General features: G+C 43.9%; 8 protein-coding genes and 1 non-coding gene across 13 annotated transcripts in view; 6 read left to right on the forward strand and 3 right to left on the reverse strand.

The window, feature by feature from the left end:
* The first annotated feature begins 66,685 nt into the window (after positions 1–66,685).
* Positions 66,686–545,178, forward strand: MEGF11 (multiple EGF like domains 11). The gene is made up of 19 exons (XM_070953314.1): positions 66,686–66,761; positions 115,982–116,074; positions 297,254–297,500; positions 304,407–304,527; positions 320,687–320,823; positions 336,065–336,277; positions 345,058–345,232; positions 412,076–412,196; positions 413,756–413,919; positions 417,925–418,027; positions 476,283–476,429; positions 481,853–481,987; positions 498,908–499,036; positions 508,235–508,363; positions 509,238–509,366; positions 511,969–512,097; positions 514,154–514,384; positions 540,018–540,224; positions 544,792–545,178. Exons 1-19 carry the CDS (start codon positions 66,701–66,703, stop codon positions 544,950–544,952), a joined length of 2,832 nt encoding a protein of 943 aa, XP_070809415.1. The 5' UTR covers positions 66,686–66,700; the 3' UTR covers positions 544,953–545,178.
* Positions 545,179–550,757: 5,579 nt separating this feature from the next.
* On the reverse strand, positions 550,758–594,347 carry RAB11A (RAB11A, member RAS oncogene family). Its single transcript, XM_070953943.1, has 5 exons — positions 594,201–594,347; positions 576,870–577,065; positions 573,736–573,929; positions 560,366–560,446; positions 550,758–552,822 (listed from the first exon to the last, which is right to left on the reverse strand). The coding sequence occupies exons 1-5, from the start codon at positions 594,241–594,243 to the stop codon at positions 552,683–552,685; spliced, it is 654 nt and encodes a 217-aa protein (XP_070810044.1). The 5' UTR covers positions 594,244–594,347; the 3' UTR covers positions 550,758–552,682.
* An 872-nt stretch (positions 594,348–595,219) lies between these two features.
* Positions 595,220–595,291, forward strand: TRNAQ-CUG (transfer RNA glutamine (anticodon CUG)). Its single transcript has one exon. It is a non-coding gene; the product is annotated as a tRNA-Gln (tRNA).
* A 48,952-nt stretch (positions 595,292–644,243) lies between these two features.
* Positions 644,244–726,218, forward strand: DENND4A (DENN domain containing 4A). 2 transcript variants are annotated; one of them, XM_070953790.1, is made up of 31 exons: positions 644,244–644,551; positions 651,037–651,286; positions 654,681–654,750; positions 662,295–662,464; positions 665,684–665,910; positions 668,028–668,094; positions 669,186–669,244; positions 672,011–672,155; positions 674,584–674,759; positions 677,815–677,915; positions 679,168–679,386; positions 681,472–681,617; positions 688,586–688,719; positions 691,718–691,853; positions 694,777–694,983; positions 695,506–695,634; positions 696,025–696,169; positions 699,237–699,353; positions 701,382–701,531; positions 702,339–703,432; positions 704,668–704,881; positions 705,940–706,016; positions 712,216–712,391; positions 712,484–712,630; positions 715,173–715,389; positions 716,075–716,329; positions 716,997–717,114; positions 717,224–717,250; positions 717,725–717,887; positions 723,412–723,476; positions 725,503–726,218. In XM_070953790.1, the coding sequence occupies exons 1-31, from the start codon at positions 644,244–644,246 to the stop codon at positions 725,637–725,639; spliced, it is 5,646 nt and encodes a 1,881-aa protein (XP_070809891.1). In that variant the 3' UTR covers positions 725,640–726,218. The 2 variants fall into 2 exon arrangements, with proteins under 2 accessions (XP_070809891.1, XP_070809892.1); XM_070953791.1 differs by lacking the exon at positions 717,224–717,250.
* Positions 726,219–736,465: 10,247 nt separating this feature from the next.
* Positions 736,466–754,815, forward strand: INTS14 (integrator complex subunit 14). 2 transcript variants are annotated; one of them, XM_070953792.1, is made up of 11 exons: positions 736,466–736,550; positions 738,956–739,224; positions 740,278–740,541; positions 741,308–741,426; positions 742,581–742,723; positions 744,407–744,499; positions 744,600–744,744; positions 746,881–747,014; positions 748,263–748,381; positions 751,286–751,351; positions 754,123–754,815. In XM_070953792.1, the coding sequence occupies exons 2-11, from the start codon at positions 739,003–739,005 to the stop codon at positions 754,372–754,374; spliced, it is 1,557 nt and encodes a 518-aa protein (XP_070809893.1). In that variant the 5' UTR covers positions 736,466–736,550; positions 738,956–739,002; the 3' UTR covers positions 754,375–754,815. The 2 variants fall into 2 exon arrangements, with proteins under 2 accessions (XP_070809893.1, XP_070809894.1); XM_070953793.1 differs by lacking the exon at positions 754,123–754,815 and adding an exon at positions 754,016–754,101.
* Positions 754,816–757,104: 2,289 nt separating this feature from the next.
* On the reverse strand, positions 757,105–788,713 carry HACD3 (3-hydroxyacyl-CoA dehydratase 3). Its single transcript, XM_070953803.1, has 11 exons — positions 788,590–788,713; positions 784,929–784,971; positions 782,145–782,218; positions 773,766–773,930; positions 771,222–771,273; positions 771,027–771,137; positions 766,501–766,628; positions 765,185–765,297; positions 763,385–763,491; positions 760,399–760,530; positions 757,105–758,322 (listed from the first exon to the last, which is right to left on the reverse strand). The coding sequence occupies exons 1-11, from the start codon at positions 788,668–788,670 to the stop codon at positions 758,246–758,248; spliced, it is 1,083 nt and encodes a 360-aa protein (XP_070809904.1). The 5' UTR covers positions 788,671–788,713; the 3' UTR covers positions 757,105–758,245.
* A 2,242-nt stretch (positions 788,714–790,955) lies between these two features.
* Positions 790,956–833,606, forward strand: DPP8 (dipeptidyl peptidase 8). 3 transcript variants are annotated; one of them, XM_070953800.1, is made up of 20 exons: positions 790,956–790,985; positions 795,507–795,783; positions 800,152–800,264; positions 801,965–802,138; positions 805,271–805,439; positions 808,543–808,653; positions 809,051–809,179; positions 809,460–809,521; positions 811,181–811,281; positions 812,315–812,492; positions 814,699–814,858; positions 816,505–816,584; positions 820,503–820,655; positions 823,447–823,582; positions 824,322–824,467; positions 827,177–827,323; positions 829,078–829,230; positions 831,285–831,427; positions 832,402–832,513; positions 833,236–833,606. In XM_070953800.1, exons 2-20 carry the CDS (start codon positions 795,522–795,524, stop codon positions 833,359–833,361), a joined length of 2,655 nt encoding a protein of 884 aa, XP_070809901.1. In that variant the 5' UTR covers positions 790,956–790,985; positions 795,507–795,521; the 3' UTR covers positions 833,362–833,606. The 3 variants fall into 3 exon arrangements, with proteins under 3 accessions (XP_070809901.1, XP_070809902.1, XP_070809903.1); XM_070953801.1 differs by lacking the exons at positions 790,956–790,985; positions 827,177–827,323 and having other exon boundaries at positions 795,452–795,783; XM_070953802.1 differs by lacking the exons at positions 790,956–790,985; positions 814,699–814,858; positions 816,505–816,584 and having other exon boundaries at positions 795,452–795,783.
* Positions 833,607–858,558: 24,952 nt separating this feature from the next.
* On the reverse strand, positions 858,559–891,611 carry SYNM (synemin). Its single transcript, XM_070953827.1, has 4 exons — positions 890,767–891,611; positions 879,422–879,546; positions 868,637–868,710; positions 858,559–866,172 (listed from the first exon to the last, which is right to left on the reverse strand). Exons 1-4 carry the CDS (start codon positions 891,535–891,537, stop codon positions 862,376–862,378), a joined length of 4,767 nt encoding a protein of 1,588 aa, XP_070809928.1. The 5' UTR covers positions 891,538–891,611; the 3' UTR covers positions 858,559–862,375.
* Positions 891,612–996,712: 105,101 nt separating this feature from the next.
* IGF1R (insulin like growth factor 1 receptor) overlaps positions 996,713–1,076,214 on the forward strand; it is a 211,533-nt gene continuing 132,031 nt past the window's right edge. The window contains exon 1 of the mRNA XM_070953829.1: positions 996,713–997,184. Coding sequence (XP_070809930.1) covers positions 996,782–997,184 — 403 coding nt within the window. The 5' untranslated portion in view covers positions 996,713–996,781. The remainder of the gene's footprint in view (positions 997,185–1,076,214) is intronic.

Below are 1,076,214 nucleotides of genomic sequence, written 5' to 3' on the forward strand. Positions count from 1 at the left end.
ATCTTGTCCATTTTGCTGCTCAAGGGAGGAGACCATCCTGGTCAAGTGGCTGTCCAGTCTATTTTGGAAAACGTCCTGTGATGGAGCCACCCACAACTTCTCACACTCGGGAAATTTCTCTGTAGTTTTAGGGGTGAAATCCTTCTAAAACAGGGGTCAGCAACCTGTGGCTCTGGAGCCGCATGTGGCTCTTTCACCCCTCTGCTGCGGCTCTCTGTCACTCAAAATATGCATCACAACCGCCAATGTGTGACACCTGCCGGCATGTGATTTATTGAACTTTTCAACCCCTGGTTGCCAACCATGGATAAATCCAAGAAAAGAAAAATTTCAGAAGAAAACAGAATGTTTAATTCAACTACATAGGCTAGTTTTGTGGCTGCTCAAGAAATAGTCAGGCACGGGAAGGGTTTTGTGGCTCCCAGTGTTTTCTTTTCTGTGGGAAACGGGTCCAAATGGCTCTTTGAGTGTTTAAGGTTGCAGACACCCCTGTTCTAGAAGCACCCTTTCCCTTTCCACAAATTGGGTTATTTGTGTGGGTGCTTGAGAGAATGAGAAAGAACAAGGTCAGGCAAATAATGGACAGATTGTCTCCCCACCCCCACCCCCAGGCCTCCCCACTCCCAAAAATCATAGGATGCTCTGGAGCAGAACATGTAGGCAACAACGAATCATTTGCTTGCAAAAAAAAAAAAAAATGCCACTCGAGTGCTTGAGTACTGATGTGAAAAATTGCTCCGACGGTTGTGATATTGCGCTTCCCTTTATTAAGGCTTAAAAGTGTGTTTAGCTTCAAAGGTGTTGCTTGTTCCAACCTGTGCTTGGCGTAGTCTGGGTTTATAATTGGCTAATTATCATTGAATCCCGGCATGGTTAGGTTGGAAGGGTCCTGTGAGGTCACAGAGTCCGAACCTCTTCTTGGAGCACGGATCTGAATGAAAGCCTTCGCGACAGATGGCCATCCCACCTGTGCTTCAACCCCTCCCAGGGAAGAGGAGCACCATCTCTCCGTGTGTAATTGGCTCACAACTGAACTGCCCTGTCAGTCCTGGAGGCCATCTTTTACTTTGGATCTTCAGGGCTGCCACATTTAGTGCTGTGGGAAACTGGGAAGGGGGGGGGATTATATGGAGTTGGAGAGATATCTAGCCATAATAGCATTCTTTTCTTTGAGAGTCAAGGACAGCGTGCCCTGCACCTGGAGTGGCGTGACTGGGAGGCATCTCCAGTTGGGAAGGTGCATTGATTGGACCAGGGCTGGCCTTCAAAAATGTTAGCAAGGGGTTCTCTGCCCGGTTGCTGGATGGGTATGGCCATGGTGGGTGTGGCCTAGTTGGTCTCCTGCACCACGGTGGGGGAGGGGGCTTTTTGCCCTCCCCGGACTCCAGAGGCTTTTTTCGAGCGTCTGGGAGGGCGAAAACAGCCTCCTCAGGCTCCGGAGGCCCTCTGGAGGCAGGAAATGGGCCTACTGGAAGTTCAGGAAGGGGCATTTCCGGCCTTCCCGAACATCCAGTAGGCCCATTTTTCTCCATCCCCGAGCCTCCATGTGCGCCCTGCACTTACTTGCATCCAAAATGGGTCGTGTGGGGACTCCTGGGAGGGGTGGGGCGGGGTGGGGTGGGGCGGGGTGGGGCCAGCCAGGAGTGGCATTTGTGGGTTCTCCAAACTGCATAGAATCTTAGCTAGAGTTTCTCCCAAACCCCTGCGAACCCCCAGCAGCCCACCCCTGGATTGGACCACATGATGGACATGTGGGTGCAGGGGGAAGGGACTTGAATTTTCCTTTGGGTGGGGAAAACCTGGAAGCTTTCAGATTCGGATTTTCCGAGATGTGCCAATATGACATCTCTAGTAAAATGGAACTTTGAGGAACTTCGAGCCTCGGAGTCTTCTTTCATTGGGGGTGTTTCTTGGAACCAGGACATTCCTTTCACTTCAGGATATTTCTCTTATTATTCAGCTGGAATCCGCTTTCCTGTCATTATTCTGCCTTGCAGAAAGAAGAGATCTGGGCTGCTTTTGGTGTGATGTCCTTTCAGGATTTTAAGTGGTGTGATCATAACACTTCTCACACTTTTCAAGGAAAAATGTTCTGGGATCTTTCATTTTCTCCTGATTGGAGTCTGATCATCCTCAAGTTGTCCAAAGTGTTATTCAAATTTGAGGTCTCCAGAATGAACAATGCAGAATAAAATCGGACCTATCACTTTTAAGTAATTCTAAAACTAGTATATATATATTAATGTTATCTCTACTTTTTAATTTTCACGGCTACAGCATGCTGTTCACTCATTTAATTTGCTATTAACTATTATTCCAGAATCTTTTCCAGAAGAATTATTGCCAAGCCAGGTGTCCCCGATTCTGGGAACATTTGATATTTCTTTTATCCAAATCAGGGGTGAAATGCCCCCTGTTCGGACCGGAATCGCCTGATCCGGTAGCGATGGAGGTGGGTGGTTTGGAGAACCGGTAGCAAAAATCCCTGCCCCCCCCCCCCATGCCCAGCTGAGCCATGCGATCAACAGAGGCTTTTTTTCTTTTAAATACCTCTGACGATCCCAGCTGAGTTGCCTGATTGGCAGAGGTTTTTTTTCTTTTAAAAGCCTCTGCCGATCAGGCAACTCAGCTTGGATCGTCAGAGGCATTTAAAAGAAAAAAAGCCTCTGCTGATCAGGCAACTCAGCTGGGATCGTCAGAGCCTTTTGAAAGCATTTTTTTACAACCTCTTCGCCGAAGAGGTTATAGAAAAAATGGTTTAAAAAAAAAATGGCCACGCCCACCCAGTCACATTACACCCCCCCCACCAAGCCACGCCCACAGAACCGATAGTAACAAATTTTAGATTTCACCACTCATCCAAATACAGATAGTCCTCGGGTTGTGACCACAATTGAGACCAAAATTGCTAAGTGAGCCAGTAGTTAAGTGAGTTTTCCCCCATTTTACGACTTTTCTTGCCACAGTTATTAAGTGAATCACTGCAGTTGTGCACTTAGTAACGTAGTTGTTAAGCAAATCTAGCTTCCCCATTGACTTTGCTTGTCAGAAGGTCACAAAAGGGGATCGCTGGGAACCTGCAATCGTCGTAAATACGAATCAGTTGCCAAGCATCTGGATTTTGTTCACGTGACTGTGGGGAATTTGTGAAAGTCGTAAGTGTGAAAAACAGTCATAAGTCACTTTTTTCAATGCCGTTGTAACTTTGAATGGTCACTAAATGAACTGTTGTAAGTCAAGGACTACAACAGTTCATGTCTGTATAGAACAGTTGGGAGGGAGCTAAGAGGTCATCAGGCTCAACCCCCCTGGACAAGTAAATATGAGTCAGTTGCCAAGAGTACAAATTTTGATCACGTGACCACGGGGATGCTGTAAAGGTCAACAGTTGTAAGTCATCTTTTTCAGTGCCGCTGTAACTTTGAATGGTCACTAAATGAACTGTTGTAAGTCGAGGACTAACCTGTACAGGTACCTGTACCTACCTGTACCTGTACCTGTATTTCTGCTGTCATGAGCATTAGCTTTTAATCATTCAGAAATATCTGTCAGTGTATAAGAGGTCATGAATTGGAATAGACATGGCAACAGGTCAGCCAATGGGGACTGTTTGGTGACTCAGACAGTTTGGAGCCTGGGCGTGGCTTAGCTTGACTGTTATGTATAAAAGAGTTGGTTGTCTTGCATTATAGCTTCTGTGATTATTGATTATGTACTTCTGGATTCTTGAGTTCTGGTTCTGGCTTCTGCTACATGGTATTGTATATAAAGAAGTTTCTTATATAAATGAATCCTGCTGAATTATTTACTTGTGTGCTGGTTGAAATGCTGCAAACTCTAACAATATCCTCTGTGATTTATCTAGCTAAGTTGTGCCTACATACACTAAATAGTAACTTCCTGGGACAAAGCTTGCTGGCCAGTAGCCACCAGCATTTCCCCAAAGCATTGAAGCAGCTGCTAAAAACTTCAACAACTGGTGATACAGCTGTTATGGAAAAGACAAATTACATACAGGTAGACCTCGACTTATGACCACAATTGAGACTAGTATTTCCGTTGCTGAGCAAGATGGTTGTTATGTCAGTTGCTTCTGATTTTGCCATGGTTGTTAAATGAATCACTACAGTTGTTAAGTGAATTATGGGGTTGTGAAGTGAATCTGGTTTTCTTTGTTGACTCTGCTTGTCAGAAGCCAGTTGGGAAGATTGCAGATGGAGATCACATGACCCTGGGATGCTAGTCCTCAAGCAGGAGACTTTATCCCCTTCCAGACAAGTGGCTGTCCAGTCCCTTCTTGAAAGCCTTTGGGGATAAAAGCCCCTTCAACTTCTGAAGGCAAATCACTCCACCGATTAATTGTTCTCACTGTCAGGAAATATTTCCTTAGTTCTAGGTTGCTTCTCTCCTTGATTAGAGATTAGAAGTTTGGGCATTCTTGCTAGGGATCTTCATGGAAAATTATACAAAGGAAATAAAATATTTAATACTACACATTTTAACAGCTGCCCGCCTAGTCTATGCACAAAATTGGAAAAAGGAAAATGCACCAACAGAAGAGGAGTTAATTAAAAAAATCTTAGAATGCAGAGATGGACAGACTGACAAAAGAACTCAAGGAAAAAGAGGATACAGAATACTATAAAATTTGGCATAGATGGTATGAGTGGTTGGAGGAAAGGAAAAATGAGGAAGAAGAATAAAGGGCAGAAAAAGAAATGTTAAAACTAATGGGGAAAATTGGTAAATTACAACATAGCGATTGAAATGTAAAGGAGAATTAAAAGGCAGATGAAATGAAGAGGACAGATAGTAATATGGAATAAGATAAAGTTAAAAATTGTATAAATAGTAAATAATAAGTAAGGATCACTATGAAAGAGCTGTAAAAAGAGTTTATATATATATATATAAATGTTGTGTGTTTTGTATTGTTTTAATGTGTCATAATAAAATAATAATAATAAAAAATTTTAAAAAGAAATTTGGACGGTTATTTATCTGGAATGGTGTAGGGTCTTCTGTTTGAGCAGGGGGCTAGACTAGAAGACCTCCAAGGTCCCTTCCAACGCTGTTCTATGTTCTAAATGTAAGTAAAATTGTATCTTGTCTACTCAATGCAGCCCTTGGCAAGTCATGTGAGATGACATCCACAGTCCTGTTTTAAAACAGCCCTGCATTAAAATTTCAGACTTTGGGACCCTTAATTGAAGTGTGAGAAGCCTCTGTTGGGTTATAGGCCAGTGAATCTACTGAGTACTTTATAAAGTACTTTATAAGGGGTTGTGGTGTTTTGTTTTGTTTTTTTGCTTTTATGGTTTTAACTGTGCACTGCACATCTGTGAGTGAGATGGGCTGTGTTTAAATTTGACAAATGAATGAATAGATAGCATAGATAGATTAACAGAGTTGGAAGGGCCCTTGTAGGTCATCTAGTCCCAAGCAGGAGACCCTACACCATTTCTGACAGATGGCAGTGCAGTCTCGTCTTGAAAGCTTCCAGTGATGAAGCTCCCACAATTTCTGAAGGCAACTTCTGTTCCACTAGTTCAGTGTTTCTCAACCTTGGTAGCTTGAAGATGGGTGGACTTCAACTCCCAGATTCTGGGAGTTGAAGTCCACCCATCTTCAAGCTTCCAAGGTTGAGAAACACTGCACTAGTTGATTGTTCTCACTGTCAGAAAATGTCTCCTTATTTCCAGATTGAATTGCTCCCTGTTTAGTTTCCATCCATTATTCCTTGCTTGGCCTTCAGGTGATATGGAAAATAGCTTGACCCCTTCCTCTCTGTGGCAGCCCCTCAAATATTGGAAGACTGCTCTCATGTCTCCCCTGGTCCTTCTCTTCACTAGACTAGCCAGGCCCAGATCCTTAATTGTTCTTCATATATTTTAGTCTAGTTTTAGAATAAGCAAAGTTGTAGAAAATCAACATCAGGATTGGAAGCCATTTGTTGAAACCCAGAAGTAGACTGTCAGGCTCCAAAAACCCAAGATAGACTGACTGAGGTTTTACCAAGCAGTTTTCTTTATTGTTCTTCACCAATAGACAAAAGTCTGGCTAAACTAAAGGAGCTACGGGCACCATAAAACATATACCCTGGGAACTCTTAGGGAGGACTTGTCTTCACCCTATTTGTTCCACAGAACTGTGATGTCCCCCTCTGGAATGCAGCCCCTCCCTCCTGGGAATCCAGACTAAATTCCACCCCACAGACTAGAAAAAGATGCTTAGTTCTATAGCATTTGAAAGCTAGTCTGTCTGGACTGTGCAGTTTTCAAATGCTACAATCAGCATCAGGCAATATTATTCTGACCCTCAAAACTTTATAAAATAAAGTCCTAGTCCATAAAAAACTAAGCCAGGTGTTAACAATGGAGCTCAAAGATAAAGATGAATCGGAATTCTATGTAACCTGGAATACATTTTATAAATGGCTAGAGAAAAGGAGGAATGTAGCGATCCCATCTGGACTACTGTAATGGTCTCTACATGGGGCTCCCCTTGAGGAGCACCCGGAGGCTCCAGCTGGTCCAGAATGTGGCCGCTCTGGTGGTTATGGGAGCGACATGGCGCTCCCATGTAACATCTCTCCTGCGCAAGCTGCACTGGCTCCCGGTGGTCTTCCGGGTGCGCTTCAAGGTATTGGTTACCACCTTTAGAGCGCTCCATGGTGTAGGACCTGGGTACTTACAAGACCGCCTTCTGCCACCAGTAGCCTCTCGCCGGCCAGTACGCTCCCACAGAGAGGGGCTCCTCAGGGTGCCGTCAGTCAAACAATGTCGACTGGCGGCCCCCAGGGGGAGAGCCTTCTCTGTGGGGGCACCTGCCATCTGGAATGAGCTCCCCCCGGAGATACGGAGGATCCCGGATTTACGCACTTTCCGCCGTGCCCTCAAGACTTTTTTATTCCAACAGGCTGGGCTGGCCTAACTCCTTTTAATTGTTTAATTTTAATTTGTTTTTAAAAAAGGGTTAGGTTAATTAGTATGGGCCAAATTTATCTAATATGTTTTTAAATTGTTTTTTAAATTTTATATTGTATGTGTTTTATCTTTGGCTGTTCACCGCCCTGAGTCCTTTGGGAAAAGGGCGGTATATAAATCTAAATAAACTGAAACTGAAACTAGAGAATTAGAAGCAGAGTGAAGGAAAGGGGAGAAAAATAAATAAAATAAAATTAAGAAATATTAGATAGGAATAAATTGGATTTGAATAGGTACGAAGGGAATATGTATGTAACTGAAGTGTGATTGAATGTACAAAAAGTATATATGGAATATGCATGATATTATATTGTAATATATACGAAAGAAAAAGTGCTAGAAAAGTATGTACCAGACAAGTCGCACCAAGTCTAAAGTTTTTAAATTGTATATTTAATAAAATTAATTAAAGAAAAAAACCTAAACCAGGTGAATAGAAGAATAAGCTAGTCCCTTTTCCACCAAAAGTTATATATTCTCTGAATGGGAAGACATTATTATTATTCTAGTGGAATAGCCACGGACATCCTTCCCTGCCTTCTGAAAGTAATCAAGTCCACGGTGAATTAAGCTGGGCAGTTATGTGGATTTTTCCAAACAGTGGGAAATGGTAAAGGATATTATTTAATGAGGCTCTAAGACTTTCAGTTTTCGGGCTCGGGGAAAAACTTCAACCTGTAATTAATCTGGACTTGAAGACTTGGCAAGAAGAACTGGCTAAGTGGGTTAAAAGAAGCATCACCAAATTAGTAAGGAAACCAGAGCAACTTTCTTAAGAAGAAAGGCTTGGATGAAGGAAACTACAGATGACATCGTAGAATATATATAAAACCATGTATGGAATAGAAAATGTGAATAGAGAGAACACTTCTCACAGTGGGACATGTCCCATCCCTGCTTGAAAGCTTCTGAATGATGTGGTTGATGCCTACCCGTGTTTTCCCGAAAATAAGACATTCCCTGATAATAAGCCCAATCAGGCTTTTGAGCGCATGTGCTAAAATAAGCCCTCCCTGAAAATAAACCCTGCCTGAAAATAAGCCCTCCTCAAAAATATTTAAACACAAGTGCAGCCGGTCCCTGCCATTTCCTCTGGTTAGGGTTAGGGAGACAGAGCTGGAAATCAGGTAAGACGGCAAAAGGAGCACCGTCTTGTTCCACGCGCCCCAAAATAATAAGACCTCCCTGAAAATAAGGCCAAGCACTTATTTTGGTGTTCAAAAAAAATATAAGACAGGGTCTTATTTTTGGGGAAACACGGTACTTGAGAGCTTCTGAATGGGTTGTTGGCTTGATCCAGTGGGGCCGTTTTTATGTAAAGAGATGTCCTTCTTTTTTGACAAAAGTGTTAGGAAATGATTATTACTAACTTGTTGGGTTGGCAATATATAAACCATCAATATAGCTTTAAGAGTGCTGTATTGCATCATACTGTGTCCTGATTAGTTAGCTCTGTAGCCAATGTCCTTAAGAGGGAGCTAGAAACCTGATTTGTTTCCCTTTTACTGACTCTTTGCTGTTAGCTGTGTGCTCTTTACTGCTCTTTGCAACTGTTTATTGTGTATGACTACAACAACTGGTAAGAAGACTTTAGTCTTTGGGGCAAATTTTCACTTTGGTCTCTAAGAATATCTACGGGTTGCCACAATGTAAAGATGTTGAGAGTCTAGGAAGAATGCAGAGAAGAGTAACAAAGAAGATTAAAGGCCTGGAGGCTAAAACATATGAAGAATGGTTGCAGGAACTGGGTATGTCTAGTTTAATGAAAAGAAGGACTAGGGGGGACATGATAGCAGTCTTCCAATATCTCAGGGGCTGCCACAAAGTAGAGGGGGTCAACCTATTCACTAAAGCAGCTGAAAACAGGACAAGAAGCAATGGTTAGAAACTAAGCAAGAAGAGAAGCAACCTGGAACTAAGGAGAAATTTCAGATTTAACAGATTAACAGAGTTGGAAGTGACTATAGCGTCTCCTGCTTGAGCAGGGGCTGGATTAGAAGACGTCCAAGGTCCCTTCCAACTCTGTTCTGTTATTCTGACTTCTGGATAGGACTGGTGAAGGTCCCAACTAAGATTTTGAGGGAAATTATTAATGGAAACCTGACAACCCATGGCCCATTGGGCTATCCTTTGAGTCCTCAATGCCTTTCTGTTATGGAATGATGAGACCAAACAACATTCCTGGTCAGCCAGAGACAGTTTATTGCGCAGTTTCAGAATCAGATTTGTACCTGCAATTCTGAACCCAGAAGAGCTCTGATACAACTGTTTTTTTTTTTATTGCAAAAGTTTTACAATTACATTTTCACCCCCTTTTTCACCCCCCACCTCCCGCCCCAAACTTCCCATCCTCCCTAACCCTCCCTAACCCTCCCCCCCCAGACTTCCCTATTACATACTCATAACTAATGACACTAATATATAAGCCTGAACCCGTCCCTCCCCCTATATAATTTTTCCTCTTTATCTCTTTACATTAAAATATTTCTAATACATTATTTTCAAATAAAAGCTATTTGATACTTTCTAGTTTGGTATTTGTTCTGAACATATTCTATCCACCTTTTCCATTCCCATTCATAAGTCTCTTGTGAACAATCTTTTAAATACGCTGAAATCTTCGCCATCTCTGCAAAACTAGCCATCTTCAAAGTCCATTCCTCGATAGTAGGCAAAACTTCATTCTTCCAATATTTACCTATCAACAATCTTGCTGCTGTTATCATATACAATATTAGTTTTATTTCACCCCGTGTAAAACCCTTAACTATACCCAATAAGAACAATTGTGGAGAAAATTGAATTTTTTTCTTTAAAACATTCTGCATGACCCACCAAATTTTTATCCAAAAAGCCTTAACTTTCCTACAGGTCCACCAAACATGATAATACGTAGCATCCAAACATTCGCATCTCCAACATTTTGGCTGAACATTAGGGTACATACATGACAACTTTTTGGGATCTAAATGCCATCTATAAAACATTTTATAGAAATTTTCCCTCAAGTTCTGGGACTGTGTAAATTTAACATTCTGAACCCAAATATTTTCCCATGTTTCCAACATCACTGGTTCATCAAAATTTTGTGCCCACTTAATCATACAATCTTTAACTAATTCAGTTTCTGAATCCCTTTCTAGCAAAACATTATAAAGCCTTTTAATATGCATTGGGCCTTTCTCTCTTATATGTCTAACCAATTCTTCCTCATGCAACATAATACCAGTTTTTTGGTCCTCTTTCCATCTCAGTTGTAATTGATTATATTGTAACCAAGTTAGATTAAGCCCTTCATCCAACAGTGTCTGTAATGTCTTCAGCTGCCATCTGCCCGCATCTGTAAAAAGAACCTCTTTGTATAAAAACCCCCCGAGTGACATTATATTTGTATTCCACAAAGTATGACCAAGATCCAGCCATAGCGGTATTTTGTAATCCCATTTGAGTCGGTGCTTCTTCCAAACTCTCATCAAGGAGTCTCTAAGTATATGACTTTTAAAGACTTTATCTACTTTGTCGTCATAAAATAAATAAGCATGCCATCCAAATTCGAGATCAAAACTTTCTGCGTTCAATATTCCAGTCTTTTTACTTCCAAACCAATCACTTGTTAAAGTTAAAGCTGCAGCATCATAATATAACTGTAGGTTTGGGAGTTTAAGGCCTCCTCTTTCTGGAACATCTTGCATAATTTTCAGTTTCACTCTCGGCTTCTTCTCGTTCCAGACAAACTTATTCACACCAGACTGCCAAACTTTCAATTGTTTATCACTTTTAAGCACCGGAATCATTTGAAACAAAAACAGAAGTCTTGGCAAAATGTTCATCTTAACTGCTGCTATTCTTCCAAGTAAAGACAGTTGCAGCTTTTTCCAGGTCTCCATATCTTTCTGGACCTCTCGCCACAACACCTCATAATTATTTTGAAACAATTTCAAATTTGATTCTGCAACCTGAACTCCAAGATATTTTACCTTAGGTACAATTTCAAAACCTGCCCTCCTTTCAAGCTCATATTTACGATCTTGTGTCATATTTTTAACTATCATTTTAGTCTTTTTTGAATTCAATCTAAAACCTGAAACTCTACCATAGTCTTGTATAATGTCATTCATCAAGATTATTGATTCCATTGGTTGTGATAGGGTAACCACCAGATCATCTGCAAATGCCTTTATTCTATAATCCTCTTGCCTTATCATTATGCCTTTCAAAATTTTAGAATCCCGTATTGTGTTTAACAAGACTTCCAATGTTAAAATAAATAAAAGTGGGGACAACGGACATCCCTGTCTTGTTCCTTTTTCAATTTTAAACTCTGTCGTCAAACTTCCATTAATAATAATCTGTGCCTTTTGCTCTTGATAAATTGCTGAGATTGCCTGTATAAATTGGTCCCCAAAGTCCATCTTTTTTAAAGTCTTTAATAGAAAATTCCAATCCACTCTATCAAAGGCCTTCTCTGCGTCCAAAAAAGCCAGCACTGCAGGAATCTGTTTATTCTTATCAAGATATTCCAATAAGTCTATTACTTGCCTTACATTGTCCTTCATATATCTGCCTTCAATAAATCCCGCTTGGTCCTCATGAATCACCTTTTGAATTACTGGCATCAACCTGTTGGCTAATACCTTCGCATAAATTTTATAGTCTGTATTCAAAAGAGATATTGGTCTATAATTCTCTGGTTTTTTAGGACCAACTTGTTCTTTTGGTATCAAAGATATATAAGCAATTGTCCAAGATGGGGGTATTTTACCCCCTTGTTGAATGTTACAAAATAAATCTCTAAGTTGTCCCACCATTTCAGCTTGCAAAGTTTTATAATACACTGCAGTCAAACCATCCGTGCCAGGAGCTTTGGCTGTTTTTAACTGTTTAATTGCTGCTGTTATCTCCTCCTCTGTTATGGGATAGTTCATTCTTTCCTTTTGTTGATCAGTAATTTTTGTAACTCTCTTATCATTTAAATATTTTTCTATAAGTCCATTCTGCACCTCTTCTTTAGCATATAATTTAGTATAATAGTCCACAAAAGCTTCTTTAATTAATTTTTGTTGAAAGATTTCTTTCCCGCCAATATCAATACTATCAATAGTCCGTATACTTTGTTTTTTCCTCAATGTGTAAGCCAACCATCTGCCCGGTTTGTTAGCGTTGCAAAATGTATTATGCTTCGCATATTGTAGGCTTGTTGCAACTTGTTCCGCCATAAGCATTTGAAATTGGTCTTTCAAAAGTTTTATAGCACTTCGAATTCTTTCATCTGTTGGATTTTTAATAAGTAGCTGTTCTTTATTCTTTATTTCCATTTCCAACTCAATTCTTTTCTTTTGTCGGAACTGTCTATGTTTAGAGTTCATATAGATAAGTACCCCTCTCATATAAGCTTTACTTGCATCCCAAACAATTTCAATTGGAGTACCTTTATTCAAATTTATTTCAAAAAATTCTTTCAAATGCTTTTTAAGTTCTATTGTATTTTTTTCATATCTAAACAAGTTCTCATTTAATCTCCAGGAACGTCTCTCAACCTTATCCATCTCAATTTCTATCCATACAGGGCTATGGTCAGTCAAAGTTCTTGGAAAAATCTTTGTTCTTTTGGTCTTAACAAGTAGATCATTTGACAACAGGATAAAATCAATCCTAGAGAAAGATCTATGTCTATCAGAAAAAAAAGTGTAATCCAATACGTTTGAATTATGTATTCTCCAAACATCTTTTAATTCCATATCTTCTTTCATATCAAAAAAAGTCTGTGGTAGTCTAATTCTAGACTTTGCCAAGCTCTTTTTATCTAGTTTAGAATCAATTACTCCATTCCAGTCTCCCATAATTAAAATAGATCTATAGTCCCATTGCAATATTTTAGTATGTAATATCTTATAAAAATAATCCTGTTGTTGGTTGGGAGCATAAATTCCAATCAGAAGAATTGGTCCATTTGCTGTTAACAATTCAATTGCTACAAACCTACCATCTTGATCTGCTTCTATAACTTTCGCTGTTAATTTTTTATTTACATAAATAACCACACCATTCTTTTTCTGCGAAGTCGAAGATATAAAATGTGCTCCTAATTTTGAGTTTATCAAATATTTTTGATCTTGAGTAGTTATATGCGTTTCTTGTAAACATATTATATCATTATTAAATTGTTTCAAATATGTAAATAATTTCTTCCTTTTCTGTGCTGAATTCAACCCATTGACATTCCAAGATAGACACTTAAAGGTCATCAGCCTCTTTCTGGAGCGCGGAGCAATATCTTTGAAGTTCATCCGAAAGCTTCGATCTCGCTCCTCCCATAGCGCCACTCTCTTGTACGGTACTCTTAACTGCCTTCTTGTCTTGTCTTTCCTGTTGTTGTTGTTGCTGTTGTTTAAATAGCTTAGATTGAGCTCTAGTTATACGTTGATCTTTCACTTCAGCCAACTGAATCAAATCCAAAATTGGAGAAGAATCCAGCAAGGGCTCACTCAGAAAGCCTCCTTCTGCACCTTGCACTGTTTCTAATTCCTGCTTAGACTGTTCTTCCAATTGCCTCTCTTCACTCTCCTTAATCTCCAAAACTGTAGATGTACGTGGAGATGGAGTTCTTTCCTTAAGTATAGTACTATAAAAATGTTGTGCCTTCTCCACGGTATTCAACCGATATCCTTCTCCCTTGTATCTAAAAATTATCCCAGCTGGTGCGTCCCACCGGAAGGGTATCTGTAAATTTTTCAATTCCTTAACAAGAAAACCAAATTCTTTTCTAGCTTTCAGCATTTTAGGAGGTAATTCTTTAAAAATTTCAAGTCGTGAACCCCCCACTTGTACAGAGGTGTGAAAAGATTTTTGCAGGATGTGATTTCTAATTTCTCTATCAGTGAAATATATCACCACATCTCTAGGCAGTTGTCTTTGTCTGGCCACCCAAGAGTTGACTCTGTAAATTTTATCTATTTTATGAAATACCAAATCAGGATTAGCTTGTAAAATCTTGGCCAAGGCTTCAGAGCAAACTTGTCTCAAGTCCTGTCTCTCCTCCTCTCGAATTCCCCGAAGCCGTATAGCAAATTCCATCGCCCGGAATTGTATCATAACAATCTCATCTTCAATTCTCTGCATTTTATTGTCAACTTCCTCAATTTTATAATCATTGTCTTTCATCTTAACATTAACTTCTGATTTAAATTCTTCAACTTTAAAATCAACTTTCCCAATAAATTCTACCAGGCCAGACGCCACTTCTGATATTTTTTTGGTCACCTTTTTTTGATTCTGATTCACCATGTCTTTAACTTCATTAATTTCCTGCATAAATTCCTGATGTGATTTTTGAAGTTTATCATCTATCTCCTGTTGGGATTTTTGAAATTTATCATCCAAAGTTTTAGAAATAAATTCTTTTAAATCTCCCACATCAAATTCTTTTTTTCTGAGTTTGTAACTGTTGAGCAGGGGGAGGTTGCTTTTCATGTTTGTGTGTGGGGGATCCCCCCCCTGATGCCTTCCCTTCCTGCTTCTTTGAAGCCATCCTGGCTCGTGATCTAGTTTTTCTAAAGAGGGAGGTTCCTTTTCCTTTCCCTCCTGCACAAAAACTTCTAAAAAAGTCCCCCAGATTTAATCAAATAAAGACTAGAATAAAGCAAAGTCCAGTATTAAAAGGGGAGAAATTGTTGTTTCTCTTATAACAAGCAAGGCAACTTTGTAGCAACTTGGAAACTTTGTAACAAAACAAGATAACTTCACCAATCCACATTCACTGGCTCGTTAACTCTGAGGCTAGGCGCCATGTTTTTTTCTTTTCAAAGCACTTTCACTCACTCGCATTTCTCAAATTGAAAGTCAATAAAGTGTTGATACTTGCGTTTCCAAATTTCAGGATTCAGGTAGTTTCGCTGTTTATTAAAGCCGGTTCTTTCGCTTTAAGTTTCCTGCAGCCGGCTTGTTCTGCAAAAGCAGAATCGTCCCACGTCGCCCGGAGTTTCAGCAGGCTGGAAGGGAGCCACGCCTGTTCTCTCCCCAGAAACTTCCCTGGGGGGTCACAGGGGCTCAACCAGTGCCCTGCGGTCTCTCTTCTTCAATCCTTTAGGATTTAGAAGTTTTCGAGCCGCTTCTTCGTTTCGAAGCGGCTCTACAGGCGGCGGGGCTGGCGGAGCTTCAAAGAGCACCGCCGACGCCGAAGACAGGGAAACCGGAAGTCACAACTGTTTTTATACATATCCAAGACAAAGGATTTTGTGAGCACAGCAGTTTTCCATATATGGTTAACATACATTTGTTACATGATAATTGATACTTTCTAAATTACTAAATTCCTACATTATTTTCTAGTTCATAAGATTATCTTAGCTAAACAACCTTCCTCAGTTCTGTGATTACTGATGCGTAGATTCATGGCTGCTTTGGATAATAAGTAACTTTTGTTTCATATGGATGTCCTTGCATCCTTGACAACTAGGCCCCTCAGAAGATATATATTACCAAGAATGGAATTTAGCTGACTTAGTGTAATCTCTAAACAAGCACATTTCTTTCTTATAATAATGTGAATAAAGAGGGTCCTTCAGTGTTCATATAGCTGACCCTGTACTATTCCTACATCATTCACATTATTTCAGTGGCAGAACTTCTAAAAAAAGTTCTTAAAAATTCAGGGAGATTTTTCTGAGATGCATCTGCCTTGAAAGTAACCCATGTCGAACTGTATAGCACAGTCACATTTCAGGGGTTGACCGCAGGAAACGTTTTATGATATTTTGTATTATATATAAAATGTTCTGTGATAATGTTTATGTCCTAAAAGTTTTTATAAAATTTGCCAGATTTCAATTCCGTGAGAGTCCTGGATCCTGGATTTTGGACACCTTCTGTAAATTAGTCCATTTGAAGATACCTTGGTCCAAACATTAGTACCCTACGCTGCACCATTTTGCTGAGTAAACAGTTGCACACAGGCAAAGAAAGAGAGTTTTAGCAGCGTATAAATATATTTGGGAGTGGATTCTATAAAGCGTGTTTTCCAGAATTTAATAAGCCCTGTGGATTTCAAGTAGAATAACACTTTCTTTAGGGAATGCAAACTTTTATTTCTTCTTTTGGGTGGTGTCCAAGACACTTTTTGGCACTATTTAAGTGCTGACAGTCACAGATTTCATCAAGACTTGTAAAGAGCAAAAATGTATTTTGCCAATCCCTCCATGAGATATACAAACAAAAATAGCGCACTTAAGGCCTTCCATGTATGTAAAACTAAAACCATTACGCACTGCAAAAGCGGAAACATTTTTGGAAGCTAAAACAGTAGCAAGCACAAAGAAAAATTATTTTAGTGTGCGAAATGATAGGAATAATAGCCTAATAATCAGGCGTTTCCCTAATTTGCCAGAGTTGAGATGCCTTAATGTCAAAACATTGTCTCCATCCTAAAATTGGACTTCCTATCCTCTCAAGAGTGAAAAAACTTTTTTAAAAATAAATCATTTCGAGCAAGCTTTTATTTATTTTTCTGAAGGAAATCTGCATTTGTAAAAAAAAAAAAATACAATCCAAATGTATAAATACAAGCAATTACTGTTGCCTCTCTCTAGTATTTATGGAAACAACTTTTAAATTACAAATGCTTTTTTTTTTAAAAAAAAAGCCTTAATTAGCTTAATATCAATAGACATTTTTGTCATGTGGGTTGTCATTGGATGTCATTAATGATCTCGTCAATTTACGCAGATCAAAGTTAATATTTGTTGAAACAGAAATGGAGGAATAAGCATTTGCTTGCTAATTATGATGTTGGGTTTTTTTTAACGGTTTGGAAAACCTTAATTATAAATGATCAGAACCGATCTTCATAGAGTCGATTGGGGAAGGAAGGGCTTTGAAAAACGAATAGGGTTTTTTTTCCCCCGCCACTTTTACATAAATCACTCCTGGGATCGAATCTCTCCTTTCAAAAGGTGATGTTTTTAATGAACTTTGAAACTCGGGAGGGGGGGAAGTGAATTCTGTCTGGCATTACTTGAAAGAAGAGAAAGATTTAGGATTTTACATTTTTTCCCCCGTTTTTTTTTTTTTTTTAACAGCTCTGCAGGTGAATAAAAAACTGTTTCCCAACTGTAGGGGGGCATACATTTGAACAATATGAATTGGTAATGCAGTCTCTAGGTTTTAATTAGGGATCTATTCTAAGATACCCTTTTTTTTCCAAAGCTGCCTCCAATTCTAAAAGCTACATTTCTGAAAGCCAGCAATACTTTTTTCAGATTCTGGAAATTGTTCTCGTTGGGGTGGCCAGATCTGAAAAGGAAACAAAAGGCCAAAGGCTGAATAAAACTTACGACCATAACTGAGCCCCAAAATTCTGTTGCTAAGCGAGAGAATTGTTAAATGAGTTTTGCTCCGTTTTAATCACCTTTCCTGCCACCGTTGTTAAGTGAATCATTGCGGTTGTTTAGTTGGTAACATGGTTGTTAAGTGAATCTGGCTTCCCCATTGCTTTTACTTGTCAGAAGGTCCTACAAGGGGATCACATCAGAGGTGGGTTTCAGCAGGTTCTGACCAGTTCTGGAGAACCGGTAGTGGAAATTTTGAGTAGTTTGGATAACCGGTAGCGGAAATATTGAGTAATTTGGAGAACCGGTAGCAGAAATTTTGAGTACTTTGGAGAACTGGTAGCAGAAATTTTGAGTAGTTCAGAGAACCGGTAGCGGAAATTTTGAGTAGTTCAGAGAACTGGTAGCGGAAATTTTGAGTAGTTTGGATAACCGGTAGCGGAAATTTTGAGTAATTCGGAGAACCGGTAGTTAAAATTCTGACTGGCCCTGCTCCCATCTATTCTCTGCCTCCCAAGTCCCAGCTGATTGGGAGGAAATGGGTATTTTGCAGTATCCTTCCTCTGGAGTGGGGAGGGAATGGAGATTTTACAGTATCCTTCCCCTGCCACGCCCACCAAGCCACACCCACCAAGCCACACTCACAGAACCGGTAGTAAAAAAATTTGAAACCCACCACTGGATCACATGACCCCAGGAGACTGCGACCGTCATAAATACGAGTCAGTTGGCAAGCGTTTGAATTTTGATCACGTGACCAAAAGGGGAGGCTGCGATTTTCATAACTGTGATAAATGGTCATATGACCCTTTTTTCGGTGCTGTTGTAACTTTGAGTGGTTACTAAATGAACGGTTGTAAGTCGAGGACTATTTGTAAAACCAAAACCACCGCACCACCAAAATGCAGTGGCATTTTCAGATCCCTGGGAAAATGATGTAGGAATGTGAAGGATATTTTCTTTGCCAAGTGGAAAGGGCTATAAAGATCAGATGCTGGGTCCTTGTCTCTCCCCGTCTTAATTGCTCGGCTTAAAAAATTTAAAAAAGTGCTGCTTTTGAACCCATGCAACTCCTGACACTCCATTTGCATTTTGTTGTCCACAGTAATAATGTTAATGGTAAGAAATGAGCGAAACTGTGAAGATCCGGGGCGTGGCACGAAAGCAACAGCGCCAGAGAACAGGTCTAACTCCCCTTTATTGCTCCAACTTTGTTCCCAAACGTCCCCCACGTTTACTACAAGTCCAAAGCTCTCACACGCACCTTCAACAACCTCTGGCTGAGAATAGTCCAGTAAACCAGGTTAGCCAAACAGTAACCAAGGCCAGCAGCCCAGTAAGCCAGGTTTAGCCACAGTAACCAGGGCCAGCAGTCCAATAAGCCAGGTTTACCCAAACAGTAACCTCCAGGTGTCGGCAAGTGCTCACAAGGCTCCACAGATTCAATGCTTGTTCCCGACAAACCACCAGCACCTCCTTACATCTCAGTCCCCAGGTATGCCTTGTGAAGTGGGGCGGCGTACTCTCCTCCCTCGTAGCTGGCTCATTCTGTGTTGTTCTCACCTTCTCTCTTCTCTCCATGCTCTAGGATCAGGATGGGGCGGTCCTTGCTCTTCGCCTGAGCTCTGCCTCTCCTGCTCCTCCCTGTTTGCAAGACTTTCTAATCTTGAAAAGCCTTGCCCGGACTGACTCTGCCCTCCCCCAGTTTCCTCCAAGGCCAACAGAGCCGCCCTCTGCATCTCTGTCAGCTCTTGTTCCAGCTCATCTTTCCCCGCAGATTCAGACTCTGGCCGGGGCATGACAGAAACATTTATTTAAACTGCAAAGCAGTAGTTCAGTTCCTGTTTATTTGCTCTCGAATTTTGACTCCGTCGCCGATAGACTTTTCTGCTTGGTTTCATCCTGGTAGAGAAGGGGGATTCATCATGCACCCCTGAAAGGTATTGAAATAAGTTGAGAGGTGGGGGCACTGGCAATATTCAACAAAGAATGCCTCTTAGACAAATACCCTGTTTCCCTGAAAATAAGACCCAACCGGAAAATAAGGCCTAGCATGATTTTTCAGGATGCTTGTAATATAAGCCTTATCCCAAAAATAAGCCCCAGTTAAGATCGTCAGCAGATGGAGGCATTTAGTACTGTATTTCCCCCCAAAGAAGACCCAACTGGAAAATAAGCCCTAGCATGATTTTTCCAGATGCTCGTAATATAAGCCCCAAAAATAAGCCCCAGTTAAGATTGTCAACCAGACGGAGGTGTTTAGTACTGTATTTCCCCCAAAATAAGACCTAACCGGAAAATAAGCCATAATGCATCTTTTTTTTGTCTCAAATTGTATAGGGTCTCCTGCTTTTTTTTTTAAAAAAAAAAGTTTTTATTTTTATTTCTCATAAACATATTTAAATGTACAGTCTCTTGTTCATTGTTAATCATCTTTTAACTATTTTTAATTATTAATTGTTCGGGGCTGCTCTTTTACCACTTCCTGTCTTGTATTTTGCCTCAACTTTTCCTCTTCTTCTTCCCTTCTCTTCCTTCTTCTGACCCTTTCTACTTTCTTCATTTCTCTTCTCCTTCCCTTTCCGCCTTCCCCTTCCTTTCCCCCCCCAATCCTCTCTTCTTCTTCCTTTTCTAACCCTCTCTCCTACTCTTCTTTCCTCTCTCCTTTCTTCCTCTCCTTTTCCCTCTTTTCTATCTGTCTCTCTCCTTTCCTCTCTTCTCCCCTCCTACCCTTTCTCTACTCCTCTCTCTTTTCCCACTCCCTTGTTGTTTCCATTTTCAATTCAATCTAGAATGGTATTCGAGCAGCCCCAATTTTCTATTTATATACATCTTCATTTCAATTTCTTTGTTGTTTAATAATTACAACTATTTCATCATTCATGTACACTTTTTATAGCAACACTTTTTCCTTCCCCCCTCCCCCTTTTTCATTTAGCTAGGCATCATCTGGGTTTCTATTCTTTTCATTATCTTTTCTAGCCATAATGCATCTTTTGGAGAAAAAATGAATATAAGACCCGGTCTTATTTTGGGGGAAACATGGTAGATGCAGGTAATGCTCACCTTAACGACCACAGTTGAGCCCAAAATTTCTGATGCTAAGCGAAACAGTTGCTAAGTTGCACCATTGTGCAACTTTTCCTGCCACTGCAGTTGTTAAGTTAATAACACAGTTGTTATGTGACTCTGGCTTCCCCCTTGACTTGGCTTGGCAGAAGGCCACAACAGGGGATCACATGACCCCGGGACACTGCAACCGTCGTAAATACGAGTCAGTTGCAAAGCATCCGAATTCTGATCATGTGACCCTGGGGATGCTGCAATGATGGTAAATCCATCATGAAGAGCCTGTAATACAGTGGACTAAACACTGTTATTAACATCTGCTGCTTGCAATTACTGCAAGTTCAAATCTCACCAGGCTCAAGGTTGACTCAGCCTTCCATCCTTTCAAAAGTAGGTGAAATGAGGACCCGGATTGTGGGGGCAATAAGCTGACTTTGTATAAATATACAAAAGTATGAAGGCTATTGCTTAACGCATTGTAAGCCGCCCTGAGTCTCCTTGGTGGCGCAGCAGACTAAAGCACTGTTAAGTAACACCAGCTGCCTGCAATTACTGCAAGTTCAAATCTCACCAGGCTCAAGGTTGACTCAGCCTTCCATCCTTCTGAGGTAGATAAAATGAGGACCAGGATTGTGGGGGCAATAAACTGACTTTGTATAAAAAAGAACACCGCTTAGGGGGGCCCGAAAGCCCTACTAAGCAGGTATATACAAAAGTATGAAGGTTATTGCTTAACACATTGTAAGCCGCCCTGAGTCTCCGGAAAAGGGCGGCATATATAAATCGAACCAATAAATAAATAAATAAATATAAATTAAAGCAAAAAAAAAATTGTGAAAAATAATCACGAGTCACTTTTTTCAGTGCCGTGGTCACTTCGAACAGTCACTAAACGAATGGCTGTAAGTCAAGGACTAGCTGTAGAGACAAACTGAAGCAAAATGTCTTCAAAGACAAACCAGAAGGTCCAGTTGCCTCTTGAAAAAGCACCTTTGGGACAACCATGACCTGGATGACGGAGAATCTCCATAGACATAAAGATAAAAATAAATCTTTATTTTCTGCTGTATGTTAAAGCAAAATATATATGAGAGTGGGAAGCCTGGGGGTCAGTTCGAGTTGTCCTAGGGACCTTACTTTGAATTGAATTTGGTTTTTCCATTTGCCCAATGCTTTGAATTTTTATTTCACCACATATTCCAGTTATGGTTTATTTTGATTTAAAGAGCCTATAGAAATGTAACAGTGTAGAGATCACTTAAGAAAATCTCAGATCTCTGGTTTCTCCCAGAACACATTTTTCCTCTACTTCAGTCAATTCGCCGAGCCTTGCTGATACATTTTGCATCCGCAATGTAATATTAAAAATCGTATAAATAAAATAAAACAGGGATTTTTGAGTTCTGCAGCAGTTTCAGAAGCTGAGCTTCTGCACTAGTAGAACTCTTAAGAGCTCAACTGCGCCCTGTGTGGAGAACAACAGTGGCCTTTACCCCTGAAAGATTAATTTAATCTCTACCCCACACTGAAGGTTGTCATCAATATGCAATTAAATAGAGGACCCTGCATTCTGATCAAAGTTATTTCTATATACAATAAAAAACTGTAACTTTTTATGACCCTGTAGCCCCTATTCGGGGTAGCGTTGGGGGACGGGATGGGACTGGATGGAGCTGAGCATTTACTGGCCAGATGCCCTTCCTGACACCTACATGGAGTTCACAGCAGATATTTTCTCTTTGCACCCTGATAGAAAAACATCTGCTGCTACCTAGGATTGAACTCTCAACCTTCCAAGCAGAGGCAAGCTTCTTGACCACTAGGCCACCATGCCAATCACTGTTTGTGTATACAATAAAGTAATAAAAATATATTAATTTTCATTTAAATGTACACCAAGAAGGGTTCGGAGTTTGCCAATCACACACGGCAACCAATGAATTCTAGTTCGAAAAAATTAAATCACAATCAGCATCACATCATATTAAAGCTGTTTTTCTTTTTTAAAAGCAGGGTCTTCAGCCCTCCCCTCCCCCGCACTACCAAAGATCAGCTGAAAGCACCTGATTTTGACCAAGACTTATTCCAACTTGTCATTTCTCTTGAGATGACAGCTTTAGCAAGTCTCTATACGGATAGTCCTTGACTTAACGACTATAATTGAGCCCAAAGTTTCTGTTGTTAAGTGAGACACTTGTTAAGTGAATTTTGAGCCATTTTATGACCTTTCTTGTCATAGTTGTTTTTTTTAAATAAGTTTTTTTTATTTTTAAACAAACAATTCATCATTAATCAACCAGTGTAACATCTGGGTACAAAAATTTTTGTGTCCTCATATTCAACATTTATCATCATTTTCTTAGTACATATTTATCATTCTTCTTACATGTAAATTTAATGTATTACAACATATTTTCCCCATGTTTCTTATTTTTACATTGTCTATTGTCCATATTCAATCTCTATCCATTGATAAAATTGCCCACATATGTTGTAATACTCCGATTCTTCCTTCCCTCTAATTGCTAATGTTAATCTACTCATTTCTGCACATATTTTCTTAATTAGCTCTCCCTTTGTAGGAATTTTTCCTGCTTTCCAATTTTGTGCAAATACCATTCTTGCTGCCGTTATTACATGCATAATCAAATATGTATTTTCTTTACTAAATTTCTCTGGTAAGATACCCAACAGGTCACAGTTGTTAAGTGAATCACTGCAGATGATACGTTAGTAATCCTGTTGTTAAGTGAATCTGGCTTCCCCATTGACTTGGCTTGTCAGAAGGTCCCAAAAGAGGATCACGTGACCTTGGGACACTGCAACCGTCATAAGTACATGTCAGTTGCCAACCGTCTGAATTTTGATCACGTGACTATGGGGATGCAGCAAAGGTCATAACTATGAAAAACGTCCATAAGTCATTTTTTTCGGTGCCGTTGTAACTTTGAATGATCAATAAACCAACTATTTTAAGTAGAGGATTACCTGTATTTTCTAAATGGGCAATTTGTGAAATATTCTGGGGCAAAAAAGGAATGTCCATCCATCCATCGTTCCATCTATCCATCTCTCTAATTTCTCTGTCTCTTATCTCTATCTCTGTTGTCTTTCCTATCTCTCTATCAGTCCTCCCTCCCCCCTCTCTTTCTCTCTCCCTCCCCCCCCCCCATCTCATTTTTTCTTTCTGCATTTATTGGTCGAATCAAGTTCACGCCTCAAACTTTCAAGCCAAATCTGCCGTTTAATTGAGGACTTGCAGAACTCCAGAGAAAACCAAGATGGAGTTTTATTTCGAACACATTTTGTTGTAAAGCATGTTTATTCTTGGCCTCCTGCGTATTCTTCCTGGAAGTCATTCCAGCGATACTTGGATTATATATCAGCTCACATATTCAGCCTGTGCTTGTTCTCTTGCAAAAATGGGTTTCTTTGACAAAAAATTCGATCGAAGCTGCATCTCCTTGCCGATGAGACTTTTCATCATCCAGTTTTACGTTATTCCACCCTATGGACTCTTTCATGAGTCAACAAGATAGCATCCCAGTCTGCATTCGTCAAATCCCCCTCAGCTCAACGATGGGACTGGGGAGTTGTGTTTTCTCTGCTGTTTTAATGTGAGACACATTAATGACAGTAATTGCTGGTTTCCCCTGGTTCCTTCAATCCTGTGTCACCAGCCAGTGACCATCAATTTTAAAAATACCTTTTTGTGACCCTGTAATCCCTGTAAAGTTCCAGGGCTCCTAGGAAAGGAAGACCCTCAATTCCATTTATGTGAAAGATATCTACTATTTTTATTTTATTAGTTTGATTTATATGCCGCCCTTCTCCGGAGACTCCGGGCGGCTTACAATGCTTTTAAGCAATAGCCTTCATACTTTTGTATATACCTGCTTAGAAGGGCTTTCGGGCCCCCCTAAGTGGTGTTCTTTTTTATACAAAGTCAGTTTATTGCCCCCACAAACCGGGTCCTCATTTTACCTACCTCAGAAGGATGGAAGGCTGAGTCAACCTTGAGCCTGGTGAGAATTGAACTTGAAGTAATTGCAGGCAGCTGGCAGCTAAATACTACTTTAACAGTAGTTTAGTCCACTGCACCACCAGGTTCCTACTAAAAGCCAATTGGTTACGGTATAGTAAAGCCAGAACTCAACGTTTGCGTAGGAAGATTCCCCAGCTCATCTTCCGTTTTCCATTCCTCTGCACCCCCTCCCACCCCTGTTATCTCTCTATTGCCCAGTTACATCCAAAGGAATTCTTCAGAGCTGAAGAAGCTTCTTGGATGAGAAGCGAAACGTCTTCAAAGAAAAACCAGAAAGTCCAATTGCCTCTTGAAAAAACACCCTTGGGACATCCAAAGGAATTGTTTGGGTAGCAGGTCCTGCATCAGCGGGCTAGATTAGAAGGGGCCGTTGCATCTCACTCCCACTCCCAGGGTTTTGGTCTTTGAATGGTGAGCCGATATCTTGAGATGGCACAATGATTTCTGTTTCTGTTTCCTCCTCCCAGCAGCTCTCTCCTCCCCCCATAGTCCATGGCAGGCTGACATCTACCAAAGCAAGGCTGGAGCTCAGGGTGGCAATTCTGACATCTTCCGGTCTTACTGTTCAATGTTCTATGTTCTAGATCAGTGTTTCTCAACCTTGGTAGCTTGAAGTCCACCCATCTTCAAGCTACCAAGGTTGAGAAACACTGTTCTAGATTAATCATGCACGTCGTAAGATACAAATCTGCTTCCTTTTTTTAAACCACTTGATAAGTTAGCGAGGTTCCTTTCTCGGTTCCTTCCTCTAGGAGAAGGAAGGAGTACAGCTAAGTCCTCTTTCAGTGGTGGGTTTCAAAACTTTTCGCTACTGGTTCAGTGGGCATGACTAGGTGGGGGGGCATGTGATTGAGTGGGTGTGGCCAACTTGACATCACGCATGCCCACGCCCACTCAGACACATGACCCCCCCACCTAACCACGCCCACAGGAAAAGGTAGGATTTTTTTGGAATTTCCACCTATCTACCCCCTCCCTTCGCCGGACGCCCCCGTTTCCCCTCCTTTAGCGGCCCCGTTTTCTCCCCAACCACCGCCTCTTTGTTCGGGCTGCTTACCTTCTGCGGCAGCTGGTCCAGAGTCCAGAAGGCAGCTGACCGGAGTTTTCGGCAGCCCTCAGCCAGCCGCCACTGCTGGAAAGCGGCTGGCGAAGAAGTACTGGAGGTTACGGAAAAAAATGCTTCCATCGCCACCATGTTCTTCATGCAAGCACATCCCATTGGACTTCAAGGCAATGGGATGTGCGTGCATGAACATGGCGGTGACGAGCATGGCGGGTGGGGTGTGTGAACGGTGACCGGGGGACAGGTTTGGGGGCGTGGTCAGCCGGCCGTCGCTATAGGTTTGGCAACCTTGGCCAAATTTCCACCAACAGTTTGCACAAACTGGTGCGAAAAAGGTATTAAGAATTGTTAACCTAATTTTGCGTAGCTTCTTTTCTGGTAATGTTGTACTAGAGCATACAAAACATTTGCTAGACCAATTCTTGAATACAGCTCATCTGTCTGGAACCCGCACTGCATATTGGACATTAATACAATCGAACGAGTCCAGAGATATTTCACGAGAAGAGTCCTCCATTCCTCTAACCGCAAAAAAATACCTTATGCCACCAGACTCCAAATTTTGGGCTTAGACAACTTAGAACTACGCCGACTTCAGTCTGACCTAAGCATAGTACATAAAATTATCTGCCACAATGTCCTTCCTGTCAACGACTACCTCAGTTTCAACCACAACAATACACAAGCAAATAATAGATACAAAGCCAAGGTAAACTGCTCCAAACTCGATTGCAGAAAATATGACTTCAGTAACAGAGTGGTCAATGCCTGGAATGCACTACCTGACTCTGTAGTTTCTTCCCCAAACCCCCAAAACTTTAACCTTAAACTGTCTACTGTTGACCTCACCCCATTCCTAAGAGGTCTCTAAGGGGTGTGCATAAGCGCACCAGCCTGCCTTCCGTCCCTGTCCTAATATTCCTTTTTACTTACTCTTTTCATGTATTCAAATTATGTTTATACTTTTACCTGTTATCTTATATATGATTGTCAAATAAACTTATGATTATTATTATGAAGCACCTGAATACCACTCTGTCCTCTTTCCTTCATTTCGTAACAACAGAGAGAATGAATGAAAAAGGACAGAGAGATTCTACAGAATATGAAGTCTTCAGGAAGGAAAAAAGAAACATCATTTGGAAGGCAAGACAGGCAAAAGGAGAGGATCAGGTGGCCCAAAGGGAGAAGAAATGAAACTTCTGCATCCATTGCAGAGCCAAATCTTTGCCTTCTGGGTGATGTTGTCGCATATGAAGTATAGGCAGTCCACAACTTACTACAGTTTGTTTAGTGAGTGTTCAAAGTTACTTTGGCACTGAAAAAGGTGACTTATAACTGTTTTCACACTTATGACCATTGCAGCATCCCTGTGATCACACAACTCTTAGGGACTGACTCGTATTTATGACGGTTGCAGAGTCCCAGGGTCATGTGATTCCCTTTTGCGCCCTTCTAACGAGCAAAGTCAATGAGGAAATTAGATTCACTTAACCACTGTGTTACTGACTTAACAAGTGCAGTATATCCCTTAACAACAAGTTAAGCAAGGAAGGTCGTAAAATGGGGCAAAGCTTATTAAACAGCTGCCTTGTTTAGTGGCAGAAATTTTGGGTTCAATTGTGGTCGGAAGTTTAGGGCTACCTCTGTGTTCTGTCCTCACTAAACGTTGGTCTGTGTGCAGCTCGACATGTAGCTAAACCCACCTATCTTCCAATAAAACAGACCATTTGCGTAGATCTGGATACTTTATTGAAAGACCAGGATATGGTGAAACTGGGGAAAATAGGGATACATACATGCCATCTCCAAATGCTAAAGGAAATGGAGTCTGGCTTCCCAGCGTGCACATGTTTTGAGAGTGCGGGCTGATGGGTAAAATGGGTTGGGTCAGCTTCAAACAATATAATTGTTAATTGTTCTTCCGGCCACTGGATGGGGCTAGAGAGCAACAACAGTATATAAAAGTTATATGCTGGGGCATGACACTCTGTTAAGTGTGTTCGACACCTTAGGGCAGTGATGGCGAACCTTTTTGGCACCGAGTGCCCAAACCAGAACATGCATGCATGTGCGTGTGCTGGAGTGCCGGAAACCCGAAGACCAGCTGGTTGGTGTGCACATGCCTGTTTTTTGGCCGTTTTTTTGGCTGTTTTCAGGCTGTTTTTTGGGCTGTTTTCAGGCCATTTTCTGGTGCTCTAGTGCCCGCGAAGACCAGCTGGCATGGAGGAAACCAGAGAGCTGCTGGCAATGGTGTGCGTGCCCACAGAGAGGGCTCTGTGTGCCACCTCTGGCACGCATGCCATCGGTTCACCATCATGGCCTTAGGGTATTTATAAATATAATAAAGAGGGAACATAAATAAATAAACATTAATTAATAAATAAATCACTATCAAAAGTACACCACCACCTGAAACCTTGAAAGTAGACAATCTATAAAGTGCTGCCTGCGACTGAGCCGGAAACCCTGAGCTCCGTTTCCTGATTTTCATCAACTGGAAGACCAGTCTTTTTAAGTGATCTATTTCAGCCTTAAGACCTCATCATAAAAATGGGGAAACTGCAACAATTTATCTTGGAGAAAAGGCAGGAACAAGAACCAGACAAGCCTCTTGGATATTGAGAAGAAAACAGCGCAGTAAATTATTAGTGATTCTTTTAAAATAGACTGATATTAAACATGGGCCAGGAAAAAAAAAACATTGCAAAATTTCTTGATCGCTGCCAGATATTTACTTTCTGAGCAGGCATAAATTTCAATGCACAATGCATATAACAAAACTTCGACAGCCAATCCTGAACTGGCACACCTCTGTATCATTAGAATGGGGTCATGATGGTACCAAATGATGATTTTTTATGTGTGAATGAATTACAATAAAACTAAGGGAATGCTTGACAATGTGCTATCAGTGCTTGCAAGAGGATGCATATCACCCCACCCCCAGTGTGGGATCTGCAGCCTCCTTCCAATTAAATCAGAATAAAGATGACTTTAATAATTGAAATGGGGGGAAAAATGGCTGCAATCACCCAAGTCTGCCCATTTTTGAAGCTCTTCCTACCAGGCTGAAATGTCTTATGAGATCTTGGAGTAAGATCACTTAGTCTCCCCTCTCGTCTTCCAAAAACATGTCGAATGGACTGAGATTAAGCTGACTTTACCACCAAAAAACATTTAAAACCAAGTTTTGGCTTGGTTCTGCTTCTCTTTTATTTATTTGTTTTATTGTATATAATTGTGAAGACGCTCGCCTCGCCTTGGAAGGTTGAGAGTTCAATTTTAGGCAGCGGCAGATGTTTCTCTCCTAGGGCAGAAAGAAAAAAATATCTGCTGTGAACTCCGTGTAGGTGTCAGGAAGGGCATCTGGCTAGTAAACATGCAACTCCATTCATTCGCCCTGACTCTATCCCAAATTAAGGGATTACAGGGTCATAAAAAGAGAATGTTATTATATATAATTTATAAACTGCCCAACTCCCAATGACTTCCCTTCCTTTCTTTCTCCTTTTCCTTTTCCTTTTCCTTTCCTCTCCTCTCCTCTCTTCCCCTTCCTTTCCTCTCTGCTTCCCTTCCCTTCTTTCTCCTTTTCCTTTTCCTCTCCTCTCCTCTTTTTCCCTTCCCCTTCCTTTCCTCCTTGCTTCCCTTCCCTTCTTTCTCCTTTTCCTTCCCTTCCTTCCCCCTTCCCCCTTCCCTTCCCTTCCTTTCCCTTCTTTTACCTTCCCTCCCCTCCCCTTCCAACCTCAAGCCACAGCACTCAACTTCCCAATCCTCCCATATCTCTGCCCTACATGCCATCTCAGAAGAGACTGCTGGCCCATTCAGCTGCTTGCCAGCCATCCGGTTAAGATTCAGCCGGGTGCTTGCACACCCCGGAGGGGACGACTGACCTAGAATGCCAGGGGGGAGCCTGCAACATAACTTTTCTTCTTGGCGGGCAGCGATTCTGTGTGCGGGAAGCCTTCGCTGATGGAGGCAGAAAACTCAGGGAGAACATTTTCATACGTCACAACAGGATGCGGTCTCGCTTTGTGTGCCATCCAGATTGTTTTGTTGTTGTTTTTTAAATTGAGCCTTGCGTATCTGCTAATAATCTACTGATTAACCGATTTATATTTGGGCACAAACGTTGCTATCCCAGCAGGGGAAGTAATTGGCTGCATTTACAAGCCCTTGACCCTCTCAACGCAGATGGCATTGCAACGATGCCAAGCAGATGCTGCAAGTGGTCTCTGGGGAGCCCAGCAACAGCTCCTCCGTGGGGCTCCGTAATTAAATTTGAACACCCCTGCCGAGAATTGGAAAGTACCTGGAATAATTTTCGGCGCTGCTCGGCTTGCTTTGCAGGGCTGTCTTGGAGGCATTAAAAATGAAGGTTCTGCTCCGACATTTGGGGACAGGGCCATGCCAGGAGCAGCAGAGGAAGACAAACAGCTAATCCTTTGGGAGAGGAGGAAAGCTTTGGGGAGCCCGTGCGACTGCAAAGCCAGTCGAAGGGCTGAGGTCATAGATTCAGATATAATAACAGATTAACAGAGTTGGAAGGGACCTTGTAGGTCATCTAGTCCAACCCCCCCCCGCCCAAGCAGGAGACCCTACACCATTTCTGACAGATGGCAGTCCAGTCTCTTCTTGAAAGCCTCCAGTGATGAAGCTCCCACAACTTCCAAAGGCAACTTCTGTTCCATGGGTTGATTGTTCTCACTGTCAGGAAATTTCTCCTTATTTCTAGGTTGAATCTCTCCTTGTTCAGTTTCCACCCATTGTTCCTTGTCTGGCTTTTGGGTGCCTTGGAAAATAGTTTGACCCCCTCCTCTCTGTGGCAGCCCCTCAAATATTGGAAGATGCTATCGTGTCTCCCCTGGTCCTTCTCTTCACTAGACCAGCCAGGCCCAGTTCCTGCAACCGTTCATCGTATGTTTCAGCTTCCAGTCTCCTATCATCCAGGTTGATCTTCTCTGCACTCTTTCTAGAGTCTCAACATCTTTTTTTATAGTGTGGTGACCAAAACTGGATAATAAAAACAAACAGGATGAGGGCCTCTCTGGCTTTAAACTGAACTGGTCTGATTTTATGCCACAGCTGCTAACTATTCTGATTTATATTTAGATACAAACTGTTTTCTTTGGACATAGGAAGGCATTTTATAAGAATTAGTAGCCAGGTAACCGTCAACGTATGACCACAATCGAGAGCAGAATTTCCACTGCTAAGGTGGTTCTTAAGTGTGCCGTGCCTTTTTTACGATCTTCTTTCCAGAGTTGTTAAGTGAATCATTTGATTATTAAGTGAATCCAGCTTCCCCAATGATTCTTCCCTGTCAGAAACTGGGTGGAAATAGCGATCACGTGACCCCGGGACTTTGCAACCATCATAAATACATTGATACATGTTTGGCTTTTGTTCTTTTGACTTATTCTATGTAGGAAATTTAAAACCAAACAGTTTTATCCTCAATAAGAATAGAATAGAATGGAATGGAATGTGATCTGTCCCCGTCCCCACACACACACACACAGCCAGTCGAGGGTTAAGGAAACACTTTGGAATGCACCCAGTTCTTATCTCCAACTTGGCAGCGATAGACACACCGTCTGCCAAGTTACTTTATTTTCACAAATAGACAGATAAGATACGAACGTTCAAGAAAGTCCAAACAGAAATAATATTCCTCCCAGCAGTTCCGGACGAGGCTTTAGTGACTCCAAGGTTTTGCTTTGTTCGTCACAAGGATCCTTTGACCACTACCCTCTATTATATAGTCTCTGGGGTGTGGTCCAGTGACTCAGTTCTAATCCCTAGCACGCCTCCCAAGCTGCTGCAAACGTTTATCACGCCTTCGGAGGCGTGCGTCCAGGAATGATGTTTCATTATCACTTTGACTCGAATCAGCTGTTTCCTCTCCCTCAGCCGGCACTTGAAACAATGCCAGAGGGGAGGGGCCTGGAGAGGGAGGCCTGGCTGACTCCTCTTCCTCATGCTCGGAGCTTTCTTCCTCCGATGGGACAGGCTCAGAGGGCGGGGCCACAACAGAATGGAATGGAATGGAATGGAATGGAATAGAATAGAATAGAATAGAATAGAATAGAATAGAATAGAATAGAATAGAATAGAATAGAATAACAGGGTTGGAAGGGACCTTGGAGGTCTTCTAGTCCAACCCCCTGCTCAGGCGGAAACCCCTAAACCATTTCAGACAAATAGTAGTCCAATCTCTTCTTAAAAACGTCCGGTGTTGGAGAATTCACAACTTCTGGAGGCAAGTTGTTCCACTGGTCAATTACTCTCAGTGTCAGGAAATTTCTTCTTAGTTCTAAGTTGCGTCTGTCCTTGATTAGTTTCCACCCGTTGCTTCTTGATGCCGATTGCCGATTGTCCAAATTTTGATCACGTGACTGGGGAGGCTGTGAGAGTTGTAAGTGCAAGGATTGATCATCAGTCACCTTTTTCAGTGCTGTTGTTAACTTTGAATGGTCATTAAACAAGTGGTTGTGAGACAAGGACTACCTGAAGAGGTATTGTATTTATTCTAGTAGAAGGCTACTCTACTAGGATTGGGGTAGGGAAAAGGAGACTTTTTCTTGGGAACGTCACAAATGGAGCTCACAGGACCCCAGAATGCTGCAGCCATTGTAAATACTTGTCAGTTACAAAGTGCTTAAATTTGGATGATATGACCGTGGGGATACAGCAATGGTCATAAGTGCAAGGATTGGTTGCAAGTCACACTTTTTTAGTGCTGTTGTGTGCTGTCCTGCTCACTCTCACACACACATAATGGCGATTTAGGGGTTTTATTAATATTCCCCAGCAATTCCCTTCACCAAAAACCAGGGTGGATTTGATTTAAATCACTAGTAAAAAGGCTTGATTTAAATCAACTCGATTTAAATCATAATTTTTAAAGAGCAACTGTCATCTCTGCTACTCCTTTGACCCACTGTTGACTCACCGATAGTCCCAGTGTTGCAGAATATACAGCCTCATGCTACATAACTAAGCTCCATTTCATGCTGAATAAACTAAATTATTTATGTATCTTAAAGAGAAAACTATCTTACGATAGATTTTTACCCCAAAAGTTTTTTATTAAAATAAATTCAATAAAAATCAAAAAAATCCGATTTAAATAAAAAAAAATCCAATTTAAATAAAAAAAATCTTATTTTTTTATTTTTTTAAAAAAAATCATTGATTTTTATCCACCCTGCCAAAAACCCAGAACTGTCTTAATTAAGTCCAGCCACAAGCAGACCAATGCTAGTCCACAGAGCAATGGCCAAAGAGTCCACAAGGCACTTGAAAGGTTCCTAAACGATAAATAAAATTCAATCCACAATACAAGAGGGTTTGCGAGGTAAGAAAAGTCCAGAGTTTCCAAGGCACGATCCAGGTCAAGGTATGATGTCAATCCAAAGGGAGGCAGGAATCACAACGACCAGGAAACACACAGCTAAAAAATGAACACGTTGTTCTCAGCATCATGTCCATCTGTCTGCAGTGCTAAATAGCCAGCTTCTGGTGCAGCCCATCAAGAGGGGCGAGGCTGCCTCCTCATGAGTAATCAGGCTGACCTTCTCTGCGCCTGGCTTTTCTCTGCCCTACGTGTTCTTGGATCAGGTGCAGAAGGCAATTCCTGTTGTGGTCCGCCAGCAGCCTGTGAGGAGGCTGGGGAGGAACATGGGCCAGTCCTGGAGTCTGGGGAAGGCCCGGAGGAAGGCTCTGCATCGGAGGCAGAGATGGGGCCAGGGCCATCTGGGAGTTATGCATGGACTCTGGAGCCTCCAGAGTCGGACATCAGAGAGGCAGAGGAACAGGAGGAGCCTGTTCATAGTGCACACATGCGCAGAGCTGCCAGAGGGCAAGAACAGTTAAAACAAAGGGGACCACTCCGGAGTAAGGCCTGGAGATGATTGGCTCCTCCCATAAGGCTTAAAAGAGGAGCAAAGGCACGTGGGCCCTTTGCAGGAAAGCAGTGTTGTTAATTCTGTTCCCAGTCGGCATCTCTGTTTGATTCTGGACTCCGTGTGGCTTTGCCAAGTAGGTCTTTGGCAGTGTGTCAAGGGAGATAAAGGTGGGTGATTATCCCAAAGGACTTCTCCTGAATGACTTTTTGCAACTAATTGGGACTCAGCTGTGAATGAACGTAATTCACAGCTGTTGCAATAAAAGAGGTTTTTGGGATTACTCCTGTGTTTTACTGACTCAGGAAGCCCTAGAGCAGTGTTTCTCAACCTTGGTAGCTTGAAGATGGGTGGACTTCAACTCCCAGAATCCCCCAGCCAGCCCTCCTGACGTGCCTGGGACTGGTTCATCCTCTTCCGAACTGACATCTGGAAAGGTATCTGGGGAAGCATCCAGGGGAGTCACCACAGGTTGTAACTTTGAACGGTTGCTAAACAAATGATTGTAAGTTGTCGACCACCTGTATAGTCAGGAGTGCTTTTATTGTAATAGCTACAGCAACAGACCTCTGAACATGCTTGTGTGAGATGTTTTCTCAACGTATTGGGTTTTTTTTTTTTTGGCCCTGGATCAATCCACGTTTATCTGAATGGTGCCTTGGTAGCAGCTCTTCTTCTGGTCCTGTGCTCTCTTCACAAATCCTATTGTTGCACTTATCTATTTGTTACTTTCTTGCTGATCTCCTCCTCCTCCTCCTCCTCCTCCTCCTCCTCCTCCGCATAATATTTTTCACTTTCTTTTGCCTGTACTTACTGCTGAAAATATATAAGCTTCTCTTTATTGAGAATCGCTTTAAGCCTTTTCTTGAACGGTTAATTCTTCTTGCATATTTGATTGCCATTTTTGAAATGTTACACAGAGTCTTCAAAGAGTAATTGTACTCTAAAAGAAAGTAAACATCAGGTAATAAAAAAGTGAATTTAACTAACAGATTGACAGAGAGAAAAATAGGCAATGTTGCCATTGAAAGTTGTGCAGTGAGTTGCCGTATAAAATTCATCCAATTTACGCAAGATTTCTTCTTTTTTTTCTCCTACTCCGCAGTGGTGGTGGGGAGTGGTTTGATTTGATTTATATGAGGTTGGATGTCTGGAGTAATTTTACACAACATTGTGGCTTGGTTGGTTGTTATTTTTCCAATTTTGCTTTGCTTTTAATATTTCCTCATCTCTGCAGATGTCCCTTAGCCCCTTTGTCTCTGAAAACAGGAGGGGGGAATTGTGCGCCTCGCTCTGACTGTGAAATAATCTCGGTTCCCATATTTCATTAAATGGTTTAACATCAGATATTATGATCTGATTTAAATTACAGGCTTGGGAATACTTGAGTCTCGTGAATTAATTAGCATTAAAAGTCAGAGTCGAAAATAAAGCATTATACCTCTTATCCCCCTTCAGGCTTTGCTCGTGCCCAGAGTCTCCCATGGTGTTTGGGGACAGGAAAAACCCACGTCACTGGTAGCTGAACCGCTCAGGAGTAGTTGCTTCAAGTATTTAGCCGTTGATCTGAGTGGTGTAGATTAATAATAATAATAAAAAATCTTTTCTTTGTGTGCGCTTTGGAGACTTAAAAACCAAAACTTTGATTTATCATGCAAATCCCCTCTTTAAAGATCGGAAGATTTTCATCCTGACGTTAATCAGAGGCCACTCTGTTCATTCTAATAGCATTAGAGATACTCCAGCAAGTATGCCCGCCCATCCAAGGGTCTGGAGAATGTGGGCGCGCTCACAAAATATTGTTAGAGATAATATGGTACCAATAAAGGAGGATATTTTTTTTTAATTTGATTTATATGCCGCCCTTCTCCGGAGACTCAGGGCGACTTACAATGTGCTAAGCAATGCGCTAAGCAATATTTGTAGCTCAGGGTTGAAATGAGGGGTTCTTGGTGGGCTCTCAGCTTGGTTGTTTTCTTACAGATGTTTCATTACCCAACTAGGTAACATCATCAGTATTAGAAGGTGTGTGGGGAGAGGAAGAGGAGGAGGAGGAGGAAGAGGAGGAGGAGGACAATGACTGTGGACTGGACAACCCAACGACTGGGTTGAAACGTGGAGTCCTTAGTGCTCTCTGACCTTGGTTGTTTTCATGGAGACATTTCATTACCCAAATAAATAACACCATCAGTACTACAAGGGAATGGGATATGCAGAGATTAGGAGGAGGAGGAGGAGGAGGAGGAGGAGGAGGAGGAGGAGGAGGAGGAGGAGGAGGAGGAGGAGGAGGAGGAGGAGGAGGGGGACGACAACTATGGGGTCCTTGGTGCTGTCTAAGCTTAGTTGTTTTCAGGTAATGGAATTTTAGGTAATTCCATCAGCTCAAATCCCACTCCCTTCTGGCATTGATGATCTTACCTAGTTTGGGTAATGAAACATTTGCAAGAAAACAACCAAACTCAGAGAGCACCACGGGCCCCATAGTCCCCCTCCTCTTCCTCTCTGCACAACCGGCCTAGCCTAAATGGTTTTTAATTGGGATTTTAAATTTTATGGATTTGGGGTTTTAAATTGGGTAGCCAGTGATTTAATTCTTTTAATTATCTTAACTTTTGCATTTGTATGTTTTTTAATTTTGGCTGTTCACCGCCCTGAGTCCCTTCTGGGAGAAGGGCGGTATACAAATTAAATAAATAAATAAATAAATAAATAAATAAATAAATAAATAAATAAATAAATAAATAAATAAACCAAGCTCAGAGAGCACCAGGGACCCCTCAGATAATATGATGACCTCCATCAACTCAATTTGATTCTGCTTTATTTTCTTCTGGGCAAATGGACCCACTTCCAAAGTGAGTGCGGTCACATAACCTCACTGTTGTGGTGGACCTTTCCTCATTGTTCTTTTTTCATTAAAATTAAGGTGTCATGGCAATAGCACTTAGACTTACATACCGCTTCACGGTGCTTTACAGACCCTCTCTAAGCGGTTTACAGAGTCAGCCTCTTGCCCCCAACAATCCGGGTCCTCAGTTTACCCACCTCGGAAGGATGGAAGGCTGAGTCAACCTTGAGCCTGGTGAGATTCGAACTGGCAAATTGCAGGCAGCCAGCAGTCAGCAGAAGTAGCCTGCAGTACTGCCCTTTGACCACTGCGCCACCACAGCTCACTACGGCATCATCCCATGAACTCAGTGGTATCTTTAAAGGGTCTTCTAATTTTGCTAATGCCAACAACTCCAGGTAGCCCTCAACTTACAAATGACCCCCCCCCAAAGATACTTATGACCTTATTCTGAAGGCCCATAGCTGCCCACCCACTTCTCTGAGATCATGTGAACTGCATTTTGGGTGCTCAGCAAGCGGCTTGCATTTACGTTTTCAGCAGAAACTAGAGTTTATTTCCAGTTTCTGACAAAAACTATGGAGAACAGGGGGTTTGTTTAAAAGACATCCTCCCCCAAAAAATCGTAAAATTGGGTTGGTCACTTGATGACTTGCTTTACGACCATCGTGACTTAGGACTGTCATTGCCAGGGTCAATTAGGGTTGTAAATCAAGGATTACTGGTCCCTTCCTGCTTTGGAAATTCTTTTGGTTTTCTCTTTTGCATCTCTTCTGTTCCTGAGGTAATGCCGGTTGTGGGATTTGAAGAAGATCAACACGGTCTCTTCGCTGACATTTAAGCAAGGGAATCAAATTAACTTTGATCTCAAAACTCAAAGTGGATTGTACCCAGGTTGCCGTAATACTACAGCAGATCGAAAGCCTGTCGATTGCCTTTGGCTGGACTATTTATTTCTTTGTTTTCTTTAAAAGCTCAGATTCGGAGCTCGCATCTGACCCGCCTCCCTTCAGTTCCCCTTTCCTCTGGAACATAATCTAAAAACAAGCCCAAGTATAGAATTAGTAGTTTTTTGTGCCGTGACTGGCAGTTCAAATACCCAAACAATAGGAGCGCTGAATTGCAGAGATTGTTGAAAAGAAAGATGGTGTTGAAATAATACGGCGTTTGAAAGTAATACAAAGTTGAGCTGCTTTGTATTTATTTGTACAATTTTTTTCTTGAATTCTTGACAAGAAACATGATTTTTGAAACCAGTGTTCATTCGATATACCTGTCTTTCTCCCTGTCTGTATCTATCTGTCTATCCATCCATCTACCCATCTATCATCTACCATCTAGATCCATCTATCTAGTCTGTCTGTCTGTCTAGCTAGGTAGCTATCCCATTAACCCATCCATCATCCATCATCAATTTTCTTTCTTTCTTTCTTTCCTTCTTTCTTTCTTTCTTTCTTTCTTTCTTTCTTTCTTTCTTTCTTTCTTTCTTTCTTTCTTTTTTTCTACCTACCTACCTACCTACCTACCTACCTACCTACCTATGTATTATCTATATCTATCTATCTATTTATCTATCTCTATTATCTATCTCTATCTCTATCTATCTTATCTATCTTATCTATCTTATCTATCTATCTATCTATCTATCTATCTATCTATCTATCTATCTATCTATCTATCCTCTCTATCAAGCATTATTTATCTATCCATCCATCCATCCATCCATCCATCCATCACTGCTCTCTCTATCATTTACACCAGTGGTCCCCAACCCCCGGTCCGCGGACCGGTGCCGGGCCGTGGAGTACCTGGCACCGGGCCGCGCAGCGGCCGGGGGACATGAACGCTGCAGCGCAAAGGCTCCTGGGCCGTGCGCAATGGGCCGTGCGCAAAAGCTCCTGGGCCGTGCCCCCACCCCTGCGCGCGCTCAGCGGGCCGCGGCGATAAAAAGGTTGGGGACCACTGATTTACACTACTGTCAATCATGTCCATCCATCCATCTATCCAGTTAGAGTGGGAGCAATGCCAAGCTAAGAGAGAGGTTGTTGGGTACATGATGGCTGCATGAGGCATCCAGGTACTACAACATCCCAAACTGGTTACTGTTTCCACCATAGCCCTCCCACCCTCTTTTTAGCTCTTACGAATCCCAGATGGAACCTGAGCAAGCTACATTAACAGCATTTAAGGTTAAACTTCTGAATGAACGCACCCGGGAGGTTTTGAGCAGCTCACGCACCTTATGAATTTGGGTTGCTGCTTCCTACAGTGGGGTACCTTCAGTTGTGGAGGTTGTGGGATGCCCTGGTTGAGGGAGCCTCTTCTGCTGCCTCTGGACAGGTAGTGGTGGGTGACAGGTCCCAGAGTCTATTTGACAGAGAGCAACTCCCCCAGTTAAACCTGCCTGCCTGCCACATGTAGCAGGAATGGGAGACCAGAAGGAGCAAAAGAAGGGAGCAAAACTCATCTATGTACTCCAATTATGGAGAAGGAAGGCATTTTAAGAAGGATTGGGTCAAAGCTAATGGCCAGGTTTACCAAATCTGTTCATCTGAGGAATGAACGTCCAGTAATAACTTTCAAACCCCCAATAGATGCTGCACATCCTTCACCCAATGTGGGGGTTGTCACTATTGGATTCTGAAGAGTAGCCAATGTCAGGGTTCCAAGTAACATACCCACAGCAAACAAAACTCCGAGGCAGGTAGATTCCTCACAGAATAGTTTTATTGGATATGGCATATTGGCACAGGCTGGTGAAAACCGACTCTGAATGGTCCAATCCAAAAGTCACATGGTCCAATCAAGGTGCTGTCTGGTTGCCTGGTGACATCACTCCTCCTTCCTCTGACCAGGTGTGAGAATGTCCTTGGTTCCCAAGAAAAAGTATTTTATTTTGGCTACAAAACCCCAGCTATCTCTAATCCCCCCTCCCTGACCCTCAGCTCCAGTGTGGCAATACTGAAGCTCCAAGATGGCTTCGGTCAGGTCAGCTTCAGGGTTGACAGAGATTCCACCACAGATCAACAGGGAGGCCGCCCTGTTGATCTCTGTTGAATTGTTGAATGTCCACAAACCGTCTTTCCCTTGGAAAAGGCCATGTCCAGTGAAGTACAGCTTGTTGCCTTACGTATTCCCCTCTTCCACCACACTCTGAACCAGCTCCTTCTGATCTCGAGATAGTGGTAGTAGCCCCATTGTGGCTGCTCCTCAGTTTGAAACAGTCAGAATGAGGGGAAATGCTCCTCAGATCAGGGGTGAAATTCAGCCGGTTCTATCTGGATCGCGCGGTCCGGTAGGGCCAACTGCACGAAGCCCCGCCCACCCACGTGACGTCCCTTTTTTGCGATGATTTTCAGCCTCTGTGCATGCGCAGAAGGCTTTGCACATGTGCAGACGACGGCACACGCACAGTTACGAACCGGTAGGGAAGGTAAGTGAATTTCACCCCTGATAGAGATGATGGTAAGCGTAGACTTAGCAGTAGATGCAGGCGAAGGGAGATACATGTAGTCCTTGACTTGCAACCTCAATTGAGCCCCAAATTTCTATTTTTAAGTTGTTAAATGAATTTGGCTCCATTTTACGAACTCTCTTGCCACAGTTGTTAAATGAATCATTTCAGTTCTTAAGTGAGTAATATGGTTGTTAAGTGAATCTGGCTTCCCCATTAACTTTCATTTCCCGATTTGACTACTGCAATGCTCTCTACATGGGGCTCCCCTTGAAGTGCACCCGGAAGCTCCAACTGGTCCAGAATGCGGCCGCGCGAGTAATTATGGGAGCAACATGGCGCTCACATGTAACACCTCTTCTACGCGAGCTGCACTGGCTTCCGGTGGCCTTCTGAGTGCGCTTCAAGGTGTTGGTTCTTACCTTTAAAGTGCTCCATGGCTTAGGACCTGAGTACTTACGAGACCACCTGCTGCAACCGATAACCTCCCACCAACCAATACGCTCTCACAGAGTAGGCCTACTCATAGTACCATCATTAAAACAATGTCGTCTAGTAGTTCCAAGGGAGAGAGCCTTCTCTGTGGGGGCACCTACTCTTTGGAACAAAATACCCCCTGGAATACGAATAATCCCAGATCTTCGCACTCTCCGACATGCCCTGAAGACCTTTCTGTTTCAACAAGCAGGGCTAGCATAAACATCTAAATTCTATGCCAAGGTCTTAGCAGATACACCAAGTTCACTCAATTTATTATTTACTGTTTATAAAAAAAATAAAAATAAAAAATTATATGTATATGAAATCTTAATCTGTTCACCGCCCTGAGTCCTTCGGGAGAAGGGCGGTATAGAATTCAAATAATAATAATAATAATAATAATAATAATAATAATAATAATAATAACAACAACAACAACAACAACAACAACAACAACAACAACAACAACAACAACAACTTTGCTGGTCAGAAGGTCACAAAAGGTGATTGCGTGACCCAGAGACACTGCAACCGTCATAAATACATGTCAGTTGACAGGAGTCTGAATTTTGATCATGTAACCAATGGGGCTGCTGCAACAGTCTTAACTGTGAAAAACGATCATAAGCCACTTTTTTCAGCGTTGTTCGTTTAGAGTCCCCTCTGGGGCCAAATTGCCACACAGAATGACTTGCTGGTAACAGATAATATATTTAACAGATTATATCAGAGTTGGAAGGGGCCTTGTAGATCATCTAGTCCAACACCCACCCACCCTGCCCAAGCAGGAGACCCTAAACCCATGATGGCGAACTTATGGCACGCGTGCCACATGTGGCACGTGGAGCCATATATGTGGGCACACGAGCGTTGCCCTAGCTCAACTCCAGCGCGCATGCGTGTGCTGGCCATCTGATTTTCGGGCCTTCCGGGCCCATCGGAAGTTGGGAAATGGACCGTTTCTGGCCTCCAGAGGGCCTCCAGGGTGGTGGGGAAGGCCGTTTTCGCCCTCCCCAGGCTCCTAGAAAGCCTCTGGAGCCTGGGGAGGGCAAAAAATGGGCCTACCAGGCCCAACGTGCCATCACATGTCAAAAGCAGGGGAAGCACGGGGGGGTCACGCATGCATGTGGGGGAGGTGGGGCGCATTGAATTATGGGTGTGGGCACGCACGCTCACGACCCCTCCACGTGACCCCCACTTTTGGCACGCGACGGCAAAAAGGTTAGCCTTCACTGCCCTAGACCATTTCTGACAGATGGCAGTCCAGTCTCTTTTTGAAAGCTTCCAGTGATGAAGCTCCCACAACTTCTGAAGGCAACTTCTGTTCCTCTGGTTGATTGTTCTCACTTGTCAGAAAATTCCTCTTTATTTCCAGGTTGAATCTCTCCTTGGTCAGTTTCTGTCCATTATTCCTTGTCTGGCCTTCAGGTGCCTTGACCCCCTTTCTCCTCTCTGTGGAAGCCCCTCAAATATTGAGGGTTAGAAATATCTCTGCCATTAATGTGGCCTGGTCCTGGGTAGAACGATAGAAATTTATGGTATATTTTTAAAGATTTAAACATTTAAAAATATTAAATTAATAATTTCCCCTTTTCTACTTCCTACATTTCTGACACGAGACGAGACAAGTGCTGCTGTAACTTAGAATGGTCATTAAATGAATGGTTTTAAGTCAAGGATCGCCTGTATGATCCAGAACAACCATAGAGTTTTTGTTGCAAGTAAGCCCTGCTTTGCAAATTCTGTTGGCTCTGGTCTTTCTTCTGGGGTCATTTTTTTTCATCTCCAGATGAGCACGGAGATCAAACTTTCATTCCTTCATTTTGCCCACCTGCTCAGGTTTTTATGAAAACAATCCAGTTCTTTTTTTTTTTTTGTTAAAAAAAAACATTTTATTAATTTTAAAAGTAAAACAATGGACATTGCTCAACGTCTCTGGTTTCTAACATTTGCGCCAAATTCAAGTTAATAATATATTCCTTAATCTATATACAAATTTACATATCTCCTATTTCATTATATATCAAGTATATAGTATTTTACTTCCTAAACAGCTATACATATATTTAGTAAACCTATATTACACTCACAAATTCAATACACCTTGATATATTGATATACATTGATACATACATTTCCAGACATTCATTATCCCTTGGAAAACAATCCAGTTCTTTTCTGCCGATGGGGATTTTGGATAGATTGGGCCCTCTGGGGTGTTCTCACTTCTTGATGCTTTGCCGGTTCTCCAGCAAATTTCATAACTGTGTCAAGAGGAACCCAAGCAGTTCATTGAATTAATTTCTTGGAGGCAGTTCCACGGGGCTCGTAGAAAAACACAGTGGTTTTTCCTGCTTTTTAAAGCACTGTGTACTTCCTTTCCCTTGTGACATCCTGCAAGTAAAAACTAATATTACTACAACGTTGAGACATTGTATTTGGCAGCGCTCGAAAGAGGTGTCATAAAAGCAATCAGGGAAAAATGGATTTCCGAGGGAAAAGGCTGTCAGGAGAACATGGGGAGCATATGTTGTGCATTCGGCGAGCGAGGCCGTCCGCACCCCGACGGAATGAGAATTCCTCCTAAGTTCTCGTGAAGTCCACCACATGAAAAGGAAATAAGGCGTACGTGCTTTGAAATAAATGATCAGAAACATAATTTGGGGATACATTGCAAAAAAAAAAATCACCCTTGAAAATAGGATTTGTTCAACTGAACGAATTTCACTCTTCCCTTATGCGCTGGTCTGTTTCCATTACATTCAGCAAGGAATGCTGAACAGTTTTCTTGCATTTGGAATCTGTTGTTTAAAGTCTTAAAAGTCTGATCCTTGGGTCTCAAAGGTACTTTTTCCAAAGGGAACTGGGCTGGGTTTTTTTTTTCCCTTAAGGAAGAAGATGTTTTGCTTCTTATCCGAGAAGCTTCATTGATTCTGGCAGGATGGTGGGGGTGATGGAAGGATTAATTAGCCTCTGATGATCGTGTGGCTCAGCTGGGCATGGGTGGGGGAGAGCAGGGATTTTGGCTACTGGTTCTCTGAATCACCCGCCACCATTGATACTGGATCAGGCAATCCAGTCCGAACCGGGAGCGTTTCACCCCTGGTCTGGAGGCTGATTACAGTTGACCATTTAAGACGCATCTTCCCCAACTCTGCCCTTCCCCAAATGGTTGGTCTGGTACCCTGGAATTCCGAAACACTAAGCATATCTGATTCAGACAGGTGTGTTTTCCTAGAACTTTTGTTTCTTAATCCCTCTGACTCTTCCTCATTTGTTGAGCTATACCTGCAATTATCTCATTGCAGCTTCCAATGAACATCTTTTGGATCATGGTTCTTCCTTCTGCCTATCCATGAAGACGCTGAAGTTGGCCAATCCGTAGCTACGAGGGATTCAGAGCATACCAGAGGTGAGAGAGCTGAAATTCAAGTTTGATTCAACTTTAGTTCTTTCTTTAGTTGGATGAAGTCTCTCTGGTATTAAATAGGGGTTACTATAGAAAATTAAGGAATATTGATTTCTTCCTTGATGTGTTACCAAGCGAAGGGAAATATTGGTTCTGCTGTTCTGTTTAAGGTTAATATGAATGCTAACCAGTGGTGAAATCTAAATTTTTTTATTACTGGTTCTGCAAGTGTGGCTTGGTGGGCGTGGCTTGGTGGGCATGGCAGGGGAAGGATACTGCAAAATCCCCATTTCCTCCCCACTCCTGGGGGAAGGATATTGCAAAATCTCCATTCCCACCCCACTCCAGGGGATGGATACTACAAAATCCCCATTCCTTCCCCACTCCTGGGGGAAGGATATTGCAAAATCTCCATTCCCACCCCACTCTGGGGCCAGCCAGAGGTGGCATTTGCCGGTTATCTGAACTACTCAAAATTTCCTCTACCGGTTCTCCAGAACCTGTCAGAACCTGCTGGATTTCACCCCTGATGCCAATTGAGTGATATTTCTGTGAATGCCAGAAATTCTGTCAGAACCTGCTGGATTTCACCCCTGATGCTAATTGAGTGATATTTCTGTGAATGCCAGTTTACATTTGAAAGGAAGTGACTTATGGGTTATATTTATGGGCTGACAAGATTGTCAATCCCCTGAGTACAGGTAGTCCTCAATTTACAACCATAATTGAGCCCAAAATTTCTGTTCCCAAGCAAGGCAGTTATTAAGTGAGTTTGCCCCATTTTACAACCTTTATTGCCACTGTTGTTAAGTGAATCACTGCAGTTATTCAATTAGTACATGGTTGCTAAGTCTCCTTGACTTTGCTTGTCAAAAGGTCATAAAAAGGGGATTGTATGACTCTGGGACACTGCAACCGTCATAAATATGAGTCAGGTGCCAAGCGTCTGAATTTTGATCATGTGACCAGGGAGATGCGGCAACAGTTGAAGTGTAAAAACATTTATAAGTCACTTTTTTCAATGCCATTGTAACTTTGAAGATGTAATAAAACAGTGTTTCTCAACCTTGGTAGCTTGAAGATGGGTGGACTTCAATTCCCAGAATCCCCCAGCCAGCAGCGCTGGCTGGGGGATTCTGGGAGTTGAAGTCCACCCATCTTCAAGCTTCCAAGGTTGAGAAACACTGCAATAAAAGAATTGTTGTAAGTCAAGCATTCGCTGTAACTGAAGACATAAGTTTCTCTTCCTATTGTTCAAACACAACTCTTTTAGCAGTCAATAGGGTGTGGAGAATAGGTTTCCATTGTTCTGATGTTAATTTCCATAGAATAAGTATATAGTTCTAAAGAATACGGATGTCCAGAAATATTCCACTTCCTCTCAAACTTCAAAGCTTGTCTCTGGATGACTATATGCTAATATTGGTCCCTTGGCAGCAATGAAGAATTGGCTTGCCTATGGGGCTGCTTCTTTCCAACTTCTTAAGGTAGCTTAGAGTCCTCGGACTTCTGCTTGGCTTCCCATCCTTATAGTAGCCAAGTTCATCCTTGTTTAGTTTCAGCTTTTCGAAGTCAGGCAAGCTTGATCTGGTCCAGCCTACTAACTGGAGCCAAGAATCATAATAGATTCCTAAAATTAATTTAATTTTAATTCTGTGTAAATGGAAGTAAAAGAGTTGAAATTTAATTAATTTTAAATGCATTTTAAATCAAATTTAGGTTTTGTCTTCTCTTTGTCTACTTTGTTGCTTCCATCGTTTTGTTTCGTTTCATTTCATTTCATTTCGTTTCATTTCATTTCATTTCATTTCATTTTATTATTTATAACGGTTTCTGCATCTCATTTATGACCCACTTTCATAAAGCTGGCATAGTTAAATAGCTTATGTTCCAATTATCGTTTGTTACTTGATAGTATGAAAACGCTAGTGGCTTCCTTGGGGCCTCCAGTCCACAAGCAATGCTGGCCTGCGCTAGCTGGACCTTCAGCAAAACAATATTATGGGATGCAGGTTTCACATCAGGAATCAGCGCAAGGACAAAATCATAGCAGAGATTTCAACTTCTCAAGATGCTCAACAGCAGATCTCTGAGTACAGGCAGTCCTCACTTAAACGACCACGGTTGAGCCCAAAATTTCCTTTGCTAAGCAAAATGGTTATTAAGTGATTTTTACCCCATTTTATGACCTCCCTTGCTAAGGTTGTTCAGTGGATCACTGCAGTTGTTAAGTTAGTCACATGGTTGTTAAGAGAATCTGGCTTCCCCATTAACTGTCAGAATTTTGCAAAAGATAATCATGGGACCCAGGACACTGCAACGGACATAAATACATGTCTGGAATGTGTATGCGCCGGAAGCCAAAAAAGCAGCTGGCGACACCGCACATGCCCACAGAGGCCCTATAGCATTCCCAAACAAATGGCTGTCCAATTTCTTTTTGGAAACCTCCAGTGTTGGGAGTGCCCACAACTTCTGGAGTTCCACTGATTAATTGTTCTCACTGTCTACGGAGAAATTTCTCCTTAGTTCTAAGTTAGATAAACTTTCACCCAGGGGTGAAATGTAAAATGGGTTACTACCGGTTCTGTGGGCATGGCTTGGTGGTGGTGGGGTAATGTGACTGGGTGGGCGTGGCCAACTTTTTTTTTTTAACTTTTCAAAGCATTTTTTCTAATGCTTTGAAAAGCCTCTGACGATCAGGCAACTCAGCTGCGATCGTCAGAGACTTTTCAAAGCATTTTTTTTAACCACCTCTTTGGCTAAGAGGTTGCAGAAAAAAATGCTTTGAAAAGCCTCTGACAATCCCAGCTGAGCCGTGCAGTCATCAGAGGCTTTTTTTTTTATTTCTAAAAGCATTTTTTCGTCGGAAGAGGTTGTAGAAAAAATGCTTTTAAAGTAAAAAAAAAAGCCTCTGATGATTGTGTGGCTCAGCTGGGCATGGTGAGGGGTGGAGGGCGCAGGGATTTTTGCTACTGGTTCTCCGAACCACCCGCTGCCATCGCTACCGGATCGGGTGATCCGGTCCAAACCAAGAGCATTTCACCCCTGCTTCCACCCCTTGCAATGTTTTGTCCTGTAAAGCACCATCTGTGCATGACCTGGGACCTCCAAAACTGTTATCAAATCAAAAAATGTAATGTTTCACAGAGGAAAGTTACTAAATATGATGGGTGGTGGTAATTGTGATCATATGAATTAATTAAAATTGTTCAAACCTTGTAAGTTGATATGGCCTATAGGCTAATCTAATACTAATACTAATACTAATACTAATACTAATACTAATACTAATACTAATACTAATAGTACTACTACTATTACTACTACTACTACTAATAATAATAATAATAGTGATACCCATTGTCATTGGGGCACTTGGTACTATGTCCAAGAATTTTATAAGAAACATCAAGAAATTGCAGCTTCCTGCAATAACACCAGCAGAATTGTAAAAAACTGTGCTACTTGGAACATCCTACATTTTAAGAAGGTACTTGGTCAATATCTAGGATAGGTATTGGCAAGCAACCCGTATCAATCATTAGCACCAGTCAGTGGTATTTGTGAAGCATTTTTGAATGTTCAGGTGACTGAGTTTCATGTTTAATGAATAAAGTAAATAATAATAATAATTTTACTTAATAATTTTAAGCCATGGGCATGGCTTGAGATGGGAACCATCAAGAAAGAAATGGAAGGCTTAATACTGGCTGCTTAAGAACAAGCACTACAAACTAATGCCATGAAAGCAAAGATACAAAAATCCACCGACAATCCAAACTGCCAACTTTCCAACAACAAGGTCGAAACTGTTTCACATTTAATATGTGAATGCAGCAAAATCGCACAAACTGCTTACAAAGCTAGACACGACCGAGTTGCTAAATTAATCCACTGGTCATTATGTAAAAAATACGACCTACTTGCATCCAAAAAGTCATGGGAATATAAAGTGTAAAAAATTATAGAAAATGAGAAGGTGAAGATCTTGTGGGACTTTCGAATACAGACGGATCATCATTTGGAACACAACAGGCCAGATATCACAGTTGTCGAAAACTGAAACGTACAATTTATTGATATTGTGGTACTAGGAGATATCAGAGTCGAAGAAAAAGAACTGTAAAAAAATCACGAAATATTGCAACCTGGCCATCAAAACTATGCGATTATGGATGAAACATGTAAGTGATACCCATTGTCATTGGGGCACTTGGTACTATGTCCAAGAATTTTATAAGATACATCAAGAAATTGCAGCTTCTTGCAATAACACCAGCGGAATTGCAAAAAACTGTGCTACTTGGAACATCGTACATCTTAAGAAGGTACTTGGTTGATAGCTAGGATGCTGGCAGCAACCCGTATCAACCATTAGCACCAATCAATGGTATTTGTGATGCGTTTTTGAATGTTCAGTTGACTGAGCTTCATGTTTAATGAATAAAGTAAATATAAAATTACATTAAAAGTGGAATAGAAATGAAATGTAGTTTTGGTCCTGGATCAGCATACTAATGTCAACTCACAAAGCATCCCTGGCCGACATGAAGCTCCTAATAACTAGACAACTCGATTGGTAGAATAGTCTACAGCAAGCATGTCCGGTCTTGGCAACTTTAAGACCTGTGGACTTAAACTCATAAAATTTCTCCTTAGTTCTAGGTTGGATCTCTCTTTAATGAGCTTCCACCCACTGCTTCTTGTCCTGTCCTCTGGTGCTTTGGAAAATAGGTTGACTCTTCTTCTCTGTGACAGCCGCTGAAGTACTGGAAGACCGTTATCATGCCCCTCCCCCCCATGCTTCTCTTCACACCAGAGACATACAAACAACACAGACATGCAGCATTCTAGAGAGCTGTATAAACTCATTTTGTCACCTCATCTCAGGGATGTCCACAGGGTACTAGTAAAAAAAAAAAAAGTCAAAATGTCAGCTACAATGGTGAGATCAAAGCTTCATTTTATTTTCATGTGCGATGCACATAAAAATCAAGTGAGGCTTTGACTTCACCATTGTGGCGGCCATTTTGTCTCTTTTGACGGTATCTTGCAGACACCCTTGCCTGATTCCCTGGAGAAGGGCTCTCTTTCATGAGGAATCCACCCTCAGAGATTCTGTCAAGTCGGAACAAATTAAAAATCAAATGATAAAAGGGATGCAGAATTTCAACAAAGTAATTGCAATAGACCGGTATTTCTCAACCTGAGCAATTTTACGACGTGTGGATTTTAACTCCTAGAATTTCCTATCCAACATGTTGAGAAATATTTTAGTAGACCAATAAGATGGGCCATGGAAAAAAATCAGCGACAATTTACCATAAGAAAAAAATGGTACAAAATACTTTATAGAGATGGTATGCAGATAATCCTTGATTTATGACTGCAATTGAGACATGATATAAAAATTAGATTAAATAAATAAATTAAATAAATAAATGATGGGATGACCTCACAGCAGTGTTCCAATATTTGAGGGGCTGCCACAAAGAAGAGGGGATCAATCTGTTCTCCAAATCACCAAAAGGTAGGAGAAGAAGAAATGGAGGGAAACTAATCAAGGAAAGAAGCAACCTAGAACTAAGGAGAAATTTCCTGAAGTGAGGACAATTAACCAGTGGAACAGCTTGCCACCAGAAGTTCTGGGTGCTCTTATCACAGGAGGCTTTCAAAAAGAGACTGGACAGCCATTTGTCTGAAACAGTATAGGGCCTTCTGTTTGAGCAGGGGGTTGGACTAATAATAATCAATTAGTGGACCACTAATAATTAATTAGTGGAATGGCTTACCTTCATAAGTTATGGCTGCTCCATCACTGGAGGCTTTCAAGAAGTCACTTGTCTGGAATGATATAAGGTCTCTTCCTGCTTCAATATGGGGTTGAACTAGATAACTTCCAAGATCCCTTCCATTTCTGTTATTCTGTTACTAAGGTACAAGTTGACTGCAGCAAGAGTAAACTTAATACCACGTAGGAAGAGATACTTTGCTTACAATATCTATATATATATAAATGAAAACCACTCACACCGTAATCATGAAATCTCCAGAATCGTAACGCCTACAAACTTGAAATTTGCCTTGTACGTTCCTCTTCTTCTAGATGCTCAGTAAGAAAGGATTTTTCAAAATGACCATCAGAGCATTAGTATTTCCTATATTATTATAACACGTTATGATGCTAATTAGTTAGACGTTCTACTCCCCCTCTCAACTTGAAAATCACTCTGGAGAGAAGAGGATAGGATAGGGGAGGCTTCTGTGGGGCAAGGCTATGAGAGGGAAGGGGAGAGGAGAGGCTGATCGTAATTACTCATTAATTTTCAAGCTTTAACTGTCAATTTATCAAGCCCCATCACATGGTTTCATAGCGAAGCACGGGTATCCAGCTAGTTGAATATAAGACTAAAATTGGAGAACATTCAAATAGCAAAAGATCCAAATAGCAAAATTAACACTATATATCCGCAATACTGTAGAAATTTACCAAATTTAAGCAGGAATGGTTGCCTTATATACAACATATCACGGAGCAAAGCAGTTTAAACATTTGGAGTATGTTTTCAGTTTTTAGAACTTAAACAGAAACTAACAACAATTATGAATGTTTGATGCAAAGTTCAAATATCACTTTCAAAGTGGTTTATTTTTTTTTCTTTTTGCTGTTTCTAAATATAGCATTCTTTTTTGTTTTATCTTTCTTTGTATTTCAATAATTTAACAATAAAACATATGGATTATTAAAAATACAAGAGAAAATCTTATCCAGGGAACAGAACGAGCAAGCAATTGTAACTCTAACAGCGCAGAGACAAAATCAGCAATCTTTTAGAGCCTCGGTTAAATCAAAACGTTTTTGCCTTCTCTGACTCTTAATAAGACCTGAACCTTCAATTGATTGACTCTTGGTTATATAATAGCCATGAGATGTAACAGCTTAGCTCAGTGTTTCTTCATCTCAGCAACTTTAAGGTATGTGGACTTCAACTCCCAGAATTCCCCAGCCAGTTTGTGAGGGACCACTGTGTAAGAAGGATACTGAGGTGATTTGCTCAGCATTGGAAGAATGAAGAAATACCACTAGATGAAGAGATAATTATGAAGATACTGGACTGTGCAAAAATGGACAGACTTACATTGAAGATCAAACAGAAAGAAGATACATAATACTATCAAACATGGAATTTATTTTATCAATGGCTGGAAAAAAGGGGCAAAGATTAGGACAATTAACAATTTGTATTGTTAAGCAAACAAAATAACCCAGACAACACAATGTTTATTAAACACCAATTAAACGTAATAGCAAAAAATTAATACAATTTTATTTTTTTTAAAAAGGCGCTGAGGTGATTTGTTCATACGGAGAGGAGAAATAAGGACTTAGTCTCTAAATCAGTGTTTCTCAACAGTGGTAGCTTTAAGATGTGTGGATCAAGCCATGGGGAATTCTGGGAGTTGAAGTCCACACATCTTAAAAGAGCTGAGGATGAATTCAAAAGTAAAGATAATTGTCGATCCGGAAAGTTGTAAAATATTATATAATGTTGTTATTTATGTTTTGTTATTTACTTATTTATTTATTTATTTATTTATTTATTTATTCAATTTGTATGCTGCCCCACTCCGAAGACTCAGGGCGGCTCACAATGCATTTAAAATCATTATAAAAAACATTTAAGAATTAAAAACATTAAAAACATTAAAACCCATTCACACCATTCATGGCTGGATCTCGCCGGATCGCAAGAATGAGATCAGCGGCCCCAGGCCTGCCGGAAAAGCCAGGTCTTCACCACTTTTCGGAAGTCCAATAGCGTGGGGATGGTCCAGACCTTATCCCATTTGGTGTATGTGTATGTTCCTTTTTTTCCTTTTTTTCTTTTTCTTTTTTCTTTTTTTTTTTTTGTCTTTTTCAATTATGTTTTTGGTTTTAAAAATGTAAAATATTCAATAAAATCTATTTTAAGAAAACAGCTGAGGATGAGGAACACTGGTTTAACTAATAAGACACCACCCCTACCAAAATGAAGCAGAGCCTTTTGTATCAGGAAAAAAAAAAGTGGGGGAGAAGTGTTTTATTTTAAAAACTGAGGGTAGAACTTCCCCAAAAATCAAGGGGTTTGCGAATTTGTAGCTTTATTAATAGTTGATTCCTGGAGAAGAGAGGATTAAATATATTGAATATATGGGCTGAAAGGGTTTGGTCATGGATCCTCCTTTCCTTAAGTATGTGTAGAATTGAAGATGAATGGAGTCGTTTTTTTTTTTTTTTTTTGTGCTTTTCCTGTATCCTTTCAGATGCTAAAAGAGTCATGAGCTTGAAATACAACCGGTTGATTTAGTAACAAACAGTGACCTGTTTGTCCAAAGTGGTTTTTTTTCTTCCCTTTATTCAGATACCGCAAAGATGGTCTTCCTTCTCTTGTGGTGGAATTTCAGAGTCTTTGTGCTCTCTCTCCTTCTGAAAAAAAGCCTCTCCTTAAACCCAGATGATCCAAATGTTTGCAGCCACTGGGAAAGGTAAGAAATGTTAACTTTATCTCCTTTTCTTTAAGTAGAGCATCAGCAAATATATACATACATACATACATGCATACACATATATGCAGACGTACACATTCATGCACACAAATATTTGTGTGTGTATGTATATGTATATATGTGTTGTGACCTCAGCTTCCTGAGTCATTAAAATAGTAGTCCCAAAAACCTCTTTTATTGCAACAGCTGTGAATTACGTTCATTCACAGCTGAATCTCAAATTAGTTGCAAAAAGTCCTTCGGGATAATCACCCACCTTTATCTCCCTTGACACGCTGCCAAAGACCTACTTGGCAAAGCCACACTGAGTCCAGAATCAAACAGAGATGCCAACTGGGAACAGAATTAACAACGTTGCTTTCCTGCAAAGGGCCCACATGCCTTTGCTCCTCTTTTAAGCCTTATGGGAGGGGCCAATCATCTCCAGGCCTTACTCCCGAGTCATCCCTTTTGTTTTAACTGTTCTTGCCTTCTGGCAGCTCTGTGCATGCGCACACCAGGAACAGGCTCCTCCTGTTCCTCTGCCTCTCTGATGTCCAACTCTGGAGGCTCCAGAGTCCATGCATAACTCCCAGATGGCCCTGGCCCCATCTCTGCCTCCAATGCAGAGACCTCCTCCGAGCCTTCCCCAGACTCCAGGACCTGCCCATGTTCCTCCCCAGCCTCCTCACTATCCGACTCTGCTGCCAGCTCCGCAGGCTGCTGGCGGACCACAACAATATGTGTATGTATGTAGTTCTCAACTTATGACCTCAGTTGAGGGCAAAATTTTGGTCCTTAAGCGAGACATTTGTTATGTGAATTTTGCCCCATTTTATGACCTTCCTTGCCACAGTTGTTAAGTGAGTCACTGCAGTTGTTAAGTTAGTAACATGGTTGTTAAGTGAATCTGGCTTCCCCATTGACTTGGCCTGTCAGAAGGTTGCTAAAGGGGATCATGTGAACCCAGGACACTGCAATCGTCATAAATATGAGTCAGTTGCCAAGCACCTGAATTTTGATGACATCCACGGGGATGCTGCAACGGTCGTAACTGTGAAAAACGGAAATAAGTCACTTGTTTCAGTGCTGTCATAACTTCGAACGGTCACTAAACGAACACATACATACAGTACAATATATGAGATAAAATATTATGTTAAGGTAAATCCATGATAAAATCAGCATGATATGGCACCATCCCTTAACTACATATTTGTGTTTATAAGTATAATGTGTTTTATTAGCGTTGCATAATAATTGCATGACCTCTGTAGATGCCGTATGCTAAATAAATAATTTTTTAAGGTAAGTGTGCATCGTTTTCGTATTTAAAAATAAATCTTGGTGTAGCTTTAGAATATAAAACATAATATTACAAAATGCAATCTAATTCTGTATGACCGTTGAATGCATCTCAGTCACAGTCTTCTTGATTTTGTGGGGGGAAGGCCTTGGTTCCTGGGGTGCACAGCAGGGGTGAAATGCTCCCAGTTCAGACCGGATCACCCGATCCGGTAGCCATGGCGGCGGGTGGTTCGGAGAACCGGTAGCAAAAATCCCTGCGCCCCCACCCCCTCATGCCCAGCTGAGCCGCACGATCATCAGAGGCTTTTTTTTTTTTACTTTTAAAAGCATTTTTTCTGCAACTTCTTCCGCCGAAAAAATGCTTTTAAAAGTAAAAAAAAAAGCCTCTGATGATCGCACGGCTCAGCTGGGATCGTCAGAGGCTTTTCAAAGCATTTTTTTCTGCAACCTCTTAAGAGGTGGTAAAAAAATGCTTTGAAAAGTCAGAGAGGTGTTTTTTAAAAAGCCTCTCTGATGATCCCAGCTGAGTTACCTGATTGGCAGAGGCTTTTCAAAGCATTAGAAAAAATGCTTTGAAAAGTTACAAAAAAAAATGGCCACGCCCACCCAGTCACATTACCCCCCCAAGCCATGCCCACAGAACCAGTATTAACAAATTTTACATTTCACCCCTGGTGCACAGGTAGAGAGATCTTGCTTTTATGCGGGCCCCAATTCCCCAGCAGTGTCCTTGTATGAGGCTCTGGCCTGCATTTGTTGTTTGATTTATTAGAATTATATACTAGCTTTCCTCAAAAGTCCAAAGCAACATTTGTGTCATATAGGTAGTCCTCTATCCTCTGTACAGGTTAAGACCACAATTGATCCCAAAACTTCTGTTGCTGAGCAGGGCACTTGTTCAGTGAGTTTTGCCCCATTTTGTGACCTTCCTTACCACGGTTCTTAAGTGAATCGATGCAGTTGATAAATTAGTCACCTGGTTGTTAACTGAATCTGACTTCAGCATTGATTTTGCTTTTCGGAAGGTCGCAAAGTGGGATCACATAACCCAGGGACACTGTGACCGTCATAAATATGAGCCTGTTGCAAAGGGATGCTGCAACGGGCATAAGTGTGAAAAACGGTCGTAAGTCACATTTTTCAGTGCCGTTATAACTTTGGTCCCTAAATGAACTGTTGTAAGTTGAGGACAACCTGTAATTGAGCACGGAACTGTGGTCATAAGTAATGGCGGTCATTAAGCAGATGACCACATGTCTGGGCCCAATGTTATGACCTTTCTTGCGTTGCTCAGTGAGCCAACATCGCAGTTCTTAAGAGAGTACATTTTCCAGATTTTTTTTTTTGGGTCAGAAACCAGAAGTAAAAGCTGGAAACTGGCCAACAACCACTGAAAATCATGGTCGCATGATTGTGATATGCTGCAGATGGCCTTAAATGCCATTATGTGGCCATGGGGTGGGGGAGGAGGGGCTGTGGCCGTCAGAACCTTGAAAACGGGTGATACTGTAAGTAGCTCTGGGGAGGTCAGCCATAATTTCAAACAGTGACTAAGGGATCCGTTCTTAAGCAAGGATCATCTGTATGGAGGGTGTTTGGAGGATGGGGTGAAACAGATCAATGGTTGTCAGCCCCCCCCCCCCCAAAAAAAAAAAAACAAAAAAAAAAAAACCAAGGCTGGCACATGGTGTTTCTCCCAAGCTGAGTTTACCCTCTTGGGAATCCATGCTGGATCTAAGCAAGATTATGTATGTATGTATGTGTGTATGTATGTATGTATGTATGTACCGGGACAGTATGTATTTATATTATTATTTATAAAATAGAGATGGAGTGATTGTCAGTATAAAAAATCTTTTGCTCAGGATGGAAGACTGCAGTCTTGGAAAGCAGTGAAACACAATTTAGGGGTCTCCTGGACCCGTTACATCTGCTGTAATAGTAGATAGAAGCTATGGGTAGAAAGCCTTTGCCAACTTAAATGGATGTGTCAGGCCCAGTTGTCTGTCTGTCTGTCCTCTCTCCCTCCCTCTCTCCCTTCCTTTCTTCCTTCCTTCCTCCCACCTCTTTCCCTTCCCTCCCTCCCTCCTTCCTCATCCCTCCCACCTCCTTCCCCTTCCTTCCTTCTCTCTTCCATCCTACCTCCTTCCCCTTCCCCTTCCTTCCTTATCCCTCCCATCTCCTTGCCCTTCCTTTCTTCCTTCCTTCCTTCCTTCCTTCCTTCCTTCCTTCCTTCCTTCCTTCCTTCCTTCCTTCCTTCCTTCTTTCCTTCTTTCCTTTCCTTCCTGTTGATCACATAACACAGAGTTTTCAAGAACAAATGAGAGTGGAAATGAAACCTGTAATTTTGTATTGTTTTGCAGTTCCGTAGCACAGTACATTTTGAGTCCAAGAATACAATATTGATTTTGTGTGAAAGAAGTCAGCAACCCGGGGATCCAATCAAGGAAAAACAAAAATTAAATACTAGAATTGATTGGCTGCCCGGGCCAAGATGACTGTGATACTTAGATGGTAATAAATCAAGCCAAAAGATTGAGTTAGGGCGAGGTCAAGAGGAGCACATGGGATCATAAAATAATAATCAAGCTGATTGGGTTTTCTATGTTAATGAAGGATACTCTAAACAGATTCTGCTTTGGTGTTTCTTGCTGGTAGCTGATGCATGGAGGTGAGAAGGTTTCCCTTGTGACCCTGAGAAATTAGGGTCTCGAAACAAAAATTTGAAGGTTACCACCCTATTTATGGTGAAATTCTGCAGGCACTTTTGGACATAAAAATGATTTCTCAGCAAGCAAGACAGATTTGTCTCAATCAGACCATTGAACCCAGGCCCTTCTGAGGAACCAAGAACATCCTTGGTGCTCTCAGAGCTTGCTTGTTTTGTGCCAAGACATTTCATTAGCCATCAGCACTGATCCTGTTACCTAGTTGGGTAATGAAATGCCTGCAAGAAAACAACGGAGCTCAGAGAGCACCAAGAAGCATCCCAGCCATGAGCTACAAATGTTCTCTTCTATTGGACCAAGAGACAATTTGATCTTCAGCATCCCAATTGTGTAATTCTGGCCCAGGTTGGTTTTCCTAATGCCGGGAAGATCAGGACCTTGATGAAAATAATCCTGAGCCTTGACTGCAGAGCATTTGATAAAAACATCCCAACATGAACTAGTATTAATTATTGTATTAAGTCCAGCCCTGTATCAACCCCTTTGTGCACTTCAGCAAGTAAGTCTATTCTTTAGCACAGCTAGTTCTTAGCTCACCAGAATCAAGCTACAAGTCTACACCGCTTAGGACCTAATAAAGTTATAGCCTTAAGCTGACAGTATTTTTAGAAGGCTTGTACGTGATTTTTAAGATGCTGCATGTTAGATCGGCGCTGTCCTTATAAGGACATAACACTGCAGTCTAATTCACTTCAGTTTTTTGTTGATTAGCTAAAGGGCCGTATCAAATAAACAGAATAAATTGTGCCTTGTGTTTAATGCACTGTTCATTCACCAGTCAGTGTGGTGACAATTGGAAGACAAATAGGATGAAATTATAATGAATGATGACCATATGCCTTTATTTAGGACTCGTATTGATGCAACACCGTTGGCTATTGACAGCCAACACCGTTGGATAATATTGATAGCAACAAATATCAGGGCTTAAAGGGTTAAAACGTTTCTCGTGCGACCATCAGTAAACTTTGCAACGTCTCTCTGGCTTTCGGCCTCCTTCCATGCTGTTCAGGACAGCTGCATGCAATCAGCAGCCTTCCAGGGAGCAGGCAGAATTTTCATTTTTAAAAAAAATTTGCTTGGAGATTAAACCTGAAGCATTCTGCAGGAAAAATATGAGTTTACTGTTTTTCTCGTTCGTCTCAGGTGGGGCCCCTCTGAGGCCACCCAATTAATTTGGGCTCAAGGTTTGAATCGGTTGCGGTCCTGACTCAATGCAATATCTTGGGGGTGCCAAGTGCCCTTCCTGGGACAAACAAGAATGCTGGATATTTTTCATTGAATTCTTATTAAAGAAAATGGTCTCCTTGAGTAGCTTTGGTTATGTTTATTTTTACTGATTTAATTTATTGTTGGCTTTCTTTCTTCCTTCCTTCCTTTCTCTCCCTCTCTCCTTTTCTTTCTTTCTCTTTCTTTTGTTCTCTTTCTCTCTCTCTCTCTTTTTCTTTTGTTCTCTTTCTCTTTCTTTCTTTTTCTCTTTCCCTTTCTCGCTTTCTCTTTCTTTTGTTCTCTCTCTCTCTCTTTCTCTCTCCCTTTCTCTTTTTTCTTTCTGTCTTTCATTTTCTTTCTCTTTCTTTCATTGTCTCTTTCATGCTCTTTCTTTCTCTCTCTCTCTCTCTCTCTCTCTCTCTCCTTTTCTCTCCTTCTTTACAGCTAAATGCATAAGGGAATGTCAGCCTTGTATCCATACATCTTCAAGCTGCTAAGGTTGACAAATACTTGCATAAGGCATCTCTTCTAATGTTATACCTGCAACTGCAGCCCCGTTAGACAAACTGGGTCTGAGTTTGACCAGTTATTATGCATTGTGTTTTGTGGTCACCTAGCAGGGCAGGAATTAAGGAGTCCAAATCCAATCTTTTTTTTTTTTTTTTTTGCTTTAATTTATATGCCGCCCTTCTCCGGAGACTCAGGGCGGCTTACAATGCGTTAAGCAATAGCCTTCATCCTTTTGTATATTTATACAAAGTCAGCTTATTGCCCCCACAATCTGGGTCCTCATTTTACCTACCTTTGAAAGGATGGAAGGCTGAGTCAACCTTGAGCCTGGTGAGATTTGAACTTGCAGTAATTGCAAGCAGCAGATGTTAATAACAGTGCTTTAGTCCACTGTACTACAGGCTCTTACAACCATACTGTACAGGCTCTTATAACCATACAGGCTCTTTAACCATACTGTAATCCTGGCTTTCTCAGAAAATGTCCTGCTCTGCCTATCTGTTTTGCACCCAGCTGGTAACAGAAGATGAGGAGTGTTTTCAGTTGGGAGAGAGCGAACACCCACTGCTTAGCTCACAATTTATGGTTTTCAATTACCAGCTAATTTCTACTACAAATTATCAGGTCTTCAAACTTGGCAGCTTTAAGACTTGTGGACTTCAACTCCCAGAATTCTCCAGCCAGCATAGCTTCCAACTTTCTTATTCTGTAATATCCTTTTCCTGTTAATTCACATTCTTTAATAAATTAGAAGTAGATTGTCCCTGATAAAGCTAGAAGGTCCCTGAAGTGTCTAGACCTCTTAGTCCAGAGGTCTTCAAACTTGGTAGCTTTAAGACTTGTGGACTTCCACTCCAAGAATTCTTCAGCCAGCTATGCTATGCTGCAGTGGTGGGTTTCAAATTTTTTTACTACTGGTTCTGTGGGTGTGGCTTGGTGGGCATGGCTTGGTGGGCATGGCATGGGAAAGATACTGTAAAATGTCCATTCCCAACCCACTCCAGGGGAAGGTTAGTGCAAAATCCCCATTTCCTCCCGATCAGCTGGGACATGGGAGGCAGAGAATATATGGGGGCAGGGCCAGTCAGAATTTTTACTACTGGTTCTCCGAACTACTCAAAATTTCCGCTGCCGGTTCTCCAGAACTGGTCAGAACCTGCTGAAACCCATCTCTGCTATGCTGGCTGGAAAATTCTGGGAGTTGAAGTCCACAAGTCTTAAAGCCGCTAAGTTTGAAGACCTCTGTTTTAGATTAAAATAGCTTCTTCTGTGTATAAATGAGGCAAAGCAAAATAGATATATATTAAACCCCAGAGACTGATTTTATGCGTATGTGTATATATGGATATATATTTCTGTGTGCGTGAGTGGGTGTTACATACAGGTATACACATACAGCTACAGCTACACACTGCTATTGCTTGCTTCTATGTCATAAAAAAAATGAAGTGGTTGAAAAATCTGACTGGACTGGGAAATTATATTTAATATTGGGCGATAATACATGCTTTTAATTAGCTCTTTTGTTTTGTATCCAAGAAAAACTGAAGAGACCCCGGAGAACACATATCCAATGTGTTTTTATTTTTAGGGTGTGCAAAAAAATACATATTTTGATGGCATTTAATTTCATTTGTATTTTTTTCTACCTTTTAATTTTTTTCTCCAAAGTTCCTTTCCTGTATCTTCTGACCTCTTTTTTTGTTCCATATTGCGGAGACATTTGCTCCAGATTCACTACACAGGAGGAGCAAATCTGTGTCTGGGTTTTTTAAAAAAAGTTCTCCTAGTTTCTCATATTTTGAGACATTGTACATTTAGTTTTTCTGTTTCACTTTTTTGGCAAAAGTATTGTTTTCAGCTTCTTTCTGTTTACTGTTTATTTCTTGAAATTACTTGTATGTTGCTTCTTACAAGAAAGAATCTTTAAGGGACTTAGAAATTAAAAACAAACAAGAATGAAATTGTCCATTCAAAATATGGCTATTGTTTTATTTTTTATTTTTACCCTCTAAGTTTTATTCACCTACTTTGCATGCCTGTTAAACATCACTTTAAAATGCAAGTGTATTTTTGTACATTTTTGACACATTTGCATTTTGGTTTACATATTTGCCTAAGGTACATAGTTTTGCAAGTAATTCTGCCCAATATAAATTACATGTTTGGAATTATTTTTTTGCAAATATATGCACTTTAATGCAGACCTTTCTTTTCTCAACATTTTTTTTTTGCATTGAAGTGTAATTTGGAAGAATTAATTTTAATTCATTAATTGGCTCAAAACTGGAACATGAGAATCTCATACTAAAATCTGAAATCTACCATTTGGGAAGCCTGTAGAAATGTGTTTTAGGAAGGAAAACCCTCAGATGTTTAATTTCTGATCACTAATCCCAATTTGTGTGGCAATTAGTTAAGAACATAGCTTGTTTTATAGTTTTGAATGTATGTATTTTTGTGTATTAACGTAAGAGATAGGGATTTATCAAAGTATTTGTAACAATGAGAGGTACTCAAATTACTCATAATTTTATAATTATCTGTTTGGGGATATTTAATGAACAGCAATTCCATTTGTATTACTGTGGCTCTACTTTTAGAGGTGATTTTTGAAACGAACTAGTTTTCCCTAGCATTGATCATAGAACATGAAACATGGAAGGGACTTTGGAGTCTTCTAGTTGACCCCCTACTCAAGCAGGATACCATCTACCATGTCAGACAAATGGTTGTCCAGACTCTTCTTAAAAACCTCCAACAATGAAACAGCCACAATTCCAAGAAGCAAACTGTTCCACTGATATAGAGTAGAGTAGAGCAGAGTAGGGTAGGGTAGGGTAGGGTAGGGTAGGGTAGAGTAGAATAGGACAGGACAGGACAGGACAGGACAGAATTCTTTATTGGCCAAGTGTGATTAGACATACAAGGAATTTGTCTCCGGTACATAAGCTCTCAGTGTACATACAACAATAGTGACAGATCATTGTAAACTACTAAATGTATTTGCAAATTACTGACCTGTCTTCTATAAGTTACATTAGTAACAAAGTAGTTAACAGGAAGAATAATAATACTAAATCAAAACAAATTTAAAGTTTCAAAACTCTCTGTTAACACTTACTGTAATCCACTCGTAGAAAACTTACCACGGCGCCTTATCTATCCCAAGTCATCCCAAAAAGTCCATCCTGGATCAAATATCCGTTATTGTTTCTTGATACCATCTCATCAATTGTTGTTTAATTAACTGTAATAGATTCAGTCTCCGGAATAAGTCTTATCTTCTGATCAAAATCCATTAGCAATTTTGAACCAATACAAAATTGTTAAAAAATCAGAAAAAGTGTGGGGGTATCTTTTCCAACTAACACATTTTATTAATTTTCATTTAGGATGATTAAAATGGGTTGGTTAGAAAATGTGCTACCCAAATCATTTTGAGTTTTGGTGCTAAAGACTTAACACAGCTGTTCACATGCAATGACATAAAACAACTATAAAAAAATGTTCCCACTTTCCAAAGTTTATACTGCAATTTACTAATTTAAAAAAAAATCATTAGGAACTAATCTGCACAGAAAGAGACATATTCATGAAGATGTAGGACAAAATATGTTCTATTTAGGTGAAGCGGTTTGCAAATGTGTATGGTGTTTAATTAAGCCTGGACACATTTTGGAGTAAAGTGACATGGAAATACTTGTAATAAATCTATCAACAAATTTAGAAAGAAAAGGGCATGTTTGCAGAAAAGTACTGAAATGCATACCGATAGTGCAGTTGTTGCTTTTTAATCTGAGAAGCCAAGCTCAGCACTCCTGCAAAAGTGGGAAACACTGAATTTGAAAGATTCATAGAAGCGGGAAACAGAGAAACTAAAATTGACATTTTCATCTGCCCCTAATTAAATTATAAAGCAGAAGCTTTGTAGCTCAGGGTTGCCATGAAATGAAATTTTGTTTGCAGCGTGAAGTCTAAAGTTGATATAAGGTATGTATATATTTCAAAGATTCTAATACAGGAGAATATTTGTAGCTCACGGTTGAAATGAGGGGTCCTTGGTGCTCTCTGAGCTTGGTGATTTTCTTGTAGACATTTCATTACCCAACTACGTAATGTCATCAGTGCTGGTAAGGAATGGGGTTTGCTATCAGTTTATGTTCTAGTGTCTTGCCCTGCCAGTGTTGGTGTGGTGGTTTTAGAGATTCTTTGGCTTCTTTGGCAATTTCTTGGGGCAAGATATTAGACAGGACAAGACACTAGAATAGTGATGGCTAACCTTTTTGCCGTTGCGTGCCAAAAGCAGGGGGGGCATAGGGGGTTTGTGCACCTGTGTGCCCACACCCATAATTCAATGCGCCCTGCCCCCTGCACATGCACGTGTGACACCTCCCCCCGCACTCCCCCCCACTTTCAGCACATGATGGCATGGTAGGCCCATTTTTCACCCTCCCCAGGCTCCAGAGGCTTTCTTGGAGTCTAGGGAGGGCAAAAACGGTCCCTCCCCGAGGCCCTCTGGAGGCCAGAAACGGCCCATTTCCCAACTTCTAGCGGGCTCAGAAGGCCCATTTTTTGCCCTCCCCAGGCTCCAGAGGCTTTTTAGGAGCCTGGCTAGGGCAAAACTGCCTTCCCCACACCCCCGGAGGCTGGAAACAGCCTGTTTCCTGACTTCCGGTGGGCCTGGAAGGGCCGAAAATCAGGTGGCCAGCGCACACATACGTGCTAGAGCTGAGGTACAGCAACGCTCGCGTGCCCACAGATACAGCTCGGTGGCACGCGTGCCATAGGTTCGCCATCATGGCACTAGAATATAAACTGAAAGCAAACCCCACTCCCTACCAACACTGATGGTGTTACTTCGTTTGAGGATTGAAACGCCTGCAAGAAAATAAGCAAGCTCAGAGAGCACCAAGGACCATTTAAAGGTTCTATCACTCCAGGTGGAAAAGATGTGGAATCCCAAACAATATACACCAAAGGTCCCCAACCCCCAGGCTGTAGCCCACTACTGTGTTTCCCCGAAAATAAGACCCTGTCTTATATTGTTTTGAACCCCGAAATAAGCTCTTGGCCTTATTTTCGGGGAGGTCTTATTATTTTGGGGCGTGTGGAGCAAGATGGGGCTCCATTGGCTGTCTTCCCTGATTTCCAGCTCTGCGTTTAAATATTTTTGGGGAGGGCTTATTTTCAGGGTGGGGGGGAGGCTTATTTTGGCACATGCGCTCAAAAGCCCGATTGTGCTTATTATCAGGGGAGGTCTTATTTTTGGGGAAACAGGGTACCAAGCTTTGAGCTGTTCAGAATTGTGTTGGGCTGTGGAAGTGGCAGGCGTGTGCACATTCCCACTTGCGTGAGTAGCGGACGAACAGTAGGTGAGCAGTGGGCGAGCACGTGCGCATGTGCTCCATTTGCACAAACGGTGTGGTTGCGTGCATGGCGCTTCCACAAATAGATCTGTGTACATACGCTTGCCTGTCACTCGCATCCTTGCCCGTAACCCCCCCACCCTGCAACTGGCATGTATTTCTGATGGTTGCAATGTTCCGGGGGTCACATATCCCCCTTTTGCGACCTTCTGAGAGGCAAAAGTCAATGGAGGAAGCCAGATTCACTTTTTTTTTTAAATTTGTAATTTTATTATAACACATATATGACATTTACACAACATACAACATATAGATATCTTCTCATTTTTAAGCATTGTTTCATCGTGGTCTTCCATCTGTTACTTTGTTTTTCTTCCTCTATGTCTTCATTTCTTACTTCTTCTTCTTTTTCCCCCCATTATCCTTTTTTTCCTCCCCTCTATAGAGATCTATATATTTCAATTATATCTTTAATATTATACATTTCTACATTCATGTTATATCTGATAGATATATATATTGTACTTCTAATCTTCTCTCCTTATAGTTATTATTCTTTATTTCGAATCTTAAACCAATTATACCATTTATTCCATATTCTATAATAGTCTGTCTCTTCTTTTTCCTTAATTTCCTTTATTAATCTGTCCATCTCAGCGCATTCTAAAATCTTATCTATCAATTCTTCCTCCGTTGGAGTTCTTTCCTGGTTCCAATTTTTTTGCATATGCTATTCGTGCTGCTGTTAAGATGTGTAGCATCAAATATTTTATTTCTTTGGAATATGGTTTTGTAAAAATTCCTAACAAGAATCTTGCAAAGCCAGATTCACTTAACAACCACGTGACTAACTTAACAATTGTAGCAATTTGCTCCATTGCGATTGTAAGCCATTGATTACCTGTATTCTCTTTTTATTGACTTAAGTATTTGTTTATCAAACTTGGCCCAAGGATTTGTGTTTGGATCTGGGCTTTGAACGGCTAAATAAAGAGGGGCCCAGTTCAACGTTTTTGCTGTCTCTTCCCTTCTAGCTACGCCGTGACTGTTCAGGAATCATACGCACATCCCTTCGATCAGATCTATTATACAAGATGCACAGATATTCTCAACTGGTTTAAATGCACTCGACACAGGTAAGCGATAATTGGAAGGTATTTTCAAACCTCATCTTCCCTTTCATCTCCTCTGGATAGCTCCCTTTTCTTCGGAGCCTGGGAGAAGCTCTTCACCTACAGAGGATAACGATAGCTTCTTTTGTGCAGAATAGTCCGGCAGCACTAAATTGATTTTCCTTTTTTTTTTTCCTGGAGAAAATAGCCATAGCTTTTGTAAAAGGATGACTAACCAGCCCTGCCCATTTGCGATACATTTGCTTTCAGGGTTGCGTTTGCAGTCAAGTTGGAAGCAACAAGGAAGGGGCGAGGGACTGTCATTTTGCTTGTTGCTTCCTTCTTTTGTCTTCTTGCTGTTGAAAACAAACTAGCTAAACCTGTTTTTCTCAGCCATAGCAACTTAAAGGATCTGTGTGGACTTCGACTCCCAGAATTCTCCAGCCACACTTCAAGAATGGAAGTTCATTTACCTTGAATTTCACATGTCAAGTTTGAGACACGTTTGAAAAATGCATCATGGTTGAGAAATACCTGGAAACACCTGGAAAAGTTCTAGAAGCAGATTTAAATTAGGCCAGATTTTCTCCAAAGCAAGTATGAACAAATTCTTGGTGTGTGTTGTTGATTCTGCGGATCATGAAGTCCAATCGTTTCTCTGTAGAGATGATGCCCCAACAAGTTCATGGTGGTCATTATATTTGTGTATACAAATTGCCCCAGTCCACTGCAGGAGACTGTCAGCTGAATGAGGAAGAGGGGGTGAAAATGTTTTGCCCATTTCTGAAATAGTTTTGGAGAGTTTGACAACTTTTTACCGCAGAGTCTTGTGCTCCAATTACTATTCGGATTTCCCCGCTTTTAAATCAAAGCTGCTATACTTGGATTACTAGTCTAAGCTAGTCTTGGGTTACTTTTCAAGAGCTCCAGAGGTGAGAATGGGCCTTAGTCACCACTTGGAGACCTTCCTTCCTTCCTTCCTTCCTTCCTTCCTTCCTTCCTTCCTTCCTTCCTTCCTTCGTTCCTTCCTTCTTTCCTCTCTTCCTCCCCCCTCCCTCCCCTTCTTCTCACTCCTTCCTTCCTTCCTCTCTTCCCTCCCTCCCTCCCCCTCCCTCCATCTCCTTCTTCCCTCTCCTTCCTTCCTTCCTTCCTTCTTCCTTCCTTCCTTCCTTCCTTCCTCCCTCCCTCCCTCCCTCCCTCCCTCTTCATGGACATAACCTCAGTCTGAAGCAATAGCAATACCATTTAGACTTATATACCGCTTCACAGTGCTTTTACAGCCCTCTCCAAGTGGTGTTTTGGTATTTTTCCCTTCAGTAACGTCTGTTGGGAAGGCATTGAATCTGGATAAGGATCAGGTCCTTCTGAATTTTGGAATTGGTGGGGGAGACACTGCTCTTGGAACTGGAAATACCTGAGAAATGGGCCCTATCTAGCAAAATGAAATTCAGTGGTGAGAAAAATAAGTTTTTAACACTTAGGCAAGAAAAACCAAAAGTACTTACTTACGGTCACTTAAATATGAGCCAGCAGTGTGCGGCAGCATTCAAAAAAGCCAATACAATCCCAGGTTGTATTAAAAAAGGGAATAGAATCACATGAAGAGTTAATACCACTTTGCAAAGCCTTAGTAAGACCACACTTAGTATACTGCATCCAGTTTTGGTCAACATATTATATTGTAAAAAAAGAACATATTATAAAAAAGATGTTGAGACTCTGGAAAGAGTGCATAAATGCCCAACCTAGATATTCATATGTGTGGTGGTTGTATGAAACATATCCGCTTCTCAGTGGGTGGGGAATAAGGGAACAGGGAACAGTCTAATAAGTGCCATGTTTGGGCCAGGTAGCCAAAAGAAAATGTATTAGTGCAAAGAATTGTATTTTCTGCAATATTTTTTTTATTTATTAATTAAATTTATATGCTGCCTATCTCACTATTGAGTAACTCTGCATGTTTAATATCTCAAACTGCTGTTTATTACTGAGAACTGGTTGTTTATAAGAACTATAACCAGGGATAAGCAAAAGATTTACACAGACACACACAATTTCCCTTTTCTTGCCCTTTCTGTATCTTGCTTGCCCAAATCTTCTTTTGGACCTAGCATGAAAATGGCTTAGGATATAGTCAAATGAGTAGGAGTTGGAATTTGTATCGATCTTTTTAAATATCAAAAATCTTTGCACATTCTGAAGCAAATATTGAACATAAGAACCTTGCAGTAATGTAACGCAAATAGAATTATAACTATGGGCATTGATTTCCAGGGTTTCCCCCCCCCCCCCTTCCTCTCTCACCATTTAGAATCAGTTATAAAACGGCCTATCGGAGGGGATTGAGGACGATGTATCGGCGACGGTCTCAGTGCTGCCCGGGATATTACGAGAGCGGGGACTTCTGTATCCGTACGTAGAGGCTATTTGCTATTTTTCTGCTGAACTATCTCTGGCATTGCATCCTGCATGCAGCTGTGGTGGGGCTGGCAAATGTTGAGATTAGAATTTAGGCAAGCAGGAAAAACAGGCTGGCCAGTGGCAAAACCTGAGAGAATTATAGGATATTGATTGATCAGTTATGCTCTTCTGTCACATTCTCATCATTTGATAATGATGATGATGATGATGATGAAGAAGAAGAAACATGTAACAGTGATACCCATTGTCATTGGGGCGCTTGGTATCATGTCTAAGAATTTTATAAGATACATCAACGAATTCCTGCAATAACACCAGCGGAACTGCAAAAAACTGCGCTACTTGGAACATTCTACATCTTAAGAAGGTACTTGGTTGATACCTAGGAGGCTGGCAGCAATCCGTATCAACCATTAGCACCAGTCAATGGTATTTGTGATGCATTTGTGAATGTTCAGTTGACTGAGTTTCATATTTAATGAATAAAGATAATAATAATAATAATAATAATAATAATAATAATAATAATAATAATAACAACAACAACAACAACACAGCCCGTATCCACTATCAGCGCCAGTCAATGGTATTTATGATGCATTTTTAAATGTTCAGTTGACTGAGTTTCATGTTTAATGAATAAAGATAATAATAATAATAATAATAATAATAATAATAATAATAATAATAATAATAATAATAATACAGCCCGTATCCACTATCAGCGCCAGTCAATGGTATTTATGATGCATTTTTAAATGTTCAGTTGACTGAGTTTCATGTTTAATGAATAAAGATAATAATAATAATAATAATAATAATAATAATAATAATAATAATAATAATAATAATAATAATAGTACAGCCCGTATCCACTATCAGCGCCAGTCAATGGTATTTATGATGCATTTTTAAATGTTCAGTTGACTTGAGTTTCATGTTTAATGAATAAAAGAAGTAATAGTAATAATAATAATAATAATAATAATAATAATAATAATAATAATAATGAAACATGTAACAGTGATACCCATTGTCATCGGTGCACTTGGTACTATGTCCAAGAATTTTATAAGATACATCAGCAAATTGCAGCTTCCTGCAATGACACCAGCGGAATTGCAAAAAACTGTGCTACTCGGAACATCATACATTTTAAGAAGGTACTTGGTTGATACCTAGGATGCTGGCAGCAACCTGTATCAACCATTAGCACCAGTCAATGGTATCTGTGATGCATTTTTGAATGTTCAGTTGACTTGAGTTTCATATTTAATGAATAAAGATAATAATAATAATAATAATAATAATAATAATAATAATAATAATAATAATAATAATAATAATAATAATTGTGTTGTCCCGATTGTAATTGGAGCCCTCGGAGCAATACCCAAAGGGCTACCCCGCTATTTAGAAATTCTAAATTTGCCGGACTTGAACATTTTGACTCTAAAAAAAACCACCTTACTCGGAACAGCTTACATCCTCCGACGATACCTTAACAGCTCCTAGGTCCTTGGTTAGGACTCGAGCTGCTGAGCTATTAACCAGCCTCAAAGGCTGTGAATCTCACTAAAGATTAACCAATAAATAATAATAATAATAATAATAATAATAATAATAATAATAATAATAATAATTAGTAGTAGTAGTAGTAGTAGTAGTAGTAGTAGTAGTAGTAGTGTTTTGATTCTGCCCAATAACATTATAGGAGGAGAGCTGGGTTAGTCCTCAGTTAGCCAATCAGGAATCTAGTAACACCATTTCCAATTTTCACCAAATCTGTCTGCATGTCTATTTGTCTGTCTGTCTGTCTGTCTGTCTGTCTGTCTGTCTGTCTGTCTAATCTATCTTTATCTAATCATCTATCTATCTATCTATCTATCTATCTATCTATCTATCTATCATCTATCCCTATCTAATCTATTTATCATCTATCTCCATTCCTCCCTCCCTCCCTCCCTCCCTCCCTCCCTCCCATTTCTACAACTGCCTATTTCAATAAATGGTTCTGGGCATTTTACAATTCAAAAAATATATACCACAATTAAAACAATAAGAAATATTTTAAAACAATTTTAAAAATCCCCAATAAGTATACACAGCGGCGAAGATATTTGTCAAGAAAGCCAGGCAAGGGGCCCATTCAGTACCCATTCAGGCCTGGGAACACAGCCAGGTTTTTAAAGCTTTACGAAAGGCTAAGAGGGTTGGGGTCATTCTGCTCTCCTGGAGGGGGGAGGGATATTCCCCAGAGGAGGGGCTACTGCAGAATAAAGCAGAGTTGAAAGTGCAATGAAAGTCTTTTAGTCCTGCTCAAGCAGGAGAACCTCTACCATTTCAGATAAGTGACTGTCTAGTCCAGTGGTGGTGAACCTCTGGCACGCGTGCCAGAGGTGGCACTCAGAGGTGGCCTCTCTATGGGCAGGTGCGCTGTCGCCCCAGCCCAGCTCCATCGTGTTTCTCCCGCAAGGGGGAAAGAGGAAGAGAGAGAGGGAAAGAGAGAGAGGGAGGGAAAGAGAGAAATGATATTGTTGCTAATCGTAATATTTCAAAAGCAGAAAAAAAAATGAAGGGGCATAAAAGTGCATTTATCACATTTTTCTTAGAACAATTAGCTGAACTCTGCCTTGCTTATCATTATTTTAGGTAGTAAAACCTCATTATTCAGGTTAAATTGTGGGCACTTTGCGATAAATAAGTGGGTTTTGGGTTGCAGTTTGGGCACTAGGTCTCTAAAAGGTTTGCCATCACAGCCCTATACATTCTTCCTGTGCAGTTTCTTCAGAAATAAATTTTATTCAAAGCAAAAGCTTTCAAAAAGGTGGTACCTGACTTTTGATTTATTTTTTTTTTGCCTGAGAGCAACAGGCATCTATGGCTGATCTACGGTCAATCCAAATAAAATATTTTAGGGTGAAATATTTTAACATTCATCGATATAAAATGAAAAGTGGTCATTTGTGAAAACAGACGTTGAAAACATAACAACAGACCTGAGTAAAAACAGGAGGAGCCGTAATAATGGCGGTTGAGCCAGAGAAAACTTATAAAGTCGCAGCTGCAGTTGTAAAGAAAAACCCAGTTGCCTTTTGAAAAAGCATCTTTGAGACAACTGTAACCTGGCTGACTGAGAATCTCCACAGAGAGGTTGGGGGCAGATCATGGAGAAAATCTATGTGGTCACTAAGAGTCAACACCCCCTACTTCTCAAATGCTTATTTATTTATTTATTTATTTATTTATTTATTTATTTATTTATTTATTTATTTATTTATTTATTTATTTATTTATTTATATGCCGCCCTTTTCCAGAGACTCCGGGCGGCTTACAATGCTTTTAAGCAATAGCCTTCATACTTTTGTATATACCTGCTTAGTAGGGCTTTCGGCCCCCCCAAGCGGTGTTCTTTTTTATACAAAGTCAGCTTATTGCCCCCACAATCCGGGTCCTCATTTTACCTACCTTGGAAGGATGGAAGTCGAGTCAACCTTGAGACTGGTGAGATTTGAACAGCTGGTGTTACTTTAACAGTGCATTAGTCTGCTGCGCCACCAAGGCTTAGGTGAAACTCCAGTGCCATCAGATGCAGATCCTGATAGCCTGGAACCTCATTGGGCTCAATGTAAACTGATCTGGAGTGATGCGCTCTGATTCAGGGGGCCATGAGGGCACAGATAAACCCCCAAGTGGCTTCAAGAGCTCTCAGAGAGAGTACTAACGACCAGATGACTGCAAAGAAATATCCCACACCATGGTGGGTTTCAAAACTTTTTACTACCGGTTCTGTGGGTGTGGCTTGGTGGGCGTGGCATGGCATGGCTTGGTGGGTGTGGCTTGGTGGGCGTGGCATGGCTTGGTGGGCGTGGCAGGGGAAGGTTACTGCAAAATCCCCATTTCCTCCCAATCAGCTGGGACTTGGGAGGCAGAGAATAGATGGGGGCGGAGCCAGTCAGAATTTTTACTGCCGGTTCTCCGAACTACCCAAAACTTCCGCTACCGGTTCTCCAGAACTGGTCAGAACCTGCTGAAACCCACCTCTGTCCCACACCCCACCCCCATCCTGTCAGAACTAATCCTTCCATCATCCCCATCATCCTGCCAGAACTGACGAAGCTTTTTGGATGAGAAGTGAAACGGAAAAAACAGTTCAGTTGCTTTTTTTTTTAGAAAAAGCACCTTTGAGGAAATGCTCCCCCCCCCACCTTTGGGTGAACCAAGGAGGAATTATTTGGGACTTTCACACTGCACATTTAGACTGTTTCAGGGAGTTGTTTGTTCCTGCCACTCAGTTGACGATGTCCCATTTCTGGTACACCTGCACCGTTGATTTCAAAGCTATCTTGTACGACTGGGAGTTGATTTCCATATTTTTGGGCCTCGCATGAAGTAACGAGCAGAAGGTTTGCAACCCTGGGGTTCATCAAGTGTTACGGAGGGAACCTTCTGTAAATAGCACATTAAAATGTGGTTTGAAAATTGCTTTTCAAAGAATTAATAGTTAGTTCTGCTGCTGCAATTCCCAAGCCTGTTTTCCTGATAAGGGATGATAGATGTCTTACGCCCGAAACGTTTCGCTTAAGTGTAGCAAAGTCAGTCGGACAAGGGTTGCACGCTTGAGTTATGTGGCTAATTATACAGCTAACTACATGCAGACAGTCATTTAAAATTCTCTGGGTTGCCTACTCCTGTGACTCTCTCTTGTTGCTTCTTAATGGCACGGTCTTAAATCTTCAGGCTTCAGATAAATTAATAAATAAAAGATTTAAGCCCCTACGATTTTTGCAAATGAAGTTTCTAAAACTGTGCAATTGTACGCAGTGGAATTCTACTCTGAAATTATGAGGCAGCCGCCCTCTCTTGGGTCTGACTTGAGGAAATATGACTGTCACACCTTTTAAAAAAATAATAATCTCCATCTTTTGAGTTAAAGTCGATCCCTAGTAATGTCATGGCAGCAGTATGGATTTTTTTTTTTTTTTGTAAAAAAAAAAATTCTACTTCCCAACTTAATCTGCTGTACATGATCCTGGGATTTCCTTAAAGTCTTCTCAATGAGGGTTATCTAAAACAGGGGTCTCCAACCTTGGCAACTTTAAGACTTGTGGACTTCAACTCCCAGAATTCCTCAGCCAGTTTTGTCTTAAAGTTGCCAAGGTTGGAGACCCCTGATCTAAAATGACTTTGCTTACTAGCTCCTTAGCCCAGATGCTTCTTACTGGGAGAAGCTAAACTAAAGGAAATGCAATGGTTAATTTAGCGTTAGGTTGGCATGTGTAGTCAATCCTTTCTTGTGGTCTATTAAAACATGACTTAGCTTGTTGTGTGAATATGATTTATTATGTGCCATTGAGTTGATTTTTTCCTCCTAATGACTGCATAGAGTATCTGTCCTTAATCTTGTTAACCTATCCTCCAAAGCACGAGAAGGCAGGACAAGAAACAACGGATGGAAACTAATCGAGGAGAGAAGCAATCTGGAAGTAAGGAGAAATCTCTTGAGAGTGAGAACAATTAACTAATGGAATGGCTTGCCTCTCAGAAGTTGTGGGTGCTCCATCACTGGAGGATTTTAAGAAGAGACTGGACAGCCACTTGTCTGGAATGGTGTGGGGTCTCTTGCTTGAGCTGGGGGCTGAACTAGAGGATGTATTGAGTCAAGCACAATAGAACTGGAAGGGACCTTAGGGGTCTTCAACACCCATGCAAGCAGGAGAGCCTATACCGTTTCAGATAAATGACTGTCCAGTCTCTTCTTAAAAACCGCCAGTGATGGAGCGCCCACGATTTTGGAAAGCAAGCAGTTCCACTGGTTAATGATCCTCACTGTTAGGAAGCTTCTCCTTAATTCCAGGGTGATTCTCTCCTTGGTTAGTTTCCACTAGGGGTGAAATCCAGCAGGTTCTGACAGGTTCTGGAGAACCGGTAGCAGAAATTCTGAGTAGTTCGGAGAACCAGCAAATGCCACCTCTGGCTGGCCCCAGCGTGGGGAGGGAATGGAGATTTTGCAATATCCTTCCTCTGGAGTGGGATGGGAATGGAGATTTTACAGTATCCTTCCTTTGCCATGCCCACCAAGCCACACCCACAGAACCGGTAGTAAAAAAAGTTGGATTTCACCATTGGTTTCCACCCATTGCTTCTTGTCCTGTCCTCTGATGCTTTGGAGAATAATTTGACCCCCACTTCTTTGGGGCAGTCCCTCAAATACTGGAACCTGCTGTGGTGCCACTCCTAGTCCTTCTTTTTTCTAGACTAAAATCCTGTCTTGTCAACTTCTCTTGATTCCACTTCCTGGCTCTGCCTCTTCTTCTCCTACAGCTAGAGGGAAATGAGGAAGTGACTTGGGTTCTTCAACAGAAGCCAAAGGAGCAAAGAAAGAAGGAGCACATTACCTTAAAAAGAAAATAACTGCACTTCCTTCCGTCTAGAAACAGCAGCTTCCACGAGGAGGAGGAGATGCGTTTGAAGCTGCAGTTTCTCTTTTCAGAGAACATTTTCCATTGGCACTAATGAACATTTCCCAATTAGTCCAAATAGCTTCAGAGAGTATTGTTTAGGGTGGGATGTCATTTGTCGCTTCTTCAAATACAATCTTAGACATGTTACTTAGGTGAAAAAAAAACCCTGAACATCACATCTGTTTTATCTTGCAAGCTACTTTCCACAGAAGCCTTCTAGATATGTAGGACCCATTCCCATAATACTATGTTTCCCCAAAAATAAGACCCTGTCTTATATTTTTTTTGAATCCTGAAATAAGCGCTTGGCCTTATTGCCATGTGCTCAAAAGCCCGATTGGGCTTATTATCAGGGGATGTCTTATTTTGGGGGAAACAGGGTACTCAGGCTGAAGTTAATGGGAGTTAAAGTCCACACCCCTGGAGAGCATCTCTGGTGTAGTGTTTCTCAACTTTGGCAACTTGAAGAGTTGGGCTGTCCCAAAGAAGAGGGAGTCAAGCTATTCTCCAAAGCACCTGAGGGTAGAACAAGAAGCAATGGATGGGAACTAATCAAGGAGAGAAGCAACTTAGAACTAAGGAGAAACTTCCTGACAGTGAGAACAATTAATCAGTGGAACAACTTGCCTCCAGAAGTTGTGAATGCTCCAAAACTGGAAATTTTTAAGAAGAAATTGGACAACCATTTGTCTGAAGTGGTGTAGGGTTTCCTGCCTAAGCAGGGGGTTGGACTAGAAGACCTCCAAGATCCCTTCCAACTCTGTTATTCTATTCTATTCTATTCTATTCTATTCTATTCTATTCTATTCTATTCTATTAAGTGTGGACTTCAGCTCTCAGATCTGTGGAGGTTCTCAGTCATCTAGGTTATGGTTGCCTTAAAGGTGCTTTTTTCTTCAAAAGGCAACAGGATTTTTTTTTTCCCTTGAGGAAGAAGAAGAAAATATTTTGCTTCTCATTCAAGGAGCTTCATCAGTTCCTTGGATGTTGGGGGTGGGGTGTTGGAAGGATAGGTACTAGTGACAGTTGAAGCTGGATGATAGGGGAGAAGGAAGGATAGGTTCTGATAGTTTGGGGGGTGAGGGGTGATGGAAGGATGTTTTTTTTGCAGTCACCTGGTTATTAGTACTCTCTCTGAGAGCTCTTGAAGCCATTTGGAGGTTTATTTGTGCACTCAGCGTCATCTGAATCAGGGTGCAAATAGGACTGGAACCTTCTTGGAACTGCTGAATGGACTGTATTGTAGGCAGGAGATAGGAGGTGTCCTATTCCTCCCCCTTTATTGAGGAAGGGGTGTTCAATCCTAATATAGATGGATTCATCTATATTAGATCATTCATCTATTCCCCCTTTCCAACCAATCGTCTTTTCTATCCAAAATGTGGACTTTGCTGTCCATATTTTGGATAGAGAAGAGAGACATCCAACTCTCAGGATTCCCCAACCAGCATGCCTTTGCTCTAGATAACAGTTCTTCTGCACTTTTCCAGGAAGGAGCTGGATTTCATGCCAGAAAAATCGTTAAAGGAGTTATGGGTTGGAATCATCTGACCTTGTAAAGCTATTTTGTTGGGTGCCAACGAGTTAATAGTGTGCGGTGAGGGAAGTCCAAATCTCAAGGAGCGCATAATGATCAAAAGCCCCTCGCATAAAAGAGGCTTTGTTAAAAAGTCATAGATTAAAGGCTAATTGGACCTCCTTCTATTAATTGTAGCTTCACTTTCTTGCAAATTTTCTGAAACAGCTTTCTAATCAAGCGTGACACATTTGGAATCACAAGGAGCATGTTTTTAAATCTCTATTAGCAGCATTCGCTCCTGACCTTAATGGAATGGAGACTCAACTCCTTTTCGCTTCTGATTCTCATTCTTTATGCTTTTTCTTTCGATCTTTTTTTCTTCTCTCTTCCTCTCTCTCTCTCTCTCTTCCTGCGCACCTGCACTCCTAGCAAGCTAATCCAGATTCGATCAGTTACGACTTTAGCAAATTGGCGTGCGGTTGCGATTGTTTCAAGCTTCTTCTGGATTTCCTCCCTAACGCAGGGGTGGTGGTATGTGGAATGAGAATTTTTGCGGTCCAATCTCTGCCTTGAAAATCTACGTTGGTGCCCTCAGCCCCTCCCCCCCATCTAAAATTTTGCAGTCATTGAATTTTTTAAAAGTATGTCTTCATTAGCAGCTCTCCTGCCTCGTGCAATACGTCATGGCTAAATCAAAAATTTCATTTTGCTTTCAGAACTTTGTGTCTTAGCAAGCGTCCCGATCTGACCAGTTTTTTCCTCTGTTCCCTATCTGTGCATTTCTTCCTTTCTCCTCCTTCTCTCCCCGGCGTAGACCTTCCTCTTGCCCCCTCCATGCTAGCTGATTGCCCACTGCCAGCACCCCCATTCTCACTCCCACCGCCTCATTCCCCTTTCCTTGCTGGGTAATTTTTCAGCCCCGTCTTGCAAGCCAAGGAGGACGAACGGATTCCTCCTGGGACAGCGTCCTGCATTATGGATGAGTGTTTTTCCCTCTCTTGCAGGGAGAACATCAATCTTATTTTACCCACGGACGTGATGGATGGGCGTTGGGGGTCGGAGACAGAGGGAGTTCAGTGAATTGAAATCCTTTGGCAAGCGAGCCACGAAAAACTGGACACCAGGAATGGTGGAAGCCCAGGCAGGACCCCTCCCCCACCCCCTTTGCAAGGCCTCAAGTAATCACTTGGCATGGAAGAGCAGGCCTGTCAGCTGCACCACAGAGGCAAAAAAATCTTGGCTCCCTATTGCGTTATTCCAGTGCGTCTATCGGAGAAAAATCAATATCGAAATTATTTCAAAGTGGGCAAGCGCTTGGATGTCATTTCCCTTGATTAATAAAATTCATTAACCGGTGTTAATGCAAGCATCCAGTAGAAGCCGTCGTGACATCATATACAATATCATCCAAACGGTAGGATGATATCATTATATACAGTGGCATCGGAGCCCTTCATCCCTTGTGGGAGTATTGTAAATCGAACTGATGGGAAAAAAAGACTGGATGATCAGTCCCAAAAGTGCTTTTTTTCAAAAGACAACTGGACTTCCTTTGTTTTTGCTTGAAGACGTTTTGCTTCTCATCCAAGAAGCTTCTTCGGTTCTGACTGAATGGTGGAGGCTGGAAGGATTTATTTATTTATTTATTTATTAATAAAATTTATATGCCGCCCTATCTCCGAAGACTCAGGGCGGCTCACAACAATAAAAGAATCAATTAAAATTATAAAATACATAATGTATGTATATAAGTTATATTTATATTGCATCTGGTCATTTGCGCTCTTTCCGACAACCAGATATAAATTCCAGGAATATAAATCCTTCCATTCTCCATCATTCAGTCAGAACCGAAGAAGCTTCTTGAAGGAGAAGTGAAATGTCTTCAAGGAAAAATAAAGCAAGTCCAGTTGCCTTTTGAATAAAAGCACCTTTGGTAAAGAGGTTAAATAGTTTAGAGACACCAATGCAGAAAAGTTGTTATTAGTTTTGAAATTTTGATATGTTTGTTTTTGGTTGTTTATATTTTTTGGTTTGTCTCTGTGTGTGTGTTTTCTTGCTTTTTTTTGTGTATTATGTTTCTTTTTGTACTGTGTATTTTAATCTTTGGAAATTTAATAAATATTATTTAAAAAGAAAAAAACCTTTGGGACAACCAGGACCAGGATGACGGAGAATCTCCATAGATCAGAGTTTCTCAACCTTGGAAGCTTGAAGATGGGTGGACTTCAACTCCCAGAATCCCCCAGCCAGCAGCGCTGGCTGGGGGATTCTAGGAGTTGAAGTCCACCCATCTTCAAGCTACCAAGGTTGAGAAACACTGCCATAGACACTTAATTATCAGGGTTTCCTAACCTCAACAACTTTAAGATGCGTGAGACTTCAACTTCAAATTTAAATAAACTGAAACTGAAAACTCACAGAATTCCCCAACTGTGCGGACTTCAACTCTCAGACTTTCCAAGCAGATTACAGATTATCAGAGTTGGAAGGGTCATCTAGTCCAACCCCATCCCCCATCCCACCCAAGCAGGAGACACTACACCATTTCTGACAGATGGCAGCCCAGCCTCTTCTTGAAAGCCTCCAGTGATGAAGCTCCCACAACTTCCGAAGACAACTTCTGTTCCACTGGTTGATTGTTCTCAGTGTCAGAAAATTTCTCCTTATTTCCAAGTTGAATCTCTCCTTGTTCAGTTTCCATCCATTATTCCTTGTGTGCAGTGGTGAAATCCAAATTTTTTTACTACTGGTTCTGTGGGCGTGTCTTGGTGGGCGTGTCTTGGTGGGCGTGGCAGAGGAAGGATACTGCAAAATCCCCATTCCCTCCCCATTCCTTGGGGAAGGATATTGCAAAAGCTCCATTCCCACCCCACTCTGGGGCCGGCCAGAGGTGGCATTTGCCGGTTCTCCGAACTACTCAGAATTTCCGCTGCCGGTTCTCCAGAACCTGCTGGATTTCACCCCTGCTTGTGTGGCCTTCGGGTGCCCTGGAAAACAGCTTGACCCCCTCCTCTCTGTGTGGACTTCAAATTCCCAAATTCCCCAGCCAGCATGTTGGGGAAGCATGCAAAAGCCAGCTGCCTCTGCCAGCGTGCAGAATTCTGGGAGTCGAAGTCCATGCATCTTAAAGTTTCTGAAGCTGAGAGACACTGAGTAGATGTCAGCAAGGGCCCCTCTTAAATGGCTGGCATTTTTCCTAGCAAGATGAAAACCTACTGTTTCACACACCCCTCCCCACCCCACTTAATTCTTTCCCTCCCAAGGCTGCCCAAAAGAGGGGTGTCTTTCGTTCTGGAGGTCTCTTCTCCTCTATTTCAGTTGCCTCCTTCAGTTGCAGAGTTTTGCTCTAGAGCTGCTTCAAAAACAGATGCACTGAGAGAACAGCATATTGGCTTTATTAAGATTAGCCTGTTGATAAAAAGAGCGCATAAAAAGTAAAAAAAAACCAAATCAGACTGTTCTTCCTCCCCCAATCTCTCTATGTGTCCCTTTCTCTCCCTCCCTCCCTCTCCCTCCCTCCCTCTTTCTCTCCCTCCCTCCCTCTCTGTCTCCCTCCCTCCCTCTGTCTCTCTGTCTCTCTCTCCCTCCCTCCCTCCCTCTCTGTCTCTGTCTCTCTCTCTCCCTCCCTCTCTGTCTCTGTCTCTCTCCCTCCCTCTCCCTCCCTCCCTGTTTGTCTCTCTCCCTCCTCCCTCTCTCTATCTCTGTCTCTCTGTCTCTTTCCCTCTGTCCCTCTCTGTCTCTGTTTCTCTGTCCCTCCCTCTCTCCCTGTCTCTTTGTCTCTCCCTCCCTCTGTCTCTCTCTCGTTCCCTCTCTCCCTCCCTCTCTCCCTCCACCTCTCTTTTTCTCTCTGTCTCTCCCTCCCTCCCTCTATGTCTCTCTCTCCCTTTCTCTGTCTCTGTCTCCCTCCCTCCTTGTCGTGGTCTGTCTCTCCCCCCTCTCCGTCTGTCTCTCCCTCCCTCCCACCCTCCTTCTCTCTCTCTCTCTCTCTCTCTCTCTCTCCCTCCCTCCCTCTCCCTCCTCTCTCCCCCTCCCTCCCTCGCTCCCCTCCTCCGCTCTCTTCCTCTCCTTTTAAAATTAGACTAGATTAGAAGATTAGAGCCTGGGGTAGCTTTTTGATTTTCTTTCCTTGATGCTTTAAAAAAAAAAAAACCTTGAAGGTCTGAGCAAAGACACTAATTGAAGATCTTTCTTCTTCTTTCTTCTTCTTCTTTTTTTTTAATAATAATAAAAAACAGGAGCAAAGGAGTTTCCAATTTATTAAATGGATCTCTTTTTGTGCCCAGGGCCAAGTCTTCATTCAGGCTGTCCTTTTAAATCTTTGTACTTGTAAGAAGCACAAGGCAGCTCCAGGGCAGGATAGGATGCCAGGGGTGGCAGAGATCCATCTGCTGAAAAAAAAAGAAGAAGAAGTAGGTAAAAGACCTAGAAATAGATCTGTGGCTATTTCAACAAAAAGAGGGGGTCTATGAAAGAGGGAAAGGACCAGAACCGGCTGAGTGAGAATATTTTATTTTGTTTATTAGAATCAGAATCAGAATAGAGCTGGAAGGGACCTTGGAGGTCTTCTAGTCCAGCCCCCTGCTCAAGCAGGAGAATCCTATGCCATTTCAGACAAAGTGACTGTCCAGTCTTTTCTTAAAAACCTCCAGTGGTGGAGCATCCACAATTTCTGAAGGCAACTTCTGTTCCACTGGTTGACTGTTCTTACTGTTAGGAAATTTCTCCTTAATTCCAGGTTGCTTCTCTCCTTGATGAGTTTCCATCCATTGTTTCTTGTCCTGCCTTCAGGTGCTTTGGAGAATAAGTTGACCCCCTCTTCTTTGTGGCAGCTCCTCAAATACCCTGGAATATTGCTCTCATGTCTCCCCTAGTCCTTTTTTTCTCTAAGACTAAGCAAACCTGAATCCTGCAACCGTTCTTCATATGTTTTAGTCTCCAGGCCTTTAATCAAGGATTAATTTATTAGATTTTTTTTTATCCTGCTTTCATTATTTTTATAAATAACTCAGGGCAGCAAACATACTTAAAGTGGGACTGCAGTGAGGAAGAAACTCAGCTCCTTGTTGTGCTCACACATGCACACATCACAAGGGTTTGAAGCAGGGGTGAAATCTACTTTCCTTCCTTACCGGTTCGGAAGTGCACGCACTGCGCGCATCATGTGCGCACACAGACCTTCTGCCCATGCAAAAAACCTGTGCATGCGCAAAACCTCCTGCGCATGCTCAGAAGGTAAAAAAAACACATTACTTTCTGGTTAAAACCAGGAATTAATAACACCCAGGCGGGTGGGCAGAGCTTTGCTCTGCCATCGCTACCGGATCACCGAACCAACAGCCAAGATCGCTACCGAACTAGGCGATCCAGTCCGATCCGGGAGCATTTCACCCCTGGTTTGAAGTCTTTGTTAAGGCTTCACCAGCCCCAAGTAGTATTCCCAAGGATTTCCCATACAGGGACCAGAGCAAGAACTAATGAGTCCAATTTTTCCAAGTCAGGAAAAACACAGAGCTAGTCCAGCAAAGAATAGTCCATGGTCCAAAACACAAATCCCATTTGCCAAAATCCAATTCCGAGGTCCACAAGGCAGATCCAAACTCTAGAAACAGAGTGAAGGAGAGGTTCTAAGGCAAGGTACACGGTGGCTGAACAAATACGCAATCCAAATGGAAGAATCACTCTGCTCTGCATGCAGAGATAAATAGCTGATGGCCAGTCCAACTTACTATAAGCTGCCTGCTCATGAGTAGCCTCGCTGACCTCCTCCGTTGAGCCTCTCAGGTCAGGTCCTAATGAAAAGAAGGACCATGATAGCACTTTCCCAATATTTGAGGAGCTCCTACAAAGATGAGGGGGTCAATCTATTTTCCAAAGCACCAAAAGGCAAGGCAAGAAACAATGGATGTAAATCAAGGAAAGAAGCAACCTAGAACTCAGGAGAAATTTCCTAATGGTGAGAGCAATTAACTAATGAAATAGCTTGCCTTCAAAAGTTGTGAGTGCTCCATCACAGGAGGCTTTCAAAAAGAGGTTGGACAGTGGAATGGAAAAAATGGATAGATTATGTGCAGAACAAATATCAAGTTAGGAAGTACCAAATAGTTTTTCATTGAAAGTATTATATAAAAATAGAAATGTATGAATATTGTGAAGATAAAAAAATTTTAAGGGGGTTTGAGGGGTTCAAGTTTTATAAAAAGGGGATTTTGATGGGATTATATTTTGTGGAAGTCAGGGGGGGAGGGTTAGGGGGGGTTAGGAGGGGTTAGAGGGGTGTGGGGGGTGGGATGGGGGGGAAATGGGGTGAAAATGTAATTGTAAAACTTTTGCAATATAAAAAAACAAAAAGAGGTTGGACAGCTATTTGTCTGAAATGATACAGAGTCTCCTGCTCGAACAGAGGGTTGGACTGGAAGACCTTGGAGGTCGCTTCCAATTCTATTATTCTATGTTATATCAGCCCTGCACATCCTAAGACCCTGCTCATCGGTTGCAGCTGCACTCCTTCTCTACCCTCTGCTTCTGCAAACCTCTTGGTTGCAGCTGTGTTCTTCTGTCCTGTTTTCAGCCAGCCGCCCGTCCGATTGCTCCTCAAGAGCTTCTGAAGTTCTTGATCTCTCCTCCTCTTCTTGCCCATCATCCCCTTGGTTCAGGGCCCCCTGTGTCTTCCAGACGCTCCTCTCACAAGTTCCTCAAGCAGGCTCTTTCTCATCATCTGAGCCCACATCAGGGGCATCCATGACACTCAAGACAGTCCCATCTTGATGCTCTTTACTATCATAGGATAGGAGGTGATCTTGGAGGTCATTCAACCAGGGGTGGGATTCTACCGGTTCGGACCGGTTCGCGCAAACTGGTAGCTCCAATGATCAGCTGGGAGCGAACCAGTTCGCTCCGATGATCAGCTGGGCCCCTGCGCTTTACTTACCGCTTTACTTACCTTTATCTTTGCAGCTGATTAACACGGCAGAGCGGATTGCGATGCCCCAGCTGTTTTAATTCCCTAGCAGTAACGCGGAAGGTGATTTTTAGTTGAACTGCACACACGGGAGCAGCAAACCGGTTGTTAAGCTGAAAGGATCCTACCACTGCATTCAACCTTCCAGCCTGGTGCAGCAATCCTCCTGCTATCCCAGGCAAATGGCTATCCAATTTTGTCTTAAAAGAGAAAAGAGGGACACAGAAAATCTCTTGACAAGATTTCAAGATTCTGCAGCCTATAAGAGTATAGCTCCTCTTGTTTATGAAGTGAAGCTTGTTTTCTGACTGGCCGACACTTCCGCCGGATAAATTACCCCACCACGTATCTCTACTTGCAAACTGGGAATAGCGGGAAGAAAGGTTTTGAAGACATTTATGTTCAGCCTTGCACATCCAGGTCTGGTCTGGCAGTTTGGTTTAGCAAGGTTCCAGCCCACAATCCTAAAGTGCCACCACCAGACAGAATAAATGAGCCCATCAGCATTTTTTTTTTTTTTTTTTTTTGGTCTTTGTGTGTGGAGTAGTCATTGTGGTGAAATCTGTGGGCTTTCCATGGTTGTTTGGAGAAGCCCTGGTTCCTCTTTGAAGGGAAGAACTGTAAACTGGGGACAGGCGCATTTATTGGAGAGGAAAGGATTTCAAGAGAGTAAGCAAGCATATAATGGAGAATACACATTGAATGCAATGTGATGGCACCGATAGCCACAAGCTTAAAATGCAAACAGCCTGGTGTATTCTCCATTGCTAGTCCTAGTGCATTGCTTTTGATGGGAGTACCCCATTGTTTGGCTGCTTACTCTCTTATAATCCTTTCCTCTCCAATCTCTCCTCTTTGTGAGGGGGAGAGGAAGGAAGAAAAAAGGCCAGTCACAGGACGAGTTCCGAGTGTAATGGCAAACACTTGATAGAGGGACATATAGGTGGGATATGGGTTGTAATTCTTTTCCCACATCGTTAAAACTACGAATGCTTGCTGAATGAGGCAGTCGCTAAGAGGGCGTCCTGTAAAGCCACGTGTCCTGACTGCTAAATCTCTGCCCTGCTCAAGAAACCATCCGGCATCCTTCCCAGCCACTGTCAGAATTGAATTTCCCTGCCCTTAGGGAATAGCATGCTGTAATGTGATGGCAGAGCCGTCAAGGGTATTTTTGACTTGCGGAAGCAAAAGAAGTTTATGGGTAGCATAAAAAAATTGCATTCAGACGGGAACTGCCGAGTCAGCAGTTCTGCGCTCCTCGTACCCCTCCCTCCACGTGCTCCTTTGGCAAATCCTGGACAAGGGGGGTGCGTGGGTGTGTCTCTGCTGCGATGGGAGGGAAGCCCAGTGATTGATCCTAGAATAACTGTCTTTCTTTCTTTTTTGCTGTGGAATGCATTTAAAAGGTTCCTTTTCTTTTTCTTTTTCTTTTTGACTTTGTTTAGGCTTTATAATTGGAAGATTTTGCTAATTAAAAGCTTTTGGAATTGCTTTTCGTGCAGAGGAGGCTGTAAGTGTTAGTCAGCACGGCGTGTAACAACAATGCTGCTTAAACCAAGAGAAACATTAATTTAATGCTATCTGGAGCCATCGATTCCAGATAATCTCCGCTCGTCAAACCGGAGTGAGGTATTGAGTGAGGTGTCATAAGGTTCAGTCCTGGGTCTTCGACTCATCAACATTTTTATAAATGGCTTGGAGGAGGCGGTGAAGGGAACCTGTATCGAAGATCTGCAGGTGTCAGGGTATTAGGTGAGGAAGTTAAAGCCCTCCGAGGCAGGAAATAACATTCAAATGATCTGACAGATTAGGGAGGGATACGAGCTGAAAGAACAGAATGGAAGTAAGCAATGACATAGATAATCCTCGACTTACGAACATATTAGAGCAGAATTACAGACATTATTTATTAAATTGCTATGCCGCCAGTTCCCCTACCGATAAGGTGATTCTGCCATCGGTCATGGCAGTTGTTAAGCAGGTCATTGCTTGATTTTACGACCTTCTTTGCAGCGGTCATTAAGCAAATCCATTATATCCAACAGGCGCTTCCTGTTGGAAACCAGGAGTAAATGGTGGTTTCTGGCAAAAAAAAATCTAGAAAATTGTGGTCTGTGAGACACTGCAAACAGCCATAAATAAAGGGCAGATGCAGGGGTGAAATCCAGCAGGTTCTGACAGGTTCTGGAGAACCAGTAGCGGAAATTTTGAGTAGTTTGGAGAACCGACAAATGCCACCTCTGGCTGGCCCCAGAGTGGGGTGGGAATGGAGGTTTTGCAATATCCTTCCCCCAGGACTGGGAAGGGAATGGGGATTTTGCAGTATCCTTCCCCTGGAGTTGGATGGGAATGGAGATTTTGCAGTATTCTTCCCCTGCTACACCCACCAAGCCACGGCCGCACAACCGGTAGTAAAAAAATTTGGATTTCACCAGTGGACAGGTGCCAACTGCCCCGAATCCAATTACATGGCCCACTTGAATGAAGTACATTGGAACTTTGAACTTGAAAACAGGGTTGTAAGTAGCTGTGTGGAGGTTTATTGTCACTTTGAACGGTTGCTAAGTGACCAGGTTATATGTCAAGGACTTCCTGTAAATGCAGAGTTCTTCACTGGAGAAACAAACCTTATGTGGGAGATGCTTGTGAGAAAAGGAACTTAGAGTAGGTGTCAGCGGTACAACATAGCTCTGGAGGAAAAAGCCAAATGTAATTTTAGGTTGCGTGAAGAAAAGTCTACCTTCTAAATTATAGGTAGTTCTTCCACTTCATTCTGGGTTGGTCTGTCTTCCCCTCCACTACACAGCTCGAGTGTCCAGTGGCAGAACAATTCAGACGGTGGAGATGTTTTAGAGAAGAACAGCAGGGATAGAAACAATACCCACGAAGGAGTATGGACGATCTAGTAGTATTAATCTATGGGAGGATGGAACCCTGCCAGGAAGAGTAGCTAGATCAGTGATGGCGAACTTTTTTGCCATCACGTGCCAAAAGCAGGGGGGGTGTCGCACGCATGCCCACACCCATAATTCTATGCGCCCTGCCCCCCACGCATGTGACACCCCCTGCGCTCCCCCCCGCTTTTTGCACGGTGGTCCCACTGGCCTGTTTTTTGCTCTCACCAGGGTTCAGAGCCTTTCTAGGAACCTGGGGGGGGGGAACGGCTAATCCCACTAATCCCAACTAGTGCTCCAATTACTTCCTGCTCAGATGCCTCCAAGCATCAACATGTCATCAAAAAGTTTTGCTCTTCCTCCGGTGGCCAAGACAACTTAAAATGATACAATCATAGGGTTGGAAAGAACCTTGGAGATTAACAGAGTTGGAAGGTACCTTGTAGGTCATCTAGTCCAACCAACCACCCAAGCAGGAGGCCCTACACCATTTCTGACAGATGGCAGTCCAGTCTATGGATACAACCTCATAGACGACCCTCACTCTGTCAAGGACCTTGGAGTACTCATCTCAAACGATCTAAGCACCAGAGCTCACTGTAACAGCATTGCCAAAAAGGCATTAAGAGTTGTAAACCTAATTTTGCAAAGCTTCTTCTCCGGTAACATTGTACTGCAAACTAGGGCATACAAAAGCTTTGCTAGACCAATTCTCGAATACAGCTCGTCTGCCTGGAATCCGCACTGTATATCAGACATTAACACAATTGAGCGAGTCCAGAGGCATTTCATGAGAAGAGTTGCATCCTCTGCTTGCAAAAAAATACCTTATGCCACCAGGCTTGAAATTTTGGGCTTGGACAACCTAGAACTACCCTAACCCTAACCTAAGTGTAGTACACAAAATGTGATGAAGCTCCCACAACTTCTGAAGGCAACTTCTGTTCCATGGGTTGATTGTTCTCACTGTCAGAAAATTTCTCCTTATTTCCGGGTTGAATCTCTCCTTGTTCAGTTTCCATCCATTATTCCTTGTCTGGCCTTTGGGGGCTTTAGAGAATATCTTGACCCTCTCCTCTCTGTGGCAGCCCCTCAGATATTGGAAGACTGTTACTATCGTGTCTCTCCTGGTCCTTCTCTTCTCTTCACTAGACTAGCCATGCCCAGTTCCTGCAACCGTTCATCATATGTTTTAGCCTCCAGTCCCCTAATCATCCTGGTTGCTCTTCTCTGCACTCTTTCTAGAGTCTCAACATCTTTTTTATAGTGTGGTGACCAAAACTGGATGCAGTATTCTAGGTACTACTACTGGTCTTACTAAGGCTTATGAGATCTTCTAGTCCAATCCCATGGCCAAGGCAGGAGACCTTTTTGCATGTTGGACAAATGGCTGCCCAATCTTTTGTTGAAGACCACCAGCAATGGAGCACCTAAACTCAGGGAGACAAGAGTTTTTTGTCCATATTTGTCTGATGCTCCTACTCTTCTCTGGTCACGTTGATGAAAACAGCAGGCACCCTGTGGCTGCTTCAACTCAATCAGCAGCCATGACTTCAGATGAGAGCATATTGACTGCCATCTTTTCCTTGCTGCCTCCAAAGCTTTCCCCCCAAATCAAGGCCATGTAAGGTCAGCTTTAGAGCTCAGTAATTCCCTCCCTCTGTCCTTTCTTTGTCTGCAACTCTTCCTTTATCTACAATTATTTCTCCTCTGATTTCCTCACATCCTCCAGTTCCTTCAGCTCACTCCCTGTTCTAGTGTAAAATTCAAGTTCTCTCCAAGCTCCCTTATTCTACATCACCAGCATGCTCAGTACAATACTAAAAATACCACCAAGGGGCATTGGTGACCCTCCTAGCTGAGAGTCATCCTTAAAAAAAAAATCAAAGAAAGAGCTGAAATCTCAAAAGATCTCAATGCCACACAATTTCATGATTAAAATTTTGTAAGTTCAAATTAGTCTTCAAAGAAAGGCAGTGGGCTGAATCTTGAGGGACAAAGGAAGCGATAGTTGCCTTCCAGGAGCCCTGAGGTCCACTCCATCCCCCAGGACTGGCCATGTGCCTTAGAGTGATCGTAAGCAGCAACATGAAAAGACGATAGTCTTCCTTTTAACAAGGACAGTTAGTGATTTTACCAAGTGTGCTAAGTTTGAGGACAATGAAGCCTGATCATGCAGTTGTGAGAGATCATTACTGTGAATGCTTCACAGCCTTTTAGGGTGTAGTATTTTATTGACAATTGGTTGATGGATTGGTTGATGCAAAAGCTGAATAGCCAAGCAGATTTCTCTATTATCTCTTCTCTTATGTTACTTCTGGTCTCTGGCCTCGGTTGTCCACCAAGAATGACCAGTAAGGATCAACCTGTAAATTCCCCGATATAACATACTGGAGTTGTGATGGCGCAGTGATTAGAGTGCAGTATTGCAGGCTAACTCCGCTCACAGCCAGGAGTTCAATCCTGACTGGCTCAAGGTTGACTCAGCCTTCCATCCTACCTAAGTCAGTAAAATGTGGCCCTGGATTGTTGGGGGCAATATGCAAATTATTACCTTTCATCATGTAAGCCATTCATTTGAGGGGCTGCCACAGAGAGGAGGGGGTCAAGCTATTTTCCAATGCACCTGAAGGCCAGACAAGGAAGAATGGATGGAAACTGATCAAGGAGAGATTCAACCTGGAAATAAGGAGAAATTTCCTGACAGTGAGAACAATCAACCCATGGAATAGAAGTTGCCCTCGGAAGTTGTGGGAGCTTCATTACTGGAGGTTTTCAAGAAGAGACTTATTTTTATTTAGTTAGTTAGTTTGTCAAACATGTACGAGATAACAGAAATAAGTATAAACATGGATATGAATACAGGAAATGGGTACGAATAAATGGGGACAGTAGGACAGGGATAGTAGGCACGCTGGTATGCTTATGCATGCCCCTTACAGATCTCTTAGGAATGGGGTGAAGTCAACAGTAGACAGTTTAAGGTTAAAGCTGTCAGGGTTTGAAGATGTAACAACAGAGTCAGGAATAGACCACTCTATTGCTGAAGTCGTATTTTCTGCAATCAAATTTGGAGCAGTTTACATTGAGTTTGTATCTATTGTGTGCTTGTGTATTATTGCGGTTGAAGCTGAAGTAGTCATTGACAGGTAGTATGTCGTAGCGGATAATTTTGTGTACTACGCTTAGGTTAGGGTTAGGGTTAGGGTAGTTCGAGATCAGGGGTGGGCAATTGTGGCTCTTTTACAAGCTTGGCTGTCTCAGGAATTCTGGGAGTTGAAGTCCACAGGTTGTAAAAGAGCCACAATTGCCCACCCCTGTTCTAGATTGTCCAAGCCCAAAATTTCAAGCCTGGTGGCATAAGGTATTTTTTTGTGAGCAGAGGAGTGGAGTACTCTTCTCGTGAAATACCTCTGGATTCACTCAATTGTGTTAATGTCTGATATACAGTGCGGATTCCAGGCAGACGAGCTGTATTCAAGAATTGGTCTAGCAAAGGTTTTGTATGCCCTAGTTTGCAGTACAATGTTACCAGAGAAGAAGCTTTGCAAAATTAGGTTAACAACTCTTGATGCCTTTTTGGCAATGCTGTTACAGTGAGCTCTGGTGCTTAGATCGTTTGAGATGAGTACTCCAAGGCCCTTGACAGAGTGAGGGTTGTCTATGAGGTCGTATCCATAGACTGGACTGCCATCTGTCAGAAATGGTGTAGGGCCTCCTGCTTGGGTGGTTGGTTGGACTAGATGACCTACAAGGTACCTTCCAACTCTGTTAATCTCCAAGGTTCTTTCCAACCCTATGATTGTATCATTCTAAGTTGTCTTGGCCACCAGAGGAAGAGCAAAGCTCTTTGATGACATGTTGATGCCTGGAGGCATCTGAGCAGGAAGTAATTGGAGCACTAGTTGGGATTATTGCCCCAAATTAGGTCCTGGCAGCTGGGAGGGTGGGAATTCAGGCTGACCACCTGGGAGTGAAGGAGGCTTTTGGAGTGAGTAAGGACACTATCTAGCTACTCCTCTTCCTGGCAGGGTTCCATCTAGATACCACTTGATCATCCATACTGCTTCGTGGGTATTGTTTCTATCCTTGCTGTTCTTCTCTAAAACATCTCCTCCATCTGAATTGTCCTGCCATTGGACACTAGAGCTGTGTAGTGACCTACAAGGTCCCTTCCAACCTGTTAATCTGTTAAATCTGTTAAATCCAGAGAATACTTGTAAAGCACTACAGGATTGTACATAAGTCTAAACGCTGTTGCTCTAGCTAAGCTAGGGTTGACCTCTGGAGAGGCTCAAATGACCTCCGTTCAGGCTTTTTCCAGATCCTCTGCTCTCAAGGAACTTCATTGCTAGTCTGCAGGTGTGGGCAACGGTGTTTACAATGTTGGATCGATAAAGCCATTCAAAGTGAAAAGGACAGGGTGGAAAACGAAAAAAAAGCATTCTTAAAATTAAACTTCTCCTCCCTCCCCCCTTTTTTTTGCTCTTTTTTTCCTATGGCTAAAATTCTGGCCAACGGGATAGACTTCCTTTAAAGGAAAAGAAGAATTTAGTCCCACGGTTGAGTTGACCTCTGAAAAGGACTCGAAATTGCCATGGTCAAATCCTGGGACAGCATCTCTTCCACGTTGTGCTATTGTTCTCTTCTCCAGCTGTGCCCATTTCTGGCCAGCCCTCTGGCTTGTTCATTTTCTCCGCCATAAAAGAAGCCGACCATCAGGGACCCTAAGAAAGGAGAATCAATCTCCCCCAGAGGTTTTCTCTTGCCGAGTGGAACGAGCAGGTGCTCCGAGCACTTCCCTTCTTCTTTTCTTCCCTTTCTCTTTCCTGTCCACCCCCACCCTGCCGCATCCTGCAGGTTGAATCAATAGCTCAACCGGGGGGCGGAACTGCCTTTCAAGCATTCTGATAAATAAAAGCCAACGACCTGCTGCGCTGGCTCATTGGCCACAACCTAATTAAAGTCCCAGATGTTAATTGAGTCTTTTGGAGCTTGGTTGGTTTTAACGGTGGCAAAGAAGTGAGCTGGATCGTTCTTGCGATTCCATTTCCAGAGTACAAAAGGTTTGTTTCTCGGCTAAATAATCTGTTGTTAATCAGGACTGGCCAGAAGATGCATTTTGCACTGTACGTACCCTGACTGAAGGATCCTGGTTGATTTCTGGGACGAATTTGTTAAACACTGGAGAAAGCTTAGACTAAAAGCAGGAGACCTTATACCTGTGATGGCGAACCTATGGCATGCGTGCCATAGGTGGCACATGGAGCCATATTGGTGGGCATGCGAGCATTGCCCTACCTAAACTGCAGCGTGCATGCGCGTGCCAGCCAGCTGATTTTTGGGCCTTCCGGGGGCCCCAGAAGTCATGAAACAGGCTGTTTCCGGCCTCCAGGGGGTGGGGAAGGCCGTTTTCGTCCTCCCCAGACTCCTAGAAAGCCTCTGGAGCCTGGGAAGAGCGAAAAACGGGCCTACCGGGCCCATCGTGCCATCACATGCCAAAAGCAGGAGGAGCGCATGGGGGTCGCAGGCGCATGCACGGGGGGACACATTGAATTATGCGTATGGGCACGCGCACACACAACCCCCACGCGCTTTTGGCACGCAATGGCAAAAAGATTAGCCATCTCTGCCTCATACCATTTCAGACAAATAGTTGTCCAATCTCCTCTTAAAAAACCTCCAGTGGTGGAGCACCCACAACTTCTGGAGGCAAGCTGTTCCACTGATTAATTGTTCTCACTATCGGGAAATTTCTTCTTAGGCCTAGGTTGGTCGTGTCCTTGATTAGTTTCCATCCATTGCTTCTTCTCCTGCCCTCAGGTGTTTTGGAGAATAGGTTGGCCCCCTCGTCTTTGTGGCAGCCCCTGAGATAGTGGAAGACTGCTATCATATCTCTCCTAGTTCTTCTTTTCACTAGAGTAGACATACCCAATTCCTGCAACTGTTCTTCATATGTTTTAGCCTCCAGACCCCTCATCATCCTTGTTGCTCTTCTCTGTACTCTTTCTAGAGCAGAGGTCTTCAAACTTGGCAGGTTTAAGACTTGTGGACTTCAACTCCCAGAATTCTCCAGCCAGCAAAGCAAAGCTGGCTGGAGAATTCTGGGAGTTGAAGTCCACAAGTCTTAAACCTGCCAAGTTTGAAGACCTCTGTTCTAGAGTCTCAACATCTTTTTTATATCGTGGCAACCAAAACGGAATGCAGTATTCCAAGTGTGGCCTTACCAAGGTATTATAAAATTGTTCTATTTATGGTCTTATCCTGATTTCCCTCCATTTAGGGGGAAATTACATTTACAAGTATCAATAACCCAATTAAAAATAGATGCACAAGCTTCTTAATTTAGGTTAACATAGTTTAGTTTAAAGAATTCCAGTACAGATCCCATTGGCAATGGATTTGGGGAAATTCCGCTTTCATCACATTTTGTTTTGATACAGAGGAGAGCACTGAAGGGATTGAGCATTAACCTTTTGCAGATTAAACTGTAACATAAAAATGCACCTAAAATGAAGATATGCTGCTGAAAATTCCCTACTAACTGTAGCATTTAGATGTGTTTAAAAGAGCTGACAAGCAATCTTCCGCTAACAACCATTCATTTAGCAATAGCACTTAGACTTATATACCGCTTCACGGTGCTTTCCAGCCCTCTCTAAGCTGTTTACAGAGTCAGCCCCTTGCCCCCAACAATCTGGGTCCTCATTTTACCCACCTTGGAAGGATGGAAGGCTGAGTCAACCTTGAGCCACTCAGGATCGAACTGCTGGCAGTGGGCAGAGTCAGCCTGCCTTATAGCCACTGCGCCACCATGGCAATAGAATAGAATAGAATAGAATAGAATAGAATAGAATAGAATAGAATAGAATAGAATAGAATAGAATAGAATAGAATAGAATAGAATAGAATAGCAATAGCAATAGCAATAGCACTTAGATTTATATACCGCTTCACAGTGCTTTATAGCCCTCTATAAGAAGTTTAGAGTCAGCATATGATCCCCAACAATCTGGCTCCTCATTTTACCAACCTTAGAAGGATGGGAGGCTGAATCATCCTTGAGCCTGTGAAGATTGAAATGCTGGTAGTGAAAATGCAGATTTAACCTGCAACGCTGCATTTTAACCACTGCGAAGAAGGAAGGAAGGAAGGAAGGGGAAAAGGGCAATAGCACTTAGACTTATATACTACTTAATAGTGCTTTACAGCCCTTTCTAAGCAGTTTACAGAGTCAGCATATTGTCCCCCAACAATCTGGGTCCTCCTTTTACTGACCTCAGAAGGATGGAAGGTTGAGCCAACCTTGAACCGGTGAGAATTGAACTCCTTGCTGTGGGCAGAATTAGTCTGCAGTGCTGCATTCTAACCACTGTGCCACCACCGCTCTAATTTAGTGGCTTTTAAAGTTGTAAAGGCACAGAAAAAAAATGACTTATAATGGGTCCTTGGATTTATAACTGTTGCAGCCTCCCTATGGTCATGTGATCAAAATTGGGGAACTTGGCAACCAGCGTATATTTATGATGGTTGCAGCATGATTTTAGACCACACCTGGAATCCTGCATCCAGTTTTGGTCACCACATTACATAAAAGATGTTGAGACTTTGGAAAAAGCGCAGAGAAGAGCAACTAAGATGATCAAAGGCCTGGAGACAAGAACATACGAAGAACAGCTGCAGGATTTGGGTTTGGCTAGTCTATAGAGAAAAGAAGGACTAGGGGTAACATGATAGCAATATTCCAGTATTTGAGAGGCTGCCACAAAGAGGAGGGGGTCAATTTATTTTCCGCAGCACCAGAAGGCAGGAGAAGAAACAATGGATGGAAACTAATGAAGGAGAGAAGCAACCTGGAATTGAAGAGAAACTTCCTAACAGTGAGAACAATCAACCAGTGGATCGGCTTGCCTTCAGAAGTTGTAGTAGATGCTTCATCACTGGAGGTTTTTAAGAAGAGTCTGGACAGTCACTTGCCTGAAATGGTATAGGGCAGGTGTCAGCAACCTCCGGAGCCAAATGCAGCTCTTTGGGCCTTCTGCTGTGGCTCCCTGTTGGGTGATCCCACCACTGGCTGGCCCTGCCCCTTGCCCTCTCCTCCCAGTCACTCCTCGCCTGGCCTGAGAAGGTAAGGGTGACTGCGGGGGATGGAGAAGCTGTCGGGGCAGAGACAGAGAGATACAGAGAGATGAGGAGAGAGAGAGAGAGACATAGAGAGATACAGAGAGATGAGGGGAGAGAGAGAGAGACAGAGAGATACAGAGGGATGAGGAGAGAGAGACATAGAGAGATACAGAGAGATGAGGAGAAAGAGAGAGACAGAGATACAGAGAGATGAGGAGAGAGAGAGAGACATAGAGAGATACAGAGAGATGAGGAGAGAGAGAGAGAGACAGAGAGATACAGAGGGATGAGGAGAGAGAGACATAGAGAGATACAGAGAGATGAGGAGAAAGAGAGAGACAGAGAGATACAGAGAGATGAGGAGAGAGAGAGAGAGACATAGAGAGATACAGAGAGATGAGGGGAGAGAGAGAGAGACAGAGAGATACAGAGGGATGAGGAGAGAGAGACATAGAGAGATACAGAGAGATGAGGAGAAAGAGAGAGACAGAGATACAGAGAGATGAGGAGAGAGCGAGAGAGACATAGAGAGATACAGAGAGATGAGGGGAGAGAGAGAGAGACATAGAGAGATACAGAGATGAGGGGAGAGAGAGAGAGAGACATAGAGAGATACAGAGAGATGAGAGAGAGAGAGAGAGACATAGAGAGATACAGAGAGATGAGGGGAGAGAGAGAGAGACATAGAGAGATACAGAGAGATGAAGGGAGAGAGAGAGAGACATAGAGAGATACAGAGAGATGAGGGGAGAGAGAGAGAGACAGAGAGATACAGAGAGATGAAGGGAGAGAGAGAGAGACAGAGAGATACAGAGAGATGAGGGGAGAGAGAGAGAGACAGAGAGATACAGAGGGATGAGGAGAGAGAGACATAGAGAGATACAGAGAGATGAGGAGAAAGAGAGAGACAGAGATACAGAGAGATGAGGAGAGAGAGAGAGACATAGAGAGATACAGAGAGATGAGGGGAGAGAGAGAGAGAGACAGAGAGATACAGAGATGAGGGGAGAGAGAGAGAGACATAGAGAGATACAGAGAGATGAGAGAGAGAGAGAGAGACATAGAGAGATACAGAGAGAGGGGAGAGAGAGAGAGACATAGAGAGATACAGAGAGATGAGGGGAGAGAGAGAGAGACAGAGAGATACAGAGAGATGAGGGGAGAGAGAGAGAGACAGAGAGATACAGAGAGATGAGGAGAGAGAGAGAGACATAGAGAGATACAGAGAGATGGGAGAGAGAGAGAGACATAGAGAGATACAGAGAGATGAGGGGAGAGAGAGAGACATAGAGAGATACAGAGAGATGAGGGGAGAGAGAGAGAGACATAGAGAGATACAGAGATGAGGGGAGAGAGAGAGACATAGAGAGATACAGAGAGATGAGAGAGAGAGAGAGACAGAGAGAGATACAGAGAGATGAGGGGAGAGAGAGAGAGACAGAGAAATACAGAGAGATGAGGGGAGAGAGAGAGAGAGAGATACAGAGAGATGAGGGGAGAGAGAGAGAGACATAGAGAGATACAGAGAGATGAGGAGAGAGAGAGAGAGACATAGAGAGATACAGAGAGATGAGGGGAGAGAGAGAGAGACATAGAGAGATACAGAGAGATGAGGGGAGAGAGAGAGACATAGAGAGATACAGAGAGATGAGAGAGAGAGAGACATAGAGAGATACAGAGAGATGAGGAGAAAGAGAGAGACAGAGAGAGATACAGAGAGATGAGGGGAGAGAGAGAGACATAGAGAGATACAGAGAGATGAGAGAGAGAGAGAGACATAGAGAGATACAGAGAGATGAGGAGAAAGAGAGAGAGACATAGAGAGATACAGAGGGATGAGGAGAGAGAGACATAGAGAGATACAGAGAGATGAGAAAGAGAGACAGAGATACAGAGAGATGAGGAGAGAGAGAGAGACATAGAGAGATACAGAGAGATGAGGGGAGAGAGAGAGAGACATAGAGAGATACAGAGAGATGAGGGGAGAGAGAGAGAGACATAGAGAGATACAGAGAGATGAGGGGAGAGAGAGAGAGACAGAGAGATACAGAGAGATGAAGGGAGAGAGAGAGAGACATAGAGAGATACAGAGAGATGAGGAGAGAGAGAGAGAGACATAGAGAGATACAGAGAGATGAGGGGAGAGAGAGAGAGACATAGAGAGATACAGAGAGATGAGGGGAGAGAGAGACATAGAGAGATACAGAGAGATGAGGGGAGAGAGAGAGACATAGAGAGATACAGAGAGATGAGGGGAGAGAGAGAGACATAGAGAGATACAGAGATGAGGGGAGAGAGAGAGAGACATAGAGAGATACAGAGAGATGAGAGAGAGAGAGAGAGACAGAGAGAGATACAGAGAGATGAGGGGAGAGAGAGAGAGACATAGAGAGATACAGAGAGATGAGGGGAGAGAGAGAGAGACAGAGAGATACAGAGAGATGAGGAGAGAGAGAGAGAGACATAGAGAGATACAGAGAGATGAGGGGAGAGAGAGAGAGACATAGAGAGATACAGAGAGATGGGAGAGAGAGAGAGACATAGAGAGATACAGAGAGATGAGAGAGAGAGAGAGACATAGAGAGATACAGAGAGATGAGGAGAAAGAGAGAGACAGAGAGAGATACAGAGAGATGAGGGGAGAGAGAGACATAGAGAGATACAGAGAGATGAGAGAGAGAGAGAGACATAGAGAGATACAGAGAGATGAGGAGAAAGAGAGAGACAGAGAGAGATACAGAGAGATGAGGAGAGAGAGAGAGAGAGACATAGAGAGATACAGAGATGAGAGAGAGAGAGACATAGAGAGATACAGAGAGGGTGGGGGGAAGGAGGGAGGGAGGGAGGAAGAGAGAGAAATGTCAAAAAGGTTTTGTGGTTCCCGGTGTTTTTTAACAACCGGCTCTCTGCCCTAATGATCGGCTGGGTAGGCGTGGCTTGGGGTCATGTGACTGGTGGAAGTAAGTGATGTTGAGTTGGCCACACCCACCCAGGTTTTGTGGCTCCCGGTGTTTTCTTTTCGGGGAGACGGGTCCAAATGGCTCTTTCAGTGTTTAAGGTTGCAGACCCCTGGTATAGGGTTTCCTGCTTGAGCAGGGGGCTGGACTAGAAGACCTCCAAAGTCCCTTCTAGCTCTATTCTGATTGCTCCTGGGGTCATTTGATCTCCATTTCCAACCTTCCTAGCTGGCTTCTAACAAGAAAAGTCAAGGGGAAGACATAATTCCTAGGGAGGAGATGTTCTTACTCTTTTTTTAAAACAACTTGTTTTGTCCTCTTACTATCTGAAGTTTGTCATTTTTTGCTCCCACCTTAGGCATGAATGCCAGTTGGGTGACTTTGGGCCAGCCATTCTCTCAGCACAACCCAACTCACAGAATGGTTGTTGTGGGGAAAAATAGATAGCTCAAGATGGCGGACATGCCTAATGCTCCTTCCTCAGTGCATTAGGTATGTTTGCCATCTTGAGTTATTTATGAAAATGACAAAGCCAGGATTAAAAAAAGAAAACCTAATAAATTGTCCATGATGAAAGTGCTTGGCTACCTCTCTATCCTTAGTACATAATTGTTTTTATCTCTTTTTCTTTGAAGAAGTGATTTCTGTTTGATGTATTTTTTCATGGTCACTTTTAATTTGCTGTGTTACTCCCTTTCCCTTTTCCCCTTTGGGTTAGTTTGCAGTTTAATGTTTGACTTTGAAATTTAATGAAGATATTATATAAAAAAAGAAGTGCTGCAGCTATCAGTATCAAGAATTGTTTGCCATTTTTATGATACGTCCAGCAGAAAGGATGCAAAACAATTTTGCATCCGTAAGCTGGGTCTCCAGATCTATACGAGAGCACCCAGAGAGAGGCCTGGTTGGGTGTTAGAATGCTTCATTTGATAATAGCCCACTCTACTTTGGCACAATCTCACTTCATTCCACTTATCACTGTTTAAATCAAGCCTGTGCCAGATTACTAAATGGTCCTCGTGCTATTCCAATGATACATTGCAGCCAGGAGAACCCCTTGGCACATGCTTGCGAGAGTTTCATTGGGGGGGCGGTAGGTTTAAAAATAGTTTTCCCTGGGGATTGCTGTCAGCAACAACTTCTCCAGCTCTGCTGTGCTCTATTTTAAAAACAGCTGTTGCTTAAGCCTTGCATCCCAAAACACCATTTCCTGTATTCTGGAACAAGTTGCTGGCCATCATCAGCCTACCTAAAGAGCCTTGTTGAATTTGCAACTCCCAGAATTCCTTGCCAATCTGGCCAGAAGCTGGGGAATTCTGGGAAATGCAGTCCCTACAGATCTAAAGGCTGCTAGGAGAGATTGCAGGGAGGTTGGGAAAGAAAAGGGAGAAGGGTCAAGAGATAGAAGGAGTGGGGGTTGTATTGTTTGCTTATTTTTTAAACAGCAATTCAGCTCAGGTGGTAAGAACCCTGGGGGGGAAAATATATATTTTAAGTCATTCAAAGAGAGTCCATCTTAAGGAACTTTAAAAGAATGTAGGAATAATCCTGAGGAACAGGAAGAAGAACCACAGCCAAGACAGTGGTCAGGTAAGAAATATCTGAGTATAAATGTAATTTGAGAAAGCATTTCATGCTCGGCCTGTAGGAGGAGTGTGTTGTGACTCCGACCCCGTCTTATCGGAGGGAGAAGACTCCGAAAGTGAAGGAGAGGAGTTGGCAAGGCCTCCCTCTCCAGGACCCTCCTCTCTGGCAATGCCTCAGGTGTCTTCCGAAGGAGAAGAGATAGGCCAGGAGCCAGGCATTTCCGAGCAGCCGCAGTTAGACAGCGACAGAGATAAGTCTTGGCTGGATCCCCGACAGCGTCAGAAAGATAAGCGCACGCAGCAGAGAAAGAGGGGTGCCAGAGATTAAGCTGAGCCAGTGGACCACACCCCACAGGGGATAAAAGGGGGTGTGGTGGCCATTCAGGCTTTGTGATGGACAAAACTGAAAGCTAGCAAGTCATTCTGCATTTCTGGAACTTTGTTATATGCTCTGCTTGGATGGATTCTTGGACTGGACTTGACTATTCTTTGGCTTTTGTGGACTTACTTTGATGTTTTTGGAGGAGATAACCCTCCCTTTGTAAGTAAAAACTATTGGCAAGCAGCCACTGGGTTGCTGCCAATTCTGTTATCAAAGGAAATTGCCTTGATAGTACAGTGGTCTACACACCCTGTTATTAACACAGCTGCCTGCAATTTACTGCTGGTTCGAATCTCTCCAAGGCTCAAGGTTGACTCAGCCTTCCATCCTTTCTAAGGTAGGTGAAATGAGGACCCAGTTTGTGGGGGCAATAAGCTGACTTTGTATAAATATACAAAAGGATGAAGGCTATTGCTTAACGCATTGTAAGCCGCCCTGAGTCTCCGGAGAAGGGCGGCATATAAATCAAATTTAAAAAAAAATAATAATTCTTGTCTGCTGGTTTATTTTAACTCTTGGTCGACTGCTGGTGTGCGTGTGTGAGACGGGGACAGAACAGAGTGACAGAATCTGGGGTGGAGTCAAAAGAGGGGTCAGCCTAGAATCCCTATATAGCCACAAGTGAGTTAAGTCAAACCACCGCCCTCAAATTCCATGGACTCTTATCTAACTCCAAGCAGATGCTAACCTAGTTATTTGAGAAGATTCCTGCTCGTAGGCATAATTTGCAATAAATCAGTTGATGATCAGTTTATTTGCAATAAATTGCAAGATTGATGTCAGCCCTTCAAGCTAAACCGTACTAGGAAGCCAGAGTTACAAATGCTAATACTAATTTTATTACTATTAAAGTAACAGACTCTTGCAAGCAAATGCACTTCCTCCCTTCCTTCCTATATCTTTATAAGATATGGGGAGAATCATGTCTGAAGCACTTTCTCATATTACATTTCTGCCCTGTATTCAGGTTTCTTTTATTAGTTATTTTGGCAGGAGCTCTTCACCCTGTTCCTCAAGGTATGCTTATTGCCATTACAAGAAGCCATGATAAACCGGTTTCCAATTTTCCAAGATTCTGTATTTATCCCGGATGAGCATTACAGACACTGCACAAGAGGCTGGGTTGTTATTCTGAATTCCTTGTTCATGCCCAGGTGCTTGAGGTTTGGCAGCAGTGGTGGATTTCAAAACTTTTTACTACCGGTTCTGTGAGTGTGGATGGGTGGGTGTGGCATGGCTTTTTTTTTTTTTTTTGATTTATATGCCCCCCTTCTCTGGAGACTCAGGGCGGCTTACAGTGTGTTAAGCAATAGCCTTCATACTTTTTGTATATTTATACAAAGTCAGCTTATTGCCCCCACAACTGGGTCCTCAATTTACCTACCTTAGAAAGGATGGAAGGCTGAGTCAACCTTGAGCCTTGGCGAGATTCAAACTTACAGTAATTGCAGGCAGCTGGTGTTAAATTACAGTGCTTCTGTCTGTTGAGCTAAACCAGGCTTGATGGATGTGGCTTGGTGGGCATGGCAGGGGAAGGATACTGTAAAATCTCCATTCCCTCCCCACTCCAGGGAAAGGTTACTACAAAATCCCCATTTCCTCCCTATTAGCTGGGACTTGGGAGGCAGAGAATAGATGGGGGCAGGGCCAGTCAGAATTTTTACGACCGGTTCTCCAAACTACTCAAAATTTCCGCTACCGGTTCTCCAAAACTGGTCAGAACCTGCTGAAACCCACCTCTGCTTGGCAGCTGCTAGATTTAGAGACAGGGGGCAGACATTATGTGGGGAAATGACCCCCCCTCCAGGTTAGAGAATGCTGTTCTTGAGAATCCATGGGTTAAGTGGCCTGCATCTGTAATGGTGTCGTCAGGCCCAAATAGCACAACTTGACAACACCCAAGTTAGGAGGGAGATTTGGAGGTGGATCCGAAAAAATTACATGTTTGTAGCAATAGAAGAGAATGAGAGCTGGAAGGGACCTTGGAGGTCTTCTAGTCCAGCCCCCTGCTCAAGCAGGAGAACCTCTACCATTTCAGATAAGTGACTGTCTAGTCCAGTGGTAGCGAACCTATGGCATGCGGGCCAGAGGTGGCACTCAGAGGTGGCCTCTCTATGGGCAGGTGCGCTGTCGCCCCAGCCCAGCTCCATCGCGTTTCTCCTGCAAGGGGGAAAGAGGAAGAGAGAGAGGGAGGGGAAGAGACAGAGAGAAAGAGGGGGGGGAGGGAAAGAGAGGGGGAAAGAGAGAGAGGGAGGGAAAGAGAAAGAGAGAGGGGGAAAGAGAGAGAGGGAGGGAAAGAGAGAAATGATATTGTTGCTAATCGTAATATTTCAAAAGCAGAAAAAAAATGAAGGGGCATAAAAATGCATTTATCACATTTTTCTTAGAACAATTAGCTGAACTCTGCCTTGCTTATCATTATTTTAGGTAGTAAAACCTCATTATTCAGGTTAAATTGTTGGCACTTTGCGATAAATAAGTGAGTTTTAGGTTGCAGTTTGGGCACTAGGTCTCTAAAAGGTTTGCCATCACTGGTCTAGTCTCTTCTTAAAAACCTCCAGTGATGGAGCGTCCATGATTTCTGAAGGCAACTTCTGTTCCACTGGTTAATTGTCGTCACTGTTAGGAAGTTTCTCCTGAATTCCAGGTTGCTCCTCTCCTTGATTAGTTTCCATCCATTGTTTCTTGTCCTGCCTTCTGGTGCTTTGGAGAATAATTTGACCCCCTCTTCTTTGTGGCCGCCCCTCAAATACTGGGATACTGCTATCATGTCACCCCTAATTCTTCTTTTCCTTACACTAGCCAAACCTAAATCCTGCAACAGTTCTTCATACGGTGTATTCTCCAGGCCTTTGATCATCTTAGTTACTCTTCTCTGAACATTTTTCAAAGTCTCAACATCTTTTTTGTAGTAGAATAGAATAGAATAGATTTTTTTTTATTGGACAAGTGTGATTGGACACAAGGAATTTGTCTTGGTGCATATGCTCTCAGTGTACATAAAAGAAAAGATAGGTTCAACAAGAATCATAAGGTACAACACTTAATGATAGTCATAGGGTACAAATAAGTATATAAATATAATAGTGTGGTGCCCAGAATGCGAAGTGATATTAATACAGCTGTGTCATCGATTGAATTCTATCAAAACAACCGATGGGACCAGAAAATGTACGGTTTAATGTGTGTGGTGGAATGTGGTCTGGATTCCCAGGAGGGAGGGAGGGAGGGAGGGGCTACATTCCAGAGGACCAAGAGATGGCAAAGGTTAGATAGTTTGGTTGGGAGGAAGAAAGTTAAGGCAGCTCCTACTTAGCAATTATCAGAGGATATCTTTAAAGTTGCAAGTAGCTTGTTTCTTTAGTTTGGCAAGATTCTGTCTATAGGTAAAGAACAATAAGGGAAAATGCCCCGAAACTCTGTATGGCAGTTAAGAAGCCATACAGCCATGCTGGCAGTTCTCCTTGCTTCCCTGTCTCTGGCACCACCAGTTTCACTTTAATTGAAAAGGGGGGGGGATAGGTGCACTCACCATCGGGTCTTCATCTTTGCTAGCTTCGCCGGAGGTGTTGTGGCCCGCCAGCAGCCTACACGGATTGTGGCTGATCCCGATGACGAGGAGGCTGGTGTGGTGTCGTGCCAGCAGCCTGCGCAGCCGGGGCTCGCATCGGATAGTGAGGAGGCTGAAGAGGATGTGGTGCCAGAGGCAGAGACTCAGCCAGGGCCTTCAGAACCTCCGGAGGCTCCTTCAAGTGGAGAGAGCGAAGTGGAGGAGCATCTCCTCAATGCTCGAGCACGCAGGGCTGCCAAAAGGCAGGAGTGGCTACTCAGGAGGAGGAGGTCTCCTCGAGAGTAAGGCTTGAGGATAATTGGCCACTCCCTTAGCCTATTTAAGTCACAGCGGTTAGTAAGTTTCTTGCTGGAAACAACTTGTAATTATCATCAGAGCATTTTTGGAAAAGTCTTATCGTATCTTGTTTTGTGGGCTGGTTGCCAACCTTTGCCGGACTTTGGTTTATTCTTGCTACTTAATAAATTTGATAAGGACCGTTGGTGTGTGTCAATATCCTCGGGAATCCGGAGCTGGGGCAGAACAGGAGGGGCTTCTGTAGCCAGAGGATCCTCGCTCTCTTCAGTAGGGAGGGGAACCTCTGGCGAATCGGCTGGTGTCTGGGGCTTTTCTTGGAGCCCTCCTGCCTCTTGCAGCTGTGGCAGGACATTGTTGTGGAACTGGGGCAGGGGCCGGGCACTCAGAAGCTCGATGTCCCAGTTGTCCACACCAATAGCATTTAATCGCCCTTGCCGGTTGACTGGGGGGGGGGGGCTGATTTCAGTAGCCTTTGAAATGAACCCTGACACTGTACGTCCTTTTTGTATTTGGTATATGAGTTTGCAAGACATGCTAACCCCACGTATAGATATGCAGAGCTGCCATGTTTACACAACACACTGTGCCCTCATATTGTGGGTTAAGGCGACGGCCTGATTCGCACAATGTGTTTAAACACTGGTACGTTGTGCGAAGTCAAAGCATGTTGTGGGTAGATAAGCTGCGGCTTACATAGTTCGATATTGCAAGCAGAAAGTCCCACATTTGGTGACTGATAGCAGTTCCTTGTCAAAGCTGTAAACCTTTATGTCTGAATCCTTGGCTAATTGCTGCAAGGTGTGAACAAAGGCAAACCTTTTGAAATATTGTGCCCCATCGCCCCCCACCCTCCAAGCTGGGTGGAACTGCAACTACCACTTACGACCACAAAAGTCTCCGGAGAAGGGCGGCATATAAATCGAACCAATAAATAAATAAATAAACCCTGACACTTTGGTGCTGTCGGAGCTTGGTTGTCTGCTTGCATAGAATAGAGAATATAGAATCATAGGACTGGAAGGGACCTTGGAGGTCTTCTAGTCTAACTCTCTGCTCAAGGCAGGAGACCTTATACCATCCCGGGAAAATGGTTTGTCCAGTCTATTTTTGAAACCTTCCAGTGATGGAGGACTGTTTCATGGCCCAATGTAGGTAACAGCAACAGTGCCCTGATTATGGTGGTGTTGATGGTGATGGAGCACTGATGACGTTACCTATTTGGGTCACGAAATGTCTGCAGGCGAACAACCCAGCACAGAGTGGAGTCGATGGTGCACTTTGCTCTGGGTTGTCTGTTTACACACATTCCACACTTCAGCCCTGAGCTACAGATGTTGTCTTCATTTGGATTTCTAGTTTTCTTGCACAGCATGGCAAGGGTAACAGAATAACAGAGTTGGAAGGCACCAGTGGTGGGTTTCAAAAAGTTTTACTACTAGTTCTGTGGGTGTGGCTTGGTGGGCGTGGCTTGGTGGGTGTGGCAGGGGAAGGATACTGTAAAATCTCCATTCCCACCCCACTCCAGGGGAAGGTTACTGCAAAATCCCCATTTCCTCCTGATCAGTTGGGACTCGGGAGGCAGAGAATAGATGGAGGCAGGACCAGTCAGAGGTGGCATTTACCGGTTCTCCAAACTACTCAAAATTTCCACTACCGGTTCTCCAGAACTGGTCAGAACCTGCTGAAACCCACCTCTGGAAGGCACCTTGGAGCAGGGGTGAAATGTAAAATTTGTTACTACCGGTTCTGTGGGTGTGGCTTGGTGGGGGGGTAATGTGACTGGGTGGGCGTGGCCAACTTTTTTTTTTAAACTTTTCAAAGCATTTTTTCTAATGCTTTGAAAAGCCTCTGCCGATCAGGCAACTCAGCTGGGATCGTCAGAGACTTTTCAAAGCATTTTTTTATCACCTCTTCGGCCAAGAGGTTGCAGAAAAAAATGCTTTGAAAAGCCTCTGACAATCCCAGCTGAGCCGCACGATCATCAGAGGCTTTTTTTTTTTACTTTTAAAAGCATTTTTTCATCGGAAGAGGTTGTAGAAAAAATGCTTTTAAAAGTTAAAAAAAAGCCTCTGATGATCATGCAGCTCAGCTGGGCATGGTAGGGGGGGGGGCGCAGGGATTTTTGCTACCATTTCTCCGAACCACCAGGCGCTATTGCTACCGGATTGGGCGATCCGGTCTGAACCGGGAGCATTTCACCCCTGCCTTGGAGGTCTTCTACTCCAACCCCCTGCTCAGGCAGGAAACCCTATACAATTTCAGACAAATGCTTGTCCAATCTCTTCTTAAAAACTTCCAGTGTTGGAGCATCCACAACCTCTGAAGGCTTAATCCCACTGCATAATTGTTCTTTCTAACTGTCTGGAAATTTCTCCTTAATTCCAAGTTGCTTCTCTCCTTGATTAGTTTCCATCCATTGCTTCTTGTCCTATCCCCAGGTGCTTTGGGAAATACCATAGGTTGACCCCCTCTATTTTGCGGCAATCTCTTAGATATTGGAACACAGCTATTGTGTCACCCCTAGCCCTTCTTTCCATTAAACCATGAGACTAAACATAGGGAAGGTGTTGCAAAGCCAGATTGAATTTATGCCCCGGGAAATGTAAACCTTTCTTCCTACAGAAAGTGTAATGTATGGAAAAACTTTCCTGGGAAGTCTAAAAGAGTGGTAGGAAAGAAAGCGTGTTGAACTAGCTCCCAGAATACAAATTCATGGGTCACGTCCTGTGCTGAGTCAGCTGATATTTGAACTTCATTACTCAGTTCTAAGAGATTTGTAATTCCTTTCTGAGAAGAATAATGGCAGTCTGGAGTTGCGGGGTTTGGTAAGTTGGCCATCGAGTGGTGCAGAGTAAAAGCTGGGAATAATACAGGGAAATATTGCAGCATTAACATTATTGATTTAGTAAGATTGATTGAGCCTCTGTGGTTTTTGCCCTGCTTTTTGCCTGGATGCTGAAGAGGAAAAAAAATGTTGTTTTTAATAAGAATGCATTGCAAAACTCCTCCTTCTCCTCCTGTGATAGGCAGAGCTGCCTACATCTAAATATTCCCATCAGGTTTATATACAACGCATGCCCATTGGTGCAGAATGGTGAACATGCACACAATTCTCCTCCGTGTGTGATGGAGACTTGTGGACTCCTTAAAAAATCTCTTATATCTCTCAGGTCAGGAACCCAGCGAGGGCTCAGATTTGAATCAGCTACAGCCACCCCAATGTTGGAGAAGTCCTTAAACATCTCCATAGGCACCTTCAGAGCTATTGATGTAGTTCTTCTGTTATTGGACAGCTCCGATGTAGAAGCTGAGTCTTCCACAGCCTTAGGAACAGCCATTCTGGACAGACAGACAGTCAGACGGACAGACAGAACTTTATCTCGGTCATTGGGCAATACAAACGCAATCAATCAAATGAGCGACAGGAAGCTAGCTTCCAACAGCAAGACCTGTTAGCAACAATTTGTGGGCGAAGCTGGCGCATAAAGTAGAAAAATGGTGCTCCTTTTAAAGAAATAGATTTGTCTTGATTATTTAAACAGAGAGTGCAGATAAAAGCTATCAGTGTGTGCTGGAAATTTAAATGAAAAGAGGGATGCTCTACTGGTGGCGGATGTCCCTGTAGAATCGGTAATACAGAAGAACTTGGGTTGTGGATTCTATCATAGGGGCAGTATTGGGATTTTTCCTGCATTTCTCTTCCAGGACAGCTATGGGAGCCAGTCTGGAAATTATTTCAATTACAAGCAAAGGACAAATGCCGTTTTTGGTCTTAGTTGAGAAATGAAGCAATCTGGTTTCTAATTTTTTTTTTTTTTGTAAAAATTTTTTATTTTTCCAACATAAACATAAAAAAAAAGTTTTTTTTTCAAAAACGAAGTCTTGGTCCGGTCACAAATGAGTATATTAGTTTAACAAATGAGAACAAACAATTTTAACATAAATTCCAACATCTTAATTTAAATCTTTTTATTATCTCATCATACATCTTAATCTCCTACTAAAGCAAAGCTCATTTTTATATTCAATTAGAAGTTCAATTATAAATCAAAATTCAATACTGCTCTATCTAAATTTTTTTTCCATTGCTCCTTTTAACATCAACATTAAACACAAAAACAATCTAATGTATTAATCTATATATTTACCTTACAATTTTATCACCATGAATCTTAATTTCCAAATGTATACAACTCAATTTTTATTTCAATTTATTAATCAAATTTTTTTCTATTTTTCTCATTTTCTAGACCCAATTTGTCCTATCATGATCTTAAACTTTTACACAGACATCTCAAAATTTTCCATTTCATTTTAATTATTGCCCAACATTTTCTTTTTCACCCCTTATTAATAATTATTCTTCAATGTATTCTCCTCATTAGATGGTTTCTAATTTTCAGCAGGGAGCTCTCCAGGGTACTGACAAAAGTTGTGTCCTTGCCTCTTACACAGTCTAGGACAGGGTCATCCTAGACCCTCCAAGAGCCACAATGGTTCTAACTGGAAGCCCCCCCACCATTCAATTCTGGAGCTGACCGGAAGTCCGGTTCCCCCACCATAGAGTCTCTTCCTAGTGCGGTGTCCTTTTCCCTCTACTTGTCCTAACCAAAAGCCCTATCAATTGTGGAGCTGACCAGACTACCTGCCCCTTGCTATAGAGCAGTGTTTCTCAACCTTGGAAGCTTGAAGATGGGTGGACTTCAACTCCCAGAATCCCCCAGCCATCTTCAAGCTACCAAGATTGAAAAACACTGTTATAGAGTATCCTCCTGGCACGCCATGCTTCCCCCCCCCCCCCACAATTGGAAACTCCTCTCAAAATTGTGGCACCGACCAGCAACAGGGAGCCGCAGTAGATGGATGAAAGAGCCATATGCGGCTCCAGAGCTGTGGGTTGCTGACCTCTAGTCTAGGATACAGGTGGGCCACTATGGCAACTTTACAAACCGTGGACTTCAACTCCCAGAATTCCTGTGCTAAGAAATGCATATCAATACTATTTTTATTAAAATGTTAAGCAACAGAATCTTATAAGTTTGAATGTACTTCCCCTCGTCCTCCCTTTATCTTCATGAGAACTAAGAAAAGGTCTTGCTTTTTAGATGCTTTCCCAGGTTACAGTTTGGGCCCAGACTCACATTTCTTTTATCTGGCTGGTATCTTTCTTGTGGCTCTTTCTCCTGTTCCTCAAGGTTATTCCTTCTAGCCATTACAGTACAGGTAGTTCTCCACTTACAACCATTCATTTAGTGACCGTTTGAAGTTACAACAGCACTGGAAAAAAGGACTTATGACCGATTTTCACACTTACAACCGTTATAGCATCCCAATGGTCACATGATCAAAATTCAGACCCTGGGCAACTGGAATGTATTTATGATGCTTGCAAGGTTCTGGGGTCATGTGATCACCAGTTGTAATCTTCCCAGCCGGCTTCCAACAAAGTCAACCGGGGAAGCCAGATTTGCTTAATGACCACACGATTCACTTAACAACTGCAGCAATTTGCTTAACTGTGGCAAAAAGGTTGTAAAGTGGGACAAAACTTACATAATAACTGTCTCATTTAGCAACAGAATTTTGGGGCTGAGTTATGGGTGTAAGTTGAGGACTACCTGTATAGCGGTTAAGGCCGCGGTGGCGAACCTATGGCACACGTGGCAGAGGTGGCACACAGAGCCCTCTCTGCTGGCACATGTGCCGTCTCCCTAGGTCAGATCTCTGTGGTGTTTCTTTCATGAACTTCTGTTTCCCTGCAAATGACGAAACAGAAGCTCATGAAAGAAAAAGATCTTACTTCTTGTCGCTCTGCCAGTATTGGGATGCTCCATCTCCCGCCGGCCAGCTGGTCTTTGGGTCTCTGCTGCATATGCACACATTCATGCATATCCGCATGTGTACGTGTTCGCATATGTCTCCATGCACGCATTTGCACACACGCGCACCTTTCAGCTTGAGCATGCATGCGTGTAGTTTGGCCACTCGGTGTCTGAAAGGTTTGCCATCCCTGGGTTAAGGTGTTGAGCTGGCCTGGGACCAGACAGGTTCGCCCTAGAAACTGTTCAAGGTAGAGCCACTCCAGTTTTTCAGCCCAATCTACACACAGTTGCAGCTGCTGGGATAAAATAAAGGGACCCCTTCTCCCCCACAACAGTGGTGGGTTGCTTCCGGTTCACACCGGTTCGCAAGAACTGGTAGTAAAAAAATTTAGTAGTTCGGAGAACTGGTAATAACATTGGCTGGCCACGCCCCCGAACCGGTCCCCGTCACAGTCGCCGCTCGCTTACCCCGCCCACCTCATCAGAGGCTTTTTTTTAGTTTTAAAAGCATTTTTTTTACAACCTCTTCAGCTGAAAAAATGCTTTTAAAAGTTAAAAAAAAATCCTCTGATGATCGCGCAGCTCATTGTGGCTGGGATCTTCAGAGGCTTCTGAAAACATTTTTTCTGCAAAGGGAAAAAAAATCCCTTTAAAAGCCTCTGGCGATCCCAGCAGATTTGCCTGATCGTCAGAAGCTTCTAAAACCATTTTTTTCTGCAACCTCTTAAGGTTGTAAAAATAATGCTTCTAAAAGTTAAAAAAAAAAAAAGTTGGCCACGCCTACCCATTCACATTACCCCCAAGCCACGCCCACAAAATAAGCCACTCCCACAGAACCAGTAGTAAAAAAATTTAGAACCCACCCCTGCCCCACAAGTTTAAGCTGTCTCAAACTTTCGTGTGATGGAAAGATGGAATCGAAATATAAATAAGAAAACTAAGTGACGTATCCGTTTGGAGCAAAAAACACCCCCACCCCACCCTCCCACGGGAAAAAAAAAATCTGCCAGTGTTTGGAATGGATTTCAGCTCTCATTACAGTCAGCATCGGAAGCCCTTTAAAATCGTATCAGCCATCTGTACCATCCCAGCCGTCTGCAGTTGGATGGCCTCCTGAAGCATTGGACAATCACTCTTGGAATTCCCAGCGAGGCCTGCCAGCTGAGGGCGATGGAAATTATAGCCCACCGTGCATGGAGGCTGCTAATTTGCAGAAGGTGTACCGAGCATATGCTTAATGGCTAATTTCTATCCTCGTAATAAGTAGCAGTTAATAATAATTACAGTTGCCTGTCCTCCGTTTAGAGACTTCCATGCAATCCTGCAGAACCGGCTTTATTTTAAGTAGCTGCTTTAATGGTCTTTGGAGCTGAAAGGACTCCGATGGGGCTGGGGGTGGCCGTGGTAGAAAGTAAAGGGTGGAACTGGATTAGAACGTCAGGACATCAGAATAATAGATCTGGAAGGGACCTTGGAGGTCTTCTAGTCTAACCCCCTAGTCGAGCAGGAGATCCCATACATGTAGTCCTCCACTTATGATCACAATTGAGCCTAACATTTCTGTTGCTAAGCAAGACTAAGTGAGTTTTGCCCCATTTTACAGCCTTTCTTGCCACAGTTGTTAAGCGAATCATTCAGTTGTTAAATTAGTAACACGGCTGTTAAGGGAATCTGGCTTCTCCATTGACTTGGCTTGTTAGAAGGTCGCAAAAGCTGATCACATGACCCTGGGACATTGCAACCGTCATAAATATGAGTCAGTTACCAAGCATCCGAATTTTGATCACATGATCATGGGGATCCTGAAATGGTCGTAAGTGTGAAAATGCTCATAAGTCACTTTTTTTTCAGTGCTGTTGCAACTTTGAACAGTCACTAAATGAATTGTTGTAAGTCGAGGACTACCTGTATCATTCTGGAGAATTTCTAGCAAGATTTTTTTTTTCTGTAGTCATACATTAGATTAATTATGTAGTCATACATAATCTAGTTATGACTAGATTAGTAATCGTACATTGGATTAATTCTAATTTGTTGTTGTTAGTTGCAAAGTCGTGTCCGACCCATCGCTACCCCATAGACAACGTTCCTCCAGGCCTTCCTGTCCTCTATCATCCTCTGGAGTCCATTTACGCTCACGCCGACTGCTTCAATGACTCCATCCAGCCACCTCGTTCTCTGCCGTCCCCTTCTTCTTTTGCCCTCAATCGTTCCCAGCATTAGGCTCTTCTCCAGGGAGTCGTTCCTTCTTATTAGGTGGCCAAAGGATTTGAGTTTCCTCTTCAGGATCTGGCCTTCTAAAGAGCAGTCAGGGTTGATCTCCTCTAGGACTGACCGGTTGGATCGCCTTGCAGTCCAAGGTACTAGCAGGAGTCTTCTCCAGCACCAGAGTTCAAAGGCCTCCATTCTTTGGCCTTCTCAGCCTTTCTTATGGTTTAATTCTAATAGGTCAAAGGTGCTTTTTTCAAGAGGCAACTGGCCTTTCTGTTTTTTCTTGGAAGACGTTTCGCTTGTCATCCAAGAAGCTTCTTCAGCTCTGACTGGATGGTGGGGAATGGAATACAACTTCCCCACCATCCAGTCAGAGCTGAAGAAGCTTCTTGGATGAGAAGCGAAACATCTTCGAAGAAAAACGAAGTCCAGTTCCCTCTTGAAAAAGCTCCTTTAGGACAACCATGACTTGGATGCCTGAGAATCTCCATGGACCCTTCCAGTAGAGTGTTTCTCTAGGAAAATGTGTTTGCACTTATAGCAGAGGGAACAAAAAAGAAGCATTGAAGGACCCCATTCCTTGATATCAGTGGCGGATTAAGGCTCACGGGTGCCCTAAGCACTGACAAATCTTGGTGCCCCCCTCCTTTATTACATACTGTACAAACGAAGCTAAGCTGCTACAAATCTTCATTGGTTTTTTTTTCCTTTCTCAACGATGTGGTGCCCCCTTTGGACCGGGTGCCCTAAGTATGTGTTTAGTCTGCTTAATGGTTAATATACCACTGCTCGATATTCCCCCAATTCCTTTAAACTCCCCATGGAGGAACGAGGGGCCTCATGGCCTTCAACGCAGCCCAACATCTCCTGGGAAAAGCATCTGCTTCCCAACTTTTGGCATTTTGGCAGGAGTTTGATGTAAGTCCTTTTATTACCCGGCTCCAACCAACTCCGGATGCCAAGAATGCTAATAATATACTAATCAGTGAAGTTCTGGATTGTTCAGGAGAAGTGACCCCATGCGTGATGAGGGGCAAGTGGGGAGCCGGCAGTTGGCACAGGCAGGGCCGGTTTTGCTAGGCAACGCCACAGCTCCTTGCCTGCATGTGGGAGGGGGAGTTTTATTTACTCCTCTGGGGCAGAAGGGGGTGGGGGGAGGTGGCGGATGGCCTGCAGAAGAGGGCAGGGGCCGAGAGTAAAGAGTGACGCGTCTTTATTTGGGGTTGGGCTGTTTTGAGGCGAGCAATTTTTACGGTTCCATTAACTGGTGAGATCGTTTGCGAAAGAACATTAGGAGAAGCGCCTTGGGGATCAGCCCTGTATCCTATTATGTGGAATGCTAATAGAATGAAAAATTAATTAAAGGAAAGCTTACAGCAGGACAGGCTCCCCATCTTTTGCGGATGGACCTAGAAATGTGTGCTAACGGGGAAAAAAACAATGACCTACAATGGAATTGTTGATATTGACAACTTTCTGGACAAGTTGGAGCTGATCTATCAGGCCTCCAACTGCTACATTTAATCAGTTAAATAGCGAATACGTCTTTATGGCCGTCTCTTGTTCTGTAGCTCATTCCCTTCCAGAAAAAATGGGGAAAACACTGTTTTACTAATAGGGAAGTTGAGGTCAATTGAACAATGGCAATTCATCCAGCCAAGGTCACCACACAGAGGTACTGTATAACTTCTTGTAAATTTAACTTCTGATTTATCTTTTGCCTGCTTCACGTCTGCGTATACCTTAACAGGGATATGTTTCTTTTATTTTCACAATCCTCCAGTCCCTGCAAGAGATCCTTAGGATTACAGAGGCCTGGGAACCTTCCCAAATGCTCAGGGGAGAAAAAAACCCAGTAATTAAATACTCAAAAGAGTTACAGACCACAGGGGATTTGACAGCAGAATTCAAGCTGCTGTTGTCTGGCATATTCCAGCCATTAAATGTACACACGGGATAACTGTCTTTTCTCACTGATTTGAATTTGCATTTCGTCCTTCTTCCATTAAAAGAGGGGGGAGGGAGTGCCCAAGAAATGGATATTTTGTCAGCCTTTGCAAATTTCGCCCTCAACAGTTGCCTTCTAAGGAATCCAATTTACCCCTACAATTTTCTTTCTTGTCTGGTCATCAAAGTAGACATGGAAAGAATAACTTTTCAAACCTTATTCAGATTAATATCCTGATAGATGAATGTAGAATATAGAACAATAAATTTGGAAGGAACCTTGGAGGTCTTCTAGTCCAACCCCCTGCTCAGGCAGGAAATCTTACTGCATCCTGGACAAGTAGCTTTTCTTGAAGACCTCTAGTGATGGACCACTCACAACTCCTGGAGGGAAGCTGTTTCTCTGATTTAATTGTTCTCACTATTCTCCTTAGTTATACCTTGCATCTCTCTCCGTTCATCATACTTTTTATCCTCCAGTCCCCTAAGCATCTTCGTGGCGCTTCTCTGTACTCTTTTTAGGATCTCAGCAACTTTTTTGTAGTGGGGTGATGAGAACTGGATGCCGTTTCCAAATGTAGCCTTACCAAAACGTTATAAAGTGGTACTAACACTTCATGCGATTTTGATACTGTTCCCCTGTTGATGCAGCCTAGGACTGCATCAGTCTTAAGTACATAAGTTTTAATCCTTCCTTTACAGCCATCCTGATGTCAAAGAGCCTCCCACCCCTCCTGAAATTTGCATTGGAAGCTCTGGGACCATGAACTTGTGGGGGGTAGGGGGAGATTTGCAGGAAAAGGCCAAGAGTTAACTTCCTCCAGCTCTGTCCCAATCAGAAGAAAACTTTCTGCCTTTCTGGTGCTGTTTTCCGAAGCTGTTCTTGCAACTTGCTAATTTCGTGAGTTGTGCCTGACTTAGCTTGGCTGGGAGGCAGTCATCAATCAAAGTAGCATAGATTTTTTTTTTAAAGCTGGGTTTTTAATGATTTTTATTGTATATGAAAATTTGTAGGCTGCCTACAGCCCGAGGAGGAATGGGTGGCATATAAATTTTTCAAATGAATAAGCATCATTCTTCCTGGTTCTGCACAGCTTTTGCTTTGATTTTGCCACTGGGCTTATGTCAGCAACATGCTATACCAGTGTTTCTCAACTTGGCAATTTTAAGAGGGATGGACTTCAACTCCCAGAATTTCCCGGCCAGCATTGCCCAGGTTGAGAAACACTGTGCTAAACTGTAATTGGGCAACCTTAGAACTTTCCATGTTACACCTGCACAAGCTCACAATTCAAGGATCTAGTTATTGCTCTTAATGTTCTATATCCATGATGGTGAATTTATGGCACGCGTGCCCAAAGTGGCACACAAAGCCATGTTGCCCGGCACATACGGCCTTGCCTGTTTCTCTTCTGGGTTTCTGACAAGCATGTGTGCGTGATGATCAGGTGTCCTTCACGCACGCGGCAGTGCCAAAAACCGGTGTGTGCATGCGATCCGGCCAGCTGATTGTCGGGTGTGCATGTGCACCAGAACCCGAAAGTTCGGCTTTTCTGGAGTGTGATCCCTTTGTGCGCACAGCAGTGCTGAAAACCGGCCTGCGAATGCGTGCCAGCCAGCTGATCATTGGGCGCGCATGCGCACTAGAACCTGGAAGTTCAGCTTTTCTGGAGCTCGGCCCCGATAAGCGTGTGGACACGCGTGTGACATTTCCATGTGACCTTTTTGGCACTCGGTGCCGAAAAGGTTCACCATCACTGTTCTATATGGTAGAGGAGCAGATTATTTGTGGGGCCACCTCTCCCTGAGGGTTTCTGGAGTCACCTTATAGGGGAAGTGGGTGGCATAAAAATTTAAATAAATGAATGAATAAATTTGCCTCTCCCACTAGATTGAGAAGGGTGAGCAATGCTCCGGACCCCTTCTCTGAAATTTTACTATCTAATTGATCTTGGATGTGAATCTTTTCCATGGCTCCTCCCACCTTGTAGAACAGTGGCTCCCAACTTTTGGGGCACCAGGGACCGGTTCTGTGGAGAGAGGTTTTTCCGTGGACCGAAGAGGGCATGGTTTCGTGTGTTGCCTGCATCCCGTGGATGGGGCTTTGCTTGTTTGGTAGTCCGGTTGCTGGCATGCCATGGCCCAGTGCCAGTCCATGGACCAGAGGGGTGGTTAGGGACTCCTGTTGTACACAGAAATACACACACACACACAAACACACACATATATACACCAGTGATCAGGCAGACACCCCTCTCCCCATCCCTTCTAGTCTTCCGGGCCATCAAGACCTGGTTTTTGTTTAAATCTGAGGCTAGGGAGGTGGGGGCCTGTGAGTGGTGGTTGGGGCATCCAGGGAGCATAATTGAGGTGCTGGATTTTCAGTTTCTGTTTTGTGGCTCTCGTACTCCTGGTGTGAGCTGCCCAGAGTTGTGCTCAGAGATGGAGAGCTATACAGGGGAATCCACAACGTGCGACCACAATTCAGTCCAAAATTTCCATTTCTAAGCAAGATGGTTGTTAAGTTTAATTTTGCCCCATTTTGCGACCTTTCTTGCCACAGTTGTTAAGGGAATCACTGCCATTAGTCACATGATTGTTCACTGAATTTGGCTTCCCCATTGATTTTGCTTGTCAGAAGGTCACAAAAAGGGATAATCCTGAGACACTGAAATCGTCAGAAATACGAGCCAGTTGCCAAGTATCTAGATTTTGATCACGTGACTATGGGGATGCTGCAACCGTCATAAGTGTGAAAAATGGTCGAGACCAAAATATTAATTTCAAGCAGAGTGTCCCCAAGTGCCTTGGCTCAGAATATTCTGCATGTCAGATCAAGTTGCATGTCTGCGTGTTTTACATTTTTCTGGGAATGTATTTATTTAGCGTATGGCATATCATACATGGACTTGCAATATACTGTATATATCAACATTTCACCTAGATTAATAAAACACAATAAAATATAAATGTCAAAAAGAACTATGTTCAGATACCAATGTCTAGGCCAGGGGTGTCAAACTCGATTTCATTGAGGGCTGCATCAGGGTTGCGTTTGACCTCGAGGACCCGGGGGGGGGGCATGGCCAGCTTGACGTCCCTCGTTTCAGGGGCACCTATGGTGACTCGAGTGCTCGGCCAGAATAAACAGGCTCCTGAGCTCCGTTTTTGGCTGTGATGGCCTCCTGCAAACCTCTGCCAGCAAAAATGGACAATGTGACCCTCCCGAGCTCTGTTTTTACCGGCAGAAGCACTGCAGGCCAGTCCTTCACTGTTTCCAGGATGTCCCCATGGGCCAGACCTAAGCACCCTGTGTAAGCACCCCGTGGGCCACATCCGGCCCCCGGGACTTGAGTTTGACACCCCTGGTCTAGGCCATCTAACCATTGAAGCACAACATGGTCTATATATCAGTGTTTCTCAACCTGGGCAATTTGAAGATGTGTGGACTTCAACTCCCAGAATTCCCCAGCCAGCTATGCCGTTGAAGCCCACACAGCTTCAAACTGCCAAGGCTGAGAAATGCTGGTTTATATTAAAAAAATAATAATCAGATCTTGGACCACTAAATGCCCTCAGTTTACAGCCGGTCACGATGTGATCTACACTTCGATGTGGAGCCTTGCAGTCACATTGAGGGGAGGATGCTATGCCCCATTTATACAGAGACACCGTGTGAGGGGAGAATCCTATCCAGGATTGTCCATTGCTGACGTGGTAGTTCAAAGCTTGTCACCATTTTTGTGGGCTCATTGCAGTGGTGGGATTCAGCCAGATTTGCACCACTTCGGGAGAACCGGTTGTTAACTTTCTGAGCAGTTTGGTGAACTGGTTGTTGGAAGAAATGATTAGGGCAGAGAACCGGTTGTTAAATTATTTGAATCCCACCACTGGCTCATTGATGTGTCTTCCTATAACTGGATGCTAAGCGACCCGTTTGGCTTTCCAATGGGAATCGGTGTTATAGTTGTTGAGCAGAATTGACAGTGAGGGCTTACAGGATTTTTAGCCTTCCAGCTAAAATTTGAATTTAAATTCTGGGAATTTTTTTTTTTTTAAAAGAGCAAATGAGGTTGCTTGAAATTTTATTAACAGCATACACATACCCTGTTTCCCTGAAAATAACCCCCCGATAATAAGCCCATTTGGGCTTTTGAGCGCATGTGCTAAAATAAGCCCCCCCCTGAAAATAAGCTCTGCCTGAAAATATTTAAGCCCATGTGCAGCCAGTCCCCCTCCATTTCCTCTGGTTAGGGTTAGGGAGACAGAGCTGGAAATCAGGTAAGACAGCAAGAGGAGCCCCATCTTGCTCCACGTGCCCCAAAATAATAAGACCTCCCCGAAAATAAGGCCAAGCGCTTATTTCAGGGTTCAAAAGAATATAAGACAGAGTCTTATTTTTGGGGAAACATGGTATTATGCCAGCATTTCTGGCCTGTGACACTGAGGTAACACATCTCTCTTTCTGTCCCTAGCTCTCTGCACTGAAGAATGCGTTCACGGACGGTGTGTGTCTCCAGACACCTGTCACTGCGAACCCGGATGGGGAGGTCCAGACTGCTCCAGCGGTGAGTCGAAGAGCGGAGTTGCCTCGGCATCCCATAATTATGAAATAACCTGCCTTCCCCAAGCGTTTGTCTTATGCTTCAAACCGGGGAAGCGCTGCCTTCGAAGTGGACGCTCTCTGTGATAAATCCCTTCCTTAAAATGCCGCGTTTCTATTTTGAGATAAGGATCGTTCCAAGAAAGCTGTGGTTCTCTTACGGTTTTATTCTTAGATACTTTTTTTTCTGCAAAGTCGTTTTTTAAAAATGTCATCCCTCCGCTATTAGTCATTCATTGCTCGGTGTCCAAACCACTTTGCTCGCGGCTGAGCCGCTGCAGAGAAAGCCTGACTCTCTTTCCTGCTCGGGGATCCGTTCTGCTTTCTAGGTGGGATATATGGAATTCTTTCTGGTGGTCGGTATGATTGTGAAATGCAGCGTGGCTGGGCAAAGAGGCTACAGGTGCTCATTAGCTCGTATCTGTGCCAAGATCCTGGGTGACCCACACAGAGACACTTATTCTTCTCCTCTCCCCGTCAGCCTGAATTATCCCTTTTTCCAGGAACTCTCTCACAAGCCTCTAAAACACCTTCTACCTGGGCCGAGTCCAATTCTGTGACAGCCACGGTGAAGCACTGACCTATTTAAGGTCTCTGAACTGTGCAGGAGCTATTTTGAAGTTTCGCTTCTTGTGATATGTGGCCTTATGGCGAAAAGGTTTGCATGCGTGTGTGTGTTTGTGTGTGTCTCCGTGTGTAAAATTGTCTGATTCACAGCCAGCCATTTGGCTGTTTCCTATGGAAGGAATCAGGTTTGTCTGCTGCGTTCAAATCCTTCTTTTTTTTTGCAAAAGCCCTAATTCATGTAACACGTTTCTAATTGGCAAGTGAGTTGTATATTGGCTGGCTCTGTGACTTTTTTTTGTTTTTTGCTAAAGCAGAAGTCTAGAGCGGCATCCAAAGTCAACAGTGGTGTGTTATGCAAACTGCGACGGTTTATCTGTCACTGTTATAATGAAACAAAGCTTGTTAACGCTGCTAGAAGAGCTCGGTTCCATGGGAGGGGGAAAAAAAGAGTTATTAAATTCACTACCTCCTATTTGCACTATTGATCAGAAATTTTGACAAGTACCTCCAACAAGGATGAGGATAATAGAGTAATTCTTCTGGGACGTTCTCCCCAGATGCTGCTCTGACCTTTGGTGGTGATTTGTTGTTTGAAGTCATGGCTCCAGTTCAACGTGCTGACCAAAACTGGATGCAGGATTCTAGGTGTGGCCTTACTAAGGCTTTATAGAGTGGTATCAGTACCTCCCTTGATCTTGATTGTATCCCTCTGTTAATTCAATTTAGGATTACATTGGCTTTTTTGGCTGCCGCTGCACATTGCTGGCTCATATTTAATTGGTTGTCCACTAAAACTCCAAGATCCCTTTCACAGTTACTGCAGGGGTGAAATGTAAAATTTGTTACTACCAGTTCTGTGGGCGTGGATTGGGGGGGTAATGTGACTGGGTGGGCGTAGCCAACTCTTCTTTTTTTTACACTTTTCAAAGCATTTTTTCTAATGCTTTGAAAAGCCTCTGCCGATCAGGCAACTCAGCTGGGATCGTCAGAGACTTTTCAAAGCACTTTTTTTACCATCTCTTCGGCCAAGAGGTTGCAGAAAAAAATGCTTTGAAAAGCCTCTGACGATCCCAGCTGAGCCACACGATCACCAGAGGCTTTTTTTTTTATTTTTTAACTTTTAAAAGCATTTTTTTGTCAGAAGAGGTTGTAGAAAAAATGCTTTTAAAAGTAAAAAAATAAAAAAAAAGCCTCTGGTGATCGTGTGGCTCAGCTGGGCATGGGGGGGGGCGCACAGGGATTTTTGCTACCAGTTTTCCGAACCACCCGCTGCCATCGCTACCGGATTGGGCGATCCGGTCTGAACCGGGAACATTTCACCCCTGAGTTACTACCATTAAGCCTGGTTTCACCCAGTCTATATGTATTTTTGTTTTTGTTTTTCTTGCCTAAGTGTAAGACTTTACTTTTCTCTATGTTGAATTTCATTTTGTTAGATAGGGCCCAGGGTTCAAGTCTGTCAAGATCCACGTGGATCTTGAGCCTACGTGACTCATCTCCTCTCCACGTCCAGTGTGGTCATGCAGGTGGACTAAAACAGAGATGACAGAGGAGGCAGAAAAGAGAATTGCCAGTGGAGGCTCTTTCTGGGAGAATCCAAAATGGCCATAAGGAAAAAAGAAATCCAAAGTACGGAATAAAGTGGTACCTCGGTACTCATCCTAAATTGGTTCTGGGAGGTGCGATGAATACCACAAACGATGAGTCCCAAATACATTTTTTCCCATAAGGAATAATGTACAAATAGTCCTCGACTTACAATAGTTCATTTAGTGACCATTTGAAGTTACAACGGCACTGGAAAAAGTGACTTACGATCATTTTTCACACTTATGACCATTGTAGCAAACCCATCGTCACGTGATTTACATTCAGATGCTTGACAACTGACTCATATTTATGACGATTGCAGCGTCCTGGGGGGGCCACGTGATTCCCCCTTTTGAGACCTTCGGACAAGCAGAGTCAATAAGGAAGCCAGGTTTGCTTAACAACAGTGTTACTAACTTAACAAATGGAGTGATTCACTTAAGAAACGTGGCAAGGAAAGTCGTAAAACGGGGCAAAACTCACTTAAGAAATTTTTCACTTAGCAACATAAATTCTGGGCTCCATTGTGGTTGTAAGTCGAGGCCTACCTATGCACCAACGAGGCAGGAAAGACAACAGACTTCTGGGTAATGCTCTGCTGCCTTTCCAGGCATGGCTCAAATCTGGGAACTTTGGCGAGAAAGGCGCATGGTTTTTGCTACAGAGCAGTACCTGAATTCTCCCTGCCTCCCTGCCTGCATAACAAAAACCAAAGCAGACAACACCTTAAGGTTATTACATTTTCTGATTTTAAGAAAAGAACCGCCCTCCCCCCCAAAATAAAGAGGCATGCTCAAAAGAAGGCTGGAAAGAACAAGGACGTTTGCATGAAATACTGAGTCGCTATTATTAGAGAGCTTTTAAAAAGCCTCCTGTAAAAACGATTATGAAATATTGCCCAGAAGTCTTGTTCTTCTGAATTACCCTTTTCATCACCATCTCTTCTGTTTGTGATCCTTTATTTTATTTTATTTTTGCCCGTGAAGGAAATGGGTCTTTACCTCGTGTATAAGATTTTAAGGTTTTTAGCCTAGCAGGGGGGAAAAAAACCTGGAGTTAGTATAGTAAGGAATTGAGGAGACAGAATTGACTGGTGCAACTCTTCAGCCTTCTTCCTTGTGGTGCAAAGGTGGGGATTGTAAAATGGCCGCAAACCCAGGACTAAGATAGAGGGGAAATCCAGGAGTCCCTTTTGGTGATGAACCAGTCCAGGCAGGAACTCAAGGAGAAGCTGTCATCTTCTCTGTGTCAGGGTTCCAAGTAACACCCTGTTGTGGCTCCGTCCTCCAAGCCTATCTTATCGGAGGAAGAAGGCTCTGAACATAAAGGAGAGGAGACGGCCAGGCCTCCCTCTCCAGGCCCCTCCTCTCTGGCAATGCCTCAGGTGTCTGCTGAGGGAGAGGAGATTGACCAGGAGCCAGATGTCTCCGATGACAGCGATGAGGGTGATAAGTCATTCCTGGATCCACGCCAACGAAGGCGAGATAAACGCTTGCAGCAGATGAGGAGGCATGCCAGGGATTAAGCTGAGTCACTGGACCACACCCCACAGGCTATATAAGAGAGTGTGGTGGCCATTTAGACTCTGTGACGGACAAAGCTAATCTCTGGTGAAGCACTTTGCACCTTCGGACACAACACCTATTTTGCTGTGGATTCAATTATGAACTGTGTGTATTTTTTGTCTGGGTTATCGGAGTAAAAGCCCTTGGCAGGCAGCCACAGAGTTGCTACCAAGTTCCTTATCACTGACATTGTGTGTTTGAAAAGTTTATTTAACCCTCGGCTGGCTGGTTGGGTGTGTGCTTGGTACAGGGACAGAACACACCCCCAACAAATTCAAACTCCGAGGCTTGAGTTTCCTCAAAGCTAATTTTTATTAGAGATGCTATATTGGCACATCTGGGAAAACATCTGAATCTGAGAGCTTCTGGGTTTTTCTCACCCAAAAGAAAGTTCAAGTCCTTGCCCTTCACCCACATGTCCATCACACAAACCAATCAGGTACCCTCCGGAACAGAAGATACCTCCTCATTCTTCTCAACATAGCTGCAGGGCACAACGGCCTTGACTTTCTGGGAAGAATGTTATTTTGACTACATATCGTCTTCACTCCATACACCCCACCTCCCATTTTCCCACAGTAGAATTTGTAGCAGGCCTGAAGGCTCAAAGTTAAAAGATGGCTTCCAGGTATGACACTCTGCATTAATTCAATCGGCTTGGCCATCTGAGTAAGCTTTGGCCTGAAGGTTTCTCCGAATGGCCCATTGGGCATGAGATATGGGGTCCACCTGCTCAGAGTGGTTAATGATGGTGCTATGGTCCTGGGGAAAGGATGTAGAAAGGAGCCACGAGAAGAGCCAAGGATCCTTTGACAGTTAAAGGCAGCTTTGGCAATGCCTTCTTCTCCAGTAGATCCCACATCGCTAGAGCTTCCGCACATGGTTAAAAAAAAAAGAACCAGAGAGCCAATGAAGGATGATGGTGAAGGTATTGAAGGAGGGAGACTTAAATTCTAGACTCTCCTCAACCATAGAGATTCGCTTGGGGGAGCAACTTGCTCTCAACCCAGGAGCCATTATGGCTAATGATGAAGTTCCTGGACCAGGAACGGGAAGATCCAAATTCTAGTTCCTCCTTACCTACAGAACCTCATTGGTTGATTTTGTACTGGTCCCTCTCAGCCAAAGAGTCAATCAAGTGTAGTGTGGATGGTGCTGGAATAGCAGCAGGGAGACCCCAGTATTAGTCAGATAAATTCACTGGAGGGTTTAGGCACTCTTACTCAGTTCAGCCTTTCTTACAAGAGGTATGGCCAGGAAGACTAAGGCAGGGGTGTAATTCAAAATTTTCCCCTACCAGTTCTGTGGGCGTGGCCTGGTGGGCGTGGCAGGGGAAGGATACTGCAAAATCCCCATTCCCACCCCACTCCAGGGGAAGGATATTGCAAAATCTCCATTCCTACCACACTCCTGGAAAAAGGATACTGCAAAATCCCCATTCCCACTCCACTCCTGGAAGAAGGATACTGCAAAATCCCCATTCCCACCCCACTCCTGGGGGAAGGATATTGCAAAATCTCCATTCCCACCCCACTCTGGGGCCAGCCTGAGGTGGTATTTGCCGGTTCTCCGAACTACTCAAAATTTCCGCTACTGGTTCTCCAGAACTGGTTAGAACCTGCTGAATTTCATCCCTGGACTAATGTCTTTTCTAAATTGCCTTGAGCTCCTGAAATGTACAGTAGGATATAAATAATATATAAAATAAATATATAAATCCAATCAATCAATATATAAATAAAATCTGAATAGAGCTAGAAATGCAAGTCATGTCTGCTACTTCTGCACAGCTACTGGTGAACGGCATCAAATGATTTAGAAAAAGGATAATTGTGGGATCCTTTTTTTTTTTTTTTAAGATTTAAAGCTAGAGGATTTTCCTACCTTAAATATCATAGCTTTTATAAGTAATTAGGAATATTAAAACACTGACAATGATGGAGGTAGAAACATTATTCATAACTGATATTTCCTTACTGGGCAACAATCCAATATATATCATTTATGAAAGGTTTGGTTTCTTTGGGTTTTTTTTTTTAAAAGGACGTTCAGGAGAAGAACATTAGCCAGCTAGTAAATTAACTGTTCCCTGGTAGCCTTTACAGACGAGACCTCTCATTAGTCTTGAAATCTCAGCATACTCGTTCTTATTAAGCAGAATTCCTACATTTGTTGGTCTTGGAGTGTCGAAGGCCATTTATTAGCTATACCAGAATGTTTGGGTGGGCGAAATTGGCAAGCAGAAGGTCTCTCTGCCCAGGAGTGGTAGTAGTGCTGCTATTGAAAAAAACAGACCATGGTATCAGAGAATCTGTGGGATGGAAGGAGGCCTTCTAGTCCAGCTTTCTATTCAGGGCAGGAATACCTAAAGTATTCTAGAACAGGGGTCGGCAACCTTAAACACTTAAAAGAGCCACAAAGGTCCTAACCAGAAGCCCCCGTTCAATTCTGGAGCCAACCGGAAGTCCGGTTCCCCCACCATCGAGTCTCCTCCTAGCATGGCGTCCTTTTTCCTCTACCTGTCCTAATCGAAAGCCCTATCGATTGTGGAGCCGACCGGCAACAAGGAGCCACAGCAGAGGGATGAAAGAGCCACATGCGGCTCCAGAGCCACAGGTTGCTGACCCCTGTTCTAGACAAATGGCTATCCAGCATTTTCTTGGAAACCTTTAGTGATGAAGACATCAGGAAGAATCATTTCTCCTGCTTCGATATAGAACATATTGGCCTGGTGTGGCTCGTGATTCTTTGGGCAAGACTTGGGTGTGGACAACTTTTTTTCCTTGCTTCCTTGTATATCTCATGAGGAAAACACTTAAGAGTGTTGGAAGGGACCTTTGAGGTCTTCAAACCAACTCCTGCTCCAGCAAGAGACCCTATGATATTCTGGGCAGTCTTTTCTTAAAAACCTCCAGTGATGGAGCTCCCACAACTTCTGGAGGAAAGCTGTTCCACTGGTTAATTGTTCTCCCTGTCAGGAATTTTCTTCTTAGTTCTAGGTTGGATCTCCCCTTGATTGGTTTCCATAGCTTCTTGTTCTGCTTTCAGGAGCTATGGAGACCAATGCCTTGATGGCCTCTCCTTAGCCTTCCACCTTCTCTATAAAATCTTGGCTCAAAGATGGTCATCCAAATGTTGTTTCTTCCATGTTGGCTCAACCCCACCATTTATTTCTTCTCCGGTTTGTTTCCCTTAGCTACATTTCTAAATGTTAATTATGTTAGAGAAGGAACTTCTTCCTCTTGTATTTTATAATGGCAATAATACAATCAACAGTATAATATTATATCTCGTTTGCATCCGAACATTCACCGAGCAGATTGCTATGTTTGTAGACTTCATCAGTTCTGGATGCAGCCTATCCTGCTTTTTTCCTTCTTCTAAATATTAATCAGTGACTTAAAAGACATGAAAATTCATGTTTCAGAATATTTTAGCAAACTATACATAACATACATCAACGATCTATTTATACTAAAATAAGTATTTAATCTTTCTGATGCTTCTTTTTAAAAATCAGCTTTGCCTCAATTGCAACTTGAGGGAAAGTGAACACCTTAATACAGGTAATTCTCGACAAAGTTGTAATTTTGGTTACAACTGCACCAGAGGTGGGTTTCAGCAGGTTCTGACCAGTTCTGGAGAACCGGTAGCAGAAATTTTGAGTAGTATGGAGAACCGGTAAATACCAACTCTGACTGGCCCCACCCCCATCTATTCTCTGCCTCCCAAGTTCCAGCTGATCAGGAGGAAATGGAGATTTTGCAGTAACCTTCCCCTGGAGTGGGGTGGGAATGGATATTTTACAGTATCCTGCCCCTGCCATGGCCACCAAGCAACGCCCACCAAGCCATGCCACACCCACCAAGCCACACCCACAGAACCGGTAGTAAAAAATTTTGAAACCCACCACTGAACTGCACTGAAAGTAACAACTTATGATCACTCCTCACACTTTGGACCATCACAGCTTCTCCACAGTCATCAGATCAAAATTTGGCAACCATCATTTGTACAGGTAGCCCTTGACTTACATCATTTAGTGACCGTTCAAAGTTAAAACAGCACTGAAAAAAGTGACTTATGACCGTTTTTCACACTTAAGACCGTTGCGGCTTCCTCATAGTCACATGATCAGAATTCAGGCACCTGGCAACTGACTCATATTTATGACCGTCGCAGTGTCCCAGGGTCACGTGATCACCTTTTGCGACCTTCTAACAAGCAAAGTCAATGCAGAAGCCAGATTCGTTTACCGACTGTGTCACTAACTTAACAACTGCAGTGATTCCCTTAACAACTGTGGCAAGAATAGGTCGTAAAAGGGGGCAAAATTCACTTAACAAATGTTTCACTTAGCAACAATTTTTTTTGGCTCAATTGTGGTTGTAAGTTGAGGACTGCCTGTATTTACGATGGTTGTAGCATCCTAGGGTCATGTGATGGTTATTTGCAGCTTTCCAAGCTGACATCCGACAAGCAACATTACTGGAGGAAGCTGGATTCTCTCAACAGCCATGTCATTGATTTAACAACTGTGGTGATTCTTTTAAGAACCATGGGAAAAAGATTGTAAAATCGGGATGTCTCAGTTAATGATCATGTTGCTTAGCAACAGAACATTCTAGTCCCAATTGTGGTTGTAAATTGAGGACTGCCGATACCACAGTTGTCAAACCCCTAACATCAGAGCGCCATCAAAACTCACACAAGGTCCCATTGAATCAGGGTTTAGGATACCAATAAAGCCCACGTTCCATCTTCATGGATGAATGAATTGATGAAGTGGGTGGGCTCTGGGAGTTACTTGAACCTCTTTTTTTCCAAAATGCGAAACCTAATTGTCCTTTCCCCTCATAAACCTGACTCTGAAACATCCCTCCAGGAAGTGTCCCCTAGGTGTGGGAAGAAATATCCATCTGATTCACTTCCAAGCTGGGAGAAAGTCACGGGAAACATGGATGCTGTTTGGAAAGATTGGTTTATTGGGTTTGAGGTCCTGGCCAGCTGACAAACTGGAGTTGAGAATGAGGGGGTTTTATACCTTCTCTGGGATTTGTATTTGAGCTTCCTGTTCCTGTGCAAGAACATGCATTCTATTGGCTGTTGTCAGATTTCTGTGGGGTCATGTAGGGGTCATAACTGGCTCTATAGGCAAAAGAGGAAATGCAAATCCTAGATGCTTGTCTGAGCTAATTTGGTCCACCTTTTGTTTGATGCTTATCTGGAGTTTCTGTCTTGACCCAGTCTTTCTGAATGGATTACCAAATCTGCATTTCTAAAAGCTGGCCTCTTCAGTTTCTGCTTGGGGGCAGGGAGACTGAGTCTGCTTTCTGTCTTTTAAGAGCGTGTTTCTCCTTTTCTCATGTAGGGAAATATAATATTTTGCCTTTTCTTAAAAATGTTCCTCAAATATTTCATTCTTTTAGGAGTGGGTGCTAACTTTCTACATATGTAAGGTCAAAAAACTCAAGAATGCAATGGCAATGATATGATCCAAGCTCTGCTAGATTTTTATAAGCATCAAATTAAAACAAACAAACAAATGGAGCCACCATTTTACTGATGCCGTTTTGACCCCTCAGTCATCTCTTCTTTCTGAGTGATATTTTGACAGCCTGTCTTTTGTTTCACGGCCTCAAATTGTTACCCTAATTTATGACCTGTGTTTGTCAAAGTATTTTCTTTCTGTAAATTATTAAACATGTTTTAATCTAAAGTGTATATTCTCAGGTGCCTTTTGGCACGTTTTGAGTTAAAGGCTCCAGTGGAGAAGAAGCATGTCTGAAAGTGACTTCTCTCCTAGTCAGGGGTGGGCTTCAAAAATTTCAGCAACGGGTTATCTGCCCAGTTTCTTGGTGGGTGTGGCCATGGTGGGCATGGCCTAGTCAACCTCCTGCATCATGGTGGGGGGGGCATTTTCGCCTCCCCCAGGCTCCAGAGGCTTTCCTTGAGCCTCTGGGAGGAGAAAACTGCCTCCCCTGGGCTCCGGAGGCCCGTTTCCAGCGGCCCTTCCGGAACTTCTGGGAGGTCCGTTTCCCCCCTCCCCACTTACCTTGCATCCAAAACGGGTCACGAGGAGACTCCTGGGATGGGCAGGATGAGCAGGGCCAGCCAGGGGTGGGATTTGGAGGTTCTCCGAACCGGTCATAACGTTAGCTACAGGTTCTCACGAACCCGTAGCAGCCCACCCCTGCTCCTAGTCCATTCAGATGTGTTCATTTGAGGCTTCTCAGAGGAGAAATCCCATCTTCGCTATCTAGCCCTTGTTTCAAACAGGCAGAAATCCGTGCCCTTAAATGCCTAGTTATGCAATGGATATTAGAAAGGCTTCAGTATCTGGTCTTATTAGGTGAAATCAAATTGCCAGCTTACAGCAGTATCGTTATATAAACCCATGGTTCATGAACATATTAAAAAAAATGTGAAGTGATCTGGTTGCTACGTTTCAACCAAGATGTCAAACAGTTGGGAAGAAATGCAGATCCAGGAGTTAAACTGATTTCCCCACAATCAAAAAACTGGAGCTTTTTATTCTTTGTGGAATTGTGCCTCTATTTTTATTTTATTTTATTTTTTGGTGACTTTTTAGGACCTCCAAGGCATGTGGCTGGCGAACCACTGATATCATCACAAGAGATGAATTGGAATTTTCAGCCTGATTTTTAAAATATAAATTTGGGGTTTTCAAACTGAAAATAATGCACTTCCTTAGCAGTTTGAGTCATTTTAAATAAGGCACAATTGGAAAGCTCTAGTTTGTTTCCAGAATCTATCAAAACCTTTGCGGGCTACATGAGAATTTATAGCATAAAATGTGTGATGCTACTTGGTGTAGAAAAGGGATTTATTTCTTAATATGGATATTTATGAATATTTTAGAGCAATATTTCTCAGTTGTATGTATTTTAAGATCTGTGGGCTTAACGCTGGCTGGGGAATTCTGGGAACTGAAGAAGTACACACTTCTTCAAACTGTCAAAGTTGAGAAACACTACTCAACATGTAGATATTGTATGACTACTGACTACTGGGTTTAAGTCCATAGATCAGCAGTTCTCAACCTGGGGGTTGCGACCCCTTTGGGGGTTGAACGGCCATTTCACAGGGGTCGCCAAAGCTCTCTCTCGCCCCTCCACGCCTTCACTCACCGTCTGCCTCTGTTGGATCGCCAGTCGCTGTTTGCTTACCCCGCCCACTCCCAATCTATTGCTGCCTCCTGAGTCCCAGCTGATGGCTAGAGGGGAAAAAAAACCTGTTTAAATTCTTGCTGCGGGGCTTCAAAGGGCCGCCCTGCAGCTGATCAGTGTTAAAAGAAAACAAATGAGTAGACCGGTGCCTGCAAAAATAGAAAAAAACAGCCCCTTTCATCTTAAGCATAGGTTAATTACCATAAGTTGATTTGATCAGCCTCCCGACTCTCAGCTGATTTGCTCTCAGCTGTTTTGCAGAGGGCTCTGTTGCTAGCTAGCTGCAAAGAGGTAAATTCCTGGAGCAGATTTTTTTTCCCCTAGCTATGCTGAAAAAGCAAAACTGAAAGTAAAGCAGGGTCTTTGCTGCAACGTGACAAAATGAGGCAGAGAGAGATTTCTTTTTCTTTTTCCTCACCAAAAAAGGTAGGTGCAAAACTGCAAACAATGGGAAATTTAGGGCAAAAGAGGAGGTTCAAGATTTTAAAACACAAAAGAAAAAAAGCTCTATTTAACTAGGGAATTGTAATAATTGAGATACTATTAATTGTATATTGTGTTGAAAGCAGAAATGGTTAAGTTGTGGTTTGGAGGAATATATGGGGAAATTATTTGGTTTATTATTATTGGTAAATATAATTAATTGATTTGTAAGAAATTGGCTTGCATGGAAATAATTGGAATATTCATGTTCATATTGATTAATATACAAAAAAGATAGTTATATAACTAATTGATTTATATTAAAATGTTGAATTTGTATTAAACAACTGTAATATTACATAATTACATAATTAACCAATGTGAGGATGGATATAAAAATAGATGACAATGCGAAGGGGTATAATATAGAATAGAAGGGAAAAATTGAATTTGATTAAGATTAGAGATGAGGATGAAGGGTAATATTGTTTTTTTTAAAAAATAGATGAGGAATAAATATGGTAAAAAGGAAATATAGAAATTGTAAATTTAATTGAAATGACTAAACACTGTTTAAATTTGTGAACTGGCCAAATACTCTGTTCAAAGAAAATACATTGTATGTTTGTATGTGTGTTTCTAATTATTGTTATTTATTCATATTTGTTCTCTTTTATTCTTTAAAGTTTAACAATTCATTCTTTATCTTAATATCTTTATATTTGTTTGGGGTTGGCTTTCTTCCCTTTCATCTTTTTTATTGTACAGCAATCTTTCTCCTCAAACTTACCACCTCTGTCTTTTCTTTCATTCTTACTTTCTCTTTCCCCCCCTCTTCTTCTCCTCCCTACTTCCTCTTCCTTTCTCCTTCTCCTCTTCTCTTCCTCCCTCTCTTACCCTCACTCCTACTCTAATTTCCCTTCCCTTCCTTCATCCCTCTCTATTGCTGTATCCTTTTATGCATATGGACTACTCAGAGGGCTGAAAAAGTTTTTTGTGACTGGTCCTCACACTTTTGACCAGTCCTCGAACTTACGACTGTCCTCACATTTTACATTTTTGCCCTATCTTGTCACCATGGTGAAGAGAAGCAGTTGTGAAATGAGTGACACGGTTGTTAAGAATGCTACAATGGGCATAAATGATGATCAGTCATAAGTGCGAAGACCGGTCAAAAGTGCGAGGACCTGTCAGAAATGACTTTTTTCAGCCCTCTGAGTAGTCCCTATACACATAACCATGGCCACCCGGTCACATGACCAGCTAGCCACACCCACCCAGTCACATGACTTCCAAGCCACGCCCACAAAATAAGCCACACCCACAGAACCGGTAGTAAAAAAATTTAGAACCCACCCCTGGTTGGGGGTCACCACAACACGAGGAACTGTATTAAAGGGTCGCAGCATTAGGAAGGTTGAGAACTACTGCCATAGATACTAAGTTGCTGAGATTGGGAAAGCCGTATGAAGATAATGAATGAAATGCATATGTCGTCTTAGCCCCTCCAGTTCTCTTGGGATGACCACTGAAGGCTTGGGAGGCTCCATTCCCTTCACTCAGAGGCCTATATGGCAACACCTTGTCCAGATTAAAACCATCTAATATAAATTGTAAACCATGTTTTATTAAAGTATCTGTGGATCCAGCCATGATTTGGACATTAAACCATGACTGATCTGAACCAGGGTTTAGTGAGGTGCCTAATCCTATCCAGTACAGATTTACAGGGAAAGGTATTGCAGGGGGGATGTCAAGGGGTTGATGACCAGGTGAGCAGCTACCTGCCTCTCAGGTCTACTGACATCTCTGGGGTAACCGTTGGAAACATTGGAAGAGGGAGACTGATGGTTCTCCCATGAGGAGGAGATGTAGGCTACATATTTAACTGAATAAAGGTGGCTTCCGGTAATTTTGTCTTAATTTTTTTTTCTGTTCAATCATGTCTGATTCTCAGAGACTACCTGTAGAAGTCCATGCAGTTTTCTTGGCAAGGTTTTGCAGAAGTGGTTTGCCATTGCCTCCTTCCTAGGGCTGAGAGAAAGTGACTGGCCCAAAGTCACCCAGTTGGCTTTGTGCCCAAGGCAGAACTAGAACTCACCGTCTCCCAGTTCCCAGGCTTTAACTTTGTCACCAGGGGTGGGCAACTTTGGCATCTTTATAATTTATGGACATGCTGGCTCAGGGATTCTGGGAGTTGAAGTCCACAGGTTTTAAAGGTGCCATACTTGTCATCTCTGTTCTGCACCAACTTGTCTCCTTGTATTAAACCTACCAGGGTTCTTTCTTCATTTGTAACTATTTTTTTTTCCCTCGGTTCTTCTCCTTTTTCCCATTAATGCAAATGATAAAATCTTAAATGGCAATTTCATTGAGACACGGTGACCTAGCTTACCTGTGAAAATGCCATGATCCAAGACATTTGTGGTCCGGCTTCTGCCTGACACAATTCCTCTGGGAGAATTAATACCTGTCAAGGTCAAAATGACTTTTAGACAAACTGTTTTATCAATAATGGGAGGAAATCTGTGCTGGATTTAACTCGGTCTGACCCAACACACACACACCTCTTTATTTTACTGCACACTAATCGCCAGTTTTGCCTGCAGGTTTTTCTTACGTTGTGTACCAACAACCACTCATATCTTAAGGAGTCATTATCATAACAATCAAACGAGAAGTTTTAACAAAAGCATCTGTGGCATAGAAAGTGCTTTCAAAGCTTACATGAAAAATATTTGTGAGGTAAAATTGATAGTGAGTTCCTCTTTTCAAAATCACATTTTTTTAATTTTTTTTTATTTTTTTTTAACTTGATTTATATGCCGCCTTTCTCCGGAGACTCAGGGCGGCATATAAATCAATATGCATTAAGCAATAGCCTTCATACTTTTTGTATATTTTATACAAAGTCAGCTTATTGCCCCCACAATCTGGGTCCTCATTTTACCTACCTTAGAAAGGATGGAAGGCTGAGTCAACCTTGAGCCTTGGCGAGATTCGAACCAGCAGTAATTGCAGGAAGCTGTGTTAATAACAGAGTGCTTAGATCACTATACTATCAAGGCTCTTGATAGTACATTTATCTCTTTCCCCTCACCCTTTTCATGTTTTGTTCATTTGGATTGTGTTGTGCGGGGTCCTTGGTGCTCTCTGAGCTTGGTTATTTTCTTGCAGATGTTTCATTACCAAAACTATCTGTATTTCCCCAAAAATAAGACCAGGTCTTATATTAATTTTTGCCCCAAAAGATGCATTAGGGCTTATTTTTGGTTTGGTCTTGTTTTCAGGGAAATATGGTACTAAATGCGTCCGTCTGGCTGATGATCTTAACTGGGGCTTATTTTTGGGGTAGGGCTTATATTACAAGCATCCTGAAAAATTATGCTAGGGGGTATTTTCAGACTGGGTCTTATTTTAGGGGAAACAGGGTAGGTAACATCATTAGGACTAGTAAGGAGTGCTCTGCTTTCAATTTACATTCTGGTGACTTGCCTGTTTGTGTGGGTGGAGGCCCTCTTAGAGATTCTTGGGTTGGGCTATTTAATGATGGCTCTTGGGAAGTTGACTGGGGTATTGTTCACTTGACTGTTGGTCTGAGGTTAACCTTGGAATTAATTTATGCTGATCTGGATACTGATCGCTGGTGGAGAAGTGCTGGAGTCTTTTTGATCTGTTTGAGCTGGGTGATTGTCTCGTTTGCATAGTCCATAGATGTTCTTAATGTCTATGTTTCTATTGATGGCTGATTTGTCAAGAGTGCCAGGCTCCTAGAAATTCCCTGGCGTTTTTTGGACTTGGCTTGGTCTAGGATGGCCACATTTTCCCTATGGAAACTATGGTTAAATCTGTCTACATATTGCGATTGTGTTGTCTGGTTCATTTGGGTTGTTCAGAAGCGGAAGGGAAGCAGGGAAATCTCGGCGTGAAAGTTTTGCGCTCACCTGCTCAATTATTCCAAAGCAATTAGCTTTTAACAGACCAGCAGACTGGTTTCTGGCTTTCTGCAGAGATGAGGCAGACCCAGTGGGAATATTCCTGTTGTAAGCAGAGGGAACTTGTGGTTAGGAATGAAAGACAGGCATTGACCACTCTCAGCAAAACACGTACAGACATATGTCATTGAGCACAATCTTCTGCCAGGCTCCCATAGGTAGACTTTGCTATGTGAAAAATTGTGCTGCCAGGCTTCTTCCTAAGCACTGTATAGTGATGGTTGAACTTGATGGGGCATCTAGGATTTGAAGGTAATTAGCTGGTTTGCATAATTAGCCAGCTGGGTTCATGCAACACGCTACACATTCAACCTTAAACAACCTGGATTAACAAAATGCAGTAACAGCATAACATAGAATAATAGAGTTGGAAGGGACTTTGGAGATCTTCTAGTCCAACCACCTGCTCAAACAGGAGACTATATCATTCTGGACAAATGGTTGGCCAATCTCTTGAAAACCTCCAGTGATGGAGCACCTCTAGAGCAAGCCATTCCACTGGTTAATTATTCTCACTGTCAGGAAATTTCCCCTTTGTTCTAGGTTGGTTCTCTCCTTGATTAGTTTCTATCCATTGCTTCTGGTTCTGTCCTCGGGTGCTTTGGAAAATAAATTGACCCCCTCTTGTCTGTGACAGAACCTCAAATATTGGAAGACTGCTGTCATGTGGATGTATTCACACAAGTATTGGATGGACCACAAGTATTCCATGTATGGTCTTACCAAAGCAGTATAAAGCGGTTGTCAACCCTGAAGTTGATCTGGCAGAAGCCATCTTGGAGCTTCAGTGCTGCCACACTGCAGCGAGGGATGGTGGGGTGTGTGTGTTTGAGATAGCTGGGACCTTGTAGTCAAAACAAAATACTTTCTCGTGGGAACCAAGGACGTTCTCACACCAGGTCAGAGGAAGGAGGAGTCATGTCACCAGACCAGTGGATGCTGCTTTGATTGGGCCCTGTGACTGATTGTTTGGGGGTTGAAGGAAAAACTTTCACTTTTAATTAGGTGAAAACCAAGGGGCCCCTAAAAGTTGGTTTTCACCTATGATATTTCCAATAAAGCTATTCTTTGAGGAATCCACCTGCCTCAATTTTTTTTTTGAGATGGACCTATTACTTGGAACCCTGACAGCGGTACTAACACTTCATGTGACCTTGATACTACCATCTGTTGATACAGCCTAGGTCTGTGTTCTTGTTTTATTTTTCTTGACCCCAAAACAATTTAACCAAATCCATGGCCTACCAAGATTTATTTTTCGCACTATTCCTTCTCTGTTTTTGCATTTGAATGAGCTTAGGCACTAACTGATATTCTTTGATCCTGTCTACACTCAACTATTGAGTTGGCCTTCAGCAACTTACACAATGCCCAGCCCAACACTCAACTGATGGAGTTGCATTGTAATTGACATCGTGTAACGTGACATGATGTTTTGATTCATACTACTTGCTATAAGGTAATAGAATAGAATAACAGAGTTGGAAGGGACCTTGAAGGTCTTGTAGTAACAACCCCCTGCTTAGGCAGGTAACTCTACACCACTTCAGACAAATGGTTATCCAACATCTTCTTAAAAATTTCCAGTATTGGAGCATTCACAACTTCTGCAGGCAAGTTGTTCCACTGATTGATTGTTCTCACTGTCAGGAAATTTCTCCTTAGTTCTAAGTTGCTTCTCTCCTTGATTAGTTTCCACCCGTTGCTTCTTGTCCTGCCTTCAGGTGCTTTGGAGAATAGCTTGGCTCCCTCTTCTTGTGGCAGCCCCTGAGCTATTGGAACAGTGCTATCATGTCTCTCCTAATCCTTTTCATTAAACTAGACATACCCAGTTCCTGCAACCGTTCTCTGCATATTTTAGCCTCGAGTCTCCAAACCATTTTAGTGGAGTCCAGTTCTGTTGTATGAACACAGCCATTAGGTCATACTGTGGATAGACTTTGTATGGGATTCGAAGTCACACTATAGCTTATTTTAAGTTGACGTATCTTAGCCATATCTTTGTGTTTTGTATAAACCGGGGTGAGAGGTTACAGTGGTTATCTCTTCCTAGTAGATTGCAGTCACTGAGATGGATTATAACTGAAGAAGTCTTTGTGTAGTTCCCATCCTCCTGTTGTGGTTCTCTTTTCCATTTCTTGCAAGCATGTGAGGATTTCAATTTAGGGACTAAGAGGCTACATATAATGGCTTTGACCCTGGTCAAGCTACTGTGCACTTTTAATTTTCTTTGACATGCATATTTAAGAAATCACAGCTGGCCAGCAATTCTAAAGGTGGTTGGGAAAAAGAGTGGGATTTGCAAACAATTGCTAGGAACAATTTTGTCAATTTTATGTATCATCTTTAGTTTCTACCAATTTAATAATGTCTGACAATATGGTGCATTCTTCCTAGAGGTAATATGACTAATCCTGTTATAGCAGTGAGGTGTTCTGAAGTTCACACGTCTTGGCTTTGTGAGCAAGCAAATTAACTTCCAACAGGGTGGTCCATAAATTTTGGCAAAGGAAGGAAGAGTTTGGGGTGCATCCACAGGGGTGGAGGATTGGTATAAAATAATTCAAAATGGCAACCATGATAGTACACTTTCCCCCAGTGTCAGTGGTGGGTTGCTCCCTGTTCAGCCTGGTTTGGGCGAGCTGGTAGTGGTGCTGATGTGACGTCAGCGAACTGGTTCTCTATGACTGTGAGCTGGGCCCTCCCGCCCACTGTTGTGGCTCCGTTACCGGAGCCTGTGTCATCGTCAGGAGAGGACTCCGAGAGTGAAGGGGAGGAGTTGGCAAGGCCTCCCTCTCCAGGACCCTCCTCTCTGGCAATGCCTTCGGTGTCCGCTGAAGGGCAAGAGATAGGGCCAGGGCCAAGCACGTCCACACCGCCACAGATGGACAATGATGAGGGTAATGAGTCTTGGCTGGATCCACGCCAGCGTCGCAGAGATAAGCGCGCACAACAGAAGAAAAGGCGTGCCCGAGATTAGGCTGAGTCACTGGACCACACCCCACAGGACATAAAAGGGAGCGTGGTGGCCAGTCAAACCTTGTGACGAACAAAGCTGAAAGCTTCCACACCATTCTGCATTGCTGGACTTTTGCTTTAAGACTTTGCTGGAGTATCTCTGAACTTGATTAATTCCGTAATTATTGAGCTGCTTTCCTTTGATGTATCAGAAGTGGGGAGAAGTTATCTCTCCTCTTTGTAAATAATAAAGTCTTGGCAGGCAGCCACTAGGTTGTTGCCAAGTTCTGTTATCATAAGGAAAAGGATTTTGCCGGCTGGTTTGGTCTTTAACTCCTGAACGTCTGTTGGTGGGTGTGCGTGGGGTTGGGGACAGAACACCCACCCCCACGTTATACTTACCTTTATTTGTCATTTTTTAGCCCAGCTGATAGGTGCGGCAGAGTGGATTGCTGCACCTCAGCTGGGCAGAAATTTAATGCGCTTGCATGGAGTGCAGGTTTGGCGCGCATGCAAGCGAAGCAAGCATATGTGTAACAATTGCGCGCAAAGCATGTGAGTGAAGAGAACCGGTCGTAACACCAGTTGGAACCCACCACTGCCCAGTATGTATGAAAAAGATACAGGGCTTCTATTATTATGTTTGGCCGCAGAATCAGCCACATATTTAGAATGGATTTGGCATTTTAATCCACCTACCGAGTTCTTCCCAAGGACCTGGGATAAGCAGATGTTAACGTTCAATGGTGTTACAGATATCATTGCAGGATATAAGCTGTTCCTAGTAAAGTTGCCTTTTGCAATTGACTGATGGTGATTTTGTCAATGCCAAAAACATTCAAATGGTGCTTCAGACATTATTGTTATTAATTTATTTGTCAAGTACGTATTAGATAATATATATAAGTACAAGCATGAATTGAATACATAAAATGAATACAAATAAAAGGGACGTTAGGACAGGGACAGTAGGCACGCTGGTGCTCTTTTGCACACCCCTTACAGACCTCTTAGGAATGGGGTGAGGTCAACAGTAGACAGTCTAAGTTTAATGTTTTGGGGGCTTTGGGATGAAACCACAAGGTCAGGTAGTGCATTCCAGGCATTGACCACTCTGTTACTGAAGTTGTATTTTCTGCAATCGAGTTTGGAGAGGTTTACCTTGAGTTTGTATCTATTGTTTGCTCATGTATTGTTGTGGTTGAAGCTGAAGTAGTCATTGACAGGAAGGACATTGTGGCAGATAATTTTATGAGCTTCACGTACTTTTGCTTTCTTTTGCCACTCTATTGGCAAAAGAAAATCATTCTATTTCCATTTGCAAATTCCCCCCCCCAACATCTTCTCCAGTTCCTGCTCTTCTATTCTGCTATCTCCAGCTACTGCCACATCCACTATCCAGACTTTTTGTCTTTCTTATCAACAATGGTTAAGTCTGGGGTGTCTTGTGGCAGGTGCCTATCTGTTGGAATGCTAAAGTCCCAGAGCAATTTATTTTCTTCAGTTTCTATTATTTTGTTTTGTGGTCCCACCAATTCTTACTTGCAGGTGAATGCTAATTCTTGAAAATAATTATTTCCCACTTTTTAAAATATTTTGGTCAACTCAAGGTGGTGAACATACCTAATAAACCTGCCTCCTATTTTCCCCCACAGTAACAAGTTGTCCATGTTCCCCCCAATAACATCCAATAACCAATAACACCCAATAACCAATAACATCCAGTAACCAATAACATACAATAACTATAACCAATAATATCTAATAACCAATAACATCCAATAACCAATAACATCCAGTAACCAATAACATCCAGTAACCAATAACATCCAATAACCAATAACACCCAATAACCAATAACATCCAGTAACCAATAACATACAATAACCAATAACATACAATAACAATAACCAATAATATCTAATAACCAATAATATCCAATAACCAATAACACCCAATAACCAATAACATCCAGTAACCAATAACATACAATAACCAATAACATACAATAACAATAACCAATAATATCTAATAACCAATAACATCCAATAACCAATAACACCCAATAACCAATAACATCCAGTAACCAATAACATACAATAACCAATAACATACAATAACAATAACCAATAATATCTAATAACCAATAACATCCAATAACCAATAACACCCAATAACCAATAACATCCAGTAACCAATAACATACAATAACCAATAACATACAATAACAATAACCAATAATATCTAATAACCAATAATATCCAATAACCAATAACACCCAATAACCAATAACATCCAGTAACCAATAACATACAATAACCAATAACATACAATAACAATAACCAATAATATCTAATAACCAATAACATCCAATAACCAATAACACCCAATAACCAATAACATCCAGTAACCAATAACATACAATAACCAATAACATACAATAACAATAACCAATAATATCTAATAACCAATAACATCCAATAACCAATAACACCCAATAACCAATAACATCCAGTAACCAATAACATACAATAACCAATAACATACAATAACAATAACCAATAATATCTAATAACCAATAACATCCAATAACCAATAACACCCAATAACCAATAACATCCAGTAACCAATAACATACAATAACTAATAACATCCAATAACCAATTGGATTGAGCTGAGAGAGAAGGGCTGGCCTAGAGTCATCCAACCAACCTTCTTGCCGAAGGGAGGCCTCAACTCCTCGTCTTAGGCTTTCTAGGCCAGCATCTTAAGCACTACACCAAACGGACTCTGCAATTGTCTGATTATGGCCACCATCTTGATTTTTGTGACACAATCACATGTGGAACCCCATGGTTGGGAAATAAGATGAATACCATTGGATATCTTCCCTTTGCCTGATCAAGTAGCTTTCAGCAAGCCACTTACCTGAGTGGTTTTGCATAACAGAGAAGGCGAAAATAGGGTTATTGTGGGAGATGACCAGACTGAGCCTGAGGGTGGGGTTAAATGCATCATTAGTCTGGAGCGCCCCACCCCAACCCCGGAGGTCTGTTGACTATTATCTGATGCTAAATAGCATTGACTGTTAATGGATCAGATTGTTGTGTACAGGAGTTCTACGGAATAAATTTACAGTGCTTTTGAACTCTATCCTGGCTCCTGGTTTCTTGTGCCTGACATTAATGTCATCTTCTGGGAACCCATAGTGTGTCATATAAACTAAGCCATCATGTGGTTTATTTAACAGATTTAAGAGATTAACAGAGTTGGAAGGGACCTTGGAGGTCCTCTAGTCCAACCCCCCGTCCAAGCAGGAGACCCTATACCATTTCTGACAAATGGCAGCCCAGTCTCTTCTTGAAAGCTTCCAGTCATGAAGCTCCCACAACTTCCGAAGGCAACTTCTGTTCCATGGGTTGATTGCTGGTCTTACTGTCCGAAAATTCCTCCTTATTTCCAGGTTGAATCTCTCCTTGATCAGTTTCCATCCATTGTTCCTTGCCTGGCCTTCAGGTGCCTTGGAAAATACCGTGACCCTCTCCTCTCTGTGGCAGCCCCTCAAATATTGGAAGACTGCTCTCATGTCTCCTCGGTCCTTCTCTTCCCTAGACTAGCCATGCCCAGTTCCTGCAACCGTTCTTCATATGTTTTAGCCTCCGGTCCCGTGATCATCCTGGTTGCTCTTCTCTGCACTCTTTCTAGAGTCTCAACATCTTTTTTATAGTGTGGTGACCAAGACTGGATGCAGGACTCTAGGTGTGGCCTTACTAAGGCTTTATAGAGTGGTATTAGTACCTCCCTTGATCTTGATTGTATTCCTCTGTTAATGTAATTTAGGATTGCATTGGCTTTTTTGGCTGCCGCCGCACACTGTTCTTTCCGTGTGTATTATTGCACGTTAAGGAAACACACAGCGATGTTAACTTGAGCTTAGAATTTACTGGGAACCATAGAGTCTGCCTGATACAAAGGACGTTATATAAGCCACCCTAATGCATAGAAGAATAAAAGATTGCTTAGGTAAGTGCGGCTCAAGCTTTATTGTGTTGCCTTGGTTGAAATGCTCCGGGTGGTATTTAAGGACAGCATCTGTTTACATCATCTGGGTTTGAGGCCATCAGCAGCTCTCATCATTTGGCATTTCAGTGCAACGATGGGTCTTGCTGTTTGCAGCCTTTTGCAATCTTTCAGCCCAGCCACTTCAGCTTTTGAAATGACTTTAACTCGGAAGGCAAGAAATGAAAAATAAAATAGATTTTCCAGCCAGTCGCCTTGGTGTCATCTTGGGCTGCCAATTCAGTCAGGGTCCCAAAGTATATTAATTTGGGGATTATTTGCTTGTTCATGATAGCTCATGATGAGAAACAAGTAACCACAAAGATCCTTCAGCAAAAAGAGAGGGGGGGAGAGAGAGAGGGAGAGAGGGAGGGAGATGCAGAGAGACGGAGAGAGAGATATGGAGAAAGAGGGGAGAGAGAAAGAAGATGTGAGAGAGAGATGGAGAGAGAAAGAGAGATGGCGAGAGAGAGAGAGAGAGAGACGGAGAGAGAGAGGGAGAGAGAGAGGGAGAGAGAGGGAGAGAAAGAAAGAAGGAGAGAGAGAGGGAGAGAGAGGGAGAGAAAGAAGAAGGAGAGAGAGGCGGAGAGAGAAAGAGATGGAGAGAGAGACAGAGGCGGAGACAGAGATAGAGAGACAGAAAGAGAGAGATGGAGAGAAAGAGAGAGAAAAGGAGAGAGAGGGAGAGAAAGGGAGAGAGAGAGAAAGATCGGTGGGTAGGTAGGTAGGTAGATGATAGATAGATAGATAATAGATGAGAGAGAGAGAGAGAGAGAGAGAGAGAGAGAGAGAGAGAGAGAGAACAGAAATAGAAATAGAAATAGAAATAGAAATAGAAATAGAAATAGAAATAGAAATAATAGAAATAGAAATAGAAATAGAAATAGAAATAGAAACAGAAACAGAGAGAGGGTAGGGGGAGAGGGAGAATTTAGGACCTGCCTAGCTTGGCCAGTAATCTAAACAGATAGGAGAGTTTCCATCTGACTTCTTGGAAGAAGCTGTCATTGAAATAAGAGCCCATTTCATCTTTATCTTTGCTGTGCACACGCAGCATCAAAGGTCAAAACAACCAGTATTAAAAGGTCTCTCCGTGGACATTGAGAAGCTGGATCACTTTGGGTTTTGATGCTAGAAACGGCAAAGAGACCGAAAATAAAACCTGTTATGCGACTTTGCTTCCATTTGGTATAAAGAGGGGAAGAGGCAAACTCTGGAAGTTATCATACCTTGCGATAATAAAGCAGAGTTTTAGTCATTGTTGTGTGTTCATTGTTCACTGACCTGGCATATCTGATAGGGCTGCCTGGGAAAAATTATCTAAAATTCTTTTCTCCACTCAAAGCAAAAAAGCAAAAGCAGTAGCACTTAGACTTATATACCGCTTCACGGTGCTTTACAGCCCTCTCTAAGCTGTTTACAGAGTCAGCCTCTTGTCCCCAGCAATCTGGGTCCTCATTTTACCGGCCTCGGAAGGACAGAAGGCTGAGTCAACCTTGAGCCGGTCAGGATCGAACTGCTGGCAGTGGAGTCCTATTCTAACTAATGCACCATCATGGCTCCTTTCTTATCAATGAGAAGAAGAGAAAATTGGAAAATGTTTCTAACCGAATAGATGTTGATTAACAACTGCTATATATGGTGATAGGAGACATCAGGGCATAGGGCTGGAGGGGACCTTGGAGGTCTTCTAGTCCAACCTCCTGCCCAAAGCAGGAGTCTTTATATCATCACAAATGTATGGAAAACTTTTTTTTTTTAAACCCTGCACAAATGGATCACCCACAACTCTGGCAGGCAAGCTGCTCCATTGATTCATTGTTCTCAACATCAGGAAATTTCTCCTTCGTTCCAGATTGAAAGTCTTACTGTTTTTATTGCTCTTTTCTGCACTCTTTCTATGGTCTGAACCATAGAAAGTGGTTTTTTTAGTATCATGGTGATCAGAATTGGACGCAGAATTGCAAGCGTGCCCTTACTAGTGCAAAATAAAGCAGTATTAGCACTTCTTGTGATCTTGAAACTTTCCCTCTGTTGATGCATCCTCGGATAGTGTTGGCCTTTTTGGCAGCTGCAGCACACTGCTGGCTCATACTTAAGGGATGATCTACTAGGTCACCTAGATCCCTCTAACAAGTACTACTTGTTGAGCCAGGCGTTGCCTATTCTATATCTGTTTATGTAGACCTTCCTACGTAAGTGCAGGACCTTAGTTTTCTCACCACTATGCTGCATCTTGTTGGGTAGGACCCAAAGTCAAGTCTATGAAGATCCTTCTGGAGTTCTGGAGCAGAACATCAGTAAGCAGAAAGCATAACAAATGGGTAGGATGTTTAGCTTTTTTGACGGGGGTGGAAGATTATCGACTTTGGAGGGGAGTTTGAAAGATATTGTTTTTATTTTATTTTATTTATTATTTATTTTGTTGTTGTTGTTGTTAGTTGCGAAGTCGTGTTCAACCCATCGCGACCCCATGGACAACATTCCTCCAGGCCTTCCTGTCCTCTACCATCCTCTGGAGTCCATTAAAGCTCACGCCGACTGCTTCATTGACTCCATCCAGCCACCTCGTTCTCTGCTGTCCCCTTCTTCTTTTGCCCTCCATCATTCCCAGCATTGGGCTCTTCTCCATAGAGTCCTTCCTTCTCCTTAGGTGGCCAAAGTCTTTGAGTTTCCTCTTCAGGATCCGGCCTTCTAAAGAGCAGCCAGGGTTGATCTCCTCTAGGACTGACCGGTTTGATCGCCTTGCAGTCCAAGGGACTCGCAGGAGTCTTCTCCAGCACCAGAGTTCAAAGGCCTCAATTCAATTTCATTAAAAGATCCTTCCAACATTTTGCAAAGATCAAGCCAGATGGGGAAAGATAACCCAGTCAAGAATCTGGGTGTGCTGTCCATTATCGGTTCCAAAATAAGACTTGAAGGACCACTTCACAAGTGGCAGGTGTATTCAGCCAAGAGGGTGGAAATAGCAATAGCAATATCACTTAGACTTGTATACTGCTTCACAGTGCTTTAACAGCCCTCTCTAAGCGGTTTACAGAGTCAGCATATTGCTGCCCCAACAACCTGGGTCCTCGGAAGGATGGAAGGCTAAGTCAACCTTCAGCCAGTCAGGATCGAACTGCCAAACTGCTGGCAATAGGCAGTCAGCAGAATTAACCTACAATATTTCATTCTCACCACTGCGCCACCACAGCAACAAAGATTAACTGGAGGTTAAACCAAACGATGAACGATTGAAAGAATTGGGCATGTCTCACCTTTCGAAGGGAAGGACTAGGGATAGATAGATTAGATAGATAAATAGATAGATAGATAGATAGATAGATAGATAGATAGATAGATAGATGATAGACAGACAAACAGAAACAGTGAGAGACAGAGAGATAAGACATAGAGAGCAATAGCACTTAGACTTATATACCACTTCACAGTGCTTTTACAGCCCTGTCTAAGCGGTTTACAGAGTCAGCCTCTTGCCCCCTACAATCTGGGTCCTTATTTTACCGACCTTGGAAGGACGGAAGGCTGAGTCAACTTTGAGCCTGGTGAGAGTCGAACTGCCAGATTGCAGGCAGCCAGCAGTCGGCAGAAGTAGCCTGCAGTACTGCACTCTGACCACTGTGCCACCACAGCTTCTTGTTTCAAGAAGTGTTGGAGATCACAGGTTGTCCATTCATGATGTGTTCTGATCATCTGATCCACCTGCAGGGCTTTATGACAGGATTCCACCAGTGATGGAATCTCCACTGATGGTGTGAAGAAGGGAGACCGTGATCAAGCCAGTGATGGCTTGTTTTTAGTGGTGACATGTCTCCTCATCAGAGTGAAGCCCTTTCATCTTTGCTCTGAGGTGGGTGGCCTTTATGGCAGCAGAAAGTCTGACTAAAGGAACGTTTTGCGTACATTTCTTTGGATATAGGGTTGATTTCAGCAACATCCTATTGTGCACGAGGTCTTCTGTGGTTGGTGTGCAGCCTTTCCAATCTGGCACACAGCAGGTGTGTTAGGAGTGCAATTTCTAGTTTGGAATAGCCGCTAAGCTAAAATGGGAAGAAAATCTACGCCTTTTTTTTTTCTGGGGGGGAAAAAAAACCTTTGCATTTCCATGAGTTTATTAGTAAGGAGGAAGGATTGCTCATTGCAGACAGTATTAGCAACCATGGCCAGTTTCAACGTTTAATTAATCTTTTGCAGGGAGCCATCCTTGTGGGGTGGAGGAGGCATAAAAATGACAAACACATCATTTTACAACAGTTCAACAAAAACTATTAGGTGCATTATTAGTTTTTAATTACTGTACCAGATTTTAATGTTTGCAATTATATTTATTCACTAACGGTTGTCTCTAAGACGTTAGCTGAGACTTTTGTTTTGGCCATTCTCTAGGGCTGGCCAACCTAGTTTGGTCTCAACATTTTGGGGTTCCCTACCAAATTGGGGGGGGGAGTTTTTTTTTTAAAGAAAAATTAAGCTGCAAATTAGTACCCTGTTTCCCCCAAAATAAGACATCCCCTGATAATAAGCCTAATTGGGCTTTTGAGCGCATGGCAATAAGGCCAAGCACTTATATCAGGGTTCAAAAAAATATAAGACAGGGTCTTATTTTTGGGGAAACACGGTATCTATCTATCTGTCTGTCTGTCTATCTATCTATCTATCTATCTATCTATCTATCTATCTATCCATCTATCTATCTATCTATCCATCTATCCATCTATCTATCTATTTATCTATCTATCTCTCTATCTATCTATCCATCCATTCATTTCTCTCTCTCTCTCTCTCATCTATCTATGTTCAGTATCTATCCACTATATCTATCTATCCATCCATATCTATCTATCTATCTATCTATCTATCTATCTATCTATCTATCTATCTATCATCTATCTATCTGTCTGTCTATCTATCATCTGTCTATCTATCCATCCATCCATCCATCCATCCATCCATCCATCCATCCATCCATCTATCATCTATCTATCTATCTATCTATCTATCTATCTATCTATCTATCTATCTTCTATCCTGTTTCCCCCAAAATAAGACATCCCCTGATAATAAGCCTAATCGGGCTTTTGAGCGCATGGCAATAAGGCCAAGCACTTATTTCAGGGTTCAAAAAAATATAAGACAGGGTCTTATTTTCGGGGAAACACCATATTTTCTGGAAAGCCCACTGCATCAATTCCAACACATAGGCAGGGCAACAAGTTGTGAGTGGCTTGAAAGAATCCATTAGCCCAAGCCAAGAAGATCTGAATTCAGATCCTGGCTGAGGACTGATATTTCCTGAGTTTCCTTGGGTGCATCTTAATTTTCTTCAGAGGTTTGCTAAAGGTTAAAAAAAAGGGGGGAGGGGGGGAAATCCCATGTTTGCCAGCCTGCCCATAACTGATTTGGTTGGATTTTTCAGAAGATAAGATGGATCTTGGTTGGTAAATGGATGGGAGACAACAAGGAAATACTACATCAGTAGGAAAAACTGGGATGAAAAAAAAAATCCAGAAGAGGGCAGCGGTAAATTATTTTGGTATTGTTGCCAAGAAAACCATAGGAATAGTTTTGTGTATAGTTAACCAGGAGGTGAGTTCAACTTTACGGTCACACCTAAAGAGGTTCACTAACGGCTTCCCTTCAGTTTGGTAGTAAATAAACGTAACTACAAACATTAAAATCTGGTACAAGTCCTAGGCTCGGTGCTAGTCAGTGACTTGGCCAAGGGAGATGGGAGGACAAGTTTCAAGGCTGCAGATGAGATAAGCCTGGAGGGGTGGCTGATCCTGTAGAAGAGAGGAGATTCTAAAAGATCTGGACTGACTTGAGTAGAGGGCAGAAGCCAATAGAAGCCAGATTGATGGAAGGGGGGATGGGGGAACCTTTGGAAGACCAGATTACATCATTGTGGAGGAAAGTCTTTGAGTTTGCTAGGAGTCAAACAGGACTGGATAGCACTTGATCCTTTCTCCCACCCTCTCTTGTCTTTCCTTCCTTCCTTCCTTCCTTCCTTCCTTCCTTCCTTCCTTCCTTCTTGTCTGCCTGCCTACCTGCCTGCCTATCTTCTTTTCTCCATCCCTCTTCCTTCTTTCCATCCCTCTATTTCCTCCAACACTTCATCTGTCCCTTTCTTCCTCCCTTCCTTTCCTTCCCTCCTTCCTGCCTGCCTTCTTTTCTCCTTCCCTCTTCCTTCTTTCCATCTCTATTTCCACCAACACTCCATCTGTCCCTCCATCCCTCCATCGCCTGCCTTCCTTCTTCCTTCCTTCCTGTCTGCCTGCCTTCTTTTCTCCATCCCGCTTCCTTCTTTCCATCCCTCTATTTCCACCAACATTCCATCTGTCCCTTTCTTTTTTCCTCCCTCCCTCCCTCCCTCTCCTTCCTTTCTTCCCTCCCTCCCTCCTCCCCTCCCTCCCTCCCTCCCTCCCTCCCTCCTTCCTTCCTTCCTTCCTTCCTTCCTTCCTTCCTTCCTTCCTTCCTTCCTTCCTTCCTTCCCCATATCTATCTCCTGTGTCAGTATATCCAGACCTGTAAAACAACACTGGCATGCATATTTTATTTCCACTCTCTCTTTCTCTCTCTCTGTATTTTTAGACAGCATTTACCAAATTAAGATATAACAGGACGTTGGAGAGCGACCAATTTTCTTTGTATATACTGTAAACACTGACTAAATGACTCAACTTAGTTTTAATTCATTTACCATTTATTCTGTCATAAATGGTTCCAAGCATTAGTGGCTTCTTCTCTGAGGAGTGAAAAACATTTTCGCTTGAAAGCTTTATCCTGTATTTTTAAAATGCGAATGTGTGCAAGTCACTTTATCTGTTGGGTCCTCTGGCAGGGTCAGCCTTGCGAGGCAATGCAGAGAATCAACACACCCAGAGGAACTAGGTCTATTTTATTAAAGGTTACATTAATAGAATCTTGTAGGTCTGAAAATACATTTCTCCCCTGTTGCCTTTGAAGCCCAAGAAACTTTAGAGCAGAGGCCTTCAAACTTGGCAGCTTTAAGACTTGTAGACTTCAACTCCCAGAATTCTCCAGCCAGCTATGCCACAAGTCCACAAGTCTTAAAGCTACCAAGTTTGAAGACCTCTGCTTTAGAGGGTCTCTTCTGACCCTTCTACCCCACCCACTATCTAGCTGCAGGCTCCTCTGTCTCTTATCTTACTTCAGAATAACAGAACAGCAGAGCTGGAAGGGACCTTGGAGGTCATCTAGACCAACCCTCTCCTCAAGCAGGAGACCCTATACTATTTCTGACAAATGTCTCTTCTTAAAAGGCTCTTCTTAAAAACCTCCAGTGTTGGAGTACCCACAATCTCTGGAGGGAAGCCATTCCACTGCATAATTGTCCTTACTGTCAGGAAATTTCTCCTTCATTCCAGGTTGGCTTCTCCTTTTTTTTTTTATTTGATTTATATGCCGCGCTTCTCCGGAGACTCAGGGCGGCTTAAATGTGCTAAGCAATAGCCTTCATTCTTTTGTATATTTATACAAAGTCAGCTTATTGCCCCCACAACTGGGTCCTTGATTAGTTTCCATCCATTGCTTCTTGTCCTGCCTTCTGGTGCTTTGGAGAGTTGGTTGACCCCCTCTTCTTTGTGGCTGCCCCTCAAATACTGGAAGACTGCTATCAAGTCACCCCTAGTCCTTCTTTTCACTAGACTAGCCATACCTCATTCTCTGACGGTTGCCTAACTGCAGTTGTGAAATCCAAATTTTTTTACTACTGGTTCTGTGGGCGTGGTATGGTGGGCATGGCAGGGGAAGGATACTGCAATTTCCACCCCACTCTAGGGGAAGGATATTGCAAAATCTCCATTCCCACCCCACTGTGGGGCCAGCCAGAGGTGGTATTTGCCGGTTCTTTGAACTGCACAAAATTTCCACTACCGGTTCTCCAGAACCTGTCAGAACCTGCTGGATTTCACCCCTGTCTACCTGGCAACTACTTCTCTTATCTCCCAAGGTAATTCGCACACATCGTTACAGGCAGGCAGGGAGTATCAGCATTCTGTCCTGGTGCTTAGGAAGCTGTTGTGTGCAAGGAAAGTGTTGCTATGCACAAGGAGCTCAGTCATCCTCTTTGTGCATGAAGGCTGCAGCAGCCAGTGGACTATGAGACCAGAAGAAAAAAAGGCAGGTTTAATCAGTTCCTTTAGAATGAATGAGTGGATGAAAGGATGGATCGATGGATGAATCTATATAGATTACAGAGTAACAGAGTTGGAAGAGATCTTGGAGGAGCCAAACCAAAGCCCGGGATGTAGCATCACAGCCATCTGCTCAGGACATTACATCAAAAAACTCAGGATATCACAACACTAGAACTCAGGATGTTAACACACAGCCCATTATTCAGGTCGTTAAAACACAAAAGACTAATGGGCACATATCAAGGACCTCACCCACACAGGATGTTACGAAACAGCTGGGAAACAGTGGGACCTCGTCGAAACGTCACCAAGATACTCTCAATTTTACACGGGAAAAGACCTGAATATACCAAAACTTGCATACCTCTACCCGCGAAAATCTACAAAAACAACTATCTATCTATCTATCTATCTATCTATCTATCTATCTATCTATCTATCTATCTATAGTATATGAGTATACATGAGTATCTGTAGTGTAAAACGTGTGAAGCTACTTGTTGTGACCCAGGCCCAAGTAGGTAATATTAGATGCAAACTGTTCGAAAACAAATAGACTTTATTAGAACAGCTGAGAATTAACTCATTCTCAGCATAGTCCAAACTAAATTAAAACAAATTCTTCTTAACACAAATTCTTCAGTCTAATCACCAACCTTGGTATAATTAGGCAAACTGCCAAAGGCTTCTCTTGGCAAAAGTTAAGAAGCATAAGACCCCGACCAGAGATAAGTGCAGCAAGACAAGGACAAGTCTATCAACGTTGTTTTCCGGCAAAGAGGCCAAGAGCCATTGCTGGTCTTTTAAGCCTTATGGGAGGGGCCAATCATCTCCTGGCCCTACTCCCGAGTTGTCCTCTCTGCTTCAACTGCTCTTGCCTTCTGGCAGCTCTTCTCATATGTGCACTAGGAACAGGCTCCTCCTGTTCCTCTGCCTCTCTACTGTCAGCCTCTGGAGGCTCTGAAGTCCACACATCACTCCCCGATGGTCCTGGCCCCATCTCTGCCTCCAACACAGAGCTGTCATCCAGGCCTTCTCCAGCCTCATCGCTGTCCGACTCCGCTGCCAGCTCCGCAGGCTGCTGGCAGACCACAACACTACTCGGTGTAGGAAAGGGATTTCTTAATATGGATATTTATGAATCATTTAGAGCAATATTTCTCAAGTTTAAGATCTGTGGACTTCAAGTCCCAGAATTCCCCAGCCAGCACAAATTCTGGGAGTTCAAGTCCACAGATCTTAAAGTTGCTGAGGTTGAGAAACAGTATGTGTAATGAATGAAATGCCCACGTCTTCTTAGATCATAGATAACAAACAATATAGATAACGTAGAATAACAGAGTTGGAAGGGACTTTAGAGGTCTTCTACCTGAACCCCCTGCACCCTGTACCATTCCGGACAACGGACTGTCCAGTCCCTTCATTATTAATGAGCCCTTAATTAGCGAGTGCTTCACAATCTCTTTTTTCCTGACTTTTATAGCTGTTGGCTTGCTTTCCCACAAATACACAGCGTAAATAATCATTAATTATTTTTTAATTAAATCGGTTTAATTATTTACAGATCATTTTGAGTACAACCCTCCATCCCCAACATGGGAAAGATTAAATTAAATCTCTATTTATAGTCCATATCCAAATTGCGTTGTTTCCAGAAGATACGCTTTTAGTCATATTTCTGGCAGCGGATATGTTTTATACTGCCTGTTTTATACTGCAAAGGCTAACTTGGACTGTAAGCAATTGAAGTGGTGTTTTTTTTTTTCAATTTAAAAACAAACTTTATTGAATTTAAAAATATTAACAAACAAAAACGAAAAGAGAGAATATACAAATTTTCTCTCTCTTAAAATTTACATTTTCAATCCATAATTACACTAACAAACTAAGTACATATGATTATATAAAACACATATATACAAATCTACAGACAGTGACTTATTTACCTTTTCTATCTATCTGACGGTGCATTTTTTTATTTTATTTTTTTGCATTTCCTCTAATTTCAGGATTTACATCTGGGTACATTTTGGCTAGTCTTGAGAGAGCCAGATATCACCTATACCACATCTTATAATGATTCTCCTTGTATGCTGCCAATTTTGTCATACTATAATTATTTTCCCATACCCTCTCCCAATCTTCTAACTGTATATTGTGCCCGATATTCTGTGCCCAAGCTATCACCTGTCCTTTTACCAGTTCTTCTGCCAGATCAACTTCTAATAAGTATTTGTAAGTTTTTGAAATTGAAGTGTTCTAATTCTCCAAGACGGGCTGAATTTGGCATCGCTCATCTCCTGCCCCCCACCCCCTTTTTTTCTTTTAAAGTTAGGATACTAATACATTGACTCAGCAAAATTAAAATTAAATTATGGTGTGGCCAATCCATAATAAACTTTAATGGCTGCTTAATGTTTACTCATTCAGAAACGAGCAAAGAGAGTCCCTATGATGGGCAGAGCTTGCTACAATAGCATCAGGGATGATATTCCTTATATTTCCTTTTCACAATCAAATACAGAGTATAGAACAGTGATGGCGAACCTTTTTGGCACCTAGTGCCCAAACTGGAACGCGTGTGCATGCACCGGAAACCCGAAGACCACCTGGGCAGCACGCACATGCCTGTTTTTTGGCAGTTTTTTTCGCAGTTTTCATGCCTTTTTTGGCCCTGAAAAACGGCCCTGAAAACAGCCTGAAAAATGGCCGATTTCGGGTGTTTTTTGGGCCGTTTTCCAGTGCTCCACGGCCCGCGAAACCAGAAGAACAGCTGGCGATGGCACACGTGCCCACAGAGAGGGCTCTGCGTGCCAGCTCTGGCATGCATGCCATAGGTTCCCCATCACAGTGATAGGACGTAGACATCCGTGGTGGGTTGCTACCGGTTCACCCCGGTTCAGGCAAACTGGTAGCAGCGGCGGTGGGAGGCTCCACCCGTACCCACCCAGACATCATCAAATACACTCTGTGCATGCACAGAAGCTTCTGCGCAATCATAGAAGTGGTGCGCACGCGAGCGAACCGGTAGCAAAGGTAAGCGAAACCTACCACTGGTAGACATGGAATATAGAATCATCAGGCTGGAAGTGAAAGAACTTCGGAGTTCTTTTAATCATGGGCGGAAGCTTAACATCCAACTTAGAACTAAGGAGAAATTTCCTGTCCATGAGAACACTCAACCAGTGGAATGACTTCCCTCCAGAAGTTGTGGGTTCTCCATCATTGGAGGTTTTCAAGAAGAGACTGGACAGCCATTTGTCTGGAATGGTGTAGGGCCGTGATGGCGAACCTATGGCACGCATGCCACCTGACTCCTAGAGAGGCTCTGGAGGCTGGGGACAGCAAAAAACACAACTTCCTGTCCAACTGGAAGTTGGGAAATGGGCCATTTCGGGCCTCCAGAGAGCCTCCAAGGGTGGGGAAGGCTGTTTTCGCCCTCCCCAGATGCATAGAGAGGATCTGGAGCCAGGTGAGAAAGAAAAATGGGCCTACCGGGCCATCACGTGCCAGGAGTGGGGGGGGGGAAGGGGGGGTCACACATAGAATTATGGTTGTGGGCATGCACGCACGAACCTCCCCCACCCCCCCCCTCCTGGCACGTGATGGCAAAAAGGTTAGCCGTCACTGTCCTATCATTTAGAAATTGTCAGCTTCCTCGAAGAGAGACTGTTCACAAAGTTGATTGAATGCCACTTTGACCAGAAGACACCCCGTGACTGTGGGGACGGCAGCTGTTGTTTGCCACACTGGAGATCTTCAGCTCCACACGTGTGATTATGTTTCTGCTCAGCAGTGGAGAAGGTTTTCGAATTCTGCTCTTCCTTTCCCTGCTTTTTTTGTGTTGTTGGTTTTTTTTTTTTTTTTTTTTTTTGGCTCGGTGGTGAATTAATGGTGCAAAGGTGAATGGATTTAATTTTGCTGGACGACGAAGTTTGCCAACTGCGGGATTTATTTATTTATTTTGCCCAGCTGTGCCTTGTTTGGGATGGCAATTGCAAAGGTTACAGTTGAAAGGGAATCGTTAATGGAATGGCTTAGCTCAAAGCAAAGGGTTTTTTGAAGTTTCTCGAATGATCTGATTGTCCTTCTCCTCGTGAGGAGATGTTTTGCCTGCTGGAGGCATCTGCATTCATCACCCAAAGGCTGAGGTTGGGGGGGTAACAGATGGCTTCTCAAAACTCCGAAACCTGATAGGGAAGTTCTTTGAAGTGGGGCCCCTTTTCTGTCTCCCGTCCTCTAAATCAAACTGGTTGGAGTGACCTTTCTCATTTCAGCAAGGTGGCTGCCAAATAGGTTTGCGTCAACCTGTTGCACATTGGCGGAGGTAGAATTGTGGGTCCAATCCAACTCTTGTCAAGTTGGCAGATAAGAGAATGAGGGAGGAATGGAAAGCAATGCCAGTTAGGTGTTCAGAACCCAGCAGTCTTATTTTTTTTCTGGCTCAGTTGCGATAATGGAAAAGGGCAGAAGCTTTCCCGTGTGTGTTTGTGAGTTATTGGAATTGTCAGTCCCGCTAGGGCCGTGATGGTGAACTTATGGTACGGGTGCCACAGGTGGCACACGGAGCGTATCTGTGGGCACGCTAGTGTTGCCCTAGCTCAGCTCTAGCACACATGCGCACGCTGGCCACCTGATTTTCGGCCCTTCCGGGCCCACCGGAAATCAGGAAAGAGGCTGTTTCCAGTCTCCAGAGGGCCTTCGGAGGGATGGGGAAGGCAGTTTTCACCCTCCCCAGGCTCCTAGAAAGCCTCTGGAGCCTGGGGAGGGTGAAAAACGGGCCTACCGGTCCCAGCGTGCCAAAAGCGGGGGAGCGCAGGGAGTGGGTCACACATGTGCGGGGAGACAGGGCGCATTGAATTATGGTTGTGGGCACACACGTGCACAAACCCCCTGCGCTCCCCCCACTTTTGGCACGCGACGGCAAAAAGGTTAGCCATCCCTGCTCTAGGTAGACCAGGTTAGAAAATCAACTCCACAGAAAGACCAGAACTACGCTTTATTGAGATAGATTTATAAGAACAGAATCTTGCAAGTCTGATTCTGCTGAACCTGATGTAGAAGAAAGAGTGGCGGAGTTAAAAGAGGGATCAGCCTGGAATCTCTATGTAGCCACAAGCGAATTAAGCCCAATCTCCCTTGAATTCTGTTGATCTTTATCTGACTCCAAGGAGGTGCTGCTAGTTAAGAAGATTCCTATGTGTAGTTTAACTGGATTTTCATTGGTGGACCTGGTCTTTCAGGCCTGACACCTCCCCTCTTTCTTATGCTACAGTCCAGCAGTCCCTAACTTTTATGGCTTGGTGGCCAGATGGGGAGGGGGAGAGGGGAACCAGGCCACGCAAGTGATGGTCTGACATGCAGGTATGTGTTCTAATCCAGTCTTCACAAGTAGGGATAAGACATTTTACTCACGAGTAAAACAACCCCCTTTTTATAACAGGGCAGTTACAGTCTTTTATTCCTCTCGATAAACAAAAAATCAAGTGTAATTAGTCCCGACAAACCTGAGTTTAGCCAAGAAATCCAAATTGCTTGCTATATACTAGAAACGAACAGTTGTCTGTGACTACAAGACACTCCTAAACCCCTCCTATTTATTTCCCAGCCAGGGAGGGACTGGCTATCGTCTGTGTCTGCCTCTCCCCGAGAGCCGGCTTATAGCTTTCCTTTGCTCTCCTCTCCTTTTTGCGCATCTGGAATGGGTCCCATCTGTTATTCCCCCTCACTCAGCTCAGGCCCCAAAGATTGCTGACTTTCCATCTGGGGGCGGAAGGGAACGGAAGGCCCCGGCTCTGCCTCTGTCTCTGATGCTATTTCCTTATCAGAGCCTTCCAAAGGTTCTGAAGCCGGCCCAGGCTCTCCCTCAACCTCCCTGTCATCCGATTCTGCAGCTAGCTCTGCTGGCAACTGACAGGCCACAACATTACGTGTGTGTTGTCCTGCCACTCACACAAGTCGAGCTGCACCGGCCAGCCACTCAGGCAGCCCGATTCCAGATGGGCCACAGCCTGGGGGTTGGAGACCCCTGTTATAATCAGCCAAGGAGGCAGTTGCTTAAACACCTTCCATATATTATTTTGTTGCCTAGGATCTAAATAATGTTTTATTCCCCCTTTGCTGAGATATTCTTGCATATTTCTGTCAAGGTGAGCTCCCCCATACTTTCTACAGAAATGTAGCTGGCTGACCACAGTAGTGTTCACAAATACACTGGTTTATCCAGCATCGATAAACTCGTCCAATCCAGCAATGGTTTGCTGATTTTCTTCTGTCCTTTGCTTAATTTAATTTGCGAGATTTGTTTCCACGTTTGTGCGTTAACCCAAAGAGCATACCAATAGAATGAAAAAAAGCATCGAAGTGCATCTTTATAAAACCTTAAACATATGAACAAATATTTTAACATAGGGAGTTGACAGCCTTCTCAAGTACCATGTGGATTAGGTGATTGTGAAGGCATATTTTAAATTTCAACTTGTTACTACAAAAATTCAGTATTCTTACTCCAAACTCCTGGGTTGGTTGGTTTGTTTTGCCATTTTGCTACGGAAACCCATGAGATTGTGGCGTTTTTAATCTCAAACTCTCCTATTTCAGGCAAGTGCTTTAAAATCCGATGGGATCTGGGGAGGGGGAGTCTCATGATGTTCTTCTCATTTTTTTAAAGGTTCTTAAAATGTACATTAAAAAGAAAAAAGACTGGAATTCTGTGTCTGCCTCCAGAGAATGGCATAGCTAAGGTAGCATGGATAGACTTTGCACTGCCAGCCTTGCATTGAAATTATAAAATTACAACATTGCTAGCCATTAACTGAGTACATTAACCAAAGAACTAGGAGTAATGGTGGGTTTCCAAATGAATTAACAACCTGTTCTCTGCCCTAATGACTGGCTGTGTAGGCATGGCCATGGTGGGCGTGGCCAGGAGGTGTGACAGGCAGCACTCGGCCTCCTGCACCCCCCCGGGAGCAAAAATGGGCTGCAGGGGGGGCTGCCCCCCTGCCCCCCGTTGTAGGCCTAGTAGGCCTCCCTGCAGCCTCCTAGGAGCAAAAACGGGCTGTGGAGGGCCCTTTTTCCACCTCCCCGGGCTCCACACGCCCCCTGCATTTACCTGGGATCCATAACAGGCCACGTGGGGATTCCTGGGAGGGGCAGAGAGGGGTCAGCCGGTCACCGGAACTATTGGTTCACCGAACTGGACATAAAATTAACATCCGGTTTGCCTGAATCAATCCAAACCGGCTGAATCTCACCTCTGGCTAGGAGCGATACAATAGCGGTCTTCCAGTACTTGAGGGGCTGACACAGAGAAGAGAGGGGTCGACCTATTCTCTAAAGCACCTGAAAGCAGGACAAGAAGTAATAGAAGCTTGTTAAGGAGGCGTTTAGTACTGTATTTTCCCCAAAATAAGACCCAACTGGAAAATAAGCCCTAGCATGATTTTTCAGGATGCTCGTAATATAAGCCCTACCCCAAAAATAAGCCCCAGTTAAGATCATCAGCAAACAAAGGCGTTTAATACTGTATTTCCCCTAAAATAAGACCTAGCCAGAAAATAAGCCCTAGCATGATTTTTCAGGATGCTTGTACTATAAGCCCTACCCCCCAAATAAGCCCCAGTTAAGATCGTCAGCAGACGGAGGCGTTTAGTACTGTATTTCCTCCAAAATAAGACCTAACCATAAAATAAGCCATAATGCGTCTTTTGGAGCAAAAATTAATATAAAACCCGGTCTTATTTTGGGGGAAACATGGTAACTTAACAATTGCAGTGATTTACTTAATAATTGTAGCAAGAACTGTCGTAAAATGGTGCAAAATTCACTTAACAACTGTCTCGCTTAGCAACAGAAATTCTGGGCTCAATTGTGTTTGTACGTTTAAGACTACCTGTCAAAGGAAATCTTAAAGGGGTCTGAGGATGGTTAATGCCCACCCCCAGGTTCTTGTTTATGTCCCCCTTAGGAGGGCTACTCAAGAGACACCAGGAGGAAGCCCTTGTGGGAGATGCAGAATAACAGAGTTGGAAGGGACCTTGGAGGTCTTCTAGTCCAACCCCTTGCTCAGGCAGGACACCCTATACCAGTGATGGCTAACCGTTTTGCCATCGCGTGCCAAAAGCGGGGGTGGGGAGCGTGCAGATGTGCCCACACCCATAATTCAATACCCCCCCACTCCCCGCTGCCCTGCACATGTGCACATGACCCTCCCACACATGAGCGCACGACCCCCCTGTGCCCTGTTTTGGGCCTAGCAGGCCTCCCTGAAGCCTCCAGAGGCCGGAAACGGCTCGTTTCCTGACTTCCGGTGCGCCTGGAAGGCCTGTTTTTCGCACTCCCCAGGTTTCAGAGGCTTTCTTGGAACCTGGGGAGGGCGAAAACAGCCTCCCCCACCCCCCAGAAGCCCTCCAGAGGCCCTCCGGAGGCCCGAAAACATCCTCCAGAGCCTCTGCGCGAGTCCTGTACTTACCTGGCATCCAAAACGGGCTGCGTGGACACTCCTAGGAGGGGAGGGGCAGCCGAAAATTAGCTGGCTGGCGTGCTGAAGCTGAGCGTGCCCACAGATATGGCTCCGCGAGCCACCTGTGGCAAGTGTGCCATAGGTTCGCCATCACGGCCCTATATCATTCCAGACCAATCTCCTCTTAAAAACCTCCAGAGATGGAATACCCACGGATGACGATGGGGATATTGCATCCAACATTGGAGACAGCAAAGGGTGAAGGATGCGGTGAAGAGCTTTGCCCATGCTTGAGCCAGCTGCTGGAAACAGATGTTGCTATTTTCTGATTCTTCTCCCCCCCCCACTCCCCAAATACCAGACAGACAGCAGAAGGAGACCTTTAAAGGAGAAACAACAGACTCAACAGGGAATCCAGGCAAATGAGTCCTCCTTTTTTTGGGTGGCTTTGAAAGAAGAAAAGCCCCTCTGAGCAAGGAAGAATGGCTCAGTTGGGTGGGGGGGTGCGAGCCAAAAAGCCTCTTTATCAGCCTCATCAGTTCTCATGAAGGGAGGGAGGGTCCCCAATTGTAAAGCAGCTGTCATCATCTTGACAGCAGAAGGGAGACCCAAGAGGGGGACTTCTCCAGAGGCATTCATCTGCTCTCACTGCCTCGCAAAGTCTTTATGAACGATGTAAAGATCTGTTTTACGGTCTCGTTTGCTCAATATGCTCCATAAACGTTCTTTTATGTTGAAAGATAATGCACTGAATGAGATCCCCGGCCAGAGGTGCTTCTTTCTGTGAAGGAAAATGAAGGAAGCTGTGTAGGGAGAAAAAACAAAATAATGAGAAAGGGAAAATAAAGTTGGGGTTACCTCCTGGTTCCTAGTTTTGTCCATTTGGGATAAAGGAGTAGAAATTTGCTTGCCCAGGGCATGGGATAGGAAGTTGATTCTGGCTTTGTAGAGGTAGGTCTTCCCTTTTCTCCGATGCCTTTCAGCTACTCTTTCTCTCTCTCTCTCTCTCTCTCTCTCTCTCTCTCTCTCTCTCTCTCTCCCTCCCTCCCTCCCTCCCTCCCTCCCTCACTTTTAAATTTTTTATTAGTTACATTTAATAGATTTAACAGATTAACAGAGTTGGAAGGGACCTTATACGTCATCTCGTCCAACCCCCCACCCAAGCAGGAGACCCTACAGCATTTCTGACAAATGGCAGTCCAATCTCTTCTTGAAAGCCTCCAGTGATGAAGCTTCCATAACGTCAGAAGGCAACTTCTGTTCCATGGGTTGATTGTTCTCAGTGTCAGAAAATTTCTCCTTATTTCCAGGTTGAATCTCTCCTTGGTCAGTTTCCATCCATTACTCCTTGTCTGGCCTTCAAGTGCTTTGGATAACAGCTTGACCCCCTCCTCTCTGTGCCAGCTCCTCAAATATTGGAACTTACTTCTGGTTTTCAGCAAATTTGTGCCATAGAAAGCAATGAGTAAGCTTCATAAACTGAAGAAGCTTCTTGGATGAGAAGCGAAATGTTTGATCCAAACTCCAAACCCTTCTGAATTCCATTGACTCTTATCTGGCACCAATTTCATACAGGTAGTCCTCGATTTACAACAGTTCATTTAGTGACCGTTCAAAGTTACGACGACACTGAAAAAAGTGACCTATGGCCGTTTTTCACACTTACAACTGTTGTAGCCTCCCCGTGGTCACATGATCAAAATTCAGATGCTCGGCAACTGACTCATACTTATGACCATTGCTGTGTGTCCCAAGGTCATGTGATCAGCTTTTGCAGTCTTCTGACAAACAAAATCATAGAGGGAAGACAGATTCACTCCACCATGTTACTAACTTATCAACTTCAGTGATTTAATTGCGGCAAGAAAAGTTGTAAAATGGGACAAAACTCACTTAACCAAGGTCTCACTTAACCAGAGAAATTTTGGGCTCCCTTGTGATCCTAAGTCGAGGACTACTTGTATTGAACTTCAGTTGACTAGATTCCTGTGTATAAATCTATGCTGCAACCTAACAGATAATACTGTTCCTTTAAAGGTAAAGGTTCCCCTCGCACATATGTGCTAGTCATTCCTGACTCTAGGGGGTGGTGCTCATCTCCGTTTCAAAGCTGAAGAGCCAGCGCTGTCCGAAGACGTCTCCGTGGTCATGTGGCCAGCATGACTCAACGCCAAAGGTGCATGGAACACTGTTCCCTTCCCACCAAAGGTGGTCCCTATTTTTCTACTTGCATTTTTTACGTGCTTTTGAACTGCTAAGTTGGCAGAGGCTGGGACAAGTCATGGGAGCTCACCCCGTTACGGGCCACTAGGGATTCGAACCGCTGAACTGCCCACCTTTCGATCGACAAGCTCAGCATCTTAGTCACTGAGCCGCCGCATCCTGATCCTTTGCATTTGACAAAAAGCCATCAAACGGGGGAGATTTCTGCTGGCATCTAGGTTTGCACACTTCTTAATTTCAGAAAGGGAATGTTGGAAATGAATTAACATTTTATGGTTTCTGGACTCGGGGGTGGGGCTTCCTTGCCAGCTCCAGGGACCACCTCCTGGAGGCATCTGAAGTTGATTATGTTTTTCCTCACTCTGGGATCCTGAGCATTTGTGTGGGGGGTTGGAAAGTAATTGCTTTTTAAATAGGGGACCAAAATGACTTTCTACTCTGGAGTTGTTTGTTTGTTTGTTTGTTTGTTTGCACTAATTAGGTAAATTAATCACTGCTAGGGTTTTTTGTTTTTTTTTAATTTGGAGGCTAGATGTCTACTAAGAATCAGTAAAAATTTCTCATTTGGGATTCTTTTGCAATGTGAATATTTCTCTCAACAGGTCCAATCCAATCAGTCAAACACAAGTCGTCCTGAACGTATAGCCCACATTTGAGCCCGAAATTTTCTGTTGTTAAGCAAAACATTTGTGGAGTGAGTTTTGCCCCATTTTACGACCTTCCTTGCCACGGCTGTTATGTGAATCACACTGCAGTTGGTAAGTCAGTAACACGGTGGTTAGGTGAATCTGGCTTCCCTATTGACGTTACTTGTCAGGAGGTCATCACAAAAGGGGATCATGTGGCCCTGGGTGAAATGCTCCCGGTTTGGACCGGATCACTTGATCCGGTAGGGATGGAGGCGGGTGGTTCGGAGAACTGGTAGCAAAAATCCCTGCCCCACCCCCATGCCCAACTGAGCCGCACAATCATCAGAGGCTTTTTTTTAAACTTTTAAAAGCATTTTTTTTACAACCTCTTCAGCCGAAAAAATGCTTTTAAAAGTAAAAAAAAAAAGCCTCTGATGATTGCGCGGCTCAGCTGGGATCCTCAAAGGCTTTTAAAAGAAAAAAACCCTTTTTTTCTTTTAAATGCCTCTGACGATCCCAGCTGAGTTGCCTGATCATCAGAGGCATTTAAAAGAAAAAAAGTCTCTGCCAATCAGGCAACTCAGCTGGGATCGTCAGAGCCTTTTGAAAGCATTTTTTTACAACCTCTTAGAGGTTGTAGAAAAAATGGTTTTAAAAGTAAAAAAAAAAAATGGCCACGCCCACCCAGTCACATTACCACCACCACCACCAAGCCACGCCCACAGAACCGGTAGTAACAAATTTTAGATTTCACCCCTGACTACAATCCTCATAAATGTGTAGCAGTTGCCAAATTTTTTTTGATCGCATGACCACGGGGGTGCTGCATACTTGCAGTGGTTGCAAGTATGAAAAAAAAGTAGTAAGTCACTTTTTTCGGGGCCTTTATAACTTCGAACAGTCACTAAATGAATGCTTGTAAGGTGTAGATTACCCACAAATGACCACAAGGGATAGGATGGCAGGATATTGTATCATCAAATTAATAAGAGCTAAAATCTCCTTCGGGAGTTTGGCACCTGTTGACTTCATGGTTTTTCAGCAAGAGCGCAGAACTGGTTTGCAATTGTTGCCTTCTACCATTTCTTAACATACGTTTCCCAGTTTACCCCACAATTGTGGGTTTTCTTATATATTTTCAAAGTCAGCAGTTAACTGCTCTCATTTGTCTGTAAAGATCCTCAGTCATCCAGGTCCTGCTTGTCCCAAAGGTGCTTTTTTCAGGAGGCAACTGGACTTTCTTGTTTTTTCTTTGAAGACATTTCACTTCTCATCCAAGAAGCTTCTTCAGCTCTGACTTGGATGGTGGGGAAGGGAAGGATTTATATTCCTTGCAGACAGTTGGTCCTTTGCATCCTTTTAGAGAGTCCTTGAGGCCACCTGGAGGTTTGCCTGTGTGCTCAGGGTCACCTGAGAGGAGCTCCTGGTTACTGTAGTCTGCAATTTTTTCCCCTCTGGAAATCCATTCCTCCTCCCACACCATTCCAAGGTTGTTCATCCCAAATTGTATAGATAAAAATCTGTAGAGATTCTCAGTCATCCAGGTCATGGTTGTCCCAAAGGTGCTTTTTCAGGAGGCAACTGGATTTCCTTGTTGTTGTTTTTTTTGAAGACATTTCACTTCTCATCCAAGGAGCTTCTTTGGCTCTGACAAGGTCTCACTTGTCCTCAATCTACGATTGCAATTGATTCCCAAATTTCCATTGCTAAGCAAGTTGTTAAGAGAGTTTCCCCCCATTTTTATGACTTTTTCTTGCCATAGGCGTTAAGTGAATCACTGCAGCTGTTAGGTTAGTAACACAGATGTTAAGTGAAACTTGCTTCCCCATTGGCTCTGCTTGGCAGAAGTTCGCAAAAATCTGATCACATGACTCAGGTCACTGCAATCATCATAAATATGAACCAGTTGCCAAGTGCCCAAATTTTGATCATGTGACCATGGGGAGGCTGCAATGGTCATAAGTTGAAAAATGGTCATAAGCTTTTGATACCATCGACCATGGTATCATGCTGCACCGGTTGGAAGGGTTGGAGGTGGGAGGCACCATGTTGCAGTGGTTCTCCTCCTTTCTCTCCGACCGGTCGCAGTCTGTGTTGACAGGGGGGCAGAGGTCGACCCCAAAGCCCCTTGTATGTGGGGTGCCACAAGGATCGGTCCTCTCGCCCCTTCTGTTCAACATTTATGTGAAGCCGCTGGGCGAGATCATCCGTGGTTTTGGGGTGAAGTACCACCAGTACGCTGATGACACTCAGCTGTACATCTCCACCCCAGACCACCCCAACGATGCCCTTGAAGTAATGTCCCAGTGCCTGGAGGCCGTGTGGATCTGGATGGGGAGGAACAGACTCAGGCTCAACCCATCCAAGAGCGAGTGGCTGTGGTTTCCGACGTCCCGATATAGTCAGTTGGTGCCATCACTGACTATTGGGGGCGAGTTGTTGGTCCCCACGGAGAGGGCTCGCAACTTGGGTGTCCTCCTGGATTCACGGCTGTCTTTAGAAGAGCACTTGACAGCTGTGGCCAGGAGGACTTATCAGGTCCGCCTGATTCGCCAGTTGCGACCCTTTCTGGATCGGGACTCGTTATGTACGGTCATTCATGCCCTCGTCACCTCACGCCTGGACTACTGTAATGCTCTCTACATGGGGCTTCCCTTGAGGAGCACCCGGAGGCTCCAGCTGGTCCAGAATGCGGCCATGCGGGTGGTTATGGGAGCGACGTGGCGCTCCCATGTGACTCCCCTCCTATGCGAGCTGCACTGGCTCCCGGTGGTCTTCCAGGTGTGCTTCAAGGTTTTGGTCACCACCTTTAGAGCGCTCCATGGCTTAGGATGGGGGGTACTTACGAGACCGCCTTCTGCCACCAGTAGCCTCTCACCAACCAGTACCCTCCCATAGAGAGGGGCTCCTCAGGGTGCCGTCGGCCAAACAGTGTCGACTGGCGGTCCCCAGGGGGAGTTTTGTATGATGTACTTTTATTTAATTTATATACCGCCCTGAGTCCTTCGGGAGTAGGGCGGTATATAAATAAAATAAAATAAAATAAAAAATAAAAATAAGTCATTTTTTTCAGTGCCGTTGTAACTTTGGTTGGCAGTCAAAGTTCCAGTGGACCTCTCTGGGGGCTTCCTGTGACCTGTGATTCTGGAATGGAATGGAATGGAATGGAATGGAATGGAATGGAATAGAATAGAATAGAATAGAATAGAATAGAATAGAATAGAATAGAATAGAATAGAATAGAATAGAAAATATGGAATGGAATGGAATGGAATGGAATGGAATGGAATGGAATGGAATGGAATAGAATAGAATAGAATAGAATAGAATAGAATAGAATAGAATAGAATAGAATAGAATAGAATAGAATAGAATAGAATAGAATAGAATAGAATAGAATAACAGAGTTGGAAGGGACCTTGGAGGTCTTCTAGTCCAACCCCCTGCTTAGGCAGGATACCCTATACCACTTCAGACAAAAGGTTATCCAACCTCTTCTTTAAAACTTCCAGTGTTGGAGCATTCACAACTTCTGGAGGCAAGTTGTGCCACTGATTAATTGTTCTGTCATGAATTTTCTCCGAATCCCTAGTGTAGGTCTTCTGTGTGAGCAGGGGGTTGGACTAGATGACCTCCAAGGTCCCTTCCAACTCTGTTACTTATTAAGCTGCTTCTTTCCTTGGTTAATTTCCACCCATTGCTTCTTGTCCTGCCTTCAGGTGCTTTGGAGAATAGCTTTGATTCCCTCTTTGGGGCAGCCCCTGAGATATCGGAACACTGCTATCATGTCTCCCCTAGTCCTTCTTTTCATCCAAGTAGACACACCCAATTCCAGTAACCGGTCTTTATATATTTTAGCCTCCAGTCCCCTAATCCTCTTTGTTGCTCTTCTCTGCACTCTTTCTAGAGTCTCCACATCTTTTTTTACATCGTGGCGACCAAAACTGGATACAGGATTCCACGTGTGGCCTTACCAAGGCCTTATAAAGTGGTATTAACAGTTCACGTGATCTTGATTCTATCCCTGTTAATGCAGCCTAGGATTGTGTTGGCTTTTTTGGCATCTGCAGCACATATGAAGTTCCAACAGTTGACATTCCCCCCCCCCCCAATTATGTGACCCCACTTCAGGCACTCAATAACCAGGTCACATTTACAGCTGTTTGCAGCATCCTACGTTCATGTGACTGTGATTTACAATGGTTTTGTTGAAAACCAGCAGTTACTTTCAGTTTTTGGCCAAACCAGCCCCAGAGTAATAAACCTTTGGTTCAGTTAATGACTGTGCTGTTCACTTAACAACTATGTCTGTTGATTTACGACTGCAGCGTTTCCTGAACCACTGCTGCAAAAGCTGTAAAATCACCAAAAGTCGACCATTTTTTGACCATCATGACTTACGACTGTGAATGGTGCGGTGGCATAGAGGTGGAGCTCTCACCTCACAATCAGGAGGTTGTGAGTTCAATCCTAGGTAGAGGGAGATATTTCTCCCTCTGAGCACGTTGAGAATATATCTGCTGCATATAACTCCACATTGGCGACAGGAAGGGCATCCGGCCAGTAAACACTGAGCTCCATTCAGTTGCCCAGACTCCATCCTGCAAGGGATTATGGGGTCGTTAAAAGATGATAACGATTTATTTAAATTTTTATGCCACCCACCTCTCCTATAAGGTGACTCCAGAAACCCTCAGGGAGAGGTAGCCTCACAAATAACCTGGTCCTCTACCATATAGAGCATTAAGAGCAATAACTAGTTCCTTGAATTGCACCTGGAAGGAAATTGTGAGCTTGTACAGGTGTAACATGGGTGAATATCTGCTGCATATAACTCCGCACTGGTGACAGGAAGGGCATCTGGCCAGTAAACACTCAGTTCCATTCAGTTGCCCAGATTCCACCTGCAAGGGATTATGGGGTCGTTAAAAGAAGAAAAAGATGATGACGACTTATGACTGTATAATGGCCAGGCTCCTTTATGGTCCTAACTCAAGAACTCCTATACTTTTGATCAGAATGAAAGGAGCTCCAAACAACCAATATGTTTTTTTTTTTCATGCATGACTCCCAAATATGCTGGAATCCATTTCTTGTCTTCAACCAGCATGGGGATCATAGATGTTCCAGGGGTTTGGGAGGCCCCTAAGTGGAGAACAAACTGCCCCTTATAAATAAAAAGGAAGCTGCCCCTCTTCCGAATAATCTGGAAAATTTGCATCTATGGAGTGACTTCTATCAGCAAAGAGACCGCATGGTAGGCATTTGCAGAACCTGGATCACAACCCGCAATTTAGAGATTGTGTTCGCTCACCATGTGAAATCTTAGTGTGATCTGAGGCCAGCTTTTGTGTTAGTCACTCTCTTATTTGCTAATCAGACTGATTAAAGGTTGCCAATCTCATTAACTGCTGGCATTTGAGCAGGAATTATTGTTCTTCAGCAAATTGGGTATCATGTTGCATATCTAGGATTTTGTGATCTTAATAGTTCATAGCTTGGTATTTCTGGAGCTAGGAAATTTGCATTATGAATGATGCAGACTTAGCACAGAATGGAAACAGATAATGTCAGGTGCAAGAAATCAGGAACCGGGATTGTTCAAATGAGTACAAGTTTCTTCCATGCTATCCCTCTACAAGAATCAAGGTTGACTCAGCCTTCCATCCTTTCTAAGGTAGGTAAAATGAGGACCCAGTTGTGGGGGCAATAAGCTGACTGTATAAATATACAAAAGGATGAAGGCTATTGCTTATTGCTTAGCGCATTGTAAGCCGCCCTGAGTCTCCGGGGAAGGGCGGCATATAAATAAATAAAAAAAAAAAGAATCTGAACTACTAACAGTCAAGGAAAATTGGTGGTAGATAAGAGTCAGTGGAATTCAGGGTGGGCTCAACTTAGATTTATTTATTTATTTATTATTATTCATATTTCTATGCCGCCCACTCTCCGAGGACTCTTTGGTGGCTTACACCAAAGACAGTATACTAAATAGCATATTGCCCCCTAACAATCTGGGTCCTCATTTTACCCACCTCGGAAGGATGGAAGGCTGAGTCAACCTTGAGCCGGTGAGATTTGATCCGCTGATCTGCTGAACTTTGTGGGCACAAAGGGACTCAAGACTAATGACGCATTTGACCCCTCCTTCCGGCTCAGCCTGGGCATCTCCTACAGGAATGGTCAGATAAGAGATAGCATAGCCCTCAGATGGATAATGGGTGAGGCAAGAGTCTCCGAAGAGACGTTCCCTAATGTCAGGTGCAAGAAATCAGGAACCGGGGTTGTTCAAAAAAGTACAAGTTTATTGCATGCTAATGCTCTCTACAAGAATCTGAACTACTAACAGACAAGGCAAAATGGCGGTTGGTAAGAGTCAATGGAATTCAAGGAAGGCTGGAAGGCTGGACTTAAATCTCTTGTGGGCACAAAGGGATTCAAGACTGATGACGTGCTTGACCTCTCCTTCAAGCTCAGTCTAGTCATCTCCTACAGATAGTAACTTTTCACCTTGATTTAGAAGGCATTATATACAGGTAGTCCTCATCCTACAACTATTTGTTTATAAACCATTTAAAGTTATAACAATGCTGAAAAGGTGACTTATGACTGGTCCTCACACTAATGACCAACACATGGTCAAACATTCACATGGTCAAAATTTGGGTGCTTGGCAACCCACATGAATTTTATGAAAGTTACAGCATCTTGGGGTGTGTGGGGGAGGGGACATGTGATGACCATTTGCGACCTTCCCAGCCGGCTTCCGACAACCAAAGTCAACATGTTAAGTCAATTCACTTAACAACTGGTGGGATCCTTTTGGCAACTGTGGCCAAACAGGTTGCAAAATCAGGCACAATTCACTTAACAACCCCCTTGCTTAGTAATGGAAATTATTGTCCCATTTGTGGTCATAAATCACTGTTTATATATCCTTGTAAATAAACAGGGATCGATCACGTTTGGAGATAAAGTGCAATGTGAGCTTCAAAGCTTCCCTAGAGAAATTTTGGCACACCTGACCTGATGTGTATATGCTAAGAGCGAGGAAGATTGGACTGTCCCTTAAGATTTCTACCAGTTTTAACATTTTCATTTAATGTTGGGGTATTGCTTAGGGATGTTGCAAATGCCAGGGCTTCTCCAGGTATCATATTGCTGACTCTTAACATAGATAAATGAAACTGCCTTACAGTGTGTGCATCTGGTTTGATAGCCTTATCCCAACTGACAGGTGTATTTCCCAGGCTGGTTCTCAGGAATCCTTCAACAAGATGGGAGGAACTGAAGTGACACCGTCCCTGTGAAAAACATGGGGTTCATTTTCTTGGTTTAATAAGATTTTGTCTCTGAGCCACAGCTCTTCTTTCAGAATAGAATACAGAATAACAGAGTTGGAAGGGGCCCTGGAGATCTAGTCCAACACTCTGCTCTGGCAGGAGACCCTATTCCTGTCCAATTTCTTCTTGAAAACCTCCAGTGATGGAGCACCCACAACTTCTGGAAACAAGCCATTCCACCGATGAATTGTTCTCACTGTCAGGAAATTTCTCCTTAGTTCTAGGTTGAACCTCTCCTTGATATGTTTCCATACATTACTTCTTGTCCTACCTTCAGATGCTTTGGAGAATAGGTTGTTTCCCTCTTCTGTGTGACAGACCTTCAAGCTCTTGAAGGTGTTGTGGCCTGCTAGCGGCCTGCGTGGATTGTGGCTGATCCCGACGAGGAGGAGGCTGGTATGGTGTTGCGCCAGCAGCCGGCGCAGCCGGTGCTCGCATCGGACAGCGAGGAGGCCAAAGAGGATGTGATGCCAGAGGCAGAGACCCAGCCAGGGCCTTCAGAACCTCCAGAGGCTCCTTCCAGTGGAGAGAGTGAAGTGGAGCAGCCTCTTCTCAATGCTCGGGCATGCAGGGCTGCCAAAATGCAGGAGTGGCTACTCAGGAGGAGGAGGTCTCCTCGAGAGTAAGGCTTGAGGATAATTGGCCACTCACTTAGCCTATTTAAGTCACACTCAGCTAGTGCTTTCTTGCTAGAAACAACGTCTCATTACTACAGAGCAACTTGGAGAGCGAGCAACTTCTCATATCTGGTTTTCTGGGCTGGTTGCCAACCTTTGTTGGACTTTGTTCTTAATAACTTTGATAAGGACCCTTTGCACGGGAAGCCTGCATTCTTGAAAGGGGTTTGTTTGGAATTAAACAGTGTTTGCGAAGCTTGGTGTGTGTTACATTCTCTGGGAATCCGAAGCTGGGGCAGAACAGAAGGCTGCTATCGTGTCACCCCTAATCATTTTCTTTGTTACATTGGACGTACCCAGTTCTTGCAACCATTCATCTTATTTTTTTAGCCACCAGTCCTCTGATCACCTTTGTTGCTCTTCTCCGCACACTTCCTAATATCTGAATATCTTTTACACCTGATAGTAGTATCTCTACTCATTCCTCTTTCTGGATGAGCTTCTGGATTCCAAGCCCTGTTCTGCCACCTGTTTCCCAAACCGTTAACAAAATCAAAACCTAATTCTGAATTTCTTGAATCAGTTAGTTCTTGAAGAACACAAGAAAGAACATGGGTAAGAATTCAGAACTAGAAGACTTCTGATATTAGTTGAATCTTGTTAAAAAAATCTATATGGCACCAACCCCTTTTTGAGCTTCCATACAAGGTGTCAGTTTTGGAAGACAATTTTCTTTTTTGCTTCTTAACTGCCACATATTTTAGCTGGGGAAGTTGGGAGGGGGTTGTTGTTGGAGCAGTAGAAAGTTATTCATAACAACATTCTGTATTCAAGGATTTTTGCCTGCGTCTGATGGAGACTGCCTGAAGATTGTAACCAGTTCAGTATGAAGAGTTGATTGGACAATGTGATGAACTTGTTGGGTGTGGGGCAGGGATGTGAACTGTCAGCTGGGTGTGGAAAACCTGGAAGCTTTCAGATTCGGGTTTTCCCAAATGTGTCAACATGACATCTCTATAAATTGGAATTTTGAGGAATCTCAAGCCTCAGAGCTTTATTTCGTTGGGGGTGTTCCTTGGAACCCTGACATTAACCCGAATCTTGACACAAGGTCTTTAAACCTGGGGAACTTTCAAATGCGTGGACTTTTAACTCCCAGAATCCCCTACAGGCATATTGAGAAGTGTAGGAGTTGAAGGATTTACAACTAGAACTTGTCCAGGTTGAGAAACACTGTCCTTGTGCCTTCCTATCCATTCTCCAATTGTGTTGATTTCCTTGGTTTATTGTTTTCTTTTACGGTTTTTGATGCTTTCTGAGCTTGGTTGTTTTCTTACATAGGTGTCATTATCAAACTAGGTAACATTATGACTTTGAGTTCTGCTGCTTGGATAGATTTGTTGTTGTAAAAATGACTAGTGCATATTAAGTATGTAAAAGTAAAAAGTTGAGGCTGTAATGTTATTATTTTATTCTACCATGCTAAAAAGAGTTGGAATTCATTGCTTTTCTTTCTTTTTTCCTCCTTTACCAGATTTCTTCCTTTCCCCTTTTCCTTCCCTCCTTTTCCTACTATTTTCATTTTCATTTCATTCATTTCACTTTGATAAGCTTAATAAAATTATTTTTAAAAGCTTTAATAGAAGCCAAGTTACATCGTCCGTGCGAGAAGATAGTGCTTCGTAATTTGATAATGAAGTGTCTACAACAGAGGTCTCCAAACTTGGCAACTCTAAGACTTGTGGACTTCAACTCCCAGAATTCCCCAGCCACAAGTCTTAAAGTCTGGAGGCCCTTAGTCTACGAGAAAACCACCAAATTAAGAGAGCACCAAGGACCTCACAGTTCATCCATGAACTACAAATATTCTCTTCTATCAGTACATTTTCTTTTAATTGTTGTTCTTCAAGTCAAGCATGTGGCATTCTCTTGGTCTTTCACAAAGCTTCACCACATCCAATCCCTCTGACATCACCTGTCCAAATAGAATAGAATGGGGAGGCTGCAATGGTCATAAGTTGAAAAATGGTCATAAGTCATTTTTTTCAGTGCCATTGTAACTTTGGTTGGCAGTCAAAGTTCCAATGGACCTCTCGGGGGGCTTCTTGTGACCTGTGATCCTGGAATGGAATGGAATGGAGTGGAGTGGAGTGGAGTGGAGTGGAGGGAGTGGAGTGGAGTGGAGTGGAGTGGAGTGGAGTGGAGTGGAGTGGAGTAGAGTAGAGTAGAGTAGAGTAGAGTAGAGTAGAGTAGAGTAGAGTAGAGTAGAGTAGAGTAGAGTAGAGTAGAACAGAACAGAACAGAACAGAACAGAACAGAACAGAACAGAACAGAACAGAATAGAATAGAAATCTTTATTGGCCAAGTGTGATTGGACACACAAGGAATTTGTCTTGGTACCTATGCTCTGGGTGTACATAAAAGAAAAGATACATTCGTCAAGAATCATAAGGTACAACACTTAATGATAGTCATAGGGAACAAGTAAGCAATCAAATCATACTAGGAAACATTCAATATAAATCTTAAGGATACCAGCAAAAAGGTTAGAGTCATACAGTCAGAAGTGGGAGGAGATGGGTGATAGGAACGATGAGAAGATTAATAGTAGTGCAGACTTAGTAAATAGTTTGACAGTGTTGAGGGAATTATTTGTTTAGCAGAGTGATGGCGTTCGGGAAAAAACTGTCCTTGTGTCTAGTTGTTCTGGTGTGCAGTGCTCTATAGCGTCGTTTTGAGGGTAGGAGTTGAAACAGTTTATGTCCAGGATGCGAGGGGTCTGTAAATATTTTCACAGCCCTCTTTTTGACTCGTGCAGTATACAGGTCCTCCATGGAAGGCAGGTTGGTAGCCATTGTTTTTTCTGCAGTTCTAATTATCCTTTGAAGTCTCTGTCTGTCTTGTTGGGTTGCAGAACCAAACCAGACAGTTATGGAGGTGCAGATGACAGATAGTGTGGTTGTCTCTCAGAGATGTGCCTATCAATTCCCAGAATTTCTTAGCCAGCATGGCTATTATGGGAGTGGTCTAGACTGGCAGATCTTTTCTTATAAGTTTGTTGTTGTCTGAGCTTCAGATTGTTAGATCTTTGAGAAAAGGAGCCCTGGTAGCACAGCAGACTAAAGCACTGTTATTAACATCCACTTACATCTGCTGCCTGCAATTACTGCAAGTTCGAATCTCGCCAAGGCTCAAGGTTGACTCAGCCTTCCATCCTTTCTAAGGTAGGTAAAATGAGGACCCGGATTGTGGGGGCAATAAGCTGACTTTGTATAAAAAAGAACACCGCTTGGGGGGTGGGGGGGCGAAAGCCCTACTAAGCTAGTATATACAAAAGTATGAAGGCTATTGCTTAATGCATTGTAAGCCGCCCTGAGTCTCTGGAGAAGGGCGGCATATAAATCAAATTTTAAAAAAAAGGGAAGGAAAAGAAAGCCCACTCGTTTTCGTGGCAAATGTGTCCAGACAGATTAAGTGGGAAACTTTTGTTTAATGGCCACCATTAAAATGCCATTAGTGGAATTACCGTTGTTTCTTGACTCTTCCATATTGAACTACCGAAAATAGTGTCTGCTAGTGTAGCAGTTTGGATGAGAAAGAATGGGAAGGAAAGAGAAGAAGAAGTTTATTTATTTTATTTAAAACATTTATATAGGCACCCATCTTATAACTGACTCTGGGTAGCTCTCAATCAGAAGTAAAACAACATAAAAAAATCACAACAAAACTAAGCACATTTAAAACAACCAAACCAGGAGCCAAAACTAGGGTCTTCCATTACTTGAGGGCTGTCACAGAGAGGAGGGGGTCAACCTATTCTCCCAAACCACCAGAGGGCAAAAGAAGAAGTAATGGATGGAAACTTATCAAAGAGAGACCCAACCTAGAACTAAGGAGAAATTTCCTGACAGTGAGAACAATTTATCAGTGGAATGGCTTGCCTTCAGAAGTTGTGGCTGCTCCATCACTGGAGGTATTCAAGAAGAGACTGGACAGCCAGTTGCCCAGAATGATATAAGGTCTCCTGCTTGAGCAGAGGATTGGACTAAAAGCATAGTCTATAGTCCATAGCTGGCTGGGGGATTCTGGGAATTGAAGTCCACAATTGAAGTTGAAGTTGCCAAGGCTGGACACCCCAATGTAGATGTTAAGGGAGAATGAGGAAAGGCTCAAACCCTGGGGAACCCCCCATTGCAGGGTTCAGAACTTGACCTCTCCTTTCCTATCAACATCAAACGGCCATCGAAGGAAGAGAGCCACCATAACAGTGTCTCCCATTCCCAACCTCAGAAGCCAATCCAGAAGGCTGCCATAGTTGATGGTATCGAAAGCTTTTGGGAGGTTGGGTGAAAAACCCTGCAGATCATAGAATATTTGCAATTTGTTTACTGTGAATTATTGAGTTATTTTCTTTGCGCCAAGCCAGATTTAAACAAGCTGGCAGAAGAGGCTAAAATTTTTCAGGATCTGGGCAACTTGTTACCATTTTGACGTTGACATCGGAAGAATGGCAGTCTCTGTAGAACAGCCCCCCAATTGTATTCACTGGCTGAAAGCAAGCATCTTACTAACCCAGGTCAGTTTTGAAAATGATCCTTGACTAAACTACGATCAGCTGCATTCCTACAGTATGCTAGGCCAGAGAAGCTGGATTGACACAACATGCAGAGCCAAAACTGAACATTTAATCCAGTGAATGTGTCCAGCTAAAGCATGGCACCATACCTTAATCCATGGGGAATGACTTTTAGACAGGCAATGGATGGATGTGAGATTCTTGGAGCAGAGGTTGCTGTCTTCTATGAATTTCAATGGCCACCAAGAGTCATGACAATTTAATGCAATCCTTAAATTGCAAAGCCAGTCATCTTGAACTAACAACCATTCGCTAATGGTCTCTCATGAATGATCTTTCAAAGTTACAACAAGTCTGAAAAAAGGAAGGACCGTTTTTCACATTTACGAATCTTGCAACATCCCCTTGGTCATGTGATCAAAATTTAGGTGCTTGGCAACTGGCATGTCTTTATGACAGTGGCAGTGTCCTGGGATCATGTGGTCACCATTTGCAACCTTATGACAAGCAAAGCCAGATTCATTTAACAACCTGTTAGTAATTTAACAACTGCAGTGAATCATGCAACAACTCTGGCAAGGAAGGTCCAAGAATGGAGCAAAATTCACTTAACAACAGGGGTGAAATCCAGCAGGTTCTGACAGGTTCTGGAGAACCGGTAGCGGAAATTTTGAGTAGTTCAGAGAACCGGCAAATACCACCTCTGGCTGGTCCCAGAGTGGGGTGGGAATGGAGATTTTGCAATATCCTTCCCCTGCCATGCCTACCAAGCCACTCCCACAGAACCGATAATAAAAAAATTTGGATTTCACCACTGCTTAACAACTGTCTTAACATCAGAAATATTGAGCTCGATTGTGGTCATACGTCGAGAACTGCCTGTAAAGATTTTTGTGGTTGGTTGTCCCTCTCTACTTTTCTGAATATTAAATTGCAAAATTAAGTATATTTATGTTTGCATTTACATTTGCCAGAAATTACTCAGGTGGCATTCACTTCGAAGCTGAGTTGATTAGTTTTATTTATTTATTCTATTTATATGCCACCCATTTCACTTTGAGAGACTCTGGGTGGCATTCAGTATTTACCAAAGAAATGAAGATTGGACACAGATTGTTGAGATTTTCCAGGACTATTTTTCTGACATTGTTCAAAATTTTAAAAAGAAATCAGCTCAAACAGTTCTTTTGTTTACATTCATTAACTAAAACTTGAACAAAGGGAGTTATACAAATACAATTTTAAAGCGTATGGAAACCTGAATTATATTGGAGTCTGACATTATTTCTATTCCCCTCTTTTATCAAGCAATTAGTGCTTAACTCCTTGGAAGTAAACCTGCCATCCGATATCACCTTTAACAAAATAGACTTAAAATACCAACCTTTTCTTCTACACAATATAATATAGCTTCATTGTGGTTATTACTGAATGGCACCTTAATTTGCTTTTTATTAATTTAGATACTGGCTAGGTTTTAAGAATCCCTTTTATTCCGTTCCATTTAATTTTCTGTCTTGCCAGAAACGAACTTTTAAAATAGAGGATACAAAGGGGAGATGATTATTAAATAGATCCCTCGCTGTCCCTCTTAAAACGTTTTGTAGGCTACGCAGCGATGTACCTCCGCTTTAATTCTCTCGCTTACAAGCAATTTACAATTTGAGCCATCATCTTCCTAACCTTTGCTAGCCTGCTACGTCCTTGAGGTAATGCGGAAGGTTAGAGTAACACATTAGTACTCGTTTATCGAGCTCTGGCGGTACCTGAGATCTAATGATATTTAACTCGGCACCTAATATGAGCTTTACGAGTGATTACAAGCTGTCCTTTGGGACTGGGGTGTGGGACAATTTCCAAATGAGTCGCCAAACACTGACGGATTGACTTCTAGGCCTGTCAAAACCAATTACCTCCCTTGACAACTCAACTTGGTGTTTTTTTTCAGTGCATAATTTTTGCTGCTTTAACATTACAGAACAGCAAAAAAAAATTTATCTGCAATTCATGAAGATCTCTCAAAGGCTTTTCTTTCCCCCTCCCCTTTTTTTTCTTCCACCCTCTTCCTGTTATCTGTTTTGTGAGAAATAGAAGGTTTGCATAAACAAGGCGTCCCGTGGAGCCTGGGAATTTGAAGGCTGGGTAGATAATCTATCGTCACGTCTAATCAAACACCCTGCCTCTGATGGACCTCTGGGTTATATATTCCGAATTAATTTATGGGTGCTGCTTCTAGCTGTTGTAATTAAAGGCCACTTTTAATTAAGCCTTTAGGATAGAGACTATAATCAAAAGTGGAGTAATCAGCCCACCTCCTTGCTATCTTATTGGGGTGTCTTTTGGGGTGAATTGCTGGAGCTGGCATGTTACTTTTTACTTGGGTAAAAATTCAGTAAGCACTGCGTCTCCGAGGATGCTTTCAGAATGGATCAGTCCAGATTTCTCTTAGTTCTGTAACTATTCCAAGACTTTTAAAAATGCGTTTTCAGTTTTCATAATATTCAGTATCAATCTTCACACCTCTCAGGCTTAGAAGAAACATGGGTTTGTTCTAGCTTGATATGACCCCGTTATAATGAAGGTCTTTTGCATTTCTCCTCTTGTGACTGTTTCCTCCTCCTCCTCCTCCTCCTCCTCCTCCTCCTCCTCCTCCTCCTCCTCCTCCTCCTCCTCCTCCTCCTCCTCCTCCTCCTCGCCAATACAGTCCTAGTCTGTATCAACACAGGGACAGTATCAAGGTCACCTAGAGTGTTAGTACCATTTTATACTGCACTGGTAAGACCACACTTGGAATACTGCATCCAGTTTTGGTCACCACGATACAAAGCAGGTGGTGAGACTTTAGAAAGGATGTAGAGAAGAGTAGCAAGGATGATTAGAGAGCTGGAGGCTAAAACATACGAAGAAAGTTTGAAAGTTTGAAAGTTTATTAGATTTCTATACCGCCCTTCTCCCGAAGGACTCAGGGTGGTGTACAGTCATATTAAAACACATAGATTTATAAAATTTAAAACCAATTAAAATCAAATATAAAATTTGGCCCACGAATTAAAACACACATACACCCATTTTAAAATTCATACTAGGCCAGTCCAGCTTGCTGGAACAGAAGGGTCTTAAGGGCGCGGCAAAAAGTACGCAGGTTGGGGCTAAGACGAAGCTCTAGGGGCAGCTCATTCCAGACGGCTGGTGCCCCCACAGAGAAGGCTCTCCCCCTGGGTGTCGCCAGTCGGCATTATTTGGCCGACGGCACCCTGAGGAGTCCCTCTCTGTGGGAGCATATTGGCCGATGGGAGGTTATTGATGGCAGAAGGCGGTTCTAAGCCAAAGAACAGTTGAAGGAATTGGGTATGTCTAGTTTGATGAAAAGAAGACATGATAGCAGTCTTCCAATGTTTGAGGGTCTGCCACAAAGAAGAGGGGGGTCAATCTGTTCCCCCACCCCCCCAGCACCTGAGGGCAGGACAAGAAGCAATAGGTGGAAGATCATTAAGGAGAAATCCTGCCTAGAATTAAGGAGAAAATTCCTCTCAGTGAGAATAATTAATCAGTGGAACACGTTGCTTCCAGAAGTTGTGGGTGCTCCATCATTGGAGGGTTTTCAAGAAGATATTGGACAGCTATTTGTCCAGAATGATGTAGGGTCTCCTGCTTTTGCAGGGGTTTGGACTAGAAGACCTCCAAGGCAGTGGCGAAATCGAATTTTTTTTTACTACCGGTTCTGTGGGTGTGGCTTGGTGGGCGTGGTGTAGTTTGGTAGGCATGGCAGGGGAAGGATACTGCAAAATCTCCATTCCCACCCCACTCTGGGACCAGCCAGAGGTGGTATTTGCCAGTTCTCTGAACTACTCAAAATTTCCGCTACCGGTTCTCCAGAACCTGTCAGAACCTGCTGGATTTCACCCCTGCTCCAACGTCCCTTCCAACTCATGTTACTCTCTGTATCCCTCTTCTTCTGTCCTCTTCCCTCTTCCCTCTTCCCCTTCCCCTTCCCTAGTATTGGTGATTTACATCTCCTTAGAATAGGACACCACCCTACTGAAGGTCTCAGTCCATCTCCAGAAGATCATGGAGCTAATGAAATCGAAGACTCTTTATAACCTTCTCCTTCTTATGTTTTCCCTTAGCTGCTAAGCATTCTGGTCAATAAGGCTTGGGAAGTCGACAACCTCCCAAATACCTTTCTCAGTTGTGTCCAGTGATTCTCCATGGAAGCTATTTAGATGTTTCCCTCGTTGGTTCCAGCTTTCAAAACAACTTTGCTCCGGGTCAGCTAGAAGGAATCACAGTCATTTTCCATTTTTTTCTGCTCTAGCTGCAGACAAGCATAAATTATGGAACACACAAAGATGTGGTATTAATCTTTGAAAGGGGAAGAGGAAGAGGGAGAAAGAGATGGACAGAGTTGGGAGAGGAACTCTTCTGATGAGTGGAAACTCTGGGGGCAATGCCGCCCTCCGTTTGCTGAAACGAGATGGCAGTGTGCCTTTCGTCCTTTCTGTCTCAAGACAGACAACACAGGGATAAATACAAGCCATGCTCAGCTACCTGGCTGCAATGTTCCCTGCATCCCTCATTCCAAATATCTGCTTGCGCATGACATTTACCGAGGAACAACATTTGCAAATTACTTGTTTGATTAACACCCGTGTCTCTCACACTTTCGAAAGGGTAAAGTAATTGAACACCGAATCGAGTTTAAAAAAAAAAAAAGAAAGTGAACTTTTATGGAAGATGCTGTCCTAGACTACAAATTTCCCTCGACTTTATTTATTTATTTATTTATTTAATGCTCTCTGTCTGTCAGGGGCATAGAAAGGATTTGTGCTTTCCAACGATATATTGAGTTGGAGCCTCAACTGTCACCGCTGCTGAACTGCCGAATATTATTCCGCCATTCTGCTGTACTAACTCGCAACAGGTTTAAATTAGTCTGGAGCCTGGTTTGAAGTGTTCGCATTAATATTTAAGGCGCTAAACAAATAACTTGCCTCCTCCCATTGATGCCACCATACTTTAATGCTTTCAGAGCTGTTGCCTGATGTGCCCCCTGCCTAATTAATAAGGCACTGATGACAAAAATGGGGATTCAGATGGTGGAAGCTGCCAATTGTAGCTGTTTCATTTTTTTTTATTTCTCAAACCTCAGAACACACACACACACATATATATAGGCTCCTCTTGCCGTCTTACCTGATTTCCAGCTCTGTCTCCCTAACCCTAACCAGAGGAAATGGTGGGGATTGGCTGCGCATACGCTTAAATATTTTCAGGGGAGGGCTTATTTTCAGGAAAAACATGGTATCTATCCATGTCTGTCTGTCTGTCTGTCTGTCTCTCTCTCTCTCTCTCTCTCTCTTTCTCTATTTATCTATCTATCTATCATCTATCTACCGTGTTTCCCTGAAAATACGACCCTGTCTTATATTCTTTTGAACCCTGAAATAAGCGCTTGGCCTTATTTTCGGGGAGGTCTTATTATTTTGGGGCACGTGGAGCAAGATGGGGCTCCTCTTGCTGTCTTACCTGATTTCCAGCTGTGTCTCCCTAACCCTAAACAGAGGAAATGGCGAGGCCCTGCTGCACATGGGCTTAAATATTTTCAGGGAGGGCTTATTTTCGGGGGGGGGGTATTTTAGCGCATGTGCTCAAAAGCCCAATTGGGCTTATTATCAGGGGATGTCTTATTTTAGGGGAAACAGGATATATACCGTGTTTCCCTGAAAATAAGATCCTGTCTTATATTTTTTTGAACCCTGAAATAAGCGCTCGGCCTTATTTTTGGGGAGGTCTTATTATTTTGGGGCGCGTGGAACAAGACGGGGCTCCTCTTGCTGTCTTACCTGATTTCCAGCTCTGTCTCCCCAACCCTAACCAGAGAAAATGATGGGGACCAGCTGCGTATGCACTTAAATGTTTTCAGGGAGGGCTTATTTTCAGGGGGGCTTATTTTAGTGCATGCGCTCAAATGCCTGATTGGGCTATTTATCCGGGGAGGTTTTATTTTCGGGGAAACAGAGTATGCATCAGTGGTGGATTGCTACCGGTGCTCCCTGGTTCGGGAGAGCGCATTCACAAAGCGCGTTTGCGATGCGAACCGGTGGTAAAACTGATTAGAACCAACCACTGGTATGTATGTATGTATGTATGTATGACAAACTATTCTAAAAATACGAGTTCCAGGTATATTAATAAAAAAAGAAGCAGACATACTGCGAACTCTGGAACTTAAGATTTTAAAATCTTAAAAGTTCACAGTATGTATGTGTGTATGTTTGTATCTGTATGTATCTATATCTATATCTATATCTATATAGTGGACCTTTAGCTTTTCCTACATAGATTCCAAATCCAACAGTGCTTCAGAATAAATTGGATGGGGGGCGTAACAGGAAGAAGGCTTCAAAACTTCTTTGAGTAGATGCATTTCTTCTTGAGGAAATGCCTTGAGGGCCTACAAATGTTGATAGAATAACAGGAGCAAAGATTTCATGGCTCGCTGGTTCTGCTGTGGAGCTGCTCAGAAGATTTTTTTTCTAAAGATGGCCGTCCGCCGTCTTGCGCCCTGGGATGGGAAAAAGTCCGTCTTCTTTATTTCAGGGCTTTAAAACTCTTATCAAATCTCCTTTCAATTTTCTCTTACATACAGTAAATGTTCAAAATTACAGCGGCATTGGAAAAAGTGACTTTTGATTGACTGGTCCGCCGTCTTTTGATTGACAGTATCTGCACGATCACCTGACCGGAATCCGGGCCCTTGGGAGCTGGGATGGATGCGTCGTGGTTCTCCCATCCCAGGGTTACATGACCCTCATTTGCAACCTCCCAACAAAGTCAACTCAATTTAACAATTTTTTTTTTTTAATTTTGATTCATATGCCGCCCTTCTCCGGAGACTCAGGGTGGCTTACAGTGCGTTAAGTAATAGCCTTCATACTTTTGTATATTTTATACAAAGTCAGCTTATTGCCCCCACAAACTGGGTCCTCATTTCACCTACCTTAGAAAGGATGGAAGGCTGAGTCAACCTTGAGCCTTGGAGAGATTCGAACCAGCAGAAATTGCAGACAGCTGGTCTTAATAACAGGGTGCATTAAACCACTATACTACCAAGGCTCTGTACTATCATTGACTCTTAATAAAGTCAATGGGAGAACTAGATTCATTTAATAACTGTGTGTGTGATTCGGTTAGCAATTGCAGTGATTCACAACGATGGCCAAAACAAGGGTCATAAAACCAGGCAGGACTCACTTAACAATAGTCTAGCAATGGAAATTCTGATCCGAATACTGGCCGTAAGTCGAGGATGATCTGTGTTCATTTTGTAAGTTGACTTACGGCGAAAGGAAATCTCCTCCGAGAAGCTAAGTGGAAGGAGCTGGGCGATCTGTCCTTTCGTCCTGACCATTGCCAAGCCAGGTCGGAACACATGGAGGCTTTTGTAATAAAATACATGGAGTCCTTGACTTACAACAGTTCATTTAGTGACCGTTCAAAGTACAATGACACTGAAAAAAGTGACTTATGATCGCTTTTCACACGTATGGCCTTTATAGCGTCCCCATCAGAGGTGGGTTTCACCGGTTTGCCGCGCACCGAAAATGTGAGCGCGGGTGGGGGGGGGCAGGCCCACCAGCAGGTTGCCACTATCGGTTTGTGCGAACCGGCTGAATACCACTGATCCCCATGATCATGTGATCAAAATTCAGATGCTTGGCAACTGGTTCATATTTACGACGGCGGCAGTGTCCCGGGGTTACGTGATCCCCTTTTTGCGATCTTCTGAGAAGAAATGGGGAAGCCAATATTCACTTAACAACCGTATTATCAACTTATAACCAACTGCGGTGATTGACTTAACAACTGTGGCAAGAAAGGTCGTAAAATGGGGCAAAGCCCACTTAACAAATCTCTCACTTATCCACAGAAATTTTGGGGCTCAATTGTGGTCGTAAATTAAGGACTACCTGTAGTTTTCTGAGCTGATATTTTTTTTCCCAGCCTCGTTTGCAAGCCTTGGGCCGCGTCTGTACGGGAGGAAAAGCTGAGGAGACTTAAATATTGGATTTGTTTGTTTGTTTGTTCGGGAGTATAGATGAGGAACAGATATCAAAATGGAAACATGTATATCCGCTTTATTAAGTTTAAGAACAAGATTGGATTAAATGTCAAAGGAAGTTTTGGTGTAATGGATGACTACCCCGGCTCGGAGTTGTTTAGGGATTCTGTGCTTTTCGAGGACGAGAAGAAAGCTATGACGGATGTCATTGTAAACGATTAATGCGGTTCAGTTCTCTGGGCGGCCACTTTTAAAAACCAGCTGACAGCTCTTCGTTTTCCCCTGGAATAAATCTGCGCTCTGAAGGGCCCACCAAAACCTTTGCTTTGTTTTAACCCAGATGGGCAAAAATACAAGTAAGAGTTTCTGCTTCTTTTCGCCTGATCATCTTCACACGATAACACGTGTGGGGTGTGCCAGGAGCATAGAAAACCAAGGAGATCTACACTGAGAATATAGGTAGACTTACAACAGTTCATTTAGTCGTCTTCTTCTTCTTCTTCTTCTTCTTCTTCTTCTTCTTCTTCTTCTTCTTCTTCTTCTTCTTCTTCTTCTTCCTCCTCCTCCTCCTCCCCCTCCCCCTCCCCCTCCCCCTCCCCCTCCCCCTCCCCCTCCCCCTCCCCCTCCCCCTCCCTCTTCCTCTTCCTCTTCCTCTTCCTCTTCTTCTTCTTCTTCTTCTTCTTCTTCTTCTTCTCCCCCCCCCCCACATAATCCCTTGCGGGGTGGAGTCTGGGCAACTGAATGAAGCTGAGTGTTTACTGGCCGGATGCCTTTCCTGTCACCAATGCGGAGGTTTTTTGTTTCAGCAGATGTATTCTCATTGTGCCCAGAAAAAGAAATATCTGCCCCTACCTAGGATCGAACTCACAGCCTCCTGATTGTGAGGTGAGAACACCTCTAGACCATCGCACCACTCACAACAGTTCATTTAGTGACTATTTGAAATTACAATGGCTTTGAAAAACGTTTTTCACACTTACAACTGTTGTAGAATCCCCATGGTCACGTGGATCAAAATTCGGACACTTGGCAACCAGTTCATACTTATGACGGTTGCAGTGTCCTGGGGTCATGTGATTCTCTTTTGTGACCTTCTGACAAGCAAAATCAATGGGGAAGGCAGATTCACTTAACAACTGTGTTGCTAACTTAATAACTGCAGTGATTCACTTAACAACTGTGGCAGGAAAAGTCATAAAATGGGGCCAAAGTTATCTAACAACTCTCTCACTTAGCAACATAAATTTTGAGTTCAGTTGTGGTTCTAAATTGAGGACTCTCTGTGCAAATAGTTCTTGACTTATGGCCATTTGTTTAGCAATTGTTTGAAGTCCCAATGCACCTACCATGATGGTGCAGTGGTTAGAATGCAGCATTGCAGGCTGATTCTGCTGACTGCCAGCAGTTCGATTCTCACCAGCTCAAGGTTTCCTTCCTTCCTTCCTTCCTTCCTTCCTTCCTTCCTTCCTTCCTTCCTTCCTTCCTTCCTTCCTTCCTTCCCTCCCTCCCTCCCTCCCTCCCTCCCTCTGGTTAGAATGCAATATTGCAGGCTAACTCTGCCCATAGCCAGCAGTTCGATTCTCACTGGCTCAAGGTTGACTCAGCCTTCCATCCTTCCAAGGTCGGTAAAATGAGGACCCAGATTGTTGGGAGCCATGTGCTGATTCTGTAAACCGCTTAGAGAGGGCTGTAAAAGCACTGTGAAGCGGTATACAAGTCTGCTATTGCTATTTAAGAAGGAAGGAAGGAAGGAAGGAGCTGTGGTGGCATAGTGGTTAGAATGCAGTACTGGAGGCTAATTCAGCTCACTACCAGGAGTTCAATCCTGATTGGCTCAATGTTGACTCATCCTTCCGAGGTGGGTAAAATGAAGACCCAGATTGTTGGGGGCAAGAGGCTGACACTGCAAACTGTATATATGTCTAAGTGCGGTTGCTATTGCATTGTTACCTAGTGGGTACTTGTGATTTGTGAAGGTCACTAAATAAGTGGTTGCAAGTAGAGACTACCTATAGACAACATTGCTTTTTTTAGAAGGGGAGCCACAGTTCAGCACACAAATTGTGTTTCAGAGAAGGAATGCAATGAGCGTTAAGCAGTTTCCAAATAACTCTAAATGACCAGGGCAAAATTAACATTCTCTAATGTTGCTTATCGGTGTAAAATGTAAGGGGGGAAAAAATCAGTATCCAGCTTTTTTAAAAAAAAAACCTCCATTCTGCAAAATTTAATTTGGTTCTGCATCAATTCTACAGTTCTGGAAAGAGTAAATTAAAACTTCCTTCTAAACTATAGGATGCAATTTTTTTAAAAAAAATAGATTTATGGACTACAGGATGGGCATGTTTGGGGTTTCTTTTTATTCCCCCATAAACAGTGCCATTATATCTGCTATTATTCTTGTTTACTTGACTTCCAGGCTGCTGGCAATAGTGCAATAATAGATTTGGAGAATTTATACATTGTATGCAACACTGGAGCAAGTGCAAGATTGATTTGAGCTAACATTGATCATATCTGCCTTCGTGGCAATATTGCCTCCCCAGGGGAGGTTAAAATGGGGAGGGGGGGAGAAGAATAATTGGGTAGTACACAAGTCCTCTGGGTACCAGCTGCATCACCCTAGTTGATGAAAGAGAGTGGAATAAATTACCATCCAAGGCTAAGTTAATTTATTGGTCCCAAGAGTTAGCTCTCTTATGCATAGGCTTACATCCACTTGAGCACACAACCCTGCCTTGTCTCTGCAGTGAAACGGGGCGTCTGCATGTGAGCCAGGAGGAGGACAACCAAAATTTGAAGGGTATCTTCTCCAGAACTTGAGATTCTCTACCTGGGTTGCAGTCAGGGGTGAAATGCTCCCAGTTCGGACCGGATCACCCAATCCGGTAGCAATGGCGGCGGGTTTGTTCGGAGAGCCGGGAGCAAAAATCCCTGCCCCCCCCCCACCATGCCCAGCTGAGCCACGCGATCATCAGAGGCTTTTTTTTTTTTACTTTTAAAAGCATTTTTTCTACAACCTCTTCGGCCGAAAAAATGCTTTTAAAAGTAAAAAAAAAAAAGCCTCTGATGATCGCACGGCTCAGCTGGGATCGTCAGAGGCTTTAAAAAGCATTTTTTCTACAACCTCTTTGGCCGAAGAGGTTGTAGGAAAAAAATGCCTTTAAAAGCCTCTGGCGATCCCAGCTGAGTTGCCTGATCGTCAGAGGCTTCTAAAAACATTTTTTTCTGCAACCTCTTAAGGATGTAGAAAAAATGCTTTTAAAAGTAAAAAAAAAAAAAGTTGGCCACCCCCACCCAGTCTCATTACCACCCCCACCAAGCCACGGCCACAGAACCAGTAGTAACAAATTTTAGATTTCACCCCTGGTTGCAGTGACCCCTGGGACACCTGCATCAACCCACAGGTAGTCCTTGACTTTACAACAGTATGCATAGTGACCATTTGAAGTTAAAACGGCACTGAAAAAAGTGACTTATGACCAAGTTTTACACTTATGACCATTGCAGCATCCCCATGGTCACATGATTTACATTGGCAACTGGCATGTACTTATGACAGTTGCTGTATCCCGGGGTCACATGTTCCCCTTTTGCAACCTTCTGACAAGCAAAGTCAATGGGGAACCCAGATTCACTTAACAACCCTGTTACTCACTTAACAAATGCAGAGATTCTCTTAACAATTGTGTCAAGAAAGACCATAAAATGGGGCAAAATTCACTTAACAAATGTCTCACTTAGCAATTTTGGCCACAATCTGGACATTTAGCAGAAGACAGGTAATATTGTAACCCACAAGCCATCTAACTTCCCAGGGTGCTGTTTTCCAATGGGGGGGGTTGGGGGTGCGTGTGCGCATACATGTGTGTGTGTGTGTGTGTGTAGCAGATGGACAGACCTCTAAACCAAAATCCCAGGCTGCAATCATGCTACTAATTTAAGAACTGCGGTGATTCACTTAAGAAAGAAAGAGCCTTGGTGGCGCAGCCGACTAAAGTACTGTTAAAGTAGCACTTAGCTGCCAGCTGCCTGCAATTACTGCAAGTTCAAATCTCACCAGGCTCAAGGTTGACTCAGCCTTCCATCCTTTCGAGGTAAGTAAAATGAGGAGCCGGATTGTGGGGGCAATAAGCTGACTTTGTATAAAATAGAACACCACTTAGGGGGGGCCAAAAGCCCTACTAAGCAGGTATATACAAAAGTATGAAGGCTATTGCTTAACACATTGTAAGCCCCCCTGAGTCTCCAGAGAAGGGAGGCATATAAATTGAACCAATAAATAAATAAATGTGGCAAGAAAAATCGTAAAATGAGGCAAAACTCACTTAAGAAATTTCTCGCTTAGCAACATAAATGTTGGGCTCAGTTGTGGTTGTAAGTTGAGGACTATCTATATTTCAGTCTCTCATTTTTTTCATATTCATCCGTTTCAGGCTCTCTAGCTTTCTCATTCCAGGACCCATAAATCTGGTTCACCTTATTGTCTGATTAGTTTTAAAAATTCTTTGAAAGCTCCCACTAAAATGTGCCTGGTTTTTTTTTTTTAAAAGGATTCATTTTTGTTCGCGATGTAATGTATACATTTCCTCCAACATGTTCCTTAATGCATTACATTGTGTATAGTTTCATGAATATATGTATTTTTGTGCAGACCTTCCCCTAATGTGCATTTATTTTGTAAGAACTTAAGAAAAGGCAACTCAATTTCAGTTCACTTAGTGATTCAAAAAATAGGCAAGTTTATGTTCACTTTTTTTTCTTTTAGCATTCTCCAACCTGACACTCTAGAAATGATTTATAGGACCCATTTCTAGACCAACTGAAGGGTGCCAAATTGGGGAAGGTTATTGCAAAAGAAAAAAAAAAAGAAAAAAATGCTGCCAAACTCTGTATCAACACGGACACTGTTGATGCTATGCCAGTGAAACTGGAGAAATCTCCTACAGGTAGTCAGATTAACAGAATAACAGAGTTGGAAGGGACCTTTGGAGGACTTCTAGTCCAACCCCCTGCTCAAGTAGGAAACCCTGGCCTACACAATTAGAGACAAGTGACTGTCCAGTCCAGTCTCTTCCTAACAACCTCCAGTGTTGAAGCACCCACAAGTTCTGGAGGCAAGCTGTTCCACTGGTTAATTGTGACTGATTTCAGATTAACAGAGTTGGAAGGGACCTTGTAGGTCATCTAGTCCAACCCCCTGCCCAAGCAGGAGACCCTACACCATTTCTGACAGATGGCAGTCCAGACTTGGTTGAGAACAATCAACCCATGGAACAGAAGTTGCCTTCAGAAGTTGTGGGAGCTTCATCACTGGAAACTTTCAAGAAGAGATTGGATTGCCATCTGTCAGAAGTGGTGTAGGGTCTCCTGCTTGGGCAGGGGGTTGGACTAGATGACCTACAAGGTCCCTTCCAATTCTGTTATTCTATTATTATTCTGTTTGGCCTCAGAATAGAATAGAATAGAGTAGAGTAGAATAGAATAGAATAGAGTAGAGTAGAGTAGAGTAGAGTAGAGTAGAATAGAATAGAATAGAATAGAATAGAATAGAATAGAATAGAAATAGAATAGAATAGAATAGAATAGAATAGAATAGAATAGAATAGAATAGAATAGAATAGAATAGAATAGAATAGAACAGTACAGTAGAATAATTAATGTAGAATAGGAGTAGAGTAGAGTAGAGTAGAGTAGAATAGAGTAGAGTAGAGTAGAGTAGAGTAGAGTAGAGTAGAGTAGAGTAGAATAGAATAGAATAGAATAGAATAGAATAGAATAGAATAGAATAGAATAGAATAGGACCTTGGAGGTTGTCTAGTCCATCCCCTGCTCAAACAGGAGATCCTATACCATATCAGACAAATGGCTGTCCAGTCTCTTCTTAAAAACCTCCAGTGATAGAGCCCCCACAACCTGGATTGTCCCACTGGTTAATAGTTCTCGCTGTTAGGAAGTTTCTCCTTAATTCCAGGTTGCTTCTCTCCTTGATTAGTTTCCATCCGTTGTTTTCTTGTCCTGCCCTCCGGTGGTTTGGCAAATAAATTGAAATAAATCAGTTTCACATTCCATTCTCAGGCTTTCCGTCGGCCACTTTATTCCAGCTTGACACCTCTGGTTCCTGTCTCCTTGTCCTCCCCCCTCCCTTTACCTACCCACCCAATCCCTCCCTCCCTAATTGCTTTCCCTCCCTCCCCTGCACTTTATGGCCGGATGCTAGCAAGGCGAAGCAAAGGTGGCAGGCCTGACAGCTACCCTACAGTAGGTTATTGTGATACGGAGGACATGATTCCAATTAGGGTGCTGCTTCATTTATTCATTTAAACTTATTGGGCGCCCCATGAAAGGCATATGAGTCACGCATTTAAATACTGCTGGGCATATACACCCAGCCTGAGGTTGGAGAGCTCTCTTGCTGGCTCGCTCTCCAAGCACCCCATGCACAGCCCATATTCCTTTCTTTCTTTCTTTCTTTCTTTCTTTCTTTCTTTCTTTCTTTCTTTCTTTCTTTCTTTCTTTATTTATTTATTTATTTATTTATTTATTTATTTATTTTTATATGTCGCCCTTCTCCGGAGACTCAGGGCGGCTTACAATGCGTTAAGCAATAGCCTTCATACTTTTGTATATTTTATACAAAGTCAGCTTATTGCCCCCACAAACCAGGTCCTCATTTTACCCACCTTAGAAAGGATGGAAGGCTGAGTCGACCTTGAGCCTGGTGAGAATTGAACTCGCAGTAATTGCAGGCAGCTGGATGTTAAATGCTGCCTTAGTAGGAGGCATTAGCCTCCTACGCCACTCAGGCGTAGGCGTTGAGGGAAGGGCACGGACGGCTGGGCACATTTGGCTGCAGAAGGAGGCACAACGCAATGGGCTTGTTTTGTTCATCGAGGTGGTGCTTCGGGAGGGGAGGCGGATGTCTGCAGCTGACAACCATAATGAATATGTCCACCTGCCCTCCCAAAGCACCACCGCGGTGAACAAAACAACCCCATTGCTATGGATGCATAGCTTGTTGGGGCTGAGCAGGGAAGCCACTGCTTGGGGGGGGGGGGTGTGCAGTAAGCCGCTAGCTCCTTCCCTGCAGCCCTGCCATGCTTGCCTGCCTTCCACGTGGGCTTCTGCTTGCCTTCCTTCACAAGCTGGTCACTGGGACGCCAGGAAGGCAGCATGGAAGGCAGGCAAGCATGGCAGGACTGTGGGCCATGGATCGGTTCCGGGGGCATGGCCAGCCAGCCATTGCTCCCAGTTCGGCGAACTAGCCTCAATCTCCGCTACCTACTCGCCCAAGCCGGTCCGAACTGGGAGCATTTCACCCCTGCACCCAGGGGTATCTACTGTAAATGCCACAGTATTGGTCTTGGTCTCATTTTTGGCGAAGTGCTGTTTTAAAGGAGGAGACCAGCATTGCTGGTATCCCTCCCTCAGCGGTCAACTTGAGTAAGTCTTTTACTTCTAACGAATTATTTATTTCTTTATATTGATTAGATTTGTTAAGGCCATTGAGCTCCAAAAAGACTCTGGGAGACTTATAACATATCCAATACATTCAGTTAAAAAACGCACACAGTGAAAACAATATAGCGGATTTCCCCCCCCCCTCTCCTGGATCCCAGGAATACTTTTCTTGATTGTCCGAGCAAAGGTCTCCCATTGTCACTTCTGCTCCAGCGGATTGAGAAAAATCCTGATTTTTCTACACAGAAGTAAATTTGATTCTTGGCAAAACGCAAGCAGAAAAAGACAAGTTTTTACTTAAAAGGCGGACGCTGCTTAGCTCCCACCTTTCCTCATTTTAATTAATGTGATTGTGGTTTGTCGTTAAATATCCGTTACTTACAATTCCTTCTGTAGAGAAGAAGGGGAAATGGTGATAAGTGATGATTCTTCCCAGAGATCTGGGATTCTCTCAAGAATCCACTAGTAATCTGAGAAAGGACGAGATAGGACGGGAAAGATAACTGATTCATGTAGGATTAGTGGACATATCTTAATTTCCGGTGGCAAGAAAGCACTAAAACGAAGCCTCCTGACTTGTGCAGTATTCTAGATTCTGTATCTTAACTGTAGATTTGGAGATACTAATATTTTCTTGACAATTAAAAACAGGATTAGTACATGTTTCCTAATTTGCCGATGGCAATTAACTTCTAAAATCTGCTAACCTTTCAGCAGTCTTCCTGTTATCATGGGGGGAAAAAACTGACATTTAAATTCCACATACAAAGACTGAATGTGTAAGGATGGCCCTGGTTTTATTTTTAAAAGAAGAGGATGTCGTGGGTTTTCATATTTTTAAATTCAATATAATTACAGTCGGTGAGCAGCGATATAAAATACGGAAAGGATGACCAAAAGAACAAAAGCAACGAAGCAATATAATCTGAAGAATAATGACTTTAAAAAGCCCCAAATTGGGCCACCTTATTATTTTTTAAAGGAAACTGCTAAAAATAAAAACTTAGCAACATGATAATGGGATTCCAGTCTTATGGTAGGAAACCAGTTGCTTTTCTGATTGGATTTTTTTTATAGAAGAAACATCATCAGAATGGAAGGGACCTTGGAGGTCTTCTAGTCCACCCCCCTACTCAAGCAGGAGACCCTATACCATTTCAGACAAAGTGACTGTCCAGTCTCTTCTTAAAAGCCTCCACTGATGGAGCACCCACAACTTCTGAAGGCAACTTCTGTCCCACTGGTTAATTGTTCTCGCTGTTAGGAAGTTTCTCCACAATTCCAGGTTGCTTCTCTCCTTGATTAGTTTCCATCCATTGCTTCTTGTCCTGCCCTCAGGTGCTTTGGAGAATAAATTGACACCCCCACCCCTCATCTTTGGTGCAGCCCCTCAAATACTGGAATACTGCTATCATGTCTCCCCTAGTCCTTCTTTTCTCTATAGACTAGCCAAACTCAAATCCTGCAGCTGTTCTTCGTATGTTTTAGTCTCCAGGCCTTTAATCATCTTAGTTGCTCTTCTCTGCACTTTTTCCAAAGTCTCAACATCTTTTTTGCAATCTGGTGACCAAAACTGAATACAGGATTCCAGGTGTGGTCTCTTACCATTATCATAGACGCAACATAGAAAAAAAAAACACCTCCCCAATTTATGATCACCATTGCTTAAGCAATGAGGTCATTAAGTGAGTCTTGCCTGATGCTATGAGCTTTTTTGCCACAGTTGTTAAGCCATATATAATGGTTGAAGCATCCTGGGGTCATGTGATCACCATTTGCAACCTTCCCTGTTGGCTTCTGATATACAAAGTCAATAGGGAAAGCCATATTCGCTTAATGACTGCATGGTTCACTTAACAACCGTGGCAAAAAAAAAGGTCATAATGTAGGGCGCGACTCAATTTGCAATGGCCTTGCTGAGCAGTGAAAATTCTGGTCTCGATTGTGGTCGTAAGTAGTCTCTGTAATGACTTTTCTTGATTTGAAATCAGACTATGAGTCTATTCCAAGGGACAGACTCCAGGGAAAATAGCTCACCATATTTTTTGGTGTATAAGACGCACTTCTGCCCCCCCCCAAAGTGGGTGGAAATGTCTGTGTGTCTTATAGAGAGAATGTTGCCGAAGCCCTGCCCACCTGCCGGCCCCCATCCTTCAGCCTCTGCCTCCCAGCAATTTGCCTCCTTGCCTATCGCCGCCTCTGCACGCCCCATTTTTGGCCTCCGCAGCAGTGGTGGGTTGCTACCGTTCACCCCGGATTGGGCAAACCGGTAGCGGTGGCAGCGGGAGGCTCCGCCCACCTGCCGGGATGCTTCTGCTCATGCACAGAAGCAGCGCTCGCACACCCACAAGCAAACCAGTAGAGATGGGTTTTGAAACCCGCCCCTGCTCTGCGCGTCCCATTTTCAGCCTGTTCCAGGCGGTGGGGATAGGCGCCTGGTATGGGCCAAAATTGGGACACACAGAGGCTGAAAAATGGGGCCCGCAGCAGCGGCGATAGGTGGCAGCGGCGATGGGCAGGGGTGATCCCCGCAGCCTTTAAGAGCTGATAGGTGGTATTCCAGGAGGCCAATCCAAGTGTCAATCAGCTGCTAAATCAGGCTGTGCTGAAGTTGACCGGGATGTTTGGTGTTTGCTGCAAGGAGGCAAATTGCTGGGAGGCAGAATCTTATAGTCCGGGGCATCTTATCATCCATAAAATGCGGTATATTGGAGCTCCCACTGGTTTGGAATTTATCTGAACTTTGTATTTCTCTGAGCTCCAACCCAGAAGGAATTCCACTTTCTTAAAAATGGTGACAAGCATTTGGCAGGGTTGCCGTACGGCCCTGATGCAGCAATTCTTCCTCCTACTCAGGTGGGTCTCAGGAGAAATCTGCGACGTCAGCAGAAGGTTATAAAGAGGGACGCTGATCAGGAACTCCTCCAAGTCCAAACCAAAATTACGGTCTTCTCTGGAAGACCAAGCTGCCATAAACATCAGTGGCAAATTGGAAATCATAACATTGAACGCATTCCAGCTTTTCAATACCTTGGCATCATGTTCAAGCTTTCGGAAACTAGAGGGAAGCAAATCAATCTATCATTGGCAAAAGTTAATACTAGTGTCAAGGCAATTCTGTGGGTTTTTCCCTCCCTCCTAAAAGGGGGCATTTGTTTGTTCTGTTAAATTTCAAGGTCACTCCACCCCAGGTGACTCTGGGCAGCTTGCAACTACCATTAAGGAAGGACCAAAAGAAGCTAGCAGAAAAACCACCATAGGGCCTGGTGGCTCAGCAGACTGATAGCATTGTGATTAACACCAGCTGTCTGCAATTACTGTAAGTTCGAATCTCACCAGGCTCAAGGTTGACTCAGCCTTCCATCCTTTCTAAGGAGGTAAATTGAGGAGCCAGTTTGTGGGGGCAATAAGCTGACTTTGTACAAATATACAAAAGTATGAAGGCTATTGCTTAACGCACTGTAAGCCGCCCTGAGTCTCCGGAGAAGGGCGGCATATAAATCAAATTTTTTAAAAAAACAAACTCATGAATGTCTTTTTTTAAAAAAAGGCACAGTATAACAAAGCAACTCTCAATACTCCAAAACTTGGAAAACTTGGAGAAAGTCTTCAGAGACATTTGGAAAATCATCAGAGTGTTGAAGCCTTACAAATCTCTGGTGTTCCAGAGGACAACAGTCTGATAGAGAAGGCATACATAGGTTACGCTGTTTAAGCAATCTTAATGGACAGGTAGAAATTATCAGAGATACAGGTAGATCTTGACTTACGACTGGTCGCAACTGTTTGATGGTACAACAAGCCGCCTTCTTCTTCTTCTTCTTCTTCTTCTTCTTCTTCTTCTTCTTCTTCTTCTTCTTCTTCTTCTCTCCTCCTCCTCCTCCTCCCCCTCCCCCTCCCCCTCCCCCCTCCCCCCTCCCCCCTCCCCCCTCCCCCCCCCCCTCCTCCTCCTCCTCCTCCTCCTCCTTCTCCTTCTCCTTCTTATCATCTTTTAACGACCCCATAATCCCTTACGGGGTGGAGTCTGGGCAACTGAATGGAGCTAGCAGTGTTTTATTGGCTGGATGCCCTTCTTGTCGCCGATGCAGAGTTTTGTTCAGCAATATATTCTCATTGTGCCCAGAGAGAGAAATATCAGCCTCTACCAAGGATCAAACTCACAGCCTCCTGATTGTGAGGTGAGAGCTCCATCTCTACTTTGTGGTATGTAGAATGGATGGAAACTGGTCAAGGAGAGATTCAACCTAGAAATAAGGAGGAATTTTCTGACACTGAGAACAATCAACCCATGGAACAGAAGTTGTGGGAGCTTCATCACTGGAGGCTTTCAAGAAGAGACTGGACTGTCATCTGTCAAAAATGGATGCTTTGTGTGCTTTCCTTAGAGTTCTCCATCCATCTTCTCAGAGGGTTGCTTGGTTAAGGACTTCCTTCTGGTGGTCTTCTACTCAGACCTCTGAGGAGAGAAATCCTCCCATTTTTGTTTAGGTCACTTTGAGTTGGGTGAGCTCTTATGATCCCCTTTGAAAACTCAGTCTCAAAATGTGTTGAGCAGAATTCCTTTACCTTTAACTGATGTCTAATTAGTCTCTGGTGATCTAGTCAATTAGTCACTTTGGCTACTTTGAATTTGTGTTCTCTTCCCTCTCCTGGATCCCTTCAGTGAGAGCTGAAGACTCTTTAGCCCTCAGCAGTCTCTGACATTCAGACTTTATTACGGCGTATTTTTATGGGTCGATCTAACTGGGATTCCCTTGTTGCAATTAATGAGTACCTTACGGTGTCCCTCTTCTTTATTAAGCCTTCTAATATGAGCTACTTGATCTTTTCTTGGATTATTTGGTTATAGAAGAAGAGGTGGGAAACAGCACTTACTTCTGGTTTCTAGCAAACAAAATGCCCATTGCGGACAATGGGTTTACTTAATGACCACCACAAAAAAAGTCATAAAATCAGATCAGTCAAATGATGACTGCTTAACGCCTAGCATGACTTATGAATGTAATTCCAGGCTCAATTCTGGTTGTAAGTCAGCAGCTGTACTGAGAAAATGTCCTTGCTGTCAGAATGCCTGTTTTGCATGAAAAGGGATCCGGAGCTTCCTAAAAATTATCCTGAAAAACATGGAACTAGATCGACCACGTTCTTTCCATATCTAAACAGCTTCCTGAATCCAAAGGCACGCCCAAGTACCATGGACAGCACCAGATAGTAGGGGAGAGAAACTGTTGGGCTTGCCATCTTCTAGGGCAGGGGTCTCCAAACTTGGCAACTTTAATACTTAGATACAGATTAACAGAATTGGTCATCTAGTCCAACCTTGTGAAGAAGCTATGCTGGCTGAGGAATTCTGGGAGTTGAAGTCCACAAGTCTTAAAAGTTGCCAAGTTTGGAAACCCCTGTTCTAAAGAAATGTGTACGAGAAGGACAGGCAGAGCCTAGGGATGGAGTCATGAGAGGAATTAGCCTAGAGTTGTTAAGTTCCCACAAGCAGAGGTCTTCAAACGTGGCAACTTTAAGACTTGTGGACTTCAACTACCAGCTACGCAGGCTGGAGAATTCTGGGAGTTAAATGTTCTGTCCCCGTCCCACACACGCACCCCCACAGACGGCCCAGAGTTAATAAGCCACACGACAAAGTCTTTGAAGATAAAGCTGGCAGCAACCCAGTGGCTAGCTGCCAATTCAGACTTTAATCACACAAAACAAAGATTAGACTGCAAGCATTCCGATAAAGCAGGCAGTTTTGGCAATACAAGGATTAGTCCAAATGCAGTCTGACAAGGCAGGCAGAAGTCCAGTAACGCAGAGATCATGGATTATTTCTAGTTTTTGCTCATCACAAACTGAACCGGCCACCACATCCACATTTATACCCTGTGGGGTGTGGTCCAGTGACTCAGCTAATCTCTGGCATGCCTTCCCCTCTGCTGCGCACGCTTCTCCCTGTGCCACTGTCAAGGATCCAGCCAGCACTTATCTCCTTCGTCGCTGTCCACCTGTGGCTGCAGGGACGTGCTTGGCTCTGGGCCTATCTCTTGGCCTTCGGTGCCCTTGGAGGCATTGCCAGAGAGGAGGGTCCTGGAGAGGGAGGCCTTGCCAACTCCTCTCCCTCACTCTCAGAGTCTGCATCTGCCGATAGCCCAGGCTCAGGCAACGGAGCCACAAGATTGAAGTCCACAAGTCTTAAAGTTGCCAAGTTTGAGGACCCCTGCCCACAAGGAATCTACACCCATCCCCTCTTGAATTCAGTTTACTCTTATCTGACACTAATTTAGTGCTGACTGTTAGATGACTAGATTCTTGTGTATAGGCATGAGGAATAAAGCAGCATAACTGGAAGTTGAGGTGTTTTCCTGATTTTTTGCACCTTACAATAAGAGGGCATGAGCCTTCTACCCCCTGACCAAAATATTTGAAGGCCAAACGGATGCTGTGTCTTTAAGTGTGGTCATACTTCCTGGCACTGGATGCAGAGAAGACAAAGATGCAAAGTCATCTCCTTGCTTCAGCCTTCCACTCAGATTTAGTGGGCGCAGAAATGATTCCCTTCTTGTACTTCCATCTGTCTGGAGCCTGACAGCTCTAATAATGATGCATCTGATGCACTGAAAGAGAAGAGAAGAGTTTAGGAGAGCTAAATTCCATTCCAGTGGCTCTCTTCTGTAAAACTCAAAGTTTCTTCAAAGGAGAGCAATGGATCTAGAGCAAATTCAAATTCAGAATAGAGCTGGAAGGGACCTTGGAGGTCTTCTAGTCCAACCCCCTGCTCAAGCAGGAGACCTTATATCATTCCAGGCAAATAGCTGTCCAGTCTCTTCTTAAAAACCTCTAGTGATGAAGCACCCACAACTTCCAGAGGCATCATTCCACTGGTTAATTGTCCTCACTGTTGGGAAGTTTCTCCTTATTTCCAGGTTGCTCCTCTCCTTGATTAGTTTCCATCCATTGCTTCTTGTCTTGCCTACAGGTGCTTTGGAGAATAATTTGACCCCATCTTCTTTGTGGCAGCCCCTCAAATACCGGAAGACTGCTATCATGTCTCCCCTAGTCCTTCTTTTCTCTAGACTAGCCAAACCCAAATCCTGCAACTGTTCTTCATATGTTTTAACCTCCAGGCCTTTAATCATCTTAGTTGTTCTTCATTGCACTTTTTCCAAAGTCTCAGCATCTTTTTTGCAATCTGGTGACCAAAACCGGATGCAGAATTCCAGGTGTAGCCTTACTAAGGTTTTATAAAGCGGTACGAATGTTTCACGTGACTTTAATTCTATGCCTCTGTTTATACAGCTAGGGATTGTATTAGCTTTTCTGGCCACACACAGCTGACTCGCATTTTAGTGATTGTCCATTAGCCCTCCCAACTCTCCCTCAATCTCCCCCAAGATGAACCTCCGATAGATGTGCAGATCCCTGCCTTTGCTGGATGGAGAGTTCTAGATTAGGATTAAAATCTACATATCTGGGAAGATTTTTGGAAAGATTTGTTCAATTGGATGCTGAGAATGGAAGAGTTGCTGAAGATGAAGCTGTCCATTTTCTCCCTTTGCCCTCTCAGTGGCAAAAAGAAGAAGAAGAAGAAGAAGAGAAACTATTAAGAGTTTAATGTCCCCATCTTGGAGGGGTTGGGAAGGGGGCGGCTGCAATTGGGATGCTGAGTGAGTTGCATCAGGGTCCTGGGTCATAATTTCCCCACCTGTTCTTCCAAATTTTAATTTAATTTAATTTAATTTCGAATTTATATACCGCCCTTCTCCCTGAGGACTCAGGGCGGTGTACAGCCAAGATAAAAAACATAGAATACAAATATTAAAACATTTAAAAATATATATAAAATTTGGCCCAAAAAATTAAAAATCACAGACTAATTAAAAGAATTTAAAAATTTTAAAAATTTCTTCTTAAGCCAACCCGGCTTGCTGAAAAAGATAGGTTTTCAGGGAACGACGGAAGGCATTGAGGTCCTGGATTCTTCTTATCTCCGGGGGCAACTGATTCCAGAGGGTGGGAGCCCCCACAGAGAAAGCCCTCCCCCTGGGGGCCACCAGCCTACATTGTTTGGCTGATGGCACCCTGAGGAGGCCCTCTCTGTGGGAGCGCACGGGTCGATGGGAGGTCATCGGTAGCAGCAGGCGGTCTCAGAGATAGCTAGGCCCTATGCCATGGAGCGCTTTAAAGGTGATAACCAACACCTTGAAGCGCACCCGGAAGACCACCGGGAGCCAGTGCAGCTCGCGCAGGAGTGGTGTTACATGGGAGCGCCATGTTGCTCCCATCACTACCCGCGCTGCTGCATTCTGGACCAGCTGGAGCCTCCGGGTGTTCTTCAAGGGGAGCCCCATGTAGAGAGCGTTACAGTAGTCAAGGCGAGAGGTGACGAGGGCGTGAGTGACTGTGCACAGGGAATCCCGATCAAGAAAGGGCCGCAACTGGCGAATCAGGCGAACCTGATAAAAGGTCCCCCTGGTAACAGCCGTCAGATGTTCCTCCAAAGACAGCTGCCTATCCAGGAGGACTCCCAGATTGCGAGCCCTTTCAGTGGGGGCCAAAGACTCGCCCCCAATAGTCAGTGATGGAGTCAACTGACTATATCGGGATGCCGGGAGCCACAGCCACTCAGTCTTGGAAGGGTTGAGCCTGAGCCTGTTCCTCCCCATCCAGATCCGCACAGCCTCCAGGCACTGGGACATCACTTCAAGGGCATCGTTGGGGTGGCCTGGGGTGGAGATGTACAGCTGGGTGTCATCAGCGTACTGGTGGTATCTCACCCCAAAGCCACGGATGATCTCGCCCAGTGGCTTCACATAAATGTTGAACAGAAGGGGCGAGAGGACCGATCCCTGCGGCACTCCACAAATGAGAGGCCTCGAGGTCGACCTCTGCCCCCCTGCCAACACAAACTGCGACCGGTCGGAGAGAAAGGAGGAGAACCACCGTAACAAATGGAATTGCTAAGTCCTAAACCAGGGGTCCCCAAACTTGGCAGCTTTAAGACTTGTGGACTTCAACTCCCAGAATTCTGGGAGTCCATAGCTGGCTGGAGAATTCTGGGAGTCCATAGCTGGCTGGAGGATTCTGGGAGTTGAAGTCCACAAGTCTTAAAGCTGCCAAGTTTGAAGACCTCTGTCCTAAACAGAGGACATAGCAAAATCCCTGCATATTTGGCTGGTTGAAAAAAATGCCGTGAAAGTGGGGGTGGGCAGTTTTGGTCTGAGGAAAAATAAGTAGCTGTGAAAAGCTGAAGTGCCCCTCTACCCCCGGGTTCCTCTCCTGCTGCTCTGATTAAATTTAGAAAGCCTCGCTTTGGATCGAAGCAGCCGAAGCGTTGCCTTCGGAGATCTACCAGGTCACATCTAATTTAGCCCTTAAAAAGAAGCTTCATTGGACAAAGTGGGGCTCGTGCCTGGTAAATACACAATGGGAAGTGGGGGGTGGCAGCTCTCTCTCTCTCTGCATGACTGCATTGCAGCAAACATCAAAGATTGAAAATGATATTGAGGAACCCTAAGGGGAAGTCAGGAATCTTACCGTCAGTCGGTTGCTTTTCCTGAATTTTGTAGCTTGTGGATTTGAAAACGTGCCCTGGCCCATCGGTTCCATCAGTGGTCCCAGTTGAGTGCTGGGTACAGGTTGTAAGCAGAAGGGAAGGAGATCTTTAGCTTAGAATCATAAAATCTCTTCATAGAATCATAGGGACCTTGGAGGTCTTCTAGTCCAACCCTCTGCCCAGGAGAGGAGTCCTATACCATTCTATATCAATCTTTTCTTGAAAACTTCCAGCGATGGAGCACCCACAACTTCAGAAGGCAAGCTGTTCCATTGATTAATTTTTCTCACTCTCGGGAAATTTCTCCTTACATCTAGGTTGGATCTCTCTTTAATGATCTTCCACTAGTTGCTTCTTGTCCTGCCCTCAGGTCTTTGCAGTATAGGTGTGCAGAGAAGAGGGGACTGGAGGCTAAAACATACGATGAACGGTTGGAGGAACTGGGCATGGCTAGTCTAGGGAAGAGAAGGACCAGGGGAGACAGGATAGCAGTCTTCCAATATTTGAGGGGCTGCCACTGAGAGGAAGGGGGTCAACCTGTTTTTCAAGGCACCCAAAGGCCAGACAAGGAATAATGGATGGAAACTGATCAAGGAGAGATTCAACCTGGAAATAAGGAGGAATTTCCTGACAGTGAGAACAATCAACCCATGGAACAGAAGTTGCCTTCGGAAGTTGCGGGAGCTTCATCACTGGAGGCTTTCAAGAAGAGACTGGACTGCCATCTTCAGAAATGGTGTAGGGTCTCCTGCTTAGGTGAGGGGTTGGACTAGATGACCCACAAGGTCCCTTCAAACTCTGTTAATGGTGAATTCTCTCTTTTCTGTGACAGCCCCTCAAGTACTGGAAGACAGCTATCATGTCCCCCCCCACAATCCGTCAACAGGCTAAACATACCCAGTTCCCTCAACTGTTCATTGTACAATTTATCCCGCAGACTCTTTTATCATCTTTTTTGCTCTTCTTTGTACTCTTTCTAGGGTCTCAAACATCTTTTTTTTTGCATTGTGGTGACCAGAACTAGATGCAGCATTCTAAGGATGGTCTGACCAGTGCAGTATAAAGCGAACCTATCACTTCTCGTGAACTTGAAGCTGTTGATGCAGCCCAGGACTGCATTGGCATTTTTGGCAGCTGCAACACACTCCTGGCTCTTACTTACGTGGTGGTCCTAGATCCCGCTCACAGTTATAGGTGATGGTGTAGCCAGGTGCCACTGATTCTGTACCTGTGCATTTGGTTTATCCTGCCCGTGTGCAGAACCTTACTTTTCTCGCCTCAAATCTGCATCTTATTAGTTAGGGCCTGGTCTTCAAGTTTGTGAAGATCCTTGAACTCACAGCCTCCTGATTTCTAGCCAAGTTCCTTTACTACTATAGCAAGCTGGCGCTCTCTAAGTCAGTTTAAAGTCCCTGTTGTGATGGATAGCATGATTGTTTGTTGTTCCCTAAAGAACAACCACTTTCACCCAATTTTGAGTAATTTACTCAGATTTGAAGAATACTACTCTAGTTGAATAGCTTTCTGTTCTTCAGACTGTGACCAAATCCAGCTCAACAACCACACAAGTATCCTTCTGAAAGTAAGATTGGGATTACCGAATTGGTTTATAACTTGCAGCTTCTCTAATCTTAGCATGGAAGCCCTTGGTGAGAAACTTTAGCTTCGTTTTTCAGGATGACCAGACCCCGAAGCTAGTAGATTAACTCATTCCGCCTTTCGAATGATAGATATTCTGGGGAAGTTATGGTGGATGCCACAGAGTTTGACTGAAATGTAAATTAGCTGGCACTACGGGAAAAGTAATTTTCTGCTTAGATTTGAGTCTCTCATCTAGTTGGTTCCAACAGTCATAATTAGTGTGTGTACTTTTGAGCAACTGAGCTCCCAAGGAGGATGAAACTTTGCTAATGGGAAAGGAGGAGGGGCAAAGAGGATCAGATCGGCGTGATTAATGAACCATAAATCCATGTTTAATCAAAGGTGAAGCAACAAACTAATTTGACATGATTTTTCAGCCCCATAAAAGGACTCCGGGTTGGGTCCAGGGTGTGATTTCGCAGCAGCCATTTTCCCCTGTCCGATCGGGGAGCTTCCTCTTGAAACCCACCAACGCACAAGAGTTTGACTTTAAGCTGCTTCAGGAAAGGTTACCTGGAGAGAGCGTCTCCCATTCGTTGCGAAATTTATTTCCTGATGAATCCAATTTACATTAATGCGGGCTCATTAAAAGATAATTATTGTGCCACAGAGAGAAACGCTGCATCCATCAATGGAATGCCTCTAATTGTTTTAGTCGTATGATAAAGAGATAATCTTGCACCGAGCTTTTTCATTAATGCCACTCATATAAATGTCAAAACTGATTTTTTTTTTAAAAAAAAAATGTACCAGGCTGCCAAAACATAATTGTCTCATTATTCTTGTTGCTATTGTTATCGAAATCTGGACACCTGGTACCTGGAACCCTTTGCACAGCCTTGCTCACCGCTGGCATTTTCTATTTGATAGATTTCTTAGAGTCTTTATACAAAAATGCAAATATCGGTGAACATGTTTAGCTTGTCAAGTAAAGATCAGAGCAGAATGTGCTTGGCGCAGTCTTCTGCACGCATAATTGAGAATAAACTGCCCTGAACAGCAGTGACTGGGACACTCCTCCAAAAATATTAATGGAAGAAGAAAATGCATTTATTTTGCTGGGGGCAGTAAATATTTGGGGAAGGGGAGGATGATTTTTGGCAAAGTACTGCAAAGTGTAGCTTCAAGGTTAAGATTCACAGGCCAACCGCACCTATCATGCTGTACCACATTGGGTTTATTTTATGCTTTAATTGCACAGCTTGTTGGTCTAGGGTCCAAGATCTCTTACACCCTTTCCACCTTTCTGTTTCTGTTCTGAATTGTGCAAAATACACTTTTATGTGTGTGTGTATATATGTGTGTGTATGTGTATTGTTTTTTATTTTGTGTATATTATATATCCTGTTTTCCCAAAAATAAGACCCAACCGGAAAATATGCCCAGCATGACAGGATGGTCGTAATATAAGCCAAAATAAGCCCCAGTTAAGATTGTTAGCCAGATAGACACATTTAGTACCGGATTTCCCCGAAGATAAGACCTAACAGGAAAATAAACCCTGATGCTTCTTTTGGAGCAAAAATTAGGAGATAGATAGATATATACCATATTTTCTGGCGTATAAAACGACTTTTTAACACATGAACATCTTCTCAAAAGTCGGGGGTCGTCTTATACACTGGGTGTCGTTCTCCTGTAACCAGGCAGACCAGCCCGAAAGGCTCTGACGAGCCAAGCTCTGACCATCCCAGCTGAGTTGCCTGCTACTCAGCTGGGATGGTCAGAGCTTGGCTCATCAGATTAGCAGGCAACGCAGCTGGGATCGCCAGAGCCATGGAGAAGGAAAAAAGTTTTCCCCCTCCAGCTTGCTTCCCTTAGCTGCTAGTCACAACGCTTGCCTTGCTTCGCTTGCCTGAATCCATTCCATCAGCAAGCCACTCCCTGCCTGCAATCAAGCAGGCAGGGAGTTGTGGACTTCAACTCCCAGAAGTCCTCAGCCAGCAAAACAAAGCTGGCTGAGGAATTCTGGGAGTTGAAGCCTACAAGTCTTAAAGTTGCCAAGGTTGGAGACCCCTGGTCTATTGGGTAAGTTTTTTTCCCCTTTGGGAGCTTTAAAAAAGATAGTTAATTGGGGGGTTTTTTTTAGTTGTTCTTTTTTAGACCTAGCCATTTAAAATTTAGGAAGTTTTAAATTTAGCTTTCATATAAAAATAAAATAAAATAATATTTATGCAGCTTTCTGAGATTTAGTGTGTTTCTGTAGTGTTTCACTCTAATTACACAAACACACAAAATCTCACAAAGCTGTATGTGGAATTTTGTGTGTGTGAAGTGTGAAAGTTGTTTTTTTGGGCTTTTTGTGGCTGTGTGAGGTTCCCGCTTGTTGCAGGGGCCATTTTGGGTCTAGCACAGCTGCTTTTACATTGTGGGTGAGCCAGTCGTGTTGTGTTGTGTGTGTGTAAAGTGTGAAAGTTGTTTTTTTGGGCTTTTTGTGGCTGTGTGAGGTTCCTGCTTGTTGCAGGGGCCCTTTTGGGTCTAGCACAGCTGCTTTTACATTGTGGGTGAGCCAGTTGATGTTTTTTAATTTTTATTTGGTGTGTGTTGGAAGAGGGGTAGTCTTATTAGGCGAGGATAGCCCAAACCCTATATTTTAACAGGAAAAGTCGGGGGTCGTCTTATATGCCCAGTCGTCTTATACGCCGGAAAATACGGTATCTGCTAAATGGGCGGTGCTAAAAGCACTGAATGAGGATTATCTCTGATGATTTGTCATGTTATAACCAGTTGAATGTACTTGTGTGTGTGTGTCTTTAAGAATATAGGTAGGTGTGAGGTTGCCAGACAATTAGAAATGAAGAGAAGCGCTTCTAGATCAGTGGGTTTTACAGGCAGTCCTCAACTTACAACCATTTGTGTAATGACCGTTCAAAGTTACAATGGCACTGAAACAAGTGACTTATGACCGTCCTTTACCCTTACGACCGTTGAAGCATCCCCATGGTCATGATCAAAATTCGGATGTTTGGCCACTGGCTCATATTTATGACAGTTGTTGCATGTGACCCCCTTTTTTCCACCTTCTGACAAGCAGAGTCAATGGGGAAGCCAGATTCACTTAACAACCCTGTTACTAACTTAACAACTGCAGTGATTCACATAACAACTGTCATAAAATGTGGGAAAGCAACAACTGTCTTCTTTATCAATGGAAATTTCGGGGTCAACTATGGTCGTAAGTCAAGGACTTCCTGTGTTAACATGCCTGACCACAGCTGCCTCCCAGACAATGTGGGACGAAGACCCAGAGCCAGAGGCTTGGGTTGTGTGTACAGATGCTCAGAGCCCCCTTTCTGATTAGCTGTGCGTCTCCTTGAGTGACCTTGCAGTCTCCGGGCAGTCCCCTATAGTTGTGAAGACAAAGCAGGAACCTTTTCACACATGGCATCCCGAGCCTTATTTATACCCCAATAAATACCCATAAGGGTAAGCTTAGGAAACGAATATGAAAAACACGATAAAATACAGCAGCAGATCTGTAAAAGCGGCATTAAAATAACATGGATGTGGAATAGTGTAAATAATAGAATCGGACTGCTCGCGCCGAGCCCATTGATTAAAATTGGGCCCCAAGTGGCCATCTATCAGCTCGTGCTTATTCCACTCATAACTCCTGGTGCGGCCCTCCTTGCAAGTGTGCGGAGGGAGAAGGAGAGCCTGCAGCAAACACCCAGGCTGGCACTAAGAATTACGACGCCGCTGATGTATGGTCATCATCTGGTTTGTTTAGCTGACCCTCTGCTTGCTCAGCCTTGCATAACGAAGAGACGGGGGCTTAAAAGCAGGTTGTTGTTGGGGCTTACAGCAGTGGGTTAAAGCCAAGGGAGCTCGCTTTGGTGATCTAACCAAGGTCACGTATAAAGCAGGCTTGATCATTTAGCACAGGGGTTTTTGAACTTGGGAACTTTTAAGACTTGTGGATTTCAACTCCCAGAATTCCCCAGATAGTCCACAAGCCTTAACGTTGCCATGTTTGGAGACCTCCCCCAATTTAGTGCAACGGTCTGTTGCATTTTTCTATCGGCAGACAGATTTTTGAGAATTTTGAGAACATGTCATGGGGCCACTCATAACCAAGCTCTTCGAAGGACCTTACGTAGTCATATCTACTCCACCTGCCAGAGAGGCTAGGCAGGGAATGCTATGGGTTCCCACTACTAAGGAGGCCCATCTAGCAGGACCAAGAAGAAGAGCCTTCTCCGTGGTGGCTCCCTCCCTGTGAAACATCATTCCTACAGAGATTAGATTGTCCTCCACTTTGACCCTTTTTCACAAGACCTCGAAGATGTGATTCTGCCAATGGGCCTGGGGTCCCCAGAATGGGATGGAGCCCATCAAGTGGCTTGTCTGATTGTTGTCGTCAGGAGGTGGGGAGGTTTTCGGTTATTGTATTGGGGTTTTATCTGCTGGGAGTCACCAAGAATGGGTTGGGTGGTCATATAAGTTTTCTAAAATAAATAAAGTTGATAAGGCTAAACTGTACAATGAACCATTGAGGGAACTAGATGTGTAGGTATGATGCAATGGCTCAGCCGTTAAAGACACTGAGCTTGTCAGCTGGAAAGCTGACAGTTCGAGACCTGAGCGCTGCATGACTGGATGAGCTCCTGTTAGTTGCCCCAGCTCCTGCCCACCTAGCAGTTTCAAAGCATGCAAAAGTGAGTAGATAAATAGGTACCACTTCAGTGGGGAAGTAACAGTGTTCTGTGCGCCTTTGGCATTTAATCATGCTGGCCACACACCCACGGAAGTGTCTTCAGACAACACTGGTTCCTTCAACCAAGAAACAGAGATGAGACCATCCCCTAGTGTAGAGGTGTCAAACTGGCAGCCCGCAGGCCGGATATGTCACTCACAGGCCACGCCCAGCCCAGCTCCGCAAATGGGAAAAACATCGTGAAACATGATGCTGTGAGGTTGACACCCGTGTCCTAGAATCAAACAACTTTACCTTTATCTTTAGCTATGTCTAACCTATTGAAGAGAAGAAAGTAGGGGTGATAGGGTAGCAGTCTTCCAATATGTGAGGGGCTGTCACAGAGGAGAGACTCTTCACCTGTTTTATTATTTATTATTTTATTTATTGGTTTGATTTATATGCCGCCCTTCTCCGGAGACTCAGGGCGGCTTACAATGCGTTAAGCAATAGCCTTCATTACTTTTGTATATACCTGCTTAGAAGGGCTTTCGGCCCCCCCAAGCGGTGTTCTTTTTTATACAAAGTCAGCTTATTGCCCCCACAATCCGGGTCCTCATTTTACCTACCTCGGGAGGATGGAAGGCTGAGTCAACCTTGAGCCTGGTGAGATTTGAACTTGTAGTAATTTCAGGCAGCTGGCAGCTAAGTGCTACTTAACAGCACTTTAGTCCGCTGCGCCACCAAGGCTCTTTTTCCAAAGCACGTGAGAAGTAAGGGGTGAAGATCATTAAAGGAAGATCCAAGCTAGAACTCGGGAAAAATTTCCAGCCAGTGACAACAATTTATTAGTCGAACACTTTCCTTCAGAAGTTGTGGGTGCTCCATCACTGGAGGTTTTCAAGGAGAGTCTGAAATGGTATAGGGATGGACTAGAAGACCTCCAAGGTCCCTTCCAGCCTAATATTCTGTGTTCTAAATGAAATGGCTGCAAGGAGAGACAAATGCCTTTCATCGGAAGGCAAATTGGCAAAGGTGTTTCCTAATATCCCTTCTGGGTTTAATTGAATTGAAAACATTCAGGGAGGCAGTAAATGAGTCTCCCCCACCCAAAGATCTGGAGAGACCCTTAGATGAGGATCCAGGGCAATAAGGGAGACCAGCCCATAATTTCTTCAGTTCTTGTCAGTTGTCTCTGCTGCCTAATTGCAGGAGGATGAGGGGAGGCTGGAAAGCGGCCTGTTGAAAAATGATCTGATATGGCAACTCAAGGAAAGAGCCTTTCAGGGAGATTTTGCCTTCCTGCCTTAGCCTATTAGTGAGTTAATTGACGTTGAGAAATTCCGCATTTACCCCAGACAAGCATTAAAGAGGCCTTACTGAAATGCATGTCATTCTTGCTTCTTTGGTCTTGCCAGCTACGTGAGGCTTGATGCTGCCGAAGATAGATGGGAAAAGTTATAAGCCAAAAGTCGAGCTGCAGGACATTCGTTTCTCCTAGAACAGTTTACAAAGCATTATCAACAACAATAACAATATATGGTGTTTAAAAAAAAAAAACTTGAATGATGGGAACAGCCTTCCATCAATGCAATTCCATGATACTAAAAAGCTTGGGAGGTGGGGTTTTTTTGTTTTTTGTTTTTTTAAAGGCATTTCTTGGCACCAGAAATATATTAAAGGACCAGGTGGGTATTGCAGGCTTGGGAAGGTGCCAAGCAAGAAGTCTTCCTCCTTGAACATCTGTAAGAAAAACGTGCAGAGTAGAGTCTCTGATGACAGCCTTAAAGTATGGGAAAGAACCCAGGAGGACAGATGTTCTTGTCCCAAAAATATACAGATTAATAGAAGCATCTTAAATCTGGATTGATCATAATTTGGCAATGGCTGAAAATCATACAGAACTGATGTGATTCACTCAAATGCCCTTCCAAGCAATGAGCTTGATCTTTAGATAAGCATTCTTCTGCAAAGATTAAATGTTACTTACTTGGATTCAGGTTGCTATCTGTGAGCTTTTGTGGCACGACCCACTTCATTGGGTTCTCCTAGAATGGTGCCTTTGAGCAAAGCACCTGAGACCAAAGGCAGAAAAGTCCACATAGAATAGAATAGAATGGAATGGAATGGAATAGAATTCTTTATTGGCCAAGTGTGATTGGACACATAAGGAATTCGTCTTGGTGCATATGCTCTCAGTGTACATAAAAGAAAAGATACGTGCATCAAGAATCATAAGGTAAAACACTTAATGATAGTCATAGGATACAAATAAGCAATCAAATCATATTAGGAAACAGTCAATATAAATCGTAAGGATACCAGCAATGTTGCAGTCATACAGTCATATGTGGGAGGAGATGGGTGATAGGAACGATGAGAAGATTAATAGTAATGCAGACTTAGTAAATAGTTTGACAGTGTTGAGGGAATTATTTGTTTAGCAGAGTGATGGCGTTCGGGAAAAATCTGTCCTTGTGTCTAGTTGTTCTGGGGTGCAGTGCTCTATAGCGTCGTTTTGAGGGTAGGAGTTGAAACAGTTGATGTCCACATAAACCATAACATTCTGGATAGAGAGGACCATTGGTTTGAAAAAGGGGTAAAAGAGGCCATTTGTGTTAAAATTGAGCATCCCTCTCTCAACAGAAGGGGAGAAATAAGAGGCCATCTATCTCTGGTCTACAACAAAGTCTGTTCAGCAGTGCCAAGAAAGTTCCACCCCCATTTGCACCCTGATTCAGGTGACCCTGAGGGCACAGATAAACCCCCAAGGGGCTTCAAGAGCTCTCAGGGAGAGTGCTAATGACCAGATGACTGCAAAGAATTAAGATCCTTCCAACCCCACCCTCATCCTGTCAGAACTAATCCTTCCATTGCCCTCACCATCCTGCCTGAACCGATGAAGCTTCTTGGATGAGAAGCAAAACTACTACCCCTCTTCTCCTTCTCCCTCTCCTTCTCCTTCTCCTTCTCCTTCTCCTTCTCCTTCTCCTTCTCCTTCTCCTTCTCCTTCTTCTTCTTCTTCTTCTTCTTCTTCTTCTTCTTCCTCCTCCTCTTCCTCCTCCTCCTCCTCCTCCTCTTCCTCTTCCTCTTCCTCTTCTTCTTCTTCCTCCTTCCTCCTTCCTCCTTCCTCCTTCCTCCTCCTCGAAAAAACAGTTGCCTTTTGAAAAAGCAAAATTAAGGAAAAATTGAGAACAATTAATCAGCGGAAGGGCTTGTGGGTGTTTCATCACTGGAGGTTTTTAAGAAGAGATTAGACAGCCATTTGTCCAGAACATTATAGGGTTGGACTCTAAGGCCCCTCCCAGCCTTATGATTCTATGATTTAGCTTAACTGTTCCAAAGAACGACCTCATTGGTTCTTTTCTACAGCTAGATTCCTCTGCTTCTCTTCTGCTTTATTAGACAGATATTTTAATGAATGTTCTTTACACTTTGATAAATGTGTAATGAACAGGGAGAATGTTCTTGACATTTATTCCTAACGATACAAATAGAACATCCTGCAAAAACACGACGGGGCCCCACATTTTGAGAAGTCTTGGATAATTGAGGAGGAAAAGAGAATACGAAAAGAGAAGGGCGGCACAGACATGCGACAAATACATAAATAAAAGGCCACGCTGCTTTGCAGCTCACTGGCCCTTTCCCCCTTATTAAGCAAGTAAAGCCTTATTTACCCCTCTTTTGGCATCCGGCTCCCTCGGATATGCTTGCAAATATGCATTCCGAGGGAAGTGAAGACGTTCCAAACAATCAATAAAGAGGTTTTCATTTGCAAGGCTGCCCATTTTGAAATATCATCAGCCCGTCCCATTGATTTTCGAAATAAAACTTAACCGGAGACTCTCCCCCAGGAATTGGGGAGATTGATTTGCTCACAAAGTTACCCACTGGAAAGAAAACTGATGTCCAAAGTCAATAGAGATGCAAATATGGGGTCGGATTTTTTTTTAAAAAAATAATCTCTCCACGAAGATTATCTTCCAGGTTTTTATTGCTTTTATTGCTTTTAATGTGTTTAGTTTTATAGTTTTGACATGGCTTTGTATGTTGTTTGGACTTTTGCTTGGGAGCTGGCCAGAACTGGCCATGGGATGTAGATTAAACACAGGCAGTCCTCGACTTACGACCACAATTGAGCCCAACATTTATGTCGCTTAGACATTTGTTAAGTGAATTTCGCCCCTTTTCTTGCCAGAGTTGTTAAGTGAATCATTGCTGGCGTTGAGTGAATCTGGCTTCCCCCGTTGGCTTTGCTTGTCGGAAGGTCACAAAAGGAGACTCACATGACCCTGGGACATTGCAACCATCATAAATATGGGTCAGTTGCCAAGCACCTGAATTTGAATCACGTGACCACCGAGATGCTGCAACGGGCATAAGAGTGAAAAAGAGTCATAATAAATCATTTTTTCCAGGGCTGTTGTAATTTTGAATGGTCACTAAACGAACTGTTGTAAGTCAAAGACTTCTTCTCCTTCTTCTTATCATATTCCCGCAGGTGCAGGATCTGCTTTTCGGATCGTTGAATGCCATTTTGCACGGTCAGCTGCGTTTCCAGGGCACAGGCCCACAGCTTGCATATCTTTGTTGATGATGTCTTGCCATCTCTGTTTTGGGCACCCATGAGGTCACTGGCCATTAACTTCTAGTTGATAGGCAGTCTTGGCAAGGGTGGAAGGTGCTGCTCTCTGGACGTGTCCATACCAGCGGAATCAGCCTTCTCTCATCTTCTCTAGAATTGGTGCCACACCAAAATGCTGTCAAATGGTGTCATTTGTGATGTGGTCAAGAAAGGAGATGCCCAATATCCAATGGAGCCTTCGCATTTCCATGGCATGGAGAGAGCTTTCGGTCCCTGTTGTTGCTGGCTCAGCATTCAGTGCCATACAGTGCAAGAGGGCGGATGGTTTATTTATTTATTTATTTATTTATTATTTAGACTTATATACCGCCCTATCTCTGAAAGGACTCAGGGCGGCTCACAACAATAAAACACACAAAGTTCAATTTGTTAAAAATACCCAATAAAACTATAAAAACCATTAAAATCCCCTCTAAAACCCCTTCAGTCCAAGCCGGCCAGGCGAAATAGCCATGTTTTAAGGTTACGGCGGAAAGAGCGAAGGTCAGGGGCCACCCGGAGCCCTAGGGGGAGCTGATTCCACAGGGTAGCTGTGCCCACAGAGAAGGCCCGCTCCCTAGGGGTCGCCAGCCGACATTGTCTGGCCGACGGCACCCCAAGGAGGCCCTCCCTGTGGGAAAGCACCGGGCGATGGGAAGCAGTCGCTGGCCGCAGATGGTCCGCCAAATACCCCGGGCCTAAGCCATGTAGGGCTTTATAGGTGATTACCAGCACCTTGAATTTGTCTTGTAAATTTGTCTTGTAAATCTTAGATTTAAGACGGGTTGGCATTCGCCTGTCACGTAACACACCAGTGAGTTCTCGCCAACGCATCCAGGCTACCTTCACCTTTGCTTGCACCTCACCATTGATGTCGCTGTTGCCTTGGAGGTGGGATCCCAGATACCGAAAAATGTCCCCCTTCTTTAGGTTTTCTCCATTGATTTGAAGCGTTCCAGGGGTGGTAACAGTCTTAAGTCAGAGGTCTTCAAACTTGGCAGCTTTAAGACTTGTGGACTTCAACTCCCAGAATTCTCCAGAATTCTGGGAGTTGAAGTCCACAAAGCTGCCAAGTTTGAAGACCTCTGGTCTACGTACTCAGTTTTCTTGATGTTGAGGCAAAGTCCAAAATGGTTGAGGCGATCATTCCATGTTTGAACTTGCTGCTGTAGTCCGCCTGTGGTGGTGGAAGCGAGCATAACATCGTCAGCATAGAACATAGTCCAAGGTGCGTCTGCTGCAGGTCATGCGTGATGGTATCCATGACCAACATAAACAGAAGTGGTGACAGTGCAGAGCCCAACCGTCACGGGAAATATTGTAAGTCAAAGACTACCTGTAGTTTAATAAAGGAGAATATTTGTAGCTCAGTGTTGACACGAGGAGTCCTTGCTGCTCTCTTAACCTTGGTTGTTTTCTTACAAATGTTTCATTACCCAAACTGGGTAACATCATCAGTTCTAGTCGGCAGGTAGAATGATGATGGTCTGGTCCTATTTTAGGTTTCTGAGGGCTGCTTTGTCTTCTCTTGTAAGCTGATTCTGTCCTTGTCTTCTTCTGGTCCGTGGAATGATGCCTAATGTTTTCTTGGGCTTCTGTGGTGAGTTTAGTGGTTTTAAATGCCACTTCTAGGACTGTACATCAACCCCACACTACCTGTGGTTTTGATGTGGTTTTGTATGTTGATTGAACTTTGGAAAATGATGGTGATGATATAATGATGTTCAATTCCCCTTCATTTTTTTTTTTTTTTGAGAAAATTAATGTCGGATGTTCAGCGCTCAAAGCAAAGCAAATATATAAAACAGCCCCATTTTGATAAAACAGTTCTGACATGGACAAGGACAGTAGAAAATCAGACAGTCTGGGACTGTTGTGGTCTGACAGCGATGAGGCTGAGGAAGAACATGGGGCAGTCCTGGAGGCTGGGGAAGGCCCGGATGAGGGCTCTGTGTCGGAGGCAGAGATGGGGCCAGGGCCATCAGGGAGTGAGGTGTAGACTTTGGAGCCTCCAGAGGCTGACAATAGAGAGGAAGAGGAACAGGAGGAGCCTGTTCCTAGTGCACGTATGAGAAGAGCTGCCAGAAGGCAAGAGCAGCTAAAGCAAAGAGGATGACTCGGGAGTAAGGCCAGGAGATGATTGGCCCCTCCCATAAGGCTTAAAAGACCAGCAACGGCTCTTGGGCTCTTTGCCGGAAAACAACATTGATAGACTTGTTCTTGTTTTGCTGCACTTATCTCTGGTCGGCGTCTTCTGCTTTTGAACTTTTGCCAAGAGAAGCCTTTGGCAGTTTGCCTAATTATACCAAGGTTGGTGATTAGACTGAAGAAGTTGTGTTAAGAAGAATTTGTTTTAATTTAGTTTGGACTATGCTGAGAATGAGTTAATTCTCAGCTGTTCTAATAAAGTCTGTTTGTTTTGGAACTGTTTGCGTCTAATACTACCTACTTGGGCCTGGGTCACAACAGGGACATGGTACACACAGATTAACAGAGTTGGAAGGGACCTTGTAGGTCATCTAGTCCAACCCCCAATATATATCAGCCCATCTCAGATCTTCTTTCTTTCTCAGATTCAGGAGATATATTGCTGAGGTCCCAAACTTTGGGGAAACTGGTGGCTCTACGGGTAGTCCTTGACTTACAACAGTTCATTTAGTGACGATTCAAAGTTATAACAGCTCTGGAAAAAATGACTTACAACTAGGGGTGGGTTCTACTTACCTTTACTACTGGTTCGCAATGGGACTGCACACGCACTGAAGCTTCTGCACATGCGCAGATCACCCATGATGATGTTGTGGCAGGTGGGCAGAGCCTCCCACCAGTTTTATTACCGGTTCTATAGAACCGGACCAAACCGGGAGCAACCCACCACTGCTTACGACCCTTTTCCAAACCTATGACTATCGTAGCGTCTCCATGGTCACGTGATCAAAATCCAGACGCTTGGCAACTGACTCATATTTATGACGGTTGCTGTGTCCCGGGGGCCACCTGATCCCCTTTTCCGACTTTGTGACAAGCAAAGTCAATGAGGAAGCCACATTCGCTTAACAACCGTATTACTAACTTAACCACTGCAGTGATTCGCTTAACAACTGTGGTGGGAAAGGTCGTAAAATGGGGCAAAGTTCACTAAACATCTGTTTTGCTTAGCAACGTAAATTTTGGGCTCAGTTTTGGTCGCAAGTAGAAGACTGGCTGTAATGGGAATGGTAACTGCTGCACTGAAGTTATATTCAGATGTAATTTTGAATGGTCACTAAACTAATGGTTGTAAGTCTGTACTTCATATGCAACAATATCACCCAGAAGGCAAAGATTTGGTTGCTGCAATGGATGCAGAAGTTTCATTTCTTCTTCCTTTGGGCCACCTGATCCTCTCCTTTTGCCATGCTCCCTTCCAACTGATGTTTCTTTTTTCCTCCTACATGTTTCATATTCTATAGAATCTCTCTGTCCTTTTTCATTCATTCTCTCTGTTGTTATGAAACGATGGAAGGAGGCACACAGAGCCTTGGAGAGCCTAATTCAAAAGGGCTCCTGGGGCGGGAAGGATTCAGAGACCAGGTGGTGCCTCCTCTTCCTCCAGTGATGGCATCTTCTTCGTTCTCTGGCTCTGATTCCTGAGCCCTTGACTGACCTCCTTCCTGCTGCCCTTGTTCTGGCTCTGTGTGGTAGCTGGACGAGATGAAACAGGCAATTGAGTCAGTTTAGCCCCAGAGTTCACCTCTCTTCTCCCGACTGCCTGAGCAGGAGAGAAGTTGAATCACTCAATCCACTCTCCTGATGACTTGTCACTTTTGGATGCAGATCTTCCAAGTGACTTTGGCAGACCTTGAATGAGCCAAGCTGCTGCACTTGATGGGTGCTTTGCTTTTCAAGGTGTAGCGATGAAGCCGTCTGCTGCTGGGCAGCTCCTTGTCATTGACAGGACAAAAGGAGCAGATGGGTGGCAGCCACGGGCTCTGATGATGGAGATGGAGAAAGAGAAAAAAGAAGGAAGGGTGGGAGGGAGGAAGGAAAGAGATGGGACTGAGAAGGAGGGAGGGAGGGAGGAAGGTGAAAGAAAAAAAAGGAAGGAAGGAACAAAAGAAAAAAGGAAAAAAGGAAGGAGAAAGAGAAATGAAAAAAGGAAGGAGATGGGAATGAGAAGGAGAGAGGCAGGGAAGGAGGGAGGAAGGAAGAAAGAAGGAAGGTGAAAGAAAAGGAAAAGGAAGGAAGGAAAGAAAAGGAAGGAAGGAAGGAAAGAAAGAAAGAAAGAAAGAAAGAAAGAAAGAAAGAAAGAAAGATGGGAATGAGAAGGAGGGAGGCAAAGAAGGAGGGAGGGAGGAAGAAGGAAGGTGAAAGAAAAAGAAAAGGAAGGAAGGAAAGAAAGAAGGAAAAAGGAAAGAAAGAAGGAAAAAGGAAAGAAAGAAATGAAAGAAGGAAAGAAGGAAAGAAAAAAGGTAAAAAGGAAGGAGAAAGAAAGAAATGAAAGAAAGCTGGAAGGAAGGAGATGGGAATAAGAAGGAGGAAGACAGAGAAGAAGGGAGGGTGAAAAAGGAAGGAAGGAAGGAAGGAAGGAAGGAAGGAAGGAAGGAAGGAAGGAAGGAAGGAAGGAAGGCAACATTCTGAAATATTCCCTTCCACTTCCAGTTCAGAACTTGGGGAGGAGAATTTTGACCAAAACTATTACACTTTCCATTACTCCCATGCCTCTGGGGTGGGATGGAGAAGGCCCCTCCAGACAGGTCCTCATAATAACAAGGACTTAATGTAACATATTCACTCCAGTAATAACATGCTAATCTAGTATGGGCAAAAGGGAGAAGTGGACATTCCCCTCATCAGAAGCAGACCATATGTGTGCCTGTCAAAATAGGCATAACAGCATTGCACGCATGACACGCGCACATTCAAAAAAAGGAGGGGCCTGCCTTCTCCAACTGCCACCTTTTTCAGAGCCATCATATTTTGAACCATCATTAAATGGTGGTAAGGTGAGGACTACCTACACGAGGAGTGCCTGTTAAGAGGGAGAGGGGCTTCAATGCCATGATCCCACCCACTATCTTGACTCTTTTGAAAACTAATGATGCCCCTACAGATCAGAACAAGAAGGTGTTATACTCCAAAATCATGGTTCAGTTGGGATTTTTTTTTAAAAAAAAAATCCTGATTTGTAAGTCATTTGCTCATTAACATCTTCTGAAAAAAAGTGGGAAACCATGTGTTTCTGCCTTAATTACTTTACCTCTTGTTCCCCTGCCTGCCTCTTTCTCTCTCTCTCTCTCTCATTTTCCCACTCTCTGAGAAAAAAAAAAGCTGATAATAAAGTCATTTTACTACACATTAAATTTGTGTCCGTAAGTGTGATAATTAACTAGACCATAAAAAGCAGTATCCTGCAAAAGAGTGTTTTAAAATTAAAAGATAATTGCATAAGGGCACTGACATCGCTTCCCTGTTTCTGAGGTGTGCCACATTTCGATGGTTTGCCAGATGGTTTCTCTTTCTTGAGATTCGAAGTGGTTCAGAATTGGAAGCCCTGGACTCCGTTGTGGGTGTTCCTGTCCATTTTGTCTTAAATTGCCCCAACTTGGAATGAGTTTGAAGGCGTACGAAGCTCCTTTAAGAAGCAGTTGCTTGTCTTCTCAAGAAGATCCTTGGAAGTCACTTAACTGTCAGGGTTCCAAGTAATACACCCATAGCAAGCAAAACTTCGAGGCAGGTAGATTCCTCAAAGAATAGTTTTATTGAGTATATCATATTGGCACGGTTCTGGTGAAAACCGACTCTGAAGGTTCCTGCGGTTTTCACCTAATTAAAAGTAAAAGTTTTTCCCTTTCCCAAAACACTCAGTCACGTGGTCCAATCAGGGTGCTGTCCGGTTGCCCGCTAACGTCGCTCCTCCTCTCTCCGACCAGGTGTGAGAATGTCCTTGGTTCCCAAGAGTTTAAACAGTTTTTTTTCCTTATAGCCCATCAGCTGGGACTCAGGAAGCAGCAATAGATTGGGGGTGGGGCCAAATAAAAGGTAAGAATAACGCGGGGGGGCGGGGTGGTGATGATGGGGGGCGGGGGGGGGCAGGGAGGGCAGAACCGGTTCGGTGATGTCATATCGTCACCGCTACCAGCTCGGCGGAACCGGGAGGAACCCATCACTGGGTAACACCATGTCAGAATATTCATGACGGGAAAGACATGGTAATAAGGTCAGCCAATTGGGAGCTGACTGGAGCCAGGGCGTGTCTTAGACTGCAGCTTCTGATTCTGTGCAGAGAATTAAAACTGAAACTATTCAGAGTGAGTGGGTGTTGGTCTCTCTGCTGTACTCTGTGTGTGAACATTGATCTGAGCTGAAGAATCCACCGTTGGTATTGTAAATATACTTTATGTGTCATTACGAATATAAAGAAGTTAATGAATCCAGCTGATTCAGTTATCTGTGTGTGCTTCTGGATTTGATTTTTGCAAGAAACTCTGACCCACCATTTGAGAACTCATTATAATTATACCTTTTGCCGTTGTTAGTGAGGATGTAGGACAACTTTCTGGCAGCGATAGTTGAAGTACACCTCCCATAATTCCATCGAAACAGTGGTTGATTGAGGATCCTGGATATTGGAGACACAATGGCTAGGTTGAAAAAGCATAATTTACGAAAGTTGATTGTGGGTAAAGATATTTGATATCTTTAAATCAGGGGTGTCAAACTCAATTTCATTGAGGGCCACATCAGGGCTGTGGTTGACCTCCTGAGGGGGGGGCTGGGTGGGTGTGGCCAACTGGGTGGGTGTGGTCAACTGGTTCAGCATGGCCACCTTGATGCCACTCACTGGGTGTGGCTGACTGGGTGGGCGTGGCCAGTTTGACGCCACTCCCCAAACTGCTGGCATGTTTCCTCTTCCCACTGGGTAGACCAGGTCGAAGTCACATGGGCCGACATCCCTGCTTTAAATAGTTTGGGTGATGTAGTGCAGTAGTCCTGGACTAACAACAATTCATTTAATGACAGTTGGAAGTGTTTTTCCAACAACACTGAAAAAAGGGATATATGACCGTTTTTTACATTTATGACCATTGCAACATCCCCATGGTCACATGATCAAAATTCAGATGCTCAGTTGTGATTGTAACTGGAGGACTAGGTAACTGGTGTTCACCTTTGTCTCTGCGTCACTTTCCCAGAATCCTTTTCACCGTCTTATTTGTCCTGTTTTGCTTTCCCCTTCAATTCTTCCATGGAGTTTTCACCTTCAGTTCCTGAGACTGCTGGGCAACAGAAGAGGGACTATGAATGCACAGGTAGTCTTCAACATACGACCACAATGGGGTCCAAAATTTCTGTTGCTAAGTGCCCCGTTTTACGACCTTTCTTGCCCCCGTTTTTAAGTAAAGCGCTGCACTTGTTAAGTTAGTGACACAGGTGTTAATGTGGCTTCCCCATCGACTTTGCTTGCCAAATGGTCACAAAAGGGGATCACGTGACCCCAGGATACTGCAACCATCCTGAGTCAGTTTCCAGGGGTCTGAATTTTGATCGTGTGACTATTGGGATGCTGCAACAGTCATATGTGTGAAAAACGGTCATAAGTCACTTTTTTCAGTGTCATTGTAACTTCGAATGGTCATTAAATGAATTATTGTAAGACAAGGACTACCTGTATAACTGCATCCCTAATTCTGCTCCTCTCCTCTTCGTTATCTGTTATTGTTTGTCAGCCTCTCTGTCTTTCTCTGTGTCGAAATCTAGATTTTAGCTCTTTGAAACTAGCGCTGAGCGGAAAAAAGCTGCCATGTGTTTTTCTGCCCGGTTTCCATTCAGTTTGATTAAAGCGAAACGATGTTCACAACTGTGATTGAAAAGAAGAGCTCTTCTCTCAGATGAAGTGTGGCAGTCTTGCACACATTTACTGATAAAGGAGATAAAGGGTGCCTGTGAATTCATCTGTCTCTCCATGCACTCTCATTACTTCAGAGAGCTTCAGCATCCCAGCTTGTCTCTTTTCCCTTCAGTCCCAAGGATCAGACCATCTCAGTAGACCAAAGGTCTTTAAGAAGACAGTGGACAACCATTTGTGTGAAACGGTATACGGTCTCCTGCTTGAGCAACGGGTTGGATTAGAACAGGGGTTTCAAACTCAAGGCCCATGGGCCTCTTAGATCTGGTCCACGGCGCCACCCTGGAAACAGGGAGGGATTGGCCCGCAGTGCCTCTGCCAGTGAAATAGAGCTTCGTTTTCGTTGGCAGAGAGTTGCAGGAGGCCGTTGCAGCCAGAAACGGAGCTCGGGAGCCAGTGGTGGGTTTCAACTGGTGTTACCACCAGTTCGCTTCATGCATGCGTTTTGCGCACGCTTTGCTCGTGCGCACGCCAAACTTGCACTATGCGCAAGCGCATTGAATTTCAGAAGAGCTGAGGCACGGCAATCCGCTCTGCCGCGCCTATCAGCTGGGCTAAAAATGAATCAATATAGGTAGGTATAGCGCAGGGGCGGGCAGGAGGGCCCAGCTGACGGTCGCAGTGAACCGGTTCGCTATCAACTCACCATCACCACTACTGGATCGCCCGAACCGTGGAGAACCGGTAGCAACCCACTACTGTCGGGAGCCCATTTTCGTGTGCAGAGTGCTCAGGCTGCCACAGGCACCCCTGACACGAGTGACGTCGAGCTGGCCATGCCGACCCTGGTCACATCCACCCCATCCCCACAAGGTCAAACACAACCCTGATGCAGCCCTCAATGAAATCGAATTTGACACCCCTGGATTAGAAGATCTCTGAGGTCCCTTCCAAATCTGTTATTCTGTTATACTAGGAGTGTCAAACTCAAGGCCTGGGGGCCAGATCAGGTTTGTGGGGTGCTTAGATGTGGCCTGCGGGGCCACCCTCGAAACAGCAAAGGATTGGCCCGCAGGGCCTCTGCCAGCAAAAACAGAGCTTGGGAGGGCTGCGCGCAGGTCCTTCCGAGCTCCGTTTTTAGTGGTAGAGGGTTGCAGGAGGCCGTTGCAGCCGAAAACAGAGCTCAGGAGCCTGTTTTCTCTGGCAGAGTGCTCAGTCCACCACAGGCACCCCTGTCACAAGTGACGTTGAGCTGGCCACACCCACCCTGGCCATTCCCACTCCAGGCCCCCCCACCCCGAGGTCAAACAAAACCCTGATGAGGCCCTCAATGAAATCGAGTTTGACACCCCTGTATTATATTGTCTTCAGATCCACCATTACTATCACCACTAAGGGAGAGTCCTGTCCTTGAAATTTCCCTCTTGTCCTCTTCCTAGGTGTATGTTGCACCAGAATCTCTGATCATCCTGTTCGAGGCCTGGGTGATTGATTATACCTATTAGCTTAAGCAAAGTCTTCAGGCACTGCTGGAAGAAGTCTATGAATTACGGGCATTGCTCCTCTGTGAACTGAAGCTTAACAGAGCAGGCGTCTCCAGCGTGGTGCTGTCCAGGGTACTGAAAGTCCCAGGGTAATACAGTAGATGGGAAAATACAAAAATACAAAATACAGCAAAATACAGTAGATGGGAATCTGGCAGGAATGGAATGGAGCTGGAAGGGACCTTGAAGGTCTTCTAGTCCAGCCCCCTGTTCAAGCAGGAGAACCTATACCATCTCAGACAAGTGACTGTCCAGTCTCTTCTTAAAAGCCTCCAGTGATGGAGTGCCTACAATTTCTGAAGGCAAGCAATTCCACTGGTTAATTGTCCTTACTGTTAGGAAGTTTCTCCTTAATTCCAGGTTGCTTCTCTCCTTGATTAGTTTTCAACCATTTTTTTTTTGTCCTGCCCTCTGGTGCTTTGGAAAATAATTTGACTCCCTTGTCTTTGTGGCAGCCTCTCAAATACTGAAATACTGCTATCATGTCACCCCTAGTCCTTATTTTCTTTAGACTGGCCAGACCCAATTCCTGCAGCCATTCTTCATATGTTTTAGTCTCCAGGCCTTTGATCATCTTAGTTGCTCTTCTCTGAACTTTTTCCAAAGTCTCAACATCTTTTAAATATGATGGTGACCAAAATTAGTTTCAGTATTCCAGTATTCTAGGTGTGGTCTTACTAGAATCCTGGGAACGGTTGTCTCAGCACATCTGGAGAATATCAGGGCACAGGGAGGTATGGAGGCAGGCCTGGTGACTGCCCCCCTCACACTTCACATGAGTTGTGCTTTGAAAGATCTGTGGGTCCTTCCCGATCTGGGTGGGCTTGAGTTTCTCTCAGCTGTCTAAAGTCGGAATTTATAGAAGGAAAACACCGAGAAGGTTTTAAAAGAGAAAAGTGACTAATAAGCTGAATAATAGTTCTGGAAACAGTTCTGGGGCTTATCTCAACTGCAAATTAAGTCTTACTAAAAATCACAAATGGAGCTAGAATTTATAACCACTGAAAAATCCATGAATACAGATTAGATCTTGCTCTCTTTCCCCCACCGCCCCTTTCTCTTCTCTTGTCCTGGAAATCTGCCTAGACTTTGTATTTCGGAGATGGAGAAAGTCTCTGACTTGGCAGTTTTAAATACAGATTTTGCAGCTGCTCAGTAGGCTTCCTTGGACCTGTAAAGCCTCTCTGGCTGCTATTAGAATTGCCTTTGTTCTTTATTAGACAGATCCAGTGAGCAGGAAGTTGGATGTAACTTCAGGTATCTGGCTTCTCTTCTTCCCCCTTGCATTATGAGGCTTTAGAAACTGGCGCCTGAGTTTGCCTCCCTTCCAAAGCAAGCCAAAATGAAGCAGATTGCCTGTAAAAAAAAATTGGGGAAGCTGCAAGACAGTGCCAGTCTCTTAGCTCGGGAAGTTCAAAAGATGCTTATCATGGCTGCTAACAAGAAATGTATGAGGAACAATTACAGGTGGGTGGTGAAGCAATTGGACCAACCGCCAGATGGTTTCAGGAGCTCAGCAGGTAGCTTTTGAAAAAGCCCTGTCAGGTAATAAACATTTTACTGTATTATTAGGCTTCACAATTCCTTTGCTTTCTTTCTGATTTTAAAAAGCAAAGGTTCAGAAAGCCCATATTTGAAAGAGTGTCTTGTTAGGTTCATTTTCCTGCCTTAGGAAAAAAACAAAAAACACACCACTCTTTTTGGCTTGATGCCACTAGCTGCACCATGGCTGCCTGGAAGGAGAGGTGGTTGGGACAAAGGGAAATCAAGGACTTCTCTTGGGCCTGTTCAGTTCTGCCTCAACACAAAGCATCCTATTTACATTCCTGAGCATCTTTGTTTTCTCTTTATCCTTTATCTCAGGTATGCATTTAGCTGGAATCTTCCTTCTTACAAGCAAATGTTTCCCATACAATATTCTTTATCTAAACCAGATAAAGATTGTCCTGCTTCCACAACATCTGAGGTGGACGTTGTTAAATCTGAGTGAAATCGGACACTCCTAAGTTCACGTCACTGTCATATTTTGAGGTAAGCAGGTGAAGTACAAGAGCCTTGGTAGTACAGTGGTCTAAAGCACCCTGTTATTAAGACCAGCTGCCTGCAATTACTGCAGGTTCGAATCTTACCAGGCTCAAGGTTGACTCAGCCTTCCATCCTTTCTAAGGTAGGTAAAATGAGGACCCGGATTGTGGGGGCAATAAGCTGACTTTGTATAAATATACAAAAGTATGAAGGCTATTGCTTAGCGCATTGTAAGCCTCCCTGAGTCTCCGGAGAAGGGCGGCATATAAATCAAATTAAAAAAAAAAAAGTGTTGCGGGATACTTGCCCAAGGACCTCTGCTACTAAGGTAGATACCAGCCATGCTTTGAACCCTGGTTCTCCCATTCCCAAGCCCTAGGCTATCCAGATGTCATTGAACACCGCAAGCAAATAGCTAGTCCAGGGATGTCATTGAGGGCCTCATCAGGGTTGTGTTTGACCTGGGGGGGGGCAGGGTGGATCTAGCCAGGGTGGGCATGGCCAGCTCAAGGTCACTCATGTCGGGGTCGCCTGTGGGGGCCTGAGCGCTCTGCCAGCGAAAATCGGTTCCTGAGCTCCGTTTCTGGCTGCAACGGCCTCCTGCAACACTCTGCCAGCAAAAACAGAGCTCGGGAGGACTGCATGCAGCCCTCCTGAGATCCGTTTTCACTGGCAGAGGTACCATAGGCTGGTCCCTCGCTGTTTCCAGGATGGCCACATCTGGCATGTGTGCCATAGGTTCGCCATCTCGGGTTTATACCATTTCAGACAAATGGCCGTGCAGACTCTTATTAAAAGCCTCCAGTGATGGAGTTTTTAATCACTGCAAAGCATGGCCTATGGCTTAATGTGTTGTGTGACTAGAGCCAGTTGTGATTTGTTCCATGTTTAATCTGGTATTCTAACCGCTGCAGCAGACTTTCTCTCTTCATTAAGGCTCAGGAGCTTTACTAGGATGGTATGAAAGCTGTGAGCATATAACTTTGATGTTCCCTTGCGCTGTAGATGCTAGTCAAGACTGCCTATGCTTTGCGTGTAAGATTTCTGGATTTTTATACAGCTACCTGATTCTCATTATGTTGCTTTGAGTTCACTCCTCTCTAACCTTCCAGATATTTTTAGATGTCATAATATTTGCACAGATTAGCGACGTGGTGGCTCGTTTTAAATGCTGGTCCCAGTTGCAAAGTTGGTTTAGATTGGATTCCCCCAAGTTCCTCTTTTGTTTAGACGGGCAGGTAAAACAGCTCTAACATTTATGCAACAAACAGTCCATTAAGAAAAGCAGGAGATGACTTGGAAGCTCGGAATAAATTATGCAAATGAAGGGTTTATTTGCATACTTGGTACAGCTGGCAGAATGTCGACGGCGTGCAGATGTTTTTGCAACAAAGTGAGACGTTGCCCAAAGCGCTTCCATCAAGCCAACGCCACGCACCACATCTCAGTGAGTCAAGCCATCGATAGCTGTGGTTTGCATTCCCTCTCTCACCTTTTGTAATCAACTTGCACTGCTCCTTCCAACCTGCAGATTTATGGGATACTTCTGGTTCTGAATACCAATGGGGGGGAACAGAACTGCAGCCAAGAAACCCAGGGAAAAAAAGAAACCACCCCAGCTGTTTATTCTTGCAAAAGAACATTGAAGTGCCCAACACATTCTGCAGCGTAATGTCCGTGGCATTTATTCTCCTGCTCACCTTGTGATTAATTTGTCTTTCAGCCAGGCTTTCGTGCGTGTGGCTGAAGTTGGGCTGGCGATGCACCTGCACCGCGGTGGATTGGGCTTCTTCCCCGTGGCTTGCCGATTAGCCTCAAATTACTTCCTTGGAGAAGTCCACGTAACGTGGCAGCACGTCCATCGCTGTGCTCTGGGCATGAGACTCCGGAGTTGATGATGGCAGATTATTGTTTCCAGATGCCCATTTAATCAATGAGCAGATCAGATGGGGGGTTCGTTCCCATAGGAGGAGTTGGCCAGGTGTGGCTGTTATTCCTTTGCTCCTGTCTGTCTGAGATTTTTGGCGGGGGGGCGGGGAATCTTTGTTTATGGGGAAAGAATTCCTCTAATGAACTGAGCTTGATTTTCGGAAGGGTAGTGGAGTAAGCGCTCTCCACCGCAGGCAAGATGTTTTCCTCACCTGAACGATTCTTTATACTGACAGAGCGAAACAAAGAAGCTTTCATTTACCCAGAGACTATTTTTCACTTTCTGTTCCTATGAATTTAGGACTAAAGAATAAGATGAACGCCGGTCACCCCATCAATTCAGGAGCAAGATAGGGCCTGCAGCTGCCACAGCATCTGTTGGTGCCCTGTTCAGCTTGCAGATGTCCTGAATGGAAAGCTATATTATTCTCTCCCGTTTGTGTGTTTGTAACTTTCAATGGGGAGGATAGAGGGAAACGGTTATCAAACCAAGGTAACCCAAATGAACTAATTTACAGAATGCCCTCTGTAAAGACCCATAACTCCCCTGGGAAAGAAATTTGGAGAAGTTGTGGCTGCTTCGGCATCACCACACCTTCCAACTATATTTCCCAAAAACCTGTACGTTGCATGGTGCAAGGGAAGATGGGAAGGGCCACATGCCTGCCCTCATTCCCACCTCCCTCTGGCCCCGGCACCCAATTGGCTGCAGCAAGGGATTGACAGGCAGTGATGGGATTCAAAAAATTTTACTACCGATTCTGTTGGCATTGCTTGGTGGGCGTGGCATGGCTTGGTGGGTGTTGTTTGGTGGGGATGTCACGGGAAGATTACTGCAAAATCCCCATTTCCTCCTGATCAGCCTGGACTCGGGAGGCAGAGAATAGATGGGGGTGGGGCCAGTGGTGGGTTCCTCCCGGTTTGGTCTGGTTTGGCCGAGCCGATAGCGGTGACGATATGACGTCACCGAACCGATTCTACCCCCCCGCCCTCCCCCCACCACGTTATTCTTACCTTTTATTTGGTCTCACCCCCAATCTATTGCTGCCTCCTGAGTCCCAGCTGATGACTAGAGGGAAAAAAACTGTTTAAACTCTTGCCGTGGGGCTTCAAAGGACCATCCTACAGCTGATCAGTGTTAAAAACAAACAAATGAGTCGGGTCGTAAGTGCGAGGACTGGTCGTAAGTGCGAGGACCTTCCAGAAATGACTGACCAGCTAGCCATGCCCACCTAGTCACATGACCTCCAAGCCATACCCACAAAATAAGCCACGCCCACAGAACCGGTAGTAAAAAAAATTAGAACCCACCCCTGGGCGGGGCCAGTCAGAGGTGGTATTTACCGGTTCTCCAAACTACTCAAAATTTCCGCTACTGGTTCTCCAGAACTGGTCAGAACCTGCTGAATACCACCTCTGCTGACAGATGAGCAGCGATTGGCTGCTTTGGAAATTTCTTCATGGGAGTGGGTGGTGAGCGAAGGTGGAAGGAGTAACTCAGATGCCTGCTGGCAAGGTAGGGCTGGCTGGGGGGACTCTGGTGGTTGACAGGTGAGCCTTCTTCCTCACTAGAGGGAGGGAGGGGGCCCATGGAGAGATGCCAGGTTGAGCAGCAGGGATGCAGTTTTCCTTGTGGTCCATATCTCCCTTTCTCCCTGCCCCCCCCCCCCCCGCAAAGTGGCAGGTACTTCTACAGGTCAGCTGACAAGGAGAAGAACTTCTAAGACCTTCTAACTTCCTGCCAGCTTCCCACAAGCAACATCCATGGGGAAGCCGACAGGAAATCGGAAGACATTCCCACGCACACTGATTTTTTGCAAGTCTGTCTCTAGGTAAGGAAATATCTCTTGAAACCAAGACCCAACCGGTCACGGGTAGTCTAGGAAGAAATAAAAATGATAGCCTAACTTTTAAAAAAAAAAATCTGGAAAAAAACCCTGTATCATCAGCAGTCGCATCAGCTATCTCATTTCCAGCAGCTCTGGAAAATTTACAAATTGTTTTTTTTTTTTTAAACAAGAAAACCACACAAAGCAAAAAATAAAACCCAAGAACAACAACAGTAAAGATGGCAGAGAGAACAACAAACCCAGATGGGAACAAAGAAAAGAAAGAATATCGAGGCCTTCAATTATGCTCCCCAAAGGCCTGGGCGAAGATCCAGGCCTTCAAGCCACGTGAAACACGAGATTTTTGGTAGATATTGAAATATTTAGGATGTGGGGAGGAGGGGAAACAGTCCTAGACCGTTACAAAATGGTGACCCCCTAAGACAAAAGGAAAATGTTGTTAATCCCTTTGTTCACTTATTTAAAAATCTTCCTGGCCTGTCCTTTAAAGACGAGAAAAAGTAATAAAAGGTCAGTTGGCTAAGTAACTTTTTAAAAACAACAGTCCATTAACAATATATTTTATGCCTGTGGTTGAAATAGAGTTCCTCTGCTTGGTAATTTGGGGATTGTGTTGAGAGTGTTTTGTTGCCTTTTCCTCTTAAATCAATACAAATCTATTGGTTTAAATGTGGTTGTAAGAATTGCTTCTTCTGTTAGCTATGTATTTATCTGTCTGCCTACCAACTTACCAACCCATCTACCATCCTGGATGTCTTCTGGAGAGGTAAAACCAGGACAAAACCAAGAAAATTGTGACCAAGATTCCTATGAACTCATCTAGGAGCTGGGCAGATGCTAGTGGGGAAATGAATATTTATTATTTATATTCTTTCTTTCTATCCTGCCTTTATTATTCTTAAAAATAACTCAAGGAGGGGCGAACATATCTAATACTCCTTCCTCCTCCTATTTTCCCCACCACAATAACTTGGCATTTTATTTATTAAATAATTACATATTTAATTCTTTATTAGATTTTTATCACATCCTTATTACTTTAGAAGGAATTCCAAGCAGTGAATATATGTGATAACATGGGACTAGAACTCACTGTCTTCTGGTCTCTAACTTGGTGCCTTAACCACGAGACATCTCGTGTCGAGGTTGTCAAATGAACAGTGTGGCTTGCCATTTATAGGCACACCATCTGGTTTCTCTGTAAAAGTGAACAGAGAAACTGCCTTGATGTCAGACCTGCCCCGGTCTGATCTCTTAGGGAAGTAAAACTCTCGATTCCATTTGATTGAAGTGAAAAGACATTTTTACTAAAAGATAGTGATTGCAGGAAAGTCAAGTAGAATCTAAAATTCCCGCGTGCCAGAATCAAAACCCCTGGTTTTCCCCAGCCCTCCCCCTGTGGTCCATCCAAGCATAATTAAAACTCGGACCACACTTTTTCTGAATAGTTTTTATCCCAGAGCTATAATTGCACTCAACAATGAACTAAAGGGCCACCATCAGTGAGGTGTTGGACAGTATTACTTGGTCTGTTGTTTGGATGTTTGGTGGTTTAGGGGTGGGGAATTGTGGTGGGTGGGAGTGTGTTTGGGGATTGTTATGTGTGTTGGATCTGGTCTTTGGGTGTTAAGTGAATTTCATTGTATGGGTATACTGTGTATACACGTAAAATGACAATAAAGTTATTTATAAACAATCCAGCACCCCTGAGATATTTTGGGAAATGCTGAGGTGTTTGGGCTGGTGAAATTCCACTCTCAGGGCAAATGGCCTTGAAGATGTCAGTGCACCAACACAAACCGGATTCAGCCGGTTCGGATCAGTTCGGGTGAACCAGTAGTGACGACCTGTGTGTGGGCCCGCGCACACCCATCCTGGTGCTATGCCATCCTATTTAGCCATGTTTTCTAAGCCGTGTGCATGCATGCAAACTGCGCACATGTGTGCAAGTTGCGCGCATGCGTGGAAGGCTGCACACATGTGCAGGGCACGCATGCACATTTTCGGTGCGCGGTGAACTGGTGGTAAAAATTATGTAAAACCCACCTCTGTTTATTGGCCATTTGTTCCCCCCCCCTTCCCAGATTGTTGGCAAAATGTCGGCAAAGCACCAAGCCAAAGCTGGTGGATCTGACACTTGAATTCAGCTAACTTTAGTTGACTGTGTGGGCAAGACGGTGTCACTTTTTTTTTTTTTTGCCTCCAGCTCTGGGATTTTCCAGGTGGCCTCTCCTCCAGGCTTAGCTTTTGAGCCCAGATTTGCCCTAATCTTTTAAAGAGTTGCCCTTCATATGCCCTTTATATGCTACCCACCCTAGGGAGATGGGTAGCATCAGTGGTGAAATCCAATTTTTTTTACTACCGGTTCTGTGGGCGTGGCTTGGTGGGCGTGGTGTGGCTTGGTGGGCGTGGCTTCATGGGCATGGCAGGAGAAGGATACTGCAAAATCCCCATTCCCTCCCCACTCCAGGGGAAGGATACTGCAAAATCCCCATTCCCTCCCCACTCCAGGGGAAGGATACTGCAAAATCCCCATTCCCTCCCCAGTCCTGGGGGAAGGATACTGCAAAATCCCCATTCCCTCTCCAGTCCTGGGGGAAGGATACTGCAAAATCCCCATTCCCTCCCCACTCCAGGGGAAGGATACTGCAAAATCCCCATTCCCTCCCCACTCCAGGGGAAGGATACTGCAAAATCCCCATTCCCTCCCCAGTCCTGGGGGAAGGATACTGCAAAATCCCCATTCCCTTCCCACTTCTGGGGGAAGGATATTGCAAAATCCCCATTCCCTCCCCACTCCTGGGGCCAGCCAGAGGTGGCATTTGCTGTTCTCCAAACTGCTCAAAATTTCTGCTACCGGCTCTTCAGAACCTGTCAGAACCTGCTGGATTTCACCCCTGGGTGGCATATAACAGAGAGACAGAGACAGAAAGACAGATATGGATGGATGGATGGATGGATGGATGGATGGATGGATGGATGGATAGATAGATAGATAGATAGATAGATAGATAGATAGATACCTTGTGAAACAGTTTCCGTCATAATAATAATAATAATAATAATAATAATAATAATAATAATAATAATTTTATTTCTATACCATGTGATCTAGATCTAAAAAAATCACAGCAGACTCTCTTTCCTGGCACGGTGGGAAGTGGGCATGACAAGGAAGGACTTTAAGATGCTGCTTATAATAGAACAAAAAAAGAAACCTCAGACTTTTCGTGCCATGGGCATCATTATGGGTTCGATAGCACCCTACCATGTCAGGGCCCACGAAGGGCTTGGCTGTTTTCTTGCAGATGTTTTATTGCCCAACTAGGTAACATCATCAGTGCTAGAAGGGAGTGGGATTTGGTCTCATTTTATATGCTAGTGGCTTGGCCTATCAGTGTTGATGGAGTGGACTTTATGGTTCCTCGATTGGGCTTTGTTTGCTGTTAGCTTGTTTGTCTGAGTTGGTTGTTTCTTGTTTGGGGGTATCGTCTGCTTCTTGATTGTTCATCTGATGTGAAACTTGGTGTTCTAAAAACCTTTGGGCTTAGCTCCTACAGAGGGAACTTGTACTGATATACTCTTTTATATTTTTTGGAATCCATCAACTGTCATTGTTAACCCAAAGGTTGCAAAATTGACACAGTATGCTCCTAATTGTAGTATAGAATAGGGTAGAGCCAAATCCAAATAATAATAATAAAGTAGATAAGGAAAAGACCTGGTTATGGCTGACCAACAGAACACTGAAGAAAGAGACAGAAGGCCTGATTCTTGCAGCCCAGGAACAAGCCATCAGAGCGAATGTAATCAAAGCCAGAATAGAAAAATCTGCTGATGACCCCAAATGCAGACTGCAGAGAAGCGGATGAAACCATTGATCATATACTGAGTGGTTGCAAGTCAATAGCTGAGACTGACTGCAAACAACATCATAACACAGTCACTCAGATGGTCCACTGGAACTTGTGTCACAACTACCATCTGCCTGTAGCAAAGAACTGGTGGGATCATAAACTTGAAAAACTGGTCAAAAATGAGCATGCAAAACTACTGTGGGACTTCCGAATACAGACTGACAAAGTTTTGGAAGACAATACCCCGGATATCACGATTATGGAGAAGAAAAAAGTGTGGATTGTTGACATTGCCATACCTGGTGACAGCAGAATCGATGAGAAACAACTTGAAAAAGTCACCAGATATCAGGACTTGAGAATCGAACTGCAGAGACTCTGGCATAAACCAGTGCAGGTGGTCCCAGTGGTACTCGGCACACTGGGTGCTGTGCCTGAAGAGACCTGGGAAAGCACTTAAAGACAATTGGCGCTGACAAGCTCACCATTGGTCAGCTGCAGAAGGCCACCTTACTGGGATCTGCTCGCATAATCCGCCAATACATCACGCAGTCCTAAACGCTTGGGAAGAGCCTGGTGGCGCAGCAGACTAAAGCACTGTTATTAACATCAAGCTGCCTGAAATTACTGCAGGTTCGAATCTCGCCAGGCTCAAGGTTGACTCAGCCTTCCATCCTTTCTAAGGTAGGAAAAATGAGGACCCAGTTTGTGGGGGCAATAAGCTGACTTTGTATAAATATACAAAAGGATGAAGGCTATTGCTTAACGCACTGTAAGCCGCCCTGAGTCTCCGGAGAAGGGCGGCATATAAATCAAATTTAAAAAAAAAAAAAGTGTTCGACTAGGGATTTGTGATACGAAGTCCAGCATGGTTATCTCGTTTGCTGTGTAAACTGTCATACTGTCGTCATCATCATCATCATAGCAACAACAATAACAATAACAGCAATAGCAACAACATGTCTATGGAGAATCTCAGTCATCCAGGTCATGGTTTATTTATTTAGGGAATTTATATTGCCACCTATTCACACATGGCAACTCAAGGCGGCTTACAAAATATGTAAAGACGTTTCGCTTCAAAAAACAACAACCAGAAAGTCCAGTTCCCTCTTGAAAAAGCACCTTTGGGACAATAACACTTAGAGTTATATACTGCTTCATCGGTGCTTTACAGCGCTTTCTTTAGAGCAGGGGTGTCAAACTCAATTTCATTGGGGGCCGGGCGGGTGTGGCCGACTGGGTAGGCATGGCCAGCTTGATGCCACTCCCCAAACTGCTGGCATGTTTCCTCTTCACACTGGGTAGATGCGGGCCGGCTCCTTAACATTTTCCAGGATGGCCCCGCGGTCCGGATCCGACCACATCACGGGCCGCATCTGGCCCACAGGCCTTGCCCCCCAACAATCTGGGTCCTCATTTTACTGACCTTGGAAGGATGGAAGACTAAGTCAACCTTGAGCCAGTGAGAATCGAACTGCTGGCAGTTGGCAGAATCAGAATCTTGGATTCTAACCACCGCATCACCCCGCAGTGGCCTTTTAGGATAGTTTGGTGATTATAAGGCTGTTTCCTCCATCTTGACTTTTTTGACCCCTCGCCGGCCCTCGCCACCAACTCCTACTATAGGTTATCAGCTACCACAGCTCGGTTCCCTTGTCCTGCAATGCCAAAATGAAGTAAATCACACTATGGCTTTGTGTGGGTATCTGTGAGCTGTTTTTTGAACCACCATTAGCTACTTTTATGGCCATTAGCAACCTCCATTGAATTTTCCAAATTAGAGTAATGAAAGTGTAGTTTGTTATATGTTCCTGGTTAAAGTGGAAATTTTAATTTGCATTAGCTATTCAGTGAATGCACTTGGCTGAAGCACCCAGAAAAACTGCCTGCTCCAGTACAGCAATGCTGGCCGTACTGCAACCCAAAATCTGCGAAGCATAATTTTTCCTAGAGTATTATGTGAACTGGGTCCACACAAGCTTTTAACCTATGCTTTATGCTTTTCAGACCCAGGAGACGTGGCCTGGGTTAATCATGGGTGAATTTATTGTGAGAACAAAGTTTTGATTGTTTTGTGCAGGGGTGAAATCCAGCAGGTTCTGACAGGTTCTGGAGAACCGGTAGCAGAAATTTTGAGTAAGTTCAGAGAACCAGTAGCGGAAATTTTGAGTAGTTCGGAGAACCAGTAGTGGAAATTTTGAGTAGTTCGGAGAACCAGTAGCGGAAATTTTGAGTTGTTCGGAGAACCAGTAGCGGAAATTTTGAGTTGTTTTTTGAGATTTTGCAGTATCCTTCCCTTGCCATGCCTACCAAGCCACACCCACCAAGCCACACCCCACCTACCAAGCCACGCCCACAGAACCGGTAGTAAAAAAATTTGGATTTCACCACTGGCTTTGTGTCATGTAGGGTACAGTAAGAAAGCTTGTAGTCCCAATTTTTTAAAAAAAGCCTGTAGAAATCCCAACCCAGAGCAGAATATTTGCTGAACGTCATACAGACATCCTAGACTTGCGACCACAATAGAGCCCCAAATTTTTGTTGCTACGTGGGACATTTGTTAAGTGAATTTTGCCCCATTTTACGACCTTTCCTGCCAAAGTTGTTAAGCGAATCACTGCAGCGGTTAACTTAGTGACATGGTTGTTAAGTGAATCTGGCTCCCCCATTGACTTTGTTTGTCAGAAGGTCACAAAAGGTGATCGCATGAGCTCAGGACAGCGCAACGGTCGTAAATATGAGTCAATGGCCAAGCATCTGAATTTTAACCATGGGGTTGCTGCAACGGTCATAAATGTGAAAAAAGGTCATAACTCACCCTTTTCAGTGCCTTTGTAGTTGTGAATGGTCACTAAATGAACCGTTGTAAGTTGAGGACTACTTGAATATGATTTCCTTCTGTTTTGAGGCATGGAACACACAAAGTTGTGGGTGCTCCATCACTGGAGCTTTTCAAGAAGAGACTGGACAGTCACTTGTCTGGAATGGGACAGGTCAGTGATGGCTAACCTTTTTGCCATCGCGTGCCAAAAGGGGGGGAGTGCGGGGGTGTCGCTCGTGCACATGCCCACACCCATAATTCTATGCCCCCCACCCCCCTGCGCATGTGCACAAGACCCCCCTTCCCGCACTCCCCCACTTTTGGCATGCGATGGCAAGGTAGGCCCATTTTTTGCTCTCCCCAGGCTCCAGAGCCTTTCTAGGAGGCTGGGGAGGGCGTAAACAGCCTTCCCCACCTCCCCGGAGGCCCTCTGGAGGCCGGAAACAGCCTTTTTCCTGACTTCCAGTAGGCCCAAAAGGCCCAAAAATCAGCTGGCCAGCGTGTGCATGCACGCCAGAGCTGAACTCGCGTGCCCACTGATATGGCTCCGCGTGCCACCTGTGGCACGCATGCCATAGGTTCGCCATCCCGGGGATAGGTTCTCCTGCTTGAGCATGGGGTTGGACTAGAAGACCTCCAAGGTCCCTTCCAAGCCTATTATTCTTTGTTCTACATTCTTTCTAAGTATTTCTTAGAATAATATTTATTCTGTATAAATAAACAGGCCATAAAGTAGGCTCACCAAATTCTGGAAAATAGGAGGTGCACTTACATTCATCATAGAATAGAGAATAGAATAGAATAGAATAGAAGAGAAGAGAAGAGAAGAGAAGAGAAGAGAAGACAAGAGAAGAGAAGAGAAGAGAAGAGAAGAGAAGAGAAGAGAAGAGAAGAGAAGAGAAGAGAAGAGAATTTTTTTTTATTTTTTTATTTATTTTTTTTATTTTATATGCCACCCTTCTCCGGAGACTCAGGGTGGCTTACAATGCGTTAAGCAATAGCCTTCATACTTTTGTATATTTATACAAAGTCAGCTTATTGCCCCCACAACTGGGTCCTCAATTTACCTACCTTAGAAAGGATGGAAGGCTGAGTCAACCTTGAGCCTGGTGAGATTTGAACTTGCAGTAATTGCAAGCAGCAGATGTTAATAACAGGCTATTAGTCTGCTGCGCCACCAGGCTCTTCACTTATTGGCCAAGTGTGATTGGACACACAAGGAACTTGTCTTGGTGCATATGCTCTCAGTGGTAGCTTCACCTATGTCCATCAGTGCCTTTACCTACTGCAAGTTTCAACCATACAAAGTAACTTAAGTGTTGCTCTCAGCCACCAAGATGGCATCCACCATGTGGTAGCAAAAATTAAAACATCCCATTCAGGGTCGCCAAGGACTGTTGAGGTCTTTGGACAGCATCCTTGAAGAGTTGAGTTTTAGTAGAAGAGAAGATTTGTAGCTCCAGGTTGAGCTGTGGAGTCCTTGGGGCTCTCTGAACTAGATTGTTGGGTTTTAGACCTTTGAACGAAATGTCTGCAAGCAAACAACCAAACCCAGAGCGCACCAAGGCCTCCAGAGTTGGGTTTTCTCAAATCTCCATGAAAGGTTACAGCACATCCAGTAATTTAAGGCCAAAAGGGATACTGATTCAGCTTCCTACAGGCACCGTGGCTGTTTCTCCACTAACACTCTGATAAGATGGCAAAGAAGTCATCTTCAGAACAAGATGAAGGAGTCTGAAGAGGAAGAAGGGAACACTGAAGATTATACTTGAAGCAGGACATCCTGAGAGATTGAGGGTTTTCTCAGGACACCGAGTTACCAAAAGAAGGCTTTTTATGAAGAGAAAAGTAAATGCCACAAACCATAAGTGTATTTTGACCTTTTCCACCAAACTCAGGAGAAGAAAAACGATCTTTCTGAATTTATCTAGAAGTAGAAGAAGTCGTTCTCCATTGATTTCTCAGGGGCAAGGCATTATTTGGCTGAAAAATCCCCATGGCAGGAATTTTCTCTTGTTAAATTACTCTGGGATTGAATGGGAGTGTGGGAAGCCGAGAAAGCTGCAGAGCTTTGGAGGGAAAATAATACAATGAAAGGTCCAAAGATTGCTAGATTTTATATTTCCAAAATATAATGTGGAGAATAGAAACCCGGTGGGTTTCTCTGTTTCAGTCTTTTCTGTGTGACAAAATAATTCTGCACCCAACAGAGTTGAGCCCAGCGCAGGCTGCCTAACACTTCCTGCATTTCATCTCCAGATTCAATAGGCTGCAGGCTTTGAGGATCCTCGTTATTTTCTTCTGTACCCCACTCAAATAGAAAGGCTGCGGATGCTGGCTTATTCTTTGCGGCCATGTTAATTCATCCTAATGTTGATACTCCCTTGCTCCATTTTTGTCTCCATCTGAATGGAGCCAGCATGAGTCGTTTTAAAATATCAAGCAAAGGAAGGAAAACGCTAACTGTTATTTTAGCGATGGCTTTGAAATGTAATCTGGTCATTACATTTCAACATGCATAAGATTATTTGCAGTAGGTCCATGCTTCGTATGCTAGAAATCGCCCCCCCCCCCCCGGTGACCAGTTGGGTCATTCTTTCAGAGAAATTTCCTTACCTAAAAAAAAGAAATAGAATGACCACTGGCAGGCAAAAAAAAAATCAATGGGAATGGGAGCAACTTCTGACTTCCTGCTGGTTTCCCCATTGATTTTCCATGCAGGAAGCTATTATTATTATTATTATTATTATTATTATTATTATTATTATTATTATTATTTAATCTTTAGTGAGATTCACAGCCTTTGAGGCTGGTTAACAGCTCAGCAGCTCAAGTCCTAACCAAGGACCTAGGAACTGTTAAGGTATCGTCGGAGGATGTAAGCTGTTCCGAGTAAGGTGGTTTTTTGTAGAGTCAAAATGTTCAAGTCCGGCAAATTTAGAATTTCTAAATAGTGGGGTAGCCCTTTGGGTATTGCTCCAAGGGCTCCAATTACACTCAGGACAACACATGATTTCTTTTTCCACAGTCGCTCAGCTTCAATTTGTAAGTCCCGGTACTTTGTGATTTTTTCTTGCTGCTTATCTTCAATTCGTGCATCACCAGGTATTGCAATGTCAATGAACCATACTTTTTTCTTTTCAACTATTGTTATGTCAGGTGTGTTGTGGACCAAGTGCCTGTCAGTCTGAATCCTAAAGTCCCACAAGATCTTGAGTTTCTCATTCTCTAAAACTTTCTCAACCTGATGTTCCCAGTGGTTTTTGCTGTACTCAAATCCAAACTTCTGGCACAATTTCCAGTGAATGATCTTAGCAACACGGTCATGGCGTTGTAGGTAGTCAGTTTGTGAAATTTTGCTGCACCCACTGATCAGGTGGTCGACTGTCTCATCTTTCTCATTGCAGAGGCGGCATTTGCTGTTGGTGGTAACATGTTGAATTTTTGCCTTCATGCAGTTTGTGGCTAGGGCTTGTTCTTGAGTTGCCAAAATAAAGCTTTCTGTTTCTTTTTTCAGTACTCCTGATCTTAACCAGTTCCAAGTTAGTTTCTGGTCAGCTTTGCCTATTATTATTATTATTATTATTATTATTATTATTATTATTATTATTATTATTATTATTCATATTTCTATGCTGCCCACTCTCCGAGGACTCTGGGCAGCTTACACCAAAGACAGTATACTAAATAGCATATTGCCCCCTAAACAATCTGGGTCCCCATTTTACTCACCTCGGAAGGATGGAAGGCTGAGTCAACCTTGATCCACTGATCCACTGATCTGCTGAACTAGCAGTCAGCTGAAGTAGCTGCAGTACTGCACTCTAACCACTGCGCCACCTTGGCTCCTGGAGTGTTGGCAGATGAATATCACATAACTACAGCTGGCCACAACAGTGCAGCTGCAACAGGATGGCAGCACATTTCTAAATTGCCAAATTGCCAAGTTTCAGTACTACAGGAGTCATGGGTGGGTCCCAGATTTCGAACATATTCCGCAAGTTGGTCCATTTGAGGTATGTTGATCGAAAATTCATTGCCCTACGGATGCACCATTTTGCCCAGTTAATGATTACACAGAGACAGACATATTTGTAGTTTTAGAGAGTTTTAGAAATACACAGATATATATCTGCAATTTAAGAAATTCTCGTTGGAGAATCCCGAGGGTCTTCTAACATCTTGAGAAGAGGAAAAAAGCGTATCCATTTTTAGGCTTCTCTTTTTTTATTTATTTAAAAGGTTTGCATGGTCGCCCACTCACTCTCAGAGACTTTGGGCAGCTTACAAACAGTAAAAAAACTAATATAATTACAATAAAAATGCTGTAAGCCTCTCCCCTCCCTCCCTTTGGTGACAAGAATCAAACACGCCACTTGATGGGCTTCATCCCACTCTGGGTTCCCCAGGCCTGTTGGCAAAACCAAGTCTTCAGGGCCTTGCGGAGAACTGTCAACATGGAAGCCAATCTTCTCTCCATGGAAATGATGTTCTACAAGGAAGGAGCCACCACAGAGAAGGCCCTTCTTCTGGGTCCTGCCAGATGTACTTCCCGAGGAGATGGGGCCCTCAACATTCCTTGGCTCTCTACTCTTGAGGTTGGGGAGATATGACTGGGAAGAGATGGTCCTTCAAATAACACAGTCCCAAGCCATGAAAGACTTTCAAGGTGACAACCAGCTCCTTGAATTGTACCTGGAAGCAAATTGACAGCCAATGCAAATCCTGCAAGACAGGTAACACATGTGCACCCCTAGGTGTGCATAAAATCATGCGGGCCACCACATTTTGAATCATTGTATTCTCACTACTAGTACCACTTTATAAAACCTTAGTAAGGCCACAACTGCAACCTTGCAGCCAATTTTGGTCACTATACTATAAAAAAGATGTTGAGACAGTGGTAAAATCCAATTTTTTTTACTACCAGTTCTGTGGGCGTAGCTTGGTGGGCGTGGTGTGGCTTGGTGGGTGTGGCAGGAGAAGGATATTGCAAAATCCCCATTCCCACCCCACTTCAGGGGAAGAATAATGTAAAATCTCCATTCCCACCCCACTCTTGGGCCAGCCAGAGATGGTATTTGCCGGTTCTCAGAACTGCTCAAAACTTCCGCTACCAGTTCTCCAGAACCTGCTGGATTTCACCCCTGTGTTGAGACCTTGGAACAAGTTCAGAGAAGAGCAACTAAGATGATCAAAGGCCTGGAAGTCTAAACCATAGGAAGAACGTCTGCAGGATTTGGGTTTGGCTAGTCTAGAGAAAATAAGAATTAGAGGGGACATGATAGCAGTGTTCCAGTATTTGAGAGGCTGCCACAAAGAAGAGGGGGTCAAATTCTTCTCCAAAGCACCTGAGGGCAGGACAAGAAGCAACGGATGGAAACGAATCAAGGAGAGAAGCAACCTGGAATTAAGGAGAAACTTCCTAACAGTGAGGACAATTAACCAGTGGAAGAGCTTGCCTTCAGAAGTTATGGGCGCTCCATCACTGGAGGTTTTTAAGAAGAGACTAAGGAGTCACTTGTCTGAAATGGTATAGTTTCTCCTGCTTGAGCAGGGGGCTGGACTAGAAGACCTCCAAGGTCCCTTCCAGCTCTAGTCTAATTCTAACTCCCTTCTCTTTCAACTATCCTTTGAAAGCGCAGCATTGAAATCAGCTTCTCCAAAATATGCACATTGATGTGAGCTTGTTTAATAAACCAGATATAGATGGAGACATATCCTTAACTTGGTACGCATTAAAAAAAAAGAGGCATAAATTCCATCTCTCCAACCCCTGAAAAGATGCCACCAGAGGCCAGTTGGAATGTTTTAATGGCCTGTCTCACTGGTGTCGAGTATGAATCAAACGGAAGGCCGGACTTGGAAATCTAAAGGGCCTAACAAATAATACGTCTGCCCCATAGTTTAATCACCGCTAGTCCAACGGAGAACAGAAAAACCAGTTTTGCTCAGTTTACACATACAGCTTGTAATATTAAGGGTCTTGGAATGTCCCCAGTCCCGGAGTGTTGAGGGGTGTCTTTGCATTTTAAAAAGGTAGCTTTGAGAAAACCGAGAAGGATTTAAAAGAAGAGCTGCTTTCTTCGCCAGACTTCAGGTCTGGCGAAGAGCTGCAGAGCTAATGGTGCGAAACTCTTGATTATTGCCTCAGTGTTGAGATCAAGACAGCTCAGTATAAAGATATTTACAATACAGAATGAACTTATACCGTGCCTCTCGGATGCTGCACTACCCTCGGTTGTTCAGGTGACAGAAAGATGGTTTATCCACCAATTTTAAATAACGCTGAAAAAGACGATCTGTTGCAAGAGCAAAATCCATGGGCTGTTGGCTGTCAGTTCTTCTGGCATGGAGAGAAGTGGGGAGGGGAGGTAAAATTCACATTTTCATCCTTATTGGCAAGAAGGATAAACAGCTGCAGTGTGCTCTGCCTTGTGCAACGGAGTTGTTTGTGTTGCAGTTTCACAAATTCATGGAATAGGCTTTTTCCTCCTTTATGTGTAAATGTGCTGCACACCACCCAGAGCCACATTATTGGAGTTAGGTGGCTTTATAAATCTAGTGGAACATAGAATAATCGGTGGGAAGGGATAGTCCAATCTCTGCCCATGGCAGGTGATCCTATACTATTCCAGACTTCCTTTGGGTTTGATGTGATGGATACACATGAACATAGTATAATAGAATAACAGAGTTGGAAGGGACCTTGGAGGTCTTTTAGTCCAACCCCATGCTCAAGCAGGAGACCCTATACCAGTGATGGCTAACCTTTTTGCCATCGCGTGCCAAAAGTGGGGGGAGTGCGCGGGGTGGTGGTGTCGCTCGCGCGTGTGCCCAAACCCATAATTCTATGCGCCCCGCACATGTGTGTGCGACCCCCCACGCGCTCCCCCCACTTTATGCATGCGATGGCAAGCTAGGCCCACTTTTCGCTCTCCCCAGGCTCCAGGGCCTTTCTAGGAGGCTGGGGAGGGCAAAAATGGCCTTCCCCACTCCCCTGGAGGCCCTCCGGAGGCTGGGAACAGCCTTTTTCCTGACTTCCGGTGGGCCCAAAAGGCCTGAAAATCAGTTGGCCGGCGCGTGCATGCACGGTGGAGCTGACCTGCCCACTGATATGGCTCCGCATGCCATAGGTTCGCCATCATGGCCCTATACCAATGTGGCAGTGGGGAAATGTAAAATTTGTTACTACTGGTTCTGTGGGCGTGGCTTGGTGTGTGTGGGAGGGGGTAATGTGACTGGGTAGGCGTGGCCAACTTCTTTTTTTCTTTTAAAAGCATTTTTTCTACAACCTCTTCCGCCGAAGAAGTTGCAGGAAAAAAATGCTTTTAAAAGCCTCTGACGATCAGGCAACTCAGCTGGGATCGTCAGAGGCTTTTAAAAGCATTTTTTTCTACAACCTCTTCAGCCAAAGAGATTGTAGAAAAAATGCTTTTAGAAGCCTCTGATGATCCCAGCTGAGCTGTGCGATCATCAGGCTTTTTTTTTTTTTTTTTTTTTTACTTTTAAAAGCAATTTTTCGGTGGAAGAGGTTGTAGAAAAAATGCTTTTAAAAGTAAAAAAAAAAACAGCCTCTGATGATCACATGGCTCAGCTGGGCATGGTGGGGGGAGCAGGGATTTTTGCTACTGGTTCTCCGAACCACCCGCCGCCATCGCTACTGGAGCGGGCGATCCGGTCCGAAGCAGCAGCATTTCAACCCTGCATTGTGGTCACATGGTTGTGCAGTTTCTTCTTAAAAGCCTCCAGTGATGGAGCACCCACAGCTTCTGGGGGGAAGTCGTTCCACTGATTCATTGTTCTCACCGTCAGGAAATTTCTCCTTAGTTCCAGGTTGCTACTCTCCTTGATTAGATTCCATCCATTGCTTCTTGTTCTGTCTTCAGGTGCAGAACAAGAAAATAAATAAGAATCGGCAAGTAAATAAGAATAGGGATAGGTGGTTGTTGCTTTATTATTTTTTTTTTTTACAAATGCACTCATATTGACTAAGGAGAAATTTCCTAATGGTGAGAACAATCAACCAATGGAACAGAAGTTGCCTTCAGAAGTTGTGGGTGCTCCATCACTGGAGGCTTTCAAGAAGAGGCTGGACAACCCCCTGTCTGATATGGTATACTATAGACTCTCCTGCTCATGCAGGGAGTTGGACTAGATGACCTCTAAAGTCCCTTCCAACTCTGTTATTCTATGCTCTAAAGGGAAACTTCCATATCTAGGTAGTCCAGGGAAAAAGCACCTCTAAGAGTTCTGTGTCTCTACTGTACAGTTACATTAACAAAATCTTGGAAGTCTGAAAGTATTTCTACCCTCCTTTTTTTTTACTCCCCAGAAAACTAGAGAGGGACTTTTTCTGAAATGTTTCCCACACCACCTATTCTTTTGCATGACCATTGCCTAGTCTGTGTGGCTTTTTCTCCTGTCTCTCAAGGTCATTTACGCAGATCCTTTCTGAGGAATCCCTCTGGGAAACACTCGGGGGGGGGGGTTCTGCCTAGGACAGGGGTCTGCAACCTTAAACACGCAAAGAGCCATTTGGACCCGTTTCCCACAGAAAAGAATACACCGGGAGCCACAAAACCCTTCCCGTGCCTGACTACTTCTTGAGCGGCCACAAAACTAGCCTATGTAGTTGAATTAAGCGTTCTGTTTTCTTCTGAAACTTTTCTTTTCTTGGATTTATCCATGGTTGGCCTACCGGGGGTTGAAAAGCTCAATATATCGCATGCTGGCAGGTGTCGCACATTGGCGGTTGTGACACATATTTTGAGTGACAGGGAGCCACAGCAGAGGGGTGAAAGAGCCACATGCGGCTTCAGAGCTGCAGGCTGCTGACCCGTGGCCTAAGAGAAGAGGATCACAGGATCCCAGAACACTGCAACCATCGTAAATATGAACCAGCTGCCAAGCGTCCAAATTTTGATCAGGTGACCATGAAGATACTACAGTGATTGTAAGTGTCAAAAACGGTCGTAAGTCACTTTTTTTCAGTGCCGTTGTAACTTCAAATGGTCACTAAATAATGATTGAAAATCGAGGGCTCCTTGTATTATTATTATTAGCCTGGCTAGGTGGCTCACTGGCTAAGACGCTGAGCTTGCCGATCCGAAAGGTCGGCAGTTCGGCGGTTCGAATCCCTGGTGTAGGTCTCCTGCGTGAGCAGGGGGTTGGACTAGATGACCTCCAAGAACCCTTCCAACTCTGTTACTGTTACTGTATTAAGTGGACAGTTGTCAGGGGCTGACCCGTAAAGAAAGGATTGCAGTAAACCAGCCTTGAAGTTAACGGACCTGCATGGGACTTTTAAATGCTACACTGAAATAACTTCACGTCTTCACAAATCAATACAAAAGGAGAAGCCTTCCTCCATCTCTTATTCCATGTTTAATGAACCTTCCAGAGGGGTAGCTCTGTTAGTCTTTTGCGGGGAATTTATAGCGCTGAAAAATTTATTATTGGATAAGCATTTTGCTGATCACGGACTATTCTACCAGGTCCCCACACACTGGAGAGGGCCGTTCTCGTAAAGGCAGCATTGCACAGACCAATTTCACGATGACAGAATTCAGAGGCAGTTCGCTAGAAGTTTTTAAGACCTTTCCTCGTGTTTTCTGTGCTAACTAGCCATTCAGTGCAAGAACAGGAGAGTCACAACTAACTGCGGATTTACATTTGGTCTCTTCTAAAATAATTCAGCCGCTTTAGCACGCATCAAATAATATCATACACGGAACTGTATTTTGTAGTCCCAAAGAATCAAAGCAAATTTAGGTTACAGATTAACAGAGTTTATTTATTTATTTATTTATTTATTTATTTATTTATTTATTTATTTGTCGTATTTCTATGCCGCCCACTCTCCGAGGACTCTGGGCGGCTTACATCAAAGACAGTATACTAAATAGCATATTGCCCCCAACAATCTGGGTCCTCATTTTACCCACCTCGGAAGGATGGAAGGCCGAGTCAACCTTGAGCCGGTGAGATTTGATCCACTGATCTGCTGAACTAGCAGTCAGCTGAAGTAGCTGCAGTACTGCACTCTAACCACTGCGCCACCTTGTTGGAAGGGACCTTGTATCTTATCTAATCCAACCCCCCATCCAAGCAGGAGACCCTACACCATTTCCAACAAATGGCAGTCCAGTCTCTTCTTGAAAGCCTCCAGTGATGAAGCTCCCACAACTTCTGAAGGCAACTTCTGTTCCATGGGTTGATTGTTCTCACTGTCAGACAAGTTTTCCTTATTTCTAGGTTGAATCTCTCCTTAATACGGAGGTGATACAGGATAGTCCGTAAAATCCTACCAAGATTCTTTGACAGAGAAGATTGCCGAGCATTTCATCATTCAGAACACTGAACATAGAATAATAGAGTTGGAAGGGACCTTGGAGGTCTTCTAGTCCAACCCCCTGCTGAAGCAGGAGCTCCTGTCCCATTCCAGGAAATACTTGTCCAGTCTATTTTTGGAAACCTCCTATGATGGAGCATCCACAACTCAGAGAAGCAAACTATTCCATTGATTAATTGTTCTCGCTGTCAGGAAGTTTCTTCTCAGTTCCAGGTTGGATCTCCCTTTAACAAACTTCCACCAGTTGCTTCTTGTCCTGTCCTCGTGTGCTTTAGAGAATAAGTCAACCCCATCTTTTCTTATTTTTTTTTTTAATTTGACTTATATGCCACCCTTCTCTGGAGACTCAGGGCGGCTTACAATGTGCTCAGCAATAGCCTTCATCCTTTTGTATATTTATACAAAGTCAACTTATTGCCCCCACAACTGGGTCCTCAATTTACCCACCTTAGAAAGGATGGAAGGCTGAGTCAACCTTGAGCCTTGGCGAGATTCGAACCTGCAGTAATTGCAGGCAGCTGGTCTTAATAACCAGCTTAATAACAGGGTGCCTTAGACCACTGTATACCAAGGCTCTTATTGAAGGTAAAGGTAAAGGTAAAGATTCCCCTCGTACATGCGTGCGAGGTCACCACACTATAAAGAAGATGTTGAGACTCTTAAAAAAGTGCAGAGAAGAGCAACCAGGATGATGAGGGGACTGGAGGCTTAAACATACGAAGAACAGTTGCAGGAACTGGGCATGGCTAGTCTAGTGAAGAGAAGGACCAAGGGAGACAGGATAGTAGCAGTCTTCCAAGATTTGAGGGGCTGCCACAGAGAGGAGGGGATCAAGCTATTTTCCTGAAGGCCAGACAAGGAATAATGGATGGAAACTGAACAAGGAGAAATTCAACCTAGAAATAAGGAGGAATTTTCTGACAGAGCAATCAACCAACAGAACAGAAGCTGCCTTTGGAAGTTGTGGGAGCTTCATCACTGGGAGCTTTCAAGAAGAGACTGGACTGCCATTTGTCAGAAATGGTGTAGGGTCTCCTGCTTGGGTGGGGGGTTGGACTAGATGACCTACAAGGTCCCTTCCAACTCTGTTAATCTGTATCTGTACCCTAAACGTCATTTTCCCTATGGGCATCCCTTGGCATTTTATGCCCAAATGTACAAATATATTCTCCTGTTCTCCTAAGAAGCCTTTTCTTTTTCCAGTCAATAAATTAATTCCTGCTGCAAGCAAGATCATCTCCAGATCATCTTCAGTGGGCACCACGCACGTTTTTCTCTTGTTCCTGAATTTCTTCTCAAATGAAATGCTGAGCCTGTTTTCTTAATTAAAAGTATTTCTTTCTCACAGAGAAGAATCTCAACATGATACCTTTTGATTGCTACTAATTAGGTCTGAATAGAAGGCTGGGAAAACATCCTGTCCAAAACTCAGAATTAAGTTAGATGCAGGCTGAGGAACGGATCCCTATGAAGGATTTTCTCTCTCTCTTGTGTAACCCATCCCTACTTCCAGGGGTGAAATGCTCCTGGTTTGGACTGGATCGCCTGATCCGGTAGCGATGGCGGTGGGTCGTTCGGAGAACCGGTAGCAAAAATCCCTGCCCCCCCCCCCATGCCCAGCTGAGCCGCACAATCATCAGAGGCCTTTTTTTTAATTTTTAAAAGCATTTTTTCTACAACCTCTTCGGACGAAAAAATGCTTTTAAAAGTAAAAAAAAAAAGCCTCTGATGATCGCGCGGCTCAGCTGGGATCGTCAGAGGCTTTTAAAGGCATTTTTTTTACAAGCTCTTCGCCGAAGAGGTTGTAGAAAAAATAGTTTTAAAAGTAAAAAAAAAAAAAAAAAGGTTGGCCATGCCCACTCAGTCACATTACCCCCCCACACCAAGCCATGCCAACAGAACCATAGAAATTTTAGATTTCACCACTGCCTACTTCTCTCCTAAAGTTCAGCTCCTACAACCCTTTGGCCTCATAGAGAGGAAGGTCCTTCCCTAGGAGGTGCTGATCTTTCCTAGACTTTCCTTGCAATTTGATAATTGATCCCCCTTCCTCAAGAGGCCATTGGTGCTATTGGACATTGACAGGTAAAGGTAAAGGTAAAGGTTCCCCTCGCACATATCTACCAGTCGTTCCCGACTCTAGGGGGCGGTGCTCATCTCCGTTTCAAAGCCAAAGAGCCAGCGCTGTCCAAAGACGTCTCCGTGGTCCTGTGGCCGGCATGATTCAATGCCAAAGGCGCACAGAACGCTGTTCCCTTCCCACCAACGGTGGTCCCTATTTTTCTACTTGCAGCTTTCGAACTGCTAGGTTGGCAGAAGCTGGGACAAGTCACGGGAGCTCACCCCGTTATGCGGCACTCGGGATTCGAACCGCTTGAACTGCCGACCTTTCAATCGACAAGCTCAGCGTCTTAGCCACTGAGTCACCACATCCCTGTTATTGACGGTTACTGGACAATTTTTGTCGTTTCCAAAAACCCAAGGTGGTTGGGCAGCAGCTTCAGACAACTCTTGAAGAAGTAGATTATTTGAACCTCTTTCGGTCAGGGTTCATCCAGAGTAATTTATTTAGTTATTTAGCATATGGCAGTGGTACATTAGCCAGGACACTACAGTGCTAATACAGAATAGTTGTTTTATTGCCTAAGACACGCTAACCAGAAGTGCACTGAGGTGAACTAGTTCTGCAGTCCTTGTATTTAGGCAGTACATTCAGGCAGGTCTGGCACTGGTTGGGTTTATACTTCTGCATGAAGCATGGTTATTTTGGTACCTATTTATCTACTCACATGAAGCATGCTTTCGAGGGGTGCAGTGGCCTAGAGGTGGAGCCCTTGCCTCACAATCAGGAGGCTGTGAGTTTGATCCTAGGTAGAGGCAGATATTTCTCTTTCTGGGCACACTGGGAATATATCTGCTGAAAAGAACTCCGCATTGGCGACAGGAAGGGCATCCGGCCAGTAAATACTCAGCTCCCTTCTGTTGCCCAGACTCTATCCCACAAGGGATTATGGAGTCGTTAAAAGAGGATGATGATGGTGATGATGATGATGATGTAGTATGCTTTCAAACTGCTAGGTGAGCAAAAGCTGAGGCAAGTTCATCTCGTCACACAATTGTAGGACTCAAATCTTTGCAGCACAAACCTTCTCCAGGGCCTTTAAACCATTGAGCCATCATGGGATAGGATGGGACCGAGACAGTATTGATCTTGGATGATCTCTGGTGTGTCCATCCGTAGCAACAGCCGAAGCACTCAGACTTCTATTCCGCTTCCCAGTGCTTTACACCCCTCTCTAAGCGGTTTACAGTGTCAACATATAGCCCCCAACAATCTGGGTCCTCATTTTATCGACCTTGGAAGGATGGAAGTTAACCCCACACTGGTCGGGATCAAACTGCTGGCAGTGGGCAGAGTTAGGCTGCAGCACTGCATTCTAACCACTGCGCCATCTCTTCAAGTCCAGGGTAAGGAGCTGCTCTTCCTAACTTCTCAGCTGCTTTCTGTACCATTGATCATGGTATTCTGATCTGATATGGGGAGTTGGGGGCCGGTAGCACCGTGTCGGTTTACTTCTGAGACCAGTTCAATTGGTGTTGATAGAGGAGGAGAAGTTCAACTTGGGACCCCTGCTCTGTGGGGTGCTATGTAGCTTGTAGATAATGTTCTTCCCTGTTTAACATCTGCATGAAATCAGTGGTTGAGATTATCCAATGGCACAGAGCGAGAGATCATCAGTATGTGGTATCTTTAAGCGAATGCCATGGTTGCTAAGTGGGTAGATGCAATTCCTATGGGGGTTCTTTGCCAGAAACCACCCAAAAAAATGGGTCATAAATCACATTTGTCAGCAGAAGACTGCAGCTGGCTGATTGTCAAATGCCTGAAATTTATTTATTTATTTATTTATTTATTGGTTCGATTTATATGCCGCCCTTTTCTAGAATCTCAGGGCGGCTTACAATGCGTTAAGCAATAGCCTTCATACTTTTGTATATACCTGCTTAGTAGGGCTTTGGCCCCCCCCCAGCGGTGTTCTTTTTTATACAAAGTCAGCTTATTGCCCCCACAAACCGGGTCCTCATTTTACCTACCTCGGAAGGATGGAAGGCTGAGTCAACCTTGAGCCTGGTGAGATTTGAACTTGCGGTAATTGCGGGCAGTTGGTGTTACCATCATGTGCCATCATGTGACCACAGGGTGGGCAGGCATATGCCACCATTGGAAGTCTGGAACCAGGTCGCAAGTGTCAGCACTCCAAACTACATTCGTTCCAGTGCTGACATAAGGAGGAGAAGAGGGGGCAGCTGGCAAGAGGACGCTTGACTTTTCACCTACTTATTTTCCCTGAAGATAATGTCCCCTAGGAGATGGGATGGGAGGGGGGACATTCTTGGGAGCTGAAGTAGTAGATATGGGGAGAGTGATTTGGAAGATGGCCAATGAGACGTAGAGAATTGGGGAACGGAAAGGGAAGGTTTGGGGTCAGGAAGTCAGTGTTGGCTACGACGCAGTTGGGGACAGATTGTTGTGCTTAATAAATGACAGAAAGTACTTTTAGAAGGGGTCCATTGTAACTTCAAATAGTGACTCAGCCACCGGTTGTTAAGTGAGGACTACCTTTTAAAACATTGTCTTAGAAACCCTAATGTGTCTTTGTTGGTATTGGCTCAGCACAAAGTATGACTCCATCCCTTCTCATTCATAAACCACGGTTCGTGGCTTAGTGAAGCCATTCTACCTTACCCAATAAACCATTGTTTAAACAAGTCTTGGTTTTTATCACACTGTGTGAATCTTGCCAGTTCTGTCTGGTTCAACAAATCACCCTTTAAAAAGCTGTAGCTTAGTGCTGAATGAACTGAGTCAGTGTGTTGTAAAAAAAATAAAATCCAAAAAAGTTAAACACCAGTAAATCCCACAAATGAAAGTTGTACAATGTTCAACATTCTCGTCAGGGTTCCCTGGGAAAGTGTTTGAGGTTGTGTTCTCCATCTGTTCTCTTGGATGCTTTAATTTCAGAAAATAACCATGTGAAGCGTTTGTACTAATACTGCCAGGACCACTTATAGCAAAGATTAAAGCTCTGCCGTTTTGAATTCTGTTGATCTTCTGCTTCCCTGAAAAAAAATTAAGTTCCCTTTTGGAAAGAATGAAAGAAAAAGAAAAAATGGATGGGAGGGGAGGAGGAGAGGAAGGGAAAAAGAGAAAAAAAATTGTTCTTCACTCCAGAAAAGGAGGAAATACTAAAATAGAGAAGAACAGTTTTGGTCACCACACAATAAAAAAGATGTTGAGACTCTAGAAAGAGTGCAGAGAAGAGCAACCAGGATGATGAGGTGACTGGAGGCTAAAATATATGATGAACTGTTGCAGGAACTGGGCATGGCTAGTCTAGTGAAGAGAAGGACCAGGGGAGACATGATAGCATCTTCCAATATCTGAGGGGCTGCCCCAGAGAGTGTCACTGCGTTAAGAGAGAGGGTGCGTAACTTGGGTGTCCTCCTGGACGCACGGCTGTCCTTAGAAGAGCATATGACGGCCGTGGCCAGGGGGGCTTTCTATCAGGTCCGCCTGATACGCCAGTTGCGCCCCTTTCTGGATCGGGACTCCCTATGCACGGTCACTCATGCCCTCGTTACTTCCCGCCTTGACTACTGTAACGCTCTCTACATGGGGCTCCCCTTGAGGAGCACTCGGAGGCTCCAACTGGTGCAGAATGCGGCCGCGCGGGTACTTATGGGGGCGGCATGGCGCTCCCACGTGACACCTCTCCTGCGCAAGCTGCATTGGCTTCCAGTGGTCTTCCGAGTGCGCTTCAAGGTGTTGGTTCTCATCTTCAAAGCGCTCCATGGCTTAGGACCCAGTTATTTACGAGACCACCTTCTGCCTCCGATAACCTCCCACCGGCCAACACGCTCCCACAGAGAGGGTCTCCTCAGGGTGCCGTCTGTCAGGCAATGTCGGCTGGCGACCCCCCGGGGAAGAGCCTTCTCTGTGGGGGCACCCGCCCTCTGGAATGAGCTGCCCCCAGGGATACGACTAATCCCGGATCTCCGGACCTTCCGCCGGGCCCTGAAGACGTTTTTATTTCAGCAAGCCGGGCTGGGTTAAAAATTTTTAATTGGTGAATTTTATGGGTAACGGGGTTTTAAATTGGAGAAGCCTAAGATAATTTAATTCTGTTTTAATGCATTTTAATATTTGTATTGTGTGTTTTTAATTTTGGCTGTTCACCGCCCCGAGTCCTTCGGGAGAGGGGGCGGTATAAAAATTTAATAAATAAATAAATAAATAAATAAAGTGTTTGCCAGCTGAGCTTCCATCCTAAGACTTATGGTAGCCTGGCTAAGAACCTCATCACGTCTCTATGGCAATAGAGATAAGACTGGTCTTGTGAGACATTGGACTACTGCGCATGTCTACATTCTTTCTTTTCTAACTTCCTGACTCTTCTTTTGTCCGGTAAGATGTAGTTAGCTAGTTTTGTACTTTTATAATAAAATATTTCTTAGAATATATACTTCGGGTTTTCTTTCTTTGAGAGTATACACCATGGAAAACAAGATCCATTCACCTCTAATTAATTACAGTTTCCCCAGGGGGGTGGGGGGAACGAGGATGATTCACGCTTCGACAGAGAGAAGGAAGGGGGTCAAGCTATTCTCCAAAGCACCAAACGCCAGACAAGGAATAATGGATGGAAATTGAACATGGAGAGATTCAACCTGGAAATAAGGGAGAAATTTTCTGACAGTGAGAACTATCAACCAATGGAACAGAAGTTGCCTTTGGAAGTTGTGGGAGCTTCATCACTTGAGACTTTCAAGAAAAGATTGGACTGCTATGTAAGAAATGGTGTCGGGTCTCCTGCTTGAGTGGGAGGTTGGACTAGATAACCTATAAGGTCCCTTCCAACTCTGTTAATCTGTTTATGGACTAGTCACATTGTATAAAGCCTTCTGCTGTGGGGTCCTTGGTGCTCTACTGTGCTTGGTGCTTGTTCTTGGTGATTTTCTTGCAGACGTTTCATGACCCAACTATGTAACATCATCAGTGCTAGAAGAGAGTGGGTTTTGCTCTCATTTTTATACACTAGTGGCTTGCCCTGTCAGTGTTGGTGGGGATGGTAAGCAACAGCGTAATCAAGGAACCTCCCAGAACAAGAAATCTCCAACCTTGGCAACTTTAAGACTTCAACTCCCAGAAGCTTTGCTGGCTGAGGAATTCTGGGTGTTGAAGTCCACAAGTCTTAAAGTTGCCAAGGTTGGAGACCCCTGACCCACAACGATTCCCACCCATCTTCCTTACAATCTCTGCCTTGGCAGATACTCATTCAAATAACAGTTTTGAGGAACTGATTGCTGAAGGCAGAAGAAATGGGCCATTTTTTTGGGACCATTGAATTGTGGCGGCTGCCCCAGATGTGCAAATCTTAAAATCAGTTTGGGTGTGTCTATTTCTGTGTTTTTCAAACTTGGCCATTTTAAAATGTGTGTCCTCCAACTCCCAGAATTCCCCAGCCAGCATGCCGAGGGTTGAAGGACACACATCTTAAAACAAGCTGGCTGGGGAATTGTGGGAGTTAAAGGCCACACATCTTAAAAAGTTTGAAAAACACAGGTCTGCTCCTTTTCTTCCACCATCTAAAGAATTACCCTGGGGCCTTAGTAGCTGTCTTTATTAGCTTCAATTGTGGTTTTATTAAAAGGCCTCTGCTAAGTGGAAACCCGGAGGAAGTCTTGGTTGCCCTTGAAAAAAAATCGAAGCAGTGTTGGACCTGGTTAACACTTAGATGGGAGGCTACCAAGGAAATCCCGGGGTTAAGCAGCAAAGCTGGAAAATATTCCCAAAGAAAGCAACAGCCAGCTTTCTTCCATATTGCTCAAAGAAAACTACACGGACATGTCCAGTCACCAGGAATTGACCTCAACTCAAAGGCGCCTTTGATCTTTTCAAGAAGGAATTCTTCTCAGTTGTCCGTTAATGTCTCTTCTGCCTTTCAGAGAAAGAGGCTATTTTAAGAGATGCAGAAACAGCCCAGCTACATTTACAGTAAGCCCAGAGAGGAGTGCTTTCCCCAAGTGTTTTATTATGGGACTGCGGGGACCCTTCAACTCAAATTCACGTTGAATTCTGGGAGTTACTTGTCTGAAATGGTATAGGGCCGCAATGGCGAACCTATGGCACGCGTGCCACAGGTGGCACGGGAAGCCATATCTGCAGGCACACGAGCCGTTGCCCTAGCTCAGTTCCAGTGTGCATGCACATGCGCATGCCGGCCAGCTGGCCCTGCCCACACCGCCCCTCCCCTCCCAGGAGTCTCCACGCAGCCCGTTTTGGATGCCGGGTAAATACAGGGCTCATGTGGAGGTTCTAGGAGGGCGTTTCCAGCCTCCAGAGGGCCTCTGGGGGGCGGGGGAGGCCATTTTCACCCTCCCCAGGCTCCAGGAAAGCTTCTGGAGCCTGGGGAGGGCAAAAATGGGCCTCCCGGGCCTACCGGAAGTCTGGAAACGGGCCGTTTCTGGCCTCTGGAGGCTTCAGGTAGTCCTGCTAGGCCCAAAACGGGGTGGGGAGGGTCGTGCGTGCATGCGTGGGGGTCGAGGGGCAGGGGGGCATTGAAATATAGTAGTGGGCACACTTGCACACGACCCCCCCCGCTCCCCCCGCTTTTGGCATGCAATGGCAAAAAGGTTAGCCATCACTACTAGGGTCTCCTGCTTGAGCAGGGGGTTGGACTAGATGACCTATAAGGTCCCTTCCAACTCTGTTAATCTGTTAAAGAACCATTATTTTTAGCCTTAGTTTCTGTCCTAATGGAGAATAGTTCTTGATGTCGTCTGTGTAGCTTCTCTTTATGTTCTGAACATGGCTATCACATCTTCCCTAATTCTTTTTTTTTCATATATTGCTCCATATTCTCTTATATTTAATTGGTAACAATTTCCTGATTGGCTCTGGAAGATTTTACACACACACACACACGAAACTAAGGAGAAATTTTCTGACAGTGAGAACAATGAATCAGTGGGTGCCCCATCGCTGGAGGTTTTCAAGAAAAGATTGGACACCCAATTTGTCTGGAATGGTATAAAGTCTTCTGCCTCAGATAGTGGGTTGAACTAGATCAGGGGCCCCCAACCAGCACCAGGCCACACAAACAAGCCAAGCCTCATTGGCAGGATCAGAGGTGGGTTTCAGTAGGTTCTGACCAGTTCTGGAGAACCGGTAGCGGAAATTTTGAGTAGTTCGGAGAACGGGTAGTAAAAATTCTGACTGGCCCCGCCCCCATCTATTCCCTGCCTCCCAAGTCCCAGCTGATCGGGAGGAAATGGGGATTTTGCAGTAACCTTCCCCTGCCACGCCCACCAAGCCATGCCACGCCCACCCAGCCACACCCACAGAACTGACAGTAAAAAATTTTGAAACCCACCACTGGGCGGGATTGCAGGTAGCACACGAAATCATGCCCCTTCCGGTCCACAGAAAAACCTCTCTCCATGGAACCGGTCCCTGGTGCCCCAAAATTTGGGAGGCTGCTGGACTAGAAGACCTCCAAGGTCCCTTCCTGCCTTATGAGTCTATGACACATAGCCCAGACACTTTGGTGGTGTCCCTTGGAAAAACAGCCGACAATCGCAGCCTTTGAATCTTGCATACATGGAAAACTTTGCACCTGTACAAAAAATATTTCCGAGTCTGGTCCATCCCACCTCAAGCGTGGTAGATGTTTCTGCCCTTACATTTGGGGCTGAGGACTTTCCTTTTGCCCCGTCTGATCCACAGCAGAAATATTCTAAATGAAAAAGGGAGTCTGCTAATTGGAGAGCCGCGCGATTTGTATCTGCAGCCTGTTGCTTCTTTGTGGGAATGTACTCTCGTTATTGGGAAACCTCGGAGAGTACATTTAATTTTACAGTATTTATGGCAAGATCAATCACCCAATTAAAATGTAAGTGCTCCTGCGGACTGACCTTGGTGAATGTCAGCTCAGAATTCTCTGAAACCCAGAAATGTCTGCTGGAAGATTGTTCTGGCTTTAACTCGCTCGCCTGCTCTATGATGGCCTATTGATTGAGATAACCTTATGTGCCGATGAGTCTATCGCCGTTGGTTGCCTTGCTTTTCGCTGCTGATGTTTATTTGATGCCCTTCATTGTTGATGAGAAGGAGCTTTTGGGGATGGAACGTAGCCAACGGCAAAGTCCCATCTCGTGTGAAGAATTTCACCATCAATACTTGTGGGGAAATGAACCGTTGCTGAAAAATTCCCTTCACTCGGCAGGAAAGATGCAGCAATAATCACGCCACTGCTGGTGGATGCGCTCCACCCCGGAGATCTCATATCCCCCTAATGGGTTCTTTGGGCTTATTGGCAGATCAGTTTTCTGGGGAGGGTGGACAGGTTGGCCCAGCATCCTTTATCCGTGGAAGAGATAACCGATGGGGGTAGAGCAGCCCAGATTTTCTTCGAACCAAAGAAACGAGCGGGCTCTGCTTTTTCTCCTCCAAGGCATAGCAGTTAATAAATAGGGCAATTCTTTCTGGACGATGATGAGCAGAAACTGTATTCCGCACTCTTACCTTGGACTTGGAAGATCAAAAACTTTTTTAAACTTTTAAAAACTTTTTTAAATGTTTTAAATTGTTTTGTTATTGTTTTTAAATTACGGGGCCAAATTTATATATATCCTTTTAATACTATTTTAATGTTTGTAACTTATGTTTTTATTTGGCTGTACACCGCCCTGAGTCCTCAGGGAGAAGGGCGGTATATAAATTGGATATAAAATAAAAATAAAAATAAAAAAAGGAAGAGTAACCAAGTAGGAATGGCTACCTCCAGCTCTTCTCCTGTTGTTGAACACAGAGCTGTCCAACCTTGGCAGTGGTAAAATTCAATTTTTTTTTTTTACTACCGGTTCTGTAGGCGTGGCTTGGTGGGCGTGGCAGGTGAAAGATACTGCAAAATCCCCATTCCCTCCCCGCTCTCCACCTCATTCCCACCCCATTCTGGGGCCAGCCAGAGGTGGTATTTACCGGTTCTCCGAACTGCTCAAAATTTCTGCTACTGGTTCTCCAGAACCTGCTGGATTTCACCCCTGAACCTTGGCAACTTTAAGACTTATGGACTTCAATTCCCATGCTAGGCAAGGAATTCTGGGAGTTGAAGTCCACAAGTCTTAAAGTTGCCAAGGTTGGACAGCTTTGGTTTAACAGAACAGAACTTAACAGAATAACAGAGGCGAAAGAGACTTTGGAGGTCTTCTAGTCCAACCCTCTGCTCAAGCAGGAGACCCTATACCATTCCAGAGAAATGGACGTTCAGTCTCTTCTTAAAAGTCTCCAATGATGGAGCCCCCACAACTTCTGAAGGCAAACCGTTGCATTGGTTGATTGTTCTCTGTCGGGAAAATTTCTCCTTTGTTCTAGGTTGCTTCTCTCCTTGATTAGTTTCCATCCATTGTTTCCTGTCTTGTCTTCTGGTGCTTTGGAAAATAGGTTAACCCCCTCCTCTTCTTCGTGGCAGCCCCTCAGATATTGGAAGACTGCTATCATGTCTCCCCCAGTCCTTCTTTTCACTAGACTAGACATACCCAATTCCTGCAACTGTTCTTCATATGTTTTAGCCTCCAGGCCCCTCATCATCCTTGTTGCTCTTCTCTGCACTCTTTCTAGCGTTTCAACATCTTGAGATGTTGTGGTAATCAAAACTGGATGCTGTATTCCAAGTGTGGTATTACCCTACTTTTGAATCTCTCAAAATCTTATTAGGAGATTTTGGCTGTTGGCTGGGAGGTTTCACTGTTAGCTGAATTTCCGAGTTCTTACAAAGTGAAATCTTCTTGCCCGTGTTTTAATAGAGCTGCACTCGCTGTATATTCTAAGAGACAGCTAAAAAGTTTCAGCGTGACTTGTGGGCCCCTGCACCACATTACGATGAATTACTGGTTCGCTAACTAAATTACATTTCAGAGTGCGAAAATGTAAATGCCATTTTGCAGTATTACATCCGGATGTATAGTAATGATTAGCTGGTTTACATCACTTATTTTTCATTACTCGCTTGTAGATTAATTTATTTATTTGATTTGACGCCACCCAACTCCAGAGCAGCTGGCACTTCCAATTACAGAACCCTGTTCTCGAAACAAAGATTTGTTTGCTATCAAACTGCAGCTTTACATTGTCCTGTGCAGCACACTAATTCTGCCACTGGAAATCTCTCATTAGCTTCAGAAATGAATGTTCCATGGTTGGGTGGGTGGGTAGGCACCTTAAATTTTCTGTTACAAAGAGATAATATTTTAGGCAGGAATGCAACAACTTCAGCAAAAGAGAAGTATCCTTGTTTGTCATCGGGAGTTGCGGCAAGATTTGTACGCACCAAGCCACATAAATAATGTGAACTAATGTTTTCCCGCTTGCCTGATTGATAACGGTGCAATTTAAGGTAGCACTAGTAGGGTAATGACTATTTAAGTAAAAACAGCCGAGATCTTGTCTCATCCGGATGGCTAAATACATTTTCGATCACCTCTGATTTCCTGGATTGCAATTTTACAGCTTCTGTAAAAGCAAATTTGTTACTTGTTAAGGTGCCAGAAAGAATATGGCTAGCTAGCCATCTGAGGGGCATTTCGCACCGTCTCGGGGGCTGGAGGAGTTTCATGAGTTTCTACTATAACGTCATACATGGACCCTGAGCAAAAATTTTAGCAAGGGGTTCTCTGCCCCGTTGCTGGGTGGGCATAACCATGGTGGACATGGCTTAGTTGGCCTCCTGCACCACAGCTGGGGGAGTCATTTTTGCCCTCCCCAGGCTCCGGAGGCTTTTCTCGAGCTTCTGGGAGGGCAAAAACAGCATCCCCAGGCTCTGGAGGCCCTCTGGAGGCCAGAAACCAAACTTCCAATAGGCCTGTTTTTCGCCCTTCCTGAGCCTCCGTGCGTGCCCTGCACTTACCTGCATCCAAAATGGGCCGTGTGGGGATTCCTGGGAGGGGCGGGGTGGGGTAGGCGGGGCCAGCCAGGAATGGGATTTTGGGGTTCTCCAAACTGCACAGAATCATAGATAGAGGTTCTCCCGAACCCCTACAAACCCCCAGCAGCCGACCCCTGATCCTGAGTAGTGCTACCTGTTTTTGCTTCAATCAATCAGAATAGAGCTGGAAGGGACCTTGGAGGTCTTCTAGTCCAACCCCTGCTCAAGCAGGAAACCCTATATCCGTGATGGCGAACCTATGGCACGCGTGCCACAGGTGGCATGTGGAGCCATATTAGTGGGCACGCCAGCTCAGCTCTGGGGCGCATGCGCGTGCCGGCCAACTGATTTTCGGGCCTTCTAGGCCCACCAGAAGTAGGGAAACAGGCTGTTTCCTGCCTCTGGAGGGCCTGGGGGCGGGGTGGGGAAGGCCTGTTTTTCTTTCTTACCTGGCTCCAGATCCTCTCTGTGTATCTGGGAACGGCGAAAACAGCCTTTCCCACTCCCTTGGAGGCCCTACGGAGGCTGAATGGGCCCATTTCCCCACTCCCGGTGGGACAGGAAGTGATGTTTTTTCCTGTCCCCAGCCTCCAGAGACTCCTAGAGAGGCTCCTACAGACTCCTAGAGAGGCTCCTAGAAACTCCTAGAGAGGTTCTGGAGGCTGGGGATAGCAAAAAATGTCACTTCCTGTCCCACCGGGAGTTGGGAAATGGGCCCTTTCAGCCTCTATAGGGCCTCCAAGGGAGTGGGAAAGGCTGTTTTTGCTGTTCCCAGATACACAGAGAGGATCTGGAACCAGGTAAGAAAGAAAAACGAGCCTACCAGGCCATCATGTGCCAGGAGCAGGGGGGGGAAGGGGGAGCGCACACATGCGCGTGGGCACGTGCACGCATGCCCCTCCCCCTCCCCCCTCTCCTGGCACGCGATGGCAAAAAGGTTAGCCATCACTGCTCTATACCATTCCAGACAAATGGCTGGTCCAATCTCTCCTTAAAAACCTCCAGTGAGCTTCACTGAGTAGCCTTATTTTCTGATATCTTGAGAGGGCAATGCTGCTCTTCTGTTCTTGCACACTGTGCATAACTCGTAGTCCATCTTCCCCCTTCCATGTCTTTTATTTCTAGGCTAAAAATGCCCAAATGATGATTCCCCCCCCCACTCTTCCTTCAGCCCTGATATTTGTCCATGTCTGCAGTTGTTCCAGTTTGGCAGTAGCTGTAGCAATCAGAGCTTCTATGTTAATATAAATGTTCTCATAGCTTGTACGGACATATTCCAAATGAGCAGATTGGTGTTTTATTCCTGTCTTAATGAGTCTCATCATGGAATCCACTTTTATTGAATAGGATTTGATGTATTTAATGACTTGTCCTGCTCTCTACCTCATAATACCGTCTTTCGTAATGCTTCCTACACATTTGTCCAGCAGAGAGGTTACCGGTATTACAGTAACTTTTTCCTTGAACTGTCAGATTCATTTAAAACTGGATACAGCCTCGGCCATGTTCCATTCCTTTGGAAACTTTAGGAAAGGGTCCCTGTGGATTTTACCATGACAGTCATTGCTCACTCTAGGAAGTTGTGTGTTGTGGCCCACTGGCGGAGCTGGCAGTAGAGCCGAACAGTGAGGAAGTTGGGGAGGAACATGGGCCAGTCCTGGGAGCTGGGGAAAGCTCAGACGAGGGCTCTGCGTCGGAGGCAGAGAGGGAGCTAGGCAGCAGTGAGGCAGAGAAACAGCTGGAGCCTGTTCCCAGTGTGTACATGTGCAGAGCTGCTAGAAGACAAGAATAACTCAGAAAGCAGGGTCAACTTGGGAGTAAAGCCACACCTTGGAGGTGATTGGCCCCTCCCATAGGAAACAAAAGAGGAGCGAATGGGGAGGGAGCTTTTGCAGGAAACAATTCATTCGTTCGGTCATTTCAAGAGTGGGAAGATCTGTCCGTGACTCTGTGCCAAGTTTTGCCTTGCACTGTATTTGGAAACTAGTTACCTGACAGCTTTCCAAGCGAGATAAGGTCTGTGTTGATAAATATTCCTCTGAAAGACTGTTTGCCAGTCCTTGCTGACTGTGAATGAAAGGAATTCACAGTCGTGTAAATAAAAGGGGTTTTGCCGGGACCAAGACTCTGCTTCCTGCTTTTTAAGGGAGCCTAGGTCAGAGCACCCTTCCCATCTCTGTTTCAAGGCCTTTGAGCCAGCCTTGCCAGAAGACATTTCCGTGATCATGTGGCCAGCATGGCTATATGCCAAAGGTCCACAGAACACTATTACTTTCCCACTGAAGTAGTACCTGTTTATCTACTCACATGCTTTCGAACTGCTAGGTTGGCAGGAGCTGGGCAAGGACGGGAGCTCACCCTGTCCTGTGGAGCTCAGGTCTCGAACCTTGGCTGCCAGATTTCCAACCAACAAGCCCCATGTTGCCCTTCAACTTTTGCAACACATCACCATTAGAAGAATTTATTTTTAGTTCATGTAGCAATCTTGAATGGAGAACATCAGGATCTGGTGACTTCTTAGTCTCATCCATCATTACACTTTAAAACAAACGCATCAATAATTTCCCTAATAGCTCAATTTTGGCACTGGTTTCTACTCAGTTTCCTACTTTTGATATTTTATATTTTAAAACCTTGTTTGTATGTCTTGTTTTGAAGCATAAACATTGTTTTTGCACCTCTTTTGGGCAGATAGGTGTGCTAGGGAACAAGGCTTTTATTTTCTGAAACATTTCTGATAAATTATTTTGCCTTTTTTAAAAAAATCACGTTGGTGACTTTTTAGTCTTGGTGGAATCTTTCCTAAATATCCTAGCTGAGCTTCTACTGCTATGATTTTGAGTATTAGGATTTTCCTTTAAATATGAATTGATTAATCCAATTTGTATAGACACCCAAAAGCATCTCTGAGTAGTGTGCAACAATAGAATAAAACAAGAAATATTTAAAAAGCAGATATAAAAATATAAAAATCAATATTAAAAAAACAAATACTATAATAACAAATATTTTCCCTTCCTCTTGAAAAGTTTCCATTGTGAATTTAGATGTCGCTATGTTGACTTCCTTGGTCATTTTCCACTGATATATAAATCATTGTTTCATTGTGGTGTGTTTTTGTTTAAACTTGCATTTTCACCACCTGTTAGGGGTAATTGATTGCACCTCATCTCTTGGCCTAAGACTATGCTAACCAAACATTTTTCTGCCTTTGAGCTTAGATCAAAATATAGCAAAGTCGCCGAAATGCTAGCATTAAATTTTTATTTCTGACTCTTGCATGAATTATGGGTGAATGGATTGTAAGCTCTATTCTTTTCTGCCCCAGAGATGACAAGATCTTTGAAAGAAGAGGCCCACCATCGATTCCCCAAAAGTGACAATTTAAACAAGTAATAGAAATTGATTGGGAGAATTGATGGTAACAGTCCAATTTGAGTCTTCTTGCTGTCCTGGATGGGCCAGAGTTAGGGTAGAGCTAAGCCAACTGGTGATGTTGGACATAAGCCAGCATCATTCAACAACCCCCTTTTTTTTTTCTTGAGCAGGAATTGCGTTGCTCCACACACTAATAGAATAACAGAGTTTGAAGGGAACTTGGAGGTCTTCTAGTCCAATCTCCTACTCAAGCTGTAGACCCTATAGTATAGGGTCTACATAGTGTAGTATAGGGCCTATACCATTCCAGACAAGTGGCTATTCAATCAAAAGTCTCCAGTGATGGAGCATCCACAGCTTCTGGAGGAAAGCCCTTCCACTAATTAATTGTTCTCACAGTTAGGAAATTTCTCCTAGTTCTAGGTTGCTTCTCTCCTTGATTAGTTTCCATCCATTGCTTCTTGTCCTGCCCTCAGGTGCTTTGGAGAATAGGTTGACTCCCTCTTCTTTGTGGCAACCCTTGAGATATTGGAAGACTGCTATCATGTCACTCCTAATCCTTCTCTTCACTAGACTAGACATACCCAATTCCTGCAAATGTTCTTCATAGGTTTTAGCCTCCAGATCCCTAATCATCTTTGTTGCTCTTCTCCGCACTCTTTCCAGAGGCTCTACATTTTTTGTTTGTTTGTTTTTAACCCTGAAGCTTCTTCTGGCTCCAAGAGCACTTGGCCATACTATAAACTGTTGAGGAAATATGGATCCTACTTGGATGGAAGGTTCAATTCTGATTTTTTTTTTGTGCCTCAAGGTCCATGTCTACTTCATCACCCCTTCTTTTGTGTAAATTGAACGAGACAGCTCCACCTCTCTCTTCTGCTAGGCTGTCTTTCCTCCCTCTGCCCCCGTCGCCTTGCTAGAAACTCGCTAATTTATCTCATAGCAAGATCCCGAGATTCAATTTGCCAAGCATCCCAGCCACAGATAACACTTTTTGCCTTTCCTTTGTTAAGGTCAGTGGCGCCAGGCCGCAGCGCTCGGCTCGGTGGGCACCAATGGCCGCCAAGAGTGTCGGCCCTGTTATTGTTTTCTTCTCCTTGCAACAGGAAATCGATCGTGTCAGGCGCACACGGATCATTCTGTGCGTTGCAATCAATGCCCCCTGATTAAAGCAGTTGTGTCTGCTGGGTAAATGCGCTGCATCATAATTAGAATTATTAATTAAAAATAGGAAATCAATTGACACAAATTAAGCCACAAAGAAATTTTGTTTTATGGCTTTGACATTGTTGTCTCTGGAGTCTGGATAACTGTGACAACCGAGGGCAGTGCTATTGAAGATGTCGGGTTTTTTTTGTTTTTTTTTTTAAAGGAAGAAGAAGAGAGCAGGGTGTTCTTTTGATTTTAATGGCTTGGCACAGAGGAGCCGGTCCGACACGGGCAGAGTTGTTGCTGATTCAGTCCTGCGTCTGCCAGCTCGTCTTAAAAGTTCAACGCTCCCAGATTCAGAACCTGGGCTTTAATTGATTTATCTTTACTTGATTGATCAGCGCTGTGAGCCAATTTGAGCAGAAGAGAATAAATTTGAAACTGTAGGAATTCAGTGAAGGGCTTCACCTTCTAAATATTAAAAATTATTTGGCTTTTCAGCCGGTCACTTAAATAGGAAAAGCAAGAAAAGAACGGATCGTATAGGATGATGTTCCCTTCTGTTTGTGACTTGCAATTTTGGGTCAGTAAATCATTAGATATTTAAGAACAAGCTTTCCCAATGCAGAACCCTCCAGCTACTTTAGAGTTCAATCATGCTCTAAAGCACGCCAAATTATAGAAGGCTGCTTTGGAAATGATGGCTGATTGATTAATGCCGTCAAATTCAGTGTTGACTTTTAGCAACCATATGGACAGCTTCTCTCCAGAATGATGTCCCTTTAACTTGACCTTATAAATCCCTTAGTGGTACATTCATTGTTCTCATCTTCAAATCTATCCACCTTGCTCTTCTTCTTTCTACTTCAGCTTTTCCGAGTAACATGGGTTTCTCAAGGGTACATGATGGGTGATGTATTAAGGGGCCCTTGGTGCCCTGAACTACCTAGTTCAGAGAGCACCAGGAACCCCAGAACTCAACCTTGAGATACAAATATTCTCTTCTATTGAGTAAGATTTTTTTTTTAAAAAAAGATTGGTTTTTAAAACTAGGCTGCATAAACAGAGGGATAGAATCAAGATCCCCTGAAGTGTTAATACCACTTTTTAATGCCTTGGTAAGGCCACACTTGGAATACTGCATCCAGTTTTGGTCATCACAACATCTAGAGTTGAGACTCTAGAAAGAGTGCAGAGAAGAGCAACAAAGATGATTAGGGGACTGGAGGCTAAAACAGATGAAGAACAGTTGCAGGAACTGGGTATGTCTAGTTTGATGAAAAGAAGGACCAGGGGAGACATGATAGCAATCTTCCAATATTTCAGGGGTTGCCACAAAGAAGAAGGAGTCAAGCTATTCTCCAAAGCACCTGAGGGCAGGACAAGAAGCAATGGGTGGAAACTAATCAAGAAGAGAAGCAACAAGAGCCTTGGTAGTACAGTGGTCTAAAGCACCCTGTTATTAAGACCAGCTGCCTACAATTACTGCAGGTTCGAATCTAGCCAGGCTCAAGGTTGACTCAGCCTTGAGAACCCAGATTGTGGGGGCAATAAGATGACTTTGTATAAATATACAAAAGGATGAAGGCTATTGCTTAGCGCATTGTAAGCCGCCCTGAGTCTCCGGAGAAGGGCGGCATATAAATCAAATTAAAAAAAAAAAAGATGATTAGGGGACTGGAGGCTAAAAAAGATGAAGAACGGTTGCAGGAACTGGGTATGTCTAGTTTAATGAAAAGAAGGACCAGGGGAGACATGATGGCAGTGTTCCAATATCTCAGGGGCTGCCACAAAGAAGAGGGAGTCAAGCTATCCTCCAAAGCACCTGAGGGTAGAACAAGAAGCAATGGATGGGAACTAATCAAGGAGAGAAGCAACCTAGAACTAAGGAGAAATTTCCTGACACTTAGAACAATTAATCAGCGGAACAACTTGCCTCCAGATGTTGTGAATGCTCCAACACTGGAAGTTTTTAAGAAGATGTTGGATAACCATTTGTCTGAAGTGGTGTAGGGTTTCCTGCCTGGGCAGGGGGTTGGACTAGAAGACCTCCCTTTCAACCTTGTATCCTGTGTCCTGTATTCTGTAATAAGATGCACCTCCATATAAATGAACGGATGTTCAGGCCGTCACTCACAACACGCATAAAAAGGAAAGAGTCTTTCGTTTGATGAGGGTCTTGAATAATGGGCCCAGGACAAGGATAGGGCAGACATAATCATAAGAGAGAGAATGAATGGCCTCCCCGTCAAAGAAGCGGCCTTCAGACTTCTCCTTGACCCAGAAATTACGCTGACTTTAGCACCTTTCCTGGCCATGTTCTTCTCTCTCCCGTTGTTCTAATTGATGCATATGCTGTCATTCATAATCCCAGGTCTCAGAGTCACATTTCTGATGAATGAACATCCGCTCCCTTGTAAATGTGGGCGATGTGATTTAAAGGTTCACTAGTCCACCGGGAGATACTTTATGGCTCTTTTACTATATTAAAATACTATGACGATTGCTATGAGATTGGAGGCTTTCCAATTTTAGCTCTGCAACTCCATTATCTTCCTTTCTTGCTCAATGTTTTTTTTTTTCCTTCCCTTTTTCCACTGCCATGGCTGGGGGTGGGAGGTTGTACCTGCGGATAGCTATATTTCAATCAGCGATTTTTTTAAAAAAAAAATAACACTCCCCCAAATCCTGCCTTGACATTTTCCCAAGAAAAATCTGCCTATTTTATTCTGCCGTTTTAATTGGGGCTTCAGAATTTTGAGATATTTTAAATCCTGGTGCTGTTTAGCCGCTTAGAGAGGGCTGTAAAAGCACTATGAAGTGGTATATAAGTCTAAGTGCCATTGCTGCTGCTATTTATCAAATCACCCTGAGCATTTTATTTTGGAAAGAGTTACAAAAATTCAGCACCAACAAGAGCGGATGTTTATTTCTTGATTGATTGATTGATTTTATTTATTTTTATTAATCATATTTCTATGCCGCCCACTCTCCGAGGACTCTGGGCAGCTTACAACAATTGACAGTATACTAAATAGCATATTGCCCCCAACAATCTGGGTCCTCATTTTACCCACCTCGGAAGGATGGAAGGCTGAGTCAACCTTGAGCCGGTGAGATTTGATCCGCTGATCTGCTGAACTAGCAGTCAGCTGAAGCAGCTGCAGTACTGCACTCTAACCACCGCGCCACCTCGGCTCAGTTTTATTTGTTATGCATATAATACAGGTAACAGTAACAGAGTTGGAAGGGACCTTGGAGCTCATCCAGTCCAACCCCCTGCTCACGCATGGGATTCGAACCACCGACCTTTCTGATCGACAAGCTCAGCGTCTTAGCCACTGAGCCACCTAGGGAGCCGCTTGTAAGTCCTCGACTTACAGCAGTTCATTTAGTGACCATTCTAAGTTTCAACGGCACTGAAAAAAGTCACTTAGGACCATTTTTCACACTTAAGACCGTTGCAGCATCCCCATGATCACGTGATGAAAATTCAGGGGCTTGGCAACTGACATGTACTTATGACGGTTGCAATGTCCCGGGGTCATATGATCCCCTTTTGTGACCTTGTGACAAGTAAAGTCAATGGGGAAGCCAAATCCACTTAATAACTGTGTTACTGTCTTAGCACTGCAGTGTTTCACTTAACAACCGTGGCAAAAAAGGTCGTAAAATTGGGTAAAATTTAATGAGCAACTGTCTCACTTAACAACAGAATTTTGGGGCTCAATTGTAGTCGTAAGTCGAGGACTACCTGTAAACCTCTGGGAAAAGGGGGAATGGTATTCCATGTAGTTACCCTGTTTCCCCCAAAATAAGACATCCCTGATAATAACCCCAATCGGGCTTTTGAGTGCATGGCAATAAGGCCAAGCACTTACTGTATTTCAGGGTTCAAAAAAAAATATAAGACAGGGTCTTATTTTGGGGGAAACACGGTATATCTGAACTCATTTTTCAGAGCCTTGGTGGTGCAGCGGACTAAAGTGCTGTTAAGTAGCACTTAGCTGCCAGCTGCCTGCAATTACTGCGAGTTCAAATCTCACCAGGCTCAAGGTTGACTCAGCCTTCCATCCTTTCGAGGTAGGTAGGATTGTGGGGGCAATAAGCTGACTTTGTATAAAAAAGAACACCGCTTTGGGGGGGCCCGAAAGCCCTACTAAGCAGGTATATACAAAAGTATGAAGGCTATTGCTTAACGCATTGTAAGCCGCCCTGAGTCTCCAGAGAAGGGCAGCATATAAATTGAACTAATAAAATAAAATAAATAAATTTCTTCTTAAAAACTTCTAGTGTTGGAGCATTCACAACTTCTGGAGGCAAGTTGTTCCATTGATTAATTGTTCTGACTGTCAGGAAATTTCTCCTTAGTTTTAGGTTGCTTCTCTCCTTAATCAGTTTCCATCCATTGTTTCTTGTTTTGCCTTCTGGTGCTTTGGAGAATAGCTTGATTCCCTCTTCTTTGGGGCAGCCCTTCAAATATTGAAACACTACTATTACGTCACCCCTTGTCCGACATATAGGTAGTCTTCGACTTACGACCATAATGGAGCCTACCCATCATGGTCATAAGTTGTAAAGTGGGTCAGTTGGATTTTATGAATTTTGTTTTGTGGACGTAAATGGCCACCACAATAGTTAAGTGAATCAGTTTTGGGTCACTTTTGCTGAAAACCAGAAGTAAAAACTTTGGCAAAAGCATTGTAAATCGTGATCGTGTGACTGTGGGACTCTGCAAATGGCCATAAATACAGGCTGGCTACCAAGTGTCTGATATGTGCTTCATGTGACCAGGTGGAACTTTGGCGCCGGATATAAGTAAGTTCAAGATTGTAAATTGAGAGTTACTTGCATTGCTTTGCTTGTCCAATCTAGCTAGCTCTGGAACGTTATCCAAGAAAGATGAATACTCCCCTGGGACATCAGAAGTTTGTTTGTTTATTTATTTATTTATTTATTTATTTATTTATTTATTTATTTATTTAATTTAATTTTTATACCGCCCTTCTCTCGAAGGACTCAGGGCGGTGAACAGTTAAAATAACATACATATAAAATGTGAATATAAGATGATTAAGCCAATTTGGTTCATCGGTTAAGAATCTTCAGCATAAAGATTTAGAACAATTAGAAGAGATTTATGCCAGCCCGGCTTGGTGAAATAGAAAGGTCTTAAGTGCACGACGGAAAGTACGAAGATCTGGGATCATTCGTATCCCTGGGGGTAACCTGTTCCAAAGGGTAGGTGCCCCCACAGAAAAGGCTCTTTCTCTGGGAACCACCAGTCGACATTGCTTTAGTGACGGCACCCTGAGGAGGCCCACCCCGTGGGAGCGTGCTGGTTGGTGGAAGGTTATTGGTTGCAGAAGGTGGTCTCGTAGGTACCCAGGTCCTAAGCCCTGGAGCACTTTAAAGGTAAGAAGGTAAGGTAAGGTAAGAACCAACACCTTGAAGCACACTCGGAAGACCACCGGGAGCCAGTGCAGCTCGCGAAGGAGAGGTGTTACATGTCGCTCCCAATAATGATTTAATGATTGTTTAATGATTGCGCAAATGCGCAAATGCGGTCTCATCAGTTCTCCCATACTTTTGTCTTTTTAAGCCCTTCAAAAGTTGAGGAAGAAATGCCAGATCTTGGTGATGGCTTTGCTTTCTGCAGCCTAGTTTGGATGGAAGTTTTCAGTGATGTGCAGGCAATTCTCGACTTATGACCAAAATTGAGCTCAAGATTTCTGAGATGTTTGTTAAGTGAGCTTTGTCCCACTTTCTTGGCTCAGTTGCTAAGTGAATCACTGCAGTTGATAAGTTAGTAACCCGGTTGTTAAGTGAATCTGACTTCCCCATTGACTTTGAGGTCGCAAAATGTGATCGCATGATCCTGGGACGCTGCAACCATCATAAATAGGAACCGGTTGCCAGGCGTCTGAATTTTGAACATGTGACCATGGGGACGCTATAACAGCCATAACTGTGAAAAACGGTCATAAGTCACTTTTTTCAGTGCAGTTGTCGCTTTGAATCATCACTAAATGAACTGTTGTAAGTCAAGGATTACCTGTATTCTGGTTGCAAAACCTACAGTGGCAATCAGAGGTGTTTGCAGGGTGTGGTCCAGCAAGTCAAGATGTCAGCCAGATGTTTCCATCGAAGTTCTCCATCTTTTATATATGAATCATCAGGAAAAGCTTCAATTGATGTTTTAGAGGCACCATTTTGACTCGTTGACTATCCCCTGTGATCATCCGTGAACCAGGAGTTGTGTTTGGATTACCTGCTAGGTTGCCTGCAGAGTTTTGTCACTGTTAACCTGTCAACCCTGAAGTGAACCTGTCTGAGCCCATCTTGGAGGGTTCAGGGTTGCCACACAATGGAGGGAGGGGGGGAAATAGTTAGATGGGGTTTTGTAGCCAAAACAATAAACTTTTCCCGTGGGAACCAAGGGCATTCTCACAGGCGGCTGGCAGGAGGAGGAGTAAAGTAACCAAGCAACCAGCCAGCACCCTGATTGGACAGCATGACCAGTGACTTGAGGGGTGAAAGAGGAAAAAATTACTTTTAATTAGGTGAAAGCCGCGGGAAACTTCAGAGTTGGCTTTCTGCAGTTGTGCCAATAGGATGTATCCAATAAAACTGTTCTTTGAGGAATTTGCCTGCCTCGGAGTTCTGCTTTCTGTGGATGCATTACTTGAATAACCTTTATCAAGAAGAGGCTGGAAAGTCATTTTGTTTGGAATAGTATGGGGTCTCCTGATTGAGCAGGGGGTTGGTGCAAGATCCCTTCCGGCCCTGTTTCTATCTTCTATGGTCTAACCTTTTAAATTTGATCCTGGCTGTTGTCCATGTAGCCAGTCACTGGTTGGAAACATGCCGTGAAAAGGAAATTAAGATATTTTGAGTTGAAATCCCAAGGCAGACCGGAGTTGGCATGCAAACTGAGATTTTAAAATGTGTATTTTGGCAGGTTGTAATGGCGAGGAGAGGCTGGCTGAATCAGTGCTCCCAGTTCTCTTAATGGCCATTGAAAAAATATGTAGCCTGGACACAGGGGGCCCTCCTGGACTGAGTGCCTTAAATTAAAATTAATCTGTTGTGCCCTGGCAGAACTTAAGGATTTTATAAATGATCCAGGTAAATAGAATAAAATGTGGCAGATCAGTTGAAGCCAACAGAGGGTCAACGACGTTGTGGTCCAATGGTTCCTCAAGAGACATCATTTGGAGGAGGAAAGTTCCTACAAGGATGAAAGTTGCAAACAAAATTTGTTGAACCTGGATAGAATCAGGACATTTATTGCCCTAAACGATTGGTACTTAGTAAAAATTGGCTTTTAATGTACTTCATGATGGTTGGGAACTTTGTGTTCCTAGTGGAAAGTGGAAAGAGAGAGTTTTGTAATCATGGACTTGGAAAGCACTGAAATCTGCAAGAAAAAAAAATCAGTGGAAACCCTTCTTCTTGCTTGAAGAAATAGAGTAGAGTAGAATAGAATAGAATAGAATAGAATAGAATAGAATAGAATAGAATAGAATAGAATAGAACAGTACAGTAGAATAATTAATGTAGAATAGGAATAGGAGTAGAGTAGAGTAGAATAGAGTAGAATAGAATAGAATAGAATAGAATAGAATAGAATAGAATAGAATAGAATAGAATAGAACAGTACAGTAGAATAATTAATGTAGAATAGGAATAGGAGTAGAGTAGAATAGAATAGAATAGAATAGAATAGAATAGAATAGAATAGAATAGAATAGAATAGAATAGAATAGAATAGAATAGAATAGAATAGAATAGTACAGTACAGTACAGTACAGTAGAATAATTAATGTAGAATAGGAATAGGAGTAGAGTAGAGTAGAGTAGAGTAGAGTAGAGTAGAGTAGAGTAGAATAGAATAGAATAGAATAGAATAGAATAGAATAGAATAGAATAGAATAGAATAGAATAGAATAGGACCATGGAGGTCTTCTAGTCCAGCCCCCTGCTCAAGAAGGAGAACCTATACCATTTGAGATAAGTGTCTAATCTCTTCTTAAAAGCCTCCAGTGATGGAGCACCCACGATTTCTGGAGGCAACTTCTGTTCCACTGGTTAATTGTCCTCACAGTTAGGAAGTTTCTCCTTAATTCCAGGTTGCTTCTCTCCTTGGTTAGTTTCCATCCATTGTTTCTTGTCCTGCCCTCAGGTGCTTTTGAAAATAAGTAGACCACCTCCTCTTTGTGGCCGCCCCTCAAATATTGGAATACTGCTATCATGTTACCTTTAATTCTTCTTTTCTTTAGACTAGCCAAACCCCAATCCTGCAGCCGTTCTTCATATGTTTTAGTCTCCAGCCTTTGATCGTCTTAGTTGCTCTTCTCTGCACTTTTTCCAAAGTCTCAACATCTTTTTTGTAGTATGGGGACCAAAATTGGTTGCAGTATTCCAGGTGTGGCCTTACTAGGGTTTTGTAAAAGATGCTTTGTAAACATCAGTTTTTTGAAGAGGAAAAAAAACACATGTATTCTGTGTAGGCTTGGTTGTCTTGACAAAATTTTCTTTCTAGAAAAATCAGATTTTGGCCTCAGTAATATATTTCCTGACTAAATCAAGATTTAACTGTTACAACACTCCCTTGTAAGTCTCAATCTTCAAAAACTTCAGATGGTCCAGAATAGTGTTTCTCAACCTTGGCTGCTGGACGATGTGTGGACTTCAACTCCCAGAATTCCCCAGCCAGCGGCTGGGGAATTCTGGGAGTTGAAGTCCACACATCGTCCAGCAGCCAAGGTTGAGAAACACTTGTCCAGAATATGGCAACATATCGGTTCCCTTTTAGGCCATCTCGTCTTGTTAGCAGTATGCTAACTGATTGAATTTAAGATGCTAATTAATACGTAACGAACCTGTCAATCAGGTAAGTTCTTAGTACAGGTAGTCCTCGACTTACGACAGTTCATTTAGTGACCATTTGGCGTTACAGCGGCACTGAAAAAGGGGACTTATGGCCGTTTTTCACACCTACAACCTTTGCAGCATCCCCACAGTCACGTGATCAAAATTTGGACACTTGGCAACTGATTCATAGTTATGACGGTTGGAGTGTTCCAGGGTCTTGTGTGTCCCTTTTTGCGACCGTCTAACAAGCAAAGCCAATGGGGAAGCCAGATTCACTTAACAAGCGTTGCCACTGAGCTTAACAACTGCAGTGATTCACTTAAGAGCAGTGGCAAGAAAGGTTGTAAAATGGGGCAAATCTCACTTAACAACTATCTGGCTTAGCAATGGTAATGTTGGGCTCAATTGTTGTCATAAGACAAGGACTACTGGACTAGCATAGCTCCTGCTCTGCAAACACCGTGCTTTATACTTTTCTTTGCCGTGAGGGAGGATTTAATATTATTCCTCTGACTTGTATGTTATGCTTTTTGCGGGAAATATGGTATAACATTTGCATATTTGAATTTACGAGTAGACCACAGTCCTAAGCAGAATCGGAGGATATTCTTTCCAAATATGTTTTTCAGTCTCCCCAATTTTGTCTTCCAGCATTTAATGCAAATTTAAAAATAAAATCCATTTTTTTGTCCATTACTTGGACACTGATTGGATATCCTGACAGGGGGTGGACATTAACCTCTTTAGCTTTATCAGAAGTATTATAACAGTTGTGGCAAATGGGAATGATGTATGAATAAACAGCCAGCAATGTGATATTTCTCCTTCCGTAAAAATCCAATATATTGAATTTCACTCAATAGCCAAAAGGCAACAGCTTTCTATTAATATGAGTTATGGATCCTAAAATAAATGTTCAGAGCTCTAAGGAGAAGATAACGCAGGAGGCTCTCCTATAACTCATCCACCAAGATCAGCATAATATGATGGGAGGCGATTTAATCTGTTTATTTAAGCAATTTTTCTACCATTCCGTAGCTTTCAATTTTCAGAATGTTTTACAGATCAAATGGTAAAAAAAAAACAAAAAAAAAAAAAACAACCCACATCAATAAACAAAGACAAAACAGGAAAAAAACAACAGCAATTTAAAGGCTGGATTACCAAACTCCTTTTTGATAGTCAGGAAAAATACAAGAAACCAAAAATGGCAGCATATATTAATAGCGATAGCAACAGCACTTAGACTTACATACTGCTTCAAATCATAGTGCTTTTACAGCCCTTTCTAAGCGGTTTACAGAGTCAGCATATTACCCCCAACCATCTGGGTTCTCATTTTACCCACCTCGGAAGGATTGGAAGGCTGAGTCAACCTTGAGCCTGGTGAGATTCGAACTGCCAAATTGCAGGCAGCCTGCAGTACTGCATTCTAACCACTGCGCCACGGCTGCTCTTACTCTTATCTTGTGAAAGTCCCATTTCATAGCTATGTACCAGAAGGTCCATGAAAGAAGTATTGGGACAAAACCCACCACCAGAAGAGGGGCTAAGGTTCCATGGAAGGGGGCTCTCCTTGAGAAAGACAACTCGCCACTGCCAACTGGAGCCTGGTGGTGCAGTGGACTAAACTACTGTTAAAGTAGTATTTAGTATTTAGCTGCCAGCTGCCTGCAATTACTGCGAGTTCAAATCTCACCAGGCTCAAGGTTGACTCAGCCTTCCATCCTTTCGAGGTAGGCAAAGAGGGGGTTGCGGGGTTTTTTAAAATTGTCTATGTCTAACCTTTTAAGGGGTTTGGGGAGGGGGGAGGGGGGTGGTATTGGAATTAGGGGCGTGGGTTTGGGGGATAACCCACCAAGGGGAGGGTCGGGCCCGGCCACGACGCGCGGCGGGGCGGGTGGGGGACCCGGGGGCAATGGAGGGGGTCGAGCTTGTTCGGACTGTGTTTTTACCATCAGTACTGTGAGTGGGAGGGGTAGATATGGCGGGAGCAGGGGGCCATATCATGTTAAGGGAGCACGCACCCGCTGTCTCCAAGCGGTAGGGTGCTCCGGCCCCCAAGGCTCCACCCGTTTGCCAGGTTGCACAGATCCTCACGGCCCGGGCCTTCGTCTGATGTTGTGCAACGCCAGGTCCGTAGTAAATAAAGCCCCCCTCATCTGTGATCTTGTTCAGGAGGGGGGAGCGGACCTGGCGGGTATTACGGAGACCTGGTTGGGCCCGGAGGGAGGGGTCCCTCTGGTAGAAATGTGCCCACCAGGCTTCCGCGCATTCCATCAGCCGAGGTCACAAGGGAGGGGCGGGGGAGTGGCGGTTATTATTAGAGAAGGCCTTAGGCCCAGGGAGACCACTGTACCTCAGACAGCTGGCTGTGAGTCCCTCCTTGTGAAGTGGGGCCATGGGGTTTCAGATGGGCTTGCTGATCACGTACCTGGCTCCCTGCCGCGTGGCAGCAACCCTGCCTGAGCTACTCAACGTTATTGCTGCGGTGGCGGTTGATACCCCCAGACTTATGGTCATGGGGGATTTCAATCTGCCGTCCGTGGGCGAGACGTCTGAGGTGGCTCGGGAGTTCATGGCTTCCATGACGGCCATGGATCTGACCCAACTAATTCATGGCCCTACGCACACTGGGGGAAACACACTGGACTTGCTTTTTGTCTCTGGACAGTGGTTGAGTGATCTTGAGATAGGGGATGTAGTCATCGAGCCCTTGTCATGGTCGGATCACTCTCTCCTTCGCCTTGACCTTCGTACCGCGGCACCCCGCTGCAGGGAGGCGGAACCGATAAGATGGTACCGCCCCAGGCGCCTGATGGAACCCGATAGGTTCCAGACGGAGCTTGGGCCAATTCCTGAGGTTCTGGCTCACGCCTCGACTGGAGACCTAGTGGCCGCCTGGGATAGGGCGGCCGCTGGGGCCCTGGATCGAGTCGTGCCTTTGCGGCCTCTGACCCGGCGTGGATCTCGCCTTGCTCCTTGGTTTACCGAGGAGCTGAGGGAGATGAAGCGCCGGAAAAGACGCCTAGAGAGTAGTTGGAGAGCTAGTCTTTCTGAATCGGACCGGACACTGGTTAGATCCCATATTAGGACTTACCTAGTGGCGATAAAAGCAGCAAAATGTACGCATTTTGCTGCTCTTATTGCGTCATCAGATAATCGCCCGGCCGCCCTGTTTAGGGTGACCCGCTCCCTGCTCCACCAGGAAGCGCGGGAGGACCCCTTGGAGGGAAGAGCCGAGGACTTTGTTCAGTATCTGTATGACAAAATCACTCAGATTCGGGAAGGTCTGGACTCCGACTGGGTAGATCCAGCGGGAGTGACGGAGGCAGGTCTTGAGACTGTTATCTGGGATGAGTTTGATCCTGTGACCCCAGATGACGTGGACAGGATTCTGGGTAGATTGAACGCGACCACATGTTTGTTGGACCCGTGTCCCTCCTGGTTAGTGCTGGCTTCCCGGGAGGTGACGCGAGGCTGGCTCCAGGGGATTATAAATGCTTCATTGGGTGAGGGTGTCTTCCCCGCCGCCCTTAAGGAGGCGGTGGTGAGACCCCTCCTCAAGAAGCCTTCCCTGGACCCGGCAATATTGGCTAATTATCGTCCAGTCTCCAACCTTCGTTTTGTGGCGAAGGTTGTTGAGAGTGTGGTTGCGGGACAGCTTCCCCAGTACCTGGATGAAGCGTCGTATCTGGATCCGTTCCAGTCGGGTTTCAGGCCTGGATACAGCACGGAAACGGCATTGGTCGCGTTGGTTGATGATCTCTGGAGGGCTCGGGACAGGGGCTGCTCCTCTGTCCTGGTCCTGTTAGATCTCTCAGCGGCTTTTGATACCATCGACCATGGTATCATGCTGCACCGGTTGGAAGAGTTGGGGGTGGGAGGCACCGTATTAAGGTGGTTCTCCTCCTTTCTCTCCGACCGGTCACAGTCTGTGTTGACAGGGGGGCAGAGGTCGACCCCGAGGCCCCTCATATGTGGGGTGCCGCAGGGATCGGTCCTCTCGCCCCTTTTGTTCAACATTTATGTAAAGCCACTGGGCGAGATCATCCGTGGTTTTGGGGTGGAGTACCATCAGTACGCTGACGACACCCAGCTGTACATCTCCACCCCGGATCACCCCAACGATGCCCTTGAAGTGATGTCCCAGTGCCTGGAGGCCGTACGGATCTGGATGGGGAGGAACAGGCTCAGGCTCAACCCATCCAAGACCGAGTGGCTGTGGTTTCCAACGTCCCGATATAGTCAGCTAATGCCATCGCTGACTATTGGGGGTGAATCATTGGCCCCCACGGATAGGGTTCGCAACTTGGGTGTCCTCCTGGATTCACGGCTGTCGTTAGAAGAGCATGTGACGGCCGTGTCCGGGAGGATTTTTCATCAGGTTCGCCTGATCCGCCAGTTGCGTCCCTATCTAGATCGGGACTCCCTACACACAGTCACTCATGCCCTCGTTACTTCTCGTCTGGATTACTGCAACGCTCTCTACATGGGGCTCCCCTTGAGGTGCACTCGGAGGCTCCAACTGGCGCAGAGTGCGGCCGCGCGGGTGGTGATGGGAGCGACATGGAGTTCCCATGTGACACCTCTCCTGCGCGAGCTGCACTGGCTCCCGGTGGTCTTCCGAGTGCGCTTCAAGGTTCTGGTTATCACCTTTAAAGCGCTCCATGGCTTAGGACCTGGTTATTTACGGGACCGCCTGCTACCACCAATAGCCTCCCACCGGCCAGTACGCTCCCATAGAGAGGGGCTCCTCCGGGTGCCGTCGGCCAAACAATGTCAGCTGTCGGCCCCTAGGGGGAGAGCCTTCTCTGTGGGGGCACCTACGATTTGGAACGAGCTCCCCCCGGAGATACGTAGGATCCCGGATCTGCGCACCTTCCGCCGCGCGCTTAAGACTTTTCTATTTTATCAAGCTGGCCTGGCCTAAATCTTCCCCCTTTTTAAATGTGGGAATTTTAAATTTTTAAATTTTAAATTCGTCTTTTTTATAGGGGTATGGGTAAGGCATTTTAAATTGGGGAGCCATTGTAGATTTAATTTTGTTTTAAACGTATTTTAATAGTTTATATTGTATGTTTTTAACCTTTGGCTGTGCACCGCCCCGAGTCCTTCGGGAGAGGGGGCGGTATAAAAATCTAATAAATAAATAAATAATAAATAAATAGGTAAAATGAGGACCCGGTTTGTGGGGGCAATAAGCTGACTTTGTATAAAAAAGAACACCGCTTGGGGGGGGCCAAAAGCCCTACTAAGCAGGTATATACAAAAGTATGAAGGCTATTGCTTAAAAGCATTGTAAGACGCCCTGATTCTCCGGAGAAGGGCGGCATATAAATCAAACTAATAAATAAATAAACTTGCCCTGGCTAACTCGCCACGGGACAATTTGGCCATGGCTGGCTCACTGTGCGACAACTTGCTGTGGGACAAAAGTAACTTAACAGCGAAGAAATGGTGAAATAGAATCCTTGAAGAAAGGATGCGAAAGGAGGGAGAGACAACATAAAATGTGAGTGGCAAAAATTAAAATATTGTTTAAAATTATTTTAAATAATGAAATAAAATTGTTGAATTGGCCACGGCAAGCTGGCCAAGGTGAGTTGGCCATGGAGAATTGGCAGCAGTGATTTGGCCACAGTTGGCCATGGTGAATTGGAGGCAGTGATTTCACTATGGCAAGTTGGCCAAGGCGATGTTATGGTCCGCTGGCAGTCTGTGGAGCTGGCAGCAGAGTTAGACAGTGAGGAGGCTGGGGAGCAACATGGGCCAGTCCTGGAGTCAGGGGAAAGCCCAGACGAGGGCCCTGTGTCGGAGACAGAGATGGGGCCAAGGCCATCTAGGAGCGATGCGTGAACTCCGGAGCCTCTAGCAGAGGCAGAGGAGCAGAGAGGCAGAGGAACAGGAGGAGCCTGTTCCTAGTGCATGCATGGCATGCGAAGAGCTGCCAGAAGGCAAGAGCAGCTGAAGCAAAAAGGACGACTCAGGAGTAAGGCCAGAAGATGATTGGCCCCTCCCATAAGGCTCAAAAGAGCAGCAACGAGCCTGTTGGGTTCTTTGTAGAAAAGCGACATTGATTCCAGTGCTTCTTGTCAGCGTCTCTTGAACTTTGTGGGGGGTTTGCCAAGAAAAGCCTTTGGCAGGTTGCCAAAGACATCAAAGATTGGTGATGAGGCCGTAGGACTGGTTATGAAGAATTTGTTTTGGACTAAGCTGAGAATGAATTCATTCTCAGCTGTTTTAATAAAATAAGTTTGTTCAGGACTGAATTGTGTTTGGTAATCACTACGTGGGCCTCGGTCACAACAGTGGAGTTGTCCCATTCCGCCTTGAGAAGGCTTAAATGCCTAGGCTGCACCACCTGCCTCTCACATGGGATGGGGCTTTCAGCTTCTGTAGAGCCTTGGCTCGAACCAGCAGAGCTGTGATGCTCTTAGGGCCTGAGCAGAATTCCAGTCTTCAGCTTGCAATTCCACTGGGCTTCGAGGCCTCTGATTTCCCTCCAGCAACTGGTGCAGAATTTGCAATGTGTGAGCTCTGTTTGCATTCAGGTCTCTAATCAGATTTGCTATCCTGTTACTTGCATCGCGATTCCACCTGGCGCTCCGCAGCCTCCATGTTCAACTGCCTGTTAATTAAATACCACGAGGTCTGCTGGGACCGACTTATTAATGTTAACAACCTGCTGTGTTATGGAAGATGCCCCTGAAAAATAAAATCTAAACGGATTGTTGTCCTTACTTACTCAACCTCAAAATGGACCGTTTCCCCCTTTTTAAAAGGTTGGATGAGAGAATAAAAGATGTGGCGGCAGGCATAATACAAAGACTGCTTGATTCCTAACATTGGAAGCCTATAATGAAGATTTGGTTCCTTTAAATTTAGACTCCGGTTTCTATTTAACATTAATGGAACATTGAAAATGAATTTTCTTCATGAAAGCAACATGACCAGAAGCAGTCTTGGTTTATAAGGATGGTTTTCAGACAGTGGGGGTGTTCAACCGGTTCAGACCGGTTCAGGCAAACCGTGGGGGTGCAGTGATTAGAATGCAGTATTGCAGGCTAACTCTGCCCACTGCCAGGAGTTCAATCCTAACCGGCTCAAGGTTGACTCAGCCTTCCATCCTTTCGAGGTCGGTAAAATTAGGATTCAGATTGTTGGGGGCAAGAGGCTGACTCTGTAAACCACTTAGAGAGGGCTGTGTAGGGAGGGAGGAAAGGAAGGGGAGAGGAGGGGAGGGAGGGAGGGAGGGAGGAAGGAAGGAAGGAAGGAAGGAAGGAAGGAAGGAAGGAAGGAAGGAAGGAAGGAAGGGACTGTGGTGGCACAGTGGTGACAATGTAGTATTGCAGGGTGATTCTGTTGACTGCCAGGAGTTTGATCCTGACCGGCTCAAAGTTGACTCAACCTTCCATCCTTCTGAGGTTGGTAAAATGAGGACCCAGATGGTTGGGGGCAAGAGGCTGACTTTGTAAACCACTTAGAGAGGGCTGGAAAGCACTGTGAAGCCCCAACAGGATCAAACGTTCCTCAGATAACTGAGGCAGACCCAATAACCTCAGAACCTACACCAAGGTCAGAGTTTACGTTAGACATAGAATCCTAAGGATGGAAAGAACCTTGGAGATCTTCTAGTCTAACCCCCTGCCCAAGGCAGGACAGGACAGGACAGAGCTGGAAGGGATCTTGGACGTCTTCTAGTCCAGCCCCCTGCTCAAGCAGGAGAGTGTATACTATTTCAGATAAGTGATTGTCCAGTCTCTTAAAAACCTCCAGTGATGGAGCACCCATAATTTCTGGAGGCAACTTCTGTTCCACTGGTTAATTGTTCTCACTGTCAGGAAGTTTCTCCTTAATTCCAGGTTGCTTCTCTCCTTGATTAGTTTCCATCCATTGTTTCTTGTCCTGCCCTCTGGTGCTTTGGAGAATATTTTGACCCCTTCTTCTTTATGGCAGCCCCCCCAAATACTGGAATACTGCTATCATGTCCCCCCTGATTCTTCTTTTCTTTAGACTAGACAAACCCAGATCCTGCAGCTGTTCTTCCTATGTTTTAGTCTCCAGGCCTTTGATCATCACCTTACAGCATCCGGGACAAATGGATGTCCAGCCTTTTCTTGGTGTTTCAGCAATAGAGCATCAACAACTACTGGAGGGGAGTTGACATTCTGACTGTCAGAAAATTTCTCCTTAGTTCTAGGCTGGATCTCTCTTCAGAATAGGTTGAGCCCCTTTCTCTGCGAATATTTCTCAAATATTGGGAAATGCTATCATGCCACTCCTAATCCTTCTCTTCATTAGACTAGAGACATACCTATTTCCTGCACGTGTTCATCCTACAATTTAGTCTTTAAGACCCCTGATCATCTTTGTTGCTCTTCTGTGCACTCTTTCTTGGATCTCAACGTCTTTTTTTGTATTCTGGTTAAGTGTAGAGTCCAGGGGCATCAAACTCAATTTCATTGAGCGCCTCGTCAGGGTTGGGTGGGTGTGGCCATCAGTGGGCATGGTCAGGGTAGGCGTGACCATGGTAGGACTCGTGTCAGGAGCACCTGAGGTGGCCAAGTGCTAAGGCAGGACTTCCCTCAGACCCTCCCTCACTCTCATTATAATCTTCCTTCCTTCCTTCCTTCCTTCCTTCCTTCCTTCCTTCCTTCCTTCCTTCCTTCCTTCCCTTCTTTTTCTGTCCCTCTTCGTTCTCCTTTCTTCTTCCTTCCCCACTCCTTTTTTTCCCTTCCTTGCTCTCTTCCCATCTTCCCTTCTTTTTCTTTGTCTTTCTTCTTTCCCTTTCTCCTTTCCTGCCCCTTCTTGCATGCTCAAATGCAAAATGGGAAACATTTCTCCTTTTGTTTTGTTTTTAGTTTCTTTTGCTAGCCCTCTGCCAGCAAAAACTGAGCTGGGAGGGTCCAATCACCTAGATTGAAATCCAAGTATCACCCCAAGTGAAAACTCCCAGCCAAGTGGAGGCCACCACTGTCTTAAGCACAGTGTCTGTTGCTTAACAGCTCCTACACACAGGAAATTTAAAGAGAAAATGTACATAATTAGTAGACATTGTTTTAAATTACCATCATAATTATCTGACCTGAATGAAAAACATTTTAGAAATGATTTGCACCGAAGTGTGTGTCTTCTTGTGGAAGAAACTAGCGGCCTTGATGCTATTAAAAAACGGGTCATTTTCCCTGGCAATTGAATTTTAAGGGTGATGTCGAGCCTTGTGAGTATTTCATTTTTCTTTTTCTTTTTTTGCTGAGAACAAATTTCCTGGGTTCCTGGAATATCTGTCAGAGTATATCTTTTTTTAAAAAAAAAAAAACAAAGCCATTTGAAAAGAAATCAACATGTCAATTATCTCATAATTAAGTACCTTTGAAGCAATTTAGCAAATGAAAAGTAGCAGCTGAATTCAATAGGATGCATTTAAGAAAATTGCTGGAGCTCTTTCGCGAAATAATGAAGATAAGACACTTGACCAGACCGCTAAGTTTGTGGTTTTAGCAATCTCTTTTTGGAACGAGAAACAAAAAAAGAATACTTCGGCAGCCGTTTACCCTGGTTACTGTTAAATAAAATCCATTAGTTCCTGGATTTAATAGATGGGACTTCCAGAAAAAATAATATCAAAATAATATCTGGTTTTACTAGTGTTGGAAGCAATGTCCATCTGGTTCAGTTCCAAGTCGGGAAGAAGACCCTGAAAACGTGGGGGCTGCTTGGAAGGATGGTTTAATGGTGGACAGGACCACATAGGTTTGAAGTCCTGGGTAGAGGACCACATGGAGTGGAGAGTGAGTGTTATTTATACTCTCTCTTGGGCTTTGAACTTGAGCTTCCTGTTCCTGTGGCAAGGGCAAGTATCCTATTGGCTGTCAGACTCCCAGGGGGCAGGGGTCTTAGCTAACTTTATAGACTGTCTGTGACCTAGGCTTGGTTGAATCTTGCTGGGTGATGTAATGAAGGGGCTTTGGGCAATTCCTATTATGGCTGAGGGTTAATCCTACCTTTGTTGGATCTTGTGTGAGGGTATTTGCTCACTCAAAGAAGAGGAGGGGGTCAACTTATTTTCCAAAGTACCTGAAGGCAGGAAAGATGCAGTGGATGAAAACCAATCAAGGAGAGGACCAACGTAGAAATAAGGAGAAATTTCTTGTCAGGGAAAACAATTAATCAGTGGAAGCGCTTGCCTTCAGAAGTTGTAGGTGCTCCATCACTAAAGGTTTTAAAGAAAAGATTGGAGGACCATTTGTCTAAACTAGTATAGGATCTTCTGCTTGAACAGGGAGTTGGACTAGAAGACTCCAAGGTCCTTTCCAACTCTGTTATTCTGTTCAATGATGTCAACACAGGTTGGGTATCTTCCAAAGTCAACAAAAGAACAGCCAAGTATCTGTTGACTTATACAGGTAGCAAAGGAGGAAATGACTTAGAAGTTGATCTCCAGACCATGAATTAAGATAAGGACTTTGATTTCTGTGTGCTAGACAGGGGAGATGTCCTTTCTTCAATAAAGAGGCTAATCAAGCCAAGTTATGCCTGAGAGCTTCTGCTAAGTAAGCCATTTTCAGAATAAGGAATCCAATGTTGGCAATTCCTGGATTTAGAGCTGATCCTGATAGCAAATGAAGCCAGAAGCCATATTTCCAATGCACTAAATGTTACCTATTTTGGGCCAAGCAATTGCTCATCCCCTGCTAAGCAAATACTGCATTCAACACATCATTTTTTTCCCCATTTAAAGAACTTAGAGACTTTAACTGTATCAATCATGGCATCTCAGTTGCCCTTCTTTTGTCCCAGTGGGTAGTGGGTTGCACTAGAGAATCCTGCCTTTCAATCCATACTCAACCATGCCACTTTTCTCTCTGCCCACCTCACCGAGGTTTGCTTATGGAGATAAAATTGAAAGAGGGATGATTGTCTTTGTTGCCTTGAGCCCTGAGAAGAAAGGTGGGTTTTAAAAATCTGAGAAATAAATGTATTTCTGAGTCAGCCACCTGGCAGACTATTTCTCCACAATCCTTGTGAGCAAGAAGGGAAGCCAGAGTGATGTTCTCATCCAATAATCAACGTGAAACTTGTCTTCACAATATGATGTCAAAAAGAAAAAGGAAACGAAAAGATGCTGAGACTCTAGAAAGAGTGCAGAGAAGAGCAACAAAGATGATTAGGGATCTAGAAGCAAAATCATACGATGCACAGTTGAGGGAATTAGGTATGTCTAGCCTAACAAAGAGAAGGACTAGGGGCGACATGATAGCAGGCTTCCAGTACTTGATATACTGTCCCTGAGATGAGGGGATTGACCCCCTCCTCCAAAGCAGGGTCCCCAACCTTGGCAACTTGAAGCCTGGTGGACTTCAACTCTCAGAATTCCCCAGCCAGCTTTGGTGGCTGGGGAATTCTGGGAGTTGAAGTCCGCCAGGCTTCAAGTTGCCAAGGTTGGAGACCAGTGATGGGTTGCCCCCAGTTCACACTGGTTCTATAGAACCGGTAGTAAAACCGGCGGGAGGCTCCGCCCACCGATCCTGACATCATCAGAACATTTCTGCGCATGGCACGCGGCCCTGTTGCAAACCAGTAGTCAAGGTAAGTAGAACCCACCCCTGTTGGGAGACCCCTGCTCCAAAGCACCTGAAGCAGGACAAGAAGTAATGGATGGAAACTTATCATACAGAGATCCAATCAAGAACTAGGGAGAAATTTCCTGACAGTGGGAACAATTAATCAGTGGAACGACTTGCTTCCAGGATTTTTGGGTGCTCCAACCCTAACCCTAACCCGGAGGTTTTCAAGAAGATATTGGAAAGCCATATGTTGAAAATGGTGTAAGAACTCCTGCCTTGGGTAGAGGGTTGGACTAGAAGACCTCCAAGGTCCCTTCCAGTCCTATGATTCTATCTCTTCAACATCTTGCATGGAACATCTTGTGGCCAACAATCATGCCTGTTTTACAACCAACGTAAAAAACACATTTAACCAAATTATGCAGACACAATTTTGCTGCTTTTTCACAAATTTTGTTTCCGGCACTAGCTGATTTTTTTTTCCCATGCCCTGATATATTGGGCTTCAATATAGAGAAGGACTTAAAGGTCATTCAAGCGAGTGCTAAGAATATAACTTTTTGAGTTGATGTCCTATCTTGGAATCAATAGAGAAAAGAGAGGGAAAAATGAGTTTATCATAAAATTCTCATTTTCAGCCTTTTGGGGAGTAAGGACCTCCCCCCCCCCCCCCCCCGTATGAACAAAAAGATCAAAGGCATTGTGAGATACTGATCTATTTAGACATCTTAGAAGATTTAGCACAAAGAGTTGAAGGTTAACTGAGTGTGCTTGCAAAGATATTAGCATTTAGGAATTCTGTGGCACTTCAAAAACCTTTCAAGACCTTCTTGGCAAGCTTTCTAAAGAATCCACCTGATAATCAGATACAGAAGCTTCTGGCTTCTTCTTTTGGGTGTCTGGATTGTCAGCCCTGAGTTTTCAGATCCTGAGTTCAGAAAACCTTAATTTCCCTCTGTATGTCATTGTGAGCTTGGACTATTGAATTTATTTTGGTTCTTAGGACATTAAAAGGTAAAATTGATTAATTGTTCTCGCTGTCAGGAAGTTTCTCCTCAGTTCCAGGTTGGATCTCCCTTTAACAAACTTCCATCTGTTGCTTCTTGTCCTGTCCTCGTGTGCTTTAGAGAATAAGTCAACCCCATCTTTTCTTATTAAAGGTAAAGGTAAAGATTCCCCTCATACATGCGTGCTAGTCGTTCCCGACTCTAGGGGGCGGTGCTCATCTCCGTTTGAAAACCGAAGAGCCAGCGCTGTCCGAAGACGTCTCTGTGGTCATGTGGCCAGCATGACTCAACGCCAAAGGTGCACGAAACGCTGTTACCTTCCCACCAAAGGTGGTCCCTGTTTTTCTACTTGCATTTTTGACGTACTTTCGAACTGCTAGGTTGGTAGAAGCTGGGACAAGTAAAACAGGAGCTCACCGCGTTATGCAGCACTAGGGATTCGAACCGCTGAACTGCCGACCTTTCGATCAACAAGCTCAGTGTCTTAGCCATTGAGCCACTGCATCCCTTCTAAGGACACACACTTTGCAAAAAATAAGTTCTCTTGCATTTACCCCTTTCAAATTCTCATTCTTTTTGATAAAAGTGAACGGGCTGGATTTAAAAAACATAGAATAGTAGGGTTGGAAAGGTCCTTGGAGGTCTTCTAGTCCTACCCTCTCCTCAAGCAGGAGGCCCAATCCCATTCCAGACAAATGGCTGTCCAGTCTCTTCTTGAAAGCCTCCAGTGATGAAGCAGCCACAACTTCTGGAGGCAAGTTGTTCCACTGGTTAATTGCTTTTGCCGTTCAGAAATTTCTCCTTAGTTCTTCTAGGTTGGGTCTCATTTCAAATGAGAAGAGAAGGTTAGTGAGATTGTCCTGGATGGATTGGGATGTTCCCATAGATGTAGCCAAGAGGCTTAGTATTTGCAGGTCCCCCCCCCTCTGTTCTCCAGTCTCATCCAAACGGCAATGTACTTTCCACCCTTCTGTTCAATCCCAAGGACAGACAGAGATTTCAGAAAGCAACCTCACCAGGGAGCTCCTTCCAGCTAGACAGTGTGTGCAGTCAGACAGATGTCAGAGCGATGAGTTAGTTGTATTCTTTATATTGCCTCTATATCAGTAAGGGCAACTAAAAACTACACCAAGAGAAATTAGCAGAAGCCCTTTCTTTCTTTCTTTCTTTCTTTCTTTCTTTCTTTCTTTCTTTCTTTCTTTCTTTCTTTCTTTCTTTCTTTCTTTCTTTCTTTCTTCCCTTTCCTTTCCTTTCCTTTCCTTTCCTTTCCTTTCCTTTCCTTTCCTTTCCTTCCCTTCCCTTCCCTTCCCTTCCCTTCCCTTCCCTTCCCTTCCCTTCCATCTTCCCTTCCTTCCCTTCCCTTCCCTTCCTTTTCCTTTTCCCTCTCCTCTCCTCTCTTTTTCTCTTCAGAGAAGAGACATTTGAAAAATTGCTGCTTAGATTTTGACACAGCGTTAGATGGGATTAACCTTCTTTCTGGCCCTGTTTCTTAAACAAGGAGAAAAGGTTGTTTAAAAGACAATGATCTAGGGGCCATCCACAGGACCTGGCTGCTTCCATTGAAATGATTAAAGCAGCATTGTCGTGTTGAGCTGTGAACCCCTCCTTTTGAATACACAGACAATATCACAACATCTGTACCAAGGAGTGGGGCTCTCATCGTGATAATTTCTTCATGCTGTCACCCTTGTCAGTCCCCCATGGATGTCACCGGTGATCCAACTGAATAAAATTTGTATTAAATTCCCAGAAGACAGAACTGCAGGGCCAACAAATTCTGACCTTCTGAAACATTTCATAACTAATTATGGACTCTAGAATAAATTTCTCAGTCCATTAAATCTTGAAGACACCAGAGGTCAATTACGTTCTTACTTTGGTGATATTCCAGGGTCAGAAATACAATTGAGACCCAGACACGCCAGATGTGGCCCTGAGCTTTCTGTAGCCTTGTTTGAAGATCTGGGGAGACCTTTTAGACCTTCCTGAGTTTTTTGCACGGTGCAGGGGGAACCTTGTTGGCCCCCTGATCAGAAACATTGGAAGGTGTGACACCTTGCTTGGGTTTCCTTCATGGTTTAGAATTCGCTAGAACTAATTAGGAATCCAATTTGGGTGGATTGAACAGCTGGACAGCTGGAAAGTCCAGCTCCTAAACTCTTCATGCGTCTTCTGCAAAGATTCAGTAAACAGTAACAGGGTTGGAAGGAACCTTGGAGGTCATCTAGTCCAACCCCCTGCTCACACAGAAGACCTGTACTATTTCTGACAAATGACTGTCCATTCTCTTCTTAAAAGCCTCAGTGATGGGGCACAACTTTCAAAGTCAATTTGTTCCACTGGTTGATTGTTCTTGGTTGCTTCTCTCTTTGGTTAGTTTCCATCCATTGTTTCTCGTCCTGATGTTTTGGAAAATAAGTTTCTGACGTTTTGGAAAATAAGTTGACCCCGTCTCCTTTGTGGTAGCCCCTCAAACACTGGAACACTGCTATCAAAAGTCCTACTTTTCATTAAACTAGACATACCCAGTTCCTCCAACCATTCTTCACATGTTTTAGCTTCTAGGCCCCTAATCACCTTTTTTTTAATTAAATTTTTATTAATTACATTTATTAGTGCTTAATACACATCGTGTTGCCTGGGTATTTAATTTGCTTAATAATACATACGTTCTTAATCAATACATACACACGTTCTTAATCCCCACTTCTTTTTTCCAACCACTGATAAAATAGATTCCATGTTTGATAATATTCTGTATCTTCCTTCTGTTTCATTTTTAATGTCAGTCTGTCCATTTCTGCACACTCTAGTATCTTCTTAATTGTTTCTTCATTTTTTCAGCATTGTGCAAATACAATCCTTGGTACTGTCAAGACGTGCATATTAAATACCTACTTTTCTTATCAAGGTTATCTGATATTATACCTAATAAAAATAGTTCAGGTTTAAAATCTACATGCTTTCCAATCATCTTTTCTAGCCATTTATGTATTTTCCCCAAAATTTGTTTTGCTTTGCCACAAATCCACCATAGGTATAATAGGTAAAGGTAAAGGTTCCCCTTGCACATATGTGCCAGTCGTTCCCAACTCTAGGGGGCGGTACTCATCTCCGTTTCAAAACTGAAGAGCCAGTGCTGTCCGAAGACGTCTCCGTGGTCATGTGGTCGGCATGACTCAACGCCAAAGGCGCACGGAACGTGCTTACCTTCCCACCAAAGGTGGTCCCTATTTTTCTACTTGCATTTTTTTACGTGTTTTCGAACTGCTAGGTTGGCAGAAGCTGGGACAAATAACGGGAGCTCACCCTGTTATGCGGCACCAGGGATTCAAACCGCTGAACTGCCAACCTTTTGATCGACAAGTTCAGCGTCTTAGCCATTGAGCCACCGCGTCCCTTCTACATGTATAATATGTGCTCCTAATTATCTTTGTTGCTCTTCTCTAAACTCTCAACATCTTTTTTTGTACTGAAGTCACCAAAACTGGATGCAGTATTCCAAGCGTGGTCTTACTAGGACTTTGTAAAGTGGTAGTATTATCTCATGCGAGCAGAATATAGCAGCAGAACAAAAGAGGGAAATGGTGTGGCTCGAGTCTGCTTGCCAGGCGGGCTGGGGATGCTATGAATTGGTGCCTTTGTTTTGAAAAGGGCATACTAATATACTAATGGCATAGAGCATAGAAAAAGAACGGTGCGCCTCAGTTCCCCCCCCCCCCCACACACACACACTAAACGTTAAAAGGATGTTCGAATCTTTTCAGACCTCTTGGAAAGAAAAGAGAACAGCAAGGGACGGCATGTAGATAGGAAGAAGCATTTCTGACATTTTTCAAATATGAAAAGAAGCCGTTTGGAAAAATTTCAAACAGGCCAATTGCTTTCCTCTTCTGAATTTTTTTTAGAGAACGGAATTGTTTTATATTTTCGGCGAGGAGGAAGAAATAAGTTGTTATTAAGCTACTGTACACCCCAGAAAGAAGAGAAAAGAAAAGCAAATTCCAACCGAGAGTTGATGTTGCTGTTTTGCTAAAGAGGTTGCAAAATAAATCGCTAAGGGATAGTGGCAATATTCCAATCCATCTTTTTCATGGCCTGTGATGGCAGGCGGGGACTGGAATGCCTGAAGTGTTACGGGTCACTCTTCATTACACAAATGAGATGGTGACTTTCAGGCAACTCTTTTGCTGCTGTGTGTTTGCAGTGGAGAAATGCGAAGCAGAGAAGCGAACTTCCTTTGGGACAGCCCCTATCACAGCCAGGGGTTTACATGTATGCCATGGGTCGTTTCAACCGCATGCCATTCCAATTCAGTTGGAAAATGATGACCCTGGAAACAGGGGTGAAATCCAGCAGGTTCTGACAGGTTCTGGAGAACCGGTAGCGGAAATTTTGAGCAGTTCGGAGAACCGGCAAATACTGCCTCTGGCTGGCCCCAGGAGTGGGGAGGGAATGGGGATTTTGCAGTATCCTTCCCACTGGAGTGCGAAGGGAATGGGGATTTTGCAATATCCTTCCCCTGGAGTGGGGTTAGAATGGAGATTTTGCAATATCCTTCCCCTGGACTGGGGAGGGAATGGGGATTTTGCAGTAAACTTCCCCTGCCATGCCTACCAAGCCACACCTCGCCCACCAAGCCACGCCCACAGAACCGGTAGTAAAAAAATTTGGATTTCACCACTGCCCTAGAACCTCAGCCAGTGGAAAGGCAGACCAGTTCTCCAAGGCAGACCTTCAAAAAGTGAAGCCATTTATTCCCCGAAACATCTGAACATAGAACAGCAGAGTTGGAAGGGACTTTGGAGGTCATCTAGTCCAACCCCCCTGCATGTGTAGGAGATTCTACTGTCTTTCATTCTTTTATTTTTCTCTTTCATGGATGCCATCTTCTTTGGAACCTTGTTTAAACCAAGTTAATGGCCTTTTTTTAAAAAAAAAATTGATTTATATGCACCCACAGCTTCTGAAGGCAAGCAGTTCCACTGGCTGATTGTTCTCACTGTTAGGAAGTTTCTCCTTAATTCCAGGTTGCTTCTCTCCTTGGTTAGTTTCCATCCATTGTCTCATGTCTTGCCTTCAGGTGCTTTGGAGAAGAGGTTGATCCCCCTTTCTTTGTGGCAGCCCCTCAAATATTGAATCACTGCTAGATTATTCTCACCACTAGGAAATTTCTCCTTAGTTAATAGGAGTGCATTACTTACTTAATAATAGTGCATTTGTAGAGAAAACAACAGCTTATCCCTATTCTTATTTACTTACTTATTCTTATTTATTTACTTGATCTGCACCTGAAGGCAGGACAAGAAGCAACGGATGGAAACTCATCAAGGAGAGAAGCAACCTGGAACTAAGGAGAAAAATCCTGACAGTGAGAACAATTAAGCAGTGTAATGGCTAGCCTTCAAAAGCTGTGGGTGCTCCATCACTGGAGGCTTTCAAGAAGAGGCTGGACAGCCACTTGTCTGAAATGGCATAGGGTCTCCTGCTCGAGCAGTGGGCTGGACTAGAAGACCTCCAAGGTCCCTTCCAGCTGTCTTCTGGTTGATCATTTATACATGGAGGGGTTAGTTTTAATAAAACATAGGAGAATTGCGTTGGAAGGAACCTTGGAGGAAGTCCCCAGGTTGAGCTTCTGCAGCTTTGATAAGTTTTGGGGGGCTTCCTCAGATGGGGAAAGGCCAAAAAAAGTTAAGATGGTGGCCACAATCACATGACTCAAGCCCCACCCACTCAAGCCGGGCTAGGTGGCTCAGTGGCTAAGACGCTGAGCTTGTCGATCAGAAAGATTGGCAGTTCGGGGGTTCGAATCCCTAGTACAGGTCTCCTGCGTGAGCTGGGGGTTGGACTAGATGACCTCCAAAGTCCCTTCCTTCCAACTGTGTTATTGTTATTACCTATTAAGGTGTTGATCATGGAATTGCAGCTGCCATTTTGACTTTTTGGACTGTGTAGGCAGGATCTTTGTATCCAGCGTTCTGCTCCTTTTGCTGACTTTAAAGAACAGCTTTCGAGATTCTCTTTTCTTTTCACGAGGGAGCCGTACCATGTACCTTTTTAATTTGACCACTGGATGTGACTGGCTGTGTTTCTTTTCCTGCCTAGGCTTTGGCACAGCGGTTTCTTTTGAAAATAATAAAAAATATATCGCCGCAGCATCCACAAAAGGCCCGTCCGACTGCAGATAGCTGCATTTGTCTAAGCAAACAACAGGACATTTGTTGGGTTGGGGACTCGGCCTTACAAATGCACAAAGCAAAGATCGGGGAACTGCACACCCCACGCGTGTTTCTTTTTGGAATGAGCTGAGGAGCCCCTTCCCCTCCCTTTCTCTCAGGCCACCGCGTCCTCCTCCATTCGGAGTTAAGCCACAAATCTTCCCTGCCTTTTCCAGTCCTAGCCTGAAAGAGCCATAATAACTGCACGCTTCCTGAGCATTGCATTGATTTGGCCAAATGTGGGGCCTCGCTTATTTGTTAATACATGTAAGGTCATGAGGACAAAATCAGATGTGGAACCCTTGAGTCCGGGGCTCCCTGTTTTCACTGTCTGTTCGTTGATTGCAAAAGGGACATCCATTTGTTTCCCCAATTTCTGAATGATTAGGGGGCTGGAGGCTAAAATACACGATGAACGGTTGCAGGAATTGGGTATGTCTGGTCTAATGAAAAGAAGGACTAGGGCAGACACGAGAGCAGTCTTCCAATATTTGAGGGGCTCCTACAAAGACGAGGGGGTCAAACTATTTTCCAAAGCACCCAAAAGGCAAGATGAGAAATAATGGATGGAAACTAACCAAGGAGAGAAGCAACCTGGATGTCAGCCTCCGACTTTCTGCTTTGGCTGCCATAAGAAACGGGGGAGGGAAGAGCGTGGGGGAGGGAAGCAAGCTGGTGGATTTTGAAGAAACGAAACCTAAGCACCAAAGTGGCTATCCGGTCAACCGTCATCGCGTTCCTGATTGATGACGATGCCAGACGTGCTTCCACCTGACCTCTGAGAGACCTTTGGATTGGGTGGTTGATGATGGACAGTGGGAGGGGAGGCTTTCTATATGCAACTTTTGCACCTATTGCTTTAGTTTCAGTTTTCCTTCGGTTGCGTTCATTTCATCTTCCAGTAAAAGTACATTACTCTATAAAATATGGAGTTTGGCTCATTCTTTCCTGGACTTTGAAGGAAGCAAGCCGGACACTGGAACTAAGGAGAAAATTCCTAACAATGAGAGCAATCAACCAATGGAACAGAAGTTGCCTTCAGAAATTGTGGATGCTCCATCACTGGAGGCTTTCAAAAAGAGACTGTCAGAAATGGTGTAGAGTCTGGCTCAGGGATGGTATTACCTCCGCTTACCTCCACTACCAGTTCGCAAATGTGAGCGCACGCGCATAGCATCAAAAACGGGACGTGATGACGTCTGGGCAGGTGGGCGGAGCCTCCTGCCATTGCTACCGATTCGCCCGAACCGGCTATAACCAGCTGAATGCCATCACCGGTCTGGCTTCTCCATTGACTTCCCTTGTCGGAAGATGGTAGAGGGGATCACGTGACTTATGGACACAGCAACGGTCATAAGTATGAACCTGTTCCCAAGCATCTGAATTTTGATCACGTGACCATAGGAATGCTGCAACAGTTGTTAAGTCTGAAAGACGGTCATAAGTCAGCTTTCTCAAGGCGGTTGTGACCTTGAATGGTTACTAAATGAACTGTCGTAAGTCCAGGACTACCCATATATGCTCCACGTAGCAATCTCGCAAACAGGAGCAGCAACTTCTGCATTTTAGTACAGTCCTATCGAGAAATGACCATCCCAACATTGCACAGTTGTCTATGCCACGTGCACATTCCTGATGCGCAGCTTTGCTTTCAAGAGTGACAATCAAATCTTTCTCCCCATAGGAGACCCGCAGAAGCTCTTGTCTACCGAGCTGCCAGGAATCTTTCTTGGCTTGAGGGCCCGCTTTGAGCAAAACATCTGGAGAAGTAACCGGAACCTCATTTAAACAAGACGGCAATATCTAGGGATGCAGTAAAAATCTTTCCAGGGAGAAGCATCGTTTTAAAATATTCTTTCCTCCTGCATAGTTCAAAGCAGTCATTAATTAAATATTACTTTAAACATCCACCCCATTTGAAGTTCCTGTCCTGAATTCCTTGCCTACCTTCTACCCCCTTCCTCTTCCGAAATGCAGCCAACAGAGTCAGAATAGAGCTGGAAGGGACCTTGGAGGTCTTCTAGTCCAGCCCCCTGCCCAAGCAGGAGAGTCTATACCATTTCAGACAAGTGACTGTCCACTTTCTTCTTTAAAACCTCCAGTGATGAAGTCCCTACAATGTCTGGTGGCAAGCAGTTCCACTGGTTAATTGTCCTCACTGTTAGGAAGTTTCTCCTTAATTCCAGGTTCCTTCTCTCTTTGATTAGCTTCCAACCATGGCTTCCTGGAGAATCTCTCTCTTTTTTGTGGCAGCCCCTCAAATACTGGAATACAGGTTGTTTAGTGACCAATCAAAGTTCCAAAGGCACTGAAAAAAGTTATTTATGATCATTTTTCACACTTATGACCATTGCAGCATCCCCATGGTCAGGTGATCAAAATTTGGACACTTGGCAACTTGTTCACATTTATGATGGTTGCAGTGTCCTGGGATCAGGTGATCCCCTTTTGTAATCTTCTGACAAGCAAACTCAAGGGGGAAGCCAGATTCACTTAACAACCCTGTTGTAGGATCTATCACCATGGTATAAAATCTCCTGCTTGAGCGGAGTAGACCTCCAAGGTCCCTTCCATCTCTGTTCCAGTTGAAATATTAATTTAACAACTGCAGTGATTCACTTAACATATGTGGCAAGAAAAGTTGTAAAATGGGGCAAAACCAGGGTTGAAATGCTTCCGGTTCGGACCAGATCGCCCGATCCGGTAGCAATGGAGGAAGGTGGTTCAGAGAACCGGTAGCAAAAATCCCTGCCCCCCCCCCCCCACAATTCTATTCTACCTCACTCTACTCTACTCTACTCTACTCTACTCTACTCTACTCTACTCTACTCTACTCTACCCTACCCTACCCTACCCTACCCTACCCTACCCTACCCTACCCTACTCTATTCTATTCTATTCTATTCTATTCTATTCTATTCTATTCTATTCTATTCTATTCTATTCTATTCTACCTTACTCTACTCTACTCTACTCTACGGGCAGCAACCCGTATCAACCATTAGCACCAGTCAATGGTATTTGTGATGCATTTTTTAATGTTCAGTTGACTGAGTTTCATATTTAGTGAATAAAGATAATAATAATAATAATAATAATAATAATAATAATAATAATAATAATAATAATAACCTACAACGCCATGATTGTGTTGCTAAAATCATTCACTGGAAATTGTGCCAGAAGTTTGGATTTGAGTACTGCAAAAACTACTGGAAACATCAGGTTGAGATCTTGTGGGACTTTAGGATTCAGACTGACAGGCACTTGGTCCACAACACACCTGACATAACAATAGTTGAAAAGAAAAAAGTATGGTTCATTGACATTGCAATACCTGGTGATGCATGGATTGAAGATAAGCAGCAAGAAAAAATCACAAAGTACCGGGACTTGCAAATTGAAGTTGAGCAACTGTGGAAAAAGAAATCATGTGTTGTCCCGAGTGTAATTGGAGCCCTTGGAGCAATACCCAAAGGGCTACCCTGCTATTTAGAAATTCTAAATTTGTCGGACTTGAACATTTTGACTCTACAAAAAACCACCTTACTTGGAACATCTTACATCCTCCGACGATACCTTAACAGTTCCTAGGTCCTTGGTTAGGACTCGAGCTGCTGAGCTATTAACCAGCCTCAAAGGCTGTGAATCTCACTAAAGATTAAATAATAATAATAATAATAATAATAATAATAATAATAATAATAATAATAGCCTTTATTGTCATTGTACATCATGTATATAACGAAATTGGTTTAGCCTCTCTGGTGCAATCCGTAACAACCCTAACTCTTTTGAAAAAGCACCTTTGGGACAATTTGGGTTCAATTGTGGTCTTTTGTTGGTGTTACGCCATCTGTATTGGAATGACAGTTCCAGAATCTCTAGCCAAAATGACCAGTGGCCAAGTTGACCAAGAATCTTGTGAGTTCTAGTGTCATCATGGAACTCACCAAGCAAAGATCAACAGGTTGCACAGAGAGAAACAGGACCCTGGCTCTTTCTTGTAAATGTGCAAGTTGAAAAGAGGGCAGATCAGTTTGCATCCAATTTAGACTGGTAGGTAGCAGGAGAAAATTATATATTACGCTTATATACTTTCTCCCATTTGGTGTTAGATATGTCTGCCTGATGAAGACATTCTTATGGAAATGACTTCCAACAGCACAATTATACCTTTTAGAAATAACATTTGGCAAAGGGCCCCTTAGGACTGTGGATTTTTTTTTTTTACCTGACTAATAGCTTCACATTCATTAAGATAGAAAAATAATATTTGATTTTTGTAGTAGGATTGAACGTTTCCTTGCGTTTAGCTTGATTGGCTGATTCTTTGATTTATCGATTTACTTGGAGTAAATTGCTGTCTGGAATTCTGCTTGTTTTAGAGGTAATTCATCCAGTTTGCTGCCTTTCTTGCAAAATTAATGTTTTTAAATTGTACAAAATGCAGGGTAGAACAGTTCTAGAAGAGTTTATTCTACTCTTTCTGTCTCTTGCTTATTCAGATTTAAATTAGAACAAATTAGGCAATTTGAAGCTGGTGTGTGCTATGAAATGAGCATGAAATTTCAGCCTTCTGATTGTGGTCGACCATGAAGTTTCACTTTCTCCTCACCTTTGATGGAACTTTTGCAAAGTTTTTTAAATATATATTTTGTGCAAAGTCCTTTACATAAGCTCAAAGAAATGCACAAAGAGGTACTGAAATAAAGCCAAATTAAGTTAGATCTTTTAAGGACACTACCTGTCCAGAGAAGATGTTGATTCCTTTATTAATGTTCTCTCTGGAGAACAATTCGGATAATGTGATATTTTTTTAAAGGAACTAATGCTGTTTGTCTTTGAAACCAAGAACAGTCTTGGTGTTTGAGAACCAGCCAAAATGCTGACATTTCCGTTCTAAAAGCAAAGATGCTACAATTCAGGATTAAAGTTTTGGCCTGGATATCCTTTACTTCAGTAATGGTTCTTCATTCCTGGTCAAGAGTTCTGGGAAGACATCTTCATGCATGCTCAAAGGCAGACTCCTTCTCCTCCTCCTTCCCTACTTCTCCTCCACCTTCTCCTCCTTTCTCTTGTCTTCGGGGAATGTGGCTTTGAGACTGGTTCATTCTGGACTCTGGCCAAGGCCTAGCCAAAATTCATGTCCATTGCTTGACTGTGGAAATCATGTCAGGAAAAAGATTTGGTTTTAGGTAGAGATATCTAGAAGGATCCCTCTGGATGTCTTCCAAAGTGAAGTCCTCCTGTAGCCTTTCTTCAAAACTGAAATGTGATAGCAACAGAATAATAGAGTTGGAAGGGACCTTGGAGGTCTTCTAGTCTAACCCCCGATCAATCAAGACATCCGATGCTATTTCAGACAAGTGGCTGTTGAATCTCATCTTAAAAGCCTCCAGAACTTTTAAGTCTATCCACAACTTCCAGAAGTGAGCCATTCCACTGGTTAATTGTTCTCACTGTCAGGAAATTTCTCCTAAATTCTAGTTTGCGTCTCTCCTTGGTTAGTTTCCATCTGTTGCTTCTTGACTTGACTTCTAGTGCTTTGGAGAATAGATTGTCCTAGGGAGCTAGGGAGGCTTCGGACGGATAGGAAAAGAGGTCATGTAAGATCATCTTCTATCATGAGCACCTATTTAGAGAATCTTCTGGCCAAAGACTTCCCTGCTCCTGCTTCTTTTCAATCCCAAGGGGATTGGGATCTCCTCTTGTTGAGCTTTTCACTAACAGTGCTACTGCCATCACTAATTGGGAGCTCAGCCTTGGGAAGCCACAGGCAAGTGTCCTTTCCTTAGAAAATGTTTTCCCCAGCAATAACGTAGGGCTGTCAGAGTTGGACTATAAGGAAGGCTGAGAGCTGAAGAATTGATGCTTTTGAATTGTGGTCTCGGAGAAGACTCTTCAGAGTCCCTTGGACTGCAAGGAGACCCAGTCACTAAATCCTAAAGGAAATCAACCCTGACTGTTCTTTGGAAAGAGTGATCCTGAAGCTGAAGCTCAAATGTTTTGGCCACCAAATCAGAAGAGAGGACTCCTTGGAGAAGATCCTGATGTTGGGAAAGATGGAAAGCAAAAGGATTAGGGGACGGCAGAGAATGAGATGGTTAGATAGTGTCTTTGACGCAAAGAACATGAATTTGGGTAAACTCTGGGAGATAGTGGAGAGGGGGAGGGGTTGGGCTGTTGTTGTCCATAGGGTTGTGAAAAGTCAGACACAACTTAGCTACTGAACAACAACAATGTATGGCTAGGAGAGTTGGAGCCTAAGGAAGACTGAGCATCGAAGAATTGATGCTTTTGAATTGTAGTCTTGGAGGAGATCTTGAGAGTCCCTTGGACTGCAAGGAGATCCAATCTATCGATCCTAAAGGAAATCAACCCTGACTGTTCTTTGGAAAGAGTGATCCTGAAGCTGAAGTTCAAATGCTTTGGCCACCAAATCAGAAGAAGGGACTCCTTGGAGAAGACCCTGATGTTGGGAAAGATGGAAGGCAAAAGGATTAGGGGACAGCAGAGAATGAGATGGTTAGATGGTGGAGACAGTGGAGGTGTGCTATGGTCCATGTGGGTCACAAAGAGTTGAACACAACTTAGCAACTGAAGAACAATAAATAGAAAATGTGGAGAGGTCTTTTATGTCCAGTATCCTTCAGAAGTTTATCTCGGTGGTTTGGCTTTAGTGAAGCAGAAACCCAAATCCTGTGTTGTCCTACAAGTGTTGTTGGAAAGGTCCCCTGCCGGAAAACCTGTTGCCAGAACAGATGTACACGAGACACGAACAATCTTTAAACTTCGTTTTCTAGCTGGAATCCTGAAGTCTTTATTTTACCTTTAGGCAGTTGCAAACTGGATCCTCAGGGGGTAAAAGGAATAGATGCAGTATACCCTAAGAATAAAATAACGGGAGAGAGGACTAGATGCTTAAGCCAGGGATCTGCAAGCATTAGAATCAAATTCATGAGTCCTTCAGCACAAAAGTTCTATTCACGTTTTCCTTTTTGAATATCATTCTTTCCAGAAATCTGGTTTAAGAAGAAAAGTTTTATTTATTGCTGTTGTTGAACAAATGGTTTTTGGAAATCACTGCAAGATTTAGAGCATATCCCCCTCCTCCCTCCCAAAAGTGTTAGCAAAAGTGTGAGCATATCCCAACATAAATCACCTTCTTGAATCTTCTATATGATTGGATGGCAGCTCTGGGAGCATAAGCCCGAATAGTTTTTTGCACATCTGTAAATATAAATTTTCTTTTGGGAGACCCCAGTTTCTCCTAGAGTTCAACAACGGTTTCTGTATTACTTGGAGTGCACACTTGTGAACACCCTCAAAAGCTTTCGTGTCCAAATGTTCTTGGTGTTGAGAAGACCAGATGTTGAGATATGATATGATTTTGTACTTGACCTATCAGATAGGATGCCTAGCTAACACTTACAGATTGAAGATCCTTCAAGAACCTTGCACGAACTGGTTTGGCCAAAGCTTTGTTGCTAGCTGTTTGTTTGTTTGTTTGTTTATTATTATTTTTTATTAATCATATTTCTATGCCGCCCACTCTCCGAGGACTCTGGGCAGCTTACAACAATCAACAGTATACTAAATAGCATATTGCCCCCAACAATCTGGGTCCTCATTTTACCCTCCTCGGAAGGATGGAAGGCTGAGTCAACCATGAGCTGGTGAGATTTGATCTGCTGATCTGCTGAACTAGCAGTCAGCTGAAGTAGCTGCAGTACTGCACTCTAACCACTGCGCCACTTTGGCTCTTGTTTGTTTGTTTGTTTGTTTGTTTGTTTGTTTATTCAAACATGTACAAGATAGCAGGTATAGGTATAAACATAAACGTGAACAAAGGCATTGATCACTCTGTTGTTGTTGAAGTCGTATTTTCTGCAATCGAGTTTGGAGCAGTTTACCTTGAGTTTGTATTGATTGTTTGCCTGTGTATTATTGTGGTCGCTGACAGGTAGGACATTGTAGCAGACAATTTTGTGTACTATGCTTAGATCGGACTGTAGGCAGTGCAGTTCCAGATTGTCCAAGCCCAGAATTTCAAGTCTGGTGGCATAAGAGATTCTATTGTGAGCAGAGGAATGGAGGACTCGTCTCGTGAAATACCTCTGGACCCGGTCAATCGTGTTAATGTCCAATATACAGTGTGGATTCCAGGTGGATGAGTTGTATTCAAGAATTGGTCAGGCAAAGGTTTTGTATGCCCTAGTTAGCAGTACAGTGTTCCCGGAGAAGAAGCTTCGCAAGATTAGGTTAACAACTCTTAATGTCCTTTTGGCAATGCTGTTACAACGAGCTCTGGGGCTTAGATCGTTTGAGATGAGTACTCTGAGGACCTTGACAGAGTGAGGGTCGTCTATGAGATCGTGTCCACCCAACTTGTATTTGGTGTTCTGAATTTTTTTTGCCAATGTGCAAGACAGAGCATTTATTAGTTGATGTATCAATTGTACCAATTGTATCATCATGCCTTCTTCTGTATTGTACATTGATATTTGGTGGTTCATTCCTTGTGGTCATCCAGGAAAAGATTATGTGAGATTAAGTTTTTCAAAAAGGGAGGTTAAGTTGATATTGAAGGCCTTTTCAGAATTATAAACATTAGGAGTGGCATCTAAATATTGATACATTGATAGATGAACATCAATCACTATTCCACCTCTTGTGATTCCAACACAAAAGCTGCTTCCAACTCATGAAAGCTACAATCTCCCTCCAGTTCTTATTTCTTTTCTTTTCTTTTGTTGTTATTGTTTGGAGGCTGGTTTTTTTTCGGTTTGGGTTTAAAGTTTCAGATATGTGGAACTTTCCATCTGCTTGTTTTATAGCAATTTATCCATTCTAGGGCAAAAAACTCCCTCAATTCATTTGTAAATTCAGTGACTAAATTTTGAAAAATCCTAAATGCATTTTAAAAATTTGTTAAAATGTTTTATATAAATAGCCCAAAAATATAACTGTGAATGTAATTTCCATCCATTCCTTTTCTTGTTAATATGCATTGAGTAAACAGACCTAAAATCAGAAGTTTCCTGGCAGTGGGAACAATTAACCAGTGGAATGACTTGCTTCCTTGAGTTATGGGTGCTCCATCACTGGAGGTCTTCAAGAAGACATTGGAGAATCATTTGTCTGGAATAGCATAGGATCTCCTGCTCGAGCAGCGTGGTCAGACTAGAAGACCTCCAAAGTCCCGTCCAACTGTTATTCTGTTAATCATTGGAATGATTTGCCTTCTAGAGTTGTGGGTGCTCCATCACTGGGGGTCTTCAAGAAGAGATTATTATTGTTGTTAGTTGCAAAGTCTTGTCCAACCCATCACGACCCCATGGAACACATTCCTCCAAGCCTTCCTGTCCTCTACCATCCTCCGGAGTCCATTTAAGCTCATGCCTACTGCTTCAGTGACTCCACCCAGCCACATCATTCTCTGCTGTCCCCTTCTTCTTTTGCCCTCAATCGTTCCCAGCATTAGGCTCTTCTCCAGGGAGTCTTTCCTTCTCCTTAGGTGGCCAAAGCATTTGAGTTTCATCTCCAGGATCTGGGCTTCTAAAGAGCAGCCAGGGTTGATCTCCTCTAGGACTGACCGGTTGGATCGCCTTGCAGTCCAAGGCAGTGGTGAAATCTAAAATTTGTTACTACCGGTTCTGTGAGCGTGGCTTGGTGGTGGTGGGGTAATGTGACTGGATGGGCGTGGCCAATTTTTTTTTTAACTTTTAAAACCATTTTTTCTACAACCTCTTGGATGAAGAGGTTGTAAAAAAATGCTTTCAAAAGGCTCTGACGATCCCAGCTGAGTTGCCTGATCGGCAGAAACTTTTTTTCTTTCAAATGCCTCTGATGATCCAAGCTGAGCCACGCAATCATCAGAGGCTTTTTTTTTTACTTTTAAAAGCATTTTTTCTGCCAAAGAGGTTGTAGAAAAAATGCTTTTAAAAGTAAAAAAAAAGTCTCTGATGATCGTGTGGCTCAGCTGGGCATGGGGGGGGGGGGCGGCAGGCAGGGATTTTTGCTACCGGTTCTCTGAACCACCCGCCTGCATCGCTACTGGATCGGGCGATCCGATCCGAACCAGGAGCATTTCACCCCTGCTCCAAGGGACTCACAGAAGTCTTCTCCAACACCATGGTTCAAAGGCCTCAATTAGAAGAGATTAGACAACCATTTGTCCAGGATGGAATAAAGTTTCTTACCTTGAGCCTGGGGTTGGATTGGAAGACCTCCAAGGTCCCTTCCAGCGCTATCATTCTATGACTCCGTGTTTTATTAAAGCCGGTAGTATGAGAAGATGCCACTAGACTTTCGATTTTGGGCTAATGTAGACTAACATGTCTCTCCTCCTAATGGGAATAGACTTAGTAATTGGCTGTCTGTAGAAGTCATAAATCCAGAAGGGTCAGTGGATAAAGACTGTGAGGTTGATGGGACAGCAGTCTGGGTATTAATGGAGTCTGGATTAGTGCAAAGGACAGGAGAGAAGAAGGGGAAAAAAATGAAACAAAACATGAACAAAACACATCCCTGCCATCTTGAAGTGTTATGGAGGGTTGTGAATTACAGCATCTGCTGCCTGAAATCGAATAATGATAGGAGACTATAAAAGAGACTGATTCACATTTTAATGGAATTCCTCAAGAGTTCATGAGTGTATATCTGTTTACTTAGTACTAAAATCCTCGTTCCAATTTTGGCTGAAAATTAATCTGAAAAAATTCTGACAAAAGGGGTGATTTATAGGGGCTCAAACGGAATTCTACATCCTCTCCAGTACCTGTTCAGATTATATCTGCCAACAAGAATACATTGTTATTAGAAATAGACGATAGAACCTAAAAGAAAGAAGAAACTTCCTGACTTACGGCGATTAATCAGTGGAACAACCTGCCTCCAGAAGTTGTGGATGCTCCATCACTGGAGGTTTTGAAGAAGAGATGGGTGGGCATTTGTCTGGAATGGAATAAGGTAGGGATGTCCAACCTTGGCAATTTTAAGACTTGTGAACTTTGACTCTAGAATTCCCCAGCCGGTCATATTGGCTGGGGAATTCTGGGAGTTGATGTCCACAAGTCTTAAAGTTGCCAAGATTGGACACCCCTGGTATATAGTTTCCTGCTTCAGGAGAGGGTTGGACTAGAAGACCTCTGAAATCCCTTCCAGCCAGGGATGAAATCCAGCAGGTTCTGACAGGTTCTGGAGAACCTGTAGCAGAAATTTTGAGCAGTTCGGAGAACCGGTAGCGGAAATTTTGAGTAGTTCAGAGAATGGCAAATATCACCTCTGGCTGGTCCCAGAGTGAGGTGGGAATGGAGATTTTGCAATATCCTTCCCCTGCCATGCCCATCAAGCCACGCCCACCAAGCCATAACTACAGAACCGGTAGTAAAAAAAAAAACTGGATTTCACCACTGCTTCCAGCCCTATCATTCTATGATTCTAAGCCTGTGTTTTATTGAAGTTGGTAGTATGACAAGAAGACGCCATTAGACTTCTGATTTTTGGCTAATATAGACTAACGTGGCTCTCCTCCCAATGGGAATAGACTTAGTGATTGGCTGTCTCTAGAAGTCATAAATCCAGAAGGGTCAGTGGATAAAGACTGAGTTGATGGGACGGCACTTTGGATATTCCCCATATTGACTGGTGAATTCTGAGAGTTGAAGTCTCCAAGTTGCCAAGGTTGGACACCACTGGTATAGAGTCTCCTGCTGGAGCAGGGGTTGGACTAGAAGACCTCCAAGGTCCCTTCAGCCCTTTGATTCTATGTTCTATCTTACAAACAAATGAATTAATAGCCTTTTGAATCATGAAATCAGTCCTTCCTGAGCACACATTCCCTGATCTCTTCAGATCCTCTCGATATCCCTGAGAAAGCTTGTAGCAAACCTTGGGTCACCTCCTCCACCTCCAAGAGAGTCAATGAAATGTGAAATGTTGCAATGAAAACTCTGGGATAGAAACTATAAATTAACAATGGCAACTACATACGAAGAAAACCTGTATAAAATGCCACTGGCAAGATTAGCAAAGATGTTTAAAAATATGTCCGCCAAATGTTGGAAATGCAAGCAGATACCCGGTTCGTACTATCATAGAACAGAACAGAACAGAATAGAATTTTATTGGCCAAGTGTGATTGGACACACAAGGAATTTGTCTTCGTGCATACACTCTCAATGTACATAAAAGAAAAGATACGTTCAACAAGAATCATAAGGTACAACCAGTGGTGGAATTCAAATAAATTAACAATCGGTTCTCTGTCCTAATGATTTCTTCCAACAACCAGTTCACCAAACTGCTCAGAAAGTTAACAACCGGTTCTCCTGAAGTGGTGCGAACTGGCTGAATCCCACCACTGGTACAACACTTAATGATAGTCATAGGGTACAAATAAGCAATCAGAAAACAATATCAATATAAATTCTAAGGATACAAGCAACAAAATTATAGCCATACAGTCATAAGTGGAAGAAGATGGGTGGTGGGAACGATAAGAAGAGGTGGACATGTCTAAAGGCAAAAAAAAATTGGACAAAAATACATATATGGTTACTTTAAATGATAAAGCAACATATAGATATGTTGATATAGATCAAAAAAATATTAGATTGTGCAGAAATGGATAGGTTAACATTAAAGATAAAGGACAAAGAAGATACAGAATATTTTTTTAACTTGGGATTTGTTTTACCAATGGTTAGATAATAAAGGCAGAAATTAGAAGTTGGAAGGATACCATTATATCTAAGTAAAGAATATTATTATTACTATTATTATGTATATGTAAATTGACTCAGACAATACACTGTTTATTAAGCAGTCATATCAGAGGTGGGTTTCAGCAGGTTCTGACCAGTTCTGGAGAACCGGTAGTGGAAATTTTGGGTAGTTCGGAGAACTGGTAGAAAAAATTCTGACTGGCCCCTCCCCCATCTATTCTCTACCTCCTGAGTCTCAGCTGATCGGGAGGAAATGGGGATTTTGCAGTATCCTTCCCCCAGAGTGGGGAGGGAATGGAGATTTTACAGTATCCTTCCCCTGCCACGCCCACCAAGCAATGTCACGCCCACCAAGCCACGCCCACAGAACCGGTAGAAAAAATTCTGACTGGCCCCGCCCCCATCTATTCTCTGCCTCCCAAGTCCCAGCTGATCAGGAGGAAATGGGGATTTTGCAGTAACCTTCCCCTGGAGTGGGGAGGGAATGGAGATTTTACAGTATCCTTCCCCTGTCACGCCCACCAAGCCACGCCCACAGAACTGGTAGTAAAAAATTTTGAAACCCACCACTGACTCATATATGCTAAAGAAAAATGTATAAATATTTTTTTAAAAAAGGCAATATGGTGTTATGCTTGACAGTTCTCCTAAAAGGATCTTCCTGTTGTTGTTGTTGTTGTTCCAGGTTGTGATCAGGACCACTGGGGCCCTCACTGTAGTAACCCTTGCCAGTGCCGGAATGGAGCTCTGTGCAACCCCATCACTGGCGCCTGCGTGTGTGCCCCAGGATACAAAGGATGGCGCTGCGAGGACTTGTGCGAGCCGGGAACTTACGGGAAAGCTTGCCTGCTCAAGTGCCAGTGTCATAATGGGGCGACCTGTGACCACAACACAGGAGAATGTCATTGTGCACCTGGCTACACGGGAGTTTTGTAAGTCAAGGGGCTGTGTGGGCTTTACGTTCAGGGGATGTAATAGCCAGTTTTGTGCAGAGGTGAAGGTCTCGGGTTAACCAGAAACCAGAAAATTGTGAGTTCAGGTCCTGCTGTAGGCATGAAGCCAACTGGGCCAGTCATTTTCTCTCAGCCCTAATAGAAATAGAAATAGCACTTAAGACTTATATGCCACTTCACAGTGCTTTACAGCCCTCTCTAAGCAGTTTACAGAGTCAGCATTTTGCCCCCAACAATCTGAATCCTCATTTTACTCACATCGGAAGGAGGGAAGGCTGAGTCAACCTTGAGCCTGGTGAGATTTGAACTGCCAAATTGCAGGCAGCCGGCAGGCAGCAGAAGTAGCCTGCAGTACTGCATTCTAACCACTGTGCCACTGTGGCTCTTTAAAGAAGAAGACAAGGGCAAACCATGATTAGAAATGAGTTTAGAAATTGCCTAGAAATGCCAAGAAAATTGCAGGGACTTGTCCCAGCTACGTTAGTTGCCAGGAGTCAAACCTGATCCAAACGCACAAAATAATACTCAGGACAGCTTATCCTTACCTCTAACATCATTGAACAACAGCATCTGCCTATCTGCATGATCTATGGCACGCGTGCTAGATGTGGCATGCAGAGCCCTCTCTGTGGGCACATGCGCTATAGGCAGCTGCTCTTCTGGTTTCCAGCATGCGCATATGCGCTGGCCAGGTGGTTTTCACGAGCACTGGAAACCTGAAGATCAGCAGGCCAGCGCACATGCACACACCGGAAACCCAAACACAAGATGGCTGGTGTGTGGCTCACACGCATGCATGTACATGTTCTGGTTTCGGTACTCAATGCCAAAAAAATTGCCATCACTGGCCTATCCCATGTCCTTAAGAAGAACTTGATAGGTGGACAAAAATTGCAAATCTAGTCTGAACATCTGGCTGACTGTGCAACAACTCATAATAGCAGTTACTTAGAGTTCAGGATGCAGTGGCTCAGTGGCTAAGACGCTGAGCTTGTCGATTGAAAGGTCGGCAGTTCAGCGGTTCGAATCCCTAGTGCCGCCTAACGGGGTGAGCTCCTGTGACTTGTCCCAGCTTCTGCCAACCTAGCAGTTCGAAAGCATGTCAAAAAATGCAAGTAGAAAAATAGGAACCACCTTTGGTGGGAAGGGAACAGTGTTCCGTGCGCCTTTGGCGTTGAGTCATGCCGGCCACATGACCACAGAGACGTCTTCGGACAGCGCTGGCTCTTCGGCTTTGAAACAGAGATGAGCACTGCCCCCTAGAGTCAGGAACGACTAGCACATATGTGCGAGGGGAACCTTTGCTTTTACCTAGAATTCAGGGGGAGGTCTGTTAATGACCTGGTTGTTCCCAATGTACCACTTCCCATCGTTGAAGTGGTACATTGGGTATACCAATGTGTATATAATCTGTATCATTACGTTCAGTGATACAGATTAACAGAGTTGGAAGGGACCTTGTAGGTCATCTAGTCCAACCTCCCGCCCAAGCAGGAGACCCTACACCATTTTTGATAGATGGCAGTCCAGTTTCTTCTTGAAAATGGTTTGAAATTTTGAGAGATCAGAATTCCGATGCTGAAAGATTTCAACAACCTCATTCATAAGAGCCTGCAAGATTTCACTGCTCCTGTCCCAAAGTTCAGAGGAATATAGTTGGTCCTCAGCTTACGACCATAGCACAGGTAGTCCTCGACTTACAACAGTTCATTTAGTGATCATTCAAAGTTACAAGGGCATTGAAAAAAAGAGACTTACGATCATTTTTCACACTTACGACCGTTGCAGCAGCCCCATGGTCACGTGACTTACCTTATGCGACTTTCTGACGAGCAAAGTCAATGGAGAAGCCAGATTCACTTAACAACCATGTTCCTAATTTAACAACCGCAGTGATTCACTTAACAACGGTGGCAAGAAAAGCCGTAAAATGGGGCAAAGCTCACTTAACAAATTTCTCACTTTGCAACATAAATTCTGGGCTCAATTGTGGTCATAATTCGAGGGCTACCTATAGGTCAATTTCCATGCAACAGAAGGGCAGGCAGCGCCAAGGGCTACTGAAGCCCCCATTTCTCTCTCAGATCAACGGAACCCCAGAATTAAATTTAAAAAACCCCATTAGCTAAATCTTACAAGATCTGAAATTTGAGAGCACGGCTGGTTCTTGCCTGAGAGTATGGTTCCTATACAGAGGTGGGTTTCACCAGGTTCTGACCAATTCTGGAGAACCAGTAGCAGAAATTTTGAGTTCCATATTTTTCAGAGTATAAGACGCACCTTTTTCCCAAAAAAAAGAGGGTGAAAATCTGGGTGCGTCTTATACTCAGAATGTAGCCCCGCCCAGCCTTGCAAACAGAGAGTTCAGAGGCTGAAAGAAGCTTCAGAAAGAAAGCCTCTGAAAGGCTTTTATCTAAAATCGTATAGCAAGCAACAAAGGAAGAATCAGTATAGGTTCTAACCAAACTATGCTAATAAATCTGGAGAATGACACCATAACCAACAGATCGGAAGAGGTTAATCTACATACCAATACCAAAGAAAGGAGATTGAACAGAGTACAGATAGTCCTTCAGAAAAAAAGCCTCTAAAAAAAGCTTCAGAAAAGTCTTTTTTTTCTGAAGCTCTGTTTCGGAGGCTTTCAGAGGCAGAAAAAAAAGTTTTTTCTGAAATGGAGTTTCAGAAGTTTCAGAGGCAGAAAAAAAAGCAAAAAAGAAGCAAGGCACAGAGCTCACAACCAACGAATCTGTTGCTAAAATTCACCTCTGGAAACAACTGATTGGGGGTATTCCACCCGCCAATCAGCTTTTTTCTTATTTTCCTCCCCAAAAACTAAGGTGCGTCTTATACTCCGAAAAATATGGTAGTTTGGAGAACTGGTAAATGCCACCTCTGACTGGCCGCATCCCCATCTATTCTCTACCTCCCATCTGATCAGTAGGAAATGGGGCTTTTGCAGTAACCTTCCCCTGCCACGCCCACCAAGCCACGCCCACCAAGCCATGCCCACAGAACCAGTAGTAAAAAAATTTGAATCCCACCACTGTTTCTATCCATGCGTGTTTGTGGAGCACGGGGCAGAAGTGACATCACACACGTCACAACAAGCATTGTAATGCCACAGTGACTTCCCAACAGACCCCCATGCTTATAGGTCTTAATAGACCTATCATTCCCTGTGAATTGATCTGGCAGTAGAAAGCATTTATTTTTGTCCCTTCAAAACTGCCTCCCTGAGACACTGGCTATTGATTTTGTTTTCCTCGTAAATTTTTATAAATGTTGTTGTTTATTGTGAACATTAGGGATCTAGGACAGATTAGAAATTCATAAAACATCAGCTTCCGCGTGTGTGCTTGTGTCTGTGCGCGCCAACTCCTTCACGAGTCCATCCATCTCGATTTTCAATATGTCTGTTTGAATTGATCCTGCCTGACTTCTCCAAGTTTTATTTAGTTTCCCAACCTTGGACTTAGATGTGAGGTTTTCTCGAGGGGTTCGCAGACCGCAGTAAATCCCCTCTGTTTGTGGTCTGCTCTTAGGGACAGATTTAAAATTTCGGGTCTGTTTTTGTTAATGTTTAAAGGTAAAGGTTCCCCTCGCACGTATGTGCTAGTCGTTCCCGACTCTAGGGGGCGGTGCTCATCTCCGTTTCAAAGCCGAAGAGCCAGCGCTGTCCGAAGACGTCTCCGTGGTCATGTGGCCGGCATGACTCAACGCCAAAGGCGCACGGAACGCTGTTCCCTTCCCACCAAAGGTGGTCCCTATTTTTCTACTTGCATTTTCTATGTGCTTTCGAACTGCTAGGTTGGCAGAAGTTAATGTTAATATTTAAAAACATGGAAATCCACCAGCTTAGATTCAGAAATAGACACGGGTTGCAGTTACCCCATAGCAGGGGTGTCAAACTGGATTTCTTGAAGGGCTGGATCAGCATTGTAGTTGTCCTCCGCAGGCCAGCCGAGGAGACGGGATGGATGCCCTCCTGCAGCACCCTGCCGGCCAAAACAGGGCCCAGGGGGCTGTGGGCAGTCCGTGCGTGCCCTGTTTTCACTAGCAGAGGCACCGCAGGCCAGTTGTCAGGTTTCGATGTCATCTCAAATAAATTGCACTCCCAAACAATTAATGTTTGCTGAAATATTCCATTTATTGAGTACGACAGATCTGGCCCTGACTTCGTCGTAGCCGATACTAACCCTCTGACCCCCAAACCCTTCCCTTTCCGTTCCCCAATTCTCATCTTCTCATTGGCCGTCTTCCAAGTCAGTCTCCCCAGCTTCTGACCTCACCCCACAGGAATGTTTCCCCTCCCATCCCATCTCCTAGGGGATATTATCTACAGAGAAAATAAGTAGGTGAAAAGTCAAGCCTCATCTTTTTATGGCAGCATCAGAATGCTGACACCAGTCCTTTGCTATTTCCAGGCCAGGCCTGCAGGCCGGATTTAAGCACCGGATCTGGCCCCTGGGCCTTGAGTTTGAGACCCCTGCCCCGTAACATTCAAGGTTACAATGGCCCCTGAACGAAGTGACTTCTGACCATTTTTCACACGGTTGTAACCTCCCTGCGGTCAGGTAATCAAAATTCAGACGCATGGCAACTATTCACATTTATGACAGTTACATTATCCCAGGATCATGTGATCGCCTTTTGGTGATCTTCGGAGAAGCAAAGTCGATGGAGAAGCCAGATTCACGTTAACAGCCGTGTGACTAACTTAACCACTGCAATGATTCACTTAACAAATGTGGCAAGCAACATCGTAAAACGGGGCAAAACTCAATAACTGTCTGGCTGAGCAATGGAAATTTTGGACTCCATTGTGGTCGTAATTCAAGGCTTTTATAAAATAACAGAGGGATCTCTTTTCTTTGTTCAAATTTTTGAAAAGTTGTTTCAATCAACCCATGGAACAGAAGTTGCCTTTGGAAGTTGTGGGAGCTTCATCCCTCGAAGCTTTCAAGAAGAGACCGGACTGCCATCTGTCAGAAATGGTGTAGGGTCTCCTGCTTGGGCGGGGGATTGGACTAGATGACCTACAAGGTCCCTTCCAACTCTGTTAATCTGTTAAGTACTCGGCATGGCTAGTCTAGTGAAGAGAAGGACCAGGGGAGACAGGGATAGCATCTTCCGGTATTTGAGGGGCTGCCACAGAGAGGAAGGGATCAAGCTATTTTCCAAAGCATCTGACAAGGAATAATGGATGGAAACTGATCAAGGAAAGATTCAAGCTGGAAATAAGGAGGAATTTTCTGACAGTGAGAGCAATCAACCAATGGAACAGAAGTTGCCTTCGGAAGTTGTGGGAGCTTCATCACTGGAGGCTTTCAAGAAGAGATTGGATTGCCATCTGTCAGAAACAGTGTAGGGTCTCCTGCTTGGGCACGGGGTTGGACTAGATGACCTACAAGGTCCCTTCCAACTCAGTTAGTCTGTTAAAATATTAAAACAAAATTAAAAAACACAAATAGAAGGAATAATTATTAAAAAGCTTAAAATATTAACACAAAATTAAAAAAAAAACCAATATGTTAAATCTGATTTATAAGGAATCTGCCAAATGATTTGAAATGTTTTCCTTCTGGTTTTTGGGAATGTTGTGGATTCTTTCAATTGGAGGAGAAAGTTATGCACTCACCTTTAAAACTGACCCTGGCCAGAACTGGTTCTTCTGCGGACCTCCTGGGTGAAGAATTTGCATGTCTGGCTCATCATGATTCAGTGGAATTTGTGTTAACCCGAACTCACATCCCACACATAAAGATATTTGTATTCATACTATATCTGGTAGGCTATACAGGTAGTCCTTAACTTACGATTGCAATTGAGCCCAAAATTTCTGTTGTTAAGGGAATCACTGCATTTGTTAAGTGAGTAACCCGGTCGTTAAGTGAATCTGGCCTCCCCATTGACTTTGTTGTCAGAAGGTTGCAAAAGGGGATCACATGACCCCTGAACACCTGCAACCGTCATAAGTATGAGCCAAGCATCTGAATTCTGATCACGTGACCAGGGGGAATGCTGCAATGGTCATAAGGTTGACCTCAAGGTTGTCTCAGCCTTCCATCCTTTCGAGGTAGGTAAAATGAGGACCCGGTTTGTGGGGGCAATAAGCTGACTTTGTATAAAAAAAGAACACCGCTTTGGGGGGGGGGGGGCGAAAGCCCTACTAAGCAGGTATATACAAAAGTATGAAGGCTATTGCTTAACGCATTGTAAGCCACCCTGAGTCTCCGGAGAAGGGCGGCATATAAATCGAACCAATAAATAAATAAATAAATAAATAAATAAATAAATAAATAAATAAATAAATAAGTGTGAACAACACTTGTTTGTTGTTCATTGTTATGAACAATGGTCATAAGTCATTGACCATTTTTTTTAAGGTGCCATTGTAACTTGGAATGGTCACTAAATGAAGTGTTGTAAGTCGAGGACTTACTACTACCTGTATCTCACATACCTTGCTGGTCGAGGACCGTAATAAAGTTTCATTCATTCATTCATTCATTCACATACCTTTGAAAGCCACAGCTGGGATTTGGGAGGCTTCAACTTGTGACTGTCCATTTTCTGAAACAGGGAAATCTTTTTAAAAAAAAAAAAAAAAATAGTCCTTCCGTGAGCCGGAGTTTCTTTGGGAATAAAGATCTGTTAACGTAAACAAAAGGTTTTGAAAGAAAACCTGTCTCTTTCTGAGCGATAAATATTGGCTACCTACATTTTGCCCTCAACACTGTCGATGGGATCCGGCTGCATGATGGATGATTTGTGTATATACCGTGGAGCAATGGTGCTGTAACTTACAAAATTGCTTTGTGTCTCTTTCTATTCCGTCTGGGTTGCTGGCTGCCCTTCTCCTTTCCTCGCAACCAACCCGAGCAGCTGCGAAGAGCCGTGTCCTCCGGGCAGCCACGGAGTCCAGTGCGAACAGCGATGCCCCTGCCAGAATGGAGGAACCTGTCACCACATCACGGGAGAATGCACCTGTCCCCCAGGATGGATGGTGGGTAACATTGGAGCACCCCTACAACCGAGACGAGAGAAGAATTGGAGCTCAGTCAGGGGTCCTTGGCGCTCTCTGAGATGGTGGCTTTTTGCAGAGGTTCCATTCGCAAACTAGGTGACATCAGTAGCACTGATGATGTTACCGAGTAGGGTAAGGAAATGTCTGCAAGAAACTACCAAGCTCAGAGAGCACCGTGGACCCCACGACTACAAAATCACGAGCCTTATAATGTTTTTCTGAGAATGGAATGGAATGGAATGGAATGGAATGGAATGGAATAGAATAGAATAGAATAGAATAGAATAGAATAGAATAGAATAGAATAGAATAGAATAGAATAGAATAGAATAGAATTACAAAATGAATAGAAAAGAATAGAATAGAATAGAATAGAATAGAATAGAATAGAATAGAATAGAATAGAATAGAATTACAAAATGAATAGAAAAGAATAGAATAGAATAGAATAGAATAGAATAGAATAGAATAGAATAGAATAGAATAGAATAGAATTACAAAATGAATAGGATAGGATAGGATAGGATAGGATAGGATAGGATAGGATAGGATAGGATAGGATAGGATAGGATAGGATAGGAGCTGGAAGGGACCTTGGAGGTCTTCTAGTCCAGCCCCCTGCTCAAGCTGGCTGGAGAATTCTGGGAGTTGAAGTCCACAAGTCTTAAAGCTGCCAAGTTTGAAGACCTCTGCCCTATACCATACCATGCCAGACAAATGGCTGTCCAGTCTAGTCTTAAAAACTTCCAATGATGGAGCATCCAGAATTCCAGGAGGCGATTCGCCTATTTATAAGAATCTCACCAAACTAACTGCACTCTTTTGGGAACAACAAGATTAGGATTTCACGAATGGTGAGGGGAGGTCTCCCAACTCTACCTTCCCCCCCCTACACACACACACAAACTAACTAGAGCAGGGGTCAGCAACCTGCGGCTCTGGAGCCGCATGTGGCTCTTTCATCCCTCTGCTGCGGCTCCTTGTCGCTGGTCGGCTCCACAATTGATAGGGCTTTCAGTTAGGACAGGTAGGGGAAAAAGGATGCCGTGCTAGGAAGAGACTCTATGGTGGGGGAACCGGACTTCCGGTCAGCAGAGGAAAAAGGATGCTGTGCTAGGAGGAGACTCTATGGTGGGGGAACTGGACTTCCGGTCGGCTCCAGAATTAAACGGGGGGCTTCCAGTTAGGACCAATGTGGCTCTTTGAGTGTTTAAGCTTGCCGACTCCTGAACTAAAGACTCCAGCACATCCTAGGATTTATTTTTCTTTTCTTTCCTCCCGGGTGTAGTTTCCCCATTTCCTTGACTCATCTTCATCTAGTTTATTCGTTCCCCTTTTCTCTTTCTGCCTTCCCCTCCGCATTTTTTTTAAATCTGTTTTTGCTGCAAAGAGAAAAAGAGTTTCTACAAGTGAGGGAAAAAAGACCACGCCAAGGGGAAAATCCATTAGTTTTATAAATTGAGCTCTTTATTTTATAGGCAATTAATTTTAATTAGTAGTTATTAGTCCAATTAAAATACATTTATTTTATTTTTTTTTTTGTCTTGGCCCTGCCTGTTTTATTTTAACCTGGCTTCTGGCAGGTTTACTTATGTGCATAGATATATTCAAATACATGTACAAACCTGTCAAGATACCCATTTATCGGGATGGTGGGTCAGAAGGCATCTCTACGAAATCTGGTTTAAATTTTGAGACTGTAGTCTATTGGGATAAACAGGGTCTCTAGGCTGGATTCAAATATTGAGCTAGACTGAAGGGTGATCTATTGAATGAATATAACAATTGTGAGTTGTAAACCATATTTTAACGTACTCCCTGGACTCTCACTGTACTGCCACAAACAGCTAGGTATCTATGGTAACCATTTAGTTACCTGTGCATTTTTTTAAAAAAAAAATGCTTCTGTTTTTTTTTTCCCCAAAGGGAGAAAACTGCCAAATGCCAGCCTGTTGCATTATATTTATTTCTAAAATATTTGTGGGCTTTGCACAAATCCACAGATTGAGGTGGCTTTAATAAATACTGATTACGCCTTCTGTTTTTTTTTATACCGTGTCTATACTGCCTTGACCTCAAAACTCAAGGCAGAGAAAATATGCCTCTCGTCCTCCACCCTCTTAATCTCACGTGGGGTGGAGGCCTAAAGCAGAACAAGAGAGGTCTTGGTGTTTGAGAAGAGGCCAAAATGCTGACATTTCAAACTAATTAACTAAATTAAAGTAAGATAACTAACTAACTGACATTTCCGTTCTAAAGCAGAGATGCTAAAATCCAGGATTAAAATGTTGGCCCTTTACTTCTGTAGATGGTTCTTCATTCCAGGTCAGAGTTCTGGGAAGACATTGTAAGGTCCCAAAATATACTTGAGTTACCAGAATGCCAAAGAGAGACTCAAGACAAGGTTTGCAAAAAGAAGCAAATTTTATTTATGGCCAAAAATAAAAATACTGAGTGGGACTATATCCAGAACATACAGATACAATGCATGCAAGGAGATAGCCACCCCTTGGGGAAGATATGGCATCCTTTTTATACCCTCAGAGGCATCAGCTTAGTACCCAATTCTGGCCTCCTACTTTAGGTTTGTATATTCCTTGTTGCCCTGCAAAGGAATAGAAGCCTCCCAATTAGTGTTATCTCTTCCTTGAGCATTCCTTTGTTCCCCCAATTGCTCATTTGGCCCCCTGGTTCTGCAAGGAACGAGTTTATACAGATCAAAGGTGTAAGTTAGGGCTGAAGTGTAAATTTTCCCTCCAATGATGTCTGCAGTTCCAACTGAGATACGTATCATGCTCTTAGATGGCACAAGATTGATATGGGTTCAGATCAAATGGCAGGAACATATGTTTGACAAATACCAGATACATTACAGAGGCCTAATAACAGAATAGGTTTGTTACAGGAGATATAAATATAAAGGCATAATATATGTGATACAAATACAAAGGCATATTTGTGTTACAGGAACCTAATGATCACAGAATAACAAGTTTCTACTAATTCTAGTATACCAGTATATCATATTCTAGTATTATTTATTATATCCTTATTACTTTTTCTCTTCAACATCTCCATGCATGTTCAATGTCAGACTTTTCTTCTTCTTCTTCTTCTTCTTCTTCTTCTTCTTCTTCTTCTTCTTCTTCTTCTTCTTCTTCTTCTTCTTCTTCTTCTTCTTCTTCTTCTCCTCCTCCTCCTCCTCCTCCTCCTCCTCCTCCTCCTCCTCCTCCTCCTCCTCCTCCTCCTCCTCCTCCTCCTCCTCCTCCTCCTCCTCCTCCTCTCTTGTCTTGGGGAAAAGGGGCTTTGAGACTGGTTCATTCTGGACTCAGGCCAAGGCCTAGCCAAGGTTCATGTCCATTGCATGACTGTGTGGAAATCATATCTGGAAAAGGATTTACTTTTGGATTTAGGTAGAGGCATCCAGAAGGATCCCTCTGGATATCTTCCAAAATGAAGTCCATTTTTCAAAACCGAAAAATGGCAGTAACAGAATAACAGAGTTGCAAGGGACCTTGGAGGTCTTCTAATTTTACCCCCTCCTCAAACAGGAGACCCTATATCATTCCAGACAAATAGTTATCCAGTCTCTTCTTAAAAATTTCCAGTGTTGGAGCATTCACAACTTCTGGAGGCAAATTGTTCCACTTATTAATTGTTCTAAGTGTCAGGAAATTTCTCCTTAGTTCTAGGTTGCTTCTCTCCTTGATTAGTTCCCATCCATTGCTTCTTGTCCTGCCCTCAGGTGCTTTGGAGAAGAGCTTGACTCCCTCTTCTTTGTGGCAGCCCCTGAGATATTGGAACATGCTATCATGTCTCCCCTGGTCCTTCTTTTCATCAAACTAAACATACTCAATTCCAGCAACCGTTCTCCATTGTTTTAGCCTCCAGTCCCCTAACTCAATCTCATCAGAATTGGTGCACAGAGGATAAAGCATCTGATGTCCAAATCTCTGTTTGAAATCCCACAACATCTTACAAATCAGTTCAGCAGAATCAAACTTGGAGAGGCCAACGAGTCAAGAAGTATGAGCAAGCCATCAAAACTGGTTGATGTGATCTGCACAGGGGATATTTATGAGAAAGATATGCTAATCCTGCTTGTGTTCCTACATGAATCTCAGAGGGAGCCTGTTTGTCATTGTGGACAGGTCAAATCTGAGACTGAGAAGGAAATCTGAGTTAAAACTGAGACTCAGTTGTGAACCTCACTGGGCAGTCCAGACCCCAAACCTGTTGCTTGACTTAATTCAAAAAAATGTGAAACACGGGAAGGCTACAGGGTACAGAGTAGTCCCTGACTTAGAAATAGAATAGAATGAGCTGGAAGAGATTTTGGAGGTCTTCTAGTCCAACCCCCATTACAAGAGTTCATTTAGTGACCATTTGAAGTTGTTACAACAGCACTGAGAAAAATGACTTATGACTGATTTATGCCTGTTGCAGCATCCCTATGGACACATGACCAAAATTAAAATGCTTAGCAACTGACTCATATTTATGACAGTTGCAGTGTCCCAAGGTCACATGATCAGCTTTTGCAATTTCTGACAAGGAAAATCAATGGGAAAGCCTGATTCACTTAAACAATCGTGTTTATTTATTTATTGGTTCAATTTATATGCCGCCCTTCTCCAGGGCAGCTTACAATGCGTTAAGCAATAGCCTTCATACTTTTATATATACCTGCTTAGTAGGGCTTTCGGGCCCCCCTAAGCGGTGTTCTTTTTTATACAAAGTCAGCTTATTGCCCCCACAAACCGGGTCCTCATTTTACCTACCTCGGAAGGATGGAAGGCTGAGTCAACCTTGAGCCTGGTGAGATTTGAACTTGCAGTAATTGCCAGAAAGTTAGTGTTCCTAACTTAACAGCTACAGTGATTCACTTAACAGCTATAGAAGAAAGGTCGTAAAATGGGGCAAAATTCACTTAACAAATATTTCACTTAGCAACAGAAATGTTGGGCTCAATGACCGTCATAAGCCAAGGACTCTCTGTATCTATCCTTCCTTAAACTCGCTGGAGAAAATGCAGAATTTATGTAAAGTAACAAAACTTGGAGGTATAAATCCTTCCATTCCCCACCATCCTGTCAGAGCTGAAGAAGCTTCTTGGATGAGAAGTGAAACATCTTCAAAGAAAAACCAGAAAGTCCAGTTGCCTCTTGCAAAAATCACCTTTGGGACAACCAGGACCTGGATGTCTGAGAAGCTCTATAGACTTTTTAGCTATACAATTTGGGATGAACAACCTTCGAATGGTGTGGGAGGAGGAATGGATTTCCAGGGGAAAAAATGCAAAATGCAGACTACAGGAACCATTTGCACTACTCAGGTGACCCTGAGGACACAGATAAACCTACAAGTGTTTCAGGGGTGGGTTCTAATGTTTTTTACTACTGGTTCTGTGGGCGTGGCTTATTTTGTGGGTGTGGCTTGATGGTCATGTGACAATTCTTTAGGATTTAGCAGAGGTACTGGTCTACCAGGCTTTTAACTGCTTGCAGAGCTGTACCAGTCTACCCATTTGTTTTTGGAGGCACCGGTCTACTCATTCGTTTTTGGATGCACCAGTCTACTCATTTGTTTTTGGAGGCATCGGTCTACCCATTTGTTTTTGGAGGCACCAGTCTACTCATTCGTTTTTGGAGGCATTGGTCTACCCATTTGTTTTTGGAGGCACCAGTCTACTCATTCGTTTTTGGAGGCACCAGTCTACTCATTCGTTTTTGGAGGCATCGGTCTACCCATTTGTTTTTGGAGGCACCAGTCTACTCATTCGTTTTTGGAGGCACCAGTCTACTCATTTGTTTTTGGAGGCATCGGTCTACCTATTTGTTTTTGGAGGCACCAGTCTACTCATTCGTTTTTGGAGGCATCGGTCTACCCATTTGTTTTTGGAGGCACCGGTCTACTCATTCGTTTTTGGAGGCATCAGTCTACTCATTCGTTTTTGGAGGCATCGGTCTACCTATTTGTTTTTGGAGGCATCAGTCTACTCATTCGTTTTTGGAGGCATCGGTCTACTCATTCGTTTTTGGAGGCATCGGTCTACCTATTTGTTATTCGAGCGCTCTGGTCTACCACCACACTGCCTTTTAACACTGATCAGCTGTAGGGCAGCCCTTTGAAGCCCCACGGCAAGAGTTTAAACAGTTTTTTTTCCTTCTAGCCGATCAGCTGGGACTCGGGAGGCAGCAATAGATTGGGGGTCGGGCCAAATAAAAGATAAGAATAACGCGGGGTGTGTGTGTGTGGAGGTGGGCGGGAGGGCCCAGCTCCCGAATAAAGAGAACCGGTTTGGTGACGTCATACCGTCACCGCTACCGGCTCGGCTGAATCGGGCCGAACCGGGAGGAACCCACCATTGAAGTGCTTCAACAACCTCTAAAAGGATGCAAATGACCAGCTGTTTGCAAGGAATATAAATCCTTCCATTCCACACCATCCAGCTAGAGCCGAAGAACCTTCTTAGACGATAAGAGAAATATCTTCAAAGAAAAAACAAGAAAGTCCAGTTGCCTCCTGAAAAAGCACCTTTGGGACAAAACTTGGAAGTGCCCTTTTTTAACTAAAGGGAAAATATAAAATGCTCCCCCTTGGACAGAGATTTAAGCATACAGTGTTTGTCGTGCATATCGTCTCACCGATTGCCAGAAGCATTTTTCTGCTGTTAAGAAGTGGCTGAGGGTTCTTTCCAAACAACGCATTTATTCCTCACCTTTCATTCTACGTGTCAAGAAGAAAAGCTGACTCCCTCCTTTTATTTTATTTTTTTAAAAGAAAAGCATCTAAATCTGTATCAATAACGTGATAATTAACTCCTTCTGGGTTTGCCAAAGGCTTCGTTCAGTTCTGCGATGCCCCCTGGCATTATTCCACCATTTGACAATTAGACCCTTGGCGAATGCTGCTGTTGGAAATGAGAAAGAAAAGCAAAAATCAGAGGCTTGCGAGAGGCTTTATCTGCTTATCCCTGGGAAGACCACAAAAATGATGCGGAAGCTATGAATTAGGGGAGGAAATGGAGGAACGGTTGGTCTTGTCAGACATCAGTCAGATGGGCCTAGGAGGCTTAGAGCTAGGACATAGAACCCATAGGCCTGGAAGGGACCTTGAAGGTCTTCTAGTCCAAGGGTCTTCAACCTTGGCAACTTTAAGACTTGTGGACTTCAACTCCCAGAATTCGTCAGCCAGCTTTGGGAGTTGAAGTCCTCAAGTCTTAAAGTCTTCTGGAAGTTGAAGTCCACAAGTCTTAAACTCTTCATTGGAGTTGAAGTCCACAAGTCTTAAAGTCTTCATTGGAGTTGAAGTCCACAAGTCTTAAAGTCTTCATTGGAGTTGAAGTCCACAAGTCTTAAAGTCTTCTTTGGAGTTGAAGTCCACAAGTCTTAAAGTCTTCTTTGGAGTTGAAGTCCACAAGTCTTAAAGTTTTGTGGGAGTTGAAGTTCACAAGCCTTAAAGTCTTCTAGGAGTTGAAGTCCACAAGTCTTAAAGTCTTCTTTGGAGTTGAAGTCCACAAGTCTTAAAGTTTTCTTTGGAGTTGAAGTCCACAAGTCTTAACGTCTTCTGGGAGTTGAAGTTCACAAGTCTTAAAGTCTTCTGGGAGTTGAAGTCCACAAGTCTTAAAGTCTTCTTTGGAGTTGAAGTCCACAAGTCTTAAAGTTTTATGGGAGTTGAAGTTCACAAGCCTTAAAGTCTTCTAGGAGTTGAAGTCCACAAGTCTTAAAGTCTTCATTGGAGTTGAAGTCCACAAGTCTTAAAGTTTTCTTTGGAGTTGAAGTCCACAAGTCTTAATGTCTTCTGGGAGTTGAAGTTCACAAGTCTTAAAGTCTTCTGGGAGTTGAAGTCCACAAGTCTTAAAGTCTTCTTTGGAGTTGAAGTCCACAAGTCTTAAAGTCTTCTGGGAGTTGAAATCCACAAGTCTTAAAGTCCACAAGTCTTAAAGTCTTAAAGTTGCCGAGGTTGGAGACCCCTGTTCTAGTCCAACCCCTTCCAGACAAGTCTCCAGTAATGGAGCACCCACCACTTCTGAAGGCAAGGTGTTTCACTGGTTAATTATTTTCATTACTAGGAAATTTCTCCTTAGTTCTAGGTTGTTTTTTTTCTTAATTAATTTCCATCCATTGCTAAGGGATCTTAGAGGTCTTCCAGCCCAACCCACTGCTCAAGCAGGAGACCCTATACCAGGGGTATCAAACTCGATTTCATTGAGGGCCACATCAGGGTTGTGTTTGACCTTGGGGAGGGGCCAGGGGCGTGGCCAGCTCGACGTCACTTGTATCGGGGGTGCCTATGATGGCCCGAGTGCTCGGCCAGCAAAAACGGGCTCCCAAGCTCTGTTTTTGGCTGTGACGCCTCCTGCAACCCTCTGCCAGCGAAAATGGACCTCGGGAGGGACACCCGCGACCGTCCTGAGCTCCGTTTTTGCTGGCAGAGGCCGGTCCTTTCCTTTTTCCAGAGTGGCCCCGCAGGTCAGATCTAAGCACCCCGTGCGCCAGATCTGGCCCCTAGGCCTTGAGTTTGACACCCCTGCCCTATACCATTCTGGTCTCTTCTTGAAAAATTCCAGTGATGGAGCACTCACATCTTCTGGAGGCAAGTTGTTCCACTGGTTAATTTTTCTCACTGACCAAAAACTTCTCCTTAGTTCTAGATTGGTTCTCTCTTTGATTAGTTTCCATTCATTGCTTCTTGCCTTGCCTTCTGCTGCTTTAGAGAATAGGTTGACCCCCCCTTTCTCTGTGGCAGCCCCTCAAATATTGGAACACCATTATCAAGTCACCCCAGTCCTTCTTTTCAGTAGACTAGACATACGCAATTCCTGCAGCCGTTCTTCGTAACAGAGGTGGGTTTCAACAGGTTCTGACCAGTTCTGGAGAACCGGTAGTGGAAATTTTGAGTAGTTCAGAGAGCCGGTAGTAAAAATTCTGACTGGCCCCGCCCCCATCTATTCTCTGCCTCCCAAGTCCCAGCTGATCGGGAGGAAATGGGGATTTTGCACTAACCTTCCTCTGGAGTGGGGTGGGAATGGAGATTTTACAGTATCCTTCCCTTGCCATGCCCACCAAGCCACACCCACCAAGCCACACCCACAGAACCGGTAGTAAAAAAATTTGAAACCCACCACTGCTTCCTATGTTTTATCCTCCAGCCAGGGCCAGGGCCAGTCAGAATTTTTAGTACCAGTTCTCCGAACTACTCAAAATTTCCACTACCAGTTCTCCAGAACTGGTCAGAACCTGCTGAAACCCACCTCTGCCTCCAGACCCCTAATCATCTTTGTTGCTCTTCTCTGCACTCTTTTTTAACATTGTGGTGACCAAAACTGGATGCAAGTAAATCAAGCAGGTTTTCTTTTTTTACTCTTCACGATCTTCCTTGGTGAGAAGTAATAAAAATATTATGCAATCTTATTAACTGCAGTGAATACATTATTGTTTTGCAGAAGTGTCATAACCCACACTGCTTGGGGAAGTGCATCACCCGGAGAGCATCCAAAACAGCTCAATGCAATAAGTAAACAAAACTAAAAAGCTGAATACAGAAGCCAGCATGAATGGAATTGCTCGAGCCTCCGGCCTATTTCTAGTGGCACGACCCGAACGTTGGTGCCAAGCTGATGTGCGATACATCTGTGGCACAACACTGTTATTTGCACTAGTTGTACTTCACACCGAAACAGAGACTACAACATAACCTGCAGGCTTGAATCAATACAACATAATTGCTTCAGGGTTAAAGATACCCTGCAGAAAATAGGAAAACCAAAATTAATAAGGTAACTGCAAAAATTCTCTTCTGCCAACAAGCCCTGGCAAGCCATAAGTATTTCACCTACATCGATAGAGAGTAGATCCTTCGAAGGATGCCGGGAAGTTTCTTATAAATCATATTTGAGGTTCTTTTTTCCCCTGGGACAAAGCCGAAGTTTGGAGTGTCTGCTTGGGGAAGGAGTTGAATTTCTAAGTAAAAGTACTGTGCTTACAAATACTGAGATTGTGAGTTTAAGAGAGCCTCTCTGGGGCTTTCATAAAAAAAAAAAGAAAAAGAGAAAAGAGAAAACTTCAGCACAGCTATAACACAAGTGAAACCTTTTCTTCTTTTACTGGATTTTGAAAGTCTTGGAATTTGGCTTCTGGCTGCAGCCAACTGGAATGTACAAGCAGGAAAGACCTGGAGACTGGGAGTTTGTGCTCCCCAGAATATCGATCTTGGACTTCAGAGATTTTGCTTTCTTGTTTAGGGTCTTTTGAGGAGAAAGATGCGATATACAATTTCATAGCTTAAAATAAACTTTATAGCAATAGAACTTAGACCTATATACCGCTTCATAGCGCTTCACAGCCCTCTCTAAGCGGTTTACAGAGTCAACCTGTTGCCACCGACAATCTGGGTCCTCGTTTTACCGACCTCGGAAGGATGGAAGTCTGAGCCAATCTTGAGCCTGTCAGGATCAAACTCTTGACAGTGGGCAGAGTTAGCCTGCAATACTGCATTTTCACCACTGCATCCCCACGGCTCAATGGTTTATTTGAAGAAACATTCCTGCAAGTCAAACATAACTTTATGTTATTAATCAACATCAGGTTCATTTTTATTTTACTTGGGAGCCAAAATTATAGATGTCTTATGATTATTATTTATTATTTATTTAAATTTTTATATCGCCCTTCTCCCGAAGGACTCAGGGCGGTGCACAGCCAAAACTAAAACACATATATACAAAAAATTTAAAAACAATTTTAAAATATATTAAATAATTTGGCCCCAGTCTTATTAAAAACTAAAACAACCATTATGATGATCTTAGAGAACATCCAAAATACAATAATTTAAGGCTGGTCATTTATACCTCAAATAAAAACTTTGGATTAATTTGGGGATTCATTTCATTAATTTCCTAGTGGCGTTTGGTATTCTCAGGAGTCTTCTCCAATACCAAAGTTTAAAAGCATCAATAATATTTCTCTCCTGCTTCTTCAAAGTCCACCTAATGGACTGGGTTTTTAAAATTCTGATTTATTTCTCCCTACCACCTAGAGGCTAAAACATACAAAGAATGGTTGCAGGGATTGGGTACATCTAGTCTAATGAAAAGAAGGATTAGGGGTGACTTGATAGCAGTCTTCCAGTATTTGAGGGGCTGCCACAAAGAAGAGGGGGTCAAACTATTCTCCAAAGCACCCGAAGGCAGGACAAGAAGCAATGGATGATGGAAACTAATCAAGGGGAAACCCAACCTGGAATTAAGGAGAAATTTTCTGGAATGGCTTGCCTCCGGAAGTTGTGAGTGGAGGTTTTCAAGATGAGACCGGAGAGCAATTTGTCTGGAATGGTATAGGCAGTGTTTCTCAACCTTGGTAGCTTAAAGATGGGTGGACTTCAACTCCCAGAATCCCCCAGCCAGCAGCGCTGGCTGGGGGATTCTGGGAGTTGAAGTCCACCCATCTTCAAGCTTCCAAGGTTGAGAAACACTGGTATAGAGTCTCCTGCTTGAGTGGAGAGTTGGACTAGAAGACCTTCAAGGTCCCTTCCAACTATGTTATTCTGTATCTGTGCCTAAACATTCCCCTGAGGGATGAACTTTGGAATGTGGCTTTCTCAATATTTAAGAAAATTTGTATGGCCACCCACTCCTCTCAGTGAGTTACAAAAATAGGAATCTTGTCTTCTTTGAAACAGAATGACGAAGTGTGTTTATTAGCAGGTTAAATAAAGGGCTTGCATTTCTGGACATGAGCAAATTAATCCAAAATGAGCTTCTGTACTGCAGGTCACCATCGCAAAATCCAGATGCTTGTGAGATGAGCAGCGGTGTCTCTAAGATGGGCCACCATCTTAGGACCAAGGGAAGATTTTGGTGTCCCGCATAGTGTAGTTTAACAATAAAAGCCACATTCTCTTGTTGACAACTGACTTTCTGAAGGATCTTGAAGAATAAGATCTAGTCATTGATCGGGTTCAGGCAACAGACTTAACTTGGTTATTTAATAATCCATTTTCTCGACTTGTAGGGTTACATCGACGGTTGAGTATTGAATGAAGCTAATCCATGTTCTGGATTCATGCTGTACATTGATGCATAAATTAGAAGGTCTGAGTTTGCATTCTACACTAAATCAGGAGTCTTCAACATTGGCAACTTAAAAACCTGTGGATTTCGACTCCCAGAATTCCCCAGTCAGCATAGGTAGCTGGGGAATTCTGGGAGTTGAAGTTCACAAGTGTTAAAAGTTACCAAGGTTGGCTACCCTGCACTAAATCATAGAAAAACTAAATTAGGTTAATATATGTTGCATGCTATGATGTCCTTAACTGTCCTGATTAAACATATTAAATAACTCCAAATTTCTGGAATTTTTTTCACTTTTATCAGCCCAGAGATTAGTCAATATGTCCTTTCTCTTCTTTTCTAAGCTCATTTGTCTAAGGGAAGAAACAGGATGGAGAAATGAGGTGACATGGCTTATTGCCATTCAATCTATTGCAATAAAGCTACAAATAGGCAAATTGTTTTATAGGCTTTTATAGGTTTTATATTTCCGGCAGCAGAAGAGTGAGAGCTAAGTCAAAATCATTCAGTAATACGAGCTTTCTCTGAAGTGGTCATGAGGGATTTCTCCCGAGCTACCACTTTCTCTGAGAAGTGTGTTTGCTGTTGTTTAATATTCAGGAAATAAAGTACCTGGAACATTTGAAGATATAATCAGGTGGATTAAAAAAAATACCTGCTTAGGTGCAAAATCTCTGATCCTGGGGATACGAACTTGGAAGAAATGCCAGTATGATTTGCTTAACACAGGAACAAATAATTGTCTATAGAAGTAGTCCTCACTTACCAGCGGGCAACTCTATTGCTAAGCAATGTGGTCCTAAAGTAAAGTATCATATGACCACATTGAAATATGATGCTTGTTTTGTTGCAGTCATTAAGCAAATGCCACACAGGGAAGTTTAATGTGACAGGACCGTGATTTGAGACTTCTTGCTGGCTTCCCCAGTGACTTTTCTTGTTGGAAGTCAGTTGTGCAGGTTGTCCATAGGATGCTGTTGTAGCCCGCCAGCGGCCTGCGCGGATCGTGGCTGATCCCGACGAGGAGGAGGCTGGTGTGGTGTCGCGCCAGCAGCCTGCGCAGCTGGTGCTCGCGTTGGACAGCGAGGAGGTTGAAGAGGATGTGGTGCCAGAGGCAGAGACTCAGCCAGGGCCTTCAGAACCTCCAGAGGCTCCTTCAAGTGGAGAGAGCGAAGTGGAGGAGCCTCTTCTCAATGCTTGAGCACACAGGGCTGCCAAAAGGCAGGAGTGGCTACTCAGGAGGAGGAGGTCTCCTCGAGAGTAAGGCTTGAGGATAATTGGCCACTCCCTTAGCCTATTTAAGTCACACCCGGTTAGTAAGTTTCTTGCTAGAAACAACTTGTAATTATCATCAGAGCATTTTTGGAAAAGTCTTATCGTATCTTGCTTTCTGGGCTGGTTGCCAACCTTTGCCGGACTTTGGTTTATTCTTGCTACTTAATAAACTTGATAAGGACCGTTGGTGTGTGTCAATATCCTTGGGAATCCGGAGCTGGAGCAGAACAGATGCTATGACTGTCATAAATGTGCAACAGTGGCAGCAAGGATGCTCTATGCACAAAAATGGGAAGATACTTTTATTCCCACCATGGATGACTGGCTGGAAAATTATTAGCAGAGATGGCTAAATTGACTGCTAATTGACTGATTAAAGAAAAGAACACAACTAACTTTGTTTTTACTTGGTAACTGCTTCTGGACTTTGTGCTTGAAGTGAAAAAAAATTAAAAGTTTGATTTTGGGTATTGCTGACTAGATAGATTTGTTGTTATAGGAATGGTTCGTATATATTATTAAGTGAAAGCAAAATTTGTGGCTGTAGGTTATTATCTTATTCTACTGCACTAAAAAGAGCCAAAAATCAATGTTTTTCTTTCTTTTTCCCCTTTTCGGCTATATTTTTTTTCCTCTTTCCTTTTTCCTCCACTACTTTCCCACTATTTTCATTTTTCTTTGTATATTTTGATAAACTAAGAAAATTTGGAACTTGGGGAAAAAATTAAATAAAATGTAAAAAGTAACAAAAAATAATAAATAGGCAACAATTGTCAAGTTTCCAAACCACCAGATTGTGACTGTAAGGATGCTGTCAAGCTACAAGTTTGAGAATCAGTTGTAAATCTCCTTTTATCAATGCCATTGTAACTGCCAATTGTCACTAAACAAGCAGTTTAATAGAGTTGGAAGGGACTTTGGAGATCTTCTAGTCCAACCCCCTGGTCAAGAGCAGGTGTCCAGTCTTTTCTTAAAAACCTCCAGTGATGGAGGTTCTGGAAGCAAGCTGTTCCACTGATTAATTGTTAATTGTTCTGACTATCAAGAAATTTCTACTTAGTTCTAGGTTGCTTCTCTCTTTGATGGTAAGGGAGGATTATTTGTCTGGAATTTTATGTTTGAAATCTTGCAAATTACCCATTCTCAAACCGGAGTTGACAATCTTCCATGAGGTTTTAGGTACTTTCAGGCAGGACTGCTAAAGCCCATGAAATGTGACATTCACATGATGTATCTATTTATCACAGTTCTATCACTCAGTCTATCACTGCTCTCAGCTAGTAGATAGATAGGTAGAATCTGATATTTTAAAACCCAACTAAGGAAAAAGAAAAAGAAGAGAAAGAAATAGCAGTTTACAAGCTGTGCGAAACGTAACAGGGATTTCTGAAGCTATGTTAGATCAGTACTATCAATAAAATAAACTTAATGTTTCTGGAGATCAATTCAGTGATCAATATTTGGCAAAGGTAACCCATATTGTAAGAACCATTAATCAGAACAGACAGTTAATAAAAATTTCTATCAAATTTAAGAAGGTCCATTCTTTTAAAAACCAAACAGGTAAGAAGATGTTTTAAAGTTTTATGTTTGCAGAAATCCAAATTTCTGATGTGATACAACTCCATTGCAGAATGACTATCCATAAATGGTTTCTGGGGTAAATTAAATTCTATATCAGATTTGTTTTTAAATATGAAAATATTTTTGACATTGATGGACACTCTCACAGATATACTGCCATTCATCTGAAGAATATGTTGTTAATGATACTTAGCAGAGAAACAGCAGGTCGGAAAGGAAAGACAATATCTTTCATATATTTAGTACATCGTGTTTCAGAATTGTTGAACTTTATGAGATTGCTAACATACACACACACACAATACCTACACACACACTCACACTCATTGTTCTATTCTCCATCCACTTACTCAGGAATCTTTGTTTTGATCCTGAATTGAATCTTAATAACAACTTTAACAAATGTTCTACCCTTTGTATTCTAAGTTTGTCAAATTTGGTCCAAATTCCACCTTTTTAAATTCCTTTTGGAACAAGACTTTTATTTGAAGATATTGAAAACAACTTGGCATTTGGTTCTTGAGGTTGCAGAAGGTACAGAATAAGAAAGGGACCTTGGAGATCTTCTATTCCAACCCTCTACTCAGGCTGGAGACCCAATACCCGTGATGGGGAACCTATGGTACACGTGCCAGAAGTGGCACACAGAGCCATCTCTCCGGGCACACGAGCCGTCTCCCGTTGCTCTTTCAGTTTCCAGCGCGCCGGTCAGCTGATCTTCACATGCACGCCAGCACCGGAAACCGGAAGGGAAGCTGTCTGGGGCACATGCACATGCCGGGAAGATGACCTTCCAGTTTCCAGCATGCGCATGGGTACCGGCTACCTGGGCTTCTGGTTTCTGGTGCGCATGCATGCATGAAGACCAGTTGGCCATGTGCACAACATAAACTAGAAGATGATCTTCCCGGTGAGCTCATATGCACTGGGCGGCTGCCCTTCCGGTCTCTCGTGTGCACATGTGCACCAGCCAGCTGGTCTTTGCGCATGCATGCACACCAGAAACCAGAAGATCAGGTGGCTGGCATGCATGCGTGCTTCCGAAACCGGAAGATCATCTTCCCTGTGCACACGTGCCAAGAAGGTTTGCCAACACTGCCCTATACCATTCCAGACAAATGATATTCCAGTCTCTTGAAACCTCCAGTATTAATCTGATAATACCTTTGTCTCTCTCTCTCTCTTTCTCTTTCTCGTTCTTAGGGTTCTGTGTGCGCGCAGCCTTGCCCATCAGGGACCTATGGGGTTAACTGCAGCCAAGAATGCCCCTGCCACAATGGAGGACAATGCGACCACGTGACAGGGGTCTGCCTGTGTACTGCAGGGTATATGGGAGACAGGTAGGCCTTGGAGTCAGATAAGGGGAACCCATTTTTCCATTCTTAACCCCCCCCCCCCCAAATCTGCTAATGTTTTATGTGATACTTACAGCCTTTCTGTACACCAAGAAAAATCGTCTTGCATGCACAATCCTTCTGGGATGCTAACTACTTTCAGATGCTGGGATGAGACCAGTGGTGAAATCTAAAATTTGTTACTACCGGTTCTGTGGGCGTAGCTTGGTGGGGGGGTAATGTAACTGGGTGGGCATGGCCAATTTTTTTTTACTTTTAAAACCATTTTTTCTACAACCTCTTCATCAAAGGCAACTCAGCTTGGATCATCAGAGGCATTTAAAAGAAAAAAAGCCTCTGCCGATCAGGCAACTCAGCTGGGATCATCAGAGGCTTTTTTTTTTACTTTTAAAAGCATTTTTTCAGCCAAAGAGGTTGTAGAAAAAATGCTTTTAAAAATTAAAAAAAAAAAGCCTCTGATGATTGTGCGGCTCAGCTGGGCATGGGGGGGGGCAGGGATTTTTGCTACCAGTTCTCCGAACCACCAACCTCCATCACTACCGGATCGGGTGATCAGGTCCGAACCGGGAGCATTTCACCCCTGGATGAGACTGAACGGCTGAATGGCCTGCCATATGAAGATCAGCTTGGGCTTCATAGATCAACATCTCAGGGAGATGTTTTAACAGTTTTCAAACAGGCAATTTCAATCAGTCCATCAGAATAGAGCCGGAAGGGACCTTGGAGGTCTTCTAGTACAGAGTCCGTGACAATTTGCCACGGTTAACTCGCTACAGCCAACTTGCCACGGCCACCAACTTGCTGCAGGACATTTATTTATTTAGCATATGGCTGGTCACACAATATTAAAACACTTCATTTTTACAGGTTAAAAACAATTAAAACAATTAGAAAAAGAGCAGTAAGAATGCCTAAGAGGAAAACAGAAATAACATTTCAGAGTTTAATGTTGAGTTTGGAGATCCAGTCAGTAGCTGTCGTTGTTACGCAGAGGAAGTCCCTAAAATCTCCTGGATACCTTCTGTTAGGGCATTCCCTCACTATATGTTGGATAGTCTGTCGAGGGGCCCCGCAATTGCATTGTGCTGAAGGTGTCTTTCCCCATTTATACAAGGAGTCGACACACACCCCATGAGTCATTCTAATTCTATTGTATGTCACCCATATGTGTCGGGGTAGATTAAATCCTGCAGGTATACTATTAGGATTAATATGCTCAGAAATATCAGGACAACTTTTTTTTTTTTTACTTTAATTTCTATGCCGCCCTTCTCTGGAGACTCAGGGCGGCTTACAATGCGCTAAGCAATAGCCTTCATCCTTTTGTATATTTATACAAAGTCAGCTTATTGCCCCCACAATCTGGGTCCTCATTTTACCTACCTTTGAAAGGATGGAAGGCTGAGTCAACCTTGAGCCTGGTGAGATTCGAACTTGCAGTAATTGCAAGCAGCAGATGTTAATAAAAGTGCTTTAGTCTACTGTACTACAGGCTCTTTGACACAGGACAAGAGCTACCCTAACATCAAAGAAATGGTGGAATAGAGTCATTAAAGAAAGGATGCAAAAGGAGAGGCAGAATGAAATGTGAATGGCAAAAATTAAAATGCTTTTTAAAAATTTATTTTAAATAATTAAATAGAATCATTAAATTGCCCAGTGGTGAGTTGGTCATGGCAAGTTCTCCCATTCTGTCTAGTCCAACCCCCTGCTCAAACAGGAGCCCCTATACCTGTGATAGTGAACCTATGGCACGCGTGCCAGAGGTGGCAAGCAGAGCTCTCTATGTGGGCACGTGCGCCAGCTGCTCTTCTGGTTTCCATTACACACATGCATTCCGACCAGCTGATCTTCGTGCACACCGTAGCGCCGGAAATCCGAAGACCAGCATGTGCACTGGCCACCTGGTCTTCAGGATTCCGGTGCTCTGGCGCATGCACGTGCATGCACACACACATGTTCTGGTTTGGGCACTCGGTGTCGAAAATGTTTGCCATCACTGCCCTATACCATTGCAGGCATTTCTGTGGCATTTCTATTTCTGCATCTGTTCTGCCCCAGCTACGGACCCCAAAGAACGCAGCACACACAAAGTCTGTACAAACCTTAATTTACTAAATTAAATAATTTTTTTTTTTCCAAACAAAGGCTGTTAATTAACTTTCTTTACAGCCTACAAGAATGCAAAGAATAAATAATCTTAATCTTACTATGGTTGGCAGAAAGCCCAGAAGCAATTTGCAAAGAACTAAGATCAAGACGCGAAGGAGAGTGAACGAAGTTGTTCCCTGCAAATTGCTTCAGTCAATGTTCCTCCTTAAATAGGCTAAGGGAGTGGCCAATTAGCCCCAAGCCTTACTCTCGAGGAGACCTCCTTCTGAGGAGCCACTCCTGCCTTTTGGCCACTCTGCGTGCCCGTGCATCGAGAAGAGGCTCCTCCTCTTCGTCCTCTTCACTTATGGGAGCTTCTGGAGGTTCTGAAGGCCCTGACTGAATCCTCACCTCTGGCACCACATCTTCTCCAGCCTCCTCGTTGTCTGACTCGAGTGCCAGCTGCACAGGCTGCTGGCACAGCACCACACCAGCCTCCTCGCTGTCAGAATCAGCCACCAGCTGCACAGGCCGCGTACGGGCCACAGCAGCATCACAAATGAACAGTAGGATTGGTTCAGTGACAAAATATGTACATTGGTAGATTGTTGCACAGGTGGTGCTCAACTTGCGACTGCAATTGAGCCCAAACTTTATGTTGCTGAGCGAGACATTTGTTAAGTGAGTTTTGCCCCATTTTATGACTTTTCTTGCCAGAGTTGTTAAGTGAATCACTGCAGTTGGTAAGTTAGTAACCTGGTTCTTAGGTGAACCTGGTTTCCCCCCTTGGCTTGGCTTGCAAGAAGGTCGCAAAAAGGGATCACGTGACCCCCAGGTGACTGCAACCGTCATAAATATGAACCAATTTAAATATATTTTATGATGAATTGTATTTTACAATGCCTATGTTAATGATATCACAATTGCTTGTCTGTACATTGAGAGCTTACACACCGGAAACAAATCCCTTGTGTATCTAATCACACTTGGCCAATAAAGAATTCAATTCTAATCAGTTGCCAGGAGTCTGAATTTTGATCACATGACCATGGGGAGGCTGCAACGGTCGTAAGTGTGAAAAATGGTCATAAGTAACTTTGAACGGTCACTAAATGAACTGTCGTAAGTAGAGGACTATCTGTACTGTTGTCTCGGATGAAATGACTTAAGGATCCCACAAGGCTTTAGAAAACAGTCCTTGGGCAGTTAAGCTGTCAACTCTGGTCCACCAATGTCAATAAATTTATGTCCTAATAAAAACATTAATTTTTAATTGATCACCAGACCCTAAATTGTTTATGAGAAACGTTGTCAGTATAGTAAGGCAATTGTTACTCAATCCGAGATTCTTATTTTATTTCTTTGAATGATTTATCTGTCATCCCCAGCTAACAAATTCTCAGGGCAGCCCACATATCTTAGAGAGATATAGAAGTATAAATAAACAATCACATCAAATGGAAAATTGTGCCGTTGGGAGATAGGAGGCAACAAGCAAAAACACAGATTGGATGGAAATCAAACGAAAGGCTCAGAAACATTTTCCCCAACCCCTAATTTACAAAATATAAAAGGATTTCTGATTTTTTTTTCTCCAGGAAGCAGGTAACAGAGGAAGAATATTTAGTAGTTGATGCAAATCTTCCCGAAATTTGTATTCTTGAACCAATATATCAATGGAAATTAGTTATTTTTTTTAAAAAAAATTAATCTCAAATTCTCTGATTTTTCAGAGCAGCTGTTCAACAGTAATTAAAAATTATATACAGGCAGTCTCAACTTACAACACTTACAAGAGTTCATTTAGTGACCATTCAAAGTTACAACTGCACCGAAAACAGTGATTTATGACCATTTTTCACACATATGACCATTGCAGCATTCCCATGGTCACATGATCAAAATTCGGACTCATATTTATGACGGCTGCAGTGTCCAAGGGTCATGTGATCAGCTTTTGTGAACTTCTGACCAGCAAACCAGGGGTGAAATGTAAAATCTGTTACTACCGGTTCTGTGGGCGTGGCTTGGTGGGGGGGGTAATGTGACTGGGTGGCGATGGCCAACTTTTTTTAAAAAAAACTTTTCAAAGCATTTTTTCTAATGGGATCGTCAGCTGGGATCGTCAGAGAGGCTTTTTAAAAAATACCTCTCTGCCATCAGGCAACTCAGCTGGGATCGTCAGAGACTTTTCTGCCTCCTCTTCGGCCAAGAGGTTGCAGAAAAAAATGCTTTGAAAAGCCTCTGAGATCCCAGCTGAGCCGCACGATCATCAGAGGCTTTTTTTTACTTTTAAAAGCATTTTTTCGGCGGAAGAGGTTGTAGAAAAAATGCTTTTAAAAGTAAAAAAAAAGCCTCTGATGATCGTGTGACTCAGCTGGGCATGGGGGGGCTGCAGGGATTTTTGCTACCAGTTCTCTGAACCACCCACCACCATCGCTACCAGATCGGGTGATCCGGTCCAAACTGGGAGCATTTCACCCCTGCAGCAAACTCATAGGGAAGCCAGATTCACTTAACAGCCATGTTATTAACCTAACAACTGACATAATTCACTTAACAACTATGGCAAGAAAAGTTGTAAAATGAGGCAAAACTCATTAAACAAATGTCTCACTTAGCAACAGAAATGTTTGGCTCAACTGTGGTCGTAAGTAGAGAATTACCTGTATTACAGAACATTCACACAACCGTCCATTTCCATGTGTGGAAATGCTTTCAAGAAAATTGTGTACAAAAACAACCATTTAAACGAAAAGCACATTCAGAGCAGTGTACTCCAAAACACAAATTTTAGGATTTTTGTTTGTTTGTTTTTGTTTTTTCGGACTGGAAAATAAATTGATAAATCTGGCACGCTTACAAAAACTGCAAATAAATCAACAGCCTTTTTTCACGCTTGCTTAAAAGCAATAATCTGAAATGATCAGTGAGATTTCTGGTGGTGGCATTAGAAACATCTGGATTCATTGTTCTTGGCTCTCCGGAGTTAAGAAAAGTTGTGATCTTGAAATGTATTCAAAAATTCCTATTTAGACAAGGTTTTTTTTTATTTGTTCGTTATTTATTTATTTATTTGTATCCTGCCTTTATTATTTTTGCAAATAACTCAAGGTGGTGAATATAATCAATACTTTTTCTTTCTCCTATTTTTCCCCACAACAACCCTGTGAGGTAGGTTAGGCTGAGAGAGAGGGATTGGCCCAAGGTCACCCAGTCAGCCTTCATGCCTAAGGCGGGACTAGAACTCACCGTCTCCTAGTGATTGGCTAAAAGTCACCCTGTCAACCTTCATGCCTAAGGCGGGACTAGAACTCAATGTCTCCTGGTGATTGGCCCAAAGTTATCCCGTCAGCCTTCATGCCTAAGGCGGGACTAGAATTCAATGTCACCTGTTGATTGGCCCAAAGTCACCCAGCCAGCTCTACACCTAGACATATATTCACCCCCCCCCCAAAATAACTATTGTGGTCATTAACCAGCAGATACACAAAAATACAGACAAACACACATCTGCCACCATATACTATATAATGTTCAGTTTACCTGTCTATATTTTATATTTATTATTTATATTTTTGGATGCCCAAATTGGAAGTCAAGAAACTGTGCGCCCTTGAAGTGGGAAATTCGCCGTTTGAAGGAGAGCAAAAGCAAAAACAAGCAGCCTTTTTCCTAAATGCTTCATAGCTCTCCTGGAAATGAGTCGCATTTTTCCAGAGAGATATTATCGCTTCTAACATTTTCATTGGCAACAATCCCCATTTTTATTATTAGTTAGGTTGCTGAGGGTTTTTTTTTTTAATGTCCCTTATAAAGTATAATGGATTAAATTTAATTTAATTTAGATATTTGCAGCCATAAATTTAACAGGGAACACTCCGTGTTTACAGGATATGCAAATGCATTGCCGATGCATCAATTAATTCCCTCAAGAGTAAGCCATGAATTTTAGCTTTTTTTCCCCTCTATCCTGCAGAGTTCTTAGTCTGTCCCCTGTTTGCCGAAAGAACATGGCTCCCTATTCATGAGATAAAGTTTTAAAGCCAAAACTCTCGCTGTTGTTAAATTTTTAACCAAAACTTTCAATTAAATTTAGTTAACAGACACTCTTTGTTTTTAGATCTCTTCGTGCTTTTATTTTACCTTTAAAACAAAACCAATGAACCAATTGATCTTTTTAAAAAATGAGACTTCTTGGGTTTTTTTTTATATAATACAATCTCTTTTCTCTTTTACCATTCTAAACCAAAACTCACTTCTGAGTGACCTTTAAATAATTTAAAAATATTCCTTCGAATAGATTTTTTTTTTTAGTAGCACCCCAGCTGGGAGCTCTGTCTTATGCTCCTTTAAAGATAGCTTGTAAATTTCTGCCTAGTAAATGAAGACAATAAAGCATGAACGAACGTTGAGGTAAATATTTGATTAAAACAGTCACTAAAATGTGGGAAGCGAACTGTGGTTTTGTTTCTGGTCAGTTGGGGACAGTTGTGTATTTTGAATAATTTCACAGTTTAGATACAGATTAACGGAGTTGTAGGTCATTGTAGACCTTGTAGGTCATCTAGCAACCCCCCATCCAAGCAGACCCGACACCATTTCTGACAAATGACAGTCCAGTCTCTTCTTGAAGGCTTCCAGTGATGAAGCTCCCACAACGTCGGAAGGCAATTTCTGTTCCATGGGTTGATTGTTCTCACTGTCAGAAAATTCCTCCTTATTTCCAAGTTGAATCTCTCCTTGTTCAGTTTCCATCCATTATCCCTTGTCGGGCCTTCAGGTGCTTTGGAAAACAGTTTGACCCCCTCCTCTCTGGGGCAGCCCCTCAAATATTGGAACATTGCTATCATGTCTCCCCTGGTCCTTCTCTTCACTAGACTAGCCATGCCAGTTCCTGCAACCGTTCATAGCATGTTTGAGCCTCCAGTCCCCTCATCATCCTGGTTGCTCTTCTCTGCACTCTTTCTAGAGTCTCCACATCTTTTTGTGTATGATGGTGACCAAAACTGTATGCATTAGGAGAGGAGCAACTTAGAACTAAGGAGAAATTTCCTGACAGTGAGAACAATTAACCAGTGGAACAACTTGCCTCCAGAAGTTGTGAATGCTCCAACACTGGAAGTTAGTAAGATGATGTTGGATAACCGTTTGTCTGAAGTGCTGTAGGGTTTCCTGCCTGGATAGGGGGTTGGACTAGAAGACCTCCAAGGTCCCTTCCAACTCTGTTATTCTATTCTATTCTATTCTATTCTATTCTATTCTATTCTATTCTATTCTATTCTATTCTATTCTATTCTATTCTGACCTTCTGACAAGCAAAGTCAATGGGGAAGCCAGATTCACTTAGCAACCATGTTCCTAACTTATCCATTGCAGTGGATCCACTTAATTACTGTGGCACAGTAAAATGGAGGAAAATTCACTTAATAAATGTTTCAGTTAGCAACATAAATTTTGTGCTCAGTTGTGGTCGTAACTTGAGAGCTACCTTTGTTTCCCTTGTTCGTACACAAGGTAACAATCATCTTTGTAGTGGGTGCCCACATGGAGGAATCACCCCAGGCAAGATGTCTGTGTCACATGACTATAGAAAAGGGAGAGGCTGCCCTCCTTCACTACTCCTCGATCTTAATTTCTTTACAAATTCTCTAAGTGTCGTAAAAAAAAAACAAATTAGCATTAAACAAAACTCTTAAAAGCATCCACGGAAAAACAACACAATGGAAAACAATGCACATTCGAATAAAAAGCTTAACGATACGCACCGGGTGCAAAGCCAACTTGCTAAAAAGCAATAAAAGTTAGGAAATATTGCACTACCCAAGCTATAAAGCCAAAGGTAGGCTAATAATAATAATAATAATTTTTAAAAAAACAGTCGCTTTGCAAGCACTTATAATGAACCAGTGTGTGGTTTCTTTTTTTTTTCTTTTGTTTGTTTTTGTTTTCCTACATATTTTTTTTACTGGTGTGTATGAAATCGGGACCCGAAGCGTTTAAAATGTGTCGAGATGCGACATCCTTTATTTCCCTGTAAGATAGAAAGATATCATTTTTATACGAATGGGCCGGCCGCCACTCTTACCAACGTTCGTAAAAGGAAGCAATATTTGTTACATGTATATAATGTGTTAAACAAAGCCTGGTAGTGTTTAATATTTTGTGAAATTGTGGCCATTAATTCCACTGCTGACAAGTATATTAACCCAAGCCGAAATAATTATGCACTTATTATTAAAGCCCCCAAAGAATGGCTGTAACGTAGCTCTCTCCAGATAAGGAGGATGAAATGGAAAACTGAACGAGAATCCGGGCAAGGGGGTGCATTCGGTCGTGGTATAATTTAACTGAGCAGTGCGTTTCACCCCTAATGGTCTTTCGGGATTGATAAGATAGGAAGTCAGACATTTCCACTGTGTGAAATTCATTGATGGAGTGTATTTGATCTTTCCCAAGGTAGCAAAGGGATAAACCACAGAGAAGTGAGGCCTGGGAGAGCAAAGGGCTACTAATTATGTAAATGGATGAAGGCACCGAGGTTTGATTTTTTAAAGAGACTAGATAGTGCCTATAAATACAGGATGATATAGTGAGGTGTCAGCAGCCCATTCATCTAGATGAGCATTGTGTTTTTCTGCTTAAACAAGCAAAGTGCGCTTGGAACAGGTAACAGCGGGGTGGGCGTCTTTCTCCATCAGCCAGGAAAAGTTGCCAACTGCCGGATCCAATCCGAGTCTTGTCACTGGCACCAACGATTTATTCTTCCAAGCTTTCAGGCTTGTGCTGGAGCCTATCCTCTGCTCGATGGACTTCGGTACGAGCTTGAAAAAAGAGGAGACAAGATGGCTCAGGGGTTAAGACGCTGAGCTTGTCGGCTGGAAAGCCAGCAGCCCAGGTTCGAGACCCGAGTGCCATGTGAGGGGTGAGCTCCCGTCCTCTCCTCACCTCCTGCCCACCTAGCAGTTTGAATGCATGCAAATGCGAGTAGATAAATAGATACCACTTCTGTGGAAAAGTAACGGTGCTGCATGACATCATGCTGGCCACATGACCGCGGAAATGCCTTCAGACAGCGCTTGCTCAGTGGCCTTGAAATGGAGATGAGCGCCACCCTCTATGGTCACCAAGGACTAGCAGAGTAAAATCCGCAGGGATGCCTTTTTTGCTCAGGAACAGACTCCGATTGGATCCTGCAACATTATCCTGGGACACGTATATTTGCCTTCGTTCGTGCAAGTTTTCAACTTGCATTGGTGCTGTAGTCAGGACCTTCGAGGGCTGTTCAGATCCAAGGGCCAGAAGGTTAGGTGTGAAAGCACACACACACACACGTGTGTGCACACACACAACAGAGCTCCAGAAAGGAAGCAACCTGCAAGTGCTAACTTCGAAGGGCAAGTCACAGAATTGACTGATATTCAATTCTCAGAAATGATGAAAAAAGATGGCAGGGCTGCCGGCTCAGTGGTAGCCTAAGACGGGGTCCCCAATCCTTGGGCCACTTGCACAAGCTCCACTTGTGCGAGTGGCATGTGTGTGTGCCTGCCGCTTGTGCAAATGGAGCTGTGGTGTGCACGCACGCTTCTTACACAGAGACATCCTCTCTCCCCCCCACCCCCGCCGCCACTACCACCGGCCCACCAAGCCACAAAGATTGGTGACCGCTGGCCTAAGAGATATTTGCAGTAAGATGCTACTTTGATATAATTTGAATCAGAGGAATCGAAAAGTTCATTTCGAGAGGAAATGGGCCTTTTAAAGATGATAGATATTCAGGACATACCTGTAAGGTTTTCCCGCATTCCATAAAACACACCCAAAATTTCCTCCCGGTAGAAAAACTGCATCCCATAAAGCCTAGAATTCTGGATCTTAATAAAGTAGCTTTCCAGAGGTGGATCTGTTTTGATCCATTTACTTTGATCCATTTACTCCTTCGGCAGTGACGTTCCATGTTTAATTATCTAAATATGTAAACCAATTTTTAATTAACTTCGGCCCAAACAGTAAAAGGTTTTAAAAGGTAGCAGAAGACTGTTCTACCAACTAAAATGCCTTAAAATCTCTATCACAGATGATAAACTCAGGCAGAACTATGTAGTATATAGCAGCTAAAGTAGTTGATGTTTTTCACAGCCTGTTTGCTTCTGGTCAAAATTATATTAAATTAAATCAGCCGCTGTATATTCTTTTTCCTATTAAGCAATTTTATGGCTGCATTTTTTTTCCCAGGCAAGCAATATCTGCTAAAATATTTTCTCTCTTATTGTCATATTTTAACGCTTTGTATTCTGTGCAAAATGACTGACAAAAAAAGGCTTAACAGTTATCTTCTCTGCAAGGCAATTGCAGTAAACATTTTAATCAGTGGTGGTATGACTTGCTTGCCTTCAGACGTTGTGGCTGCTCCGTCCCTGGAAGGTTTTTAAGAAGAGATTGGACAGCCACTTGTCTAGAATGGTATAAGGTCTCCTGCTTGAGCCAGCAGGTTGGACTAGAAAACCTCCAAGGGCCCTTCTAACTCTGATATTTTGTAACCTGAGCTGTAGCGGCGCAGTGGTTAGAATGCAATATTGCAGGCTAATTCTGCCAACTGCCAGCAGTTCGATCCTGAGTGGCTCAAGGTTGACTCAGCCATCCATCCTTCCGAGGTCGGTAAAATGAGGAGCCAGATTGTTAGGGGCAAGAGGCTGACTCTGTAAACCACTTAGAGAGGGCTAGGGAGGGAGGGAGGGAAGGGAGGGAGGGAGGGAAGGAGGAAGGAAGGAAGGAAGGAAGCAACTGGGTCCTCATTTTACCCACCTCGGAAGGATGGAAGGCTGAGTCAACCTTGAACCAGTTGGGATCGAACTCCTGGCAGTGGAAATGCAGAATTAGCCTGCAACGCTGCATTCTAACCACTGTGCGGAAGGAGGGAGGGAAGGAAGGAAGGAAGGAAGGAAGGAAGGAAGGAAGGAAGGAAGGAAGGAAGGAAGGAAGGAAGGAAGGAAGGAAGGGGCAATATCACGTCACAGTGCTTTCCAGCCCTCTCTAAGCGGTTTACAGAGTCAGCCTCTTGCTCTCATTTTACCCACCTCAGAAGGATGGAAGGCTGAGTCAACCTTGAGCCTGGTGGGATTGGAACTGCCAAATTGCAGGCAGGCTGGCAGGCAGCAGAAATAGCCTGCAGTACTGCACTCTGACCACTGTGCCACCACGGCTCTTCCGCATTCCATTCCAAAAATGGTCTTCCGCATTGCTATGATGAAGATCCAAGTCTTTTGCAGGGCCTTGCAGGTTTCAAAACACTGAGGCGCTTCAGTCATGGATTTATATGGTCTAGGGGAGGCTATGTCATTACTCAGGGGGCTGCGCTGAAGAACGAAGGAAATTCTACAGTAATAGCCTTTGTAAAGATTACTGTCATTTATGGTCAGACAAGCATGGCCTGTCCCCATTTACTGTGGCTGATGGTCATAGCCTTATGTTAATTTGCACATTTCCATGTTAATTAAACCCAGCAACTTCTAAAACACATATTTAAATGTTTATCTTGGGCCACCAAAGAGCCAAGGGTTGTATTGCCACCCTGGGAGAAATGCAAATCTGGTTAGGTTCCAATGAGCCTGTTGGTACATAAGATGCAATTTAGGCCAACAGAAAGAGGAATTTAAAGAGATCACCATCAGGTTTCAGCTAGGAGTGGTGCGGTGGCCTAGAGGTGGAGCACTCATCTCACGATCAGGAGGCTGTGAGTTCGATCCTAGGTAGAGGCAGATGTTTCTCTCTCTGGGCACAATGATAATTTATCTGCCGAGAGAGGAGAGGAGAAAGAAGAAAGGAAAAAGGAGAGGAAGAAAAGGGAGGGGAAAGAGGAGTAGAAGAGAAGGTTAGAAGGGGGGGAGAAGAGAGGAGTGGGGGAAGGGAAGGAGAAGTAGGAAAGAGAAGGAGAGGAAGAACAAAGAAAGTAGGAGGAGAAAGAGGAAGGAAAAGAAAGGGAGGAGAAGAAGAAAGGTTGGAGTAAAGGTAAATGGTAAAAGAGCAGCCCCGAAAAAGTAAAAATGAAAAATGAAAGTTAAAAGATAAGATGAATGAAAAATGATGGATAAATGACTGTGCATGTAAATGTGTTTATGAGAAATAAAAATAAATATATTTTGGAAAAAAAGAGAGAATATATCTGCCGAACAAAAATTCCTCATCGGCGACAGGAAGGGCATCCGGCCATGAAAACATTCTACTAGCTCCATTCAGTTGCCCAGACTCCACCCCGCAAGGGATTATGGGGGGGTCATTAAAAGACGATGATGACCATCAGTTTTCAACTAAGGGCAGAAACTCAATCATTCCAGAAGCTTCACCTCTCCCTTGGGAGAAGGGGCGTGAAGGAGAACCTTGGTTTAGGACAAGGGTCTCCAACCTTGTTCGTTTAAAGGTTATTTCTCAGTGAGGGGAAAATAAAATGATTTTCATCGGAAACCAAGGAATGTTGCTAACGCAACACACTCAGTTTCTTTGTACATTGGCAGGCCAGATCCAATCAAGTCCATTTCTCTTGGACAGAGTGTCCCATATCATCCTGTAAAAAAAAAAAATGCTTGTCCAAACTTGATAACTTTAAGTCTTGTGGACTTCAACTCCCATGCTGGCTGGGGAATTCTGGGAGTTAAAGTCCACAAGTCTTAAAGTTCCCAAGTTTGGAGACCCTTGGTTTAGAGGACATTCAAAGTCCCTTGAGCAGGGGTGAAATGCTCTCGGTTCGGACGGATTGCCTGATCCGGTAGCGATGGTGGCGGGTGGTTCAGAGAATCGGTAGCAAAAATCCCTGCCCCCCCCCCATGCCCAGCTGAGCCGCGTGATCATCAGAGGCTTTTTTTTTTTAGTTTTAAAAGCATTTTTTCTACAACCTCTTCGGCCGAAAAAATGCTTTTAAAAGTTAAAAAAAAGCCTCTGATGATCACACGGCTCAGTTGGGATCGTCAGAGGCTTTTAAAAGCATTTCTTTTACAACCTCTTGGTTGTAGAAAAAATGCTTTTAAAAGTAAAAAAAAAAAAAAGTTGGCCATGCCCACCCAGTCACATTAACACCCCCCCCCACCAAGCCACGCCCACAGAACCGGTAGTAACAAATCTTACATTTCCCCACTGCCCTTGAGCAACGGGTGCACCTCCACACTATTCTCAACTTCGTGCCAGAAACAGCATGCTGGGTTAATCTAACAACCTACTATACCATGTCTGAGAACATCAGAAATGGTTTCATGCTGGTCAAATCCCATGCAACATGGACAGAGTATAGTTGATTGGGGATTTGGGTTAGATGTTGTATGGAGCCAACTCTTGTGGCTTCTGATTGATGTCTGGTTTAGCCCCGTGTTTCTCAACCTTGACCATTTAAAAATGGGTGGACCTCCCCTCCTCTGGACACCCCCTGACTACAGAGTCATGGATATTCTACCAGCCCAGACTTGGAAGTCTTTTGCAAATCCTGGACCAACAATCCCTACTCACAGTCACTCATGCCTTAGTCACTTCCCATCTTAACTATTGCGACGCGCTCTACATGGGGTTGCCCTTAAAAAACATCTGGAAGCTTCAGCGGGTGCAAAATGCAGTGGCCCGCATGGTTTTGTGCAGACCTCAGTGTGCATATGTATCACCTTTCCTGCGGGAGCTGCGCTGGCTGCTGATTTGCTTCTGGGTGCAATTCAAGGTGCTGGTTGTCATCTTTAAAGCCCTTCGTGGCTTGGGACCAGGTGATCTGAGGGACCATCTTTTGCTGGTCACATATGACCCACCAGAGTGGGGAGGATAGGAATGTTGCAGGTCTCATCTGCTAGGGCTGTGATGGCGAACCTATAGCATGCGTGCCAGAGGTGGCATGCAGAGTAGTGGTGGGTTGCCCCCGGTTTAAATCGGTTCGTAAGAACTGGTAGTAAAACCGGCAGGAAGCCCCATCCACTGCCCCGGATGTTGTCAACGGCAATCTGCACATGCGCGATCCCATTGCAAACTGGTAATAAAGGTAAGTAGAACCCACCCCTGAGGCAGAGCCCTCTCTGCTGGCACGCACACCGTCGCCCCAAGTCAGATCTCTGTGGCGTTACTTTCATGAGCATCTGTTTCCCTGCAAACGACGAAACAGAAGCTCACGAAAGAAAAAGATCTTACCTCTTGCAGCGCTGCCAGTGTTGGGATGCCCCACCTCCTGCCGGCCAGCTGGTCTTTGGGTCTCTGCTGCACATGCACGCATGTCTGTGCATGCGTCTGAATGTCCTCACATTCGCACGCACGTGTGCACCTTTCCGTTTGGGCATGCACACACAGTTTGGGCACTTGGTGTCTAAAAGGTTTGCCATCACTGCCTTAGGGGGTGAAATCCAGCAGGTTTGGACAGGTTCTGGAGAACTGGTAGCGGAAATTTTGAGTAGTTCGGAGAACCAGCAAATGCGACCTCTGGCTGGTCCCAGAGTGGGGAGGGAATGTGGATTTTGCAGTATCCTTCACTTAGAGTGTGGTGGGAATGGAGATTTTGCAGTATCCACGCCTACCAAGCCACGCCCACCAAGCCACGCCCACTAAGCCACATCATGCCCACTAAGCCACACCCACAGAACCGGTAGTAAAAAAAATTGAATTTCACCACTGGAGATATACCTGGTGGACCCAGAAGAAGGGCCTTCCCCGTAATGACTCCATCTCTCTGGAACATCATCCCCCCAGAGATTAGAATGCCCCCCCTGTCGAGCCCGGCTGGGACTCGCCATCGATGGGGGGGCGTGGAAGGTTGGAGCCCCGTCGTCCAGGCATCTAACCGGATGAGAGACGGAGCTGAGACCCCCCTTCTGACACTCTTCCGGAAGGCGCTGAAGACCTGTTCTGCCAGTGGGCCTGGAGAACGCAGAGCATTCAATGGCTCATGTGATGTGTTGTCGCCAGGGCGCGGGGTGGCTGATCTTAGCATATTAATTTCTTATATGACTCTTCTTTTATTAGCTTTATTGTTTTTATATGAGGTTTTATATTCTGTAAAGCGCCTTGAGTCGCCATGTGCGAATAGGCGCTAATATAAATTCAATCCATCCATCCATCAATCAATGAGTCGTCCTCCAGAGTGACTACCTGATCCTGAGTCCCTGATGTTTCTTCGTAGGTGTCAGGAGGAGTGTCCGGTGGGGACCTTTGGCTTCCAGTGTATGGAGAAGTGCAACTGCGAGAACAGAGCCAAGTGCTACCACGTCAACGGAGCATGTCTGTGTGATCCGGGCTTTAAGGGCATCCATTGTCAGGAGCGGATCTGTCCCGAGGGATACTACGGGCTGAAATGCAACAAACAGTGTCCGTGTCATGCTACTAACACAGTCAGGTAGGTGTTTGGTACTTCTGCAAAAGGGGAAGATGTAGCAGAGGTCTTCAAACTTGGCCGCCTTCCTTCCTTCCTTCCTTCCTTCCTTCCTTCCTTCCTTCCTTCCTTCCTTCCTTCCTTCCTTCCTTCCCTCCTTCCCTCCCTCCCCCTTCTTTCCTTGTTCCTCTCCCTCCCTCCCTTCCTTCCTTCCTCCTTCCTTCCTTCCTTCCCTCCCTCCTTCTTTTCTTGTTCCTCTCCCTTCCTCCCTCCCTCCCTCCCTCCTTCCTCTTCTTCCTCCCTCCCTCCCTCCTTTCTTCTTTCCTTCCTCTTCTTCCTCCCTTCCTTCCTTCCTCTTCTTCCTTCCTTCCTTCCCTCTATCTTTTTTCCTTCCTTCCTTCCTTCCCTCCCTCCTTCTTTTCTTGTTCCTCTCCCTTCCTCCCTCCCTCCCTCCCTCCCTTCCTCTTCTTCCTTCCTTCCTTCCTTCCTTCCTTCCTTCCTTCCTTCCTTCCTTCCTTCCTTCCTTCCTTCCCTCCCTCCCTCCCTCCTTTCTTCTTTCCTTCCTCTTCTCCCTTCCTCCCTCCCTCCCTCCTTCCTCTTCTTCCTTCCTTCCTTCCTTCCCTCTATCTTTTTTCCTTCCTTCCTTCCTTCCTTCCTTCCTTCCTTCCTTCCTTCCTTCCTTCCCTCCCTCCTTTCCTTGTTCCTCTCCCTCCCTCCCTCCCTCCCTTCCTCCCTCCCTCTTTCAGAATCTGCTTCCCCCCCCCATGCTTCTTCTGAGAAATCCTCCTTTGCATGTAGAGCTGTTACAGAAAAAAGAGCGTGGATTTATTCTCGGTAGAGTCTAAGGGCAGAACAAGAATCACTGGGTGGAGGGTCGACAGAGGGTGAACCTTCTGATGATTCAGCATCTCTTCAGGTACCCTGAACCTTCTGGACTCTTGTCCAGCCTTCTTCTTGGAGATGTGGGGGCTCCATCATTTTCAAGACAAAGACAGCCATTTGTCTGGGATGGCCTGAGGATTTTCACACTGCGTATGGGGGCTGGAGAAGAAGACCTCAATGGTCCCTTCCTATCCTACCTCCCTGGGAACTTTCTCTTTTCCTGCTTGCTTGCCTTTCTTTTCTCTGACTGAGAAAGCTCACGGTAAATGCAAATCAGTCCATGATGGTTTTTTTGACTTTGACCCTTTGCTTCATCTCATTTCTTTTCCACATCAGATGATCTGCATTGAATGGATGCACCACCTGGTCAACAGGTAGAGGGGGATTTCAACAGACGGGCATTCTCGACATCTGATGGATGTCTGAGCTCAACGGAGCTTTGTTGTTGTTCTTTTACTTTGCACTAGGCAGTTTTGTACATTCATAAAAGTTGGTGAACTCTTTCCGATCTTCTGCAAGTGATCATTCTTGTGTTGAGCCTCTTTTCCATTTCTGCCATATTTGATTATTTCAGAATAGCTCGACTCTCTCAACCCCAATTCAGACAAGCATTTATAATTTATCTGACCTTTTCTGCCGTTCCAGACTTACATTCCAAAGTGACCCCTTTCAACCAGGAGACAAACAGCAAGGTAGAAGTTTTAACAGAAATCACTCAACTCTGTTTGGAATTAAGCTCCTGTCTCAAAGATTATAGAGTTGAAATTCCCTTTAAGATGGTGGTATGATTGGTGCCTTAGTTATATGCCTTTGGCTCCACAAATCAAATAAAATCAAGTTCTTTTGCTAAAGCCAGATCATCTGACACAGGCAATAAGTTTTCTCCATCAGAGAGGAGAAGGTTAGCTAGGAAAGGGAAGGGAAGGGAAGGAAAGGAAAAAGAGATGAAGGGAAGGGAAAAAAGGAAGAAGGGGAAGGGAAGGAAAAAAAGATGAAGGGAAGGGAAGGGGAAAAAAGAAAAAGGAAAGGAAATGAAAAAGAATTGAAGGAAAGGAAAGGGAAAAGAGATGAAGGAAAGGGAAAAAAGGAAGAAGGGAAGGAAAGGAAAGGAAAGGAGGAGAGGAAAGGAAAGGAAAGGAAAGGAAAGGAAAGGAAAGGAAAGGAAAGGAAAGGAAAGGGCGTTAGTAGAAAAATAATCCCAGTTCTTCAATGACACATTTCTCCCTCTCAGTTTTGCACTTATGCATGCTAATTTTCTGTTGGAGAAGTCTTAACAACTGTTAGATGCATGTTCATTTCGAAGGAGCCAACCTCTGCCACACATCCTGATGCTATGAACTGCTTATCTTCATAATCTCAACTTTATTTTTAGGGACATGAGCCTTTATGTCCATTTACTGTAGCTTCACCTGATAAAACTGATTTTTGCGCTCTCATTGTGTTCATTCATGTAAGAAAAAGTACGCGCTGCCCCACTCTCGTTTCGCAGCTCAAAGCACCGAGAGAATTAGCGTTCAAGCTAAAATCCAATATAACAATTAAAATGATTCAAACTAACAGGTAAAAGGAACCCTCTCGACTGAAAAAGCCTGGATAAAAAGACAGATTTTCAGACTGTTCTTTAACAAAGAGCCAAGCTCAACTTCAGTGGGAAAATCGTTTCATTATGTAGTCGCTGCAAAGGGGAAAGGGGAAATCTATCCGTGTAGAATATATTCATGGAGGGACCTACAATATGCCTTCTTGAAGATCTAAGCAAGTAAGATCAACAGTCTCTATTGGAATAGCAGTCCAAAAGATATTTGCTTCAGATGTCCCAGGCTTTATATACTAACTAGTATCTTGAATACTGGTCCCAGGAAGCAGCATATAAAATTCTCTGCATTACGGACAGAATTCAGAATAACAGAGTTGGAAAGAACCATGGAAGTCTTCTAGTCCAACCCTCTGCTCAAGCAGAAGACTCTATACCCGTGATGGCGAACCTATGGCACGCATGTCTGAAGTGGCACACGGAGCCATGTCGCCTGGCACGCATGGCGTCATCTGTTCCTCTTCTGGGTTTCTGGCGCGTGACAATCAGTTGGCCTTTTTGCACGTGGCAGTGCCGGAAACTAGATTAGCTGGTCTTCCATTTTCCTGTGTGAGCATGCGCGCCGGCCAGCTGATTGTCATGTGTGCATGCATGCCAGAAACCCGGAAGAGCAGCTGGTTGAAACCGGAAGTTCAGTAGCTAAAACCAGAAGTTCATTTTTGGGCGCACGCATGAGCCCTGGGCAGCTCCTCTTCTGGGTTGTGGCCCAGGTGCACACACTCCCTTTTTGGCACTCAGTGCTGAAAAGGTTCGCCATCACTGCTCTATACCATTCTGGACACATGCCTGTCTAGTCTCTTCTTAAAAGCCTCCAGTGATGGAGCACCCACAAATTTTGGAGACAAGCCACTTATTAATTGTTCCCAGTGTCAGGAAATTCCTCCGTAGCAGGGGTGGGTTCTACTTACCTTTACTACCGGTTTGCAATGGGAGCGCGCACGCTTCAGTGTACATTAGAACTATAAAAATAAAAACATACATCCCTTACATTCTATATAATTGAAATTGAAAACCCGATATTGCACCATACCATAGAATTCAATATGATTACTGCCCTGGGATAGAAGTTGTTTTTCAGCCTATTTGTCCTTCTTTTTATTATCCTGTACCGTCTGCCAGATGGTAATAGTTCAAAAAAAAAGGGTGCCCAGGATGAGATGGATCTTTAAGAATGTTTTGAACTTTCTTAAGGCAGCGGGAGCTATAAAGCTCTTCCAAAGAGGGAAGAGGGCAGCCAATGATCCTCTGGGCAATGACGTTGACCCTCTGGAGCGCTGTCCTCTCTGCCACTGTGCAATTGGCAAACCATACACAGGTGCAGTAAGTTAAAATACTCTCTATAGTGCAGCGGTAGAAGGTCACCAGCAGTTTTCCATTCAGTTGTTTCTAAAACCTTTCCAGAGGTTTTCACCAGACATGCCTTTCTTGACAGTTTGCCTGGTGTACTTAAGGGATAACAGAGTTTCCCTACCCTCATTTCATGAATTGTTGCATCCGTTAAGGAAACCTGAAGTTTGGATTGCATTCTTAACGAAGGCTAGGTAGGGCTTTCAAATTTGATATAGGAATAAACGACCTTCTTAGCATTTATTCCCCCAGTATAATATTTGCATTGTATGCTTCAGATCTAGCCAGATTTCTATTCAAGGCTGGCTTCTTTTGAACTTCCTATCTGTTTGTACCTGCTTTCTTGCCTTGAAACAGTCTTGTCTCCAGATGGTATCTGCAGCTCTTAATAAATGAGTCTAGTCACTCAACTGATAAAATCTGTCATTCCGCTCAGCCTTATCTTGGTCCTCGGGGGACAGAAGAGACAGTGGCAGCCATGGATCCATAGATGTATTTTTCATGCCTTGTCTTGGCATTTCAGGGTTTAACTTTCCAAGGAACTCTGCTTCAGCTCGTTAAGTTTCAAGACAAGGAGGTACCAAAAGATGAAGGACCTATGACCTTCTCAAAGGACATCTGTCTGTAAGGATTTGGGTTCCAGTCTAACCGTGGCATTATCATTTGTCAGAAATGGTGTAGGGTCTCCTGCTTGAGCGGGGGGTTGGACTAAATGACCTATAAGGTCCCTTCCAACTCTGTTAATCTGTTAATCATCATAGGCAAGGCACATAATACCAGTGTCCAAAATTGGATCCGATTTCTTGTACAGTGTGTACCTTGGTATTCAACTGCTTTGAAACTCATCAAATTTGGTACCGGTAGTCCTTGACTTACAACAGTTCTTTTTGTGACCGTTCGAAGTTACAACAGCACTGAAAAAAGTGACTTATGACCATTTTTCACACTTATGACCTTTGCAGCATCCCCATGGTCACGTGATCAAAATTCAGAGACTTGGCATCTCATTCATATTTATGACGGTTGCACTGTCCCTTTTGTGACCTTCTGACAAGCAAAGTCAGTGGGGAAGCCAGATTCACTTAACAACCATGTTACTAACTTAACCACTGCAGTGACTCACTTAACAACAGTGGCAAGAAAGGTTGTGAAATGGAGCGCAGTTCACTTAACAAATGTCTTGCTTAGCAACATAAATGTTGGGCTCAATTGTGGTCATAAGTCGAAGGACAACCTGTGCTCAATGCATTTTGACACGAAAATCTTGTCCCATTACTCGTTGTTTGGTACTCGACACTCAAGCTAGAACTTGTCGACTGCCTTGTGACTTACTACAGTATTCCTTATGGGAAAAAGTTGTTTGGTACTCATCGTGCCTCCCAGAACCAATTATCAATGAGTAACGAGTTTCCACTTAGATTAATTCCAAGCTAAAGTCTTCAGTCGACACCTAGGATGGGATGGGATGGGATGGGATGGGATGGGATGGGATGGGATGGGATGGGATGGGATGGGATGGGATAGGATAGGATAGGATAGGATAGGATAGGATAGGATAGGATAGGATAGGATAGGATAGAATTCAATTCTTTATTGGCCAAGTGTGATTGGACACACAAGGAATTTGTCTTTGGTGCATATACTCTCAGGGTAAATAAAGACAAAATAAAATACATTCATCAAGAATCATAAGATACAACACTTAGTGATAGTCATAGGATACTAATAAGCAATCAAATCATACTAGGAAACAATAAAAACAATATAAGTTGTAAAGATACAAGCAACATGGATATAGCCACAAACGGGAAGAGATAGGTAGTAGTAAGGATGAGAAGAAGAATAGTAATACAGTCTTAGTAGTTAACCTTGTATCAGGAGTGGATGCTTTGCTGGAGCTGAATTAAAAAGAAAAATAGAGACCGAGGGAGACACAACTTGTTTTGAATCAATTTCACTTTCCTCAGTGAATCTCATAAGTGGGATTTGCACAGAGAAGGATAAGATTCAGAGTCAGGAGATATGAGCTGAGACAGAATATTACCGAAGGCCAGAAATATAGATTTTAAGAGACAGAGAGAGTGAGATTAAAAAATACCCTTTAGGTTTTCCTGAATGGCGTATTGGCTCTTAATTCTGTTCTTCTTGCTGTTTGTCTCTTGCATGCTTATTATTTAGGGGAATAAAACTTTGTGCCACTCATAAAATAGCCGTATTTCATGTTGGTAATTTGTTTTTAAAAGGCCTAACCTTTTATATTCTGATGAAAGGCTCCGCCTTGCAGGAGAAATGCTTACTAGGTGAAGTGGTGTTTGGTTGAATTGTAATATACGGATTCTGACTGCAAGAAACATCTATTACTTTTGAAAGATTTAATTTAGCTATTGCGGAGCCAAGTTGCTTGAAAACGTAGCGTTGTATGTGCCACAAGGAAGAAACGCAAAACCAGAGAAACTAAACTATTACTTTGCCTTTTTCATTTTCTGTTTTCATTCCACGGAGATTAATAGAAGCGGAGGTGGGAGGAGGCACTGGCTGTTTTTATGAGTTTTCATCTAAATGTTAAGAGGTGTGAACCGAGGAACATATAATTCAAAGAGTGTGTCAGTTGGAAACTTTTCTTATTTTTTTTTATTAAGCTGATTAATTGTTTTAATTAGTTACTCGAGGAAGCATGAGACAGCTACAGAACTTGGTAATTTTTAGGCACAACATTATGTGCTAGCTCTTCCGTTGATAGCTTAAGTAGGGGGTGTGGGGGTAGAAACTAGGCCAGCCAAGTAAAACTTTTCCTGAGGACTTTATAATTCTGGCTTGCATTTCCAAAGTAAAGCCAATGCAATCCTAGGCTGCATTAACAGAGGGATAGCATCAAGATCACATGAAATATTAGTATTTATTTATTTATTTATTTATTTATTTATTTATTTATTTATTTATTCAATTTATATGCCGCCCCTCTCCAAAGACCCAGGGCGGCTCACAATACACTCAAAAAATCACTGTAAAAACACTTAAAAATTAAAAACATTAAAAACATTAAAACCCATTCACACCAATCATGGCCGGATCTCGTAAGATCACAAAGCGAGAGCAACAGCCCCAGGCCTGCCGGAAGAGCCAGGTCTTCACCGCTTTCCGGAAGGCCAATAGGGTGGGGATGGTCCGGACCTCAGGAGGTAACTGGTTCCAGAGAGCTGGGGCAGCCACAGAGAAGGCTCTCCCTTGCGGACCCACCAGCCGGCATTGTTTAGCTGACGGGACCCGGAGGAGACCAACTCTGTGGGATCTTACCGGTCGCTGGGAGCTATGCGGCAGAAGGCGGTCTCGAAGATAACCTGGCCCTGAGCCATGTAGGGCTTTAAAGGTAATAACCAACACCTTGAATTGGCTTAAGATGAAATTTTTAATTGTTTTTAAATGTTTTAAACGTTTTAATTGGTAATGAGTTTTAATTGGGCCAAATTTATATATCTTTTAATTGTTTTTTAATATTTGTCCTGCATGTTTTTTAATTTTGGCTGTACACTGCCCTGAGTCCTCAGGGAGAAGGGCGGTATAGAAATTCAAAAATAAATAAATAAATAAATAAATAAATAAATAAATAAATAAATAAATAAATAAATAAATAAATAAATAAATAAATTGTGCCCGGAGACCAATAGGGAGCCAGTGCAGCTCGTGGAGAATTGGTGTAATGTGGGTGTACCTAGGTGCACCCACGACAGCTCACGCAGCTGCGTTCTGGACCAACTGTAGTCTCCAAACACTTTTCAAGGGTAGCCCCATGTAGAGCGCGTTGCAAGTAGTACCGCTTTATAAAGCCTTATAGGTTAACCAAGATAACAAATTCCAAAGATGATCTTGCCAGATGTTGCTCATCCTGAATAGGGGAAGCCTTCTCTGTCCAAAACAATGCTTTGGGTCCTAGAGGTGGACCACAAAGAGACTTGGTTTCCTTATAATTAATCCCAGCATCCTATCTCCAGGATTTTTGGACAAATAACCATGATCCCGTAGACTTTTCCTCCTGAACCTTTCTCCACCGACATTGGACCTGACTATTTATTCTGATTCTGGGTTCTTTGCAGATTTCTCTTCATTGCCCTTCCTATCCACTCAGCATGGTGATGTTCTTCCTTATTTTATTTATTTATTTATTGGCTCGATTTATATGCCGCCCTTCCCCAGAGAGTCAGGGCAGCTAACAATGCATTAAGCAATAGCCTTCATACTTTTGTATATACCTGCTTAGTAGGGCTTTCGGCCCCCCCAAGCGATGTTCTTTTTTATACAAAGTCAGCTTATTGCCCCCACAATCCGGGTCCTCATTTTACCTACCTCGGAAGGATGGAAGGCTGAGTCAACCTTGAGACTGGTGAGATTTGAACTCACAGTAATTGCAAGCAGCTGGCAGCTAAGTGCTAATTAACAGCACTTTAGTCCGCTAGGCCACCAAGGCTCTTCTTCACAAGAAGCCTGTCTCACTCCCAGCTCCTGGTTAATTTTTCTCATGAGCTTTTGGTGCCACAGAAACACCGGCCGTCTTCTTATTTCTGACAGATTGCACGTTTCTTTAGCTGGAACGTTTGTAAACGTTTGTAAGAGCCTGTAGTACAGTGGACTAATGCACTTTTATTAACATCTGCTGCTTGCAATTACTGCAAGTTCAAATCTCACCAGGCTCAAGGTTGACTCAGCCTTCCATCCTTTCTAAGGTAGGTAAAATGAGGATCCAGATTGTGGGGGCAATAAGCTGACTTTGTATAAAAATATACAAAAGTATGAAGGCTATTGCTTAATGCATTGTAAGCCGCCCTGAGTCTCCGGAGAAGGACAGCATATAAATTAAAGCAAAAAAAAAAAAAAAAACCCTGTGCGACATTTAATTGGGTCAGATGTTGGCTTCTGAGGACCTGCTGGGGTTGCTTTTCTTCCTGGCGGAATAGCTGATTAATCCCGGATCTCTTTTTTTTGACAGTTGCCATCCTCTGTCTGGCGAATGCAATTGCAAAGCTGGTTGGGCAGGCCTTTACTGCAATGAAACGTGTGCGCCAGGGTTCTACGGTGAAAGTTGTCGTCTTGTTTGCCATTGTCAAAATGGAGCAGATTGTGACAGCATCACAGGGAAATGCACCTGTGGACCAGGATACATGGTAAGTCCTGACCTCCTTCTATTATTATTATTGTTTTTATTCATTGAAAACTCAGTCAACTGAACATTCAAAAATGCATCACAGATACCATTGACTGGTGCTAATGGTTGATACGGGTTGCTGCCAGCCTCCTAGGTATCAACCAAGTACCTTCTTAAGATGTACGATGTTCCAAGTATCACAGTTTTCTGCAGTTCCGCTGGTGTTATTGCAGGAAGCTGCAATTCACTGATGTATCTTATAAAATTCTTGGACATGGTACCAAGTGCCCCAATGACAATGGGTATCATTGTTACATGTTTCATCCTGTTCTGTCCCCGTTCCACGCACACATCCCCACAGACGGCCCGGAGTTAATAAGCCACACGACAAAACTCTTTGATAATAAAGCTGGCAGCAACCCAGTGGCTAGCTGCCAATTCAGACTTTACTCACACAAAACAAAGATTGGACTGCAGCATTCCGATAAAACAGGCAGAGTGTCAATAATACAAGGATTAGTCCAAATGCAGTCTGATAAAGCAGGCAAAGTCCAGTAACACAGAGATCATGGAGTATTTCCAGTTTTTGCTCGTCACAAACTGAACCGGCCACCACACCCACATTTATACCCTGTGGGGTGTGGTCCAGTGACTCAGCTAATCTCTGGCACGCCTTCCCTTCTGCTGTGCACGCTTCTCCCTGCGCCTCTGTCGCGGGTCCAGCCAGCACTTATCTTCTTCATCGCTGTCCACCTGTGGCTGCAGGGATGTGCTTGGCTCTGAGCCTATCGTTTGGCCTTCTGTGTCCTCCGGAGGCATTGCCAGAGAGGAGGGTCCTGGAGAGGGAGGCCTTGCCAACTCCTCCCCCTCACTCTCAGAGTCTGCATCTGTCGATAGCCCAGGCTCAGGCAACGGAGCCACAACACATCCATAGCCATGTAGTTTCGATGGCCAGGTCGCGATTATTATTATTGTTGTTGTTGTTGTTGTTGTTTGTTGCACAGTCAGCTAGATGTTGTTCAAACTGGATTTGGCATTTTTGCCTGCCTGTTGAGTTCTTCCCAAGGACTTAGGACAGGCAGATGCAGATGTTTGAAGGTGTTACAGATAACATCACAGGATGGAAGCTGTTCTGAGAGACACGAAGCCCAGCCCATCTACTGGTATCTCAACTACTACCAGAAACATGTACCAATAATGATTTATTTTTGGCCAGTGACAAAGCCAAGAAAGTAGCTTCATTCTGGCAGTTTAAAGTTTGATCTAGACATGGAAGAAGAAGAAGAAGAAGCTGTTCTTGCATTCACAACATTAATTGTTTTATCAATATATAAAATACACAGAAAAATAAAAGTAGGAAATTAAGGGAAGGAAAAAGAGAGGGGGAAAGAAAATATGAAGTACAAGGGAAAGAAGAAAAAAGAGTTGACTTCCAACTCTTTTTAGCACAGTACAAGATAACATTCCCACCTCAACTTATTACTTTTATACATTAGTACATAACTCACCATTTCTATAACAACGGATCTATCAAATCGGCAAAACTAAAGTCAAAGTTTTATTTTTTTTTTCCATCACAAGCACAAAATCCAGAAGTGATATCCAAATGAAAAACATAATTAAATATATTGTCCTGTTTGAATAAAGCAATCAGTTGAAGAAGAATGATTTTTTTAAAATGTTATCTAATTCTGGGTTTTATTTAATTGACCAAACTAAGTAATAATTTTAATTAGCAATTTTATGATGTTTGTGTGTCTATATTTTTCTTGACTGTACACCTCCTTGAGTCCTATGGGAGAAAGGCGGTATAGAAATATAATTAATAAATAAATAAATAAATAAATAAATAAATAAATAAATAAATAAATAAATAAACAAACAAACAAATAAATAAATAAATAAATAAATAAATAAGAAGCTGTTCTGAGTAAAAGCCACCTTTTGCAGTTGACTGATGGTGAATTTGTCAATGTTGTGGTGCTCCAGATGTTTTGGGGTTTCACTCAAGGCCCCTTTTACTATTGGTCCTTCCTTGGCTTGCTTTTGCCACAGTCGTCCTATTTCTATTTGCAGGTCTTTGAATTTTATTATCTTCTCGAGTTCTTTCTCTTCTCTTCTGCTGTCTCCAGGTACTGCCACATCCACTATCCAAAGTCTTTTGCCTATCTTATCAACAATTTATTAAGCCTGGGCTATTATTTTTTATTGTAGTGTTTATATGCTCTCTTTTGAACAGTGTTCTCAGCAAATGCTGGTAATTTAGGGTCACTCCAAGCTTTAGAACTGCCAGAAATATGCAGATGATTCCAAGCAAAGTTGTTTTCTGGGAATGAAATGCTCTGAGGTCAGAATTAATTTTTCAGCTATTTTGACTATTGTACTTTTGCTTTTTTTAAATGTTTATTGTCATTTGTCATAATATAAAATACAAATAAAATAAAGATAATGGGGAAACAGGGAAGGGGGAAAGAGGAAGAAAGCAATGACTTCCAACATTTTTGACGCAGTAAAATGCAAAATAAAGTGACAACCTTTAGCTTTTTACTTTCATATATTTAGTGAATTCATTTGCATAACAGCAAACTAACCTAATTGGCAAAACCCCAAGTCAAAAATTTCATTTTTGCTTTGTTTTTTTTTGAGCAGAAACTCCAGAAGCAGTTCCCAACTAGATACAAAACTGAATACATTCTTTTCTTTCATTAAAATGGTTAATTTTGCCAACTCCATCACTTTTTCCATCCATCCATCCTTCCACTGTGAGAATTGATGTATCTTTCCATTTTTTGCACATATGACAACTACATTGTTCAGGCTTGTTACACTCCAGTAATAATGATGGGAAATAGAATTAAGGAATCCTGTTTCTCAGGATTCAGGAATTCAGTGTCCAGGGATTCAATTCTTAATTTAATAAGCAGGAATTTGAAAAATCTTCCAAATTTTGTCAGTAATGTTATTTTCAGCACTTTTTAATTTCTCTGTAAGCTTGACAGAGTGAAGGTCCAAAATTTTGATGAAGGCGAAGCAAATTGTGAAAAGAGCAGCTGTCTTTTTCTGATTGCTCTTATAACAATATCAGCAAGGATCAAGCAGGACAGTGATACTTAATTTGGAGAGACTTGGGGGGTCAAGACTTAGAACAGTGATGGCTAACCTTTTTGCCATCGCGTGCCAAAAGCGGGGGAGTACGGGGTGGTCGCACGTGTGCGTGGCCACACCCATAATTCTATGTGTCCTGCCCCCCCGCGCATGCACACACAACCCCCCCATGCTTCTCCCGCTTTTGGCATCTGATGGCATGGTGGACCCGGTAGGCCTGTTTTTTCGCCCTCCCCAGGCTCCAGAGGCTTTCTAGGAGCCTGGGGAGGGCAAAAACAGCCTTCCCCACCCCACCGGAGGCCAGAAACAGCCCGTTTGCCAACTTCTGGTGGGTCCAGAAGGCCCGAAAATCAGCTGGCCAGTGCATGCATATATGCTGGAGCTGAGCTAGGGCAACGCTTCGCGTGCCCACCAATATGGCTCCATGTGCCACCTGTGGCACACATGCCACAGGTTCGCCATCACGGATTTAGAAGCTCTAAAAATACAACAAATTTCTCAGCCTTTGGGTTATTATAAAATTATGAGAAGGGAAATAGACATTCAAAAATTAGATATGTTATGTGGAAGCCAAATAGTTAACATTTTACATTCTAACTCTTGTTTCTAAAAGAATGAGGCAGGGGGAAAAAAGGAAAATATGAAGTGGTGAGCCATCTGTGAATGTACCATCAGAAATAAAGAGTCAGTTTATTAGGTCAAAGTAATTTCTCTTGCAGAATGAAAAAAAAACTGTTGTAGTCAAATGTCAGGGCTGCCATGTGCCATTAAATCTATGCTAGGCATCCCTTCGTTTGTAGTATTTGTACATGTCAGCCCCTTTGAAAAATATATTTGTATCTTCCGTTTTCTGTTCCCTTCCTTCCTTCCTCGCTCCCATCCTTCCTTTCTTTCCTGTCCTCCCTCCTTTCCTTTCTTCCTTCTTTCCTTCCTCTTCTTCCTTTCCTCCCTCCCTTCTGTCCTCTTTCTCTCCTCCCTCCTTCTCTTCCTCCCTCCTCTTCCCTCCTCCCTCCCTCCCTTCCTCTTTCTCCCTCTTTCTCTTCTCCCTCCCTCCCTTCCTCTTTCTCTTCTCGCTCCTTTTCCTTCCTTTCTCTTTTCCTTCCTTTCCTCCCTCCCTTCTTTCCTTTCTCTCCTCCCTCCTTCTCTTCCTTCCTCCTAACTTCCTCCCTCCCTGCTTCCTTTTCTCCCTCCCTCCCTCACTTCCTCTTTCTCTTCTCCCTCCTTTTCTTTCTCTCTGTCTCTGTATATATATATGTATATACTGTATGTATGTTTATATGTATGCCTCTCTTTCTGTGTGTATATATACAGACTGACACATATGCACACACCGACCCAAAAACACATCTTTGTATCCTTGTAGGTTTTTTTCCCCTTTTTCATTAAGCATTCTCTTTAAGTACCGAGGTAAATCTCACTGCGTCAAATGAATCCACAGGTAGAAGTGACCCTTCTCCGTTTGCTCTGAAATGCTTAGCTTACTCTTGGCAGTTATCCCAAAAGCATCCAGGTCCGCTTTCTTCTGGTTCCAACAAATGTAGTTCTAACCGAACACATAACCAGGTTAGCAAACATAATTAGATAAGGATGGATTATATCCCTAATGAAGTAGCTGAGAACAACTAGTAGAAGACAATTTACAATTTACCGTTTATCACCCTCCCCAAGCTCCAGAGGCTTTCTAGGCGCCTGGGGAGGGCAAAAACAGCCTTCCCCACCGCCCCAGAGGCCCTCCGGAGGCCGGAAACAGCCCATTTGCCAACTCCTGGGTGAGCCCAGAAGGCCCGAAAATCAGCTGACCAGCACATGCGTGCGTGCTGGAGCTGAGCTAGGGCAACTCTCCCGTGCCCACCAATATGGCTCCATGTGCCACCTGTGGCACACGTGCCATAGGTTCGCCATCACGGACTTAGAAGCTCTAAAATACAACAAATTTCTCAGCCTTTGGGTTATTATAAAATTATGACAAGGGAAATAGATATTCGAAAATTAGATATGTTATGTGGAAGTCAATTTATTTGAGAATCTTGATCAAGTAAATTGATTCTCTCCTACTTGGGCGGGGGGTTGGACTAGATGACCTGCAAGGTCCCTTCCAGCTCTGTTAATCTGTTAATCTGATTCTCTCAAATTGCACTTGAGTCTGAGGGAGTGGTAAAATCCAATTTTTTTTTCCTACCAGTTCTGTGGGCGTAGCTTGGTGTGTGTGGTGTGGCTTGGTGGGCGTGGCTCGGTGGGCATGGCATGGGAAGGATACTGCAAAATCTCCATTCCCACCCCACTCTGGGGCCAGCCAAAGATGGCATTTGCCGGTTCTCCGAACTACTCAAAATTTCTGCTACTGGTTCTCCAGAACCTGTCAGAACCTGCTGGATTTCACCCCTGGTCTGAGGGGGAAAAACAGTCCTTCCAGTTTACTCAGGGTCAAGTGGAGAACAGACCACAAGTCATAAAAGCCCACTTCTTAACAACACAAACACTTTCTCTTTTATTTATCACATTTATATCCCACGGCAATAAAAAACAACTCTCGGCAGTTTTACACAATATAAGAGAGCACTAAAACGTCCAGAGTACTTGAAAAGGTCTAAAACTATCATATTATTTAAAAAAAAATATTCAACATAGATCAATACAAAGAAAGGGAGGACAAGAACTCATGTAGAACGATGTATGGAATGATCTCTCTCTGACGAAGATAGGAAATTTCCAAATGTGGTAAATAAATATCTCTGGTTTTTGCATCTTAACAGAATAACCGAATAGAGTTGGAAGGGACATTGGAGTTCTTCTAGTCTAACTCCTTACTCAAGCAAGAGACCATATACCCGTGATGGCGAACCTATGGCACGCATGCCCAAAGTGGCACGCAAAGCCATTTTGCCCAGCACGCACCACCTTGCCTGTTTGACTTCCAGGTTTCCGGCACGCATGCGCATGTGACGATCAGCTGTCCTTCACGCGTGCGACAGTGCCAAAAACCGGTGCATGCATGCACGCCGGCCAGCTGATCATCTGGTGCGCATGCATGCTAGGACCTGGAAGTTCAGCTTTTCTGGAGTGCAGCTGTGACGAGGGCACGTGTGTGCAACAGGGTGAAATCCAGCAGGTTCTAACAGGTTCTGGAGAACCGGTAGTGGAAATTTTGAGTAGTTCAGAGAATAGGCAAAAACCACCTCTGGCTGGCCCCAGAGTGGGGTGGGAATGGAGATTTTGCAATATCTTTCCCCTGCCCCGCGCACTAAGCCATGGCCACAGAACCGGCAGGGAAAAATTTTGGATTTCACCCCTGGTGTGCACGTCACATTTTCGAGCGACCTTTTCAGCACTTGGTGCTGAAAAGTTTCACCATCACTGCCATATACTATTCCAGACAAACGACTGTTCCATCTCTTCTTAAAAACTTCCAGTGTTGGAGCATTTACAACTTCTGGAGGCAAGTTGTTCCACTGGTGGATTGTTCTCACTGTTAGGAAATTTTCTCCTTAGTTCTAGGTTGCTTCTCTCCTTGATTACTGTAGAGAGAAGAGGGGGGGTTTGTGAAAAGATGACTTCCAGATCTGACAGGTTGACCCATTCTCCAAAGCACCTGAGGGCAGGACAAGGAGCAACAGATGGAAGCTTGTTAAAGAGAGATCCAACCTAAGAGCCTTGGTGGCGCAGCAGACTAAAGTGCTGTTAAATAGCACCAGCTGCCTGCAATTACTGCAAGTTCGAATCTCACCAGGCTCAAGGTTGACTCAGCCTTCCATCCTTCTGAGGTAGGTAAAATGAGGACCCGGATTGTGGGGGCAGTAAGCTGACTTTGTATAAAAAAGAACACCGCTTAGGGGGGGGCCGAAAGCCCTACTAAACAGGTATATACAAAATTATGAAGGCTATTGCTTAATGCATTGTAAGCCGCCCTGAGTCTCTGGAGAAGGGCGGCATATAAATCAAATTAAAAAAAAAAATCTGGGGATAAGAAGAGAAGGCATGGGGAGATTAAACTGTGTGATGAATGGTTGAGGAAACTAGGTATGTCTAGTCTAACGAAGAGAAGTGCTAGGAGTGACATGATAACTGTTTTCAAGATCCTTCCTTGAGCATCCGTAGAGAGAAGAGTGGGGGGTTTGTGAAAAGATGACTTCCAGGTCTGACAGGTTGACCCATTCTCCAAAGCACCTGAGGGCAGGACAAGGAGCAACAGATGGAAGCTTGTTAAAGAGAGATCCAACCTAAGAGCCTTGGTGGCGCAGCAGACTAAAGTGCTGTTAAATAGCACCAGCTGCCTGCAATTACTGCAAGTTCAATTCTCACCAGGCTCAAGGTTGACTCAGCCTTCCATCCTTCCGAGGTCGGTAAAATGAGGATCCGGATTGTGGGGGCAATAAGCTGACTTTGTATAAAAGAAAAGAACACCGCTTGGGGGGGCCGAAAGCCCTACTAAGCAGGTATATACAAAAGTATGAAGGCTATTGCTTAACGCATTGTAAGCCGCCCTGAGTCTCCGGAGAAGGGCGGCATATAAATCGAACCAATAAAATAAATTGAACCAACAAATTAAGGAGAAATTTATTTATTTATTTACCGTATGGCATGTAACTAAGAAGAAGTCTGGGCACACTGAGAATATATCTGCCGAACAAAACTCCGCATTGGAGACAGGAAGGGCATCCGGCCATGAAAACACTCTGCTAGCTCCATTTAGTTGCCCAGACTCCACCCTGCAGGGGATGATGGGGCTGTTAAATGAAGATGATGATGATGTAACTAAGGAGAAACTTCCTAACAGTGAGAACAATTAACCAGTGAAACAACTTGCCTCCAGATGTTGTGGGTGCTTCATCACTGGACGTTTTCAAGAAGAGACCGGACAGCCATTTGTCCAGAATCAGTGGTGAAATCCTACCGGTTTGCACCAGTTCGGGCAAACCGATAGTGATAAAAGCTACCAGTTTGGCAAACCGGTAGTAAAAAAAAGCTAACAGTTGGTCCGAACCGGTATTTCCAACAATCAGCTGTGCTGCGCAATTTAAAATCGCTAGAAAGCAGGAAATCCTGCGTGAATCTAAATTACGCGGCACAACTGTCCCCCCCCCTTGCTGTTCTACTTACCTTCCCAAGCCTCCTTTTTCCGCGCACAGCGTGTGTTGGGCACATACTGGGTATGCACGTGCATAGTATGAGTTTGGCAGCACCACGCATGTACAGGTAGCAAACTGATGGCAAACTGGGGAGGATTTCACCACTGTCCAGAATGGAATATGCTTGAGCCAGAGTCTTCACTAGAAGACCTCAAAGGTCCCTTCTAACTCTATTATTTTATATTCTAAACTAAAAACTAACAAACCAATAAACAAAAAAGATAATATCTACATAGACAGTTTTCTGTCACTAGCGATGTGTCTTTCGATCTGAAATTCTAGAACATTTTCTTAACAAACAAGTCTCAAACTCTGCAAAATTTTGAAAATCATTGTTTTGGGTCAGGCTGGTTCTGGTTGAAGCCCAAGTTACTTAGTCATAAATAAATAAGTTCTTCACTTTATTTTGGTAATAACTGGCACACAATAATAATAACAAGACAATAATAAATAACAGCAACTACAGTAGAACAAATGCAAAGAGGAGAATGGCAGCTCCATATGGGTTCTGGAACAACATCTGGATATAATGCAGTATAGATATAGCACATTGCTTAGGCAAAGAGTGAAATTCAGAGCTGAAGTTAAGATTTTGATTTTAGGAATGAAGAAGGGAAGAATTATTGCTGCATTATTGGGCTGAGAAATTGATTAGAGCAGCTTTAATTAGAGAAAGAAAGTACACGGTAAACCACCACTGATGAAAGTAATAGTGTGAACAGAGAAAAGAGGATTTTTTTAGATTATTTGTCTATATCCCCACCCACTCTGTTGTGAACGTTGATTGCCAACACATAAAATTTAGCCACAGGAAGTTTTTGGCCTGCAACTATTTGTTCAATGACCAAAGTTCAAAGTTATAATGGTTATGACGGTCCTCAGTGTTGTGGCCCTCGCAGCCACCCTGTTGTCACATCTGGACAACTTCTTGAGAGTCAGCTCACATTTATTTAGTTAGTTAGCTAGTTAGTTTATTTTTGTTAGTTGCGAAGTCGTGTCCGACCCATTGTAACTCCATGGACCACATTCCTCCAGGCCTTCCTGTCCTCTACCATCCCCCGGAGTCCAAGCAGGAGACCCTACTACACCATCTCTGACAGATGGCAGTCCAGTCTCTTCTTGAAGGCTTCCAGTGATGAAGCTCCCACAACTTCTGAAGGCAACTTCAGTTCCATTGGTTGATTGTTCTCACTGTCAGGAAATTTCTCCTTATTTCTAGGTTGAATCTCTCCTTGTTCAGTTTCCATCCATTATTTTTTGTCTGGCCTACAGGTCCTTTGGAGAATAGCTTGACCCCCTCCTCTCTGTGGCGGCCCCTCAAATATTGGAAGACTACTCTGGGTTTTTTTTAACCCCTTCCAACTGTTCAATATTAGCTGCGGAGCTTGTAACTGAGGCTTCCCTCACATTTTCTTCCATTAAGAACGGAAATAATAACCCCGAGTTTCGAAATGGAACTCCCCCAAAGGTCGATTAGGTTCTGCTGGCCCACTCTGGAAATAACATTTCATCTCCCACTAAAGAGCTATTTCCACAATGACATTTAAACAACTCGGTTATTGGAGATGGCACCATAATCACTGAAGCATATTTAGGTATTAGTCGCGTTGCACTCCCATAATGTACAATAGTCTCTGGCAATTAGTCCAGGAAGAGTCGTTAAGCTGGGAATCGCTAATTTATGGCAGCGGAAGTGTCTTTGTTATCCTCAGGTTAAGCCGGTTTCGGAGACATTGTCTCAGGACAATGAGGGTTATTGAATTCTGGGAGGCCTGCTGGAATGGAGGAGGCTCCATCAGGAGAAGACTGTCCCATAAGCCAGGGCATAGTCACAAACTGGAGAAAGTGATTAGAATAGAATAGCTGGAAGTGACCTTGGAGGTCTTCTAGTCCATCCCCCTGCTCAAGTAGGAGAACCTATACCTTCTCAGACAAGTGACTGTCCAGTCTCTTCTTAAAGACCTCCAGTGATGAAGCACCCACAACTTCTTGTGGCAAACCGCTCCACCAGTTAATCGTCCTCACTGTTAGGAAGTTTCTCCTTAATTCTAGATTGCTTCGCCAACCATTTTCTCTTGTCCTGCCTTCAAGTGCTTTGGAGAATAAATTGTTTGTTTGTTTGTTTGTTTGTTTGTTTGTTTGTTTGTTTGTTCGATTTATATGCCGCTCTTCTCCGGAGACTCAGGGCGTCTTACAATGCTTTTAAGCAATAGCCTTCATACTTTTGTATATACCTGCTTAGTAGGGCTTTCGGCCCTCCCTAAGCGGGGTTCTTTTTTATACAAAGTCAGCTTATTGCCCCCACAATCCGGGTCCTCATTTTACCTACCTCGAAAGGATGGAAGGCTGAGTCAACCTTGAGCCTGGTGAGATTCAAACTTGCAATAATTGCAGGCAGCTGGTGTTACTTAACAGCACTTTAGTCTGCTGCGCCACCAAGGCTCATTCCAGCCTTTCTGGGATTGCTGGAAAATCCACAATTGGGATAATGGACATATTAGATGCACCGATTCTGCAATTTCCCTAAGTGGATGTGACAATCTGTGGGAATGAGCCTGGTGAGATTTAAACTTGCAGTAATTGCAGGCAGCTGGTGTTATCTTAACAGCACTTTAGTCTGCTGCGCCACCAAGGCTCTTTGACCCCCTCCTGTTTGTGGCAGGCCCTCAAATACTGGAATGCTGCCATTGTGTCACCTCTAATTCTTCTTCTCTCCAGAGTAGCCAAACCCAAAGTAACATACCCCAAATCCATCTCAAGGCTCTTATCTAGGGTAATGGTGTGTGGGGATGACCTTGGAAGAGATGCTGCCTAGGAAATGGTCAGAAAAAAAGAGAAGGCATAGCCCAGAGCTTCATAATGGGCAGATAGAGAGGCTTGGAAAAGACACCCCACCACTTAAATTCTCAGAATGTAAAGGAGACGGTGGAAGTTTTGTACGTTCAGAACTGCAAGATTAATGACAGCCTTCCAGGGAGAACAGAATAACACCTTTCTGGTTTGGTGAACCAGCGGGGGGGTTGGATAGGGGATGGTCCACAAGACATTATACCAGTGATGGCTAAACTTTTTGCCATCGCATGCCAGGAGGGGGGATGGGGGGATCTATGCGCCCTGCCCCTGTGCATGCATGTGTGACCCCCCCCCCGCTCCTGACACACGATGGCCCGGTAGGCCCATTTTTCTTTCTCCCCAGGCTCCAGAGCCTTTCTAGAAGTCTGGGGAGGGTGAAAACAGCCTTCCTCACACACACCCCGGAGGTCCTCTGGAATTCGAAAAAAGCTCATTTGCCAACTTCCGGTGGGACCGGAAGGCCCGTTTTTTGCTGTCCCCAGCCTCCAGTGCCTCTCAAGGCATCTGGGGAGGGTGAAAACTGCCTTCCCCATCCCCATTCGGGGACCAGAAGTTGGCAAACAGGCTGTTTTCAGCCTCCGGAGGACTTCCGGGGGGTGGGGAAGGCCGTTTTTGCCCGCCTAGAGATGTTCTGGAGCCAGGTGAGAGAGAAAAATGGGCCTTCCCCATCATCCCACGAGGCCCTCTGAAGGCAGGAAACAGCCTGTTTCCCTACTTCTGGTGGGCCCAGAAGGCCCGAAAATCAGCTGGCCGGCGCTCGCATGCGCGCCGGAGCTGAGCTCGCGTGCCCACTGATATGGCTACACTAAGGTGACCAGACGTCCCGCTTTTGGCGGGACAGTCCCGCTTTTGAGCAATTTGTCCCGCGTCCCGCGGCGTTTCAAAAAAGTCCCGATTTTTCTTGAGCCCCAGCTGATGGCTAGAAGAAAAAAAAAACTGTTTAAACTCTTGCCCGGGGCTTCAAAGGGCCGCCCTACAGGCAATCAGTGTAAAGCAGTTTTTTTTTCCCCTAGCTAAGCTTCAGAACCGAAACCGAAACCAGGGTCTTTGGTGCAGCGTGACAAAATGAGGCAGAGAGAGATTTATTTTTATTTTTATTTTTCCTCCCCAAAAAAGGTAGGTGAAAAACTGCAAACAATGGGAAATTTAGGAGGAGACTTCAAGATTTTAAAACACAAAGGAAAAAAAGCTGTATTTAACTAGGGAATTGTAATAATTGAGATACTATTAATTGTATATTGTGTTGAAAGCAGAAATGGTTAAGTTGTGGTTCGGAGGAATATATGGGAGAAATTATTTGGTTTATTATTATTGGTAAATATAATTAATTGATTTGTAAGAAATTGGATTGCATGGAAATAATTGGAATATTCATGTTCATATTGATTAATATACAAAAAAGATAGTTTTATAACTAATTGATTTATATTAAAATGTTGAATTTGTATTAAACAACTGTATTACATAATTACATAATTAAACAATGTGAGGATGGATATAAAAATAGATGATAATGGGAAGGGGTATAATATAGAATAGAAGGGAAAAATTGAATTTGATTAAGATTAGAGATGAGGATGAAGAGTAATATTGGTTTTTTAAAAAAATAGATGAGGAATAAATATGGCAAAAAGGAAATATAGAAATTGTAAATTTAATTGAAATGACTAAACGCTGTTTAAATTTGTGAACCAGCCAAATATTCTGTTCAAAGAAAATACATTGTATGTTTGTATGTGTGTTTCTAATTATTGCTATTTATTCATATTTGTTCTCTTTTATTCTTTAAAGTTTAACAATTCATTCTTTATCTTAATATCTTTATATTTGCTTGGGGTTGGCTTTCTTCCCTTTCATCTTTTTTATTGTACAGCAATCTTTCTCCTCAAACCTACCACCTCTCTCTTTTCTTTCCTTCTTACTTTCTCTTCCCCCCACCCTCTTTTTCTCCTCCCTACTTCCTCTTTCTTTCTCCTTCTCCTCCTCTCTTCCTCCCTCTCTTACCCTCACTCCTACTCTAATTTCCATTCCTTCATCCCTCTCTATTGCTGTAATCCTTTAATGCATATGGACTACTCAGAGGGCTGAAAAAGTTATTTTTGACTGGTCCTCGCACTTTTGACCAGTCCTCGAACTTACGACTGCCCTCACATTTTACATTTTTGCCCTATCTTGTCATCATGGTGAAGAGAAGCAGTTGTGAAATGAGTGACGTGGTTGTTAAGAATACTGCACGGGCATAAATGTGAGGATGGTCATAAGTGTGAGGACCAGTCAAAAGTGCGAGGACCTGTCAGAAATGACTTTTTTCAGCCCTCTGGTTAGTCCTTTTGTGCATATGGACTACTCAGAGGGCTGAAAAAGTTATTTTTGACTGGTCCTCGCACTTTTGACCAGTCCTCGAACTTACGACTGTCCTCACATTTTACATTTTTGCCCTATCTTGTCATCATGGTGAAGAGAAGCAGTTGTGAAATGAGTGACATGGTTGTTAAGAATGCTGCATGGGCATAAATGTGAGGATGGTCATAAGTGTGAGGACCAGTCAAAAGTGTGAGGACCTGTCAGAAATGACTTTTTTCAGCTCTCTGGTTAGTCCTTTTGTGCATATGGACTACTCAGAGGGCTGAAAAAGTTATTTTTGACTGGTCCTCGCACTTTTGACCAATCCTCGAACTTACGACTGTCCTCACATTTTACGTTTTTTTCCCTATCTTATCACCATGGTGAAGAGAAGCAGTTGTGAAATGAGTGACATGGTTGTTAAGAATGCTGCACGGGCATAAATGTGAGGATGGTCATAAGTATGAGGACCAGTCAAAAGTGTGAGGACCTGTCAGAAATGACTTTCCAGCCCTCTGAGTAGTCCCTATACACATAGCCATGGCCACCCGGTCACATGACCAGGTAGCCACGCCCACCCAGTCACATGGCCTCCAAGCCACGCCCACACAATAAGCCACGCCCACAATGGTGTCCCTCTTACCAATGTTAAAATCTGTTCACCTTACCCTATACACATAGCCATGGCCACCCGGTCACATGACCAGCTAGCCACGCCCACCCAGTCACATGACCAGCTAGCCACGCCCACAAAATAAGCCACGCCCACAATGTCCCTCTTTACCAATGTTAAAATCTGGTCACCTTAGGCTACACGTGCCATCTGTTCACCATCACGGCCCTATACCATGTTAGACAAATCCAATCTCTTCTTGAAAACTTCCAGTGAGGGAGCACCCACAACTTCTGGAGGCAAGCTGTTCCACTAGTTAATTCTTCTCACCATTAGGAAATTCCACCATATTTCCAGGTAAAATCTCTCTTTGATAGGTTTCCACCCATTGCTTCTTGTCCTGCCTTCAGGTGCTTTGGAGAATAATTTGACCCCCTCTTCTTTGTGGCAGCCCCTGAGATATTGGAAGACTGCTATTGTATCATTAAACCAGACAGCAACCTCTAATCAGATAATCATTCAATCAGTTTATTACAGTCTTAGACCAGGGACCAGAACAAATAAAAACTCTTAGTAAATATACGATTAAATTTTCTAGTATAAAATAATAAATAACAACTTAAAATCTATAATAACATCCAGTCTATCAATTATACATGGTCCATATACTAAAATTACAATCCATAAACTGTGCGGCCCATTGTCGGTTCAACGCTAAAAGGGAAAGGACTTGAGCAGTGCAAAGGGTTTGCCACATATGTTATATAACATAACTATGATGGAGAAGACATGGGTTTGCGACGAATCCCCAGTGCGGCTGTGCAGAATCTGGCCACCTGTGCTGTAGTTATGGACTTTTCTTCCTTAAGCAGCCACTGAAGATAGGTAGTATCGGAGCGGCCAGAATACCTATTGGCAGAAAATGTTTTTTTTCCAGTGGTGAAATCTAAAATTTGTTACTACCGGTTCTGTGGGTGTGGCTTGTCGGGGGGGGGGGTTAATGTGACTGGGTGGGCGTGGCCAATTTTTTTTTTAACTTTTAAAACCATTTTTTCTACAACCTCTTCGGTGAAGAGGTTGTAGAAAAAATGCTTTCAAAAGGCTCTGACGATCCCAGCTGAGTTGCCTGATCGTCAGAGGCATTTAAAAGAAAAAAGCCTCTGCTGATCAGGCAACTCAGCTGGGATCGTCAGAGCCTTTTGAAAGCATTTGATAATCAGAGGCTTTTTTTTTCACTTTTAAAAAGCATTTTTTTGGCCAAAGAGGTTGTAGAAAAAATGCTTTTAAAAGTAAAAATAAAGCCTCTGATGATCGTGTGCCTCAGCTGGGCATGGGGGGGGGATTTTTGCTACCGGTTCTCCGAACCACCCGCCTCCATCGCTACCGGATTGGGTGATCCAGTCCAAACCGGGAGCATTTCACCCCTATTTTTTTCCCCTAATCTCTGTGTAAAAGGAACATCTAAGGAGGATGTGACCCACACTCTCCACCTCTCCTGAGCTGCCAGAACAGAGTCTTTCCGTCAATGGTATCCTTTTGTACTTGCCATACAGGACGGCTGATGGAAGCGCATGGCACTGTGTGAGCAAAAACGCTTTCCATGGTTTGCTGACTCCAACTGACTAAGATAGCTGGTAGGAATAACAACACGTCTAATGGCATCTGGAGCCAGAAACAGCGGAGCTTTCCTTAAGTCCGCCTGCCTCTCGATGTCCTCCTCCCTTTGTCCCCAGGTTTGTCTTGCTAGGATTGACGCTCTCTTCTTTGTGGCAGCCCTTTAGATACTGGAAGACTGCTATCATTTGACTAGGCGGCTCAGTGGCTAAGACACTGAGCTTGTCGATCAGAAAGGTTGGAGGTTCAGCAGTTCGAATCCCTAGTACAGGTCTCCTGCGTGAACAGGGGGTTGGACTAGATGACCTCCAAAGTCCCTTCCAACTCTGTTACTCTGTTACTGGCATTGCAGTGGAGCTGCTCGGAAGGCAGCCGGATTGCAGAGTCCCTTTAAGGTACTCTGATGCGGGGGAGGGGGAGGGGGGACCATAAAGGGACAGGCCTCAGGAGCTGCCTTTTCTGCCGGTTCCTTGGGTGTGGCTTGGTGGGGTCATGTGACTGAGTGGGCATGGCCAATTCGATGTCACCCTGCCTTGCCGTGAGTGATGTCAAGTTGGCCATGCCCACTCAGTCACATGACACCACCAAGCCACGCCCACCAAGCCACGCCCACAGAACCGGTAGTAGAAAAATTTAAATCCCACCACTGATGTCACCCCCAGTCCTTCTTTTTATTAAATCAGACAGCAATCTCTAATCAGAGAAGCTAATTCTACTTTATTGTGAGGTTACATTAACAGACCCTTGCAAGTCTAAAAGTACAAATTGCCCTCTGTCTCTTTTACAGCTTGAGAAGCTAGGGAGGGTCTCTCCTGAGCCTCTTTCTCCACCCATTATGCAGCTGTGGGTTAGGCTGCCTCTTATCTGATTGTTCCCTAGAAACATCTCTTCTCTCACACACAAGGTCATTCCCACAGATTGTCACATCCACTTAGGGAAATCGCAGAATCGGTGCATCTAATATGTCCATTATCCCAATTGTGGGTTTTCCAGCAATCCCAGAAAGGCTGGAATGAGCCTTGGTGGCCAGCAGACTAAAGTGCTGTTAAGTAACACCAACTGCCTGCAATTATTGCAAGTTTGAATCTCACCAGGCTCAAGGTTGACTCAGCCTTCCATCCTTTTGAAGTAGGTAAAATGAGGACCTGGATTGTGGGGGCAATAAACTGACTTTGTATAAAACAAAGAACACCGCTTAGGGGGGGCCGAAAGCCCTACTAAGCAAGTATATACAAAAGTATGAAGGCTATTGCTTAACGCATTGTAAGCTGCCCTGAGTCTCCGGAGAAGGGCGGCATATAAATCGAACCAATGAATGAATGAATGAATGAATGAATGAATGAATGAATGAATGAATGAATGATAATTTGACTATTGGGACTCACAGCCTTGATTCCAACACATGAGAATGCAAAAAATTGTGCAGCCCAGAGGCATATTTGGGATGGTAGATTTAAGTCTAGTGAGGAGTCAGCAGGACGGTTGATGAAGCTTGGTAGAAACTGAACACGTCCCCGTTGCCACAATTTTCCACTGCTCCTCATTTTTAGAGAAGCCAAGCTGACAAGGAAGGGGGGAAGGGGGGGTTCTCAGCAGAAAGACCCATCTATGTGCTTTATTTTGGTGGACCGAAGCACATCTTCATTCTGCCTGCTTGCAAGGAGTAGTCAATGATTGCCAGTTGTTTTAATGCTACTCTTTAAATTCTTGGGTTGAGTTTTTTGTTTTTGTTTTTTAAAAATCCTCTTTTTTATTATATTCAAATGCACAAGGCTATAAATAACTTTTGAAGGCCTTTTAAACTCCAAAAGGCATCATTGTAGACAGATTTTTTTTAATGCTGTCAGATGTTTGAGTATCTCTAAATCCAGGTTGCCTGCTCTCGGCCCACCCATCTGGACAGCTGCAAATGCTTTGAATAGAATGAATGAGCTGTAAGGAACCTTGGAGGTCTTCTAGTCCAGCCCCCTGCTTAGGCAGGAAACCACATACCATTCCAGACAAATGGTTATCCAATCTCTTCTTAAAAGCTTCCAGTGTTGGAGCATCCACAACTTCTAGAGGCAAGTTGTTCCACTGATTAATTGTTCTCACTGAAGAGAAGAGAAGAGAAGAGAAGAGAAGAGAAGAGAAGAGAAGAGAAGAGAAGAGAAGAGAAGAGAAGAGAAGAGAAGAGAAGAGAAGAGAAGAGAAGAGAAGAGAAGAGAATAACAGAGTTGGAAGGGACCTTGGAGGTCTTCTAGTCCAACCCTCAGCTTTGGCAGGAAACCCTACACCACTTCAGACAAATGGTTACCCAATATCTTCTTAAAAACTTCCAGTGTTCCAGAATTCACAACTTCAGGAGGCAAGTTGTTCCACTAATTAATTGTTCTAACTGTCAGGAAATTTCTCCTTAGTTCTAACTTGCTTCTCTCCTTGATTAGTTTCCACCCATTGCTTCTTGTCTAAGTGATTAGAATAGAATAGAGCTGGAAGGACCTTGGAGATCTTCTAGTCCAGCCCCCTGCTGAAGCAGGAGAACCTATACCATGTCAGACAAGTGACTGTCCAGTCTCTTCTGAAAAATCTCCAGTGATGGAGCGGCCACGATTTCTGGAGGCAACTTCTGTTCCACTGGTTAATTTGTTAATTTGTTAGGAAGTTTCTCCTTAAAGAATGAGGATTGAGTGCCGGATAGTTCTTGGCTGGAAAAACAAAGAATATCCCAAGTCTTCGTTTGCTTTTCTGCCATTTGGACTGCTGCTTTAAATGCTGATAGACTTGCTGATTTTTTAAAACCCACTAATAACTATAATCCAGCCTGTGAGTGACTTTGCATGTACCTTAAACAGCATCATCCTGATAAAAGTAAAAAGAGAGAGATCAGCATGTCTGGGATTAGCAGTTTCAGGAAAGGTAGAAAGAGGACAAGCAAGGCTGTCTGGGGAATTCTGAGAGTTGAAGTCCACCTGTCTTTAAAGTGGCCAAGGTCGAGAAACACTGTGCAAGACGATAGTGCGTGGATCAGATAAAGGAGGGGTTGCAATTGCAAGATGCTTTTCAAAGAGTCACAACCGTAAGCCTTGCAAATGAAGGATGCAGCAGCATCTATTGTGAGGTAGTCACAGTTACTTTGACATGTGGGAAGTCAATGTAAGTTAACTGGCTGGGGAATTCTGGGAGTTGAAGTCCACTCATGTTAAAGGATGCTGGCTGGGGAATTCTGGGAATTGATCCACATATCCAAGGTTGGTCTCCAACCTTGGCAACTTTAAGACTTGTGGACTTCAACTCCCAGAGTTCCTCAGCCAGCTTTGCTTCAATTTATATTGGTTCAATTTATATGCCGCCCGTCTCCAGAGACTCAGGGCGGCTTACACTGCGTTAAGCAATAGCCTTCATACTTTTGTATATACCTGCTTAATAGGGCTTTTGGCCCCCCCTAAGCGGTGTTCTTTTTTATACAAAGTCACCTTATTGCCCCCACAATCCAGGTCCTCATTTTACCTACCTCGGAAGGATGGAAGGCTGAGTCAACCTTGAGCCTGGTGAAATTCGAATTTGCAGTAATTGCAGGCAGCTGATGTTACTTAACAGCACTTAGTCTGCTGCGCCACCAAGGCTCTTAAAGGATGCTGGCTGGGGAATTCTGGGAGTTGGTGTACATATCTTGAAGGATGCTGGCTGGGAATTCTGGAAGTCCACCCATCTGAAAGTCACCAAGGTTGAGAAAAACTGTCCAAGACGATAGTGCATGGATCAGATAAAGGAGGGGTTGCAATTGCACGATGCTTTTCAAAGAGTCACAACCGTAATTAAATTAAGGACACAGTAGCAGCACCAATTGTGAAATAGTCACAGCTACGTTGGAAAGTAGCAAAGCTGGCTGAGGAACTCTGGGAGTTGAAGTCCACAACTCTTAAAGTTACCAAGGTTGGAGACCCCTGTTTTAAAGGATGCTGGCTGGGGAATTCTGGGAGTTGGTGCACATATCTAGCTAAGGTTGAGAAAAACTGCCCAAGACGATAGTGCGTGGATCAGATAAAGGAGAGGTTGCAATTCCAAGATGCTTTTTAAAGAGTCAGCAAATGAAGGACACGGCAACATCACCAATGGTGAGCTAGTCACAGCTACATTGACAGGTGGGAAGTAACTCCAGCAGGATTTTGCACCTTGGAAAGGACATTTTTTTTCTCCTCTGAGCAAACTCATTTTTAATTCTTAGCCGCAGTCCTCTGCACGAAAGAAGTTGGCTGCGTGTGCATAAATACATTTTGATTAGTGACATCTAAGCAGCATCTATGAAGTTGCGGGGGGGGGGGGGAGGCAGGAAGGAAGGAGTGAAATCCAGATCAATCTGTATTCCTAAATGTGCCTGCGTTGAGGTCAGCAATGAAAGATTAGGAGTTCAAATGCTTCCCGTCTTTAATTTTGCTTCTGCCTGATGGAGCTCTGTTGATCGCTTGCCTTTCTCTTGAAATACATTCCAGTTGCTTTCAAAGGAGGGACGGAAAGGAGAAAGAGCAAGGCGTCCATCGATAATTTAATTCAAAAATAAAATTTAAGAAACAGCCATTTTCATTCAAGGAGAGGAGGGAGAAGAGCCAAATCCCATACAGGTATAGTCCTCGATTTACAACCACAGTTGAGCCTGTTGCTAAGCGAGAGATTTGTTAAGTGAATTTTGCCCCGTTTTATGACCTTTCTTGCCACTGTTGCAGAGGTGGGTTTCAGCAGGTTCTGACCAGTTTTGGAGAACCGGTAGCAGAAATTCTGAGTAGTTCAGAGAACCAGGTAAATACCACCTCTGACTGGCCCCGCCCCCATCTATTCTCTGCCTCCCGAGTCTCAGCTGATCGGGAGGAAATGGGGATTTTGCAGTAACCTTCCCCTGCCATGCCCACCAAGCCACGCCCACCAAGCCACACCCACAGAACCGGTAGTAAAAATATTTGAAACCCACCACTGCACTGTTGCTAAGTGAATCACTGCAGTTGCTAAATTAGTAGCATGGTTGTTAAGTGACTCTGGCTTACCCCACTGACTTTGTTGGTTCGATGGTCACAAAAAGGGATCATGTGACCCCTGAGACACTGCGCCCGTCATTAATACGAGTCCGTTGCCAAGCATCTGAATTTTGATCACGTGACCGTAGGGATGCTGCAGAAGTCATAACTATGAAAAATGGTCATAAGTCACTTTTTTCAATGCCGCTGTAACTTCGAACAGTCACTAAACAAATTATTGTAAGTCGAGGATTTACCTGTATGGTCGTTTTTTGCTAAATTTTTTAGGATCTGTTTCCTGTTGTGGGGATAATTGTGCAGAGAACCATTCTGCCTTTTTGCTTAAGAATTAAAAACAGAGTTTTGTGAAAGCTTTGGCAGACGTTGTTTTTTTAAATTGTTTTCTATTATTTGCATATCCACTTCCTGTCTCTTATACAGGTCAGAGCAGAAGTTATAAAAGGATTCTTGTATAAAGTCATTATCTGTTAATACTGTCTCACCTTCCTGAATTTACTCTTGTCTTTTTCTTTTCTGCTTCTTTTCTCAGTTTGTATGCCAGCCAGCTTCCTAATCTGTTTGCAAACTGAAAATGTCTTTGTTTTGAATTGTTCAGTTTTGTTTCTATTTCCCAGGCAGTTAACATAGACAGTTGCTAGGGTAGCGATTGAATTTGGTATGAAAATTTTGAGTCTGTTAGCGTCTTCTTGCAACTCAATTTCATCCAATATCCTTAGAATCTTTTCGTGAAATAACTATACATCAAAAAATCTCTATATCATGCAGATTTAGTAGGGCTAACCATTCCTCAGGAATGCTTGTGAATTGTGAATTTGCATCATTCTTGTCCATTCGTGACATGTTATCTCATTTATGAAATGACATTTTATGAACAACAAGTGGACACCAAGTTGACACTAGTGGTGCAAATCATTTTGCTTGCACGCTTACTTCGGTGTCAAATCAAATCTTTATCATGGTCACAAACCAGAATAAGAGGGACAAAATGCAAGCAATAAAGACTAACAAGGAGACGGACGAGGGAAGACATGATAACTATGTCACCGGTCCGACTAACGAACCCAACAAACATGGACACCAGGGGTGGGTTCTACTTACCTTTACTACCGGTTCGCATCACGCCCGCGTACGCTCTTCTGCGCATGTGCAGACCACCTATGATGACGTCTGGGTCAGTGGGCAGAGCCTCCCGCCTGTTTTACTACTGGTTCTTGCGAACCAGTCCAAACCGGGGGCAACCCATCACTGACACACTCAGGAACTTTGAAATCCCAAAAGCAAAACTTTATTGAGTACATCATTTCGACCCTGAAGAAAGCAAAACCAACTCTAAATTTTCCCGCACAAGCCTGCATAGTTAAGAAATAAATATAAGAGCCTTGGTGGCGCAGCAGACTAAAGTGCTGTTAAATAGCACCAGCTGCCTGCAATTACTGCAAGTTCAAATCTCACCAGGCTCAAGGTTGACTCAGCCTTCCATCCTTTCGAGGTAGGTAAAATGAGGACCCGGATTGTGGGGGCAATAAGCTGACTTTGTATAAAAAAGAACACCGCTTGGGGGGGCCCCCGAAAGCCCTACTAAGCAGGTATATACAAAAGTATGAAGGCTATTGCTTAACGCATTGTAAGCCGCCCTGAGTCTCCGGAAAAAGGCGGCATATAAATTGAACCAATAAATAAATAAATAGGTATCATCCCTTTCTCCCACGGAATCGATCACCTTATCCAGTTAGGAAGCCTTCTTTTGTTTTGATAACAGTCCATGTCTTGGCTGCCACCTGCAGAAGTGTCCTTGGCTCTCACAGTTGCAGTCTGGAGCCTCTGAATTCCATTTCATCCTTCCCTCCCCCCAGTTCTTTGGCAAGTCAAAAAGCAATAATAGTCACAAGAAGCTGAAGCGTTTTTCAATTTTGACAAACTGCCTTCCAGTACTTGGGGCAGACAGAAGAGGAAATTCACCTATACTCCAAAACAGGGGTCTCCAACCTTGGCAACTTGAAGTCCACAAGTCTTAAAGTTGCCAAGGTTGGAGACCCCTGCTCCAAAGACCCGAGAGCAGGACAAGAAGTAACGGGTAGAAGATCATTAAAAAGAGAGCCAACCTAGAACTAAGGAGAAAGTTCCTGGCAGTGAGAACAATTAGTCAGTGGAACGGCTTGCCACTTGAAGTTGGTTTTCAAGAAGAGACTGGACAACCATTTGTCCAGGGTGGAATAAGATCTGCTTGAGCAGGGAGTTGGTCTAGAAGACCTCCAAGGTCCCCATGACCCCTGTGTTTCTATGATCATTTTAAAAGTGTGTGTTTTGTGTGTGTGTAAGTTTGTGAGTGTGTATCACAAAGTTAAAAAACATGTTTAAAAGCTATAAAACTAATTAAAAAGGGATTCAAATAGAAATAAATCAGTAGAAAAATAAACATAAATGCTAATGTATGGCTAACTGAAACTATCATAATGCAAAAGGCTTTCAACTAATAAGTCAAATACTCATTAAAGCTGGTTTGAGGCACAGGTCACCTTCTGATGGAGTTTAATCACAGTTGTGCAAAATCTGGCAATCTTGCATATGATATTCTGTCAGTATGCAAATGAAGCAAATAAGCCGAGAGGAAAATATAAATGTGAACCGTCTTCTAATTTATTCTGTTGTGTTAAGAGGCTGGCTGGGGAATTCTGGGAGTTGAAGTTCACCCATCTTCAAGTTGCCAGGATTTGAGAGGCTGCCCTAAAGAAGGGGGGGGGGTGTCAGCTTATTTTCCAAAGCACCGGAAGGCAAGGCGAGAAGCAATGGATGGAAACTAATCAAGGAATTAAAGAGAAACTTCCTAACAGTGAGCACAATTAAGCAGTGGAACAGCTTGCCTTCAGTTCAAGTGCTTAATCACGGGCTTTTTTTAAGAAGAGACCGGACAGCCACCTGTGTGAAATGGTATAGAGCCGTGATGGCGAACCTATAGCACTCGTGCCACAGGTGGCGCGCAGCGCTCTCTCGGTGGGCACACGAGCCGTCACCCTAGTTCAGCTCTGCTACGCATGTGCACATGCCTGTTGTGGCCCGCCAGCTGCCTGCGCGGATTGTTGCTGATCCCGACGAGGAGGAGGCTGGTGTGGTGCTGCGCCAGCAGCCTGTGCAGCCGGCGCTCGAGTCGGACAGCGAGGAGGCTGAAGAAGATGTGGTGCCAGAGGCAGAGACTCAGCCAGGGCCTTCAGAACCTCCAGAAGCTGCCATAAGTGAAGAGGAAGAAGAGCAGGAGCCTCTTCTCAATGCATGGGCACGCAGAGCTGCCAAAAGACAGGAGTGGCTCCTCAGGAGGAGGTCTCCTCGAGAGTAAGGCTTGGGGCTAATTGGCCACTCCCTTAGCCTATTTAAGAAAGAACGCAGCTTGCAACAAGCTGCAGGAAACAACTTTAGTTCGCTAATCATCACAATAATTGCAGACTACAGGAACCTTTTGCATCACTCAGGTGACCCTGAGGACACAGATGAACCTCCAAGTGGCCTCAACGACCCTCTAAAAGGATGCAAAGGACCAGCAGTCTGTAAGGAGTGTCAATCCTTCCATTCCCCACCATCCAAGTCAGAGCTGAAGAAGCGAAACGTCTTCAAAGAAAAAATAAGAAAGTCCAGTTGCCTCCTGAAAAAAAAGCATCTTTGGGATAATGTGGATGTACTTTCAGTTTTTGCCTGGGGGCTTTATATTCGTTTATTGATCTGACTTGTTTGAGCGGCTTGGTATTTGTTTTATGGACTAATTAGCCGTTGCCTGGGGGATTAATCTGGGCTTGCTTGTGGCTAGCTTCGTTTGAGACAGTTAAAAAACTGGGTGAAGAGAATTGCTGGCGAATACCAATATGTTGTGGCCCGCCAGTGGCCTGCACAGATTGCGGCTGATCCCGACGAAGAGGAGGCTGGTGTGGGGTCGTGCCAGCAGCCTGCGCAGCCGGCGCTCGCGTTGGACAGCGAGGAGGCTGAAGAGGATGTGGTGTCAGAGGCAGAGACTCAGCCAGGGCCTTCAGAACCTCCAGAGGCTCCTTCAAGTGGAGAGAGCGAAGTGGAGGAGCCTCTCCTCAATGCTCGAGCACGTTACAGAATTTGGGTTTGGCTAGTCTAGCCCAGGGGTCGGCAACCTTAAACACTCAAAAGAGCCACAAAGGTCCTAACCGGAAGCCCCCCATTCAATTCTGGAGCCAACTGGAAGTCCGGTTCTCCCCCACCATAGAGTCTCCTCCTAGCACGGCATCCTTTTTCCTCTACCTGTCCTAACCGAAAGCCCTATCAATTGTGGAGCTGACAGGTGACAGGGAGCCGCAGCAGAGGGATGAAAGAGCCACATGCGGCTCCAGAGCCGCAGGTTGCTGACCCCTGGTCTAGAGAAAAGAAGGACTGGGGGGGGTGACATGATAGCAGAGTTCCAATATTTGAGGGGCTGCCACAAAGAAGAGGAGGTCAAATTATTCTCCAAAGTACCTGAAGGCAGGACAAGAAACAATGGATGGGAATTAATCAAGCGGAGAAGCAATCTAGAACTAAGGAGAAATTTCCTGACAGTGAGAACAATTAAGCAGTGGAACAGATTGTCTCCTGGGGTTGTGGGGGCTCCATCAGTGGAGGTTTTTAAGAAGTGACTGGACAGCCACTTGTCTGAGATGCTATTGGGTCTCCTGTTTGAGCAGGGGTTGGACTAGAAGACCTCCAGGGTCTCTTCCAGCTCTATTCTGATTCTGATTCCTGACAGTTGCAGTATTGCCAGGATCTCACGATCCCCGTTTGCAACCCTCCCAAGCGAAGTCAATGGGAGAAGATGGATTTGCTTAATGACCTCATGATTCACTTAACAACTGCAGCGATATGCTTGGCAATTGAAGTTGGCAAAAAAAAAAGTTGTAAAATTGTGTGCGATTCACTTAACAACCGCCTTGCTCAGCAACTGAAATTCTGGTCCCAATTGTGGTTGTAAGTCAAAGACTACCTGTATAACCAAAATGAATAAAAGTAGTAATCTCGGAAATCATTAAGAGCCATTTTTCTTGCCTTTGAAGCTGATCTTTGCCTACATAAGACCTCAAACCTTGCCTTCTTCATGGATGATAGGTTCTGTAGTTCCATAGGGCAGAGGCCCCTGGAAAATCAAAAACATTAAAAATTCTGGGGGGGGGGAATGTTTTTTCTTAAAATATCAGGGATGATCTCACTCGTTTGAGGCTGGGATGTTTCGCGGCAAGTGTAAAAGAATTTGATCCGTTTAAGCTTATTTTGTCCCTTGATGTAATTGCAAATATACTCATAGCGGAAATCTGCACTCATCAAAAGAAAACACAGTTGGATCCTAGAAAATGGGCACTTTCAACAGCGCTTGAGCATTTTTATTCTAAAGTTAATAAGATTTTCCCCCGACACATACTCACAGAGGGAGGAATGGAGGGAGAGAAGAGAGAGGGAGGGAGGGAGAGAAGGAGGGAGGAAAAGAGGGAAAGAGAGAAATGGAGAGAGAGGGAGGGAGGGAGGGAGGAAAAGAGAGAAAGGGAGGGAGAGGGAGGGAAAGAGAGAGAGAGAAAAGGGAAGAGAGAGAAAGGGAGGGAGGGAGGGCGAGGGGGAGTGAGGAAGAATGAGAATCTTTTTGGGTTCTTTTTTGTAAAATAAATTTGTCTATTTTATTGGGCTATTTTTGCTAGCAATTACTAGCATAAATTTTATTCCCTATAAATTTGGGATTGGTATTACAGCACAGCAGTCGTCCAATTAAGTTGAGCATTGCTTGCAAAAAGATACACAAAAAGGAAGCTTCTAAAAACAGTCTGCTTTTCACTTTGTGTATTATCTAAGGACACCCGAGAATGATTAAAACAAAAACAAAAACAGGGCAGGATGTTGGTGCATTGTGTGTTTCAGCCAGGAACATGTCCTTTCCCCGTTGCTATTTAACCAGCCGCCCGAACTTTTGGACTTCTGATGATGCTTGCAAATAAAAGCCACTTTGGGCCACCAAAGGGAGGAAGTGGGTTAACACCAAAATTGCACAAAGCAAAAGATTTCTCTGTGCTTTTCAGAAAACGAGTGGCACGGAAAAGCTTCATAGAGAAAACAATGCAATTGTTGCCGAGGTGGCGGCTGATACCCCCAGACTTGTGGTCATGGGGGATTTCAACCTGCCATCCATCGGTGAAACATCTGAGGTAGCTCGGGAGTTCATGGCTTCCATGACGGCCATGGACCTGACCCAAGTAATTCACGGCCCTACTCATATGGGGGGACACACTCTGGACTAAGTTTTTATCTCTGGTCAGTGGTTGAGTGGCCTTGATATAGGGGATGTAGATATCGAACCCTTGTCATGGTCTGACCACTCGCTCCTTCGACTTGACTTTCTGACCGCCGTACCCCGTCGCAGGGAGGCGGAACCGACCAGGTGGTTCCGCCCCAGGCGCCTGATGGACCCTGATAGGTTCCAGATGGAGCTTGGGCCATTTCCTGAGACTCTAGCTCATGACTCGGCTGATGACCTGGTGGCCGCCTGGGATAGGGCGGCTGCCGGGGCTTTGGACCGGGTCGTGCCTTTGCGGCCTCTGACCCGGCACCGAACTCACTTAGCTCCTTGGTTTTCCGAGGAGCTGAGGGAGATGAAGCGCCGGAAAAGACGCCTAGAGAGCAGTTGGAGGGCCAGTCGTTCCGAGTCTGACTTGACACTGGTAAGGTCTCATATTAAGACCTACCTAGTGGCGATAAAAGCGGCGAAATCTAGCTATTTTGCCGCTCTTATTGCGTCATCAGATAACCGCCCAGCCACCCTGTTTAGGGTGACCCGCTCCCTCCTCCATCTGGGAGCGCGGGAGGACCCCTTGCAGGGCCGAGCTGAGGATTTTGTACAGTATCTGGATGATAAAATAACTCAGATTCGGGAAGACTTGGCCGCCGACTGGGTTAGTTCAGACGAGATGACTGAGGCAGGCCTTGAGAGTGTTATCTGGGGGGAGTTCGATCCTGTGGCTCCCGAGGACGTGGACAGGATCTTGGGACGACTGAACGCAACCACATGTTTATTGTACCCGTGTCCCTCCTGGTTGGTGCTGGCTTCCCGGGAGGTTACACGAGGCTGGCTCCAGGGGATTATTAACGCTTCTTTGAGCGAGGGTGTCCTGCCGGCCGCCTTGAAAGAGGCGGTGGTGAAGCCTCTCCTCAAGAAGCCATCCCTGGATCCGGCTATTTTGGCTAACTATCGTCCAGTCTCCAACCTTCGCTTTATTGCGAAGGTTGTTGAGAGTGTGGTGGCACGACAGCTCCCCCAGTACCTGGATGAAGCTGTCTATCTGGATCCGCTCCAGTCCGGCTTCAGACCTGGGTACAGCACAGAAACGGCATTGGTCGCGTTGGTGGATGATCTCTGGAGGGCCCGGGATAGGGGTTATTCCTCTATCCTGGTCCTATTAGACCTCTCAGCGGCTTTTGATACCATCGACCATGGTATCATGTTGCGCCGGCTGGAGGGACTGGGAGTGGGGGGCACTGTTTTGCGGTGGTTCTCCTCCTATCTCTCCGACCGGTCGCAATCTGTGTTGACAGGGGGGCAGCGGTTGACCCCAAGGCGCCTTGTTTGTGGGGTGCCGCAAGGGTCGGTCCTCTCGCCCCTCCTGTTCAACATTTATGTGAAGCCGCTGGGTGAGATCATCCGTGGTTTTGGGGTGGAGTTCCATCAGTACGCTGATGATACTCAGCTGTACATTTCCACCCCAGACCATCCCAATGATGCCTTGGAAGTGATGTCCCAGTGCCTGGAGGCCGTGCGGGTCTGGATGGGGAGAAACAGGCTTCGACTCAACCCTTCCAAGACCGAGTGGCTGTGGCTGCCGGCGTCCCGGTATAGCCAGCTGACGCCATCGCTGGTTATTGGGGGCGAATCATTGGCCCCCACAGAGAGGGCCCGCAACTTGGGTGTCCTCCTGGATGTGCGGCTGTCCTTAGAAGGGCATATGACAGCCGTGGCCAGGGGGGCTTTTTGTCAGGTTCGCCTGATACGCCAGTTGCGCCCCTTTCTGGACCGGGACTCCCTACGCACGGTCACTCAAGCACTCGTCACTTCTCGTCTGGACTATTGTAACGCTCTCTACATGGGGCTCCCCTTGGGGTGCACCCGGAGGCTCCAACTGGTGCAGAATGCGGCTGCGCGGGGGATTATGGGAGCTATGGGGCGCTCCCATGTGACTCCTCTCCTGCGCGAGCTGCATTGGCTTCCGGTGGACTTCCGGGTGCGCTTCAAGGTGTTGGTGATCACCTTTAAAGCGCTCCATGGCTTAGGGCCAGGGTACTTACAGGACCGCCTTCTGCCACCAATAGCCTCCCACCGGCCGGTTCGCTCCCACAGAGAGGGCCTCCTCAGGGTGCCGTCGGCCAGACAATGCCGGCTGACGACCCCCAGGAGGAGAGCCTTCTCTGTGGTGGCACCTACCCTATGGAACAATCTACCCCCAGAGATACGAGTGATCTCCGACCTCCGGATTTTTCGTCGGGCCCTAAAAACTCATTTTTTTCAGCTAGCCGGTCTGTCCTGATTTTAGGGTTAGTTTTAAAATTTTAATATTTATTTTAATTGACAAGTTTTAAATTATGGGCCAAATTTATAAATTATTTTAACTTTATTTTTAACTGTGATGTTTGTATAGATGTTTTTTATCTGGCTGTTCACCGCCCTGAGTCCGAAAGGAGAAGGGCGGTATAGAAATTCGAATAAATGAAATGAAATGAAATGAAAATCAGGAAAAACATACATAATTTTAGCGAACCCGTTTCCCCGTCCATTACGAATGTAACATCTCTCATTGCAGGAGTTGTGGAGGACAGCTGGGATGGTCTAGATCAGCAGTCACCAACTGGTGGTCCGTGGACCACTGGTGGTCCGTGAGAAAATTATGGTGGTCCACAGAAAAATTATTTGCATTTTTTATATTGCACTAAATCAGGAGTCCTCAAACATCGGCCCCTGGGCCAGATGCGTGCAATGAACATTTGTGTTGCTGCAGAGAGTCTCCCCCTTCGGGGTCTTTTTGTGTGGGTCGGTGGGGGGCAGAAATTCTGACTTGGGGTCTGCTTCAGCCTGCTGGTGCGGGGCTTTGTGCGAGGGCTGGAGGGAAGTGCTGCTGGTGGTAAAGAGCCGGAGGGCCTCGTTCCAGTGGGACTGAATCATGGCCTGGAACTGGCTATCTCAGCCCATTGAGCCTTCAGCGCCGATACCTGGTCTTGCACTGCCACAGGTCTTCCCTCTGCTTGGAAAGCCTATGCTCGTAGTCCTCAGTGAGGTGCTTCTGCTGAGCCTCCTTCTCGGTCAGATCCAATTTGAACTGAGCTGTTTTGCCAACTCTTTCTCGTGGTGGCTGCTTAGCTCCAGCAACTGCTTCCTGTTGGGGCCCTAAGGAGCCCAGGTGGGCAGGCGAGGAGTGGCTGGGAGGGGAGGTGCGAGTAGAGGCTGGCGAGGCATCTGTCGACGTGAGTGACATCGAGTTGGCCACACCCACCCAATCACATGACCACTTAGCCACGCCCACCCAGCTGGTCATTACACAGATCATATTAGTGGTCCATGGGATTTAAAATTATGAATTTAGTGGTCCCTGAGATCTGAAAGGTTGGTGACTCCTGGTCTAGATAGCCAGAACTTTTCACAAGAATAGATTCATGTTCATCAAATTTGTTAATCTGAAAAGCTGCTACTAGTCCTAGTGGACAACCAGCTAAATATGAGCCAACAGTGTGCGGTGGCAACCAAAAAAGCCAACGCAATCCTAAATTGCATTAACAGAGGGATACAATCAAGATCAAGGGAGGTACTAATACCACTCTATAAAGCCCCAGTAAGACCACACCTAGAATCCTGCATCCAGTTTTGGTCACCACACTATAAAAAAATGTTGAGACTCTAGAAAGAGTGCAGAGAAGAGCAACCAGGATGATTAGGGGACTGGAGGCTAAAAGATACGATGAACGGTTGCACAAACTGGGCATGGCTAGTCTAGTGAAGAGAAGGACCAGGTGAGGCAGGATAGCATCTTCCAATATTTAAGGGGCTGCCACAGAGGGGAGGGGGGGTCAAGCTATTCTCCAAAGTACCTGAAGGCCAGACAAGGAAGAATGGATGGAAACTGACCAAGGAGAGATTCAACCTGGAAATGAGGAGAAATTTTCTGACAGTGAGAACAACCAACCAATGGAACAGAAGTTGCCTTTGGAAGTTGTGGGAGCTTCATCACTGGAGGCTTTCAAGAGGAGACTGGACTGCCATCTGTCAGAAATGGTGTAGGGTCTCCTGCTTGGGTGGGGGGTTGGACTAGATGACCTACAAGGTCCCTTCCAACTCTGTTAATCTATCTATCTATTTCAGGAGTTTAGACAGATCCTCACTGTCCTAAAACTTATATACTGGTAGCCCTTGACTTAACATTCATTTAGTAAAACCATTTGAGGTTACAACGGCACTGAAAAAAAATTCTTACAACTAAGTTTTACACTTATGACCATTTCACACTTATGGCCATGATCACGTGATCAAAATTTAGGCACTTGGCAACTAGCATGTAGTTATGACTATTGCAATGTCCTGGGATCGTATGAGCATGATTTGTAACCTTCCCAACCAGCTACCAGCAAGCAGAGACAATGGGGAAGGCCAGGTTCGTTTAACAACCGCATGATTCACTTAATTACGGCAAAAAAAGATCCAAAATGGGGCACAACAACTGCATTGCTTAGCAATGGAAATTATGGTCTTAGTTGTCATCATAAATTGGGGGCTATCTGTATGAGTTTCATCAGAGGTCAAACTATTGTTTTCTGGAAAGACATCTCCCAGATATTTTAGTGTGGGAGTAATTTCAGTATATCATGTTCAAGCTAATAAAAAAAGGAATACTAATTGGAAGATACTGCAATACTAAGCATATTGCCCATATGCTTAAAAGATGGAGGTTATTAAATATAATTTTCCCAGCAGCTGTAGGTTTGAATATACTGTATACAGTAGCTGTTCATCATTGGTGTAATCATTTTAACCATACATTCACCTGAGTAGTGGGTTTCAATTTTGGTTGCTACTGGTTTGCGTGTGGGCGCACACGAGTGATGCTTCTGCGCATGCGCAGAGACGTCCAGCCAGGTGGGCGGAGCCTCCTGCTGCCGCTGCTATAGGTTTGCCTGATCTGGGGCGAACTGGTAGCAACCCACCACTAATTCACTACTCATCCCTGTGTATATTATAACCAAGGACTTTAGCCCGTTTTATGATATTTTCTTTCATTTGTTTTTCTTCTCTTTCATACTCCAATCACAATGTATACATTTTAGCAATAACGTGATGTCATTAGAACCCAGTTCCGTTTGAAATTCACTCATACACCGACTGAATTTCAAACCAAATGCTCTTTTATCTACTTGAAATCCTTCTAATAATTGTACATGTGAAAACCATTGATATGAATATCTTTCTACTGCCAGTTCTTTTGTTTTTAATTCTACATTCTCCTCCACAAAATTCTAATGTACCAACGTTAAGCCAGCCGTTTATGTTTAATAATCATTTCTCTTCTATAAAATGCTTCCTGGGCTGAGAGCCACTAAAGGGATTTTCTGGCGCAGGCTAAGTTTATATCAGTTCCACAATCTTGGTACTGCACATCTAACAAAATGATTTTTAAAATCTACTTAGCTTTATCGTACCATAGATATTAGCTTGGTGTGATTCAAATAATTTAACAACCGGTTCTCTGCCCTAATGACCATCTGAGTAGGCGTGGCTCGGTGGTTATGGGACCGTGTGGGCATGGCCAACTCAATGTCACGTCGATGGGCACTTCGCCTTAGCTGTTACAATGTAATAAGGGTTAACCAGAGAGGCAGTTTCTGTAAGCAGGGCAATAAAGATTAGTCTAGAAACAACACCAGTATGTTTCAGTTCCTTACAGGATTAGCCCTGTAAAGTGGAAAATAAGATTATTTCCAACAACCAGTTCTCCAAACTGCTTAGAAGGTTAACAACCGGTTCTCCCGAATAGGTGTGAACTGACTGAATCCCACCACTGGCTTTATCGTACCAGTGATATCCATACCACCCCAATCTTAAATCATGCTGTTTCTTAGCAACATCCATTCTTTCATCCAGACCAAACAACAGGCCGCAAACTATTGTTTCAAATCAAGGAAGTCCAACTCTCTTCTTATTTTGCATCTGACAAACACCTTATATTTAATTCGCTTTTTTTCTCTTCCACATAAATTTAGATATATATTATTTCTGCCATTATTTAAATAGCACATCAGATGTCACAACTCCTCCACCTCGCTGCTCTCCACTCATTCATCTGTTTGGTTATCATATTGATGTATTCTCAGTGTGTTCCTTTTTATTGCTTATTTTATTGTCCTGTTATTTTACTTCTGTTTAAACTCCTTCCATTTTTTTTTTCCTTTTTATTATTGTAACCCGCCTTGAGCAACCCCCTGGCAAGATAGGCGGCAAGTAAATCTTACAAATAGATAAAAAATTCATGTCTGAAATAAAAATAACATTCCACGCAAGACATTCATCTTAATCACAGAAATTCACCCCAGTAATGCCAATTTTCTCTCATCTTAACATGTCTTTTTAAATTTCTTTGCATGTCTTCATATTGTATGGTCCCAAATGTACTTGGGTCACCAGAATGCCAAAGAGAGAGACCCAAGAAGAGGCTTGGAAAAATATCAGCTTTAATTTGTACAAAGAAGAGCTGGATAAACCATTCCACGCATACACAAAAGACACATGTAAGGAAGGCCACACCTTGGGGAAGGTATGGCGTCCTTTTATACCTTCAGAGACATCAGCTTAGTTCCCAATTCTGGCCCCCTGGCCCATGCCTTCCTTGTAGCCCTCTATTGGCAGTGCAGCAAGGAATAGGGGGGTTGAGTGCTTAGCAACAGAGGGGCTGGGTGCTTAGCAACACAGGTATTTGCCCGATGTAACCCTGCCAAACCATGACATACCCCGCTTCTTGAGATATCCACCAGGCATGGAGTTGTACAGAAAAACAAGATAATACAGAGGTGAGATCACTGATAGAAGCAAATGGCAGAGGCAATTCCAATTCTTAGCAAAGCAATTCTTACAGAAGCAAAATAGCAAGTCAAACCAATTCTACTGACTCTACTATTATGTCTCACTAATTCTACCTATTCTATTATTATTATGTCCCTTCAATATAATTATTTTGAAAAAAACAAAGAATTCATATTTGTCATATTAATATCCAAATATGTTCTTTTCTTTTCAACCTTAAAACCCTTATAATTCATCAGTTCTGTTTAACTTTTGTGTCTTAGTATTTGGTATATCTTGGTCTCTTGTTTATTAATCTTAAAACCTGCAAGTGCATTTAACATGTGTCTCTCATAGGCAAATTATATCTTGTTTTAATTTTTTTTTGAAATTGTCATTTTTTTTCTCTTTTGAAAAGTGTTTGCTCCAATGGTACAACTGGCTGGACATTAGGAAAAGTGGACAAAAATTATTGGGAAAAAATTTCAAACAGAAAGTGTTTGTAGGATAATGTATAAAATTAATATTATGTGCGAAGGAAGTTATAGAGTACTAAAGGATAATGGGACAGGGAGGATATATATATTATAAGGAGAATTAGGGGGAAATGTAAACAATAGAAGATAACCGTTACGAAACTGTTGTAAAAAGGGAATATATGTTTTGTGTTTTGTGTTTGTCATATTGTGTTGTTTTATAAATAAGTAAATAAAAAATTTTAAAAAGAAAGAAAAGTGTTTGTTCCATTTATATTACACATTAAGCATTTGTTATCCATAATCAAACAAAAAATTTAGAAAAATCAATATTTGTAATACTTAGTTCAATCTCATCCTTTTCAGTTTCTTGCATTTGTTTGTGTAGTCTCCCCTAATAAATTCATTTGAATTTCCTCCATTTATTTTTCTAAATCTTTCTAAAAATTCTGTTACTGCTGGACAGAATCTAATGAAACATCTGTTGTTTAAAACTAAAGATTACATCTTCCAATTTGTCTCATTGAGGTGGGATCTTTTTCTGTTTTAATCTGTCTGTTTAATCTCTTTTAATCTAAACATATTTTTTCTGTTATGTAAAATTCTGAAGGAATCTCTTTAAGGATAATTATATCTGTATTATCTATCTTCAGTTTTGTATTACAGAGCTAGTGCAAAACATGATCCCTTGTTTTCTTCCTCATAAAGTGCACCCAAACATCCCTTGGAACGTTTCTTGTCACAGCAAATCTTGAATTTATTCTATAAACTTTATCAATTTCTTTGTCTGTATCCAATTTGTCCAAATTTTTAAAAATTATCCAAGATTTTAATAAACTTTCTCGAATATCATTACCTGAAACCTCTGGGGTAGCTTTAAGCCTCAACAAAATTCCTTCTCTCTCAATTTTAATAGAGACAGATTATCTAGGTCTCTTTCCATCTCTCTGTGAATAACTTCTTACACTCCAAAATTTCCACTTTGTCATTAATTTATTTTACATCTCCAGTCACTTGTTTTACAAAGCTTTCCATCTTCTTAACCTCTTCTTTCATCTCCTCTTTCATCTTTACAAGACTTTCATCCATTCTTTTTTCAGAAGCAGTCAATCTAGTATCAAGTGATTCAGCTAACTTACTGCCAAACTGTTTAAACATTTTCTGAAGAAAATCTGGTGTAATTCCTCGCTCTGTGGGTTACTTTAATCATTCTCTCCTCCCTTCCTCCCCATTCTTGCTGCCTTTCAAGTAGTTGCCATTATGATGTTATAATCAAAAATGAAAGTGTTTCAAACATGGGAAAAGGAATGGAATGGAATGGAATATTCTTTTTGGCCAAATGTGATTAGACACACAAATAATTTGTCTCTGGTGCAGAAGCTCTCATTGTACATTCAAAGCAACAGAGTAATAATAATCATAATATAATACCAAAAAGGAAAAAGCATACCTCCCCATTTGTTCTCCTCTTTGTCTTCCTGTGCATTAATACTTATGTATTAATGATACATCATAGTAACAGTCAGCATTACAATTCACATTCTACATCGTTATGGTCAAAATCTCAATCTGGCTTATTATTGTAGTCACCGTTTTGACAATTTTGTACTCTTTTGTAGATGCCCCTGAATAAATAAATACCAAATAAATACCCAACTGTGCAATCAATTAAAGTTTCAAAGAAAAGGTAGTGAAGATTTAAGACATTTTTAATTATCTTAATTTCAATTTTTTAACCAGCGCCATGGCTCATGAGTTAAAGATGCTGAGCTTGTCAGCTGGAAAGCTGTGACAGCTGGGTTCGAGACCCGAGCATCTCATGACAGGCTGAGCTCCTGTTACTTGCTCCAATTGCTGCCCATCCAGCAGTTTGAAAGCATGCAAATGTGAGCAGATAAGTAGGTACCACTTCAGTGGGGAGGAAACAGCGCCCTGTGACATTCTGTTGGTCACATGACCCCAGAAACGTCTTCAAACAGTGCTGGCTCATGGCCTCAAGATGGAGATGAATGCCACCCCCTAGAGCCATGATGGTGAACCTATGGCACTCGTGCTGGAAATACCACACAGAGCCATCTCTCAGGGCACGCGATCCGTCACCCATTGTTCTTCCAGGCAGGGGTGGATTCTACTTACCCTTACTACCAGTTCCCAATGGGATTGCGCTTCTGCACATGCACAGATCACCGATGACGACATCCGGGGCAGTGGGCGGGGCCTCCCACCATTTTTACTACCAGTTCTTGCAAACCAGTCCAAATCGGGGGCAACCCATCACTGCTTCCGCGTTCCGGCACCCTGGCCAGCTGGTCTTCATGTGCTCGGGAGCACTGGAAACTGGAAGAGCAGCCACCTGGCGTGCATGCATGTGCTGGGGATATGATCATGCGCACCGGCCAGCTGGTATTTGCACACGCATGCACGCCAGAAACTGGAAAGCCAGGTGGCTGGTGTGCATGTGTGCGCCGGAAACCAGAAGATCATCTTCCCGGGGCGCGCATGCACACCAGGCGGCTGCTCTTCTGGTTTCCAGCACGCGCACCAGTGGTGGGTTCCTCCCGGTTCGGCCCGGTTCTCCTGAGCCGGTAGCGGTGACGATATGACGTCACCGAACCGGTTCTGCCCCCCCCCCCCCCATTTCTGTGTGCACATTGTTGGAATGAAATATTTATCTATCTATCTATCTAACTTATATATCTGCCCATCTCAGCAAAAGTGACTCTGGGCAGAGTACAACAAAGCTAAAACAGTAACAATATATTTAAAACCACTTATGATGAATTATGAAAAAAATATTTAAAAATTATAAAAAACAGAACAGAACAAATAAATATGCAGACAATATATTTGCATGAATGAATTAATCAGAATGGAGCTGGAAGGGACCTTGGAGGTCTTCTAGTCCAACCCCCTGCTCAATCAAGAGACCCTACACCAGGGGTCTGCAACCTTAAACACTCAAAGAGCCATTTGGACCCGTTTCCCACAGAAAAGAAAACACCGGGAGCCACAAAACCCTTCCTGTGCCTGACTACTTCTTGAGCGGTTACAAAACTTAGCCTATGTAGTTGAATTAAATGTTCTGTTTTCTTCTGAAACTTTTCTTTTCTTGGATTTATCCATGGTTGGCCTACCAGAGGTTGAAAAGCTCAATAAACCGCGTGTCGGTGAGTCTCGCACATTGGCGGTTGTGACGCATATTTTGAGTGCCAGGGAGCCGCAGCAGAGGGGTGAAAGAGCCACATGCGGCTCCAGAGCCGCAGGTTGCTGACCCCTGCCCTATACCATTCTGGACAAATGGCTGTCCAGTTTTTTCTTAAAACCCTGCAGTGTTGAAGCACCCCTAACTTCTGGTGGCAAGCTGTTCCACTGGTTAACTGTTCTCACGGTCAGGAAATTTCTCCTTAATTCCAGGTTGCTTCTCTCCTTGATTACTTTCTGTCCATTGTTTCTTGTCCTGCCTTCAGGTGCTTTGGAGAATAAGTTGTCCCCCTTAACTACTTGGAGTTTGCATTTGATTTTCTGAGCTTGGAGGAAATAGATTTCATTTTCTTGCAGATAGGGTACTAAATGTGGCTTGTTTTGAGGTCTGTTGCATGTTTTTGTTTTTTGCTAAAGCCAGAAAAATAATTTGCTGTTATTTCTTCTATCAAAGTGGAAAAACAACTCATATATCATCATTACATAGAATGGCTTCTACATACTAGTCAACCCATAGGCTCTCAAATTAGCCTATTACTTTAAGCCCTGTTATCATTGGTAAATAAACTGGGATGCCAACAATTCATTTCTTCAAGGACAAAATTAGTTCCTCTTGCTGAATGAGCTAATAAATTAAGAGGAAATATGATACAATATCTTGAGTTCTGGTTTATGGTTTATGAAATGAATTAGGATCTCAAACCAGATCCAGGTCTTTCTTCTTTCAAACTGATTAGAAACCGTGACTTAAGATGTCCAAATAATAAATGTGTATTCTTGAATGACATATCCCACAAAAGATCTTTTTGCTGGGGGAAGAGAAAATATAAAGTTGAAGCAAATGCTTTGTGAGAGTGTGTGAGAGAGAGAAAGAGGGAGAGAGGGAGAGAAACAGAGAGAGAAAGAGGGAGAAAGAGAGAGAGAGAGAGAGAGAGAGAGAGAGGGAGGGAGGGAGAAAGAGAGAGAGAGATTTATACCCTCTGTTGGGCTTTGAATTTGAGCTTATATTCTGATTGGTTGTCAGACTCCCATGGGGCCATGCAGGGTTAACTTTGTAGGTTGTCTTTTGAGTCCCAGGCTTGGTTGAGCCTTGCTGGGTGATGCAATCTCCCCAGGTGCCATGTGGTGAGTTCTGTTGCTAGATGGGTAGAGGGCTAATCCTACCTTTGTTGGGTCTTGGGTGAGGGCATTTGCTTATGAATAGACCTAGCTATCTCTTTATCTCTTCAGTGCTGACATCTGCTGTGGGCTATTGAGGAGGGTGGGGGACTATTAAAAGTGAGCCTGCTTCCTACCTAAAAAACTCGTTTCTCCATTTCTCATCCAGAGACGTATAATGTCCTGCCTTTTTAATATTTCTTAGAATATTTCATTCTTCTAGGAGAGGGGTGGGTGCTAACTTCCTACACACCAGAGGTGAAATGCAGCCAGCTCCATCGTGCTCATGGAAGTACTTACCTTTCCTACCAGCTCTATCCAGTGCACATTAGTGAGCCGGTAGGAAAGGTAAGTACATTTTACCCCTGCTACACACCTTTGTCTTCAGAGTGACCCTTACAAACAATTCCCTTCGTTTAACAGGGCCCCCCCATGTTTGAGCCGCTGCCCGAATGCTGCAGCTGGAAAAGCCCTTTTCCTGTATGCAGAAAAGGTCCGTTTGCGCTCACGAGGGCCGTCCCCTTTGCCTATTAGCTATTCATGGCATAAACCAAGTCCCCGATTTTCTGTTTGAACAATGCAATGAGTTTATTTTACTCCTTTGACCTTAAATAACCAACTGATCTTGCAAGAAGAGAAGCCGGAATAACAATACGGTTTAATCAAAAACTTGACTTCCCGCTGCCTCCGTCAGCTTCTTGCCTGTTCTTTATAAATGTTTCCGTTGGTGAAATATTTAATTCACCTTGTTCTTCTCACTGGGAGGTCTCCGAAGCAGGGACTTAAATTGTGAGAACAAATTTTTCAGGACACTTTCTTTGCCTTCAGGATCTCCGTTGGAGAAAAGGTCTTTTGCGGTGCTTTGGGAATTCTGCTGAATTCCAACACGTTCCCCATATATCCACAGTAGAGATGTTGTTTCTTAATCCCTAGGCAGCAGAAGGTGTTGTTGTGTGAAAGCCAGTGATCATTGCACAGCAAAGATCCTTGTCCCGTGTGGAATATTTGCAAGGGGAAATATTTGCAAAAAAAAAAAGAAAGCAAAACAAATTGCAAAAAGGAAAAAGGAAAAAAGAATGCATCCGTGAACAACCAACTAGTGGTCAGAAGAACAATCAAAACTTCTTAATTTCACAACACATGGACAGACTTAACAAGGGTTTCAACTGGGAAACTGAGTACCCTAGACCAGGGATGGCTAACTTTTTTGCCGTCATGTGCCAAAAGCGGGGGGAGCATGGGGGGGTCACACACATGCGTGTCCATAATTCAATGCCCCCCACCCCGCACATGCACATGTGACCCCCCCCATGCTCCCCACACTTTTGGTATGTGATGGCACAGTGGGCCCAGTAGGCCTATTTTCCGTCCTCCCCAGGCTTCAGAAGCTTTCTAGGAGTCTGGGGAGGGCAAAACGGCCTTCCCTTCTCCCCGGGAGGCTGGAAGCGGCCCATTTCCCGATTTCCGATGGGACCGGAAGGCCCGAAAATCAGCTGGTCGGCACACACATGTGTGCTGGAGCTGAGCTAGGGCAAGGCTTGTGTGCCCACAGATACGGCTCCACGTGTCACCTGTGGCACGCGTGCCATAGGTTCGCCATCATGGCCCTAGACCAAGCCAAGTCCAAAAAACGCTAGGGAATTTCTAGAAGCCTGGCACTCTGACAAATTAAAAGAGGTAAAGGTTCCCCGCACATATGTGCTAGTCGTTCCCGATTCTAGGGGGCAGTGCTCATCTCCATTTCAAAGCCAAAGAGCCAGCGCTGTCCAAAGATGTTTCCATGGTCATGTGACTGGCATGATTCAGCGCCAAAGGCGCACGGAACACTGTTACCTTCCCACCAAAGGTGGTCCCTATTTTTCTACTTGCATTTTTTTACAGGCTTTTGAACTGCTAGGTTGGCAGAAGCTGGGACAAGTCACGGGAGCTCACCCTGTTACGCGGCACCAGGGATTCGAACCGCTGAACTGCCGATCTTTCGATCGACAAGCTCAGCCTCTTAGCCACTGAGACACCAATAAATACATAAGACATAACAAATAAATGTAGAGAAAAGTAAGATTTTACACTTAGGCAAGAGAAACCAAATGTACAAGTACAGATTAGGTGAAACCTGGCTCAAAAGCAGGAACTGTTGAGAGGGACCTTGGAGTCCTAGTGGACAGTCACTCCAACATGAGGTAGTCATGTGCGGCGGCAGCCAAAAAGCCAGTGCAATCCTAGGTTGCATAAACAGAAAGACAGAATCAAGGTCACATGAAGTGTTAGTACTGCTTTATAAAACATAAACAATATCTACATGCCAGGCAAAAGAGACAAATCAATAAGTCAAAAAGGGAAGAAGAAGACCAAAACCCTTTCCCATTAGCAATCAGCAATCAGATCAGGGGTGGGCTGCTGGGGGTTTGCAAGGGTTCGGGAGAACCTCTAGCTAAGATTCTGTGCAGTTCGGAGAACCCCCAAATCCCACTCCTGGCTGGCTCCACCCCATCCTGCCCCTCCCAGGAGTCCCCATGCAGCCTGTTTTAGACGCAGAGAAGCGCAGGGTGCACACCGAGACTCGGGGTGGGCGAAAAACGAGCCTACCGGAAGTTTGGGAAGGCCGGAAACAAGCCCGTTTCCAGCCTCCAGAGGGCCTCCAGAGCCTGGGGAGGCCGTTTTCGCCCTCCTGGAGGCTCGAGGAAAGCCTCCGGAGCCCAGGGAGGGCAAAAATTCCCTCCCCTCCGCTGTGGTGCAGGAAGCCAACTAGACCACGCCCACCCAGCAACCGGGCAGAAAACCCCTTGCTAAAATTTTTGAAGCCCACCCGTGACCCAGATGAACATAGGTTAACTCCAAGACTAACATCAGACCAACAATCCAGTAAACAATACCACGATCAAGAAACTGCCAAAGAAGCCAACGGTAAACAGCCCCGCCAAAGAAATTCTCCCAGCAACAGTGCCAGGGCAAGCCACCAGAATGAAAACTGAGAGCAAACCCCATTCCTTCCCTGCACTGATGATGTCACCTGGTTTGGTTAATGAGATGTCTGCAAGAAAATCACCAAGCTCAGGACCTCTCAATTAGTCCCAGAGCCAAACATGGGATTAATAAATGCCCTGACATACTCAAATGACCTGACACTCTCAAAGGGAAATTGGCAGGATAAATGATGGCTCCGATTTTTTCTCAATGGTCGGGTTCACACCACAAATAAGCCATAATGGAATTTGAGTTTTTCTTAGCAAAACGTGACACGGCTGGCTCTTGAAATGGGCAAACATGGGTTTATGGCTTAATCGTGTGTTGTTGTGTCTGTTGTCGAGTATGACATATTCGTTGAATCACTGTTTAAATCAGGGGTCACCAACCTTTTGGACCTCAGGGACCACTAAATTCATTATTTTAAATCCCGCGGACCACTAATATAATCTGCCTAATGACCGGCTGGGTGGGCGTGGCTAGATGATCATGTGACTTGGTGGGCGTGGCCTCTGCTCACCCCTCCTCACCTGCCCACCCGGGCTCCTTAGTGCCCCACCAGGAAGCAGTTGTTGGAGCTAAGCAGCCACCCCGAGAAAGAGTTGGCAAAACAGCTCAGTTCAAATTGGATCTGACCAAGAAGGAGGCTCAGCAGAAGCACCTCACTGAGGACTAGGATCATAGGCTTTCCAAGCAGAGGGAAGACCTGCGGGAGTGCAAGGCCAGGTACCCAGTCTGTGTTTAGTCTTTTTTTTTTTTTTTTTGGAGCTGAGTTGGGGAAAGAAAGGATTCCAGCAGAAAAGAGGATTTGGGAGAAATTCTTTTGAGTGGACCATGGAGTTCTTACACTTGCTCAATGCTTAAGGGCAGTGTGAATATTCCATCATTCCAGGTAGCATCTGGTCTTACACAGTGGAGAAAAGAGGTATACCACGCAACCTACATCATAAAAATGATGTATGGTAAAAATGTAGGAAGCTGCCGAAGAATGATGCAAGCATTGCCTTCACATCATGGGTGTGATGAAATCAATGAGCATCTTCTTGACATTATTCTAGATCAGATGCCTTCCTTGGTGGCCTCCTCACATTTTCCCAGGGCTGAGGAAGGACATCAAAAGTGGACTTCTTGTAGGAGAAGAGCCAGAAAGATTTGGAGCAGCCACGGAGGGTCAGAACAGACTCAGAAATGTTCCGAGTGACAGCTGCTTCCCGCAAAACATTGATGCCAAAACACCAACGGGAAAGACATTCTCAAGTTCTTAGAAGAACAGGAGAAAAACAGAAACGTCTTTCTCAGAGGAAGAACACTTTGAGAAGTTGCAAAACTGATTTCAGTACTCTAGTACTTTGTTGACCTCACCTCACCTCTCATCCTTTCCTCTAAAAACCTGCTGTCCTGCACCCTCCTACGCACCATCCTGAGGTTGTTTTCCTCCACATCCTAACCTTTCTTCTCTCAGTTTGGTCATTAGCGCCCGTAATAACCCAGGCAGAGAGCAATTAGCATCCCTGGAAGAAAAGAAAAATCACACCAGAAGCCCTCGTTGGTAATGTTAAAAGCATCCTCTTTAATATCATTATAAATTAGATTCCCCCCAACTCCACTCCACTCTAGCCCTGAGGTGTTTTGTGAACGTGCCTGAGAAATACAGTATCCATGGACTCCTGTAGATTTCCATATACAGGACATGCCTATCAAATCTACATATATATATACAGTGTGTGTGTGTGTGTGTGTGTGTGTACACACACACACACACACATATATATATATATAAGCAGGGTCTCCTGCTTGAGCAGGGAGTTGGACTAGAAGATTTCCAGGATCCTTTCCAATCCAAGGTAAGAGCCTTGGTGGCGCAGCAGACTAAAGTGCTGTTAAGTAGCACCAACTGCCTGCAATTACTGCAAGTTCAAATCTCACCAGGCTCAAGGTTGACTCAGCCTTCCATCCTTCCGAGGTCGGTAAAATGAGGACCCGGATTGTGGGTGCAATAAACTGACTTTGTATAAAACAAAGAACACCGCTTAGGGGGGGGCGAAAGTCCTACTAAGCAGGTATATACAAAAGTATGAAGGCTATTGCTTAACGCGTTGTAAGCTGCCCTGAGTCTCCGGAAAAAGGCGGCATATAAATTGAACCAATAATAAATAAATAAACAAACAAACAAACAAACAAACAAATCTTACAATGCGACGATTCAGGACAAAATAAATATACATGGCATCAAGTAATAGTGGTACTATGGATATTAATATCCTGAATCCTTAACATATCACCAGTCCAGACATGTCTTCACAGCCTTATGAAAGGATAAAAGAGTTGAGGACAGAGGTGGGTTGCAGCAGGTTCTTACCAGTTCTGGAGAACCGGTAGTGGAAATTTTGAGTACCGGTAGTAAAAATTCTGACTGTCCCCACCCCATCTATTCTCTGTCTCCCGAGTCCCAGCTGATCGGGAGGAAATGGGGATTTTGCAGTATCTTTCCCCTGGAGTGGGTGGGAATGGAGATTTTACAGTGTCCTTCCCCTGGAGTGAGGTAGGAATGGAGATTTTACAATATCCTTTCCCTGGACTGGGGTGGGAATGGAGATTTTGCAGTATCCTTCCCCTGGAGTGGGGTGGGAATGAAGACTTTACAGTATCCTTCCCCTGGAGTGAGGTGGACATGGAGATTTTACAATATTCTTCCCCTGGAGTGGGGTGGGAATGGAGATTTTACAGTATCTTTCCCCTGGAGTGGGGTAGGAATGGAGATTTTGCAGTATATCCTTCCCCTGGAGTGGGGTGAGAATGGAGATTTTACAGTATCCTTCCCCTGGAGTGGGGTGGGAATGGAGACTTTACAGTATCCTTCCCCTGGAGTGGGGTGGGAATGGAGATTTTACAGTATCCTTCCCCTGGAGTGAGGTGGGAATGGAGATTTTACAATATCCTTTCCCTGGAGTGGGGTGGGAATGGAGATTTTACAGTATCCTTCCCCTGCCACGCCCACCAAGCCACACTCACAGAACTGGTAGTAAAACAATTTGAAACCCACCACTAGTTGGGGACCACCTGAAGGGAGAATATTTCAGCAGGCGGGGGCTGCAGTAGAGAAAGCACATCTCCAGGTTCCTGCCAGCCGACATTCCTTGGAATGGACTGTTTCCCCCCCCCCCCCCATTTTATGTTCTCCTGCACCAGATGTTTAGATCGCGGGTGAATGCCTATAGCGAGTGACGGTGGATTAATTGCAAGCGTTGCCCTTACATTGGTGAATACGCAGCTTCGTATCCAGGATCCACCTGAGCGGTTAGAAATGTTTTACTGAAATCCTGGTGTATTTTGAGCGAGAGATGAATACGTGCTGTTTGCAGAGTGAACCGTCTTCTCTGAAATTGATAATCAGGCATTCAAACCTAGAGACTGAAAGATATGCATGTTATATGCCTTGTTATTGTTCTTGTCAATTTTATCGCCTTTTGTCTCCCTCATCTTAAACCAGAGGTCTGCAACCTTAAACACTCAAAGAGCCATTTGGACCCGTTTCCCACAGAAAAGAAAACACCGGGAGCCACAAAACCCTTTCCCTGCCTGACTATTTCTTGAGCGGCCACAAAACTAGCATATATAGTTGAATTAAACGTTCCGTTTTCTTCTGAAACTTTTCTTTTCTTGGATTTCTCCATATTTGGCCTATTGGGGGTTGAAAAGCTCAATAAATCGCTTGCCAGCGGGTGTCGCACATTGGCAGTTGTGACGCATATTTTGAGTGCCAGGGAGCCGCAGCAGAGGGGTGAAAGAGCCACATGCGGCTCCAGAACCGCAGGTTGCTGACCCCTGTCCTAAATCTTACCTCTCCATACTTGATAGCAATCGGAGGATTGGTTGTTGGTTTTTTTCCTTAAAAAAACATTACCCCCCGGCAAAACAAATTTTGCTATGTGCTTTTAGGAAAGAACAATACGCAAAAAAAAACCCAAAGGAGAATCTTTCCTGCAAAACAGTCCTCGGCTTTTCTGTTTCGTTTATGAATCTCTCTGAGTGTTGAAAAATAAAACAAAACACACAAAAAATACAGTGATGTCTCTTGTAATTCCCAAGCAAGGAAAGCTTTGAGAGTTGTGGTTATAAACCTGAAAGTCTAATGCAGAGGTCTTCAAACTTGGCAGCTTTAAGACTTGTGGATTTCAACTCCCAGAATTCTCCAGCCAGCATAGCTTCCAACTTTGTTATTCTGTAATATCCGTTTCCTGTTAATTCACATTGTTTAATAAATTCTGGGAGTTGGAGTCCACAAGACTTAAAGCTGCCAAGTTTGAAGACCTCTGGTCTAATGAAAACTTTTGGGGATGGTTCATCCTGGGTCAAAAAAGTCAAGATGGCAGCCTGAACTGCACAATCAAAATCCTATCCCATTTTTATATGTGGTAAAATAATTGTTGCCTTCCTGTGGAGTTAGAACATAGAATAACAAGGTTGGAAGGGGGACCTTAGAGGTCTTCTAGTCCTTCTCCTTGCTCAAGCAGGAGACCTTCTACCATTCTGGGCAAATGGTTGTCCAGTGTATTTTTGAAAACCTCCAATGATGGAGCACCCACAACTTTGGGAGGCAAGCTGTTCCATGAATGAATAGTTGTTACTGTCAGGAAATTTCTCCTTAGTTCCAGGTAGGATCTCTCTTTAAAGAGCTTATTGCTTATTATCTTGCCCTCGGGTGCTTTGGAGATTAGGTCAGTTCCCTCTTCTCTATGACAGCCTGTCATGTACTGGGAGATACGATAGCTGTAATAATGTCACCCTTAATCCTTCTCTTCGTTAAACTAGACAATCAATGAGAATAGAGTTTGAATGGACCTTGGAGGTCTTCTAGTCCACCCCACTGCTCAAGCAGGAGACCTTATTCCATTCCAGACAAGTGACTGTCCAGTCTCTTCTTAAAAGCTTCCCGTGATGGAGCAGCCACAACTTCTGAAAGCTGCTCCACTGGCTGATTGTTCTCAGGATCAGGAAATTTCTCCTTAGGTCTAGGTTGCTTCTCTCCTTGATTAGTTTCCATCCGTTCAGTGGTGGGTTCCTCCCGGTTCAGCCCAGTTTGGCCAAGCTGGTAGCGGTGACAATATGACATCACCGAACCAGTTCTCTTTGTTCGGGAGCTGGGGGGGCCCCCGCCCCCCGCGTTATTCTTACCTTTTATTTGGCCCCACCCCCAATCTATTGCTGCCTCCCGAGTCCCAGCTGATCAGCTAGAAGGAAAAAAACTGTTTAAACTCTTGCCCAGGGGCTTCAAAGGGCCGCCCTACAGCTGATCAGTGTTAAAAGAAAACAAATGAGTAGACCAGTGCCTGCAAAAATACATGAGTCGATCAGTGCCTGCAAAAATAAATGGGTAGATCAGTACGGCTCTGCAAGCAGTTAAAATCCTGGTACACCAGTACCTCTGCTAAATCCTAAAGAATTGTCACATGACCATCAAGCCACGCCCACAAAATAAGCCACACCCACAGAACCGGTAGTAAAAAAATTTAGAACCCACCCCTGCATCCGTTGCTTCTTGTCCTGTCTTCTAAGTGCTTTGGAGAATAAATTGACCCCCCCTCCTCTTTAGGGCAGCCCCTCAAATATTGGAAGACTGCTATCATGTCACCCCCTACTCCTTCTTTTCACTAGACTAGAAAAACCCAGTTCCTGCAATTGCTCTTCCCTCAACCGTTCAGCTCCTAGACCCCTAATCGTCTCTTCTCTGCACATTTTCCAGAATCTCAACATCTTTTTGGTATCATGGTGACCAGATTTGGACACAGTATTCCAAGAGTAGTCTCAACAGTGCAGTATAAAGCGGTGCTATCACTTCTCATGATCTTGATGCTTTCCCTCCGTTGATGCAACCCAGAACAAGAGCCTTGGTAGTACAGGGGTTTAAGGCACCCTGTTATTAAGCTTATTAAGACCAGCTGTCTGCAATTAAAGTAAGATTGAATCCCGCCAGGCTCAAGGTTGACTCAGCCTTCCATCCTTTCTAAGGTAGGTGAAATGAGGACCCAGTTTGTGGGGGCAATAAGCTGACTTTGTATAAATATACAAAAGGATGAAGGCTATTGCTGAGCACATTGTAAGCCGCCCTGAGTCTCCGGAGAAGGGCGGCATATAAATCAAATAAAAAAAAAAAAAACTGCTTTGATTTCCTGGTTTGGTCTACCTAGAAAATGTGAGACTGTGTGTTTCCTCTCTTACCAGTTTTGCTCAAATCTGATTGTTGGCCTTATGGCTGTTGTATAAGTTGATTTGATCGCCATTTTTTTTTTCACCTGTCTAAGCCAGTCCAACGTTTTCATCAAACCTGTTAGTTCCTTTCCAACCGATTCCTTCCAATTCTGTATCATTCTCAGGCATTTTGTCCACATTATTAATGACTGTAAGCTACGGTTACAAAGTCAACATACTTAGCCTCCTTCTTTACTTTAAAAGAGATTCCCTCGGTGGGGAAAATATCTTTTTCTCAAAAAATCCTATGAAATCTTTATGTGTGTTTTCATTGTCGTTTCTCTGGATAAGAAACATTTAGGAATTTTTAATATTAAAAATGTCTGAGCTTATTGTAGCAATCTTGCATTTTTTCAAAGAGAACTAAAGATTTTATTTTATTTTATTTTTGCACAAAAAAGCACATTTTTATTTGGGAGTCTGAAGAAAGGACTGAGGTCAAAAATTGGAAGGAACCTGATAGTACCTTTTCCAACTAATACACCTTATTAAAAGGCAGAAATTTGTAAAGGTGCCTGATATATGGAGTTACAACTCAGAAAAGCTTCTGACTTTTAATAAAATGTGTTAGCTATGAAAAATGCTACCAACTTCCTTTGGACTTTCTTGCTATCATAGACTTTTGCTAGATTGAGTTGTCATTTGTAATAGCAGCCCCAGAAGAAACAAATGAGTGGGAAATTTAATAACGAATTTCTAAAAAAGGAATTTCAATAGGATCCAAATCCTTCAGGTCAAGGGCATTCATTCCACGTATGTTTTTGCTGAGAATTGGTAAGGAGTACATAAAATAAAAGGGATGCGGTGGCTCAGTGGCTAAGACACTGAGCTTGCCGATCGAAAGGTCAGCAGTTCAGCTGTTCGAATCCCTAATGCCGCATAACGGGTGAGCTCCGTGCGCCTTTGGCATTGAGTCATGCCGGCCATATGACCACGGAGACGTCTTCGGACAGCGCTGGCTCTTCGGTTTTGTAATGGAGATGAGCACCGCCCCCTAGACCTGGGAACGACTAGCACATATGTGCATGGGGAACCTTAACCTTTACCTTACATAAAAGAATCGAAGAGGTTAAAAATAATTAATTTTGGAATTCTGCATTTCTGTGTGAAATTTAGTTTTACAGGCTTTAAAAAGGGAGAGAATAGGAAGGCCTGCACAAATACAACCAAATCATTACTTTATTCATAAAAAAACAAATAAAATAAAGTGAGCTATCATAGTGTAAAAGATGGAGTATTTATTTAATTGAGTGATTTCCCCACTTTCTGAATGTTAGAGTTCAGAACTGAAAATTGGAAAAGATTGAGAGCTGCGATGGCACAGTGGTCAGAGTGCAGTACTGCAGGCTACTTCTGCTGACTGCCGGCTGCCCGCAATGTGGCAGTTCGAATCTCACCAGGCTCAAGGTTGACTCAGCCTTCCATCCTTTCAAGGTGGGTAAAAGGAAGACCCAGATTGTTGGGGGCAAGAGGCTGACTCTGTAAACCGCTTTGAGAGAGCTGTAGAGCACTGTGAAGCGGTATATAAATCTAAGTGCTATTGCTATCTAATGCAGGGGTGTCAAACTTGATTTCATTGAGGGCCAGATCAGGGCTGTGTTTGACCTTGGGGGGGCCAGGGCAGACATGGGCATGGTCAGATTGACGATACTCGTGTCGGGTGTACCTGTAGTGGCCTGAGCACTCTGCCAGTGAAAACAGACTCCTGAGCTCCGTTTTTGGCTGCGACGGCCTCCTGCAATCCACTGCCAGCGAAAACAGCACTCAGGAGGGCTGCACACAGACCTCCCAAGCTCAGTTTTCACTGGCAGAGGAACTGTGGTCCGGTCCTTCACTGCTTCCAGGGCAACCCCATGGGCCAGATCTAAGCAACCTGCAGGCTGCAGGCTAGATCTGGCCCCCGGGCCTTGAGTTTGACCCCCCTGATCTAATGGTGCCAAATTAAGACTGAAAAATTAAAAATGTCCACTAGAAGACCTCAAAGTTTTCAAACTTTTTATAACTCATTGCTGACCCTTTGTGGTCATCTGAATTTTGGCAGTACAGATGCAGCTGCCCAAACAAATCTGCTAACTGAACAAATCATTGCAGAGGATTGGATTTTAAATTTGATTCCTGGATCAGTTTTGATTCATTTTGTAATGGATTTAGGGAGTGACCTTAGGAAGAGACACGGCCAAGGAAATGGTCAACCAAGAGGCAGCTGAGTTTTCAGAAGGAGTGTGGGTTATCAAGCAGCAGGATAATCGGGGAGATCCAGGCCGTTCAAATGTGTATCAAGATTTATTGCAAGCTTAAGTTTGCTACAAGAATCTGAACTACTAACAGTCAAGGAAAATTAGCGGGAGATAAGAATAGAAGGAATTCCAGGTGGGCTGGACTTAGATCTCTTCTTGGCGTGAAGGGATTCATGACGCATTTAACCCCTCCTTCAAGCTCAGCCTGATCATCTCCTATTATGGGCATGGCAAACATCTCAGAAGGGACCCTCCCTAGTTTCTTGGGCTGTAAAGGTGAGGGAGAAGAGACGTATTTTCAGATTTACAAGGTTGATGTTAACCTTGTGAAGTAGTCCAGACAGGAAGCACAGATGAACTAATTCTACTTTATTGTAAGGTTACAATAACACAATCTTGTTCTCATCTTCAAAACCTGCAGCGTTCCAGAACGACCCCATTCCAATTAAAAACTCCGAGACAATCTTCATCTCAAAACCTTCATTTATTGGAATAGGTATACTGGCACATCTGGGAAAACCCTTATCTGAGAGTTCTAGGTTTTCCCTCAATAAATCAAATGCCATATCCAGCCCCTGCACCCATCATTCCATCACATATCCCAATCATCATCTGTCCCAACTTGAGGCCCCACTGCAACCACTCCTCCTCCAGATGCAGGAGCAGTGGTGGATTGCTCCCGGTTCAGACCGGTTTGCAAGAACCGGTAGTAAAACCAGTGGGAAGCTCTACCCACCGACCAGAGATAAGTGCAGCAAGACAAGAACAAATCTATCAACGTTGTTGTCCGACAAAGAGGCCAAGAGCCATTCCTGGTCTTTTAAGCCTTATGGGAGGGGCCAATCATCTCCTGGCCCTACTCCCGAGTCGTCCTCTTTGCTTTAGCTGCTCCTGCCTTCTGGCAGCTCTTCTCATACGTGCAGTAGGAACAGGCTCCTCCTGTTCCTCTGCCTCTCTGCTGTCAGCCTCTGGAGGCTCCGGAGTCCGCACATCACTCCCCGATGGCCCTGGCCCCATCTCTGCCTCTGATGCAGAGGCCTCGTCCGGGCCTTCCCCAGCCTCCAGGAGTGACCCATGTTCTTCCTCAGCCTCATCGCTGTCCGACTCCGCTGCCAGCTCTGCAGGCTGTTGGCGAACCACAACAGCTAGGGAATTCTGGGAGTTGGAGTCCACTCTTCTTAAAATTGCCAAGGTTAAGAAACACTGCTCTAAGGGAAATCCAATGCAAACTTCAGGTAGCCCTTAACTTACCACCCGTTGTTTAGTAAGTGTTCAAAGTTACCAACAGCACTGAAAAGGGGCCTGGTGGCTCAGCAGACTGATAGCATTGCGATTAACACCAGCTGTCTGCAATTACTGTAAGTTCGAATCTCACCAGGCTCAAGGTTGACTCAGCCTTCCATCCTTTCTAAGGTAGGTAAAATGAGGACCCAGTTTAAGCTGACTTTGTATAAATATACAAAAGTATGAAGGCTATTGCTTAATGCATTGTAAGCCACCCTGAGTCTCCGGAGAAGGGCGGCATATAAATCAATTTTTTTTTTTAAAAAGTGACCATTTTTCACACTTAACAATCCTTGTAGCATCTCCCTGGTCATGTGATCAAAATTTGGGCCCTTGGCAATCAGCATGTATTTACAATGGTTGCACTGTCCCGGGGTCACGTGATCACTCTTTGCCAGTGGGCATCCGACAAGCAAAGCCCATTCAGAAGGCCAGATTCGCTTAATGACCCCATGAGTCACTTGACTGCAGTAATTTGCTTAACAACTGTGGCAAAAAAAAATAGATGGATGGATGGATGGATGGATAGATAGATAGATAGATAGATAGATAGATAGATAGATAGATGATATAGATAGACAGACAGACAGACAGACAGACAGACAGATGGATAGAAGGATGATAGATGATAGATGCAGTCAAGGGCACGACCTTTTGACCATGGACACCACATAAAGTAGCAGACCATCAATCATGCAACCGCAGCTGAGATTTCCCCTCCCCCCCCTTTTTTTTGACACTCTTGTTTAGCAACCTGGCGCAGTAGAGGTAGACCTGTTTGTGGTTTGGATTGTCCTTTGATGCCAAAGAATTTGCAGATCGGGGAGGGGAGCCGAGCCCCAGTGGAAAAAGTCTCTTTCAGATCAATGCAGTCAGCTAAAATCCCAGAGAAAACAATTAACTTCGATCAAGCCTTCATTGGCTCAGATGGAACCCTCAACTGCTGGGGAAAATAAAAAAAAAAGCATTACATATCAGTCTATTTATGGCAAGAGCCTTAAAATAGCTGTAACATTTCTCTGGCTCTTTCCCTTGGGCTTTACGCATCTTCGCCTGAATTATGTATAGCTCCTGTTTTGTTCCGTCCCCAAAGCCAACCCTTTTCTCTCAAACACGCAGCACTGATTGAGCTGCTAAACTTCCCAGGAGGGGAAAAAAAAAAAAGGAAAGGAAAGAAAAGGGAGAGAGATGAAAGAGAGCAAAATAATCACCATATGCAACCCAGCTGTTGATTAATTCGGGCAAATGGAAGAGGAATCCAAAATGTTTTATTGCCGGAGAGAAGCTAATCTGGGTAATGCCGGAGGCCTATCCAAGTGGAATACAATCAATCAGAATAGAGCCGGAAAGGACCTTGGAAGTCGTCTAGTTCAGGGGTCACTAACCTTTCGGACCTCAGGGGCTACTAAATTCATAATTTTAAATCCCGTGGACTGCTAATATGATCTGCTTAATGACCGGCTGGGTGGGCATGGCTACGTGGTCATGTTGGACTACTGTTACTGTTACTAGTTAAGAACCAGAGAGGGAGAGAAAGCATTAAGATGTCTTAAACTGGGAATGGCTGTCTCTGTGGGTCATTCGTGGAAGGCGGCCCCGATGCCGTGTAATTTTATAAGTCGCCTTCGCCAAATTGAGGTTAAAATGTTAATGACATATATTTATTTTTTTTTTTGCACCCGGGATTAAATATTCTCTCAGAGGCGCTGCAGTCGGTGCCTCTTTTCATGCACTCTCCGAGACTTTGCAAGGGGCACCAAATCCGCAGCCGTGTTTCTGGAAGGGCGAGCATCGTGGCAGGAGGGTTGTTCCAACATCTTCACAGGGAGGATAATATGGGACAAATGGACGGAGAGAGGGAATAGCGATCCGGAAGACAAAGAGCCTGTTTGGAGAACTGTGGGATTAGGCCAGAGGCCTCTGGGTAGGTCAAAAAAGTCAAAACGGGGCCCCACATCTGTGCAATGAATGCCCTGCCCTTTCAGTGTGCTTATTTTAAAAGACAGGGTGGATGGGGGAGTCAGTTCAATACATATTTGTTTTGGCCTCTCGCCAGTCAAAGGGCAGGGTTTTTGATGGCATAGTTGCCCGCCCGCCATCTTGATTTCTTGCCCTTTTCGAGACATCTACAGCTTAGACACTTATTTTCCATTAAAATGAAAGCAATCCTTCTAAACCTTTTAGCTTATTTTTCCCCCCACAACGGAGGTTGAGTTTAGGCAATATCTGAATTCCCCTTCTGAGTGTGCAAGTGATATTTTGAACCGCAAACCAACGGAAGGAGCTGGCGTTTGAGCTTTTTTTTCTTTAAAGAAAAATTTAAATCTTTTTGATCGATGCTATTCTTCCTATGAGAGGTAGCTGTAATTTTTTCCAAATTTCCAAATCTTTCTTTATCTGTGATATTAGTTTGTTGTAGTTATCCTCTTTAATCGACAAACTTTTAGCTGATAGCCAGATTCCTAGATATTTTACTTTTTGGGTCGTTTGAATGCCCATTTTGTCTTCCAGTTCATTTTCCTGTTTTTTAGTGATGTTTTTCGTTAATGCCTTTGTTTTGAATGTATTGATTTTGAGTCCCGCTACTCTACCGTATTCTTCTATTTGTTGTATTTGCTATATTGAATTTCTCAGTAGTTGTAAAATTTTCTTTTCTTTTTTTTTTTTTAAAAAAAAGCTGTTTAATTTTTGGAGGAAAAGAAAAACGAGGAAGAAAAATAGGGGGAAAGGATAGAAACATTAAAAAGTAAAGAAAGAATTTGTTTAAGCATAAAAATTAAGAAATTGTTATGAATGACGAGAAATATATGGTAAATAAAATGAAGGGGACAAGTAGTAAATTGGAATAATACAAAGAGAAATAAGGGGAAATTGTGAGTAACAAAGAAAGGCCATCACGAAATAGCTGTAAAAATAGTATTCATATATATGTGGTATGTCCTGTATTGTTATATTATGTTATAAAAATAATAATTAAAAAAAAAGAGGGGGGAAAAAATCTCAAAAAAAATTTTTTTAATTATTTTTTTTTTAAATTATTTTTTTAAAAAATAAAAAAAATATTTTTTTTAAAAAAATATTTTTTTAAAAAAAAGTATTGTTTTAAAAAAATTAAATCCAGCCAAACCAAACATAGCAAATTGCACATATGCAGACTTCGGATCTTTTCGCTGCCCTGAGTAGGCAGGTTGTGTGAATTTGCGCCGCCCGCTAGGCAGGGCAAACATGTGATTGGGTAGTTGTGATGAAGGGTGGGAGAAGTAGGGCACGTCTAGGCAACCACAAGCAGAGAGAGGCTGAAATGATGAAGCATGCATTACCCACAGAACATAGTCACGTTTGCATCACAATCTTACAATTCATGTTTCATTGCATGCTGTTCCCCCATCACAACCACTCATATGGGCAATCTTTGTGTGTGTGTGTGACAGTATCTGTGAATGTGTGGGTGGGTGGGGTTGTGCACACACCTATAATACTGCATCCAGTTTTGGTTACCTCACTTTAAAAAAGATATTGAGATTCTAGATTAGAAAAAGTGCAGAGAAGAGCAACCAGGACGATGAGGGGACTTGTTTTGCCCCAGCTCCGGATTCCCGAGGATATTGACACACATCAACGGTCCTTATCAAATTTATTAAGTAGCAAGAATAAACCAAAATCCGGCAAAGGTTGGCAACCAGCCCAGAAAGCAAGATACGATAAGACTTTTCCAAAAATGCTCTGATGATAATTACAAGTTGTTTCTAGCAAGAAACTTACTAATGCATGTGACTTAAATAGGCTAAGGGAGTGGCCAGTTATCCTCAAGCCTTACTCTCGAGGAGACCTCCTCCTCCTGAGTAGCCACTTCTGCCTTTTGGCAGCCCTGCGTGCCCGAGTATTGAGGAGATGCTCTTCCACTTTGCTCTCTCCACTTGAAGGAGCCTCTGGAGGTTCTGAAGGCCCTGGGTGAGTCTCTGCCTCTGGCACCACATCCTCTTCAGCCTCCTCGCTGTCCGACGTGAGTGCCGGCTGTGCAGGCTGGTGGCGCGACACGATCTGCACAAGCTGCTGGCGGGCCACAATATGACTGGAGGTTAAAACATACGGTTGCAGGAACTGGGCCTGGCTAGTCTAGTGAAGAGAAGGACCAGGGGAGACATGATAGCATCTTCCAATGTTTGAGGGGCTGCCACAGAGAGGAGGCGGTCAAGCTATTTTCCAAAGCACCTGAAGGCCAGATAAGGAATATGGATGGAAACGGAACAAGGAGAGATTCAACCTGGAAATAAGGAGAAATTTTCTGACAGTGAGAACAATCAACCAACAGAACAGAATTTACCTTCGGAAGTTGTGGGAGCTTCACCACTGGAGTCTTTCAAGAAGAGATTGGACTGCCATCTGTCAAAAATGGTGTAGGGTCTCCTGCTTGGGTGGGGGGTTGGACTAGAATTCTCACTAGATGACCTACAAGGTCTCTTCCAACTCTGATAATCTGATCCAACCTTCAAATCAGTGTTGAGTCCTAACAACTGCTTGTACTGGTCCCTCAACTTTCTCAGTAAAGTTTTTCAGAAGTTGTTTGCCATTGCCTCCTTCCTAGGGTTGAGAGAAAGTGGCTGGCCCAAGGTCATCCGGTTGGCTTCACATGTAAAGTGGGATTAGAACTCATAACCTCTGGTGTCTGGCTTGGAGTCTTGAAGTACTACACCAAACTGACTTTCTAGTGGACATATTTCTGTAAAAAGATTGAAGTTAAAAAAGAAGAGGTAACCAACTCCGGTCAGGTTACGGTGTTAAAATTTTGCTATTTATAAGAAATCCTCGATTATGACAACTCACTTAACAACTCATGAAAATTATGACGGATTAAAAAAAAAGTTATGACTGATCCTCAAAGTTACAACTGCTGTACCATCCCCACAGTCACATGATTGCATTTTGTGTATTTGGCAATTGGCTTGCATTAACAACCATGGTGACTTATTTAATGACCATTGTAAAAACTGTCATGAAATTAAAACTGGTCATGTGGTACAACGACTTACAACTGAAATTCTGATCACAATTCAAGGACTACTTGTAAGTCTGATAGATCTTATTTCTCCAGATAAGCAGTTTCTTCTCTTCTCTTCATTTTCCTTTTCTTCTCTGTTTTCTCATCTCCATTTTTCTTCTCTTCATTCTTCTTCTTTTCATTTTCCCTTTCTTCTCTTTTTTCTCATCTCCATTCTCCTCTCCTCTTCCCTTCCCTCCCTTTCTCTTCTCTTCATTCTTTTTCTTCTTTTCATTCTCCCTTTCTTCTCTTTTTTCTCATTTCCATTCTTCTCTCCTCTCCCCTCCCCTCCCTTCCTTTCTCTTCCCTTCATTCTTTTTCTTCTTTTCATTCTCCCTTTCTTCTCTTTTTTCTCATCTCCATTCTTCTCTCCTCTCCTCTCCTCTCCCCTCCCTTCCCTCCCTTTCTCTTACCTTCATTCTTTTTCTTCTTTTCATTCTCCCTTTCTTCTCTTTTTTCTCATCTCCATTCTTCTCTCCTCTCCTCTCCCCTCCCCTCCCTTCCTTTCTCTTCCCTTCATTCTTTTTCTTCTTTTCATTCTCCCTTTCTTCTCTTTTTTCTCATCTCCATTCTTCTCTCCTCTCCTCTCCTCTCCTCTCCTCTCCTCTCCACTCCCTCCTCCTCCCCTCCCCTCTCTTCCCTTCCCTTCATTCTTTTTCTTCTTTGCATTCTCCCTTTCTTCTCGTCTTCCTTCTTCTTCCCTTCCCCTCCCTCTTAATTCCAGAGAGCTTCTTCTCCTTTTTAGCTCTGTGATTCCTCCTGAATCGAACAACTCCAGCTTTTGTATTTTTCTCACCTCAATATGGCCAGAAATCTAATTGCTGGTGATCTTTACTCATACCGCCAGCAATTTTAGACACACTTTTTGGAACGCACAAAAAGGAAAGGATTGGGTGGCACTATGCCTCCTGCCTCCAACCCACCTCAAAGCAGAGAGATCAAGGCACCCATCAGCCTCTCCACTCCTCACAAACATCCCATGGTTTCAAAAAGCCATTGATGACACCTATTCTCCGAGTATATCCTGTTGCCACCTGACACAGTAAAATCTGGATTAAGGGGATGCCCTTAAATCTGCCACCTATAACTGTCAGCCGTTAAAAAGATGAAAGTTCTTGTTAATGTCAAACAAATTCTTTCTGTCCCCCCTTCTCTGCGGTGTTTCTCCACCTCACCCTTGATCTTAATCGTCTTGTTTAGTCGTCCCAATTCTTCCCTGCTAAAAAGCCTCATCTGCATACTGGGGTTTTCATGGCATTTATTAAAAATCTATTGTGGCAACGTTCCCACGATCAGCTTAATAAGGCAGTGCAATGCTGAGACTTGGTGCCCAAAGGTGCTCTGAAGCAGGGCTCTCCAACCTTGGCAACTTTAAGACTTGTGGACTTCAACTCCCAGAATTGCTCAGCCAGCAAAGCAAAGCTGGCTGAGGAATTCTGGGAGTTGAAGTCCACAAGTCTTAAAGTTGCCAAGGGTGGAGACCCCTGCTCTGAAGCATTCAGAAACGAGTCTAGGACAACCCCCCATGGCCAACTCGCTACGGCCAACTTGCAATGGGACAAGCCATTGTGGGACAAGAGCAGGTGTGAAATCCAGCAGGTTCTGACAGGTTCTGGAGAACCGGTAGCGGAAATTTTGAGCAGTTTGGAGAACTGTCAAATACCACCTCTGGCTGCCCTCAGAGTGGGGTGGGAATGGAGATTTTGCAATATCCTTCCCCCGGAGTGGGGAGGGAATGGGGATTTTGCAGTATCCTTCCCCTGCCACAGTCAGCAAGCCATACCACGCCCACCAAGCCACACCCACAGAACCGGTAGTAAAAAAATTTGGATTTCACCACTGGACAAGAGTTACAATGGTATCGAAGAAAGGATGGAATAGAATCATTAGAAAAAGGATACAAAAGCAGGGACCAAATGAAATCTGAATGACAAGAATTGTGTGTGTCTTTCTCTCTCTCTGCATGTGGGATTCAGTGTGTTGTATGCCGCCGGCCCTTTTTCTTTCTTGATAAAGAAAGGGAGTTCCGGAGGAAATGGAGGGGGTCGAGCTTGTCCAGATTGTGTTTTTACCATCGGTACTGTGAGGGGGAGGGGTAGATATGGCGGGAGCAGGGGGCCATATCATGTTAAGGGAGCGCGCACCCGCTGTCTCCATGCGGTAGCGTGCTCCGGCCCCCAAGGCTCCACTCGTTCTCCAGGTTGCACAGACCCTCAGGGCCCGGGCCTTCGGCTGATGTTGTGCAATGCCAGGTCCGCAGTAAATAAAGCCCCCCTCATTTGTGATCTTGTTCTGGAGGGGGGAGTGGACCTGGCAGGGCTTACGGAGACCTGGTTGGGCCTGGAGGGAGGGGTCCCTCTGGTAGAAATGTGCCCACCAGGTTTCCACGCATTCCATCAACCGAGGTCTCAGGGGAGGGGCGGGGGAGTAGCGGTTATTATTAGAGAAGGTTTTAGGCCGAGGGAGGCCACTGTTCCTCAGACGGCCGGTTGTGAGACCCTCCTTGTGAAGTGGGGTCACGGGGTTCAGATGGGTTTGCTGATCACGTACCTGGCTCCCTGCCACGTGGCAGCAGCCCTGCCCGAGCTACTCAACGTTATCGCCGCGGTGGCGGTTGATACCCCCAGACTTATGGTCATGGGGGATTTCAACCTGCCGTCCGTGGGTGAGACGTCTGAGGTGGCTCGGGAGTTCATGGCTTCCATGACGGCTATGGATCTGACCCAGCTAATTCATGGCCCTACGCACATGGGGGGAAACACACTGGACTTGATTTTTGTCTCTGGACAGTGGCTGAGTGATCTCGAGATAGGGGACATAGCCATCGAGCCCTTGTCATGGTCGGATCACTCTCTCCTTCGCCTTGATCTTCGAACCGCTGCTCCCCGCCGCAGGGAGGCGGAACCGATAAGATGGTACCGCCCCAGGCGCCTGATGGAACCTGATAGGTTCCAGACGGAGCTTGGGCCAATGCCTGAGGTCCTGGCTCACGCCTCGACTGGAGACTTAGTGGCCGCCTGGGATAGGGCGGCCGCTGGAGCTCTGGATCGAGTCGTGCCTTTGCGGCCTCTGACCCGGCGCCAATCTCACCTGGCTCCTTGGTTTACCGAGGAGCTGAGGGAGATGAAGCGCCGGAAAAGACGCCTAGAGAGTAGTTGGAGGGCCAGTCGCACTGAATCTGACCGGACACTGGTAAGATCTCATATTAAGAATTACCTAGTGGCGATAAAAGCAGCGAAACGTACTCATCTTGCTGCTCTTATTGCGTCATCAGATAACCGCCCGGCCGCCCTGTTTAGGGTGACCCGCTCCCTGCTCCACCAGGAAGCGAGGGAGGACCCCTTGGAGGGAAGAGCCGAGGACTTTGTTCAGTATCTGTATGACAAAATCACTCAGATTCGGGAAGATCTGGACTCCGACTGGGTAGATCCAGTGGGGGTGACGGAGGCAGGTCCTGAGAATGTTATCTGGGATGAGTTTGACTCTGTGACCCCTGAGGACGTGGACAGGATTCTGGGTAGACTGAATGCGACCACATGTTTGTTGGACCCGTGCCCCTCCTGGTTAGTGCTGGCTTCCCGGGAGGTGACGCGAGGCTGGCTCCAGGGGATTATAAATGCTTCATTGAGTGAGGGTGTCTTTCCCGCCGCCTTGAAAGAGGCGGTGGTGAGACCTCTCCTCAAGAAGCCTTCCCTGGATCCGGCAATATTGGCTAATTATCGTCCAGTCTCCAACCTTCGCTTTGTTGCGAAGGTTGTCGAGAGTGTGGTGGCACGACAGTTTCCCCGGTACCTGGATGAAACGACGTATCTAGATCCGTTCCAGTCGGGCTTCAGGCCTGGGTACAGCACGGAAACGGCATTGGTCGCGTTGGTGGATGATCTCTGGAGGGCTCGGGACAGAGGTTGTTCCTCTGTCCTGGTCCTATTAGATCTCTCAGCGGCTTTTGATACCATCGACCATGGTATCATGCTGCACCGGTTGGAAGGGTTGGGGGTGGGAGGCACCGTACTACGGTGGTTCTCCTCCTTTCTCTCTGACCGGTCGCAGTCTGTGTTGACAGGGGGGCAGAGGTCGACCCCGAGGCCCCTTATATGTGGGGTGCCACAAGGATCGGTCCTCTCGCCCCTTTTGTTCAACATTTATGTGAAGCCGCTGGGCGAGATCATCCGTGGTTTCGGGGTGGAGTACCATCAGTACGCTGACGACACCCAGCTGTACATCTCCACCCCAGACCACCCCAACGATGCCCTTGAAGTAATGTCCCGGTGCCTGGAGGCCGTACGGATCTGGATGGGGAGAAACAGGCTCAGACTCAACCCATCCAAGACCGAGTGGCTGTGGTTTCCGACGTCCCGATATAGTCAGCTGGTGCCATCGCTGACTATTGGGGGCGAAGCATTGGCCCCCACGGAGAGGGCTCGCAACTTGGGTGTCCTCCTGGATTCACGGCTGTCTTTAGAAGAGCACTTGACGGCCGTGACCGGGAGGATTTTTCATCAGGTTCGCCTGATCCGCCAGTTGCGTCCCTTTCTGGATCGGGACTCGTTACGCACGGTCACTCATGCCCTCGTCACCTCCCGTCTGGACTACTGTAACGCTCTCTACATGGGGCTCCCCTTGAGGAGCACTCGGAGGCTCCAACTGGCGCAGAGTGCAGCTGCGCGGGTGGTGATGGGAGCGACGTGGCGCTCCCATGTAACGCCCCTCCTGCGCGAGCTGCACTGGCTCCCGGTGGTCTTCCGAGTGCGCTTCAAGGTTTTGGTTATCACCTTTAGAGCGCTCCATGGCTTAGGACCTGGTTATCTACGGGACCGCCTGCTACCACCAATAGCCTCCCACCGACCAGTACGCTCCCATAGAGAGGGGCTCCTCCGGGTGCCGTCGGCCAAACAATGTCGACTGGCGGCCCCCAGGGGGAGAGCCTTCTCTGTGGGGGCACCTACTATCTGGAACGAGCTCCCCCCCGAGATACGGAGGATTCCGGATCTGCGTACCTTCCGTCGCACGCTTAAGACGTTCCTATTCCAGCAAGCCGGCCTGACCTAAACTTCTCCGCTTTTAAATGGGAATTTTAAATTTGGTTTTAAATTATTGGGGTTTTAAATATGGTTCAGCCAAATTTATTTAATTTGTTTTATCTCTATTTTAAATTTTGTATTTCCATGTTTTATTTTTATGGCTGTTCACCGCCCTGAGTCCTTCGGGAGTAGGGCGGTATATAAATTTAATAAATAAATAAATAAATAAATAAATAATTCAAACTATTTTGCAACTCACCCACACCCACACCAGGGGTGAAATACTCCCGGTTCGGATTGGATCACCTGATCCGGTAGCGATGGCGGCAGGTGGTTCGGGGAACCGGTAGCAAAAAATCCCTGCCTCCCCCCCCCCATGCCCAGCTGAGCCGCACATTCTTCAGAGGCTTTTTTTTTTTCCTTTTAAAAGCATTTTTTCTACAACCTCTTTGGCCGGAGAGATTGTAGAAAGTAAAAAAAAAAAAAAGCCTCTGATGATCGCATGGCTCAACTAGAATCGTCAGAGCCTTTTAAAAGCATTTTTTCTACAACCTCTTCGAAGAGGTTGTAGAAAAAATGCTTTTAAAAGGTAAAAAAAAAGCCTCTGACGATCCCAGCTGAGCAACACGATCGTCAGAGGCCTTTAGAAAAAAAATTACAGCCAGCTGATCACCCCGCCCCCCGCACACTGTTCTACTTACCACATGCCTCCTTTTGGCGTGCACTGCATGCACGCACCTCGCATTGGTGCGTGGCACGCACTGAGCATGCATAGCCAGCGAACCAGTAGTAAACCGGTTCAGATTTCACCACTGACCCACACCCAAAAAACGAGCTAATTCAGAGACCAGCCGAGATGTCCTGCACAAACCCATCTGCAAGTTAACACTTAAATTTAAGCACAAATTAAAACTCACAGCCATTGGCAGCTTCGCCCAGAAAACGGAATCCCGGCTTTTGATGTTAATTTGCAATGCGTTATGTATATATTGATGTTCCCAGGGGGGAAAAAAACCTGCATAATTTTGTGTAAAGCTCAGCAGTTTATCTGTACTTCTGCAAGATCAGAACCTTGTACGTTGCATTTGTGTGTGTGTTTGTTTGTGGGTGGGTGGGTATGTGTGGCTTGCTTGGCTCAGCGGCTGAGCTCTGCATGCCATTAAACCCTTGTCGGATTTTGTGATTAGTGGTTTGCTCAGGATGTTTTCCTTAATGAGCAAACAGCTGTTCCAGGAGATTTGCCATCCTACCTTTCCACCTCCTGCTGGGTCGCTGTTGTCTTGCTTTTCTTTCCACCTTTAAGGCGGCCGATGGAGCTCTTCTTACTTCAGAGGACAATGCAGGTCCTGCAGAAGGACGTCATCCGGGCGACAGTTGGCCTGTCCAAGACCAGCTGCTTCTTTAGAAATGCCAAGAATTTATTTCGTTCCTCTGTTTTGATGTCTTCGTTTCACTTGATGCACCACTTCGACGATGGAAATTTTGTGTGAGAAAAGCCATGTTAACATCTAGGCGTTAAAGCAATTTAACTAAAATAGCAATTAAAATAAACAAGGAATACCAATAGAATTAATAATTAAAATTTGGAATCGGCCTGTAGAAAAAGATGTGCTTTCAAGACCTAACAAACAAAGAGGCAACTCGGCAGGGAGTGTCTTCCAAAGAGCTGGATTGAGACAGGGAAAGCTTGGTCTGGATTGGGCACCAAGCAAGCGTGCCGCAATTATGGGCATACCTTTTCCTAGTTACCTAGTTGGGTAATGAAACATCCACAAGAGACCAACCAAGCTCAGAGAGCACCAAGGACCCCGCAGTCGTCCTCCTCCTCCTCCACTTCACAAAGCGCATTCCCTTCTAGCACTGATGATGTTCCCTTGACTGCTAATGAAACCTTTGCAAGAAAACAACCAAGCTCAGAGAGCACTAAGGACCTCACAATCATCCTATTCCTCTTCCCCTTCTCCTTCCTCCTCCTCCTCCTCTTCCCCCTCTCTCCTCCTCCTCCTCCTCCTCCTCCTCCTCCTCTTCTTCACAAACCTCACTTCCTTCTAGCACTGATGATGTTGCCTTGTTTGGTAATGAAATGTCTACAAGAAAGCAGCCAAGCTCGGAGAGCACCGAAGATCTGACAGTCCAATCCTAACCTACAGATATTCTCCTCTCTAGACACCTTCTCTAATAGGGCATTCCCCGTGGCAATGGTGATAGCATGATGGATGAAATAGCATCACATTGTGGTGACACAAGCTTCACTCCTTTAGTACTCATGTTATGCTGGGTCTTATTTCCCCGGTTGCACAGACAGGTTTTGGATATTATGGAAAACACCGAGGAGATTGCAACAAAAGGCTTACGTGCGTTGTGTTTTCTCCACTTCTGGGTGGTTCTGCCAAGCCATTTTTGGCTTGACTAATGTGGTGTCACAAAATCAAGACTGGGCACTTGTTTGCTGGGAAGGCCCTGGAACACAGCCTCAGCTTGGCTTCTGCAGGATCACATTTGTGACTTCCTTTGGAGAAACGTGCACACACACAACAACGGCTACTCAATAGTTGGGACAGTTACATTCTAGATAAAATTTCCTTCCTCCCTCCCTCCCTTTCATCCTTCCAATCTACCCAGATTGTTGAGGGCAATAGGCTGACTCTGTAAACCGCTTAGAGAGGGCTGTAAAGGACTGTGAAGCGGTATATAAATCTACGGGCTATTGCTATCTTCCTCCCTTCCTCCCTTCCTCCCTCTGTTCCTTCCTTCCCTCCCAATGGTTAGAATGCAATATTGCAGGCTAATTCTGCCCACAGCCAGCAGTTCGATTCTCACCAGCTCAAGGTTGATTCAGCCTTCCATCCTTCCAAGGTCAGTAAAATGAGGACCCATATTGTTGGGGGAAGATGCTGATTATGTAAACCGCTTAGAGTGGTCTGTAAAGGACTATGAAGCAGTATATAAGTCTATGTGCTATTGCTAAGTGCTATTGCTACCTACTCAAACACCTAGCGGTTGGCCTAAGTGGCCTACATGGAAGGAAGGAAGGAAGCAGTAGGGTATCCTAAGGTTTTGTTTTAGGCCAGTACTCTTTAATATCTTCATAAACAATTTAAGTGAAGGGACAGAAGGGGAACTCTTCAAATTTTCAGACAACATCAAGCTAGCAGGAATAGCCGACACCCAGAAGATTGATCTTAACCAGGGGTGAAATCCAGCAGGTTCTGACAGGTTCTGGAGAACCGGTAGCGGAAATTTTAAGTAGTTCGGAGAACCGGCAAATACCACATCTGGCTGGCCCCAGAGTGGGGTGGGAATGGAGATTTTGCAATATCCTTCCCCCAAGAGTCGGGAGGGAATGGGGATTTTGCAGTATCCTTCCCCTGGAGTGGGGTGGGAATGGATATTTTGCAGTATCCTTCCCCTGCCATAGTCACCAAGCCATACCATGCCCACCAAGCCACACGCACAGAACCGGTAGTAAAAAAAATTTGAATTCCCCCACTGAACTTGACAGACTTGAACATTGGGCCCTATCTAACAAAATGAAATTCATTGGAGAGAAAAGTAAGGTTTTACACTTAGGCAAGAGAAACCAAATGTACTGGTCAGATTAGGTGAAACCTGGCTCAATAGCAGCAACTACGAGAGGGATCTCAGAGTCCTACTGGATAATCATTTACATATGAGCTAGCCATGTGCTGCAGCCACCGAATAAGCCAATGCAATCCTAAACTGCATAAACAGAGGGATAGAATCAAGATCACGTGAAGTGTTAATACCGCTTTATAAGGCCTTGGTAAGACCATACTTGGAATATTGCATCCAGTTTTGGTCGTCACAATGTAAAAAAGATGTGGAAACTCTGGAAAGAGTGCAGAGAAGAGCAACCAAGATGATTAGGGGACTGGAGGCTAAAAGATATGAAGAACGGTTGCAGGAACTGGGTATGGTTAGTCTAGTGAAAAGAAGGATTAGATGTGACTTGATAGCAATGTTCCAATATTTGAGGGGTTGCCACAAAGAAGAGGGAGTCAAGCTATTCTCCAAAGCACCAGAAGGCAGGACAAGAAGCAACGGGTAGAAACTGATCAAGGAAAGAAGCACCTAGAACTAAGGAGAAAAATCCTGACAGTGAGAACAATTAAGCAGTGTAATGGCTTGCCTCCAGAAGTTGTGGGTGCTCCATCACTGGAGGCTTTTAAGAAGAGACTGGACAGCCACTTGTCTGGAATGGTACAGGGATTCCTGCTTGAACAGGGGGTTGGACTAGAAGACCTCCAAGGTCCCCTCCAACTTTGTTATTTTGTTATTCCGTTATGATGAAGCCCTCCCATTCTGTGTTCGTTATTGAACAATTCAGGGAGAAAGTGAGTAATTATTCAGTTGTAAATTTTATCTTTCCTGAATGTTTAATTCTTCCATTTCAGAGTCAGTAAGAGTTTATTGTGACTTTTATTTATTTTTCCTTTCTTGGATTACATTTAATCAGGGACTGCTCTTATTAGCTGAACAAGTGCTCAAAAAATGTTTGGGCAAATAATAAAACAAATCTTTAAATACTAAAATGCCTGGCAACTATATTTTGTTTTTTAGCTGTGGACCATCAACCATCCTTTAAACCAGATTAGCATTACTTCCCAGCAGTTAGTTAGTTAGTTAGTTAGTTAGTTAGTTAGTTAGTTAGTTAGTTATCTTATTGGCTGCCCATCTTACCACAGGATAACTCTGGGCAGCTTTCAATGTTAAAAAAATAAAACTGTATAAATAAAATACTTCTTCCGTGCCCAGATCAAACTTTAAACTCTCAGAATGAAGCAACAAATAAGTCATTATTGGTACATGTTTCTGGTAGTAGCAGATGGGTCAGGCTCTGTGTATCTCCATTTTTACACCGCGTGTTGTTATCCGCTCACAGCTTCCACTTGAGGATGTTGGTTTTACACTTAGGCACTCCAACTCTCAATCTATTCAGGGTCCTCCTAGTAGTATAAGGGAGGTCAGATCCTTCAGCCAAATCCTCCTCTAATGTTATTCCTTAAATGATGTTATTCCTTAAATAAATAAAATGCTACAAAGATATTTCTTTTTACAACCCTGTAATCCCTTCATTTGGGGTAGAGTCGGGGTGACTGAGTGAAGCTGAGCATTTACTGGCCAGATGCCCTCCCTGATGCCTATGCAGAGTTCACAGCAGATTTTTTTTTCCTTTGAGCTCTGAGAGAGAAACGTCTGCTAGGATTGAACTCTGAACCTTCCGAGTGGGAGGCGAGCGTCTTCACTTCTAGGCCATCGCTCCGCTCTACAAAGATACTATATATTTACAAAGATATAACTCTACAAAGTATGTTTGGGAATTTAGGGTTCCCAGCTCTTGCTAAAGGACAATTCCCAGCATCAGCCACCCACCGCTTCTCACACCGTCTGGTCTGTGACTGATGGGAGTTGTAATTCAGTAACATCTGAATTACAATCAGTTTCCCCAAAGATCCAAATTTCAAACACTCAGCCTAGATCGGTTTTGTTTTCCAGGGAGAGATCTGCTCGGTTACGTGTCCTCCTGGGAGCTATGGAATCAATTGCTCTTTGGCCTGCAATTGCAAGAATGATGGCATGTGTTCCCCAGGAGATGGCTCCTGCTTCTGCAGAGAAGGTAAAATTTCCAGTTTCAATGGCTATTCTGAATTGGTCTCCATCATGCTTTCACTCAGAGTGATCCAGATCTCCAAAGCTTTTCCTATTGTTTGAGACTTGTGCCCCATATTGTATCTGGCTGCTAATTAAGATTGTTTTCAATTTGTGGTTTTATTTTTCTTTCTTTCTTTTTTTTTGCCATGGCTTAATCCTTCCTCTCTGACTTGCTGCACACTTGTGATTTGGTCCATGTCAACAACATAGAATAGAATAGAATAGAATAGAATAGAATAGAATAGAATAGAATAGAATAGAATAGAATAGAATAGAATAGAATTCTTTATTGGCCAAGTGTGATTAGACACACAAGGAATTTGTTTCCATTGTGTAATCTCTCAATGTACATACAATAGTGATAGATTATGCTCTGAACGTGCCCTCCCTGTTGTTGGGACTTACAACTATGCCCTCAAACTGACTGTTTTACCCTGCAAGTAGTCCTTGACTTAAATCATTCATTTAGCGATCATTAGCAGGGGGTTGGACTAGAAGACCTCCCGGGGTCCCTTCCGACTGTATTATTCTATGTTCATTCCAAGTTACAATAGCACTGAAATAAGTGACTTTCACCTGCTCCTTACATTTACAACCATTGTAGCATCCCCACACTCTTGGCAACTGGCATATATTTACAACAGTTGCAGAACCAATCCTTGGGTCACGTGATCGCCATTCGCGACCTTCCCAGCTGGCATCTGAAAAGCAAAGTCAGTGAGAGAAGTTGGATTCACTCAACAACTGCAGCGAACAACCATGATTTAAAAAAAAAGGCGCCAAATAAGGCTCAATTCACTTAACAACCACTTTGCCTAGCAATTCTAGTCCCAATTGTGATTGTAAATCAAGGACTATCTGTCAGGGATGAACCTTTGGCAACTACATGCCTCTTCATTTCAACTTGCCATTAGAGTAAGGGTGTGTGTGTGGCTTTCAAGTGGGTTAGATGGAGAAATGAAATTTCTACCATTCTGCTGAAGACCGTGAGAGCCTGAAACCTTTTCAAGGACATCATAACAGGTGTGGAGTTGAAGCAGACGGTTCCCATAACAAAGTGAACTTCTTTATATGGACTACGTGAGAGGTTGGAGAGGTTGGCTGGGAAAAGTATTGTTAAATTCTATGAAGTGATATTTGGGAACCTTGGAGTTAGTTTTACTTCGACATTACCATGCAGTGTATTCAATAAACAGTATGTTTTTCGGAAATGGAATGAACCTGGAGTTTTATTGGGATTCTCGAGCTGGATAGCTGACACTATCTGTATTTATGTGAACTCTCTGTCCTCCAACTCCAACCTACCTCCTTGTCTTCAACTGAATTTATGTGATCTGGGTATGGACTGTTTGATTTGTTCCTTTCCCTGATTTTGCTGACTGGGATGAAAACTTATGTGAAAGATAATTCTGTAATCTACGCACCCTGCTACTCCCCTCAAAAATGCCTTTATTTTCAAAGAGAGAGGACATGCAACCATGGTTGATAGTTGACCTAACGTTCCTTGGCTCTTTGGTTTTGCAGGGTGGCAGGGAACCGACTGTTCCATTCCATGTCCGAGCAACACGTGGGGTCTTAACTGCAACCAGACGTGTTATTGTGCCAACGGAGCTGCGTGTGACCCCGTGGATGGATCTTGTCTTTGTGGTCCTGGGTGGCAAGGAGAAATCTGTGACCAGCCCTGCCCTGTAAGTTTCCTCGGGTTGGAGAGATTTGCTTTTTTCGTGGGTGATCCAGTCTTCGATCAGGGAGATCCATGTAATATTTTCACTACACATATCCTGAAATCAGTCCGAATAACGGGGTTGGAAGGGACCTTGAAGGTCTTCTAGTCCTACCCGCTGCTCTTCTTTACTCTAACCATTCTGACACAAGAATCTAGTCAAAAGGGAAACTCAAAAGAAGCCACAAAAGTGCCCAGAGTTGTTGTTAACATCTAGGCTAGGTGAGAATTCCAGAGATCAGGGACCAAGTAGCTTATGACCGTCCCATCTTTAAAGTTGGCAAGAGCGAACGGTGCTCAGCATCCCTCCATTGGTGGGAAGAAGAAGCGATGCACTGAACGAATGAAAAGAACAGAACAACCGAGTTGGAAGGGATCTTGGAGGTCTTCTTAGTCCAACCCTCTGCTCAAGCAGGAGACCCTATGCCAGTGATGGCGAACCTTTTCGGGACTGAATGCCCAAACCGGAACATGCATGCATGTGTTGTGACCCAGGCCCAAGTAAGTAGTAGGAAAATCAGTCAGTGAAAAACCAAACAAACTTTATTCGAACAGCTGAGAATTACTTCATTCCCAGCGTCGTTCAACTAAATTAAAGCAAATTCCTCCCAACACAAATTCCTCAGTCCTATTGCAAATCTTGGTCCCATTAGGCAAACTGCCAAAGGCCTTTCTTGGCAAATGTTCACAAGTCATAGATACAAAAATAAATACAAGACGTAGATGAAGAAGAAGACGAAGCTATCAACGTTTTCCGGCAAAGCCGGAACGCCGTTGCTGGTCTGTTTTAAGCCTTATGGGGCCATTTTCAGGCCGTTTTCAGGGTTGTTTTCAGGCTGTTTTCAGGGTTGTTTTCAGTGCCTTTTTTCGGGCCTTTTTCAGGCCGTTTTCAGGGTTGTTTTCAGTGCCTTTTTTCGGGCCTTTTTCAGACTGTTTTCAGTGCCTTTTTTCGGGCCTTTTTCAGGCCGTTTTCAGGGTTGTTTTCAGTGCCTTTTTTCGGGCCTTTTTCAGACTGTTTTCAGTGCCTTTTTTTGGGCCCTTTTCAGGCCGTTTTCGGGCCTTTTTCAGGCCGTTTTCAGGTTTGTTTTCAGTGCCTTTTTTCAGGCCTTTTTCAGACCATTTTCAGGGTTGTTTTCAGTGCCTTTTTTCGGGCCTTTTTCAGACTGTTTTCAGGCCGTTTTCACGGTTGTTTTCAGTGCCTTTTTTCGGGCCTTTTTCAGGCCATTTTCAGGGTTGTTTTCAGTGCCTTTTTTCGGGCCTTTTTCAGGCCGTTTTCAGTGCCTTTTTTCGGGCCCTTTTCAGGCCGTTTTCAGGCCGTTTTCAGGGTTGTTTTCAATGCCTTTTTTCGGGCCTTTTTCAGGCCGTTTTCAGGTTTGTTTTCAGTGCCTTTTTTCAGGCCTTTTTCAGACCATTTTCAGGGTTGTTTTCAGTGCCTTTTTTCGGGCCTTTTTCAGACTGTTTTCAGGCCGTTTTCACGGTTGTTTTCAGTGCCTTTTTTCGGGCCTTTTTCAGGCCGTTTTCAGGGTTGTTTTCAGTGCCTTTTTTCGGGCCTTTTTCAAGCCCGAAAAAAGGCCTGAGAATACTCTGAAAACAGCTTGAAAAATGGCCTGGTTTTGGGCCATTTTCCAGCACTCCGGCACTTGCGAAGAGCAGCTGGTGATAGCGTGCGTGCCCACAGAGAGGGCTCTGCGTGCCACCTCTGGCACGTGTGCCATAAGTTTGCCATCATGGCCCAAACCATTCAGGAAAAATGGCTGCCCAATTTCTTCTTAAAAGCCTCCCACCACTTCTGGGGCAAGCTGTACCACTAATGAATTGTTCTCCCTGCCGAAATTCCTCCTTAATTCCAGATTGCTTCTCTCTTTGATTAGTTTGATTGTTTCTTGTCTTGCCTTCTGGTGCTTTGGAAAATAGTCTGACCCCCTCTTCTCTGTGGCAGCCCCTGAAATATAGGAACACTGATGTGTAGGCTCCAGAGAGCTATTACAGCAGAAGGCTTTCGATAGACTAGATATGTATGTATGTATGTATGTATGTATGTATGTATGTATGTATGTGCTTATTTATTAAATTTGTTTGCCGCCCATCTCGCAGCAGGGACTGTGGGCAACTTACAACACTAAAAGCAATAAAACGATAGAGACACATATATCCAACTATAATAAAAATGCAAATTACAATTTATCACTAAAAGATAGGGAGGGAAGGGGGAGGGTGAGCTGGAGGGGGGAGGGGGGATCTGCTATTGGTCCATCAACCACCCCCAGTGTGATACCCCCCCCCAATTGGGACCCCAAGCCATCTGGCAGAGTCTTAATTAAGATCCTAATTAAATTAAGATCTTAATTTGTTTTTCTTTTTCCAAGTTAGCTAAACTGGTAACAATCACCACTTCTTGTATGACAGAATTGTGCCAATTAGCTGCAGACAGATTAAGCAAAGAAACTAGGCATCAAGATTTTCTGGGCTTCACCCAGAAATATTACACCTGATTTACACACATAAATTTAAATCTGTAACTGTAATTGCAGATAGTCCTCGAATTACAACAGCTCATTTAGTGACCGTTCGAAGTTACGACGACACTGAAAAAAAGTGACATTGTGTGACCATTTTTCACACTTACGACCATTGCAGCGTCCCCATGGTCACGTGTTTTACATTTGGCTGCTTGACTACTGTCTCACATTTATGACGGTTGCAGAGTCCTGTGGTCTCGTGATCCCCTTTTGCGACCTTCTGACAAGGAAAGTCAATTGGGAAGTCAGATTCACTTAACAACCTTGTTGCTAACTTAACAACTGCAGTGATCCACTCAACACATGTGGCAAGAAAAGTTGTAAAATGGAACAAACTCCCTGAACAAATTTCTCACTTAGCAACATAAACGTTGGGCTCGATTGTGGTTTTAAATTGAGGAATAAGTTAAGGAATGTAAGAGATTGGACTGCCATTTGTCTCCTACTTGGGAAGGGAGTTGGACTAGATGACCTAGGACAGTGACAGTTCACCTTTTTGCCATCACGTGCCAAAAGCGGGGGAGCACAAGGGGGTTGTGTGCCCACACCCATAATTCTATGCGCCTCGCCCTGCGCATGTGTGCGTGAACGCCCCGCGCTTCCCTCGCTTTTGGCATGTGATGGCACGGCGGGACCGGTAGGCCTATTTTTCACCCTCCCCAGGCTCCAGAGCCTTTCTAGGAGCCTGGGGAGGGTGAAAATGGCCTTCCCCACCCCCCTGGAGACCCTCTGGAGGCTGGAAATGGCCTGTTTGTTGACTTCCGGTGGGCCCAGAAGGCCCAAAAAATCAGCTGGCTGGTGCGCGCATGTGTGCCAGAGCTGAGCTCGCGTGCCCACCGATATGGCTCCATGTACCACCTGTGGCATGCGTGCCATAGGTTTGCCATCACTGACCTAGGAGGTTCCTTCCAACTCTATTAGAATACCTGTATATCAGTGGTGAAATGTAAAATTTGTTACTACCAGTTCTGTGGGCATTGCTTGGGGGGGAGGGGGGTAATGTGACTGGGTGGGTGTGGCCAACTTTATTTTTTTCTTTTAAAAGCATTTTTTCTACAACCTTAAGAAGTTGCAGAAAAAAATGCTTTTAAAAGCCTCTGATGATCAGGCAATTCAGCTGGGATCATCAGAGCTTTTTAAAGGCATTTTTTTCCTACAACCTCTTCGGCCGAAGGGGTTGTAGAAAAAATGCTTTTTAAAGTAAAAAAAAAGTCTCTGATGATCGCATGGCTCAGCTGGGCATGGGGGGTGGGCAGGGATTTTTGCTACCAGTTCTCCAAACCACCACCCACCATCGCTACCGGATCGGGTGATCCGGTCTGAACCTGGAGCATTTCACCCCTGCTGTATGTTATATAGTTAGAATAAGTTTGTCTCAGTAGATTCCTGCATCCACCTATCCTCATTTGTTCTTTTTTCCCTTCTTCTTCTTTTTTTTTGGTTAATGGAAGGATGGGACGTACGGCCTGAACTGCAGCGAACGCTGTGATTGTGACCACGCAGATGGGTGTGATCCTTTGACTGGCTATTGCTGCTGTCTTGCTGGCTGGACAGGTAACATGAAATGCTTCACCTTGTAGCTCAGTTAGCTGCTACCATCTCTTCATCCTTTACTTTAAATCAGGTGTGACCAACCTGCAGCCTGCAGGCCCTGGATTCATTTAGTGACCCGTTGCAATATCCCCAGGGTCATGTGATCAAAATTCAGATGCTTGGCAACTGACTCATATTTATGACGGTTGCAGTGTCCTGGGGTCATGTGATCCCCTTTTGCGACCTTCTGTCAAGCAAAGACATTGGAGTGGTCAGATTCATTTAACAAGTGCAGTTCTTCACTTAGCAACTGTGGCAAGAAAGGGCATAATGTGGCTCAAAACTCACTTAACAACTGTCTTGCTTAGCAACAGAAAGGTTGGGCTCAGTTCAGGGGTAAAATGTTCCCAGTTTGGACCAGTTCGGCGGCCGGTGGTTCAGAGAACTGGTAGCGATGGCAGCTGGTGGTTCAGAGAACTGGTAGCGATGGCAGCTGGTGGTCCAGAGAACCGGTAGTGATGGTGGCCGGTGGTTTGGAGAACCGGTAGTGATGGCGGCCGGTGGTTCAGAGAACTGGTAGCGATTGCAGCTGGTGGTTCGGAGAACCGGTAGCGATGGCGGCCGGTGGTTCAGAGAACTGGTAGTGATGGCCGGTGGCTCGGAGAACTGTTAGTGATGGTGGCCGGTGGTTCAGAGAACCGGTAGCGATGGCGGCCGGTGGTTCAGAGAACCGGTACCGATGGCGGCCGGTGGTTCGGAGAACCGGTACCAATGGTGGCCGGTGGTTCAGAGAACCGGTACCGATGGCGGCCGGTGGTTCAGAGAACCGGTACCGATGGCAGCCGGTGGTTCGGAGAACCGGTACTGATGGTGGCCGGTGGTTCGGAGAACCGGTAGCGATGGCGGCCGGTGGTTCGGAGAACCGGTAGCGATGGCGGCCGGTGGTTCGGAGAACCGGTAGCGATGGCAGCCGGTGGTTCAGAGAACCGGTACTGATGGTGGCCGGTGGTTCGGAGAGCCGGTAGCAATGGCGGCCGGTGGTTCGGAGAACCGGTAGAAATGGCAACACGAGGCTGTTCCCACCCGCCCGGTCGTCATTACTTTCTGGTTTTAACCAGGAAGTAACCCTTTTTTACCCAATGCGCATGTGCAGAAGGGTTTGCGCATGTGCAGAGGGTCCATGCGGCGCATGCACTTCCGAACTGGTTGGGAAGGTTAGTAGATTTTACCCCGGCTCAATTGTGATTGTAAGTCTAGGAGGAATGTCCCTGAACAGTTTCTGATAGCAGAATTTTGTTGCCTGGCTTACTTATTTACTTTTTTTAATAAACAAAGGGCTGCATAAAATTTCCAGAAGTCTTTAGAGTCCCAAATGCTGAGCAATGCCCAGCCAGTCAGGGAGGAGGACTCATGTGGGAAATTAGCCTTGAGTTGTTGCTGAACCACAAGAAATTCAGGTCTCTCTCTCTCTCTCTCTCTCTCTCTCTCTCTCTCTCACACACACACACACACACACACACACACACTCCAGAGAACCTTATCTGTCTGCTCCCATGGGGAACAAACAGTCTCTGAAGATTCCTCTATTATAGGCAGAATATAATAAAGCAGTTAGCCTGGAGTCTACATTTGTGGATCTGGTTGTTTGCACCTGACATGCATCATTAGAGCTGTGGTGGCACAGTGGTTAGAATGCAGTATTGCAGGCTAACTCTGCCTACTGTCAGGAGTTCGATCCTGACCAACTCAAGGTTGTCTCAGCCTTCCATCCATCCAAGGTCTGTAAAATGAGGAACCAGATTGTTGGGGGACAATAGGCCGACTCTGTAAACCACTTAGAGAGGGCTGTAAAAGCACTGTGAAGCGGTATATAAGTCTAAGTGCTTTTCTATTCTATTCTATTCTATTCTATTCTATTCTATTCTATTCTATTCTATTCTATTCTATTCCTATGGTGGCACAGTAGTTAAAATGCAGTATTGCAGGTTAATTCTGTCCACAGTCTGGAGTTTGATCCTGACCGGCTCAAGGTTGACTCAGCCTTCCATCCTTCCAAGAGCTGTAAAATGAGGACCCAGATTGCTGGGGGTGGGGGCAAACTGCAAACTGCTTAGAGAGGGCTGTAAATCACTATGAAGCGGTATATAAGTCTAAGTGCTGTTCCTATTTTGGGGCACTCCTCCCCCCTTCCCCCTAAATCATTGCCAGAACAAATTGCACCACTGACCAACTGTGCTGATTTGCTCAGTCCACTTTCAGCTCCTCCAATCTGTTCTGCCACCCAGACCGGAGTGTTACCTCCAGCTGTAAATTTTCCCTTTTCAGCCACGCTAATGAACCGAGAATCCTCTTGTTTGGGCCGTCACACTCTGGCGGGCTTGAGAAAGGGGGCGTCTGCTCTCTTATTCACATTTTAGAGGCCAAGATGGAGAGGAAGATCATGACTGAGGCGGGAAGCATTTGACGGCCAAGGGCCTCTTTATTTCGAGAGGCCGGCAGTTTCTGCCGTTCCCAGTCTTTATTTTTAGAAAGGGCACTGCGGCTTCATTGCCGCGATTAGAGAATCACGCTGAGTAACAGCTGTGCAAGCCGAGATGAAAAAATCTTGTGCTGGGGAAGAACTGGGCCACTTTTCTTGAAGCTCACGGTAGGATGCCATCTGGCTTGTGCATCTAAAGTCTGGAGGTGGCGGCTGACCTCAGTTACGGACAATGTACAGCAGGGGTGTCCAATTCAAAGCCTGCGGGACAGATCTGGGCCATGGGGTGCTTAGATCCGGCCCGCGGGCCCCCCTGGAAACAGCGAAGAACCGGCCCACGGTGCCTCTGCCAGCGAAAACGGAGCTCGGGAGGGCCGCATGCATGGCCCCCTGCCCCCTGCTCCATTTTTGCTAGCAGAGGGCTAGCAAAACAAACTAACAACAAAACAAAAGGAGAAATGTTTCCCCTTTTGCATTTGAGCGTCCAAGAAGGGACAGGAAAGGAGAAAGGGAAAGAGGAAAGACAAAGAAAAAGAAGGAACGATGGGAAGAAAGAAAGAAAGAAAGAAAGAAAGAAAGAAAGAAAGAAAGAAAGAAAGAAAGAAAGAAAGAAAGAAAGAAAGAAAGAAAGGGAAGGAAGGAAGAAAGAGAAGGAAGGAAGGAAGGAAGAGAGAAGGAAGAGAGAAGGAAAAAGAAGAATAGGAAGGAAGGAAGGAGGAAGGGAGGGAGGGAGGGAGGAAGGAAGGAAGGAAGGAAGGAAGGAAGGAAGGAAGGAAGGAAGGAAGGAAGGGACAGGAAAGGAGAAAGGGAAAGAGGAGGGAAAAAGAAGGGAAGATGGGAAGAGAGAAAGGAAGGAAGAATAAGTTATCTCCTGAGGTCCGGACCATCCCCACCCTATTGGCCTTCCGAAAAGCAGTGAAGACCTAGCTTTTCCAGCAGGCCTGGGGCCGTTGATCTCGCTCTTGTGATCTGGCGAGATCCAGCCATGAATGGTGTGAATGAGTTTTTAATGTTTTTAATTTTTCAATGTTTTTTTATAATGATTTTTTAAAATGTATTGTGAGCCGCCCTGAGTCTTCGGAGAGGGGCGGCATATAAATTTAATTAATTAAATTAAATTAAATTAAATTAATAAGAAAAGAGGGGAAGGAAGAAGAAAGGAGAATGAAGAGGGAAGGAAAAAAGGAAGGGAAGGGAAGGGAAGGGAAGGGAAGGGAAGGAAGGAAGGAAGGAAGGAAGGAAGGAAGGAAGGAAGGAAGGAAGGAAGGAAGGAAGGAAGGAAGGAAGGAAGGAAGGAAGATTATAATGAGAAGGAGGAAGGGTCTGAGAGAAGTCCTAGCTTAGCACTGGGCCCCACAGGTGCCCCTGACACTAGTGATGTCGAGCTGGCCATGCCCCCCACCCCCCAGGTAAAAGACAACCCTGATGTGGCCCTCAGTGAAACTGAGTTTGACACTTCTGCTGTACAGCCTTCTCTGCCTTCTCCCTTTGGTTGATAAGCGTCAAACTGGGACAGGAGGTCTTCTGAAGAACCGGCAGGGTTGCCAAATAAATGGTTGAAATTTTTGTGACCCCCGACTCCCAAGCCTGTCCTAACAGAGGAAGAGGACTCCGAAGGTGATGGGGAGGAACTGATAAGGCCTCCCTCTCCAGGACCCTCCTCTCTGGAAATGCCTCAGGTTCCATCCGAAGGCCAAGAGGAACAGCCTGGGATATGGCAGGAGGAAAGCATATCGGAACAACAACAGATAGGGAGCGAGGTTGATGAATCCTGGCTTGATCCCAGGCAGCGTCGGAGGGAGAAGCGTGCGCAGCAACGAAAGAGGCGTGGGAGGGCCAGAGATTGAGCTGAGTCACTGAGCCACATCCCACAAGGAATAAAAGTGAGTGTGATTGCTCTTCAGGCTTTGTGACGGTCAAAGTTAAAAACCTGAGAGTCACATCGCGTTACCTGAAATCTGGCTTGGGCATATTTGGATTGGACCTTGGCTAACTCTTGCTTCATGGATTACTTTTTGCTACTGAACTGGACTGAGGATAAACTCTCTCTTGCTTACTGTGAGTGAAAACTGGCAGGCATTTCGCAGTTTACTGCCAAAACTCTTATCTGCAAGGGTTTCTAGTCTGATTGCTTAATAAAATCTTGGCAGGCGTGCCTGGTTGTGTGTTTGCCTGTGTGGGGAAGGGGGACAGAACATCAATCTTTCCAAATCAGAAGGCAACTATGACCAATAAAACACAGAAAGAAGAGGAAGGAAAAATAGAGGAACGAACAATATTACTCTGTTTAGAAACGGGGTGGATCTAAAACTGTCAGAAATATAGCCTGGGCAATATAAAGTTTGTTAGGCCAGCCAAATTTCGCTGTGACCCTCTTGGTTGTTGGCTTAACTGGCAATCGTATGCTAGGCTAGATAATCACCAGTTAAGAATCGTGGTTTCTGAAAGAATAATAATAACATCTGCAAGAAATATCATCTGCCTGCAAAGCAAAGAACTAATTGGACCAGGGTAGGCAAAGTGATAGAAAAAAATGAAGATGCTAAAGTGCACTGGGACTTTAGAATTCAAACAGACAACACAACATTGCAACTGGCAACACAACATTGCAAATGTAACAATCCTTAATAAGAAAGACAGAAAAAGAAAAAGGACATGGCAGTAGCTGGAGACAGCAGAACAGAAGAGAAAGAACTGGAGAAAATGGCAAAACATAAAGACCTGCAAATAGAAGTAGATTGACTCTTGCAAAACATTCCCAAGGGTCCATTTTCAAGAGGCAGCTGGACTTTCTGGTTTTTCTTCTGAAGACGTTTCGCTTCTCATCCAAGAAGTTCTTCAGCTCTGACTGGATGGTGGGAAACGGATGGATTTATACGCCTTGCCGACAGCTGGTCATTTGCATCCTTTTTAGAAGAGCCGCTGAGGCCACTTGGGGGTTTATCTGTGTCCTCAGGGTCACCTGAGTGGTGCCAATGGGCGTGGAGCCTTCTTGGAACTGCTGAAAGGACTGTGTTGTGGAGCTGGGCTTTTTTCTGCCCAGGGCAGGATGTTTTCTGCCCTGTTTCCTGTAGCGTCCTCAGCCGCGACGTAGCCCAGCAACCCGAGAGCATTTCCTATTGGCTACGAGAGTGACAGCTCTGTCAGCGGGAAACAGACTCCCGCTATTGGTTTTTCCCTGTTGACAGCTGCTATATAAATAGCAGCCTCGTTGAAGTTATGTTGCCGGTTCTAGTAGTTCTGTTAGCATGTTGGCTGTCAACCCAATAAAGGGAGTTGTTTAAATCCATCTCGCCTCAGTCCCTATTCACTCTCGTTCCCGAACCTAATGCTGGCGACGAAGGTGGGATTTTGAGGGACGCTACATTTCCCTTCACTGTTGAGGACAGTGCAGGCTGTTGGGGATGAGTCTGTGTTGCCTGCATCTCAAACTGAAGCACAAATGGCTCCTGTAGTCTGCATTTTTTCCTGGAAATCCGTTCATATTCCCACACCATTTGAAGATTTTTTGTCCCAAAGTGCACAGCTAAACGTCTATGGAGGTTCTCAGTCATCCAGGTCATGGTTGTCCCAAAGGTGCATTTTCAAGAGGCAACTGGACTTCCTTTCTTTAAAGCATCTTTCTTTAAAGATGTTTCACTTCTCATCCAAGAAACTTCTTCAGCTCTGGCAAAAGACAACAAAAGTAGTACCAATAGTGCAGTGGTGGGTTCCTCCCGGTTCGGTCCGGTTCGGCCGAGCTGGTAGCGGTGATGATATGATGTCACTGAACCGGTTTCCCCCCTGCCCTCCCCCCCCCACCCCCCCACGTTATTCTTACCTTTTATTTGGTCCCACCCCCAATCTATTGCTGCCTCCTGAGTCCCAGCTGATGACTAGAGGGAAAAAAACTGTTTAAACTCTTGCCGCGGGGCTTCAAAGGGCCGTCCCATGGCTGATCAGTGTTAAAAGCAAACAAATGAGTTGGGTCATAAGTGTGAGGACTGGTCATAAGTGCGAGGACCTTCTAGAAATGACTCTGACCAGCTAGCCATGCCCACCTAGTCACATGACCTCCAAGCCACACCCACCAAATAAGCCACGCCCACAGAACCGGTAATAAAAAAATTTAGAACCCACCCCTGCAATAGTGATAGGTGCCTTGGGTGCAATCCCAAAACATCTAGATCACCATTTGAACACCATCGGCATTGACAAAATGCCCATCAGTCAATTGCAAAAGGCAGTTTACTCAGGGAAGGACTCAGTGGGTAAATTAAAATGCCATATCCAGTCTCAACATTAAAACGGCTAAGCAACCAACCATAATTTCTATCAGGTTCGCCTGATTCGCCAGTTGTGACCCTTTCTAGATCGGGACTTCTTACGCACAGTCACTCATGCCCTCATCACTTCCCGTCTGGACTACTGTAATGCTCTCTACATGGGGCTCCCCTTGAAGAGCACTCGGAGGCTCCAACTGGTCCAGAATGCGGCCGCGCGGGTGATATTGGGAGAGACATGGCGCTCACATATAACACCCCTCCTACGCGAGCTGCACTGGTTCCCGGTGGTCTTCCGGGTGCGCTTCAAGGTGTTGGTTCTTACCTTTAAAGTGCTCCATGGCTTAGGACCTGGATACCTACGAGACCACCTTCTGCAACCAATAACCTTCCACCAACCAGCACGCTCCCACAGGGTGGGCCTCCTCAGGTGCCGTCATTAAAACAATGTCGACTGGTGGTTCCCAGAGAAAGAGCCTTTTCTGTGGGGGCACCTACCCTTTGGAACAGGTTACCCCCAGGGATACGAATGATCCCAGATCTTCATACTTTCCGTCGCGCACTTAAGACCTTTCTCTTTCACCAAGCTGGGCTGGCATAAATCTCTTCATTGTTCTAAATCTTTATGCTGAAAATTCTTAACCGATGAGCCAAATTGGCTTAATCATCTTATATTCACATTTTATATGTATGTTATGTTAACTGTTTACCGCCCTGAGTCCCTCAGGAGAAGGGCGGTATAAAAATTAAATAAATAAATAAATAAATAAATAAATAAATAAATAAATAAATAAATAAATAAATAAAAATATACCATTGGTGTTGATAAAAACACCATTGGTCAATTGCAAAAGGCAGCTTTACTTGGAATAGCTTTCATCCTGCGATGATACCTCTGTCACCATCCAACATCCACATCTGCCTATTCCAGGTCCTTGGGAAGGACTTAATATGCCAAAATGCCAAATCCAGTCTAAACATCTGGCTGGCTGTGCAATGGATGATGATGATGATGATGATGATTACTGACTTAACTGCCAGTTCATGTAAAACTTTGCTCCTGTGGCTCCATCACCAGATTTTGTTGGATAAACTGGGCTGTCATAAAAACAGACCCTGGAAAAAGCCACCAGGAAATATAACTTCTCCAACAGCTTCTTGTGCTTGAAAAAAAGTGGGGTAGCTTCTCTCTTTCTTTCTCTGAGTACAAAAAGCAAGTTATAGCTACCTACTTTTGGTGATGAAGAGAACGGTCATTTCCAGGTGAGAAACTTAGAGCAACTTGATAGCGTCACCCCAAACATCTCCACATTACTGTTATGAAACGCCATGATGGTTTAGATAATTCCAGGAGATGCTGTAGTTTTCTCATTCAGGAATGACCAAGGACAAGAACGTTCTCAGAAGACAGTTCCATAGATAAAAGCTTATCTTTGTTGTTCTTTGTAAATTCTGAATTTCATTGGAAGTGCTATCAAGTTGGCATCCTTATATCTTAGTGGCCACCCGGAGCCATATGGGAATTGGGCAGCTTCCAAATTGAACCTAATTAACTAAATGAACAATACCTCTTCTCCAATAGGTGATACAGGTGATAAAGCACAATCTAGAAGATGGGGTGTTTTTTTTTTAAAAAAAACTTGTTTTAGAAAAAGGACTAAATTGTAAGTCTATGAAAATTGAAGGTACCCATTTTAGGTAATTTGTGATAACATTTCTGAGGAGGTCATCATTCCTGGAGATAGGTGATAACTCAGAGATGCAGAAGTTACTTTACATGTTGAACATTTCAGGTTAAGTCAGCAAGGTCTGCAGTGGGACACTGAGTTGAAGAAAGACCTGTCTTCAGGCAGATGGATGGTCCTGGGTTTTTTTTTTTTTTAAATTTGATTTATATGCCGCCCTTCTCCGGAGACTCAGGGCGGCTTACAATGTGCTAAGCTATAGCCTTCATCCTTTTGTATATTTATACAAAGTCATCTTATTGCCCCCACAATCTGGGTTCTCAGTTTACCTACCTTAGAAAGGATGGAAGGCTGAGTCAACCTTGAGCCTTGGCGAGATTCGAACCCTGCAGTAATTGCAGGCAGCTGGTCTTAATAATAGGGTGCTTTAGACCACTGTACTACCAAGGCTCCTAGTCAGTCAGGGTTGACTGACACAAGTCAGTCAGGGTTGACTGACACAAGTCAGTCAGGGTTGACTGACACAAGCACATGACTGATATCTATCTATCTATCATCTCTCTCTCTCTCTCTCTCTCTTTCCCTCTCTCTCTCTCACACACACATACCACATATGTACACTAAGGATGTGCATTGATTTAAATGCAACAATAACAAGAGGCTTCAGTGCACACTAACCATAAAGAGCCTTGGTGGCGCAGTGGACTAAAGTGCTGTTAATTAGCATTTAGCTGCCAGCTGTCTGCAATTACTGCGAGTTCAAATCTCACCAGGCTCAAGGTTGACTCAGCCTTCCATCCTTCCGAGGTAGGTAAAATGAGGACCCGGATTGTGGGGGCAATAAGCTGACTTTGTATAAAAAAAGAACACCGCTTAGTGGGGGCCAAAAGCCCCTACTAAGCAGGTATATACAAAAGAATGAAGGCTATTGCTTAATGTATTGTAAGCTGCCCTGAGTCTCCGGAGAAGGGCGGCATATAAATCAAACCAATAAATAAATAAATAAATTTATCTGCATCCCCTTAAGCCAGTGTTTCTCAACCTTGGAAGCTTGAAGATGGGTGGACTTCAACTCCCAGAATCCCCCAGCCAGCGCTGCTGGCTGGGGGATTCTGGGAGTTGAAGTCCACCCATCTTCAAGCTACCAAGGTTGAGAAACACTGCCTTAAGCCAAATATTTCTCTTCTCCAAACTGGGCTGCATCTGCAGAAGGCAGGTATCGGACCAACAAAGTAGATCAGACCAAGAAACCAATGCCATGTAGTCAACACTACTTTTATTATAAACCTTTAGTAACAGAATCCTGTAATTCTGAATAGGCTGTGCCCTCCCTCCCTCCCTCCTTTTACCTTTGTGTGAACGAGGGAAGGGCTTGTCTGAGCTGTTTTCTCAACTTAACTTTCCTGGTCCAGACTCCAGGCCCTCTTATCTGACTGCTGCCTTGATGGCAGCTCTTCCTCCTGTCTCCCCAAGGCCATTCCCTCTTCCCTCTACAGCACTGGGAAAATCCTGGGGAAAATGTAGCAGCTTGAAGAAGTTCCAGGTGGGCACTCAGCTTCCATGCTCCAAAGTGTGTCCTGTGTAAAGTGTTGCACAGGTGTAATATACCACAAAGGCAGTGGTGAAATCCAAATGTTTTTACTACTGGTTCTGTGGGTGTGGCTTGGTGGGCATGGCAGGGGAAGGATACTGCAAAATCCCCATTCCCTCCCCATGCTTTGGAGAATAAGCTGATTCCCTCTTTTCTGTGACACCCCCTCAAATATTGGAAGACTGCTATCATGTCACTCCTAAACCTTCTCTTTGTTAGGCTAGACATACCCAGTTCCCTCAATTGTTCATTATACATACTGAGTCTTCGGACTCCTGATTATCTTTGTTACTCTCCTCTACACTCTTTCTAGGCAAGATCTAGCTTTGTGATGGTGAACCTATGGCACACGTGCCACAGGTGGCATAAGGGGTGAAATGTGAAATTTGTTACTACCGGTTCTGTGGGCGGGGCTTGGTGGGGAGGGTAATGTGACTGGGTGGGCGTGGCCAACTTTTCTTTTTTTTTAAACTTTTCAAAGCATTTTTTCTAATGCTTTGAAAAGCCTCTGCCGATCAGGCAACTCAGCTGGGATTGTCAGAGAGGCTTTTTAAAAAATACCTCTCTGCCGATCAGGCAACTCTGCTGGGATCGTCAGAGACTTTTCAAAGCATTCTTTTACCACCTCTTCGGCCAAGAGGTTGCAGAAAAAAATGCTTTGAAAAGCCTCTCATGATCCCAGCTGAGCCGCGCGATCATCAGAGGCTTTTTTTTTACTTTTAAAAGCATTTTTTCATCGGAAGAGGTTGTAGAAAAAATGCTTTTAAAAGTAAAAAAAAAAAAAAAGCCTCTGATGATCATGCGACTCAGCTGGGCATGGGGGGGGGTGTTGCAGGAATTTTTGCTACCGGTTCTCTGAACCACCAGCCGTCATCACTACCGGATCGGGAGATCCAGTCCGAACCGGGAGCATTTCACCTCTGGGTGGCACCCATAGCCCGTTTTTTGCTGTCCCCAGGCTCCAGAGCCTTTCTTGGAGTCTGGGGAGGGCGAAAACAGCCTCCCCCCCTCCAAGGCCCTCCAGAGGCCGGAAATGGCCCGTTTGCCAACTTCCGGTGGGACACACACACACACACACACACACACACACACACACACACACACATCACTCCTGTCACGCGATGGCAAAAAGGTTAGCCATCCCTGATCTAGCTCATTTTTCCTCAACTTTAAGATGGATGGACTTCAACTCCCAGAATTCCCCAGCTGGCTTAAAGTTGTCAAAGTTGAGAAACACTGACCTAGATGATCCCTTATGATCTTTTTAGGGCCTCAGCATCTTTTTTGAATTGTAGTGACAATTCACTAGTTCAGCTTTCCTTTAACAAACATGTTCACTTTTTACAAACAAGGTTTATTTCCTAAACACGGAGAAGCATTCAAGCTTACATTTCCTATTTCCTTCTTTCTGAAATGGCGCAGCACGAACAACTCATAATATTGTTCAACAAATATTTAGTTTGATTCTAAAATTTGCCAGCCTGTGGGTTTTTTTGGGGGGGGGGAGGAATAAATCAAATAGCTTAAAAAGCCAGATGCAAATGATTTCTCATTTAGCTTCTCCGGTTTGCAAAGTTTACAATCAAAGAACTTTCTGGTGTGTGGCTGCTAATCACATGGATTAAAAAAATCAGAGTTGGATATTTGAATTTAGTATTACTGTTTGAACTTGAAGGCTCGGTCCTCCTGTCCGTTTCACAAATTAGGCCTCATAAATTTTGAGGCACGAATTTCTCGGAGGGAAAAAGTGGAAGGTGTTGAAACAGTCCTGAATTTCGAAACTAATTAGACCGACGTGGCCTAGAAAAGATCAGAAAAAGTCTTGGACTTTGGAGGCCCTCACTTGTGGGATGAGGACAATTTGAGCATTCTCTTGATCGTAGAGACTGATGAAAAATCTGATCTAAAAAAGTTATCTGTATGTTCATCTTCACACATGGGACTCCCATTGATGTCAGTCCTGCGCCGCAGATCAAGGCAAAGAGAAATAACTGCAGGGTTTGAAATGCAGGTTCTCAAGATGTTGCTCATTAAAAAAAAACACCCTCAGAGGGGAAATAATATGAATGAAGTGAGCAGGGGGGAAAAAAGATAGAAAGCAGGAAGAAGGCTGGAAGAAGAATTGTGGACTTGTATCTCGTGGGCCCGTGATGGCGAACCTATGGCACGCGTGCCACAGGTGGCACGCAGAGCCATATTAGTGGGCACGCCAGCTCAGCTCTGGGGTGCATGCGCGCTCCGGCCAGCTGACTTTTGGGCCTTCTGGGCCCACCAGAAGTAGGGAAACAGGCCATTTCCAGCCTCCAGAGGGCCTGGGGGGGTGGGGAAGGCCCGTTTTTTTTTTCTTACCTGGCTCCAGATCCTCTCTGTGTATCTGGGAACGGCGAAAACAGCCTTTCCCACTCCCTTGGAGGCCCTACGGAGGCTGAAAGGGCCCATTTCCCAACTCCCGGTGGGACAGGAAGTGATGTTTTTCCTGTCCCCAGCCTCCAGAGACTCCTAGAGACGCTCCTACAGACTCCTAGAGAGGCTCCTACAGACTCCTAGAGAGGTTCTGGAGGCTGGGGACAGCAAAAAAACGTCACTTCCTGTCGCACCGGGAGTTGGGAAATGGGCCCTTTCAGCCTCCGTAGGGCCTCCAAGGGAGTGGGAAAGGCTGTTTTCGCCGTTCCCAGATACACAGAGAGGATCTGGAACCAGGTAAGAAAGAAAAACGGGCCTACCAGGCCATCATGTGCCAGGAGCGGGGGGGGGAGGGGGAGGGGGTTGCGCACACATGCGAGTGGGCACGTGCGCGCACGACCCTCCCCCGCCCCCCCCCTCTCCTGGCACGCGATGGCAAAAATGTTAACCATCACTGTCGTAGGCTGTTTCCATGTTCGGCTTTTCGGTGAAGTCCACCGCATCCCTCACTATTGTTGAGCCAAGTCACGAGAGATTGTAATCACAGGTGTGGGCAAAGGCGAGGATTGGCAGCTGCTTTACACAACATGCTTCACGTAAGCCAAGGGTGTCAAACTCAATTTCATTGAGGGCCGCATCAGGGCATGGGTTGACCTCGGGCTGGGTGGGCGTGGCCAACTGGGTGGGCGTGGCCAACTGGGTGGGCGTGGCTGGGGTGAAATTCAAAATTTTTCCCTACCGGTTCTGTGGACGTGGCTTGGTGGGCATGGCAGGGAAAGGATACTGCAAAATCTCCATTCCCTCCCCACTCTAGGGAAAGGATACTACAAACCCCCCCATTCCCTCCCCACTCCAGGGGGAAGGATACTGCAAAATCTCCATTCTCACCCCACTCTGGGGCCAGCCAGAGGTGATATTTGCCAGTTCCGCTACCGGTTCTTCAGAACCTGTCAGAACCTCTCTGAATTTCACCCCTGGGTGTGGCCAACTGAGTGGGCCAGCGTGACGCCATTCCCCAAACTGCTGACATGTTTCCTCTTCCCATTGGGCAGACCGGTCTGAAGCCATGCTGGCCCGATCTTTCCTCTTCGCATTGGGTAGACCAGGATGGCCCCGCGGGCTGGATCTGACCACATTGTGGGCCGGATTTGGCCCGCGGGCCTTGAGTTTGACAACCCTGACGTAAGGACTGAGTAAACCCAGTTTGGAGGGTTGGAAAAGATGTCTAGTAATCAAGTAACAGATGTTTGCATTGAACAACCCACCGAAGCACATGCAAAAAACTCCAAATCCCAGTTAAAATGAATGAAAGATAGTAGGTTTATGGTGCAGTTGTTTGGACTTTAAGTATGATATGCCTTGTGTAACAGCCTGGTGGCGCAGCAGACTAAAGCACTGTTATTAACATTCAGCTGCCTGCAATTACTGCAAGTTCGAATCTCACCAGGCTCAAGGTTGATTCAGCCTTCCATCCTTTCTAAGGTAGGTAAAATGAGGACCCAGATTATGGGGGCAATAAGCTGACTTCGTATAAATATACAAAAGGATGAAGGCTATTGCTTAACGCATTGTAAGCCGCCCTGAGTCTCCGGAGAAGGGCGGCATATAAATCAAATTTAAAAAAAAAAAAAAAATTCCAGCCAATGTGTGGCTTCAGGGATATCCACAGGGAGGGGGGAGTCAAAAAAAACCCCTCAAGCTGGACTCTTCAGCCCTTCGTCCAGTAGCTTTAGCTATAACATATAATCCCAGATTGAGCTGCAACGATGGCTGTGAAGTTGAGAAAGATGATTGGAGATGCTCGTCTGTAACCAGATAAGACTAGCTTTGAGGGCTGAAGGTGGACCAGCCCAAAGCGAGATCTGTGCTGTCACTCAGACACCAAAACAGGCTTCTTCTCTCTTGTGGCCACATTAATTCAGAAGGACCTGGTAAGAGGAGAACTTTCTGCTTTTGTTACTCGGGGGAGGCCTCTTTGAATTTTGAGAGAAGCAGCGGCTTTGACAATCAGCTGGGGGGTATTTTAACTAGGTTTCTGAGCAGTTGATCCCAGAGTGAACAGAAACGCTTTGTGGAAGAAATAAGTTACGGGATGGCGTCATTGTTTTACTAATGTGGATGGCTTCTTCTCAGCTGCTGTAGCCATTGGCTATAGACCTCATGTAGCTATCCCTGAATTAATGTGAAATTGCTGGAGTCGGTTTTACTGAAGAATTTGTGTAAAATTCTGCAGGTGGTATAAATCAGGGGTCCCCAACCAGGGGTGAAATCCAGCAGGTTCTGATAGGTTCTGGAGAACCGGTAGGGGAAATTTTAAGTAGTTCGGAGAACTGGCAAACACCACCTCTGGCTGGTCCCAGAGTGGGATAAGAATGGAGATTTTGCAACATCCTTTCCCCAGGAATGGGGAGGGAATGGGTATTTTGCAGTATCCTTCCCCTGGAGTGGGTTGGAAATGGAGATTTTGCAGTATCCTTCCCCTGCCACGCCCACCAAGCCACACCCACAGAACCGGTAGTAAAAAAATTTGAATTTCACCACTGTCCCCAACCCACAGGCCATGGATGGTACTGGTCTATGGCCTGTTAAAAACCGTGTGTCAGGATTCCAAGTAATACACCCATAGCAAAAAAAACCTCCGAGGCAGGTAGATTCCTCAAAGAATAGTTTGACTGGATATATCATATTGACACAGTTCTGGTGAAAACCAACTCTGGAGGTTCTCGCAGTTTTCACCTAATTAAAAGTTTTTCTCCTTTCCCAAACAATCAGTCACATGGTCCAATCAAGGTGCTGTTCGGTTGCCTGGTAACGTCACTCCTCGTCTCTCCAACCAGGTGTGAGAATGTCCTTGGTACCCAGGAGAAAATATTTTGTTTTGGCTACAAAACCCCAGCCATCTCTATCCCCCCCTCCCTATCCCTCAGCTCCAATGTGGCAACACTGAAGCCACAAAATGGCTTCGGTAAGGTCAGTTTCAGGGTTGACTCCGGGCTGCACAAGTGAGGGAAGCTTCATCAGTGCATGGACAAGATACAGGTAGCATGCAAAACCCTGCCCCCTTGGTCTGTGGAAATTGTTTTTTTCACAGAACTGGCCCTTGGTGCCCAAATGAGTTGCCATAGGCAAGGGGGATGGGGAAACGGCGAAGCAGCACGGTAGCCAAAAACAAAGCACATTCCCAACAGGAGTGAAATTCAGCAGGTTCTGACAGGTTCTAGAGAACCGGTAGTGGAAATTTTAAGCAGTTCAGAGAACCGGTAGTGGAAATTTTGAGTAGTTTGGAGAACCACCAAATAGCACCTCTGGCTGGCCCCAGAATGGAGTGGGAATGAAGATTTTGCAATATCCTTCCCCCAGGAGTGGTGAAGGAATGGGGATTTTTCAGTATCCTTCCCCTGCCATGCCCACCAAGCCACGCCCACAGAACCGGTAGTAAAAACATTTGGATTTCACCACTGATTCCCAACGTATTTCTCACAAGGCTGTCTCCCAGGGTTACTCAAAGTGGCTGGAGGGGAGTGATCTCTACAATCTGTTCTTCTTTGCACTCTTTCCAGAGTCTCAACATCTTTTTTATATCATGACAACCAAAACTGGCTGCAGTATTCCAAGTGTGGTCTTTATAAAGTGATACTAACACGTCACATGATCTTGATTCTATCCCTCTGTTTGTGAAGCCTAGGATTGTGTTGGCTTTTAGGCAGTTTAGTCTTGAGGCCAAAAGATTTGAGAACTGCTGTTCTAGTGCAGGGCTCCCCAAACTTGGCAACTTTAAGACTTGTGGACTTCACCTCCCAGAACACATAATATAACCGCCATAATATTTGTTAAAAATTCTGGGTGTTGAAGTCCACAAGTCTTAAAATTGTTAAGTTTGGAGAGCCCTATCCTAGGGGCGTAATAACAGAAATCTAAAAGCTTGTCAGAGTTTCCTTCTACCTTTTTCTTCTAACCTAAAGTAATCCAAGGTCAGTTATTTTGAGCCTTCCCCCCCCCCCCACTTCTCCGTTTCCCGGACTGAGCTGGCATTTATTTTCTCTGAAGAGCTCCTGTGTATCTTCTTCATCAAGTTATTTCCAGGATTCTGTCCACAGATCTCCGCTCTCTGAAACCCTTTGGGTCCTCACGCGGTTGCTGCCAAAAGATGGCTCAGCAAAAGCAACCCCATCGCTTTGAAGATGCAACACAGAGTTATTAAGCATGCAAACAGCCACAGCCTGCAGTGCAAAGCTTTGGCAGCCTGCTGAGCAAAGGCAGAACCGCACTTTCTATAGGCTTGGCCTGCTAGATTTCAAAGACAAAACAGAGAAGAAAGCAGACAAATGTAAAATCCAGCATGAGATTAGATTTGACAGAGCCACCTGAGTGACCTTCTCATTGTTTATCCCTTTCTATTAGATCAGCATGCTGGCTGTCCTATCTTTAGGATACGGAAGAGCCAGCGCTGTCCAAAGACGTCTCCGTGGTCACGTGGCCGGCATGACTCAATGCCAAAGGCACACAGAACGCTGTTCCCTTCCCACCAAAGGCGGTCCCTATTTTTCTACTTGCATTTTTTACGTCCTTTCGAACTGCTAGGTTGCCAGAAGCTGGAACAAAGAACAGGAGCTCACCCTGTTACGCGGCACTAGGGATTCAAACCGCTGAACTTCCGACCTTCTGATCGACAAGCTCAGCATCTTAGCCACTGAACCACCGTGTCCCTATTAGAACATTAGCACTGCCTTAAAATACATGGTTTTTTTCTGTCTCAGTAATTTAGACACCCCTCAGATGCCTGGCAAATTCAATCTTTAATCTGAAGCTGTATGGGTCAATCTTAGTCTAAGGCTGTTCCCAGTTTCTTACCTCCTTTCTTTATTTAAAAATAATTCCAGCAAAAAGGGAGGGAGTAAGCTTCAGTGGTGGGTTGCCCCCGGTTCGGACTGGTTTACAAAAACCGGTAGTAAAACCGGCGAGAGGCTTCATCCACCAACCTGGACATCATCAGGAAGCTTCTGCGCAAGCGCAGAAGCATGCACACCCAAGCAAAGCAAGCGCACGTGGTCCCTTTGCGAACTGGTAGTAAAGGTAAGTAGATCTGGTAAGATTGTTCTCTGGGACACCTGAGGGCAAGATGGTAATGATGGGTGGAGGATCATTGGGGTGAGATCCAGTCTGAAACTTGGAGGAAGATTTCCTGATGGTGAGATTTGTTGATCAGTAGAGCAGCTTGCCTTCAGGAGCTGTGGGTGCTCCATCCTTGGAGATTTTCAAGAATAGATTAGACAACCATTTGACTGGGATGGTATAAGGCCTTCTGCCTTGAGCAGGGGGTTGGACTAGAACAGGGGTCTCCAAACTTGGCAACTTTAAGCCTGGCAGACATCAACTCCCAGAATTCCCTAGCCAGTTTTGCTGGCTGGGGAATTCTGGGAGTTGACTTCTGACAAGCTTAAAGTTGCCAAGATTGGAGACCCCTGGACTAAAAGACCTCCAAGGTCCTTCCCACCTCTGTTATTCTGTATTAATATAATCTACATGTGGCCCAGAGCCTTGCTCAAAATGACTCTTGAGGGACCTTTGGCCACAAAGCTCTGTGCTTACAACAGGTGATTAACTGAATAGTTCCCTTGAGCTGGCTTCCCACACCACGGCTCAACCATAAATCTTGGTTTACCAATCACAGTGTCTGGATTTGCACAACATTAAAAGCCGAAACCACACCACCGCGGTTATTTTAGAGTGCACTTTGTGAAAGAAGGCAGAGTGTTTCAGTGGGACCATTTTGTGTGTTCCTCAGTGAATAATCCAATGTTGATTAAGCTTGATGATGGGACTCTTCGCCATCGTGGAGAGAAGCTGCAGTTTGCTCAGCAGTCGGGAAAGAGGAATGAAGGAATGTTCACGCACCAATAAAGCAGCTCTGAGAAGCAGTGAGTTTAAATGCCTGCGTGCAGATCTACTTGTTAAGTCCGGACACAAAAAGAGAGGCAGGACGATCATATGAAGTAAACAGCCATTAATTTCAGGCAACAGGGAACAACAAGAAAATAACTACGAACTGAGAACTGCCCGAGGCTGCAGCTCCTTTTACAGGGAGCTGTCCAGCCTGTCAGCCACTGATGCTTGTTCATTTTTCCACCAGGGGAAATGCACCAATGAGTGAAAGGCTGATATATAACTCACTCCTACTTGCATATTCAACACCCCTCCCAATGAGTGAAGACTCACTCCTACTTGCTGAGTGTGTGTTAAAGGAGCAAGTTAAACCCACACTCATTTTATAGTCTGCTCCTAGGAATATGATTTATTTGAGTCCACTTTTTTTTTTAAAAAAAAAAGAAAAAACTCTGTTATAAGTTAGCCAAATTGGAGGTTTGATTGGGCATGTTTTCATAGAGGAGCTTTTCAAGGCAGCTCAAGGGTGTCGTGTTGCTTTTTTTAGACACATTAAAAGTGCTTAGTGTATCTATTGCAAAGCTAAGTACTTGGAGGAACAAAGGCTTAGGGTTTGTTTGTTTTTTTAATTTGATTTATATGTCGCTCTTCTCCGGAGACTCAGGGTGGCTTACAATGCGTTAAGCAATAGCCTTCATACTTTTGTATATTTATACAAAGTCAGCTTATTGCCCCCACAATCCGGGTCCTCATTTTACCCACCTTAGAAAGGATGGAAGACTGAGTCAACCTTGAGCCTGGTGAGATTTGAACTTGCAGTAATTGCAGGCAGCTGATGTTAATAACAGTGCTTTAGTCTGCTGCGCCACCAGGGTTTTCTGCACTTCCTGGAATTACCATGCAACACTGAACAAAAGAAGTGCATTTTTCTTCACTTCCTGGAATGACCATCAAGCCACACTTACCAGTACCATATTTTCCGGCGTATAAGACGACTTTTTAACACATGAAAATCTTCTCAAAAGTCGGGGGTCGCCTTATACGCCGGGTGTCGTTCTCCTGTAACCAGGCAGACCAGCCCGAAAGGCTCGATCGATGGCTCTGGCGATCCCAGCTTTGCCAGGCAACTCAGCTGGGATCGCCAGAGCCCAGAGCCCTGTAAAAGGAAAAAAGTTTTCCCCCTCCAGCTTGCTTCCCTTAGCTGCTAGTCCCAACGCTTGCCTTGCTTCGCTTGCCTGAATCCATTCCATCAGCAAGCAATCATGCAGGCAGGAGTTGTGGACTTCAACTCCCAGAATTCCTCAGCCAGCAAAACAAAGCTGGCTGAGGAATTCTGGGAGTTGAAGTCTACAAGTCTTAAAGTTGCCAAGGTTGGAGACCCCTGTTCTATTGGGTAAGTTTTTTCCCCCTTTGGGAGCTTTAAAAAAAATAGTCAATTGGGGTTTTTTTAGTTCTTCTTTTTTAGACCTAGCCATTTAAAGTTTAGGAAGTTTTAAATTTAGCTTTCATATAAAAATAAAAATAAAATAAAATAAAGTAATATTTGTGCAGCTTTCTGAGATTTAGTGTGTTTCTGTAGTGTTTCACTCTAACTACACAAACACACAAAATCTCACAAAGCTGTATGTGGAATTTTGTGTATGTGAAGTGTGAAAGTTAATTTTTTGGCTGTGTGAGGTTCCCGCTTGTTGCAGGGGCCATTTTGGGTCTAGCACAGCTGCTTTTACATTGTGGGTGAGCCAGTTGATGTTTTTTAATTTTTATTTGGTGTGTGTTGGAAGAGGGGTAGTCTTATATGGCGAGTATAGCTCAAACCCTATATTTTAACAGGAAAATTTGGGGGTCGTCTTATACGCGGAAAATACGGTAGTTATCTACAAGAGCAGTGACACAGTTTTCTGCACTTTCTGGAATTACCATGCGATAACATCCACAAGAGCAGTGATTGAGTTTTTTCTGCATTTCCTGGAAATAAAACTGTTCCTGAATAGTTCATAAGAGCAGTTTTGGAATTACTAAAAAAAAGAAACAGCATTCTTTTGAAGAGGCTGACATTGCTAGAAGTCTATCAAGGTCTTCAAAAGAAGGGATAGGGACATTTCAACTTTTATAACGCTTCATTGGAAGTATACTTTTATTCTCATTTGTTGGCCAAATCCGGCCCTAGGTTCTGCCTCGGTTTACCTTTTCCAATAAGCAACCGAGTCAGAAGATCATTTAAAAGCAATTTATTAGAGTGCTCTGATAAAGTGGGGTTTCCCTATGATATGAAAAGGGGGAACCTGTAGAAATGGATTACATTTACTTTTATAGTTTAATCCAGGGGTCTGCACCTTAAACACTCAAAGAGCCATTTGGACCCGTTTCCCACAGAAAAGAAAATACTGGGAGCCACAAAACCCTTCCCATGCCTAACTGCTTAACGCATTGTAAGCCACCCTGAGTCTCTGGAGAAGGGCGGCATATAAATCAAATTAAAAAAAAAAAACTATTTGTTGAGCGGCCACAAAACTAGCATATGCAGTTGAATTAAACATTCTGTTTTCTTCTGAAATTTTTCTTTCCTTGGATTTATCCATGGTTGGCCTGCCAGGGGTTGAAATGCGCAATAAATTGCGTGCCGGCAGGTGTCACACATTGGCTGTTGTGACACATATTTTGAGTGACAGGGAGCTGCAGCAGAGGGGTGAAAGAGCCACATGCGGCTCCAGAGCCGTAGGTTGCTGACCCCTGGTTTAGCAGAACAAAGAACTTCAAACCAAAAGTTGATTGGTTTAGAAATGGTCATCTGTTCAGTTACGTCACAAGAATTACAGCATCCAATAATGTGTGATCATAGCCATAGAAAAGAGCATTGTATTCGCTGAGTTAAAGTAAAAGAAACATTTGCAAAGTAAAGCATCAAAAAGGCATGGGTAAGATAACCCATGATAAGATTCTCAGCGGTTTCCAAGGTTGATTATTTTTTTTTGTTCACGGAGGCTTGAGAACAACTAAAATTGAAACTGTTATCAAATGCTCTCCTGCCAGTCCAGGTTTCTGAAAGAGATTCTTTTTCTTGAAGGTTAAGTCTTATGGCAAATTATTAGCAGTTCAACTGAAAAAGCAAATATAAAATACAAGAGAAAAGCCACGTTAGTTAGCCAGTGCAACGGTACTACAAAAATCATGTTTCAAGTATTACAAAGCCCATCCTGTGTGGCCCTCACTTCCCAACCGGTTTATTCTCCCTTAAGGAAGGAGGCACTAAGCAGAATTCATTCTAGCTAACCCCTCTCTATCCTATCCTAAAGCTACTGAAAAGGAAAGATTTGAGCCCATCACGATTCGCGCCTTAAACCCACTTCAATCCCTAGAACGAAACAGGGCTAAATTCAGTTTATTACCGAGCCTATAATTCATCTATTTCTTTCTTTAATATTCATAACTGCCTGATTCCAAAACAGATTTTCCTGGAATGGAAATATGGAAATGTTGATAGTTTATGCCCCGCGTAATTGTTGGAGAAATGGTTAAGTCAATGTGTAAATTGCCTTCCAGGGTTTTCCTTTCCAAAGCAAAACCCACATAGATCATCTCTTTTTTTTTTTTTTTTTTTACCCAGCACTAAGTAAATATATTGTGCAACGTATAAAATCAGCATTTGTATCTTGGCTGGTTGTATCTGAAAATCAGATGATTCAAAAGCCGTGTCTGTTGTGTAAGATCCGAATGTAAACAAAAGAACCTCATACCTCAGGAAACTCCTTTCATGTTTTGTGAGATGAGGATTTATAAGGTGAAATGCTTTCTAACTGCATCTGTCAAGCCGTTAAACAAGATTCTTACTCTGCGTTTCAATGTATATTAACAGAATGTTTTAAAAGGTCTTTATTCTTGTCGCCTTTATGGTCTCTTATAAAACAGGAGACGTAAAATATACAGCTGAGTCAGGGGTGAAATGCTCCCGGTTCGGACCGGGTTGCCTGATCTGGCAGCAATGGCGGTGGGTGGTTCAGAGAATCGGTAGCAAAAATCCCTGCGCCGCCCCCGCCCCCCACCATGCCCAGCTGAGCCGCACGATCATCAGAAGCTTTTTTTTTTTTTTTACTTTTAAAAGCATTTTTTCTACAACCTCTTCCAATGAAAAAGTGCTTTTAAAAGTAAAAAAAAAAAAAAAAAGCCTCTGATGATCCCAGGGCTCAGCTGGGATCGTCAGAGGCTTTTCAAAGCATTTTTTTCTGCAACCTCTTGGCCGAAGAGATGGTTAAAAAAATGCTTTGAAAAGTCTCTGATGATCCCAGCAGAGTTGCCTGATCGGCAGAGAGGCTTTTCAAAGCATTTTTTAAAAAACCTCTCTGATGATCCCAGCTGAGTCGCCTGATCGGCAGAGGCTTTTCAAAGCATTAGAAAAAAATGCTTTGAAAAGTAAAAAAAAAAAAAAGTTGGCCACGCCCACCCAGTCACATTACCCCACCACCACCAAGCCACGCCCACAGAACCAGTAGTAACAAATTTTACATTTCACCCCTGAGCTGAGCTAACCGTCCACCTACGATCACAATTGAGCCCATAATTTACCCCGCTAAGTTGTTAAATGAGTTTTGTCCCATTTTACGAGTTGTTAAGTGAATCGATGGCGATTGTTATGTTACTTGCATAGTTGCTCAGTGAATCTGGCTTCCTCCATTGACTTTGCTTGTCAGAAGGTTGCAAAAGGTAGATCCATGACCCTTGGACACGGCAACGGTATTAATACAAGCTAAGGGTCCAAATTTTGATCATGTTGCAATTATCATAGATGTGAAAAATGATCTCCGTTGCAACTTCGAATGGTCCCTGAATGTATAATTGTAAGTCGAGAATTAACTGTATCCAGTTCCCATCATTTCTCATTTTTGTTCCAAGTTTTGTCTGTTGATATTTGCATTTAAATGCTTTTAATAATTGCATTCAGGGTTTTTGGGTGTTTAAGAATTTAAAAATCTATTTTTTTTAAGATCATCATTCCTATATCTTTACATGACTTTTTCTTTTTAAAGGGTTACGGCAGTAATGAGCAGGAGATGTTAGTTGATAGTTTTACTGGCAAAAGTTTACCTTTTTCTGTTGAAGCTTTTTTAAACAGGGAAATATCTTTTCCGTTTGAAATGGAAATGCTTAACATCCTTGCCTTTTGCAAGCGTCTTCAAAACCTTTAAATATAACGTAACCCCATTAGAAATTAGCTTTAATTTTTCACTGGCTTCATTTCAAGTGAGTTAATAAGGTTTTAAATATCCCCGTCTTGCTTTAAAATGCTGCCTTTGAGAAATTGGAAAGATGGCTGCTAACGATACCGCTTCTTTTAAAAATGTAATCAATATTTCTGAAGTTATCAAAAGCCTCAGTGGTGCCCTCTCATTAACTGTATTTCTGGAAGTATTTGATGAAGAGCATAAGCTGAGTCAGGTCACGATTTTGTTCAAATTTAGTTTTCTTTTTCTCTAAAGACAGTCTTCAAATTCAGAATAGAACTGGAAGGGACCTTGGAGGTCTTTTAGTCCAACCCCCTGCTCAAGAAGAAGACCCTGTACCATTTCAGACAGCTGACTGTGCAGTCTCTTCTTTAAAGCCTCCATTGATGGAGTACCCACAACTTCTGAAGTCAAGCCATTCCATTGATTAACTGTTCTTACTGTTAGAAGTTTCTCCTTAATTCCAGGTTGCTTCTCTCCTTGATTAGTTTCCATCCATTGTTTCTTGTCCTGCCCTCTGGTGCTTTGGAGAATAATTTGACCCCCTCTTCTTTGTGGCAGCTTTGTGGCAACTTCTCAAATACTGGAATACATATACATTCTTCATATGTTTTAGTCTCCAGGCGCTTAATTATCTTAGTTGCTCTTCTCTGGACTTTTTCGAAAGTCTCTTTTTTGTGATGTGGTGACCAAAACGGGATGCAATATTTCAAATGTGGTCTTACCAAGGTGGTACCAATACTTCAGGCATGGATCTAGATTATACCACAGAGAAGTTTTTTAAAAAGGTATGGAAGGCAACAGGGAAAAAAGATAAGAATATCTTACATTGAAAGGAGAATTCTTGTCGTTATCTTTCTGCATCGTAGAATTAGTTCAATTTCTATTTTCATCTGCTCTTCATTGCAGTCCAATTTGTTTGCTTTTAATTGGAGGAAAAAATCTACATTATCGCATAAATGCTGAATAATTAACTGAAGATTAATTAAGCACTTTTCCTTTCCTACTAAATATCCTGCAGAATTTAATTAATTAATTAATTAATTAATTACATTTATTTGCTTCCCACTCCAACTGGACTCATTAGCAATATATGAAACTTCCGTGGCATAACATAATGATCAAGAGAGAAAAGTTCCGTGCTTCAAGAATGACCAAACATCTGCAATAAATATCATTTATACAACGTCTGTACATATAATGCCATATCCATAGCATCAAAATCAATAACACTGAATACATACACTCAGCCAATTATTAAATTAATAATCCTAACAAATATGTACACGCAGACTCCTAATTACATACTGGAAGATGTTTCATCAACCATCTCTGGAAAATATAAGTCTTCCCTGCATTCTGGTTGGGTATTCATCATTGGGGTGGATTTAATAAGGTGGTCCTTCACTTACAATCATTTATTTAGTGACTCTTCAAAATTACAACAGCACTGAAAAAAAGTGACACGAGCATTTTTCAGACTTACAACCGTTGCAGCATTCCCTGGTCAGGTGATCAAAATTCGAATACTTGGCAACTGGTTCATATTTATGACAATTGTAGTGTCCCAGGGGGCCATGGGATCGATTGCCTTTTGCAACCTTCTGACAAGCAATGTCAACAGGGAAGCCAGATTCACTTAACAACCGTGTTGCTAATTTAACAAGTACGGTGATTCACTTAACAGCTGTGGCAAGAAAGGTTTTAAAATGGGGCAAAACTCACTTAACTGTTCTGCCCCAGCTACGGACCCCAAAGAACGCAGCACATACAAAGTCTGTACGAAACTTAATTTACTAAAATAACTCAGTATTTTTCAAACAAAGGCTGTTAATAAACTTTCTTAACAGCCTACAAGAATCCTAAGACAAGGTAATCACAATCTTACTAGAGTTGGCAGAAAGCCCAGAAGCAATTTTGCAGAGAATCCAAACATGAAGGAGAGTGAACTAAAGTTGTTCCCTACAGCTTGCTGCAATCAGCGTTTCTTCTTAAATAGGCTAAGGGAGTGGCCAATTAGCCCCAAGCCTTACTCTCAAGGAGACCTCCTCCTGAGGAGCCACTCCTGCCTTTTGGCAGCTCTGCGCGCCCGTGCATCGAGAAGAGGCTCCTCCTCTTCATCCTCTTCACTTAAGGGAGCTTCTGGAGGTTCTGAAGGCCCTGGCTGAATCCCTGCCTCTGGCACCACATCTTCTCCAGCCTCCTCACTGTCCGACTCGAGCGCCAGCTGCACAGGCTGCTGGCGCAGCACCACACCAGCCTCCTCGCTGTCGGAATCAGCTACAATCTGCACAGGCCGCTGACAGGCCACAACACTTAACAACTGTCTGACTTAGCAATAAAAAGTTTGGGCTCACGTTTGGGTTGTAAGTCAAGGACTACTTGTATCCACGAAAAGGCTGGTTCAACGTGGCAGAACCACAACAGCAAAACATCACTCCTGGCATGACAACCTCAAGAGAAGTCAAAACGGGCAGGATGGTGAAGACTAATATGGCGTTAGAAGACCTGTTTCTTGTCTATGTACAGCACACCCCATTTAAAAGGATGGAACTTCTTAACAGATTAACAGAATAACTGAGTTTGAAGGACCCTTGTACGTCATCTAGTCCAACATCTCCCCACCCCCACCCCCCCGCCGCCAAAGCAGGAGACCCTACACCATTTCTGACAAAGGGCAGTCTCTTCTTGAAAGCTTCCGGTGATGAAGCTCCCACAACTTCTGAAGGCAACTCTGTTCCATTGGTTGATTGTTCTAACTGTCAGAACATTTCTCCTTATTTTGTTGGTTTTATCACACACAAGTTGGCACAGTAGATATCCCAAGCTTCTTGGTCTCAGCCTCCCTCCCCCATCATTTCATGATAATGTGAGTTACTATCAAAACATTTCTCCTGCAACGATGGGCTCATTCCAGTTGGAGGTACAGGTAGTTCTTGATTTATCACTATAAAGGAGCCTACCCAAAAAAGGTTGACCTGTTTTACGACCATCATTATGTATGACCGTAATGGAGCCTGCCCATTACGGTCACTCCATTTTATGCCCTTTTTTGTGGTGATTGTTAAGTGCCACAGTCATTAAGCGAACCAGTGGGTGGTTTTGCTGAAAACCAGAAGTAAATGATACGGGGGCAACCATCAGAAATTAGAACTGGAATATAATTACCCCGGGGAGATTCCTCAGAACTTCTAAATGTCATTGCTAAATCGACTGGTTGTCAATCAAAGATTATTTGTAGTCCTGAAGATTCCAATCAGAAGAAAATTAAGATTAGAATTGTGACTTCTGCAAGGAGTCATTGTAGCAGGGGTGAAATCCAGCAGGTTCTGACAGGTTCTGGAGAACCGGTAGCGGAAAATTTGAGTAGTTCGGAGAACCGGCAAATACCACCTCTGGCTGGTCCCAGAGTAGGGTGGGAATGGAGATTTTGCAGTATCCTTCCCCTGGAGTGGGATAGAAATAGAGATTTTGCAGTATCCTTCCCCTGCCACACCCACCAAGCCACGCCCACAGAACTGATAGTAAAAAAAAATTGAATTTCACCACTGCATTGTAGGGAATGGTGTTGAAGGTAGGAGGAAGAGCTGTTCTCAAGACAATAAGAGGCCCAGAAAGTATCATGAGAAAACATCTTAGACAAGCCCTCCCTTGTTCACGTGAAGTTAAAGTGCAGGAGGAAGGAAGCACATTCACACTTGCAAATGCCTATCAAGGAGAGATCCAATCTAGAACTAAGGAGGAATTTCCCAACAATGAGAAGAATCAATCAATGGAACAGTTGGCATTCAGAAGTTGTGGGTGCTCCATCAGTGGAGGTTTTTAAGAAGAGACTGGGCAGACTGAGCAGAGAGTTGAACTAGAACAGAGGTCCCTAGGCTGCAGCCCACTACCAGGTTGTGGTCTATTTCAGTGGTGAAATCCAAATATTTTTACTACCGGTTCTGTGGGCATGGCTTGGTGGGCATGGTAGGGGAAGGATATTCAAAATCCACATTCCCTCCCCACTCCTGGGGGAAGGATATTGCACTCGGGCCAGCCAGAGATGGTATTTGTGGGTTCTCCGAACTACTCAAAATTTCCACTACCGGTTCTCCAGAACCTGTCAGAACCTGCTGGATTTCACCCCTGATCTATTCAGAATTGGGCTGCACACAAGTGGCTGGCTGTAACACGCGCACAACTCAATTTGTGCATGTGCGTGCCAGCCCTCCATTTGCGGAAGTCCAGCTGTGCACATGTGTACTGGCCCACCACTTGTGTGTCCCAATTCCTCTCTCACCGTGCAGCCAGGTCACCAAGCTGCAAAGGTTGGGGACCACTGGACTAGAAGACCGCCAAAGTCCCTTCCAATTTGTTGTTCTGCATTTCTGTGACATTCATTTATCCATCCAGTTTACTCTCGTTGGGCTGACAACTGTGAAGGCAAGTCCTCTGAAGCTCATGGATTCTGTTGCATTTCCACTTTTCCCAGGCATCTGCGCCCAGTTCAAAACCCCAACCAAGTCAATTTCACCTTTCAGATGCAAGGCTGGTTAGAGAACTCTGTCTAGAAAAGTAAATCGCTCAGAGATACCCTCAGCGACCCCATTTGTGAGTGGGACGGATGGGCTTTCTGGGCCTTTAATTACCTTCTCATGCCCCCCTCGCACGCACCAGTGCACAGAATTACCGTCCTCTCCTCTGCGATAACTCTGTGCAGTTATCCTAATGCCTCCAGGACTGCTCGATGGTCATATTGAATTTCATTTCTCCATCACGTAACAGATGGGACAGCATCCTTGGTATGCACACAGCCCCAGAAATTTCTGCAATCATTTAGGAGCAGATTTACGATGGATATAAGCTGTTTTGCACAAAGGCAGAAGTGTAACATGAGAAACAAAACAGGACATTCACTGGGAAAGATACCGTGTTTTCCCGAAAATAAGACCCTCTCTTATATTTTTTTGAACTGTGAAATAAGCGCTTGGCCTTATTGCCATGCTCTCAAAAGCCCGATTGGGCTTATTATCAGGGGGTGTCTTATTTTGGGGGAAACAGGGTACTATAAGTAGCCCTAATTAGAAGGAATTGGTGTTTCTGGGTTGTTGTGTAGGCTTCTCAATGGGAAGGGGTAAAGGGATCTGGGCTATTATTGGGTCAACGTTTATAGAATCACAGAGTTGGAAGGGCTCCGAGAGGGCATCTAATCCAGCCCCTGCTCAATGCAGGCACCACTAGAACTTTAACACAATTGCTTTCAGCAACCAATCTGGCTACCACTGAATCGAAGTTTGATAGTCACGAGTCTTCTATTGATTGTCTCTGAAGAGCACATAGCTTATTGTTTTTAATTTTAAAAAAAATAAAATAAAAAAATAACTCACTTTTTAAAAATGTAATTTTCCCTATCCCCCAAAGCTCCTGCAGAAGTTATTATAAAATAATTTCAGTCCTGACCTTCTGGCAGGGTTGCCCCATCAGAATCCTCTCAAACTCTCCAAAGTTAATGTTTCTTTAATCTTGAAATCTAGTAGCCTCCGGTTCAAACCTCCTATAGTTAGTTCTACAATCAGCTAAGATTAGATTTCGCCCATCTTGAATCTGATGAGAAGAGAGAGATAAATTGCAGATTGCATTCCTGGCACAGGCTAATCTCCAAATCCAGATTTTTTTTTTGCCCCAAAGGTTGGGAAGTTGGAGTAGATTATTTGATGTTCTTTGAATATTAAGAGACTACAACTCCAGAATGACTAGACAGGCAAGGAAGTTGCCAACAGATCAGGGTGGGGGGAGGGCTGGGGGTGAGGTTGAGGTTGAGGGAGGCCAGAGCTGACAATTCAGAGACCAAATGGACTGACTCTAGATAGCAATAGCCGATAGATTTATATACTGCTTCATAGTGCTTTACAGCCCTCTCTAAGCAGTTTACAGAGTCAGCCTCTTGCCCCTGACAATTTGGGTCCTCATTTTACTCACCTCGGAAGGATGAAAGGCTGAGTCAACTTTGAGCCTGCTGAGATTTGAACTGCCAGATTGAGGCAGCTGGCAGTCAGCAGAAGTAGCCTGAAGTACTGCACTCTAACCACTGTGCCACCGCAGCTCATAGATAACAAAGTTGCGTGGCCTTTTTCAGCCTGGTGTTGTGGCCCACCAGTGGCCAGCAGAACTGGCAGCAGATTCGGACAGTGAGGAGGTTGGGGAGGAACGTGGGCCAGTCCTGGAGTCTGGGGAAGGCTCGGACGAGGGCTCTGAGTTGGAGGCAGAGAGGGGGCCAAGGCCATCTGGTAGTTGCACTGGCTCCCAGTGGTCTTCCGGGTGCGCTTCAAGGTTTTGGTTACTATCTTTAGAGCGCTCCATGGCTCAGGACCAGGGTACTTACGAGACCGCCTCCTGCCACCAATAGCCTCTCACCGACCAGTTCGCTCCCATAGAGAGGGACTCCTCAGGGTGCCGTCGGCCAAACAATGTCGACTGACGGCCCCCAGGGGGAGAGCCTTTTCTGTGGGGGCACCTACCATCTGGAACGGGCTTCCCCCGGAGTTACGAAACATCCAAGATTTACGCATATTCCGCCGAGCCCTGAAAACATTTCTATTCCAACAAGCTGGTCTGGCCTAACTCTCCCTTTTTAATTGGCTTTTAAACTGTCTTTTAAATTGGGTTTTAAACCTCTTTAGATAAATTTGGATGTTTTTTTAATCTTTGAGCCTAAATTACTTAATCTGTTTCTTAATAGTTTTTAACTTCTATATGTATTTGTATTTATTATGGCTGTTCACCGCCCTGAGTCCTTCGGGAGTAGGGCGGTATACAAATATGAAAAATAAAAATAATAATAATAATAATAGTTCTTTGCTGCCTCCAGAGACTCAGGAGTCTGACATCAGTGAGGCAGAAGAACAGCAGGAGCCTGTTCCCAGTGTGCGCATGTGCAGAGCTGCCAGGAGAGAGGAACAATTAAGAAAACAGGGTCGATTTGGGAGTAAGGCTTGGAGATGATTGGCCCCTCCCATAAGACGTAAAAGAGAAGCGAATGGGACGTGAGCTTTTGCAGGAAGCAATTAGTTCATCTAGTCGGTAAAAGCTCTGGAAAAGTTCTGTTTGACTCTTGCCCTGCGTTTGGCAATTAGTCCTCTGGCAGCATTCCAAGGGAGATAAGGTGGGTGTTTGTAAACACTCCCCTGATAGACTGTTTGATAAGCCTGTCGGACTGGGAATGACAATAATTCACAGCCATTTGAATTAAAGAGATTTGTCGGGACTAAGATTGTGCTGTATATTTTCTAAGGAAGCCTAGGGCAAAATACCTGAAGGCCTCACTTGGTCTCAGATTAACATCCCTGTTTCTTTTCCCAATGTGGCCAAGACCAGGGTCAATATTAAAAACGAAATTGATTCATTCAAGTGATGATAACAATTTTCCAGTACTTGAGGGGCTGTCACAGAGAAGAAGGGGTCTGCCTATTCTTCAAAGCACCTGAGGGCAAGACAAGAAGAAATGTATGGAAGATCATTCAAGAAGGATCCAGCCTAGAACTAAGGAGAAATGTTCTGCCAGTGAGAACAATCAATCAGTGGAAAAGCTTCCGTCCATTAATTGTGGGGTCTCCATTACTGGAGGTTTTCAAGAAGAGACTGGACAGCCATTTGTTCAGAATGGTATAAGGCCGTGATGGTGAACCTATGGCACGCTCTGTGTGCACGTGCCCCAGCTGGTGTTCGGGCCTCCGGTGTGCATGCACGCAATTCAGGGACACAGCTGGTCTTCATAGCTCTCAAGTGCATGCGTGCCATTTGCACATGAGTGCGAGAGTATATTGTGGCCCGCCAGCAGCCTGTGCGGATCGTGGTTGATCCCGATGACGAGGAGGCTGGTGTGGTGTCGCGCCAGCAGCCTGCGCAGCCGGCGCTCGCGTTGGACAGCGAGGAGGCTGAAGAGGATGTGGTGCCAGAGGCAGAGACTCAGCCAGGGCCTTCAGAACCTCCAGAGGCTTCTTCCAGTGGAGAGAGTGAAGTGGAGGAGCATCTCCTCAATGCTTGAGCACGCAGGGCTGCCAAAAGGCAGGCGTGGCTACTCAGGAGGAGGAGGTCTCCTCGAGAGTAAGGCTTGAGGATAATTGGCCACTCCCTTAGCCTATTTAAGTCACACACTGTTAGTAAGTTTCTTGCTGGAAACAACTTGTAATTATCATCAGAGCATTTTTTTTTTTAATTTGATTTATATGCCGCCCTTCTCCGGAGACTCAGGGCGGCTTACAATACGTTAAGCAATAGCCTTCATTTTTGGAAAAGTCTTATCGTATCTTGTTTTCTGGGCTGGTTGCCAACCTTTGCCGGATATTGGTTTATTCTTGCTACTTAATAAATTTGATAAGGACCGTTGGTGTGTGTCAATATCCTTGGGAATCCGGAGCTGGGGCAGAACTGAGTATTTGCACTTGTATTTGTACTTTTGTATTTCCAGTTTAGCTCCATTATCTGTTGTAAAAATACCTATATTAGCCTAACTTTGTTTATTGCTACAACAAAACATTTTCAAGTAGTGGTAAAAAGAGGGGAAAAATAGTAATGAGTGATTTTAAAAGGGGAGGAGGTAAAGAGACATGCAGAGAGAGAAAGGAAATAATTTCCACCTCACAAGGAGCTACCATTCTCCCCATGGAGCTCCTCTCCTCGCTGGTGTACCAGAGGAATGGAAGGAACACTGCAATTTCTCCAGATCTTACAATCCTAAGAAATAATTAGATTTGCTTTCAGTAGCAGAAACTCTCCCTTGCCGAGACCCTGGTGCAGTCAAGAAGATGGAAATAATGAAATGCATCGAAGCCTCTGGCATTCATTTATTCTGGCCACCCCCTCTCTTCTCCCAGCTTGAAAGAACCTGTCGGAATGGTCTATATGCCATGTGCAACCAGACGCATTAATAGGGGGAATCGGAGTTCATCCAAGGTGGTGCCAGCCTCTACGATGCTTGCTTGCTATCGGCTGCCATAGTAACAGGGAGGGGGGAAGATTGGCATTTGGGTGGGGGATGTGAGCTGGAGAGAGATGTCCTGTGTGAACGAAAAGGGAGGATTGCTCCCATGATCCACTGCGCAGCTGAATGGACTTCTTTACGCCCAGTCAAGGTCAACCGTCCCGGAATACCAGATGGGCGAAAATGAGGGGTGGGTTTCAGCAGGTTCTGACCAATTCTGGAGAACTGGTAGCGGAAACGTTGACTAGTTCGGAGAACCGGTAGTAAAAATTCTGACTGGCCCCGCCCTCATCTGTTCTCTGCCTCCCAAGTCCCAGCTGATCGGGAGGGAATGGGGATTTTACAGTATCCTTCCCCTGTAAGGATTGGACATTTAGCCGGGGTCCTTGTGGTGGGGGAGGGATTTAGGGAAACTTTCAATGTGTAACTTTTGCACCTTTTGGCTCAGATCTTGCTTTTCTTTCGTTGCTATCATTTCAAACTCAGTAAAAGTACCTCTTCTCTACTTCAACGGAGTCGGGGGTTTTCTTTCTTGGGTTTTGAACGGAGGTACACCTGACAGGTGGTTTGCAACAGCATCGGATAAAAAGTTCTCTTAGGTAGTCCTCAAGATACAACCATTCGTTCAGTGACCCTTTGAAGTTACAATTTAGCAGTTAATCACTATTGAGGATCTGAGCCATCTTTCACCCACCTCGAAGGTGGGCTGTGTTTGAAAAAGCTGCTTTAATTCATTCGGAGAATTAGAATTTCCCATAAGAAAAAGATACGAGAGTTGAGATAACTTTACTGTCAGGCACGCCTGCGTTCAAAACTCAAGAAAGGAAAACCCCGACTCCATGTTGGTAGAGAAAGTTACTTTTACTGAATATGAACTGAATGCACCGAAAGAAAAGCAAAGTCTGAGGCAATAGGTGTGAAAATTACATATTGAAAGCATCTCCCAAATCCCTTCCCCCCACAGTCCCAATGTCAGGTATGCTTCCTTCAGTATCCAGGAAAGAAAACCCCAAACACCCAGGTTGAGTGTCCAATCCACATCTCCCCAAGGTTTACACCTTGTACCCATGTGGGGTACCCATGTGGGGTACTTTTTCAGACGGCCCCATCTATCTATATGCCGGAACCAGTGGTGGGTTTCAAAAATGTTTACTACCAGTTCTGTGGGCGTGGCTTGGTGGGCGTGGTAGGGGAAGGATACTGTAAAATCTCCATTCCCACCGCATTCCAGGGGAAGGATACTGCAAAATCCCCATTCCCTCCCCACTTCAGAAGAAGGATACTGCAAACTCTCCATTCCCACCCCACTCCAGGGGAAGGATACTGCAAAATCCCCATTTCCTCCCCCATCAGCTGGGATTTGGGAGGCAGAGAATAGATGGGGGCGGGGCCAGTCAGAATTTTTATTACCGGTTCTCCGAACTACTCAAAATTTCCGCTACCGGTTCTCCAGAACTGGTCAGAACCTGCTGAAACCCACCTCTGGCCAGAACGGTTGACCTTGACTGGCTATCAGCTCTCTCTGCAACTGCTATGAAGACAGTGAGAATTTTCCTCCTTTTTCGAGACATCTCCACCAGCTCACTTCCCCCCCTCCCAAATACCTACAATGCCTCCCCCCTCGCGTTACAATGGCAGCCGAAAGCAAGCAAGCATCATAGAGGCTGACATTTACTGTTCATACTGTGAATGCAGAATTCCATCTTTTATGTGTGTCCCCAGCTGTTTGCACCACCCAAATTCTTTTAACTCGATGCCAAAACTTAACTTTCAGTTTCTCAAAAATCTTCCTTTGCAGAAAGAGGTTTTTGTTTTTCTGCCTTATGTGCAGGTGCTGAGGAATTCCTTCCGATTTCTCTAGGTGATATTTTGGACCCAACTTGGATTTGGTAAAGCAGAGCAAGTTTCTGCTGGAAATATTTTTGTGTGCTGCAGCGTTCTATCTTTCTGAAACTCTTACGATGGCCCTCGGGATTAATAAAAGTTCAAGGAAGCCACAGAAAGGTATGTGGCATGAAAGAAAGGCCATCCACACATACAAACACACAGACACAGAAAGAGATGCCCTAGCCAACTTATTATTAGTTAAAGAACTCCAGCAATACTCAGGAGAATTTTCTGAAATTCTCTTTTCCTTTGGAGGAAAAAAAAAGTCAGAAGCAAAATCTTTCTCAATAAATTGAAAGAGAACTTTTCAATCTTTGACTTGGTACTGAAATTGCAAGAGGTGCATTTTTAAAAATTGAAATATTCCTTCAGTTGCACTTAAATAAAACAGCATCACAGGGTTATTTTATGTATTTTTTTTTTAAGGAGAATGCTGTTCTTCCTTTGGCTTCCATTTTGGATTTTCACATTAGGCTTTTTTTTTTTTTTTTTGCCTAGTATAATAATCTAGTATAATTTATACAGGACGTTTAGTGTGATTAAGTATTGGCTTAAACAATAAAAATATGAAGAAATGTTGATTTTAAAGCATTGCTTGGAGTGTCAAAAGCAGTTGAGCTGGCAAAGCTGCCCCCAACCATCTGGGTCCTCATTTTACGAACCTTGGAAGGATGGACGGCTGAGTCAATCTGGAGTCGGTCAGGATCAAACTGCTGACTGCAGGCAGAGTTTGCCTACAGTGCTGCATTCTCGCCCAGAACCACCAGGCTCTGGGATGACTCAGTCTTGAGCAAAGTGCCCTAGCAACCATTTTAAGATGGCTTGTGCGTGATGCTACAACCACCTCCTCTTGGTTTACTTAAAGATATCTCCGCGCATCAACAGAAATATTTGCTGAGATGTCCCAGGCAGGTGTATCTAAGATGGCTGGTTTGTTTGCAGGTGGCCACTTAGGCCAGTGTTACAAACCTCCCTTTATTGTTTCACCAAATGATGACTTCACTTTCAGAACAGATTAGATTGCAAGCCATTAATGTCAAGAGCCTTGATAGTACAGGGGTTTAGTGCACCCTGTTATTAACACAGCTGCCTGCAATTTCTGCTGGTTCGAATCTCTCCAAGGCTCAAGGTTGACTCAGCCTTCCATCCTTTCTAAGGTAGGTGAAATGAGGACCCGGTTTGTGGGGGCAATAAGCTGACTTTGTATAAAATATACAAAAGTATGAAGGCTATTGCTTAACGCATTGTAAGCCGCCCTGAGTCTCCGGAGAAGGGCAGCATATAAATCAAATTAAAAAAAAAAAATTAATGTTATGTGCAACGATATAATGCTGATTGGGAGAATTGACTGTGGAATAGAATATAATAGAGCAGAGCAGAGCAGAACAGAATAGAATTCTTTATTGTCCAAGTGTGATTGGACAAACAAGGAATTTGTCTTTGGTGTATATGCTTTCAGTGTACATAAAAAGACAAGATACACTTGTCAAGAATCACAGGGCACAACACCCAGAGACAGTCATATGGTACAATAAGCAATCAAATCATACTAGGAAACAATTAATATCAATATAAATCGTAAGGATACAAGCAACAAAATTACAGTCATACGGTCATAAGTGGAAGGAGATGGGTGGTGGGAACGATGAGAAGATTTATAGTAGTGCAGTTTAGTAAATAGTTTAGTAAATAGTTTGACAGTGTTGAGGGAATTATTTGTTTAGCAGAGTGATGGCGTTTGGGAAAAACCTGTCCTTGTGTCTAGTTGTTCTGGGGTGCAGTGCCCTCATTTTGAGGGTAGGAGTTGAAACAGTTTAGGTCCAGGATGTGAGGGGTCTGTAAATACTTTCACAGCCCTCTTTTTGACTCGTGCAGTATACAGGTCCTCAATGGAAGGCAGGTGGGTAGCCATGGTATTTTCTGCAGTTCTAATGATCCTCTGAAGTCTATGTCTGTCTTCTTGTGTTGCAGAACCAAACCAGACAGTTATGGAGGTGCAGATGACAGACTCAATAATTCCTCTGTAGAACTGGACCAGTAGCTCTTTGGGCAGTTTGAGCTTCCTGAGTTGGTGCAGAAAGAACATTCTTTGTTGTGCTTTTTTGATGACGTTTTTGATGTTGGGTATCCATTTTAGGTCTTGAGATATGATAGAACCTAGAAATTTGAAGGTCTCTACTGTTGATACTGTGTTGTCTACTATTGTAAGAGGTGGTAGTATGGGAGGTTTTCTCCTAAAATCCACCACCATTTCTATGGTTTTGAGTGTGTTCAGTTCCAGATTGTCGCACTACGAGGCTAGTTGTATGGGGTAGACCAGTGTTTCTCAATCTTAGCAACTTTAAGATGTGTGGACTTCAACTCCCAGAATTCCCCAGCCAGATTCCCTCCCTCCCTCCCTTCCACCCATCCACCCTTCCTCCCTCTCTTTCTTCTTTCCTTCCTTCCCTTTCTCCCTCTGCTTCCTTCCTTCCAGCCTCCCTCCCTCCCCTCCCCTCCTTCCACCCCTCCCACCCTCCCTTTTTTTCTCCTTTCCCTCCTTGCTCCCTTCCCTCCCTCCTTCTCCTCCTTCCTTCCTTCCTTCCTTCGTTCCTCCCTCCCTCCTTCCCTCCCTCTTAACAAACAGCAGCACAATACTATACAAAGAAAGTTTGACTTCTTAAGAGACAATGAATGAGAGCAGGCTGATACAATTTTCTTGGCTTTAAAGGAAAATGCCCCCCCCTTTTTTTTCCCCCTCTCCTCTCACTTTCCCCCTCCTTTGCTCCCCAGATCTCCCTCCTGATGGCCTCCTGTTTTAGCCCATGGGATTGAGGCTGATTATTTTTCTGGCCACAAAAGGCTCTTCCTTACCCTTCTTGCAACATGGAGCCCCTAGGGATTCAAAGGTTGCAGATTTCATATGGAAGTCTGTCCCTTGGGGGAGAGAGGGAGAAAAAATAAGTAAATGGATGAGAAGGGGTCGCAGCTGCCACCTTTCTTTCTGTACAAAAGTATTTCTCGGAACTCTTTCCGTACAAGCATCTTTTGAATAACTGGGCCAAATCCTGTGTGTCTTCCTCTGTGAAAACCCGTGCTTGGAATTTCTCAGCCAAAAGCTGTTGTTTTTCTTTGTGGTTGCAAAAAGAGACACAAATAATCCTGGGTTTTTGGTGCAGAGACTTTGGGCCCCATCAACAGCAACATTTCCCATCTCCTTAATTAGACAGGGTCCCCCCTTGGTACCCATTTCATTTGTGGCTTTGGAGTCATCTTCAGTGTCTTGGGCTCGAATTCCTGATTAATTCAACTTCATGATGAAAGGGAAGGTCAGCTTTTCATTTCAGGGGGCTTCTGTTCTTTGTTTTTCTTTAAAAAATAAATCTTGCTGATGTTGCAAATCATCTGAAGAGGGCAGAGGGAATGGCCTGGAAGCACAGGAGGCAGAACTTCTACCAAGACAGCAGTTAGAAAAGAGGGGCTTGAGCCCAGGCCAAGAAAGTAAGGTGAGAAAACATCTTAGACAATCCCTTCCCTCATTCACCCAAAGATAAAGTGCAGGAGGAGGGAAGCACATTCAAATTTGCGGGATTCTGTTACTATAGCAATTACAGGAAATATTACTCCTAAACTATATGATGCTGATGAATGAAAGTGAATATATATGCCCTAGGATAATGTTGCAGGATCCCAATCTGGGTCAAGCACCGGGACCAGAGATTTGGTCTTTTGAACTTTTGGATTTGTGCTGAAACCCATCCTCAGGGAACTTCTGTCTAGCAAAGTGTATGTTGTTATGTGTATGGTATTTATACATTCAAATTTGCAACTACTAAGATTGTTGGACGGGCAGACACAAAAACAGCCAGGGAAGTGATTGAAGCCTGGGAAATGGGCCCCTCGTCAGTCAACAGAGCCATTCCCTTGGTTGCACATCACACTTTTCAGCTTCTCAAGTGTGTAGGAAAGTAAAGAGAGACCACAAGCCCACTGGTGCTCTATCCTGTGGATGCAATCCAGAGCTGGGAGACGTTGAACAAAGTTTTTTTAAAAATGTTTATAACAAATTATATAAGGGGCTGCCACAAAGAAGAGAGGGTCAACCTCTTCTCCAAAGCACCTGAAGGCAGGATGGAAACCAATCAAGGAGAGAAGCAACCTAGGACTAAGGAGGAATTTCCTGACAAGGAGAACAATTATCCACTGGAACGGCTTGCATTAAGAAACTGTGGGTGCTCCATCACTGGAAGTTTTTAAGAAGAAAACTGGACAGCCATTTGTCTGAAAAGGTATAGCGATTCCTGCTTGAGCAGAGGATTGGATTAGAAGACCTCCAAAGTCCCTTCCAACTCTCTTAATCTGTAGGCTGATGCTGAATTAGTAAATAAGACTCTAATTACTATTATCAGCCTCATTAGTAGACCTGATGAGAACACCCAACTCCACAAAAGAAATAAAAAGTGCAGAGAAGAGCAACTCAGCTGTACATCTCCACCCCAGGCCACCCCAACGATGCCCTTGAAGTGATGTCCCAGTGCCTGGAGGTCGTGCGGGCCTGGATGGGGAGAAACAGGCTCCAACTCAACCCTTCCAAGACCGAGTGGCTGTGGCTTCCGGCGTCCCAATATAGCCAGCTGGTGCCATCGCTGGCTATTGGGGGCGAATCATTGGCCCCCACGGAGAGGGCTCGCAACTTAGGCGTCCTCCTGGATGCACGGCTGTCTTTAGAAGAGCATATGACGGCCGTGGCCAGGGGGGCTTTCTATCAGGTTCGCCTGATACGCCAGTTGCGTCCCTTTCTGGATCGGGACTCCCTAAGCACGGTCACTCAAGCACTCGTCACTTCCCCCCTGGACTACTGCAATGCTCTCTACATGGGGCTCCCCTTGGGGTGCACCCGGAGGCTGCACTTGGTCCAGAATGCGGCCGCGCGGGGGATTATGGGAGCGACGGGGCGCTCCCACGTGTCACCTCTCCTGCGCGAGCTGCACTGGCTTCCTGTGGTCTTCCGGGTGCGCTTCAAGGTATTGGTGATCATCTTTAAAGCGCTCCATGGCTTAGGGCCGGGGTATTTGCGAGACCGCCTTCTGCCGCCAATAGCCTCCCACCGGCCAGTTCGCTCGCACAGAGAGGGCCTCCTCGGGGTGCCGTCGGCCAGACAGTGCCGGCTGGCGACCCCCAGGGGGAGAGCCTTCTCTGTGGCGGCACCAGCCCTCTGGAACGACCTACCCCCTGAGTTACGCACAATACCAGACCTCCGGACTTCTCGTCAGGCCCTAAAAACACACTTATTCCATCTAGCTGGGCTGGCTTGATCCCGTCCTCTCAGTTTTAATTGATTTGGTTTTAATTTGGGTTGTTTTAAATTATTTGGGGCACAATTATTTAATTGTTTTTAAATTGTTTTTTAAATTTTGTATACAATGTTTTATTTTGGCTGTGCACCGCCCTGAGTCCTGCGGGAGAAGGGCGGTATAGAAATAAAATAAAATAAATAAAAAACTAAGACAATTAAAGTCAAAGTCAAAAGCCTTTATTGTCATTGTACATCATGTATACAACGAAATTGGTTAAAGGCCTGAAGACTAAAACTTACGAAGATTGGGTGCAGGATTTGGGTATTGATATTCTAGGCCAGAGGTCTCCAATCTTGGCAACTTTAAGCCTGGCAGGCTCCAACTCCCAGAAAAGCTGGCTGGGGAATTCTGGGAGTTGAAGTCTGCCAGGCTTAAAGTTGCCAAGGTTGGAGACCTCTGGCCTAGACTAGTGAAAAGAAGGACTAAGGGTGACATGATGGCAGTGTTCTAGTATGTGAGGGGCTGCCCCAAAGAAGAGGGGGTCAACCTCTTCTCCAAAACACCTGAAGGCAGGAGAAGAAGCAATGGATGGAAACTAATCAAGGAGACAAGTAACCTGGAACTAAGGAGAAATTTCCTGACAAGGAGAACAATTATCCACTGGAACGGCTTGCATTAAGAAACTGTGGGTGCTCCATCACTGGAAGTTTTTAAGAAGAAAACTGGACAGTCATTTGTCTGAAAAGGTATAGCGATTCCTGCTTGAGCAGAGGATTGGATTAGAAGACCTCCAAAGTCCCTTCCAACCCTGTTATTCTATGTTATTCTGTTGTTATGTATATATAATTATATATATATATATATATATATATATATATATATATATATATATATATATATATATATATATATATATAATTGCCCTATGAATCAGATGCAGACAAATGCAGCTTTTAACTCACTAAATCTCAGCAAGGGCATCAGGTATTTGAAAAACTTCTAAAAAGGGCCATTTAAGATATTTGTAGCGTCTCTGTGCTTCTGAATATCAACACAGTTAAAAGGTGTGATTTCACTCTTGTCTGTTTAGGTGCAATTAAGGACTTCCTGCCATCATTTCTTTCTCTCTCGCCGTTGTGTTCGAACAATATCCTCATTAGAAATCATTTTGTCTTTATTTAGTCCTGAGAAGTTTGGGCTCATTAGTCTTCCGCTAGAGGTGACTTTTTTCTTGGGAAGAAGAGAATGCATTTTAAAGCATCTTTTTTTTAAAAAAGAAGAAGAAGAAGAAGGGATCACTGTCACTCTCCTCAAAGCTAACATAAGGAATAATGTTCCATAATTGTCTCCGTTTATAAATAACCTATCTCACAGTAAAATAATTCTCCTCCAAATATTACTGTCAAAGCTGGGGAGGAAACGTGACAGTCATTCCTTTAAACTCTGTTTGGGCTTAATTGCAGAAGCCTGCTCTCCTGTCTTGAAGATGATGGGGGACAATCCATCACAGGATTAAACAACTCAAAGACACAAACAGCTTGTGGGCAGGTTAATGCAATTACTTTCATCAACCTTCCATCTGTAGGAGAGAAGCAGGCTGGGGGTGAAGTTAAGCAAGTTATCAGCTTAGCATTGTTACGTAGCCACAAATGGCCCAAGGCTTGCCCCTCTTGATAACAGATAACAGGTTAACAGAGTTTGAAGGGACCTTGTGGGTCATCTAGTCCAACCCCTCACCTAAGCAGGAGACCCTACACCATTTCTGACAAATGGCAGTCCAGCCTCTTCTTGAAAGCTTCCAGGGATGAAGCTCCCACAACGTCCGAAGGCAACTTCTGTTCCATGGGTTGATTGCTGACCCTCTCCTCTCTGTGGCAGCCCCTCAGATATTGGAAGCCTGCTATCTTGTCTCCCTTGGTCCTTCTCTTCACTAGACTAGCCAGGCCCAGTTCCTGCAACCGTTCATCGTATGTTTGAGCCTCCAGTCCCCTAATCATCCTGGTTGCTCTTCTCTGCACTCTTTCTAGAGTCTCAACATCTTTTTTATAGTGTGGTGACCAAAACTGGATGCAGTACTCTAGGTGTGGCATTACTAAGGCTTTATAGAGTGGTATTAGTACCTCACTGGATCTTGACTGTATCCCTCTGTTAATGCAATTTAGGATTGTGTTGACGTATTTGGCTGCTGCTGCTGGCTCATATTTAACTGGTTGTCCACTAAGACTCCAAGATCCCTCTCACAGTCACTGCCATTAAGCCTGGTTTCACCCAGTCTATATGTATTTTTCTTTTGTTTTTTCTTGCCTAAGGGTAAGACTTTACCTTTCTCTATGTTGCATTTCATTTTGTTAGATAGGGCCCAGTGTTCAAGTCTGTCAAGATCCATCTGGATCTTGAATTCCATTGGCCCTTATCTGATGCCCATTTAGCATTGAACTTTAGTTGCCCAGATTCTTGTGTACATTAAATCTTTGAACTGCTATTTAAAATTTGGCCTTGATCCTTTATACCTCAACACCATTCCACCAGAGAACAGGTCATGCAGACAATGTTCCTATGGCCCACCCTAAACTCATTTTTCAGACCAATTTGATTGATTGATTAATTGGTTGGTTGGTTAATTAATATTCTGCCTTTCCTCCAGTTGCTCAGGCTTAGTACACAGCAATCCTTTCTTTTCTTTTTTTTCTCTCTCTCCACAATAACAACCTTGTGAAATTGCTTGGAGGGAGAGAGCGAGAGGGAGGGGGAGGGAGGGGGGGAGAGAGAGAGAGAGATTGTCTACTTCAAAGTCATCCTCCATAACTGAGGGTGGATTTTAACTTGGTCACTTGGGGTCCACTCTACATGATGAAGACATATGCCTGATGGTCTCACTGGAAAACTAATGTAAGGGTACTAACAGTGCAGAGTGAAATGGGAAGAAAAAAAAAATCAGTTCTCAGTTACTATTATGGGATGGGGATAGGAAAAAAATGGAGCTATTCAAAAGAAAGAGACCTCCAATTAGTCTTTGCAGGAGATCCATTGTAGGAGATAGCAGTCTTGCGAATTTGCTCCCAGGACCTTCATATCCATCTGTAAAAAAAGATTGTTATTATGGATGGCCCTATCTGTTTGCAAGCACCCCAAGAGAATCTTGATTGAAATTTGATCATAATAATGCTAGGTTTGGCAATATCATATTTCCAGGGTTAGGAATTTGGCAAGGTTCTAAAGAGTATGAAGTTTATCAAAACTTCAAAAACAGATCATGCCGAACAAACCTTATTGCATTTTTTGACAAAGTGATTAAATTAGTGGAGCATTAAAATGCTGCAGACATATTCTACTTGGACTATAGCAGTCATGGCTAACCTTTGTTGCCATCGCGTGCCAAAAGTGTGGGGAGCGTGGGGGGGGTCGCACACACGCGTGCCCACACCCATAATACAGAGGCTTTCTAGGAGCCTGGGGAGGGAGAAAATGGCCTTCCCCACCACCCCCGAGGCCCTCCAGAGGCCGAAACAGCCCATTTCCCGACTTCTAGTGGGCCCAGAAGACCCAAAAATCAGCTGGTTGGCACGCGCATGGACACTGGAGCTGAGCTAGGGCAATGCTCATGTGCTCACAGATATGGCTCCGTGTGCCACCTGTGGCACGTGTGCCATTGGTTGGCCATCATGGGACTATAGCAAGGCATTGGACAGGATAGACCACAACTTACTTCTTGGTAAGAGAGAAGAATGTGGGATGGACAGTATCAGCACCAGTTGTATTCATAACTGGTTGACAAATCACACTCAATGTGCAGTCCCCAGTGCAACTACATCTACATGGAGGGAAGTATGCATTGGAGTACCACAAGGTTCTGTCTTAGGCCAATTAATGATTTAGATGATGGGATGGAGAACTTTTCAAATTTGCAGATGGCACAAAACTAGGGGGAATAGCCAACACTTTAGAAGATAGATTCAAGATTGCAGAAAGGTCATGACAGACTTGGACACTGGACCCTATCCAACAAAATTCAATCCAGTGGTAAGAAAAATAAGGTTTTACACTCAGGCAATAAAAATTAAATGCACATAGAATAGAGGGTACCTGTGTAATAGCAGTAACTGTGGAGAGGGATCTAGGAGTTTTAGTGGACAATCACTTCCATATGAGCCAGCCGTGTGGTCAGCTGCCAAAAAAGCCAATGCAAGTCCTAGGCTGCTTCAACAGAGGAATAATATCAAAATCAAGTATTAGTGCCACTATATCCTGCCTTACAGTATACTGCCTATATTGTAAGACCACCCCTGGAATACTATTTGTCCATAATGGCATATGGCGTCCTGCTTGAGCAGAGGGTTAGACTAGAAGACCTCTAAGGTCCCTTGTAAATCTGTTACTCTCTATTCTGTAAGAACAAGCAGTCAGCTACATTCAAAGACAGCCATCAACCTCCCTCAGTCTCTTTCCAGTTTCAGATTGGCCAGTGGTATGAGGCCTCCTGTAGCTGTCCTATAATCTCTGCCACCTTTTGACTATATAAAAAGGTAAAGGTTCCCCTCGCACATATGTGCTAGTCGTTCCCGACTCTAGGGGGCGGTGCTCATCTCCGTTTCAAAGCCGAAGAGCCAGCGCTGTCTTTAAGATCTCGCTTGAGCTGGGATAAATCCTAGACCAACAGCTGCAGAGAGCTCTCCAGGGTCCTGACTTGGACCTAAATTTCTTGTTTCTCAACAACTCTGAGTAATCAATTTGTAGGAACTTCCTCGGAGTTCATTTTTTTTGTCCAGGAAGGTTATTCCATTGTCCTTTGATTACAGCCTTTTCTGTTTTAATATCAACTGGAAGATAATCATATAATGAGCAATTGAGGGAACCAGCTGTGTTTAATCGAATGAAGGGAAGGATTGGGGGAAGGGGACACATAATAGCAGTCTTCCAATTTTTGAGGTGCTGTCACAGAGGATTGTCTTACTTTCCAAAGGACCTGAGGGCAGGTCCAGAAGTAATAGATGGAAGATCATTAAAGACAGATCCAGCCTAGAACTAAGGAGGAATTTCCAGACAGTGAGAACAATTAATCAGTGGAACAGCTTTCCTCTTGGAATTGTGGGTGCTCCTCTTGGAGATTGGATTACCATATACCATCCAGGATGGTATAAAGCAGTGTTTCTCAACCTTGGAAGCTTGAAGATAGGTGGACTTCAACTCCCAGAATCCCCCAGCCAGCAGCACTGGCTGGGGGATTCTGGGAGTTGAAGTCCACCCATCTTCAAGCTTCCAAGGTTGAGAAACACTGGTATAAGGTATCTTGCCTTGAGCAATGGGTTAGAGCTCCCTTCCAGCCCCATGATTCTATATTCTAAATGTACCATAGATTAAACGGAGTTGGAAGGGACCTTGTAGGTCATCTAGTCCAACCCCCTGCATGCACAGAGAATTGTGTGATCTTCTATCGTTTCCTTTTGACTGTCTATAAAATCTTCCATAGGAGTTGTCGTATTGTTCCACCACAGCAAGAGACTTCTCAAAGACTAACAGATTCTGGCAAGGTGTTGTGGGTAAGAGGCTGCTATCAGTGGGATGGCCAGCCCGTGATGGAGTCCCTGTTAGGCTGTGGTCCTTTTTTTCCCCCATTCCTTTTCCAATGTTTTTTTTTTCACAATGCCCTATGCTCAGAAAACATCTTGTCTCAGGTTTACTGTTAGATCTGAAACGGATTGATGGGATAAGTTGCAAATGAGAAGTGACTTAAAACGTAAGATCCAAAACTTGCATGGTAAATACTGTGTGTGAATAATTCTGTCATTTTAATAGCATAGCAAAAAATAATTTGCTTGATTGGATGGCAGCTCTACCATTGTTGAGGCATCCTAATGCAGTGTTTCTCAACCGTAGCAACTTTTAAGGCATGGGGACTTCACCTCGTAAAAGCCATGCTGGTTGGGGAATTCTAGGCATTACACAATCTTAAAGCTGCTGTGGTAGAGAATCCCTGTCCTAAAAATAAATATTGGTAGGCAGAGAATAGTCTTTAAAAAATTGATCCGTGATAGTTCATAGAATCATAGGACTGGAAGGCACCTTGGAGGTCTTCAAATCCAACCTCCTGTCCAAGGCAGGAGATCTTACTCCATTCCAGACAAATGGCTGTCCAATTTTTTCTTGAAGTCCTCCAGGAATGGAGCACCCACATCTTAAGGAGGCAAACTATTCCATTAATTAATTCTTCCTGCTGTTAGGAAATTTCTTCTAAGTTCCAGGTTGGATCTCTCTTTAATGAACTTCCACCCACTGCTTCTTCACCCTCAGGTGTTTTGGAGAATAAGTTGACTTCTTCTTTGTGACAGCTCCTGAAGTACTGGTAGACAGTTATCCTGTAAGCCCTAATTTTCTGTTTGTTAGGCTAGACCAGGAGTCAGCAACCTGCGGCTCTGGAGCCGCATGTGGCTCTTTCACCCCTCTGCTGCGGCTCCCTGGCACTCAAAATATGCGTCACAACTGCCAATGTGCGAGACCCACCGACATGTGGTTTATTGAGCTTTTCAACCTCCGGTAGGCCAACCATGGATAAATCCAAGAAAAGAGAAGTTTCAGAAGAAAACAGAACATTTAATTCAACTAAATAGGCTAATTTTGTGGCCGCTCAAGGAATAGTCAGGCACAGGAAGGGTTTTGTGGCTCCCGGTGTTTTCTTTTCTGTGGGAAACGGGTCCAAATGGCTCTTTGAGTGTTTAAGGTTGCAGACCCCTGGGCTAGACCCAGGATGGCGAATTTATGGCATGCGTGCCCGAGATGGCACACAGAGCCATCTTTCCAGGCATGTGAGCTGTCACCCAACTCACCTGCAGCTGCGCATGCGCATGTGCCCCAGCTGATGTTCGGGCCTCCAGTGCGCATGCACACAATTCCAGAGACCCAGCTGGTCTTCGGAGCTCTCCTGTGCATGCGTGCGTGTTTCAGCATGCGTGTGCGAGTACCTGCGTGCAGCATGGGCATGCACAGATGACATTTGTGTGTATGCATTGCACGCACAAAATTTGTGTGCATGCGCAGATCGTGCAGTTGTGCGTGCAGCATACGGGGGAGCCACGCAAAAGCCACGTACATGCACAGATGGTGCAGTTGCACGCACAGTGCACGGGGGTGCGTGAAAGCCATGCGCATGTGCAGATGGTGTGGTTGCATGCGCAGCGCATGGGGGAACTGTGCATAAGCGCAGCACATACCTGTTTGGTATTCGGTGAGTAAAAGGTTCGCCACCACTGGGCTAGACATATCTAGTTCGCTTAACCCTTCATCTTTATATGTTCTTTATCCCAATGCAACATGTATCTGGAAAATAAATAATATCAGGATAGTACAAGAATTGCTAGCTGAAATAAAGGCATCTTGGCAGCTGATCTGCATGCTGAGCTTGTACAGTACCTCATGTTGTGGCTCCGTTGCCTGAGCCTGGGCTATTGACAGATGCAGACTCTGAGAGTGAGGGAGAGGAGTTGGCAAGGCCTCCCTCTCCAGGACCCTCCTCTCTGGCAATGCCTCCGGAGGACACCGAAGGCCAAATGATAGGCTCAGAGCCAAGCACGTCCCCGCAGCCACAGGTAGACAGCGAAGAAGTAGATAAGTGCTGGCTGGATCCTCGGCAGAGGCGCAGGGAGAAGCGTGCGCAGCAGAAGGGAAGGCGTGCCAGAGATTAGCTGAGTCACTGGACCACACCCCACATGGTATAAATGTGGGTGTGGTGGCCGGTTCAGTTTGTGATGAGCAAAAACTAGAAATAATCCATGATCTCTGCGTTACTGGACTTCTGCCTGCCTTGTCGGACTGCATTTGGACTAATCCTTGTATTGCTGAAACTTTGCCTGCTTTATCGGAATGCTTGCAGTCTAATCTTTGTTTTGTGTGAGTAAAGTCTGAATTGGCAGCTAGCCACTGGGTTGCTGCCAGCTTTATCTTCAAAGATTTTGTCGTGTGGCTTATTAACTCTGGGCCGTCTGTGGGGGTGCGTGTGTGGGACGGGAACAGAACACCTCAGCCCTGACAATGCCAGCTTAGGACTTCTAGAAGGGACTTCTAGTTCACACATCTGGAAGTTGCCAAAGTTGGCAATATCTTTGACAGTCCCTCTTGTTTTCGGGTTCAAGTTGGAGGTTTACCAACTTCTGGACAGGTGGCTTGTGAATGGCAGTCTGCCAAGCGGGTCACAGCAGTGTCTCTAGTGCTGCCATCCATGAAAAGATCCAAAAATATATGGGGAAAAGTTTGCGCTATTTGAAAAGCTCGAAAATGAAGAATATGTCAGTAAAATCAAATATTAGATGCATCCAAACACGAGCAATATTGGATTAGAATTTACTGTACGGAACTAAAATTGCCGTATTGATTCACTGTCTTCCTAAATAGATTGTTTCTAGAATTCACAGGAAGTGTTTAGAGTAGACCAAGCTCCTTTTGAAATGGTTGGGATTCATCTTATTCATTAGAACTAATTGTCTCAAATGTTACATCTTGTGAGGAACGTCAGCAATGAACAGCTTTGAACAATAGCAGGTCTGAAATAACAACATTAAAAGAAAATAATAGTGTTGCATTATAGTAACATTTCAAGCAGCTTTGACTGTTGGCTGGACAAATGCATGTTGCTTTTTGCAGTTGTAGGATACCTAAAATGATCAAAAAGGAAGAATAACGCTTGGAAAAAAATGCCATCTTTAATTCTACTGTAAATATGGAACAGGTGCCAAATCTGTTTGAAACCCCTTCGATTTTTTAAATAATTTATTTATGCTGGTTGTGTTTTTCTTTCTCAGCCCTTTTGTAGGCAAAGTTAATTTAATGTGGAAACTTAAGATGAATTTACTTTCCTTCAAACCAAATAATTCTAAAAAAGGAGCAAGGGACAGATATTCCCCCGCCAGTCCTTATGTGACTCTGTGCAGTCATTAAAACAACACTGGGTATTTTTTATGCCACTTAAACCCATTTGCATTAAAACTTTCATTTCCTTCATGCTGATTCAGACAAGGTTGAAGTCAAAATCATTTACTGTACATGGAAAAAGATTCAGGGAGTGAATTGTATTTGTAAATAGGAAGACGAGAATTAATTCAGAATCCCGTATTGTTTCATTAAACCATGTATTTCATGTCAAGGTCTCTTTTATATAATTTTCTATTATTTGTTTTGAATCAGGAGAGGGGTGGAATCATCAATTATTTATTCATTTTCTAAACGCCCCCTTGTGATTCATGCCAAATTTCCAAAACAAAAACTTACTTTTCTATCTCTTAATATAGAATAGAATAGAATAGAATTTTTTATTGGCCGAGTATAATTTTTATTATATAATAATAATATTTTAAATTGTATGCTACACAACTCTCTGTGCCTTTAAGCATTAATAAAAACATAAACAAAATCATTATTAATAAAATAATAAAGTAATACATTGCATTCTTAATTTCATTGACAAAATCCTGGAATGCACTTTCTTTTCTTCCCTGAGTCTCTCTTTTGAGCAAAGCAACTTCCCAAATTTAACAGAATAACAGAGTTGAAAGGGACTTTGGAGGTCTTCTAGTCCAACCCCATGCACAAGCAGGAGACCCTATACCGTTTTAGACAAATGACTGTCCAATCTGTTCATAAAATGCCCAGTGTTGGAACTTTTAAAGGCAACTCGTTCCACTGTGTAATTGTTCTCACTGTTAGGAAATTTCTCCTTAATTCCAGGTTGCTTCTCTTCTTGATTAGTTTCCATCCATTGTTGCCCTTTGATCATCTTCTTTTAAAGACCCCGTAATCCCTTGCGGGGTGGAGTCTTGGGCAACTGAATGGAGCTGAGTGTTTACTGGCCGGATGCCCTTCTTGTCGCCAATGCGGAGTTTTGTTCAGCAGATATAGTCTCATCATGCCCAGAGAGAGAGAGGTATCTGCCTCTACCTAGGATCGAACTCACAGCCTCCTGATTATGAGGCGAGAGCTCCACCTCTAGGCCGCCGTATCACTCTGTCCTGCCCTCTGATGCTTTATGGCAGCCCCTCAAATACTGGAATACAGCTATCATGTCCCCCCAACCACTAGACTAGACAGGAGTCTCCATTGCAGAGAAATTTATGCTGCGTGTTAAGGATATTGTTGTGTTACCAACCAGCAGAGTAGAGCACAGAGAAACGTTGCTGAGAGCAATGAATAAGAGATGTGCAAACTGGTTTATCAAAAGTTTACTTTATAGTGAAAAAACAATCTCATAGTCTTTAAATCAATCCAAGTCTTTGCCAGTAAAATCAGTCCAGTGATACAAAATCTTCTTACCACACAAACAGTAGTTGGTTAGAATAACAAACTCACTCTGGTAACAAACCACGATGGTAGCAGATCCATCCAACCGATGATAGCACAATGGTTGCAACTCCACACACAATGGTAGCTTATCATCAACTGAATACGTTACAGTACCTTCCTTAAATACGTTCACAACCAGTGATTATCTAATTACAGCATGACTCAGCATTACAATGAATCAGGAGTAAAGCCTTAAAGTCACACAATACATATTCATATTAAAGTCACAGAACACATATATTGCCTGGACAACTTGTTAGGCTCAAACCATATCCTAACATTGCGTTTCTCAAACACCCTTGTTATCAAGCCGCAGAGATACTCTGCTATTTTACTGCTAGCAAAGAATTCTGTTAACATCTCAGACCACAAAACTGGACCACAGAACCCACAATTCATTGTGGTTTCTCGAATTAATTCTGCCACAGAGACCTTTAAATTCAGTCTGTTTAGATCAGGGGTCGGCAACCTTAAACATTTAAAGAGCCACAAAGGGCCTAACCGGAAGCCCCCTCCCCCGACCCCTTCAATTCTGGAGCCGACTGGAAGTCTGGTTCCCCCACCATAGAGTCTCCTCCTAGCACAGCGTCCTTTTTCCTCTACCTGTCCTAACGGAAAGCCTTATCAATTGTGGAGGCAACTGGCAACCGGGAGCCGCAGCAGAGGGATGAAAGAGCCACATGCGGCTCCAGAGCCGCAGGTTGCTGACCCCTGGTTTAGATCTATACTTGGTTAGGATATTGTTGAAACGTTTGGAGGCCTGATGGATGTGCCTACCACTTATATGTCTGTATATATATATAACCTGTAGATAAACCACTGTTTATAAGACAAACCTTTGTGTCCTGTATTTTGCTCCTGGGTTGTCTCAAACTAGCAAACTCTGACAGGTTATGGGCCCAGCCCAGAGAGAAGGCCAGAGTGACTAGGGACACTAGAGAAAAGAGAAACCCAGTGTGAGTATAGCTGTAGTTAGGTTTGAGAGCAGAAGAATGTATATCATTTTAGTTTCATTGTTAGATTAAAATCCTACCTTTTTCCCGTGTGGGATGATGGCTTCGTTGCACTTGCCATCTTTATCTTTTGTGGAATTTATTGGGATTCCTTTGATTGTTGTGAGTCAATCCGTAGTCCTTGAGAGTGAGGAGGCGTGCAAGTTTAATAAATTATCATTATTGTTGTTGTGAAGCAGACTCAGAACAGAAATATGAATTGAGAAATCACTCGTGCCCTACACACCTCGCAAATGAAATATTGTATTTTCGTTTCGAGCCTTGGTGGCGCAGTGGACTAAAGTGCTGTTAAAGTAGCACTTAGTTGCCAGCTGCCTGCAATTACTGCAAGTTCAAATCTCACCAGGCTCAAGGTTGACTCAGCCTTCCATCCTTTCGAGGTTGGTAAAACGAGGAGCCGGATTGTGGGGGCAATAAGCTGACTTTGTATAAAAAAGAACACCGCTTAGGGGGGGCCAAAAGCCCTACTAAGCAGGTATATACAAAAAGTATGAAGGCTATTGCTTAACGCATTGTAAGCCGCCCTGAGTCTCCGGAGAAGGGCAGCATATAAATCAAACAAACAAACAAACAAACAAACAAACAAATAAATAAATAAATAAAGCAAGCGTTCCATGGGACTGCCCTTGAAACCATCCAGAAGGGTGGAATCGAACTCAGGACCCAAAGACCAATAATCAAGGCTCAATGGTGTACAGATAATCCTTGACTTACACCAGTTCATTTAGTGACTGTTCAAAATTACAACAGCACTGAAAAAGTGACTTAGGACCATTTTTCACACTTATGACTGTTGCAGCATCCCTATGATCACGGGATCAAAATTCAGGTGCTTGGCAACTGCTTCGTATTTATGACGGATGCAGAGTCCCGGGATCATGCAATCCCTTCTTGGGACCTTCTGACAAGCAAAGTCAATGGGGGAGCCAGATTCACTCAGCAACCATGTCACTAACTTAACCATTGCAGCGATTTGCGTAAAAGCCGTGGCAAGAAAAGTCATAAAATGGAGCAAAAACTCATTTAACAAATCTTCCACTTAGCAACATAAATTTTGGGCTAAATAAAGGACCATCTGTATTTATTTGTTTAATAGTGCACACTGGAGGAACCCCAGTTATGTTGCCATAGAGGTTTTGATAAAGCTGCTGAGAACTGGGGACGCAATGGTTCAGTGGCTAAGACACTGAGCTTGTCAATCGAAAGGTTGGCAGTTCAGTGGTTTGAATCCCTAGCGCCGCGTAACGGGGTGAGCTCCCATTCCTTGTCCCGGCTTCTGCCAACCTAGCAGTTCGAAAGCACGTAACAAATTCAAGTAGAAAAATAGGGACCACCTTTGGTGGAAAGGTAACAGCGTTCCATGCGCCTTTGGCGTTGAGTCATGCTGGCCACATGACCACGGAGACGTCTTCGGACAGCACTGGCTCTTTGGCTTTAAAACGGAGAGGAGCACCGTCCCCTAGAGTCAGGAACGACTAGCACCTATGTGCGAGGGGAACCTTTACCTTTACCTTAATGAGAACTGAGCACTTCAAGGGTGCCCCAATTAGTGCCCCATGTTCCTCCTATCTTACTAATATTCTGCCGTTCGCCTAAGAACTTAAACCTTTCCACAGAAGATGCAGCCAATCCAGAACGCAGTGGCACAGGCAGTAATAGTAATAGCAATGGCACTTAAAGTCAGGATCAAACTGCTGGCAGTGGAAATGCAGAATTATCACTGCGACATTGCATTCTAACCACTGTGCACAAGGAAGGAAGGAAGGAAGGAAGGAAGGAAGGAAGGAAGGAAGGAAGGAAGGAAGGAAGGAAGGAAGGAAGGAAGGAAATGGATCGGAACGGAACAGAATAGAATTCTTTATTGGCCAAGTATGATTGGACACACAAGGAATTTGTCTTGGTGCATACACTCTCAGTGTACATAAAAGAAAAGATACGTTCGTCAAGAATCATAAGGTACAACACTTAATGATAGTTATAGGGTACAATTGATACAAGCAACCAAATTACAGTCATACAGTCATAAGTGGAAGGAGATTACAAGTGTGAAAAATGGCCATAAGTCACTTTTTTCAGTGCCGTTGTAACTTTGAACGGTCACTAAATGAACTGCTGTCAGTGGAGGACTACTTGTACTATCCACCCCAGAGACCCTTCCTCCACAATGTTCTGAAGAAGCTGAAAAGTGGGCTATTTTCCTTTACAAGAGGATGGCAGATGAGCCTTAGTAAGGTTTTGTTTGATATGATTTAGTTATGTTGTACGTGATCTTTTCATTTGTTTCTCTTTTATTGATCTGTTTTTGTTTTATGTAGGATGCTTACCATTGTTGGGAGTTAGCTTTATGTTTTGTTTTGTTTTTAAATCGGTGCACATAAATAAATGAGCATTTTCTCACCAGGATCACTGCTGAAGCTGCACTAGCCTTCTTCCTTTCCCATCTCACATTGGGTAGGCTGGCATTGTTCTCCGTGGAAATCCCCCGTGTTTTAAGTCAAATAATCAACGGGTTTTCTTCATAAGCCTCCACCCACAAATAATTGCTTCTCAGGCGACGGCGAATTTGCAGAGATCCTCTGAGAACATTTCAATTCATAAGATGATGATAAAAAGGTTAGAGGCCTTTATTTAAATGTCACTAATTAAATAAATAGCAGCCGACCAGGGCATCTGGGTAGATTTGAGTGGCATTTAAAAAAAATGCCAAATTGTAGCCCTTTGCAACCTGAATTTGCATGTTTGCAGAATGTCTCTCTGTCTGTCTATCATCCATCTATTTTTGTACATAGAGACTGGATCATGTTGAGTAGGGCCTAATTTCCTGTTAAGTAAAATGGTTCCTAAGTCTATCATCATTATCTAAGGAAACGTATTTATCTGTTTGTAAGCTGCCCACCCATAAGGAAGTCTCGGAGTACCATTGAAAAATAAACACAATAGAAACTTAAAAATCAAAGAACTTCCAGAATACCCAGGAGAAATAATTCTGCCCTGTTATTTCATCCAGCCATTTTTTAATCTGATATACAATATATCATATTACACATACTAATGGCAAGTAGAATTGTGATAGCACAAAATTGGAAACAATCAGACACCCCTCCAGATCAAATCATAATAAAAAAATATATATGAATGTGCAGAGATGGACAGATTATCTATGGAAATGAAGGAGAGGGAGGACACCGAGTACTATTTAATATGGAATAAGTGGTATTCCTGGTTGGAGAGTAAACATTAAGGGATGTTTTTGTTACGAGATCGAATTGTAAATAGAAGTCAGGATAATTTAGATAAAGATGTAAGTTTAAGATACAGTTATTTAGAAGTAGAATTTATGTAAAGAGGTTAAATAGGAGGTACCGATGCAGAAAAGTTGTTATTAGTATTGAAATTTTGATATGTTTGTTTTTGGTTGTTTATACTTTGTGTGTGTGTGTTTTTCTTGCTTTTTTGTGTATTATGTTCCTTTTTGTATTGTGTATTTTAATCTTTGGAAACTTAATAAATAGTAGACCGCCTGCTACCACAAACAGCCTCCCACCGGCTGGTACGCTCTCATAGAGAGGGGCTCCTCCGGGTGCTGTCGGCCAAACAGTGTCGACTGGCGGCCCCTAGGGGGAGAGCCTTCTCTGTGGGGGCACCTACTATCTGGAACGAGCTCCCCCCGGAGATACAGAGGATCCCGGATCTGCGCACTTTCCGTCGTGCTCTCAAGTCCTTTTTATTCCACCAAGCTGGCCTAGCCTAATTTTTCCCCTTTTTTCTTTGTTCTTTTTACAATATACATTTTAATCTGTTTTTAAATTATTGGGGTGTTTTAAATTTGTCTTGGGCCAAATTGTTTAATTCGGTTTTATTCTGCTTTTAAATTTTGTATTTATGTGTTTTAATTTGTGGCTGTTCACCGCCCTGAGTCCTTCGGGAGTAGGGCGGTATATAAATCTAATAAAACATAAACAAACATAAACATTATTTTAAATCTAAAAATCAAAAGAACTTCATCAGTAGTAGAAGGGAGTGTGCAAACCTTCTAACACTGATGATGATACCTAGTTGAAACGTCTGCATGAAAACAACCAAGCTCAGAGAGCATCCACGATCCTTCAGATCAGGGTCATTCAGTAAAAGGACTTGGCTGTCCTATTTGGCCTTCAGAGCTTTGCAATGTTGAGTGTTTGGGAATGGCTGAATGAGATGAAGGTTACAAAGAGGTTGGTACATCCCTAACATATGTCTCCCCTATTCTGTCATGAGAATTAAAAAGAACAAAAACCTATAAACGTATAATTGCATCTTTAACCATAATGGACAAGCACCTTGCTGCTAATTGAAATGGAATTTGGATGGAGAATTCAGGGCATGATCAAGGAGAAGTGTGACATTTGTAGAAGAACAGTGGGGGTGGGATTAAATCCCAGGTGAGACCTATCCAGATCTGAATCTGTAGATGTAATAATGTAGTAGAGAGGGAGTTTTTTCCATTTCAGTTCACCCTTGTGGAATTCAACCGGTGGAGTTTCAGGAGCATCTGCAGGCTGAAGGAGGAAATTGCATCACACTCAGCATGATCTCAGCATGGAATGACTGAGTGATGCCATGTGGGTCATGTGTACAGGTAGACATTGTCATGGGCCTGCAAGGATATTAGATTCCCTGGGAGTTTGAAATACAAAATGAGTTCCATTGTTTTCTTACCCAAAAAGAATTAACCTTGAGTAAATACTGATTTTTCTTCTCTCTTCTTGTCCACCCCTTGATCATGATATCATAGTGTAGATCTGCTGTTCCTCCTAGCTCAGAGGTTTTCAAACGTGGCCGCTTTAAGACTTGTGGACTTCAATTCCCAGAATTCTCCAGCCAGCGAGTTGAAGTCCACAAGTCTTAAAGCGGCCAAGTTTGAAGACCTCTGTCCTTCAGGGGTGTTGGCATTGTCAAAGCCATGAAGATGGTGGCTGTGAACACATTGAAACCTCTCTTTCACACGTGTTGTGTATGTAATACACAGAAAAGCACAGGAGGATCAATTGTGCAGCCAGCAACTTCAAGATGTGTGGCCTTCAACTTCCAGAATTCCACAGCCAGCACGGTGGGATAGGACACAGTGAGGAGGTGGATTCCCTGATGGGAGGAGGCGCATTACAGAGGAGTAAGAGGCAACTCCACCTTGATATCATGTGTGTTGTGGTCCGCCGGTGGCCTGCGGAGCTGGCAGCAGAGTCGGACAGTGAGGAGGCTGGGGAGGACCATGGGCCAGTCCTGGAGTCTGGGGAAAGCTTGGATGAGGGCTCTGCATCGGAGGCAGTGAAGGGGCAATCTGGGAGGTACATGCTGCCTCCGGAGCCTCCAGAGTCAGATCTCAGCGAGGCAGAGGAACAGGGGGAGCCTGTTCCTAATGTGCACCTGCATAGAGCTGCCAGAAGGCACAAACAGTTAAAACAAAAGGGACGACTCGAGAGTAGGGCTTGGAGATGATTGGCCCCTCCCATAAGACTTAAAAGAGGAGCAAAGGCACGTGGGCCTTTGCAGGAAGCAACGTTTATTTATTCGGTTCAGCTTAAAGTCTGAAGCTCTGTTTGATTCTGGACTCCGTGTGGCTTTGCCAAGTAGGTCTTTGGCAGCGTGTCAAGGGAGATAAAGGTGGGTGATTATCAGCCTTATCCTGAAGGACTCTTTACAACTATTGGGGACTCATCTGTGAATGAACAGAATTCACAGCTGTTGCAATAAAAGAGCTTTTTAGGACTACTCGTGTGTTTCACTGACTCAGGAAGCCTAGGTCAGAACAATGTGTGAGAGAAAGAGGGTGAAGACTGACCCTCCCTAATAGTTCTCAGAGTGTATGGTAGATGCAGAGTGCTTTAGTCTGGCAAAACCAAGAACGACACATGGTGAACCTTCCAAGCTGAGTCCTTCATTGTTCACACCTATAGACAGAATCTTGCCAGACTAAAGCACTCTACTCTCTGCATCTACCGTATACTCTGAGAACTATTAGGGAAGGGCTATCTTCACCCCCTTTCTCTCACACATGGTATCTGGGCTGAGTTGCCTCTTACTCCTCTGTAATGCGACCCCTCTCCTCTGGGGATCTATCTCCTCACTACATTCCATCACAAATGTCTAGACTTGAACTCCTAGAATTCCCCAGCAAGCATCTTAGAACATAGAATAACAGAGTTGGAAGGGGCCGTGGAGGTCTTCTACTCCAACCCCTTGCTCGAGTAGGAGACTCTATATCAGTGATGGCTAACCTTTTTGCCGTCCTGTGCCAAAAGCAGGGGGAGCATGGCGGGGTCATGCGCGTGTGTGCCCACATCCATAATTCAATGCGCCCCGCCCTAATGCACGTGACCCTCCCATGCGCCCCACGCTTTTGGCATGTGGTGGCACAGTGGGCCTGGTAGGCCTGTTTTTCGCCCTCCCCAGGCTTCAGAGGCTTTCTTGGAGCCTGGGGAGGGTGAAAAACAGGCTCCCCCACCCCGCTGGAGGCCATCCGGAGGCCGGAAACAGCCTGTTTTCCGATTTCTGGTGAGTCCGGAAGGCCTGAAAATATGGAGCTGTGCTAGGGCAATGCTCACATGCCCACTGATATGGCTCTGTGTGCCACCTGTGGCACGCGTGCCATAGGTTCACCATCACGGCTCTATATCATTTCAGGCAAATGATTGTCCAATTTCTTCTGAAAGACCTCCAGTGATGGAGCTCCCACAATTTCTGAAGGCAAAGCCGTTCCATTAGTTAATTGTTCTAACTGTCAGGAAATTTCTCCTTAGTTCTAGGTTGCTTCTCTCCTTGATGAGTTTCCATCCGTTGCTTCTTGTCCTGCCTTCAGGTGCTTTGGAGAATAGGTTGATCCCCCTTATATTTGTGGCAACCCCTCAAATATCTGTGGACTTCAACTCCCAGGATTCCTCTTCCAGCATGCTAGCAGGGGAATTCTGGGAGTTTAAGGCCATGCATCTTAAAGTTGCTAGGTTGATAAATATTTCAGTAAACAATAGCAATAACAAACAAACAAAAAAAGGGTGATAGCTTATTCCTTAAAAAAAAACAAGGGAAGATTAAAAATTAAGGAAGAGACTAACTTCACATCAGATTCCAAAATGAACTTGCTTGGCTTTTCCTTCAAACCCCATGTGGGGTCTGGAACACATACCTTCTATGCTGAAGACACAGCCCTCCGCGTTTGAAACCCAAGTGTGCCTCAAGGAGAGTGCAAACCTCCTTTCCACCAAGATATCAGCGAGTCCTCCTTTTCTGCACAATTCATCCCCATCTTTGCTTTCCCCCCAGGCATCCACTGCGATAGCGTGTGCTCGCCTGGCCGCTGGGGACCCAACTGTTCCATTGCCTGCAACTGTGAAAATGGAGGTTCCTGCTCTCCGGAAGATGGTATCTGTGAGTGCGCCCCAGGCTATCGTGGACCCATGTGCCAGAGAAGTAAGAATCTCATGCTTTGCCTTAGAAATCCCACACGGCAGTTCCTCCTTTTGATCCAGGTTTCTCTTCCTGAATCCCTCCCGAACTTGCTGACAAATTGTACTTTTGCATTTTGATGGTAGGAAAACTGGAGCACTGAAAGGACATTTCACAGGTGGACAGGAAGCATATTAGCAGTTTTCATTGTACTGTATTTTATGTTAATCTTCAGCCAGTGTGTAAGATAGGGTCCCAAATCTGTGAGTGTTAATTGTGACCGTCGTGGCCGGTATCTAACTTGCTGTTTTGGCCATACTCAACAGTAGGGATGTCCAAATTTGGCAACTTTAAGACTTGTGGACTTCAACTCCCATGTGGAATTGTGGAATTCCCTTCCCATGACTGGCTGGGGAATTCTGGGAGTTGAAGTCCACAAGACTTAAAGTTGCCAATTTTGGAGACTCCCGGACTATGTTAAGGAATAACCCTTGAGTAGCAAGGGTGTGCACATGAAAGCGGTTGAGAGTAGTTATGAATAAGCACAGTCACCACACAGATACACTGAGTCGTGTTATAGTTTACACAGTCCAATAAACCAAGTCTTCATACCAGTCGTATTAATCATACACAGTAAACAGTTCTTCTAGAGTTGCAAACAGTAAGACAGTAAGTCAGATAGAGATATCAGAGAGCAAGAACAACAAAGAGAACAAGCCATGTTTCTAGCTCCCTCTTAAGGACATTGGCAATAGAGCTAACCAATCAGGACACAGTATGATGCAATACAGCAGTCTTAAAGCTATGCAATACAATACAAACATACATTGATGGTTTATATATTGCCAACCCAACAAGTTAGGCAATAGTCATATTCCTAACATCCTACAGCAGTGTTTCCAAAATCATTTTGCTCCCAAGACCCCTGTAACACTTCTAACAATTATGGAAGGACCCCAAACAGTTTTTGGTTGGATTAAAATTTTAAATTCAGGCCAGGTGTCCCCAAATTCTTCAGAACCTTTACCCCTTTATGAAGTTCCATGGACTCTCAGATATTTTTATATGAAAATAATTCACTAAATGCAAGTAGACCTCAATTTACGACCACAATTCAGCCTAAAATTTCTGTTGCTAAGCAAGGCAATTGTTAAATGAATTTTTACAACTTTTACTTTTTCATTTTACAACTTTTCTTGCCACCGTTGTTAAGTAAATCACTGTGACTGTTAAGTTAACAACACGGTTGTTAAATGAATCTGGATTCCCCATTGACTTCGCTCGTCAGAGGTCGCTTGTCAGAATTACCCCAGAACACTGGAACCGTCATAAATATGAGTCAGTTGCCAAGCATCTGAATTTTGATCACCTGACCATGGGGATCTGCTGCAACGGTCATAGATTCTGTTGGTCATAGGTTGCTTTTTTTCAGGACCGTTGCAACTTCGAATGGTCACTAAATGAACTGTTGTAAATTGAGGACTATCTGTATTACTGTAACCAACACCACTATGAATAAGAACAACAGCAACAAAAATGATATCAACTCAGAGGGGTTGATACTAACCATTTTGGAGAACCTTGCTGTAGGCCCAAAACTGGTGGCCCCCTTCTGATCCAGTCTGTTACATTACTCTTCCCTTCTGCAATTCTCCAGTTTGATTCTCATTGCCTCGAGCTTGACTCAGCCTTCCATCCTTCAGAGGTGGGTAAAATGAGGACCCAGATTGTTGGGAGCAATAGGCTGACTCTGTAAACCGCTTAGAGAGGGCTGGAAAGCACTGTGAAGCGGTATGTCTAAGTGCTATTGCTATTGCTATTGCCCTTCCTTCCTCCCTCCCTCCCTCCTTCCTTCCCTCCCTCCCTCTCAGTGGTTAGAATGCAGTATTGTAGGCTAATTCTACTGACTGCCAGGAGTTTGATTCTAATTGACTGAAGGTTGACTCAGCCTTCTACCCTTCCAAGGTGGGTAAAATGAGGACCCAGATTGTTGGGAGCAATAGGCTGACTCTGTAAACCGCTTAGAGAGGGCTGGAAAGCATTGTAAAGTGGTATATAAGTCTTAAGTGCTATTTCTATTATTTCTAATTCCTATTCCTATTCCTATTCTATTCTATTCTATTCTATTCTATTCTATTCTATTCTATTCATAATTTCATTATATTCTATTCATTTTGTAATTCTATTCTATTCTACATAATTTCATTATATTCTATTCATTTTGTAATTCTAGTCTAGTCTAGTCTAGTCTAGTCTAGTCTAGTCTAGTCTACTGCCATGGTGGCACAGTGGTTAGAATACAGCACTGCAGGCTAACTCTGATGACTGCCAGCCAGTGGTGGGTTGCCCCCGGTTCGCACCGGTTCTATAGAACCGGTAGTAAAATCGGCGGCCGGCCCCACCCACCAACCCTGACATCACCAAAACGCTTCTGTGCATGCGCAGAAGAGTGAGCGCGCGCGGCCCCACTACAAACCAGTAGTAAAGGTAAGTAGAACCCACCCATACTGCCAGCAGTTTGATCCTGACAGGCTCAAGGTTGACTCAGCCTTCCATCCTTCGGAGGTCAGTTGTGGGGACTGTTGGGGGACAATATGCTGACTCTGTAAACCCCTTAGAGAAGACTGTAAAGCACTGGGAAGCGATATATAAGTCTAAGTGCTAGGGCTATTGCTATTTCTTGTCCCTATTTGTTGCCCAAGACAGTCCTGGGAGGGAAAGAAAGCGCGTGGCCAAGAGAACCCCAAAGCAAAATCAGTTAACCCACAGGCTGTTTCAAATGGTCATAAACTGAGGACTACCTATAACTGACTTCAATGTTTCATCTTCTCATATTTATAAGGGAAAGCTGCTGAGACTCTGCCGAAATGGAGCAGCATATAAATTGTAAAGGGGTGGAAGGGGGAAATAATTGGCTTAATCATTATTTCCTCACCAACCCCCACCCCCCCTACATACTGCAGGCGGACATCTGTGAAAAGAGCCTCCTAATCCTTATTCATAATTTGATAACGGACCTCCCTACATGTGGAAATCACCCAAAGTAGCTGGGAGACCTACTCGGAGTTTAATAATCGTGTCCCGGAGGTCTCTTTTCCACGCCAGGATCTTCATCATTACAAATAACTCTCGTAATGTTGAGCAGAAGTCCTCTCCTGCTCCTCCAGCTGTTCTTGCCACAAGGCATCTGCTCTGCCTTCCAAAATAATTGGCTGCTGTTCTTCTTCTATTTCAAGCGGCTACCGTCTCGACCTCGGGGCTCCGGCCAGCTCCCTTAATGACCTCGCAGGGCTGCGGCTGGCCGGGTTTCTGTGATGTTGCAGCAAGACCAAGCCTAAAAGAGTCAGGGAAGCAAAGTGGGGCGGGGGACAATTTTTTTTCTTTTTTTGGCCACAGTGAAGTCCTGGGGGTTTCAAATTGTAACTCCAGGAACTCTAGAGAGAGGAAAGAAAGTGGAGCTTAATTTGACCAGGCAATGGGGTTTCAACTTAAAGGTGATTTCTCTTCCCTTCTCTCCTTCTCTCTTCTCTCTTCTCTGTATTCTGTTCTTCTCTGCTCTATTCTATATTCTATATTCTATCCTATCCTATCTTGTCCTATCCTATTCAGTATTCCTATTCCTATTCCACTCTACTCTACTCTACATTAATTATTCTATTCTACTCTACTAATTATTCTATTCTATTCTATTCTATTCTATTCTATTCTATTCTATTCTATTCTATTCTACTCTACTCTACTCTACTCTACTCTACTCTACTCTACTCTACTCTATTCTATTCTACTCTACTCTACTCTACTCTACTCTACCCTACCCTACCCTACCCTACCCTACCCTATCCTATCCTATCCTATTCTGTATTCCATTCCATTCCCCAAAAGATCATAAAAAAGCAGATCTGCCAACAGCTAGAAACGAGTAAAGTAATAACTAGCAGTCAGCACGGGTTTGTTAAAATTGCCGTTGTCACCCGAGAAGTGTCTGTGCTGGTTAAAACATCACAACCGGAAGTACGTGCTGAAGTACCGCTAAAAATATAACAGGGCTAATAAATCAGACGAGAATATTATAGAGAATCGTGATTAAATGAGTGACATTTGAAGAGGCTATAATTTATGCATGAAGTGTTAAAATAGAACGGGCTCAGTACTTTTTATATAATGTTATTTCAGTGCAATGATGTTTGTACAGCATGCTTAGGTTCATCATATTCTGCTCTTTAGGTGCCATACAGTATTGAATATAAATCAGAGAAAGAAAAGACAAATATTCTATCAATGTTAAATACAATTTTGGATATTCCTGTTACAAGTAATAGGATTATTTCACTTTTTCGTCTCCATTTCCTAGTTTATCTTCCATTCAGGGGAGTCCAAAAATCCAGGATTGTGATTGTCACCATGCAATTGAAGCCCTGCCTGATTTATATGTCCATCAATGTCGCACACATGTGCAAAGGGTGGGGGCATAGATATGACCCCCTTCTTGGTTTTTGCTTCAGTTCCTACAATTAATCCACCTCCCAAAGTAGCTCTAAGAAGAAAGGTTATTTCTGTATATATTTTTTTCTTCACATCCTCATATAGTGGCCACAATTGGAACTGCCAACTTAATTGTTCAGGGAAGCAGTTGCTTAACTGTATTTCTGATCTGATTTCAGTTTCCAAGACCTGCAAAGATTCAAAGTGCAAAGATTGCTCATAAAGTTACTTTTCATCCCCGTTGCAACTGACCAGTCACTAAACGAGGCACTCGCTAAATAAGGACTTCTCTATACAGGGGCGGGATTCAGAAATTTTAGCAACCAGTTCTCTGCCTGGTTGGTGGGTGAGCATGGCCAGTGGGTGTGGCCTACTTGGCCTTCTGCACCATGGGGAAGGGGGTGTTTCCACCTTCCCCAGACTCTGGAGGCTTTAATCAAGCCTCCAGGAGGGCGAAAATGGCCTCCCCCGTACTCCAGAGGCCCTCCGGAGGCCGGAAACAGGCCCGTTTTCGGACTTCTGGTACTTCCGGTAGGCCCATTTTTCGCCCTCCCCAGGTTCCGGAGGCTTTCCTCAAGCCTCTGGGAGGGTGAAAACAGGGCCGTTTCTGGACTTCCAGAACTTCCGGTTGGCCCGTTTTTTGCCCTCCCAGAGCCTCCGCACGGGCCCTGTACTTACTTGGCATCCAAAATGGGCTGTGTGGAGACTCCTGGGAGGAGCGGGACAGGTTGGGCGGGGTCAGCCAGTCCTTGCAATTACCGGTTCGGCAAACCAGATTAAAATTAACATCCGGTTTGCCTGAACCGGCTGAATTCCACCCCTGTCCTTATATAACCTTTCTTATATCCCATCAATTGGAAAAAGTCTTCGGAAGTACATTGCAATGGATGGAGATTAATATTTTTAAGCTGTCGCCCACAGTTTTGTTTATTCCTTTTTCTGCTTTATGTGCTTCTCTCTCTTAGTTTGTCCCCCTGGTTTCTACGGGCTTCACTGCAACCAGATTTGTCCCCAATGTCTCCACAGCACACTTCCCTGCCATCATGTCACGGGCCAATGCGATTGCCTGCCAGGCTTTTTCGGCCCCCTCTGCAACCAAGGTAAGGTGGCATTTTGCTGATTCCCTAAGTCTATAAGTACAGGTGGTCCTCGGCTTACGACCCACAAGTGAGCCCACAACTTCTTTTGCTAAGTGAGATATTTCGTCAAGTGAATTTTTCCCCGTTTTACCACCTTTCTTGCCATAGTTGTTAAGTGAAGCGGTACAGTTGACACGGTTGTTAAGTGAATCTGGCTTCCCCATTGGGTTTGCTTGTCAGAAGGTCGCAAAAGCGGATCACGTGACCCCGGGACATTGCAACCGTCATAACTAGGAGCCAGTTGCCGAGCATCCGAATGTAAATCACGCGGCCATGGGGAGGCTGCAATGGCCGTAAGGATGAAAAGGGTTTTTTTCTTTTAAAAGCCTTTGATGATCCCAGCTGAGCCGCGCAATCATCAGAGGCTTTTTTTACTTTTAAAAGCATTTTTTCGGCTGAAGAGGTTGTAGAAAAAATGCTTTTAAAAGTAAAAAAAAAAGCCTTTGATGATTGTGCAGCTCAGCTGGGCATGTGGGGGGGGGGGGCAGGGATTTTTGCTACCGGTTGTCCGAACCACCCACCTCCATCGCTACTGGGCGATCCGGTCCGAACCGGGAGCATTTCATCCCTGATTCAGAGGTGGGTTTCAGCAGGTTCTGACCAGTTCTGGAGAACTGGTAGCAGAAATTTTGAGTAGTTTGGAGAACCGGTAGTAAAAATTCTGACTGGCCCTGCCCCCATCTATTCTCTGCCTCCCAAGTCCCAGCTGATCAGGAGGAAATGGGGATTTTGCAGTAACTTTCCCCTGGAGTGTGGGGTGGGAATGGAGATTTTACAGTATCTTTCCCCTGCCATGCCCACCAAGCCACACCCACCAAGCCATGCCACGCCCACAGAACCGGTAGTAAAAATTTTTGAAACCCACCACTGCACACATCCCACAAATGCCACTACTTCTATGTGCCAAATATTGATGACATCACCGTGGTTCATTGCTGTAGAGAATATGTCAATGAAGACTCAATCATCCAGTCCAAACTGTCCCAAAGGTGCTTTTTCAAGAGGCCACTGGACCTTCTGGTTTTTCTTTGAAGACGTTTCGCTTCTCATTCAAGGAGCTTCTCCAACCAGAAAGTCCAATGGCCTCTTGAAAAAGCACCTTTGGGACAACTCTGACCTGGATGACTGAGAATTTCCATAGACATCCAGGTCAAAGGTATCTGAAGGTTGAATCGAGGCAACCCGTCCAAACTTCCTTAATCTGAGATGTTACATTGCTCATCCAAGCGACTTCATCAATCAGAGCAAAAAATAATTAGGCAGGCAGGCAGAGAGTCAAGATTCAATTTTAGACGCCTTTGACCTGGACGATTGAAACTTGATTGACATATTGCAAGCCATTTTGGGGAGAAATCCCTGCAGTTGGTGTGGCAAGAATTGGTACATTCCAACAATTATCTGATTCTCTGCCTATCTGATTTTGCTCTGACTGATGAATTTGCATAGATGTGCAATGAAACGTCTCAGATGAACAAAATTTGGTCCAGTTGCCATGATTCAGCCTTTAGACATGCTGTAAAGCAGGGGTCTCCAACCTTGGCAACTTTAAGACTCGTGGACTGCAACTCCCAGAATTCCTCAGCCAGCAAAGCAAAGCTGGCTGAGGAATTCTGGGAGTTGCAGTCCACGAGTCTTAAAGTTGCCAAGGTTGGAGACCCCTGCTGTAAAGGATGTGCCCAGATATACCCATTATTTAACAACATCAATACCTTATTTATATATTACAGTTATTACCAGTCAACAACTCTACATTTCTTATAAGCAACCCAGCTCTTTCCATATCAGACTATGCCAAGCAGAGGATTCTTTGATGTCATTAATTTGGTTAATGAAAGATTTTAATCTTGCCTGAAGACAAAATGAAAAAAAAAAAATGAGTTAGACTGTCTCATGAATCGAAGGATAGATTATACTTCCAGTTTTCAGATGTCACCATTTTTGCTGCTGCCTGCTGGCATCTATTTTTTTTTTCATTAATAATTTTACCTACTTATATAAGTACTTGCCTCAGTCATTTCCAAGGTTTGGACAAATTCATAGCTAAAAGTATGTATTTTTCCAAAACAGCATAGATAGACTTTTAATTAAGATATCCCAATTCCCCTGAGTCACATACCAAGTCCATTCAGCAGAAGATCTCTCCATATATGTATATATTTGTTTTGGGAATGTTTATGTTGTTTTAAATGCTTCTTTATTGTTTTAATTGCTTTTATAGGTTTAGAACTGTAAGCCATCCATTATCTCTTGATTGAGATGGGTGGCTATAGAAAATGATTGATTGAATGAATCAATCAATTGTTGCTGAGAGTCAATCACAAATTAATGGCACATAGTCAGATCAAACCATAATAAACTTATCCCCTAGATGAAAAAATACCGTATTTTCCAGCGTATAAGATGACTTTTTAACACATGAACATCTTCTCAAAAGTCGGGGGTCATCTTATACGCCGGGTATCGTTCTCCTGTAACCAGGCAGACCAGCCCGAAAGGCTCTGACGAGCCTTAAATAGCTCTGACGATCCAAGCTCTGACAATCTGCTAATCAGGCAACTCAGCTGGGATCGCCAGAGCCATGGAGAAGGAAAAAAAGTTTTCCCCCTCCAGCTTGCTTACCTTAGCTGCTAGTCGCAACGCTTGCCTTGCTTCGCTTGCCTGAATCCATTCCATCAGCAAGCCACTCCCTGCCTGCAATCAAGCAGGCAGGGAGTTGTGGACTTCAACTCCCAGAATTCCTCAGCCAGCAAAACAAAGCTGGCTGAGGAATTCTGGGAGTTGAAGTCTACAAGTCTTAAAGTTGCCAAGGTTGGAGACCCCTGTTCTATTGGGTAAGTTTCCCCCCCCCTTTGGGAGCTTTAAAAAAAATAGTTAATTGGGGTTTTTTTTTAGTTGTTCTTTTTTAGACCTAGCCATTTAAAATTTAGGAAGTTTTAAATTTAGCTTTCATATAAAAATAAAATAAAATAATATTTGTGCAGCTTTCTGAGATTTAGTGTGTTTCTGTAGTGTTTCACTCTAATTACACAAACACACAAAATCTCACAAAGCTGTATGTGGAATTTTGTGTGTGTAAAGTGTGAAAGTTGTTTTTTGTGGCTTTTTGTGGCTGTGTGAGGTTCCCGCTTGTTGCAGGGGCCATTTTGGGTCTAGCACAGCTGCTTTTACATTGTGGGTGAGCCAGTTGATGTTTTTTAATTTTTATTTGGTGTGCGTTGGAAGAGGGGTAGTCTTATACGGCGAGTATAGCTCAAACCCTATATTTTAACAGGAAAAGTCAGGTGTCGTCTTATACGCCCAGTCGTCTTATACACCGAAAAATATGGTACTCTGTTTTGGAAGGCAGGAAGGAATTTGTCATGTATCTTCTTCAAGTCCATGTCATTAAAATTTTTGGTACATGGATCCCCACCGAATTTTTGCATCCTGTGTCTGATTATGTCACTTCCGCCTCTCTTTTTCCAAGGTAAAGAGACTCAAACATTCCACATCATGGTAGTCAGAATAGACCTGAAAGGGACCTTAGAGGTCTTCTAGTCGAACCCCCTGCTCAAGCAGGAGACCCTACACCATTTCAGGCAAATGGCTGTCCAGTCCCTTCTTAAAAACCTCCAAGGGTGAAGCATCCATATCTTTTGAAGGCAAGGTGTCCACTGGTTAATTGTTCTATCAGGAAATTTCTCCTTAATTCCAGGTTGCTTCCCTCCTTGATTAGCTTCCATCCATTGTTTCTTGTCCTGCCTTTTTATCCAGCCTTTTGGTTTGTCTGGGCCGCATTGAGTGAAGAGGAATTAAGTCAGTCAAGAAAGAGTGCAGAGAAGAGCAATAAAGATGATAAGAGATTTAGAGGCTAAAGCATACAATGAACAGTTGCAGGAACTGTTTTGTTTGTTTGTTTTGTTTGTTTATTGGATTTATATACCGCCCTACTCCCGAAGGACTCAGGGTGGTGAACAGCCACAGAATAAAACACATAAATACAAAAATTTAAAATAGAATAGAACTGGGTATGTCTAGTCTAACAAAGAGAAGGACTGGGGTGACATGAGAGCAGTGTTCCAATATTTGAGTGGCTGTCACAAAGAAGAAGGGATCAACTTATTTTCCAAAGCACCTGAAGGCAAAACAAGAAGTAATGAATGGAAACTTATCAAAGAGAGATCCAATCTAGAATTAAGGAGAAATTTCCTGTCAGGGAGAACAATTAACCAGTGGAACAGTTTGCCTTTAGAAATTATGGGTGCACCATCACTGGAGGTTTTTAAGAAGAGCCCAGACAACCATTTGTCCAGAATAATATTGTTGTGACCCAGGCCCACGTAGTTAATATTAAATGCAAAACAGTTCCAAAAAACAAACCGATTTTATTAAAACAGCTGAGAATTAACTCATTCCTAATTAAATGAAAGCAAAGTTCTCAAAACACCTTCAGTTTATCTCTGACCTTGGGATAATTAGGCAAACTGCCAAAGGCTTTTCTTGGCGACAGTTCAGGAACAGAAGACGCTGACAAGAAAGAAATACATCCAAACACGAAGCAAATCTCTCAACGGTTGTTTTCCGGCAAAGAGGCCAAGAGACATTGCTTGTCTTTTAAGCCTTATGGGAGGGGCCAATCATCTCTTGGCCTTACTCCCGAGTTGTCCTCTTTGCTTTAGCTGCCCCTGCCTTCTGGCAGCTCTTCTCATACGTGCACTAGGAACAGGCTCCTCCTGTTCCTCTGCCTCTCTATTGTCAGCCTCTGGAGGCTCCAAAGTCTACACCTCACTCCCTGATGGCCCTGGCCCCATCTCTGCCTCTGACACAGAGCCCTCGTCCGGGCCTTCCCAGCCTCCAGGACTGGCCCATGTTCTTCCTCAGCCTCATCGCTGTCCGACTCCGCTGCCAGCTCCGCAGGCTGCTGGTGGACCACAACAAATATCATGTTTCCTGCTTGAGCATTGGACTAGAAGACCTCCAAGGTCCTTCCCAGCCCTATTATTCTATATTCTATGCCTTGGCCCCATATAAACTTATAATACAGTTAATGTATATTTTCTTATATTTATTATCTTCTGGGGCTGCATTACTTGCTGTCCAGGGCTGCATGCAATCTGTGGGCCACCGATTGGGCATGTCTCTTCTACGCCTTTCCCAAGTTAGAAATGTGAGCCCCTCCATTATCTTGGTTGACCCTCCTGCCTATTATTTTCAGCTCTGCTGGATCTTTTTGCAAAGACTGTTATCTAGGCATACCAACCATGCTTAACAAATTGTAGAACCCAACTGTTTATTTTTCTAGATTTCTAAAAAAAACAACCCCCAGTGACTGTTTTACAGCTCTTTCCATAATAACACGGCGGGGTGTTCCGAATATTCTGAATGTTTTTTGCGTGTTTTATTAAAGAAACAAATAAAAAAGAAATCACATAATAATGTTACGAAACCCCAAACAAAACCCGACACCAGGCTCATCTTCTGTTATTATATAAATATTGACAAACCATATTGTCTAAACTAGCAATTAACGCTGTAAACAATCTGCGTAGGACATGAAATTATAAAATGGGAGAAAAAGGAAGAAAAACACGTGGGGGAATGTACCGTATATCATAAACAAAAGAGCTTCAGGAAATACAGTCAAATCACTTTGGTGTCCTCTACTTCGCCCTTCTGTAGAAAGGAGACTAATTAAAATGTTGACAAACAATAATCCATGGCCGTAAATCAGGGGTAGATTTATATAATAATTCTTTGGTTACCAGCATCCCCAGCATATGAAAAAAAACATCGTTCTCCAGGTTTCAGGAGTTGTGGCCATGATTGATGGCTTGTTGTCCTCGAGCATTTTCTGCGCCAGGTTCATCTGAGAGTGTAGCCGCGTTCGGACATAAAGCTCAGCCTTGATTTAGCACTGTGAGAAGAAAACCGGAGATTAGGTTTGCTCTGCTCCTGTTCCCTGGCCTTCTGCAGGGACACTGGGGGAATACAAATGGCCATTTCAGGTTATCTGCAGCTTATTGGGGGGAAGGGCCTTGCCCTTTGGCTTTGCAACTACGGTTTGAAGTTGGCTTGTTGACAGCAAGTTTACTTCAATTTAAACATCCTTTCAAAAACAGAGCCAGACTTAGTCAAATGCATAGAAAAACACAAACAGTATTTTTGTGGTTGGACCAGAGAAGGGATAAGAGTGTGCAAAGAGAGAAGTGGTTTGTACCAGGGGTGAAATGCTCCCGGTTCAGGCCAGATCGCTTGATCCGGTAGCGATGGAGGCGGGTGGTTCGGAGAACCGGTAGCAAAAATCCCTGCCCCCCCCCCCCCCCCCGCCCCCATGCCCAGCTGAGCCGCACGATCACCAGAGGCTTTTTTAAATTATTTTTAAAAGCATTTTTTCTACAACCTCTTCGGCCGAAAAAATGCTTTTAAAAGTAAAAAAAAAAAGCCACTGATGATCGCGCGGTTCAGCTGGGATCATCAGAGGCTTTTAAAAACATTTTTTCTGCAACCTCTCGAAGAGGTTGTAGAAAAAATGGTTTTAAAAGTAAAAAAAAAAAAAAAGTTGGCCACGCCCACTCAGTCACATTACCCCCCCACCAAGCCACACCCACAGAACCAGTAGTAACAAATTTTACATTTCACCACTGGTTTGTACTTATAATAAACTATGGCCAGTTTGGTCTAATGGTTAAGGTATCAGGCCAGAAACCAGGAGTCTGAGTACTGCCATGAAGGAGGTTGAGTGATTTTGAGCCACGATTACAACTGCCAGTTGTAAAATCAAATCGGCCCCATAACCAACCCATTTTATGACCTTCGTGGGTTGATTTTTACGACCGTCGTAAGATTGACCCATGATGGGCAGGAGCCATTATACGGTCGTAACTTGAAGACTACCCGTATTTCTGCATTTTTCTGTCCCTCCTGTAACACCATACATTTGTCTTCCTCGCACTGTGGTGTCCTTTGCCAGCCAAAATAATTATAAATGAATTATAAATATAAATCCCTTGCGTTAAAATGACTGTCATCCACTCCTGAAATTAGTGTGACACCTGAATCAGCCCTCTGTTTAATGGCATACCTGATGAGGTCAGAATAAGAGAATTGCAGAGTTGGAAGGGACCTTGGAGGTCTTCTAGTCCAACTTCTGCTCAAGCAGGAGACCCTATGCCATTCTGGACAAATGAATCTCTTCTTAAAAACTTCCAGTGTTGGAGCATTCACAACTTCTGAAGGCAAATCATTCCATTAGTTAATTGTCCTCACTGTTAGGAAGTTTCTCCTTAATTTCAGGTTGTTTCTCTCCTTGGTCAGTTTCCATCCATGTTTCTTGTCCTGCCCTCAGGTGCTTTGGAGAATAGGTTGACCCCCTCTTCTTTGTGGTAGCCCCTCAGATATTGGAATCCTGCTTTCATGTCTTCAATACAGATCATGCTTACAAGATCAAATACTTATGGCCAGACCAAATGCAGGCGTCCATTTTCTTTTCTCCTTGCAATGGACATCGCCATGATGTGAAACATTTAGTAGGAGACCAAACACTTAATTTTCTCTTTTCAGGAAATGAAGTCTGATTCCTTAGAAGAATCTAGCTTATTTTTCAAAGTCTGGAGCGGGGCTAATTATCTCATTAAGTCAAATTCTCTTTTCTTGATTTCAATCTGTTGAGCGTCCCTGCTTTCCCTTTGAAATGTTGATCCAGCCAGCAGGATTTCCATCAAATATTCATGTTCTAATTAAAGACAATTGGTGTTGCAATTTATCATAATGGGCAAGCATACAAAATGATACATATTTTTCTGAAGAAAAAAATATGAGAAAAGGAAGAGACGGAGGAGGAGGCAGTTCAATATTTTATTTGGGATTAACATAAAGTACTTTTTTTTTTTTTCCTCCCAAGTTGAAATTAAGATGGTATATTTCTCTCGCCATCTCTTTTAATCGCGTTTCTTCAGCCCGGTTTTTTTTCAGATGTAAATTGGCTTCCAAGTTTACAAAACTGCCTCCCTCTTTGATCATTCCTCTGAATAAGGTAAAGGATTTTTGGAAAAATAACTAAATAAAGTAGAAATGATATATTGTAGAAAAGGTGGGTTTTGTGCAGTGGTGGGTTTAATCTTTACTACCGGTTCGCTCTTATGCGCGCCACTTCTGCACATGCGCAGAGCGTATTTGATGATGTCCAGGTGGGTGGGCGGAGCCTCCCACCACCGCTACTACCAGTTCTACCGGGGCGAACTGGTAGCAACCCATCACTGGTCTTGTGTTGAAGGCTGGGCAAAATAATTTTCAGGTCTGGAGTCCTCCTGATCACTCTTTCATAGCAAGAGTAGATAGAAGGTAGAACATAATCTCCTGGTGAAGACCCAAAGGTGCTTTTTCAGGAGGCAACTGGATTTTCTTGTTTTTTCTTTTGAAAACGTTTCGCTTCTCATCCAAGAAGCTTCCTCGGCTCTGGCTTGGATGGTGGGGAAGGGAAGGATTTATATTCCTTGCAGACAGCTGGTCATTTGCATCCTTTTAGAGGGTCCTTGAAGCACTTGGAGGTTTATCTGTGTCCTCAGGGTCACCTGAGTGGGGCTCCTGGTTCCTGTAGTCTGCAATTTTTTCCCCTCTGGAAATCCATTCCTCCTCCCACACCATTCCAAGGGTCTTCATCCAAAATTGTATAGCTAAAAGTCTATAGAGATTCTCAGACATCCAGGTCATGGTTGTCCCAAAGGTGATTTTTCAAGAGGCAGCTGGACTTTCTGGTTTTTCTTTGAAGATGTTTCACTTCTCATCCAAGAAGCTTCTTCAGCTCTGAGCCTGTCTTCAATAGAGAAGGGAAACAGGACAGAAAGCATCCTGCAGAAAGCACAGCTCCATAACACAGTCCTTTCAGCAGTTTCAAGAAGGCTCCACTGTACCCATTTCAGTGGTGGGTTCCTCCCGGTTCGGCCCGATTCTCCCCAGCCAGTAGCAGTGACGTCACCGAACCAGTTCTGCCCCCCCACCCCCCGCATTATTCTTACCTTTTATTTGGCCCCACCCCCAATCTATTGCTGCCTCCTGAGTCCCAGCTGATGCCTAGAGGGAAAAAAACTGTTTAAACTCTTGCCCAGGGGCTTCAAAGGGCCGCCCTATAGCTGATCAGTGTTAAAAGAAAACAAATGAGTAGACCGGTGCCTGCAAAAATACATGAGTAGATCAGTGCCTGCAAAAATAAATGGGTAGACAGCTCTGCAAGCAGTTAAAAGCCTGGTAAACCAGTACCTCTGCTAAATCCTAAATAATTGTCACATGACCATCAAGCCACGCCCACAAAATAAGCCACGCCCATAGAACCGGTAGTAAAAAAAATTTAGAACCCATCCCTAACCCATTTGCACTAACTCAGGTGACCCTGAGGACACAGATGAACCTCCAAGTGGCCTCAATAACTCTCTAAAAGGATGCAAAAGACCAGCTGTCTGCAAGGAATATAAATCCTTCCATTCCCCACCATCCAAGTCAGAACTGAAGACGCTTCTTGGATGAGAAGCAAAATGTCTTCAAAGAAAAACAAGGAAGTCCAGTTTCCTTTGGGACAACCGTGACCTGGATGGCTGAGAATCTCCACAGACTCCTGGTGAAGAATTGTCCAATTTCAGATAGATTAAAAACAATAGTTGCTGATTGCTATAATTCTATCAGGATAACTATCAGGTCGTCCTTTACAAACTGAATTTAAAATATTTGTATTATCTCAAGATGGGCAGTTAAAAACAAATTATTTCTAACAATACAGGTAGTCCTTGATTTACAACGGTTCATTCAGCGACTGTTCAAAGTTAGAAGGGCACTGAAAAAAAATGACTTATGACCAGTTTTCATACTTACGACCGTTGTAGCATCCCCATGGTCATGTGATCAAAATTCAGACATTTGGCACTTTATGACAATATTTGCGACCTTCTGACAAGCAGAGCCAATGGGAAAACCAGATTCATTTAACAGCAATTTGACTCATTTAACAACTGCGGTGATTCACTTTACAACTGTGGCAAGGAAGGTCATAAAATGTGGCAAACTCACTTAATAAGTGTTTCACTCACTGTGTTTCCCCGAAAATAAGACCCTGTCTTATATTTTTTTGAACCCTGAAACAAGCGCTTGGCCTTATTTTCGGGGAGGTCTTATTATTTTGGGGCGCGTGGAGCAAGATGGGGCTCCTCTTGCCGTCTTACCTGATTTCTAGCTCTTCGTTTAAATATTTTCAGGGAGGGCTTATTTTGAGGGAGGGGCTTATTTTAGTGCATGCGCTCAAAAGCCCAGTTGGGCTTATTATCAGGGGAGATCTTATTTTCGGGGAAACAGGATAGTAACAGAAATTTCAGGCTCAATTGTAAGATGACCTGTAACAAAAATCGAACAAGTAAAACCCAGAAGAACTAGAGTTTTGGTATTTAATTGATTCGCCAGAAAAAGTAGTCAATTAAAACATTTTAACTTACCATGTTGGAATTTAGTCTGGAGATTCAGGAGGGAGGGGTTGCTTACCCAGAGGACAAAGAGACAACGGAGCTTGGGATGTCTGGTGGGCAGGAAGAGGGCAGTTCACAGAGTACATCTCTACTTACACAGATACCATGTTCCCTCGAAAATAAGACCGAGTCTTATATTAATTTTTGCTCCAAAAGACAGATTAGGACTTATTTTCCATCTGATCTTGAATTGAAAATGTTGTTTAAACCAGGGGTCTCCAACCTTGGCAACTTTAAGCCTGGAGGACTTCAACTCCCAGAATTCAAAGTTGGCTGGGGAATTGTGGGAGTTGAAGTCTTCCAGGCTTAAAGTTGCCAAGGTTGGAGACCCCTGGTTTAAAATGTTCTTATTCATCTTTAAGGAGCTTGCTCCTAAATAAGCCCTCTTAGATCAAGTCAATCATCACTTTTTTTTTTAAATTTGATTTATATGTCGCCCTTCTCCAGAGACTCAGGGCGGCTTACAGTGCGTTAAGCAATAGCCTTCATACTTTTGTATATTTATACAAAGTCAGCTTATTGCCCCCACAAACTGGGTCCTCATTTCACCTACCTTAGAAAGGATGGAAGGCTGAGTCAACCTTGAGCCTGGTGAGATTCGAACTTACAGTAATTGCAGACAGCTGGTGTTAATCACAATGCTTTTTTAGTCTGCTGAGCCACCAGGCCCTTCAATTACCCTGTAATCCCTGTAATCACTTCATTACAGATTCCTCTGAGAAAAAAAAATATTTGAGAGAATGTTAGTCACATTAACTGTTTGAACCACATCAAATTGAAGTTGGACCAGGGGTGAAATCCAGCAGGTTCTGACAGGTTCTGGAGAACCGGTAGCGGAAATTTTGAGTAGTTCGGAGAACCAGCAAATACCACCTCTGGCTGGCCCCAGAGTGGGGTGGGAATGGAGATTTTGCACTGTCCTTCCCCTAGAGTGGGGTGGGAATGGAGATATTGCAGTATCTTTCCTCTGCCACGCCCACCAAGCCACGCCCGTAGAAGCGATAATAAAAAAAAATTGAATTTCACCACTGAGTTGGACCTACGGAAATAAATCTGGCACAGCATCCATTTGTCACGGATGGATTTGTGGTGGGTTTTTTTCCCAAGATCACTTGACATAATACTTCTGCTACCCTCCCAAAGTTGATCACTCATGTTTAGGACAGAAAAGATCTCCAGACCGGCCCAGTGTAAGCAGCTACTGTTTGTCTTGCTCTCCGGCAAAGTAACAATCTACTTTTCAAGTGGCTCTTTCAGCTTGACGATCAGGATGGAAGGATCTATCTTAACTTAGAACCTAGGAAGTCATTTTTGTCCAGGTTGTTTATTTGAATCAGATCGCCCTCCTGAAAGAAGTGTGTCTCATCAGAACAGTGTTTCTTAACTTGGACAAGATTTAAGATGGGTGAACATCTGCTCCCAGAATTCCCCAGCCAGTATGTCCTTAGTCTAATGAAGAGAAAGGCTAGGGATGACATGATAGCAGTCTTCCAATATTTGAGGGGCTCTCACAGGTATGATAGGGTCTCCAAAGCACCTGAGAGCAGGACAAGAAGTAAGGATGGAAACTAATCAAGGAGAGAAGCAACCTAGAACTCGGGAGAAATTTCCTGACAGTGAGAACAATGAATCAGTGGAATCGCTTGCCTCCAGAAGTTGTGGATGCTCCATCACTGGAGATTTTCAAGAAGAGACTGGAAAGCCAGTTGTCCAGAATGGTATAGGGCAGTGATGGTTAACCTTTTTGCCATCGCGTGCCAAAAGTGGGAGGAGCACGAGGGGTGGTTGCACGCACGTGCATACACCCATAATTCTATGCGCCCTGCCCCCCACACTCCCCGTGCTTTTGGCACACAATGGCACGGTGGGCCCAGTAGGCCCATTTTTCACCTTCTCCAGGCTCCAGAGGCATTCTAGGAGCCTGGGGAGGGCGAAAGCAGCCTTCCCCCCCCCCCTCCGGAGGCCCTCCGGAGGCCAGAAATGGCCCATTTGCCGACTTCCAGTGGAACTGAAAGTTGGCAAATGGTCCGTTTCCAGCCTCTGGAGGGCCTCTAGTGGGGCAGAGGCCGTTTTTGCCTTCCCCGGGCTCCTAGAAAGGCTCTGGAGCCTGGGGGAGAGCGAAAAACGGGCCTTTCCCACCAACCTGGAGACCCTCCGGAGGCCAGAAACAGCCTGTTTCCTGACTTCTGGTGGGCCCAGGGCCTGAAAATCAATTGGCCAGTGCACACATGCATGCCGGAGCTGAGCTCACATGCCCACCAATATGGCTTCGTGTGCCACCTGTGGCACGCGTGCCATAGGATCGCCATCACAGTTATAGATTCTCCTACTTTTGCTGGGGTTGGACTAGAAGACCTCCAAGTTCCCTTCCAACTCTGTTATTCTGTAATTCTATCATATGTAGGGGTTAGAAGAGACCTGGAGGATTATCTCAATTTAATCCTCTACCCAGTGCAGGAATCCGCTTCTACAATCTCCTAAACAGGTAGCCATTCAGCCTGTTTGAACACATCTAGTGAAAGCGAGTTCACATTTGCATTTAAATCCAGTGAAAATGAAATACACTGACTAGGATGACTCTCCAGAAAATGTAACATTTTCCATCTTTTGTCATGCTAAAAATTACAGCCTGGTAGTAAATTTTGGAGCTCTGGAAGCCACATCTAAAGCTTTCAGGGGCTAACTGTGGCCCTCAGATTATGCATGTCTGATCGGCGATAGGTAGTAAAAGGGGCCACTTTAGCTAGGAATAATATATTTCCAAGTATTTTTAATAGCCATGTAAGGAATCTGAGCCATAAATCATGATAGTTGCAAGAACGCTTCTGAAATTTTAATAGCACTGGAACGCAGTCCTTTTTCAGAACTTTAATAACAAATTAGCATTGCGATTGTATCTGCCCATTCCTACTTAAACAGAATATTTTGTCCTTCTCTCAAAATTCTTAGATCCATCAATTACGGACGTGCTCGAGATTCACAAGTTTGGTAGAGTTTAATGGTTTGTGAGAAGTATGAACTTTTTTGAAGGCTTCTACTTCAGCTTTACAGCATCTTGGAGAATGAAGATTTATTAGATAGAAGCCTACCACGATATGGAACTCATTTCCCAAGACAGTGGGGCTTTGCATAATATTTGCTGTATTTTGATGAAGCGGTTTTGCATCCGGACAGCAGAGTTGCTTTGCTGAAATGTCTGATATATCACAAAGCTGCTCTTTGACCAATCATAGAACGTTGTAAATTATATTTAGAAACAGAGAGATAAAAGAGGCAGAGATCATAAATAAAAGCACCAAGCCATTAAATTACTCTTTAATGTTAACATTGCAGAGATGAAAAGACCGAGTACAAGGAAAAGCATCATGAAATAAGTAATATTAGTTTAAACACAGGCAAAGTTGAAGCCATACATAACTCATTAGTATGGAGTGTGCAAATGTAGAGACCATCACTGAAATGGCTCTGGGTCCTTTTTGCACAGACAAATCAATCTTGTAGAACAGTCCATGAAAACAACCTGCTGAGTCTTGACACATTGGTATACATGAGTGCGTATTCAAATAATAAATCCTATAACATCTGGGAGTCTTTTTTTTTTTTAACCCAAGCTAACATGAATCCAACGTAGAAAACATAGAACATAGAATCATAGGGCTGGAAGGAACTTGTCTTGAAGATCTTCTAGTCCAATCTCCTGTTCAAGACAGGAGACCTTGCACCAGGGGTGAAATGCTCCCGGTTCGGACCGGATCGTCCGATCCAGTAGTGATGGCTGCGGGTGGTTCGGAGAACCGGTAGCAAAAATCCCTACGCGCACCCCCCACACCATTCCCAGCTGAGCCGCGCGATCATCAGAGGCTTTTTTTTTTTTTTACTTTTAAAAGCATTTTTTCTACAATCTCTTCCGACAAAAAAAAAAATGCTTTTAAAAGTAAAAAAAAAAAAGCCTCTGATGATCGTGGAGGTGAGCTGGGATCGTCAGAGGCTTTTCAAAGCATTTTTTTCTGCAACCTCTTGGCTGAAAAGGTGGTAAAAAAAATGCTTTGAAAAGCATTTTTGTTGTATTGTTTTTTTGTGTGTCATTTTATGCTGTGTTGTTTTTTTTCTTTTTAACTGAAATGTAAATAAAGATTATTTTTTTTTTTAAAAAAAAAGAAAAGTCTCTGACGATCCCGGCTGAGTTGCCTGATCGTCAGAGGCTTTTCAAAGCATTAGAAAAAATGCTTTGAAAAGTTAAAAAAAAATAAAAAGTTGGCCACGCCCACCCATCACATTACCCCCCACCACCAAGCCACGCCCACAGAACCGGTAATAACAAATTTCACATTTCACCCCTGCCTTGCACCATCCCAGTCAAATGGTTATGCAATCTCTTCTTGAAAACCCCCAGTGATGGAGCCCCCATAACCCCAGGGAGACAATCTGTTCCACTGGTTAATTGTTCTCATAGTCAGGAAATTCCTGCTTAGTTCCAGGTTGCTTCTCTCCTTGATTAGTTTCCATCCGTTGCTTCTTGTCCTGCCTTCAGGTGCTTTGGAGAAGAGGCTGATCCCCTCTTGTCTGTGAAAGCCTCAGTCAGGGGCGTCAAACTCAAGGCCTGGATCAAGCCCACGGGTTGCTTAGATCTGGCCCATGGGGTTGGCCTGGAAACAGCAAAGACCAGGCCTTGGGGCCCCTGCCAGCGATAATGGAGCTCCATTTTCGCTGGCAGAGAGCTATCAAAACGAACTAAAAGCAAAACGAAAGGAGAAATGTTTCCCCCTTTTGCATTTGAGCATGCAACAAAGGGACAGGGAAAGAGAAAGGGAAAGAGGAAAGAAAAAGGAGGGAAGATGGGAAGAGAGCAAGGAAGGAAAAATAAGAAAAGAGGGGAAGGAAGAAGAAAGGCGAATGAAGAGGGAAGGGAAAAGAAGGAAAGGGAAGGAGGGAGGGAGGGAGGGAGGGAGGGAGGGAAGGAAGGAAGGAAGGAAGGAAGGAAGGAAGGAAGGAAGGAAGGAAGGAAGGAAGGAAGGAAGGAAGGAAGGAAGGAAGATTATAATGAGAGTGAGTGAGGGAAGTCCTGCCTTTTTTTTTTTTAATTTGATTTATATGCCGCCCTTCTCCGGAGACTCAGGGCGGCTTACAATGCGCTAAGCAATAGCCTTCATTCTTTTGTATATTTATACAAAGTCAGCTTATTGCCCCCACAAACTGGGTCCTCATTTCACCTACCTTAGAAAGGATGGAAGGCTGAGTCAACCTTGAGCCTTGGAGAGATTCGAACTTACAGTAATTGCAGACAGCTGTTGTTAATCACAATGCTATCAGTCTGCAGAGCCACCAGGCCCAAGTGCCTTAGCACTTGGCCACCACAGTTGCCCCTGACATGAGTCCTGTATCACACCCACCATGGCCACGAACACCACACCACAGCCACGGCCCTCCGAGGTCAAACGCAACTTTGATGCGGCCCTCAATGAAATCGAGTTAGACACTCCTGGCCTAAGTACTGGAAGACAACAATGTCTGCCCTTTCTCTTTGATAGGCTAGACATAACCTAGCTAATAAAACTGACACAGAATTAGTAACATGTGTTCCAGTGGTTTTTATCCTGCCAACATCTGGACAGCCCTTTCTTGAACATCTTCCAGAGGCAGCTGTACTTAAGACTGCATTGCAACAGTATAAGCAGAGATCACGAAGTTTGAAAAAAAGATAAATCTGATTTTAGACAGTATCACAGCTGGCGTAGCAGTCCAAGCTGGTGAGAGCTGGTGGACTGTCCACCTGCACTTTTGCAAAGTGAGTTGAGTTTATATTACAAGAGTCTTGGTGGAGCAGCAGACTAAAGCACTGTTAAGTAACACCAGCTGCCTGCAATTACTGCGAGTTCAAATCTCACCAGGCTCAAGGTTGACTCAGCCTTCCATCCTTCCGAGGTAGATAAAATGAGGACCTGGTTTGTGGGAGCAATAAGCTGACTTTGTATAAAAAAGAACACCGCTTAGGGGGGACCGAAAGCCCTACTAAGCAGGTATATACAAAAGTATGAAGGCTATTGCTTAACGCATTGTAAGCCGCCCTGAGTCTCCGGAGGAGGGCGGCATATAAATCGAACCAATAAATAAAATAAATAAATATGAATTTGGTTCCTCATGGACAGGACAACCCCAATCAACACAAGCTTCAGTCCCTTATACAGAACATCCAAGTGAAATCTTGTCTGGATTAAACTTCAGTTTCTTTCCCTTTACCCATTATACAAAAACAGGAACTGGTGGAAAGTCAACCAAAGTCAACATGCAACTCCTCGGAGAGCCACTTCTTCTTCTTCAACACTTACGCAAAGGTGGTGAGCTTCAAGAGGAGATTCAACACAAGGCCACCCTGATCAGCTTGCTTTTGTTTCCACAGTGTGTCCAAGTGGACGATACGGGAAGGACTGTGCTGAGTTGTGTTTGTGTACAAACAATGGGACCTGCAATCCTACAGATGGCTCTTGCCAGTGTTTCCCAGGATGGATCGGCAAAGATTGCTCACAAAGTAAGAGAAACCCATCATCTTTTTCATTTGCATACCGTTGCAGCAGTGGTGGGTTTCAAAATTTTTTACTACCGGTTCTGTGGACATGGCATGGTGGGTGTGGCAGGGGAAGGATACTGTAAAATCTCCATTCCCTCCCCAATCCAGGGGAAGGTTACTGCAAAATCCCCTTTTCCTCCTAATCAGCTGGGACTCGGGAGGCAGAGAATAGATGAGGGCGGGGCCAGTCAGAATTTTTACTACCGGTTCTCCGAACTACTCAAAATTTCCGCTACCGGTTCTCCAGAACTGGTCAGAACCTGCTGAAACCCACCAAAATTGCATTGCAGCAATTTTCTTTTAAGGTTACCGATGTATATCTAGGTAGGTTTTAATTTAAAGTATTTTGCTAGCAGAAGCCACTTATTTAGGTTCACTTTCTGGAATGTTAGTTCTCTGATTCTTAATTCACGCGTTCTCTGGACCGGCTTAAACTGATTGTGAGTTAACCCAGTGGTGGGATTCAAATAATTTAACAACAGGTTCTCTGCCCTAATGACCCGCTGGGTGGGCGTGGCCATGGTGGGTGTGGCCAGGGGGTGTGACAGGCAGCACTTGGCCTCCTGCACCCCTCTGGAAGCAAAAACAGTCCGTGGGGGGGAATGTGCTCCCCCCCCACCTCCGTCACTCCGTTTTGGGCCTAGTAGGCCTCCCTGCACTTGCCTGAGAGCCAAAATGGAGTGCATGGGGACTCCTGGAAGGAGCAGCGAGGGGAGGGGCCAGACAGCAATTTAACTACCGGTTTGGCTGAACCGGCTGAATCCCACTACTGAGTTAACCCATCTTCAACATCTGCATACTATATGGCTGCATAATTTTTTTCAGATGAGCAGGATTCAGACCAAAACAACCATTAACCATATTTGCTGCAATCCAAGCTTAGTATGTTAGAATCATAGTCCGGGAAGGGACCTTAGAGGTCTTCTAGTCCAACCCCCTGCCCAAGGCAAAAGATCAAGAAAACTCATCAAGGAGAGAAGCAATTTAGAACTAAGGAGAAATTTCCTGACAGTGAGAACAATTAATCAGTGGAACCACTTGCCTCCAGAAGTTGTGAATGCTCCAACATTGGAAATTTTTAAGAAGATGTTGGATAACCATTTGTCTGAAGTGGTGTAGGGATTCCTGCCTGGGCAGGGGGTTGGACTAGAAGACCTCCAAGGTCCCTTCCAACTCTGTTATTCTATTTCTATTTCTATCTTATACAATGTCAATGTTCAATGAATGCATCTGGTAGCAACCATGGAGAAGATAAATAAATTCTTGAAGTGTCTTGAAACTGTTGAGGGATAACAATATATTTGTAAGTAATCCTCAACTTACAACGGCTCGTTTAGTGACCATTCAAAGTTACAGCAGCACTGGGAAAAAGCGACGTCTGTTTTTCACACTTACGACCGTTTGCAGCAACCCTACGGTCACGTGATCAAAATTCAAACGCTCGGCAACTGGTTCATACTTATGACGGTTGCAGGGTCATGTGATCCCCAATTGGGACTTTCTGATCAGCAAAGTCAACGGGGAAGCCAGATTCACTTAACAACGGGGTTACTAACGTGACAACTGCAGTGATTCAACTTAACAACTGTGGCAAGAAAGGGGGGGGCAAAACTCACTTAACAACAGAAATGTTGGGCTCAATTGTGGTCGTAAGTCGAGGACTACCTGTATTCACAACACTGCAGATTAGGTTAAGGCAAATCTCTAAATGGACAGAGGATGAATAAGCATCCTCTATTTCTGATCCCGAGATGATGTTTATTGATGCCATCTGGTTCCCGTCCGAATCTTCCCTATGAAAATTGCCCTTCGTTCATGTATCTTATTGGAAATGCATGATTGGTTATTTCATGTCAATGCTTGTTTAATCAAAAGCTTCCTGTCGGGACACGCAGCCCAATTTATTGGTTCTTGAGGAACATCATTGCTAGAATTACTTGTGAATAGTCTATTAATTGCCCCCAAAGAGTTTCTCCTAATTACTGCTTAATGGCAATTTGTAGGGGAGGGGAGACATTTAATTACAAAATCCTTCCTATACCCCCCTCTATAGGATATTATTTCACTTCATAAATATGGAAGCCATAAAAATGGAGGGGAGGACAGGAAGACCCTTTAATACGATTTTCCCACCATGCCAGGAACAGAAATAAGGGACAATTAAGAGGACCATCGGAAAAAAATAATAATTATCTAGTTGTTCATTGTTAATTTCCCAGCTGTGCTCAACAGGAAGCAACAGAAGGGCACGACCGGAAGGCAGGAAGCCTTTAATTAAGGTTGGAAGGGAGCTTAGTTGGAGAATTATTTCTGAATAAACATCATAGGAAACTCTCCAAACTCTCCTGCATGAAGAGCAGGGCAGGGACAGGACTTCGGATTTAATTTCCACTGTGAGCTGATGCGGGGAACAGTGCCTTGGCCACATTTTTTGGAGAGAAAACCAATGTTTCAAATGCACATTCGCACTCCACTCTACACAATAAGATTATTTGTATTGTCTCCATTAGAGAGTGGTGTGGTGGCCTCATAATCAGAAAGCAGTGGTGGGTTTCAAAATTTTTTACTACCGGTTCTGTGGGTGTGGCTTGGTGGGCGTGGCTTGGTGGGCGTGGCATGGGAAGGATACTGTAAAATCTCCATTCCCTCCCTACTCCAGGGGAAGGATACTGCAAAGTCCCTATTTCCTCCCCCATCAGCTGGGACTCGGGAGGCAGAGAATAGATGGGGCTGGGCCAGTCAGAATTTTTACTACCGGTTCTCTGAACTACTCAAAATTCCTGCTTCCCCTTCTCCAGAACTGCTCAGAACCTGCTGAAACCCACCTCTGTCAGGAGGCTGTGAGTTCGATCCTAGGTAGAGGCAGATATCTCTCTCTCTGGGCACGTTGAGAATATATCTCAAGAGCCTTGGTGGTGCAGCGGACTAAGTGCTGTTATGTAGCACTTAGCTGCCAGATGCCTGCAATTAGTGCGAGTTCAAATCTCACCAGGCTCAAGGTTGACTCAGCCTTCCATCCTTCTGGGGTAGGTGAATTGAGGATCCGGATTGTGGGGGCAATAAACTGACTTTGTAGAAACACCGCTTATGGGGGGCCAAAAGCCCTAATAAGCAGGTATATACGAAAGAATGAAGGCTATTGCTATAAGTGCATTGTAAGCTGCCCTGAGTCTCCAGAGGAGGGCGGCATATAAATTGAACTAATAAAATAAAAATAAATAAATAAATATCTGCTGAATATAACTCTGCATTGGTGACAGGAAAGGCATCCGGCCAGTAAACAGTCAGCTCCGTTGAGTTGCCCAGACTTTACCCCGCAAGGGATTATGGGATTGCTAAAAGGAAATGATATTGTCTCCATTACAGCAGCGGTTCCCAATCTTTCTGGAATGGTGGGGGAGGGGGAAAGGGGATGGTTCTGTGTGAGTGGCATTTGCACGTGCTTGCGCATGCAACTCCATTTGTGGGAGCAGTGGGTGCGCCAACATCAGCTACTCGCCCAAATGGAGCTTCGTGTGCTACCATGAGCACTCATTGCTCGCACAAGTGGAGTTGCACACACATTCGCCCCACTGCTTGCACAACTCAGTTCCAAATAGGCCAGAGCCTGATAGTGAGCTGTGGCCCAGGGTTGGGGACCCCGTCTTTATTTATTTATTTATTTATTTTTTATTATTATTATTATTTTAAACATAAACATAAAATACATCTTTTCAAAATGAATAATTGATCTGGTCATAAATTGATACAAATCACTAACAAATCTTAATTTTCAATTAACACAACTTAATATTTTACGCAATTATTTCCCTAAATTCTGTCTATTTAACAATGCCATTATCCCAAAAACCTGTTACTTAAATCTTTAAATCCTAACCAAATATCATTTCATTTTTCTTTTTCTTTTTGCTTAGTTGAATGTATTTTAAAAATATAAATCATTACAATTATTTTCAGCATTTAAACAATATTTTAACTGTTGCTCCCAATATAATCATCCATTGCTGTTTATCCCAACATAATCATCCTAATTATAATTATTAATCTCAACATAATCATCTTATTTTTATCGCTAATCCTAGCACAATCATCTTTATTTTAACTGTTTATCCCAACACATCATCTTCATCATCATCTTTTACTGTTAATCCCAGCATAATCATCTTTATTTTTACTGTAGGGACCCCTGTCTTTAGAGGACTATTGCTAAAATTGCAAAGGTCCTTTTTTCGTCTGATACCTCTGCAACTAAATTTACACAAAGACCCCAATAAATAATAAAGAGGGATCTTGGAGTCTTAGTGGATCACTTGAATATGAGCCAGCAGTGTGCAACAGCAGCAGCCAAAAAAGCCAATACAATCCTGGCTTGTATAAACAAGAAGCATAGAATCAAGATCACATGAAGTATTAGTACCGCTTTATAAAGCCCTCATAAGGCAACACCTGGAATACTGCATCCAGTTTTGGTCACCACATTACAAAAAAAGATGTTGAAACTTTGGAAAAAGTGCAGATAAGAGCAACTAAGATGATTAAAGGCCTGGAGACTAAAACATTCGAAGAACGGCTGCAGGATTTGGGTTTGGCCAGTCTAGAGAAAAGAAGAACTGGGAGGGGGACATGATAGCAGTATTCCAGTATTTGAGGGGCTGCCACAAAGAGCCGAGGTGGCGCAGTGGTTAGAGTGCAGTAGTGCAGCTACTTCAGCTGAACTGCTAGTTCAGCAGATCAGCGGATCAAATCTCACCGGCTCAAGGTTGACTCAGCCTTCCATCCTTCCGAGGTGGGTAAAATGAGGACCCAGATTGTTGGGGACAATATGCTATTTAGTATACTGTCTTTGGTGTAAGCCGCCCAGAGTCCTCGGAGAGTGGGCGGCATAGAAATATGACTAATAATAATAATAACAACAACAACAACAACAACAACTTATTCTCCAAAGCACCTGAGGGCAGGACAAGAAACAATGGTTCGAAACTAGTCAAAGAGAGAAGCAACCTGGAATTAAGGAGAAACTTCCTAACAATGAAGACAATTGACCAGTGGAACAGAAGTTGCCTCCAGAAATCGTGGGCACTTCACTGGAGGTTTTTAAGAAGAAATTAAACAGTCACTTATCTGAAATGGTATAGATTCTCCTGCTTGATCCTGGGGCTGGACTAAAAAACCTTCAAGGTCCCTTCCAGTTCTATTCCATTCCATTCCATCTATTCTATTCTATTCTATTCTATTCTATTCTATTCTATTCTATTCTATTCTATTCTATTCCATTCCATTCCATTCCATTCCATTCCATTCCATTCCATTCCATCTTTTCTATTCTATTCTATTCTATATGAAAAGGGTGCCTTTCAACCAAGGAACTATACCTATTTTACCAAATTTTAAAGTTGGTCAAGAGTTCTACTTGAAACTTTCACCCATAAGAGGTTTTCCACTTAATACGCTGCCTTAATCCATCCAAAAGACCAGGATTTTTTTTTTAATTGTTTTAAAGGAAAGGCGATTCTTTTCAAACCTTTCCTGAATAAAATAATTAAGCTACTGCCATTCTGTACGGTGCAGTCCATGTTTTTTTTTTTAATTTGATTTATATGCCGCCCTTCTCCAGAGACTCAGGGCGGCTTACAATGCGTTAAGCAATAGCCTTCATACTTTTGTATATTTTTACAAAGTCAGCTTATTGCCCCCACAATCTGGGTCCTCAATTTACCTACCTTAGAAAGGATGGAAGGCTGAGTCAACCTTGAGCCTGGTGAGATTCGATCTTACTAATCGCAGACAGCTGGAGTTAAATTACAATGCATTAGTCTGCTGAGCTATCCAGGCTCAGATAGCTATAGTTGCTATAGATAGAAGGGAAATTCTTTTACAGTTCCCTTTACGTGTAATGTACTTGTTAGCGTCTGAGAAACGCAGGTAGTCATTTTTTCTAAATTGCCCAGACAGAAGATTGACATCTGCGGATCCTAAAAGGGGCATTTTCAAAACAAGACCTTCACCAGAGAAGAGACATTGCAGGGAACACCAGCATGTCCCCAGAATTGTTTTTTTTTTTCCCTCCCATATTCACTCTGCAGCAGAGGATATTAAACAGCATTTGTTGCAAAATACATAAAACCTCCAGTGATACAGTAGGGATTGGATAAAAACAGACAGCTGCAATTTTGCTTTTATTGTAGGTCTTCCATGAGTTCAATACGGCTGTCAATCAAAATAAAAATTAGGCAGGCTATCAATTTCGTGGGTGGTTACTTTCCGAAAAGGCTTGAGAAATTCCTCTGCATTCCTGCTAAATTGGGCCAGTGGCAAATATATATATATATATATACATATATATATAAAACGGGGGTGAAATCCAGCAGGTTCTGACAGATTCTGGAGAACCGGTAGCGGAAATTTTGAGCAGTTTGGAGAATCAGCAAATACCACCAAGAATGGGGTGGGAATGGAGATTTTGCAATATCCTTCCCCCAGGAGTGGGGAGGGAATGAGGATTTTGCAGTATCCTTCCCTTGGAGTGGGGTGGGAATGGAGATTTTGCAGTATCCTTCCCTTGGAGTGAGATGGGAATGGAGATTTTGCAGTATCCTTCCCCTGCCATGCCCACCAAGCCACACCCACAGAACCGGTAATAAAAAAATTCGGATTTCACCACTGATATAAAGGGATTGTGAAACACCAGAATGTTTGGGTCGCTTGAAGCCAGGATGATTGGTTAAACAAGCCATCATATGTGTTTATTTGTGTACTTTGTCCATCTTCTCAATCTTAGCAGGATCTAGGCAGCTTCACGTAATGTGGGAACCTGCTTAATACTTGGTGTAGTTCAGGACAGCATTTTCATGCCCTAAAAATGCTGCATCAATTTCAGAATAGCCAATAAGCTTCATTTTCATTCCATTCTTAAGCCTGCCAGCTTTGAAATCTTATTTCTCCCATTTCTGCATCAATTTTTACACATAATTGTGCGCGTTCTTTCCTTGCAATTTATTTTGTTAACACAATGTGGCCTAATACCACACAGGTTCATGGCTTTTCTCCAGTGGTGAAATGCTACCGGTTCTCACCGGTTCGGGCAAACCGGTAGTGATAAAATCTACAGGTTCATTCGAAACGGTATTTCTGACGATCAGCTGTGCCATGTGATTTATATTCGCTAGAACACAGGAAATCCTGCTTTCTAACGAATCTAAATCGCGCAGGACAGCTGTCCCCCCCCCCTCACTGTTCTACTAACCATATTTTTCGGAGTATAAGACGCACCTTTTTCCCCCAAAAAAGAGAATGAAAATCTGGGTGCTCTTATACTCCTAATGTAGCCCCACCCCGCTTCTCAAACAGAGGCTGAAAAAAGCATCAGAAAAGAAGCTTCAGAAAAGAAGCCCCCAAACAGAACTTCAGAGGCTTTTTTTCTGAAGCTCTGTTTTGGAGGCTTTCAGAGGCAGGAAAAAAGTTTTTTCTGAAACAGAGTTTCAGCAAAGCAAAAAAAAAAGCAAGGCACAGAGCTCACAACCAAGGAACCTTTTGCTAAAATTCACCTCTGGGAACAGCTGATTGGGGGTATTCTGGGAGGCTGATCCACCTGCCAATCAGCTTTTTTCTTATTTTCCTCCCCAAAAACTAAGGTGCTTCTTATATGCTAAAAAATACGGTACCTTGTTAAGCCTCCTTTTTCCGCGTGAAGCCTCCTTTTTCCGCGTGAAGCACGTGTTTGGCATGCACTGCACGTGTGCACCCAGTGTGCTTTTGGCGCGCGCCACGCATTAGCTGGCAGCAAACCGGTGGCAATCCACGGAGGATTTCACCACTGCTTTTCCCCTAATATAACAAGTTTTCACAGATTATTCAGAAATCCTTTTGCAGGTCTTCCTGTTCTCCCGTTTATATTTTTGGGTAGGTTTTGTGGTTTGGAGAACTGTCAGGTATGAAGCAGGGCTGATCTTTCAATACGCGGCTGTTTGGCTTCTGGTATTGCTCTGAAAAGGAATGAAATGGGTGAATGTTAAATGCAAGATTCCTTTTGTATCTTGGCCCTGCCATCCTAAGGGGAGAGATTTCAGTGCATCAGTGGTGGGTTCCTCCTGGTTCGGACCGGTTCTATCTAGCCAGTAGCAGTGACGATATGATGTCACTGAACCGGTTCTGCCCCCCTGCATTATTTTTACCTTTTATTTGGCCCCACCCCCACTCTATTGCTGCCTCCTGAGTCCCAGCTGATTGGCTAGAAGGAAAAAAACAGTTTAAACTCTTGCCACGGGGCTTCAAAGGGCCGCCCTACAGCTGATCAGTGGTAAAAGGCAGTTTGGTGGTAGACCAGTGCCTCCAAAAACAAATGAGTAGACCGGTACAGTTCTGCAAGCAGTTAAAAGCCTGGTAGACCAGTACCTCTGCTAAAGAGCCTTGATAGTACAGTGGTCTACGCACCCTGTTATTAACACAGCTGCCTGCAATTTCTGCTGGTTCGAATCTCTCCAAGGCTCAAGGTTGACTCAGCCTTCCATCCTTTCTAAGGTAGGTGAAATGAGGACCCAGTTTGTGGGGGCAATAAGCTGACTTTGTATAAAATATACAAAAGAATGAAGGCTATTGCTTAACACATTGTAAGCCGCCCTGAGTCTCCGGAGAAGGGCGGCATATAAATCAAATTAAAAAAAAAAATCCTAAAGAATTGTCACATGCCCACAAAATAAGCCACGCCCACAGAACCAGTAGTAAAAAAATTTAGAACCCACCCCTGCAGTGCATGTACAGAGTGTATTTATCTCTGCGGAAGAAGCTGCTGAACTACAGCTGTTTGATGAAAATAGTTAAAATAGTTAAAAGTGTCCAGTTCTGGTCATCACAACACAAAAAAAAAAAAGATGGCAAGACATTCAGCCTAGAATTAAGGAGAAATTTCCTGACAGTGAGAACCTCTAATCAATGCAACAGCTTAATTCCAGAAGTTGTGGATGCTCCATCACTGGAGGTTTTCAAGAAGAGACTGGACAGTTATTTGTCTGAAAAGTTATAGGGTCTCCTGCTTGAGCAGGGGTTGGTCTAGAAGACCTCCAAGGTCCCTTCCAACCTTATTATTCTACTTTCTAAATACTTTTCGGTTTCAAGGATGGAAATACATATTCTCTTGTTTTCTCTCTTTCTCTCTGTCACCAGCTTGTCCAGTGGGCTTTTGGGGAAGCGACTGTTTTCATTCATGCAGTTGTCACAATGGTGGGACGTGCAGCCCCCACAACGGAGAATGCCGATGTACCCCTGGCTGGACGGGTCCCTACTGTTCGCAGAGTAAGACTTTGAGAGGTTCCTGCTGGGAAGATTTCTGCAAGAAGTGTGCACTGCCCCCTAGTGTCTTCTCTGAGCATTTTTGGAGTTGCTACAAGTCGAACTGCAGCCAAAACAAGCCACTTTCTCCAAACCAGAGCAAATAAAACCCAGAAAACATAAATCAATCCTAACAAGTGAACAACAAAAAAAAGAGAGAGAGAGTGGCGCATAGCATTTTCATTTCCCCAGTACAGATTCTTGGTGTTCTTTGAAGCCAATCCTGAGAAACTCCTCAAAGTTGCGATTAAGAAACGGCAGGGCTGTTGGGTTTAAGAGAAATCTCAAAATCCTATTTGGGCTTGTTAACAGTCCAAACCAAGGTTTCCCAACCTTGGACATGTAGACTTCAACTCCCAGAATTTAAGACATGTGGACTTCAACTCCCAGAATTCCCCAGGCAGCTTTGCTGGGAGTTGAAGTCCACATATCTTAAAGGATGCTGGCTAAGGAATTCTGGGAGTTGAAGTCCGTCCATCTTAAAAGATGCTGGCTGGGGAATTCTGGGAGTTGAAGTACACATACCTTAAAGGATGCTGGCTGGGGAATTCTGGGAATTGAAGTCCACATACCTTAAAGGATGCTGGCTGGGGAATTCTGGGAATTGAAGTCCACATACCTTAAAGTTGCCAAGGTTGAGAAACACTGGCCCAAACCATTTTCCCAACCTTGCGGAGATGTTGGGTTACAAATCCCATCATCCTCTGCTATACCTTAAGAGTTGAATCTGGTTACTGGTCTAAGCTCCCCCAGCAAAGGCCATGGTTAAGGGGAACCTGGAGACTAATTTCAATTGCTTGACTTCTTGCTGTGTCCTTTCTGGATCCCAACCCACCAGGATGTCCAGCTGCCTTTTATGGAAAGAACTGTGCCAACGTCTGCCAGTGCCAGAATGGGGCCGACTGCGACCACATCACCGGGCAGTGCACCTGCAGAACTGGCTTCACCGGAAAACAGTGCGAGCAAAGTAAGTTTGGGGGGATGGACAGCCTCTGATCTAGTAGACCTGACTTGCTAGGGGATTTTAGGGTGCATTCAGTAACCCCAAAGAAAAAAACAGACAGTTCTGTGCTGTGGAAGACAGAGCATCTGTGTGGCTGAATTCATACAACCATCTCATCATCCTCAGAAATGGGCATTTTGTATTCTGGGCTGCAGTCATTCCCTCCCTCCCTCCCTCCCTCCTTCCTTCCTTCCTTCCTTCTTTGCTTCCTTCCTTCTTTGCTTCCTCCCTCCCTCCCTTTTCCTTCCTCCCTCCCTCCTTCTCTCCCTCCTCCCTCCCTCCCTTCTATCCATCCATCCATCCTTCTTTCCTCCCTCTCTCTCCCTTCCTTCCTTCCTCCCTCCCTATCTTGATGTATCTGCAAAGCCTTGGGTCGAAGAGGAATGCGGAGAGCTTGGCTGGTGTCCCCAAAATTTTCCCACTCGCGTAGCAGAGTCACCAGCTGGTTTACAGCCGGCCCCTTCATTTCTTATTGAATATCGCCCAAAGAAATACAATAAGCTGTCGCCAGATTTATTGTCACCATCACGGTAATTGTATGAATAAATTTTGTCACTGGCCATTCAATCATGTTCCCTCTGATAGAATTATGGGGAACCAAATGTTGGCAGTCTGGAGAGAGAACAAGGGGGAAACGGAAACATAAAAATTTTGATGGCCTCAGGGCCAGCTTTGGTTCGGAGGGTCCCTGGAGAAGACACTCCTTTAGCAGGGACCGTGCCTGGCTTGTCTTGCTCAAGGCTGCAGGACCTCAAACCCTGAAGAAATACATTTCTCCTAGAGACTTGAGAGCGACCTTCAGAATTTTCCAAAAATTCTTTCAAATTTTTCATGCTTAGCGTTACAGAAGGGAAAACATTGACTCTATTAAGAGCGACACTTTAAACTGCATTTAAGTTGCTTGTGGAAATTAAATTACAGTCCGTCAAATGCAATTGTGCAGGTTGCAGTTGGGGGATTTTCCTGTGTGCCCTGAAGGGATACTTCCTAGGGGCACAATGGGAAATCCATTGAGAAACCGGATCTGGCAGCCTGATGCTGTTAAGGGTAGCCAGTGTTGAAGGGGAAGGCAAAAGATGGTTTAAGAAAGTGGTGGCCTCTTTTATTGAGAAGGTACACCATCATCTCAGTGGACTCCAGTAAACCCAGACATGTCTCTATGCTCAAAAACTCTCTTACACATTTTTCCTTGTTAATTCTCATTGAATTTGATGAACAAGCATTTGCTTTTGAAAAGGTTTTGGAGGAGAAAATGTGGAACATCATCATTTTTTAACGATCCCCATAATCCCTTGTGGACCGGAGTCTGAATGGAGCTAGCAGAGCGTTGAATAGCCGGATGCCCTTCCTGTCACCAATGAGGAGTTTTGTTCAGCAGATATATTCCCAATGTGCCCAGAGAGAGAAATATCTGCCTCTACCTAGGATAGAACTCACAGCCTCCTGACTGTGAGGTGAGAGCTCCACCTCTAGGCCATCACACCACTCCCTTGTTCTTCGCCTTTATTTAGTGGTCAGGGAGAGGAGGACAGCCCTCTGCAGCCTCTCTGGGTCTCACAAAATCTCAGGGGGATATTGAGGCTTCAGCGTTATGGAAAACGTATCAGAAAGAACGTCACCAACTGTAGCCCCCCTAATGAGAACAGTCACTCAAAACCAAAAATGGAAATACGGCTGGCTGGGAATTCTGGGAAATGAAATCCACCCATCTTAAAAGTGGCCAAGATTGGAAAAATATTGTCCCTACAGGAGGGAAGGCTGTGTGGTTTACCTGAGTTTTTTTCCTAACTAGCATCTTCCATTGCAAAAAGAATAACTAGATTGGCAAAATGCTGGGCTGTTTTTCCCAGACTTTTTTTTTATTTTTATTTTATTTAGTTTGTCAAACGTGTACAAGATAACAGGTATAAGTATAAACATGGACATGAGTACATGAAATGAATACAGATAAATGGGGACAGTAGGACAGGGACGGTAGGCACGCTGGTGCGCTTATGCACGCCCCCTTTACGGACCTCTTAGGAATGGGGTGAGGTCCACGGTAGACAGTTTGAGGTTGAAGCTGTGAGGGTTTGAGGAAGTAACAACGGAGTCAGGTAGAGCATTCCAGGCATTGACCACTCTGTTGCTGAAGTCGTACTTTCTGCAATCAAATTTGGAGCGGTTTACCTTGAGTTTGTATCTATTGTTTGCCCGTGTATTGTTGTGGTTGAAGCTGAAGAAGTTGTTGATAGGTAGGACGTTGTAGCAGACAATTTTGTGTACGATGCTTAAGCCATACCACAGGCGCCATAGTTCCAGGTTGTCCAAGCCAAAAATTTCGAGCCTGGTGGCATCAGGGATTCTGTTGTGAGTAGAAGAGTGGAGGACTCTTCTCGTGAAATATGTCTGGACCTGCTCGATTGTAATAATGTCCAATATGCAGTGTGGATTCCAGGCAGACGAGCTGTATTCGAGAATTGGTCTGGCAAAGGTTTTTTATGCCCTAGTTAGCAGTACAGTGCTACTGGAGAAGAAGCTTCGCAAAATTAGGTTAACAACTCTTTTTTTCACTTTGCATTTTCAGAGTGTCCGCAAGGAACGTTTGGTTACGGCTGCCAGCAACTCTGCGAATGCATGAATAACGCCACCTGTGACTATGTTACAGGGACCTGTTACTGCAGCCCCGGGTTCAAAGGGATCAGGTGCGATCAAGGTGAGGCAACTCCTTCTCTCTCTCTTCCCCTGCTTTTTTCCTTTTCAACGGAGCCTTCAACTCGGGCCATTCTTCCAGAACAGTTCAAAAACACACACACACCCAAAAAATGTTTTATACCCTGGAAGAAATTCACACAGGAGGGGGAAAAAGGCAGGGTTGGTAGACTATCTGGCTTTGGCTCGACTTTTTTTCCATGAGGACTAGAAACTGGAAACTGAAGGAAAGCTGAAATGCTGAGGTTTAACAGATGTGGCACAATATGGAGGTAGAGACCCAGTCATGCATCAAGGGAAGGCATTTACTTCCTTAGAATAAAACTGTCCGAATTCAGAGGCCATTGTATATCATTGTGCAGGCCAGAAGTGGGATTCACTTACCTTCCCTACCGGTTCACAAATGTGAGCTCTGGGCATGCGCACCACCTTCTGTGCATGTGCAGTGCTCATACATTACATCCAGCCAGATGGGCGGAGCCTCCCACGGTCATCATTACCGATTCACCCGAACCGGACAGAACTGGCTGAATCCCACCACTGGTGCAGGCCCAGGTGTGCACATTCGTGACCTCTCCCATGGGAGCTGCATTGGCTGCCAATTTACTTCCGGGTGCAATTCAAGGTGCTTTCAAGCTCTCCATGGTTTAAAGACCAGGTTATCTGAGGGACCATCTCTTCCCACTCACCTCTACTCAACCCAACAGAGTGGGGAGGCAAGGAATTTTGTAAGTCCCCACTCCTGGGCAGCTACATCTAGCAAGACCCAGAAGGGCCTTCTCGGTGGTGGCTCCCTCCCTCCCTTCCTTTGTAACATCATCCCCCCACCCCACACTTTGAAACGCTTTCACAAGGCCCTGAAAGGCTCTGGTTTTAGCAACAGGCCTGGGGAACCCAACGTGGGATAAAGCCCATTAAATGGCTTGCTTGATTGCGTGTTGTCACCAGATTGTGTGTTGTCACCCCCCACATGGGGGAGGGGGTATTGTTTTTTATTCTTTTTATATTGGGTTTTTGACTTTTTGTAAGCCGCCTAGAGCAGAGGTCACCAACCTTGGCAACTTTAAGCCTGGGGGACTTCAACTCCCAGAATTCTTACACTCCTGTAAGAATTCTGGGAGTTGAAGTCCCCCAGGCTTAAAGTTGCCAAGGTTGGAGACCCCTGGCCTAGAGTCAGTGTGAGTGAGTGGGCGGCCATATAAATCTTCTAAATAAATAAAATAAAATAAATTGTCCTGTTTGGGACATTCCTTCCCTCCCAAATATCTCCCAGAAGGATGTCTAAAGGCGGCTCAAAATAAGTCAACATGGGTGCCACGACTAGGCGCCATGGCTAGGCGCAGTGCAAGGAGAAAAAGTTGGAGCTTTGCTGCCACTTTTGTGGGCTCTCGTCTTGACTTTCTGACTGCCCCTTTGCAGATCCTCCTGTCCCTTGCATTTCATTAAGGCAGATTTGCCTAGAACCACTGGGAGAAGTCATCTGCGTAGGACTGGTTTCCCCCCCCCCTCCTCAATAAGGCACAGTGGCTACAATGCAGTATTGCAGGCTAATTCTGCCCACTGTCAGCAGTTCAATCATGACCGGCTCAAGTTTGACTCAGCCTCCCATCTTTCTGAGGTCTGTAAAATGAGGATCCAGATCGTTGGGGGCAACAGGCTGACTCTAAATCTCTTAGCGAGAGCTGCGAAGCACTGTGAAGCGGTATATAAGTCTAAATTGCTATTGAAGTGAATCAAAAGTTGGCACGTGGGGCAGAGATTCACCTTGTAAAATCATGAAATGGGAGGAAAGCCATTTCTTTGGGCTAGCTGAGGTTTCCTTCCAACTGGCATGGGGGCCCAAAGAGTAGCTCTTGCAGATATTGCCAGACCACATCTCCCAGCATCCCTTGCTCTTGGCCCCGCGGGCTGGCGCTGCTGGGAGTTGTAGTCCGCCGACCCGTTTCAGACAAGCTGATGGAAAAGCTTTAAGAACTGTAATCCCCGTAATAGCTGGCCCTTTCTTGCAACCTGGCCTCCGCCACTTAATTTAATGGTGCATTGTGAATTATTTTTAACAGCGGCTCTCATGATGGAAGAATTAAATCCCTATACTAAAATTAGCCCAGCTCTTGGATCTGAGAGGCATTCAGTGGGAGCAATCTCTGGAATTATTATCCTCCTGCTAATTATTATGGTTTTGCTGGCACTGTTTGTGTGGTATCGACGTAAGCAGAAGAAAGGGCACGACATGCCAAGCGTCTCGTACACTCCGGCCATGAGGATGACCAACACCGATTACTCACTCTCCGGTAAGGAGTTTGGGGGTGAGGGCCGCTTCGGCTAAAAGGGAGGGGAAGTTTTATCTGTCGGATACGGGGGCTGCTTTTCCCTGTGGCTAGCTAAATTCTTTTTTTATTTTATTTTATTCAGAAAAATAAAGTACAATGGGGGGGAATTTACAAAGACAAAACAAAACTAGTCAAAAAAGGTGTGAGTTAAAAAGACAAAAATAAAAACACATATTATCCCCCCCCCCCAGTTGGACATTAGCAAATATATTGCAACAATAATAGCTTCAACCCTTACGAAACAGGACCAAGGTTTATAAATTTTTTGCATGTATTTAAAATCCAGTTTGACCTGTCATACATTATACATACATACAGTATATACCCATACATATACATGTATGTATGTATTTGAAGAAAAAATAGTTAACAGGTTAATCAACAGCAAAGTTGGATAAAAAAGTTGTATGCTGCAAACAATAAAGATGTATAAATGTGACTATTTAAACATAATTGTACCCAGAACACACAGTTTGATGAAAATTGAATATTATATAAATAAAACAAATAAAACTTGGGGAGGGGGAATCAACAGCAAACTTCAAAGCCCTCTGCTAACAATCTGTTATTGTAATTAACTCGTATAAAGTCTACAATAGTATCTTAGCTACCACAGATCATTCTGACAGCACTGGCTAATTTCATAGAATCCTGGTGGCACCATGGTTAGAATGCAGGATTGCAGGCTAACTCACTGCCCACTGCCAGGAGTTTGATCCTGACCGGCTCAAGGTTGACTCAGCCTTCCATCCTTCCGAGGTGGGTAAAATGAGGATCCAGATTGTTGGGGGCAAGAGGCTGACTCTGTAAACTGCTTTACAGGGTGAAGTGGTATATAAATCTTTTTTTTAAAAAAAAAAATTTTAATTTTTCTAATTTGAACATTTCATCTTCCATTAAACTGTGTTGTCTGGGTACAAATATCTCTGTGCAATCAGGATTTACGGTGTTCATGACATTGATATTAATTCTCTAATCTTACAATAATAGTAAGCATAATAAATCTATTCATTTCTCCCTCTTAACGTATCTTCTAATAAGAATATAATAGTAACATTAAACACAATAGTCTTAACAATCATATTTGTAAGAATCATCATATTGTTTACATCTCTGTCTTAACATATTTTCTATATTTCACTGATCTCCATTTATTTCTAACTTCCGTTTTTGTTCTCCATCCATCCATAAAATAGGTCCCAGTGGTATATAAATCTGAAGTGCTGTTGCTATTACTATTCATTCCCCCCAATCTTTGTTTGGAAATGGGGATGAACTGGGAAAGCAGGGAGAAGGCAGAGGAGCAAAATGAATAACCGTCAACATGTTTCTAGTGGTTTGCAGTGACAGTTTTCCAAGGTTTGGTCTTGTCTAAGCAAGTGGCTTGGAGTTCTCCATGGCAGATCAATGCTCCTTTTTCAAATTCAGGTTTTCTAGAACAGGGGTCTCCAACCTTGGCAACTTTAAGCCTGGAGGACTTCAACTCCCAGAATTCCCCAGCCAGCAAAATTGGGAATTCTGGGAGTTGAAGTCCACTAGGCTTAAAGTTGCCAAGGTTGGAGACCACTGCTCTAGAAGGGATTCCCATCATCCCTAACTTAACATTGGTGGTTTAGAGGTGATCTTGAAGCAATTTTCAGTTCCTTGAGTGGAGGTTGTCCTCTTGAAACGGGGGCACTACCTCACCTCCAGCATCTCTGCCCTGGTTACTTCCAGTTTGGTTGTCTCCAAACTTAAAACTTGTGGACTTCAACTCCCAGAATGCTAGCTGGGGAATTCTGGGAGTTGAAGTCCACAGGTCTTAAAAGTTGCCACTTCTGATCTAATGGGAGCTAAGTTGGAGAAAACAACATATGCACTTTTATAGGTTTCCAACCTTGGCAACTTTAAGATTTGTGGACTTCAACTTATTTTCCAAAGCACCAGAAGGCAAGACAAGAAGCTATGGATGGAAACTAAGTAAGGAGAGAAGCAACCTGGAATTAAGGAGAAACTTCCTAACAGTGAGGACAATTAACCAGTGGAACAGCTGGCCTCCAGAAGTTGTGGGTGCTCCATTATGCTCCATTTTGGATGTGGGCACACATGTGTGTGACCTCCCCCTCGCTCCCCCCGCTTTTGGCACGCGATAGCAAAAAGGTTAACCATCACTGGGTTAGAACATTCTCTGACATTCTTAAATGCGTAATGCGTAAAGGCTTAGCGAAGAAATAGCACTGTGCCTTATACCAGTTCTCCCTGCCCATCCCTCCGGTTAAAATTCTTCACATAAAGCAGAGTAACTCCTTAGTACAAGTCAGGCCCCACTTACCTTTTGCAACGTTGACCTTGGCCCAGATTAACGTGACGGATTTGTGCATCCTGCAGTCTGAAAAGGTTACTCACTCCTGAATAGGAAAATCATAGGCTTCAGGACAAAATATAGCCTTCACATCCTGGGCAATCTTTTTTTGCCCTGTTCATTGCAGTTTTCACCTTCATACCCTATGCATACCCTGCAAGAATATAGGATAACAAGAGTTGGAAGGGACCTAGGAGGTCTTCTAGTCCAACCCCCTACCCAAGCAACAGACCCTATACCCATGATGGCGAACCTATGGCACAGGTGCCACAGGTGGCACGCGGAGCCATATTGGTGGGCACACAAGTGTTGCCCTAGCTCAGCTCCAGATCGCATGCGCGTACCGGCCAACTGATTTTCAGGCCTTCCAGTCTCACCGGAAGTCGGGAAACTGGCCATTTCTGGCCTCTGGAAGGCTTCCGGGGGGATGGGGAAGGCTGTTTTTGCCCTCCCCAGGCTCCTTGAAAGCCTCTGGAGCCTGGGGAGGGGGGAAAACTGGCCTACTGGGCCCACCGTGCCATCACGTGCCAAAAGCAGGGGAAAGTGTGGGGAGGTCATGTGCGCATGGGCGGGAGGGCAGGGCACATTGAATTATGGATGTGGGCACACACACACCCCACGACCCCCACGCTTTTGGCACGCGACGGCAAAAAGGTTAGCCATCACTGCCCTATACCACTCTGGACAAATGGCTGTCCAGTCCCTTCTTAAAAGCCTCCAGTGATGGAGCACCCACAACTTCTGGAGGCAAGTTGTTCCACTGGTTGATTGTTCTCACTTTCATTAAATTTCTCCTTAGTTGTAGGTTGCTTCTCTCCTTGATTAGTGTCCACCCATTGCTTCTTGTCCATTACTCCTTCCTCTCTGTGACAACCCTTGGAAAACCTCTATCATGTCATCCCTAATCCTTCTAGGTCTAGGACCAGGAATTGATACGTAGCTCACCTGTTATGTCCTGCAGATTAACAGAGTTGGAAGGGACCTTGTAGGTCATCTAGTCCAACCCCTTGCTCAAGCAAGAGCCTTGGTAGCACAGTGGACTAATGCACTGTTATTAACTTCTGATGGTTGCAATTACTGCAAGTTCAATTCTCACCAGGCTCAAGGTCGACTCATCCTTTCTAAGGTGGGTAAAATGAGGACCCGGATTGTGGGGGCAATAAGCTGACTTTGTATAAATATACAAAAGTATGAAGGCTATTGCTTAACGCCTTGTAAGCCGCCCTGAGTCTCTGGAGAAGGGCGGCATATAAATTAAAGCAAAAAAAAAAAAAAAGCAGGAGACCCTACACCATTTCTGACAGATGGCAGTCTAGTATCTTCTTTTTCTTTTTATTGAAAGTTATTAAAAAATACAGAAAAAAAAGTATAACAATATGGATAGAATTGCAGAGAGTAATATAATACATATAGAGTTTTAAAACCATTTCTGACAGATGGCAGTCCAGTCTCTCCTTGAAAGCCTCCAGTGATGAAGCTCCCACAACTTCCAAAGGCAACTTCTGTTCCACTGGTTGATTGCTCTCACTGTCAGAAAATTTCTCCTTATTTCGAGGTTGAATCTCTCCTTGGTCAGTTTCCATCCATTATTCCTTGTCTGGTCTTCGGGTGCTTTGGTGCTTTGCCTCTCTGTGGCAGCCCCTCAAATATTGGAAGACTGCTCTCATGTCTCCCCTGTCCTATAAGAAACACGTCAACGGTTTCTGTTAACGGGCTCTTCCAGGCCAAAGAGATAACCCATCAAATTAGGGAAAAGAGCACAGGTGCCGAGCAGGAAATTAAACCATCTCAGCCATCTTGGTGTGTCTCAGGAATCGGCCTCAAATAAAACCTCTTTTCCTTGCGCCAAGTTAGAAGTTCCTTCCTCAGGAAGGCATCAGGATTTGGCCCAGTGGTGGAGTTCACATTTTTTTACTACCGGTTCTCTGGGTGTGGCTTGGTGGGCATGGTTTGGTGGGTGTGGCAGGAGAAGGATACTGCAAAATCCCCATTCTCTCCCCACTCCTGGGGGAAGGATATTGCAAAATCTCCAATCCCACCCCACTCTGGGGTCAGCCAGAGGTGGTATTTGCCGGTTCTCTGAACTACTCAAAATTTCCACTACCGGTTCTCCAGAACCTGTCAGAACCTGCTGGATTTCACCCCTGGTTTGGCCCATTTTTAAGGATACTTGCTGATGCTCCAGGAAATTTCTCCTCTTTATGGACGAAGGCCACGGACCTTTGCAACAGAAACGGCTCTTGGGGTTGTATTTAATTTCTGTTGGCAACCAGAAGAGAGCTGGCCAGCCGGAATATTTTTTTAAAAACCCAGCCATGCTCTGCCGAGCAGAGTAAATCTTCCTTAATTATTTGCCACGCAGGGACTGGTTCGTGAAGAGAAAAACCTGAGTCCCCAAAGTGAGAAGAGATTTCTAGGTAAGCAGAATAAATGCGCAATGCCAATTCGGCTGTAAATAGGTTTCTTCCCAGCTGCCAGTTTGGCTCTCTAAAGGTCATTGGGATATTAGAAGAGAGGCTCCTCCATGGTAGAAAGAGATGTGGAAACATTGTCCCTGAAACAAATCTCTATCAGCAACCGACAAACGTTGGATGTTCTGACAAGCAGAGTGTGCAATATTGCAAGAAGCTCGGCGAGACTCGTGTGCACTGCAGAGCTTTCCTTCTGCAAAAATCAGGAAGTTGAGTCTTTAGAGTGGCCCTCGTGCAGCCATTTTTCTTCCAAATGTCCATCCTTAACTTAGATCAGTGTTTCTCAAACTCAGCCACAGTTAAGTCCAAGAGGGGTGGATTTAAACCCCCAGAATTCCCCAGCCAACATTCGCTCAGAGCATCAATTTCATGCACCATAGCAATAGCACTTAGATTTATATCCCGCTTCACAGTGCTTTTACAGCCTTCTCTAAGTGGTTTACAGAGTCATCCTATTGCTGCCCCCACAGTCTGGGTCCTCATTTTACTGACCTCGGAAGGAGGGAATTGGCATGTCTTGCCTATCGAAGTGAAGGACTAGGGATAGATAGATGATAGATAGATAGATAGATAGATAGATAGATAGATAGATAGATAATCACAAAATGTGATCTCATGTCCTCGGGATGCTGCAACTGTCATCAATACATGTCAGTCTCCAAGCATCTGGATTTTGGTCACCTGACCACAGGAATGCTTCAACAGTGATACATTACTTTTTTTGGTGCTGTTGTAACTCTGAACAGTCACTAAATGAATGTAGGTCAAGGACTACCTGCATAGATGTCTGTAAAATAATTGTACTACCCCCTGTCCCCTGCTAGGTGGCAGCATCTACCAATTTTAATGGGTCTTGGAAAAACTAAGCTGGGTCAGATTCGTTAATACTTGGATGGGAGACCACAAGGAAAAGCCACCACTTGCAGTCTAGATGGAAATGTCATTTTCAAAAGTCCCAGAAGAAGAGCGCAGCAAACCACCTCTGATCTGGAGCCAAAAAAGTTTTGTGAAGTTGCCAGAATGTGAGCAGGCACTGTTTCTGTGGTGTCCTGCTGCCTGATGCATGATTCAGGGCCTTGGCTGTGACAAGACAGAAACCAAATTGAGGCTCTGGGGAGGGGAAGCCAAAGATATACTCGGAGTTTTTAAAACTCTCCAATTCCCTGCACGAAAAAATTCCTCTTAAGCAGGTTGTGCAACGCCTTCTCATTCCATCCTGTCTTTCCATTACCATTTGTTTATGGTCATATGAGGATGATGGACATTAGCACAGCTGGGAGGAGAGAACATTGTACAGGTAGTCCTCGACTTACGACCACAACTGAGCTCAACATTTCTATTGCTATGCGAGACAGTTGTTAAGTGAGTTTTGCTCCAGAACTAGATGTATGGCACACCTATTGTTGCTGTTTTTCAGGAAGTGGGTACGTCTAGTCTAAAGAAGAGAAGGACTTATATTTGATAGTGTTCTTATATTTGAGGGGCTGCCATAAAGAAGAGGGGGGGCAAGCTATTCTCCGAAGCACCTGAAGGCAGGACAAGAAGCAATGGGTGGAAACTAATCAAGGAGAGAAGCAACCTGGAACTAAGCAGAAATTTCCTGACAGTTAGAAGAATTAATCAGTGGAACAACTTGCCTGCAGAAGTTGTGGATGCTGGAAGTTTTGAAGAAGATGTTGGATAACCATTTGTCTGAAGTGGTGTAGGGTTTCCTGCCTAAGAAGGGGGTTGGACTAGAAGACCTCCAAGGTCTCTTCCTGCTTTTGGCTGCTTGATGTGAGCCATTGGTACCCAGCATGAGGAACACGTGGAGTGTTTTGACTGCAGGGTAAGGAGGCTGCGTGTAGGTTACATTTGAGTTACAAAAGCTACAAGCAATAAGAAACTACCCCACTGTGTTTTAGGGGTGCTTGTCCCTGGCAGGCCCTGCTTTTTCACACCTAAGGCAGGGGTGAAATGCTCCCGGTTCGGACCAGATTGCCCAATCCGGTAGCGATGGCAGCGGGTGGTTCAGAGAACCGGTAGCAAACATCCCTGCTCCCCCCCCCATGCCCAGCTGAGCCACGCGATCATCAGAGGCTTTTTTTCCTTACTTTTAAAAGCATTTTTTCTACAACCTCTTTGGATGAAAAAATGCTTTTAAAAGTTAAAAAAAAAAAAAAAGCCCCTGATGATCGTGCGGCTCAGCTGGGATCGTCAGAGCCTTTTAAAAGCATTTTTTCTACAACCTCTTCGGCCAGCGAACCGGTAGTAAACCGTTTCAGGTTTCCCCACTGACCTAAGATATTTATTCCTTTCTTTCATTCCGAAGTTTGCACTGACCAAAGGACGTGCCAAACTGCCTCTGAATTCAGGCGGCGACAAACATTTCATCAGTGAAGGCTTCTAAATTAAGCCTTTAATTATTGCAAGATAAACAAGGGTCTGCTTCATTTCCTGTCTTTTAAAAGATTCCTGGTTTTGCTTTTTTTTATTTTTTTATTTTTTTATTTTTTTGTAGCTGAACCAGTCAAGTCTACAAGTACCTTAATTGCTAAATTGAGACGGCTTTATTCTTTCCAACAAAGTGTGGCTATTTCGATCTGGCTTGATTGACAGCAAATGATCATTAACGTAGAGCCCCCCTCCGGCATGCTTTGAATGGCTGACCTTGTTATCCGCAAAGGGATGGAGTTTGGCAAGGAAGGGGGAAACACTTGGCTGATTAACAGCGCCTTTCTGTAGGAACTCTGCCCCGGAGAGATTGGCTTTTCTTGTGCTCTTCATTGGGTTTTTTTCCTCCGGGGTCCCTGGAGGGATGGGGGAAATGTCTTTCTCCCCTTACTTCACTTTGCCAAAGATTTCTGTGCCAAGAAAAAGCTATCTTCCGTAACTCAAGATTTAGAGTAATGTCCCTCTCGGGCACGGTTCATTTTGGAAGGGGTGATGGTGCCAATGTTGGTGCTGTTAATGTGGATTCTTCTGGAAGGTACAGCAAGCCAACCATACCACGCCTTATTCAGCCTCTGCCATTTTATTGACAATTTCAGAAGTTCCAAGCATGTCTTAATATCCCAATCTATGAAAAATCTATGGATGGAAACTGTTCAAGGAGAGATTCAACCTAGAAATAAGGAGGAATTTTCTGACCATGAGAACGATCAACCCATGGAACAGAAGTTGCCTTTGGAAGTTGTGGGAGCTTCATCACTGGAGGCTTTCAAGAAGAGACTGGGCTGCTATCTGTCAGAAATGGTGTAGGGTCTCCTGCTTTGGTAGGGGGTTGGACTTGATGACCTACAATTTCTCATTAGTGGAAACTAATCAAGGAGAGAAGCAACTTAGAACTAAGGAGAAATTTCCTGACAGTTAGAAAGATTAATCAGTGGAACAACTTGCCTCCTGAAGTTGTGAATGCTCCAACACTGGAAGTTTTTAAGAAGATGTTGGATAGCCAACATCTGAAGTGGTGTAGGGTTTCCTGCCTAAGCAGGGGGTTGGACTAGAAGACCTCCCAGGTCCCTTCCAACTCTGTTATTCTACAAGGTCCCTTCCAACTCTTGTTAATCTTTAATCTGTAAAAAATATCTTATGGGTCTGAAGGCTAAATTATATGATGAGCAGCTAAGAAAACTAGGTATCTTTAGTTTAATAATGTCACAGAGAAGTGGAGATCAACCTATTCTCCAAATCACCTAAAGACAGGATAAGAAGTAATGGATGGAAGCTTATTAAAGAGAGATCCAACCTAGAAATAAGGAGAAATTTCCTGACAGTGAGAACAATGAACAATGAACAATTAAAGGCTTGCCTCTAGAAGTTGTGGATGCTCCACAACCATTGGGACCAGGATGATATAATGTCTCCTGTCTTGATCAGGGGTGGACTAGGAGACCTCCAAGGTCCCTTCCAACCCTACAATTCTTTGATATTATATCTTTTCCATAAGGACCAGATGCTTGCTTTTTTTGGACCTCTTTCCCAACAAATAAAAAGAGAGAGGAGATGATCAGGAAGCTGAAGTCTACATTTAGTTTTCATTTGAGAAAAGGATGGCTTTGTGAGTTGGGAGATCTAGATGCCTCCAGCATCCAGAAGAACCTTTGCCAGGTGCAGCCTGGTTGAGTTAGCCTTACCTGAGTGACCCTGAGTCCTAATCATCTCATTATTGGATTCTGAAGTGCAACTTGAAGTTGAGATATCTTAGAAGATCAGTTCAGGTGCCCATCCCTGAAAACACAACACAGATTCCTCTGTGCCCAATTGTTGGAGTTAAAGTTAAGCTCCCTGATGCTGTCTGGGGAATTCTGGGAATTGAAATCTACTTATCTTAAAATGAGAAATTTGTTTGAGAAGTTTGAGAAATGTTGAGCTGTGGTTTCCCATGGCCTGTCATCAGGGGTGAAATGCTCCCGGTTCGGACCGGATCACCCAATCTGGTAGCGAAGGAGGCGGGTGGTTCGGAGAACCGGTAGCAAAAATCCCTGCCCCCCCCCCCCCATGCCCAGCTGAGCCGCACAATCATCAGAGGCTTTTTTTTAACTTTTAAAAGCATTTTTTCTACAACCTCTTCCGACGAAAAAATGCTTTTAAAAGTAAAAAAAAAAGCCTCTGATGATCGCGTGGCTCAGCTGGGATCGTCAGAGGCTTTTCAAAGCATTTTTTTCTGCAACCTCTTGTCTGAAGAGGTGGTAAAAAAATGCTTTGAAAAGTCTCTGACGATCCCAGCTGAGTTGCCTGATCACCAAAAAGCATTTAGAAAAAATTAAGTTTTTTTTTTAAAAAAGTTGGCCATGCCCAACCAGTCACATTACATCACCACCACCAAGCCATGCCCACAGAACCGGTAGTAACACGTTTTACATTTCACCCCTGCCTGACATCCTTTGTACTATTCAATCCAGAGACTAAGATTAGATGTGAAAATCTTGCTGAGGATCTGATTTGGTTCAACTCACCTTGGGTTTGGCAACCAAGACTCTTCCTAGGAACCAAACCCCAATGATTGAACCCTACAATACTGCTTCCAGTTTTGGTCACCACACTAGATGTTGAGACTCTAGAAAGAGTGCAGAGAAGAGCAACCAGGATGATTAGGGGACTGGAGGCTAAAACATATGATGAACAGTTGCAGGAACTGGACATGGCTTGTCTAGTGAAGAGAAGGACCAGGGGAGACAGGATAGCAGTCTTCCAATATTTGAGGGGCTGCCACAGAGAGGAGGAAGGGGGTCAAGCTATTTTCCAAAGCACCTGAAGGCCAGACAAGGAATAATGGATGGAAACTGATCAAGGAGAAATTCAACCTAGAAATAAGGAGAAATTTCCTGACAGTGAGAACAATCAACCCATGGAACAGAAGTTGCCTTTGGAAATTGTGGAGGCTTTCAAGAAAAGACTGGATTGCCATCTGTCAGAAATGGTGTAGGGTCTCCTGCTTGGGCGGGGGGGGTTGGACTAGATGACCTACAAGGTCCCTTCCAACTCTGTTAAACTGTAAATCAGATTAAGGGGAGTTCTGCTAACTCCCTGTCCCAGGCCCCTTCCATTAAATGATGGAAGTCATGCCAGTTGAGCATCACAATTGGCGAGACAATCCTAGTCTCACGAAGTCCAGAAGTTCTCCTCTAGATTGCTGTTGTATTAAGCTTCTTTGCTGAAATCCTATAAAAGTGTTTTATTTCTTGTTGATTTTGATAGATTGTACATTTATATGATGGATTGTGGGCATGCCGTCGAGGTGCTGTTGATTCTTAGCAACCACGTAGCTAGATTTTTCTCCCTGAGTTGATTTTATTACAATAGTTTTATTTAAGATTTTATATATAGGCTGTGTTCTTGTAGACCAGAGGTCTTCAAACTTGGCAGCTTGAAGACTTGTGGACTTCAACTCCCAGAATTCTCCAGCCAGCATAGCTATGCTGGCTGGAGAATTCTGGGAGTTGAAGTCCACAAGTCTTCAAGCTGCCAAGTTTGAAGACCTCTGTTGTAGACAATCAATCTCACAGACTTCAGGAGGAAGAACGAATATAGAAATAAAACAATAAGAATAATATCTTGATAACAATTGACACATTATTATTATAAATAGTACACCACAATTGGATAGGAAGTTTAAAAGTTCTCAAATAGGTGGCGGTTGTATTATGTTTCTTTGTTCAAAATAAATCTTTATCCTGATTTATTTGAATCTTGCTGATTCCGATGGATTGATTAATTTGATTTTTTGAATGATGGATTGATTATGTGCCATCAGGTTGGTTTTGACTCTTAGTGACCACATAAATAGATTTTTTTTCATGAGTTAATTTTATTACAATGGTTTTATTTAAAATTACCCGTGTTATGTTCCTTTAGACAATAAATCTTGGCTCCCTCAGAAGGGAGAACAATAAAGAAATAACCCAATAATAATGAGAGCAATATAATTAATATTGTATTAGGTATTTATAATAACAATATGCAAAATATGTAATTAAAAAGATTTACAGTTAATATCAATAATAATTTGACCATTATTATTGATATTAATTATACATCTTTTTAATTATATATCTTACACCATCTTATTAATTATATGTCATTAATATTATTATAAATCTTAACATTTTTCTATTTATTTATGTAATCTATCTCTGTGGTCCCCGAGAATCAATACTGACTTAATGGCACACAATCAATCTCATTTACCTATGAGTTGCTCCCGATATCTGGTTCTAGTCAAATTCAACATTTATTCATTATTTTTGCCATTATTAACTTTAGAAATACCCTAACATTTATCAAGTGCAGTAAAGATAATAAAGCAAAATAAACTTGTCTCCAGTTTTTACAGGTAATTTTCGATGTACAACTATTCATTTAGCAACTGCTCAAAGTTACTTAAGTGAGTCACAATCACTCCTCGCCTACAAGGGCCGCAACAATCCCCAGGATCACAGGATCAAAACCAGGCGCTTGGAAAACAGCTTGTATTTATGATGGTTGCAAGATTCTGGGATCAGGTGATCCCCAGTTGCCACCTTCCCAGCCAGCTTCTGACAAGCAACGTCAATGGGGGAAGCCAGATTTGCTTAATGTCTTTAGTGATTTGTTTAACAACCATCTCAAAAAAGATCGTAAAATCGGGACCGACTCATTTAGCAACTGAAATTCTGATCCCCATTGTGGTCTCAAGTTAAGGACTACCTGTAATCTAGTAGACATAATAAAAGGGGGTGGGGAGAGAAGAGAGAAAGAGAAAGAGATTAAAGCTAATTCAGGTACCAGTTACAGATAGTTCTCAATTTACGTTTACGACCACAATTGAGCCTAAAATTTATGTTGCCAAGTGAGACATTTGTTAAGTGAGCTTTGCCCCATTTTACGATCTTTCTTGCCACAGTTGTTGAGTGAATCACTGCCGTTGTTAAATTAGTCACATAGTTGTTAAGTGAATCTGATTTCCCCCATGGGCTTTGCTTGTCAGAAGGTCGCGAAAGCGGATCACGTGACCCCGGGACACTGCGACCGTCATAAATATGAGCCAGTTGCCAAGCGTCTGATTTGTGATCATGTGACCATGGGGATGCTGCAATGGTCATAAGGGTGAAAAAGGCCCTAAGTCACTTTTTTCAGTGCCATTGTAACTTCCAACGGTCACTAAGCAAACTATTATAAGTCGAGGACTACCTGTATTAAATTGACACCACTGTGTACTTCTAGGTAAACCTGTATCTTAGTTTGGTCTCAACTCTTCACCCACGTGAAGAGTTAGGACCAACTCTTGACGGAATGCACAACCCCCCTTTTGGGGGCCCTTGCCAGCCTGCCTTCGCGCTACCTCCTGCTGAGAGTATACCGCCAGAATGGGGGTTTTATCCCCATCCAGAGATGGGTCCAGTGCCAGTGGTATCCCGTGCCGTCTGTTCCAAGCTTCCAGGGATCCCCATGGCCCCCCTATGGCCCAACGATCCTGGCAGCCGGCTGGAGTGCCCCCCTCCCTCCCCCACAGCAAGCAGCTCAACAGCCGGGCCCCCTCCCCCAGCAGCCAATGAGGTTGCCCCCCATCACTCCAGCCCAGCAAGTCTCCCAGCAGCCAGTTGGAATGCAGCAACCAGGAGCAGCCCTGCAGCAAGTTCTATCCCAGCCAGCCGCAGCCGGGGCCCCTCCACCCGGCCGCAGGTTCATTGTAGATGAACCATCCACAATGGGAAAAGTTGTGGTTAGAAAAGCAACCAAGGCATTCAACCTACCGTGTTTCCCCCAAAATAAGACCGGGTCTTATATTAATTTTTGCTCCAAAAGACGCATTATGGCTTATTTTCCGGTTAGGTCTTATTTTGGGGAAAATACAGTACTAAACGCCTCCGTTTGCTGACAATCTTAACTGGAGCTTATTTTTGGGGTAGGGCTTATATTACGAGCATCCTGAAAAATCATGCTAGGGCTTATTTTCCGGTTGAGTCTTATTTTGGGGGAAATACAGTACTAAACGCCTCCATTTGCTGACAAGCTTAACTGGGGCTTATTTTGGGGGTAGGGCTTATATTACGAGCATCTTGAAAAATCATGCTAGGGCTTATTTTCCGGTTGGGTCTTATTTTCAGGGAAATGGGGTACATTTCATTGGAAATCTGATGATTTTTCAGGAGAAGGTACTTTGGCGTGAGTGAGCCTGTTGCTTCCCCCTTTCAGATCCATTCATCTCCTTCATCCTGAGCAAAATTATGCATCTGTCTCCTTGTTACGTTTTCTTTCATCTTCGGAACATCAGAAAGGTTCGTTTCATTTACGAGGTCCTGCTAATTAGCCTGAAATCTTTGCTTTTGATTTAAAGGTATTATAGCGGAGGGGTGTTTGGGTCCTCTCTCATCATACACTAATACCCGCATTTTATTTTATTTTCGTCCTGCTTTCCATTTTAATTGCCTGTCAGCTAGGAGGGTCCCGTTATTGGCTGGAATCTCGGGGACTTCTGAATACGATTGATTAGGTGTTTGTTTGTCAAAGGCATAGATATCAAAAGGGGGAATTTAGGAGGCTGCGTGGCTGAGTGCATAGAACAGGATGGACTACAAAGGTAACTGCTGGGTATGGTTAAACAAAACTCAAAGTAATGGCTGCGACAATATGATCAAAGCTTTATGTACTTTTATGTGCATCACACACCAAATGGCCAGAGCTTCAGCGACACTAACAAGGCCACCATCTTGTCCTTTTTTTAAAAAAAAAAGTTACATCCAATGGATGCCTTGGCTAAAATGGATTTGTGTGCTGTCCTTAGATCTCAACACCGTCTTAGCAAAGCTGTACAAAGCCATGATATATCCTTTATTTGCTTAGCTCTATCAAACTGCATTCAGAGTTGTGGATGCTGGAGTTTTCCAAGGAAAGATTGGATAGCCATTTCTCCAGGGTGGTATAAGGTCTCCTGTCTCGGGCATAGGGTTGGACTACAAAAAGATCTCCAAGTTCCTTCCCAGCCCTATGAGGACAGACAAGGATTAATGGATGGAAACTGGACAAGGAGAGATTCAACCTGGAAATAAGAAGAGACTGGACCACCATCTGTCAGAAATGGTGTAGGGTCTCCTGCTTGGGCGGAGGGTTGGATTAGAAGATCTCCAAGTTCCTTCCAGCCCTATGATTCTGTGTTTCTATCACATGGTCCATGAAGATAGATAACTAATGTGTTTTACAGATTAACAGAGTTGGAAGGGACCTGGGAAGGCATCTAGTCCAACCCCCCACCCAAGCAGGAGACCCTACAACACTTCTGACCAATGGCAGTCCAGTCTCTCCTTGAAAGCTTGGGATGAAGCTCCTTGGAAGCTAGGGATGAAGCTCCCACAACTTTTAAAAAAAATCCGCTTAGCGACTGACATAACGACATCACTGAAAAAAGTGACTGTTGACCGTTTTTTACAGGTACAACTTTTGCAGCCTCCCCATGATCATGGGATCCACATTCAGACCCTCGACAGCTGGTTTGTATTTATGACCGTTGCTGTGTCCCAAAGTCACGCGATCAACTTTTTGCTACCTTCTGACAAGCAAAGTCAATGGGAGAGCCAGATTCACTTAACAACCTTGTTACTAACTTCACAACTGCAGTGATTCGGTGATGGAACAGAAGTTGCCTTCAGAAGTTGTGGGAGCTTCATCCCTGGAGGCTTTCAAGAAGGGACCGGACTGCCATCTGTCGGAAATGGTGTAAGGTCTTCTGCTTGGAGAGGGGGTTGGACTAGATGACCTACAAGGTCCCTTCCAACTCTGATAACCTGTTAGAATCTGTTAGAATCAGTATTTCTCAACCTTGGAAGCTTGAAGATGGGTGGACTTCAACTCCCAGAATCCCCCAGCCAGCGTTGCTGGCTGGGGGATTCTGGGAGTTGAAGTCCACCCATCTTCAAGCTACCAAGGTTGAGAAACACTGTGTTAGATTCACTTGACAAATGTGGCGTAAAATGGGACAAAACTCACTTAACAACCTAAATTACTTAGCAACCTAAATTTTGGGCTCAATCATTGTCGTGAGTTGACGAATACCTGTAAATTTAACCAATAAATAAGGAGAATACCAGGCTCTAGCCTGAAATGCAGGAATCCCTTGGCACGCATCATGTCTCTCTTGCTAATTCCAAGTTGGAGCTCCTGACCAGAGGCCATCGCCATGGAAACCGCTAGAAGGCCGCACTGATTTCCAGATTTGCAAAGGGAACAAATATCTCTCTGTGTGGGAGGGTGGGAGCTATTTGGATGGACGGACGAGGCCTCCAATTCAGTCTTACGCTTGAATCACTAAATGTCAGGGAATGGATGCATCCGTTGTTCAAAGATGTTGGCATCGCTGCTGCAATTATGTCCTCGACCACAATTGAGCATTCACAACATTCGTTAACTGAGGTTTTGCCCCATTTTATTATCTTTCTTGCTGAGTTCTTGAGCAAAAAGGGCCTGGTGGCTCAGCAGACTAAAAGCATTGTGATTAACATCTGCTGCTTGCAATTACTGCAAGTTCAAATCTCGCCAAGGCTCAAGGTTGACTCAGCCTTCCATCCTTTCTAAGGTAGGTAAATTGAGGACCCAGTTTGTGGGGGCAATAAGCTGACTTTGTATAAATATACAAAAGAATGAAGGCTATTGCTTAAAAAGGAAGAGCCTGTAGTACAGTGGACTAAAGCACTGTTATTAACAGATTAACATCTGCTGCTTGCAATTTCTGCTGGTTCGAATCTTGCCAGGCTCAAGGTCGACTCAGCCTTCCATCCTTTCTAAGGTAGGTAAAATGAGGACCCGGATTGTGAGGGCAATAAGCTGACTTTGTATAAATATACAAAAGTATGACAGCTATTGCTTAGCATATTGTAAGCCGGTCTGAGTCTCCGGAGAAGGGCAGCATATAAATCAAATTTTTTTTAAAAAAAAAATCACTGCCGTCAATAAGTTAGTAACCCGGTTGTTAAGTGAATCTGACTTCCCCATTGACTTTGCTTGTCAGAAGGTTGCAAAAGCGGATCACGGCAACCGTCGTAAGTATGAACCACTTGACAAGCATCTGAATTTCGATCATCTGACCGTGGGGATGCTTCAATGGTTGTAAGTGTGAAAAACGATCATAGGCAACTTTTTTCAGCCCTGTGGTAACTTTGAGTGGTCACTAAATGAACTGTTGTAAGCCGAGGACTACCTGTATACGTTGTTGGTCTTCAAACAACAAAGCATGGATAACGTAGGTGGATCAGCTGGTCAACATGGAGGATGCAACCTCTCCACACAACCCATAGTTGATATTTGGGAGAGGTGTGCATCAGCCCGTCTGCAACCATCTGCCACCTACACTTACACACCAATCAGGGGTGAAATCCAGCAGGTTCTGACAGGTTCTGGAGAACCGGTAGCGGAAATTTTGAGTAGTTTGGAGAACCAGCAAATACCACCTCTGGCTGGCCCCAGAGTGGGGTGGGAATGGGGATTTTGCAGTATCCTTCCCCTGTAGTGGGGAGGGAATGGAGATTTTGCAATATCCTTTCCCTGGAGTGGGAAGGGAATGGGGATTTTGCAGTATTTGTCCCTTGGAGTGGGGAGGGAATGGAGATTTTGCAGTATCCTTTCCCTGGAGTGGGGAGGGAATGGGGATTTTGCAGTATCCTTCCCCTGGTAGCGGAAATTTTGAGTAGTTTGGAGAACCAGCAAATACCACCTCTGGCTGGCCCCAAAGTGGGGTGGGAATGGGGATTTTGCAGTATCCTTCCCCTGGAGTGGGGTGGGAATGGAGATTTTACAGTATCCTTCCCCTAGAGTGGGGAGGGAATGGGGATTTTGCAGTATCCTTCCCCTGGAATGGGGAGGGAATGGAGATGTTGCTATATCCTTCCCCTGTAGTGGGGAGGGAATGGAGATTTTGCAATATCCTTTCCCTGGAGTGGGAAGGGAATGGAGATGTTGCTATATCCTTCCCCTGTAGTGGGGAGGGAATGGAGATTTTGCAATATCCTTTCCCTGGAGTGGGGTGGGAATGGGGATTTTGCAGTATCCTTTCCCTGGAGTGGGGAGGGAATGGGGATTTTGCAGTATCCTTCCCCCAGGAGTGGGGAGGGAATGGGGATTTTGCAGTATCCTTCCTCCAGGAGTGGAGTGGGAATGGAGCTTTTGCAGTATCCTTTCCCTGGAGTGGGGAGGGAATGGAGATTTTGCAGTATCCTTCCTCCAGGAGTGGAGTGGGAATGGAGATTTTGCAGTATCCTTTCCCTGGAGTGGGGAGGGAATGGAGATTTTGCAGTATCCTTCCCCCAGGAGTGGGGAGGGAATGGGGATTTTGCAGTATCCTTCCTCCAGGAGTGGAGTGGGAATGGAGATTTTGCAGTATCCTTTCCCTGGAGTGGGGAGGGAATGGAGATTTTGCAGTATCCTTCCCCCAGGAGTGGAGTGGGAATGGAGATTTTGCAGTATCCTTTCCCTGGAGTGGGGAGGGAATGGAGATTTTGCAGTATCCTTCCCCCAGGAGTGGGGTGGGAATGGAGATTTTGCAGTAACCTTCCCCTGCCACGCCCACCAAGCCACGTCCACAGAACCAGTAGTAAAAAAAAATTGGATTTCACCCCTGACACCAACCCTTTTGCAATGTAGGTATGCATAGTTGTGGACAAGTCTAAACCAAACTCTAGGCTGCCCCCATCCATGCAAGCCTTCTCTTGCAGGCCTCAGTGCTTAACAGAATCTGAAAGAATAACAGCCTTGGAAGGACCTTGGAGAGCTCCTAGTCCAACCTCCACACAATTCCATCCAAACGGCAGTCCAATCTCTTCTTAAAGACCTCCAGAGATGGAGCACCCACAACTTCCAGAAGCAAGCAGTTCCACTGGTTAATTGTTCTCACTGACAGGGAATTACTCCTTAGTTGGAGGCATGGACTTCAGAAGAGATGCACCAACTTTAATCTGCTGGGTTTCAAATCCCAGGGCATACAATTAACCATAAGCACCATGTCTGGAGCAGCCTCTGCCCGCATGTTAGCAAATTGCCTTCGTAGCAAATGTTGCAGGACGCAAAATGAAGCCACTGCAAAACCAGCTCTCAGGACACTCTGTGGGGTTTGCAGAGCTGTGATGAAACGCTGAGGAGGCTGCGGCTTTCTGATCCCCAACCACAGAAATCCGAGTCAGTTGGAAAATAAAAACCAAGGTGTGGGAAGATGAGGTGCCATTTCTGGAATGGCTGGCTGGATCAGGAACATCTCTGTGAAACAGTATTTCTCAACCTTGCCGGCTTTAAGATTGGTGGACTTCAACTCCCAGAATTCCCCAGCCCCAGTAATGCTTAGCACAGGGGTGAACTGTAAAATGTGTTACTACCGGTTCTGTGGGCGTGGCTTGGGGGGTTAATGTGATGGGGGCGTGACCAACTTTTTTTTTTTAACTTTTCAAAGCATTTTTTCTAATGCTTTGAAAAGCCTCTGCAGATCAGGCAACTCAGCTGGGATCGTCAGAGACTTTTCAAAGCATTTTTTTTTACCACCTCTTCGGTCAAGAGGTTGCATAAAAAAATGCTTTGAAAAGCCTCTGAGGATCCCAGCTGAGCCACGCGATCATCAGAGGCTTTTTTTTTTTACTTTTAAAAGCATTTTTTCGTCGGAAGAGGTTGTAGAAAAAATGCTTTTAAAAGTAAAAAAAAATAAAAAGCCTCTGATGATTGTGTGATTCAGCTGGGCATTGGGGGGGGGGGGTGCAGGGATTTTTGCTATCGGTTCTCCAAACCACCCGCCACCATCGCTACCGGATCAGGCAATCTGGTCCGAACCAGGAGCATTTCACCCCTGCCTTAGCACCCCGTTGACTTTCTGCCACACCTTGACAAGTGAGCTTTCTTCTCACTTGCCTGCTCTTTGCTTTGGCTGAAAAACAGCAACATGGCATTTCTTCTCCTATCCCTTGAGCAGGTAGGGCTTGACCTTCATCCCAGCATCTTCTCCCAGCTCAAGATCAGAGGGAGCAAGGGTTTTGTTGTTGTTCTTGAGTTGCTAAGTTGCATCCTACTCTTCGCAACCCATGGACCATAGCGCACCAATAATAATAGCCTTTATTGTCATTGTACATCACGTATACAAGGAAACCAAGCCTTCTTGTCTTCTACTGTCTCCCTGAGTTTGCCCAAATTCATGTTTAACAGAATAACAGAGTTGGAGGAGACCTCGTAGGTCATTTAGTCCAACCCCCCTCGTCCAAGCAGGAGACCCTACACCATTTCTGAAGATGGCAGTCCAGTCTCTTCTTGGAAACTTCCAGGGATGAAGCTCCCACAACTTCTGAAGGCAACTTGGTTGATTGTTCTCACTGTCAGAAAATTCCTTCTTATTTCCAGGTTGAATCTCTCCTTGATCAGTTTCCATCCATTATTCCTTGTCTGGCCTTCGGGTGCTTTGGAGAATAGCTTGACCCCTTCTTCTCTGTGGCAGCCCCTCAAATATAGGAAGCCTGCTACTATCGTGTCTCCCCTGGTCCTTCTCTTCACTAGACTAGCCATGCCCAGTTCCTGAATACCACCTCTGGCTGGCCCCAGAGTGGGGTGGGAATGGGGATTTTGCAGTATCCTTCCCCTGCCATGCCCACCAAGCCACACCCACAGAACCGGTAGTAAAAAAAATTGGATTTCACCACTGATCTAGATCATCGCATCCGTAATACAAGGAAGAGTTCTACCTCCTCTTTGAGCAGTGGGTTGGACTAGAACAGGGGTCTCCAACCTTGTCAACTTTAAGACTTGTGGACTTCAACTCCCTTTTGCTGGCTATGGAATTCTGGGAGTTGAAGTCCACAAGTCTTAAAGTTAACAAGGTTGGAGACTCCTGGACTAGAAGACCTCCAAGATCCCTTCCATCCCTATGATTCTAAGTTCTACATTGAATGGGAGCCAGGAATGAAAATGAGCAGAATTCCTCAGGCCAAGCTTTTTGTAGAGTGTGCAAGGAGACCCACAAACACACACACACACACGAACACAATATTTTGCCCACAGAAAGACAGAATTTCTGATATTGCTTCTGATAGAAAGCTTTGACGTTCCAAGCTACGGTGCCTTCAGGATATGGTTAAAAACAATTCAAGATGGCAATCAAAAAGCTCTCTTTTTTTTTTTAAACGTGTGTTTTGTGACACCCCCGATTCCAAACTTGACAAGAGTGGAGGAAGTGCATCTCCTGTAGCTTGGATGTAGACTTGAGTTCAGTGGTGGATGTTCATAATTAGTTGAAGCCGCTTCTGATGTTCCTGGTGGGGCAATTAATTCCTTCATCCAGCAATACCCTTTCAAGAGTTGGGAGCAGCCTGTAAGAGACACCAGGGACCATCAATGAGATTCCTCAGTTCACACAGACATTGGCTTGCTTTTAATTATAAAGATCTGTACTTTCATTTTCTTCAGGCTTCTTTTTGAACTATTACAAGAAGAAGTGTATTGGGAGAACTTTGAAAACGATTCAGCCGAAGGATGTGCTCCAGCCCTTGCGTGACCCCTGCCTATTCTTGCAGTTTCTTGCCGGTAGCTTCCGCCGCCTTCTCTCTATTCCTTCTCATCCCATTACTTGGATGAGCTTTCAACCTAACCAAGAGAATTGTTGGTATGGCCGTTGGGTCAAGCTCAGTTTCTGGGGACAAAAAAAAAAAGACAACTCTGTGTAGGAGAGCTTTCATAAAATATCGTCTTCCAGGATTGTCTTCAATTTCTCAATCTAGGCATTTATTTCTATTTTTTTTTTTTTTTTTGTCCACTTCTGGAATGTTTTTCTTCTTCTCGGTTTTAGAAGTTTTTCATCTTCTCAGCCAAGGGCAAAAGGACTGAGAAGGGCTGGTTCAAAGTCGCACAGCTGGCTTCCAGCCCTAAGAGAGGACCAGAACGTGGGTCTCCTTGTGTAGCAGATTTACCGTGTTTCCCCGAAAATAAGACCCTGTCTTATATATATATATTTTTTTTAATTTGATTTATATGCCGCCCTTCTCCGGAGACTCAGGGCGGCTTACAGTGCGTTAAGCAATAGCCTTCGTACTTTTGTATATTTATACAAAGTCAGCTTATTGCCCCCACAAACTGGGTCCTCATTTAACCTACCTTAGAAAGGATGGAAGGCTGAGTCAACCTTGAGCCTTGGAGAGATTCGAACCAGCAGTAAATTGCAGGCAGCTGTGTTAATAACAGGGTGCTTTAAACCACTGTAGTACCAAGGCTCTTTCCTTGGTAAGAGGGTTCCTTTTTGAACCCTGAAATAAGTGCTTGGCCTTATTTTCGGGGAGGTCTTATTATTTTGGGGCACATGGAGCAAGACGGGGCTCCTCTTGCCGTCTTACCTGATTTCCAGCTCTGTCTCCCTAACCCTAACCAGAGGAAATGGCAGGGACCGGTTGCGCATGCATTTAAATATTTTTGGAGAGGACTTATTTTTGGGGAGGGCTTATTTTCGGGGAGGGCTTATTTTAGTGCATGCACTCAAAAGCCCAAGTGGGCTTATTATCAGGGGATGTCTTATTTTCGGGGAAACACGGTAACTACTACCCCAAACTGACTGAAGAGGCCAAGGGAGGGATGTTCCTTAAAACAGATTATCTGGGTCGTCATGGGTTCTTTTAGAGACCTGCTAGTTTTGGAGAAACTAATGAATGGAAGTATGAATGAATGTACGCGATGGAAATTTGTAATGGTTGATTTTCTATTGTGACCAAAAGAAAATGCACCAATCCTCCGTTTCGCTTTTCATCTGGTCAAACCGTAGGAATCCTATGTAGGTATAGATCATAAAATATAGAACATAGAATAACAGAGTTGGATGGGATCTTGGAGGTCTTCTAGTCCAACCCCCTGCTCGAGCAGGAGAACCTTCCATTCCGGACATGGTGGAGCACCCACAACTTCTGAAGTCAACCTTGTTCTCACTGTCAGGAAATTTCTCCTTATTCCAGGTTGATTCTCTCCTTGGTTAGTGTTTGTATGCATGTAACTCTGTGTGTGTGTGTGTGTGTGTGTGTGTGTGTGTGTGTGTGTGTGTATTTATATATGTGTGTGTGTGTATAGAGAGAGAGAGAGAGAGAGAGAGAGACTATATACAGTATAATTATATATTATTGTATTGTATTGTAAATATAGTTATACAATCATAGCGAATAAGGAAGGTTCATTTCTGCAAATCTCCAGCACAGGCCTTCAATTTGAAAAGGGTTGGAGGGGGCAGAGGAATTAGAAAATACTCCCCTCCTTCCCCCCCCCCCTGCATTTTCTGCTTTACCGAAATGATGAATCTGAAATGCTTTTGAAGGATGATATGTACCTGTTGGTACAGCTTTTCCTCCATGGTTCAAATTGTCTTGCACAAAAAGAAAAGAAAAAATACTCTGAAAGCAAAATTAAAACTTCCAAGTAATATGCCAGAAGAATGCCAATCCTCCTCGCCCAGATGTTCTCTTTGGGGAGGGTTAGGAGATGTCCGTGTTTAGCATTCTCTTCCTTTGGCATCCCTGGGATTAGTGTGTCAAGGTGAATCAAAGCTCAAAGAACCTGAATTCATTTCATCTGCATCTACATTGAATTAATTTGAATAGAGTTGACACGATTACGATCCAGCCACAAATTTAATGATTTCCCCCTTGTGCCATACAGATAGTCCTTGGCTTATGACCACAAATGACCCCAAAATTTCTTTTGCTAAGCGAAACATTTGTTAAGTGAACTTGGCCCCGTTTGCCAGAGTTGTTCAGTGAATCACTGCAGTTATTAAGTTAGCAACCAGGTTGTTATAAGTCCGTGATGGCGAACCTATGGCACGGGTGCCACAGCTCAGCTCTAGCGCGCATGCGTGCACCGGCCAGTTGATTTTTGGGCCTTCCGGTCCCACCGGAAGTTGGGAAATGGGCTGTTTCCAGCCTCTGGAGGGCCTTCGGGGGGGGAAGGCCGTTTTCACCCTCCCCAGGCTTCTAGAAAGACTCTGGAGCCTGGGGAGGGTGAAAAACGGGCCTACCAGGCCCAATGTGCCATCATGTGCTAAAAGAGGGGAGGCGGGGGCAGGGGGCATTGAATTATGGGTGTGGGCATTGGCCCGCTTTTGGCCCGCGATGGCAAAAAGGTTAGCCATCACTGCCCTATACCATTTCAGATAAGTGGCTTTCCAGTTTCTTCTTAAATACCTCCAGTGATGGCAAAACCCACAACTTCTGAAGGCAACTTCCGTCCCACTGGTTAATTGTCCTCGCTGTTAGGAAGTTTCTCCTTAGTTCCAGGTTGCTTCTCTCTTTGGTTAGTTTCCATCCATTGTTTCTTGTCTTGCCTTTTGCTGCTTTGGAGAATAATTTGATCCCATCTTCTTTGTGGCAGCCTCTCAAATCCTGGAATACTGCTATCAGGTCCCCCCTAGTCCTTCTTTTCCCTAGACTGGCCATACCCAGTTCCTGCAACCGTTTTTCATATGTATACCAGACCCTGATGGTGCAAAAATGTATCCCAACCCATCACAAAAATATTTGCTTCTCAACCAAATATAAAATGACGACGTCTGCTGCATTCTGGCCATTCTGGTGTTAGTCATGGAGGCAGTGGAAGAGGGCTAATTCAGGTGAGCTTTCAGGAGCAAGTAGGGTGGCCTGTCTCTTGGATGCCCCCCCCTTAAAAATCAGGCACATGCCAAGCAATGCTCTGAACATTGCAAGTAAGACATATGAGCCGAGGTGGCACAGTGGTTAGAGTGCAGTACTGCAGCTACTTCAGCTGACTGCTAGTTCAGCAGATCAGCGGATCAAATCTCACCGGCTCAAGGTTGACTCAGCCTTCCATCCTTCCGAGGTGGGTAAAATGAGGACCCAGATTGTTGGGGGCAATATGCTATTTAGTATACTGTCTTTGGTGTAAGCCGCCCAGAGTCCTCGGAGAGTGGGCGGCATAGAAATATGAATAATAAATAAATAAATAAATAAATAAATTTCAGAAGCTTGAAAGCCCCAGGATGACCGATCTCTTGCAGGTTCTCCTACGAGTCTAATGTTTGCAATTTTTACATGATGAAACTGTCAGTGGATGCTAAATTGCTCTATGATGTCTTGATCTAATCCAGGCAGTCCTCGATTTACGACCACAACGGGAACCCAAAATTTCTGTTGCTAAGCCAGACAGGTGTTAAGTGAGTTTTGCCCCATTTTACAATCTTCTTTGCCTCAGTTTTAACAACTTTAACAACTGCAGAATCAATGCAGCTGTTACACATTAGTAACACGGTTGTTAAGTGAATCTGGTTTCCCCATCGACTTTGCTTGTCGCAAAAAAGGGATTGTGTGACCCCTGGGACACTGCAATGGTCATAAATATGAGACAGTGGCCAAGCCTCTGAATTTTGATCCCGTGACCACAGGGATGCAGCAATGGTCGTAAATGTGAAAAACAGTCATGAGTCACTTTTTTCGATGTCATCATAAGGTCACTAAACGAACTGTCGTAAGTCGAGGATCAACTGTCAGAATAAGGCTTAAACACTGTGCTTGACAAAATAAAGCAAGCTTCTGGAGATACATGCGTACCAGCCTTTGTTGGAAGCATCATTTGTTGGTCAAATATTGTGGAAAGAGGAAAATACGGGGAGGATGGGGTCTCCTTGCTGAGGAATAGAGGAAATAAAAGTAAAAAATAGGATTTTATCCTCCTGCGGAGATCACTAGCAAGGAATCCTCCTTCTGCACATGTTTTTGTGCTACAAAGGAACCGAAGGAAAGAACCGGCAGCTATCAGGAGAAGAGCTGCTTTAGCGGCAGCGCTGATTCTGACAGCCCCACGAGAGATAAATCAGTTCCCCAAAGTGCTGAATCTGAAGTCCAGGTTGAGCTCCCCAGAAGGGGGGGCCTCCTCCATGGCTGAGGCCCCTCCACCAGGTGTTCCGCTACCTGGCCGTGGTCTCCGAGGAGATCCAAGGGAGACGGCCGTGCATGCTCCTTGAGGGCCTTGAGTGGCACCTTCCTCCTCCACGGGTGGCGGGAGGTGGGCCAGTGCACCGTGGGCGCAATAAACGTAACGTAACCGTCACGACGAGACCCTTTTGTAACCGTGAGAGCTGTGGAACTGAAGGGTTGTTTTTCTTCCCACCAAATGTTCAGGACATGACTTGCACATGAGTTTGGATGAGCAGATGGTTTGGCGAGACATTGGTGGTTCGGACATTCCCGAGGCGTAACTGGTGGGTTCCCGTGCTGGTGTGCGTTGAGGGCTAGGTCTCTAACCTCTCCCACCCCCCCTCACCCCCTCCCTTGAGGCTCGGTGGCTCCCGCCCGCTAAGAGACCGAGCCGGCCTCTTGTCTTGCAGACTACGTGAAGGAATCCGCCCACAGCTCCAGCTCCGCTTCCCTCAACAGCAGCGAAAACCCCTACGCCACCATCAGAGACCCCCCCATCCTGACCCGCAAAACGCCCGAGAACAGCTATGTGGAAATGAAGTCTCCTGCCCACCGGGACGCGTCGTATTTGGACATGCCAACCTCTTCGCCGGCTCACAAAAACATCTACGACGTTGGTAAGTCCCCGGAGAAGAGCAGCTGGAGAAGTTAGGGCAGGTAGTCCTCGACTTAACGACCACAATTGAGCCCACATTTCCGTTGCTCAGCGAGACATATTAAATGAGGTTGTTTGTTTGTTTTTTAATTTGATCTATATGCAGCCCTCCTCCGGAGACTCAGGGCGGCTTACAGTGCGTTAAGCAATAGCCTTCATACTTTTGTATATTTATACAAAGTCAGCTTATTGCCCCCACAATATGGGTCCTCAATTTACCTACCTTAGGAAGGATGGAAGGCTGAGTCAACCTTGAGCCTGGTGAGATTTGAACTTGCAGTAATTGCAGGCAGCTAATGTTAATAACAGTGCTTTAGTCTGCTGCGCTACCAGGGCTACCAAAATGGAGTTTTGCTCTATTTTTAAACTTTTCTTCCCATGGTAGCTAAGCAAAATGCTGCAGTTGTTATATTAGTAACATTGTTAAGTGAATCTGGATTCCCCATGGACTTTGCTTGTCAGACGGTCGCAAAAGGGGATCACATGATCCCCGGGACACTACGACCGTCATAAATATGAACCGGTTGTCAAGCTCTGAATGCAAATCACGTGACCATGTGGATGATGCAACGGTCATAAGTGTGAAAAAGAAGTCAGTTTTTTCAGTGCTGCTGTAATTTCAGTCACTAAATGAATTGTAAGTCAAGGAGTACCTGTATTTAGTTTATTTCAGCTTAGACATGTCAGGGGTTGGGTATCTCTTGCCCCAGCAGACAAAATCTTGAATAAATGATGCTTCCTCTCTTTGGCGAGGAGACACAAATCAAATCGTATTCTTACAGTCATAGACCGACAACAGAAGGAAGGTGGGATACAAACAATATTTTTTTTTAAAAAAAACCTAAAAAATAGTAAAACAAAAGTTACACAAAATGAAGAAAACCTACCGTATTTTTCAGAGTATAAGATGCACCTTTTTCCCCCCTAAAAGGGGGTGAAAATTTGGGTGCGTCTTATACACCGAATGTAGCCCCTCCCATCCACTGCGCCCCACCCTTTGGCCTCTGCCTCCCAGCAATTTACCTCCTTGCAGCAAGCAGCAAGAAGAAACAGCCCATTTCAGCTTCAGCACAGCCTAATTAGTTTATTGTCCCTTGGATCGGCCTCCCGACTCACAGCTGTTTCAGGCTGCAGGGATTGCCATGGCCTATTGCTGCGAGGGTCTCTGCTGCTTGCTGCAAGGAGGTAAATTGCTGGAGCAGATTTTTTTTCCCCCTTGTGCTAATCAAGCTATGCTGAAAATGAAAATGAAAGTAAAGCAGGCTGTGTGCTGTTTGCTGGAAGGAGGCAAAATTGCTCAGGGGCAGAGGGAGATTTCTTTTTCTTCTTTTCCTCACCAAAAAAGGTAGGAGCGTCTTATACTCTGAAAAATACAGTATGTGCAAAGCTGGTTTAATAAGCCTTCAGCTACTTAACACAGTATATAACACAGTCCTTATGGGAATAAAATGGAATATGTCGATGAAAACTCAATCATGCAGGCCAAAAGCATCTTTAAAAAGGTTTAAATCATGGCGACTGGACCAAAGTTTGTTAATTTGAGACGTTTTGTTACTCATCCAAGTAACTTCATCAGTCAAAATTAAAAAAATAAATAGGCAGAGAGTCATTGGAATGTACCAACACTTGCCACACCAACTGCAGGTGTTTCTCCCCAAAATGTATTGAAATATGTCAGTGAAAACTCAATCAGTTTTTAGATGTCATTAATGACCTCTGGTCTGCCGATGCTGAGTCCAGGGTTGGGTTCTAAGTGGCTTTACTACCGGTTCTCTTTGTGTGCGCGCTTTGCGCGCGATCGCCGTGCGCATGCTCAGTTTGCTCGCCTGCGCACCAAACTTGCACTTTGCGCAAGTGCGTTGCGAATCTGCCCAGCTGAGGTGCGGCAATCCGCTCTGCCGCACCTCTCAGCTAGGCGAAAAAAGAAGAAATTTAAGGTCGGCATAACACCGGGGTGGGCAGGAGAGCCCAGCTCCCGAAGACAGAGAACTGGTTCGGTGACATCATATCGTCACTGCTACCGGCTCTCGCGAACCGGGCCGAACTGAGAGCAACCCACCACTGGCTGAGTCCCTGAGTTTTTATAATCAACCCCCTCCATGGCAGAAACAACACAATCAAAGCAACCAATTGACCGACTCTGGCTCCATTCATGGTCTCCAGCCCCAGGGACATATCTTGAGGGTCTTTCAGAAAAACAAGGTGGGGGCTGATCATACACCTCCCCCCACCAAGGAATGATGTTCCATAGAGAAGGGGCCACCGCTGAGAAGGTCCTTTTTCATGGTCCAACCCAACAGGTGTATATGCCTAATTGATGGGACCCACAACATAACTCGCCTTCCCATCTTGGTGTAACAATCATGACTCTACAAGTTATCCAAATCCAGGTGGGCAACTTGTAGTTGTCACTCAGAGGTGTCTGAAGGGAGGAGGAAATGATAGGGGAATCTGTAGGGTGTGGGTAGGGATGGGGGTTTGTCAAAAAGCCAAGATGGCTGCCACAACACCCCTTATTGCAAAAAATATGCTGTCAAGGTTTGACGGATGCCCTAATTAAATCATGAATCTTGAGCCAAGGTTCAAAAGACATCCAGTTATTTATTAGGAGCTTCACATCGGCACGTTTCAAGTGAAGACAACTCTGACCCCATGTAATTTACGCCCCAATCATGACTCTCCCCCCAGGATGTGTCATCAATCACATTCGCCAAAGGAGCAATTTTGCAGATTGTAGAGATCCCTCTCCTCTGGCCGCTGTGGGTAACCCTGGGAGACAGCCTTGAGAGAGATGTGTCTGGAATGTGCTTCTGTATTTGGCTGCTGTGCTGCTTCGTTGATTTCCCATCCCCCTTGCCTATGGCAACTCGAGAGCAGGCCAGGGATGCTTAGCAAATTACATATGCATTGCAATACATGTAAAACACTCTCATGTTTGTGAGTCCATCTTGACTTTTGAGTCCTTTTCCTGTAAACTGCCCTATTGTCATCTCTTGTCCACCCGCTGGACATAAATGAAGGAATGATGCAAAATGGGGTCCTTCCACTAAAACATCTCCAGGTCTCCTGCTGGCTTGGAAGGAAGATCTGAAATGGGAATCTCAAGTGGTCCATCTTCTCTTTGGAAGTCAAACCATTCTTGAACTCCTGCTTCCTCATTCAATTCCTTCATAATGGTTATTGATACAGGCAGTCCTCAACTTACGACAGTGTGTTTAGCGATCGTTCGAAGTCACAAGGGCACTGGAAAAAGCGACTTATGACCATTTTTCACACTTATGACCGTTGCAGCATCCCCATGGTTCCGTGATCAAACTTCAGATGCTTGGCAACTGGTTCATATTTATGACGGTCGCAGTGTCCCGGGGTCACGTGATCCCCTTTTGTGACCTTCTGACCAGCAAACTCAATGGGGAAGCCAGATTCACTTAACAACCAGGTTACTAAATCAACAATTGCCGTGATTCACTTAACAACAGTAGCAAGAAAGATCATAACACGGGGCAAAGGTCACTTAACAACTCTCTCAATTTCTTAGCAACAGAAATTGTGGCCGTAAGTCGAGGACTACCTATATAGAAGGACCAAAAGGTTGGGGATTCTTGAAATGGATTGTCTGCTATGTCATTTGAGAAGTGAGTCTCTGAGTCAGGGGTGTCAAACTCAAGGCCCGGGGGGCGCATCTGGCCCACGGGGTGCTTAGATCTGGTCCGGGGGGCCACCCTGGAAACAGCGAAGCTCCTGAGCTCTGTTTTCGCTGGCAGAGGGTTGTAGGAGGCCGTCGCACCTGAAAATGGAGCTTGGGAGCCCGTTTTCGCTGGCAGAGCGCTCAGGCCACCACAGGCACCCCAACATGAGTGACATTGAACTGGCCACGCCCGCCCTGGCCACGCCCCTCTATGGTCAAACACAACCCTGATGCTGCCCTCAATGAAATCAAGTTCGACACCCCTGCTCTGAGTTGTGTGAATGCTCTTCCAAAGATGCTTGACGATGGCCCAAATAACATCCAGTTATTTATTAGGAGCTTCATGTCGGCACGTTCCAAGTGAAGCCAACTCTGACCCCACATAATTTACGCCCCAATCATGACCCTCCCCCCAGGATGTGTCATCAATCACATTCGCCAAGGAGCAATTTCACGGATTGTAGAGATCACTCTCCTCCGGCCGCTGTGGGTAACCCTGGGAGACAGCCTTGAGAGAGATGTGTCTGGAATGTGCTCCTGTATTTGGCTTCTGTGTTGCTTCATCAGTTTCCCACCCATCCCTTGCCTAGGGCAACTCGAGCTTGGGAGCCTGTTTTCGCTGGCAGAGTGCTCAGGCCACCACAGGCACCCCAACATGAGTGACGTTGAGCTGGCCACACCCACCCTGGCCATGCCCCCCTATGGTCAAACACAACCCTGATGCGGCCCTCAATGAAATCAAGTTCGACACCCCTGCTCTGAGTTGTGTGAATGCTCTTCCAAAGATGCTTGACGATGGCCCCCCAAAAAAACCCTTGTCTCTTTGTTGTTCTTTCCACAGAGCCCACGGTCAGCGTGGTACAAGAGATCCGTCTCCGCAATGCTGGTTACATCCAAAATCCATACGATCTTCCCAGAAACAGCCACATCCCCAGCCACTATGACATTGTCCCACTAAGACACAGCCCGACTCACGGGACACTCTGGGATAAGCCATCTTAAAGGGCCAGGCCACCCGGACATCCCAACTCAACCCAACCTCCCCCAACCATGTGCCATGCGAGCATTGTTCTCGGACACAACAAAGACGACAATCTTTTTTCCGTTTTATCCTGCTGTATATGCGAGGAAAAGGAAGAGCACCCAAAGACAATTGTTGGGGCCCACTTGCTTCTGCATGAAAACTCTTTTATTATTTGACAAAAATAATTTTATACACGTTGCAGGAAAAGAAAAGAAAAAAAACCCAAGAAAGCTCCTTTGAGTTCAACAGCAGAAAGACGACATCGGAAAGCCATTTATCTCCAAGGTCAACTCTGGATCATTTGTGCGATTTGATTTTTGGGTTTTTTTTTGGCTTTAAAAAAAATGGAGGGGGACAGAGGTCAGAAAATACCCTTTTGCTGCAAGTTCTTATAGCTGTATCTATACTATATTATCATCTGCTTAAAGAATTCTTCTTTTCTAAAAAAAAAAAAAATAAGAGAGAGAGAGAGAGAGACATGACCTTCAGATTTTGGGATAAGTTATGAAGCCTCCTGGGTAGTCCAGAAAGTACTTCTTCAAGGAACTCAAGAGACAAGGTGCTTTAGAAAATCACTGCCGCCATAACTTGGTACTCTTTCATTCTATACGGAGTGAAGGATTCAGTTCTTTTATGGCTGCAGAACTTCAGAAATTCTTCTTGGTCTACAGAGTTTATGGAAGGTTAAGTTCATAAGCGCTTTACTCTACTGAGCATGACGTCTTCTGCTCCTCGCCCACCCCGTGCATCCATTGATTGTTCCACCTTTAGGAGCTGGTCTCCATCCATCCATCTTCACGAGATGGGATTGAACGATGCTAATCTGCAACCGAATCCGTGCCAGCCTGTTCTCAGGTGGCATCGGCAGTGTGTGGATTGGGACAAATCTCGAGATGCTTGTTTTCTCTGGCAATGGAATGAATAGGAGATGGGCTGGACGAAGCTAAAGCACAGGAGTCAAAAAGCAGCCAGGGACTCCTAATTACACTTTTGGGTCCTTCTGCTGATAAAGATGGCATGCTTGCGATGCACCAAGGATTAAGTCCATAAAAGATGTCCATCGATGGCCTTATCCAAACAAGCATGACAACTGTCTAAACCTGAATTGGACGCTGGTGGCATCCTTCATCAACGTGGTTTACTCTAGTAGAGATGGACTACAAGAACTTTCCTTGATCTTGGTGTTCTCCAGATGTGTAGACTTCCGTTCCCAGAACTCTTCAGCAATAGTCGTTGGCCAAAGAATTACGGAGATTCAATCCCTACATAAGAAGAGCTACCAAGTAAGAGAAGGCTGTATTTCATCATCCTCCTTCCCAGTCTCACGATGACTGATGTCCGTGCTAAATGGAAGTGATGGAACCCAAAATTCGACACAGCTGGAAAACACAGACGAGGAATGTCTACAGACCAACCAGTTCAGGGCTTCAAGCAGAGATCCTTCCCAACCTTTCCTGAAGATGCATGCATAGAACTTGAGAACTTGTGCATGCCAAGCAGATTTCAGCTGTGGAGCTATGCCTTTCCCTCAAATCATTCTATTATAACAAGATCAACTACACACCATTTCAAGATTGTTTCTGCATCATAGATACCTTCTATCTGTTCGATTGCAGTCAAATTTCAGCTTGGTTATATGCTGGTGATTTGCGTGTAGATCTTCTTGGATATGATCTAATGTTGATAATTGTATAATCTTTTCATCCAACAAATGTTAATATAGTGAAAAAGATGCCTTTCACCAAGAAATGTCCATATACCATTAAGGCACAATTGAGTGGAATTTGTAAGAAAAAAGGAAATGAAAAAAAAAAAGGCTTACTCAGACATGACAAAAGGTATCAGACCCGCTGTTCAGAAGCGTTTGCATCTGATCAGGATTCATTCGGGTGGATGAATCCAATTTATTTAATCAGAAATAAATTGGATAACAGAACGCAGCTACTGAACGTATTATCAGCATCGCGAAGGAGGGGGGTCAATGAACCTTTTCAGGTGGGAGGTATTGCTTCTCATGTGATAATATGCAATTAGAAACAAAATATCGCTTACTGGATCTTCTCCATTCATGTCTGAAATCTCATGAGATCTTATGTAGGGATATAAGGATCTTGCTAGGTTTGGTGACTGTGTAAAATAAAGAAGATAGAGTTCAAGGGGTCAGTGGATCTGTTGCAGACCCCAGATGGATAATCCATTGTATATATACACTAGTAGCAAGGTAACAGTTGTGAAGGCCACAAACTTGAATATTTTGTCAGCCAGATTTGCTGCCGATAGCATAGACTAGACTGTCATCTCCAGATGTGGGATTAAAAACCCCTAGATTTGGGTATAACACCTGGGATGGCTGAGCATTGAAAATTCTTGGCTCGATGACCCCGAGATCTCTGACCCATTTGAAGGTGGCTTCCGCAACTCCTGAAAAAGTTAGGGTCAGAATTGCGGAGTAGGAAGAGACCACAAGGAACGTGTAGTCCAACCTTGTTCCCTGTTTTCATGGAAACAACTGCTGTGGACTTTCTTGAACATGATGCCAAGCCAGTTCATTCAACGAGAGGCATAGATGCCAGTTTGTCAACCATATCAACTTGCGGGGGATCTAAGAGGGCCACGTTTGCAGACAAAGAGATGCTCTCACATTAGCTGGAAGAGCTAGGGAACCGGCAAGGCTATAGAGGGGAAAGAATGGGGCAACACTTCTCATCAAACGGATGCAGAGATGGACCCATCTTCCCACACTCCATGTCCATCTGGAGAACCAAGAGCCCAGCATTGGAGTTCTGCTGTGGTTAGTAACAGGTATTGGAATATTGTAGGAGAGCCAAGTTAGTTTATGGTAAACTAATCAAGAGTCCGGATCACCAATTTTATTCCAAAGCATAAGCTTGGAGTTTCAGCCAAAAGTTAGGTTTGCTAGTAATGTTAGGGTAATTGTATTGATAGGACAGGTAGGGAATCGAGGAGCTAAGAGCAGAAAACACCTTCCGCAGATGGCTCGCCTTGGACTGGCAGTAGAAGAGTTTTAATCCAAACCATCTTCAGAACTAACACTGGTGTCACCTCCACTAGGTAGACCAGACCAGGAAACCCACTCTGTGGGAAGGCTAAAAGTAATTTTTTTGAGGTTGGCTTTTAAGAACAGAAGTATTGCAAGTCTGATTGTGCTGCGCCTTCTCCTCCTTACAACTGCGGGGAATTAGGGAGGTGTCTGCTTGAGCGGTTTCTAAATATTATCTTGTTCCGGACTTTAAAACAAATGATTCAACCCCTTTTGCCTATGCAAGAATTCCTGCGTGGGTCTATCAAGCTCACCTCGTTTCTGTCTACCATGGCAGAAGGAATGCTTGGAAACTGAGTAGTTTAGTGAAATTCAACGAAAGCCAAGTGGGGAGGACTTTTTGGGGAGGGATTGGTGGGAAAGGAAAGCCTAATTCCAAAGCGAAGCAAAGGTGGATTTCTGCACTGGTCAGCGGATGGAGCAAAAATGCACCCCGGTGAGATTTTTAGGAGAATGACTTTTTTTTTTTCCACAGCAGTGGGGAAAAAAATGTAATTATTTACACGAATGCTGCATGTGTGCATGGGGAAAACTATGATCTATTGGCAATAGCTGTTTTACTTTCCAAGAGAGCCTTATCCAAAAATATATTTAAAAAGTAGAACTTTATTTTGTAGGACCTGTAGGGATATATATTTTAAATACATGTATAGGGGGAGGAGGGGAAATAAAAGTCTTACCTCAGTAATTAACAAAGGGGGGAAAAAATCCTCCATGAAGGCTTTTTTTTAGTTTCAATTGGGCAAATTCACAATTAAGTTGACTTGGAAATTTAACGTAACGACCTAGATAAAAGTCAGGAATATGGACTGCTGCACTTTTCAAGGAAGACATACCTGCAAGATACAAGAATGCCCAGGACCAATCTGGTTCTGATGGGAGGTATGGATGCAAAATATGGGTAATCTATAGAAGCTTATCCGGTTCGTAAAACGTATGCAAGTTTTCAGGTGAACATTTTCTCCAGCAGGAGAAATGACGGCTGCAGATCCAGGGAATGTTTATGCTGCATTCGAGACTGCTGTACTATGTAACGGAGTGTCCTATGGCCAAAATAAAGGGGTAGAGAATACGTAGGAGGAAAAAAAAAAAAGGCACATTACATCCAGCAGGAGGCACTGAAAAGCAGACCCATTCCTTTAAAGGAGAATACAAACGTTGTAATGGCAATACTTTTTTTAAAGCAAGACGTATTTGTAATATTTGTTGACCAAACAAAAGGTAATACACCTTGTTAAAAAAATAAACTGAATTTCTCTCTGTTGCATCTTTTTTTCCCCCCTACGGTTATTTCCAAGCCTTGGGTACGCTGATCAGTGTAAAGTGCTAATTGTTTTAAAATAAAAATGTGGCAAGTCAGAATAACAGAGTTGGAAGGGACATTGGAGGTATTCTACTCCAGGGGTCTCCAACCTTGGCAACTTTACGACTTGTGGACTTCAACTCCCAGAATTCCTCAGCCAGCATATGCTGGCTGAGGAATTCTGGGAGTTGAAGTCCACAAGTCGTAAAGTTGCCAAGGATGGAGACCTCTGTTCTAGTCTCAAGCAGGATACCCTAAACCAGAGAGGTGGCTGTCCGGTTTCTTAAAAGCCTCCAGCGATGAAGTACCCACAACTTGGAGGCAAGTCATAATTGTTCTGTTAGGAAAGTTCTTAGTTCTAGGTTGCTTCTCTCCTTGATTAGTTTCCACCCATTGCTTCGTGTCTTGCCTTCTGGTGCTTTGGAAAGGTTTGTTCCCCTCTTCTTTATGACAGCCCCTCAAATACTGGAAGACCGTTATCGTATCATCGCTAGTCCTTTTCTCTAAACTAGACATGCCCAATTCCCACAACCGTTCATGTTTGACCCTCGAGCCCCCTAATCATTTTAGTTGCTCTTCTCTGCACTCCTTCCAGGGTCTCATCTTTTTTTATATAATATGGAAACGACACAGTATTCCAAGTGTGGTTTTACCAAGGCCTTAGAAAGGGGTAGTAGCACTTCACATGATTCCTCTGTTAATGCAGCCTAGGATTGCAGTGGCTTTTTTTGGCTCATATTTAAGCGATTATCTACTAGAACGCCAAGATCCCTCTCTCTGTTATTGCTATTGAGCCAGTACCTGCTAATTTGGCTTTTCTTGCCTAAGAGTAGACCCTTATTTTTCTCCACGCTGAATTTCATCGGTTGGGATCTCAATACCAAGTGTTATGTAGTCCATGATGACTTATTCCCAAGTGGACACAACCAGCATTTTGTGTAACTTTTATTCTGCATTACTGCCGGTGGTCATCAGGTTTTGCTTCTGGAAAAATTTGGAAGCCAAAAAGGGGAGTTTGTGACCATGTAATTTTTGGGGCTCCAACTCCCCTGAATCTGCTTTTAACCCTCTCGGCATGCTATGAGATAAAGGAAGTGGCTGATGGAGTTCTCCTGTTCATCCAGAATGCTTCGTCCATGAAAAGCATCCAGGAAAATAAAAAAAATTATTTGGAGAACTGCTTTCTTTTCCCACGATGACAAAACACCCAAAGTTTAAAGCTCTGCAAAGAGAACACAATAAACTCTGCAAAGTGGAACCGTAAATGAGTCAGATTTGCATGTCAAGTTGATCCGCGTAATTTATTCACATGTTAATTCCAATCATCTTCCCGCAGGCTCAAGGGCAGTCTTCCCTTTTTTTAAGTATCAAAGGCCCCTCAGAGTCTAAATTCCAAGTAAGTTCACTCCACAACCTCTGAACAATCCCCTGTGATTCTTTTATTAGAATTCCAAAAATGAATAATTTTAAATCAATCTTAAAAAATATTCAAAGTACAGAATGTGCATAACAGTATAAAGCAATTTACAAAAAAAAAAAAAAAAAAAGTGGGGGCTGGAAGGGAAAGAGCAAAAAAAAAAAAAAAAGTGTGCAGAGAAATAATACTCCAGAGAAGGGGAAAAAAAACCAAAGGATGACCGGACTACAGCAATGCCCTCGGTGCGCCTTACACGTCATGAGCACTGCAAGACTGGCAGACGAACTGAGTGGAGTAGCTTTCAACGCAGCAGGAAGAACAGATCTGCGAGAAACTTCCTTCCTTCCTTCCTTCCCTTCCTTTCCTTCCCTTCATCCCTCCCTTCCCCCAATAAACCAGGGACTCTTTCCTCTTCAGTTGGGCTTCCCAAAGACTGCATAATTCTGTATGTGCTGGTGTGCACACCCCACCCCTCTTTTGAACAGTGCTGCCGACGAGCAGGCGGTGTGGGCTGCAAACCGAAACGGGAATGCCTAGGGGAATGAGATAAAGGAATGTCCTCCAGAAACCCAGAAGTGCTCAACCACTTGAGGAAGGCCTCCGGGGCTTCTTAGTGCGCAACTGAAGAGGTCCGAGGGCTTCCAGGCCAGGAACTGGGAGCCCCTGAGAAATTAAACCAGCTTAAGTTAAGTCTTGGGCGGGTGATGGCGGTGTGTGTGTGAATGCACCAGTGCCAGTTTTGCTGACAATTCTCATTAAAATGCCTGGGTTTCTTAGGAGTTGCAACACCCACCTCCAAGCCCTCTCCATCACCTGTACATGTGCAACATGCAAAATGATCCCCCCGGGGCCCATACTAGATCATGCGACACACTAACTACTGCCATAACGAGCTACAGGGGCTAGCCAGAAGAACCAGATGGCTCTTCCCTCTTAGGGTCAACTATGTGGCATCCAACATCCGGCAACAGATGTTGGGCCTGAGCCAGGTGGACTGCCATAATTTAATTCGCACAGTGGTGTCGTCACCCAGATGATTGATCCCCTCCTTGCTTGCAAGGGGAGACGTCATCCATCTGTTCAGACTGAATAAAAACCCATCGAAAGGCTACGCATGTGTGGCCTCCACAAATTCCAAACGTGAGACCACAGGACCAAGCTGCCCAGGGAGGGACCGGAGGCCCTGCTCATGATGCTAATCCATTAGGCCATTAGATGTTCACAGAGGTGATCCCTGATCCAAACAGGATCACAACTCTGGTCAGAAAGAAAGTCAACCCAACAAACAATTTGCATTTGACCTTGGGGAAACTGCCAAGGGCCCAGGTCATCAACTGCCCACTAAATGAAAGAATGGCTTTCTCAACCTGGCTTTTTCCAGACCCATTTTTCTACACCTCCCATTATCTCGGGCCAACGGTGGGGCCAAAAGGGATGATGGGAGCTGTAGTGTGCAGGGCACCGGGATGCAAAAAGCCGAGAGAGACGGCATCTAACACTGAGGCCAGAGTGGACACAAGGGAGTTTATCAAATCATGCCATGGTTTTGATAGGAGTGTCTGAATGGTGAACGTTGGACAGAACCCATCTCTGCTGCTTCCTGAGGGGAGCCAGACAGGCAGGCAGGCAGGCGATCCACTGTGATGGTTAACCAGGTTTGCCTTGCAGGACACTAGCATTCCGATGCTGCTGCAGCCTCGTGTGAAAAAGAGATGAGTCACAGAACTGAGGTTGAAGACAAGGAGAAACGGTGACGAAATGAGGGAACGGAGAGAGGAGGAGAATTAAAAACTAAAGACAAAATGTAATTGAAAGGAAAAGGGGGAGAGAGAGTGGAGAACAAGAGAAAAAAAAGTAATGTCAGCTCGAGCTCTACTTCCATTCAGATCTGGGGGGAATATACACAGCTTTCCAGGAGTTGAACGTGTTATATATTTTGACAACACTGCATCTTTGGTTTGTTTTCCGTGGTTGGAGGAACGTGGATCGGGACCACGTTGTTGCTTGGAGACATGTCGTTCTCGCGTCTGTCTGACATCTGTTTCTGCGACACAATGCGGTAAATCTCTGAAAGAGAGAAGCTGTTGGTGAGCAGGGAGGAAGAAGAGGGCCCTGGGCTGATGCCTCCATTCCGGAATTCACCCTCCTCCTTTCTTGCACCAGCCATCCAGTAAAGTCACACTTACAGGCAGAATGGGATAACTCGCCACGGCCAACTTGCCACGGGGACAATTCAACAATTCAAGTGAATTATCTAAAATAATTTTAAGTTTTGTCATTCATATTTTGGCATCCTTTCTTTAATGACTCTATTTAACTATTCGTTCGATATTATTGTATCTCTTGTTTTGCTGTGAGTTGTTCCACAGCGAGTTGGCCACAGCATGGTGAGTTATCCTAGACCCCTTACAGGAGGGGTTAGCTTGTGAACATCTACTGAGTTTCGTCCTTCCTAAGCTTCACAGCTTCTCTTGCTAGGTAAATTCTGGTAGTCTTCAATTCACAGCCATTTCTTTAGTGACTGTTCAAAGTTACAATGGCACTGAAAAAAACTGACTGGCAATTACACTTATCATCGTTGCAGCATTCCCAACAGTCACCCCATTCAAATCCCGGCCCTTGGCAACTGACGTGCATTTATGGCCATTGCAACCTTCCCATAATCGCTATCTGCCACCTTCCAAGTTAGCTTCTGGCAAGCAAAGTCAATGGCAGAACCCGAATTTGCTCAACAATCTCATGAATCACTTAACAACCACAGAATTCACTGCAGTGATCTGCTTGACAACAGGGGCAAAAAAAGGTAATAAAGCAAGTCCCTTAATTTGGCTTTGCTTTGGTCCCAATTGCAGTCATAAGTAGAGGACTATCTATATACATGTTCTCGTTTGGAGAATTTGAGGTCATCAGGAGTCTCTGATACTTTTTTTAAAAAAAATTGAGAACGTCAGGTCGCTATCCCTCTCGCAAATCATATTTCCGCTAGCTAGCTACGTTTTGAGCAGGTTCTTGTAAGGCACATAGATAACCTCAAAGAAAAATCAACCCATCAATAGATCAGCCAATCCATCTTCTGCCATTTTCCCTCTGGTTGTTAGTTTAAGTCTGCTTTCCCCAACCTGGTGCTCTTAGATGGGCCAACACCAACCCTTGTGAGCCGTTGGACTTGAGTTGAAGGATCCGACATCTGGGTTTTAAGGATAGGCCTATTCCAGTTATCATTTTGATAGTTAACAATATTGAGCTCGGGGAGCTATTTGAACGGACAATTAAATAGTTAAGAATAGTGTGTTCTGCCAGCTGGAATCAGAAGTACACCATTAAGAAGTTGGCAAAGCCCGCCTGTTACTGACCTCCAAGGCCAAGATGGAGACACTTACCGCTTTGGCCCACAAAGGTTCTGACTTCCAACCCAGAACAACCAACATGAAATGACTCTTCCCAACTTGCAGGTCTTAGCAGTGCCACCTCCTAGGTCAGGGGTCTGCAACCTTAAATACTCAAAGAGCCGTTTGGACCCGTTTCTCACAGAAAAGAAAACACCGGGAGCCACAAAACCTGGGTGGGTGTGGCCAACTCGATGTCACTCCCACCAGTCACATGACACCCCCCCAGCCACGCCTAGCCAGCCGGTCATTAGGGCAGAGAACCAGTTGTTAAAAAACACCGGGAACCACAAAATCCTTTTGACATATCTCTCTCACCCCTCCCTCCCTCCCTCTCTCCCCCCTCCCTCTCTCTCTGTAGCTCTCTATGTCTCTCTCTCTCTCTCTCTCCCCCTCTCTCTGTATCTCTCTGTCTCTGCCCGGGCCGCTTCTCCATCCCCTGCCATTGCCCTTACCTTCTCAGGCCAGGCGAGGAGTGACTGGGAGGGGAGGGAGAGGGGATGGGCCAGCCAATAGTGGGATCACCTGACAGGGAGCCACAGCAGAGGGCCCAAAGAACCGCATTTGGCTCCGGAGCCGCAGGTTGCTGACCTCTGTCCTAGGTCAACCTAGGGAGGTGCTCCAGACAAAAATACAACCAGATGGACTAATTCTGTTTTAAATCCAAGATTAACTCTAAGATTAAGATCAGATCATCCAATCAAGAAGCAAACAATACCCCAGTCAAGAACTCTCAAACCAGGTAAGAATAAACAGTCCAACCAACTGCCATTGAAGCAGTAGACCCGAGAACAAGGCCACGCCCATTAACAAGCACTACCGCTGATGATGTTACCTAATTGGGTAATGAAATGTCTGCACAAAAATAATCAAGCTCAGAGAGCACCCAGGAGCCCTAATTCTATTTTATTCTTTACTTTCACAGAATTTTGAAAGTACATTTCTCCTTCCTTGCCTCTACAATTGATCGAATTAGGGAGGGACAGTGTGCCATGCCCCCTCCCCTTCTATGGCTAGGGCAGCCCTTATCCAACCTTGACTGGTTCTTGAGCTGTGGCTCTTCCTTCTGTCTCCCAAGGTCTTTTCCACATAACATCACAGTCTAAGAGCTTCGGTCACTTGGTCTTCCTAGATGTTTTGGGATTGTAGCGCTGAGAATTTGGGGATTTACTGGCCTCAGCAGATCTGGAGGGCAGCATTTGGAACAGGAGCTGAATCAAGAGCTGGGCGTTACGCTCCAATCAAGGGCATGGAGAGCATTCGAGAGGGAGGATTGGCAAGGGGGCGGAATGGGGCCAGGCCACAAATTTATTTATTATTTAGCGTATGGCATATCACACATGAACTAGCAATATATATTAACCTTTCTTACCTAAATTAGTAAAACACATTAAAAATAATGTTAAGAAGATCTGTGTTTAACTACCAATGTCTAGGCCATCTAACCATTAAAGCACAGCATCGTTTATATTTTTTTTAAATCAGATACTAGACCAGTATATGCCCTCAGTTTATACAGGTAGTCCTCAATTTACAACCACAATTGAGCCCAAAATTTATGTTACTAAGAGTTCTGACCTAGGCTTCCTGGGACAGTAAAATGCACACGATTAGTCCCCAAAACCCTCTTTTTATTTCAACGGCTGTGAATTCTGTTCATTCACAGCCCGTCATGAGTCACAAAGAGTTTGTAAAGAGTCCGACAGAAGTCTGCCACAGTCCTTTGGGGTAAGGCTGATAAGCACCACCTTGATCTCCCTTGACACGCTGCCAAAGACCTCATTGGCAATTAGCTTTGCAAGGCCACACGGAGCACAGAGTCAAAACGGAGCTTCAGAATTTAAGCCAACCAGAACGAACAAAGTTGCTTCCTGCAAAGGCTCACGTGCCTTTGCTCCTCTTTTATGTCTTATGGCAGGGGCCAATTATCTCCAAGCCCTCCTCCCAAGTTGTCCCTTTTGTCTTAACTGTTCTTGCCTTCTGGCAGCTCTGCGCATGCACACACTGGGAACAGGCTCCTACTGTTCCTCTGCCTTGCTGATGTCCGGCTCTGGAGGCACCACATAACTCCCAAATGGCCCTGGCCCCCTCTCTGCCTCCGATGCAGAGCCCTCATCCGAGCCTTCCCCAGACTCCAGGACTGGTCCATGTTCCTCCTCACTGTCCGACTCTGCTGCCAGCTCCACAGGTTGCCAGCGGACCACAACACTGAGAAATTTCTTAAGTGAGTTTTGCCCTATTTTACGACTTTACTTGCCACCTTTGTTAAGTGAATCACTGCAGCTGTTAAGTTAGTAACACAGTTGTTAAGTGAACTTGGTTTCCCCATTGACTTTGCTGGAGACTGCAACCGTCATAAATGTGAGTCAGTTGCCAAGCGTCTTGAATTTTGATCACGTGACCACGGGGATGTTGCAGTGGTCATGTGGGAAAGGGACTCATAAGTCCCTTTTTTCAGTGCCGTTGTAACTTCAAACGGTCAGTAAAAACTGTTGCATGTAGGCCAGAAATGATTTCATACATATAATTTTTTTTTAAAAAAAAATCCCAGCGTCTTGATTATTCTGGTAATCTTCCATCCCCTTGACAATTACAATTTGATGGTAACCTCTACTGGTACTTTGCATGAGGTACTCCCAAGATTTCCGTGGGGCCTGTGCACCCTGGAACCACATCCTGCCCACTCTCAGGCTAGTCACGTGCCAGCCTGAAGACCTCAAATCAGCTCATGGGATTGGTATGCCTGGAATTTCAGGAGTGTAAACCCCAGATGAAAGCTGGTCTGGACTGAATCCATTTCCTGGAATGCATAAGCCCTTCCTTGCTGAGCCCTGGCTTCCGTTGACCCAATGCCCTGGCAGAGAGTTCTTCCTGCTCATGGGGATTAAAACCTGTCCTGGGATGACTGGTTTTCACCTGAACTTAAATCCACTCCAAGCAGCGCTTCCAAATTCCAGAAGACCAGGTCCTTATCTCCTCTAAGCTGTTGTTTTATCAAGCAGAGATCCAGAGGCACTTCCTACCTCTTCTGACACGTAGTATTGCAAATGCTACCTTTGAGACTTGCTCTAATCCCCCTGGGGTTAATTAGGATATCTGGTCTCTGGATTTTCAGGACATGCATTCCTGAAATAAATCAATCTTGTTGTTTCCTTTAAAGGGGGGTGAGGAGCAAAATGAGGCTCCAAGAGGGTACAAGCCTTCTTTTTTCTCAACCAGAAGGAAGGAAAACTTTTACCCTTAATCCAGAAGACCATTTCCCTAACCACTTAGCAACCAATTTGACAGCTGCAGCGATTCTCTTAACGAATGTGGCAAGAAAAGTCATAAAATGGGTGAAAATTCACTTAATTAGCAACAGAAATTTTGGGATCAATTATGGTCGTTAACCCCTTCGTGGAGCTCTGCCTTGTCGTGGCGAAGGGGCTTGCGTAGCTCAATGAAGCTATGAGCTATGCCATCCAGGGCCACCCAAGACGGACAGATCAAAGCAGAGAGTTCTGACAAAACGTGATCCACTGGAGAAGGAAATGGCAACCCACTCCAGTATCTTTGCCATGAAAACCCCATGAACAGTGCCAAAAGGCGAAAAGATACGACGCTGGAAAATGAGCCCCTCAGGTCAGAAGGTGTCCAATATGTTTTGAGAAGGAAGGACTCACTGGAGAAGAGCCTAATGCTGGGAAAGACTGAGGGCAAAGAATGGAGGCCTTTGAACTCTGGTGCTGGAGAAGCCTCCTGCGAGTCCCTTGGACTGCAAGGCGATCAAACCAGTCAGTCCTAGAGGAGATCAACCCTGGCTGCTCTTCAGAAGGCCAGATCCTGAAGATGAAACTCAAATCCTTTGGCCACCTAATGAGAAGGAAGGACTCACTGGAGAAGAGCCTGATGCTGGGAAAGATTGAGGGCAAAAGAAGGAGGGGATGGCAGAGAACAAGGTGGCTGGATGGACTCACTGAAGCAGTCGGCAGGAGCTTAAATGGACTCCAGAGGACAGGAAGGCCTGGAAGAACATGGTCCATGGGGTTGTGATGAGTCGGACACGACTTCACAACTAACAACAACAAATGGTCATTAACTAAGGGCTACCTGTATTCTTCCAAAATAGATAGGCCACAATTCAGCAGAAACAAAATCCAGAACATGTCTGTCCTTTCACTTGCCAACATCTGGAGGGATCCCAGAGTGTAGGGCCACCACCCTGCCTGCTATCCCTTCTCTGCATGGCCAAGCTTTGACAATCCCCCTGTCCCCAAAGGACTGCACCCAGGGTCACAGGAAAGCCTCCCATCCCTGGTTTTTTTTCCCCACTACTTCCTTCCACTGCTGTTCAGAATCGTCATGTTCGTCCCTGCCTGGCTCAATTCAGGCCCATCTTCTCCCAGGCCCAGCTGTTCCATTATTTATTGTTTTTTATTTAGAGAATTGATATGGCCACCCACTCGCTCTCAGTTATTCTGGGGGGATTTACAAAAAAAAAAAAGAAATAATAATTTAACCATTTCTTGGAATGGGTGTAGGTGGAATATTCAGGACTGGTGAATGGCGTGTCTTCAACCAGCCTGGCATTCCAGAGGCAAAGATTAACTCTGCTTTCCAAGCTGAAACGAAGAAAGAAATACAGCATTGCCCTGCTTTTGAGGGTAGGAATAAAAGGAATAAAAGGAAGATATCCCTGGGTTCTTGGAGCACGCCAAGGCTATGAGACAGCTGGGGAAAGGAAGAAAGGAAGAAGAGCAGTTTACCAACAAAATATTCAACTCGGGGAGTAGGATGCGTCATTAAGATTTAAAACTTGCAAAACTGAGATTTTTCTTTTTATTTTGCACACCTCTTTTCTATTTGTTGCGTTTTTCCTTCTTTTTGTCCTCTTTTCCTAGAGTAGGGCAATATTTTTTTAAAAACAAAGACTGAGGTATGCACTTGAAATGCCGCTGTCAGCAAATTCTTTAGTGTCTTTTCTGCAGATCATTTACTGGTGGCATTAACTGCTCAAAAACGAAAGGCCCAGTTCAGTTCCAAAGAATTTCAAAAGAAAGGGAAGTCGTTTCTACCACGCTGCACGTATGAAGAGCAAAAGGCAGTGGAGCCTTCAGGCATAAGCCAGCTGTGCACCGAAAGGACTTTAAACATCACTTCCACGCCCGTTTTTCCTGGGACACAAATTCAACTTGCAGGATTCTCAAAACTTCATCAAACTACAAACACGTCAGGCGTGAAAGCTAGTCTCTCTGTTGTTTGCTTGCTTTGGGTGTGTGCCTGATGGAACTGACAGACCTTCCTCCTTGCTGCTGAGATGGGTAACCAGGGTATTAGTAATAGCAATTTTAAAAAATTGGGGACCTTCAGGTGGGACCACCTGCTTTTCTGTACATAGATTGTAACAGAACATATACAATACTGTACGTGCATCGTGCCCCCTTTTTATAAACTTTTCTGGCCATCCAGATGAATTCCATTTAGTTTGTTGATTTGCAGATGCACACATCCCCCCCCCGTTATTACCCATGATGCACTAGCATTTTGCCAGGGGGCAGATGGAACGCTTCGAGAGGCAATGATGGGATAGGATAGGTAAAATGGTTTACCTATTTCTTTCTTTAAGTTCATAATCTTCTATTGTTTGGGCACTACATTTTCATGGAGAAGCCTGGTGGCTCACGAGGTTAGAATGCTGGGCTGATGATCAGCAGGCTCGGGTTTGAGTCCTGTTACTGCTGCAGGACAGGGTGAGCTCCTGTCACACGCTCCAGCTCCTGCCAACCCAGCAGTTCGAAAGCGGGAGACCGTGAGTAGATTAATAGGTACCCCTTCAGTGGGAAACTTCACGGGGACATGAAAGAAGCCCTTGAATAGGTGTCCCCCAGGCGACAGTGATGTCACCAGCAAATTCTTTTGCCACAAAAGCACTTTGGTGCGTCTGACATGGGGAAAAAATTAGTTTTATGACATAAAATATTACCCATTATCTGGACATTTTGGTTTTGTCGCAATTTCATTCCTTCTTTCAGAGGGAACCACAGCAGCAATAAGTGATGGAGAGTGGCAAGAGGAAGAGGAAACCAGAATTTTTCCCAAATTCAGGAAGGGTCCTTCAATCCTGAGGCTGGTCCTTCAACCCAAGCGCTATAGCCACTTTTGAAGGCCCAAGTCAGCCACTCAGACCCTTTTTAAGAGCTTGAGGGACAAGGGCAACTCTACGTGGCCTCTAAGGCCCCACTCACCAGTCAAGATGGTCTGGAAAGCAGCTTCCACGTTTGTCGAGTCCAAAGCAGAGGTTTCGATAAACGACAGGCCGTTCTTTTCTGTGGGAAAGAAGACAGGCTGGTCAGGGGGTTGGCCTGGGAGAGCTTCGTGACCTCGGGAAGCGGCAAGTATGTGAATTTAGTAAAATGAAAAAGTAATTGAAAAGAAAGTAAAAATTGGGATTGCTCGAATATCACTTTGGAAAATACAAAACTGAAAATGAATACAACAATAGAGAGAGAATGGAGAGGGATGGAAGAGAGGAGAGATGGAGAGAGAGAGAAGGAAAGAAGAAAGGGAAAAGGAGAGGAAGAGAGAGAGAGCAGGGAAACAAGAGTAGGAGAGAAGGTTAGAAGGGAGGAAGAAAGGTGTGGGGGAAAGGAAGGAGAGAAGGAGAAGGAGAGGAGGAAAGAAGAAAGTAGAAGAGCAGATAGAAAAAGGGAGGGAAAGGAAAGAGAGGAGAGGGAGAAGGAGGATTGTTGTAAAACAAGGGAGATGAATATACTTAATATATTAAGTATCTTCATCTATATTCAGCAACCCTGAATATACTTAAATTGTTTAGGATGAAGATTGTATTAGTATAAAAGCTAAAAGAAAATATAGTATGTTAGATAAGAAACCGTACATTTAAGATATATTTATGAGAAAAAAAATAAAAAACTTTTTCCAAAAAAAAAAAAAGGGCAGGACAAAACGGACACCTGGCTTTCTCAGTTGTCCATCACAGCTGGAGAACCAAAACACTTCGGCTTCTGCATTTACCAGCTATTGTGTCTCACTGGAAATCGTGTCATTGGAGTTGAGATCTGACTCCACTACCTGTCAGCACTCCAAACTACATTCGTTCCAGTGCTGACATAAGGAGGAGAAGAGGGGGCAGCTGGCAAGAGGACGCTTGACTTTTCACCTACTTATTTTCCCTGAAGATAATATCCCCTAGGAGATGGGATGGGAGGGGGGACATTCTTGGGAGCTGAAGTAGTAGATATGGGGAGAGTGATTTGGAAGATGGCCAATGAGACGCAGAGAATTGGGGAACGGAAAGGGAAGGTTTGGGGTCAGGAAATCAGTGTTGGCTACGATGTAGTCGGGGACAGATTGTTGTGCTTAATAAATGAAAGATTTCATCAAAGACTATTTGTTTGGAAATGCAATTTATTTGAGACGACACCGAAACCTGACACCACCCTTCTGGCTTTATGGAAGGGCCTTGGGGACCCGATGAGGGCACGCTATGCTGGAGGTAGCTGACTGAGTGAGAGACAAAAAGCCCAGCCCTGCATTCTTGATTTTAACCTTCTTTTTAATTGTTAATCTTAATAGCAATATCACTTAGGCTTCTATACCGCTTCACAGTGCTTCACAGCCCTCTCTAAGCAGTTTAGAGTCAGCCTATGGCCCCCAACAATCTGGGTCCTCATTTAACCGACCTTGGAAGGCTGAGTCGACCTTGAGCCGGTCAGATTCGAACTGCTGGCAGTCAGCAGTTAGCCTGTAATATTGCATTCTAACTACTACTGCTATAGAATAGAATAGAATAGAATAGAATAGAATAGAATAGAATAGAATAGAATAGAATAGAATAGAATAGAATAGAATAGGAAAAGGAATAGGAAAAGGAATAGGAAAAGGAATAGGAATAGGAATTAGAAATAATAGAAATAGCACTTAAGACTTTTATAGCGCTTCACAATGCTTTTACAGCCTTCTCTAAGCGGTTTACAGAGTCAGCCTCTTGCCCCCAACAATCTGGGTCCTCATTTTATCGACCTCGGAAGGATGGAAGGCTGAGTCAACCTTGAGCCTGTGAGATTCGAACTGCCAAACTGCAGGCAGCCGGCAGTCAGCAGAAGTAACCACTGCACCATCACGGCTCTTGATGCTTTTAATGTTTTTATATTTATGCTTTTATACTACTGCAACCCACTCAAGAGTCCTTTGGAATAGTGAGATGGGCAGCATATTTAACATAGATATACGGATGGTCCTCGACTTACAACTGCTCATTTAGTGACCATTCAAAACTACAACAGCACTGAAAAAGTGATTTATGACTTCTTCACAGTTACGACCCTTGTCGCATCCCCATGGTCACGGGATCAAAGTTCAGACGCTTGGCAACTGATTCATACTTATGACGATTGCAGTGTCTTGGGGTCAAGTGATCCCCTTTTGTGACTTCCTGAGAAGCAAAGTCAACAGGGAAGGCAGATTCACTTGACAACTGTGTTATTCACTTAAGAACTGCAGGGACTCACTTAACAACCATGGCAAGGAAGGTTGTAAAATGGGGCAAAACTCACTTAACATCTGTCTCACTCAGCAACAGAAATTTTTTGGTCAATTGTGGCTGTAAGTTGAGGACTACCTGTATATAGATATAAATAGATATAAAGTTGATATATATCGAGATGGAGGTAGATAGACATAAGGGCAGTCTTCCGAAATTTGAGGGGCTGTCACAGAGAAGAAAGGGTTGACTTGTTCTCCAAAGCACCAACATGCAGGAGAAGTAATGAGAAAGTTGTTCAACAGAGACCCCATCTAGAATTAAGGAGAAATTTCCTGACAGTAGGAACAATTAACCAACAGAACAGTTTTCCTCCTGGAGGTGTGGATGATGCGCCATCACTGGAGGTTTTCAAAACAAGATTGGACAACCATTTGTCCAGCATGGTATAAGGCAGGGGTGTCAAACTCAAGGCCCAGGGGCCGGATCTGGCCCACGGGGTGCTTAGATGTTGTTCTGTCCCCGTCTCACACACGCACACCAGCAGTCGACCAAGAGTTAAAATAAACCAGCAGACAAGAATTTCCTTTGATAACAGAATTGGCAGCAACCCAGTGGCTGCTTGCCAAAAGTTTTTTACTTACAAAGGGAGGTTTATCTCCTCCGACCAAAACATCAAAGAAAGTCCACAAAAGCCAAAGAATAGTCAAGTCCAGTCCAAAAAATCAATCCAAGCAGAGCATATAACAAAGTTCCAGAAATGCAGAATGACTTGCTAGCTTTCAGTTTTGTCCATCACAAAGCCTGAATGGCCACTACACCCCCTTTTATCCCTTGTGGGGTGTGGTCCAGTGACTCAGCTTAATCTCTGGCACGCCTCCTTCTCTGCTGCGTGCGCTTGTCTTTCTGACGCTGTCGGGGATCCAGCCAAGACTTATCTCCATTGCTGTCTAACTGCGGCTGCTCGGAAATGCCTGGCTCCTGGCCTATCTCTTCTCCTTCAGAAGACACCTGAGGCCAATCTGCAAACAGGGAAGGACCAGCCCATGGTACCTCTGCCAGTGAAAACGGAGCACGCAGCCCTCCCAAGTTCCATTTGTGCTGGCAGAGGGTTGGAGGAGGCCATCACGGCTGAAAACAGAGCTCATGAGGGCCATGTGGGGCTCTCCTGAGCTCCATTTTCACTGGCACAGGGTTGCAGGAGGCTGTCGCAGTCGTAAAGAGAGCTTGGGAGCCCATTTTCACTGGCAGAGCACTCAGGCCGCCAAGGGCGCCCCTGACATGAGTGAGTTCGAGCTGGCCATGCCCCCTCCCCCCCAGCCCTCCCAAGGTCAAACACAACCCTGATGTGGCCCTCAATGAAATTGAGTTTGACACCCCTGGTATAAGGTCTCCTGCTTTGGGCAAGGAGTTAATACTAGGAGACCTTTAAGGTCCCATCCAACCCTATGAGTCTATAAGCCTGTAGAGATTCTCAGCCATCCAGGTCATGGTTGTCACAAAGGTGCTTTTTCAGGGGGCAACTGGACCTCTCTTTTTTTTTTTCTTTTGAAGATGTTTCGTTTCTCATCCAAGAAGCTTCTTCAGCTCTGACTTGGATGGTGGGGAATGGAAGGATTTATATTCCTTGCAGACAGCTGGTCATTTGCATCCTTTTAGAGGTCCTTGAGGCCACTTGGAGGTTTGTCTGTGTCCTCAGGGTCACCTGAGTAGTGCAAATGGTTCCTGTAGTCTGCAATTATTTTCCCGCTGGAAATCCATTCCTACTCCCACATCATTCAAAGGGTCTTCATCCCAAATTGTATACTAAAAGCCTGTAGAGCAGTGCTTCTCAACCTTGGTAGCTTGAAGATGGGTGGACTTCAACTCCCAGAATCCCCCAGCCAGCAACCAAGGTTGAGAAACACTGCTGTAGAGATTCTCAGTCATCCAGGTCATGGTTGTCCCAAAGGTGCTTTTTTCAGAAGGCAACTGGACCTCTTCTTTTTTTTTCTTTTGAAGACCATTCCCCATTATCCTGTCAGAGCTGAAGAAGCTTCTTGGATGAGAAGCGGAACATCTTCAAAAGGGGAAAAAAAAACCCTTATGAGTCGAAGTTTCTATTCTTCTCCACGCCCTTCTTAACCAACCGGTCCGTGCCAGCATATTTTTATAGTGCTGTGTTTGCATAAGGAGACATACGAACAGTTTCCCTTTGTTGAACCAAGAACCAGGTGACTTCACCTCTTCTCTTTTTCCTTTCCAACAACCAGATTGGGGGATTGTGGCATTATGCAATCTAAACTAGAAACTATTAACACTAGGGTGGGGTTCCGATAAGGGAAACATTTAAAGATCAGGCGAAACGAGGTTATATCAATGCTAACGAGCCACGGTGGAGCAGTGGTTAGAGCGCAGTACTGCAGGCTACTGTAGGCTGCCTGCAGTTTGGCAGTTCGAATCTCACCAGGCTCCAGTTTGACTCAGCCTTCCGTCCTTCCGAGGTGGGTAAAATGAGGACCCAGATTGTTGGGGGCAAGAGGCTGACTCTGTAAACTGCTTAGAGGGCTGAATAGCACTGTGAAGTAGTATTGCCCTTTTCTCTCTCCTTCCTTCCTTCCTTCCTTCCTTCCTTCCTTCCTTCCTTCCTTCCTTCCTTCCTTCCTTCCTTCCTTCCTTCCACGCAGTGGTTAGAATGCAGCGTTGCAGGCTAATGCTGTATTTCCATTGCCAGGAGTTCGATCCTGACTGGCTCAAGGTTGACTCAGCCTTCCATCCTTCTGAGGTTGGTAAAATGAGGACCCAGATTGTTGGGGGAAAATATGCTGACTCTGTAAACCGCTTAGAGAGGGCTGGAAAGCACTGGAAAGCAGTATATAAATGCTATTGCTAAAAGGATAATTTTGAAAAAAGGTATGAAATGTAAACTGTTCGAATTGTATAATTAAAGCTAAGTATCATATTGAGAGACAATGGCAGAATGCATTCAATTATTTTATAGTATAAAAAAGGTTTCTGTCTCAGAGCTTAATGGCTAACATTAAGATCTCCAGTGCATTGCTATTTATTATTTAATAACTGTTAAAAAAAAGAAAATAAAACCAAATCCCGGGGGGGGGGGGGGGGGAGAAACTACCGTACTTGGAAAAGTAGGTAGGCTTTTTTGATTTCTAACTTCCTCCTTTTTATTCAACTAATTTGCAGTTATGTGTAAACTTTTAGGAACCACACTGCGTTTGGATATTTCTTTTTTTCAAGGGATTTATGGAACAAATTTGGGAGAGGAGAACAGTAACCCTTTCCTTCTGGCTGGCCCAAGGCTTAGAATGAGGAGGTGTTGCTTGAAAACCATACAGGTAGTCCTTGACTTACGACAATGGAACCCAACGTTTCTGTTGCTAAGCAAGACAGTTGTTAAGTGAGCTTTGCCCCATTTTACAACCTTTCTTGCCAGTGAAACACTTCAGTTGTTAATGGTTATAAGAGTGGAAAACGGTCATAAGTCACTTTTTTCAGTGCCAGATAGTAAGTATAGTTCATGCCTTTAAAAAAAAAAAAAAAAAAAGCTTCTTTCATCAAAAGGGCAAGGATGTTATTAAAATTATGGGGAAAAAATAGGAGTGAACGTCAAACTGGTTTAAAGGCAACCTTTTTTCACTGTACAACTTCTCGTTTTCCCTTCCTGAACGATTAGCAAAGTATCCTGTGCACAGACAGGATGGGATTTTGCAATCCCCCGAAAACAACATTTTTGGTGCAAGAGGCTGTGTGGGGAATTGAGGAAGGGGGAGGCAGCCCATTTCTCTAACACAAAATCCAATTGCCAGCATTTTCCTCCTTCTCTCTCTCCCCCCCCTCCCCTAATCAGAAATCTTCTCTTGACTGCAAGGGGGATATAAATCAAGCCTTTTTAATCATGATTAGTGCAAAGGACCCAATGCCGCATTCCAGAGTGAAATAAACCCAAGTCTGAAACTCAGATTTATTCCCATGAGGTCAGGACACACGGCTCCATAGTTTAATTGCTCCTGCCCTTCAGGGTGGAGGGAAAAGTGCAGACTCTTGTTTAATTTTTTTTAAAAAGCGTAGCCACTGTTTAGTTGATCGGCACTCCCGTTGATGGGATTGATAGGTCACTAAAATATAATTCTCGTTGACAAATATGCAGAGGAAAGCAGTTCCAGGCACCAGCAATTTTGCTGGATAGACTATCAGGAAAGTCAGGAGAAGATAAGAGGGATGGGGGGGGGGGGAGTGAAAGATGTGCTGAAGTATTTGAGGGGGTGCCACAAAGAGGAGGAAGGAGTCAACCTATTTTCCATAGCATCTGAAGGCCGGAGAAGTGGTGACGGATGGAAACTAATCAAGGAGAGAAGCTACCTAGAACTAAGGATACATTTCCCGACAGTGAGAATAATTAACCAGTGGAACAGCTTGCCACAAGAAGTTGTGGGTGGCTCCATCACTAGAGGCTTTTAAGAAGAGACTGGACAGCCATTTCTCCGCAATGGTTTAGGGCAGAGGTCAGCAACCCACAGCTCTGGAGCCGCATGTGGCTCTTTCATCCCTCTGCTGCAGCTCCCTGTTGCTGGTCGGCTCCACAATTGATAGGGCTTTTGGTTAGGACAGGTAGAGAAAAAAGGATGCCGCGCTAGGAAGAGACTCTATGGTGGGGGAACTGGACTTCTGGTCGGCTCCAGAATTGAGTGGGGGGCTTCCAGTTAGGAACTTTGTGGCTCTTTGAGTGTTTAAGGTTGCCGGCCCCTGGTTTAGGGTCTCCTGCATAAGCAGAGGGTTCGGCTAGAAGACCTCCAAGGACCCTTCCAACTCTGTTATTCTGTTGTTAACCAAAGCAAGCTGGAAAGAGGGAGACGAATCAAGGCTAAATACTGCTAAATACAGAGCAAGACCACTGACTATTTCGACAGGGAGTCCTCATTTTATGAACGGTCACTTAGTGACAATTCAAAGTTACAACTCCCCCCCCCCCCAAAAAAAAAACTATTTACGACTTGGTTCCAGAGTTGTGACGACTGGACACATCCTTGCAGTCACATGATTGCATTTTGGGCACTTGGCAATCAGCTCACTTGTACAGCCAGTTGTAGCATTGCATGGTCGTATGACTGGGATTGACGTTTTTTGCCAGTTTCCTGCATTTTAGTAGGTTTATGGCAAAAAACACAGTACATGGATTAATTTAAGTATCACGGCGTTTGCTTAATGGCTGCCATGTTCACTTAACAACTGCTGCACAAAAAGTCATAAAATCAGATCTGGTCCCATGGGCGCCTCGATGTACGACCATCCTGACTTAAGTCATAAAATCAGATCTGGTCCCATGGGCGCCTCGATGTACGACCATCCTGAACTTACGGAAACTCCGGGCTCCATTATGGCGGTAAATGCAGGACTATTTCTACCAGCAGTTCTCCTATTTTTGAGCCCTGAAAACAGTTTCGGCCATGAACATGCCACAAATTAAACACACAGAACAGGACTCCAAGGATCACCTTCACCACTGAGCCATGACCTCTCCCGTCCTCGTAAAGGAAAGGACTACAAACAACTTTTTAAAAAGAATAAACAAGGAAACAGAGGAAGGAAATGTCCTTTCGGCTGAACAGGATTCAGAGAGAAGCCGAGATGGGGAATCAGTAACTAAACAGAGATTTAGAAATAAGGGCACTGAGATGCCTTAAGCACATCTAAGAATAATGTGCAATAAAACAAACAAATAAAAAAAGATTTCGCAGCCTTTTTTTGTTGCGTCAGGCTGACCCAGGAGTGAGTGAAAAATCTCAGTCAGGTCTTAATGTCAGCAAGCACAAAGTGAATTAAATTTCAGCTTAGGAGAGCCTTCACAGGAAACTGAAAAGGAATGATATCAAGCAAGGCACTACGGCTATTGATTTTTCTAAAGTTTTTATGGATTATGGATTACAAATGCTCAAGATGGAATAATAAATGAAGCAAGCGCTCCTCAAGAGAGGAAAAATTTTAAAAATTAAAACAAGATATAATTTGCCTATATTTCTTTTCTTATTAAAAAAGGGACATAAGTAATTTATACAAATATGGGGAAAGAATCTATTTCAGCAGGAGCAAAGAAAAAAATAAACTGTATATTAATTAATTAAAATTAATTGTATATTCATCCCCAGCTAAAACCAGAACTTGTACTGACTGACACTCATAATAGATTTGTTGGTGGTGGACATTAATTTGGCTGGTGCCGAGACTTTTGGGTCCTGGGAATTTATGCCCCAAATGAGGATAAAGTACTGTTCTGTAAATGATTTATGGGGAGATTATAAGTTTTTCTTGAGAAAATTGTGTTTGTTTCTCCCCACAACTGGACAGAGCTTTTGAGAAAAAAAGGTTAAAAATCGCTCAAGATAAATCACCCCTTTTTAAAAAAAATTTAATGGACAATTTAGGGCTATTTGATATATGGAGAGAGAGAAATGACTTGAATTGCCTGTGAGTACACACATTCTTAAGAAAGGCCTAGTTCTTGTTTAAGAATAGATACGATTGGATTTCAAAGAACTTGGCTTCTGAGGTTTCCAAAGTAGAGAGATTACAAAAGACTTTTTCAGATCATAATCCTGTGAGCCTGGTTTATAAAAGGAAAACTAGTTCTTTCACATGAAATGCAACAGAAAGAAGTAACAGTGGAGGACTGTAAAAAGAAATTTAAAAGAATTTCTTTGAATAAAAATTTAGATAAAAGCCCTGGTTTAAGTGTCATTGGGAATGGGTATGTGAAGTGTTTATTAGAGATTGTTTTATACAATATAACAATGTGCTCCAAAAGAAGAGACAAGAGAAAACCCAAGCTATTTCGGAGGAGATAAAAGGGGAAAAAAAGAAATTCACAGATAAGCATTTCTTAACAGATTAAGCTATTACAATGACAGTTATCTATAACACAAAGAAAAATAGAAGTAAAAATGAAGTATGTGAAACAAAGGATTTTGAGTTTTCAAATAAACAAGGGAAGTGGCTGGCATTTAAATTTACAAAAGGAAAAAAGATACTCTATTAAAGGACAATGAGGCCATGAGAAAAGCATTTTATCAATATTATTTTAACTTGCACAAAGGAAGTGACATCACTTTAGAAAATATAGATGAATATCTAAAGAAACACAAGTTCCTGGGAATTCTGAGACAAATTATGAATGGACTTATAAAAATAAAGGAAGTTTCTGAAACTATATAAAAGTTTAAACTGGGAAAGCTCCTGGACCAGATAGATTATTAGGTTTTATTACAAATGGTTTGAGGGTGAACTTTTACAAATAGAAATTACCGCGAACCAAGATATAAAGCCTCCAGAGAGTTGAAGAGAGGCCAATATAGCACTAATACCTAAAAAGGGTCAAGATTTGACCTTAACAAGAAATTATAGACCAATATTGTTATTTACTATATTAATGAAGTGGTATGTAAGTCTAAGTGCTATCACTAATAATTACAAGTTATTCGCCACAATTCTAATTGATAAACTGAACATTTCTATTTCAAAAATGTATTCATGAGGATCAATATGGATTTTTACCTAAAGGACACCAATAGAAATGTGTTGGCCTTTTTGGAATATTTGAAGCAACATCACAGTGGAAAAACAAGCTGCATTGATTTTCTTAGATGCAGAGAAGGCCTTTGACCATTCGAACGGGGCTTTGCTGTTCAAGATTTTGGAAGATATGAATTTTGGAGAATATTTTATAAAATGGGTAAAACTGATTTATGCTTCACAGAAACCACAAATAATTGTTAATGGAAGTCTAACAAAACCATGTCAGATACAAAAAGGAACGAGACAAGGCTGCCCATTTGCCACTCTCGTTCATTCAATATTTCAAGAACCAGAATAGAAATATAAGGGAAGAACTATAAAAGAATGTGCAAGTAATTCTCAATTTATTACATATATGGAGCCTGCCCATCATGGTCATAAGCTGTAACAGTCATAAAGCAAGTGATTAATCTGATTTTACAACCTTATCTGTAGTGGTCATCGAGAAATGCCATGGTTGTTAGCAATCTAATAGTTCTCAGTGGGCTGGTTTTGCTAAAAACTAGAAATAAATGCCAATTTTTGGCAAAACTGTCATAAAACACAGTCATGTTACCATGGGATGCTGCATCCTGGCCACTAAGTGCCTCACCTGTGGTCACACGACTATGGATGGGGAACATCAGAACTTGTACCCCTAGGAATGGCCATTGTAACTGTGAGCCACCTCTAGGATGAGAAGGCTAAAATTTTTGGTTATAAATATATAAATAGGAAAATATATGATTGAAATTTACACTATACTGTAGTCTTAAAGAGAAGTTTTATAAAACAATGTATTGTTGGCACATGTCACCAGAGAAATTGTCTAGAGTAGACATGTCAAACATGCAGCCTGCGGGCTGGATACACCCCGCTATAGGCCGCGGAATTGGCCTGTGGGGCTGTTCCGGAGAGGGCAGGGGGCTGGCCCTTGCTGCCCTGGGCCAGCCGACACCCAACCAGTCAGCCACGATGACCAGGCCACACCCTCCCTAACTCACCAAGGGCAAACAAACTCCTGATGCGGCTAGGGACAGAATCCAGTTTGACATCCCTGGTCTAGAGCATGGGTCTCCGACGTCCCGATATAGTCAGTTGACGCCATCGCTGACTATTGGGGGCGAATCGCTGGCCCCCACGGAGAGGGCTCGCAACTTGAGTGTCCTCCTGGATTCACGGCTGTCTTTAGAAGAGCACTTGACGGCCGTGACCGGGAGGATTTTTCATCAGGTTCGCCTGATTCGCCAGTTGCGTCCCTTTCTGGATCGCGACTCCCTACACACAGTCACTCATGCCCTCGTCACTTCCCGCCTGGACTACTGCAACGGTCTCTACATGGGGCTCCCCTTGAGGAGCACCCGGAGGCTCCAACTGGCACAGAGTGCGGCCGCGCGGGTGGTTATGGGAGCAACATGGCGCTCCCGTGTGACACCTCTCCTGCGCGAGCTGCACTGGCTCCCGGTGGTCTTCCGGGTGCGCTTCAAGGTTTTGGTCACCACCTTTAGAGCGCTCCATGGCTTAGGACCTGGTTATTTACGGGATCGCCTACTACCACAAGCAGCCTCCCACCGACCGGTACGCTCTCATAAGAGAGGGGCTCCTCCGGGTGCCGTCAGCTAAACAATGTCGACTGGTGGCCCCCCGAGGGAGGGCCTTCTCTGTGGGGGCACCCACTATCTGGAACGAGCTCCCCCCAGAGATACGGAGGATCCCGGATCTACACACTTTCCGCCGTGCTCTTAAGATTATCCTATTCCAGCAAGCCGGCCTGGCCTAATTTTCTCCCCTGTTTTAAAATTCTTTTAAATCGAAATTTTAATCTGTTTTAAATTATTGGGATTTTTTAATTGTCTCGGGCTAAATTATTTAATCTGGTTTTAATTATGTCTTTTAACTTTTGTATTTATGTATTTTATTTTGTGCCTGTTCACCGCCCTGAGTCCTTCGGGAGTAGGGTGGTATATAAATCTAATAAAACTAAACTAAACTAAACTAAACTAAACTAAACTAAACTAAACTAAACTAAACTAAACTAAACTAAACTAAACTAAACTAAACTAAACTAAACTAAACTAAACTAAACTAAACTCCAACCTTGGCAACTTTAAGACTTGTGGACTTCAGCTCCCAGAGTTCCTCAGCCAGCTAAGTCCACAAGTCTTAAAGTTGCCAAGGTTGGAGACCCATGCTCTAGAGTGTATAAAGGTCCTTCAAACATACACTGGAAATGGAAATGGAAATGGAAAAGAGAGGAGGTTTTATCATGGTTGGTGGAAGTGTTAAAAAAAAAAGAAAGTTCAAATATGTACATTAATGCAGAGGATTTTAAAGATTAATATACAATTGAAATCAGGGGCTTTTCTCAGGGGACTGATGGACAAACACTTGGAAAAAAAAGTCATGGGACGATACCTGCAGTGAGATTAAAGATGGAAAGATTCAGCATTATCCACAACGGAGGAATGCTTGATGAAAACGATATGAATAATTGATTTATTGTTTTTTACTCAGAGAAAAGGCAATATCAGCATTCATTGTTGACTGGAAACCCTTTTCAAATAGTACAGAGTTTTGGGCTTTTTAAGGAAATATAATTTAAAAAAATTAATTATAAGACTTTTTCCCATGGGAAAATGCCGTTGTTTTGAATTCTTTTAAAGCAAAACATAAAACGATGGGAAAGAACCAGAAGATTACAATTAAAGGAAAAGAACATTTAATTTGACTTACTAATACAGAATGGAGCAAAATAATTCAACATTAAATAATATTTGTAAATCATGGACCCAGAAGCTAATTTTAAGAAGGCCTGACATTATACATACACTGTCTTTAAAAGATGTTACACTGGACCAGCTAATGTCTTAATAATTGAAAGAGATACACAAATAAAAAACCTGGATAATTCTCCTACTGGATTTACAACACAGGCTGTTAAAACTCTGAAGAATTTATGAGAACAAAGAAAAAATGAAAGGAATTCTAGGATATTATTCAAAGGGATTAAAGAGCAAGATTGTTAAAAGAAAAGGAAGACATATAAAGTTGGTTTATTTGATCAAGGTTAAAACAGACATTTGGTTACCTCTTAATGGACTTTTGCTGACCAGACTTTAAGGATTTGTTTATAGATAAGAGATAAGATATGAGAAGAAATCATTTGTTGAATCTTAAAAGCCAATGAAATTATTTATACTCGTTATGATGAAGGAGAAGTCATTTTTTGTATATTTCTTTTCTTTACTATATCATTTTCTTCTTTTCTATTTTCCTTCCTATTTTTTCTTTCCAGCAACTTCTGTAATTTTTCTAATTCTTTTCTGTTTGTTTCTTTTTAATTGTAATAAAATTTAAAATTTTTAAATTTAATAAAATTACTGCAAAACATCCTGCCGCTGCCCGATGTTGGGCTTGACAGAGTTCATCTCGCGTCTATTTTAGCTCCAGCTTTGCAGCCAGACAAGCAGCATCAGGAACAATTAAAGCAACCTGCAATATATGTCGCTCTACAGGCGAAGACATCCCAGGGACGCGGTGACCATCGGAGGGGGTCCCAAACCCACTGACCTGCAAATGCTCGGGCCTCATCTGTTGGAACGGCTCGCAGGTGACGCAGGTCGCTTTTGTTCCCCACGAGCATAATGACAATGTTGCTGTCTGCATGATCCCGCAGCTCCTTCAACCACCGTTCCACATTTTCATAGGTCAGGTGCTTGGCAATGTCGTAAACCAGTAAGGCCCCCACGGCACCACGGTAATAGCTGGAGGCAAAAAACACAACATTGATTATCCGTTGTTTACGTTTCTAGGTCCGCCCGCTCATTGACAAATCTGGGTGCCTTACAAGGATGGAAACAAATGCTATATTAGAGCCGCAGTAGGGCAGTGGTTAGAATGCAGTAGTGCAGGCTACTTCTGCTGACTGCCGGCTGCCGGCAGTTTGGCATTCGATCCTGACCAGCTCAAAGTTGACTCAGCCTTCCATCCTTTCATGGTGGGTAAACGGAAGACCCAGATTGTTGGGGGCAAGCAGCTAACTCTGTAAACCGCATAGAGAGGGCTGTAAAAGCACTGTGAAGCGGTATTTACGTCTAAGCGCTATTGGGAAAGGAAGGAAGGAAGGAAGGAAGGAAGGAAGGAAGGAAGGAAGGAAGGAAGGAAGGAGCTGTGATGGCGCATTGGTTAGAATTCAGTATTGCAGGCTAATTCTGCTGACTGCCAGGAGTTCGATCCTGACTGGCTCAAGGTTGACTCAGCCTTCCATCCTTCCGAGGTCGGTAAAAGGAGGACCCAGAGAGTTAGGGGCAAGAGGCTGACTCTGTAAACTGAGGGCTGTAAAAGCACTGTGAAGCGGTATATAACTTTTAAGTGCTATTGCTATTGCTATAGTGGTAGTCCTTGATTTTCGACCACAATTGGAACCAAAATTTCCATGGCTAAATAAGGTGATTGTTAAATGAGGAATGTCTGATTTTATAACCTTTTTTTGCCAAGGTTAAGAGAATGGCTGCAGTCATTAAGTGAATCCCACGGTCGTTAAACAAATCTGGCTTTCCCCATTGACTGCTTGTCAGAAGCCAGCTGGGAAGGTTTCAAATGGTGATCAGGTGACCAGGGGGATGCAACCGTTAACCTATGGTGCTTGATAAGCACCCAAATTTTTATGACATGACCACTGGGACACTGAGATAGTCATAAGTGCAAAGATCGGTCGCAATTCACTTGTTATAGTGCCGTTGGAACTTCAAACGGTTGTTAAACAAATGGTTCTAAGTCGAGGAGTACCTGGATATTAAAATGAGGAGAGGAAAAAAAAAACCTCACCCTATGCACCTTCCATAGTGGAAATCTGTAGACTACAAATTCAATCTCAACAGCTAAAGGGCCAAGAGCTCATTCTTTGATAAACATTTGGTCCTGACTTGCCCATTACTGGATTCACACATTACACTGGGACAGGGAGCCAGAGAAGGTCGTCTCAAAGTAGATAGCAATAGCATTTAGACTTATATACCGCTTTACACTGTTTTACAGCCCTCTCTAAGCGGTTTTAGAGTCAGCATATTCTCCCCAACAATCTGGGTCATTTTACCGACCTCGGAAGGATGGAAGGCTGAGTCAACGATATAGCCCCCACCTTTAAAAAAAAAATGGTTGAGGTTGAAGAATTTCAAGAATAAAATTCATACCCAAAGCCTTACTGATGCACCTGCTCTTTCACTTAAGAGAGTCAGCCTGGTGCGGTGATCATGGTGAGGAACTACAAACCAGGAGACTGTGAGTTCTAGTACTCCCTTGGACCGGAAAACTGGCCATGTAATTTTGGGCCAGAAACTTTCTCTCTCTCTCTCAGTCCAATCCACCTCACAGGGCAATAGTTGTGTGGAGACAATATGAGGTGGCAACGGTACATTGAATGCCTAGTTGTGCAAAATAAAGGTGAGACATATATTAAACGAATAAATAAATCCCCCGTGTCCTTCCTTCTGAAGTAATCCTTGGTCCCACTCACAAAGGGCAGGTAATCTTCCACATGTGAAAGAAAACCTGAGGGCCCTTTCAAATCAATGAGATGCTGAACAGTGTTACGTGCAACCATCGTTTATTTTAACCGTGATCTGTTAAATTACAACAAGCTGAACTTATGCCGATGAAACCACACTGCACCTGAGTGTAATGAAGAAACTTAATAGGTAAGATGCAACTGATCCTCAGCAGACGAAAACCCACTAACTAGTACAGAGTTTAATATCTGGGAGCCTCAAGCTAGTTCTGTCATGATGTGCTTTTCGTTAACCTAATTAACAAGGATTCAGGACTTCAATGGCATGAACTGTATCACATCATTCCTGATTTCTTTACAAATAGAGTCTTAAAAAGCTTTTCTAAAAAGCACTTAACGAGGGTCCAGGAGCAGAGAGTTTCACACCCATGGAAAGGGAAGCCGACATTGTGTGATTTAGTTTTAAATTAAGGCTGCACAATTTTTTGCAATGACCAAGAAAGTAAACAGGAAGAACTAAATTTGATTTCATGTTATATTTAAATTTACCTTGCATTTAAACCACCGTTCCCCAGCCTTTCTGGTTTGGTGGGCTGGCGGAAGCAGTGGCAACAGAGGAAGAGGGGATGATTTTGCAGGTGCGCACATCTTTCACAAATGCAACTTTGTGCATGCGCGCACTTGCCCACCACTTCCCATGGGCTGGTTTCAAAATATATTAATCATATTAACCAAGTTAATATAGCTAATATGACTGTTCCCACTACATAATTTTCTTCCTCTTCTTCTTTTAACAACCCCATAATCCCTTGTGGGGTGGAGTCTGGGCAACTGAATGGAGCTAGCAGAGTGTTTTAATGGCCGGATGCCCTTCCTGTCGCCAATGCGGAGTTTCATTCAGCGGATATATTCTCATTGTGCCCAGAGAGAGAAATATCTGCCTCTACCTAGGATCGAACTCACAGCCTCCTGATTGTGAGGTGAGAGCTCCACCTCTAGGCCACCGCTGCACCACTCCACATAATTTTCTTCCTCTGCCATATTAAAAATAGATTTAGAAATTAAAAGTATTATTGTACAATTTCGGTTTTAATTAATCCAGAGGAAACTGTATAGAAAACAGGGTGGAAACATAATAAATACCAAGACAGAGACATTTGGATGCTCAGTCTGGGCAGGGAGGGAAGGGAACACTTACGCAGATGTGATGGCTCGGTATCGTTCCTGCCCAGCCGTGTCCCAGATCTGAGCTTTGATGGTCTTGCCATCCACCTGGATGCTCCGGGTGGCAAACTCTACACCGATGGTGCTTTTGCTCTCCAGGTTGAACTCGTTACGCGTGAAGCGAGATAGGAGGTTGCTTTTTCCAACTCCGGAGTCCCCAATGAGAACCACTGGAAAGGTGAAACCGGAAGATTATTGGAGAAAGAAAACTTGGAACAAAAAATAGAACATTGTTATTCTACATGTCCGTGATGATGAGCCTATGGCACACATGCCAGAAGTGGCACCCAAAGCCATCTCTCTGGGCACGTGAGCTGTCAGCCGTTGCTCTTTTGGTCTTTGCGCACTGGGCAGCGCCAGAAACTTGAAGAGCAACTCCCCGGCGCGCATGCGCCTGCCGGAAAGTTGAGCTTCCTGTTTCTGGTGTATACATGTGTGCCGGCCAGCTGGTCTTCGTGTGTGCATGCGTGCCAGAAACTGGAAGGCCATGTGACCTGCGCACATGCACACTATGGAAACCGGAAGCTCAGCTGCTCTTCCGTTTCCGGCACTCCCACACGCTCACACTTGGTGCCGAAAAGGTTCACCAACACTGCTATATGTCAACTACGGCAAGAATTCTTGGGGAGGGTGGAATGGGAGATAAAAAGGCCCATCAATTCCCCCAATGGAAGAAGGGGTGGAAAAAGTGATGGAGTTGGCCGAGATGGCAAAAGTAATTGTTTTAATGAAAGAAAAATAAATATATGCCACTGTAACTTTGAACGGTAACTAAATGAACTGTTGCAAGTCAAGGATTACCTGTACTTATAAAGTAATAAATAAGTTCAGAAACGTATAAGCCTGGCCGAGGAAGAAGGCTGGCCTTTTGAAGCCAACTGCTGCTGTGAACCTACGGTTCACAGGGGGTAGGGGCATAGTTACGGGAGATCCAAAATAATAAATCACAATCCACCAACAAGCCCTTCCTGAGAAAGTGAGCCTCTCACACATAAAAAGGGATCCATCATGATAAGCAGCCCCAGCAGGAAAACAGCTTTTCGAGAGAGAGAGAGAGAATAAAAACACCAAAGGTTATGAACATTCCCAGGCGGCCAAGCTAAAGCTGCACACAATTCGAATGCCAGGTTAATTAAGTTTTTGTGGTTCCTCTGGAAAGCAATAAATCTGGGGAGCCATAGAAAGCGCCCAGCACGGGGGTCCTCCCAAAGCCAACCAGCCTGCCGAACATTCCCCACCGCCCTTCCAGCAGCCGGCAGGGCACAATTAGCTGGCCTCAGCAACTCACAAGGACACAAGCCAGGGAGGAAATCCATTACCTCATTGGGTAATCAGCTGACTCATATTTACAGATCCAAACAGCTTAAAACCACTGCATAGACGGAGGTTCTGCAAACACTTGGCAGACAAAGGATTGGGTGGGAAATGAAACTGGCCTCCGCAGGCTGGAAAGGTATTTTTTTCAGGGGCAGAAAAGACGGAATATTTTAAAAGGCTCTGCAACAAATGCATTTGGGGAGGGGGGGGGGAGGAATTCAGGTAGTCCTCGACTTACGACCATTCGTTCAGCGACCATTCAAAGGTGCTTTTTCAGGAGGCAATTGGACTTTCTTGTTTTTTTCTTTTGAAGACATTTCAAAAGCCTGGATGACGGAGAATCTCTACAGACTTTTAGCTGTTCAATTTGGGACCTTTTGAATGGTGTGGGAGGAGGAATGGATTTCCAGGGAGAAAAACTGCAGACTACAGGAACCAGGAGCACCACTCAGGTGACCCTGAGGACAACAGACAAACCTCCAAGTGGCCTCAACGACCCTCTAAAAGGATGCAAAGGACCAGCTGTCTGCAAGGAGTATCAATCCTTCCATTCCCCACCATCCAAGTCAGAGCTGAAGAAGCTTCTCGGATGAGAAGCGAAATGTCTTCAAAAGAAAAAAGTCCAGTTGCCTCCTGAAAAAGCACCTTTGGGACAACCATGACCTGGATGACTGAGAATCTCTACAGACATTTAAAGTTACAACACCGAAACAATGACTTATGGCAGCTTTTTCATACTTAAGACCCCTGCAGCATCCCCATGGTCGGGCGATCAAAATTCAGACAAAATTGGCAACTGATTCATATTTATGAGTTGCAGTGTCCCCGGGGTCATGTAATCCCCTTTTGCGACCTTCTGACAAGCAAAGTCAAGGGGGGGGCGCCAGATTCACTTAACGACTGCAGTGATTCACTTAACAATTGTGGCAAGATCACAAAATAGGGCAATTTTTTTCCCCCCTTGCTTGGGAACAGAAATGTTGGACTCAATTGTGGCCTTAAGTTGAGGACTACTTGGGTGGATTGAGGAGAATGACAGGTCCGCTTTGTCCATCATACAACTTTCCAAACTCTGAATGTGGCCTTCAAAGCAAGCTCAAACAGAACACGAAGTGGTGACTGGAAGGCCAGAATAGGAAGCAGAAGTGATGCAAAGGCCTCCTGTCGGTGCCGTAATTCCCAGACCTGTCAACTCCCATCAGCCTGGGCCAAGAATGACGGAAGCCAGCGAGACAAGTTCAGCCAAGGGTAAAAGTAGCAAGAAGGTCAAACTGAAGTGCCTCCAAACTCCTTCTGTAAAATAGTCCCTTCTCTGAATGATATCCACAATATGCACAATTTTTTAATTATTATTATTTATTTATATCCCGCCTTTACTATTTTGACAAATAACTCAAAGCGGCGAACGTATCCCACACACCTTCCTCCTCCTATTTTCCCCACAACAACAAACTTGTGAGATGGGGCGGGCTTAGAGAAAGAGACTGGCTTTTATGCCTAAGGCGGAACTAGAACTCACCGTCTCCTGGTGATTGGCCCAAAGATACCCAGCTGGCTTTCATGCCTAAGGCGGAACTAGAACTCACCGTCTTCTGGTGATTGGCCCAAAGATACCCAGCTGGCTTTTATGCCTAAAGCAGAACTAGAACTCACTGTCTCCTGGTGATTGGCCCAAAGACTCCCAGCTGGCTTTTATGTCTAAGGCAGGACTAGAACTCAGGGTCTCCCACTTTCCAACCTGGTGCCTTAACTAGATGGGGAATTCGCTTCTGGAAAAGTTCCGGATGGATTTGAGTGATTACAGGGAGAAACAGGATTTGCCCCTCACCCCTGGAATCCAACTTTGTGCATTAGAATGCCAACTATGCCATGAAACTTAACTTGGACAATAGAATCCCAGGGAGTCAAATTCACAATAAAAAAGGATAGCTAATCTATTCTACAAGGACCATTCAGTTACTCCTAATGTAAGAATAAAAACTGCCAGCCCAGTCTCCGTTCTCTGCAAAAATTAGTGTTCAGTAAAATCAGATGAGTGACCCCCAATCAGTCTCAAATAGGAAATCAAGCTCATAAAGAAAATCTTGATCCTTTTAATTAGGATTTGTCAAAAAAAATTGCCAAGAAAACTGCAGGGACCTGTCCAGAAAGTTTCAGAGAATTGAACATGATTGAAGAGGAAAAAGGTGTATAATTTCAAAGATGAAAAAAGAAACATACATGAATAAGAATAAAAAGAAAAAAATTAAAAGTGCAGAAAATAAAAAGAGAAAAAGAAAAGATAATACAATAAAAAAGAAAAGAAATATATAAAGAAGTAACTTCTCCCTTCATCACAGCATGTACAAACAATTTCAGAAGCTTATCGTTTTCTCTGAAAATACAATAAAACATCTCTGCTTCCCATACATTCAGGTCAGGTCAGCAAAAGTCCATTGGTGGTTACCGGAAATAACATTTATATTTTAAACTTGATCAAATAAGCCAACTTTATATTCTTTCCCTTTGGTTTTAACAATGTTAATCTTTAGTCTATTTAAATAATCTCTCAGTAGTTTATTTCTTTTCATGATGTCTTTGTCCCTTCTCAGAAAATCCTTCAAAATTTCAACAAGTCTCTTCCAAATCCAAAATAAGAAAAAATATCCAAGTCACCCTTCTGGTTTCTTATTTGTATATCCCTTATAATTGCTAAGACATCACTTGGTTTCATTTGTATATCCAGTATAACATCTTTTTCTTTACCAGTCTTGTAACCTGTCATTTTAAAATCCATATTCAAATCTGTCTGTCTTGTCCAGTAAAACTTGTTTCTATTTTATAATCTCTTTTAAAACCAGTTAGTCTATGATAGCAGACAATTTTAAGATTAACTTGAGTTTATTGTTCAGAAATGCCTTTTGGTTCATCCAAAATTAAAGTATTATGCTCCATTTTGTGTTATTGAGGCAAATAAAAGTATTTTGAATTATAAACTTCAGTTTATTTCACGTTCCCTCTAGTGTCTAACCTTCTAAATTCAATCTTATGTCTCCCCCCCCACACACACACACACTAAATAACAGCATTTTCCCATGGGAAGGTTTCTTCTAATTATTTGAAATCCCTCTGGACCCTTAACCCTTTTATAACTTTCTAAAATAAAGATCCTAATCATGTTTTTGATGTTTATTCTCCCTCCTCATTTTTTTAAGTCCTTAATCTTGCACTTGCAACTTTTCTTTCTTCAAGAATTGAAGGAGACCTACTCAAGGAATGTTGTAAAACGTATCGATCCAAAAGTTCTCAATAAATAAAAAGCAATTCAAAGGCAATTCAAAAAAGTGAGACTCAGCTGAGCTTTTTTGTCTATACAGACAACATTGGGGCTGCAAGATTAGAAGGGATCCCTTGACTCCAAGCCACTCGTGAGTTGATTGCAAAAATCTCAGATCCTGCAGCATACTCATGAGGAGCGCATGTGGGCAACCTCATCATCTCTCCTTTTTCTGGAGAGATGAGGCAGCCAGAAGTCGCCTTCTGGTTGCCCATCTCTGCTGCTCCTTTGAGGATGTCCTGCTCATCCTGTCATCATCTAAAGCAGGGGTGTCAAACTCCATTTCATTGAGGGCCACATCAGGTTTGTGTTTGACCTCAGGGGGCCGGGGTGGGCATGACCAGTGGGTGTGGCCAGCATGTCACTTGTGTTTGGGGGGCACTATGGTGGCCCGAGTGCTCTGCCAGCGAAAATGGAGCTCGGGAGGGGGCACACGTGGACCTTGCGAGCTCCATTTTCTACTGGGACAGCCTCCTGCAACCCTCTGCCAACGAAAATGGACCACCAACCGCGGTCTGGTTCTTCACAATTTCCAGCGCCCCCCCCCCCCCGACACACACAGGCCAGATCTAAGCACCCCGCAGGCCAGATCCAGCCCACGGGCCTTGAGTTTAACACCCCTGATCTAAAGCGTCTCCCCAAAATCTTACCCTTTCTCTATCAGGGCAAACATCATGCACCAGCCCTTCAGAAAGGCGAAGACTTGGATTTGAGACTAAACTGGTAGAACTTTGGATGTTCGCTTCTACCTTCTCTCAAGGCTCTACATTTCCAGAAGAGGTCTCAGGCAGATGAAATGATATGTCTCAAAAGGAAACTAACACGAAGGGCTTCTCAGCCACAGATCAGTGATTTTCTTTCAACAATAACTGATTGTGCAAATAAAATTAGCATCGTTGGACAGTGACCTGTAAAGTTCGATTGAGGGACAGGCAGATGGTGATCTGAGAGGGTTTGGACTGCACCTCACAATCCTTCGCCATTCAAGCTTCTGATTGGGGCAACTACTAAAAGAACGCAAAGTCAAAACAAATCAAATATTCCCAACATTAATCAGGGAAAATCCAGTCTCAAAGAATAGCATGGCTGCAATATGTTCTTAAAAATGCTACTAGCGTATTCAGGTCAAAGCTAATTAAACTGTCCTGAAATAAATGGTTTTCTGGGCGAGAGGGACAAACACGCAAGACCTAAATGTCTGCAAGCTATTTTTCTTAAGTGGATGGACATAAAGCCTCCCCTACTTAGCAAGGTAAATGTTCGACCCACAATACTTTGGGGCAGAAAATGCAGCCATTCGCTCAGACTACAAGGGATTTGTAGCACACTGAACAGAAGGACTAGGAGCGACATGATGCCAGTGTTCCAATATCTAAGGGGTTTTTGTAAAGAAGGAGGGGTCAACCTGTCCTCCAAAGCAATGGTCACCAACTGGTGGTCCGTGGACCACTGGTGGTCCTTGAGAAAATTTTGGTGGTCCACAGAAAAATTATTTGCATTTTTTATATTGCACTAAATCAGGGGTCCTCAAACTACGGCCCCTGGGCTGGATACATGCACTGAACGTTTGGGTTGCTGCAGAGAGTCTCCCCCATCAGGCTCTTTTTGTGCAGGCTGGAGGGGAGGAGAAATTCTGACTTGGGATCTGCTCAGCCTCCTGGTGCGGGGCTTTGGGCAAAGGCTGGAGGGAAGTGCTGCTGGTGGCAAAGAGCAGGAGGGCCTTGTTCCAGTGGGACTGCATCATGGCCTGGAACTGGCTGACCATCTCAGCCCCCTGAGCCTCCAGGTGCCGGTACCTGGCCTTGCACTCCCGCAGGTCTTCCCTCTGCTTGGAAAGCCTATGCTCATAGTCCTCAATGAGGTACTTCTGCTGAGCCTCCTTCTCGGTCAGATCCAATTTGAATTGAACCAGCTGTTTTGCCAACTCTTTCTCGTGGCTGCGTAACTCCAATAACTGCTTCCTGTTGGGGACCTAAGAAGCCCGGGCGGGCGGGCAGGCAAGGAGTGGCCGGGAGGGGAGGGGCGAATAGAGGCTGGCAAGGTGCCCCTTGATATGAGTGACATTGAGTTGGCCATATCCACACAGTCACATGACTACCTAGCTACGCCCACCCAGCCGGTCATTAGGCAGATCATATTAGTGGTCCACGGGATTTAAAATTATGAATTTAGTGGTCCCTGAGGCCCGAAAGGTTGGTGACCCCTGCTCCAAAGCACCTGAAGGCAGGATAAGAAGCAATGGGTGGAAATTAATCAAGGAGAGAACCAACCTAGAACTAAGGAGAAATTTGCTGACAGTGAAAACAATTAACCAGTGGAACAACTACTTGCCTCCAGAGGTTGTGAGTGCGCCATCACTGGAGGCTTTTAAGAAGAGGTTGGACAGCCAATAGGCTGGGGGGTTGGACTAGAAGACCTCCAAGGCCCCTTCCAACTCTTGTTATTTTATGTTCTAAGTCAGATGTGGTTTAATGTGCAGGTGAAGGAGAAGCATTGGGGTCAGAAATGGTGGCGGTGGCACTGTAGAAGAGGCAGCACATTCCAGAGAAGGTCCCAAGACCTTGCGCAGTCCTGAGCTGGATGGGAGAGAGAGGAAGGGTAACCATGCCCTAGAACAGTGTTTCTCAACCTTGGAAGCTTGAAGATGGGTGGACTTCAACTCCCAGAATCCCCCAGCCAGCGCTGCTGGCTGGGGGATTCTGGGAGTTGAAGTCCACCCATCTTCAAGCTTCCAAGGTTGGGAAACACTGCCCTTGAATCTCCCTGTTTTAGGGTAGAAGGATATAGCTTTATGTGTCTTTATATCCCAAAGGTGCTTTTTCAAGAGGCAACTGGACTTTCTGGTTTTTCTTTGAAGATGTTTCGCTTCTCATCCAAGAAGCTTCTTCAGAGCTGAAGGAAGTCCAGTTGCCTCTTGAAAAATGCACCTTTGGGACAAACACGACCTGGATGACTGAGAATCTCCAGATGTGTGTCTTTATGCTTTATGTAAACGTATCATCATCATTTTGGTTGTCAAATTACTACAATGAGCGATAATACAATGAAGGCTGTTCAACCCCCAACTCCTCTACAAAATCGGATGTTGCAAGTTTCTTTTGGTGTTAAACTCTTAATTCCCTGCTGCTCAGATATTAACACGTTTTTAATTTCTCGATGCTAAACTTTCGCCTTACATAAGATGCTGTATTATTACAAATAAAAACAACTCATTTCTTACAGGGGGAAAAAAAGAATCCTGCTTCTGTTACTCACCAAACAGATCTTGTTCGAGCAGAACTTTCAATCACCAACTGCACTCTAGGGAAGGTTTTTAAAAAACATTAAACCAACATGTTACGAGTTAAAATCGTCGGTGTAAAGAACGTGGGGGGAAGACCCTGCATGATTCAACTGCCTTGTTCCTACAAAGTTCTTGATGACAGTTTCTAAAATGAATTCAAGTCTCCAAGCTGCCATTAAAAAAAAAAAAAGTCCGATTTGCAAAAGTGTGCGCTTTGGATTTGCTTCCAATGCAAATATCAGCAAAGCAAGATTAATGCAGAAGGACTCAACCAGCAGCCCAATTGAAGCTGACAAGCAGCACTTCTGACCACTAATAGCCTGATCAAAGGGACCTCCCAAACTATGCTGTGTAATTTACTCCTAATGAAAAATAAAGGCAGAATTAAGTTTCAAGTGACTTGCCTCTAATTCTAATATCGCCTCCTTGATGCTATCTGGCAATCTTGGTGGTGACAAGGCTGTTTTTCTGTTGAACTAGATGTAGATAACTGATGGTGTCACTTGGACCTACCTGCAATACAAGATTCAGTCCTTTGCCAAAAATCCCTTACAAGAAAATCACTACGATGTAATGTGTTCTTTTTTTTCTTCTGTTCAATTACTCTCTTTCTGACAGGCTGCCTAAACGGCCGTTTTCTTGGCAAGCTTTTTCAGAAGTGATTTGCCATTGCCTCCTTCCTAGGGCTGAGAGAAAATGACTGGCCCAAGATTCCTCGGTTGGCTTTGTGATTAAGGTGGGATTTGAACTCATGGCCTCTCCGTTTCTAGTCTGATGCCTTCCCCACTGCAGCAAACTGACTCTGTGATGTACCTACAGTTTTTAAAACTGTATCTGCGGCCCAACTAGAAAATAGATTTGAATGCTGCCTCAAAGAGCCTGGTGGCGCAGCAGACTAATAGCCTGTTATTATCATTCAGCTGCCTGCAATTACTGCTAGTTCGAATCTTCCCAGGCTCAAGGTTGACTCAGCCTTCCATCCTTTCTAAGGTAGGCAAATTGAGGACCTAGTTTGTGGGGGCAATAAACTGACTTTGTATAAATATACAAAAGTATGAAGGCTATTGCTTAACGCATTGTAAGCCGCCCTGAGTCTCCGGAGAAGGGCGGCATATAAATCAAATAAAAAAGAAAAAGACTCAAATAATTAAATTATTAGGCAATTAAAGGGTCCTGAATTGTCAAGGTCAGGGGAAATATGTGCAAGGCTGAGCAGATCTTTTAGGGGCTACAGACTAGCATGGGGAAGCAAATCTATTTGTGAAATGACTGTCCCAAAGCAAGAAAGGCTATTCTCCGGCTTGTGGAAAATATATTTTAAAGAGAACTTCAAAATGTATACTTCAAAAATGTATTTGAAAATGTCGTTGAGAACTAAACTACAGGAGAATTTGCCTAGAAAATGTGTGTCGTGTGATAACTAAAAGGTCAGTTTTTTTCATCCAATGGTTCTTTTGAGACAAGAGGGGCAGCAAATACATCTAATAAGTAAATAAAAATAAATACTAAATAAATATTATCTGCCATATAGTCTTTCCCATTCAATACGGTTTGGATAACAAGAGAAGCCAGAATTCGCTCATGCTGGACTCTGCTTGCCAAGAAGCAAAGCTAAGCAAATTAGAGATCTATGGCCAGGTTCTGCTCTATCTGGCTGGTTTAAGATCCTGGCTTATTAAATGAGCAACAAACCATAGCTTCTGATCCAGAGGCGACACTGCAACAATATCCTAGCCAGCAGGATATGCCACGACTTTGAGTGTCAGTGGAAGAAAAGGAGGAGGAAAAGACTACCTTCTGAACGACCAAAAAGAACTTCTGAAAGAAAAGCTCTATCAGACACATCTGTCCTTTGAGCTGGGGGGAGTGCGGGGGGGGGTGTCTCCTAGACTCACGACTCCTGCTTGAAGTAGGAGAGTCTCTGCACAATTTTGGGTGGTGGGCCAGGTCATCTCCTGGATGGATTGCGGCAATGCATCTACCCTTGAAGACTATTTGGAAGCTACAACTGGTACAGAACTCCAGTTGGTTCTGTGCCCTCGGGTGGCACATGTGATACCAATGTTACGTCAGTGCATTGGCTGTCAGTTTGCTTCTGGGTCCAAGGTGTTGGTCATCACCATTAAAACCCCTTATGGCATGGGTCTCTAGGGCAGGGGTCTCCAGCCTTGGCAACTTTAAGCCTTGGCGGACTTCCAACTCCCAGAATTCCCCAGCCAGCGTTGCAAGTTGGAAGTCCGCCAAGGCTTAAAGTTGCCAAGGCTGGAGACCCTTACTCTAGGGTATCTAAGGAACTGCCTCACCCCAATGGAGCTAAACTAGCCCACTTATTCTAGCAGAAAGGGCCTGCTTCAGATCCCATCTAGAAGATCTAGAAGAAGAGTCTTCTCTGCCGTGACCCTTGCCCTCTAGAATGTTCTGCCATCAGAGGAGATGAGTAAAATTGGGGGGTCCTTGGTGCTCTGAGCCTACCCAAACTAGGTAACGTTATCAGTGCACCTTGCTCCTTTCCGGCACTGATGATGTTACTTAGTTGGGTAATGAAACATCTGCAAGAAAACAACCAAGCTCAGAGAGCACCAAGGATCCCTGGCTTTTCCGGCAGGCCTGGGGCTGTTGATCTCGCTGTTGCGATCTTGTGAGATCCGGCCATGAATGGTGTGAATGGGTTTTAATTTTTAAATGTTTTTATAATGGTTTTTTAAATGCATTGTAGGCCGCCCTGAGTCTCCGGAGACTCCGGAGAAAGACGGCATATAAATTGAACTAATAATAAAATTGAACTAATAATTTGAATCCTGAGCTGCAAGTATTCTCCTTTACAGGTAAGATCCTCCTCCATCTTCCTGGCCTTCTGGGAGAGTCTAAAAACATGCCTCTGATTCTTGGCCTGGGGCCCCAATAGGGGCCTGCTATATTGGGGGTGACTAATACTGGTAGAGTAAAAAGAATTACCACCTCCTGACTGCCCACGATCTTGGTGATTAACCGTTCATCCTTTTATTCTAATTTTGTTTTTAGCACTTTTTATCTTTTTATTATATTGTAATTCACCCTGAGTCACTGTATTAGTGAGATGGGCAGTACAGAAATTTAACAAATAAATTATACGCAGATAGTTGCTTCAACCCAGCCGGTTTCAATATCTGTGCAACTGATCCTTAGCTTTGGATCGGAATAACAAAATAATAGACTCGGAAGGGACCTTGGAGGTCTTCTAGTCCAACCCAACCCCCTGCTCAATTCCATTCCATTCCAGACACATGACTTTCCTGTCTCTTCTTAAAAGCCTCCTGTGATGGAATCCCCACAACTTCTAAAGGCAACTCGCTTCCCTGGTTGTTAGGAAATTTCTCCTTCGTTCCAGGTTGGTTCTCTCCTTGTTTAGGGTCCATCCATTGACAGTCATTATGGATGAACCAGTAGGCAGCTTTTTCCACATCCCAGCTCCAATGCTTACCCTTCCAAGTCATGTGTTGAGATTATAAGACCGTATTGAACATAAGCCACTTTAGCTTTTTGGTCTAAAGCAGGGGTCAGCAACCTGCAGCTCTGGAGCTGCATGTGGCTCTTTCACCCCTCTGCTGCGGCTCCCTGTCACTCAAAATATGCGCCACCACCACCACCAATGTGCGACACCCACTGGCATGCGATTTATTGAGCCCCAGTAGGCCAACCATGGCTAAATCCAAGAAAAGAAAAGTTTCAGAGGAAAACAGAACATTTAATTCAACTACATAGGCTAGTTTTGTGGCCGCTCAAGAAACAGTCAGGCAGGGGAAGGGTTTTGTGGCTCCCGGTGTTTTCTTTTCTGTGGGAAACGGGACCAAATGGCTCTTTGAGTGTTTAAGGTTGCAGACCCCTGGTCTAAAGCAATGTTTCTCAACATGCCCACCTTAAGATGGGCAAACATGATGGCTGTGGAATTTTGGGCGTTGGTCCATACATCCTAAAGTGGCCAAGCTTGACAAATGCTGATCTAAAGAGAAGTTCTAAATCAGGTTTTTCCCAAATTGGGCAACTTTTAAGACAGGGAATCTGTGGTTCGTTTTAATCGCTTGTAGGAGGAAATGCCAATACGAGCAACCTAACAAGCTCCAGCACATTTGCTGAACCAAAATCCTGCCATTATTATGGCAACTGAGGGATATTATTTCTCTTCCCAATTTGCATTATGGAAATAAAGCCACCTTCCCAGAAGGCAACATTTCATGGTACATGAGCAATGCTTTCATCGTTGGAGCGTACTATGTAAACTCATTATTTTATTAAAAGTACTCCTTGGGTTTCGACCACAATTGAGCCCAAAATTTCCATTGCTAAGTAAGATAAGTTTCTTGCCACAGTTGTTAAGTGAATGAATCACTGTGGTTGTTAAGTTAGTAACACAGTTGTTAAGTGAACCTGGCTTCCCCATTAGTCTGTAGAGATTCTCAGTCATCCAGGTCATGGTTGTCCCAAAGGTGCTTTTTGCGAGAGGCAACTGGACTTTGTTTTTTCTTTGAAGATGTTTCGCTTCTCATCCAAGAAGCTTCTTCAGCTCTGACAGGATGGTGGGGAAAGGAAGGATTTCTACTCCTTGCAGACAATGGCTTCCCCATTGATTTTACTTGTTAGAAAGTCACAAAAGCTGATCACATGACCCTGGGACACTGCAGCCGTCATAAATATAAATATAAAAGTTGCCAAGCATCTGATTCTGATCACATGACCACGGGGATGCTACTGCCAAGGTCATAAGTGTGAAAAACAGCCATTTTTTTTCCAGTGCCGTTGTAAGTTTGAATAGCCACTAAAGGAATGGTTTGTAAGTCAAGGATTACCTGTATTTGATTAGTATCACACTGTTCAAATTCTATTTTATGTTTGTAATTCTTACATTGGTTAAGATTGTTACGTTATTGTAAGCATGGATGTTTTAAATGTTGATTGATGATTTTTAAAATTTATGATATTGGTAAAGCATCACGAGGCACCAGGCTAGGAAGGAAGAGACCACGAGTTCAAGTCTTGCCTTAGCCATGAAAGCCAGCTGGGAGACTTTGGGCCAGTCACTCTTTCTCAGCCCAACCCACATGGTGGTGGTTGTTACGGAGAAAATAGAAGGAGGAAAGTATATAGTGTATGTTTGCTGATTTGTATGATTGTATGATTTGTAATAAATAAATAAAGGCGGAGTGTAAATGAATAACACTCAAGAGGTCATGGATATAAATAGACTGAATGAATAAACACCAGTATTACCATGGAGTTGTTTGAAATTCAGTTTATATTCATGCCATGCAGGCCAAAATGATCTAAGAAATAATATAGGAAAGCCCTTAAGAGGCATGTCCAATATCTGAGTCGGTATGAGAATAATATGACAAGGCTAATTATTTTTTTCCTGGTCTTGGAAGATGTTAACTATAATTGGCATCATTGGGCAGATGTTCTACATCTGACCTGGGACTGAAAAGGAACTTCAATTTACTGCATAGGTTCTCCAGCTGGGAAGGCCTCATGAAAAGGAAACCTGGTTCTGAAGCCTAGGAAATAAGACCTGTGTGTGTCTCCACTTTCATCACTTTTACTTCTAAAAAAGCTGGCTGCAAAGCTCTGTGCAATACTTCCTTTTCATAATGTAACACCCGTTATCTAAGCAGACAAGTATGGTACTTCCCAGCATATCCTGTCCGCTATCAGAAAGCTGAGTAAGCAACCTGGGAGGAATGTATACCGATCCCAAAGGAAGACAGCTCACTCAAATGAATTTAGGCAGAAACAACAGGAAGGGAAATGAGGTCAGTTGCAGAACCAGGCAACCCACGGCACCTTCCTCTGTTGTCCACACAGATCAGGGTTTGGCATTCCAAAGGTCCTGAATTTTGTGGGTCAGTGGGAGCATCTGCGATCCGGAGCATAACTTCCGGCGGCTATGACTATCACTAAAGGGAAGCTAATCTATTCACGAAATGGCTCTCCCAAAACAAGGATACAGTTAACAGTAACAGAGTTGGAAGGGACCTTGGAGGTCATCTAGTCCAACCCCCTGCTCACGCAGGAGACCTGTGCTAGGGATTCGAACCACCGAACTGCCAACCTTTCTGATCGACAAGCTCAGTTGTCTTAGCCACTGAGCTACCTAGTCAGACTGTAATAATCAGGATGGAAGGGGCCAAGGGAGGATATATGTCTATTGCAGGGGTGTCAAACTCGATTTCATTGAGGGCCACATCAGGGTTCTGTTACACCCCGGGGGGGGCGGGCTGGCCAACTCAACGCCACTCATCGAGGCTGTTTTCGGCTGCGATGGCTTCCTGCAGCCCTCTGCCAGTGAAAACGGAGCTCGGAAGGTCCACATACAGCCTCCCCAAACTCCGTTTTCGCTGGCAGAGGGTTGCAGGAGGCCATCATTGCGGCCAAAAACGGAGCCCGGAAGGACCGCACACTGCCCTCCCGAGCTCCCATTTTCACGAGCCGGTCCATCACTGTTTCCAGGGTGGGCCAGTGGGCCAGATCTAAGCACCCTGCGGGCCTTGAGTTTGACACCCTTGGTCTACTGCTACTTGGGAAGAATATATTTTAAAGAGAATCCAATTTACCCTTAAAAATAAAGGATAAATGCACATTAACTGTAAAAGGTGTGCAATACTTTTTTTAAAAAAATCTCAGATTCAAAAACTGGCTCTCTTTTTCCAGCCGCCCCTCTCAGAGATACAAAATGAACCTGCAAGTTCATGCATTTAAAACAAACCTCATTAATATATTAAATCACTAACCTCCAGACTGAATAGTTTTACCATTTTGGCAACCACTTCCTCTATTTCAAAGGGCCACAAAAATTGGGGAAGCAGAAAAAATATAGATAGGAAAGACCCAAAGAGGAGTGAAAATTATAATTTTTCAAACCCAAAGCCTTATTCTCAGACTGTAAATGTACTTTTTTTTAAAAAAAATGGTTTGAAAATTAAATTTTTTTAAAAAAAAAACAGGTCGAGAAAACTTTTATTTGTCCGAATCAGGAAACTACCCTACCCAACACATTTGGAACAAAAGTCAAACCTCAACCCTGCCAATATTTCTTAAAAACAATTGCAGCAAACATTTGGATAAAAACTGTAACAAAGTTAATAGTTTAGATCCTCACATCAAAGGTGTGCTTAGAAGAGCTGGCAACCAAGAAAAAGCTTACTAAGAATTTGATCTTTGCTGTACCCACAAAACTCTAAAAAACAAATTAAGTACTGAGGCAATAACAACAAAACACCCTTTGGAGCACTGAAAAACAATACAGATAAAAAGCAAAAAAAAATTCTAAATGATTCTATAATAACAAGACATTCCTGTTACACCTGATAACCTCCTTCCCTGCCAATGCTTTGTGCCACCCTGCCCATCCCTGAGCTACCTAATAACTGGCCCTTATTTAAACATTCAACTATGATGCCTAAGAAATTTCTTAGGCATTCAGCTATGATGCCTAAGAAAGACAATTCTGGAGAAAAGGCAATAATCTGGCATATTCTGAATGCAGAACCTTATTCTAGGAGGGGGGGAAGGAAATGAGAATGGGGGGAAACTAAAAGGGGTTTTAGAATTTATTAATTTGACTGGTTTACTCCCATCTTTCTTTTCTCCACCTGAATCAAATACCTTCTTTTTAAACAAGTTTGGCTTAGAATTAAGCGAATTGTCTGTCTGCATATCAGTAGAAATAAATGGGGTAGGATGCTAAAAAAAACAAGATTTCTGTTCCTAACCATTTTTACACCCCGTACTGGATAATAAATTGCTCAAGAATTCAACCCTTTCTCAGAGGTCTTTGCTCTTTCATTAAAATGAGGTCATTTTTTTTTTTTTGCATTGCAGAAGAGAAAAGTTGGTCTTGAGTTCAAGGTTCATTTCCAAGTACCTCAGTCTAAGTTGTCTACAAGGCAAAGTTGTTCCCCCCCCAAAGGCTGGAAATGAGAAAGATGCTGAAATTTTGATTATTACACCCTGGGCTCATTGGGGGCAAAAAAAAGGGGGGGGGTGAGGGGGTTGAAGGGTGAACCCCCCCCTCCATCCTATTGGTCACCTGACAAGGAGGGGATCTCAAAGGATCCTCGGGTGGAGGAGAGACCAAGGACCACCCGAATCCAGCCCCCTCCCAAAACCTCTGCGGGAAGAGGGGGGCCTACAGCCTCTGCAGCCCCTCCCACCTGCATCTCTCCCCCTTTCTCCAGAAAAGCTAGAGAAAGCAAATATGAACGAATAAAGGTAGAAATCAGATTTTTTGCCTAGATTGACTGGCCAAGTGGCCAAGTAGATGCCCAGTGAGAGAGAGAGAGAGAGAAATAGAGAGGAAAAAGAAGTGGGGGCTGCCCTGGGGGGTTCCCATCAGGGCTGTGTTTCTCAACCTTGGAAGCTTGAAGATGGGTGGACTTCAACTCCCAGAAACCCCCAGCCAGCGTTGCTGGCTGGGGGATTCTGGGAGTTGAAGTCCACCCATCTTCAAGCTTCCAAGGTTGAGAAACACTGCATCAGCTGCCTGCAATTACTGCAAGTTCAAATCTCCCCAGGCTCAAGGTTGACTCAGCCTTCCATCCTTCCGAGGTAGGTAAAATGAGGACCCGGATTGTGGGGGCAATAAGCTGACTTTGTATAAAAAATAGAACACCGCTGGGGGGGGGCAAAAAAAGCCCTACTAAGCAGGTATATACAAAAGTATGAAGGCTATTGCTTAACGCATTGTAAGCCGCCCTGAGTCTCCGGAGAAAGGGCGGCATATAAATCGAACTAAGAAAGGAAGGAAGGAAGGAAGGAAGGAAGGAAGGAAGGAAGGAAGGAAGGAAGGAAGGAAGGAAGGAAGGAAGGAAAGAAAGAAAGAAAGAAAGAAAGAAAGAAAGAAAGAAAGACATAAATACATAAATACATAAATACATAAATAAATAAATACATACATAAATACATACATACATAAATACATAAATACATAAATAAATAAATAAGGGGTTCAAGGCAAAGGAGACCCTCCTCCTCCTCCTGCCCCCCCCAATTTGGATTGCGTCTAGCAGGGAAACTGAGGCTCCTTTCATCGCTCATTTCAAACCCCCCCCCCCCAATACAGAGGCTCGGGAAGGGCGAGTTCCCCCCCCCACAGCCTTCTGCACAACAGCCCTGCGAGGCAGGACGGGCGGGAAGGTCAAGGTCACGAGGGGGCGCCCCCTCCCCTTGGAGACCCCCTGAGGAGAAAAAGGGTGGGGCCAAGGAGGAGGGGGGTGTTCCCCGAGACCCTCGTTCTGCCCTCCCCCCTCTTTTTTTTTTCCCCCCGTCAAGGAAGCCTCTCCGCCCGGCTCCGGCCATCCTGAGGGTCCGGCGGTTTTTTTTTTTTTTTCCCCTCAGAGCGGACGGTCGAGGCAGCCCACCTTTGAAGAGATAGTCGTACTCGTCGTCGCGGGAGCCCCCCATGGCGGCGATGGCGGCCTGTGAGCGAAGAAGGAAGCGCAGGCAGAGCCAAGGGGCCGCTCCCTCCTGCAGTAGCCGCCGCTCCCTCCGCCTTCGGACCAGTGACGCTCCGGTTCCGCCCCCTGACCGGCCTCAGCTCGCTCGCTGCTCTCCGCCCACCTGAGGACAACTTCCGGGGGCGTCTGCGCCAAACGCTTCCGGGGTTACACCCCTCTTCCGTCGGGGGAACGGCTCTTCCGGTGCCGAAGAAGGGCGCCGCAGAGAGAGAGGATCACGGGGTAGCGCGTCTCCTCCGGGAGTTTCCGGCTAAGGAGGACGTGCCGGAAGTGTCCCCTGGGAGTCGGAGACGGAAGTGGGATGGCCCGGCAGGACTCTCTGGTTTTGATCTGTAAAGGGTGGGGCGGGGGTGGGGAGGGAGAGGAGCCTTCCCGGCAGCCGGCTCGGCAATGAGCAGGGCGGCCACTGGGAGGCGCCCGCGAGAGTCGGAACTGCACTTTGCTGCCCCCGGCCGGTGGTCCAACTCGTTGCAGCCTTGAATGAGAAAATCGGGGAACTGCAAAAATAAATAAATAAATAAATAAATAAATAAATAAATAAATAAATAAATAAATAGGAAGAGGGAGGAAAGAGAGAGAGAGGCCGGATTGGCAAAAGGTTATGCCTCTGAGCATGCACAGAGTGCCGCCTTCGGGCTTGCCTTTTTTTTTTTTCCCTTTGCAGAAGTTCGAGTCTGGTTGCAATTTTCCCCTTGGTGCCACAAAGCATGTGCAGAATTCCTTTTTCTACCCAAAGGCAGCAGCGGGTCCCCCCCCCCCTTTCCTTTTCCTCCCCACCCCCACCCTCTGTGCATGCTCGGTGGCCCTTTAAATCCCCCCTTCCCCCAAAAAACCCATGCCGCTGTCTTTCCGGGCAGGGAAGGGAAGGAAGCCTCTGCCGAGGCAGCTTTTCTGCGGGCGCCTGACAACCCAGGTGGCGCTGCGGTTCCATGGTGTAATGGTTAGCACTCTGGACTCTGAATCCAGCGATCCGAGTTCAAATCTCGGTGGAACCTGCTCAGCTGTTACTTTTTTTTCTATCTCTTTTTCATCTTTGGCTGCTTCTTCCCCCTGGGAGCTTCCTCCGGAGCTTCTCCTGCCGCTGAGGCTGGTTTTTCTTTTTTCTTTTTTCTTTTTTTCCCCATTTCAAATTCGGATGCTTTAACAAGGGAGGACTTTAACTCCCAGAATTCCCCATCCAGCCTTTCCAGCTGCCCAGGGTGAGCCTGGCCATGCAAGGACCTAACATCAGCCCCTCCCATTGGGGAATAGAATTAGAATAGAATTACAAAAGAATAATGAATAAGAATAAAAGAATAAGGATAGAAGGATAGAAGGATAGAAGAATAAGAATAAAAAGGAAGAATAAGAATAAAAGAATAAGAATAAAAGAATAAGGATAAGGATAAGAATATAAGGATAAGGACAAAGGAATAAAAAGGATGAATAAGAATATAAAAAATAAAAATAAAAAATGAATAAGGATATAAGGATAAGGATATAAGAATAAGAAATAAGAATAAGAATAAAAGAATAAGGATAAAGGATAAGGATAAAAGAATGTAAGAATAAGAATAATAAGAATAAAAAAATAAGAATAAAAAGTAAGAATAAGACTGAAAGAATAAGAATATAAGGATAAGGATAAAAGAATAAGAATGAAAGAATAAGAATAAAAGAATATGGATGAGAATATATGGATAAGGACAAAAGAATAAAAAGGATGAATAAGAATATAAATAAAAATAAAAAATTAATAAGAATATAAGGATAAGGATAAAAGAATAAGAATGTAAGAATAAGAATAAAAGAATAAGGATAAAGGATAAGGATAAAAGAATATAAGAATAAGAATAATAAGAATAAAAAATAAGAATAAAAAGTAAGAATAAGAATGAAAGAATAAGAATATAAGGATAAGGATAAAAGAATAAGAATAAAAGAATAAGGATAAAAGAATAAGGATAAGAATATAAGGATAAGGACAAAGGAATAAAAAGGATGAATAAGAATATAAAAAATAAAAATAAAAAATGAATAAGGATATAAGGATAAGGATATAAGAATAAGAAATAAGAATAAGAATAAAAGAATAAGGATAAAGGATAAGGATAAAAGAATGTAAGAATAAGAATAATAAGAATAAAAAAATAAGAATAAAAAGTAAGAATAAGACTGAAAGAATAAGAATATAAGGATAAGGATAAAAGAATAAGAATGAAAGAATAAGAATAAAAGAATATGGATGAGAATATATGGATAAGGACAAAAGAATAAAAAGGATGAATAAGAATATAAATAAAAATAAAAAATTAATAAGAATATAAGGATAAGGATAAAAGAATAAGAATGTAAGAATAAGAATAAAAGAATAAGGATAAAGGATAAGGATAAAAGAATATAAGAATAAGAATAATAAGAATAAAAAATAAGAATAAAAAGTAAGAATAAGAATGAAAGAATAAGAATATAAGGATAAGGATAAAAGAATAAGAATAAAAGAATAAGGATAAAAGAATAAGGATAAGAATATAAGGATAAGGACAAAAGAATAAAAAGGATGAATAAGAATATAAGAATAAAAATAAAAATAAAAAATGAATAAGAATATAAGGATAAGGACAAAAGAATAAGAATAAGAATGTAAGAATAAGAATAAAATAATAAGAATAAAGGATAAAGATTAAGGATAAAAGAATGTAAGAATAAGAATAATAAGAATAAAAAATAAGAATAAAAAGTAAGAATAAGAATGAAAGAATAAGAATATAAGGATAAGGATAAAACAATAATAATGAAAGAATAAGAATAAAAGAATAAGGATAAGAATAAGAATATAAGGATAAGGACAAAAGAATAAAAAGGATGAATAAGAATATAAGAATAAAAATAAAAATAAAAATGAATAAGAATATAAGGATAAGGACAAAAGAATAAGAATAAGAATGCAAGAATAAGAATAAAAGAATAAAAATATAAGATAAGAATAAAAGAATAAGAATAAAGGATAAGGATAAAAGAATGTAATAATAAGAATAAAAAATAATAAAAAGTAGGAATAAGAATATAAGGATAAGGATAAAAGAATAAGAATGTAAGAATAAGAATAAAAGAATAAGGATATAAGGATATAATAAGGATATAATATAATAAGGATATAAGGACAAAAGAATAAGAATAAAAGAATAAGAATAAAGATTAAAAGAATAAGAATAAAAAGGACGAAAGATTAAGAATATAAGAATAAAAGAATAAGTATAGAATTCTTTATTGGCCAAGTGTGATTAAACACACAAGGAATTTGTCTCTGGTACAGAAGCTCTCAGTGTACATGCAAAACAACAGAGTAATAATAATTATAATAATGATATCAGAAATAGAAGGTAGCAGAAAAATTGAGAAGGATAATAGCAATACAGAAGCTCTGCTACGTGGGTAAATATCCTTAGGACACTGTGGGAATTAAGTGTTCAGCAGAGTGATGGCACGAGGGGAAAAACTGTGCTTGTGTCTAGTTGTCTTGGCATGCCATGCCCTATAGTAACCTCCCAAAGGGAGGAGTTCAAACTCCTTGTCTCCAGGATATGGGGGGGGGGTGTCTGTAGATATTTTCTCAGCCCTCTTTCTGACCCGTACAGTATACAGGTCCTCAATGGAAAGCAGGTTGATTGTGTAAGGTCCAGCTGTACACTTAAGCCCTCAGTGAACCAAAAAGAAGGACTTAAACGGAGGCTTGAATAAGAATCAACATTTAATCTTTGATCAAAGACAAAAGGTTGGGTAAAACCATTCCAAACACATACAAAGAGATACGTATATGGGAGGGCTCACACCTTCAGAGAAGACGCAACCTCTTTTTATACCTTTAAAACACCAGTTAAATCCCCAACTCTGGCCCCCTAATTTATGTTTGTGTATTCTTTGTTGCCCTGCAAGGGAATAGAAACTTCCCAATTAGTCTTATCTGGTCCTTGAGCATTCCTTTGTTTACTTAATTGGTCATTTGGCCCCCTGGTTCTGCAAAGCAGGAGCTTATCCAGATCAAACATAAATTAGGGCTGAGGTGTAAATTATCCCTTAGTTGATGGCTGTAGTTCCAACTGAGATACGTACCATGCTTTTAGATAGCAGAAGAAAAACAGAAAGAAGATTGATATGAGTTCAGGTCAAATGGCAGGGACATACGTTTGACAAATACCAGATACATTATAGAGGCCTAATAACAATATATTTGTAACAGGAGATACAAATAGAAAGGAATAATATATGTGATACGAATACAAAGGCACAATATATATGTTACAGGAACCTAATGGTTACAGAATAACAAGCTTTTACTAAATCTAGTATATCAGTATTTTATATTCTATCTTTATTATTGTTTCCCTACAATTGCAGTTGGTATTTTTTTCCCTGCAGTCTTAATTATCCGTTGATAATTATCCCTGTCCTGTTTGGTTGCTCTCCTCTAATCTTGACAAACCCATTTGCAAAAATCTCAGCTCCCCCCCCTCCAGGTAGGACATCTGGAGGGGATGGAGGAGGACAACTCCTGGGATGGGAAGTGTTGTGGCTCCGTTGCCTGAGCCTGGGCTATCGACAGATGCAGACTCTGAGAGTGAGGGAGAGGAGCTGGCAAGGCCTCCCTCTCCAGGACCCTCCTCTCTGGCAATGCCTCCGGAGGACACCGAAGGCCAAGAGATAGGCCCAGAGCCAAGCACGTCCACGCAGCCACAGGTGGACAGTGACGAAGGAGATAAGTGCTGGATGGACCCTCGGCAGAGGTGCAGGGAGAAGCGTGCGCAGCAGAGGGGAAGGCATGCCAGAGATTAGCTGAGTCACTGGACCACACCCCACAGGGTATAAATGTGGGTGTGGTGGCCGGTTCAGTTTGTGACGAGCAAAAACTAGAAATAATCCATGATCTCTGCGTTACTGGACTTCTGCCTGCCTTGTCAGACTGCATTTGGACTAATCCTTGTATTGTTGAAACATTGCCTGCTTTATTGGAATGCTTGCAGTCTAATCTTTGTTTTGTGTGAGTAAAGTCTGAATTGGCAGCTAGCCACTGGGTTGCTGCCAGCTTTATCTTCAAAGATTTTGTCGTGTGGCTTATTAACTCCGGGCCGTCTGTGGGGGTGCGTATGTGGGACGGGGACAGAACAGGAAGGTGGGGTGACCCAAGGTTTCCTTGCCCCCTTTCTGCATAAATGATGACAATGGCTCACAAAATCCACACTCACACACACACAACCAGTTACTTTGGCTTATTCCCTGCAAAGATTCCCAGCATTTCTCAGGAGGAGGAGGGCCCAATTTGCATCAGGAAAGCCTCCAAAGCAGAACAAAGGACAGATGTTGCTAAAGACTTTTAAAGAAATAATTATTGCATCAGCGGGATGACTCAAAAATAACCCCGGGATGCCTGGGATTTTAATTTCAGTGCCTGCTTCCCAAGAGAGGCAACGGCAAAGGAAAAAAGAGATGACGAAGGTACAAATATTAAACTGAGGTCTAGGTGGCAGTAGGTAGCCAGATTTGGCTGATCTTAAAATGCCAGCAGAATCAGGTCTGGCAAGGATTGTATTTGCAGAAGGATCAACCCCGGATTGAAAAGTCGGAGAAACGTCCCGTGTGGTGGATCACTTTGCTGGGACAGCTCCCCGGAGATCTCCTCTGCCCAACAATGTAGTTCATAACTTAAAGTTGTTAAGCTTCTAAGCATTTTAATGAGGGGTCCTTGGTGCTCCCTGAGCTTGCTTGCTTGTTCTGTTTTGTTTTTGTTTTGCTTTGGGTTTTTTTCCAGAGGTTTTATTAACAGAACAACAAAATTGGAAGGGACCTTGGAGGTCTTCTATTCCAACCCCCTTCTCAAGCAGGAGACCCAGGGGTGAAATCCAGCAGGTTCTGACAGGTTCTGGAGAACCGGTAGCGGAAATTTTGAGCAGTTCGGAGAACTGGCAAATACCACCTCTGGCTGGCCTCAGAGTGGGGTGGGAATGGAGATTTTGCAATATCCTTCCCCCAGGAGTGGGGAAGGGAATGGGGATTTTGCAGTATCCTTCCCCTGCCACGCCCACCAAGCCACGCCCACAGAACCGGTAGTAAAAAAAATTGGATTTCACCATTGAGGAGACCCTACACCGCTTCAGACCAATGACTGTCCAGTCCCTTCTTAAAAACTTCCAGTGTTCACAACTTCTGCAGGCAAGTTGTTCTACTTATTAATTGTTCTCACTGTCAGGAAATTTCTCCTTAGTTCTAGGTTGCTTCTCTCCTTGATTAGTTCCCATCCTTACTTCTTGTTCTACCCTCAGGTGCTTTGGAGAATAGCTTGACTCCCTCTTCTTTGTGGCAGCCCATGTCTCCCCAAGTCCTTCTCTTCACTGGACTAGACAGACCCAGTTCCTGCAACTAGATAACACCATATTTGCTAGTGATAGGACTAGCACTGATGATGTTACCAGGATGGGTAATGAACCATCTGCAAGAAAACAACCAAGCTCAGAGAGTGGCAAGAATTCCTCATTTAACCCTGAGCTACCAATATTCTCCTTTATTGGAAGCACTTTCATCTTTCCTCTGTTTTTTCCAAAAATCTCAAAACATATATCTCTCTCTTTTTATGTCCCTCCGTCCCTCCGTCTCTCCCTCTCTCTCTTTATCTCCCTCCCTCCATCCCTCTCTCTCCCTCCCTCTCTCTTTCCCACTCTCTCTCCCTCCCTCCCTCTCCCTTACTCCCTCCCTCTCTCTCCCTCCCTCCCTCTCTACCTCTCCCTCTCCCTCCCTCCCTCTCTTTCCCACTCTCTCTCTCCCTCCCTCTCCCTCTCCCTCTCTCTCCCTCCCTCTCTCTTTCCCATTCTCTCTCTCCGTCTTTCCCTCTCTCTCTCCCTCCCTCTCTCTCTTTTTCCCACTCTCTCTCTCTCCATCCCTCCCTCGCTCCCTCCCTCCCTCTCTCTCTCGCTCCCTCCCTCTCTCTCATATTCTGCTCTTATCTTGCCCAACCCTGGTTATCAACGTGTCCAATTAGATGCTAACAAATGTTTGGGTAACAGTCGCTGTCTTTGCCAGCTGAGTGGTTTTGTATTCCTTAGTGTGACCTTGTTATGGCCGGCAGCTCACACAGGACATAATACCTCTCACGCTAACCACCACCCCCTTATCTCTCCCCACAATTGTCCCTCCCCGTTAAACATGGCCGGCTAACAGCCCGCAGTACAGGGGTGAAATGCTACCAGTTCGCTCCGGTTTGGGCAAACCGGTAGTAAAAAAATGCTTTAAAAAGTAAAAAAAAAAAAAGGTTGACAATCGCAACTGTGCCTTTTTAAAAACTTTTTTAAAGCATATTTTTTTACTACCAGTTCAGGTGAATAGGTAGTAAAAAATGCTTAAAAAGTTTTTTTTTACTGGCCATGCCCACATAGTCACATGATCCCCACCACCCAGCCACGCCCACAGAACTGGTAGCCAAAAAAATTTGCATTTCACCACTGCCGCAATACCTGCTGTAACATAGCAGGTTGGCAGTCCTGACAATCCATCTTAGGAAACATCTGGATGAATTTGTAGAACCCACTAAAAACCGCTGAACCACCAGTGATGCGTAAGGTTGCTATTCAGAAGATGCCAAACAGGTGACATGATGAAGCATGCTTAGGTGTTCTCTCCCCTGTGGTCACACATCCCTGACACTTTGAAAACCATGGCCAGGTAGAATTTCCTGTTTTTCTAAACGCTACAGATTTTTTTTAAAAAAAGATTGCACGTTGCTTTGATAAGCATTGGGCTTCCATGCACGGAGGTGGAAGTAGAACCTCACCCAATTCCTCCTGGCTTTTCTCCGTCTGCCACTAAGCCGCTAAAACAAAAACAAAAACAAAAAATCAAAGAACAGAGGAAGCTGCTAACTTCATCAGACTTTAAAGGACACACCAAATCAGGTGGAGAGTGGAGGAGGAACAATGTGAGGAAGGGTTTGAAGTGTTGGAGGTTAAGAAGTCACAAGGCCCTAGTCCTGTGTTGGAGAACCTTTTCGGCACCGAGTGCCAAAATGGGAGCGCATGGCATGCGCGCCGCAGAACCAGAAGAGCAGCCGCCCAGCGTGCATCCAGGAAGATGATCTTCTGGTTTCCGGTGCGTGCATGCGCACCGGCCACCTGATGTTCCACTTTCTGGTGTGCATGCATGCACAAAGACCAGCTTACATGCGCACCGAGGCAGCTGCTCTTCCAGTTTCCGGCACTCCCACACACGTGAAGACCAGCTGGCCAGAGCGCCGGAATCCAGAAGAGCACAGTGAGAGCAATCAACCCATGGAACAGAAGTTGCCTTCAGAAGTTGTGGGAGCTTCATCACTGGAGGCTTTCAAGAACAGAGGCTAAAACATACGATGAACGGTTGCAGGAACTGGGCATGGCTAGTCTAGTGAAGAGAAGGACCAGGGGAGACAGGATAGCAGTCTTCCAATATTTGAGGGGCTGCCCCAGAGAGGAGGGGGTCAAGCTATTTTCCATGGCACCCAAAGGCCAGACAAGGAATAATGGATGGAAACTGACCAAGGAGAGATTCAACCTGGAAATGAGGTGGAACTTTCTGACAGTGAGAGCAATCAACCCATGGAACAGAAGTTGCCTTCAGAAGTTGTGGGAGCTTCATCACTGCAGGCTTTAAAGAAGAGACTGGACTGCCATCTGTCAGAAATGGTGTATGCAGGGTCTCCCTCTTGGGCGGGAGGTTGGACTAGATGATTTACAAAGTCCCTTCCAACTCTGTTAATCTGTAATCTACTTTGCTGGGACAACTCCCCAGAGATCTCATCTGTCCAACAATGTAGTTGATAACTTAAAGCTGTGAAGCTTCCAAGCATTTTAATGAGGGGTCCTGGGTGCTCTCTGAGTTTGGTTCTTTTTGTTTGTTTGGTTGGTTGTTGTTGTTGTTTTTTGCAGAGGTTTTATTAACAGAACAGCAGAGTTGGAAGGGACCTTGGAGGTCTTCTACTCCAACCACCTGGTCAAGCAGGAGACCCTGTAGTATCCCAGATCAACGGCTGTCCAATCTTTTCTTGAAAACCTCCAGTGATGGAGCATCCTCAGCTTCTGGTGGCCAGCCGTTCCACTTGTTAGATGAGATGGCAGCCTATCAAGCTACCTTCATTTAACAAGCCTTGAGTTTAAAGCAATGGTGAAATCTAAAATTTGTTACTACTGGTTCTGTGGGCGTGGCTTGGTGGTGGTGGGGGTAATGTGACTGGGTGGGAGTGGCCAATTTTTTTTTTTTTTTACTTTTAAAACCATTTTTTCTACAACCTCTTTGGCGAAGAGGTTGTAAAAAATGCTTTCAAAAGGCTCTGACGATCCCAGCTGAGTTGCCTGATCGGCAGAGACTTTTTTTTAAAAAGCCTCTGCCAATCAGGCGACTCAGCTGGGATCATCAGAGGCATTTAAAAGAAAAAAAAGGTTTTTTTTCTTTTAAAAGCCTTTGACGATCCCAGCTGAGCTGCACAATCATCAGAGGCTTTTTTTTTTTACTTTTAAAAGCATTTTTTTGGCAGCAGAAGTTGTAAAAAAAATGCTTTTAAAAGTAAAAAAAAAAGCCTCTGATGATTGTGAGGCTCAGCTGGGCATGTGGGGGGGCCAGGGATTTTTGCTACCAGTTCTCCGAACCACCCGCCTCCATCACTACCAGATCAGGCGATCCGGTCTGAACCGGGAGCATTTCACCCCTGGTTTAAAGTGACCTGAAAGAAGAAGTTCCCTCTTCTGTTGTCAGTTATGGAAAACTTTATTATCTATGGATGCAGCGGCAAAAGTAGCATAACCTCCTCACAATACTTCTTCTGGATATACCTAAATGAAGTATGAGTACCACTTTACAAAGCCTTAGTAAGACCATACCTAGAATAATACTGCATCCAGTTCTGGTCACCACGGCATAAAAAAAGATGTTGAGACTCTGGAAAGAGTGCAGAGAAGAGCAACCAAGATGATTAAGTGGCTGGAGGCTAAAACATATGAAGAAAGATTGCTGGGATTGGGTAGGTCTAGTTTAGAGAAAAGTGGGACTAGGGGAGACATGACAGCAGTCTTCCAATATTTGAGGGACTCTTACAAAGACCAGGGGGTCGCACTATTTTCCAAAGCACCAGAAGGCAAGATAAGAAACAATGGATGGAAACTGACCAAGGAGAGATCCAACCTAGAAATGAGGAGGAACTTTCTGACAGTGAGAGCAATCAACCAATGGAAGAATTTGCTTCCAGAAGTTGTGGGTGCTCCAACACTGGAGGCTTGTAAGAAGAGAAGACACAACCATGTGTCTGAAATGGTGTAGGGCAAGGGTGTCAAACTCGATTTCATTGAGGGCCGCATCAGGGTTGTTGTTCTGCCCCAGCTATGGACCCCAAAGAACGCAGCACACACAAAGTCTGTACAAACCTTAATTTACTAAATTAAATAAGTTTTTTTTCCCAAACAAAGGCTGTTAATTAACTTTCTTAACAGCCTACAAGAATCCAAAGAATAAATAATCGTAATCTTACTATGGTTGGCGGAAAGCCCAGAAGCAATTTGCAAGAAACTGATAAGAGAACTAAGATCAAGATGCAAAGGAGAGTGAACGAAGTTGTTCCCTGAAAATTGCCTCAGTCGGCGTTCCTCCTTAAATAGGCTAAGGGAGTGGCCAATTAGCCCCAAGCCTTACTCTCGAGGAGACCTCCTCCTGAGGAGCCACTCCTGCCTTTTGGCAGCTCTGCGCGCCCGTGCATCGAGAAGAGGCTCCTCCTCTTCGTCCTCTTCACTTATGGGAGCTTCTGGAGGTTCTGAAGGTCCTGGCTGAATCCCCGCCTCTGGCACCACATCTTCTCCAGCCTCCTCACTGTCCAACTCGAGCGCCAGCTGCACAGGCTGCTGGTGCAGCACCACACCAGCCTCCTTGCTGTCGGAATCAGCTACTAGCTGCACAGGCCGCTGACGGGCCACAACAGTTGTGTTTGATCTCGGAGAGGGGGGAGCTTGATGTCACTCATGTCGGGGGCATCTGTGGTGACCAAGTGCTAAGGCAGGTCTTCCCTCAGACCCTCCCTCACTCTCATTATAATCTTCCTTCCTTCCTTCCTTTCTTCCTTCCTTCCTTCCTTCCTTCCTTCCTTCCTTCCTTCCTTCCTTCCTTCCTTCCTTTTCTTTTTTTCCCTTCCCTCGTCATTCTCCTTTCTTCTTCCTTCCTCTCTTTCCTTCTTTTTCCTTCCTTGCTCTCTTCCCATCTTCCCTTCTTTTTCTTTGTCTTTATTCTTTCCCTTTCTCCTTTCCTGTCCCTTCTTGCATGCTCAAATGCAAAAGGGGAAACATTTCTCCTTTTGTTTTGCTTTTAGTTTGTATTGCTAGCCCTCTGCCAGCAAAAACGGAGCTCGGGAGGACCCTCCCAAGCTCCATTTTCACTGGCAGAGGCACCGTGTGCCAATCCTTTGTTGTTTCCAGGGTGGCCCCACGGGCCAGATCTAAGCACCCCGTGGGGCAGATCATGCCCGCAAGCTTTCATTTTGACATCTCTGGTATTGTTCTCACCTAGGCTTCCTTAGAAAGAAAGTATACAGCACAAACTTCGTCCCGGCAAACCTCTTTAATTCATACAGCTGTGAATTATTGTCATTCCCAGTCCGACAGGCTTATCAAACAGTCTATCAGGGGAGTGTTTACAAACACCCACCTTATCTCCCTTGGAATGCTGCCAGAGGACTAACTGCCAAACGCAGGGCAAGGCCAAACTTAGCACAGAGTCAAATGGAGCTTTTCCAGAGCTTTTACCGACCAGATGAACTAATTGCTTCCTGGAAAAGCTCACCTCCCGTTTGCTTCTCTTTTATGTCTTACGGGAGGGGCCAATCATCTCCAAGCTTTACTCCCAAGTTGACCCTGTTTTCTTAATTGTTCCTGTCTCCTGGCAGCTCTGTGCATGTGCACACTGGGAACAGGCTCACGCTGTTCTTCTGCCTCGCTGATGTCAGACTCCGGAGGCAGCAAAGAACTGCCAGATGGCCCTGGTCCCCTCTCTGCCTCTGACTCAGAGCCCTCGTTCAAGCCTTCCCCAGACTCCAGGACTGGCCCACGTTCCTCTCCAACCTCCTCACTGTCCGAATCTGCTGCCAGATCTGCTGGCCGCTGGTGGGCCACAACAAGTAGAAGGTTGGACTAGAAGACCTCCAAGGTCCTTTTCCACTCTATCATTCTATGTCCTATGAATTTTTCCATTCTGCATTCACCAAGAAACCATCCATTTTAGGCAGCACAGATGGGGAAATGAACTTTTCCCCTTCTGTGTTTTTAAGCCCTGGGAGAAGAAGGCCTTCCAAGGCACAATTGATATTTTGGGAAAGGCTCCCGTTGGTGTGGTTGAAGTTTTGGAAAGAAGTGTTGTCTTCTAGCAGAAACACAGCCAAAAAAGGCTTCCTTCACACAACGTGGCATCGAATCCCTGAGCTCTGTTCTGCCTCCTTGGATTTCTGCTTCTTCCCTGATCTAAAAATACGCAGATGTGTTGTCCAAAGACAAAATTGGAGCATTCTTATTAATATGGAAATCTGCTCTGATGTTCCAATGATTTTCACAGGCAGATTTTCTCCTAGCAGAAATCCTGGGGTGCCCGCTGAGAATACACCCGAGTACAGGTCCTTGACTTACAAGAGTTTGTTTAGTGACCGTTTGAAGTTACAACGGCACTGAAAAAAAGTGACTTACGACCGTTTTTCCCACTTACCACTATTGCAGTATCCCCCGTGATTTACATTCGGATGTTTGACAAGTGATTCGTATTTATGACGGTCGCAGTGTCCTGGGGATACGTGATCCCCTTTTACGACCTTCTGACAAGCAAAGTCAATGGGGAAGCCGGATTCACTTAACAACCATGTGACTAACTTAACAACCGGAGTGATTCACTTAACAACTGTGGCGAGAAAGGTCGCAAAACAGGGCGAAAATAAACTCAACAACTATCTCGCTTAGCCACAGAAACCATGGGCTCAATTGTGGTCATAAGTCGAGGACCACCTGTATTCCAAGGACTTGTTTTCGCCCTGAACCACAGCCGAAAGATATCCCACCAAGGACTGTTTTGTGAGGCAGCCCTCGTCTTCTCCTCACGACAACACCTCACCGGCAGCTTTGATTTATTTTTAGCTGCTCTCAAGGCAATTTCCCCAGTTCTCTAGCTCGCTGTTGCCACGCAAACAGATCTGGGACAATCTGCACAAGGTTGGCAGTAACTCAAGCAGGGCCTGGGGTCTTCCCAGCTCCCACGGGAGACACGCTTGGCTGCCCTGGGCCACGCCACTCCTCGGTGGCCATTGGACGTTTCCATCCATGGCAGTTGGTCGCAGCAGAAAGCAGGTTTTTTTACTTCCAGAGAATCCTAAAGGTGCTTTTTCCAAGAAGCAACTTCAGTTAGAACTGAAGAAGCTTCTTGGGTGAGAAGCAGGAGGGAGGGAGAGAGGAAGGAAGGAAGGGAGGAGAGAAGGGAGGGAGGGAGGAAAGGAAGGAAGGAAGGAGAGGGAAGGGAGGAAAGAAAGGAGGAAGGAAGGAAAGAAGGGGAAAGAAGGAAGGAAGGAGAGAGCAGGAAAGAAGGAAAGAAGGAAGGAAGGAGAAGGAGGGAGGGAAGGAAGGAAGGAAAGAAGGGGAGGGAGGGAAGAAGGAGGGAGGGAAGAGAGAGAGCGGGAAGGAGGGAAGGAAGGAAAGAAGGGGAGGGAGGGAAGGAAGGAAGGAGAGGGAGGGAAGGAAGGAAAGAAAGAAGGAAAGAAGGAGAGAGAAGGAAGGAAGGAAAGAAGGGGAGGGAGGGAAGAAGGAGGGAGGGAAGGGAGAGAGCGGGAAGGAGGGAAGGAAGGAAGAAGGGGAGGGAGGGAAGGAAGGAAAGAGAGGGAGGGAAGGAAGGAAAGAAGGAAGGAAGGAAAAAAGGAGAGGGAAGGAAGGAAGGAAAGAAGGGGAGAGAGGGAGGGAAGGAAGGAGAGGGAGGAAGGGAGGGAGGAAGGAACCAGGAATGTCCAGTTGCCTTCTGGAAAAATCACCTTTGGGACTGATCTGGATGATTGAGAATCTCCACAGAAGATCATAAAAAGTCATAAAATCAGTTGGACTCATTTAATGACTGCAGTCATCAACAGATGACCGCAGAACATCTGTTGATAAGCAGATGTTCTGCTCTCAATTGTGGTCATAAGCCGAGCACCACCTGTATAACTATCACTGCACCCAAACAACAGAATGCACCACTCGCGTTTTATAATACGTAATATATTAAAATAATATACAGATAGTCCTCGACTTTCAACAGTTCATTTAGTGATCATTCCAAGTTAGAACAGCACTGGAAACAATGTCTTATGACGGTTGTTTACACTCATTACGACCATTGCAGCATCCTCCAGGGTCATCGGATCAAACTTCAGACGCTTGGCCATTGTCTCATTTTATGACGATTGCAGCATGCCAGGGTCACTTGATTCGACACTTTTGCGACCTTCTGATGAGCAAAGTCCAAGGGGAAGCCGAATTCACTTAACAACCACGTTGCTAACTTAACAGCTGCAGTGGTTCACTTAACAACAGTAGCAAGAAAGGTTGTATAAAATGGGGCAAAGTTCCCTTAAGAAATGTTTCGCTTCGCGACGGAAATGTGGGGCTCAATTATGGTCGTAAGCAGTGGTGGGATTCAAAAATTTTTACTACCGGTTCTGTGGGTGTGCCTTGGTGAGCTTGGCGTGGCTTGGTGGGTGAGGCAGGGGAAGGATACTGTAAAATCTCCATTCCCACCCTACTCCAGGGGAAGATTACTGCATAATCCCCATTTCCTCCCGATCAGCTGGGACTTGGGAGGCAGAGAATAGATGGGGGTGGGGCCAGTCAGAGGTGGTATTTACCGGTTCTCCGAACTACTCAAAATTTCCGCTACTGGTTCTCCAGAATCGGTCAGAACCTGCTGAAACCCACCTCTGGTCGTAAATCAAGGACTACCTGTAATTTCGGAGAGGCATTTCTCTGCAAAATGCCAGAGCAGGGCATTGCCAGGCTTCAGACGTCCATGGGCTTGGTGCTTTTCTGGAAGAGCATTAGCCCCATGAGTGGGCTGCTGGGGGTTCGGGAGAACCTCTAGCTAAGATTCTGTGCAGTTTGGAGAACCCCCAAATCCCACTCCTCGCTGGCCCCGCCCACCCCTCCCCTCCCAGGAGTCCCCATTTTGGATGCAGGTAAGTGCAGAATGTGCGTGGAGGCTCGGGGAGGGCGAAAAACGGGCCTACCGGAAATTCAAGAAGGCCAGAAACGGGCCTATTTCTGGTCTCCAGAGGGCCTCCAGAGCCTGGGGAGGCCATTTTCGCCCTCCCGGAGGCTCAAGAAAAGCCTCCGGAGCCTGGGGAGGGCAAAAACGCCCCCCTCCCCCCACTGTGGTGCAGGAAGCCGACTAGGCCATGCCCAAAATGGCTACGCCCACCCAACAACCAGGCAGAGAACCCCTTGGTAAAATTTTTGAAGCCCACCCCTGATTAGCCCTGCTCCTAAACATGTTTTTAGCAGTCTTTGGAAAGTGTGGTAGACACACTCAGTAAGAGAGGAAATGAAGGCCACGGAATCCACCAAACCCTGTCCTTAAATCACCCCTCATTAAAGGACAGCATCACCCATCAGCCTTGCTCCTGAGGCAGAAGAGGGCTCCGTCATCAAAGCCACCTTAATTATTCTGGCATCTTTTTCTGCCCAGTCGAGGGCGTGAAGAATATAGATGATTGCAGCCAGTAATGTGCTCTTGATGGAAATTAAAATGATCCCATCGGGCACAATAAAAAAAAAAAATGCAAGAAATATATTGAATGTCTGCGTGGGCTACCCTGATGTTGTTACCTAGCTGGGTAATGAAACGTCTGCAAGAAAACAACCAGATTCAGAGAGCACCGAGGACCCTACATTCCTCCTTCTCCACTCCACAACCATCACTCCCTTCTATAACTGATTATGTTACCTAGTTGGGTAATGAAATGTCTGCGAGAAAACAAGCAAGCTCAGGGAGCACCAAGGACTCCACATTATTATTATTATTCCTCCTCCTCCTCCTCCTCCTCCTCCTTCTCCTCCTCCTCCTCCTCCTCCTCTTCCTCCTCCTCCTCCCAAACCCCACACTCTTCCAGAACTGATGATGTTACCTACTTTGGTAATAAAACGTCTACAAGAAAACAACCAAGCTCAGAGAGCACCACGGATCCCTCATTTCAACCCTGAACTACAAATATTCTCCTCCATAAATATTTTATACCTATTTCGTTAAAACGTGATACAACAACCGTGCCCCCTAACTTAACAACTGCAAGGATTCCCTTAACCCCAGTGGCAAGAAAGGTCGTAAAATGGGGCAAAACTCACTTAACGGCGTTGCCTAGCAACAGGAATATTTGGCTCCGTTGTGGTCCTAAGCCAAGGGCCACCTGTAAATGTTTTTGGCCTTCGGTGTTTACGGAAAGGAAAAAAACTCAGTTCCTCTGGTTGGTTTTGATCCCTGCGTCAGAAAATGACGAAAGGGGTTTGCCTGGATCCTCCACCGAATAACTGCGATTGTGGAATCTGAAGCCCGCAGAACGGACGAAGGAAGCCGCAACATCCTCTTTCCGAAGCCCACATTTGCAAAACTTCTTCCTGTGCAAAAGGCATCCTTCTTCTCCGATGGAGCGACACAGACAGTCGCCATGGAGACGGAAAATCTCTGAAGCACCACCGGCAAAGGATTTCCAAGGATTCCCACTGAAGACGACGGGCGGTCTTTGCAGCAGAGGGAACTACTGCAGGGTCTGACGCAGGGGTGAAATCAGGGGTGAAATGCTCCTGGTTCGGATCGGATCCCCCGATCTGGTAGCGATGGAGGCGGGTGGTTCAGAGAACTGGTAGCAAAAATCCCTGCCCCCCCCCCCCATGCCCAGCTGAGCCGCACGATCATCAGAGGCTTTTTTTTTTTTTACTTTTAAAAGCATTTTTTCTACCACCTCCTCCGACGACAAAATGTTTTTAAAAGTAAAAAAAAAAAAGCCGCTGATGATCGCGTGGCTCAGCTGGGATCGTCAGAGGCTTTTCAAAGCATTTTTTTCCTGCAACCTCTTGGCCGAAGAGGTGGTAAAAAAAATGCTTTGAAAAGTCTCTGACGATCCCAGCTGAGTTGCCTGATCGTCAAAGAGGCTTTTTAAAAAATACCTCTCTGCCGATCAGGCAACTCAGCTGGGATCGTCAGAGAGGTATTTTTTTTAAAAAAAAGCTTCTCTGAAGATCCCAGCTGAGTTGCCTGATCGGCAGAGGCTTTTCAAAGCATTAGAAAAAATGCTTTGAAAAGTTGTTGTTTTTTTTTAAAGTTGGCCATGCCCACCCAGTCACATTAAACCCCCCCACCAAGCCACACCCACAGAACTGGTAGTAACAAATTTTACATTTCACCCCGGGTGAAATCTACTTACCTTCCTTACCCGTTCGGAAGTGCATGTGCCGTAGACCCTCTGCACATGCGCAAAACTTTCTGCGCATGCACAAAGGGTAAAAAACACATTACTTCCTGGTTAAAACCAGGAAGTAACGACACCCAGATGGGTAAGCGGAGCCTTGCGCTGCCATCGCTACCGGTTCTCCGAACCACCTGCCACAATCACTACTGGATCGCCTGATCCGGTCCGAACCGGGAGGATTTCGCCCCTGCTCTGACGTGACGTGCTCTGACGTGAATTCAAAAGATTCCTTTATTATGAGTGCTGGCAGCCTGGGCAAAAAGTTTCTCTCGCAAGCTAACAAGTCTGTCCAGCAGGGAGATGAATAGTTGTCTGCCAATCTATTCATCTCCGCCCCCTGCCTTTTATCCCCAGAGCTAGGGTGGGGCTTCGCTAGTAGCAGTGGCTCTTCCTTCCCAAGGGCCAGCCCATAGATTTCCACTGCTCTCCTTTCCTCTGCCTTCTGCACATCGGCATGTCAGGCACTGGACCCAGCTGTTCTTCCTCTTCCTCATCAGCTACCTCCAGACCTGGGGGCTGTTGACTCTCCATCTGAGGGCTGACGGACAGCCCAGGCTCCGCCCCTGTCTCTCTCTCTCTCTCTCTCTCTCTCTGCCAGCTCCATTCCCTCTTCCCCCTCGGAGCTCTCAGGTTGCCCTGATGCTGACCCCGACTCCCACCCTCCTCCTCCTCTGAGTCGGCTGCTGGAGGGACCAATGGCCGATAGGCCACAACTGTCTGGTCCAAAAAGCCAGATGGTGGCCACCACCGTGCAATCCAAGTGGTGCCTTTTCCTCCCTCCCTTTGCCAGGTAGTCCTCAGTGTACGACCACAATTTTGAGCCCAAAATGTATGTCGTTAAGTGAGAAATTTGTTAAGTGAGTTTTGCCCCCCTTTTTTTTGTTAAGTGAATGACTGCAGTTATTAAATTAGTCACACAATTGTTCAGTGAATCTGGTTTCCCCATTGATTTTGCTTGTGAGAAGGTTGCAAAAGGAGATCCCATGACCCCAGGACACTGCGGCCATCATAAATGTGAGCCGAATATAAATCAGGTGCTACTAGGTGGGGATGCTACTACAGTCATAAGTGTGAAAAATAGTCATAAGTCCCCATTTTCAGCGACGTTGTATCTTGTAAAGGCACATGAATGTGCATATACACACACAAATATATATACAGGTAGTCCTTAAATTACAACCGTTCATTTGGTGACAATTCAAAGTTACAACAGCACTGAAAAAAGTGACTTATGACTGTTTTTCACACTTACGACCTTTGCAGCATCCCCATGTTCCCATGATCAAAATTCAGATGCTTGGCAATTGGTTCATAGTTATGACGGCTGCTGTGATCCCGTTTTTGGGACCTTCTGACAAGCAAACTCAATGGGGAAGCCTTGGTAGTACAGTGGTTTAATGCACCCTGTAATTAACACAGCTGCCTGCAATTTCTGCAGGTTCGAATCTCACCAGGCTCAAGGTTGACTCAGCCTTCCATCCTTTCTAAGGTAGGTAAATTGAGGACCCAGTTTGTGGGGGCAATAAGCTGACTTTGTATAAATATACAAAAGTATGAAGGCTATTGCTTAACGCATTGTAAGCCGCCCTGAGTCTCCGGAGAAGGGCGGCATATAAATCAAATTTAAATAATAATAATAATAATAATAATAATAATAATAATAATAATAATAATAATAATAATAATAATAATAATAAATAAGATTCACTTGGCAAACAGGTTACTAACTGAACAACTGCAGTGATTCACTTAACAACTGGGCTAAGAAAGGTTGTAAAATGGGGCAAAACTCGCTTAGTGAATGTCTCACTTAACAACAAAAAATTTGGTCATAAGTTGAGGACTACCTGTTTAACAGCCATTTGTTTAGTGAGCATTCAAAGTGACCGTGGCACTGAAAAAAAAGTGACTTCTGACCATTTTTCACACATCTGTTGCAGCACCTCGGTGGTCACACAATCAAAAGTCAGACCCTTGGCAACTCAACTGACTCGCACTTATGACGGTCGCAGTGTCCCAGGGTCATGCGATCCCCTTTTGCAATCTTCTGAACAAGCAAAGTCAATGCGGAAGCTGGACTCACTTAACCACTGTGTTACGTGAATCCAGCTTAACTTAATAACTTAAATTATTAATTTAATAAGGCAGTGATCCACTTAATGAAACTGCACAGGAAAGATCGTAAAATGAGGCCAAACTCTCTTCATGTCTTGATTAGCAATGGAAATGTGGGGCTCAATTGTGGTTGGAAGGTAAGGTGTACACGCACACACCAGGGATGGGCTCTACTTACCTTTACTACCGGTTCGTAGCAGGAGCGCACGTGCGCTTATGCACATGCGCAGAAGCTTATGCGCATGCACAGATCACTCATGATGACGTTGTAGCGGGTGGGCGGAGCCTTCTGCTGGTTTTACTACCGGTTCTATAGACGGACTGAACCGGGATCAACCCACCACTGGCACACACTCACACTCTCCATGCAACTGAAAGTGGAACATTCTGCTTAACTCAGGGGTGAGCAAATGTGGCCCTTTTACAACATGTGGACTTCAACTCCCAGAATTCCTGAGACAGCCAAGCTGTCTCCTGCACCCCCAAAATAATAAGGACCCCCCTCCAATAATAAGGCCAAGCCCTTATTTCGGGGTTCAAAAAAATATAAGACAGGGTCTTATTTTTGGGGAAACACGGTAGATAGGGGGTAGATGTGATCTTCCGGTCTGTATTATTGTGGCAAGCTGTCTCAGGAATTCTGGGAGTTGAAGTCCACAGCCAGCTTGGCTGTCTCAGGAATTCTGTTGCCCACTCCTGGCTTAACGGATTCTTAGCCAAAAAAAGGGAGGGGGGAGGAAATTGATAATTGCCCTAATTTCTCCTGCATGGCACATTTTTGCAACTTAAGTCAAATAAAAGTATATTGTTGTTGGAGACACTGCAGTTCTCCAGGAGTTTTGACATTTTTCTAATGTCAAAGAGGTTTCATAATGAATTCCTGATTTTCACATTCTTCGCTCTCTATGTTCCCGTTTCCAAAAAGCGGCTGTTCCTTGCCTTCCTGCTTTTGTGTTTTAGCAGCTGGTTCCTATTATTTTTTTTTTCAGACGTGCCAGAAACATTTCCTAAGTGATGATTTAGTCAAAAATGTAGGACAGACTGGGATTCGGTAGAGGCTGACCGCTTGCAAACCGTCCCTGGAGCCTTTTGCGGCTCAGAATCTAAAACTTGTTTCCTTTTGCGATAATCTCATGATTTTAAAATGTTGCAACTACACAAGCAGACAAAAACTGTGCCCTGTTGGATTTTATTACAGATTCACAGATTACAGATTAACAGAGTTGGATGGGACCTTGTAGGTCATCTAGTCCAACCCCCAACCCAAGCAGGAGACCCTACACCATTTCTGACAGATGGCAGTCCAGTCTCTTCTTGAAAGCTTCCAAGGATGAAGCTCCCACAACTTCTGAAGGCAACTTCTGTTCCATCGGTGGATTGTTCTCATTGTCAGGAAATTTCTCCTTATTTCCAGGTTGAATCTCTCCTTGGTCAGTTTCCATCCATTCTTCTTTGTCTGGCCTTCAGGTGCCTTGGAAAATAGCTTGACCCCCTCCTCTCTGTGGCAGCCCCTCAAATATTGGAAGACGGCTATCCTGTCTCCCCTGGTCCTTCTCTTCACTAGACTAGACATGCCCAGTTCCTGAAACCATTCTTCGTATGTTTTAGCCTCCGGTCCCCTAATCCTCCTGGTTGCTCTTCTCTGCACTCTTTCTAGAGTCTCAACTTCTTTTTTATAGTGTGGTGACCAAAACTGGATGCAGTATTCTAGATGTGGTCTTACTAAGGTTTTATAGAGTGGTATTAATACCTCCCTTGATCTTGATTGTATCCCTCTGGATTTTCAGGAATCCTGCAATGAGAATGTGTAAGAAGTAGAGAAGCTACTCACTGTGGTCCTGCGTGAGATCAGAAATGCCTTCTGTTAGTAGCACTCACTAATACAAGCAGGTTTATAAAGCTTGTGGAGATTCTAAATCATCCAGGTCATAGTTGTCTCAAAGGTGCTTTTTTTAAAAAACGCAACTGGACTGTTTTTTCCTTGAGAAAGAAGAAGAAAACATTTCCCTTCTCGTTCAAGAAGCTTCATCAGTTCTGTTGGTGGGGGTGTTGGAAGGAGAGGTACTGACAGTTGAGGGTGGGAGGGGGTGGTGGAAGGATAGGATATTGCCAGAGGTAGTTTATTCTGGCACAGATCTGTGTGCAAATGTTGTGTGTTTCTTTTTAGCTAGCAGCCAAGGGCTGGAGAAAGAACGGCTGTCTCTTGAAAAGGACTTCAAATCCCAAATATGTGGCCAGGGTCACACCCATTTCCTCCGTGCCATTGTAAAAGAAGACAACTCGGCCAAACATTTCCTTTGGCTTTTTACGGTCCTGGGAAATCTGTGCTGCAAATGTCATCAGCCGGTTTGCCGGCGTGCTTCTGAAATGTCACTCCATCCACAGGAATGTTGCAAGCTTTTTCTTCCTTCAGATAGGGCATGTGTCAAAGACGTATCTTTGGAACTTCCCCAGAGCATGGGTCAATAGACTATCTGCTGTTTTCTCCAACAAAGAAAGTTGGAGGTTTTGTTTTTCCCCTCCTGAGACCTGATTTGAACGGAATATGGTTTACTATTTCACCGGGGAATCCTGATTATACTTGTTGAAGGGATAAAATAAAACCTCCAATTTCCCTCTGGGGACAAGTGCAAACTGATAACTCACACCAACTTGAGTTGCTTCTTCTTCAGATTAAGAGTTGGAAGGGACCTTGTAGGTCATCTAGTCCAACCCCTCGCCCAAGCAGGAGACCCTACACCATTTCTGGCATATAGCAGTCCAGTCTCTTCTTGAAAGCCTCTGGTGATGAAGCTCCCTCAACTTCTGAAGGCAACTTCAGTTCCATGACTTGATTGCTCTCACTGTCAGAAGATTTCTCCTTATTTCTAGGTTGAATCTCTCCTTGTTCAGTTTCCATCCATTAATCCTTGTCTGGCCTTCAGGGGCTTTGGAAAATAGCTTGTCCCCCTCCTCTCTGGGGCAGCCCCTCAACTGTTCTGATGGGCTGTCTGCTAAAATAAAGCCAGGTCATGGCACACACTTGAAAGTAAATCAAGAAGCCTGTAATTGCGGAGTCCATCTGGCAAGAACAAAGAATGCTTATCCACAGGAAATATGCACGTGTAAAGCTTGTAACAATTCTGGGTAGTTAGAAAGCGGATAAAAGTAACGAAGAGTTAGGCAACTTGAGGAACTCAGCTAAAAGTTAGGAATAAAGATGGCCTGCAGCAAATAAAATGTGTATTAGATAACTCAAAGGCTTAGGAATAGGGACAGCTAGAGATCAAGAGAACAAATTGTAGAATTATTACTAAAATGTTTATTAGATGATATTTCTTATTATCCCGCCTTGTCCTGCCTTCTCCTTTAGTGAAAATGTATAAAGCTTTCTTAATCCTTTGTTCTTGGCTCTCTTGGCATTTTGGCCAGGAGCCCTTTTCTTTGGGGTACCCCAATAAAAAGCAATCTGCACCTCGTGTCTGGCATCCTTCATTGGCCTCGACACTAGGCTCAGACCCGAATTGGGGACAACAATTCCACAATTGTTCCACAACTGCGCTGATGGCAGATTGCTCAATTTTTCTTCTGCATATTGGACAATTTCGGCATTTTAACTTTTCTCCCCTCCTGATTAGCAACGATCAGGTTTCTGCCTTGGTGGGGCAGAATATTCATTAGCGGCTTTTGCAGAAGTGGATTAATCAAAACCAGCTGTTGACGTGGGTGGGCCCGTTTGGCATCAGCCACTATGCTGCCTTTCGAGGTCTGAATTATCCTTAATGTGCCTTCTTCCACTCCTGGAGATTATTAGAATGATGGCAGGCAAAATGTGTAAATGTATTAATCGTGGCAGGACGTGAGCATCCCGTAAATCCTAGGAAACAGTTAACCTGGAAGGAAGGCAGAAGAAGGCAGATGGATTTGGGATGCCAGACACTGTGAAATCATCTTTTAAAAAAAAAAACTGTACCGCAGTAACTGCTCTTCCTTTCGAATTTAAAACAGAAAGTCTGGGAAGGAACAGGAATGTCTACAACAGCTGTCCATAAAATACCTTCGTCTTGAATCCATAAACATGGGACATTATCCACTGGGAATGTCCTTTGCAAACAAAATGTGTTAAAGAAAGGAGATTAAGACTTGCCACTCAAGGGCTCGGTTACAAAATTCTAAAATTTTTCAGCCTGTCACAATGACTTGGCAGCCCAGAATTATTGCTGCATTCACAACGATATTTGCCTGTTACGGCTTAATTCCAGGAGGAAAAAGCAAGCTATGTAGATATAAGTAGTCCTCAATTTACAACTATTGGTTTAATGATATTTGAATAGAATAGAAATAGAAATAGAATAGGAGTTGGAAGGGACCTTGGAGATCTTCTAGTCCAGCCCCTTACTCAAGCAAGAGATCATACACCATTCTAGACACGTGACTGTCTAGTCTCTTCTTAAAAGCCTCCAGTGATGGGAGCACCCACGATTTCTGCAGGCAAGCTATTCTACTAGCAGCCCCTCAAATACTCTCCTCACTGTTAGGAAGTTTCTCCTTAATTCCAGGTTGCTTCTCTCATTGATTAGTTTACATCCATTGCTTCTTGTCCTGCCCTCCGGTGCTTTGTAGAATAATTTGACCCCCTCTTCTTTGTGGCAGCCCCTCAAATACTGGAACTCTGCTATCATGTCACCCCCTAGTCCTCCTTTTCTCTAGACTAGACATACCCAGTTCCTACAATCCTCCTTCGTATGTTTTTGCCTCCAGGCTTTTGATCGTCTTAGTTGCTCTTCTCTGGACTTTTTCCAAAGTCTCAACATCTTTTTTGTAGTATGGTGACCAAAATTGGTTGCAGGATTCCAAGTGTGGTCTTATTAGGGTTTTATAAAGTGGTACTAATACTTTATGTGATTTTGATTTGGGACTTGGCAGCCCAGAATTATTGGTGCATTCACAACAATATTTGCCTTAATTCCAGGAGGAAAAAGCTGACACCATGTAGATATAAGTAGTCCTCAACTTACAACTCCTGGTTTAGTAATATTCAAACTAACAACTGCACTGAAAAAAAATGTGACTTAATGCCTTTTTTCACACTTAATGACCATTGCAGCATCCCCGTGGTCAGAAGATAAAAATTTGGAACCTTGGCAGCTGACTAATATTTATGAAAGTTGCAGTGATCTGGGATCAGGTGATCTTTTTTTGTGAAGTCAAAGGGGGAGCCAGATTCACTTAACAACCGGGTTACTAACTTAACAATTGCAGTGACTCACTTAAGACTCTGTCTGGCTTAGCGTCAGAAATTTTGGCCCCAATTGTGATCATATGTTGAGGACTAACCTGTACCCAAGAGGGACTGGGGATGGTGATGGTGTGTGTGGTTGTGTGTATGTGTGTGTAAAAATCACGATTGTGGCTGTCACCTTGATTTTTTGATCTCTACCAGACCTTCCTGACTGTCTGGATATTTCTACACTGGATCTATTTTTCATATCATTTGTTCAGAATTTCTCTTGTTTTCTTAGGGTGATTGTCTTTCTCCAGGAATTCTTGCTGGTTGATTTTTTTTTTCTCTCTCTCTCTATAATAACACTGAACGTCTCTAGTTCCACCCTGACCTTATTTGCCTCTCATCCCACTTAAAGTTGCTTTTTCTGGCAAGATGGGGGTTAATTCCTTTCTACGCATTCTTCTCAAAAGTTTTCTTCAACTTCGGAGTGCTCTCCCCATACTTTTTGCTCTGCTCTTATAGGGACCCTGTGGGCCTTTAGACTTCATCTGGATCTCTCAAGTATCGTATCCAAAGTCAGCATTTTCAAATAAGGAGGCCTGAAAGCCAGACAAGGAGTAATGGATGGAAACTGATCAAGGAGAGATTCCACCTGCAAATAAGGAGGAACTTCCTGATAGTGAGAACAATCAACCAACTGAACAGACGTTGCCTTTGGAAGTTATGGGAGCTTCATCACTGGAGGCTTTCAAGAAGAGGCTGGACTGCCATCTGTCAGAAATGGTGTAGGTCTCCTGCTTGGGCAGGGGGTTGGACTAGATGACCCACAAGGTCCCTTCAAACTCTGTTATTGTGTTACGTTGAGACTTTGGAAAGAGTGCAAAGAAGAGCACAAAGAGCTAAAATATATGAAGAATGGTTGCAGGAACTGGGGGCCTGGCTAGTCTAGTGAAGAGAAGGACCAGGGGAGACAGGGGAGCATCTTCCAATATTTGAGGGGCTGCCACAGAGAGGAGGAAGGGGGTCAAGCTATTTTCCAAAGCACCTGAAGGCCAGACAAGGAATAATGGATGGAAACTGATCAAGGAGAGATTCAACCTGGAAATAAGGAGAAATTTTCTGACAATGATAACAATCAATGGAACAGAAGTTGCCTTCGGACATTGTGGGAGCTTCATCACTGAAGGCTTTCAAGAAGAGACTGGACTGCCATCGGTCAGAAATGGTGTAGGGTTTCCTGCTTGGGCAAGGGGGTTGGACTAGATGACCTACAGGGTCCCTTCCAATTCTGTTAACCTATTAATCTGTTAAAGGATAGATGATAGAGTATTTTCTCTATTGCAATGAAAATACACTATGACTTTATTCAGCATATGGTGTAAAAAAAATAGAAAATGGAATACTTGCACGCTTATTTAACAGAACAGAGAAATACAAACCTGAAGTTAAAATACAGGCAATCCTTGACTTACAACAGTTCATTTAGTGACTATTCAAAGTTACAACACCATGAAAAAAAGTGATTTATGACCATTTTTCACACTTATGGCCATTGCAACATTCCCATGGTCACGTGATCAAACACTTGACAACTGGCTCATACCTATGACAGTGTGCCGGGGTCATCTAATCCCCTTTTGTGACCTTTTGACAAGCAAAGTCAACGGGGAAGGCAAATTCGGGGAAGGCAGATTTATTAAGTTCCATTAATAAATAGATTCACTTAACAGCTGTGCTACCCACTTGACCTCTGTGGTGATTCACTTAACAACCATGGCAAGAAAGGTTGCAAAATTCACTTAACAAATGTCTCACTTAGCAACAGAAATGCTGGGCTCCATTGCGGTCGTAAATCAAGGACTACCTGTACTTTGGAAAGAGAGAATCAATAACAGGTTTCAGGGTAGCCCCCTTTTCCAATCTGTGTCTTTTTGTTGATAAACAGAATGAAGATCCAAATTTATATAAGCAATGCTGTTCAGCTGCCATGATTGATTATCAACAAAAAGACACAGATTGGAAAAGGGGGCTACCCTGAAACCTGTTATTGATTCTCTCTTTCCAAAGTACAGGTAGTCCTTGATTTACGACCGCAACAGAATGAAGATCCAAATTTATATAAGCAATGCTGTTCAGCTGCCATGATTGATTGATTGATTGATTGATTGATTGATTGGCTGGCTGGCTGGCTTGCTTAGTTCCCTCCTTTATTATATTCAACACATCGTTCTCCTCCTATTTGCCTCATAATGACTGCCAAGGCACATTCTGCAGTTTCCTTGGCAAGATTTCAGAAGCGGTATGCCATTGCCATCTTCCTAGGGCTAAAAGGGAATGGCTGGCACAAGGTCGCCCAGCAGTCTGGGTGGAGCAAAATTCAAGATCCTGGGTTTCAGCCTGATGCTTTAACTACCACACCAAACTGGCTCAGTATTGAATATCCATTAATTAATCCAGAGCCCAGTAACAAAACATTTATATCATTAAAACAGTAAAAAAAAAAAAAACTACCCATTTTTCATATCGATTTTACATCCCATTTATATCTCGACTTTTCTTCCGTAAGATCAGCTAACTCAACAGCCCTTCAAAATCCAACAGCAGCTTCGAGATGGCAATTATGCAGATGAACATAAATAAATGTTGCTTTCTAGCACTTAATGACTGCATTGCAATAAAGATGGATTTGATTTGATAAATATGATAAACTTACAATAGTTTGTTTAGTGACGTTTAAAGTTACAACGGCACTGAAACAAGTGACTTATGACCGTTTTTCACAGTTATGACCTTTGCAGCATCCCCATGGCCATGTGATCAAAATTTGCTTATGAACAGAAATTGTGGGCTTAATTGCAGTTATAAGTTGAGTATCTTTGGTCCCCACACGTCCCCAATACCTGCTTTCCCAAACTTGCTTTTGTAGAAACAAAACAAACAAAACATTTTTGTAGAAACAAAGATATTTAAAGCTGCTGTTTTAAGCCTTGCCCCATCATTACTCCTGCACTCAAATATACTATTTCTTTGCTTGGTTTAAAGTTAATCAATTCCCGTCAAATATAAGCTCTAAGGGATCAATGTTAAATTTCCTGACAAACAGACCAAGAGCTTTTCTTGGCATTATAGTCTGAATTTTAATAGGCAGATCGCAAGCCAAAAGTCTCATTTTGTATAACCTTTAAGCATCCTAAGAGAACGAGAGGAAAGGAATGAGCCAATTAGCTGTTTGAAATAAGAAATATTACATTTGCTCACTGTTTACGTTAGAAATGTTTGCTTCTTTTGTTCTTCTCCACCCAGGATCAATGCCATACCAAACAGACACACAGACATAGATATAACCCCTGTGCATAATGCGGTTAGAACGTCAACTTTAAAAAATGGTTTTATTAACTGAATTGAAAGTTTAAAAAAAAATATAAACATTACACAAAATTGTTTTTAAAAGGAAACAAAAAGCTATAAAGAAAGAAAAACAGAGAGGGAATATATTAATGGATGCACATACATCTATGAAAATTCTACATGAATATTTCAATAAATGGTGGCCGTCTTCCATTATGAATATCCATCGCTGTTCTGTGCCAATAAGCCATTTGTGTTGCTAATAACATCAGTCTGCAAGACAGGACTGCTGCAATTAATATTTTGAAGAGAGACAATAATGTTGAGACTCGTCACGCAGATTTTTAAGTACATTTCAGTAAGCATACTGAGTTCCTTTCTGGAACAAAATAAGCCAAAGACAAAACAATAACCATGTACTTGGCTTCTGACACTTCATCTGGGAGAAATTCGATGCAGAAACCCTTTTTTTGTAAACATTGCAGCCTTCAGAATGACAGGAAGGGACCTTGGAGGTCTTCTAGTCCAACCCCCTGCTCAAGCAGGAGACTCTACACCCGTGATGGCGAACATATGGCACGCATGCCACAGGTGGCATGCAGCGCCCACTCCGCCGTCACCCCAGTTCAGCTCTGCCGCGCATGTGCATGTGCCTCCTGCCAGCCAACTGGTTATCAGGTCTCTGCCTTACGCCACCAGACTCCAAATTTTGGGCTTAGACAACTTAGAACTACGCCGACTTCAGTCTGACCTAAGCATAGTACATAAAATTATCTGCCACAATGTCCTTCCTGTCAACGACTACTTCAGCTTCAACCACAACAATACACGAGCAAATAATAGATACAAACTCAAGGTAAACCGCTCCAAACTCGATTGCAGAAAATATGTCCTCAGTAACAGAGTGGTCAATGCCTGGAATGCACTTCCTGACTCTGTGGTTTCATCCCCAAACCCCCAAAACTTTAACCTTAGACTGTCTACTGTGGACCTCACCCCATTCCTAAGAGGCCTATAAGGGGCGTGCATAAGAGCACCAGCGTGCCTTCCGTCCCTGTCCTAATGTTCCCTTTAATTGTACTCATTTTATGTATTCAAATTATGTTTATACTTTTACCTGTTATCTTATATATGATTGACAAAATAAATAAATAAATATTACCATATGTGGTGGACATGTGTAGAAGCTAAAAGATACTGGACTAAAATCCACACATGGTTGGAAAAAATGACAAAAAAACATATAGACTTTAAGACAGAGATTTTTTTATTAGGGATTGTGCCAGAAACATACAATAGAGAATTGAGATTATTATTATTATTTATTGAATTTATATCCCGCCCTTCTCCCCGAAGGGACTCAGGGCGGTGAACAGCCTAAAATTAAAATAACGTACAATATAAAAGTTAAGATAACTAAAAATAAATTAAATTAATCGGCCTCCCAATTTAAAAGCCCAAGCTATACAATTAAAAAACTAACCCATAAAACCTATTCAGGCCAGGTATTTGATATTTGATTGAGATATTTGATTGTGAATGTTTTAACAGCTGCTAGAATTGTGTTTGCTAAAAATTGGAAAAATGAGAAAATACCAACGCAAGATGAAATTATGAAGAAAATCATGGAATGTGCTGAAATGAATAAATTGACATTTGAAATTAGAGAACAAGAAGATAAACAGTACTACAAGATATGGGATTTGTTTTATCAATGGCTAGATAATAAAACATGGAAATGAAATATGAAATCTGAAATGAATGTTATAAATATAATATTTGAAAATAAATTTTTTGAAGCGACAAAGCCATAGATAAATAAATGATAAATGAGGATGTTGATTTGTTTGACAATATGAGAAATTAGATAATTAGTAAATTTTGAATATGGGGATGAAGCACAAAGGATTTGTAACCGACTGACACACTGTTTGCATTTGTAATGGATGATGGATTTGTTTTATGTTTTGTTTAAAAAATAATTTTTTTTAATAAATAAATAAACAAACAAACAAACAAATAAATAAATAAAAAACATGTGTGGGGGCATGGCATGTGGGGGGGGCATGCACGCATGCATGAGGGGGCCATGTGGGGGGCGTACACATGCGGGGGTCACATGCATGCATAGGGGCTGTATGCGCATTGCATTTGGGGGGTTTGGGCGTGCGTGCTATGGGCACTCGGGCCGGAAAAAGTTAGTCATCACTGCTCTAGACCATTTCAGACAAATGGCTATTCAAATCTCTTCTTCCAGTAATGAAGCACCCACAATTTCTGAAGGCAAGCTGTTCCACTGGTTAAGGTTATTCTTATCGTCAGGTAAGTTTCTCCTTAGTTCTAGGTTCTTTCTCTTTGTTCAGTTTCCATCCATTGTGTCTTGCCTTGCTTTCAGGTGCTTTGGAGAATGACCTGATCCCCTCTTCTTCGTGGCAGCCTCTCAAATATTGGAAGACTGCTATCCTGTCACCCCTAGTCCTTCTTTTCCCTAGACTAGGCATAACCAGTTCCTGCAACTGTTCTTCATGTTTTAGCCTTCAGCTCCCCAGTCATCTTTGTGGCTCTTCAAACATCATGAGGCCTCTGGAGTCAGGTCCACCTCCTACCATTGACCTGCTCTCTATCTTCCCACTGAATTAATAATCAAAGTTGATTAGATCTATTCTTCACTGATATCAGCTAATCTAGTTACATCTTGAACATCTGAATAATGATGGAAACTGATCTAGGAGAGATTCAACCTGGAAATAAAGAGGAATTTTCTGACAGTGAGAACAATCAACCCATGGAACAGAAGTTGCCCTCAGAAGTTGTGGGAGCTTTGTCACTTGAGACTTTCAAGAAGAGTCTGGACTGCCATCTTCCAGAAATGGTGTAGGGTCTGCTTGGCCGGAGAATTGATGACCTACAAGATCCCTTCCAACTCTGTTAATCTGTAATCTGTCATCTAATCTAATAGGACTCTCATTGGGATGAGTGGACCTAAATGGATCCCAATAATAGACTTAAACCCTGAAACATTTCTTTCTTTTTCCCTGTGCTCTGAAAGCTAAAACCACATCCTTTTCACTAGAGGATGTCATATATCAGTACTCTTCTCCTTAAATCTGTTTTTCTTTTCAAATTTATATGGCATTCACTTAGTTTCCAAAGGTTTGCAGGTTGTTATGGTTGCTACTGAATTAAAACAAGCCGTATGTGATACTTCTTGAATCTCACAGAGATTCCTTCCAGCTAAGCTCTCTTTTCTTTACAATATTTACAGTATATATAGTATTTATATTGGGTATTATAGAGATCCAATTTAGAAGAAAGGAGAACTTTTCCACCATTGAGAACAATTAATCAGGGGAACAGTTCCCTGCCAGAGTTATGGGTGCTCCATTGAATTGAATTGAATTCTTTATTGGCCAAGTGTGATTGGACACACAAGGAATTTGTCTTTGGTGCCTATGCTCTCAGTGTACATAAAGAAAAAATAAAATATATTTGTTAAGAATCATAAGATACAACACTTAGTGATAGTCATAGGATACAAATCATACTAGGAAACAATAAAAACAGTATAAATTGTAAAGATACAAGCAACATGGATATAGCCATAAGTGGGAAGAGATAGGTACTAGTAAGGATGAAAAGAATAGTAATACAGTCTTAGTTGATAATTTGACAGTGTTGAGGGAATTATTTGTTTAGCACAGAGTGATGGCGTTCGGGAAAAAGCTGTCCTTGTGTCTAGTTGTTCTGGTATGCAGTGCTCTATAGCGTCTTTTTGAGGGTAAAACTTGAAACAATTTATGTCCAGGATGTGAGGGGTCTGTAGATATTTGCACAGCCCTCTTTTTGACTCATGCAGTAGACAGGTCCTCTTCTGTAGGTTTTCAAGAGTACACATGACAACCATTTAACCAAGATAATATAAGGTTTCTTTCCTTGAGTAGGGGGTTAGACTAGAAGACCTCTGGGGTCTCTTCCAGCCCTGTGATTCTATGTTCTATTTAACTAATATCTGAGGATAACTTGGCCAGGCATTCAACAAAATCTTGAGGTCCTTGTTGAAAAAAAGGGGACACAAATGAAACAAAGACCTTTATTCAGTTCTCTGCAAAATATTTTTAGAAGCCCGAGACAGCTTTTCTTTATCCTAACAATTCTCCAAAGTGAACAAGATGAACAAGACCTAAAGTCTGATTTTCAAAATTCATGGCAGTACTAACTAGATAGACAGATAGATACTATTACCCTTCCGGTATTTTCAGGATGTTTTGGACGTCAATGCAGGTAGTCCACAACTTAACAGTTCGTTTAGTGACTGTTTAAAGTTCCAATGGCACTTTAAAATATGACATGTGACCATTTTTCACAGCTTTGCAGCATCCCCAGGGTCACGTGATCAAAATTAGGGCAACTTGGCAACTGGCATGTATTTATGACGGTTGCAGTGTATTGGGGTCATGTGGTCACCTTTGGTAAACAAAGTCAGTGGTGGAGCCAGATTCACACAATAGCCAAGTTACTAACTATAATTAACAGATTAACAGAGTTGGAAGGGACCTTGCGGGTCATCTAATCCAACCCTCCGCCCAAGCAGGAGACCCTACACCATTTCTGACAAATGGCTGTCCAGTCTCTTCTTGAAAGCTTCCAAGCTCCCACAATTTCTGAAGGCAACTTCTGTTCCATGGGTTGATTGTTCTCACTGTCAGAAAATTTCTCCTTTATTTCTAGATTGAATCTCTCCTTGATCAGTTTCCATCCATTATTCCTTGTCTGACCTTCAGGTGCCAGACAAGGAATAGCTTGACCCCCTCCTCTCTGTGGCAGCCCCTCAAATATTGGAAGAAGCTATCATGTCTCCCCTGGTCCTTCTCTTCACTAGACTAGCCAGGCCCAGTTCCTGCAACCGTTCATTGTATGTTTTGGCCTCCAGTCCCCTCATTATCCTGGTTGCTCTTCTCTGCACTTTTTCTAGAGTGTCAACATCTTTTTAATAGTGTGGTGACCAAAGCTGGATGCAATATTATTCTAGGTGTGGTCTTACTAGGGCTTTATAGAGTGGTATTAGTACCTCCCTTGAACTTACGAACAAGTGTGACAAAAAAGGTCGTAGAAAGGGAGGAAATGCACTTAACTACTGTCTTGCTTCACAAGAGAAATTTTGTTCGTAAGTCGAGAACGACCTGTACTATGCAATCCCTATGCAAGCTGGCAACTAACTGCAGCCCCAAACATCTGGAGGGCATAGGAGAGAGTAAGGGGCTGAATGTTTAATCCAATTTCCCCTTTATAACTTCTCCAGGACTTTCCTCTCTGCATCTGTTCCTTCCGGGATGAAAGCATGCCATTGTTCTTCCAGCTGCACACAGATCCCCCCCCCATTTATAAACACATCTTTATCCCTTTTGCCCAGAGGTCTCCATGTAATTATTAATTTTTATTGACAAAAATCTGCACTGTTTCAATCTAACAAGATCAGTTATTAAATAATATGGATTCTCTCCCTTAATTGGGAGTGCCTGAAGGAAGAATCCTTGCTTGTGGTATCTGACCCCCTTTGGCACAAGAAGCTCAACATAATTTAGGGGTCCTGAATGTAAAGCCCCCCTCTACTCCTCAGGGACCAAGGACTGGGAACCCCACATCTCTCTCTCTCTCACTCCTGTGGAGCCCCCTCCATAATTCAGGGCATCAGAAGGAATAGAATAGAATTCTTTATTGGCCAAGTGTGATTAGACACCCAAGGAATTTGTCTTTGGTGCATACGCTCTCAGAGTACATAAAAGAAAAGATACATTCATCAAGAATCATAAGGTACAACACTTAATGATAGTCATGGGGAAACAGTCAATATAAATCTTAAGGATACCAGCAACAAAGTTACAGTCATACAGTCATAAGTGGGAGGAGATGGGTGAGAAGATTAATAATAATAGTAATGCAGATTTAGTGAATAGTTTGACAGTGTTGAGCGAATTATTTGTTTAGCAGTGATGGCATTCGGGAAAAAACTATTCTTGTGTCTAGTTGTTCTGGTGTGCAGTGCAGAAGTGGGTTTCAGCAGGTTCTGACCAGTTCTGGAGAACTGGTAGCGGAAATTTTGAGTAGTTCAGAGAATCGGTAGTAAAAATTCTGACTGGCCCCGCCCCCATCTATTCTCTGCCTCCCAAGTCCCAGCTGATCGGGAGGAAATGGGGATTTTGCAGTATCTTTCCTTTGGAGTGGGTGGGAATGGAGATTTTACAGTATCTTTCCCCTGCCACGTCCACCAAGCCACGCCCACCAAGCCATGCCACACCCACCCAGCCACACCCACAGAACCGGTAGTAAAAAATTTTGAAACCTACCGCTGGTGCATGCTCTATAGCATCGTTTTGAGGGTAGGAGTTGAAACAGTTTATGTCCAGGATGAAGGAGTCTGTAAATAAGGAGTGTCTCCTATTACAATACATTCAGCCTTCATCCTGTGAAAAGGGCCCCTTATTTTGGGGTGCTGAAGCTAAGCTCTTTCCTTGAATGTCCCTTCTGGACTGCTGCCATTATAAGCCCCCCCATTTTTCAGAGGTTTCAGTTGTCGACAAAGCCATTATTTTGGGGGGGGGTTAATAATATGATTTCCCCCCTTATTTCTGGGTGCTGAAGTTTAGATCTCTCCTTGGGTGCTTCCTCCTGCCTACTGCCATTGTATGGGGTGCTCAGTGATATGGGGGGGGTGCCGGTGCCCCATTATTTAGGTCTGTTTCACACTATGAACCCCTTGAGCACTCCCTCCTGCCTGCACCCGAGCACACCTCCATTATTCAGGGGTGCTTCATAAGCTGATCTGCTCCGGCCCCCTGCCTGACCCCAAGACCCCTCCTCCCTTACTCAAGAGGTTGCTACATGGAAAAACACCTTAGGGTGTCTATGAGCCTTTATTCAGCTTGAACTGCCCACCCCCTAGGATTTTCTCATTATTCGAGGCGATTAATACTGTGAGGGGTCCTTGATGCTCTCTGAGCTTTTTTTTTTTTTTTTTTTTAATTTGATTTATATGCCGTCCTTCTCCGGAGACTCAGGGCGGCTTACAATGCGTTAAGCTTGCCGGTTTTCTTGCAGGTAACATCATCAGTACACTCCAATCCTTTGCAGAACTGATGATGTTACGTAGCTGGGTTATGAAACACCTGCATGAAAACCACCAAGCTCAGAGAGCACCAAGGACACCTTACTCCTCCTCTCTGCATACCCCACCCCATTCTAGCACTGATGGTGTTGTCTAGTTGGGTCATGAAACATCTGCAACAAAACAAGTAAGCTCAGAGAGCACCAAGGACCCCGTTCTTCTTCTTCTTCTTCTTCTTCTTCTTCTTCTTCTTCTTCTTCTTCTTCTTCTTCTTCTTCTTCTTCTCCTTCTTCTCCTCCTCCTCCTCTTCCTCCTCTTCCTCCTATTTCTTCTTCTTCCTTTTCCTTCTCCTCCTCCTATTTCTCCTCCTCCTCCTCCTATTTCTTCTTCTTCTTCTTTCTTTTCCTTCTCCTCCTCCTCCTATTTCTTCTCCTCCTCCTCCTCCTATTTCTTCTTCCTTTTCCTTCTCTTCCTCCTTTCTTCTTCTTCTTTTTTCTTCTTCTTTCTTTTTCTCCTCCTCCTCCTCTTCCTCCTCTTTCTTCTTCTTTCTTTTCCTTCTTCTCCTCCTATTTCTCCTCCTCCTATTTCTTCTTCTTCTTTCTTTTCCTTCTCCTCCTCCTATTTCTTCTTCTTCTTTACTTCTCCTCCTCCCTCTTTCTTCTTTCTTCTTCTTCTCCTCCTGCTTCTCCTCCTCCTCCTCCTCTCCCCACTCACAATTCCCTTCTAGCACGGATGACGTTGTCTAGTTGGGTCATGAAAGGTCTGCAAGGAAACCACCAAGCTCAGAGAGCACCAAGGACCCCACAGTTGTTGTTGTTAGTCCTTCTCCTTCTCCACAACTCCCCTCTTGCACTGATGGCGTCGTCTAGTTGGGTCATGAAACGTCTGCAAGAAAACAAGCAAGAGACCCATTCTCCTGCGTTAGTGATTAGTACCGTATCTCCCCTTCCTCTGGGGCTGGGGGGGGATTCTATAAACCCCCTCCTTCTGAGGGGGGAGGGGGCTCTGCTCAGACCCCCCCACCCCCATCATAACTGAGGGGCGCCCGCGAGGCCCCTCCCCCCTCCCCCTCCTCAGGCGGGCCGGTTTCCAGGGCGCCCGTGGCTCCGCCCCCCTCCCCCGCGCGCCCCTCCCCTCGGCCAAGATGGCGGCGGGCGCGCGTCTCCTCGGCGGGGCGCGAGGCGCGGTGGTGGCGGCTGCTGGTGCTGCTGGTGGCGGAGCCGTGTGTGACGGGATGCCGGCGCCGTGACTGGCCTCCTCCGCCACAGGTGAGCGGGGGAGGGACAAGGGAGGGCAGCCGGCCGCCCCGTGGTGGTGGGGGTCCCCGGGGGAGGGGGCGCTGAAGCCCCCCCAAGGTCTCTTGGGGGTCGGGGGTCGGCGACCCTCACCATTTTCTGGAGTGGGGGGGTTCATGGGGGGGGCACCAGAACTGGTGGTGCAGAGCCTTCCTGGCTTTAGGGATGCTGCTGCTACTCCTATTAATGGACCTAGCAATAATAAGCTGCTATTATTATTGTTGTTATTGTTGTTGCTATTATTGCTATTATTATTATTATTATTGCTCTTATCTTTGTTCATGAAATATGAAACTCAGTCAACTGAACATTCAAAAATGCATCACAAATACCATTGACTGGGATGTATGGATGTATGGATGTATGGATTGATTGATTGATTGATTGATTGATTGACTGGTAATTATTGCTATTATTATTATTGCTATTATTATTATTACTGCTATTGCTATTATTGCTATTGCTATTATTACTATTCTTATTGTTATTATTGCTATTATTATTATTATTATTATTATTATTATTATTATTATTATTATTATTACTATTGTTATTTGCTGTTGATGTCACCGGGACTGGGATGACGATTGTTAGGATGATCCGTGGGGGGGGGGGGGGAGCAGGTTTCTCAGCCTCCCCCTGCATCCCTGCCATGCTGGAGCCTTGGCACTGCCTCCCCCCACCCCAATCTCTTAGGGCACACAAGGACCTGGAGGTGCCCGATCCAGAGCCATGGGCATTTACCAGGGTAGCTCAGCAGGAGAAGCTGGAGGATAGGTGTGGATGATGGGGCAGGTTTCATTCATTCGGGGTTCCCCCTAGGAGGGCAACGAGGGGAAATCCCTGGGAAAGAGTGGGGGGCATTGGGAAAAGGGGAGGGGGTTTCCCTTTTTGGAGATGCCCACAAAAGGAAAGCCATATGGACCCCCCCCTCCTGATGTGCTGGTGAGACATAGAATCAAAGCACTGGAAGAGACCTTGGAGGTCTTCTAGTCCAACCTCTTGCCCAAGGCAAGAGACCTTATTCCATTCTGGACAAATGGCTGTCCAGTCTCTTCTTGAAAACCCTACAAAATGCAAGCATACGCTACTTGGTGGTGGGAGATGTTATGATCTTCCGACTCCCCCCCACTCTCCATCAACAGAGTTGTTTCTTCCAGCTTTTTTCATCTCAATATACCTATCCTAAATTCTCATTTTGTCAGGCATTTTAAATCAGGCACAGGGCAGTTGTACGAGTCGATGCCCGTCCGCCCGCGCGGAGTTTCCCCGGGGGCGGGGGGGAACTCAACCTGCATTTTAGACCCTTCCTCCCCTCCTCTCTCCCCACCACATCCAGGAAAGCTGGTTTGCCTCTTTTATTTTATTGTCATCGAATCTTAAGAGCCGTCTTGCTCCTTCCAAAGAAAAATGATTTGGGTGAAAATGCCAGCTTTGCTTTTTTGCTAAATGCAGTCCGTGTTCCTATTTCATGTAAACATAACAGCTCCGGTATATATCCGGTTCCATTTATGTAGAATTATAATTATAGGTTGGCTGCAACTATCCCATTCCTTGTATGTAGAATGATAATTAAATGTTGACTGTGTATATCCTATTTCATTTATATTGAAGGGCGTGAGTCTTCTGTTCCGTACAGTAAAGAAGCAGAAGATTCACATGCTTCAGTAAAGGAAGATAAAAACAGTTTAGAATATTGGCATTTTGCTGTGTACAAGAAGAAATCCTTAACTTTCTTGGGATGTATAACATAAATGCTTAAATTACTCCCGCTTCAGACCTGAAAATTAGGTAAGCAGTTCTTGCTTTGCGTTGAAACAGGAATAAATACGCTTGATTTTTATTACCCGAGACTGAAGCAGAGGTTGAAGAAGATTTTCTTTGATAGTATTTTTAGTACAGGATTATTACTGGTTGTAAGTAGTAGCGGTGGTATTTTCAGATTGCCTTTTAGGACGATTTTTTTTTTTTTTGGAAAAAAAGGTTCTTTCTTTGTCTTTGAGATAACTTACATAGGATTAGTAATTCGACACGTGGAAGTTTGCTATTGGAAAATAGAGCTGGGAGTTTAACTGCTAGAGTTGTTATGATTGTATGAACAGCTTAGGCATTTGGGAATGGCTGTATTTATAGCGATAGGTAATTCTGTTGGTCTTTTATAAACACGTCCACAGGAGAAACTGAATTCTAATTCTGTAAGATCAACTGTCGCATGTGGATTTTCAGGTCCAAAAAGATTTTCTTCTTCGGAGAATATATTTAAATGTGAGAAATATGTAGTGGGGGAAGCTATTTGCTCCAAATTGAATTTACAGTACATTGGAAGGAAGGATACTATTTGGTGAAGATGGGGAGAGTGAGATACACAAGGTAAAGTTCTGGGATAGAAAAACGCTTTTATTGGGGACTGGAAAATTGGGAGGAAGCAGGTTAATAACACTACCTTTTGCGAACACCTTTCAAAATTATCAAGTGGTTATGCTGATCTACGACGGTAGTAAAGATTTGAACATGAAGTGTCAGTATTAGAAGGCATGTTAGGAATGGCCAATGTAATCAGGGTGGATTTGATTTAAATCAAGTTGATTTAAATCACAATTTAAATCATGATTTAAATCACTAGTAAAAAGGCTTGATTTAAATCAACTTGATTTAAATCATAATTTTTAAAGAGCAACTGTCATCTCTGCTACTCCTTTGACCCACTGTTGACTCACTGATAGTCCCAGTGTTGCAGAATATACAGCTTCATGCTACATAACTAAGCTCCATTTCATGCTGAATAAATTAAATTATTTATGTATCTTAAATAGAAAACTATCTTACGATAGATTTTTACCCCAAAAGTTTTTTATTAAAATAAATTCGATAAAAATAAAAAAAATCCGATTTTTTTGATTTTTTTAAAAAAAAATCATTGATTTTTATCCACCCTGAATGTAATAAAGGAATGGGAATTGTCCAGAGCTCTGGAACAATTTGGGGGTTCCAGTGAGACCCCAGCAGTCCATCTTTTTCACCAGTCTCCCAGGAAATGCAAAACTGATTGGTTCGGTTTAACTCCCTCATTTACTCTTCTCTGTGAGTGAGGATGGTATATATGCTGTAATTTAATGTGTGTTGAGTAAAGGAGAGGATTAAACTATCTAAAATTAGACGCCTCAGTTTTGTTTGGAAGAGTCGTGATGTGATTTCCACCCCCCCTCCCCTTCATTTTCTGGTTTCCAATGGATACAGTAGCTTTCCTTTAGATTTTTTTTTTTTTTTAGTGTTTGACATTAGAGGAAATAGACTAGATAAATAACTTCCAAATTCATGTTAGAAATGGTTAGGTGCTTTAGTGCTTGTTATTCGTCCATGATCTGGAACTATATCAATGTCTTTTTGCATTATTAAATGGCATGATAAATGGATTTTTGGAGTGTAGGAATAAATTTGAGTTTGGGTTTAGCTTTGTTTTAGGAAGCTTTCGTTGTTGTTTTTTTCTTTTTAAGATATCGCTATATCATCGGAGTCTCAAAGATCAGGAAGAACCGAGGTAGTGATTATCTACAGCTACAAATCATTTGTTGACATTGACTTTGATCTGCACTCTTGCAGCATCATAAATGTGGTGAAAAGTTTCACTGCATAGAGTGAAGAAAGAAATGTTTTGAAGTTTTTGCTCAGTAGGCCTGCAAATTCAGTTGAACCGCATAAAACTGATAGCTAGAGTGGATTGGATAAACATCATTCACAGCGGCTCAATCCAGTTTGCTAGCAGAGATGAAAAATCAAATGCTACCCACCCTTTTAATGAATCCTTAATTTATCAGAACGTTCCTCTTGCAGTTGAGAGGACTGAAAAGATAGGAAAAGGTACATGCATAAATTGGCCCATTTTCCACTTTGCTGCCTTTAATAGTACCCAGAATGTGCCCACTGAGGCCATTATCTGTGCCAACTCTTGATGATGCTTTCCCTTGTCTACATAATATACATAATAATATCGGTTACTTCAAAAACAAGAGTGATTAGTATTTTTCCTCTAACAGAGCAGCAGTGTAAAGTGTAAAGGCTATGGGATTTTTTATGGTTATCCCTTCTTTAATAACCAGAAAAATCAGCAGGCCAGATACTAATAACACTTAACAGCTTGTTAATTATGGCAGCGGCTTTTGGAACCCTGCTAATCTCATGTTCTATTTTTTAAAAATGCACAAATGTTTCTTGGACACAACCCCAATCAAGATTTATGTTTCATATGTATTCTGGAAATGTTGAGTGGGTGGGAGGTATGGATTTCGCTCTTGAATTTAATGTTTGAAGAGAGCCAATTAGTGAAATGATACATTAGATAGTTTAAAAAAACATTACAGTTCACATCTAGTCCCACCTTTTGCTATCCAATATTTTCTTATTTTTCATTTTCTCAGTTATTAAATGCAGAACAGCAAGGATCTAATCCTGGAGGGATTGATTTTGGTAGTGGACATGGACTTTTGTGCTTGTTATGGCTGTCCAGTCTCTTCTTAAAATTCTCCAATGTTGGAGTACCCACAACATGTGGAGGCAAGTCGTTCCACTGGTTGATTGTTCTTACTGTTAAGAAATTTGGTTGCTTCTCTCTTTGTTCAGTTTCCATCCATTGCTTCTTGTCTTGCCTTCTGGAAAATAAGTTGACCCCCTCTTCTTTGTGGCAGCCCCTCAAGATCAGGAGCCTGAGTGGCATAGGAGGCTAATGCCTCCTACTAAGGCAGCATTTAACATCCAGCTGCCTGCAATTACTGCGAGTTCAATTCTCACCAGGCTCAAGGTCGACTCAGCCTTCCATCCTTTCTAAGGTGGGTAAAATGAGAACCCGGTTTGTGGGGGCAATAAGCTGACTTTGTATAAAATATACAAAAGTCTGAAGGCTATTGCTTAACGCATTGTAAGCTGCCCTGAGTTTCTGGAGAAGGGTGGCATATAAAAATAAATAAAATAAAATAAAATACTGGAACACTGCTATCATGACACCCCTCCTCTTCCTTTTCCCTAGACTAGACATACTCAATTTCTGCAAGCATTCTTCATATGTTTTCGCCTTCAGCCCCTCCAGTCATCTTGGTTGCTCTTCTCTGCGTTCTTTCCAGAGTCTCAAGATCTTTTTTAATATTGTGGTGACCAAAATTGGATGCAGTATTCTAGGTGTGGTCTTACTAAGGAATTATAAAGTGGCAGTATCTAAGTATCTTGTGATGACTCTTAAAAATAAAGACTTAGGACAGAGGTCCCCAAATTTGGCAGCTTTAAGACGGGTGGACTCCAGCTATGCTGGCTGGAGAATTCTGGGAGTTGGTTCACCAGTTTGGGGACCCCTAACTTAGGATCTTGTGGCTCAATCATCTAGGGCCGGGGTCAGCAACCTGCAGCTCTGGAGCCGCATGTGGCTCTTTCACGCCTCTGCTGCGGCTCCCTGTCACTCAAAATTTGCGTCACAACCGCCAATGTGCGACACCCACAGGCACACAATTTATTGAGCGTTTCAACCCACAGTAGGCCAACCATGGATAAATCCAAGAAAAGAAAAGTTTCAGACGAAAACAGAACGTTTAATTCAACTACAGAGGCTAGTTTTGTGGCCGCTCAAGAAATAGTCAGGCATGGGAAGGGTTTTGTGGCTCCCGGTGTTTTCTTTTCTGTGGGAAACGGGTCCAAATGGCTCTTTGAGTGTTTAAGGTTGCAGACCCCTGGGCTAGGGGAAATATTTTAATTTTTGCTCCGGAGTAAATACTGGCAAGTGGCACCTTTGATTTCAGTTCCTCTTGGGGATGAACTGAAGCAACTAAGGGGAGCAACTAAGCTATTCAGTTGCAAGGCAGGGCTACAAGAGAGTACAGTTGTGATAACAGGTTTTGGGAGGGAAGTCATATAAGGCTGTAACTTGACATCTGGTCTTGTTCCTTGGGGCTTCTGCGCTGAAATGTAGTACCAGATTTATTTATAGGGAAAAATGCAACCTTCCCAGAAGGCAACACGAAAAAATGTCAAGGGCAGCAAAGATTTCCTTTCTTGTAATTTACTTTCCACGTTGATGAAATTCATTCTTGCGCTTCGTAACATTTAAATCTTCTGAAGATGTAAGATTTGTTGGCCAGTCAGTTCATCTGGCATCGGTTGACAGATGGGTTGGGTGTGCTTCGCTGAATGAGATGGTTGTGGCGCAAAGGAAGGTGATTTTGTAGCCCAGGCTTGTTGCAATCGGATAAACATTATGGTTGTATGTTTTGTTTTGTTTTGTTTTGAATAAGAAACAAAAATTGTTTTATTTATTTATTTATTTATTATTTATTTATTTTTATATGCCGCCCTTCTCTGGAGACTCAGGGCGGCTTACAATGCGTTAAGCAATAGCCTTCATACTTTTGTATATTTTATACAAAGTCAGCTTATTGCCCCCACAAACCGGGTCCTCATTTTACCCACCTTAGAAAGGATGGAAGGCTGAGTCAATCTTGAGCCTGGGGAGAATTGAACTCACAATAATTGCAGGCAGCTGGATGTTAAATGCTGCCTTAGTAGGAGGCATTAGCCTCCTACGCCACTCAGGCTCCTTTTTGTTGGTGCGTGTAGTTGTATTCTGCTTGTCAACCGGAAGGGAAAGAAATTAGAATTTAAATTTGGACTGCCCCCCATCCCATGGAAGTTAGGATATGTTCCTTTTAATTCATGTTGACCAAATAAAAAGAGGGAAAAAAATGGGGTAAATCAGATGAAATATCTGCTCTTCTGTCTTAAATAATCCTATTACTTTGTGTCTGATCATCAAGACAGGATTGAACAGAAGGGAAAAAAACAGCGTTGGGGTTTAGGGCCAGTTGATACAATAACCAACAATGTATTTTGAAGTGTTTCTAAATTACATTGTTGGCATGCTAATACTATTCATTCATCTATGTAATTCCATATGTGTGAATATTAGGTGGCTGTCTACTTCCTGAACCAGGCAGCTATGTAGGTTGCTACTGTATGTGTAAATGAAATAGAAATAGAATCATAAAGCTGAAAGGAACCTCGGCAGTCTTCTAGTCTAACCCCCTGCCAAGGCAGGAATCCTCATTCCGTCCTGGATAAATGGTGGTTCAATCTTTTCTTGAAGACCTCCAGTGATGGAGCACGCACAACTTCTTGTGGCAAGCTGTTCCACTGGTTAATTATCCTCGCTGTCAGGAAATTTCGCCTTAGTTCTAGGTTGCTTCTCTCCTTGATTAGTTTCCATCCGTTGCTTATTATTTTGCCTTCAGGTGCTTTGGAGAACAGCTTGATCCCCTCTTCTCTGTGACACCTCCTCAAATATTGGAAGGTCTTCCCTAAACCTTCTCCGCCTTCGGCAAAACATATCTTTCTCCCCAGGAATAAAAGTAGGGGGAACTCCTTTAATTTCCTGAGGGTCTTCAAAAAAGGCATAGGACACAGAAAGCTAGTGAACAAATGAACTTGGAAAGAAATTCTGATTAGTTAAAATGCATTGCACCTAGGATAACAAATGGAACATGGATTTTTGTTAAAGTGTTGGAAATATGCTTTTCAGAAGAAGAGAGCCGAAAGGAATTGCACAACCAAATAAATGATCATAAAAAGCTATAATTGATGTAATCATCATTTTACATATACCGCTTTAATTTCTCAGAAGTGAAATGTGCAGTTATTAGGCAATTGTTGTCTGACATAGCAGGAGGCTGTGATGTAACCATTACTGGGTTTTATTTTTTTCCCAAACTTTCAATCTTCTGCTTGAGAACGGGCTCTCTTTTTTGCAGGGTGACTCTGATCTTCTGCTGAGAGGTAAGAAAACATTTCTTTCTCTGTTTAAAAGTGTAAAATTGCTAGGATTAGAGAAAATGGTAATTTTGAAGAAACAAGAATGATGTGCTTTCTTCTTTTTAATAATTACAATAATCAGCCCACGAGGTTAAAGGGAGATCATTAGGTTCGTTTAAGGAGGGAGATTCGTTAAATAAGGTTTACAAAATCTGCAGTTCGGTGAAATCCTTGTTGTTGTTGTTTTGAGAATTAACCATTTCGATGGAGGATTTGCTTGTTTTATACAGATCGGATGGGAAAAAGCTTCTCTGTTGAACTCGGATGAGTCATCCCTGTTTTTTTTTTTTTCTGCCAGAGAGCCTGGCTGGCTTTAAACAAACGCTCCCCCTCCATTGCAACAGGAGCCACGTTTTCGAAGGGGAGTAATTGCATCTGGAGAAAGAATCTGAGATCTCGTCCCTCTGTTTCAATTTTTTTAAAAAAAACAACCACCCATCCGTCTCCTCTTTTAAATCAATTAGATCAGCGTGTTTGATAAAATAGCATCAGCTTCCAAGGGATTAAGGAAGGTGAAACCAGTTCTCCCCTGTGAACAAACAGGTCATCCTTAGATGGAAACGGCTTCGTCTTCCTTGAGAAATGATCTGTTATTTGTGTTGTTTGGATCACCCCGTAAATATTTTATGTCTTCCTCTTACTTTATCAGTGCAATTGAGCTGGCAATTCTGAGTATTTTTTACCAGAGTTTTGGGGGGGAGGAGAAGTGCCACATTAGTGGGGCTGAAGCAACATAGCCACCTTTCAGTCGTCATGGAGAGAGATGATGTAGGCGTGATGGGATGTCATCTTTGGAAGTCCTGTTGGAATCTCTCCCTTCCCACACACTGAGGAATTATCTTTATGGCTAATCCCACCCTTTTTTTTTTATTATTAAATCAAAGCTGTGACTGCACCGATGCAGCTGAAAGAACCAATAATAGAAGCTTTCTGTGCTTATCCCTATTTTGAATCAGAATAACAGAATTACAGAATAACAGAGTTGAAAGGGGACTTGGAAGTCTTATAGTCCAATGCTCAACTCAAGCAGGAGACCCTAGATATCATTCTGGACAAACGACTGTTCAGTCTCTTCTTAAAAGCTTCCAGTGATGGAGCGCCCACAACTTCTGAGGACAAGCTGTTCTACTGATTCATTGTTCTCAGTGTCAGGAAACTTCTCCTTATTTCTAGGTTGGGTCTCTCCTTGATTTAGTTTCCATCTGTTGTTTCTTGTCCTGCTTTCTCTGTATGGAGGACAAGAAGTAACGCGATCCAAGCAGTGAATCTTATTTATTGATAAATGTGGGCTCGAACGGTAGATGTCTCCTTGCTTTCTTTGTGAAGGCATTCTCAGTCTAGCCTTAGAAGTGGAATATGTTCTTCCAGCAGGCTTGACTTAAGGAATGATTGACTGTTAAAGAATGTCACTTAACTGCTCTGACAGAGCAAATCAGTGGCCCTTCTTGGTATTTAGTGATGAATAGGAAGTCCAAAAAGGGAAGGAAGTGTCCTTCAAGAAGACACAGAGGTTCTTCAGCATTGCCCAACCGAGTGACGGAAACGTTTCCCCCTTGGACCCTTTTAGTCATTAGGCAACCTTGGGTCTTCACTTAGTCCTTGTCCTTTCTTTATATCCTTTGAGAACAAGCGGGAACTGAAAGCGGTGAGTGATGGCTACGCATGTCACCCTGACTTCCCTCGAAGGTTGGCACGCCATAATTTAAAAATACGCTTGATTGTATCGAGGCTTAGTTCTTGTGGAACCTATGAAACAGATCCAGCAGGTTCAGCGTCAATTGTACTGGTTTATTGCTGGTTTGGAGGTCCGGTTGCAAGAATCGCGGTTCCAATAACATCTGGAGATTGAAGAGTTGAAGAACAAGGAACCAATTTGTGGATCCAGGTGATGGGACAATTGACAATAGAAGCCAAAGGAAAACTCAAATGCTGAAGAGCCAATCGGGAGCTGGGAGTTTTCTGCTCTCCAATAAGCTTTGAGAAGAGGAGGGGAGCTGCCTTTGGCTTTCATCTTTCTTCTTCCTTACCAGTTGGAGGTCCCCCCCACCCCCAGGGATAGCTGAGCCTCAGGTAAGAGAAGAATCCCTAGTGATAAGGGATTGGCTTTAAACTCAGAACTGCCGGCTCAATTGTGCTGATAAAGGTAGAAGCGAACGAGAGACTAAAGAAAGCTAAATGCTGGTTTGAAGTTTATTTTCTTTTATAGGCTGTGATATCAGCTGTGGGGCTTCCACAGTCAAGGAGCAATGATTGAAAAGTCATTGGTCCACCTTTTTTTGTCTGTTTGCTTCCGTTCTCCTTTTGTGCCTTCTCTCTCTAATTCTTTATCCTTAATGTAGGATTAAAGACTTCAATACTTAGTGAATCAGCAATGCTCAGTCTGGGAAAAGCCTTTAGCCATGTTTTCTCCCTTTGCTTAAGCTGTGGATAAAAAGAAGATTTCTCTCTTTCTAAATAAAGAAGACAGAGAGGGATTTTTCTGGGGGGAAATAGTGGATAGCAGCAGGATGGAGGGATATGCAATAAGAATGTGGGTGTGGGGTTTAGAGGCTCTCGTGGAAATTAGTGACTACACTCTGTGTGTGTCTGTGTGTCTGTACACATGTGCTTATATGTATCCCCTAGAATTATTTGGTAGCAGCTGTGGGATGAACTGTCAACAGAAATCGGACATTAACTGCAAAGTGGAATGAATGAATGAATACAATATGATAAGGAGGATTTTTAAGAAGCGATTGGACAGCCGTTTGTCTGGAATAGTGTAAGGTCTCCTGCTCAAGTAGGGAGTTGGACTAGATGACCTCCAAGGTCCCTTCCAACTCTGTTAATCTGTAGGTTGATGCTGAATTAGTAAGTAAGACTCTAATTAGTATTATCAGCCTCACTAGTAGACCTGATGAGAACACCAACTCCATAAAAGCTGGGCTGGCTTAACTCATTTTAATTGTCTAATTTTAATTTGTTTTTAAAAACAGGGGTATTTTAATTAGTATGGGCCAAATTTATTTAATATGTTTTAAATTGTTTTTTAAATTTTGTACTGTATGTGTTTTATCTTGACTGTTCACCGCCCTGAGTCCTTCGGGAGTAGGGCGGTATATAAATCTAAATAAACTGAAACTGAAACTGAAACTAAAAGAAATAAAAAGTGCAGAGAAGAGCAACTAAGACAATTAAAGTCAAAGTCAAAAGCCTTTATTGTCATTGTACATCATGTATACAACGAAATTGGTTAAAGACCTGGAGACTAAAACTTACGAAGATCAGTTGCAGGATTGGGGTATTGATATTTTAGGCCAGGGGTCTCCAACTTTGCTGGCTGGGGAATTTTGGGAGTTGAAGCCTGCCAGACTTAAAGTTGCCAAGGTTGGAGACCCCTGGTCTAGACTAGTGAAAAGAAGGACTAGGGGTGACATGATGGCAGTGTTCCAGTAGGTGAGGGGCTGCCCCAAAGAAGAGGGAGCCAAGCTATTCTCCAAACCACCTGAAGGCAGGACAAGAAGCAACAGATGGAAAACTAATCAAGGAGAGATTTAACCTGGAACTAAGGAGAAATTTCCTAACAGTTAAAACAATTAACCAATGGAACAGCTTATATCTTGAAGTTGGGGGTTTCCATCGATGGAGGTTTATAAGAAAAGATTTGTCCAGAATGGTATAAGATCTTCTATTTCAGCAAGGTTTTGGACTAGAAGATCTCCAGGGTCCCTTTGAATTATGTTATTCTGTTTTATTCTTTTTATTGAATAGAATATAATTTTTTATTGGCCAAGTGTGATTGGACACACAAGGAATTTGTCTTGGTGCAAATGCTCTCAGTGTACATAAAAGAAAAGATACGTTCGTCAAGAATCATAAGGTACAACACTTAATGATAGTCATAGGGAACAAATAAGCAATCTTTTTATTGTTTATAGGGATTAGTGGGATCCAATCCGTTTTATCCCTTGTGTGTGTGTGCAAGCCCCATTAAATTCAAGTTCATTTCCCCCACCCCCACCCCTCAAAACTCACTGGGCTAGTCATCCTTTTTCAGTGTAAGCTGCCCCACAGGATTGCTATTAACAGAGAAATATTGTGAAGGGAAATCTCCAGGTAAGGTGCTTTGAAAAAAATAATAGAATATATATTTAGCATATCCCTTCTTTTCTTTTTAAATTATTAGTTACGATTTGTCATTCTGCACTTGATATTTCTGCAGTGCATACAGTTATTTTCTTAATTCCTCTTTTACCCACTGGTACAGAATAACGCTTGGGGGTCAGGGAGAGTAGGAAGGAGGGCTAATCTGGATTGCATTATATTTAAACTGTTACAAGCATTTGCTTACCCAGCCCATATTGTGTTTGAAAAAATATTGAAGTTCCATTATATCGGCACAAATTGCTTTTGAGGGTTGAGGCTATAATTTCACTTAAAGTTCCCAGTACAATATGTTATTTAAAACGATGTTGGTGGTGTGTTTTATATGGCATCTAACGCAACATGGTGATTTAACATACGTTTCTCAATCGTTTCTAAAACCACGTGGGCTTTAGTTCCTCTATGCTGGCTAGGGAATTCTGGGAGTTGAAGTTCACACATGCTAAAGTCGACCAGGTTGAGAAACACCAGTGTTGTTGTTGTTGTTGTTAGTTGCGAAGTCGTGCCTGACCCATCACAGCCCCATGGGCAAAGTTCCTCCAGGCCTTCCTGTCCTCTAGAGTCCATTAAAGCTCACCTCGACTGCTTCAGTGACTCCATCCAGCCACCTCGTTCTCTGCCGTCCCCTTCTTCTCCTTTTGCCCTCTATCATTCCCAGCATTCGGCTCTTCTCCAGGGAGTCCTTCCTTCTCCTTAGGTGGCCAAAGGATTTGAGTTTCCTCTTCAGGATCTGGCCTTCTAAAGAGCAGTCAGGGTTGATCTCCTCTAGGACTGACTGGTTGGATCAGCTTGCAGTCCAAGGGACTCGCAGGAGTCTTCTCTAGCACCAGAGTTCAAAGGCCTCAATTCTTTGGCGCTCAGCCTTCCTTATGGTCCAACTTTCACAGCCCTACATTGCATCTGGGAAAACCATCGCCTTCACTATGCGCACTTTTACACCGGTGTACACTATGATTAATCTTAGGCAAAAGGCTGAAAAGTGAATATCTTGATAAGTAATTCTGTTGTTATTGCAAAAAAGAACTGTCCGTGTGCAGTATGTGAGGGTTTTGAGTTCACAGCTAGATAAGCCCTTTATACTTCTAGTCTGTTGATAAATTGACATATCTGGGCTTTATATACTGTAATGGAGCTGGAACCTGAGTGTATAACCAAATCCTGAAATCCTGAAGTGTATTTTTATTCCATGATGAGGGGAGGGGAAAAAAGTCTCTTTTACATTAAACTGAACATGGCCGAGTCATCCCTCAAACATGTAATAGTTCTCGAAAGTTGCTGGTTTTAAGGGATACTTCCATATGGTCAACTTGACTATGTTATTTATTTATTTATTTATTTATTTATTTATTTATTTATTTGTTGTTTTTAATCCTTCACCAGATAGAACTTTCTGGAATGGAAGATGGAAGACAGAGGATCTCGGGTTGCTGACTATTTTGTGGTGGCGGGATTAACCGATATTTCTAAACCACTTGAGGAAGAAATTCACTTCAACGATGCTTGTCATAAGCTCGCAAAGCCCAAAGAACCAATCACAGATGTGGCGGTAATAATTAAATCTCTTGGGGAAGAGGTCCCTCCTGGATACAAATGCATCGATGTCACTCCGTCAGGACTGTCTGCTGATCTCAACAATGGCAGCCTCATGGGACCCCAAATATATATGTGCTACAGGAGAGGAAGGGACAAACCCCCACTTACAGATCTGGGGTAAGTCAGTTTTTCCTTACTAGTTTATTATTCTGGGGAAGCCTGGCAGGAATTGGAGGAGGATTTAATATGGCAGATAGCGTCCGTAGGGAATGAAATAGAAGGTGTTTTGAATAGGTTGGGCAAAGAATTTGAAATAAAGCTTTCGTAACGTATGTCAGGAGAATAAAACACCTGCATTTGGAGCTTTAAAGCAGCTGCATCCTTCAGGAGGATAAATGCGGCCGTGTTGATGGCTTTCTCGCATTTGGTGTATATCCATACTCGCTTCTACTGAGATCACTATTCAAACGAAGCAACCGGAGAAAGTCTTTGAAACAGTTACTCTGAGCTTTTTCATGGAATCACAAAATCATAGGGTTGGAAGGGAGCTTGGAGGTCTTCTAGTCCAACCTCCTACCGAAGGCTGGAGCTCTTATACCAACCCAGACAAACAGCTGTCCAATTTCATTTTTTAAAAACCTCCGGTGATGGAGCACCCTCAACCTCAGGAGGCAAGTGGCTCCATTGATCGATCATTCTCATGGTCAGGAAATCTCCTTAGTTGCAAGTTGGATCTCTCCTTGATGAGCTTCCATCCATTACTTCTTGACCTGCCCTCAGTTGCTTTGGAGAATAGGTCGACCCCGTCTTTTTTTTGACCGTCCCTCAAGAAGAGAGCCTTGGTACTACAGTGGTTTAAAGCACCCTGTTATTAACACAGCTGCCTGCAATTTACTGCTGGTTCGAATCTCTCCAAGGCTCAAGGTTGACTCAGCCTTCCATCCTTTCTAAGGTAGGTTAAATGAGGACCCAGTTTGTGGGGGCAATAAGCTGACTTTGTATAAATATACAAAAGTATGAAGGCTATTGCTTAACGCACTGTAAGCCGCCCTGAGTCTCCGGAGAAGGGCGGCATATAAATCAAATTAAAAAAAAAAAAAAAAGAAGGGGTGCTATTCAGCAGGTTCTGACAGGTTCTGGAGAACCAGTAGCGGAAATTTTGAGTAGTTTGGAGAACCGGCAAATACCACCTCTGGCTGACCAGAGGAGTGAGGAGGGAATGGAGATTTTGCAATATTCTTCCCCCAGGAGTGGGGAGGGAATGGAGATTTTGCAATATTCTTCCCCCAGGAGTGGGGAGGGAATGGAGATTTTGCAGTATCCTTCCCCTGCCACGCCCACCAAACCACACCCACCAAGCCACGCCGGTAGTAAACAAGTTGGAATTCCGCCACTGCCCTCAAGTACTGGTATTTGAATATATTTTTGAAGGAGGTAGTATTAAACACTTTAGGAGGGAGGCCCTGCTTTCATAGTCCTAGTTTTTAAATGGGGAGGGGAGGAAATAAGCGATGAGCCAAAAGGAGAAAAATACAATATAATGATTTTTCTATTTAAGTGGTAGCTGACTTAAAGCCACTATGGAGAGATGCTTGATTTTAAAATGAAACACAGCTATTTCAGAAAAGTGATAGGACATCTATTGATCTGTTCATCTCTTGCATTTTTAAACTGCCCAGTTATCATAATTTCATTGTGTGTGTGTGTGTGTGTGTGTGTGTGTGTGTGTGTGTGTGTAAAACGTATGTATAAAATAAACCAACTGAAACCAACAAAAAAAGCAGCGTTATGGACATAAAATGTTCAGCAGCAGCGATAAGAGCTGATAAATTGATTACAAAACAAGCAGCAAAATCACAGTCTATCACTATGAGACCTGAGAAAATTGCAGAAGATTTTTTACCATGATGCTGGAATGATCATAATGTAGGTGTCAGGTTGGCCTCTCTTGGGAGAGTCTCAGATGAAGATTACACAGTTTGGATGAGCAAATGTAAAATGGAATTATCCTTTGGATAGGCAGATTTCAAGATACCTAAGACTTCTTAGTTAAATCACCATTGTGAATTGTTTCCACCTATGCAGAGGTAGGTCAAAGATCATTGTGCCAGGCTGAGAGCAGCACACTGCCTTAGCTCATGCGCTGTGGATCTTGCCTGCTTGTATGATCTCATTTTGGCTCTGATCTGCATTATCTCACCTTGCCTTCAGAGGATGGCATCTTCAGAGGGGGGTGAATAGTTTCTACCAATTAGGATGCTGTTGCTTGCCTGCCTTTTTGTCTGCCTGTAAAAACTGTATAAAAAATAAAGCTCTCTGCAAGAGCGAGAGAGACATCTTTGATCAGAGCAAAAGCCTGGACCTTTGATTTACAACACACCTATGCATATGTATGTATAGCTTTGCCCAATCTGAGTTAGCAGTCTACCTGTTTTGTTTTAAACGAACTGAAGTTTAGTTTGTAAAGTTTGCCCATGTATAAATTTTATATTCTCATGTAATTTGTAGTGTGATATAATCAAGCATAAAATAAAATAAAATCCAGGGTGGTACGATGGCTCAGCAGATGAAGATGCTGAGCTTGTCAGCTGGAAAGCTTGGCCCGGGTTTGTCACCCGAGTGCCTCATAATGGGGTGAACTCCCATTCCTGCCTCAGCTCCTGCTGTCAAGGTTCCGACTGACGAACCCAACCAAGCCAGCAAATTGAGACAATCCGATCTCTTTAAGCACAACTTTATTGAGTATGTTAAGGAATTCGCAGAGTGACCCTTGAGTAGCAAGGGTGTGTACATGAAAGCGATTGAGAATAGTTACGAATAAACACAGCCAACACACAGATACACTGAGTTGTGTTTACTTTTAGGAAATAGTAAGGCACAATCCAATAAACAGTCCAGGTCATACCCATATAAAGCAGGAGATATCAAAACGACAGTCCAGGGATAATCCAATAACAAAGTCTTCTTACCAGTCGTCGTAGTCTGATCTGTCCCCGTCCCCACACACACACAACACAGCCAGCCGAGGGTTAAGGAAACACTTTGGAACGCACCCAGTTCTTATCTCCCTCTTGGCAGCGATAGACACACCGTCTGCCAAGGGACTTTATTTTCACAAACAGACAGATAAGATACGAACGTTCAAGAAAGTCCAAACAGAAATAATATTCCTCCCAGCAGTTCTGGACGAGGCTTTAGTGACTGTCCAAGGTTTACTTTGTTCGTCACAAGGATCCTTTGACCACTACCCTCTATTATATAGTCTCTGGGGTGTGGTCCAGTGACTCAGTTCTAATCCCTAGCACGCCTCCTAAGCTGCTGCAAACGTTTATCACGCCTTCGGAGGCGTGCGTCCAGGAATGATGTTTCATTATCACTTTGATTCGAATCAGCTGTCTCCTCTCCCTCGACCGGCACTTGAGACAATGCCAGAGGGGAGGGGCCTGGAGAGGGAGGCCTGGCTGACTCCTCTTCCTCATGCTCGGAGCTTTCTTCCTCCGATGGGACAGGCTCAGAGGGCGGGGCCACAACAGTAGTCATTCACAATTTGCAAACAGTAGCATACAGAGATATTCAGAGAGTAAGAACAGCAAAGAGAAACAAACCATGTTTCTAGTTCCCCTTTAAGGAGATTGGCTACAGAGCTAACCAATCAGGACACAGTCTGATGCAATACAGAAGTCTTAAAGCTACATTGATGGTTTATATATTGCCAACCCAACAAGTTAGGTAATAGTCATTTCCTAACAGAGTACATCATTTCGGCACGCATGAAGCAAAACCAACTCTAGCTATTTCTCGCAGTTTTCACCTAATTAAAGAATAGATTCTTCTCTTCCCCTCCTTCGGCCAGGTCACATTGTCCAGTTAGGTGCTGTGGTGTCTCTATGGCAACTCTTTCAAGTCCTTGCCAAACATCTGTTGGGATGACATTGATTCCCACAGGCTCAGGAGTCGGGGTCTGTGTGACCCCGACTCCCGAGCCTGTCCTAACAGAGGAGGAGGGCTCAGAAGGTGATGGGGAGGAACTGACAAGGCCTCCCTCTCCAGGACCCTCCTTTCTGGCAATGCCTCAGGTTCCATCCGAAGGCCAGGAGGAACAGCCTGGGATGTGCCAGGAGGAAGGCATATCAGAGCACCAATTGATAGGGAGCGAGGATGATGAATCCTGGCTTGATCCCAGGCAGCGTCGGAGGGAGAAGCGTGTGCAGCAACGGAAGAGGCATGGGAGGGCCAGAGATTGAGCTGAGTCACGGAGCCACGCCCCACCAGGAATAAAAGTGGGTGGGATTGCTCTTCAGGTTTTGTGACGGACAAAGTTAAACCCTGAAAGTCACATTGTGATCTCTGAAATTCGGCTTGGATATATTTTGGACTGAACATTGACTAAACTCTTGTCTCATGGATAATTTGTTGCTCCTGGAACAGACTGAAGATAAGTCCTCTTCTGCTTTATGGGAGTGAAAACGGTCTTGGCAGGCATTCGGCAGTTTGCTGCCAAAACCTTGGTCTGCCAGGAATTCTAATCTGAATACCTAATAAAATATTGGCAGGTGTGCTTGGTATTACGTTTGCCTGTGTGAGGAAGGGAGACAGAACAATTTCTCGTTGCCGTCTGGGACTAGCATTCCAAACCTCTCCCTCACCCCATAGTCTGTGGCAAGATGAGAAACGAAAACATGGTTGCAATAGCATAGGTACGTTTTGAAGTTGACACCTCCCCATTGAGCAGTTCGAAAGCATGCAAATGTGAGTAGATAAATAGGTACCACTTTGGTGAGAAGGTAACAGCGCTCTGTGCACCTCGGTGTTTAGTCATGCTGGCCTCATGACCATGGAATTGTCTTTGGACAATATTGGCTCCCTTGGCTAAGAAAGGGAGATGACCACTGTCCTCTAGAGTTGGACACAACTGGACAGGGAAAACCTTTACCTTGACAAAGTAATGCACATTAGGGAGGTGGGGAAGTCTAACGTAAAAGCAAGAGATCTGAGCAAGAATCGATTGGCTTGACATGATGATGAATAACTCCGTGAAAAACTGACTCAGGATTTGATTGCTATGAAAAATGTAAATTCTCTCCGGGAGGTTGTTGAGAAAGGCATAAAAAATTAAACTGTCAATATTAATAATATCCTAATCGAATTTATGGTGCAGATGATGATTTAGAATATTAGGTGTAATTCAAATACCACATATCATAAAAGATACTAAAAGCATAAAATGGCTGTCAAAAAGATTCGGTCATAAGGAGAAGAGTTTCTTCCTTTCTCAAAAACATGACAATCTGTGGTTGTCCCAGAACACCCATTAGTGGGAAAATCAGGATAAGCAAAAGGACTTGGTTACATAGATATGTAGCTCAAGATGTAAGGATAGCCATCAATTTGGAGACTTGACAACACCAAAGAGAAACCATCAGCAGCTAATATATATTTCTCTTGGTTTGGGGTCAGCAAGTTTCCCACTATTTACCTGTACTTGTAGCTGAGAAACCTAAGAGGAAGGTTGAGGGCCCTGTTTATGGACTTCCCTTTGGCCTCTCGTTGGCCACAGTGAGGACATTATGGTATAAGAGTCTGCATTTAGTGTGATCCTGCTCTTTTGGTTTTCCCTTCTTCAGATGATAATAGTAATGTGTAAATTATAAACCTGATGGGCCATTAGATACTGCTTGGTGGCAAAACTAGAAAACATAAAGGTTCCCCTCGCACATAGGTGCTAGTCGTTCCCAACTCTAGGGGGCGGTGCTCATCTCCATTTCAAAGCCGAAGAGCCAGCGCTGCCCGAAGATGTCTCTGTGGTCATGTGGCTGGCATGACTCAACACCAAAGGCGCACGGAACGCTGTTACCTTCCCACCAAAGTAGTCTCTGTTTTTCTACTTGCATTTTTTTTATGTGCTTTCGAATTGCTAGGTTGGCAGAAGCTGGGACAAGTAATGGGAGCTCACCACATTATGTGTCACTGGGGATTTGAACCGCTGAACTTTCCACCTTTTGATGGACAAGCTCAGCGTCTTCGCCACTGAGCCACCACGTCCCTAGAAAACATATTTATTTGCAAAAATGCCTATATTCGGCATTTGAGTTTGAGTATGTTACAGATTCTGACTGAAATGGTGTACAGGTAATCCTCAAGTTACAATTTTTTTAAGCGACTATTTGGAGGTGCAATGGAACTGAAAAAACTTAACTCACAGTCGCTCCTCGCACTTCCGACCGTCTCAAAATCCCCACGGTCACATGATCAAAATTCAGGCACTCGGTATTTATGACGGTCGCAGCATCCCCGAGTCATGGGATCGCCCTTTGCAACATTCCCAACCGGCTTCCGACAAGCCAAGTTTATGGGGGAAGTGGAATCGGCTTAACGATTGCGTGGTTCGCTTCATGACAGCATCCCAATTTGCTTTTTTGCCACCGTGGCGAGAAATCATAAATCTGGGCACAACTCATTTAACAACTGGTCGCTCAGCAAAGGAAATTCTGATCGCAATCGGGGTCATAACTGGAGGACTACCTGATGTGGCCCTCAATGAAATCGAGTTTGACACCCTTGCTGTAGGGGAGATCTGGGATTGTGCTGGTTCTATCGGGGCTGAATTTGCTCCGTGCCACAGCAGTGCTTACGTACTTGCTTTTCATTTGTCTCCCGCCTAGGGTTTTATACGACGGGAAAGAGAGGTTGAAACAGGGATGCGAAATCATCCAGACCACTCCGTCTGGCCGCCCTGCAAATATCAGCAGCGGTGCCTCGTCCCAGAAAGTGTACCTAACGTATCGGAGAGCTTTGGAGAACATGACCCAAAACACCTTGGCGGTCACAGACATCTGCATCATTATCCCAAGCAAGGGGGAAACCCCGCCACACACCTTCTGCAAAGTTGACAAGAATCTGAACAATAGCATGGTAAGGTGATTTCTGAATTTGAGGGGGTTTTTTTCTCTCCCCCCCCCAGTGGATTTATAATACTTGTCATAATGTATAGCATAGATGAGGGTCCGTTAATTCATCTTTAAGGAGCCTTGGTGGTGCAGTGGACTAAAGTGCTGTTAAGTAGCACTTAGCTGCCAGCTGCCTGCAATTACTGCAAGTTCAAATCTCACCAGGCTCAAGGTTGACTCAGCCTTCCATCCTTCCGAGGTAGGTAAAATGAGGACCCGGATTATGGGGGCAATAAGATGACTTTGTATAAAAAGAACACTGTTTAGGGGGGCCCCGAAAGCCCTACTAAGCAGGCATATACAAAAGTATGAAGGCTATTGCTTAATGCATTGTAAGCCGCCCTGAGTCTCCGGAGAAGGGCGGCATATAAATTGAACCAATAAATAAATAAACAATAAATCTTAATATTCTGAATTATTATAGGGATTTTAGCTAGGTGGGGCTGGGTTTTCCTGTGCTTCTCTTGATGAGTGAGCAACTATTGTTCTACTCTTGGTTACTTGGTTGTGTTATAATGTTGTCTGTTCTTGAATGCCATAAAGCAGTGTTTCTCAAACTGGGTAAGTTTAAGACTTCAGTTCCCAGAATTCTCCAAACAGCCATGGGGGTCCTGGCTAGGGAATTCTGGGAATTGAAGTCCACCCCTCTTAAACTTACTCAGGTTGAGAAGCACTGACATATCCTGCTGTATTCATACTGATTTCTCCTGATTTGCATTTAGCATCTGATACTAAGAGATTTTTCATGAATATTGCCCTTAATGGCTAATATTTCAAGTGCAAATATTATTTTTTAAATCAGCGTCCGGCAATTACCAATTCCTAGCTTCAAGCAATGGGACAGAAGGTTTTCATTATCTTCTTTGTATTAACTATTAACGGTTCTGAAATGATTCACTGGTTTAAAGGCATGAATTAAACTATCAGATGTTACTTATTTTCTGATTTTCTGGGTTGTAGAAAATGAAAACCTGTTTCAACAGTCAGTTGCGTCAAAAGGACTTCTTCAAAAGAATGGAAGCTAATAGTTTATTTTTGAAAATAAACATTTTCATAGAGCGTTGCTAGTCTTCCTATGTGTTAATCTGCAGGATTTCCTTATCTCCCTATTCTTTAGGGCTGCTTTTAAATGATAAAATGTGGTTTTAGGTCATTTCTTAGAAAAAAGGCAAAACCCGTGCATTTTGACAGCTGAAAGAGAAGCATGATCAACACATTTGAGTTTTAAATTTTATTTCTAATTACTAAGAGCTTACTTATTGTTCCAATCACAGTGATCAGAACAAATTATGGTGACAGAGTAAAACAGCAACCTTATTCATTTTAAAATTACAAAAAAATTAAGCAGGCATAACTTCTTCCCATGTAATAAATGTTTCTGTTAAATGGATACTTGTACAAGAAGTAATGCAAAGTGTGATTATAGGTCCTCCTGCCCATATTTATATCTTGCAAATATCTTGTTATTTGAACTTTTCATATATATATGAAATTTAAAATATTGAATCCAACTGCATAGATATAATACTAATAAATTCATTAGTATGATTCATTTCTTACAGGTTTAAATTATATGGGTCTTTTATGATTATAGTCTCTTCATTGAACTCATTTTACTGCTGGTCCTGAGGTCCGTACTGAGCTTCATTAGCAAGTTAATCTTTGGGAATGAAATGTCTTCAAAGCCTATTTTATTTTATTTTTGTTTGTATCCTCTAGATTCCAGATAGCCTTTGCTACTAAACCTTACAACAACACCATAGATTTCCAGCCTTTATATTGTATAGTATATCGTGTTTTGGCAGTGGTTTCTATTATTTCAAAGTTTATCATGCTATTCTGTGATAAGAATGGCTAGGACTCCCCTGATACTCTGCATTTCGAAATACAGAAATTTAATATTTGCAGTGATTCACTTAACAACTGTGGCAAGAAAAGTTGTAAAATGGCGCAAAACTCACTTAACAAATGTTTTGCTTAGCAATGGAAAATTTGGGCTCAGTTGTGGCCATAAGTCAAGGACTACCTGTAGGCTGTTTTAGATGACAGAAAAGAAAAGAAGCCAGTCTTTTAGACACTTTGTCGAAAGCACAATACTGAGAAAGGCTAACTTAGACAACAGCTCTTTAAAAAATGAAATAGTGGTATCAGTTCATGAGATGTTAGAACTGGGGGAACTTAGATAAAATGTGTTGAGTATAAGTGGTTGATTATGAAGATGCCTCTTCATGATTATTTTTACAGGTTTGGATGTTGTACAATTTCATATTCACCATAGTTATCTTACTATGCCCTTGCAGTTAATGGAAATTTTGTTTGTTGCCTGTTCTCGATGTCCTTAGCTAGTTTATAATTTAGTTCTGACTGCTAAATCAAAGGTACATTTTATCATGCACATAATACATGAAAACATGCCTTTTGCCACCCAAAATGTCTCTGTCCAAAATGCTTTTGTTGGCATCCCTTTCCCCTTTACTTCTGGTCTGCCCTGGAATTTAAATGTGTGGCAACATTTAGTGGGCTACCGTAAATGTTTTGTTTGCATAGACATGTTGCTAGCAGCAGAAATAAGTTAGTATTGCACATAAATCATTGAATTGCATAATATTTTTTTTGCTAAAAGTGGATCCTAGAGTGAGTAATTGCAAGTTAGGAGAACTAAGCATTGCCCCAAAAGATTTAAATCAGCATGAATCCAATAAAAAGAAGGGAGGGGGGGGAAAGGTTGCTATCTTTTACCTATATGAAAAAATAAATTATTTCATATGATCGTTGAACACTTTCCATTTGTAATTAGAAAAGTTGGTTTAAAGAAACAGCATTTTATGGAACATAGCTTGTGTTATCAAATTTGTTTAACATTTTGCGATCCAACATTTTGTTTCTACCAGGGTGGATAAAAATCAATGATTTTTTAAAAAAAATTAAAAAAAATCAGATTTTTTTTATTTAAATCGGATTTTTTTTATTTTTATCGAATTTATTTTAATAAAAAACTTTTGGGGTAAAAATCTATCGCAAGATAGTTTTCTATTTAAGATACATAAATAATTTAGTTTATTCAGCATGAAATGGACCTTAGTTATGTAGCACCAGGCTGTATATTCTGCAACACTGGGACTATCGGTGAGTCAACAGCGGGTCAAAGGAGTAGCAGAGATGACAGCTGCTCTTTAAAAATTTTGATTTAAATCGAGTTGGTTTAAATCAAGCCTTTTTACTAGTGATTTAAATTGTGATTTAAATCAACTCGATTTAAATCAAATCCACCCTGGTTTCTACGTTACCTAGAATGGAACATTGTTTTTCTACATGGCCTAGAATGCTAATCTGCCCTTTCCAATGTTATGTTTCCACAGTGGGGATTATCTGCCTACTTGTGTTATAAGAAATCTGTGGCAAAAACAAACACCATATCATACAAAGCAGGTAAGCATGGTCGATTCATTTCAAAAAAGGTTTCTGGGTCTGGGATTACATGTTATGGTTTCATGTCAACCTAGGGGGTCAACCTCCAAAGTACCTGAAGGCAGGACAAGAAGCAATTGATGGAAATTAATCAAGGAGAGAAGCAACCTAGAACTAAGGAGAAATTACCTGACAGTGAGAACAATAAACCAGTGGAACCGCTTGCCTTCAGAAGTTGTGGGTGCTCCATCACTGGAGGCTTTTAAGAAGAGACTGGACAGCCACTTTTCTGGAATGGTATAAGGTCTCCTGCTTGAGCAGGGAGTTGGACTAGAAGACCTTCAAAGCCCCTTCCCACTCTGTTATTATGTTCTGTTAATCTAACATGTTTAGAATATAGAACATAGAATAACAAGAATGGGAAGGGACCTTGAAGGTCTACTGGTCTAACCCCCTGCTCAAGCAGAAGACCCTGTATCATTCTGGCCAAAAACCTCCAGTGATGGAGCACTCACAACTTCTGGTGAAAGCCGTTCCACTGATTTTTGTTGTCAATGTCAAGGAATTCCTCCTTAGTTCTAAGTTGGGTCTCTCTTTAATGATCTTCCACCCATTGCTTCTTGTCCTGCCCTCAGGCACTTTAGGGAATAGGTCGACCCTTCTTCTCTGTGAGAGGCCCTCAAATATTGGAAGAGTGCTGTCAAGTCAGCCCTTGCCTTCATTAGATTAGATCTACCTAATTCCCCAATAGTTCATCGTATGCTTTAGCCTCCAGACCCCTTATTATCTCTGTTGCTCTTCTCTGCAGTCTTTCTAGGGCAGTGTTTCTCAACCTTGGAAGCTTGAAGATGGGTGGACTTCAACTCCCAGAATCCCCCAGCCAGCAGCGCTGGCTGGGGGATTCTGGGAGTTGAAGTCCACCCATCTTCAAGCTACCAAGGTTGAGAAACACTGTTCTAGGGTTTCAGAATCTTGTTTATATCGTGGTGACCAGAACTGTATGAAGCATTCCATACAGTGGAATTTAGATTTAGGCAGTCCCAAACAGCCACTCTTCCCCCAGCATACCTACAAGGGAATTCTAGTAGTGATACTTCAGTGTCAAGGGTCTCTATAGCTGTTCTTAAGTTTGAGAAGAAAACAAAAGAAAACTTAATTGTGGAACTCTGGAGGCATACAAGTATAAACAGCCAAGCACAGAAATAGCCCTATTTTTTTTCCTACAGAGCCTGCCTGGACAAGTCTGTTGAAATACTTCAGAGATTTAAAGTATAGTATGTAATCCACTGAGCAAAATGTCAAACTGAATTTTCTGACCGTGCTCCTGTAGAGTAGCACAGCTGAAGTAGTAGAGTTGAACTCATGGGAAAAGTTAGGAGCATCGTAAAAGTAGCCGTGCTATCTGATACAACCAGTATTTAAAAATTGCTACCTGAAGTTAGGGCATGGAATTTGTCAACTGGCTTCTCAAAATATTTTGGATAATGAAATAATGCAACCGCAGCTCCTCTGAGCTCTACAAATTCACGTGACACAGATTCATTACGTGCATTTGGAGACAGGGCAGCATCCAAAATTCCACTGATTGCAGTTTTCAAGGATTTTATTTAATTGCTATTTTCATTTATTCCATTGATATCCCACCTTTCGGTTCAGTCAATTGTTTGAGGCAGTCAACTGCAATAAGAAGTAAACAAACATATATTTTAAAAGATACTTTTAAAAAAAAGAATACCATTGAAAAAGATACAGAACATAGAATGATAAGGTTGGATGGGACCTTGGTCATGTGAGGTCTAACCTTAATCTTAATCTAATCCAGGGATCTCTAAATTTGTCAGTTTTTAAGTCTTGTGGACTTCAAGACTTCAAGCTCTGCTGGCTGAGGTATTCTGGGAGTTGAAGTCCACAAGTCTAAAAGCTGACAAGTTTGGAGACCTCTGATCTAATTATATGCCAGGTCTAATCTTCTAATGGGAAGTTTTTTGGGGCGAGTCTTCCTTAGAGGTAAGGCCAGGAAAAGGCTTTGAACGTCTTACAGAGCTGAATGTCCTGACAAATTCAAAAAGATTCCCTCTATACATAACTATACCCTGTTTCCCCAAAAATAAGACATCCCCTGATAATAAGCCCAATCAAGCTTTTGAGCGCATGCGCTAAAATAAGCCCCCCCCCCCCCGGAAAATAAGTCGTCCCTGAAAATATTTAAACGCAAGCGCAGCCGGTCCCTGCGATTTCCTCTGGTTAGGGTTAGGGAGGCAGAGCTGGAAATCAGGTAAGACGGCAAGAGGAGCCCCATCTTGCTCCACGCGCCCCAAAATAATAAGACCTCCCCGAAAATAAGGCCAAGCACTTATTTCGGGGTTCAAAAAAATATATAAGACAGGGTCTTATTTTCGGGGAAACACAGTATATAATTCTTTGTTAAACTATTCTAATAGCATTTCCCCCTTTTTATTTTGAATTTCTAGTAATCTGATAGCTGCATAAGCCACAGTCTTTATTTATTTATTTTTATTAGTCATATTTCTATGCCGCCCGCTCTCTGAGGACTCTGGACAGCTTTCACCAAAGACAGTATACTAAATAGCATATTGCCCCCAACAATCTGGGTCCTCATTTTACCCACCTCGGAAGGATGGAAGGCTGAGTCAACCTTGAGCCGGTGAGATTTGATCTGCTGATTTGCTGAATTAGCAGTCAGCTGAAGTAGCTGCGGTACTGCACTCTAACCACTGCGCCACCTCGACTCTTACAGCTGGGTGGCCCTGTTTGGTTGCCAAATAGATACACATCTTACCACCCACACTTGTTATTAAGATAATAATGATAGCAGTGTGAAAAATAATGCTAGTCAAAACAATGGAGATTGAGTAGCAGCCATGAAATGAGTACACAGACATCCAGATATAAAATTCTTAAATCACCAAACTTGAATCAAATTCAACGTCTTGAGTAAAAACAAATTATTTTATACTCCTTTTCTGTGGATATATTACTGACAACTTAAGAAGTTACTCCTGCATTTATTGGTCAGTTCATCAGTAAATAACTCAAATAAACTAACCCTTGATTTATATCTGTTTGGTTCCACAGGGGAAATTGGGCTCAATTAATATAACATAAGCAAGGATTTGAAAGCCTGCAGGAGTTCTAGAATAAATTATTCAAAGATCAGCCTTCTAAAGAGATAAACGAACATGACATCTACCCCGGTCATAGTTGTGATGTCCACAATAATTTAAAAAATGTTATTCCTTTTTTGAAAGAGTTAGTGGGGTTTTTTTTAGGCCTTTGAATGCCATGAATGTAGGCTAAACAGATTCCGAAACAAAAGGAATAAATAAATTGGAGGACATCAAAGGGATGGAAGAAACTCAGCTTGCCAGAAGGATATTTGTCTTGACATGTAAAAAAAAAAACAAAAAACCCACATTTAGGAGTCCTGGATAATTACACTGAACATAAGCCAGCGGTGTGATGCAGATGCCAACAAAGCTCATGAAATCTTAGGCTGCTCAGCATAATCTCCAATTAATGAGAAAGAACCACGAAGCATTATATCTCCAGTTCATGAGAAATGGTTCCAGTCGGATGATAACAATAGCACTTAGACTTCTACACTGTTCCATAGTATTTTATAGCAGAGTTCCCCAACATTTCTGGCTTTATGGAGTGGCGGAGGGTTAGGAGAGAAGAGGGGAGGGATCTGCACGAGCGGCACACGCAACTCCATTTGCGCAAGCGGTGTGCATGCGTGTCTGCTGTGCATTTAAAATGGAGCATGCATGTGCGTGCTCACACACTGCTCGCGCAAGTGCCTGTGAGCTCACCAGCTGTTTCTGCGGCCCGTTTGCAAGCCCCTCACGGCCCACTAGTGGGCCGTGGCCCACAGGTTGGGGACCCCTGATTTATAGCTCTATCTGAGCCATTTACAAGATCAGCATATGGCCCCCAACCTGGGGTCCTCATTTTGCCAACCTCGGAAGGAAGGAAGGCTGAGTCAACCTTGAGCTGGTCAGGATCAAACTCCTGACAGTGGGCAGAGTCAGCCTGTAATCCTGCATTCTGATCACTGCGCTACCATGGGTCACGTTTCTCTGGTTAGGGTCTTAACCTCTAGAACAGGGCTGTCAAACTCCCGGCCCACGGGCCAGATGCGTCACGCGCTGGCCACGCCCATGCCCGTTTTAGCAAAGGGGGGGGAAGTCCCGATATGTCACATGACGCCGCCATGACACTCCTGCTCTAGAAGAACCTCTAGAAACCGAAATGTAGCCAAGATTTATTTATTTATTTATTTATTTATTTATTTATTTATTTATTTATTTATTTATTTATTTATTTATTTATTTATTATATTTCTATACCGCCTTTCTCCCGTAGGACTCAAGGCGGTGTACAGTCAAGAAAAACATAGACACACAAACATCATAAAATTGCTAATTAAAATTGCCACTTAGTTTAGTCAATTAAATAAAACCCAGAATTAGATAACATTTAAAAAATCATTCGCATGTTTGTATGTTTAGCCCCGCCTGTTGGAACATCAGGGTCTTGAGGGCATGGCGGAAAGCACGGAGATCAGGGATATTCCGTATCTTCGGGGGCAGTTCATTCCAAAGGGTTGGAGCCCGCACAGAGAAGGCTCTCCCCCTGGGAGTCGCCAGTCGACATAATTTGGCTGAAGATGATGATGATGCAGCCAGTCAGAAAAATTAGTGTTTGTAAACCAACACAAAGAATAGGTGACAGATTTGAGTATATCACAATCTAGAGTTGAGGTGGCGCAGTGGTTAGAGTGCAGTACTGCAGCTACTTCAGCTGACTGCTAGTTCAGCAGATCAGCGGATCAAATCTCACCGGCTCAAGGTTGACTCGGCCTTCCATCCTTCCGAGGTGGGTAAAATGAGGACCCAGATTGTTGGGGGCAATATGCTATTTGGTATACTGTCTTTGGTGTAAGCCACCCAGAGTCCTCGGAGAGTGGGCGGCAGAGAAATATGACTAATAAAAAAAAAAAGATCAGAAAAACCAAAGGGGAGACATTATGACTGTCTTCATGCATCTGAAGTGATGTCATGCAGAAGCTGGAACAGACTCATCTACTGGTTATTCAGAGGACAGGATGAGACGTAGTGGATAGCAATGGCATTATTAAACTAAACTTCCAGTTATAGCTTAGCAGAGGCATCGTCTTTGCTCAGATATTTAAGACTGGATCAGAATGCCTTAGGACCACCTTCAACACAGGAAGTGCAGAGACAAATGCTAGAGTGTCATTTGCCAAGGATGCTCTAATTACATCCTGTACCAGTGAATCAGGTGGCATACATATTTGTGTCATAAGATAAATATGGCACATTTTCTTTTGCATGGTGAATTCGGCTAAAGATCTGTACTGGTACTGAAGATTACATAATTTAAAAGACTGCCTTGAGAACTATAAAGGTAAAGGTTCCCCTCACACATCTGTGCTAGTCGTTCCCGACTCTAGGGGGCGGTGCTCATTTCCGTTTCAAAGCCGAAGAGCCAGCGCTGTCCGAAGACCTCTCCGTGGTCATGTGGCCGGCATGGCTCAACGCCAAAGACGCATGGAACGCTGTTCCCTTCCCACCAAAGGTGGTCCCTATTTTTCTACTTGCATTTTTTTACGTGCTTTCAAACTGCTAGGTTGGCAGAAGCTGGGACAAATAACGGGAGCTCACCCCATTATGCGGCACTAGGGATTCGAACTGCCAACCTTTCTGATTGACAAGCTCAGCGTCTTAGCCACTCAGCCATTGCGTCCCACCTTGAAAACTATAAATACAGGCAATTCTCGACTTGCAACTGTTTGTTTAGTGACTGTTCAAAGTTACAAAGTCACTGAAAAAAGCAACTTGCGAGCCTTTTTTTCACACTTCTGACCATTGCAGCATCCCTGTGGTCAAGTGATCAAAATTTGGACGCTTGGCCACTGGTTCATATTCATGCCAGTAGCAGTGTCACATGAACAGTTTTTGCCACCTGACAAGCAAAGTCAATGGGGAAAGCCCGATTCACTTAACAGCCGTTTTACTAACTTAATGACTGCAGCGATTCACTTAACAAGCGTGGTTAGAAAAGTTGTAAAACGGGGCAAAACCCACTTAAACAAATGTCTCGCTTCACAACATAAATTTTGGGCTCAATCATAGTCGTAAGTCGAGGACTACCTGTAGTGAATAAATAAGCAATGGGAAATTAAGCCACATCGGACTTTGAATTTTCCTCATTTGCTCTAGTTGAAGATGTTTTCAAACATCTACAAGGGGTTTGATTTTAAATATTATAAACACAAATGAATATTCCTGGCACAGTAATTAGGCTACCTGTTGGGTTTGAGCTTACCTGTTCAGTTTTTCGTGAATTTCATTCTCACAGTGGTCAGAAGAAGCAGGCTTAAACTATAGCTTGTGCGGAACAGGTACGATGTTATTTTGTGGCTGTGTTTGCACATAGGAAGCTTGGTTAATTTTAAGGTTACTTGTATTGATTAATCCTGCCACCTGAATTTGCACAACACGCTGAATCACAAAGCAACCAACTGTCTTGAGATTGCACAACAATGAACTCATCCACAGAAGTTACAACCAGTGTTAAAACTAATCAAATTTAGCTAAATTAAGAGTCAGCTGGATTGACAAGGGCAGCTATAGAAAAATGAATAAACAAAAGAAATTAGGCAAATTCAGGCAAATATTCAAATTCAGGCCTCTGATCTATTCATTGGGTCTTAATTTTGAATCAGAATGAATTCAAATGATTACTATTTTCTACAGAGAAGTAGAAGGAGCGGGTGACTCATGAGGTTAGAACACTCAGACTTGCATTCGAGACCCGTTCTGCTGTGGGACGGGGTGAGCTCCTGGTGCATGCTCCAGCTTCCGCCGACCCAGCAGTTTGAAAGTGGGTCGATGGACAGTAGATAAATATGTACCACGAAGGTGGGCAACTTTGCAGGGACACAAAAGGAGCCCCCAACTGGGCATCCCCTGGGCAACGATGATGTCACCAACAGATCCTTTTACCACTTCAGTGCTTCTGACACGGAAGTATTAGTACAGAAGAAGTAGAGAAATTGAAAACTGTTTATTTCTATAGGCATTAGAACGGAGGTTTCCAACCTTGGCAACTTTAAGACTTGTGGACTTCAACTCCTAGAATTCCTCAGCCAGGAATTCTAGGAGTTGAAGTCCACAAGTCTTAAAAGGTTGGAGACCCCTGCATTAGAGTTCATATATGGTGCGGTGGCCTAGAGGTGGAGCTCTCGCCTCACAATCAGGAGACTGTGAGTTCGATCCTAGTTAGAGGCAGATATTTCTCTCTGGGCACACAGAGAATATATCTGCTGAACAAAACTCTGCATTGGCGACGGGAAGGGCATCCGGCCATTAAAACACTCTGCTAGCTCCATTCAGTTGCCATCTCGCAAGGGATTATGGGGTCGTTAAATTAAGATGATGATTAGAGTTCATATATATTTTAGGTTTTTTTCCTTATGTATATAAACTTTGAGTGACACGGAAAATTGCTTCCTCTAGGTCTCATATGCAGATATCCAGAAAAAGACTACGATTCATTTTCTCTACCAGAGTCAGTCCCTCTCTTTTGTCTGCCAATGGGGGCAACAATTGAATGCTGGCCCTCCAACAGCAAATATCCCCTCCCAGTGTTTTCTACGTTTGTGCTCACTGGAGCCTCAGCTGAAAAGGTACGATCCATTTATCCTCAACTGTCATTTTGCTGTCCATGGAGATACTCCGTCATCCAGGTCATGGTTGTCCCAAAGGTGCTTTTTTTCAGGAGGCAACTGGACTTTCTTGGTTTTTCTTTGAAGACGTTTCACTTCTCATCCAAGAAGCTTCTTCAGCTCTGACTGAATGGTGGGGAATGGAAGGATTGATACTCCTTGCAGACAGCTGGTCATTTGCATCCTTTTAGAGAGTCGTTGAGGCCACTTGGAGGTTTATCTGTGTCCTCAGGGTCACCTGAGTATGCAAATGGTTCCTGTAGCCTGCAATTTTTCTCTGAAAAATAAGAAAGGCTGAGCGTCAAAGAATGGAGGCCTTTGAACTCTGGTGCTGGAGAAGACTCCTGTGAGTCCCTTGGACTGCAAGGCGATCCAACCGGTCAGTCCTAGAGGAGATCAACCCTGACTGCTCTTTAGAAGGCCAGATCCTGAAGAGGAAACTCAAATACTTTGGCCACCTAAGGAGAAGGAAGGACTCCCTGGAGAAGAGCCGAATGCTGGGAATGATAGAGGGCAAAAGGAGAAGAAGGGGACGGCAGAGAACGAGGTGGCTGGATGGAGTCACTGAAGCAGTCGGGGTGAGCTTAAATGGACTCTAGAGGACAGGAAGGCCTGGAGGAATGTTGCCCATGGGGTTGCGATGGGTCGGACATGACTTCACAACTAACAACAACAACAACAACAAAAGAGGGTTGTTGAGGCCACTTGGAGGTTTATCTGTGTCCTCAAGCTCACTTGAGTAGTGCCAATGGATGTGGAGCCTTCTTGGAATTGCTGAAAGGACTGTGTTGTGGAGTTTCTCCTTTCTGCAGGATGTTTTCTGCCCTCTGTCCCTTCCCTGTTGAATGCAGGCTGCTGGGGATGAATCTTTGCCTCGCAAACTGAAGCACAAATGTCTCCTGCCGTCTGCAATTTTTTCTGCAAATCCACTTCGGTGTTTGTTGTTTCTCTTTTTTTCTGCGTTTGGTCAGTTAGTCAAAAGAGCTGGAAGGCTGGATGCTTTTTCTAAAGTGACCATTTGTTCACTTTTTCCCTTGTTATGCAGCCATTCATTCTTTTTTTTTTCTTTTCTTGTCTCTTTGCTACATTCAGTGCATCTGTCCAGCCATCTATTTTCTTTTTGGCTCATACAAATACAGCTGGTCCTCGACTTACAACCATCTGTTTAGTGACTGTTCAAAATTACAGTGGCACTGAAAAAAGTGACTTACGATAAATTTTTCACACTTAACGACAGTTGCAGCATCCCCCGTGGATTCATCCCCACGTGATTCAGACGCTTAGCAATCAACTCATATTTATAATGGGATCATGTGATCCCCTTCTTGACAAACAAAGTTAAGGAGGAAGCCAGATTCACTTAATAACCGTGTTATTACGTTGACAACTGCAGCAATTTACATAACAACCGTGGCAAAAAAAAGGTCGTAAAATGGGCCAAAACTCACTTAACAACTGTCTGGTTTAAGAACAGAAATTTTGGGCTCGTTGTGGACGTACGTCGAGGACTACCTGTATACAGAAACATCCTTACACATTTTGAGTTTGTCAGTCTGTCCGAATCCTTGTCAAAACAATTTGCTGCTTCAGTTTGGGTGACAAGAGGATCGCTCTCTGCTGTCCGTTTGAGCAGGAGCAACTTTACAAAGTGTAGAATGAAATGTGATTATAGCATTTTGCTGTTAGAATTGCTTTTCAACCTGGAAATTCAAACTGGAAATAAGGAGAAATTTCCTGACAGTGAGAACAATCAACCAACAGAACAGAAGTTGCCTTCGGAAGTTGTGGGAGCTTCATCACTGGAGGCTTTCAAGGAGAGACTGGACTGCCATCTGTCAGAAATGGTGTAGTAGGGTCTCCTGCTTGGGCGGGAGGTTGGACTAGATGACCTACAAGGTCCCTTCCAACTCTGTTATTGTGTTATGTTGAGACTTTGGAAAGAGTGCAAAGAAGAGCACAAAGAGCTAAAATATATGAAGAATGGTTGCAGGAACTGGGCCTGGCTAGTCTAGTGAAGAGAAGGACCAGGGGAGACAGGATAGCATCTTCCAATAATTGAGGGGCTGCCACAGAGAGGAGGAGGTCAAGCTATTTTCCAAGGCACTTGAAGGCCAGACAAGGAATAATGGATGGAAACTGATCAAGGAGAGATTCCACCTGGAAATAAGGAGAAATTTTCTGAGAACAATCAATGGAACAGAAGTTGCCTTTGGAAGTTGTGGGAGCTTCATCACTGGAGGCTTTCAAGAAGAGACCGGACTGCCATCTGTCAGAAATGGTGTAGGATCTCCTGCTTAGGTGAGGGGGGGGGTTGGACTAGATGACCTACAGTATAAGGTCATCCAACTCTGTTAATCTGAATCTATCTAAGATGATTAAAGCCTGGAGACTAAAACATATGATGAACGGTTGCAGGAACTGGGCCTGGCTAGTCTAGTGAAGAGAAGGACCAGGGGAGACATGATAGCAGTCTTCCAATATTTGAGGGGCTGCCACTGAGAGGAAGGGGGTCAATCTGTTTTTCAAGGCACCCAAAGGCCAGACAAGGAATAATGGATGGAAACTGACCAAGGAGAGATTCAACTTGGAAATGAGGAGAAATTTCCTGATAGTAAAAACAATCAACCGATGGAACAGAAGTTGCCTTTGGAAGTTGTGGGAGCTTCATCACTGGAGGCTTTCAAGAAGAGACTGGACTGCCATCTGTCAGAAATGGTGTAGGGTCTACTGGGCGGGTTGGACTAGATGACCTACAAGGTCCTTTCCAACTCTGTTAATCTGTAAGTTTTCTTCCTGGAAACGAGGAGGTCCTATTTCCTCCATTCCCCCCCCCCCCAAATTTCTTCCAAATTATTTTTTGATGGATTCTATCCAAAGTCTTTGAAAAAAGAAAAAAAGGAGAGGCTCATTGGGATCCATTCTTAGGTTGCAATTACTCTTTGAAAAGTGATGCATTAGCCGGCTGCTATACCACTACATGTGTGCGAGTAGAACTTGGCTAGAACTTATTTTTATTTTTCCAGGTTCCTAAAAGCTACATTTGCCATGTCTACAGCAGACATGCCTTACATTTGAGTGTCTCCCGTGGCAGATATATTTGAATGTCTTAGGCCTGAAAGAAATACTTGGCAGATGCAGACTGCCCATGTCACTTAAATTTCAATGTACTGTCACTTGCAGGTCTACGGTGCTGCCATTCAGTTCTACGAAACATACTCTGAGGAAAACCTGACAGAAAAACAGAAGTCTCAGCTGGGCTTCATGACCATACCCAGCTCCAAAACCGTTCAGACAAACAAGTGCATTTGCCTGCTGTCCCGCTGGCCATTCTTCGACGCGTTCAAGAAATTTCTCACTTTTCTTTACCGCTATTCAATATCGGGTCCACACGTCCTTCCTATTGAGAAGTAAGTTGGAGGGGTATTTTGGGTTCCACACATCATCATTAACTGTCATTGTAATACATAATTTTGATCGTTTCAATGGGAAGGGCATTTGAGCCAGCCTATGCCCTTGGTAACTGGGGCAAGCCTGCCTGGGGTCGCCCCAAATCCTGTCCCCTCCTCAAATTTGATTATTCTTTTTTCCCTTTCCTGGTCTGCATCAACGCAAACTTGATAGTGTGCGGCCCTCCAGAGCTCCGCTTTCGCTGGCAGAGAAAATGGGGCCCGGGGAGCTGCGCGTGGCTCTCCCGAGTTCCGTTTTTGCTGGCAGAGGGACAGCGTGCAAGCTGTCCCTTTGCCAGCATGAAAGAAACATGCAAGAAGGGACAGGAAAGAAGAAAGGGAAAGACAAAGAAAAAGAAGGGAAGAGAGCAAGGAAAGAAAAATAAGGAAAGAGGGGAAGGAAGAAGAAAGAATGAAGAGGGAAGGAAAAAGAAGGAAGGAAGGAAAGGAAAAAAGGAAGGAAGGAAGGAAGGAGATTATAGTGAGAGTGAAGGTGGGTCTGAGGGAAGTCCTGCTTTACCACTTGGCCACCTCAGGTGCCCCCAACATGAATGATGTCAAGCTGGTCATGCCCCCCCCTCGAGGTCAAACACAACCCTGATGAGGCCCTCAATGAAATCGAGTTTGACACCCCTGCTCTAGGGATAGCTTTCATGGTAGCGGTGGGGAGACAGAACTCAACAATGATACGGTGACATCTCTGTTGGGGTTAGGAAAGGAAATATTTGGCTTTTTTGCCATTGCCTTTTAGAGTTTGGGGCCAAGCAGAGGTTTAATCCATCCATTTTATATTTAACTGCTGTTATAAAAAGCCAACATCTAGAAGCAAGATCTCGTGTGTGTATTTCAGCTGCAAATATTGACGGAATGCATACTGGTCATAGCCGAGTCCTCCTGTTTTTCTTTTCACGTGATCGATGATACTATAATGTGTTTGTGCAAACCGTTCAACCAAAATTCTTCAGAATACTTTTTATGACTCATCAAAAGTACACTGGGGATGTTTGTTCCCCAGTTTGTCTCCTCAGCTCTGCCTGCAACTGAGATCTTACTAAACTGGCCAGAGTCTAGTTTTCTGTATGATTCTGAGCCTAGATGATAGATAGATAGATAGATAGAGATGGATGATATGTAGAGATAGATGATAGATAGATGGATATAGATAGATAGATAGATAGAGATGGATGATATGTAGAGATAGATAGATAGATAGATAGATAGATAGATAGATAGATAGATAGATGAGATAGATGAGAGAGACATGATAGATAGATGAGAGAGACATGATAGATAGATGAGAGAGAGATAAGAGAGATGAGAGAGACAGAAGATAGATAGATGAGAGAGAGAGAGATGATAGATAGATAGATGAGAGATAGATAGATGAGAGACATGATAGATGAGAGAGAGATGAGAGAGAGAGATGATAGATGAGAGAGAGATGATAGGTGAGAGAGATGAGCGAGATGAGAGAGACAGAAGATAGATAGATGATAGATAGATAGATGATAGATAGATAGATAGATAGATGAGATAGATGAGAGAGACAGATGATAGATAGATAGATAGATAGATAGATAGATAGATAGATAGATGAGATAGATGAGAGATAGATGAGAGATAGATGAGAGACATGATAGATGAGAGATAGATGAGAGAGACAGATGAGAGAGAGATGAGAGAGATGAGAGAGACAGAAGATAGATGAGAGAGATAGATAGATGATAGATAGATAGATGAGATAGATGAGAGATAGAAGAGAGACAGATGAGAGACAGAAGATAGATAGATGAGAGATAGATAGATGAGAGATAGATAAAAGATAGATGAGAGATAGATATAGATAGATAGATAGATAGATAGATAGATAGATAGATAGATAGATCTCTTCTTAGTTTCAAATGGGTTTAATCTTCGCAAGCTATAAACCTGCACCTCTTTGCAAGCAATAAACCAAGACTCTGAAGAATATTCTCTTAGCTTGTTGAATATGATATCTTAAAAGTCTAGCATGCGTTCTATAAAAAAATGCTGATTTATTTATTTTCCTTAAGACAAAGTGATTATTCCCTCCTTAGGCATATTTCCCATTTTATGCACAAGGTTCCTTTTCCATCTCCACAAAGACCAAGGATTTTAGTTCAGGTAAGTGTAAATTTATTCCATTCTGTTCATACGTTTATTCAGATGACTAGGTTCCACTAAAATTTTAATTTTACTTTAATTCCACTTACTGATTTTAATTTGGTATTGTATTGTGATTTGTATTGAAGTTGTCATTTTGTAAGCCGCCTTGAGTCCCTAGGGAGAAAGGCGGCATATAAATCGCAATAAATAAATAAATAAATAAAAAATAAAAATAAAAGGCACTGTAAAAATGTTACAGACTTGGAACCACAAATTTGCTACTCAATGCTGGAAGTCATCAAGAAATGTGTATGAGTCACACTTTTTATGTTACAAGGCTGCTTATTTGTCAGATTATCTACTTTTTAAATATATCTAGGCCTGGGAGCAGCTGGTAAATGAAAATGATTGGCTTTTTCTCAATGTCATCATTATAAAACAAAGAGTATCAGATACTAATTTTTAAAAATCCCATTGTCTAGAAATTTGGCATGTTAAATCTGTCCACTGATAAATATTTCTGGATCACTTTTTGAAAAACAAACCCCAGACACATTTTGATATAGAATTCAATTCTATTTTCAAACTTTCTTGGATCCTACCCAAAAATATATACCTTTTTTTTGCTATTTTAAATCATTTCACAATTCAGTCTGATTGGTGGAAGCTTTCCCATTATGAAAATCAATTCTGTATTAAAGTTTAAAAGCTGCAATGAATGTGATGTGGGAGGTGAATTACAAAAAAGATATCTGGCAGTTTTTAAAATATTCAGCTTGCATATTTTTTCTGGGCACGCCCTGGGATTTTTTTGGGGGAAAGGACATCTGTAATAAATTATTTAACCAGTTTTATAGAATTTGCGAGCTAATAGAACAGCGCTTGAAGCTGCTTGAGATTCTGGAGTCAAATCATAATATCTATTTCACGTTAATATATCTTTATACTTTTTTTTTAACATTAGAGATCTGCATATTTAACCATTAAGTTTTTCAAGCCTACAGCAATGGTATTAATTCTGTGACAGCAATATGTTTTCTATACAAACAAATTGCTTTATATTTAAATCTTCAGGTAAATATAAAAACCATGCTTTTATTGTTTTATAGCTATCACCCCATGATAATCTGATTCTTAGTCAGCCCATATCATCACCTCTACCGCTGAGGCAAGTAAAATATATGTGTGTGTGTGTATATATTTGTGTGCTGTTATGTGAGGGATGAACAAACCAATTTAGAAATTAGTGAAGAAGACAACAATAAAAATGTATAAATATGTCAAGAAAGAAGAATTAATTTACTCTCTAACTCTGCGATGGCGAACCTATGGCACGCGTGCCACAGGTGGCATGCAGAGCCATATCTGTGGGCACACGAGTATTGCCCTAGCTCAGCTCCAGTGCGCATGTGCGCGCTGGCCAGCTGATTTTTGGGCCTACCGGAAGTCGAGAAACGGGCTGTTTCCGGCCTCTGGAGGGGCTCCGGGAGGGGGGGCGTTTTTATATTCCCCAGGCTCCAAGAAAGGCTCTGGAGCTTGGGGAGGGCAAAAAACGGGGCCTACTGGGCCCACCGTGCCATTGTATGCCAAAAGTGGGGGTCGCGCGGAGGGGTTCGCGTGGGGCATATTGAATTATGGGTGTGGGCATGTGCACACACAACCCTCCCATGCGACCCCCGCTTTTGGCACGCGACGGCAAAAAGGTTAGCCATCACTGCTCTAACTCTTAAAGGTTGCGATGAGGCAAACAAGACAGAAAAATAATATCTATAAAAATTACCCATTTAAAAGCAGAAACTTTACACTACAGAGTTTCCTTTCAGTTGCATCTGGATTTATCTTGCTTTTCTTTTCCTGCTTATTCAGGCAGATTAGTCCTCAACCTACGACCACAGTCAGCCCAACATTTCCATTGCTAAGTGAGACAGTTTTGTTAAGTGAGTTTCGCCTCAGTTTACGACCTTTCTTGCCACCGTTGTTAAATTGAATCACTGCAGTTGTTAAGTCAGTCACACGGTTGTTAAGTGAATCTGGCTTCCCCGTTGACTACTATACTTGTCAGAAAGTCACAAAAGGTGATCACATGACCCCAGGACACTGCGATCATCATAAATACATGTCAGTCGCCATGTTTATTTTGATCACGTGACAGTGGGAATACTGCAACAGTCGTAATTGTCCTACAGGTAGTCCTTGACTTAACAATCATTCATTTAGTGACCGTTGAAAGTTACAGCAGCCCTGAACAAAGTGACACGATCGTTTTTGACATTTAGGACCGTTGCAACCATGATCAAAATTCAGTCCCGTGATCAAAATTCAGATGCTTGGCAACCGGTTCCTATTTATGACGATTGCAGTCATGCGATCCCCTTTTGCGACCTTCCGACAAGCCAAGTCAATGGGGAACCCAGATTCACTTAACAGCTACATTACTCACTTAACAACTGCAGTGATTCACTTAACAACTGTTGGAAGAAAGGTTGTAAAATGGGGCAAAGTTCAATTAAAGTCTCACCAAGCAACAGAAATTTTGGGCTCAATTGTTGTAAGTCAAGGACTTTGTTGTTGTTAGTTGTGAAGTTGTGTCCGACCCATCGCGACCCCATGGACAACGTTCCTCCAGGCCTTCCTGACCTCTACCATCCTCTGGAGTCCATTTAAACTCACGCCAACTGCTTCAGTGACTCCATCCAGCCACCTCGTTCTCTGCCGTCCCCTTCTTCTTTTGCCCTCAATCTTTCCCAGCATTAGGCTCTTCTCTAGGGAGTCCTTCCTGCTCATTAGGTGGCCAAAGTATTTGAGTTTCATCTTCAGGATCTGGCCTTCTAAAGAGCAGTCAGGGTTGATCTCCTCCAAGGCAGGGGTGAAATGCTCCGGGTTCGGACCGGATCACTCGATCCGGTAGCGATGGCGGTGGGTGGTTCAGAGAACCGGTAGCAAAAATCCCTGCTGAGAGATACCTCTCTGCCAATCAGGCAACTCAGCTGGGATCGTCAGAGAGGTATTTTTTAAAAAGCCTCTCTGACAATCCCAGCTCAGTTGCCTGATTGGCAGAGGCTTTTCAAAGCATTAGAAAAAATGCTTTGAAAAGTTAAAAAAAAAAAAAATTGGGCACGCCCACCAAGCCAGCCCACAGAACCGGTAATAACAAATTTTACATTTCACCCCTGCTCCAAGGACTATATGATCCTTACTTCATTGCAGTGTTTCCCAACATTGGCCATTTCCAGAGGTAGGGACTTCAATTGTCAGTGGAATTCTGGGAACTGAAGTCCACCATCCCAAAATGGCCAACGATGGGAAACGCTGCTTTTATCGTTTCCGGTTTGTTTCATTTAGTGGTAGATTACTCAGAGCTGTAAGATTGGGGCAGTTGACAGATGTATTAAGAAAGCAAATAAATAAATAAACGTTATGAAAAACAGTTTCCGGTTTGTGGTTTTTCTCTAGGCGAGGAGGTCAAACGCACTAAAAATGGGAAGTGTCACTTTCCAGTCAAGCTGAGGAAACCAGTCTAAGCTAGATGACAATTTGTTCTTGGTTTGTGAACCCTAAAGTTATTGAAAGCAGGGAAGAATGAAACCAGGTTCAGAGAGTGTGAGAAGGGTTCCATGTCTGGTTTGTTTGATCTCGAATGACTTGTTTGCAGTGAACTAAGTCCGTTTCTCGCTGTACTGTGTGCACATGTTAATTTACAAACTCCACTCCGCAACTTTATTTAAAAGTTAATGGAGCGCCAAATGGAAAACTGCTTTTTAATCTATTCTGTGCTGTGTAATTTTAGTGTTACTCAGACTAGTAATTGAATACCCTTATGCTGAGTCATTCGATGCTGGGCTAACTCTGGGGAGAAACGTGGTTCAATTCCTGGAGAAAAAAAGATGCCGTTTGTAAAATCTATTCCTGTTCCTTTTTTTATTATTATTAGTAGCGGAGGGAAGTTTTCTGCTCTTCTGCAGAATCTGGGACCTGAGAATGCTGTAAATCTCCTCGTCTTCGCGGTGACTGAACATAAAATCCTCATCCACTCTTTACGCCCTTCGGTCCTCACCAGCGTAACTGAAGCCCTGGTCTCTGTAAGTTGTGAGAATTTCTCAAACAAGTATTTTCAAATTAAGATAAATGGAAAACACCCCCCACCCCCCACCCCCCACCCCCAGCTAACTGACTGTAAAATATCTTTTAAAGCTCAGGGCCCTAAAAATAATTATTACAATTTGTAACAGGTAGTCCTTGACCTGCAAGCATTTGTTTAGTGACTGTTTGAAGTTACAAGGGCACTGGAAAAAAAAAAAGTTTTCACACTTACAATTGTTTCAGCCTCCTCATGTTCACATGATCAAAATCAGGCCCCCGATTCATATTTATGATGGTTGCAATGTTCCAGTATCACCTGATCTCCTTTTGCGACATTCTCACAAGCGTGGGGTAAGCCAGATTCATTTAAAAAAAAACCACACGATTGACTTACCAATTACAGTAATACACTTTAAAACTGTGGCAAAAAGGTTGTAAAATGACACACAGCCCCCTTACAACTGCCTCGCTTAGCAGTGGAAATTTTGGTCGTAGCTCCAGGACTACCTGTTCTATTTTATTTAAATTTAAAATGGGCTACAGTGGATGTGGGCATATAAATCAAATTAAAAAAAAAATAGAAGGGATTTGTGGATCTGGTAACGATGAATGATTGTGTGAACTAGGCATGTCTAGTCTAAGGACTGGGGGGGCGATATGATAGCAGATTCCAATATTTGAGGGGCTGACACAAAGAAGAGGAGGAGGACAACCTATTCTCCAAAGCACCAGAGGGCAGGACAGGAAGCAAAAGATGGAAGATTAAAGAGAGATCCAACTTAGAAGTAAGGAGAAATTTCCTGATGGTGAGAACAATTAAACAGTGGAACGACTTGCCACCTGAAGTTGTGGGTGCTCCCTCACTGGAGGCTTTTCAAAAGAGACTGGACAGCCATTTATCCGGAATTGTATAGGGTCTCCTACTTGATCAGGGGGCTGGACCAGAAGACCTCCAAGGTTCCTTCCAACTCTATCATTCTGATGTTGTGGTTCTGATGGGGCTTTGCTCCCTTGTCTAGGATCCACAGCCGTTTGCAAAATTTTTCAGCTCGTGGATTTTAGAGTGTTTTGCTCAATACCAGCTGCAGATCAAACTGAGCAGGAGGTTCGAACCCCATTTGTGGAGTGGGTAGGAAGGCCAGTTGTTGTTCAAAGAAATGAAGTCAAAAATTCCACTGAGCTAGCACAAGCCCCTCCTGCCCTCCACTTCACGCTGAGTGTCATGTTTTAAACATTTTGTTTGTTCTGCTTTCACCTCCTGAGGATGTTTGTACAGATGGCTGCGGAGCCGTATTATTCATCTCGTTCAGATCATTAGCACAGTGCTTGTCAAAGGTTCTCCATTTCGTACAAATTAACAGAGATAAATAAAACATCCTTTGTTGATGGAAAAGGCAGGTATAAATCTAATATATCAATCAATAATCATGGGTTGTTATTATTAATACTGTTATTTCAAGCTGTTTATTGATGAGAACTTCCCAATTGTATCTATCCATTGGCCTAAATTAATATTTTAAAAGAAAGAAATGGCTACTTTCCATAATGATGTACCAGTATTGAAAGTAGAACATGGTTGGTGAATGTTCCCTTTTCTTCAGAGGTAGACAGCCTTTCCTTTGTCAAGAAACAACTTTTTTCCAGGTATAATATGCTAGTCCTCATGAAGGGTTGAGCAGAATCAGACAGATTCTGCTTTATTTCGGTCATGGACCAAGAAATACAATCAATAAAACGAGTAACTCAAGACTATCTCCTAATAACAAGAATGTAGAGATACTTTGAGATGCTTGTAGTCCGAGACCCTCTTTTTCTTCAGCAGAACATCCCAAAGGTGCTTTTTCAAAAGGCCACTGGACTTTGTTTTTCTTTGAAGACCTTTCACTTCTCATTCAAGAAGCTTCTTCTGTTCTGACTGAAGGTCAGGTCAGAACTGAAGAAGCTTCTTGGAAGAGAAGTGAAACATCTTCATGGAAAAACTAAGAAAGTCTGATTCCCTTTTGAAAAAGCACCTTTGGGGCAACCATGACTTGGATGACTGAGAATCTCCATAGACATTGATTAGAACAGGGGTCTCCAACCTTGGCCACTTTAAGCCTTGGAGGACTTCAACTCCCAGAATTAACCTTGGTAACTGGCAGACTCCAGCCTTGGTAACTGGTGGACTTCAACTCTTAGAATTCCCCAGCCAGATTTGCTGGCTGGGGAATTCTGGGAGTTGAAGTCCTCCAGGCTCAAAGTGGCCAAGGTTGGAGACCTCTGAATTAGAACATGTTCTTTTGGGAACACAGAGCTCTTGCTCGGGATCTAAATGATCTCTTTGGATGGGTTGAAATGAGTTCAAGAGTTACTAGGTTGTCCACCCTGTTTTCCTTGAAGCACATTTGGCTATCTGCATTCAACATGTTTGTTCTTCTCTTTTGAAAGATGATATTTCCTTTCCACTGGCCGTGCCCGTACATTCCTCTCTGCCCTCTAGCCCTGGCTGATGTCCTGAGTGCACCGTGTCCATTCATAGTGGGAATTGATTCCAGATATTTCGATCTTTATGACCCTCCACCAGATGTTAGCTGTGTTGACCTAGATACAAACACCATTTCACAGTAAGTATTTGGAGAGCTTTGTTTGCTTGGCTTGCTTTTTTGATAAGACGCAATTCAGGGGGCAGACTTTTAAATTAATTTTCCTAGGTTTGCTAAATTATTTATCAGTGGAGGGAATTGAGGGTCCGTTCATATTTTTGCACGTATGTCCCTTGTTTACTCAGCAGTGGGAAAACGTACAGTGGAATCTGTAAATTGATTCCACTAAAAAGCATTGTTTTGAAAATTAGCATTTAATCCTTGGATATTAGATCTCTTTCACAGAGGCAAATTGCATTTAGTAAATATAATTATTTAGCATGTGCTTGTAATCCATTGCATGTTGTTGCAATAACCTTGTAAAATAAACTGGCATTAGCTTTAAACTGGGAAGCGAGATTAAGAGAATAATTGGCCCTTTACCTAATAAGTTCCATGCTGAACTAGAATCAGAGGATAAATGTTCGTGTAAGGACTATTATCTGTTTGTTTTCTTTTATTGCCTTGCTTTACAGGAACAGTGTATTAGTGAATGACAAAGACATATTCGTTGCCTCAGCAATTTGTTTTTGCCAGTCCGTGTACCAATTAATCTTTTAAACGCTTAGCAGATAGTCTTTCATTATTCTTAGTACTTCGGAAAAAGCTTTATTACCACAAAAAGTTGAAATCCTTGGGGTGAAAGAATATTTCTTAAAATGAAACACAACTTGATGATCTAGATTTAAGCAGCTCCAGCAAAAGGAAAAATTGCAGGGGAAAATGTTTCTGTAAAGTGAAGGAAATTATCTTCATGAACAAATTCCAATTTATTCATAGTTTAACTGCTTCTGAACTTGGAAATCTGTTTTGTGTATGGTTACACTTGGTATTCGTGCTTACTCTTGGTACAGTACATCTAGTCCTCATTTAATGACCCTAATTGGGACTCGAAAATCCATTGTTAAGCATCAAGGTTGTAAGTGGAAAAGCCATCTGACCATGCCACTTAGGCAGGATGTCATTGTTAACAAGGACTATGCAGATCGTTAAACGAGGACCTCATGTGATGGTGACTCCCGATTTCCTGCAGGTTTCCCCATTGACTTTGCTTGTGGGATACTAGCGGGGAAGGTTGAAGATCATGGTCATGTACTGGTAAAACCACAATATCACTGGAACGGCATTTTCCTATCGTTTGTAGCCTTTTAGGGTGGGGATGGACAGGTTGGGCTTTAGTAGGAAGCTATAACCAACTCTTAAAAATGCCCCAAACACACCTAAAGGTAAAGGTTCCCCTCGCACATATGTGCTAGTCATTCCCAACTCTAGGGGCGGTGCTCATCTCTGTTTCAAAGCCGAAGAGCCAGCGCTATCCGAAGACATCTCCGTGGTCATGTGGCCAGCATGACTCAATGCCAAAGGCGCACGGAACGCTGTTCCCTTCCCACCAAAGATGGTCCCTATTTTTCTACTTGCATTTTTTACGTGCTTTCGAACTGCTAGAAAACACACTAAAACACACCTAGAAGACCTAAAATTTGAGCATTTTGCCATTGAATGACAGAGCTAGAGAATTTCAAATAGGGTGTTGCAATACCCCATGAATTGTCGCTCAACTAAAGAATCTGTCATTTGCACCACGCAATAGTCACGTGCTCCAGGAAAACTGAACTTCCTTTTATGAATCTGCCAAGCCAACAAGCAAATTTTTCTGCAGGAGCTGAGAATATAAATATCTTCACCCAGAAAGTGCATGCATCCAGGAAGGAAAAGAATAAATATTCATATTTGGTTCTTCTGTTTATATTTGCTGGGTCATACTGGGTTGGGAGGGAACCTTCCTGCTGCAATTTGTCATCCCGTCTACATTGCCATTGGAAAATTAATTGGTGAAATAATGATGCCAGGAAAGGAAAAGCAGAATCATCTCAAACTACGAGATAGGCAGCAAATAAATTTAATAATAATAATTTAACAATAACCGCTCTGACTCTTCATTCCCTGCTTACCTCTGAAGCACCAGGTTTTTCTCCCAACCAGCCCTACCTGCGGCACAAATTAGGTCCCCTTCTAGATTATAGAAATGATTCTTTGCAGATAAGAAGGCAGAATTGTATCATACAGGTAGTCCAGAAGTGGGTTTCAGGTTCTGACCAGTTCTGGAGAACCAGTAATGGAAATTTTGAGTAGTTCGGAGAACTGGTAGTAAAAATTCTGACTGGCCCCACCCCCACCTATTCTCTGCCTCCCAAGTCTCAGCTGATCAGGAGGAAATGAAGATTTTGCAGTAACCTTCCCCTGGATTGGGGAGGGAATGGAGATTTTACAGTATCCTTCTCCTGCCATGCCCACCAAGCCATGCCACGTCCACCAATCCACACCCACAGAACCGGTAGAAAAATTTTTTGAAACCCACCACTGAGGTAGTCCTCAACTTAGGACCCCAGTTGAGCCCAGCATTTCTGTTACTAAGCAAGACGGTCTTAAAGTGTCTTTTTTTCGGTGCTGTTGAAACTTCAGATGGTTACTAAACAAATAGTTGTAAGTCAAAGACGAAAGGTATAGATTTCAGGAATCAAATAACGATGACACATTTATACATTTAATAAATAAAATAATAAGCAAAACATGTTTCCTGTCTGGGCAGGGGGTTAGACTAGAAGACCTCGGTGGTACCTTCCAGTTTTATGATTTTATGATTCCTTGAAATTCTGTTTCAAGATTCCCATTCCACTGAATTAAGTTCAGCTGACAATACTGAAGCAGAAATCACTTCTGGGAATTCGGATGCTCAGATTTGACCAAATATTTGAGTCAATATTTGGTCTCAATGAATAGTAATAGCATTTAGACTTATATACCGCTTCACAGTGCTTTACAGCGATTTACAGAGTGAGCATCTTGCTCCCAACAATCTGGCTCCTCGTTTTACCAACCTCAGAAGGATGGAAGGCTGAGTCAACCTTGAGCCTGATGAGAATCGAACTGCCGAACTGTTGGCAGCCAGCAGTCAGCAGAAGTAGCCTGCAGTACAGCCTTCTAACCACTGCGCCACTCCGGCTCTTAATCCCTAACATTTCCCTTTGCATTCCAGGCCAGGAGATAAGCGAACGATCGCATGGAAGATCTTGCCGAAGAAGTCTTGTAAGAAACTGATGAACACTCTAAATCACTTGTATCAGCAGCTGGCAGCATGTAAGTGGAGGAGGGCCCACTTCTGTGATTGTGGTTGTGGTACACTATGATAGTGAAACCCTTTTTCATATGAAGGAGGAGCAGAGGGAAATTAGATTCAGGTTATACAGAGGGAAATTTGTGCTCTGGGGAAGTAGCACTAAGGAACCCAGCCAGGGGTGAAATGCTACCGGTTTGGACCGGTTCACCCAAACCGGTAGTAAAAAGTGCTACCGGTTTGGGCGAACCTGTATTTCCAACGATCAGCTGTGCCGCGCGATTTATATTTGCTAGAAAGCAGGAAATCCTGCTTTAGCGAATCTAAATTGCGCGGCACAGCTGTTCCCCCGCCCACCTGCTGTTCTACTTACCTTTGCAGACCCAGAAGAGGCTTCCTTTTTCAGCACTGCACGGTAGCGCCTGCGGTGTGCAGGTGTGCATTTGATGTGCACTGCGCATGCACGCGCAAAGCAAACTGGTAGCAAAGCAAACTGGTAGCAAAGCAAACTGGTAGCAGACTTCAGAGCATTTCATCCCTAGACCCAGCACTTCCTTTGCATGATGTGCCACTTCCTTTGAAACCCTTGGTGAGGTTAAAAAAAAAGCAACCCTTCTTTTATTTAAATTCTCAGAGCAATGTTTCTCAACCTTGCCAACTCTTTTTTTTTCCATTTGAGTTTTATTGGGTTTTAACAATTAAACAATTCTTATTCAACTCTTGTGCATGACTGTGACTATTTATATATCACACTAATATTCTCCTATACCAGTGATGGCTAACCTTTTTACCATCGTGTGCCAAAAGCGGGGGGGAGCACAGTGGGGTCACATGCAAGTGTGCCCACATCCATAATTCTATGCACCCCGCCCCCCCATGCTCCCCCCGCTTTTGGCATGTGATGACACGGTGGGCTCGGTAGGCCCGTTTTTTGCTCTAGGAGCCTGGGGAGGGCAAAAACGACCTTCCCACCCCCCAGAGGCCCTCTGGAGGCTGGAAACAGTGTGTTTCCTGACTTCTGGTGGGCCCAGAAGGCCCGAAAATCAGCTGGCTGGCGCACACATGCGTGCTGGAGCTGAGCTCGCGTGCCCAGCAATATGACTCCGCGTGCCACCTGTGGCACCATTGCCATAGGTTTGCCATCACGGGTATAGGGTCTCCTGCTGGAACAGGGGATAGGACATGAAGACCTCTAAAGCCCCTTCCACCTCCGCCATTCTATAAATATAACCATTTTTTGACATTTCTATTTTTTTTTTTTTTTTAAATCCACAGTGCAGCAAAGACCCCGAGACGATGCTTTAATGGAGCTGGCTATGAATGACTACGATTTTCATTCAGGCTCGAAGCTGCATCTGATCGATGTAGAAATTCAAGAGGCGTTTCTCACTTTTATGGCTTCGATCCTAAAAGGTTACAGGTCCTACCTGAGGCCTATTACGCAAGCCCCTTCGGAAACGGCAACCGATGCGAGCTCCCTTTTTGAACTGCAAGGTAAACCAGAGCCTCTTGTGTTCGTAGCGTGTAAGTTGGCTAGAGAACTTAAACTGGTGCATATTAAGCTATATAAATATTCAAAAATAATTACTGTGACTTGCAGAGATTGTGTCTATCACGATGGGAAGACTTTGGTTGGTGAGCTGTGTGCCTAGCCTCTAAATCAAATTCTCAACCTTGGCAACTTTTAAGATGGGTGGACTTCAACTCCCAGAATTCCCCAGACATCTATCTAGCCAGCTGGCTGGGGAATTCTGGGAATTGAAGTCCACAAATCTTAAAAAGTTCCCCAGGTTGAGAAACACTGGTGTAGAGGCTGGGTTGAAATAGAAAGCATGAATTAGGGGCATTTTGTGGAGGTCTGTGGCATCAGCAGTTGTGGATCAAAACTCTGCCCCTTTATAATGTGTGTTATACATATGCAAAAAGGGGGTGGGACTTGGATTTTCCAGTCACACCCACCATTTTCTATTGACCACTCCCCCCAATATGATCAAAGCATCCAGCTAAAATCAAATTGCTTCTCTTGAAGTCTCTGAATTGCTTCTGATCTTGGCACTCCAAGTCTATGTATAATTTGCTGGTTGATAAATTTGGTTAATTCTAGTATTAAGTAGCAGTTGTACGTGACAGACCTAAATATCCTATATTTGTCGAGTTTTTAGTTGTTTTTATGTTGTTTTCTCTAGTTTTCTATGCCTCTCAAGAGTCCACTGAAGTTGGCTGGCCAATAAATTTAAATAAATACATAAATAACGCCACCCAAATTTTAGATTACAAAGTAAAACGTTTTCCTCATTAGAATAGTGCAGAGGCAATTTTCAAAATAAACCAGACAAACATTTTGGCCAAAGTTTCATTGACATTAGAAACCTCATTAAAACAAAATGGGTTTAAATCTCTCATGTGAAAATGCCAATAACATCCAGTACGTTCCTTATGAAAGTATACTCTATTTATTTATTGCTGGTCATTGATAGTCAATCAGTTACCTTATTGATTGATTTATTTGATATGTACTCCAGTTGTCAACCAGCTACAAGGAGCTCTTCAGTGCCCTGGTTTCCCTGTAAATTCCTGGATTGTTAAATCCCAGTTTACTGAAACAAAACCACCATCAGATGTGATGTTAACAGTAACAAGCTATAGATGAAACAAGAAAACATGATTTAAAACTATCAGGATTAACATGCTGATAATGAAGGCAAGGGAGCAGTCCATGATTCAGCCCTAATACTCAATTTGCAAATTACAATTTAGTATACTAGAAACATGTATCCAAAATGGATTATTGTGAATTTGTCAATATTTACATATTTTGCTCATTTTATCTCCCTCCCTCTCTCCTCCCTCCTCTCTACCTACCTACTTACCTACCTACCTACCTATCTACCATGTTTCCCCGAAAATAAGACCCTGTCTTATTTTTTTTGAACCCCGAAATAAGCGCTTGGCCTTATTTTTGGGAAGGTCTTATTATTTTGGGTCGCATGTAGGAAATCAGAGGAAATGGCGGGGACTGGCTCCACATGCGGTTAAATATTTTCAGGGAGGGCTTATTATCAGGGGTTGTCTTATTTTAGGAGAAACAGGGTATCTATCTATCTATCTATCTATCTATCTATCTATCTATCTATCTATCTATCTATCAAATTTATATGGCCACCCATCTTGCAAAATAAGTGACTCTGGGTGCTTGTATAACACAAAACCCAGACACACCCACCCACCCAGACAGACAAAGACACATAGATCAAAACATATGTGGCTTAGTGAGAGTATGAATTAATTGGTTGTGTTTAATTTCATTTCTTCCTTTGTTCGTGGAGTTTAAGAGTTTAAGAGTTTATTAGATTTCTATACCACCCTTCTCCCAAAGGACTCAGGGCGGTGTACAGCCATATTAAAACACACAGATTTATAAAATTTAAAACCAATTAAAATCGAATATAAAATTTGGCCGCGAATTAAAACATACATACATTTTAAAAATTCATACTAGGCCAGTCCTAGTATGGAGTAGTTGCTCCTTGTTTTTCTGCTAGTGGGATCTACAACATCATTTTTTTTTTAATCTTACAGGATTCTTGAAAAGCCGTGATCGTTCACATCAAAAGTTTTATACTATGATGACTAAAACCCAGATGTTCATTCGCTTCATTGAAGACTGCTCTTTTGTTAGTGATAAAGATGCAAGCCTTGCATTTTTTGATGACTGTGTAAATAAAGTAAGTGTGCTTGGACATCACACCCTATTTGACTATTGACTTGTTGCTCCAAGGACTTTTGGCCACTCACTACACTATAGAGGGACTCCCACCTCTAACTGGCTACAGTTGCCGAAGTGTCTAGCAAGAAAAACACATTGGTTAAAGAAGGAATAATGTGATTTACAACCCCTTTTCTTCTATTCGTTAATTGGCTTGAAAGGTATGACTGTTTTCTTATTTTCACTGAGCTAGCAGGGAGAAGATGTCCATACTAGCTTCTAGAGGGTTCTTGACCCTTTCCTTTTGTTCTCCCCCACTTCAATGAATTATCCAGCTGGTCTAGGAGAGGACATTCCTCATCTTACCCAATCTGGGCATGTCTGCTAGGGATATAGGGAGATAATACCCAAACATCTGGAGGACGCCAGGCAGAGGAAGGTTGCCTTGACGCAAGATGCAAGGAAATAACAAAACTCTCTTGAACTCAGAGCAGTCTAGACGATTGGGTTGGGTAACAGAAAGATGATTAGTTCTCAACTCCTAGTTGTAAGCTCTTCGGTGAAAGAAACATAGAACATAGAATATCAGAATTGGAAGAGACATTGAAGGTCTTCTAGTCTAAAGCTAGAGACCCTGTATCATTTCAGACAGGTGGCTGTCCAGTCTCTTCTTAAAAGCCTCCAGTGATGGAGCACTCACAACTTCTAGAGTCAAGCTGTTCCACTGGTTGATTGTTCTCACTGTCAGGAAGTTTCTCCTTAGTTCTAAGTTGGATTTATCTTTGATTAGCTTCCACCCGTTGTTTTTATCTTGCCTTTGGATGCTTTGTAACATAGCTTGACTCCCTGTTCTTTGTCACAGCCTTGCAAATACTGGAACACTGCTATCATATCCTACCTTTTTCACTAAACTAGCTTTACCCAATTCCCAACAGCGTCCCACAGTCACATGACCACGATTTATGACGTTTTTGCGTGAAACGGTGCTTACTTCTGGTTTTCAGAAAGAACACCTCATAACAAACAATGGGTTTGCTTAATAACCATGGTGTTCACTTAACAAGTGTGGATTCACCTATATGACCATGGTGATTTGCTTAACCACAACAACCAAAAATGCCAGAACTTACAGGGACATCATACTTTATGATGATGTCACTTAGTCACAGAGTTGCTGGTCCCCCGTTACCTTTATTAACCAAGGACTACCTGAACTTGAAGCCTTACAGTTGCATAAGGAAGCCATTTTATCCCTTGCAGCCCTGGCTTCAATCATTTTTGGAGATGAGGCTCTGATAGGCTGCGCAAACCCCAGTTGCTCTTCCAGTAGCAATAGCAATAGCCCTTAGACTTCTATACCGCTTCACAGTGCTTTACAGCCCTCTTGAAGTGGTTCACAAGGTCAGCCTCTTGCCCCCAACAATCTGGGTCCTTATTTAACCAACCTTGGAAGGATGGAAGGCTGAGTCAACCTTGAGCCAGTCAGGATCAAACTGCTGGCAGTGGCCAGAGTCGGCCTGCAATACTGCATTCTGACCACTGTGCCACCATGGCAATAGAAGAGAACAGAACAGAACAGAAATAGAACAGAATAGCCCTTAGACTTATATACCGCTTCATAGTGATTTACAGCCCTCTCCAAGCAGTTTGCAGACTCAGCCTATGGCCCCCAACAATCTGGGTCCTCATTTTACTGACCTTGGAAGGACAGAAAGCTGAATCAACCTTGAGTCGGTGAGATTCGAACTGTCGAACTGCTGGCAGTCGGTAGTCAGAATTAGCCTGCAATACTGCATCTAACCACTGGGCCACCAAGGCTCATAGTAGAGGAGATTTACACATCCCTTCCCTCGTACTTGTCAAAATATTTGTTTGTCTTGATCTACCCAAGGCATGTTTGTGTGCATATTGCATCTGGAGTTTGGGTGCATATTTAGATCTAAAGTCTGCCACCTTAATGACATTCCTTGTGAAATGACTTTTTCAGAGATTCTTTTGATCACACTTTCTTTGGCGCAGCTTTTCTGACAAGATGTTAAATTTAGTGAGACGTTTCGCGTTAGCCTTCCTCTGCAATTTGAGTCTTTTCTTTCTTACTCTCATAAGCGATAATCCTTGTCTAGTGACAATTGGGATCGGCAACTCAATTGTTAAGTGAAGCAGTCACTAAGTGAAACCACCACTGCTGCTTACTTCAGCGTTCCCGTTCCTTACAGGATTTGTGAAGGTTGTAGATGCGAGGTTTGGCCACAAACCTGCTTTTTCATCACTGTTGAAGCAACTGCAAATGGTCACTAAATGAGGTAGTCACTAAACAAGGACTAAACAAGGATAATTTGTAGGCTCTAATACCAATAGGCTTACAAGGAAGGATTTTGTCTGTGGAAACTTAACTTTAAAGTATTATTTATTTTATTTAGCCTCTGGCTTCTTTAAAGTACAAATTGAAAGGATAAAGTATATTCCTAAAGTACAACATCAGCAAAACTCTCTATTTTTGTTTGCTTCAACACATTATATGTCACTCTGAGAGGGAGAAATTTCATATGGATTGTGTGTGTATTATCACAATCGCTCTCCGTTTGGTAGACACAAGAACCTTATGTTCTTATAGATCTGGCTAGAGTCCCTCAAGCGTAACCTAAGAACAGAAAGTGACTGGGGATTAGTTGTTGTCTGTTGCCTATAAAGTGAGTTTGCCTTAGAAAAGAAGCTTTGGAAATCATCTTTCAAAGATTGCATTAGCAAATAAGTCACACAGCATAACTCTCCTGCCAGGATCACAACCTATTAGAGGTGTTCTCTTCAGCTGTCAGAAGGCAAAAATTCTCCTTTACCTGTCACTAAACACGGAGTAATCAATCAGAATAGAGATGGAAGAGACCTTGGAGGTCTTCTAGTCCAACCCCATGCTCAAGCAGAAGACCCTGTACATTTCAGACAAGTGGCTGTCCAGTCTTTTCTTAAAAGCTTCCAGTGATGAAGCATCTACAACTTCTGGAGGCAAGCTGTTGCACTGGTTAATTGTCCTCACTGTTAGGAAGTTTCTCCTTAATTCCAAGTAGCTTCTCTCCTTGATTAGTTTCCATCCATTGTTTCTTCTCTTGCCTTCTGGTGCTTTGGAGAATAAGTTAGCCCCCTCCTCTTTGTGGCAGCCCTTCAACTATTGGAATACTGCTATCATGTCTCCCCTAGTCCTTCTTTTCTCTAGACTAGCCATGCCCAATTCCTGCAACCCGTTCTTCATATGTTTTTGTCTCCAGGCCCTTGATCATCTTAGTTGCTCTTCTTTGCATTTTTTCCAAAGTCTCAACATCTTTTTTTGTAATGTGGTGACCAAAACTGGATCATGTCTGGTGATGGTGATGTTACCTAGATGTCTTCACTTGGGGAGAGTTATCTTACGGATAAAGAACTTCAGCAAACAGTATGTAGAACCAAATAGCCACTTCCTGCTCAGGATGACAAAGGATTCTCTTTATTTACCACCTCTCTGTTCCAAAAATAGAGTAGAGTAGAATAGAATAGGACAGGACAGGACAAGACAGAATTCTTTATTGGCCAAGTGTGATTGGACACACAAGAAATTTGTCTTTGGTGCATATGTTCTCAGTGTACATAAAAGAAAAGATACATTCATCAAGAATCATAAGGTACAACACTTAATGATAGTCATAGGGAACAAATAAGCAATCAAATCATATTAGGAAACAGTCAATATAATTCGTAAGGATACCAGCAACAAGGTTACAGTCATACAGTCATAAGTGGGAGGAGATGGATGATAAGAACTATGAGAAGATTAATAGTAATGCAGACTTAATAACTAGTTTGACAGTGTTGAGGGAATTATTTGTTTAGCAGAGTGATGGCATTCGGGAAAAAACTGTCCTTGTGTCTAGTTGTTCTGGTGTGCAGTGCTCTATAGCGTCATTTTGAGGGTAGGAGTTGAAACAGTTTATGTCCAGGATGCGAGGGGTCTGTAGATACTTTCACAGCCCTCTTTTTGACTCGTGCAGTATACAGGTCCTCAATGGAAGGCAGGTTGGTAGCCATGTTTTTTTCTGCAGTTCTAATTATCCTCTGAAGTCTGTGTCTGTCTTGTTGGGTTGCAGAACCAAACCAGACAGTGATAGAGGTGCAGATGACAGACTCAACAATTCCTCTGTAGAACTGAATCAGCAGCTCCTTGAGCAGTTTGAGCTTTCTGAGTTGGCGCAGAAAGAACATTTTTTGTTGTGCTTCTTTGATGATGTTTTTGATGTTAGGTGTCCATTTTAGGTCTTGATATATGGTAGAACCTAGAAATTTGAAGGTCTCTACTGTTGATACTAGATTAACTTCATGATAAATCATAGAAACATACCTTTGGATGGGATTATTTAGACCACTGAAGTCAATCTCTTCTTGTAGTGTAGAGTCCAGGTCTTCTTTAATTTTCCATCAAGGGTATTTTCCTACCAGAACTTCTATTCCTGGATGGGAAGGTTAACCAACTTCAGAACAATTCAATTTTTCTTTGGTTTCTCCTATTATATTATTTTGCTTTCCCATTTTCCTTTTTCTGTGTGATCTTGACCCAAGGGCCATTCTTGTTCAAATATTAATAGTCCACTTTTGATTGATGTGGTATTTCCCATTGGGCGTTGAAAAAGAAAAACAAATAGAATAATGAAGTGTGAGATGCCATAGCTTCAGTATAGCTTGCATTTATAATGTGTTTTCATAATGAGGTTTATTCTCGGCACTGTTTTGCTTCAGACAGATTTTATAATCTATCCAAGTAATCAACATTTTCATGGCTTGCTCTCAGTCTCATTGAGAGCAAGCCATGAAATTTCTGTGCGCTGTGGAAGCCTTTTGAAGACAGTAACATTTATTTTTGCAAGAATCCCCTTGGGCTAACAGCTGCAAATATGAAAACTACTTATCAGTCACCTGAGAGGAATGAGCATAGCAACTATGAAAATTAAGTACATTTCCTGCGTGCTGTAGAAAGAGGGCCAGCTCCCCCAGGTGCCATTCTATTGATGACAAGCTCTTCGGCTGGCAGGAAAACATGTTTTCTGTTGAGACTCAAGTGATCCTGTGGAAAAAAATGCCTTTAAGAAAGTGGCACATAGAATTTCTTTTATAATGTTGTTAAACACATCTAAGCAAGCTTGTTGATTTAAATTAATACCTAAATCCCCCCCAAAAAGTAATAACTTCACATTGTCTCCACAAAGAGGCTGAACAATTGCAAAAATGTTTGCAGGAGAATAGAAAAACAGATGATGATGATGATGATGATGATGATGATGATGATGATGATTATTATTATTATTATTATTATTATTATTATTTCAACTTATATACCACCCTTCTCCCCAGGGGGACTCAGGGCGGTGGACAAACTTAAAACACATATAGTACAAAAGTTAAGAAAAAAATAAAATAAATTAAATCATCGGCATTTCCAATTTAAAATCCCAGATCTGCAAAATCGAAAAGTTCCCAATTTAAAACCCAGAATCAATAAAATCGAAAATTTAAAAACCCCATTAAAACCAATTAAACTAGGCCAGGTTAACAGAGTTGGAAGGATCTTGTAGGTCATCTGGTCCAACCCCCCCCCCCCACTGCCCAAGCAGGAGACCCTACACCATTTCTGTCAGATGGCAGTCCAATCTCTTCTTGAAAGGCTCCAGTGATGAAGCTCCCACTGGTTGATTGTTCTCAATGTCAGAAAATTTCTCCTTATTTACAGGTTGAATCTCTCCCTGTTCAGTTTCCATCCATTATTCCTTGTCCTGCTTTCAGGTGCTTTGGAAAACAGTTTGACCCCCTCCTCTCTGTGGCAGCCCCTCAAACATTGGAAGACTGCTCTCATGTCTCCCCTGGTCCTTCTCTTCACTAGACTAGCCATGCCCAGTTCCTGCAACCGTTCATCGTATGTTTTAGCCTCCAGTCCCCTAATCCTCCTGGTTGCTCTTCTCTGCACTCTTTCTAGAGTCTCAACATCTTTTTTATAGTGTGGTGACCAAAACTGGATGTAACTACTAGGTGTAGTTTTACTAGAGCTTTATAGAGTGGTATTAGTACCTCCCTTGAATAGAATAGAACAGGAATAGGAAAAGAGTGGAGTGGAATGGAGTAAAGTAGAGTAGAATTCTTTATTGGCCACACAAGGAATTTGTCTTCGGTGCATAAGCACTCAGTGTACATAAAAGCTATAAGTGATAAATCATAGTCATCATAAAAATACATTCATCGCGAATCATAAGATATAACACTTAGTGATAGTCATAGGATACTAAATAAGCAATCAACATATATCATACTAGGAAACTAAATAAAACAATATATATCATAAAGATACAAGCCACAACGTTATAGTCATAAGGAGAAAGGAGAAAGGTAATAGGAAAGAGGAGAAGAATAATAGTAATGCAGCCTTACTAAATAGTTTGACTGTGCTGTGTTGTGGGAATTAATTGTTTAGCAGAGTGATAGAATTGGGAGGTGGGGGGAACTGTCCTTGTTTCTAGTTGTCCTGATGTGCAATGTCCAGGCATGAGACCATTATACGAAAGCCTGTGTTTTCTCAAACTTAACACCTTTGAAAATGTGTAGACTTCTGCATGCTGGCTGGGGAATTCTGGGTAGTTGAAGTCCACACATCTTAAAAGTTGCCAAGGTTGAGAACCACTGCATGAAAGCAATCTCTTCACAGGGCAGGTATCGTTTGAAAGAAACGTGTTGAAAACAACCCGATGGAGTCCAGTCAGAAAAGAGTGCAAGAAAGAAGATTATCCTCTCTTTCTACGAGATTGGTAGAATTACAAATAATACCAACAAATCAAAAACAAAGTAGTTTTTAATAGAGGTTTTTAACGTTATCCCTTAATCTGCATCCTGGCAACTGTTTGCAAAAGCTCACGGATTGAAGGGTTCCTAACTTCCTGGCAAGGAATGTAATAACTTTTTCTAATCCATTTTGGACAGGTGGATATAGACAAGACCGGCGACACACGGCTTATAGAACTCGATGAGTCCCACAAGAGCGAGCACACCGTCTTCGTAACACCCCCGGAGATCCCTCATCTGCCCAACGGAGAGGAACTCCCATATCAATACAGGTAATCCTGGGGATCTTTCAAGCCATCCGGTGAAATCCCAAAAGTGGTTTTTTCAAGAGGCAACTGGAACTTTCTGGCTTTTCTTTGAAGCGGTTTCACTTCTCATCCAAGAAGCTTCTTCAGCTTCTGACTGGATAGTGGGGAATGGAAGGATTTATATTCCTTGCAGACAGCTGGTCATTTGCATCCTTTTAGAGAGTCGTTGAGGCCACTTGGAGGTTTATCTGTGTCCTCAGGGTCACCTGAGTAGTGCAAATGGGTGTAGAGTCTTCTTGGTAGAAAACATTCCTGCAGCTTTCTACAGCTGAGCAATTATAATTAACGTTTTCGACTTCTTGACTGCAATCATTTCAGTGGGTTTAAATGGGCACATTTTAGTTATGCATGGATTTGGTACTAGGGTATTTCTCTTGTGCAGTGGTGGAATGTAAAATTTGTTACTACGGTTCTGTGGGCGTGGCTTGGTGGGGGGGGTAATGTGGGGTAATTTTTTTTTTAACTTTTAAAACCACTTTTTCTACAACCTCTTCAGCCGAAGAGGTTGTTAAAAAAATGCTTTTAAAAGCCTCTGATGATCAGGCAACTCAGCTGGGATCGTCAGAGCCTTTGAAAAGCATTTTTTCTACAACCTCTTCGGCTGAAGAGGTAGAAAAAATGCTTTTAGAAGCCTCTGACGATCCCAGCTGAGCCGTGCGATCGTCAGAGGCTTTTTTTTTTTACTTGTAAAAGCATTTTTTCGTCGGAAGAGGTTGTAGAAAAAATGCTTTTAAAAATAAAAAAAGCCTCTGATGATCGCGCGGCTGAGCTGGGCATGGGGGGTGGGTGGGCAGGGATTTTTGCTACCGGTTCTCCGAACCACTCGCCTCCATCGCTACCAGATTGGGTGATCCGGTCTGAACCGGGAGCATTTCACCCCTGCTCTTGTGTTCAAATGCACGTAGAAAAGGCTCCTATTTAGAATATCAGCTTCAGAGGTTGGCAGTGAGCAGTCTCAATGAACAATTTATTAATTTATTATTTATTAATTCAATTTGTATGCCGCCCCTCTCCGAAGACTCAGGGCGGCATACAACGATCAGACTGCAGTCATATAAAAAGGTAAAGGTTCCCCTCACACATAGGTGCTAATCGTTCCCGACTGAACGACTGCAGAATATTCTACACTGAGCTTTATTTTGAAAGAGGTTTAAAATTTCAGTGCATAGCCTTTCTAACAGATATTTTTTACTTGAGCTCTAACAACCTTTTCATTGTACTTCAGCAACAGCTAAAGAGTCTCTCATACCAATTAAGATAAAACGCATGTAATGAATTTAATTATTTGATGTCCCAGACAATAATTTATTTCTGTTCTTTTTCACCCATTCTGAGACTCCATTTTCCTCCATCATCTAATTTTCCTCTACCAAATGAATCTACGGTTTAGTATTGATTTTCATGGGCTGTTGCTTCTGCTAGTTCGCTAAAAACTAAATAAGCTTTATAAACTGCATTCTTAAATGTGGTCAATACTAATGAAGTTGTCAGTCTAACTGAATAGCACGTGAAAATAAAAACAAAATCTATCCTGCTTAAATACTGAAATTTAAGTAAGTGTACAGTTTCCTGAACAGCAACTAGTTTTGAGCAATGACATAGAGAAACCTCAAAGCCTCACTGTGTGTCTTCCAGGTCAGTCTGCCATGTCTTTTGATTCTCACAGGTACTGGTTCTCTAGCTCACTAATGGTTTATAATACAAAAAAGATGCTGAGACCCTAGGACAGTGATGGCGAACCTATGGCACGCGTGCCACAGGTGGCACGCAGAGACCTCTCTGCGGGCACGCCAGCCGTCGCCCCAGCCCAGCTCCACCGCGCATGCCTGCACTCCTCCCACCGGCCAGCTGGTCTTCGGGTCTCTGCTGCAGATGCACGGGCAACAGGGCGCATGCACGGGGGTGCTCACATTGCATTTTGGGGGAGGGTGCGCGGGCATGTACCCCCCTGTGCTCCATTTGGGGCCTGGAAGTGGGCTTGTCAGTGGTTGATGTTCAGCAGCCCAAGAAAGTGATGTCAATATAAACTTCTGGATTTCAGAATTTGGAAGCGTTTCTTTCCAAGAGAAAATGTATCTTGTATAACATATGAACGAAATGTATATTTTAAAAATAGTACATTGGTAAAAAAAAATAAGTAACAACTACAGTAGTGGCCAAAATTGTGGAAACCTTTCCACAAAATTGTGGAAAAGTGTATTTTCTAAAACTAGCTAATAACACCACTTTTTGGGAGGAGTACCATAAAATTATTTACCAGTGGAAAAATAATTTAATCAAGGATGTAATGCAATAACTTTTATGAAGGATTTGCTATTAGAGTAGCAGTTACAGTATAAAGAAGAAAAGTGAAACATGTAGAAAAAATGAGATATACAAAAATTATCACCATAGAAAAAACGAGATCTACAAAAATGATCCCCATCTCAGTTAATACTTATTTGGGTAACCTTTAGCATGAATTACGGCCTTACAACATTTTCCCGTGGAGTGAACCAAGTCTTTGAGTTCTGCAGCTGTTATAATGTGAAACCAAGATTGAATGATTGCTTCTATTCACTGTCAAGTTTTGTGTTTTATTGCTGGGTCACTTCTGATTAACCAGTTTCTTTAGTCAGCTCCATAGATTTTCAATTGGGTTAAGGTCTGGGCTATTCCCAGGCCATTCCAGCAGTGGAATAGGATTATCTTGAAACTTCCCCCAAAAAGTGGTGTTATTAGCCATCAAACCTCAAAAATACACTTTTCCCAAAAGGTTTCCACAATTTTGGCCACTACTGTAAGTAGCAGCCCATCTTAAGAACTTTGTGGTCTCCTCCAATAGATGAAATAAAATACGGTCCACTCAGGAAATAAGCATTTTAGACATGCTCCAGATGTTCTACCTTAATGGCAAAGTACGAAAGAGCCTTCAGGGGTTGTTGATTACAAGTAAATAAAAGTATGCCTTACTCTTTTTCAGCTACAATGGATTTCCGGTACTAAAGCAAAATTTATTTGAGCAGCCAGCAGGACTTCTGACAATACAAAACAGTAAATTGTCTTCGAAAGTCAGCAGCCCAAACAGTCCTTTGCCAGTGTTCAGAAGAACAAAACAGGTAATTTATACACTTGTGGTATAATGCAGAGTTAACATAGGTGAAAATAGAAATAACAAACTAGATGCCCATAAAATCTTGTGGGATTGCTGCTGGGATAGCTTGTCTAGATAAACTCCTTGAAGAAAATTGTAAATGCAATTTAATTCCTTTACGGCGTTTTATCTAGGCAAGCTATCCCATAGCAAGAATGCAAAATCTGATCTGGATAATATTAAGAGAGAGATTTTTTTTTCTTTTATAGGGTTATAGTGGCAAATAAAAGCATTTCTTTTGAAACAGTCTGCCCCCAAAATTTTTTGTATGTAAGTCCTAGTGAATAATTTTGATCCTGTATTTCATCTCTCTCAGGGTCTAAAATCAGTTTTTACTTTTCCGGTTGCAAATATATTAGCCACGGCAGATTCCTTCCTTTATTTTGCAATTCTTGATGTGCCTTTAGTCTATTTCTTGAGATGTATCATGTCGACATATGTCATCAGATCTCTCTTGCCATCGTTGCCTTTGAAATCAGAAGTATTTGACAGTAATGCTAGTAGTAAAATACTTGGATTTATCCTTGCCTTTAAGGAGTTTTCTCTTCATGTCACTTCATATCATTGCCTTCTTTGTTCCTTTATATCATCAATATCCGTGAAAATCATTAGCTAAATCTGCTCTTTCTGTAGCTTATATTCTACGAATAGGAAATTTTATTCATTCGGGCGTCATGATAAATGGCATACTTTATAATATATCCTCAAATTGGAAAAAAATTAGTTTCTCCTCTCACATCCTGGACATAAATTGTTTCAACTCCTATCCTCAAAACAATGCTATAGAGCACTGCACCAGTGGTGGGTTTCCAAATTTTTTATTACCCGGTTCTGTGGGTGTGGCTGGGTGGGTGTGGCATGGCTTGGTGGGCGTGGCTTGGTGGGCATGGCAGGGGAAAGATACTGCAAAATCCCCATTTCCTCCCGATCAGCTGGGATTTGGGAGGCAGAAAATAGATGGGGGCGGGGCCAGTCAGAATTTTTACTATCTATTCTCTGAACTACTCAAAATTTCCGCTACCAGTTCTCCAGAACTGGTCAGAACCTGCTGAAACCCACCTTTGCACTGCACACCAGGACAACTAGACACAAGAACAGTTTTTTCCCAAACACCATCACTCTGCTAAACAAATAATTCCCTCAACACTGTCAAATTATTTATTAAGTCTGCACTACTATTAATCTTCTCATCGTTCCCACCATCCACCACTCATACACTATGACTGCATGACTGTAACTTGTTGCTGTATCCTTACGATTTATATTGATTGTTTTCTAGTATGATTTGATGGCTTATTAGTAACCTTGACTATCACTAAGTGTTGTATCTTTTTATTCTTGATGAATGTAGTTTATCCTTATGTACACTGAGAGCATAGACACCAAAGACAAATTTCCTGTGTGTCCAATCACAGTTGGCTGATAAAGAATTCTATTCTATTCTATTCTATTCTATTCTATTCTATTCTATTCTATTCTATTCTATCCTATCCTATCCTATCCTATCCTATCCTATCCTATCCTATCCTATCCTATCCTATCCTATCCTATCCTATTCTATTTTATTCTATTCTTCTATGACGTGCAAAATTTAGAATCTTACTCTTCTTTTTCCTCATTCCATATCAATCTATTAATTGTTCTTTGCCAATTCTGCAATTTGTTTTAATCTGGGGTTTGAATTGGTGCCATTTGAAATAAGTTCATCTCAGGTAGTACATTTGTTTTTATTTCTGCTGTAAATCTTAGCCAGGGAAATGTTAAGCTTTTCCATCTTTCAATGTCTTCTTTTATTTCCTTCCATAATTTGTTACAATTGTTTTAAAATATGTCTTTATTGTATCCCATCAAGTAAAATCCTAAACATTTCACTGGATCTTTTGTTATATCAGGCTCTTTATTCACAATTTTTTTCCCCTTGGAAATTAAGTTTTTGTGTTATCTTTGTTGATTTTATGTCTGGAAAAGCAACCAGTACCTTTAATTAATTTCATCAACTGCCTTGTGGAGTTTTATGATTTCTAATTATTAATACTTCATCATTTGCATAACAATTAAGATATTCCTCTCCTTTTAATTTCGACTTTGAATTATCTATTCTTTATATTTTTTTTTAGGTCTTGTTGGCCAAGATTGAAAGTGACCAAGATTCAAATAACAAATGCTTGTTGTATGTTTAGCAAGCAGCCATATAAATACGATAGATAAACAAGCAAAGTTTGTAAGGCCAGATTCCAAAACTATGATTCTTAGGATAAATTTATTAAACTTCAGTGACAAAAGAAGTATGCTAAGGAATAAAGTATTACTTTTAGAAAGCTAATTTTAGAACGAAGGATGGGATTAATGTGTATACTATATTAGAATGATAGCACAGTGACAAAGCAAATGAGAATTAAAAATATAATAATAATAATAATAATAATGATGATGATGATGATGATGATGATGATGATGATGATGATGATGGATGGTTGATACCTAGGACACTGGCAGCAACCCGTATCAACAATTAGCGCCAGTCAATGGTATTTGTGATATATTTTTAAATGTTCAGTTGACTGAGTTTCATGTTTAATGAATAAAAGTATAATAATAATGGCAAAAGAATGAAATTGATAAATTGGATGTTAAAATGAGGTGCAACTTAGCTGTTGCAAAACCTAATCATCAAGCCCTCTGCTTCTCAGTGACCCAAGCAAAGGTTGAAGGTCTGTGGTGGATTTTAAAGAGAAGCCAGGACCTTCCTTCCTCACTTGGTATTAGAATCTAATTTCTCATTTCCCAATATATGGGGAAATGGGAGATCCCAGTATTTGGTCCACTATTCACAATAACCGTGGTGCTGCAGCTGTGATTAACCTCTTCCTTTCTGCCTCTCCCTGCAGGAAATCAAGTCTGCGCACAAGATAGCCAAGAGATATTCCTCCATCCCCCAGATGTGGTCCAGGTGTTTGCTGCGCCATTGCTATGGCCTGTGGTTTATCTGCCTACCTGCTTACATCCGCGTCTGCCATTCCAAAGTGAGGGCCCTGAGGACGGCCTACGATGTCTTGCGCAAGATGCACACGAAAAAAATAGAGCCACCCGATGAGGTAAAGGGACGGACTTTCTGGCCAGTGAGGCCGTTGACAGGTGTTAGCTTTCCAAGAGTGAAAAAATAACCTATCTATCTATCTATCTATCTATCTATCTATCTATCTATCTATCTCTATCTATCTATCTATCTATCTATCTATCTATCTATCTATCTATCCATCCCTCCCTCCCTCCCTCCCTCCCTTCCTCTCTCTTCTCTTCTCTTCTCTTCTCTTCTCTTCTCTTCTCTTCTCTTCTCTTCTCTTCTCTTCTCTTCCTCTCTCCTGTCTTTCTTCTCTCTCTCTCCCCGCTCTCTCTTCTCTCTCCTCTTTCTCTCTTTCTTCTCTCTCTCTCTCCATCTCCCTCTTCCCTCTCTCCTCTCTCTTTTCTCTCTTCTCTCTTCTGCCTCCTCACTTTTCTCTCCTCTTTCTCTCCTCTCTCTCTCTCTCCCTGTCCCTTCTCTCTCCTCTCTTCTCTCTCTCTCTCTCTCCCTCTCCCCTCTTCCCTGTTTCTTCTCTCTCTCTCTTCCTTTTGGTCAGGTATGCTACCGGGTGTTGATGCAGCTCTGCGGGCAATACGGTCAGCCTGTCTTAGCCGTGAAAGTCCTTTTCGAGATGAAGAAAGCCGGCATCGATCCTAATGCCATTACCTATGGTTACTACAATAAGGTAAATTGATTGTTTGGCATCAGATAAGATGGAAATACCATCTCACTCCCCTGTCTTTGATTAGCCCTTGTTTTCCAAGCCAGTTCAGCATCCTTTCCATACTCCACACGGGCTTATCCATATTTATTTTTATATTACATTTTTAAAACTTCCATCTCCCTTATACAGCAACTCTGGGCAATGTACAAATAGACATACAACATAATAGTTGTACATAAATATTATAATAAAAAAAACCTTTTATTTGTTTATTTATTGGCTGCCCATCTAGGCAGAGGGTAACTCTGGGCGGCTTACAGTATTGAAAAGATAAAACTTTCAGAACAGGATCTAATCTTTGCCAAGATCCTCAGAAATGCGTGATTAAATATCCATTTGATGTCATTGCAGGCTGTTTTGGAAAGCAGTTGGCCGTCGAGCAATCGGAGTGGCTACTTCCTGTGGACCAAGATAAGGAATGTCATTTTAGGAATAACCCAGTTTAAAAGAGTTCTAAGGAAGCAGCCTGCAAACGGCATCCACAAAACTCTTTCTGGTAAATCATTTGTGTGTGGTTTTTATTTTGTAACTCTAGGAATGTTTGTACTTCAGACTGCTAGAATTACAAGAAATGTTTTCACCATAGTGATGATGCCTCTGAGCCTGAGTAAATAAATAACTTACTAGCACAATGATCTGTTGCCATGTATTTAGGGCAGAGGTCTCCAATCTTGGCAACTTGAAGCCTGGTGGACTTCAATTCCCAGAATTCCCCAGTCAGCAAAGTTCAATTATGGGAGTTGAAGTCCTCCAGGCTTAAAGTTACCAAGGTTGGAGACCCCTGATTTAGACAGCCAGAAGTTCTACAAAGATGAACTCTGGCTGCCAACTATCGTTAAGTACCAATTCTTCAATGTAATCTGGCTACCAATTGATGCTAGTCGTTTGGTTCACACTACCGACAGCTGTCTAACAACTTCGACATCAACACACAATGGAAAGCCAAAAGGGCTGCTGGGTGCCCAGATACAGACAGATACATAGACGACCCTACACAAAAGTTGTCAGATTTTGACCTTCCTCGTCAGCATTGGTCAACTCTGAACAGGATCCGTACCCAACATGGTGTCTGTCAGGACTTATTGTTTATTGTCTCCACCCATCAGTGTGACTGTGGTGCTCCTTGACAAAATATCCACCACATCGTGTCTGAATGTCCATCAAGAGCTTACACTGGCCCAATGTCTGATTTTTTCAACATAGATCACTCTGTCCTTGAATGGCTGGTGGACTGGACATTAACATTTGAACCACTATAAGTCCATGTATTTGCCATACGCTAAATACATAAATAGGGATGCGGTGACTCAGGGATGTGGTGGCTCAGTGGCTAAAACACTGAGCTTGTTGATCGAAAGGTCGGCAGTTCAGCGGTTCGAATCCCTAGTGCCGCGTAACAGGGTGAGCTCCCGTTCCTTGTCCCAGCTTCTGCCAACCTAGCAGTTTGAAAGCATGTAAAAAATGCAAGTAGAAAAATAGGGGCCACCTTTGGTGGGAAGGGAACAGCGTTCCATGCGCCTTTGGCATTGAGTCATGCCGGCCACATGACCACGGAGATGTCTTCAGATAGCACTGGCTGTTCGGCTTTGAAACAGATGAGCACCGCCCCCTAGAGTCAGGAACGGCTAGCACATATGTGCGAGGGGAACCTTTATCTTTACTTAAATACATAAATAAGCACAATGATCATGCTAAAAAAAGAACTGATAGCAGCACTATAGATTGCTCATATATTAAAGTTATTAAATATTAACAGCCAGTAAAAATTACACAACATGTCATTGTAGTCAGTGCTCTAATGGAAACGTGCATTCAAAGAAACATGGACCTGAATACAAATCTTAAATGCAGCAAAAGTTTGAGACTTGCCTCTGCCTCAATGTTACAAGACCATTTCAGGCAAACTGGAAACCCTCCCAAATAATAAATATTAATGTCCACTTCCTGTTTCTGTACTTTTCCCTTTCTGGTTTCTGTTGAAGCTGATGAGTCCTCCTTGAATAAATTAAAGGCAAAACGATCAGATTAGCAGTAATAAATCAAATTGTACAAACCATTACAGAAACTGGAAATAGAAAGATTAAACAAATGTGCAGTATGGATATAAAATTAAGAATTAACTACCGTGGATCGTATTAAAAAAACATTAAATACAATCTTTGCAATAAAACAGGGTATAAGTAATAGAGAAATAGATGGTCGCACATTAATAGCTAGCAACCAATTTCTGGAAAACAAAGAACATCAGGAATTCTAGGAAAGGAAAAACAGATCATACTCTTCAGCTCCAGAGTTTACAAATGTATTTATTCATCTGTTCGACCTTTATCTAGATTGTTGATTGAGTGCTGAAAGGTGCTCGCAGTATTAATTAAATAGAATTTTTTATAAACTTGAAATGTAATTTATTTTATTTATTTTATTTTTTATTTTTATTTGATTTATATGCCACCCTTCTCCGGAGACTCAGGGCGGCTTACAATGCGTTAAGCAATAGCCTTCATACTTTTGTATATTTATACAAAGTCAGTTTATTGCCCCCACAAACTGGGTCCTCATTTAACCTACCTTAGAAAGGATGGAAGGCTGAGTCAACCTTGAGCCTGGTAAGATTCGAACCTGCAGAAATTGCAGGCAGCTGTGTTAATTACAGGGTGCATTAAACCACTGTACTACCAAGGCTCCTCTGATTTCATTTATGAAGCCATAAATGAAATTAAGAGGGGGTGAAGACCAAGAGGGGAACGAAAGGTGCCTAGAAACACACCCACCGACATAGTTCCTCAGTGCTTAAAGGAAAGTAGACCAAAAGGAATAGCCAGGAGGCAAAGATAACTCCATGCTATTATCCAGGAGTGGGGAAATATGCCCCGTTCATGACCTGTGGACTTCAACTCCCAGAATTCCTGAGCCAGCATGGCTGGCTCAGGAATTCTGGGAGTTGAAGTTCACAGGTCATGAAGGGGGCATAGTTCCTCACCCCTGCTATAGGCAGTCTTAACTAAAGTAGGGACAGGTGGTCCCTGAGTTATGACGGTAATGCAGCCAGACAATAATGGTCATAAGTTGTGATGGTCATAAAACAGGTCTTCGTGTGACCAGACCTAGATTTTCAACCTTTTTTTTTTTTTTTTGCATCAGTTGTTAAGAAGCCAACACTGCATTTTCAGCGTTTTTGCTAAAAACTGGTAGTAAATGGATGGCACTGCCAACAGGGCTTGACACTACAAGCAATAATTTTATGAGCTCTACTTAATTAATTGCATCTCAATTTAATTTAAATTCTACGGAAATCAAATAGATATTTGGTCCTGGCTCCATTTAGAAGCTTAGATGAGATCTTCAGTCTGGGGGGGGGGGGGAGGAATACGGTCCTGATTTAGAGGCCCATGCTTTTATTAAATTTCAGCTATGATGCAGGGTTTTTTTTCTCCATACAATAATTGAAAAATAAAACAAGCCACGCAATCATCATCCCCTCATTTGAGGATTTATGTTGCCCTATTTTAAGATATGTTTTATCCTGTTTTTTAAAATTGATTTTATTTGTTTTGTTTTAATAGGGGACCATTCCGATCTCTTATATAAGTTGTCTAAAGAAGCAGTTAAGCAAGGAAAAACAAACATCCAGAAGAGCATTGACCAAAGAGATGAGAAAAAAGAGAGCGACTCAAGTTCCTGTATGTACCAAATGCAATACAATTGCATTTGATTTTTTTTTTTTGGTTTTTTAATACTCAGGCTTGATTTGTTTCAATTCCAACCGTGGTTGATTTTGCCATCTCGTTTGAAGGTTATTTTACCGCGAAACTTTAAAATAATTTGTCCTCCTTGCTTGTCATAGATCACTTAGTTTCCAATAGTGGTGCTTCCAGCAGAAATGTACAGAAAAACCGAGCTAGATTTCATGTTGGAGGTAATCCTTGCCTTATGATCACAATGGAGCTCAAAGTTCCTGTTGTTAAGTGAGTCGCTGCAGTTGTTAAGTTAGTAACCCGGTTGTTAAGTGAATCTGACTTCCCCACGGACTTTGCTTGTCAGAAGGTCGCAAAAGGGGATTACATGACCCCGGGACACTGCAATGGTCATAAATACGAGCCAGTGCTCACGTGACCATGGGGATGCTGCAACTTCCTAGCAGTGAGGACAATTAACCAGTGGAACAGCTTGCCACCAGAAGTTGTGAATGCTCCATCGCTGGAGGTTTTTAAGAAGAAATTGGACAGCCATTTGTCTGGAATGCTATAGGGCTTCCTGGTTGAGCAGCGGGTTGGACTAGAAGACCTCTGAGGTTCCTTCCAACTCTGTTATTCTGTATTCTGTTGTAAGTGTGGAAAACGGTCATACAGCAAGTCATTTTTTTTCAGTGGTGTTGTAATTTTGAACATTCATTAAACCAGTGTTTCTCAACCTTGGAAGCTTGAAAATGGGTGGACTTCAACTCCCAGAATCCCCCAGCCAGCGCTGCTGGCTGGGGGATTCTGGGAGTTGAAGCCCACCCATCTTCAAGCTACCAAGGTTGAGAAACACTGCATTAAACGAATCGTGGTAAGTTGAGAACTACCTGTATTCATTTACATCCATTGGAATACATACAAAAGTACATCTGTTTGGTGAACTAAGTATGTGCTCAGAGGCAGATAGATGAGACCCATATTTTTTAATTATTATTCTATACTTTCAGATTGATGGTTTTTCATTGTTATAGTTATATACTAAAGCTCCTTTGAATGCAGTTAAAAATAACAGGCATATTCAGCTACATGGCAAGATAATACAGTGGGCACCATTCTTAAGATTTGTCCCCTTCTGAGGTCTAGCATAGTTTCCCCATATTTGGGACAAGGAAAAGAAAGAAGACGTTTTAAAAGGGCTGCATTTTTTTCTTAATCTTCCCGTCTACTCTCATTTATTATATTGCCTAAATATTTATGGAGAAACATACACAGTTTAAAAATATGGTGTCACAATTCTTATAACTGGAATGATAGAAATAGGTTTAGCTATTTTACTCTTTTATGTGGTACTTAAGCAAAAAAAAAAATTAAAAGTTGGCTTAAGTAAAAACTTGACCAAAATGTAGATTTAATTTTCTCCCCCTGAAAACTCTGCAAAATCAGTTACATAGCACATTAATAGTTACAAAGGTTTAGAGCAGTGGTTCTCAAGCATTTTGGTCTCAGGATCCTTTTGGGTGCTTAAAAATGATATTTGATAATCATTTGATAATGACAATTTGATTGATAATCAGTCAAATAATGATTACCCAAAGTATTTCAATGTATGGGTTATATTCCTCAATATAGATTATATTACAAATGAAACATCAGAAATGTTACAGTATTTATTTATTAGATTTCACAAACCTGAAAGTGACTCCCGGGTTCCCAGACCACCTTTGGAAAACCCCTGGTTTAAAGGAAGATGCACGTTGAAACAAACTTTGTATGAGAGATTGTGGCTTCTGTTCATAGATGTTGCTGATACGCTAGTCTCAATGACAACATTTTATTGATGACATTTTGGGCTAAGGCCGGTTCCCATAATCAGGCTTCTATTCAGACATATTTGCTGACATTCCAGGCTCCATAAAAATCAATAGTTGATAATAACCTAGGTTAAAGAATAATAAATTGAGTACTTTCAGCCTTTGATTAAGAGTAAGTCTAACTTTTGATCAGTTCTCGTGCATTTTTGTGTGCATATAGTATCTGAAATTGAGAGTGGAAAGGGAAGCGGTGACTGCCTCCCCGCGTTGAATTATCAAAATTCCAGCTGTGTCAAGCTCGGTTCAAGGATCGTTCGTGTTAATGATACAACTGGCAAAATATCAGATGCAGCAGGAGACAGGGCTATAGGTAAGCTGATGTGACTGAGAGTTCTTTCTAAGCATGGGTGAACTTTATTGATAATTGACTTGCACACGTCTTCACTAATGGCCAGATTTTCCTGAAAACTGTTGTGGCCTATCGGCTGCTGGCCCCTCCAGCAGCCAAATCAGAGGAGGAGGAGGCGTGGGAGTCAGGGTCAGCATCAAGGCAACCTGAGAGCTCTGAGGGGGAAGAGAGAATGGAGCTGGCAGAGAGAGAGAGAGAGAGAGACACAGAGGCGGAGGCTGGACTGTATCCTCAGATGCAGAGTCAACAGCCCCCTGGAGGTGGCTGATGAGGAAAGGGAAGAACAGCTGGGTCCTGTGCCTGATGCGCGGATGTGCAGAAGGCAGAGGAGAGGAGAGCAGTGGAAATCTATGGGCCGGTCCTTGGAACAAAAGAGCCATTGCTGCTAGCGAAGCCCCACCCTAGCTCTGGGGATAAAAAGCAGGGGGCGGAGATGAATAGGTGTGGCAGACAACTATTCATCTCCCTGCTGGGCAGACTTGTTAGCCTGCTGAAAGAGAGAAACTTTTTGCCGGGGCTGCTGGCGCTCGTAATAAAGGAATCATTGATTTAACTACAGTTAAATCAACCATGTTTAGGAGCCGGGTCAGAACAAAAACTCATCACGAATTGAATAGAAAAATAAGACTTGTATCCTTTCCATTTTAAAAAAAAACTACAGCAAAACCCTGTGAGCATATTAAGGGGGTCCTGTGAATCTGCTGGAGTTTTAGTAACTTAATGTAATATCCTTGGATCTTGTCCATGCTTTTTTTTTTTTCTTTCCAGAAACCTCTGCAGGATTGCTCTTCTCTTGTTTTGACAATATCAATAAAACGGGAGTCTCTAAGGCTGAAATGCTGAGAAACAAACATTTAAATGCAGCTGAAACGGAACACAAACGGATCGTTTGGCGCAACAGAAAATTGAGTGGAGATGCTCTAATGGAGCTCATGAAGAATCAGATCAATCAGGAAGCCAGACCCGAAGAAATTGTGGAGAAACTGGGCGTGGATGCCAAAATCCTTTCTAAAATGTTTGAGAAAAGAATGAGGCCGAAGACTCTCAACCTCCGACCAGCTGCTTTGGGACCTGCTCGGAAAAGCAATTTGGAAAAAGAATCTAGCGATGAAGATGTAGCCTATGAGAACGGTCTCGCGGATAAGACCGAGTCTCCGGTTATATTCGATTTGGAAGACCTGGATAACGAACCCATCCCGCAAGTGAAACCTGCGAAGCCGATGCATAAGAAGCCAAAGAAGATCCAGCGGGCCATAAGTGTTCCGGTAAAGCCCATCGAGAAAGTTAATGTCGAAACTGGGTTTGATCCGCTCTCCTTGCTGGCCGCTGAGACAGGGCAAGGGAAGGAAGAAAAGGAGGAGGGCGAGGGCGAGGACAAAAGGGCCTCCACCCCATCGGCAAGGCGCGATTTAGCCGAAGAGATCGAGATGTACATGAATAATATGAGCAGCCCTTTGACAAGCCGGACCCCCAGCATCGATCTGCAAAAGGCCTACAACGACAAGAACCCCAACAAAAAAAGCCCGACCTTAGGCCAGCCGTGCCGAAGATCCAGCCTCCCGCCAAACTCACCCAGGCCGATAGTGCTCCCCAAATCCAAGAGCTACCAGGTGAAAAACGAAAGAGGAAGGGACCGGCTTTGGTCCTCTCCCGTGTTCTCTCCCAACAATTTGTCGAGGGGACAATCTCAAGACATGGCCGGTGCAGTAACGCTCGCCTCTCCAACCTCCTTCAACCTGGACACGCTCCTGACCCCGACTTTCGATGTTCTGAAGAGCAGCATGTTTTCTGCAGGGAAAGGGGTGGCGGAGAAGGCCAGCAGGTGGTATTCGAAGTTCGCCACCTACACGGCAGCATCGAAGGTAAAGGCTTTTGAAGGGTTGCCGTGAAAATACACAGTTCAGCAGTGATTCCGGTGTGGCTGGTTGCCCTTCCTCACCCCTTGATGGCTCAGGGTTGAACACTTCTTCGGCTCCACAGGAGTTACCTTTCAAGGCTCTGAAAATCCTAGGTCAGGGGTGTCAAACTCGATTTCACTGAGGGACGCATCAGGGTTGTGTTTGACCTTGGGGGGGGCGTGACCAGCTCGACGTCACTCGTATTGGGGACGCCTTTGGTGGCCCGAGCACTCTGGCAGAGAAAACAGGCTCCCGAGCTCCGTTTTCAGCCACAATGACCTCCTGCAATCCTCTGCCAGCAAAAACGGAGCTCTGGAAGGCCGCATGTGGCCCTTGCAAGCTCCATTTTTAGCTGCAACAGCTTCCACATGCGGTCCTCCAGAGCTCTGTTTTCGCTGGCAGAGGCAGTTTCCAGGCCGGGCCCGCAGGCCAGATCTAAGCACCCATGGCCGAATCCGGTCCCTGGAAAACCACTTGGAGTTTTCTTTCGTTGGGGGTGTTACTCGGAATCCTGGCAACTATTTAGTTTTGGCTACAAAACCCCAGCTATCTCTATTTCCCCCTCCCTATCCCTCATCTCCCGTGTGGCAGCACTGAAGCCTCCAAGATGGCCTCAGTCAGGCCAGCTTCAGAGTTGACAGTGGGTGCACTTCGAATAGTCTTGAGCCAAGGACCACCTGCAGTGCTTTGCCGCTAGATCAGGGGTCTGCAACCTTAAACACTCAAAGAGCCATTTGGACCCGTTTCCCACAGAAAAGAAAACACTGGGAGCCACAAAACCTGGGTGGGCGTGGCCAACTCGACATCACTCACTTCCACCAGTCACATGACCCTCTAGCCACGCCTACCCAGCCAGTCATTAGGGCAGAGAACCGATTGTTAAAAAACACCGGGAACCACAAAACCCTTTTGACATCTCTCTCTCTCCTCCCCCCCACTCCCCGTATCTCTCTGTCTCTGCCCTAGCCGCTTCTCCATCACCCGCCGTCGCCCTTACCTTCTCAGGCCAGGGGAGAGTGAGGGGCAGGGCCAGCCAGTGGTGGGATCACCCGACAGGGAACCACAGCAGAGGGCCCGAAGAGCCACATGTGGCTCCAGAGCTACAGTTTGCTGACACCCACGCTAGGTGTTTGCTACCAGATGTGGATCTGTAGCAACTCCCAACCTACCCCCCGCTCCAATACCTGTTCTCGTTTCAGGATCAAAACTCGGACCGAGCGAGCTTGTCGTCCCTCGGGGCCCTGGATTCAGAATCTGCCTCGCTAACCGATGAAGACATGTGCAACGATCTGGAAAGCAGCTCTTCTCCTCGGGACGATGCGTCGTCAGCTTTCAAGGGCATCGGCCTGAGCTCCACCAGTCTCGAAAGTGCCGCTTCTCACAACGGCTCCTCGAAACGTTCCTCGCACTGCGGTAAGAGAGCTGCTGTTGTTTTTCCCCTCGTCTGCTTTCATTTCGTCAGCTGACATGGGCTTGGGAAACTCCTGTCACCCTATGAACTGGCGGGATAGCCACCTCTCCTTCCAGAAGGCATTAGAATCGGCCCAAAGGAGTCAGTCTTACAAAATAGAAATCCTTGCAAGGTTTCAGATAAAATAAGGGTTGAAGAATACTGACATCTCGCGGGTTTCATGAAAGAAATCTAGAATAGTCTCTAAAGCTGAAAGATTCCTTCTTGAGGGCAATACGAGAAGGACTTGTCTCTCTCCTGCCATCTTTGCCCTCATTGGTTGTTGGTTTTTTTGTCATTTTAATGTCTTCTTTAATGTTTTAAATATATCTAGAATAGTGCATCCAGTTTTGGTCACCACACTATAAAAAAGATGTTGAGACTTTAGAAAAAGTTCAGAGAAGAGCAACCAGGAAGATTAGGGGACTGGAGGCTAAAACATATGAAGAACGGTTACCGGAACTGGGCATGGCTAGTCTAGTGAAGAGAAGAGAAGGACCAGGGGAGACATGATAGCGGTCTTCTAATATTTGAGGGGCTGCCACAGAGAGGAGGGGGTCAGACTGTTTTCCAAGGCACCTGAAGGCCAGACAAGGAATAATGAATGGAAACTGAACAAGGAGAGATTCAACCTAAAAATAAGGAGAAATTTACTGAGAACAATCAATGGAACAGAAGTTGCCTTCGGAAGTTGTGGGAGCTTCATCACTGTGTGCTTTCAAGAAGAGACTGGATTGCCATCTATCAGAAATGGTGTAGGGTCTCCTAATTGGGCAGGGGGTTGGACTAGATGACCTACAAGGTCCCTTCCAACTCTGTTAATCTAATCTAAAGAATAGATAAACTTCCCAGAGTTTCTGGGAGTCGGGTGGCAAATACATTTTAATTATTTCTATTGTTGTTGTTGTTATTGTTATTATTCCTTTCTCTTTGAAATAAAGGGAGCGGGCAGCTGGGAGGAGATCTTCTTTTCTAGGCCTAGTGTAAATATTTGCTTTTACAATGTCCTTTTGGTTTTTAGGCTCCGTTTCAAAATCCGAGGTGGTTTCCTCTTGTAGCCCAAGCAGCACCAGCGTCTTCCAGAATTACGCCCTGGAGGTACGGTATTTTTTGCTATCGTTACCATAAACCTGGTGAAAGAGATTTCAAAAGAAGGTTTATTTGCCTTCTACTTTTACATTACATTTTTCCTAAAATTCTAACATTTCAATCCAAGGAATTTTGCGATTTAATCAGCTAGAATTTCATGGGTGCATTTTTGGACAGCTATTAACCCATCACCCTTCAAATAAACCCTGCCAAGCATCATTGTCATCTGGACTGGCCCGTTTTTGATAGTCCCGGAATATGGGAGCTGCTCTGAGAAAAATAAAAAGGACAAATCAGTTTAAAATGTATTTGTCAGCTGTATACATAGATTAATTCGGTTGTTAATTTTGTTGACATTACAGTGCCACCACTTTTTCTTCTGTTGAAAAAACTAATTAATTTTACTGCCTGCTTTGGCCTCCTGTTTCAGCATCAGGGCTTTTTTAAATTAGGTAATCAATTAAAAGCTGGAAAGGCACTGGTTTGATCCTCAGTCCCCCAGAGCTAATTAAAAGGTGTGGATTGGTTGGCTCTGATCTTGGCTTCATTATTTATACTTTCAGTTAACACTCAGCTTTTATGGGCAACACTTACCCCCTCTGAGTCCATTATTATTATTATCTATTGGGGAGAAGGGGTGTTCATCAAATCTGAACTGATTTTACACGTGAATAAGATTCACTCACAGAAGACTAGAGTGTATGAACACATTTTAAAGTTTTTGATCAAAGACTGCTAAACCATTAAATGAGGGTTTGTGGTATAGACAGCACAGCTCTATATCCTAGATCCGTGATGGCAAACCTATGACATGTGTAGCTATATCAATGGGCACACGAGCTCAGCTCCGGTGTGCATGCGCATGCCGGCCAGCTGATTTTCGGGCCTTCTGGGCCCACCAGAAGTAGGGAAACAGGTTGTTTCCTGCTTCCGGAAAGCCTCACGGAGTAATGGGGAAGGCCCGTTTTTCTGTCTCACCAGGCTCCAGAGCCTTTCTAGGAGTCTGGGGAGGGCAAAAACGGCGTTTCCCAACCCTCTGGAGGTCCTAAATGGCGCGTTTGTCAACTTCCGGTGGGACAGGAAGTTGGCAAACGGGCCATTTCCAGCCTCCGGAGGACCTCCGCAGGGGTGGGGAAGGCTGTTTTCACCCTCCCCAGACTCCTAGAAAGGCTCTGGAGCCTGGTGAGAGAGAAAAACGGGCCTACTGGGCCATTGCGTGCCAGGAGCAGGGGGGCGGGGGTTGCGGGGGCATATAATTATGGGTATATAATTATGGGTGTGGGCACGCACACGCAACCACCATCCCGGCTCCTGACACACAATGGCAGAAAGGTTAGCCATCACTGTCCTAGATATTACCACCCTTAAGAAGAAGAAGAAAGACCTACATTCTAATTACTGTTCAATCGGTCCGTTAAATGCAATTAGTAAGAGGCGCCTTTCGTTCTCTCCGAGCTTGGTTGATTTCTTGCAGACATTTCATGACCCAACTAGGTAACATCATCAGTGCTAGAAGAGAGTGTGCGAAGGCGGATGAGGAGGACGAGGACTGTGGGGTCCTCAGTGTTCTCTGAGCTTGGTTGTTTTCTTGCCGACGTTTCATTACCCTAACTAGATAGCATCTTCATTGCTAGTCCGGGGAATGCTGACTGGGGAATTCTGGGAGTTGAAGTCCATACATCTTCAGGTTGAGAAGCACTACAATAGAGTCTATGCAATCCAAATTCTTTCAGATGCTCAGTTGTGTGCCAAGTATGACACTGTAGTTTGAAGAAGGATGGTAAAACTGGAATCCAGAGCCTGTTCATAATTTTTAGTTCTTCTGCCTGTAGGGCCCAGCCCCCTTAATCCTGGTCCATCTCTTTTTCACTTCCATGGATGTGGGAAGTAGAGAAGACAATAATTCCTGTTAAGGTCACCCCACAGTTAACCTTCATCGCATCACACTCGTGTCAGAAGCACTGAGGTCCTTCCAGGTTGAAAGGATTAGCTGGTGATATATCACTGTAGCCCAGGGGACATCCAAATGGGGTGCTCCTTTCATGACCCCCGCAGGAGCTGGAACGAAGGACAGGAGCTCACCCCACCCCATGGTAGCTCTGGGGTCTCAGAGGCAGGTGTCAGGGTTCCAAGTAATAGACCCATAGTAAGCAAAACTCTGAGGCAGGTAGATTCCTCAAAGAATAGATTTATTGGATATATCATGTTGGCACAGATCTGGTGAAAACCAACTCTGAAGTTTTCACCTAATTAAAAGTAAAAGTTTCTCACTTTCTCAAAACAATCAGTCACATGGTCCAATCACGGCTCTGTTTGGTTGCCTGGTGACATCACTCCCCCTTCCTCTGACCAGGTGTGAGAACGTCCTTGGTTCCCAAGAGGAAGTATTTTGTTTTGGCTACAAAACCCCCAGCTATCTCTAATCCCCCCCCCCACCCTGACCCTCAACTCCACTGTGGCAGCACTGAAGCTCCAAGATGGCTTCGGTCAAGTCAGCTTCAGGGTTGATAGCAGGCTTACTAACTTCCAACCCAGCGTCCTACCTACGTGGGCCACCATGCTTCTTGGCTATCCTTCATAATGGGCAATGAGGAAGCTGAGACAATGCAATGGCAAGACTTTAATTGGTACTGACATGGAGGCAGACTGTACTGGAATATGTATTATTTCTACCAATGAACTAACTGGAAATTAAGACGTTCAAATCCTACGAGGAAAATTATGGGGAATATCCTTTTTTTTTTCTTTTTTTTTTTTTAGCAAAATGTCAGAAAGCATTTACCTTGGTGTGTTGAATATCCTTCCTTTAGCAGCCCTAAAAGACATAAAAGGTATAAAAAGGCTCTGTGATGAGAGATTTTGCCCTGGGGAAGAGAGGATACTTAAAACCCTGCCTCCTCCTTTCCTTTCTGCTCCTTTTACGAGAATTTTCTCATTTCTTTGCTGTATCCGATCGTCTGCAAAATCGCCTAAACGCCCAGGTTAATTTTTAGGTTAGTCAGGTACGCAGACGAAGTTTCTAGAATTACGGGGCATATGAAAAATTTGCTGCCTGTTTATGAAGCAATTAAAGTTTTAAAAAAATGTGATTTGCTTGCTTGTTAAAGGTGCTGTGGTTAATTTGATTTGAATTTTATATTGCTCAGTTTATCTGCTGAGTATCTTGATCAGAACTTGAGTATTAATCAGTAACAATAATAAAAATGGCATTATTTACTCATTTCTAAGGGCAGGGAAGGATGTCCCTGGAAATACCTACTGAACATTTCACAAAAATTTTATATAAGCTATATGAAAAAGTCAGCAGTTAAAAAAAACATTTTTTAAAAAATAGACCAGGCAATTTAAGGTTGTGGGGTCCCTAAACTATTGGTATATACATAATAGGGATAATAGATCTGTTACTATCTGTGTACCTTGGATGAAACATCCTCCTGTTTTCCACTGGATCTGTTTGTTAAAACTGGACTTTTCCCCCCAGGCTAGCAAGTTGTAATTAACTTAATTCGTAGATTAGTCAGCTAAAGCTTTAATTAGTTTAACTGACACGGGGAGCAGTTTTTTAAAAAAACACCTTTTTTCCCCGAAGCCGTTTCAGTGCTGGTACTTGGGGTTATCTGTAACTATGCTGTTGAAAATGTTGTCCAGTTGTGTTAAAAAAAATAAGAGTCTCCACAACCTTCTGGCCAGCCGATCATCCTTCTCTTTTGTTCTTCCTGTTTTTTTTTCTTCTATTTCAATGTCATACCTGCACAGGAATCGGAAAATACTTCGTGCGGTAGCTTATCCCAAGTTATTTCTATTAATTATTTGGAGTTTATGCTCTTTGGTCCTTCCCTTAGAAGCCTCCTAAACCAGCAGTCGCCAACTGGTGGTCCGTGGACCACTGGGGGTCCGTGAGAAAATTTTGGTGGTCCGCAGAAAAATTATTTGCATTTTTTATATTGCACTAAATTAAGGGTCCTCAAACTACACCCCCTGGGTGGGATATATGCAATGAATGTTTGTGTTGCTGCAGAGAGTCTCCCCCTTTGGGGGTCTTTTTGTGTGGGGCAGAGGGGGGCAGAAATTCCGACTTGGGGTCTGCTTCAGCCTCCTGGTACGGGGCTTTGGGTGAAGGCTGGAGGGAAGTGTCTCTGGTGGCGAAGAGCCGGAGGACCTTGTTCCAGTGGGACTGCATCATGGCCTGGAACTGGCTGACCATCTCAGCTTGTTGAGCCTCCAGGTGCCGGTACCTGGCCTTGGACTCCTGCAGGTCTTCCCTCTGCTTGGAAAGCCAATGCTCCTAGTCCTCAGTGAGGTGCTTCTGTTGAGCCTCCTTCTCAGCCAGATCCAATTTGAACTGAATCAGCTGTTTTGCAGCTCTTTCTCGTGATGGCTGCTTAGCTCCAACAACTGCTTTCTGTTGGGGCCCTAAGGAGCCCGGGCGGGCAGGCGAGGAGGGTTGGGAGGGGAGGGGCAGGTAGAAGCCGGCAAGGCTCCCCTCGACGTGAGTGATGTTGAGTTGGCCATGCCCACCCAGTCACATGACCACCTAGCCATGCCCACCCAGCCAGTCATTAGGCAGATCATATTAGTGCTCCACGGGATTTAAAATTATGAATTTAGTGGTCCCTGAGGTCCGAAAGATTGGGGACCCCTGTCCTAAACCACTCCTGTTTGTGGGAAACAGTTTGAAGGACCAGAGGTTTTTGCCATACCCCATTAAAATTCTCCTCGTCAGGTGCAGTGACTGGCATCCCTCCACGGTCTTTGCCCTGTGCCCAGATCTGCAGTTCTGAGTTTATAGCGACTTCTTTTCTTTTAAGGAAAACCTTGCGAATAGAAAGTCATTCCCAAATGCTCCGTGAGGCTTGAACATATCCATCTGTTGTGGGGTAGAATGTGACATTAGAACAAGGCAAACCAAAAATAAAACAGAAAGCGGGGACAAGGAGAGCAGAGAGAGAGAGAGAGCAGAATTTCCTGCTTGAATAAGAGCATTTTGGTGGGGTCTGCCTGGAAGGAGATCCCATCAAGAGAAAACACTCTTCCACAAGGGAGCATGGGAAGAATGACCATTGGCCAGCCTTGCCAGGTAATCCAGGCGGGAAGCCACGCCCAGATGAACTAATTATCACATTACCTTAACAGAATCTTGCAAGTCTTAAAAGTATATTTCTACTCCCACGTTTACAGGCCAAGATATTAGGGAGGGTCTCTTCTAAGACTTTGCCACACCCACAATTTCCTTATGAAGACTAAGCTGCTTTTATCTGACTGCTGAGGTTCTTTCCTCTATTCTTCTTTCTTTTAAAGACCCCATAAAGCCTTGTGGGGTCGAGTCTGGGCAACTGAATGGAGCTGAGTGTTCACTGGCCGGATGCCTTTCCTGTCGCCAATGTGGAGCTTTGTTCAGCAGATATATTCTCATTGTGCCTAGAGAGAGAAATATCTGCCTCTACCTAGGATTGAACTCACAGCCTCCTGATTGTGAGGCGGGAACTCCACCTCTAGGCCACCGCACCACTCCAGGTTCTTCCCTCTATCTCCTAAAATTATTCCTATGTGCCATTACATCATCAGAACATACGATGACTGCTTCCTTTGTCTACAAGGCCAGAACATGGTGGGTGGGTGGGAGGGAGGGAGGGAGGGAGGGAAGGAAGGAAGGAAGGAAGGAAGAAAGAAAGGAAAGAAGGAAGGAAGGAAGGAAGGAAGGAAAGAAAGAAAGAAAGAAAGAAAGAAAGAAAGAAAGAAAGAAAGAAAGAAAGAAAGAAAGAAAGCAGGCAGGCAGCAATAGCACTTACTTATATACCACTTTACAGCCCTCTCTAAGTGGTTTACAGAGTCAGCCTCTTGCCCCTAACAATTTGGGTCCTCATTTTACCCATTTCAGAAGGATGGAAGGTTGAGTCAAGAAGGAAGGAAGGAAGGAAGGAAGGAAGGAAGGAAGGAAGGAAGGAAGGAAGGAAGGAAGGAAGGAAGGAAGGGTTTGCTGACCGCAATTGCAAACTCAACTTTTCTGCTCTGGAAATATGTATACATTTGTTTTTAAAAAATGGCATTAAAAATCCTCACTTTTGCAGGCAGGGCAGGAGGCTGGGAAAGTACAAAAGTATTGTACTCAAAGAGACATCCTTTTTTTCAGCATCTTGTTAGCCTCAGGATTGTATGCCAAACCAAAAACAAAATGGCCCCCGTGGCTTTAACTCCGTGCCTCCCTCAGGTCCTGATCTCAAGCTGCTCCCGATGTCGAACCTGCGACTGCTTGGTTCATGACGAAGAGATCATGGCAGGCTGGACGGCGGATGACTCCAACCTGAACACGACCTGCCCCTTCTGTGGAAATCTCTTCTTGCCTTTCTTGAATATTGAATTCCGAGATCTCCGGGGACCTGGAAGGTACTTGTTGACTGATCCTTTGGAAAGGGAATTTTTAACTGGCAACATTTTTCACACGCAAACAGTTTCATAATCATGTGAACTCTTTGTAGGTACTTCCTGAAGTCCAGTCCTTCTTCGGAAACTATCCAGCTTCCGTCCTCTTTGATGAACCAGGCCGACAAGACTTGCATTGCTGATCCCCTTTCAGGGTTTACTACAACTTTAATTCCAGCTCAAAATGACGTGGTTTCAGAAAGGTACATTTATTTCACAGTTTTTAAAACATTCATAACTACATTTATAACCTCCTTTTTGTTGTGACCCAGGCCCAAGTAGGTATTATCAGACGCAATCAGTTCTAAACAAACAGATTTTATTAGAACAGCTGAGAATTAAGTCATTCTCAGCATAGTCCAAACTAATTCAAAACAAATTCTTCATAACACAGTTTTTCGGCCTTATCACCAACCTTGGTCTACTTTGGCAACCTGCCAAAGTCTTTTCTTGGCAAAAGTTCAGAAGCAGGAGATGCCGACAAGAAATAAATGCAGCAAGACAAGAAACAAATCTATCACCATTGTTTTCCAACAAAGAGCCCAAGAGCCGTTGCTGGTCTTTTAAGCCTTATGGGAGGGGCCAATCCAGTGGTGGGTTCCTCCCGGTTCCGCCGAGCCGGTAGTGGTGAGGATATGATGTCACCGAACCGGTTCTGCCGCCCCCCATCCACCCCCCACGTTATTCTTACGTTTTATTTGGCCCCACCCCCATTCTATTGCTGCCTCCTGAATCCCATCTGATGGCTAGAGAGAAAAAAAACTGTTTAAACTCTTGCCGCGGGGCTTCAAAGGGCCGCCCTACAACTGATCAGTGTTAAAAGAAAACAAATGAGTAGACCAGTACCTGCAAAAATAAATGGGTAGATCAGTGCCTGCAAAAATAAATGAGTAGATCAGTGCCTGCAAAATAAATGGGTAGACCAGTGCCTGCAAAAATAAATGGGTAGACCGGTACAGCTCTGCAAGCAGTTAAAAGCCTGGTAGACCAGTACCTCTGCTAATCCTAAAGAATTGTCACCATCAAGCCATGCCCACAAAATAAGCCACGCCCACAGAACCGGTAGTAAAAAAATTTATAACCCACCCCGGGCCAATCATCTCTTGGCCTTACTCCCGAGTCGTCCTCTGCTTTAGCTGCTCTTGCCTTCTGGCAGCTCTTCTCATGCGTGCACTAGGAACAGGCTCCTCCTGTTCCTCTGCCTCTCTGCTGTCCACCTCTGGAGGCTCCAGAGTCCGCGCATCGCTCCCAGATGGCCCTGGCCCCATCTCTGCCTCTGATGCAGAGCCCTCGTCCGGGCCTTCCCCTGACTCCAGGACTGGCCCATGTTCTTCCTCAGCCTCATCGCTGTCCGACTCCGCTGCCAGGTCCGCAGACTACTGGCGGACCACAACACTTTTCCTCAAAATGAACTCCCCTCTAAACCTCAACACTCCAAACTTGGCGAGGTTAATTGGATGGAGAGAAGGGACTTGAAAAATTCATGGAAAAAGCCCTACCCCAAGTGCATCAGTTTGACCAAATTCACACAGTAGATAATTCACACAGTATATGAGACACAACTGAAATGGGATTGGTTTGCTTTGGGCATCGCAAGTCATGTGAACACAGCACGTTGGAGGGAAAAGGTTGGATTTTCATACAGATATGATTAAAACCACTGAAAAATCGGCAGGAGTAATTATTTTAATCATTGTAATTAATTACTGGCAGCAATGTATGTTGATAACTTGAGCCATCAAGTAATTTTTAGGACGTTTTCAAAAGAACGGGGAGAACTGATGAGGGGACTTGTGAGAAAAATACTGAGACTCTAGAAGGAATGCAGAGAAGAGCAACAAAGATGCTGGAGGCTAAAAAAAATACGATGAGCAGTTGAGAGAACTAGGTAGGTCTGGCCTACTGAAGAGAAGGATTAGGGCGATATGATAGCTGTCTTCCAATATTTGAGAGGCTGTCACAGAGAAGATGGCGTCAGCCTATTCTCCAAAGTTCCTGAGATCAGGACAAGAGATGATGGGTGGAAGCTTATCAAGGAGAGAAGCAACCTAGAACTAAGGATAAATTTCCTGACAGTGAGAACAGTTAATCAATGGAACCGCTTGCCTCCAGAAGTTGTGGGTGCTCCATCACTGGAGGTTTTCAAGAAGAGTTTGGACAGCCATTTGTCCAGAATGGCATAGAGTCTCCTGCTTGAGCAGGGAGTCGGACTAGAAGACCTTCAAGATTCCTTCCAGTTATGTTATCCTGTAAATGGCTTAGATACTAGAGGAAGACAGATTGTTTGTGTTCCAGCTTAGTTATCAGATTTTAGTATCTTTCCTCCTCCACGGAATCTCCTCAGCAGTATATGTGTTAGGGTTCTGATGGATGCCCTAATTAAATCATGGGCTTCGAGCCAAGCTTCAAAAGAAATCCAGTTATTTATTAGGAGCTTCATGTCTGCACGTTCCAAGTGAAGCCAACTTTGACCCCACGTAATTTACGGCCCAATTATAACCCTGTGTCCCCCCTCCCCCCAGGGTGCAATTTCCCGGGTTGTAGAGATCACTCCCCTCCGGCTGCTGTGGGTAACCTTGGGAGACAGCCTTGAGAGAGATATGCCTGGAATGTGCTTTTGTTTTTGGCTGCCATGCTGCTTTGTCAGTTTCCCATCCCCCTTGCCTATGGCAACACGAGAACAAGCCAGGGATACTTTGCGAGTTGACATTATGTTCTTCTCAGTCAATATGTAAACTCTTCCAGCAGCTGCAAGATGAAACATTTGGACACCTTCTGTGCCAAGAGCATCCAGATCCCTTCTCAGCGAAGGCATCCCTCAACCAAAGAGGAACCGCTTGGCCACCCCCTGTCAAGAAGTGTCAGCGCATACAGTTCTTTAGAGATAGATGAAGTGGGAGCCCATCCCCACAACCATTTGGTGCCCACAGGGAGCCTGCCTACAACTTTCCAGCAGAGAACGGTAAGGGTCCAAGTGTTATGTTCCTTCTTCACCTGGATTTTCAGAAGAAACATAGCCTGAATAAAGAGCCTTGGTGGTCAGAATGCAGGATTGCAGGTAAGTAATAACAAGTAAATAGCAATTACTTAGAGTTCAGGACGCGGTGGCTGAGTGGCTAAGACGCTAAGCTTGTTGATTGAATGGTTGGCAGTTCAGCGGTTCAGATCCCTAGTGCTGCGTAACAGGATGACCTCCCATGACTTATCCCAGCTTCTGCCAACCTAGCAGTTCAAAAGCACGTAAAAAATGCAAGTAGAAAAATAGGGACCACCTTTGGTGGGAAGGTAACAGTGTTCCGTGCGCCTTTGGCGTTGAGTCATGCCGGCCACATGACCACGGAGACGTCTTAGGACAGCGCTGGCTCTTCGGCTTTGAAACGGAGATGAGCACCGTCCCCTAGAGTCAGGAACGACTAGCACATATGTGCGAAGGGAACCTTTACCTTGTATGTTACAAGACAAAAAACTTATCCGTAGCTAAAAATAGTCAAAAGCAGAAATTTTAAAGCCCAGGAAAATCAGAAGGTACACTCATAACACCTGAAGATTCAAGAGGAGGGTCCCCCAACTAAGGACCCCTTTTTCATGGTCATTCAACACGGATTTCTCGCTCAGCTTTGTTCTTAATGCCCTCTCTGGCATCACAGGAGTCTGTGCAGCTGGAGTGGCATCTGCCTAGCCCGGAGCCCATCACCGTTCCTTATCTAAGTCCTCTCGTTGTCTGGAAAGAGCTTGAGAGCTTATTGGAAAATGAAGGAGATCATGTGATCACAGTGGCAGAGTTTGTGGATCATCATCCTATCGTCTTCTGGAACCTGGTCTGGTATTTCCGGCGGCTGGACTTACCCAGTAGCTTGCCTGGATTGATCCTGTCCTCTGAACACTGCAATAAAAATTCCAAGGTATGGAAAGCAAAACATTATGCTAATCGTAAGCATTGATTTTGTAGGGGGAATCTAACAGATACCGTATTTTTCGGAGTATAAGACGCACCTAGCTTTTTTGGTGAGGAAAAGAAGAAAAAGAAATCTCCCTCTGCCTCTGAGCAATTTTGCCTCGTTGCAGCAAACAGCCTGCTTTACTTTCATTTTTCGTTTTCAGCATAGCTTGATTAGCACAAGGGAAAAAAAATCTGCTCCAGCTATTCACCTCTTTGCACCAAGCAGCAGAGCCCTGCGCAAAACAGCTGAGAGCAAATCAGCTGAAAGTCGGAAGGCCGATCAACTTGTGCTAATTAGCCTGTGCTGAAGCTGAAAGGAGCTGTTTTTTCTTGCTGTTTGCTTGCAAGGAGGTAACTGCTGTGAGGCAGAGGCCAAAGGGCGGGGCTACATTATGGTATATACATATTACACACTACACTGGCACCAGTGAAATTTGTGATGCTATAGTATATTGTGTTTAGGAGTCTGACGGCCCATGGGTAAAAGCTGTTTTTAAACCTGTTTGTCCTGCTGGCTATACTTCTATACTTCTATATTTCTTGTTTCTTATGACTTTGCTTCTGGGTGACGCTGCCTTATTCCCTTTTATAATTGTCCTCAAACTATTTTGTGTTCTCCCTCTTAACAGATACCCAGAAACTGTATCTTGGAGAACAGCAAGCACGTTCTGATTCAGATGTTGTGGGACAATATGAAACTGCACAAAGATCCAGGACAGCCTCTTTATATTCTGTGGAACGCCCAGAGTAAGTTACCGGTATTCTTAACCATTTTATGGAAAAAGATTTCCCACCACGTCAGAAGCCGAAACAGATAAGCATTAGGAGTTTGATCACGCCAATTCTTGTCTTACAGGTCAAAACCGTACCCTTGTGATTGAGAGTGAGTGTTGTGTTACGTCTTGCTGTGGCTGAGAAATTATTTTTTCCTTGGCTTACTTTGAACCATAACACCCCTCTCCTTTCCTAGTTTGTGTATGTGTATATTTTTTGTGGTTGCTTTTTGGCTTACAGCAAAGCATCCTGCCTAGGCATACACGTTTCCCCTCCAGCTATTTTGTGCCCTAGTTTCATTTTCTTTGAGATAAGCCCTAGGAATTCTTGCAATAATTTGGAGATGACTTCCTGGCGCTTCCTACTTGTTTTAACCTGGCCTTTATATTCCTTTGCTTACAGCTCCTATATGCCGTTGATCAGACTGTTCCCTGTCACACTTCATTTGTGGACCCCGCCTTCACAAAATTGCCTTTATGCAATATTCTTTTATTTTTAAAACCAGCTGGCAGTCTTGGAGTTGTTGTTGTTTTGTTGTTGTTGTTATTGTTGTTCACTGTACTTTCTAAACATCTTTCTTCAGCCCAGAAATACCCAGTGGTTCGTTTACTGCAAAAGGACGACAGTTTCTTTAACCAGGAGCTCCTAAGAAGCATGGTCAAGAGTATTAAAATGAATGATGTCTACGGACCAATGAGCCAGATCCTAGAGAGGCTGAACAAAGGACCGCAGATCAAAAGGCACAGGTAAGACCAAAGTCTTTTTTTTTTTCTTGGAAGAAAAAACTTAGACAATTCAGTCAATCACTTGTTGAGAAGGTAAACAGAGAACCAAATATTCAGAATAACAGAGTTGGAAGGGACCTTAGAGGTCTTCTAGTCCAACCCCCTACTTGTTCTGCCCCAGCTATGGACCCCAAAGAACGCAGCACACACAAAGTCCGTACAAACCTTAGTTTACTAAATTAAATCAGTTTTTTTTTTCAAACAAAGGCTGTTAATTAACTTTCTTAACAGCCTACAAGAATCCAAAGAATAAATAATCATAATCTTACTATGGTTGGCAGAAAGCCCAGAAGCAATTTGCAGAGAACTAAGATCAAGGCACGAAGGAGAGTGAACAAAGTTGTTCCCTGTAAATTGCTTCAGTCGGCGTTCCTCCTTAAATAGGCTAAGGGAGTGGCCAATTAGCCCCAAGCCTTACTCTTTTTTTTTTTATTGAAAAAGTTTTCAAAAACTTTTGCCTTACTCTTGAGGAGACCTCCTCCTGAGGAGCCACTCCTGCCTTTTGGCAGCTCTGCACGCCCGTGCATCGAGAAGAGGTTCCTCCTCTTCGTCCTCTTCACTTATGGGAGCTTCTGGAGGTTCTGAAGGCCCTGGCTGAATCCCCGCCTCTGGCACCATATCTTCTTCAGCCTCCTCAGTGTCTTATTCGAGCGCCAGCTGCACAGGCTGCTGGCGCAGCACCACACCAGCCTCCTCGCTGTCAGAATCAGCCACCAGCCGCACAGGCCGCGTATGGGCCACAACATTACTCAAGCAAGAAACTTATTCCATTTCAGGCAAATGGTTGTGCAATCTTTTCTTTAAAACTTCCAGTGATGGAGCATCCACAACAGGCAAGTTGTTCCACTGATTAATTGTCCCCACTGTCAGGAAATTTCTCCTTAGTTCTAGGTTCTAGTTCCAGGTTGCTTCTCTCCTTGATTAGATTCCACCCATTGCTTCTTCTCCTGCCTTCAGCTGCTTTGGAGAAGAGGTTGACCCCCCTCTTCTTTGTGTCAGCCCCTTAGATATTGAAAGGCTGCTATTGTATCATCCCTAGTCCTTCTTTTCATTCCTTCCATGTTCCTTCTCTTCCAAAAGAATTGGGGCGTCTGGATTTTGAGATACTGTGGTATTTTTGTCCCACTGGTTTCCATAGTTTAGGTCCACACATTGCATTGAGATGGGTTCCCTTGGGCTGAGCATTTGGCAGGACTGCAGCCATTCAGTAACGCAGGCCTGGCTCAGCTGTAGGTTTAGTAGTTAAAAAGCCCTAATTGTTTGGTTTTTTTTTTCATTTAAAAAAATGTACAGTTTCCCATCTTGAACAAGGATTAGGGCAGGGGTGAAATCCAGCAGGTTCTGACAGGTTCTGGAGAACTGGTAGCGGAAATTTTGAGCAGTTCGGAGATCCAGCAAATACCACCTCTGGTTGGCCCCAGAGTGGGATGGGAATAGGGATTTTGCAATATCCTTCCCCTGGAGTGGGGTGGGAATGGAGATTTTGCAGTATCCTTCCCCCAGGAGTGGGGTAGGAATGGGGATTTTGCAGTATCCTTCCCCTGCCCCACCCCAAGCCACAGCCCCCAAGCCACACACCACCCCCAAGCCACGCCATAGAACCGGTTTTAAAAAAATTGGATTTCACCACTGGATTAGGGTGACATGATAACTGTCTTCCAGTACTTGAGGGGCTATCACAGAGAGGAAGGGGTCAGCCTGTTCTCCAAAGCATCTGAGGGTCGGATGAGAAGCAATGAATGGAAACTAATCAAAGAGAGAAGCAACTTAGAACTAAGGAGAAATTTCCTGACAGTGAGAACAAGAGTCTTGGTGGCGCAGCAGACTAAAGTGCTGTTAAGTAGCACCAGCTGCCTGCAATTACTGCAAGTTTGAATCTCACCAGGCTCAAGGTTGACTCGGCCTTCCATCCTTCCGAGGTAGGTAAAATGAGGACCTGGATTGTGGGGGCAATAAGCTGACTTTGTATAAAATATACAAAAGTATGAAGGCTATTGCTTAACGCATTGTAAGCCGCCCTGAGTCTCTGGAGAAGGGCGGCACATAAATCGAACCAATAAATAAATAATAAATAATCAGTGGAATGCGTTGTCCCCAGACGTTGTAGGTGCTCCATCTCTATAAAGATTTTTTAAGAAGAGATTAGACAGCCATTTGTCTGGAACGGCATAAAGTCTCCTGCTCAAGCAGGGGTTAAACTAGATGACCTCCAAGGTCCCTTCCAACCTTATTTATTCTAATAGAAGCTCACAGCAGCACTAAAACCAAGTTACTGTAAGATATAACCATAAAACAATCACATAACCCTCACCTCCCACCCCACCCCCGCACCCCGACCAGATGCTCCCAGCAAACTCCATATACCCTCATTCTGTTCTATCCTATCTTTAGTGCCTGGGTAAAACAAACCAGTTCTTGACGGCCTCCCGAAAAGCCGGGGGTGGGGGCTGCCAAATCAGCAGGGTGAGACTGTTCTGAATTGTTGACCTTTTCCTTGAGATGATGCTTCCAGATGGCATTTTATCGCGGAAGAATAGAATGTACTTTTGAAATCGTCGTAAAATGCAAGCTATTTTTACACCAGCACTTCCCTGTAAAAATAGCCTGCTTTTTTTAAAAAAACATTTCCAAATAAATTCTGTGCTTACGGGATTCGTCATGTCACAAAAGACTTTGCAGCAACGCCATCTCTTCCTTTTGTCCCTGCTTCCTTTTTGTGGCCTGTTGCAGGGCGGTCCCTTGATTTTGAGCAACGTTACCATTTGCCGGGGTTTGGTCCTCCTTATTTCAATGAAGAATGAACTTAAGAAACAGTCGCTTGCCATTTTCACTGCCACTTTACCAAGGGATCCCTTGGTAAAATGGCAAGCGATTGTTTCTTAAGTTCATTCTTCATTGAAATCATAGAAAATACTTGTAGCTCAGGTTTTAGGTTTCGGCAGCGGTTTGCTCTCCAAGCTTGTTTCTTCGTTGTTAATTATTTAATTAATTATTTAATGTGGCGCAGTGGTTAGAGTGCAGTACTGCAGGCTCCTTCTGCTGCCTGCCGGCTGCCTGCAATTTGGCAGTTTCAATCTCACCAGGCTCAAGGTTGACTCAGCCTTCCATCCTTCAGAGGTCGGTAAAATGAGGACCCAGATTGTTGGGGGCAAGAGGCTGATTCTGTAAAGCATTTAGAGAGGACTGTAAAGCACTGTAAAGCAGTATATAAGTCTAAATACTAAGTGTTATTTAATTATTAAATAATCTACAATTAATTACTAAGTTGATGATCTATTCAGTGTCCTTAATCAATGCAGGACAGCATATAAAAAATCCCAGTAAATTCTCTACGGGTGACCACTTTCTGCTCCAACCCTGCTTGCTTCAAAGAAGTGGGAGATTTCCAGAGCAGCTGCTTCATTTCCTTCCATTTAGGACAGGGGACTGCAACCTTAAGCACTCAAAGAGCCATTTGGACTCCTTTCCCACAGAAAAGCAAACACCGGGAGCCACAAAACCCTTCCCGTGCCTGACTATTTCTTGAGCAATCACAAAACTGGCATATGTAGTTGAATTAAACGTTCTGTTTTCTTCTGAAACTTTTCTTTTCTTGGATTTCTCCATGGTTGGACTACCGGGGGTTAAAAAGCTCAATAAATCCTGTGCTGGAGGGTGTCGCACTTTGGCAGTTGTGATGCATATTTTGAGTGACCGGGAGCCGCAGCAGAGGGGTGAGAGAGACACATGCGGCTCCAGAGCCACAGGTTGCTGACTCCTGGTTTAGGGGCTGGTGTACAAAGGGATCCATTTTGCCTGTAGGTTACAGGCAGTCCTCAACTTACAACCATAATTGGACCTGTAATTTTGGTTGTTAAGTCACTCCGGTCGTAGGTTAAGACACCCACATGATAGGACTTTGGATTTAACTGCAATTGCTATGGTCTTTGTTAAGTGAATCATGTGGTCCTTAAGCAAAACTATTCTCCTGCATGTGTTTTTACTGGAAACTGGCAAAAAAAAAATACAATACAATATAATATAATACAATACAATACAATACAATTCTTTATTGGCCAAGTGTGATTGGAGACACAAGGAATTTGTCTTGGTGCATAGGCTCTCAGTGTACATAAAAGAAAAGATACATTTGTCAAGAATCATAAGGTAATCACTTAATGATAGTCATAGGGAACAAATAAGCAATCAAATCATTTATTATTGATTCGATTTATTTATTTGTTCGATTTATATATGCCACCCTTCTCCGGAGACTCAGGGGGGCTTACAATGCGTTAAGAAATAGCCTTCATACTTTTGTATATACCTACTTAGTAGGGCTTTTGGCCCCCCCATGCGGTGTTCTTTTTTATGCAAAGTCAGCTTATTGCCCCCACAATCCGGGTCCTCATTTTACCTACCTCGGAAGGATGGAAGGCTGAGTCAACCTTGAGCCTGGTGAGATTTGAACTCGCAGTAATTGCAGGCAGCTGGCAGCTAAGTGCTACTTAACAGCACTTTAGTCCACTGCACCACCAAGGCTCTTGGAAACAATCATACTAGGAAACAATCAATAAAAATGCCTCAAAACACAATCACATGACCCTGGGACGTTGCAGCCAGTCATAAATGCGAGTTAGGGTCCAAGTGCCCAAAATGGGGTCACGTGACCACAGTGTGGAGGGGGAGGAGAAGCAACATTTTGCAATGGCTAAGCTCCCTTTCCAAGCAGTTGTATCTTCAAACAGTTGCTAAATGGCCAGTCCTACCTTGAGAACTGCCTGTATTCCCATATCGAGCAATGCTTCGAAGCGACGGGACGACTTATTCTGCTTTTCCTCCTAGAGGGCAATTCTAGAGAGCCCAGTAACCTTACCCAGGCAGTCCTCGACTTACGACCACAATAGAGCCCCAAATTTTTGTTGCTAAATGCAAAATTTGTTTAAGCAAGCTGTGCCCCATTTTATGACCTTTCTTGCCACCGTTGTTAAGTGAACCCATGCGGTGGGTTCATTGTTAAGTTAGTAATACGGTTGCTAAGTGAATTTGGCTTCCCCATTGGCTGCGCTCATCAGAAGGTCGCAAAAGATGCATCACATGACTCCGGGACACTGCAACCGTCATAAATATGAACCAGTTGCCAAGCTTGTCTGAATTTTGATCATGTGACCATGGGGGTCGTATGTGTGAAAAATGGTCATAAGTCACTTTTTTCAGTGCCCTTGTAGTTTCGAAAGGGTCACTAAATGAACTGTTCTAAGTTGAGGACTACCTGTACTTTGTGTTCTGTGCCTAACAGGTCAGACATCTTGGATAAGAAAAATATAATGAAAATGAAGTGATTTTGTTAAAAATCAACAGTCTTTTCCTGGGGTTGGAAAAAAACCCATCCTCAAATTATCTGCAGCACAGTATCTTAACGCTAATACACAGTCTGGTATAGCGGATTTGAAATCAGTGGCTGAAAAATAAAGCTTTCCCATTTTATTTTTGTCTCTTGTTTCAGGAGTCTTTATAGAGAGATACTATTTCTCTCTCTCGTTGCTCTTGGAAGAGATAATATCGATATAGGTAAGCTGCCAATGATGTTCTCCTAAGTATGTGTTAAATGTTTACTGCAAACCATCGCTTCTGAGCTTAGAAAACATTTGTATTTGAAAAGTATAAGGTAAAGGTAAAGGTTCCCCTTGCACATCTGTGCTGGTCGTTCTGGACTCTATGGGGCAGTGCTCATCTCCATTTCAAAGCTGAAGAGCCAGCGCTGTCTGAAGACGTCTCTGTGGTCAGGTGGCCGGCATGACTCAATGCCAAAGGCGCACGGAACGCTGTTACCTTCCCACCAAAGGTGGTCCCTATTTTCCTACTTGCATTTTTTACATGCTTTCGGACTGCTAGGTTGGCAGAAGGTTGAAAAGTATAGAGTCCTCTTAATATAACATACAGCTATTTAACCCCTTTCTGTTCTCCAAAATAAGGAATAAATTCGAGTCAATGACGGGGGAAGGTGAAAGTCCAGTAGAGAAGCTTGTATAAAATAGAATAATTGAATTTGCTTCTTTGCACAAAAACCAACTTTCCCCAGAAAATGATCCCTAATTGCAAACTCTGGCTTCTTTTGATTTTTTGATGGAGGGAGAAAATTTTCCCAACCTTGACAGTGTTTCCAGGCTGAATTAGCATCTCTTCCCAACAATGGTCATGAACTCAAATATGCCATCCCACTTCCAGCCTGAAAGGTAGCCATGGTAGTTGCTAGGGACAAAAGCTTCCAGCATCGTTTAAAAATATGCTAGTTTTCAAATCCATCGATCACCAGTCGCAAGCCACTTCTTTTCAGCACTGTCATAACGTTGAACAGTTGTTAAATGAATGGTCATAAGTCAGGGACTTCCTGTACTGCCTGCATATAAGTCTCACAAAAAGAAGAGGACTTTGATATATGTATCAAAGTCGTGTGTGTGTGTGTGTGTGTGTGTGTGTGTGTGTGTTTGTGCCTTTGTGTGTGTATACATTTATATATCTCACACATATCTATCTCACATATATCTATCATCTATTTGTCATCTATATCTCTATTTATCTCGATAGATAGATAGATAGATAGATAGATAGATAGATAGATAGATAGATAGATAGAGCTATATATCTTTATCATCTATCTATGTCTCTATGTATTTCTAATCTATTTATCAGCTATCTGTCATCATTTATTATCTGTCTACCTGTTCTATCTCTCTGTCTATCCTGTCCTGTCCTGTCCTGTCTACCTATTTACCTACAATAGTGGCCAAAATTGTGGAAACCTTTTGGGAAAAGTATATTTTTGAGGTTTGATGGCTAATAACACCACTTTCTTTTGGAGTTTCAAGATAATCCTATTCCACTGCTGGAATGGCCTGGGACTAGCCCAGACCTTAACTCAATTGAAAATCTATGGAGCCGACTAAAGAAACTTATTAGTCAAACGCGACCAGCAATAAAACCCAGTTAAGAGAAGCAATCCTTCAATCTTGGTTTCACATTAGAACAGCTGCAGAACTAAAAGACTTGGTTTACTCCATGGGAAGATGTTGTAAGGCTGTCATTCATGCTAAAGGTTACCTAACTAAGTTAACTGACATGGTGGTAATTTTTCTGGATCTCATTTTTTCTATGGTGATAATTTTTGTATATGTCATTTTTTCCTATGTATTTCACTTTTCTTCCTTATACTGTACTGCTATTCTAATAGCAAATCCTTCATAAAAATTATTGCGTTACATCCTTGATTAAATTATTTTTCCATTAGTATATAATTTTATGGTACTCCTACAAAAAATAATGGTGTTATTAGCTAGTTTTAGAAAATACACTTTTCCCAAAAGGTTTCCACAATTTTGGCTACTACTGTATCTATCTATCTATCTATCTATCTATCTATCTATCTATCTATCTATCTATCTATCATCTATCAAATATCTATCTATCTATTATCTATCTATCATGTGTCTCTCAACTATCTCTCATCTATCTATCTATCTTATCTACCTACCTACCTAGTTTGCCTGCCTGCCTGCATAAGCCCCGTGCTATAGATATTTTCTTCCTCTCCCTCCAGATGCTTTCGACAGAGAATACAAGATGGCTTATGATCGTCTCACCGCCAATCAGGTCAAGAACACCCACAACTGTGATCGGCCGCCTAGTACTGGCGTGATGGAGTGTCGAAAGACATTTGGGGAGCCGTACCTTTAGACGGAACCAGGGCGTGTCACGAGGTGCTTCGTGGGTGAACAACAGCAGCCGCTGCAGACTCTCCTCCTCCTCCACTGAGAAAAAGCACCTGGGCCTTTGTCTAGAGGAGAATTTCTGCAGGGAACACAATCCCGGGATTACGAAAGACTCCCGGGACTCCAGCAGGGGGGTCTCTCTCTCTTCATCTTGACGCAGAGATGAGCCACGTGGCGCAAAATCTGGAGCGTTTTGCGGCAGAAAAGGGCAAATCAGGGTGGACCAGAAGCATGCATCAAAATAAGCTTTTGAAATAAACTGTTTGCAGAGAAGGTGCGAAAAGTGACAGAAAGCAGGCCAGAGTTATATTATAACAGAATTTTAAATTATTTATAGCAAGTTCATATTTTTTTAACTTTTTAAATTCCAAGAGTGAACTGAGGGACTTTGTTGCTTAAGGGATACTTTTCAGAATATTGCTGTGTATAGCAACAAGTCTGGGTTTTTGTTTTTTTTGCTTTTTCCTTCCCTTTTTTCTAAAGAAGCACTTCTTTCATTTTTGCTTTTTTTTTTTTAATGTAATACAGAACTTTCAGTACTCTATTTCCTATTCCGTAAAATCTATATTTACCTAGATCGTTTTAGCTGACAGGTATTGCTGACCGAGTAATAGGAAGCTTTGGTAAGATTGGTCACTGTTTGAACATTGAAGCTGACGTCGCTTTCCTTGGGTCCCACAGAGCTGAGTTTCTCCAATATTTTTCTGTAAAAGATCTGGTTGAATATTAGAAGCTACCGCAGATCATTGCAAAGAACAGTCTAAAGAGACGGTCTGTGGAGCAGAGTTGCACGCTTCTCTGTAAAGGTTGTCCTTGACTTATGACCACAATTGGGACCAGAATTTCTATCGCTCAGCGAAGCAATTGTTAAGCAGGTCACACCTGATGTTACAACCTTTTTGCCATGGTTGTTAAGCAAATCACTGCCATTGTTAAGTCAGTTGCTAAATTAATCCAGCTTTCCCCACTGACTTTGCATGTCATAAGCTCGCTGGGAAGGTCACAAGTAGCGATCGTATGATTCCAGGACATTTGCAACCATCCTAAATACATGCCAAACATCCAAATTTTAACCACATACCGTACTTTTCGGAGTATAAGACGCACCTTTTCCCCCCAAAACTCAGGGTGAAAATCTGGGTGCGTCTTATACTCGGAATGTAGCCCCGCCCAGCCTTGCAAACAGAGAGTTCAGAGGCTGAAAGAAGCTTCAGAAAGAAAGCCTCTGAAAGGCTTTTATCTAAAATAATATGGCAAGCAACAAAAGAAGAATCAGTAAAGATTCTAACCAAACTATGCTAATAAATCTGGAGAATGACACAATAACCAACAGATCGGAAGAGGTTAATCTACATACCAATACCAAAGAAAGGAGATTGAACAGTACAGATAGTCCTTCAGAAAAAAAGCCTCTAAAAGAAGTTTCAGAAAAAAAGTCTTTTTTTTCTGAAGCTCTGTTTTGGAGGCTTTCAGAGGCAGAAAAAAATGTTTTTTCTGAAATGGAGTTTCAGAAGTTTCAGAGGCAGAAAAAAAAGCAAAAAAGAAGCAAGGCACAGAGCTCACAACCAACGAATCTGTTGCTAAAATTCACCTCTGGAAACAGCTGATTGGGGGTATTCCGGGAGGTCAATCCACCCGCCAATCAGCTTTTTTCTTACTTTCCTCCCCAAAAACTAAGGTGCGTCTTATACTCCGAAAAATACGGTAATTGGTGCCGTGATGGTTGTAAGTGCAGGGATCGGTTGCAAGTCACGTTTTTTTTAAGCGCTGTTGTAACTTTGAATCATCGCTTGAAGGAATGGTTGTAAGTCGAGGACTATCTGTATATTCAAGTGAGGAGCTGAGCATTTGGAAGGCTGCAAATATTCAGGCAGAATTGCGTCGTTTCACTTTCTGTTGTTTATGTCCGTGCTTCTTGGTTTCCTAAGAACCGGAGGATTCGGTTTCCCATATCTCAAACTGGCATATTGATGGAGAATTAGGTGTCTGTAAAAGGAACTCCCTGCCAGAGGTTCAGGGTGCTTCAAATTCAGATCCTGCGCACTGCCAAAGATGCTTTGGAGGGTTTAGGAACATGGGAATAGCATCTGGAAGCAGTTGTGTCTTCCCTGTGTTGGGCATGAGTGATCCTTGAAAAAGACACGGTTGATTTCCAAAATATTATTCTTATGGTTTCATCTTTCTTATTATCCAACTCAGGAGTCTCCAAACTTGGCAACTTTAAGATTTGTGGAGTTCAAATCCCAGAATTCCCCAGCCAGCATAAGCATAAACTGGGGAATTCTGGGAGTTAAAGTCCACAAGTCTTAAAGTTGCCAAGTTTGGAGACCCCAGATCTAATATAAAGGCAGATTTTATCAGATTCAAGCCTGTGCTAATAACGGTGGGATGAAGGTGTATGCTTAATCCAGGAAAAAATACTTTTATAAAAATCTGGAGTCAAAGTGTGACTTGGTGGACACGCCCACTTGTTTTCTTTTCAACAAGATGAAAATGGTTTGTCCTTCTTCACTTTTTCCAGGGTGATTTTTTGATTTTGCATACTTACCAAGAGGCCTGGGATTTCTTACTGGTCCCCTATATACAGTACAATAAATGCTAATTTAGCTTTTTTCCCCTAGATCATGTTAAACTAGCTGCACCACTGCATCGTAATAATCGCATGATTGAGATTTTGATTCCATCAGTTCCCCTTGCTTTTGAAGGTTTTAAACCATTTAAAGACACTGAAATCTGAAACCATTATATATTTTGGAAAGCTATAAGAATCTAAGGGACAATACAGCAAGATATTTCTTCCGGCAATTCTCCTTCCAATTTCCCCGGTGAACCATACCTTTCTACAGTTCTGCATCCAGCTTTTATTTATCGTTGAATTTTTAGACTATCCTCTCTAGGAATTGTATGTTAAAGCTTGGATATTCTAAATTTCCAAAGTCACTTAACTGCCAATGATTTAGCAATGTTTGGGATATGTGTCTGTTAATTTCCCTGTACAGTTCCTAAATTATTGTATCTCCAGGGGAAACCAATGTAAGCGCCTACAGTACTACATTTGTGCACTACAGGTCATCCTCGTTTAGTGACCACAGTTGGGACTGCCCATTCGGTCGTTGAGTGAAGCAGAAAAAGAAAAACCACAATGTGGCTTATGATCTGACTTGAGCCTGCCTTTGCTTTACCAATTTGCGAAGGTCATAAATGGGAGAATTGCTCATATCGCCGATGTTGTAACTGAACAGCCGCTAAATAAGGCAGTCGCTAAAGGAGGACTCCCTTAAAAGGTGCCAGCTTCCAAACTCTATGAATGCCACTATTTTATAGTATTTTATAGCCATGACGGAGGGAAGGTTCGGCTCCTTCCTGAGCTGTACCTGAGAAATAAAGCCAAACTCAATGCAGATGTGCTTCCTGACCAGGAATATTTGCTTGGAGTTTTGCTTCAGCCAAGAGAACTGTATAATGATGGGAAAAAAATATATACAGGTAGTCCTTGACTTACGACCACAATTGAGCCCAGAATCTCTGTTGCTAAGTGAGAAATGTTTTAAGTGAGCATTGTCCCATTTTGCGACATTTCTTGCCACATTTATTACATGAATCACTGCCGTTGTTAAATTAGCAACACGGTTGTTAAGTGAATCCAGCTTCCCCATTGACTTCGCTTGTCAGAAGGCCGCAAATGACACCCGGGACATTGCGACCGTCATAAATATGAACCAAGTTGTCAAGCAATCCAAACGTAAATCACATGCCCATGGGGGATGCTGCAAGGGTCATAAGTGTGAAAAATGATCCTAAGCAGGGATGCTATTCAGCAGGTTCTGACAGGTTCTGGAGAATCGGTAGCGGAAATTTTGAGTAGTTCGGAGAACCGGCAAATACCACCTCCGGCTGGCCCCAGAGTGGGATGGGAATGGAGATTTTGCAATATCCTTCCTCTGGAGTAGGGTGGGAATGGGGATTTTGCAGTAGCCTTACCCTGCCACGCCCACCAAGCCACGCCCACAGAACTGGTAGTAAAAAAATTTGAATTCCACTACTGGTCCTAAGTCACTTTTTTCAGTGCCGTTGTAACTTCAAATGATCACCAAATGGAACTGCTGTAAGTCAGGGACTACCCTGTAGTCTCATTCTAATGAAAGCACTTCCTGTCGGCTCCTCTTTAGGGGTTGACTCAAAGATCGTAAGAAAAGTACCAGGCTGCTACTTAAAAAGAGAGGACATCGTTCAGTTTAAGTAGGAGTTACAGAGTCTTCCACAGCCAGCCAGCATGGAAGAGTCTTCCTGGACAGCCAGAGTAACTAACAGAGAGGTGTTAAAACGTATAAAACCAGAAACATCTTTAGAATGCTAAAATCAGAAGACTACGTCTGAATTACTTCGACCGTGTCATGCGTGCGAATTCATTGCAGAAGGCAACAATGCTAGGAATGGTTGGTGGAACAAGAATACGGGGCAAAGAAAGAACCCGCTGGTTCGATCACATCAAATCTGATGCCAAGGTGAACATCCAACGACGGAAAGAAGCTGTGCTTGATAGGGCAGCATGGAGAGCAATTGCCTATGAAGTCACCAAGAGTCGGACACGACTAAATGGTTAAAAAACAAAGTCATCAACATCTGCAACATCTGAAGTTGGGGTCAAGCTATTTTCCAAAGCTCCTGAAGGCCAGACAAGGAATAATGGATAGAAATTGAACAAGGAAAGATTCAACCTGGAAATAAGGGAGAGATTTTCTGACAGTGAGAACAATCAACCCATGGAACAGAAGTTGCCTTCGGAAGTTGTGGGAACTTCATCACTGGAAGCTTTCAAGAAGAGACTGGACAGCCATCTGTCAGAAATGGCGTAGGGTCTCCTGCTCGAGCAAGGGGTTGGACTAGATGACCTACAAGGTCCCTTCCAACTCTGTTAATCTCATTAACCATTTAATAATTTGCTACATATCCATAGCATCAAGTTCCGGAAGTGGAACCTTATCTTGACCTTATTTGTACGGTCAAACAATACAAGTAAATCCTAGGCCTGTGATGGCGAACTTAGGGCACGCGTGCCACAGGTGCCATGTCACCTGGCACGCCAGCTCAGCCTCTCTAGGAGTCTCTGGAGGCTGGGGACAACAAAAAATGTCACTTCCTGTCCAACTGGAAGTTGGGAAACGGGCCGTTTCGGGCCTCCGAGGGGGTGGGGAAGGCTGTTTTTGCCCTCCCCAGATGCATAGAGAGGATCTTGAGCCAGGTGAGAAAGAAAAACAGGCCTACCAGACCATTGTGTGCCAGGAGCGGAGGGGAGTGGAGGGGGGGGGGTTCATGCATGCATGCGCAGGGCGGGGCGTATAGAATTATGGGTGTGGGCACGTGCATGCTTGTGAACCTCCCCCGCCCGCCCGCCCCCCCCCTTCCTGGCACGCGATGGCAAAAAGGTTAGCCATCACTGTCCTAGGCTTACAACCACAATTGAGTCCAAAATTTATCTTGCTCAGTACCTAATTCAGTTTCTGCTCATTTTGGAGAACAAAGAGAATTCTGGGGCCTCTGCTGGCCAAAACATGAAATTCTGCCTCATTTTATATTCCCTTAAAAAGCAACCTGAGACTTTTTATCATTATTATTATTATTTTTAAAAACTGAATGAAAATGAAATGTGGCATTCCCTTCTCTGAGCATCCTGTTTTATCCTAATATTTTGGAACAGTTTTGTACTTCCACTCGTCATGAAACCATCTCCCCTCTGTTTGCTTCAGGGTTATCGGATGGAACAAAATGTTTGTAAAACTCTGTAATGTACAAATAGGGCTTTATCAAGAATCGGATAAAATGTTTTATCTTAGTAACTTAGCATTTCAGTAGGAAATATTTTACTCCCAAAGACAGAAATGGGGACTTATTACATGTAAATGTGTATATAAAACATAAAAAGAAAAAAAAATAAAATCGGTGGGTTTCCAGAAAGTAGTTTTATCTCTCAAAAATATGATCTCACTGGAATTTCAAAACAGACATTTTATTAATTTGCAAAAGAGCACTTTCACAAAGGAATGGTTGTAGATTTGTACATACGAACTGTTTACATTTTGTTTACCAAAAAAAAGGACATCACTTCAAGTGTTTATTTTTGGTTTCAATTTGTAGGTCAATTTTGAGGTGTATATTTCAATCTTCACAATGGGAAAACATATTTTTTTTCCTGAAATGTCATAGAAAAAAAAAAGACTATTTAAAGTTTTACAAGGACTCAATAAAGAAAAGTTTAAAAAAGACGCTTGTCGGTATTTTTTGTTAACAAGCGGGAATACCTATAATTTATTTTCAGGCTTCATAAGCCTTCAGTATTGAGAGTGGATTGTAACAGAAACAAGACCTGAAGGCTGCAATTCTTATTTTTTTTTTCTATTTTCTGCTTTATATCTCTAGCACAATGATGTCAGCCCTGCAAGATAGACCAAGGCTGACTTCATTTATTAACAGACTAATTACACTATGTAGTAACAACATCTTGTGTCTTCCCACCCTTCCCTCTAAATCCCCTAATATCTCAAGGGCCAACTATGCCCCTTCCCAGGGCTTACGTTTCTGCCCATGTGTTGTGATCTAGGCTCACTTAGTCATTACAAGACACAATTTAGTCTTAAACAAACCTATTTTATTATTACAGCTGGGAATTACTTCATTCCCAGTTTAGTCCAAGTTAATTCCAAAACAAGTCCTTCAGCTTATCACAAACCTTTATCTTCTTTGGCACCCTGCCAAAGGCCTTTCTTGGCAAAGCCCCACGAAGTTCAGAAACGAGATGCCGACTGGAAACAGATTTAGCAACATTGCTTTCCTACAAAGAGCCCAAGAGCCTTTGCTGCTCTTTTAAGCCTTATGGGAGGGGGCAATCATCTGGCCTTACTCCCGAGCTGTCCTTTTTGCTTTAGCTGCTCTTGCCTTCTGGCAGCTCTGCGCATGCGTGCACTAGGAACAGGCTCCTGATCCTCTGCCTCTCTGCTGTCCAACTCTGGAGGCTCCAGAGTCCGTGCATCACTCCCAGATGGCCCTGACTCCGATGCAGAGCCTTCGTCCGGGCCTTCCCCAGACTCCAGGACTGGCCCATGGTCCCCCCCAGCCTCCTCACTGTTCAACTCCGCTGCTAGCTCTGCGGGCTGCTGGCCGACCACAACACCATGTTGTAACACCTGAAGACAGGCAGTTCTCAACTTACAACCATTTGTTTAGTACCTGTCCAGTCGTGTCCGACTGTAGGGGTTGGTGCTCCTCTCCATTTCCTAGCTGAGGAAGCCAGCGTTGTCAGAAGATTTTTCTGTGGTTGTGTAGCCAGCATCACTATACACTGAGGTGTACGGAACATTGTTACCTTCCCAACAAAGTGGTACCTATTTATCTACTCACATTTACATGCTTTCAAACTGCTAGGTGGGCAGGAGCTGAGGTGAGTAACGGGAGCTCACCCCGTCATAATGCGCTCAGGTCTTGAACCTGAGCTGTTGATTTTCCAGGTGACAAGCTCAGCATTTTTAACTGCTGAGCCATCACAGCCCCCCCCCCTTTTTATAATTTGATTTATATGCCGCCCTTCTCTGGAGACTCAGGGCGGCTTACAATGTGCTCAGCAATAGCCTTCATTCTTTTGTATATTTTATACAAAGTCAGCTTATTGCCCCCACAACTGGGTCCTCAATTTATCTACCTTAGAAAGGATGGAAGGCTGAGTCAACCTTGAGCCTGGCAAGATTCGAACCTGCAGTAATTGCAGGCAGCTGTTCTTAATAACAGGGTGCTTTAGACCACTGTACTACCAAGGCCCTTAACCGCTACGCGTCATTCAAGTTATGACAGTGATGAGAAAAGTGGTTTGAAACCAGTCCTTGCACTTGAGGCTTGTACAGTAGTTCAACGAAATTAAATGCCATCTCCAATGTATTTATTTATTTATTTATTTATTTATTTATTTATTCATTCATTCATTCATTCATTCATTCATTCATTCATTCATTCAATTTGTATCCGCCCCTCTCCGAAGACTCAGGGCGGCTCACAATGCATTTAAAATCATTATAAAAAACATTTAAAAATTAAAAACATTAAAACTCATTCACACCATTCATGGCCGGATCTCACCGGATCGCAAGAGCGAGATCAACGGCCCCAGGCCTGCCGGAAAAGCCAGGTCTTCACCGCTTTTCGGAAGGCCAATAGGGTGGGGATGGTCCGGACCTCAGGAGGTAACTGGTTCCAGAGAGCTGGGGCAGCCACAGAGAAGGCCCTCCCCCGTGGGCCCGCCAGCCAGCATTGTTTAGCTGACGGGACCCGGAGGAGAGCAACTCTGTAGGATCTTACCGGTCGCTGGGAGCTATGCGGTAGAAGGCGGTCTCGAAGATAACCTGGCCCTGAGCCATGTAGGGCTTTAAAGGTAATAACCAACACATGTGTACATTATAACTATAAAAATAAAACACAAACACACATCCTTTGCATTCTATACAATTGAATTGAAAACCTCTGATATTGCATTAATATTGCACTATACAGTGGAATTCAATATAGTTACTGCTCTGGGATAGAAGCTGTTTTTCAGCCTATTTGTCCTTGTCTTTATTATCCTGTACCGTCTGCCAGATGGTAATAGTTCAAAAAAAAAAAGGGTGCTCAGGATGAGATGGATCTTTAAGAATGTTTTGAACTTTCTTAAGGCAGTGGGCGCTATCAAGCTCTTCCAAAGAGGGGCAAGGGCAACCAATGACCAATGACGTTGACCCTCTGGAGCGCTGTCCTACCTGCCAGTGCAATTGGCGAACCATACTCGGGTGCAGTAAGTTCAAATACTCTCTATGGTGCAGCGGTAGAAGGTCACCAGCAGTTTTCCATTCAGTTGTTGTTTCCTGAGAAGTCTCAGGTAGTATAATCTCTGCCATTTTGACCAGGGCTGCAATGTGAGCACACCAAGTTAGGTCTTCTTTTTATGATAACACCCAAAAACTTAAAACTGGCCACTTGCTCTGTTGTGGAATGATGAGACCAACGCAACATTTCTAGGTTAGTCAGAGACAGTGTATTGCGCAATAGGTTCAGAGCCAGTTTTGTACATGAAGCTTTGAACAACTTATGATTCTGAGACCACAGTTTTATACATTTTCAAACAAAGGATTCTGCTAACTCAGCAGTTTTATCATTGCAGACATTCGTTACATCAAATGACATTTTTCTAATTACTAAGTTTGTTACATTATCTTTGCCAAGCAGTCATAATTCTTCTTGTAAATCACCAAAGCATAGATTCAAATGATCTCTTGTTGATATTTCATGTGGTCATCCTTGGTCTCTTTAACCTTCAAACTGTATATCACCAAATGTCTCTATCTCTGACAACTGAGGGGCCCCTCTTATAGAATGTTTCTACTTCAAAGGAATTTGTCTGCCTTTGTACTATTTCTACTGGATACATTTGCTTCTCTCAAACAAGCACATTTTCTTTCTTACAATGCTATGAATAAAGAGGGTCCTTCAGTGATCATCTAGCTGAACCCGCATTATCTACATTAGCTCCACTCAGTCTCCATTGATGAGCAAGGGCTGGATGTCTGATCTATTCCTTCTGTAGTCCACTATAAGATCCTTGGTCTTATTGGTGTTAAGGACCAAGTTATTGTCTCCACACCACAAAAGCGACCAGTCCACCTCATCACAATAGGCAGACTCATCCCACCCCCTCAGAGATGAGTGCCACCACTGTTGTATCATCTGCAAATTGCTGCTGATGTGGTTTGTTTGGGTATCTCCTGGAGCAGGGGTCTCCAACCTTGGCAAATTTAAGACTGGAGGACTTCAACTCGCAGAATTCCCAGCAAAGCTGGTTGGGGAATTCTGGGAGTTGAAGTCCTCCATGTTTAAAGTTGCCAAGGTTGGAGACCCCTGTCCTGGAGGTCTCCCATCCAACCCAGCTCTAAGAGCAATACAGCCCTCTCTAAGCAGTTTACAGAGTCAATCAGACAGACCTGATCCGGTTTAGCTTCTCATCCCAACCTGAGTTAGGCAAACTCTGCCATCTGTCCTTCTGGACTGGATTAACAGATTAACAGAGTTGGAAGGGACCTTGTAGGTCATCTAGTCCAACCCCCCGCCTAGCAGGACCAACACCATTTTTGACAGATGGCTAAGCCTTTGCTATTTTGTTTTTATCCTGTTTAGGAACTGGAGCAATTACCCTCTGGGCTTTGGGCAGGAGATCAGCCAGTTGAATGAACCCATCCATTTTTTAAAAAAAATTTCCATTTTATTTTATAAAATAAACCCAACTCAATGGGCTAAAAAAGTTCAGCGGTAAATTGAAATTTTAAAAGATGAACAATTCCTGCCCCAGCCAACTTAGATTTAACAGCTTTCGAACCATGTTTATTCACTGCCTAATGGAAAAACAGTTGTCTTTCCATAGCATGACCCAACCTGGGGTAAAAAAATGTAATGATCATCATCAATCATCATTATCCTGCAAACAGCTAAGTTCACCAGCTGCGAAGTCCTCGTGGCTGCCATCTAGTGGCCGCGCTGCGCCTATCGCGCCGCCCCGAATAGGCAACTTCTGAAGCAGGTTCCTACTGAGTCTGCGCACGCGGCTCGCGCATGCTCGGAAGAGGCGGCCCCTGGCGATCTCGGAACCAAAATTTCGCAGCCGTGGTGGCGGCGGGGAATGTTTTGAATTTCACCCGGGCGGGGGGGGGCTGGAGGAGGAGGCAGAGGAGCCCCGACCGTGGGGAAGACTGACGCGGCGCACCTGGAGTGGGGGGGGGGGCTGGGTGCTTCCTGCCGCAGACCCCGTCGGAAACGAGCCGGCCGGTTTGACGGAGGATCCGAAACAGGGTCCGAAACAGCGGAGGTGAGCAGAATAATGGGAGCGGGGATGGGAGACCACCAGGAAAGCCCTGGGGGGGAAAGAGAGGTGGGGAGGCGGGGCCTCATCCTGGGTAGGAAAATTGTGCCCCAGAATCCGAAAAAAGGGGAGCCGGGGGTGGGGGTGGGGTGAAAGGAAGGAAGGAGGGAAGGAAGAATGAAAGAAAGGGAGAAAAGAAAGGAGCGTAAGAAAAGAAAGTGGAAGGGAAGAAAAAGAGGTGATAAAAGAAGAAAATGAATGAAAGAAAAAGGGAGGAAAGGAAAAAGAAAAGCAGGAACAAATGAAAGGGAGGAAAGATGGGAGGAAGAAAAAAGAATGAATGAAAGGGAGGAAAGGAAGAGAAGAGGAAAGAGGGAGGGAAGGAAGAAAAAAGAATGAATGAAAGGAAGGAAACAGACAAAGGAGGGAAGAAAGAAGGAAAGGAAAGAGAAAGGAAGGAGCATAAGAAAAGAAAGTGGAAGGGAAGAAAAAGAGGTGATAAAAGAAGAAAATGAATGAAAGGAAAAGGGAGGAAAGGAAAAAGAAAAGCAGGAACAAATGAGGGAGGAAAGATGGGAGGAAGAAAAAAGAATGAATGAAAGTGAGGAGAGGAAGGAGAGAAAGAAGGAAGGAAGGAGAGAAGAGGAAAGAGGGAAGGAAGGAAGGGGAAAGAGGAAGGAAGGAAGGAAACCGACAAAGGAGGGAAGGAAGAATGAAAGAAAGGGAGAAAGGAAGGAGCATAGGAGAAGAAAGTGGAAGGAAAGAAAAAGAGGCGATAAAAGAAAAAACGAATGAAAGGAAAAGGGAAGAAAGGAAAAAGAAAAGGAGGAAAAAATAAAAGGAAGGGAGGATGGGAGGAAGAAAAAAGAATGAATGAAAGGAAAGAAACAGACAAAGGAGGGAAGAAAGAATGAAAGGAAAGGGAGAAAGGAGGGAGCATAAGAAAAGAAAGTGGTAGGGAAGAAAAAGGCGATAAAAGAAGAAAAGGAATGAAAGGAAAATGAGGAAAGGAAAAAGAAAAGGAGGAAAAAATGAATGGGAGGAAGGATGGGAGGAAGAAAAAAGAATGAATGAAAGGGAGGAAAGGAAGGAGAGAAAGAAGGAAGAGAGAAGAGGAAAGAGGGCGGGAAGGAAGAATGGGAGGAAACCGACAAAAGAAGGAAGAAAGAATGAAAGAAAGGGAGAAAGGAAGGTGCTTTGGAGAATAATTTGATCCCCTCTTCTTGGTGGCAGCCCCTCAAATGCTGGAATACTGCTATCATGTCACTCCTAATTCTTCTTCTCTCTAGACTAGCCGAACCCAAATCCTGCAGCTGTTCTTCATATGTTTTAGTCTCCAGGCCTTTGATCATCTTAGTTGCTCTTCTCTGATGCACTTGTAGTTTTGCAAAGGTTCATAGGATTGGTGTCTGCCTTCCCCTCAGAAGTAGAATCCAAATTACAGCATCCGAGGAGATGCCTATCCAATATTTGCTTAAATACATCCTGCAAAAGGGATGTGTCCCACCACCACTCTGGAGATAAACCCAGCTTGTACATATTGTAGGAAGGGAACACCACCAAGGCAGTGCCAGGATCAGCAAGGTACAAACAAACTTAGAAAGGCAAAAGGCCACAGGCATAGGGAAATGACCTTCCCAAAATAGAACACATGAACATCAGGGCCATTTAGGAACAAAAGAGGACCCAGGGAAATGACACACACAAAAGACTCAGGACATGCCAGAAAAGGAACTATCAAGACAGCAGAAACTAGGAGAGCAAAACAAAAGGAATGGCAGAGGATTAGCAAAAGGAAAAGATTTAATCAATAGCACAAGCAATCTGATAAGAGTCAAGCGGGGGGGGGGGGGGGGTAAGGGCTTACTTGATAACAACGTGATCAGCTTAAGGCAAGGAGCAAATAATAAGAACAGAAGGAAACAAAAGAACATGAGACCAGATAGCCCAGACACCAGCCAGTTTCAAGCAGGGAAAAACTAGAATAAGAAAACAGGGCAATCCAAGAACACACACACAAAGGGAAGACCCACAAAAGTAACAAAAGAAACAAAGAATTTCCTTTGTATCAAAAAGTATAAGAATGCATGCTTACCTTGTAACGATGTCAGCTCACCCAGGAACGCTGGTTCGTGCGCTTGCCGGATCCGTCTTCCTGAAACATAATAAAGAGAATCCTGTTTTCACGCAGCTCGCTTCTCTCATCAATTGATTCATCGTGCCTGGGACGATTTCTCACCGGGGAAATTCAACCTTTCGGGGAAACCTCTGCGGGGATTCTAACAATATCAAACAAGGTCACAGCAGCTTTCTTAAGATTGACTCAACTTGTTTTTACCAGTGTCAGTGAACACACTCATGTAATTTGAAAGGGAGAGAATGCTGAAAACCTTATTTTATTTCCTCTGCAGAGATTTTTTTTCCTTTCCGCGTTTGACAGCACAAAGAAAGGGCCACCATGCCAACTGTTGTGGTCATGGATGTGTCCCTCTCCATGACCCGGCCGGTCTCGATCGAAGGCTCTGAAGAATATCAGCGGAAGCATTTAGCGGCCCATGGTCTGACAATGCTTTTTGAGCACATGGCTACCAACTACAAATTGGAGTTTACTGCCTTGATTGTGTTTTCATCTCTCTGGGAGCTGATGGTCCCCTTCACAAGAGACTACAACACCCTCCAGGTGCAGTATAAAAGCAGCCATCCGAGCTTGTATTCGATGGTCACACACTGCGTATTCATAGGTTGTAAATTTAGACAAGGTTTTTGTCTTTCTCTGCTGCTCTGGTCGATGGGTAGCTATGTAAATTTGCTGTGTAAATAATAAAGTATAGGAACTGCCTTCATCACGTTACATCAGCCCATCCCACCTGGTCAGGCAGGGGAGGTATGTTGCAGGCAAAACCGGTTGCAGCCCACCACTGCGTTCAAAGCTACAATAGCACTTTAAAAAGTGAATTACAATCTGTTCCTCTGTTAACATTTTTACTGAGTTATAAAGTATTATAAAATACAAAGTAAATAGAAAAGTGGGGCAGGGGAAGGGGAAAGAAAAATGAGGAAAGATAAGAAAAAGAAACATTTGACTTCCGACTCTCTCTGTTACTGTAAAATAAGGCATTAATATCAAATCACACCTTTTTGCTTTTTCAAAATAATATGAACAAGCCATTTCTATAAAGGTCTCTGACTTTGGTTTTTACCGATTAGACCAGTATTTTTTAACCCAACACTGCTGGCTGGGAGATTCTGGGAGTTGAAGTCCACCCATCTTCAAGCTTCCAAGATTGAGAAACACTGAATTAGACTGACAGATCTTTATAGAAATGGCTTGTTCATATTATTATGAAAAGTGACTTACAATCTGTGACCATGTGATGATCACCTTTTGCGACCTGACAAGAAAGTCAGCGGGGAAGGCAGATTCACTCAACGCCCATGTTGCTTACAACTGTCAGTGACTCACTTAACAACAGTGGCCAGAAGGGCTGTAAAATCAGACAAAACTCATGTAACCACTATTTCACTCAGCAACAGTCATTTTGAGTTCAATGGTGGTCGTAAGTTGAAGGCTACCTGTAAACATGATAGATAAATAAATATTGTTGTGTGTTCTGACCTAAACCTGATAAGTGTTTTTCTTTTAAAAAAAAAAATCAGCTTAAATTAACCATGTAAGTTTGGAAGTTGAGCTTTGTTTTAGTCCAGCCAAATAAGTTTTTGCTTTATTTCCCAGGAAGCCTTGAGTAATATAGACGATTACGACAAAACGTGCTTGGAGTCAGCCTTGCTGGGAGTGTGCAGCATCGTGCAGCAGGAGTGGGGCGCTGCCATTCCTTGCCAGGTTGTCCTGGTCACTGATGGCAGCTTGGGCATTGGGAGGGGCTCCCTGCGCCACTCTCTGTCCACGCTCAGCCAGCGGAGTGAAAGCAACCGGTTCCCGCTGCCTTTTCCGTTTCCATCCAAGCTTTACGTCATGTGCATGGCTAACCTCGAAGAGGTGAGTCCCCTTTGAAGGGCCAGTAAAGGTAAAGGTTCCCCTTGCACATATGAAGGGGCGTTAGGCAATTCCTATTGATTAGCTGAGGGCTAATCCTACCTTTATTGGATCTTGGGTGGGGATATTTGTTTATGAATAGAGCTATCTATTTCTTTGTCTCTTAAGTGCTGATTATCTGCTGAGGGCTATTCAGGAAGGTGGAGGCTGCTTTCTGTCTCCAAGAGCACATTTTTTCCCCTTTAGGGAAATATAATATTCTGTTTTTTCAATGTTTCCTAAAATATTTCATTCTTCTAGGAGATGGGTAGGTGCTAACTTTCTACACAAGCAATTTATCAATTAAGAATTGTAATAAGCCTGAATTTGATATGACTTCAGCAATCTCTTGCTCAATTTTAACACTTTTTAAAACACAAATTTAATACTATTTTAAGTTTCTTTTTTCCAAAATGGCTAGTTTATGCTCTGTCATGTCCGGGAGGCTGAAAAGTTATTTCTCTGCTATTATTTTGCCCTTGTTCTCTCCTCAAACCTGTGTCCATTGATTATTTTGGGTAAAGTTTTGCCTCTTTGTCATGCCATCAGAGGCTAATGCAGCCTCTACATGCAACGACACTTAGATCAGACAAAGCAGAGCGGACAAATAAATAGCTATGTTTTTGTTGTTGATTATTGGAAGTTCCCTTCTGAAATTATAAAAAAATAAGTAGTGTTTTGATATGCTTTTTCCATTGTGTGTAAAACTCTGTTTCCTTTCCATTTGAAGCTCCAAAGCTCCGATTCTCTAGACTGCCTTGAACGACTCATTGACTTAAATAACGGAGAGGGGCAGATTTTCACTATCGATGGGCCCCTTTGCTTGAAAAATGTACAGTCAATGTTTGGGTAAGCAATCTTGGTTAAGAATCATGGGGTGAAGCTGCCTTCAATTATAGTCTGGGTTTCATCATGTTCCTTCAATTTGGTGCCCTTTAGATATCTGGGTTTCTCAACCTTGACAACTTTAAGACGTGTGGATTTCAACTCCCAGGATTCCAGCATAGCTGGCTGGGGAATTCTGGGAGTTGAAGTCCACACATCTTAAAAGTTGCCAAAATTGAGAAATATAGTTCTAGGTGCATGCAGCTTCAACTTCTTGAACCCTAAACATAACTGTTTGTTTTAATGCATGATAGAATAGAATAGAATAGAATAGAATAGAGTAGAGTAGAGTAGAGTAGAGTAGAGTAGAATAGAATAGAATAGAATAGAATAGAATAGAATAGAATAGAATAGAATAGAATAGAATAGAATAGAATTCTTTATTGGCCAAGTGTGATTGGACACACAAGGATTTTGTCTTGGTGCATACACTCCCAGTATAGATAAAAGATAAGATACATTCGTCAAGAATCATAAGATACAACACTTAATGATAGTCATAGGGAAACAGTCAATATAAATCTTAAGGATACCAGCAACAAGGTTACAGTCATACAGTCATAAGTGGGAGGAGATGGATGAGAAGATTAATAGTAATAGTAATGCAGATTTAGTGAATAGTTTGGCAGTGTTGAGGGAATTATTTGTTTAGCAGAGTGATGGTGTTCGGGGAAAAGCTGTCCTTGTATCCAGTTGTTCTGGTGTGCAGTGCTCTATAGTGTCGTTTTGAGGGTGGGAGTTGAAACAGTTTATGTCCAGGATGTGAGGGGTCTGTAAATATTTTCACAGCCCTCTTTTTGACTCATGCAGTATATAGGTCCTCAATGGAAGGCAGGTTTGGTAGCCATTGTTTTTTCTGCAGTTTTAATTATTTTCTGAAGTCTGTGTCTGTCTTGTTGGGTTGCAGAACCAAACCAGACAGTTATGGAGGTGCACCGGGGAAATGATGTGGAAATCGTAGAGCTTGCTCAGCGTGGCTTGAGCCCTAGCAGAGAAAGACTCAGTAGAAACGACTCAATCACTGATCTGCATTTGCCCCCTGAAAGATAACTTGAACAAGCTCCAAATGTAGTGATTTGTGTCTGTGGATTTTTACTGATAACCGTCTTTTGCCCTAGAAAGCTCATAGATGTGGCGTACACACCCTTCCATGCTGTGTTGAAATGTGGCCACTTGTCTTCAGATGTGCAAGCTTTTCCCAGGCCGGAGCCATTCGTTATAGACGAAGAAATCGACCCAATCCCTAAAATAATTAACACAGGTAAACGTTTTCTCCTCTGCAATGAATTTAGCCCTTGCTCTCTTCTGGTCTACCTTTCTTCCTGTGCCTTAAAAGTCCGGAACATCTAACCATCACGCTCAATAAGGGACCTGTTATATCAAAGACAAAATCCATTAAATTCATGTTTCTGATGCTGGCCAGTTAGAGGTGTCCAGGATGCTGTTCTCTGTTGTTGACCCCTCAAAAGTGGCATCCTGAGAGAGCTGGTGCCTCCAATCATAGAAGAAGGTGAAGCTTCCTTGAGTTGAGCTAATTCTACGGCCCAGGACTCAGGGATATATCTCTGCTGTTTTCTTGACCAAATACCAAAGGCTTGGATCTTGCTTTCTCTCAGGATGTTCATTGGATTCCCCAGTGTTACCTCAGAACCAGTTGGTATGTCAGGGTTCCAAGTAAGACCCCCAACCAAGTAAGACTCGGAGGCAAGCAATTCCTCAAAGATCCATTTTATTAAGAGAGGTCATATTGGCACATCGGGGAAAACCCGAACCTGAAAGCTTCCAAGTTTTCCCCATCCAAAAGAAAGTCCGAACGCCTTCCCCTGCACCCACATGTCTATCACATGGCCTAATCAATCCACTGTCCCAACTGGAGAGGCCTCCCAGTCACGCCACTCCAGGTGGAGGCTGAACGTCCTTGACTCTCAGGGAAAAGAATATTGTTATGGCTAAATAACTCTACCAACTCCATACAACCCCTCCGCCCACTTTCCCACAACACTAAGTGTGGCAGCCCTGAAGATCCAAAAGGATGGTCTTTCATCCAATGTTTCGGTCAATGGGGAAACCAGATTCACTTAACAACCGTGTTACTAGTTTAACAACTGCAGTGATTCACTTAACAACTGAGCCAAGAAAGGTCGTAAAAGGGGGCAAAATTCACTTAACAAATATCTCATTGAACAACAGAAATTTTGGGCTCCGTTGTGGTCATACGTCAAGGAGCACCTGTAATCCAATTGCCTTTTGGAAGAGCGCTCTTGAGGCAATCATGACCTGGATGATTGAGAACCTCCGTAGACATTTTACCTGTGTGAAATGAAAACGAAGTCTTAACAGAATAACAAGAGTTGGAAAGGACCTTGTAGGTCATCTAGCCCAAGCAGGAGACCCTATTCTATTTCTGACAGATGGCAGTCCAATCTCTTCTTGAAAGCCTCCAGTGATGAAGCTCCCACAACTTCCGAAGGCAACTTCTGTTCCATGGGTTAATTGCTCTCACTGTCAGGAAATTTCTCCTTATTTCCAGGTTGAATCTCTCTTTGGTCAGTTTCCATCCATTATTCCTTGTTCGGCCTTTGGGTGCTTTGGAGAATAGCTTGACCCCCTCCTCTCTATGGCAACCCCTCAAATATTGGAAGACTGCTATCCTGTCTCCCCTGGTCCTTCTCTTCACTAGACAAGCCATGTCCAGTTCCTGCAACCGTTCATCGTATGTTTTAGCTCTTTGTGCTCTTCTTTGCACTCTTTCCAAAATCTCAACGTAACACAATAACAGAGTTGGAAGGGACCTTGTAGGTTATCTAGTCCAATTTCCTGCCCAGGAAGGAGACCCTACATCATTTCTGACAAATGGCACTGCTCTCATGTCTCCCCTGGTCCTTCTCTTCACTAGACTAGCCCTGCCCAGTTCTCATACCTGAAAGCACCTTTTCTTTTGTAGATCTGGAAATCGTTGGCTTTATTGACATAGCAGATATCGCCAGCCCGCCCGTCCTGTCCAGACACCTGGTGTTGCCTATCGCACTTAACAAAGGTGAGCGATCCCACCTTCCCCCATGCTGGCAATTCCCCAGTTGGCAAGGCCCCGCAGGACCGGATAGATTCTGATGGCTTTCTGTTCTCTTCCTGCCCAGAAGGAGACGAGATGGGTCCAGGGATCGCTGAGGATGTTGAAGATGAGAATTCTGCCAATCAAATCGCAGGAAAGATCCCCAACTTCTGCGTGCTCCTTCACGGGAGTCTGAAAGTGGAAGGAATGGTGGCTGTTGTTCAGTTGGGGTACGCAGGTTGGCCTGCGGGTGGGTGGTGACAACATGGATGTAGCCACCAGGAAAATACCGTATTTTTCAGAGTATAAGGCGCTCCGGAGTATAAGGTGCAGATTAGTTTTTGGGGAGGAAAACAAGGGGAAAAAAATTCTGCCTCTGCCTACCACCATGCATCAGTATTCATCTGGCTAGCATCCTTGCAGCAAATAGCCTGATTAGCTTCAGTACATTATCACAGCTTGATTCAGCCGATCTCCACCACCTGGAATTGGCCGAAAACTCGATGCATGGAGGCCAAAAATGTCAATCGGTGATGATGTGCTGTGGCGATCCCCGCAGCCTGCAACGGGTCTAAAATGGAGTGTGCGGAGGCCAAAAATGCAACGCGCGGAGGCCAAAAATGGCCAAAGGGTAGGGCCCAGCGGGTGGGCGGGGCTTCGGCAACATTCGGTGTATAAGACGCACAGACATTTCCACCCACTTTTAGGGGGAGAAAAAGTGTGTGTTATACTCCGAAAAGTAACGGTAGATGTTGTTGCTCAGAAGAAAACAGATATGTGTGTATGTCCTGTGTTCCCCCAGTGTGCATGGCTGGAGGTGCAAATTTGATTTAGGCAAATACTTGTACCCTGGAATTGAACATTTTAGGAAGTTTTGAGAGGTGAGAAGAGCATCAGGCCAACGTCTCTCAACCTCGTCAAGGTTTAAGAAGGGTGGACTTCAACTCCCAGAATTCCCCAGCCAGGATGGCAGCATGGCTGGGGAATTCTGGGAGTTGAAGTCCACCCCTCTAAAACTTGACAAGGTTGAGAAAAACTGCAACAGGCCATTCTCGGATTTTTTTCCTGCTAACAAAGGGAACTCTTCTTAGATGAAAGAGAACACTGTCAGGGTTCCAAGCAGGGTGGATAAAAATCAATGATTTTTTTAAAAAAATCAAAAAAAAATCAGATTTTTTTGATTTAAATCGGAGTTTTTTGATTTTTATCGAATTTATTTTAATAAAAAACTTTTGGGGTAAAAATCTATCGTAAGATAGTTTTCTATTTAAAATACATAAATAATTTAGTTTATTCAGCATGAAATGGAGCTTAGTTATGTAGCATGAGGCTGTATATTCTGCAACACTGGGACTATCAGTGAGTCAACAGTGGGTCAAAGGAGTAGCAGAGATGACAGTTGCTCTTTAAAAATTATGATTTAAATCGAGTTGATTTAAATCAAGCCTTTTTACTAGTGATTTAAATCATGATTTAAATTGTGATTTAAATCAACTCGATTTAAATCAAATCCACCCTGGTTCCAAGTAACACACCTCCAACAAAAGAAGACTCCGAGGCTTGAATTTCCTCAGAGTTCCATTTTATTGAAGATGTCATATTGGCACATCTGGGAAAACCCAAATCTGAAAGCTTCCAGGTTGTTCCCACCCAAAGGAAAGTCCAAGTCCCTGCCCAGCACCCACATGTCCATCACATGGCCCAATCAGGCACCATCCAAAACTGAAGATGCCTCCCAGTCCCCTCATATCAGCTGCAGGGCACCTTGGTCTTGATTCTCTGAGAAAAGAATGTTATTTTGACTACATATCACCCATACTCTATACAATCCCCCCTCCCAATTTCCCACAGTAGAAAACGTGGCAGGCCTGAAGGCCCAAGTGTAAAAGATGGCTTCCAGGTTTAACAAACACCTCGTTTCATGATTGTTTGAAGTTACAGTGGCACTGAAAAAAATGTGACTTATGATCGTTTTTCACACTTATACAACTGTTGCAGCACACACACACACACACAATCACACAATCAAAATTTGGATGCTTGGCAACTGACCCATATTTATGACGATTGCAGTGCCCCCCCCCAGTTCATGCGATCGCCTTTTGCGACCACCTGACCAGCAAAGTCAATGAAGCCAGATTCGCTTAACGACCGGGTTACTAACTTGACAACGGCAGCAATTCACTTAACAATGGCGACAAGAAAGGTTGTAAAATGGGGCAAAGCTCCCTTAAGAACTTAGCGGCAAGACTTTTTGGACTCGGTTGTGGTCGTATGTCAAAGATTATCTGTATGTACATGTTTTGTTTTGTTTCTCTAGGCGACAACAGCTATTTTCATGGTGAATCTCTGGTTCTTCCTTTCAGACCCGAATGGTATGGAATGCTGTATTCTCAAGCTGACAGCAAGAAGAAATCCAACTTAATGATGTCTCTATTTGAGCCAGGACCGGAGCCCCTTCCTTGGCTGGGCAAGATGGCCCAACTTGGTCCCATCTCAGGTACTGGCCATGCTGGTTGAAACGGTGCCGCTCATTCCCTCCCTATTTGTAACTTTCATTCTGATACAGATCTCTTGATGTGCCTTAGAACAGGGGCCTCCAACCTTGGCAACTTTAAGACTTGTGGACTTCAACTCCCAGAATTCCTCAGCCAGCAAAGCTTTGCTGGCTGAGGAATTCTGGGAGTTGAAGTCCACAAGTCTTAAAGTTGCCAAGGTTGGAGACCCCTGCCTTAAAAGATGGCAGTTCTGGTGTTAGGTGTGCTTTATTCTCTGGAAGACATGATTGTCTGTTGTGTGAGCAGTGAAATGCCTCTCGTAGGGTCTCTGATTTGTGTTGGTGTCACCCATCCTTCTGAATCCGTTTCAGGGTCCCCTTTTCAGGAATAGTTGCTGTGCTTTGGGATAGCAATATCACTTAGACTTATATATCGCTTTACAGCCCTCTCTAAGCAGTTCACAGGGTCAGCCTATGGCCCCTCAACAATCTGGGTCCTCATTTTACCAACCTGGGAAGGATGGAAGGCTGAGTCAACCTTGAGCTGGTCAGGATCAAACTGTGGCAGTGGGCAGAGTTAGCCTGCAATAATGCATTCTAACCACTGGGAGGGAGGGAGGGAGGGAGGGAGGGAGGGAGGGAAGGAAGGAAGGAAGGAAGGAAGGAAGGAAGGAAGGAAGGAAGGAAGGAAGGAAGGAAGGAAGGAAGGAAGGAAGGAAGGAAGGGCATTAGCAGTAGTACTTAGACTTATATACCGCTTCACAGTGCTTTTACAGCCCTCTCTAAGTGGTTTACAGAGTCAGCATATTGCTGCCCCAACAATCTGGGTCCTCATTTTACCGACCTCGGAAGGATGCAAGGTGAGCCAAACTTCAGCCGTTAAGGATCGAACTGCTGGCATCTGGCAGTTAGCAGATGCAGCCTGCAGTACTGCATTCCAACCACTGTGTCACCACAGCTCAATGCTGAAAGGTTTCATAATTCCTGTGATAAGTAAGAGCAAAACCTCATGCTAGCCTTTCGTCTAACCCAGGGGTCTCCAAACTTGGTAACTTGTAAGACTTGTGGACTTCAACTCCCAGAATTCCCCAGCCTTCAAAAGTCTGTAAAGCAAAGGAAAGCTGTAGTTGTCATCGTTAGCATAATCGCGATGTCCACTTCACGACTGCTTTGCTTAACAACCAAACTGCCAGTCCCAATTGTGGTCCCTAAACGAGGACTATCTGTACACATTATTATTTTTTCCCCCAGATGCGAAGGAGAACCCGTACGGGGACGATGACAACAAGAGCCCCTTCCCTTTGCAGCCCAAGAACAAGCGAAGCTACGCTCAGAACGTCACAGTGTGGATTAAACCGAACGGCCTGCAGGTAAAGCCGGCAGGATCCAACTTCGCTCCCTGCGGGCAGAGAAAGCTCCTTTACTAAAAAAGACTAATCAGAACGGCAACCTTTCCCGACAGATGGCCTCACTTTCCCTTCCCTTCGGTGTACGAAAATCATTGCGCAATTTAAGGGCGCTGTGGTGGCTTGTTGGCCGCCGGCCCCTCCAACAGCCGAATCAGAGGAGGAGGAGGTGTGGGAGTCAGGGTCAGCATCGGGGCAACCTGAGAGCTCCGAGGGGAAGCGGGAATGGAGTTGTTAGAGAGAGAGAGGGAGAAAGAGGCGGAGCCTGGGCCGTCCGTCAGCCCTCAGATTTAATTTAATTTAATTAATTTAATTTAATTATTTTATTTTATTTTATTTTATTTTATTTTATTTTATTTATTTTATTTTATTTTATTTTATTATTTTATTTTATTTTATTTTATTTTATTTTATTTTATTTTATTATTATTTTATTTTATTATTTTATTTTATTATTTTATTTTATTCAATTCAATTTATATGCCGCCCCTCTCCGAAGACTCAGGGTGGGTCACAATACATTTTAAAAAATCATTATAAAAAACATTTGAAAATTAAAAACATTAAAAACCCATTCACACCATTCATGGCCGGATCTCGCCAGATCACAAGAGCGAGATCAACGGCCCCAGGCCTGCCGGAAAAACCAGGTCTTCACCGCTTTTCGGAAGGCCAATAGGGTGGGGATGGTCCGGACCTCAGGAGGTAACTGGTTCCAGAGAGCTGGGGCAGCCACAGAGAAGGCCCTCCCCGGCGGACCCACCAGCCGGCATTGTTTAGCTGACGGGACCCGGAGGAGACCAACTCTGTGGGATCTTACCAGTCGCTGGAGCTATGCGGCAGAAGGCGGTCTCGAAGATAGCCTGGCCCTGAGCCATGTAGGGCTTTAAAGGTAATAACCAACACCTTGAATTGTGACCGGAGACCAATAGGGAGCCAGTGCAGCTCGCGGAGAATTGGTGGAATGTGGGTGTACCTAGGTGCACCCACTATAACTCGCGTGGCTGCATTATGGACCAACTGTAGTCTCCGAACACTCTTCAAGGGTAGCCCCATGTAGAGCGCGTTGCAATAATCTAACCGTGAGGTGACAAGGGCATGAGTGACTGTGAGGAGAGCCTCCTGATCCAAGTAGGGTCGCAATTGGTGCACCAGGCGAACCTGTGCAAAGGGATAGAGAGTCAACAGCCCCCAGGTCTGGAGGTGGCTGATGAGGAAGAGGAGGAACAGCTGGGTCCACTGCCTGATGCACGGATGCACAGAAGGCAAAGGAGAGGAGAGCAATGGAAATCTATGGGCCAGTCCTGGGGAAGGAAGAGCCACCACTGCTATCGAAGCCCCACCCTAGCTCCGGGGATAAAAGGCAGGGGGCAGAGATGAATAGATGTGGCAGACAGTTATTCATCTCCCTGCCAGACGAATTTGTTAGCCTGCAGTGAGAGAGAAACTTTTTTGCTGGGCTGCCTAATTAAAGGAATCTTTGAGTTCACTTCAGAGGGTTTTTTGTGTTTGGGGAGCTGGGCCCGAACAACTCTCTTCCTGTGGGCACCCAGCAGGATCAGCCTATTCAGCAGTCTACAACAGGGGTCCCCACCACCAGGCCGTGAGCTATTCAAAACTGGGCCGCCCAAAGTGGCTGATGAGCATGTGTATGTGTGTGTGTGAATCCCCCCCTTGTGCAAGCAACGGCCAAGCGCATGCATGCTCACGCCATCTGGATGAGCGGCTGGGTGTTTGTGCCTGTCGCTTGCACAAATGGAGCTGCACACGCGTGGGGTCCATTGTGTTCGTAAGTTCAGGACTGCCTGTAGTTTGCTTCGAATAACGTGCCTTTTATTAAAAGTAAAACCCGTTTGGTATATACGTGTGCTTCGTCTTTAGTCCTCCGTTGCACAAATTCACAAATTTCCAAATAACTCACTTTCACTTGCAGGTGATGATAATCCAGAATAGAATAGAATAGAATAGGAATTGGAATTGGAATTGGAATTGGAATGGAGAGTGGAGTGGAGTGGAATGGAATGGAATAGCATAGAATAGAAAATATGGAATGGAATAGAATAGAATAGGAATTGGAATGGAGTGGAGTAGAGTAGAGTAGAATAGGAATATGGAATGGAATGGAATGGAATGGAATGGAATGGAATGGAATGGAATGGAATGGAATGGAATAGAATAGAAAATATGGAATAGAATAGAATAGAATAGGAATTGGAATGGAGTGGAGTAGAGTAGAGTAGAATAGGAATATGGAATGGAATGGAATGGAATGGAATGGAATGGAATAGAATAGAATAGAAAATATGGAATGGAATGGAATAATAGAATAGAATAGAATAGAATAGAATAGAATAGAATAGAATAGAATAGAATAGAATAGAATAGAATAGAATAGAATAGAATAGAATTTTTTATTGGCCAAGTGCGATGGACACACAAAGAATTTGTCTTGATGCATAGACTCTCGGTGTACATAAAAGAAAAGTACATACATTCATCAAGAATCATAAGGTACAACACTCAATGATAGTCATAGGGAAACAGTCAATATAAATCTTAAGGATACCAGCAACAAAGTTACAGCATGTTGCTTGGAGGGTTTTTATTCCCATTTGTCCAAGATCATCGGTCTGTTTGCTTGCCATGGGGGTGCAGGATGGAGCTTTGGACAAAGACAGGTCCTGGTTGGTGCTTCTGAACAGCGGTGCTTAGATGTTGAAAGCAGAGGCCATTAAACCAGAATTCATCTCTTGCTTTTCCAACGGAACAAAGCAAGGGAGAATGATCTCTTCAGCTTCCCATTGGTAGCTCTGCTTTGGCCAGGAGTAGGCCGAATATTACTTTTGTGTCTTCTCCACTTTCCTACAGACAGACGTACAGAAGATACTCAGGAACGCAAGAAAACTGCCCGAGAAAACACTGACCTTCTATAAGGTGAGCATTGGAAACAGAAGACCAATCAATGTTTAGCTATTATTCAACAGGCTCATATTTTCAAATAGGGTGCATGGAAACTGGAAAACACAGGGTGAAATGCTGGGCTAGCTTTGAAAGAGACCATGATGAAGCACAATAGCCTTAGGCAGTGTCCAGCATGGACTCTGGGCCAGCCCTTTGTTGTTGTTGTTAGTTGCGAAGTCGTGTCTGACCCATCGCGACCCCATGGGCAACGTTCCTCCAGGCCTCCCTGTCCTCTACCCTCCTCTGGAGTCCATTTAAGCTCACACCTACTGCTTCATTGACTCCATCTGGCCACCTCGTTCTGTCGTCCCCTTCTTCTTTTGCCCTCCATCATTCCCAACATTGGGCTCTTCTCCAGGGAGCCCTTCCTTCTCCTTAGGTGGCCAAAGGATTTCACCCAGCCCTTTAGGGCAGTCCAAACAAGAAGCACAGACTGACCTTCATTATATGGTTACAGTAACAGGATCTGGAAAGACTGAAAGCCTCTCAGAATGAAACGCGGCCAACTCACCCGGGGACCATTTTAACAATTCAATTATTTAAAACAATTTTAAGCAGACGCTGCACCTGTGGGAATATGCTAGGAAGAAGACGAAGAATGATTTAAAATAATTTTTAAAATACTTTAATTTTTGTTTTGTCATTCACGTTTCATTTTGTTTCTCCATTTGCAAGCATTCTTTTTTTTTTTTTTTAATTTGATTTATCTGCCGCCCTTCTCCGGAGACTCAGGGCGGCTTACAATGCATTAAGCAATAGCCTTCATCCTTTTGTATATTTATACAAAGTCATCTTATTGCCCCCACAAACTGGGTCCTCATTTCACCTACCTTAGAAAGGCTGGAAGGCTGAGTCAACCTTGAGCCTGGTGAGATTTGAACTTACAGTAATTGCAGACAGCAGATGTTAATAACAGTGCTTTTAGTCTGCTGAGCCACCAGGCCCTTTTGTAAAAATATGGAACGCTTCACGAATTTGCGTGTTTAATGATTCTATTCCATCATTTCTTGATATTAGTGTAACTTTTGCCCCAAGGTGAGTTGGTCATGGTGAATTAGCTGCGGTGAGTTGTCCTAGACCAGTGATGGCTAACCTTTTTCAGACCGAGTGCCCAAGGCACGCGTGTGCGAACGAGAATGCGCGCGCGTGTCCCCAAACCCCAAAAATGCAATGCGTGCACGGCCCCTGCGCATGTGCCGTGCCCCCTGTGCAGACCCAAAGACCAGCTGGCCAGAGGGAGGCGTGCGCGCATGCGCAGCAGAGCTGAACTGGGGCGGCGGCTCGCATGCCATCAGAGAGGGTGCTGTGTGCCGCTTCTGGCACGCGTGGCATAGGTTCGCCATCACAGTCCTAGACCCGTCTCCTCTTGTTCCTTTTGGTGTCTAGAAAACTAGAGAGAGCCCCTTCTGAGATGCTTCCCCCACCCCTTTTTCCTTCTGGGGGTTGAGATATTTTTTGTCTGAAGCAGGGGTGAAATGTAAAATTTGTTACTACGGGTTAGTTACTAGTTATTTGTTACTACTGGGCGTGGCTTGGTGGTGGTGGTGGGTAATGTGACTGGGTGGGTGTGGCCAACCCTTTTTTTTTTTTTTTACTTTTAAAAGCATTTTTTCTACAACCTTAAGAGGTTGCAGAAAAAAATGCTTTTAGAAGCCTCTGACGATCAGGCAACTCAGCTGGGATCGTCAGAGGCTTTTAAAGGTATATATTTTTTTCTACAACCTCTTCGGCCGAAGAGGTTGTAGAAAAAATGCTTTTAAAAGTAAAAAAAAAAAAAAGCTTCTGATGATCACGCGGCTCAGCTGGGCATGGGGGGGGGGACGGGCGCAGGGATTTTTGCTACCAGTTCTCCAAACCACCCGCCACCATCGCTACTGGATTGGGCAATCCGGTCCAAACCGGGAGCATTTCACCCCTGGTCTGAAGGTTGTCTAAACTGCAGCTTTTCCTCCTGTCTCCCAGGATGATCCCCACGTACCATTTAACTCTGCGTGTCCAGGCTACCCCAGACTGTCACGCAGCTTGTAATATTTCAATTTCCCCTATCAAAAGTGGCTGCGTCCAGATATCTTCCTCTCTGACGCTTCTCTCTCTGCAACCTAGCCAGTAATTAGTTGCTTGAGGTCAGAGCAATTTTTAAATTTATTTTATTTATTTATTATGAAATTTACTTGCCACCCATCTCGTTTCAAAGCGACTCGGGGCGGCTTACATTAAAAATCAGATACAAACATACTGTCAGCGCTTCAACGCTGGCATAGAGAGGAGAGAGATAAGCTCTGAACTTTTGCCTGCTAAATCCCTTTGAAGTAGGGTTGTCGTGGAAATGAGGAGGGGGGACATTCCTGGGAAATGACGAGACAAGAAGCCTGAAGAATGACTTGGAAGATAGCCAATGAGAAGCAGAGATTTGGGGATCGGAAAGGGAGGGATTGGGGGGCAAAAGGTCAGTCTTGTCCGCATCGAGTCATGATCCGGTGGCTGAACTCAATTAAAGAAAAGATTTCCTTAAAGATCGGCAGTTTGGAAATTCATTTATTTTGAGATAGCATCGAAGTCTGACACATACCCAATAAAACCACAATCCAAACAGAATAAAATCTGTTTTATTCAGATTTCCCACCTTCTTTTTTCCAGAGTCTAATCATTTATGGGAGGGTGTGAGGGAATGGATTCCTTCTGAGCCAGAGCGATAATGCCGGAGAGGCGATGGCTGATTTTCCTGCCCTTTTTGGCTTTTCCAGGAACTAAACCGGTTGCGGAAGGCCGCCTTAGCCTTTGGGTTTTTGGACCTGCTGAAAGGGGTGGCGGATATCCTGGAGAGAGAATGCACCCTCCTGCCTGACACGGCGCATCCCGACGCGGCCTTCCAGCTCACCCACGCAGCCCAGCAACTCAAAATGGCGAGCACCGGATCTTCCGAGTATGCTACTTACGACCACAACATCACACCGTTGCAAACGGACTTCTCTGGCAGTGGGACGGAGCGGATGTGATCCACTCCTGGGCAGAGACTCTGTGGAGATTCCACGCCCTATACCAGGGGTGTCAAACTCAGTTTCATTGAGGGCTGCATCAGGGCTGTGGTTGACCTCGGGGGTGGGGAGATGTTGGGGTGTGTAGCCGACTGGATGGGTGTGGCCAACTGGGTGGGCATGGCCAGCTCAACGCCACTCCCCAAACTGCTGCCATGTTTCCTCTTTGTATTGGGTAGACCAGACCGAAGCGATGTGGGCTGTCCCCTTACATTTTCCAGGCCGGCCCCCTGGGCCAGATCTGACCACATCGCCTTGTTTGATACCCCTGTTCTATAAAATGTCGAGACTGCTTTCCTCACCCAGATTGGATGTTTATTAAACCTACTCCATTTGTATTTCGCTTTTCCTTCCATCATAAAAACCCCAGGAGGGTCTTCCCATCTCTACACAACCAGCCCATGACAGATTAAAAACATGATGTCCTTCTCAAAGCTTTTTTTTTTTTTTCTTTTGGAGCATTGAAGGATGCCTAGAATGGAATCTAATCGGAGGAAACTGAAGCCATATCTTGATTTTAAAATATATTTACTTCTACTGAGTATCAGGGTCCTGGTTGATGGGTTTTTGAACAAACCAGAGCATTAGCTCACCTAGTTTATTTCAGCCCTTTGAGGTAGATCAGACTAGGAAACTGAAGTCGTGACTGCTAATGCTATCTTTATTTGGTTTTGGTAACAGAATCTTGGAAGTGTCACTGCTGTGTGTGTGTGTCCGTCGTCCCCCCGTTTATCTTTGTGAGAACTGAAGAGGGGGTTATGTCTGAGACACTTTCTCAAATTATCCCAAAGGTGCTTTTTCCAAAAGGCAACAAAAGGACTTTTTTTTTCTTTGAGAAAAGCTAATTGATGCAGAATGGAAGGATTCCTTTTTTTTTTTCAGTCATCTGGTTGTTTTAGTTTTCTGAGATGAGTTGAGGTTACTTGGGAGTTTATCCAGTTCCACTAGAACCGAAGAAGCTTCTTAGGTGAAAAGTGAAATGTTTTCAAAGAAAAAAAATGAAGGAAGTCCAGCTGCCTTTTGGAAAAAGCACCTTTTAGGGTACCCAGACTCCAATTTCATTTATCTGACATTGCCTCGCTTCCTCCTGTTCAAGGTTATTTCTACTGCCTTTTAGTTCAACTGTTACATTTGAGGTAGAGCGTAAGATTATTTTTACACTGCATATATCCTGCTTTGAACCTATACCTGTGAATCCTTTTAAGTTATATGGACAACCAGTGACTTAAAGCTAATGCACAAGGTACAGCCATCTAAAAAACAGAAAGCTCAAATTCGTTCCTTTCTGTCATGATAGAAGGTTTGAGACCCATAGAGTCACACCTGTCTACCCTACAATTGAAAACTCCCAGTAAGGAGGAATCTGGTCATGCTATCTCTTTGGATGGTCCATATATGGGTAATTCTTGATTTACAAGCCCAATTGGGACCAGGATTTCTGTTACTAAGCAAGGCGGTTAAGGGAGTCCCTTCCAATTTTATGGTCTTTTTGCCATGGCTGCTAAGCAAATTGTTGCAGTTGTTAAGTGAATTGTGAGGTTGTTAAGCGAATCCAGCTTCCGGCATTGACTTTACATGTCAGAAGCAGGCCTGGAAGGTCACACGTGGCAATCCTATGAGCCACGTAATGCTGCATCTGTGGTAAATACATGCCTGTTACCAAACTGCCAAGTTTTCATCAAGTGGCCATGGAATGCTGTGATGGTCATACGGACCGTTTGCAAGTCCCTTTTCTTAATGTCATTGTTAAGTTTGAGCAGTCACTAAATGAACAGTAGTAAGTTGAGTGGAACTACTGTGTTTTCCCAAAAATAAGACCCTGTCTTATATATTTTTTTTGCCACCAAAAAAGGCATCAGGTCTTATTTTGGGGGGATGTCATCCATTGAGACTTCACTTGTGTGCATCGCCCCCAGCCTCCTTTTCGCTATCAGAGGCCTTCAGGAACTTCTTTCTCTGTGGCCGGCAAGGTTTTTCTGGAGGCCTCTGCAGCCAATATCAGAGCTCCGGATCGATGAAGGCTGCAGAGGCCTTCAGGAAAGCCTTGCCGGCTGCAGAAGAAATGGGCCAGTGAGGCAGGTGTCGGGGTGTGCGAAGTCTGGCTGTAACTGTCCGAAGGCAAGTAGCAAGGCAGCTCCACTCCACCCCCATCCCCACCTTAGCTTAATTTTTACCTGTGCAGCCTGAAGTGGGTGGGGTCTTAATTAGGGCTTATTTTGGGGATAGGACTTATATTGGGCGCACGTGTAAAAATCAAGCTACGATTTCATTTCGGGGTAGGTCGTATTTTCAGAGAAACACGGTAATTCCTCCTGTAAGAATTACTGGGCTGGACACACCATCTCAACAGCCTTATTGTCCTCTCTCTCCATGGCTTTTGGTGCACACAGTTGAGATGGTTATCCAAGTCAAGAATCCTGGTTTAATAGACCGGGCAGCTGTCCTGGGGTTTGCTGGTTAAACTAAGCTGAAAAGCTGCTGGATGACTGCCTCCACCAGCCTGGAACGGCTCTTTGGTCTTAAAAAGATTTGCCACGTCTCCAAATGCAGCAATTGCACAGATGTTTAAGCACATCTGTAGCCAGGCGAAGGAATGAAATCTTTCCCGCATGGGCAATATAATAATTGAGTATTGATCTGTCCTGCTACCTACTGCAAAGCCAGAGATGCAGAAACAAGACGGATGTTTTTAGAAGGATTTATTATTAGAAATATGCCTTTGATTTGCCTTGTCCATAACAAAGTGCCTGCACTGTAAACTGTTAAACTAACTCCCCACCTCTGAATACGTTAATAGCCCTCTTTGCGGGATACCACCGGGGAGGGGGGGGGAACCCTGCTGAAAATGTAAGAGGGGTGAAAAATGTTAAATGCCACCACCAAATGCTCTCGCTGCTCAGAAGGAAAATTAGCATCAAGACAGCAGCCTTGGTCCAAAACCCATTTGCCCAATTGGAGAAACGAAAAAAACTCCACACAGCCTCGAGAATGCAAAGCTTGCCTTCCGATTGCTGTGAGTGACTCACACCCAAACAGATGCAGTTTCTCCATCTTTCCTTCCCTTAATGTCCGAATGGCACCTTTCCTCGAATCTAGCACTGTAGATTCAGCTTGTTGGGAAGTTGACACAGTCAGTATTCTTTAACCAAAAACCAGCATTTTCAAGCCTACGAGGATTTGAACCAGCTCTGTTCTTTACTACCAGGAAGCCTCTGCTCCCTGGGGTTTTCCTGCAGAGGCCTGCTCTTATTTTAAATCTGATTTGAGTTTTTATTACTTGTAGGTCAGGAAGTTTACAGACGATAAAGAATCCAATACAAGAATGCCACTAGGAAGAAGTAAGCAATGAATTTGCCCTCTCCAGATTTAGTCATTTTTACTGTCGGGGTGAGGAAAAAAGTAAAATTGATCCTAACAAACCACTCGCTCCTTTAAAGCCACAGGAAAGTTACTCACGGCTCAGACTTAACTATGTTTCTAGGTTGTTTAGATCCTTGTCAGGTTGGTGTTTGGGAAACCCTTTTCTGCATCTCTCGGGCAGCAGAGTTTTTATGCTTTTTTCCCCCCTTTTCACTCAAGGCTCCAGGTCTATTTCATAGGAAAGAGGTTTTTAGCATGGATCCCCCGTTTAGCTTCCCCGAGAAGGGAGTGAGGTGCAAAGGAAAATGTTAGCTGGACGGCTCTACTTTCTGGTCTCAGGCAAGGAAGACGTGTGTCATCACGACTACAAAATTAGTTTTCGGGTTAATGGGGCAAGGAAAAGGGTTTGGAAGCCCACCCACCCCCTGCACCCATTTTTGAGGAAGATTAGGAAAAAAAAAAGAGACTCCAATTAGTGCATTTTCCTCTTTTTGGGTCCAAGGCGCTGCCGCCGTTGCTTGTAGAGGTGACGGAAAAGGATAAACGGTGCTGAAAGAAAAAAAAATGGAGGAAGGATGAGTTTTCGTTCTTGAGATCAGAAACTCTAACAGAAATCAAGGAACCATCCAGGCAGGACTTCTCAACCTTGGGGACTTTTAAGAGCCTTGGTAGTACAAGGGTTTAAGGCACCCTGTTATTAAGCTGCTTAAGACCAGCTGCCTGCAATTACTGCAGGGTTCGAATCTCGCCAAGGCTCAAGGTTGACTCAGCCTTCCATCCTTTCTAAGGTAAGTGAAATGAGGACCCAGTTTGTGGGGGCAATAAGCTGACTTTGTATAAAATATACAAAAGGATGAAGGCTATTGCTTAACGCATTGTAAGCCGCCCTGAGTCTTCGGAGAAGGGCGGCATATAAATCAAATTAAAAGAAAAGAAAAAGAAAAAGAAAAAGAAAGATGGGTGAACTTCAACTTCCAGAATTCCTCAGTTAGCATGGGGAACCATCCAGGCAGGGCTTCTCAACCTTTGGGACTTTAAGATGGGTGAACTTCAACTCCCAGAATTCTGCAGCCAGCATGGCTGACTGGAGAATTCTGGGAGTTGAAGTCCACTCATCTTAAAGTCCCAAAGGTTGAGAAATAGTGGGGAAGTCTATGAGGATAATAGACTTTCCTAAAGCTTGCTAAAAGATAAAGGTTCCCCTCGCACATATGTGCTAGTAGCCGTTCCCGACTCTAGGGGGCGGTGCTCATCTCCATTTCAAAGCCGAAGAGCCAGCGCTGTCTGATGACGATCCCATGGTCATGTGGCCAGTATGGCTAGCCATGTAGCTAAAGCTTGCTACAGAAGAGAAATTAATCTTGGTCACATCTTTAACAACTAATCTCCTTCCATGCTGCATCATGGCCTGTCAACTGATTTGCTATCTCCCATACTTTTATGAGCTCCTCGCATGGCCGGTGGTTGCTCGGCATCTTGGTTGTCTTCCTGGCCAACAGAGGTCAGGTAAAGGAGGGTGGGAATTGTGTAGATCTCACCAGCAAAACAAAACAGACAAGGAAAACTCTGGATACGAGACCCTCCCTGACCAGCCTGGCTTCTGTCCCAGCCCATAAGAGGGGTAACAGTGGCCAGAACATCTGTCCAAGGACTCCTCTCATGTGAACCCACCAGATGTCAAGGCAACGGCAATAAGGTGGAGTTCAAGATTTGCATCTCAGGATTTTATGATGCAGATGATCCTTATCAAAGATCTTCAGATCTTTGTTGGTTAGACCAGGGGTCTCCAACTTTGGCAACTTGAAGACTTGTGGACTTCAACTCCCAGAATTCCTCAGCCAGCTTTGCTTGTGTCTTCAACTCCCAGAATTAATGTTCTAAGTTCAAGATATACTACCGATATACCTTGTGTGTGTGGTATATAAGCTTTTTCTGGGGGGGACGGGGAAGCGGGGGATCGGGGGGAAACAGGACAGACGCCTCCTGCAATACCCTGCCGGTCAAAACAGGGCACGCGGAGGCCTTGTGAGGCCCCTGCACGGCCAGTTTTCAGCCTCCATGGCCTCCTGCTGTCAACTCGTAAAGCATCCCTAGCCTGCTCTCAAATTGCCATAGGCCAGGGGGGGATGGGAAACCGGAGAAACGCTCTCTCAAGGCTGTATCCCAGGGTTACCTACAGCAGCCAGAGGGGAGTGACTTCTACAACCCGCAAAATTGTTCCCTTGGCGAATGTGTTTGATGACACACCCTGGGGGGAGGGGGGAAAACAGGAACATAATTGGGGCGAAAATTATGTAGGGTCAGAGCTGGCTTCACTTGGGAACTGCCGACATTAAGCTCCTAATAAATAACTGGATTTCTTTTGAAGCTTGGCTTGAGGCTCATGATTTAATTAGGGCATCTGTCAGAACCCTGACATCTGCAGCACTCTGCTAGCCAAAAATAGGGAGGACGAGGAGACCGAGCCCACCCGCAGCCCATTTTGACCGGCAGAGGCACTACGGACTGGGCCTTTGATATTTCCAGGCTGGCCCCACGGGCCAGATTTAAGCACCGGATCTGGCCCACGGGCCTTGAGTTTGACACCCCTGGAATAGATGATATCCCTGCCAATTGAAAACTCACCTAAGAACAAGAAGATGAGATGGAGCTGCAGAAAGACAGAAAACGGGACGGTGATGGTCAGTGGATAATTGATGGTGAAGCTGAATTTTCCAGTGCTGTTGAAGATAGGAATGGCCTGGATCACGGCTACAGCTAAAAGCAGAAAGGAAAGGTTAAAAGGCCTTTTGGGGAAGAGCAGCATACAATGATAGAAACTGAGCTAAGCTTCGGAGGCCAGACAAAATTAGATTAGATTAACAGAGTTGTAAGGGACCTTGGAGCAGAGGTGGGTTTCAGCAGGTTCTGACCGGTTCTGGAGAACCGGTAGTGGAAATTTTGAGTAGTTCGGAGAACCGGTAGTAAAAATGCTGACTGGCCCTGCCCCCTATCTATTCTCTGCCTCCCGAGTCCCAGTTGATCAAGAGGAAATGGGGATTTTGCAGTAACCTTTCCCTGGAGTGGGGTGGGAATGGAGATTTTACAGTATCCTTTCCTGCCACGCCCACCAAGCCATGCCCAAAGAACCAGTAGTAAAAAATTTTGAAACCCACCACTGCCTTGGAGGTCATCTAGTCCAACGCACCACCCGACCAGGAGACCCTACACCATTCTGGACAGATGGCAGTCCAGTCTCTTCTTGAAAGCCTCCAGTGATGAAGCTCCCACAACTTCCGAAGGCAACTTCTGTTCCATGGGTTGATTGTTCTCACTGTCATAAAATTTCTTATTTCTAGGTTGACTCTCTCCTTGATCACTTTCCATCCATTCTTCCTTGTCTGGCCTTCAGGTGCGTTGGAAAGACAAGGTGGAGTAGATGCTTTCCAGGCAACATGACCTCAAGAGAAAGCTGCCTAAAACAAGATCAACTGAAATGCAACCTTCCAGTTTTGGCTAACTGTCCACCCTGGGATTTTTGAGTGGTCTCCCCTCTGAGGATCCATCATCCCAGCCTTCTCCAACATCAGAGCCCAGACAAGGCAGACCAGTTGCTGTCAAGTCAACACATCCTCAAGATTGTGGGATTTCTGAGTGGTCTCCCATTCATCAGCCCAGCCGTTTTGCGCTTCAGAGGTTGGGCAAGGCAGGGCAGGGGCTGCCAAGCCAACCTCCCCACAAGCTACAGTTCGTCCTTAACTTTTGACCACAATTGGGATTAGAGTTTCCACTGCTAATCAAGTTGGCTGTTAAGTGAACCATGGCTGATTTTACAACCTCCCTTGCCAAGGCTAAATGAATCATTGTTGTTAAGTGAATCACAGCAAATCTGATTTCCCCCTTTGACTTGGAAGCCAGTTGGGAAGGTCACAAACAGTGATCAACCAACACCCGGGATCAGTGGTGGGTTTCAAATTTTTTTTACTACCGGTTCTGTGGGTGTGGCTTGGTGGGCGTGGCATAGCTTGATGGGCGGGGCAGGGGAAGGATACTGTAAAATCTCCATTCCCTCCCCACTCCAGGGGAAGGTTACTGCAAAATCCCCATTCCCTCCCCACTCCAGGGGAAGGATACTGCAAAATCCCCATTTCCTTCCCACTCCAGGGGAAGGATACTGTAAAATCTCCATTCCCTCCCCACTCCAGGGGAAGGATACTGCAAAATCCCCATTCCCTCCCCACTCCAGGGGAAGGATACTGCAAAATCCCCATTTCCTCCCCACTCCAGGGGAAGGATACTGTAAAATCCCCATTTCCTCCCCACTCCAGGGGAAGGATACTGCAAAATCCCCATTTCCTCCCCACTCCAGGGGAAGGTTACTGCAAAAGCCCCATTCCCTCCCCACTCCAGGGGAAGGTTACTGCAAAAGCCCCATTTCTTCCCGATCAGTTGGGACTTGGGAGGCAGAGAATAGATGGGAATGGGGCCAGTCAGAGGTAGTATTTACCGATTCTCCGAACTACTCAAAATTTCCTCTACCGGTTCTCCAGATCTGGTCAGAACCTGCTGAAACCCACCTCTGCCCGGGATGCACAAACCATCCTAAATATACGCGAGATACCAGGTGCCAGAATTCTCATCATGAGACCTTGGGGATGTTGCAATGGTCGTAAGTGCGAGGAACAGTTGCAAGTCTCTTTTTCCAGTGCCGTTATAACTTTGAGCGGCTGCTTAACGAATGGTTGCAAGTCAAGGACTATCTGTGCTTGTATTTCGGGAGAGAAAGAGGAACAATACAGGTAGTCCTTGAATTACGACCACAATTGAGCCCAACATTTCTGTTGCTAAGCAAAACGTTTAAGTGAGTTTCGCCCCATTTTACGACCTTTCTTGCCACAGTTGTTAAGTGAATCACTGCGGTTGATAAGTTAGTAACCCAGTCGTTAATTGAATCTGGTTTCCTCATTGACTTTGCTCATCAGAAGGTCGCAAAAGGGGATCAAGTGACCCCGGGACACTGCGACCGTCATAAATATGAGGCAGTTACCAAGCTTGTCTGAATTTTGATCATGTGATCATGGGGGTGCTGCAAAGATCATAACTGTGAAAAATGGTCCTAAGTCACTTTTTTTCGGTGCCGTTGTAACTTTGAACGGTCACTAAATGAGCCATTGTAAGTCAAGGACTACCTGTATTCCAAGTGTGGTCTCACCAAGGCAGTATATCCACCAGGGGTAAGCTTCAAAAATTTTAGCAAGGGGTTCTCTGTCCGGCTGCTGGGTGGGTGTGGCTATGGTGGGCGTGGCCTAATCGGCCTCCTGCACCAGGGTGGGGGTGGGTGGGTGGCATTTTTGCCCTCCCCAGGCTCCAGAGGCTTTTCTCGAGCCTCCGGGAGGGCGAAAACGGCCTTCCCAAACTCCGGAGGTTTTTCGTCCTCTTTGAGCCTCAGGGCGCACCCTACACTTACCTGCATCCAAAACGGGCCGCGTGGGGATTCCTGGGAGGGGAGGGGCCAGGAGTGGGATTTGGGGGCTCTCCGAACTGCACAGAATCTTAGCTAGAGGTTCTCCCGAATCCCTGCGAATCCCCAGCAGCCCCACCCTTGTTATCCACTCATATTTTTCCCACATACCTTCTGCCAACATTCCCAGTGGATAGAGAGGCATCCATATGGTGTATCGAAGCCAAGTAAGAATTTTCCATTCTATATCAATGCTGGAAAGCAAATAGAAGGGATACCTAGAAGGAAACAAACCACCATCAAGTCATCTCTTATCGCTCACCTGGTTGGTGCAAGGCTGCAGGAGAAGGAAATGGGAGTGGATTAGCAACAACCACACCCTACATCTCATTGCTCAGCACACTGAAAGTGTTAGATGTTCCTTAGTAAACCTCATGTGTATTTTATACTGGCCTTAAAAATCAAGATTAAAAAGTTCACCTGACCAAATCAAGGTAAGACAAGCCAGAGATAGGTAAATTGACTGCTCTAAATTGAAGAAAAAAAAATCACAATTACTGTATTTTTCGGAGTATATTTTCACCCCAAAAAAGAGGGTGAAAATTTGGGTGCGTTTTATACTCTGAATGTAGACCCGCCCAGCCTCTCAAACATTTCAGAGACTGAAAAAAGCCTCTGAAAGAAGCTTCAGAAAAATAGCCTCCGAAACAGAGCTTCAGAAAAAAAAAGCCTTTTTTTCTGAAGCTCTGTTTCAGAGGCTTTCAGAGGCAGAAAAAAAAAAAGCAAAAAAAAAAAAAAAAGCAAGGCACAGAGCTCACAACCTGTTGCTAAAATTCACCTCTGTGAACAGCTGATTGGGGGTATTTCGGGAGGCTTATCCACCTGCCAATCAGCTTTTTTCTTATTTTCTTATTTTCTTTCCCCAAAACTAAGGTGCATTTTATACTCCGGTGCGTCTTATACTCCGAAAAATACGGTACTTTTGTTTCTACTTGGAAACTGCTTCTGGACTTTGTATTTGAGGTGCAAAAAATTAAACTTTTGATTTTGGGCTTTACTGATTACAGCAGTTACTGAAGAATGGAAGGGACCTTGTAGGTCATCTAGTCCAACCCCCACACCCTACATCATTTCTGACAGATGGCTGTCCAGTCTCTTCTTGAACCTCCAGTGATGAAGCTCCCACAACTTCTGAAGGCAACTTCTGTTCCATGGGTTGATTGTTCTCACTTAGATAAGTTTGTTGTTATAGAATTGGCTAGTTTATACTATTATGTAAAAGTGAAAAGATGAGGTTTGATGTTATTATCTTATTTTACTACATCAAAGGGAGACCGATATCATCACCTTCTTTTTCTTTTATACTCTTCCTCTCTTCTTCCCTTATTTTCCTACTATTTTCTTTTGCGTTTTATATTATAAACTAATAAAAAAAGGGGGGGAGATAAGTAGAAGCAATGCTACCTGTTCACCAGAAAAAAGGGCAATATTCTAAAAATATAGAGTTTTATTCTCCTGATCACAGAGGTTTAAAAGCAGAGGTTTTCTTAGAGATGCTGGGGATTAAACTACCGACCTCTAGAAGGTATAATTTGTAGCTCAGGGTTGGAGGAGCCTTGATGCTTTCTGAGCTGGTTTGTTTTCTTGAAGACTTTTCATTACCCAACTAGCTAGCAAATGCCATCTCCTTCTAGCACTGATGATGCTACTTAGTTGGGTAATGAAACATCTGCAAGAAAACCGGGCACCAAGGACTCCATGCTACCCACCTCTGTTTGCAACCAGTAAGAGGTGAAGCAATTGCAAGTGAGAGGTGCAAATGAAAATACAATGGTTAAGCTAAAGTTTCACAGAAAAGTTGTGGGCGGGGGGGTGGAGGTACCCCAAGATGATAATGGAGAGATGGCAACAGGCAAGAATCTTGCAAAGGATTTCAGGTACAACGGCCCCCTTCCTTTCCACCCCAAATACCTGATGATCTCAACCGTGCTCCAGATGTAGAAGATGAAGAAGACGACTGCTTTGCTCTGCATTTCTTCCACGCTTCCAAGAACTACAAACAATATAAAATTCCTCCCAAAGATCTGGAAAGGGGCCAAAAGAGAGATGCAGAGAGGTCAGTAATGGGAGGAAGGTTTAGCCCTTCCGAGATCAGATGCTTCAAATATACACTGCGAACAAGGAACAAATCCCAGTGAGATTCAGCCAAGCTTTTCGCAAGCTGCTGTCTTCAGAAGTTAGAATTCCAATGTCTTAGAATTCCCACCTATTTTAGGGATTGGGGAAGCAGGTATGTTCCTTTTCCCACCATGCAGAAGAGCTGTTGTGGGAATGATGGGGAAGAAGACCTGCGTTGCTAACCCATTCAGCTTCTGTCCCAGAAAACTAGACACGCGAGCTGAGCTCCGGTGCGCATGCGTGCGCCGGCCAACTGATTTTCAGGCCTTCTGGTCCCACCAGAAGTCGGGAAACACGCTGTTTCTGGCCTCTGGAGGGTCTCCGGGTGGGGTGGGGGGGTGAGGAAGGGCCGTTTTTCGCTCTCCCCAGGCTCCAGAGGCTTTCTAGGAGCCTGGGGAGGGTGAAAATGGCTTTCCTCACCCCCTCCCAGAAAAAATGCTTTTAAAAGTAAAAAAAATAAAAAGGCTCTGATGATCATGTGGCTCAGGTGGGCATTGGGGGGGGGAGCAGGGATTTTTGCTACCAGTTCTCCAAACCACCCGCCACCATCGCTACTGGATCGGGTAATCTGGTCCAAACCGGGAGCATTTCGCTCCGGGTTCAGATTCTTGTAGAGAACACAAGTTTGCAATAAACCTTTCATTTGAACTGCCTGGGCTTCCTAATTTTCCCATGTTTGACAGGAATTCTGGAAGTCCACCCACCCACCTTAAGGTAGAACTAGAATTCACCACCTCCTGGAGATTGGCCCAAAGTCATCCAACAGCTTTCCTGCCTAAGGGAGGACTAGAACTCACAGCTTTAAGGTTTCCAGTCTGATATTTTAAACTCTAATTTCCTCTAATGAAGCATCAAAGGCAGGAAGCTTTTGGAGAGCTCTCAGCCTATATATCAAAACTTTGCACATCATTAGATGCCCAAGACTCAGTCAAGAGAATTACTAGCCAGCAGAATGATGTAGTATACAATCCTTTGTCATTTCTACTCTAAGACAGAAAGTATTAAAGAGATATCTTTCATTGATCTCTTGCACTGACAAAACAAACCTTCAGCCAGCCCCATAAAAATGAGTTTTTAATGCTTTCCAAAGTGGTTTGCAAAGGGATTACCTGGATACAAACAGGAGCTAAAGGAGCTTTGACGAGGCCTATCAAGGCATTGACAATCTCCATCAAGGCAAACATCTGGCAGAAGTACATCATGTCCCCACTCATGTGGAAAGTATCTGAGAAAGAGTCTGCAAGAACATAAGATAAAGTACCTGTAATTGGACTGTGAAGGAAGGAGATCTACTAAACGCAAAGGGAATCAGGAATACATTTCAGAGCGATTTTAGGCATCTTGCAAAAGATAAAACTGCTGCAACTATTTCCATGGACTGTGAAGCACTTGTTTCAAATGTTTTGTACAATCCTACCCAACTAACATGGCCTACATTACATCGAAGATAGAATCATAGGGCTGGAAGAGACCTTGGAGTTCTTCTAGTCTAACCTGCTACTCAAGGCAGGAGATTTACACCATCCTGGTGAGAAATAGACTGCTTGCCCAGTCTATTTTTGAAAATTTCCAGTGATGGAGCACCCACAACTCCGGGAGGCAAGCTGTTCCATTGATTCTTTGCGCTGTTAAGAAAATTTCTCCTTAGTTCTAGATTGGATCTCTCTAGAATGATCTTCTGCCCATCACTTCTTGTCCTGCCTTCAGGTGCTTTGGAGAATAAGTCAGTCCCCTCTTCTCTGTCACAGCCCCTCAGGTATTGGAAGGAAGTTATCATGACCTTTCTAATCCTTCCCTTCGATAGGCTAGACCACGGCTGTCAAACTCCCGGCCTGCAGGCCAGATGTGTCACGTGCTGGCCACGCCCATGACCGGTTTGGCGAAGGGGGTGGGGAAGTCCCGATATGTCACGTGACGTTGCCGTGACGATGTGAGTTTGGACACCACTGGGCTAGTCACACCTAGCTCCCTCAACTCTGGATAGGATAGGATAGGATAGGATAGGATAGGATAGGATAGGATAGGATAGGATAGGATAGGACAGGACAGGACAGGACAGGACAGGACAGGACAGGACAGGACAGGACAGAACAGAATAGAATAGCTGAGTTGGAAGGGACCTTGGAGGTCTTCTAGTCAGGGCCGGATTTAGATGAAAAGAGGCCCTAGGCTATTCCACTTATGAGGCCCTTTCACCTATAGTGAAAGTATAATTTTAATTTTGCTAACAATTTGAATGTAGGGAATGTAGGCCCCTCTTGATCTTGAGGCCCTAGGCCGAAGCCTAGTTAGCCTATAGGAAAATCCGGCCCTGCTTCTAGTCCAACCCCCTTTCCTGCTTAGGCAGGAAACCTTATTCCATTTTCAGACAAATGGCTGTCCGGTCTCTTCTTAAAAACCTTCTTTTAAGGGAGGGAGGGAGGGAGGAAGGGAGGAAGGAAGGAAGGAATAACTGAGTTGGAAGGGACCTTGGAGGTCTTCTAGTCCAACCCCCTGCTTAGGCAGGAAACCCTACACCACTTCAGACAAATGGTTATCCAACCTCTTCTTTTTTTTTTTATTTTAAAACAAAACTTTATTATTAAAAAAAAAAAACATTTAAAACATACAAGTTTCTCTTAAAAACTTCCAGTGTTGGAGCATTCACAACTTCTGGAGGCAAGTTGTTCCACTGATTAATTGTTCTAAGTGTCAGGAAATTTCTCCTTAGTTCTAAGTTGCTTCTCTCCTTGTTTAGTTTCCACCCATTGCTTCTTGTCCTGCCCTCAGGTGCTTTGGAGAATAGCTTGACTCCCTCTTCTTTGTGGCAGCCCCTGAGATATTGGAAGACTGCTATCATGTCTCCCCAGTCCTTCTTTTCATCAAACTAGACATACTCAATTCCAGCAATTGTTCCTTGTATGTTTTAGCCTTCAGATCCCTAATTATCTTTGTTGCTCTTCTCTGCACTCTTTCCAGGGTCTCAGCATCTCTTTGTGTCATGGTGACCACAACTGAATGCAGTATTCCAAGTGTGGCCTCACGAATGCAGCATAAACGATCCTATCATTTCTTGGGATCTTGATGCTATTCTTCATTTGATACAGCCCAGAACTGCATTGGTCTTTTTGGAAGCTGCAGCACACTGCTGGCTCATACCTAAGTAGTGATCTACAAGGGCCTCTAGATCCCTCTCCCAGATCTTCTCTCAGACCCACCACCCAAAGTATTATTAATAAGTGGAAGTGCTAGGAATTAGCCCTAGAGTTAAAAGTCTGTAGAGATTCTCAGTCATCCAGATCACAACTGGGAATCTCTACAGACTTTTAGCTATACAATTTGGGATGAACAACCTTTGAATAGTGTGGGAGTAGAAATGGATTTCCAGAGAGGAAAAAATGGCAGACTACAGGAACCAGGAGCACCACTCAGGTGACCCTGAGGACACAGATCAACCTCTAAGGGCTTCAATGATCCTCTAAAAGGATGCAAATGACCAGCTGTCTGCAAGGAATATAAATCCTTCCATTCCCCACTCTCCCGTCACAGCTGAAGAAGCTTCTTGGATGAGAAGCGAAACGTCTTCAAAAGAAAAAAAAGAAGAGGTCCAGTTGCCCCCTGAAAAAGCACCTTTGGGACAACCATGACCTGGATGACTGAGAATCTCCACAGCAGTGTTTCTCAACCTTGGAAGCATGAAGATGGGTGGACTTCAACTCCCAGAATCCCCCAGCCAGCGTTGCTGGCTGGGGGATTCTGGGAGTTGAAGTCCACCCATCTTCAAGCTACCAAGGTTGAGAAGCACTGCTCTACAGGCTTTTAGTATACAATTTGGGATGAAGACCCTTTGAATGATGTGGGAGTAGGAATGGATTTCCAGAGGAAAAAATTGCAGGCTACAGGAACCAGGAGCAGGTCTCAGGTGATCCTGAGGGGACAGATAAGCCTCAAAGTGCTTCAAGGACCTTCTAAAACAGGGGTGTCAAACTCACGTCGTCATGTTGTTGTCACATGATGTATCGCAACTTTTTTCCCTTTGCTAAACCGGGGGTGGGCGTGGCCAGTATGTGATGCATCCAGCCCATTCCCCAGTCTCCTGTCAGAGCTGAAGAAGCTTCTTGGATGAGAAGTGAAATGTCTTGAAGAAAAAACAAGAAAGTCCAGTTGCCTCCTGAAAAATAGCCCTAGAGTTCTTTGCTTAAAACACAATCTTCTTCCAATGATACAGCAACGTATTGAATTTAAACCAGAGTTGTTCCTACTGGGTACCTTTCCAGAAAAAATTAGTAAGGAAAATGTATATTTGATCATACATGTAATAACAGCTGCAAGAATTGTGTATGCTCAAAATTGGAAGTCAGAGAAAATACCTTTGGAAGAAGAAGTAATAACAAAAAATTTAGATTGTGCAGAAATGAATAGATAACTCTGATGATTAAAGATAAGGAAGAATCAGAATATTTTAAAACATGGAATTATTTTTATAGTTGGTTGGAAAAGAGATATATGTCAGCATTCTGATGCTGCCATAAAAAGGAGGAGACGAGGCTTGACTTTTCACCTACTTATTTTCTCTGTAGATAATATCCCCTAGGAGATGGGATGGGAGTGGGGGCATTCCTGTGGGTTGAGGTCAGAAGCTGGGGAGACTGACTTGGAAGATGGCCAATGAGAAGATGAGAATTGGGGAACGGAAAGGGAAGGGTTTGGGGGTCAGAGGGTTAGTATAGGCTACGACGAAGTCGGGGCCAGATCTGTTGTACTCAATAAATGAAATATTTCAGCAAAGATTAATCGTTTGGGAGTGCAATTTATTTGAGATGACATCGAAACCTGACAATATAAATGACTGATAACATAATTATGTATAAATGATGATTACAACATTGATTTAGCAATGAACTGAAGGACCCAGATTGTGGGGGCAATAAGCTGACTTTGTATAAATATACAAAAGTATGAAGGCTATTGCTTAACGCATTGTAAGTCACCCTGAGTCTCCGGAGAAGGGTGGCATATAAATTAAAGCAAAAATTTTTTTAAAAAAAATGTTAGAATGGTTTGGAAGAAGATGAAGATAGAAGAAACTTATGGAAGATGGAGAAGAAGCCTAGAAGATAACACCAAGATGTCACAGGGAAGGGAGGATTGATGTATTAAATGTTTGTTTGCCTTAAAAAATAAAAATAAAAATGCTAAAAAAACAACAACACAATCACAGAGCAGAGGTGGTGCAGTGGTTAGAGTGCAGTACTGCAGCTACTTCAGCTGACTGCTAGTTCAGCAGATCAGCAGATCAAATCTCACCGGCTCAAGGTTGACTCAGCCTTCCATCCTTCCGAAGACCCAGATTCTGAAGACCCAGATTGTTGGGGGCAATATGCTGTTTAGTATACTGTCGATTGTTGTAAGCCCCCCAGAGTCCTTGGACAGTGGGCGGCATAGAAATATGATGAATAAATAGTGAAATAAATAAATAAATAAATAAACCTTCTTCCAACGAGTTACGATTTTCCCAGAAGGACCAACTACAGAGGTTGAACATGGGACCTGGAGCAGATCAAACCACCGGCCTCGCAAGGCACCTCTCCCTTAAACCCACTCTAGTTTCTTGGGCAGGTAGACAAGGAGGAGAAGCATAAACTGCGCCACTTACCTTTCCCCAGGATGAAGAGCCGGACAGTCATGTTCACAAAGATCCAGGAAAAGCCCAGGAACTGTACGAGGTTGTACATGAACAAATAGCCTCTCTTCAAGTGTCGGAAAGCTGCAAGGGGTTACAGAACCAAGTTAGCAAAAAGTGAAGGACAGACGTCTTTGGATGGTCAACTGCCAAAGTGGAGCCACTTACGATCTTTGGGGGTTCTGTTCTTGATACTGATTTTGTTTATCCGTTCTTCTTCCTAGACGTTAGAGAGAGAGAGTGAGAGAGAGAGAGAGAGAGAGGGAAAGAGAGCATGAAAACTGGTACGTGGAATGGGAATCCAGAAGGGACCCAGTCTTGTGGTTGATACATTATTTGTAAATAACCGGCTGCTCTTTGGTATGCCAAATGGATTGGCACACAAACAACTCAGAAAGCCTTACGGCAGGAAAAATGCAACGTAACGCATGATTTCATTTGCCTGCCTTACCAAATCCAGCAGAGGGCATGATCCATCCTCTAGGTCAGGGGTCTCCAACCTTGGCAACTTTAAGACTTGTGGACTTCAACTCCTAAGAACACCGCTTGGGGAGGGGGGGGGGCGAAAGCCCTACTAAGAAGGTATATACAAAAAGTATGAAGGCTATTGCTTAACGCATTGTAAGACGCCCTGAGTCTCCGGAGAAGTTCGTTCTCACAGGGAGGGACTACTCAGGGTACCGTCAGTCAAATGATGCCGACTGGCGACTCCCAGGGGGAGGGCCTTCTCTGTGGGGGCTCCAACCCTTTGGAATGAACTGCCCCCGGAGATACGGAATATCCCTGATCTCTGTGCTTTCCGCCGTGCCCTCAAAACCCTGATGTTCCAACAAGCGGGGCTAAACATATGAACATGTGAATGATTTTTTAAATGTGATCTAATTCTGGGTTTTATTTAATTGGGCCAAACTATGTTATAATAATAATTTTAATTAGCAATTTTATGATGTATCTATATTTTTCTTGACTGTACACCGCCTTGAGTCCTACGGGAGAAAGGCGGTATAGAAATATAATAAATAAATAATAAATAAATAAATATAAATCGAACCAATAAATAAATAAATAAATTTTCACACTTACGGCCGTTGCAGCCTCTCCATGGTCATGGGATCAACATTTGGACACCTATTTATGACCGTGTCCCGCGGTCATGCTTTTGTGACCTTCTGGGGAAGCCAGATTCACTTAACAACCGTGTTACTAATTTAAGAACTGCAGTGATTCCCATAACAAGTGTGGCAAGAAAGGTCATAAAATGAGGCAAAACTCAGTTAAGTGTTTCACTTAGCCACATAAATGTTGGGCTCAATTGTGGTCGTATGTCGAGGATTCTGAATATCTGTACTCTGTTATTCTGAGATGCTTTCACAAACTGGAAAGAAAAACCTAGAGCCATCTCCCCAACTTTAAAGCCGTATTTAAGCAACAGAAGTCCTTCATGCCTTAACAACTCAAATCCGCATAGATCACCTATTTTTGTTTAGTGACAGGCTGCGAGAGTGTTAACAACTGTGGCAAGAAAGGCCATAAAATGAGGCAAAACTCAGTTAAATGTTTCACTTAGCAACAGAAATCTGGGGCTCAATTGTCATAGGTCGAGGACTATCTGTATTTCTGTACCTCTGAGACAGAAAAAAAAAACAAAAAAAAACACTTTTACTCAATTTAAACGGAAAGCTGGCAAATGGCCCAGGGCTGCTGAGAGGCCCGTTTTCTCCTCCAAATGCCAAGGATTGAAGTACAAAGTGATAACAAGATTTGGCAATTTTTTTTCAAGCCCCGAGCTCTCCTGGATGTTGGCCAAAAAAAAAAATACTTTAAAAAAAAAAAAAGCAAGACACGATCTTGCAAGATTTTGGTGATCTGGCCTGATCTCAACTGAGATATCAAGAAATTTCAGAATTGTGAAAGTTTACCAGCACTTACACAAGAACACAGGTATTGCACAAGATCAGTTAATTTGGAAAGAGTCGTGTTTCTTTGTTTTTCATTCTACTTTTTAATTTAATGCTGGGGTTCTGCGGATGCCAGCTAAGAGTTACCTGGGGCAAATTCATAATGTTATATATGACAGTTGCACCGGTTTTCAACTGCAAGATTTAAGAGACATCATCCAAAGCATTTTTTTTAGACCTGGGAAAATACCACACTTATAAGGACAGGGTTTCCCAACCTTGGCAACTTTTAAGACCCGTGGACTTCAATTCCCAGAGCTCTCCATTTATTAGCGTCATGACTTATGACTGTAATGGACAGGCTCCATTAAGGTCATAAGTCAAGGACTACCTGCAGAATGCTGAGTACAGCACATGAATTACAGCCTCTTTTTTTTTTTTTTTTAATTTGATTTATATGCCGCCCTTCTCCGGAGACTCAGGGCGGCTTACAATGCGTTAAGCAATAGCCTTCATACTTTTCTATATTTTTACAAAGTCAGCTTATTGCCCCCACAAACTGGGTCCTCATTTTACCTACCTTAGAAAGGATGAAAGGCTGAGTCAACCTTGAGCCTGGCAAGATTCGAACTTACAGTAATTGCAGACAGCTGGAGTTAAATTACAATGCATTAGTCTGCTGAGCTATCCAGGCTCTTGACGGGAAGGTTTGGGCAGATCTGACAGGTGGGCTCTGGGCTGAAAAATTCTTTCCTTAATGTCCACTGGAGAAGTCCTCTCTTCCCGACGTGCAGTGTCAGCCACCTGCCCTCACCTTGGCCTTCAGTTCCAACTCGGCATCCGATTCGTCCAGCCATCGGTCAAAATCCGGAGCGAGAAACAGTGGACGCTTCTCCTGCTTGGTCAGCCTCTCCCACCAGTGGCTCTCCTTCTTCTTCACCGTGATGTTCAGCTGCCTTTGGGTCACTTTATACACCGGCTGAAAGAGCAGGAGGGGCGAGAAAGCAGACACCCGTTTAAGGAAAAGGCAGGGGTGGGATTCAAAAATTTTAGCAACCGGTTCTCTGCCCAGTTGTCGGGTGGGCGCCTACTCGGCCCCCTGAACCATGGTGGGGGAAGGCGTTTTCGCTCTCCCCAGGCTCCAGAGGCTTTTCTCGAGCCTCCGGGAGGGTGAAAACGGTCTCCCCCGGGCTCCAGAGATCCTCCGGAGGCTGGAAACGAGCCTGTTTCTGGACTTCCGGTAGGCCCGTTTTTCACCCTCCCCAGGCTTCGGAGGCTTTTCTCAAGCGTCTGGGAGGGTGAAAACAAGGCTCCTGAGGCCCGTTTTTCGCCCTCCCCAGGCTTCGGAGGCTTTTCTCAAGCCTCTGGGAGGGCGAAAACAGCTTCCCACAGGCTCCGGAGGCCCGTTTTTCGCCCTCCCAGAGCCTCTGCGCAGGCGCTGCACTTACCAGGCATCCAAAATGGGCCGTGTGGAGACTCCTGGGAGGAGAAGGGAGGGGGGGCAGGGTCAGCCAGTCCTTGCAGCTACCGGTTCGGCGAACCAGATTAAAATTAACATCCAGTTCTCCCAAACTGGTCCGAAATGGCTGAATCCCACCCTTGGGAAAAGGGGCTTCGGTGAAAATGCACCTTTAAAAAAAAAATAGCAGGCTATGCTTGAACATGGTATGTTTTATGGGACATTGCAAATACAAACCAGAAAGTGCACCATTGCAGCTGCCATTTTGACTTTTTTGACCACGCAGCACTAACCTTCCCAATAAATACAGGTAGTCCTCGACTTTCGACCAAAATTGAGCCCAAAATTTATGTTGCTAAGTGAGAAACTTGTTCAGTGAGTTTTGCCTCATTTTACGTCCTTTCTTGCCACAGTTGTTAAGTGAATCACTTCAGTGGATAAGTTAGTAACCCGGTTGTTAAGTGAATCTGGCTTCCCCATTGACTTTGCTTGTCAGAAGGTCGCAAAAGGGGATCACGTGACCCCGGGACACTACGACCATCATAAATATGAATCAGTTGCCAAGCGTCTGGATTTTGATCACATGACCTTGGGATACTACAAAGGTCGTAACTGTGAAAAATGGTCATAAGTCACTTTTTTCAATGCTGTTGTAACTTTGAACTGTCACTCAATGAACTATTGTAAGTTGAGGACTAGAATAGAATAACAGAGTTGGAAGGGACCTTGGAGGTCTTCTAGTCCAACCCCCTGCTTAACAGGAAACCCTACTACCTGTATGTGTTTTCCAACATGCAACATTTTCCAGTGGATGTGGCCTTCAAACTGAACCCTTATTATGGGGCCAAGAAAGACAAAACTGTTTATAAGAAATAAGAAGTTAAAATGGTACTGAAAAACTGTGACTTATGACCAGTTTTCACACTTACGACTGTTGTAGAATCCCCAGGGTCACGTGATCAGAATTCAGACACCTGGCAACTCATATTTGTGACAGTCACAGTGTCCCAAGGTCCCAAGATCCTCTTTTGTGACCTTCTGAGCATACTGCAAAATCCCCATTCCCTCCCCACTCCAGGGGAAGGATATTGCAAAATCCCCATTCCCTCCCCACTCCAGGGGAAGGATACTGCAAAATCCCCATTCCCTCCCCACTCCAGGGGAAAGATATTGCAAAATCCCCATTCCCTCCCCACTCCAGGGGAAGGATATTGCAAAATCCCCATTCCCTCCCCACTCCAGGGGAAGGATACTGCAAAATCCCCATTCCCTCCCCACTCCAGAGGAAGGATAATGCAAAATCCCCATTCCCACCCTACACCAGGGAAAGGATATTCAAAATCCCCATTCCCTCCCCACTCCAGGGGAAGGATACTGCAAAATCCCAATTCCCTCCCCACTCCAGGGGAAGGATACTGCAAAATCTCCATTCCCACCCTACTCCAGGGGAAGGGTACTGCAAAATCTCCATTCCCACCCTACTCCAGGGGAAGGATATTGCAAAATCTCCATTCCCACCCTACTCCAGGGGAAGGATACTGCAAAATCCCCATTCCCATCCTACACCAGGGGAAGGATATTGCAAAATCCCCATTCCCTCCCCACTCCAGGGGAAGGATACTGCAAAATCCCCATTCCCACCCTACTCCAGGGGAAGGATATTGCAAAATCCCCATTCCCTCCCCACTCCAGGGGAAGGATACTGCAAAATCCCCATTCCCACCCTACTCCAGGGGAAGGATACTGCAAAATCTCCATTCCCACTCCACTCTGGGACCAGCCAATGACGGTATTTGCCAGTTCTCCGAACTACTCAAAATTTCTGCTACCGATTCTCCAGAACCTGTCAGAACCTGCTGGATTTCACCCCTGCTTAGGATCATTTTTCAGCATCCCCCATGGTCATGTGATTTACGTTTGGATTGCTTGACAACTTGGTTCATATTTATGATGGTCGCAATGTCCCGGGTGTCATTTGCGGCCTTCTGACAAGCGAAGTCAATGGGGAAGCTGGATTCACTTAACAACCGGGTGACTAACTTATCAACTGCAGTGATTCACTTAACAACTGTGGCAAGAAAGGTCGTAAAATGAGGCAAAACCGCATTAACTGTTTTGCTTGGAAATGGAACTTTGGCGCTTAATTGTGGTCGGAATTGGAGGACCATCTGTATAATTTCCAATTATTTGGGGGAAGACTGTGGCGTCCTTCAGTGATTCAAAACAACTTAGCTTCTTTATTTTTTTTCCTGGCTGTTGATCCCTTTCAACCTATCTGGCCAGCAAATGCACTACGCAGAGACAATCTGACCATCGTGTGATTGTACAATTAAATATAAAATTATGCAAAAATAATTAAATGCATTGGAACTCTCTGAAGATTATCACACTTTTTAGGTTTGGGAGCATGTCTGACGAAAGTTATGAGACTTTGAGCGATGGGTGAAATCTCCCCGGATCAGGTGATCACTTAACTGATACTAGATTTGGCATTTGGGTGAGATTCCGCCTATTTTGAATTAAGGTATGTGTCGCAACTTGCTTTCTGGAAAGGGTGCATGGCTTCTCCTTGGAAAGATTTTAGTGTCTACAGTGACAATAAAGCTTTTAGCGCAAAAATTGGAATTACTCCAGAACTAAAGCAAGCAGTAAATTGCTACAGAAGACCATTAAAATCAATCCAAATCTGTTATAGAGAATTATCAGATTAACAGAGTTGGAAGGGACCTTGTAGGTCATCTAGTCCAAACCCCCCACCTAAGCAAGAGACCCTACACCATTTCTGACAGATGGCTGTCCAGTCCCTTCTTGAAAGCCTCCAGGGATGAAGCTCCCACAACCTCTGAAGGCAACTTCTGTTCTGTTGGTTGATTGCTCTCACTGTCAGGAAATTCCTCCTTATTTCTAGGTTGAATCTCTCCTTGGTCAGTTTCCATCCATTATTCCTTGTCCTGCTTTCAGGTGCTTTGGAGAATAGGTTGACCCCCCTCCTCTCTGTGGCAGCCCCTCAAATATTGGAAGACTGCTATCATGTCTCTCCTGGTCCTTCTCTTCACTAGACAAGCCATGTCCAGTTCCTCCAACCGTTCATCGTATGTTTTAGCCTCCAACATGAAACTGATATATTATTGACTGCGAGGAACTCTCTAGAACAAGGTGTCCAACCTTGGCCATTGTAAGACCTGTGGACTTAACCAGGCTGGCTGAGGAATTCTGGGAATTGAGGTCCACAGGTCTTAAAGTTGCCAAGGTTGGATACCCCTGTTCTGGAAACAACCATCCTTAGCTACCCATGCCTGAGACACTATTGTCAGTTTACCATAGTCATTTTAGATGGGGAACATGGGCCCTGGGAAGACACCAGCTGAGGAAGGCTGCTGCAGGGTCCAGAAATAACTTTCAAATCAAGATATATAAAGCTTTCTGGTTTTACCCAGGAACAAGCTAGTTCCTCATAAGACTGAGGTCAGGAAAACAAACAGCTTCTCCAGAAACCAGGTTATTCTGTGTCAGATGGGTTGTATACACACACACACACACACACACACACACACACACACACACACACACACAGAGAGAGAGAGAGAGAGAGAGAGAGAGGGAGAGAGAGAGGGAGAGAGCGCAACAACCAGCTGTTTGGTGATTGGACAGTTGAATTTAAAGATGGTGCAATTACCAAAAGTGTACAAGATCAGGCTTTTTCCTAATGTTCCCCTGGATTTTGTACATTTTATTTATTACAATTGAGTTTGCCTTATGGTCATTTCTAATTGAGCCAATCATTCGCCTGTATTCCCAGGATGCTTAAATTTCACTCCAGCAGTTAGAACAGAAAATAGAAATAGAAATAGAAATAGAAATAGAAATAGAAATAGAAATGTAGAGTAGAGTAGAGTAGAGTAGAGTAGAGTAGAGTAGAGTAGAGTAGAGTAGAGTAGAGTAGAGTAGAATAGAATAGAATAGAACAGAATATCTCACAACAACAGAAATTTTGGGCTTAATTGGTGTCATAAGTTGAGGACTACCTGTACAAAGTAATATAAAGGAAGAAAAAAGAAAAAGAAATCACCGAAAAAGGAAAAAATGCAAGAAAAAAAAAGTTGAAGAAAAACAGGAAAGAAAAAAGATAGAGAGCTTCCAATATTCTTGACAGCCATAATAAGTACAAATGTATTTTAATTTCTCTCTCTCTCTCAATTAACTCTTCTTTCTGTACCCTATCTGATCATCAAACCATAAATCATACATTTATTTTTTTTGACATTTTCATGCAAAAGGTCCTTAAAGATGTTTCCAGTCACCAATAAATGCAGATACTGTCTTTTTTCTAATAAAAAAATCAATTTATTCATTGCAGCAAAACCTGCCAACTTCGCCCTGCGTAGTGGGTGGTGTCAAATCTTTCCACCTCTGTACACATAGTAATCTCGCCACGTACGCTATGGGCCTCCTGCCCTTATTGCTGACCGCACAAACTTGCCTACAACTTGCAGGGCCTGAGATTTACATGGCTGGCAAACTTCATAAGCCACATTCAGGAGAGGCTGGAAAGACCAGAATTTCTAGTCTGGGTGCAAATATGATTGAGCAATTCAGGGGAGCCAATTCTATCTGGAGGGTGGTTGGATCATTTCATCACACCTTCCAATGCAATTGTGGTTGTTATGTGTCCATCATGCTTGTATCCAAAGAGCCAAAGCTTCTGCAATAAAACCTAGATCCAGTTCTGTGGGCACAAGATCCCTGGAAATACCAGCTGGGCTTTTTCAGAAATCTGATGTTTGATAAGGATTCTTGCTGCAATGTTCTATTACACAGAGGTGTCCAACCTTGGCAAGTTTAAGATGTATGGACTTCAATTCACAGAATTTCTCAACCATCCAACCTTGGCCACTTTACACTTGTGGACTTCAACTCCCAGAATTCCTCAACCATCCTTGGCCACTGTTAAGATATATGGACTTCCACTCCCAGAATTCCTCAACCAGCCAACCTTGGCCACTGTTAAGATGCGTGGACTTCAACTCCAAGAATTCCTCAGCCATCCAACCTTGGCAAGTTTAAGATGTGTGGACTTCAACTCCCAGAATTCCTCAGCCATCCAACTTTGGTCACTGTTAAGATGTGTGGACTTAAACTCCCAGAATTCCTCAGCCATCCAACCTTGGCAAGTTTAAGATGTCTGGACTTCAACTCCCAGAATTCCTTAACCATCCTTGGCCACTGTTAAGATATATGGACTTCAACTCCAAGAATTCCTCAGCCATCCAACTTTGGTCACTGTTAAGATGTGTGGACTTCAACTCCCAGAATTCCTCAGCCATCCAACCTTGGTCATTGTTAAAATGTATGGACTTCAACTCCCAGAATTCCTCAGCCAGTCATGCTGGCTGAAGATTTCTGAGAGTTGAAAGTCCACAAGTCTTAAAGTGGCCAAGGTTGGACATCCCTGCTATTTCAGAAGACACAAGTTCTTTCTGGAACCCCCAAATACACAGAAATACATTTCCCTCCCAAAAAAGTCACATGCAAAATGTGACCTTCCTACAAGCCCATCAGGAACGGTGCTATGAATGACTGAATTTAATTGTTGCTACTCTTTAAATGATTTGCTTGTATTAAATAACTTAACTCTGTGTTTCTTAACCTCGGCAACGTTTAAGTTGGGTGGACTTCAAGTCCCAGAATGCACGCTGGCTAAGGCATTCAGGGAGTTGAAATCCACCCATCTTAACGTTGCCGAGGTTGACAAACAGTGACCTGGCTGATATCTTGCATGCCGTATCAGATCAAGGAGGTCAAAATTCATTCTGGGTTCACTCTGTACTAATATGTAATTGTTGTCCTGCTAATGCTTAACTGGGTGAGTTAAAAACCAACTGACTTCATTCACTCAACAGGCCAAGCCTGTTTAGGATTAACACGAGGTGTACGTCAGGTAAATTACATGGGGTCAGAGTTGGCTTGCTGTCAAGGTTCCAATGAGCCTCGAGCCAAGCTTCAAAAAGAAATCCAATTATTTATTAGGAGCTCCATGTCTTCCCACTGGCCCTAATCATGACTCTGTTTCCCCACTCCCCCCAGGGTGTGTCATCAATCACATTCACCAATGGAGCAATTTCACGGGTTGTAGAGATCACTCTCCTCCCGCCGCTGTGGGTAACCCTGGGAGACAGCCTTGAGAAAGATATGTCTGGAATGTGCTCTTGTCTTTGGCTGCCGTACTGTTTTGTCGGTTTCTCATGCCCCTTGCCTATGGCAACTTGAGAACAGGCCAGGGATGCTTTGCGAGTTGACAGTGTATTTGTGTAGGTCAGGGGGCAAAAGGCTGGCTTAGAGTTTTCTGCTTTGATGCTTTTGGGGATCTCCTGATCTGTCCCCGTCCACACACACACACAAACACAGCCAGCCGAGGGTTAAGGAAACACTTTGGCACACACCCAGGTCTTTATCTCCAACTTGGCAGTGATTTACACACCGTCTGCCAAGTGCGTTTATTTCCACAAAACAGAAAGATAAGATACTTAGCGTACAAAAAGTCCAATCAGAATAATATTTCTCTCAGCAGTTCCGGACGAGGCTTTAGTGACTATCCAAGGTTTACTTTTGTTCGTCACAAGGATCACTGGCCACCACCCTCTATTATATAGTCTCTGGGGTGTGGTCCAGTGACTCAGTTCTAATCCCTAGCACGCCTCCTGAGCTGCTGCAATCGTTTATCACGCCTTCGGAGGCGTGCGTCCAGGAATGATGTCTCTCCCTCACTCTCATCCAAGCCACCTGTCTCCCTGTTAATCTCCTCTCCCTCGGCCGGCACCTGAGACAGTGCCAGAGGGGAGGGGCCTGGAGAGGGAGGCCTGGCTGACTCCTCTTCCTCATGCTCGGAGCTTTCTTCCTCCGATGGGACAGGCTCAGAGGGCGGGGCCACAACATCTCCAAGAAACCACTCTTAAGGTGTAAACTTGGCCTGCATAGATGCATTTATAGGTCCATAGAAATCAAGTGGCATACAGGTAGTCCTTGATTTACAACAATTCAATTAGTGACCACTGGAAGTTACAACGGCACTGAAAAAAGTGACTTATGGCCATTTTTCAGACTTAGGACCATTGTAGCATCCCCATGGTCACGTGATTTACATTCAGATGCTTGGCAGCTGACTCATATTTATGACAGTTGCAGAGTCCCAGGGTCACGTGACGGTGATCCCCTTTTTTGCGACCTTTTGACGAGCAAAGTCAATAGGGAAGCCGGATTCACTTAACAGCCGTGTGATCCACTTAACAAATGCAGTGATTCCCTTATCAAATGTGGCAAGAAAGCTCGTAAAATGGGGCAAAATTCACTTAACACATGTCTCACTTAGCAACAGAAATTTTGGGCTCAATTGTGGTCATAAGATGAGGACTACCTGTATAGTGGAAAAGTGATTGAATTTATTGAACTGTGCTCTTAACAGTCCCAAAATAAAATGTTGGGCATCTTTTAACACATTGATATAGATAGATAGATAGATAGATAGATAGATAGATAGATAGATAGATATAGATATAGATAGATAGATAGATAGATAGATAGATAGATAGATAGATGTAACTATACACACACACACACACACACACACACACACACACACACACACACATATATATATATATATATATATATATATATATATATATATATATATATATATATAAATATATTATTAGACAGCAAGTAATTAACTCTTACCTGAGGGTTTACTGGATTCAAGAACTCAATCTGGAATGTGTAAATATTATCCCCTTTAGCTCCATGGCCATGAGCTAGAAAACCAAAAATATGCATCCTATTTTTAAAATTCTGCAAAAAATGATCTTTGAATTATAGCAAATCGGATCCTTCTCTAATTAGACACTAGCAGTTTCTAAGGAGACTTTCCAAATTAAATGTCAAAATGTCACGTTTCTCTTGAAAAGGGGGTGGCGGAACAGCAGCACGGAGAGAAGGAGAAGCTCGGAGAAAGAAGCATAATTTTGAGATTGTTTAGGGAAATAATTATTAAACATTCAGGCTTGAGCAGTGGTGAAATGTAAAATTTGTTACTACTGGTTCTGTGGGCGTGGCTTGGTGGGGGAGGTAATGTGACTGGGTGGGCGTGGCCAATTATTATTATTTTTTAACTTTTAAAACGATTTTTTCTACAACCTCTTGGGCGAAGAGGCTGTAAAAAAATGCTTTCAAAAGGCTCTGACGATCGCAGCTGAGTTGCCTGATCGGCAGAGACTTTTTTTCTTTTAAATGCCTCTGACGATCAGGTAACTCAGCTGGGATCGTCAGAGACATTTAAAAGAAAAAAAACGTTTTTTTTCTTTTAAAAGCCTTTGACGATCCCAGCTGAGCCTCACGATCATCAGAGGCTTTTTTTTTTACTTTTAAAAGCATTTTTTCGGCCGAAGAGGTTGTAGAAAAAATGCTTTTAAAAGTAAAAAAAAAAGCCTCTGATGATTGTGCGGCTCAGCTGGGCATGGGCGGGGGGGGCAGGGATTTTTGCTACTGGTTCTCCGAACCACCCGCCTCCCTTGCTACCGGATCGGGCGATCCGGTCCGAACCGGGACCATTTCACCCCTGGCTTGAGCCCTTGCACGGATATAGACACAAGACAGAGAGAGAAAGAGGGAATCATTCCATCAAAATAGAGCTGGAAGGGACCTTGGAGGTCTTCTAGTCCAACCCTCTCATCTCATTCAGGAGACCCCCATACCATTTCAGATTTCAAATTCAGAAAATCAAACAGTTCGTATTTTTTTTTTCCCCAATACTTTAAAAGCCTTCATCCGACAGCACGCGAGGCTTTGCGAAATGCGGGAGAGCAGGTTTTGCAAAAGAATTCAAAGGCACTTTTTTCCATAGCAAATAAACATTTACATAATTGTCCTAGAGCAGAGGTCTTCAAACTTGGCAGCTTTAAGACTTGTGGACCAACTCCCAGAATTCTCCAGCCAGCATAGCATAGCTGGCTGGAGAATTCTGGGAGTTGAAGTCCACAAGTCTTAAAGCTGCCAAGTTTGAAGACCTCTGTCCTAGAGGAACGTGAGCTCCTGTCCTAAAATCCAACGTCAAAAGGAGTTATAGTTATCTTAACACTGAGCAAAAACAGGCCAGGTATGAAAATTTTATGGTCTTATTTAAATGAGGTTATACTGTAGAAGGCATCTGTTTGAAAAACACCAGACCTAGGGCAGTGGGAATAATAAATTGTTTGTTCTATGATTCCAATCACACGGTATTCCTCAATTTACGACAATTCATTTAGTGACCTTTCAAAGTTACGACGGCACTGGGGGAAAAAAAGGGACTTATGACCAATTTTTATGCGGCATCCTATGGTCACATGATCAAAATTCAGCCCCTTGGAAACTGGCATGTATTTATGACGGCTGCAGTGTTGCCGGAACATGTCGTCACTTTTTGAGAACTTTCGACACGAAAAAGTCAACGGGAAAGCCAGATTCACTTAACAACCATTTTACTCACTTAACAATTGCAGCCATTCCCTGAACAAACGGCGACAAGGAAGGTCGTAAAATGAGGCTAAATTCACTTAACAACTGTCTCGCCTTGCAACAGAAATTTTGGGCTCAACTGAGGTTGTAAGTCGATGACTACCTAAGTTTATTTTGGGAACACATCCGTTACGTTTTATAAATGATCATACACGAATCAGGGGACCTATTTTACACATCAGGATTCAGTGGGGTTGCCCAACCCAGAACGAGATAATCTTTGAGGGAAGTGCAAGAATTAAATGGGGATCAATATATTAGTGGAAACTAATCAAGGAGAGAAGCAACTTAGAACTAAGGAGAAGTTTCCTGACAGTTAAAACAATTAATCAGTGGAACAACTTGCCTCCAGAAGTTGTGAATTCTGGAACACTGGAAGTTTTTAAGAAGAGGTTGGGTAACCATTTGTCTCAAGTGATGTAGGGTTTCCTACCTAAGCAGGGGGTTGGACTAGAACAGGGGTCATCTTGTTGACCTTTCGGACCTCAGGGACCACTACATTCATAATTTTAAATCCCGCGGACCACTAATATGAATTTTTTTAAAAGATAAATAGTATTTAGTGCAATATAAAAAATGCAAATAATTTTTCTGCGGACCACCAAAATTTTCTCGCAGACCACCAGTGGTCCACAGACGACTGGTTGGTGATCACTGGACTAAAAGACCTCAAAAGCCTCTTCCAACTCTGTTATTCTATTCTATTCTATATTGTTAGGTGGTTTGGTTCTCTCTCAGTATAAATGCTATTTCAAAATCCCAGGAATCTTAAATAAGCAAAATGAAACTTCGAGTGGATTTGCAAAGACTGATTTTATCTTGAAAGGATCTGGCTTGTAGGGTGAAAAACTCCCTGGAAATTATTATTGTTTCTTTATAATTTACAATTATAATTTATAATGCCTTTATAATAGTCACTTTATAAATCGAAAGATATTTTTTATGATGAAACAGTGAAAACCGGTTTACCTTTAAAATGGAGCACATTATCCGTAATGGTAATATCAGGATCCTGGGGGGGGTAAAAATAGAAAGATGGTTACTTATGTTTCAATTACAGGTAGTCCTCAACTTACGACCAAAGTTATGACAGACCTCTCTGTGGGTGACCCATTTTACAACAACTTCCAACTGTAATGGGCCGGCTCCATTACCGTTGTAAGTTAAAGACTACCTTCTCCTTCTCATTTTTTCAATCAACAGAGATTTGTGCATACTGCACCGTTCTGCGTGGAATACAGGTAGTCCTCGATTTACGACCACAATTAAGCCCAACATTTCTATTGTTAAGTGAAACATTTGCTAAGTGAGTTTTGCCCCGTTTTACGACCTTTCTTGTCACCATTGTTAAATGAATCCCTGTAGTTGTTAAGTTAGTTGTTAAGTTAGTAACACGTTTGTTAAGTGAATCTGGCTTCCCTGTTGATTTTGCTCGTCAGAAGGTTGCAAAGAGTCATCATCACCTGACCTCCTGACACTGCAACCGTCATAAAGATGAATCAGTTGCCAAGCATCTGAATTTTGATCACGTGACCTTGGGGGACCCTGCAACGGTCGTAAGTGTGAAAAATGGTCCTAAGTCACTTTTTCCAGTGCTGTTGTAACTTCGAACGGTCATTTAAGTGAATTGTTGTAAGTCAACAACTACCTGTAATGACAAATGTAAAAGGGAAGACACCCTGCCTTCCAGGTAGGTCCACTCAGGGTCCAAAAAGTCAAGATGGCAGCCACAACCTCATGATCAACATCCCACCCTCCTTTTAACACCGGTCACCCAAGAAAAAGGAAGAGTGGGTTTCCGTTGAGTGTCGGTAGCTGCCATCTTAACTGTTTCGAGTCACTTCTTGCCGACACCCTGGGGGGCAGCCATAAAACGGAAAGGACTGGCTGTGCCCCAATTGTTTTGCAAAGTAGCAACCTTCAAAGCGAATTTCTTAAGCAGGGCCTTTCACTTTTTGGCTCGGAGTTTGCAGAAGGCAGAAATCTGCCAAGGGTGCCACTCTGCACAACACTAATAACGACACAAATAATTTTATTAATAAAGGAGAATATTTGTAGCTCAGGGTTGACATGAGGGGCCCTTGGTGCTCTCTGAGCTTGGTGGTTTTCTTGCAGAGGTTTCATTACCCAAACTAGGTAACATCATCAGTGCTAGTAGAGAGTGGGGTTTGTGAGTAGGGAGGAGAAGGGGGAGGGGAGGGGGGCAGAGAAGAAGAAGGAGAAGGAGAAGAAGAAGAAGAAGAGGAAGAGGAAGAAGAAGAGGAGGAAGAGGAAGAAGAAGAAGAAGAAGAAGAAGAAGAAGAAGAAGAAGAAGAAGAAGAAGAAGAAGAAGAAGAAGAAGAAGAAGAGGAGGAGGAGGAGGAGGAGGAGGAGGAGGAGGAGGAGGAGGAGGAGGAGGAGGAGGAGGAGGAGGAGGAGGAGGAGCAGCAGCAGCCTTGGTAGTACAGTGGTTTAATGCACCCTGTTATTAACACAGCTGCCTGCAATTTCTGCAGGTTCGAATCTTACCAGGCTCAAGGTTGACTCAGCCTTCCATCCTTTCTAAGGTAGGTTAAATGAGGAGCCAGTTTGTGGGGGCAATAAACTGACTTTGTATAAATATACAAAAGTATGAAGGCTATTGCTTAACACATTGTAAGCCGCCCTGAGTCTCCGGAGAAGGGCGGCATATAAATCAAATTAAAAGAAGAAGAAGAAGAAGAAGAAGAAGAAGAAGAAGAAGAAGAAGAAGAAGAAGAAGAAGAAGAAGAAGAAGAAGAAGAAGAAGAAGAAGAAGAAGAAGAAGAAGAAGAAGAAGAAGAAGAAGAAGAAGAAGAAGAAGAAGAAGAAGAAGAAGAAGAAGAAGAAGAAGAAGAAGAAGAAGAAGAAGAAGAAGAAGAAGAAGAAGAAGAAGAAGTAGTAGTAGTAGTAGTAGTAGTAGTAGTAGTAGTAGTAGTGAAATGTCCTCGGTGCTCTCTGAGCTTGCTTGTTTCCTTACAGACGTCTCATTACCCAAATTAGGTAACTTCATCAGTGCTAGTAAGGAGTGGTGTTAATTTCAAAGCTAACATCAGACCAACAATCCAGTAAACAGTATCCCAGTCAAGAAACTGCCCAAAAGCCAACAGTAAACAGCCCAACCAAAGAACCTCTAAGACCCCACCAACACTGACAGGGCAAACCACCAGAAGATAAACGGACCACAAACCACCCTCCTTACTTGCACTGAGGATGTTACCTACTTAGGGTAATGAAACGCCTGCAACAAAGCAAGCAAGCTCAGAGAGCATCAAGGAGCCCTAATAATTTTATTCTTCTCCGGCTGGCATTTTCCTCTGCAACCTCTTTGAGGCTCTTTGGAACAAGAAAGCAACAAATCCTTTCCCAAGGCCAGATCGGAGCAATTTTCTAAGCATTTCAGATTCCCACGTCCTTTTTTTAAAAAGTGGGGGGGGGGGGTTGTTGTTGCAAGGAATGCTTTTCAGCCGGCTGGCCTTGCTACTTCCCTCTGAGGCTCACCCTCCTTTGCAAAACGTGTGAATGGACCGTCTGCTTTTAAATCCACCAGGGCCTGGTAGCTCAGCAGACTGATAGCATTATGATTAACACCAGCTGTCTGCAATTACTGCAAGTTCCAATCTCACCAAGGCTCAAGGTTGACTCAGCCTTCCATCCTTTCTAAGGTAGGTAAAATGAGGACCCAGTTTGTGGGGGCAATAAGCTGACTTTGTATAAAATATACAAAAGTATGAAGGCTATTGCTTAACGCATTGTAAGCCGCCCTGAGTCTCCGGAGAAGGGCGGCATATAAATCAAATTAAAAAAATAAATAAATCAAGGTTAGGGGTAGCTTTGAACCCCCCCCAGATCCCTCTTGCCAGCATTTGGCAAGGCTCTTGTGAATGCGTGGGGATTCCAAAGAGGACGGAGTGGGGGGGCTCACTAACCATCCTGCATGCATGTGGTTCCCCCCAAATCTTCCCCTTCCTCTTTTTTGCCATTTCTCTTCCCCCACCCCTTTCTAGCCAAACCCAAGCAGACCCCCACCGAAGCCTAGGAGCCTTTCCGCTCAACCCCCCCAGAAAGACCCTGGGGGCAGAAGGCACTTCCTCCTCCATTCCCCCACTCCATGCCCTCCGCTTCTCTTTCACCCACCACCCTAAACCCCCACCCCCAGGAAGCCTAGCCTGGTCCAGGGTGCCCAGGGCGTCATCGATGCCCACTTGCCTGGTGGGGGGATGCCATCCATGGAAAGGTGCTTGCCCACAGAACCCCCTCCCACCAAGGAAGTCGAAGGGCAGCACCAGGACTTGGCATGCATGGGAAATTGGGAGGGGGGAGCTTATGTGTGCAGGGTACCAAATGTGGGTCCCCCTCCCGTGGATCCCGTGCATTCACCTAAGCCAGGCCAGGCAGGCACGGGGTGCCCCCCCCCCGCACACACACAGCCACGAACGGCCCCGATGCCAGCGCAGCCCCCAGCCTGCCACCCCCTCCCCACGCGTGCTTGCTTCCCACGCAGGAGGCGAGGCGTGGAAGGGCAGGGCAGGGGGGCTCGGAGCGTGGGCACCACCAGGCAAGCCCCCCCACTCCCAATCTCCCACCCGAGGGGCAGCCCCCCCCCTCCCCTTCTTCCCCTCCCCCGGCTTACCTGCACGTCGCTGAGCTCCACGCGCAGGTAGAGCTCGGGATGCCGCTGCGCCCAGTGCACCTGCGGGGTCAGGCTCGCCATCGCGCCGGCCGGGAGGAAGCAGCCGGGGGAGGCGGCGCCAAAGGCGGGGAGGCTGCGCTGCTGCGCGCCGGAGGAGGCGGAGGAAGGGAAGAAGAAGGGAGGCCGGGCAAATCCCCGCCCGGCGGCAGCAGCAGCAGCCCCGCCGAGAGCGCCTCTCCTGCCGCGGCGGCCGCGCTTCTCGCCCAGTAAGTGCCGCTGCAGCCGGGAGGCGCCGGGGGGCACTGACTCAGCCCCGGTGGGGCACCCCCTGGGCAGCGATGCCAGCCTTGGGCACCGGGCAGGAGGAAGGGCAGGGCGAGGGGCGCCGGAGGACGCTGGCAGAGCCCGGGCGGGGGTCTTCTGGGCAGCCCCGCTGGGGACTGGCAAGCCACGGGGGCGCCGCCAGGCTTGGGCTCCCGAAAGCAAGGCGGGGGGCTCCCGGGGGGCACTGACTATGCCCCGGTGGGGCAGTGATGCCAGCCTTGGGCAGCCGGCAGGAGGAGGGGCAGGGCAAGGGGCTTCTGGGGGGCAGCGGGGAGGCGCACTGGCCGAGTGAGGCAGGGTGAGGGGCGCCGAGGGGCACTGACTATGCACCCCCTGGGCAGCGATGCCAGGCTTGGGCACCTGGCAGGAGGAAGGGCAGGGCGAGGGGCTTCTGGGGGGAAGCGGGGGGGCGCACTGGCCGAGCCTGGGCGGGGGTCTTCTGGGCAGCCCTGCTGGAGACTGGCAAGCCACGGGGGCGCTGCCAGGCTTGGGCTCCCAAAGGCAGGGTGAGGGGCGCTGGGGGGCACTGACTAAGCCCCGGTGGGAGACCCCCTGGGCAGCGAGGCCAGCCTTGGGCAGCCGGCAGGAGGAGGGGCAGGGCGAGGGTCTTCTGGGGGGCAGCGGGGGGGCGCACTGGCCGAGTGAGGCAGGGTGAGGGGCGCCGAGGGGCACTGACTATGCACCCCCTGGGCAGCGATGCCAGCCTTGGGCAGCCGGCAGGAGGAAGGGCAGTCCGGGGGACTTCCGGGGGCGCTGATCAAGCCCGGGCGGGGGTCCTTCTGAGCAGCCCCGCTGGGACTGGCAAGCAATGGGGGGGGGGCGATGCCAGGCTTGGGCTCCCGAAGGCAAGGCGGGGGGCTGTCGGAGGGCACTGACTAAGCCCGAGTGGGGCTCCCTCCGAGCAGCGATGCCAGGCTTGGGCACCCGGCAGGAGGAAGGGCAGGGCGAGGGGCTTCTGGGGGGCAGCGGGGGGGGGCGCACTGGCCGAGCCTGGGCGGGGGTCTTTTGGCAGCCCCGCTGGGGACTGGCAAGCCACGGGGGCGCTGCCAGGCTTGGGCTCCCGAAGGCAGGGTGAGGGGCGCTGGGGGGCACTGACTAAGCCCTGGTGGGAGACCCCCTGGGCAGCGATGCCAGCCTTGGGCACCCGCAGGAGGAAGGGCAGTCCGGGGGCGCTGATCAAGCCCGGGCGGGGGTCTTTCTGAGCAGCCCCGCTGGGACTGCAAGCAATGGGGGGTGATGCCAGGCTTGGGCATCCGAAGGCAAGGCGGGGGGCTGTCGGAGAGCACTGACTAAGCCCGAGTGGGGCTCCCTCTGAGCAGCGATGCCAGACTTGGGCACCCGGCAGGAGGAAGGGCAGGGCGAAGGGCTCCTGGGGACCAGTGGGGGCGCTGACCGAGTCCGGGTAGGGCAACTCCTGGGCAGGAGGAAGGGCAGGGTGAGGGACGGCGCGGGGGGAGCGCTGGCCGACCCCGGGCGGGGGTCCTTCTGGGCAGCCCCGCTGGGACTGGCAAGCAATGGGGGGGGTGATGCCAGGTGATGCCAGGCTCGGGCGCCCCAGCAAGAGGGAAGGCAGGGCGAGGGGCTCCGGGGGGGGGGCAATGATGGGCACTGGCCGAGCCCAGATAGCCCCCACCTGGAAAGCAATACCAGGCTCGGGCACTCTGGCAAGAGGGAAGGCAGGGCGAGGGGCTTCTGGGGGGGGTCCTTCTGGGCAGCCCCGCTGGAAACTGGCAAGCCACGGGAGCTCTGCCAGGCTCGCGGGTGCCCCAGCAAGAAGGAGGGGATCAGAGGGAGACCCCCGGGGTGGATTGCACCCCACTCATCCCTCCAAGAGCTCCAGGCCGGGGACCCCCTCGGGCTGCCCAGGCAGGGGTTTTTCCTGCAGCTGCGGGCACGGCTCCCAGCCTGGGCTTCCTCCGTGCCCGGCGGGGGCGGTGTGGGCAGGAGGGCACCGGGGTAGAGGGGTGGGGAGGCGGCTCCGGGGCTGGGGAGCGGAAGAAGCAGCAGCCCCGGGCAGGGTCGGGAGGAAGCCGGAGCAGCAGCAGCAGCAACGGCGGGCGAGGCCAGGCAAGGTAGTGCCCTCCGCAGCAGCCGGGCAGGCGGCTCCTCTGCTCCGTAGGGGGGGGAGAGCAGGGGCGGTGGGCGCGTGCCAGGCCGGGTGGGGACGATTGGACTCTTCCACCCCCACCCCGCGCACCGTTTCTGCAACCGCGCAGCGACTTTGCAAGCCCCCCACTCCCCGCTCAGGAATTTATGGGAGGGTCCCCTCGCTGCCCCCGTCGGTAGGTGCCTGCACCGACGCCTCCGGCCATGCCAGGGGCTGGACAAGCTGCCAGTCCAGGCATGTCATCGTAGCCCCTCACCTCCCACCTGTGCAAGTCACCTGTCCCCCAGCATGAAGGGGGCTCCCTCCAGGATCCCTAAAATTCCCTACCCACATGGGAGCCTATCCTAACCCTATAACTGATCCATGGGATGGGAGGCATAGGGTATATCATAGCCCCCCCCCCTTGCCAGTTTCCTGCCACCCATCACCCATCACCCACCACTAAAGGGCTCCTGTGGGATAGAACAGAATAAATTGGAAGGGACCTTGGAGGTCTTCTAGTCCAACCCTCTGCTTAGGCAGGAAACCCAGGTGTTCCAAGAGATCTGCCATTTCCATTTGGGTCAACATGAAAAGTCACACCCCAGTGGTCTCATTTTACTCCACCCCTCCCCATATTTTCTGAACTACAGGTAGTATAGTTCACTTACATCCACAATCGGGACCAGAATTTAGTCTGTAGTTAAGTGAGCTGCGCCCGATGTCGCAACCTTTATTGCCAAGGTTGTTAAGCGAATCACTTGTCGTTAAGCGAATTGTCATTAAGTGAATCTGGATACTCCCATTGATTTTGCTTGTGATCTACGTGACCTTGGGACACTGCATCCGTCATAAATACGTGCCGATTCCCAAGTGCCCAAATTCTGATCATGTGACTATGGCAGGGGTGGGCAAATGTGGCCCTTTTACAACCTGTGGACTTCAACTCCCAGAATTCCTGAGACAGCTGTCTCAGGAATTCTGGGAGTTGAAGTCCACAGGTTGTAAAAGGGCCACATTTGCCCACCCCTGGATTCTGGGGATGTTGACATGGTCATAAGTGCAAGATTTGGTCATAAGTCACTTTTTTTCAGTCCCATCGTAGCTTCAAACGGGCACTAAACAAATGGTTGTAAATCAAGGACTACGTATATTAATTACAATGCAGCCATCGATTTGAACAAAGAAAATCTATTTTGCCTTTGGATGGGGTAATTTACCCCCAGGCCCTATTAAAAGAATAACCAAACAAACCACTTTATGAAAACTTTGTCTGTGCTTATAGTTTAAGGCATGTTGGTTTGGTCAACACTCATTCAATTATAACAAAGCATTAAACTGTAACTCGACAAAGCCGTAAGTCATTATCCTCATTAATTAATAATTACTTCATTGTTCTCACTGTTAGGAAATTTCTCCTAAATACTAAGGAGAAATTTCCTAACGGTAAGAGCAATTAACCAATGGAACAGCTAGTCTTCAGAAGTTGTGGGTGCTCTTAAGGCTTTTAAGAAGAGACCGGACAGCCATCTGTCTAAAATGGTATAGTGTTATAAACTCAGGAGCCTGGTTTAGCTCAACAGACAGAAGCACTGTAATTTAACACCAGCTGTCTGCAATTAAAGTAAGATCGAATCTCGCCAGGCTCAAGGTTGACTCAGCCTTCCATCCTTTCTAAGGATGGAAGGCTGGCCTGGCCTAACTCTCCTCTTTTAAATTTTTAATTCGTGATTTTATAAATTGGGTGTTTTAATCTGTGTTTCGGCCAAAATATTTAATAATTTTAAGGGATTTTTAATATTTGTATTATCTGTATTTTATCTTGGCTGTTCACCGCCCTGAGTCCTTCGGGAGTAGGGCGGTATAGAAATTTGATTAATAAATAAATAATAAATAAATAAATAAGGTAGGTAAATTGAGGACCCAGTTTGTGGGGGCAATAAACTGACTTGTATAAATATACAAAAGTATGAAGGCTATTGCTTAACACACTGTAAGCCGCCCTGAGTCTCTGGAGAAGGGCGGCATATAAATCATTTAAAAAAAAAAAAAGTGTTTCCTGCTCTAGCAGGGGGGTGGACTAGAAGACCTCCGAGGTCCCTTCCAACTCTATTATTCATGTCTTTCAGGCCTGTGTTTATACAAGGCTACCAACCTAACAGGGACGCAGTGGCTCAGTGGCTAAAACGCTGAGCTTGTCAATTGAAAGTTCGGCAGTTCAGTGGTTCAAATCCCTACTGCCACGTAATGGGGTGAGCTCCCGTTACTTGCTCCAGCTTCTGCCAACCTAGCAGTTTGAAAGCACGTAAAAAATGCAAGTAGAAAAATAGGGACCACCTTTGGTGGGAAGGTAACAGTGTTCCGTGCGCCTTTGGCGTTGAGTCATGCCGGCCACGTGACCACAGAGACGTCTTCGGACAGCGCTGGCTCTTCGGCTTTGAAACGGAGATGAGCACCGCCCCCTAGAGTCGGGAACGACTAGCACATATGTGCCAGGGGAACCTTTACCTTTACCAGCCTAAGCTAAGCCATTTTCTGGGGTTGCTTGCACAATCTATGGGACACTCAACAAACCCAGTGGGCTGCATTCAGACAACCAGAGTGACCTATCCAATGAACACCAGCAGAACAGAGGATGTTTGAAAAATCAGCTTCTCCACTTGATTGGTTGTGTTATGCCAATCCAGACACAGTCGACAGAATTGGACATCTCCTGAAACTTAAAACAAGACGGAGAAGCAAAGGATATCAATTATTAGACCTTTTTCAAACCCCTCGGAGCATCTTCCAAACATTTTTTTTTTTTTTTCATTTTAAGCAAAACAATACTGGATAATTTTCATTGCTTTTTCTCTTTTTACACATTTTTTTAAAAAAACATTCACGTATTTTTAAATTTCCCATGATTTATTTCTTAACCACAATCCTTACTAACTCTGGAGACAAAATATACAATGCAAAAACTAAGTACAGTAACACACTAAAACATGTTAACAGGATCCGAGAAAAAACAAAGGGCCTAAAACATGGAATGGATGTTTTGACTTTTTATGTCTTGCAATCTGCCCCAAGACTTTCGCATAGGCAGCATACTGACAGGTTTGCCATAAATAGATAAATAGACATAAATAGCAATTTATTTAGACCTTGCTTTTCAACCAGACCTGTCACAAGGGAAAATGAGACCCCTTACAGCCAATCTTTTCATTTTTCCTTAGTTGTAATTTCTTCAATGAGTGTTGGCTCCCCAGAATTTATGAGAACAGTGACATACAAGTGGAATAATAATAATAATAATACACGTAGTCCTCGACTTACAACAGTTCATTTAGTGACCTTTCAAAGTTACAACAGCACTGAAAAAAAGTGACTTACGACCGTTTTCCACAGTTACGACCTTTGAACCATCCCCATGATCATGTGATCAAAATTCAGATGCTTGGCAACTGGCTCATATTTATGACCGTTGCTGTGTCCCAAGGTCCCGTGATCCCTTTTTACGACCTGACAAGCAAAGTCAATGGATTAACGACCGTGTTATTAACTTAATCAGCTGCAGTGATTCACTTAACAACCGTGGCAAAATGTTTCACTTAGCAAATGTCTCACTTAGCAACAGAAATTTTGGGCTCAATTGTGGTCGTAAGTTCAGCACTATCTGTAATAGTAATAATGATAGGTGGATAAAAATCCCAAATCTGGCTGATTGTGTGATAAAACATAATAACAACCAGCTAAAGAATTGATAGCTGTAATTTACATTGTTGTGAACAGTTAATTATGTGATGATATCTTTAATGTCATTAAACAACATCTGCCTACCCCACGTACTTGGGAAGGACTCGATAGGTGGACAAAAATATCAAATCCAGTCTAGCATCTGGCGGATTCTGACCAGCCATAATAATAATACAAAATGGGTGGTGCAGTAGCCCTGTGGTGGAGCTCTCGCCTCACAATCAGGAGGCTATGAGTTCAATCCTAGGTAGAGGCAGCTATTTCTCTCTCTGGGCATGATGGGAATATATCTGCTGAATATAACTCTGCATTGGTGACAGGAAGGGCATCCGGCCAATAAATACTCAGCTCCATTCAGTTGCCCAGAGTCCACCCCACAAGGGATTACAGAGTCTTTAAAAGAAGATGATAATAATAATAATACAAAGTGGACTTAATATCCCAGAGGGTTAGCCTGGAGCATGAACACAATTCAGAAATGAGAGAAGGAATGTTCAGTGGTCTTCGGAGTTCCCAGAAGATCCCTTGTCTACCACTGAACATTCTTTCTGGAACATCCCAAAGGAACCGTCGATGCTGGTAGATCTCACCTGCCATAAAACAGCTTTCCAATCATCTGAAGATGTTCTCCAGCTTTTTGAGCGATGCTCCAGGTTTCCTCAACCTGAGTCAGAATGGAAGGAGGTGGTTGAAAGCTCTTGAAGGAAAACACAGGGTTGAGTAGGTAGGCAGTTTAGTAGAGGAGGGTTTTGATGTATTTCTTCCCCAGAGTCCAAGATGTGTGATGGCATCAGCCGTGAAGACTGAGCAACCCAGCCTGGAAATCTTTGAGACGGCCGAGCGCAAGGAAAATGTGGCGGCCGTCGAGGAGACGGCCAAGCTGGAGCCATATTACGTGGAGAGATATTCATGGAGTCACCTGAAGAAGCTCCTGGCAGATACCAGGAAATGTCACAGCTGCCTGATGGCCAAGGCGCCCCACGACTTCACGTTTGTGAAGAGGAATGACCCGGAATGTCCTCATTCAGACCGGGTGTATTACTTGGGTGAGTTGACTCTGTCCAAAGGGACAGGATATTAGGCACTGACCCAGGGGTGGAATTCAAATTTTTTTACTACCGGTTCTGTGGGTGTGGCTTGGTGGGCGTGGTGTGGCTTGGTGAGTGTGGCAGGGGAAGGATACTGCAAAATCCCCATTCCCACCCCACTCCTGGGGGAAGAATACTGCAAAATCCCCATTCCCATCCCACTCCTGGGGGAAGGATACTGCAAAATCCCCATTCCCACCCCACTCCAGGGGGAAGAATACTGCAAAATCCCCATTCCCATCCCACTCCTGTGGTCAGCCAGAGGTGACATTTGCCGGTTCTCTGAACTACTCAAAATTTCCGCTTCTGGTTCTCCAGAACCTGTCAGAACCTGCTGAATGTCAACCCTGCACTGACCTCTTTCTTGGCCATGTTGGCTTGGCATAGTGTCTACTCTAACAGAGAGAAGGACTAGAGCAGTGATAGCGAACCTTTTCGGCACAGTGGCCAAACTGGAATACGTGTGCATGCACGTGTGGCCTTAGCACTGGAAACCCGAAGATCAGCTGGCCAGCGCACACATGCCTGTTTTGGGGCCTTTTTTTGGCCATTTGCAGATCGTTATTTGGGCTTTTTTCAGGCCGTTTTCCGGACTGTTTTCTGGGCTATTTTCAGGCTGTTATTTGGGCCATTTTTAGGCCGTTGTTGGCCCGAAAAATGGCCTGAAAACAGCCAAAAAACACTCTGATAACGGCCCAAAAATGGCCTGGTTTTTGGCTGTTTTCCAGGCTGTTTTCAGGCTGTTTTCCAGTGCTCCGGTGCCCACAAAGACCACATGTGCCCTGGAAACCAGAAGAGCAGCTGGCAATGGTGCGCATGCCCACAGAGAGGGCTCTGTATGCCACCTCTGCCACACGTGCCATAGGTTCACCATCACACAACTAGAGTCTTCCGGTACTTGATGGCTGTCAGAGAGAGGAGGGGCTCAGCCTATTCTCCAAAGCATCTGAGGGCAGGATAAGAAATAACAAATGGAAACTCACCAAAGAGAGATCCAACTTAGAAATAAGGACAAATTTCCTGACAATTAAGCTTCCAGAAGTCATGGATCCTCCATCACTGGAGATTTTGGAGAAAAGATTGGATAACCATTTGTCTGGAATGGTATAAGGTCTCCAGCTGCGACAGGTGGTTGGACTAGAAGACCTCCAGAGTCCCTTCCAACCAGTGGTGAAATCTAAAATTTGTTACTACCGGTTCTGTGGGCATGGCTTGATGGTGGTGGGGGTAATGTGACTGGGTAGGCGTGGCCAATTTTTTTTTTTTTAACTTTTAAAACCATTTTTTCTACAACCTCTTCGCCGAAGAGATTGTAAAAAAATGCTTTCAAAAGGCTTGGATGATCCCAGCTGAGTTGCCTGATTGTCAGAGGCTTTTTTAAAAAGCCTCTGCCGATCAGGCAACTTAGCTGGGATCGTCAGAGTCATTTAAAAAAAAAAGGGTTTTTTTCTTTTAAAAGCCTTTGATGATCCCAGTTGAGCCGCGCGATCATCAGAGGCTTTTTTTTTTTACTTTTAAAAGCATTTTTTGGCCGAACAGGTTGTAGAAAAAATGCTTTTAAAAGTAAAAAAAAAAGCCTCTGATGATTGTGTGGCTCAGCTGGGCATTGGGGGGGGGGCAGGGATTTTTGCTACCAGTTCTCCGAACCACCTGCCTCCATCGCTACCGGATCGGGTGATCCGGTTTGAACCAGGAGCATTTCACCCCTGCTTCCAACCCTATGTTCTACTGTATGAGCTGCAAACCGAATGGTGATAAAGAGAACCTGAAAGTAGGAAAGAACATTCGTTAAAACACTATTTACGTGCAGTAAAAGCCGAATGATTGCCTCCTATTATTTATTTATGCACTCATTTGCCATGGATAAGCCAGCCCAGTCTGCTGTAGCACAATAAACAAGGCCTACAGAAGACAACAGTAAACAAGTTGAATGTCAGGTTTCGATGTCATCTCAAATAAATTGCACTCCCAAACAATTAATCTTTGCTGAAATATTCCATTTATTGAGTACGACAGATCTGGCCCCAACTTCGTCGTAGCTGATACTAACCCTCTGACCCCTAAACCCTTCCCTTTCTGTTCCCCAATTCTCATCTTCTCATTGGCCATCTTCCAAGTCAGTCTCCCCAGCTTCTGACCTCACCCCACAGGAATGTCTTCCCTCCCATCCCATCTCCTAGGGGATATTATCTACAGAGAAAATAAGTAGGTGAAAAGTCAAGCCTCGTCTCCTCCTTTTTATGGCAGCATCAGAATGCTGACATTAAAAACAAAAAAAAAATGACATGGTCGACCAGAACATCTGGAAAGAAAGACAGTAACATCCATTTGAAAAAAGTGATTGTTGCTCAACCACAGAACATGGAAGGGATCTTAGAGGTCTTGTAGTCCAACCCCTGCTCAAGCAGGAAACCCTATATCATTCTGGACAAATGTCTGTCCAGGTACCATTCTTTTGAAATCGTCACCATTCTGGCTTGGCGGGGATGAGCCAGATGTTAAGGGTTTGGTTTAAGAGAACCACCTAAATCTTGTGTGGGTTGAGTGTCCCAGTGGGCTGGGGATATGAGAAAGAAGATCCTGGATTCAACCAGGAAACATGGTTTAATTAAAGTGAACTGGAGCAGGTGGGTGGAGCAGGTTCCTAGATCATCTCATCTTTATGATTTTAATAATTATTTTGTTGCTTTGTATCACCCACAATTGTTTTCTTTTTAAAGGTAATACATTTAAATAATAATTAAAAATTGGACTACTGCAATGCTCTCTACATGGGGCTCCCCTTGAGGAGCACCCAGAGGCTCCAACTGGTGCAGAATGCAGCCGTGTAGGGGATTATGGGAGCGAGGGGGCGCTCCCATGTGACACCTCTCCTGCGTGAGCTGCATTGGCTTCCAGTGGTCTTCCGGGTGCGCTTCAAGGTGTTGGTCACCACCTTTAAAGCGCTCCATGGCATGGGACCTGGGTATTTGCAGGGCCGCCTTCTGCCGCCGATAGCCTCCCACCAACCAGTATGCTCCCACAGAGAGGGACTCCTCAGGCAATGTCAGCCAGGCAATGTCGGCCGGCGACCCCCAGGAGGAGGGCCTTCTCTGTGGCAGCTCCTGCCCTCTGGAATGATTTGCCCCCAGAGATACGAAGGATATCTGATCTCCGGGTTTTTCGCCGTGCCCTAAAAACTTTTCTTTTCCATCAAGCAGGGCTGGCGTGAAACCCCCCCCCCCCCCTTTTTTTTTTTTTTTAGTCTTTCTTAGTCTTTTTAGCTTTTTAAATTGTCAAATGGGTTTTAGTTTTCAATGTTTTAAATTTTGGGGCCACAGTTATATAATTCTTTTAATAATTTTTAAATTTTGTATTGGTATGTGTTTTAGTTCTGGCTGTGCACCGCTCTGAGTCCACTAGGAGAAGGGCGGAATATAAATCGAATAAATAATAATAATAATAAAGTCAGAACAGAATCTAGACTAAAGAGAGGTTTCATGTATGAAGGCTGCAAAAAGAGGTCTTTTCAGTCCCTGCCCATTTTGTGGAATTGGGTGTTCCCCCACAAATTTATTTACCGATAGTTAGTTACCAAACTTGTATGCTGCCAAGTTCGCCAAAGGCATCTCTAGGCAGTTGCAAAGGCAACTCTATGCTCCTCATATCCACCTTTTGCTGGGTCTTTCCAAAGATGCTTGGAAATGCCTTGGAAAGAGCCTTGGTAGTACAGTGGTCTAAGGCACCCTGTTATTAAGCTGGTTATTAAGACCAGCTGCCTGCAATTACTGCAGGTTCGAATCTCGCCAGGCTCAAGGTTGACTCAGCCTTCCATCCTTTCTAAGGTAGGTAAATTGAGGACCCAGTTGTGGGGGCAATAAGCTGACTTTGTATAAATATACAAAAGGATGAAGGCTATTGCTTAACGCATTGTAAGCTGCCCTGAGTCTCCGGAGAAGGGCGGCATATAAATCAAATTTAAAAAAAAAAATGTAGATCCACAATGCTGAGGGCCATCTGATTCGGTTCCTCTTTTTTTATCTTAAAGAGTTGTTCTTGTTTCTCTTATGATGGCTCTTGTGATATGAGGAATTCTTATTTGGCTGTTCTGGATAGGTCCCTGGGTCTGCATGGGATGTAACCGCTAGCAAATAAATGCATTTATAAATCAACTGGTTAAGGCACTTGTTGGTTTTTAAGTCCATATGACAATTTCGGCTTGGGACTCTGGTAGTAAGAAGAAAAATTCAGTAGTTTTTTCTTTCTTTCTTTCTTTCTTTCTTTCTTTCTTTCTTTCTTTCTTTCTTTCTTTCTTTCTTTCTTTCTTTCTTTCTTTTTATTAATTAGCCATGTCGGGTGAAAACAGGGAAAACACTCTTTTTTATTCCGAAATCCCCAAAACGGTAAACAAAGCTGCCATTCTTATGCTGTCTTGGAAGCCTCTTATAGACCTCTTTCAGGTATGTCGTTTGGTTATTTCTTCCCTCTTTCATCCCTCATCTTTTTCCCCCCGTCCTAAAGGTGTGCTACAATTCCTATCTGAATCCCTGGTACAGAGGTGAGGGGTCACAAAAGTCAAGATGGATCCCAGGGCTTCAGTCGCAGGGGTTCAGCCAAAGTCTTGATTTTTTCGACCCCTCCTCTGAAGCTGCACCAATCAGTTGAAAGCATTGTCTAAAACTTTTGCTAGATATCTTGGGGAATGGGACAACTTGCCACAGCCAACTTGCTGCAGCCAACTCACCATGGTTAACTCGCCACGGCCAACTCTCCATGGCTAACTCATCATGGCCAACTTGTTGCAGCCAACTCATCATGGCCAACTTGTTGCAGCCAACTCATCATGGCCAACTTGCTATGGCCAACTAACCATGGCCAACTCATTGCAGCCAACTTGTTGCAACCAACTCACCATGGTCAATTCGCCACAGACAACTCGCCGTGGCTAACTCATCATGGCCAACTCATCATGGCCAACTTACCATGGCCAACTCATCATGGCCAACTCATCATGGCCCATTCATTGTAGCCAACTCATCATGGCCAATTCGCCATGACCAACTCACCATGGCCAACTCACCATGGCCAATTCATTGCAGTCAGCTGATCATGGCCAACTTGACATGGCCAACTCATCGCAGACAACTCATGGCCAACTCGCCTTGGGACAATATAAAAATTCTATTTAATTATTTAAAATAAATAAAAAATATTTTAATTTTTGCCATTCACATTTTATTCTGTTCCTCCTTTTGCATCCTTCCTTTAATGATTCTATTTCACCAATTCTTTGATATTAGTGTAACTCTTGTCCTGCGGCGAGTTGTCCTGCGCCGAAATAGCTGTGGCGAGTTGTTCTGCAGCACTTGGCTGTGGCGACTTAGCCATGGTGAGTTGGGCGTGGTGATTTGTCATAGACCCATATCTTGATAGTGCTAACAGTTGTTCTTGCCGGCTACTTTCTTCACTTATTAAACATGCAAAGCACTTTCTCGTAGGCTGTGTTTAATTTTAATCAATAGCCTTTTGTCTGAGTTGTTTGAAGGGTTTGCTTTGGATCACCAGCTTTGATATCAGGGAGAAGCTTAAAAGAATAACCGAATTGGAAGGGACCTTGGAGGTCTTCTAGTCCAACCCCTTAATTATTAATTACTTAAATAAGAGCAGTGTTGTTGTTGTTTTGAAGTAATTCAAATGAAGTTAAGTACAGGTAGTCCTTGACCTATGATCACAATTGAGCCCAAAATTTATCTTGTTAAGTGAGACATTCGTTAAGTGAGTTTTGCCACCTTTTGCTACCTTTTTTGCCACGGCTGTTAAGCGAATGACTGCAGTTGTTAAGTTAGAAACATGGTTCTTAAGTGAATCTGGCTTCTCCATTGACTTGGCTTGTCAGAAGGCCGTAAAAGAGGATCACGTGACCCCAGGACACTGCAACCGTCACAAATACGAGTCAGTCACCAAGCGTCTGAATTTTGATCACGTGACCACAGGGATACTGAAATGGTCATATGTGTGAAAAATGGTCATAAATTAATTTTTTCAGTGCCGTTGTAATTTCAAAAGGTCACTAAACGGATGATTATAAGTCAAGGACTATCTGTAGTAAACAATTTTAGTTTTCCCGCATGTTCCTTCTGTCCCTCTCCTCTCTCATCAGGCCAGCCTGGATTATGGGATGTACTCACGAGAGGAGGAGCTGCTGCGGGAAAGGAAACGTATTGGCACCATTGGGATCTCCTCCTACGATTATCACCGGGAAAGTGGCACCTTTTTATTCCAAGCCGGCAGCGGGATCTACCATGTCAAAGATGGCGGCCCAAATGGGTTTACGGTGAGCGGTTGTGGCGGTTTGTTGTTGTGTACCAGTTAGCACTGAACAATATAATTTACTTTCTGGAGAGGCAGGAAGGAGAAAATTGGTCCTGCTGGATGGATGGGGAAGAGGATGAGAGGTTTTGCTTCTGGATGGAAGTCTACCATAAATGTTGGAGGAGGCCTAGGTGGTTCTCCTTCTTCTAGCTTCCAACCATCATTCCCAGTGTTGTGGCTCCGTTGCCTGAGCCTGGGCTATTGACAGATGCAGACTCTGAGAGTGAGGGGGAGGAGTTGGCAAGGCCTCCCTCTCCAGGACCCTCCTCTCTGGCAATGCCTCCGGAGGACACCGAAGGCCAAACGATAGGCTCAGAGCCAAGCATGTCCCCGCAGCCACAGGTGGACAGCGACGAGGAAAATAAGTGCTGGCTGGACCCTCGCCAGAGGCGCAGGGAGAAGCATGCGCAGCAGAGGGGAAGGCGTGCCAGAGATTAGCTGAGTCACTGGACCACACCCCACGGTATAAAAGGGAGTGTGGTGGCTATTCGGACTCTGTGACGGACAAAGCTAATCTCTGGCGAGGCACTTTGCACCTTCGGACACAACACCTATTTGCTGTGGATTTAATTACAAACTGGACTATTCAAACTGTGTATTTTTGTCTGTGTTATCGGAGTAAAAGTTTTTGGCAGGCAGCCACGGAGTTGCTGCCAAGTTCCTTATCACTGACGTTGAGTGTTTGAAGAGTTTATTTAACCCTCGGCTGGCTGGTTGGGTGTGTGCGTGGTACGGGGACAGAACACCCTGCTGGAGCTTTGGAGCAATCTTGTTGGTTGCTGAACCCCATTATAATCATCATCATTGTTGTTATTATTATTAATCGCACAGTCAGCCAGGTGTTAAGACTGGGTTTGGCATTTTTGTCTACCTATCGAGTCCTTACCAAGGACCTGGGATAGGCAAATCTGGATGTTTGTTTGACAGTGTTACAGATATCATTGCAGGATGGAAGCAGTTCCAAGTAAAGCTGCCTTCTGCAATTGACTGATGGCAAATTTGTCAATGCCAATGATGGCATTCAAGTGGTGCTCCAGTTGTTTTGGGACTGCACCCAAGGCACCAATTACTATTGATGCTACCCTTGCTTGCCTTTGCCATAGTCGTTCTATTTTTATTTGTAGGTCTTTGTATTTTGTTATTTTTTCCAGTTCTTTCTCTTCTACTCTGCTGTCTCCAGGCACCACCACCACCACCACCACCACTACTACTACTACTACTACTTCTCCTTCTCCTTCTCCTTCTCCTCCTCCTTCTCCTCCTCCTCCTTCTCCTTCTCCTCCTCCTTTTCTCCTTCTCCTCCTCCTCCTCCTCCTCCTCCTCCTCCTCATCATCATCATTCTCATCATCATCTTCATTATTCACACAGCCAGCCAAATGATTACAGTGGATTTTGCATTTTTATCCATCTATCAAGTCCTTCTCAAGGACCTGTTATTTATTTACTGTATATCTCACCTTTACTATTTTTCATAAATAACTCAAGGCAGTGGACATACTTAATACTACTTCCTCCTCCTGTTTTCCCACAACAATCCCCCGCCCCCGTTATGAAGTGGGTTGGACTGAAAATGAGTGACTGGCCCAAAGTCACCGAGCCAGCTTTCATGCCTAAGGTGGAACTAGAATTCACTGTCTCCTAGTGATAGGACCATAGTCACCCACCAAGCTTTTATGCCCAGGCAAAATTAGAACTCAGGGTCTCCCAGTTTCTAACCTGGTGCCTTCACCATTAGACCCAACTGGCTAGAATATCTGAATTCCTTCCCTCCAGTTGTTGGTTGAACCTACTCCAGACCTGCTGTTATCAGAGGACCCAAGTCTTCAGTTGTTGTGAGCATTGATATATGCCTTTTCAAAAACGATTCTGGGTAGATCAAAATGGACAATTGTCAGTGTGTATGAGAGTTCATGACTGGGAAGACATGGTAAGAAGATCAGCCAATGAATAGGCATAGCAACTAAGTCAGCCAATGAGGGCTGTTTGGAAACTGAAACAGTTTGGAGCCTGGGCGTGGTTTAGCTCTGTAACTCTGAGTCTGTGCAAAAGGAACAAAGCTGAAACTAGTCTGCTGAATCGAAACTGAAACTGTTCTCTCTTCTGCCTGTGTTTTGCCTGTAACTACTACCCCGTTGAAAAAAATCTGCTTTTGGTATTGTATATTTATTTCATGTGTTATTATGGATATAAAGAGAAGTTACTGAATCCTGCTGAATCAGTTACCTGTGATGTGCTTTCTGGATTTGATTGCTGTTGCAAACTCTGACAACAATGAAATGTTTTTTATTTTGTTCTTGTTTCTATTTGTTTTAACCAAACGTTTTCACAAGTTGTCTTGAAGTCTACATGAAGGGGCTTTGTGTTGAAAGATAGGTTTATGTTCTCCAGTCTTCTAAAGGTGTCAAGATGTTGGCCCATCCTGTTCAACGTCCATTCTGGGCTGCTCTTATTTTAATGTGGGAGTAAGGTGGGAATGTAACAAATAAAGTAATAAATAAAGTAAAAGCGGGTCCAACTAGATGATCACTGAAGGGCCCTCTTTGTTCTTAATATTGTAAAAGAGAAAATGCTTGCAATTATATCCAGCATGTAGGCAGGCACATTCCTTTCAAGTAGGACTTCTACTTCAAGGCCTCTCAGTTGTCACAGATAAGGACAGTCTAGGTGATTTACACTTTGAAGGTCAGAGTAACAGAGATGTCCATATTGTTGTTTCAACAAGAGATAATTTGAAATTATGCTTCAGTAACTTTTTAGAAGAATTATTATAACTGTTTTGCAAACTCAGTAATTAGGAAATGTCAATTAAAAATGACAAATGTATATGACCATATGAATTGCTGACTTCACAGAATCCTTTGTTTGAAACTGTATAAATGTTCTGAGCTGAAAATCATACTTCGGTCAAACCTCCTCTTTGGTAGCGATATCAAGGTTTGATCCTTTATTGCAATAAATAAATAAACTGACTCTGTCTGCCCTAAAAGGGATGTCTCTTTAATTCCCTATTTCCACAACAATTTCACTCAGTAGTCCTGGGGAGGCAAGTACGTGCTTCAAAAGAGTCCTTTCCATATTCTTTTACCATTACAGCAACAACCTTTGCAGCCCAATCTGGTTGAGACCGCTTGCCCAAATATTCGGATGGATCCGAAGATCTGCCCCGCAGACCCCAACTGGATTGCCTTTATTCACAGCAACGACATCTGGATCTCCAATCTGGCAACCAAAGAAGAGCGGAGGTTAACCTTTGTACATAAAGGTGATGCTGGCTGACCCATGGTTTGTTGAATGATGGTTTATTGAATAAAGTAGAGTTGACTGGATGTGCAGAAATGAATGATATTTTGGATTAGCATAGTGGATAAACCAAACCAGTGGTGAAATGCACTTACCTTTGCTACCGGTTCGGGAGTGTGAGCACACACGCCTCTTCTGCACATGCGCAGAGGGTCAAAAACGGAACGTAATGATGTTCCGGCAGGTGGGCGGAGCCTCCTACCGCTGGTGCTACCGGTTTGCATGAGCTGGATAAATCCAGCCGGATTTCACCGCTGAACCAAACTCTCTCTCCCCCCCCCCCCCCCAAAGCCGGATATCTGCAGAATTATTAACGGGAACCGATTAGACCAAACCATGATTTATTTTCTTGTTCCTGATTAGTTTCATTCTGATTTTAAATCAGGATTGGGCTTTCCTTCTCTGAAATGTGTTTTTGGGAGTTCCCAGCCTGAGCTCTTCAATGTGGTGCCTTTGAACTACCAGTGTGTTGTATATTAATTAAAATTTAAACTCAGTTACAGGTTGTCCTTGGCTTACAACCGTAATAGAGCCTGCACATCATCGTCTTAAGTCATGGTAGTCATAAATTGGATCACCCAGATGACCGATCTGATTTTACGGCCTTTTTTTTTCCAGCGGTCGTAAATGTTGGTTTTCAGCAAAATGCATGTTGCATGTCCACAATCGTAAATACCATCCAGTTGCTAATATGTGATTGCGTGATCGTGTATGTGAGTGTGTGTGTATGTGTAGAGGAGTGGTGAAATGTAAAATTTGTTACTACAAATTTGTAACGTGGTTTGGTGTAGGGGTAATGTGACTGGGTGGGCGTGGCCAACTTTTTTTTTTACTTTTTTACTTTTTACTTTTTACTTTTACTTTTTTAAAGCATTTTTTTACAATTTATTCGGGCAAATAGGTTGTAAAAAAAAAGCTTTTAAAAGGTAAAAAAAGGCTCTGACGATCACAGCTGTGGCGCGCGATTGTCAGCCTTTTTTTTTTACCTTTTAAAAGCAAGAAGCAACCTTGGTGGGCGGAGCCTCATGCCGCCATCGCTACCAGGTCTCCGAACCACCTGCCACAATCGCTATCGGATCGCCCGATCCGTCACTTAACAGCCACCTTGCTTAGCAGTGGAAAAGCAGTGGTCCCAATTTTAGTCGTAATTCGAGGACTACTTGACGTTGGGTCCATACAAAAGGAAGTGCTTGAGCCTCCTAGTTCCATGTTACAAAACTTCAGGATGCAGAGAATAAATGCATTCCTTTCCTAGGGAGTCTTAGCAATTCTGGGCAGTATAATAGCAGTAGCATTTAGATTTATATACCACTCCACACTGCTTTACAGCCCTCTCTAAGCGGTTTACAGAGTCACACCTCTTGCCCCCAACAACCTGGGTCTTCATTTTACAAACTCGGAAGGATGGGAAACTGAGTCAACCTTGAGCTAGTCATGGTCGAACTCCTCGCAGTTAGCAGAATTAGTATGCAATACTGCATTCTAACCACTGAGCCATCACAGCTCCTTCCTTCCTTCCTTCCTTCCTTCCTTCCTTCCTTCCTTCCTTCCTCCCTCCCTCCCTCCCTCCCTCCCTCCCTCCCTCCCTCCCTGGCGACAGGCAGTCAGCAGAATTAACCTACAATACTGCATTCTCACCACTGCGCCACCACAGCAACAAAGATTAACTGGAGGCTAAACTGAAAGATGAACGATTGAGAGAATTAGGCATGTCTCACCTTTCGAACTGAAGGATAGATAGATGATAAGTAGACAGACAAACAGACAGACAGACAGACACAGTGAGAGACAGAAAGATAAGACATAGAGAGCAATAGCGCTTAGACTTACCCTGTTTTCCCCAAAATAAGACATCCCCTGATAATAAACCCAATCGGGCTTTTGAGCGCATGGCAATAAGGCCAAGCGCTTATTTCAGGGTTCAGAAAAATATAAGAGAGGGTCTTATTTTCAGGGAAACACAGCATCTATCTATCTATCTATCTATCTATCTATCTATCTATCTATCTATCCATCCATCCATCCATCATCTATCTATCTATCTATCTATCTATCTATCTATCTATCTATCCGTTCATCTCTCTCTCTCTCTCATCTATCTATCTACAGTATCTATCCACTATATCTATCTATCCATCCATCCATCCATCCATATCTATCTATCTATCATCTATCTATCTATCATCTGTCTATCTATCTATCTATCTATCTATCTATCTATCTATCTATCATCTATCTATCCATCCATCCATCCATCCATCTATCTATCTATCTATCATCTATCTATCTATCATCTATCTATCCATCCATCCATCCATCCATCCATCTATCTATCATCTATCTATCTATCATCTATCTATCTATCCATCCATCCATCCATCCATCCATCCATCTATCATCCTGTTTCCCCCAAAATAAGATATCCCCTGATAATAAGCCCAATTGGGCTTTTGAGTGCATGGCAATAAGGCCAAGCGCTTATTTCAGGGTTCAGAAAAATATAAGACAGGGTCTTATTTTCAGGGTAACACGGTATCTATCTATCTATCTATCTATCTATCTATCTATCTATCTATCTATCTATCATCTATCTATCCATCCATCCATCCATCCATCCATCCATCCATCCATCTATCTATCATCCTGTTTCCCCCAAAATAAGACCTCCGCTGATAATAAGCCCAATCGGGCTTTTGAGCACATGGCAATAAGGCCAAGCGCTTATTTCAGGGTTCAAAAAATATAAGACAGGGTCTTATTTTCGGGGAAACACGGTATATACTGCTTTACAGTGCTTTACAGCTCTCTCTAAGTGGTTTACGTAGTCAGCCTCTTGCCATCAACAATCTGTGTCCTCCTTTTACCCACCTCGGAAGGAGGGAAGGCTGAATCAACCATGAGCCTGGTGAGATTTGAACTGCCAAATTGCAGTCAGCTGGCGGTCAGCAGAAGTAGCCTGCAGTACTGCACTCTAACCACTGCGCCACCACGACTCATAATGGACATTTTGCAGATTGCAACCGTCGTTTATCTTCTTCCTTTTGCCTCATATGTTGCCTGCACAGAACTTGCCAACGTTGAAGAGGATCCCAAGTCAGCTGGTGTCGCTACCTTTGTGCTACAGGAGGAGTTTGACAGATACACGGGCTATTGGTGGTGCCCGCTAGCTGAGCCAAGTAAGTAATCACGGTGGGCAGCTCGAGAAGTTTACTTAACTTCCCTGGTGTCACGTTGGCCTATTAGAAGAGAAAGGCTCTCAAACTCATAATTAGCAAAACTACATTTTACTAAAGCTAAGTTGGGTTGTCTCTTAGAAGGTAAATCATCAGACAGAATTCAGAGGTCAGGCAGCTGTTGGGGAGAAGTCTATACAGTGTCTCGGTGGCTCAGTGGCTAAGACACTGAACTTGTTGATCAGAAAGTTCGGTGGTTCAAATCCCTAGTATAGGTTTCCTGCGTGAGCAGGGGGTTGGACTAGATAATCTCCAAGGTCCCTTCCAACTCTGTTACTGTTATTATTATTATTATTATTACATTATTACATTGGCCTTTCTCTGGTTTCTGTCTTGGTAGCTCTTGGCGGAGGAAAAATCCTTAGAATTCTGTATGAAGAAAACGACGAGTCAGAGGTGGAAGTTATTCATGTCACATCCCCCATGTTGGAAACCCGGAGGACGGATTCTTTTCGGTATCCCAAGACAGGTGAGAGAGCCTGGTGGGATATTCCAGAAAGGGCCCAGTGATGCCATAAAACAGTGTTTCTCAGCCACTTCAAGATATGTGGACTTCAACTCCCAGAATTCTATGCCAGCATAGCTGCCTGGAGAATTCTGGGAGTTGAAGTCCACACATCTTGAAGTGGCTTGAGGTAGAGAAACACAACCCTAAGCATTAGGATCTGGGTACCAACTGACCTTGGAGAACAATCAGGAGCCTTTAATTCCTCTGTAACTCTTAATTTTATTTTATTTTTCTCTTCTAGGCACTGCAAATCCCAAAGTCACTTTCAAGTTATCTGAAATAACCATTGCATCTGATGGCACAGTAAGCCTGCTCCGTTTTTTTTATGTCTCGAATAAATGTCTAAAATATGATGGCTTGTATTGTTTGAATCGTGGTGCATTGAATCAACCGTAGTGTCCTGAGCCTCAAAGCACCTCACTGTAAACCATAGTTTGGTCCACATTGCACAAAGCCACAACGTGGTTGATTTGGCCTCCGCACGTTGCACAAGTCCAAAGAGTTGGGGCTGATGACTTAACATGAACAAGCCACTCTGGTTTATAGGGTAGTTTGTGGTGATGTTATGGGACAAGCCGAGTTATGGGTCACTTTGAAAAACATGCCCAGCCACTTGGTCGGGTAATGGATGAGAAGGAAGAGGTTTGTCACAAGACAAGATCAGGAACTGTTTGGAGATTAAAAGTTGGTTAGAGTGGGTGAGGCACTCGTGTCGAACTGTTATAAAAGTGTTTTTCAAACTTGGCAATTTGAAGATATGTGGACTTCAGCTCCCAGAATTCCCCAGCCAGTCCATATATGCTGGCTGGGGAATTCTGGGAGTTGAAGTCCAAAGATCCTCAAGTTGCCAAATTTGAAACATGTGTGTTATAGAAGGTCATTGCATCTGCAGGTAAGACAAGAACTTCCCTTCCCTCCTTTCTTTTCCCTTCCTTTCTTTTTCCTTCCCTTCCCTTCTTTTTCCTTCCCTTCCCTTCTTTTTCCTTCCCTTCTTTCTTTTTCCTTCCCTTCTTTTTCCTTCTCTTCCCTTTTTCCTTCCCTTCTTTCTGCTTCCCTTCCTTCCTTTCTTTTTCCTTCCTTTTTCCTTCCCTTCTTTTTCCTTCCCTTCCTTCCTTCCTTTTTCCTTCCCTTCTTTCTCCTTCCCTTCCCTTCTTTCTCCTTTCTTCTCTTCTTCTCTTTCTTCCTCCCTTCTAAGTGGTTCTTAACATTATACCAAATTTAGGGTTAAAACACTCAAGGTTTTCTATGTTTCCTGTTTGAAAAATAGCAGATTGTGTCGCTAGAATTATCCCCTGAAATCTTTTTATTAGGAATGATCGGAGATGGATTTTCTAAAGATAAGATACATCTTATAATACATGTTATAACAGCGGCCAAGCTAATTTTTGCAAAATACTGGAAGGACAAACTAACCCCTCCAGAGGTAACAATAATAAACAAAATTTTAGAATGCGTAGAAATGGCAAAATTAACAAGTGATCTTAATAATGATGTGAACTCAAAATTCAATGCAGTATGGGAAAGGTGGTACAAATGGTGGAATAATAGAATGAGATTGTAAGGTTACGTCTATTTTCAGTAATGGTAGATTCGAATGTATTTGATATGTATATGATGTATATAATGTAAATATGTAATTACACGACACCTCAGATGTCAACAAAGATCTGATGTTTTTTTAAAAAATTTTAAAATCAATGAAGTATATTAAAAAAAAAAAAAGATTATGGGCTTTGTTACAGACCATTCCTGCCCAAAAGATTGAAAATAACATAAAGGGAGAAAGTTAAGAGCCTTACAAACTAGGAAACCTGTGAAGGTTCCTGGAAAGAGATTATGACCAAGTTCTATTATTTATCCAGAATTTATTTTTCATTCGTTTTTCATCCATGCCTCTTAATATATTTTGGAGAAAGGTATTAGTAGTTTTTCTAACTGGTGTTTTTCCCATCTTCCCTGAAGATTGTGGGTGCTGTTGATAAAGAACTGGTCCAACCCTTTGAAATCTTATTTGATGGAGTAGAATATATCGCCAGAGCAGGATGGACACAAGAGGGAAAATAGTACGTATTTTATATTTCCTTATATTTGCTCAGCTTTGGACTGGGCTGTTCTGAGCCCTGGTAGTTCATAGCAACCTCGGGTTGGAAAAGAGCCTAGAGATCTTCTAGTCCACCCTTAAACCCAGTGCGAGAATCCTCAGTCCAGCCCTGGCTGTCCAGTCTTTTCTTGAATACCTCCAGTCATTGAAGCCCCTTAACTTAGACTCTAGAAAGAGTGCAGAGAAGAGCAACAAAGAGGATTAGGGGACTGGAGGCTAAAACATATGAAGAACGGTTGCAGGAACTGGGCATGTCTCATTTAATGAAAAGAAGGACTAGGGGAGATATGATAGCAGTCTTCCACTATCTCAGAGGTTGCCACAAAGAAGAGGGAGTCAAGCTATTCTCCAAAGCACCTGAGGATAGAACAAGAAGCAATGGGTAGAAACTAACCAAGGAGAGAAGCAACTTAGAACTAAGGAGAAATTTCCTGACAGTGACAACAATTAATAAGTGGAGCAACTTGCCTGCAGAAGTTGTGGATGCTCCAACACTGGAAGTTTTTAAGAAGATGTTGGATAACCATTTGTCTGAAGTGGTGTAGGGTTTCCTGCCTGGGCAGGGGATTGGACTAGAAGACCTCCAAGGTCCCTTCCAACTCTGTTATTCTATCCTATTCTGTTCTAATTCCTACTTCAGGATTTTCCTTTTCCATCAGTTCAGCTCCAGGAGATAAAACGTCAAGTAATACGTCAAGTATCTTTTAACTTTTGTATTCTCTGTTTTTTATTGTTGTGAGCCGCCCTGAGTCCTTCGGGAGAAGGGCGGCATATAAATCAAATAAATAAATAAATAAATAAATAAATAAATAAATAAATAAATAAATAAATAAATAAATAAATAAATAAATAAATAAATAAATAAATAAATAAATAAATAAATAAATAAGTAAGTAAGTAAGTAAGTAAGTAAGTAAGTAAGTAAGTAAGTAAGTAAGTAATGGTGGTAGCACCATCTAAGCACCATTTTCTGATTTGCCCTCCTTTCCGCTTAGCGCGTGGGCCATCCTGCTTGATCGTTCTCAAACCCGGCTGCAGATTGCTTTGCTTCCCTCGGCCTTATTTATCCCTGTGGAAGACGATGCCATGGAGAGACAGAAATTAATCGATGTCGTGCCTGACTCCGTTACCCCCTTGATTGTTTACGAAGAAACAACAGACATCTGGATAAACGTAAGGATGTATTCCTTCAGAGTAGGCCTGCTGAAGTTTTCTAGCTTTGGATGGAATTGTTGGGATGTCATGGGTCCAGAGAAATAGAGGGGGAAAAACAATCAGCTAATGAAGTTTGACAAGAAAACGTTTTCAATAAACAGGCAGAGTTGGTTAGATTAGGCAGAGCCCAGGAGCTGAATGTGGCATTGACGGAAATAGAAGGGACTTCTTGTGGCCTGTTGGCCGCCGGCCTCTCCAACAGCTGAATCAGATGAGGAGGCATGAGAGTCAGGATCAGCATCAAGGCAATCTGAGAGCTCCGAGGGGGAAGAGGAAATGTGTCACTGCGTTTTTGTATTTACCAGATGAGCTCATATTTTTGGACATTCAGATTTTCCGTAGCTTGCCAAGTTTCTTATCAGTAAGCTAACTATGCATGTCCGCATTCCTTTACGTCTTCCTTTCTACTTTTCTTTGTTCTCCTGAGAAGAGGTCCGGCTGCAGAGAGGTGGCCGGCAGGAACGTTGCCAAAATGTAATTATTTAGATAGTGAGATGTTTTATTTTCTTTATAACAAATAAATGAGTTTTTTCTTAGAAAAATATATCTTCGGGGTTTATTTTCTTGCAAAAGTATGCTTCAAGGGAAAAGTCTCGATCCACGTCTCTAAATCAAGGTGCGATTACCCAAAAACAGAATGGGATTAATTAGCACCCTGACACCTGGTAGCAGGACGATGATTGATTTATGGCTTTTTCCTTGCTTGTTACTTTGACTGCTGTCAGAGAGAGAGACAGAGGCAGAGCCTGGGCTGTCCATCAGCCCTCAGATGGAGAGTCAACAGCCCCCAGGTCTGGAGGTGGCTGATGAGGAAAAGGAGGAACAGCTGGATCCTGTGCCTGATATGCAGAAGGCAGAGGAGAGGAGAGCAGTGGAAATCTATGGGCCTGTCCTTGGGACAGAAGAGTCATTGCTGCTAGCAAAACCCCACCCTAGCTCTGGGGATAAAAGGCAGCAGAGTGGAGATGAATAGGTGTGGTAGACAACTATTCATCTCCCTGTCGGACAGACTTGTTAGCCTGCTGTGAGAGAGAGACTTTTTGCCGGGGCTGCTGGCGCTCTTTATAAAGGAATCGTTGATCAATTACAGAGGGTTTGTTGTGTTTCGGGAGCTGGGTCAGAACAGGACTTTGTAAAGTCTACATTGTTAGTCAAGTAGAGAGAGCTACTTTGGTTTAGTGGTGAAAACACCAGGCTAAAAACTGGGAGATTGTGAGTTATAGTCCCACTTTAAGGATGAAAGCCAGCTGGGTGACTTTGGGCCAATCATCAGGAGACTGTGAGTTCTAGTACTGCCTTGGGCATGAAAGCCAATTGGGTCAAATGTTGTTTGGATATACACTTTGTTTTATATGTAGTTAGCTGTTGAACAAATATAGATAATCCTCGATTTACCACCCTGGAATTATGGTTGCAAATTCTGCTAATTATTAAGCAGGTCCACACATGATAAGACTCAACTGTATAACTTTTTGCAGGAGGGGGTGTCATGAAGTCAATGTCAAAGTCATTAAGTGAATACGTTGTCCACCCTGAGTGTTTTTTGCCAGAAACTGGAAGTAAAAACTGCTTTCCTTCAAGAAGCATAATAAATTGTGGTCATATCACTTTGGAAATGGTCGCAAATGTAGGCGGATTGCCTAGCACCTAAAATGGGATCCCTTGAAAACATTTGGGGGCTACAGGTCATCAGAACTTCAAACTCAGGTCATAAATGGCCTTGGGGAGGTCTGTCATAAGTTTGAATAATCATTAAGTAGACAGTTATAAGTAAATGAGATTTCCTTTACCAGTTGACCAATCTAATCATACTAGGAAACAAAATAAATCAATATAAATCGTAAAGATACAAGCAACAGGGTATTGTTGCTTGTATCTTTACAATTTTTATTGTTTTATTTCGTTTCCTAATATGATTTGATTGCTTATTTAGTATCCTATGACTATCAAGTGTTGTATCCTATGATTCTTGATGAATGTATTTCTTTTTTATGTACACTGAGAGCTTATGCACCAAAGACAAATTCCTTGTGTATCCAATCACACCTGGCCAATAAAGAAGTCTATTCTATTCTATAAAGGAGATTTTCTTTACCAGTTTGAACTAACCCTCCTAATTTTCCTAGTCTTTATTTTGACTTGCAGCTCTTCCTTATTTCCACAGATCCATGATATCTTCCATGTTTTCCCCCAAACTCACGAGGATGTGATAGAATTTATCTTCGCCTCCGAGTGCAAAACGGGGTTCCGACATCTGTACAAAATCTCGACCGTTTTGAAAGAGAGCAAATACAGACGATCTTCAGGGGGACTTCCATCTCCAAGTAACCCCCTGTTTTGCTTCTGTGTCTTAATAAATGGAAGAAGTTAGGTGTGCCTGCGGAAGGTCTCAAATTCAATACAGGTAGTCCTCAACTTACAACCCCTTTGTTTACTGACCGTTCGAAGTTACAGCGGCACTGAAAAAAGTGAGTCATGTCACATGGTGACCCGCTTAACGGCTGCAATAACTTACACCCAAAATTCTGGGCTCGATAGCGGTTGTTAATTGAGGACTACCTGTAAGGCAGCAAGACTATATAAGTGTGAAGTGGAGGCCTGTCTCTTTTCTGAAGATAGAGCAATTTCCTTCGATGCCCTGTCTGGCTAACTGCCAAATGTTTTATCGGCATAAGAAGTAACTTGCACGGTGTTTCTAAAGATGCTTGTTTTCAAGAAACAACTGGACTTTCTGGTTTTTCTTGGAAGATGTTTCGCTTCTCATCCAAGAAGCTTCTTCAGCTCTGTTTGGATGGTGGGGAATGGAAGGATTGACCCTCCTTGCAGACTGCTGGTCATTTGCATCCTTTTAGAGCAGAGGCCCTCAAACTTGGCAGCTTTAAGACTTGTGGACTTCAACTCCCAGAATTCTCCAGCCAGCTATGCTGGCTGGAGAATTCTGGGAGTTGAAGTCCACAAGTCTTAAAGCTGCCAAGTTTGAGGGCCTCTGTTTTAGAGAGTCGTTGAAGCACTTGGAGGTTTATCTGTGTCCTCAGGGTCACCTAAGTGGTGCAAATGGGTGTGGAGCAGTGGTGGGTTCCTCCCGGTTCGGCCCGGTTCTCCCGAACCGGTAGCAGTGACGATATGACATCACCGAACCTGTTCTGCCCCCCGCCCTCCCGTGCCTCCCCCGCGCCCCCCCCCCACGTAATTCTTACGTTATTCTTATTTGGCCCCACCCCCAATCTATTGCTGCCTCCTGAGTCCCAGCTGATGGCTAGAGGGAAAAAACCTGTTTGGGGCTTCAAAGGGCCGCCCTACAGCTGATCAGTGTTAAAAGAAAACAAATGAGTAGACCGGTGCCTGCAAAAATACATGAGTAGATCAGTGCCTGCAAAAAACAAATGGGTAGACTGGTACAGCACCGCAAGCAGTTAAAAGCCTGGTAGACCAGTACCTCTGCTAAATCCTAAAGAATTGTTTGTCACATGACCATCAAGCCACACCCACAAAATAAGCCACGCCCACAGAACCGGTAGTAAAAAAATTTAGAACCCACCCCTGGTGTGGAAACTTCTTGGAACTATTAAAAGGACTGTGTTGTAGATTGGAGATAGATGATGTCGTATCCCTCTGTTGAGAGAGGGCTGTTCAGTCTTAATGTAGATGGCCTCCTTGACTCTTCTTTCAAACTTTTGGAAGAGTGCTAACAACCAGATGACCGCAAGGAGCATAAATCCTTCCATTCCCCACCATCCAAGTCAGAACTGAAGAAGCTTCTTGGATGAGAAGTGAAACATCTTCCAAGAAAAACCAGGAAGTCCAGGTGCCTCTTGAAAAAGCACCTTTGGGACAACCAGGACCTGAATGACTGAGAATCTCCATAGACGTTTGCATGGTGTTCCGATTTCTTCTACGTTCAGAAATGATGTTGCTTAGTTGAGCTGGGGAAGAGCACCGATGGACTCCCGTAACTTTGATCTCCTTGTAGGTGACTTCTTATGTCTTGTCAAAGAAGAGCTGCCCCTCACCAGTGGAGAATGGGAAGTGCTTGGCCGGCACGGCTCAAACGTAAGCTGCTTGATCTCCCTTTTCTTCAGCTGATGAATTTTTGAAACTTTTTAGTGGTTTATCAAAATATAAAATACAAAGAGAAATTCAAAAAAGTAAAAGAAAACTAGGGAGGGGAGGTAGAGAAAAAGAAATGATGTAAAGAGAAAGGCACTAACTTTCGACTCTCTTTAGCATAGTAGAAGATAACATTACAACCGCAACTTTTTACTCTTACACAACAGTATGTTCAAGCCATTTCTTTAACAATAAATCTGTCTCATTGGCAAAAACAAAATCAAAGTTTCATTTATTTTTCATTGCAAGAGCCTGGTGGTGCAGTAGACTAAAGCACTGTTATTAACATCAGCTGCCTGCAATTACTGCAAGTTCAAATCTCACCAGGCTCAAGGTTGACTCAGCCTTCCATCCTTTCTAAGGTAGGTAAAATGAAGACCCAGATTATGGGGGCAATAAGATGACTGTATAAATATACAAAAAGTATGAAGGCTATTGCTTAACGAATTGTAAGCCGCCCTGAGTCTCCGGAGAAGGGCGGCATATAAATCAAATTTTTTTTAAAAAATCCAGAAGCCATTTCAAAATAGAAATAAGGTTAGATCTCTTCTCTTCTTTGGATAAAAGAATCAATTTAATCATCTCTGCTTCTCTTTGCTAATATGCTTCATTAACTCATTAATTTTTATTGTAATTCATATTAAGAGAAACCTCTATATCAGTGGTCCCCAACCCCCGGTCCGCGGACCGGTGCCGGGCCGTGGAGTACCTGGCACCGGGCCGCGCAGCAGCCGGGGGACATGAATGCTGCAGCGCAAAGGCTCCTGGGCCGTGCGCAATGGGCCGTGCGCAAAAGCTCCTGGGCCGTGTCCCCACCCCTGCGCGCGCTCAGCGGGCCGCGGCGATAAAAAGGTTGGGGACCACTGCTCTATATTATTTCATTTTTTAAAAAAAAAATGCCTAAAGGGAGAAAATGCAAATCTCTCCCTTGAGTTAATCCTTATGGAACAGATATTTTTCTTCTCTTGTTTTCAAATTTAATCAATAGTATTTTACAAAGTGGAGAATGGGAAGTGCTTGGCCGAGACAGCTCAAACGTAAGCTGTTTGGTCTCCCTTTTCTTCAATTCGTAACGTTCAACTGGACTTTTAAACCATTCATCGTTTGCATGAGATTATTGTGGTATTTTACGTGTCCCATAGCCACATGGCTGTTAGATCATAATATATCTGGTTTTTTGCCAGGCGCAAAACCCAAATTCCAGGCTCAATAGTGGTCATTTAGTGAGGACTTCCTGAATAGCAGCTATACCCTTCTTGGTTTCCTGTGTGAAGGCCTGTCTCTTTTGGAGCAATTTAACTGATTTATTGCTAAACTTTATTGCAAAGGAATCTTCTCAACTAACAGTCAGCATTTGGTTAGAACTAGGTAAGGTTCAATGGTAATCCCGGGAGGGCTGGACTTAATTCGTTTATGGATACGTAATGATTCTAGATAGGGATGCGGTGGCTCAGTGGCTAAGACGCTGAGTTTGTCGATCAAAAGGTTGTCAGTTCAGTAGTTCAAATCCCTAGTGCCGTGTAATGGGGTGAGCAGCTCCCGTTACTTGTCCCAGCTTCTGCCAACCTAGCAGTTCGAAAGCACGTAAAAAATGCAAGTAGAAAAATAGGGACCACCTTTGGTGGGAAAGTAACAGCGTTCCACGCGCCTTTGGCATTGAATCATGCCGGCCACATGACCACGGAGACGTCTTTGGACAGCGCTGGCTCTTCGGCTTTGAAATGGAGATGAGCACCACCCCCTAGAGTCGGGAACGATTATCATGTATGTGCAAGGGGAACCTTTACCTTTTTAATGATTCTAGGCTGATCCCTCTTTTTACCTCTCTTCCTGGCTCTGTCAGTCCTTCTACAGGTTTTTTGAAATAAAGATGGGACAATATGGATCACCAACCAGCCCTCATGAATTTAGACAGTCCAGTCCATTCTCTCACCCTAGCTGTGTTCTCCCATGCGCCCCACCAGCTCACTCATAAACCTCATAGTAGCCTCCTTTGTACAAGGAGCTAAACTCAGTTTCAATGCTGGGTTTTGATTTTCAATTTCGTTTGTTAAATATGTTGTGGTGGCTCCGGTTTAACAGAATAACAGAGTTGGAAGAGACAGTAATAGTAACAGAGTTGGAAGGGACTTTGGAGGTCATCTAATCCAACCCCCTACTCACGCAGGAGACCTGTACTAGGGATTTGAACCACCGAACTGCCAATCTTTCTGATCGACAAGCTCAGTGTCTTAGCCACTGAGCCACCTAATCTCCCTGGAGGTCTTTTTTTTTTTCCCCCAAAGCACCAGAAGGCAAGACAAGAAGCGATGGATAGAAACTAATCAAGGAGGGAAGCAACTAAGGAGAAATTTATTTCCTGACAGAATAATTAACCATGTTCTGTCCCCGTCTCACACACGCACACAAACAGACAGACAGGGGTTAAATAAAACTGGCAGACAACAAATTCTTTCGATAAGAGGATTGGCAGCAACCCAGTAGTTGCTTGCCAAGAACTTTACTCATAAAGGGAGGGGTTGTTCCTCCGTCAGATAAACCCAAACAAGGTATACACAGTTCGAGAATTGACAAGTCTAGTCCGTATGAAATCCAAGGCAGATAACGTTGTTTCCAAAGATACAATGTGACTTGCTAGTAGTTTAGTTTTGTCCGTCACAGAGTCTGAATGGCCACCTCACCCCCTTTTATCCCCTGTGGGGTGTGGTCCAGTGACTCATCTTAATCTCTGGCACACCTCCTTTTCTGCTGCGTGCGCTTGTCTCTCCGACGCTGGCGTGGATCCAGCCAAGACTTATCTCCGTCACTGTCCGACTGCAAGAAGATACCTGGCTCCTGGCCAATCTCTTCTCCTTCGGGAGACACCTGAGGCATTGCCAGAGAGGAGGGTCCTGGAGAGGGAGGCCTGGCCAACTCCTCCCCTTCATGTTCGGAGCCTTCTCCCTCCGATAAGTCAGCCTCGGGGGTCGGAGTCACAACAAACCAGTGGAACCGCTTGCCTTCAGAAATTTGTGGGTCACTGGGGGCTTTTAAGAAGAGACTGGGGGCTTTTAAGAAGATCACTGGGGGATTTTAAGAAGAGACTGGACAATCACTTGTCTGGAGTGGTATAGGATCTCCTGTTTGAGCAGGGGGTTAGACTAGTAGACCTCCAAGGTCCCTTCCAACTCATTATTCCTTCCTTCCTTCCTTCCTTCCTTCCTTCCTTCCTTCCTTCCTTCCTTCCTTCCTTCCTTCCTTCCTTCCTTCCTTCCTTCCTCCCTCCCTCCCTCCCTCCCTCCCTCCCTTCCTTCCTTCCTTCCTCCCTCCCTCCCTCCCTCCCTCCCTCCCTCCCTCCCTTCCTATCACCCTACAGGTGAACTCTAGGATGCTCATTTCCAAACAGCATTTTAATAGGTCATCCAGTCCAACCTCCTGCTCAAGCAGGAGAACCTATTCCAGTGATGGGTTGCCCCCGGTTTAGACCAGTTCGCATGAACCGGTAGTAAAACCGGCAGGAGGCTCCGCCCACTGACCCAGATGTCATCAGGAAGCTTCTGCGCATGTGCGCGGTCCCATTGCAAAGATAAGTAGAACCCACCCCCTGCCCTATACCATTTCAGACAAAAATGGCTTCGGAGAGTCACATGGAGGATTTTGTAGCACTAGGTCAGGGGTTTCCAATCTTGGCAACTTTAAGCCTGGAGGACTTCAACTCCCAGAGTTGAAATCCGCCAGGCTTAAAGTTGCCAGGGTTGGAGACCCCACTGCAATAGGTAATTCTGCATTAACTTCCTTGTCAGACAGTAAAGCTAAAACTAGCATGGCTGCTTGGGTAGAAATGTGGGTCAATTCTGTTTTTTGCTTCTGTTTTTGAATCAGATCCGGGTAGATGAAGTTAACCAACTGGTATATTTTGAAGGTACAAGAGATTCTCCCTTGGAACACCACTTATACGTCGTTAGCTACGAGAACCCTGGAGAAATTCAGCGGCTGACCGAAAACGGTTTCTCACATGCCTGCTATGTTAGTCAGGTACACTAATCTAATCTACCATCTAACCATCATGAAAAGGGCCGGTCTACAAGAGAAGCCGGTTATCTTCTTGAGAAGGTCCTGTCCTGACTGTAAACTTGGTACAGGTAGTTCTCTACTCGTTTAGTGACTATTTGAAGTTACAACAGCACTGAAAAAAGTAATTTATGGCCATCTTTCACACTTACGACCATTGTAGCACCTATGACCTTATGACCTATGACCTTACGACCTATGATCACAATTCAGATACTTGGCATCTGTGATCCCCTTTTGTGACCTTCTAATGACCAAAGTCAATGGGGAAGCCAAGTTCACTTAACAACCATGTTACTAACTTAACAACGGCAGTGATTCGCTGAACAACGGTGGCAATAAGGGTCATAAAATGGGTCAAAATTCACTTAACAACAGTCTTGCTTAGCAACACAAAAGTTGGACTCAGTTGTGGCCATAAGTCAAGGACTACCCATAGAAGAGACATTGCACCAAGCAGCAATATTCTTTTAGCTTAGCCAGATGTGTGAACTTAGCTGTTGTGAGTTTGTCCTCCAAGTTCTACGGTGTTTGGTGTGTACCAAGTCAGTTATCGGAGCATGATGTTCAGATTCAGTCTGGAGTTGGGTTGATATTTGTGGAAGTAAGCAAGATCAACATCCACATGTAGATCCAAGTTTTAACGCATTGTTTATATACCATAGTAGTTAGGGTCTACAACCCACAAAGTCAAAAGTAAGAAAATTGATAGAACTTAATGTCGACTTTATTGTCACTTTGAATGTAGACTAATTGGCATACATTAAAATGGCTCAGGACCAGGGTACTTACGAGACCGCCTCCTGCCACCAATAGCCTCTCACCGACCAGTTCGCTCCCATAGAGAGGGACTCCTCAGGGTGCCGTCGGCCAAACAATGTCGACTGACGGCCCCCAGGGGGAGAGCCTTTTCTGTGGGGGCACCTACCATCTGGAACGGGCTTCCCCCGGAGTTACGAAACATCCAAGACTTACGCATATTCCGCCGTGCCCTGAAAACATTTCTATTCCAACAAGCTGGTCTGGCCTAACTCTCCCTTTTTAATTGGCTTTTAAACTGTCTTTTAAATTGGGTTTTAAACCTCTTTAGATAAATTTGGATGTTTTTTAATCTTTGAGCCTAAATTACTTAATCTGTTTCTTAATAGTTTTTAACTTCTATATGTATTTGTATTTATTATGGCTGTTCACCACCCTGAGTCCTTCGGGAGTAGGGCGGTATACAAATATGAAAAATAAATAAATAAATAAATAAAATAAATAAAATGAAACTTCATTGCATGCAACTGTCAAAGGGTCACCACTTCCAATATATAGTACATTTGTTGTTGTTAGTTGCAAAGTCTTGTCCGACCCATCGCGACCCCATGGACCATGTTCCTCCAAGCCTTCCTGTCCTCTACCATCCTCCGGAGTCCATTTAAGCTCACGCCGACTGCGTCAGTGACTCCATCCAGCCACCTCGTTCTCTGCCGTCCCCTTCTTCTTTTGCCCTCCATCGTTCCCAGCATTAGGCTCTTCTCCAGGGAGTCTTTCCTTCTCATTAGGTGGCCAAAGTATCTGAGTTTCCTCTTCAGGATCTGGCCTTCTAAAGAGCAGTCAGGGTTGATCTCCTCTAGGACTGACCGGTTGGATCGCCTTGCAGTCCAAGGGACTCGCAGGAGTCTTCTCCAGCACCAGAGTTCAAAGGCCTCAATTTTTTGGCTCAAACATGACTAAATAAATGAATGAATACAAAATTATGCATATACCCACATATATTATACGACACAGAGAAACAACACAGTCTACTTTGGATGTATACATGTAACATGGTGAGAAAAACAAATCTTGCGAGTTTACCAGACAGATGGCACAGGGAACAAAGCGGTTACAGAATCAGGTAATCCTGGTAGAAATATTTCAAAACATTCTCCCAGAGGGGAGCAATAGAAAAGACCGTGAATATGTGGGATCCCTAACAATGCTTTGAGCTCTAAGCACGTAGCCCTTATAAGCAGCATCCTGAATAACAGGAAGCGAGCTTCCTATAATCTTCTCGGCTGTCCTCACCACTCTCTGTATGGACTTTCTATCTCAGGTTCTGCTGCCACCAAACCAAACAGGGATGCAGTTTGTTAAAACGCTTTCAATTGTGCCTCTGTAAAAAGTGTCCAGGCCAGAAGGAGAAAGATGTGCTTTCTTCATCCAACGCAGGAAATGCAGACGCTGGTTTGCACGATAGCTTTGCAGGAAGTTAGATTTGGCCTTTAACAACCTTCTGTTGGGGACTGGAATTCCCTTCATTTGAAGCCGGTGGCGGAATTTCTAAGTCCGTGTTTCTTAGTCTTGGCAACTTGAAAATGTGTGGACTTCAACTCCCAGAATTCTCTAGCTAGCTTTCTGGGAGTCAGAAACCACTACATCTGAGTCCGTCCACCTTGCTGTTGGACATTCTCTTCTTCTCTTCCCTTCCACCCTTCCCAGCTTTTTAGAGCCTTTTCCAGAGAGCTGGGTCTTCACACATGTCCATGCTGGCTGGGGAATTCTGGGAGCTGAAGTCAACACATCTTCAAGTTGCCATGGTTGAGAAACACTGTCCTTCATGATAGAACAAATCTCCAACACTTGGTTGGAGATTTGCTCTATCGTGAAGAAACGGAGGTCCAGCTGTATAGTAGAGTTGACCTTGTCCTTGAGGAAGAGCAAAGAAGGAACTGGAATGCAAGCCAACATTGGTTTAGGGGTATGGTTTGATTTCTCTTTCTTTTTGCAGGACTGCGACATGGTTATATGTAAATTCAGTAACCAGAAATGCCCCCACCAAGTCTCCCTCTACAAGCTGACTGGACTGGAAGAAGGGATTGCTCAAAGGGGCAAGGAATTCTGGGCCACCATTTTGCATTCTTCAGGTAGGCGATTTTCTCTTGGAGGCCAGGCATATTTCTGATCTAGGAGGAATGCTCAGGGTGCTGTGGAGCTTGCAATGTTCAGGGGCAATCTGGTTTTATGAGGGAGGGAGGGAGGGAGGGAGGGAGGGAGGGAGGAAGGAAGGAAGGAAGGAAGGAAGGAAGGAAGGAAGGAAGGAAGGAAGGAAGGAAGGAAGGAAGGAAGGAAAATTATTTTCTGCCAAAGACATAAACTTCTGGCTTCTATTGTAGGGAATTGGGCACTTGAAAAAAAGGGAATGGAACGGGAATGGAATGAACGGGAAGGAAAAAGGAAAGGAAAGGAAAGGAAAGGAAAGGAAAGGAAAGGAAAGGAAAGGAAAGGAAAGGAAAGGAAAGGAAAGGAAAGGAAAGGAAAGAAGGGAGCATGGGAAGGAAAGGGAGGAAGGAAAGAAGGAAGGAAGGAAGAAAAGGAAAGAAGGAATTTATTTTTTAGTTGAAAACATTTCCGGATCTCCTGAAACTGCAGAAATGGGCATGGAGACCTAATTCAGGTGCCTCGTTTGTCCTATGCGCCATATTTCAGCCTTTTGAAGCCAGTTTGTTCCCAATTTAAATCTGACTTCTTGCAGATAGGTTTGGGATATTACACCAACAAGAAAGCTGCTCAAAATCCAACATCAGCCCCCCCCTCCCTCTCTCTCTCTCTCTCTCCCTCTCTCCTGTTTCTCTCCTTGACCATGCCTTTCTCTGCTTGCTGCAGGATCTCTCCCAGATTACGTCCCACCGGAGATCTTCTCTTTTGAGAGCTCCTCGGGGTTTGTGCTTTATGGGATGATGTACAAGCCCCATGATTTACAACCTGGGAAGAAATACCCCACGGTGCTTTTCGTCTATGGGGGCCCACAGGTGAGCTTTCATTTTTGTATTCCAGCCACATTTTTGGGGGGGAAAAACATCAGTCTGTATTGAGTAGATCTGATTGCTGGTGCCCAGAAGGAGCTCAGTTTGGGACTTGCAGGAATAATCTGTATTTACAGGAAGTGTTTCTCTCCCATAAATGATTTGGTATTTTAGAATTGAGAACTGTACTTGAAAGGCCAAATGGAAACCACTAGAACACAGGCAGTCCTTGACTTACAACCATAGTTGAGCCCAAAATTTTCGTTGCAAAGCAGGACAGTTGTTCAGTGAGTTTTGCTCCATTTTATGACCTTCCTTGCCACCGTTGTTAAGTGAGCCGCTGCAGTTGTTTATTTTATTTTATTTATTTTTATTATTCATATTTCTATGCCGCCCACTCTCCGAGGACTCTGGGCAGCTTACACCAAAGACAGTATATTAAATAGCACATTGTCCCCTAACAATCTGGGTCCTCATTTTACCCACCTCGGAAGGATGGAAGGCTGAGTCAACCTTGAGCCGGTGAGATTTGATCCGCTGATCTGCTGAACTAGCAGTCAGCTGAAGTAGCTGCGGTACTGCACTCTAACCACTGTGCCACCTCGGCTCTGATAGATGATAGATAGATGATAGATAGATAGATAGATAGATAGATAGATAGATAGATAGATAGATAGATAGATAGATGATAGACAGACAGACAGACAGACAGACAGATAGATATTTTATTTTATTATTCATATTTCTATGCCGCCCACTCTCCGAGGACTCTGGGCGGCTTACACCAAAGACAGTATACCAAATAGCATATTGCCCCCAACAATCTGGGTCCTCATTTTACCCACCTCGGAAGGATGGAAGGCTGAGTCAACCTTGAGCCGGTGAGATTTGATCCGCTGATCTGCTGAACTAGCAGTCAGCTGAAGTAGCTGCAGTACTGCACTCTAACCACTGCGCCACCTCGGCTCTTTTAACACTTACTAAGTGAACCTGGCTTCCCTATTGACTTTGGTTGTCAGAAGGTCACCAAAAGTGGATCACGTGACCCTGAAACTGTCTTAAGTACATGCCAGTTGCCAAGCCTCCAAATTTTGATCCTGTGACTATGGGGATGCTGCAACGGTTGTTAAGTGTGAAAAATGGTCATATTTTTGAATGCCACTGTAAGTTGAAAACAAAAGGTTGTACCTCTGACAGGACTACCTGTGACAGAAATCATAATCATGATAAGATGATGGAGGTTATCATCTCATTTACTTAAGTTCTGTGGAACTAAATTTATAGATGCCACTTTGGACCCAGATGAAAGATAACAAAATATATTCCTTTTTTTTTTTAAATAGTTTTTATTCAACATTTTTAACTTTTAAAATCACAATTACACTATTACAGCTTTCCGTTATCGAAATTTTTTCTTAATTTCAACTGATCTACAGGCCTATTGTTTTATACATGTACATTCTTATTTCATAATTACTTATCTTTATACAATATACAATATTTACATGTCTACTGCACTCTAAAATATATGTTTTATCCATTTATTATCTATTTCTGTACATTCACTATACGTTAATTTTAGACTTCTTTTCAAGCCAATTATACCACCTGTTCAGTGGTGGAGTTCAAAAATTTTTACTACCAGTTCTGTGGGTTCGGCTTGGTGGGCGTGGCTTGGTGGGCGTGGTAGGGGAAGGATACTGTAAAATCTCCATTCCCTCCCCACTCCAGGGGAAGGATACTGCAAAATCCCCATTTCCTCCCGCTCAGCTGGGACTTGGGAGGCAGAGAATAGATGGGGGCAGGGCCAGTCAGAATTTTTACTATCGGTTCTCAGAACTACTCAAAATTTCCACTACCGGTTCTCCAGAACTGGTCAGAACCTGCTGAAACCCACCTCTACACCTCATGATACACGGTTTCTTCTCTGTCCCTTAATTCCATCGTTAATGTGTCCATTTCTGCATATTTTAGCACCATTTTTATAATCATTGTGTTTGATGGAGTGTTTTCTTGCTCCCAATTTTGGGCGAATGTGATTCTGGCTGTGGTAATTATATGGAGCATGATGTATTGAATTTCTTTGCTTATATTACCTTTTATTATACCCAAAAGGAATAACTCTGGCTTCATATCAATTTTTTGTTAAAACAATTTCCTCCAACCATTTTTTAATTTTTGTCCAATAATCCCTGACTTTGGGACATGTCCACCACATGTGGTGAACAAAATCTATTCTTGATGTCAAGTCGAGCACATAGAGATGGGGGAAACTGTGTTTGGTTTATTTTTCACCACCATGAATGAGTACTATCCATTTCAGGCAGGGGTGGGTTCTACTTACCTTTACTACCGGTTCGCAGCAGGGTTGCACGCGCACTCTTCTGCACATGCGCAGAAGCGTTTTGATGACGTCAGGGTCGGTAGGCGGGGCCTCCTGCCGGTTTTACTACCGGTTCTATAGAACCGGTGCGAACCGGGGGCAACCCTTCACTGATTTCAGGAAGAAAAAAACATTCTGTTTGGACAGAATGGATTTACTGAGCATGTCGTAATTTACGTGAATATTTGAATATTTCCTAGGTTCTTGGCTGGAATCTGAATTTCCAAAATACACCAGTCCAAGATGTGATTATTTGTGTCTTTTATTGTTCGTTGATGAATAAAAACCAACATCACTAACAAGGATGATGATGCTTCGATGCCTTCTTACAGGTGCAGCTTGTAAACAACGCCTTTAAAGGGGTCAAATATTTCCGACTGAACACGCTGGCTTCCCTGGGGTACGTGGTCGTGGTGCTGGACAACCGAGGTTCCTGCCACCGGGGCCTGGCCTTTGAAGGCACCTTCAAATATAAGATGGTAAATTGTCTCATGAATGGAGGTAGCAAATGTTGAAAGGGACCAATGGTCCTTTCATAGGGTTTTTGAGCATAACATTCTCAGAGACTCTTCCCATCCTCCTTACAATCTTTTTGGACTGTTGCCTTCTGGCAGAAGATACAGGACAATGAAAACTCGGACCACATGTCATCTGAATAGTTTTTATCCCAGAGCTACCAGCACCTTGAAGTACCAGCTTCAAGGTGCTGGTACTTACCTATGTACTTACCCTTCATGGCATGGGCCCAGAGTACTTGCAAGACCACCTCCTACCGGCCTCCCACTGCCCAGTGCGCTCACATAGGACTGCCCTTTTCCGGGTGTCGTCGGCCAGACAATGTCGGCTGGCGGCCCCCAGGATGAGGGAGTTCTCTGTGGTCGCACCGACCCTCTGGAATGGGTTACCCACCGGGCTCCGGACGGACCCCGACCTCCGCACTTTCCGCGCTGACCTGAAGACATGGCTTTTTCAGCAAATTCCCTGATCTGCCGCGAGGTTTTAATTGTCTGGGGATTTTAAATTGGCTTGTTTTAGCACTATTTTATTGTTATGTTCTTTCTATTCTGTGAGCCGCCCCGAGTCCCACGGGAGAAGGGCGGCATATAAGTTTGATAAAATAAATAAATAATGGCACTCAATCATGAACTAAAGGGCCACCATCAGTGAGTTGTTGGACAGAATTATTTGGTCTGTTTGGGTGGATGTTTGGGTGGTTTATGGGTGGGGAATTGTAGTGGATGGGAGTGTGTTTAGGGATTGTTTTGTGTGTTGGACCTGGTTTTTGGTGTTAAGTGAATTTCATTGTATGGGTATACTGTGTATACACCTACAATGACAATAAAGTTATTTTTTATTATTATTATTATTATTATTATTATTATTATTATTATTATTATTATTATTATTATTATTATTTTGTAATTTTGGGTGTCCTCTGGACCAGTGTCAGGCCTGGAAGCCATCTTTGGTGTTAGGCCTTCAGTCCAGTGGTGGGTTTCAAAATTTTTTACTACCGGTTCTGTGGGTGTGGCTTGGTGGGTGTGGCATGGCTTAGTGGGCGTGGCTTGGTGGGCGTGGCAGGAGAAGGATACTATAAAATCTCCATTCCCATCCCAATCAGCTGTGACTTGGGAGGAAGAGAATAGATGGGGGGTGGGGCCAGTCAGAATTTTTACTACCGGTTTTCCGAACTACTCAAAATTTCCGCTACCGGTTCTGCAGAACTGGTCAGAACCTGCTGAAACCCACCTCTGCTTCAGACCTGCCATGTTTGCTACTGTGGGGAACTGGGAAGCGGGATTGTATGGAGATATATAGTCATAATAACATTCCTTTCTCAGAGAGTCAAGGACATCTTGCCCTGCACCTGGAGGGCTGTGACTAGGAGACATCTCCAGTTGGGATGATGTTTGATTGGACCATGTGATGGACATGTTGGTGTTGAGCAGGGACTTGAACTTTTCTTTGGGCAGGGGGTTGGACTAGATGACCTACAAGCTCCCTTCCAACTCTGTTATTCTATATTCTATATTTATATGTTGTGGATGCTCCATCACTGGAGGCTTTTAAGAAGCGACAGGACAGCTATTTGTCCACAATTGCATAAGGCTCCTGTTTGAGCAGGGGGTTGGACTAGAAGACCTCCAAGGTCCCTTCTAACTCTGTTATTCTCTAATTTATACACTTGGTGATATTCCCCCCCCCATGCCTGTTTTTTTTTCTCTTCCAACAGGGACAAATCGAAATCGTTGACCAAGTGGAGGGCTTACAGTATTTGGCTTCCCGATACGAGTTCATCGATTTAGACCGGGTTGGCATTCATGGTTGGTCGTACGGTGGATTTCTTTCCCTGGTGGCCTTGCTGCAGAGGCCAGAGATCTTCAAGGTTGGTTCCCCTGCCACGGCCCATTCCCTTCCTCTGGGCACGTGTGATGTGGATGTGTAGAAGGCCCAGGAGTGACATGATAGCGGTATTCCAGTACTTGAGGGGCTGCCACAAAGAAGAGGGGGTCAAATTATTATCCAAAGCACCAGAAAGCAAGACACAGCAGTGAGATCCGGCCCGATCTATCCGGCTCGCACAAGCCGGTAGGGCCAGCGACGGGAGGCTCCGCCCATCCACCAGGACATCATCATCAGTAGTGGGTTTCAATTCCCGGCGCTGCCGGGAGAGTGCGCGCAGTGTACAGTGCTTCTGCACATGCGCAGAAGGTTCTGTCCATGCGCAGAGTGTTGTTGGTTTTTTAAAGTTTTTTATTTATAATACAAATTAAAAACAATGGACTTAGTGTGACATCTCCAGTTGAAACATTTTTATCAAATTTCGTCACATAAATAATACACTTATTTACACTAATGATCACATTTCAAATACGCATATTCCTTCATCCATATAAATTATTTCGATATCTAATTCAGTCGTATCTATCATAACAAATTAGCATAAAAACTTCCGAACATTTTACTCGTCAGTGGTCCTATATCCCAGCATTTCTCCTCCTTTCCAACCAATAATAAAATTTGTTCCAGATTTCATAATACTCAGATTCATTCTTATCTTTAAGTTCCAAGGTCAGTCTGTCCATTTCCACGCAAATTAATATTTTAGCTAACACTTCTTCTTCTGTGGGGGGTCTCTTTGTTTTTTCCATTTTTGTGCAAAAGCCAATCTTGCTGCTGTTAGAATGTGTAACGTTAGGTAAATTGTGCTCTTGTTGTATTTACCCTCAATAATACCCAGCAAAAAGAATTCTGGTTTTGCTTCTATATTTTGCATTAGTATCTCCCAGGAGTAAAATGCTCCCGGTTTGGACCGGATCGCCCAATCCGGTAGCGATGGAGGTGGGTGGTTCGGAGAACCGGTAGCAAAAATCCCTGCCCCCCCCCTTCCATACCCAGCTGAGCCATGGCACAATCATCAGAGGCTTTTTTTTAACTTTTAAAAGCATTTTTTCTACAACTTCTTTGGCTGAAAAAATGCTTTTAAAAGTTAAAAAAAAAAAGCCTCTGATGATCGTGCGGCTCAGCTGGGATCCTCAAAGGCTTTTAAAAGCATTTTTTCTACAACCTCTTCTTTTAAATGCCTCTGACGATCAGGCAACTCAGCTGGGATCGTCAGAGGCATTTAAAAGAAAAAAATCCTCTGCTGATCAGGCAACTCAGCTTGGATCATCAAAGGCATTTAAAAGAAAAAGAGCCTCTGCTGATCAGGCAACTCAGCTTGGATCATCAAAGGCATTTAAAAGAAAAAAAGCCTCTGCTGATCAGGCAACTCAGCTTGGATCATCAAAGGCATTTAAAAGAAAAAGAGCCTCTGCTGATCAGGCAACTCAGCTTGGATCATCAAAGGCATTTAAAAGAAAAAGAGCCTCTGCTGATCAGGCAACTCAGCTTGGATCATCAAAGGCATTTAAAAGAAAAAAAGCCTCTGCTGATCAGGCAACTCAGCTGGGATCATCAGAGCCTTTTGAAAGCATTTTTTTACAACCTCTTCCTTGAAGAGGTTGTAGAAAAAATGGTTTTAAAACTTAAAAAAAAAAAATTGGCCACGCCCACCCAGTCACATTACCCCCACCACCAAGCCACGCCCACAGAACCGTTAGTAACAAATTTTAGATTTCACCACTGTTATCTCCTCTATCCATTGTCTTATCTGGTGCGTTTTTGATGACGTCTGGGTGGGTGGGCGGAGCCTCTCACCGCCTCCGCTACCGATTCACCCATACTGGGGCAAACCGGTAGCAACCCAACACTGGTCATCACGTCCCATTTTTGACCCTCTGCGCATGCACAGAAGAGGCGCACGCTCACAATTCCGATCCGGTACTGAAAGTAAGTGCATTTTACCCCTGGCAAGACAAGAAGGAATGGATAGGCTGGGATCTATTTGAGACAACTCTTCCAAATGTTTACAGCCAACTTGACTTTACTTTGTTGCAGGTTGCAGTTGCGGGTGCTCCGGTCACGTTGTGGCTTTTCTACGACACGGGTTACACGGAGCGTTACATGGGACACCCGGACAATAATGAACAGGGTTATTGTTTGGGCTCCGTAGCTATGCAGGCAGAGAAATTCCCTTCACAGTAAGTATACGTGATACTTAAATAAAGAATATAAAAAAAATGGTTTTTTTTTATAAAAAGGAAAAAAGAAAACATGCATCTCTCTAACACAGGTAGTCCTCAACTTACAGCAATCCAGTTAGTGACCATTCAAAGTTACAACAGCACTGAAAAAAAAATGACTTAGGATCATTTTTAACCCTGACGACCGTTGCAACATTCCTGTGGTCACGTGATCCAAATTCAGGCCCTTGGCAACTGAGTCATATTTATGACGGTTGCGATGTCCTGGGGTCCTGTGATTCCCCTTTTGTGACCGTCTGGCAAGCAAAGTCAATGGGGAAGCCGGATTCCCTTAACAACCGTGTTGCTAATTTAACAACCGCAGTGATTCACTGAACAAACGTGGCAAGAAAAGTCGTAAAATTGGGCAAAAGTCACTTAACAAATTTCTCACTTAACAACATAAATTCTGGGTACAATTGTGGTCATAAATTGAGGACTACCTGTAATAAGATTTTTTTTTCAGTGATGGCTTTGACAAATGATTAAACTGAGTATCCCTTAGAACAGTGTTTCTCAACCTTGGAAGCTTGAAGATGGATGGACTTCAACTCCCAGAATCCCCCAGCCAGCAGCGCTGGCTGGGGGATTCTGGGAGTTGAAGTCCACCCATCTTCAAGCTACCTAGGTTGAGAAACACTGCCTTAGAAGCTGAGGCACAAATATATGTGCTCTGAGCAATAAAATTATTGAGAAGAAAATCAGTTCTAGTATTGTTGCTGGATTTAGCTTTTTTGCTTTTCATCCCAGTTGCTCTCTTTGACTGATTTTTATTTGTTCTTTTTGGTCATTAGGTGATTTTATAAAATACTACATTCCTACATGTGGGGGGGAAAAATCTGCAGGAAATATAATAGTTAATTTCTGTGAAGCCACTGGATTATACTTCTAATTACATTTTTCCTGTTTTTTTTTTTTGTCGCTTTCTTCAGACCCAACCGATTATTGCTACTGCATGGATTCCTGGATGAAAATGTTCATTTTGCACATACTAGTATTTTGCTGAGCTTCCTGGTCAGGGCTGGGAAACCCTACGACCTCCAGGTAGCAGAGAAACTTGTGCAGCTCTAAAATGCAAAGGTTAAAATGCGTCTGGTTTGGGCTTGATGTGACAAGGGGGGCAAGGCTGAGGCAGGATCAGGACCACGGAGAGCTCCTGGCTAACTCTCAAGAGAGATGTTGTTCTTTTACCCCAATGAAATAAATCCAGGTCAACCCCATTTCCTCCTGGCTTTGATAGCCTGCAGCTCTTTCAGACCCTCGGAATCTTGTAGAACTGGGAAATTACAAAAGGAATTTAGGATGAATAAAGGTGGTGTACAGTTGGTCCTTGACTTACCACTGTTTCTTAGTAACCGTTTGACGTTGTGATGTACCTGATACAAGGGAGTTACAACCCAGCCCTGATGGTTACTTTCTCAGAGTCATGTGACCACTCTTCTGATGTCCCTCAGGGGTCATGTGACCACACTTCAGGTGCTAGGCAACCCATGTTTACTGCCATTTGCAGAGTCCCTCAGTCACGTGACCAGATTTTACGACAGTTTTGCGGGAAAGCAGACATTGTTTCCCCCCTTCTCAAAGGTTGGCATCAAACAGCTCGGTTTTCCGTAGCTCTAGGTGGAAAGAAACAGTCTAAATTTTCTTGAGGTGCTAGGACGTGGGTGAACACCTGGCGCCCTCTTCCCCAGAAATCCTGAGGATTGGATCCCAGCCTTCTGCATCCCAGTCACAGCTGGATTTCTTTCGCTTTCTTCCTCCCCCAGATTTATCCGCAGGAGCGGCACAGTATCCGGGTCCCCGAATCTGGAGAACACTATGAACTTCACCTCTTGTACTACCTCCAGGAGAATCTGGGATCGCACATGGCCGCGCTGAAGGCGATGCCCTGAACCCCTGAACCCCAGGACTTCTCGGCATGACACGTCCACAGCTGTTTAACCAAACATGAGTGCTTGAATGGTGCCTTCCTTTCTGGTGCCTGCTTTTAACCAAGAGAGAAATCTACCCGCTACCCGGCTTGATTGAATGATCCTCCTCCTTTTTCAAGAACACCTCCCCCCCCCCGCCCCCTGGTGCCATACAGGAGATGATTGTACAGCAAAAGAATAATTTTAAATGTAAATAATAAAACGGATGGCTGTACAGTCTCTCGGATTCTGGGCTTCTTCCCTAACCAGTGTAACGTTGGTTACAGAACAATAGCAATAGCCCTTAGACTTATATACCACTTCACAGTGCTTTGCAGCCCTCTCTAAGCGGTTTACAGACTCAGCCTATGGTCCCCAACAATCTGGGTCCTCGTTTATCTGATTTCAGAATGATTGAAGGTTGAGTCAACCTTGTACCCAGTCAGGATCAAACTCCTGGCAGTGGGCAGAGTCAGCCTGCAGTACTACATTCTGATAGATGATAGGTAGATAGATAGATAGATAGATAGATAGATAGATAGATAGATAGATAGATGATAGGTAGGTAAGTAGGTAGGTAGGTAGGTGGGTAGGTAGATAGATATGATAGATAGATAGATAGATAGATAGATAGATAGATAGATAGATAGATAGATAGATAGATGATAGGTAGGTAGGTAGATAGATGATAGGTAGGTAGGTAGGTAGGTAGATAGATAGATAGATAGATAGATAGATAGATAGATAGATAGATGATTGATAGATGATAGATGGATAGATAGATGGATAGATAGATGATAGATAGATAGATAGATAGATAGATAGATAGATAGATAGATGATAGATAGATAGATAGGTAGATAGATAGATAGATAGATGATTGATAGATGATAGATGATAGATGGATAGATGGATAGATAGATGAAAGATAGATAGATAGATAGATAGATAGATAGATAGATAGATAGATAGATAGATGATTGATAGATAGATAGATAGATGATAGACAGGCAGACAGACAGTGAGAGATAGATAAGACATAGAGAGCACTAGCCCTTAGACTTATATACCACTTTTACAGTGATTTTACAGCCCTCTAAGTGGTTTACAGACTCAGTTTATGGCCCCCAACAATCTGGGTCCTCATTTAACTCATTTCAGAATGATTGAAGGTTGAATCAACCTTGACCCAGTCAGAATTGAACTCTTGGCAGTGGGCAGAGTCAGCCTGCAGTACTACATTCTGATAGATGATAGATAGATATAGATGATATATTAGATAGATAGATAGATAGATAGATAGATAGATAGATAGATGATAGATAGATATAGATGATGGATTAGATAGATAGATAGATAGATAGATAGATAGATAGATAGATAGATAGATAGATAGACAGACAGACATAGAGAGCACTAGCACTTAGACTTATTTACCTTTTTACAGTGCTTTTACACCTCTCTAAGTGGTTTACAGAGTCAGCCTCTTGCCATCAACAATCTGGGTCCCCATTTAACCAATTTCATCAATGGAATAGCTCAATTCTCAGAGCTTTGGGTGCTCCACCACTGGCGGTTTTCAAGAATAGACTGGGCAACCATTTGCCCAGGATGGTATACATTGGGCAGGGATGGACTAGAAGACCTCCAAGATCCCTTCCAGCCCTATGATTCTATTTTTCTATCTCTCAATCAGGTCAAAACAGTTTGCTTGGGAATGTTTTATTTTTCTTCACTGTTCTCCTGAGAAAACCTGTAATGGAGCAGCTCCTATATCTCTGTTAAAAGCAAGCTCTCCGAATTATTCAGAATGATTTGGACCTTGGGGTTTTCTAGATTTGGTCTCTTCCAACCCTGTTATTCTATGTTCTGCATTCTTCACGTTGTCTTGGGGCCTAGTAGCACAGAATGTCATTCCCAAAGTGTGGGTGTATATATATGAGGAAGATTTTCAACACACTTAGCGTTTTTGGTTTTCTGAAACACAATTCTGAACATCCTGTTTGATTGACTCGTAATGGGCTCATTCTAGGGGTGAAATCCAGCAGGTTCTGACAGGTTCTCCAGAACCGGTAGGGGAAAATTTGTGTAGTTCAGAGAACTGGCAAATACCACCTCTGGCTGGCCTCAAAGTCGGGTGGGAATGGAGATTTTGCAGTATCCTTCCCCTGCCATGCCCACTAAGCAATATCCTTCCCCCAGGAGTGGGGAGGGAATGGGGATTTTGCAGTATCCTTCCCCTGCCATGCCCACTAAGCCACACCCACCAAACTACTCCACGCCCACCAAGCCACGCCCACAGAACCGGTAGTAAAAAATTTTGAAACCCACACACCTTAAAGTTGCTAAGATGGAATAAAACCAGGGGTGAAATCCAGCAAGTTCTGACAGGTTCTGGAGAACCGGTAGTGGAAATTTTGAGAAGTTCGGAGAAGCAGTAGCGGAAATTTTGAGTAGTTCGGAGAACCGGCAAATACTACCTCTGGCTGGCCCCAGAGTGGGGTGAGAATGGAGATTTTGCAATATCCTTCCCCTAAGAGAGGGGAGGGAATGGGGATTTTGCAGTCTCCTTCCCCTGGAATGGGGTGGGAATGGGGATTTTGCAGTATCCTTCCCCTGCCATGCCCACGAAGCCACGTCCACCAAACCACTCCATGCCCACCAAGCCACACCCACAGAACCAGTAGTAAAAAAAATGTAATTTCACCACTGGCTCATTCCTGCCTGAAATACACGGACACAACTGGAGTCACCGCCATTAACTACACACATTGGTGCAAACCAAAAGAAACATTGGTTAATGGGGCGGGGAAGTATTTTCTCTGTTGTTAGCCCTCTTCTAAGGAAAAACCCAGCTTCAATTTTCCCAATTTTTATTCAATAAACAACCATTAGCCAGATGCTCTATATCTTCCTACAACTTTCAGGGACAAGCACAAAAACAGAAAAGAAAGAGAAAGCGGTAGATGTGAAACTATATCAATAAATGTCAGCTAGATTGCTTCACTTCATTTTGATTATTAGTTTTGGATGCATCAGATTAACAGAGTTGGAAGGGACCTTGGAGGTCATCTGGTCCAACCCTCTGCCCAAGCAGGAGACCCTACACCCGTGATGGCGAACCTATGGCACGCATGCCACAGGTGGCACGTGGAGCCATATCGGTGGGCATGTGAGCTCAGCTCCAGTGCACATATGCACGCCAGCCAGCTGGTTTTCGAGCCTTCTGGGCCCACCGGAACTTAGCAAACGGGCTGTTTCTGACCCCTGGAGGGCCTCCGGGGGGGTGAGGAAGGCTGTTTTCACCCTCCCCAGGCTCCTAGAGAGGCTCTGGAGCCTGGGGAGAACAAAAAACAGGCCTATCGCCCCCCTGTGCCATCGCATGCCAAAAGCAGGGCAAGCGTGGGGGGGGTCGTGTGCGCATGCACGGGGGCAGGGCGCATAGAATTATGGGTATGGGCACGCGCATGCAAGATCCCCCCCGGGCTCGCCCCACTTTTGGCACACCATGGCAAAAAGTTTAGCCATCACTGCCCTACACCATTTCTGACAAATGGCAGTCCAGTCTCTTCTTGAAAGCCTCCAGTGATGAAGCTCCATGAAACCTAATTGAAAGGGGGTTGGACTAGATGACCTACAAGGTCCCTTCCAACTCTGTTAAATCTGTTAAAGCCACTTTCAAATGAGATTGTACAACAACAGAAACATGCCCAGTACTTGTTCCTTTTATTGTCTCGTCGTCAGTACAGCTAGTATTACAATTAGTCCTATCAAAGAGCTTTTACACACAGCGAAAATGAGATAATCTTAAGTACACACACTGATGCTTACTCTGTGACTGAAATCAAGCCAAGGTCAACATAGACATCCGATCGGAGTTCTCGTATCAGTTAAGTCACTTCTCGCAGTAATTCAGAAGCAGATTGGCTGAAATTGTGATGGAGCAGTTGATTTACAGCAAAGAGCGACATCCTGGAGTTTTCCAAAAAATTATGGAAAAAGTACAGGTAGTCCTCGACTTAACAACCACAACTGAACCCAAAATTTATGTTGCTAAAGGGAGACATTTGCTCCATTTTACAGCCTTTCTTGCCATAGTTGTTAAGTGAATCATTGCAGTTGTTAAGTCAGTAACCCGGTTGTTAAGTGAATCTGGCTTCCCCATTGACTTTGCGTGTCAGAACGTCGCAAAAGGGAATCATGTGACCCCAGGACACTACGACTGTCATAAATATGAATCAGTTGCCAAGCATCCGAATTTTGATCACATGACCAGTTTTGGAGAACCGGTAGCAGAAATTTTGAGTAGTTCGGAGAACCAGTAGTAAAAATTCTGACCCGCCCCCATCTATTCTCTGCCTTCCAAATCCCAGCTGACTAGGAGGGAATGGGGATTTTACAGTATCCTTCCCCTGGAGTGGGGCGGGAATGGAGATTTTACAGTATCCTTCCCCTGGAGTGGGGTGGGAATGGAGATTTTGCAGTATCCTTCCCCCTGGAGTGGGGAAGAAATGGAGATTTTACAGTATCCTTCCTCTGCCACGCCCACCAAGTCACACCCACAGAACTGGTAGTAAGAAATTTTGAAACCTACCATTGGTCGGAAGTGTGAAAAATTGTCACATTTTTCAGTGCCGTTATAACTCTGAACGGTCACTAAATGAGCTGTTATAAGGACTATCTGTATTATGACACTCTTAAAGATGGTCTACAGCCAACCAGGAAATCAGAAACATCTTTTCTAATGCTTCTGATTAGTAAAAATTTGCCATGCTTTCTTTACTTTTCAGACATTATACATTAACCTTAACAAAATGCAAGGGGACATTTCATTTAAACCGAAGTTTAAATGAAAGAAGAAACTGGTGTTACTTTATGAAGAGTCCTAATTGTATTTCCTAACCGAGCACATTAAGACGAAGTGTAACTAAAAGGCTCCGGGAATGTTCCATTCCGTCGTAGAATCTGGTTTTAAAAGGCTAATTACTTCCAAAATAGTTTTGGAATGGGGCACAACTTCTCTTTGGTGTCTGGAATGATTTACGAGGTGCTCTGGATCTTAACATGTAAGGCAGTCCTTGACATATGACCATAATTGGAACTGGAACCTATGTTGTAAGTGGTGTGGTTCTATGGCTATGCCAACCCTTCTTTAAATAGCTGTTCCAGGCATGTTGGAAGTATACTCCAGAAAGCTTAAAACAGCCCTTTAATAATCTTTAAGAAAGTCAAGCTCCAGGAATAAAAATATCACAAAAAACGGGGTGGGGGGATGGAGATGGAACTCTGGAGAAGCTCAGTCTGTACACCGCCCTGAATCCTTCGGGAGAAGGGCGGTATAGAAATAGATGATAAAGATGATAAAGATAAAGATAAAGATAAAGATAAAGATAAAGATAAAGATAAAGATAAAGATAAAGATAAAGATAAAGATAAAGAAGAGTCTACAGACAGAAAGTCTGGGCATAAGGCTTACAATGTAACAAGCTTAACCCAGAGGCAGTTTCTGAAAACACTTAAAGCAGCAGGGCAATTAAGATAAGGATTAGGCTAGAAATACAGGCATACCAGAATGTTTCCTTCCTGCCTCCCTTGCAGGATTAGCCCTGTAAAGTGGGAAAAGATTTCTTCCAACAACCGGTTCTCTGAACTGCTCAGAAAATTAACATCCAATTCGGGAGAACCAGTGCAAACCGGTAGCAGTCCACCTCTGTACGGTCATCTAGAAGCTATAGCTCAGGGGTCAGCAACCTGCGGCTCTGGAGCCGCATGTGGCTCTTTCACCCCTCTGCTGTGGCTCCCTGTCACTCAAAATATGTGCCACAACCGCCAATGTGTGACATGCGATAGCACGCGATTTATTGAGCTTTTCAACCCCCGGTAGGCCAACCATGGATTAATCCAAGAAAAGAAAAGTTTCAGAAGAAAACAGAACGTTTAATTCAACTACATAGGCTAAGTTTTGTGGCCGCTCAAGAAATCGTCAGGCACGGGAAGGGTTTTGTGGCTCCCGGTGTTTTCTTTTCTGTAGGAAATGGGTCCAAATGGCTCTTTACGTGTTGAAGGTTGCAGACCCCTGCTATAGATAGATTGGAAAAGGATTCCATATGATTCCCCAGAAGGGGAAAGATGAAGACAGCATTGGAATAAGAATGCATGTTTTGGCTCTTGTTGGAGAGACACTGTAGGAGGGAAGTTTGTAGAGATTCTCAATCATCCAGGTCATGGTTGTCCCAAAGATGCTTTTTTCAAGAGGCAAACTGGACTTTCTTGCTTTTTTCTTTTGAAGACGTTTCGCTTCTCATCCAAGAAGCTTCCTCAGCTCTGATTTGGATGGTGGGAAACGGAAGGATTTATATTCCTTGCAGACAGCTGGTCATTTGCATCCTTTTAGAGAGTCGTTGAGGCCACTTGGAGGCTTATCTGTCTCCTCAGGATCACCTGAGACCTGTTCCTGCTTCCTGTAGTCTGCAATTTTTTCCTTTGGAAATCCATTTCTACTCCCACACTATTCCAAGGTTGTTCATCCCAAATTGTATAGCTAAAAGTCTGTAGAGATTCTCAGACATCCAAGTCATGGCTGTCCCAAAGGTGCTTTTTCAGGAGGCAACTGGACTTTCTTGCTTTTTCTTTGAAGATATTTCACTTCTCATCCAAGAAGCTTCTTCAGCTCTGACAGGATAGTGGGGAGTGAAGGGAAAAATTTAAAACTGCTGAAAAGGGAATTTCATCACACGGGTTGGTCAATCTGTTGCTGCCCATTTCGATGGGCTTCTGCTTCTATTACTCCTGATTCTCTTCTCTTGGAAGCGTCATACGTGTTTGCCACATCCAGATTATTTTGTTAACCAATACAAGATGGTTGAAATGCACACAAAAATATCAAGGCTGAGGTTCTCACTGCTTCTTGCATGTCTTTCTTCAAAAAATACTTGACACTGTCCAGCAGGGGGCGCCCTTGTATATCTAATGGCCAGCATTCAGCATTTGGAGCTCGCTGGCAGTGCTGTTGGTCTCCACAACTTTAAGCTGAGTGGACTTCAACTCCCAGAATTCCATAGCGTGCTCTCTGGGGAATCCTGGGAGTTGAAGTCCAAATAACTTTAAAGCTGCCAAGATTGAGAAACACAGGTTTGAACTGTAGGGTTGACAGCCAGAAGAAAACCTTGAAGAACCATTAGATATAATGATAGGGATTCTATATAAGGGTTATGGGAGACATGATAGCAGTGCTCCAATTTTTGAGGGGTTATCACAAAGATGAGAGGGTCAACCTATTTTTCAAAGCACCAGAAGGCAAGAAAAGAAACAATGGATGGAAACTTATCAAGGAGAGAAGCAACCTGGAATTAAGGAGAAACTTTCTAACAGTGAGGACAATCAGCCAGTGGAACTGCTTGCCACCAGAAGTTGTGGGTGCTCCATCACTGGAGGCTTTCAAGAGGAGACTGGACAGCCACTTGTCTGAAATGGTATAGGGTCTCCTGCTTGACCAGGGGGTTAAACTAGAAGACCTCCAAGGTCCCTTGCAACTCTTATTTTATAATATGATCGTCCTAGTTATTGTAGTAATAGTATTGGAAGGTCTTATATAGTTCTTAGTAAACTGTAGGGATTTGTCCAGGCTGTCTCTGAGAATCAGACACGATTGAATGGAAGGGGGAAAAAACACCTTATAGCCACTTTCTTAAAGATTCACACGATCACTGTTTCTCAATCAATTTGGAGATGTGTGGACTTCCAGTCCCAGAATTCCCTAGCCAGCATTCTGGGAGCCAGGAGCCACTACAATTGAGTCCTCCCACCCGGTCATCCTTTTCTCTTCTTCTTCCTTCCACCTTTCCCATCTTTAGAGCCTCTTCCAGAGTTCTGGGTCTTCGCAAAGTATGTCCAAAGTTAGATAATTTGAGTTAGATCATTTGTGGTCCAGTGAGTAAGCTGAATTGTTTGATAATCCATTAGTTTGTTTTCTTGGCTTTCCCCAGCCTTCTCAGGAGTCTTCCCCAATATCAAAATTCAAAGACATCAATATCCTGTGAAGTGTTAATACCACTTTATAATGCCTTGGTATGGCCACACTTGGAATCCTGCATCCAGTTTTGGTTGCCACGATGTAAAAAAGATGTAGAGACTCAAGAAAGAGTGCTGAGAAGAGCAACAAGGATGTTGAGGGGACTGGAGGCTAAAACATACGATGAACGGTTGCAGGAACTGGGCATGGCTAGTCTAGTGAAGAGAAGAACCAGGGGAGACAGGATAGCAGTCTTCCAATATCTCAAGGGCTGCCACAAAGAATAGAAGGTCCACCTATTCTCCAAAGCACCAGAAGGCAGGACAAGAAGCAACGAATGAAAACCAATCAAAGAGAGAAGCAACCTAGAACTAAAGAGAAATTTCCTGACACTTCGAATAATTAATCAGTGGAACAACTTGCCTCCAGATGTTGTGAATGCTCCAACACTGGAAGTTTTTAAGAAGAGATTGGATAACCATTTTTCTGAAGTGGTGTAGGGTTTCCTGCCTAAGCAGGGGGTTGGACTAGATGACCTCCAAGGTCCCTTCCAACTCTGTTATTCTGTTCTGTTCTAATATTCTTCCTGTCTTTCTTCTTGGATCAACCCAGGAATCTCCAAATGGAGTAACTTTAAGACTTGTGGATTCAACAAGTCTTAAAGTTGGTCTTACATCTGAACCAATCAAGAACTACTCTTTGGCAGTGGCAAAACTGAATCCTAGAAAATAAATATAAAGTATTTAGATGAATCGTTTATTGTCAGCTCCATTATTACTGGTGGTAGGAACGTGTTGTTAGATAAAGAACCTTCCAGTTTTTACTGTGGAGTCCATAGGTAGTTATTTTTAATAGCATTCAGCTATGAAAAGACGTAGCCATGGACTGCAGAGAGCAAAACAATTCCTAGCAAGGCTGCCAATTTCCATTCCATTTTACATGCTTTACATTACATTAAAAGATGCTGGCTGGGGAATTCTGGGAGTTGAAGTCCACAAGTCTTAAAGTTGTCACGTTTGAAGGCTCCTGGATTAACACACATTGCAAATGTGAATCTGACAATTTTTCTAAAGAAAAAATGCTTAATGTTTCTGTAGTTTACCATGTGACACAGTTGACATTTTTCTTAGGTTGCGTATTCGAACTTCCTAAAAATATTTTGTTCGCACCATTCTCATGTTCTAAATGGAGTGGTGTGGTGGCCTAGAGGTGAAGCTCTCGCCTCAGAATCAGGAGGCTGTGAGTTTGATTCTAGGTAGAGGCAGGTATTTCTCTCTCTGGGCACACTGAGAATATACAGTGTATCTGCTGAACAAAACTCCGCATTGGCAACAGGAAGGGCACCCGGCCATTAAAACACTCTGCTAGCTCCATTCAGTTGCACAGACACCACCTCGCAGAGGATTATGGAGTCTTTAAAAGGAAATGGTTCTCATGTTCTAAATTTTAAAAACTTATCCATATGATTTAGTCATTCTTTTATTGATTGTTTCCTACTTTCAGCCTGTGAAACGATACAAAAGGTCGACTTTGCACAATCTATTATTGCCTCTTGTTATAATAAACCACAATTTATTTGATTTCCACTAAGGAACGCAAACTGTTATTTGCAAACTGCGCTGGCTAGATTCAGAGATCACATTGAGAGCCAATGAGCAACATTTTGTTTTAACGACATATATGAATCTTATCAGTGGGATATATTTGCTAAAAAGATTTGCATTAAGAATGCATTCCAGAGGCCCTCCAGTAACCTCCAGTTAACTTGCTGGTTGCAAAATGAAAATAATTTTCAATCTCTGTGAACTTGCAAAAACAGTTACTTTCAGTTCTATGCTAACATTTCACCCCAGCACAGAAGAAGCATGCCAGACATTTCAGTTTTGTTTACAGATGGTGCATAAATTATATTCAGACAGAATCTCTCTGAACGGCAGCAGTATAAACTTTTAAAGGGCAGCATGTAAAATGGAATGGAAATTGGCAGCCTTGTTAGGAATTGTTTTGCTCTCTGCAGTCCACGGCTACGTCTTTTCATAGCTGAATGCTATTAAAAAATATCTGCCTGTGAACTCCACAGTAAAAACTGGAAGGATCTTTATCTAGCAACGTGTTCCTATCACCCTTTGCAGCAGTAATAATGGAGCTGACAATAAAACTATTCTTCTAAATACTTTATATTTATTTTCTAGGACTCATTTTGCTACTGCCAAAGAGTAGTTCTTGATTGGTTCAGATGTAAGACCAATTTCCTTCCTTCCTTCCTTCCTTCCTTCCTTCCTTCCTTCCTTCCTTCCTTCCTTCCTTCCTTCTTCCCTTCCTTCCTTCCTTCCTTCCTTCTTCCCTTCCTTCCTTCCTTCCTTCTTTCTTTTTTTTCTTTCTTTCCTTTCTCTCTCTCTTTCTTCTTCCTTCCTTCTTTCTTTCTCTTTCTTTCTTTCCTTTCTTTCTCTCTTTCTTTCTCTCTCTCTTTCCTTCCTTCCTTCCTTTCTCTTTCTTCCTTTCTCTTTTTTCTTTCTCTTTCTTTCTTTTTCTTTCTTTCTTCCTTCTTTTGTTCCTTCCTTCCTTTCTTCTTTCCTTCATCTGTCTGTCTGTCTGTCTGTCTGTCTGTCTGTCTGTCTGTCTGTCTATCTATCTATCTATCTATCTATCTATCTATCTATCTATCTATCTATTCCTTGCCTTTATTATTTTTATAAATAACTCAAGGCAACAAATATATTCAACACAACTTCCTCCTCTTTTCCCCACAACAACAACCCTGTGAGGTGGGTTGGGCTGAGACAATGTGACTGGCCCAAGGTCACCCAGCTGACTTCCTTGCCTAAGGCGGGACTAGAACTCACCAACTCCGGCTGATTGGCTCAAAGTCACCCAACTGAACTCATGGTCTCTTGTTTTCTAGTCTGGTCTTTACTGTAACTACTGAACCAAAACTATGAAATCCACACTAAAGGATTGTCTGCTCACTTTGACTCTTTCCTCTCAACATTCATGTTAGGATATGGTTTGAGCCTAACAGTTGTCCAGGCAATATATGTGTACTGTAACTTTAATCTGTAAATGTATTATGTTACTTTAAAGGTATTCATTGTAATGCTGAGTCATGCTGTAATTAGGTAATGACTGGTTGTGAGAGTATTTAAGCAAGGTATTGTAACATATTCAGTTTGATGATGAAGCTGATGTGATATGCTACCAGAGTATGATATGCTACCATTGAGAGGAGTTGCCATCTGCTAATCATCATTTGATGGATCTGCTACCATCGTGGTTTGTGAACCAGAGTGAGTTTGTTATTTTAACTAACTACTGTTTGTTGGATAAGAAGATATCTGTAATTACTGGACTGATTTAACTGGCAAAGATTTGGAATTTGTTTAAAGACTATGAGACTGTTTTTCTACTATAAAGTAAGCTTTTGATAAACCAGTTTGCATATCTCTTATTCATTGCTCTCAGCAACGTTTCCTTGTGCATTTACTCTGCTGGTTGGTAACACAACACCAATATCCTTAACAATTCAGATGCAAAAGAGGACCCCAGAATTCCTAACTATTGAGTGGTGTGTATTAGATGGAAATTCTATTTGTACACAAATAAAATAAGCACAAATTTAAGCTTATTTGAGATCATATTTGCAGGCCCAAGGGTCAACACATTTCATCCGAGAAATGCCTGCAAACCACCCTCTATTTCTGGTAATAAGTTCCAAGAATGTTATCTCTCATAGAACACATAAAGAATATTTTATAATGAGCAATTAATTTTGTTCTGCAAGACGGGTGATGTACATTTTCCCCAAGTCCTTGCAAAGGAAATAGCACAGTGAGACAAACACTACAGTTGTGTTAGGTCAGTTTGTGATACAGCATAAACTCTGCAACCGAAAAGTTTATACTTGCCACGAAATGTAATATTAGCTGAGATGGCAGGTGGGCTCTTTGATGTACAGAGACCCCAACAGTAAAACCTGAGGCTGCTGTATCAGCTTCATTACAGTCCTATTTTGAGGGCAGCGTTAGAAATTTCTTATTAAATGGGATACTCTGGATGTATTAAATGAAATGTGCTAATTGTCCTTGCTTGGATCTTTCAGTTACTAAATTAACCCATGACCTTTTAGTGAAAATATGGAGCAACAGATGGAAGCTCTTAAATGAAACTGTCCTAAAGACCAGGGTCCAACACAAATGTTCATTTCGTGCTGATTTACAAGCTAAAGATGACAACCAAGTTATGCTTTGCACAAAGAGAATAAAATAAAATTAAATAACATAATAACAGAGTTGGAAGGGACCTTGGAGGCCTTCTAGTCCAACCCCTTGCTCAAGCAGGAGATCCTATACTATTCCAGGCAAATCAAACATCCACATCTGCCTATCCCAAGTCCTTGGGAAAGACTCGATAAGTGGATAAAAAAGACAGATCCAGTCTAAACATCTGGCTGACTGTGTGAACAATCATAACAATATTTATCTATCACTTATCTGTCATCTATCAATAATCTATCATCTATCTTAGATGTAGATACTCTAGATAGATGATAGCTAGATAGACGATAGATAGATAGATGATAGATGATAGATGATAGACAGATAGATGATAGCTAGATGATAGCTAGATATGTAGATGATAGCTAGATGATAGATAGATAGATGATAGATAGATATGAAGATGATAGATAGATGATAGATAGATGATAGATAGATTGTTGATAGGTAGATAGATAGAGATGATAGATAGATAGATAGATAGATAGATAGATAGATAGATAGATATACATAGGTACATAGATGATAGATATAGATAGATAGATAGATGATTAGATAGATAGATAGATAGATAGATAGATAGATAGATTGATTGATTGATAGATTGATAGATGATAGATGATAGGTAGATGATAGACAGATAGATAATAGATAGAGATGATAGATAGATAGAGATGGATGATAGATATAGATAGATAGATAGATAGATAGATAGATAGATAGATAGATAGATGATAGATAGATGATAGATAGATAGAGATGGATAGAGATGGATGATAAAGATAGATAGATAGATAGATAGATAGATAGATAGATAGATAGATAGATAGATGAGAGAGATGGAGAGAGAGAGACAGAGAGAGACAGAGAGACAAACAGAGGTAGATGATAGTTTAGATAGATAATATCATCTTCATCTATCGTCTATCTATTTATCATCTATCTACAGTATCTAATTTCATCAAACGGCTATTCAGTCTCTTCTTAAAAATCCCCGGTGATGGAGCTCCACAACTTCCAGAAGCAAGTCGTTCCACTGATCGTTCTCATTGTCAAGAAATTTCTCCTTAGTTCTAAGGATCCCTCTTTGAATAGTTCCCATCCGTTTCTTCTTCTCCTGCCCTCCAGGGCTTTGGAGAAGAGGTTGACCCCCTCTGCTTTGTGACAGTCCCTCAAATACTGGAAGTCTGGTACCATGTCACCCTTCTTTTTATTGAACTAGACGTACCTAATTCCTGCAATCTTACCTTTCTTATGTTTTAGCCTCCAGCCCCCTAATCATCTTTCTTACTCTTCTCTGCACTCTTTCTAGCTGCCCTGAGTCTTCGGAGAGGGGCAGCATATAAATTGAATTAATTAAATTAAATTAAAATTAAATTCTAGAGTCTCAACATCGTTTTTATATTGCAGTGACCAAAATAGAATGCAGTATTCTAGGGGTGGTCTTACTAAAATGTCATGGGCTACAAAAGCTTTGGGGTTTAAGGATTTCCATCTTAGAGTATAGAGCTCAAGGCCCGCGGGCCGGATCAGGCCCATAGAGGATGCTTAGATCTAGCCTGCGGGGCCGCCCTGGAAACAACCAAGAACCGCCTCTGCGGTGCCTCTGCCAGCAAAAACGGAGCTCGGGAGGGCCGCCCCTTTTTCACTGGCAGAGGGCTGCAGGAGGCTGTTGCAGCCGAAAACTGAGCCCAGATGGGCTGCATGTGGCCTCCCCGAGCTCCATTTTTGCTGGCAGAGGGCTGCAGGAGGCCATCGTGTCCGAAAACTGAGCCTCAATGAGTGACATTGAACTGGCCATGCCCATCCCTGGTTATGCCTCCCCTGCCCCCCCCACCAGCCGCCCCCCAGGTCAAACACAACCCTGATGCGACCCAGTGGTGGGTTTCAGCAGGTTCTGACCAGTTCTGGAGAACCGGTAGCGGAAATTTTGAGTAGTTCAGAGAACCGGCAAATACCACCTCTGGCTGGCCCCAGAGTGGGGTGGGAATGGAGAGTTTGCAGTATCCTTCCCACAGGAGTGGGGAGGGAATGGGGATTTTACAGTATCCTTCCCCTGCCACACCTACCAAGCCATGCCCACCAAGCCATGCCACGCCCACCAGAACCAGTAGTAAAATTTTTTGAATTTTTTTTTATGGGTTTTGAAACCCATCACTGATGCTGCCCTCAATGAAATCAAGTTTGACACCCCTGATATAGAGACTTATTGGCTGCAGAAAAGGGAAGAGTAGAGATTGCTGTTAGAGATGCAAATATTGGCATGCAAGATATTTAAGTAGTTAAACCTCCCACCTATGCCTGGCTGAACTGAGGGAAAAACATCATTATGGAGATAAATTACCTTCAGGGAAAGTTGCTTAGTGAGCAAAATACTTCTATAAACTGAGGCAAGTGAGGGAATACCCCAAATTCCCAGAAGTTATGTGGTTGGAAACATTTAATTGCGTCGCTTCAAAATACCTCTTCCCAATGTTAGAAAAGTGTTTAGCATTTAGTGCTTCAGCTGTTCTTAAAACACATCCAAAAACCAGTTAAATCTCTCATTATCCATCGAGTCCCATGAGAAAGTTAGATTCTTTTTTTTTAAAGCAATTATATGTATGGCTGCTTTAAAAAAACCAGAAGATCCAGGAAAATTCAATACAGGTAGTCCTTGATGTACAACAGTTCATTTAGTGACTGTACAACAGCACTGAAACAAGTGACTTACGACCATTTTTCACACTTATGACCATTACAGCATCCTCAGGGTCATGAGATCAATATTCAGATCAGTGGTGGGTTTCAAAGTTTTTTACTACCGCTTCTGTGGGTGTGGCTTGGTGGGCGTGGCATGGCTTGGTGGGCGTGGCATGGCTTGGTGGGTGTGGCTTGGTGGGCGTGGCAGGGGAAGGATACTGTAAAGTCTCCATTCCCTCCCCACTCCAGGGAAAGGATACTGTAAAGTCTCCATTCCCACCCTGCTCCAGGGGAAGAATACTGTAAAGTCTCCATTCCCACCCCTCTCCAGGGAAAGGATACTGTAAAATCTCCATTCCCACCCTGCTCCAGGAGAAGGTTACTGCAAAATCCCCATTTCCTCCCTTATCAGCTGGGACTTGGGAGGCAGAGAATAGATGGGGGCGGGGCCAGTCAGAATTTTTACTATCGGTTCTCCGAACTACTCAAAATTTCTGCTACCGGTTCTCCAGAACTGGTCAGAACCTGCTGGAACCCACCTCTGATTCAGAAGCTTGGCAACCGACTCACATTTATGACGTTTGCTGTGTCCCACATGATCACTTTTTGCAACTTTCTGACAAGCAAAAATCAATGGGGAAACCAGATTCACTTAACAATCGTGTTACGATCTTAACAACTGCAGTGATTCACTTAGCAACTGTGGCAAGAAAGTCATAAAACGGGGCAAAGCTGACTTGGCTATTATTTCGCTTAGGAACAGAAATTTTGGGCTCAATTGTAGTCTTAAGTCAAGAGCTCCTTGTACTTGGGAGTCAGCTGCAAAGCTAAATTTGTGCAAGACAGCTACCATTCCAGTGGTATTTTTGAAGCCTGCCCTTATCCAGTAGTTCAAAAATGCTGCCTCGCATTGCTTCTCATAAGAAAACGGAGGGAGGAATTCGCAGGGCAGTTTGCCTAAAGCAGAGTAAACTCGGTTGCTTGGGAAGCCCTTTTAAAGTATTAAGCTGTCTGTGAAGCTCCCTTGTCAGAGTTTACTCTTCTGGAACCACGTGCCTATTTTTATATTCTTCTCCTCGGTTCCCATCCTAAAGACTTTGCAAAACAAGTTAAGCCTATTTCTGCTTTTTAAGGGTAAGAATTTTGGGTGGCGCAATAGGAAAAGGGACATAATTCCTTGAGTGCATTGCATGTTAGAACTGTCCTTTTTTATTATAATAATAATAATAATAATAATAATAATAATAATAATATAATACTTGTTTTTTAAAAAAAGCATTGATTTTTAAAAAAAAGCTTTTTAAAAGTGCATTGCATATTAAAGTTGTCCTTCATTTTTTTAAAAACCCTTACGCACGGACACTCATGACCTCGTCACTTCCCGACTAGACTACTGCAATGCTCTCTACATGGGGCTCCTCTTGAGGTGCACCCGGAGGCTCCAACTGGCGCAGAGTGTGGCCACGCGGGTGGTTATGGGAGCAACATGGCGTTCCCATGTAACACCTCTCCTGTGCGAGCTGCACTGGCTCCCAGCGGTCTTCCGTGTGCGCTTCAAGGTCTTGGTTACCACCTTTAGAGCGCTCCATGGTTTAGGACCTGGTTACTTATGGGATCGCCTGCTACCACCAATAGCCTCCCACCGGCCGGTACGCTCTCATAGAGAGGGGCTCCTCCGGGTGCCATCGGCCAAACAATGTCGACTGGTGGCCCCCGGGGGACAGCCTTCTCTGTGGGGGCACCTACTATCTAGAATGAGCTCCCCCCCCCCCGGAGATACGGAGGATCCCGGATCTACGCACCTTCCACCGCGCTCTCAAGACCTTTTTATTCCATCAGGCTGGCCTGGCCTAACTGTTTCTCTTTTTTCCCTTTTTAAAACGTAAATTTTAATTCGTTTTTAATTTATTGGGGTGTTTTAAATCTGTCTTCGGCCAAATTGTTTAATTCAATTTTATTCAGTTTTAAATTTTGTATTTATGTTTTTTATCCTGTGGCTGTTCACCACCCTGAGTCCTTCGGGAGTAGTACAAATCAAATAAAACTAAACTAAAAAAACTAAAACTAATAATAATAATAATGTGCTGTGTTTTTTTTTTTTTAAAAAGCAGATAGAAGTTGAAGGGAAGGGAACGGCTTTATTTTCATTTTGACTTTGCTGGCTAGGCTTCTACAACCCAGAGACTTACAGATTAGCCAATGTAATTTTATCTAAAAGCTTACCGGTGAGTCTCGGAAACTTACTTAATCGAATTGAATAAACTATGACTAAGCAAACTTTTGACTAGCAGGTTATACAAGAAGAACCGCATTAGTTCCTCCTTTATATCAGTTATGCCAGGGATGGCTAACCTTTTCTGGACCAAGTGTCCAAACTGTGCCCGAACCCCCAAAATCCAATGTGTGCAAGGCTCCCATGCATGCGCCCCCATGCACAGCAGAGACCCGACGACCAGCTGGCTGGCGGGAGGTATGTACACATGCGCGGCGAGCTGAACTGGGCCGATGGCTCGTGTAATCACAGAGAGGGCGCTGCCTGCCACCTGTGGCATACGTGCCATAGGTTCACCATCATGGAGTTATACCAGGGTTTTTGACCATAATTGATTGGTTAAAGCAGTGGTTCTCAACCTTTCTAATGCCGCGACCCTTTAATACAGTTCCTCATGTTGTGGTGACCCCCAACCAGGGGTGGGTTCTAATTTTTTTTACTACCGGTTCTGTGGGCGGGGCTTATTTTGTGGGCGTGGTTTGGAGGTCATGTGACTGGGTGGGCGTGGCTAGCTGGCCATGTGACCGGGTGGCCATGGCTATGTGTAAAGCATCCCTGAGTGGCTTCACATAGGATAGTTCTTGTGGTTGCAAAGTTGATGGTAGAATTTGTGATTGTTGACAGCAAAAAAATAAATAGTCCACACATAGAATAGAATAACAGAGTTGGAAGGGACTTTGGAGGTCTTCTAATCCAACCCCCTGCTTAGGCAGGAAACCCTATATCATTTCAGACAAATGGCTGCCCAATCTCTTCTTAAAAACTTCCAGTGATCGAGCCCCCACAACTTCTGGAGGCAAAATGTTCCACTGCTTAATTGTTCTGTCAGGAAGTTTCTCCTTAGTTCTAGGTTGCTTCTCTCCTTGGTTAGTTTCCACCCATTGCTTCTTGTCCTGCCCTCAGGTGCTTTGGAGGACAGGTAGACCCCCTCTTCTTTGTGGCAACCCCTGAGATATTGGAAGGCTGCTATCATGTCTCCCCTAGTCCTTCTTTTCATCAAACTAGTCATACTCAATTCCAGCAACCATTCTTTAAGTTTAAGTTTAAGATTAAGTTTATTTATTTGTCAAGCATATATAAGATTACAGGTAAAAAGTGTAAACATAATTTGAATACATGAAAAGAGTAAATAAAAAGGAATATTAGGACAGGGATGGTAGGCATACTAGTGCACTTATGCACGCCTCTTAGGAACGGGGTGAGGTCAACAGTAGACAGTTTAAGGTTAAAGTTTTGGGGGTTTGGGGAAGAAACTACAGAGTCAGGTAGTGTTGTCACCCGCCAGCAGCCTGTGCGGATCATGGCAATCCCGTTGACGAGGAGGCTGGTGTGGTATCGCGCCAGCAGCCTGCGCAGCCGGGGCTCGCGTCGGACAGTGAGGCGGTTGAAGAGGATGTGGTGCCAGAGGCAGAGACTCAGCCAGGGCCTTCAGAACCTCCAGAGGCTCCTTCAAGTGGAGAGAACGAAGTGGAGGAGCCTCTCCTCAATGCTGGAGCACGCAGGGCTGCCAAAAGGCAGGAGTGGCTACTCAGGAGGAGGAGGTCTCCTTGAGAGTAAGGTTTGAGGATAATTGGCCACTCCCTTAGCCTATTTAAATCGCACGCAGTTAGTAATTTCTTGCTGGAAACAACGTGTAATTATTAAAGAGCATTTTTGAAGAGTGAGTGTCTTATCGTATCTTGTCTTCTGGGCTGGTTGCCAACCTTTGCCGGACTTTATTTATTTTTGGTACGTTATAACTTTGATAAGGACCGTTGGTGTATGTTGCAATCCTTGGGAATCCGAAGCTGGGGCTTTGGGGCAGAACAGGTAGTGCATTCCAGGCATTGACCACTCTGTTACTGAAGTCATATTTTCTGCAATCGAGTTTGGAACGGTTTATCTTGAGTTTGTATCTATTATTTGCTTGTGTATTGTTGTGGTTGAAGCTGAAGTAGTCGTTGACAGGAAGGACATTGTGGCAGATAATTTTATGTACTATGCTTAGGTCAGATCAAAGTCGGCGTAGTTCTAGGTTGTCTAAGCCCAAAATTTGGAGTCTGGTGGTATAAGGTATTTTAGTCTCCTGTCTTGGCTGGGGGTTGGACTAGAAGACCTCCAAGGTCCCTTCCAGCCCTATGATTCAAAGTAAGCTGTCCCACTCCCCGGCCCCCAGGACATGGACCAGTACTGGTCCATGACCTGTTAGGAACTGGGCTGCACAGCTGGAGGCAAGCAGTGGGTGGGTCATCTCCATTTGCAGCTGCTCCCCAGCACTAGAATTACTGCCTCAGCTCCACCTCAGATCATCAGGCATTAGATTCACATAGGAGCGTGAACCGTACTGTACAGGAAGTCCTCGAGTTACGGCCACAATTGAGCCCAAAGTCTATGTTGCTAAGTGAAACATTTGTGAAGCGGGCTTGCCCCATTTTACGACTTTTCCCTGCCACATTTGTTAAGTGAATCATTGTGTTTTTCTAAGTTAGTTAACACGGTTGTTAAGTGAATCTGGGTTCCCCTTTGACTTTGCTTGCTGGAAGGTCGCAAAACGGGATTACATGACCCCGGGACATTGCAACTGTCAGTCTTTGCTTGTTTTATTGCTTGATTGCTTGGCTGCCATTGTAACAGGGCGAGGGAAGCTGTTTAAATGTCTGGGAGGGGAGAAGTGAGCTGGTGGAGTAAATGGGAGAAAGTTTTCCTCAGCAGCTGGGAAGAGCGCTGATAATCACTCGAGGTCAACGGTCGTGGCATACCAGAAGGATGGCGCCATCAGAAGCTGCACCCCACATGACCCCTGGGGGGGATATGGATTGGATAATCCTGACTGGACAATTGGGGGGGGGAGGGTTTTAAGGATGCTTTCTATATTTTCGCACCTATTGCCTCAGACCTTGCTTTTCTTTGGTTGCAATCAGTTCATACTCAGTAAAAGTACCTTTCTCTACGAAAATGGAGTCAGGGTTTTTCTTTCTTGAGTGTTGAAAGGCATACCTGACAGCAATGGTCGTAAGTATGAACCAGTTGCCAAGCGTCTGAATTTTGATCATGTCAGGGGTGCTGCAACAGTCACGGTTTCACACAAATGGTGTGAAAAAAGGTCATGTCACTTTTTCAGTGGTGTTGTAACTTTGAACGGACACTAAATGAACCGTTTTAAGTTGAGGACTATCTGTAAACTGCACATGCGAGAGATCCACGTTGTGCACATCTTCTCTCCCACTACCCACCCGTGGGAAAATTATCTTCCACGAAACTGATCCCTGGTGCCAAAATGGTCGAGGGCCCACTGATGCACCGTGTGTCACACTGCCCTTTGCATTATTGCATGCACTGCTTTTTAAAAATAAAACAAGAGAGATAATAGCTTTTTAAAAACATTATTTATTTATTTACCCTCATCTTGCAGGTGAAACACGGTGCTCACGAAGAGATTTATCTCATCATGTGGCTCATCCGTTACACTCCAATCAAAAAAAAAAAATTATGATGATCCCAAATCAGCTTAAGGCGAATGGGATACAAACAATAATTTTTGAAAAGATCGGGGTTTTTTAAAGACTTCTGCTTTATATGTATGTGTTTAACTTTTTATAATGCATTTTATGCTTTTCAATTTTGTGTGACTTTCGTTTTTATGCCTTTTAGCTTTTTTTAAACTGATTTTTGTATCCCATTCCCCTTAAGCTGGTTCATCAGTGTAATAAAGGTTTTGATAGGATTAATCACTGCACCCTGCAATTTTTCCAAATGCGATAATATCAAATTGCTCTCAATGGGAATAACATTCTCAGAGACTCTTCCCATCCTGCTTACCATCTTTTTGGACTGTGGCCTTCTGGCAGAAGATACAGAACAACTAAAACTCAGACCACACGTTTTGTGAATAGTTTTTATCCCAGAGCTATAATGGCACTCAACCATGAACTAAAGGGCCACCATCAGTGAGCTGTTGGACAGCATTTCTTGGTCTGTTGTGTGAACAATCAAACCATGGAAGAGAAATTGCCTTCAGAAGGCATGAGAGCAGTCTTCCAGTATTTGAGGGGCTGCCACAAAGAGGAGGGGGCCAAGCTATTCTCCAAAGCACCTGTAGGCCAGACAAGGAACAATGGATGGAAACTGAACAAGGAGAGATTCAACCTGGAAATAGAGATAAAGTTGCCTTCAGAAGTTGTGGGAGCTTCATCACTGGAAGCTTTCAAGAAGAGACTGGACCGTCATCTGTCAGAAATGGTGCCACTCCTCGCCTCCCTGCCTGGCCTCCTTAGGGCCCCAACAGGAAGCAGTTTCTGGAGCTAAGCAGCCACCAGGAGAAAGAGTTGGCAAAACAGCTCAGTTCAAATTGGATCTGACCAAAAAGGAGGCTCAGTAAAAGCACCTCACTGAGGACTAGGAGCATAGGCTTTCCAAGCAGAGGGAAGACCTGCAGGAGTGCAAGGCCAAGTGCCAGCGCCTGGAGGCTCAGCGGGCTGAGATGGTCAGCCAGTTCCAGGCCATGATGCAGTCCCACTGGAACGAGGCTCTCCAGCTCTTTGTCACCAGCAGCGCTTCCCTCCAGCCTTCGCCCAAAGCCCCACACCAGGAGGCTGAAGCAGACCCCAAGTCAGAATTTCTGCCCCCCTCCAGCCCACACAAAAAGACCCTAAAGGGGGAGACTCTCTGCAGCAACACAAACGTTCATTGCATGTATCCATCCCAGGGACTGTAGTTTGAGGACCCCCGATTTAGTGCAATATAAAAAATGCAAATAATTTTTCTGCAGACCACCAATGATCCATGGACACCAGTTGGTGACCGCTGGACGAGATGACCTGTAAGGTCCCTTCCAACTCTGTTAATTTTGTGGTTTGTGGAAGCATAAATGCAGCGCAGACCAAGAAGATTTTTTAACAACTATTATTCATTTATTTAAATTTTTATACCGCCCTTCTCCCGAGGGACTCAGGGCGGTGCCAACAATAAAACACATATATCCATAAAATTAAAAAAAATAATTTAAAAACATATTAAATAATTTGGCCCCAATATTATTAAAAACTAAAACAAACCATTAAAATTCATGTGTAAGCCAGCCCAGCTTGTTGAAACCATCATGTCTGGAGGGCACAGCGAAAGGTGCGTAGGTCAGGGATCATACGTATTTCCAGGGGCAGTTCATTGCAGAGGGCGGATGCCCCCCCAGAGAAGGCTCTCCCCCTGGGGGTCGCCAGTCAACATTGTTTGACCGACGGCACCCTGAGGAGTCCCTCTCTGTGGGAGCGTATTGGCCGGTGGGAGGCTATCGGTGGCAGAAGGCGATCTCGTAACTAGCTCTACAGTTGTCCTTGTCAATTTAAGATGCATGTTCTCAAACAAGAGTGACAGGCGACTTATGTCACAAAACCACTGTATGAAATACACGAGTCATGATCCTGAAATCAGTCCAAGATTACCAGCTCGTACAGTCATAGATAGTTTTGAATTTTGCCTTTCTCTAACCATGGCACCGGTCCTCTAATTCTGGCCTGGTGACATTTGAAGAGTCAGCTTTACACTTGATAGTGTTATCACTCTTACCAAAAGTTGAGATGTAAATAATAATAGGCAAAATGAGCCAATTGTCCAATTTGCTAAAAACACATCAGAATATTCAGAATTATACAGATAGGCCTCGACTTATGACAATTCATTCAGTGACTGTTTGAAGTTACAACGGCATTGAAAAAGGTGACATATAACCAATTTTCATACTGTTGCATCTTCGTGGTCACGTGATAAAAATTCACACACTTGGCAACTGACTCAAATTTATGACAGTGGCCGTGTCCCGGGTCATGTGATCCCCTTTTGCGACCTTCAGACAAGTCAAGTCAACGAGGAAGCCCAATTCACGTAACAGCATGTTACTAACTTACCAACTGCAGTGATTCACTTAACAAAAGTGGGAAGGAAAGTTGCAGAATGGGGCAAAATTCAACAGTTTGGATTTTAGGTAGTCCTCGAATTACAACCGTCCATTTAACAGCAGTTTAAAGTTACAGTGGCCTCAGAAAAATTTGACTTGTGCCCTGTACTCACACTTAAAGACTGTCACATCAACCTCATGGTCATGTGGCCGCAATGTGGGCACATGACAACTGGATCCTGCTGTACGTGATTGCAATTTGTGCCACTCCTAGCTCTTGTATCGATTGTGTGGTTAGTGTCCGTGTTTCGCCGGCATATATTAGAGCAGGTAGCACACAAAACTTTTCAAGCATTGGGGGAGATTGTTCTTGAAAATTACGCTTAGCTTGCCAACCACGTTTAACACTCCATTCAATTTCCTTCCATTGAGATCCGTTGGCCAATAGTAAGACATACATCATCGTCCTCCTCATTTTCTTCGCAGGGGCTTTCAGCGTTGAAATTTTGTCTGCCGATTGCAAAAGTACCTTTTCCTGCATTCATGCAACCACAGCTAACTTGAGAGAACTTGGACAAGATTTTAAGCGAAACCATATTTCGGGAGGCAGCTGCTGGCACTTCGCAGAACATAGAATCATGGGATTTGAAGGGACCTTAGAGGTCTTCTAGCCAAACCCCTGCTCAAGGCAGAAGATCTTATGGTACCCCGATCAAATGGCTGTCCAGCCTGAAAATCTCCAGCAATGGAGCACCCACAACTCTGGGAGGCAAACTGTCCCATTAGTTTTTCCTCAGTCGCAAAATTTCTGAAACAGCATAGATTCTCGTGCTTGAGCAGGGGGGTGGACTAGAAGACCTCCAAGGTCCCTTCCAGCTCATTCATTCTAATTGGCGTACCTTTTGTGTGTGGGGGGGGAGAGGGGCAATTTCTAGCAAAAAAAAAACCATGGGGAAATTGGATTCCTTTAACAGGGGTGATTTGCTTAACAACTGCTGTAAAAATTGTAGTTAAATCAGGTCCAACTCAACTTACAGCTGCCATGACCTAAAATGGAATTCCAGAAGCAACTGTGGTTATAAGTTGAGAACTACCTGTGTAGGGTTTTGCAGCTGAATCCAATCACTATAGAGGAAACCCACTCAATTGCTTCCCGTGGATCCAAGCTAAGAAGAAAGCAAGATTTGAAAATTATTTCTGGGATGTTTTCTTGTTCCACAGGAGACCTTTGGCAATAAGAATAGAAATAGAATAAAAATAGAAATAGAATAGGAATAGGAATAGAGCTGGGAGGGACCTTGGAGGTCTTCTAGTCCAGCCCCCTGCTCAAGCAGATCCTATACCCGTGATGGTGAACCTATGGTGGCACACGGAGCCATATCCGTGGGCACGCAAGTGTTGCCCTAACTCAGTTCCAGCGTGCATGCGTACGCCGGCCAGCTGATTTCCAGGCCTTCCGGTCCCACCAGAAGTTGGGAAATTGGCCGTTTCCAGTCTCCGGGTGGGTGGGGAAGGCTGTTTTTGCCCTCCCCAGGCTCCAAGAAAGCCTCTGGAGCCTGGGGAGGGCAAAAAAAACGGGCCTACCTGGCCCACCGTGTCATCACATGCCAAAAGCGGGGAAAGTACAGGGGGGGTCATGCACACATGCACGGGGGGCGCATGTTGAATTGTGGGTGTGGGCACGCACCCACGCAATCCCCCCGCTCTCCCCCTGCTTTTGGCACGCAACAGCAAAAAGGTTAGCCATCACTGTCCTATACAATCTCAGACAAGTGACTGTCCAGTCTCTTCTTAAAAGCCTCCAGTGATGGAGCCCCCACGATTTCTGGAGGCAACTTCTGTTCCACTGATTAATTTGTCCTCACTGTTAGGAAGTTTCTCTTTAATTCCAGGTTGCTTCTCTCCTTGATTAGTTCCCATCCATTGTTTCTTGTCCTGCCCTCTGGTGCTTTGGAGAATAGGCTGACCCCCTCTTCTTTGGGGCAGCCTCTCAAATACTAGAATCCAGCTATCACGTCACCCCTAATTCTTCTTTTCCTCAAACTAGCCAAATTAAAAAGGAGAAAGAGACACATTCTTTTTCAAAGTTTAATGCTCAACAGAAAAAAAAAATAGTGGTAAGTTCTAACAGTGTTAAACCATCACCGACATTACAACTATGATTATTTCCAGGGCAAAATAGACCATCAAATCCCACCTGACATTACTCACTAGTTAAAACATCTACTACAGCCTTTGCGATCACTTACTACAGACAATGTCAGCCTACAATTGTAGAGAGCTCACACTGTAGCTCAAATGTGTTTTCTTCTTAATTTCACTGACGTAACTACAACATCAAACCTACTAGAGTTAAAACCGATGAAGCAAGTTAGTTACAAGTACCTCCACTCTTATTGCTTTCAATTAACTTAAATCTTGGGCACTTTTATTAGTTTCAGAGCCTCCATTTTAATGAGACGTAAAGGCACGTATCTATGTGGAAACTTGTGTTGAAAAGAAATTTGCTTCCAAGGTTTGCAGCATTATAAAGTGGAAGATTCTTCCACCCTTTGGAAAAAATAATCAAGAAAGCCTATATTTGTATTAAATAAAACCCTTCAAAACATCATATTGTGTACTTTCTTCTGGAAAAAAAAAGTTTTAAATAAGACCCACTATTGTTGAGGTAATCGTAATATTTTCTTTAGTGATCAAAGCGCACTTTTCAATGGAATAAATTCGTGCATATTTATATCAAGCTAATTAATAAACTTTCATCCATTTTGCTCTTTGTGGACAAAAACTCAAGCATCAACCCAAATCTAATTCAGTTTTTGATGTACAAAAAAAAAAAAATAGTGAAATCAGCTTAAATTATAAGTGCAAATCCGTTCACTTGTGTCTCAAAATGTAAGCATTCATTGAAAAATTCTGCTGGAAAAAAATCCGTCAAATCAGCGCTGAAATCCGTTTAAAATCCTGGCAGTGCTGCCAACACAAAGCCAATAGATCATCTAAGATAGCACTTAAAAGTAAAAAAAAAAAAGGACAAAAACAATGACCTAAAACTGGTGCATATTAAGCTACATAAATATTCAAAAATAATTACTGTGACTTGCAGAGATCGTGTCTATCATATTATGATGCGAAGACTGTGGTTGGTGAGCTGTGTGCCTAGCCTCTAAATCAATTTCTCAACCTTGGCAACTTTTAAGATGGATGGACTTCAACTCCCAGAATTCCCCATCCAGTCACCTATAAAAACCAATATGGGCTCCGTATGGCTAGCTGGAGAATTCTGGGAGTTGAAGCCCACCCAGCTTAAAGCTGCCACAGTTGAGAAACATTGCTCCAGATGCATACAGCTGATGGACAACGTTGGTTGTCTCTACTCTTCCTTCTTAAGATTCTTTTTCTTCAAACCCAACTTGAATTACGTCTAATGTAAGACCACAAGACTCTTTATTAATACAGGTAGTCCTCGACTTACAACAGTTCATTTAGTGACGGTACAACAGCACTGAAACAAGTGACTTATGACCGTTTTTCATACTTATGACCATTGCAGCATCCCTGTGATCATGAGATCAATATTCAGATGCTTGACAACTGACTCACATTTATGATGGTTGCAGTGTCCCAGGTGTGTGTGTGTGTGTGTCATGGGATCCCTTTTTGCGACCTTCTGATAAACAAAGTCAGTGGGGAAGCCAGATTCACTTAATAACCATGTTACTAACTTAACGACTGCAGTGTTTCACTTAACAACTGTGGCAAGAAAGAGCGTAAAATGAGGCAAAACTCACTTAACAAATGTTTCGGTTAGCAACAGAAATTTTGGGCTCTGTTGTGGTCGTAAGTCAAGGACTACCTGTATATTGTAACTTTATTTTTATTTTTTTCTATTTGATGGATTTCTTAATCTGCTCCCATTTGGGGGAGGGAGGTCTATTCCGTAGTATTATCTGAAGCAAGGAGATTATTTTGATCCTGAGCTTGTGGGTTTCCCAAAGGCATTTCGGTTGGTGGCTAAAGCCTTGTGGGTGATGGACACTCCTTAATTTAGATTCAAAGCTGAAGTGGGGTTGGCTTTTCTCCACTCTGAACAAATCGTAAGTCACGTAACTCAATCCATTCTGAGTCATACATAGCTTATGCTAGGAACGTCTCTCAATATCGTCTCCATATGATGATCTTTGATATATGAGGAAAATTGCTCTTAGAAAATAGTCACCTTTTAATGCAGTTTCTCTCTTCAGATTTAAAAAAAAAAGCTTGGGATCACTGGGTCCAAAACTTTGCAGTCCAGGTTCAAGGCGATTGCATTCTTCTTTGGGACCCAGCCAGTTCCAAAGAAATGCAGTTATGCAAGAATTGTGCTCCAGGTATGTAATCCTATGAAACACAATAGGGGCCTGCTCTGGTGGCTTTAATTAAAGCACGACACGCTAATTTAGCAATTGAAGCTTTCCCCATGCTTTTTACCTCATGAAATATGGAAATGCATAAAAGGTGAGAACCTAAATCCTTCCAAAATTGGCATTATTAATAAAATATCCTCATTGCATTCTCCACTTTGCAACAAGAGTGTAGAGTGTGACTGAGTATGTTTGTGTATGTTTGTGTGTGTGAAAGACAAGAGAGGGAGGGGGAGAGGGAGAGGGAAAGAGAAAGGGAAAGAGGGAGAAAAGGAGAGAAAGGAAGGGAGAGGAGAGGGAGAGAGGGGGAAAGGGAGAGAGGAAAGAGGGAGAGGGAAGGAAGAAGAGAGGAAGGGAGAACAAGAAAGACAGAATGAGAGAACAAGAGAGGGAGAGAGGGAGAGAGAAAAGAGGGAGAGAGGGAGAGAGGGAGAGAGAATGAGAATGAGAGAGAGGGGGGAGAGAGGAAAGAGGGAGAGAGAACAAAGAGGGAAAGGGAGAGAGGAAAGAGAGAGGAAAGAGAGGGAACGGGAAAAGGAGGGAGAGAATAAGAAAGAGAGGGAGAGGGAGGGAGGGAGGGAGAGAGCGCAATGAACTGTTTAGGCCAATGATCTGACATAATATTAGCAAGTCTCTTTTGTTCCTATTTGGTCACTTATTTTTGAAAAACGTAGCTGAATAAGAGTTTAGAATGAGATTATCTGGCAAATTAGTCACACATTTTTGCTAATAGTGTACACAGTTTAGACGTGTTTTCCTTAAAGTGCGATCATAACAAGACTGTCTTTATTCCTTAGATTGTTAATACAGGTAGTCCTTGACTTAATGGCCATTCGTTGAACAATAGTTCAGAATTACAGCAGGACTGAAAAAAGTGACTTAACACTTAGGACAACTGTGCCACAACTGTGGTCTGATGATCACAATTTGCACTCTTCCCAGCTTCCAACAAGCAACCTCAATGGGGGGAAAGCTAGATTCACCTAATAACCACAGTAAAAATGGTCATAAAATTAAATGTTATCACGTAATGCCTCACTTAACAACCATCCCACTTAACAAGGAATTTTTCAGTCCTAATTGTGATTGTTAAGTCAAGGGCTGTATGTTTGTATGTTTCTTCTGGGTAATCCACGTGAATCAATATGATATTGTATGACTTAAATATCTTTTTTTAAAAAATGGCTACTCTTTTTAAATTGAGCAAAGATGCTATTTTCCTATATCCACTGATATCATTTCTCAGACAGAAACAAGGAAACTACAAAAAAATATATATCGCATTGAGAGTCCACAGCATCAGTAAAATGAAATCTTATGTAATTTAAGCGAAGAATGCTACTAAAGTATTACTGTATCAGAAAATTTATGTTCCAAGTCCTCAGTTCCTTGTTCAGGGCGAAATGACGAGATATCCCCAGGTTTAAAATGCAATGATGCAGCAATTAAGCTTCTCGGCTTTTAAAAACAAAACTTGGAAATGTTACTTTTTTAAAACCAGGGTCCCTCGTCGTCCTCCTCTTCCCCCTCGTTTTCGTTCAGGTAGAGAAGGGCAATTTTCTTTTCATCCGAAATGACCGATCGTTGGTCAACCATTCTTTGCAATTGCACAGTTTGATCAAACGTGGACTCCTCTGACTTTTGTTCACTTTCTGGGCCTTTCCAAACCTCTTCCATGCTGCCTTCAGGTTGACTGTCGTCTGCTTCTTGCCTACTTGATACAACTAGGGTAGCTTGTGGCTCTCTCCCACCCATTTGGCTTATGTCCATCTGGAAGGTAAAGGACGTTTCTTTCTGTCCGATTCTGATTTGCCCGACAGATTTGCTGTTTTCTGAGGGTCCATCTGTGTGGGAAAATTCCATACCGCTGAAGAGTTGAGCATCAGGATTGAGCTCTTGCCCAATCTGAATGTGATGTGTTGATCTGCTGATCTCTGCAGGACTAATTTTTTCCAAGGTGTCTTCTTGTGAAGAACCGATTCCTGGAGATTCCAAAACAAAATCTTGGGATAGGATGTCACGACTCTGGACTTCTTTCTGCCCTAATTTAATATGATGTACTGACCCTTCAGAAGAAAACATCTGTCCCAATTCACTGACCTTTTGGTGCTGTTCAGAAATGGGCTCTGTAAAAACAATTTGTTCACTTACAAATTCCTTCGGACTTAATTTGATATGTCTGATTGTAGTGTTAACATCCAGCACCTTCTCCTCACCAAGCTTGACTGAACCATCATCTGATGTCTTGGTGAAGGAACCTTCATAAATGTTTTGGTCAGATGTTGATGTGTCCTTCTGTCCTAATGTAATCTTTTTTACTGTTTCTTCAAACAGATCATGGTCTCCAGTGGAAAAAGGCACTTCATATATTTCTCGCTCAACATGTATTTCTTTGGGATCTATTTGGATGTGTCTTATTGATGTGCCGATTGCTGTGGGATCTTTCACCTGTGAAAAGATACCCCTTCTAGTACCAGATGACAAGTCTGAAGCTGATCCCTCAAACATGATTTCTTCGACAATTTGTTTTGAATCCAATGTGATATGCTTGGAGGATCTAATATCACTCAAAACCTGGATCTGAGTAGAATTTTCAGGATTACTTACTTCTTCAGATGTATAAATAGGACTTCTATAGATTATTTTTTCTGTGGTTTCCGTTGTTTCAGGATTCAACTTTATTTCCTTCATGAATTGACCTGTGTCTGCTGATACTCCTGTTGTAAAGTCCCCTGTTCCAAACTCCAGCGTGTCAGAAATAGGACCTTCATAAAAGACATGTTCAGTCTTACGGATTTCAGTTGGACCAACTACAACATGCCGGATGCGTCTGTTGATATCAAATGACTGCTTAGAAGGATAGGTATCTTCTCTCTTATTGGTTTCTTCTGTGGTCCAATGTGTGGAGGAAACATCTACGTGATGTTTTTCATCCTGCCAAGTTTCTGGTTCTTGCTTTATGTATTGATCAAAGTCACCTTCATTTGGTGACTGTTTGGACAATTTCATCTGATCGGTCACAACTTCACCAAGCAATTCTGTACTCAACTGGTCAGAGTCTATTGTCTGGGATAAATTAACTTCTGCAACAATAGTAAATGCACCCTCTTTTTCGGGGTGCTTTACTTTTTTAATATCCACCTCCAAGGTACTAGAGTCAGTTTTGTCCTCTTTGGTGAGTTCACCAAGTTCCTGTTTCACAAGTTCTGGAAGAGTTGCTTCAAGCTTTCCTAGAGCCTCTTTCAACTGATGTTTAGGATCCTTTGAATGGTGAGCAAAAACCTCCTTTATCGATTCCTGAAATTCATGCGGGATTTTAATCTCCTTCTCAATAACTACAGATTCAGCATGGGCCACCTGTTCTTTGGGGGGTTCCGCCTTTGAGATAAAGGGCCCAGCATCTGCGCCAATTACTTGATAAATCAATTCTGGTAAGGCCATGCTTTCCTTTATGTTGGTTTGAGACCCTTCCAGAAATTCATCTTGCCAAGAATATTTCACCGTGGATTCTTCTTCAAAATGGATTTGACCATAGGTGGAACCTTCTCCTTCCTCATAACCAAACGGGTATTCATCTGGAGTGGAAACAAAGTACTTTTCTTCATCCACAACGTCATCTCCCTCAGATACTTCTTCCACATGAGTCACAATCACATCGGGTTGTTTTTCCTTAACGTCTCCAGTAACACTTGTGGTGGCTTTCTCTTTATCACTATAATATGGATGTTCCCTCACATTGAGAAACGTATCTTCTGCTTCCTCTACTTCGAATGGGGTTGAAAACTCCACCCTTTCATCAACTACAGTTGTAGGCTCTTCAATGATCTCAACTTTAATAGTCCTCTTGGCCTTGTCTTTCATTCCTTTCATCCCAGCATTAATTATATCATCTAGGACATTTTCATCTAAACTTCCTTTAGTATCCTCCAATACCTTTTTAATATCTTTCTCAAAGAAACTTCCCAATTCAGACTTATTAGACACATCAAGGTCATCTTCTTGAACTGTGGACTCTATGCTGATCTTGGTTTTCACTTTTCCATCCTCAGAAATTTCTTCCTTTTCGAAGGAAGTTATTTTAGCTTCGGGAGGAAGTCCTTCCTCTGAAGACTTTTGTACAAAACCTTTAAGGATGTCAGAAACAATGTTCTCTGCTATACTCTCAGTGAGCGAAGCATCTATTTCAGAGTTACCTTCTTTGCTTCTATCACCTGGAGTCATTTCATTGCCGAGTTTAAATTCAGCTTCCCCTTTTGATTTTTCTGGAGAAGTTTTGAAATCTTGCAGTGTTATCTCTACATTATGATTCCTCTGTAGAATTTCGCCTTTAGTATGTCCTGAATGAATGGGGGCATCAATAGTTTCTTGGGTTTTTGAGGAGATGCTCACAATGTTCTCCCTTCCAAATGTTGCTGTATCTTTTGGAATCTTCTTTACTTCTGACTCCACTTTAATCTGTTCCTCCCATCTTCTAGAAGGCATCTTATCTTTCATTAATTTATCTTCCTTTCTCTTAAAGATATCCTCTTCCACTGTATCGTCTTTGTTATCCACGCCTTCCTTCACTTCGGCCTCCTTTTGAACAGTTTTTTCTACCCTGTTCAATTTCTCAAAGTTCTTCATGGCAGAACCTGTTGCTTCTTTGGCCAACTTTTCCTTCTGCTCAACTCCTTCTACCAAAACGTGTTTTTCTTCTTTTCCTGGTTTGCCCCCTTTGATTATTTCATTGATGTCACCCAAGATTCCTTCCCTCGTCTCATATTGGCTTCCTTTAGAAGAAGAAGTTGTTGAGCTGTAAGATAGAGGTGAAGTGATGATCATGGTGGCCCTGATGCCTTCAGAACTTGTTGGCTTTTTCATTTGCTTCTGAAGGATGGTGGACTCTTTCAAAGCAGATGCCATACTTCCCATTTCGAATGTCTTCCTTTCAGGCGCTGGTGGCCTTGGCTGAAGGTCACCTTCTCTGCTCATCCGATAAGGTGATGTAAAGCTTTGTCTTTCTCTTTGTCCTATCAAGCTTCTTTCGTGAGTCACATATCTTTCGGTAGAACTTGAAGGACGCTGTCCCAGCCTGAAGGGTTCTTTTGGTAGCACTTTTTTCTCAGGGAAAACTGTTTGCCTTCCAGCACTTTTTGTCCTAGATGAAGAAACTACAGAGCGGCTCATATTTGTTTGTGGGAATTTATATCTTAGGTCAACATTTGGAATTGCGGGAAGAGCTCTCTTTCCTTTCTCCTGTTGATAAGCGGAGTATCGGTTGCTATACTCGTAACGCAAATTTCGGTCACCTGCCAAGAGATAAATAAAAATGGATATTAATGCCATGTACTTATTACTTACTTATTCATTTAATTTGTAACACAGCACTATTATTTTTAGAAATAACTCAAGGCAGCAAACATATCCAACACACCTTTCTCCTCGTATTTTTTTTTTTTTGCTTTAATTTATATGCCGCCCTTCTCTGGAGACTCAGGGTGGCTTACAATGCGTTAAGCAATAGCCTTCATACTTTTGTATATTTATACAAAGTCAGCTTATTGCCCCCACAATCTGGGTCCTCATTTCACCTACCTTTGAAAGGATGGAAGGCTGAGTCAACCTTGAGCCTGGTGAGATTTGAACTTGCAGTAATTGCAAGCAGCAGATGTTAATAACAGTGCTTTAGTCCACTGTGCTACAGGATCTGTAGTACTACAGAGTGTACTACCACTGTACTACAGGCTCTTTTCCCCACAACAACAACCCTGTGAAGTAAGTTGGGCAGAGAGAGAGAGGGAGTGACTGGCTCAAATTCCCCAGCTGGCTCTCATGGCTAAGGCAGAACTAGAACTCACAGTCTCCTGGTGATTGGCCTAAATCACCCAACCAGATTTCATTCCTAAGGAGGAACTAGAACTCACAGTCTCCTGGTGATTGGCCCAAAGCTACCCAGCTGGCTTTCATAGCTAAGGCAGGAGTTGAACTCACAGTGTTAAGGCCACAATCTAGAGGCCTTAACCACTAGACAACACAGCAATATACCTTAGGCTTAATTCTAATCATAGTCTGAACGTATAAAAAAAATAGATCTAGTTTGCTATCAATTCTATTCATATTTGCATCTCTTTGCAAAACAAGATATGAACATTTTTTTTTTATTTGATTTATATGCTGCCCTTCTCCGGAGACTCAGGGCGGCTTACAGTGCGTTAAGCAATAGCCTTCATTCTTTCGTATATTTATACAAAGTCAGCTTATTGCCCCCACAAACTGGGTCCTCAATTTATCTACTTTAGAAAGGATGGAAGGCTGAGTCAACCTTGAGCCTTGGTGAGATTCGAACCTGCAGTATTTGCAGGCATCTGGTCTTAATAATCAGCTTAATAACAGGGTGCCTTAGACCACTGTACTACCAAGGCTCTTGGGCTATAGGGCGTTATAACTGCTCCAGTTTTTATATTCTTTATTACGATACACTGCCAAAGCAAATGAAATTTTCCCTGCCTGAAAAGCAAATTATTATTTTACTTATTAAATTTATATGCTGCTTGCTGTACTTTGAAAAGTGACAAAATGGTATTTTGGCACACAAACCAAAATGCAAACCCATGACAAGTATTCAGTGTGTAACTACTACAAGAAATTTACAAGGAAGCCAAAATAAAGTTTTAATTTCTTTCAATCAGCTGATGTGAAATCCACTGGACAAAGCAATAACTATATTCGCAGTATACTTACTTACGTAACCCAAATATAACGATAATTTTACAAATTGCTACGTTCCTTTCTTATTTTGCAGGATGAATCCTACAACTCTTAGTACAGGTAGTCCTTGACTTGCAACCACAATTGGAAGCAGAATTTCTGTTACTAAGCAAAGTGGTTAAGTGAGTTGGGCCTGATTTTATGACCTTTTTGGCCACCGTAGTTAAGGAAATCACTATAGTTGTTAAGTGAATCACATGGTTGGTAAGTGAATCTAGCTTCCCCCATTGACTTTGCATGTCGGAAGCCCCTGATTTTACAACCTGGGGCAAAGCTCATTTAACAACCATCTTGCTTAATAATGGAAATGTCGTAAGTTGAGGACTACCTCTATACAGTAGTGGCCAAAATTGTGGAAACCTTTGGGGAAAAGTGTATTTTCTAAAACTAGCTAATAACACCACTTTTTTTGGGAGTAGTACCATAAAATTATATATCAAAAGATAATTTAATCAAGAATGTAATGCAGTAACTTTTATGAAGGATTGGCTATTAGAATAGCAGTTACAGTATAAAGAAGAAAAGTGAAACATGTAGGAAAAATCGAGATATACAAAAATTATCCCCATGTCAGTTAATACTTAGTTGGGTAACCTTTAGCATGAATTATGGCCTTGCAACGTCTTCCCATGGAGCGAACCAAGTCTTTTAGTTCTGCAGCTGTTATCATGTGAAACTGAGATTGTAGGATTGCTTCTATTAACTGGGTTTGATTGCTGGGTCACGTCTGACTAACAAGTTTCTTTTGTCGGCTCCATAGATTTTCAATTGGGTTAAGGTCTGGGCTATTCCCAGGCCATTCCAGCAGTGGAATAGGATTATCTTGAAACTCCCCCAAAAAAGGTGGTGTGATTAGCCATCAAACCTCAAAAATACACTTTTCCCAAAAGGTTTCCACAATTTTGGCCACTCCTGTACTCCATATAGCTTGGGACAAAGCAGGAATGGATGTTTTGTCTTCCCTTCTGCTTTTAAATGCATTGATATAATTTCCATCTTTTGTACCTTGGGGTAACCTTCTTCCATGTTCTTCATTCCACATGAGAATCCATTGCTTGCTCTCTGCTCCTAGCAAAGCTCTGCCGTACAGAAAAACAAAATGGAATTAATAACAAATTAAAATATGTATGCCCAGTGCAGTGTTTCTCAATCAGAAATATGAACATGAACCAAGCAACCATCCTAACAGTGTTTATCTCTCAACGGTGGTCACTTTAAGTTGGATGGACTTCAACTCCCAGAATTCCCCAGCCAGCATGGCAGCATGGCTAGGGAATTCTGGGAGTTGAAGTTCACCCATCATAAGGTGGCTGAGGTTGGGATGCACTGTTTCAGGGCAACATCCACTTTACTTAATTTTCAGTTATGCTTATGAAAGCCAGAATGCTAAAAGCTTGTATTTCCTCTTCATATTTCTTACACTTTCTGTCTCACATAAAAATTTACATCTTTTTTCCCTTTGGGAAATTAATTTTTCTGCCTGGCCCATGAATAGAATCAGTCTTGATTAACTTTAACCAAGGTCTCGAAATAACTTTGGCTAATCGCATTTTTAACTGATTTAAATCAAGAACAATCAAGTTAAATCTTCCACACTGTAGCATTTGCAGAACCAGAAGGGAATGCATATTACATGTCTACCTACTGACTGAATTAACACGGCCTGTAATTGAAATTCAGTCTTCTAAGTTCGTTTTTTTTTTAACAGAATTGGAAAGATAGGGGAATTTTGCATACTGGGATAATATCATTGAAAAAATGGTGGAATACTTTATGCAAATTAAGCTTCATGTCATTATTGCAAACCCAGTTAGTCCTTGACTTAAGACCATTATTGAGTCCAGAATTTCCGATGATGAGAAGGTGGTTAAGTAAGCTGTACCTGTTTTTATGACCATTTTTGCTATTGTCGTAAAGGAATTTAAAGTGAATTTACACTTTACAAGAAGTGTAAGTGGCTGTTACAAGAATCCAGCTTTCCCCATTCCCCTGAATAAGAAGGTTGCAAATAATAATCATGTGACTTTGGGACATTGCAATTGTCATAAATGCGCCCAAAGCTTGATCACGTGACTGTAGGGAATGCTGTGACGGTCTTTGAGCACTGGTCACTTTTTGAGTCACTTTTTTCAGTGCTATTGTGACTTCAAACGGTTGCTAAACAACTGGTTGTAAATTGAGGATTACCAGTATAGGAACTGACACATGGACTCTACGGAAGGCTTCCTGTCTAATCTACTGCATCTTCAAAATAAGTGTAGGAAATAACTAGGCTGAGCTGGAGGGAGGCGTCAAATATATCATCAGTCATGAGTCTCTGCTCCCCTGCAAGAGATCTAAATCCAGCCCAGCTTGAATGCCTCTCTTATCTCCCGCTCATTTCCCTTGGCCATTAGTTGGCCAGATTCTTCTAGAGCAGGGCTGTCAAACTCACGGCATCATCTCGTGATGTATCGGGACCTTTTCCCCCTTCGCTAAACCGGGCTAGGGGGTGGCCAGCGCATAACACATCTGACCCGCGGGCCACGAGTTTGACAGCCCTGTTCTAGAGAGCTTAAGCTAGCAATATATAACCATTTGAACCAGTGGTGAAATCCAAATTTTTTTACTACCAGTTCTGTGGGCATGGCTTGATGGGCGTGGTGTGGCTTGGTGGGCGCGGCTTGGTGGGCATGGCAGGGGAAGGATACTCAAAATCTCCATTACCTCCCCACTCCAGGGGAAGGATACTGCAAAATCTCCACTCCTACCCCACTCTGGGGCCAGCCAAAGATGGTATTTGCCGGTTCTCCGAACTACTCAAAATTTCCGCTACCGGTTCTCCAGAACCTGTCAGAACCTGCTGGATTTCACCCCCGATTTGAACTACCTGGATCTCCTGATTTTCCCTGGCGCTTGACAGTAGGATTGGAAAAAGTCACCGGATGCTTCAAGCAATTCAGGTGATCGGTAATATTAAATAAGAAAATTCAATAACTCTAATTGACCCTAAGGCAGCTGCCTCTATTGTTAGGATGTCCTTTTTCAGTGTAATGGCTGACAATTAGCTCATCCTCTGAAACAGAATTTGTGAAAAATATATCCTTTGAGTCTTTTTAATTATATTAAATATTTATTTAATTTATTTATTTAATATAATTTGTATGCCGCCCTATCTCCGTAGGACTCAGGGAGGCTCACAACAAATAAAAACAAACCCAATAAAACATAAAATACATAAATATGCATACATAAAATACATTATATAATTTAAACATATATTAAAACCCATTAAAATCAAAAAAAAACCCTCAGTCCAGGCTAACTAATAACTAATATATAACTAACTAATAAATATATATAAATGATATCTATATATAACAATTAATAAAGATATAAAAAGGTGCTTAACTTAGTTAAGGTACAATAAGTCCGTCTGCCAAATTGATTGCTGGTAAAAAAATCTCTCCGTAAGAAATGCTAGAGTTAAAACTATAGCAATATGGACATTCTCCTACAGCTGCTGTTAAATGCTGGGTTCATTAAAGGCAACACGTACAATATTTTAAACTGTGTAATCTCTCAAAACAACATTTTCAGTTTTGCTCTGCCAACTGCTTTGACCTGATAATGCAGGACGACTATCTACGCTCTATAAGGAGCTTATTTGGAAATGTTTGATAGCTAAGATTCCTGGAAAGCAATATGAAATTTAAGTCATTTGCCTTTAAAGACCCACAACGTTTAAACACTGAGGAAATCTTACTTCATTCTGAGTTATAAAACAGTAATGCAGCCAAGGGGTTTCATTGATTTGTAATTGGTTTAAATATTGCTACACAAATTGAAATGTCGCATAAATAAAATACAGTGGACGTAAATAAATGAATGGATATAATTCTGTGTTGAATACAGTGCTTAATTTTATTTGTCCTCTGCGAATATATACTGTATTTTTTGGAGTATAAGATGCACCTTAGTTTTTGGGGAGGAAAATAAAAAAAAGCTGGAATACCCCCAATCAGCTGTTCCCAAAGGTGAATTTTAGCAACAGGTTCCTTTGTTGTGAGCTTTGTTCCTTGCTTTTTTTGGTCTTTTTTTCTGCCTCTGAAACTTCTGAAACTCTGTTTCAGAAAAAACTTTTTCCTGCCTTTGAAAGCCTCTGAAACAGCTTCAGAAAAAAAGCCTCTGAAGCGGGGTGGGGCTACATTCAGAGTATAAGACGCACCCAGATTTTCACCCTCTTTTTTGGGGGGGAAAGGTGTGTCTTATACTCAGAAAAATACGGGTATATGTATTATGGTGCACTTATTTTTAAAGAATTGTAACTGAACTTTTTTAAAAAAATATTTTAGACGCATTGTGTTCATGGAAAGTAGCTGTTTTTTTTCTTCACAATCATGCAGACTGCATCCGATATATTATGAGAACTGCTAATAGCCAAGGACTTTAACAAACTATACTACAATATTTATAAAAATATTTGAAAGGGTGTGTGGAACCGATGCGATCTCTGTTGCTCTAGAATCAGTGGATGAAGATCGCAGGGAAGTAGCATTTGATTCAATGTTAGGAGCAAATCCTCTCTATTTAAAAAATGGCCAATAATGAAACAATGTCTTGGACAATAAATCATTACTCCTTGGACACGATTCGGTATGTAGGAACTTGCTTCCAGCAGAAGCTCGCAAACAGGACAGAACCAACTAAGTTGATTTATTGTAGACAAGACAGGAGCTGTGTAAACAATGATCTACCAAAGTAGAAAAGAATTCCTATGTGTGTTTGCTTCAGGGTTTAAATTCTAGGCTAGTGATGGCGAACCTATGGTATGTGTGCCAAAGGTGGCATGCAAAGCCATCTCTGCGGGCACGCGAGCTGTCGCCCTAGGTCAGCTCCACCGTGCTTGCACACATGCCTCCCGCCAGCCAGCTGATTTTTGGGACTCTGCAGAGATGCACATGCATACACGGGGAGCAGGGGGTCGCACGCACATGCACAGAGGGCGGGGGGTCATATGTGCATGCACAGGGTCGGGAGGTTGCATGCCCATTTGCAGGGGCTGGGGAAGCATGGGGGGGTCGCACGTGCATGCATAGGTGAGCGGGGGAGCACAGCGGGGGTCGGGCGTGCATATGCAGGGGCGGGGCACGCAGGGAGCATTGCATTATGGGTGTGCTCTGTCGCATGCACGCACATGATTTCGGCACCCGAGGGAAAAGAGGTTAGCCATCACTGTTTTAGGCCTTTTCCTCCTGGCTTTTCTAGTTAAAGAATAATTTCTTTTCTCTTCACAGGCTTGAGAAAATTACCTGTGTAATGTAGACATAACCATTTTATCTGCCCTGGGAATCACTTGGTCTTGCCTTGGACCAGTTCGCATTTGAGATGTGATGGATTTCCATCTCACTGGAGACAAATTTTACAGAATAACAGAGTTGGAAGAGACTTTGGAGGTCTTCTAGTCCAACCCTCTGCTCAAGCAGAAAATACCATTTCAGACAATTTGCTGGCCAGTCTCTTCTTAAAAGCCTCCAGTGATGGAGCAGCCTCAACTTCTGAAGGCAAATCATTCCACTGATTAATTGTTCTCACTGTTAGGAAGTTTCTCCTTAGTTCTAGGTTGGTTCCCTCCTTGATTAGTTTCCATCCATTGCTTCTTCTTTCATTGTTTCTTTGAAGAAAGCCTGGCCAAATATCTGTGCCAAGACACTTTATTTCTGTGAATTCACTGGGGTTAGCTAGTAAAATGAAAGTTCCAAAGCAGCCTTTTCCTGCAAGATTCAGCAACAGATTCTGAAACAACTTTTCCTCTTATCTTTGCACTCTTCTTCTCAAACTACAAATGAGAGGCCTGGTAATATTTCCAAATAACCTACAAGCTTTGGAATAAGGTCATTTAGGAGTCTGTGTTTCTGTTTTTTCTTTGACATCTTGATTTTTGTTTCCATCTAGGAGGATAAAGAGAAAACCTATAGGCAGGGGCTGGACAGCACAAGCAAAGGACAGCCAACGACTTAATAGCCAGCCATCAACACACCACAATCAACATCTAAAAAGCCACATACACCCTATAAATACCACTGTTGTGGCTTGTTGGCTGCTGGCCCCTCCAACAGCCGAATCAGAGGAGGAGGTGTGGGAGTCGGGGTCAGCATCAGGGCAACCTGAAAGCTCCAAGGAGGAAGAGGGAATGGAGTTGTCAGAGAGAGAACGAGAAAGAGGCAGAGCCTGGGCCATCCGTCAGTCCTCAGATGGAGAGTCAACAGACTCCAGGTCTGGAGGTGGCTGATGGGGAAGAGGAGGAACAGCTGGGTCCAGTGCCTGATGCACGGATGCACAGAAGGCAGAGGAGAGGAGAGGAGTGGAAATCTATGGGCTGGTCCTTGGGATGAAAGAGCTACCACTGCTAGCGCCACTCTAGCTCTGGGGATAAAAGGCAGGGGCCAGAGATGAATGGGTGTGGTAGACAACTATTCATCTTCCAGTCAGACAGACTTGTTAGCCTGCGAGAGAAACTTTTTTGCTGGGACTGCCGGCATTCCTAATAAAGGAATCTTTTGAGTTCACGTCAGGGGGTTTGTTGTGTTTGGGGAGCCGAGTCAGAACAATCACACAGAGAGAAGTTCCCCAAGGATGGGCTCCAGCATGAGTCCGAAAGCTCGGAAGACAAAACCTCTGTTCCTGGTGACTGACCCAAACTGGATTCTGCAACATTATCCTGGGACACGTATGTTCACCTTCATTTGTAAGAAAATTTATATCTATAGGAGCCGTTGTGGCGCAGTGGTTAGAATGCAGTATTGCAGGCAAACTCTGCCTGCTGCCAGGAATTCTATACTGACCAACTCAAGGTTGACTCAGCCTTCCTTCCTTCCAACTTCAGTAAAATGAGGACCTTGATTGTTGGGGGCAAGATGCAAATAATGCTTCTACATAGTAAACCACCCAGAGAGTGTTGTAAAAGGGTTGTAAAATAGCAAAAATGTTATTGCTATCCTCGGTCTCCCAAAACTGCAGTGTATTCCCATTTCTCCATGTAAGAAGTATTACAATCCAGAAAAACAAATCTGAAGATCTTCTCTAACTCCTTCCATCTGAAGTCCTTGAAAGCTTTAACTATGATGACAGAAAGCAGGAATGCAGGAAGTTTAATTAACGATTGTTGGCTACTGATAAAACAACAGTTTGCGGCAGTTTCCAGAGCAACCCAGAAGTCACTAAAAATAAGCTGAAGCACTCACTGTATATGGGAAAAGGGAGCCAAGCACATCTTTAAATGTGAGAACTCACAGCTTGAACTGCTAGAAACAAGCCGAGCATTAACATTAAATATTGCAAATAAAAACCACTTGACAAACACAGAAAGGAAAGAAGGAACGGCAGATGCTGAATTGCTTCTGATCTGTATTTGGTCCAATTTATGAAATGGTACGGTTTTGAGGTTTATAATCTTGGAGAAAATGCAATGGTTTGGGATGGCTTGAAGCAGCATATTGAATCGTAGTCTAATTTTGTGGGTGTGTAAGAAAGAGCAAAAAGAAGAGCAAAAAGATGGTAAGGAGTCTGGAGGCGAAACCATACAATAAACAGTTGCGGGAATTAGGCATGCCAACAAAAGCGCGTATAGTCAAGGCTATGGTTTTCCCAGATGCAATGGATGGCTGTGAAAGTTGGACCATAAGGAAGGCTAAGTGCCAAAGAATGGAGGCCTTTGAACTCTGGTGCTGGAAAAGACTCCTGCGAGTCCCTTGGACTGCAAGGCCATCCAACCGGTCAGTCCTAGAGGAGATCAACCCTAACTGCTCTTTAGAAGGCCAGATCCTAAAGATGAAACTCAAATACTTTGGCCACCTAATGAGAAGGAAAGACTCACTGGAGAAGAACCTAATGCTGGGAACAATTGAGGGCAAAAGAAGAAGGGGACGACAGAGAATGAGGTGGCTGGATGGAGTCACTGAAGCAGCCGGCGTGAGCTTATATGGACTCCAGAGGATGGTAGAGGACAGAAAGGCCTGGAGAAACGTTGTCCATGGGGTCGCAATGGGTTGGACACGACTTCACAACTAAAAACAACAGCCTAACGAAGAGAAGGACTAGGGTTGACATGATAGCAGTCTTCCAATATTTGAGGGGCTGCCACAAAGAAGAGGGGGACAATTTATTCTCCAAAGAACCTGAGGGCAAGACAAGAAGTTAACAGATAGAAAACCTATCAAAGAGAGATTCAACCTAGAACTAAGGTGAAATTTCTTGATAGTGAAAACAATTAATCAGTGGACTGGGTTGCCTTTGTAAGTGGTAGGTGCTCCATCACTAGAGGTTTTCAAGAAGAGACTGGACAGCCATTTGTCCAGAGAGGCTCCTTCTCAAAGCAAGGGATTGGACTCCAAGGTCCTTTCCAACTCTATTATTCTATGTTCTAAGTGCCAAAATAATTTTAAAAAGCCTGTTTGCATTCAAGTTCTCCCGTCAGTAAAAAGCCACACTGAGAACAAATGAAGTGTTAATAGGTGTAAAGGGATCCTTGGTTGAAAAGGATCTTTTTCCACAATAACACAAATCATCAGCAGGATGAATACCTTGAAGAAAAGTTGAAGCACCTGATTTCAGCATAAGTAGTCCTCAACTTACAACTTTTTGTTTAGTGACCATTCGAAGTTACAATGGCACTGAAAAAATGACTTATGACTGTTTTTCACACTTACGACTGTTGCCGCATCCTTGTGGTCACATGATTAAAATTCAGATGCTTGGCCACTGGCATGTATTTATGATGTTGCAATGTCCTGGGCTCATACGATCCCCTTTTGTGACCTTCTGACAAGTCAACGAGGAAGGCAGATTCACTTAATAACTGTCCCAAAAGTGCTTTTTTCAAGAGGCAACTGGACTTCCTTGTTTTTCTTTGAAGACGTTTCGCTTCTCATCCAAGAAGCTTCTTCAGCTCTGACTGAAGATAGATATCTATCCCCACCATCCAGTCAGAGCTGAAAAAGCTTCTTGGATGAGAAGCAAAACATCTTCAAAGAAAGTCCAGTTGCCTCTTGAAAAAACACCCCTTGGGACAACCATGATCTGGAGGACTGAGAATCTCCACAGGCACTTAACAACTGTGTTACTAACTTCAAAACTGCATTGATTCATTTAACAACTGTGGCAAGAAAGGTCGTAAAATGGGGCAAAACTCATTTAACTACTGTCTCACTTCGCAACAAATAATTTGGGCTCAAAAATTGTGGTCATCGAGGATTAATCGTAGTCTTATTTTGTGGCTAAACTCTGCTAAACAAATAATTCCCTCAACACTGTCAAACTATTCACTAAGTCTGCATTACTATTAATCTTCTCATCGTTCCTATCACCCATCTCCTCCCACTTACGACTGTATGACTGTAACCTTGTTGCTGGTATCCTTAAGATTTATATTGACTGTTTCCTAGTATGATTTGACTGCCTATTTGTTGCCTATAACTATCATTAAGTGTTGTACCTTATGATTCTTGATGAATGTATCTTTTCTTTTATGTACACTGAGAGCCTATGCACCAAGACAAATTCCTTGTGTGTCCAATCACACTTGGCCGAGATTGCTATGCTATGCTATGCTATGCTATGCTATGCTATGCTACGCTACGCTACGCTACGCTATGCTACTCTATTCTTCTATGCTATTCTATGCTATTCTATTCTATTCTTCTATGCTATGCTATGCTATGCTATGCTATTCTTCTATTCTATGCTATTCTATTCTATTCTATTCTATTCTTCTATGCTATGCTATGCTATGCTATGCTATGCTATGCTATGCTATGCTATGCTATGCTATGCTATGCTATGCTATGCTATGCTATGCTATTCTTCTATTTTATTTTATTCTATTCCTATATTCTTGAAGTGGACTTCTAGCCTCTTCTTTTTTTTTTCTCTTCACCAATGAGATTTGGCTGCTTACTTCAACGGTCTCTTATGCGCTATGAACATGAGTTTTATCAGTACTGGCAGACAAAAACGGAATAAGAACTAAATTCTGCACTTTACTGGTTTTGTTCCCTGTGATGTAATCAGTCTTACTGAAATTTATTCTTTTTGAAAAAGTGAAAGTATTCCCGAGCTGCATTCGGTTCTTTCAGAGGGGTTAATTGTATTATGAAGTCACACCCAGTAGAGGAATTCATTCAATTCAAAGTTATTATTCAAACAAGAAATAGCATTAGAACTCTTACGCAAAAGGAAACATGGAAAAATTTTATTGGTTGCTTCAAAAGGAGCAGAGATTCTTTTGAAATGCCTTTTTTTAAATAGTTAAATGTTTGCAGAGATTATGTTAAAACGTAGCACGGAACAGAAGTAAATCTGGCATCTTAACAGGATGATCAACTAGGTTTTGGAAATTTCTTTTGTTAGCAAAGCTAAAAAACAACAAAACCTTCCATTGGGTCAAATTTGATTGGCAAGTCAACTTTAACTAGAAATATCATAATTTAACGTATTGAAGTTTGTAAGAATTCCAGGATAACAGGATCAGTTGATTGCCAATCAAGAAAACTTCCTAATCCTAAATCTATACTAATCCTAATCTTACACTAATCTCTTCAACACAGGTAGCTGTTGACATACAACCACATCTGACCACAATACAGATAAGCCCATATGACATACGACCCAAATTTCTGTTGCTGAGATCATTGTTAAGTGAGTTTAATTTTATTAACTAAACCCCTAATAAATGTATAGAAAGAGTGAAATTCTGTTTTCCGCGCTTTGAGCACCAATCAATATGTAGTACAACTGACAGTTAGAACAATTAATCTGTGGAACACTGTAAATGCTTCAACACTGGAAGTTTTTAAGAAGATGTTGGATAAGCATTTGTCTGAAGTGGTGTAGGGTTTCCTACCTCAGCAGGGGGTTGGACTAGAAGACCTCCAAGGTCCCTTCCAACTCTGTTATTCTATTCTGATATATCTAAAGACAAGTGCCCAAATACTTCCAAACTTCACACCTGACTGAATTTCCCCAATAAAAACTACCAAGAGTCCCAATATTACTTGGGATTAAATTTTAGTCAGTTTCCATATTGTCACCTGCATCTCAGCAGCTCTTTTCTAAACTGCTTTCAAGTTTATTCTTAATGATAAAACATTCTGTTACTCATCGAGGCCTTTTATCTTCCCTTCCAATTCTGCAGAAATTTCATTCCAGCAGGAACCTCAAAAACCTGTTCTGGAATTTGGCCGAGTGCAGGGGTGAAATGCTCCCAGTTTGGACCGGATCGCCTGATCTGGTAGCGATGGCGGCGGGTGGTTCGGAGAACCAGTAGCAAAAATCCCTGCCCCCTCCCCCCCCCCCATGCCCGGCTGAGCCGCGCGATCATCAGAGGCTTTTTTAAAAAAAATTTAAAAGCATTTTTTCTATAACCTCTTCGGCCATTAAAAATGCTTTTAAAAGTTAAAAAAAAAAAGCTTCTGATGATCGCACGGCTCAGCTGGGATCGTCAGAGGCTTTTAAAAGCATTTTTTCTACAATCTCTTCGGCCGAAGAGGCTGGAGAAAAAAATGCTTTTAAAAGCCTCTGACGATCCCAGCTGAGTTGCCTGTTCATCAGAGGCTTTTAAAAGCCAAAGAGGTTGTAGAAAAAATGGTTTTAAAAGTAAAAAAAAGTTGGCTACGCCCACTCAGTCACATTACCCGCCCCCCAAGCTATGCCCACAGAACCGGTAGTAACAAATTTTATATTTCACCACTGGCCAAGTGTAAAACGAAGCCAAGGTTTCCCTCGTGTCTTCCTGCACGGTAAAAATATTCCTACCTGTAAGTTTCAATTTCAAGGCTGAGTCCAGCTTTCACTTGCAGGAGTTCATGGTAGTCCTTCAGGTACTCTGCAATGGACATGGTTAAGTAGTTCTTCTCTTCTTCAAGGGCTTCAATTATCATCTGAAAACACAGAAATAATCGTGAGCGTTGGGTGCTCAGGTTGTCTTCGACTTACGACCACAGTTGAACCCCAAATTGCCTCTTGCCAAGCAAGACGGTTGCTTGGGATGAATGAGCTTTTCCCCATTTTGCGAACTTTCTTGCCACAGTTGTTAAGTGAATCGCTACAGTTGTTAAGTTGGTCACAGGGTTGTTAAGTGAACCATGGATTCCCTGTTGATTTTGCTTGGCAGAAGGTTGCAACAGGGGATCTCGTGACCCCCGGGACACTGCAAGCAACCGTCATAAATTGATCACATGACCATGGGGAGGCTGCAACGGTCATAAGTGTGTGAAAAATGGCCATAAGTCTCTTGGGCTTCATTGCTATTGTAACTTTGTCACTAAACATAAGGTTGTAAATTGAGGACACCTGTAAATATATGACCAAAAGCCCATCTTTATCAATTCTTAATTCGCAGTGAGGGGGCCTTTCCACACTAAAGCTTTAAACTGCTTGGCACCTGTGCATAGGTAACCTGGAAGTGATTCTTTAGAGATTTGCAGATTTCAATCCTTTTTTCCACTGTGATAGCCAGGTAGTTGGTTGTTTGATCACAGCCCCTGATCAGTTGATCCCACCAGGTTCTTGACATCTCCACCCATTCCAAAAAAGTGAGCATCAATTTATTTCCTTCCTTTCTTCCTTTCCTTCCTTCCCTATTCTTTCTTTCCTTCCTTGCTTTCTTTCCTTCCTTTCCTTTCCTTCCATATTCTTTTCTTCCTTCCTTCCTCTCTCCCTCTCAAACATTTCTCAGTTTCCTTCTTTCCTACCTTCTTTCTCTCCTTTCCTTTCCTTCCTTCCCTATTCTTTCTTTCCTTCCTTCCCTTCCCTTTCCTTCCTTCCATATTCTTTTCTTCCTTTCTTCCTTCCTCTCTCTCAAACATTTCTCAATTTCCTTCCTTCCTTCCTACCTACCTGTCTTTCTCTCCTTTCCTTTCCTTCCTTCCCTATTCTTCCTTCCCTTCCTTGCTTTCCTTCCTTCCGTATTCTTTCCTTTCTTCCTTCCTCTCTCCCTCTCAAACATTTCTCAATTTCCTTCCTTCCTTCCTTCCTTCCTTCCTTCCTTCCTTCCTTCCTTCCTTCCTTCCTTCCTTCCTCCCTCCCTCCCTCCCTCCCTCCCTCCCTTCCTCCCTTCCTTCTTCCCTCCCTCTTTCTCTAATTGTTGCCTCTTCAGTGCTGCAGATAACAGGGGAAATTTTGTCAACTTCACAATCCTTGTCAATTTAAATCATTTCATTTCCCCCCCCCCCCCCATGTTTGTTCAGCTAGTCCAGGGGTTGGGCAACTATGCGCCCATGCAGACTCTGGGAATTCTGGAAGCTGAAGTCCAAAGCTCGGAAAGGGGGCATAGTTACCCACCCTCGAGCCGGTCAGTTTCATTTATCCTGCCTCCCTCCTCCCTGGCATGATGGAATAGAGCCTTGGTGGCGCAGCAGACTAAAGTGCTGTTAAGTAACACCAGCTGCCTGCAATTACTGCAAGTTCAAATCTCACCAGGCTCAAGGTTGACTCAGCCTTCCATCCTTTCGAGGTAGGTAAAATGAGCACCCGGTTTGTGGGGGCAATAAGCTGACTTTGTATAAAAAAGAACACCGCTTGGGGGGGCGGGCGAAAGCCCTACTAAGCAGGTATATACAAAAGTATGAAGGCTATTGCTTAACGCATTGTAAACCGCCCTGAGTCTACGGAGAAGGGCGGCATATAAATCGAACCAATAAATAAATAAACAAACAAACAAACAAACAAACAAACAAACAAATAAATAAATTTATCTGCTGCTGTTGATGTGGGGTGTTTCTTCCCCTACCCCATTATTTCAGCTTGGAAGAATGCTCAAACAGGGGGTTGGGGTGGGGTGGGGAGAGGAGGAGGAGGAGGAGATGATTAAGTTACGGAAGCACTACTAAAACCCTGGAGTCAGGCTGGCTCCCTCCGCTGCAGGATTCTACCTGGTGGATGGCTGGTGAGCTGAGCAGTAAAGCCAGGAAAGGAAAGCCATCGTGTTGCCGAGAACAACTGGGACGCTCGTAAATCAACACTGTTGAGTAGTGACTTGGAAAGTCACAACAGAGGGCAGGGTAGGAACCGGCAAGAGGGCTGGCTAATATCTTGCCAATCTCTTGCTGACAAGAGCAGGGAAAGTGTTTTGGCTCCGTTACTACTGTTGAAAAGGCCCGGACAGCTTAGCCAGGCAAATATTAAGGGGCGACATAATGGGGGTCTTAAAATATCTGAGTATGTCCTGCCAACAGTAAGAGAAAGAAAAGACAGGATGGCAATCATCTGCAATCGGCCATGTCACTTATATCAAAAGCATTCTGACAATCCAAATAAATCTACATAAGTCATTCTGCCTCTTGTCATTGCAGTGGGTTCTCAGAATTGGCCATTCCTTTTGCTCATCATGCACCTACGGGCAGTCCTTGTTTAGCAACTGCCTCATTTAGTGGCCATTCCTAGTTCTGATGAAAAAGTGACTTTACAACAATTTTTTGTATTTACAACCTTTACCGACTTGGAAAGCCGAGGTCAGATGGTAAGCAGAGTTGTGGTTTCACTTAGCGGCTGCTTCTCTTAATGACTGAGTTCCCAGTACCAACTGTGGTCGCTAAATAAGGATGATCTGTATTAGATACCGATGTAGAAAAAGCTGTTACTAGTGTTTAAGTTTTGATGTGTTTGTTTTTGCTTGTTTGTTACGGTTTTCTTTTTTTTTCCTTTTCTATTTCTTGTACTGTGTATTTTAATGTTTGAAAATTTATTAAATATTATATTTTTTTAAAAAAAGGATGATCTGTACTCTACTATCTGAAACGAGCTCCCCCCGGAGATGCGGAGGATCCCGGATCTGCGTACCTTCCGTTGCACGCTCAAGACTTTCTTATTTCATCAAGCTGGCCTGACCTAAGTTTTTCCCCTTTTTAAATGGAAATTTTAAATTTGGTTTTAAATTATTGGGGTTTTAAATTTGTTCAGCCAAATTATTTGTTTTATTCTATTTTAAATTTTGTATTTATATGTTTTATTCTATGGCTGTTCACCGCCCTGAGTCCTTCGGGAGTAGGGAGGTATACAAACTCAATTAAATAAATAAATAAATAAATAAAATACTCACTTTTACATGTGAGTAAAAGTATTATTCACGTAATACTTTTGAAGTTCTTTCAGTTCGAGAAACCATTAGGTTCAAAGATTCTTAGAACATAAAATAATAGGGTTGGAAGGGGCCTTGGAGGTCTTCTAGTCTCAAGCAGGAACTCTATACTATTTCAGACAAATTATTGTCCAATTTCTTCTTAAGAATCTCCAGTGATGGAGCAGACACAACTTCGGCAGGCAAACCGTTCCACTGATTAGTCACGAAATCTCTCCATATCAATCTTTAATGATCTTCCACCCATTACTTTTTATCCTACCTTCAGGTCAGTGGTGAAATTCAAATTTTTTTACTACCTGTTCTGTGGGCATGGCTTGGTGGGCGTGGCAGGGGAAGGATACTGCAAAATCTCCATTCTCTCCCCCCCCCACCGGGGGAAGGATGCTGCAAAATCCCCACTCCTGGGGGAAGGGTACTGCAAAATCTCCATTCCCTCCCCACTCCTGGGGGGAGGATATTGCAAAATCTCCATTCCCTCCCCCCCTCCGGGAAAGGATACTGCAAAATCTCCATTCCCTCCCCACTCCTGGATGAAGGATATTGCAAAATCCCCATTCCCTCCTCACTCTGGGGCCAGCCAGAGATGGCATTTGCCGGTTCGCCGAACTACTCAAAATTTCCGCTACCAGTTCTCCAGAACCTATCAGAACCTGCTGGATTTCACCCCTGGTTTTGCACCATTTTCATCCTTCCTAAAAGATGAAGGAAAAGTTTCAGAGAAAGTTCCTTTTTCCTTCCAATATAAAATCGTAGAGGCCATCTAAGGATGGCCTGGAATCCAAACAAAGATGTTCCTTTTATAATTCTGTAATTAATTTCCAAACTGTGCTGCCAAAAAGCACCGGCAGTGGCCATTAGCTTAATGGCCACTGCCGGTGCTTAAAACAAAAGAAGCATATTTCAGCAGATGAATTTATGGCTTTTCAGCACAGAGAATCCAGGGGCAAGATAACCCTGAATGCCAAGGGTTTGGGAACAGGAAGAGGGGTAGCTCTTTCTTTCCCTCCTCTCCTCATTTGGGAGTTTCTCGGAGACACTTAGTGGCAAAATGTGAAATAAGTGGAATTTTGATGCACCTCGTGAGACTTTCCATAGGCACAATGACAATTACGTTATCTCAAGGGCAACCAGAGCCCAGAGTGCATTCAACTCATAGCAACTGAAGTTCACACACGTCCAGATCGGTGACCCTTCCAGCTACCACATATAGACCCCAACCAAGGGGTCTTTTTACTTTTTTACTACCGGTTCTGTGGGCGTGGCTTATTTTGTGGGCATGGCTTGATGGTCATGTGACAATTCTTTAGGATTTAGCAGAGGTACTGGTCTACCAGGCTTTTAACTGCTTGCAGAGCTGTACCGATCTACCCATTTGTTTTTGGAGGCACCGATCCACCAATTTTTTTTTTTTTAATTTGATTTATATGCCGCCCTTCTCCGGAGACTCAGGGCGGCTTACAATGCGTTAAACAATAGCCTTCATCCTTTTGTATATTTATACAAAATCAGCTTATTGCCCCCACAAACTGGGTCCTCATTTCACCTACCTTAGAAAGGATGGAAGGCTGAGTCAACCTTGAGCCTGGTGAGAATTGAACTCGCAATAATTGCAGGCAGCTGTGTTAATAACAGGGGGCGTAGACCACTGTACTATCAAGGCTCTTTGATATTTTGTTAAAATTTGTTTTTGGAAGCACCGGTCTACCACCACACTGCCTTTTAACAGTGCCTGAGTGGTGTAGCAGCCTAATGCTACTGTTAAAGATAGTATTTAGCTTCCAGCTGCCTGCAATTACTGCGAGTTCAAATCTCACCAGGCTCAAGGTTGACTCAGCCTTCCATCCTTTCTAAGGTAGGTAAAATGAGGACTGTGGGGGCAATAAGCTGATTTTGTATAAATTATACAAAATTATGAAGGCTATTGCTTAATGCATTGTAAGCCGCCCTGAGTCTCCGGAGAAGGGCGGCATATAAATCAAATAAATAAATAAATAAAGCATTACAATAGTCCAGCCGGGAAGTGATAAGGGCGTGAGTGACCGTGCGTAAGGCGTCCTGGTCCAGAAAGGGCTGCAACTGGCGGATCAGGTGAACCTGATAAAAGGCCCCCCTGGCCACGGCCGTCATATGTTCTTCTAAAGACAGCCGTGTATCCAGGACACCCAGATTGCGAGCCCTCTCTGTGGGGGGCAAAGATTCACCCCCAATAGTCAGCGATGGCACCAGCTGACTATATCGGGACGCCAGAAGCCACAGACACTCGGTCTTGGAAGGGTTGAGTCTGAGCCTATTTCTCCCCATCCAGACCCACACGGCCTCCAGGCAGCGGGACATCACATCAAGGGCATCATTGGGGTGGTCTGGGGTGGAGATGTACAACTGAGTGTCATCAGTGTACTGATGGACTCTCACCCCAAAACCACAGATGATCTCACCCAGCGGCTTCACATAAATGTTGAACAGAAGGGGTGAGAGGACCGACCCTTGCAGCACCCCCCACGCGAGGCGCCTCAAGGTCGACCTCTGCCCCCCTGCCAACACAAACTGCAAACGGTCGGAGAGGAAGGAAGAGAACCACCGCAACACGGTGCCCCCTATTCCTAACCCCCTCAACCGCTGCAGCATGATACCATGGTCGATGGTATCAAAAGCCGCTGAGAGATCTAATAGGACCAGGACAGAGGAGCAACCCCTGTCCCGAGCCTTCCAGAGATCATCCACCAATGCGACCAATGCCGTTTCCGTGCTGTACCCCTGCCTGAGGCCCGACTGGTACGGGTCCAGATAGATAGCTTCATCCAGGTACCGGGGAAGTTGTCGTGCCACCACACTCTCAACAACCTTCGCCACAAAGCGAAGGTTGGAGACCGGATGGTAGTTAGCTAATATAGCTGGGTCCAAGGAAGGCTTCTTGAGGAGAGGCCTCACCACCGCCTCTTTCAAGGCAGTGGGAAAGGTACCCTCACTCAAAGAAGCATTTATAATCCCCTGGAGCCAGCCTCATGTAACCTCCCGGGAGGCCAGTACCAACCAGGAGGGATACAGGTCCAATAAACATGTGGCAGCACTAATCCTACCCAGAATCCTGTCCACATCCTTGGGAGCCACAGGATCAAACTCCTCCCAGATAATATTCTCAAGACCTACCCCCGTCTCCTCCCCTGGACTCACCCAGTCGGAGTCGAAGCCTTCCCGAATCTGAGCGACTTTATCATGCAGAAATTGCACAAAATCCTCAGCTCGACCCTGCAAGGGATCTTCCCGCACTCCCCCCCGAAGAAGGGAGTGGGTCACCCTAAACAGAGCGGCTGGGCGGTTCTCTGCAGATGCGTTAAGAGGGGAAAAACGGTTAGATTTTGCCGCTTTTATCGCCACTAGGTAGGTCTTGTTATAAGACCTCACCAGTGTTCGGTCAGAATCGGATTGACTAGTCTTCCAAATGCTCTCTAGGCATCTTTTCCGACGCTTCATCTCTCTCAGCTCCTCGGAGAACCAAGGTGCCAATTGAGATCGGCATCGGGTCAGAGGCCGCAAAGGCACAACGTGGTCCAAAGCTCTGGCGGCCGCACTCTCCCAGGTGGCCACCAGGTCTTCGGTCGAGTCATGTGCCAGAGTCCCAGGAAACGGCCCAAGCTCCGTCAGGAACCTTTTGGGGTCCATCAGGCGCCTGGGACGGAACCACCTGGTCGGTTCCGTCTCCCTGAGGCAGGGGGAAGCGGCTGGAAAGTCCAAGTGAAGGAGCGAATGATCTGTCCATGACAAGGGTTTAATGTCTAGGTCCCCTCTACCAAGATCATTCAACCACTGACCAGAGACGAAAATCAACTCCAGAGTGTGTCCCCCTGTGTGAGTGGGGCCTTGAACTAACTGGGTCAGGTCTGTAGAGAGACGATCCATGAAGACAGGCTAAAGAGAAGTTCCCTGAGGATGGGCTCCAGCATGAGTCCGAAAGCTCGAAAGACAAAACCTCTGGACCAAAGGTGGTAATTAGCTGGTTCGGTAGTGGAGATCGTGGGTGGGCCTACCCACCCACCCTGGCGCTATGCCGTCCTATTTTAGGCATGTTTTTGAGGCTGGGCGCATGCACGGAAGGCATGCACGCAAGCAAAGCGTATGCACGGAAGGCAGGGCGGATTTGCGGAAGCTATGCGCGCACGTGAACTGGTAGTAACAAAATGTGAAACCCACCGCTGCTCTGGACCCAGTGTCTGACCCAGGTTGGATCCTGTAATGTTACCCTGGGACACATTTATAAACGCCTTCACTGATGTAATAGAGATATTGCTTATCCAGAATGCCCCCGAGATGTATTTATTACACTTTCCTAGCTGCTTTTTCACTCAATGGTACAGGTGGCCACAACACCTGTTTCTTCATACGGAGTCCAGTAGCTGATTGCCATTCCATCTGACCATATTCTAGCCTTTTCCTGGAGCCAAAGATCACTGCAGAATAGTCATGGCAGGCAGCCCTGAGTGAAATTTAAACCTCGCCGAGCTGTTCTCAACAGGGGAGGTTGGAAAGGGTGACACGTCTTCATTTCTCTCTTCCAGAGAGAACATTTTGTCCTGGGCTTGGGACGGCGGAAGCCAAAAATGTGAGCCATCCAATCGTTTTGTTTCGCTTCGCGAGGGGGATGAGATGGAAGAGGTTTCCAGGCTGAATTTGCTTCCCCATCTGCTAGAACAGGAGTCTGCAACCTTAAACACTCAAAGGGCCATTTGGAGCCCGTTTCCCACAGAAAAGAAAACACAGGGAGCCACAAAATACCACCTGTGACTGGCCCCGCCCCATCTATTCTCTGCCTCCCGAGTCCCAGCCGATCGGGAGGAAATGGGGATTTTGCAGTATCCTTCCCCCAGGAGTGGGGAGGGGATGGAGATTTTACAGTATCCTTCCTTTCCATGCCCACCAAGCCACGCCCACCAAGCCACACCTACAGAACCGGTAGTAAAAAAAATTGAATCCCACCACTGACCCATAAGTAGACCAGCTCCTCATTGTTACCACCATCATCAACCTAGTAAGAATTTAATTTACAAGCCCTGGAAGCTGTAATATAGGTAGAACAACTTAATCATGCTAGTCTGGGGACTTCTGGGAATTGAAGTCCACATATTAAAGCTGCCAGGGCTGAAAAACACCAATTTAAAAGTTTTAGTTTCTTGACCCTATTACTTCCGGAAAACTTCAAAAGTCCCGGAATTAGCCTAGAGCAGTTTACAAAAACGTTACTAAACGTAGAGTGAAAGAGTTCTGCTTGTAATTCTACAGTATTGAATATATTGTTGCCATTGACAATGTGTTCATTGAAATCAGAATTATAAATGGGTAAATGAACATCCCAAGAAAGGATTGGGAGATGAGCCCAACAATCAGCTTGAAGGGCTAACTCTGTCCCCTACCCTCTTTTCTCTAGTAGTCAAGGGGCAGTATGGGCCTGGGTCTCTTGGGAGGTGGAGCCTTTAATGGATGGGCAACTGGCAGAAAGGCTGTGACTCATGAAATTGTGTTGGCATTAAATCCCATTTCAGCAAACATATATTGGGTATAGCTAGTCCTTGGCAAATAGATGGGGAAGAAATGGAGGAACTGACAGATTTTATTTTCCTGGGCTCCAAGATCATCGCACTACAGCCAAGGGGACTACAGCCAAGAAATTAAAAGACACTTGCTCCTGGGGAGGAAAGCTATGGCAAATCTAGACAGCCTACTACCCTGTTTCCCCCAAAATAAGACATCCCCTGATAATAAGCCCAATCAGGCTTTTGAGCGCATGGCAATAAAGCCAAGCGCTTACTTCAGGGATCAAAAAAATATAAAACGGGGTCTTATTTTTGGGGAAACACGGTAAAAAGCAGAGACATCACCTTGCCAACAAAAGTGTGCATAGTCAAGGCGATGGTTTTCCCAGTTGCAATGTATGGCTGTGAAAGTTGGATCATAAGGAAGGCTGAGCGCCAAAGAATGGAGGCCTTTGAACTCTGGTGCTGGAGAAGACTCCAGAGAGTCCCTTGGACTGCAAGGCGATTCAACCGGTCAGTCTTGGAGGAGATCAACCCCGACTGCTCTTTAGAAGGCCAGATCCTGAAGAGGAAACTCAAATACTTTGGCCACCTAATGAGAAGGACAGACTCACTGGAGAAGAGCCGAATGCTGGGAAAGATTGAGGGCAAAAGAAGAAGGGGACGGCAGAGAACGAGGTGGCTGGATGGAGTCACTGAAGCAGTCAGCGTGATCTTAAATGGACTCAGAGGGATGGTAGAGGACAGGAAGGCCTGGAGGAACATTGCCCATGGGGTCGCGATGGGTTGGACATGACTTCGCAACTAACAACAACAACAACAACAAAGTCCTTGACTTGCAACCATTCATTTAGTGACCATTCAAAGTTATAACAGCACTGAAGAAAGTGACTTATCACCATTTTTCACACTTACGACCTTTGCAGCATCCCCATGGTCACATGATCAAAATTCAGATGCTTGGCAACTGGTTCATATTTATGACGGTTGCAGTGTCCGGGGGCCGTCTGATCCCATTTTGCAACCTTCTGACCAGCAAAGTCAATGGGGGAAGCCAGATTCACTTAACAACCGCACGACTAACTTGACAACTGCAGGGATTCATTAGACAAGTGTCTCAAAAAGGTCATAAAATGGGACAAAACTCACTTAACAACTGCCTTCCTTAGCAACAGAAATTTTGGGCTCAATTGTGGTCATAAATTGAGGATTACCTGTACTGACAAACGCCACATCTATAAGTAAGGATGTCAAAGTATAAACTTGATTTCTTGCTTTATTGAAAAGTTTGGTTAAAATATCAGCAAGAACATGATTTTGGGACAAATTAATGGGGAATAATGTTAACCTGTTTTATCAGGAGGTTGTAAACGTTCCCCGAGATTATATATCTGTGTGATGCTTGGAGGAATGAAAGCATTAGAGGAAAACTAAATTTATTATTAATGAATCAATGGAACTGCTTGCCTCCAAAAGTTGTGAGTGCTCCATCACTGGAGTTTTGTGTTAAACTGAAGTTTTTAAGAAGAGATTAGACAGCCATTTGTCTAGAATATACAGTAGTGGCCAAAATTGTAGAAAACTTTTGGGAAAAGTGTATTTTCTAGAACTAGCTAATAGCATCACTTTTTTGGAGAGTAGTACCATAAAATTATATATCAATGGAAAGATAATTTAATCAAGAATGTAACGCAATAACTTTTATGAAGGATTTGCTATTAGAATAGCAGTTACAGTATAAAGAAGAAAAGTGGAACATGTAGAAAAAATGAGATATACAAAAAATTATCACTGTAGAAAAAATGAGATATACAAAAATTATCACCATGCCAGTTAATCCTTAGTTGGGTAACCTTTAGCATGAATGACGACCTTACAACGTCTTCCCATGGAGTGAACCAAGTCTTTTAGTTCTGCAGCTGTTCTAATGTGAAACCAAGATGGAATGATGGCTTCTATTAACTGGGTTTTATTGCTGGGTCACTCTGACTAACAAGTTTCTTTAATCAGCTCCATAGATTTTCAATTGGGTTAAGGTCTGGGCTATTCCCAGGCCATTCCAGCAAGTGGAATAGGATTATCTTGAAACTCAAAAAAAAAAGTGGTGTTATTAGCCATCACACCTCAAAAATACACTTTTCCCAAAAGGTTTCCACAATTTTGGCCACTACTGTATAGGCTCTCCTGCTGGAGAGAGGGTTGGACTAGAAGACCTCCAAGGTCCCTTCCAACTGACTTATTCTGCAATTCTGCATATAATCAGGACTTCAGATCGCTTTGTGGGGTCCGAAAGTCCGAAAAGGAAGGCGAGTCACCTTTTCCTACCGGCTGTTTAAAAAAAGAAAAACCCGGAACGCGCCAAGAAACTTTTCCGACGGCCAACCGGCTTTCTAAAAAAAGAGGAAGCCGGAGCTTCAGCCCCCAGCATCTTGGCGAGCTCCACCGGTCTCCGCCCGGCCGGCCTCCCTCGCTCTCGCCCTGCCCGACGGCCTCACCTGGTACTCGGCCAGCTGGGCGCCGTGCCTCTCCTGCTGCGCCAGCCGCTCCTCTTCCAGCCGCTCGCCCAGCGCGCAAAGCTCCCGGCAGCGGCGCCACAGCTCCTCGAGGCGGCGACGGCTCTCCTGGTTCTGGGCGCGCAGCTGGCGCAGGTCTTGGTGACCGAGGCGGCCCTCCAGCTCCTGCAGGGCCCGCAGCTCGGCCTCGTAGCGCTCCAGGCTCTGCGCGCAGCTCCAGCTCAACACCAGCGCGAAGTCGGATTCCAGCTGCCGTCTCTCCAAGCGCTCAGCCCGGAGGACGCGCGGGGCAGGCAGAAGCGCAGCCGGCCGCTGCTTGCGCGCTTCCTGCAGCCCTCGGTGCTCGGCCAGGAGTTGCTCCAGCAGCGCTTCCAGAGCGGCGCAGTCGGCCCGCAGCCCCGCCAGCTGCTGCTGCTGCCGGGCCACCTCGGGCTCCAGGCGGCGGAGGCGCAGCTCTCCAACTTGCGCGCACAGCCTCTCCAAGCTCTCCAACTCTTTGCGCAGCGCATCCCGTTCCAGCTCGGCTTCGCCTTTAGCCCGGCTCAGGTCGGCCACCACCCAGCGCAGCTCGGCTACCTCTTGCTCCGTCTCCTGCCAGCGGCCGGCGCGTCCTTCCCGGCTGCGCAAGGCGGCCAACTCGTGCGCCAAGCACCGGTTCTCCTGCTCCAAATCCCGCACCCGCCGCACGTAGAGCTCCAGGCGGGCGTTGAGCTCCCGCAGCTCGCTCTGCTCGTCCCATTCGTCCCGCTGCATGGCCGGCCCGACTCCCTTCTCCGGCTCCCAGCCCGGCCCGAGCGGCTCCTCCGAGGCGCGCTGCCCGCTCTTTGCCCGCCGGCAGCTGCTCCGGCGTTTTGGAGACGGGCTGGGCCCGGAGGGTGGGGAGAGCGCCGGGCTCGGGCCGGCCAAGCAGCGGCCTCTGCTGGCGGGTTTCGCTGCTGGAGAGGCTTCTTGGGGGGATCCACCCAAAGTCTCCGTTCCCGAGAGATTTTTGGCGTGGGCGGAGGAAAAAAAATACCAAAAGGAATGACCCAAAAGATTTTGAGCTGAGAGGCAGGAAAGGAACTTTTGGACAAGGCGTTGGATGGAGTTTCCCCTCCTTAATGGTTTCTTTTTGAGTTTATTTGCGGATTAATGGAATAGAATTTTTAGAAGAGAATTCTTTATTGGCCAAGGGTGATTGGACACACAAGGAATTTGTCTTTGGTGCATATGCTCTCAGTGTACATAAAAAGAAAAATAAGTACATTCATCAAGAATCATAAGATACAACATTTAGTGATCGTCATAGGATACTGTAAGGTCCCAAAATACACTTGAGTCACCAGAATGCCAAAGAGAGAGACTCAAGACGAGGCTTGCAAAAAAACAGATTTTATTTATGGCCAAAAACAAAATACTGGGTGGGACTATATCCAGAACATACAGATACAATGCATGCGAGGAGATAGCCACACCTTGGGGAAGGTATGGCGTCCTTTTATACCCTCAGAGACGTCAGCTTAGTACCCAACTCTGGCCTCCCAATCCAGGCCCGTGCATTCCTTGTTGCCCTGCAAGGGGGAATAGAAACTTCCCAAGTAGTCATCTTGAGCATTTCTTTGTTTACTCAATTGGCCACTTAGGCCCCCTGGCCCTGGAAAGTAGGAGTCTATCCAGATCAACATAAATTAAGACTGAGATAGTACCATGCTCTTAGATGGCACAAGAAAGAAACAGGGAGAAGATTAATATGGGTTCAGGTCAAATGGCAGGGACATATGTCTGACAAATACCAGATACATTACAGGCCTAATAACAGAATATGTTTGTTACAGGAGATACAAATATAAAGGCATAATATATGTGATACAAATACAAAGGCATATGTGTATTACAAGAACCTAATGGTTACAGAATCTAGTATACCAGTATATCATATCCTAGCATTATTTATTATATCCTTATTATTGTTTCCCTTCAATACTAATAAGCAATCAAATCATATTAGGAGACTAAATAAAACAATATAAATCGTAAAGATACAAGCAACAAGGTTACAGCAGTGGCCAAAATTGTGGAAACCTTTTAGGAAAAGTGTATTTTTGAGGTTTGATGGCTAATAACACCACTTTTTTTTTTTTTTTTTTTTTAGAGTTTCAAGATAATCCTATTCCACTGCTGGAATGGCCTGGGAATCAGAGGTGGGTTTCAGCAGGTTCTGACCAGTTCTGGAGAACCGGTAGTGGAAATTTTGAGTAGTTCGGAGAACCAGTAGTAAAAATTCTGACTGGCCCCGCCCCCATCTATTCTCTGCCTCCCGAGTCCCAGCTGAGCGGAAGGAAATGGGGATTTTGCAGTATCCTTCCCCTGCCACGCCTACCAAGCCACACCCACAGAACCGGTAGTAAACATTTTTGAAACCCACCACTGCTGGGAATAGCCCAGACCTTAACCCAATTGAAAATCTATGGAGCCGACTAAAGAAACTTGTTAGTCAGAAGCGACCCAGCAATAAAACCCAGTTAATAGAAGCCATCATTCAATCTTGGTTTCATATGATAACAGCTGCAGAACTAAAAAATACTTGGTTCACTCCATGGGAAGACGCTGTAGGGCCATAATTCATGCTAAAGGTTACCCAACTAAGTATTAACTGACATGGCGATAATTTTTGTATATCTCATTTTTTCTATGGTGATAATTTTTGTATATCTCATTTTTTTCTATGTGTTTCACTTTTCTTCCTTATACTGTAACTGCTATTCTAATCGCAAATCCTTCATAAAAGTCATTGCATTACATTCTTGATTAAATTATCTTTCCACTGATATTTAATTTTATGGTACTACTTCCCCCAAAAGTGGTGTTATTAGCTAGTTTTAGAAAGTACACTTTTCCCAAAAGGTTTCCACAATTTTGGCCACTACTGTATAGTCATAAGTGGGAGGAGATAGGTAATAGGAAGGATGAGAAGAAGAATAGTAATAGTCTTAGTAAATAGTTTGACAGTGTTGTGGGAATTAGTTGTTTAGCAGAGTGATGGCATAGGGGAAAAAACTGTCCTTGTGTCTAGTTGTTCTGGGTGTGCAGTGCCATTTTGAAGATAGAAATTGAAACAATTTATGTGAGGTGTCTCTAGATATTGCCTGTAGATATTAAGTATTCCTATTAAGTTTATCCGTATAATATACAGATAATCCTCAATTTACAATTTACTGACTGACTGAAGTTATAGCACTGAAAAAAGTGACAAGCAAAGTCAATGGGGAAGCCAGATTCACTTAACAACCGTGTTACTCACTTAACAACTGTGGCCAGGTGGTAAAATGGGGCAAAAGTCGTTTGACAACTGTCTCATTTAGTAACGGAAATTTGGGGCTCAATTGTGGTCATACATTAAGGACTACACGTAACCCTTTTACCATCTGGGATATTTTCCTTCATTCCTCCCCCCCAATAATTTTATTAAAGATCATATTATACAGATAAAAGTAATAGAAGTGCATAATACAGAAATACATTAAAGAGGAAACGAGTTAAATTAAAAAGTGCAGAAAAAAGAATTAGGAAAGAAAAAGAAGAATCTCTCTTCATCCCCAACAAGTATAATCAACATTAACCACTACTAACAATTTATCACTGTCTCTTAAGACAAAGCTGGCTGAGGAACTCTGGGAGTTGAAGTCCACAAGTCTTAAAGTTGCCAAGGTTGGAGACCCCGGCTTAAAATACAAGCTGTCTCCTGCTTGAGCCTTGGGTTGGATAGAAGATCACCAAGATCCCTTCAAACTCTGTTATTCTGTTAAATTCCTCATCCCATGCTCTATAAGCCTGTCTCTGAAACCTCATTTCTCCATATTAATCAGCAAAAGTAAGGAGGATCAGAAATAATGACATAAGTACTATAAACCTTATCTATTACAATCAGACTGAATTTCCTTTCTGCAAATAGTCAAAGTCTATCCCAATTAGAAAAACTATTAAGCATCATTAGAAAGACCAACTCATTATCTTAACCTTGCTCTGATAAACCACTGTTTGTAATCTTTCTTCTTCCTTCCAATGATCTTTAAACTGCTCAAATAATAATAATAAATAATAATAATAATAATTTTATTTCTATACCGCCCTTCTCCCGAAGGACTCAGGGCGGTGTACAGCCTATTTAAAAACAGAATAAACATCAATTTAAAATAATTTAAAAGTATTAAATAAATTTGGCTTAATTTAAAACCCCAAAAATTTAAAACATCCAATTTAAAGAAAGAAAATTCAAAGAAAATTCTAACACCTGTTTTTCACACTCTCTTTGTCTCTTTTCCCAAAATTCTTGTTATCTTTGTCAGGCTTCTGTTGTCCTCCTTCCTGTGTGACAACTCCTTTTGTAAATCCAATAAAAAAAAAAAAGATTATCCACATTGTTTCTGGCGTATTATTTGGATATCTTTTTCCATTTTAAAATCTTCATCCAATTCCATTTGTAAATCCGTTATTTCCATATTTTTCTTGTAGACTGTATTTTTTTTTAAAAAATCCATCTGTAAGTCAGTTTCAATTTTATTCAATGTGGTTTGTTCCTATTCAATTCCAATACTAGAATTAAAAAATTACAAAACTTCCTGGCCACTCCCTGAACACATTTCTTTTCAAACTGCCATCTGATGCCCTCTAGTGTCCAATCTTCACATTTTTATCAGTATCCAAGTATTAACAAGGAGATTTTCCCAGGAGAAAGGATTAACTTCAAAGTCTTCCATCCAGCCCATCTGAGCCAATATTCCATTTAAATCTTTACAGTAATAACTGCAATCACCCTTTTGCTGTATATTTCAGGAAAAAAAAACTTATAAAACTTGTAATTTTCTGTCTTAACGAATTAAAGAAGGACCCACTTATTAAAGACAACAAGACTTGTGTTTCTGAAGGCAATCTTTAAACAAGCAGCTAAAAAAACAAACAACCAAACAAAGATTAAAAAGACGAGGTTTAGTTAAATCCTGAAGTCTATAAAAGATTACTTTAATAGCTTTGAGCTTGGCAGAATCCTGCAACTTCCAGCTGTTTGCAAGAAACCACAAAAACATTTGTTCTTGCTGTGTACTCACAAAAAATACAACAACAAAAAACAGTAGTTTTTTGTACATATGGGTAATCTCAAATTCTCTCCTAGATCCAGAGGGAAAAAAAATCAGCAATCTGGATCCAGCATACAGCTAATCCAGAGCATTTATGAGCATTTGTTTAGTCACTGTTCAAAATTGCAATGGCACAGAAATTGAATATGTGATACAAAACAATAAAAAGTATTTATACACAAAATTGCAATGGCACTTGAAAAAGTGATTTACAACCAGTCCTTGCACAAGTGGCTACGACGGGTCAGCAACCTATGGCTCCGGAGCTGCATGTGACTCTTTGGGCCCTCTGCTGTGGCTCCTTGTCAGGTGATCCCAACACTGGCTGGCCCCGCCCCTCGCCCTCCCCTCCCAGTCACTCCTCGCCTGGCCTGAGAAGGTAAGGGCGACGGCGGGGGTTGGAGAGGCGGCCAGGGCAGAAACAGAGATACAGAGAGGGTGGGAGGGAGGGGGAGAGAGAGATGTCAAAAGGATTTTGTGATTCCTGGTGTTTTTTAACAGCTGGTTCTCTGCCCTAATGACCAGCTGGGTAGGCGTGGCTAGGGGGGGGTCATGTGACCGGTGGAAGTGAGTGACAACCTGTGGACTTCAACTCCCAGAATTCCTGGAATTCCCCAGCCACACATCTTAAAGTTGCCAAGTTTGGAGGCCCTTTCTTATCCTTTCTTCAATAGTCTCTATCTATATCTTGTCAGTTTGTCTGTGTTTATATAATATGGTCCCCGTTTGCGTATGTGTGTCAGTTAAAATGCTTGCAATTCCTGAGGTTGCCTCTAGATGGTGCATTTTATTCATTTTATTCAACAATCACAACAGACAGATTGTTGTTATTACATAACTATCTGGAAGACTTAAGTGACAACAAGTCTGGGAGAAAAATAATGGTTAAGAATGAGCAAAATTGATTTCTGAGTATCTTATATTTTGTAGCAATGGAAAATTTCACCCTTGGAGTTGTATTTTGAAAGGAGGTTGTACGTACAGCTCGTATGGAAAACGAGTTGGTATATTCTCTTTTCTATCAATCTCGGATGAATCAGTTTTAGAATGTTAAAATTCTGTTTTTTTAAAAAAATCAGATTTACAAACCTGTATTAAAGGACGTTACAATAACTGTATAGAAAGCACACGGAAGCTTTCCAGGAACAACAGCCAAATTCAAAAATTATTTTAATTAACAGAAAACTTGGGCAAGATTTTTCTAAAATATGTCCTTCCAAACACATTATGAAGGATGTAATAAATATCTCAAAAATGTTTTAAATACAGAGTATGAGCCAGTGGTGGGCTGCTGGTGGTTCAGTAGTTCAAAGCACTGGTTGGCCCTGCCCCCCCCGCCCCAACCAGTGGTGGGTAGCGGTAATTTGGCCTGGGTCGCCGAACCGGTAGTGACCGCTGGCTGGCCACACCCCCGAACCGGTAGTGACCGCTGGCTGGCCACACCACCGAACCAGTAGCCCGGTTGCGGCTCGCTTGCCCCACCTGCCCGCACGACTGCCGGGAAGCAGCTGGCAAAGAGGAGGTGGCTGGGAGGCTTCTCGCAGTCACATCGAAAAAAAAAAAAGCCCATTGCCTGCGCTCGGAGTGACACATCCCATTGCCTGCTGTGTCAGTCCAAGCGCAATGCAGCAGGCAATGGGATGCGTGTGCACGGCCGGGCAAAGAACAGGGCGGCGACAGCGGCAGTGACTTTTTCAGTGACCTCCAGTAGTTTTCGGTGGCCTGTGGCCAGCTGCCACAACCACAAAGCACCTCTCAAAGAGAGGCTTTTTCTTTTTTGATGCGACTGCGAGAAGCCTCCCAGCTGCCGCCTCTTTGCCAGCTGCTTCCCGGCAGCGGCGGCTGGCTGGAGGCCGCCGAAAACTACCGGAGGTCAGATTGCCTTCCGGACTCCGGACCAGCCGCCGCGGGAGGAAGGTAAGCAGCCTGAAGAAAGAGGCGGTGGTCGGGGAGGAAGTGGGGGTAGGGCCGGGGCCGCTGAAGGAGAGGAAACGGGGCAACGCATGCGACTGGTGGAGGGAGGGCAGGGTGGCATGCAGGTGGAGGCCTTTGATAGGTTAGGCCAGGCCTGGGCAGAAAATAAATCGACAGGTAGAAATTCAAAAACATTTCCTACCTTTTTCTGTGGGCATGGCTAGGTGGGTTGATCATGTGACTGAGTGGCTGTGAATGATGTCAAATTGGCCACGCCCACTCAGTCATATGACCACCAAGTAAGCCACGCCCACAGAACCGGTAGTAAAAAAATGTGAAACCCACCACTGGCTTCGACGCTATCTGGTCCTAGATATTTCATTTTCCGGCTCGCTCACCCCGCAGCCCAGCTGATTTGTGCACCTCTCCCGTTCTACTAACCGTGGCTGACCTAGCAGGTGTGCAGGAAGCTGCCCCCATCAAAAAAACCCTTGGTTTTAGGTATTGCACGCAAGTGAGGAAGGTGCAGACGCAAAGCACGCACGAAGTAGGCGTGCATGCGCGCTTACATTTTCAGTGAACCAGTTTTTAAAGTATGTGCAGCCCACCTCTGCTGTGGGCTGGTAGAACTGTAATTGCACTACACAGCTGTAATGAAACTTGATTTTCCCCCTATCTTGCAGACTTATTCATCTATTAGACAGAATAAAAAAAGAACACAGAATTCTAAAACCGGAAGGGATCTCAGAGATCTTCTAACCTAACCTTCTGCTCAAGGCAGGAGAGTTTATGCCATCCTGATTAAATGATTGTCCAATCTCTTCTTCAAAACTTCTTGTAACGGAGCACTAAAAACTCCGACAGGCAGGCTAGTCCGCCGATTAATTGTTCTCACCGTCAGGAAATTTCTCCTTACTTCTAGGTTGAATCTCTCTTTAACAACCTTCTACACGTTACTTCTTGCCATGTCGTAAAATTCATTGGAACTATCAGAAGAGCAAATATCTAAAATACTACCCTAATTAACAAGTTATATGCAAAGCTGTTATTTTTCTCAAATGCTGGAGATCATGCTAAATGTTTAAAGCAGAGGTCTCCAAACTTGGCAGCTTTAAGACTTGTGGATTTCAACTCCCAGAATTCTCCAGCCAGCATAGCTGGCTGGAGAATTCTGGGAGTTGAAGTCCACAAGTCTTAAAGCTGCCAAGTTTGGGGACCTTTGATTTAAAGAATCAGCTGGCTGAATCCTGCGGCTGAGTATTCCTTGAGCTTTACTTTGAGTTCAGGATTTGCAAAAAAAGAAGGACGATTTTCAAGATAAATCTATTGCAGCGTTTAAAGAGGGACGTCTCTTTAAGTCTCGGGTGCAGAGAATTCTACCAGCCGTAAACAGCCTGCCAGGTAAACTTTAAAATATTCTTTCTTTGAAGAGAGCAGATTTAAACCATTTGGAGGCTGCCATGTGGAATCTTTCACTCAAGTGTGTAAAATTTCACATTCCTGTATAGGTTGCACTACAGAAAGGCATCAGGGGGCTATTAGTCTTTTATGTGAGCTTCTTAAGGTATTGTGGAAACTTTGATGGACTTTTCAAGTTTTCTTCTCCATTCTCAGCTCAGACTCCAAAATCTGGAGAGCTGTAAAAGATCAAGGTTATTTAAAAAAAAAAAACTATAAAGGAATGTTTCCAACTCCACAACCACATGTGGAGAACATCAGGGTGTGGTGGCGGAATGGATTCAAATTTCAAGAAGAATTTGAAGCAAAGGACTGTACAGGTATTTCTTGATTTACAGATACAGATTAACAGAGTTGGAAGGGACCTTGTAGGTCCTTGATGGCGAACCTATGGGCACGCGTAGCCATATCAGTGGGCACCCCAGCTCAGCTCCAGCGCGCATGCCAGCTGATTTTCGGGCTTCTGGGCCCATCAGAATTAGGAAAACAGGCTGTTTCCTGCCTCCGGAGGGCCTGGAGTGCGTGGGGAAGGCCCGTTTTTCTTTCTCACCTGGATCCAAATCCTCTCTATGCATCTGGGGAGGGCGAAAACAGCCTTCCCCATCCCTCCAGAGATCCTCCGGAGGCCCGAAATGGCCCACATAGAATTATGGGTGTGGGCACACACGTGTGCGAACCTCCCCCGCCCCCCCCTTCCTGGCACGTGATGGCAAAAAGGTTAGCCAACACTGTTGTAGGTCATCTAGTCCAACCCCCCACCCAAGCAGGAGACCCTACACCATTTCTTACAGATGGCAACCCAGTCTCTTCTTGAAAGCCTCCAGTGATGAAGCTCCCAAAACTTCTGAAGGCAACTCCTGTTCCATTGATTGTTCTCAGAAAATTTCTCCTTATTTCCAGGTTGAATCTCTCCTTGTTCAGTTTCCATCCATTATTCCTTGTCTGACCTTCAAGTACTTTGGAAAATAGCTTGACCCCCTCCTCTCTCTTACAACAGTTCATTTAGTGACCTTTCAAATTTACAGTGTCACTGAAAATAGTGACTTATGACCAGTTTTCTCACTTGTGACCATTGCAGCATCCCCACGGTCACATGATCAAAATTCAGAGGCTTTGGCAACTGGTTCATATTTATGATGGTCGCAGTGTTCCAGGGTCACGTGATGTCCTTTTGCAACCTTCTGAGTAGCCAAGTCTATGTAGAAGCCAGGTTCACTTGACAAGCCGGTTACTAACTTAACCACTGCAGTGATTTGCTTAAGTACTGGGGCAAGGAAAGTCGTAAAATGGGACAAAACTCACTTAACTGTCTCGCTTAGCAACAGAAATTTTTGGCTCGGTTGTGGTCATAAGTCAAGGACTACCTGTAATATTTTTTCTTTCTCTGAGTTTTCTTTTCAAATGGTTCCGTCTACTTTATCTCCAGCTGGATCAATAAAACCTACTAGCTCCAGGGTGATGGAGACTTTTCCCTCTACCTACGTTAGGGATGTGTTGGAGAAGATAAAGATTTTGAAGTCTGTAGAGATTCTCTGTCATCCAGGTCAGGGTTGTCCCAAAGGTGCTTTTTCGGGAGGCAACTGGACTTCCTTGTTTTTTCTTTTGAAGACGTTTCGCTTCTCATCCAAGAAGCTTCTTCAGCTCTGACTGGATGGTGGGGAGGGAAGGATTTATATTCCTTGCAGACAGCTGGTCCTTTGCATCCTTTTAGAGGGTCCTTGAGGCCACTTGGAGGTTTATCTGTGTCCTCAAGGTCACCTGAGTGGTGCTCCTGGTTTCTGTAATCTGCATTTTTTTCCTCTGGAAATCCATTCCTACTCCCACATCATTCAAAGGATGTTCACCCCAGATTGTACAGCTAAAAGTCTTTAGAGATTCTCCGTCATCCAGGTCATCCCCTGGGAGTAGGAATGGTGCATACACTTCCAAATTAATAAGGAAGGTAAGTAGATTTCACCCCTGACCTGAAGGCAAGACAAGAAGCAATGGGTGGAAACTCATCAAGGAGAGAAGCAACTTAGAACTAAGGAGAAATTTCCTGACAGTGAGAACAATTAATCAGTGGAACAACTTGCCTCCAGAAGTTGTGAATGCTCCAACACTGGAAGTTTTTAAGAAGAGATTGGATAACAATTTGTCTGTCTGAGATGTTGTCTATCAACACCAAAGCCTGATTTGCAAGAAAGAAATCGGAATCTTAGTGTATCTCAACTTTAGCAACTTTTAAGATGGATGGACTTCAACTCTCAGAATTCTGGAAGTTGAAGTTCACCAAGTCTTAGGGTTGCTAAGGTGGAGAAACAATACTGTGACCTATGGTGGCACAGTGGTTAGAATGCAGTACCTTAGGCTATTTCTGCTGGCTGCCAGCTGCCAGAAGTTCGAATCTCACCAGGCTCAAGGTTGACTCAGCCTTCCATCCTTCCGAGGTAGATAAAATGAGGACCCAAATTGTTGGGGGCAAGAGGCTGACCCTGTAAACCACTTAGAAAGGTCTGTAAAAGCACTGTGAAGTGGTATATAAGTCTTAAGTGCTCTTGCTCTTGCTATGCCGTCTTAGATCTTCCAGGAATTTTTGTCTTTTTGCAGATGGCTTCTGGCAAATCTACATACATGTATGTCTCAATCACATAATTTTAATCCAGCCTGTTCCCACTTTAAAAGAAAGGAGAAGCCTTAATATACATATTTTAATCAGTGGTGCCATGTAGACCAGACTCTCTGGAACAAGTCCAGAACCAAAAGCTTAAGGGTGCTCCAATTCCAGCATCGTGCTTATTAAAAAAATAATGCAAAAGTCATCAATCCCGATACTCTTCCCTTCTCCTTCTCCCCTCCTCTTCTTCCTCCTCCTCCTCTTCTCCCCTGAAAATCCTTTGGAGAAGGTAAGACGTGAAAGGATAACAACCTTGTTATGCAGCAATACCCAAAGTTAAAGGAAAAAAAAAAACCTCAAAGTATTGAGTGATAATGGGAGAAGGAGGAGAGACAAGAAGAACAATGCAATGCTCTCTACATGGGGCTCCCCTTGAGGAGCACCCGGAGGCTCCAACTGGTCCAGAATGAGGCCGCGCGGGTGGTGACGGGAGCGATGTGGCGCTCCCATGTGACCCCCCTCCTGCGCGAGCTGCACTGGCTCCCAGTGGTCTTCCGGGTGCACTTCAAGGTTTTGGTTGCCACCTTTAGAGCGCTCCATGGCTCAGGACCAGGGTACTTACGAGACCGCCTTCTGCCACCAGTAGCCTCTCACCGACCAGTACGCTCCCTTAGAGAGGGTCTTCTCAGGGTGCCGTCGGCCAAACAATGTCAACTGGTGGCCCCCAGGGGGAGAGCCTTCTCTGTGGGGGCACCTGCCATCTGGAACGAGCTCCCCCCAGAGATACGGAGGATCCAAGACTTACGCACCTTCCACTGCGCCCTAAAAACGTTTTTATTCCAACAGGCTGGTCTGGCCTAACTCTCCCTTTTAAATTGGCTTTTAAATTGGCTTTTAAATGTTTCTTAGATAAATTGGATGTCTTAATTTGTTCTTTGAGCCTAAATTATTTAATCTGTTTTTAATAGTTTTTTAACTTTTGTATGTCTTTGTATTTTATTCTGGCTGTTCACCGCCCTGAGTCCTTCGGGAGTAGGGCGGTATACAAATATGAATTATAAATATAAATAAATAAATAAACAAGCAGGAGAACTTGGTGAAAGGCGTGAGAATGTTCTATTGTGTCTGACTGTCTGTGGGTGGGAATCCTGGAGGACATCTTTCTGAGGATCAGGCTAACTCTGTAGCATCACTAGAACACAGAACATAGAAAGAGCCTCGGTGGAGCAGCGGACTAAGTGCTGTTAAGTGCTAGCACTTAGCTGCCAGCTGCCTGCAATTAGTGCGAGTTCGAATTTCCCCAGGCTCAAGGTTGACTCAGCCTTCCATCCTTTCGAGGTAGGTAAATTGAGGACCCCGATTGTGGGGGCAATAAGCCAGCTTTGTATAGAACAACACCGCTTGGGGGGGGGCGAAAGCCCTAATAAGCAGGTATATATATAAAAGTATGCAGGCTATTGCTATAATGCATTGTAAGCCGCCCTGAGTCTACGGAGAAGGGCGGCATATAAATTGGACTAATAAATAAACAAATAAATAAATAAATAGGGTCGGAAGGAACATTGGAAGTCTCCTAGTCCAACATCTTGGTCAAGTTGAAGATCCTATACCAGTGATGGTGAACCTATTGCACATGTGCCGGAAGTGGCATGCAGAGCCATCTCTCTGGGCATGTGAGCTGTTGCCCCGTTGCCCTTTTGGGTTCCGGTGTGCTGGCCAGCTGGTTTTCACCCACACAGGAGCACCAGAAACCGGAAGACCAGGTGGCAGGTGCGCATGCGTGCGCTGAAAACCAGAAGATCATCTTCCCGGCGCATGCATGTGCACGGGGTGGCTGCTCTTCCAGTTTCCGGCGCACGCATGCACACTGGCTACCTGGTCTTCACATGCATGCCAGAAACTGGAAGACCAGGTGGCCGGTGAGCATGCGCACCAGGGGTGGGTTCTAAGAATTTTTACTACCGGTTCTGTTGGCATGGCTTATTTTGTGGGCGTGGCTTGGTGGGGGAGGTAATGTGACTGGGTGGGCGTGGCCAACTTTTTTTTTTTTTACTTTTAAAAGCATTTTTTCTACAACCTTATGAGGTTGCAGAAAAAAATGCTTTTAGAAGCCTTTGACGATCAGGAAGCTCAACTGGGATCGTCAGAGGCTTTTAAAGGGATTTTTTTTCCTACAACCTCTTTGGCCGAAGAGGTTGCAGGAAAAAATGCTTTTAAAAGCCTCTGACGATCCCAGCTGAGCTGCGCGATCATTAGAGGCTTTTTTTTTTAATTTTAAAAGCATTTTTCGGCCGAAGAGGTTGTAGAAAAAATGCTTTTAAAAGTTTTTTTTAAAAAAGCCTCTGATGAGGTAGGCGGGGTAAGCAAGCGGCGACCAGGCCCGGGACTGGTTCGGGGGCGTGGCCAGCCAATGTTATTACCGGTTCTCCGAACTACTACAAATTTTTACTACCAGTTCTTGCAAACCGGTGCGAACCGGGAGCAACTCACCACTGATACGCACACTAGAAACTGGGAGATTATCTTCCTGGCATGTGCATGTGCACCAGGTGGCTGCTTTTCTGGTTTCTCTCATGCGTGCACACACTCCCGTTTTGGCACTCGGTACCGAAAAGATTCGCCAACGCTTTCCTCTACCATTCTGAACAAAGGGCTGTCCAGTCTTTTCTTTTTTTTTATTAAAAAGTTTTTTATTTTAAACATATTAAAACAAACACAGTCTTTTCTTAAAAGCCTCCAGTGATAATAATAATAATAATAATTTTATTTCTATACCGCCCTTCTCCCGAAGGACTCAGGGCGGTGTACAGCCTATTTAAAAACACAGACAAAACAACAATATAAAATTTAAAATAATTAAATAAATTGGCTCAGATTTAAAACCCCGAAAAATTTAAATACCCCAATTTAAAACTATTGTGTTGATAGTCCGGCCTGGCGGAACAACAGGGTCTGATGAAGCACCCACAACTTTTGGAGGCAAGTTATTCCACTTATTATTTGTCCTCACTGTCAGGGAATTTCTCCTTGTTTCTAGCTTGGATCTCTCTTTGATAATCTTCCATCCTGGACCTCAGGTGCTTTGGAGAAGAAGTTGACCCCCTCTTCCCCGTGACAGACCCTCAAGTCCTAGAAGACTGCTATTGCATCACCCCTAGTCCTTCTCTTCGTTAGACTAGGCAAACCCAGTTCCCTCAATCGTTCATCGTGCTATTTTTCATATATATTTAAATGCATTTCTCTTGTATATCGAGAGTGCCAAGAATTACATCACCACTCTAAGAAAAGGTACCAAACCTGTTTGATGGCGGAGTTGCAATCGGAAAATGAGACTCAAGGTGTCCGTGTGAAAGCATTTGGGATAGGAATTTGTAAAGGTCCATCTTCCTAGCCAACCCGAGGGATTTGCCAGGAGAAAGTCTATAGCAGGGGTGTCAGGTGTGCTTCCTTCAAAGTCCAGGAAAGAATGAGCCAAACTCCATATTTATAGAGTAATGTACTTTTACTGGAAGATGAAATGAACGCAACCAAAGGAAAGCTGAAACTAAAGCAATAGACGCGAAAGTTGCATATAGAAAGCATCCCCTCCCACTGTCCATCATCAACCACCCAATCCAAAAGTCTCCCAGAGGTCAGGTGGAAGCACGTCTGGCATTGTCATCAATCAGGAACGCGATGACGGTTGACCCGATAGCCACTTCGGTGCTTAGGTTTCGTTTCTTCAATCCACCAGCTTGCTTCCCTCCCCCACGCTCTTCCCTCCCCCGTTTCTTATGGCAGCCAAAGCAGAAAGTTGGAGGCTGACAAGGGGTCTCCAACCTTGGCCACTTTAAAACTTGTGGACTTCAATTCCCAGTGGGAATTGACATCCCAGTGGGAATTGAAGTCCACAAGTTTTAAAGTGGCCAAGGGTGGAGACCCCTGCTCTATAGGGAAGGAGTTCCCTGAAGCTAAAATATTGAAATACCACTAGAGGGAAGTCTACCCATGAATTATCTTACAGCTTGAGGCAGAAACTCACCTTTGACCAAGATTCTTTCCCAAATCAACAAGCTTTTTGTTTGCGTTTTTAAATTTCAGTCGATCCCAAAGCCTGAGAACTTAACATCTGTACTGTAAAGAGCTCCTTCTGAAGATAACCAAAGGAGGGTTGGTTATTCAAAGGGCAGAGTGATGAAAACTGTCCCTGTCGAGAGGGAGCCTTCTGCGTAGAAGTTAAAATATTAAGAAATGGACACCTTAAAGCTCACTCTCTCTATAAGAGTTTCATTTGAAAGCAGAGTAATCATTGGGATTTTTGTGTTGTATCTCCCACCCTGTCACAAATGAGGAGGTGATAAGCCGCCTGGGAAAGCCAAAGGAAATCATCAAAGCCATTAAAAAGCAAAAGTTAGAATATTTTGGACATGGGATGCAACACCCGGAAAAATACGGCATCCTTCACTTAATCCTCCAGGGAAAGATGGAAGGCGAATGAGATCCAGACAGAAGAAGAACATCATGGCTTCAAAACCTAAGGGACAAAACTGGTTTGCACAAAACTCAGTAGCACTTTTTCATGCGGCTGTTGACAACAATAGGATTGCCAACAGGATCGCCAAGAAAAATCTCCTACCCTCCTTCTAATAAATACTATTCTACTATTGGCGTGCGATCTCCTGGAACGAGCCCAGGACCAGTGACAGGTAAGAGCCTTGGTAGCGCAGCAGACTAAAGCACTGTTAAGTAACACCAGCTGCCTGCAATTACTGCAAGTTCGAATCTCACCAGGCTCAAGGTTGACTCAGCCTCCCATCCTTCCGAGGTAGGTAAAATGAGGACCCGGATTGTGGGGGCAATAAGCTGACTTTGTATAAAAAGAACACCGCTTGGGGGGGGGGGTGAAAGCCCTACTAAGCAGGTATATACAAAAGTATGAAGGCTATTGCTTAACGCATTGTAAGCCGCCTTGAGTCTCCAGAAAAGACTCGCCCCCATAGAGAGGGGCTTCTCAGGGTGCCGTCGGTCAAACAGTGTCGACCGGCGGCCCCCAGGGGGAGAGCCTTCTCTGTGGGGGCACCTGCCATCTGGAACGAGCTCCCCCCGGAGATACGGAGGATCCCGGATCTGTGCGTTTTCCGTCGTGCCCTCAAAACATTCCTTTTCCAGCAGGCTGGCCTCGCCTAACTTCTCTTTTAAATTGTTTTTAAATTTTAAATTTGTCTTATAAATTGGGGTGTTTTAAATTTGTTTTCTGGGCCAAATTATTTAATATGTTTTAAATAGTTTTTCTAACGTTTGTACTATGTGTATTTTATTTTTTGGCTGTTCACCGCCCTGAGTCCTTTGGGAGTAGGGCGGTATATAAATTTAATAAGTAATAAGTAATAAGTAATAAGTAATAAGTAATAAGTAATAATAATAATAATAATAATAATAATAATAATAATAATAATAGAACCAATAAATAAATAAATAAATAAATAAAAAAAACTCTATAAATATAAAAAAATTATATTTAATAATATAAAAATTTAATTTAAGCATGAGTGGTTCAAGGATAATTTAAGCATGAGTGGTTCAAGGAGACTGATTCATAGTCTTCCCTTCAAAAAAAAATCAGTATCTTGAATACCAAAACCAATGTCACGATTACTGGTCTTTTCTTCCCTCATTGGGAAGTTGGTTCAGTTAAACTGGTTTGATGTAGCATAGTAGTCATGTCTTCTAGAATACAAAATATAGAATAAGGGAATTGGATGGTACCTTGCAGGTCTTTTAATTCAACCCCTTGCTCAAGAAGACCCTATGCCCGTGATGGGGAACCGGAAACGGCCCATTATCTGACTTCCGGTGGAACTGGAAGGCCCGTTTTTTGCTCTCCTCAGGCTCCAGAGCCTTTCTGGTCCCACTGGAAGTTGGCAAATGGGCCATTTCCGGCCTCCGGGAGGTCTCCGGGGGGGGGGGAAGGCTGTTATCACCCTCCCCAGGCTCCTAGAGAGGAGAGCAAAAAATGGGCCTTCCGATCCCACCATGCCATTGCGTGCCAAAAGCGGGGATCACAGGGGGGTCGCTGTCCTATGCCATTCAGACAAATGGCTGTCCAGTCTCTTCTTGAAAACCTTTCCACACCATGGCTCAGAATACAGAAGAACATAGAATAACAGGGTTGGAAGGGAGCTTGGAGGTCTTCTAGCCCAACCCCCCACACAAGCAGAAGACCTTATACCACTCTGGCTATCCAGTCTCTTCTTAAAAGCCTCCAGTGATGGAGCACTGGAGACAAGCGGTTCCACTGATTAATTGTTCTCATGGTCAGGAAATTTGTCAGATCTTCCATCTGTTCCTTCTTGTCTTACCCTCTGATGCTTTGGAAAATAGGTCATCCCCCTCTTCTCTGAGACAGCCCCTCAGATATTGGAAGACTGCTATCATGTCACCCCTAACCCTTCCTCTTTGTTAGACTAGATACAGTCTCTATATTATGGACAACCAGTTAAATACAAGCCAGCCGTGTGCAGCGGCAGCCAAAAAAGCCAATGCAATCCTAAACTGCATTAACAGAGGGATGCAATCAAGATCAAGTGAGGTACTAATAAAGCCTTAGTAAGGCCACACCTAGAATCCTGCATCCAGTTTTGGTCACCACACTATAAACAAGATGTTGAGACTCTAGAGAAAGTACAGAGAAGAGCAACCAAGATGATGAGGGGACTGGAAGCTAAAACATACGATGAACAGTTGCAGGAACTGGGCATGGCTAGTCTAGTGAAGAGAAGGACCAGGAGAGACATGATAGCAGTGCTCCAATATTTGAGGGGCTGCCACAGAGAGGAAGGGGTCAAGCTATTTTCCAAAGCACCTGAGGGTCAGACAAGGAATAATGGATGGAAACTAATCAAGGAGAGATTCAACCTAGAAATAAGGAGAAATTTTCTGACAGTGAGAACAATCAATGGAACAGAAGTTGCGGAGCTTCATCACTGGAGAAGAAGAAGAGACTGGACTGCCATTTGTCAGAAATGGTGTAAGGTCTCCTGCTGGGGGTTGGACTAGATGACCTACAAGGTCCCTTCCAACTCTGTTAATCTAATCTAATCGATAGTCCGCCAGTTTAGCTTCCAGACCCCTTATCACCTTTGTTCCTCTTCTCTGTACACAATCCTATCCTATCAGAGGGAAAATTAGCCCCAAATTACAATCTCCAGGGAGCCTAGGTAATAATAGATGCCTGGAAGTTTGCAGGAGGAAAATGGTCTTCAAACAGTAATTACAATGGCCAAGAAAACAATTAATATGACAAATGAAAGAGGGGGAAAAAGTTGCAGAAAATCTCTGCAGAAGCTTGGATGCCTCTGAAAGCAGGGGGTTATACCCACAGTCTTAGCACTGACTTTAGACAGTGGACAGATTCCCCCCCCCCCCCCCAGAGAGAGAAACCCTTCTAGGCTTCCAAAGAAATGACCAACAATTCAATCTCTGCTCGGAAAGAAGCGGTTAATCCTGTCATTCAAATCTTGCATTTGATCCTGGTTCGAATGTAGCAGGCACAGCCTGTACTAACTGAGGTTTGCAAGGAGTCCTGTAAACAACCCCACCTAAGTCATTGTTGTAAAACCATCAGTTAAAATAATGCCTATTGGACTGTGGCTAGTCTAGGAACAGATTTGATTTGCGACCCGACTGATGATAGATAAAAACAATTCCATACACGGAAGCTTTCTCAGCATCAGGGGCAAAGCTGTGTTTAGCATCACCCCCGTTTTATGTTTTGGGAAGGAAGCCTATCCCCATATAGAATAAAATGGCATCCTATCTGAACCTCATGTATGGACGATCATTCAGAGAACTGAATGATAAAAACAGAATTATTTTTGTTAGGCATAATACCAGAAAAATGTGGTAAAGGAAATGTATATTTGATATTGCATGTTCTAACAGCAGCAGGAATTGTATTTGCACAACATTGGGAAAGCAAGGAAACACCTGCGGAAGAAGGTATGATTCAAAAAATATTGGACTGTGCAAGAATGGACAAATGAGCACTGAAGATAAAAAGAAGACACAGAATATTTTCAAAGTTGAGACTTGTTTTATCAATGGTTGGATAAAAGAGATAGAAATTAGGAACTTAAGTATCAATATATAAACGAATTGACCCACGCTATACATTGTTTATTAAGCATATATTGTATGTAAAGAGAAAATTATATATATATATATATTGCATATATATATATATATATATATATATATATATATATATATATATATGCAAAAAATTAAAATCTCGGGTGTTTTCCCACGTCATTGTAAATAAGTTGGTTAAAATGTTTAAAATTCTGGTTAAAATCCCAGCTTAAAATCTTCTAAAAAATCCTTACAGAGCACTCTGCAAGGTCCTTTAAAACCTCAGCTAAAGGACCTTGCAGAATGCTCTGTAAGGATTTTTTAGAAGATTTTAAGATGGGATTTTAACCAGAATTAAACATTTTAACCAACTTATTTACAATGACGTGGGAAAACACCCGAGATTTTAATTTTTTTGCATATGCACAAAACACTTAATCTCTCCCCTGGCTCAAACTGATGAAGGGAGGAAAATTTGTGGCTCAGAGGTTAATACAACTGCCTAATGTGCAGGCAGCCCAAGTTTGAATCTAAGTAAGGGTATGGCTAGCTGATGAGAGCTAAATAGCTTGAAATAAATCTTTACTAGTCTTCCTTTATTTTTTTATCAGCAAAATATAAATTTGATATATGTATGTATGTATGTATGTATGTATGTATGTATGTATGTATGTAGTATTCTGCTTGAGCAGGGGGTTGGACTAGAAGACCTCCAAGCTCCCTTCCAACTCTGTTACAGGTAGTCCTCGATGTACAATGGTTTATTTAGTGACCATTCAAAGTTACAACAGCACGAAAAAAGTGAGTTATGACCGTTTTTCACATTTACAACTGTTGCAGCATCCCCATGAATGTGTGATGAAGATTCAGACGCTTAGTAACTGATTCATATTTATGACCGTTGCTGTGTCTCAAGGTCACGTGATCCTCTTTGGCGACCTTCTGACAGGCAAAGTCCATGGGGACTTTGATTCACTTAACAACCGTGTTACTAACAACTGCAGTGATTCACTTAACAACTGTGGCAAGGAAGGTCATCAAATGGAGCAAGACTCCCTTAACAACTGTCTTGGTTAGCAATGGAAACTTGGGGCTTCATTGTGGTCATAAGTCAAGGACCACCTGTATTCTGTTCTGTCCTGCTCTCTTCAAAAGACAGGCTCCACCCTTGATCAGAATACTTCCCTGTGGCATGTGTTTGTCGAAAGCACACTTTATAGTTGCAACGTTGTGGGTCATCTCACCGCATCCCAGCAAACTTCATCCTCACTGAATATTAGCGAGGGTACCTGGCTTAGTTGTAACCACCCAACAGAAGGGATGGAATCCAGCAGGTTCTGACAGGTTCTGGAGAACCGGTAGCGGAAATTTTGAGTAGTTTGGAGAACCGGCAAATACCACCTCTGGCTGGCCCCAGAGTGGGGTGGGAATGGGGATTTTGCAGTATCCTTCCCCTACCACACTCGCCATGCTACGCCCACCAAACCATGCCACGCCCAGCAAGCCACGCCCACAGAACCAGTAGTAAAAAAAAGTTGGATTTTACCACTGCCCAACACCATTCTTCCTACTGGGATTTAAGTGGAGAACATTCATTCCCACCCTCCCCAAACCATTCCATGCAAGTGATTTTTTTCCCCCCATCTCCCCGGGCAGTCTCAAGTCCATAAATCTTTGTTCTTTTTTTGCTGAATTACACCACAGGCTGACAAGTTACTCCAATATTATAAGCTACATGTTTTTGCACACTCCTGGAACGCGCTGGGCTAACCAGTCAAAACAATTCCGAGGCCAGCTGGACCTTCCCGCTGGATTGCTGCAACGGCCAAGAGATGCTTTCTTTGAAGTCGTACGGCCTTCTTTTTGCTCCCCGGGCTTCGTAAGACGTATGAATAAGTATCTCAGCAGCAACTGCCGCTTTTCTCTCTCCTCCCTTGCAGAGACAAATTTATAGCCACCTCTAAGGAACTCTTCCTTCTCCTCCTGATCTGCAGTTCCTGAAAGTGTCTTTTGCCTTCGGGGGGTGGGTGTGTGGGAAATCTGCACCAACCTGTTTGCCGATCGGTTTAGCAATAGCAATAGAACAGGGGTATCAAACTGAATTTCATTGAGGGCCGCATCGGGGTTGTGTTTTTCACCTCGGCCGGGGGGGGGGGCATGGACAAGGTGGGCATGGCTAGCTTGATGTCACTCACGGGGGGGGGGGTACCTCTCTGTTAGTGAAAATGGGCTCCTGAGCTTCATTTTTGGCTGCAACGGCTTCCCGCAATCCTCTGCCAAGGAAAACGGAGCTTGGGAGGCCATGTTCTAAACTGGTCCTATCCAGTTTGTGCGAACCGGTAGTGGCGGCTGCGGAAGGCTCCACCCACTTGCCCAGACGTCATCGCGTCCCGTTTTTGACGCTCTGCGCATTCACGGAAGGCTCTGTACATGCACAGAGATGGTGCGTGCACTCACATTTGCGAACCGGTAGCAAAGATAAGGGAATACCACCAGTGGTGGGTTCCTCCCGGTTCAGTCCGGTTCGGCCGAGCCGGTCGCAGTGACGATATGACGTCACCGAACCGGTTCTCCCCCCCTGCCCTCCCACCCCCCCCACCCCCCCACGTTATTCTTACCTTTTATTTGGTCCCACCCCCAATCTATTGCTGCCTCCTGAGTCCCAGCTGATGACTAGAGGGAAAAAAACTGTTTAAACTCTTGCCGCGGGGCTTCAAAGGGCCGTCCTACAGCTGATCAGTGGTAAAAGCAAACAAATGAGTCGGGTCGTAAGTGCGAGGACTGGTTGTTAGTGCGAGGACCTTCCAGAAATGACTGACCAGCTAGCCACGCCCACCTAGTCACATGACCTCCAAGCCACACCCACAAAATAAGCCACGCCCACAGAACCGTAGTAAAAAAAATTAGAACCCACCCCTGAATACCACCCCTGCCTCACAACCTCCATTTTCGGCTGGGATGGCCTCCTGCAACCCTCTGTCAGCAAAAAATGAGCCCCAATTTTGCTGGCAGAGGCACCGCAGACCGGTCCTTTGCTGTTTCCAGGGTGGACCCCTGGGCCAAATCTAAGCACCCTGTGGGCCAAATCCCTGTGGGATGGTTTATCTCCAGAAGTTGTGGGAGCTCCATTACTGGAGACTTTGACGAAGAGACTGGACACCATTGGTCCAGAGTGGGATAAGGTTTCCTGCAGGTGTTCTGTCCCCAACCCCACGCACACACCCCAACAGACGTTCAGGAGTTAAAAGACCAAACCAGCCAGCAAAATCCTTTTCCTTATGATAACGGAACTTGGCAACAACCTAGTGGCTGCCTGCCAAGAGTTTATTATTTACAAAGAGGAGAGATAACTTCTCCCCACTTCTGGTACATCAAAGGAAAGCAGCTCAATAATTACGGAATTAAATCAAGTCCAGAGATACTCCAGCAAAGTCTTAAAGCAAAAGTCCGGCAATGCAGAATGGCATGGAAGCTTTCAGCTTTGTTCGTCACAAGGTTTGACTGGCCACCACGCTCCCTTTTATATCCTGTGTGGTGTGGTCCAGTGACTCAGCCTAATCTCGGGCACGCCCTTTCTTCTGTTGCGCGCACTTATCTCTGCGACGCTGGCGTGGATCCAGCCAAGACTTATTACCCTCATCACTGTCCATCTGTGGCTGCGTGGACATGCTTGGCCCTGGCCCTATCTCTTGCCCTTCGGCGGACACCGAAGGCATTGCCAGAGAGGAAGGTCCTGGAGAGGGAGGCCTTGCCAACTCCTCTCCTTCACTCTCAGAGTCCTCTCCTGATGATGACACAGGCTCCAGTACCAGAGCCACAACAGCAGGGGGTTGGACAAGAAGACCCCCAAGGTCCTCTGTTACTCTATGTTCTACTTTATTCTGTATTCTGAGCCATAGCGTGTGATCTGGATGACTTCACCTCCTTAGGTGAAAATGTTCTTGCCTGATTACGCAGACTTCTGTGAGGCTGGAGACACGGAAAGTGTCTTGAGAATTCAAATCAGGACATGATGACAAAGCCTGCTGACGAGCTCAAGGTCAGGATCACAGCAAGGTGGGGAGGGAGGGAGGAGAATTAAATCTTTCCTCTGATATAATTTACGTAATAGCCTGTCATAGGCTTAGCTTCATATTTCCTATGACTCAATATTAGAATAGAATTGTTCTGACCTAGGCTTCCTGAGTCATTAAAACACAGGAGTAGTCCCAGAAAACTTTTATTGCAACAGCTGTGAATTCTGTTCATTCACAGATGAGTCCCCAATAGTTGTAAAGAGTCCTTTGGGATAAGGCTGATAATCACCCACTTTTATCTCCCTTGACACGCAGCCAAAGACCTAATTAGCAAAGCCACACGGAGTTCAGAATCAAACAGAGCTTCAGACTTCAAGCTGAACAGAATGAACAAATGTTGCTTCCTGCAAAGGCCCACGTGCCTTTGCTCCTCTTTTAAGCCTTATGGGAGGGGCCAATCATCTCCAGGCCTTACTCCTGAGTTGTCCCTTTTGTTTTAGCTGTTCTTGCCTTCTGGCAGCTCTGTGCATGCACGTACTGGGAACAGGCGTTCCTCTGCCTCGCTGAGGTCCGACTCTAGAGGCTCCAGAGGCAGCACGTACCTCCCAGATGGCCCTTTCTCTCCCTCCGATGCAGAGCCCACGTCCGAGCCTTCCCCAGGCTCCAGGACTGGCCCATTTTCCTCCCCAGCCTCCTCACTGACTGACTCTGCTGCCAACTCCGCAGGCTGCTGGTGGATCACAACACGAATAATAATAGAATTGGAAGGGACCTTGGAGATCTTCTAGTCCAACCTCCTGCTCGAGTAAGGAGACCATATAACATTTCAGATAAATGGTTATCCAGTCTCTTTTTGAAAGCCTCCAGTGATGGAGCACCCACAACTTCTATTCCATTGCTTGATTGCTCTCACCGTTAGGAAATTTCTCCTTATTTCTAGGTCGCTTCTCTCCTTGGTTAGTTTCTATCCATTGTTTCTTGTCTTGCCTTTTGGTGTTTGGGAAAACAGGTTGACCCTTCTTTGTAGGAGCCCATCAAATATTGGAACTTTCCTACCATCTCACCCCTGGTCCTTCTTTTCCCTAGACCAGCCATACCCAATTCCTGCAACATAAAATATTCCTTCGTATACTTTAGCTTCCAGCCCCCTAATCATCTTCGCTGCTCTTTTCTGCACTCTTTCCAGAGTTTCAACATCTTTTTTTCTATCATGGTGACCGAAACTGGATGCCGTAATCCAAGGCTTTGTAAATTGGTACTACAGCTTCACACAATCTTGATTATTCAGATTATAAATTGCTTCCCACTATGATGGATGTGGTGGCTCAGTGGCTAAGATGCTGAGCTTGTCGATCGAAAGGTTGGCACTTCAGCGATTCGAATCCCGAGTGCCACGTAACGGGGTGAGCTCCCATGACTTGTCCCAGCTTCTGCCAACCTAGCAGTTCGAAAGCACGTAAAAAAAAATGCAAGTAGAAAAATAGGGACCACCTTTGGTGGGAAGGTAACAGCGTTCCGTGCGCCTTTGGCATTGAGTCATGCCGGCCACATGACCACGGAGACGTCTTCGAACAACGCTGGCTCTTTGGCTTTGAAACGGAGATGAGCACCGCCCCCTAGAGTCGGGAACGACTAGCACATATGTGCGAGGGGAATCTTTACCTTTATGATACATTAGATAAGAAATCCTCTCATCAAGTATGGGTTTCATGTATTTTTACCACTGGTTCGCCGTGTGCACGCTCACTTCGTGCATGTGCCTTTTGCACATGCGTCCAGCCTTCCGCGCATGCACCCGGCCTCAAAAATGTGGCTAAATAGGATGGCATAGTGCCGGGGCTGGTGGGAAGGCCCGCCCACGATCTCCACTACCGACTGGTATTCAGGTGGTTCGGACCAAACTGGTTCGAACCGCCTGAATACCACCACTGCATCTCATCGTCTTTGCTGCATCCAAATTATACGTCATTTGGAAAGAGATGGAAATTTAGGGGTCAAGCATGAAACTTCGGAGGTAACTGGCAGAGAAGAGCTGGCTTGGGACGGGTGAAACCCGAATCCAAGACATCAAAGAATCGGAGGTTGGAGAAAGTTGATTTATCGCAAGGAAAAAGAGTCGAAGAAACAAAGCTGTGTGGTCACAACAGGAAGCCTTGCAAAAGGGTATTTATGGGAATCTACAAACCATAACTACTTTCTCCCTTTTCTCTTCCTCCTCCTTGTTGAGCAGCACACCAATTACGTGTCCTTGTGGCCAAATTACCAGGGTTTCATTATCATTAACATTCGGAGGGCGGTAAACAAGTTTATTTATGCTTGAGCACTGCAGAAGAAACGAGTCGCACAGAAGAAGGGAAGCTGTAGTAGGTGGCCCAGTTTTTTTCGTTTTGTTTAGTTTGTATCCCTCTCCCCCCCCCTTCCCTTCCCGGTCTCTGCCCTGGAGAACAGCTCTCACAAAGTCTGAACCCTCCGTCTGCTGTTCTACAAGCCCCCCTGAGTTAAGGAAAGGACTGGGTGTCCCTTATTAAAAAGGACTGGGGGTGATCGTGCTCAAATCAGTCCTGGGTGGTCAGGTTTTAATGGGATAATTGGCTACCCTTTGCTCCTTCCAACGTTTCTCTTTTTAACCCTTTCCTCCTTAAAAAAATAAAAGCATTGTTGAGACCATCCTGTGTTCTTCTTCCCCAAGGATGGGAAATCTGGTATCCAGTCTGAAACCAGGGACCAAAAGCAGGACTTGAGAGCCGCGGTGGTGCAGTGGTGAGAGTGCAGTACTGCAGGCTACTTCTGCTGACTGCCGGTTGCCTGCAATTTGGCAGTTCGATTCTCACCGGCTCAAGGTTGACTCAGCCTTCCGAGGTGGGTAAAAAGAGGACCCAGATTGTTGGGGGCAAGAGGCTGACTCTGTAAAACCGCTTAGAAAGGACTGTAAAGCACTGTGAAGTGGTACAGAGTCATGGTGGCATAGTGGTTAGAATGCAGTATTGCAGACCGACTCTGCCTACCGCCAGCAGTTCGATTCTCACCGGCTCAAGGTTGACTCAGCCTTCCATCCTTCCGAGGTGGGTAAAATGAGGACCCAGATGGTTGGGGGCCCAATATGCTGACTCTGTAAACCGCCTAGAGAGGGCTGTGAAGCACTGTAAAGCGCTATATAAGTCTAAGTGTTATTGCTAAGAAGGAAGGAAGGAAGGAAGGAAGGAAGGAAGGAAGGAAGGAAGGAAGGAAGGAAGGAAGGAAGGAAGGAAGGAAGGAAGGGGAAGGGAGGGAGAGAGGGAGGAAGGAGGGGAGCGGAGGGGAGGGAAGGGAAGGGAAGGGGAGGAAGGGAGGGAGGGACGGAGGGAGGGACAGAGCGAAGGAAGGAAGGAAGGAAGGAAGGAAGGAAGGAAGGAAGGAAGGAAGGAAGGAAGGAAGGAAGGAAGGACCGTGGTAGTGCAGTGAGACTGCAGTATTGCAGGACAATTCTGCCGACTGCCCGGAGTTGTGTGAAGCGGTATGTAAGTCTAAGTCTAAGTGCTATTGCTATTTAGCATCAATTCAGCATCAATGCTATCCATGACTGTTCACCGCCCTGAGTCCTTCGGGAGTAGGGCGGTATACAAATTCAATAAAATAAATAAATAAATAAATAAATGCAAGCAGAAAATGTCTATACAGGTAGTCCTTGACTTGCAACCATTCCTTTAGTGATTATTTGATTGCTGCAACGGCACTGAAAAAATGACTTTGAACTCGTTTTCACATTTATGACTGTTGTAGCATCCCCACGGTCATCTGATCAACATTCGGACGCTTGGCAGCTGACTCGTACCTTCAGGCTACGTGTCATGTTGTGTAGCCTGAAAACACGGGTGATGGCCTCTCCCTGCCCATCCCTAAATTCAGAACGTGGGTGGAAGATTAAGGAAGCCTTCCACCATAGGCCTGGATGCTGTGAGTGGGTGTGAGAGCAGGGCAGAATTCTGATCTCACCTCTGCCACAGTTTCTTCACCGTCCTCTGTGCTCCTGGGCAAGATATCTCACTTTGCAGTGCCTCTTCTCTCCTTAGTCACAGATAATAAAAGGAATATATTATATATGTTATATTCTAAGCTAACAAGCAGCCTTCTTTAGTAAGATATCATCTTCTTCTTCTTCTTCTTCTTCTTCTTCTTCTTCTTCTTCTTCTTCTTCTTCTTCTTCTTCTTCTTCTTCTTCTCAACACTGTCAAACTATTTACTAAGTCTGCACTACTATTAATCTTCTCATCTTCTCATGGTTCCCATCATCCATCTCCTCCCACTTATGACTGTAACCTTGTTGCTGGTATCCTTACGATTTATATTGACTTTCCTAATATACAGTAATTTGATTGCTTATTTATTCCCTATGACTATCATTAAGTGTTGTACCTTATGATTCTTGATGAACATATCTTTTATTTTATATACACTGAGAGCATATGGACCAAGACAAATTCCTTGTATGTCCAATCACACTTGGCCAATAAAAATTCTATTCTATTCTATTCTATTCTATTCTATTCTATTCTATTCTATTCTATTCTATTCTATTCTATTCTATTCTATTCTATTCTATTCTATTCTATTCTATTCTTCTTATTGAACATATTTTGCCTCCTATGGAGATGTATCCTTCTGCAAACATCTACATTACCCTAAGAGGGCTGCTATCTCTTCTCAGTGCATGGGTGCATCTATTCTATTCTATTCTACTCTACTCTACTCTACTCTACTCTACTCTACTCTACTCTACTCTACTCTACTCTACTCTACTCTACTCTACTCTATTCTATTCTTCTCCACCTCCTCTTCTTTTTCTCCTTCTTGTATTTTCTTTGAAGACATTTTGCTTCTCATCCAAGAAGCTTCTTCAGTTCTGACAGAATAGTGGGGAATGGAAGGATTTATATTCCTTGCAGACAGCTGGTCATTTGCAACATTTTAGAGGGTTGTTGAAGCACTTGGGGTTTACAGACTTTTAGCTATACAATTTGGAACCAGGAGCACCACTCAGGTGACCTTGAAGACACAGATAAACCTCCAAGTTGCCTCAATGACTCTCTAAAAGGATGCAAATCAGGGGTGAGATCTAGCAGGTTCTGGAGAACCGGTAGTGGAAATTTTGAGCAGTTTCGAGAACCAGTAGCGGAAATTTTGAGTAGTTCGGAGAACCGGCAAATACCACCTCTGGCTGGTCCCAGAGTGGGGTGGGAATGGAGTTTTGCAGTATCCTTCCCCTGCCACGCCCATCAAGCCACACCACGCCCACCAAGCCACACCCACAGAACCGGTAGTAAAAAAATTTGGATTTCACTAGTGATGCAAATGACCATTGTCTGCAAGGAGTATAAATCCTTCCATTCCCCACCTTCCTGTTAGAGCTGAAGAAGCTTCTTGGATGAGAAGCGAAATGTCTTCAAAAGCAAAAAAAGAAGGAAGTCCAGTTGCTTCCTGAAAAAGCACCTTTGGGACAACCATGACCTGGATGACAGAGAAACTCTACAGAAATTGTTGGGTTGGATTTACATCGAACGCATATCATGGTCCACTGATCTTATACCGTAGTTGCCAAGGTTGAGAAATCTTGCATTAGACTCTGGAAGTTATGGCAACTGGACTTCTTTTCTCCTTTGGTTTGAAATGTTTTATTGCTTGCAGGTTGATGAAGCTACTTCAATAAGGAAGGAAACATTTCAAACCAAAAAAGAAAAGAAGTCTAGTTGCCATGACTCAAGTTCCAGACAACTCTTATCTGGAATACTAAGCATCTTCATCAGCCCTGCACTAGTCTTTTCCTATTCTGACCTAGGCTTCCTGAGTCAGTAAAACACACGAGTAGTCCCAAAAACCTGTTTTATTTTAAACAGCTGTGAATTCTGTTCATTCACAGATGAGTCCCAAATAGTTGTAAAGAGTCCTTCGGGATAAGGCTAATAATCACCCACTTTTATCTCCCTTGACACGCTGCAAAAGACCTAATTGGCAAAGCCACACGGAGTTCAGAATCAAACAGAGCTTCAGGCTTTAAACTGCACAGAATTAACAACGTTGCTTCCTGCAAAGGCCCACATGCCTTTGCTCCTCTTTTAAGTCTTATGGGAGGGGCCAATCATCTCCAAGACCTACTCCCGAGTCGTCCCTTTTGTTTTAACTGTTTGTGCCTTCTGGCAGCTCTGCGCATGCGTGCACTGGGAACAGGCTCCCCCTATTCCTCTGTCTCGCTGAGGTCCGACTCTGGAGGCTCCGGAGGCAGCACATACCTCCCAGATGGCCCTTTCTCTGCCTCCGATGCAGAGCCCACGTCCGAGCCTTCCTCAGATTCCAGGTCTGGCCCATCGTCCTCCCCAGCCTCCTCACTGTCCAAGTCTGTTGCCAGCTTCGCAGGCCGCTGGCAGACCACAACATTTCCTAGATTCTAAGGAGCTGAACTTTAAGAGACTCTCCCTTAAGGCCTCTCTCAGTCTGAGAAGTACAGGCAGTCCTCGACTTAAAACAGTTCACTTAGTGACCTTTTGAAGTTACAACGGCACTGAAAAAAAGTGACTTAGGAGCATTTTTCACACTTATGACCACTTATGCAGCATCCATTCCCCAGGGTCATGGGATTTACATTTCGATGCTTGACAACTGACTCACATTTATGACAATTGCAGTGTCCTGGGGGGTTACGTGAGCCCCGTTTGCGAACTTCTGACAAGCACAGTCAATGGGGGAAGCCAGATTCACTTAACAACCATGTTACTAATTTAACAAGGGCAGCGATTCACTTAACAACCGTGACAAGAAAAGTGGTAAAACGGAGCAAAATTCACTTAAGAAACTTCTTACTTGGCAACATAAATTTTGAGCTCAATTGTGGTCGTTAGTCGAAAGGACATTAAAACCTGTACTTTTAATGTCCTTTCTGCAGCAGAGAAAGAAATTGGCTTCAGATGCCCACAATGCCACATACCACTAGCTCCAAAGTCTTGGGAACTCTTGAATATCATTTGGAGCTGACTGAGCTAAATTTGATTAACGGCATCTGCCTTTGACACCAAGTTGACATTATAAACTTAATAGGCCTTCATATGTCAAATCAGGAGAGCCATTTAAAAACACCTCCCCTCCCAAAGATACAACAGATGTTGCATAATCCTCCGAAAAGAGTATCCATTACATGTTCATCATACTAATTTGTCTTGACTTTTCCTAGCATCAGGACTGTCCACTACTCGACATCCAGCACCATGCGTTTCTTTCCAACTTGACAGACATAAACAAACGAGTAAGGTTATAGTTCTTTTCATTAGACTACACCAGTAATGGTTAACCTTTTTGTCGCACGCATGTGTGCCTACACCCATAATTCAATGTGCCCCCGTGTATGCGCGTGCGACCCCCCCCAGGCTCCCCCCGCTTTTGGCATGCGATGGCATGGTGTGCCTGGTAGGTCCATTTTTTGCCCTCCCCAGGCTCCAGAGGCTTTCTTGGGGGTTCCCTACCCCCCCAGAGGCCAGAAATGGCCCATTTGCCGACTTCTGGTGGGACCAGAAAGTCCGTTTTTCGCTCTCCCCAGGCTCCAGAGCCTTTCTAGGAGCTTGGGGAGGGCGAAAATGGCCTTCTCCACCCCCCCCCCCCGAAGCCCTCCAGAGGCCGGATGTGACTCATTTGCCAACTTCTGGTAGGCCCGGAAGGCCCGAAAATCAGATGGCGGAGCTGAGTTCGCGTGCCCACCGATATGGCTCCGCGTGCCACCTGTGGCACGCGTGCCATAGGTTCGCCATCACGGGACTACACTTACCAATTCCTGCAACCGTTCTTCAGTTCCCTGATCATCTTTGTTGCTCTTCTCTGCACACTTTCTAGGGTCTCAATATCTTTTGTGTGATGCTTGTGGGATTTTTATAGCAGAGAATCCCATATCCTTACTTCTTTGGAGGGTGTTATTATTCCCCATTTAATATTAGCATAAGGAGGGTTACCAGATATCTGAACAGGCAAAGACGGACATGGACAATTGGAAGAGCCAAGGAAGGGAGGAAAGGAGGACACACTGTTTAGCTTTCTTGGCACACGCAACAAAAATTCCACTGGAAAATTTCAAAAAATAATGTACTTGGGCTTATATGTCTGTGGAGTTACTTTTTCCAGAAAGACTCATTTTTTTAATCACAGTATTTTCCAACTTTCAAGCACATACGCTAGAGATAACATAGACTCAACAACATGCTTTTCAAAACTTCACCCTAGAATGAAAAGTCACACAATCTCCAGATTACAATGGTCTGAAGCGACTGGATTGACGTCAATGGCTGGAATCAGGAAATACATAAAAATGTGCAAATCTAGACGCTTGAGTCTGTCAATGGATGAGTGGAAGAAAGAAGCAATTTACACAGAGGTGAAATGCTACCGGTTTACAATGGTTCAAGTGAACCGGTAGTAAAAAAAAGCTACCAGTTCGTGTGAACCGGTATTTCCAATGATCAACTGTGCTGCGCAATTTATATTAGCTAGAAAGCAGGAAATTCTGCTTTCTAGCAAATCTAAATCGCGCGGCACAGCTGTTTCCCCCCCCTCCGTTGCTCTACCTACCTTCTTAAGACTCCTTTTTCTGTGCGAAGCGTGCATTTGATGTGCACCAGAGTTGGGTTTCAGCAGGTTCTGACCAGTTCTGGAGAACCGGTACCGGAAACTTTGAGTAGTTCAAAGAACCGGTAGTAAAAATTCTGACTGGCCCCACCCCCATCTATTCTCTGCCTCCCAAGTCCCAGCTGATTGGGTGGAAATGGGGATTTTGCAGTAACCTTCCCCTGGAATGGGGAGGGAATGGAGATTTTACAGTATCCTTTCCCTGCCATGCCCACCAAGGCATGCCACGTCCACCAAACCACACCCACAGAACCGGTAGTAAATTTTTTTGAAACCCACCACTGAACTGGGTATGTCTAGTCTAACAAAGAGAAGGACTAGGGTGACACAATAGCAATGTTCCAATGTCTAAGGGGTTGCCACAAAGAAGAGGGAGTCAGGCAATTTTCCAAAGCACCTGAAGGCAGGTAAGAAACAATGGATGGAAACTAATCAAGGAGAGAAGCAACCTAGAACTAAAGAGAAACTTCCTGACAGTGAGAACAATTAACCAATGGAACAGCTTGCCTCCAGAAGTTATGGGTGCTCCATCACTGGACACTTTTAAGGAGAGACTGCACAGCCTTTCGTCCCGAATGGTACATGGTCTCCTGCTTCAGTAGGGGTTGGACTAGAAGACCTCCAAGATCCCTTCTAATCCAATTCTATGCTTTAATTTTCTCTCATTGCCCAAGAGCGAAGAGTTAACCCAGGAACCTCTGTGCTTGCCCCTATAAACAATAAATCATGGCTTAATATGCTATATGTAAGCTCACTATTTCTCATTACAAATTTAACTTGTTTTACAATTTGCACTTTCAAATGTTAAGTTTTGTCTAAGAAATTGAATGGGTTTGGTTTTTTTTTTTTTTGCGCTCAACATCATGCTGAAATAAAACCGTCATGTTCTGTTCTTTTTCTTAAAGCCTACAAAACCACCCACACCCACCTACCCACCTACAAATTTTACAAACAAACTTCTGAAAAATATGTTTAGATTTCTCCACTGCTTCGTTTTTAAACTTTGATTTTGGTTCTCGAAATGATTTTGTTTTTTAATGGGGCAATGCTATATAAGTCATAAATATGAACAAGACCTACAGAAATCTTTTGACATATTGAAATTATATTAATATGGTTTTCCTTAATGAAAGCTGAAATGAAAAATAGTAGATATAATAATAGTATTCTATTAATAATAATAGAAGTATGGGGAGCATTGTTGGGCATGGTTTTTTTTTCTATGTGTACTTATAGGTCACAGTCTTTAGCATGAAGACACAGAAGCCTAAATATAATTCCAGAAAGATAAAAATGAGAAAAACAAGCACACTTTTGTGGATATATCTCCAATTCAAAGATTGTAAGAGTTATGGATTGCTATAGATCCGTGATGGCAAACCTATGGCACGCGTGCCACAGGTGGCAAGCGGAACCATATCTGTGGGCATGTGAATATTGCCCTAGTTCAGCTGATTTTCAGGTCTTCCAGGCCCACCAGATGTCGGGAAACAGGTTGTTTCCGGCCTCTGGAGGGCTTCCGGGGGTGGGGGAGGCCGTTTTCACCCTCCCCAGGCTCCAAGAAAGCCTCTGGAGTCTGGGGAGGGCAAAAAATGGGCCTACCAGGCCCACCAATAACCTTTTTGCTGTCGGATGCCAAAAGTGGGCGGAGTGCGGAAGGGGGTTGCGCGCGTGTGTGTGGGTGGGGGGCGAGGGGGCTTGAATTATGGGTGTGGGCACGCACACGACCCCCACTTTTGGCACGCGACGGCAAAAAGGTTAGCCATCACTGCTATAGATCAATGTTTTTGTCCACCCATCTCGAAGTTGAGAAACATGGCTCTAATAGAAGAAACTGGGTCATAAGATGAGATCCTTCTAAGCAACTAAAAGTACAAGGAAGATTCACCAATTTTAATAGGGGAGCCCTTATTTAAGTGCAACCATAGTCCCTGTCCTAATGTTTTCTCTATTTGTATCTATTTTATGTATCCAATCCATGTTTATACTTATTACCTAATACGTTTGTGACAAATAAATGAATAAATAAATAAATTGCAATGGTGGAATTCAATTTTTTTTACTAACGGTTCTGTGGGTGTGGCTTGGTGTGCGTGGCAGGGGAAGGATACTGCAAAATCTCCATTCCCATCCCATTCCAGGAGAAGGATATTGTAAAATCTCCATTCCCACTCCACTCCAGGGGAAGGATACTGCAAAATATCCATTCCCATCCCATTCCAGGGGAAGGATACTGCAAAATCTCCATTCCCTCCCCACTCCAGGGGAAGGATACTGCAAAATCTCCATTCCCACCCCACTCCAGGGGAAGGATACTGCAAAATCCCCATTCCCTCACCACTCTGGGGCCAACCAGAGGTGGTATTTGCCGGTTCTCCGAACTACTCAAAATTTCCGCTACTGGTTCTCCAGAACCTGTCAGAACCTGCTGAATAGCACCCCTGCATAAATGGCAGGATTCTGGTGGTAATAACAGGATATTTATTTATTCTATTTTATTAAATTTATATGCTGCCCATCTCAAGATCAAGTGATCTTGATCTGGGTGGCTTTAAAAGTTTTTAAAGTTTCCCAAGATAACAAATAATGGAATCATCAAGGACCCACTGTCTTCCAGTTCTGACTTTATTCATCACTTTCAGTTAACCTTGAAACTTCCACTGCAAATGGTATTGATGTTTATGAACAAGGATTAATCTGTTTCCAGTCCCAGACAGTTTCCAAACACAACAGCGACTACAAAGAACAAAGGAAGCCTTTGTTATTGTTGTTATTGTTAATGTTGTTGGTAAAATAATAATTTTCCTTTTTCCTCTCGTGGAGAAAGTGTTGACATAATGGAATTTCTCTGCAGGTTCATTGTGTTTATTCCTTTTAAGTCTAAGAGATCTGGAACGGGATTGGGGTTGAATGTGGTCAGATAGACGTTTGCAATGTCTACTCTTCCATCTGGAAACCCCAAGGTCAGATGCCGAAAGCTTGTTCTTGAGTAAGAAGGTCAATAGTAACAGTAACAGCGTTGGAAGGGACCTTGGAGGTCATCTAGTCCAACCCCCTGCTCACACAGGAGACCTGTACTAGGGATTTGAACCGCCGAACTGCCCACCTTTCTGATCGACAAGCTCAGGGTCTTAGCCACTCAGCCACCTAGTCAGGCAACAATAAGGTATCATCCACAGAAACCTCTTCCCAACTTCTCTTATTCATCCAAATAATCAGTGTCTGTAGGCTCAACTGCTGTTCCTTCTAAGAACCTCTGGCAGGTTTTTCATTGCCCACCTGGACAGGAAGACTAGGTATGGGTGGAAATCAGCTGTCTTCATCCAGAATAACAGAATAACAGAGTTGGAAAGGAGCTTGGCGGTCTTTTAGTCAACTCCGTGCTCAAGAAGTAGACCCTATCCCATTCTGGACAAGTGGCTATCCAGTCAATTGGTAAAAATCTCCAGTGATGGCGTATCCACAACTTCTGAAGGCCATGTCATTCCACTGATCGATTGTTCTCACTGTCGGGAAATTTCTCCTTAGTTCTAGGATGCTTCTCCCCTTGATTAGTTTCCATCCACTGCTTTCATCCAACAGAGAGCCCATCATCCCCTTTAGATGATCCCTTCAGTAAGGTTACAGGGAGAGAGAATGGCATTGCAGATTCCCAATCTGCTCCATAGGATATAGAATTTATATTTAGAACTCTGGATTCTGCAGTTAGAGAGCAGAATAGCAAACCAAGCAGTTAACGTTTGATATCCGTGCCTGCTGTAACTAGCTGAAAAACGGATCATTTTTGCTTTGGTAGCTTTCTCTACCAAAGAAATTGGTATTTCTTTGTTATACCAAAGAAATGTTTTGGCAAATTGAGAAGCTATTACTTATACTGGGGTGGAAAGCGCGGGGACTTTCAGTACTGGCTTTCCACAAGTTCGTGCCAAGATGATAACTTGGCACGAACTTGTCGAAGTTCATGCCAAAGAATAAATAACTTTGTTCTTTGAGGAAACGAAATGCCTCAGAATTTGATTGGTGATGGGTGCATTACTTGGAACCTGACACTTTTAGGTTTCTCTATTTTCACATAACAGAAGTGGGGATTCACTTAATAACCATAGCAAAAAGTTATTAAAATGGGGCACAATAACAGAATTGAAAGGAACTTGGAGGTCTTCTAGTCCAGGGGTCTCCAACCTTGACAACTTTAAGCCTGGCGGACTTCAACTCCCAGAATTCTGGGAGTTGAAGTCCTCCAGGCTCAAAGTTGCCAAGGTTGGAGACTCCTGTTCTAGTCCAATCCCCTTCTCAAGCAGGAACCCTATACCATCCCAGACAAATGAGTGTCCAGTCTCTTCTTAAAAACTCCAGTGCTGGAGCACCCACTCTGGATGCAAATCGTTCCACTAATTAATTGTTCTCATTGTTGGGAAATTTCTCCTTAGTTCCAAGTTGCTCCTTTCCTTGATTAGTTTCGATCTGTTGCTTCTTGTCCTGCCTTCAGATACTTTGGAGAATAGTTTGGCTCCCTCTTCTTTGTGGCAGCCCCTCACATACTGGAGTCCTTCTTTTCATTAAACTAGACCAGGGGTCTGTAACCTTAAACACTCAAAGAGTCATTCGGACTCATTTCCCACAGAAAAGAAAACACCGGGAGCCACAAAATCCTCCCCGTGCCTATTTCTTGAGCAGTCACAAAACTAGCATATGTAGTTGAATTAAATGTTCTGTTTTCTTCTGAAATTTTTCTTTTTTTTGGATTTAGCCATGGTTGGCCTACCAGAGGTTGAAAAGTGCAATAAATCACATGCCAGCGGGTGTTGCACATTGGCGGTTGTGATGCATATTTTGAGTGATAGGGAGCCGCAGCAGAGGGGTGAAAGAGCTACATGCGGCTCCAGAGCCACAGGTTGCTGACTCCTGAACTAGACATACCCAATTCCTGCAACCGTTCTTTATATGTTTTTAACAGGAGCCCTCCGGAGGTCCCTTTTTGCTGGCAGAGGGTTGCAGGAGGCCGTTGCAGTTGAAAACAGAGCTTGGGAGCCCATTTTCTCTGGCAGAGCGCTCGGGCCACCACAGGAGCCCCCGACACGAGCGTTGAGCTGGCCACACCCACCCTAGCCATGTCCACCCCGGCCCACCGAGGTCAAACACAACCCTGATGCGGCCCTCAATGAAATCGAGTTTGACACCCCTGGCATAAACCAATACATACATTTATACAGTCTTTTTATATGTCAACAGGGCTACCTTTATTAGGGCGGTGTGGTGGCTCAGAAATTAAGATGCTGGGCTTGTTGGCTGGAAAGCCGGCAGCCTGTGTCTGAGATCCAGTACTAAAAGAACGGGGTGAGCTCCCATCCTCACCCCAGCTCCGGCCAATCTAGCAGTTCAAAAGCATGCAAATGCAAGTAGATAAATAGGTACCACTTTGGTGGGAAAGTAACAGCACTCTGCCATGTCATGCTGGTCACATGACTGCAGAAATGTCCTCAGACACCGCTGGCCTTGAAACGGAGAGCAGCACCGCAGCAACAACTAGCGGAATAAAATCCCGCAGGGACTCCTCCTATACCTTTATTAGTCCTCTGAATTAGTCCTCTGGTGTGAATTAACTGACTGCCAAGGACTTTTAAAATTTAGGCTAAGAGCGCCAAAGAGTTACTAGTTACAAACTTTTGATTTAGGACAGTTCACTTTTTGTATGCTAAACCCGAGAATCTTCAACTCATTTACAATCCCGTATGTGGCAAACTGAGATATAGGAAATGATAAATGCTTTTCAAAAATTGGGCTTTTCTAAAAACGGAAGACCTGAAATGCTTTTCTTTCATCAAGTCCTCTTGATGAAGCTGGAGGCGCCTTGATCGTTTCTCATTATTTCCAAGGCTAAGATTGGTTTGGCTGAATTTTCTCACTGTATCTCCTGAATGTGTGGACCTGGGTGGCTGAATTGGGCATGACATAATCGCCGATCATGTAGACTCCAATTATCCTTCTTCAGTTGCCCCACAATGGAGTTGACTGGAGCATTATTAAAAGGCCTTTTCATCAGCCAGAATGCGGTGAAGGAAGCCATGCCCAATTCCTCTTCTGGATTAGTTAAGTGTCATTTAGGAGAAGCCTGGGAGAGGATTATTGGGTGTGTGATTTGACAGCCTCTCTCTGCAGCATTGCTTGCTGTGTCCTGGCCACCCACTGTGTCTATACTTCACACAAGGATTAGCATGGGAGACTCTTTGTATATTATATTATACATACATTAATGACCATATTAGCATGGAAGACAGTTCCAGAATGATGATGATAAGCGTGAGCACTGAGGGGTTGGCCTCCTTTTTCACCGTTGCGTCATCCTGCAGTTTTTAAAAGACTTTAATAGTTGATCTTGCTTGTTTTAATGGCCATCAAGATGACTTCAGCAACTGACATAACCCCACACCGGAAGAGCGGATAGTGAAGACGATGGAGCTGGCTGAGAGGGCAAAATGGACAGCTTAGATTGGAGAAAATATATGGATTTTTAGGCTGATTGGAAACTTCTTTTGGACTTTCTGTGTGAAATGGGGGGGGGAATGAAATTGCAATATATGAGTTTGAGGATTAGAAAAGAGATAGCAGATAATGAAAAAAATGAAACTTACGTTGTAATCTTAGAGAAGATTAGAGAAATAGGTCTATCTGAATTGGTACTTGCAACTGTTGTAAAAAGAAAATACAGAATACAGAATAACAGAGTTGGAAGGGACTTTGAGAGATCTTCTAGCCTAACCTTTTGCTCAAGCAGGAGACCCTATAACAGAGATGACAGTGCTGGGTTTCAAAAAATTTTACTACCAGTTCTGTGGGCGTGGCTTGGTGGGCGTGGCAGGGGAAGGATACTGTAAAATCTCCATTCCTTCCCCAGTCTATGGGAAGGTTACTACAAAATCCCCCTTTTCTCCCGATCAGCTGGGACTTGGGAGACAGAGAATAGATGGGGGTGGGGCCAGTCAGAATTTTTACTACCGGTTCTCCGAACTACTCAAAATTTCCGCTACTGGTTCTCCAGAACTGGTCAGAACCTGCTGAAACCCACCTCTGAGTGATGGCTAACCTTTTTGGCACTGAGTCCTGAAACTGGAGTGCACGTGAGCGCTGGAGCACCAGAACCCAGAAGAGAGCAGCTGGTTGGTGTTGCATGCATGCGGCGGCCAGCTGCTCTTCCGGGTTCCATCATGTGCATGCATGAAGATCAGCTGGCTGGCACGAATGCACGCAATGGAACGCAGAAAAGCAGATGGCAACGGTGCGCGTGCCCAGAGAGGGCTCTGTGTGCCATCTCTGACACATGTGCTATAGGTTCACCATTATGGCCCTATAATACTGTGTTTCCCCAAAAATAAGACCCCGTCTTATATTTTTTTGAACCCTGAAATAAGCACTTGGCCTTATTGCCATGCGCTCAAAAGCCCAATTGGGCTTATTATCAGGGGATGTCTTATTTTGGGGGAAATAGGGTAGATGATAGATAGATAAATGATAGATAGATAGATAGATAGATAGATAGATAGATAGATAGATAGATGATAGATAGATAGATAGATAGATAGATAGATAGATAGATAGATAGATACCGTGTTTCCCTGAAAATAAGACCCTGTCTTATATTTTTTTGAACCCTGAAATAAGCGCTTGGCCTTATTGCCATGCGCTCAAAAGCCCAAATGGGCTTTTTATCAGGGGATGTCTGATTTTGGGGGAAACAGGGTATACCATTCTAGATAAGTGACTGTCCAGTCTCTTCTTAAAAGCCTCCAATGACCCACAACTTCTGGAGGCAAGCTGTTCCACTGGTTAATTGTTTTCCTTGTCAGAAAATTTCTCTTTGATAAGTTTATATCTGTTAGGGTGGAAGTCAAAAATTTAGTTATTTTTCGGCTTTTCTTTCTTTCTTTTTCTTTCTTTCTTTCATTTTTTAATCTCTCCCTCCTTCCTTCCTTCCTTCCTTCCTTCCTTCCTTCCTTCCTTCCTTCCTTCCTTCCTTCCTTCCTTCTCTTTTTCCCACCTTAATTATTACTTTTTGTTAGATTTTATCTTTCCGACTTTAAAAAAAAATCTAATAAAGTTATCATAAAAAAACCCACAATACTTCAGCAACCATTACTCTGTCCCTCTTCCAAATAGTTAATGCGTGGCCTTAAATTTTAGAAGAAAGTTGTAGAATGAAGTATGTGTTTATTTCTTTAGCTCTCTACAGGAGAAAAAAGTGCATTATTATTATTTTTTTACGCAACACTTTCCTTAAAAAAATTAAAAAAAGCGAAAAGTCACCCAAGGTGAAAGAAATGGAATGGGGGGGGGAGAGCTTACAAATTTAGTACTCTTTGTGGCTGACTGCTCTGTTCCTTAGAAGCTCAAAGGTTTATATTGTTAGGCGCTTCCTGCTTCCCAAGGCATGTTGCTTATGTTTGATTTCCTCCAAGAAGAAGAACACTGGAGTGTTCAGGTACTTTAGCATTTTATTTACAAAAATCAAAAGTTTTGATCAGTGGTGAAATTCACATTTTTTTTACTACCGGTTCTGTGGGCGTGGCATGGCAGGTGTGGTGTGGCGGGCGTGGCAGGGGAAGGATACTGCAAAATCCCCATTCCCACCCCACTCCAGGGGGAAGGATATTGCAAAATCTCCATTCCCACTCCACTCCAGGGGAAGGATACTGCAAAATCCCCATTCCCACCCCACTACAGGGGAAGAATACTGCAAAATCCCCATTCCCTCCCCATTCCTGGGGGAAGGATACTGCAAAATCTCCATTCCCACCCCACTCCAGGGGAAGGATACAGCAAAATCCCCATTCCCACCCCACTCCAGGGGAAGAATACTGCAAAATCCCATTCCCTCCCTACTCCTGGGGGAAGGATATTGCAAAATCTCCATTCCCACCCCACTCCAGGGGAAGGATATTGCAAAATCTCCATTCCCACCCCACTCCGGGGCCAGCCAGAGGAGGTATTTGCCGGTTCTTCGAACTGTTCAAAATTTCCGCTGCCGGTTCTCCAGAACCTGTCAGAACCTGCTGAATTCCATCCCTGGTTCTGATCCATGTCAAGTGGCCCCTTCTTCAGATCAGTCCACCATTAGACATTCTGCCCACACCCACCTCATCTCCATCCTAAGAATATTTTCTCCCCAAGGCCTTTTGGTTCATAGCTCATTGACCCCGTGACCCTGTTCGGAAAATATGGTTAATAAAGTTAGGAAATAGCCAAATGAGAATGTGCTGACCCTGTTGCTGGGGGTGTTGAATTGGGAGAAGAAAGCAGTTTTAGCCTCAAAACGGGCCCCGTTTTGTTCTGGCTGAGAGCCCACAGGAACTTGGACATGGCTAAGTATTAACAAGGAGTAAAAGGTGTGATAAGCCAAGCGGGCAGCTTAGCAAGAATGCCATTTTAACATTGTCTGCATTTTCTTTATCCAAGGTTTATCTGTATCTACACATTTCTCGGAACAACGGGGGGGGATGGGGGGCTTTTTGGTGAAACCTGGACTTGAAAACCAGCGACTAAGTTTGCTTTTTCAGTCTTCTTCACCTTCTTAGCGTCCCTCTGGGTTGCAGTGTGTTCACAAGCCATCAATGCTAATGTGACAAGAAGGTTGGTTTTCAGCTGGCTTGTCACAAAGCCTAGCATTGTTTGGGGGCTGGGAAGGGGAAACCGGCCCAAGGACACCCAGATGGATCCCCCCCCCATCTATGAGAGGACTATAGCTGAGTTTAGAAAGTGTGCAGAGAAGAGCAACAAAAATGATTGTTGATAAATCATATCATGAATGCTGAGGGAGCTAGGGATATCTAACTCAGCAGTGAAATCCGGCTGGATCTATCTGGGTTGCACAAACTGGTAGCGCCGGTGGCGGGAGGCTCCGCCCACCCACTGGGACGTCATTACATCCCATTTTTTACCCTCTGCACATGTGCAGAAGGCCCTTGAACATGCATAGAAGAGGCATGCATGCGTGCGCTCCCGTTCCCAAACCGGTAGCGAAGATAAGTGGATTTCACCGCTGAGCCAGTGGTGAAATGTGAAATTTGTTACTACCAGTTCTGTGGGCGTGGCTTGGGAGGGTAATGTGACTGGGCGGGCGTGGCCAACTCTTTTTTTTTTGTAACTTTTAAAAGCATTTTTTTCTACAATCTCCTTGGCCGAAGAGGTTGCAGAAAAAAATGCTTTTAAAAGCCTCTGACGATCCCAGCTGAGCCGCACGATCATCAGACACTTTTTTTTTTTTTACTTTTAAAAGCATTTTTTCTACAATCTCCTCGGCCGAAGAGGTTGCAGAAAAAAATGCTTTTAAAAGCCTCTGATGATCCCAGCTGAGCCGCACGATCATCAGACGCTTTTTTTTTTTTTAACTTCTAAAAGCATTTTTTCTACAATCTCCTCGGCCGAAGAGGTTGCAGAAAAAAATGCTTTTAAAAGCCTCTGATGATCCCAGCTGAGCCGCACGATCATCAGACGCTTTTTTTTTTTTTTTTTTTACTTTTTACTTTTAAAAGCATTTTTTCGGCCAAAGAGGTTGTAGAAAAAATGCTTTTAAAAGTAAAAAAAAACAGCCTCTGATGATTGTACGGCTCTGCTGAGCATGGTGGGGGGGGGCGCAGGGATTTTTGCTACCAGTTCTCCGAACCACCCGCCGCCATTGCTACCGGATCGGGTGATCCGGTCCGAACCGGGAGCATTTCACCCCTGCGCTGATCTAACTAACCCATCGAAGAGAAAGATTATAGGGGACATGATAACTGTCTTCCAGTACTTGAGGGGCTTTCACGGAAAAGAGGGGATTGGTTTATTCTCTAAGGCAGGACAAGAAGCAATGGATGGAAACTAATCAAGGAGACAAACAACCTTGAACTAAGGAGGAATTTCCCAACAGTGAGGACAATCTATCAGTGGAACAGCTTGCCTTCAGAAGTTGTGAGTGCTCCATCACTGGAGGTTTTCAATAATAGACTGGACAACCATTTTACCAAGATGGTATAAGAACGAGGCAGTCAGAGGTTCTGATGGGCTCCCTAAAAGATACATAATACATAATAACATAGTTGGAAGGGACCTTGAAGGTCTTCTAGTCCAACTCTCCACTCAAGCAGGAGACCATTTATTTATTTATTTATTTATTTATTTATTTGTTTGTTTATTTATTTATTTATTTATTTATTTATTTATTTATTTATTTATTTATTTATTTATTTATTTATTTATTTATTTATTTATTTATTAAATTTATATACCGCCCTATTCCTAAGGGACTCAGGGCGGTGAACAGCGAACGATAAAAATACATGTAATACAAACGTTAATAATAAAAAAAACCAATTAAAATATACTAAACATTCTGGTCCTAGATAATTCAAGACATCCCAGTTTAAAATAAAATCAAAAAGCAATATAAAGGGAAAGTTAGGCCAGGCCGGCCTGCTGAAACAGGAATGTTTTGAGGGCACGGCGGAAAGTGCGCAGATCCGGAATCTTCTGTATCTCTGGGGGGAGCTCGTTCCAGATGGTGGGTGCCCTCACAGAAAAGGCTCTCCCCCTGGGGGCCGCCAGTCGACATTGTTTGGCTGACGGCACCCTGAGAAGCCCCTCTCTATGGGAGCGTACTGGGCGGTGAGAGGCTATTGGTGGCAGAAGGCGGTCTCGTAAGTACCCCGGTCCTAAGCCATGGAGCGCTCTAAAGGTGGTAACTAAGACCTTGAAGCGCACCCGGAAGACCACAGGGAGCCAGTGCAGCTCGCGCAGGAGGGGAGCCACATGGGAGCGCCATGCTGCTCCCATAACTACCCGCGCGGCTGCATTCTGGACCAGCTGGAGCCTCCGGGTGCTCCTCAAGGGGAGGCCCATGTAAAGAGCATTACAGTAGTCCAGGCGTGAAGTGACGAGGGCATGAGTGACCGTATTTAACGAGTCCCAATCCAGAAAGGGACGCAACTGGCGAATCAGGCGAACCTGATAAAAAGACCTCCCGGCCACAGCCGTCAAGTGTTCTTCTAAAGACAGCCGTGAGTCCAAGAGGACGCCTAAGTTGCGAACCCTCTCCGTGGGGGGCAATGACTCATCCCCAATAGTCAGTGATGGCACCAACTGACTATATTGGGACGTCGGAAACCACAGCCACTCGGTCTTGGATGGGTTGAGCCTGAGTCTGTTCCTCCCAGAACAGTCAGCGCTGCTGGCTGGGGGATTCTGGGAGTTGAAGTCCACCCATCTTCAAGCTACCAAGGTTGAGAAACACTGCCTTATATGAATTCAGACAAATGGCTGTCCAGTTTCTTCTTGAAAACCTCTGGAGTTGGAGCCCCCACAACTTTGGGAGACAGGCTGTTCTCACTCTTATTGAGTTATTAAGTTATTGGTCAACTTAACCCAGGGGTCCCTAACCTCCGAGTTGCGGCCCACTACCAGGCCGTGGCGTGTTTGAAATTGAGCTGCGGGAGAAATGGGCTAGCATGCGTGCCCGAAACTCCACTAATGTGAATGGAGGACGCTTGCTCTCGCGCATGAAGCTCTACTCGCTTATGACCATTTTTCACACTTACAACCTTTGCAGCATTCCCAAGATCATGTGATCAAAATTCAGGCACTTGGCAACTGGTTTCAGATTTTTTAAGATTTACAGAGTTTGAAGGGACCTTGTAGGCCAGTGATGGCTAACCTTTTTGTCGTTGTTTGCCAAAAGCGAGAGGAGCGCGGGGGGTTTGCGTGCGTGCGTGCCCACACTCATAATTCAATGCGCCCCGGCCCCCCATACATGCATGTGTGACCCCCCCCAAGTGCTCCTCCCGCTTTTGGCACGCGATGGCATAGTGGGCCCGGTAGCCCCGTTTTTTGCCCGACCCAGGCTCCAGATGCTTTCTTGGAGCCTGGGGAGGGCAAAAATGGCTTCCCCACCCCTGCGGAGGCCCTTCAGAGGCTGGAAATGGCCTGTTTCCCGACTTCCGGTGGGCCCGGAAAGCCCATTTTTTGCCATGCCTAGGCTCCAGATGCTTTCTAGGAGCCTGGGGAGGGAGAAAGCGGCCTTCCCCACCCCCCGGAGGCCCTCTGGAGGCTGGAAACAGCCCGTTTCTCTCGACTTCTGGTGGGCCTAGAAGTCCAAAAATCAGATAGCTAGTGCGCACATGCGTGCTGGAGCTGAGCTAAGGCAATGCTTGTGTGCCCACAGATATGGCCATAGGTTCGCCATCACGGTTGTAGGCCATCTAGTCCAACCAGTGGTGGACTTCAAATTTTTGTACTACCGGTTCTGTGGGCGTGGCTTGGTGGGCGTGGCAGGGGAAGGATACTGTAAAATCTCCATTCCCTCCCCAATCTAGGGGAAGGTTACTAAAAAATCCCCATTTCCTTCCAATCAGCTGGGTCTTGGGAGGCAGAGAATAGATGGGGGCGGGGCCAGTCAGAATTTTTACTACCGGTTCTCCGAACTACTCAAAATTTCCGCTACCGGTTCTCCAGAACTGGTCAGAACCTGCTGAAACCCACCTCTGAGTCCAAAAGCAGGAGATCCTACACCATTTCTGACCGATGGCAATCCAGTCTCTTCTTGAAAGCCTCCAGTGATGAAGCTCCCACAACTTCCGAAGGCAACTTCTGTTCCATGGGTTGTTTGCTCTCACTGTCAGGAAATTCCTCCTTATTTCCAGGTTGAATCTCTCCTTGGTCAGTTTCCATTATTCCTTGTCTGGCAAATTCTTGCAAAGAAATTCTGAAGTTCTGCGAGAAGCTTTCTTTAGAAGAGCATTTAGAAGTTTTCCCAGGTGAATATTTGTTTTTTGAAGAAGAGATTTTAATGGCTTCGGTACACAGAAGTGGCAGAATGTTCCACTAGCTGTAGCATTTATTGTGTGGGTCAATTCTATTTCAGGATGACTTCTTTTGGTGCCATCCTATTTTTCCTTGTTACTCAGAAATCCAACAACACCATGTTGTGTTTAGTCATTTCTTCGTCTATCATTGTGATGATGTGCTAAATCAGATTATTTGCTTCTTTTGGCAAAATATTTTGGGATAAACACATGCCTCCTCAACTCAGTGTCTTCAACACAGGGGAAGATCTGTCTGTCTGCAGGATTTTTGTCCTGTATTAACCCAAACAGGATTGAATATCCAAGCTATACGCTAGCTTCGTTTTGGTTCCACTCCTTCTCCGCCTTATCTGAATATTTTTACATTTCTTATCTTTTTTTTTTTGCAAAAAGTTTTTTTTTCCCAAACACACAAATTACATCTTTTCGGAACAAAGCTTTGATCCGGTCATCAATTTGTTCAATTTTTTGTCATCTTGAACAGAATTTTATATATTCTATTTTGCCATAACACTTATTTCTTAATCTTAAATCACATATTTCAACTAATACCATCTTAGAAAAAGTTTACTCATATTTACTTAATCAATACAATTACCCTTCTATTAACCCACCTTATATCTTAATTCAATTAATACCTCATAATACATTTCACAATTCTTACCCTAAATCCTCACTATTAACAATACAATTCAAACATGTTTATATTTCAAAATTATTTCCATTTCTAAAACTTCCTTACATTTATTTATTACTTCATGTAATGCTCATTAAATCTTTATTCCATTATTACTTTATCAAATTGAAATCTTATCTCTAATCTTAAATTAAATTTCTTAACTTATCAGCGTGCCTACCATCCCTGTCTTACTCTCCCCACTTATTTGTATTTACTTCCTTTGTTTATGTTTATGTTCATACCTATACTTGTATCTTGTACATGTTTGATAAATAAATAAATAAATAAATAAATAAATAAATAAATAAATAAATATGCTGAAAAGCAGAACAATTACATGTTCAGAGTCGACAGAGTCAAGAGTTTTTCTCACAACCACAATTGGGATCAGAATTTCTTTTTTTCTTTTATAAAAGTTTTTTTTTTATTTTTTACACAAACAAACAAACAATGCATTTTTTTCTGAACAAAGTATTGGCCGAGCCACAACTTTGTAAAGCTTTTAGTTATCTCCAACACAATTTGTATATTTCACTTTTTGCCATAATATTCTTTCTCTCTAGTTTTTATTTTCTTTTCCTTGTTTCTTCTGATATATAACCAATATTATCATTCGCCCTAATCTCTAATCTTAATCAATTTCCCCCCCTTACTTTTTCCAAATTAAAAATCCTTTAATTTGAAATCCATCATTTTTCTAGTAGTTAACTTTAACTCTAGGTCATCCTATTCAAGTATTTCCCCACTGCTCCCTTTTCACAACATAATATAATTTCAAGTATTTTCCCTAAATCCCATTATTCCAATCACAAATATTTTTGTCAACTTATCCAAATACTACAATCAAATATCTTACTATAATTCACTTAAATATATAACATTACAATCATTCGTTTCTTTTTCTCAGTTCCCATTGTTCATTGCTTTTTCAAATATATATGTTTTCATCAGGGGTGGGTTCTACTTATCTTTACTACCGGTTCGCAACCGGATCGCTCACACACGCACCTTGCTTCTGCACATGCGCAAATCGCTGATGATGTCAGGGTCAGTGGGCGGAGCCTCCCGCTGGTTTTACTACCAGTTCTATAGAACCGGTCCGAACTGGGGGCAACCCACCACTGGTTTTCTATACCTCTTCATAATTAATAATATTTCCCACTTGGGATCAGAATTTCTGTTCCTAAGCAAGGAAGTTGTTAAGTGAGTCGCAGCCAATTTTATAACCTTTTTTTTTACCCTGGTTGTTAAGTGAATTATTGCAGTTCAGTGACGGATGCTGTTGTTATATGAATCATGCAGTTGTTTTAATAAATCCACTTCCTACTTTGCTTGTCAGAAGCTGGCTGGGGAGTTTTTTGCAAATAAGGACCACCAGACCTTGGGATGATAAATACATGCCGGATGCCAATCACCAAAATTTTGATCATGTGACTGTAAGGATAATGTGATGGTCTTAAGCGTGAAGACCAGTTTTAAGTCACTTTTCCAGTACATTTAAAGGGTCGCTAAATAAATTGGTTGTAAGTTGGCAACTACCTGCATTGTTTTTTCATTTATTTTTTTTAAAATAAGCTTATTTCTTTATCTTCCATCTGATCTCAAGAAAATTCACTCCCAATGAAATATGAAATGGATGTTACAATACAATATATGGAAATGATATTAATGGGATGAAAATGCCATTGTTAAGTGAATGATAAATGAGAATAATGATATAAAGATATATGTTAGATTGATAATATGAGAATTTAGAGGATTAGTAAATGATGAATATGAGATGAAGCACAAAAAATCTGTAACCGACCGACTCTCTACTTGTAATTGGAATGGATGATGGATGTTTTTATGTTTTGTTTAAAAATAAAAAATATTTTTTTTAAAAAAAAAAGAAAATTCACTCCCTTCCCAATTTTCACAGACCCAGTTTTCCCAACCTTTGAGGGGCTTCCCCAAATAAGAGGGAGTCAGTTTATTTTCCAAAGCACCAGAAGGCAAGACAAGAAACAATGGATGGAAACTAATCAAGGAGAGAAGCAGCCTAGAATTATGGAGAAACTTTCTAACAGTGAGGACAATTAACCAGTGGAACAGAAGTTGCCTCCAGAAGTTGTGAATGCTCCAACACTGGAAGTTTTTAAGAAAAGACTGGACAGTTACTTGTCTGAAATGATAGGGGGTTGGATTAGAAGACCCCCAAGGTCCCTTCCAGCTCTATTATGATTGATTGAAGCTCCTTCAAATCATGCATTCCCTTTCTTTTCTTTCTTTTTAAAGCAGCGGTGAGAACAGCTGCTTAAATGTCCAAAGATAGATTTCTTTATGTCTATGAATTCCATGCTGGCTAGGGAATTCTGGAAGTCCACTCACCTTAAGGTTGAGAAATATTGAACTAGCTCAGAGCTAGGTAATATTGTTTTCCCATTATTAACCCACACTGCTAGCTTTTCAAGATATAAAACATAGAATAATAGGATTGGAAGAGACCTTGGAATCTTCTAGTCCAAATCCTTGCCCATGGCAGAAGATCTTTACCCCGTCAAATGGTTGTCCTGTCTATTTTTGAAAACATCCAGTGACGGAGGCACTCACAACTTCGGATGTAATCTGCATCTTATTTCTACCAGAAGCCAGTGAGATTTTGGAATTAAGATGCTTGAAATTTGTAAACAGATGACACGTTGCCACAACATACTTAGAATAGAATAGAATAACAGAGTTGGTAGGGATCTTGGAGGTCTTCTAGTCCTAGCTCAGGCAGGAAACCCTATACCAATTCAGACAAATGGTTATCCAACATCTTCTTAAAAATTTCCAGTATTGGAGCATTCACAACTTCTGCAGGCAAGTTGTTCCACTGATTAATTGTTCCAACTGTCAGGAAATTTCTCCTTAGTTCTAAGTTGCTTCTCTCCTTGCTTAGTTTCCACCCATTGCTTCTTGTTCTATCCTCAGGTGCTTTGGAGGATAGCTTGACTCCCTCTTCTTTGTGGCAGCCCCTGAGATATTGGAAGACTGCTATCATGTCTCCCCTAATCTTGTTTATTTTCCTGGTGCTGAAACACATTCTCTAGAGTTTAGCGGTCCATTTTTATGAATTAAATCAGAAATTTAGAAATGTAACCTCTGCTAACATTTTTTTTTTAATTCAGAATTTGACAGGGTTCAAATTCAGAAGGGTTGTACTGTTACCCTGGGATTTCACATTTGAATATCTTTGGCAAGAAGGGCAAATATGTTCTTGTTTCTCAGGAACTGGCTTCCTTTTCCTTTTCACGTTCTTATTAGTTGGTTTTCACATCAGCTTACAGAAGGTGAATATTGCACGACTTTTTAAGTTGGGGCACTTTTTATTTTTTTATTGAAAATTATTAAAAATTACAGAAAAAAATATAGCAATATGGATAGAATTGCAGAGAGTAATATAATACATATAGTGTTTTAAAGCATCAGTTTTCGCCTAGAGGTACTACAAACCTCCATTAAACCAACTCATCAAAAAAAGAAAAGATTATCCAGAAGAAAAAAATTCTCAACTGCCATGAAATGCTCCTATAAATATTTACCCACATTCACACTAAGATTAATATTTTACATTCTTCTTAAGATTTCTTTTTTTTTTTGCAGCCAAGCATACCACCTGTCTAAGTTGGGCCCTTTTTAAAGGGCACCCTGTTTATGCCTGTCTGTATACTAAAATTAAAAAATAAAATAAAAAATTCTTCAGCTCAGAAGCGAGGGCTTGAAGACGATTATGATCAAACCAGGAGGGGAAAATGAGCGGGCAGGCTTATTTAAAACCGAAACGCAGCGTCCTGAACGATGGATCTTTAATTTGATGACCGATAGACCCCAACGGTTGCCATTTCACGTTTTGGCTTCAGCAGGTGTGCGTGTCCTCGCTTCCATCTACATTGCAACGTTAACATACCCCACGCGCACAAATAAGGTTGGCACGGCGAGTTTGCAAAATGCAAAAAACCCTTCGCCTCCCCTTCTACGCCGTTGGAGGTCTCCGTTGCAAGAAGATTCCCCGCCCGAAAAACCCGTCCCATTTCTCACGTTGCGCAGTCAAATGCCTGCTCGCGAGCCCTTCTTCCCTTAAAAATAACCATGAAAAAACAAACAAACAAACAGCAGCAGAATTTTAAAACGAGGAGATTATGGCCGAGAGGGATAGACGTTGGGTTTTTAAGAACTCAAAACCTTCTGCTTTGGAAAAAAAAATCCAACGTTGGATTTTTATAGTGGGAAATTGCAGGAGGGAAGATTTAAAAAAAAAAAATATTGCTTTTTTGCTTTTGTTTTGTTTGCATACTTTTGTTTTTTTTTTCCCCCGGGACTGATGGGTTTGCAATGCTGCGGATGCTGCTTTTTGATTTTTGCATTTGGGTTTTCATTTTTATTTCATTTTTATTTATTTTTTTTGCATTTCGGGAGCCCGCCGCCTCCCCTCCGCCACTGCAACAATAGAAAAAATGCCCCTTCCTCTCTTTCCTCTTCCATCTTGCTTTCTACGTCCTTGGCGTTTTAATACAGCATGTGTGCGTGTGTGTTATTTTTTTTTCCCCTTCTCTCTTCGAGATTTGCACGCCTTGGACGCCTCCCCCGTTTGCAACCCGTGGGTTTTTGCATCGCTCTTGCAGGCAGCCCTCGGGATCCCCGGGCAAGCGTCGATTAAACCAGCATTGGTGGAAAATGCTGGCTAAAAAAAAAAACCTTAAAGCGATCCCGGGGCGCTTGGGGTTTGGGGACTGGCTGGCGCTGCCCAGCCAAACGCGTGTAAAATCAACACAAGCCTATTTATAGCGCAGCCTGCAGGCTTTTGTGTAGCTTGTTTTCTTCCTCGGCGTTGCATGAATGGGGAGGGGGGGTGGGGTGGAGTTGGGGGTTTGCGTATTGCGTGGAGTGGAGTGGGGAGGGAGATGTGGGGGGGGGGGGGCGTCAATCCAAAACCCGGGTTCTGGAAGTGGGAAGCCTTGGAGATCCGTCCCGGGTTTTCCGCAGGACGCAGAAGGGGCAGCTCCTATGTCATAAGCAAAATATGCGAGGCTGGAAAACCCGGAGCGGATTTTTTTTTGGGGGGGGGGGGGGAGAGCAGGATCGGGATGTTCCTTGGATCTGGACTTGGTTGGGAAGCAGGCTGCTTTGGCTTGCCAAGGTGGGGCGGAGAGAGGGGAAGGGATCCTGTTTCTTGCTCGGAGGGAGGTTATGCAATTCATTAACGTAATCGAGACCGTTCTGGCACCTGCCTGCCGGTGGATGTGATCCCTGAGTGTGATCCACTGCTAGGTTATTTGTTTAGAACAGTGGTTCTCAACCTTCCTAATGCTGTGACCCTTTAATACAGTTCCTCCTGTTGTGGTGACCCCCAACCATAAAATTATTCCTAAGACCATTGACAATATGTGTTTTCCGATGGTCTTAGGCAACCCCTGTGAAAGGGTCATTCAACCCCTCAAAGGGGTCCCAACCCACAGGTTGAGAACCACTGGTTTAGAAGGATCTCTAGCAGTTCACAAAACACCCAACATGGAACCCCATTCCTAAGAGGTCTGTAAGGGGTGTTCATAAGTGCACCAGCGTGCCTACCGTCCCTGTCCTAATATCCCTTTTTACTTACTCTTTTCATGTATTCAAATTATGTTTATACCTTTACCTGTTATCTTATAGATGATTGACAAATAAACTTATGATTATGATTGTGATCTTGGAGATCTTCTAATCCAGTCTCTCTGCTCAGGCGGGAGACTACCGTTTCAGATAGGTTGCTGTTGTTTTCTCTTAAAAACCTCCAGCGATAAACCAAAGGTGTTTTTTTCAAGATTTCCTTGGTTTTTCTTTGAAGACGTTTCGCTTCTCATCCCAGAAGCTTCTTCAGCTCTGACTGGATGGTGGGGAATGGAAGGATTGATAACTCCTTGCAAGACAGCTGAAGAAGCTTCTGGGATGAGAAGCGAAACGTCTTCAAAGAAAAACCAGAAAGTCCAGTTGCCTCTTGAAAAACGCACCTTTGGGACAACCATGACCTGGATGACTGAGAATCTCCATAGACCTCCAGTGATGAGGAAGCACCTACAACTTCTGAGGGCAAATCGTTTCACTGGTTAATTGTCCTTACTGTTAGGAAGTTTCTCCTTAGTTCCAAGTTGCTTCTCTCCTTGGTTAGTTTCCATCCATTGTTTTTTTTTTTAATTAAAAAGTTTTACAAGACAGAAAACATTTTTGCAAATTCCCCCCCCCCTCCCTCTACCCCCTCCCCCCCTACCACCACCACCACCCCCCGAACTTCCCAGAGCAAAATACAGGGTATAGCATTTATCAATCATAAGCTAAACTAAACTAACAATCTATAAATTCCCGCACCCCTAGAACCTTAACTCCCCTTGTACAATACAGTAGCACAATATTGGAAGAAGAAATGTTTACCTACTATTGAAGAATGGACATTAGAAGTGGCAAATTTTGCAGATGGTGAAAATTTCGGCGTACTTGAAGAAACATACACAAGAAAGATATATACTGGAGTGGAGAAGATGGATTGATTATATTCAAAATAAATATCAGACTAGGAAATACTAAATAGCTTATGATTGACTAGAATGTTAGAAATGTATCTGTATTGTCCATCCATTGTTTCTTGTCTTGCATTCCAGTGCTTTGGCAAATAAGGGCTGTCCTCTCTCGTCTTAAAAGCCTCCAGTGATGGAGCACCCACAATTTCTGAAAGCAAGTGGTTTCACTGATTAATTATTCTCAGTATCAGGAAGTTTCTCCCTTCTTCTAGGTTGCTTCTCTCCTTGATTAGTTTCCATCCACTGCTTCTTGTTCTGCCTTCAGATGCTTTGGAGAATATATTTGACCCTCTCTTCTCTGTGATAGCCCCTCAAATATTGGAACACTGCTGTCATGTCACCCTAGTCTTTTTCTTTCTTGAAGTAGACATACTCATTTCCTGCAACTTTATCAAAAAATTTAGCCTGCGCAGATCCCCAATCATCAAACTTGGAAGTGAGTTAAAATTTGGAGTAATAGATTCAAGTCACTCATAGATAGAATAGAATAGAATTCTTTATTGGCCAAGTGTGATTGGACACACAAGGAATTTGTCTTTGGTGCATAAGCTGTCTGTACATAAAAAGAAAAGATACATTCGTTAAGAATCATAAGGTACAACATTTAATGATAGTCATAGGGTACAAATAAGCAATCAAATCATACTAGGAAACAAACAATATAAATCGTAAGGATTCAGCAACAAGTTAGTCATACAGTCATAAGTGGGAGGAAATGGGTGATAGGAACGATGAGAAGATTAATAGTAGTAATGCAGACTTAGTGAATAGTTTGACAGCGTTGAGGGAATTATTTGTTTAGCAGAGTGATGGCGTTCGGGGAAAAGTTGTCCTTGTGTGTAGTTGTTCTGGTGTGCAGTGCTCTATAGCGTCGTTCTGAGGGTAGGAGTTGAAACAATTTATGCCCAGGATGCGAGGGGTCTGTAGATATTTTCACAGCCCTCTTTTTGACTCGTGCAGTATACAGGTCCTCAATGGAAGGCAGGTTGGTAGTAATTGTTTTTTCTGCAGTTCTAATTATCCTCTGAAGTCTGTGTCTGTCTTGTTGGGTTGCTGAACTACAGTTTATTGCATGTCAGAACTGGGTAGGGTTTATTTGAACCCCAAACCAAATAAGCTCAGATCAGGGAAGTGTTTGATTATTACATCTCAGCATCTTTGAACTTTCAGTTCAGCAGCATCTGGAATGTCACAGGTAGCCTATTCCTGCCTTAGGGGGTTAGGGAAGTAGTTCTGCCAGCTGGAAACACACACATAAATAGATCTGGCTGTAAAAGCTAACCTCTTTTTTTTTTTTAATCTCCCTTGCTATACATATCTGATTGACAGGAAGATATATAAAAGTTACACTCCCCCAATTCAATGAGAGTGTGAAAGAACTTCACCTGTTTAATTTCTACCCAACTTTTAGCAGTTCTTAGTACTGGAGCTTTCTGTATATGGTATATATGTGTCTAGAAAGAAGCTGGGGATTTCCAGTCATTTTTCTCAGATTAATTCACGCCCATCTTCAGTGGCAAAACTTAGTTTAGCTTTGGCTACGCAAACTTTGCAAGATCTTTTTCTCTTAGGTAGGATGAATGGATAAACAGTTTTCTTTTTCTTCTACGATGAATGGATAAACAGAAAAAAAGGCACGGAAGATTATTTCGATATATGATTATTGCAGCGAGTTTATTATTTGCTCACAGATGGAAAGATTCAACACTTCCCGCTACAGAGGAATGGACAGTAAAGTGAACGGATTTTGCTGAAATGGATAAATCAACTTCTTTGATGAAAGAAAAGACAATATCCACATTTATTGGGGGCTAGAAGCCTTTCATGGATTTTTTTTTTGCATAAAAATGGAAACAAATAATTTGTGATTTATGGATTTAATGATTAGATGATAGAAAAAAGAGTAATAAGGTGTAACTTTAAAGAGAGAATATATTTCTACTGTGAAACATACTATACTACAATCTATACTACCACAATCTTATATATTTTTCCTTTTTCTCTTTTCCTCCCCCTGCTTTTTAACTTCTTCTAATTCGTTTGTGCCTGGCTCCTTTTACTGATATACTGCATATGGTTTTCTTGCGTTTAATGGCGTACCACTCAGAGTCACTTTGAGAGTGAAATGGGTGGTACCAAAATTTGACAAATAACTAAAATAAAATTTTCTTCAACTTTTTTTTCCCTTTTCTTGAATTTTTTTACTTTTTCTAAACAAAAATTCTTTTTCTTTTTTCCCCCTTACTTTATATCAGTTTGTATTAGTTTTTGTCTTTTTGTTTAAAAGTTTTAATAACAGTTAAATCTTAAAGGAATGATAGCCGCAGTCTTGGAGAGTGCCAGAGCTTAAAATTTCGTAAATTTTTAAAATTTTAAAGCTTTGAGTCAAGATGCATTATTTCTGCTCAAGTTATTGGAAGAAGTACTTGCTAAGTCTGTTATGTATTTTCTCTGGAGAGAGTTATTTGCAATTATTTTGTTCCACATCTAAGATGAAAGATGCAATCCCCAAAAATGAAGCAAAGTGGTAAGAAGGTCAAGTATGAAGACCCCATGGTGGCCGTGCATGAAATAACCCACCCCATCCTCAAATTCTGAATTTAAAAAATGATGATTCCTGTCCTGAATACATAACTAATACATATAATAATTTCCTGAAAACAATGGAGTTCTTGAAATATCCAAGCTCTCTAGGAAAAATGCTAATCAGTGATTTCTTTAAAAAACAAATTTGTGTTGTTCTAACATGATTGGGAAATGCGAAGGATTTTTCTTGTCTAGGACTAAGAAAGAGAGAAACATATTAATTGCATGTGTGTGTATATATATATAGATATTACCAGAACTGTTTGGTAGTCTTTTAATTGGGTAAGAGACCGTACTTTTAAAAGGAAAAATGTTCAGATATCAATCTACCAACTAACTAAAATCAGACCACAGAGAAAGAGCTCAAGTTTCATATTAATTTTGAATCCTGCCTATCTGAAGCTGCTAAACTCACGGGTGCATCTCAGTAAACTCTGCATGAAATTTGAGCATATGTCTGACATAACAAAAACAACTTTCCTTGTTTTCTGCCCTAGACTCACTGGTAAGGAAAGAAGGAAAACCCTTTACACGGTTTGAGAAAGGTTGTGATGCAAAACAACTCACCCAATAATGCCAGGTTTTAATTTATCCAAAGCTCTTGCTGGAATCTCTTCTTCAATCATTAGTTAAGCGAATATTTGATTTCCAAGGTAACACCCACTTCAGCCTTCCTGATTAATGAAATCTTAGGAATTGAAAATTTCTGATATGTTTAATTCTTGTGTTGCAGAAAAATATCAGGGGAAAAAAAAAAAGCGAAGAGCTCTTAACCCAAACGCCAGACATATAAACAAATTGCTGCCGAAGTAATTAACCAGTTAAAAAAACAAATTAAAAAGCTGTAATTGCAGCACAATTTTAATTTCTGGCTTTAAAATGTCCAGCTCACTATTAAAAGTGGTCGGTGACTATCTAACAGTTCTCCCCTCTTCCTTTCTTCATCTCCATCTTCTTTCTTTGCTTAACATTGTTTCTTCCTCTGTTTCCCCTCACTCACTTCCTTTCTTGCTTTAATAATTCTACTCCATCTGATTTATATCCAAAAGCATGCAAAGAATGTTATGCACCAGAGGAGAAACCTCATGTGTTGTTCACCAGATTATGTAAAGCATTTGAGAAACGAGAGGAAGGGGAGGGGGGGGGACGTTTTCAGAAATTACTGAAAAGCAGCAAGTGATGAATTTGGCTGCATGAAACCCAAAACTCTGATGTAAATAAATATGAATGTTGTTTGTTTTAAATCTATGCGGTGACAATGGAGTTCACAAGAAAGGATGTGAAGGAGTGACGAACAACATAATGGGAACAATATTTTCATATTGTTTTAATTATGAAGTATCCAATCACTTTTGCAAAGCTAGTTTTGTAATCACTGTTTTCCTGGTTTTCTCTTCTCCTACATTTACATTGCATTCAGGTTCTGAATAAAATTTGGTGCTCTTTTTTTCCTTAGTGTTAACTGGTCAGAACCCAAAAGATGGATTAAAATAAGGCTCAAAACTGTAAAATGGTATAGAATCTTTATGTCAGTGTTTGGTTTTTTAGGGGGAAAAAAAAACCTTTTTGCACGCTTCAAAGTAAATGTGTTCAGGCACAAATGGAAAATAATAGCATATACACTGCTCAAAAAATAAATAAATGGAACACAAGCAGAAGACATCCGAGATCTGAATGAATGAAATAGCCTTATTAAATACTTTGTTCGTTACATACAGTAGTTTTGTGTTCCCTTTAGTTGTTTGAGCAGTATATAAACTACTGTATGTAAAGAATAAAGTATTTAGTAAGGCTACTTCATTCATTCAGATCTCGGATGTCTTCTGCTTGTGTTCCCTTTATTTTTTTGAGCAGTATATTTCCATAACACTGATGATGTTACTAGTTTGGGTGATGAAAACCAGCAAGCTCAGAGAGCACCAGTGGCTCATTTCAACTCTGAGCTACAAATGTTCTCCTTTACTGGTCTATTTCCATAGATGTACTGTGGATGGAATAGAATAATGTGTAATTCTGTCTAAAACAGGCATACAATGAACTATGTAATCAAATGGGTTATTTGATTATAAACAGACTTTTATAAATAGTTGAACCCACAGTCAAATAACCCATTTGGTTTCATAGTTCAGTGTATATCTCTGTGGAGTTTCTCAGTCATCCAGATCAGGGTTGTCCCAAAGGAGAACTGAAGAAGCTTTTTGGATGAGAAGCAAAATGTCCTCGAAGAAAAAGTCCAGTTGCCTCTTGAAAAAACACCTTTGGGACAGTTCAGTGTATACCTGTTTTAAGAAAAACAAAACAGAAAAAGAGGCAAAAAATGTAAAACCCAGGAGATGAAAATTTCACGAAATTCACATGTTACACTAAGGCATTATCTTATTAGAATTAAACCTTCACAGTTCACAGAACACAATTCTTTAACTCAGAGACGTATTGAATTAGAACCAAACAAAACACACACTATACAGGGTAGTGCGTAATGTTTGAAATTTGATCACTTCTTGGGACTGGTTGCTCTATAGTTTCTTGTGGTCTCACATTTTCTTTGTTCAGCAGGTTGATCGCTAACAGTTGTGCTTGTGTTGGACACAAACATTGGAAGGGTGGATAAAACTTTGCAACTCTGACTGAGGGCGTGGCTGACAGCCTGGAACCTCATTAGATACCATCTGCAAGAAGTCCTCAACTTACAACCATTCCACTAGCAACCATTTGAAGTTACAACTTCTTTCTTCTTCTTCTTCTTCTTCTTCTTCTTCTTCTTCTTCTTCTTCTTCTTCTTCTTCTTCTTCTTCTTCTTCTTCTTCTTCTTCTTCTTCTTCTTCTTCTTCTCCTCCTCCTCCTCCTCCTCCTCCTCCTCCTCCTCCTCCTCCTTTTCCTTCCCCTCCTCCTCCTCTTCTCCTTCTCATCTTCTTTCCCTCCTCCTCCCTTCTTCTACTAAAGTTGCAGATCAAATGTGTTATCTTCTCTGTTAAAGATATTTGTTTTTCCTATATTTGTCAGTCCTTTGAGGTAGGTCTGCACAGGAAAAAGACACATCTGAGGTAAGCTACATTACTGGAACCATTTGTCCAGGATGATCTAAAGCAGGGGTCCCCAACCTTTTGGACCTCAGGGACCACTAAATTCATCATTTTAAATCCCACAGACCACTAATATGATCTGCCTAATGACCGGCTAGGTGGGTGTGGCTAGGTGGTCATGTGACTGGGTGGGCGTAGCCAACTCAATGTCACTCACATCGAGGGGCGCCTCACCAGCCTCTACTCACTCCTTCCCTGCCAACCACTCCTCACCTCCCCATCCGGACTTCTTAGGGCCCCAACAGGAAGCAGTTGTTGGAGCTAAGCAGCCACCACGAGAAAGAGTTGGCAAAGCAGCTCAGTTCAAATTGGATCTGGCTGAGAAGGAGGCTCAGCAGAAGCACCTCACTGAGGACTAGGAGCATAGGCTTTCCAAGCAGAGGGAAGACCTGTGGGAGTGCAAGGCCAGGTACCGGCGCCTGGAGGCTCAGTGGGCTGAGATGGTCAGCCAGTTCCAGGCCATGATGCAGTCCCACTGGAATGAGGCCCTCCGGCTCTTTGCCACCAGTGGCACTTCCCTCCCGCCTTTGCCCAAAGCCCCACACCAGGAGGCTGAAACAGACCCCAAGTCAGAATTTCTGCCCCCCTCCGACTCACACAAAATGACTCCAAAGTGGGAGACTCTCCGCAGCAACACAAACGTTCATTGCACATATCCGGCCCAGGGGCCATAGTTTGAGGATTTAGTGCAATATAAAAAAAATACAAATAATTTTTCTGCGGACCACCAAAATTTTTTCACGGACCACCAGTGGTCCATGGACCACCGGTTGGTGACGGCTGATCTAAAGAATCCTGCTTTGAGCAGGGAGGTTAGACTAGAAGACCTCCAAGGTCCCTCCCAGCCCTTTTAGTAATGAAATGTTAGAATGGTTTGGATGAAGATGAAGACAGAAGAAACTTATGGAAGATGGAGAAGAAGCCTAGAAGATAACACTGAGATGTCACAGGGAAGGGAGAATTGATGTATTAAATGTTTGTTTGTCTTAAAAATAAAATACTCAAAAAAGAAAAAACAAGGTTCCTTCCAGCCCAATGATTCTTGGAACCTTAGAAGCTTGACAGCTTTTTCATTTCCCTGCCTCTTATTACCAAATAAAAGTAAGGTACTGTTGAGTTTCCTTCTTGCACCTTCCTGCTTACCTGGGCTAAGCTGCTGTTTGACTAATAATTATTGCATATTTTCTTTTTTTTTTCATATGATATTTAGTTTATTCAAAGAAAGTTAAAATACAAACGCCAAAAATATTTAAAGAAAAGACAAAAGAATAAAAAAAAAAACCCACCACAAAAGATACTAAAAAGAAAAATTATCTTGAAAGAAAAAGAAAGAACAACACATATACACATAGCATCCTCCCTGGTTGAATGCCGATTAATATAATGCAGCAATATTAGTTTCCCACCTCTTACAAAACAGGCCAAAAGAATTTTAAACTACTAAATATAAATTGTTAGCCTGTCATCTATACACTGTATCAATAACAAAATAGTTTATAGGTAACAGATTAACAGAGTTGGAAGGGACCATGTGAGGTCATCCAGTCCAACCCCCTGCCCAAGCAGGAAGACCCTACACCATTTCTGACAGATGGCAGTCCAGTCTCTTCTTGAAAGCCTCCAGTGATGGAGCTCCCACAACTTCCGAAGGCAGCTTCTGTTCCATGGGTTGATTGCTGGTCTTACTGTCCGAAAATTCCTCCTTATTTCCAGGTTGAATCTCTCCTTGATCAGTTTCCATCCATGACTCCTTGTCTGGCCTTCAGGTGCTTTGGAAAATAACTTGACCCCTTCCTCTCTGGGGCAGCCCCTCAAATATTGGAGCACTGCTATCTTGTCTCCCCTGGTCCTTCTTTTCACTAGACTAGCTATGCCCAGTTCCTGCAACTGTTCATCGTATGTTTTAGCCCCTTAATCTACTTGGTTGCTCTTCTCTGCACTGTTTCCAGAGTTTCAACATATTTTTTTATAGTGTGGTGACCAAAACTGGATGCAGGATTCTAGGTGTGGTCTAACTAAGGCTTTATAGGGTGGTATTAGTACCTCCCTTGATCTTGATTGTATCCCTCTGTAGAAATAAACATACGGAATTCCTGAGCTAAACTCATGTTTTACTAACAGTTGCTGCCCCTCAACTCGTCTATAATAGTTGATACAGGCAGAAGAATGAGCAAAAAGGCTCACATTTAAACCACTGAGGAGCCAGGTAGTAAGTATCAGTTGGTGAGGCTTGATCTACATTAATCAATTAAGTCTACACTAAATTACATCAATGACAGTAGGATGGGCTCAATGTCAGCTAAGCCTTAAAGTGACCGTCTTTAGCATATGGTGTGAAAGCTTGTGTGAACCCAGCTGTTGTGGCTTAACAAGCCATGGTTAAACAAACCACAGTTTTATCTATCAGCTACTGCTCACACGTGGTGGTGACGTCAATGCATAGCATCTATTGCCACAGGTCTGAATGAAATAAACTATTGATATTTTCTTCACCATGGACCTCCTTCTGTGGCCACGGACCATGGCCACGGATCTCCAAGACTTAAGATTTAAATCATAACTTTTCTTCAAGTCTTCACATACCCCCTGTGATGACATCACACGCACACCCAGGGGTCTGTTGACCACCGATTGAGAACCACTGACCCAGTGGTGAAATCCAATTTTTTTTACTACCGGTTCTGTGGGCGTGGCTTGGTGGACTTGGTGGGTGTGGTGTGGCTTGGTGGGCGTGGCTTGGTGGGCATGGCAGGGGAAGGATACTGCAAAATCCCTATTCCCTCCCCACTCCTGGGGGAAGGATATTGCAAAATCCCCATTCCCACCCCACTCCAGGGGAAGGATACTGCAAAATCCCTATTCCCTCCCCACTCCTGGGGGAAGGATATTGCAAAATCCCCATTCCCACCCCACTCCTGTGGGAAGGATACTGCAAAATCCCCATTCCCTCCCCACTCCAGGGGAAGGATACTGCAAAATCCCTATTCCCTCCCCACTCCTGGGGGAAGGATATTGCAAAATCCCCATTCCCACCCCACTCCAGGGGAAGGATACTGCAAAATCCCCATTCCCACCCCACTCCAGGGGAAGGATACTGCAAAATCCCCATTCCCTCCCCACTCCTGTGGGAAGGATACTGCAAAATCTCCATTCCCACCCCACTCTGGGGCCAGCCAGAGGTGGTATTTGCCGGTTCTCTGAACTACTTAAAATTTCGGCTACCGGTTCTCCAGAATCTGTCAGAATCTGCTGGATTTCACCCTGCACTGACCTATTATATACCACAGAGAAACCTAAGACTACTCACTGTTTTTTCAAACATTGCCACCAGTTGCAATAAATATGTGTTATTAATGCGGATTAAAATGTAAGATGTGAGTTAATTATTGTTTTTTTTTTAATTGATTGCCAGAGGACTCAGAGGTAATCTTCTTCACACAACCAGCCAACTGCGGTGTTCGTTCTTAAAGAGCAAAAGTAGCAATCCATCTTTTGCAATTCGAACAAGACTTTCCGATGTGGAAGCGCATAGACCCATTAAGATCTTCCTGCTCTCAGCTTTCTTAAGAACATTATGCCTTTGAAGAATTCACACAATAAAGCTTTTGTCTGGTGGCAACAATTAAAATGGGATGTGTTTGGAATGAATTCAACCTCCACACTGAAACTAGAGGCTGACCATCCATGAGTCACCAAATTGTTGATTGTTGATCCTTCCCCCAAGCCAGCATGAGGGCAAGGGAAGCCGGGCATGGTGGAATCCAGCTACTCCAGAGGCTGAGGCTGGCGGATCGGTTGAGCTCAGGAGTTCTGGGCTGCAGTGGGCTATGTCGATTGGGTGTCCGCACTAAGTTTGGCATCAATATGGTGATCCCCAGGGAGCCGAGGGCCACCAGGTTGCCTAAGGAGTGGGGGTAAACTTTATGTGCCCCGCGACATGCGACTCCTGGTGCTAAAGAGGAGTCATGATGCTCGACTAGGGGGCCACTTTGGATTTTTAAAAACCCTCCATTTGACTAGGAGACAATTCTGGTGGCCCAACCGCCTGACCACTCCTTCTCCAGATGCTGGATCGCCCTGACCTTGACCGACAGGAAGAATGCTATTATGTCTACTACCAACTCCCCTCCTTAAACCCCCCCCTCCTACTTTCCCACACATGAGAAGGTGGCAGCATTGAAGCCTCCGGCCTAATATGGTTCCAAAGCTGACAGGCGTCCCTCCCCCTGCAGAAAGCCTGGATAGCTCTGCAGACAAAGCACTGTAATTTAACACCAGCTGTCTGCAATTAAAGTAAGTTCGAATCTCACCAGGCTCAAGGTTGACTCAGCCTTCCATCCTTTCTAAGGTAGGTAAATTGAGGACCCAGTTTGTGGGGGCAATAAGCTGACTTTGTATAAAACATACAAAAGTATGAAGGCTATTGTTTAACGCACTGTAAGCCGCCCTGAGTCTCCGGAGAAGGGCGGCATATAAATCAAATTTAAAAAAAAGGAAGAAAAGAAAGAATCCCATCCTGAAAAATGAAGTACCTAGAATGGATCATATAAGGGCAATTATGGCCCCTATATGACCTGTGGACTTCAACTCCCAGATTTTCTGAGACAGCATGGCGGGCTCGGGAATTCTGGGAGTTGAAGTCCACAGATTGTAAAGGGGGCCATAGCTGCCCACCCCTATGCTAGAAGAGCAACACCTGTTGTTGACTTTACATTCAGATAATCCTGGACTGATTCTGTTGCATTTGACAATCGCTTCTTATGCACAACTCTGTACCAGGTAGCCCTTGATTTACAACCATTTGTTTAGTGACCGTTTGAAGCGACAAAGGCGCTGAAAAAAATGACGTACGAGCGTCCCTCACTATTTATTTATTTATTTATTTATTTATTTATTTATTTATTTATTTATTTTTCAAATTTCTATACTGCCCTTCTCCTTTCGGACTCAGGGCGGTGAACAGCCAAGTAAAACACTTTATATACAAAAGTTAAAATAGATTTAAAATAATTAAATAATTTGGCCCATAATTTAAAACATTTCAATTTAAAACCAATTTCAAATTTTAAAAACCCCATCATAAAATCAGGACAGCCCGGCTAACTGAAAGAGGTAGGTTTTAAGGGCCTGACAAAAAGTCCGGAGGTCTGGGATCACTCGTATCTCTGGGGGTAGATTGTTCCAGAGGGTAGGTGCCACCACAGAGAAGGCTCTCTCCCTGGGGGTCGCCAGCCGACATTGTCTGGCCGACGGCACCCTGAGGAGGCCCTCTCTGTGGGAGCGAACTGGCCGGTGGTAGGCAATTGGTGGCAGAAGACGGTCCCATAAGTACCCCAGCCCTAAGCCATGGAGCGCTTTAAAGGTGATCACAACATGTTCGTCTATGGTCTCCGTGTAGATGAGAATACACCAATTATGACCAACACTAGCATCCTCACGGTCACACGATCCAAATTTGGAAAGTCAATGGGGGAAGTTGGAGTCGCTTAATGACTCCATGATTCACTTAACAACTGCAGCTATTTGCTTAACTGGCAAAAATAGTCATAACAGTCGTAAACTCAGGCATAATTCCCTTAACTTGCTTGGCGTCAGAAATTCTCGCAACCACAAATGGGGTTGGTCCTTCAGCGAAGCAGTCGCTAAGGGAAATTGCAACCAGACTGTATGATCTTATTAATTCAGTTTCCCTTTGCTTTACAGACCTGAGAAGGTCGTAAACGCCAGGACTGGTTTGCAAAGTTACTTTTCTATGTTGTTGTAACTGCGAATGGTCTCTCAACAAGAGACCTTGCTGGTACAGTGGTCTAAGCACCCTGTTATTAACACAGCTGCCTGCAATTTACTGCTGGTTCGAATCTCTCCAAGGCTCAAGGTCGAGTCAGCCTTCCATCCTTTCTAAGGTAGGTAAATTGAGGACCCAGTTTGTGGGGGCAATAAGCTGACTTTGTATAAATATACAAAAGGATGAAGGCTATTGCTTAGCACATTGTAAGCCGCCCTGAGTCTCCGGAGAAGGGCGGCATATAAATCAAATTAAAAAAAAAACAAAAAAAAAAACAAGGCAGTCATGAAGTGAGGACTCCATCTTTATTTATAGATCCAGAAAACTTGTCAAAAGAAAAATGAAACTGATGCCACACTCAAAAAATTTTTTTTGACATTTTATTTAATGCAAACGAAGTGCTGACAATTAGAGTGAAGTTTATAAATGAGAGCTTTGCAGGGTTCTTAGAGAAGTGAGTTTCAAAATAGGTTTTGCTTATTGTTCATCCCAAGATCATTTGATAAACATTATGGTGTCTATACACACACACACACACACACACACTCCCCATCACTTTATCCTCTCAACAGCCTGTTTGAGGTAATGCTGAATGACCAAAAGGATCCCAGTTAAACTCAGAGTTTAAATTTCAGATCAAATTTTAGATTTCAATTACAACCTTGCAGAAGAGATATGAAACAAATCCATTCTGCTATGGATATCCCATTCCCAGAGCTACCTAATGAATCATAGAATCACAGGGCTGGAAGGGACTTTGGAGGTCTTCTAGTCCAACCCCTTGCAAGAAGACCTTATACCAGGGGTCAGCAACCTGTGTCTCTGGAGCCGCATGTGGCTCTTTCACCCCTCTGCTGCGGCTCCCTGTCACTCAAAATATGCGTCACAACCGCTAATGTGTGACACACGCCGGCACGCGATTTACTGAGCTTTTCAACCCCCGGTAGGCCAACCATGGATAAATCCAAAAAAAGAAAAGTAGAAGTAAAACTGAATTTGAACATTTAGTATTCCAAATTATGAAAGATGAAATTGGGCTAAAGGGACTCGTTAGTAAGATATATAAGATTATAAATTTTGATGGAAAACCACAAAGGGTGATGAAGATGAATTGGGAAAAAGAACTTAATATTAAAATATCAGATTTAGATTGGAATGTGAATTGGAAGAGTAGAATTATGAAGACTTTATCTGTAAGGATTAAAGAGCATAATTATAAGGTTGTTTGGAAATAGTATTTGACTCCATTAAGATTGTCATTGATGGATAACAAAATTAGTAAACAATGTTGGAGATGTGATATGGAATTAGGGACTTATGAACATATGTGGTACAAATGTGATAAAGTTAAAAAGTTTTGGCAACAATTGGAGAAAATGATATTTGAAATGATGGGGAAAGCAATAATATTGAGACCAGAAACTATATTACTGTTGATAATTAAGGAAATAGAACCAACAAAATATGAGAAAGAATTGATTAGAATTATGATTATAATGGGTAGAATTATAATAGCCAGATATTGGAAATTAGATGTGAATTTTAGAATAGAAGAATGGTATTGTGAAATGTGGAAATTAGCTTTAAACGATAAAATGACATGCGATATTAAAATTAGAAATGGTGATTATAAAGAAGATATTTTCTGGAAAATTTGGAAACCATTCGTGGACTATGCGCTGGGAAAATTGGATGCTTCGGTACCTGTACCCCGAGAACGTGGATTTTGGCGATCATGAGGATATATCCAAAGAACCAAATCTTCCTTTCTTATGTATAGCACAGGGTGAAGTATTGTATATGTTGGTTGTAATGTTATTTTAATAATAAAATATATTTTAAAAAAAATCAACTACATATGCTAGTTTTGTGGCTGCTCAAGAAATAGGCACGGGAAGAGTTTTGTGGCTCCCGGTGTTTTCTTTTCTGTGGGAAATGAGTCCAACTGGCTCTTTGAGTGATTAAGGTTGCAGACCCCTGCCTTATACCATCCTGGACAAATGGTTGTCCAATCTTTTCTTGAAGACTTCCAGAGACGGAGCAGCCATACAACTCTGGGAGGCAACTTCATTCCATTGATTAATTGTTCTTGCTGTCAGGAAATTTTCCTTACCTCTTGGTTGGATTTCTTTAATGAGCTTCCTTCTAGTCTTAGAATCCTCCTCACTTTGTTGAAGGATTTCCACAATTCCCAGCCCCACAGCTGGTTGGTTGGAAGGAAGCAGAACTGTGGCTCAAACGTTTGGGAAGAAGCATACAGGTAAAGTCCTCAATTTACAACGCTTTGTTTAGCGACAGTTCAAAGTTAGAATCACACTGAGAAAAGGGACAAGTCTTCGTACTTATGACTGTTGGAGTGTCCCTACGGTCCATGTGATCAAAAATACAATAATACAATAAAAGCAGACAATGAGTCCCAAAAACCCTCTTTTTATTTCCATGGCTGTGAATTCTGCTCATTCAGAGCCTGTTCATTCCCAGTCTGTTCATTCACAGAGGAGTCCCAAATAATTGTAAAGAGTCCGACAGAAATCTGCCACAGTTCTTCAGGATAATGGTGATAAAAACCCACCTTTATCTCCCTTGGCACGCTGCCAAGACCTAATTGGCAATTAACTTTGCAAAGCCACACGGAACACAGAGTCAACACGGAGCTGCAGTCTCGAAACCGGCCAGCATGAACAACAGTTGCTTCCTGCAAAGGGCTCACCTGCCTTTGCTTCTCCTTTATGTCATATGGAAGGGGTCAATCATCTCCAAGCGCTACTCCTGAGTTGTCCCTTTTGTTTTAACTGTTCTTGCCTTCTGGCAGCTCTGCGGATGCGCGCATTGGGAACAGGCTCCCTCTGTTCCTCTGCCTCGCTGATGTCCGACTCTGGAGGCTCCAGAGTCCGCACATAACTCCCAGATGGCCCTGGCCCCATCTCTGCCTCCGATGCTGAGCCATTGTCCGAGCCTTCCTCAGACTCCAGGATTGGCCCATGGTCCTCCCCAGCCTCCTCACTGTCCGACTCTGCTGCCAGCTCTGCAGGCTGCCGGCGGACCACAACAGGTGCTTGGGAATGGTTGCACCATCCTGGGGTCACGTGATCGCCATCTGCAACCTTCCCAAACGAGCAAAGACAATGTGGGAAACCAGATCTGCTTCACAGTCACGTGATTCACTGAACAACTGCAGTGGTTCGCTTAACAACTGTGGCAAAAGAAGGTTGTAAAAATGAGGTGCGGCTGACTTGACAATCACCTTGCTTAACAATGAAAACCCTGATGCCATAAATCAAAGGACTACTTCTATTTTCCCATGCTACTTATCTGAAAGTATTTCTCAACCTTGGCAACTTAATGTGTGGACTCCAACTTCCAGCATTCCTTATAAAATGCCAACCGGCACCAGAAATGTTGGACAATAGAGCCATAAATTTACCTGCTTTGTTGCAAGACGGAAAGTGACTCACAATTCTGAAATAGTAAGTGTAACCATCCTCAATCTGTTGGGCTAGGCATCTGCAACCTTAAACACTCAAGGAGCCATTTTGACCCGTTTCCCACAGAAAAGAAAACACTGGGAGCCACAAAACCTGGGTGGGCGTGGCCAACTCAACGTCACTCACTTCCACCAATCACATGACTCCCCCAGCCACGCCTACCCAGCCAGTCATTAGGGCAGAGAACCGTTTGTTAAAAAGCACTGGGAACCACAAAACCCTTTCGACATCTTTCTCTCCCTCCCTCCCTCCCCCCCTCTCTCTGTATCTGTATCTCTCCCTCTCTCCCCGTCTCTCTTTATTTGCCCCGGCCGCTTCTCCATCCCCCGCCGTCGCCCTTATCTTCTCAGGCCAGGCGAGGAGTGACTGGGATGGGAGGGTGAGGAGGAGGGGGAAGCCAGTGGTGGGATCACCTGACAGGGAGCCACAGCAGAGGGCCCAAAGAGCCGCATACGGCTCTGGAGCCGCAGGTTGCTGACCCCCGTCTTAGGCCAATGTTTCTCAACCTCAGCATTTTAAGCCATGTGGACTTCAATTCCCAGAATGCCCCAGCCAGCAAGGCGTTGAAGTCCACGCGTCTTAGTTGAGGCTGAGAAACACTGTGTTAGGATATCAGTGTTAGGAAATGCAGCTCTCCATTAAGTTGCAGAATTAAAAGAGACCAAAGTTGAACGGGTGTATCGTGACTTAATACAGCTTGCAGATCTCAGCTTGCCTCATTGATTATTGTGATCTGAACTTAGTGTTCTTGACGCATGAATGACGTCCAGCTTTCTTCATTACCTCAATATCTCTGAACCTCAACAACTTAGAACAACAGAGTTGGAAGGGACCTTGGAGATCTTCTAGTCCATCCCGTTAGAGCAGGACACTCTATACCAGGGGTCTCCAACCTTGGCAACTGGGTGGGGAATTCTGGGAGTTGAAGTCTGCCAAGCTTAAAGTTGCCAAGGTTGGAGACCCCTGCCCTATACCAGAGGTCTGCAACCTTAAACATTCAAAGAGCCATTTGGACCCGTTTCCCACAGAAAAGAAAACACCGGGAGTCACAAAACCCTTCCTGTGCCTGACTATTTCTTGAGCGGCCACAAAACTAGCATATGTAGTTGAATTAAATGTTCTGTTTTCTTCTGAAACTTTTCTTTTCTTGGATGTATCCATGATTGGCCTATCAGGGGTTGAAAAGCTCAATAAATTGTGTGCTAGTGGGTGTCGCACATTGGCGGTTGTGACGCATATTTTGAGTGACAGGGAGCCGCAGCAGAGGGGTGAAAGAGCCACATGCAGCTCCAGAGCCGCAGGTTGCTGACCCCTGCCCTATACCATTCTGGATGTACTTGAAAGATATGTGGACTTCAACTCCCAGCTGATTGGGGAATTCTGGGAGTTGAATTCCACACATTTTCGCTGTTGGCGACTTTAAGAAACTTTGCTATCCTTGGGCCAAAGGTGTTTTTTCAAAGGCAACCAGATTTTCTTGTTGCCCCCCCCCTTGAAAATGTTTTACTTCTCATCTAATGGGATGCAGAAGCAAAACATTTTCAAGACAAAAAAAAAAAAAGTCCAAAGAAGTCAAGTTGGCTTTTGAACAGCACCTTTGGCACCAACATGACCTGGATAATTGAGACTCTGTAGAGATATTCACTACCCTTTTGTGACTACAATATTGTTTGGCTGGCATCATGAGTGATCCATTTCTCCGAGATATACTGTAATTTGTAAAGAGCACACATAAACCACACACAAAACAAGGAACGCATTATGCAAGGGAAAAAGCTGATGTCACCTTGATGATTAATCTCAAAATGTTTTTCAAGTGTATGATTTACAATAAGTGAAGTTAAAGTTGAAAAGTTATCCAGGGATATTAACATTACAATAGTACCTTTTAGTATGTTTTTTTTTTACAGCTTGGAAGGTACCAGGTGCGTTGTTTTGAATTTCTCGTGGAAGTTGTACATTTGTCTTGCCCTTTGTGTTATACCTTTCCTTTCTCCCATTTTGCTTTCCACAGCAAACCAGTGGAACATTTCAATTTGAATTTTCACATGCGTCCAAGGAATGAACAAAAGGCCACAAAGGGCTATGGATAGGTAAGCCATGTTTTATTTAACCATGGTTAATACAATTCTTTATTGCCCAAGTGTGATTGGACTCACAAGAAATTTGTCTTTTTGTAGTTATTGTAGTTATATGCTATATAATATTGTACTTATAATAGCATATATAATATGAACGTATACCGGCACAGGAGTGTTGTAAAGATGGGAATTGTGATATAAAGTGAAGAAAATGATTAAATAATAATATATTATATATAAAAAAAGAAATTTGTCTTTGGTGCATATGCTCTCAGTGAACATAAAAAAAAAAGATACATTTGTTAAGAATCATAAGGTACAACACTTAATGATAGTCATAGGGTACAAATAAGCTAAATAAATAGGTTAACTGAATAAGCCACACTCAGGTGGATTTCACGCCAATCAAAAGCCAAACACACCTCTCTAGAATGTTGTATATCCCAGGCCTATTCTATGCTTTATTCCCCATTTGTCTTTCAATCCAATTAGCAACTGATTTTAATTGATGTGTGCATTTCAAGGCTGCACAGAAGAAACTTACAACCAGAAACTGGTGGGGTTTTTTTTTTTTGGATTGCATTAGTCTGCTCGATTTCCTTTAATATGCAGATGTTACTGATTCCTCCAGCTGCACATCTTTGTAAGAAATCAGTTGAATAATCGTATTAGGCAAAATTGATTAAAGCTTATTTGTTCTGCATTAATTCTACATAGGCATTTAAAAGAATAACATTTGTTTCGTGTCAGCCATTACATCAAGAAAAGCATTCCTCGTTTCTGAGATGTAGTCTTTTTTGAATGCAAAATTCTAACAAAATTATTTTGTTAGAATTTTATAAGAATTTTTTTTGGTAAGAATTTAGTTTTCTGGTCAATTCATAGGTCACTTCACAGGTTAATTTTTTAATATAGCAGCCAATTTATATGACTTGTTTCAAGGGCTAATAAAGGATTGTGCTGTTCAGCTACAATAATCCTACTCTCAAGTTATGTTGTAGCTGTTATGTCAGGTTGGGAAAATCTTATGTTTATCAAGACTCTGAATATTGCTGATAACTAGGAACTTGTTAGACTTTCACCCATTCCTGTTTTCTTCCCCCAAAGCTCCAAGCAAGATTTACTGGCCTCTGGATTTAAATCTCTCGGTTTTAGATGGGATGGGGGCAGTGAGGGAATAAAAGGGTAACTTAACACCTGAAAACAAAACATAACTTGTGGCTTGAGATTTGAATAAAGCAGGAGTCGCTGGCATGCAATTTATTGAGCTTTTCAACTCCCAGTAGGCCAACTATGGATAGATCATCCTAATAAAGGTAGCCCTGTTGACATATAAAAAGACTGTATATATGTATATATTGGTTTATGCCAGGGGTGTCAAACTCGATTTCATTGAGGGCCGCATCAGGGTTGTGTTTGACCTCGGGGGGTTGGGGTGGACATGGCCAGGGTGGGTGTGGCCAGCTCAACGCTCGTGTCGGGGGGCCCTGTGGTGGCCTGAGCGCTCTGCCAGAGAAAAGGGCTTCCAAGCTCTTCTTTTCAACTGCAACGGCCTCCTGCAATCCTCTGCCAGCAAAAAGGGACCTCCGGAGGGCTCCTATTAAAAACATATAAAGAACAGTTGCAGGAATTGGGTATGTCAAGTTCAGGAGTCAGCAACCTGCAGCTCTGGAGCCCCATGTGGCTCTTTGATCCCTCTGCTGTGGCTCCCTATTACTCAAAATATGCGTCACCACCGCCAATGTGCAACACCCGCTGGCATGTGATTTATTGCGTTTTTCAACCCCCAGTAGGCCAACCATGGATACATCCAAGAAAAGAAAAGTTTCAGAAGAAAACAGAACATTTAATTCAACTACATAGGCTAGTTTTGTGGCCGCTCAATAGTCAGGCATGGGAAGGGTTTTGTGGCTCCCGGAAATGGCTCTTTGAGTGTTTTAGGGTTGCAGACCCCTGAGATAAAGTATGAATAGCACCACATGCAAACCGGGTCAATGTATTGCTATGGACAAATTCAGCAGGTTGCATTCACACCTGTCAACGGGGTGGAGTTTTATTTTACCTTGGTTCCCACCTTTCAGGGAACCCCAGGAATAGATTCAGGGTTCAACCACATCAGGCCAGGTAGGAAAGTAGCAGTTACCGGCCTGGAACCCCCCTCCCCCGCCCCCCCCCACCCCCAAACCAAGGTGGCACTGAGTTCACACGACCCGTGAAGCCTGGCTGGCTGCAAGGCGTCGGTCGGGCTGGCTCTCCCGTCCGTCCCTCTACCCGCCACCCCCACCCAACGGGCCAAACCGGTCTCGGAGCCTCCGCATTCCGGCCGAGCGGGTTGCGCGGCTCCGGCTTTGCCCAGCCGGCGTGCCCGGACTCGCGCCGTTTGCCCAAAAGGAGCCGCCGGGAAGGCGCGCTGGGCTCCCGCGCCCCGGAGGCTCCGTTCCCAAAGCGCCCGCCCGCCCGACCTTCCCCGGCTGCTGCTCTTTGGACGGGCTCGGGGGGGGGGGGAGGAAAGGGAGGGGAAGCCCGCAAGACCCGATGGGGGGGGGGGGCGTCTCTCCTCTCCCCTCCCCCCTCTCGATTTTGCTGTCGCTATTTTGTGCTGCTGCAACGAGCCGCCTCCGCCCTGCGCCGCCTTCCCCGCCTGCCTAGCGAGCGTCCCCCCCCATTGACAGCTCCGACAGCCCCCGCTCCAGCAGAAGCCGGGACCCCCCCAGCCCCAGCCCAGGCGAGCCCGGGGCAGCTGCAGCCCCCCCCACCCCCGGGCTCCTTTGGCCAAGGACGCGGGAGAAAGGAAGGGGCGGCCAGGCACCGGCCAAGCAGCAGCAGGAGGCGGCGGCGGCGGCGAGCTCTGCGCCCAGGCCAGCCTGCAAGCCGGGGGAAGAGGAGGAGGAGGAGGCGCCGAGGAAGCCGCCGCCACCGCTGCTTCTGCCGCCCTCCCTCCCTTCCTCTCCTGCCCAGCCCAGCCTCGCCGAGCGCGGGGAAGCCGCCGAGCGGTGCAGGGAGGGTCGCGCGGCGCTTTGTTCCCGCTGCAGCCGCCACGCGGGGATCTTCTGCAGCCGCAGTAGGAGCAGCGGGAGCCAGAACCGGGCCGCGCTCCTCCCCTGGGGCTGAGCGCTAAGCGGCAATCCTCCGCCGCCTCTGGGAAGGAAGGAAGGAAGGAAGGAGGAAAGGAAGGGAGGAAGGAGGAAAAGAGGGAAGGAAGGAGGAAAGGGAGGAAAGAAGGAGGGAAAGGAAGGAGGAAAAGAAGGAAGGAGGAAAGGAAGGAGAAAAGGAAGGAAGGAGGAAAGGAAGGAGGAAAAGGAAGGAAGGAGAAAAGGAAGGAAGGAAGGAGGAAAAGGGAAGGAAAGAAGGAAGGAGGGAAGGAAGGAAGGAGAGAAGGAAGGAGGAAAAGGGAAGGAAAGAAGGAAGGAGGAAAAGGGAAGGAAAGAAGGAAGGAGGGAAGGAAGGAAGGAGAGAAGGAAGGAGGAAAAGGGAAGGAAAGAAGGAAGGAGGAAAAGGGAAGGAAAGAAGGAAGGAGGAAAGGAAGAGGGAAGGAAGGAGAGAAGGAAGGAGGAAAGGAAGGAGGAAAAGGGAAAGAAAGAAGGAAAGAGGAAAGGGAGGAAGGAAGGAGGAAAGGGAAGGAAAGAAGGAAGGAGGAAAAGGGAAGGAAAGAAGGAAGGAGGGAAGGAAGGAAGGAGAGAAGGAAGGAGGAAAAGGGAAGGAAAGAAGGAAGGAGGAAAAGGGAAGGAAAGAAGGAAGGAGGAAAAGGGAAGGAAAGAAGGAAGGAGGAAAAGGGAAGGAAAGAAGGAAGGAGGGAAGGAAGGAAGGAGAGAAGGAAGGAGGAAAAGGGAAGGAAAGAAGGAAGGAGGAAAAGGGAAGGAAAGAAGGAAGGAGGAAAAGGGAAGGAAAGAAGGAAGGAGGGAAGGAAGGAAGGAGAGAAGGAAGGAGGAAAAGGGAAGGAAAGAAGGAAGGAGGAAAAGGGAAGGAAAGAAGGAAGGAGGAAAGGAAGAGGGAAGGAAGGAGAGAAGGAAGGAGGAAAGGAAGGAGGAAAAGGGAAAGAAAGAAGGAAAGAGGAAAGGGAGGAAGGAAGGAGGAAAGGGAAGGAAAGAAGGAAGGAGGAAAGGAAGAGGGAAGGAAGGAGAGAAGGAAGGAGGAAAGGAAGGAGGAAAAGGGAAAGAAAGAAGGAAAGAGGAAAGGGAGGAAGGAAGGAGGAAAGGGAAGGAAAGAAGGAAGGAGGAAAAGAAGGAAGAAGGAAAAGAAGGAAGGCGGAGAGAGAGCAGCCGCCGCCGAGCCCTGCCCTGCCCTGCCCTGCCCTGCGCGGCTCCCCCCGGTGTCGTTTCCGCCCCGCGGATGGCAGCAGCGCGGCGCCCGCCGAGTGGCAGCCGGGGCCGCGGCGGCCGGTGAGGCTCCCTCGGGGGCGGCCTTCGCAGCCGAGCCTGGGAAAAGGGGCGGAGGAGGAGGAGGAGACGGGGCGGCGCGGGGGAAGCCTTGCCCGCCCGCCTCCCTCCGTCCCTCCATTCATCGCGGCTCCGGATTTTGCCTCTCGCCCGCCGAAGAAAGCGCCAAGGAGGGCAGGAGCAGCAGCAGCCGCGGCGGCGCAATTGCGCGATCGCCCTTCGCAGGCAGGCAGGCAGGCAGGCAGCCTTGCTCCGCTCCGCGCTCCTCCCGGCCCGAAGGAGAGCCCGGCGGCTCTGATCAATTCTGCTTCTCTTTATTCCGCTGCTTCTTCTGTTTTGGGGAGGGGGAAGCGCCGTTGCCGCCCTCGGAAAGCCCGGGCTCCAGCAAAGGCGGCGGCGGCGGTGGAAGAGGCGGATTGCGTGGCTGCTTCTCCTCCTCCTCCTCCTCCGGGCCAGGCGGGAGCCGAGTCCGCTGCGGGGGTTTCTCGGCCGGCCGAGCGGGAAGGAAGGCAAGCAAGCAGGCGCCCCTTCCCTTCCTGCCCCTCCCCGGCCGGCCTTCCTGGGGGCCCCCTGCCCTTTTTAACCCGCGCGGGGCCGGGAAGCCAAGCCAACATGGAGGTCGAAGATGCGGATTGCTCGCCGCGGCGCCTTCCGTGCGCGCTCCTCTTGGATGAGAGCAGGCGAGGCTGAGCTGCTTTCCCCGGCCTCCCGTCGTAGCTGGAGGAGGAAGAGGAGGCGGCGGCGGCGGCTCCGGAGCCTCCTCGGCCAGAGCCCCAAACCAGGCCCGGACCTTCCCCCCACCCCCTCTCCCCCAAAGGTGGGCCCAGCATTTCTGCCCCTCTCCAAACGCAGCCGCCTCTCCGGACGCTCCCCTCCCTCCCTCCTCCCTCCCTCCCTCGGCGGGTGGGCTTGTTTTTTTCTGGGTTTTTTTTTTTTTTGGCAGGGGGAGGGGTTTTAAAGCCTCCCCCCCTCCCCTCCCCTCCCTTCCAGGATTTGGATTTGCCTTGTCCCGGGAAAGGGGCGAAGAAGAGCGAAGAGGAGGACTCCGGATTGCGGGGGATTGTTTTGGGGGAGGGGGGGGCGGGTGAGTTGTATTATTATTATTATTATTTTTTTTTTTAAAAAAAAATTGGTTTTGCCGAGGCCCGTTTTTGATCCCGATTTACGGACCCACCAAACAGAGGAATGAAGTCTGGCGTCGGACGGGGGTCCCTGGCCTTGGTGAGGGGGCTCCTGCCGCTGCTGCTGCTCTGCATCGCGCTTTGCCTGCGGCCAACAAATGGAAAAAGTGAGTCTTGGCCACGGGGGGGGGGCTTGGTTGAGTGGGGTGGGGGGGGAAGAAGAGATGGGCCGTCCGGACTTTTGAGTTAAATGGGGTGGGGGGGGAGGCAATGCAAAGGGGGCGCCTTCCAGCCGAGGCCGCGGAGATGGGCACCAAGGCGGGGTCTCCCTCGTTGGAAACGGGTTCCCCAAACGCGCCTTGGACCCCTGGCCCCTTTGCCCCCCCCTCAGCCGGGAAGAGCGGCCTTGGCTGCCCCCCCGTTTTAGGCTTTGCATTCCAAGCTTTTTTTGGGGGGGGCTTTCCTTTCCCACGACCCCCCCCCCCGGGAAAGCTTTCCTTCCCAGCCTGGCTTGGAGAGGAGCGGGGAGGGTGTGTGTGTGTGTGGGGTGGGGTGGGGGGATTTGTCTGGCCCCCGCCGCCCCTTCCAGCAGCCCCGCGGGGGCCTCCGCTTTTGACCCAGCCGGCCTCCCGCGCGAGCAAAGCAACCGGCTCGGCTTTCCCCGCTTTCCCGGGGGCGGCTTGGAGACGCCCGGCGAGCCCGGCCGTTGCGTAAACAAGCCGAGCGCGCCGGCACCTGGAGCGCTGCACCCAGCGGCGGTGGGGCGGGCGACCCTTGGAGACCCGGAGCAGCCAAGCCGGGCTGGGCTTTCTCAAACAAACACCCCCCCCCAAAATCTCCCCCGATAGCCTTGCGTTATATTTTTTTTTAGAGTGGGGGTCTCTTTTGTGTCGAAAAGGGCGCAAATGCCCGGCAAGCGTTTGGGTGGCGGGGGGCGCGCTTCCAACCAGCCCAGGCGGGAAAGCCTCTTTTGCGGACAAAGATTCTTATTTTTTTGGGGGGCGGGGAGAGAAAGACGACTGTTGAACCTCAAGGGGCCCTGGATGCTTTTTGGGGTGGGGGGGAGAGGAATTGTATCCCCCCCACTCCACCCCCCACTTTGCTTCCCTCGGTGCAACCAATCCAAGGCGGGAGCAAGGAAGTCTGTTTTGATAGAACTGGTTTGTTTATACGCAGAGGTAGAAGTTGCAATTAAAATGTTACTCAGTGAATACTCATCGTCCAAGCTCCGGGGCTGGTGAGAGTAGGAAAGGCGGTGGATGCCTCTTTGTCCTCCTCTCCTCCACCCCCCCTAAAATGTTTTGATTTTTTGGGGGGGGGGGTGTAGAAAGACAAAAGAGAGGGCTGTGGAGGGGGAAGAGAGAGAGAGAGACTTGGGCAGGGCCCGGTTTGGTGCAATTCCTGAAGCTCTACCCTTAGACAGCTGGTGGCTTCATGGTTGAGCAGAAGGTGTGGGAGAGAGAGAAAGAGAGAGAGAAAAAAATCCTGCATGACCTCCGTGTAAAAGGAGGTGGGGGGGGGTTGAGAGAGAAGACAACTTTCTTTGGTGGTTTGTGAATCAGTCAAATGGGTGGAGAAAGTGACACCCTCCAGATAGTTGCTAGCGGTGGGGTTGGGATGCCCTTCCCCTTGGCCCTGTTAGGAAGGAAGACAATCTACCTCTTAGGTTCAATAACATCAGTGTGTAAGTGTAGCTCCTTGGGTTTTTGTGTGGGCAAAGGGTCTTGGGCGCCTTATTTATTTATTTATTTATTTATTTATTTATTTAATTGGTTCGATTTATATGCCACCCTTCTCCGGAGACTCAGGGCGGCTTACAATGCGTTAAGCAATAGCCTTCATACTTTTTGTATATACCTGCTTAGTAGGACTTTTTTTGCCCCCCCCAAGCGGTGTTCTATTTTATACAAAGTCAGCTTATTGCCCCCACAAGCCGGGTCCTCATCAAAAGGTCCTTAGGACTTTTGGGGAGGTCTAAGCCCAGTTGGGGTAAGTGTTTGACCTTAGGGACTAGAGCCTCGGTGGCTGTTTTGGGATGACAAGGTCAAAATGTGAGTCATAGATCACATTTCTAAAATAGAGTTGTTCCACCTCTTCTTCCCAACGGCTCCCCCCGCCCCCCCTTCTTTCTCCCCGTGTTTTTCTCTACAAGTTTAATCTTTGACTGCACGTAAGGATTTAGGCCAGGCCCCAAAAAGAAAAAAAAAAACCCTGCAAAACTTTAATCCGTTTAGCGTTGGAGTAAAATGAGAAGTAGGCAAGTAAACAAACATGAGTGCAGAAAAATCGTGACTGCCTCTGCGTAGAAGCCTCATTGATTTCGGCGTCTCAATGGCATGTTCAAGCTTTTGATGATTAAAAAAAGATTATCCTGTTTAGGTGCAGTTCTTTTAAAGTACAGTACGAGCATAAAAATGGCATTTTATTCGCTGTTGTTATTGATCTCATTATCCACTGTTTTCTTAAACAATGGCATTGCCAGCGAGGAAAAAAAAACCAAACCCCAGGATTTAGACGGCTGTATTAAAATATTCATTAATCTGTAAAAAAAAAATCCTAATAAGCAGAGTGAATTGTTGGGGAATGAATATGTGCTTACAATGGATGAAAAAAAAAACAAAACACATTGGTTGGTGGCTTTAAGAAAAAACACACACAATCTCTTGAAAAGAGAACACCCCCTCTCCTGACTCCCACCCCAATGCACTGCTCTCCTCATTGTAATACAAGGAACATCCAGTCTTAGTTTTATGCGTGTGTAGTTTTTTTTTTTTAAATACATAGAATGTGTCATAGCTAAACTCGCTCTTCCATTTTCGGTCATAAGAAGTCATGCATTCCTAAATAGGAATATACAAGAGTTGGAACCAAAATAATATGGAAAGGCTGTCTCTGTGATCTTCGGTTAATATAGTTTTGAAATCTAAGGTATGATAGGTAGATAAAACAGTAATTAAGATGTCAGTGAGAGAGGAGGGGGATCCTGGCTCGGCCCCTTACAAGAGAGGCATCACCGATAGGGAATGAATTTCCATCGTAGGTTTGACCTGGTTTACTTTTATAGGCCTTCAAGAAAATTCTTCAAATTTGCTGAATCGGTTTTGACCCTCCCTTATAATTTGGGGCTGTGGATTGTACATGCTGTTGTCAGATATCGTTGTTGTTGAATTGTTTCCTTCCTTCGCCTAAGCAGGCAGCAGTGTTTACTGCTCAAAATGATTTTCAATAAAATATTAAAAGCTTATTCTGCTGGGGTATTTGAGGGGCAGCATCAGTTTGTGCAATCCAACCAAAAACACGATATTTTGCACGAGGTGGTTTCCTTTGCACTCTAGGGCAGTGAGTGCCCCCCCCAACCTTTGGGGCACCAGGGGCCGGGTTTCGTGGAGAGAGGTTTTTCCTTGGGCCAGAGGGGTGTGTGGTTTTGTGTGGTGCCTGCATCCCAAGGATGGGGCATGTCTTGTATGTGTGGCCCGGTTTCTGGCATGCCGTGGACCACTGCCGGTCCACCGGGGGTTGGGGACCCCTACTCTAGAGAACGGTTTTTATATGTACTCTTTGCTGTAGAAATTCTCCCTCTTGCCCTGATGAATTTACCAGTAGAGTTGGGTTGGCATTTTAAGCCAATCTTCTCCCTTGTTTTATTGAGTGGGGTGACTTGTAAGTAGGGAAGCTAATTCTGTTGTGGTTTGGTGACCTAAAATTGTGTTATTTTAATAGAGCGTGTTTCAGCTCTTCCCTGTTAGATCTCTATAGCGCTGGACGCTTAGCAAAAACCCTTAAAGCTGTAATTGTGTGTGCATGTGTGCACTATCAACATCAATATCTCTTAATGCGCTCGTTGATAAGGCAAATATGGTTAGTCTGAGTGAGTGAGTTGAGCCAATCGGGTAAATTCCCTGCGTAATTTAGATTACGGGGAATATAAAATGGGTTTGACACTAAAGGAATTGTTTTGCCTTTCCGGAATCTAATTGATAGAGGGAGGGGAGATTTATTTGGAAAACTGCTGAAGACACTTTGCCAAGAGTTATAAGGAGCAATAAACACACTATCCAAGGAAATCGGGGCCCTGTGGTCTTTTGTTTGCAAACGAATGATATTTGGGCTTAACCTTGGAGACTGCCAAGTGTCTGGTTACCTTAGGACAGCTGTTTGTCTTGTTGTTTTGAAGAAAGAAGCCTCGAGGATAGTTGCGCTAAAATTTTAAGAGCAAATATTATTAGCAGGGAATTATAATGGCTGCCTTGATCCCAGCCTACAGTGCAAAAACACCATTAAGAATTCTGCTCCAGATATTATGGTGCAAAAAAGGAGAGAAGCAACTGAACGCATGAGAAGATGTAGTAAACTATCTCGTATTAGATGCAGCAGCTGGTAAGGCATGGAGGGATTGGCATGTCTTAAGAATTTGAGAATTTTCTGCGTGTTCATATTCCATTAATAGGATTCCTCCTTAAGCCACATCTATATCTTTCTAAAACAACTATCTGTAACTTTTAACTGGCTGAAATGGGGCAACGTTTTTTCAACCACAGTACCTCAAACGGACCCATTTAGAATGCATCTAAAATCCAGGATTCCCCTAGAATGAAAATTCGGCAAATTTTATAAAATATGACAACCAAATTATCAAGTATTATGACATTACTAGCTATAAAACATTTTCTGTAAAACAAGCCCTCGTATCTGACCAAGCTCTACAGCCCAACATGGCCTGCTTTTAAGGCAGATGCATCTCTGAATATCTCTTTGAATTTTTAAGAACTTTTCCAGTAAGCTCTGCCATTGTTGGAGGCTTTGAGGAATCTGGTAAGGAAATATCTCTGAAGTCATAATCTAATGGGTCAGAATAACAGAATTTAAAAATATTCTCCCAGTTTTCCCACTTTCCCAGCTTTAAGTAGATTGGTGATCTATTCTTAAACGACTAATTGTTGACCTAATCCATAATTAACATGATCATGGTTTATGAAATCGATCCAGGAAGTTTCATAATTATTAGGTAAGCTATTGGGATAATACAGGTAGTCCTTGAGTTACAACCATTCATTTAGTGGCTGGAGATACAGCAGCACTGAGAAAAGTACTTATGAATGTGTTTTTCACACTTATGACCTTTGCCACATCCCCAGGGTCATGTGATCATAACCACTCGCTTGGCGAGTGGTTCTTATTTATGACGGTCGTAGTGTCCCAGGGTCATGTGATCCCCTTTTGCGACCTGACAAGCAAAGTCAATGGGGGGGGGGCGGGCGGGGAGCCAGATTCACTGCTTAGCCATGTTACTAACTTAACAACTGCAGTGATCACTTAACAAAAATGGCAAGGAAGGTCATTAAATATGGGGCAAAACTCACTTAACAAATGTCTCACTTAGCAACAAACATTTTGGGCTCAATTGAAGTTTCAAGATAAGGACAACCTGTACTTTCACTCTTAATGAACATTGGAGCATCCTAAAATGCTTAGCCAGGTTATAATAAAATCCACATATGTGCAAAACCAGCGACATGGACTCTGGTTACTATACAGAGCATGAAAATACTTGTTTCATCATCAAGTTTATAAATACTCCACTATTTCATCATACAGAGACACTTCCTTAAGAGAACAGTAGCACTGAAAACACTTCAAAACATTTTTGCAGTTATACCTTTTTCGAGGTAATATTTCTTAGGTGTTGCTTTCTAAAATAATTGCTGTAGATGTTATAAGGAGCCTGAAACGGAATTCATCTGTTTAAATTGTTTTGGATATAGCTAAAGGCAATATACTTTGTTTACAGAATTTACAGAGACTGCATTTGCTGGCGTGAATGATGTAGACCAGGGGGAATCTAATCTTGGCAACTTTAAGGCCTGTAGACTTCAACTTCCAGAATTCCCCAGCCAGGCCTGTGGACTTCTGGGAGTTGAAGTCCACAGGCCCTTAAAGTTGCCAAAGTTGGATGTAGACTAAATATGCTATGGAAGTATGGTAGTTACGCAATTCCTACTTTATAGTAAGTTACATTAAACGAAGAGTTAGCGCGGTGGCTCAGTGGTTAAGATGGAAAGCCTAGGTTTGAGACCCAAGCGCCATATGACGGCATGAGCTCCCGTACTCCCCCCAGGCTACTACCAGCCTAGCTGTTTGAAAGCATGCAAATGCAAGTAGATAAATAATTACCACTTCATTGGGAAGATAACAATGCTCCGTGACATCATGCTGGCCACAGGACTGTGGAAATTTCTTTGGACACACTGGCTCAGTGACCTTGAAATGAAGATGAGCACCAGGCCAGAGTTGACGATGATCAGCGGAGTAAAATCTGCAGCCTTTTACCTTTTTTTTTTTACAATAGGTAAAGATAGGAGAGACAGACAGACAGACAGACAGACATAGATGATAGATCGATAAATAGATGATAGAGATGTAGGTAGGCAGATAGATAGATAGATAGATAGATAGATAGATAGATAGATAGATAGGATTATTACCACTTCACTTTGTTGTTTGTTTGTATACTGAGAGCTTATGCACAAATTCCTTGTGTGTCCAGTCACACTTGGCCAATGCAGAATTCTATTCTAAAAAAATAAATAGGTAAAAAAATTAATATAGTTTTGATATAGCTGGTTTGGTGGACATGCAAAGCTAACATGGCAAATCATATATGACTCTTGTATGAGTATGAAATATTCGATATTGAATATTCAAATACGATATGAAATATTTTAAATCAAATTTAGTATGTTAGGGTAGCATAAGGGAATTTCTGCTGGCTTATTATTTGAAAATTCCACAAATCCTTACAAATATTTGTAGCTGGTGAGGGGTTGGAAGTCCTTGAACAGTTAAGAGGAGACCAAACTATTCCTTTAGGCAGTGCATTTGTTGCACCACTGCAGGTGTAGTCCTTGACTTAGAACCATTTATTTAGTGGCCATTCGGGCCACTAAATGGGGTAATAATGGGGGAAAGCAAGACCCACTTAACGACCGCATGATTGTTTTAACTGCAGTAATCTGTTTACCAGTCATGGCAAAAAAAAAAAAAAGCTTGGTAAAATGGGGCGTGACTCATTTCACAATTGCCTTGTTTAGCAACAGAAATTCTGATTCCAGTTGTGGTCATAAGTCAAGGACTCCCATGTATTTGGTGTCCACCCACGTCCAGTGAAAGGAAGCCTCTTTGGAACACGGGTCTGAAACTGGGGTGATCAGTTTCCCTGAAAAAAAAAAATCCCACCCGTGTTTGTTGAAGTTTTATTTCCAGCTACGTATCTTCGGGGATGAAATTGTCTTTTTTTTCCTTCTGCTTAAGGAACTGACTGACCCTGGGCAGATAAAAATCACATCTCTTTCCTTTTGATTTGCTTCCATCCCCTTTTCCTGTTTTGGAAGGACTTTCACGGACTTCGCTTGTACACGAGGCCAACAAATAGCCTTTTTTTTTTTTTTTTTTTTACTATTGGAAAAAAAAAAGAAGTTATGGGGAGAATGTTATCATGTGGAGCCCTGTGATTGATGCGCTCGCATGATAGTTGTGTTTACTTGGAAGTGTGAACTGAGAATGCAGTCGCAAGGGCCAAGACTTTCTCGAGCCGCCTCTGTGTTTGGAAGCTCAAGGAGAGGAGGGGGACGGCTTTTCTGGGAGGGGAGGTCCAGGGGAGCCCAGAGCTGGCCGAAGACGATGCTGTGGTTGTGGTGTTTGTGCGAGAGGCCAAGCAACCTGCTGCTTGATGCACTCGGCTGCGCCACATCTGCAAACACAGCGCTGACCTTCTGACTTCTTCCTATCTTCACTATTTGAACAGTCTTGGCTATTAAAACAAAATGCAAAGCAGCGACACTCTTGTTTTCTAAGCTTCCTAGATTTCAAACAAGGCCGAGGATGTAGCAATCACAGTTGTGGTAGCCTTAGCAATTTCCGCTCCCTACCGTGGTGCTAAAAGGTTGGCGAACTCTCTTCAGTTTTCTATATGTCTCCATAAACATGATATAAAAAGGGGACCACTTGCTCCACACAAATCCTACCACTATTTAAAAGGGACCCAATTAAATAAAAACCAAAGGAGACAAAACATGATGCTATTCCATTGATTTATGGTGGGAAGGGATCCAAAAACTTAAGTATTTGTCGCTGGCAAAACTAGGGGGAAGCTTTAGGATGATCCTTCATTGGAAGGGGAAATTTTTAGTCATAGCTTTCAATCAATAGGACCGGGATGGCGAACCTATGGCACGCGTGGGCATGTGCGTGCTGGCCAGCTGATTTTCGGGTCTTCTGGGCCCACCAGAAGTAGGAAAACGGGCTGTTTCCTGCCTCCAAAGGGCCTGGGGTTGGGGTGGGGAAGGCTGTTTTTGCCCTCCCCAGATGCATAGAGAGGATCTGGAGCCAGGTGAGACAGAAAAACGGGCCTACTGGGACATCGCGTGCCAGGAGCGGGGGGGGAAGGGGGGGTCGTGCACACATGCATGGGGCGGGGCGCATAGAATTATGGGTGTGGGCATGCTCACACGGGAACCTCCCCCACACACCCCCTTCCTGGCACGCGATGGCAAAAAGGTTAGCCATCACTGACCTAGTCAGTTGCGTTCCCAACTTTCACGGTTCAGTTCTGGGAGTCGTGATTCAGGTCTTGCGATTGGATTAGTACATTGAACATCGAATAATAAGAGTTGGAAGGTATCATAAAGGTCTTCTAATCCAACTGCCTGCTCAAACAGGAGACCTTATACCATTTTGGGCAAGCGGCTGTCCAATCTCTTCTTGAAAACCTCCCATGATGGAGCACCCCACAACTTCTGAAGACAAGCTGTTCCACTGATTAATTTTTTTTACTGTCTGGAAATTTCTCCTTATTCTAGATTGGATTTCTAACGATCTTCCATCTGTTAGTTCTTGTCCTGCCCTCGGGTGCTTTGGAGAATAGGATAAACCCCTCTTTGTGATAGCCCATCAAATATTGTAATACTGCTATGTGTCACTCCTAATCCTTCTCTTCATTAGACTTCATTAGGGATGTCTTATTTTTGGAGAAACACGGTAACTGGATAGGATGGAATGGTCAGGTTTGTTTGTTCGCTTTTTGCAGTTCCCAGAAGTAAATCGTAGATTTAGATTTAGTGGAGGGGCTACTCTGAGGAAACGAATGTGAAGAGAGGCAGATGAAGTGGGCCTCCAGTTCTTTGGAGTTGTTTGAATGTGGTAAGAATGAATGCCACCAGATTGGAGAAGGGAAATTGCAATGATGGAGGTAGACAGTCAGGTAAAAATAAGTGTTTTGCATCCTGGTTTGAATTGAGTTCTTAAAAATGCTTGAAACGCCAAGGTGTATTACAGATAATCCGTGACTTAACAACAATTCATTTAGTGACGGTTCAAAGTTTTACAACAGCACTGAAAAATGTGACGTGTGGCTGGCTGTTTTTCATACTTGACTGTTGTGGTATCCCCATGATTACGTGATCAAAATTCAAATGCTTGGTAACTGACTCACATTTACGACGGTTGCAGTGTCCTGGGGTCATGTGATCTCTTTTTATGACCTTCTTTCAAGCAAAATCAACGAGGAAGCTCAGATTCACTTAACCACCATGTTACTAGTTTAACAACTGCAGTGCTTCACTTAACATCTGTGGTAAGAAAGGTTGGAAAATGGGGCAAAGCTCACTTAACAAATGTCTCACTTAGCAAAGAGAAAGTTTGGGCTGAATTGTGGTCATAATTCGAGGACTACCTCTACTGATGGACCTCTGCTTCCTGAACCATTTACTTCATTACCGCAAATCACTTCTCGAAAAGTATTATCAAATTTTGAGGACTAGTGGTAAATCCTTTAGCACTGATGTAAATTCAGATGGTTGGTTGTAACCTGAGGACCTACCTGCATTATAAAAACAACAAATCGTTGAATGATCTTTGTCATTTCAACAAGTTACCTACTCTTGGTGATTTCATCATTTTTTTTCTTCATAGGAAGACTTTGGGAGATTTTTAATGTATTTCAGTCTACCTGGCAATCCTTAAATCTGTTTAAATATCTGTGTTGTGGGTAAAGGGTTTGTGAGTAGATACCCTAATAAAAACCAGTTTTGGGTAATTTTATCCAGGTTTGGAAAGCGCTGTTTTATATTCTATTGCTCCAGTTGTTATATTTCTGAAGTCGCTGCTGGAGCAACAGACGAGAGAGAAATATTGCCAGAATGCAGAAATGATTATCGTTTCTACTCAAATATAGTTCAGAAAGCCCAAATATTTTCCTTCAAGGGCAATTTAGAAAGATATAGGCAATGAAGCATATGTTTAAAAATCTCTGTAAAGAATAAATACCTCTTTAAAAAACTCAACCAGGCAAAAGCAACAAGGAACTGCATCTCAAACAGGTTTTTGTTGATTTATTAGCTTGCTTAGAAAAGTGAACAGTTAAAAAGAATTTCCACGGAGTCATTTAATAGACACATGCTGATATCGGGACTTTCATTTTATTTATTGCAATTTTGTCTCACTTTTCAAAATAATAGCCCTCTCCAAAGATCCTATAGTTTACGCAAATAAATATGCAGTAAATAGATTAAAATAAATGTCTACAATCCTTTCTAGAGTAGTTTGGTGGCCAGAGTTTTTTTGGGGGGAAGGAAAGTCTAGCTGAGCAGGTAGCAAATTAATTAATTAATTAATTTTATTTATTTTATTAAATTTCTATACCGCCCTTCTCCCGAAGGACTCAGGGCGGTGAACAGCCACAAGATAAAACACAGAAGTATAAAAATTTAAAATAGATTAAAAACGAATTAAATAATTTGGCTGAATTTAAAATACCCCATAATTTAAAACAGATTAAAATTTGTATTTAAAATTTATATTTAAAAGGGGAGAAGATTTAGGCCAGGCCAGCTTGATGAAATAAAAAAATTTTAAGCGCGCGACAGAAGGTACGCAGATCCGGGATCCTCCATATCTCCGGGGGGAGCTCGTTCCAGATCGTAGGTGCCCCCACAGAGAAGGCTCTTCCCCTAGGGGCCGCCAGTCGACATTGTTTGGCCGACATGCATTCCAGACAGGGTCTACATGTTTCTGAAAAGTTTATTTACAGTTAGCCCTCAACTTAAGGAGCACAATTTGAGCCCAAAATTTATGTTGCTATGTGAGAAATTTGTTAAGTGAGTTTTGCCCCATTTTATGGTCTATCTTGCCACATTTGTTAAATGAATCACTGCAGTTGTTGAATTAGTAACAAAATTGTTAAGTGAATCTGGCTTCCCCACTGACTGCTTGTCAAAAGGTCTCAAAAGAGGATCACATGACCACGGGACACTGCAACCGTCATAAATACGAGCCAGTTGGCCGGCATCTGAATTTCGGTCACGTGATCATGGGGATGTTGCAATGGTCATAAGTGTGAAAAATATTCCTAATTCACTTTTTTCAATGACGTTGTAACTTGGAATGGTCACTAAATGAATTGTAAGTTGAGGGCTACCTGTATTCATTTATTAACTTTATTCATTTATTTATTATATATATGTATATTCATGTATATTTATTATATACATGCTGGCCCATCTCTGATAGACGATAGACGAACCATAATATCCCAAAGTTCTTTGTTCATATTAATAATGTGTAGGAATTGATGTTCCAGGTTTTTTTTTAAAAAAAATCAGGATCCAGCTTCATTAATGTTAAAGAAGGCTGATTTGTGTGTGTGTGTGTGTGTGTTTGTACATTTGTACATTTACACGCATTTGATTTCTGACTGCAACGGAGCCTGCTTACTGTGTAAGTCATAAGTCGTGCCAATTGTTAAAACAGGTCCCCCCCCCCCCACAATTGACCTGATTTTACAACTGTTTTTACATCGGTCATTAAACGAACCAGTGGCTTGTTAGGGACCGGTTTTGCCAAAAAATCAGAAGTTAATGCCAGTTTTCAGCAAAAATGTCATAAAATGCAGAGCAGCAAAAAATGTCATAAAATGTGGTGGCATGATTGGGGGAATGCTGCAAATGGCTATAAATAAAGATGGTTGCTGAACTCTCTGAACGCACACTTGTGCCACTGGGGCGGTTGGCCCTCTTTGAGTTTTGGAATTGGGTTATATGTGTCCCCCCACCCCCACCCCCCTTCTGGGAGATCCATCATAACTTAGAATGGTTGTTAAGCTATTCTCCAAAGCATCTGAAGGCAGGACAAGAAAGACTAGGGTGAGATGACAGCAGTGCTCCAATATTTGAGGGGCTACTCAGAGAAGAGCGGGTCACCCTATTCTCCAAAGCAACTGAAGGCAGGACAAGAACCAATGGATGGAAACTAATCAAGGAGAGGAGCTACCTAGAAATAAGGAGAAATTTCCTGATACTAAGAACAATGAATCAGTGAAACCAGTTGCCTTCAGAAGTTGTGGGCGCTCCATCAGTGGAGGCTTTTAAGAAGAGACTGGACAGTCACTTGTCTGGAATGGTGTAAGGCAGAGGTCAGCAACCTGCGGCTCTGGAGCCACATGTGGCTCTTTCACCCCTCTGCTGCGTTTCCCTGTCACTCAAAATATGCATCGCAACCGCCAATGTGCGACACCCGCCAGCATGCGATGTATTGAGCTTTTCAATCCCTGATAGGCCAACCATGGATACATCCAAGAAAAGAACAGTTTCAGAAGAAAACAGAACATTTAATTCAACTACATATGCTAGTTTTTTGGCTGCTTGAGAAATAGTCAGACATGGAAAGGGTTTTGTGGCTCCCGGTGTTTTCTTTTCTGTGGGAAATGGGTCCAAATGGCTCTTTGAGTGTTTAAGGTTGCAGACCCCTGGTGTAGGGTTTCCTGCCTAAGCAGGGGGTTGGACTAGAAGACCTCGAAGGTGCCTTCCACCTCTATTATCCTGTTATTCTGTTAAATTGATCCCCTTTTCTTCGTGGCAGCCCCTCCGATATTGGAACCTTGCTACCATATCACTCCTAGTCCTGCAGAATCAGTTCCCTAGAGAACCAATGGGGGACCCTGGCCATTTTGTTTTGAGTCTTGGTGGTGGTGGTGGGAGGTGTTGGAGACCACGTCAGAATAGCTGAAATTCCTGACCCTCTTAGATAAAGAGCTCCCGCATTCGTGCAAGCTCCCCCTTTCGCAAGGCGTCGTAAACATTTCTTTTCTACTTCCTGAGGGGCTCCTTGGGAGATTTATGGGCTGGGTGGCTGGTCTCCACGCAGATGGTTTTGTTTCCATTTCCCTTTGGTATGTAAAGGCCGCAGTCTTTGAAGAAGGAGAGGCAGCGATCCTTGTTGTGATGTTGTGAGGCCACAAAGGGGCCTTGGCCATTCAGCCATTCCTTGAGGAGCAGTTGGCAGAGTGTGTGTGTGTGGTGTGTCCTTCCTCTTTGTCCTGCCCTGTCTGGCGTTATTTATCTTTGGGCTGACACGGCAAGCAAAATTGAACAGGTTGGTAGGGTTAGGCTTATTTCATTGCAACCAAATGGAGATTTGTCTGATTGCGTTTGCATTTATATGTATGTGTATGTGTGTGTGTGTGTGTGTGTGTGTGTGTCGGTGGGCGGGTGGGTGGGCGCCTGTGTGTATTAATGGCATTGTTGAATGTGGTAAAAAGTGTAAGAAACAAAACCAGCACGCAAAGAATAGGAAGTAAGAAAAAGAAAAAGGAAAGAAACGAAAGCGATTTGTGTGATTGTGTTTTTGTACATGTGTATATATATCTGAAAATTGAATTTTTGAATATGGTAAAAAGTATACAAAAGAAGATAGAAACAAACAAACAAAAAAACCCCCCAGAAAAATAGGCAAAGACAGAAAATGAGAAAAAAAGAAGTAAATGAAAACACGTGTATATAAAATCATCTCTTCCATCCTTCTTTCAATTTATCGAGTAATTGTTGTCGTAATCTTTTCCCCAACTTTTTAATCCCCAAATCTGGAAATCATCCACTTGATCTTTTTCTTCTTTCAACAAAAGGTTTCTTGTCCTTCAGAAAAGTCTTTGTCATTTTTTTTCCTCCGACGAAACTGGTCTACTTCGCCATTCCTGTGGGTTCAATTTGTTTTAGAATCCAGTCTTTTGTCATAGGTACAATATTTTTTCTTCTACAACATTGTGATACCGTTCTCTTGCTGCAGTTAGCCATCTACAATATTAATTTCCTGCATTTCTTTTCTAATTCCTTGTCCATAAAACCCAGTAGAAATAATGCCGTACAATAAATAAATAAGGAAGGAATAATACAGAGAGTCGTCGACTTACAACAGTTCTTTTAGGGACCACTCAAAGTTATTACAGCACTGGGAAAAAAATGAAAGAAAAAAAATCGCCTAAATTTGTGGAAAAAAAAACTTATGACCATTTTTCATACTTATGACCGTGGCAGCCCAGTTACAACCTTTGTAGCATTCCCATGATCATGTGGACAGTTCAGACAGTTTGGCAGCTGGTTCATAGTTACGATGGTTGCAGTGTCCCGGGGTCATGTGATCCCCTTTTGCGACCTTTTGGCAAACAAAATCAACAGGGAATAGAAAAATTTGGGCTCAATTGTGGATGTAAATCAAGGACTCCGGAGGTTAGTCTGCAATATCTTTTGGCATCATTGTATGGACTTGCACCCTATCTATCTATCTATCTATCTATCTATCTATCTATCTATCTATCTAATTTATTATTATTATCTTTATTATCTTTATTCATTAAATATGAAACTCAGTCAACTGAACATTCATTTGTGGCATCACAAATACCATTGACTGGTGCTAATGGTTGATACGGATTGCTGCCAGCCTCCTAGGTATCAACCAAGTACCTTTTTAAGATGTACAGTGTTCCAAGTAGCACAGTTTTTTGCAGTTTCGCTGGTGTTATTGCAGGAAGCTGCAATTTGCTGATGTATCTTATGAAGTTCTTGGACATAGTACCAAGTGCCCCAATGACAATGGGTATCACGGTTACATGTTTCATCCATAGCCGTGTAGTTTTGATGGCCAGGTTAGGATATTTTCATGATTTTTTCCAATTCTTTTTCTTCGACTCTGGCATCTCCTGGTACCGCTATGTCAATAAATTGTATGTTTTGGTTTTCGACAACTGTGATATCTGGCATGTTGTGTTCCAAGTGACGATCCGTCTATTCGAAAGTCCCACAAGATCTTCATCATCTCATTTTCTATAACTTTTTCCACTTTATATTATTATTATTATTATTATTATTATTATTATTATTATTATTATTATTATTATTATTTTCACATGTTCTTCTGTGTGAGACGTTGTGAGTTATCTAACCATCACGATTAAAACAATACGGATTTGCACCCCTGACTTCGGGAAATGTTTTATTAGAGGCTAGTTAGGGTTGAAAGTTGGTGGAGACAAACTCAGTTTTCCCCCTTTTTTCTTTGCTCCAACTACTTGCCACTATATTGCTTTTATTCCCTTCCAAAGGGCTATAAGGCAAAAGTTCCTTTGAATGTTGTTCTGGGGTTTTTTGGGGGGGAGGGGAAGGGAGCTACTTGAGGGGAGGGGCTTAGAATCAATCCTTTGATGTTTGAGGGAGGGTTAAGTTGCATTGTTTTTGGTGCTCTTTGCAAATTTTATTGCTGAGCCAATCTTGGGATTTTGTCTTTTTTTTTTTTCCTCAAGAAATTTACCCAAATTCCTTTCCTCTGCTTACAAATCGAGAGGTGAATTTCACGACATCATTCTTGATACACAGACGCACAGATACAGACATGCATACATACAAACAAACACACAGAGACTGTTATCTTGGTACTCATCATTAATTGGTTCCAGGAGGCACGATGACAACCAAAAACAATGAGTACCAAAACACATTTTTCCCATAAGGAATAATGTAGTGAGTCATGAGGCAGGTGACACCGACAAGTTCTCGCTTGTGCGTCGAGTACCAAACAAACAATGACCACGGGACAAAATGTTTGCGTCAAAATGCGTTGAGTACCAAATTTGATGAGTTTCAAAGCAGTTGAGTATCAAGCTACCACTTAGGTATATATATGTATGTGTGTATGTGTACCTGTATACACATACATACATACTACCTTTATTATTATTACAAATAACTCAAGGTGGCAAACATAACCAACACATCTGCCTCCCCTTATTTTCCTCACAACAAACAGCTAGTGAGGTGGGCCTGATTGAGAGAGTGGAATTGGCCCAAAATCACTCAGCCTGCTTTCATGCCTAAAACGGGACTAGAACTCACTGTCTCCTGGTGATTGCCACAAAGTCACACAGCTGGCTTTCATACCTAAAACGGGACTAGAACTCACTGTCTCCTAGAGATTGGTCCAAAATCACTAAACTGGCTTTCCTACCTCAGGTGGGTCTAGAACTCACTGTCTCCCAGTTTCTAGCCTGGTGCCTTAGCCACTAGATCAGTGATGGCTAACCTTTTTGCTGTCGCGTGCCAAAAGCGAGGGGAGTGCAGGAGGATTGCGCGTGTGTGTGCCCACCCCCTTGCATGCATGTTTGGCCCCCCCGCGCTCCCCCCGCTTTTGACATGTGACGGCAAAAAGGTTACCTGTGGGCCCAGTAGGCCTGTTTTTTCGCCCTCCTCAGGCTCCAGAGGCTTTCTTTGAGCCTGGGGAGGGCGAAAACGGCCTTCCCCACCCCCCGAAGGCCCTCTGGAGGCCAGAAATGGCCTGTTTCCCGACTTCCGGTGGGCCCAGAAGGCCTGAATTTAATTTAATTTAATTAATTCAATTTATATGCTGCCTCTCTCCGAAGACTCAGGGCGGCTCACAATACATTGAAAATCAGCTGGCCGGCATGCGCATGCGCGCTGGGGCTGAGCTAGAGCAACGGTCACATGCCCACAGATATGGCTCCGCGTGCCACCTGTGGCAAGTGTGCCATAGGTTCTCCATCACGACACTAGAGCAAATGGGCTGTTATTTTTTTTCTGTGGTGATCTTTTCCGTTTCAACATATTTAAAGAGGCTGTTAATGTTGCCCTAAACTTGTGGCCTTGTTGAGAGATAACAGTAACCCACAAATTGTTGGTTTAGAGATATCTAAAAGCAAACAGCTACAACCAGGTCTAGCAAGATCCTCGGATCTAGGCATTGTTTCATATTTGTACAGTAGTACTGGTTGTTGTTTTTTTTTTTAAAAAAATCAACACAATTTTTTGGCTCTGGGATATGAAATGGCCGTGACGTGGTCTTAATCCTTGGACAGGTTATTTTTCTAAGTAGAAATTTTGTGTCGCTTTGTTATTGTTTATGGTTTATTTTCTTTATTTTGTTTTAATTTGCGTGCCGCACAAGCCTTGTCATTGCTCACAGGTGGGGGAGGATTAAATGAAAAGGTAAATAAATGCATTATGGCCTCTTCATTAGGACTTGTATTATAGTTATTAAAGTACTAAGCTCCAAACTTGAAATAATCTTTTCCCAGTTCTCCTGGGAAACAAAATAAAAACTATTAAAGAAGAATGAGAATGTCAGGTTATAGGGTTCCTGGCTTGCAATGAATGAGTTGTGTGTTAGTGTACAAAAACTGCTGGATTCCCTTCATTAAAATTTTAATGAGCTGATAAACTAGGAATTACTATTTCAAATGCAGCTGACCCTGGATTTCTTCTCTGTTCTTCCTGACAAACCGGGATGCTGAATAGCTACACATCCAAGCTTATTGTTCATTGAGGAAATTGGCTAGCTTGAGTGCAATGCAAAGAGCCCAACTCGTGATTGGTTCACAGGTAGTCCTTGATTTACGACTGCAGCGAGTCTGGCAATAACAATCGAAAGTCGAGGTAGTCATTAAGTGGGTCGCTATGTGACTGACTCGATTTTACAATCTGTTTTGGGGAAGTAAATGCCAGGTTTTGTCAAAAACATCATAAATTGTGGTCACAAGTCTCTGCAAATGGCCATAAATACGGGGGAGGGAGGGGGGAGGAGATAGCTGGGAGTAGCTTTTGAAGCAGTTAGGATGCGGTGGCTTTAATGATGTGGTGATGCTAAAAAAAAGATGTGCTAAAAAGGCTGGGTTCACTCACTATATGAAATGACAATATGGTCACCTTTCTTGTGTCTGAGCGTGTTGTGCGAACTAGCTATTGTGGTTTGTGCGCTAAATAATGGCTTAGTGTGATGTACGTTCCAGCGACTGTTCAGCAAACATATCAAATGCAGTCACAGCTATTGTCTTGTCTTGAGCTGCAAAAGCTGCTGTGTAGTTGAACCTTTGTAATCTTTGTAGTTGTTTTTATTTTTTATTTTCTTTGTCAACCCAGATTGCAGAAAATATGACTTCAGTAACCGAGTTGTTAATTTATTTATTGGTTCGATTTATATGCCGCCCTTTTCCAGAGACTCAGGGCGGCTTACAATGCGTTAAGCAATAGCCTTCATACTTTTGTATATACCTGCTTAGTAGGGCTTTCACTGCCCCCCCCAAGCGGTGTTCTTTTTTATACAAAGTCAGTTTATTGCCCCCACAATCCGGGTCCTCATTTTACCTACCTCGGAAGGATGGAAGGCTGAGTCAACCTTGAGCCTGGTGAGATTTGAACTTGCAGTAATTGCAGGCAGCTGGCAGCTAAGTGCTACTTAAGTGCTACTTAACAGCGCTTTAGTCCGCTGCTCCACCAAGGCTCCTTGGTGGATGCCTGGAATGCACTACCTGACTCTGTGGTCTTATCCCCAAACCCCCAAAACTTTAACCTAAGACTGTCTACTGTTGACCTCACCCCATTTCTAAGAGGTCTGTAAGGGGCGTGCATAAGAGCACTACCGTGCCTACCGTCCCTGTCCTAATGTTCCCTTTAATTGTATTCATTTTATGTATTCAATTCATGCTTATACTGATATATATTATCTATTATGTACTCGACAAAATAAAATATAAAAAAAATCACTTGTTGAGATGGGCGAGCCAATATACATTGGATAAATAAATAAATGGAGAGCTTTGAAAAGACCTAATTTTCACTGGGAGCTGTAACACTGAAATAATTTAAAATGCTATGCTGCAAATTTAGGGTTACTTTTGATACCATAAATTTGCCTTCCTTGGTTTATTGTCTTTTCGTGCTGGAGTTGCTTATGAAAATCAAAATTGAACACATCTAGAGGGCACCCGATTGGAGAATCGCAACCATGTGTAGTTAAAACTCTCGGAATTACTTAGTGGCGAGAAGCAAATTACAGAGAGTTTGCGTGAAATGCTGAATGAGTAACATTATGTTTGATTTTATGCTTTGGAAGACACATCATGGTGTGTGTGTGTAAACCACAGTCCAATGAAAACACACGGCAGCCAAAAAGAAACTGTAGCACTCTTTGAACAAGGATTAGATTGTCTTTTTATTACGTTAATTTCAAGGCAAAATAAACAAAAATAAGAACTGACGTATTAGGCAGTCATTAACTAGAGTTGAATGGAAGAATTTTTTTTTCCCAAGAAGAAAAACAAGACGCAGAAAAGTGAACTTGGCTAGATAAAGATACAATGGCTGAATGTTAGATATGATTTATGGTATAAAATATTCAAATCTTATTAAACCGTCTTATGAACTTCTTTTAAAACCTCTAAATTCAATTTCTCTGTAAGCCAAAGCTTTCCTCGTGGGGAATAAAAGCCTTATTAAACTGTTGGAAAATCGAGAACTGATTTTCCTAGATGAATCCTTACTCATTCTCCCAATGTCGCCCCAGTTCATATTTTCCATTAAGCTATGGTTTAAAGATAAATCACAGATAGCTGCATTTACACAAAACTAAGGCAAGATTTTGGGTTAAAAACAGAAGTAGCTGGATTCACACATGACATTAGATGCAGAGGGTATTCTCTCCTTTAAGGGGTTTCATGTGAATCCAGCAACAGTTGTATTGGCGGTGTGATCCAGAAGCAGGAACCAACTTAATCATTGTAATTTGTAGCTGGCTTGAATTGATGCTGGTTTCTTTGGGTCTGCTTTAGCCTCATGCCAGACCATTACAGGCAGTCCTCGACTTACAATCACCATTGAGCCCAAAATTTCGGTTGCTAAGTGAGACATTTGTTAAGTGAGCTTTGCCCCATATTACTATCTTTCTTGCTACCGTTGTTAAATGAATCACGGCAGCTGTTACGTTACATTTGTTAAGTGAATCTTGGCTTCCCCATTGACTTGTCAGAAGGTCGCAAAAGTGGATCACGTGACCCCGGGACACTGCAACCGTCATAAATGCAAAACAGGAATATGGAGATGCCTAAGTATGAAAAATGGTCGTAAGACACTTTTTTCTGTGCTGTTGTAACTTTGAATGGTCCTTAAGCGAACTGTTATAAGTCAAGGACTATCTGGATTTAGTGTTTTGTCAACCATCCCTAAACTTTGTGCATTTTCCATCTCCAGTGTTCCAGTAAAGAGGGTATTAAAATGTGATTCCCCCCCCCCCCCCAGTTTACTTTGGCTCCTTAACTGGACTCAACAAGGTTAATGCAAAAAGTAGAAGCTATGCGGATATTCCTTCCTTTTTCTAAGTTGTCATATTAGAGAGTTGGTTGTGATTTCTTTTATTGATTTAGATTTTATGCTAGAGGCCTCGAGATCTTCCCCCTTAAGTGGAGATTCACATAGCTTAAGATCTGTGTATCTGAACCTTAGCCACTTTTAAGATGGGTGGACTTCAACTCCCAGAATTCCCCAGCCAACATGACTGGCTGGGGAATTCTGGGAGTTAAAGCCCAGACATTTTCAAGTTTTTAAGGTTGAAAAAGGCTGCTTTAGATATATATAGAGCTACTGTATAGATCTAGTCCAATCAGTATTTTAGAGCAGGGTTGGTCCAAATTTTTATTTTTGTTTTTGAATTTTCCACTTACTACAGTAGGAACCCTTGTGTTCCCAACAGTTGTAGCAAAACAGTCTAAAGCAGTGTTTCTCAACCTTGGTAGCTTGAAGATGGGTGGACTTCAACTCCCAGAATCCCCCAGCCAGCAGCGCTGGCTGGGTGATTCTGGGAATTGAAGTCCACTCATCTTCAAGCTTCCAAGGTTGAGAAACACTGGTCTAAAGGGTGGGAACATAACTAATAGCAAGGGCTGCCTGAAGCACCTGCTACTCTGAGGACCAAAGTCTATTCCTGCCTCCTCTTCCTCTTCGTCCTTTCTATTTCTGCAGCTTGATTGATTTAAGAGTTTTGCACTGCTCAGTTCCCGTAAGCTTGAAGGAACTTTCAGAATGACACAGCAAAGTTTAAAATAGAATTTTAAACAATCCAAGAGCATCATAAACTTTGACAGTATCACTTGTGAGAGTGGGCTTTCTCATCCCCAGATCCTTCCCTACGTAGTCAAGCATTTATGAGTCCCCAGAAGCTCAATAATATATCGGAATAGCACAAGAACAGAATTGGAACCTCCTGCTCAAGAAGGAGACCGTGTACTGCTCCAGACTAATGGTTGTCCAATCGCTTCTTAAAAATCTCCAGTGTCCCAATTGTGGTGGTTAATGTAGCACATTATGGGTTAAGAGCTGTGGTGGCGCAGTGGTTAGAATGCAGTACTGCAGGCTGTACTGCTCACTCCAGGAGTTCAATCCTCAGGTTGACTCAGCCTTCTGTCCTTCCGAGGCCGGTAAAATGAGGACCCAGATTGTTGGGGGCCATATGTTGACTCTGTAAACCACCCAGAGAGTGCTGTAAAGCACTATGAAGCGGTATATAAGTCTTAAGTTCTATTTCTACCGTGTTTCCCTGAAAATAAGACCCTGTCTTATATTTTTTTGAACCCTGAAATAAGTGCTTGGCCTTATTGCTATGCGCTCAAAAGCCAAATTGGGCTTATTATCAGGGGATGTCTTATTTTGAGGAAAACGGTATTATTTCTATTTCTATTATTTCTATTTCTATTATTTCTATTTCTATTATTTCATTCCCATGATGGCGTAGTGGTTAGAATGCAGTATTGCAGGCTAACTCACTGCTCACTCCCTGAGTTCAATTTTGAGCGGCTCAAGGTTAACTCAGCTTTCCATCCTTCCGATGTTGATAAAATGAAGGCCCAGATTGTTAGGGGCCATAGGCTGATTCTGCTTAGAAAAGACTAAAGCACTATGAAATGGTATATAAGTCTAAGTGGGATGCTATTCCTATTCCTATTCCTATTCCTATTCCTATTCCTATTCGTAGTCTAGTCCAGTGTAGTCCTCTCCCCTCCCCTCCCACTCCCACTCCAATGGTGATGCAGTGGTTGGAATGCAATACTGCAGGATAACTCACTGCTCACTCGAGGAGTGCAATTATGTTTTATGTTTTATGTTTGTTTTATTTGATTTGTATACCGCCCTACTCCCGAAGGACTCAGGGCGGTGAACAGCCAGACAATAAAATAACATAGATACAAAAAATTTAAAAACCAGATAAAATCAGATTAAATCATTTTCCTGTGCGCTGCTCCCACTATCCAAGCATGGGTTAATACTTCAGTATTTGGCAACAACTGAGTGAAAGAACAGAAGGCTCTTCCCCTTTCCGGCCCCCTAGCCACGCCTCTGTTCCCATGATCCCCCAGTCTTCACTCAGTTGCTGGCAACTACTGCAGTGTTTTGTTGGAGCTCCACAGGTTTCAGAGAAGGTACTGTGTTTCTGTGGGATTTGCTCCTTCCTTCCTTTCTATAAATTCTCTCTTATAGTTTGGCTCTTCTCTCTTCTAAGCGTTTAGGCATTTTTTTGTGTTTATTTTGAATAGTTGCTTTTCGCGCCCCTTTTGCCTGGCGCTTCGGCGCGAGGTTCTTTTGTTCAACCAGCTGGTGGGGGGGGAGCGGAGCTTCGCAGCCGATTCAACTGCCGGCGGGCTCCTTAATCCTTCGGAAGCTTCCTCCCACGTGCGGGCGGCCGCTAGTAATTAGCGCACCTCCAGCTGGCCGGCGGGCTCGGATTCCCTCACCCTTGATCGAGGCAAGCCCGGAGAGCGATAAGGGGATAGCGGACGGCTTCGCGCTCATCAGCTGGGCGGCGGGTTCGGAAACTCCGGCCGCCCACGCATCGCCGCTCAAACCGCTTGCCGCCAAACCATCTGCCGGGCGCTAGCGCGAAAGGGAGAGAGCACCAGACGCCGAAACAGCCTCCCTCTGCAAGGGGAATCGCGCGGCACCTGGTCGGACCCTCGGGCCGCCAGTATAAGACCGTCGCCAGAGTCGGGCACAGGGGAGCCACGTGCCAGCGCCATATTGGTGGACCTGCGGGCCGCCATCTTGGACAGACTCTCCAGCCGGCATCCTCAGTGACCTGCAAGCCGGCGGCAGACCCCCCCCCCCACGCCTGAAAGGGGCCGAGCATCTTCCTCCTCTACCACCTGAGGAGAAGATTTTGCACCTTTTGGACTCTCGTGAAGAGAGTTGTCCGCAGTTGGCGCAGTGCAAGATTAGGGGGTCTGCCCAACGGTCTCAAGCCTCAGCCATGTCTCACTCCCCCCCATCCTCAGACATGGAATTGGAGCTTAGCCCCCCCCACAAGAGCAGTAAAGGGGGAAAGAAGAAATCAAAGAAGAGGCATACGAGCGCCACCAGCAGAGCTGCTTCTGAAGGAGACTTGCCCTTTCAGGACAGGGATGCGCTAAGGAGGCACAACGCGCTCGAGAGACAGTGGGAGAGGGCTCAGAGGGCGCTGGCAGAGACACCATCCAGGGAGCCCACATCCGTGGAGCAAGTGCGTGCGCCCCCCAGAGCCGCGGAGTTGGGGATCTCATCTGTATCCGACATTGCAGTAACCCCAAGAACTCCAGAGGTGCTCAGGTCTGTTCACAGCACACCCCGCCTGGAGACAGGCAGAGGGCTCGCAGCGCAAACCTCACCGACTCTCCTTCCTGCAGGCCATCATCGGGCCACGGAAACAACGGGCCCATCGCCAAGAGCTGAGCCGCAGCCCCAAGTGGGGGCCGGAATGGCTTCCCCTCTGGATTTCCAGGCCATGTTTTCGGCCGCACTCTCATCGTTCTTCAGCGCAACCTTGCAGCAGTCGGCTCAGGCTCCAGTCCAAGCCGCTCCAAGCCAGTTGCGACGCCAACAGCCCCAACCCCAGCCTCTCCTTGGACGAGGTCAGGAGTCTTCCTCAGAGGAATCTGACCAGGCAGAGGAAGGGCCTGAGGAGATGGAACTATCAGAGGATGAGGGCCTAGCGCCTGACACACCGGCGTTTACAGGCCTCTTCCGCCCGGCCCTATTCAAGTCCTTGCTCCACAAGGCACGTCTCACAACCAATCTTGGAGTGCCAGGGGACGTCACTCCCGCCACCCCCACCGACAGCGGGCCCTCATGACGCGCTTTTCAACTCATCAAAGCCGCAGAAGGACTATATCCCGTGCCCTCAGCTGTTTACGGAGGTCATTCAGAATCCCTGGGGACAACCAGCCTCCCTGGCCACGCCCAGCAACCTGGACAAAAAGCTCTACTGCGCAGCCCCAGAGTTAGAGGACCTCCTAACGCTCCCTACAGTTGACCAACCTGTGGCAGCATTGTCTTCTGGTTCCCTCATTTCCACCGATCCTCTGGACTCTCTCAAGGCAGAGGAGAAGAGGATGGAGGGGGCCTTCCGGAAGGCACATCAGGCGGCGGGCTGGGCAATCAGAGCCGCCACAGCTACCTCCTTCTTCAACCGAGCGTCGCTTATTTGGCTCCGGCACCTGCAGGACAGACTTCCTCCTGGGGACACCAGGCTCCAGCAGGATATAAACAAGATAATAGCCGCTACCGAATACTCTGCTGACAGCTCACTGAACGCAGCCAAATTTGCTTCAAGGACTCTAGCTTCAACTCTTTCGGCTAGAAGACTCTTCTGGCTCCGGCCCTGGAAGGCCGAATTTAAAGCAAAATGGAAATTGGCGGCCGCACCTTACAAAGCCCCAGAGCTCTTTGGTGCCGCGCTGGAGCCGTTATTAGTGGAGGGGAAGGATAAGAGAAAGATCCTCCCATCGACTTACCGACGTCAGGAACGCCGGTACTCTCCTTACCCACTACAACAGCCCTTTCGTACCAGCGCGGGACCCAGGGGGTCCTCTTCTCATCGTCCCCACTATCAGGGAGGAGATAGGTTCCAGGACCGGCAGCAGTTCCGAGACCGAGGGCGAAACCAGCAACCGAGGCGCAACTTCCGTGGTGCTGGGTCAAAGCCAGCCAAACGAGGGAAATGACTCCAGATTCACAGGCCCCATAGGAGGAAGGCTCATTCACTTCCACCAGCAATGGGCCAAATCAACCTCGGACTCCTGGGTAAGGCGTACGACTGGTTCGGGACTTTCTATCGAATTCTCCGGTCAGCCGCCCCATCGGTTTGTCCGCTGTCCAATGCCTCACTCTGCAGAACAACGGAACTTAATGTCACAGGAGATAGAACACCTCCTGGAAGTCAAGGCCATCGAAGCAGTGCCGCACGCCCAGAGGGGTTCTGGGTTCTATTCAACCCTCTTCCTAGTACCCAAGAACTCGGGGGGCTGGAGGGGCATACTAAACCTAAAGCGGCTAAACCTGTCGGTTCAATACCACAGGTTCAAAATGCACTCCCTAAAGTCCATCCTAGCGGGGGTGAGACGGGGCGACCTGCTCCAATCGGTCGACCTCCGGGAGGCCTATCTTCACGTGCCCATTCACCCGGGGCACAGGCAGTTCCTGAGATTCGAATTCGCGGGAACACATTACCAGTACCGGGCGATGCCATTCGGACTTTCGTCAGCCCCCCGCACCTTTACCAAACTGGTGGCGGTGGTAGCGGCCAGGCTTCGAACCATCCCGATCCGGTTGCTCTGCTACCTGGACGACATTCTGATCCTGTCCTCCACCCGGGATCAGGCCACCGAGGACATGAGGAGAGTCTTGCAGGTCTTCCAGGATCACGGCTTCACCATAAACTTCGAAAAGAGCCATCTGCAGCCCACCACCAGGCTACTTCATCTGGGGGCACTGATAGACTCAGCCAACGGTCAGGTTTACCTATCACCGGACAGAGTTCAGAGCATCCGTACTCTGATACTACAGATCCTGTCGAAGAGGAGAGTTGCCCTAATCCATCTTTCTTGCCTTCTCGGAAAGATGGTATCCTGCTTCGGCATCGTTCCGTGGGCACGCAGACATTCGAGACCTCTGCAGTGGTTTTTGCTCCCTTTCCAGCGGGCAGGCAGGGCCAACTCCAAACGGGCAGTACTCCTCACCCCTCAGGTCCGCCAGTCCCTCAGGTGGTGGACATCGCCTTCGCTTCTCAAGGGGTCCAGTTTCCTAGAGCCGGACCGACTGATCATCACCACCGACGCAAGTCTTCGAGGGTGGGGAGCCCACCTCCACAACCTGGTGGCACAGGGACAGTGGTCCCGGCGGGAGAGTCAGTGCAGCATCAACCTTCTGGAACTTCGGGCGATCAAACTGGCCCTTCGGGAGTTCCATTCGACAGTGCGAGGACATCACGTTCTGATCCTGACCGACAACATCTCGGCCAAAGCGCACGTCAACAGGGAGGGGGGCACAAGGTCCCGCACCCTGATGCGAGAGGCCGCCGATCTCTTCAACTGGGCAGAGAATCACCTTCTTTCGATCAGGGCGGATCACATCTCGGGGGCATCCAATGTCAGAGCAGACTGGCTCAGCAGAGAGACCATAGACCAAGCAGAATGGCAGCTCCATCCACAACTGTTCCGGGAGCTTGCCTCACGCTTCGGGAGCCCGGAGGTGGATCTCTTTGCAACCCCGGCCAACGCTCAGCTTCCCCGTTTCGTGTCGCGCTACCCGACACCTCTGGCAGAAGACCACGACGCGTTGCGCTGCAGGTGGCCCGAGGGTCTCCTGTACGCGTTCCCACCACTGCCTCTAATTCCCCGCCTCATCCGAAAACTGCTATCGGAGAAGGCCGACCTGCTCCTGGTAGCCCCGAACTGGCCCCGGAGGCCGTGGTACGCCGACCTAGTGGCGCTCTCCGTGGACCAACCGTGGGTGATCCCACCACGGCGGCTCGTCCTTCGCCAGGGGGAGGTCACGCACCCAGAGCCCCAGTGGCTGCAATTAGCCGTCTGGCATTTGAACGCGTCATCCTGAAAAAGGACAACCTACCAGATGAGGTCGTGGCCACCATCCAAGCAGCTAGACGTCCGTCTACGACCCGCATTTACGAGGCGTCTTGGCAGGCGTTCTGTCGCTGGAGTACCCGACAACACACCGACCCGACATCTGCTGAGGTGCGTGACATCCTGCAATTTCTTCAAGCTGGCCTTGACAGGGGTCTGGCCCCCGCAACCTTACGAAGGCAGACAGCTGCCCTATCAACGGTCATCACTTGCCCCCCGTACCAGTCTCTCGCGCACCACCCGCGCATCAAGGGGTTCCTACATGGGGCCACAAACATTCGACCTCCGGCAGTGCATCGCTACCCATCATGGGACTTGACTCTGGTTCTGCGGGCACTGACTGGACCCCCCTTCGAACCGCTAAACTCAGCCTCTCTCAAGTACCTCTCATTTAAGGTGACCTTCTTGCTGGCAATCACCTCGGCGAGAAGAGTCTCAGAGATAGCGGCCCTCTCAGTCCGCAAGGACTTATGCATATTTCGGGAATCCACGGTGACGCTACGCCTCGACCCGGCTTTCATCCCGAAGGTCAACTCGTGGTTCCATCGGGCCCAGGAACTCATCCTGCCGGATTTCTGTCCCTCACCCCGAGATGCTAGGGAGGAGAGGTGGCACACGTTGGACGTCCGACGGGCTATCCGCATCTACATCCGTCGGACCAAGCCTTTTCGCCGGTCCGAGGGTCTCCTGGTCTCCTTTAGTCCGAGGTCCATGGGTCAGAAGGTATCACCAGCTACGGTCAGCAGATGGATTAAGTCCTGCATCGCTATGGCCTACGAGTCAAGCTCCAAACCGGCACCGGGCAGAATCCTCCCCCACTCTACCCGCAGTGCGGCCACGTCGGCGGCCTGGGCTACTCAAGCTTCGGTAGCGGACATCTGCAGGGCAGCGACCTGGTCGTCCCTCACGCCGTTCATTCGCCACTACAAGATCGATGTGTACAACTCCGCTGAGGCGGCGTTTGGCCGCAGAGTTCTTCAGAAAGTGGTGTCGGAGGACAACGATGGAGACAGTCAGCCTCCCGCCCAGGGGATTTGAGCTTGGGTATATCCCATGCTTGGATAGTGGGAGCAGCGCACAGGAAAATGGACGTTGTCTTACCTGAACGTCCTTTTTCTGGGCGCTGCGTACACTATCCATAACCCTCCCTCTGGGGCTGACTGCTCACCTGGTGACTGTTGGTCTCTTTCGTTCCTGTTATCAAGTTGGTTAATAAAGTTGAGTTGGTTAAGGTTACTCTTAGTGGACTCCTTGTTAGCTGCGCCTTTCGTTCAGACTGGGGGATCATGGGAACAGAGGCGTGGCTAGGGGGCCGGAAAGGGGAAGAGCCTTCTGTTCTTTCACTCAGTTGTTGCCAAATACTGAAGTATTAACCCATGCTTGGATAGTGTACGCAGCGCCCAGAAAAAGGACGTTCAGGTAAGACAACGTCCATTTTGGCCCAGACAAATTAAAACACCCCAATAATTTAAAAACAAATTAAAATTTACATATTTAAAAAGGGAAGAGATTAGGCCAAGCCCGCCTGATGGAATAAAAAGGTCTTCACAGCGCGGCGGAAGGTGCGCAGATCCGGGATCCTCCGTATCTCTGGGGGGAGCCCATTCCAGATGGTAGGTGCCCCCACAGAGAAGGCTGTCCCCCTAGGGGTCGCCAGCCGACATTGTTTGGCTGATGGCACCCGGAGGAGTCCCTCTCTATGAGAGCGTACTGGTCGGTGGGAGGCTATTGGTGGTAGTAGGCGGTCCCGTAAATAACCAGGCCCTAAGCCATGGTCAACTCAATGTTGACTCAGCCTTCCGTCCTTCCAAGGTCGGTAAAATGAGGACCCATATTGTTGTGGGGCCGTATGCTGACTCTGTAAACTGCTTAGATTGGCCTGGAAAGCACTGTGAAGTGCTTTTGCTATTAATGGGCAGTTTCATTTTAGTTGGCGAAAGCCCTCATATACATCGTAAAGTCTGAGTTGCTTAAAGACAAGAATATAAGCAAAGTAAATGCTGGAAAGTGTCTTCATAAAGTTGTCTTTATTAGTGGAAGAAGAACTCCATTGCTAAGTATAATCTTGAAGACTTTTTTTGCTCCGAATTCCAGGGATTGATGGGTGCCTTTTCCAAACAGCATTAAGCTGTAATGATAATACTGAGGGTTAGTTGTACGTGGAGTATATTCATTTATTGAGTGTTTAAAAATTATGGCTTATAGCAGGGGTGTCAAATTTCGAGGGCCGGATCAGCATTGTAGTTCTCCTCTGTTGGCCGGACCGGGGTGGGAGTGGGGACAGGGGATGGGACGGATGCCTCCTGCAGCACCCTGCTGTCCAAAACGGGGCATGGGGGCAGTGGTGAAATCCATTTTTTTTACTACCGGTTCTGTGGGCGTGGCTTGGTGGGCGTGGTGTGGCTTGGTGGGCGTGGCAGGGGAAGATACTGCAAAATCTCCATTCCCACCCCATTCTAAGGGAAGGATACTGCAAAATCCCCATTCCCTTCTCACTCCTGGGGGAAGGATATTGCAAAATCTCCATTCACACCCTACTCAGAGGTGGTATTTGCCAGTTCTCCGAACTGCTCAAAATTTCTGCTACTGGTTCGACCTGTCAGAACCTGCTGGATTTCACCCTTGCATGGGGGGGCCTCACACAGCCTCCCCATGCCCCATTTTAGCCAGCAGAGTGCTTCAGGAAGCCGTCCAGGCCCCAAATGGGCCACGGGGGAGGCCACATAGGCATTCACATATGGTACATATGTAAATTGAAAAAAAAAATAGCAGTTACCTTCAAAATAAAAGCAACATAGCTTTATTGCATGCATGGCGAACCCTTATTTACATTTGATTTCTAATTGTTGATTGACCTCACACAGGGATAGCCAATGGGTCACATGTGGCCTGGAGGTTGTAAAAGGCTCAGGACTGGTATAATGGGTGACCCATCTACTGTACATCCTATGTTAATAAATTATCTAATATTGAGAGTATCAGAGTATCATAAAAATAATTGGAGGATGTTCAGTTGGAGTCTTCTTCTGTTAGCAAGGAGAAATGTTGCGCTAAAATTAGATTTGGAAGGAAAGTGTGGGAGGGGAACCTGGAGGCGGAGTTGAAAGGGGAATCAGCCTAGAATCCTTGCGTAGCCACAAACAGACTAAGCCCAACCTCCCTTGATTTCTGTTGACCCTTATCTAACTCTAGTAGGTGCTAGTTGAGAAGATTCCTGTGAGTAGACTTTTAGCAATAAAGCAGTTTAATTGAACTGTCACTTGGACCTTCTCTTTCGTGCTGGACAGAAAGTCGATTTACGTTTGCATTTCTAACGACATGAAATGAACTGTCTTAAATCCCACTCTTTTTGTCTCCCCAGTTTGTGGGCCAAACATCGACATACGCAACAGTATGGAGGAACTGAAGCAGCTGGAGGGCTGTACAGTGGTGGAAGGCTATCTCCAGATTTTGTTGATCAATCAAGGAGAGGACTTTAGCAACTTCCGCTTCCCCAAGCTCACCATGATCACCGATTATTTGTTGCTTTTCCGCGTGGCTGGCCTGGAGACCCTCAGCGACCTCTTTCCGAACCTGACAGTGATTCGGGGCAAGAGCCTTTTCTACAACTACGCGTTGGTCATCTTCGAAATGACCAACCTCAAGGAAATTGGGCTGTACAACTTGAGGAACATCACTCGGGGAGCCATCCGGATCGAGAAGAATTCTGACCTCTGTTACCTGTCCACGGTGGACTGGTCTCTGATCTTGGATGCTGTTTCCAATAACTACATTATAGGAAATAAACCGGCAAAAGAATGTGGAGATTTGTGTCCAGGAACGGTGGAGGAGAAACCGCTGTGTGAGAAGACTTCCATAAATAATGAATACAGCTTCCGCTGCTGGACTTCCAACCACTGCCAGAAAAGTAAGAATTCATTGATGGTTCAATTTTAACTAATAATGGTGTCACCTGTGTGACACATACACTCACTCACAAAAATGCATATGTTTGTTGTCTTCTCCAACTTAGATCAGGGGTGTCCAAACTTGGCCACTTCAAGACCTGTGGACTTCAACTCCCAGAATTCATCAGCTAGCATATTTGGCTGGGGAATTCTGGGAGTTGAAGTTCACAATTCTTAAAAGTGGCCAAGGTTGGACACGCCTGAATTAGATGTACAGGTAGTTCTTGACTTACAACAGTTCATTTAGTGACCGTTCGAAGTTACGACGGCACTGAAAAAAAGTGACTTACAGCCATTTTTCACAGCGATTACAGCATCCCTATGGTCACATGATCAAAATTCAGGAGCTTGGCAATTAGTTCATATTTATGACCGTCGCAGTGTCCCATGGTCATGTGATCCCCTTTTGTGACCACCTGACAAGCAAAATCAATGAGGAAGCCAGATTCACTTAACAACGGTGTTAATAATTTAAGACCGTCAATGATTCACTTAACAAATGTGGCAAGAAAAGTCGTAAAATGGGGCAAAACTCACTTAACAAAATTCTCTCTTAACAAAAATAAATTCTGGACCCAATTGTGGTTGTAAGTTGAGGACTACCTGTATTGGAACTGCAATTCCCATATTCCCAATGGGAATTTATTTATTAATTAGATTTTTTTTTTTGAAATGTATACTGCTTTTATTACTTTATAAGTATTGCTATGTTATTTAGTAGTTACATTCCCAGCATCTGTTGCGTGCTGTGGTGGGCAGGGTTCCTGGGATAAATTTTACGCTGAGCGGTACTGTATTAGTGTTGATGTAGAATGTGAATTTAGGAGGGGGGGACTTTTTAAAAGCGTTATGCATTGGGTTAAAATAATCCGCAGTAAAACAGCTTGTCTGGGTTGCCGTTTTGAATTAGGAATTCTAGGAAAGCATCTACAAGTTAGCTTGGTTCCTTTATTATATTTGCATTCTATTTTTGTTTTATTCAAGGTGATGCATAGAAACCGTCTTGACCCGTTTAACTTCAGCAAATGTTTGTTGGGATCAAGCGTCCTTGGGAAGCGTCCCATTTTGACCCGCAAATAAATAAATAAATAAACGTGTTGTTAGAATCGTGCATTGAAAGAATGGTTTGCTAGGATTGAGAAGAATGTATTCACGGGGGTCAGGAAGACAAACAGGTAGTCAGTCGTAGGACTACAGTTGAGCTCCAGATTTATGTTGCTAAGCAAGACGCTTGATAAGTGAGCTTTGCTCCATTTTGTGACCATTCTGGCCACAATTGTTAAGTGAATGACTGCAGTTGTTCAGTTAGTAACACGGTTGTTAAGTTCCTCATTGACTTTGCTTGTCAGAAGGTCTCAAAAGTTGATTGCATGACTCTGGGACCATTGGTGGGCTGCTGCCAGTTCAGACCAGTTTGGGCGAACCAGTAGTTCTGACCAGCGCCTGGGCCCACCCACACGCCCTGGCGCTATGACATCCTATATAATCGCCGGTTTTCTGATGCGCGCATGTGCGGGAGGTACACACACTCACATTTTCAGTTCTGGGCGAACCGGTTGTTACAGTATGTGACGTCCACCTCTGCCTGGGACACTGTAACCGTCATAAATACGAGTCAGTTGCAAGTGTCTGAATTTTGATCTCATGACCATGGGAAGGCTGCAATGGACATAAGTGTGAAAAATGGCCATAAGTCACTTTTTTCAGTGCTGTTGTAACTTCGAACAGTCACTAAATGAAGGGTTGAAACAACCAGGACTGCTTGTATATAGGAATACAATCACTCTTCCTTCTTTCTTCTGGATCCTTGCCCAAACTAGTACAGTCCCTCTTGCTTGAGCAGGGGGCTGGACTAGAAGACCTCCAAGGTCCCTTCTAGCTCATTCATTCTATTCAGTCTTTTCCAGTAAAAGCATAATTTATCTGGATCAGATGCATAAACCAGCTTTACCTCCTGCAAGTACATATAGTCTTCAACTTACAACCATTACTTTAATGACCGTTCAATGTTATGACAGCCTCTGAAAAAATGATTTGTGGCCCATCCTCAAGAGTTATAACCATTGCACCACTCCCCAGGTTACCTGACAGGTGTTTGGGTGTTTGGCACCTGGTTCACATTTTAGAATAGAGTAGAGTAGAGTAGAGTAGAGTAGAGTAGAGTAGTTGAATTGAGTTGAGTTGAGTTGAGTTCAGGAGTTGAGTTGAGTTGAGTTTGAGTTGTTGAGTTGAGTTGAGTTCTTTATTGGCCGAGTGTGATTGGACACACAAGGAATTTGTCTTCAGTGCATAAGTTCTCAGTGTACATAAAAAAATACATTCATCAAAAATCATAAGATACACTTAGTGATAGTCATAGGATACTAAATAAGCAATCAAATCATACTAGAAAACTAAATAAAACAATACCCTGTTTCCTGGAAAATAAGTCTGGGTCTTATATTAATTTTTGCTCCAAAAGACACATTAGGGCTTATTTTCTAGTTAGGGCTTATTTTCAGGGAAATATGGCATCCCGTCTGGCTGATGATCTGAACTGGGGCTTATTTTTGGGGTAGGTCTTATATTACGAGCATCCTGAAAAATCATGCTAGGGCTTACTTTCTGGCTGGGTCTTATTTTTGGGGAAACTGTATAAATCATAAAGATACAAGCAACAGAGTTATAGTCATAAGTAGAAGGAGATAGGTAATAGAAGGATGAGAAGAATAATAGTGATACAGTCTTAGTAAATAGTTTGACAGTGTTGTGGGAATTAGTCGTTTAGCAGAGTGATGGCATGGGGGAAAAACTGTCCTTGTGTCTAGTTGTTCTGGTGTGCAGGGCCCTATAGCGTCGTTTTGAGGGTAGAAATTGAAACAATTTTATGTCCAGGATGTGTAGATATTTTCACAGCCCACAGGCCACATTTAGGACAGTTGCGACGTCTTGCCATCATGTCACTTCCCCAGCCAGCTTCTGACAAGCCAAGTCAACGGGGGAAGCTGGGTTCCCTTAATGATTGTATGATTCCTTTAATGACCAGAGTAAAAACTATGATGAAATTGGAGTCTGCTTCTGGGATTGATTCGTTTAACAACAACAACTTCGCTTAGCAACCACAATTCCGGTCCCAACTGTGGCCGCGAGACGAGGACCGCCTGTAGCGTTGCGCAAAGGTTGTGCGACCTCTGTACAATGTAGTGTGGATGTAATTGTATCTTGCCGGCCACTGGTGGATAGATTTTGTTTTCCAGGATGTTTTCAAAGTTTGCCCTGTAATTGTCTTTAATGTGTGCGTGCGAGGGAGCAGAAAGAGAGGGATGTCTCAACCACAGACCAGATAGTGGTTAGGATACAACTGTGATCTCGTATAGCTCTGAAATTATCTACCCATAAAGCTCTCCTCTTCCCGTTCTTTTGATTTCCCTTGAAAAGTATAGCCTTATGGAACCTGAGATCCAGCAACATGACCCAGCGCTAAGGACACAGGTGTTGAGAACTGGCAATTCATGAAATTTCCACCTGTAAGAATCCAATCCAGGTTATCGGCTCTCTTTCAATCAAAGCAGGCGAGGCTAGAAATGTTTCTTGAATAAATATTATGGCTTTGTGTGTGTGTGTGTGTTTTTTTTTTAAAGTCATTGTTGCAGTCAGATGCACACTGCAGTCTTGTTCTTACTGGTGAGGGTTTTTTTTTAATCGAGAGGAAAAGCAAGAAAAGCAAAATAAATTATTGGCATGGCTTTCGGGGTGGGCACGTGGAGATACGTCCACCTAGCCTAGTGGTGGCGAACCTTTTACTCACCGTGTGCCGAACAGGTGCGTGCTTTGTGTGCACGCGTGCTATTGGCTTTCGTGTGTGCCCCCCCTGCGCTGCCTGCGTAATCGCACTATCTGTGCATACATGTGGGTTTTGTGCATGCAATGCACATGCACGAATGCCATTTATGCATGTGCGTGCTGCGTGCAAGTTCTCTCACATGCATGTGCAAACGCGTGTGCATGTGCAGGGGAGTTCCAAAGACCAGCTGGGTCCTCTGAATTGCACACATGCGCACTGGAGGCCTGAACACCAGCTGGGGTGCGCGCACATGCACAGCTGCAGATATATTGGGCGACGGCTCGTGTACCTGGAAAGCATGAGTGCCATAGGTTCGCCATCTGGAATTTAGCCTGTCTCTGGAGAATGGAAGTGGCATTGGAAATCCTGGTTTGATGTCTAATAGCAGAGAGCTGCAAACTGGCGTTTTTTTGGGAGAGCCCCTTCCATTTAGGGTTGCAAATTTAACTCGTGTGGTGAAAAATACAAAGTTAGAGGCAATCCTTTCTCAATAGAAGAGAACCTTTGTAGGTTCTTTGTAGGTTGAACCTGTGGGGTCCTTGGTGCTCTCTGAGCTTGGTAGTTTTCTTGCAGATGTTTTATTACCCTGCTAGGTAACACCATCAGCGCTAAAAAAGGAGTGAGGTTTGGTCTCAAACTAAGTAATGAAATGTCTGCAAGAAAACAAGTCCAGAGAGCACCAAGGAGCCTGCAATCCTTTATTTAAGGCAAATTAGCATTAATAAAGAGAGATATTTTGGGGTCTCCTGAGTACCTAATTTGGAGAACATATCCAGTCTAAGTGTGAGACTAGACTTTTCTTGCTATGGATTTGAAGAAGTTGACTTACATTGACAGAGTGTATTTTAAGAATGGAAAGAATACCTCATTGGCAGCTGTTTCATGTGCTCTCTAAGATAAATGGAACTTGTTTAACCTTATTTTATACAGATGGAAATCAAAGTAGTTAGCCAAAGGATTTTTTGTTGAGCTGCACGGACCACACATTTTGTTTTACACTGATCCATTTTCCTGTAAAAATTTATTCTCTGAACTCTTGGCCTTTTTTCCTTGCCTGTATTTTTTAACAGTCACCCAATAGTTTTTATTAATCCATTTTCAGACGGACAGATCTAAAATAAAAACAGACAATTCAGTATACACAGAAACAAAAGAAATACAGAACAAATGAATACATTTAAAAAAAACCGAACGCTCCCCTTGTAATTGTAACCTGCTTAATACGAAAAGTTTATCTTGGAAGAAATGTTATTGTGGAGATGCCAAAGCTCTGCATTTTGCTGATTGATTTCTTGAACGTGGTGAAAGATGAGAAGTGAAAACTCTTATCTAGTTGGAGCTCGGCTGGATACAGATTATTTTATTCCATGTCTATCATAAATTAAAGTATGAACATGAAGCTTCATGCCTTAACTGCATGTGAGTATTCTCTAATCTGTGGCCCTAGCCCAACAAAACTGAAGGGAAAAAAATATCTAGAAGGAAAATCTAGTATCTAAGGAAGAAGGAAACACATCAAGAAGACGTATGGAATCAGCAATTAATTTGATTTAAGATCCTAAGGTATTTCCAAACATCACCATCTATTGTGTGCTGGTCATGGATCTTTATGAATCCTAGAAAAAAAGCGAAGCCTGAAAAACATTTTTTTCATCCCCAAAGCTAACCTAAAGAGACTTGGAGCTGAGAAATCTGGGTTACATTTCAAGTCTTCTGGACTGAAGAATAGGAAATAGTCATACAATAAGTCATAAGGAATGACATATTATTGAATACTGTGTTTTCCCCAAAATAAGGCCGGGTTTTATATTAATTTTTGCTCCAAAAAACGCATTATGGCTTATTTTCCAGTTAGGTCTTATTTTGGGGGAAATACAGTACTTAACATCCCCATTTGCTGACGATCTTAACTGGGGCTTATTTTTGAGGTAGGGCTTTATATTATGAGCATCCTGAAAAATCATGCTAGGCCTTATTTTCTGGTTGGGTCTTGTTTTCGGGGAAACAGGGTAATTACATATAATGCAATGCGGTTAAATAAGAGGGGCTTTCACAAAGATGAGGGGGTCAGCCTATTCTCCAAAGCACCTGAGGACAGGACAAAAAAATAACGGATGGACGATCATTAAAGAGACATCCAATCTGGAAATAAGGAGGAATTTCCTGACAGTGAGAACTATTAATTGTCTTGAACAGCTTGCCTTCAAAAGTGGTGGGTGCTCCTTCACTGGAGGTTTTCAAGAGTAGATCAATCAACCATTTATTTATTTATTTATTTATTTATTGGTTCGATTTATATGCCGCCCTTTTCCGGAGACTCAGTGCAGCTTACAATGTGTTAAGCAATAGCCTTCATACTTTTGTATATACCTGCTTAGTAGGGCTTTCGGAACAGAATAAGTTGGAATGGATCTTGGGGGATCTTCTAGTCCAACCCCCGGCTCAAGCAGGAGACCCTATCCCATTTCTGACAAAGGAATGTCCAGTCTTTTCTTAAAAATCTTCAATGATGGAGCATTGGAGCATCCACAAGACAAGTTGTTCCACTGGTTAATTGTTCTCACCATTAGGAAATTTCTCCTTAGTTCCAGGTTGCTTCTCTCCTTGATTAGTTTCCACCCATTGCTTCTTCTCCTGCCTTCAGGTGCTTTGGAGAAGAGATTGACTCTCTCTTCTTTGTGACAGCCCCTCAAATATTGGAAGACTACTATCATGTCACCCCTAGTCCTTCTTTACATTAAACTAAGGTAAAGGTAAAGGTTCCCCTCGCACATATGTGCTAGTCGTTCCCGACTCTAGGGGGCAGGGCTCATCTCCATTTCAAAGCCGAAGAGCCAGCGCTGTCTGAAGACGTCTCCGTGGTCATGTGGCCGGCATGATTAAACACCAAAGGCGCATGGAACACTCTTACTTTCCCACCAAAGGTGGTCCCTATTTTTCTACTTGCATTTTTTACGGTATAAAAAAACAGGCATAAGAAACAGGAGCTCACCCCGTTATGCCCCGTTACGCGGCACTAGGGATACGAACCGCTGAACTGCCGACCTTTTGATCGACAAGCTCAACGTCTTAGCCACTGAGCCACCGAGCCACCGTGTCATTAAACTAGACATACTCAATTCCTTCAATTGTTCCTTATATGTTTTAGCCTCCAGTCCGTTCATGTTCTTGACCAGGACGGTATAATAAGGTCTTTTGCCTTAAGCAGCGGGTTGGACTTGAAGACCTCTCAAGACCCCTTCCAACTCTGTTACTCTGCTTTCATATCTGTAGTTGCTTCACTGTTGAAGATGCTGCAAAATATCAAGAGCCACATTATGAAAAGTTCTCATGATAGTGAGCCTGAACTTGAAGAAAGGAAATGTTGATCTCTGCCAGCACTGTGCTGGGAAGGGGAGGCGGGGAGACCGCTGCTCTTTTGGAAGTAAAAACAAGGGAATTATAAATGTTCAATTGTTTAAAAGGAAGCGTCCTGTTTACTCTGCTTTGGAGGAACAAGAAAGGGAGCAGAAGGGCGACAAAAGGAGCCGGATGGGGAAGGAGGCAACAGACAACAAAGTCTCACTGTTTTCAGCACCATCCTGAACTTTAGGATCTGTATGCTCCACAGCACCTAAGCCCAGTAAAGCCAAAGATAACATTTTTTGGTGACACTTCCTCCATCGCGGTGTCGTTGCAAGGAAGTGAATACCCACAACAGAATGAATTTATTAAAACCCTCAGCGATTCTGCAGCTCTCCCCACAGTCCAAGGGATTGCGATCAAATCAAGAAAACATCAACAATAATGGTTGATTTCCTTCATTGCTTCATCATTGGGGGCTTTTAAGAAGAGACTGGACAGCCGCTTGCCTGAAATGGTGCAGGTTCTCCTGCTTTTGAGCAGGAGGTTGGAGTAACAGATAAGCTTCTTTTTTTTTTTAGTTAATCTAAGAGAAGGGACCTTGTAGGTCTTGTAGGGATCTCCAACCTTGGCAACTTTAAGACTTACCAACGATGATAGAAATATCTCAAAATGGAGCAAAACCCACTTAGCGGTCTCACTTTGCAACACAAATTTGGGGCTCAGCCGTGGTGGTAAGTTGAGGACTACCTGTAGATGCAGATGTCCTCTCTTGCTTTGAAGCCCTTCACGATTGCAAGTCCCTCCTTATTCCTGGCTGCTTGCTTTGGGGAAGGGTTGGCAGTCTCACCTCCCTTGGAAACCTGTGTTCGAATCCCTTTGTTCTCGACAAGTCCTTCCACTAAAGGAGACCGAGTGGGCGGGCGAACGAGCGAACGCTGCGTTTGGGAACACTTCGTTCTTTTTGGAGCAAACTGGTTCTTTTAATTTTGTCCCTGAGCAGAAGCTGGTTATCGCAAACAAAGGCAGGAGGAGGAGGAGGAGGAGGGGGGTTGGGAAATCTTTTTGCTTCCTTTCGGATGCGTCTCTTCCAGAAATAATGCCAGCAGTGGGCAGGGCGAGCGGCTGGTGTACAGCGCCCGTGTGGCTGGCGATCGATGGCTTTTTTTTGCAACGAATAATTAAACTGGATGAAAAAGTGCAAAGAAGGGCTTTTTGTTCCTGTTCATTTAAAAAAAAATAATAATAAATGGGTGGGGAGGAAGCTTGAATTGCCTCCTGCTGCCTTTGGTGACTTCCTCCTCCTCCTCTTCTTCCTTAACCTTTGGAGTAGTTGTTGTCGGGTTAAGTTCCCACCGGCAGTTGCAAGGTTGATCCTGCAATATTTACTCTGCGCTTTTTCTCTTCCTTCTGGGAGCTGCAGAGAAGATGCCAACTGCTTTTCCACGTACATCTCCTTTTGGCAGGAGCAACGGGCAATGATGTTGCAATTCCGGATTTCCGGAAAAGCGAAGTGGTTGGGAGGTTGCCACAGCTGCTGAGACGAGGCGAGCCCGTTCTTTGTTTCTCCCCTTTTCTCACAGCTTTGGGGATTCCCCCCCCCCCCACCGTCCCCCTTTAAATTGTAAAGAAAAATTAGGCTATGCTTTGGAGAAAGATGGGCACGGTTGGCATTCTCCAGGAGATGAAGTAGAGATAGTCCTCGACTTACAATGGTGCAGTGACCATTTGAAGTTACAACAGCGCTGAAAAAAGTGACTTTTGGTCCTTTTTTCACACTTAATGTCCGTTGCAGCATCCCCATGATCAAACTTCAGCCAGCTGGGCCACTGACTCATATTTATGATGGTTGCGGTGTCCCAGGGTTGTGTGATCCTCTTTTATGACCTTCTGACAAGCCAGGTCAATGAGGAAGCTCAGGTTGAACCCCTGTGTTACTAGCATAACAACGGCAGTGATTTCACTTAACAACTGGCAAGAAAGGTTGTAAAACGGGGCAAAGCTCACTTAGCAAATGTCTCCCTTAGCAACAGAACTATTGGGCTGAATTGTGGCTGTAATTTGAGGACTACCTGTAGGAAACTTCTTAACTCGGTGGCAATAGAAACATTAATGGAATCTGTTTTGGATAAAACAGCTAAACCGGTCCTATTAACTTTCACGATAATCTCCCACCATGGACCTATATCAGTGATGGCGAACTTTTTTTGGCATTGAGTGCCAAAAAGGGAGTGCATGCATGCACGCGTGGCACCAACTGCCAAAAAGGGAGCACTGTGCATGCATACATGTGCTTTGCGCACACTTGTCTGGACCGAGAACAGGAATAGGAGTTGCCCAAGAGTGTGCACGCATCAAAGAACGTACTTGCGGTTTCTTAGGTTACTGCTGGCAAGTCTTCAGGTTACTTCCGTGCATGCGCACACGCCGATCAGCACTCCAGCGCACATGCTCATGGCAGAAAATGGAAGACCAGCTCTTCCGGTTTCCGGCATTGACGCAAGCAAAAGGCCAGCTGATCATCACAGGCATATGCGCGTCAGAAACCCAGAACAACAACGGGCAACGCCGTGCGTGCTAGGCGACATGGCTCTGCGTGCCACTTCGGCCACGCGTGCCATAGGTTCTCCATCACGGGCCTATATCTTTGTAGGAAAAAAATGGGAAAATGCAGCCCCCTTTTTTAATGCTGTTTTTGAGTGTGAGACTTGTCTTTTGTAGATGGTTAAGAAATACAGGTAGTCCTTGACTTACGACTGGTTGCTTAGCGACCATTGGAAATTATGATGGACTTACTTTGGAACTACTTGGCGCCTCCTCTCATTGACGCTTTGTAATACAACTGCATTTATGGTTGGTTGTAGCACCCCACGTATTTTGACAAAATGTGTTTTACAACAGTTAACTGTACTTACTTTCATTTTTGGGCAAATTTGAACCGATACCAAACCATGAGTTCGCTTAACAACTGCATCCACTTAACAACTGCAGCGTTTGCTTGATTATTGGCTTCCATTGAACAACCACTTTCAAAAGAGGCTGTAAAACCTTTTATGGCTGTCCCGACATACGACTATGATGGGCAGGCTCCTCGTTGTACTTCGAGGATTCCCCGTATCAAGAGTCGCTTGGATCAGATTGAATTTCCTTTGGGAATAAATGGGAGGCGAACACTCCTCCCCCCCCAACTTTGCATTTTCAAGAAAAATTGGCATACACCTATAATGCATCGATAAAACCACATCTCCTCTTTTTTTTATTTTACGGCTTTGTGGGCCTGTGTCCCAGTGTGCCATCTGGTATGCCAGCAACAAAAGCAAAAAAAAAAAAGCATCTTTATTGGCCAGGGCTTTTAATTTGTGCCCATCTCTTTTTAGTCTGGCTGGTGTCTGATAACTTCTTAATGTCTTCGGTACGAAAATATGATTTATATTGCTGGTTGAGATGCAGTACTTTTATAGGCACCTAGCGAGTGCTGTTCACGCAGTAGGGCTGATTTTACAGAAGACCAGCAAAGAATCTTAATTAAATGGGAAATTTAATGGAAGGATGGAACATGCTTTTTAATAATAAACAATGCCCATAAACATACATACTCGTGAAACCTTGCTTCTAATTCTTCACAGATCTGTTTCTTGATTATCTTTTCCAGGATCTTTGCAGGTACTGTGTTTCCCTGAAAATAAGACCCTGTCTTATATTTTTCCGAACCTTGAAATAAGCACTTGGCCTTACTGCCATGTGCTCAAAAGCCTGATTGGGCTTATTATCAGGGGATGTCTTATTTTGGGGGAAACAGGGTAGATGATAGATAGATAGATAGATAGATAGATAGATAGATAGATAGATAGATAGATGATAGATAGATACCATGTTACCCCGAAAATAAGACCCTGTCTTATATTTTTTTGAACCCTGAAATAAGCGCTTGGCCTTATTGCCATGCGCTCAAAAGCCCGATTGGGCTTATTAGGGGATGTCTTATTTTGGGGGAAACAGAGTAGGGGTGAAATCCCCCCAGTTCGCACCAGATTGGGCGATCCTGTAGTGATCATGCCAGGTTCGGCGATCTGGTAGCGATGGGGAGCGAAGCTCCGCCCACCCGCCTGGGTATCATTACTTCCTGGTTTTAACCAGGAAGTAATGTGTTCTTACACATTTTGTGCATGCATGTGATGCGCGTGTGTGCACTTCCAAACCGGTAAGGAACATAAGTAGATTTCACTCCTGAAACACAGGGTATTTATGTTAGACTGATTGGTCTGCAGTTTCCTGGGTCTGTCTGTCTGTTTCTTTTTCCCTTTCTTGAAGATGGGAAACACATCAGCCCTTTTCCAATCCTCAGATACTTCCCCAGTGCTCCAGGATTTTTGAAAAATAGGGGACAATGGTTCTGAGATAACAGCTCTCACCTCCTTCAGAACTCTGGGATGTAATCTGTCAGGTCCAGGTGATTTATATTCATCAGGGTCAGATAGGTGTTCTCTTACCATATTTTGGCTTATTTCAATTTTTATTTCCAGTTTGTCTATTACAGTAGGTTGTGGGGGGTTTTTTGGTACTTTGGGCTATAATTTCTTTTAGCGTGAAAAGTGATGCAAAGAATGAATTAAGCAGCTCTGCTTTCTCCCTGCTCAGAGGTGGCATTCCGGTAGCGGCAATTGCTATGTGGGCATGTTTTTGAGGCCGCCCAGGGGTGGGTTCTAAATTTTTTTACTACCGGTTTTGTGGGCGTGGCTTAATTTGTGGGTGTGGCTTGGGGGGGTCATGTGACAATTCTTTAGGATTTAGCAGATTAGCATCTTGCAGAGCTGTACTGATCTACCCATTTATTTTTGCAGGCACCGGTCTACTCACCTATATTTGCAGGCACTGGTCTACCCATTTATTTTTGCAGGCACCGGTCTACCACCAAACTGCCTTTTACCACTGATCAGCTGTAGGGTGGCCCTTTGAAGCCCTGCCGCAAGAGTTTAAACAGTTTTTCCTTACAGCCCATCAGCTGGGACTCAGGAGGCAGGAATAGGTTGGGGGTGGGGCCAAATAAAAGGTAAGAATAACGCGGGGGTTGGGGCCGGGGGGGGCAGAACTGGTTCGGTGACGTCATATCGTCACCGCTACTTGCTCGGCAGAACCGGGCTGAACCTGGAGGAACCTACCACTGGGCCGGCCGCATGCGCGGAAGGTGCATGAAGGAGCAAAGCACATGCGTGGAAGGCCGGGTGCATGCACAGACAGTGTGCGCACAAAGTGAGCGTGCAGGCGCGTAGCGAACCGGTGCTAACGGTAAGTGAAACACACCCCTGCCCCTACTGCCTGTTACTTGATGGACCTGACTTTAAAAACTGAGGCTTTTCCCACTCTTTATTTATTTATTTTGAGTCCCGCTGTTTAGAATACAATATTTTTTGGATTAAAAAGCAAGATGGGAGTTGTTCAGAATTCTGGCTCTGTCCCAGGGACAATCGTAAAAATGAAATGGAGCTCTGAGACCTTACTAAAGAATTATCCCTCTCAAATGTTTTAAAACTCTTCATACAGGCCCGTGATGGCGAACCTATGGCACACGTCCCACAGGTGGCATGCAGAGCCATATCTGTGAGCACACGAGCGTTGCCCTAGCTCAGCTCCAGCGCACATGCGCATGTTGGCCAGCTGATTTTCGGGCCTTCTAGGCTTACTGGAAGCCAGGAAACAGGCTGTTTCTGGCCTCCGGAGGGCCTTTGGGGTGGGGAAGGCCGTTTTCGTCCTCCCCAGGCTCCAAGAAAGCCTCTGGAGCCTGGGGAAGGCGAAAAATGGGCCTACTGGGCCCTCCGTGCCATCACGTGCCAAAAGGGGGGGGGGGAGGGCAGGGGGTCATGCACATATATAGGTTGCATTGAATTATGAGTGTGGGCGTGCGTGCAACCCCCCCCAACGACCCCCCGCTTTTGGCACGTGATGGCAAAAAGGTTAGCCATCACTGATTTAGGCCATATTTAAATGTTATTGCCCTTAAATTTATTGCAAAACAAAACTTTTGATAATGCAAAAGGAACTTTTAGGGGTTGGGGGTCACCGAAGGGCTCCAAAGGAATATGGATATACAGGCAGTGCTCAACTTACAACAGTTCATTTAGTGACCGTTTGAAGTTACGACGGCACTGACAAAAGTGACTTATGACCATTTTTCACACTTATGACCGTTTGCAGCATCCCAGTGGTCACATGATTTACATTCGGATGCTTGGCCACTGACTCACAGGATCACGTGATCCCCTTTTTGAGACCTCCTGACAAGCAAAGTCGGTGGGGCAAGCCAGATTCACCTAACAACCGGGTTACTGATTTAATAACGGTGGTGATTCACTTAACAAATGTGGCAAGAAAAGTCGTTAAAAATGGGGTCAAACCTACTTGACCAATTTCTCACTTAGCAACATAAATTTTGGGGTTCAATTGTAGTCGTAAGTGGAGGACTGAATTGTAGTTTTAAACCAGCGAAATGCAGCTCTCTTCCTGCACTGGGGATCCATTTTGTGTGTCCCTCTGCAGCACCCTTCAGCGTCTACATCAGGCCAAGCAAACAAAACGGCCATATAGGACGACCCCTTCGCTGCTGGCGTGCGGCTGAATTAAAGCAAGGCTTTGATTTTAAAGTCCTTGCAGCTATTTACGTCAATTGAAAATCTTGTGCCGTCAGCTTTGGCCGAGTGAATTGCAAGGCGCCCCCTCTCCCCTCCCCATCCCGGTCTCTGGTCTCCTCCTTCGGTCGTCAAACCACGTTCTTTGTCCTTTAGAAAATATTGAATCTATGCGAAGTATGCGGGCATGAATGGGAAAAGGGGAGGGGAAATGCCTCTGGTTCTGAATTGGTTCCTTCTGTAATATTTATAAGCTGCGGCTTGGGTGTGCGTTTCTGGCCTGTGGAATGAATGCTGCAGGGGACCCACAAGGGAAGCTGTAACAAGCAAGCAAATGTCTGAACCCCCAAAACACGCTTTGGGGTTGGCATGGGTAACACGTGGACGAGGTTAACAAGAACCGTGCACTCTCGATCGGCGGCCCCAAAGGTTCTGGAGCTCTGAATTAGGGATGTGTGATTCCCGTCCAGTTTTATTTACATTTACATCTATTTAGATCCCATCTTTATTATTTTGACAAATAACGCAAGGCAGCAGACATATCCGGCACAACTTCCTATTCCTGTTTTCCTCACAACAACCCTGTGAGGCGGACTGGGCTGAGAGAGAGGGACTGGCCCAAGGTCTCCCAGCTGGCTTTCATGCGTAAGGAGAGACTAGAACTCACTGCCTCCTGGTGATTGGCACAAAGTCACCTAGCTGGCTTTCATGCCTAAGGCGAGACTAGAACTCACTGTCTCCTGGTGATTGGCCCAAAGTCACCCAGCTGGCTTTCATACCTAAGGCGGGACTAGAATTCAGAATCTCCTGGTGATTGGCCCCAAAGTCACCCAGCTAGCTTTCATGCCTAAGGCGGGACTAGAACTCACTGTCTCCTGGTGATTGGCCCAAAGTCACCCAGCTGGCTTTCATGCCTAAGGCGAGACTAGAACTCACTGTCTCCTGGTGATTGGCCCAAAGTCACCCAGCTGGCTTTCATACCTAAGGCGGGACTAGAATTCAGAATCTCCTGGTGATTGGCCCCAAAGTCACCCAGCTAGCTTTCATGCCTAAGGTGGGACTAGAACTCACTGTCTCCTGGTGATTGGCCCAAAGTCACCCAGCTGGCTTTCATACCTAAGGCGGGACTAGAATTCAGAATCTCCTGGTGATTGGCCCCAAAGTCACCCAGCTAGCTTTCATGCCTAAGGCGGGACTAGAACTCACTGTCTCCTGGTGATTGGCCCAAAGTCACCCAGCTGGCTTTCATGCCTAAGGGCGGGACTAGAATTCACTGCCTCCTGGTGATTGGCATAAAGTCACCCAGCTGGCTTTTGTGCCTAAGGCGGGACTAGAACTCACTGTCTCCTGGTGATTGGCACAAAGTCACCCAGCTGGCTTTCATGCCTAAGGGCGGGACTAGAATTCACTGCCTCCTGGTGATTGGCACAAAGTCACCCAGCTGGCTTTTGTGCCTAAGGCGGGACTAGAATTCACTGCCTCCTGGTGATTGGCCCTAAAGTCACCCAGCTGGCTTTCATGCCTAAGGCTGAGGAATTCTGGGAGCCGAAGTCCACAACTCTTAAAGTTGCCAAGGTTGGAGACCTGTTTTAAGCAATCATTTTAAAAAAGCCTCTGCCGATCAGGCAACTCAGCTGGGATCGTCAGAGCCTTTTGAAAGCATTTTTTTACAACCTCTTCGCCGAAGAGGTTGTAGAAAAAATGGTTTTAAAAGTAATAATAATAAAAAAAATTGGCCACACCTATCCAGTCACATTACCCCCCCCCCCGCAAGCCACGCCCACAGAACCGGCAGTAACAAATTTTAGATTTCAGCACTGGATTAGCAGCTTCCTTCTTGGGAAAAAAACAAAACACCCGTCTGACTTCATAGAAGCGTAAGACTGGAAGGGACCTTGGAGGTCTTCCAGTCCAACCCCCTGCCCAAAGTAGGAATCCTTTCATGGCTTTTGAGAGAAGCAAAAGCTGAAAACGTGATAAGTGAGACTGAGGATTTATATATAAAAACAATCTTCCTGAAATGGAGCCCTTTTTGCAATGGCAGGGAAAACCACTTTTTTCTCAAGAATGAGGGGAGGAAAATATTTTTAAAGTATTATGCTAAGACCTACCTCTCAGCACACGTAACATTGCAAAGAAATGTGGGTCAGGTTGACCCAGTTTGGAGCAGGATAAATGTTTTTGTCAAGGATCTGTAGATTTTTTGGAGTTCTTTTTAAAAACGTTCATATCCTTTGTGTTTCTGCTGGCTGCACCCTTCTTTAATATACCGGTATTTGGTTATTGTGGGAAGCTTTGGACCTGGGAAATATTTTGACATGCATGAGAGGAGTGATGTGGCTATTTGAATATCGGTAGTCCTCGACTTATGGTGACGACTAAGCCAAAATTTCTGTTGCTAAGCAAGACAGTTGTTAAATGAGTTTTGCCCCATTTTACATCCACGGTTAACAACTGCCGTTGTTAAAGTTAGTTACACAGTTGTTGAGTGAATCTGGGTTCTCCATTGACTTTGCTTGTCAGAAGGTCGCAGAAGGGGGAAATCACATGACCCCGGGACCTGGCAACCGTCATAAATGTGAGCCAGTTGCCAAAAGCATCTGAATTTTGATCATGTCTCCATGGAGTTGCTGACATGGTCGTGTGAAAAATGGTCATGTCACTTTTTTCAGTGCGGTTGTAACTTCGAACGGTCACTAAATGAATTGTTGTAAGTTGAGGACTACCTGTAGTTTTTCAAGAAGACTGAGGGAGAAACATTTAAGACTTCACTGTCGAAAACTCTTTTGCTTGTTTGTTGATAAACTGAATCTTCTTAACAGTACAGATCAGGGGTGAAATCCAGCAGGTTCTGACAGGTTCTGGAGAATCCATAGCGGAAATTATGAATAGTTTCTCTGGGGCCATAACGCTGGCTGGCCCCAGTGGGGTGGGAATCGAGATTTTGCAATATCCTTCCCCCAGGAGTGGGGAGGGAATGGGGATTTTGCAGTATCCTTCCCTCAGGAGTGGGGAGGGAATGGGGATTTTGCAGTATCCTTCCCCCAGGAGTGGGGAGGGAATGGGGATTTTGCAGTATCCTTCCCCTGGAGTGGGGTGGGAATGGGGATTTTGCAATATCCTTCCCCCAGGAGTGGGGAGGGAATGGGGATTTTGCAGTATCCTTCCCCTGGAGTGGGGAGGGAATGGGGATTTTGCAATATCCTTCCCCCAGGATTGCGGAGGGAATGGGGATTTTGCAATATCCTTCTGTCAGGAGTTGTACGGGAATGGGGATTTTGTAGTATCCTTCCCCTGCCACGCCCACCAAGCCACACCCACAGAACCGGTAGTAAAAAAAAAAATAGATTTAACCACTGGTACAGATAGTGCTCAACATATGACATAATGGAGGCTTCCCATCATGGTTACCTATGGTGATGGTCGTAAATTGGATCACCCATGTGACTGACTTCATTTTATGGCCGTTTTGGTAGCGGTCAAAGGGAATTCAAACTAATGGTAAGCAAACTAATGGTTTCGGTTTGGCCAAAAACCAGTTATGCAGAAAACAAAGTAAAATGCCAGGTTATAAAACACAGTCATGTAACCACCGGACATGTAGTCACTGACTTGAGTGGTGGTAGCCCCTGGAACTTCAGAACTGGGTTGGGAGTATCCTTCAAGGAGTTAAGCAGCTGGTCATAAATTGAGAATTATTCCTCTTTTAGCTGTCACAATCTAAGGCTCAACTAGCTGGCAGTTTCATGGCTTATGGTGTTCCTGAGAACGTTTAGTTCAAAGGGTCTGCAACCTTAAACACTCAAAGAGCCATTTGGACCCATTTCCCACAGAAAAGAAAACACCGGGAGCCACAGAACCCACCCCGTGCCTGACTATTTCTTGAGCGGCCACAAAACTAGCATATGCAATTGAATTAAACGTTCTGTTTTCTTCTGAAACTTTTCTTTTTTTGGATTTATCCATGGTTGGCCTACCGGGGGTTGAAAAGCTCAATAAATCGCGTGCCAGCGGGTATCGCACATTGGCGGTTGTGACACATAGTTTGAGTGACAGGGAGCCGCAGCAGTGGGGGTGAAAGAGCCACATGCGGCTCCAGAGCCACAGGTTGCTGACCCCTGGTTTAGTTATTCCTTGTAACAAGGTTTTTATATATTTATTCAATTTGCGTAGCTGCCGGTCTCAGACCAATGATTCTGGATGTTGTGAGATGTAGACTTTTGGAGTAACCTAGACAAGTTTTGGTTCTTATCAGTGGTGGGTTGCTACCGATTCGCCCCAAATCAGGCGAACTGGTAGCGGCAGCGGGAGGCTGCACCCAGGGGTGAAATCCAGCAGATTCTGACAGGTTCTGAAGAAATTCAGCAGGTTCTGACAGGTAGCGGAAATTTTGAACAGTTCGGAGAACCAGCAAATACCACCTCTGGCTGGCCGTAGAGTGGGCTGGGAATGGAGATTTTGCGGTATCCTTCCCCCAGGAGTGGGGAGAGGGAATGGGGATTTTACAGTATCCTTCCCCTGCCACGCCCACCAAGCCACACCACGCCCACTAAGTCACTCCCACAGAACTGGTATTAAAAAAATTTGGATTTCACCACTGACTCCGCCTACCCACCCGGAAGTCTTTGCAAATATGCAGAAGCATTGCACACGCCAGTGCGCGCGCACCCAGGAGCGAACCAGTAGCAATTGGATTTGAAACCCACTACTGGTTCTTATGCTGGTTTAGTTGCAACAGCGATGATATCCAAGAAGAGACTGGGCTGCCATTTGTTAGAAATTGTGTAGGATCTCCTGCTTGGGCAGGGGGTTGGACTAGATGACCTACAAGGTCCCTTCCAACTCTGTTAATCTGTAATCTGATAAACGGCAATCCTGGGGAAGGCCCATTTTAGCTAGCAGGTTGCTTTGGAGTTGAATAATTACAGTGTAATTACGCATTCTTGGAATTCTTGACATCAGTAGAATTTTGAAAATGGGGAAATAGATGCTTTTTGGTGGCGAAACGAAGGTGGGAGATACCAATTGTTTTTTTAAACTTGTCTTCTCTTTTTTTTCCTGTCAAACTGTAAAAAACAAAGAAAGATGAAACGCAGAAGGTCCAGATAAAAATCAAATTATATATGAAGATTGTCAGGGTTCCAAGTAGGCTCGGATTATTGTGCTTGCAAAATGGATCAATTGCTTGGAACCCTGACACAAATATGGCAAATACCTATCGGTCATAATGGCCAAATGGTCGGTCCCTGCCTCTTCCCCAAGCCTGCAATTTGCATATCTTAATTGCAGTTCTCCACTGATCTGGTGGGTCAACATTGCTTATCGGAGAGAAGGATGAACTCCTGCTTTGCACAGAAGCTTGAAAGATAACCAAAAAAACTTGCAATTTTGAAAAGAGATAAGTTATCTTTTTAAGGAGAGGAGAGGGAGAATGTGAGCTACAGGGGTATTTGTCCAGCAAGATCTGTTTAGATTAGTGTTTCTCAGCCTTGGAAGCTTGAAGATGTGTGGACTTCAACTCCCAGTTCTCGCTTAATGACCAGTTCCTTAATGACCGAATAAAGTTAGGATGGACCCCAAAAAAGTTACCTCTGATGTGTCCTTAAAAATATGACTACCACGCAGTGGTGGGTTCCTCCCGGTTCGGCCCGGTTCTCCCCAGCCGGTAGCGGTGATGTCACCGAACCAGTTCTGCCCCCCCTGCGCCCCCATCCCCCACGTTATTCTTACTTTTTATTTGGCCCACCCCCAATCTATTGCTGCCTCCCTCTAGCTGATGGCTAGAGGGAAAAAAAGCTGTTTAAACTCTTGCCCAGGGGCTTCAAAGGGCCGCCCTACAGCTGATCAGTGTTAAAAGAAAACAAATGAGTAGACAAAAATAATGAGTAGACCAGTGCCTGCAAAAACAAATGGGTAGATCGGTACAGCTCTGCAAGCCGTTAAAAGCCTGGTAGACCAGTACCTATGCTAAATCCTAAATAATTGTCATATGACCATCAAGCCACGCCCACAAAATAAGCCACGCCCACAGAACCAGTAGTAAAAAAATTTAGAACCCACCCCTGCTACCACGCATACAATCGTGTGAGTCACACAATCGCATGTCAAGTGCTTGACAATCAACCATTTCCATTCTGAAATTTATTATCAGTTTCCTGCAAAAAAAAAAAAAAGCTCATTTTGGAGAATGAATTTTATTTATTTATTTATTTATTTATTTATTTATTTATTTATTTATTTATTTATTTATTTATTCAATTTCTATACTGCCCTTCTCCCGAAGGACTCAGGGCGGTGAACAGTTAAAATAACATAACATATAAAATGTGAATATAAGATGATTAAGCCAATTTGGTTCATCGGTTAAGAATTTTCAACATAAAGATTTAGGAAAATTAGAAGAGATTTATGCCAGCCCGGCTTGGTGAAATAGAAAGGTCTTAGGTGCACGACGGAAAGTATGAAGGTCTGGGATCATTCATAACCTGTTCCAATTCACTTCACGACCAAGTGGTTTGCATAACAACCCTGGTAAGTCACTTTTTCAAAAGCAGAAGCTGCCGTAAGTTTGGATCTTGGCCGTTTGAAAAAAAAAAAAAAAAAGAGACTTGCCCGTGAACTGTAATCAGTTAGACACATCCATTTATCAGAAGACAAAGTTCTGATGGTCTTACGCATTGATAAGCAGGCTTCCAAACTAACACCGGACTGCCACTCTTTAATCCACTGTTTAATTTTTTAAAACATTTCTTGGGACCAGTCCTCTTGCAAAGCTTACTTTAAAATCTTAACTGTGATGATTCTTGTGTCAAAATCCAAACTCTACACTTAAGTAATTCGCCCATTAGACTCAACTGGGATAACATTTGGTGTCTCAAGTGTTTTGAAGTGTGAAGCAAGTTGATTGGGGGAAAAAAAAGAGGCGATGGAGAGGAAGCAGTATCCTTAAAAATAAAATAAAAACGATATTTGTGGCCAAAATTGGAGGCCCTCCAGAGGCAGGAAACAGCCCGTTTCCCTACTTCTGGTGGGCCCAGAAGGCCCGAAAATCAGCTGGCGGAGCTGAGCTCGTGTGCCCAGCGATATGGCTATGCGTGCCACAGGTTCGCCATCACGGATATAAGGTCTCTTGAGCCAGGGTTGAGTAGAAGACCTCTGAGGTCCCTTCCAACTATTATTCTGTTGTTATTATTGTGATTTGCTCAAGACAGATCTTCACTAAGTGATCAACCGAGTTTGAAGCTTCCTCCACAGAGCTTCACCCTGAAACAACAGTCCACCTGGAACCCTTTAATTGTGACTACACTTGAAAAACATGAATTAAGTTTCAATAGCTTATGTATTCCTGGTTTCTTCCATGTTGTCTGAAGGTGGATATTCCTACGCTAGGAATATTGTATCACACTCCCACATATGGAAAACTAGACTGTCAGAAATCGCAGAGGGCTAGAAATATGTTAGCGTTCTACAGAAGTGACATGAATAAGCAGGAAACTTTGCAACTCATTTATCTAGAGCAGTGTTATTTTTCGGTAAGCTTGTAGTCTGTACTGAGCGGTCCTAAGCGTCTCTTAGATATATTTTGTTCTGTACCTCCCAGGTGAGGAAATGTTGACCTTATGGTTGAAATACATTGAAGTGCAGTCTATTTCTTTATGGGAATTGTTGTTGGTGTACAGTTGTCTTCTTTTAGAGTTCAGCGTGTACTTTTCAGGTACTTTGGCTAAGTAAAAAGTTCGAGCCCTTGCTTGCTGCAGAATATTTAAATTGCAAAAGATTTGCAAAGGCATCTTTCTATTTTTAGATTAATTGCTGCTGAGGCTGTATTTAAAAGGGTTGCTTTTTTTTAAAAAAAAATAAATGTTTATATTTTATTCCCAAAGTTAAAATACAAACTCGGAAAGGAAAAAGAAAAGGAACAAAACAAAAGAAGAGCAAAACTAAAACTAAGCAAGACAAGAAGAAAAGATGTCCATGAAAAAGTTGCCTTTCTTTCATCTTTAGAGAAGTGAACTATTAGTCCCTTAATACTTATTTTTATTTTGACGGTTCATGTTGAAGGACTGTTTTGCATTGCTTGATTTCAAGCTCCGCAAATAACCGCAGATGCTGCCTCCTTTTTTTTGCAATTTAAGTCCTATCAAAGCTCAGCCTGCAAATGCTTCTAAATTAAAAAAAAAAACAGAAGGGATTAGATCCCGGAGCAACGATGGCTTTCTAAAATGATCTGGAGCATGTGTGGATCTCAAAAAGGCAACACACAGATCCAGTTGGGGTGGATGAAAACTTGAGGGTATCCATTTAGTTTTTCCTCCTATGAATAGAAACATCCAGTATAGGATGGCGAGAGTTCGGCGGTGTGTATATTTTCAGCAGGGAAGGGGGTCGCCTGTCCCTTTAAGTGGGTTTATAATTGGCTAGGAATTTTTATCAGCTTAGTCATTCTCGTGCTGGGCGGATGAAATGGGGTGGGGGGGAGAGAGAGGGGGGGGAGAAGCCACAAGCCCCATCCGTTAGAGGCCCTTGGATAAGGATGTGTCATCCCTAAAGAATGTATGTGAACAAAACAGACTGTGCGCGCAGCGGCTGCTGCAACAACCGTCGGCCTGAACAGTAAGGCATTCTTAAAGCGCAGCTCTGAGTCACATGGAGCAGATGGATTGTTTCACTAAAATGGAAGCTATTTTGATGTGGAAGAAGTCGTGTTTCATTTCCAGGGCAAATAAAACGGTTGGAGAAACAGGGTCCTAAAATCCGACGTTGGGTCATTAGAAAAAAGGGATTTGAAAGTAAAACTGCCAACAGGGCAAAGGAGCGTTAGATGATTAATCGAGATCACGTGAAGTGTCAGTACTGCCTTTATCGGGCCTTGGTAAGGCCACCCTTGGAATATTGCATCCGGTTTTGGTTGCCGTGATATAAAAAAAGATGTTGAGATTCTGGAAAGAGGGCAGAGAAGAGCAGCCAAGGAGGGCTGGAGGCTAAAACATACGGAGAACGGTTGCAGGAATTGGGTATGGCCAGTCTAGAGAAAAGAAGGACTAGGGGGTGATATGATAGTGGTGGACCACAACAGATAGCAGTCTTCTAATATTTGAGGGGCTACCACAAAGAAGAGGGGGTCAATTTATTTTCCAAAGCACCAGAAAGCAAGATAAGAAGCAATGGATGGAAACTCATCAAGTAAGAGTAGCAACCTGGAACTAAGGAGAAATTTCCTAACGGCGAGAACATTCAAACCAATGGAACTGCTTGCCTCCAGAAGTTGTGGGTGCTTCATCACTGAAGGCTTTCCAAAAGACACTGGACTACCATTTGTCTGAAACGGTACAGGGCATCCTGCTTGAGCAGGGGGTTGGGCTAGAGGACCCCGAAGGTCCCTTCCAACTCTTATAATTCTGTTGTGTTCTGAATCTGGGATGCGTCTGCATTGAGAAAACTCTGCACGATTGTAACCAGCCCCAGAGAAAGGAGGGAAACCACAGCACAATACAGTGCCACACAACCCCAATTCTCCAAATATGAAGCTGGCCCTGAAGGATACCATGTTCAACGGTACCAAAAGCCGCTGAGAGGTCCAGAAGAGCCAGGATGGATGCAGCACCTCCATCCCACTCTCGTCATCCATGAAGTGTGATCAATCAGTCTGATACCTCAAACCCCTTGTCTGAATCCAGACTGAAAAGGGGTGTCAACCACTTCATCCAGGGTTCTCTGAAGCTGCTACGCAGTCATTCTCTCCACCACCTTCTCTAGAAAAGGAAGATTGGAAACTGGATGAAAGCTGTCCAGCTTGGTTGGATCACGTGATGGTCTTTTGAGGAGGGGACGCACTATGGCTTCTTTAAGAGGTGGCGGGACCCCCTCCCTCAAGGAGGAGTTAGCTACAGCCCAGACCCAATCATGTACCCTCTCCTGCGCCATTTAATTAGCCAAGAGGGGCATGGATCTAACACACAAGTGGTGGAACCAGTAGTTTAGAGAGTCCTGTCCATTTCCTCTGGTTCCCCAAGTTCAGACTCTTCCCAGATCAAAATTGCTGGATGCTCGGCATTTAGACGCATCAGCCATCAATACACACATCGTGATAAATACATTTATATACCATTCAAAAGAGGCAATTAAAAAAGCAAAGAAGGAAACAAAAGACTAGAACACATCCTCTCCAGCAGCCAAAACCCAGATAAGCAGGGATTAACACCAGCCAAACAATCAAGTGAAAAACAATACCTTAATGAAAGAATTGGCAAAGGGGAAAACTACACCCCTACAAACTCTGATGAGACAAGCTACTGTGTATAAAACAGGGAGCGAACCCCATCTTCCCTGGCACTGGTGGTGTTACCTTGTTGAATAATCAAATGCCTGCAGGTAAAAAAACAAACACAGAAATCGCCAGAATCTGAGCCACCTCTACTCTCTCCTGTTGGAGAGTGCAATAAATATGCAGGCTTTCTCCAGATTGTTTGATCTGTTGCTACCATGAAAAGCAGATGGAAGATTCGGGGTGATCCAAGTTGATAACGGAAGTTCTGAAATCTGCACATCAGAGAAAAATATCAGATTTCAAATAGACATTAGTTGATTCCATTCATCCATTGATTGCTGATTGCTCCCTGCAGCATCTCTCTGAGCGATGGGACCCAGAAATCAACAGCAATCAATCCTTTATAAGGTGCGGAAGACACGAGAATTCCAGCAAGTGGAAAACAGATAGCAATGACACTTTTTATTTTAATAAAAGTAGACACACTACCAGTGTAGCAAGGCATCTGTAGGCTCAGCCGCCATCTTGTTTTTATGACTCCTCTTCCCGTGATGATGAGCCCAGATTATAAAATGGAGGTTCCAGTCACGTTTGCTAGGTGAGAAACAGAACTTATGGATGCATGGAGAACTATAATAGGTTAGAAATATGTGAGGAAACAATGGTTGCGCTATATAGAGAGGATCTGATGTGATCCTTGGGTATCAAAGGTTATTCAAAATTAAAGAATGCAGTAGATTTCCAGGGTATAAATCTGATTAGACGGGACTCTACCAGCCAAACATAAAGGCTTGAAAAAGCTGACGATATAGGTGCTTAAGGATTTTATACAGGTAGTCCTTGACTTACGACCACAAGTGAGCCTAAAATTTATGTTGCTAAGTGAGACATTTGTTAAGTGAGTTTTGCCTGATTTTACAACCTTTCTTGCCACAGTAGTTAAGTGAAGCACTGCAGTTGTTAAGCCAGTCACGTGGTTATGAAGTAAATCTGGCTGCCCCATTGGCTTTGCGTGACAGAAGGTTGCAAGAGTGGATCACGTGATCCCGGGACACTGCAACCATCATAAATATGAGCCAGTTGCCAAGTGTCTGAATTCTGATCACGGGACCATGAGAATGCGGTAACGGTCAGAAGTGTGAAAAAAACGATCATAAATCCCTTTTTTCAATGATGATGTAACTTCAAATGGTCACTAAATGAACTATTGTAAGTCAAAGGCTACCTGTATAAAGAAGCTAGGGGTGTGTGTCATGCGCGGGGGAGCACAGGTGGGTGGTCATGCATTGGAGGGCATTGGATTATGAGTGTAGGCATGTGGGCGACCCCTCCGCGCTCTGCCCACTTTTGGCACGCGATGGCAAAAAGGTTAGCCATCACTGAGCTAGACCATAAATTAACACCTTGCATAAATTACAGAAGTTAGACATTTAAGAGAATATTGTGACTTGAATAGTTATCAATAGTTGTGGAAAAGATGAGTAGAAGTAGTCCTCGACGTACGACCACAATTGAGCCCAAAATTTATATTACTGAGTGAAACATTCGTTAAGTGAGTTTTGCCCCATTTCGCGACCTTTCTTGCCATAGTTGTTAAGCGAATCTGTCTTCCCCATTGACTTTGCTTGTCAGAAGGTCGCCAGAGCGGATCAAATGACCCCGGCACAGCAACCATCATAAATATGAGTCAGTTGCCAAACGCTGTGACCAAGGGGATGCTGCAATGGTCATAAGCAGTGGTGGGGATTCAAATAATTTAACAACCGGTTGTTCTCTGCCCTAATGACCAGATGAGTGGGCGTAGCCATGGTGGGCGTGGCCAGGGGATGTGACAGGCAGCACTTGGCCTCCTGCAACCACCTGGGAGCAAAAATGGGTCGCCTGGATGGACGCCTGGAAGGGGCAGAGCGGGGCCAACCAGCAATTTAACTACTGTCCGAACTAGTTGTATACCACCACTGGTCACAAGTGTGAAAAATTATAGTCACTTTTTTCAGCCCCGTTGTAACTTTGAATGGTCACTAAACGCACTGTTGTAAGTCGAGGACTACCCGTATCTCATATATATATTGGTGTTGGGATATAGCATTTTTGGGATTTAAGAATCGAGTTTAGGTGAGCATACATAAGATTTAGGTTGTAAAGGGATGGGAGTTACTTCCCCCCCCCCACGATTCACTTTCTTTAATTTTTACTCCCCGTAGTAAAGAGCTCTTGCGTCTCATTTGTTTGTAGCAGCAACAACAAGGGGGAGAACAGCCATCTTATAGAAAGTGTATGAGTCACTCTTCCAGATGGTCGCCTTGTTCTGTGCCGTGCGTGGAAGAACTTGGTGTATTAAATCAGTCCCTTTTTTTGGGTTGTTTACAACTTCAGGATCTTGAGTCGGATCGCTTTGGGGGGTTGCTCAGCTGCTCTGTTAACAGCAGGTCCAGCTACACCGCCTTGGGCAGAAGTTGTCCACCCAAGTCCGTTGGCTTTTTTGTTTGTCTCCCCGGGTAATTGTTACTTTGAAGTTGGGTAGCGTTTAAAGAAGGCAGGTGTGGGAAGGTTTTCTCCGAGGCCTTTCCGAGCACCTGAAGACAATATTTACACGCCTTCTCCAGTCTCGCACCAAACGCCTTTTGAAAGTTGCTTTTTGAATTCTGGGAGGAAAAAAAAAAGTTTGTTTTCAAAGGAAATGGAAAAGGCGTTCCAAGTCAAAACGAGCTCTCTAACTCAAGGGTCTCCAAGCCCTTGGCAACGTTAAGACTTGTGGACTTCAATTCCCAGAATTCCTCAGCCGCCTGGGTTATTCCCCTCCCCCGTTCCCCCCCCCCCAATTTATGGGTTACCTACTCTATAAAGCTCTGCTTCTGTACTTCAGGATCCTGAGAAAGAATAATTCGGTGAGAAGTTCCTCTACTGAAGATAGTTTTCCTGTCTTGCCAAGACCATAGTTAGTAGGAACGGCTTGGCCTCCAACTCTGTGTATCCTCCAGATCTGTGGTCTTCAGATCCCAGAATCCTCAGCTATGTTGGCTATACAGAATTCTGGGAATTGAAATCGATGTCCAGTCAGTGTAAACTGCTTCAGAGGCTATGCGTTGCACTCGGAGAGTTTCAATTTGGTTTTAAGGCACAGATGTTGGCTTATGGGGTCAAATCCTTGTATGAATGTTTTCATTGCGACCTTTACTGGTAGTCCTTGATTTAACCATCATTCGTTAGTGACCGTTTGAAGTTACAGTGTCACTGACAAAAGCGACTTATGCCCATTTACAATAGAATAGAGCTGGAAGGGACCTTGGAGGTCTTCTAGTCCATCCCCCTTCTCAAGCAGGAGAATCTATACCATCTCAAGATTTCTTTCATCAGCCAAGGGCTCAGGGGAGGGGTGGGGTAATGGCAGCGATTATTAGGAAAAGTCTTTGTCCGAGGGAGACCATTGTTCCTCAGATAGCCGGATGTGAGTCCCTTTTTGTAAAGTGGGGCCGTGGGGTGCAGATGGGTTTGCTGACTACGTACCTGGCTCCCTGCCACATGGCGGCGACCCTGCCCGAGCTGCTTGACATTATTGCCGGGATGGCGGTTGATACCCCCAGACTTATTGTCATGGGGGATTTCAACCTACCATCCGTGGGTGAGGCGTCAGAGGTGGCTCGGGAGTTCATGGCTTCCATGGCGGCCATGGACCTGACCCAGTTAGTTCAAGGCCCCACTTACATAGGGGGACACACTCTGGAGTTGATTTTCATCTCTGGTCAGTGGTTGAATGATCTTTTTTTTTTTTTTTAATTTGATTTATATGCCGCCCTTCTCCGGAGACTCAGGGCGGCTTACAGTGCGTTAAGCAATAGCCTTCATACTTTTGTATATTTATACAAAGTCAGCTTATTGCCCCCACAATCTGGGTCCTCATTTCACCTACCTTTGAAAGGATGGAAGGCTGAGTCAACCTTGAGCCTGGCAAGATTTGATCTTACTTTAATTGCAGACAGCTGATGTTAAATTACAGAGCTCTGTCTGTTGAGCTATCCAAGCTCAACAGTAGAGGGGACCTAGACATTAAACCCTTGTCATGGACAGATCATTCGCTCCTTCACTTGGACTTTCCTACCGCTTCCCCCCACCACAGGGAGACGGAACCGACGAGATGGTTCTGTCCCAGGCGCCTGATGGACCCCGAAAGGTTCCTGACGGAGCTTGGGCCGTTTCCTGAGACTCTGGCACATGACTCGACCGAAGACCTGGTGGCCGCCTGGGAGAGTGCGGCCGCCAGAGCTTTGGACTGCGTTGTGCCTCTGCGGCCTCTGACCCGATGCCGATCTCAATTGGCTCCTTGGTTCTCCGAGGAGCTGAGAGAGATGAAGCGTAGGAAAAGACGCCTAGGGAGCATCTGGAGGACTAGTCAATCCAATTCTGACCGGACACAGGTGAGGTCTTATATCAAGACCTACCTAGTGGCGATAAAAGCGGCGAAATCTAACCATTTTTCCACTCTTATCGCATCTGCAAAGAACTGCCCAGCCGCTCTGTTTAGGGTGACCCACTCCCTTCTTTGGGGGGGGAGTGCGGGTAGATCCCTTGCAGGGTCGAGCTGAGGATTTTGTGCAATTCCTGCATGATAAAGTCACTCAGATTCGGGAAGGCTTGGACTCCGACTGGATGAGTCCGGGGGAGGAGACGAGGGTAGGTCTTGAGAATATTATTTGGGAGGAGTTTGATCCTGTGGCTCCCAAGGATGTGGACAGGGTTCTGGATAAGATTAGTGCCGCCACGTGTTTATTGGACCCATGTCCCTCCTGGTTGGTATTGGCCTCCCGGGAGGTTACACGAGGCTGGCTCCAGGGGATTATAAGTGCTTCCTTGAGTGAGGGTGCCTTTCCCGCCGCCTTGAAAGAGGCGGTGTTGAGGCCCCTTCTCAAGAAGCCTTCTCTGGACCCGGCTGAATTAGCTAACTACCGTCCGGTCTCCAACCTTTGTTTTGTGGCGAAGGTTGTTGAGAGTGTGGTGGCATGACAGCTTCCCCGGCACCTGGATGAAGCTATCTATCTGGACCTGTACCAGTCGGGCTTCAGGCAGGGGTACAGCACAGAAACAGCATTGGTCGCATTGGTGGATGATCTCTGGAGGGCTCGGGACAGGGGTTGCTCCTCTGTCCTAGTCCTATTAGATCTCTCAGTGGCTTTTGATACCATCGACCATGGTATCATGCTGCAGCGGTTGAGGGGGTTAGGAATAGGGGGCACCGTACTGCGGTGGTTCTCCTCCTTCCTCTCCGACCGTTTGCAGTTTGTGTTGGCAGGGGGGCAGAGGTTGACCTCGAAGCGCCTCACATGGGGAGTGCCACAAGGGTCGGTTCTCTTGCCCCTTCTGTTCAACAATTATGTGAAGCCGCTGGGTGAGATCATCTGTGGTTTTGGGGTGAGAGTCCATCAGTACACTGATGACACTCAGTTGTACATCTCCACCCCAGACCACCCCAATGATGCCCTTGATGTGATGTCTCGCTGCCTGGAGGCCGTGCAGGTCTGGATGGGGAGAAATAGGCTCAGACTCAACTCTTCCAAGACCGAGTGGCTGTGGCTTTTGGCGTCCCGATATAGTCAGCTGATGCCATCGCTGACTATTGGGGGTGAATCTTTGCCCCCCACAGAGAGGGCTTGCAATCTGGGTGTCCTCCTGGATGCACGGCTGTCTTTAGAAGAGCTTATTACGGCCGTGGCCAGGGGGGCTTTTTATCAGGTTCGCCTGATTCGCCAGTTGCAGCCCTTTCTGGACCGGGACGTCTTGCGCACGGTCACTCACGCCCTTGTCACCTCCCGGCTGGACTATTGTAATGCTCTCTATATGGGGTTCCCCTTGAAGAGCACTCGGAGGCTCCAACTGGCCCAGAATGCGGTCGCGTGGGTGGTTATGGGCGCAACTCGTGCCCACGTGACATCCCTCCTGCGCGAGCTGCACTGGCTTCCAGTGGTCTTCCGGATGCGATTCAAGGTGCTGGTTACCACCTTTAAAGTGCTCCATGGCATAGGACCTGGGTACCTTCGAGACCGACTTCTGCCACCAATAGCCTCCCACCTGCCTGTCCACTCCCACAGAGAGGGTCGGCCAAGTTATGTCGGCTGGCGACACCCAGGGGGAGGGCCTTCTCTGTGGGAGCCCCAGCCCTGTGGAACGAACTGCCCCCGGAAATGCGTAAGATCTCCGACCTCTGGGTGTTTCGTTCCGCATTGAAGACCCTGCTGTTCCGCCAGGCCGGGCTATCAATGTAAAGATTTTAAATTAGGTGTTTTAAATTTTGGGGGTTTTAAATTTGAGCCGAAGCTATTTAATAATTTTAATTATTTTTAATTGATGTTTGTCTTTATGCCCTTCCTCTTCCTCTTCCTCTTCCTCTTCCTCTTCCTCTTCCTCTTCCTCTTCCTCTTCTTCTTCTTCACAACCTCCAGTGATGGAGCGCCCATAACTTCTGAAGGCAAGCTATTCCACTGGTTAATTGTTCTTACTATTAGGAAGTTTCTCCTTAATTCTGGGTTGCTTCTCTCTGGTTAGTTTCCAACCATTGCTTCTTGTCCTGCCTTCGGGTGCTTTGTAGAATAATTTGACCCCCCTCCTCTTTGTGGCAGCCCCTCAAATACTGGGATACTGCTATCGTGTCACCCCTAATTCTTCTTTCCTCTAGACTAGCCAGACCCAAAACCCGCAGCTGTTCTTCCTACGGTTTAGTCTCCAGGCCTTTGATCATCTTAGTTGCTCTTCTCTGAACTTGTTCCAAAGTCTCAATGTCTTTTTTGTAGTTTGGTGATCAAAACTGGTTGCAGTATTTCAGGTGTGGCCTTACTAGGGTTTTGTACTTCTCATACTTAACAAGCACTGCAGTATCCCCATGGTCACGTGATCAAAATTGACTCATATTTACGACGGTTGCAATATCCTGGAGTCACATGATTACCTTTTGCGACCTTCTGACGAGTTGTCAACGGGTAAGCCAGATTCCCTTAACAACCGTGTTACTAACCTAACACCTGCGGTGATTCACTTAACAACTGTGGCAAGAAAGGTTGTAAAACGGGGCAAAATTCACTGAACAGCTGTCTCGCTTAGCAACAGGCGTTTCGAGCTCAGTTGTGGTCGCAAGTCAAGGACTGCCTGATTTCGATGTGGCAATTTGTCCTGGCATTGTTGTGATTTGAAGAGAGAGAGAGAGAGTCAAGAAAATTTGTTTCGTACGGATTCCCTGGGCTACCATCTTGTTGAATGGCTACCTTATTCCATTTTTTTTGTTGTAAATGGAATAATAGATCGTGGAGATGGTTCTTTTTTTATTATTATTATCGCTTGTCTTTTTAAATTGATGCTGTGCTTTATTAAAACCAGGAGACCGTATACACATCTGTAACAGAGATGGCCATATGATATACATTTAAAACCGTATCACGCAGATGGTTTTATGTCAGACGTTTTTGGATGGGCTCGTTCCCACTCATCCGTCTTAGCAGTGAGGGACAATGGGAACTGCTTTTGAACATATTTGCAGGGCACGATGCTGGGAAGAATATTTTGACTTCTTGCTTGTTAGTCTTGGCTTCACCGTAGAGAAGCTGATAGGAAAAATCTGCTCTACTTATTAAAGACATCTTGGTCGTGTATCTTTATTTCCCATTTTTATGGAGTGAGCCATTTTGTGGAAATAAATTGAAAATTAGTGCCCCGTGCAAGGGGCATTTAGGCATCTCTCCGACACTATTGATTCTCATGATCTTTGCAAAGTCCACCGGCTGGAGCCAAACACTCAGGGTGGAATTATCTCGAATCCGTGTTTTTCAAACATGGCGACTTTAAGTTGAGTCACCAAGTTTGAAAGAATCTGGCGACTCAATTTATTGGCAGTTGAAGTCCACACATCTTAAAGTTGCCAAGTTTGAAAAACACCCTCTTAGATGTGAGGAAGACGTAAGGAAGGGGAAGGAAAAAAAAACCCCTGTAATTTTGGGCCAGGAATATATTTATGAGGACTTGGCTGACAAATCTATATTCTATCGCACACCCGCTAAGCAAGTATTGCTTTCCAATTTTGCCCTTACCTCCCCAAAAGAAAGGAAAAAGTTTAACTTAGGAGTTTAATTCATTTTAATAAATGTTTTGCTAAAATTGGGAATAAACCAGAGATCTCCTGTTTACTTCTTTCTGCAGATAAGATGAGGGAAGACAGATAAAATGTTGGTTTATTGAGCAGGTAACAATAGAAAGACATGAAGCTTCAGTCTCTCATTTTGGGAGAAAATATAAAGCCTTGAAGGGATTGCAGCCAATTTAAATTCCACCTCGTTGCTTTCTTTCCCAGAATAACAAGCCATGCAAACACATAAAACCCTCAAGAATTGCTTAAATCCGAGAAGACAAATATGATTTCTTACTTGATTTATAGTTTGTAGAACCTTGGATAGAAAGTACAACAGTTTTGTAAAACTGCAGTAACTAAAAACAATAAAATAATCATACAGTTAAAATCATATTATTGATTATGGGCCATTAAGTCCTTTTTTGATTCCCAGCAACCACGGAGAATAGGCCGACTCTCTTTTTCTCTGTGACAGCCCCTTCATTATTTAATTGCATTGCGTTATACGTAATTATTAAATAAGAAAGTCATTGCTTATGATCAGTGGTAGGATCCTCCGGGTTTAACAACCGGTTCGGTGATTGCGCGATTTGCACGTGTGCTGCACACGCTGCACAATTTGAAGAAATCGTCACTTCCTGGTTTCTTCAGAGGAGTAATACAGCTTATTCGCACAGCAATCCGCTCTAGCGCGAATCATCTGAGAAGATAAAGGTAGGAAAATAGCACGAGCGGGCGGATCTGATCGTTGGGACGAACCGGTTCGTTCCCAGCTGATCGTCGGAGATACCAATTCACCCAAACCGGTCCGAACTGGTAGAATCCCACCCCTGCTTATGACGTTGCAGGATTGTTTTCTATTCTTCACTCCAGAAGACTTGAAATCTAACCTACATTTCTCAGAACTTTGTGTCTAGGTTAACTTTGGTAATGAAAAGAATATTTTTTATGTGTTTCCAGGATGCATAAAGAATGTTGACCAACACACAATGGATGGGGGGATGTTTGGAAATACCTTAGCATCTTAAATCAAATTAATTGCTGATTCCATGCATCTTCTTTCCTTCTTTAGATACAGGTAGCTCTTGTCTTACGACGCACTTTAGTTTAGTGACCGTTTAAAGTTACAGCATCATTGAAAAAAGTGATTTTATGGTCACGGGATCAAAATTCAGATGCTTGGCAACTGACTCACATGTATGACCGTTGCAGTGTTCCTGGGTCATGTGATCCCCTTTTGCAAGATTCCGATAAGCAAACCAATGGGGAAGCGAGGTTCAATTTTGGGGTCAATTGTGGCTGTAAGCCAAGGACTACCTGTACTACAATATCAGCCATTCATTCAAGCAGCCAAAATTATTAAACAGCAGGCTAACATAGGGTTTCATTTCTTGAAAATTACTTCCCAAAAATGGTTTCCTGGGGGAGAGAAATTTTATAAATCTCTGAATGACCCCTTACAACTCTCTCCCATTTTACCAAACTCCGATGTCATGAACTCAGCTAAGAGACTGGAATCCTCCAGGTAGAAAGGAGCGTTGCTGCATAGTTTTCTAGCTCATCATAGAACAAGTTCATACTAGCGTCCATAATTTCATCTTTCTTGTAGCTTCAACAGGAAACTTGTGATTTTCACTCGCCCATAATTACCTTATGCAAAGATATTCCACGGTCCGTTTGAGACTGAGATAATCAGGTGTTATTCTAGGTCAGGGATCTCCAAACTTAGCAACTTTTAAGACTTGTGGACTTCAACTCCCAGAATTCCCCAGCCGTCTGGAATTCTGTATCTGTATCTTAGTCACTGCACTATAAATCACCACATGAGGTCCACTCTTACCTACCTACCTACCTACCTATGTCCATCAATCTTCTATCCACCCATCATCTTTCTATTTATCATCTGTCTGTCCATGTCTGTCTGTCTGTCTCTATGTCTCTGTCTCTATGTCTCTATCTATCTATCTATCTATCTATCTATCTATCTATCTATCTATCTTCTATCTATCTTCTATCCACCCATCATCTTTCTATTTATCATCTGTCTGTCCATGTCTGTCTGTCTGTCTCTATGTCTCTGTCTCTATGTCTCTATGTCTCTATCTATCTATCTATCTATCTATCTATCTATCTATCTATCTATCTATCTATCTATCTTCTGTCCACCCATCATCTTTCTGTCTATGTCTGTCTGTCTGTCTGTCTGTCTCTCTCTCTCTCTCTGTCTCTCTCTCTCTTCTATCCACCCATCATCTTTCTATTTATCATCTGTCTGTCTATCTTGGTTTGTCTATCTGTCTCCATTCATCCATCCATCCATCCATCCATCCATCCATCCATCCATCCATCTATCCATCCATCCTTTTTCTATTTGTCTGTCTATCTATCTTTGTCTGTCTGTCTATTATATCTATCTATCTATCTATCTATCTATCTATCTATCTATCCACTCATCATCTTTCTGTCCGTGTCTGTCTGTCTGTCTTTCTGTCTGTCTGTCTGTCTCTCTCTCTTTATCTATCTTCTATCCACCCATCATCTTTCTATTTATCATTTGTCTGTCTATCTGTCTGTCTCGATCGATCGATTGATCCATCATTTTTCTATTTGTCTATCTTTGTCTGTCTATTATCTATATCTATCTGTTTGTCTGTCTGTTTGTCTGTCTATCTATCTATCTATCTATCTATCTATCTATCTATCTATCTATCTATCTACCTACCTACCTACCTACCTACCTACCTACCTACCTACCTACCTACTGAGATCTCTGTCTCTCTCTCCCTCTCTCCCTCTCAATATATATTATTGAGCCCCAACTTTACGGTGCTAAGTGAGACCTTTCTTGCCACCTTTGTTATGTGAATCACTGCGGTTGTTAAATTAGTAACCACAGTTGTTTAGTGAATCCGGCTTCCCCATCGGCTTTGCTTGTCAGAAGGTCACAAAAGGGAGCTCACGTGACCCCGGGGCATTGCACATGTCGTAAGTACGAGTCAATTGCCAAGCGCCTGAATTTTGATTGCGTGGGGATGGCTGGAGCAGTCATAAGTGTGAAAAATGATCATAAGTCACTTCGATCAGTGCCACTGTAACATCAAACCATCACGAAGTGAACTGTTGTAAAATGAGGACTACCTCTGTGTGTGTGTGTGTGTGTGTGTGTGTGTGTGTGTGTGTGTATTATATATAAATAAATTAGAATATCTGTTGTGTTTCTCCTACGGAGCTTTGATTTTTCATCTCTGCTTAGCTGTAATTTCCTCTTTTTGAGTCTCTGAGAGCGGAGATGTTGGTCTCAGCTACATGTGGCAGGCAGAGGTTCTGAATTCCTGAGTGGAAGAGGGAAAAAAATGCTATTTACTCCCTAGGAATTTTAAGACCTCCTGAGTCGCTTTGGGGGGAATCCATTTTGTCTTCTCCCCCTTGAGACGGGAGTGTAAATAGCTCCTCGGCAGCAGCTGCAGCATTTTAAAACTTTACAGCGTATATTTTACAGCCGCATCTCCCCTCGGCTGGTGCGCTCTCTATTGTCGTCTTCCCCTGTAATGAAGGATATTAAAACTCGGTGTTTGGTGCTGCCTTCTCCAACGTGGCAGTCCCAGGGTGGATTTGATTTAAATCAAGTTGATTTAAATCGCTGGTAAAAAAGCTCGATTTAAATCAACTCGTTTTAAATCATAATTTTCAAAGAGCAACTGTCATCTCTGCCGTGAAATTGTGTGTGAATGCATCGATGCAATGCCTGTTAATCTGAGTTTGCAGAGCTTGGATTCATTGGATGAAAATGTAAACATTGCAGAATATACCAGCCTCCTCATGCTACATAACTCTTTAGATAGATTTTTTTTTATTCCAAAAGCATTTTATTAAAATAGATTTGATAAAAAGGAAAAAAAAATCTTAATTTAAATATAAAAAATCCGATTTAATTTTTTAAAATCCAATTTTTTTGATATTTTTAAAAAAATCATCGATTTTTATCCACCCTGGGCAGTCCTAAATTGTGTTTCATCCTTATGGCTATTGTTGGGACAGTCCAGTGAGGAACAATGTGGTTTGGAGCTCATATTTGGAGCAGGACTGGTGTAGTAATGAAGATACCAAGCTAGAAAACCGGCTGGGTGGCTTTGGACCAATCACTAGGAGACTGTGAGTTCTAGTCTCGCCTTCGTCATGAAAGCAGACTTGGCCAATCCCCAGAAGATGAGGAGTTCTAGTCCCGCCTTAGGCATGAAAGCCAGTTGGTTGAGCCAATCATAGGAAACAGTACTTCTAGCCCCACTTTAGCCGTGAAAGCTTGTTGGATGACTTGGGCCAATCCCCAGGAGGCTGTGAGTTCTAGTCTCACCTTCGTCATGAAAGCAGACTTGGCCAATCCCCAGAAGATGAGGCGTTCTAGTCCCGCCTTAGGCATGAAAGCCAGTTGGTTGAGCCAATCATAGGAAACAGAACTTCTAACCCCGCCTCAGCCATGAAAACTGGTTGGGTGACTTGGGCCAATCCCCAGGAGACTGTGAGTTCTAGTCTCACCTTCGGCATGAGAGCCAGTTGAGTGACTTCGGGCCAGTTATTCTCTCTTTCCACCCAACCCACCTCACAAGGTTGTTGTGGGAAAAATAGGAGGAGGGAGATGTGTTGGATAGGAAAATGTCTTTTTTTTTTCCAAGAGAAAAGGGGCACTCGCTGGACTTTTGCCCTGCCTGTGGAAGCTGAGCCGTTTCAAGTGGGCAGGGGGGTTATTGGAGCATTGAACAGCTCAAATGAGATGGGTCTGTCTCCTGTGGAATTCGCCAGTTGGCTGATCTGACCTTCGATGGTCGGTTGGAGCAGTTTTGGGCTTGAGTTTCTTTCTGTTATCCTCCGATTTGAATTCCTAGACCACAGGTAGAATCACTGCATCCAGATTTGGTCACCACATTACAAAGGAGATGTTGAGATTTCGGAAAAAGTACAAAGAAGAACAACTAATGATTAGAAGCCTGGAGGCTAAAACATATGAAGAATGGTTACAGGATTTGGGTTTGGCTAGTCTAGAGAAAAGAAGGGCTCGGAGGTGACATGATAGCAGAGTTCCAATATTTGAGGGGCTCCCACAAAAAAGAGGAGGTCAACTTATTCTCCAAAGCACCTGAAGGCAGGAGAAGAAACAATGGATGGAAACTAATCAAGGAGAGAAGCAACCTGGAATTGAGGAGGAATTTCCTGACAGGGAGGACAATTAGCCAGTGGAACCGCTTGCCTCCAGAAATCGTGGACGCTCCATTACTGAAGGTTTTTAAGAAGAGACAGGGCAGCCATTTGTCCAGAATGGTATAGGGTCTCCTGCTTGAGTAAGGGGTTGGACTAGAAGATCTCCAAGGTCCCTTCCAGCTCTATTCTGATTCTGATTTTTTCAGTAAGCCAGGATTTCCCAGCATTGGCAACTTTAAGGCGAGCAGACTTCAATTCCCAGAATTCCCCAGACAGCCAATGCCAAGTTACAGTGACACTGAAAAAAGGGATTTATGACCGGTTCTTGCACTTATGACCATTGCAGCATCCCCACGGTCACATGATCAAAATTTGGGTGCTTGGCGCACAGCAGGCATTTCTCACTGTTGCAGCATCCCAGGGCCAAGTCAACAAGGGAAACCAGATTTGTTTAACGACCGAGTGATTCACTTAACAACTCCATTGATTCAATTAGCTGTGACCGAAAAGTTGTAAAATTGGGCACGAGTCACTCAGCAACCTCCTTGCCCAGCAACGGTTATTCTGACCTCAATTCTGCTTGTAAGCCAAGGACTTCCTGTATCTATTTTCCACATTCATTTTGAATTTTCATTTACATTTTTATTCCCCCAAATGTGGGGGGAAATCCCTGCTGTTTTTATTTTGCAAGCGTGGAACAGATCTGTTGTCGCCCACATCACCGTCTTAAAGTATCAAGCCACCTTTATAAATTTATTTATTTATTATTTATTTATTATATTTCTATACCGCCTTTCTCCCGTAGGACTCAATAAATGACACAATACCTTTTTAACACAGGGATTGTGACTGAATAAAAGGTAAAGATTCCCCTTGCACATATGTGCTAGACGTTCCCGACTCTAGGGGGCGGTGCTCATCTCTGTTTCAAAGCCGAAGAGCCAGCGCTGTCCAAAGACGTCTCCGTGGTTATGTGGCTGGCATGACACAACGCCAAAGGCGCACGGAACGCTGTTACCTTCCCACCAAAGGTGGTCCCTATTTTTCACCTTGCATTTTTTACGTGCTTTTGAACTGCTAGGTTGGCAGAAGCTGGGACAAGTCACGGGAGCTCACCCCGTTACGTGACACCAGGGATTCGAACCGCTGAACTGCCGACCTTTCAATCGACAAGCTCAGCATCTTAGCCACTGAGCCACCACGTCCCATTGTGACTGAATACCCAAGGTCTAATAATGCATCCATTTGGTCAACCAGTAAATATTTATTTTAAGGCTTTTTTTAAGGAAGGTTTCAGACAGTTGGCAGATCCTGATCACACAACAACATATCTCTAGTGAAAATTCATGGTACTTGTAGTTCCCTTGAATGGGGCGTCATCTAAAGAAAACCAACATGACTTTTCAAAAATCCGTCGTCGCCACATTGACTGTGAGAAAAATCAACCGATCAACCCCTTAAATCATGAGCCATGGTGGCGCAGTGGTTAGAGTGCAGTACTGCAGGCTACTTCTGCTGACTGCCGGCTGCCTGCAATTTGGCAGATCGAATCTCACCAGGCTCAAGGTTGACTCAGCCTTCCCTCCTTCCGAGGTGGGTAAAATGAGGACCCAGATTGTTGGGGGCAAGAGGTTGACCCTGTAAACCGCTTAGAGAGGGCTGTAAAGCACTATGAAGCAGTATATAAGTCTAAGGGCTATTGCTATTGTTTATTGAATGTTTATTAAATGTTTATTGAACAGTTGCAAGTGTGTTTTGAAAATCTCTTCCTCAGATAAAATGGCTAAACGTCAGAGAAAATGGTGGGACTGAAAAAATTGATCTGATGTTTGAATGATACGTCAGGAAAACAGAATTCAATATAATTAATATTTGGTTTAGCTTAGTTTTTTTTAAAGTAAAGGTGGAACAAAATTGAGATATTTCAAATTCTATTATGCTATGGAGAAAGAAGACAAGACACTTAAGAATTACAGTATTAAATCGTTTGGTTAAACTGGATTATGGAAGGCACAGAACAGGAGAAATCAATGCATATTATAAATTATGGGATGTGCATCCACTGTTTTCCAGTGCGCTGCTCCTACAATCCATGGATAGATGGTTATTTCCTTTGTGTTGCTAGGAACTGAGTGCAGATTTTTTTCTTTTTTCTTTTTCCCCTTCTGACCACGCCTCCTCTGCTCTGCCCACGTCAGTCTTTTTCACTCAGTTGCTGAGGGAACTAGTGCTTTGGATCGCGTGCACCATTATAAATGGTGAAATTTGTGTCCATCGATAATCTTCACTCTTGGATGCTAAGGCTACCAGCTGATTGGATTCTCACATTAGATGAAGCAGTTGCACAGTTGTGTGGTCCTTGGTGCTCTCCGAGCTTCGCAACTAGGTAACATCATCAGTACTAGAAGGGAGAGGGTTTTGAAGGGATGATGATCTTTAGTTGGGTCATGAAACATCTGCAAGAAAATAACCAAGTTGAGAGAGCACCAAGGACCTCACAATTCAACCCTGAGCTACAAATATTTTCTTTTGTTAATTGCCCAGTTTGTTTGGTTTGGGCTTAATGTAATGTGTGAACCCACCAGTTGTGGTTTCGCAAAACATGCTTTGTGTCTTTAGTGCGATATGAGAATTCAGCAAATGTTTGTTCTTTCAACAAGTCATAGTTTAGCATGGTAGAAACCAGGGGTGAAATCTAAAATTTGTTACTACCGGTTCTGTGGGCGTGGCCTGGTGGTGGTGGTGGGTAATGTGACTGGGTGGGCGTGGCCAACTTTTTTTTTTAACTTTAAAAGCATTTTTTCTACAACATCTTCGGCCGAAGAGGTTGTAAAAAATGCTTTTAAAAGCCTCTGATGATCCCAGCTGAGCCGCGCGATCATCAGAGGCTTTCTTTTACTTTTAAAAGCATTTTTTTAGCTGAAGAGGTTGTAGAAAAAATGCCTTTAAAAGTAAAAAAAAAAAAACATCCTCTGATGATCGCGCGGCTCAGCTGGGCATGTGGGGGGGCGCAGGGATTTTTGCTACCAGTTCTCTGAACCACCCGCCACCATCGCTACCAGATCGGGCGATCCGGTCTGAACCAGGAGCATTTCACCCCTGGTAGAAACTTGATCACAGGACTTATTTTCAGAGCTTTCCTTTTTCACTCAAAAACTGAAGCCCTCACCACTCTTGTTCTGGGGAATGGAAATGTCTTTTGTAAACCCTTCATTGCTTGGGAGCCCCAAAGAATCGTGAGAAGTTTACCAGCTCATCAAAAGATTCTCACTTGAGTCCCAGCATGTACCTTAACCTCCTGGCTGCTTCGTCTCTGGCTGACTGACTCACCTTCTGAGAATGGGGTCTCGCTGAAGGCAAAATGACTAATCTTCAGTTTGAAACTCCGAAGTGGAGAGGAGCAGGTGGGTCCTTCTCATCTTCACCTTCCAGCTTGTCAAAAATTGGAGCTGGGAAATTCATAGGTTGTTTGGGAGGATCCGTGGGCCGATTGAAGCTTGGCCATTATGTCTTGTCTCCCACCCACCCACTTCTTTCTCTGGGTCAAATTGATACAGGTTCAGGTTTCTGTGGAATTTCAAGTATTTTCTCCCAAGCTTTGCAGGCAGGTGTGTGATTGCGTGTAGAAATCTAATACACTTTCTAATATCCAGCGATAGAAGCGCACGTTGTATTTTTCCCTGCAGTTTTTAGCCTGTCTGTTCATGTCCGTTAGTACTGGTAGTCCTGGACTTAACAAGAGTTCGTTTAGTGACCGTTTGAAGTGACAATGGTAGGGAAAAAAGCGAGTTATGACCATTTTTCACACTTAACAACCGCTGCTGCATCCCCATGGTTGGTCACGTGATTTATATTCAGATGCTTGACAACTGACTCAAATTTATGACGGTTTATTTATTTAATTTATTTATTCAATTTCTATACCGCCCTTCTCTTGAAGGACTCAGGGCGGTGAACAGTTAAAATAATATACATATAAAATGTGAATATAAGATAATTAAGCCAATTTGGTTCATCGGTTAAGATTAATCGGTTAAGGTTAAGATCGGTTGCAGTGTCCTGGGGTCATGCGATCCCCTTTTGCGACCTTCTTACAAGCAAAGTCAGTGGGGAAGACAAGATTCACTTAACGACCGGGTTACTAATTTAACAACTTCAGTGATTCACTTAGCAAGCGTGGCAAGAAAATTTGTAAAATGGGGCAAAATTCACTTAGCAAATTTCTCACTTAGCAACAACTTTTGGGCTCAATGGTGGTCGTAAATTGAGGACTAACTGCATTTCACTCTACCATTTGTGTGTGTTTTCTGGGAATTGAGCTAAAAATGAATTTTCCATCATTCTGTAGCCAAATCACAGGTTCTACAGCCAAAGGTCTCGATTTAATTCCAAGCATCTTTGCATAAATCTTCAGCTGTCCAAAACGGGGTGAGAATTAGTGGTCTGTCAACGCAAATAATACTTGAACTAGAAGTACATATCCATGGGTATGATGGATTACAAATTCAGTATTTCAGTTTCTGCCTTGGCCATCTGGTGTAAGAGATCAAAGGGGACCCCAGATCCAGAAGCATTATTAGCAATCTATTTATTGGATTAACAAAACTTAATCCAAGTCTGTACTGTTGTAGGGCTGTGGTTAGAATTACTTTATTGTCACTCTTTGAATGTACACTAATCAGCATACATTAAAATGAAATTTCATCGCATACCACCTCCAATATACACTACGTGAACGTGACAAAACAAATAAATACAAAATTATGCATATACTCACATACATTATATGACACAGAGAAACAACACAGTCTAGTTTGGATGTATACATGTAAACGAATCTTGTGAGTTTACCAGACGGATGGCATAGGGAACAAAGCTGTTACAGATTCTGGTAGTCCTGCTAGAAATATATTGAAACCTCCTCCCAGAGGGGAGCAACAGGAACAGACTGTAAAGTGTGTCTGGGGTCTCTAACAATGCTTCAAGCTCTAAGCGCATAGTGCTTATAAGCAGTACCCTGAATAACGGGAAACGAGCTTCCAGTAATCTTCTCCACTGTCCTCACCACTCTCTGTATGGACTTTCTATCTGAGGCTCTGCTGCCACCAAACCAAACAGGGATGAAGCTTATTAAAATGCTCTCAATCGTGCCTCTGTAAAAAGTGGCCAGGACAGAAGGAGAAAGATGGGCTCCCCTCATCCGACGCAGGAAATGGAGTCGCTGGTTTGCATGCTTCACTAAGGATGACATGCGAAGAAAAAGAGACTTAAACCAGCTGATATCTGAGTTCCCATATGGTGCTAAGCGAAATCTGTGGCTGCTTGGTTGGTTTCTTACCCATTCTGTTGTGTGAATCCAGTCCTTTGTGGTTTATTGAATTAACTATGATTTGTTCTAGGTCCAAGAAAGGCTCTAAAAGCTAATAGGAGCAAGGTTTAATAATGTTTGAACTGTCCACGCTTGGCTGTGTCTTTTTATTTATAATCTGTGGGGCACCTCAAGGGCAAGGTAGCTTGTCCTGGAGCTTACCTGCCATGAGTGGATAAAGTGTTGTTCAGGTAGACCTGATTCCCATTCTTGGCTGTAATATGAACTCCAAGGTAGCCAGTTTCGGCTGTTGGTTTGGAATGTAAAAAGCTGCCGTCTTGAGAGAACATCAGGTAAATTAAGGCAGCTTTGTGCTTTGAGGGTCTTGGTGTGAAGATCAGGAGAACATGGGAGCTTTCTGCTTTTCCAATGTGAGTAGAAGACCAGCCATTCAGTTGTCTTCCCAGTCTTCCAGTATTTGAGGACTCTCACAGAGAAGAGAAGGCGTCAACCTGTTCGCTAAAGCACCTGAGGGCAGGACAAGGAGTAACAAGTGGAAGACTTTTAAAGAAACATCTAGAACGAAGGAGAAGTTTCCTAACAGTGAGGACAATTAACCAGTGAAGCCAGTTGCTTTCGGAAGTTGTGGGTGCTCCATCACTGGAGGTTTTTAAGAAGAGACTGGACAACCATTTGTAGGGGAATGGTATAAGGTCTCCTGCTTGATCAAGGGTTGGACTAGAAGACCTCCAAGGTCCCATCCAACCTTACTTTTCTATGTTCTTTCCATTCAGAAACTGCTTCCAGTCTCATGATCTTTAAGGAAGTGACCTGGTTTTTTTAGCTGAATCCCAACATTACGTCACAAATCAGAAGGCCTATTTCTTCTTCATCCAAGTTTAGAAACCTTTCAAATGGAGGTAGTCCTCCACTTATGACCACAATTGAGCCCAAAATGTCCATTACTAAGCGAGACAGTGGTTAAGTGAATTTTGCCCCATTTTACGACCTTCCTTGCCACAATTGTTAAGCGAATCACGGCAGTTAAATTAGTGACGTGGTTGTTAAGTGAATCTGGCTCCCCCCCTTGACTTTGCGTGTCAGAAGGTCACAAAAGGGGATTACCTGACCCCGAAACGTTGCAACTGTCATAAGTATGAGTCAGTGGCCAAGTGTCTGAATTTTGATCACATGACCACAGGGATGCTGCAACGGTTGTAAGGATGAAAAATTGTCATAAGTCACTTTTTCCAGTGCCGTGGTAACTTCCTTTCCTTTCCTTTCCTTTCCTTTCCTTTCCTTTCCTTTCCTTTCCTTTCCTTTCCTTTCCTTTCCTTTCCTTTCCTTTCCTTTCCTTTCCTTTCCTTTCCTTTCCTTTCCTTTCCTTTCCCTCCCCTCCCCTCCCCTCCCCTCCCCTTCCTTCCCTTCATCTCTTCCTCTCCTCCCCTCTCCTCCCCTCCCCTCTCTCCTTAACCCTAAACCTAACATTTTTAAATTTAATTTTATTTCATTTCATTTCATTTTTCAAATTTATTTGCCACCCATCTCACAATTCAGGCAACTTTGAGCAGCTTACATAGAGATAAAACAATACATCATAACAGTTACAATTATAAAATGGATTAAAATAAAATAAAAAAATAAACACAGGGTTTGAAGAGGAGATCGGAAAGGTGAAGAAGACTTCCCAAAGAAGAAAGTGGCAAACTTTCTTTGGTTCCCAAGAAAAATACAAGTACTGGTATTAGCGGGTTTAGCGACCAGAATTGGGACCGGCAGCATGGTCGCTAAACGAAAGCTATCTTACCTCAACTTGGCTTTGCTTTACAGAACCTGCAAAGGTTGTAAATATGCGGGTTGGTTGTCGGGTTGCTTTTTCATCCGTATTGTAACTGCAAACAGTCACTAAATAAGGACTAACTTTACATGGATTTGGAGCCTAGCTCAACAAGAGAGAGTTTTGATCCGCAGATTGAAAAAGGACTGGGGAAAATCTTGCACCACCCAGATTTTTAAGAGACTTGAATTGTCTGAAATCGGTCTAAGGGAAGAAGAGGTCGGCGCAGCTATTCTGGAGAGATGTGTAATTTGCTTTGTTTTCTTTTCTGGGCATTAAATTACCTGCAGAAAATCTTCCCCAGCCAGCTGGGCGGTTTTACCTTTATTTCTCCCAACAGCGATTTTTCTTTGCTTACATAATGCTCAAGGCAGTTTTACGTTCCTTTAAAAAAAACAATTTTTAAAGAAAAATAACCCCTCAAATAGAGCTCTATGCCACCTTGTAATCCTAATCGATTAATTCCCAGATATTAACACTTCAAACACCTTTTTTCAGTTTGATGACACCCCCCCCCCCCCCGAATTATTGGCTTAGTAGCCTTTAGAATGTCTTGGCCACTAATGGAGAGGCTGGGGATGCTGGGAGTTGTAATCCAGTCCTTGATCTTTGGGTTGAAGATATTGGGTTAGCTGGTTTAGCCAACATTATCAGATAAAGTGATTAATAATAGAGTAGAGTAAACAGAACAGAATAGAACAGAATTCTTTATTGGCCAAGTGTGATTGGACACACAAGGAATTTGTCTTGGTGCATACGCTCTCGGTGTACATAAAAAGAAAAGACGTTTGTCAAGAATCATAAGGTACAACACTTAATGATAGTCATAGGGTACAAATAAGCAATCAGGAAACAATATAAATATAAATCATAAGGTTCCAAGCAACAAAGTTACAGTCATACAGTCATAAGTTGCTTAATGCATTGTAAGCCGCCCTGAGTCTCCGGAGAAGGGCGGCATATAAATCAAATTTAAAAAAAAAAAGTGGAAGGAGATGGGTGGTGGGAACGATGAGAAAATTAATAGAAATGCAGCCTTAGTGAATAGTTTGACAGTGTTGAGGGAATTATTTGTTTAGCAGAGTGATGGCGTTCGGGAAAAAACTGTCCTTGCGTCTAGTTGATTCAACTACATATGCTAGTTTTGTGGCCGCTCAAGAAATAGTCAGGCACGGGAAGAGTTTTGTGGCTCCCGGTGTTTTCTTTTCTGTGGGAAACGGGTCCAAATGGCTCTTTGAGTGTTTAAGGTTGCAGACCCCTGCTTTAGAGACTACAACTCTGATGATTCCCAGCTAACACAAGCTTGCTTTTGTTCCAATTTCTGGATTTTTGGCACTCTTGTTCTAACAGACCGGATCAATTTAAAGCTGGGTTGACTTGTCTTGTGACCTGGTCCCCTTAAAACCAGAAGCTGATAAATGGAATAATTGCAGCCTCTTAGCTGTCAGCACCTCAAGTCACAAGGCCTCTGTGGCTGCATTCCTCTTGGGGACATGATAGATTGGTGTAGAAAGAAGGGCTGGTCCTTCACACATGGGGTCCTGCTCCAGAGTGGAATGCTGTACTATTTAGAGGTGTTGAAAGACCCAAGGTCTTAAAAGACACGGGGCACCTGCTTGTCACTTGATTGGATATCGTTACTTGGTGGAACTACCTGTTGGGTTATAGTTTGTATATGGTTTCAGCTTCTGCTTCTGAGATGGAGCTTCTAAGAAGCAGGAAGAGTTTGGAAGAAAGGAAACACGAAGAAGAGTAACGAAGATGATAATGGATCTGGAGGCTAAACCAGAGGATGAACAACTGAGGGAGCTAGGTAACTCTAGTCTAAGGAAGAGAAGGACTAGGTGTGATATAATAGCAGTCTTCCAGTACCTTGTAAAAGGTAAAGGTTCTCCTCGCACATATGTGCTAGTCATTCCCGACTCTAGGAGGCAGTGCTCATCTTTGTTTCAAAGCCAAAGAGCCAGCACTGTCCGAAGACGTCTCCGTGGTCATGTGGCCGGCATGACTCAACGCCAAAGGCGCACGGAACGCTGTTACCTTCCCACCAATGGTGGTCCCTATTTTTCTACTCGCATTTTTTACGTGCTTTCGAACTGCTAGGTTGGCAGAAGCTGGGACAAGTCACGGGAGCTCACCCCGTTACGCGACACTAGGGATTCGAACCGCTGAACTGCCGACCTTTCGATTGACAAGCTCAGCGTCTTACCCACTGAGCCACTGCGTCCCTTCCCCAGTACCTCAAGGGGCTGTCAAAGAGCAGAGGGGATAGGCATATTCTTCAAAGCACTTGAGGGCAGGACAAGAAGGAGTGAAAGACCCTTAAAGGAAGATCCAATCTGGAAATAAGGAGAAATTTCCTGAGAGTGATAATTCTTAATTAGTGGAACGACTTGCTTCCAGAAGTTGTGGGTGATCCATCACTGGAGGTTTTCAAGAAGAGACTGGACAACCATTTGTCCAGAATGATATCTAGGGTCTCCTGCTTGAACCAAGAGGGTTGGACTAGAAGACCTCCAAGGTCCTTTCTAACCCTATTATTCTATGTCCTTGCTTCTCTTTTCTATCTAGAGTTGTCTATCATTGGCCAAACCTACCTTGGAAATTGCTCTGAAACGCAGTCTAGTAGTAATGTTAACGATCTGGTTACTGCCATACAACCAGGAATTCAACACAGCTCTATGCAATTTCAATGTGGGTTCAACATCTGGTAGGTGAGAAGGGTCAACAGAGCCAATTTGTTGTTTTGGTTAAGGTGCCAGCCTGGAAACTAGGAGACGGTGAGTTCTAGTCCCACTTTAGGCGTAAAGCCAGCTGGGTGACTTTGGACCAGTCCCTCTCTCTCAGCCAAAAGAAGATGACAAGGGCTAAGGACCTCCACAAAGTGCCAAGAAAATGCAGGAACCTTGTCCAGGTAGTCAACACAAGTCAACCCTGACTCCAAGGTACAGACATATACAGACAGACAGACAGACAGACATACACACACAAGCCAGTGTCATCCCGGACGGATCCTCCCTTGACAAATTCTCTTGGGTTTGATTTTTTTTAATTAATTAAAAAAAAATAAACAAATAGAATCAGGCATGGTTTCAAACAAGCCTGAGCTGCTAACTTTCCAAATATGCTTCCGGACAACCCCTGGATTTTTTCAGCTTCCTTAAGAAAAAAAAAATTGTGTTGCAGCTCCATCTTTTGTTTGGAAAGTACATACGTGTTGAGGGGAAAAAAGAAAGATGCATTGGGGTGTTGGAGAGCATTGTGGGGTGGGGGGTGGGCTAGATAAGCCAGCAGTTTATCTTGGGTCTAGAAGTAGCCCATCGTATCTTCTCAGTATTTCAACCGGCTCAAGAAAGCTGCTCAACTCTCTACCAAGTACACTACTGTGACCTAGACTCACTCAGTCATTACAGGACACAATTAGTCTCAAACAAAACTATTTTATTATAACATCTGAGAATTACTTCATTCTCAGCTTAGTCTAAATTAATTCCAAAACAAGTCCTTCAGAAAAAGTCCTTCGGGCTTATTACAAACCTTTATCTTCTTTGGCACCCTGCCAAAGACCTTTTTGGCAATGCCCCAGAAAATTCAGAAATGAGATGCCAACTGGAAAACAGATTTAGCAACGTTGCTTTCCTACAAAGAGCTCAAGAGCCTTTGCTCCTCTTTTAAGCCTTATGAGAGGCGCCAATCATCTCCTGGCCTTACTCCTGAGTCGTCCCTTTTGTTTTAATTGTTCATGCCTTCTGGCAGCTCTGTGCATGCGTGCACTAGGAACAGGTTCCTCCTGTTCCTCTGCCTCTCTGCTGTCCGACTCTGGAGGCTCCAGAGTCTGCACATTACGCTCAGATGGCCCTGGCCCCATCTCTGCCTCTGACTCAGAGCCCTCGTCCGGGCCTTCCCCAGACTCCAGGACTGGCCCATGGTCCTCCCCAGACTCCTCACTGTCCGACTCCGCTGCCAGCTCTGCGGGCCTCTGGCAGACCAAAACAGCTACATTTTTCTTAAAGTTGTCAAAAGACCCCCTCCTAAGTGCCAGATACTGCAGGTAGTCCTCGACTTAAGAATGGTTCATTGTGAGTCTCAGATTTATGACGGTTGCATATTTACGGTGGCCTCCCGGGGGGGGGGGGGGTCATGTCATCTTTTGCAACCTTCTGACAAGCAACGCAACCTGCGTTGCTAAGTTAACAAGTGCAGTGCTTCACTTAACAAGTGTGGCAGGAAAGGTCATAAAATGGGGCAAAGGTCACTTCGCAACTGCCTCGCTCGGCGACAAAAATGTTGGCCTCGGTTGTGGCCGTAAGTCGAGGACTTCCTGTATTTGTTTTTCTATTGCTTTGGGTTTCACTTAAACAATACGGACTTTTGTTCCATCGCTCCTGTCTTCCTGCTTGTTCTGGTGGCAGGTCCCCTGCTGTAGCTACGTATCCCCTCTGGCCATCTCCCTCCTTATTTTTTTGGCCCCCTAAATCAGCAGTACCCCCCAACCTTTTGGGGGCACCAGGAGTCTGTTCCATGGACAAAGGTTTTTCCGTGAACCAGAGCGGGCATGGTTTCTCGTGCTGTCTGCATCCCGTGGATGGGGCTTCACTTGTTTGCGCTGACAGGTTTCTTGCATGCCTTGGCCCAATGCTGGGGATTGGGGACCCCTACCCTATATGTACCCCCAAGCCCTTTCTGTGTCCCAGAACATTCCCAGGATGCCAGAGCGACAGCGTGTGTGCTGTTTTCCTGCATTTTAAAACTAGAAGCAGTCTGCAAAATGGTGCAAACCCCTTGCTTCAGAAGCCCACCCACTCTCCTGGGCTTCTGTGTGTCCTGTTTTTATAGGAGCAGGCCACACCCTATGGGAGGGAATTTCTCTGCTTCGGGCCGATTGATGTCTGTCTGCAGAAACGTGGCACAATCGCCTCGTCCCCTCTAGAAACCAAGGAGAAAGAAGCTAGACCAGACCAGCGTACCAGGCTGGCAAGTCACCCAACAGCTTATTCGGTGTATTTTGCTAGCCAGCTGGGCTGTCCTCTTATGGCACGATAGTGTGCCCTGGCACAGAGTTCGGGCATGACTTCCTTACTAGCTCCCTCACACATGGCCATTGCCAGGTTCATCCTGTTGCCAAATTGGGCATGCTGCCGTTCTGGCATTTGGAATGTACAGCCACTGGCATCCTGCAGTGGGTACTTTTGTGAGGGGTGGGGGGGGGGCAGCGAAGATGGCAAAGCCTGTTGGAGTCTTAATTACCCTGAGACAACAAACATTTGTGTAAAAACGGACGTGCTTCGTTTTGACACACGCACGTACCTACGCACACTTGCCCTTGGCTGTCTGTGGCTTTTTCACACCTGATTTTACTGCTTTGGTTCCAGCGGGTTTCCCTGGGTGCAATATTGTGTGTGCAAAATATATTCCGGGCATGCACAGAAGTTTTACAGCCCAGCCGCAGCCTCAATAGTTACACACGTGTGCGCATAGCGCGCACACACACACACACACACACACACACACACACACACACCAGAGACATGGCCCAGCTCAGGGCAGTCTCAGAATTATAAATTCTGAGCAATTCATTAATCAGAGACGGATTAATTTGAAGTCACTTTGTATTTCTCTAGAGCAGTGATGGCTAACCTTTTTGCCATCACGTGCCGGGAGCGGGGTGTGTGTGTGTGTGTCATGCCTGCAAGTGACCACCCCCATAATTATATGCGCCCCACCCCCCGCACATGCGTGTGACCCCTCTCCCCCCGCTTTTGGCACGCAATGGCCCCTCTCCCTCCGCTTTTGGCCTGGTAGGCCTGTTTTTTGCTCTCCCCAGGCTCCAGAGCATCTCTAGGAGCCTGGAGAGGGTGAAAATGGCCTCCCCCCCTCCCCCACCCGGAGGTCCTCCAGAGGCCATAAATGACCTGTTTGGCAACTTCTGGTGGGACGCAGAAGGCCCAAAAATCAGTTGGCTGGTGCGTGCATGTATGCCGGAGCTGAGCTCGCGTGCCCACCAATATGGCTACGCGTGCCACAGGTTTGCCATCACGGCTCTAGAGTAAATAAAAACACTGCCGTGGTGTTCACTGATGTAGAACCACCGGGGCACAAAACCAAGCAAAGTTTCAACCTAAGTCATCAAAATGCTCGGATTTGCTTCTGTTGAGGACTGACCATTTTCTTTAATCATCATTCATCATCATCATTGTCTATCCACTGCGGGATGAAGGCATGTTTCCAACTCATACGGTCTTGAGTTTTCTTTTGCCAATTGGGCCTGCCATACTTGCTGATCCATCTTGTTTTGGGTCTCTTTCGTGGATCAAATGGGATCCATTCTATGACTTCCTTGGTCCACCTGCCATCAGCTTTTCTTGCTATATGACCGACCCATTTCCATTGCAATTCTTTGATTCTCTTGATGGCATCCTACACTTTCCTTTGTTCTCTAATCCAGGCAGTGGTGAAATATAAAATTTGTTACTACCGGTTCTGTGGGCGTGGCTTGGTGGGGAGGGGGGGTAATGTGACTGGGTGGGTGTGGCCAACTTCTTTTTTTTTACTTTTAAAACCATTTTTTCTACAACCTCTTCGGCCGAAGAGGTTGTTAAAAAAAATGCTTTTACAAGCCTCTGACGATCCCAGCTGAGCCGCGTGATCATCAGAGGCTTTTTTTTTTTTACTTTTAAAAGCATTTTTTCGGCCGAAGAGGTTGTAGAAAAAATGCTTTTAAAAATTAAAAAAAGTAAAAGCTTCTGATGATTGTGCAGCTCAGCTGGGCATGGGGGGCGGGCAGGGATGTTTGCTACCGGTTCTCTGAACCACCAGCCGCTCTCGCTACCGGATCGGGCGATCCGGTCCGAACCGGGAGCATTTCACCCCTGAATCCAGGGGTCTCCAACCTTAGCAACTTTAAGCCTGGAGGACTTCAACTCCCAGAATTCCCCAGCCAACAAAGAGGGATTCTGGGAGTTGAAGTCCTCCAGGTTTAAAGTTACCAAGGTTGGAGACCCCTGCTCTTAAATCCATGTGTGGGTCTTTCTATCTTGTCTGGTGATGCCAGGCATGTATCTTTCCATGGCTCTTTGTGCCACTCGTAGCTCTTGTATCGATTGTGCGGTTAGTGTCCGTGTTTTGCTGGCATATATTAGAGCAGGTAGAACACACTGACAGAAAACTTTTCAGGAATTGGGGGAGGTGGTTCTTGAAAATTACGCTTAGCTTGCCAACCACATTTAACCCTCCGTTCAATTTCCTGCCATTGAGATCCGTTGGCCAATAGTAGGACATACATCATCGTCCTCCTCATTTTCTTCGCAGGGGCTTTCAGCGTTGAAATTTTGTCTGCCGATTGCAAAAGTACCTTTTCCTGCATTCATGCAACCACAGCTAACTTGAGAGAACTTGGACAAGATTTTAAGCGAAACCATATTTCGGGAGGCAGCTGCTGGCACTTCGCAGAACACAGAATCATGGGATTTGAAGGGACCTTAGAGGTCTTCTAGCCAAACCCCTGCTCAAGGCAGAAGATCTTATGGTACCCCGATCAAATGGCTGTCCAGCCTGAAAATCTCCAGCAATGGAGCACCCACAACTCTGGGAGGCAAACTGTCCCATTAGTTTTTCCTCACAGTCGCAAAATTTCTGAAATAGCATCGATTCTCCTGCTTGAGCAGGGGGCTGGACTAGAAGACCTCCAAGGTCCCTTCCAGCTCATTCATTCTAATTCTAATTCTCCTGGGTTCTTGGTTGGATCTGCCTTTAATGATTCCTATCATTAGAGATTGAGCAATGGTGGGAGTGGAAAAGCACTAAAATAGAGGTCTCAAACTCAGTTTCATGGAGGGCTTGTGTTTGACCTCGGGGGGCGTGACGTGGCCGGGGTGGGCATGGCCAGCTCAACATCACTTGTGCTGGGGGCACCTGTGGTGGCCAAGCGCTAAGGCAGGACTTCCTTCAGACCTTCCCTCACTTTCATTATAATCTATCTATCTCCTTCCTTCCTTCCTTCCTTCCTTCCTTCCTTCCTTCCTTCCTTCCTTCCTTCCTTCCTTCCTTCCTTCCTTCCTTCCTTCCTTGTGCTGGGGGCACCTGTGGTGGCCAAGCGCTAAGGCAGGACTTCCTTCAGACCCTCACTTAATTTCATTATAATCTATCTATCTCCTTCCTTCCTTCCTTCCTTCCTTCCTTCCTTCCTTCCTTCCTTCCTTCCTTCCTTCCTTTCTTCCCCTCTTTCCTTCTTTTTCCTTCCTTGGTCTCTTCCCATCTTTTTCTTTTTCTTTCCTTTTCTCCTTTCCTGTCCCTTCATGCATGCTCAAATGCAAAAGGGGAAACATTTCTCCTTTTGTTTTGCTTTTAGTTTCTTTTGCTAGCCCAGTGCCAGCGAAAACGGAGCCTGGGGGGCCATGCGTGGCCACCCCAGGCCCCGTTTTTGGCCACAATGGCCTCCTGCACCCCCTGCCAGCAAAAACGGGGCCATTGTGGAGGCCATTGCGACGGAAAACGGGGCCCGGGAGGGCTGCGTGCGGCCCACCTGAACTCCGTATTCGCTGGCAGAGGCACCATGGGCCGGTCCTTTCCTATTTCCAGGGTGGCGGCATTGAGTTTGACACCCCTGTACTAAAGAATCCAATGATTTATGACTGTGTATGCCTTTAAGGGGAGAGGTTTTGTAAGATAGGCATAAAAGAAACTCACCTTGAAATGGACAACCTTCTGAAATGGATATGTCACTCTATTTTGACACATGGATTTGATGATTGTTAAAAAAATAAAATAAAAAAGGAAAATATATATTTTTAAAATTTCTGGCAGCTGGCCTGCTCAGCCTTAATTTCTGTCTGTGACTTCTCTTCCCCAGATTTTGTTTAGTGAGGAAATTTTGTTTAACTGATACCTCTGCAATTTCCATCCATAGCTGGCTGGAGAATTCTGGAAGCTGAACACCACACCTCCTAGTTGCCAAAATTGTGAAATACGGGCCTAAAGCACAGATTAAAACTTAAAATTAACAATTAGATGGCTTTAGAGAGAGCCAAATTTAGGATTAGTAGAAGATGCCGCTGTATTATTATTATTATTTTTTTAAACCGTAAGCTACCAGCCAAAAAAGTCCCTAAGCAAATTTCGGTGATTCCATATGCGTAATAACAATGTCATTGCACCCATGTTGTGGTTATTTACTCACACTGCGGTGTATTTTACATAACACACATGTTCCACAATGCATGTTCATAAACCGGTAAGCAAAAAAAAAAAAAATGGATACAGATAGTCCTCGATTTACAACAGTTCATGTAGTGACCATTCAAAGTTAGAACAATACTGAAAAAAATAACTTACGACCATTTTTCACAGTTACGACTTTTCAGCATCCCCGTGGTCACGTGATCATAACTCAGATGCTTGGCAACTGGTTCATGTTTATGACGGTTGCTGTGTCCCCAGGTCATGTGACTCTTTTTTGCCACCTTCTGACAAGCAAACTCAATGGGGAAGCCAGATTCACTTAACAGCCGGGTTACCTACTTATCAACTGCAGTGATCCACTTAACAGCTGTGGCACGAAAATTCATAAAAAGTGAGGCAAATGTAACAAATGTCTCACTTAATAATGGATTTTTTGGGCTCAGTTGTGGCCGTAAGTCGAGGACTACCTGTATTTCTGATTTTCTTGGAGCAAAACTGCACTGGCTCCTGGTGGTCTTCCGGGTGCGATTCAAGGTGTTAGTTATCACCTTTAAAGCGCTCCATGGCTTAGGACCTGGGTACCTACGAGACCGTCTTTTGCCACCAATAGCCTCCCACTGACCAGTTCGTTCTCACAGGGAGGGACTACTCAGGGTACCGTCAGTCAAATTATGCCGACTGGCGACTCCCAGGGAGAGGGCCTTCTCTGTGGGGGCTCCAACCCTTTGGAATGAACTGCCCCCGGAGATACGGAATATCCCTGATCTCCGTGCTTTCCGCCGTGCCCTCAAGTCCCTGATGTTCCAACAGGCGGGGCTAAACATATGAACATGTGAATGAATTTTTTAAATGTGATCTAATTCTGGATTTTATTTAATTGACCAAACTAAGTAATAATTTTAATTAGCAATTTTATGATGTTTGTGTGTCTATATTTTTCTTGACTGTACACCACCTTGAGTCCTATGGGAGAAAGGCGGTATAGAAATATAATAAATAAATAAATAAATAAATAAAACAGTTCTTCTAACAGCTGGAACCCTTCAGATGAATGAGATTTTTACAGATTACAGATTAACAGAATTGGAACGGACCTTGTAGGTCATCTAGTCCAACCTCCCACCCAGGCAGGAGACCCTACACCATTTCTGACAGATGGCAGTCCAATCTCTTCTTGAAAGCCTCCAGGGATGAAGCTCCCACAACTTCCAAAGGCAACTTCTGTTCCACTGGTTGATGGTTCTCACTGTCAGAAAATTCCTCCTTATTTGCCGGTTGAATCTCTCCTTGATCAGTTTCCATCCATTGTTCCTTGTCCAGCCTTTGGGTGCTTTGGAGAATAGCTTGACCCCCTCCTCTCTGTGGCAGCCCCTCAAATGTTAGAAGACTGCTATCATGTCACCCCTAGTCCTTCTTTTCAGTAGACTAGCCAGGCCCAGTTCCTGCAACCGTTCATCATATGTTTTAGTCTCCAGTCCCCTAATCCTCCTGGTTGCTCTTCTCTGCACTTTTTCCTAGACTCTCAACATCTTTTTTATAGTGTGGAGATGCAAAATTCTGTAGCCCATCATGCTTGGAGGAGGGCAGGAGAGCTATTAACCTGATCTCAGTGGGCTAAAATTCAGATTTGATTTTTTTTTTTTTAGTTTTTCTGAAAGCTTTTGCCACTTTTGAAGATCCCCTGCCTCTCTTGCCTTTGAATGTTTCAAAAGCTCTCAGTGTGGGTCTAAATTGAAGTTTGCACTTGATTTTTCCTTCTCTGGCGATGGAGGTGGGGGGGGTGTCCCCTTTTGTGAAAATATAACACTCCCCTCTTAGCAGTGACCTTTTGCAGATAATGCATTCTTGTTTGTGGTTAATGGATAACTTCAACTCTCCTTCACCCTGGGATGCTGGTCTGCCTTTTGGGTGTGGGCTTCCTGGAAGCCCCCTCCTCAAATGCCTTTCCATAAGAAGGCCCTTTCTTCCTCTTTTATTTGTTTTTTGAGAAGAGGATTGAGTGTGTCTAGTCCAAGTGAAAAGGAGGACTAGGGGAGACACGATAGCACTGTTCCAATATTGGAGGGGCTGCCACAAAGAGGGGGGGGGGTTCAACTTATTCTCCAAAGCATCAGAAGTCAAGACAGGAAACAATGGATTAAAAACTAATTAAGGAGAGAAGCAACCTAAAACTAGGCAGGAGTTTCCTAACAGTGAGAATAATTAACTTGTGGGTTCTCCATCACTGGAGGCTTTTGTTATGACCTAGGCCCAAGTAGTTATTACCAGACACAATCAGTCCTAAACAAACATATTTTATTAAAACAGCTGAGGATTACTTCATTCTCAGCTTAGTCCAAATTAATTCCAAAACAAATTCTTCATAAACAGTCCTTTGGCCTTATCACCATCCTTCGTCTTCTTTGGCACCCTGCCAAAGGCTTTTCTTGGCAAAACCCCACAAAGTTCAGAAGCAAGAGATGCCAACAAGATCCCAAGAGCCGTTGCTGCTCTTTTAAACCTTCTGGGAGGGGACAATCATCTCCTGGCCTTACTCCCGAGTTGTCCTTTTTGCTTTAGCTGCTCTTGCCTTCTGGCAGCTCTTCGCATGCGTGCACTAGGAACTGGCTCCTCCTGTTCCTCTGCTATCTGCCTCTGGAGGCTCTGGATTCTGCGCATAACTCCCCGATGGCCCTGGCCCCATCTCTGCCTCTGATGCAGAGCCCTCGTCTGGGCCTTATCCAGACTCCAGGACTGGCCCATTGTCCTCCCCAGCCTCCTCACTGTCCGACTCCGCTGCCAGCTCCACAGGCTGCTGGCGGACCACAAAAGCTTTCAAATGACTGGACAGTCATTTGTCTGAAACGGTGTAGGGGGTTCCTGCTTGAGCAGGGGGTTGGACTACAAGACCTCCCAAGGTCCCTTCCAACTCTGTTATTCTGATATTCTGATCCAGCATAGATTTCTTTTGGCCTGGGAAGCATGCTTAGATGGTGATAAACGTTCCCCCGTGGCACTTTTTAGTCTTCAACTTCAACTATTTCATTGGTGCTCTTCTGTTGGCTGTTTTTCAGAATCGTGCTAAACCGTATTTAGTTTCAGTTCGGCTTACTGGATTGGCACCATACACTAAATCATAAATTGCGGTTTGCAAACCGCAATAAACGAGGTCCCTCAACCACACAAGCAAAACAACCACATGGCTTACTAGATTGTCTGAATGAGGCTTTGACTCAGTTTATTTATTTATTTATTAGTTTGATTTATATATGCCGCTCTTCTCTGGAGACTCAGGGCGGCTTACAATGCGATAAGCAATAGCCTTCATACTTTTGTATATACCCGCTTAGTAGGGCTTTCGCCCCCCTCCTCCAAGCGGTGTTCTTTTTTATACAAAGTCAGCTTATTGCCCCCACAATCCGGGTCCTCATTTTACCTACCTCAGAAGGATGGAAGGCTGAGTCAACCTTGAGCCTGGTGAGATTTGAACTTGCAGTAATTGCAGGCAGCTGGCAGCTAAGTGCTACTTTACTACAGCAGCAGTTTAGTCCACTGCGCCACCAGGCAGTTGTTTGAATGTAACCTCTGTAAGATTGTGTGAGGTAGAGGGAGGGAGGGAAGAGAGGGGAGACTGAATATGATTGTTGTGGTTTAAGTATATTAATTATATTAATGAATTTACTTGTACGAAAATTGGGTGGTGTTGGCAGAATTTCATCACCGTAGTTTAGCAAGCCGAGATGACACATTTTTTGCTCACCAACCTGTATCACTTTGATCTTCCCCTTGCATAAACAATACAGGTTAGTCCTCAGTTTATGACTGGTCAACTAATGACCGTTTGAAATTACGACGGGCCAAGAACGGGTTCTTTATGGCCCATAAAGCACTACTGCTGGAAAAATAAATCATAAAATTGAGTCCTGTCATAAGGCTATCTTGACTTGCCCCCGTAACAATGTATGACCAGAAATCCAGTCCCAATTGCGATGGTAAATTGAAGACTACCTATAATGAAACTGGGAAGTCTCCTCTTTCTCCATGAGTTCTTTTGTGAATTTGTCCATCTCTGTGCATTCTAAAATTTTTCTAATTAAATCTTCTGATGGTAGGTTTTCGGCCGAAGAGGTTGTAAAAAAATGCTTTTAAAAGCCTCTTTTAAAAGGGGAGGGAAAGGATGGGGGGAACATGGGGGGGAAGAAAATTCTTGGGTTTTTTTTGTAAAACTTTTCAATAATAAAAAAAAGCCTCTGACGATCCCAGGTGAGCCGCGCGATCATCAGAGCCTTTTTTTTTTAACTTTTAAAAGCATTTTTTCGGCCAAAGAGGTTGTAGAAAAAATGCTTTTAAAAGTTAAAAAAAAGCCTCTGATGATCACGTGGCTCAGCTGGGCATTGTGGGGGGGGGGCGCAGGGATTTTTGCTACCAGCTCTCCGAACAAACCCGCCGCCATTGCTACCGGATTGGGTGATCCGGTCCGAACCGGGAGCATTTCTCCCCTGGTTTGAGGGCTTGTGAAAAATACGCTTGTGTGAAGAGGTAGATCTATGTGGCGGGGTGGTGGTGGGGTGTCAGACACCCGAAGTCATCAAGCCAAGATGCGCGCTAGCTATTAGAGGGCAGAAACGGCCTCTTGACTACTTTTTTCTGTATCTTAATGAAGCGTTGAAGTTGGTTTACACAGCGATAAAATATAATTATTGGCGTTTTGGCTTCGGGCCCAATTGTGGGAGAGTGGGAAGCAGGAACATTTGCACTGGCTTTATAATAGTGTTGTAGAGCCCTTTGCTATAACGCTATCTAATAATTACCTTTATTTACCAAGCAATGCCTGTTGCTAGAGAGTTTGTGTACATAATAATGTAGCCGCTATGAATAGCACATTCTCTCATCCCAGGCTGCTCGGTGGGACTGACCCCTTAGGAAGTGCGGGCCTTTGGGGGGGTGTGTGGCGGCATTGCTTGGGGAAGACTGGCATGGGGAAGAGGCGGAGAGCTCCCCCCCTCGGTGTGGGGTGCTGCTTTACAGGGAAGTGGGAGAATTAATAAGCAGGTCATTGGCTCAAGAGGGGAAGCACTGATGTAGTGGCTGTGTTGCACAATGCATAAGCCGGGGGTGTCAAACTCGATTTCATTGAGGGCCGCATCAGGGTTGTGTTTGACCTGGGGGGGGGGGGGGCGTGTCCAGGGAGCGTGGCTAGATCGACATCACTCGTGTCTGGGGTGCCTGTGGCGGCCCAAGCTCTCTGCCAGCAAAAACAGGCTCCCGAGCTCTGTTTCCGGCTGTGACAGCATCCTGCAACCCTCCGCCAGCGAAAACGGAGCTCTGTTTTCACTGGCAAAGGCACTATGGGCCAGTCCCTCGCTGTTTCCAGGGTAGCCCCGCGGGCCAGATCTAAGCACCCCACGGGCCAGATCTGGCCCGTGGGCCTTGAGTTTGACACCCCTGGCGTAAGCCATACAGGTAGTCCTTGATTTACAACCATTCGCTTAATGTCCGTTCAAAGTTACACCAGCACTGAAAAAAATTGATTTATTGATACATACTTACGGCCATTGCAGCATCCCCATGGTCACATGATCAAAATTCAGGCACCTGGCATGTACTGGTAGTCCTTGACTTACGACCACAATTGAGGCCAAAATTTCTGTGTCTAAGCGAATAAGTGGATTTTGCCCCATTTTATGACCGATCTTGCCACAGTTGTTAAGCAAAGCAGTGCAGTTATTAAATTAGTAACACGTTTGTTAAGTAAGTTTTGTCCCATTTTATGACCCCATTTTATGACCTTTCTTGCCACAGCGAATCACTGTCAATGCTAGATTCTCCGTACTGAGGGAAACGTCTGTCACTCTGGGGTTCGACGTTCCATGCAGCATGTGACCGGGTCCTATAAATTAACATAGCTCCGCCCTCTTGGCCCAGTGTTTCGACTCGGTCTATGCTGACCGGTCGTGTCTCCCTCGTAGACCTTTCATTCGTCTCCTGCTACAACTCAGGGTTGTTTTTTTGGATTCTTCTTTTCTTTGTTTTATTTTTCTGCCTAGCCTTCTTGTTGGCGCTGCGTTTCGCCGCCTCGCGCTCCCCTCAGCCATCGGGTTGAGCGCGGCGGCGCTTCAGCGCGCGCTTTTGCCTGAACTCCCCACCACCGGGTAAGACTTTTAAGACTCTTTAAAATTGGCGGCATTTTTAAAGTGACGAAGGTTTCCCTCATCGCTACTCGGCCTGCGGGTCTGCGATCGAACCTCATCCACAGCTCCGGCACTTTCGCGCTCTCCCGCTTGCCGCTTTAACAGTCCTTTGGCTGGCGGCGTTGTTTAAAGTGATTGACAGCCGGGATTGCAGTGATCGCATTAATAGCCTTGAGCTAGCGATCTCATTATTGCCTTTTGGAGCGCTGAACCACCGATCCTCCCTACAAGCTTCGGAGCTGGTTTTGGCCCCGTTCCTGATCTATCACAGCGGCGGCAAATAGCTGTTTGTGCGGGCGGCCATTTTAACCTGCTGGACTGCTGCTATTCTTAAAATGGCGGCTAGGCATCAATCGGCCTTGCAACATTCAGGCGGAGCTTCAAAGAGACCAGCACAGGAAGATCCGCTGGAGGGTCCCTCCCCTAAGCAGCCCAAGTCCCATCATCGAGGCAAATCCTCCAAATCGGCAGTTTCTAAAGATGAGCAGCGGCGCCACAAGGCCATTGAGAAGGCCTTTACTAGAGCCCAGTCGCTCGCTGAACAGGCCAATCCTAAGGCCCCAGTTGCTCCCTCGAGAGCTCGGTCTCCAGTCCCATCATTAACATCTAGTGCCGCCCGGGAGCTCTCACCAGATGGTTCTATTGCGGCAGCACTGCCTCATTTACCGGGCTCTGAGCCTATGTTTCAAACAATTTCTAATCCGGAGGCTCCCGTGGGGATAGTCACAGTCAATCCTCTCCCTTCGGCTCCTCCAGTGGTACCTGCTCCGCCCATTCCAGAGGGATTTGAGCTTATGCTGGCTAGGGTCATTAAACAAGGACTTGCCCAATGTTTACAGCAGGGCGACCCCGGTTCTGAACCTCGTCTCTTGCAACCTCACCAACCAGATCCAACTGGAGATTCCGTGTCTGAGCTAGATCCGGTGGACTCCGTTGCTTCCCCGGACCACGCTTCTCTGTTCGAGTTGGATGAGGTTCCTGATTCCGCCCTATCTGACGACGAGGGGCCTATTCCTGATCAAACTCCCTTCATTGGGCTTTTCAAGCCGCAGCTTTTTCGATCTTTGCTACGCAAGGCAATAGTGACAACTCGTCTGGGCAATGTTTCATCTGCCCCTCCGGATCCCGTTGTCCCTGATCCTGCTTCGGCGGTTTTTGCGGAGCCTGCGGTTGACCCCGAGACTATCCCGGCTCCCAAGCTCTTCTTGGATGTGCTTCATCGCCAGTGGAATTTGCCAGGGGCTGGTCCTAGTCCAAATAGCCTGGACAAAAAACTGTACAATTCTGCTCCCGCCCTGGCGGATTTGTTGCATCCTCCTCCGGTAGACGCCCCGATAGTGGCTCTGTGCAACTCCTCTCATCCCGCTGGTCCTCCTGAGGACTCCTTGCGTCCAGAAGATCGCAGGGCTGAAAAAACCTTGGTCAAGGGGCACCAGGCGGCTGCCTGGGCCATCAAGGCCTCTACATCGGCCTCGTTTTTTAACAGAGCCGCTCTGTTATGGATTAAGCAGCTTCAGGACCGCATCCAGCCTTCCGACTCGCGGTCTCGTCAGGATTTGAATAAAATCGCAGCGGCCCTTGAATATTCAGCGGACGCCACTCTTAACGCGACTAGGTTTGCGGCAAAAGCCCTAAGTTCCAATGTGACTTCACGCCGCCTCCTTTGGCTACGTAACTGGAATGCCGACATGCGAAGCAAGTGGCAACTAGCTTCGGCCTCCTATTCTGCAGGTTCTTTGTTCGGACCTCCATTAGAACCTCTTCTAGTGGAGACGAGGGACCGACGTAAGATTCTTCCTTCGGTTTCTAGACGCTCCGATTCTCGTTTTTCAGCTATCCCACGGAACCAGTCCTTTCGTGCTCCCTACTCGGGTACTTACCAACACCGTTTCCAACGTCCCCTTCCGGCGAGAGGCTTCTCCCAGGACAATCAGGTTAGACAGGGAAACCGGTTCTTCCCTAGACGTTCCTTCCGGGGGGGCAGGGGTCGTTTCCAACGTAGATCCCGCTAATTCTCCCATTGGGGGGCGCTTGTCCCTTTTTTTCCATCAGTGGGAGGTTTCTACCTCTGATGCCTGGGTCCTGTCTACCATTAAGTCCGGACTTTATCTAGAATTCCTTTCCCCTCCTCCTTCTGTTTTTCTTCCCTGTCCCGTTTCCCGAGATGTCGCTAAGAGGGCCTTGGTGTCTTCAGCTATTTCCCATCTTTTAGACATTAGGGCCATCCAGGAGGTCCCTCTGGAGCAGTGGGGCCGGGGTTTTTATTCCCGTTTGTTTCTTGTTAAAAAGTCCTCGGGGGGGTGGCGTCCCATCTTAGATTTGAAGGCCTTGAACCGGTATGTTACTTACCGCCGGTTCAAGATGCATTCTTTGTCCACCATTTTGGAATGTATTCGCCCAGGGGATTGGCTCTCCTCTATAGATTTAACCGACGCTTACCTTCACATTCGTATTGCTCCTTCTCACCGTCAGTATCTCCGTTTTAGTTTTTTAGGACGCCATTACCAGTATAGGGCTCTCCCTTTCGGTCTCTCCTCTGCTCCGAGGGTCTTTACTAAGATTATGGCCGCTCTTATTGGGCATATTCGGACTCTCTCTATACGTTTGCAATTTTATTTAGACGACATTTTAGTTCTATCCTCTTCGGCCTCTTCGGCCGGGCAGGATTTGTCTTCTGTCCTGGCCATTTTGCAGGCTCATGGCTTCTCAATTAACTGGGGCAAGAGCCAGCTTATCCCTGGTCCCCGTATTATCCACTTGGGGGCTTCTATTGACACGTTTTCTTCTATGGTTTCCCTCTCCCCAGAGCGCCAGGTCAGTCTTTCTTCCTTAGCGTCTCAGTGTTTGGAGGAGGGTTCTTGTTCAGCGTTAAAGCTTTCTCGTTTATTGGGCAAAATGGTCTCCACTTTTGGAATAGTTCCCTGGTCTCAATTACACAGCAGACAGCTCCAGTGGTTTCTGCTCCCTCTCCAACGGGCCGGCCGCAGTTCTTCTCTCGTCCTCCTTCGGTTGTCCCCTCAAGTGTCCGCGTCCCTTCGCTGGTGGACTTCGGACGCCATCAAACGAGGCAGTTTCTTTCGGGAACCTCACCGCTTGTCACTAGTGACAGATGCCAGTCTTCTGGGCTGGGGGGCCCATATTCTTCATCATCAGGCCCAGGGCCTTTGGACGGTGCGGGAACGTCAGAACAACATAAATTTCTTGGAACTGCGAGCTGTCCGTTTAGCTCTCCTTCATTTTCAGCATCTTGTGGAGGGCCAGGATCTTCTTGTCCTTACGGACAATATTTCTACAAAGTCCCACGTCAACCGTCAGGGGGGCACTCATTCCCGATTGCTTCTAACGGAGTCTCTGCGTCTGGGCTTCTGGGCCGAACGTCACCTCCGATCGCTCAAAGCAGACTACATTTCGGGGGCCTTAAACACTCAAGCAGATGCCCTCAGTCGCCACGTGCTGGATCCGGGGGAATGGAGCATCCCGCAGGTCTTGTTTCGGAAGATCATCGTCAGGTTTGGGACGCCTGTTGTCGATTTATTCGCTTCCTCATCGAACCACCGGGTCCCTCGGTTCTTCTCCCGCTATCCGGACCCTCAGGCGGAGGCCACGAACGCCCTCCGCAGTCCTTGGCCTGCCGGCCTCCTCTACGCGTTCCCCCCTCTGCCTCTTCTGGCAAAGGTGATTCGAAAGCTCCTGGAAGAGAGGGCAGAACTGATTCTCCTTGCCCCGCATTGGCCTCGTCAACCGTGGTATGCGGATCTCCTTTCCCTGTCGGTGACAGCTCCTTGGCGCATCCCTCCAGCCTCTCTCTCTCTCTCCCAGGGGGCTCTTCAACATCCGGATCCGTCGAGCCTCCAATTGACCGTTTGGAGGCTGAGCGGCGCTTGCTGACCTCCGCCTGCGTTCCTGCACGAGTCATCTCCATTATGCAGGCTGCCCGCCGAGGTTCTACTACACGCATTTATGAGGCGACATGGTCCGTTTTTTCTTCCTGGTGCCGGAGGAACGCGATAGACCCACTGACGGCTCCTGTTACCGCAGTTCTTTCCTTTCTGCTCGAGGGTTTTGATGCGGGTTTGGCCCCCTCTACCCTTCGCAGGCAGGTGGCTGCTCTGTCTACGGTCCTAACGTGTGGCTCTAAAGACACTCTTGCCCGTGATCCGCTCATCAGGACTTTCATGCGTGGAGCGACTAATTTGCGGCCTCCCGTGGTCCACAGATTTCCTACCTGGAATTTGAATTCCGTCCTTCGAGCTCTTATGGATTCTCCGTTTGAGCCTCTCCGAGAGGTTTCCTTACGTTTTTTGTCATTCAAAGTGTTATTCCTGGTGGCGATCACCTCGGCGCGTCGTATTTCTGAGTTGGGAGCGCTCTCCATTCGCCAGGACCTTTGTATATTCCACAAGGACAGAGTGGTTCTCCGCCTTGACCCGGCCTTTATCCCCAAAGTGAACTCCCTTTTTCATCGGTCTCAAGAACTGGTCCTCCCTAACTTCTGTCCCCGTCCGTCTCACCATCTCGAACGTTCCTGGCACACTCTGGACGTACGACGAGCCCTCCGGATTTACATTTCGCGGACATGCTCCTTCCGTAAGACGGAAGCCCTGTTTGTATCATTCCAGTTGGAATCCATTGGTACTAGGGTTTCTGGACCTACTCTGGGCCGCTGGCTGCGTGCCACCATCGCGACGGCTTACCAACGCCTCCGTCTTCCGGTTCCTCCTCGTATCACGGCACATTCCACCCGGAGTGCCGCAACATCTGCAGCCTGGGCTACCCGCGCTCCATTGGAAGAAGTCTGTCGTGCGGCCACTTGGACATCTCTCACGCCGTTCATCAGGCATTACCGGGTGGATTCCTTTGCCTCATCGGACGCTGCTTTCGGCCGACGGGTCCTACAGGCGGTTCATCGTCCGTGACTCCAGCTGTTCAGGTTTTTCTTACTCCCGCCCTGGAGGACATTCAGCTCTGGTATGTCCCCAGAGTGACAGACGTTTCCCTCAGTACGGAGAATGGACGTTGGTCCTACCTGATACGTCCGTTCTCGTTGTAGGGAAACGTCTGTCACGCCCTCCCTCAGGGGTCTACGGGGTGGGAGGTGTACTAATTCTTTCTCGTTCTAGGGAGACACGTCAGTCTACGCAACGCCCTCGCCGAAACACTGGGCCAAGAGGGCGGAGCTATGTTAATTTATAGGACCCGGTCACATGCTGCATGGAACGTCGAACCCCAGAGTGACAGACGTTTCCCTACAACGAGAACGGACGTATCAGGTAGGACCAACGTCCATTCACTGTGTTACTAACTTAACAATTGCAGTGAGTCACTTAACGACGGTGGCAAAAAAGGTCATAAAATGGAGCAAAACTCCCCTAACAAATGTCTCGCTTAGCAACATAAATTTTGGGGCTCAGTTGCTGTCATATGTCGAGGACAATCTGTAGAGGCTGGTGTGAATGCATCAAGCTGGAGAACATTTGGGGAAATTACAAGACATACTTCCGAATAAAAATGGTCTTGTTATCATCTGAGTTTAAATGATCCGAATTTATTTACAGTCCAAGACAAAACACATTAGAAGGCCAGCATATAATAAAATATTATTATATAATAATATAATAAAACACATTAGAAGGCCAGCCTATAATATAATATTCTGTATTCCAGGGGTGGGTTCTAAATTTTTTTACTACTGGTTCTGTGGGTGTGGCTTATTTTGTGGGTGTGGTTTGATGGTCATGTGACAATTCTTTAGGATTTAGCAGAGATACTGGTCTACCAGGCTTTTAACTGCTTGCAGAGCTCATTTGTCTTTGGAGGCACCAGTCTACTCATTTATTTTTGCAGGCACCGGTCTACTCATTTGTTTTCTTTTAACACTGATCAGCTGTAGGGCGGCCCTTTGAAGCCGCTGGGCAAGAGTTTAAACAGTTTTTTTTCCCTTTAGCCGATCAGCTGGGACTCAAGAGGCAGCAATATATTGGGGGTGGGGCCAAATAATAGGTAAGAATAATGCGGGGGGTGAATGGGGGGGGCGGTGGGGGGCAGAACCGCTTCGGTGACATCATATCGCTTGGTGGAACTGGGCCGAACCGGGAGGAACCCACCACTGCTGTATTCTCTGTTAACCATAGAAACACAATTTAAAAATGAAGAAAACCCTAAAACAATTAGCAGCTTACAATTAATAGCCTGAGGGTGGAATCAGATGGTTTCTAACAGCTGTAGCAATTGGTAAAAATTTTGCAGAGGTCTCTCTTTTACCCAGGGTAGTAGCGATGCCAATTAGAGATGTTAACAATTTTGAAATATTAAACAACCAACCTACCATACTTCTTCCTGTTGTGCTTTTTCTTTTTCTTTTGTTTTGACAGATATAATTGTCAGATCCAAAAAGCTACAGCCTCAGCAATATTCCATGTGATTATGTGGTTACACATTAACAGGTTAACGCAATTAACCATCACCGTGTTAGTGTAATGACAGTTTGAAGTTATAATGGCACTGAAAAAAAAATGACTTACATTTTTTACAAAAAAATGACTTACACTGTCCTTGCACTTAAGACTGTTGGACAGATAAGGGCGTGTCAAATGTTCAATTTCCAAACTTTAGGGGTGCTCAAAAGTTGTGACACGCCTTGGGGATTGTAAAGATATTTTGCTTACATTTAATATAATTTAGATGTGCTTGGTAAGCAACTACATACATTTTGTTTGTTTCATTTGTGGAAAGCATCCCCATGGTCACATGATTAAAATTTGGGGGCTTGGCAACGGGTGGGTTCTAAATTTTTTTACTACTGGTTCTGTGGGTGTGGCTTATTTTGTGGGCATGGCTTGGTGGGGGGTAATGTGACTAGGTGGGCATGGTCAACTTTTTTTTAAAACTTTTAAAAGCTTTTTTTCTGCAACCTTAAGAGGTTGCAGAAAAAAATGCTTTTAAAAGCCTCTGATCGATCCCAGCTGAGCCGCGGGATCATCAGAGTCTTTTTTCTTTTTTAACTTTTAAAAAAGTTTAAAAAAGAGAGCAGTCCTATATGAGCGCACTGGGCGGTGGGAGGCCGGTAGGAGGTGCTCCTGCGAGTACCCTGGGCCCACGCCATGATGCACATTGATGCAAAGTTTGATGCAAGATAGAACAACAAACACTAAGATTTATAGTGGAAAGAAGATATAAAAATGTCACGAACGCAGAAAAAAGGCACAGAAACAAATCTCCAAATCCATCATAGCTTGGGAAGATTTTGATCTCCGAGCTTTAGAGCCAGGCATTCCGGAAAGTGAATTTAAATAGACCCTAGAAAATATTAGTTGTAGGAGTTAATGAAAGCCCAGCAAACCTATTTCAAACCTGGCAACAAGCCGAGCTAGTGAAAGTGCTAATTGAGGTTTGAAAACAGGGATAGAGGGAAAAAAAAAAAGAAAGAAAAGAAAAAAGGGGAAGGATCAATTTACATTCCAGTATCAAAAGGACCGGGCTGAGGAATGCCGAAACCGCCCAACAGTTGTGTTTATCTCACATACGAGTAAGATAACTAGTAGGTTTTGATACGTTATTTGCTCTCGGCTCAAAGCAACATTCTGCAAATATTTTCCATCTGGACATGTCAAGCTGAACCTCCCATCCCGGTTGCCCAAGATAGCTAGAAGGTGCATTGCAGGGAATCCCCAGATGGAGAAAGCGTGCCTTAAGTCATCCCATAGGTCTGAATTCTCAATTTTTAGCCCTCTCTACCCAGCCCTTTAGGGACGCGGTGGCACAGTGGCTAAGACACCGAGCTTGTCGATCGAAAGATCGGCAGTTCAGCGGTTCGAATCCCTAGTGCCGCGTAATGGGTTGAGCTCCCGTGACTTGTCCCAGCTTCTGCTAACCTAGCAGTTCGAAAGCATGTAAAAAATGCAAGTAGAAAAACAAGGACCACCTTTGGTGGGAAGGTAACAGCGTTCCGTGCACCTTTGGCATTGAGTCATGCCGGCCACATGACCACGGAGACGTCTTCGGACAACGCTGGCTCTTTGGCCTTGAAACAGAGATGAGCACTGCCCCCTAGAGTGGGGAACGACTAGCACATATGTGCGAGGGGAACGTTTACCTTTATCTTTTACCCAACCCTTTAGATTAGAGCAGGTCTCCTCGACCCCTGGTCCATGGAGCAGCACTGGTCCATGGCACGCCAGAAACAGGGTCACGCAAACAAGCGAAACCCCATTCGCGGGGTGCAGGCAACACACGGAACCATGTCCCCTCGGGTCCACGGAAGAACCTCTCTCCATGGTCCCGGGTGCCCCAAAGGTTGGGGGCCACTGCTTTAGAGTAGGGCTTCCCAAACATTCTCCTTCCTTAGGCAAAACCACTTATCAAAAATGTTTTATCAAACTTTGAAGACCAAAGTTTGGGGGTAACTCTCTTCCTTCAATACCGATGTGACTTCGAATGTTCTTCTTTAAACGAATGGTTGTAACTTGGAGGACTGCAGGTAGTCCTCGATTATTAAGCGCATTTTACCCCATTTTACGACCTTTCTCGGCACAGTTGTTAATGGAATGAGTTGGTAACAGTTGGTAACTTGGAAACAGGATGCTGCAACAGGTTCGTAGGGATGCTAAAATGGTTGTAAGTGTGAAAAACGGTCCCCCTTTTTTCAGTGCCATTGTAACTTTGAATGGTTACTAAACGAACTGCTTTGTAAGTCGAGGACTACCTGAACTTGTGTTATGAAAACAATACCTTTGAACGATCTTCGTACCATTTCAACAACTTAACGTTTGACAATTTCACTGATTTTCATCTGAATTAGGGAGATTTTTAAACATATTTTGTACCTGTGGCAAGATTGTGATGGAGAACGGGTTTGTACAGGTAGTCCTTAACTTACGACCACAATTGAGTCCCAGATTTTTGTTGCTAAGTGAGACATGACCCCCATATGGATACGGCAATCGTCATACATATGAGTCAGGCGCGAAAAGTCCGAATTTTGATCACGTGACCATGGGGGATGCAAGCAATGATCCTAAGTTTGGGAAACGGCCCTAACTCACTTTTTTTCCAGGGCCGTTGTAACTTCAAACAGTCACTAAACGAACTGTTGTAAGTTGAGGACTACCTATATTTCGTTACTCAAAGAAAGCCTGCTTTTAACCCAGTTTGGGGGTCATTGACAGAGGTTTTAGCAAGCCCTGCTATAACTATCCCTGAATGGTTCCACCAGACAAATTAACTCCTGCGGAGTTTGCAATGAACAGATAGTTAATTTGCATTTATGACATTTGCTCGCCTGGCCTCTGCCCACACCTCCTTCAGTGGGTGATGATTAGATTAGGATCTTTAAGAGACTTCTAATTAAACACGGCTTCTATTATAGTGAAGTTAACACCCCCAGCCCAGTCTGTGAACGGAGGAGGATATTGCTGCTGAATGGAGACGTATCATAAGGAAATTATTGTTTTCGTTAATTTTGGAGCACAGGAATTATCGCTTTATTGATGGCATTGTATTCTGTTTTAAATCAACAAATGCAAGACGAGACTGGTCGAAGGCTCACCTGCAAAACAGCTGGTGCATTCTTAATTTTTTTGTTGCCTTTTAATGACCCCATAATCCCTTGCCGGGGTGGAGTCGGGGAAACTGAATGGAGCTGAGTGTTCATTGGCCGGATGCCCTCCCTGTCGCCAATGCGGAGTTCAGCAGTAGATATATTCTCATTGTGCCCAGAGAGAAAAATATCTGCCTCTACCGAGGATCGAACGCACAGCCTCCTGATTGTGAGGCGAGGGCTCTGCATTCTTAACCTCCCATCCCAAATCGTAACTGGCCTACTCGACTTCAAGAAAGTTACTCCTTCACAAAAATACATTTGTGCTTCCAAATGAAGTCTTGGGCTGCAGCCAGTTTTACTTTCGAAAAATTCCTATGGAATCTCTGTGGGATGCAGAAGTTTTCTGGAAAATTATGATGGTGCTTGAGGCTGGTTTCCATTGATTTAAGACTTAAGCATCTTAAAACCAGTTGAGATTTTTACACCGATGTTACCACTCTAATGGCATACCTTGCCTAATCTCAATTACGTCCATAGCACAAATAACATTTTAAACTTGGATTATAATCCTGGTTTTCAAATGGTATCAAAATAGGGCTTTCAGTCCTGGCTTATAAATTGTAGCCTAAACTACAGATTTCAACTTCGAAGTGGAAACTAGGATTTAAATATATCTACTAGTACTTTCTGGTGCACCACGGTTGCCTAGAGTCATTTTCCTGTGTCAAGGGCAGCTGGACAGATGTGATTAATAAATAAATAAAATAATTCCCCCCTCTTTTGAGGTGGGCATGCAGGAAGCTATTTAAACTAGGTGAAATTAAAGACGAGGAAAATGGGTTTCCGGCTATTGATTGCAAATTCTACCTATAAATAATTAACGGAGATCTTTGCTACAAAGACAAGTAGATTTCCAAGGAAGAAGGAAAACAGGCCTGTTCATCTTTAATGACCCAACACTGCTCTTTCTTCAAATTGCCAACACACACTTCAAAATGAACGCACAAGAGATGCTATTGGCCAATGTTTCTCAACACGGACAACTTTAAAATGTGTGCACTCCCAACTCCCAGAATTCATCCATCTGGTGATGATGCTGTCTATCCCACATTTTCCTAGCCTACTAAGAAGTTGGTTGTCGTCTACTTTGTCAAATGCCTTGCTGAAGTCTAGATATACTATGTCCACAGCATTTCCCTGGTCTACCAATTTAGTCACTATGGGGAATTCTGGGAGTTGAAGTCCACACATCTTAAAGTTGTCAGGCTTGAGAGACACTGCTATGGGCAGTTTCTGAATTTTAAGGAACACAAAATGAAAAAAAAAAATACAAAAGAAGATTCAAATGCTTCTACAATTTAAGTCATTTTTTTTAAAAAAGAAGTGTGTTCTATGCCTAATGTCACGATGATCAATCTAGTTAGCAAATCCAACTTGGCATACAAAGAGGAAACTGAACTGAGTTGTGCAGCTCAAAAAATATTTTCAGGAGGCTTAACAGGTTTCTCCCCTCCCTTGACGTTCAGGAACAATAGTGTGCATGTCTCGGTGCGTAGGTGCGTAGGTGTGTGGCGTTTTGGCAATTGCAGATAGTCCTTGAATTATGGCCACAATTGAGCCCAAAATTTCTGTTCTTAAGTGAGACATGTGTTAAGTGAATTTTGCCCCATTTTACGACCTGTCTTGCCACAGTTGTTAAGTGAATCACTGCAGTTGATAAGTTGGTAACACGGCTGTTAGGTGAATCAGTGCAGTTGTTAAGTTTGCAAGACGGTTATTAAGTGAATCAGTGCAGTTAGGTTTGCAAGCCGGTTGTTAAGTGAATCTGACTTCCCCCATCGGCTATGCTTCTCAGAAAGTCACAAAAGGGGCTCACATGACCCTGGAACACTGGAACTGTCATAAATACATGTCAGTTGTCAAGCACCCAAAATTTGGATCATGTGACCGTGTGGATGCTGCAACTGTGTGGAAAGTGGTCACAAGTTACTTTTTTTAGTGCCGTTGTCATTTTTTTTTAAAAAAAAAGTTTTTTATTTTTTAAACAAACAAACATTTAATACATCAGTTTTCTCTTCCCTGTGACATCTCGGTGTTATCTTCCAAAAATCTTTCTTCTTCTGTATAGTTGCCATCTCTTCTCTCTTGATCCTTATCCCGTCCACAATATCATTTCATCACTAACATAATGTTACGTTAGTGCCATTGTCATTTTGAATAGGCGCTAAAACGAACGGTTGTAAGCTGAGGTCTACTTGTAGGCACTAGGATTCACCTTCAACCTGTGACATCCAATCCAGATACGTTTTAGCTTTGAGACATTAAATAAGGACAGAGGTGGGCAGCATATGAATTAACAACCGGTTTGCCCCAGCACCAAAAAGGTGAGCGCGTGGGGCCTTCTGCGCATGTGCTTCGCGCGCGTGTTTGCACGCATGCACGCGGCTTTAAAAACGCAGCTAAATAGGATGGCATAGTACTGGGGCGGGTTTGCCGAACCGGTTGAATCCCACCCCTGAATAAGGACCTTCGCAGCACCTAGCTCCAAGTGGAGATGTATTGATGGGGAGATCTTCAGCAATATTGATAATATTGACTCTGAACAAATTAGATAATTTCCCTACTGGCTTTGTATGGATTTTGAATAATGGAGGGATGGCACTGAATTTTCTGTATCGGAAAGGGGAAAAACGGAACCATTCATCCTTTTCCATAATTGAATAGTACCGTCCACTTAGTCTCCTAGTGCCCCCAATTCAGGGGTGAAATGCTCCCGGATCGGACCGGATCACCCAATCCGGTAGTGATTTTTCCCTGTGGTTCGGCAATCCGGCCCGGGTGTCATTACTTTCTGGTTTTAACCAGGAAGTAATGTATTTTTACCTTCTGTGCATGCGCAGAAGGTGTGTGCGCACATGCGACACGCACACGGGGTGCATGCGCTTCCGAACCGGTAAGGAAGGTAAGTAGATTTCACCCCTGCCCTGATTCCTATACAGGTAGTATTCAACTTACGACCACAATTGAGCCCAACATTTCTGTTGCTAAGTGAAATATTTGTTCAGTGAGTTTTGCCCCATTTTACGGCCTTTGTTGCCACAGTTGTGAAGTGAATCACTGAAGTTGTTAAGTGAGTGACCCAGTTGTGAAGTGAATCTGGCTTCCCCATTGACTCTTTGCTTGTCGGACGGTCACAAAAGGGGATCACGTGACCTCAGGACATTGCAACCATCATAAATGTGAGTCAGTTGCCAAGCATGGGGATGCTGCAATGGTCATAAATGTGAAAACTGGTCATAAGTCACTTTCTTCAGGACCGCTGTAACTTTGAATGGTCACTAAATGAACTGTTGTAAGTTGAGGACTACCTGTATAGAATTACATAGAATCATAGAGCTGGAAGGGATCTTGGAGGTCCTCTAGTCCAACCTCTTGCACAAGGCTGGAGGCCTTATATCATCCCAGAAAAATGGCCATTGGCTGCCCAGGAAGATACTATCATATCTAAACCCCCTAGAACAGGGGTGTCAAACTGGCGGCCTGCGGGCCGGATGTGTCACATGCAGGCCACACCCACCCCAGCTCCTCAAAACATTGTGAAACGTCACATGATGGCAACGTGACACAGTGGGTTTGGCATCCATGCCCTAGAACAGAGGTCTTCAAACTTGGCAGCTTTAAGACTTGTGGACTTCAACTCCACAAGTTGAAGGAGAATTCTGGGAGTTGAAGTCCATTCCATTCTTGGCTTTGGGGGAAGTTTTGGAGAAAGTGATGGGACTTCAGCTGCAGAGAATCCTGGGTTTATCTAGACCTCCTTCAGTTGGATTTTTGGATCCAGACATGAGATGGAGGTCTAGATAAACCCAGGATTCTCTGCAGCTGAAGTCCCATCACTTTCTCCAAAACTTCCCCCAAAGCCAAGAATGGAAGTTGAGGAGAATGTTGTATAGCTCTGAGAGGTCAAGGTATGGAATCCAGCAGGTTCTGACAGGTTCTGGAGAAGCGGGTAGCGGAAATTTTGAGTAGTTCTGAGAACCAGCAAATACCACCTCTGGCTGGCCCCAGAGTGGGGTGGGAATGGAGATTTTGCAATATCCTTCCCCCCAGGAGTGGGGAGGGAATGGGGATTTTGCAGTATCCTTCCTCTACCACACCCACCAAGCCACACCCACAGAACTGGTAGTAAAAAAATTTGGATTTCACCACTGGGTGTGGGTCTTTTCAAGAGGGTTGATACCAACTACGTCGCCTTTACCATCTTCTGAACCCGGGAAGGAGGGAGGGAGGGAGGAAGGAAGGAAGGATGGATATTTTCAATGCTCCCTGCCAGATTTCCTCAAGGAGGAAAGTCAAAAGCAGGAAGTCAAAAGTTGCTCCTACTCTTACTGCTTTATTACCCACCCGTGGCTGTCTGTTTATAGGTAAGGTAATATCTCTGAAATGACTCAGTGGGGCATGGGCCATCTAATAAATGATAAAACCACAGAAATAAAAAAAAACTAGACAAAAACACTGGACCTTTTAATTTCAGGAAACGTTAGAAAAGACTCAATATTGCAAAGTAAGCTGTGTCACATGATTTGGGAATGAAACAGCTGGATTTTGTTACCCGGATGTAGCATTTTGGATACCGAGCAGGCAGAGTAAGATAGGTATGTGCATTTATAGTTAAGAGCATTTAGAAATCTTTTAAAATGAATTTATTAGTTTTTTTAAAAAACAATATACAAAATACAAAACAAATTAGCTGGAATACGTAAGTGAAAAAACTGAACATAATGAAACAGGGAAAAAAAAAATGGACAATCTAGCATTAAATGATATGTGAACATTTCAAATTAGAAAGAAATAAAACCCCTCAACTGTTGTAAAACGAGCTGCCTTACCTGACCCAGGTAACTGGTCAGGGGGAAAAAATAGTTCCACCTCCTGCAGAGGGAAGAAGCTTGTTTGTCTCAATCTTAGGTAAATAATTCAGCTGTAATTATGATGCGCAGTGTCTGAATCCAATCTATGCACGCTTAATCTCTAAATCCTAAAAGTTGAATTTCCTGGAGAGTCAGCCTCGGTCAGCCATAGAAGTTGTCTGCGGTAGAAGGTCGTTCCTGTTTCGAAGGCCCCGGGCTTGTGTGCATGTGCAAGAAATAAAACACAACCACACTTTTTTAAATGCGTATCTTCCCCTTTTTTCTTCCCAAAAAGGAGGGTAAATTACTCCCTTGAGAAAGCCCCGTAGCAATAGCTTTTGTGAAGGCTTCTGTAAGCAGAGCTTGAAGGTCTAGAGTTAGCCCCAAACCTTGTCCCTCCCCGGACCGAAGCCCCGCTACCGTCGAGGTGAATGTTGCTTTCGGGGCTACACATGGAACTTGAGGGGCCCTCGATAACCCATGCATGGATTATCCTCGCAGCGCAACAAAAATGGACGTTTAGGTAAAACAACGTCGGTTCACCCTTTTTTAATGCGTAGGTTACCTATCTTCCCCCTTTTTCTTCCCGAAGACTTTTGCGTTGGGATAACGATAAGAGAAAAGAAGAGGATTTGGGATTAAAATGTTTGTCTACACATAGTCCCGAAATAGTCCGGTTCAGGCAGGGACGGCTTTGCTACCTGCAAATACAACTTAATCCAGGAGTGACTCTTGCGCTCTGTTATGATTTTTTTTTGTAAACAGAGAAGCCTTGTGGAATCTTTCTGAGTGAAGCTTTTTGATGTATTAGCAAGCCTCCTTTATCCTCCCCTTTGCAAAGGAGGCACCGTTGCCTTCGCGGGGAAATTAGATAATTTTGATGGCTTGTGATTTGCACTGCCCCGGTGTGTTTTGTTGAAATAGAGCAGACCCTGTTTGAGTTCTCTCTAATCCAGCTTGGCAGTGGTTCTCAACCTTTTCTTTGCCACGGGACCCGATCCAATCAGAATTGAGCTGGAAGGGAGCCTGGTGGCGCAGCAGACTAAAGCACTGTTATTAACATCAAGCTGTCTGCAATTACTGCAAGTTCAAATCCCACCAGGCTCAAGGTTGACTCAGGCTTCCATCCTTTCTAAGGTAGGTAAAATGAGGACCCAGATTGTGGGGGCAATAAGGTGACTTTGTATAAATATACAAAAGGATGAAGGCTATTGCTTATTGCTTAACGCATTGTAAGCCGCCCTGAGTCTCCAGAGAAGGGCGGCATATAAATCAAATTAAAAAAAAAAAATCCCCCCCCCCCCCAATTCAAGCAGGAGACTCTATACCAGGGGTGTCAAACTCAAGGCCCACGGGCCAGATTTGACCCATGGGGTGCTTAGATCTGCCCTGGAAACAGCAAAGGACCAGCTCCCCCGCAGTGCCTCTGCCAGTGAAAACGGAGGTTGGGAGGGCCGTGCATCTTTGGTGGCAGAGGGCTGCAGGAGGTCGTCACGGCCGAAAACGGGTCTGAGGGGGCACGCATGGCCTCCCGTGCTCCGTTTTTCACTGGCAGAAGGCTAGCAAAATAAACGAAAAAGCAAAACCAAACAAAAGTAGATAACGTTTCCCCAAGAAGGGACAGAAAAGGAGAAAGGGAAAGAGGAAAGACAAAGAAAAAGAAGGAAAGATGGAAAGAGAGCAAGGAAGGAAAAATAAGGAAAGAGGGGAAGGAAGAAGAAAGGAGAAGGAAGAGGGAAGATAAAAGTAGAAAAGGAAGGAAGGAGATTATAATGAAAGGGAGGAAGGGTCTGAGGGAAATCCCGCCTTAGCACTTGGCCACCACAGGTGCCCCCAACACGAGTGACGCCCACCCAGGTCAAACACAACCCTGATGTGCCCCACCCCCGACAGTTGGCCCCCCCGGCAGGTGGCTGTTCAGTCTCTACTTAAAGACCTCCAATAATGGAGCACCAGCAACATCGGGAGACAAGTTATTCCTCTGATTAATTGTTTAATTGTTTAAACACCTTTAAATACAAGTAGTTCTCCACTTACAACAGTTCATTTAGTGACTGTTTGAAGTTATGACAGCTCTAAAAAAATGACTTATGGCTATTTTTCACACCTGCACCCATTGCAAGCATCCCTGTGGTCCTGGGATTGACATATTGATGCTCAGCAATTCTGGTTCATCTTTGTGATGATTTATAGTGTCCTGGGATCACGCAATCCCTTTTTGAGACCTTCTGATAAGCCAAGCCAATGAGGAAGCCAGATTCACTTAACAGCCATGTTCCCTAACTGAACGACTGCGGGCAAGAAAGGTCGTAAAATGAAGCAAAACTCACTTGAGAACTGTCTCACTTAGCAAACAGAAATTTCCGTCTCAATTGTGATAAATTGAGGACTTCCTCTATAAACTTTTGTTTTGCAGTTGCCTCCGGAGCAAATCTGGCCAGAGGTTTAAAGAAAGCGAGAATTTTGCCAGCAGATTTTATTTATCTATTTATTGAATTTTTATGCCACCCAGTTCTCTGAAAATATGCATGGCTGGCTGGGGAAATTCTGGGCATTAGAAGTCCACCCTTTTTAAAGTTCACACGATTTTGGGGGGGGGGGGGGGAGAAGAACTGCCCCAAAGAAAAATCACTATTCTGCATTTCCCTCCTTCTCTCTCTCTCTCTCCCTCCCTCCCCTCCCTCCCTCTCTCTCTCTCTCTCTCTCTCTCTCTCTCTCTCTCTCTCTTTTTTATGGGTCTTCCCTTATACAGTGTACGTATTGTTAAATTTATTTGCTTTCCTTCGAGAAAGTTTCCCCTGGGCAGCCTATAAACAGACCACCAACCACAATGATGAAATAGCGAGATTAAATTGCTGTAAAAGCAGCATGAAAAATAATTGCTTCATCACCACGTTGAGGGCAGAATCTTGTTCCTTTCCTTGACACCAGCAGAACTTCCCTCCCGACTGAACTGGGCTTCAGTTAAGTCTTCCTTTAATTAATGGCAACGCTCAGGTCCTTGCTCAGCACTTTCGCTTCCTGTAGTAAGTAAGAGTAGGCAAGCGAATGGGATACTAGCCCTCTGGGGACCCATTATTTCGGTTATCTGGAAGACACTGTTTCGATTGCACGGAAAAATGCTAAAACAGTTTGGGTTTAGTCTTGCTTGCAGGCCACAGTTGTGAGAGTAATTTTTTTTTTTTTAAATTTGATTTATATGTCGCCCTTCTCCGGAGACTCAGGGCAGCTTACCATGCGTTAAGCAATAGCCTTCATACTTTTGTATATTTTATACAAAGTCAGCTTATTGCCCCCACAATCTGGGTCCTCATTTTACCTACCTTAGAAAGGATGGAAGGCTGAGTCAACCTTGAGCCTGGTGAGATTCAAACTTAAAGTAATTGCAGACAGCTGGTGTTAATCATAATGCTTTTAGTCTGCTGAGCTACCAGGCCCATTATGGCTACGTAATGGGCTTCGTTTGGGTTTAACACCATGGACAAGAAATGTTTCTGTTTAGCATTTGAGGGGCTGCCCCAGAGAGGAGGGGGTCAAGCTATTCTCCAAAGCACCTGAAAGCAGGACAAGGAATAATGGATGGAAACTGAACAAGGAGAGATTCAACCTAGAAACAAAGAAGAATTTTCTGACAGTGAGAGCAATCAACCGATGGAACAGAAGTTGCCTTCAGAAGTTGCTGGGAGCTTCATCACTGGAGGCTTTCAAGAAGAGACTCGGCTGCCATCTGTCAGAAATGGTATAGGGTCTCCTGCTTTGGTAGGGGGTTGGACTAGATGACCTATGAGGTCCCATCCTACTCTGTTAATCTGTTAATTTTAGAATTGGGCCATTATTGCTTGTTCCACAGAATTTAACTACAGGTAGTCCTCAACTTACGACCACAATTGAGCTCACAATTTACATTGCTAAGTGAAAAAACTGTTAAGTGAGCTTTGCCCCATTTTACGTCTTTTCTTGCCACATTTATTAAGAGAATCGCTGCCGTTCTTAAATTAGTAAGACGGTTGTTAAGTGAATCTAGCTTCCCCATTGACTTTGTCAAAAGATCACAAAAGATGATTGAATGACCTGGGACACTGTAACCATCAGAAATATAAACCAGTTGTCAGGCATCTGAATATAAATCAAGTGACCATGGAGATGTTGTAACAGTCATAAGTGTGAAAAACAGTCTTAAGTCCTTTTTTTTCCCAGTGCCATTGCAACTTAGAGTGGTCACTGAATGAACTGTTGTAACTTGAGGGTTCCCTGTATTTTTGGCTCAGCATTCTGGAATGTGCAAACCAGGTGATGCAAAAGTTAAAAGAACCGAAAACTCCAGATGTGCTCAATAATACAGGTAATCCTCTCCTTACAATCATCCATTTAGCAACCTGGATTAGAAGACCTCCAAGGTCCTTTCCAGCTGTTACAGGTAGTCCTCGATTTACCAACAGTCATTTAGCGACCGTTCGAAGTTAGACCCTCCAATGGTCACATGATCAAAAATTGACGCTTGGCAGCCTCCCGGGATCATGTGATCTTCATTTGCAACCTTCCCAGCCGTCTTCTGACATGCAAAGACAAATCGGGTCGCCGGATTCATTTAACGACCATGTGATTCACTTAACGGCAGTGTTTTGAACAGCCGTGGCAAACAGGTCACTAGAATCGGTTGTGAGTCACTGAGCAAGTCACCTTTCTTAGCAACAG

Source organism: Pituophis catenifer, unplaced genomic scaffold (assembly GCF_029215685.1).
Source record: "Pituophis catenifer annectens isolate HBS135680 unplaced genomic scaffold, rPitCat1.0.hap2 SCAF_14, whole genome shotgun sequence".
Classification (NCBI taxonomy): Eukaryota; Metazoa; Chordata; class Lepidosauria; order Squamata; family Colubridae; genus Pituophis; species Pituophis catenifer.

Coding starts and splice junctions, on each gene's coding strand:
- INTS14 (XM_070953792.1), top strand. CDS start 739,003: ATGCCAACTGTTGTGGTCATGGATGTGTCCCTCTCCATGACCCGGCCG. Junction 740,542..741,307: donor GCATGGCTAACCTCGAAGAG/GTGAGTCCCCTT, acceptor TTCCATTTGAAG/CTCCAAAGCTCCGATTCTCT. Junction 742,724..744,406: donor CCCTAAAATAATTAACACAG/GTAAACGTTTTC, acceptor TTTCTTTTGTAG/ATCTGGAAATCGTTGGCTTT.
- HACD3 (XM_070953803.1), bottom strand. CDS start 788,670: ATGGCGAGCCTGACCCCGCAGGTGCACTGGGCGCAGCGGCATCCCGAG. Junction 773,931..782,144: donor TGAATCCAGTAAACCCTCAG/GTAAGAGTTAAT, acceptor CTGCTCTTTCAG/CCGGTGTATAAAGTGACCCA. Junction 758,323..760,398: donor TCTCATCTTCTTGTTCTTAG/GTGAGTTTTCAA, acceptor TTTTTCTTTCAG/CACCGTTTATCCTTTTCCGT.
- DPP8 (XM_070953800.1), top strand. CDS start 795,522: ATGGCATCAGCCGTGAAGACTGAGCAACCCAGCCTGGAAATCTTTGAG. Junction 795,784..800,151: donor AGACCGGGTGTATTACTTGG/GTGAGTTGACTC, acceptor TTTATTAATTAG/CCATGTCGGGTGAAAACAGG. Junction 816,585..820,502: donor TTGGCCGGCACGGCTCAAAC/GTAAGCTGCTTG, acceptor TTTTTGAATCAG/ATCCGGGTAGATGAAGTTAA.
- DENND4A (XM_070953790.1), top strand. CDS start 644,244: ATGGAAGACAGAGGATCTCGGGTTGCTGACTATTTTGTGGTGGCGGGA. Junction 674,760..677,814: donor GATACAAACACCATTTCACA/GTAAGTATTTGG, acceptor TTTGCATTCCAG/GCCAGGAGATAAGCGAACGA. Junction 679,387..681,471: donor CTCCCTTTTTGAACTGCAAG/GTAAACCAGAGC, acceptor TTAATCTTACAG/GATTCTTGAAAAGCCGTGAT.
- MEGF11 (XM_070953314.1), top strand. CDS start 66,701: ATGTATCGGCGACGGTCTCAGTGCTGCCCGGGATATTACGAGAGCGGG. Junction 320,824..336,064: donor GCAGGGTATATGGGAGACAG/GTAGGCCTTGGA, acceptor GTTTCTTCGTAG/GTGTCAGGAGGAGTGTCCGG. Junction 514,385..540,017: donor CACCGATTACTCACTCTCCG/GTAAGGAGTTTG, acceptor CTTGTCTTGCAG/ACTACGTGAAGGAATCCGCC.
- RAB11A (XM_070953943.1), bottom strand. CDS start 594,243: ATGGGGGGCTCCCGCGACGACGAGTACGACTATCTCTTCAAAG. Junction 577,066..594,200: donor GTACGACTATCTCTTCAAAG/GTGGGCTGCCTC, acceptor TCACCTTTCCAG/TGGTTCTCATTGGGGACTCC. Junction 573,930..576,869: donor TACCGAGCCATCACATCTGC/GTAAGTGTTCCC, acceptor TTTTGCCTCCAG/CTATTACCGTGGTGCCGTGG.
- SYNM (XM_070953827.1), bottom strand. CDS start 891,537: ATGCAGCGGGACGAATGGGACGAGCAGAGCGAGCTGCGGGAGCTCAAC. Junction 879,547..890,766: donor CCCAGCTGGCCGAGTACCAG/GTGAGGCCGTCG, acceptor CTGTGTTTTCAG/ATGATAATTGAAGCCCTTGA. Junction 866,173..868,636: donor TGGAAGAAGGTTACCCCAAG/GTACAAAAGATG, acceptor ATCTCTTGGCAG/GTGACCGAAATTTGCGTTAC.